Source organism: Pongo abelii, chromosome 19 (genome assembly GCF_028885655.2).
Source record: "Pongo abelii isolate AG06213 chromosome 19, NHGRI_mPonAbe1-v2.0_pri, whole genome shotgun sequence".
In the NCBI taxonomy this organism is placed as follows: Eukaryota; Metazoa; Chordata; class Mammalia; order Primates; family Hominidae; genus Pongo; species Pongo abelii.
Window position 1 is genome coordinate 54219790 of NC_072004.2, and position 1091923 is coordinate 55311712.

Genomic DNA, 1091923 nt, shown 5'->3' on the forward strand with positions numbered 1-1091923 from the left:
AAGTGTGAGGTTATTGGGTTTAATGTGTTCTTCCAAAGAAAGGTGACATTATCAGGATGGTAGCACGATATGAGATTTAGAGGTAGATAGTGAGCAAGGCATTACACATTCTTAGAAATGTAAAATAGTAGTTATAAACTTGTGGATAAGAAAGAAAAGTTGGAGAGGATTTTTTACTCTTCTGAAAGGAGTACTGATTTGGTAATAATGAAAACAAGAAAAATTTAAAATTTCCTCTAGCCCCTATGATTTGTAGATTATGGATGACCATGAACCTCCTAATCTCAAAAGGATAGTTCCAGGATTTGCAGGATAAGACAAGAAGGGAGTGGGGAGGAAAATTATAGAAGAAAGGAGAATGTGGGAGACTTTGTTTACAATGGAAATAAATATCCAGAAGTCAGAGGAGAGAAATATTTTAGGGAGGAGAGCATTGGGAGGATGAGTCAGGAAAGATAATGAAGTGGCATTGGTCTGGAGTATAAGAGAGATGAGGTGAAGAGGGGGTGTATAGAGGCTAAATAATGAGATGCCAACATTTTGGGTAAAATACAAGAATAATAAGTGAGTTCAGCTGGCCTCTAGACAGGGCTCGGGTGTCCTATTCAAATGGTCCTCCTGGGATGATTCTATTTAGATGAGGTCTCAGAGGATGCTGTATCATGATATCCAGGCTGGGGAGCTGGGGTGACCATTTTAGAGCAGGTCTAGGTTGGCTCTATCATTTAATAACTTCCAAGCCATTGTACATAGCGGACATGCAATGTATATTTATTATTTGTTGAATGAAAGAGGGACTGGGGGTAATCAAAGAAAATATATGAAGTCTCCAAAAGAAGATCTCAACAACTCAATCTTCCATTCTCATTTCAGCACTCATAGGCCTGGGGAATGAGGTGAGCTGAGAGACTATCCTGCCCAAAGACAGGAGTATTGACCAGATGAACTTGATCTTGGGTAGGAATGCGTGTTTGTAGGAGGTTGGGAAGGGGAGAAGAATTCAATGTACTCCATTTAATGAGGTGTGTCCAAAAGAGTCATTCACTGAAAAATCTGTGAGACTCAAGCTTCTAACATGAATGTAGGGAAATCAATCCATTGCCAGATTTGGTAGAGAAAAATTTCTCTTTCTTTCTTTCTTTCTTCCTTCCTTCCTTTCCTTTCTTTTCTTTTTTTTTTTTTTTTTTTTTTTTTTGAGATGGGTGTTTCACTATGTTGCCCAGGCTGCTCTTGAACTCCTGGGGTCAAGTGATCCTCCCACCTCAGCCTCCCAAAGTGTTGAGCCACCTTACCTAGCCCTCTTTGTTTCAACATAATTATTTTCATTCTAAAGTTTGGGAACTAGTAGGCCTACCTTAAAACTCTGTGTAAAAATAAAGAAAAAAGAAAGGTTGAAACTAGGAAAACTTTCTTCACCTCCAGCAAATTTTTAACTTCAGATTCTAAATCTGTTAAATGGAGGTATTAGTATTTACCTTTGCAGAGCCGTTGTTAAATCTAGGACATAATAGTCATTCAACAAGTAATAACAATTATTTTAATTAAAAAAAAAGATAGAGACAGGGGCCGGGCGTGGTGGCTCATGCCTGTAATCCCAGCACTTTGGGAGGCCGAGGTGGGCGGATCACGAGGTCAGGAGATCAAGACCATCCTGACTAACACGGTGAAAACCCTGTCTCTACTAAAAATACAAAAAATTAGCTGGCGTGGTGGCAGGTGCCTGTAGTCCCAGCTACTCGGGAGGCTGAGGCAGGAGAATCGCTTGAACCTGGGAGGTGGAAGTTGCAGTGAGCCGAGATCGCACCACTGCACTCCTGCCTGGGTGACAGAGTGAGATTCTGTCTCAAAAAAAAAAAAAAAAAAAAAAAAGAGAGACACGGTCTTACTCTGTCACCCAGGCTGGAGTACAGTGGCTCACTGCAGCCTCAAACTCCTGGGGTCAAATGATTCTCCCACCTCAGCCTCCCAAACAGCTGGGATTACAGGCACATGCCAGCATGCCTAGTGTATTAGTCTTTTCTCACAGAACTACCTGAGACTGGGTAATTTATGAAGAAAAGAGGTTTAATTGACTCACAGTTCAACAGGTTGTACGGGAAGCATGGTTGGAAGCACTTTCTTCACATGGAGGGGCAGAAGGGAGAGCGAAGGGGGAAGTGCTATCCACTTTCAAACAACCAATCTCATGAGAAGTTACTCACTATCATGAGAACAGCAGGTGGGGAATCTGCCCCCATGATCCAATCACATCCCATCAGGTTTCTCCTCCAACATTAGGGATTACAATTCAACATGAGATTTGGGTGGGGACCCAGAGCAAAACTATATCACCTAGTAAATTTTTAAAATAAATTTTTTGTAGATATGGGGTCTCACTATGTTGCCCAGGCAGATCTTGAACTCCTGGCCTCAAGTGATCCTCTCATCTCAGTCTCCCAAAGTGCTGGGATTATAGGTATGAGCTACTGTGCAGAGCTCACATTATTATAATTTTTAATCCACAAAAACTATGTTATTTAAGTCTCATCACAGTCCAGTTAAATGAAAATGTAGTTGGCCACCTAAAGAGGAGACCATTGAGTCTGTGTGAAGTAATATGCTCTCATTAACTGGTGCCTTGGTCACAAGGTCATCTAGGGATCTGAGCAAGAACTGAAAAAGCTTATTCCTGAAACCAAATCCTAGAAGCTGGAACCCTAAGAATCACTGGTACCAAATGACTTTTACCTCATCTGATCCATTTATTTGACACATAATCTGAAGTTAATTCACTAAACAGGGCCGGGGCATGGGGGTTTACGCCTGTAATCCCAGCACTTTGGGAGGCCGAGGCAGGCGGATCACGATGTCAGGAGATCGAGACCATCCTGGCCAACATGGTGAAACCCTGTCTCTACTAAAATACAAAAAATTAGCCAGATGTGGTGGCATGCGCCTGTAGCCCCAGCTACTCAGGAGGCTGAGGCAGGGGAATCGCTTGAATCCAGGAGGCGGAGGTTGCAGTGAGCTGAGATCACACCACTGCACTCTACCCTGGCGACAGAGCGAGACTCTGTCCCCTCAATTCCTGCCCCCCGCCAAAAAAAAAAAAATTCACTAAACAAAGCCCTAACGAGGCTATACTGTTAAGTGGTTGTGAATATAGCCGTGGAGTTATGTTGTCTGAGTTTAAACTCTACCATTTATTTTCTGTGTGACCTTGAGCAAGTTATTTTCTTCAGGTGCCAGTTTTCTCATCTACAAAATAGAATAATAGCACCCACCTCTCGGAAGTGTTGTAAGAATCAATTGAATTTATACACGTAAAGTCCTTAAAATAATGCCATGCACACAGAAAAGTCTCAATAAATGTTAGCTGTTATAGGAATAATAATATTATTATTCTTTTTGCAACTTCAAATAAATGGTCACCTTGAATTATGAATATGGATGTGGCCTTTTTTTATTTGAGACAGAGTCTAGCTCTGTTGCCCAGACTGGAGTGTAGTGGCGTGATCTTGGCTCACTGCAATCTCTGCTTCCTGGGTTCAAGCGATTCTCCTGCCTCAGCCTCCCAAGTACCTGGGAAAACAGGTGTGCGCCATCACGCCTGGCTAATTTTTGTATTTTAGTAGAGATGGGGTTTCACCAGGTTGGCCAGGTGGTCTCAAACTCCTGACCTCAAGTGATCCACCCGCCTTGGCCTCCCAAAGTGCTGAGATTACAGGCCTGAGCCACCGCGCCCAGCCTGGATGTGGCTTAAAAGTTTATTTAATCCAATTCCCTCACAAGACTTTTGTGAAACTGTGACTCAATAGAAAAATTGACTTCTTGGTGAAGCATTTACTACATTATCTCATTTAACCCTCTGTGAGTTATGTACCTTTGCTGTCCCCATTTTACCGTTGAGAAACAAGCTAAGAGAAGTTAACTCATTTGCCTAAAGTTTTAAAGTGTTAAGTGGTGAGGAGGATTAGAAGCCAGAGCTTTTTTTTTTTTTTTTTTTTTTTGAGATGGAGTCTCATTCTTGTTGCCCAGGCTGGAGTGCAATGGTACAACCTCTGCTCACTGCAACCTCCTCCTCCTGGGTTCAAGCGATTCTCCTTCCTCAGCCTCCCAAGTAGCTGGGATAACAGGCACTTGCCACCACGCCTGGCTAATTTTTTGTATTTTTAGTAGAGATGGGGGTTTCACTGTGTTGGTCAGGCTGGTCTCAAACTCCTGATGTCAGGTGATCCACACACCTCAGATTCCCAAAGTGCTGGGATTACAGGCATGAGCCACCATGCCTGGCGGAAGCCAGAGCTTCTTGTTCTGAAGTCCATCTCCCTTGTAAATTCTATGCCAGTTTGCTTAAAGTCATTGAATTCTTAAGTTTCTACATCACAACACTTAAGCAAGGTGTGGTGGCATGTGTCCTATATAGTGGGGGGCTGAGGCAGGAGGATTGCCTGAACCTGGGGGTTCCAGGCCAGCCTGAAAAATATAGTCAGATCCCTTCTCAAACAAAACAAAATAAACCACATATTCAATAACTGTGAGAATTTTCAAGCAGGTGTTTCTAGTTGCCAGCCAAAGAACAATCTTAATTCTTTCACTTCACCACCTAACTTCCTGGTCAACTTGTCTGGATGAATTAATTGCAAATATTCCTTTAATAAATAACAAAAGAAGCTGGGTGAGGTGGCTTGCACCTATAATTCCAGCTACTTAGGAGGCTGAAGTGGGAGGATTTGGCCAAGAGTTCCAGACCAGCCTGGGCAACATAGCAAGATCCCATGTATATCTTTTTTTTTTTTTTAATTAGCCAGATATGGTGGCCTAGCAGCTATAGTCTGGCCTACTCAGGAGGCTGAGGTGAGTGGATTGCTTGAGCCCAGAAGCTGGAGACTGCTGTGAGCTCCCATCATGCCACTGCACTTTAGCCTGGGTAACACAGCCAGACTCTTTCTCAATCAATCCATCAATCAATCCACAAATAGACTTTCTGTATAGTGTTATGAGAGCAACTGGAGAGCAACAAGCCTTCACCTAATGTTCATAGTTCCCTCTCCCATTGCCCTCCCCGTTGCTCTCAGCTGACAATTTCCTACTTCATAGAGAAGATACAGGCCAATGGGCAGTGAATTCTTCAGGGTCCTACCCTGCCCCATAAACCAACAGCTTATCTGCAACCCTGTCAATTCTTGCTTTTTCCTTTTCTTCTCAGTGGTGAAATCCTCTCTCTTTTAAGATGATTTTCTCCACACATACTCTAAATCAATGGTCACCTGAAGATTGACAGAAAGTTAATTCTTATGCCCCATCCCAGACTTCCTGAATCAGAAACTCTGGGAGTGGGGCCAGCATTCTCTGGATTAACCAGCCTATCAGGTGATTCTGATGCATGCTGAAGTTTGAGAACAATTGTTCTAAATCCTTGTTATTCAAAGTGGCCCATGGACTGGCAACTTTGGTACCACCTGAGAGCATATTAGAACTGTAGATTCTTGGATGCCCCCTAGACCTAATAGAGCTCAATCTGCATTTAATAGGATCCTCCAGATGATTCCAGGATCCCCAGATGGTTCATGTACATGTTAAAGTTTGAGAAGCTCTGCTCTAAATAATAATCTCTTCTCAGGGATATTCCTCATTTTTCCCTCTCTCTTTTACTTTTTCCACTGTTTTGGAATTTTCCTGTCAGCAATTTTTATTTTTTTATTTTTTTGAGATGGAGTTTTGCTCTTGTTGCCCAGGCTGGAGTGCAGTGGCGTGATTTTGGCTCACTGCAACCTCCACCTCCTGGGTTCAAGCGATTCTCCTGTCTCAGCCTCCCAAGTAGCTGGGATTATAGGCATGTGCCACCATGCCTGGCTAATTTTTTGTATTTTTAGTATAGACAGGGGTTTCATCATGTTGGCCAGGCTAGTCTCGAACTCCTGACCTCAGGTGATCCACCTGCCTCGGCCTCCCAAAGTGTTGAGATTACAAGCATGAGCCACTGCGCCTGGCCCCTGTCAGCATTTTAAAAATGAGTATGTCTCTTTAATATTAAAAAATCATTATTCTGCGTGGGCACAGTGGTTCACACCTGTATTCCCAGCACTTTGAGAGGTTGAAGCGGGCAGATCACTTGAGCCCAAGAGTTGGAGACCAGCCTGGGCAACATGGTAAAACTCCATCTCTACCCAAAATACAGAACATTAGCCAGGTGTTGTGCTGTGTGCCTGTAGTCCCAACTACTCAGCAGGCTGAGGTGGGAGGATCGCTTGAGCGCAGGAGGCAGAGGTGGCAGTGAGCCGAGATTGAGCCACTGCACTTCAGCCTGGGTGACAGAGTGAGACCCTATCTCAAAAAAAAAAAAAAAATTTTAATGAAAAAAGAAAGATGTCATTATTCTATCTACTTTTTAGCTACTTCTCTCTCCTATTCACAGACAAGCTTCTTAAATGACTTATCTATACTGTAACCAGAGTCTTTTTCTCTTCACTTCACTCACTCCTCAATCCCTATCAGCCTGACCTGTCCCTGCCACCCGCCTCGGCCTTTCAAAGTGCTGGGATTACAGGCTTGAGCCACCGCGCCCGGCCGGAACTTCTTGAGCGAGGGAAACAAGAAACCCCTTATGGATAAATCCACTGGATGATTTTCAGTTGTAAACTCACTTGACCTCTCTACAGCATTTGACGATATTGGCCATGTTTGCCTTCTTAAAAGTCTCCTTAGATTTTTGAATAAGACATTCTTTCCATCTTCTTCTATCTCTCTGACCAGTCACTATCATCTTTCTTTGGTGTCCCCTGCTCCTACAGCTAGCCTGGGTACGGCTGGGGAGTGGGCCTACTTGATCTAAAACAGAGTTTCCCAGTCTAAGCACTCTTGACTCTTTGTTGCAGGGGGTGGGAGGGTGGCAGGGGGAGGCCTCAGGGGTGGGGGTGTCCTTCTGTGCATTGAAGGATGTTTAGTAGTAACATCCTTGGCCTCTACCCACTAGACACTAGTAGCATTTCCTCTCCTCAAGTTGTGACAATCAAAAATGTGTCCAGATATTACAAAATGTCCCATCAGGGGAAAAATTGCCCATGGTGAGATGAAAGGGTCTAAAAGCAATCAGATCAGATGTGACCTGGTTCTGGTAAACAGTAAGAGAGCCTTGCTGAGGATTTCTAGGAAAGTTCTCTCTCTCTCTTTTTTTTTTTTTTTTCAGATGGAGTCTTGCTCTGTCACCCAGGCTGGAGTGCAGTGGCGTGATCTCGGCACACTGCAGCTTCCACCTCTCAGGTTCAAGTGATTCTCCTGCCTCAGCCTCCCGAATAGCTGGGATTACAAGTGTGTGCTACCACACCCAGCTAATTTTTGTATTTTTAGTAGACATGGGGTTTCACCATGTTGGTCAGGCTGGTCTCAAACTCCTGACCTCAAGTAATTCGCCCACCTTGGCCTCTCAGAGTGCTGGGATTACAGGCGAGAGCTATAACACCTGGCCTGCTAGGAAAGTTCTTTATTTGAGAAAAAGCTATGGGATGTTATTCTTTCTCTCCCGTCACATGGGGAAGCATGTAGTATTGATTGCCACAGGTAGCCATCTTACAGCTCTGGATGAAGAATGAGGTGGTTTCTGATGACACTGCTGGATCAGCCAATTCTGATGTCAGCCCTTCCTCTGGATTTAGTCCTGGCTAATACACCTTTCAAACTCACTTACTCATCTGATCTCCTGTTGTCCCATTTCCTTCTACCTCTTTGTCTCTCAGCCCGTCCCCTTCAGATTGACATTTTATTTGCAGTTTGGTTTTCTAATTTATTTTTCCCAGTAGATACTAACTTTTCCTCTATCTTTTTCCACATTTTACATGGAGGCTAGCATCTCACCATTGTCACAATGACTGCCAGCTCCCAGGCCTCAACCTGGAATCTCAGAAGCAACTCTTTTTGTACAGCTGAGGGGCACCTGGAATATAGAAGTTAAGAAGAGATCTGTCTGGGATCAAGAAACCTCTTTTCACTGCACCTGAGGCTCAATTGTGCCCTCTGCTGACACTAGGTCAGGAGGCTGGACAGCTCCAACTTGAAACTTGGAGCAGGGTTTTAAGACCTCTGCTTTCTCACTTTGAAGAATGGGAATAGAGAAATAGAAAATACAAAAATGATGAGTCCTTGGAATTGATAGGACACGTAGACTTGAGAGACTTGAACATGTTTTTTGTCTGTTTGATTCCCTTCTCTATTCCCAGTGTTTCGAGCAGTTCTAGTCCATGGTAAGTGCTCAGTAAATATTTGTGCTGATGAGCAAGCAAAAGGCTGTTCTGCTGTGAAAGGTATGGTGGAGACCCTTATGCTCCTAGAAGGATGCAGAGAACAATTTCCTTGGTTCCTGACAAGTCCCTGTCCAAGGTCCTCATCAGGCTTAGGTAGGCTTCCTGCTCTCTAGTTCTATGAGATATCCCTGTATCTGTGCAACAAATCATTTTTTTTTTCTTATACTATATTGAGGGGTTTGGCATAGATTGCCAGTCTTCTTTTATTTTTATTTTGAGACAGAGTCTTGCTCTGTCACCCAGGCTGGAGTGCAGTAGCACCATCATGACTCACTGCAGCCTCAACTTCCCAGGCTCAGGTGATCCTCCCATCTCAGCCTCCCAAGTAGCTGGGATTACAGGTGTGGGCCACTGTGCCCAGCCCTAGGCTGGTCTTGAACTCCTAGGCTCAAGTGATCCTCCTGCCTTCACCTCCCAAAGTGTTGGAATTACAGGCGTGGGCCAACAAGCCTAGCCAATAAACTGAACATTCTTTTTATTTAATTTAATTAATTAATTTATTTATTTTTGAGAAGGAGTTTCACTCTTGCTGCCCAGGCAGGAGTACAATGGCGCTATGTCTGGCTCACCGCAACCTCCGCCTCCCGGGTTCAAGCGATTCTCCTGCCTCAGCCTCCCGAGTAGCTGGGATTACAGGCATGTGCCACAATACCCGGCTAATTGTGTATTTTTAGTAGAGATGGGTTTTCTCCATGTTGGTTAGGGTGGTCTCGAACTCCTAACCTCAGGTGATCCATCTGCCTCAGCCTCCCAAAGTGGTAGGATTACAGGCATGAACCACCACGCCTGGCCCTGAACATTCTTTTAAATAATTCAGATGGGCTGATTCCATTCAGGGGGTCCCATACATGGAGCTTTACTTAATTTGAAGGGTGAAAGGGGCAAACGTTAATAAATCATGGTTCCTATGCTTTTGCATCTGCTGAGATAGCTTTTTCTGCTACTTCTCTTGACACCCTGGCCCCCTGTGAGGACCATGATGTTCCTTGGGTGCATCTCCCAAATCCCAGGAGCACAATTCCTACTATCCTACAACCTCACCATGCTGGGCAAGGTGAGGTAAGGCTTAAAGACTAGTGCCTGCCTTCCCAGGTTGGCCCAAGAAAATGAGGCACATATTCTGTTGCAGCTGAGCCCCAAACCATCTGGGGGAATTCAGTTGACTCCCCCCACGGGCCCTTGCATGTGGAGAGGGCCAGGAATAGGATAACTTACTTTTGAACACATCACTATCTAAGTTCTTTAGTTTTTTCTCCAGTTCTCCTCCCCTTATAGCTTGTAGAATTATTTTTTTTCTGAGAACTTTAAAACATTTTATTTTGTTTTGTTTTGTTTTTGGAGACAGGGTCTTGATGTCACCCAGGCTGGAGTGCAGATCATAGTTCACTGCAGCCTCCAACTCCTACGCTCAAGTGATCCTCCTGTCTCAGCCTCCCAAGTAGCTGGGACTACAGGTGTGTGTCACCATGCCTAGCTAATTTTTAAATTTTTCTTTTGTAGAGATGGGGGTCTCGTTCTGTTAGTCTCAAATTCCTGTCCTCAAGCGATCCTCCCACCTCAGCCTCCCAAAGCACTGAGCCACTGAGTCCAGTCTTTTTTTATTAAATACAGAAAAATATGGAGAATAATAAAATGAACATGTGTCCTCACTACCAAGGATCAAAGATTATTAACATTTTGTCACATTTCTGCTCTATTTTAAATAAATACAAAAATTACAGATAAATTTTATATTCCTTTACCTCTTGCTCTGCACCCCAGAGTCCCATTAACCATGTCCTCTCCCCAAGGGTAACAACTACCATATTTGTTTGTATTTTTCCAGTACAATTTTTAGATTTTACGTACATTAGATTACTTTATACTATATATATTACACAAATTATTTTACTTTAGCAATATATGCTAATGTCTTTTTTTTTTTTTTTGAGATGAAGTCTTGCTCTGTTGCCCAGACTAGAGTGCAGTGGCGCGATCTCGGTGCACTGCAACCTCCACCTCCTGGGTTCATGCAATTATCCTGCCTCAGCCTCCTGAGTAGCTGGGATTAGGTGTGTGCCACCATGGCCAGCTAATTTTTGTATTTTTAGTAGAGACGGGGTTTCACCATGTTGGTCAGGCTGTTCTCAAACTCCTGACCTCAAGTAATCCACCCACTTTGGCCTCCCAAAGTGTCAGGGTTACAGGTATGAGCCACCGTGCCTGGCCTATAATAATGTCTTGAATGTGTATGAAATGCATATAAATATGCTATGCCATATCAATTTGTGTATTCATTTCAAATCATCCTCTTAGGGCTGGGCATGGCAACTCACACCTGTAATCCCAGCAATTTGGGAGGCCGACATGGGAGGATTGCTTGAGGCCAGGAGTTTGAGACCAGACTGGCCAACATAGTGAGACCCTATTTCTATTTTATACAATTAAAATATTGGCTTGGAACAGTGGCTCATGCCTGTAATTCCAGCACTTTGGGAGGCCAAGGTGGGCAGATCACTTGAGGTCAGGAGTTCGAGACCAACCTGGCAAATATGGTGAAACCCCATCTCTACTGAAAATACAAAAATTACCTGGACATGGTGGTGGGCACCTGTAATCCCACCTACTCGGGAGGCTGAGGCAGGAGAATTGCTTGAAACCGGGAGGCAGAGATTGCAGTGAGCCTAGATCACACTATTGCACTCCAGCCTGGGCAACAGAGTGTGACTCCGTCTCAAAAAAAAAAAAAATTAATTAAATTAAATTTAATTAAAATATTAAAAATAAAATAATCCACTTAGGCTGGTGCGTGGCTCATGCCTGTAATCCCAGCACTTTGGGAGGCCAAGGCAGGAGGATCGCTTGAGGCCAGGAGTTTAAGACCAGTCTGGGCAACATAGTGAGACCCTGTCTCTACAAACAATACAAAAATTAGCCAGGTATAATAATGTACACCTGTAGTCCCAGCTACTGAGGAGGCTGAGGTGGGAGGATCACTTGAGTCCAGGAGTTAAATGTTACAGTGGGCTATGAGCCTGCCACTGTACTCCAACCTGGACAACAGAGTGAGACCCCATCTCAAAAAAAAAATTTTATAAAAATGCAATTATTCGGCCGGGTGTGGTGGCTCATGCCTGTAATCTCAGCATTTTGGGAGGCTGGGGTGGGTGGATCACCTGAGGTCAGGAGTTCAAGACCAACCTGGCCAACATGGTGAAACCCCGTCTCTACTAAAAGTACAAAAAATTAGCCGGGCGTGGTGGCAGGCACCTGTAATCCCAGCTACTCAGGAGGCTGAGGCAGGAGAATTGCTTGAACTTGGGAGATGGAGGTTGCAGTGAGCCAAGATTGCAGCACTGCACTTCAGCCTGGGTGACAAGAGCAAGACTCCGTCCAAAAAAAAAAAAAAGCAATTATTCCTTTAATATCTTGTAATATTATTTTTGAGATGTTTCCATGTTGACACAGTGTACCAGTTAGGAATGCTTCTGGCTAAAGATAACACAAAACCCAACCAAGAATTATTTAAACAAACGAACTTTTTTCTCTCACATACAAATATTCTGGAGGTCAATAGCTGTTGGCATTTTTTTTCCATAACTCAGTTATGTCAGGGACAGAATCTCTATACTTCTGGCACTTTCTTCACGGCTGTATGCAGGGGGAAAGTGCAGTGCCAGCTGCATTTGTCTCTAGAATCCCTCAACAAACTTCCATTTATATCTCTGATAAGCTGGGCACAGTGGTGCACCTGTGGTCCCAGCTACTCAAAAGGCTGAGCCCAAGAGTTTGAGACCAGCCTGGGCAAAATAATGATACCCCTTCTCAAAAAAAGAAAAAAAAATCTCATCGATCATTATTTTCCCATGGCCTACATGCAATGGAGCTTAGGAAAAGGGATAATTAGTCTTTTCAGCCCCACAGAGAAGGTGGCAAATGGAGGAAAGAGTCAGGAATGGTTGCTGGGTCATGTCTAGTATATTATTGCTGGGCAATGTCTAGTATATTATTCCTAAAAGAATATTTCTTGTGACTGCTATCACTGTTATATGGATTTTCTTACTTATTCCACTATTGATGGATGTTTCCAGTGTTTGCTATTTCAAGCAATGATGCAATGAATAACCTTGTATATGTCTTCTTGTGAATTTGTAATATCTTTATCATCTCCATTGCACAAAAATACTGGCTCTGCTAAATTGTATATTTTTGCATACCAGGATATGTTTTTGAAACAAAAAACCTGAATGTTTAACTTTTTTTCCTCTCTAATATCATGTTCCTGAGGCACAAACCCAAATATCCTTCAGTGAGGGAAGGATCAAGAGGGAGTAGGGATGTCTAGGGGTGGAAAGCTAGTGAACATTATAAAAATAATTTCCTGCTACAAAGAAATTAATAAAGTCTTAATATATTAGAAATTATATTCTGAATTAATACATAAACAAAAACTAGGACATCAAAAAGACTCACAAAGAAGCAGAAATCTCAGAACACACCACACAGGATGAAAAGAACAGTGCAACACAAGAATTCGGTATAGTTAGGAGCTCAAACAAACAAGACCAATCATACTAGTTACAGGGTATCCTCAATTCCCTAGCGAGGAGGAACAGGAGATTTTTATCTGTGTCAGTAAAGATTCTTTATATTGCAAGTGAAGAAAAATCCAAGGCGAACTGCTTTCACTAGAAAAGGAAACAGAAAAGACTATTGCTAAGTCCAGTGATGGTCATGACTTTCTCCAAAGTTCAAATCATGTTAGTAGGACCTAGCTCACAGATCCTCTTCCTCTGAGTGTTAGCTTCATCTTCAGGCAAGTTCCTTTCCTGGTAACAGAATGGCTGTAGCAGTCTCAACTTCACATTCATAGGACACAGAATCCTGAAGAAGAATTAGCTTATCTTCCAGTAGCTTCATTTTATTAGGGAGAGGTTTTTCTTTCCCAGAAGCTCCAGCAAATATCCTTATATCTCACTGGGCTTCTGACTAGGTTATGAGTTCATTAATGAACCATCAGTAAGGCCATGGAGATGGAATATGTTGACTGACCTAACCCAGTCTGAGCTCTCCCAGAGCTGAGGCTGAGACCAGTTCTACCTAATCACATAGCTTGAGAGTAGGGGAGGGAGTGATTACCCAGGATAAAATCTTTGTATTATTTCACCAAAAGAAGGGTGTTCAACCCAGCGATCTTGTTACTGGGTATAGACCCAAAGGAAAATAAATCGTTCTACTGAAAGGACACATGCATCCATATGTTCATTGCAGTGCTGTTGACAACAGAATCAACCTAGGTGCCCTCAATGGTGAATTAGATTTAAAAAATGTGGTACGCATACACCACAGAATACTATGCAGCTATAAGAAAGAACAAAATCATGTCCTTTGCAGAAACATGGGTAGAGCTGTAGGCCATTATTGTAAGCAAATTAACACAGGAACAGAAAAGCAAATACCTCATGTTCTCTCTTATAAGTGGGAGCTAAACATTGGATACACATGGGCATAAAGATGAGAGCAATGACACTAGGTACTAAAGGGGGAAGAGGGGGTGGAGGGCAAGAGCTGAAAAACTACCCATTGGGTACTATACTGACTACCTGGGTAATGGGTTCACTCATACCCCAAACCTCTGCATCATGCAATATATCTTTGTAACAAATCTGCACATGTACCCTCTAATGCTAAAAGTTGAAAAAGAAAAAAGAAGGGTGAATGGATGTTATGGAAAGGAAAAAACAAAATGTCCACTAAAGTATCAGAACATACTTTATATGATTTTTAGTTAATTATATGTAAGCAGGTAGAGTAAGCCATATTAATCTCATTACAAAGACAGTCTGTCATTATCCATAAATCCTTTGACTTATTTACCTCATTTTTCATTAAAACCCATCCAAGAATAATTACAGGCCAGAAGCACTTTCCACTAATCACCACTTAAATGATAAGCCTAATCATTAAATAATAAAACTAAATCAGTGCCCTCGATTGCCTGTAAAAGAAGATACTGAGCTAGGCACAGTGGCTCACGCCTATAATCCCAGTACCTTGGTAGGCTGAGGTAGGAGGATCACTTGAGACCAGGAGTTTGAGACCAGCCTGGGCAACACAGCAAGACTCTGTCTCTACAAAAAAATCCAAAAATTAGCTAGATGTGGTGGCATACCCCTGTAGTCCAGCTATGTGAGAGGCTGATGTGGGAGGATCACTTGAGCCCAGGATTTTGAGGCTCCAGTTAGCTATGAATGTGCCACTGCACTCCAGCCTGGGCAATACAGCAAGACCCTGTCTCAGAAAAAAAAATGTATAGAAGCCCAGTGCGTGCTGAACCCTTGGAGATAGACTTCAACCCTCTGATCCTCTGATACATCCACACACTGCTGCTCCCACTGTTGAGTTAATGCTTGTTCACTAACCTGTTTGTTCCAGTTGTTCTTGTTTTAATTACATATTTAAGTAAATGTTACATTATGTGATGAAATAAGAGTGGAGGAAAAATAACTTCTTTCTATGAAACTAAATTTAATACTTTGGAAAGACTCAATAAAGGCAAATTAATTTTTTTTTAAGACGGATTCTTGCTCTGTTGTCCAGGCTGGAGTGCAGTGGCGCAATCTCCGCTCACTGCAACTTCCGCCTCCCAGGTTCAAGTGATTCTCCTGCCTCAGCCTCTCAGGTAGCTGGGATTACAGGCACCCACCACCACGCCTGGCTAATTTCTATATTTTTAGTAGAGACAAGGTTTCACCATGTTGAGCAGCCTGGTCTTGAACTCCTGACCTCAGGTGATCAGCCTCCCAAAGTGCTGGGATTATAGGTGTGAGCCACCCAACCTGGACCAAGCCTCCTCTCTTTAAATAAGTGATTTAGGAGTTCAAGTTTACAGTGAGCTATGATCATGCCACTGCACTCCAGCCTGGGCAACAGGCCAAGACCCTGTTTCTAAATAAATAAATAGTTCTGGGCCGGGTGCGGTGGCTTGTGCCTGTAATCCCAGCACTTTGGGAGGCCGAAGCAAGCGGATCACCTGAGGTCGGGAGTTAGAGACCAGCCTGACCATCATGGAGAAACCCTGTCTCTACTAAAAATACAAAAAATTAACCCGGCATGGTGGTGCATGCCTGTAATCCCAGCTACTCAGGAGAATTGCTTGAACCCGGGAGGCAGAGGTTGCAGTGAGCTAAGATCGTGACATTGCACTCCAGCCTGGGCAACAAGAGCAAAACTCTGTCTCAATAAATAAATAAATAAATAGTTCTGAAGTCCCTTCTAAGTTCAGTTAAGTTCCACACACTGGATAGAGGCAGGAAAATGTGAAAAAAAAAATGTTGTGCCCATTTAACACAAAGGAACACTGAGTGTTTTAAGATAATCTGCTCCTATGCCAGCTCAGAAATCAAAATTTTGTTAACATCTACAAACACAAATTGCATGTTTAACTTTAGTTTCTATCTTTTTTTTTTTTTTTTTTTTTTTGACAGAGTCTCACTCTGTCACCCAGGCTGGAGTACAGTGGTGCCATCTCGGTTCACTGCTGCCTCCGCCTCCCAGGTTCCAGCGATTCTCCTGCCTCAGCCTCCCAGGTAGCTGCAATTACAGGCAGGCGCCACCATGCTCGGCTAATTTTAGTATTTTTAGTAGAGATGGGGTTTCGCCATGTTGGTCAGGATGGTCTCAAACTGCTGACTTCGTGATCCGCCCTCCTCGGCCTCCTAGTTTCTATCTTAAAGGTGGTTTCTCTAATTTCGTCTCAAATTCTGGATGGTACACTATTAGGGGCATAAAATCTTCTGCAGCAGAAGTGTAGTAACAGTACTGCTGAGTAAAACTAAACCATACAATAATTACCTCAAGGAAAAAGATGGTTTTTCCAAGTTATTTAAACAAATAGCTTTTATTTAACTTTTCATAAAATGGAAAAAAAGGAACTTTTTATAAAGAAAATGCAATGACGCAATAAAGAAAGACTAGGCCACATCTCTTTAGAAAAAGAAAAAAAAGCCTAAGTGTATCAGTAGAACTATCTGAAGAGACAAAGGTACAAATATTCTTTTCCCATTATTGACTCAGAAACCACTTATCTGCAGAAACATGACAGATTGAATTTCCATGGCTAATTAAGAACATATACAGCTTTGACACCTTTGGGACTCTGGCAGCTGTGATTCCAATTTTGCGTCTCCCACCAATTTACATTCACACACAATGAATGTGACAGTGGTAGTCAGATTTGAGTGATTATTTTGTTAAATACTGAGTTGCAAAAACAACAGGGTCAGAGTAAAGGCAGGTGTACAGAATGTAACCTCTTGAGACACGTTATCTCGCAGCTGTAAATACACAAAGTGGCTGTAGTAGATGGACAATGGACTACTACTCTACTTGGTAGATGTCACTGATATTTTCTAGCTATGGGAAGAAACAATAGCAAATTAATGAGATTTTTATTTTGTTTCTGAAATTAATTAATTTTTTTTTTTTTTGAGACAGAGCCTTGCTCTGTCACCCAGGCTGGCATGCAGTGGCGCGATCTTGGCTCACTGCAACTTTCATCTCCCAGGCTCAAGTGATTCTTTTGCCTCAGCCTCCCGAGTAGCTGGGATTACAGGCGGGCGCCACCATGCCCGGCTAATTTTTGTATTTTTAGTTGAGACAGGGTTTTGCCATGTTGGCCAGGCTGGTCTTGAACTCTGAGCTCAAGCGATCCACCCACCTCGGCCTCCCAAAGTGCTGGGATTACAGGCGTGAGCCACTGTGCCTGGCCTAAAATTAATTCTCAGAGTGTATGTTTGAAGATTTTGAACTCTATGATTAAAGACATGACTCCTAAAATGAACAAATCAGTGGATGACAGTAGTTAACCCTGAAATAGATCCAAGCATATATAAAAACTTACTAATAAAGGAAGTATCAGTAACCAATTGGAAACACACTTGTCTGAAAGAAATTCAAACTCATTTTATGCCAAAATAATTCCAGATAAATTTGAATGTAAAAACACATTTTAGCCAGAAAAATACTAGAAGAAAACATAAAATTTTAGTCATATTTAAGTAATCTCAGAAGTAATAAGAACGTTTTATTTTCTGGGTTTTTGTTGTTGTTGTTTTTTAAGATATGAGGTCCTCATTTTGCTATGTTACCTTTGCTGGTCTGGAACTCCTGGCCTCAAGCAACCCTTCCACTTTGGCCTCCCAAAGTGCTGGAATTACAGGCATGAGCCACAATACCTGGCTTAAAAGGACACTGAGGACATTTTAAGCATAAAACCACTGGAAATATAACAAAGGAAACTTAAAAAGATGTTTTAGGATATTTTTATCCCATGTTTTCTTTGAGTATTTAAAAATATATATATGGCCGGGCGTAGTGGCTCACGCCTGTAATCCCAGCACTTTGGGAGGCAGAGGCGGGCGGATCACGAGGTCAGGAGATCGAGACCATCCTGGCTAACATGGTGAAACCCCGCCTCTACTAAAAATACAAAAACTAGCCTGGCGTAGTGGTGTGTGCCTGTAATCCCAGCTACTCGGCAGGCTGAGGCATTAGAACTGCTTGAACCCGGGAGGCAGAGCTTGCAGTGAGCCGAAATCACACCACTGCACTCCAGCCTGGGCGACAGAGCGAGAGTCTGTCTCAAAAAAAAAAAAAAATAAATAAATAAATAAAAATTAAAACATAAAAATAAAAAAGAATATTCTAATATCTGTAGGACAACTAATCACCTTCTTTTTCAACAACATCTTGGCTATTCTTATCCATTTTCTCTTCCAGATAAATGTTGGAATCAACTTGTCAAGTAAAAAAAAAAGAATCCAGTTGGAGTTTTGATTAAAGTTATATTTGTAGATTAATTTGAGACCAATTGAGTTGTTTTCTCATCTAGAAACATGGTATGTGTTTACATTTATTTAGGACTTATTTTTTCTTTAGCAAAGTTTCCTGGTTTTCCTCATATTAATTTTATACATTTCGTGCTAAGTAAATTAATTAATCAACTCACTCAACAACTCTTTGTCCGAGGCTCAGAGTGTACAGCAATGAACATTATGGAGCCTATATTCTAATTGGGACAAATAAACAAAAAAGATCAGCTAGTGAGTAGTCCTCTGCAGATAATTAAAATAGGGTTATGTGATAGAGAGATATTGGGTGGCTACGTTAGATTGGGTGGTTAGGAAAGTCCCTTAATATTTCAGCTGAGATCTGAGTAGCAAGAAGAATCCAGCTTTGTAAAGCTGCTGGGAGTGGGGATGGCATTTCAAGGAGAGGGAACTGCTAATGAAAAAAAAAAATCACTAAGTCTCCTAATAGTTTGATATTTTCTGTTCAAGGAACAGAAAAAAGGCCACTGAGGCTAGCAGTTAGTGGTGAAGGAGAAAGTGTTATGAAAAGATGTTAGACAAACATTTAGGGGCCAAACAGATGATTCAGGCCTTCATAAGGAGTTTGCATATTATTTTATTTTTTGAGACAAAGTCTCTGTTGCCCAGGCTTCAAGGTAGTGGTGTGATCTGAGCTCACTGCAGCCTCTGCCTCCCAGATTCAGGTGATTCTCCTGCCTCAGCCTCTCCCCCTAGTAGCTGGAACTACAAGTGCACGCCACCATGACTGGCTAATTTTTGTGTTTTTAGAAGAGACAGCGTTTCGCCATGTTGTCCAGGCTGGTCTCCAACTCCTGGCCCTAAGTGATCTGCCCGCGTTGGCCTCCCAAAGTGCTGGAATAACAGGTGTGAGCCACCGTGCCTGGCCCATATTATATTAAATGTGATGGAAGCCATGAGTGTATTGAGTAAAAGAATGACTTGATCTGATTTATGGTTTTTGAAAGATCGCTATAGTACCCAGAGGAAAAAGGATTGCAGAGGGCCAAGAGAGAAAGATTTGTGAGGAGGCGAGTGTAGTGGTCCAGGTAAGAGGTAATAGTGGCCAGATATGGTGGCTCACACTTGTAGTCCCAGCTACTAGGGAGGCCGAGGCACGAGAATTCCTTGATCCCAGGAGGCAGAGGTTGCTAGTGAGCCGAGATCACGTCACTGCACTCCAGCCTGGGTGATGGAGGGAGACTGTCTCAAAAAAAAAGAAAGAAAACAGAAGATATTTATACACAAATGGAAATGACCCAGAAGAGGAGAAATTAGTCTGGGTGTGGTGACACGTGCCTTAATCTCAGCTACTTGGGGGCTAAAGTTGGAGGATCACTTGAGGTCAGGAGTTTGAGGCTGCAGTGAGCTATAATTGCGCCTGTGAATAATCACTGCACCCCAGCCTGGGCATCATAGTCCCCGTCTTTAAAATTTAGAAAGAGAGAGAGAAAGGAGAGATTGATGAGGCAGGAGCAAGGAGGATAATTGTTGGAGCAGTAAAGCTCTTGAAAAGGAGGCAGTATGGAAGATATGGATAGTATCTTGAAAAATAAAGTGGATGAGAAGTGACACGAATAGTGGAAGAAACAAAGACTGTGGGCTATGAAAAATGACGGGGAGATACCAGGGATCAGTAGCTGACAGCATCTCAGAGTAGTAGCAGTCTGCATAAATTTTAAAAGCACTTGAGTTTCTGAGGGAGGAAGGAAGAGAAGTGGTTTGGAGGTAATATGAGGAATAGGCCATAGATAAGAATACCTGTGAGAGGAAAAATAACCTCCTGTACTTGAAAAGTTGCAAGGGAGGTAGTTTTGCTGTGATAAACCGGGTTTCAGTTGGAATGGGAAGTTTATGGGAACATTTACAGAGGCTAAGAATAAAGGGGAAGTAGCTGATGGCAGATGTTGAAATCAAAAGTGTGAAGTGAAATGGTTAGGATATTTGGTGAAGAGTGGGATATGGAATCAGAGTAATTGAAGCAGAGAGTAGCATGGAGATACCAGAGCAATAAACGGATGACGCAGATCCTATTGGTTGTGATTGAGGTGGAAAGGATTATAAAGCATGATGGAATTATCTTTTGGTAATCTCTTGGGTCAAACGTGGTGAACGGTAAGATGAATAGTAAAGAGCTACACAAACCGTTCTTGTGATATGGAGGCTGCTTCCTAATTACAATGCTAATATTTCATTTAGGATTTTTGTATTCATCGTTACAAAACAGGGTCTGTAGGTTTCCTTTTAATGTTCATAATGCTTAGGTTTTATTAACAGGGTTATGATTACCTCTCCAAACAAGCTGGGATTTTTTTTTCAAGCGTTTCCATGCCCTGGAACCATCTGGTCTAGTGCTTTTTGGGGTAATGAATATCTTCGATTGTATTTATTTTTATTTAGTTGATCTATTCGGATTTTCTACATTTTCTTGAGCTGATTTTGCTTATTTATATTTTTATTGGTATAAACATTTTTTCTATTTGTATTTCTTGTGCCAACTGTATGTACATTCCCCCCATTCCCGTTTCCATACTGTTTTCAGGCCATTTGAAAATCTCAAAGGTTTTACAGGAAAGTACAGATTGATGAAGAAATGGCCAAAAACGGGAAAAGTGAACTTTAAAGTGATTCAACTACAAAACGTATGCTACTGAGCAAATATAGCGTATTCCTCGCTCTGCGGCTTAACTCCGTGAAAATCCGTGCAAAGGTTTTAGCGTTGGGATTGTGACCGACTCGGTGAAGAGAGGGGACGATCACCAAACCGTCAGAGCACTGGGGCTCTTGGCAGTGTTTGTCAGTTATTTTCAAGTGATAACTTGAAGTGACACCGCAGGAATAAAATGCTGTATCCAGAGCTGGTCGGAACGAGCACTACCTTTAACAAAAGCTGAAAAAGATCTGCTTAGGAATTCGTTAGAACACAGCCCTCTTAGGTCTCTGACATACCTAGTTATATGAACCGAGACTGTGCAGCTGACGGTGGAAATTTCCTAATTGCTTTTTAAACAACAGAACTGGACTCCCTCCCTCCTCCATTCCCAGTCGGATGCGTCCCACCCAGATCCAGCTCAAGGGTGCCGCACTTGTTCCGGCCAGCTCACAATCACCCTTTGGAAGGGAGGTTTCCCGCCATTTCGCCTAGGAGGAGGGTGAACTCTTCTCCCTTCATTCTCCACTTGCTGGGGGCCCGAGCCCACACCACCTTCCCAGCAAAGCAATCAGCGGGACGCCAAGGCCAGCAGGCCGCATTAAGAACCCTGGACTGAGCCAAAAGCCTACACAGACCAAGCCGCTCGGGAAAGGATCAGCAACTGCCGACAACCCCGAGGGCGAAAACGCCCGCGGCGTGGGGGAAAGCAAACTAGGCGGTGCGCGGGCCCAGCGCCAGCGGCGGGAGGAGGGAGCACGGCCGCCGCGGGCGGGAGCGAAGGCGGGGACGGAGGGCGGGTTCGCTCCACTCGACTCCAGATTGGTCGAGCTCAGAGAGCCGAGTGACGTCAGCGGGGGAGAACGCCTGATTTGTGTGGTGGGCGCGGGCGGGGGGGAAGCGCAGTGCGCAGGCGCAACTGCCTGGCTCCGCTCGCCCGGGCGCTCCGGCCCAGCTCTCGCGGACAAGTCCAGACATCGCGCGCCCCCCCCGCCTCCGGGACCGCCCCCTCCCCCTTCTCGGCGTCGTCGAAGATAAACAATAGTTGGCCGGCGAGCGCCCAGTGTGTCTCCCGCCGCCGGATTCGGCGGGCTACGTGGGACCGGCGGGATCCCGGCCAGCCGGCCATGGCGGGGCTGTACTCGCTGGGAGTGAGCGTCTTCTCCGACCAGGGCGGGAGGAAGTACATGGAGGACGTTACTCAAATCGTTGTGGAGCCCGAACCGACCGCTGAAGAAAAGCCCTCGCCGCGGCGGTCGCTGTCTCAGCCGTTGCCTCCGCGGCCGTCGCCGGCCGCCCTTCCCGGCGGCGAAGTCTCGGGGAAAGGCCCAGCGGTGGCAGCCCGAGAGGCTCGCGACCCTCTCCCGGACGCCGGGGCCTCGCCGGCACCCAGCCGCTGCTGCCGCCGCCGTTCCTCCGTGGCCTTTTTCGCCGTGTGCGACGGGCACGGCGGGCGGGAGGCGGCACAGTTTGCCCGGGAGCACTTGTGGGGTTTCATCAAGAAGCAGAAGGGTTTCACCTCGTCCGAGCCGGCTAAGGTTTGCGCTGCCATCCGCAAAGGCTTTCTCGCTTGTCACCTCGCCATGTGGAAGAAACTGGGTAAGTTCCCTGGCTTGTTTGGCGCCCGCCCCTTTTTCAGGTAGTTCAGGGCTTTTATGGCATCAGCCCCGCGTGGGCCCCCGGCACCCAGAGCGCAACCGAAGTGTACATTGATGGAAGTGACTAAACGCTGGAATAGCGCTTTGCTGGGTGGAGGTCTGGGCAAACCAAGTGGCCTTGGGGAAGATAGGATTGCCGTCTCCCTGCAGCCTCTTCTTGCTTTATTTCCATCCTCCAAGGATCAATGGGAAGCAGTCCTCTCCCTTCCCTGCTTCACTTTGGTGGCAACCAGCGAAAACGTGTTTGAAACCTGGCGCCAGATTTTGGCCAAAAGATAAATCGATGTTGCACCTGGGCCAGGCGAAGGAAAAACTGTAGTGTTTCCTTAGAGAATCTGTCATAATTCTGCTCCTGAAAGTCTTATCCCTCTCGGTTGCCTCCTACCGGTGGTGTGACCCGGGATTGCTGGGGTTGGTTGCTGGAGTAAAGCGTAAGCTAATTTAGAAGGGCTGAAATGTAACCATCCGGCAACTTAAAGTTTTGGAAGGAATTCCGTTGTAATGATGGTGAGATGTTTTTAGGCTCATAAACCTGTACTGCTTATGAAAACTAAAAACGCGGAACGTGGTGTTACCTCTTAAACTGGCCCCTTGTTAAGGGGCCAGTTAAGGGGTGTGCGTTGAATTCTGCTTGGGCTTTCTTTTTGGAAATTGCCTTAGCTGATTGCTTTCAGATAGTTCTCAACAGTTCCTAGTTTAAAAAGTACTTATAAATTGTAACTGCCCATCAAAATAAGAAAAGGCAAGGAATTACTGTATGCTAGAAGGAAATAAAGGTCTTAAATGTCTAAAAATTTCGGTGTAGTTGTAGTTTCATCTAAGTTTTTTTAAATGTTTGTAAAGCAGGCAGGATTTCTGTACCCAACATTTACAGAATCATCTTACAGCATTATAATTGCTTATCTATTGCAGTGAATAAATGGCATGCATCTTTGTTAGAGCAAAGAAGACAATACTGTCCAGTGGTGGGAAAAAACCTTATTTATGGCAACATAATAAAGTTGCTTTATTTTCAGCAGAGGGTAGAGACATAAAGAAAAGAGTTAGATTTAGCAAATACAGAACATTTTTAGAAAGGTATTGTGATAGAGTTGTAGATTAGCCGGTTTCAAAGTCTGTTTTCCATTTGCTTGGCTTTCTGCCAAGAATTAGTTGATTGACTCAAAAACCAGCCACTAGGCTTGTTGGAGGCGTTTCCCATCCATCCCAGGGGCCCCTCTTTATGGATTTATTTTGTTTTTGTGTAGGCACCGTAGAGCTGAAAGCACTGTAGTGTATTGTAGAAATATGTCATATCATTGACTGCAGGGCAACGAGAAGTCGACAGCAGCACAAGAGAGGAAGACTAGACACAAAGAACTATTTAGAGTCCTGTTTATTTTGCAGTATACTTGGAGTAACATGAATTTGCCATATGTTTGAACTTTAAGGATAAAAAATCTTTAAGGTATAAACTCCGTTACATTAGTATTTAAATTTTTTTTTTTTTTTAAGAGACGGGCGGGGGGGGGACGGGTGTGGGCAGTCTTACTTTGATGCCCAGGCTGGGCAACAAGCGATCCTGGGCTCAAGCGATCCTCCCTCCTCGGCCTCCGAAAGTGCTGGAATTACAGGCGTAAGCTACCCTGCCGGACCTTCAGGAGCATTTTTTAATAAAGCGGGGGCCATGCTGTTAAATGTAAATACGTATGGTTTAGTTTTACATACACAGACTTTTCGAATTAAGCTTTCCCTCTCACGATGCATAAAGTTTAGAGCCTTATACGCCAGAAAAAATGTTAAAGTTTGTTTTCGACCACAGCTAGACCTCAGACTTCGTCCTCAAAGCTTGAAAAAAAAAAAAAGTATGCTAATTATTTTGGGAGTCTTGACAAAGGAAATGAAGGTTTAAAATTTTTTTTCAGTCACAGATTCTTGGATGGCTCCACATTAAAGTAAACTGTAGTTTGCAATCTGCAGGCCAACCCCTTTCCTGTACATTCAGCCTCTCTAGTAAATTATATTTGTTACACGAATTTCCATTACATTAGTCTCTACTCACATTTTTTCAGGGCACATCGAAATACTCCATTTCCATTTTCTTGGATTCTGCCTCTCTCACCCTGCCCCCCCAACAAGGAAAACTCAAACAAAAATATATCCATCATGTAGATTCCCAGTCAGTATGTTTTCTTCTGTGAAGACTTCTTTCTTTTGGAATTGAGCACCCTTTTTTCTACTTTTGTAGTGCTCATTGGATTGTAGTAATAGTTCTCAAACTTTTTGCTCTCAGAACCCTTTATATTCTTATTGAGGACCCCAAAGAGTTTTTGTTTATGTGGGCTACATCTTCCAGTATTTACTATATGAGAAATTTAAACTTAGACAATTTAAAAATATTTCTTTAAAAACAAACTTACATGTTTATATATATTTTAAAGAAAAACCACTTTTTTCCCCAAATAAGAAATAGTGGTGGGAGGAGTGGGGTTGTTTTAAATTTTGGCAAACGTCTTTTAATGTCTAGCTTAATAGAAGACAGCTGAATGGCCGTGCGCACGCCTGTAATCCCAGCACTTTGGGACACCAAGGCGGGCGAATCACCTGAGGTCAGGAGTTTGAGACCAGCCTGGCCAACATGGTGAAACCCCGTCTCTGCTAAAAATACAGAAATTAGCCGGGTGTGGTGGTGCATGCCTGTGATCCTAGTTACTCGGAAGGCTGAGGCAGAGAGAATTGCTTGAATGCGCGAGGCGGAGGTTGCAGTGAGCTGGGATCGGGCCACTGCACTCCAGCCTGGGCAACACAGTGAGACTCTGTCTCAAAAAAAAAAAAAAAAAAAAAAAAGCTGAATTATCATATCCACTTCTGCACTCAATCTATTAGTCTTTTCAGATAATTGTGGATATTCTGCACTAAAATGGTAGCTTTTCCCCCCCCCAGAGAAAGGTGGAAGAAAAGTAGTTTCTTAAAGTTAGTTGAATTGGAATTTGAAACCTTAATAATGAATTTCATACTTAATACATTAAGATCCATTGGTCTGTTTTGTACTTTGAACGAATCTCATCCATGTGTGATTTTTGTGACATAGTGCATTAGTTATTTGGAAAATAATGGTTCACTCAGTTAAGAACATCCTCTGAATAGCAACACATTTCATTATACAATATCAAAGAAAATCATGTTTGTTAGTATCACTGATCTCATCAGAAAACTCTTTAAATATTGGGAAGCTATCTAGTTCACTGTTGTGGATACACATTATCCAAAATGTATTTTTCAAGCAACAATTAGAAATGTATCATTGAGAACAAATACTGTCAGTTTTTCTTGAAGCGAAAAGCTCACTTTGTTCATGTTGAAGATGTACACCAAATGCCCAAGTCTTATTAACACAGTTTATCAGTCTCTCAAGATGATGGTCCATGAAAAATGTGGCTAGTTCATTACATGACTCAGACAATCACAGGTGCTTTTCCTGTAGTATGTAACAAAAGCCTGTTTATATAGTCTTTTTGTCATATAGAATATTAAAAAGATGTGCAGCCTGGGCAACATGGCAAGACCCTGTTGCTATACAAAATAAAAAATTAGCTTGGCAAGGTAGCATGTGCCTGTAGTCTCTGCTCCTCCGGAGGCTGAGATGGAAGGATCGCTTGAGCTTGGGAGGTGGGGTTACAGTGAACCATGATGGAGCCTGTGCACTCAGCCTGGGCAACAGAAAAAAAAGTAGGTATTCATGGGTTGGGATTTAATAAAATTAATTTTTATTGTGTCATCAAGGATATTATTTTTTTAATTTTAATTTTTGTTTTTTGAGACAGTCTCACTGTATTGCCCAGGCTGGAGTGCCATGGCACAATTTCAGCTCACTGCAGCCCCCACCTCTCAGGTTCAAGCGATTCTCGTGCCTCAGCCTTCTGAGTAGCTGGGACTACAGGCGTGTGCCATCATACCCAGCTAATTTTTGTATTTTTTTTTTTTAGTAGAGACGGGGTTTTGCCATGTTGGCCAGGCTGGTCTCGAACTCTTGACCTCAAGTGATCCATCTGCCTCGGCCTCCCACAGGCGTGGCCAGGAATATTCTTAAGTGAAACTAGCTTGCTTTTTTTGGACTGTAATTAGGTAGCTGTGAAGAATGCAATGACTAATAGCTCAATCTGGTGCCACTGCCTTGACTCCTGCCAAGGTACCAGCAGTTTACCAGCCATTGCTTTCTACCATCAGTACAAATGTCAGCACAGTGAAAAGGGCAAATAAACTCTTAGAATTATTATGAAAATAGTTTTGGCCTTGTAGAATCCCTATAAAGATTACACAGACCACTGGGAGATGCTAGTCTGCTATAGTATCTGCCTGTCAGCTAAATCTTGAGGTCTTTGGGGCCAGAGATACTGCCTTACTCATCTTTAATCGTTTTAGGATTGACCACATAATACCTTGCCCAAAGTAGCTGCTCAACAACTGGTTTAGTTGAATTTCTGTTGAGTGTAAATAAATAAATGGACTTTCTTCCATTTTTTTAATTAAAATTTCTCCTTTTAAAAAATTGTGCTAAAATACAGATAACATAAAGTTTATACCAGGCCGGGCATGGTGGCTCACGCCTGTAATCCCAGCACTTTGGGAGGCCAAGGCGGGCGGATCACCCGAGGTCAGGAGTTTGAGATCAGCCTGGCCAACATGGTGAAACTCCGTCTCTATTAAAAATACAAAAAAGTTAGCCGCACGTGGTGGTGTGTGCCTGTAATCCTAGCTACTGGGGAGGCTGAGGTGGGAGAATCGCTTGAACCCGGGAGGCGGAGGTTGCAGTGAGCTATCACGCCATTGCACTCCAGCCTGGGAGAAGAAGCGAGACTCTGTCTCATAAATAAATAAATAAATAAAATCTATACCATTTTAGCCATTTTTAGGTGTATAATTTAGTGGCATTAAGTGTATTCATAATGTTGTACAACCATCACCACTATCAGTTTTCAAAATTTCATCAGCCCAAATAGAAACTCTGTGTCCATTAAATAATATCTCATATTATTTCAATAATATCCCCCTTTCCCATCTCTGGTAACCTCCCCATTCTACTTTGTACTGCTATGAATTTGACTATTCCAGTACTCCATTTAAGTAGAAAAGTGTTCTTTTGTGTCTGACTTATTTTACTTAGCATGTCTTTAGAATTCATTCATGTTGTACCATGAGTCAGAATTTCTGCTGAATAATATCCCATCATATAGATGTATGCATGCCACATTTTGTTTATCCAGTTTTCTGTTGGTGGACATTTGGGTTGTTTCCAGTTTTTGGCTATTGTGACTAGTACTGCTGTGAACATTGGTGTACAAGCATTTGTTTGCATCCCAGTTTTTCAATTCTTTTGGGTATGAACCTATAAGTGGAATTGCTGGATCGTATGGTAATTCTATGTTTAACATTTTAAGGACTTGCCAAACTGATTACACAGCAGCTGTACCATTTTACATTCCTACCAGCAATGTATGAAGGCTCCAATTTCCCCATATTCTAATACTTGTTAACTTTTCCGTTAAAAAAAATATCCTGATGAATGTGGACTATCTTACATTTTAAAATTATACCTTTTCTATGTTACTGAGCCCTTCTTGAATTATTTGGTGTTAAGCTTGACCTCTCTGTCTTTCTAAGGATGTGTACGCCTCCCAAATTTACAAAGGAAAATTTTTTAAATGGCTTATTTTTGTCTTGAGGTAGGGAGATTTGGTAAATACAGTATGGGATGAAAGAGTATATAAAATATTCTTTTTTTTTTTGGTTTTTTTTTTTGTGACAGGGTCTTGCTCTGTTGTCCAGGCTGGAGTGTAATGACGTGATCAAAGGTCCCTGCAGCCTTGACTTCCTTGGCTCAAGGGATCCTCCTGCCTCTGAAGGAGGCAGATCCTCAGCCTCTGAAGTAGCTGAGACTACAGGCATGTGCCTCCCAACTAGCTGAGACTACAGGCATGCGCCCAGCTAATTTTTTTTTTTTATTTTTTTTTAATAGAGACAGGGTCTTGCCATGTTGCCCAGGCTGGTTCCTTACCCTGGGTTCAAGAAGTCTTCCCAGCTTAGCCTCCCAAAATGCTATTACAGGCATAAGCCACCGCATCCAGGCCTGAATATATTGTTTATTAAATAGTCATTATTTTTCTTTTTTCTTTATTCATGATCATAAGTTTTAGGTTATGCCTAATTTATATTCACATATATATGTTTACTGCCCTTTTATTATGCTTGCCTTCTAAGAAATAAGTTTTTTTGTTTTGTTTTGTTTTATTTTTGAGATGGAGTTTTGCTCTTGTTGGAGTGCAATGGCACGATCTCAGCTCACTGCAGCCTCCACCTCCCGGGTTCAAATGATTCTCCTGCCTCAGCCTCCCGAGTAACTGGGATTACATACATGCGCCACCACACTCGGCTAATTTTGTATTTTTAGTAGAGAAGAAGTGAGACTCTGTCTCTGGGGTTTCTCCGTGTTGGTCAGGCTGGTCTTGAACTCCCGACCTCAAGTGATCCGCGTGCCTCAGCCTCCCAAAGTGTTGGGGTTACAGGTGTGAGCCACCGCACCTGGCAAAAATAAGTTTTAAAGTTTGTATAGGCTTTTTTAGGTTTACTTATTGGAAATAATGTTTTCATTGTCCCTTCTTTTGACAGTTTAAAGAAGATGAATGAAGTGCAGCTTTTAGCTCTGTATCATAGTCTTATCAATAGAGTCAATAGAAAGATGACATTCTGTGAAGGGTGATCTCTGGTATGATTACAGGGAATTGGCCACAGTATTTGTAAAGGAAGATGAAATACAAAAGTTTCATTTGTTAACTTGGACTGAAGATTTAGAGCATTCATTTTAAAAGAGTATGACCAAGGAAATCGTGAAGAAGTTAATCTTAACATAAATTGTTGGTTCTAGATTTGGCATTACTTTAAAATGGAAAGAAACCAAAGTGGGGAGAGAGAATTGAATTTGGAGAAACCTCTTAAACTATAGAATTTTAAATGTGTATCTTGTTTTATGTTGGTTGTTCGCATTTTTTCATTATCAAGGATCTTTACCTTCTCATAAATTATACGTTCTGAAAGAGTTGTGTGCCATATTACTTATCAAGTTCAAATTTATTTTTTCTATTTTCATTATCAGTCATTACTTTTGATCCGTATTAGGTAGTCTCTCCAGAATTGATATCACTTAGAGAAAAGAGAAGCAATTTAAATTCTAATTAGTTTCTACATTATGCAGGTAAAACTAGATTTCTTTGAATCTTTATATTATGAAATATTCAAAAAGGTGTAAAATGATTTAATAAACACCCATCCATAACTCAGCTTAAAAAATAAAACATTACCAGGCCGGGCGTAGTGGCTTACGCCTATAATCCCAGCACTTTGGGAGGCCGAGGCAGGCAGATCATGAGGTCAAGAACCTGATGAAACCCAGTTTCTACTAAAAATACAAAAAATTAGCTGGGTGTGGTGGCATGTGCCTGTAGTCCCAGCTACAGTGAGCTGAGATCATGACACTGCACTCCAGCCTGGCAACAGAGCGAGATTCTGTCTCAAAAATAAATAAATAAATAAAATAATAAAACATTACCAATATAGTTAAAGCCCCTTCTCTCTGTGTTATATTACATCTTTTTCACTCCCCATGAGGGGCAACTGCTTCTATATTCAGTGTTTATCATCCTCACTATTTTCTTTATAATTTTATTAAGTATATCTTTTTTTTTTTTTTTTTTTTTTTTTTTGAGACAGAGTCTCGCTCTGTCGCCCAGCTGGAGTGCAGTGGCGCAATCTTGGCTCACTGCAAGCTCTGCCTCCTGGGTTCACGCCATTCTTCTGCCTCAGCCTCCTGAGTGGCTGGGACTACAGGTGCCTGCCACCACGCCCAGCTAATTTTTTGTATTTTTAGTAGAGATGGGGTTTCACCGTGTTAGCCAGGATGGTCTCGATCTCTTGACCTCGTGATCCACCCTCCTCGGCCTCCCAAAGTGCTAGGATTACAGGCGTGAACCACCGCGCCCAGCCTTTATTATGTATATCTTTAACCAGTATTTATATCTTTAACCAATATACAGTACATTTTGTATTTTGTTTGTTTGTTTGTTTTTTAAGACGGAGTCTTGCTTAGTCTCCTGGGCTGGAGTGCAATGGTGTGATCTCGGCTCACTGCAACCTCCGCCTCCTGGATTCAAGCAATTCTCCTACCTCAGCCTCCCCAGTAGCTGGAATTACAGGCGCGCACCACCATGCCTAGCTAATTTTTTGTATTTTTAGTAGAGACGGGGTTTCACCATGTTGGCCAGGCTGGTCTCGAACTCCTGACCTTGTGATCCACCCGCCTTGGCCTCCCAAAGTGCTAGGATTACAGGTGTGAGCCACCGTGCCCAGCCTGCATGGTTTTTATAACTTATATATGACATCTTACTATATGTATGCTATTGTCATCCCTTATGTGTGGTTTCATTTTCTGCAGTTTGTTACTTTTGTTCAATGTTGAAATATTAAATATAAAATTCTAGAAATAAACAATTCGTAAGTTTAACTTGTGTGCTGTTGGGAGTAGCATGATGAAATCTTGTGCCGTCCCACTGTGTCAGCCCTGGATGTTAATCATTTCTTTGCCCAGCATATCTACGCTGTATATGCTACCTACCTGTTAGTCACTTAGTAGCTTGTTAGTCACTTAGTAGCCATCTTGGGTGTTGGTTATCAGATCAACTCTTATGGTATTGCAGTGTTTATGTTCAAGTGACTCTTATTTTACTTGATAATGGACCCAAAGAGCAAGAGTAGTAATGCTGGCATATTGTTATACTTGTTTTATTTTATTAATGTTGTTAACTTCTTACTGTGCCTAATTTATAAATTACATTTTATCATAGATATGTATGTATAGGAGCCAAGCATGGTGGCTCACGCCTGTAATCCCAGCACTTTGGGAGGCAGAGGTGGGCGGATTATGAGGTCAGGAGATCAAGACCATCCTGGCCAACATGGTGAAACCCTGTCTCTACTAAAATACAAAAAACTAGCCGGGCATGGTGATGTGCACCTGTAGTCACAGCTACTCGGGCGGCTGAGGCAGGGGAATTGCTTGAACCCGGGAGGTGGAGATTGCAGTGAGCCGAGATCGCGCCACTGCACTCCAGCCTAGCAATAGAGTGAGACTCTTATCTCAAAAAAAAAAAATGTATGTAAGTATAGGAAAAAACATAGTGTATATAGGATTTGGTACTATCCAAAGTTTCAGGCATCCTTTGGGGGTTTTGGAACATATGCCCCTGCGATAAGGGGGTACTACTCTATTCTTCTGGGTCTTACTTTTTTGGTTCAGTATTGTATGTGATTTCTTCATGTTGACACACGTAGCTCTAGTTCGTTCATTTTCACTTATGGATAGTATAAATATACCAATATCGTGCTCATCCATTGTATCCTTGAAGGATATTTAGTTTTACAACTATTTATAATTGAAAACAATGATGTTTGGAATATTTCTGTACATGTCTTTGGTTGTTGTTCAGATATCTGAGGGGCTCTCTCAGAGCGCAGGTTTGGCAAAGTAAAGCCTACAGGCCACATTGGGCTACCACCAATTCTTGTAGATAAAATTTTTTTTATTGGAGCACTGCCAAGATCATGTGTTTATACAGTGTCTGTAACTGCTTTCACACTTCAACAGCAGAGTTGAATAGTTGTGACAGATACCATATGTTTTGCAAAGCCAAAAGTATTTTCTGGTCTTTCATAGAAAAGGTTTGCTGACCCTGCTCTAGTGTACTAGGGGAACAATTGCTGGGTCATGAGGTATGATATCTTGGACCTCACTAGATATTGCCAAATTGCTTTCCAAAGTGTTTATACCTGTTTATTCCCCTGAAGAAGTGTAGGAGAGTATCATTCTTTCACCTTCTTGACAATACTTGAAGTGATCTGCATTTTATGTTGGTGAAATTGTATTTTATTGTAGTTTTAATTCTCATTTCCCTGATTACTGATAAGATTGAGTACCTTATTATTTTTGAGACGGAGTCTCGCTCTGTTGCCCTGTTGCCCAGGCTGGAGTGCAGTGCCTCGATCTCAGCTCATCGCAACCTCCGCCTCCCAGGTTCATGCGATCCTCCTGCCTCAGCCTCCCAAAGTAGCTGGGATTACAAGCATGCACCACCACCCCAGCTAATTTTTATATTTTTAGTAGAGTTAGGGTTTCACCATGTTGGCTAGGCTAGTCTCAAACTCCTGACCTCAAGTGATCTGCACGCCTTGGCCTCCTAAATTGCTAACATTATAGGTGTAAGCCACCATGCCTGGCCATGTTTTCTTTTTATGAAATACCTTTTAATTTTTTTGCCCATGTTAACACTGAATTGTTTTCTTGCTGATTTGTAGAAATTCTTTATGTATTTTGTGGGGTTTTTTTGTTTTGTTGCGTTTTTTTTTGAGACAGGGTCTTGCTCCGTCACCCAGGCTGGAGTGTAGTGGTGCGATCTTGGCTCTGCCTCCCAGTTTCAGGCGATCCTCCTGCCTCAGCCACTTGAGTAGCTGGGATTACAGGCATGTGCTACAATGCCTGACTAATTTTTGTGTTTTTTGTAGAAATGGGGTTTCACCATGTTTGCCAAGCTGGTTTCGAACTCCTGGTCTCAAGTGATCCACCTGCCTTGGCCTCCCAAAGTGCTGGGATTGTAGGTGTGAGCTGCTGCGCCTGGCCCAAAATTCTTTATGTATTTTGGATACTAATTCTTTGTTACAGAGTTAGCAGGTATCTTCCAGTTTTTAGTTTGTCTCTTCACTTCGTGATGTTTATTAATGAACAGAAGATCTTAAACTTACGTAATTTTATTAATCATTTTCTTGATATCTCATGTTTTTAAAGATGCTATTGTGTTCTCTTCTAAGAGGTATACAGCTCTGCTTTCACAATTAAGTCCTCCTATCATTTTTGTTTTTGTCCTTTACATATGTGCTGTCCAATTGACTGCAGTACACATGTAGTCAGTGGCTACATGTGGGTATTTTTTTTTAGAAAACAGATTTATAGAGGTATAATTGACATACAATAAATGCTACACATTTAAAGTATACTCTTTGATAATTTTTGACATATGCGCATGTCAAGCCATCATCACAGTCAAAGCAATAAACATCTATCACACCCAAAAGTTTCCTTGTGACCATTTGCAATTATCCCACATTTTCCAATTTCCATTTCTAGGGAACCACTGAGCCGCTTTCTGTCCTGTAGATTATTTTTTCTATAATTTTATATACAGTCATATGTTGCTTAACAACAGGGATATGTTCTGAGAAATGTGTCTTAGGTGATTTTGTGTTGGTGTGCGAATATCAGAGTGTACTGACACACATAGATGGTATAGCCTACTGCACACCTAGATTGTATAGCCTATTGCTCCTAGGCTACAAACCTGCATGCAGGTGGTATGGTATCATTGTTAACTTCCTGATTTTGATGGAATCGTAGTTATGTAGGGGAGAATCTCCTTGTGTGTAGGAATTAAATACTATAAATATTTAAAATAGATGGGATTTGGTGGTTTACACACTATTGCTTCAAGAAAAAGAAAATAGAATTATTCTTGCAAAAAAGGAAAGGTAAAGCTGAAGATATAAAAAGATCAGAAACTCGGATACTTTTAGGAATCTAGGTAGCAGTTCGTCAGGGTCTTGCTGCTGGATGTGTACCAGGTAACAGTCTGTTTTTTTTCAATGAAGAGAATAAATAAGAAACAGCAGCATTTGGAGTCACCATTTGGTTATGATAATTCACTGTCATTTTCCAAGAGCTATCAGACTTTTGCAGTGGTCAAACTTTGTAATAGGAATAGATAGGATTTACCACCCCTTCTTCTTTCATGTTTTACCGGTGGCAGGAATCTTTGTTATTCTTTGAAGGATGCGACAATGCTTTTAAATTATTAGTTTGGAGTAGAGTCTCATTGTTGAGGTGCTCCAAAGTCTTGTACTTGGCCTTTTCTACCATAATAGGCTTCCTAACCTATCAGTTAAGAGCTTTGAGGAGAAGCTATTAGTTTTTGCCCAGCTAGTTGATATTCCATTCAGTCTGTGGATATGGGGAAGGTGTGTGCTATGTAATACTAAATAGTATTACTGCTTAAATAAGCCCTTTAAGTAAGGGCTAAAGTGAAAGCAGTGTAGCCTTTTTTTTTTTCATTTGGACTATTTCTTCAGAAAAAAAATTCTCAAAACTGAGTTATTTGCTTAAACAATGTATACCTCTTGATGGTTGCCAATAAGTATTTTCAAATTGCTTCCCTGAAGGCTTTACATCTCCATACTACTTTGGAATTGGAATTCTGTAAGAACTCTTAAGTGATTGAGAGTATGTGCCCTAGAGTTCTACTGCCTAGGTTCGAATTCTAGCTTCTCCACTTACTGAGAGGTGACAGCGTGCTGGCAGCCCTGGCAGCCCTCGCTGGCTCTCAGCACCTCCTCAGCCTCGGCGCCCACTCTGGCTGCGCTTGAGGAGCCCTTCAGCCCGCCACTGCACTGTGGGAGCCCCTCCCGGGGCTGGCTGAAGCCGGAGCCGGCTCCCTCAGCTTGTGGGGAGGTGTGGAGGGAGAGGCGCGGGTGGGAACTGGGGCTGCATGCCGCACTTGTGGGCCAGCGCGAGTTCCGGGTGGGCGTGGGCTCAGTGGGCCCTGCACTCAGAGCGGCCGGCTGGCTCTGCCGGCCCCAGGCAGTGAGGGGCTTAGCACCCAGGCCAGTAGCTGCGGAGGGTGCGCCAGGTCCCCCAGCGGTGCTGGCTCACTGGCACTGCGCTCGATTTCTCACCAGGCCTTAGCTACCTGCCCATGGGGCAGAGCTTGGGACATGCAGCTCGCCATACCTGAGGCCCCCCTCCCCGCCTGGCGCAGCCCAAGCCTTCCCAATGAGCGCCACCCCCTGCTCCATGGCACCTGGTCCCATCCCCTGCCCAAGGGCTGGAGTGCAGGCGTAAGGCCCGGGACTGGCAGGCAGCTCCACCTGTGGCCCCGGTGGGGCATCCACTGCGAAGCCAGCTGGGCTCCTGAATCTAGTGGGTACTTGGAGAAACTTTATGTCTAGCTAAGAGCTTGTAAATACACCAATCAGCACTCTGTATCTAGCTCAAGGTTTGTAAACACACCAGTCGGCACCCTGTGTCTAGCTCAGGGTTTGTGGTTGCACCAATCAGCACTCTGTATCTAGCTAATCTGGTGGGGACTTGGAGAATCTTTATGTCTAGCTAAGGGATTGTACATACACCAATCAGCACTCTGTGTTTAGCTCAAGGTTTGTAAATGCACCAATCAGCACCCTGTGTCTAGCTCAAGGTTTGTAAATGCACCAATCAGTGCTCTGTGTCTAGCTGATCTAGTGGGGACTTGGAGAACTTTTGTGTCTAGCTCAGGGATTGTAAATGCACCAATCAGCACCCTGTCAAAACGGACCAGTCAGTTCTCTGTAAAACAGACCAATCAGCTCTCTGTAAAATGGACCAATCAGCAGGATGTGGGTGGGGCCAGATAAGGGAATAAAAGCAGGCTGCCCGAGCTAGCACTGGCAACCCGCTGGGGTGGCTTCCATAACTGTGGAAGCTTTGTTCTTTTGCTCTTTGCAGTAGATCTTGTTGCTGCTCAGTGTTTGGGTCCACACTGCTTTTATGAGCTGTAACACTCACTGCGAAGGTCTGCAGCTTCACTCCTGAAGCAGGGAGACCACGAACCAACCAGAAGGAACGAAAAATCCAGATGCGCCGCATTAAAAGCTGTAACACTGACCGGGAAGGTCTGCAGCTTCACTCCCGAAACCAGCGAGACCACGAACCCACCAGAAGGAAGAAACTCCGAACACATCTGAACATCAGAAGGAACAAACTCTGGACACACTGCGTTTAAGAACTGTAACACTCATCGCGAGGGTCTGCGGCTTCATTCTTGAAGTCAGTGAGACCAAGAACCCACCAATTCCAGACACATTACTACCTTTGTGACCTTGAGTAAAACTATTTGCACCAGGGTATCCTTACCTATAAAATAGAGATGTTATAACAATTTATTGGTTTTTGCCTTTATGACATGCGTATTTTCTTGCTTAAGAAAATTTTCCTTAGGCTGGGTATGGTGGCTCACACCTCTAATCCCAACACTTTGGGAGGCTGAGGTGGGCAGATTGCTTGAGCCCAGGAATTCAAGACCAGCCTGAGCAACATAGTGGAACCCCCTCTCTACAAAAAATACAAAAATTAGCTGGGTGTGGTGGCGTGCACCTGTAGCCAGCCCAGGCAAACCCAGCTGCTTGGGAGGCCCAGGTGGGAGGATCGCTTGAGCCCAGGAGGCAGAGGTTGTGGTGAGCCAAGATCATGCCACTGCATTGCAGCCTGGGTGACAGAGTGAGACTCTATCTCAGGAAAAAATGAAAAGAATACTTAAATGAGAGTTAATATATTAGATGGTGCTGTCTTTTAATGCACTTCTAGTTTTATGTCATTAAAAAAATTAAAATATAAAGTAGAAGATAAATACTATAGTTAAGGAAGACAACGTAAAAATATCAGTTCCTTAATATATAAATTTAGTGCAGTTTCAATCAGAATCTCAAGAAGGTTTTTTAATTTTGCAAGTTGCCACTAAAGTTCCTTTGGAAAAGTATGTGGGAGAATTTTCTTTTTACTTTTTTTTTTGGTAGAGATAGGGTCTTACTATGTTGCACAGACTGGTCTTGAACTCTTGGGCTCAAACTATCCCCTCTTGCCTTGGCTTCCCAAAGTGCTGGGATTACAGATGTAAGCCACTGCCCCTGCACCTCCCTCCCCCTTTTTTAAGCGACAGGATCTCTCTGTGTTGTCCAGGCTGTAGTATAGTAGCTATTCACAGGTTCAATCACAGTGCACTATAGCTTCTAACTCGTGGGCTCAAGCATCCTCCTGCCTCAGCCTCCCAAGTAGGTGGGACTGCAGGCATGAGTGACTGAACTCAGCTTTGTAAGATTAATTTTTTTTTTTTTTTTTTTTTTTGGTGGCAGAGTCTTGCTCTGTCACCCAGGCTGGAGTGCAATGGCATGATCTCGGCTCACTGCAGCTTCTGCCTCCCAGGCTCAAGTGATTCTCGAGCCTCAGCCTCCTGTAACTGGGGTTATGGGTGTGGTGGCACACAACTGTAATCCCAGCTACTCTGGAAGCTGAGGCATGAGAATTGCTTTAACCTGGGTGGCAGAGGTTGCAGTGAGCTGAGATTGAGCCACTGTACTCTAGCCTGGGCGACAGAGCAAGGCTCTGTCTCAAAAAAAAAAAAAAAAAACTAAACTAAAAAGAAAAGAGAAAGAAGGCCAGGTGCAGTGGCTCATGCCTGTAATCCCAGCACTTTGGGAGGCCGAGGCAGCAGATTACTGAAGGTCAAGAGTTTGAGACCAGCCTGGCGAACATGGTGAAACCCCGTCTCTACTAAAAATACAAAAATATTAGCCCGATGTGGTGGCACATACCTATAATACCAGCTACTCGGGAGGCTGAGACAGGAGAATCACTTGAACCCAGGAGGCAGAGGTTGCAGTGAGCCAAGATCACGCCACTGCACTCCAGCATGGGTGACAGAGTGAGACTGTCTCAAAAAAAAAAAAAAAAGAAAATTGAGGGATACTTAAACTACCAATTATTTAAAAGTACTATAAATAGATTAGTAGGATGAGTTCAGAAATAGATCTAAGGCAAAATGTAGCATATAATAAAGGTGACATTTCAAATGAATAGGGAAAGTATGAATTAGTCATTTTTAGGTTATTGCAAAATATCTCTTTGTTCATGTTAGGCTTTTGACCAAAAGTGTGATTTAAATAATATTGCATCTAAGGATATTTATTTTTAGCTCGTTTTTTCACTTGTCATTTTGTTTTAGGTGTTTTTTGTGAATGGCTGAATTGTATGTATACTGTAGGTAAATTTTGTTTTGTTTTCTTTCTTTTACTCTTTTTTCTTTAGGAGACTGAGTCTTGCTCTGTCGCCCAGGCTGGAGTGCAGTGGCACGATTATAGCTCACTGCAGCCTTGAACTTCTGAGCTCAAGTGATCCTCCTGCCTCCTCCTCTGAAGAAGTTAGAACTAACAGATGCATGCCACCACACCTGGTTAATTAAAAAAAAATTTTTTTTTTTTTTGGTAGAGACAGAATGTGGCTGTGTTCCCCAAGCTGGTCTCGAGCTCCTGGCCTCAAGTGGTCCTCTTGCCTTGGCCTCCCAAAGCACTGTGAATGTAGGCATGAGCCACTGTACCCTGCCAAATTTTGTTTTTTGAATGTGCTGTAGAACTCCTGAGAGTTCACCTCATTTATTCATTCACATTTATTGTAATAGAAGTTTTTTTTGTTTGTTTTTAAATTTACTTCAGTTTGTTTAAAAAGAAAGGGGATAGCCACGCACAGTAGCACATGCTTATAGTCCCAGCTGCTTGGGAGGCTGAGGCAGGAGGATTGCTTGAGCCCAGGAGGTCAAAGCTGTGGTATGTGATGATCACACCTGTCAATAGCCTGCACTCCAGCCTGGGCAACATATTGAGACCCTGTTGTTAAAAAAAAAAAAAAATAGAAGAAAGGGTTTTATCAAAAGCTAGTAAACACCCCAAATAATTGAAAGGGCTGAAGAAACATACAATATACTCTAGGCTGAGCTTCTAGGAAATAACTTCTGCAACCAGATTGCAAACTGGATGGGCTATGAAGCTGTCCTTGCTGTGATTTCTGCCGGCAAAATTGATGCCTTCTCTCTCTGCTTCTTTTTTTTTATTTTAAATATTGCAAAATATAGCATATGTATAGAAAAGGTCATAAAACATAAATGTACACTTTAATGAATAATTATAAACTGAACACCATCCAGTTAGGAAAGAACATTGTCTGCACTGCAGATATCTGTATGTCCTTTCTGATCTCATATGTCTATCTCCCCCTAAAGAACTACCTTCCTGACTTTCGTCATGAGAGTTCTGTAATGGTTTACTTGTTTTTCTTAATAGTTTTACCACTTTTCTCTAAACATGATGGTTGTTTTTGAAGAAAATCATGCTGTATGTGTTCTTTTATCATGTGCTTCTTGTGAGATTCTTATGTGCTTTATGTAGTATTGTCCATTTTCATGTTGAACAACTTGGGCTGTTGCCCATTTGTAGCCCTTATTATTGTTTTAGGGACAGGATCTTGCTGTATTTCCCAGGCTATAAACTCCTGGGCTCAAGCGATCCCCCTGCCTCACAGCCTCCTGAGCAGCTGGTACTACAGGCACATACTACCATGGTTGACTCATGTATTTGTTGTATGTGTATGTTAATTTGTGGTATATACCTAGGAGGTAGTCAAAGAGTATACATATCTTTCCCTTTAATAAGTAATGCCTAAATGTTGCCTGAAATGTACCAGTTTACACTCTCACAGTAGTTGATGATAGTACATGTTGCTCCATTTTCTTGACCACAGTTCGGTTGCTATTGTCAAACTTTAATTTATGCAGTCTTGTAGTTATGCAGCACTATCTTATTGTGGTTTTAAATTAGTATTTCTCTGGTAATTAAGCTGAATACCTTTGCATATTTTGTGGCTGTTTGGATTTCCTGTTTCGTAAAAGGCTTGTTTAAGCTTTTTGTCCATTCTCCCATTTGGGTAGTCTGTCTCATTGATTTGATTTGTAGGAAAATTTTATATATTCTGGATGCTTTTCCTTTGGCGCGTATGTGTGTGTATTCTGTTCTGTGAGTTGTTTTTATTCTAATAATGGTATCTTCTGAAGAATAGATTTTTTTCGTTGCTTTTAAAAAAGATGTACAATGTGATAGATGATTTTATATATGTATACATTGTGAAATGATTACCACAGTCAAGTTAATTAACACATCGATCACCTCACATAGTTAACCTTTTTTTGGTGGTGAGAACACTCAAGATTTATTTTCAGCAAATTTCAAGTATACAAAACAGTATTATTAACTATACTCTCTGTGTTGTACATTAGATACTAAGAACTTACTCATAATGGAAATTTTGTGCTGTTTGACCAACATCTCCCCACTTCTCCCAACCCCTAATCCCTGGCAACCATCCTTCTACTCTTTTCTTCTTCACATCCTGGCCAGTACTTGTTTACTGTTATCTTTTTGATAATAGCCATCCTAATAGGTATGAGGTTATCTCTCTCTCTCTCTTTTTTTTTTTTTTTTTTTTTTTTAATTTTTTTGAGACGGGTCTTTTTGCTCTGTTGCTCGGGCTGGAGTGCAGTGGTGTGATCACTGTAGCCCCAGACTCCTGGGCTCAATGGAACCTCCTGTCTCAGCCTCCTGAGTAGCTAGGACTACAGATGTGTGCTACCATGCCCGGCTAATTTTTAAATTTTTAGTGGAGATGGGTCTCGCTGTGTTGTCTGTGCTGGTGATAAATTCCTGGCCTCAAGCGATCTTCCTGCCTCATTGTGTTTTTGATTTGAATTTCCGTCATGATGATTGATGTTGAGCTTCTGTTCATATACTTGTTGCCCATTTCTATGACTTCTTTGACAAATGTCTATTCAGGTCATTTGCCCAGTTTTTTTTTGTTTTTTTGTTTTTGTTTTGTTTTGAGACAGAGTCTCGCCCTGTCGCCCGGGCTGGAGTGCAATGTCATGATCTCGGCCCACTGCAACCTCCACCCCCTGGGTTCAAACGATTCTCCTGTCTCAGCCTCCCCAGTAGCTAGGATTACAGGCGCTTGTCACCATGCCTGGCTAATTTTTGTATTTCTCGTAGAGACGGGGTTTCACCATATTGGCCAGGCTGGTCTTGAACTCCTGACCTCGTGATCCACCCACTTCGGCCTCCCAGAGTGCTGGGAATACAGGCATGAGCCACCGTGACTGGCCTGCCCGGTTTTTAATTGTGTTTTTGTTTGTTTGTTTGTTTTGCTATTGAGTTGTATGAGTTCCTTATATATTTTGGATATTAATCTCTTACCATATAGTGTAAAGTTTGTAAATATTTTCTCCTGAAAGTTGCCTTTTCATTTTGTTGATGGTTTCCTTTCCTGTGCAGAAACCTTTTAGTTTGATGTAGCCCACCTGTTTATTTCTGCTTTCGTTGCTGTTTTGTTTGTTTTTGTTTTTTTTTGAGACAGTCTCGCTCTATTACACAGGCTGGAGTGCAGTGGTGTGATCTCAGCTCACTGCAACCTCTGCCTCCTGAGATTAGGATCCCTCCTGAGCTGGGATTACAGATGTGCACCACCATGCCTGGCTAATTTTTGTATTTTTAATAGAGACAGGCTTTCACCATGTTGGTCAGGCTGGTCTAGAACTCCTGACCTCATGGTCCACCCACCTTGGCCTCCCAAAGTGCTGGGATTACAGGCATGAGCCACCACACCCAGCCTGTTGCCATTTCTTTTGGTGGTCATATTAAAAAAGTAATTGCCAAGACCAATGTTGAGATTTTTCCTTATTTTTTTTTCTAGGAGTTTTGTGCTTTTTGTTTTTCTTTTCTTTTCTTTTTTTCTTTCTTTTTTTTTTTGAGGCAGAGTCTCGCTCTGTTGTCCAGGCTGTAGTGCAGTGGCACGATCTTGGCTCACTGCAACCTCCACCTCCAAGGTTCAAGCGATTTGCCTGCCTCAGCTGCCCGAGTAGCTGGAATTACAGGCGCACACCACCACATCCGGCTAATTTTTATATTTTCAGTAGAGATGGGGTTTCACCATGTTGGCCAGGTTGGTCTCGAACTCCTGACCTCAGGTAATCCGCCCGCCTCGGCCTCCCAAAGTGCTGGGATTACAGGTGTGTGCCGTTGCACCCTGCCTAAGTTTTATGCTTTCAATGTATTTCTTACATTTCAGTTTTTAATCACTTTCCAGTTAATTTTTGTGTATGGTATAAGACAAGGGTACAATTTCATTCTTTTGCATGTGGATATCCAGGTTTTCCAATGCCATTTATTGAAGACTATCCTTACCTCAGAGTTTTTTTTTTTTTTTTTTTTTGAGACAGGATCTCACTCTGTTGGCCAGGCTGGAGTGCAGTGGTGCCATCTCCACTCACTGCAGCCTCCACCTCCTGGGTTCAAGCGATTCTTCCACCTCAGCCTCCTGAGTAGCTGGGACTACAGGCACACGTGCCCAGCTATTTTTTGTATTTTTTGATAGAGATGGGGTTTCACCATTTTGGCCGGGCTGCTTCAGGGTGTATTTTTGGAGCCCTTGTCAAAAGAGTAGTTGACCATATATGCACGGGTTTATTTCTAGGCTCTCTTTTCTACTCCCTTGATATGTTTTTATGTCTGTACCATACTGTTTTGATTACTATAGCTTTGTACTACACTTCCAAATCAGGAAATGTGATGCCTTTTAAGCTTTGCTCTTCTCTCTCAAGATTGCTTTACCTATTTGGGGTCTTTTGTGGTTCTGTATAAATTTTAGGGTTTTTTTTCTATTTTTGTGGAAAATGTCATTGGAATTTTGATAGAGATTGCATTAAATCTGTAGATCTTTTTAGGTAGTATGGACATTTTAACAATATTCTTACAATCCATGGACATAGATTTTTAATGTTTATTTTTGTCTTCTCTAGTTTTTTTCATCAGTGTCTTACAGTTTAAGCATACAGATCTTTCACCTCCTTTGTTAAATTTATTCCTAAGTATTTTATTCTTTTTGATGCTATTGTAAATAGGATTGTTTTCTTAACTTTTTTTTGGATAGTTTGTGAATAGAAATGCAACTGATTTTAGTATGTTGATTTCGTATTCTACAATTTTATTATATTTGTTTATTCTAACAGTTCTCTGGTTGAGTTAGGGTTTTTTCTTTACTTTTTTTTTTTTTTTTTAAACAGAGAACAGAGTCTTGCACTGTTGCCTAGGCTGGAGTGCAGTGGCATGATCTCGGCTCACTGCAAGCTCCGCCTCCCGGGTTCACGCCATTCTCCTGCCTCAGCCTCCCGAGTAGCTGGGACTATGGGCACCCGCCACCATGCCCAGCTAATTTTTTGTATTTTTAGTAGAAACGGGGTTTCACCATAGTCAGGATGGTCTCTATCTCCTGACCTCGTGATCCGCCCGCTTTGGCCTCCTAAAGTGCTGAGATTACAGGCGTGAGCCACCGCGCCCAGCCTGTTAAGAGTTCTTATCTCAAAAAAAAAAAAAAAAAAAAAATTACTGGCCGGGTGCTGTGGCTCACGCCTGTAATCCCAGCACTTTGGGAGGCCAAGGCGGGCAGATCGCGAGGTCAGGAGATCAAGACCATCCTGGCTAACACAGTGAAACCCTGTCTCTACTAAAAAAATACAAAAAAATTAGCTGGGCGTGGTGGCAGGCGCCTGTAGTCCCAGCTACTTGGGAGGCTGAGGCAGGGGAATGGCATGAACCCGGGTGGCAGAGCTTGCAGTGAGCCGAGATTGTGCCACTGCTGTCCAGCCTGGGCGACAGAGCGAGACTCCATCTCAAAAAAAAGAATAAAAAAGGAACACTCATTTACTGTCTTTATTACTGGTTGTTCTTTTTGCTTATGTTGGATTACAAGACTGCATTTTTATTTTTTTTTCTTAACATAATTCTATTCCTTTAAACTTCCAGGAATTCTTCATCTTTGCTTACGACCTTTCTATGTGTTTCTATATGTTGTGGACTTTTTCTAATATTCACATTCTGTCCTTTCAGTGGGATTTTGGTGGGGAGAATATGTCATTGTTTGGACTCATTTTGCCATCATGAACTATAAGTTGCAGTTTGTTTAGTGTTACAGAATACTTCAGAATTGTTGAATGACAGTGAATTTAATTAAACAATATAGGGTTTGTAATTTAATATACGGGGATTCTGCCCCTAAATATTTGAGTTATCTCAAGCAGGTTTCTTAATTATTCAAAGTATTGATATCCTTATCTGTAAGATGGGGAATAAGTAAATAAAATAAAGGGAATAATCATATCTGTCTCATAAGTTCGTCACAAGCATTATTTGAGATAATACATGTAAAGCTCTTAGTATAGAACTTGGTATACAGTGAGTATACTCAGTAAATGTAATTTGTTAAGTAGTGACTATTCAAAATAGTTATTTCAAAAACAAATCAAGCCGAGTGTAGTGGCTCATGCCCATGATCCCAGCACTTTGGGAGACCAAAGCAGGTGGATCACCCAAGGTCAGGAGTTTGAGACCAGCCTGACCAACATGGCGAAACCCCATTTCTACTAAAAATACAAAAATTAGCTGGGGGGATGGTGGCGGGGGCCTGTAATACCAGCTACTCGAGAGGCTGAGTCAGGAGAATCACTTGAACCCAGGAGGCAGAGGTTGCACTCCAGCCTGGGTGACAGAGTAAGACTCAATCTAAAAAAACAACAAAACAGAAAAACAAGTAGCTTTTTCAGAAAGCCTTTTAGAAGCGATATTAGTAAACAGATGCTAAGTGGCTGGCTAAATGGTATCAAAACTCTTGAATCAAAACTGATTCAGATTAAAAGAACCTCTTAACACATTCTTTCCTCTCAATGTAGTTAGGACTAAGAGTCATGTAGCAGTAGTAAACCTATCCTGTAATATATTTCTCTTAGGATTGGTTTGATAGTTGTATCATATTTGTATTATTTATAACATTAATTTATTAATGTATTCATTAATTAACCTAAGTCCTTTAGTAGTTTTCAGAATATTTTTCTTAAATTTTTTCCTATGCTAATTCGAATGTTAACATGCTAATTCAGAGTTTGTTGCCATTTGTATCCTGACAGTGTATTAATGTTTATACTTGTAAGAGTAAAATATTTTATTTCTTATTACAGCGGAATGGCCAAAGACTATGACAGGTCTTCCCAGCACATCAGGGACAACTGCCAGTGTGGTCATCATACGGGGCATGAAGATGTATGTAGCTCACGTAGGTGACTCAGGGGTGGTTCTTGGAATTCAGGATGACCCGAAGGATGACTTTGTCAGAGCTGTGGAGGTGACACAGGACCATAAGCCAGAACTTCCCAAGGAAAGAGAACGAATCGAAGGACTTGGTGGGAGGTAATATTCTATTGTTTTCTCTTTCCTCTTTTGGTTCTATTTAGTCCTTTTATGCTTTACTAATGAAATTGACCTACTATTCTCCCTTTTATTGAAGTTACTTTCTTAGTATTACAGGTTTTTTAGGTGTCTGATGTAATACCCATGTATGTACATTCATATTTTTCTCATTACTATGAATTGATTGTTTTATTTCTGATAATGACTCTAATAGGAAATAATATTTCAGTGGGCCCCGTGGAAACAATACAAGGTTTTACTGAAAACCTTTCATATGACTTTCAGAATCTAGACGGAGCAGCTCTTGGAGTTCCAGAGTAGAACACTTTGAATCTGGCTGGGGGAAAAAGATTAAGTTAGAATTAACCTTCAGCTTTTTTCATTGATTTCAGATTTACTGCAAACCTTTCCAATTATTGTTTTCTTTGTTTGAACTTAGCGTTTCAATGTCTAAGTTTTGTAAACTAGGAACTGAAATTGATTTCAGTATTATATTTTTATGATTCAAACTTAAATGAAAGATTATAAAAATCAAGAGAGTGAATAACATGAAAAAATGTAAAAATTATCTCAATACTAATTTTTAAAAATTGAGGATATGAGGCAAGTTGAGTAGAATCCAATATTTTCTAAATAATCTTTCTAACTAAAGCCTTCCCATGATATCGTTACTTGCCTCATCTTTTTTGCTTTTATTAAATCAAAATTGGTCTTTTGCAGAGAAACGACAAACTAAGGAAAATAATTAGCATCTGGCCGGGCACTGTGGCTCACGCCTGTAATCCCAGTGCTTTGGGAGGCTGAGGCGGGCAGATCACCTGAGGTTGGGAGTTCGAGATCAGCCTGACCAACATGGAGAAACCCCGTCGCTACTAAAAATACAAAATTAGCTGAGTGTGGTGGCACATGCCTGTAATCCCAGCTACTCTGGAGGCTGAGGCAAGAGAATCACTTGAACCTGGGAGGCAGAGGTTGTGGCGAGCTGAGATTGCACCATTGCACTCCAGCCTGGGCAACAAGAGCAAAACACCATCTCAAAAAAGAAAAGAAAAGAATTAGCATCCTTAAACTATAAGGAGTTCAACAAATTAATAAAGTACTAAAGTGTGAGGCTGGGCGCGGTGGCTCACGCCTGTAATCCTAGCACTTTGGGAGACTGAGGCGGGTGGATTGTCTGAGCTCAGGAGTTCGAGACCAGCTTGGGGAACACGGTGAAACCCCATCTCTGCTAAAATACAAAATAAATTAGCCAGGCGTAGCAGCGTGCACCTGTAGTCCCAACTACTTGGGAGGCTGAGGCAGGAGAATTGCTTGAACCACCAGGAGGCGGAGGTTGCAGTGAGCTGAGATCGTGCCACTGCACTCCAGCCTGGGCGACAGAGCGAGACTCCATCTCTTAAAAAAATAAAAATAAAATAAAGTACTAAAGTGTATGGCACCCCTGGATAGGTGGATAAAGAAGAGAAAGTTTGAACAACAAAAAAATGCAAAACAGTAGTAAACATTTGGTGAAATAAAAGTAAAACATTAAAATGAAACTTTATTTCCTGTTATTAGATTAGCAAAGATAAAAGAAACAAAGAGATTCCTCTCAGTATTTTTGTTGAAATGGTTACCTTCTTGGTAAGATTACAATTGGTACTACCTATATAGAAAATAATATATACCAGTAGCTTTAAATGTTTAGGGAATCTATTCTAAAGAAGAAATCTGAACTGTGGACAAAAATATCTGAATAGAGTTATTGATTGCAGCATTTGTAATGACTGTTAAAGGCCAGAAGTAACTTGAAGGCCCAACAGCTGGAGAATGGTTAAGTATATTTAGCAACATATTCATAATGCTGAATATGATACAGCCATTAAAAATAACATTTATAGCTAAGTTTATAAAATTCATGGTGTTTTGAAATTTTTCCAAGTAAAGGTAGAGTAATATGAACTCCCGTGTATATGGGGAAGGTTTAATGATAGAGGAAAATGTTTATGGTCACAAAAAAGCTGGATATAAAATTGTATTTCTAGTGTTAGCAATGCAGAGACATGGGAATAAGATATTCTAAATAAGAATATTCTAAATAAGAAATATTCTAAATTTTTATAAATGAGTGATGAGATTTTATACCATACGTTTATTTTTATTTTTTTAATGGTGACATTCATTTGGTTCAAATTCAGGTAGCATAAAAAAGAGGATATGCTATGGAAGGTCTTTCAGCTGCTGCTGTCCCAAAGGCCACCTCGTTCCCCTCCACTTGCTAAGCAACCAGTGTGGCTGTGTGTCCTTTCAAAAAAGAGATATTCGTATATAATCAAATATATTATGGAGCTGTACCATGTACAGATGTACCGTCATTTATTTTAATCAGTCTCCTATTGAAGGATTTTTATTTCTTATTTTCTTTTGTTATTGCAAACTGCTGTGAAATGAAAAATCCGCACATGTGTGTTTTTGTGCACTTGCCAGTATATTGGTAGGATCATTTCCTAAAAGTGGAATTGCTTGGCCAAAGAGGTGTATGTTTTGAATACTGATAACTATTTGTCTTTATAGAGGTTGTACCAATTTACACTTCTGCCATCAGTGTATATGGATGTCCTGGACAACAAATAAAACTTTTTGATCATATCCAGTTTCAGGTTTAAAAAAGAGGTGTCTCAATGATGTGGTTTTTTTTGTTTTGTTTTGTTTTGTTTTTTGTTTTTTGTTTTGAGATGGAGTCTGGCTCTGTTGCCCAGGCTGGAGTGCAGTGGCGCGATCTCGGCTCACTGCAAGCTCCGCCTCCTGGGTTCATGCCATTCTCCTGCCTTAGCCTCTCTAGTAGCTGGGACTACGGGTGCCTGCCACCACGCCTGGCTAATTTTTTGTATTTTTAGTGGAGATGGGGTTTCACCATGTTAGCCAGGATGGTCTTGATCTCCTGACCTCGTGATCCGCCCACCTCGGCCTCCCAAAGTGCTGGGATTACAGGCGTGAGCCACTGCGCCCGGCAATGATGTTGTTTTAAAAAAAAGTTTTAAGAAATAGAGACGAGGTCTTACCATGTTGCCCAGGCTGGTCTTGAACTCCTGGGCTCAAGCGATCCTCCCGCCTTGGCCTCCCAAATTGTTGGGATTACAGATGTGAGCCACGTGCCCAGCTTCAGTAATGTTTTAATTTGAATTTATCTTATGAGAAATATTGAATCTTTTTATATATTTAAGAGCCATTTATATTTTCTTTTCTCTGTATTTTTATATTTATTGTTCATTTTGGGGGATTGTTGTTAGCCATTTTTTTCCCACATTAATGTGTAGGGGCTAGCTGTACATTAAACAAATTAGTCTAATGTATGTGATGTGAATTTTAGATATTGTTTCCACAGTTTGTCTTTTGATTATGCTCCTGGAACTTTTTCCACATGGAAGTTTCTTTTAATGTAGTTAAATTTATTAGTCTCTTCTGTTACAACTTTTTGGGTTTTATGCCATACACACAGTGAAGCTTTTTAATAAAGTTGGCTATATTTTCTTTTAGTACAACAGGAATATTTTTGGTCTTAGAAACTCTGTTTGTTCATTGTATTTGTTTGTTTTTGACATGATCTCACTCTGTTGCCCAGGCTGCAGTGCAGTAGCACAATCATGGCTCACTGCAACCTCAAGTGATCTTCCCATGTTAGTCTCTTGAGAGCTGGGACTACAGGTGCATGTATGCCACCATGCCAGCTAATTTTCTTTTTCTTTTTTTTTTTTTGAGAGAGTCTTGCCCTGTCACCCAGGCTGGAGTGCAGTGGCGGGATCTGGGCTCACTGCAACCTCCGCCTCCCGGGTTCAAGCGATTCTGCTGCCTCAGTCTCCTGAGTAGCTGGGATTACAGGTGCACGCCACCATGCCCAGCTAATTTTTGTATTTTTAGTAGAAACGGGGTTTCACCGTTTTGGTCAGGCTGGTCTTGAACTCCTGACCTTGTGATCCGCCCACCTCTGCCTCCCAAAGTGCTGGGATTACAGGTGTGAGCCAATTCGCCTGACCAGGGAGGAGTATTTTGCTCACTTCTCCATAAATGTTTGTCTTTGATACTGTTTCAAAACTCAAGAAATGATAGTTTCTTAAGGTATCTGAAACTTTATTAATGAACTTTGCATATTCTTACATTAACAGCCATCGATCAGTCAATGAAGACATTAGTTAAATTGAATTTTTTTTTTTTTTTTTTTTTTTCGAGACGGATTTTTGCTCTTGTTGCCCAGGCTGGAGTGCAGTGGCACGATCTTATCTCACCGCAACCTCTGCCTCCTGGGTTCTCAGCCTCCGAAGTAGCTGGGATTAGAGGCATGTACCACCACACCCAGCTAATTTTGTATTTTTAGTAGAGACGGGGTTTCACGAACTCCCGACCTCAGGAGATCCACCTGCCTTGGCCTCTCAAAGTGCTGGGATTACAAGTGTGAGCCACTGCTCCTGGCCCTGAACTGAATGCTTTTTTAAAAACCCTGCATAATTTAAAAAGATTAATGATTTTAATTTTAAGAGTACTTTTAGATTCACAGCAAAATTAAGTGGGAAGCACAGAATTCTCATATATGCTTTGGCCTACCCCCCATCTCCCAGGCTTCCCCACTATCCTTCTCCGGAGTGTTTGTTATAATCAGTCAGTGAACCTACATTGACATACCATTATCACCCGTGTCCATAGTTTACATTAGGGTTCACTCTGGGTGTTACACATTTTATGGGTTTTGACAAATACGTCATGACACGTATCCATCATTATAGTATCATGCAGATTAGTTTCATCACCGTAAGAGTCCTCTGTACTTTGTCTATTCATCCCTCCCCCACTTACTCCTGACAACCACTGCTCTTTTTACTGCCTTCATAAGTTTGCTTTTTCCAGAATGTCATATAGTTGGAACCACATAGTATGTAGCCCCTATGCATGACTTTTTAATATATGCATTTATTGTTTGTAATATACTGGTTCACTGAGTTACATAGATCTTGCAAATATTGACACTTTTTATTATGCTATATAATATCCAGTCATGCAGCCTCTCAAAAAACTCCACTGTATACATGTGGTCTTAGTAGTATTATGAAAAAAAAAAAATGGACCTTGGAGACACCCTGAAAAAGTCTGTAGTAACCTGCCGGGGCCCCTAAACCACATTTTGAGAACCACTTTGCCAGTACTCGTATGGTTTCATCATCTTTGATATTTAAATCTTTAATCCTTCTGGAATTTTAAGATCTAAGCTATGTAGTAAATAGACAAGTTAACTTTTTTTCTAGATGGCTACTAGTAGCCACTTGAATAATTATACTTGAATAATTATATCTTTTCATTACTGAGTAGCAGGGTGACCAGGCTTAAGACCCTTCTGTACTGGGAAGATGACCTTGAATTTACCCTCTCCTTGTGTTTCTCTGGTGAAGATAAATGTGAAATATCACCTTTGTTGTAAGACAGCATTGCTTATTGTAGAATGATCCCTGAATGGAATTGCATCTTAGTAGGAAAGTTATTGAATGGACTATACATTTCTATTCGGAAGCAGAGGCCTTGGCTTCCTTGTATGCATGCAGTTTATCTTATGTAGGGACCAAGAAACTGTAGTCATGTGCTATTTATTACATTGGTTTCTGTGACACATGAAGCTTACCTAAGCTAGACCCTGTCCTCTTGCTTACAACTGAGCCATCACTTGGGAGATGGAAAAATGGCTTCTGGCTGTCTGAATCACTGCTGAAGACAATATCCTTGAAGCTGCTATGGTGGCATACTCTATTTCCTGCCCAGTATCCTGCAAAGTTAGATGAACCTCCTTTCAGGCTATAGTCTATTTGATCTTGTGACTGTGAAGGTCAGAATATATCTGACATCTCTGCTGGTTGTCATGTTAAGTGGGCTTTGCAAATTATAAACAGAATTCCTTCATATATTTGGGTCTTTTCTGGGCTATAATTTTTTTCCTGCTTATTTATCAGTATTATAATTTTTAAAACTGAGACTTTATTATAATTTTAAATATTGGTAGGCCTGATTCCTTCTCATTAATCTTCCTTTTAAAAAATACTTTTCTTGGGGCCGGGCACGGTGGCTTACACTTGTAATCCCAGCACTTTGGGAGCCTGAGGCGGGCAGATCACCGGAGGTCAGGAGTTCGAGACCAGCCGGGCCAACATGGCGAAACCCTATCTCTACTAAAAATACAAAAAAATTATCCAGGCGTAGTGGTATGTACCTGTAATCCCAGCTACTCGGGAGGCGGAGGCAGGAGAATCTCTTGAACCTGGGAGGCGGAGGTTGCAGTGAGCCAAGATCATGCCACTGCACTCCAGCCTGCCCAACAAGAGTGAAAACTGTGTCTCATAAAAAAGAAATAAAGTAGCTGGCTGCGGCACCTGTAATCCTAGCGCTTTTGGAGGCCGAGATGGGAGGATCACTTGAGGTTAGAAGTTTGAGACCAACCTGTTCAACATAGCGGGACCTCCATCTCTACGTAAAAATTTTTTTTATAATTATAAATAAAATAAATGAACAAAAAAGGAAATAATTATTTTCTACAGAAATTACCGTTTTGTGTTTTAAAAATACCTTTCTTGACTATTCTTTCTTGTTTTTTACTTGAATTTTAAAATTATATTTTATTTGATTTTAATAATGTTTTTAGAAAGAGTTTTTTGGCTTTATTACCAAAAACACCATCTGGACAGTTGGGCAGATACTCTGCTATTTTGGAGCAGGTAACTTTTTGCAAAAATTGAGCTATTTTATTATAAGTTATTTCCTTGCTTCCCTCTGTCCCGGCCTAGGCAATGGGCCAGCATTTTGTTTTTCCAGCCTTCTGTTGCTGCTCAGTCAGCTCTCTGCATGTCAGGCTGTTCCTTTTTACATGCCTTTTAATCATACAGGACAACAACAGGAAGTGCAATAAAAGCATCTTTTATAACATTGCTTTAGTTTTTTGTTACTAGATGTTAAAACTTCTATGTTTTAACCAGTATCATTATTTGTCTTTTTGTTTCTCAGAAACACAGATCATAATGTCTTTGAATATTAAGTGTCGAGAGAGCTGCTCGTCTAGTTATGTTGGAAGCAGCTACTGTAAATTACTTAGGTACTAAGCCTTACCTTGTAGGGAGAAGGTTTAGCAAAGAATAATAGAGCTTTAAGATGGTATTAAGGCAGAATGTTGGCATCTTATCATAACTCTTGTGTTTCATGGATTCTTGTGAATGGCAAGGTTAGTCTTTACTCTGCTGTTGACTTTTGAGGATCATCATTGAAGAAAGTTTAATATAACAAAATAAATGCCTTTGATATTTTAACTCGTTATGATCAACCTATTTATATCAGAACTTATTTAAACTAGTTCTTGGCTGGGCATGGTGGCTCACGCCTGTAATCCCAGCATGTTGGGAGGCCCGGATGGGAGGATGGCTTGAGCTCAGGAGTTTAAGACCAGCCTGGCAAACATAATGAGATCCGTTCTCTACAAAAAATTACATGCCTTTGGTCCCAGCTATTTGGGAAGCTGAGGTGGGAGCATCACTTGAGCCCGGGAAGTCAAAGCTGTGGTGAGCCACGATCACACCACTGCACTGCAGCCTGGGCAACAGAACGACACCCTGTCTCAAAACAAAATGAAAACTAGTTCTCAAAAGGGATGGTAGGCTGGGCATGGTGACTCATGCCTGTAAGACCAGCACTTTGGGAGGCTGAGGCAGGCAGATTACTTGAGGCCAGGAGTTCGAGACCAGCCTGGCTAATATGGTTAAACCCCGTCTCTACTAAAAATAAAAAAATTAGCCAGGCATTGTGGCGGCTGCCTGTAATCCTAACTACTCAGGAGGCTGAGGCTGCAATGAGTCAAGTTCACACCACTGCACTCCAGCCTAGGTAACAGAGCGAGACTGTCTCCAAAACAAAAAAAGGATGGGGGGATGGTAAATGAGCAACTTTCTGGAATTCCTATTCTTTGTTAACACCCATAGTGTTTTCTGGTCATTCTCTGCTTGTTTCAGTCCTCCTCTGGACTGTTCAGTATACTCACCACTAGCCACAAATGGCTGTTTAAATTAATAAAAATTAAATTTAAAAAATCAATTCCCATTTGAAGTAAAGCTCATTTCGGTCATGCCAGGCATAGTTTTTGAGAGACCATCTCTAATGTTTTGATTATCAGTGTTTTTTCCTAAAGAACTAATCATATTTCCGGCTGGGCACGGTGGCTCACGCCTGTAATCCCAGCACTTTGGGAGGCCGAGGCGGGTGGATCACGAGGTCAGGAGATCGAGACCATCCTGGCTAACACAGTGAAACCCCATCTCTACTAAAAATACAAAAAATTAGCCAGGCATGGTGGCAGGTGCCTGTAGTTCCAGCTACTCCGGAGGCTGAGGCAGGAGAATGGCATGAACCTGGGAGGCGGAGCTTGCAGTGAGCTGAGATCGCGCCACTGCACTCCAGCCTGGGTGACAGAGCCAGACTCTGTCTCAGCAACAACAACAAAAAAAACTAATCATATTTCCAAGTTTTAGGCATTTCTGTTGCTCCTGTGACACATTTTTAGGAGGGGTTTCTTACTCTTGTAACTCCCAAATCTATATGTCTACAGCTGATCTATTTCACAAAGTCTAGTCTCACACTTTGAATTACAGAAATACCTAAATATATAGTATTTTCTGTATATTGCTGAAATCATATTAAAACTGCCAATAATTAGCTGGGCATGGTGGCACATGCCTGTATTCTCAGCTACTCAGGAGACTGAGGTGGGAGGATCACTGCAGCCCAGGAGGTCAAGGCTGCAGTGAACCATGAGTGCACCACTGCACTCCAGCCTGGGTGACAGAGAGAGACCCTGTATCAAAAAACAAAAAACAGGCTGGGCGCTGTGGCTCACACCTGTAATCCCAGCACTTTGGGAGACTGAAGTGGGAGGATGGCTTAAGCCCAGGACCAGCCCGGGCAACATAGTGAGACCCTGTCTCCTCAAAAAAGAAAAAATTAGGCAGGTGTGGTTGCCCACGTGGTGGCTCCCAGCAGTTTGGGAGGCTGAGGTCAGGAGTTCGAGACCAGCCTGGCCAACATGGTGAAACCCTGTCTCTACTAAAAATACAAAAATTAGTAGGCGTGGTAGCGCGTGCCTGTAGTTCCAGCTACTTGGGAGGCTGAGGCAAAAGAATCGCTTGAACCCAGGAGGCGGAAGTTGCAGTGAGCCGAGATCGTGCCACTGCACTCCAGCCTGGACAACAAGAGCAAAAACTCCATCTCTAAATAAATAAATAAAAATAAACAAAAAAACTGGCTGGGCACGGTGGCTGACGTCAGCCTGTAATCCCATCACTTTGGGAGGCTGAGGTGGGTGGATCACCTGAGGTTGGGAGTTTGAGGCCAGCCTGGCCAACATGCTGAAACCCCATCTCTGCTAAAAATACAAAAATAGCCAGGCATGGTAGCATACGCCTGTAATCCAAGCTACTCGGGAGGCTTAAGCAGGAGAATCACTTGAACCCAGGAGGTGGAGGTTGTGGTGAGCTGAGATCACACCATTGTGCTCCAGCCTGGGCAACAGAGTGAGACTCCATCTCAAAAACAACAACAACAACAACAAAAATTAAAACTGAAGTTCTGCTATGTTTCCCCCATCCTCAACATAAACACTCAGAGCTCTATAACCTTTCCTTTTTAATTGCTTATATCACAATTTAATCTCTACTTATTTATTTATTTATTGAGACAAGAGTCTCGCTCTGTCATCCAGGCTGGAGTACAGAGGTGTGATCTCGGCTCACTGCAGCCTCTACCTCCTGAGTTCCAGCAGTTCTCTCTCCACTTAGATAAGGCCTTCTGTCAACCCCCAATTGTTTACTAATTAGGTAGTTTTGCTTTTTTTTTGACATGGTATTTATACTCACTTTTCTTCACATTACATTCATTTGGTTATACTGCCTATTCCAGTAATCTCAAAATTTTCCACTTTGAATCTACCCTAATTCCTCTCTGAACAGGAATTTTAGCTTATGCATCTTTGTATTTGAAACACATAAGACATTATTTTGTAATAATGTGGTCTTATTTTATTAGTGATTTAATATACTGAGCTACCTTAGTTGTTGTATTTTAATCATTTAGATTATTTATGTGAACTCTATTTATTTTTAGTGTAATGAACAAGTCTGGGGTGAATCGTGTAGTTTGGAAACGACCTCGGCTCACTCACAATGGACCTGTTAGGAGGAGCACAGTTATTGACCAGATTCCTTTTCTGGCAGTAGCAAGAGCACTTGGTAAGTAGGACTTCATTTGGTGGAATTATATTGAGTTTTCTACAATATATGGTGGCAAAATAAAAGAGGAGACTGAGAACTAAACCCTTACATGGCATATAGTGAGGGTAGAGATATCATGATATTCTGTTAAATGCTTTAGAACCTAATCGAAGCCATGCATGGTGGCTCACGCTTATAATCCCAGCACTTTGAGAGGCTGAGGTGGGCGGATCACTTGAGGTCAGGAGTTTGAGACCAGCCTAGCCAACATGGTGAAACTGCATCTTCACTAAAAAATACAAAAATTAGCTGGGTATAGTGATGTGTAGCTGTAGTCCCAGCTACTCAGGAGGCTGAGTCAGGAGAATTGCTTGAAAGCAGGAGGCAGAGGTTGCAGTGATCACACCACTGCACTCCAGCCTGGGCGGCAGAGCAAGACTCTAACAAAAAGCCTAATTGAGGGGAAGGTTTAGGTATATAATTCACTGACAGTTGCCCTTTGTTCATGAAGTCACGTTCGATGTTTTGCTAATTTCTATCTGTGTTTAGGGAAGTATATGCATATCTAGGCTTAATGTTACCCTCGAAACTATTTTTAAGTATCCCATTCTACTTTAGCCCTTAATAGTCCTCCTGAGAGCCTTCAAAACCTCTTTTTTCTTTAGTTAGCAAAGTAAAATAACTATGAAAAAAAATAGTTATATTTCTGGTCTACCTGGCTTTGGAAAGAAGGCTAGAGAATTATACCTATTAAGGTGTCTTACCTTGGCTATGCTAGATGGGGGTAGTTTTTCCAAAGAAAATGTCTCTGAGAAAATGCACATTTGTTTATTTTTATTTTATGAGACAGGGTCTTGTTCTGTTATTCAGGCTGGATTGCAGTGGCATGATGATGGCTCACTGCAACCTCTGCCTCCCAGGCTCAAGCGATCCTCCCACGTCAGCCTCCTGAGTCACTGGGACTACAGGTGTGAGCCACCACGCCTGGCTAATTTTTTCTTTTTTAAGGAGACGGGGTCTCACTATGTTGCCCAGGGTGGTCCTGGGGTTAAGCCATCCTCCTACCTCTGTCTCCCAAAGCACTGGGATTACAGGCATGAACCACCACACCCAGCACAACTACTATATATATTAATAATGTGTTTCCAATGTGAAACTATAATTTTCTTCTTCACACCCTGACTGGTGGACTTTTATGTTATATCCAAGCATTTGCTATTATGAAAAATACTGCAATAAGTATTTCCTTATATACACATATGAGATTTCTTTTTTTTTTTTTTTTTGAGATGGAGTTTTACTCTTGTTGCCCAGGCTGGAGTGCAGTGGTGCAGTCTCGGCTCACTGTAACCTCTGCCTCCCGGGTTCAAGCGATTCTTCTGCCTCAGCCTCCCGAGTAGCTGGGATTACAGGCATGCACCACCATGCCCGGCTAATTTTGTATTTTTAGTAGAGACGGGGTTTCTCTATGTTGGTCAGGCTGGTCTTGAACTCCTGACCTCAGGTGATCCGCCCACCTCGGCCTCCCAAAGTACTGGGATTACTGGCGTGAGCCACTGTGCCTGGCAAGATTTCTTTAAGATACATAACTAGAAATGGAATTTCTGGGTCATAGTATGTTACTTACCAACTGTTTTTGTGTCGTAACACTCACACAAGATGATAATATTTCTACAGTAAACAGAGGAGGCTACTTGAGACTGAGGTAGCTAACTTGGACACTCTAGCCACTGAGGACCCACCCTGCTGCCCCTAGGTCTCACTCATCCAAGGAATACCAATTGGGAGACTTAGTTCAGAGATATCTACGTGTTTAGTTTTATTAGGTATTGCTAAATTTCTTCCCAAAGTGATTATCCCAGGTTATTACAGTCCCACTGTATTAGTTATCTATTGCGGTGTAATCAAATACTCCCACACTTAGGAGTTTAAAACATTTTTTATGTACACAGTTCCTCTGGCTCAGGAACCCGGGGTGACTTAACTGGATGGTTCTGGCTCAGGGTCTCTTGTGTAGCGGTAATCAAGATGTCATTAATCATCGAAGCCTTCAATGGGGTTGGAGCATCTACTTGTAAGACAGCTCACTGAGTAACCTGGATTGGCAGGAGGCTTCAGTTTCTTGCTTTGCCGGCCTCTGCATAGGGTTGCTTGATGTGCCTTCATCACATGGCAGCTGGCTTCCTAGAGCAAGTGATCATAAAAAGACGTTTTGACTTCTACCTTGCTTTCTTGATCACTTGCTGTAGGGAACCCAGCTTTGTATTTTGTTAGCCCTGAATCACTAAGTCCAGCCCACCCTCAAGTATATCAAATAATTTGTGGTTGTATTTTAAAAGCATACAGTTCCTACTTCTTCATGATTGTTCTTTATTCACCAGGTATTTATTAAATACCTGCTATGTGCTAGGTACTGTTCCAGGTGCTGAGGATTCAGCAGTGAATGAAACAAAAATTCCTGCACCCATGGAGCTTACTTTCTAGGTTAGGGGAAAACATGATAAAACTAAAATAACTAAGTAGGACACATACTGTGTTAGAAATGCTACCAAGAAAAATAAAGCAGGGAGTGCTATGGGGGTGGGGCCTGTATAATAATTCTAAATGGGATGGTCAGAGGAGGGTCTCGCTAAGATGATATGTAAGTAAAGTGTAAGTAAAGAGATGAGGCAGTAAGACCTGTGAGTGTCTGGGGCCACAGAATTTAGGCAGAAGTAACAAATGTAAGGGTTCTTATTACTCATGAATTTTTCTCTCTCTCTTTTTTTTTTTTTTTTTTGAGATGAGGTCTCACTCTGTGCTCTAGGCTAGAACTCATTGCAGCCCCTAAAGTCCTGGGCTCAAGTGTTCCCCCAGCCTCAGCTTCCCAAGTAGCTGGGGCTACAGGTGCATGCCACCACACCCAACTAATTTTTAAAAATTTTTTGTAGAGACGTCTCGCTTTGCTCAGGTTGGTCTCAAATTCCTGGCTTCAAGCGATCTGCCCACCTCAGCCTCCCAAAGTGCTTGGACTATAGGCGTGTGCCACAGCGCTCAGCCTACTCATGTTTTTTTTTTTTTTTTTTTTTTTTGAGACAGAATTTCGCTCTTATTGCCCAGGTTGGGGTGCAGTGGCGTGATCTCAGCTCACTGCAACCTCCACCTCCTGGGTTCAAGGGATTCTGCTGCCTCAGCCTCCCAAGTAGCTGGGATTATAGGCGTGCGCCCCCACGCCCGGCTAATTTTGTATTTTTAGTAAAGACCTGTGAGTGTCTGGGGCCACAGAATTTAGGCAGAAGTAACAAATGTAAGGGTTCTCATTACTCATGAATTTTTCCTTTTTTCTTTTTTTGTTTTTTTTTGAGATGAGGTCTCACTCTGTGCCACAGGGGTTTCACCATGTTGGTCAGGCTGGTCTCGAACTCCTGACCTCAAGTGATCTACCCACTTCGGCCTCTCAGAGTACTGGGATTACAGGCATGAGCCACTGTGCCCCGCTCCTACTCAGTATTTTTAACCGAGCAGCTGGAAAAATGGAGTTGCCACTAACTGATAAAGAAATGACTGGAACATCAGTGAAAAGGAGAGATCGGAAGTTCAGTTTTGGACACATTACCCTTTCGGCATGTTTTAGACATTAAGGCGGTGATACCTGTTTGGCTTCCCATTATAAGAATTGATTTCGGGTGTTGTCTAGGGTGGAGATTTCAATTTGGGGGAGCCAGTGGCATATAGATAGTATACAAAGTCTTGAGGTCATGTAGGGATTGAGTGCAGATAGAAAACGGGGCAAGGTCTAGTGGCTGAGCCCTGAGATACTCTGACTGTTAAGACTCGGAGGATGTGCTCTGGTTTCATTTGAGGGTTGGATTAAAATAAAAAAAAAAAACCTAAAAGAGTTAGGGGATATGAATGGAAGAACAAGATAAAACAACTAACAGCTGTAAGTCAAATAGGAAATTTGGGATAGCGTACCCTGGAAGCTAAGTGAAGAGTGTTTCCAGAAAGAAAGTGTTTCAAATACTCTTGTCATTTAGGTGGAGGGAGGATTGAAAAATGACCATGGAATTTAGGAATGTGGAGGTCATTGGTGACCTTGAAAAAGAAAGTAGCTTTTGGTGGAATAGCAAGACCACAACCATGATTGGGGTTATTGAAGAAAGAACCGTCTTCTTGAGTGGGAGGAATAAAATTTGATACAGCAAGTTTTTAGACAGTTTTTTTGTAGAAGTTACTTTACTTCAACATAATTTTGTAAACACATACAGAAATGAATTAATATTTTGATAAAAGGGCTTATAAGAGACAAAATCGTTTTAGTGATAAAAAAGCTTTTTTCTTCTTGATTTCTCTTGTCACATAAGTATTTTCTTTTCAAAAATAATGCTACCTTTTAGATTTTAATATTTAAGCTAAAAAGGCTTTGCTGTATTACTTTTCAAACCACTATTCTGACACTTGGAAAAAAAAATTTTTTTTTTTTTTTTTTTTTTTTTGAGATGGAATCTCACTCTGTTGCCCAGGCTGGAATGCAGTGGCACCGTCTCAGCTCACTGCAACTTCCGCCTCCCCGGTTCAAACGATTCTTCTGCCTCAGTCTTCCAAGTAGCTGGGATTACAGGCGCGTGCCACCACACCTGGCTGATTTTTGTATTTTTAGCAGAGATGGGGTCTCACCATGTTGGCCAGACTGGTCTTGAACTCCTGACCTCAGTTGATCTGCCCACCACTGCTTCCCAAAGTGCTGGAATTACAAGCGCGAGCCCCCGCGACCAGCTTGGAAATAATATTTTTAAAAGAGCTATGTTACTGTTTTTCTGAGTTTAGCTTGTTGCATGGAAATACTTACTGGCCTAAAGTAAATTAAATGCTCGTATTTAGCACACACCCTTATGGTTTACGGCCATTTTTCTTACAGGTTTTTTTGGGCGGGGGAAGGGGTGGGAATAGATGTCTCCTTGTCAACATTGGTACCCTACAGACACTGATGATAATTACCCAAGTACAAATGTAGCAAAGGTGCCTTCTAGTGGCTGCCTGCTGGAATTGCATTTGAGTCTTGAAAATCATTTTGTTCACTGGGGAGATAATTTTGAGTATAGTGTGTATGAAGCACTCTGCTGTATGTACAAGCACATGATCTTTGCCCTCATGGAGCTTGCAGTCTAGGAAAGGGTTGAAAGGCATTCGCCAGATGATAACAAAAACTGAAAAAAAAAAAAATTTTTTTTTTTGAGACTGAGTTTTGTTCTTGTCACCCAGGCTGGAGTGAGTGCAATGGCGCAATCTCGGCTCACTATAACCTTTGCTTCCCAGGTTCAAGCGATTCTCCTGCCTCAGCTTCCCAAGTAGCTGGGATTACAGGCACCCGCCACCACGCTCGGCTAAGTTTTGTACAAAAATACAGGGGTTTTGCCATGTTGGCCAACTTGGTCTCTAACTCCTGACCTCAGGTGATCTACCCGCCTCAGCCACCTAAAGTGCTGGGATTACAGATGAGAGCCACAGCGCTTGGCTAAAACTGAAAATTTTTAATTCTTCTTCTTATTTTTTTTTGAGATGGAGTCTCACTCTGTTGCCCAGGCTGGAGTGCAGTGGCACGATCTCGGCTCATTGCAGCCTCCGCCTCCCGGGTTCAAGCGATTCTTCTGCCTCTGCCTCCCAAGTAGCTAGGACTACAGGCGCACGCCACTGCACCCAGCTACTTTTTGTATTTTTAGTAGAGACAGGGTTTCACCATGTTGGCCAGGCTGGTCTCGAACCCCTGACCTCAGGTGATCCGCCTGCCTCGGGTTCCCAAAGTGTTGGGATTACAGGCATGAGCCACCACACCCAGCCAATTCTTAACTTCTTATATGTACTAATGAAAACCTAAAATAAGGATATTTCACTTAACCAGAGAGGCCAGAAAAGTGATATTTGAACTGAGTTTTGAAGAATTACTGGAGGTTAAGGAGGAAGAAAGTGTGTTTTAGGCATAGAAAACAGCATTTTCGAAAAGTTCGGTGATAGGAAGAAGCATAGTGACATAGGAACTCTGATGAAGGCCAGTGTAGCTGGAACAGATAAGGAAATAAGAGACTTGGATAAAATGAGAAAATACTGCATTTTATAGGCAGTGGTAAATAATCGTGTTTGGCTGGATGTGGTGGCTCACGCCCAGAATTCCAACACTTTGGGAGGCCAAGGCAGGTGGATTGCTCGAGTTCAAGAAGTTCAAGACCAGCTGGACAACATGGCGAAATCTCCCCTCTACAAAGAATTGGCTGGGCATGGTTGCATGCGCTTGTAGTCTCAGTTACTCAGGAGGCTTTGGTTGGGAGTATTGCTTGAGCCCAGGAGGCTGCAGTGAGCCAAGATTACATCACTGTACTCCAGCTTGGGCAACAGAGCAAGACCCTGTTTCAGAAAAAACAAAAGAATTGTGTCTTTATCTTAAAAACAATTGTGAACTATAACAGAGTTGGAATGGGAAACATAACCAGATTTGTGTGTTTTTAATTGTAATATATACTTAGCATACACGTAACTTACCATTGTAAAGCACGTGGTTCATTGATGTTAAGTACGGTTACACTGTTTTGCAACTGTCATCCACCATTTATCCTAGGTTTGTGGGTTTTTGTTTGTTTTTGTAATTTCAACTTTTAGATTCAGGAAGTACATGTACAGATTTGTTACATGGGTATATTGCATGGTGCTGAGGTTTGGGGTACGATTGATTCTGTCATCCAGGTAGGGAGCATAGTACCCAATTGTTAGTTTTTCATGTCTTCCTCCTTCTCTCCCTTCTCCCTCTGGTGGTCCCCAGTGTCTATTGTTGCCATCTGTATGTTCATGTGTACCCAGTGTTTAGCTCCCATTTACAAGTGAGAACATGTAGTATTTGGCTTTCTTTTCCTGCATTAATGTACTTAGGATAATGGCCTCCAGCTGCATCTGTGTTACTGCAAAGGACATAATTTCATTTTTTTTTTTTGTGGCTGTGTAGTATTCCGTAGTGTGTATGAACCATATTTTCTTTATGCATTTCACTTTTGATGGGCACGTAAGTAGATTCCTTGTCTTTGCTATTGTGAATAGTGCTGCAGTGAACATTTGAGTGCATGTGTCTTTTTGTAGAGTGATTTATTTTCCTTTGTATGTATACCCAGTAACAGGATTGCTAGATCGAATGGTAGTTCTAAGTTCTTTGAGATATCTCCACACTGCTTTCCACAGTGGCTGAATTAATTTATATTCCCACCAACAGTGTATAAGCATTCCCTTTTCTCTGCAGCTTTGCCAGCATTGTCATTTTTTGGCTTTTTAATAATAGTCATTCTGACAGGGTATGAGATGGTATTTCATTGTGGTTTTGATTTGCATTCTCTAATGATTACTAATGTGGAGCTTTTTATGATTCTTGGCCGTTTGCATGTCTTCTTTTGAAAAGTGTTGATGCCTTTTGCCCACTTTCTAATAGGGTTATTTGTTTTTAACTTGTTGAATTGTTTAAGTTCTTTACAGATTCTAGATATTAGATCTTTGTCAGATACATAGTTTGTGAATATTTTCTCCCTTTTTGTAAGTTGTCTGTTTACTCTGTTGATAGTTTCTTTTGCTGTGCAGAAGCTCTTTAATTAGGTCCTACTTGTCCATTTTTGTTTTTGTTACAGTTGCTTTTGAGGATTTAGTCACAGATTCTTTCCCAAGGCTGATGTCCATCCAGGATTCTTACAGTTTGAGGTCTTGCATTTAAATCTTTAATCCATTAGGTTTGTGTTTTAAAGAGAGAATTTTCATTGAGTTTTGAGAATGGATTAGAGGGGGTAAACATTGTTGGAAGTTCTCCATGGGAAGCCACTCAAAGGGGTGCTGAAATTTGCTCGGTGTAAGGACCACTGAGTGTCTTGTGGACTGCTGGCTGCCATGTGCCACAGGAGCAAGCAGAAAATATACTGGAACCAGAAAGCAGGCCTCCTCTCTTTTGGTGTCCCTTCATCACCCTCTACTGAGGAAAAAAGGGAATTGGTTGTCTGCCAGTTTCCAAGGCACCTCCTTTCAGGGCCTACAGAAATGATGTTCTATGATCCTACTTTGGTGTACAAACACTAGACCAGTAATAAAAACCCTTAGTTAAAGGCCCAATTCTGATGCTTACCAGTTATTTGATATTAGATAGAATCATATAGACTCTTTGAACTGGTAAAATAAGGGAAAGTGGCTATGAGTATGAATCATCTGGTGAGTTTGTTGAAAGGTCAGATTCTAGGGACTTTTACTAGCAAATTTGAAGCAACTTGAGCATCAAAACAAATTATAACAGGAATAAGTTTAAAAATATTGAATAAAAAAGAATCTGTAAGTCTATATAGAGATAAAAAATTGTACAGGTAGAAGAATGGATTTTTTTTTTTTTTTTTTTTAACATTTAAAGGAGTTTAATTGGGCAGTGAACGATTTGTGAATTGGGTAGCCACCCTCCCACAGCAGATTCAGAGAGACTCTGAAGAAAATCTTTTTTTTTGAGACGGTGTCTTGCTCTGTTGCCAGGCTGGAGTGCAGTGGCGCAATCTTGGCTCACTGCAACCTCTGGCTCCTGGGTTCAAGCGATTCTCCTGCCTGAGCCTCTCGAGTAGCTGGGACTACAGGCGTGTGCCACCACGCCCAGCTAATTTTTGTATTTCTAGTAGAGACTGGGTTTCACCATTTTGGCCAGGATGGTCTAAATCCCATGACCTTGTGATCCACCAGCCTAGGCCTCCCAAAGTTTTGGGATTATAGGCGTGAGCCACTGCCTCTGGCCAGAAAACTCTTCTTTAAAAAAGATTTTCAGGGCGCTGTGGCTTACGCCTGTAATCCCAGCACTTTGGAAGGCTGAGGCGGGCGGATCACGAGGTCAGGAGATCGAGACCATCCTGGCTAACACAGTGAAACCCCCATCTCTACTAAAAATACAAAAACTTAGCCAGGCATGGTGGCGGGCACCTTATAGTCCCAGCTACTCGGGAGGCTGAGGCAGGAGAATGACGTGAACCCAGGAGGCGGAGCTTGCAGTGAGCCGAGATCACGCCACTGCACTCCAGCCTGGGCGACAGAGCGAGACTCGGTCTCAAAAAAAAAAAAAAAAGGACTTTCAGGCCTGAGCACAGTGGCTTATGCCTCTAATCCCAGCAGCCTGTAATCCTAGCACTTTGGGAGGCCGAGGTGGGTGGATCGCTTGCGCTCAGGTGTTTGAGATCAGCCTGGCCAACATGGCGAAACCCCATCTGTAGAAAAAAATACAAAAAAAATAGCCTGGCATGGTGGCACACGCCTGTAGTCCCAGCTACTTGGAAGACAGGTGAGAGAACTGCTTGAGCCTGGGAGGCGCAGGCTGCAGTGAGCCATGATCGCACCAGTGCACTCCATCCTGGGCAATAGAGTAAGACCCAGTCTCAAAAAAAAGAAACCTTTTTGGGGTTGGGAAAAAAGAGCAAAAAGAACCAAAATAAAGTAAAATAAACTGTCAGCTAATAAATGTAGTTAGAATGTCCTAATTCTATCATCAGTTTATAACCATTATAATAATTGATTCAGGAATCATCAGTAGATGCTAAAATATGGCATATTTTGGTACAAAACAGGATATTTCACAGAGCCTCAAACTTTCACCCTGCAGACTACTCACCAGTTACAAAAAGAAAAAGGCACCTTTATGCTGTCAGTAGATAGCACTTTAACCAAATGACCAAAGTCGATACTGCCAATAATAGGACAGACAGACACACTGTCTCTCCTCATGTGATATACGGAGAAGGACATGACATCAGCAATGTAGTCCTGTAGCCAAAAGTGAGTTTACCTGTTCATGAACCCCCGTAGAGCACGAGAACATGAGGAAACAATCAGATGGATCCAATTTAAAGGTCATTGTGCAGACCTTTTAAAAGAACTCTTTTCTTTTTTTTTTTTTTGAGATGGAGTCTCACTCTCACCCAGGCTGGAGTGCAGTGGCATGATCCTGGCTCACTGCTATATCCACTTTCTGGGGTCAAGTGATTCTTCTGCCTCAGCCTCCCGAGTAGCTGGGATTACAGGCGCGTGCCACCACACCCAGCTAATTTTGTATTTTTAGTAGAGCCGGGGTTTCACCATGTTAGCCAGGTTGGTCTCCAACTGTTGACCTCAAGTGATCCACCTGCCTCGGCCTCCCAAAGTGCTGGGATTACAGGTGTGAGCCACCGTGCCTGGCAGAAGAACTATCTTGAACTCTTCACAGTTGTCAATACCATGAATGATATAAAAAAAACCAAACCCTAGGGAATTGTTTTAGGTTAAAAACGACTAAAAAATGACAAATGTAATGAACTTTTTTAAAGTTTTTTTAAAAATAAAGATGGGGTTTCATTGTGTTGCCCAGACTGGTCTCGAACTCCCAGGCTCAAGCAATCCTCCTGTCTCCACCTCCCAAAGTGCTGGGATTACAGGCATGAGACACCTAACCTGACCGAAGAATGATCCTTGAATGGATCCTGGATATTAAAAATGCATTATTGTGACAACTGTGAAGATTTGAACATAATATTATACAGTGCTATAGCAATAGGAAATTGCCTGAGTGTGGTAGAATAACATCCTCATGCTTAGGAGATAAATGTTGAAGTATTACTATTTGGAGGTGAAGTGTTTTGAGTCTGTAATCTAATCTCGGATGGTTCAGCAAATGACTAAAACCAGCTCTATCCACAGATTCCAACACTATCTGCATAAAAAATCCCAAATAATCTTCAAAAGAACTACTGGAATTAATAAGTGGATTCGGCAAGTTCACAGGACCCAGATTCAGCATACACAGTCTATCATATTTTTATGTACTAAAAATGAACAATTCATAATGAAATTTAAATAAGTATCATTTATAATCGCACCCAAGAAAACCATGAAATAAATTGTAACAAACTGTGTTTAAGATTTATATGCGTGAAACTACAAAATGATGAAAGAAATCGAAGAAATAGAAATAGACCACATATCTTAGTCAAAACCCAGAGTTAAAAAATTTAAGTTAGAAGAAACAATCCCTTCTTCTGAAAATGTGTTGAGATTTATTGAGAAAGAAATAGAGATTGAGGCCGGGCGTGGTGTCTTAAATGCCTGTAATCCCAGCACTTTGGGAAGCCTAGGTGTACAGATCACCTGAGGTCAGGAGTTCCAGACCAGCCTAGCCAACATGATGAAACCTCGTCTCTACTAAAAATACAAAAATTAGCCAGATGTGGTGGCGGGCGCCTGTAATCCCAGCTACTCGGGAGGCTGAGGCAGGAGAATCACTTGAACCCAGGAGGCAGAGGTTGCAGTGAGCCAAGATCGTGCCATTGCACTCCAGCCTGGGCAACAAGAGCGAAACTCCATCGCAAAAAAAAGAAAAAGATATTGGAGACTAGTGATTTGGAAGTTGTCAGTAAAAGAGTTGGAAACTTGAAAGGATGGTTTCACCAAAGCAACGTAAAATATATATATATATCTATCTGTGTGTGTGTGTGTGTGTGTGTGTGTGTGTATATATGTAGATAGGTAGATAGGTATCTCCAGAAAGATAAGAACATAAGAATAATAGTCCTTACAGGGAAAACTGGAAGGGCATTGATGAGAAGGGAGAATTTTCACTGTATATGTACCCTTTTATATCTTTTGGTTTTCGTACTATGTGAATGTATTACATAATATTATAAAAAGGCAGATCCAGTACTGTGGCTCATACCTGTAATCCCAGCACTTTGGGGGACCGAGGTGGGAGGATTGCTTGAATCCAGGACTTGGAGACCAGCCTGGACAACATAGTGGGACCGCCATCTCTACAAAAAAATAAATTAGCTGGGCCTGTTGGTACACACCTATAGTCCGAGCTACTTGAGAGGTTGATGTAGGAGGATCACTTGAGCCCAGGAGATCTATCCTGCAGTGAGCCATGATTGTGCCACTGTCTCCATGTTCATTTTTATTATTTCGTTAACCAGGGAGCTTTGTTTTGCTGGTATAAAGAGGTAAGTGTGTCTTTGTGAGTTTATCTGGATTATAACTAGCTTTTAGTGGTTGCATGTATTCTGTTTTGCTGCTCAGAGGGCTGAATTGCTTTTTGAAGAGTCTGGTTAGCAATGATTTTGCTACTTTCGAGTGGGAGTAATTGAATTATTCTTTCTTTGGACTCTGAGCATGTTTGAATTGTCAGTATTTCTGATGGGGAGCTGGTGGGGAAGTTTAAATAAGGAAAAGGACAAAGCTTCCTCTTGTTTAACAAAAAAACTAGACCTACTGAAAGGGGACAAAAATTGTTTAACCTCTTGTCTGAAAATCTTTTGCTTTTAATTTAGGCCTTTCTCTTAAGTAGTTCACAATAAACAAAAGAGGCAGAAATTAATGTTTTCTACTTTCTGTCTCCTCTTCCACATTTATTGGAAACAGAAGAAAAATTTATATTGTTTCATTTATGTTGTCTTATATATTACAGAAAAGTAGATGGTTTCCATAAATCATTTTTATTTTCTTCTGTTTTAGTTTTATTGATCTTTTTTATGGCCTGGGTCGATTAAAAGTTATTGTCTCTTGAACATTTTGATGTTTGTATCTAATAGGTCTAAAGGCAGAAGTTTAGGCATTGTTTTTATGTGGAGCTAATCAAGGAGAAGGATAAATGTAAGAGCTTTTTCCGGCTCAGTGAAAGGGAGAACTGTTGCTCTCCAAAGGCTGGTCATATGGTTGGTAAAGAGCATTAAAATGCTCATTTTTATATTTTGCATTTTCTTCCAAGTGACTGGTACTTGTTCTGTAAGTTTTGATGTAGGTACTTTACTGATCTAGAGATTAACAGGAAGTTTGCAAACAGCCATTGGTACTTCTGTTTGTAGGATAAGTTCTCATCTTGTCCTTTTTCTTCAAAATTATCTTGATTAATCCTGGCCCTTTGCGCTTAGCCTGTCAAATTCTACAACAATCCTTTTGGGATTTTGGTTAGAATTACATTGACTTTGTAGATTATTTTGGTAATAATTGACATCTTTATTATAGTAAGTATTCCTATCTATGAATCTGATTGTTTTCTTCATTTATTTAGATTATCTTTTTAATGTTTCAAAATAGAATCTATAATCTTCATAACAGGTGTGTATACCGTTTGTTAAAGTTGTTCCTAAGTTCCTTACATTTGGTTCATTATTAAAATTGGATTTAAAAATGTATATTTTCTATGTCTTGCTATCATATAGAAATACTGTTGACTTATATATTGGGCTTGTATTTAACAACTTTGCTAAACTTTCCTATTGTAATAATTTATTTTTGGTTTTCCATGTAGAAATGAAATTATCTGCAAATAATATTAGTATTATTTTCTCCTTTCCATTTTGTATATCCTTTATTTTTATTATCTTACTGTGCTGGGAAGGACTCAGTATAGTATTAGAAGACAAGCAATGATACAAGGCATAGTTTTCTTATTTCTACATTTTAAAGGGAACACTTTTAACATTTTACCTTTAAGTAAGATGATTATTACAGAATTCTGGTGGATATACTTTATCAGGTTAAGGGAGTTCCCTTTTATTCTTAGTTTGCTAGGAAATCTTATCATGAAAGGAGTTTGAATGTTATCAAATGTTTTTCTGTCTATTGAGATGAACTGTGTAGATTTTCTCTTTTAATCTGTTGCTGTTGTACTATTAGCTTCCAACTAATACTTCTTGCTTTTTCTGCTCCCTTCCCCCAGGTGATTTGTGGAGCTATGATTTCTTCAGTGGTGAATTTGTGGTGTCACCTGAACCAGACACAAGTGTCCACACTCTTGACCCTCAGAAGCACAAGTATATTATATTGGGAAGTGATGGACTTTGGAATATGATTCCACCACAAGATGCCATCTCAATGTGCCAGGACCAAGAGGAGAAAAAATACCTGATGGTGAGACGTGATTCAATAACTTGATATTGTTGTCTAAACATTGTTTTGGTACTTCTGTCAGAATCTTGAATATGAACTAAGGACATTGACCTTGGGTAGATTTTTGCATTTGCCTGGATCTGCTAGTGGGTAAAACATAGGCTTTGTAGTTCCTAATCATTAGAGGAATGAGACAAGAAATATATAACTGAAGTCTAATAACAAAACACACAACCACTGACTTCAGTATAAATTGGCCTGTGAAACATTGCTAATTCCTTATTTTTTTAAATGACATATAATTTGCATACCATAAAATTTATCTTTTTTTTTTTTTTGAGACGGAGTCTTGCTCTGTCGCCCAGGCTGGAGTGCAGTGGCACAATCTCGGCTCACTGCAAGCTCCGCCTCCCGAGTTCACGCCATTCTCCTGCCTTAGCTTCCCGAGTAGCTGGGACTACAGGCGCCTGCCACCACGCCCGGCTAATTTTTGTATTTTTAGTAGAGATGGGGTTTCACCTTGTTAGCCAGGATGGTCTTGATCTCCTGACCTCGTGATCCGCCTGCTTCAGCCTCCCAAAGTGCTGGGATTACAGGCGTGAGCCACTGCGCCTGGCCAAAATTTATCCTTTTAAAGTGTATAATTCAGTGATTCTTAGTGTAGTTCACAAAGTTGTCCAACCATCACCACTACTGCTTTTTTTTTTTTTTCCTGACTGTCTCAGAGTCTCGCTCTGTCACCGAGGCTGGAGTGCAGTGGCACGATCTCAGCTCACTCTAACCTCCGCTTCCTGGATTCAAGTGATTCTCCCACCTCAGCCTCCTGAGTAGCTGGGATTACAGGTGTGTGCCACCCCACCCAGCTAATTTTTTGTATTTTTAGTAGAGATGGGGTTTCACCATGTTGTCCAGGCAGGTCTTGAACTCCTGACCTCAGGTGACACCTCGGCCCCACAAAGTGCTGGGATTTAAGGCATGAGCCACTGCACCCAGCCTCCATCACCACTACTTCTACTACTTTTTTTGTTTTTTTTTCCCCCAAGAGATGAGGTCTCACTATGTTGCCCAGGCTGGTTTAGAACGCCTAGGCTTAAGCAGTCCTCTCACCTCAGCCTCCTGAGCAGCTGGGACTACTGTGGTGCCATGTCCAGCTCCTAATCTCAAAACATTTTCATCATCATCCCCTAACAGAGCACATGGAAGGATCTGGAATCAAAGACCCAAAGATGGTTTATCCTTAGAAAAGATGATCTTTCTCTCAGATGGGAGGAATAGTAAAGCTGTATTTTGAGGTGGAAGGAGGGGCAAATTGATTGAGTTTTTGTTAAATTGCCTTCATTCATTCCGGGCGCAGTAGCTCATGCCTGTAATTCCAGCACTTTGGGAGGCTGAGGCGGGTGGATCACCCAAGGTCAGGAGTTAGAGACCAGCCTGGCCAACATGGTGAAACCCCACCTCTACTAAAAATACAAAATTAGCTGGGTGTGGTGGCACTCGCCTATAGTCCCAGCTACTTAGGAGGCTGAGGCAGGAGAATCGCTTGAATCCGGGAGGCAGAGGTCGCAGTGAGCCAAGATCATGCCATTGCACTCCAGCCTGGGCAATAAGAACGAAACTCTGTCTCAAAAAAAAAAATTGCCTCCATTCATTCACTCAATTAACATACTAGGTACTAGGTACAGGAATTGCAAAGGTAAATAGAATATGGTCTTTCTTAAGCACTTACCATATTATTATAAATAGAATATATAAAAAACTAACAATCCCATTAGATCATGAGTTCTTTTAAGGTGAGTCATCTTGATTCAGTTTTACACTTTCAGGGCCTGGTGTGTTGCATTTAGTTGGAGATTATCAGGTATCAAAGAGTAACATAAAGACTCTTCTGTCTAATGGATTTAGAATTCTTTAATGATCTGAGAGAGATCATTTCAATGGCATAAAGACAAAAGCCAGTTTGTAGTGCGTTGGAAGAACCTATTTATGAACCCTAAAGTGTTTTAAGATGAGTATTGAAGGAAGCATCCGTATAATGTATAATTAGAACAAGTCTTATGAGACCTGGGAGAGTGAGACGATAGAAAACTTCACAAGACTGCATAGGAAGCTTCATGGAAGAGAGTGATATTTGAGCAAGAAAATTTGCAGGCTTGATCTAAGGCAGCAGTGGTTTTTGGAAAAAAACACAAAGAAATACATGTAGGCCGGGTGCAGTGGCTCAAGCCTGTAATCCCAGCACTTTGGGAGGCCAAGGCAGGTGGATCACTTGAGGTCAGGAGTTCGAGACCAGCCTGGCCAACATGGGGAAACCCCATCTCTACTAAAAATACAAAAAATCAGCCAGACGTGGTGACTCGCACCTGTAATCCCAGTTACTCGGGAGGCTGATGCAGGAGAATTGCTTGAACCCAGGAGGCAGAGGTTGCAGTGAGCTGAGATCGTGCCACTGCACTCCGGCCTGGTGACAGAGCAAGACTCCATCTCAAAACAACAACAACAACAACAAAAAACCACAAATACATGAGTAGTAGAATTGACAGCTCTTATGTTTATAAGGAGGAAGAATATGATAACACCTAAATTTCTAACTCTGGTGACTAGTAAGCTGTTATAAAGAAGAAACATTATTTAGGGAGAGATGGGGGAGGTAATTAGTTCAGACATAGGCATGTTGAGCTGAGGTACCTGTGGTTCATCTAGATAGATATCTTCAGTAGGCAGTTATAAATATTTGGGAGAGAGGGGTGGCATGCTCCTATAGTCCCAGCTACTCAGGAGGCTGTGGGAGGATTGCTTGACCCCAGGAGTTCAAGGCTGTAGGGCGCTATGATTGTGCTTGTTCGTAGCCACTGCACTCCAGCCTGGACAACATAGTGAGACCCTCATCTCTTTAAAAACTTGGGAGGGAAGCCTGGAAATACTAATTTAACAGTTAACAAGAGTTATGTAAATTGTGACAATATATGCACTTAGAGAGACTGTGGTTTAAGAGCACACAATATTAGGGGGACTCAAGTCAGCAGAATTCTAGTGAGCTGAGGGAAAAATACACAGGTAAGATAGTGGAAAATGGTTTATATAATTGTCTGTTTTCATGGAGCATTGATGGGAAGGGAAACAGGCACACTGAAAAAGTGAGAGGTAAGGGCTCAGTCAGCTGGTGTTTGGAGAGTGGAACCACGTGCCATAGGGAATGTGATAGATTGATGAATTAGAGATTAATGCTGCCTTTAATCAATTCTGAGGTGCATATTTTCTTTTAATATCTCTGAAATTGGAACACTTTTTACAAATGGTATATCATAGTTCAATTAACAGTGTTTTTGGTTTTTTTTTTTTTTTTGAGATGTAGTCTCGCTCTGTCGCCAGGCTGGAGTGCGGTGGCGCGATCTCAGCTCACTGCAACCTCTGCCTCCCAGGTTCAAGCGATTCCCCTGCCTCAGCCTCCCGAATAGCTGGGACTACAGGCGCGCGCCACCACGCCCGGCTAATTTTTTTTATTTTAGTAGAGACGGGGTTTCACCACATTGGCCAGGTTGATCTCCATCTCCTGACCTCATGATCCACCTGCCTCGGCCTCCCAAAGTGCTGGGATTACAGGCGTGAACCACCACGCCAAGCCACCACGCCCAGCCGACAATGTTTTTTATTTCTTTTGTGGCACATAAAATGATGCATCCATAACACAAGGCTCATGGTATTCTACATGAAGAAAACAATCTAAGTGATCCAGTCAGAGTTAGAAAAGAGAATATCATAGTAAAACCCCTCAAAGTAGGAGGTTGAAAATAATAGAGCAGAAATTAATTACTTAGGGAGATTCACAAAACCCAGAAGGGCAGTCCTTTAAGAAGACACATAAGGCACGATTGATTGTTTCTAGTTCAAGAAAAAAGCACAAAAATGTTTGAGTGGACATAACTACACTTAAAAATAGAGATTTTTAAAACACACTTTAAAAAATTCGAAGTATATTATACATATGACATTTACTGTTTGTACTATTTGAAACTGTACAATTCAATAGTAAAAAATCCATTTACATTCTTTTTTTCCACCCTTCATCTCTCTCTCTCTACTACCCTTCCTGGCTTCTCGTAACCATAATTCTACTCTCTCTCTTTGTGAGATCTACTCTTTTAGCTGCCACATATGAGTGAGATCATGTCTTTCTGTGCTTGGATTATTTCATTTAGCATAATGTCCTCCAGTTCCATCCTTGTTGCTGCAAATGACAAGATTTCATTCTTTTCTATGGCCAAATACTATTTCATTATGTATGTGTATATACACCACATTTTCTTTATCCATTCATGTATTAAATGGAATTGACGTAGGATGATTCCATATTTGGACTATTGTGAATAGTGCTGCAATAAACATGGGAGTGCAGATATACCTTCAGTGTATTGATTTTCTTTCTGTTGGATATATGTATAGTAGTGGAATTGTTGGATCATATGGTAGTTTACTTTTTTTTTTTTTTTTTTTTTGAGGAACCTTCATACTGTTCTTCATAGTGGCTGCACTAATTTACATTCCCACTAACACTGAGGGTTCCCCTTTCTGCACATCCTCACCAGCATCTGTAGTTGCCTATCTTTTTGATGCAAGCCATTTTAACTGGAGTGAGATGATACCTCATTGTGGTTTTGATTTGCATTTCTCTGATGATTAGTGATGTTGAGCCTTTTTTCATATATCTGTTAATCATTTGTATGTCTTTTGAGAAATGTATATTTTAGATCTTTTGCCCATTTTAAAATTGGATTATTTGGGGCTTGTTTTGTTTTGTTGCTACTGATTTGAGCTCCTTACCTATTGTGGTTGTTAATTCCTTGTCAGATGGATAGTTTGCAGATGTTTTATCCCATTCCGTGGGTTGTCTCTTCACTTTGTTGATTGTTTCCTTTGTGTTTTAGCTTGTATTTTCATTTGTCTATTTTTGCTTTGGTTGCCAGTGCTTTTGAGGTCTCATGCAAAAATTATTTGCCCAGAGCAGTGTTCTGGAGCGTTTCTCCAATGTTTTCTTCTAGTGGTTTCATAGTTTGTGAGATCAAAGTAGATCTCACAAAAAGAGGGAATAGAATTGTGGTTACCACTTCTACTAATTGAGATCTTAAATTTAAGTCATTAATCCATTTTGATTTGATTTTTGTGTGTGATGAGAGATAGGGGTATAGTTTCATTCTTCAGCATATAGTTATCCAGTTTTTCCACTACCATTTATTGTTGCTCTTGGCACCTTTGTTGAAGATGAGCTGGCTGCAAATTGCATGGATTTATATATAGGTTTTCTATTCTGTTCCATTGGTCTATGTGTCTGTTTTTGTAGCAGTACCATGCTATTTTGGTTACTGTAGCCCTCTAGTATAGTTTGAAGTCAGGTAGCGTGATGCCTCCAGCTTTGTTCTTTTGGCTTAGAATTGCTTTGGCTATTCAGGATCTTTTGTGGTTTCATATAAATTCTGAGCTTAAAGAAAAAATTATGTGAAGAATGTCATTTCAATTTTGATAGGGATTGAATCTTTAAATTGCTTTGGGTAGTATTGTCATGTTAACAATATTAATCCATCCAATCCATAAGCATGGACTACCTTTGTATTTTTTTGTGTCCTCTTCAATTTCTTTCATCAGTATTTTCTAGTTTTCCTTTATAGATCTTTCACATCTTTGGTTAAATTGATTACTAGGCATTTTATAATTTGTGTACCTATTGGAAATGGGATTGCGTTCTTGATTTCTTTTTCAGATTGTTTGCTGTTGGTATATGTAAATGCTGCTGATTTTTTATGTTCATCTTGTATCCTGCAGTTTCACTGAATTTATCAGCTCTAACAGTTTTTTGGTGGCGTCTTTAGGTTTTTGTAGGTATGAGATCACGTTACCTGCAAACAAGGCTCATTTGACTTATTCGTTTCCAGTTTGGATGCCCTTTATTTCTTTCTCTTGCCTAATTGCTGTGGCCGGGACTTCCAGTATTGCATTGAATAACAGTAGTGAGAGTGGGGCATCCTTTTCTATTTCAGTCCTTAGAGGAAAGACCTTTAATTTTTTTCCCCATTCGGTATGATGTTGGCTGTGAGTTTGTCATTTTGAGGTGTATTTCTACTATACTCATTTTTGTTGAGGGGTTTTTATGATAAAGTGATGTTCAATTTTACGAAATGCTTTTTCAGCATCTATTGAAATAATATGCTTTTTTTTTTTTTTTTGAGAGACAGTCTCACTCTGTCTGTCACCCAGGCTGGGAGCACAGTGGTGTGATCCCGGCTCACTGCAGCCTCCATCTCCTGGATTCAACTGATTTTCCCACCTGAGCCTCCCGAGTAGCTGAGGTGGGAGGATCACTTGAGGTCACACCACTGCATTCCAGCCTGGGTGACAGAGTGAGACCCTGTCTCAAAAAACAACAAACAAACAAAATTTTCCACGCATTTTCATCATTCATTTATTTATATGGGTACTTTTAATACATGTAGGCAGCTGGGCACGACGGCTCACACCTGTAATTCCAGAACTTTGGGAGGCCAAGGCAGGCAGATCACCTAAGATTAGGAGTTCAAGAGCAGCCTGGCCAACATGGTGAAACCCCATCTCTACTAAAAATACAAAAAAAAATTTTAGCTGGGCATGGTGGCAGGTGCCTGTAATCCCAGCTACTTGGGAGGCTGAGGCAGGAGAATCACTGAACCTGGGAGGCGGAAGTTGCAGTGAGCCGAGATCGTGCCATTGCACTCCAGCCTGGGCAACAAGAGCAAAACTCCATCTCAAAAAAAAAGAAAGAAAAAAATACATGTAGGCTTATTTCCTGGAGTACATCATTTTCACTTCTGTTCTGTGAAACTTAGCAGATTTTAAATTCATATATGACACTGGAAGTTTTATTCCAAGCCACATTTATTTGCATAAAATGAGATCCTTTTGGTTTTGTTTTCTTTACTCGTTCATTTGGTATATATTTGTTCTTTATACTATAAGCATTTATTGTATTACTTTTTCCACATATGAGTGACATTGACTGTTTATATATATATATGAGCTGTTTATATTTCCTTTTCTCTGGATTTTGTTTATATTCTTTGACAATTTTTATGTTGAGTCATTGTCTTCGATTTGCAGAATCTCTTATGTTAGAAGGAATTTGACCCTTTGCAATGGTTTTTTTTTGTACCATGCCTGATTGTCTTGTTTGTGAATTATGTTTTCTAAACTTGACGTTTACTTTTTGTTGTTGTTTTTTTGAGACGGAGTCTCGCTCTGTCGCCCAGGCGGGAGTGCAGTGGTGTGATCTCGGCTCACTGTAACCTCCGCCTCCCAGGTTCAAGCAATTCTCCTGTCTCAGCCTCCCAAGTAGCTGGGATTACAGGCATGCACCACCATGCCTGGCTAATTTTTGTATTTTTAGCAGAGACGGGGTTTCACCATGTTGGTCAGGCTGGCCTTGAATTCCTGACCTCACAGTCCACCTGCCTCCACCTCCCAAAGTACTGGGATTAAAGGCGTGAGCCACCACACCTGGCTACTTTCTTTTTAAGTAACTTCTTTATAACTTTTTATTTTCTTTTTTCTTTTTCTTTCTTTTTTTTTTTTTTTAATTGGAGTCTTGCTCTGTTGCCTAGGCTGGAATGCGGTGGCATGATCTTGGCTCACTGCAACCTCCGCCTCCTGGGTTCAAGCGATTCTCCTGCCTCAGCCTCCTGAGTAGCTGGGACTACAGGCATGTGCCATCGCGCCCGGCTAAGTTTTTGTTTTTTTAGTAGAGACGGGGTTTCACCGTGTTAGCCAGGATGGTCTCGATCTCCTGACCTCATGATCCACCTGCCTCATCCTCCCAAAGTGCTGGGATTACAGGCATGAGCCATTGCGCCTGGACAACTTTTTCTAAATAAAGTTACAGTGAAGGCTGAATTTCTTGATAAAAATAAAAATAGTGAAATTTAATGACAGGATAAAACCTTGTTTTATTAGTATTTTTTGAATTTAGAAAAGTACTATTTTAACATGGCTAAAGGAGACTGGGGATAATGTTTGAAAATTTGGGAGCTTTGGCTGGGCGCAGTGGCTCACACCTGTAATCCCAGCACTTTGGGCGGACATGGTGGCGGGCGCCTGTAGTCCCAGCTACTTGGGAGGCTGAGGCAGAAGAATGGCATGAACCCAGGAGGCAGAGCTTGCAGTGAGCCGAGATCGCATCACTGCACTTCAGCCTGGGTGACAGAGCGAGACTCCGTCTCAAAAAAAAAGAAAAGAAAAGAAAAGAAAATTTGGGAGCTTTATTTGGGCCACAATGAACACCAAATATTTAATTTGATATAGATACAGATGTAGTGGCAGCTAAATCTGAGTTACTTTCCTTTTCCTTGTTCTTTTGAATACAGGGTGAGCATGGACAATCTTGTGCCAAAATGCTTGTGAATCGAGCATTGGGCCGCTGGAGGCAGCGTATGCTCCGAGCAGATAACACTAGTGCCATAGTAATCTGCATCTCTCCAGAAGTGGACAATCAGGGAAACTTTACCAATGAAGATGAGTTATACCTGAACCTGACTGACAGCCCTTCCTATAATAGTCAAGAAACCTGTGTGATGACTCCTTCCCCATGTTCTACACCACCAGTCAAGGTATATAGTTCCATAGTTTTTAAGTTATGTTTTAATAGTCACCAGTTCTTTGGTTAGCGTCACCTGGAAACAATTTTTAAATTCTTACAGGATTTTGGATTTGAACTCGATTCAAGAAAGTGATGTAACTTATTATCAGAGAGCCATCTTTACATCAATACTAATCTGAATGCCAGCCATGTGTACAGCACTAATAAAAAGGTGATTGTGGGCCCTTAAGAATATTATTGTTTGCCATCTAATGCTATGAACATTATTTTTAAAGCATTTAGAAGTTTGTGAAGCACTTAAGTGTATTTTATTTGAATCTCATAGCCCAGAAGTAGAGCTAATGTTATTATTTCATTTTATCAGTAATAAGCCTGAGAGATTAAACTGTCTAAACAAGGTCATAGAGAATCAAAATTGAGCTGGACCTGAGGATAGCAGACATTACAACTGGTTGTCTGTTAACTCGTATAAGAAACTTTATTCCTGTTTCTTATCCATGTTAATATTGATTGAGTTTAAGATATGCTTTGAAATAAGCAAATTTTAAGTAGATATCACACTTTGCTTTTTGATTTACTAAGAACTCAAATACTTGGTTGTGTTTTCATCCTATTTTTTCCCACCAAAAATTAGCAGTATTGATTGATAATTGCTTTAATACATAGCATGGCTAACCTGGCTTTCTGAGAATGTGTTTTCAGTAGACTGACCATTAAAATGGGAAATGTAGCGAAATCTAATGTCATCTATTCAGGAAGTTTTTTAAAGTGTCAAAGGCCTTTAATTTTGGGTGTTGTAATCCTATAGTCAATACTTGGAAATGGATTATTACTGCTTTGCTTTCTTTCACTTTACATACATATGGCAAAAACCACATATGGCCAGATAAAATGGAATGTTTTCATTTCTTTTTCTTTTTTTGTTTTTGAGACAGAGTTTTACTCTTGTTGCCCAGGCTAGAGTGCAATGGCATGATCTTGGCACACTGCAACCTCCACCTCCCCGGTTCAGGTGATTCTCCTGCCTCAGCCTCCTGAGTAGCTGGGATTACAGGTGCCCGCCACTACGCCCTGCTAATTTTTTTGTATTTTTAGTAGAGATGGGGTTTCACCATGTTGTCCAAGCTGGTCTTGAACTCCTGACCTCAGGTGATCCACCTGCGTTGGCCTCCCAAAGTGCTGGGATTATAGGCCTGGCTGAAATGAAGTATTTTCATTCACAAAAGGTTTCTTTTCTTTGAAAACCGTGAATGGTAATGCAGGTTGAAACCCTTTAAAGCCTCTTTATTCTCTTTTCGAAGCTGCGAAAGAGCTTATGTTTGTATATTTGCATATTTCTGAATATTTGTATGTAATTATTACTTTCATGTTTCCTGATAACTGACCTTTAGGCAGTATAGAGAAGGAGGAGACATTAGAGGGGGGAGTAGTGTGAGGAACAAAAGGGCATTCTTAATATTAACCTCAAATAAAAATCATTGCAGTCTGCTGACTGGCATTAGTAAACCCATACATAAAATATGTTTAAAAAATTACTTAAGCCGGGCACAGTGGCTCATGCCTGTAATCCCAGCACTTTGGGAGGCCAAGTTGGGCAGGTAAGCTGAGGTCAGGAGTTCGAAACCAGACTGACCAACATGGAGATACCCCATCTCTACTAAAAATACAAAATTAGCCGGGTGTGGTGATGCATGCCTGTAATCCCAGGTACTTGGGAGGCGGAGGCAGGAGAACCGCTTGAACCCAGGAGGCGGAGGTTGCGGTGAGCCAAGATCATGCCATTGCACTCCAGCCTGGGCAACAACAGCAAAACCCCATCTGAAAAAAAAAAAAAAAAAATTACTTAAATTCTGGACCGGGCGCGGTGGCTCACGCCTGTAATCTCAGCACTTTGGGAGGCAGAGGCACGTGGATCATGAGGTCAGGAGATCGAGACCATCTTAACCAACATGGTGAAACCCCATCTCTACTAAAATACAAAAAATTAGCTGGGCGTGATGGCTCGTACCTGTAATCCCAGCTACTTGGGAGGTAGAGGCAGGGGAATCTCTTGAACCCGGGAGGTAGAGGTTGCAGTGAGCTGAGATCGCGTCGCTGCACTCCAGCCTGCTGACAAAGCAAGACTCCGTCTCAAAAAATAATAATAATAATAATTCTGATAATGACCTAATAATACTACTAAAGTAAAGATAAGAAGGCGTATGTTTGCCATATGCAAGTATAGTTATTTGTTAACCCATTGGCCCTGCCCAAATATGGGAAAACATTTAGATTAATTCAGAATAATTAGTATTGTTGGCTCTGATCTAACAACTAACAAAAGACAAATTTCTGCCCAAGAAATTGTTTTTGGTTTGTTTTATTTACCTTAATTGACATAAAGGTGAGTACTCCCGACTATATTTAATTTACATCATTATTAAAGTTATCTCATGTTTAGTAACATAGAGATAAATTTAATTATAATTTGGTTAATGTTGAATAGTCAGAGACTTATTCACACTTAGACAAGACATTTGAGACTAGATTTGTTTGTAAACATGTCAGCTTCCATTTGAATTCTCACATAAATTAGTCTTTGTTTTGGGATGGAGATAGTGGAAAAGCCTTTGTTTAAGTAAGATAGATTACTATGACACACATTTCTTTCTCTGTCCTTTGTTTAGGGCAAAACTAAATTTAGCTATGTTTTACAAGCTAAGATCTTTAAGAACGGAATGGGGAAGAGAGCAAAGAGTTTCAGAAAATTAAAACTTAGTTTTAGTTGTGTTTTAGGCACAGTTTGTAATTAATTGTTTAATATTGGATTACAGGGTAGATGGGAGGAGAAAGTTGATCTCTGAAGCAGTGAACTTTTTTAAAGTATGTATTTTTAGGGGGTAACCTCAATATCACATAACTGTTTTATGAACATGCAGGCTTTAGCAATACAAATTAACCTGGGGTACATCTAAGAAGTCTAAACAGTTGCCTGTGCTAACAGATGCAATGTATTCCCACAGAATGCCAATAAAAAGAGAATTTCCTTCAGAAACGTTCAAGAAGAAAGTAGGGGAAGGGAAGCCAGCACACCTGTGGTGTCAGAATAATATTCTGTGCATTTAGGCTGGGTGCGGTGGCTCACGCCTGTAATCCCAGCACGTTGGGAGGCCGAGGCGGGCGGATCACAAGGTCAGGATTTCGAGACCAGCCTGGCCAATGTGGTGAAACCCCGTTTCTACTAAAAATACAAAAATTAGCTGGATGTGGTGACATGTGCCTGTAATCCCAGCACTTTGGAGGCCGAGGCAGGCAGATCTCCCGAGGTCAGGAGTTTGAGACCAGCCTGGCCAACATAGTGAAATCCTGTCTTTACTAAGAATACAAAAGTTAGCTGGGTGTGGTGGTGGGTGCCTGTGATCCCAGCTACTTGGGAGGCTGAGGCAGGAGAATTGCTTGAACCCAGGAGGCGGAGGTTGCATTGAGCCAAGACTGTGCCATTGCACTCCAGCCTGGGCAACAAGAACGAAACTCCGTCTCAAAAACAAACAAAAACAAAAACAAAAAAACAGAGAAGGGATGTATTTGGGGCAGTACCAGATTAGTAACTAGAAATTCTTTGTCCTTTTCTTCAGTGTCCATTAGTCCTAAAGTCTATATATATATATATGTGTGTGTGTGTGTGTGTGTGTATGTATTCCAGTAAAGCATATTCATATCTATGATTAGATTGAGATCATTTTAGAAACGAGTTTCTGGGCCGGGTGCGGTGGATCACTTAAGGTCAGGAATTTGAGACCAGCCTGGCCAACATGGTGAAACCCCATCTCTACTGAAAATACAAAAATTAGCTGGGCATGGTGGTGGGCACCTCTAACCCCAGCTACTCGGGAGGGTGAGGTGGGAGAATCGCTTGAACCCAGGAGGCAGAGGTTGCAGTGAGCAGAGATTGCGTCACTGCACTCCAGCCTGGGTGACAGAGCAAGACTCAGTCTTAAAAAAAGAAAAAAGGAAGCTTCTGGATGCCTTCAATTTCCCTTTCATTTTATTTTTTGAACCTCCCTGCCTCTCTTATTTCCCTTTCTTTTTAACTCTAGACAAATTAAAGGAAACACCCTATTATAAGTATACTTTTATATAGCACTTTTAAGAAAGTTGTATATTCAGGCTGGGCACGGTGGCTCACACCTGTTATCACAGCACTTTGAGAGGCCAAGGCGGGCGGATCACCAGAGGTCAGGAGATCCAGACCAGCCTGACCAACATGGAGAAACCCTGTCTCTACTAAAAATACAAAAAAAAATTAGCTGGGCGTGGTGGTGCATGCCTGTAGTCCTAGCTACTCGGGAGGCTGAGGCAGGAGAATCCCTTGGACCTGGAAGGCGGAGGTTGCGGTGAGCCAAGATTCCATTGCACTCCAGCCTGGGCAACAAGAGCGAAACTCCATCTCAAAAAAAAAAAAAAAAAAAAAAAGGAAAGGTGTTTATTTATGGGAGATTTTATTTCAGAGAAAGATCAGATAAATACGTCTTCATTTGCTGCTCTGCTTGGGCTTTTCAGAATCTATTAGTATTTTGATACATTTGATTGAGAGTCCACTTGAGGAAAATTTTACATGTTTGGGGGAGAGAGTATTTATGCTTTAACTCTGGACCTTGATAAAGTATTAAGACAATGATTTTATGAAATGTTATTACTTTGGAAGAGCTGGGTTTGATAGTAAGAATGTTCTTGTCTGGAGGTGAGCGGCTATTCTGAGTATGTGTAGATTTAGAGCACCACACTCAAAGTAGTGGTGCATATCTAGATTGACATGAAGCGTTGTAAAAACAGCATTTTTAAAAACAATAAAGTGCCTTGGATAATTCTCATTTGTTTTCATCAATTGGGAATTTCCCTAACAATTCTCAGTATGGTCCCATGTGTACTACTTTTCTCAAATCACAGAGCAGTATCTAGTGTTTGCAGGATGGGTGCAAAGCAGCATTCATCTGAGTTTCCATTATGACCATTATGACATAGTTGCTTTAATGTTGTACTTTCCTTTAATAATGTGCTTTAATGTTGTAATGCTTTCCACACTACATACTCAGAAATTAGAATTTAGGAGATAGGATATAAACCAAAAAACCACAAATTTGTTGCTTATCCTACTGAGATGCTACCATCCCCTCCAATGGTTACACTAGTTTTCATTACTAGAAAATTGAGATTTTTATTTTTAATTTTAATATTTATTTATTTATTGTGAGATGGAGTCTCACTCTGTCACCCAGGCTGGAGTGCAGTGGTGTGATCTCTGCTCTCTGCAGCCTCCACCTTCTGGGCTCAAGCAGTTCTCCTATCTCAGCCTACAGAGTAGCTGGGATTACAGGTGCGCACCACCATGCCTGGCTAATTTTTGTATTTTTAGTAGAGATGCAGTTTCACCATGTTGGCCAGGCTGGTTTTGAACTCCTGACCTCAAATGATCCGCCCGCCTCAACCTCCCAAAGTACTGGGATTACAGGGGTTAGCCACTGTGCCCGGCCAAAAATTGAGATTTTTAAAATCTTTTTTTTCTTTTTTGAAATAGGGAATGCTTCATGAATTTGTGTCATCTTTGCACAGGGGCCATGCTAATCTTGTTTGTATCCTTCCAATTTTAGTATATGTGCTGCTGTAGTAAGCACTTAATGGCATCATAAAGCAATTTTTTGATGGTTCTTATGGAAAAATATAAGACTTTTATGAAAAATACAGCGATTTCATCAGCATTATGTTATTACCAAAAGTAAAATTAAAATGCACACAGAGAATGCGATACTTTTGATCTTCTCCATGTTTGGGTACAGAATAGTGGAAGAGTGAATGTGTGCCTATGGTTAATTTTGAGGGTTTGTTTTGAAATCTTGTTCCTTAGTGTATCTTATTTTTGGTTACCTGCCAATGGATAGAAAATACTTGTGACCAGATGAATTTTCACCCACTTGAATAGATTACTTTATAATTTCATCTATTACCCTGAAGACAGAATTCAATGTCATTCTTACCTTTATATTGTCTTCTCACTCAGGTTCCTCCCATTAAACCTTAACACATAGTTCAGTAAATAGAAGGTGAACAAATTAGTGAATGCATACCTTGTTTTTGCCATCCTACTAGCTTCATAAGAAGCCTAATATCACATGCATAGGTTTGTTGAGTTCTAGGATAAATTTTTTCTTATTTGTTTTACCTTCTTATTTTTCAGTCACTGGAGGAGGATCCATGGCCAAGGCTGAACTCTAAGGACCATATACCTGCCCTGGTTCGTAGCAATGCCTTCTCAGAGAATTTTTTAGAGGTTTCAGCTGAGATAGCTCGAGAGAATGTCCAGGGTGTAGTCATATCCTCAAAAGATCCAGAACCACTTGAAGAAAATTGCGCTAAAGCCCTGACTTTAAGGATACATGATTCTTTGAATAATAGCCTTCCAGTTGGCCTTGTGCCTACTAATTCAACAAACACTGTCATGGACCAAAAAAATTTGAAGATGTCAACTCCTGGCCAAATGAAAGCCCAAGAAATTGAAAGAACCCCTCCAACAAACTTTAAAAGGACATTAGAAGAGTCCAATTCTGGCCCCCTGATGAAGAAGCATAGACGAAATGGCTTAAGTCGAAGTAGTGGTGCTCAGCCTGCAAGTCTCCCCACAACCTCACAGCGAAAGAACTCTGTTAAACTCACCATGCGACGCAGACTTAGGGGCCAGAAGAAAATTGGAAATCCTTTACTTCATCAACACAGGAAAACTGTTTGTGTTTGCTGAAATGCATCTGGGAAATGAGGTTTTTCCAAACTTAGGATATAAGAGGGCTTTTTAAATTTGGTGCCGATGTTGAACTTTTTTTAAGGGGACAAAATTAAAAGAATATACAGTTTGACTTTTTGGAATTCAGCAGTTTTATCCTGGCCTTGTACTTGCTTGTATTATAAATGTGGATTTTGTAGATGTTAGGGTATAAGTTGCTGTAAAATTTGTGTAAATTTGTAGCCACACAAATTCAGTCTCTTACTCTGATACACAGTAATTGTGACAATAGGGCTAAATGTTTAAAGAAATCAAAAGACTCTATTAGATTTTAGAAAAACATTTAAACTTTTTAAAATACTTATTAAAAAATTTGTATAAGCCACTTGTCTTGAAAACTGTGCAACTTTTTAAAGTAAATTATTAAGCAGACTGGAAAAGTGATGTATTTTCATAGTGACCTGTGTTTCACTTAATGTTTCTTAGAGACAAGTGTCTTTTAAACATTATTTTTTATTTCTGATTTCATAATTCAGAACTAAATTTTTCATAGAAGTGTTGAGCCATGCTACAGTTAGTCTTGTCCCAATTAAAATACTATGCAGTATCTCTTACATCAGTAGCATTTTTCTAAAACCTTAGCCATCAGATATGGTTACTAAATCTTCGGCATAGAAGGAAGTGTGTTTGCCTGAAACAATCTAAAACAATTCCCTTATTTTTCATCCCAGACCAATGGCATTATTAGGTCTTAAAGTAGTTACTCCCTTCTCGTGTTTGCTTAAAATATGTGAAGTTTTCCTTGCTATTTCAATAACAGATGGTGCTGCTAATTCCCAACATTTCTTAAATTATTTTATATCATACAGTTTTCATTGATTATATGGGTATATATTCATCTAATAAATCAGTGAACTGTTCCTCATGTTGCTGAATTTGTAGTTGTTGGTTTATTTTAATGGTATGTACAAGTTGCGTATCCCTTATCCAAAATGCTTGGGACCAGAAGTGTTTGAGATTTTTTAAAATTTTGGAATATTTGCTTTATACTGAGCTTTTGAGTGTTCCCAATCTGAAATTCAAAATGCTCTAATGAGCATTTCCTTTGAGCATCATGCCTGCTCTGAAAAAGTTTCTGATTCTGGAGCATTTTGGATTTCGGATTTTCAGATTAGGGATGCTTAACCTGGATTAACATTCTGTTGTGCCATGATCATGCTTTAGAGTGAGTTTATTTTATTTATTTATTATTTTGTTTTGTTTGTTTGAGATGGGGTCTCACTCTGTCATCCAGGCTAGAGTGCAGTGGCGTGATCTCGGCTCACTGCAACCTCTGCCTCCCGGGTTCAATTGATTCTCCTGCCTCAGTCTCTCTCCCCAGAAGCTGGGATTACAGGTGCGTGCCACCACACCCGGCTATTTTTTTTTTTTTTTTTTTTTTTGAGACGGAGTCAAGCTCTGTTGTCCAGGCTGGAGTGCAGTGGTGTGATCTCGGCTCCCTGCAACCTCTGCCTCCTGGGTTCACGCGATTCTCCTGCCTCAGCCTCCTGAGTAGCTGAGATTACAGGCATGTGCCACCATGCCCAGCCAATTTTTGTATTTTTAGTAGAGATGGGGTTTCACATGTCGGTCAGGCTGGTCTCGATCTCCTGACCTCGTGATCCACCCACTTCGGCCTCCCAAAGTACTGGGATTACAGGCGTGAGCTGCCGTGCCCAGCCATTTTTGTATTTTTAGTAGAGACGGGGTTTCACCATGTTGGCCAGGCTGGTTTTGAACTCCTGACCTCAGGTGATCCACCCGCCTGGGCCTCCCAAAGTGCTGGGATTATAGGTGTGAGCCACTGTGCCTGGCTTAGAGTGAGTTTAAAATACAACTTAAAGTCTTCATTTTTGCACACTGAATTTTTTATTTTAATATCGAACATATTGAAATAGGTGCGGTGGCTCACGCCTGTAATCCCAGCACTTTGGGAGGCCAAGGAGGGCAGATCACAAAGTCAGGAGATTGAGACCATCTTGGCCAACATGGTGAAACCCCCTCTCTACTAAAATACAAAAAATTAGCCAGGCATGGTGGTGCATGCCTGTAGTCTCAGTACTCATGAGGCTGAGGCAGGGGAATCACTTGAGCCCAGGAGGCGGAGGTTGCAGTGAACTGAGATCGTGCTATTGCACTCCACCCTGGCGACAAAGTGAGACGCCATCTCAGGAAAAAAAAAAAAAAATGAAATAAACTAAATAATGTGATTAAGTCAGTTATGGCTTATAAGCATTATGTAAAATAGCGATTTAAAATGAATAAAACACTGTATACTTCGGTAATACAGGAAAAAATCTAAAGGGAATTAATACTAAAACACTAAGTATGTACTTTTGATATGACTTGTACAGTGAGATAATTTTTTAATTTATTTGGAACAAGATCTGTCATTGAGAGATTGAAGAGTTAATTCGTGAATTCAATGTCGTGCACCTACAATATGCTACAAACTGTGTTGTTGGAAACATACCTGTTTTCCATAGGAAAACTAAGTTTTTTCAGACCTTTACGAGAGAGATAGCAACTAGCAGACACTTCTGGAGTCTGTTCATTGTGAAGGTCTTTTCCATCTTGTACACCTGTAATACCATCCTAGCTGCACCACGTGAAAATCCAGCAAGCCAGGTGTGGTGTCATGTGCCTGTAGTCCCAGCCACTTGGGAGGCTGAGGTGGGATGATCACTTGAGCCTGGGAGATTTAGGCTGCAATGAGATATGCTCGTGCCACTGCACTCCAGCTTGGGTGACAGAGTAAGACCCTGTCTAAACAAAACAACAACAAAAACACTAGCAAATCTAAATACATACTGAAATCCAGGCCGGGCACGGTGGCTCACACCTGTAATCCCAGCACTGTGGGAGACCGAGGTGGGTGGATCACGAGGTGAGATTGAGACCAGCCTGGCCAACATGGTGAAACCCGTCTCTACTAAAAATACAAAAATTACCTGGGCGTGGTGGCGTGTGTCTGTAATCCCAGCTATTTGGGAGGGTGAGGCAGGAGAATCACTTGAACCCGGGAGGCGGAGGTTGCAGTGAGCCGAGATTGAGCCAGTGCACTCCAGCCTGGGTGACAAAGTGCAACTCCATCTCAAAAAAAAAAAAAAAAGAAAAAATCCATTTAGGCCAGGTGTGGTGTCTCCTGCCTGTATTCCTGACACTTTGGGAGGCTGAGGTGGGAGAATTGCCTGAGCCCAGGAGTTTGAGACCAGCCTGGAAAACATAGGGATACCCCATCTCTACAAAAAAAATAATGAACTGGATGTGGTGTTGTGTGCCTATGGTCCCAGCTACCCAGGAAGCTGAGGTGGGAGGATCACTTGAGCCTGGGAGGTGGAGGCTGCAGTGAGCCGTGATCATGCCACTGCACTCCAGCCTGGGCAACAAAGTGAGACCCTGTCTCAAAATTAAAAAAAAAAAAATCAATGTAGCTACTTTTTACTTTTTTTTCTTTTTTGCCAGTGGTTGTAAAATAGATTATGTAATCTGTATTTTTCAAATCAGTTGTTTAAAAAGTGTCACAGCATTCTTTCCTACATCACATTATTTTTTAGTGCAATAGATCTAATTCCATACCATATTAGTAGCTATCTAATATTGGAAACCTTTTTGAGACACAACTGTACATGTTAAAATTACTTATTTTTTGCATGTGTTCTAGGGCTGTGGTTAGACCTACTCTTTAAGGGAGTCAAAGATGTTATGTATTATTATTTTTCTTTTTTTCGAGACGGAGTTTCGCTTTTGTTGCCTGGGCTGGAGTGCAGTGGCACAGTCTCGGCTCACTGCAACCTTTGCCTCCCAGGTTCAAGTGATTCTCCTGCCTCAGCCTCCCAAGTAGCTGGGACTACAGGTGCGTGCCACCATGCCCGGCTAAGTTTTGTATTTTTAGTAGAGACGGGTTTTCACCATATTGGCCAGGATGGTCTTGATCTCTTGACCTCATGATCCACCAGCCTAGGCCTCCCAAAGTGCTGGGATTACAGGCATGAGCCACCGTGCCCAGTCAACTATGCCATTATTTAACCATGTCCACACATTCTGGTTATTTTCAATATTTTGCCAAAGATAATTCTTGATCTGTGTGTCTTATGCCACAAGGATTAAAATATGTATTCATTGCTACAAAACAATATCTCAAAATTTAGCAGTTTAAAACAACAAATATCTCCAGTTTCTGAGCCTCAGAAATCTGAGGGTGGTTTAGCTGGGTGATAGTCTCATGGTTTTGGTCAAGCTACCAACCAGGGCTACAATCTTTCAAAGGTGTCACTGGGGCTAGAAGATCTGCTTCCCGCCCCAGCTGTTGGCAGGAGACCTCAGTTTGTTGCCACATGTTCCCCTCCAGAGGGCCTCTCACAACATGGCAGTTATTTGCCCCCAGAGCAAGCAACACCAGAGGGCAAGGAAGAAGCCACGATGTTTTTTGTAACCTAGCCTCTGAAAGTGTCATACGAATTCTGTATTTTGTTGGTCACACAGACCAAGTCAGCTACAACGTGGGATACTCCTACACAAGGCATGAATTCTAGGAGGTGGGCATTTTTAAGTGTCATCTGGAAGGAGGCTATCACAACCTAGAAGTTAAAAGCATTGATATTCTGAAATACGGCGTGTATAACATTGTTTTAGTAGGGTGTGCACTAGCTATGTTTTGGTAATAGCATTAATGAGCAATGTTATTTTCATCTTCCAGACGTCTGGAAGATTGCTCTAGTGGAATAAAGCATCTTAATGTATTTTGTCCCTAAATAAACTATCTCACTAACAAAGTTGAGAATAATTTTTTTTTTTTTTTTAACAGGGTCTCACTGTCCCCAGGCTGATGTGGAGTGCAGTGGCACAATCATAGCTCACTGTAACCTTTAACTCCTGGGTTCAAGTGATCCTCCCATCTCAGCTTCCCGAGTAGCTGGGACTACAGGTGCATATCACCACACCTGGCGGATTTTTAAAATTTCCTTAGAAGGTCTCACTGTGTTGCTCAGGCTGGTCTTAAATTCCTGGCCTCAAGTGATCCTCCTGCCTCGGCCTCTCAAAGTGCTAGGCAAATTTTAATCTTTAAGACAAAATATTTAGGCAGTATTAGTGGTTGCATTAGGGATTACAATGTACATACACTTATAGGCTACTTAGAATCAATGTTCTGTGACTAAAAGTGGAATGTAGAAATGTTACTAGCCAGGTGTAGTGGCATGTGCCTGTAGTCCCAGCTACTCTGGAGTCTGAGGTAGGAGGATCGCTTGAACCCAGGGGGTTGAGGCTTCAGTGAGCCGTGATCACACCACTGCACACCAGCATGGGCAACAGAGTGAGACACTGCCTCAAAAATAAATAATAAAAGTAACAAAAGTTTTAGCAAAAGGAAAAAGAGTTAAAAGAAAGCAAGCTGGGTATGGTGGTGCGTTCCTGTAGTCCTAGCTACTCAGGAAGCTGAGGTGGGAGGATTGCTTGAGCCCAAGAGTTCCAGGCTATAGTGTGCCATGATCACACCTGTGAATAGCTATTGGACTCCAGCCTGGACAGCATAGCTAGGCCCTGTCTCTTACACAAAACACAAAATAACAAAATGAAAACAGGTCGGGTGCAGTGGCTTATGCCTGTAATCCCAGCTCTTTGGGAGGCTGAGGTCGGGGGATCACCTGAGGTCAGGAGTTTGAGACCAGCCTGGCCAACATGGTGAAACCCCATCTCTACTAAAAATACAAAAATTAGCTGGGCACAGTGGCATACACCTGTAATCCCAGCTACTTGGGAGGCTAAGGCAGGAGAATTGCTTGAACCTGGGAGGCAGAGGTTGCAGTGAGCCGAGAATGTACCACTGCCCTCCAGCCTAGGTGACAAAGTGAGACTTCGTTGCAAAAACAAAAACGAAACAAAAACAAATGGAAACAGAGGAGAATGTGTTGCTAAAAAAAAAAAAAAATTTAGGCTGGGCACAGAATACGCCTGCATTCCCAGCACCTTGAGAGGCTAAGGTGGGTGGATCACTTAAGGTTAGGAGTCTGAGACCATTCTGGCCAACATGGTGAAACCCTGTCTCTACTAAAAATACAAAAATTAGCCAGGCATGGTGGCGGACGCCTGGAGTCCCAGCTACTCAGGAGGCTGAGGCAGAAGAATCACTTGAACCCGGGAGGCGGAGGTTGAATTGAGCCGAGATCGGGCCACTGCACTCCAGCCTTCGCAACAGAGTGAGACCCTGACTCTAATAATAATAATAATTAAAGATGGCTTTAAAATATCCTAAGTCTAGTGAAAGTCATAAACCTACAAATTCAAGCTCAGCAAATCCCCAAACAGAAAACATTAAGAAATCCTGACATAACCAAATTGCTAAAAACTAAAGAGAAAAACAATCTTGAAAGCCACCAGAGGAAAAATATATTGCATACTGACCTACACAGGACTAATTTAAATGACTGCATATTTCTCTTCGGAAACCATGATAGAGGTGGGCATGGTAGCTCCACCTGTAATCCCAGCACCTTGGGAGGCCGAGGTGGGAGGATCACTTGAAGTCAGGAGTTTGAGACCAGCCTGGCCAACATGGTCAAACCCCGTCTCTACTAAAAGTAAAAAAATTAGCCAGGCATGATGGCGCATGCCTGTAATCCCAGCTACTCAGGAGGTTGAGGCAGGAGAATAGCATGAACCCAGGAGGTGGAGGTTGTAGTGAGCCAAGACAAAGTAAGACTCCATCTCAAAAAAAAGGAAGAAAAAAAAAAAAAAGAAAACATGAAGACCAGAGGAAGTGGCTTTTTTATTTTTTTGAGACAGAGTCTTGCTCTGTCACGCCCAAGCTGCAGTGCAGTGGCTCAATCTCGGCTCACTGCAACCTCCGCTTCCTGGATTCAAGTGATTCTCCTGCCTCAGCCTCCTGAGTAGCTGGGACTACAGGTGCACACCACCACACCCGGCTAATTTTTGTATTTTTAGTAGAAACGGGGTTTCACCATGTTGGCCAGGCTGGTCTCAAACTCCTGACCTCAGGTGATACACTCACCTTGGCCTCCCAAAATGCTGGATTACAGGTATGTGCCACTATGCCTGACCACCTTGTATATTTTTTAAACAGTTGATAAAACTAAGGTTTGAGGACAGGGCATGGTAGCTCATGCCTGTAATCCCGACACTTTGGAAGACCGAGGCAGGTGGATCACCTGAGCTCAGGAGTATGAGATCAGCTCTGCCAACATGGTGAAAACAAGTCTCTACTAAAAATATAAAAATTAGCTGGGCATGGTGGCGTGCATGTGATGGTGCGCACCTGTAATCCCAGCTACTCAGGAGGCTGAGGCAGGAGAATCACTTGAACCCAGGAGGCAGAGGTTGCAGTGAGCCGAGATTGAGCCACTGCACTCCAGCCTGGGTGACCAAGGGAGACTCTGTTTCAAAACAAAACGAAACAACAACAAAAACAAGATTTGGTCCTTGTCAGCAGTTTCACTTTCCTGTATCTTTGTAACTGTGTATGGTTGGTTTTTTCGGTTTTTTTTTTTGGAGAGACAGGGTCTCATTTGGTTGCCCAGTGTGGAGTGCAGTGGCACAATCACAACTCACTGCAGCTTTGAACTCTTGGACTCCAGTGATCCCGCTGCCTCAGCCTCCCGAGCAGCTAGGACTAAAGGCATGGGCCACCACGCTCAGCTAAGTTTTACTTTTTTTGTAGAGATGGAGCCTCACTATGTTGACCAGGCTGGTCTCAAACTCCTAGGCTCAAGCAATCCTCCTGCCTCAGCCACCCAAAGTGTTGGGATTCCAGGCCTGAGCTACTGTTACTGGAAAGGGGTCCTGATCCAGACCCCAAGATAGGGTTCTTGGCTCTTGCACAAGAAAAAATTCGGGGTGAGTCCATAAAGTGAAAGCAAGTTTATTAGGAAAGTAAAGGAGTAAAGAATGCCTCTTCCATAGACAGAGCAGCAGGATGAGCTGCTAGTTGGCCATTTTTATGGTTATTTCTTGATTATATGCTAAACAAGGGGTGGATTATTCATGACTTTTCTGGGAAAGGGGCGGGCAATTCTTGAAACTGAGGGTTCCTCCCCTTTTTAGACCATATATGGTAACCCTCTGACACTGCCATGGTATTTGTAAACTATCCTGGCCCTGGTAGGAGTGTCTTTTAGCATGCTAATGTATTATAATTTGTGTATAATGAGCAGTGAGGATAACCAGTGGTCACTCTTGTTGCCATCTTGGTTTTGGTGGGTTTTGGCAGGCTTCTTTCCCGCAACCTGTTTTATTAGTTAAGGTCTTTATGACCTGTATCTTGTGCTGACCTCCTATCTGATCCTGTGACTTAGAAGGCCTAACCTCCTGGGAATGCAGCCCAGTAGGTCTCAGCCTCATTTTACACAGCCCCTCTTCAAGATGGAGTTGCTCTGGTTCAAAGGCCTCTGACACCACCGTGCCTGGCCAATAGTAGGAGCTCCGACATTTAATTGTTCCTGTTAGTGAATAGAGCATCACGGAGAATAAATGAAACAAATAATCGTTTCTGGTAACGAGGTTTTGTTACATTTTAGTTACAGGCAATAGAATTATAAGCAGTTACAAAGCAGCACTGATGTGTCAAAGATAAAGAATGACCATACTTGGCCTGGCTGTGGCTCACTCCTGTACTGCAACTGCAACTCTCAACACTTTGGGAGGCAAAGGCAGGCAGATTGGTTGAACCCAGGAGTTTGAGACCAGACTGGGTAACAAAGTGAGACCTTGTCTTTACAAAAAAAATTTAAAAATTAGCTGGGTGTGGTGGTATGCACCTGCGCTGAGGCAGGAGGATTCCTTGAACCGAGAAGGTTGAGGCTGCAGTGAATTCTGATTGCACCACTGTACTCTAGCCTGAGTGACAGGGATGACCATACTTAATAGTTTGCCTGGGGCAGTCCTAGTTTACTTTTTTTTTTTTTTTGGTGTAATTATTAGAAGAGCCTCATTTCAAAAAAGTGTCCTGACAAGATGACAAATTCTATGACCACTTTATAGATACTAGTTGGTTTCAAGAGAATGAAAAACTAAAGGAAAATAATCACCATATCTTCAGGATTTTTTTTTTTTTTTTTGAGACAGAGTCTTGCTCTGTTGCCCAGACTGGAGTGCAGTGGCACGATCTTGGCCACTGCAACCTCCCCCTCCTGGGTTCAAGCAATTCTCCTGCCTCAGCCTCTTGAATAGCTGGGATTACAGGCGTGCACCATGCTCGGCTAATTTTTGTATTTTTAGTAGAGACAGGGTTTCACCATGTTGGCCAGGCCGGTCTCGAACTCCTGACCTCAGGTGATCCTCCCGGCTCGGCCTCCCAAAGTGCTGGGATTACACGCATGAGCCACCACGCCCAGCCATCTTCAGGATGTTTGCTGGACTTGGGAATGAGCAGAGGGATCCAACATAATAAACAACTGCAAAGACTTAAAATTTTGAATAGAAATTATGGGGAAATGCTGTTTTAGAAAGCATGATTACCTAGTACCTAGTATTCAGGATGGACAAATGGCAGGCACTAATTGTAATTAATACAGGTGAGGTGATAGGATTTTGGATTATGTTGGTTTTGCTATTCTACGAATTTTGGGATTCTACTTTTTAGGAGATTAATATGAAAGGTAGTGTTTAAAAATTGTGACCTAATGAATGCATCAGAAAAAGTCAATATCGTGAGTAATCAACATATTTTTATCTTACATGATAAAATCCTAGCTACAGCTAGAGGATTTTAGAGAAAAGTGATGGGGTTTTATTTTTTAAACTTTTAAAAATGCTTTGCTGAAAATTAAAATACTAGTGTTCACCACAGTTTTGTGTGAAAACAGGTTATTTCCCTGCTGCTGAAATCACAGGATCATTATTCAAGTGTTTTTGGTGGCCTGGGTCAGTGAGGCAATAGCTTAAGGCTTAAAAAACAAACAAACAAACAAACCAAAAGAAGAATCCTAACCAAAACAAAAACACACCAGAAAGTACACACTGATCTTGAAATTTGGTTTGCATATGGACAGTTCCCTGATTATTCTCTAGGGATTTTGTTTTTTTGTTCTGTAGGGTCATATGAGAGGCAATCTTGGTCATTAGTAATTTATTATACTGGGCCAAGGTAGCAATTGGAAGAACAAAGAACTCCCTTAAAGTTACTCTTTTCCACTAAAAATGAGTTTCGTAGCTGGGATTGCTAGGTAGCAAGAACAGATAGTTCACTGAAGAGTTTCTCCATGTCTCTGTACTTTGAAGTGACTCATGAGCTGGCAGTATGTACAAAGCACCCACTAGTTACTTCCATTAAAAAATATGATCACCACACGTTTTATCTCCAGTGAAGGCTCATAAGAGAATCTTAAACCATCTTTGTGGATAATAAAATGGGGTAATTAGAACTGGTTGGTAGTTCATTTGGAGAAATTTCTTTCTTTCTTTCTTTTTTTCTGAGACGGAGTTTTGCTCTTGTTGCCCAGGCTGGAGTGCAACGGTGCGATCTTGGCTCACCACAACTTCCACCTCCCAGGTTCAAGCGTTTCTCCTGCCTCAGCCTCCTGAGTAGCTGGGATTACGGGCATGGGCCACCATGCCTGGCTTATTTTTTATTTTTAGTAGAGACAGGGTTTCTTTTTTTTTTTTTTGAGACGGAGTCTCGCTCTATCGCCCAGGCTGGAGTGCAGTGGCATGATCTCGGCTCACTACAAGCTTCGCCTCTCGGGTTCACGCCATTCTCCTGCCTCAGCCTCCCAAGTGGCTGGGACTACAGGTGCCTGCCACCACGCCCAGCTAATGTTTTGTATTTTTAGTAGAGATGGGGTTTCACCGTGTTAGCCAGGATGATCTCGATCTCCTGACTTCGTGATCCGCCCGCCTCGGCTTCCCAAAGTGCTGGGATTACAGGCGTGAGCCACCGCGCCCGGACCTTAGAGACGGAGTTTCTCCATGTTGGTCAGGCTGGTCTCGAACTCCCGACCTCAGGTGATCTGTCTGCCTCAGCCTCCCAAAGTGCTGGGATTACAGGCATGAGCCACTGCGCCTGGTGCATTTGGAGAAATTTCTACTTTGATCTAAGAACTTTAAATTTGGGCTGGGTGGATGACTCATGCCTGTAATCCCAGCACTTTGGGAGGCTGAGGCGGGCACATGGCTCGAGCTCAAGAGTTCAAGACCAGCCTGGGCAACATGGTGAAACTCCATCTCTAGAAAAAATACAAAAATGGCCTGGCTCAGTGGATCATGCCTGTAATCCCAGCACTTTGGGAGGCCGAGGTGGGCGAATCACGAGTTCGACACCAGCCTGGCCAACGTGGTGAAACCCTGTCTCTACTAAAAATACAAAACATTAGCTGGATGTGGTAGTGGGCGCCTGTAATCCCAGCTACTTGGGAGGCTGAGGCAGAAGAATTGCTTGAACCTGGGACGCGGAGGTTGCAGTGAACCGAGATTGCCCCACTGCACTCCAGCCCAGGCGACAGTGCAAAGACTGTCTCAATTAAAAAAAAAAAAAAAAAGAGAAAGAAAAAAAGAAAAAGAAAATAAAAAATACAAAAATTAGCCAGGAGTGGTGGTGCAGGTCTGCCGTCCCAGCTACTCAGGAGGCTGAGGTGGGAGGATCACTTGAGTCTGGGAAGTCAAGGTAGCAGTGAGCTATGATTGTGTCACTGCACTCCAGCCTGAGAGACAGACTGACACTCTGTCTCAAAAAAAAAAAAAAAAAAAAAAGAAAGAAAGAAAAAATGGCCAGGCGCAGTGGTGGCTCACACCTGTAATCCCAGCACTTTGGGAGGCCGAGGCAGGCAGATCACGAGGTCAGGAGTTCCAGACCAGCCTGGCCAATATGGTGAAACCCTGTCTCTACTAAAAATACAAAAATTAGCCAGGCATGGTGGCGCACAGCTGTAGTCCCAGCTACTCAGGAGGCTGAGGTGAAAAGAATTGCTTGAATTCGGGAGGTGGAGGTTGCAGTGAGCCCAGATCGTGCCACTGCACTCCAGCTTAGGTGACAGAGTGAGACTCTGTCCAAAAGAAAAAAAAAAAAAGAAAAAAACTTATTTAGTCATAAAAAGCCTATGGGTCGGGTGCAGTGGTTCACACCTGTAATCCCAGCACTTTGGGAGGCTGAGATGGGCGAATCACTTGAGCTCCGGAGTTCCAGATCAGCCTGGGCAACATAGGGAGGCCCTGTCTCTACAGAAAAATGTTTTTTAATTAGCCAGCATGTTGGTGTGTGCCTGTAAACCCAGCTACTTAGGAGGCTGAGGTGGGAAGATCACATGAGCCCAGGAGTTGGAGGCTGCAGTGAGCTGTGATTGCACTACTGCACACCAGCTTGGGTAACAGCAAAACTGTCCCCCTCTGACGCCCCCGCTAAAAAGAAAGCCTATGAGGCTCATAATATTCTTTTTTTTTTTTTGGGGGGGGATGGAGTCTTGCTCTGTTGCCCAGGCTGGAGTGCAGTGGTGCGATCTCGGCTCACTGCAAGCTCCGCCTCCCAGGTTCTCGCCATTCTCTGCCTCAGCCTACTGAGTAGCTGGGACTACAAGCGCAGCCACCACGCCCCGCTAATTTTTTGTATTTTTAGTAGAGATGGAGTTTCACCATGTTAGTCAGGATGGTTTCGATTTCCTGACCTCATGATCCGCCCGCCTCGGCCTCCCAAAGTGTTGGGATTACAGGCCTGAGCCACCGTGCCCCGCTCATAATATTCCGTCTACAATTTACAAAGGATGAAACAATGAAGGCACAGAAATTTACCAAGAAATGTAAAACTCAGCTAGTGTTCATCTTATTTGTAAATGGCACCACTCAGCTGATCAAGCCCAAAACACAGAAAACATCCTTTTTTTTTTTTTTTTTTTTTTTCTAACACCTTTAAGGTTTGTTGGATTTGAACATCCTTGATTCTTTCCCTTTGTGTCCGGAGTTGGTTCCTTTTGGTGGATTCGTGGTCTCACTGACTTCAAGAACGAAGGCCAGGACCTTCCCGTCGAGTGTTATAGCTCTTAAAGGTGGCACGGACCCAAAGAATGAGCAGCAGCAAGATCTATTGTAAAGAACGAAAGAACAAAGCTTTTAGCTTTCCACAGACTGGAAGGGGACTGGAGCAGGTCGCCGCTGGTGGGGGCGGGGGTGGTGGCCAGCTTTTATTCCCTTATTGTCCCTGCCCATGTTCCGTTTCTGTCCTATCACAGTGCCCTTTCTTCAATCTTCCCCACGATTGGCTTTTAGACTCCTGCTGATTGGTACGTTTTACAGAGGGCTGATTGGTGTATTTTACAATCCTCTTGCTAGCTACAGAGTGCTGATTGGTGCATTTTTACAGAGCACTGAATGGTGCATTTTACAATCCCCTTGCTAGCTACAGAGTGCTGATTGGTGCACTTTACAATCCCCTTGCTAGCTACAGAGTGCTGGTTGGTGTGTTTTCCAATCCTAGCTACAGAGTGCTGATTGGTGTGTTTTACAATCCTCTTGTAAGACAGAAAAGTTCTCCAAGTCCCCACTCTACCCAGGAAGTCCAGCTGGCTTCACTTCTCACCTTCATCCTGTAACCTAGTCCAAACTTGTTCTGCTCACTGCATGACAGCCAAGGGGTGGAGAGTCAAGGAGTTAGAGCAAGGATAGTAACTTTATTTCTGAGAGCTAGCAAATCCAGAAAATTGCAGAATAATGTACTAAAGAACCATCTTTTTGGCTGGGCATGGTGGCTCACGCCTGTAATCCCAGCACTTTGGGAGGCCAGGGCGGGTGGATCATGAAGTCAGGAGTTCAAGACCAGCCTGGCCAAAATGGTGAAACCCCGTCACTACTAAAAATACAAAGAATTAGCTGGGCGTGGTGGCGGGTGCCCGTAATCCCAGCTACTCAGGAGGCCGAGGCAGAAGAATCGCTTTAACCTGGGAGGTGGACGTTGCGGTGAGCCGAGATCAAGACACTGCACACCAGCCTGGTGACACAGTGAGACTCCATCTCAAAAAAAAAAAAAAAAAGAGTCGGAGTCTTGCTCTGTCGCCCAGGCTGGAGTGCAGTGTCTTGATCTTGGCTCACTGCAACCTCCGCCTCCCGGGTTTAAGTGATTCTCCTGTCTCAGTCTCCTGCTGGGACTACAGGCGCACACCACCATGCCCAGCTAATTTTTGTATTTTTAGTAGAGACGGGGTTTCTTCATGTTGTTCAGTCTGGTCTGAACTCCTGACCTCAGGTGATCCACCTATTTCGGCCTCCCAAAGTGCTGGGATTAGAGGTGTGAGCCATCACGCCCAGCCTAAAGAACCATCTTAGGTTAGTACACATTTCAGGCCCTTATTGTATTAAGGGCAGTGGGAAGAAGAGAGGGTTTGAATCAAGGGGTGACTGATGACCGTAGACATCTGGGCGCCAGCAAGGGTTCCTCGAGGCCTGAAGCCTCTCTGTTACTGGTCAGGTCACAACACTTTCTCAGACTCTCAACATTGTTACTTGTGTGCACACCCTCCTTATTATCTCCTTGGGGGTTAGTTTTGGGAAGGGACTATTATCATCCTTGCTTTAAACTATAAATTCCTCCCTTGGTTAGCTTAGTCTATGTGCAGAGATAAGCAAAAGCAGTTAACTTAGATATCACCAACGGGTGGGAGTGGGGAGTTTAGGAGCAAAATGGAGTTAGTCATGCTAGGCCTCCTTTTCAATGCTACAATTCCACATTATCAAGTTATTTCAATCCCACATTATCAAGTTATTTCAATATTTCCAAATATATTCTTCTTCTTTTTTTTTTTTGAGCGAGAGTTTTGCTCTGTCGCCCAGAGGCTGGAGTGCAGTTGCACGATCTCGGCTCACTGCAACCTCCACGTCTCGGATTCAAGCGTTTCTCCTGCCTCAGCCTCCTGAGTAGTTGGGATTACAGGCGTGCACCATCAAAACCCGCTAATTTTTGTATTTTTAGTAGAGACAGAGTTTCACAATGTTGGCAAGGCTGGTCTTGACCTCCTGACCTCAAGTGATCCGCCCCTCTCAGCCTCCCAAAGTGCTGGGATTACAGATGTAAGCCACCATGCCCCGCCTTTTCTTTCATTTCTTTTTTTTTTTTAATTTTTTAAAATTTTATTTATTTATTTATTTATTTATTTATTTATTTATTTATCTATCTATCTATCTATCTGTCTATCTTGAGAAGGACTCTCTGTCACCCAGGCTAAAGTGCTGGAGGGCAATGGCGTGATCTAGGCTCGCTGCAATCTCCGCCTCCTAGGTTCAAGCAATTCTTCCGCCTCAGCCTCCCCAGTAGCTAGGATTACAGGCATTGGCCACCACACCCGCCTATTTTTAGTAGAGACGGGGTTTCTTCACGTTGTCCAGGCTGTTCTAGAACTCCTGGCCTCAAGCGATCTTCCCGTCTAGGCTTCCCAAAATGTTGGGATTACAGGCGTGAGCCACCACGGCCAGTCCACCATGCCTCTTAATAAGCTATACCCTCACGGACCTGTCGTTGGCATTAAATTTGATAATACATTAGAGTATTGTATATGAAGTATACGAAGGCCTGTGCTGAGTGTTCAAGAAGTCAGTCAGTATTATTCTACTTATATTAATAAATGTAACTGATGAAATGACAATGGCGAGATCTCGATCTTCAACAATAAGGGAGATGGAAACTGAGGCAAAGAAGGGGTCAGGCGTGGTCTACAAACCTAGCTCAAATTGTTGAGATTACCGGCCGTGCCCCTTATTCAGATCAACCCCTCTTCGGCTGATCTCCGACGCGAGCCAGCCTAGGCTCCCGGAAGGTAAACACCTCGCCAAGGGCTGGGCAGAAGGCGGGTGTGGGACGGGTGAGTGGCCAGCTAAAAGTGATTGGCAGCTGCCATGTCCACGTGCTCCGAGCTTCGAACCAGCTGTCGCGAGAATTCGATGTAAACAGACCAGTCTCCCTGTCCTCCGGCTCCAGCCTGAAACGCTCACGTGAGCGGGACAGGAGTCTGGATCATGTTGCTTTTCTTTTCAAAGCCACGAAGGTTCTGTCTTCCAAAAAAATGTACGTGTTCGTAATTATTCCCCAGCTGCCTGCGTTCGCAACCGAACCTGACACATCGGCTTCACCCGAACTTACATGCTGTTGTGTTTTCCCTTCAGCCCCAGCGGATTGGACACATTCAGGAGGCGGGTCCGCCTCTTTCCTACTTGCTGGTTGGCGAAGCTGACCTCCAAGGGCGGTGCCCGGCCATAGCCGGTTTGCTTCTGGGATTGGCTAGAGGGGGTGGTTCCGCTGAGGCGTGGTAGGAAGTGGCTGCCGTCAATCACGCGGGGAGACTCCAAACAGTGAGCCTAGAGCTGGAGACTAGCGTTAACCGGCGGGGCGGCCGGTGAGAGGGCTGGCAGGGCTTTGGCTTTGGGGAGGCTTGGGGAGGACGAGGGACTGGCGGCGTGAGGGGACTGGGTCGGGCTGGCAGGAATTCGACAGGAGAGAGGTGTCGATACTGGAGGGGGAGGGGAGCAGTGCAAGGGGCCGGAGGGCGGCCGGGGGCAGCAGTGGCTCAGTGTTGGAGGTTAAGTGGGCAGCGCCGTATGAGTGTCTTTCAGGAGACTGGGGCCTGAGTGGCTGGCGAGGGTCGTCCCCAGGAGACAGGGCCCTTAAAGGGCAGGGCTTGGGAGACTGTGGTTCGAGAAAGCAAGAATGGGATGAGAATGAGAGGGCTGAGGGGCTGGAGGTGCAGGTACCCTCTGAGGAGGTGGTGGCTCTGCTCGTTGGGGCAGAGGGTGTTTTGGTTGTAGGAGGTGGGGCGCACAGGTTTGGAGTTTTCACATCAGATGTGAATGCTCCCTACTTAAAAATGATGGTTTCGGTGCCTTCAAGATGAGTTCCAGGCTGTAGGCTTCCCTGAGCCCTGTAAGAGATCTTTGATATTGCTGTCAGTCCTCTTTTAACCTTAACCAAGCCGACTCCATGCTCTTAAAATCTCAGTGATTCAGAGGGTCATGAAACATTCTAGGATCAGGATTTACTGATGTGACGGGAAAGGGTAAAGGGCTGTAACAACGTATAAGTTTATGTTACTTATTTGACTACTTACTACTAGTCAAATAATTACTTGACTTATTTGTTACAGTAGCAGGGGGTTACGAATGTGATTTAAATTGTGATTTACTCATAGATTCCCCACAGGTTTAATTGGAAGATAGAGTGGTATCATGTCACTTCTTCCGTTTGGTCTTGAAATATTGTACCATGTGTATTTTCACTATCTCAACATAAAATTTCAGTAAATTCCCATCCCATGATCTGGTTCTCTCACACTTGTAATTTATGTTAACAACAGACCAAGGGGTACAGCAAGAGTCTTCCTTACATTGTTTTGTGGTTCTGAGACCTGGTCCTATTAAAAAACAAAACAGGATGGGCGCGGTGGCTCAAGCTTATAATCCCAGCACTTTGGGAGGCTAAGGCGGATGAATCGCTTGAGCTCAGGAGTTCGAGACCAGCCTTGGCAACATGGTGAAACCCCGTCTCTACAAAAAAATATAAAATTTAGCTTGGCATAGTGGCGCTCGCCTGTAATCCCAGCTACTCGGGAGGCTGAGGCAGGAGAATTGCTTGAGCCTGGGAGGCGGAGATTGCCATGAGCAGAGATCGTGCCACTGAACTCCAGCCTGGGCGACAGAGCGAGACTGTATCTCAAAAATAATAATGAACCCCCAAACCCCTCATTATAATTTGAAAAAAATTAAAAACCTACTTTCTCCTTTTTTTCCCTTTCTGGTGTAACAGGAATTTCTGGGAAAGTTTCCTACATTTGAGGCATTTTTGACAAGGGATCTCTAGTGAGTAATCATAAATCTTCCTCCCTATCCCCAACAACGATCCATGTTTTTCTGTTTTTTTTTTTGTTCTGGAAACAGGTTTTATGAATGAAGCTATGGCTACAGATTCCCCAAGAAGACCCAGTCGTTGTACTGGTGGAGTTGTGGTTCGCCCCCAGGCTGTCACGTAAGCACATTTCAGATAAACCCAATAGCTGAAGAAAAGATTACTCAGAATACTAACTAACACTTAGGTTTTCTTTATGAACAGTGGTTACTTTTGTAAAAATCTTTTAACTGTTGGCTTTATGGGATGAATAATAATAATTGCCAAGACCAAATGAAGAATTGGAGGGTTAAGTTGATGTATTCAGCACATTTACAGAGTACATGAAGAGCACTATGCTAAATCCTGAAGAGCAGTGTTTTCAAACTCCAAGTTTAACAAATTAGTGGATTGTTAAATCAGTTTAGTGGGTCAGGAGTTGTAGTAGAAAATGAAATAGAGGCCGGGCGCGGTGTCTCATGCCTGTAATCCCAGTACTTTGGGAGGCCCAGGCAGGCGGATCACGAGATCAGGAGATCGAGACCATCCTGGCTAAAACGGTGAAACCCCGTCTCTACTAAAAATACAAAAAATTAGCCGCATATGGTGGCACCTGTAGTCCCAGCTACTCGGGAGGCTGAGTCAGGAGAATGGCGTGAACCTGGGAGGTGGAACTTGCAGTGAGCCGAGATCGCGCCACTGCACCCCAGCCTGGGTGACAGAGCAAGACTCTGTCTCAAAAAAAAAAAAAAAAAAAGAAAGAAAATGAAATAGAGTATAATAGAAAATATAGCTGAGAGTTTGTATTGTTTCATGACATGTACATAGATATGTTCATGTGTATGTATGTATTTACCAGACAGTGATGTAAAATGTATCTCTTTTAACTTTTGAGTTCAAGGGTACATGTGCAGGTTTGTTATATAGGGAAACTCATGTCACAGGAGTTTGTTGTACAGATTATTTCATCACCCAGGTATTAAGCATAGTCCCCATTAGTTATTTTTCCTGACCCTTTCCCCACTCCCACCCAACTCTGATAGGCACCAGTGTGTGGTGTTCCCATCTATGTATCCATGTGTTATCTATAAAAGGAATCTCTTAGTCTAGGTCTCTGTCAGAAAGTTTCAAAGTAAGTGTCATACTATATTTCTCTGTTTTTGGCATTCTTTGACAAAGAATGTCTATACTTACTAGGAGTTTATAATCTAATATGGTTTGAAGATAAGTATAGTTTTTTTTTTTTTTTTTAGATGGAGTCTCACTCTGTTGCCCAGGTTGGAGTGCAGTGGCACCATCTCGGCTCACTGCAGCCTCCACCTCCTCCTCTGCCTCCCAGATTCAAGTGATTCTCCTGCCTCGGCCTCCCAAGTAGCTGGGATTACAGGCGAGCGCCACCAGGCCTGGCCAATTTTTGTATTTTTAGCAAAGACGGGGTTTTGCCATGTTGGCCAGGCTGGTCTTGAACTCCTGACCTCAGGTGATCTGCCTGTCTTGGCCTCCCAAAGTGCTAGAATTATATGTGTGAGCCACTGTGCCTAGCCAAAGATATGTATACTTGAAGGCTGACGTGGGAGGATTGCTTGAAACCAGGAGTTTGACACCAGCCTGAACAACATCCTGAGACCCTCATTCCTTAAAAAAATACAAAAATTAGCCAGGCATTGTGGCAGGTGCCTGAAGCCTTAGCTACTTGGGAGGCTGAGATGGGAGGATCACCTCGGCCCAGGAGCTTGAAGCTGTGGTAAGCTGTGATTGTGCCATTATACTCTAGCCTGGGTGACAGAGTGAGACTGTGTCTTAAAAAAAATATATGGCTGGGCGCAGTGGCTCACACCTGTAATCCCAGCATTTTGGGAGGCTGAGGTGGGTGGATCACCTGAGGTTGGGAGTTCGAGACCAGCCTGACCAACGTGGAGAAAACGCGTCTCTACTAAAAATACAAAACTTAGCTGGGCGTGGTGGCAGGAGCCTATAATCCGAGCTACTTGGGAGGCTGAGGCAGGAGAATCGCTTGAACCTGGGAGGCGGAGGTTGCAGTGAGCCGAGATCGTGCCACTGCCCTCCAGCCTGGGCGACAGAGCGAGACTCGGTCTCAAAAAAAAAAAAAAAAAAAAAGAGCGATTCTCCTGCCTTGGCCTCCCAATTAGCTGGGATTACAGGCATGCACCACCATGCCTGGCTAATTTTGTATTTTTTAGTAGAGACAGGGTTTCTCCATGTTGCCCAGGTTGGTCTCAAACTCCCAACCTCAGGTAGTCCACCTGCCTCTGCTTCCCCAAGTGCTGGGATTACAGGTGTGAGCCACCACGCCCAGCCTAATTTTTGTATTTTTGGTAGAGATGGGGTTTCGTCAAATTGGCTAGGCTGAAGCAAACAAATAAATAAGTAAAATAATGACAGGCTGTGATTGTGCACAGTGTGCTACAATGGAGAGTGACAAAGGAGAATACATGTAAGGCTGTCCTGGAAGCTCTCTCAAAGGAGGCAGCACTTAACCTGGAGAACTAAAAGGAAGGGAAGGGGATGGAAAGGAATCCAGATAGAAGGAAAGGTGGTGTAAAGTTCTTGATTCAAAGAAGAACTTGGTGTGTGCTAGGAATTGAAGTTGCATATGGCTGAATCAGAATAAGGAGAGTGGCATAAAATGAGGTTGGAGAGGTAGCCTAATAATTTTATTTTTTAGGCCTAATCGATTTTTGTAGGTCTCTAGGGCATATTGCTTTTTTAATAGGATTTATGATAAATCATATTATTTTCAAGTGTGATTTTTCACATCTCTCGAAATGGATTTGAATTAGTACTTTGATTTTTTTGTTGTTGTTTTTTTGAGACGAAGTCTTGCTTTTTTGCCCAAGCTGGAGTGCAGTGGCGCGATCTTGACTCACTGCAACCTCCACCTCCTGGGTTCAAGTGATTCTCCTGCTTCAGCCTCCCGAGCAGCTGGAATTACAGGGTGCACCACCAGGCCCAGCTAATTTTTGTATATTTAGTAGAGACTGGGTTTCACCATGTTGGCCGGGCTGGTCTTGAACTCCTGACCTCAAGTGATCCACTCGCCTCGGCCTCCCAAAGTGCTGGGATTACAGGTGTGAGCTACCACGCCTGGCCTAAAATAGTATTTTGAAGAAATTTTTTTTTTCCACTTGCTGAAATTTATGTACTTTGTATTTAAAATACATTAATTTAGTGTCCTTACTTAATTAACAATGTTATTTTTTCCCCTTCCCTTTTTTTGTTTGTTTGTTTTTTAGAGATGGGGTCTTGCTATGTTGCCTAGCCTTGCTGCCAACTCCTGGGTTCAAGTGATCCTCCCACCTCAGCTTCCTAAATAGCTGGGACTACAGGCACATGCTACTTCATCCAGCTTTCCCTCATTTTTATGCATTTTAATTTTTTTCCATGTCTTTTCTATACCGAAAGTTCTGTAAAGGCTTAATAGCTTCTTCTAATGCCTGTATCTACCAGAAAATGTAGACTTACCTGCTATATACAGGTAAGGGACTAGGTTTGTAACCAATTTAAGGAGAAGGTCACTAGATATTGAGTCATCAGCAATAGTTTTACTTGCTCTAATTAGGGCATTCTTCTGCTCTGACTCAAGAGGAAGGTCCTACCTAAGGTCTCTGTCATCACTCCTCCAAATATGACTTAGAAGCTATCTCTATCAAATTAGGAGAGCATGACTTTTAAAAAGAGATAATGTTTAAAAATGTTAAAAGCCCATTTACATTTAATAACATATGTAAAGACCCATGAAACGAGAAAGTAGTTTAGCAGAAATATCAGGTGATAAGAGTTAGCCTTTTTTTTTTTTTCTTGCCTTTTTTGAATATTATGAGTGATGCCTGTAATCCCAGCACTTTGGAAGACTGAGGCGGGAGGATCACTTGAGCTCAGAAGTTTGAGACCAGCCTGGGCAACATGGTGAAACACCGTCTCTACAAAAAATACAAAAATTAGCTGGGCATGGTGGTGCATGTCTGTAGTCCCAGCTATTTGGGAGCCTGAGGTGGGAGGACTGCTTAAGCCCTAGAGGTCGAGGCAGCAGTGAGCTGAGATCGCACCACTGCACTCCAGCCTGGGTGACAGAGTGAAACCTTGTCTCAAAAAAAACAAAACAAAACAAACACCCCAAAAAACAACAACAACAAAAAACAAGTGACTTTATTAAGGCTTGTAAATAGAGCTTTTTTCATGTTCTGTATTAAGCTCTCCTGACCAGTGTTGTCCATTTCACCCTTTTCCAGAGAGCAGTCCTACATGGAAAGTGTTGTGACTTTTCTGCAGGATGTTGTGCCACAGGTAAGTGTCTATATGTGCTTTCAGCTTTCCCTTTGGTCAGGAGAGCTCTGAAATGTTTGGTTTCCTAAACTTGACACTAGTACCAGCAGCTTCAGAAAGGTTTTTGATATTTTAGCATCCTGAGCATTGGTAGGGTGGGACTACATTATTGTTTAGATGTGCCGCAGTGTTGTGAGGACAGTGGCATAAATATTATTCCTTAGGACTTTGCCTTCCTAAGAAGAATCAAGGTGAATTGTTAGTAGAGATTTGAGACCTGGGACTCTCGTAGGTTTCTATTTTCTTGTCCTATTTAAGTGTTGCCTGTCAGAAGAGAGAAAAGCAATATACGCTTTGCACTCCTTAACTAGATATTAGCTAAGTATTGTACCTGAACACAAATCTACATCTCTTTTGTATTGAGCAGCATTTTTATGCCAACTAAGGTATCCTGTTACTCTAAATGATAAGAGAATAAGTCTTTTACTGTTCCTTTTATATAAATATGAGAATAAAGAATGAGAATAGCCTTTTATATAAATATGAGAATAGCCTTTTATATAAATATGAGAATAAAGAATGGGATTATCTAGTATACTATTGCCAAACTTAACATAATTATCACTTAGCATACTTATTAAAAGTCATAATTTCCTCTCTCAGAGTCTTAACACAATTGATTTGGGATGGTAACTGGTAACTTGTAGCAATAGTAAGAATCTCAGGTGATTCTTATGAAATGGTACCTTTGGGAAGCACTGTTCTAGTGGGACTACTGAAGGGAAAGGTTTCCATACTTTCTCCTTATGGTTGTAGTCTTCTTGACTACCATGGGTATCTGTAACTGGAGTGTTCAAAAAGGACATTCATAGATCCAGTGTCCCAGCTTTATGAGAGGATCCTAGAAAACACAGAGCCTTCAACCTGAAAAGCTGAGTGGTAAAAAAAGGAGAAAAGAAACAGAGTGTGGTGGTAATATAGTAGAAGGAAAATTAAATTCAGTTGGAGGACATCAGAGACGGCTTAATGAATGAGATGCCATTTGAATTGAGGAATAGAGTGGAATAAAATCCAACAATGATAAATTTAGTGAGAATGTAATGGGGACAACAGGATCCTAGTAGGTGTTTGCTTTATTTGGCAGAGAAGTTATAACTTAACATTTTGCACATTAGGCTTAGAGTAGCTTAGTGATTAAGAACATAGACTTTGGGCCAGGTGCGGTGGCTCATGCCTGTAATCCCAGCACTTTGGGAGGCTGAGGTGGGTGGATCACCTGAGGTCAGGAGTTCAAGACCAGCCTGACCAACATGGAGAAACCCCATCTCTACTAAGAATACAAAAATTAGCCGGGTATGGTGGTGCATGCCTGTAATTTCAGCTACTCAGGAAGGCTGAGGCAGGAGAATCGTTTGAACCCGGGAGGCAGAATCGTTGCAGTGATGCGATCGTTGCAGTGAGCCGAGATCACATCATTGCACTCCAGCCTGGGCAACAAGAGTGAACCTCTGTCTCAAAAAAAAAAAAAAAAAAAAAAAAAAAGAACATAGACTTTGATATTAGATCTGACTTTATATTTCAGCTCTGCATCTTACTAGTTCTAGACAAGTTACTGAACCTTTCTAAACATCAGTATCCTCATGTGTAAACTTCGGTTAATCATCTTATTCATCATGGGTTTGTTTTGAGTCTTAAAGGGTGTCATGTATATAAAGCATAAAATAAAGCAAAGCAAATACTAAGTAGTCTTTCCTGGAGGGAGCTTGAGACTGGAGATCCAGGGTAGAGATGTAGATTTTTGGCATACAGTCGTAGTCAAAATAATCAGATGAGCCAGAGACATTACAATTTCTAATTGTAATGGTGAGACATCGTCATTTTAGCACCTACTGACCATAGGTTGCTTAGGAAAGCAATAATAGGAGTAACTTTTTGTTATATTAGACTTTTTTTTTCTTTTTTTTGAGATAGTGTCTCACTCTGTTCCCAGGGTGGAGTGCAGTGGCATGATCTCGGCTCACTGCAAGCTCCACCTCCCGGGTTCATGCCATTTTCCTGCCTCAGCCTCCCGAGTAGCTGGGACTACAGGTGCCCGCCGCCACACCTGTCTAATTTTTGTATTTTTAGCAGAGACGGGGTTTCACTGTGTTAGCCAGGATGGTCTCGATCTCCTGACCTTGTGATCTGCCTGCCTCGGCCTCCCAAAGTGCTGGGATTACAGGTGTGAGCCACCGCGCCTGGCCTATGTTAGACATTTTTTCTACTGTTTGGTTGATATGAGAACAGTGCTTTCTAACATTTTTTTCCCCACATTTAATTCAGAGTCCTGCGTTGGTACTTTGTGGTCAAACATTAAAAAATAATGTTTTCTGCCAATATTGTGTTCTACCTCCTGCTCTATTCTGGGAATCATCAAATTCATGGAGCCTAGGTATTCTCTGGGTCTGCAAATATCCTCCTAAAGAGAGAACATGTGTTGTTGGACTGGTAGCAGCTTCTTTAGTTATCACTCATTGAATTCTAATTGTGATAACATTGATGGCTGGTAGTTGTCCTTGGCTGTGTCTTGATCTAATAATTTCACTTATGAAAATTAATTTAATATATATATATATATTTTTTGAGATGGAGTTTCACTCTTGTTGCCCAGGCTGGAGTGCGATGGCATGATCTCGGCTCACTGCAACCTCTGCCTACCAGTTTCAAGCAATTCTCCTGCCTCAGCCTCCTGAGTAGCTGGGATTACAGGCATGTGCCACCACTCCCGGCCAATTTTTGTATTTTTAGTAGAAACGGGGTTTCACCATGTTAGCCAGGCTGGTCTCGAATTCCTGACCTCAGGTGATCCTCCTGCCTTGGCCTCCCAAAGTGCTGGGATTACAGGCGTGAGCCACTGCACCTGGCCAAAAATTTATTTTAAAAAATAATTCAACAAAGAAAAAGTTAAAGCTTAGAACTTTTCAGTATATATGAAATTTTTACATTTTCAGTGTAAAAACTTGTAACCAGCTTAAATGTCAATTAATACTCAAGCAAATGATGATATATCATGGTCCCTATAGAATAATTTGCTATAAATAAAGATTATGACAATAGTACACTATGGAAATTATTTTCTCTACAGTGAGCAAATAAGACAACATACAGAATGACACCTACAATGATTATAGCTATGTTATATAAAATTCAAAAATGACTTTGTACTTATGAGTGTGTGTATGTGTGTTAGAAACCAGTGTTGAAATATAAAAGAAGTAAATAAATACTTTCAGTAGTGAGGTGAAAGTTTTGACTCTAAATAAGAGGGCTAAATCAGTTGCTCTTGTTTGAAGAAGGGCTTTTAATCAGTGCTGGGGGAAAAGGAGAAACGTGTGGCAGTACATTAACCTCTATAAAGACATCAGGTGATGCTGGGTGTGGTGGCTCACACCTATAATCCCAGCACTTTGGGAGGCCTAGGCAGGCAGATTGCTTGTGCGCAGGAGTACTAGACCAGCCTGAGCAACATGGTGAAACCCCATCTCTACAGAAAATACAAAAATTAGCTGGGTGTGGTGGTGCACACCTGTAGTCCCAGCTATTTGGGAGGCTGACATGGGAGGATCGCTTAAGCCCAGGAGGCAGAGGTTGCAGTGAGCTGAGATCATACCACTGCACTCCAGCTGGGGTGACAGAACCAGACCCTGTCTCAAGAAAAAAACAAAAACCCAAAAACAACTTACTTTTTTTTTTTTTTTTAAGGACATCAGGTGAAAGGTAGAAGGGCAATGGGTGAGTCTGTGTCTTACTGAGAATAAAATATCTAAGCATGGGAAAAGGAGATCATAAGAGGCAAAAAATGATGTGATTCACCTTTGTGCAAAGCTGTAGTAAGGAACACACGAAGCAGAGCTCAGATGCTTCAGTTGTCTTCCCAGAATTTTCTCAAAAATTGTGAATAAAAAACACCATGTCCACTAAGGAGAGAGGAAAACTTGAAGACATAGTAAAAGCATATAAGCCTCATTTTGTAAGCCTCATTTTCCCCTCACAGGGAAAGCAAAAAGAGGTTCAAGAATCCTAATATACTGAAAGACCTTCTTTGACCTTGTTTTGTTCTGCATATCACTCAGAAATCAAATGTTGCAAAGGAATAAGTCTGCTAAGCTGAAGAAGAATTTGAAAATGTTACTGCTTCACCATGTTAAAGGAAAGGAAAGCCTGATACAGGAAAAAAGGAAGTTGTCCTAAATGCAGTGTGGCATCCTGGACTGGATCCTGGAGCAGAGAAAGGGCATTAGTGAGAAAGCTTGTGAAATCCAAATAATGTCTGGGGTTTAATAGTAATGCACCAGTGTTACTTTTGTAGTTTCGAGAAATGCAAATGTTAGATTTGATTAGATTAGATAATATTAGGGGAGAAATTTTTTTTTTGAGACTGGGTCCTGCTCTCACCCAGGCTGGAGTACAGTGGCACTATCATGGCTCACTGCGGCCTCAATTTCCCAGATTCAGGTGATCCTCCCATCTCAGCCTCCCTGGTACCTGGGACTACAGGTGCATGCCACCATGCCCAGATTTTTTTTTCTGTAGAGATGAGTTTTCTCCATGTTGCCCAAGCTGGTGTTTTTTAAAAAAGTTATGTTAGGCAGTGCATGGTGGCTTACCCGTGTAATCCCAGCACTTTGGGATACCAAGGAGAGGCGGATCACCTGAGGTCAGGAGTTCAAGACCAGCCTGGCCAACATGGTGAAACCCCGTCTCCACTAAAAATACAAAAAATTAGCTGGGCATGGTGGCACACGCCTGTAGTTCCAGCTACTTGGGAGGCTGAGGCAGGAGAATCACTTGAACCCGGAAGGTGGAGGGTACAGTGAGCCAAAATCATGCCTCTGCACTCCAGTATGGGTGATAGAGTGAGACTCTGTCTCAAAAAAAAAAAAAAAAAAAGAAAAAGAAAAAACATGCTTTATGGAGAGATGCCTCCTTTTGAATACTGTTGAATACTGTTGATACTTCATGCCATTAATGCTTGTCTTTTGACCCTTGCAGGCTTCCAGGAAGCAGCTGATAGGTTGGGTCTAGAAGCTTGATAAGAGACTAAAAAAGTACAGTAATACTCACACCAGTATAATTGCCACAAACACCTAGCGCTTAATAGTTAAAGGTAGTAGTTGTGTTTGTTTTCTAAGCCTTATTTGTTGACCAGTATAGGGGATGGTTAGTTTTTCATTTGCCTTTGAATTATAGTAATGCTTCATAATAGATTGTGATCATTGTATTTTAGGTTTCTGCAGTTCTTTTTTTTGTGGGGGACAGAGTCTTGCTCAGTTGTCTAGGCTGGAGTGCAGTCGCACGATCTCTGTTCATTACAATCTCTGCCTTCCAGGTTTAAGTGATTCTCGTGTCTCAGCCTCCCCAGTAGCTGGAATTGCAGGCGTGCGCCACACCTCACCCAGCTAATTTTTGTGTTTTTAGTAGAGACAGAGTTTCGCTATGTTGGCCAGGCTGGTCTTGAACTCCTGGCCTCAAGTGGTCTGCCTGCCTTGGCCTCCCAAAGTGCTGAGATTACAGGTGCCTAGCCTGCAGTTCTTTTAATAAGTTAAAAACTCTTTTGACCAAGGTTATGAGACTCATGGATAATATTCTTTGGGGGTAATAATGTTCTAAAATATTCTAGTTACCAGGATGTAGGGTTGGTGAAGTTGGAGAGGTATAGTGTTGGCTTTAAGTCACTCTTTGTTTTGAACATCAGTAATATTAAAGCTATAAAATATGTTTATTCAAATGTTTCTGTTTACTATGCAGGCTTACAGTGGAACACCTCTAACAGAAGAAAAGGAGAAAATAGTCTGGGTCAGATTTGAAAATGCAGATTTAAATGGTATGGTTTTAACTTTTTTTGGGACATGTGAATTACTTGTTTGTTTGGAGTACCTGATTCCAAAAAGAGAGCTTCTGCTTTAGTCAGATTACTTTCTCTTATAGTAAGTTTTCAGTTTTCAAAATAAAAGGTAGCATAACCGCAGTACAGAAACTTTAGAACTAATATTGTGTAATAAGCCTTAAAGTAACTATAACACAGTGTGTAAGTGTTAAACTTTGATAAAGTTAAAGTGAGTTAAAATTTTCTTAGGCAGAAAAATGGTTTTCTTAAAAAAGGAGTTATTCAAGTTTGGTCAGTTGTATAGGATTTATAACTGCAAAATAATCATTAGTGTTGAACTTTCTTGGCTTGAAAATTGTTTTTTTCTGAACAGAATTTTATGCTAGTCCAAGTACCTCATATAAGTGGAATCATACAGTATTTGCCTTTTTGTAACTGGCATATTTCACTTAGTGTAATGTCCTCAACGTTCATCTACATTGTAGCATAGGTCAGAATTTCCTTCCTTTTAAAGGCTGAATGAGGCAGGGCATAGTGGCTCACACCAGTAATCCCAGCACTTTGGGAGGTTGAGGCAGGAGGATCACTTGATCTTAGGAGTTCAAGACCAGCTTGGGCAACATAGCGCAACCTTGTCTCTACAAAAACTTAAAAAATTAACTAGGCTTGGTGGTGTGTGCCTGTAGTTTCAGCTACTTGGGAGGCTGAGGTGGGAGGATTGCTTGAGCCTGGGAGGTCTAGGCTGCAGTGAGCTGAGATCGTGCCACTGCACTCCAGCCTGGGTGATGGAGTGCAATCCTGTCTAAAAATATATAAATAAATACAGTTAAATAAGTAAGTAAATAAAAAAAATCATTTATAAAAGGCTGGATGGGCTGAGCATTTTGGCTCATGCTTGCAGTCCCAGCACTTTGGGAGGCTGAGGTGGGAGGATCACATGAGGTCAGGAGTTCAAGACCAGCCCGGCCAACATGGTGAAACCTCATCTCTACTAAAAATACAAAATTAGCCGGGCATAGTGGCACACTCCTGCAGCCCTAGCTGCTCAGGAAGCTGAGGCAGGAGAATCACTTGAACCCAGGAGGTGGAGGTTGCAGTGAGCCGAGATTGTGCCACTGCACTCCAGCCTGGGCGACAGAGCGCGACTTCGTCTCAAAAAAAAACACAAAAAAACCAAAAAAAACGGAGTCTCACTCTGTTGCCCAGGCTGGAGTGCAGTGGAATGATCTTGGCTTACTGCAAACTGCACCTCCTGGGTTCAGGTGATTCTCCTGTCTCAGCCCCCTGAGTAGCTGGGATTATAGGCGCTCGCCATCACACCCAGCTAATTTTTGTATTTTTAGTAGAGACGAGGTTTCACCGTGTTGGCCAGGCTGGTCTCGATCTCCTGACCTCAGGTGATTGACCTGCGTCGGCCTCCCAAAGTGCTGGGATTACAGGTGTGAGCCACTGCGTCTAGCCTCCTATCTCTTTGGGACTCTACTTTTAAGAATTGCTGGCTTATATAGTAATGCTGTTTTTAATGTTTTGAGGAACCACCATGGTTTTCCCTCAGTGAATGTACCATTTTTCATTCCCACCAACAATTTACAAGGGTTCCAACTTCTCCACACCCTTTCCAACACTTGTTAGTTTCCTTTCTCTCTCTCTCTCTGTTTTTTTTTTTGATAGTAGCCATCCTAATGGGACTGGGTTGTGGTTTTGATTTGGATTTTCCTAATGATTAGTAATGTTTAGCATCTTTTTATGTGCTTATTGGCCATTCGTTTAGCTTCTTTGGAGAAATGGCTCTTCATGTCCATTGCCCATTTTTTAATTGTTTGTTTTTGTTTGTTTATTTAGTTTTAGGAGTTTTCTAAATATCTTGGGTATTAATTCCTTATTAGATATATGATTTGAAAATATTTTCTCCTATTCTGTGAGTTGCCTTTTCCTCAAAGACTTTTCAAATATGAAGCGTTTTTTTTTTAGAGCCACCATCCACGATGAGAAAGTCTGAGTGTCACTTTTACAGATTGGTTTCATTTGAATTTTGGACTCTCTATTAGCTTATTCTTTCAAATAATAACAATTTGTTGGGCCCTCTTTATGGAGAGTAAAACATTAGTTTTTAAGGGTGATTGTTTATGATATCCATGACAAATATTTTTTGAAATTTTTTTTCATTTTGGAACATTACAGTGACTGAAATTAGAAGTAGAAGCAGTAAAGCCCCACCCCAGTGTTTTTTATAGACTCTTCCTGCCGTATTTCTCTTTGAAAGCTTATTGTTTAAGTTTTCTTTCTTTTTTCTTTTCTTCTTTTTCTGAGAGACAGGGTCTCGCTCTGTCTCCCAGGCATGTAGCATGATAATGGCTCACTGTAACTTTGACCTTCTGAGCTCAAGCATTCCTCCCACTTCAGCCTCCCAAGTAGCTGGGACTACAGGTGTGTGACACCATATCTGGCTAATTTTTTTTTTTGAGACAGAATCTTGCTCTGTCGCCCAGGCTGGAGTGCAATGGCACGATTTCAGCGCACTGCAACCTCTGCCTCCCGGGTTCAAGCAATTCTCCTGCCTCAGCCTCCCGAGTAGCTGGGATTACAGGTGCCCCACTGCGCCCAGCTAATTTTTGTATTTTCAGTAGAAACAGGGTTTTGCCATGTTGGCCAGGCTGGTTTTAAACTCCTGACCTCAGGTGGTCCACCCTCCTTGGCCTCCCAAAGTGCTGGGATTACAGGCGTGAGCCACTGCACCTGGCCATCTGGCTAATTTTTAAATTTTTTGCAGAAAAGGGGCCTTACTGTGTTGCTCAGGCTGGTCTTAAACTCCTGAGCTCAAGTAATCCTCCCAACTTGGCCTCCCAAAGTGCTGGGATTACAGGCATGAGCCACTGCATCTGGCTCATTTTTGTTCTTGATTTCAGACTTTCTTTCTGTCCTGGAAATATATTTTTGCTTTGTGGATGTTAAAATGTGTTAGAAGACTTTCTTGATTTAATAACAAAGAAAAAGTGGTGTTAGTCTGAAAAATGTTAGTCCCCAAAGCTTGTTATACAACATATGCAAAATGTTGAAAACTGATTTTGGAAAGCATGGCTCAGATCAGCAGTAAAAGTTAAAACAATTTTAAGATCACATAATTAAAATGTTGAAAGTATTATCAAAATAATTATCACCCAGGCAAGTTTTTCTCTTTGCTTATTTGTTTTTTAATGTCAAGTAAGAATTGTTGGGGCAAAGTTCCATAAAGACTTTGCTTTATTGAAGTAAAAATGCATTTGGAAATGTAGATGCATCCTACTTAAAAATTATGTGTCCTATTGAACTTAAAGTAATCTTCCTTAACTTAGTATCCATAGCTCAATTGACTTACTTATCTTAGATTTGTACATCTTTCTTTTAAATACTTTAGCACAGTCATATGTCTTTTGGTCTCTCTTTTCTTTCTTTCTTTTTTTTTTTTTTGAGATGGAATCTTGCTCTGTCGCCAGGCTAGAGTGCAGTGGTGTGATCCCTGCTCACTGCAACCTCTGCCTCCTGGGTTCAAGCGATTCTCTCTGCCTTAGTCTCCCAAGTAGCTGGGACTACAGGTGTGCACCACCATGCCTGGCTAGCTTTTGTATTTTTAGTAGAAATGTGGTTTCACTATGTTGGCCAGGCTGGTCTTGAACTGCTGACCTCGTGATCCACCTGCCTCAGCCTTCCAAAGTGCTGGGATTACAGGCGTGGTCCACCGCGCCCAGCTGGTCTCTCCTTTCTGTAGTATACTGGTATTGTGTGATATTGTGGCCCTGGTTTTTTAATGGATATACTTTTTATTTTCTCTGGCCCTAGGTGTGTATGTGTATCTGTGTATATATTTATACCTGTGTGTGCATGTGCCTGCCTGTGCGAATCTGTGCATATTTTAAGGCAGTAAATTATACAGTCAAAAGACAAAATTACAATTTAGTTTAAAGATCTTAATTTATTTTATTTGCAATCTGGAATACTTCATTTCATAAAATAAAATGTGTTCCAATGAGCTAAGCAGAAGGGGTTGGTTTTATAGATGGAGAAGGTCTGAAGAAAGGAGAAACACAGGCCAGGCATGGTGGCTCACGCCTGTAATCCCAGTGCTTTGGGAGGCCAAGGCGGGCAGATCACCTGAGGTCAGGAATTCGAGACTAGCCTGGCTAACACGGTGAAACCCCGTTTCTACTAAAAATACAAAAAATTAGCCAGGCATGGTCGTATGCCTATAATCCCAGCTACCCTGGAGGCTGAGGCAGGAGAATCGCTTGAACCCAGGAGGCGGAGTTTGCAGTGAGCTGAGATCATGCCGTTGCACTCCAGCTTGGGGGCAACAAGAGCGAAACTCCGTCTCAAAAAAAAAAGAAAAAAAAAGAGAAACAGAGGAAAAAGAGGATTGGTCATTTCAAAGTTATTTCCCTTACTAGCTGTCAACAAAGAAACAAAACAATAGAGAAATAACTGATTGGTTAACATCAGGTTACTTCAGGTTATCTTTTGTTCTGAAGATTAAAATAGAGGGAACTTTATTTTATTTTATTGATATATTTATTTATTTTTGTGATGGAGTCTCGCTCTGTCGCCCAGGCTGGAGTGCAGTGGCGCGATCTCAGCTTACTGCAAGCTTCACCTCCTGGGTTCACGCCATTCTCCTGCCTCAGCCTCCCAAGTAGCTGGGACTACAGGCGCCCGCCACCACGCCCTACTATTTTTTTTTGTATTTTAGTAGAGACGGGGTTTCACCATGTTAGCCAGGATGGTCTCGATCTCCTGACCTTGTGATCTCTCCACCTTGGCCTCCCAAAGTGCTGGAATTACAGGCGTGAGCCACCATGCCCAGCCAAACAGAGGGAACTTTATTATCATGCAGGTTGAATATTGAAACAGGACTCCTTGGCCAGGTGCTCACCTGTAGTCCCAGCTACTCAGGAGGCTGAGGCAGGAGAATCACTTGAACCCAGGAGGTGGAGGTTGTAGTGGGCTGAGATGGCACCACTGCACTTCAGCCTGGGCAACAGAGCGAGACTCCATCTCAAAAAAAAAAATTAGCTGGAGTGGAGGCGTGTACCTGTAATCCTAGCTATTCGGGAGGCTGAGCAGGAGAATTGCTTGAACCCAGGAGGTGGAGGTTGCAATGAACCAAGATCGCACCACTGCATTCCAGCCTGGGCGACAGAGAGACATCCTTTCTCAAAAAAAAAAAAGAAAGAAAAGTTCCATGTCACCAAACTGAAACTAAGTTGTTATCTGACCTTAGGAGAAATCAGAAAAGAGACATAACAGCCAATTTCCCAAGGAGAATTGCTTGAATCCAGGAGGTGGAGGTTGCCCGGCTAATTTTTTGTATTTTTAGGAGAAACAGGGTTTCACCATGTTGGCCAGGCTGATCTTGAACTCCTGACCTCAGGTCATCTGCCCGCTTTGGCCTCCCAAAGGGCTGGGATTACAGGCGTGAGCCACTGACTTAATTTATACCCTGGCTTGTTTCTCTCAAGACACTACACTGAGAAAGGTATAAGTAGCCAAAGCAGTTTAATATTCTGACATTTTTCTGTCAAATTCTCTAAAGGTGAGAACGTAGTTTGAATCCCAGACTACATCAGATCAAATTGATGCTGGTTTACTCTAGTATAATGGGAATTGCTTTCTAGCCTGTGCAGTGAAATTCTTACCGTCCCCTAATGCCATACTTCATACTTGGCCAGTTTTTTTTTTTTTTGTTTTTTTTTTTGTTGACAGTCTCACTTTTTCACCCAGGCTGGAGTGCAGTGGCCTGAACTTGAACTTGGCTCACTGCAGCCCCGATCTTCTGGGCTCAAGCAATCCTCCCACCTCAGCCTCCTTAGTAGCTTGGACCACAGGCATGTACCACTATGCCTGGCTAATTTTTTGACTTTTTGTAGTTGGGGTCTCACCATGTTCCCTAAACTGGTCTCAAACTCCTGGGCTCAAGCAGTCCTCCTACCTTGACCTCATAAAGTACTGGGATTACAGGTGTGAGCTACTATGCCCAGCATGGCCAGTTCTAATATCAAGGTCTAGTACTATATTTGAGTGTTGGATTTCATGTTCAACAGGCTCTTTTTTTCAGTTGCAAGTAATTGTTTTAAGTAAAAAAGGGAATTAATTTTTTTTAATTTTGGAAAAATGAACATAGCATAAAATTTACCATTTTAACCATTAACATTTTAATTTTTTTTTTTTTGAGATGGAGTCTTGCTCTGTCTCCCAGGCTGGAGCGCAGTGGCGTGATCTTGGCTCACTGCAAGCTCCGCCTCCTGGGTTCACGCCATTCTCCTGCCTCAGCCTCTCTAGTAGCTGGGACTACAGGCACCCGCCACCATGCCTGGCTAATTTTTTGTATTTTTTAGTAGAGAGAGGGTTTCACCGTGTTAGCCAGGATGGTCTCGATCTCCTGACCTCATGATCCACCTGCTTCGGCCTCCCAAAGTGCTGGGATTACAGGCATGAGCCACCGCGCCCGGCCAAACATTTTAATTTTATAAAATTTATTGATTATTGGCTGGGCGTGGTGGCTCACACTTGTAATCCCAGGACTTTGGGAGGCTGAGGTAAGCAGATCACGAGGTCAAGATATCGGGACCATCCTGGCCAACATGGTGAAACCCCGTCTTTACTAAAAATAAAAAAATTAGCCGGGCGTGGTGGCATGCGCCTGTAGTCACAGCTACTCGGGAGGCTGAGGCAGGAGAATTGCTTGAACACAGGAGGTGGAGGATGCAAACAAGCCGAGATTGTGCCACTGCACTCCAGCCTGGTGACAGAGCGAGACTCCGTCTCAAAAAAAAAAATTTATTGATCATTAAAAATTGAGTCAAGGTCTCACTGTGTTGCTCAGGTCTCAAACTCCTGGGCTCAAGCCATCCTCCTGTCTCAGCCTCCCAAAGTGTTGGGATTATAGGGGTGAGCCACTGTGCATGGTCTTAATTTTTTTTTTTTGGTAGAGATGAGGTGTTGCTGTGTTGCCCAGGCTGACCTTAAACTCAACTGATCCTCCCACCTCGGTGTGCCAAAGTGCTGGGATTGCATGTGTGGGCAACAGTGGCCATAATCATTTTAAAGTATATTGTCAGTATTATTAAATAATTTACATTGTTGTACAACCAGTCTTCAGAATTCTTCATTGTGCAAAACTGAAACTCTGTACCCATTGCACAATAACTCCACAGTTTCTACCTCCTCCCAGCCCCTGGCAACCACCACTCTACTTTATGTTTCTATGATTTTTAACTGCTTTAGGGACCTCACATAGATAGAATGATAGATTATTTGCCTTTTTGTGATTACCTTTTTTCACTTAACATAATGTTCTCAAGGTTCGTTAATGTTGTAGCATGTGTCAGAATTTTCTTCCTTTTTAAGGCTGAATCATGCTTCATTGTATGTATATACCACATTTTTTTTTTTTTTTTTTGAGATGGAGTCTCACTGTGTCACCCAGGTTGGAGTGCAGTGGCGTGATCTCAGCTCACTGAAACCTCCACCTCCCAGGTTCAAGTGATTCTACTGCCTCGGCCTCCTTAGCATCTGAGACTACAGGCGTGCACCATCACACCCAGCTAATTTTTGTATTTTTGTAGAGATGGGGTTTCACTATGTTGGCCAGGATGGTCTCTTGACCTCGTGATCTGCCCACCTCGGCCTCCCAAAATGTTGGGATTACAGGTGTGAGCCACCGCGCCCAGCCCTGTAACACATTTTATTTTATTCATTCATTTGTTGAAAGACATTTGCATTGCTTCTACCTTTTGGCTTTGTGAACAATGCTGTAATGAATATGGGTGTACAAATATCTCTTCTAGTGGAATTGTTGTATCATATGGTAATTCTTTTTTAAATTTTTTGAGGAACCACCATACTGTTTTCCACAGGAGATTTAAAATTTTATTTTTGGAGACAAGTCTTGCTGTGTCATTCAGGCTGGAATGCAGTGAAATGATCACGGCTCACTGCAACTTTGAACTGCTGAGCTCATATGATCCTCCTGCCTCAGCCTCCCAAGTAACTAGCACTATAGGCACATGCCACCATGCCCAGCTTATTTTTAAATTTTTTGTAGAGGTGAGGTCTTGCTGTGTTGCCCAGGCTGATCTTGAACTACTGGCCTCAAGGAATCCTCCTGCCTCAGCCTCCTAAAGTGCTGGGATACAGGCATGAGCCACTATACTTGGGCTCATAGGGCATTTAAAAATAATCTACTCATGGATCTGGGAAGGATAGGGACTTCATACTTTTAATCTTTGTCCACTTCTTGTCACTACTTCTTTCTGAATGTTTGCATCTCTTCTTTGACTTCTTTAACAAAGAGAGAGTTGGTGCAGTGGTTACTCAAAGCTCTTTATTCATACCTTTATGATTATATGATACAATCAAAGAGGAAAAAGTATTCATTAGAAGATCCAGATGGCTCTGTCTGAGTCACTCTCTCATTATTGGAATAGTTGCTGTGGCCAAGGATGTAGTACTAGAATTGCTTAGCTGGTCATGTGCCTATCCCTGTGCTTGATGGAGGATAAGATTAGTTACCAGAAAAAAGGGAGTTACAGAGTAGGAAGTGTGTGAGGTACACAAAGGTAATAGCTGCTACAGCTGGGCACAGTTGCACGCACCTGTAGTCCCAGCTGCTCAGGAGGCTGAAGTAGGAGAATCGCTCGATTCCAGGAGTTCTGGGCTATAATGTGCTATGCGGACTGGGTGTCTGCACTAAGTTCAGCATCAATATGGTGACTTCCCAGGAGTGGGGAACCACCAGGTTGCCTAAGGAGGGGTGAACCAGCCCAGTTCAGAAACAGTTAGAACTCCCATGCTGATCAGTAGTGAGACTGCATCAGTGATCAGCCACTGTAGTCCAGCCTGGGCATCACAGTGAGACCCCATCTCTAAAAGAAAATGCTGCTATAAGCTTCTATTGCTCTAGAAGCTTGGGTCCCTTAGCTACCTGAAGATGCCTCCTAGACATCCTCACGTAGATGTCCCACAGATGCCTCAAACTCTGATTTCTTTTCCCATCGAATTGTCTCTCCTTAGCAGCTGTGCACTGACCCTATTTACCTTTCAGGTCATTAAAGCCACAGAACTTTTCATGCCTCAGGATCTTTGCATAGGGGACTCTCTAGGTGAAATGTTATTTTCTGCCCCATCATTATTTACCATTTAGAGTGTACAAAAATGACTTGACAGGCTGGGCGCAGTGGCTCATGCCTGTAATCCCAGGACTTTGGGAGGCCAAGACGGGTAGATCACTTGAGCGCAGGAGTTCAAGACCAGCCTGGGCAACATGGCAAAATCCCATCTCTACAAAAATATATAAAAAAATTAGCTGGGTATGGTGTTATCTCCCTGTAGTCCTACCTACTCGAGAGGCTGAGGTGGGAGGATTGCTTCAGCCCAGGAGGTCGAGGCTTCAGTGGGCTGTGTTTGTGTCACTGCACTTCAGACTGGGTGACAGGGCAAGACCCTAACTCTGAATGAATGAATGAATAAATGAGGGAGGGAAGGAGGGAAGGGAGGAAAGAAAAGAAAGAAGCGGATTTGGGAAGAAAGATTCAGTTTCGGCCAGGCGTGGTGGCTTATGCCTGTAATCCCAGCACTTTGGGAGGCCGAGGCAGGTGGATCCCCTGAGGTCAAGAGTTCAAGACCAGCCTGGCCAACATGGTGAAACACCATCTCTACTAAAAATACAAAAATAAAAATAAAAAAAAAATAAGCTGGGCATGGTGGCGGGTGCCTGTAATCCCAGCTACTTGGGAGGCTGAGGCAAGAGAATTGCTTGAAGTCAGGAGGTGGAGGTTGCAGTGAGCCAAGATCGCGCCACTGTACTCCAGCCTGGGTGACAGAGTGAGACTGTCTCAAAAAAAAAAAAAAAAAAAAAAAAAAAAAAAAAAAAAAAGGATTCGGTTTCACTTTACACCTTGACTTTTGAGGTGTGAATAGAAATCCAGTATCCCTATCCTCCCACCAATTGCAAACAGTATTCTAAGGAGGGAGAGTATACTGAGTGTAGTCATGGAAGATTCACAGATAAGTTAAGACCGGACAAGGTTTTGAAGGATGGGTGAATCAAAGGAAGGGAGGACATTGTAGTTGGCTGAAACCATGCAAGAATGCTAGATGTCTCTATAGGAAAGACCATAAAGTTCAGATTTAGAGGTAGAATAAGAAAAAAGAAGCCAGTAAAGAAAATAGGCTGGGTGCGGTGGCTCACACCTGTAATCCTAGCACTTTGGGAGGCTGGGGCGGGCAGATCACGAGGTCAGGAGATTGAGACCATTCTGGCTAACACAGTAAAACCCCATCTCTACTAAAAATACAAAAAATTAGCCAGGTGTGGTGGCGGGCGCCTGTAGTCCCAGCTACTCGGGAGGCTGAGGCGGGAGAATAGTGTGAACCTGGGAGGCAGAGCTTGCAGTGAGCTGAGCCGAGATCACGCCACTGCCCTGGTCTGGGTGACAGAGCGAGACTCCGTCTCACCAAAAAAAAAAAAAAAAAAAACAAAACTGCAGTGGAGAAAATAAATAGTGATTCTATGATAGAGAATATAAAATGAAAGGAAAGCCAAGGAAAAAGGATTTGCTTAATCTATAATAACTTTGAGGAATAATATAACATTTCTACAAAATTAAGGTTTTTTTTCAAGAAGAATAAAGTCTGGCCAGGCCTGGTGGCTTATGCCTGTAATCCAGTACTTTGGGAAGTTGAGGCAAGAGTACTGCTTGAGCCCAGGAGTTCGAGACCAGTCTGGGCAACACAGTGAAACTCTGTCTGTATTTACAAAAAGAAATAATAATAAAAGAAATCTTCTGTATCACCACCATCCAGAGAAAGTGACTAAGTGAAATCTAAAATAAGAAAAAATAGATTTTGTATATATTATGACCTCAGGGGTTTTATATGTGGCATTTGAACCTGGGATCAAGGTGGTACTTGTAGAAAGATGATTGGATTGAATATCAAAAAGCCCTAAGATTTCTCATTCAGTTATGAGTAAATCATACCTAACTTGTTTTTGCCACTGATAAAATGAAGTTGACCCCTCTGCGTATAAAACAGGATTCCAGGGCCAGGCACAGTGGCTCACGCCTGTAATCCCAGCACTTTGGGAGGGTGAGGCAGGTGGATCACCTGAGGTCAGGAGTTCAAGACCAGCCTGGCCAACATGGTGAAACCCCTTCTTTACTAAGTAATACAAAAATTAGCTGGGTGTGGTGGTGAGCACCTGTAATCCCAGCTGCTTGGGAGGCTGAGGTGGAGAGAATTGCTTGAACCTGGGAGGCAGAGGTTGCAGTGAGCCGAGATCGCATCACTGCACTCCAACCTCACTGACAGAGCGAGACGCCGTCTCAAAAAAAACAAAAACAGAACAAAAAACAAAACAACAACAACAAAAAAACAGGATTCCGTCTCAAAAATAAATAAATAAACACAATTGATATGTCAGATTTGATGATGTACACAAAAGCACATAGAAACTTATAAAACACTATTTATTTATATATTTATTTATTTATTTATGAGACAGAGTCTCACTCTGTCCCTTAGGCTGGAGTATAGTGGCTCAATCTTGACTCACTGCAACCTCCGCCTCCTGGGTTCAAGCAGTCCTCTTGCCTCAGCCTCTCAAGTAGCTAGGATTACAAGCATGCATCACGCCCAGCTAATTTTTGTATTTTTAGTAATTTTTGTATTTTAGTTTCAGCATTTTGGCCTGGCTGGTCTTGAACTCCTGACCTCAAGTGATCTGCCCACCTCGGCCTCCCAAAGTGTTGGGATTACAGGCGTGAGCCACCACGCCCGGCCAAAAACACCGTTTAAATGTCAGATATAAAAATAATTGTGCCCTAAGTACATAAGTTTATAATTCTGAATTTTGCTGGATATGGAATCATGTGCTATTAACATTGCAACAATGAATTCCTGTCGAAAGAAAATGGGCATTAAAGAATTACTGATGTATTAGCCATTTAATTATTTTGATTTTTATCTTTGAGAATAGGAAGTCATTAATGTGGGAGATGGAGGTAAACAGGTATGTCATTATTTGTGTTTTAAAAAGAGCAGTTTGCTGGGAGGTCGGGGTTTCAGTGAGCTGAGATCGAGCCCCTGTACTGCAGCCTGGGCGACAGAGCAAGACTCTGTCTCAAAAAAAAAAAAAAAAAAGAGCAGTTTTGGCTGGGCTTGGTGGTTCACACCTGTAATCTCAGCACTTTGGAAGGCCAAGGTGGAGGACTGCTTGAGGTCAGAAGTTTGAGACCAGCCTGGGCAACAGAGTGAAATCCCATCTGTACAAAAAAATAAAAAAATTAGCCAGGCATGGTGGCACGTACCTGTGGTCCCAGCTACATGGGAGGCTGAGACAAGAAGATTGCTCAAGCCCAGGAGGTTGAGGCTGTAGTGAGTCGTGTTTGTGTCATTGTATTCTAGTTTAGACAACAGAGTGAGACCCTGTCTCAAAAAAAGAAAAAAAAAAAGAAAAAAAAAAGAGCAGTTCAACTCTTACGTGAAGTTTGGTGAGCAGTGGTGGAAGCAGGAAGCCATATATGCTTTTGGAGTAGCTGTTGTAGCTCAGACAGGTTGGTGGTGGTGTAGGAGGAATGAAGAGAACTGTTTAGGAAGACACAGGGACTTGGGATAGATTTACTGGTATAGGTGAGGAAGAAAGTGGTTCCTGGCTTTGCCAATGGGATAATGATGCTTTTCACCAAAATAGGGAACCCTGGAGGAAAATCAGGCTTGGTGAGGAAATCATGATCTTTGAGTGGAATTCGCACTTCTGTTGAGACATCCAAACTCCATACTGAGGAAGTCACTAGTAGATACTAGTTGAAGTAATGGGTGGAATGAGTTAACCTAGGAGAGGATATATGGTAAGAAATGGAAATTTAGAAATTAGTTTTGAGTAACTCCAATAGTTAGAGACTAGGTAGAAAAGAATGCTCCAGCAGAGAGAATGGTGAAGGAGTGACTAGAGAAAGTGGAGAAAAGTTAGAGGATTATCCCTGAAAGACCAGGGGAGAGTATTTTAAGGAATAAATGGTGACCATTGGTTATAGTTGCTGAGTAGTCTAAAAAGATGTGCTTGAAAATTATCTGTTGGATTGAACAACTTAGAGATTATTGGTGACCATTATTGGTGACCAAAAATGGGAGGAGTGTTAGGGACATTCTGAAGTGGGTTTGGGGTAAATGTTAGATGAAAAATAATGACAGTTGTGAATAACCCAATTAAGGAATTTAGCTTCTAGAAGGAGAGGGGAGGCTGGGTACGGTGGCTCACACCTGTAATCCCAGCACTTTGGGAGGCTGAGGTGGGCAGATCACTTGAGGTCAGGAGTTTGAGACCAGCCTGGCTAACATGGCAAGACCCCACCTCTACTAAAAATACAAAAATTAGCTAGGCATGGTGATGCACATCTGTAATTCCAATTACTCAGGAGACTGAGGCACTAGAATCGCTTTAACCGGGGAGGCGGAGGTTGCAGTGAGCCGAGTTCACACCACTGCACTGCAGCCTGGGTGATGGAGTGAGAGTCTGTCTCCAAAAATAAATAAATAAATAAATAAAAGTCCGAGAGGAGAGTGATGAAATCAAGTCGAGGAAGAGGAATGTTTATTGCTTTATGATTTTTAGAAACATTTATTGTACAAAATATGGCAAATAACACAAAAGTATAGATTAGTGAATGAGTTTTTACAAATCCAATGCTTATGTAACCAACACCTAAAAAATAGAATATACTTGACCCTTTAATAATATGGGTTTGAACTGTGCGGGTCCACTTTATAGTTATACCCAGACTTTTTGGAATAAATACGTTGGAAAATTTTTTGGAGATTTGTGTGACACTTTGACAAAACTTGCAGATGAACCACATAGCCTAGAAACATAAAAAAAATTAAGAAAAAGATATGTCATGAATGCATAAGATGTATAGATACTAACCTATTTTATCATTTACTATAAAATATACACAAATCTAGGCCGGGCACGGTGGCTCACGCCTATAATCCCAGTACTTTGGGAGGCCGAGGCGGGTGGATCATTTGAGGTCAGGAGTTCAGGACTAACCTGACCAATGTGGTGACACTCCATCTCTACTAAAAATACAAAAAAAAAAAAAAAAAAAAGAAAAAGCCAGGCGTGGTGGCACACGCCTGTAATCCCAGCTTCTTGGGAGGCTGAGGCAGAAGATGCGCTAGAGCCCAGGAGGTGGAGGTTGCAGTGAGCCAAGATAGTGCCAGTGCACTCCAGCCTGGGTGACAGAGTGAGACTCTGTCTCAAAAAAATAAAAAAAGAAAAGTATGTGTGTCTCTGTCTCTCTCTCTATGTATATATGTATGTATAGATACACACACACACAAAAATCTATTATAAAAAGTTAAGATTTATCAAAATGTACACACACACTTAACAGACAGTACATGGTGCCATCTGTAATCATGTAAACAAATGTATAGATGCAGTTGAATTGAATGCAATTGAATTTTAACTGCATAAAATTAACTGTAGTACATACTGTACTACTGTAATAATTTTGTAGTGACCTCCTGCCGCTGTTGCAGGGAGCTCAAGAATTGCGAGTATCCACTCAAAATCATCTCTGGTGAGCAGTTTATCTTTCTAGTAAATTGCTGTGTCACAGTAAAAAGTGATCTCTTTAGATTCTCACCTATTTTGCATCATGTTAATTGTAAAACTATAAACCTTGAATACCACGATGGGACCCATATGAAGTGCCCACTAGTGATGCTGGAGATTCTCCTAAGAAACAGAGAGAAGTCATGACATCATGATAAAAAGTTGAATTGATTGATATGTACTGTAGATTGAAGTCTGCAGCTGTGATTGCCCACCATTTCAAGATAAAGGAATCTGGCCTAAGGACTGTTGTTAAAAAAGAAAAGGAATTTTTTTTTTCTTCGAGACAGGGTCTTCCTCTGTCACCTAGGCTGGAGTGCAGTGGTACAGTCTCAGCTCACTGCACCCTCCACCTCTGGGGCTCATGCAATCCTCCCACTTCAGCCTCCGAAGTAACTGGGACTCTAGGCGTGTGCCACAGTGCCTGGCTAATTTTTGTATTTTTTTGTAGAGATGGGGTTTTGCCATGTTGCCCAGGCTGGTCTCAAACTCCTGAGCTCAAGTGATCTGCCCACCTTCGTCTCCCAAAGTGCTGAGATTACAGGTGTGAGCCACAACGCTCAGTCCAAGGAAAGGAAGTTCTTGATGCTGTCATTGCAGTGACACCAGCAGGCACCAAAACCTTGCACATTTTGCTAAATACTTTTTTATCTCATATTGAAAATGCAGGCTGGGCGCGGTGGCTCATGGCTGTAATCCCAGCACTTTGGGAGGCCAAGTGGGGTGGATCACCTGAGGCCAGGAGTTTGAGACCAGCCTGGCCAACATGGTGAAACCCTGTCTATACTAAAAATACAAAAATTAGCTGGGCGTTGTGGCGGGTGCCTGTAATCCCAGCCACTTGGGAGGCTGAGGCAGGAGAATCATTTGAACCTGGGAGGGGGAGGTTGCAGTGAGCTGAGATCGTGCCACTGCACTCCAGCCTGAGCGACAGAGTGAGACTCTGTCTGAAAAAACAGAAAAAAAGAAAATGCAGCTTTTAGGCCAGGCGCGGTGGCTCACACTTGTAATCCCAGCACTTTGGGAGACTGAGGTGGGCAGATCACTTGAGCTCAGGAGTTCAAGACCAGCCTGGGCAACATGGCAAAACCCCGTCTTTATAAAAATTGGCTGAATGTCGTGGCGTGTGCTTGTAGTCCCAGGCAGGAGATTGCTTGAGCTTGGGAGGCAGAGGTTGCAGTGAGCTGAGATAGCACATTGCACTTCAGCCTGGGCAGTGGGAGTGAAACCTTGTCTCAAAGAAAAAAAAATTAATGAAAATAAATGCAGCTTTTACATGGGTGCAGGATGCTGTAAGAAAGATTTACCTAGCCGGGCGCAGTGGCTCACGCCTGTAATCCCAGCACTTTGGGAGGCCGAGGCAGGCGGATCACAAGGTCAGGAGATTGAGACCATCCTGGCTAACATGGTGAAACCCCGTTTCTACTAAAAATACAAAAAATTAGCCTGGCATGGTGGCGGGCACCTGTAGTTCCAGCTACTCGGGAGGCTGAGGCAGGAGAATGGCGTGAACCCGGGAGGCGGAGCTTGCAGTGAGCCGAGGTCTTGCCACTGCACTCCAGCCGCCTGGGCAACGAAGCGAGACTCCGTCTCAAAAAAAAAAAAAAAAAAAAAAAAAGAAAGACTTACCTATGGACTCTAATATGATTTGAGAAAAAGCAAAGTCATTATATGACAACTGAAAGCAAAAGAAAGGTGAAAAATCTAAAACTGGAGAATTAATGCTAGAAAAGGGTGGTTTGATAATTGTAGAAAGAAGTTTGGTTTAAAAAATGTCAAGATAAAAAGAAGCAACTTCTGCCGACTAAGAGGCAGCACGGGAGTTCCCAGATACCATTAAGAAAATCATCGAGGAGAAAGGTTATCTGCCTGAACGAGTTTTTTAATGCTGAGAGAAGTGCCCTGTTCTGGGAAAAAAATGCCGCAAAAGACATTTATTAGTAAGGAATAGAAGTGCACACCCGGAATTAAGGCCAGGAAGGGATAGACTAACTCTACTGTTTTGTGCAAATACAGTCAAGTTTATAATCAGGACTGTCTTTATCTATAATGCTGCTAACCCCTGAGCCTTGGAGGGAAAAGATAAACAGCAGCTGCTAGTCTTTTCATTGTACAACAAGAAGACCTAGACAGTGGGAACCCTTTTTCTGGATTGGCTCCATTGATGCTTGTTCCCAAAGTCAGGAAGTACCTGGCCAGTAAGAGACTGCCTTTTAAAGTTTTTTTTGAGGCTGGGTGCAGTGCTTCACGCCTGTAATCCCAGCACTCTAGGGGGCCGAGGTGGGTGGATCACTTGAGGTCAGGAGTTCGAGACCAGCGTGGCCAACATGGTGATACCCCATTTCTACTACTACAAAAATTAGCTGGGCTTGGTGGTGCGTGCCTATAATCCCAGCTACTCAGGAGGCTGAGGCAGGAGAATCGCTTGAACCAGGGAGGCAGAGGTTACAGTTAGCTGAGATTGTGCCACTGCACTCCAGCCTGGGAGACAGAGTGAGACTCAGTCTCAAAAAAAAAAAAAAAAAAAAGTTTTATTGATATTGCACAGTGCCCGTGGTCACCAGAAATGTCATGAATTCAACACCAAAGGTATGGAAGTGGTCTACTTGCCCCCAGACACGGTGTCTCTATCTTGTTGTTGGGCCTTTAGATCAAAGGGTCACACGGACCTTTTAAGGCTCACCACACATGATACTCTATGGAAAGGATTGTCAACTCTGTGAAAGAGAACCCTGATAGAACATCAGGAAAGTGTGGAAGGATCACATCATTGAAGGTGCCATCAATGTTACAGAAATAACCATGAAAGTCAGCAAGCTTGAAACAATAAATTCCTGCTGGGGAAAACTGTCCAGATGTTTTGCATGACTTACAGGATTTACGATAGATACCATCAAGAAAGTCATGAAAGAGGGCCGGGCATGGTGGCTCATCCCTGTAATCCCAGCACTTTGGGAGACCCAGGCTGGCAGATCACCTTAGGTCAGGAGTTCAAGACCAGCCTGGCCAACATGGCGAAACCCTGTCTCTACTAAAAATACAAAAATTATCCAGACGTGGTGGCGCCTGTAATCCCAGCTACTTGGGAGGCTGAGGCATGAGAATCGCTTGAGCCTGGGAGGCGGAGTTTCAGTGAGCTGAGATCATGCCACTGTATTCCAGCTTGGGTGACAGAGTGAGACTTGTCTCAAAAAAAAAAAAAAAAAAAAAAAAAAGAAAGAAAATCATGAAAGAAGTTGTAGATATGGCAAAAAAGATGAGAAGTGAAGCATTTCAAGATATCTGTTTTGGAGAAATTCAAGAACTAATAGACACCACACCAGAGAAGTTAAGAGAAGACAGCTTGATGGAGCTCAGTGCTTCCAAACCAGTGCCAGATGATGAGGAAGAAGATGTAGAGGAAACAGTGCCAGAAGATTGATGTCAGACAGTCTGCCAGAAAGCTTCCAATTATTTAAGACTGCCTTTGGCTTCTTTTAGACATAGATCTTTCTATAATACTGGCACTGAAATGAAAGCAAATGGTGGAAGAAGGATTGGTACTGTATAGAAACATTTTTAGAGAAATTTGCAAAAATGTCAGAGAGGAAGTACAGTGTATTTCCATAAAGTTATACTGAGTGTGCCTGCCTCTATTGCCTTCCCTTCGACCTCCTCCACCTCCTCTGCCTCTGTTACCCCTGAGGGAGATGACCAGCCCCTCCTGTTCTTCCTCTTCCTCAGCCTACTCACTGTGAAGACAAGGATGAAGACTTTTTTTTTTTTTTGGAGATGGAGTTTCGCTGTTGTTGCCCAGGCTGGAGTGCAGTGGTGTGATCTCGGCTCACTGCAACCTCCACCTCCTGGGTTCAAGCAATTCTTCTGCTTCAGCCTCCCGAGTAGCTGGGATTACGGGCGCCCACCACCACGCCCGGCTAATTTTTTGCATTTTTAGTAGAGATGGGGTTTCACCGTGTTGGCCGGGCTGGCCAGGCTGGTCTGGAACTCCTGAACTCAGGTGATCTACCCTCCTCAGCCTCCCAAAGTGCTGGGATTATAGGCCTGAGCTACTGCGCCCAGCAGGATGCAGACTTTTTTTGATGATCCACTTCCATTAATGGATAGTAAATATATTTTCTCTTCTGTATATTCTAAGAATACAGTATATAAAACATATACCAAATATATGTTAATTGACTGTTTATTTTAACAGTAAGCCTTCTGGCCAGCAGTAAGCTATTAGCAGTTGAGTTTTTGGGTGAGTCAAAAGTTACACATGGCGGCTCATGCCTTTATTCCCTCCCAGCACTTTGGGAGGCCGAGGCGGATGGATCTCTTGAGGCCAGGCACTCAAGACCAGCCGGGGCAACATGACAAAACCCCATCTCTACTAAATATACAAAAATTAGCCAGGCGTGGTGGAGACTACAGTGAGCTGAGATTGTGCCACTGTATTCCAGCCTGGACAACAGAGCAAGACTCTGCCTCAAAAAACAAAACAAAACAAAAAAAACAAAACAACTCCAAAAACTTATACTATACATTTTTTTTTTTTTTGGTGGAGACAGGGTCTCACTCTGTCACCCAGGCTGGAGTGGAGTGCAGTGGTATGATCACACCTTACTGCATCCTTGACCTCCCGGGCTCAAGCTATCTTCCCATTTCAGTCTCCCCAGCAACTGGGACTGCAGGTGCTTTTCACCAAGCCCAACTAATTTTTGTATTATTATTATTATTTTTTTTGAGACAGAGTTTTGCTCTTGCTGCCCAGGCTGGAGTGCAATGTCTTGATCTTGGCTTACCGCAACCTCTGCCTCCTGGGTTCAAGCCATTCTCCTGCTGCAGCCTCCCGAGTAGCTGGGATTACAGGCATATGCACCACCATGCCCAGCTAATTTTGTATTTTCAGTAGAGACCGGGTTTCTCCATGTTGGTCAGGCTGGTCTCGAATTCCCGACCTCAGGTGATCTGCCTGCCTCGGCCTCCCAAAGTGCTGGGATTACAGGCGTGAGCCACCATGCCCGGCCAATTTTTGTATTTTTTGTAGAGATGGGGTTTCGCCATGTTGCCCAGGCTGGTCTCAAACTCCTGGGTTCAAGCGGTATGCCCACCTTGGCCTCCCAAAGTGCTGGGATTACTCAGTCTGTACGTGGATTTTGACTGCACTGGGGGATGGGGAGTACTCAGCACCCCTACCTTCCACATTGTTCAAGGGTCAAGTGTACTTTTCCCCTTTGTTTATTTTTCTTTCCTAATTGCACTGTCTAGGGCCTCTAGTACAGTGTTGAATATAAGTTTTAAGTTTAGGCATCTTTGTCTTGTTCTGCCTCATAGGGAGAAAGCATTCAGTCTTTTACCATAAGTATGATGTTAGCTTAGTATTTTCATAGACATCCTTTATTCTTGATTTGCTGAGTTTTTAAAAATAAAATAGCTATTGCATTTTAGCAAATGCTTTTTTAACATATATTGAAATGATCATATGATTTTTCGCCTTTATTCTGTTAATGTTGGCAAATTATAATTGATTTTTCCAATGTTAAACTATCTTACATTTGTGGGATAAACCCTATATTTTAGTGATTGATTATCCTTTCTATATTGTGGGATTTAATTTGCTAGTCTTTGTAAAGTATTTTTATATGTACATTCATGAGGAGGATTGATTTATAGTTTTCTTGTAATTTCTTAGTCTGGTTTTGGTTGCCTCAGAACGAGTTGGTACTTATTCCCTTCTCTTCTGTTTTTTAGAAAAGTGTGTAAGGCCGGAAGTGATGGCTCATACCTGTAATCCCAGCACTTTGGGAAGCTGAGGCAGGTGGATTGCTTGAGCTCAGGAGTTTGAGACCAGCCTGGCAACATGGTGAAACCCTGTCCCTACAAACATTTACAAAAAATTAGCTGGGCATTATGGCATATGCCTGTAGTCCCAGCTGCTTGGAGGCTGAGGTGGGAGGATCACCTGAGCATAGAAGGTTAAGGGTGAGCTATTATGGCACCACTGTACTCCAGCCTGGATGAAAGAGTGAGATTCTGTCTCAAAAAAAAAAAAAAAAAGTTTGTGGAGAATTGATGTTATTATTATTTTTAGAGCCAGGGCCTTACTCTGTCACCCAAGCTGGAGTACAGTGGTGCCATCTTAGCTCACTGCAGCCTTGAATTATTTTGCTTAAAGGCTCCTTCCACTTCAGTCTCCAGAGTATCTAGGACTATAAGTGTGTGCCACCAAGCCCAGCTAATAATAATAATAATAATAATAATAATAATAATAATTATTATTATTATTTTTGAGATGGAGTCTTGCTGTGTCACCCAGGCTGGAGTGCAGTGGTGCAATCTTGGCTCACTGCAACCTCTGCCTCCTGGGTTCAAGAGATTCTCGTGCCTCAGCCTCCCCATTAGTTGGGATTACAGGCGCGGCACCACACTCGACTAATTTTTGTAGTTTTTAGTGGAGACGAGGTTTCACCACGTTGGCCAGGTTGGTCTTGAACTCCTGACCTCATGATCTGCTTGCCCCAGCCTCCCAAAGTGCTGGGATTACAGACATGAGCCACTGAGCCCAGCCTATTTTTTTTAAACAGAGACAGGATCTTGCTGTGTTGCCTAGGCTGGTCTTGAACTCCTGGCCTCAGGTGATCCTTCTACTTCGTCCTCTCAAAATACTGGGATTATAGGTGTAAGCCACCATGCCCAGCCCTGTTTTTTTTTTTTTCCTTAAATGTTTGATATTATTTAAATGGTATGGCTAGAAGCTATGTTGAAATGGGCCAAGGAATGACAGATACATAAGGAAATAGATAGCCAGGATGGACAACTTTGAGAATTCTGGCTATGAAGAGAACAGAAGATAGTCGCTAGACAGGTGTAAAGATTGAATCAGGCATTAAAGAAATAACAGTTGTTTTCTTGATTGCCATTATGTCTTTTAAATTTGCTTCTTTGTTACTTGATTCTAATGCAGATACATCAAGAAATCTGGAATTTCATGAAATACATAGCACTGGGAATGAACCTCCTTTGTTGATTATGATTGGCTACAGTGATGGAATGCAGGTCTGGAGCATCCCTGTAAGTACACATGTGGTTGAATACCTGAAACATACTTCCCAGTATGTTAGCTTATGTGAAATCTGTAGATACTTTTTTTTTTTTGAGACAGAGTCTCACTCTTTCGCCCAGGCTGGAATGCAGTGGTGCAATCTCAGCTCATTGCAACCTCCACCTCCCAGGTTCAAGCGATTCTCCTGCCTCAGCCTCCTGAGTAGCTGAGATTACAGGCTGTGTCACCACACCCAGGTAATTTTTGTATTTTTAGTAGAGATGGGTTTCGCCACGTTGGCCAGGCTGGTCTCAAACTCCTGACCTCAGGTGATCCACCTGCCTCGGCCTCCCAAAGTGTTGGGATTACAGGCGTGAGCCACTGCACCCAGCCTATGTCTGTGTATTTTTATAGGATAAATTCCTTTCAATGTAATTACTGAGTCAAAGGCTAGGTGCATTTGTAATTATGATATATGTTTTACATTGCATAATATTGGTCTTATTTTGCATTTGGACTCCTACATGTGCCTTTTTTGGGTGACCAAACATAAAATGTCCTAAATGAAGAAGAGGCATGGGAGCAGTGCATTTGTTGAGATGTAGTAAAGACTGCATATTTTGGCTTATTTCACTTATATTTCATTATTTGGCATAATCTAAATAATTATCTTCCAGTAGATGAGTGGACTTATTGTTTTTAATTGAGATGGGGTCTGGCTGTTTTGCTCAGGATGGTCTTGAAGTCCTGGGCTAAACCAATCCTCCCACCTTGGCCTCCCAAAATGCTGGGATTACAGGCATGAGCCACTGCGCCCAGCTGAGATGAGAGGACTTCTGTTGTGTGATTCTTTTGCAGTCGGAGGCTCTGGGCCAGTAGAAGTTGAATTTGTACCTTTGATAAATGTATTCAGGAAACTTGTTTGAAGCCCCATGAGTATGTGTGTATTGTGTGTTTCAGCCAGAATTTTTTTCTCTTTTTCTTTTGGGTGATATTGTTGCTTCTTAAATGATATTTAAGCAAACATGTATTACCTCAGATTTAATGGAAGTCAGGATATTCTCAAGTACAGAATTTGACCTTAGTAGTCTAAGAATTACTAAGGAACAAGCACATTCACCTTTCAATTCTTTAACTTTTTTTTTTTTTTTTTGAGATGGAATCTCACTCTGTCGCCCAGGCTGGAGTGCAGTGGCACAATCTCAGCTCACTGCAAGCTCTGCCTCCAGGGTTAACGCCATTCTCCTGCCTTAGCCTCCCAAGTAGCTGGGACTATAGGCGCCCGCCACCACGCCCGGCTAATTTTTTGTATTTTTAGTAGAGATGGGGTTTCACCGTGTTAGCCAGGATGATCTCGATCTCCTGACCTTGTGATCCACCCGCCTTGGCCTCCCAAAGTGCTGGGATTATAGGTGTGAGCCACTGCGCCCGGCCAACATTTTTTAAGTTAAAAAAATGTTTATTTTTTGATAAGTCACTTCTGATGAAGTTTGGTGTTCCATTCTGTTCTTTTTTTTTTTTTTTTTTTTGAGACAGGGTCTCAGTTTGTCACCCAGGCTCAAGGGCAGTGGCATGATTGTAATTCACTCTATCCTCCACCTCCTGGACTCAAGTGATCCTCCCGCCTCAGCCTCTGGAGTAGCTGGGACTACAGGCATGTGCCACCACACCCAGCTAATTTTTAACACTTTTTAATGGAGACAGGGTCCTACTGTGTTGCCCAGGCTGGTCTCGAACTCCTGGGCTCAAGTGATCCTCCTACTTGGCCTCCTAAAATGTGGGCATTACAGGCATGAGCCACTGTGCCTGGCCAATTCTATTCTTATAATTATCATATTATTAAGTATCTAAGATGTGGGATTTTTTTTTTTTTAAACTTGGCTTTACTTTGTGGAGATAGAAGAATCATGCTGGTGTATCATGAAATTAGAAGTATTCTTTTTCTTTTGCCTTTTGGGAAGTATAGTTGACATTTTTCAAGGTCCCGCAGTGTTCTTTGTAATTTTGGTATTGTTCCAAAGGTGTGGAGAAAGTAGTTAAAATTTGGCAGTGTTTTTTTTCTTATGGAGAGAAATATTTCTAGGTTGTGATAAAACAAAAGGGTTTTGTAAATGTAACTTTTTCTTATTAATAGAGACTACATTTTGCTTCATTATGCTGTTTGTTGACAGTATTGAAGACAGAGAGGAAGTTATACCTTTAACAAGAGGGTTGAGCCTGTGTGATTAGGGGTGTTGACTGGATTGAACACATTCCTTTGGTGGTATTCAGGTTGTTTTAACTGTGCACTTGTTTTGGTTGTAATTAGGGGTATTAATTTTAATAGTTTAAAGTTAATTTCTGTTTATCTTTGAGTAATTTAAGTCTTTATTTCTCCTTATGCCTAGATTATATTTTGAGAGACTTGAATAATTTTTTTTGATGGAATTTTCTTTGGCCAGTTGTATATTGTTGTAGTACTGCTATTTCATGAATTAGGGCCTGGTGTAGAGGCTGACGCTTGTAATCCCAGCACTTTGGGAGGCTGAGGCAGGAGGATCACTTGAGGCCAGCAGTTTGAGACTAACCTGGGCAGCACAGTGAGACCAGCCGGGTGCGGTGGCTCATGCCTGTAATCCCAGTACTTTGGGAGGCCAAGGCAGGCAGATCATTTGAGGTCAGGAGTTTGAGACCAGCCTGACCAACATGATGAAACCCCGTCTCTACTAAAAATAAAAAAAAAAATTAGCCGGGCGTGATGGCGCATGTCTGTAGTCCCAGCTACTCTGGAGGCTGAGGCAGGAGAATCGCTTGAACCCGGGAGGCGGTGGTTACAGTGAGCCAAGATTGCGCCACTGCACTCCAGCCTGGGCAACAGAGTGAGACTCTGTTTCAAAACAAAAACAAAGACACATGGTGAGACCTTGTCTCTACAAAAATTTTTAAAAAATTAGCCAGGCATAGTGGCATGCGCCTGTGGTTCCAGCTACTCGGGAGGATGAGGCAGGAGGATTGCCTGAGCCTGGGAAGTTGAGGCTGCATTGAGCCATGATTATGCCACTGCACTCCAGCCTGGGTGACAGAGTGAGACCTTGTCTCGGGAAGGAAAAAAAAAAAAAAAGACAATCTGGGGAAATAAGCTGCTTATGTTTCATTGAGCTCTCATTATGGTCAAAGAGGTTTATATACATACATATTATCTCATCTAAAGTAGAAGTTACCTTGTTTTACAGGTGGTAAGGTCACATTGCTTTTAAGAGGTGGAGCTAGAATTTAAACCTAGTTCTGTCTGAATTCAAATTCAAAGCCCATGATCTAAGAGCTATACTTCATCACTTTTCAAATGTGATTGCTAAAGATACGACATGCGAGTAGTTTTGTAGTTTAGGTTTAGTTTTTGTAGAGGTGAGGGGAATTATCCCCTCTCCCTCTGAAATAAATTGACAATAGATTAACAGGAGAAAAAGCATACACATGCACAAGAGCCACATAAAATATGAGACTCAAAGAAGGGCCAGATGGCTGAGGCTTACATAGTGCTCTCTTCATAGGGGAGAAGGAAATGGAGGAATGTCGTCAATTTTGAGAGTTAGTAAATCATTCTCAGAAAAGTTGAATGAGCCCAAAGAGCAGAAAATCGTTTCTAAGTGATTCTCTTGGGAAGTGGGACCTGAGCAGAGATGATAGCCTGTGACAAAGTCTGTCTAGGTGTGGTGTCATTTCTCGGTTTTCCTTCCTGCAATTTGAGATTAATCTTCTCTGGTTGAAGAAATTTCAGAAAGGGGAGAGGGAGGCAATTGTGTTCCATCTAGAAGAGCTTCAGGAAAGGGAACTTTAGAGAGTCCCACCTTGTGCTTGTGAGGGAGAAGCAGGAGAACACCAGAAAGTCCTTGGTTCTGAGGACTTCTGAGGCCTTTTAATTTCCTTTAGCTCAAAATGCTCAGCATGCCAAAATGCCAGAATTTGGAATATCGTTTTCTGAGCCCCAGTGTTTTCATTTGTAAAAGATTAGGATGTACCTTCAAATACTCATAATTATCTTTTACGTTTTACTCTGTTAGCCATTACTCTGTCAGAACCCTTCTGAAACTTATAACCATTATTCATTCAATGAGCATATATGCTAGACAGTGGGGAGCCTATGTTGGCCAACCTAGAAAAAAATGACTCTCATGGATCTTTATAGTCTGTAATTCATATGATTGGCCCTCTGTATACATGTGTTGCACATCTGCAGGTTCAACCAACTGTGGATTGAAAAGATTTGGAATTAAAAAAAAGGATGGTTGTGTCTGTACTGAACAGGTATAGAGTTTTCTTTATTGTCATTATTTCCTAAACAATGCAGTATAACAATTATTTACATAGCATTTACATTGTACTAGGTATTATAAGTAATTAAGAGATGACTTAAAGTATATGAGATAATGTGTAAAGGTTATATGCAAATACTATGCCATTTTATGTAAAGGACTTGAGCATGATGGATTTTGGTATTCATGGGTGGTTTGTGGAACCAGTCTCCCACAGATGCTGATGGACAATTGTATTTGCATTTGCTTTGTTTATTTGTTTGTTTGTTTGTTTTTGAGACTGAGTCTCAGCTGTTGCCTAGGCTGGAGTGCAGAGGGGTGATCTCGGCTCACTGCAACCTCTGCCTCCCGGGTTCAAGTGATTTTCATGTCTCAGCCTCCCGAGTAGCTGGAACTACAGGTGTGAGCCACCATGCCAGGCTAATTTTTGTATTTTTTTTTAGTAGAGACGAGGTTTCACCATGTTGGCCAGGCTGGTTTCGAACTCCTGACCTCAAGTGATCCACCTGCCTTGGCCTCCCAAAGTGCTGGGATTACAGGTGTGAGCTACCGTGCCTGGCCTGCTTTTTAAAAATAGAGATGAAATCTCACTATGTCACCCAGATTGGTCTTGAGCTCCTGGCCTCAGACAGTCCTCCTGCCGTGGCCTCCCAAACCGCTGGGATTACAGATGTAAGCCATCATGCCTGGCCATGTATTTGCTTTTGAGTAAGTGTAGGTGGGCAGAAAATCAACCCCTGTCCAAACCTTAGCTTAGTTTTTGCTTCTAGTATATGCTCAGGACTCCCTCTTGTTGAATTTAATGTAACTGTCCCGCAGTGGCTCATGTCTGTAATCCCAGCACTTTGGAGGCCAAGGCAAGCAAGTTACTTGAGGTCAAGAATTTGAGACCATCCTAGCCAACATGGTGAAACTCTGTCTCTACTAAAAATACAAAAATGGTGGCGGGCACCTGTAATCCCAGCTACTTGGGAGGCTGAGGCAGGAGAATTGCTTGAACCTAGGAGGCGGAGGTTGCAGTGAGCCGAGATTGCACCACGGTACTCTTGCCTGGGTGACAGAGTGAGACTCTGTCTCAAAAAGAAAGACAAAACTGTCCCACCTGGGAGTCTCAGGTTAAGAAAATAAGCATATCCTGGTTAAACATTTTAAAAAATTGTCTATTGAAGTGTGTAGATGTGAATGGAACTTAGATGATATCTAGGAATATCATTAATTAGAGTCAGCCCAAAAGCAGAACTGTGCAGTAGTTTACTGCCCAATCTCTACTGCTTTGTATATGACGCCAGCTTTCCTAGCTTTCCTGAGCTGTCAGAGCCCTTCTTTCAACACACCAGATGTAACATAGAATGATTGTTATGTGGGCGTTCCAGATAAACAACCCCTTTTCTCAACCATCCCTAACAATGTTATTGACTCTTTTTTGGTGAGGTAAATATAGACTTTCTTGCTTAAAATTCTTAATTAAAAAAATCAAAATTATCTTTGTATATATTTTAAAAACCAAATAGTTTTGTGAGATTCAAATATGAAACAAATGAAGTTTGTACTCTGCCTTTTTTTTTTTTTTTGAGACAGAGTCTTGCTCTGTGGCTCAGACTGGAGTGCAGTGGCATGATCCTGGCTCACTGCAGCCTCCACCTCTGGGGTTCAAGTAGTTCTCTTGCCTCAGCCTCCCAAGTAGCTGGGATTACAGGTATGCGCCACCACACTCAGCTAATTGTTTTGTATTTTTTAGTAGAGATGGGGTTTCACCGTGTTGGCCAGGCTGGTTTCAAACTCCTGACTTCAAGTGATCTGCCTGCCTTGACCTCCCAACGTGTATACTCTGCCTTTCGTCACTCTTTCAAATCTACTAGCTATTGTCATTTTAGTATTTATTTCAACTATTTCAAAATATCATACTTCTTATTTATTTTTTATTTTGAGATGGAGTCTCTCTGTGACACTCAGGCTGGAGTGCAGTGGTGCAATCTCAGCTCACTGCAACCTCCACCTCCTGGGTTCAAGCGATTCTCCTGTCTCAGCCTCCTGAGTAGCTGGGATTACAGGTACACGCCACCATGCCCGGTTAATTTTTCTATTTTTAGTAGAGATGGGGTTTCACCATATTGGCCAGTCTTGAACTCCTAACCTCAAGTGATCTGCCTGCCTCAGCCTCCCAAAGTGCTGGGATTACAGGTGTGAGCCACCACACCCCACCTCAAAATATCATACTTCTTGAAGTTTTTTTTCTCCCAGTTTTAGATTGATTGGTGCCATGAACTACAAAGTTGTTTTTTATTTTATTTTATTTTTTTGAGATGGAGTCTCGCTCTGTCGCCCAGGCTGGAGTGCAGTGGCATGATCTCGGCTCACTGTAGCCTCTGCCTCCCAGTTTCAAGCAATTCTCCTGCCTCAGCCTCCTGAGTAGCTTGAATTATGGGCACATGCCACCACGCCCAGCTAATTTTTGTATTTTTAGTAGAGACAGGGTTTCACTGTATTGTTCAAGCTGGTCTCGAGCTCCTGACCTTGTGCTCTCCCCACCTCTGCCTCCCAAAGTGCTGGAATTACAGGCGTGAGCCACTGCGCCCAGCCACGAACTATGAAGATTTAAACGGTGTTCATTTATTCAGCACATGTCTGGGTTATACAGGGGTGAGCACAATAGATGTGGTCTTTGCTGTCATGGAGCTAGTAGGAGAGAGAGATTTAAATAAAAATAAATGGATATACAACTTAAGTTGTAATATGAAAAAAAGCATGACATGTTATGACAAGGAAGTGACATATAAGCTAAAAAATACTTAGGGTAATACTGGAACAATAAACACGAAACAGAGGCTCTGAGATGAAAGCGCTGTTTTCTCCATAGTTAGAAATTGATTTAGATTTCTTAATTTTTTTCTCTTTAAAGAGCATTGTAGCTGGGCATGGTGGCTCATGCCTATACTCCCAACACTTTGGGAGGCTGAGGGTGGTGTATCGCTTGAGGCCAGGAGTTTAAGAGCAGCTTGGGTGAGACCCCATCTCACCAAAACCACAAAAATTAGGGCTGAAACAGAGGGGGATCAGTTGAACCTAGGAGGTCGAGGCTGCAGTGACCTGTGTGCCACTGCACGCCAGCCTGGGTAACAGAGCAAGACCCTGTCAAAAAAAAAAAAAAAAAAAAAAAAAAAGAAGAATATTGAGATAAATATCTTTATGGTCATATAATTTGGAGAGATCAATAAAAGTAAGGCTCCTAATAGATTTTCCAAATTACATTCTTTTACAGCCATGTCAATTGTACTTATCCCATACATTTATTAATTCTTTCACTCAGCAAAGATTTATTAATTGTCTATTACATGCCAGACTGTGTTGAAGGTGCTGGGACAACACTGAACAAAACAAAGTCATTCTGTTTGTGGAATTTCCATTCTGGTAGGTAGGGAAGATAGATAATAAATATGTATCATGTTAGATGGTGATAGATGTTATGGTAGGGTGGTTGTTGTTGCTGTGGGTTGCTCTTTTATATATGACGGTCTGGGAAAGCCTCTTAAAGACCCAGTGACGTAGTGGTGTGAAGTTATCCATATGGGTATTTGAGGGAGGAACACTCCAAGCCAGTACAAATACTCTGTGGTACAGAATATGTTTCTTTCTTTTTCTTTTCTTCTTCTTTTTTTTTTTTTTTTGAGACGGAGTCTCTCTGTGTCGCCGAGGCTGGAGTGCAGTGTCGTGGTTTCGGCTCACTGCAGCCTCCGCCTCCCAGGTTCAAGCGATTCTCCTGCCTCAGCCTCCCTAGTAGCTGGGACTACAGGGATATGCCACCATGCCTGGGTACTTTTTGTATTTTTAGTAGAGATGGGGTTTTGCCATGTTGTCCAGGCTGGTCTTGAACCCCTGACCTCAAGTGATCCGCCTTCCTGGGCCTCCCAAAGTGCTGGGATTACAGGCGTGAGCCACCATGCCTGGCAGAATATGTTTCCTATATTTAAGAACAGCAAGGAGACAGTTTAGCTGGAGTTAGGAGAGCAAAGCAAAGAATAAGAGATTATGTCCAAGAGTTGGCAGTTGGCTAGGGCTTTGTTTTCGCCCTCGTAAGGACATCTAAAATTTCAAATATAGAGCAAAGTTGGACTTTTACAGTGAAATTACTTATACCTGCCATCTAGAGCAGCAGTCCCCAACCTTTTTGGCACCAGGGACCGGTTTTGTGGAAGACAGTTTTTCCACAGGGTGGGGATAGTTTCAGTATGATTCAAGCACAGTAAATTTATTGTTCACTTTATTTCTATTATAATTGCATTGTAATATATAATGAAATAATTGTACAACTCACCATAATGTAGAATCAGTGGGAGCCCTGAGCTTGCTTTCCCACAGCTAGATGGTCCCATCTGTGGATGATGGGAGACAGTGACAGATCATCAGACATTAGATTCTAATAAGGAGCACACAACCTAGACACTTCACATGCGCAGTTCACGTTAGGGTTCGCGCGCCTATGAGAATCTAATGCTGCTGCTGACCTGACAAGAGGCAGAGCTTAGGCAGTAATGTGCGCGATGGAGAGCAGCTGTAAATACAGATGAAGCTTCGCTTTTGCTTGCCTGCTTCTCACCTCCTGCTGTGAGGCCTGGTTCCTAACTAGTACCTGGTCCAGAGATTGAGGACCCGTCGACTAGAGTATACGCTTAAAATTTTACTATACTTTCTTTTTTTTTTTTAACCAGTTTTTTTTTTTAGGCAACCCTTAGAACCAGAAGGGGTTCATACAGCTGCCTACTGTACTTTGTCTCATATCCATCTTATTCATTGCATTTCAGAGGAAATGCAAACGTCAACATGCTTTCCCCTAACTACTTTTGCATGCATATAATTAACTAGAGTTCAATATTTGGTTAGTTTTTAAATTTTTTTAGACAGAGTCTTGCTCTATTGCCCAGGCTGGAGGGCAGTGGTGCGATCTTTGCTCACTGCAGCCTCTCCCTCATGGGTTCAGTCGATTCTCATGCCTCAGCCTCCTCAGTAGTTGGGATTATAGGCACATGCCACCATGCCTGGCAAATTTTTGTGATCTTTAAATTTTAGCTATTTTGGTAGGTGATACCTTGAGGATTCACTTAGCATTACCATTTCCCTGATGACTAATAATGTGGAGTACTTTTTCATGTTTCTTGGCCATTTGTATATATTTTAGCAATTATTTGTATAATTTTTTTGCCCATTAAAAAATTTAGTTGTAGGCTGGGTGCTGTGGCTCACGCCTGTAATCTCAGCACTTTGGGAGGCTGAGGCGGGCGGATCACGAGGCCAGGAGATCGAGACCAGCCTGGCTAACATGGTGAAACGCAGTCTCTACTAAAAATACAAAAAATACAAAAAAATTAGCTGGGCATGGTGACAGGCGCCTGTAGTTCCAGCTACTTGGGAGGCTGAAGCAGGAGAGTGGCGTGAACCCAGGAGGCGGAGCTTGCAGTGAGCCAAGATCGCGCCACTGCACTCCAGCCTGGGCAACAGAGTGAGACTCCGTCTCAAAAAAACAAAAACAAATAAACAAAAAAACTTAGTTGTAGAAGCCATTGGAGGATTTTTGAATAGAGGTAATATCACTTTTAAAAATAAGAAAGGTATGTGAGGAGCATATTTGGGTGGAAAGGTAGTGAGTTTGGTTTTAAATGTGTGAACTGTAGACTGTTGCTGGTCCATGAACTGGTGATAGTGAATCGTTTGTTATTGGCAGCAAAAAGGTAAAGTGCAGAAAATGAGAGTAAGCCTTTTGAAACCTATAGTATTTGCCAGTGCACACTATCCAAACATATGTGTATAGTTTACAGAAGTATCATTTGTGCCAACTTTTAGAAAAATCAAAAAATAATTGGTCTTTTATGACAAACGGTTTGAAAAACACTATCATCAAGATATCCAGTTGGAGAAGGAGTTTTTGATGAGTATGTTTAGACATGCAATCATGTACTATTTTATTTCACACAAATAACGTTTCTGTGATTATTAACATTCATTTTAGCGTTATACATTCTTTGTAGTCATGAGAATAAGATACAGAATTTTCAAGGAGGAGATTTGAATTGCAGGATGAGGAATTGGACTTATTCTTTCAGCCATAATAATTTGGACTCGTTGAGAATCTTTTGGTAACATACATTCCAAAAGCTGTCTGTAATACTGATTTTGTGGTTGCAGTGGGATGAATAGCAGGAGAAAAGGAAAGGTTATAAGGCTAGTTAGGAGTGAATTTCAACACTGTCTAAATGTGAGATGTTGAGAGCCTGAACTAAGTTTGTTGTTGTGAGAGGATTACCAAAAACCATGGTAAGTGGTTAGACATTTAGAAGAGAAGAAAGTTAAAGATGTTTCCAGGGTCTTGACATGGGACCGGTGCTTACTATGAAAGATGGCATCATTTTAGCAGAAATAGAATTTGATTATTAGACTTACACTATGTTAAAAATCATGTAAAGCAAAAATTGTATAGCATATTGTCTTATAAGTAGTAAAGGGTTCTCAAAGTTTCAGTGGTAAAAGTCTTCTGATATTTTCGCATACTTTTTGCTATCTGTTTAAATGGCAACTTAATTTTCTCTTCTTTTCTTTTCTTTTTGAGACATAGTCTTGCTCTGTCACCCAGGCTGGAGTGCAGTGGTGCAATCACGGCTTCAACCTCCTGGGCTCAAGCGATTCCCTCACCTCAGCCTCCCGCGTAGCTGGGACCACAGGCGTGCACCACCATGCCCAACTGATTTTTGTATATATATTTTTTTGTAGAGATGGGGTTTTGCCATGTTGCCCAGGCTGATCTTGAACTCTTGAGCTCAAGTGATCCTCCTGCCTTGGCCTCCCACAGTGCTGGGATTATAGGCATGAGCCACTGCGCCCAGCGTCTTATCTTCTTTCGAAATGCTTAATTTTTTCTAAAAAAAAATGGAGAATATATTTATTACATCACCTAAAATATGGCAGTTGTATTGTGTGAAACAGTATACAGTTGGCCTTGGGTATCCATGGATTCTGAATACGTGGATTCAGTCAATATGGATAGAAAATATTTGGGAAAAAAGTAAAAAATAATTCAACAATAAAAAATAACACAAATAAAAATGACAATATAGCTATTTACATAGCACATTGTATTAGGTATTGTAAATAATTTAGAGATGATTTAAAGTATATAGGAGGATGTGCATAGGTTTTATATGCATAGGTTATGTGCAGATACCATGCCATTTTATAAAAGTGACTTAAGCATTGGAGATTTTGGTGTCCACAGGGATTCTGGAACCAATCCCATGTGGATACACAGAGATGACTGTATTTTCTTTTCAAAAATTAGTATTTGTAGTGTTTTCTTGGAGCTGTGTATATGCAGTACTTCAATGACCTAACACTAGGTGTCGCTACCACATTGAGCTAAGAAAAGTGCAGCTGCTCCTTGAAAGGAAATTTTTGCCCTAAAGCTTTTTGTGTAGTTTTTATACACTAAAAGCTTTAGAGCAAACATGCAAGAGCATTCTTGAGGTAAATACCAATTAGTCTACTATTTATTAGAGTCTACTATTTATTAGAGGTTGGATGCCAACAGACCTTGCCATGTTAAGATTGTTAGCCAGGAAACAGTTTTTATGGGTTTCATTTGGGAATAATATAAAGTTAGTGATTTGGGTACACTGGCAAGCAGAGAGAGGTTGAATATGGATGGAGTCCAGTGAAAAAAATTGCCTTTGTGGAGAATAGGACCTTATTTTGTTCGGTGCATTCTCTTCTTCCTGGAAAGAGAAGTAATAGGTGGATCCTTAGACATCTGCAGTGGGAGGACATTGGTTGTTATGGATGAATAAAAGCAAAAATGAAGAGTAATACTGAAGTAACTTCTGGAATTTACCCATATTGGTGGATTAAAATATCTTTTCCTGCAGTATATTTCTTAAAGTATCACTCTAGAGAACTCTTGCATCTGAAACTTAATTTTTCCCTGTGTGCAAATAGTGGCGTGACTCTTGTTGATTTGACATAGGCAGTAGACATTACTGTGAGTTTGAAATTTATCATTGTAAGTTGGACTCTTTCTTACTTGAGATCTTTCTGATGATTTTCTACTCTAAAACAATATATTATTTGGACCTAAGCTGATTTATAATGCAATTTTTTTCTGATAAATGTTATTGAATATATATACAGTAAAATGCACAAATCTTAAGTGTACAGATTGAAAAAATATATATATATAACCTTCTAACCATCATCCTGGATTAAGATCTAGAACATTTCCAGTACCTCAAAAGAATCCCTCGTGCCACTTCCTTGGCAGTATTACCCTCTTTCCACCTCCAAGTAACATTATTCTGCTATTCTGACTTCTATCACCATAGATTCGTTTTTTCTATTCTTGAATGTCTAAAAAATATGGTCATAGATTTAAAAAGTATGCTTTTATATTCTGTCTTATCTCTTAACATTATGATGGTAAGATTTGTTTTTATGCTATTGTGTGTAACATTAATTTTGCTGTGTAGTATCTATCATATGAATACAATAACTTTTGAAAAATCCATTATATGACTGATAAGACATTTTTGTTGTTCCCAGTTTTTGAATATTATTAATAAAGTTGCTCTGAAAATTCTTATATATGGTAGTTTTTCGTGGACGTAAACAAAAAATGGTAATTTTTGGTGTACGTAAACACTCATTTGTCTTGGGTGTTGACCTAGGTGTAGATTTATTGTGTCATAGGATAAGTACATGTTTACCTTCGGTAGGTACTGCCAAATAGTTTTCAAAAGTGTTTTTGCCAACTTTGTACTCTCACCAGAAGTAGTTGGAAGTTCTGTTTGTCCTGCATTCTCAGCAGCACTTGGTATTGTCAGTCTTTTTGATTTTGGCCATTCTGTTGTGGATGTGTTGACATCTTCTGTGAGGTTTTAAAAATGCTTTTTAGGGGGCTGGGCGCGGTGGCTCACGCCTGTAATCCCAGCACTTTGGGAGGCCAAGGTGTTTAGATCACGATGTCAAGAGATCAAGACCATCCTGGCCAACATGGTGAAACCCCGTCTCTATTAAAAATACAAAAAGTAGCCAGGCATGGTGGTGGGCACCTGTAGTCCTAGCTATTCGGGAGGCTGAGGCAGGAGAATCACTTGAACCTGGGAGGTGGAGGTTGCAGTGAGCTGAGATTGTGCCACTGCACTCCAGCCTGGTGACAGAGCGAGACTCTGTCTCAAAAAAAAGAAATGCTTTTTAGGCTGGGCACAGTGGCTCATGCCTGTAATCCCCGCACTTTGGGAGGCTGAGGTGGGAGGATCCTTTGAGATTAGAAGTTTGAGACCACCCTGGGCAACATAATGAGACCCTGTCTCGACCAAAAATGTGGCATGTGCCTGTGGTTCCAGCAACTCAGGAGGTTGAAGGGAGAGGATCACTTGAGTCTGGGAGATCAAGGCTACGGTGAGCTATGATCATGTTACTGCCCTCCAGCCTGGGCAACACAGGACACAGCAAAACCCTATTTCAAAAAATGCTTTTTATTTTGCAATAAATTTCAAACTTCCAGAAAATGTTATAATGTATACAAGGTATTCCTGTTGCTCATTGTGGAGATTCACCAATTATGGATTTTGCCTTATTTGCTTTGTCATTCTCTCAGTCTCTGTATCTATGCATATATTTTCTGAACCATAATTTCCGTAAATTATTATTATTATTTTTGAGATGGAGTCTTGCTCTGTCGCCCAGGCTGGAGTGCAGTGGCGTGATCTCGCCCACTGCAACCTCTGCCTCCCGAGATCAAGCAATTCTCCTGCCTCAGCCTCCTGAGTAGCTGGGACTACAGGCATGCGCCACCACGCTGAGGTAATTTTTTGTATTTTTAGTAGAGACGGGGTTTTGGCATGTTGGCCAGGCTCTTCTCAAACTCTTGGCCTCAAGTGATCCAGCCGCCTTGGCCTCCCAAAGTGCTGGGATTACAGACATGAGCTATCATGCCTTGCCTGTTTTCATAAATTATTTAGTATAATTTCCTATGAATAAATATATAGCCATAGCACTGTCATCAAGCCCAGGACATTTAAATTTGATGCAGTAGTATTGTGGAAACTATTGTTCATATTCAAATTTCATCCATTGTCCCAATAGTCTACTTTATAGCTATTGTTACTTTTTCACTTTCTTTTTTTTTTTTTTTTTTTTGAGATGAAGTCTCGCTCTGTTGCCCAGGCTGGAGTGCAGTGGTGCGATCTCAGCTCATTGCAACCTCTGCCGCCCAGGTTCAAGTGATTCTCCTTCCTCAGCCTTCTGAGTAGCTAGGACTACAGGCACCCGCCACCATGCCTGGTCAATTTTTTTTTTGTATTTTTAGTAGAGACGGGGTTTCCCCGTATTGGCCAGGCTGGTCTTGAACTCCTGATCTTGTGATCCACCTGCCTCGGCCTCCCAAAGTGCTGAGATTACAGGCATGAGCCACTGTGCCCGGCCTACTTTTTTACTTTCTTGAAATTTTCTTTTGATGAAAAATATCTGGTTCAGATTTTTTATCTTTTACTCTATTATTATTTTTGTATCTTTGTTTACTCTAAGGACATGAAAATATTCTTCTAGGCTGGGTGTGGTGGCTCATGCCTGTAATCCCAGCACTTTGAGAGGCCAAGGCAGGCGGGCCCCTTGAGGTCAGGAGTTCAAGACTAGCCTGGCCAACATGGTGAAACCATTCGCTACTGAAAATACAAAAATTGGCTGGGCATGATGGTGTGTGCCTGTAATCCCAGCTACTTGGGTAGCTTAGACATGGGAATTGCTTGAACCCAGGAGGCACAGGTTGCAGTGAGCTGAGATCACGCCACTGCACTCCAGCTTGGGTGACAGAGTGAGACTCTGTCTCAAAAAAAAGGCCGGATGCGGTGGCTCACGCCCGTAATCCCAGCACTTTGGGAGGCCGAGGCGGTCTTATCACCTGAGGTCAGGAGTTCGAGACCATCTTGGCCAACACGGTGAAACCCTGTCTCTACTAAAAATACAAAAATTCGCCGGGCGTGGTGGAATGCGCCTGTAAGCCCAGCTACTTGGGAGGCTGAGGCAGGAGAATCACTTGAACCCAGGAGTCGGAGGTTGCAGTGAGCCAAGATTGCCACTGCACTCCAGCCTGGCGACAGAGTGAGATTTTGTTTAAAAAAAAAAAATTCATTTTCTTTTAGTGGGTTTTTGTTTTTACCTTTAGGTTTAATATTCATTAAAAAAAAAAACAACTTTGTATGTGTGTGATATGAGATGGGGTCAGGGTTATTTCTTTTTTGTTTCCTTTCCTTTTTTTAGAGACAGAGTCTCATTCTGTTGCCCAGGCTGGAGTGCAGTGGTGCCATTATAGCTCACTGCAGCCTCCAAGTCCTGGGCTCAGGTGATCTTCCTGCCTCAGACTCCTGAGCAGCTAGTACTATAAGCATGTGCCACCATGCCCGGCTACTTAAAAAAATTTTTTTTGTAGAGAGGGGCTCTCATTATGTTACGCAGGCTGGCCTTGAACTCCTGGCCCAAAGCAGTCCATCTGCCTAAGCCTTATTTCTTATTTATCTCTATTTTTAGAATAATGATACTCAATTGATTCAGCACCATTTCCTGAAAAGACCATTATTTACCCAATTAATTGGAATAATACCATAGATGTGTGGGTAATTCTTATACTCTATTTTTTCATTGGTTTAATTGTCTGCTTTTGAATTCTAAATATGCTAGAAACTCAATCTGAGAAAGTCCCAAAATAAACTTCACAATTTCTTGCTCTTTGCTTTAAATCTGTTTTATTTCCATTCTAGCCCTTCCTGCTAACATCTATATTTTTATTAGAATAGTACCATAATTTTTCCATTCAGCCACACTGAAATGTTCAGGTCTATGTCAAGTATTATGAGATACAAATAAACTAAGACTGAGCACTGTCTTGAGGAGATGATTTCCTACTTGGGGGAAATGTCACTAAATATTTGCAGTCTGTGTCAGTGGTTACCAACCAGGAGTGATTTTGTTCTCCAAGGGGCCATTTGGCTATTTTTTTTCATTGTCATGTTTGGGGATTGCTACTGGCATGTGGTAGGTAGAAGCCAGAGATACTGCCACACATCCTGTAATATACAGGACAGCCTCCTCGAACAAAGAATTGTTCAGTCCAAAACATCAGTAGTGCTGAGGTTGAAAAACCTTGATCTGTGTGATCAGTATTAGGATAGAGGTATGAATACAGTGCTGTAGAGCCCCCAAAGAATGACAGGATGCCTGGGGGAGGGTTTTTTTTTCTTTTTTTGTTTTTTATTCCAGGATCAGACCTGAGGGAGTTTTGTTGTTGTTGTTGTTGTTGTTGTTTTTGAGACGGAGTTTCGCTCTTGTTGCCCAGCCTGGAGTGCAATGGCGCGATCTCGGCTCACTGCAGCCTCCACCTCCCGAGTTCAAGTGATTCTCCGGCCTCAGCCTCCCAAGTAGCTGGGATTACAGGCCTGCACCACCACACTTGGCTAATTTTGTATTTTTAGTGGAGACAGGGTTTCTCCATGTTGGTCAGGCTGGTCTTGATCTCCTGACCTCAGGTGATCTGCCCGCCTTGGCCTCCCAAAGTGCTGGGAATACAGGCGTGAGCCACTGTGCCCGGCCAGAGGGAGGAGGTTTTTTTTGAGACAGAGTCTCACTCTGTCGCCCAGGCTGGAGTGCAGTGGCGCGATCTTGGCTCACTGCAAGCCCCGCCTCCCGGGTTCATGCCATTCTCCTGCCTCAGCCTCCCGAGTAGCAGGGACTACAGATGCCCGCCACCACGCCCAGCTAATTTTTTGTATTTTTAGTAGACACAGGGTTTCACCATGTTAGCCAGGATGGTCTCGATCTCCTGACCTCGTGATCTGCCTGCCTCGGCCTCCCAGAGTGCTGGGATTACAGGCGTGAGCCACTGCTACTGGCCAAGAGGGAGGAGTTTTAACACTTGTGCTGCTTAGTAAAATTTCGTAGAATATGAAAAAAAAAATAGTTATAACTGGAATATTCAGAATGCACCATACATTATTTTAGGCATATTGCACATATTTTTTATTATCCTGTCAATTTTACTGGTTAGTGTTAGTCTTATTTTACACTTGAAAAAATTAAGGGTTATATTTAACTAGGTCAAGTTCTTTAACAGATATCTTTTAAAAAACAGCCTTTTTAAAAAATTTTTATTTATTTATTTTTTAAACATATCACTGTATTTTCTCTCAGGTAATTTTTCTGTGGCTTCAACATTTTCTCTTCAAAATTAAAAGAAAAATATCCCAAAGTTTAGAACTGGATCACTTGGCCCTTTCTCTTCTTATCTCCTCCTGGTTCAAAATGCTTACATCTCTGAATGGCCAGCATCCTCTTGGGTCTGCAGTTAGGCTCAACACTTTCTGGCCTTAGCACAGTCTTCTTTGTGGTCTTAGCCTTCTTCAGGAAAATTGGCTTTGTCTGCCCACCATAGCCACTCTTCTTCCAATCATAGCGCCTCTTTCCCTGGGCATACAAGGAATCCTTGCTCTTATACTGTGTCACTTTGTGAGGCTGATGCTTGCCACACTCCTTACAGAAGGTTCTTCGGGTTTTTAGGTACGTTGACCATCTTTGCAGCAGGGCTGTTCTGTTTATGTAAAGAAAACAAGAAATGGCATCTGAGACTCTCGCCTCGCACAGCTCTCGCCTGACAGGAAAGGAAAAAAAAAAAACAGACTTTATTTTTAAGGGCAGTTTTAGGTTCACAGCAAAATTGAGTAGAAAGTATACTGAGGTCCCATATACCTCCTGCCTCCATATTGTACACAACCTCCCCAACTGTCAACACCCCCAAGCACCACAGTGGTAAAATTGTTACAATCCATGAACATACATTGATACGTTATTGTCACCCACAGTCCATAGCTTACAGTAGGATTCATTTTTGGTGGTATGCTTTTTTCCTTTTTTTTTTTTTTGACACAGGGTCTTGCTCTGTTGGCCATGCTGGAGTACAATGGTGCGATCTCGGCTCACTATAGCCTCTGCCTTCTAGGCTCGAGTGATCCTCCCACCTCAGCCTCCTGGGTAGCTGGGACTACAGGTGCGTGCCACCATGCCTGGCTAATTTTTCTATTTTTTTGTAGAGTTGGGGTTTCGCCATGTTACCCAGGCTGGTCTGGAACTCCTGACGTCAAGTGATCTGCCCACCTCGGCCTCCCAAAGTTCTGGGATTACAGGTGTGAGCCACCATACCCGGCCTGGTTTTTGGTGGTATACTTTCTATGTGTTTTGACAGATAATATCCACTATTGTAATATCACACAGAATACTCTCACTGCCCTACACATCCTCTGTTCTCTATCTATTCATCCCTCCCTCCCTGATAAGCCCTGGGCGCCATTGATCTTTTTACCATGTCCGTTCTTTTGCCTTTTCCATGTAGTTGGAATCACCACATGGTAGGTAGCCATTTCAGATTGGTTTCTTTGACTTAGTAATATGCGTTTAAGGTTCTTTCATGTCTTTTCATGACTTGATAGCTTATTCAGATGCTGAATAATATTTCATTGTATGGAATACCACAATTTGTTTATGACAGATATCTTTTTATTTTTATTTTATTTTATTTTTGAGACGGAGTCTCACTTTGTCACCTAGGCTAGAGCACAGTGGGGTGATCTTGGCTCACTGCAACCTCCACCTCCTGGGTTCAAGTGATTCTTCTGCCTCAGCCTCCCAAGTAGCTGGGATTACAGGTGCCCGCCACCACGCCCAGCTACTTTTTGTACTTTTAGTAGAGACAGGGTTTCACCATGTTGGTCAGGCTGGTCTCGGACTCCTGACCTCAAGCAGTCTTCCGCCTCAGCTTCCCGAAGTGCTGGGATTACAGGCATGAGCCACCACACCTGATAATATCTTTTTAAAAATAAAGATAATATACATACTAAGAAATGCACAAATCTCAGGTCTATATTTTGATGATTTTTACTTGTGTATATGTGTGTGTATATATGTGTGTTTATATATGTCTGTATGCATGCTTGTGTGTATACATACACAAGTACATGAAACCACCATTGGGGAGAAAATGTAGAACATTTTTGTACTCATAAAATTTTCCAGTCAATATTTCTCCTCCTTCCAGGATAAGATAATCACTATTCTGACCCCATATTAGTTTTGCATGCATTGAACTTTGTATAAATAGAGGCACACAGTATGTACTCTTTTGCATCTGTTCTCTTTTGCTAAATATATTTTTTAGATTCGTCTGTGTTGTTGCTATATCATGGTAGTTTGCATTTTTTTGTTTTTATTATTGTGTTTTATTTCACTATTTAAATACACCATAATCTGTTTAGTTATTTTCTTTTTGATGGGCTTTGTGTTTCTGGCCTTTGCCTATAATGAATAAAGTGTGAACATTCTTGTAGATATATGGACTCTTTTTTTTTTTTTTTTAAGATACCTAGTGAGATTGCTTAGTCACAGGGTAGGTGGCATATATTTAACTATTAGAAATTGTGGCCCCCCCCCCCAAAACAAAAAGAAATTGCCCAGGGGTTTTCCAAATAGGCTGTATTGTTGTATATTTCCATTTGCAGTATTTGGGAGTTACAGTTGTTCCACTTACTGCTTACACTGATGTTGTCAGTCATTAAAAAAAATCATCTTGTTAATCTTACAAGTTAATATGATAGCTATTTTATGGAAAAAACTTTTAGGCTTCTATTTAATATAAACAGTTTCTCCTTGGTTAATTATCTATTGCAAATCTATCTTCTTTAATCAATGGGTTAAATCAAGATAGGTTTACAATACCATTAAAATGTAACAAATTCAGTCTTAAAAGTGGAAAGAGGCGATGAACCAAAATTGGTTTATCTGTTGCACTGCTTTCTCTCTTCACTTTTCAATTGAACACCTATCAGCTTGTAATAAAATAATAAAGAGAATCCAGTTTGTGTGTCTGAGTGATTATGAAGTGTTTATGACAGCCGCTAGGCCGACACTCTCTATAATGGTGTTACATTGACTTCTGAACACCTTCTCGTCTGCCTCCAGGCGTGTGTGTCAGTGTAGTCTGAGTGGTTTTACATTAACATCTACCCTGAGTAAGATCTTTTGACTACCAAAGTGTTAGTTGCAAATGGAAGATACCATTAAGGCGGCTTCAAAGGACTGGAATGATATTTGGATTGGTGCATGCTGAAGTAATGGCTAGAGTTTGAAGTGTAATGTCTAAATCAGTGTTGCATAACTGAAGGAACATTTGAGTTCAAACCGCTTTTCTTTGATCTTCCTTTAGAAAATCAGGCTGAAGGGGAAAGGTTAAAGTTGCCTTAAAACACTCCTTTCTATGTGTGCAAAAATCTGGAAGTATGAAAATATGATTACAAGTTCCAATCATTATTTGTGTTCTGTGGTTTTTATATTGTTCTTGAAATTTACTTCCTGCCTGCCTGAAGTTTTGTAATATGAATTTAGTGTCAAGACCAAAATACAGACCGGATTGCTGTTTTCTTTATGTGGTCAGCAAATATCTGTTCTATAAGTTGTTGTCCTCACAAATATGCCTTTTAGGCGATTTTTGTGGCTTGCATTTTTTTTCTTGATGGTATACACAGTAGGTTACAGAGATACTGACACTCTGATATTAACTGAATCGTTTGTGGTTAGGCAGGCAAAAAACAAAACAAAACAAAAAACTTGTTCCCCTCTTCCTCCTAATTTTAGGAGCTTTCAAAAGGACTACTCTTTACTATTAGGAAAACTTTCCTCAAACTATGCTATCTTAAGTTTTTAAAATTGTGGAGGCAGAGCTGTAAAAAATAAAATAATACACTAACAGTGACTTGTTAGAGAAAAAGAGGTCTGAGTTTAAGAACTATTTTGAATATAGTGTATTTATAGGAGATTCTGATGCCTCTTTGGGCTGGTTATTTTTGGCAGCCTTTTTCTTTGTTTCCTTATCTATAAAATGAAAATTTTATATTATCAAATTGGCCTACAGGGTGATTTGAGGGAGAGACTCTCAGCTTTCAGTAGAGCTGGCTCTGTAGTTACTTTGGCCACTCACGTAGCTAGGTGAGTTCTTTTTGTTGCTTCTTAACTGAATTCCTTAGTATAAGATGATACCTACCATGCCTCCCACATTCTCCTTTACGTTTTTACAATTTCTCCCTAATTAAAAGTAAATTATTGTTATTAATTTTTAAGTTAAAAAAACTATAATGAATCAATCTTCTTTTTAAGGAACTTCATTCCTTCCAGTTGTATCTGTATGATTAGTACATGTGAAATAATAAGCAAATTGATAACTATACATGTGTTTGTTTGCTTGTTTGTTTATTTATTTATTGAGACAAAGTCTTGCTCTGTCGCCCAGGCTGGAGTGCAGTGGCATAATCTTTGCTCACTGCAACCTCTGCCTCCCAGTTCAAGCAATTCTCATGCCTCAGCCTCTTGAGTAGCTGGTATTACAGGTGTACGCCATCACACCCAGCTAATTTTTGTATTTTTAGTAGAGATGGGGTTTTGCCATGTTGGCCAGGCTGGTCTCAAACTTCTGACCTCAGGTGATCTGCCCATCTCGCCCTCCCAAAGTGCTGGGATTACAGGCATGAGCCACCGCTCCTGGCCTTAGTGTGTATATTTAAATGGGTTACGTGAGGTGTTTTTGTTGCTTTAGGAACTGAATTCCTTAGTAGAAGACTTTCTTTCTCTAATCTCTATATTTTTACCTTTTATCCTTGATTTTTTTTCCTTCCTATTGTGGAAGATTAACATTTATTTGTGGGATTTTAACATTTTCTATATATGTTTAAATTAATAGGCTTTATTTATTTGAGTAGTTTTAGGTTTACAGAAAAATTGAAGTGAAAATACAGAGACCTCTCATGTATCCGCTTATCACCCTCCTATTTTTTTTTTTTTTTTTTTTTTTGAGGCAGAGTCTGGCTTTGTCGCCCAGGCTGGAGTGCAGTGGCACGATCTTGGCTCACTGCAACCACCGCCTTCCAGGTTCAAGCAATTCTCCCGCCTCAGCCTCCCAAGTAGCTGGGATTATAGGTGCTTGCTACCACGCCCCGCTACTTTTTGTATTTTTAGTAGAGATGGGGTTTCGCCATGTTTTCCAGGCTGGTCTCAAACTCTAACCTCAGGTGATCTGCCAGCCTCGGCCTCCCAAAGTGCTGGGATTATAGGTGTGAGCCACTGTGCCTGGCCAGCCCTCCTATTTTCAACTATTAACATTTGCATTAGTGTAGTACATTTAGTACAATTGATGAGCTTATATTGACACATTGTTAATAACTAAAGTCCTTAGATTAACTTTTTCTCCCCAATAGGATTTTATTGGTGTTACTTTTTAGCTTTTTAAACTACTGATCTTTTTAACTACTGATCTTCATTTGTGTCCATATGGTTAGTACATGTGAAACAATTAGCAAAGATTGGTAACTCTACATTTATGTGTTTAAATGGGCTATTTTTAGATCACTGGTAGCAAGGAAAACAAGTTGCAAGTAAAAACATATAAATAGATAAAAGAGAGAGTGGAGACTGGCTTGATCTTGGATGGGATTATGAAGACTAGTGTGATAAAACCTGCTACATAGACGAGATGCTGCTTACCACCTTGGTAATAGTTCTTTTCTCCAAGGCTGTAAATCATAGGAAGTAATGTATTAGTGAGTTCAAGAACTGGGCTGGGTGTTGTGGCTCACATCTGTAATCCCAGCACTTTGGGAGGCTGAGGCGGGCAGATCACAAGGTCAAGAGATCAAGACCATCCTGGCCAGCACGGTGAAACCCCAAGTCTACTAAAAATACAAAAATTAGCTGGGCGTGGTGGTGCATGCCTGTAATCCCAGCTACTCAGGAGGCTGAGGCAGGAGAATTGCTTGAACCTGGGTGGTGGAGGTTGCAGTGAGCCAAGATCGTACCATTGCACTCCAGCCTGGCGACAGAGCAAGACATCATCTCAAAAATAAATAAATAAATAAATAAAAAAGACCTGAGCACTGAGCTGTACCAAAATGTATTCTTCAATATGGTATTTTAACAAATTTCTACGTGTTAAATATTAATAGCATGCTTTGAGATCAGGAGAGCAAAGGTATATTATGCTAAATAACTTTAAGGTAGAATAGTGAGACCAATATAGACTGAATCATTCATTCATGAATTTATTCATTCAACAAGCATCTCTTTGAATTAACTATCATTTATTGAGTGCCAATTATTATATGCTATCAAATATACAATTATACATTTATATATATATACAAATATACAATTTATATATTGTTGCCTGGTAAAAAAAAATATGTTATTAACCTTATTTTAAAACCAAACTCAGATTCAGTAAATTTATATAGCTACAAACATAGTCCATTTTCTTTTCTACTGAACTGTTAGAATCATTGATTTTGTTGATTTGTAAAATTTGTAACAGACGATCTGGTGTATTTTTCATATTTTGCATTGTTGTGATAGGACATGATTTTTGGAATAAGACCAAGATGTCCGGGGTCTCAGGTATTGGCTGCTCTTGCTCCCTGTCTTCCCAGGTGAAATTAGAGCAGTTACTAATTCAGAAGGTATGAAAGGTATTTTTCATACCTTTCATATGAAAAATATGAAGGTATGAAAGGTCATTTACCTTTGACATGAAAGGTATTTTTGACAGAAAGGCAAAATGCACTCGAGATAAACACAAGGCATTCTTCTACTATGATCTTTTATGTCTAGTGGCCAATTTTAAATACTGGATGTTTGGTTGGGTGTGGTAGCTGACGTCTATAACCCTAGCACTTTAAGAGGCTGAGGTGAGATGATTGCTTGAGCCCAGGAGTTTGAGACCAGCCTGGGCAACTTTGTGAGACCCCCATCTCTACAAAAAAATTTTAAAAAAGTTAGCTGGGCATGGTGGCATGTACCCATGGTCCCAGCTACTTGGGAGGCTGAGGTGGGAGAAATGCTTGAGCCCAGGAAGTTGAGGCTGTAGTGAGCATTGATCACACCACTGCACTCCAGCCTGAGTGACAGATCCAGACCCTGTCTCAAAAAAAATCAGATTGTTTTCTTATTGTTGAGTTTTAAAAGTTCTTTGTGTATTTTAGGTAACAGTACTTTATCAGATGTGTCTTTTGCAAGTGTTTTCTCAGTTTATGGCTTGGCTTATTCTCTTGACAATGTCTTTTGGAGTGTAGAAGTTTTAAATTTTAACCAAGTCTAGCTTATTTTTTTCTTACACGGATGGTGCTTTTGGTGTATCAAAAAAGTCATTGCTATACCCAGTATCATCTAGATTTTCTCCTGTTATTTATTTAGTTTGAGAGACAAAGTCTTGCTCTAATCCCCAGGCTAGAGTTTTGCTCTACTACCCAGGCTTCTATTACCCAGTAATGCGATCCTAGCTTACTACAGCTTTAAACTCTGGGCTCAAGTGATCCTCCTGCTTCAGCTTCTTGAGTAGCTAGGGCCACAGATGCACACTACCACACCCAGTTAATTTTTAGATTTTTAGTAGAGATGGAGTCTTGCTATGTTGCTCAGGCTGGTCTTGAACTCTTGGCCTCAAGCAGTCCTCCCACTTCAGCCTCCCAAAGTGCTGGGATTACAGGTGTGAACCACTGTGCCCAGACTCCTATATTATTTTTTGAGTTTCAGACTTTGGTGTTTCACATTTAGGTCTGTAATCCATTTGGAGTTAATTTTTATGAAGTGTGTAAGGTCTGTATCAATATTCATTTTATTGCATGTGGATGTCCAGTTTTTTCAGCACTATTTGTTGAAAAGACTATCTTGGCTCCATTGTATTATCTGTGCTATTATGTCAAAGATCAGTTGACTGTATTTATGTGGGTCTGTGAACTCTTTGTTCTGCCCCATTGATCTAATTATCTAGTCTTTCACCAATACTACACTTCTGGTTACTGTAGCTTTAAAGTAAGTCTTGAAATCAGATAGCATCAGTGTTCTGACTTTGCTTTCTCCTTTATATTTAGTTTGCTATTCTGAATTTTTTACCTCTCCGTAGAAACTTTAGAATTGATTTGTCAATAGCTACAGAATAACTTGCTTTGATTTTGATTTGGATTACATTGAATGTGTACATTAAGTTGGAAAGAACTGACATCTTGACAATATTGAGTCTTCCTATCCATGAATATGGAATGTCTCTTCATTTATTTAGTTCTTTTTTGATATGTTTCATCAGTTTTATAGTTTTCCTCATATAGATTGCGTATGTATTTTATTAGATTTATACCTAAGTATTTCATTTTTGGTGGCACTAATGTACATGGTAATGTATTTTTAAATTTCAAATTCCACTTGTTTAATGCTTGTATATAAGAAAGTGACTTTTGCATATTAACCTTGTATCCTGCAACCTTGCTGTAATTGCTTATCAGTTCCAGTTTTTTGTTGAATCATTTGCATTTTTTACATAGATGATCATGTCTTCTGTGAACAAAGCCAGTTTTATTTCTTTCCCGTTTTTATACCTTTTATTTCCTTTTCTTGTCTTACTGTATTAGCTAGGGTCATGTTAAAAAACCTGGTGAGAGGGGACATCCTTACCTTGTTCCTGATCTTAGTGGAACTGCTTCGAGTTTCTCATCATTCAGTATGATTTTTTATTTTATTTTATTTATTATTTTATTTTATTTTATTTTTGAGACAGGGTCTCACTCTGTCACCCAGGCTTGAGTGCAGTGGCGCGATCTCAGCTCACTACAACCCCTGCTTTCTGGGCTCAGGTGATCCTCCCAACTCAGCCTCCTGAGTAGCTGGGACCACGGGTGCATGTCACCATGCAGCACTAATTTTTGTGGTTTTTATAGAGACAGGGTTTCGCCATGTTGCCTAGGCTTGTCTCAAACTCCTGGGCTCAAGCGATCCACTCATCTCTACTTCCTAAAGTGCTGGGATTACAGGTTAAGTGATGTTAGCTGGACTTTTTTTGTAGATGTTCTTCAATCAGGTTGCGGAAGTTTCCTTCTATTCCTAGTTTCTGAGGAGTTTTTTTCTTTTCTTTCATAAATAGGTGTTGGATTTTGTCATATGCTTTTTCTGCATCTGTTATTTGACCATGTGATTTTTACCATGTAGCTTATTGGTGTGATGGCTTATGTTAAGTGAGCCATTAAGTGAATGTAAGTGAGCTATTACATTAAGTGAGCCATTCAACATTTTTTGAATGTTGAACCAGCTTTGCATACTTGGTGTGAATTCCACTTGGTTCTTTATTTTATTTTCAGAGACAGGGTCTCACTTCGTCACCCAGGCTGGAGCGCAGTGGTGCAATCATAGCTCACTGTTAACGTCAAACTCCTGGACTCAAGTGATCCTCCTGCCTTGGCCTCCCAAAGTGCTTGGATTACAGGTGTGAGCCACTGTGCCCAGCCTATAATTCTTCTTATACATTGTTGGGTTTGATTTGCTAGCATTTTGTTGAGGATTTTCACATCTGTGTTCATGAGAGATATTGATCTGTGGTTTTCTTGTAATGTCTTTTTTTTTTGTTTCTTACAGGCGCATGCCGCCATGCCCAGCTAATTTTTGTATTTTTAGTAGAGACGGTGTTTTTCCATGTTGGCCAGGCTGGTCTCGAACTCCTGGCTTCAAGTGATCCACCCACCTCAGCCTCCCAAAGTGCTGGGATGACAGGAGTGAGCCACCACACACAGCCTAACGTCTTTTTTGTGGTTCTGGTGTTAGAGTAATACTGGCCTCCTAAAATGATGATTTAGGAAGCATTCTCTATGCTTCTGTCTTCCAAAGAGAATGATAAAGAATTGGTATTATTTCTTTCTTAAATGTATGGTAGAATTCACCAGTGAATTCATCTGGTCCTGGGTGCTTTCTATTTTGGAAGGTTATTAATTACTGAGTCAATTTCTTTAATAGGTGTAGACCTATTCAGGTTGTCTATTTATTGTTGTGTGAGTTTTGGCAGATTGTGTCTTTCAAGGGGTTGGTCCATTTCATCTAGGTTATCAAACTTGTGGGCATAGAGTTGTTCGTAATGTTCCTTTATTATCCTTTTAATGTCCATGGGATCTTTAGTGATCTCCCCTCTTTTCCTTCCCTCCCTCCCTCCCTCCTTTCCTTCCTTCCTTCCTTCCTTCCTTCCTTCTTTCCTTCCTTCCTTCCTATTTTTGAGACCAAGTCTTGCTCTGTTGCCAAGGCTGGAGTGCAATGGCGCGATCTTGTCTCACTGCAACCGCTGCCTCCAAGGTTCAAGCGGTTCTCTTGCCTCAGACTCCTGAGTAGCTGGGATTACAGGCACGCACCACCACGCCTGGCTAATTTTTGTATTTTTAGTAAAGACAGGGTTTCACCACGTTGGCCAGGCTGGTCTTGAACTCCTGACCTCAGATGATTCACCTGCCTTGGCCTCTCAAAATGTTGGGATTACAGGCATGAGCCACTGAGCCCAGCCTCCCCCCTTTCATTTCTAATATTAGTAGTATGTGCCTTCTCTGTTTCTTTTTCAATTAGCTTGGCTAGAGGCTTAATTTTATTCATCGTTTCAAAGAACCAGCTTTTGGTTTCATTGACCTTCTCTATTGATTTTCTGTTTTCAATTTCATTGATTTCTGCTCTATTTTATATTATTTATTTTCTTCCACTTACTTTGGATTCAATTTGCTCTTCTTTTTCTAGTTTTTTTTTTAAGGTGGAAGGTTACATTTTTAATTTTAGATCTTTCTTGTTTTATAATATATTCAGTCAGTGCTACAGATTTCCCTCTATGCACTGCTTTCACTGCATTTCACAAATTTTCTTAAGTTGTGTTTTCATTTTCATTGGTTAAACATGTTTGAACATTTCTCTGGAGCTTTCTTCTTTGACCTGTGTGCTATTTAGAATTATGTTGTTTAATCTTCAAATATTTGGTTATTTTCCAGCTTTCTATTTCTACTTTAATAATGTAATTTCTACTTTAATAATTCTATTGTGGTCATTGAATGATTTCTGTTCTTTTATTTTTTATTTATTTTATTATATTTAATTTTTTGAGACGGAGTCTCAGTCTTGTTGCCCGGGTTGGAGTGCAGTGGTGCAATCTTGGCTCACTACAACCCCTGCCTCTTCAGTTCAAGTGATTCTCCTGCCTCAGCCTCCCGAGTAGCTGGGATTACAGGCATGCACCACCACACCCGGCTACTTTTTGCATTTTTAGTAGAGATGGGGTTTCACTATGTTGCTATTATTTTGAACAAACTATTATCTGTAAAAAAATTCGTAAGAAAAATAAGTTTTGGGTCGGGCGCAGTGGCTCATGCCTATAATCCCAGCACTTTGGAAGGCCGAGGCAGGTGGATCACCTGAGGTCAGGAGATCGAGACCAGCCTGGTCAATGTGGTGAAACCCTGTCTCTACTAAAACTACGAAAATTAGCCAGGTGTAGTGGCAGGCACCTGTAATACCTTCTACTTGGGAGGCTGAGGCAGGAGAATCGCTTGAATTCGGGAGGCAGAGGTTGCAGTGAGCTGAGATCACGCCATTGTACTCCAGCCTGGGTGACAAGAGCAAAACTCTGTCTGAAAAAAAGAGGAAAGAAAAATAAATTTTATTTCACCTTCACTTATTCTTCTCTGTTGTTTTTCTTTCCTTATGTAAATCTGAGTTTCTGACCTATATTGCTACCTTTTTCTCTGCAGAACTTCTTTTAACATTTCTTGCCAGGCAGGTCTACCAGCAACAAATTCTCTCGGTTCCTGTTTGTCCGAGAAAGTTTTTGTCTCTTGTTTTTGAAGGATGAGTTTTCAGGATACAGAATTAGAGGTTGCTGTTTTTGTTTTGTTTTTTTTTTCACACAACACTCTAAGTGCTTCACTCTCTTCTTGCTTGCATCGTTTATGAGGAAAAGGCAATGTAATTCTTATCCTTGCTCTTCTACAAGTAGGTAATATTTCCTTTGGCTTCTTTCAAGATTTTTTCTTTATCTTTGATATGTTTGAAATTTGAAAATGGTATGCCTTGGTGTAGGGTTTTTTGGGGCATTTATCCCGCATGCTGTTCTCTGAGCTTACCAGTTCTGATTCTGGTTCTGATGCTTGTTGAGTCTCTTCAGATTGTATTGTTTGCCTTTTAGTATGTTTTCTAATTTTTTGTTAAAAGGAAGATATGGTCCATGTGTGGTGGCTCACACCTGTAATCCCAGCAGTTTGGGAGAGTGAGGCTGGTGGATCACTGAGGCCAGGAGTTCAAGACTAGCCTGGGCAATATGATGAAACCTCGTCTCTACAAAAACATACAAAAAAATTCAGCTGAGCATGGTGGTGGGCACCTGTAGTCCCAGCTACTTGAGAGGTTGAGGTGGGAGAATCACTTGAGCCCAGGGGGTCCGAGGCAGCAATGAGCCGAGATCATGCTACTACACTCCAGCCTGGGTGACAGAGTGAGACCCTGTCTCAAAAAAAAAAAAAAAAAGAAAAAAGAAAAAAAAGGAGGATATGCTGTATTGGGTAAAAGGAACTATGGTAAATGGGACGTTAGTAATTGAGTGGCGATGTGTGGGGAGGGAAACCATTCTACAGTCCTGTGGGTAAGTTTTAGTCCTTTGTTTCTCATTATTTTTTTGAGTGTGTGTGGTGTGTTTTTTAACATCCTCAAGTGAGACAGGAAGGTAAGAGGAGATTGGATTTGGGTATTTACCTTTTCCCAGGTAGGTTAAGCTCTGATATAACCCCAGCAAGTTAGGCTCTCATAAAGTAGTTTCTGTCGAGGCCAGGCTTTGTTAAGAACAGAATGATCTAGTCTGGCATATTTCAAGATGGTTCCATTTTCACACCCACTGCCAGAGGCGCGAGGAGATTTTTATTCAGTATTGGCTGTTAGAGCCTGGTGGAGGTAAAACACATCAGTGTGAGAGCCCCCAGGTCTGGGTTCCCCTGGAATTTTTACTTTTTACAATTTTTAATTTTTACATTTTACAATGTCTTGTCCACATTGAGCCTCTAGAAATTTGTGAATCACAGTTTAGGTGTTCCTACCTTGGTACTGATTCCTGAGAAGGTTCTTGCTTGTGGATTTCTGCCCTGGTAAATTGTGATTCTCTGTATCTGCCTGTTTGTCTCTCCAATTTTTGGGGCAGCAGTTTGCTCTATGACGTCATTTTTCTGACAGATGTAAGAAGAGCTATTCAGCTTTTTACTTGTGGTCAGATCTAAGTGAAGTCTTCTGAGCTCCATGTGTTGGCCTGGAAACTGAAAGTCTGAATTTTTACAAATCAGTGTATTTTAGCTTTGAAGGACATTGTGTTGCTAGAACCTAATGATTGCACCTTAGTTTGAGGGAAGGATTGGTCATTATTGTATTCGGAATTAAGATACGAATTTAATTATGTACAAAAAAACTCTACTTATTCCAAGAGCTGCTTAATTGAGTCCTTGAATCTCATTAATATTCTGTACTATCATACCTATCTATGGTCCTTCAGGACAAAAGTCTTACATCATCTGCCCTCATGGAGGGCCATTATAATAAAGACTAATTATTTATATATTTACTTTGGGGCAGCATTACATATCCATTGGAGACTGATTTATGCATTTCAGTTACCATGCATCTATTGATTTAAATCCATAATTTTTGGACACCTACCAGAATGGCTGACACTAAATATTGGCTAGGATGTGGAGCAGATAGAACTCTTGTACGTTGCTGGTGGAAGTGTAAATTGGTAGAATCACATTGGAAAATTAAATCTACAAAAGATACACATGTGCCTGCCCTAATATACAGAAGTAGTTACTCTACTAGATGTATATCCAAGAGAAATACATATACATGTTTACTAAAAGGCATTTGTGAGAATGTTTATATCAATATTCTTTATTATGTTGTTTTCAAAATGGTAAAACAGTGATCTCATACAACTATATAAGGGACAGATATCCTGCATTTTTTTTAACTCATTGATTAGGGATTTGGGATGTTATTATAGCTGGTTCCAAGGAGAAGGTGAATATCGCAGAGAAGCAATTAGGAATACTAAAATAAATTTTCTAATAGATACAAGCTTGGTTAATATTCTGTTGGCACTAAAATGTACTGTTTGGAATAGTCTTTTCTACAGAGTGGAATTCACTTGTATCTCTACCAGACAAAATTCATTTGCATTTCTGTGCACAAGAATCAATTGCATCACTATCAGTTTTTGACAGCTTGGAGTATTGTACAGTAGTAGCCCAGTCAAAGACAAAGTGTGGATCCCCTATAGAATCAGATAACCCCAAAGGGTCTGCTAGAGAGAGCTCTTGGTAATCCATAGAAAAAACACAGAACACAAAGTAATCTATTCAGCATTTCAAAATCTTTCGCAATTTTCCTTGACATCTTTTTTTTTTTTTTTTTTTTTTTGAGACTGAGCCTTGCTCTGTTGCCTAGGCTGGTGCAATCTCAGCTCACTGCAATGGTGCAGTGGTGCAATGGTGCAATCTCAGCTCACTGCAACTTCCGCCTCCTGGGTTCAAGCAATCTTCCCACCTCAGCCTCCCGAGTAGCTGGGACTTCAGGTGTGTGCCACCATGCCCAGCTAATTTTTGTATTTTTGGTAGAGACGGCTTTTCACCATGTTGGCCAGGCTGGTCTCGAACTCATGACCTCAAGTGATCCACTTACCTTGGCCTCCCAAAGTGCTGGGATTATAGGCATGAGCTACTGTGCCTGGCCTCCTTGACATCTTAAGAGCTAAAAACTGAAGTAAAAAAGTAAAAACAACTCAGAGGTCCATGAACAGTAGTACAATGGATAAAATTGTAATATTTTCGGCCAAGCACGGTGGCTCACGCCTGTAATCCCAGCACTTTGGGAGGCCGAGGCGGGCAGATCACAATGTCAGGAGATTGAGACCATCCTGGCTAACACAGTGAAACCCCGTCTCTACTAAAAATACAAAAAATTAGCCGGACGTGGTGGCATGTGCCTGTAGTCCCAGCTACTTGGGAGGCTGAGGCAGGAGAATGGCGTGAACCCAGGAGGTGGAGCTTGCAGTGAGCCAAGATCACGCCACTGCACTCCAGCCTGGGTGACAGAGCGAGACTCCTTCTCAAAAAAAAAAAAAAAAAAATTAATATTTTCATACAATGGAAATCTATGTAGCAATAGGTATAAAACTACAATTCCATGGAACAACATGAATTAATTTCATAAGCATAGTAATGTGTGGAAGAAGCCATTCCCAAGGGTACATATTGTGGGAACCCATTTACATTAAGATGAACAAGTAGAACTTAAAGTAATAGAAATCAGGATTGTAGTTATGGCCACTCTTGAGGTGGGATTATGACTGAAAAGAGATGTAGCAGGACCTTCTGAGTATCCATAATATTCTGTTTCTTGATGTCTTTTGGTTCAGAGGTGTGCTAACATTTAAAATTCATGTTATACATATACTTAAGATGTATGTATTTTTTCTGTTTGTTACCTTTCGATAAAGTTTGCTAAAAAAAAAAAAATCATTTGTGGACCACAAACATCCATTTAACCAGTATCTATAGGGGAAAGTGGGGTTGTGAATGTGTACTCTTGTCCTAATAATGCAGCATTATAAAGCAGTATTTTTATTGTCTTTTGGTATTTGAATTTTCTATATTATAATTGGTCTATGAAAAGTCATCAGAAGTTTAGAAATAAGTTTGATTCTGAGGGCAAGATAACCTTCATTTGCTTTTAGAATTCTCTAAAAGCACTTCTACAGCTCTCCCAGAACTTGTATAGCCTTTTCTGTGTGTATATTATTGTCTTAGCTGTTGTAATTTCCTTTTGCCTTAGATTGAGTTGTGAGATTCTAAACTTGTACTACCCCCACCCCTTTTTTGGTTTGGTATGTAATTTGCATATTTTCACCATGCGAAAGCTATTTTCTATGGTTGGAAAAGATTTTTTTTCCTACAGTGTGAACAAATCATTCTTTGTTCTCCTTATTGTGCCTCCAAACTGGTACGTCCGGTTTATGCCCCAAACAACAAAAGTCTGTCATCAGAAATTAAAATGCCAGTAAGAACAAAGGCAGAGACCATGAGGAGCTCTTAGAGAGGCTTTCTCCCTGTTCGCTCCTCTCCCCAAGTTATCACAGTTGCCAGGAAGTTGGAATACTGCTTGGACTCTCCTTCCTTGTAGTTCTACTCTTCTATTTATTGCTATTGTTGCTTTAAAAGTGAACTTACAGTTTAGTATACTTCTTTTCAGGATTTAGAAAATCCTTATCTCTGAGATTCCTTGCCATTTTTAATGAGCTCTTTTCTTAAAACCTAAAAAATCACTCTTGACAGCCTTATAAAAAAATCAGTTTTGGCACTTATTTGAAGGCAAAATTATCAGTGGACATAATGTATAAAATTATTATTCAGAAAAATAGCTAAAGCAGAATCTGTAAAGTCTGTGTGTCCTTTCCGAAATGTATGCATCATATCTGTATAAACGTTAACACTGTTTCTGTTCTGAAATGGTACTCTAATGTAGAATTCCCACAGACTATTTGGAGAGTTCTCTCCTCGAGGAAGTTTGACATTTTGTGACTCACATAGGATGGTTTAGAATTATGCTTCTAATTTCAGTAGGTTGTACAATCCTGATTTTAATATATTCAGAAATATCTATAAATGTGACACAATGTTTCCTCTGCTCCCCCCAATCCCCACCCCCGAGTTATAATTAAACACAGATCCCAGGACCATAGAGGTAATGAAGAATGGACAGTGAATGTGGGGATGCATTTTAAAATCAGTCCAAATGTTTTTTTCCTCCCCTCACCCATTGCCTTATGTGTAAGGAAGTATTTAAGATACAAGCTTAGAATAGGGCATTTAGGTTTGTTTTGAAAGCTGTTTTGCTGAAAAGTATTGTATATTCAGGTTTCAAAATGTTTTTTGATGTCAAAATAAGCTCTTGTGTATTAAATACAATGATAGCAAACTTTTATCATATTGTGAGTATGCTAAGACAGATTTGTTTTATTCTTTTTTTTTGAATAATTGAGTACAGCAGCTCATTTAAATATGGTTACACTTCTTTAACATAAAGGTTTTATTTGATAGGACCAAAAGCTAAGTACTAGAACTCTGGCATATGGAAATAATAGTACAGAATGGTGGATTTTGTTTTATAATACTATAATTTATTATAAGTGTAAAGTGAGAAGTATTTTTCATTACTTGAAATATAATTTCAATGTAAGTTCTATGGTATTATTTTAAAATATATTTTTTATTTTATTAATAGAAATAGCATGTGTATTGGGTAACACTTACCTGTTACAATAATTTATTTTTAAAATGTAAATGGCTTGGCAGTGTTTTTATTCTTTTGGCTATTGTTAAAATTTTAAAAGGTAGGTGGAAATAGCCAATAACACATCTGTAATATAATTAGATTACATTAGTGTTACGCCTTTTAGCATATATATGCTTAAAATAAAAAAGACTGTAATTTTTAGATTTCAGAGAATGTATGATACTACATTGCAGGGGAAGTTGAACAAATAACCTTTGAAGACTTTTTCTAAATTTTAAATTTTGTTCTGTAATAATAAAATGTGGACTGTAATGGCCATGGTTTTTATTCTGAAAATTAAAAGTTACAAAGGAATTTGTAGAGTAAAGTTCTTATAGTTTGGAATAATGAGTTTATAGCTTTTATGTGTTTCATTGGTGATAGGTGGTGCTATTGTTGCACAGTTAGTCCTAGCATTCTTCACATCTGCATCCCAAGTGCTACAGAAGGATTTCTTGCTAATAAATAATTTGTAGTAATGACCATAAGCAAAATGAATGTGATAGTCATTTAGGCGTTATCACAACTTAACATTTTAAGAAACAAAAATATTTATAATTTTCAGCTCTTAAATTCAGATAGAAGCTGAAAATCTAAAAAAGTAGTTACTCTAAAAGAGAGCTCTGTAGATTTATAGTAATATTGTAAGATTTATACACTTCTAATTTTATAATGTATACATCTTTGATATTTTAAACTGCTTGTATGGCAGGCAGGTATTTAAAAAAATACCATCAGTATGTTTCCTCTATTGAATTTATATCTTTATTACATTGGTTGTAAGTTCTTTTGTATCTTGAACTGGTTTTATAATGTTTGCCATTTTCTCTGGTATTGCATATTTCATCAAACACTAGGCAATTATGAAAATGGTTTAAGAACTACAGTACCATGTACAGTAATTTAATCTGTCCATCCCCCTTCCCCACCTCCCCCAAAGATAAACTCGTAGTTCTGTCAGTTGAGATGGAAATAGGAAAGCTATTCTGAACTATAATTTAATCTGCTCAGTGCTTCAATCAGCAGTTTGAAAAGCAGTAGTTTTCACACTTGACACATATTACCATACCTCTTTACCTTTTGTTCTTCTTTTAAAAAAATGTTTATCCCCCGAAAAATGTCCTGAACATACCCTTTACCTTTTGAATTAATAGAATGAATGACTCAAAGTGCTTAGATACTCATAATGTTTGAGCTATGTGTATATTTATGTGTATAATAAAAATGATGACTTTTAAAAGTTGTATGTATATATGGAATTTTTTGTTCATAGAATATTGAAATTAGAAGTATCCTGGCAGCTTTTTTTAGCAGCTTTTCCTTTTCATTTTATGATTGTGAAAGAATTTAGGCTTATTGAGGTTACATGATTTACTCAAGGTTAACAGACAATTAGTTGCCTAACCATAAGTATACCTAAGTTATTCACATTTCACCTAAGTGTTCTTTGCAATAGGTATTGCTTTTTCTCATTTACAACATATTTGTTAAAGTTGCTACAATATTTAAGGTGAGATTTTCACAGTAGTATTACAGTTGTTTTGTTCTCAAAGAGAAGGCAGTTGTGCAGGAACTGTACAGATTTCTAATGGTTTAATAAGATAAAAATTATAGACTTCCAGAACAGACCCTTTTTTTCTGTTCATATCAAGTGTGTACTCTTACAGTTTTCTAAAATTACTTGCAGTAATTTAAGATATGAATATACTTAACGTGTATGACCAAAAATAAATGGGTGTGGGTGTATGTATATATATTTCAGACAAAATATTGTTATAAAATTTAGAAGATCTTGTTTTTATATAATACTGTTGTGACCTTCATTTTCCCACTGAAATATTTTCTTTCTTCTCTTATGCAGATCAGTGGCGAAGCACAAGAGCTCTTCTCTGTTCGACATGGCCCAATTCGAGCGGCTAGAATCTTGCCTGCTCCACAGTTTGGTGAGTGTAGTCCTTACGAAAAAAAATCATTCAGAAAAGAGTTTCTCTTTTGTTGGTCTTGGACTACAGGCAGCAAGAATGATAACTAAAGTCTGTTTTCCTCCAAGTGTCCATTCCCCTTCCCCACCTCCCCCAAAGATAAACTTAGTTCTGTCAGTTGAGATGGAAATAGGTAATCTTAACCAATTCAATATGGCCATTCACTTTCTGCTGTGGTTTTGATTTATCTTCATCCTCTTTGATCTCGATTTAGCCTCTGCCTTTGCTGGCTCTTTCTTGAAGCCCTTTTCTCTCTTGGTTTTCATGGCATCCTTCTTCCTAGATCCCTTCCTGGCTGACTGTGCCGTCTTTGTTATGTTTCTGGCTTAGCTTTCTTCTGTGGGTATTCCTCAAGTCTCTGTTGTTCTCATGCCTTTGCCCTCCTTCTCAGTTATACTTATGCTGTGGAGAGCTTGGTTTTCACTTTTATCTGGGTTGTAGATGACTCTGCTGTCTGCATCTACAGCTATGTCAGAAGTGGAGTTTTGGGCTTTTAAGCTTGCAATTCTGCTTTAATAGAGAATACTTCTTAATGTTGTGTTTAAATAATATATATGTTTTATATTTATTTAAAAAATTCAAATATGTGTTTGTATTAAACTTGCTGTTTAGATGGCTAAATAACTCCTGACTCCTTAATACTTTGAGTTTTCCAAAGGTATTATTTTCTCATTACCTTTCCTGTGTTCACTCAAGCATGTTTTTGCATGTGCAGTGAAAACATAATCATAATAATCATGTTTGGATACTTTAAAATCTTCTTAAAAAGAGGATATTAAAATATTTTAATTCTATTATATTTTAAAAAGTTACTGGAAGTGAAAAAAATCTGATAAGACTTCTTGTAGCAGCTAATCCTCTAAATTTGTGAGAATGATGTTTTCGAAAACTTATGACATTGTGATTGTGCGTAAATAATTTAGGGATTAATTTAGCAACTAAATCTGCCTAAATGAAATGAGGAGGGTGGAGGAAACAAGCAACAGTATCTTGCAGTCACGTGTAGATTTTCTCCCTTGCTATTCAACTCTATGGCATATTCTGGTTTCAGCTCTTTAGCTGTCTCTCTGTTTCTTTGTCACACGATTGTGCTGTCTCTTGCTCTCTCATGCTCTGTCACTCTCTTGTTCTATTTTTTGTTGCATTTGTACTTTGGTGAAATATTTTGATAATGAAGATTCTAGACCATCCTTTTCTAGAAGGTTTTTGGAATAGCCAGCTTTCTCTTTGGATGGCTGGAATCAAGGAGGACTTTATTACTAAAGGGCTCTGCTGTTTCTTTGTGTGTAATTCACAGACGCAGATTTTTCCCTCTTCATGTTATTTATGAAGTTATTTTGTTTATGCGTATTATCAATGTTCATCTTTTCTCAACTTTTAAGGCAGAAATATGTCAGGAAAATATCTAATTAATATTGCTAATATTTTATTTAGAAGTAGATTTAATTTACTTTCCTCTTTAAAAAAAGATTCCTTCCTTCACTATAATGTATTTATTTAAAAATATATTGTTAGATTTAAAATATAATTTTACATGGGTAAGTTTTCTGTTATGATTTGAACAAATTACTTGTGTAGCTTTTATTGTATTTGATTAATTTTTTAGATTTTTAAAAAAGACTAGTCAAGTGCAGTAGTGAGAAGAGGGGAAAAAGTAGAACAAGGATTTCCATCCATAACTGACTGTAAACAATCAAGAACTCACTACCTTTGGAGCAGCCTTTTAGATTTTTTTTCCCCAAAGTTATACGTGCAAATGATCACGTAAAACTTGTAATGGAAAAGAGTAATACCCACTTTTCTCTTTTACCCATTTTGCTTTAATTCGTTATGGTGGAATATGTAGCTTTCTGAAAAAGGATGTGTGGGAGATATTGTCTGTCTTTATTCTTCCTTCACTCTTGACTGATTATTTGACTGGATAACAAATACGCGTTTATAAGAATGTTACTTCAGAATTTCGAAGGCATTGGTGCAACATTATGTTGAAGAGTCTGGCTTTGTTCCCGATGTTCTGAAACTTTGCAGCTTTGTGTCTTGATTCACACATTTTCCTGGACCATTTTAATTTGGAAATGCAAGTCCGGTATTTTGATGAAATGGCTTCAATTTTTGTTGTTGATTTCTTCCATTGAGTTTTCATTGTTCACTCTTTGCATAACTTGTATTATCTGGGTGTTAAATCCCTTGTACTGGTTAATTTTTTAAAATGAATTTCTTTCTTATTCTTTTTTTGAGATAGTTCCAGTGTGGCTTACTATTACTTCTGTTGAACAATTATTTTCTGCTGTTATGTTTTTCTTATCCTATACTTCTCATATCCAATACCCTCCTCCCTTCTTTCTTCTTTCCCTCCCTTTCTTCTTTCTTGGTATACTTTACATATAAATAGGTAGTAAATAGAATCCAATGACATATAAAAAGAATTATACATCAGGACAAAGTAAGATTTATTCCAGGAATACAATGTTGGCTAACATTTGAAAATTAATCAATGGGCTGGGCACGGTGGCTCATGCCTGTAATCCCAGCACTTTGGGAGGCCGAGGCAGGTGGATCATGAGGTCAGGAGTTCGAGACCAGAGTGACCAACATAGTGAAACCTCGTCTCTACTAAAAATACAAAAAATTAGCCAAGCATAGTGGCCGGTGCCTGTAATTCCACCTACTCGGGAGGGTGAAGCAGGAGAATTGTTTGAACTTGGGAGGTGGAGGTTGCAGTGAGCCAAGGGAGAGCCATTGCATTCCAGTCAGGGTGACAGTGTGAGACTCCATCTCAAAAAAAAAAAAAAAAAAAAAAAGAAAATTAATCCATGTAATTTACTGTATTAGAGTGAAGAAGAAAACGTGTATGATCATCTCAATAGAAGTAGAAGAAAACTTTGCCAAATCTCGGTAGCCATTTATGATTTAAAAAAAAAAGTTTTAGCAAACTAGGAATAGAAAAAAACTTTCTGAATATGATAAAAGTTATCTACTTTAAAAATGTATACCAAGTGTCATACTCAATGTTGATATATTGAATGCTTTCCTGCTGAGTTCAGGATGACTTCTGTCACCACTTCTATTTATTGTAGTTCCTAGCCATTACAATAAGGCAAGAAAAAAATAAAAGACATAAAGATTAGAAAGAAGGATATGAAAGTGTCGTTATTCATCGATAACGTGATTGTGTACATAGAAAATGCAGTAGAACCAACAAATGGTTAGAATTAATCAGTGAATTTAGCAGTGCTGCTGCATAGAAGGTTCTGTAAATCTTTTGTGAACTGAATCCCTTCCTGTGCATTTTTCCAGCATCACATTCTGCCATCCTTACCCTGTCCCCCTCAGTAGTCATCACAACAACATTCCCTTGTGATAGTTGTACTGAATTTCTTTTATTTCCTCAAAAGACGCATCTTCCTGCTTTCAGGTCTACATTTGTTATTTCCTCTTCTAGAATACTCATGTCCTTCTAACCCTTCTTGCTCCTTATCCACTGTCAGTAGTGCATGCTTCCATAGGACTTAATGTTCTTTAATTGTTCATTTGCCTCTTGTTTGCTACATTTGTAGACTGTTTTTATGTATTCAGTGTCTCACAGAGTGCTTTATACAAGGTATTAATAAATATTTGTTGAATGTTGCTGGATTGTATAATACTTTGCAAGTTAAGACGTGGAAGAAAAAGTGAATTCCCTTTTTAAAGCTATTTCTGTAGAAAGTCTGTTCCCTAACTAAAAGTGAGAAACTGAAGGATTTGGATGTCTTCGTATCCCACAGAAGACCATCATTGTATTTAATGGGCATTTACTCATGTCAACACAGCTTATGCATCCCTGCTTCTTCATGGCCACTATCAATAATAATTGATTATTTTCTTAATGAACCTAGATCTGCCTTAGGATTTTTTTCAATACAATATTCCAGAAAGCTATGACTAATTAATTGGTATTATCTCAGATAAAAACTGTTATTAATTATCTTTCAAATCTGTCCTTCCAGAACTTAATTCCAAGTAATAAATTTTTCTTATTCATTACTTTAAGTAACCATTTTGGCTTTTAGTGCCTCACTTTTGTAATAAAATGTATCAGTATGTATATTTTTAATATACAAGTAAAAAAGAGACTTTCACTTCCTTTAATATGTTTTTAATTTCTTTCTTTTTTTTCTTTTTCTTTTTCTTTTTTTTTTTGAGATGGAGTTTCACTCTTGTTGCCCAGGCTGGAGTGCAATGGTGCAATCTAGGCTCACCACAACCTCCATCTTCTGGGTTTAAGCGATTCTCCTGCCTCAGCCTCCCGAGTAGCTGGGATTATAGGCATGTGCCACCACACCCGACTCGTTTTTGTAATCTTAGTAGAGACAGGGTTTCTCCATATTTGTCAGGCTGGTCTCGAACTCCTGACCTCAGGTGATCCACCCGCCTTGGCCTTCCAAAGTGCTGGGATTACAGGCATGAGCCACTGCGCCCAGCCTGTTTTTACTTTCTTAAAGTAAGGACCATGTAATTCTAACCACTGAAAATATTGATTATTAAAAAAATCAAGTAATACTGAAATGAGGGAAATGAAAATTTATGTGAGTCTGTGTTAGCAAAGGTAAATCTGACTGCTTCTTCCTTTTCATCCTTCCTCAGATATTGAGCATACTGTACCGAAGGCCCATATTAACAGCATATATTTCCCCTTAACTATTCACACATGCATAACACTAACTTGTATTATTATGTCCCAGGACTGATTCAGTTTGTTTATATGTATTACATGTATTGGCTGAAGGGTGTGTGTGTGTGTGTGTGTGTGTGTATGTGTGTAAGTGTAATATTTTTCATAACAATATATAGTGAACATTGTTTTATTTCAGAACTTAGGTATTTATTTTATTATTGCTAAAAATTATGTAACATTGTATTGTATGGGCATTTATATTGTTTTTTCCCTATTGGTTATGTTGTTATATACTTCCATATATCTACATTTAAAAAAGTATACAAGGAATTTTTTTTTAAGGGTAACTCCTAATGGGGAATTGCTCAAAGGATCTGTGTATTTCATTTTTTTTTTTTTTTTTTGAGACAGAGTCTCAGTCTGTCGTCCAGGCTGGAGTGCAGTGGCATGATCTCGGCTCACTGCAAGCTCCGTCTCCTGGGTTCACGCCATTCTCCTGCCTCAGCCTCCCGAGTAGCTGAGACTACAGGCGCCTGCCACCACGCCTGCCTAATTTTTTGTATTTTTAGTAGAGACGGTGTTTCACCATGTTAGCCAGGATGGTCTCGATCTCCTGACTGTGTGATCCGCCCGCCTCGGCCTTGTGTATTTCAATTTTGATGCATGCTGTAAAATTTCCTCTTAGAGAGAGTCTACCAACATTTATACATGAGAATCCCACTTCTCCTTATTCTGTCCTATACTGGCTATTATGAATCTTTTCAATCTTTGCCTGTCTGGATGGCAGAAAATCCTATTCATATGTAACTTAAAATTGTTTATTTTTAGAGACAGTCTCACTTTGTGGCCCAGGCTGGGATGCAGTGGTGTGATCCTAGCTCACTGAAGCCTCAAACTCCTAGGCTCAAGCAATCTTCCCGCCACAGCCTCCTGAATAGCTAGGACTATAGGCACACGTCAGCATGCCTGGTTAATTCTTAAATTTTTTGTAGAGATGAGGTCTTGCCATGTTGCCCAGGCTAGTCTTGAACCCCTGGCCTCAAACAATTCTCCCATCTCAGCCTCCCAGTGCTGGGATTATAGATGTGACCCACTGTACCCATATGTAATTTTTTGATCCTTGATTACTAGGGAAGATAGAAAATCCTCATATTTTTGCTACTTATATTCATTAATATCACACTCGTTTATATTCTTTCTCATTGATTTGAGCCCTTTACTAGGTTATTATTAATCTTTAGTTTCATACTAAGAAAATCCTTCTGTATTTTACTATGCCTAACTTTAAATCATGACTTTTCTTGAAAGTTTAATTAAAATTCTATTTTGTTGTTATTTGTCTCTATTTCTTTCTTTCTTTCTTTTTCTTTCTTTCTTTCTTTCTTTCTTTCTTTCTTTCTTTATTTAGAGGCGGAGTCTTGCTCCATCATCCAGGCTGGAGTGCAGTGGTTCGACCTCCACTCACTGCAAGCTCCACCTCCCGGGTTCACGCCATTCTCCTGCCTCAACCTCCCGAGTAGCTGGGACTACAGGCGCCTGCCACCACGCCCATCTAATTTTTTGTGTTTTTAGCAGGGATGGGGTTTCACCATGTTAGCCAGGATGGTCTCGATCTCCTGACCTCATGATCTACCTGCCTCGGCCTCCCCTGCCTGCCTCGGCCTCCCAAAGTGCTGGGATTAGAGGCGTGAGCCACCATGCTCTGCCGCGTCTTCTTATTTTATTACATTTTCCACATTGTTGACGGTCAGGAAGTAGTTCTTCCTTGCCAGTCTCTGATTTTCATAGATTTTGGACAAAATTTCTGTTTTATTATGGAGTTTCTCTTTCTATAATCTTAGCTTTTTGGAATGACAGGAACTGTGTTTTTCTAATATTTGCTTTCTATGCAGTGACTTGCATGATAATAATGTGTACCATATGAGGGGTACCCCATAATGAATTTATTCAGTATTTTATAGACAGTCATCTAGAATGCCACTTTGTATAAAGTGTTGTTTATAAATTATCAGTGATCAAATGATGTGTTTTATTTTATTTATTTTATTTTGAGACAGGGTCTGTCTCTCTCTTGCCCACGCTGGAGTGCAGTAGCACAATCATGGCTCACTGCAGCCTTGACCTCCTGGGCTCAAGTGATCCTCCTGCCTTGGCGTCCCAAAGTGCTGGGATTACAGTGTGAGCTGCCACACCTGACTTCTTTTTTTTTTTTTTTCTTTCTTTCTCTGGGATAGAATTTTGCTCTGTCACCCAAGCTAGAGAACAGTGACACAATCATGGCTCATTGCAGTCTTGACCTCCTGGGCTCAAGTGATCCTCCTGCCTTAACCTCCAAGTAGCTGAGACCACAGGCATGTGCCACCATGCCTGGCTAATTACGGAGTCTTGCTCTGTCGCCCAGGCTGGAGTGCAATGGTGTGGTCGGAGATGGGGTCCCACTGTGATGCATGGGCTGGTCTTGAACCACTGGCCTCAGGTGATCCTCCTGCCTTGGCCTCCCAAAGTACAAGGACTACAGGTGTAAGCCTCCGTGCCTGGCCTGATTTTTTTTACATTAATAGAGCTTATGACTCATTAGAATTATGTTAATCTTGTGTATATTCTGTTTCCTTCCTGCTCTTGGAGAAAGACAATCATTTTGGCCTTGAATATTTTCTTAGAAATGCAGATGTAAAATTTAAAATACACACACACACACACACACACACACACACAGAGTCTGTTCAGCCAAAACACACACACACACACACGCGCACACACACACACACACACACACACACACACACACACACACAGAGTCTGTTCAGCCAAAACACTAGCAAGCCTCTAAAAGTAGGCCAACTGACATTTGTTTATATTCCTCACCAGTCTATTGCAAAGATGAGGAAACAGGCTTATTGACATTTTAAATGGCTGAACTATGAGATTTAGGGCTTCTCTAATGTTTTCTGCTCTAATTACTGTTCAGTTTGCCTTGTGTATTGTGTATTTTTAAAAATAACACCTAGTCTTTATTATTGAGGTCTTACTGCTTGTGATCATTTAGGTTTTTGCAATATTTTGCTAAGCCTGTGATGTGATTCAGGTAAATTGTAACTTGAGAACATATGTTGTATTCATCTTAAATTTCTTTAATGATTTTGGTCAGAGAACAGTGTTTCTAGGGGAGAATGTCTGCTTTAGAGGTGCTGCTTTTTCAGTTTGGTGATTTCATGGTTTTAGGTATAAGAAATTGATTTCAGAGGATTCTCAGTTTATACCTAGCTGAACCCTGTTATTAGGGCGTTTTTCTATGAGAGCTATAGAGAGAAATGTACTGAACACAAAAGAGAGGTGAATTAAGCGAACTATATAATGCTTGATAGTTTTCAGATAACATTTTAGGTTGATTGTATACATTATTACCACTTTTCCACTATTCTTCAGGGTGAGTACCATTATCCTAATTCACAGGTGAGGAGACTTAATGCTAAAAGAAATTGACAGTTGGTAAATGGTGAAACTGAAACTTGTAATATCAATTATTATTTGATTATATAGCACATAGTATAAAAAAGAAGAAAGTATTTCAAAACCCTGTTCCCTGAAGATACTCTCTGTTAATCTCTTGTTTTGTATCATTTAAGCCTGTTTATACACACACTCCATGTACCTGATGTGTTTTAAAAATTGGGATTACTATGTAATGTATTTTGTAGCCTTTTATTAATTTAACATTATTAGTTGAGCATTTTCCTGATATTAGATATTCTCCTTTTCAATATGCTTTTCAATAGCCTCATAAATTTTCATCATGTGGATTTATGATTACTTAAGCAACCTTAACATTTGTTTTCATTTTTCTCCTATTTTTTCAATTTTTAATTTTTAAAATTGATACAAATATTTTACATGTTATGCGGTACTTGTGAGTATGTCTTACGTGCATAGAATGGCATAGAATGTGTAATAATCAGGTTAGGGTATTTTAGGTATCCATCACCTGAAGTATTTATCATTTCTATGTGCTGGTAACGTTTCAAGTTCTCTCTTGTAGCTACTTTGAAATATATAATGCATTGTTGCTAACTATAGTCATCCTACTCTGCTATTGGATATTGAGGCTTACTTGTTCTAACTTAGCGGCCTCAACCTTTTTGACATCAGGGACCTGTTTTGTGGAAGCCAGTTTTTCCATGGATGGGGGGCATGGTGGGGGATTATTTCAGGATGAAACTGTTCCACCTCAGATCATCAGGCATTAGTTAGATTCTCATAAGGAGTGCACAACCTAGATCCCCTACATGCAGAGTTCATAATGGGGTTGGTGCTCCTGTGAGAATCTAATGCCACCGCTTACCTGACAGGAGGTGGAGCACAGACAGTAATGCTTGCTCTCCTAATGCTCACCCACAGGCCATGAACTGGTACCAGTCTGCCACCCAGGAGTTGGGGACCCCTGTTCTAACTGTGTGTTTGTACCCATTAACCAACCTCTCTTTATCTACCCTCCTTCCATCCATACATTCTTCCCAGGCTCTGGTATGTATCATCCTATTCTCTATCTCCATGAGATCAGTTTCTTTAGCTTCCACATATGAGTGAGAACATGTGACATCTGAATTTCTGTGCCTGGCTTATTTGACTTAACATAATTACCTCCAGTTCCATCCCTGTGCTGCAGTGACATGATTTTATTATTTTTTATGGCCACATAATATTTCATTCTGTATATATACCACATTTTCTTTATTTATTCATCCATCGATGGGCACTTAGGTTGATTCCATATCTTTGCTGCTGTAAATAGTGCTGTGATAAACATGTGAGTGCAGGTTATACAGATTTCTTTTCCTTTGGGTAAATACCAAGTAATGGGATTGCTGGATCATATGGTAGTTCTATTTTTAATTTTTTGATGACCCTCCATATTGTTTTCCACAGTGGTTATATCGGTTTATATTCCCACCAACAGCATGTAAGCGTTCCCTTCTTGGCCAGGCGCGGTGGCTCATGCCTGTAATCCCAGCACTTTGGGAGGCTGAGGCGGGCAGATCATGAGGTCAAGAGATCAAGACCATCCTGGACAACATGGTGTAACCCTGTTTCTACTAAAAATACAAAAATTAGCTGGGTGTGTTGGTGCGTGCCTGTAGTCCCAGCTACTCGGGAGGCTGAGGCAGCAGAATCCCTTGAACCCAGGAGGTGGAGGTTGTAAAGAGCTGAGATCGCACCACTGCACTCCAGCTTAGTGACAGAGTGAGACTCTGTCTCAAAAAAAAAAAAAGGAGTTCCCTTCTAAATACAAAAATTAGCCGGGCATGGTGGAACATGCCTATAATCCCAGCTATTCAGGAGGCTGAGGCAGGATAATCACTTGAACCTGGGAGGCAGAGGTTGCAGTGAGCTGAGATTGTGCCACTGCACTACATCCTAGGCAATAGAGCTAGACTCCATTACACACTCACACACACACGCACACACACACACACACACACAAAAGCTGAGCTCAGTGGCTCATGCCTGTAATCCCAGCACTTTGGGAGGCTGAGGCGGGTGGATCACGAGGTCAGAAGTTCAAGACCAGACTGGCCAATATGGTGAAACCTCGTCTCTACTAAAAACACAAAAATTTGCCGGTGTGGTGGTGGGCGCTTGTAATCCCAGCTACTTGGGGGGCTGAGGCAGGAGAATCGCTTGAACCTGGGAGGCAGAGGTTGCAGTGAGCTGAGATCACACCACTGCATTCCAGCCTGGGTGACAGAGCAAGACTCTGTCTCAAAAAAAAAAAATAAATAAAAATAATAATAATAAATAAATAAATAAATAAAAGAGTTTCTCTGCAGCCTTGCCAGCGTGTGTGTGTGTGTGTTTTAATGATAGCCATTCTAACTGGGGTAAGATGATATCTCATTGTGGTTTTTTTTCTTGTATTTCCATGATGCTTAGTAATTTTGAGCATTTTTCCTGTATACGTATTGGCCATTAGTATGTCTTCTTTTGATAAAAGTCTATGTTGTTACCCCACATTTTAATGAGATTTTAAAAAATTGTTGAATTGTTTGAGTTCTTTGTATACTCTGGATATTAGTTCCTTATTGGATGAATAGTTTGCAAATATTTTCTTTCATTAAGCAAGTTGTCTGTTCACTCTGTTAATTGTTTCCTTTGCTGTATGGAAGCCTTTTAGTTTAGTATAGTCCTATATGTATATTTTTGTTATAGTTGTCTGTGCTTTTGAGGTCTTAGTCATGAAGGTTTTGCCTAGACCTATGTCTTGAAGTGTTTTCCATACCTATATATTTAGTAGTCTTACTGTTTTAGGTCTTAAATTTATGTCTTTAATCCATCTTGAGTTGATTTTTGTATATGGGGAGAGATAGGTGTTCAGTTTCATTTTATGCATATGGATATTGAATTTCCCCAGCACCATTTATTGAAGGTCTTTTCCCTTGTGTATATTCTTGGAGTCTTTATCAGATATCAGTTGGTTATGAATACATGGATATATTTCTAGACTCTCTATTCTGTTCCATTGGTCTATGTGTCTGTTTTTATACCAATATCATGCTATTCTGGTTACTATAGCCTTGTAATATATTTTAAAGTCAGATAGTGTGATGGCTTCACCTTTTCTTTTGACTCAGTATTGCTTTGACTATTTGGGCTCTTTTTTGATTCTATACACATTTGAGAATTGTTTTTTCTAATTATGTAAAAAATGACATTGGTATTTTGAGGTTTATTGATTTTGTTTATCTTTTTGAAGAACCAACTTTTTGTTTCATTGATACTTTGTATTGTTTTTTGAGTCTCTATTTTATTTAGTTTGCCCTATTCTTTATTTTTTCTTTTATTCTGCTAATTTTGAGTTTGGTTTGTTCTTGGCTCACTGCAGCCTCCGCCTTCCGGTTCAAATGGTTCTTCTGCCTCAGCCTCCCAAGTAGCTGGGATTACAGGCTCCCACCACCACTCCTGGCTAATTTTTGTATTTTTTTTTTGGTAGAGACGGAGTTTTGTCATGTTGGCCAGGCTGGTATCAAACTCCTGACCTCAGGTAATTCACCTGCCTTGGCTTCCCAAAGTGCTGGGGTTACAGGCTTGAGCCACCGCACCTGGCCGCTTTTCTAGTTTCTTGAGGTGTGTCATTAGGTTGCTTATTTGAAAGTTTTCTACTTTTTTGATGTGTTTATTGCTATAAACTTCTCTTTTAGCACTGCTTTAGTTGTATCCCAGATGGTTTTGGTATGATGTGTTTCCATTTTAATTTGTTTCAAGAAATATTTTGATTTCTCTCATAATTTCTTCATTGACCCAGTGGTTGTTCAGGAGTATCCTATGTAATTTCCATGTATCTGTATAGTTTACAAAATTCATCTTGATGTTGATACCTAGTTTTATTCCACTGTAGTCTGAGAAGATTTTTTTTTTTGACACAGAGTCTCCCTCTTTTGCCTGGAGTGCAGTGGCACGATCTCGACTCACTGCAACCTCTGCCTCCCGGGTTCAATCAATTCTCCTGCCTTAGCCTCCTGAGTAGCTGGGACTACAGGCACATGCCACCACACCCAGCTAATTTTTGTATTTTTAGTAGAGATGGGGTTTTGCCATGTTGGCCAGGCTGGAAGATTTCAGTTTCTAAAAATTTATTGAAACTTATTTTGTGGCCTAATGTGTAGTCTGTCATGGAGAATGTTCTATGTGTTGATAAGAATATATAACCAGCCTGGCAACATAGCAAGTCCCCATCTCTGTAAAGAAAATTCGCAGAATGTATATTCTGTAGTTGTTGGATAGAATGTTCTATACGTGCCTGTTAGGTCTGTTGGGTCTGAAGTCCAGTTTAAATCCAATGTTTCATTGTTGATTTTCTGTCTGAATGATCTGTTTAATGCTGAGAGTGGGGAGTTGAAGCCCCCTACTATTACTGTATTTCAGTTTATCTCTCCCTTTAGATCTACTAATATTCACTTTATGAATCTGGATGCTCCAGTGTTGGGTGCGTATATATTTAGAATTGTTACATTCTCTTGCTGGATTGACTCCTTTATCATTACATAGTGACTTTTTTTTTTTTTTTTTTTTTTTTACTGTTTTTGTTTTGTTTCATTTTGTTTATTTTTAGAGATAAGGTCGCACTGTGTCACCTGGGCTGAAGTGCAGAGCTGTGATTGTAGCTCACTGCCGCCTTGAACTCCTAAGCTGAAGCAGTCCTTCCACCACAGCCTCCTGAGTAACTGGGAGTACAGGTGTGCACCACCATGCCTGGCTAATTTTTAAAAAATACTGTAGAGATGAGGGTTTCTCTGTGTTGCCCAAGCTGGTCTTGGACTCCTGACTTAAAGTGGTTCTCCCACCTTAGCCTCCCAAAACACTGGGATTACAGGTGTGGCCACCATGCCCAGCCAAAATCTGTTTTATCTGATATCAGTATAGCTAGTCTTGCTCACATTTAGTTTCTATTTGGATGGAGTATCTTTTTTCCATCCCTTTACTTTGAGCCTATGTATATCTGTAGGCAAAATGCATTTCTTGTAGCCATCATAGTTGGATCATGTTTCTTTTATACATTCAGCCAGTCCCTGTCTTTTAAGCAGATAATTTAATCAATTTACATTTAAGGTTATTATTGATATGTGAGATTTTGTTACTGTCATATAATTTGTTTTCTGTTTGTTTTGTATATTCTTTTTTCCTTTCTATTCCTTATTTGTATGTTTGGTTTACCAGTGAGTTTTATATTTTTGTGCGTTTTCATGATAGGGTATATGTTATTCTTTTGCTTTCATGTTTAGGACTCCTTTGAGCATCTCTTGTAGGCCTAGTCTAGTGGTGATGAATTCCCCCAGCTTTTGCTTATCTTGGAAAGACTTTATTTCTCCTTCATTCATGAAGGATAATTTTGCTGGATATAGTATCCTTGGGTAACAGGTTTTTTTGTTTGTTTGTTTGTTTGTTTGTTTTTTAATTTTAGCACTTGCAATATGTCATTCAATTCTCTCCAGGCCTGTAGCTTTCTGCTGAGAAATCCACTGTTGGCTTGATGGGAGCTCCTTTATAGGTGACTAAATGCTTTCCCTTGCTACCCTTAATATTTTCTCTTTTGCTTGGCTATAGTTTGACTATAAAGTGCCATGGAGGAAGACCTTTTTGCATTATATTTGGGGATTTTTGGACCTCTTATTTGTGAAAGTCTAGGTCTTTCTCTTGCTAGACTTGGGAAGTTTTCATCTAACATTTTGTTAAATAGGTTTTCTAACCCTTTCATTCTATCTTCATCCTTATGGATACCAGCATTTCAAATATTTGGTCACTTTTTGTTGTCCCAAATGCCACAAAGGCTTTGCTCATTCTTTTTCATCCTTTTTTCTTTACTTTTGCCTGACTGGATTATTTCAAAAGAACTGTCTTCAAGTTCTGAGATTCTTCCTTCTGCTTAATCTTATCTATTGTTACTTTTGAATATATTTTGCATTTTATTCATATAATTCTTCTGTTCTAGAATTTCTGTTTTGTTCTTTTTAAAAATACTTATCTCTTTTGTAAATGTCTCAGTTATATCCTGAATTGTTTTTCTGATTTTTCTGTATTGTTTTTCATAACTCTGTTGTATCTCATTGAGCTTCTTTAAAATCAGTATTTTGAATTGTTTCCCTGGGATTTTATGAATTTTTTTATTATTATACTTTAAGTTCTAGGGTACATGTGCACAAAGTGCAGGTTTGTTGCATATGTATACATGTGCCGTGTTGGTTTGCTGCACTCATTAACTCGTCATTTACATTAGATATTTCTCCTAATGCTATCCCTCCCACATGCCCCCACTCCATGACAGGCCCCGGTGTATGATGTTCCCCACCCTGTGTCCAAGTGTTCTCATTGTTCAATTCCCCCCTATGAGTGAGAATATGTGGTGTTTGGTTTTCTGTCCTTGGAATAGTTTGCTCAGAATGATGGTTTCCAGCTTCATCCATGTCCCTACAAAGGACATGAACTCATCATTTTTATGGCTGCATACTATTCCATGGTGTATATGTGCCACATTTTCTTAATCCAGTCTATCATTGATGGACATTTGGGTTGGTTCCATGTATTTGCTCTTGTGAATAGTGCTGCAATAAACATACGTGTGCATGTGTCTTTATAGCAGCATGATTTATAGTCCTTTGGGTATATACCCAGCAATGGGATGGCTGGGTCAAATGGTATTTCTAGTTCTAGATCCTTGAGGAATCGCCACACTGTCTTCCATAATGGTTGAACCAGTTTGCACTCCCACCAACAGTGTAAAAGTCTTCCTATTTCTCCACATCCTCTCCAGCACCTGTTGTTTCCTGACTTTTTAATGATTGCCATTCTAACTGGTGTGAGATGGTATCTCATTGCGGTTTTGATTTGCATTTCTCTGATGGCCAGTGATGATGAGCATTTTTTCATGTGTCTGTTGGCTGCATAAATGTCTTCTTTTGAGAAGGATCTGTTCATATACTGTGCCCACTTTTGGATGGGGTTGTTTGATTTTTTCTTGTAAACTTGTTTAAGTTCTTTGTAGATTCTAGATATTAGCCCTTTGTCGGATGGGTAGATTGCAAAAATTTTCTCCCATTCTGTAGGTTGCCTGTTCACTCTGATGGTAGTTTCTTTTGCTGTGCATAAGCTCTTTAGTTTAATTAGGTCCCATTAGTCAATTTTGGCTTTTATTGCGATTGCTTTTGGTGTTTTAGTCATGAAGTCTTTCCCTACGACTATGTCCTGAATGGTATTGCCTAGGTTTTCTTCTACGGTTTTTATGGTTTTAGGTCTAACATTTAAGTCCGTAATCCATCTTGAATTAATTTTTGTATAAAGTGTAAGGAAGGGATCCAGTTTCAGCTTTCTACATATGGCTAGCCAGTTTTCCCAGCACCATTTATTAAATAGGGAATCCTTTCCCCATTTCTTGTTTTTGTCAGGTTTGTCAAAGATTAGATGGTTGTAGATGTGTGTTGTTATTCTGAGGCCTCTGTTCTGTTCCATTGGTCTATATCTCTGTTTTGGTACCAGTACTATGCTGTTTTGATTACTGTAGCCTTGTAGTATAGTTTGAAGTCAGGTAGTGTGATGCCTCCAGCTTTGTTCTTTTGGCTTAGGATTGTCTTGGCAATGCGGGCTCTTTTTGATTCCATATGAACTTTACAGTAGTTTTTTCCAATTCTGTGAAGAAAGTCATTGGTAGCTTGATGGGGATGGCATTGAATCTGTAAATTACCTTGGTTGGTATGGCCATTTTCACGATATTGATTCTTCCTATCCATGAGCATGGAATGTTCTTCCATTTGTTTGTGTCCTCTTTTATTTCATTGAGCAGTGGTTTGTAGTTCTCCTTGAAGAGGTCCTTCACATCCCTTGTAAGTTGGATTGCTAGGTATTTTATTCTCTTTGTAGCAATTGTGAATGGGAGTTCACTCATGATTTGGCTCTCTGTTTGTCTGTTATTGGTGTATAAGAATGCTTGTGATTTTTGCACATTGATTTTGTATCCTGAGACTTTGCTGAAGTTGCTTATCAGCTTAAGGAGATTTTGGGCTGAGACGATGGGGTTTTCTAAATATGCAATCATGTCATCTGCAAACAGGGACAATTTGACTTCCTCTTTTCCTAATTGAATACCCTTTATTTCTTTCTCTTGCCTGATTGCCCAGGTCAGAACTTCCAACACTATGTTGAATAGGAGTGTTGAGAGAGGGCATCGCTGTCTTGTGCCAGTTTTCAAAGGGAATGCTTCCAGTTTTTACCCATTCAGTATGATACTGGCTGTGGGTTTGTCTTAAATAGCTGTTATTATTTTGAGATATGTTCCATCAATACCTAGTTTATTGAGAGTTTTTAGCAGGAAGGGCTGTTGAATTTTGTCAAAGGCCTTTTCTGCATCTATTGAGATAATCATGTGGTTTTTGTCTTTGGTTCTGTTTATGTGATGGATTATGTTTACTGATTTGCGTGTGTTGAACGGGCCTTGCATCCCAGGGATGAAGCCAACTTGATCTTGATGGATAAGCTTTTTGATGTGCTGCTGGATTCAGTTTGCCAGTATTTTATTGAGGATTTTCGCATCAATGTTCATCAAGGATATTGGTCTAAACTTCTCTTTTTTTTGTTGTGTCTCTGCCAGGCTTTGGTATCAGGATGATGCTGGCCTCATAAAATGAGTTAGGGAGGGTTCCCTCTTTTTCTATTGATTGGAATAGTTTCAGAAGGAATGGTACCAGCTCCTCTTTGTACCTCTGGTAGAATTTGGCTGTGAAGCCATCTGGTCCTGGACTTTTTTTGGTTGATAGGCTATTAATTATTGCCTCAATTTCAGAGCCTGTTATTGGTCTATTCAGAGATTCAACTTCTTCCTGGTTTAGTGTTGGGAGGGTGTATGTATCCAGGAATTTATCTATTTTTTTCTAGATTTTCTAGTTTATTTGCATAGAGGTGTTTATAGTATTCTCTGATGGTAGTTTGTATTTCTGTGGGATTGGTGGTGATATCCCCTTTATCATTTTTTATTGCATCTATTTGATTCTTCTCTCTTTTTTTCTTTATTAGTCTTGTTAGTGGTCTATCAATTTTGTTGATCTTTTCAAAAAACCAGATCCTGGATTCATTGATTTTTTTTTTTTGAACTCTTTTTGTGTCTCTATCTCCTTCAATTCTGCTCTGATATTAGTTATTTCTTGCCTTCTGCTAGCTTTTGAATTTGTTTGCTCTTGCTTCTCTAGTTCTTTTAATTATGATGTTAGGGTGTCAATTTTAGATCTTTCTTGCTTTCTCTTCTGGGCATTTAGTGCTATAAATTTCCCGCTACACACTGCTTTAAATGTGTCCCAGAGATTCTTGTACGTTGTGTCTTTGTTCTCATTAGTTTCAAAGAAGATCTTTATGTCTGCCTTCATTTAGTTATTTACCCAGTAGTCATTCAGGAGCAGGTTGTTCAGTTTCCATGTAGTTGTGCGGTTTTGAGTGAGTTTTTTAATCCTGAGTTCTAATTGGATTGTACTGTGGTCTGAGATACAGTTTGTTGTGATTTCTGTTCTTTTATATTTGCTGAGGAGTGATTTACTTCCAATTATGTGGTCAGTTTTGGAATAAGTGCAATGTGGTGCTGAGAACAATGTATATTCTGTTGATTTGGGGTGGAGAGTTCTATAGATGTCTATTAGGTCTGCTTGGTGCAGAGCTGAGTTCAAGTACTGGATATCCTTGTTAACCTTCTGTCTCATTGATCTGTCTAATATTGACAGCAGGGTGTTAAAGTCTCCCATTATTATTGTGTGGGAGTCTAAGTCTCTTTGTAGGTCTCTAAGGACTTGCTTTATGAATCTGAGCACTCCTGTATTGGGTGCATATATATTTAGAATAGTTAGCTCTTCTTGTTGAATTGATCCCTTTACCATTATGTAATGGCCTTCTTTGTCTCTTTTGATTTGTTGGTTTAAAGTCTGTTTTATCAGAGACTAGGATTGCAACCCCTGCTTTTTTTTGTTTTCCATTTGCTTGGCAGATCTTCCTCCATCCCTTTATTTTGAGTCTATATGTGTCTCTGCATGTGAGCTGGGTCTCCTGAATACAGCACACTGATAGGTCTTGACTCTTTATCCGCTTTGCCAGTATGTGTCTTTTAATTGGGGCATTTAGTCCATTTACATTTAAGGTTAATATTGTTATGTGTGAATTTGATCCTGTCATTATGATGTTAGCTAGTTATTTTGCCCATTAGTTGATGCCATTTCTTCCTAGCATTGACGGTCTTTACAATTTGGCATGTTTTTGCAGTGGCTGGTACCGGTTGTTCCTTTCCATCTTTAGTGCTTCCTTCAGGAGCTCTTGTAAGGCAGGCCTGGTGGTGACAAAATCTCTCAGCATTTGCTTGTCTGTAAAGGATTTTATTTCTCCTTCACTTATGAAGCTTAGTTTGTCTGGATAAGAAATTCTGGGTTGAAAATTCTTTTCTTTAAGAATGTTGAATATTGGCCCCCACTCTCTTCTGGCTTGTAGAGTTTCTGCAGAGAGATCAGCTGTTAGTCTGATGGGCTTCCCTTTGTGGGTAACTCGACCTTTCTCTCTGGCTGCCCTTAACATTTTTTCTTTCATTTCATCCTTGATGAATCTGACAATTATGTGTCTTGGGGTTGCTCTTCTTGAGGAGTATCTTTGTGGTGTTCTCTGTATTTCCTGAATTTGAATGTTGGCCTGCCTTGCTATGTTGGGGGAGTTCTCCTGGATAATATCCTGAAGAGTGTTTTCCAGCTTGGTTCCATTCTCTCGTCACTTTCAGATACACCAATCAAACGTAGATTTGGTCTTTTCACATAGTCCTATATTTCTTGGAGGCTTTGTTGGTTTCTTTTTACTCTTTTTTCTCTAAACATCTCACTGCATTTCATTAATTTGATCTTCAGTCACTGATTCCCTTTCTTCCACTAGATCGAATCGGCTACTGAAGCATGTGCATGTGTCACATAGTTCTCACGCCATGGTTTTCAGCTCCATCAGGTCATTTAAGGTCTTCTCTACACTGTTTATTCTAGTTAGCCATTTGTCTAATCTTTTTTCAAGGTTTTTAGCTTCCTTGCGATGGGTTCGAACATCCTCCTTTAGCTTGGAGAAGTTTGTTATTACCGACTTTCTGAAGCCTGCTTATGTCAACTCATCAAAGTCATTCTCTGTCCTGCTTTGTTCCGTTGCTGGCGAGGAGCTGTGATCCTTTGGTGGAGAAGAGGCGCTCTGGTTTTTAGAATTTTCAGCTTTTCTGCTCTGGTTTCTCCCCATCTTTGTGGTTTTATCTTCCTTTGATGGTCTTTGATGATGGTGACCTACAGATGGGGTTTAGTGTGGATGTCCTTTTTATTGATATTGATGCTATTTCTTCTGTTGGCTAGTTTTCCTTCTAACAGTCAGGTCCCTCAGCTGCAGGTCTGTTGGAGTTTGCTGGAGGTCCACTCCAGACCCTCTTTGCCTGGGTATCACCTGCAGCGGCTGCAGAACAGCAAATATTGGTGCCTGATCCTTCCTCTGAAAGCTTTGTCTCAGAGGGGCACCTGGCTGTATGAGGTGTCAGTCGGCCCCTACTGGGAGGTGTCTCCAAGTTAGGCTACACAGGGGTCAGGGGCCCACTTGAGGAGGCAGTCTGTCTTTTCTTAGAGCTCAAACACCATGCTGTGAGAACCACTGCTCTCTTGAGAGTTGTTGGGCAGGGATGTTTAAGTCTGCAGAAGTTTCTGCTGCCTTTTGTTCAGCTATGCCCTGCCCCCAGAGGTGGAGTCTACAGAGGCAGGCGGGCCTTGTTGAGCTGCGGTGGGCTCTACCCAGTTTGAGCTTCCTGGCTGCTTTGTTCACCTACTCTAGCCTCAGCAATGGCGGATGCCCCCCCCACCCCCAGCCAGGCTTGCTGCCTTGCAGTTTGATCTCGGACTGCTGCGCTGGCAGTGGGTGAGGCTCCATGGGTGTGGGACCCGTGGAGCCAGGCACGGGATATAACCTCCTGGTGTGCCGTTTGCTAAGACTGTTGGAAAAGCGCAGTATTTAGGTGGCAGTGTCCTGATTTTCCCAGTGCAGTCTGTCACAGCTTCACTTGGCTAGGAAAAATCCCCCGACCCTTTGCACTTCTGGGGTGAGGCAATGCCCTACCCTGCTTTGGCTCGCCCTCCGTGAGCTGCACCCACTGTCCGACCAGTCCCAATGAGATGAACCAGGTACCTCAGTTGGAAATGCAGAAATCACCAATCTTCTGTGTCGATCACACTGGGAGCTGCAGGCTGGAGCTGTTCCTATTTGGCCATCTTGGAACCCAGAAGTCCTTTTTTTTTTTTTTTTGAGTTGGAGTCTTGCTCTGTCACCCAGGCTGGAGTGCAGTGGTGTGATCTCGACTCACTGCAACCTCTGCCTCCTGTATTCAAGCCATTCTCCTGCCTCAGCCTCCCAGGAAGCTGGGACTACAGGCATATACCACCACTCCCGGCTAATTTTTTTGTATTTTTATTAGAAATGGGGTTTCACCATGCTGGCCAGGCTGGTGTCGAACTCCTTACCTCAAGTGATCCACCCTCTTCAGCCTCCCAAAGTGCTGGGATTACAGATGTGAGCCACTGTGCCCAGCCATGAATCTTTTTTTATTGGACTCTGTTGCTGGAAAATTATTGTTTTCCTTTGGAGGTTTCTTATTTCCTTGCTTTTTCATGTGTCCAGTGTCTTTACATTGATACCTGTGCATCTGGTTAAATGGTCGAGTTGCTTCTTCCAATTTATTTATTTATTTGTTTACGTTTTTTAGAGATGGGTTTCACTCTGTTGCTCAGGCTGGAGTTCAGTGGCATGATCATGGCTCACTGCAGCTTTGACCTTCTGGGCTCAAGGGATCCTCCTACCTCAGCCTTCCGAGTAGCTGGAATGACAGGCATGTGCCACAGTGCCTGGCTAATTTTAAATTTTTTGTAAGGACAGGATCTCACTATGTTGCCCAGCCTGGTCTCAAATTACTGACCTCAAGCAATCCTGCCTCAGGCTTCCAAAGTGCTGAGATGAGAGGTGTGAGACACCATGCCCATCTTCTGTGGGTAGGATACTTTGACTTTGATTTTAGGTGTATATATTAGTGTGAGCACTGTATGATTTCTTTGGTTGTAAACAATATGAGTGGTATCTGTGATTTCCTTGGTAGCTGTGATGGTTAATACTGAGTGTCAACTTGATTGGATTGAAGGATGTGAAGTATTGATCAAGGGTGTGTCTGGGAGAGTGTTGCCAAAGGAGATTAACATTTGAGTCAGTGGGCTGGGAAAGGCAGACCCACCCTTAATCTGGATGGACACCATCTAATTAGCTGCTAGCATAGCTAGAATATAAAGCAGGCAGAAATACATGAAAAGGCTAGACTGGCCTAGCCTCCCAGCCTACATCATTTTCCCATGCTGGATGCTTCCTGCTGTCAAACATTGGATTCCAAGTTCTTCAGTTTTGGGACTCAGACTGGCTCTCCTTTCTTCTCACCTTGCAGACGGCCTATTGTGGGACCTTGTGATCCTGTGAGTTAACACTTAGTAAACTCCCCTTTTTTATATATCTATCTATCTCCTATTCTGTCCGTCTAGAGAACCCTGACTAATATAGTAGCTTTGAGTGCAGTTATTAGTGGAGGCTGTGGTGAAATTTTGCTGGGCAATAGGACACCAAGTGGGTCATTCTTTGTGTTCCAGTGGTGGCAGTGATAGGCTGATTGTGCTTGTCTTTCTGCTCCAGGACGGCTTGCACTGGCACCAGTGTCAGCAGGCCTAGGTGGTCTGATTCTTGGGCCTCCAGATAGCTTGTTTAGCAGTGGTGGGCCAGGCATGTGGGCAGCTTCTCAGGCCCCTGGACAGCTGGTATGAGTGGCAATAGCAGGGGTGGAGCAATGCACTGGAACCCAAGTGATTTATGCTGGTGTTGGCTGTGACAGGTTAGGCAGGTCTGTCTTTTGGCTTGATGATGGTACATAGTGGTGGGTGTCAGCTGTGGTGGTATTGGCAGGTTGTTTTGGCCCGACTGGAGACCCCAGGAGGAGTGGTCAGGTGCCAGTGGTGATGTACTGATCTGGGTGATTTCCAGGCCCGTGGATGACATGCTCAGTTACTGTGGGGACTAGACTGGCTGGATGAGTAGACTTGTCCTTGGGCCCCTTGGTAGTGCATTCCGGTGATGTCTGTGATAGGCAGGGGCAGGATGGTCCCTAGCCCACTGGTGGAATGCTCAGGTGTTGGCAGCGGTGTCTGTGCTGCAGTCCTGCCACTGGGGAGAGTGAGGCCACTCTTAGTGGGAGCAATGTAGGGAGGTAGCTGTGGGATGTGCGGTTTTCCTGTGCTCTGGTCATAACAACAGCCTGCAGTAGTGGAGGTGGGCTTTGTCTTTGAAGCACATAAAAGCGCCTGGCCTCATTTCTCTCCTTGGCCTGGTGCTGGAGGCAGCATTAGACCTAACCCTAGCCCCACCTCCAGCCCCAGGGGAGTTCAAAGACCTCTGGAGGCTGGCTGTGGGCCTGCCGTGGGGAAGGGGGAGGGCCCCCCTCAGTAGGAGCAGCTAGGCAGGTAGTTGTGGGGAATGCAGTTTGCTTGTGCTGTGGGCCCACAGCAGCCTGCAGCAGTGGCAGTGGGATTTGTCCTTGGTGTGCGTGAAGGTGCCCTGCCTCCCTCTCTCTCCTTGGCCCAGTGGCCTCAGGGAAGAACATAGTCCTTTGGGTTTTTAAATTTATTTTTATTTTTTTTTATTTTTTGGAGATGGAGTTTCACCCTTTCGCCCAGGCTGGAGTGCAGTGGTGTGTTCTCCGCTCACTGCAACCTCCATCTCCCAGGTTCAAGTGATTCTCCCCATTCAGCCTCCTAAGTAGCTGGGATTACAGGTGCCCGCCACCATGCCCAGCTAATTTTTGTATTTTTGGTAGAGACAGGGTTTCACCATGTTGGCCAGGCTGGTCTCGAACTCCTGACCTCAGGATAAGCCCACCTCGGCCTCCCAAAGTGCTGGGATTATAGGTGTGAGCCACCATTCCCAGTCCAGGTTTGGTTCTTAGAATGATGCCAAACTGCAGCTGTTCAGGGCTTGAAAGCCTGTGGGAGTTCAAGTTCCCTCTCTGCAGCAATGCCTCTGTGCAGTCTATAGTCAGTTCCCTATGTTAGTCTTGAGGCCTGTATGGGTCAAGGGGTTCTCGTGTAGTTAGGATCATGAAACACTGTGGTGGGCACGTGGAGCCTTGGGGATCTGTCTCACGCTTTTTCTCTGCCCATGAGCTTTCCCCACTTCATAGTCCATCCCAGCTTCTCTCTCCTTACTTGTTACTTGCTGTTAGTCCTTGCCATTGCCTCTCTCATCCCAGTGTTCCCTCTTTTTTTTTTTCTGAGACAGAGTCTCGCTTTGTCACCAGACTGGAGTGCAGTGGCGCAATCTTGGCTCACTGCAACCTCCAACTCCCTGGTTGAAACGATTTTCTTGCCTCAGCCTCCCAAGTAGTTGGGATTACAGGCATCTGCCACCACTCCTAGCTAATTTTTGTATTTTTAGTAAAGACAAGGTTTCACTGTGTTGGCCAGGATGGTCTCGATCTCCTGACCTCGTGATCTGCCTGCCTCGGCCTCCCAAAGTGACAGGCATGAGCCACTGCGCCTGGCCCCAGTATTCTCTCTTAGACGGTCTATTTGAAGTGTGAATATTTACTTGCTATTTTGGTTCCTCTCTGTGGAGAAGGTGCATACTATCTGCAGTAGTCAGTGATCTTGAACCTAAAACTGAAATTTGTTTTTTTTTTTTTTTTTTTTGAGACAGGGTCTCACTCTGTCACCCAGGCTGGAGTGCAGTGGCACGATCTTGGCTCACTACAACCTCAGCCTCCCAAGTAGCTGGGATTACAAGTGTGTGCCACCACGCCCACCTAATTTTTGTATCTTTAGTAGAGACAGGGTTTCGCCATGGCTGGTCTTGAACTCCTGACTTCAGGAGATCTGCCTGCCTTGGCCTCCCAAAGTGCTGGGGTTACAGCGGTAAACCACCACGCCCAGCCCCCAAACTGAAATTTGTATTTGAAAGCTCACCTTACTTAGATCTCACGGTCTCCCAGTATATGGTTTTTACATTACAACTGAGAAACGCTTTTACCACATCACGTGATGTAAAAAGTAGCTTTGTTTCTATTTTTTTCATTTTTAAGGTCTAAAATAGCTTCAGTTATTTCAGTGTCATTATTATATTTGGGTTGTCTAGACTAAGGGTGAAATGCAATGGAAATTGCCGGTATGGAGACCAATATGTAGAAAAGCCATTCTCCTACATTACTATGTTTTAATTTTAAGTTGTCAGGATAAAGTATGTTGCAAAGACAGCAACAGTCTACTTAAATTTCCTTTACCTTAAATCAAATCAAACTTTTAAAAGAAACGTTGGTTCCCTTTTACAAAACTTGGAATAAACTATTAAAAGTACATCAAAAGGATTAGTGACGGATATCTTTTTTTTAAATTATACTTTAAATTCTAGGGTACATGTGCACAACGTGCAGGTTTGTTACATATGTATACATGTGCCATGTTGGTGTGCTGCACCCATTAACTCGTCATTTACATTAGGTTTATCTCCTAATGCTATCCCTCCCCCGTCCCCCTACCCCACGACAGGCCCCAGTGTGTGATGTTCCCCACCCTGTGTCCAAGTGTTCTTATTGTTCAGTTCCCACCTATGAGTGAGAACATGCAGTGTTTGGTTTTTTGTCCTTGCGATAGTTTGCTCAGAATGATGGTTTCCAGCTTCATCCATGTCCCTACAAAGAACATGAACTCATCATTTTTTATGGCTGCATAGTATTCCATGGTGTATATGTGCCACATTTTCTTAATCCAGTCTATCATTGATGGACATTTGGGTTGGTTCCATGTATTTGCTCTTGTGAATAGTGCCGCAATAAACATACGTGTGCATGTGTCTTTATAGCAGCATGATTTATAATCCTTTGGGTATATACCCAGTAATGGGATGGCTGGGTCAAATGGTATTTCTAGTTCTAGATCCTTGAGGAATCGCCACACTGTCTTCCATAATGGTTGAACCAGTTTACACTCCCACCAACAGTGTAAAAGTGTTCCTATTTCTCCACATCCTCTCCAGCACCTGTTGTTTCCTGACTTTTTAATGACTGCCATTCTAACTGGTGTGAGATGGTATCTCATTGCAGTTTTGATTTGCATTTCTCTGATGGCCAGTGATGATGAGCATTTTTTCATGTGTCTGTTGGCTGCGTAAATGTCTTCTTTTGAGAAGGATCTGTTCATATCCTCTGCCCACTTTTGGATGGGGTTGTTTGATTTTTTCTTCAAAATTTGTTTAAGTTCTTTGTAGATTCTGGATATTAGCCCTTTGTCAGATGGGTAGATTGCAAAAATTTTCTCCCATTCTGTAGGTTGCCTGTTCACTCTGATGGTAGTTTCTTTGGCTGTGCAGAAGCCAATTAGATCCCATTTGAGTGACGAATATCTTTAAAAAGGCTTAACATAGGCTGGGCGTGGTGGCTTACACCTGTAATCCCAGCTCTTTGGGAGGCTGAGGTTGGTGGATCACTCGAGGTCAGGAGTTTGAGACCAGCCTAGCCAACATGGCAAAACCCTGTCTTTAGTAAAAATACAAAAATTAACTGGGTGTAGTGGTGTGTGTTCCAGCTACTCAGGAGGCTGAGGCAGGAGAATCGCTTGAACCTGGGAGGTGGAAGTTGCAGTGAGCTGAGATCGCGCCACTGCACTCTAGCCTGGGCAACAGAGTGAAACTCAATCTCAAAAAAAAAAAAAAAAAAAAAAAAAAAGGGCTTAACGTGAAGCAAGTAAGTTTCATGTAAGCTTAATGATTCTGACCCAAATTTGAAAACGAGTCTTCAACTTATTTGAGTAAATATCAAGGAGCATGCTTTTGGCATTGTATGGTAAAAGTATGTTTAGTTTTGTAAGATACTGCAAAGCTATCTTCCAGAGTGGCTGTATCGTTTAGTATTTCCACCAGCAAGGAACAAGAGTTGTGTAGCTTGCATCTTTGCCACCATTTGGTTGTGTCAGTGTTCTGAAATTTGACTATTCTAATAGCTGTGCATTGGTATTGTATTGTTTAAACTTGCAATTCTCTAATGACATATGATGTGGAATATCTTTAAATATGCTTATTTGTCATGTGTTATCTCCTTTATCTTGTATTATCTGACTCTTCAGGTCCTTTTTTTTTTTTTTGAGACAGGGTCTCACTCTGTCACCGGGGCTGAAATGCAGAGGTATGATCATGGCTCACTGCAGCCTTGACCTCCCAGGCTCGGGCAATCCTCCCAACTCAGCCTCCCAAGTAGCTGAGACTATAGGCAAGCACTGCCACATCTGGCTAATTTTTGTATTTTTTGTAGAGATGGGGTTTTGCCATGTTGCCCAGGCTGGTCTTAAACTCTCGGACCCAAACCATCTGCCTATCTCAGCCTCACAAAGTACTGGGATTACAGGCATGAGCCACCACACCCAGCCAACTGTTGAGGTCTTTAGCCTATTTTTTTCATCAGGTTTTTTTCTTATTGTTGAGTTTTGTTTTATTTATTCTTGAGACAGGGTCTCATCCTGTTGTCCAGGCTGGAAAGCAGTGGCATGATCATGGCTCACAGTTGCCTCTGCCTCCCAGGGTCACGTGATCCTCCTGCCTCAGTGTCCCAAGTAGCTGGGACCACAGGCGCACGCCACCATGCCTGGCTAATTTTTGTATTTTTTTGGAGACAGGGTCTCACCATATTTCCCAGGCTGGTCTCGAACACCTGCACTTAAGTGATTGGCCTGCCTTGGTCTCCCAAAATGTTGGATTTACAGGTGTGAGCCACTTTGCCCGGCCTTACTGTTGTGTTCATTGTGTGTTTTAGATAATAGTCCTTTATCAGATAAGGCTTTTGGAAATATCTTCTACCTATGGCTTGTCTTCTTATTTTCTTTACAATGCCTTTTACAAACCGTATTAAAATATTTTCTTTCCTTCCTCTGCATGGATTTTAGCTCACTTGATGTCGTTTCACAACTCCCCTCTTGTTCCAGTAGTTTCTATTGCTGCCTCTTCATGTTTCTTCATGTTTTTTTCTGCAGTATCTAATGTTGTTAACCCATCCAGTGTATTTTTTTCTCTCAGACACTGCATTTTTCAGTTATAATTTGCATGTACACGTGCATGTGTGTGTATAGAGACAGAGATCTTCCATGTGCCTGGAGACATGTTCACTTTCCTCTCCTTGAATAAATGGAATATGTTTATCATAGGAATTTTAATGTGGTTATCTAATTTGATTCTGTTGATTGATTTTTCTCCTTATTATGGGTTGTATGTATTCCTGCTTCTTTGCATGACTTAAAATTTTTGTTTGGATGCCACACATTTTGAATTTTGTGTTGCTCAGGACTATTTTGTATTCCTTTAAATATTTTTGGCTTTGTCCTGGGACACAGTTAAACTACTTGGCAATAATTTTATTCTTTCAATACTTTCTCTTATTCTTTGTTAGGTATTCCTAGAATAGCCATTAGTCTGGAGCGGGGGTCTGTAGACATTTTCTTAAGAGAGCTAGATAGTATTTTAGGCTTGTGGGCCATCTGTTCTGACTATTCCACTATTCATCTCTGCCCTATTGGGCAAAAGCAGCCATTGACAATACTCAAATGAATGAGTGGTAAGTTGGGGCATTCATAGGGCTCACATCAATTGTTTCCCTTGTCTCAAGGATCACTGTTCTGGGCTGCCTGTTGTTGGATGTCTGAAACTGTTTTTATACATTTTATCTGTTTCTTAAGTTTTCCCGGCAGGAGGGTAAATCTGATCTGCTGCAGAGGTTCAGCATTTTGCCTTGGTTCCTTGTTTTGGATGACTTAAGAGTGCTTAGGATAGCGCTTGGCATGTAGTAAAAGTCCTATGTGAGTTTTTATAAATAAAGAAAAAAATAAATTTCAAATTGAATTTCATTTGTAAGACAGTTTAAGACAGTTTAAAAATTTTAATGTATCTTTGGAGAAGTTAAGTTTCAAACACTTTGAAAGATGCAGGCATTATAGAGAAATTTCTGGAGGTATCATAGCATTAATTGTGTTTTTTTTTTTTCTCTCGGGTGCTAGATGCAGTAGCAAAAGAAAGTGATAAAAACACCAAGGGATTCCTTTATTTCTTTTGATCTCATGAATAGGTAAAGGAGTCTTAAACTTTCCTTCTCCTCTTAACTATCAACAAGGGACTACTATGATTCTTGCCTTTCAGAGTCTGGCATCATTTTTTTCTTTCCCCATGATGCTTTTAGTCTTAACAACAAGAAGTGTGGGCCTCCATGTTATCATTTAAACTATCTTTTTGGCACCTACTGTTTAACCTAGTTTTCACTGAATTTTTTTCTCCTGTTGTTGTTACTGTACTTTGCAGTTTTTATGTATATATAGGTTTACCTTGGGAATATTTCAGAATTTCTATTTTTTTTCATTTGTAGAACATGGAAATAATCTAATTTGAGGCCAAGTGAATTTATGTAAATTTATAGTTAGCAGTAACAACCAGACACACTAATAAAAACCTTCTAATTTTAAAAGAAGAAAAACAAAAACTGTGTGTGCTAAGGAATGATCCACACAAATTATAGAATACTGACTACCTGGCAGTGGGTAGTAGGGTTTGGGATGTATGAGTCTATATAAGTAAATGAAAGTTTTTGGCAGTGTTTTACTTCTTATGGATGAGGGGGTCATAGGTGTTTATTATTAAAGTATAAAGAAGAGGTCCATGCATTCATTGAGAAGAAATGAACCAAGAATTATGAATGGTCTAATTCTTTGTACTCAGTGCTCAAGGTGGAGAGGAGAAAGATGCAAATGAGAGAAATGGAATATGCAGTCTTTATTGGATTGGAAGTAAAAAATTAGAATTGTGAATTAGAGATTAAAAGCAAAGTTTTGAGTGAAGAATTTAAAGAGAGACTTATTTCCCTCTGTATGGGAAATAAATACAGTATTTTGCCGTAAGAAATTTTCTTTGTATAAAGCTATGCTTCACAGTTTGTTAATGTTTTAAATTCATCATAACAGTATTGACTCAGTTTTGCACTTTTAAAGTAATCTGTGTGTGTGTGTATAGATGTATATGTATACTCTCTAATCAGAATGACTCCATATATAGAGCTAATATCTCCTCTTGGTATTTCATTCATATTTTTGAAAATGCCAGTATAATATCTCACATTAGTTGTTTAACCTTCATACATTAATATTAGTTTTCCAAATGTAACTAATGTCCTTCTTTAACCTATCTTATAACAATATAAGAACAAATGGCTGTGTGTGGTGGCTCACGCCTGTAATCCCAGCACTTTTTGAGACCGAGGCTGGCGGATCACAAGGTCAGGAGTTTGAGACCAGCCTGACCAACATAGTGAAAACCCATCTCTACTAAAAATACAAAAATTAGCCAGGCATGGTGGCGTGCGCCTGTAATCCCAGCTACTCAGGAGGCTGAGGCCAGAGAGTCACTTGAACCTAGGAGATGGAGATTGCAGTGAGCCGAGATTGCACCACTGTACTCCAGCCTGGGTGATAGAGTGAGACTCTGTCGCAAAAAAAAAAAAAAAAAAAAAAGGGCATGGTGGCTTACACCTGTAATCCCAGCACTTTGGGAGGCCGAGGTGGGTGGATCACTTGAGGTCAGGAGTTACAGATTAGCCTGACCAACATGGAGAAACCCCATCTCTACTAAAAATACAAAATTAGCTGGGCGGGGTGTTACATGCCTGTAATCCCAGCTACTCGGGTGGCTTAGGCAGAATTGCTTGAACCCAGGAGGCGGAGGTTGCGGTGAGCTGAGATTGTGCCACTGCACTCCAGGCTGGGCAACAAGAGTGAAACTCCATCTCAAAAAAAAAAAAAAAAAAATGAAGTTAAGTATATACACATATATGTGTGTGTGTGCATGTGTATATATGTGTATAAATATATTTCACGATGAAATGGCTAAAATCAGCAAGTATCAGGAGGCAGCTCCGTGACTTCCATGCTACCACTGGCAGTAGGGAAAAAATGGCTCCAGAACTCTCAGTGTCTTTCCCATCACCACCTTATTCTCTTCCTCTCCTACTATACTTAAAAAAGCTTTGCCACTACTGTTATGAGACTATGGCCACTAAGTTCCTTATGTTCTTTACTCGTTTACTTCAATCACCACAACAAACTCAAAACTTGACCCAGCATGGTGCCTCATGCCTGTAATCCCAGCACTTTGGGAGGACAAGGCATACAAATCACTTGAGGCCAAGAGTTGGAGACCAGCCTGGCCAACATGGCAAAACCCCACCTCTACTAAAATTACAAAAACTGGGCCGGGCGTGGTGGTGGGCACCTGTAATCCCAGCTACTCGGGAAGCTGAGGCATGAAAATTGCTTGAATTCAGGAGGTGGAGTTTGCAGTGAGCTGAGATCATGCCACTGCACTCCAGCCTGGGTGACAGAGCGAGACTCTGTCTCCAAAAAAAAAGGATAAAAAGAAACTTAAAAACTCACAGGTTGTTTCTCATTCTCACCTTCTCTCCATTTGGCATTCACTTTTCAATCTCCATCTCTCTCTTCATTCCCCTTTTCTCTCAAATACCTACTCCAACTCCAGAAACTGACAGGGCCCCCTCGGAAGTCACTATCCATCATCTGCAAAATCCCCTACATCCTCATCCTCTTTTTGTAATGTTACTTCCTTTCTCTTTGTTGCTGCCTTTCTTTCTTAGTTACTACCTTTCAGTTTTTGGAGATTAGATTTTTATCTCATAGTTTTCTTTAGTACCACTCCTTTCACAATTCCTAAAAATGAACATATTTTTATGTGTTCATTTGAAATCCCTATGTCTTCTTTGGTGAAATGTCCCTTATGTCTTTTGCTAATTACTGTTGAGTTTAGATAGTTCTTTACATACTCTGGATATAAGTCATTTGTTGGATATATGATTTTCAAGTATTTTCATTTCATCCATGGCTTATCCTTTCATCCTTTCAGTTTGGATGAAGTCCAATTATCTTTTTTTTAATTTTATCAGTTGTGCCTTCCATGTCATATCTGAGAACTTAGTAAATCGTAACACTATGGTCTTTAGCGTCTCTTGTCTAGAATTTGTGATTTTCCTGTTTATATCTCTCTGCCCTTCTCAAACTCATTTCATCTCCTCTGAACAGAATATATTTTTAGTTAATTTTATAAGAAATTATTAAGATAGGTTCTATTATATGGAATTCATTCATATGCTTGTTTCAATTTGTGGTGGAGCAAAATTTTAAATTAATAAAATTATTTTCTATAATTGAATAAATCCTTATTTTCAAATGAGAATAGAGATAAGATTCCCTCAGGAATGATTTGCCCAAAGTAGTGGAAATCCATGCACACATTATTAACTTTGATGGTCTTTTTTAGTTCTCATTTGTCAGGTATTGTCATTCCTGGGAAATTGGTGCTTACTGAGCAAGCAGTTTGTGTTACTCAGCAAGACTTATTTTCCTGCAGTCTATAAATCTTTAAAGGAACTAGACAGATTCCCAAAATTTAGAAGTGGATGTATTTGATATCTGAGTGGCATAAGTGGCTTTAAATCTCTTTATAAGATGATATATCTACCATGTAAAAAGATCAGCCCTAGCATTTGACCCTGTAGTAGTATTCTTTTGGTTGAGTGTTTTATTCATGTGTGTTGGGCATATGCTATAAGTAGCATATGATTTTGTGGGATGATAAAAGTATAGTTTATATACATATTAACACATTTTTATAGTAAAATTTCCTTGTGTCTGAAGTAGTTTTTTTTCTAGGCAGATATTTGAATAAACATCTAAACAATCTTTTTTTGCAGTACACTTTGGGTTAATATGGCATTAGTGTTCTTATTTTGTCTTAATGCAGCCTTGCTTCTAACCACATTATATTACAGGTTGAGCATTCCTAATCCGAAAATCTAAAATCCAAAATGCCTCAAAATCTAAAACTTGGAGACTGTTTGAGCTTACTCTAGCTCTGGAGGCTGCCTGCTCTCCCCACCCCCAAATAAAACCCCCAAAACAAAATTCAGAACTTTTTGAGTGCTGACATGATGCCACAAGTGGAAAATTCCACACATAAATAACACAAACTGTTTCATGCACAAAATTAACAAAAATGCTGTATCAAATTACCTTCAGGCTATATGTGTAAGGTGCATATGAAACGTAAGTTATTTTCTTTCTTTCTTTTTTTTTTTTGAGACGGAGCTTCGCTCTTATTGCCCAGGCTGGAGTGCAGTGGTGTGATCTCAGTTCACTGCAACCTCCGCCTCCTGGGTTCAAGCGATTCTCCTGCCTCAGCCTCCCAAGTAGCTGGGATTACAGGCATGTGCCACCACGCCTAGCTAATTTTGTATTTTTAGTAGAGACAGAGTTTCTCCATGTTGGTTAGGCTGGTATTGAACTCCTGACCTCAGGTGATCCACCCACCTTGGCCTCCCAAAGTGCTGGGATTACAGGCGTGAGCCATCGCGCCCGGCAGAATTTCATGTTTAGACTTGGTTCCTATCAAGATAGCTTATTATGTATATGCAAATATTCCAAAAGCCAAAGAAGTCTGAAATCTGAAATTCTCCTGTTCCCAAGCATGTCAGATAAGGGGTACTCAACCTATACCACTCTCTGAGTTTTTCTACATAATGCAAGAATGGTATGATTCTGTTTGAGAAATATTCTTGGTGCTATTTAATATATAAACCTTAGAAAAACAGGAGATAGGGCTCTGATATGATCACTGGAGCTTGGTGTCTATTGCAGTATTTTTGGGAAAATATTCAAATGTCTAAAGAACTTTACTATTTTTAATTTTTTTTTTTTTTTTTTTGAGATGGAGTCTCGCTCTGTTGCCCAGGCTGGAGTGCAGTGGCGCCATCTCGGCTCACTGCAAGCTCCACCTCCTGGGTTCAAGCGATTCTTCTGCCTCAGCTCCCCCAAGTAGCTGGGACTACAGGCACATGCCACCACACCCAGCTAATTTTTGTATTTTTAGTAGAGACAGGTTTCACCATATTGGCCAAGCTGGTCTCAAACTCCTGACCTCGTGATCCGCCCACCTCAGCCTGCCAAAGTGCTCGGATTACAGGCATGAGTCACCGCACCCAGCCTATTTTTTTTTTTTTTTTTTAAATTTTTTGAGACAGTGTCACTCTGTTGCCCAGACTGGGGTGCGGTGGAGCGATCTCGTGATCTTGTCTTACTGCAAACTCCACTTCCTGGGTTCAAGCGATTCTCCTGCCTCAGCCTCCCGAGTAGCTTGGATTATAGGCACCCGCCACGATGCCCGGCTAATTTATCTATTTTTAGTAGAGATGGGGTTTCACTATGTTGGCCAGGCTGATCTTGAACTGCTGACCTCAAGTGATCCACCTGCCTTAGCCTCCCAAAGTGCTGGGATTACAGGCATGAGCCACCATGCCCAACCCTAAAAAACTTTTTTGTCATGTTAGTACTTTAGGTAACTTGTCATACACAGAGATTTATTGGTGTAAAAGATAGACCTCTTGATATGAATTTTTGATAATTTGTTTGGAAAATAGTTCTATCTAAGCTGTGTTGCAGAGCTTCCTATTATAAATTATATCACAGCTTTCTTCCTTCTAATTTCCAGGCTGAGGTCTTTTTTATCTTTCTTTGAGTTATGGCTAACATAGCCTTATGTTTTTTGAGATATTTTCCTAAGTTAATTGTAGAATATCTGTAGATATTTTGTTAGATGTACATACAGATGTTTAAATTTTGACCCTTTAAAGTAATTTGCCATCATGGTTCTGTTTTATTTTTTTGTCTTTTTTACCATCTTTTTTTTTTGAGATGGAGTCTCACTCTGTCCCCCAGGCTAGAGTGCAGTGGCACCATCTCGGCTCACTGCAGCCTCCAACTACTGGGTTCAAGCGATTCTTGTGCCCCAGCCTCTGGAGTAGGTTGGGGTTACAGGTGCGTGCCACCATGCCTGGCTAATTTTTGTATTTTTAGTAGAAATGGGGTCTCACCATGTTGGCTAGGCTGGCCTCGAACTCCTGACCTCAAGTGATCCACCCGCCTCAGCCTCCCAAAGTGCTGGGATTACAGGTGTGAGCCGCTACGCCCAGCTTTTTTTTTTTTTTTTGCCATCTTTCTCAAAGAAAGAATTTTCCAGTTGGCCATGGTGGTTCACACCTGTAATCCCAGCACTTACAGAGGCCAAGGTAGAAGGATCACTTGAGATTAGGAGTTTGAGACCAGCCTGGCCAACGTAGTGAAACCACATCTCTACTAAAAATACAAAAATTAGCCAGGCATGTTGGTGCATGCCTGTAGTCTCTATTACTCGGGAGGCTGAGGCACGAGAATCTCTTGAACTCAGGACGTAGAGGTTTCAGTGAGCTATGATTATGCCATTGTACTCTAGCCTGGATGACAGAGTGAGACCTTTTCTTCCTTCTCCTTCTTGTTTTTCTTCTTCAACCTAGACTGCCTTATACTTATTTAGATCACATTTCTTCTTATTGTTTTTGTCTTATTTCCACGTTTTTTCCTCTACCCCTTAAAACAAATTTTAAAAGACATTTTTATAAAAATGAATTTTACAATTATGTGTATTTCTTTACCTATTTTTTCATAATTCCATTTTTTCTTACACTAGTTAATAACAGTTGCTATATGCTTCTAGACCTATTTCTAGGTGTGAATTTCATTTTATTCTGCTGGAGACTTACCAAGCTTTCTGGTTCTTTCTTTTATAATTCTGGAAAATTCTGTCATTTATCTCTTTGAATATCATGTTTTAAATTCTTTCTGTCTTCCGTCATTGTCCTCACCATCCTCCATCTAGAATTTCTGTCAGAAATTCAGCACACCGGATGAACAACTGAGCTAGAAATCAGATTAACTTTCACAAAAGCAAAAGAAACCTATACCTGCTACATAGCCATTTTACCTTGAAGACTGAAAATTAAGGATGACCACATATGAGGAGTCCAGTTATTACTGAGGAGATATGACTTTAAAAACTACTTTTCTTTATCTCTTGCATTCTTTCAAATAGCTTGTAGCACAGTGCGAGACCTAATAATGGTTGCTTAATAATTGCCTGCTGTATTGAGTGTATAAAGATTTTATGTTATTTTACCAAATTTTAAACATCACTTTAAGAATTCCTTCATTTTATCTTAGTTTATGATAACAGCCACTATTTTTTGAGGACTTAGTATGCTTGAGGTAGGTAGCATCTCCAGTTTGCAGATGTGGCAGTTGACCTTCAGAATGTAGATTACAAACCAATTAATTATGAAAGCCAGTTTGGAAATCCATGCCTATCTGATTTAAAATTCTATGCCCTTTCTATTTTCTGTGTTACTTCTGTTCAGATCAAATGTTGTGACCAGAAAACATGTTAGTTGGTCTTTGTAAGTTATAATTATAATAATAATTATTATTATTTTGAGACAGAGTCTTGCTCTGTCGCCAGACTGGAGTGCAGTGGTGTGATCTCGGCTCACTGCAGCCTCTGCCTCCCGGGTTCAAGCAATTCGCCTGTCTCAGCCTGCAGAGTAGCTGGGGCTACAGGCACGCACCACTGCACACAGCTAATTTTTTTTATTTTTAGTAGAGACGGGGTTTCACTATTTTGGCCAGGATGGTCTTGATGTCTTGACCTCAGGTGATCTGCCTGGCTCGGCCTCCCAAAGTGCTGGGAATACAGGCATGAGCCACCGTGCCCAGCCGGTCTTTAGAAATTCTAAATTAAGGCTTACTCTGTCATGCCAGTTAAATTTGGGGCCTCAAATGCATGCACACGTATATTTACATATTTGTGTACATAAATATAGGTCTTTCTAGGGAGTGGAAGGGAAGAATAGCCAGAGCACACAGGATTTTTCGGGCAGTTAAAATATTTGATATGCTGATACATGTCATTATATATTTGTTCAAACCCACAGAATGTATGCAACTGCAAGAATGAACCCTAAACTATGGACTTTGGGTGATGATGTGTTAATGTAGGTTCATCAGTTTTTCAATCAACAGTTTGTTTATTTATTTATTTATTTTTGAGACAGTCTTGCTCTTTTGCCCAGGTGGGAGTGCAGTGGTGCAATCATAGCTCACTGCAGCCTTGAACTCCCAGGTTCAAGCGATCCTCCCACCTCAGTCAGCTGAGTAGCTGAGACTACAGGCGTACACCACCACATCAGGTTAAGTTTTGTATTTTTTTGTAGAGATGGGGTTTCGTCATGTTGCCCAGGCTGGTCTCAAACTCCTGGGCTCAGGCAGTCTGCCTGCCTTGGGCTCCCAAAATGCTGGGATTATAGGCATGAGCCACTGCTCCTGACAATCAACAAATACTGATAATGTGGTAGACTATGTCTATGTGTGGCAGGGGCTATATGAGAGATCTCTGTACTTTCCTCTTTATTTTGCTGTGAACCTAAAACTGCCCTGACGAAAATAAAGTCTTTAAAAACAAACAAACAAAAACATCTATTTTAAGCATCTTAACATTTTTCATAATACAGTATTCCTCATAATAGCTACATAACAGTTTTCCCATCGTTAACTTCCTATTTGCCTTTTTTTCCTGGGCATATTTGTTCTAAACGAAATGTACTCCACCTCCCAGTTATATACAGAGTTTCCACATTAGTATAAACTATGAGATAATGCTACAGGTTTGATTTGAGACTCTTTTTGTTTGTTTCTCATGTTATAATATTCTCTTTGAGTTCTCTAGAGTTCTTTATGGGCAGCTGTAGTGAACAATAATTGGCCACATAAAGTTTCCTTAAATATGGGAAGGTAAATGAGATGTGGCTGGGCAAACATAGAAATGAAGTATAATATAAAGCAGCACTCCATTGTAGAACTGCTGCCAGAAAAGTATCTAAACATCTGGAATATGGTCAGAATTCTATATTAAATAATGCAGTCCAAGCATGTACTGTGTCTAAGTTAAAAAACTCTTATATTGAAGATGTTAGGCATCTTGTCTAAAGGAGTGCAGCATTTTTAATTTGGGAATACAGAGGAAAGAAAGGGTCCGTATGTAAAATTACCAAATTGAAAAAAAAAGGTGAAAATACTTAGTGATGATGGCGTGTTCTTTCTAAAAAAATGAAACGATTTTTTTTTTTTTTTTTTTTTTGAGACGGAGTCTCACTCTGTCGCCCAGGAGGGCAGTGACACAATCTCGGCTCACTGCAAGCTCCGCCTCCCGGGTTCATGCCATTCTCCTGCCTCAGCCTCCCTAGTAGCTGGGACTACAGGCACCCGCCACCATGCCCGGATAATTTTTCTTTTTGTATTTTTAGTAGAGACGGGGTTTCACCATGTTAGCCAGGATGGTCTCGATCTCTTGACTTTGTGATCTGCTCGTCTCGGCCTCCCAAAGTGCTGGGATTACAGGCGTGAGCCAGTGTGCCCAGCCAACAAAAAATTTTTTTAAGTGAGGTGGAGTCTCACTGTGTTGCTCAGGCTGGTCTTGAACTCCTGGGCTTGCGATCCTCCCACCTCATTCTTTCAAATAACTGGGATTACAGATACATGCTACTGTGCCTGGTTATGGGAGGAATGTGAATTTTAAAAGCATTTCTGGAAAGTAACTCAGCAAGCAATATTTAGTAAATTAAATGTAGCTAGGCCGGGCGCAGTGGCTCATGCCTGTAATCCCAGTACTTTGGGAGGCTGAGGTGGATGGAGCACCTGAGGTGAGGAGTTCGAGACCAGCCTGGCCAACATGGCGAAACCCAGTCTCTACTAAAAATACAAAAAATTAGCTGGGCATGGTGGCAGGCGCCTGTAATCCCAGCTGCTTGGGAGGCCAAGGCAGAGGCAATTGCTTGAACCTGGGGAGGCAGAGGTTTCAGTGAGCTGAGATCGCGCCATTGCACTCCAGCCTGGGCAACAGAGCGAGACTCCGTCTCAAAAAAAAAAAAAGTATCTAGCAATCCCAAACATGCCCTTTTAACTTAGGAGTTTTTACTTTTTGTCTTAGTTTTTTATTTTTTGAGACAGAGTCTCACTGTCACCCAGGCTGGAGTGCAGTGGTGCGATCTCAGCTCACTGAGGCCTCCACCTCCCAGGGTCAAGTGATTCTTGTGCTCCATCCTCCTGAGTAGCTGGGATTACAGGTGTGTGCCACCATGCCGGGCTAATTTTTGTAGTTTTAGTAGAAATCAGGTTTCACCATGTTGGCCAGGCTGGTCTCTAACCCCTGGCCTTAAGCAATCCACCTACCTTGGCCTCCCAAAGTGCTGGGATTACAGGCATGAGCCACTGTGCCCAGCCAGTAGTTTCACTTTTGAAAGTCTGTTTCATATGAACAAAAGTACTCGTACATTACCAGAATAGAGTATTTTTACCAGGATATTTATAGTCAGACAGCCTGAATGTACATCAGTAGGAATGTCAAATAAATTGTTACAGCCATATTATGCAATATTATGAAGCGATTAAATACTGAGTTAGGTGTGTATTTGTTGACTTGAAGGAATTTACATGAAGTATTGAGTGAGAATAATACGATTTAGAGCAATGTGTATACTATGATCCCATTTTGTAAAACAGTTATCTAAAAAATAAAAAATCTCTGCTGTATTTAACAGCAGTCAGCTCTCAGTATCTGTAGTTTCCACATGTGTGGATTCAACCAACTATGGATCAAAAATACTTAGAAAAAAAGTTGTGTCTGAACTAAACATGTACAGACTTTCCACCTTTTCATTATTGCCTATACAATACAGTGTAATAACCATTTACATAGCATTCACCTTGTATTAGATATTATAAATAACCTAGAGATGATTTAAAGTACACAGGAGGATGTTCATAGGTTGTATACAAGTATGATGCAATTTTATGCCAGAGACTTGAGCATCTGCAGATTTTGGTATCTGAGGGAGGTCCTGGAACCAATCCCACACAGATACCGAGAGACAACTGTTTATGTTTTATTCATGATTGAATTACCATGGATAAAATTATGCAAGTAATTTCAGGGTATTAGTATTGTTTACTTGGACATATTGGCAGACTGTGAAAATATATATAGTATGAGGAAGCCCGGATAGTTCAGTTGGTAGAGCATCAGACTTAATCAGAGGGTCCAGGGTTCAAGTCCCTGTTTGGATGTGTCCTTCGGCTTTTAGCACCTAATTCTGCTTCCACCTTTGAAAAAGAAAGAAAGAAAAAAAGTATTGTTTTAGCTGGGCATGGTGGTGCACATCTGTAGTCCCAGATACTCAGGAGGCTAAGGTAGGAGGATTGCTTGAGCCTGGGAGGTTGAGGCTACAGTGAGCCAAGATTGCGCCTCTGCACTCCAGCCTAAGTGACAGAGCAAGACTCTATCTCAACATTCCCTGCTGCCTGCAAATGTGTTTATATATATATATATAAAATGTGTCAGTGGAAATCTGAAGTATAAAATCTATGTATATTACTATAAATATGTAAACATTTTAGTATGCTTATTGGCAAGACTCATGAACGTTAATTGACTTTGGTATGGGAGCCTGCATGATTGTGCCTATGTTTGCAGTTCAGCAATTGAAATGAAAAAGAGATCAGTTGTTCCAAGTGCTTATTCTGAGGTTACTTGTTTTTTCAGTTAACATTTCTCTGGAAAGACGCGACTACAAATGGTAAAAGCTCTATGTTTTATTATTGACAGTCCCTTTTAAAGTTGAAGTAATTAACATTTGGAGTGAATTGGATTACTTTTTATTCTAATGTGTGTGTTTTCCAGCTTTTTATTTTCAAAAAGTTCAAGCCTTCATAAAGGTAGAAAGCATAGGATAATAAACACCTACATATCCTTCACCTAAACTGATTATTAATATTTTGTTTTATTTTGGATAAAAAAGGAACAAAAGCTCACCTTTTTTTCTCACTACTCTAATCAGCCACTGTTAATGTCATGCAAACAGTTTATATTATTTGCCACTAAACATATTTCTTATTTGCTTAAATTTTTTAAGTGAAAGCATAATTTATGGTAGATAAATACACAGAATTATGTGTTATAGTTTGAGTTTTGACAAATGTATATACAGTTGTAATCTATACCCCTGTTAAGATAGCATTTGTCACCTCAGGAAGTTCTCACATGTGCTTTCCCGGTCACCCTCATCTCTACCAGTAGCTTCTGCTGTTCTGTTTTCTTTTGTTTCAGAGAGTTTTCCCTGCTTTTGATGTTGTTGCATACATCAATATATCTTTCCTTTTTATTGCTAAGTATATTTCATTATATGACTATAACAAGTTATCAGTTTTTCTGCTGATGGAATTTGGGTTGGATATTGCTTTGAGTTATGAGTAAAGCTATTATGAACATTCTCATGCAAGTCTTTTTGCATCATAGGGTTAACATTTGAGTATGCTGAGCAAATAAGTAAATCAACAGTATATAATGTGCACAATATGAGGTTAAGTGCTGTGAAGAAACAAATCAGGGTAAGGAGATAGAGTAGGATGGAGGATGGTTTCCAGAAACAACTTCCTGATTAAGAGATACTTTAGCAAAGACCCAGAAAAGTATACAAGTGGACTATGCAGATCACTAGGAGAAACTGTGTATTTCCAACCAGAGAGGAGAAAGTGCAGCATTACTGAGGCAGGGGTGTGTTTGACATACTCCAGTATGGGTGCAGAGTGAGCAGTGTGGGGAAATGTTAAGGAGATATTGGCACCATGGTAAGAAGAGCAAGACAGGAGTCAAGGACGTGAATAGTACCTTTTTTTTTTTTTAACTAGAAAAGTAGATGAATGGTTTCAGCATAGTAGAGTTGCCAAAAACAACAAAAATTATATAAAGTTTGAGTCTCATATGTTGCAGCACCATGCTTAGTGCTTTGCATATATTATCTTTTTACAACAGTACTATGTGGCGTATTGGTACTTATCCCCATTTTACAGATGAAAGGATTAAAACACTAAGAGATTAAATGCAGAAGCCTTTATCAATAATTTTGTTTACAATTTTCAGCAGATGAGTTGATCATTAATTTTTTTTTGACAGTAGCTTTTTCAATGAGTAAGGGTAACAGAAAAGAATTCTTGTCTAGCTTTGAGGTTCATACATGGCATTTAGTACTACAAGAATTTGGACAAGTTATTTAACCTCTCAAGATCAGTTTATTCCTCTGTAAAACGGAAGATTTGTGTTTGGTGCTTTTTAAGGTCTGATGAGTCTGATCTGTGAAAGAGCACAGGGAGCTGATTATCAAAATGAAATAGAAGGTACCATTAAAGGTTATGGGATACCTCATATATTTAACCTTCAAAAAATACTGTATTTAATATAGTTTAATAAACTTTTTGAAGTCACTGTGGAGGCTAAAATGTGCACACATATTTTAGATATTTGAGGGAAATGGCAAAGGTGTCTTTGGTGATCATATTCAGTTGAAACAATTCAAGGTAATACGATTTCTGTCTTGTTTTTCCTTTTTTGTGGGTTTGTTGATGGTGCCTGGAGCCTCTCTATTTTCCTATTTCTCCCTCTTTATCTTATCTTCCACTTCATCTCTCTTCTCTGTCTCAAAAAATTGCTCACAAGTTCCTGTTTAGATAAATGAGAGTATTATTCAATTCATAATGAAGATTATTTATAGAAAATTTGGTAAGAAAATAGAATTTTATAGCACACAACAACCTTGACAGAATCTAAAAATTTACATATAAAATGTATTGGCAATAGAATAAAACTTTATGGATAAAATTTAGATTTGCAAAATTTGACTGTACCTTGAAAGCTCACATTGAGTGAATGTATAAGTTAATCTCAACAAGGACAAACTGACTGAATCAAATCTATCTTAAAAATGATTTCAGTAAAATAAAAAATGAAGCAGAAGACTTGGAAATGGTTTAAACGATAAATTTAGTTGTTCAATGGAATCCTTCTAGAAAATATTTTTCTCAATGAAAATTGATTAGTTTCAGCATACTTTTGCATAAAATCTTCACATTGAAGACATAATCCTTAACATCAAAAGAGAAGAGTTGAGATATTTCATTATCAGTTGGATAATGAAATTTTTATTTGCCTCTGGGTCTATTTTTGGACCCAGGCAGAAGCTGTTTCTATTTTATGTCTTGAAAAATCCTTAAGGCTGATTTCTGAGCTTAAATCCTTTGGTTTAAATGAGTTTACAATGGTGTGTGTGGTGGGGGATATTATTTAACGTTTTCTGACAAGCAAACGCTTTTGAATTTTGTTGCGTGGGAGAGGAGTTGGTGACTTGGTGGGGAAGCCCATTTTCATTACTTTAATTGTGCGATTTATTAGGATTTTAAGCTTTTTATAAATGTTTTAGTGTTATAGGACAGAATTAAAAGGATTTAGAATAAAAGGAGTTTAACAAAAGGACTTTGCAACAGGATTGCAATAGTTCTTATATTTGATGGATTTGGCTAGCCGCTTTTCATTTCAATCATCATGGTACATTCTGTTAAATGCTGTAGAACAGGTGTGTGTAACGTCATTCTCTCTATTGTACATGCAAATAAACACACAATTTTATATATAAAAAGTTAATCCGCTGCAATTTGGAGGATTATGTTATGGGAGGGTGATGACTCCATTAGGCATCATGAAGAATGAAGAGTACATGCTATTTATACTGCAGGAAAAAACAAGTTAATAGCTACAATGTTCATGAGATGTAGAATTTTTATGTGGACACTTTTATTCAAGATATCCACAATAAAATTATTTAAATGAAAATTAAGATTTTGTTACATTGTTTTCTAACTCCGAAACGAGAATATTTTTTTACTGGATGGTCTGCCTTATATAAAGTTGGAAGTTTAGTTGGTATTTGTTTATTGTAGATTCTGGTGTTTTCTACTTGCATGGACTTTCTAGTAAATGTGTTGGGGGTTATTGCCATTCTCAGTATAGGGCTTTTATTTTGTAGTTTAAAATTTTAGCTTCTTTGATTATCCATAAACTTTATAAATTTTTAGTAAGTATTATGTGCCTGATCTAGAGAGCTAAGTTTGCTGGACTGATATACTTCAGTAGATTAGTGAAAACTACTGGAGTTCTTCAATTCAGGTTTGAGAAAAACAGTCACAACATTCTTGCCAGTATTATTTGCATTTTAAAAACTTGATGTTTCATTCATCAAAATGTCAAATTGATATGCATAATACAGGTACAAACTGTAAAGACCTTGGAAAGACCAGGAAGTAGAAGGAAAATAGCCATTGTTAAAGGTGAAGGCAAAATATGTGGGAGTGAAGAATTGGCTCTGTATAGATGAAGTTCAGTTATAATTAATTTGGAACATAAATATTATGGACTGTGGGCCTGTTAATTTTTAACTTATGCTTGGATCAAAAGTAATATTGTTAACTGTGAAATCTGATTTGTTTAGCAGGAGTAATGGCACACCATGTACAGTAAATTATGTTTGAACAAACTTATTCTTGATGCTTTCTCACTACATAATCACAGATTTGTTTAAAAGATGTAGGCACTGATTATTATATAATTCTAAAATATTTAAATAACTATAGTTTTATTCATAAACATTAGTTGTGTTTGTAGGTTTTTTTTTCTTTTTGAGATGGAGTCTTGCTCTGTTGTCCAGGTTGGAGTGCAGTGGCGTGATCTCGGCTCACTGCAGCCTCTGCCTTCTCGGTTTAAGCAATTCTTCTACCTCAGCCTCGCGAGTAGCTGGGATTACAGGCACGCACCACCATGCCTGGCTAATTTTTGTATTTTTACTAGAGACAGAGTTTCACCATGTTGGCCAGGCTGGTCTTGAACTCCTGACCTCAGGTGATCCACCTGCCTTGGCCTCCCAAAGTGCTGGGATTACAGGCATGAGCCACTGCACTTGGCCTTAGTTTTGTTTTTCTTTTAGAGGTGAAGATCTTGCTGTATTGCCCAGGCTGGAGTGCAGTGGCTATTCACAGGTATAATCATAGAGCACGACAGCCTCAAACTGCTGGGCTCAAACATCCAGTGTAGATACTATAGTCTGGTGTCTAAGAAATGATAGAACTTGTCTTAACTTAATTTTCAGTCTTAATTATTATAATCACAGTTAAAAAGTATTATGTTAAGTCACAATCTCAGTATATTACCATTAACCTTTCCTTCTTTGGATTAAATCTCATTATTTTTGGAGGGATCAATTAACATGGATTGTTAATGTTACAAATGCTTTTTACTGACCAGGTGTGGTGACTCACGTCTGTATCCCAGCTCTTTGGGAGGCTGAAATGGGATAATCACTTGAGGCCAGGAGTTTAAGACTAGCCTGGGCACAGAGAGAGACCTCCATCTCTACAAAATATTAAAGAATTAGCTGGGCATGGTGGCGCATGCCTGTAGTACTAGCTGCCTGGGAGGCTGATGAGGAAGGATCATTTGAGCCTAGGAGTTAGTGGCTGGAGTGAGCTATGATGTCAACACTGTACTCCAGCCTAGGTGACAGAGCAAGACCCCATCTCTAAAAAACAGACAGAAGAAATGCTTTTTATCACCCAGCCTAAGAAATAAAACAAAGAGTTTTGAAGTCACTTGGCTACACTTTCCAAATATTTTCTTCTTCCTAAACCCATGAGTTAAATCCCTATCCTGAAATTAGTATTTATCTTTCTTATGTATTTATGTATCCATGGATATTTGTCATGTTGAAATATGATCCCTGGCTGGGCACAGTGGCTCACACTTGTAATCCCAGCACTTTGGGGGGCTGAGGCGGGCGGATCACTAGGTTAGGAGTTCGAGACCAGCCTGGCCAACACAGTGAAACCCCATCTCTACTAAAAATACAAAAATTAGCTTGGCATGGTGACAAACACCTGTTATCCCAGCTACTCAGGAGGCTGAGGCAGGAGAATTGCTTGAACCCGGGAGGTGGAGGTTGCATTGAGCTGAGATTGCGCCACTGTACTCCATCCTGGGCGACGGAGCTAGACTCCATCTCAAAAACAAAAAACAAACAAACAAACAAAAATCCCCGTTGTGGCAATGTTGGAAATGTTGGGAGGTGGTGATGGCAGTGGTTGCCATGGCAGTGGCTGCTCCTGGGCTGCATGCTCCACGGAGCCGGTGGAAGCCAGGAACAGGCAGAAGCCCCACCTTCTGAGTTGGCAGGGCAGGAGCTTCGTGCATGGGCCTCGTGCTGGCACCTCAAGCTGCCCGCCCTGCCATAGCCAGCATGCCTGGCTGTCAGCAGTGAGTGGACCCCACGCTCGCTCACTTACACACCCCTCACCACTCTGCTTGCCCTTGGCAGGCATGGGATCCAACCTGGTAGTGTGAGCCGAGTGCAGCCTGCCAGGCTGAGTGGGCCCAGTGGGCCCCGAGGGAAACTTGGGCAGAGGTGCTACTGGCCACAGAGGTTTCCGGCTGGCGAAGTGACACTCCAAGGATTCTGTAACAGTGGGGCCTGGTGAAGGTACTTGGATCATGGGGACAGATCCCTCATGAATAGATTAATGCCCTCCCTAGGGAGTGAGTGAGTTCTAGTTTCCAGAATAGCTGGCTGTTAAAAAGAACCTCCCCAGCCGTTTGGCATGTGATCTCTGCAAATGCTGGCTCACTTCTGCTTTGTGTTATGAGTTGAAGCTGACTGAAGCCCTCATCAGATGCTCAATATTGAACTTTCCAGCCACCAGAAGTGTGAGCCAAGTAAACCCCTTTTCTTTAGACTACCCAGTCTCAGGTATACTGTTATGGCAACACTAATTGGACTGAAACAATGAGTGTGACTGCTTTATTTTTTTTATTTTTATTTTTTCCCCTCTGCCACCCTAGTGTGACTGTTTTAGATATCTCATCTCAGTGGAATCATGTAATATTTATCTTTTTGTTATTGGTGTATTTCACTTATAATGTTCTCAAGGTTCATCCATGTTGTAGCATGTGACAGGATTTCCTTCTTTATTTTTATTTTTAAATTTTTAATTAATTAATTAATTAATTTTTTAAAGATGGAGTCTCACTCTGTTGCCCAGGGTGGAGTGCAGTGGCACGATCTCTGCTCACTGCAGCTTCCGCCTCCTGGGTTCAAGCAGTTCTCTGCCTCAGCCTCCCGAGTAGCTGGGATTACAGGCGCCTGCCACCATGCCCTGCTAATTTTTTTGTTTTTAGTAGAGATGGGGTTTCACCATCTTGGCCAGGCTGGTGTTGAACTTCTGACCTCGTGGTCCACCTGCCTCAGCCTCCCAAAGTGCTGGGATTACAGGTGTGAGCCACCGTGCCCGGCCTTTATTTTTATTTTTTATTTTTCCATAAGTTATTGGGGGTACAGGTGGTATTTGGTTACATGAGTAAGTTCTTTAGTGGTGATTTGTGAGATTTTGATGCATGCATCACCTGAGCAGTATACACTACACCATATTTGCAGTCTTTTATCCATCACCCCCATCTCACTTTTCCCCCCAAGTCCCCAAAGTCCACTGCATCATTCGCATGCCTTCGTGTCCTCAATAGACTAGCTCCCACATATTAGTGAGAACATATGATGGTTGGTTTTCCATTCCTAAGTTACTTCACTTAGAATAAAAGCCTCCAATCTCATCCAGGTCACTGCAAATGCTGTTAATTCATTCCTTTTTATGGCTCAGGAATATTCCATCATATATATATATATATATATACATACATATATATACACACACCAGAGTTTTTTATCCACTCGTTGATTGATGGGCATTTGGGTTGGCTCCATGATTTTGCAATTGTGAACTGTGCTGCTATAAACATGCTTGTGTAAGTATCTTTTTTGAATAATGACTTCTTTTCCTCTGGGTAGATACCCATAGTGAGATTGCTGGATCAAATGGTCGTTCTACTTTTAGTTCTTTCAGGAATCTCCACACTGTTTTCCCTAGTGGCTGTACTAGTTTACATTCCCACCAGCAGTGTAGAAGTGTTCCCTGATCGCCGCATCCACACTAACATCTACTGTTTTTTGATTTTTTGATTATGGCCATTCTTGCTGGAGTAAGGTGATACCGCTTTGTGGTTTTGATTTGCATTTCCCTGATCATTAGTGATATTAAGCATTTTTTCATATGTTTTTTGGTCACTTGTCTATCTTCTTTTGAGAATTTTCTATTCATGTCCTTAGCCTACTTTTTGATGGGATTGTTTTTTTCTTACTAATTGGTTTGAGTTCGTTGTAGATTCTGGATATTAGCCCTTTGTCAGACGTGTAGATTGTGAAAATTTTCTCCCACTCTGTGGATTGTCTGTTTGCTCTTCTGACTGCTCCTTTTGCTATGCAAAAGCTCTTTAGTTTAATTATGTCCTAGCTATTTATCTGTGTTTTTATTGCATTTGCTTTTGGGTTCTTGGTCATGAAATCTTGCCTAAGCCACTGTCTAGAAGGGTTTTTCCAATGTTATCTTCTAGAATTTTTATAATTTCAGGTCTTAGGTTTAAGTCCTTAGTCCATCTTGAGTTGATTTTTGCATAAGGTGAGAGATGAGGATCCAGTTTCATTCTCCTACAGGTGGCTGGCCAATTATCCCAGCACCATTTGTTGAAGAGGGTGTCCTTTCCCCACTTTATGTTTTTGTTTGCTTTGTTGACGATCAGTTGACTGTAAGTATTTGGGTTTATTTCTGGGTTCTCTACTCTGTTCCCCATTGGTCTATGTACCTATTTTTATAACAGTACCACGCTGTTTTGGTGACTATGGCCTTAGAATATGGTTTGAAATTAGGTAGTACGAGGCCTCCAGATTGGTTCTTTTTGCTTAGTCTTGCTTTGGCTATATGGGCTCTTTTTTGGTTCCATATGAATTTTAGAATTGTTTTTTCTAATTCTGTGAAGAATGATGGTGGTATTTTGATGGGGATTGCATTGAATTTGTAGATTGCTTTTGGCAGTATGGTCATTTTCACAATATTGATTCTACCCATCCACGAGCATGAGCATGGGATATGTCTCCATTTGTTTTTGTCATCTGTGATTTCTTTCAGCAGTGTTTTGTAGTTTTCCTTGTAGAGGTCTTTTGAGTCCTTGGTTATGTATATTCCTAAGTATTTTATTTTATTTTTATTTTTGCAGCTATTGTAAAAGGGCTTGAGTTCTTGATTTCATTCTCTTCTTGGTCGCTGTTGGTGTATAGAAGAACTACTGATTTGTGTACATTAATTTTATATCCGGAAACTTTGCTGAATTCTTTCATCAGTTCTAGGAGCTTTCTGTAGGAGTCATTAGGGTTTTCAAGGTAAATAATCATATTGTCAGCAAACAGTGACAGTTTGATTCTTCTTCACCGATTTGGATGCTCTTTATTTTTTTTTCTCGTCTGATTGCTCTGGCTAGGACTTCCAGTACTATGTTGAAGAGGAGTGGTGAAAGTGGGCATCGTTGTCTTGTTCCAGTTCTCAGAGGGAATGCTTTCAACTTTTCCCATTCAGTATTATGTTGGCTGTGGGTTTGTTATAGTTGGCTTTTATTACATTAAGGCATGTCCCTTGTATGATGATTTTGCTGAGAGTTTTAATCATAAAGGGGTGCTGGATTTTGTTAAATGCTTTTTCTGTATCTATTGAGATGAGCATGTGATTTTGTTTCCTTGTTTGCTTGTTTGTTTGTTTGTTTGGTGGAGTCTCGCTCTGTTGCCCAGGCTGGAGTGCAGTGCTGTGATCTTGGCTCCCTGTAGCCTCCGCCTCCTGGGTTCAAGCGATTCTTGTGCCTCAGCCTCCTGAGTAGCTGGGATTACAGGCATGTGCCACCACACCTGGCTAATTTTTGTATTTTTAGTAGAGACAGGGTTTCACTATGTTGGCCAGGCTGCTCTCGAACTCCTGACCTCAAGTGATCCACCCACCTCGGCCTGTCAAAGTGTTGGGATTATAGGTGTGAGCCACCACTCCCTGCCGTGATTTTTGTTTTTAATTTGGTCTGTGTGGTGTATCACATTTATTGACTTGCGTATGTTAAACCATCCCTGCATCCCTGATATGAAACCCACTTGATCATGGTGAAATATCTTTTTGATATGTTGTTGGATTCGATTAGCTAGTATTTTGTTAAGGATTTTAGCATCTGTGTTCACCAAGGTTATGGGTCTGTAATTTACTTGTTTGGTTTTATCCTTTCCTGGTTTTGGTATTAGGCTAATGCTGCCTTCATAGAATGAATTAGGGAGGGTTCCTCCTTTCTCTATCTTGTGGAATAGTGTCAGAATGATTGGTACCAATTCTTCTTTGAATATCTACTGGAATTCTGCTGTGAATCTGTCTGGTCCTGGACTTTTTTTTGTTGGTAATTTATAAAATTACCATTTCAATCTCGCTGCTTGTTATTGGCCTGTTGAGGGTGTCTAATTCTTCTTGGTTTAAGCTAGGTTGTATTTTTCCAGGAATGTATCCATCTCTAGGTTTTCTAGTTTATGTGCATAAAGGTGTTCATAGTAGTCTTGGATAATCATTTGTATTTCATGTCAGTTGTAATACCTCCTGTTTCGTTTCTTAGTGAGGTTATTTGGATTTTCTCTCTTCTTTTCTTGGTTAATCTTGCTAATGATCTATCAATTTTATTTATCTTTTCTAAGAACCAGCTTTTTGTCTGTCTTTTGTATTTTTTTTTCCAATTTCATTTATTTCTGCTCTGATCTTGGTTATTTCCTTTCTTCTGCTGGGTTTGGGTTTGGTTTGTTCTTGTTTCTCTAGTTCCTTGAGGTGTGACCTTAGAATGTCAGTTTGTGCTCTTTCAGGCTTTTTGATTTAGGCATTTAGGGCTGTGAACTTTCCTCTTAGCACCACCTTTGCTATATCCCAGAGGTTTTGTTTTTGTTTTTATTTTACTTTTTTGAGACAGAGTCGCCCTCTGTTTCTCAGGCTGGAGTGCTGTGGCGTGATCTCGGCTCACTGCAACTTCCACATCCCAGGTTCAAGCGATTCTCCTGCTTCAGCCTCCTGAATAGCTGGGATTACAGGTGTGTGCCACCACGCCCAGCTAATTTTTTGTATTTTTAGTAGAGATGGGTTTTCACCACCTTGGCCAGGCTGGTCTTGAACTTCTGGCCTCAAGTGATCCACCCACCTTGACCTCCCAAAGTGCTGGGATTACAAGCGTAAGCCACCGTGCCCGGCCGTTTTCCTTCTTTTTTAAGGCTGCATAATCCATTTCAATATACCACATTTTCTTTATCCATTCATCTATCAGTAGACTTTTGGGTTGTTTCCATCTGTTGGCTATTTGGAATAATGCTGCAGTGAACATAGTTGTGCAAGAGTTTGCTACATTTATTTTTACTTTTAATTTTTTTTTTTTTGGTGGGGCGGGAAACAAGATCTTGCCATGTTGTCCAGGCTGGCCTTGAGCTCCTGGGCCCAAGCAATTCTCCTGTCCGGCCTCCTGAGTAGCTGGGACTACAGGTGTGTAGCACCACACCTGACTACATTTATTTATTTATTTATTTATTTACTTTTAATTTATTATACTTTAAGTTCTGGAATACATGTACAGAATGTGCACGTTTGTTACATAGGTATACACATGCCATGGTGGTTTGCTGCGCCTGTCAACCTGTCATCTATATTAGGTATTTCTCCTAATGCTATCCCTCTCCTAGCCCCCCACCTCCCGACAGGTCCTGGTATATGATGTTCTTCTCTCTGTGTCCCTGTGTTCTCATTGTTCAACTCACACTTATGAGTGAGAACACGTGGTGTTTTAATTAATAAGCTTTATTTCTTATTCACAGAAAAATTAAGCAGAAAATAGAGTTTCCCAGCCTGGGCAACATGGCGAAACCCCGTTTCTGCAAAAAATACAAAAATTAGCCAGGCATGGTGTTGTGTGCCTGTAGTCCCAGCTACTCAGGAGGCTAAGGTGAGAGAATCACTTGAGCCGGGAGGTAGAAGTTTCAGTGAGTTGAGATTGTGCCACTGCACTCCAGCTTGGGCGATAGTGTGAGACCTTGTCTCAAACAAACAAAAACACATAGGGTTTCTGTATACACTTGACCCTACCCAGGCACTACATCTTTCCACTTCCCACTTTTTGTATCATAGTGGTACATTTGTTACAAGTGATGATCCTACACTGACACATTATTATTCCCCAAAGTCCCTAATTGACATTAGGATTCTCTTGGTCTACATTCTAGAAATTTTCATAAATGTATAATGATGCATTTCACAAATGTATAGTGAAATAATAATCCACCATTTTAGCATCATACAGAAAAGTTTCAGTTAAAACTTAAAACTTAGAAGTCCTTAAATTCCTCTGTGCTCTGCCTATTCATGTCTTCCTCCTAATTCCTGCAACCATTGATCTTTTTGCTGTCCCCATAGTTTTATCTTTCCCAAAATGTCATGTAGTTGGTAACATACGATATATAGCCTTTTTATATTGGCTTCTTTCAATGAGCAGTATGCATTTAACATTCCTTCATTTTGTTTTATGGCTTGATAGCTCATTTCTTTTTAGTCTGTTGTTTGGATATATTACAGTTTATTTATCCATTCATCTGCTGAAGAACATGTTGGTCGCATCCAAGTTTTGGCATTTATAAATAAAGCTGTCATAAACATCGTGTGCAGGTTTTTGTGTGGACAAACGTCTTCAGTTCATTTTGGTAATTACCAAGGAGTGTAATTTCAGCATTGTATGGTAAGAGTATGTTTAGTTTTGTAAGAAACTGCAAACTCCTGCAATGTGGCTGTGCTATTTGGCATTCCCATTAGCAGTATGTGAAAGGTGTCACTTGCGTCCTCTTCAGCATTTGGTGTTGTCAGTGTTCTGGAATTTGGTCGTTCTATTAGCTGTGCAATGGTATCTCATTGTTTTAGTCTATAATTCCATAGTAACATATAACTTAGAGCATATTTTCATATGCTTGTTTTTATGTGTGTCTTCTTGGGTGAGGGTGACTGCTCAGGTCTTTTGCCCATTGTGTTTTCTTATTGTTGAATTTTAAGATTCCTTTGTATTGGCTAACAATCCTTTTATCAGATGTGTTTTTTGCAAATGTTTTCTAGTCTATAGCTTGTCTTCTCATTCTTTTTACTTTTACTTTTTACATGTACTTTTAAAAATAGCAAACCAAAATTATTTAATATTAAAGAAAACCATTTTTAAAGCAATTCTAGCAAGAAGTTTTCTCTTTATTCTGTCTTCCATTAAAAAAATCTTATTTTGAAACAATTACAGACTTACAGGAAGTTGCAAAAATACTACAGAGCAGTCCAGTGTATCCTTGTGTGTACATAGTTCCATGCCATTTTATCACATTCACCACCAGCACAATCAAGATACAGCACTGTTCCGTCACCACAAAGATCTCCCTTATGCTACCTCCCTGCAACATCCCCAGCCCTTGAGAACAATTTTTCTCCATCCTTATAATAATTATTTTGTCATTCAAAACTGTTACATAGTAGAATTATACAATATGTAAGTTTTTTGAGATTAGTGGGTTTTTTTGTTTGTTTTTGTTTTTTTTTGAGACAGAGTCTTGCTCTGTCGCCTAGGCTAGAGTGCAGTGGCCTGATCTTGGCTCACTGCAACCTCTGCCTCCTGGAGTCAAGCAATTCTTGTGCCTCAGCCTCCTGAGTAGCTGGAATTACAGGTGCGCGCCACCACACCTGGTTAATTTTTTTTTTTTTTTTTTAAGTAGAGATGGGGTTTCACCATGTTGGCCAGGCTGGTCTTGAATTCCTGACCTCAAATGATCTGCCTGCCTCGGCCTCCCAAAGTGCTGGGATTACAGGCATGAGCCAATGAGACACCGTGCCTGGCTGAGATTAGCTTTTTTACTAGCACAGTGCTCTTGAGGTATATCCAAGTTGTTTAGTCTATCAATAGTTAATTCCTTTTTAATTTCGATTAGTATTCCCTGGTATGGATGTACCACTCATCTGTTGAGGGACATCCAGGGGTGATTTTGACTCTTACATCTAAACCTGCTATTAACATTTGTGCACAAGTTTTTCTGTGAACACAAGTTTTTATTTTTCTGGGATAAATGCCAGGTACTGTGATTGCTGGGATGTTTTGTTTTTTTAACTTTTGTTTGGATAAAAGTCTTCAGTTCATTTTGGTAATTACCAAGGAGTGATAATTGCAGCATTTTATATTTCCGCTGTGGCATTTTATATTTCCGCTAGCAATGTATGAGACATCTAGTTTCTGCTCATCTTTGTCAGCATTTACTACTGTCATGATCCTTTGTTTGAGCTCCTCTAGTAGGTATGTAGTGATATCTCACTGTGCTCTTAATTTACATTTCCCTAATGGCTTTTCCTGTGCTGATTTGCCATCCATCTCTTCTTTCCAGTGAAATATCTCTTAATGTCTTTGCCCATTTTCTAATTGGATCGTTGTTTTACTGTTGAGTTGTGAGATTATATATTTGAGATTTGAGTCATTTGTCAGATATGTTTTTTGCAAGTATTTTTTCAAGTGTGGATGCAGCTTGTGCTTTCACTCTTCTATCATGGTCTTTGATAGAGCAAAATTTGTAATTTTAATTAAATCCAATTAATTGATTTTAAAAATTATCTTATGGATCATACTTTTTGGTATCTTGTGTGAGACTTCATCAAACTCTGTATCCTGCAGATTTTCTTCCATATTTTCTTCTGAAAGTTGTGTAGCTTTACATTTAAACTGTGATCAATTTTGTGTTAATTTGGGGTAAATGTGAGATTTAATTTTTTTTTATGGACATCCAGTTGTTCCAGGGTCATTTGTTGACTGTTCTTCCTCCATTGAATTGCTTTTATACCTTTGTAAAGAAAATCATTTGGCCATATTTGTGTGGTCTATTTCTGTGTTTTCTTTTTTTCCTTTAATCTATGTGTCTATTCCTCTGCTAGTACCACTAACTCTTATTTACTATAGTTATATAACTCCTGAAATATGATAGAATGATTTCCTCCATTTTCTTCTTTTGTTAAATTTGTTTTAGCTATTCTAGCCCCCTTACCTTTCCATAAAATTTTAGAATACTCATGTTTATAATTGCAAAAAAATCTTGCTGGATTTTTGGTAGGAATTGCATTAAACTTTATATCAGTTATGTATCTCCATGTATTTAGGTTATCTTTTGTTTGTTTTATCAGCATTTAGTAGTTTTCAGTACATAAGTCCTGTACATGTTTAATCGATTTATAGTTCAGTATTTAAATTTCTTTTGAACAAGTATAAGTGCTACCGTACTTTAAATCTCAATTTTCATGTGTTTCATGATAGTATATACTTTTGTATGCTGATCTTATAGCCTGTGACTTGCTAAACTAACTTACTCTAGTTTTCAAAAATTTTTTTTTGTTGATTCCTCTGTAATTTTTATGTAACCAATCATGTTATCTGTAAATAGGGAGTTTTATTTTTTCCTTTCTGATCTATGACTTTTACTTTGTTTGCTGCCTTATTGTACTAGATAGAACTTCCAGTACTCTATTGAAAAACAGTAGTGAGAGTGGACACTCTTGCTTTATATCTGACCTCAGAGGAAAAGCATTTAGTTTGTGTGATGTTCGCTGAAAGATTTTGTGTTAAGTTATATCATTTAATACCTGGAGCAACCACTTGAATTCCTGATCCTATAACAATCTGTTTCTTCTCTGGTAGCTTGTAGAAGCTTTTCTGTGTTATCACTGTCTTGAAACAATGTACTCTGATATTGGTCTGTTTCATGTACTGTGCTAGAACCTGAAGAAGCTGATAAAATCATAGTTTTTTGTTCTGGGGAAACTTTTTGAATTATTTCATGGGTGATTTTCTCCTGTTTTCTCTGTTCTCTCTTTTGGAACTCCTGTCATCTATATATTGACTGTTTGGACTGTTTGAGCCCATCCTTTTCAATTTCTTGTGTGTGTGTAAAAATGCTCTTTTCTTCTCTTGTGTTTTTGCTCTTCTCTCTGGGAAATTTTCTTAAATTTGCCTCTGATTCTTGTGTTGAGTTTAAAAACAATATATGCCTGCCTGTAATCCCAGCACTTTGGGAGGCCAAGGCAAACGGATCACCTGAGGTCAGTTTGAGACCAGCCTCTACTAAAAATACAAAAATTAGCCAGGCATGGTGGCACGTGCCTGTAGTCCCAGCTACTTGGGAGACTGAGGCAGGAGAATCGCTTGAATCTGGGAGGCAGAGGTTACAGTGAGCCAAAATCGCAGCACTGCACTCCAGCCTGTGCAACAGAGTGAGACTCCGTCTCAAAAAAAAAAAATATATATATATATATATACACACACATATATATTTATATAAATACAAATACACACATACATACATATATATATATATATATCTCCCCTTGTTTTTATCATTCTTCAAGAGCTTTTATTCTCCAAGTATCTATTTTTTTAACTCTTATTTTGTTCCATGTCTGCAGTATCTTCTCTTACGTCATGGAAATGACTGACAATTTTTAATTTTTATTGTGGTCTTCCTGTGTAGTATTAGATACTCTCCAGATGACTGTTAATCCTTGGCTGTTTGCACATGATTGTCAGTGGCAAACTGAAAAGCTAATTGAAAACACTGCATATCTGCTTGTCGACTTTGTTTTTTTGAGATGGAGTTTCACTCTTGTTGCCCAGGCCGGAGTGCAGTGGTGCCATCTGGGCTCACTGCAAACTCTGCCTCCTGGGTTCAAGCGACTCTCCTGCCTCAGCCTCCCGAGTGGCTGGAATTATAGACATCCGGCTAATTTAGTATTTTTAGTAGAGATGGGGTTTCACCACATTGGCCAGGCTGGTCTTGAAGTCCTGACCTCTGCCTCGGCCTCCTAAAGTGCTGAGATTACAGGCGTGAGCCACTGTGCCTGGTCTATTTGTCGACTTTTAACTTTATTGTGAGTTGCTTTGGTTGTGTTGTTTGTTTGTTGGAACCCTCTGATGGATAGTATATTTTAGTCTTTCCTCTTGGACTTGTTAACATGTCCCAGAAAAGACTTACAGGTGCCCACCTAAAGGATAAGGTTCTGGTGCTAGTGTCCTGGAAGCCCCATGGGAAAGGCGACATGAAGGATGATGAAGGGATGTTTCAATATTAAGTATTAATGTTGTCATTTAATCTTCTTCACTTTTGTGTTTTGCATTCACCTTTACCCAGTGTCCTTCTGTCTGTCTCTAGAGAGTAACCTTTCAGCCTTGTGCTGGGAATGGGGAAGGTGAGTTGCCTAACAGGGTAAAGGTCTTAGCATCGATGTGTTTTTCAGATAGCTGATATCAAATCTAATCTTCTTTATTTTAGCTTCATCTCCCATCAAATCCAGTACCTGGTATTATCAGTTATTGTGCCTTTTAAAGATTCCGTGATATAAAGTAATTTGGGTGTCAGGTTTTTCCCCCATGCACAACCTTGAACTTTTAAGATTGCTAAGTCAGTCATCAGTCATCTATTTCCAAAATTTGTTGGGGTTATATATTTTTTAAGTACATTTAATTTAATATTTTTTTCCTAGAATTTTCTGAAGGTATAAAATGAAATTCATGTCTTCAGTCTACCATCTTAACTCAGAAGTTGAAACAACCGTTTACTTGTTTCTTCTGGCATTTGCCTTCTTATTTAAAAACAAAGGAAAAATTTTGGGGGAAATTTATATATTCACATGGTTTGAAAATGAAAAAGCATAAAGTATATAATGAAAAGTTTCTTCTATCTTTCATTTTTTTCATTTTCCCTCTCATAAGTAACTATTAAGTTTTTTTTGTTTTTTTTTTTTTTTGAGACGGAGTTTCACTCTTGTTGCCCAGGCTGGAGTGCAATGGCATGATCTCAGCCCACCACAACCTCTGCCTCCCGGCTTTAAGCGATTCTCCTGCCTCAGCCTCCTGAGTAGCTGGGATTACAGGCATGCACCACCACGCCCGGCTAGTTTTTTGTATTTTTAGTAGAGACAGGGTTTCTCCATGTTGGTCAAGCTGGTCTTGAACTCCTGACCTCAGGTGATCCGCCCGCAACGGCCTCCCAAAGTGCTGGGATTACAGGCGTGAGTGACTGCGCCCGGCTTCGGCCTAAATTATTACATGCTAGGTTGAACAAAGAATGACATTTATGGAAAAGTATCTGGGAAGATAAGGGCTAGTTTAACAATGTTCGTTTATACAGATTTCTTTCATCCTTGCCTTCACATCTCTGGTGATTAAAATGTTTCTTCCTGGTGTGTAGGAAGGTCATCTTTCACTTGGGGGCTTCCTTTCAGGAATCAAAGAGCCGGTCAGCGTGTCTTTCTTACATCTACTGTTTTTCAAATGCCTTTAGCTCAAAATAATCAATATGCCAAAGAGGCATATTTTGGAGTGGTTTGTCCTGAACTCCTTAATATCATTATCAATATAGTTTTAAGGAATTTCTGTCATGTGTGAGGTGGAGCATTTTTTCTTCTTTCTTTGTTTTTTATTTATTTATTTTTTTGAGACTGATTCTTGCTCTGTCATCCAGGCTGGAATGCAGTGGCACAATTATAGCTCACTGCAGCCCCCAACTCTGGGGGCTCAAAGGGTCCTCCTACTTCAGCCTCCTGAGTAGCTAGGTCTACAGGCATGTGCCACCATACCCAACTAATTTTTTGTTTTTATTTTTTGTAGATACAGAGTTTTGCCCTGTCTCAAGTGATCCTCCTGCCTCAGCCTCCCGAAGTGTTGGGAGTACAGGCGTGAGCAGACACAGAGCACCTTTTCATATGATTCAGAACCATTTATATTTCCTGACTTTACTTTTTTTGCTTCTTGTTCATATTATATTGGTTTTGTATCCTGTAATATTGTTGAGTTCACTTACTATTATTGTGTGGACTTAGGACTTGATGGGAGCAGCAACTCCGGATATTCTTGTGTATTACTGCTGTTAATAGGAATACTCTGAACCATTACCTGTGACATTTGCTGTAGATCTTTTGTAGATGATCATTATTAGGTTAAAAAAGATACTTTTGTTATTTTTTTTTGTTCTCATGATTAGGTATAAAGTAATTGAATGCTTTTTCTGCATCTGCTGAAATATTAATATCATTAATTACATTAATAGATTTTATACTGCTAAACTATTACTGTTGTTTAGGTAAATCTAATTCGGTTATGAGAGTTTATTTTTTTCATATATGTTGCTATTTAATTTGCTGATATTTTGTTTAGGATTTTTGCAACTATGTATATCAATGGGAGTGACCTGTAATTTTATAATTTTCTTGTCTTGAACTACCTTTATTTAGTTTTGGTATCAATATTATACTAGTTTTAGGTAATTAGTTCGTAGGGTATGGGATGCTTTTCTGATCTCATGGGGAAGGTGTATAAGATTGAAATTGGTGCCAATTAAAACTTAAAAAAAATGCCGGTTCAGGCTGGCCATCGTGGCTCTTGCCTGTAATCCTAGCACTTTGGGAGGTCAAGGCAGGTGGATCACTTGAGGTCAGGAGTGTGACACCAGGCTGGCCAACATGGCGAAACCCCGTCTCTACTAAAAATACAAAAGTTAGCCGGGCATGGTGGTACGTGCCTGTAGTCCCAGCTACTCAGAAGGCTGAGGCAGGAGAATCGTTTGAACCCGGGAGGCAGAGGTTGCAGTGAGCTGCGATCACACCACTGCACTCCAGCCTGGGTGACAGAGGGAGACTTTGTCTCAGAAAAAAAAAAACAAAAAACGCTGGTTCAATTTTTAAAATGATTACATATATATAATATATGATGATTTTATATAGTAGCTTTTCTTCTTTTTATTCAATTGTATAAATTATATCAACTTATAATGGATACTTCTCCTTTTCAAGTATTTTGAAAGCATTAAAATAGTGGGAATTATACAATAATATTCTTCAAAGCTTACAATTTATTTTATCCTCCCTGTCAGGTGCTCAAAAATGTGATAACTTTGCTGAAAAAAGACCCCTCCTTGGTGTTTGTAAGAGCATTGGATCTTCTGGGTAAGGACATTTTAAAAATTCTTTGCATCACCTATTACAAATTTATATTATTCCAGAGGGAGAACTTTGATGTTATAAAATCTTTGTAAGCGTGAGACTAAGCTCTCGTAAGAGAGAAGAAGAAGTAAAACATATTTAGGGTTTCTAACAGTAAATGACATTTATTGACGCTATAGCATGCGCCTGACACTATTCTAAAGGTGTTGTGTGAATTTTCTTTTTTATTTATTACTACAATACTGTGAACAAATACAAATATCTTTCCAGTTAGTGCATGCCCTCAAATTGAACTTCTGGCTGTAAGGAAAGCTAGGAATGATTATGGTTTTGTTAGTACGGAAAATGATCAAAATGGATATTAGGTTGGCTACTAGCAGTCTCGGCCCCATGCTTTCAGTAAATAATGTACACTTCAGATCATGTGGCGTTGGAGAAAGGAAGAATGTGTTAATAATATAACATGGTTAGGTCATGGAGTCTTGATTATTGTTTCCTAATGGTATTGTTTGACTTCATAGGCTACAAGACAAATTTCTTCAAGTGTAAATTTTTCGATTGAAGAAGACATAAAGCCTTTGAGAATTTACTGTATACTCAGCACTTTGCCAGGTATAGGATAAGGATACAAAATCATGAAAGCCTAATTTCTTTCCCCAGAGACTTATGAATGTGGCTGGAAAGAAAAAGTACAACACATGCAAAATAATGATGAAATAATGATGTGTGATAGGAATGCAGAGAAGGGAGAGATCAGTGTGCATGAATTAATGAGGAAAAGTCTCATAGAGAAGGAGCAGCATAGGTTAGATCTTAAGGAATGAGAAATATTGCAGCAGATGAGAAGGACTGCCAGAGTAGGTTATAATATAGTAGTGGAAGAGAAACGGAAATAAATACATTTAAGAATGGTAAGAGTTTGTGGGCCAGGCATGGTGACTCACGCCTGTAATCCCAGCACTTTGGGAGGCTGAGGCAGGCAGATCACTTGAGGTCAGGAGATTCAGACCAGCCTTGCCAACAAGGTGAAACCCTGTCTCTACTAAAAATACATAAATTAGCCCAGTGTGGTGGCATGTGCCTATAATCCTAACTACCCGGAAGGCTGAGGCACGAGAATTGCTTGAACCTGGGAGGCAGAGGTTGCAGCGCACCACTGTACTTCAGCCTGGGCAGCAGTGAGACTCTGTCTCAAAAAAAAAAAGAGTTTGTGACTTAGATTTAATGCCATCTGCAAAACAGATGAAAGCAACTATTACAGTACTCTGAAACTCAACCAAAAGCATATAATAATCTGAAAAGTGTTTAAGCTTGAGAAACTGCTAATCTTTGCACAGCAACAGTGGGAATCTGTGGCATTCATGCCTGCAATTGCTCCTGTCCCACTCCACACTTTCCCTCTTCCAGGGTTGGTTGGTTGGTTTGTTGGTTATAGAGGGTGTTCCAGGGTGAGAAAGATTTTGAGGACTAGTACCTTACCTGCTGTGCTTGGAAAATTTTCGCTCATCTCTGAGTGGCAGGTATTGCATATACCTGCCAGCATTGTCTGCAGAAATTACTGTCTTGATGGCCTGTGTGCTTTGAGAGCCATTGGCTCTTTCAGCCTAAGATAATGGTTAGCTGAGGCTTCATGCATATGCAGAGGAGCCATGAAAAAGGGTCCAGGGGGAAGAAAAATCTGAATAGATGTGCAGATCCTTTGGCAAAGGAAAACAACTTTTGTTGACCTGGGGTATTTGAGTGAATCCTCTGTTGAGTGGTTGGCTGCCCACTAAGATACATAGATACATGGCCAGACCCTGAAAGTCAGGCTTTAAAGTAATGCAAGAATAAAAGAAATAATAAAACTGAACAGAGAAATCAGCAACTGCAAATTGTGGAAGAAGACAGATTTCATAGAATCCAGAATGTTATACTGTATTATATAAAATGTCTATTTTTAAATATAAAATTATGACACATGCCAAGAAACAGGAAATTGTGGCAGTAAGAAAAAGGCAGACAATAGAAATCATGCCTGATTGGTCTTCAGAAAAGCCTGAGTCCTGTCCTCTCGCTCTCCCCGCTGGACAGCATGAGCTTCACTACTTGCTCCACGTTCTCCACCAAGCTACCGGTCTCTGGGCTCTGTGCAGGCCCCCAGCTATGGCACCCAGCCAGTCAGCAGTGTGGCCAGTGTCTGTGCAGGCACCGGGGGCCTTGGTTCCCGGATCTCCGTGTCCTGCTCCACCAACTTTTGGGGTGGCATGGGGTCCAGGGGCCTGGTTGTGGGGATGACTGGGGGTCTGGCAGGACTGAGAGGCATCCAGAACGAGAAAGAGACCATGCAAAGCCTGGACGATTGCCTGGCCTCCTATCTGGACAGAGCAAGGAGTGTGGAGACCGGAAACCAGAAGCTGGAGAGCAAAATCCAGGAGCACCTGGAGAAGAAGGGACCCCAGGTCAGAGACTGGAGCCATTACTTCAAGACCATCGAGGACCTGAGGGCTCAGATCTTCCCAAATACTGTGGACAATGCCTGCATCGTTCTGCAGATCAACAATGCCTGTGTTGCTGCTGATGACTTTAGAAATCAAGTATGAGACAGAGCTGGCCATGCCCTAGTCTGTGGAGAGGGACATCCATGGGCTCTGCAAGGTTACTGATGACACCAGTGTCACTCAGCTGCAGCTGTAGACAGAGATCAAGGCTCTGAAGGAGGAGCTGCTCTTCCTGAAGAAAAACCTCGAAGAGGAAGTAAAAGGCCTACAAGCCCAGATTGCCAGCTCTGGGTTGACCGTGGAGGTAGATGCCCCCAAATCTCAGGATCTCACCAAGATCATGGCAGACATCTGGGCCCAATATGACGATCTGGCTCAGAAGAACCAAGAGGAGCTGGACAAGTACTAGTCTCAGCAGATTGAGGAGAGCACCACAGTGGTCACCATGCAGTCTGCTGAGGTTGGAGCTGCTGAGTTGATGCTCATGGAGCTGAGACGTATAGTCCAGTCCTTGGATATTGACCTGGACTGCATGAGAAATCTGAAGGCCAGCTTGGAGAACAGCCTGAGGGAGGTGGAGGCCCACTACACCCTGCAGATGGAGCAGATCCTGCAGACTGGATCCTGCTGCACCTAGAGTCAGAGCTGGCACAGACCCTGCAGAGGGACAGCGCCAGGCCCAGGAGTAAGAGGCCCTGCTGAACATCAAGGTCAAGCTGGAGGCTGAGATCACCACCTACTGTCACCTGCTGGAAGATGGCGAGGACTTCAGTCTTGGTGATACCCTGGACAGCAGCAACTCCAGGCAAACCATCCAGAAGACCACCTCCCGCAGGATAGTGGATGGCAAAGTGGTGTCTGAGACCAGCAACATCAAAGTTCTGAGACATTAAGCCAGCAGAAGCAGCGTACCCTTTGGGGAGCTAGGAGGCCAATAAAAAGTTCAGAGGTCAAAAAAAAAAAAAAAAAAAGATAAAAGAAATCTTACGTGATTGTCTCCAGATGTTAAATTTTACAGACAAAGATTTTAAAGCAGCTATTATAAATAGGTTCTAAGAACTAAATGAACTATGTATAAAGAATTAAAGGAAAGGGTTATAGCAATAACTCAACAAATAGATAATCTCAACAAGGAGTTAGAATTTATATAAAACTCAAATGGAACTTCTGCTGTTGAAAGGATATAAAAGATACAGAAAGTGAAATAGGCCTGGATGCAGTGGCTCACGCCTATAATCCCAGCACTTTGGGAGGCCAAGGCTGGCGGATCGCTTGAGCTCAGAAGTTCAAGAACAGCCTGGGTAACATGGTGAAACCCTGTCTCTACCAAAAAAAAAAAAAAAAAACAAAAAAATTAGCTGGGCATGGTGGCACACGCCTGTGGTCCCAGCTACTTGTGAGGCTGAGGTGGGAGGATTGCTTGAGCCTGGGAGGCAGAGGTTGCAGTGAGCCCAGATCTCACCACTGCAGTCCAGCCGGGGTGACAGAGTGAGACCCAGTCTCAAAAAAAAAAAAAAAAGTTCATAAGTTGTTTTCATAAGTTGTTTTATGGATGTAGACCTAATATGTCTTGTTGTTAAGTTTTTGTCTAAATGTTTGTAGTAGGTGAGCATATGGTGGTGTTGAATAGAGTAGGTTCTTTAGTAACTGCTGTTGGGGAGGAATAATTTTCTCTCCTCTCTTAAATTCTTTGGGGAGAGGGCTGCAGTTTAAACTGACGAAAGGCGGATTAGCAAGAGGACAAAAAATCAGATTTAATTACATATGTACATATAGGAGTTTGCAAAAAAATGTGACTTAAGGTGGCTTATATATCATCTCAGTAGGAGATGGGGATGGAGAGGGACACAATTTGTAGAAGGGCACATTTTGTAGAACAAATGACTTCTTAGAATGGGAGCGGAAGAAAGGGCACTTGTGACTTTTTGGAAAATTAAGGTGGTCCTTAGTAGAAAAGACAGGAGATGTGATAGTTTTGTAACAATATCTGTTTGGGAGTGGTCCTAGAAGAGATTAAGTCGCTCCAGGGGAGGAGATTTATGACAAATGAGGTTTTTTTGGAGGGCTCTGCTCTGCTTTTAGGTAGATAAAGTATACTAGGAACTTGAGTGCTATCAACAATCCATGAGTCGATACATAGATACATACATAAATACATACACACAGTTGAGTTTATGACAATTAAGTTTGTGTGTTCATTTATTTATTTTAGAGACAGAGTCTCCCTCTGTCACCCAGGCCCAGGTGCAGTGGTCCAATCATAGCTCACTATAATCTTGAACTCCTGGGATCAAGAGATCCTCTCATCTCAGCCTCCTGAGTAGCTGGGACTATAAGTCATGCTACTGTTTGGCTAATTAAAAAAAATTTTTTTTTTTTGAAGAGATAAGGTCCCACGATGTTACCCAGGCTGGTCTTGAACTCCTGGCTTCAAGCAATCCTCCCATTCCAGCCTCCCAAAATGTTGGAATTACAAGTATGAGCCACCACATCTGGCCCAATCGTATTATTCTTATTTTATGCATGAAGAAGCTAATAGAGGTTCAGTCACACAGTTAGTCACGGACCCAGGCTTTTGCTTGACCCTCAAGCTATGTTCTTTTCAGTAACCATACTGTTTGTCATTATGGAGGGCATTCCTCCATACATACACAGGTATATTCCGTCTATAGACTGTATTAAGAGTGCCCTAACCTCAGATTTATATATTTACACTTTTCTGACCAGTATTTTCAGAGGTAACAAAGATTTCTTAAAAAAAAAAAAAAAAAGTAGGAGATTATGTTAGGAGCAGTTAAGCAATTTGTTTATCCCTGCCAGAGTACCTAGGACTACAGGTGTGTGCCACCTTGCCTGGCTAATCTTTGTATGTCTTCTTTTGAGAAGTGTCTGTTAATGTCTTTTGCCCACTTTTTAATGGCGTTGTTTTTTGCTTGTTGAATTGTTTAAATTCCTTATAGATTCTGGATATTAGATATTTGTTGGATGCATAGTTTGTGAATATTTGTGAATCTATAAATATTCACAAAAAATATTCACTACAGATATTCACAAACTGTGCATCCAACAAAGGTCTGTAGATTGTTTGCTCTGTTGATAGTCTCTTTTGCTGTGCAGGAGCTCTTTAATTAGTTCCCAGTTGTCGATTTTGTTTTTGTTGCAGTTGCTTTTGAGGACTTTGCCAAGGCCAGTGTCCAGAATGGTATTTCCTAGGTTTTCTTCTAGGATTTTTATAGTTTAGGGAGTCCTTTCCCCATTGCTTGTCATTGTCAACTTTGTTGAAGATTAGGTGGTTGTAGATATATGCAGCTTTATTTCTGGGTTCTCTTTTCTGTTCCATTGGTCTCTGTGTCTGTTTTTGTGCTGGCACCATGCTGTTTTGGTTACTGTAGCCTTGTAGTATAGTTTGAAGTCAGGTAATATTATGCCTCAGCTTTGTTCTTTTTGCCCGGGATTGCTTTGGTTATTCAGGCTCTTTTTTGTTCTATATGAGTTTTAGAGTAGTTGTTTTTCTAATTTTGTGAAAAGTGACATTGGTAGTTTGATAGAAATAGTATTAAATCTATAGATTGCTTTGGGTAGTTTGACCATTTTAACAATATTTATTCTTCCAATCCATGAGCATAGAATGTTTTTCCATTTGTATCATCTCTGCTTTCTTCCAGCATTGTCTTGTAGTTCTACTTATATCTTTAACCTCATTGGTTAGATGTATTTCTAGGTATTGTGTGTGTGTGTGTGTGTGTGTGTGTTTGTGTGTGTATGTGTGCCCATTGCAAATGGGATTGCATTCTTGATTTAGCTCTCAGTTTGGATGTTATTTGTATATAGAAATGTTACTGATTTTTCTACCTTGATTTTTTTTATCCTGAAACTTACTGAAATTGTTTATTAGTTCTAGAAGCCTTTTGGTGGAGTCTTTTGGGTCTTCTGGGTATATAATCATATTGCCAGTGAAGAGAGATAATTTGGCTTTTTTCTTTTTTCCTATTTGAATGCCTTTTATTTCTTTCTCTTGCCTGATTGCTCTGGCAAACAGTAGCTTCTTAAGAGTCTTTGTGTTAGGCGTATATTTTGATGCAGTGTTTCTGCATAAGCAAAAGATACTTTTGTTATTTTAGTACATTTGACGGATACCATTTAGTTACTTAGAATTTTTCAGTGTGGAAAAGGACTTCTCCAATTTTATTTTATTTTTTTTCTTCATTTAAACACATTGTTTAATGAATTCAAAGGAAGTCTCCTTTACATGATAGCAATAATATGAGAAGGACATGGGTATTAGAAAATTGTGGTCGCTAATTTCAGGAACACTGTTATTTAAAAGTCCAGTGCCTTCTAGATTCCTCAAGGATCTAGAACTAGAAATACCATTTGACCCAGCCATCCCATTACTGGATATATACTGAAAGGATTATAAATCATGCTGCTATAAAGACACATGCACACGTATGTTTATTGCAGCACTGTTTACAATAGCAAATACTTGGAACCAACCCAAATGTTCATCAATGATAGACTGGATTAAGAAAATGTGGCACATATACACCATGGAATACTATGCAGCCATAAAAAAGGATGAGTTCATGTCCTTTGTAGGGACATGGATGAGGCTGGAAACCATCATTCTCAGCAAACTGTTGCAAGGACAAAAAACCAAACACTGCATGTTCTCACTCATAGGTGGGAATTGAACAGTGAGAACACTTAGACACAGGAAGGGGAACATCACACACCAAGGCCTGTCATGGGGTTGGGGGAGGGGGGAGGAATAGCATTAGGAGATATACCTAATATAAATGACGAGTTAATGGGTGCAGCACACCAACATGGCGTGTGTATACGTATGTAACAAACCTGCACGTTGTGCACATGTACCCTAGAACTTAAAGTATGATAATAAAAAAAAAGAAAAAAAAAGTACAGTGTCAACTTATGTCCAATACAAAGTAATTTCAAGAATGGGCAGATTCCTTCACCTGCTTCCAGTTTTTAAAATCAAGTAACAAAAAACAGCAGGCAACTGATGATGTAGAACAGAAGATGTAAGTGCTTCCAAAATAATTTAAGTTAATGAGACTCAGTTTATAGGCATAAATATAGGTGATACGAGGAACCATTCAGGGAACCAGTGAAGTCTGAAATAATGGAAAGAGTAGGAGAATACATAGTTACAAGACAGCAAATAGAATAGTGACTGCATCAAATGGAGATGGAGAAAACCACACGTAATCATGAAGTGTCTGCTTAGAGACATTCTTCAATTTCACATGTACCTTGAGAATGTTTTCTTTATCTTGCCCATCTTTCTTTCTTGGTATTAAGCACAGTGCCCTATATCTAAGAGACCCTCAAATATATATATATTTTGCCTAAGTGAATTTTAGGAAGCTTGCTATACAAGTAGTTACACTTGTCCTTTATTTTTTAGTATCACTTTTTTATGATTGAGAATATCTCTTAATCTAAGGAATCATATGTACTGTACCTGGGTATTTACATTTTCATAGCCAGTTGGGTACAAAATCTTAGGACATCCCTCCATTTGGAGAGGAATGGGATGTGCAGGTTGCTCTCCATCTCCCTGGCACATGCTTTATTGAGCACTCATGTAGTTTAGACTTTGTCAAGTTGCTTATATTCACAACTAATACTGCCTATTAAATTATTCTTGGGAAAATTCACTAAGATTTTCTTTTGATGTATAACTTTTCTTTTTTTCTTTTTTTTTTTTTTTTTGAGACGGAGTCTTGCTCTGTCGCCAGACTGGAGTGCAGTGGTGTGATCTCAGCTCATTGCAACCTCCATCTCCCAGGTTCAAGCGATTCTCCTGCCTCAGCCTCCCTAGTAGCTGGGACTACAGGTGCGCACCACCACACCCAGCTAATTTTTGTATTTTTAGTAGAGATGGGGGTTTCACCATTTTGGCCAGGATGGTCCCGATCTCCTGACCTCGTGAGCCGCCCGCCTCGGCCCCCCAAGGTGCTGGGATTACAGGCGTGCACCACCGCAGCCGGCCAGCTTTTCATTTTTATAAATTCATAGTGCCTTTTCTAAGAAGAGGGGAATTGCTATGGAGAGTGTCAATCAAAGTCAAAATAAAAATACAGAGATGAATCTCTATGCAAAACGTTTTATTTGAGAATGTACATAAAACAGAATTGCAATTTGGGGCCACATACACAGTTTGGGGTGGTTTTGTTATGTCTGAAGAACAAAGAAAAGCTTGGGAAATTAGAGAAATGCAACGTATTGTTTTAGAAGAAAGCTCATTGGCGCTAGAGTGACAATGGTGGAGTCATGCCAGTTCGTTTCAGCAGTTACTAGTTATAACTGATCTTAGGGTTCTAGCAGGCAGTTTCAGCAGCTGGGCTTTACGGCTAATTTTTGGAGCAGGTGCTATGTGCCCCAAGTGCTTTCCCCCACTGGCCCCTCAACTCTGATTTAGTTGGGTAAGACAAAAATGACCCAATTTGTATAATTAGCTCTCACCAAATAATCCCAGTTGTTCATATTTTATCCTTTAGTAATAAATACATTGCCCCAGCCCAAAATTTAACATACTCCCTCTTACTGCATTGATGACAGTCATTAAAATGCCATTTATTTAGGTATTCTAGTGTTTTGTTTTGTTGTGTTTTGAGCGATCATACCATAATAATTCCAGATAGGTCATTTAAGCTCTTGGAAATAGATAATGTTTATTGTGCCACTGATCCAGAAACTAAGGCAGTGTCTTGTGTAAGAATGTGAGAGAGGGAGGAAACTAAAGTTTATTGTGTGTTATATGCTAAACAGTTCCCAGAATGTAGCTATTTATGGTTAGGATCTTGTTGGCTACTATGAGTAATAGCAAATGAGTAACATTGAGCTGACTGCAGATCTTGAAGAATGTTTAATCCAATATATTATGATCACATTACACACATTATGTGAAAATATGACCTTTATGTAGAGAGAATCATAGGCTATTGGAAGTGGAAAGAACCTTGTAGATCATGTCATTTAACCGCCTTGTGTTGTAGATGAAGAAAAGAGGTTAAGTGTTTGTCCAGAGGCTCCCATCACGCATCAGTGTGGTGGGAAAAAATTCTTGTAAGAGTGAGCGAAAATTTCTTCATCTCTATTGGTTAGGAATCCCTTATCTCTTGTTATATAGGCTTTCTATGGCCATTGTTTCCAAGACTGGATTTTAAGAATCAGAAAAATTAGTCTTTTGTCAAGCAAGGACATATGAAAAAATTGTAATTGACTATCAGTTACTACTTTGAATTTACTTTGAGAAAAGCAAAATATATATATTTTTTTGAGACAGAGTCTCACTCTGTCACCCAGGCTGGAGTGCAGCGGTGTGATCTTGGCTCAGTGCAACCTCCATGTCCTGGGTTCAAGAAATTCTTCTGCCACAGCCTCCCGAGTAGCTAGGACTACAGACATGCGCCACTATGCCCTGCTAATTTTTGTAATTTTAGTAGAGATAGGCTTTCCCCATGTTGGCCAGGCTGGTCTTGAACTCCTGGGCTCAAGTGATCCACCCGCCTTGGCCTCCCAAAATGCTGGGATTACAGACGTGAGCCGTTGCGCCCAGCTGAGAAAAGCAAAGTAATCTTAATAGCTAAATAGGAGGAATGACTTAATTTCAAAATTGACTGTTTATTAAATAGAATACAGTTAATTCACAATATTAATATTTTCCTCTCATTATTACAAACTGGCAAAAGCGTCATCTTGGATTGGCAGAAGTCCATGGAGTGGTATGTGGAAACCAGTTGCCTAAAGCTGCAGTTATTAGGTGGAGGTGAAGCGCAGTGTCACCATCCTGAAGTGGTACTGCAGTGACTTTATTTCAATGTTTGTCTAATGTAAATAAGGGCTATGTTATTAAATAATTAGAAGTAGAAGCATATTGCTTGGGATAATCGGTATGTGACTCTTCTTTTTGTCATGAAAAATCCCAGAGCCCTTCTATATGATACCTGATGTTTTCAATTTTGACTGATTTTTGTCAGTTGTGTTTGCGAGGTCTGACCGATATTATCTCCTCAGGCAGCAAAGTAGATTTATGCCGTTTTCCCAGTCTTTGCTGCTTGTAGACATGGGCTCTTCCAGCAGTTCCTTGGCACCAAATCCAGACACCAAGTCTTTCATTTGCCCATCTCTCTGGCATTTTTCAGGCTTTCTGTGGGTACCTGGGTTTTCTTCTAGCTCTCTGCCATGGCTCTGTGGCTGTCTTTACTGCTCAAAGAAAGAGCTTTACATCTTTGCTATACCATTTATGTTGACAGCTGCCGCACTGGCATAGAGACCTTTTTAATGGGGTGGGTTAGCATACTAGGTGATCCAATAACATAGATGATCTGTGGGGCTCTGGACTTTAGTATTAACTTAGAACCACGAAGACCTCAGTGCATGCTAGATGTGATGTCTGTTTATCTGATTATGGATGTAGGAAATCTTAGGGAAATAAGATGACTTTACTGTTACTTCTATTTAATTACTCTTTCTCATGTGGCTTAGGGATGTTTTTTATAATATGTCTTAAAATGTTAACATTGTCTTTGATAAACAGGAGTCACTAGTATAAATGCTAATTGTGTACATTTTTCGTGGACCCAGTTCACTTAATTACTTAAAGCAAATTTTCAGTTTTTGTGTGGTGGTAAGGCAAAGGGCCCAGAATATTACACACCTGACTGACACTTAATACAATTTTAAAACACATGCTGAACAAATCTCAGTGGGAGGTTAAGAGTAGTCTGTCAGTGTCAAGGAATATACATATTATATTGTAAAATTGTAACCGTGGGCTAGTTGTTTATATATTTATTTTAAACTATAATATTTAAACTATGGACACATCTAAAGACTGTGTGAGATTATATTTCAGACTTTGTGTATTTTTTTGTGATATTGAAATTGGTACAGATCTCAAATGGCTTACCAAAATTGTTATTTGCAGGTGACCAAACCAAAGGAATGCTGGTTTAATTTCTTACAGAATTGCCTTACTTGCTGTTTGATATATGTATTCCTGAAAATCTGTGCTGTTAGGGCCCTTGCTGGAAACAGATAGCATACTCAAATTGGGTGATTCAAAGAGAGTTTAAATAAAATAACACATGTGGGAGCTGAGACTCATTATCCTTCCTCCCTTCCCCTCCCCTTCTCTTCCCTCCTATTCTCCCCCTCCCCTTCCTTTCTTCCTCCCTCTCTTTCTGAGACAGGGTCTCACTCTGTAACCCAGACTGAAGGCAATGGCTTGATCCTAGCTCACTATAGCCTCAAACTCATGGAATCAAACAGTCCTCACACCTCAACCTCCTTTAATAGCTAGGACTACAGGCGTGAGCCACCGTGCCTGGTTTATTATCATTTCTAAGCAAGAGGAGATAACCCTTAGTAAAGCCTGCAGAGAAAGCGACATGAAGAGGGTTAGCAACAGGAACTGTAGCCTCTGGTGGATGGATTTAGCCTATCTTCAGTAACCTGAAAGTGGGACATCTTTTTTTCTTTTCTTTTTTTTTTTCTGAGGCAGAGTCTCGCTCTGTTGCCCAGGCTGGAGTGCAGTGGCACGATCTCGGCTCACTGCAAGCTCTGCCTCCCGGGTTCATGCCATTCTTCTGCCTCAGCCTCCCGAGTAGCTGGGACTACAGGCACCCGCCACCACACCCGGCTAATTTTTTGTATTTTTAGTGGCCAGGATGGTCTTGATCTCCTGACCTTGTGATCTGCCCGCCTTGGCCTCCCGAAGTTCTGTGATTACAGGCGTGAGCCACCGTGCCTGGCCGACGGTGGGGCATCTTATTTCTCCAGAGGCTTCCTATGGGGTCAACCCAGTCAGAAACTAGGGGCTGGATTCTGAAGGTCCAGCGAGCCCACTGATGCAATTCATAGGATATGGGTCAGTCTCCCAAGGCAAGGAACAAGATATAGAGAATGCAGTGTGTATTTGGAGGGGCAGTACACTTCATTCTACAAAATTTCACACTAAAATGGATAGAAATAGGCTTGGTGGAAATGTATGCAACATTGTTTTCAGAACAATAATTTGAATACAAAATTAAAACGTTTAAAAGTTGTTTTAATGCTAATTAAAAAAATTTAAAAAGTAAAAGATTTTACCTAAAAAAGACAAAGATGCCCTGATGGAATGGGGGTATAAGAAAGAGTTGAGACTGTTAAGTTATGGAGAAAAGAACAAAATGGACAAAGACCAGGGAGTAACACTCTTTAAGCACTTTCAAACCAGAGGACATGGTTAAACTGAGCCATGAAAAACATGATTTCTCCTGGTTTTCTACATTCAGTTGGTCTAATGTACTTTGTATTCAGTTGCTGTTAAATTATAGTACAAAAAAGTAAAATGGTATGAATTTTATTTATTAATAAAACTTCCTTTTTTTTTGAGACGGAGTTTTGCTCTTGTCGCCCAGGCTGGAGGGCAGTGGCACGAACTCGGCTCACTGCAACCTCCGCCTCCCGGGTTCAAGTGATTCTCCTGCCTCAGCCTCTCAAGTAGCTGGAATTACAGGTGCTTGCCACCATGCCTGGCTAATATTTGTATTTTTAGTAGAGATGGGGTTTCGCCATGTTGGCCAGGATGGTCTTGAACTCCTGACCTCAGATGATCCACCTGCCTCAGCCTTCCAAAGCGCTGGGATTACAGGCATGCGCCACCACACCTGGCCATAATACAACCTCTTTGATGTACTGACATTATTTCTCATTGAGAATCATAATTGTAGCAGGAAAGACTTTAGTGTGTTGGGTCATACATACATACATACATTTAATTATTGTATAATTGAAATTCAATGAACTATAAAGTGTATAATTTTATGTGTTTGATGTGTATATACCTTTGAAACTCTTTCTACAAACAAGACAATGAACATCTTATTCCCCAAAGTTTCCTCATGTCTCTTTGTAATTCTTCCTTCGGCCCCTCCCAGCTCTTTTCTTCAAGATAACCAATGTTCTACTTTCTGTTACTATAGTTTGCGTTTTCTAAAGTTTTATATAAGTGGAATCATATAGTATGTATCTGTTTTTGTCTAGCTTTGGTTACTCAGTGTATTTATTTTGAGATTCAGCCATAATATTGCATGTATCAATAGTTTTTTTTTTTTTTTTTTTTTTTGTGACAGAGTCTCCCTCTGTCACCCAGGCTGGAGTACTGTGGTGCAATCTCAGCTCACTGCACCCTCTGCCTCCTGGGCCCAAACAATCCTCCCACTGAGGAGCAGGGACTATAGGTGCGCCCCACTGTGCCTCGCTAATTTTTGTGTTTTTTGTAGAAACAGGGTTTCACTATGTTGCCCAGGCTGGTCTTGAACTCCTGAGCTCATGTGATCCACCTGCTTTGGCCTGCCAAAGTAGTACATTCATTTTTATTGTGAAATATTATATTGGATTAGTTTACTAGAGTATGATTATGCTGTCACCTGTTGATGGATATTTTGGTTGTTTGGTTTTGGCTTTTACAAATAATGCTGCTATGAACATTGTATTCAAGTCTGCATAGACATACATACTTCCTTTTCTCTTGAGCAGATACCTACAAGTAGAATGGTTAGATCACATGTTAGATGCATGTTTTTCAACCTGGTTGTACAATTTTACATCTACAAGTAGTGTATGAAATTTCCAGTTTTTCTGCCGCTTGAGAAACACTTGACATTGTCAGTCTATTTTATTAAGTCTTTTTTATTTTAGCTATTTTAATAAATATGCAGTGGTGTGTCATTTTGGCATTAATTTGGATTTTTACAAGTTGTTCTTCATTTTCAATCCTTAATTCAGTTACCTCTTCATTCATATCTCCCTGTTATTTGGCCATTTTGAGTGTGAATTTCTCATTTATAATATTGTTTACCTGCAATTGCTACAGACTTACCTCACGTAAGCTCTTGAAAAGCTATACCTATACTACTTTACATACACTTTTTTTTTGGCATAATGGTTTTTGAACAAAACACAGTTTTCAATAAATATAAGTTAAGAAGTAATATTTCTATGTATAATTTCAGGCAGAGACACTATTGCCAGTTTAGTCAAAACAACAGTCTCTAGTCAAAGAATATTGTATCAAACTACTTTGAAATGTACAGTTTCCAATTATTGCAGAAGTCCCTTTTAAGGAATTACACTTCCAGGTCAGACCTATCAATGTTCTTGCGGTGTCCCCTCTCACTTGAATCTGAGCTTCTTTGTGAGACTTGCTTTAACCAATAACATGTCAGTAGACACACCAGAAATGCAAGCTTGATAAATGTTTTTATATTGGGATTTGCTCTGTGAAACCGCCATAGTCATTACATATGAGGGTGAAATACCACATGGAGAAAGAGACGCAACCATCCTTACTCTCTCAACTTGCAGCCGACTCAGGAGTAGAAAATAGCTATATGAATGAGCCCAGGAGAGAACATCAGAAGAACAACCCATGTAATTCACAAAATCTGAGAAATAAAGTGATTATTCACTTGAGCCAGTATGGTTTCTAGTGGTTTGTCATACAGCAGTAGATACATGAACCATAGTAACCATATTTGTATTAAAACAAAAAGTTTTGCTTTGTTTATATATGCCTAGTTAGCGGGTAGATGTGGTAGTACTGTCACAACTCTTTAATCTGTAGTTTGCCACGTTTCCCTGTGTTTTGGAGCACCCTTGATTTTAGTTTTTATTTAGTCCTAAGTTGTTGTTTGATTTTACAGCAAGGGAATCATGAGTCCCAGAAACGTTGAAAAAAGGGTGAGGGGAATGGTGCAGATACAAGGGAAGCAAAGGGGAAAAAAATTTAACATTTTTCAAAAGATGACTTTATAGAGAGGATTGAGGCCCCGCAAAGTGGCTCATGCCTGTAATCCCAAGATTTTGGGAGGCTGAGGTAGGAATATCACTTGAGCCCAGGAGTTCAAGGCTGCGGTGAGTTGTGATTGTACCACTGCGATCTAGCCTGGGTAACAGAGTGAGACTCTGTCTCTTACAAACAAAACAAAATGGAGAGAGAAAGGGAGAGAATTGAAAATGGATGTAGAATAAGAGAAGTTAATTCTCTTTAGAGTTAGGTCAGTCACTGAACTGGTTTTATGTTCTAGGAAGTTTCGTCATCTCCAAAAATAGTCATGGTGTTTGAGAAATGTGAATTGTATGTAATTCACTACATGGAGAATGAAAGCCAATGGTGCGTTAATATTGTCAAACTGTGAGAGAAGGCAGTCTTCCATCTTGTGCTTTTTTTCACACAGAGATTCTTCTTTTATGACTATGCCAGGTTTTTGTTTGTTTTAATTTTAGTACCACAGTGTTGAGGAAAAGAAAATTCTCATTAAGCGTGTCTGATTCTGATACTGAATGTCCCCTGGAAGTGGATCACCTGACTACTACCTTCCAAAATATGACTTCCTGGCACTCTTTCTTATCAACAGCCCCTTACAATCAAGTCACTTCTCACTTTGACTAGTATAATAAACTTTCATATGTATACATGTGCCATGCTGGTGCGCTGCACCCACCAACTCGTCATCTAGCATTAGGTATATCTCCCAATGCTATCCCTCCCCCCTCCCCCCACCCCACAACAGTCCCCGAAGTGTGATGTTCCCCTTCCTGTGTCCATGTGTTCTCATTGTTCAATTCCCACCTATGAGTGAGCATATGTGGTGTTTGGTTTTTTGTTCTTGCGATAGTTTACTGAGAATGATGATTTCCAGTTTCATCCATGTCCCTACAAAGGACATGAACTCATCCTTTTTTATGGCTGCATAGTATTCCATGGTGTATATGTGCCACATTTTCTTAATCCAGTCTATCATTGTTGGACATTTGGGTTGTGTACCATAGAGCCTAAAGTATAATAATAATAATAATAATAATAATAATAATAATAATAATAATAAAAAGAAAAAAAAACCATAAATAGTACACCAAAAACCTATTTAAACTAATAAATGCACTCAATGAATTTTCAGAATATTAAAAAAAAAAATAAACTTTCATTATGTGTTAGTATTCAATTCATTTTTCTTTCTCTTGAGTAAATATGAGTTTGTATATAATTAATTACAGTTTTTCCCATTAAAAGTAATAGAAATGATTTTCCATTTAATGCCTTTTCTTTTAGTGGCAGAGTTTTCAGGAAGAAATTCCAGTCACTAAGTAGGCATACATGTATTTATAATTATGTTGCACTGTTGTGTTTTAGTTTTCTGTTTTGTGGGATTTGGGGAAGATAGTTTTATTATCTTTTATGATTATGATTTTCTGATGAGACCCTTACCTTCAACTCCTTTCTTCTTTCTTGCTTTTATCACAGAATTCCCAAGGGACACATCTCATTTCTGATGCTTAATCCTTCTCTGATTCTTTCCCTTTGACTGGTATCTCTTGTCCAGCACATGTTCTCATCTCCTTCCTTGTGATTCCCTAGTAGCCCAGGCTTTGATCCAACAGGTCTTAAGCCTGTTTTCAGCATTTCCCTGCTCAGGGTGAGACTCCCTGCTTCTCAGAGTGAATCGTACTTGACTTTTTTCTGTGTTCTGTCACCAGTAGATCCATTCCATTCTTCTGTTTTGCAAGCAATTCTTGCTCAGCTCTGGTGCCAGCTCAGGAGCCATCTTGGCCAATTTTGAATATTTATAATCCCCCTACATAATTGTTATTTAAAGTTGGTGGTGTTTCTGTTTTCTAGTAATGCTGTGTTGTGATTTAGGGGTGATTTCATTTGTTTCCCTTGACGATGTGTTGTGTTTTGGAAGATATTTGGAGTTAGGTGGTCATATACACATGCACAAACACATTTGTAAAAATACATGGGTTGGGCCGGGCGCAGTGGCTCTTGCCCATAATCCCAATACTTTGGGAGACCAAGGCAGGAGGATCACTTGAGCCCAGGAGTTCGAAACCATCCTAGGCAACATGGCGAAACCCTGTCTCTACAAAAAATACAAAAATGAGCTGGGTGTGGTGGCGTGCGTCTGTAGTCCCAGCTACCTGGGAGGCTGAGGTGGGAGGATTGCTGGAGCCCAGGAGGTAGAGGTTGCAGCGAGCTGAGATCACGCCACTGCACTGTAGCCTGGATGACAGGCTGAGACCCTGTCCCCAAAAAAAAAAAAAAAAATTAGGTTGTGTTGCACTTACGTGCACTTGCTTGCTTTTCTCTTTTAATGTATTATAGTGTGGTTTTATTTAATGATGAATATTGATCCTACCTTATGCACATTATTTCATTATATACATATCTTAGTAATATACATTTTGAAAATACAGATAATAGATTAAAAGAGCTTAAAGCTTAACATAGGCCACCTTGTGCTTTCACCACATCTCCGAATCTCATGTGTGGCTTTATAAGATTTTGTGTCAGAGTATGCTGGTGTCCTAGTTTGTTCCTTGCACTATAACAAAATACCACAAACTGGGTAATTTATAAATATTAATTATAATTTATACATATTAATTATTTATAATAATTTATACATAACAGTTCTGGGTGCTGGAAAGTCTGTCATCAAGGCAGTGGCAGGTTTGGTGTCTGGTGAAGAAGGCTCAGTCTTTGCTTCCAAGGTTGCACCTTGAACTCCATGTCCTCACATGGTGGAAGGGCAAAAAAGGGCCTAGGGTGTTCTCTGCAATCTCTTTTGTAAGGTTGCTAATCCCATTCATGAGATTGGGAAAGCTCTGCCCTCATGACTTAATCACCTCCTAAAGGCCCCACTTCTTAATACTATCTCTGAGGATTCAGTTTTTTTTTGTTTGTTTGTTTTGTTTTTTGAGACAAACTCTCACACTGTCACCCAGGCTGGAGTGCAGTGGTGTGACCTCAGCTCACTGTAACCTCCGCCTCCCGGGTTCAAGCAGTTCTCCTGCCTCAACCTCCCAAGTAGCTGGGATTACAGGAGCCCACCACCACGCCTGGCTAATTTTGTTTTGTATTTTTAGTAGAAACGGGGTTTCATTTTGTTGGCCAGGCTGGTCTCAAACTCCTGACCTCGTGATCCTCCTTCCTTGGCCTCCCAAAATGTTGAGATTACAAGTGTGAGCCACCGTGTCTGGCTAGTTTTATTTTTGATTGATTAATTAATTAATTAATTAATTTTGAGACAAAGTGTCGCTCTGTTGCCCGGGCTGGAGTGCAGCGGTGTAATCTCAGCTTACTGCAGCCTTCACCTCCTGGTTTCAAGCAATTTTCGAGCCTCAGCCTCCTGAGTAGCTGGGATTACATAAGTGCACCACCATGTGCAGCTGATTTTTTGTATTTTTAGTAGGGATGGGGTTTTGCCATGTTGCCTCAAACTCCTGGGCTCAAGTGAGTCTTCGTGTCGGCCTCTCAAAGTGCTGGGATTATAGGCATGAGCCACCATGGCTGGTCCGATTCAAAAATTTAGCGTATGAATTTTGGGGGACACATTCAGACCATTGCAGCTGGTAAGGTAAAAAAGAAGAAAGTATTTGTGAAAGGTTTGCTTCTATACTGTCTGATTCTAAACTTAAGAATAAAAATTGGCCACGTATTTATTAAAATGGGATTATCTCCCTAACCATTTTACTACCATATATTTCATGTAGCAATGTTGCAAAGAGGTATGTTTTCTATGAGCTACATCTAATTCTTGTCTTTCTTCTCATCTCTCCTGAGCTATTTGCCTGGAAATTTAACAGGAGTACTTAGAAATGTGACATAAAGAAAGATCACCAGAAGATAGTAGTCTGTAATGTATATCTGAAGAAAGAAGCCCACAAAACAAATACTGGCATAATGATATTGTGGATGATATTAGGCCTTCAGTGGCAGCTTTTGCACTTTAACAGGAACTCTGCTTGTAGTGATATTTTTGTTTAATGGATACAAATTCGATTTTGTATTTGATAATTTTTTTCATATGTAGGTTTAACCTAAGGTTTATACTCCATAATATTTATTGATTTTCCTGAATCCATGGATGAAAATATAGAATAATGGAACTAACAAGAGTTTTGGAGTCACATAGACCTAGCTGTGAGTTACTAGCTGTGTAAACTAAATTACTCGACAGTTCTTAGGCTCACTTTCCTTATTTGTAAAGCAGTGCTTATATATAACTGCTGTGATTGGTTCTTGTGTGAATTCAATGAGGCACAGTGTTCAAGTATTGATTATATCCTGATACATGTTAGGTGTGCCTCATACTATTTGGGTCAGGAAGGTATTAAGGATAGTTAGATATCACTCTTCACCAGGAATTTCTTTTCATTTATATTTACATACTTTCTTTGAGTGGGAGTTTTGCCTCTATGACTGTTCGAGAAATAGGGCTGTACCCAGCTTATCTGGTGCTTGTGCTACAGATTTGCCAGTCTTCATTGCCTGAGTACTGCATCTAGAGGTCTTTACTTTCATTGGAAAATGGTAATGTGTTCATATTCCCAATAGAAGCTCATATAGTATAAAGCTACATGTGCGTGTATTTTTGTGTGTGTCTTTATTGAGGTATATGGAAATATGATGAACGGCATATATTTAAAGTGTACAGTTTGATAAATTTTGACATCTGTATATGTCCATGAAACCATCACATTCCAATCAAGATAATGAGCATATCCATCACCCACAATAGTTTTCTCATGTTTCTTTGTAATGCACCCTTCCTGTTCCTCCCTCTGTAGAAGAAGCGTGTTTCTATGTAATAAGTCTTCCCAAGTGGCAGTGCCATCTTCACTTTGTAATGAGGTTTTTTTGGGAAATACTTTGCTGTCACATAGTTCAAAGTGACTTTAGTATACAGTTAAAAATATAAAGGTAAAAGTATTGAGTTCAAAGTTGTTTTTTCTTCTGCTCTACAACTTAACCAAAAAGTAAAGCTTTCCATCTAGAACCAGTTCATAAAGCAACTAAAAGGCTTGCAGTTTCTCTGTGTAATCATTTCAAAACAATAGTTTTTTTTCAGCCACCAAGAAGGATGCAGTCTTGACATATAAATGGAAAACAGATTGAATTTTTGGCTGAATTGCTATACTGGTTTAAATGTTGGTCCAGTCAACTTCAGGCTTAGATTACAAGATTTGCAAATTAGAGGAAAACCAAAAGGAAAAGAACATCTGTACAGATTCTGACTTTGTGGAATTCCATATAGACATGCTTACTCTCCTTCTGGTGGAACAGGCCATGTGCATAGTGAATAAGCCTGAAAAGAGATCACTGTTGTGTTGTGATTATGTTAAAGACAAAAGTTGAAGTAGATAATTAGGCAATTCATTATGGAGAACCATGACAGTTTCTACGTCAAGTATTTTTAATCATTTTTTTGGGGGGAAAATCTTTTGTTGATACCGTGATATGTTATTTTGCCAGAATAAAACCGTGCTAAATATCACTAATTATGTTACTTGATTTTCTGGTATCAAAGTATTGGGATTTGAAAAAGGTAATTTGCTGTAACTAAGGTTTTTAAATTGGTTATAATCAAAGACTATATGGATATAATTTATTCTATAAATGACAACACAATCTCAGTGAGATGTAAAGAATCCTTGTCTGCTACCAGGCTGATCATACATTGTGTATATGATTTTAAGATGTTTTCTAAAGATCACCTCTCCTGCCATTTAGATAGGAATCTTAAGAACTGCTTTATTTGATTTTTTTCCCCTTTTATTCTGAGAAGGGGCTTCCTTATGTTCTTTCAAGACATGTTTATGGGTATCTATTATGTGTCAGCTACTGTTAAATAATCCAGAACATTGTTTCTTAACTGAGGGAAAAAAGGTAGAGATGATTTTGATCCCCAGGGGACATTTGGCAGTGTCTGGGGGACATTTTTTGGTTGCCACATCATGGAATAGAAGGCGCTGTTGGTATCTAGTGTGTAGAGTCAAAGAACCTGCTATACTGTTTATCCTATAATTTGCAGATCAACCCTTAACAGCAAAGAATTATCTAGCCCATAATATCGCTAGGGTCAAGTTTGAGAAACCCTGATCCAAGAAGATAAAAATCTGTATGTCTAGAACTGACATTGCTAGGCATTTCTTGCTAGAGCTGACATTCTAGCAAGGAGAGTGAAACAGTAAAAAAATAAGTAAAATATATAGTATGATGATGTAATGTGTAACAATAGTAGAGGGTCGGGCGCGGTGGCTCACACCTGTAATCCCAGCACTTTGGGAGGCTGAGGTGGGTGGATCATGAGGTCAGGAGTTCAAGACCAGCCTGGCCAACATGGTGAAACCCTGTCTCTACTAAAAATACAAAAAATTAGCTGGGCATGGTAGTGTGTGCCTGTAATCCCAGCTACTCAGGAGGCTGAGGCAGGAGAATCACTTGAACCCAGGAGGCAGAGGTTGCAGTGAGCCGAGATCACGTCACTGCACTCCAGCCTGGACAATAGAGCAAGACTATGTCTCAAAAAAAAAAAATAGTAGAGAAGGTAGTTAGATAAAGTTGGACAGGACAGTGATGTTTGTTGTTGGTGGATATTTGGATTGTTTGCCATTGGGGGTTTGATGAACAGTGTGGATATGAACATTTCTGTATTGCTTTTGGTGTTCATTTCTGTTTGGTATATATAACCAGGAGTGGACTTGCTGGGTCATAAGTTGTTCTTACTATCTTCTTCTATCTTATTATCTTCTTCTATCTTGTTAGATATTTCCAAGCAGTTTTTATTATTCCATGAACCTTTATTTATTGCCAGTATATGAAATGATATAATTAGAACAATGTAGTAAATTTGTGTCATTTCCTGTGTTGATGATATCAGGAGTCTTATGAGATTGCCTTAAATAATTGGGATTTGAAATTCTGGATGTGCTTTTTCTCCACTGGTAGCTATTGTAAATATACTTTGTCTCTTAATTTCTCTTCCTAGTATTCAAATGTTGAACGCTTTTTAAAAATTTGTATTTATTTATTTATTTTGAGATGGAGTCTCACTCTGTCACCCAGGCTGGAGTGCAGTGGCACGATCTTAGCTCACTGCAACCTCTGCCTCCTGTGTTCAAGCGGTTCTCCTGCCTCAGCCTCCTGAATAACTGGGATTACAGGTGAACGACACCACGCCTGGCTAATTTTGTATTTTTAGGAGAGGTGGGGTTTCACCATGTTAGCCAGGCTGGTCTTAAACTCCTGACCTCATGATCCGCCCACCTCAGCCTCCCAAAGTCCTGGGATTATAGGCGTGAGCCACTGCGCCCAGCCTGAACACTTTTAAATAGTGTTTCTTTATGTTTGAGAAATGTAAAACTAACTGTAACAGTATAAAATGTGATGGTTGCACAAGTATAGTTGGAAAACTTACCTGGAAAACGGCAGAAATCCTTGATGTCATCTAGATCATGAAGGGGAAAAATGGGATAAACATGAAGTCCTGAGTAGTTAACTTTATAGGAAAGGTCATGCTGAGTGAAATGGTACAGGAAAATTTTTAAAATGCTGTATGATCCTCAGTTGTGTTTTGTTCAGGATGGTACAAGGGCCATACTTTTTTTCTTTATTTCTTTGTGTAAAGCTGTTGGTCATACCTTAGGATACTGATGACCAAATATTTGAAGAGAATTTGGAAAGATTTAGAAAAACTCCTTTTACAAAAAAGGAGTTTAAATTATAAAGCTGGCTGAAAAACTTGAAAAAATTACAAACTTTGAAGTTTTGTTTTATGTCCATGAGTAGATTATTATTATCTTAAAAATAAACTTTCTGGCTCAATAAGGTATTTGTCACAACTGCTATAATATCCTAGAGCCAAGATTTAATTTTTGGGTTTTTTTTTTTTTTTTAAATAAACATCCTTTTGTTTTTTTGAGACAAGGTCTTACTCTGTGACCCATGCTGGAGTGCAGTGGTACAGTCTTGGCTCACTGCAACATTCGACCCTCGGGCTCAAACAATTCTCCCACTTCAGCCTCCCTAGTAGCTGGGACTACAGGTGTGTCCCACCACACTCGGCTAGACGGGGTTTTGCAGTATTGCCTAGGCTGGTCTCGAACTCCTGAGCTCAAGTGATCCTCTTGCCTTGGCCTTCCTAAGTGCTGTGATTACAGGCATGAGCCACTGCATCTGGCCAATAAATGTCTTTTGATTGAGTTATATCTTATGTCTTTTTTTTGAGACCCAGCCTCATTCTGTCAACCAGGCTGGAGTGTAGTGGCACGATCTCGGCTTACTGCAACCTCTGCCTCCCAGGCTCAAGTGATTCTTCTGCCTCAGCCTCCTGAGTAGCTGGGACTTCAGGCGTGTGCCACCACGCCTAGCTAATTTTTGTATTTTTAGTAGAGACAGGATTTCACCATGTTGGCCAGGCTGGTCTCGAACTCCTGACCTCAGGTGATCCTCCTGCCTCAGCCTCCCAAAGTGCTGAGATTACAGGCATGAGCCACTGCGCCGACCTATGTTATGTCTTTCTTATGTTAACTGATTTTATCCTTTGTTAGAAAACAATTGTTGTGACAGTGGTTTTCTTTTCATTTATATAATTTTATTAACATCTTGTTTACCAAACACAATATACAAAGAAGGTTAAAACAGTTATTGTGAGATGACTGGCATGTTAATTAGAGCCTCCCTATGTGCGTGTGGGTGTGGGTGGATGTGCTTTTGGAGAGACTAATGCAGAGCAAGGGACAGTATTTTGAGTGCCTCTTTGGCAGTGGGTTTTTTTTTTTTTAAATGACAAGCCCTCAATATGTGGTATGTTTAAGTCTTATCAGTTATTTAGATGTAGTCACATGTATCTCTGTGGAAAATATAAAATACAATAATTTGTATATTGTAAAGTAACGTCATTTTTAATTTTTTGATTAGTCTTTTTCACTTTCTTGAAAAATTCAGAAGAAAACATTCTGAATGCATCTGTTTGTCAGCTTTGTCCATGCACCTTTCTCAGACAAGAAAATAAAATCTACGTTTATGATGATGAAAACAGCTGCAGTGCATACTTCTGAGAGTCATTTGTCAAACGAAGCAGCAATAGAGGAAAAATGATAATACACCGCTCCACTATTAAGTATAAAACTGCTGTAATTGGTGCCGTTTTAAATTATTAAACACTGTAAATGCCATAAAGTTAATTAGAAGAGGAACAAACTCTACAAAGATAAATGTGTTTTCAATATGATTGTTAGGGGAGGGTACAGTAGAAACCAGTGAATAGAGAGGAAATTTTTTTCTGGCAGGACTCTAGACATGGAACTGTGGCTGAACTTTTTACCCTAATTACCTCCTGCTAATGCCTGCAGCGGGGCTGGAATCAAAGTGGTGCTTCAGGCCCTGGAAATTCTCTGATGTGGCAAACGTTTGTTGTGTGAGGAGGGTTTCTTAAGAAAAAGCAGAATATTGTGACAGGATTAAAAAAAAATTTCTCAGTTACCACCCACCTCACTTGTTGCCTACAAAAATAGAGTAATTGTTTGCATCTGTGTGTGCTTTTTTGCCCCCTAAGAAATAACTGTTATAAATCAATGTGACATAGATCCAGTGAACTGAGGCTTGCCTGAGGTAGGATTTTTTTTGTTTTTTAAAGTTTCTCCTTTAATTGAAAATTTAGATTCCAAATGTAAAGAGGTTATTTTTTATAATTGAGAAGAAACATTCTATGCATTTTTAAGGAGAATTTGGATCTTAAACTGTGCTTTTCAAAATGAATTCTAATAACTTTTGTAGTATCAAACTGATAACTATTAAATTGCTTAATCCTGGAAAAAGTGGGAATTTCCAGTTTCCATTATTAGTTCTCCATCTGAGACTAGAACCTAAAAGACATTTCTCTAATCTTTGTGAAAGTTGATATCATTCCACTTATGTGTCACAAAAGGTTTGGCCATGTATGCATTTTTGAAATAAAAAGAATTAGTTCTCTAAAAGCATCTGCTTTTCAACTTCTGCCTTTAAAGGCAGTGTTTCTATACAATGTAAAATACAAGTACCATGACAAGTCATTTTATATAATCTATTTTTAAAAAATAGAGATGGGGTCTCACTGTATTGCCCAGGCTGGTCTCAAACTCCTGAGCTCAAGCGATCCTCCCACCTCAGACTGCCAAACAGCTGGGATTACAGATGCGAGCCACGATACCTGGCCCATTTTGTATATTCTAAAAGAATCCAATTTTCAAATAGTCTGCCCTTGTGCATCTGTGCTGTCTTGTGTCTCCAGCTCCAGCCCTTATCTAATCTTCTTGAAACACCTTTTAGATAATTCTTGAAAAGCACTAATAGCACTTTTTTTTGTAATGCAAATAAAATCATGTTTTTATGTTGGTAAAAATTTATTTTGGCAGTCTTTTAGTTGGATGTCCTAAATAAATAGTTTTAATTTTTAAAAGCAGAATGCTGTGAGTTTTCTTGATCCTGGGCAATAAGAATTTTAGTGAAATCCCAAATTTCTTTCAGGATTGTGTCAGAAACTCACAGCTTGCTGTGGTTACAAATTGCTTCATTATAACCTTAGTATTTTGCATTTTGCACACTTATACTTTTGCATTGCATCTGTGACCATTCATTCATATAGTAGTTTTGTGAATTGTGAATGAGGGCTATTTGTTTGAACTACCAAGTTTCAAAATTATGTTACAAACAATTTATTTTTATTTTGTTCAGTACATATGTTTGCAAAAACTTTAATCATTGGTAAGGCACTTATATATTTTCACTTCACATATTCTTTCAAAACTGTAATTATCCACATTTGATATAATAGATGTATTTCGCCACATTTGGCTTTGTCATTTGACGCCCCTTCATTTTCCCCTCAATTCCAACTGCCTTTACAAGAAAAGCCAAATAAGAAAACATTTTACTTCCCTGTCTACTATTAAAAGTAATCTGTCAAAACGTGAAACTACTTTTTAAAGCCGTATTTATATCTGTAGGTATTTGGTGCAATTTAAGTTATATTTCACTATAAAATAACTTTGCATATTATCATTAGAAGGATTTAAACCATCATGTGATATTTTTCTGATTCTAATAACAGGAAAGAGAAATTACACTGATATGGCTTTATCACAAATTATGTAATATAATAACATTTATGTAAAATGAATGTAAATATTCTTACTAGTTTTCAAACAAAAAACATTTTATGGTATAAGAAGAATAATTTTGTTGTACTTCAATAATATGTCAAATTTCTTAGAAGTATTAATTTAGAACAGGATATTTTATTGTCTTCTTAATAAAGATAAGCAAAAGCTTAGATTTTTCTGCTATCATTTTAAGAATTGACAAGGAAAATAATTGACTATAAATTTTTACACATATCCTTCTCTAAAATGTTTCCTGTTCTGTTTTGATATAGCAGGTTGTTCCTTGATTTTGAGAATTAGACTCTAAGCATAATCTATTAATTTTGGCTTTACTTCATTTCTCAGCGTGTCTCAAATGCTGTGATGAACTTTGGTTTCTTTGAAATGTTTAATGAAGTGGTTTCTATTGATTTCATATGTGTTACTCAAACTAATGTACATTGGTAGATTATCAAGTTTTAAGATGATACAAGAGTAATAAAACTGGGCATACTCTTTCATAGTATAGTAGTATATTTGGCCTCACTGTGCTTGCTTGGCAGAAGATGGTATAATTAACATATTTTTATGAGTTGAGCCAGACTTTAGTATCCTCATTTCAAGTACCCCATGTTTTTTTGTTAGCTATGGTTATGTGTATCTGTTAATATGAAAAATGACTCTGTATTTTTTTGTTTATCATAACTGATAAGGAGTTTTAAGTTATATTGCTTTTAGGGAAATAAATCCCGGCAACATCTTGCTTGTTGTGGTTGTTAGTGCTTCTACCATAACCAACTTATAAATTTTCCCTAGCATATTCTTTTAGTTTTCAAAAGTTCCTTACAATAGTATGACTCAAAACTAACTGTACATGATTTTTAGGGAACTTTATGATGTGTTTATTTATCATTAATTAAGATTTTAATGTTTAATTTTTAACTGGTCTGTTTTGCCTCTCTATTCTTCTGTATTCCTCTGCCAGCAGTTTCTGCGCTTTTGTTATCTATCAGAAGAAAGCGATAAAATAGGAAAGTACAATAGAACCTTCTAATAGACTCATTAAATTCATATATCTTCCAAAATTAAAAAATAATGAACAATTTATTAATATTTTTGCTATTAAAGCTATAAATACATTTTTCTTTTACATGGGGATTTACAATATGAGATTTTTAGTATCCTGAATTACTACTTTCAAACAGTACACTATAACAGTTATGCTAGTATTGTGGCTGATTATATTATCTACTACATGAATACCAAAGGCAGATTTGTTAGTTTTTTCTTTGGTTATTTGGAAACCTGATGTTACTGAAGTCAAGGTTGAAACTTCAGTCTTCTTTTACTTCTCTTCCTCATCTATAAATGGATTTCCTAATCAACCAGTAAATGAATACCAACAACTTAAATATTAGATGTTTAGCAACCAAAATCTTTGCTGTTGTTAGAAACATTTCCACTGGTAGTTTATTGCTGAATATTAAAGATTAAAGTGTTCCTTTTTTTAAATTTGGAGATTGAATCAAATGTTTAAAGAAAAGCTTTTCTTATCAGGCCATGGTTGCTGCAATAAAAGAAAGAAAGAGCAGCTTTCCTGTATAAAGTTTTAGCTACATCATAGGGTTATTGTAAAGGTTAAATGAAATAGTACTTGTAAGGCCTTTATAACAATGGGTGGTATTTATCAAATGTATGATATTCATATTCTCGTGATGAAATTATAGATATTATACAACAGTAACAGATATTAGCCTTATTAGAAAAGCAAGATTCACAAAAGGTAGAATGTCAAACATTTTAGGATGTTTGTTTCAGATATGGAATTTTTCCAAGTATGTCTCCTGAATTTCTCATTTAGCCATTAATTGTTTAGACTTTTAAATGAATTTAGAAAAATGGATTCTCTAAAAAAATTTTATCCTCTGAGCTTTTTTGGGAGATTTTTAGAGGAGTTTTAGGGTCACAGCAAAATTGAGTGGAAGATACAGAAAGTTCCCACATATCTCCTGCCCGCATACATTTATAGCCTCTGCCATTATCAACAGTCCCCAATAGAGTGGTACATTTGTTATAGTTGATGAACCTACATTGACACATTGACACATCATTATCACCCAGATTCCATAGTTCACATTAAGGCTCACTCTTAGTGTTATACATTCTGTGGGGTTGGATAATTGTATCAGACAGAGTGATTACATCTTTTAACAGATAGTTAACGTTAATGCTCTTAATTCTTTTCTTAATTTTTCATTAATTCTTTTAACAAGTAGTACTAATGCTCAACATACAACAGTGAGCGAGACTTAATCTCTGCCCTCCGGAAGCTTATACAGTAGTTCTTTTTAGTGAAAAAGCTTATAAGTCTGAAAAATGTACAGATGGCATTAACTAGAGTGTTTAGTTCTGTTGTTTGCGTTCCTTCATTAATAATGTTTTAATATCTCCACATAGTAAAAAAATAAATGGAAAATATCCTGGAAGGTTTAAGTAGGCAATTATTTTCTTTATTAGAACAAACTGTTGTTTGGTTTGAACTCTATTGTCATTGGCCTTGGAAATGTTAGAATTTTTCATTAATATGGATTATTAATATTATTTACAGATATCTCACATGTATATTGAATTATGAGTTGTCATATGGTACTTTTAGATGGAGTCATTTCCTTTGAGGTGAGCAGAAGAAGTAAAATATTTCCTGTGTTAGTGTTTTAGTTATAATAACCTAAACATAGTTTTATACTGCTTCATGTTAGATCAAGTTATGTAGAAAAGTAATTAGAATATGTTTCACTTGCACCTCAGTAGATTAAAACCAGTTTAGAAGTTTTAAAATGTGCTAATTCTTTTTGACATTTGTTGATTTGTCTGTTTGGTGAAGGCAGATCCTGGATTTCAGTTTAGGGAAGATGATACTTAAAAGACTGGCAAACTTGTACTTTGTGTTATCAGGAAATGGGACCTGATTATTTCTTGGAGGCTTGGAAGATTTTGCTGTATTGTCAAATGATTGCACTTTAACCTTATATCTAGTAGAAATTTTACTTTCCTTAGGTGAGATCAGAGTAGTTGAACTGTAGATTTGTATGTCAAAACTCATAGTAGTAGGTGTATATTCAATAAATAGATGTAACAAAAGATGGCAAACTAGCTGTCCTAAACATCCACAACCTTGTTTAAGCCCTTTTATATTCAGCAGATTATCATACCTCCTGATTCACTAGAACTTTATTTATTTGGAATTTCCTGATTCTTTCAGTTAAGCCAAAAACTGATTATTTGGTAACGTCAGTAAAATTGATAACCCTTTAATGAGACTAACTAAGAAAAACAGCAGACACAAAGTACTGATATCAGGAATGAAAGAAGGGGCATCACTACAGATCTTATGATCAATAAAAGATAATAAGGTAATATACAACTTTTATGCCAATAAATTTGTTAACTTACATGAAATGGAAAACCTAACTAATTGGAAAGTTTTTGACAAGTGAAGAACAATCGGTAGAATAATTTTCCTGGGAGCAGTTTAAAATTGTAAGCAAATATTTCACAATACTTTTTTTTTTTTTTTTTTTGAGATGGAGTTTCGCTCTTGTTGCCCAAGCTGGAGTGCAGTAGCGCAATCTCGGCTTACTGCAACCTCCATCTCCTGGGTTCAAGTGATTCTCCTGCCTCTGCCTCCCAAGTAGCTGGGAACAGGTGCGTGCCACCATGCTTGGCTAATTTTTTCTATTTTTAGTAGAGGAGAGGTTTCACCATGTTGGCCAGGCTGGTCTCAAACTCCTGACCTCAGGTGATCCACCCCCTTGGCCTCCCAAAGTGCTGGGATTACAGGTGTGAGCCACCATGCCTGGCCACACAATACTTTTTTAAAATTCAATTTTAAATTAAAATTTAACATTTAAGTTAAAAAATTTTAAAGCTTATTTTTTCCATGAAGGAAGGCCATAAAACAGTGATACAAGAACTCAGGGAAGACATGGTGAGATAAACCCCCAAACTGATCACAGAATTGATGAATTGTAAGGCATGGAAGGGAGAATAGATAGAAAATGGAATTAAATGAGAGACTGAACAAAATGGGAAGAAAATCACAACATGTGCATGGTTCCCAAATAAGAACAGCAAAGCATTGTGATTGAGGAAATATTTAAGGTAAAAGTTAAGAAAACTTTATGGAAATAAAATGACTTCATTTGATGTAATGAAATAGCACAGTGTGTACCAAGGATAGTTGACTCAGAATGGTCAATTCCAATATATATCATTGTAAAGTTTCTGAATTTCAGGAGCTTTAATAACTCGGAGGTGGTGAGGTGGGTGTGGGGAGTGAAGAGGGAGCGGTGGGGATTAGGCTGATCTCATATTTCCCCACAACAACTAGAGCAAATACTATAAGACCCCCGAGAAAGATAGTGAAAAGCAGCCCAAATTCACTGAAATAGAAAGGTATATAGGTCAGAGGTCAGCAAACTTTCTCCTGCAAGAAATATTTTAGGTTCATTGGATGATATGTTCTCTGTGGCAACTAAACTGTAGACAATAAAGAAATGAATAGGTTCGGCTGTGTTTCAATAAAACATTATTTACAAAAATAGCAGTGGGGCAGGATTTTGGGCATAGTTTGTTGACTTCTATATACTGCCATTTTGGAAATTTTTTTCTAGACAAAAAAATCTAAAAAAATATTAATCATACTGTACTTATGCATGGTTTTTGTTGTTTTTATTAGAGACAGGGTTTCATTATGTTGCTCAGGCTGAAGTGCAGTGGCTGTTCACAGGCATGATTCATGGCACACTGCAGCCTCAAACTCCTGTCTTGAAATGGGCTCAAGTGATCCTCCTGCCTCCAGAGTAGCTGGGACTACAGGCGTACGCCACTGTGCTTGTCTTATGCATGGTTTTTAGTGGAGGAAGATTGTGTGGGCATAGTAGAAAATAGTATCGTATAAGTAGATAAAGTATGTATTTATATGTATATTACATGTATATATGTAAATAAACTGGCAGCCCATATCTGTTTCTTGTAACATTTCTTTCATAATTTGAATTTTCATTGTATTTGTTTATCATTGCCTAACATTAAACATATTTCTTTGTATTATAACTTAATTTCCATTCCTTAAAAGAAAACTGAGCTAATTATTTTGAAAGCTCCTTGAAGATAGAGAGTCTCTCTAACACATCTTTGTGTTTAATCACAAATAAAGGAAACTTACTTTCTTTTTTTCAACATAATGTATTATGTCTTTGCGTCTTATGTTGTCTGTTAGATCTCTCTTGAAGAAGAATGTCTGATTCCAAGCCCAATTGTAATATTACCACCTGTTTTTGTGTAGAGATGTCACTTACCCCTTTGTGCCTGCTTACCTCTCTATAAGTTGTGCGAGTGTCGGAAGGTTTCATAACCCAGTGTTTATTGAGAACGCTGCAGAAAAAAAATGCAGAATAAAGTTATTATTAACTAGGCTCATCACAGGTTTAGCTTTTAATATGGTTACGTTTCCATTTTCTTTTCTTTTTCTTTTTAATTACTTAATTAAAAACAAGACCAACTGGCTTTTGTTCTTTAGGAGCTGAATGAGAACACAAATAATGTAATACTATCAAAAATGTTCCTCTTAAATTTAAAGCATTAGATTCAGTAACACATGTTGAAGGTTGTGCAGCTTTTTCCCATTTAAAAATAAGTGTTTCCATGCTTCTTGCAATTTGTGGTAGATTTTAAATGTCTTTGCTATTTTGTGTTTCACTTATACATGCACATTCTTGGAAAATGTCACTTTCTCAAATACTTTGTTCCGCTTTTCCTAATTTTGTTTCAATCTGTTAAATATCATGAATGAAAATAATAAAAGTCTTTGTAAAGGAAAATGGTATTAATGTTTAGAATTTTGAAATCATAAAAGCCATATTTCACATTGCTTTAAAGTGATGTTCATTGTATTGCATTAAAAAAAAAAAACCCTCTATTTTGAAAACATTGTCCAGGTTAAGAATGGCTATGATTCTAATAAAATACACAAATGTAAAGAAAAAACATACTGTTACAAATAATTAAAAATAGACGAGAGACAAAATTTAAATATTTTTGTTAGGGATTTATGAAACTTGAGTTTTGGAATTGAATTTAATATTGTATTATTTGTAATTCTTGTTTTTCATCAAGCATAAAAGATCCTTTTGCATCTGTCTACTATACCATTTTTGGGAGGTATTTAAATTTTAAAGATGCAGAAGGTACAGTGTGAGGCTACCATCTTTCATGCATTGTAATTTTTAAAAAGCTGAAGTATTCAGCATCAAACTTAGTCTTCGCAAAAAGCTCAAGGCACTTAGCTCGTTTTTCATTCTATAGATGCAAAAAACCTAGTCTGTGACAAAGAAAATGAATTGTTGATCCTATGATATAAAGATATAATTACACAAGAATACTTAGTTGTGCATAGCTAAAAATCTTATTTAATTCTTGTTTTTTGACCTCTTCATGTTTTGGCTCCTTTAGTGGTTCATTTGACTAGGCCTCACTGCATTCTTGACTTTTGTCTTACGTAGAAACTGTTGGATCTGAAACAGATTGTCAGAAGGTTTCCCTGTGTTTACAACATGTATGGTAGTATTTATATATAAAAAGATTCCTAAGTTATGGGTTGAGAATTCTCATGATTACTTAACCAAGTGATGTGGTTATGTACATTTGGTCAAATCTTTTAACAGGTTAACCTCAATTAATTAAGAACAAATTACTGATATAACTTGTGAAAATTACAATAACTTTTGATTAAAATTGCTTAATGCTTTGTAGGCTTCTCTGTTTTATCATTTCAAAAACTCTCCCTATTTTCTCAATAAAAGTGAGTTAGAATTCCATAAATATTAGTGTGTTATAGAACTTGAACAATGGAGGCTCATTTGGTTAAATTTGTTTCAGAATAGATTATATTGTTAAAATTTTAAAAATTATTTAAATAAAAAAATTTGTGTAATAATTTTTCATATACTACTTTAAGTAAGGAACTTAATTTAGTAGATTTAAATGTAGCACATATAAATGAAGTCATAATTTTACTTATACTGCTGAAATTTAATCAATGTCATTTTGAAGTAGTGTAATGGCAGAAGGACTGAAACTTTATTATGTATCTATTAAAAAACCCTTCTGCGTCTTTGAGGTCACACTAAATCTAAAGATCATTTTGTTGCAAAAGAGAGAGACTCAATGGGTTATCTATTGGTATATAATGTATTAGAACATATTTAGCATATTAGAACAACATTTATCTTCTCATAGTTTCTTTTTTTTTTTTTTTTTTGAGACCGAGTCTTGCTCTGTCACCCAGGCTGGAGTGCAGTGGTGCAATCTCAGCTCACTGCAAGCTCTGCCTCCTGGGTTCACGCCATTCTCCTGCCTCAGCTTCCCGAGTAGCTGGGACTACAGGTGCCCGCCACCACGCCTGGCTAATTTTTTTTTTTTTTGTATTTTTAGTAGAGACAGGGTTTCACCATGGTCTTGATCTCCTGACCTCATGATCCACCCGCCTCGGCCTCCCAAAGTGCTGGGATTACAGGCATGAGCCACTGTGCCCGGCCTATCTTCTCATAGTTTCTATGGGTTAGGAGTCCAGGCACAATTTAACGGGTTCATTACCTTAGGTCTTACAGGCTGGAGTAAAGGTCTCATCTGAGGGCTTGACTAGGGGAGATTCCACTTCTAGCCTTCCTAAGGGCAGTTCTTAAAGGCTGTCTGCAGTTCCTTGGCATAGGGCTTCCCCACATGGCTGCTTACATAATTAGGCTCCCAAAAAGAGTCTGTAGTGATAGCGTTTGGGGAGACTGGGGACCAGCAAATGGAAGATGGCATGAGGCAGCCTTTCGAGGTGCTGGAAATGTATTTTTCTGTTTGTGTGGAGTTATAAGGGATATATGGACTTTATGAAAATTTACCAAGGTGTACACTTTAGATTTATATACTCGTTTTTAGGTATGTTATACTTCTATATATCTTTATTTAAAAGGAATTGTAAAACATACTTTAATAAATAACTGCTAATTACTTTTAGATTTTTTGATATCCTTTTCTACGTTGGAACTAATTTTTTAGTTAATATGACTCAACAAAAGTAAATGATAGGTATATCCTACCACTGCTTTAACCAGATCATTGGATAATAACCTTTTAAAATAGGAGATCTTTGATTGCAATGGAATTTCAGCTTTATGTTTTTTTGGTAGTGGACAACCTTATACATTTGGTGAATTAATTAGGAGACTTATAATCATTAAAAATGTAAGGTTACTACTACATAACATCAAAAAATAGTGGCATGAACTCCTTATACTCAGGTTAACTTCTGGCACCAAGATACCACCTGCCTATATGGTGATTAAAAAAAGAAAGTATACTAGAACGATTTTTTTTTTCAATTTTCTGTTTAGAACCCTGACTTTAGCTAGTTCCATGTCCTTTTCCTCTGCCAATATTCTGCATACTCTACGGGACATGATCTTGTGTGATTCCACATTGTGGGTTATAGTTCCTTTCTCCACTTATTTATATTCTCATCTAAGTAAGCAGTGCTCACATTTGCTTACTCCTGGGTGTGCTATCTCTCCTTTCTCTACTCTAATGTTAAGTTTCTAAGCTCTTTCTTCTATATCCTTGGAGTCCACCATTGTATTGAAAATAAATTCCTCCGTATTTACAGGCTGGCTTTCATTTGAAAGATAATTATTTCCTAATAATACTCACTTTGTTTGGGTTTTGCATTCTCTTAGCTTTTTTTTTAAATATTTTTATTTTTATACACAGGGTCTTGCTCTGTTGCCCAGACTAGAGTGCAGTGGCCCAATTATAGCTCACTGCAGTCTTGAATTCCTGGGCTCAACGTATCCTCTCTCCTCAGCCTCCTGAGCAGCTAGGAATGTAGGTGTACAACACCACACCCAGCTAATTTTTAACATTTTTTTTTTTATAGAGACAGGGTCTTGCTACGCTACTAAGGCTGATTTTTTAAAAAATTTTTTTTGTTATCTGATTTTACATAATATTGGTATATATTTTAAAAAATTGGCTAAAAAACTTATACATGCCCTTTTCCTAGTGTCTTTATTAATATTTTGTTGTTGTTTGTTAATTTTTTTTTTGAGACAGAGGCTTGCTCTGTCGCCCAGGCTGGAGTGCAGTGGCACCATCTCGGCTCCCTGCAACCTCAGCTTCCTATGTTCAAGCGATTCTTCTGCCTCAGCCTACTGAGTAGCTGGGATGACAGGCACACACCACCACGCCTGAGCTAATTTTGGCAATTTTTAGTAGAGACAAGGTTTCACCGTATTGGTCAGGCTGGTCTTGAACTCCTGATCTCAGGTGATCCACCCGTCTCAGCCTCCCAAAGTGCTGGGATTACAGGCGTGAGCCACTGCACCCGGCCATACTATTTGTTGAAGTTAAGAATATATCCCATCTCCATATTTTTGGCAAGATGTGCCCTCTTGTTCCTCTCCCTACACTCAGTCATACTGCTATTTATCTACCTTGTGACCAGTATGACAGATTGCATTCTTTTTACATACAGGCTTATATTAGCTATTTAAAGAAATGAGGACTCCTAGGTCATTTCTAGTTCTTACTTTCTAATCTTAACATGGCTGTATGGACAGTGTTGCATATCCTTTTATCATCTGCACTGATCCCTTTTCCCGACTCTGTGTTTTTCTTTATGCATATTACTTATTAATCTCTAACATTTGATTTATTTTACTCATTTATGTGTTTATGTTGTGTTCAGTAGGTGTCTTTACCTACTAGAATATGTTCAACAGTGGGAAGGATTTTGCCCTGTTTTGCGCTCATAGTGCCTGGCACAAAGTATACAACTAATATAATTTTGTTTTTTTTGAGATGGAGTTTCTCTCTTGTTGCCCAGGCTGGAGTGCAATGGCGTGATCTCGGCTCACCGCAACCTCTGCCTCCTGGGTTCAAGGGATTTTCCTGCCTCAGCCTCCTGAGTAGCTGGGATTATAGGCATGCGCCACCACACCCGGCTAATTTTGTTTTTTTTAGTAGAGATGGGGTTTCTTCATGTTGCTCAGGCTGGTCTCGAACTCCCGACCTCAGCTGATCTGCCCGTCTCGGCCTCCCAAAATGCTGGGATTACAGGCCTGAGCCAGCATGCCTGGCCACAACTAATATAAATTTATCGAATGAATAAATTAATGAGAATATAAAAGGCAATAGTTCCCTCTACCATTCTGAGATTGAGGCCTAATTTTGACTTAAGATTCATTGTTACTTCCATATTGCTCAAAATAATTTCATTGGTGTTTACTAACCCATTTTAGATGAGGTGTTAGGTTTACCAACATCACATACAATTCCCTATCTTCCCAGTATAGTTGTATGAAAAACTTCAGTTTTTCTGTTTTTTTTTTTTAAAGGTGCTGTGGTCTGTCTCTGTAGACGTAGAGTTTTTCACTTCATGCCAACCTGTAAATTTTGCTTGCCCTTGGTTCACATACCTCCGTTGGTCTAACTAAGGGGGAGGGCCCTTGTAGTATCAAGCATGACCATCTGAAACTACTGGCTTATCATGGGATGCTGAGTAGGATGGTTCTCTTTATGTCAGTTGTGGCTGGCAGGTCTTTTAATTGACCTGATGGATATCATAAGATTGCAAAGGAAGAAGCAAGCATGTCAAGCTGGGAGGATATCATTGTAGTCAGTGAGTAGACGTGAGGATGGAATAGAGCCAAGTAGGTAGAATACCATGAGTAAAAAAGTTAATGAAGGTTTAAAGGCTGCAGTACAAGTTGTCTGAAAGGGGAGAATGTAAACTAATGGTTTAAAAATGCTCCCACAAGGCTGGGGACGGTGGCTCATGCCTATAATCTCAGCACTATAGGAGGCCGAGGCAGGTGGATCACCTGAGGTCAGGAGTTCCAGACCAGACTGACCAACATGTTGAAACCCCTTCTCTACTAAAAATACAAAAATTAGCTGGGCCTGGTGGCGCATGCCTGTAATCTCAGCTCTCAGGATCCTGAGGCAGGAGAATCGCTTGAACCCAGGAGGCAGAGGTTGCAGTGAGCCAAGATTGCGCCATTGCACTCCAGCCTGGGCAACAACAGGGAGACTCCGTCTCTAAATAAATAAATAAATAACCCCAACAAACAAACAAAAACCTGAGTCCATCTCGTAAAGGTCTTTATTTGCATAGATAAAAGTTTGAACTTCATGGCAGTGGTGTTTCATTGAAAGCTTTAGAAACAGGAATTAAATGATTAGAGAGAATTGTTTAGGGAGATTACTGTGACAAGGTGGATTTTTAAGTTGTAATGTTTGAGTGTGATATAATAAAACAGATCACAAAGGATAAATTCCCATTGCTTATTATCCTTAGTGGCCACTGCTCGTTACACTCTGTTTCTGAACATCTTGTTTTCCTTTCAGTTCTGCTGGTTTCTGCTTCATTCTAAAACATTTATTGATGGTAAACTACGTCTAAGCGCATGCCTGGGCATGCAAAATGAATAATATACTATTATTGGCTTAAACAAGATCACAATCTGATGGAGACTTAAAAACAAAGTATAAAAACTTTTGAAAATGTTATTGTTCCTAGAGGTTCCACCCTGTGTTCTATTCTCTTGGTGACATACTCCTTTTCTACTTCTTTCTTTCTCTTTTCTTTTTCCTTTTTTTTTTTCTCTCTCTCACTCTTTTACAACGTCTCACTTTGTCATAGCTCACTGCAACCTTGAACTCCTGGGCTCAAGTGATTCTCCCACCTCAACCTTCTGAGAAGCTGGGCCCACAGGTACGTACCACTGCACCTGGCTAATTTTTTTTTTTTTTTTGAGACTTAGTCTCACTCTGTCACTCAGGCTGGAGTGCAGTGGTGACATCTCGGCTCACTGCAGCCCCAACCTTCCAGGCTCAAGTGATCCTCCCACCTCAGTTTCCTGAGTAGCTGGGACCGTAGACATGCACCACCATGCCCAATTAAGTTTTAAATTTTTTTGTAGAAAGGGGGTCTTGCTTTGTTGCACAGACTGGTCTCAAACTCCTGGGCTCAAGTAATCCTCCTGCCTTGATCTCCCAAAGTGTTGGGATTACAGGCATGAGCCACCACACCTAGCCCCATTCTACTTCTTTATCATTTTTTTCAATCAGGATCAGGTATATTACTTACGTCAAAAGTCCTTTTTGGGCATCCCTGCTTACTTCCTGTTTCGTTTAATAGCATCACCAAGTTCTCATTCAGATTGGCTCAAAACCTCAATGTTGAAATAATCTGTACTCTGCTGTTACTGGGTATTATATAAATGTCAAGTTCCTGTTAGCTGATGGTGTTTGTGAGTTGTTCTATATGGTTTTTTTGTCTAGTCTTTCTATCAGTTGTCGAGAGAAGTATGTTGAAGTCTTTCCTATTATAATTGTGGATTTGTCTATTTTTCCTTTCAGCTCTACCCATTTTTACTTCAGATAACTTCCAGCTCTGTTGTTCAATATATATACATTTAGGGTTGCTTTGTCTTCTTGATGTATTGACCCTTCTATCTTTATTTTCCTCTCTGTCTCTGCTTGTTTTCTTAGCTCCAAAGTCTACTTTATCTGATATGAATCTTGACAGCCTCCCTCCCTCTCTCCCTTCCTTCATTCCTTCTTTCCTTCTTCCCTCCTTCCCTCTCTTTCTTTTTGTTGAGGTGACTTTACATAATATAAAGGTTACCATTTTAAAGTATACAATTCAGCAACATTTAGCACATTTACAATGTTGTATCACCACAGCCACTAGTTCCAGAACATTTTATTCACATGGAAAGAAAGCTCCATACCCGTTAAACAGCCGCTCCCCATTTCCTCCTTCCTCCAGCCACTGGCAACCAACAATCCGCCTTCTGTCTCTGCGGATTGACCTGTTCTGGGTATTTCATATGACTGGATTCACACAATATGTGACCTTTTGTTTCTGACTTCTTTCACTTAGCATAATGTTTGGGAGGTTCATCCATGCTGTAGCGTGTGTCAGTACTTCATCCCTTTTTATGGCCGAATAATATTACATTGTATGTGTACACTACAATTTGTTTATCCATTCATCTGTTGAGAGACATATGGGTGTTTCTACTTTGTGGTTATGATGAAAATGCTACTATGAACATTCATGTAGACGTTTTTGTGTGAACATATGCTTGCTTCCTCTTGGGTATATACCTAGGAGTAGAATTGCTGGGTCATATGATAATTCTATGGTTAACTTTTTGAGGAACTGCCAAGCTGTTTTCCACAGGAGATGTACCATTTTATATTCCTACCAGCAGTGGACCAGAGTTCCAATTTCTTCATATTCTTACCAATACTTGTTATTTTCTGATTTTAATTTTTAAATTATGACCAACCTAGTGGCTATGAAGTTATATTTCATTGTAAATTTGATTTGCATTATCGTAATGACTGATGATGTTGAGCATCCTTTGTGCACATGTTGACCATTTGTATATCTTCTTTGGAAAAATGTCTATTCAGTTCCTTTGCCCACTTTTTTTTCCCATTGGAATGTTTGGCTTCTTGTTGAATTATAAAAATTAACAATATATTCAGGATACTAGACCCTTATCTGATATATTATTTACAAATGTTTTCTCACATTTTGTGGTTTTCTTTTTACTTTCTTAATAATGTCCTTTGTTCCACAGAAGTTTTAAAATATTGATGTAATCTGATTTATCTGTTCATTCATTTGTTGCTTATACTTTTGGTATCATATCTAAGAATCAATTGCCAAATTCAAGATCAGGAAGATTTACCTATTTGTTTGCTCCTAAGAGTTTTATATTTGGGTCATTAGAACTATTTTGAGTTGGGGGCTAGGGTTTCCCTTCATTCTTTTGCAGAGAAATATCTACTTGTCCCAACATAATTTACTGAAGAGACTGTCCTTTCCCCATTGAATAGACTTGGCAGCTTTTTCAAAAGTTAATTCATCATTAATTTATTTCTGGACTCTGAATTCTATTTCATTTTTGGAATGTCTAATGCTAGACATTAGACATCAGTATGTCTAATACTAGGCCAGTTTCACAGTATTTTGATAACCCTAGTTTTGTTGTAAGTTTCAAAATGTGAGTCCTCCAAATTTGTTCTTTTCCAACTTTGTTTTGGCTGTTTGGTGCAACTTGTACTTATTACATTTGCGTTTAGGATTGGATTTCTCATTTCTGCAAAAAAGGCCATTGGAATTTCGATAGATATTGTATTGCTGTTATAAATGGAACTGTTTTCTTCATTTGTCTTTTGGATTGTTCGTTGCTAGATTTTGCGTGTTGATCCTGCAACTTTGTTGAATTTATCAGTTCTAGTACTTTTATAGATTATCTGGAATTTTCTATATATATAAGAATATGTTATCTGTGAATAGATACCTTTTATTTCTTTTTATTGCCTAATTGCTTTGCGTAGATCTTTCAGTACAGTGTTGAATAATACTGGGCATCCTTGTCTTGTTCCTGATGTTAGAGGAAAAACTTTCAGTTTTTCTTTATTGAATATGGTGTTAGCTGTGGGTTTTTCATGAGCCATTTATCATGTTTTCAAGTTTCCTTCTTTTTTTTTTTTTTTAAGTCAGGGTCTTGCTCTGTCACCCAGGCTGGAGTGCAGTGGCATGATCATAGCTCATTGCAGCCTTCACCTCCTGGGCTCAAGCAGTCATCTAGCTTCAGCCCCCCGAGTAGCTGGGACTACAAAAAAGAAAAAAGTACTCTAGTATTAGCAGATTGGCTTTAAACTGGGACAGTCCTTGAATGTGTAGTAATGCCATCTACAACTCTGCCTTAGTCTTCACTTCCCGCTTGAGATGAGCCAGAGGCTCAGCCAGAGATGCAAAACGAGAGTCCTTGCTGTTTTTCTTCGAGCAAATGTTTGGCCCTGTGTATGAGTGTTTTAGTTTTTATTCCCCAATATATTAGCCAGCGTATGTAAACACAGATAGACACACAGATACACACAAAACCATTTTAAGGACTTGGTTTGTGTGATTTTGGGGTACAGCAAGTAGGAACTAGGCCAGGCTAGCAAGCTGGGAGGCTAGAAACTGTCAGAGAAGGATTGATGCTGCAGTCTTGAGACAGAATTTTTTTGAAATAACATGTAATTTCACAAATTGAATCTCTGTTCAGTTCTTTTTTTTTTTTTTTAAATCTGCTGTCTTCCTTTTAAATCTCTTTATTCATTTCCTTTTAATTCTGGAAAATGTTTATACTATACTTCACAAATTCAGTTTTCTGCATGAACTAGTCTATTATAGCTCCATGTACACTTTCTGTTTTTACTACTTTTTTGTGGAGAGGTAGTGTGCAGAGGAGAGTAATGGACTTGGTTGGGTGTTTATTATTTGCTTGAGGATGGTATGTTTTCTGTATTCTTATGAAGAAAATAAGACTTATTTTTTCTCCCACAATTAAAAAAAGTTTATAAAGAGATTTTCTGTCAAGGAAAGCTATTATTCTAACTTGTAGCTCAGGTTCAACAGCAAGTGGTGCCTAGTACTGGTTTTTAACAAATACCAGGCCGGGCACAGTGGCTCATGCTTGTAATCCCAGCACTTTGAGAGATGTATAGAAGAATTGAGTGAAAAGTACGGTGTTCTTTCTTCTTCCTTTTCCTCCTCCTATTCCTCCTTTCTTCTTTCTTCTTGACAGGCTCTCACTCTGTCACTGGAGTACAGTGTCACAATCATAGCTCATTGCAGTCTTGAACTCCTGGGCTGAAATGATCCTTCTGCCTCAGCCTCCCAAGTAGCTGGGACTACAGGCGTGCTACCATGCCTCGCTGATTTTTTGGTTTTTTTGTAGAGATAGGGTCTTGCTACATTGCCCAGGATGGTCTTGAACTTCTGGGCTCAAGCAATTGTCTCACCTTGGCCTCCAAAAGTGCTGGGATTAGAGACTGAACCCACTGCACTTGGTGCCTGGACTCCCTTATTCTTTGATACATCCACTTTCTCCCATCATTAACACATTAAATTAGTGTGTCTAGTACATTTGTTTCAGTTGATATGCTGATATTGATACAACTAATATCCACAGTTTATATTGTTTCACCCCTTGAGTTGTACATTGTGTGGCATTTGAGAAATGTATGATGCTATGTACCCACTATTACAGTATCATAAAGATAGTTCCCCTGTCCTGAGAATTCCCTGTACTCTGCTTATTCATCCTTTTTTCCCTCCCCCTAACTCCTGGCACCACTGATTTTTTTTTTTTTTTTTTTTGAGATGGAGTTTTTGCTCTTGTTGCCCAGGTTGGAGTGCAATGGCGTGATCTTGGCTCGCTGCAACCTCTGCCTCCTCAGTTCAAATGATTCTTCTGTCTCAGCCTCCTGAGAAGCTGGGATTACAGGCACCCGCCACCACACCCAGCTAATTTTTGTATTTTTAGTAGAGACGGGGTTTCATCATATTGGTCAGGCTGGTCTCAAACTCCTGACCTCAGGTGATCTGCCTGCCTCGGCCTCTCAAAGTGCTGGCATTAGAGGCGTGAGCCACTGCGCCTGGCCAATTTTAGACCTTTTCTGACAAGCTTCTTTTACTTAGCAATATGCATTCAGGGTTCCCTCATTTCTTTTTCTGGCTTGATGGCTCATTTCTTTTTATTGCTGAATAATATTTTTACTAGCAACAAAGAATGAAATACTTAAGTGTAAAACAAGCAAAAGATCTATATGAGTAAAACAACAAAATACTGATACATGAAATAAAAAATATATAAATGTCATCTTTTCCTAAGTTGATCTACGCATTCAGTGCAATTCCTATAAAAATACAAGCAAGTTATTTTGTGGATATGTACTAAGTAATTCTAAAGTTTGTATGGAAAGGCAATGTTCCTAGAAGATAACATAGAAAATCTAGGTGACCTTGAGTTTTGGCAATGACCTCTTAAGTGCAACACCGAAAGCACAATCACAAATGAAAAAATCAGTAAGTTGGGCTTTATTAGAATTAAAAACTTTTGCTCCGTGAAAGATTATTTTAAGAGAGTGAGAACATGGGCTGCAGATGGTGAGGAAATATTGGTGAAAGACACGTCTGACTAAAGAACTAAAAAACTCTTAAAACTGAACAGTAAGAAAATGAACAATCCTATTAAAAAATGAGCAAAAGGGTCTCAGCAGCTTGGGCTGTGGGAGGAGTGGCAGCAGCCAGGCAGCCCAGCTTCGCAAAGGCTCTCGGCATGCTGCGGCCCACAGGCACCCGGCACACGCTCTCCCCGCCGCCAGGATGCCCAAGAGCAAGGTCAGCTCCGCTGAAGGGGCCGCCAGGGAAGAGGCCAAGAGGAGATCGCCGCGGTTGTCAGCTAAACTTGCTCCTGCAAAAGTGGAAGCGAAGCCAAAAAAGGCAGCAGCAAAGCGTTGAGACCACCATCTGTAAAGCTCTACATGTTCTTCACGGGGTGATTAATTTCTACCCAAAACTTAGGTTAAAGCTTCAAACAAAGAAGTGCAAACAAAAGGGCAAAGGGGAGCAAAGGGAAAAGAGGCTGAAAGAAACTAAAGAAGATTTACCTGCAGAAAAGGGGGAAATGAAAACTGAGGGGAGTCCAGCCTCTGATGAAGCAGCAGAGAAAGAAGCCAAGTCTGATTTAATACCATATACCATGTCTTATCAGTGGTCCCTGTCTCCCTTCTTGTAAAATCCAGAGGAATGTTTTTATCAAATATTTTGTAAATGCAAGTTTTTTAGTGGCTCTGGAAACATTTTTAAGAAGGAGGGAATCTCACCTCATCCCATTTTTTAAGTGTAAATGCTTTTTTTAAGAGGTGAAATCATTTGCTGGTTGTTTATTTTTTGGTACAACCAGAAAATAGTGTGGGATATTGAATTATGGGAAGCTTTGACTGTCTTGGGTGTCAGTGTAACATTTCATAGATGAGGGTTAGTTTTCATATCCTATAATACAAAGCATATTAAATGGCAATATGGAGTCAGTCCTGCATTTAATGTCTTGAACATTTTAAATTACTTCTATTCCCATGTTTTTCTTTTTTTATTATACTTTAAGTTTTAGGGTACATGTGCACAATGTGCAGTGTAGTTACATATGTATACATGTGCCATGTTGGTGTGCTGCACCCATGTTGTTTTTTAGTAGAATTGTTTCCTAAAGAAAACCACTCTTTGATTATGGCTCTCCCTGTCAGAATTGTGTCCACTCTGTGACATCTTTGGTTGTGGTTGTCCTGTTTTCCTAATAACTTTGTTACTATGCTGTGAAAGATTAAAAAATTGAATATGTAGTATACATGCTATTCAGTTGTGAATTGGTGGGATGTATGTAACAGCTTATCAAATTGTGAAGATACTGGTACTTGATAGCCTCTTAAGGAAAATTTACTTCCAAATTTAAGCTGGAAAGTCACTGGAATAACTTTAAAAAAGAATTACAATACATGGCTTTTTAGATATTTGTTATGTATGTTAAGAATTGTGTACAAATTGAAATGTCTGTACTGATCCTTAACCAATAAAATCTCAATTATGAAAGAAAAAAAGAGCAAAAACCTGACCAAAGAAGATACACATGGCAAATAAGCATATGAAGGATGCTCAATAATGTATGTGATTGGGGAATTGCAAATTAAAAATAACAATTGGATACCACAGTTTTAAAGGGCTAAAAGCTCTAACATTGACAATACCAAATGCTGAGAAGAGGTGGAATAACAGTAATGCTCATTTATTGCTAGCGGGACTGCAAAATTGTACAGCTACTTTCAAATACAATTTGGCAGTTTCTTACAAAACTGAACATACTCGTACCATAAGATTAACCAATTGCCCTCCTTGGTATTTACTCGAATGAGTTGAAACTTACGTCCTCACAAAAACCTGCACAAAGATGCGTATAGCAACTTTATTCATAATGGCCAGAACTTAAATACAACCAAGATGTCCTTCACCGTGCAAATGGATAAACATTGGTACATCCTGTGAGTGGAATGTCATTCAGTGCTAAAAAGAAATGAGGTATCAAGCCATGAAAAGACATGGAGGAATGAATGCATATTACTGCGTAAAAGAACTCAATCTGATAATCATACTGTGTGATTCTAACTATATGATGAAACTGTGGAGACGTTAAGTTGAAAATTTTTTAACTTCTCATCTCTTTTTTGATTAGTTCGCCTTTTATTCACTTTTGTTTGTAGAGGAAAGCATTTTAATCATAGTATTAATTCACTCAGAAAAATTATGTAAAACGACTTATACATTTAGTTGTGAACTATACATGGAAGCTTATTTCAAAATACATGTTTGAATTCAAATGCTAGTGTTTAGAAATCTATTAGTAACTGGTAATTTGACTGAATTGAACCATGTCATTATTATTTATTGACTGCCATTCAAAATAACCTTTTTTAGTTTTACACATTTACTAGAGAAAAGTAGGAAACTTAGATAAACATTCTTTCAGCTTGAGATAATCACAAGATAGTCACTAGTAACATTTTTATATCTAGCCTTCCAAATAGATATGTAATCAAATATATGCATTTCCTCTAAAATATAAGTTCCATGAGGCCATAAGTGGGCAATTGAATGGATGAATACATATTTAACAGACTTAAATTAAAATCTACACACAATTTTAAACATACTGTTTTTTTATAAAATGTTTTTATTAAGTATATGTCTATCACATACTTTTTTGTTCATCCATGTTGTAGCATGTATAAACACCTCATTCCTTTTTATTGCTGAGTAATATTCCATTGAATGGATATATCATTTTTTTGTTTGTAAGTTTTTTTTTTTATACTTTAAGTTTTAGGGTACGTGTGCACAACATGCAGGTTTGTTACATATGTATACATGTGCCATGTTGGTGTGCTGCACCCATTAACTCATCTTTTACATTAGGTATATCTCCTAATGCTATCCTTCCCCTCTCCCCCAACCCCACGACAGGCCCCGGTGTGTGATGTTCCCCTTCCTGTGTCCAAGTGTTCTCATTGTTCAATTCCCACCTGAGTGAGAACATGCAGTGTTTGGTTTTTTGTCCTTGCAACAGTTTGCTGAGAATGATGGTTTCCAGCTTCATCCATGTCCCCACAAAGGACATGAACTCATCCTTTTTTATGGCTGCATAGTATTCCATGGTGTATATATGCCACATTTTCTTAATCCAGTCTATCATTGATGAACATTTGGGTTGGTTCCAAGTATTTGCTATTGTGAATAGTGCCGCAGTGAACATACATGTGCATGTGTCTTTATAGCAGCATGATTTATAATCCTTTGGGCATATACCCGGTAATGGAATGGCTGGGTCAAATGGTATTTCTAGTTCTAGATCCTTGAGGAATCACACACCGTCTTCCACGATGGTTGAACTACAAGAAAAAAACAACCCCATCAAAAAGTGGGCGAAGGATATGAACGGACACTTCTCAAAAGAAGACATTTATGCAGCCAACAGACACATGAAAAAATGCTCATCATCACTGCCCATCAGAGAAATGCAAATCAAAACCACAATGAGATGCCATCTGACACCAGTTAGAATGGCGATCATTAAAAAGTCAGGAAACAGCAGGTGCTGGAGAGGATGTGGAGAAATAGGAACACTTTTACACTGTTAGTGGGACTGTAAACTAGTTCAACCATTGTGATTAAGTTGAAAATTTATGTCCACACAGCCTGCACATGAATGTTTATAGCAGCTTTATTTATAATTGCCAAAACCTGGCAGCAAGTTGCCCTTCAGTAGATGAATGGATTAACAAACTGTGGTATAGTCATAAAATGGATTATTATTCTTATTTTTCTTATTTATTTTCAGTGAGGTGTTTTTTTTTTTTTTTTTTTTTTTTTTTGTGGAGTCTTGCTCTGTTGCCCAGGCTAGAGTGCAGTGGTGTGATCTCAGCTCACTGCAACCTCTGCCTCCCAGGTTCAAGTGATTCTCCTGCCTCAGCCCCGTGAGTAGCTGGGATTACAGATGCGTGCCACCACGCCTGGCTAATTTTTGTATTTTTAGTAGAGACAGGGTTTCACCATGTTGGTCAGGTTGGTCTCGAACTCCTGACCTCGTGTTCTACCCATCTTGGCCTCCCAAAATGCTGAGATTTCAGGTGTGAGCCACCGTGCCCAGAGAGTTTTTTGTTTTGTTTTGTTTTGTTTTTTAATCTTCCTACCTTCTTACTCTGGTGGTTCGTGTGCTAGTTGCATGTGTAGTTTTATAAGAAACTGCTAGACTGTTGTCTAGGTGACTGTTCCATTTTATATTCCCACCAGCAATATGTGAGTGATCCCATTTGTCTTTATCTTTTCCAGCATTTGTTGTCACTATTTTTAAATTTTTATCAGTTTTGATAGATGGGTAGTGGTATCTCTTAGTGATTTTGTATTTTGTTTCTTTTTTTCCTTTGAGACAGGGTCTCACTTTGTCACCCAGCCTGGAGTGCAGTGGCACAATCACTGCTCACTGCAGCCTCAACCCCCGGCCTCAAGTGATCCTCCCACCTCAACCCGCAAAGTAGCTGGGACCACAGGTGCATGCGACTATGCCTACCTACTTTTTGTATTACCATGTTGTCAAGGCTGGTCTCAAACTCCTGAGCTCAAGTGATCCCGCCTGCCTTGGCCTCGCACAGTGCTGGGATTACAGGTGTGAGCCACCGTGCCTGGGCTGTTTTGTATTTTCTTTGTGGCTAATCATGCATCTATATAATCTCTTTCATGAAGTATTTCTGCTTATTTACTTTGTTAAAAGAAGGCCATGCCCGAGGTCAGCCGAAAGTATTTCTGATTCTCCTGGGATAGTTACTTAATGATGCTATTTGCAAAAACTACCATCTTTTCCATTGCCTTTTAAAGCAAATGCCTATGACTCAATATTTGATGATTTAAGTTATAAGGAAGACTCAGCCTCCTAGTTTTTTATTAATGAAAGAAGGAGTAAGAAATTGTGTAGAGAATAGGTTGATAGGTTTTCAGAATTAGGGTCTGAATTTCAGACATATATTATATGAAAATCCAAAAAAGTTGTAGCTAAGTATAATTATTTTGGTTTGTCCAGTGCATTCCAAAATTATAGATAGAGGCTGGGTGCGGTGGCTCATGCCTGTATTCACAGCACTTTCGGGGGCCAAGGCAGGTGGATTACATGAGGCCAGTAGTTCGAGACTAGCCTGGCCAACATTGTGAAACCCTGTCTCTACTGAAAATACAAAAAAATTAGCCAGGTGTGGTGGCGTGCATCTGTGGTTCCAGCTGCACGGGAGGTTGAGGCATGAGAATCACTTGAACCTGGGAGGCAGAGGTAGCAGTGAGCCAAGATCGAGCCACTGCACTCCAGCCTGGGCGATAGACCCAGACTGTCTCCAAAAAAATTAAAAAAAAAATTATAGATTCATTTAGATGAAAATGTTTAGTGATTTCTTGTTGATTTTTGTCTTCTATATTTATAATATTTTTCCTTTTAAGAAATCTAGTTTAAATATTTTGTTTTATAGTTCATAATTGCTTAATTTAACCTTTTAATTTTCAATAAAAGAAGCATTTTTTGAAATTTGTTCTTTAAATACTTTTAATTAACCCTCCTCACTGCAATGAATTCACTGTGTAAATTCCATACCTTTGGCTGTTGTAATATATAAAAATGAGGACCTTTTCCTCCCTAATAAAATCTTAATAACTTCTTTTATGGGTATGGGTCAAATGTACAGTAGGTAACAGATTGTTCTGATAAAAAAAATTTCAACACACATGCTCAGTAACTCACTATAAAACAAGTTACTTAGATAAAGAAAAGGTCAGTTAAAGAGAATTTGCATTCATTTCTATTTTACATTTATCATAAATAGTGTAAAATGCCTTTACTATGCATTTTTATATGTATATATGGGATCCTGGGCACAAATTACAGATTTTTAAAGGAGCATTTATTAATAAAAATTGCATCCTTCCTGCCTTTCCTACAGCTTCTGATATTTGCTTACAGTAGATTCAGTTACATTCTGAACTTGGCTCTAAAAATTTCTTCTAGGAACTTCCCCCCCTTTATGCTGTTAGGTTTATCTTTAAAGTCATAGCCCCATGTTTAAATGTCAAACACAAACCTTTAAAAATAATCCATTAGAGCTCTGTAAAAGTCACATGAAGACTGTATTCTGTGTAAAACTTTCTTGTGGCACTGTTTTCTACACCATTTTTGGCTTGTACGATAGAAAATAAAAGCTTGTTTCATGTCTGTCTATTTTAGTATAACACCTTATGGGGCATGCATACTGGTTATTTTATGGAAAGCACTCTCATCAGCCTGCCCATGAGGAAAATTAAGATTGTCTTGTTATGTTCCGTGGAAATGGTCAAGGCTTTTCAAAAGAGAAAACAGAGAACAAAAGAATATGTCGGGCGTGCGCCCAACTGTGTTATTGGCAGGAAACGTGCTGACTCCTTTGTGAATGTGTGAATTTGTGAAGACCCTTATTTTAAAGAATTATCTTTTCCTATAAGTTGTTGAATGAGAGGTTTTTCTCATATATAAATAGTTTCTAGTTCTGACAAATTTTGTTCAGTTATCTATAAACTGAGCCTTCATAACATTTGTTTTGTCTGTTTCTAATGAAGGCTTGTTGCAGGAAGAGTCTCAGTTGTGACATTGTATGGATGATGCCAGTGAAGTGATCAGAATTCCAGTATCTAGCGTGTTGTAGCCATAATGAGCTCCTAATTGAAGGCGACAGGCTGCTTTTTTCCCCTCCTAGTTGGTCAGGCAAAATGTTAGATTTCATTCATTATTAACTCATTCCTTATCAGCAGAGGACTGGATTAATTTGTAGGGAACATAAATAATTTTTGCTTTTTGTCAATTTTAGAGATTGAAGTTCAGGCTTATACAAGATTCTCTCCCACCTCCAGTTGTTCCAATTGTATGCATTTGTGTAACTACCATCATAATAATGATACACTAACATTTCTGTCACCCGAAAAGTTTCTCATGCCACTTTGTGCTCTATACCTTCCTTCTTTCCCTCTCTCGCAACACTGATTTGCTTCCTATTATTATAGTTGTGGCTGTTTTGTTTTTTTTTTTAACTTTTCATAGAAGGGACTCATATAGTGTGTAGACTTTTATGTATAGCTTCCCTACCCCCAAAATCATGGTATTGAGATTCATTTTTGTTGTTTTACAGATAATTTGTTCTTTTTAAATGCTGAATACTTTTCATTGCATTAATATATAACTGTCCATTCACCTACTGATGGACATTTAATTGTTTCTAGGCTTTTTATTATGGATAATAAAATACCTAGTTGTGACATATGGAAAATGTATGTTTAATTTTTTTACAAACTGGTAAACTATTTTTCAGCGTGACTGTGCCGTTTTGCATCTCCAGCAGTAATGTGTGAGGGCTTCAATTAGTTTGCATTCTTGCCATAACTTTGTACTACTAGTTTTTAAAATTTTAATCATTTTATTGGGTGTAGTGGTATCCATTAGTGGTTTCAACTTGCATTTCCCTGATAATTAAATATGTTGAACATCTTTTCATGTGCTTACTTGCTATCTGTATATCTTCTTTAATCAAGTATCTTTAAACATATTACGGCCATTAAAAAACTGTATTCTTCTTTTTGCTTCTACAACAGTTGTTATAGAATTATGGTCATTTTATTTATTTATTATGAACACCTTTATCTTTTATTTTTCATGCATGAAATCATTTATTTTAGAGCTAATGTGAGCTTAGCCCACATTATAATGTTATAATATTAATTTTAATGCTGACATCAAAATTAAACATTAAAACAACATTGATACAGAAAATAAACATATGACTTAATATGTACAAGAGAGTTAGCAGGAAAAACTTGATAAATAATTTTTTTTCCAACTTTTATTTTAGATTCTGGGGGTACGTGTTCAGGTTTGTTACATCAGTAAATTGCGTGTCACTGGAGGTTGGTGTACAGATTATTTTGTCACCCAAGTAGTGAGCATAATACCCGATAGGTAGTTTTTTGATCCTCACCCTACTTCCACCCTCCTCCCTCAAGTAGGCCCCGGTGTCTGTTGTCCCCTTCCTTGTGTCCATGTGTATTCATTGTTTAGCTCCCACTTATAAGTGAGCGCATTCTGTATTAGGTTTTCTGTTCCTGCATTAATTCACTTAGGATAATGGCCTTCAGCTGCATTTATGTTGTGCAAAGGACATGATTTTGTGCTTTTTTATGCTGTGTAGTATTCTGTGGTGTATATGTACCACTTTCTTTTTTTTTTTTTTTTTTTGAGATGGAGTCTCGCTCCTGTTGCACAGACTGAGGTGCAGTGGTGTGATCTCAGCTCACTGCAACCTCCACCTCCCACGTTCAAGTGATTCTCCTTCCTCAGCCTCCTGAGTAGCTGGGATTACAGGTGTACACGACCACGCCCAGCTAGTTTTTGTATTTTTAGTAGAGATGGGGTTTCACCATGTTGGCCAGGCTGGTCTCAAACTCCTGACCTCAGGTAATCCACCTTCCTTGGCCTGCCAAAGTGCTGGAATTACAAGCATGAGCCACCACGCCCGGCCTATGTACCACATTTTTAAAATCCAGTCCTCCGTTGATGGGCGTCTAAGTTGATTCCATGAATTTGATATTGTGACTAGTGCTGCAAAGAACATAGGAGTGCATGTGTCTTTATGGTAGAATGATTGATATTCCTTTGGATATATATCCAATAATGGGATTGTCCTGTGTTGAATGGTAATTCTGAGTTCTCTGAGAAATCTCCAAACTGCTTTCCACAGAGGCTGAACTAATTTACATTCCCACCAGCAGTGTATAAGCATTCCCTTTTCTCCACGACCTCACCAGCATCTATTATTTTTTGGCTTTTTAGTAATAGCCATTCTGTCTGGTGTGAGAAGACATCTGATTGTGGTTTTGATTTACACCTCTCTAATGATTAGTGATGTTAAGCATATTTTTCATATGCTTGTTGGCCATGTGTATGTCTTCTATTGAGAAGTGTCTGTTCATGTCCTTTGCCCATTTTTTAAATGGGGTTGTTTCTTGCTTGATGACTTATAGATTCTGTATATTAGACCTTTGTCAGATGCATAGTTCACAAATATTTTTCTGCCCTTCTGCAGGTTGTCTGCTGTTGATAGTTTCTTGTGCTGTGCTGAAGCTCTTTAATTAAGTACCACTTGTCAATTTTTGTTGCAATTGTTGGGATTGCTTTTGGAGTCTTCCTCATAAAATCTTTGCCAGGGCATGTGTCCAGAATGGTATTTCCTAGGTTTTTTTTTCTAGAGTTTTTATAGCATTATGTTTCACATTTCAGTCTTTAATCCACCTTGAGTTGATTTTTGTATACAGTGGAAAGATTTTTGTATATAGAGCCCAGTTTCAATCTTCTGCATATGTTTTGCCAGTAATCCCACCACCATTTATTGAATAGAGAGTTTTTTCCCTATTGCTTGTTATCATCAACTTTGTCAAAGATTAGATGGTTGTAGGTGTGTGTCTTTATTTCCAGGTTCTCCAACCTGTTCCATTGGTCTATGTGTCTGTTTTTGTATCGGTACCATGCTATTTTGGTTACTGTAGCCTTGTAGTATAGTTGAAGTCAAGTAGTGTAATGCCTCCAGCTTTGTTCTTTTTGCCTAGGATTGCTTTTACTATTCAGGCTCTTCTTTGGTCTCATGAATTTTAGAATACTTTTTTTTCTAATTCTGTGAAAAATGCCTTTGGTAGTTTGATAGGAATAGCATTGAAATTGTAAGTTGCTTTGGGTAGTATGGACATTTTAACAATATTGAGTCTTCCTATCCATGAGCATGGAATGTTTTTCCATTTGCTTGTGTCATCTCTGACTTTTTTCAGCAGCATTTTGTAATTCTTATTTTAGAGGTCTTTTACCTTTCTGGTTAGCAGTATTCCTAGGTATTGTATTTCTTTTATGGCTATTGTGAATGAGATTACTTTCTTGATTTGGCTCTCAGCTGGGATATTATCGGTGTATAGACATGCTATTGATTTTTATACATTGATTTTATATCCTGAAACCTTGCTGGAGTTGTTTAACAAATCTAAGAGCCTTTGGACAGAGACTAAGATTTTTCTAGGTATTGAATCATATCATCTGCGACTAGAGATAGTTTAACTTCCTGTCTTACTATTTGGATGCCTTTTATTTCTTTCTCTTGCCTGATTGCTCTGGCTGGAACTTCCAGAACTGTGTTGAATAGGATTGGTGAGAGTAGGCATCTTTGTCTTGTTCTGGTTCTCAGGGGGAATGTTTCCAGTTTTTGCCTGTTCGGTATCATGTTGGCTGTGGGTTTGTCATAGATGGCTCTTATTATTTTAAGGTATCTAGTTTGTTGAAGGTTTTTAACAACAAACTTCAATATCTAGTTTGTTGAAGGTTTTTTAACATGAATACTGAATTTTATTGAAAGTGTTTTCTGCATCCCTTGAGATGATCATTTGTTTTTTTGTTTTTAGTTCTGTTTATATGATGAATCACATTTATTGTTTTGCATATGTTGAACCAAACTTGCATCCCAGGAATAAAGCTTATTTGATCATGGTGGATTAGCTTTTCTATGTGCTGCTGAATTTGATTTGCTGGTATTTTGTTGAGGAGCTTTGCATCTGTGTTCATCAGGGATATTGGCCTGAAGTTTTCTTTATTTGTTAATGTCTCTGCCAGGTTTTGGTATCAGAATGAGGCTGGCTTCGGCCGGGCGCGGTAGCTCATGCCTGTAATCCCAGCACTTTGGGAGGCTGAGGCAGGCGGATCATGAGGTCAGGAGATTGAGACCATCCTGGCTAACATGGTGAAACCTCGTCTCTACTAAAAATACAAAAAATTAGCTGGGCATGGTGGCGGGCGCCCGTAGTCCCAGCTACTCGGGAGGCTGAGGCAGGAGAATGGCGTGAACCCAGGAGGCGGAGCTTGCAGTGAGCCTAGATTGCGCCACTCACTGCACTCCGGCCTGGGAGACAGGGAGACTCTGTCTCAAAACAAACAAACAAATAAACAAAAAAACAGAATGAGGCTGGCTTCATAGAATGAGTTAGAGGGAGTCCCTCATGCTCAACTTTTTATAATAATTTCAGTAGGATTGGTAGCAGCTTTTCTTTATACATCTGGTAGAATTTGGCTGTGAATTCATTTGGTCCAGGGCTTTTTCTCATTGGTAGGTTTTAAAAAATGACAGATACAATTTTGGAATTCATTACTGGTCTGTTCAGGGTTTTAATTTCTTCCTGATTCAATTTTGGGAGGTTGTTGTGTTTCTAGAAATTTATCCATTTCTCCTATGTTTTCTAGTTTCTGTGCATAGAGGTGGTAAAAAATGTGTTGCATGCACCATCATTGTTGAGTCATAAGATTTTCTTTTCTTTTTTCTTTTGTTTTGAGACAGGGTCTCACTCTGTTGTCCACACTGGAGTGTAGTGGTATGATCAGAGCTCACTGCATCCTCAAATTGCTCCTGCCTCAGCCTTCCTAGTAACAGAGACTACAGGTGCATGCAGAATTTAAAAAGTATTTTGGACACAAACTCTTTGTCAGATATATATTTTGCATTTATTTTTTCATAATATGGCACTTGCTTTTTCATTTTTAATTTCTGTCTGTTAAACAGTAAAAGTTTCACATTTTGATAAATTGTGTTTTGTCAGTTATATCTATTTTCATGCATTTCTTTTTCTGTTTAAGAAATAGGTTACAAAGATTTTTCTCCTGTAGTTTGTCCTTGACGCATAGTTTTTGCTGTTGTATTTTTAGACTTATGATCCATTTTGAGTTTGTTTTTGGAGAAATTTAATTTTTTTCATATAGAAATCTGAGTCTTTTGGCACCATTTGTTCCAAAAATGATCTTTTCATTATTTAGTTATATTGTACCTTTGATGAAAATCATTTGGCCATACAAATGTGAGTTTTATTTCTCGACTCGCTATTCTGTTTCCTTGAAATATTTGTGTATGCCTATACCAGTACCATACTATCCTGACTATTGCAGCTTTATACGTCTTATACATGTATATCATTTGTATACATCCATACCTCAGAGATATTATATAGTGTAGGTTCAGTTCAAGATGACCCCAAAAAAGCAAATTCCATAATAAAGCAAGTCACATGAATTTTTTGGTTTCCCAGTGCATATAAAAGTTATGTTTGGCTAGGCTAGGTGGCTCATTCCTGTAATTTGAGCACTTTGGGGAGGTAAGGCTTGCTTGAAGCCAGGAGTTTAAGACCACCTTGGGCAACAAAGCAAGACATTGTCTAAAAAAATAAAATAAAATAAAATAATTAGCTGAATGTGGTGGTGCGCACCTGTAGCCCCAGCTACTCAGGATGCTGAGACTAGAGGATTGCTTGAAATCAGGAATTAGAGGCTACATTGAATTCCATTTCAGGTGACAGAGTGAGGCCCTGTATCTAAAACTAAAACAAAACCAAAAAAGGTATGTTTACACTATACTGTAGTCTCTTAAGTGTATAATGGCATTATGTCTAAAAAAAAATCAATGTACATACCTTAATTAAAAAGTACTTTATTGCTAAAAAATACTGATGATCTGATACTTCAGTGAATCATGATCTTTTTGCTGATGGAGAGTCCTGGTTACGCCTTACGGGGCTCTTTCCTGTTCAGTGTCACGAAACCAACACATCAAACTGAAAATGAGTGTCAGGCAGTGCAGGCTTTATTCAGTAGCCTTGGAATTGGAGAAGTGGAAACTGAGCTTAACTTCTCAGCTCCTGAGAAACCTGAAAGTTACAGATATAGGACATCTTTAATGAAGGGTTTGGGCACTAAGAGCCAGGAGAGGAATATGTTTTTCTTGGAAAGGGATGGAGATTTTCCTGGAATCAAGGAGCCACCTCTTTTCTATGCTTTCCTGGTCTCTTCTGGTCTTTGTCATGGTGATTGTCAACTGTCATGGTGCTGATGGGAGTGTCACTTAGCATGGAAATTGGATTATAATGAAGCTAGAGGTTCTTCAGAGGTCGAGTAAGCTGCCATTGTGGATTTCATCAGCTTTAGCTGGTTTAGACCTAAGAAGGAACTTCTGACCACAGACATCCTGTTTCCTAAAAATAAATGGAGTTAAAGCTGACTAGGAATTTAGCCATATCACATAGGCATTGCATTGGCCAACAAAAATGGGGTAGGGATCCAGCTAAGTCATTTAGGCACTGCAATGGGTAGTATTAGGACCTTGCTCTGGGTTAGGCTTTGGCTTAAGGGAATGTTGTGTTTAGTTTAATCTTCTATCTAAACCACTAAAACTTTCTCCATGTAGGCAATAAGCCTGTTTCACTCTCTTCTCATTCATGTGTTCACTGGAGTAGCACTTTTAATTTCCTCAAGAACTTTTTCTTTGTGTTCATGACTTGGTTATGTGGTTTAAGAGTTCTGATTTTCTGCCTGTATCAGCTTTCAGTACGTCTTCCTTGCTAAGCTTAATCATTCCTAGCCTTTGATTTGAAATGAGAGATGTGCAACTCTTTATTTCAGATGAACACTTAAAAGCTATTGTAGGATTATTAATTGGTCTACTTTCAATATTGCTGTGTCTCAGTGATGAAGGAGGCCTGAGGAGAGGGAGAGAGACAGGAGAATAGCTGGTAGGTGGAGCTTTCAGAACACACTCATTTATTGATTAAATTTACTGTCTTCTATGGGTCCAGTTTGTGGTGCCCCAAAACAGTTAAAATAGTAACATCAAAGATCACTGATCACAGATCATTCTAACAGATATAATAATAAATGAAAGAGTTCGAAGTATTATGAAAATTACCAAAATGTGATGGAGAGACATCATCTGAGCATGTGGTGTTGTAAAAATGGCTTCAGTAGACTTGTTTGACACAGGGTTCCTGCAAACCTTCAGTTTGTTAAAAAAAAAAAAAAGAAATGCAATATCTGTAAAGCACAGTAAAGTGAGGTGCAGTAAATTAGGTATGCTCGTATGTAAGAATCATGTTAATTTGCATAAAGATTTTAAAGTTAGCTTGTCATTGTCTTTAAAAAGGCCTGGTAGGATTTTGATTGTGATTATTAAATACATAAATCAGTTTGGGGAGACTTGCCATCTTAAGAAAATTATAACTCCCGATCCAAGAACATGGTATTTACTGTTATTTATTTAGGTCTTTGATTTATTTTATCTGCATGTTATAGTTTTTAGTATACAAATCTTGCATGTATTTTGTTAGACTTACATAGAATTATTTCATATTTTCATGCTATTGCAAATACTTTCAGTTTCAAATTGTTCATTTGTATATAAACATGATTGTATATGCAGACCTTGAATTCTGCAACCTTGGTAAAGTTCTAGTAGCTTTTTAAAGAGATTCTTCGGGATTTTTTTATGTAGATAATGTTATCTATAAATAGATTATGTTATCTGTGATGGTTTTATTTCTACCTTGACAATCTGGATGCTTTAGATTTATTTATCTGTAATTATTGCACTGGGTAAGATTTCTTATACAATGTTGAGTAGAAGTGATAAAAGCAGACAATTTTGCCTCCTTCTTGACTTTATGGGGAAGGTGTTTATTCTTACATCTGTAGATTTTTTTTATAGGTGCACTTTATAAGGTAGAAGAAATTCTAATTATGGTTTGTTGAGTGTTTTTCTCTTGAAAAGGGTGTTGCATTTTTATTCCTAAAAATGCCATATCTGCGTCTTTCTAATTTAATAATCATAGTGGTTCCCCCCTTTTTTCTGTGAATATGGTGAATTACATTAATAGATATTTTGTGGTAAACCAGCCTTGCATTCCTGCAATAAAGTTCATCTGGTTTTGTATTGCTGGGTTTCATTTGCTAATTTTTTTTTTTGAGACAGAATTTCGCTCTTGTTGCCTAGGCTGGAGTGCAATGATGCAATCTCGGCTCACCGCAACCTCCTCCTCCCAGTTTCAAGCGATTCTCCTGTCTTAGCCTCCCGAGTAGCTGGGATTACAGACATGCACCACCACCTCTGGCTAATTTTTGCATTTTTAGTAGAGACGGGGTTTCTCCATGTTGGTCAGGCTGGTCTTGAACTCCCAACCTCAGGTGATCCGCCCGCCTCGGCCTCCCAAAGTGCTGAGATTACAGGTGTGAGCCACTGTGCCCAGCTATTTGCTAATATTTTCTTAGTGAGTTTTGGGTGTATATTTATGAGACATATAGATATACAAGCATATATTTTATTTTCTTGCAATATATTCATTTAGTTTTTGGATATGTGCTACTGACATTATCAAATATGTTGGAAAGTGATTCTTCTACCTTACGAAAGAGTTTATGTATGATAGGTATAATTTTTTGTTTGAATAATTGATAGAGTTTACAGATGAAGGCATTTTTGAGGATTTTCTTTGCAAGAAGTTATGAATTCAATTTCCTTTTAGATCGTGAGCTATTCAAATTATCTTTATGTGTAGATTGGTTTTGGCATTCTGTACATTTTAAGGCATTTGTGTCATCAGAATATTTCCTATTTTCTTCATTATTTGTTTGTTCCTTCTTTATTACTTTTTTGAACACTTTGACTAGAGTTATTGATTCTATTATCTTTAAAAATAACAAAGTTTTTGTTTTGTTGATTTCCCCCTTTGCTTACTCATTTTATTTTAACAAATTCTTCTTGCATTTTTATTTCCTTATTCCTTATTTCTTTATTTCCTTTTATTGAATTTAACTAGCTCCGTGTTTAAAACTTTCTTAAATTGGAAACATTGATTTCTTTATCTGTCCCTCTGTCTAGAACACAGTTTTTTCTTTAGTGTACCTTTACAATAAGTCTTCTTATGTGGAATGCATTTCCATATACATTCTAGAATGAGATCTCATTTCTGGTATATTTTTGATGAGGTTTTAAACTATCAATTTAGAGTCTATTAGGCCATGTTATTTTCTTTTACATAGGTTTTTTTGTTTTTGTTTTTGTTTTGAGACAGTTTCACTCTGTCGTCTAGGCTGGAGTGCAGTAGCACACAATCTTGGCTCACTGCAGCTCCGCCTCCCAGGTTCAAGCAATTTTCTTGCTTCAGCCTCTCAAGTAGCTGGGATTACAGGTGCTTGCCACCATGCCCGGATAATTTTTGTATTTTTAGTAGAGACGGGGTGTCACCGTGTTGGCCAGGCTGATCTGAAACTCCTGAGCTCAAGTGATCTGCCCGTCTTGGCCTCCTAAAGTGCTGGGGTTACAGGCGTGAGCCACCATGCCTGGCCTATGTAGGTTTTTAAAAAACCATTTTATTCTTTCTTGTGTAGATACATTACGAATCTTTCCTTAGATTTGTTCCAAGATAGTCAATGGTTTTGATATTTAATGTCATTTTATATGATCTAAAAAAAATTTTACTGTTTCTCAATTTATAAAAATATACCTGATATTTGTATATTATACTTTTATCTAATGACCTTGGTAAATCCGTATATTCTAACAGTTGGTCTTTATTATGAATTTGCCTCTGTGTGTGTGTACACAGATGATATATATTTCTATGTACAGATTGGTATTTTTTGCTTTTATACAATCAAGTTTTTAGCAAATAATGACAGCTTTATTTCTTCCTTGTAAGTAATTACTTTTCTTGGCTTATGCATAAGACCTTCCATACTGTGTTGAATAGAAGTTATGATAATGAGCATTTTTTCCAACATCCTGATTTTAGGGTCAGACCTTTTCATATTTTATGGGTGTTTGCTAGTTTTTGTTCATTAGTTTTAAGGTTGGTACCGTTTATCATATTAAGGAAATGTTTATCATGAATAGGCTTTGAAATTTTTAGATTATTTTATGTATCTATTGGTGTAATCATATCACTTTTCTTTTCTTTCATTTTTCTTTTTTTTGAGACGGATTCTTGCTCTGTCGCCCAGGCTGGAGTGTAGTAGTGAGATCTTGACTCACTGCACCCTCTGCCTCCTAGGTTCAAGCGATTCTCCTGCCTCAGCCTCCCAGAGTAGTTGGGACTACAGGCACATGCCACCATGCCCGCCTAATTTTTGTATTTTTTTAGGGGGGACAGGGTTTCACCATGTTGGCCACGCTGGTCTCAAACTCCTGACCTCGTGATCCACCTGTCTCGGCCTCCCAAAGTGCTGGGATTACAGGCGTGAGCAACTGCGCCGGCCTAATCATATAATTTTTCTTCTGTGTAGTACTAATTTGGTGAGTGATATTTTTTTCTTCACCAAATTTTGCATTCCTAACTTGTTGACATAAATAAGGGATGTATTATGATCATTTTTGGGATGCGTTTTGAATCAATTTACTAGTATCTTGTTAATCAGAGGTCTGAATATTATGTTAATGAGAAAGTATAGAGATTATTGGTCTTTCTTCTTTTTTAAAAAAATGACATTTTTCTTTCTTTTTTCTTTTTTAGCACAAGCCCACCGTACTGTTGTGTGGATCTGTATTCACTTCGTACTGGGGAGATGGTCAAGTCCATTCAATTTAAGACACCTATTTATGATCTCCATTGCAATAAACGGTAATGATTTTTTCATATGTTTCTTGTGTAAAATAAGAAACATGCTCTCCTGGGCATGGAGAACTCTACCAGTTTCAATCACTAACTTAGATTTATTTTTAAAAATCTCAAGGAAACACCTTCTGAATTCTGTTCAGTGGAATAGCTCTAAGATTTCTTGATGAATATATTCAGACTTCTAGTCTTGATCTGTTAGGGAATTGTGTATTCAGTTTAGTGGGATATAACGAGCATTTGTAAAACAAAATAGAAATGAATAGAAAGTATCTGAGCAAACTTGAAAAGGTTAAGTATTGTTTTGAGAAATCTTTTAATGTAGCTTTTTATATGTATTTTGTATATGCTGATTTATGATGTGAAATGTAGTTTTGCTGTGAGAACCCACCAAAATTTTTGAAAAGCGTGTTCCTGAACTATAAAAAAAAGCTTTAAAATATTTTTATTCCTTCACACTTCACAGTGGAGCTAAAATAGGGACTAGACTGATTTGTATCCTTTAAAATTTATTTCATTTAATTGCTGGGAAAATATTCAGATCTATCTTGAACTTCTATGTGACCTCTACTGCTAATGACAAATTAATCACAGAACATTAGAGGAGAAAGGAACCTTAGGAATCTTCCATCACTCAACACTTTCCTTTTCCACTTAAGCAAACTGAAGCCCTGGGATGGTAAATATCTTGATCATTAGCCCTTACATGCCACATATAAATCTTCCATGCCATTAAAAAGCTAAACACCTGAAATATAGAAAATAAATTGCTTTCTGCCATTTCAGTAAATTTAAGTGAAGCAAAAGACTCACAGGTTAGATTTTAAAGAGATGTTTTGAAACGTGACTCAGTAAGGTTGAATGTAGAAGGGAGGGCAAAGACATACTTAAAAAATATAAATAAAAGGAAGGTGGGTTTTGATACTAATAAGAGAAATATTTGAATTCAAGTATAGAAAGATGAAAATTGTAGGATGTAGGAAAAATACCCAATATATTATTGCTAGAATAATATGATTGTCCCATAACACATCAGGTTGGTCAGAAGGGTATAGAAGTGTTAAACAACATTATTGAAGGGGTAGATCCTGCAGACATATTTAACCCTGGACTGTCCTTTGTGCTGTCACAAACTTGATTACATATTATTTGGTCAAAAAATAACGTGAACACATACTAAAAAGTACAGAGAAGATTTTTAGACCACAGCTTCCTTGTATTTCAGTTACATAAATATACTGGAAGTCAAAAAACAACACAAAACTCTTTCTCTTATTTGCTTTCCTCTTTAATTTAAAATGTTTGCTCCATTTTAAAGAAGAAATCGAAACTGTAATTGTATATCATCTGAAAATTAATCGCAAAATATAGTTGCTCAGTTGCTTAGGTACTTTATTTAAAGGTTTCAGTTCCCCCACAGATACATGTAGTCACCTATATCTGAATTGCTCCTCATTCTCCAAAAAGCATACGTATCAATAAATGGAGCATATAAAATCACCTGTAGCCCATGCTTAATTCATAACTGCGCAAGAGTGAATACTACAACTAGAAATTTTAAATTTGAGGAAGGTAGAGCTTATTCGGGAGCCCTTGCAAGAGGTGATATGACAAGAGTGTATGATATGGCAGAAAGGAGACTATGATGGGAATTTATTGGTGCAGAAGGGACATAAGTAAACTATGGTTCACTCCCAGAAGCATTGGCTCTGTTGGAGACCTAGTAGTTTAAAGCACTAAGGGATCAAAAGGGTCTCGGGAAATGTGCAGGAACAGATGTATCCTTGAAAATTCCTTCTGGCAGTATGGCAGGCAATGTTAAGGGTAATAAGTCTTCAAATAAATAAATGTAATAAAGAGAAGATATGATGTAAACCTTAGTGAAACAAGGTAGCAACACTGACTCAGAACATTTATCGCTCCCCCATTGTAACCCCCCAATAAAACAGTAATTTATAAAGTCTGATGCTAATGAAAATATAGATAAGTGTACCAATGCAACAGAATAGAATCTCAGATTAGACACACACAACCCTCTATGGACATGTGACTTATAAAGGTTCCGCTGCAGGTAAGTTTTTTCTAAAAGTATTGCTCCAGCACTCAGATATTGATACAGAAAAAACTCAAGTCTTGACTCCTAAACAAAAAACGATGCTATGTGAATTCTAACTCTAACCATGAAAGATAATACCATTTATTTGTAGGAACATTTTCAATTACAAATTCAATTTATTTTACATTTACAAGTCTATTAAGACTTTAAAGTTCTTTCTAGCATAAGTTTTGATAATTTGTCTTGATAATTTGTCATTTATTAGTTTTGATAATTTATCAATAGTTTTGACAATGGTCTTCCCAGTCATTTGTCCATTAAGTCTTCTAATTTATTGGAATTAAGTTGTTTGTAATATTCCTACATTGCTAATTTAATGACTGTAGGTTATCTAGTGATGTAGGTAATTTATGAATTCTATTTTCTTTTCTTTTTTGGGGGTTGAGAGGACTGGATCTCACTCTGTCACCCAGGCTGGAGTGCAGTGGCACCATCACGGCTCATTGCATCCTTAAACTCCCAAGTTCAAGCAATCCTCTTGACTCAGCCTCCCTGTAGCTGGAACTGCAGGCATGTGCCACCACGCCTGGCTAATTTTTTTGACTTTTTTTTTGTAGAGACAAGGTCCCACTATGTTGTCCAGGCTGGTCTAGAACTCCTGGTTCAAGTGGTCCTCCTGCCTTGGGCTGGGATTAGAGGCATGAGCCACTGTGCGCAATCTCTCTATTTTCTTGATCAATCTACCTAGAGATTTGGTTTTATTTCCGGCTGTCCGTTTATTTATAGGGAAGTAGTGTGGGGTATGTGTCGATTATCATGTTCAGCAGTTTAATTTCTAGTTTGCCAACTTTTTTTTTTTTTTTTTTGCATAACCGGGCATTGTATTTAGTGAAGTCAATATGAAGATGATTATGTATTTCCTTTTCAATTTGTTAAAAGAATAAATTATATTGGATGATTTCCCAGTATTAAACCATTCTTACACTCTGGGTTTCACCCTAGGGGTAATTATCTATAATCGTTTTTATATATTCCTGGATTTAATTTTTGCATCTGTGTTCATGAGGGAGATTCATGTATATTTTCTTTTTCTTATTATGCCTTGTCTGTTTTTTTGTTTCATTCATTAGACCCTTAGGAAGATATTTCTTTTTTTGGAATTTTCTATGATAATTTGTATAGGATTGTTATGCTATTTTTCTTAAATCTTTTGAGTTGCTGTCATTGGGTTCACATATATTTATGGTTATTATGACCCTTTATGAACCATCCTTTGTTAATAGTGATATTCTTGTTCTTAATGTTTATCTGATAATAATATATACATTTCAGCTCTTTTGTTACTACACGTATGGTACATATTTTTCCATTTTTCAGTTTTAAGCTAGTTGTGTGTTTGAATTCGTTGGTGTAGACATAATATGGTATCATTATCCAGTCTGACAGTTTCTAGTTTTAAATATTCTATGTTTATAAAATAAATTATGAGAAGGAATGAGAATATTATGTGCATGTGTATGTGTTTATATAGAGTGTGTGTATATATGTGCATGTGTGTGTATGTGTGTATATATACTTATGTGTATATCAGTATGTATATGCACACATACATACACCCCATATATGTCTGTATGTATATACACACATACACACACACATGCCCCATATATGTCTGTATGTATATATCTGTATGTATATACACACATACACACACATACCCCATATATATCTGTATGTATATATCTGTATGTATATATCTGTATGTATATACACACATACACACACACCCCATATATATCTGTATGTATATATCTGTATGTATATACACACATACACACACCCCCCATATCTATCTGTATGTATATACACACATACACACCCCCCCATATATATCTGTATGTATATACACACATACACACACAGCCCCCATGTCTATCTGTATGTATATACATACATACACACACATACACCATCTATATCTGTATGTATGTACACACATACACACACACACCCATATCTATCTGTATGTATATACACATATACATACACATACCCCATATATATCTGTATGTATATACACACATACAGACACACCATATATATCTGTATGTATATACACACATACACACACACACCCCATATATATCTGTATGTGTATATCTGTATGTATATATACACACACCCCATATATATCTGTGTGTATATATCTGTATGTATATACACACATACACACACACACCCCATAAGTACTTTCTCTTTGGTTCCATTGACTCTTAATAATGGTGCATATTTTTTTTGTGTGTGTGTGTTTCATTATTTGATATTTTCTGTCAAACACTGTGTGTAGAGGAATAGTACAGACGTTGGTTATTAAATATGGAAATGCCTTTTCTTCTATTGGCATTAAAAGGGTATTAAGTTGATATAATATATAGGTGAGGTGGTTTGAGGCTTTAGTATAGTAACAGAACAGAAATGGAATTTACAATTGAGTAATTCTAAAATTTCATATTATCTCCTTTATAAGGATATTATCTCTACCTTTTTGTATATTCAGAGTACACATACACATGTATAGCAAATTATCACTTATTAGTAAAAGCAACCCAGTAAAATATATATAGAAAAGTTTTTAACGGGCCCAGCTAGACAAAAAAATCGCAAGGATCTAACAGTAGTCACTCATTAGAATTATTCTGCATCAGTAACTGAAATTGTTCTTTTTAAAGATGAACAAAATTAATAAAGCATGCATATGAAATAATACATTTTCCTTTTTTTCTACTCATATTAGCATCTGTTGCTCAGATTTACCAGCCTCCAATTTTGAAAAATAAGCTATTGGTTTGTTAAATATTTAGTAACAATTATAATCTTTATTTGATTTTTTGAAGTAAATATTAAGCTTGGCTATTTATATTAATATCCTGCAAGGATAGCACAATATAAAGTAGTGGCTTTGGATGTATTTTAGGAATTTTGCTTTAAAAAAGTGTTTATAGCTAAATTATTTTCTAATTATTTATAAATCTTGGGCATTGAGAAAAATATTGCTTTTACAGATTCTTAGTGAATTTTACTATATTGAGTCAATCAGAAATGACTTATATTTATGAGTAGCAGTTGGGAAATTCATCCGCCATTTAAACTTAAAGTGATGGGTTACATAAATCCATTTTATCTTTAATACCATGACTAAAACATCACTGGAAAAACACTTTAGTAGATAGCCAACAATCTATTATCTTCTCCATTCTTTTTTTTTCATTTCCTTTTGAGACAGGATCTCACTATGTTGCCTAGGCTGGTCTCAATCTCCTGGGCTCAAGTGATTCTCCTGCCTCAGCCTCTTGAGTAGCTGGGATTACAGGTATGCAGCACTGTGCTGGGCTTGATCTTATCCATCCTTACTGTAGACTTATTCGATTCAAAAATAAATGAAAACAAAACTTTATTTTATGTATTTATATTTTTAGAGAGAAGATCTTGCTGTTGCCCAGGCTGGAGTGCAATGGTGCGATTGTAGCACCCTGCAGCTTCGACCTCCTGGGCTCAAGAGATCCTCCTGCCTCAGCCTCCTGAGTAGCTAGGACTACAGGCTCACACCACCACACCTGGATAATTTATTTGTATTATTTCTTATAGAGACAGGGTCTTCCTACATTGCCCAGGCTGGTCTCAACCTCCTGGGCTCAAGTGATCCTTCTGCCTTGGCCTCCAGGAATGTTGGGATTGTAGGCATGAGCTACCATGCCTGGCTGAAACAAAACTATTAAAAGACAAACATTTTTTGAGGTGGTAGTTTTTTCTTCCATCACGTTTCTTCTAGTCATCTCTATCTTATTTATGTATAGCATTTTGTGGTTTATATTTTTACACATTTTAAGAGGCAGAAGTTTCTAGCCTAAATATTATAGGAAATGTTTAATTTTAAAATTGCATTAGTAGGCACTTGTTTTCATCTAGACGATATAATGCATTTCTGATTCCACTTACAGAATTTCACATTCACTTTTTTTCTTTCTGTTTTTTTTTTCCCTCTAATTTTAGGATCCTTGTTGTAGTCTTGCAGGAGAAAATTGCTGCCTTTGATAGCTGTACTTTCACGAAGAAATTCTTTGTCACAAGTATGTAACAATTTTTTTCCCTTCTTATGCCTTTGTGTTTATACTACTTACTTGACACAATCAGCAAACTAATTGTAATTTTCTCAACAGTATTTAATGTTTTCAGTTTTGATGATTTTCTTGTGATTCTGTGGATATTCTCGTTGAGTAATATACTTGTATGATACATATTTTCAACTTTCCAACACATTTTCTTTATATTACTAAGCAACCTTTGTTGTAGGTTACCTCACTTTCTCCTTACATACTCTCCTTGAGTTAGTGATTTAGTTTCATGTAGCTGATTAATACTTTCAAAGCAGTTGTTAAATTGCTTAACATGCCATACTTTTATACAGTATACCTTTACATATGAGCAAAATTTGTTTCTACTAACATTAGTATCTGTCATTTAACCAAAAGGTGAAAAAAATATATTTTTCAAATAAGGACTTATATTTTAAAACAGTGTTTAAAAATCTTCAATACTGTTAAATAAAAATGTACTTATAAGGCTGTAAGCACAATTTCCTTTAAAAGTTTTGTTTTTGTAAATTGATAATATTTGCAGCTTTTCTGTGGGAGTATTTGGCACCTTGAGATTTTCTAATAGGAGAATTTGTGGTAAGTCCTCATTTGGGTCAACTTACAGATTTTCTGTATGATGAAAAAAATGTAAACACGTAAAGCCTTGGAAAATATATTGGCAGAATCAGTATAGAAGCTGGCACATTTTCAAAGAAAGCAATTTAGCAGTTTCATATTACCAATTTTACTATAATTTCTCAATTTAAACCATATATGACAGAGAAAAGAGTGAAAAAACCTTTTACTCAGAAGAGAGAATAGAGTGTGTATTCTTCTTAGTTTTTATTGCTATTTGAAATTGAAAGTTCCTGCAGAAAAAATGTATTTTTAGTCATCTTAAAATGGTTAAATGTGTCTTAAATATATAAATGTCTTCAATTTTCAATAATTTGGCCTATTTAAACATGTAATAATATAGTGCTATGGCAAAAATACTCTATCTTAATTAAATTTCTAGTGCCACAGATATGACATTTCTTTTCCTGTAAAGGCCATAAACAATAACTTTTTATTTTGGGGAATATACACATGTATATAATTAGATTAGTAGTATGATAAACACCCATGCATTTATTGTCTAGTTTCAACAACTATCAAATAATGGGCAGTCTTTTTCATTTATACTCCTTCCCCAATTATTTTGAAGCATATTGCAGACATTATAGAATTTAATTTGTACATATTTATTATCTACATCTGAAAAATAAGAACTTCGAAAAATTACCAAGTGATTATATAATTATCATCCAAACTGCAGTCTTTTGATTTGCACAGTTGCCATACTGGACTTAACTCTGATCAACATATGTAAACTTCTGAAGTCCTGAGCGAACACAGATATATGGTTATCTTGTCCGTTTACTACCAATGAAACTCCCAAGGTTTTTGGTACACCAAAACCTACTTTATGAAAGTTTAGTGTCCTTGATAAATCTTTTCTACAACTTAATTTTCATGCTTCTTATGTCCCATTTAATTTGAACCACTCATTATTCTCATTTTGTTGGAGGTACATTTTTCCTTTGTCTTCGTGACCAGAATGGCCTTTTCACTAATACCCCTTCTCTTTATGATGTTTTAATCCCATATATCTTTCTTGTCCCAGTGTAGATAGTAATTCTTGTATGAAGTCTTTCTTGACCCCTTTAGCTTACAGCAACTTCTCCTTCTAAATCCCCTAAAGATAACATTTCCCACTGTCTGTTTGTAGAACACTAGATTTTCAACATACTTTGCAAATCAGGATGCCCTGGTCAAATATGCTTAGGAAATGCTACCTTCTGTTGAGACTAGCAATGGTGATTAGTATTTTGTCTGTTTAAATTTATTTAATACATTTCTTTATTTCCTATATTTATTTGATAACAGACCTCATTTGTTAACCAACACCCTTTGGGAATGCTTTTGTAGTATGTCATCTCTGCCTCTCTTAAGGCACTTACATTCTATCTTGTATACATTTTCTATCTGTTTGCCACTAGACAGTAATCTCATTGAGAGAAGAGTTACTCAGTTTGTTTTGGATTGAGGAAATAAAGTTTTACCATGGAAGGCATAATGTGTCTATTATGTCCTTGCCAACATAAAAATATTAATGATTTTTTTGTTCTTTTAATAATAAAACCCAGTTCACTAAAGGTGAATACATTTATCAAAATTATGTTCGGTTTCAAAGCACAAGCAGTTCTTTTTCAGAATGTTTAGTTAATGAAAATGTTTGTGATAATAGTATGTCTGAAAATGTAGTGCTTCTCTGTCAACAGTTATCAGATGAAGAAAATTATTTATATAGGATCAGTACAGATCTTTATAAGTCTGAGTTGGAAATTAAAAGTAAGTGGTGAATATTTTAAGAAATTATATATATATATGCATAGATGAATGAAATTTCTCTCTTACAAGTCACATTGGGGTAAATCCAGAAATTTTGGAAAGGATGAGTTTGTTAGAAAATTATGTCTTCATAGGCATCAGCTCTTGAGTATCTCTCTCGTATCTGCAGTATCTCTCCTGTCTATCTCTAAAGGATTTCCCCTTTGAAAATGGGATCTTCTGTTCTGCAAACTTTTAGTAAGCACAAAACATAAGTCAAATTTGATAAAAGTGAACAGGAGACTGAGTTGTTAGCACTCTTTCTTAATGCCTTTCATACTTTCCTTTTTCCTTAATGTCTTTTTGGGACATCTTTGCCATGTATTCCTGAATACTTCCACCTGAATTGCTGGACGACTGAATAGATGAAACAAGTTGTGTTAAGGCATTAGTCTCTCTTGTATTCTGTGAATTCTTCACTACAGGAAGAAGAGATCTAGAGGGATCAACAGTGTTTGTGGTACTGTAGAAAGGTACTTTAAAAGTGAAATGCAGCTTCTAGTGAAGTCCTGGTCAAGTGGCTGGAGGTCCACAGTGATGAATTTTTGGTAATTCCTGACCCACAAAGATTGTCACTTATTCTCTCAGAGTAATGTTTGCATACTGGCTGTCATGGGTTGGGCATTCCTTAAAATCTATTTAGTGTGGATTTCATAAAATCTGAAATGTATGTTACTTAAATGGTTAAAATGTTGAAAAAAGAGTAGTAAATAAAAGTACATTCTGTCATTTCTGGGAATAAATGTTGGAAATAAGTGTAATTAACTACGTATATAAGCCCAGTAATGTCTTTTTTTTTTTTTTTTTTTGAGATGGAGTCTCACTCTTTTGCCCAGGCTAGAGTGCAGTGGCATGTTCTTGGCTCACTGCAGCCTCCACCTCCTGGGCTCAAGCAATTCTCCTGCCTCAGCTTCCCAAGTAGCTGGGACTACAGGCATGCACCACCACGCCCGGCTAATTTTTGTATTTTTAGTAGAGATGGGGTTTTACCATGTTGTCCAGGCTGGTCTCGAACTCCTGAGCTCAGGTGATCTGCCCGCCTTGGCCTTCCAAAGTTCTGGAATTACAGGCATGAGCCTCCGTGCCCGGCCAGTAATGTCTTTGAGGAAAGATGTTCGTAATTTTAATACAGTTATCAGAAGGTAGGATAGTGCATATCTTGGGAAGAATAGTGACTGAAAGGGAGTATTAAGAGGGTGCTTTAGGGAATCTATAATGTCCTTTTTTTGTCTGGTTGTTATTTATGTGTTCAATATGTGTTCACTTTGTTGATTTGGGTAATGCTGCATGTATATTTTATTTCAGTATGCACTTAATATGAAAAAGTTCAGAAAGCAACAGTAACATGTTTGTGATTTCTTTCTTCATACTCTGGATACAATTTGATGTAGCATTTCACTGCAGGTCCCCCTTACCTGTTCATTTACAAATACCCTTACCAATAGTAGTAATGTATTTTATTTCATATTTCTGTTAGGAGGTATGTCATTCTTAGTTACAAATTATTTTTCTTGAAAACCCTACAGGTCAAATTTATGCATATGACATATGATTTTAGGTTGGTAAGATTGATGATATTCTGTAAATATTTGAATGAAGGAATTTGGCTGATTTTCTTTGAAATTACAGCTTCCTCTAAAGTGATTTATATCAATATTTAGAACAAAATTTACCATGACCAGATTTTTAAAATTAAAGAACAAAGGGTGCCACTTCAAAAGTAGAAAGAATCTTATTTTCCTCCAGTTTCTCCTCTTCTCCCTGTTCCTTTATACAGACTGAAACTTTTGTCAGGTGAATCCCATGCTATAAGCTGGTTTTGCCTGTTAGACTGAAAGGTATAGGATATAGAGACTGGAGGACAGGATACTGGGATGTAGGGAGTGGGTGGGACAGGGTATACTGAGATAGCATTTGTGGTAGTTCATTTGCCTGTAGCACATAGTTTTTCTCCATTTATTGGTACCTAGTTCTTAAGGTAGGACCATAGCCCATGTCGAATGACAAGATCTCCACTTAATGAGGATGTTGTTTTGATCATGCAAGCAATTATCTTCTAAAATAGTTTGAAAAGGTTTTGTATAATACCTTTTTAGTGCATTGGTTATATGTGAATACAATGAAGGGACTGTAAAATAAGTAGAGACAGCTGTGTCCATCAGAGCAAGCATCATGGGAATTTGTGCCAAAGGGTGGAAGGAACAGGTAAAGAGAGCTGATAGAGGACTGTTAATGGAACGCATCCAATATGATGAGAAAGGAGACACCTTTGTATTTGGATATAAAGAAAAAGTCGCCTTGAGCAGCTGTCTGATGTGGAAATCCAAAACCCATGTATGATTAGGAAAACAAAAGACAAAGACCGATAGATGTCATTAGCAGTCATTTTCAGTGTTCTTAAATTGAAAGGTAGATATGAAGTCTCCAGAGAGATCAAAGGAGTGTACGGTAAGCAATCTTGTTCCATTGGCCTCTGTTTTTACTTGGAGGAGAAAACTTATTTCTTATAATCTTAGTGTTATTTCTTGGTTTTAATGTGTTCTTCATTTATGTTAATGATTAATAACAAATAGAACAAATGGAAATGCAAATTTTACTTTAAAATGCAAAATTATCTTTAAGTTTTGAAAGAGGAGCTCTGCTTTTATGTGAAGAAACAAGTTTGTAATATTTATGAGAATTCATCAATAGGTTAGTGTGAGTTCTAAGTTCAGCTTACATTAAAAGTTAAACCTATCTTTGTTTTTCTGAGTTCTCCATAAGATGGAAAAGGTCACTATGATGTTTTTAGGGCATGTGCTGGTGCTGGATACATAGTGGACACTCAGTGAATATATATGCAATGAACTAACTTGTGACTTTTTCATTCTCTGCACGCAATTCTTACCCATTGAGTCTTAGAATGGCAGTACTCTGAAATTCATGGTGTGCTTCATATACATGAAAAGTAAACCAAAAATAAAACAGGAGTTTTAAACTAAAAACTCATAAAACCTTATAAGAGTCCTTAATCAGCTGTATGATGGTTAAACAAATCTGTGAAATGGTATTTAATATTTTATATGCTTATGTGTTTTTCTGGGGAGGATGTTCACATTTTGTTGTTGTTGTTGTTTGTTTTTTTTGAGATGGAGTCTTGCTCTGTCGCCAGGCTGGAGTGCTGTGGCGCAATCTTGGCTCACTGCAACCTCCGCCTCCCGGCTTCAAGTGATTCTCCTGCCTCAGCCTCTCAAGTAGCTGGGATTACAGGCGCATGCCACCACACCCAGCTAATTTTTACATTTTTAGTAGAGACAGGGTTTCACCATGTTGGCCAGGATGGTCTTGATCTCTTGACCTTGTGATCCATCCGCCTTGGCCTCCGAAAGTGCTGGGATTACAGGCATGAGCCACCGCGCCTAGCCATATGCCACATTTTATCTGATCATTAGTTGACAGGTATTTAGTTTGTTTCTACTTTTGGGCTGTTGTAGATAACGCTTGTATGAACACTAGTGCACAAGTTTTTCAGTGGACATATGTTCTCTTGGGTATAAACATTTAGCTACAAGTTTTTGTAATTTTGAAATTTGAATTTCCCTGATGGCTAATGACACTGACCATTTTTAATGTGCTTATTTGCCATTTGTATATCTCTGTCCATTTTTAAATTGTCTTTTCAATACTGAGTGGTAATAGTTATTTTATATTCTAGATATGTCACTTATCAGATATATTTTTTGCAAAAAATTTTCTCTCATTCTTTAGATTGTCTTTTCACTTTCTTCTTTTTGTTTTGTTTTGTTTTGTTTGTTTGTTTTTGAGACGGAATCTTGCTCTGTCACCCAGGCTGGAGTGCAGTGGTGTGATCTCAGCTCACTGCAAGCTCCGCCTCCTGGATTCATGCCATTCTCCTGCCTCAGCTTCCCGAGTAGCTGGGACTACAGGCGCCCGCCACCACACCCTGCTAATTTTTTGTATTTTTAGTAGAGACGGGATTTCACCGTGTTAGTCAGGATGGTCTCGATCTCCTGACCTTGTGATCCGCCTGCCTTGGCCTCCCAAAGTGCTGGGATTACAGGCGTGAGCCATCGTGCCTGGCCTGGTCTTTACACTTTCTTTATGGTGTCCTTTAAAGCATGTTAAATTTGCATTTGTTTTGATGAAGTCCAATTTATGTATTTTTCTTTTGTCCTATATAAGAAACCATTGCCCAATCCAAGGTCATGAAAATTTACAGTATTTTGTTCTAAGAATTTAATTGTTTAACTTTTATATTTAAGCCTTTGATCCATTTTTGTATGTGGTGTGAGATAGGGGTCCACCTTCATTCCAGTCCAAATGCTTTTGCATTTGGATATCCAGTAGTCCCAGCACCATTTGTTGAAAAGACTTCTTTCACCATTGACTTGTCTTGGTATTCTTGTTGAAAATCAGTGGACTTATAAATGTAAATACCTGTTTTCTTTAAAAAAAGGGCTCAGACTTTTTATTTGTCCTTGCCAGGAAAAATAAGGCAAAGTATCACAGAGAGTAGTTCAGTTTTTTGTTTTTTGAAATGAATTCAGGTCACCTCTCCATTAGGACCACTTTCTGGGAGGATGCCATCTAAAATTGCATCATGCTTGTGTACCTTCTTAATTACTTTTCTAGTAAAGGAAAAATATAGTGTGCTTCTAAAAATTTTTTACCTTCATTTAAATTGGGAAATGAATTCTTTTAACATCCAGTTCTCTTTGTCCAATAACATTGTAAACATGTTAGAATTAGGCCTAGTATTGTAGAGATTCATGTCCCCGCAACCCCTTCACTTGTTTTCAGAGTTTACGTAGAGGCGAAGATTAATCTTTAAAGGAGTCATGCTTATAAGGTTGGGATGGTGCTGAGTGGCTTATGTTCTGCTGATTGCAGCTATAAACCATTCTTTTGGCAAGCAGGAAAACAGTTGTTTTCATTACAATATACTGTAATTCTTGAGGTCCACTGAACTCTAAAAATACGGACTCAAAAAATGAGATGAAGAATTGTAAACTATTTTTCCTTAGGATCCTTTTGTATTTGTGAGGTTAAAGTGGTTATCAGAATTGATTGAGAGTTAGATTATTTAGTTTTAAAGCTAATTCAGGAGATTCGCTATGTCTAATGTAACACCACTGTTCACAAGTACTTGGTTCTGTTTTTCATGATGAATTTTAAAAGGGGAAAAACTTTCTTATAGATCATATTTATCCACATTTCTCCAGCTCTGAAATTGTCAACGGAATACATGTATACATACTCATATAAAATTATATTTTTAATGAATAAGATTAATTTATTCAATGAGTCTAATCTATTGTGTAAATACTACACTATTTATATTACTGTATGTTGTCTTTTTACAGTGTGTTTTTGTCCTATATATGTTTCCATAATATGCATTTAATAGATAATAGTAATATTACAGTTAACCTGAAGTCAGTTTTCCAGAAACCCTAAGTATTGCAAACATACTCCTTCAAACAGTAGCATGAATGAACAGTTTTTTAAAAAGGGAGCAATAAAATGAGAAAGCTTTTATTTTATTTATGTGGACTTTCTTTTAGGGTCTGTCTCTTCTCTATAAGTTTATTGTTTTCTTTTCAAGATGAAAATTCAAAATAGATGACAGTTTAGGGAGCTAGGCTAAAAATGGCTGTGTACTGGAAGCGACAGTAAGGTGTGCTTCTTTACTGCTTTTGAGCATAGCAATAGGAACATAGTCAGAATGACTAGGGAGTGGCGGCAGGGGAGAGTCAGCGGCGAAGAAAACCGATTCTTCAATTTACACATCCCTCTAATCAAGTTGGAGGAAGATAGAAAATAAACAGTAAATATATGTCATAGAACAATTAACTGTTGTTATTGGCTAGAACTGCAAGCAAGAAGAATGATATTGAGTGAAATGTAAATACAAAGGATTATGCAGTTCCCCAACATCTTTCTGTGGAGGCAGGCTTTCAGAGTTACTTGTCTTCACTGGCCTTAGTGAGGTCAAATACTTGTTCTTTTTCTCTCCTCATTGTAGTATCATGTCTGATAGTCTCATTTATCTTTTGCCTTTAAATTCCTGAACCCATCATATCATTTCTCTCTCCTCTCCCAAAATTCTTCCTTGATTTGTGAATGTTAGACTTAAAATGGCCCCTCTTTAACTTCATTCTCTTGTTTAGGAATAACTATATAAAATGCCCACTGTTTGCTGAAAGTGATGACCAGTTCTTTCCAGATTTGTTTCTTATTGGGACAGAGTGAAGCCAAAAGGAAACTAAATAGAGGGGGAAAAATGCACCTTACTTAGCTAACAAAATAATGACTAGTGTTACAGGAATTTTATGTGAGGCTTGAAAAAATATAAGCATTTGATTTTTCTGTTTTTCTGGCATCGACATATGATGCACCAGCAGAAAAGTTATTAAGAGATTTCTCAATAGTGCCATTTGAAATTTTTCAGGCTGCTATCCATGTCCAGGGCCAAACATGAATCCTATTGCTCTTGGGAGCCGCTGGCTTGCTTATGCAGAAAACAAGGTAAGACATGGCCTGTGTTTGGATTATTTGTAATGGAGCAAGTGTTGAAGGATTTTCCATAATAAATACCTATGCTCCATAGTTGATTGCCAATAATAAATGTTTTACTTACTAGTTCATTTGCTTTGGTTTGGTTTTAATTGTGCAACTAATAATTGAACTTGTTTAAGGATTTATAAATGTTTGGCAGTTGTCATTAAGTCCAGACTCTGTAGAACCTTAATTGTTTTAGCTTGGTTTTATATAGAGAACTTCATTCTATTAATGTGCAGCATTGAGATGACCACAGTAGTGGTATTAAGGAAAGTAGTTTTTGACTTTTTAGAAATCAGGAGGCAGGAGTAACTTCTGTCTTCATTGGTAGATTAGAAACCTGGGCATAGAATAATTTAATTGACAAGGCTGGGCGTGGTGGCTCACGCCTGTAATCCCAGCACTTTGGGAGGCTGAGGCAGGTGGATCATTTGAGGTCCGGAGTTTGAGACCAGCCTGGCCAACATGGTGAAACCCCGTCTCTACTAAAAATACAAAAATGAGCTGGGCATGGTGGCATGCGCCTGTAATCCCAGCTACTCAGGAGACTGAGACAGGAGAATCGCTTGAGCCTAGGAAGCGGAGGTTGTGGTGAGCTGAGATCGCACCACTGCACTCCATCTGGGCAACAGAGTGAGACCCTGTCTCAAAAAAGGAAAAAAAAAAAAGAATAATTTAATTTACATTAACTATATGCTAACAACTATATCTAAACAAGGGTTCAGCCATTTGTTTTAATAGTTAAATCACACATGTTCACATTTTGTTGACTTTTTCAGTTATTTATCAATTTATTTATTAAGGTCATCATAATAAGTGAAGATACTGTATGCACTAAGAATTTTACTTATGTCTAATTTAAGGAAAAAGGCAAATTTGAATCTTCAAAAAGAAAGATAAAATTCTTTTAATTCCATTTAGTACCCTGCATGTGAATATAGAATGAAATCTTCTAAAAGAAGATTACTATTTTTGGTTTCGTTTTTGCTGGTTGCATAGTTATTGTATCTTGAGATTAATATGAATTAATATGAAATAGTTCTTGACAAAATTAGGATGTGGTAAGTAAAGTAGTTATTTGGTAAAGCCAAATCTACTAAATTTCTAGCCTCTGGAATGTACAAAAATCAAGAAACTACTGAAGAAAATTATTTTTCTGGATAAATTCTTTGAGATCTTATCCATAAGTCTGTCTAACTACTAGATATGTTACATCTTACTGAATTCTGTATTTATAGTCCATTTTGTTTTTTCTCTTGATTTTCCAGTATATCTTGTAAAAATAGCTCTTTCAAATTATTCTTTTCAAACAAAACAAGAGGCATACAAGTAAGTGTAGTGACACAACGGTATCTTCTAATGTTTCTATCTGTAAAGCATTTCCCTTGAGTGCTGGAAACATTCAAGACAAAGATGTATAAATTGTCCCTTGGGCCTTGTGGATGTATTCTCACATATGGGGAACTGCCCATTTGGAAGTGGAGGTAATATATAAATAGTTACATATTGCCTTTGAGGGGAAAGAACTCCCTTCATAGATGCATGGCCTGAATATGCACCAGTTGTTTTCCCTCTTCAGGAAAACATGTTAATATCTGGTGTCATGTACAGAGACCAGACAACGTAGTGGCCTTCACAAGGAGTTTGTGAATCAAATGTTGTGCTTTCATCTCGAAATATTTCTAGATAAATGTCCTTACATAGTATTTTCATAAGAGCTAGCATTTATTTGTTTCTGATTGTTTTAGCTTTGGGACTGAGTATAGAATTGTAAAATTGAATTAAATTTTGGGGTACCAGTCTCTTTCAGTGAAAATGCTCTTTGACTATAAAATCTTAAGAAGCCGTATATCTTTGTTTTGTTTTAAGATTCACAGGGTACACGTGCATGTTGGTTACATAGGTATATTGTGTAAGGGTGGGGATTCGGCTTCTAGTGTATCCATCATCCAGATATTGAACATTGTACCCGATAAGTGATTTTTCAACCCTCAGCTGCCTCTTCCTTCCCCCTTTTTGGAGTCCCCACTGTCTATGTCCATTTTCATCATCATGTGTACCCATTGTTTAACTCCCATTTATATGCGAGAACATGCTATTTTTGATTTTCTGTTTCTGAGTTAGTTCACTTAAGGTAATGGCCTCCAGCTCCAAGCATGTTGCTGCAAAGGACATGATTTCATTCTTTCTGTGGCTGCAAAATATTCCATGGTGTGTATAACCATATTTTCTTTATTCAAATAATCAACTGCTGATAGACACCTAGTTTGGTTCCATAACTTTGCTATTATGACTAGTACTGCGATGAACATACAAGTGCCTGTCCTTTTTAAATTAATGATTTCTTTTTCTTTGGATAGATACCCAGCGGTGGGATTGCTGGGTCGAATGGTAGTTCTATTTTTAGTTCTTTGAGAAATCTCTATACTGTTTTCCATTTACATTCCCACCAACAGTGTATAAGCATCCCCTTTTCTCTATATTCATGTCAACATCTGTTGTTGTTGACTTTTTTTTTTTTTTTTTTTTGAGACGGAGTTTTGCTTTTGTTGCCCAGGCTGGAGTGCAATGGCATGATCTTGGCTCACTGCAACCTCTGCCTCCTGGATTCAAGTGATTCTCCTGTCTCAGCCTCCCAAGTAGCTGGGAGTACAGACATGCGCCACCATGCCTGGCTAATTTTGTATTTTTAGTAGAGATGGGATTTCTCCATGTTGGTCAGGCTGGTTTCGAACTCCCAATCTCAGGTCATCCGCCCGCTTCAGCCTCCCAAAGTGCTGGGATTATAGGCATGAGCCCCAGCGTCTGGCCATTTTTGACTTTTTAAGAATAGCCATTTTCGGCCCAGCATGGTGGCTTATGCCTATAATCCCAGCACTTTGGGAGGCCAAGGCGGGTGGATCACGTGAGGCCAGGAGTTTGAGACCAGCCTGGCCAACATAGTGAAACCCCGTCTCTACTAAAAATACAAAAAATTAGATGGGTGTGGTGGTGGGTGCCTGTAGTCCCAGCTACTCGGGAGGCTGAGGCAGGAGAATCACTTGAACCCAGGAGGTGGAGGTTGCGGTGAGCTGAGATCACGCCATTGCACTCTAGCCTGGCCAACAAGAATGAAACTCTGTCTCAAAAATAAAAATAAAAATAAAAAGTCGTTTTCACTGGCGTAAGATAGTATCTTGGTGTGGTTTTAAGTTGCATTTCTCTGAATATTAGTGATGTTGAGCATTTTTTTTTCCATTTGTTTGCTGGCCATTTACATTCCTTTTAAGAAATGTCTGTTTATGTCCTTTGGGGTTTTTATCGGAGTTTGTTTTTTTCTTGTTCAGTTGTTTGAGTTTCTTGTAGATTCTTAGTTGGACGCATAATTTACAAATATTTTCTCCCATTGTGTAGTTTATCTGTTTACTCTATCGATTATTTCTTTTGCTGTGCAGGAACTTTTTAGTTTAATTAAGTGTCATTTGTCTATTTTTGTTGCATTTGTTTTTGGGGTCTTTGTCATAAATTCCTTGCCTAGGACAATGTCTAGAAGAGTTTTTCCCTAGGATTTCTTCTAGGAGTTCTATAGTTTCAGGTCTTACATTTAGGTCTTTAATCCATCTGAGTTAATTTTTGTATATGGTGAGAGATAGGGGTCTGATTTCATTCTTCTGCATATAGCTAGCCAATTTTCCCAGCTCCATTTACTGAATAAGACACTAAGTATCTGATGTTATTCAGTTCTCTGTTCAGTTCTCTTGACCTATGTATCTTTTTTTTTTTTTTTTGCGCGACAGAGTCTAGCTCTGTTGCCCAGGGTGGAGTGCAGTGGCATAATCTCTGCTCATTGCAACCTCTGCCTCCTGGGTTCAAGTGATTCTTTCACCTCAGACTCCTGAGTAGCTGGGACTATAGGCACATGCTACCATACCTGGCTAATTTTTGTATTTTTAGTAGAAATGGAGTTTTATCATATTGGCCAGGCTGGTCTCGAACTCCTGACCTCAAGTGATCCATCCACCTTGGCCTCCCAAAGTGCTGGGATTGCAGGTATGAGCCACCATGCCCAGCCTATGTGTCTATTTTTGTACCAGTACCATGCTGTTTTAGTTATTGCAGCCTTGTAATATAGTTTGAAATCAGGCACTGTGATGCTCCCTGATTTGTTATTTTTGCTTAAGACCGCTTTGGCTATTTGCCCCCCTACCCCATTTTTTTTTTTTTTTTTTTTTTTTGCTTCCCTATGAACTTTAGGATGGCTTTTTCCAATTCTGTGGAAAAAACATTAATAATTTGATAAGAATTGTGCTGAATCTGTAGATTTCTCTGGCCAGCATGGTCATTTAAATCATATTGATTCTTTCAATTCATGGTTGGGATGTTTTTTCATTTGTTGGTGTTTACAATTTCTTTCATCAGTGTTTTGTAGTTTTTCTTGTAGAGATCTTTCACCTCCTTGGTTAAATTTCTTCTTATGTATATATTTTTGTAGCTATTGTAAATGTGATTGCCTCTTTGCTAGATCATTATTGGTGTACAGAAATGCTATTGAATTTTGTATGTTAATTTTATATCCTGCAACTTTACTGAATTCATTTACCAAATCTAAGATTTTTTTGTGTGTGTGAAATCATTAGGTTTTTCTAGATATAAGATCATGTCATCAGCAAAGAGGGGCAATGTGACTTCTGCTTTTCCAATTTGGACGCCTTTTCTTTCTTTCTATTGCCTGGTTGCTTTCGCTAGGACTTCAGTACTGTGTCGAATAGGAGTGGTGAAGTGGGCATCCTTGTCTTGTAGTAAATCTTAGAGGAAAGGCTTTTAACGTTTCCCCAATCAGCCTGATGTTAGCTGTGGTTTTGTCATATATGGTCTTTATTATTTTGAGGTAATTTCCTTCTATGCCTAGTTTGTTAAGAGTTTTTATCATGAAGGGATGTTGAATTTTATCAAATGCTTTTTCTTGTATCTATTGAGATGATCATATGGTTTTTGTCCTTCATTCTGTTGATGTGATTATCACTTACTGATTTACATATGTTGAACCATCCCTATGTCTCTGGAATAAATCCCCCTTGATTGTGGTCTATTATATTTTTGATGTGCTGTTGGTTTCGATTTTCTAGCATTTTCTTGAAGATTTTTGTGTCTGTGTTCATCAGGGATCTTGGCCTATAGTTTTCTTTTTTGTGGTGTCCCTGTCTGGTTTTGGTATCAGATGATGTTGGCCTCATAGAATGAGTTAGGGAGAGTTTCTTCCTCTTTTATTTTTTTGGAATAGTTTCAGGAAAATTGGTGATCTCTTTTGTACATTTGGTAGGATTCAGCCGTGAACCTGTCTAGTCCTGGGCTTGCTTTTTGGGAGACTTTATTACCTACTCACTCTCACTACTCATTATTGGTCTGCTCAGATTTCTGTTTTTTCCTGATTCAATCTTGTTACGTTAGGTTGTGTTTCCAGGAATTTATCAATTTTCTCTAGGTTTTTCAGATTTTCAGTGTATAGCTTTTTATAATAGTTTGCTGATCTATTGTATTTCTGTGGTATCAGTTGTAATGTTCTCTTTTTCATTTCTCATTTTGTTTATTGGGTCTTTCCTTTCTTGGTTAATCTAGCTAGTGTTTATCAATTTTGTTTATCTTTTTGAAGAACCAATTTTTTATTCATTGATCTTTTGTGTTGTTTCATGAGTCTATTTTGCTTAGTTCTACTCTGTTTATTATTTCATTTCTTCTGCTAATTATGGGTTTGGTTTATTCTTTTTTAGCTCCTTTGGGTGCATTGTTAGATTGTTAATTTGTAATCTTTGTACTTTTTTGATGTAGGCATTTATTGTTGTAAACTTTCATCAGCACAGCTTTTGCTATATTCCACAGTTTTGGTATGTTGTGTATCAAGATCATCATTTGTTTCAAGATTTTAAAGAATTGACTCAGTAGTGTTCAGGGGCATGTTATTTGATTTCCATGTGTAAAGTTTCCAGAGTCCCTTTTGGTATTTATTTCTAGTTTTAGTCCATTGTGGTCTGAGAAGATACTTGATATGATTCAGTCTTCAAAAGTGTATTGAGACTTGTGGCCTAACATATGGTCTGTCATGGAGAATGTTCTATGGGCTAAGAATGTGTATTCTGCAGTTGTTGGATAGAATGCTCTATAAGAGTCTGTTAGGTCCATTGGGTCTAAAGTCCAGTTTAAGGCCAGGCACGGTTGCACATGCCTGTAATCCCAGCACTTTGGGAGGCCAAGGCAGGCCAATTACTTGAGGTCAGGAGTTCAAGACCAGCCTGGCCAACATGGCAAAATGCCGTCTCTACTAAAAATACAAAAATAGCCAGGCATGGTGGCGTGTGCCTGTAATCCCAGGCACTTGGGAGGCTAAGGCAAGAGAACCATTTGAACCCAGGAGGTGGAGTTTGTGGTGAGCTGAGATCACTGCACTCCAGCCTAGGTGACAGAGCGAGACTCTGTCTCAATAAATAAATAAATAAAGTCCAGTTTAAATCCAATGTTTCTTTGTTGATTTTCTGGCTAGATAGTCTGTTTAATGCTGAGAGGAATTTTGAAGTCCCCCACTATTACTGTATTTCAGTTTATCTCTCTTTAGATATAGTATATACTAATATTTGCTTTATGAATCTGTGTGCTCCAATGTTGAGTGCATATATATTTAGAACTGTTATATCCTCTTGCTGAATTGATTGCTTTATCATTATATAATGACCTTATTTGTCTTTTTTTTTCCCAACTGTTTTTAACTTTAGAGTCTGTTTTATCTAATACAAGTATAACTACTGTTCACTTTCGGTTTCCATTTGTGTGGAATATCTCTTTTTTTTTTTTTCCCTTTACTTTTAGTCTACATATGTCTTTATGGTAAGGTGAGTTTCTTGTAAGGAGCATATAGTTGGGTCATTTAAAAAAATCCATTTAGCTATTCTGTATCTTTTAAGTGGATTATTTTATTTACATTCAAAGTCATTATTAATATGTGAGGCTTTGTTCTTATATTGTTGATTGTTTTCTGGTTATTTCATATATTTTTGGTTTCATTCTTTTTCTCTTATTGCTTGATGTTATGGTTTGGTGGATTTCTGCAGTGGTACTCTTTGAGTTCTTTCTTTCTCCTTTGTGTCTTTGCTTTACCAGTGAGTTTCATAGTTTGGTGTGTTTTTGTGATACTAAATGTTGTCCTTTCACTTCCAGGTTTAGGACTACTTTGAGCATGTCTTGTAGGGCCAATATAGTGATAATGAATTTTCTCAGAATTTGCTTGTTGGAAAAAACATTATTTCTCCTTCATTTATGAAGGGTAATTTTGCTGGATACAGTATTCTTGACTGACATACTTTTTTCTTTCAACCCTTTCAATCTATAATTCCATTGTCTTCTGGCTTGTGAGGTTTCTGCTAAGAAATCTACGGTTAATGTGGTGAGGTTTCCTTTATATGTGACTAGACACGATTTTTTCTTGCTGATTTTAGGATTCACTCTTTATCTTTGATTTTAGACAATGACTATAATGTGCCTTAGAGAAGACCTTTTTCCATTGTATCTGCCTGGGGATTGCTAAGCCTGTTGTATCTGAATGTCCAAACTTCTGTTAGACTTGGGAAGTTTTCCTCTATTATTTCATTAAATATGCTTTCAAATTTTTTCTTTCTCTCTTCAATGTCAGGAATACTTATAATTGTAATATTTTGACACTTTATGTTTCCCCAGATGTCATAATGTCTTCGCTCATTTTTAAAATTCTTTTTTCTTTATTTTTATCTGACTGGATTGTTTCAAAAGATCTGTCTTCAAGTTCTGAGATTCTCCCTTTTGCCTGATGTAGTCAGTTTTATTTTATTTATTTATTTATTTAGAGACAGGATCTCACTGATCTTACTCTGTCATCCAGGCTGAAGTTCACTGGTGCAATCACAGCTCACTGCAGCCTAGACCCCCCAGGACTCAGGTGATCCTCTTGCCTAAGCTTCCTGAGTAGCTGGGTCTACAGGTGTGTGCCACCACACCAGGCTAATTTTTTTTAATTTTAATTTTTTTTGGTAGAGATAGGGTCCGCCATGTTGCCCAAACTGGTCTTGAACTTCTGGGCTCAAGCAGTCTTCCTGCCTTGACCTCCCTAAGTGTTGGGATTACAGGCATGAACTACTGTACCTGGCCAGAATTTCTATTTGACTCTTTTAAAAATTATCTGTCTCTCTAGTAAATTTCTCATTTATATTCTGAATTGTTTTTCTGATTTTTCGGTATTGTTTTTCACAGTTCTCTTGTATCTCACAAGATTGTTTTAAATTATTATTTTGAGTCCTATAAATGGGCTCTCATAAATTTCTTTTTGATTGGAATCTGGCTGGAGAGTTATTGTGTTTCTTTGGAGGCATCATATTTTATTTTTCATGTTTCCTGTGTCTTTACATTGATATTTGCACATCTGGTGCAACAGTTACTTCTTCATATTTTTACATTTACTTTCGTAGAGGACTTTTTTTATTAATGAAGATATATCTATAGTACTGGTTGGATAGGACACTTTGGTCTTGATTCTGGGTGTGTGCAGTAATGTAGTCTGATTTTTTTTTCTGTATACATCATTAGGGGTATTTATTATTTACTTAATGAATTAGGGTGTGATTATTAGCGGTGGCTGTGGTGAAGTTTTGCTGGAGACTGGGATGCCAGGTTGGCTGTTCATCAGTATGCAGTGGTGGCAGCATTGGGCTGAGTGTGCCTATCCTTGTGCCCCAGAGTAGTGTACACTGGCACCTATATTGGTGGTTACAAGTGGGCTGATTCTTGGTCTTCCAGGTAGCTTGCTTGGATGCTGGAAGTGGCAGTGGTGAACAGTGTGGGTGGGCTGGTTCTTGGGCCCCTGGGCAGTCAGCGTAACATGGGTGATGACAGTAGCAGTGGCAAGATAATTCTTTTTGTTCCTAGTGGCATGTGTTGATGTTGGTGGTGGCTGCAGTGGTCTGGGGGTTCAGGAGGTAGTCTCCAGGCCTGTGGTTGGAGCTTGCAGGTAGGTGCCAGCTGTTGAGGCAGTGGCAGGGAGATAAGGCCCAACCTCAGACCCCCTGGAGGAGTGCTTATGTACCCAAAGAAGTGGATTGGGTTGGGCAGTCCCAAGGACCCTGGGTTATATGTTCTGTCTTTGGGAGTTGAAGGCAGAACTAGGCTGGGTGGGCTTGTTCTCAGGCTCCCCAATGATGAGAGCAGATACCAGCCATGGTGGGTGGGGACAGGGCAATCCTAGGATCAGTTTTTGGGTGAGGGGCCCTGAGGCTGCTTCTGGAGAGGGTAGGTCTGGCCTCAGTGGCCACAGCTAGGCTGGTAGGTGGGGAAAATGTGTCTCTTTCACACCCCACTCCCAGTGGGGCTCACCCCCCAATCCTGGTGGCAATGGCATATACCTGTCTCACCCCCATCCCTGGCTGCAGGAGCCTCTGCCCAGCTCACAACCAAGTCTTAGTGGCAACTCATGCCTGCTCATGTCTCAGTCTCTGGCCTGGCAGCACTTGCTTCCCTGCATTGGTAGCTGCTACCGCCAATGCTTTACTCGATTCTCAGCCCCTAGTGCAAGAATGTGCCCAGATCACACCCTAGTCCCAGCAGTGACAGCCTGAGTTTTTTTTTTTTTTCCTGAGATGGAGTCGCGCTCTGTTGCGCAGGCTGGAGTGCAGTGGCGCTATCTCGGCTCACTGAAACCTCCACTTCTTGGGTTCAAGCAGTTCTCCTGCCTCAGCCTTCTGAGTAGCTAGGATTACAGGCATGCACCACCATGCCTGGCTAATTTTTGTATTTTTCATAGAGACAGGGTTTCACCATGTTGGCCAGCCTGGTCTCTAACTCCTGACCTTGTGATCCGCCCACCTCAGCCTCCCAAAGTGCTGGGATTACAGGTGTGAGCCACCACTCCAGGCCCCTGAGTTTTTTGTTTTTTTTTTAATACCTCAGTCCCAGTGCTGCTAGGCCCCAGAGCAGCATGCCATCTGCCAAAAACCAAGTTTGAAAATGATGTCTTGCTGGGCATGGTGGCTTGTGCCTGTAGTTCCAGCTACTTGGGAGGCAGAGGTAGGAAGATTGCTTGAGTTCAGGAGCTCTGAGCTGTAGTGCACTATGCCAATCAGGTGTCTGCACTAAGTTCAGCATCAATATGGTGACCTCATAGGAGTAGGGGACCACCAGGTTGCCTAAGGAGGGGTGAACCAGCCCAGGTTGGAAATAGAGCAGGTCAAAATTCCCATGCTGATCAGTAGTGGGATTGCACCTATGAATAGCCACTGCACTCCAGCCTGTGCAACATAGTGAGACCCTGTCTCTTAAAAAAAAAAAAAAAAAAAGAAAAGAAAAGAAAAATAAAATATTGTCTTGCTATAGCCACTTAGGTATCAGAAAGTGTACAGGACCCAGTACAAGCTCCCTCCCTGGAGCAGTTCTGTTGGAGAGTCTCCCAGCAGCTCCCTATGTTAAGTTTCAGGGCTTGGGAGGGTTGAGGGTCTCTTTCCTGGCTAAGATTGCATGGTTCCATGGTGGGGGATGTGGGCCGCTGGAATTCTCTTACTTACCCTTGCCTTGTGTTGGGAAGCCACTCCCAGCTCCCAGCCTATCCTAGCCAAGCAGGCTACCTGTCTTCCTTCTCCTACCTACTTTTGGTGTTTCCTGTTAGTTCTCTGTTGAATTCCAGTGTTTTACCTTGGACAGTGTATTTGAAGTGTGATTCTCTATGCACTGTTTTGGTTCTTCTAAGTGGAGGAGGTGAGCATGAAATGGTTTTTGACCAAAGTCTGTATCCCTTTCGTTCACAAAAGATAACATAGTATATATGCTCTTTGGCAAACTGCTTTTTTTTTCTTTTGCTTAACAATATTTCCTGGAAATTAGTTCATTTGATAGAATTTTGCACTATAGAAAATTCTGACTCATCTTTAATTTTGTTGAACCAAGATACAAATGTAATTTTCTGATGATTCTAAATTTTAGACCAAAATTTCTGACTTAGTTACTTTTGTGTAGAACTGCTGACTCAGTTGTAGTTGAATTTGAAAGGTAAGAATAGGGCTGGGCGTGGTGGCTCACTCCTGTAATCCTAGCACTTTGGGAGGCTAAGACTGGTACATCACTTGAGGAGTTTGAGACCAGCCTGGCCAACATGGGGAAACCTCGTCTCTACTAAAAATAAACAAAAAAATGTCCAGGAGTGGTGGCATGTGCCTGTAATCCCAGCTACTTGGGAGGCTGAGGCAGGAGAATTACCTGAACCCAAGAGGCAGAGGTTGCAGTGAGCTGAAATCATACCACTGCACTCCAGCCTGGGTGATGGAGTGAGACTCTGTCTCTTAAAAAAAAAAAAAAAGAATAAGAGTGGTTTTTTTTGTTTTTTGTTTTTTTTTACGTATTTGTCCTTGAGTATTTTAATTACCAGAAGCAGGGAATAAGTAATAGCCGTTCTTTCCTTGCTCATGCAGCAGGAGGCAGCAAAGGAATAATTTTCATAATTATTTGAATGTGTATTTGTGGATGAATGAGCAAGAGAGAGATTCTTTTTATTTCCTAAAATGATCACTTTTCAAATTCTTTATATCTTACTCTATGTGAAAACACATTTGATGATCACCTATCATTTGGAAAATTCCTCACTTCTCTCTTTGAAATCTACTTAAGCAGTCATTCAGTGTGACATAACAGAGATAGCCTAAAAAAAAGTTGACTTTGCATATCATACTTTTAAGAGTGTTCCATTCTATTATAATATATTACTATTGCTTTCAGGGATGTTTAAAATAACAATGTCAGTAATGAAGAAAATTTTGAATTAAGAATAAAAGGATTACATATCAATCTTCATCAGAGGACCTGGTTTTAAACGATGTAAAGCATTTTTAATTTTTATGTTTTGTGAGATACAGATTCTTTGTGAATTCCAGAGGTTCTAAAAAACTCATAATGTGGTGCAGTTCTAATACTCTACCCTTGTCATTTTGTTTTTTAAAAATGTTAAACATACAAATCTGGCTAATGACATTTTTTGCTAAATATAGGAAGTAGAGGACCATTGGAGAATTTAATCCTGGTTTATTGCTTAGCATGTGAAATAATCATGCATATCAAAGTAGTGATTCACTTTGAAAATTGGCAGTTTGCTTTATTTACGTCAGTCACAAATAAGGGTATGTCTTTTTCATTCCTAATGGTAAAAGTTTAAGCTCTCTGAAGTGGACAGCTAATATAGGTGTCATAGTTGATTTATGCGTAATTTGTAACGCTTTTCCACGGACACAATTGAAAATGCAAATACGGCAAAATCTTTTGTCTACTTTTTATGTTTTCTTTTATAATCTTTGTGGAGGAATTAACAGGATAAAACATCTAATTTGTTAGCATGTCAGATATTTAAGTTAGGAAGTCATGTGTAAGTCCTTTGATTACGTTTTTAAAATTTATTTGTGGAAAGGCCACCAGACCCCAATCCTACCATTTCAGAGTTTATGGATTCTTAAAGACTATTCTTCTTGTAATGAAAACCATAGTTGAGCATGAAACTGCCTGAGTGGCACCAGTAGATTATAAAAAGGGGTAGAAGTGTCTCAGCAAAGCTTTTAGCTGTTTGTCTGAAATACACTCATGCAAACATTCCCACCCATTACCATCACTGTTCACGGTAAATAAGCTCTATCCTAATAGCCTGTAGAGTTAAACAGATTAATAGAAATGACTTTCTGCTTCTCTCTCTCTCTTTTTCTCAGTTGATTCGATGTCATCAGTCCCGTGGTGGAGCCTGTGGAGACAACATTCAGTCTTATACTGCCACAGTCATTAGTGCTGCTAAAGTGAGTACCTCCGAAATCTTGGAGAGTTGTGATTATGTGTAGTAATTGTTCAGATTTCTCTCCTGAATTATATTTTCTATTGTAATGATTGTAGTGCTTGTACTCATCCAATTTTAAATATTTTAAGTCTGTTAACTAGCTTCAAGACTGTTGTCTAATTAATACCACATTTGGAAGAAGCTTTCCATGTTTTAAACAGTGACTTCTGGATTCTCTGTGATTTGCATCATTCTGCCTACACTGACATCCCTTTGCATCTTTGAACATTTCAGAGTCTTCTCGTGAAAAGAATATTATTCCCTATGAAAACTTGAGTCAGTCCCTCGTCACATTCAAAGATTCTTTTATATCAAGGGGCTGCCCCTTCATGTTTGTCAAGTGAGCTCTTTTTTTCATGTGTGTGAGGGTTAATTTTGATGATGTCTGGTAAACTTTATGCTGATTATAAGGTATTCTTGTAACCACTATCCTTTTGAATTGTGAAGTATACAACAAAACAATTCTAATAATAGGAATGACAGAGTGAATCTAAATGACAGCATATAATAGAAAGCACAACCATTCAGAAAAGAACAACAGTTTAAAGCAAACCACAGAGTGGGAATCAAAGGTCATACTGTTTTGTGTAAAACAAATACAAAAATACTTCATATTTGATCACAGACGCTTACATGATGTGCTTCAGAATGTGTTCCTTGGTTTGATGAGACAAGCATTACGTATTTTGCACCCAAAAGAGAATTAACCATTAGGTCTTTATGCCTATAGCACTATGAGTTTTAGATTTCAGAAATCTTTTTTCTTTTCTTAAGACAGGGTCTTGCTCTGTTGCTCAGGCTGGAGTGAACACCCACCTCAGCCTTCCAAGTAGCTGGGACTACAGGCGCATGCTGCCACGCCTGGTTTGTAGAGACAGAGTTTTGCCATGTTACCCAGGCTGGTCTTGAACTTCTGAGCTCAAGCAATCCACCCACCTCAGCCTCCCAAGTGCTGGGGTTACAGGTGTGCATCACCGCACCCAGCAATTGCAGAAATCTTAATAAAGATTGCTCACTTTTCTCCATTGTGTATAGAAAAATTATGATGGTTATTTCAATGAAGAGCTGAGAGAGAGTATTTAGAAAACATCTTCAGTGTTAGTCTACTCACTTATCTACAAAATACAACAATGAGATCTTTTTCTCAAGTATTAGACTCCTTTTAGACTTGTCTGTCTCATACACATGGATCACGATAGTTCAGCTTATGATCATTTTCAGTAATTTTTAGCTATGGAATGGAGGATAACTTTTCAGCTCCTGTTTGCTATTCTTATGTGTTTATGTGCTTATATAAAAAGAAAGTGATCTTCATTCCATGTTTTGGACATGCTGGAGTGGACATGCTAGAGTGAGTGAGGCTGGACTTAAGATGTTTTAAAAATAAGTGCAGGGCTGGGCGCTGTGGCTCGTGCCTATAATCCCAGCACTTTGGGAGGCTGAGGCAGGCAGATCATGAGGTCAGGAGTTCAAGATCAGCCTGGCCGACATAGTGAAACCCTGTCTCTACTAAAAATACAAATATTAGCTGGGCATGGTGGCGGGTGCCTGTAGTCCCAGCTACTCGGGAGGCTGAGGCAGGAGAATTGCTTGAACCCAGGAGGTGGAGGTTTCAGTGAGCCGAGATCGCGCCACTGTACTCCAGCCTGGGCGACACAGCGAGACTCTGTCTCAAAAAAACACACACAAAAAAACAACAACAAAAAAAGTGCAAACTCCCCATTTTCTCATACCTCAGTATTGGGAACTGTGAGGCATATACTCATGTCTTCCACATTTAAGACTATGAAATTATGTTTAATATAACACTTTAGGGCTGGATGCTGTGCCTCATGCCTATAAGCCCAGCATTCTCGGAGGCTGAGGTGGGAGGATCACATGAGCTCAGGAATTTGAGACCAGCTGAGGCAATATAGTGAGACCCTGTCTCTACAAAAAAATTTAAAAATTATCTGAGTGTGGTGGTGCATGCCTGTTGTCCCAGCTACTCCAGAGGCTAAGGTGGGAAGATTGCTTGAGCATTGGAGGCCGAGGCTACAGTGAGCCATGATTGCGCCACTGCAATCTGTTTACTTTTCTTTTTGGGAGAATATAAGGGTTATTTTTTAAAAACTCACAAAGATGTCTCCAGACCTAGAAAACTTCTCTAGAGAATTCTTTTTAATATTTAAGAGTAAACAATGGCAATATTACAAAGATTCTTCCAGAGAATAAGCAAAGTGAGATTATGCCTAATCTGGTTTGATGAAGCCAGATCACCTTAATACTAACACTTTAGAAGAGCATTATAATACAAGAACACTACAGTCCAAATCAATGAACATAGAAGTGAAAAATCCTAAATAAAATATTTGCAGAAAAACAGCATTATGTAGGATACCATATATATTGTGTCATAGTCCATTTGGAATAAGAATATATGGACATAATTATAGTATAATATATAGGACACAATGTATGCTGTGTCACAATCCACTTGAGATAACAATATATAGGACACAATTCTTCAATATATAGGACGCTATATATTGTGTCACAATCCATTTGAGATAATCCACAATATAAGGCTGGTTTATCACTCAAGATCAATGAGCATAATTTGTACGTTTAACAGGAGAAAATTATATGCTTATCACCATAGATGAACAAAAAGTATTTGATAAAATTGAAAATATATTCATTGATAATATCTTAAATAGAGATAGTTTCTGGTTCTCTTGGTTTTTAAATTTTTCTCAAATTATCAAACTTGTTTAAACACAGTAAACCTGGTCATACTGAAGTCTGTTTCTGATAACTCTAATGTCTGGTTCCCTTTTGGGTCCGTTTCTGTTGTGTGTTGTTTCTGCTGGTTCTCATTTATTATGACTTGAGTCCTTGTGAAGCGGTGTCGTTTGTCTGGGGTAATACCCGAGTTTTGTTGTCTCATGCCAAGGAAATTGAAGATGCAGACACACAAGGAGTGGGTTTAAGAATGGAAGTTTAATAGGTGAAAGAAAGAAGAGAGCTTCCTCCTGCAGAGGGAGGGGGCCTGAGTGGGTTTCAGGATTGGGGCGAGATGTGATTGGTTTTATAGATGAGCTTGAGGAGGTGATGTTTGATTTACATAGGGTGTAGTGGGTTGGTTGGACCAGGTGTGCCATTTACATAGCACGTGTAAGAGGCTGGCTATCCCACCATAATCTTTTATTATGCAAATGGAGTCTCTGCCTGGCTGGTGCCATGTTGCCTGCACATGTGGTAAGAAAGAAAAGGTAAGAGGGAACCTCTGTGTTGAATATACCTGACTTCCAGATATCCCTTTTCTATTGGCACAGCTGCTGGCATTCACCTATGCAAGCTTCCAGCTTGCTTATCTATGCTTGTAGCTTGATCTTTCGGTCTGCTTTTTGTTAGAAAAGAAATTATTTGGGGTCTGATTTTTATTTAAAGGAAAACCTTGCTGAGGACTCCCTTACTCTCACTAACTGCCTAAATAATTTCTTTTTAACTCCTATTATCACTTGTTTGCCAGAATTTATTTCAAAACTTTTTAGAAAATAGTTTTGAGTTTGGGATGGACAGTGGAGTTCTGGGACAGTATCAGTCTTGAATAATAATCCAATTTCAGGGATTGAGATTATTTAAATGAAGTTCACCTGCAATAGCTGTGGTCACCTTATTGCTGTAGGTGGACTCTTCTGTTGTATATTTCTTTATGTTCAAACCCAAGCTTGGAGGGAATGTCACCAAGTAGACCCATTTGGCAGGCCTTTGACTCTCATAGATGATTTTCTAGTTCCATCTATCAAAAACACCACTTAGTTTCTTAGCACCCTACCTCCTGCTTCCTAGAATCACCAGATACCTCTAGGCCTAAATGCCCAGCTGAAATGTCTGGATTTCCTTATTCTTTCGGATTCTGACTTTGTAAGTCAGTACCTTCAAGTAGCATTTTACAAAAATACTCTCTTCGATTTTTCTAGTTATTCTCATTAGTGGAAATCAGATTGATCTGATTTTCCCAGCCTGTCATTATTGAAAATAGAAAATACATTTTCTTATTTCTTTTTTAACCATTTCTAGGTGATATATTTTTTGAGATGTAACATGGAGAGCATGTTAAAAAGCCATGTAGTATGTGCTCCTTAAGAAAAATACTTATCTTAAAGTAATTTTACAGTTATTTTATTAAGTCACTTTGTCTGAAAGTGTAATCATTACTCTTTTACTCTTTCTGATGACAGCTTCCCTTGTGGCTTAATAGAGGTTATTAACCACTTTGTTATATAGAAGGATTAATTATTAATTTTTTTGTCTTAAATTTTTTGTCTCACTGCAATTGTGAGGATAAATATATTCATTGCATATGCACTTGGAGCTCCTTAGAGGAAATAATCTTTTTTACATTTTCTGCATTTCCAAATACAACTTGCATAATATTTATGCTATTAATGTTTTTTCCTTTGATTTTCCAAGTAATTTGACTTTTCTCATAAAGAATATGAGAGTCATGAATTTTTTATGGTAGCGATGAAGAAAAAAAAAATATTGAAATTGTTCAAATGAGATTATTTGACACATTTATAAAATCTTGGTCCATATTTTCTAGTTCCCTCATTACCGTCTTATTTTCATGTGTGTTAACCCCAGTGTGGTCAATTGATTTCATAAAAATGCCCCTGTTTTCTCTTGTTATCTGATAACTTCTTAATGACAACTAACAGCTTTTGTGAGAGCAGCACCATTAGCACTAATGGATAGGGGGGCCAACTGATATGGCATGGGAAAGGTTAAAGATGACTAGTGACCCTTCGGCAAATCTGCTTGCAGCAGAACAGAATAAGTACCGTGCTCATTTGAATTATAGGTCATAACGAATTTTCTCACACTTTCATTCTAGTCTTTCATGTTCAGCTGTCTTACAGCTACAGTTTAGTTCTGTGAGTATTCGTGTGAAGATTCATCAGCGATTTAATGAACATTTTTATGTAGATACCTCAGATTGTGAGGACACTCAGTCTAATTTTTCATCTCCTTTTGGCCAGGTTATACTTCTCTATTCCTAATTTTTGCTGAGGCTTTATAATTTTTCATATATATTTGAGAAAATAGTCAGGTATATACGTACTCTGTCTACTAAAATTAATTGGAGAGACAAATCACTGTGAGGTGATTTAGATTTCCGTTAAATAACATTATCAGTTAACTTCTGGACACTAGTGCTCATAGATGTGCTTGGTGCTAACATGGAAACAAATTTACCCTAAAAGCAAGGGTCTTTACAAATGCAGAAAACTTCCAGCACTTTTCTCTAACACCCCTGACTCCCTGCATAGTTAATGGGTTATGATAAATAGTAGTATCTTGTAACTTGCTATACAAATTGCAGATTTGATGACTTAAATTTTGAGTTTAGATTTTTGTCCACTACTAAGACAACTCCATCAATAGTCATGTTTTTTTTTTTTTTTTTTCCCTAGGAAATATCAAACACTCTTCACGTAATATGAGCTGTTGACTATGAAATATACTGCTGTCTTCTCTCTCTCTGTGGATCTTTTTCCTGGTTCTCTTATGCTAACTTTTACTGTTGTGGTTTGCTTTGGTACACGTTACTTTCCACTTTTTATGTGCTCCAGTTCTTTTAGTTTTATTCCTTTTCATTGGTATAAGAGCATGAAGTAATAGGCTCGGGGCAAATGGGGAGGATATACAACCAAAGACTTTAAAACTAAAAGGCATTCCTTTGATAAAGGGATAGCCGCGTTTAAGTGGGAGCATCTCCATTAGCATTAATGGAGTGAGTACATCAGCTGAGGCATCTCAGAGGTTAATCAGGCTTCCTGGCCTGCTCTTGACATCAATACACTGTGGCGCCTGATTCTGTTGGTTCTTCAGAGGCTTACTTGACAACACTCTAACAGACTTTGTGTAAGTCATTTCTTGTGAATTATTGAAAGAAATGTTTGGCTGCTAATTGAGGAACGCTAATGTGTTTTATAATCACTGGAGTTTGAGTTTTTAGCACTAAACAAAACAGTTACAATTGATTTGTGGCTTTCTCTTGGTTTTAGTCTGCCATTAAATTATATCTTTTTGTTTGAATTCAGCATATGGCTTTGCTGGTCATTTTTATTTAAGTATTTATTAGTATATTATTATGGATTTTAATTTTTCCTGTTTTCCACCCGTCAGACATCTGTGTTTTGTATTCATTAATTGTGAGATCACAAGTAGTAACAGAAATAGATTACAAGGCAGTACAGGATAGTGTAAAAATCAGGCCCTGGAGACAGATGATCCCAGTTTTGAATTCTGACTTTGTCGTTGGGCTGTTTGAGCTTCCATTTTACTTAACTTCCCTAGCCTCGATTTTCTCTTTCATAAAATTGAAGTATCTGAGGAAATCTGTCAACATACTTTATGTTAAGTGCCTTTCCCAGTCCCTAGTCCATAGAAAAGCCACCGTGGAAGCATAGCTACCATAAAATAATGCATCTATTATTAGTGCTAGTTTTATGGTATTTTAATACAACATTTCTTTGGAAAATACTTCTCCCATTTTCAATTTTAATCTAATTATTGCTTATATCACATTTAGACCTCTATACACAACTGTCTTTGTGTACTATTTATGAATTAAAATTTGAAGTACCACGTATATAATAGTTTATATTTTCAAATTTAGCCATAGCATGTGCCAGAATTAGGTGAGGATTTTTTTTTCATAATTGTTTTAGAAAAGATAGTCACCTCATTGAAGATTAATCTGAAATATTTTAATGAAACTTTTTTTCCTACAACATGAGAATTGGAAAAATGTACCTATATTATTTAAAATGTAATTTTTGATATATCTAAGTATTCTAGGGTGCCTGTTTTGGTTCTAATGATGATACCCTTCTTCAGCAATGTGTGACTCACATATATTTGTCTTTATTTTAGCTTTCTTCCTTTCATTTTTTTTTCTGTAGACTCAGAAACTTGAAGCTTTCTTCCTTTCAGATGAAAAAACTTGCTATTTAGAAAAATGTTTCTATTAATCCATATGAGGATAATCAGAGGATATTTACATGGAAGAAAAAATATTTCATGAGTTAGTTTTACTTATATGTTTTGAATGAAATGGAGCTAAAATGTAATTATAAACATCTTAAGTTATCTTTAATTGAAATAATATAGTAGAAGCACCACATTTAATTGTTTTCTGTTACCAGATAGAAAATAACTCTCTTAACTAATTTAGTGTAATACTTCATTCATCCAGTAATTAATATCTTGGACAGAGACTGTGTTTTCCATATGCCAAATCTTGGTATACAGTATTATATAACAGCATATTCATAGATTTGCTTTGGAAGCACATTCTTTTCCACATAGGTATTCTACCAATGTCTCAGTCTTTTTCATACTAGAAGATAGATATACAATTAGAGTTATAATATTTCAAATAATTGACCATTTCATAGTTTCTATTTCTTCCTATGTCATTGATTTTAAGATGTATACATTAAGAGAAGGGAATGAAAGAAATATCTTTTATAAAAATATAATTGCACCCTTATGTAAAACAGAGCTCTTTAATTTTTTTAACTATGGCTTTATCCCTGCCATGGTGACTTTAGAGACTTTACTGATGCCATTCCCTCAAACTAATACTGATATTCTAATTAAAATTCAAGATCATTAGAAGTCAGACTAAATGTCTGTGACAGTTTACTGCTATATAAAAGATTGTAAGAGAATAAATAATTTAACATAATGATTAGGAAAATTAATAAAATGCATATTTCTATGTAGAATCCAAATACTGATGTGAAGTCATACATTTTACCTTTCATTGTACAGACGTTGAAAAGTGGCCTGACAATGGTAGGGAAAGTGGTGACTCAGCTGACAGGCACACTGCCTTCAGGTGTGACAGAAGATGACGTTGCCATCCACAGTAATTCACGGCGGAGCCCTTTGGTCCCAGGCATCATCACAGTTATTGACACAGAAACTGTCGGAGAGGGCCAGGTAAGAAGAACTTTTGGTGCATACAATGTGTGTTACTTGCAAAGATGGGGCTAAGATCAAGATTAGTCAAAATGTATTTGGCCTAGGAGATTATCAATTTGGAATTTTAGGAATTCAGATTATTTCAAATGAGGTTTTTCTTTAAAAATGATTAGTAACATGTTAGAACCTGCTGTTTTGAACATTATTAATGCATCAAACCTGAAGGTAAAGTCGAGGTTCTGAGAGATTCTCTTATCTGTGAGGACATTTGTTTAATAAATAAATATATAACGTTTAATACTGTTCTGTTCATAATATTCTTTTTTTCTTAACTTGCCACCCTAGAGACTCAATTATTGTTCCTTTTTTGTGTGTAATGACATTTGTCATAACCTAAATTATAAGATTAATAAATTACTTTTTCTTTTTCTTTTTCTTTCTTTCTTTCTTTTTTTTTTTTTTTTTTTTTTTTTGAGATGGAGCATCACTCTGTTGCCCAGGCTGGAGTGCAGTGGAGTGATCTCGGCTCACTGCAACCTCTGCCTCCTGGATTCAACGGATTCTCCTGCCTCAGCCTCCCAAGTAGCTGAGATTATAGGCACGTGCCACCACCATGCCCAGCTAATTTTTGTATTTTTATTATTTATTCATTGAGGCAGAGTCTTGCTCTGTCGCCCAAGCTAGAGTGCAGTGGCACGATCTTGGCTCACTGCAACCTCCACCTCCTGGGTTCAAGCAATTCTCCTGCCTCAGCCTTCCAGGTAGCTGGGATATAGGTGCATGCCTCCATGCCCAGCTGATTTTTGTATTTTTTTGTAGAGTTGGGTTTCTCCATGTTGGCCAGGCTGGTCTCGAACTCCTGACCGCAAGTGATCTGCCCGCCTTGGCCTCCCAAAGTGCTGGGATTACAGGCATGAGCCACCGCGCCCAGCCTTAATTTTTGTATTTTTGGTAGAGATGCGGTTTTGCCGTGTTGGCCTGGCTGGTCTTGAACTCCTGGCCTCAGGTGATATGCCCGCCTCGGCCTCCCAAAGTGCTAGGATTACAGGCATGAGCCACTGCTCCCAGCCATATAAATTTTGTTTTAAAGGCAGGACCATACCTATTTGGAGGAATTTATAAACAAATTAATTAATAGTTGCAACTTACACAATTTACTGAGTAGTATCAAAATTTATAACAGATGTTTTCTTATCAATATAAAAATATGTGAAATCTTAAAGTAGCATATAAGAATACATACATGGCAGTAGCTTATTATAAAATCTTGTATCTTCAGATACAGCGTTCTGTAATTTTAAAAATCTAGCTTCAGAAACATTTACAATGAGTGATCATAAGCACGGAAATACATGTTATATTTGCATATAAATCTTGCTGGTAAGGTATCATTTGCACTCATTTTCCCCCATGCACTCATAAACTCTATTTTCGTTTGTGTCATAGTTTTCATTTTAAATATACTTTTCTTAAAGGAAGGTAATTTTTTTATTCTGTTAGTGTGTGATCGTTGATATAAAAATACAATCTAGAATCAATTCCTAGAATGAGATAGGAGTAGGGCAGTTTTGGTGAAATAAAATTCCTTTTAGTTTTTATATAGAATATATATTTAATTCCGTATTCAGAGCACTATGCTTAGAAACTATGTGAGCTGTTAAGGTATTAGCCTTAAATATTGCATATGTTTTGAGAAAATCTGTTTCCAGTATATATGGGTTGGCGTCATGATGAAAAATTACATTTGGCAGCTACTTATGTGCTAGTTCCTATAGTAAGATTAACAGCATTTCAAGAAAGTTTTTCTGCAATTAAAACAAAAAAACTTTGAAATTCTGGGTTATTAAATTTGGCTCTTGTATTTTACTTGAAATCTGAATAATTCTCTGCCTCTCCTGTCTTAACTTTGTCGTTAGCCAAATATGTTACAGATTCGTATTTTTTTAATGAAGTGCTAGAAAACTTTTCAGTTGACTCTAATGACCTTGTGTTTATTAGTTGATGTGGATACACACAAATGTTCTCTTTTTTAATTGAAATGAAATGTATAAACCTTTAGTGTTGTGAGTGTTAGAGTAAAAAAATTCCTTTTGTTCTTTGATTTTTTGATTTTTAATTAATTCACCTACAAGGCCACCCACATTTATTGGGTAGTAACAACTCTCCTCAACATTGTCTAGGACCATACATCTGTTAAAGATCTAGCATTTGTTGATGGAGAGATTTGGGATTATTTCAAAATAGAAAATGTTGTCTCAGTATTTTTGATGAAATAGAAGTGTAATTCATGTATTTATTTTGTTAAATAGAAGTATGGGGACATAGAATTATATTAAAATATAACATTTAGGCCTTATGTTTAAAAATGTGGTTTAATTTTTTTCTTCAAGTTCATTAACTTTTTATGACCCTGAAAAAGGAAGTCGTAATTTTGGAGTATGGAAATGGACTATAGATTGGAGAGTTGCAAAAGTTCATTTGTCTGTGATAAATGCATTGATAACACTTGAAACAAATATGTTTATTAAGAAGAATCATAGAAATGTTAACTTTGAAAAGTTAAGAAACTTAAATGTTGTTCAACATGGAACATTCTACCTTTTCTGTTACTGGTTGGTAGCTCCAATCTTCCACTTATGACATATTCTGAAATTTTAACTTGATTACAAAATTCTGTTAGAGGACAGGAAAGAAATTGATTTTCAATAAAAGGTAAATTAGTATGTACATTTTTTAAAAAATTATAATTTTTAAAGCAACAAGATCTGTGCAGTATAATTCTGTCTTTCTTTTAATTAACATGAATCTGTTTTTTGTCAATAAAATGTTTTTGTCTCTGATAAGTAGTTCAGTTGGAGTACAGGCTGTTTTTAGATTATGCTGGATTGTATTAAAACTACAGTGGTTAATGTCTTAGATTTATCGCTTTTAGCCCCTTCCGCTGATGTTTAGCCTAAACTGTAATGTTTTTCCTTTTCCAAATACAACTCAGATTGTATATGAAAAGCTGATAATACATTGACTTTTGCTGTTTAAATCCCTTGAGCCTTTAATAATGATTTTTTGTGTGTTTACAATGGTAGTGTATAAAATCGGATTCACCATCCTTCTGATGCCGTATTGATTAGTTTGATTTTATGGTGATGGGATCATTGTGTGTTAACTGCATTAAGGAGGAATGGATTTGATTGACTTTGCATCCATTTTTATCTGTGTTACTTTCATGTTTTATTTAAAAGCATTTCTTGACCAGAATAAGTTAAGTGGTATAATTTGCTTTTTACATGTTTATATGATTGAAGTTAGCAATGTGGCAAAATCTCTAATGGAAATAAAATGCTTCAGAATGATGACAGAAATCTGAGCTATTTCTTGCCTGGAGAACAAGTGTTATTCATAATAATTTAATAGCTTCTGAGGTGTTTTGTTCATGTGATGAAGGCTTATCCACCTTGTATCAATTCATGGGCTCTGCTTTGTTTAACGTAGTCAAGTTGTTAATACAGACTTAAGAGTTCATCCTACTATGATAAGTGGTGAGTGAAGATTACATGTCTTAGGAAAATTATACTGGAATATCTCTGACATTAATGGTTTAATGTTTTAGGCTAGGTGATGATGCAATGGAGAAGATTCTTCCAAAAGTATCTGGTTGTTTATATTTGTGAAGTCCATAAAGAGAACATTCAAAGAATCTTATGTAGTGGTAAGATTAATGTGCCTTTTTGCTGGATGGCTTTCTGTCTTTATTATTGCCATCAAATTGAATACTCAATGCCAATTGTATTGGAAGGAGACATACAGGGTGTAGGGTTATAATATACGAAAGGAAAGGGAATCTTGTAGATAAAGTTTAAAGTAGAAAAATGGGCAAAAGATAGAAATAGATGTTTCACAGAAAAAATAAAATACGGTTGACCATTGAACAACATGGGTTTGAACTGCACAGGTCTACTTATATGTGGATTTTCTCTGTCACCACCAGCCCTTAGACAGCAAGACCAACCCCTTCTCTTCCTCCCTTTCCTCCTCCTCCTCAGCCTACTCATAGTGAAGACAATGAAAATGAAGACCTTTATAACTGATTCACTTCCACTTAATGAACAGTAAATATATTTTCTCTTACTTTATTATAAGAATATAATCTATAATACATATAACATATGAAATATGTGTTAATTGACAATTTTTCTCATCAGTTAGGCTTCCAGTCAATAGTAGGCTATTAGTAGTTAAGTATTGGAGGAGCGAAAGTCATATGCAGATTTTCAGCTGTGCAGGGGGTCAGCACTTGTAAACATGAGTTGTTCAGAGGTCAACTATACATGTAAATGATATAAAATATACCCATAACTTCACTTGTTATTAATGAGAAAGCTGCAAATTAAAACTGAGATACCATTTTTTACTTATCAGAAACTGAGCCGCTCAAAAGCTTGCAATATATTGTGTATGTTTATTAGTTTTGAAGTAATTATAGACTCACAGTGAGTTGCACATGCCTTTCATCTTACTTCCTCCAGCTTAACCTGAATGATGATATATTTTGTAGCCATAGTATAGTACCAAAACAAGAAAATTTTCTGAGTGATGTGGGTTAAAAAAAAAAAACAACTCAGAAAATGGACAATGATACACTCTGTTAACTAGGCTACAGGTCTTAATCAGTTTTCTCTATTTGTTTAACCTGCATTCATTGGTGTGTTTATGTGGGCATGTGTAGGGCTGTGAAATTTTATCCCATGCGTACATTCATGTAACCCCCACCACAGTTAAGATACGGGACTGTTCTAAACTGTTTCATCAACATATACTTCTTTGTATTTCATGGCCATCCCTCATCCCACCCCATCCCTTTTTCCTGATAAACACTAATCTGTTTTCCACCTCTATAGTTTTATGACTCTGACAATGTTATGCAAATTGAATAATATATTATGTAATATTTTAAGATGGGCGTTTTACACTAAATATATTGTCTTTGAAGTCCATTCAGGTTGCAACATGTAGTTCGTACTTTTTTTCTTTTCTTTTCTTTTTTGAGACAGTGTCTCTCTCTGTCGCCCAGGCTGGAGTGCAGTGGCGCAATCTTGGCTCACTGCAAGCTCTGCCTCCTGGGTTCACGCCATTCTCCTGCCTCAGCCTCCTGAGTAGCTGGGACTACAGGTGCCCGCCACCACACCTGGCTAATTTTATGTATTTTTTAGTAGAGACGGGGTTTCACCATGTTAGCCAGGATGGTCTCAATCTCCTGACCTCGTGATCTGCCCACCTTGGCCTCCCAAAGTGCTGGGATTACAGGTGTAAGCCACCACGCCCAGCTGTAGTTTGTACTTTTCAATCACTCTGCTGTATTCCATTGTATGAATGTGTCAGTTTGTTCAATTATTCACCTCTTGAAGGACATTTGCATTGTTTCTAGCATTTTTCTATTATGAATAAAGCTGTCGTGATTATTTGTGTAAAGGTTTTTAATGTGGATATGTTTTCATTTCTCTGTAAATGCCCGAGAGTATTGCTGAGTTGTATAAGTGCACTTTTAGAAAGGAAATGTGCAACTGTTTTTCAAAGTGCCTGTGCTGGTTTATATTCCCACCAGCACTGTCTGATAGACAGCAGATTCCCCAGCTGAATCCATGGAAGCTGAAGGAAGTGGTACAATATCTTTAAAGTACTGAAATAAATGAACTGGTAGCCCCAAATTCCATTTGTAGTGAAAATATACTTCAGAAATGAAAGGGAAATAAAGGCATTCTTAGAAAAAGGAAAACTAAGAGAAGCTATCACTCACAGATCAACTCTTAAAAATGGCAAAAAGAAGTTTTCCAAGGAAATGACAATAAAAGAAGGCTTAGAACTTCAGAAATGAAAGAACAACAATGGGGTGGGTAAAAATAAAGGTATATGTAAGATATCCTTCTTAATGAATTTATAAGATTATATTTGATGATTGCGTTAGAAATTGTAACATCATCTGATGTGTGTTGATTGATGTATGTGTAAGAAATACTTAATATTTTTATATTTTAAAAAATGGGGACATAAATTGAACCTTATAAAAATCAAAATTTATGCTACAGTGGACACAATCAAGAAAATGAAAAGACAACTCACAGAAGGGGAGAAAATATTTGTAAATCATATTTTTGATAAGGTACCAGTATTCACAATATATAAAGAACTCTTGTAACTCAAAAATAAAAAGACTACCTAATTTTCAATGAGCAATGGATTTGAATAAATATTTCTTTGAAAAAGATATACCTGTGGCTGATAAGCAGAAATTGGGACCCTTCTAAGCTGCTAGTCAGAACTGTGCATTCACTTTGTAAAAGGGTTTCAAAGTTCTTCCCAAAATGTTAAACAGTTATATGACTAATATATATCCACAATAAAACTCTGAATATTTGCAGCATTGTTTGCAATAGCCAAAAAGTAGAAAAAATCTAAATATTCATCAACTGATGAATGGGTGGATAAATAAAATGTGGTATATGCAAACAATATAATATTATTTAACAATATAAAATGTACATTTTAGTGGCATTAAGTACATTTGTAATGTTATATAATTATCAGTACAGGTACTATCCCTTTCCAAAACTTTTTCACCATCTGAAACTGAAAGTCTCTGCCCATTAAACAATAACTTCCCAGTACTCTGTTTCCCAGGCCCTGGTAACCAGCATTCTACTTTCTGTGTTTGAATTTGCCTGTTTCTAGGTACATCACATAGTGCAATCCCACAATATTCGTCCTTTTGTGTCTGGTTTATTTCACTTAGCGTAATATTTTCAAGGTTCATACCTGTCGTAACATATATCAGAATTTCATACTTTTTAAAGGCTCCATAATATTCCATTGAATGTGTATACTACATTTTGTTTATCCATTTATTAATTGATGGACATTTGGCTTACTTCTACCTTTTGCCATTTTTTTTTTTCTTTTTTTTGAGATAGAGTCTTGCTCTGTTACCAAGGCTGGAGTGCAGTGGCACAATGTTGGCTCACTGCAACTGCTGCCTCCTGGGTTCAAGCGATTCTCTTGCCTCAGCCTCCCAAGTAGCTGGATTACAGGCATCTGCCACCATGTCTGGCTAATTCTTGTATTTTTTGTAGAGACAAGGTTTCGCTATATTGGCTAGGCTGGTCTCGAACTCCTGACCTCAAGTGATCTGCCTGCCTTGGTCTCCCAAAGTTCTGGGATTACAAGCATGAGCTACCGTGCCCCGCCACCTTTTGCCAATTTTGAATAATGCCTGTGTGAACATTGGTGGACACGTTTCTAATTGAGTCTCTACTTGTAATACTTTTGGTTATGTACCTAAAAGTCAAATTGCTGGATCATATGGTAATTCTATATTTAATTTTTTGAGGAATTACCGAACTATTTTTCACAGTGGCTGGACCATTTTACATTCCCACCAGCGAATGTCCAGTGATGGATAAGGGTCTCAATTTCTTGTATATCCTTACCCCAACACTAGTTATTTTTCTTTTTAAAAATAATGGCCATCCTAATGATGTAAATGGCCATCCTAATGAGTGCAAAGTAGTATCTCATCATGATTTTAATTTGCATTTACCTAAGGAATAGTGATGCTAATCCTCTTTTCATTTGCTTATTGGCCATTTGGTTATCTTTAAAAAATTGATACGTAATATTTGTACATATTTTTGGGGTACATGTGATATTTTGTTATATGCATAGAACGTGTAATCATCAAATCAGGGTATTTAGGATATATATCACCATGAGCACTTAGCATTTCTATGTGTAGAGAACGTTTTAAGTCCTCACTACTAGCTGTTTTTAAATGTACCATGTATTGTTGTTAACTATTGTCACTCTGCTATGTAATGTTAGAACTTATTCCTTTGATCTAAGTGTACATTTGTACCCAACCTGTCTTTCTTCATTCTTTTTTCTTTTTCTTTTATCTGACTGGGTTAGTTTGAAAGGCCTGTCTTGTCAAACTGAAATCTCTTTCTTCTGTTTCATCTAGTCTATTGTTGAAGCTTCCCAGTTTTTTTTTTTTGAGCAGAGTCTTGCTCTGTCACCCACGCTGGAGTGCAGTGGCGCAATCTTGGCTCACTGCAAGCTCCGCCTCCTGGGTTCACGCCATTCTCCTGCCTAAGCCTCCCGAGTTGCTGGGACTACAGGCGCCTGCCACCATGCCCAGCTAATTTTGTGTATTTTTTAGTAGAGACAGAGTTTCACCATGTTAGCCAGGATGGTCTCGTGTTAGCCAGGATGGGCACGATCTCCTGACCTCGTGATCCACCCACCTCAGCCTCCCAAAGTGCTGGGATTACAGGTGTGAGCCACCACACCCGGCCTCACTTGTATTTTTATGTCATTCATTGAGTTATTCAGTTTATGGATTTCTGTTTGGTTCTTTCTTATGAGATCTATCTCTTTGGTGAATTTCTTTTTCATATCCTGAATTGTTTTTCTTTTTTTTTTGTAATGTTGTCTGTGTCTGCTTGTATCCCACTGGGCTTGTTTAATATCATTATTTTTCAATTCGTTTTCAGGGATTTTATACATTTTTTGGGGGGTTAAAACCTATTGTTGGCGAATTGTGTTTCTTTGGAGGTGTCATATTTCCTTGCTTTTTCATATTTTTTGTGTCCTTTCATTGATATCTGTGCGTCAGGTATAACACTTCTCATTTTTTTTTTCTTGAGACGAAGTCTCACTCTGTTGCCAGGTTGGAGTGGTGCAGTGGTGCGATCTCAGTTCACTGCAACCTCTGCCTCACGGGTTTAAGTGATTCTCCTGCCTCAGCCTCCTGAGTATCTGGGACTACAGGTGTGTGCCACCACGTCCAGCTAATTTTTGTATTTTTAGTAGAGACGAGGTTTCACCATGTTGGCCAGGATGGTCTCGATCTCTTGAGCTCGTGATCCACCCGCCTTGGCCTCCCAAAGTGCTGGGATTACAGGCGTGAGCCACCGTGCCCGGTCCACTTCTAATTTTTAAAATTGGCTTTCATAGGGGAAGGCTTTTTCCTGTTTTTTTTTTTTTTTAAATAATGACAAGTTATTTTTAAATTGGTAATACATAGGAAGATGATAACTCAAAGGAGTAGGTAGCAGATGCCAGTATATTCAATCAATGAGCTGTATTTTACTGGAATTTAATCAATATTAACCTGAAATAGATGATAAGTTAATATGCATATTATAATCCCTCCAACTACCACTAAGAAATTACTCAGAAAAAGTAACAGAGGACTTAAAATATTAATGCTAAAGATATTTTCTAAACACAAAAGAAGAAGATAGGAGGAACAACAAACACCTAAGACATATAAATATACATAGCAAAATGGCAAACTTAAAATCCAATTATACCAACAATATACTAATGGCAAATGTGTCAGACCCAAATTGCTTCAGATTCAAAGACCACTTGTTTGAAAATAAAATGATGGTAAAAAATACGTGACATGCTTTAAAAATTTTAATGTAAGACCTCCAACTAAAAATCATAGATGAAAACCTAGGAAATACCCTTTTTGACATCTGCTTCGGTAAATAATTTTTGGCTGAGTCCCCAAAAGCAATTGCAACAAAAAACAAATATTGACAAGTGCCACCTGATTAAACTAAAGAGCTTCTGGACAGCAAAAGAAACTATCAACAGAAAAAACAGACAACTACTGAATGGGAGAAAATATTTGCAAATGGTTTATCTGATAAAGGTCTAATATCCAGCATCTATAAGGAACTTAAATCAACAAGAACAAATAACCCCATTAAAAGTGGGCAAAGGACACACAGACACTTCTTAAAAGAAGACATACGTATGGGCCAACAAACATGGAAAAATGCTCATCATCTCTCATCATCAGGGAAATGCTAATCAAAACCACATGAGATGCCATCTTAACACCAGTCAGAATGGCTGTTATTAAAAAGTCAAAAACCGGCTGGGCCTGGTGGCTCATGCCTGTAATCCCAGCACTTTGGGAGGCCAAGGCAGGGAGATCACAAGGTCGGGAGATCAAGACCATCCTGGCTAACACAGTGAAATCCCATCTCTACTAAAAACACAAAAAATTAGCTGGACATGGTGGCGGGTGCCCATAGTCCCAGCTACTCAGGAGGCTGAGGCAGGAGAATCGCTTGAACCCGGGAGGCAGAGGTTGCAGTGAGCCGAGATCATGCCACTGCACTCCAGCCTGGGCGACAGAGCAAGACTCCATCTCTAACAACAACAACAACAACAACAACAACAATAACAACAACAACAGATGCTGGTGGGGCTGTGGAGAAAAGGGAACACGTATACACTGCTGGTGGGCGTCTGAATTAGTTCAGCCACTGTGGAAAGCAGTTTGGAGACTTCTCAAAGAACTTAAACAGAGCTACCATTTGACCCAGCAATCCCACTAATGGTTATATACCCACAGGAAAATAAATGGCTCTACCAAAAAGAGACATGTACTTGTATATTAATCACCATGCTATTAACAATAGCAAAGACATGGAATCAGCCTAAGTACCCACCAGCAGTGGATTGAATAAAGGAAATGTGTTATACATACACCATGGAATACTACACAGCCATAAGGAGAATGAAATCATGTCATTTACAGCAACATGTATGGAGCTGGAGGCCAAAATCTTAAGCAAATTAATGGAGAAATGAAAAACCAAATACTCCATGTTCTCACTTATAAGTGGGAGCTAAACATTGACCACACATGGACATCAACATGGGAACTATTAATAGACACTGCAAACTACTAGAGTGCGGAGGGAGGAAGGAGGAGTATGAGTTCCTATTGGGTGCTATGCTCACTACCTGGGTGCAATATGTCCGTGTAACAAACCTGCACATGCACCCCTTGTATCTAAAAGTTGAAATTTAAAAAAATATATCATGTAAACAATAACCATAATAGAATTAGAGTGGCCATAGTAATATTAAAGACTTTACGTCAAGAAGTATTACTGGAGTAAAAGAGAGACATTTCATTCGCGATAAAAGGGTCAATATAATAAAACAATTGTTAATACATAATACAGATAAAACTTTTTTCTTTTTTTTTCTCAGTAATACTTGTTCAGGAAAACCACTATTAATATGTATAATTAATAAAACAATTATTAGTATATAAATACCTAACAACACAGCCCCTAAAAACATTGAACAAAATCTGACAAAATTGAAAGAAGACATTTTAGTTCTTTTTTTTTTTTTTTTTTTGAGACAGAGTCTCGCTCTGTTGCCCAGGCTGGGGTGCAATGGCGCAATCTCAGCTCACTGCAACCTCCGCCTCCTAGATTCAAGCAATTCTCCTGCCTCAGCCTCCTGAGTAGCTAGGATTACAGGTACGCACCACCAGGCCTGGCTAATTTTTGTATTTTTAGTAGAGACAAGGTTTCACCATATTGGTCAGGCTGGTCTCGAACTCCTGACCTCGTGATCCCCCCGCATCGGCCTCCCAAAGTGCTGGGATTACAGGCATGAGCCACCGCGCCCGGCCCAATTTTAGCTCTTTATTACAGCTCAAGATTTCCATAATTTATTCTCATTAGTTGATAGGAATAAGCACTCTGTAATTTTCCCCATGCATGTTAGTAAACATGTATGACTATTTCTCTGTTAAAAAATAATTGATAGAACAACTAGATAGAAAATTAGAAAAGACTTAGAAGACATGATTAACACTATTTTCTAACTTGACCGCCCAAAACTGCAGAATGCACATTATTTTCAAAAACATCTGGGACATTCATTGTACATGATAGAACAGATGCTTGGCCATGAAACAAATCTTAATAACTTTAAAAGGATTAAAGTCATGCGGAGTATTTCTCTAAGGACAATGGAAATCAATAACAAAATTCAATTTGGGGAATCTCCAAATATTTGGAAATAAAACGCACTTGTAAATAACTCATGGGTCAAAGAAAGAAGCTTAGGGACATTAGCAAATATTTTGAATTGAATGAAAATGAAAACAATGTATAAAAATTTATGGAGTATAACTATAGTATTATATGGAAGAAAATTTACAGCTTTAAATGCTTATATTAGGACAAGAAAATGGCCTGAAATTAATAATCTAAGTGTTTCCCTTAAAAGATTATAAAAAGAAGAGCAAATTATAACCAATGCAAGACTAATGAAGCAAATAATAAAGATCTGGATAGAAGCTGATGTAACAGCAAACAGTGAAATATTGGAAAAGTCTAAAATTGGTTATTTGAAAAGATCAATATAATCAATGTATTTGTAGCTAGATTGAATCGGAAGTTCTAGCTAGATCAATAAGGTGTAAAGATCTGACAGGATAACGTTTCAGACATTTTTATGATGGCTTGTTGTGATGGTTATGATATTGTATAGCATGATTGAACTGTACAGTTAAAACGGGTAGCTTTTATGGTGTGCAAGTTGTATCTTTGTAAAGCTTTCACTCACACAAATACTATCTCGGTGCTTAAGTACATTTTTTTGGGGGCTGTATTTGCATATATGTTGTAACTGATAAAATAACTGTTCTGGTCATTTGCTCTGTATCTTTCAGGGCAGGAATAACATTTGGTTTATATTCTGAGCTCTAAGCAGAGTATTTTACACATAGTAAGACTTGACTCTAACATGCATTTTTGAAAGAGAAAAAAATAGCATTGCCAGTGTAGGACAACTTCCAAGGCTACTTAAAATCAAATTTCTCTGTGTCTAAATATTATGATCCAAAATTGGTGTAACATGTTTTCTTTCTGAAACATTAGATAAGTAAAACAATTTTTAAAAAGTTGTTAAACTTATGATGGGAAATTATATGGAATATAAATTATATTTCAGTGTAGCCTTAAAAATTAAGAGGAGTGAATAAAAGAAACTCCATTTGAGATACAGAGGTACCTCTTCTAATGTACCTCTGCTTTTGTGATTTGATAGTCATTTCAAAGAAGTTCTATTTCTCTCTATAAACTGAGAGTTGAAGAACACGACTTTCATACTATAATATGAAAATATTATTGGATGATTATACACCTGTTTATTTATGTTTAACAAATTATGTTGTTTTACCCCTGTTCTTATATTTCAATAATGGGCAAAAAATTGTGATTTCCCAGCAGATCCCATAACACAGTAAGACCTGTATTTCCTGTCCTTGGATAAAGCGCTAAGTGATTACATTTTGTAAAGAATTGAAAATAGTTGATTGTATCATTTTTTTTTTCCTCTGAACCTAAACTTGAAGAAGTAATTGTTTCTGTCATCTACAGTCAAGTCAGCTGACTCTTTTTAGAGTTTATATGACTGATGTGCTTGGGGGCATGTTGTATCTCTTCCTCAATTCTAAAGTGGAATTCTCTCCTTATATTGGCAAGAATAATCTACTAGAGTGGAAACATGTTATTTGGTCAGTGGTTTGTGATGTACCTTCTTACAGTCTTCAAGCTCGGTTATCGGTGAGAAAATATTTACCTCCATTTGTCTTTATTTCTTTTGTGAAGGTGCTTGTGAGTGAGGATTCTGACAGTGATGGCATTGTGGCCCACTTCCCTGCCCATGAGAAGCCAGTGTGCTGCATGGCTTTTAATACAAGTGGTAAGTTGGCTTTCTTTTTTTTTTTTTTTTTGTAGACCATTTATATAATGGGTTTTCCAGTCAAATATGGAATATGGAATCTGACTTTTCTTCATGTATCAGTATATATCAGAAAAGTTATTAAGTCATTATATTGAATAAAGGAATTTATAATAAAAATTTAGTACCCCTCTAAAATCCCTCTAAAATTAGTTTTGTTCTCAATAAAGTAGCTATTAAATAGCAGCCATTTAAACAATGTTGTTGAGTTGAATGAATTTCTGTTTATAATTACTCCAAGAACTTCAGTATTCCAAACTAGAATATTAATGGATATGAGCAGTATTTTTTTTGTAACTTGAAGTTTCTGTGTAACTTACAACACTTTGTAAGCTAATTTAATTTTCTCGGGTTTTTTTTAGTGGTGCTCTTTTTCTTTTTCTTCTTAAGGTTTACTCCTTACATTTTGTTATATCTTTTTAGTTCCTTTTAATATAGCATATGATTTGTACTCTTAATTTTCTTTTCACAATATCCAGAGTAGTTATCTTATTTAAATTCTGCATTTGTAAGATTTTTTAATTTTTATTTAATTTTACTATTTTTTTAAAAAAAGATAAAGACAGAGTCTCACTATGCTGCCCAGGCTGGTCCTGAACTCCTGGCCTCAAGCAATTCTCCTGCCTTAGCCTCCCAAAGTATTGCCACCATGCTTGGCCAGATTTTTTTCATTATGATAATGTTTTTGTATTTCTCCATTCTCTGGATATCTATCTGTTTAACTGGAAGTTAAGTCTAGAAGCATAAATCCATTCAGGCTAAGGAGTTTTTGTTTGTTAGTTTCTAAACTTCGTAAGTATTGCTGTCTACATCATTTGATCCCAATAGGAGACACATTATTTTAGGTTGTCTCCCTGTTTGTGGTGCTATATTTGATCACATGAGTAAGGTAATGACTATCAAGTATCTACATTATTGGAAATAGGTTTTTCTTATGGAGATTAACAAGTACTCTACAGTATGTCATTTTGACATTATTTCTGAAGCAGCTTTTTAATTAATAATTTTGTTACATTGAAGGTTGTAGAATGGTGGGTTGTTTTCTTAATTCTGTCTTGGTCTCTGCATTTACTGACTGTTATTCTTCTATAGAAAAAGTTTTCTCTCATCAGCCAGGAGTAAACAGCATTTCTCCTGTATGTCAAAAGTGGTATAAATGCCTAATTCTCTCTCTCTTTTTCTTTTAAATGACCAATTTTCACAGTAAGGAGTTGGTGTAATACTTCCAGTGGTAGGAAACAAGTTACAGGTTGAGTACTTTATATCTGAAATGCTTGGGACCAGAAGTCTTTCTGATTTTAGATTTTTTTTTGATTTTGGAATATTTGCATATTTAATGAGTTATCTTGGCGGTGGGACCCAAGTGTAAATACAAAATTTATTTGTTTTGTGTATACCCTATACGCATAGCCTGAAGGTGATTTTATAGCATATTTTAAGTGATTTTGTGCATGAAACGTAGTTTTGACTGCATTTTAACTGAGACTTTGTACATGAGGTTAGGTGTGGATTCTCCAGTTGTGGCATCATGTCAGTGCTACAGTTTTGGAGCATTTCAGAGCATTTTGGTTTGCATTATAAGAAGAACATAAATTTTTGTGAGGATTTTGGTTTTTCAGATTAGGAATGCTCAATCTGTATTTTAAAAATACTTTGTAAATAAAACTGCTCTTTTGTTTTCAGAGCTGGTATAGTCATCATAAACTTGCAGTCTTTTCAGATCTTTTCCATTTGGTTGATGTATCTAAGGAGCATGCTATTTTTAATCTTAGTTTTCAGAAATGATTATATCACTTAAAATTGATGGGAAAAGCCAATCCTTTTCCCCTTCTTTTCATCTTTTCAAATAAAGAATGATAGTAAGAGATTATCATTATATAGAGATATTATTTTATAAAGCACTTTGAATATCTACCCTCTAATATCTTAGTAAGTCATCTTTGATTAAGGGAACAGGATTTTTATAGTGATTGGTAATCAGTAGGATTGATTTAATTAATAAAGGCAAGATTTATTGAAATTCTCTGAGTGTTGTGGGAATTAAGTTAAATGTGAAAAAACAGCCTGGAAGTTATGTCACTTGTAGCACTCCACTTTGAATAACCGGTATGACTCATATTGATATTCCATCTGTTATGTCAGATCTCCTTTGTGTTAGTGTATATTTCAAATAACCCTACAGTGCTTCTGACACTGGCAGCTGTATTTTTTTCCTATGACTTTGCATTATAAGAAGAACATATTATATAATATAAAGAGTGTTGTAGTCATCATAAAATGGTTTCATAATTTTGATCTACATTTGCCATTTGATTTCTTTGACCTCTCACATTTGTGTTTATATGATAAGGTTAAAAATAGCAATATTTATACCTATTTTTCTGTGTTGCTGGGACACTAGGTTTATAACTATGATGTAATTTATTTTGTGACAATCATTTGTTTAAATATTTGTTTCCCTTGCTAACTTATCTGTTCCTCGTACAAAGAGATCAGATGTCATTAATCTTTGTATCTCTAGTGCTTGGCATGGTGTCTCAGAGTAATAGGAAACTTAGTGAATTCTTTTGAACTATTCCCCACTGTAGATGTATGGCACTGTATTAGGCATGGTAGTCTCTATTTTGACAATGAAAGTGATAGGTCAGTTCAGTATTTTTTAGTTCTTTTATTTTTTCTTTCTTTCTTTTTTTTTGTTTTTTGTTTGTTTTTTTGAGACAGGGTCTTGCTCTGTTGCCAGGCTGGAGTGCAGTGGCACGATCTCAGCTCACTGCAGCCTCCGCCTCCCAGGTTCAAGCGATCCTTGTGCCTCAGCCTGCCAAGTAGCTGGGACTACAGGCGTGTACCATGCCCAGCTAATTTTTTTTTTGTATTTTTAGTAGAGACGGGGTTTCACCATGTTGGCTAGTATGGTCTCAATCTCTTGACCTCGTGATCCACCTGCCTTGGTCTCCCAAAGTGCTGGGATTACAGGCATGAGCTACCACGCCCGGTCCTTTCCTTATTTTTCTATAGAAATTTTGATGAGATTCTACTAAAGTTCTTCTGGAATTTATTCACTTTGAAATGGTTCATGGTGTATAGAGTTTCCTTGTTCTGGTATTACATAATTGTTTCATATAGCAATCTATGAAGCCTGTTAATATCATTGGAAATAATCCTATATGGAGATGCTAATTAGTTAATTGTACCTGTAAACTTGTGAGTGATGAAAATAATGGTTATTTTTATATCATTTCACATTTATATATAACTCTCTAAATATTGCTTATGCTTCAAAATTATGATAGAGCCTATAATTTAATATATTAACAAAAAAGCACTTATACTACTTATATTTTAATTTTTTTTTTTTTTATCTTTTTATTATTATTATTATTATTATTATTATACTTTAGGTTTTATGGTACATGTGCGCAATGTGCAGGTAAGTTACATATGTATACATGTGCCATGCTAGTGCGCTGCACCCACCAACTCGTCATCTAGCATTAGATATATCTCTCAGTGCTATCCCTCCCCCCTCCCCCCACCCCACAACAGTCCCCGAAGTGTGATGTTCCCCTTCCTGTGTCCATGTGTTCTCATTGTTCAATTCCCACCTATGAGTGAGAATATGCGGTGTTTGGTTTTTTGTTTTTTTAATTTTTTAAAATCTTAAGTATTTTATTTTGTGTTTTAATTTCATTCTGAGAAAGTGGTTCTTGGCTTCATCATATTGCTAAAAGGATCCACACTACAAAAATGTTTTAGAACCCTTTATCAAAAAGGTTGAAGCTTGCTGGTGTGATTTCACCTGTTTCAGCTAACACATTGGAAGATACCTCTTTCACTAGTGACTCTATTCACCTTGTCTGGCTAAGTCTTGGTAATTCACTTAATAAGAGATAGTCCCTATGCATAGAGTCTGCTTGCTGGTTAGTTGCAAATGCACAAATAGGGTCTTAAGGAAGGAAAACCCTTTGTGGAGTAAGGACAGCATCCTAGCCTGGTTTTGGAGATAGTTCTTCAAAGGGAAATCAGTTCCAAGCTGGGACCTAAAAGATATTTAATTAGAAAATAATGATTCAGTGCCTGGCACCATAAATATTATTTGAATGAAAGAAGCAAGAAAAATATGGATTGTGAACCATAGTATGTATAGTGGACTCATTAGTTTGTTGTGCACAGATATGTTTTTCAATGTGTCCTCATTTCTGCAACATTTTATAAATCCTTCATACCTGTTTAGATATCTGTATTCAGTGGAGGGTTTATAACTCAGCAACCACTCATACAGTTGGTTTGCACAATGCTTTATAGTAGCTGGTAGGCAATTACTTACAATTCATCTTAATTATTTACTTTCAGCTTTGAGTATTTTTGCTGTTCTGAATATTGACTTATTACTTGATTATGAGCAAGGATGCAGGAAGTGCTCAATTCTCAATGATGTGGAAGTCTGGATTTTTTCTTTCTTTTTTTAATTAGCAAGTGCTAGTCAGTAGCTACCCAGCTTTGTACAAAAAGTAACTGGGGTTAGCCATGGCTTCTAACCATTTATCAGCTCGTATCATTAGGTGACATTTTATTTTGCTTTGCTAGTTTCTGGTTCATATTTAGTCTTCTAACCCTTCTGATTGGTACACATACATATACACACACATACATAGAGGACATGTTTTAGTGAGGAAACTGCATTGCTATTTGTAAATGCATAGATACCTCAGTAGCTGGGTTTTTTTCCCTTAAATTATTATTTGTCTTATAGTTTTAAAAATGTTTTTGTGAGATAAAATGATGTATTTTCTAGCACTCTTCATTTAAGTCCTTCCCACTAGTAAATCATAAATTTACTAATGTGATTAAGAAATGTGACATTATAAAATGAGGTAGGAGTCGGGCACATTGCTCATAATCCCGGTGATCCAGGAGGCTGAGATGGGGGGACCAACACTGGAGGCCAGGAGTTTGAGACCAGCCTGGGCAACAAACCAAGATCCTGTATCTAAAAAAAAATTTTTTTAATTACCTGGGCGTGGTGGCACGTGCCTGTAGTCCCAGCTACTTAATTGGGAGGCTGAGATGGAAGACTTGCTTGAACCAAGAAGTTAAGGCTGCAGTGAGCTCTGATCCCATCATTGCACTCTAGCCTGGGTTACAGAGTAAGAGCCTGTCTGGAAAAAAAAATTAAAAAATTAAGTAAAATGAGATAGTTCTCTGCAACACTGGCTGAATTATATTTGTTAGCTTCTGAACTTTTATTAATTCACGTTTTGTAAAAAGATATGTAATTTCAATAGGCCTTAACACAGTAGTTACGGTTTTTAATTTAAATTGGCTTTTTCCAAAATATAACTAATAGATCCTCCAATGACATACTCCAGTCCTTCTTTACCCATACATGTAACCATATATGTTTTAAAATTTATATTAGGAAGTTTTAACCCTCTAATAATTATCTAATTTGGTTAAAGGCATTTTCATGGGGTATGTAATATGGCTAATAAAAACAGTATTGCTTGTTAGAATACTTTTTACTAGTTTAGGGAAGTTTATGTAAAACAAACAAAACATGGCAAAAAGTTGATTGTGTGATTTTTGTTTTTAAAGCTGATCTTACTCAAACCAGTTTACCTGTGTTTGTCACTGTTACACTTAAGAATATAAATAAATTCCTTTTAGTCTTCATTCATTCATTCATTTTTTGAGACGGAGTCTTGCTCTGTTGCCCAGGCTGGAGTGCAGTAGTGTGATCTCGGCTCATCACAATCTCCGCCTCCAGGTTCAAGCCTGGTTCAGTGCCTGGCACCATAAATATTATTTGAATGAAAGAAGCAAGAAAAATTCTTGCTGCCCCGGCCTCCCGAGTAGCTGGGATTACAGGTGTGCGCCACTGCACCCAGCTAATTTTTGTATCTTTTTTAGTAGAGATGGGGTTTTGCCATGTTGGCTAGGCTGGTCTTGAACTCCTGACCTCAGGTAATCCACCTGCCTCAGCCTCCCAAAGTGTTGGGATTACAGACATGAGCCACTGCGTCCAGCCCTTTTAGTCTTTTTAAAAGAAAGACATATTTTTAGACAACAGTATTATAAACACGTCCTGGACAACAAAATCCAAGAACAAACCAGGCCCATAGCCACTTCCTGGGAAACGTTAAAAATACTATAAAATGTACATGATGGAATAACACTGCAAAATGAATTTGGGAGACCATGTAGGTTGGTTGACTGGGTGGCATACATTTCTGTCTTGTATGGGACCTATTCAGAAAAGACATGAAGTGATGCTATTAAATAGATCTGTGAAACTTCTAGTTCAGCAGCTGCATTCATTTTTTTTTCAATTTTTTAACTCCCATTCTTATTTATTAGCTGTGACTTTGAGGCCAGAATTAAAACAAATATTTTAGTGGCAGCATTTATGATTTGTTTAGAAGTACCAGATTGATCCCCATGGTTAGATCTGGGCAGATTCAATATGGGCAATGTAAACTTGTTGCTCTCAGGGACAAAGTGAATAACATTTTCAAGGAACTTTAAAAAAAATTAATAAACTTTATTTTTTATTTTATTTTTTTTGAGATGGAGCCTCGCTCTGTTGCCTAGGCTGGAGTGCAGTGGCACAATTTCAGCTCACTGCAACCTCTACCTCCCGGGTTCAAGCGATTTTCCTGCCTCAGGCTCCTGAGTAGCTGAGATTACAGGCACGTGCCACCACACATTGCTAATTTTTTGTATTTTTAGTAGAGATGGCATTTCACCATGTTGCACAGGCTGGTCTCAAACTCCTGAGCTCAGGCAATCTGCCCACCTTGGCTTCCCAAAGTACTAGGATTACAGGCGTGAGCTACCACGCCTGGCCGGAATCTTCTTTTGCCTGGCTAACTCTTACGCTGATTCCTATCTTAAATATCATTTAAGAAGTCTTCCCTGAGTCTACATAAAATGTCATGTTCCCCTTCCTCCTTCACCTTGTCACCCAATTGGGCAAGCTAGTTAATCTGCTTGTCACACTCAATGCCTCAGTTTCCTCATCAATAAAATGGGGGCTCGTAATGATATCTAAAATAATACCTGGCCAGATGCACTGGCTCACACCTTTGATCCCAATACTTTGGGAGGCCAACGTGGGTGGATAGCTTGAGCTCAGGAGTTAGAGACCAGCCTAGGCAACATGGTGAAACTCTGTCTCTACAAAAAATACAAATATTAGCTGGGTGTGGTGGTGCATGCCTGTAGGTCTAGCTACTTGGGAGGCTGAGGCAGGAGGATTGCTTAAGCCTGGGAGGCAGAAATTGCAGTGAGCTGAGATCACGCCACTGTGCTCCAGCCTGGGTGACAGAGCAAGACCCTGTCTAAAAAAAAATAAAAAATAAAATAATATCTAACAAATAGAGTAACCTCAATAGATATTAGTTGTTTCTGTTTTCATTATTATCAATCACCTTCATCCTAGTTTTTAAATTATTTACATCCATCAGAGTATCTTTTCAATGTGTTCTCTGTTAGAGGTAAGCTTTTGTTAATATTTTGTCCCCAGGTATTAGCCCAGTAGCTTTCACATACTTGATACTGAGTAAATGTACATTGAGTAATTACAATAATTAATTCCATTGGATTGCTTCATAATTGTAATCATGGAAAAAATATAGCAGGGCAAAATTAAGACATTTATTCAATGTTGTTATTCATTTGTTGAATAAAATCAACTTATGTCTAAATTGTGGTTTGAATAAGAATTGTCTGGCTGGGCACGGTGGCTCACACCTGTAATCCCAGCACTGTGATCCAAGGTGGGTGGATCACAAGGTCAGGAGATCGAGACCATCCTGGCTAACACAGTGAAACCCTGTCTCTACTAAAAAATACAAAAAATTAGCCAGGCATGGTGGCGGGCGCCTGTAGTCCCAGCTACTTGGGAGGCTGAGGCAGGAGAATGGCGTGAACTCGGGAGGCGGAGCTTGCAGTGAGCCAAGATCGTGCCACTGCACTCCAGCCTGGGCAACAGAGCGAGACTCCGTCTCAAAAAAAAAAAAAAAAAAAAGAATTGTCTCCATCTCTATATATTGGGAGTGATCCATGATGGCAAATTATAATACCTGCAGATACATATCACAGATAACTAAAACTGAAATATGTAATAGATAGTAATTTAAAATACCCCATGGAGGCTGGAAGCAGTGGCTCATCCCAGTATTCCCAGCACTTTGGGAGGCTGAGGAGGGCGGATTACTTGAGGTCAGGTGTTCGAGACCAGCCTGGCCAACATGGCGAAACCTCGTCTCTACTAAAAATACAAAAATTAGCTGAGTGTAGTGGCACATGCCTGTAATCCCAGCTACTGGGGAGGCTGAGGCAGGAGAATCTCTTGAGCCAGGAGGCAGAGGTTGCCGAGATGGTGCCACTGTACTCCAGATTGAGTGACAGAGCAAGACCCCGTCTCAAAAAAAAAAGGGACCCCATGGAAATGACATTTTTATGTAATAAGAACAATAGATTAGTATACTATTATATTTTTGGACAACAAACTATTTCTTATTTATCAAACTATCATTAGAAACATAAGGAAGAAATCCTCAACTCTGTGCAATAAGCCTGACACGAACAGACCTGCCACCTTTAATTCAGTAAATAATTGATTTGCTTTCCAGAGGCATTACTTCTGCCAGCTGAGCAACTGAGAAATGTAAAGTACAACACATCTACATTTTAAATAATTACCCCTCCTTGGCAGGGAAATTGCTTTTCCATCCATTAATAAGAGGAAAATGAGTGTTGAATCTCTAGCGAAACAGAGTAAATATGTACCCCTTTAGATGCTTGGCTGCATCTTTAGCAGACTTGAAATTCTTCTGGTTACTTAAGTGATATATATTAAAAGGTGATTGTGGTCTTGTGTTAATTGTTAAAGATGTTTAGGTTTTTCTTTTTGAACATAAAAGTTTTCCCATTGATTCTAGCAAGTGGTTAGAGAAATACCATGTCTTGATTTGTTTTTAACATCTATAATGCATCACAGATCTACAGCATGACATAGCTTGAGATTTTTAATCTGACAGCTCTGGTTTATCACTATCAGACACCTATATTATTTCATTCACAATGCAAAGGCAACTTGAAGAATTTATTTCCATTTTTCATTAGAAGAGGATGTTTCCATAGTAGTTTTGTACTTACTCTCTTGTTTCATCATCTTGTAAAGTGGTGTCCTTTACTCACGTAATGGATTTACCCTCTGAAGAATTAGTTCTGTTTGCTCTCTGTTCATTGTGGCACTGTAGTTATGTAAGAGAAGGGATCTTTGTAGGGGTGACTTACGATTAGGTAGTAGGTACAGTGTCCAGGGACCACAATACTTTTAGAACCTCGCTATAATTTTCTGATTTCTTTAAAAGCAGAAAAAAATACCCATGGTTTTAAGTTAATAGAATGGAGTAAAAAAATTATAACTTTTAAGTATTTTTTCCTGGAGGAGAGGGTCCATGAAGACAAAAATGCCCAGGTCCCACCTAAAGTCCTAATGTAGCCCTGGGTTCCATCAGTAAGTGAAGAGCCTTGCCTGTTCTTCATCACTATTGCCACAGCACTACCACTTAATTGAATAAAGGTGCTCAGTTAATAGTGAATTAACTCATGGAAGATGTGAATGCATACATTGGGATACTATGTAAAAATGTGAAATCAACATATATGCCTGTAAAAATAGACCTGTCTACAACAGATATAACATAAATACTTATAATAATATAAACATAGTATTTAATTTTGCAAAAGGTAAAGAAGGACCTATATAGTCAGGTACATACATGCAAAGCAGCTGTTGATTTCAACTTTTCATTTGTCAGTACACCCTTACTGGTTGTTAAACACTGAAGTACTTGAATACTTCTTGCCCATCCCAGTTGCCTCTGGGCCTCCCTCCCTGGTGGGGGATGGTAGGCACCTTGTTTCACTATTCTTATTCAAATTGGCCTGTTTCTTGCCATACATTAAATATTTTTTGAACATTGCTCTAAAAACAGCCTAAGTATTTCCCAAAGATATATATTCATTTCAAAGAGATTTATTATATATAGTAAGGTGGGTACCTATGGTCAGGAGCAGTGAGAAATGAAGAGTGGGTGTAGGAATGGAGGAGCAAAGAGAAAATGTAAGAACAGTAAGAGGCTGGGTGCGGTGACTCATACCTGTAATCCTAGCACTTTGGGAGGCAGAGGTGGGCAAAATCACTTGAGCTTAGGAGCTTGAGACCAGCCTTGCAACATGGTGAAACCCCATCTCTACTAAAAATACAGAAATCAGCCAGGTGTGGTGGCTCGTGCCCATACCTGTAATCCCAGCTACTTGGGAGGCTGAGGCGTGACAATTGTTTGAACCCAGGAGGCGGAGGAATACAGTACAATACAATACAGTACAGTACAGTACAACAGTACAAATAGCAAGAGAAGGTTTATGTATGGACTTATTAACATAGACGAAATGAAAAATCTGATTAATTCTTCCATGCATCTGAAGTCTAAAAAGGATATCCAGAATGCTAAGAAAGAGGAGGTAATGTTTATCAATTAGAATTGAGAATTAATAAATGTAATGTTAATATAGTTTTAAGAGTACAACAACGTAAAATAATACTATTAAATACAATTATAGTTAATTAATTTATACTATAATTATTGATATAATAATTAAAAATGAACTGATTTTATAATTTTCCCTTTGTTCCTTTGATTGTTTCTAAGAATACATTCAATAAGTAAATACATAATTTGGTTGTGCACAGAATGCCTGCCTACCCAGTCATCTTTTTTATGGATCAGCCATTGTTCTTATGTATACTTGTTCTGTAACATAGTCACAGAGTCATGCTATGATACTGCTCCTGTAGGTAATCAAACCTAATTTCCAGAGACACTTGGTCATTTGGTAATATTTTCAACATATGCTCATATACCCAAAATGTGTTAACTGATGTACAATTTGATACAGCATACTTGATGACTATCTTTGAAACTTTATCTTTCATCTAATCATTATCATTTGTTACTTAGTTACTTAGTTTCTGAACATTGGGGCCAGAACCCTGATCCATGTCTGTTATATTTTCATTTAAGTACTGTGATACATGGTTCTTTGAGCACCCATTTAGCCAAGCTGAGACTCACTGACCTCTTTTTTTTTTTTTTATACTTTAAGTTCTAGGGTACATGTGCACAACATGCAGGTTAGTTACATATGTATACATGTGCCATGTTGGTGTGCTGCACCCAGTAACTCGTCGTTTAACATTAGGTATATCTCGAAATGCTATCCCTCCCCCCTCCCCCCACCCCACAACAGGCCCCGGTGTGTGATGTTCCCCTTCCTGTGTCCATGTGTCCTCATTGTTCAATTCCCACCTATGAATGAGAACATGCGGTGTTCGGTTTTTTGTCCTTGCGATAGTTTGCTGAGAATGATGGTTTCCAGTTTCACCCATGTCCCTACAAAGGACATGAACTCATCATTTTTTATGGCTGCATAGTATTCCATGGTGTATATGTGCCACATTTTCTTAATCCAGTCTACCATTGTTGGACATTTGGGTTGGTTCCAAGTCTTTGCTATTGTAAATAGTGCCGCAATAAACATACGTGTGCATGTGTCTTTATAGCAGCATGATTTATAATCCTTTGGGTATATACCCAGTAATGGGATTGCAGGGTCAAATGGTATTTCTAGTTCTAGATCCCTGAAGAATCGCCACACTGACTTCCACAGTGGTTGAACTAGTTTACACTCCCACCAACAGTGTAAAAGTATTCCTGTTTCTCCACATCCTCTCCAGCACTTGTTGTTTCCTGACTTTTTAATGATCGCCATTCTAACTGGTGTGAGATGGTATCTCATTGTGGTTTTGATTTGCATTTCTCTGATGGCCAGTGATGATGAGCATTTTTTCATGTGTCTTTTGGCTGCTTAAATGTCTTCTTTTAAGAAGTGTCTGTTCATATCCTTTGCCCACTTTTTGATGGGGTTGTTTGTTTTTTTCTTGTAAATTTGTTTAAGTTCATTGTAGATTCTGGATATTAGCCCTTTGTCAGATGAGTAGATTGCAAAAATTTTCTCCCATTCTGTAGGTTGCCTGTTCACTCTGCTGGTAGTTTCTTTTGCTGTGCAGAAGTTCTTTAGTTTCATTAGATCCCATTTGTCAATTTTGGCTTTTGTTGCCATTGCTTTTGGTGTTTTAGACATGAAGTCGTTGCCCATGCCTATGTCCTGAATGGTATTGCCTAGGTTTTCTTCTAGGGTTTTTATGGTTTTAGGTCTAACATTTAAGTCTTTAATCCATCTTGAATTAATTTTTGTATAAGGTGTAAGGAAGGGATCCAGTTTCAGCTTTCTCCATATGGCTAGCCAGTTTTCCCAGCACCATTTATTAAATAGGGAATCCTTTCCCCATTTCTTATTTTTGTCAGGTTTGTCAAAGATCAGATGGTTCTAGATATGCGACATTATTTCTGAGGGTCACTGACTTCTTTTTTTTTTTACCCCTCACCATGTATCTGTTTTTTTTTTTTTATATATATATATATCGTTGTCTGAATGCTGTGTTTTGAGTTTTTCTCTCTCTTTTTTTTCTTCCATGGGGGTGGGGTAGCTGCTCAAGTGTTTTAACTTTCTAACTGGTCTGTTTAACATCTTGTATTTTCCCTCTCTCCATTCACTCCATATAAAGCCAACAAGTTTATCTTGTCCTCGGGAAAATGTTAAATAGTGAAAAGCCATGCCACAGACTGGGAGAAAATTTCTGATAGATGATAGATAGATAGATAGATAGATAGATAGATAGATAGATAGATAGATATTGAAAACATACAATTTAAAATGAGGAAAAGATTTTAAACAATCATGTCACAAAAGAAAATATTTAAAAGCCAGTAAGCACATGAAAAACTGATCAACATCACTTATCACCAAGGAATATTGGCAAATTAAAACTATGAGAATACCAATTGAAATTATTAAAAAGACTGACAGTATCAAATGTTGGTGAAGTTATGGAGCTTGTGGGAATGTAAAATTATACAACCACGTTGGAAAATAGTTTGGCAGTTTCTTATAAATATTTAATGTGTGACCCTGCAATTTCACTCCTAAATATTCACCCAAGAAAAAGAAAAACACGTCCACATGAAGACTAGTATTTGAATGTTCATAGTTGTTTAAGTCACAATATTAAAAAACTAGAAACAGGCCAGGTGCGGTGGCTCACGCCTATAATTCCAGCAATTTGGGAGGCCGAGGTGGGTAGATCACTTGAGGCCAGGAGTTTGAGATCAGCCTCGTCAACATGGTGAAACCCTGTCTCTACTAAAAATACAAAAAAATTAGCCAGATGTAGTGGCAAACCCCTGTAATCCCAGCTACTCAGGAGGCTGAGACAGGAGAATCACTTGAACCTGGAGACAGAGGTTGTAGTGAGCTGAGATGGTGCCATTGCACTCCAGCCTGGGTAACAGAGCAAGACTCCATCTCAAAAAAAAGAAAATACAAAAAACAAAACAAAACAAAAACAAAAAACTAGAAACAGCTACGGAATGGATTTATAAATTGTGGTATGTATTTAAAATGGAACACTAGTCAACAATATAAATCAGTGAGTGACGTACTGTTACTTGTAGCAAATAGACTGAGAAAATATTGTGTGATTACATTTCATTAAATTCTAAAACATGCAGTATTAATCCCGCATAATAGAAAGCTGATGAGTGGTTGCTTGGGGCCAGGTGGCTGGGGAGAGGATGGTTTGCAAGTTAACACAAGGGAACTTTTTTTGAATGCTCTCTCTCTTGACTATGGTAGTAGTTACATAGGTATATGTATTTGTCAGATTCATCATACTGTACATCTAAAATGAATCTATTGTATATAAATTATATATTAATAAAGGTTAAAGTTTTAAAAAGTATTCTAGCAATGGACAAATATTCTCAACTACCTGAAAAAATGAGAACACATGTACATAGGCATACACCACTTTCTTAAATATCTATTTGGTAGAGAAATCTGTTAAAAATAATGAACATTAGAATGCTTAATATGAAAACTCACTGGAAATGACCAGAGATGTCTTCATAAGCCTGAAAATTTTACAATTCAAAGAGAAAGAAAATAATTAAATATTTAAATAATGATGTTAAGACACTTCAAACTGCTAAAAATGCAGGAGGACGAATATAACAAATTAAAAAATAAAGTGAGCTAGAAAATCAGTTGTTCACTTTATATAGACTTTTCCACATGAAACAAATAAGGGCAATATCACTGATTTCTTCTAATTTATGTTGGTTATGGATATATGCAACTTTTGTAAGGGATCAGCTAAATCATCTGCTTTGGTAGTGTGTACTTCAGTGCCTTTAACAGAGTGTTATGTAGCAAATTTGATAATGATGTACTATATTTTAGGCTACTAAAGTGGAAGAATACATTGATGAGTTTGATTATTAGTGTTTGTAAGTAGCTTAAAAAATATGCTGCTATAAGAAATTTTTATATAGCATAAGAAATATATATAGCTTATATAGCTTAAGAAATTTATGCTGCCCATATGGAGACTTTGGGACCATTGTTTTCCAGTATTCATATCCAGCTTGAAAGTTTTATTAATCCGACTTTAATAAGCTATGATATTATGGATTTGTGTAAGCTGAGGAAGTTAACGCTTTCTCTCAGTACTGGGATTCTGTTTCTTTGCTTTTGTGTTTACAAATTTGGCTATTAACTTTTCTAAATGATTAAGTAATTTGTAAGTTTGCATCTATACAGGTGTTAATTGAAAAGTATTACATGAACAAGCATTAATGCCAAAGTTTAAAATTCTTTTATGAATGATATAATCTGAATTCCTGTAAAGATTTCTATTTGATTCAGCATAATCGTGTTTATGTCTCTTTTTGGAAAAGAGTATGAGTAGCTGGTAGTTTGTCTTCTAGTTCACATGTGTGTATATGATAACCATACAATTAGGTAGGTGTTATAAATAGGATATGGCAAAAAAGGCAAACCTACTCATGTTTCCAAGATTTTATAGCATATGCCTGGTGAAATTTTGCTACTCTTTAATTTTGCTTTTTGGGTTAACCAGCTGACGCCCAGTTGAAAAGACTTATGTTCGTGTGAGGCCACAAAAGCCTTAATGTTCAGTCTCCAGCTACCTCAGATTTTGGAGAACGCTGTGTACCATCAGCAGCTTCAATCCCCACCCTCTAACGCTAATGCTCATCTATCAAACTTGAGGCTAAGAGTGAGGGAGAGGAAGCTTCCAGATAAACATACAGAAGTGCCTAAACAGCTAATCACTCTAGGCTTCCGCTTCCAGGCCCTATAATTAGAAGTCCTTCTTTTTCCTTGTATTCCCAGATGACGCAAATGCTTTTTGTGGTTTGGCACCTCATTTGGGGCGTGGGTTTAGTTTATGGCCAGGCCAGAGTCTGGTTTAGTCTTCTGATGCAGCATAAATAGTTCTCAAGCCACAGTCTACTCTGTACAAGTTTTTCCTTTTATGTATATGTGCATTTTAACTTGTTTTCTAGAAGAAAAAAAAAGCTTGCTATTTCCCTGGCAGAATGTGTGCAAAAGAGGAAATTGTAAATGAAAAGAAAGCACGTGACTATGTAGTCCTATACTAGCTATTTCTTTTCTCCTTTCTGCTCTTTAAATTTTTTATATTATTTTTAAAATTTTGTGAAAAAAGTAAACTGGTGAATTGTAGAAGCCACATTTGCATGGAGGGGTGGAAAAAAAGTGTTTGAGATGGGATACACAGAAGATAATACGCATGATTTTTTAGTGGACATTTTCCTGAAAATTTGAATTTGTTTTACATAATCATAACTAAACAGAGACGAATGTCAGTTTGAAAAGCTAGGAACATATGGGAAAGTGTTCATTTGTGATTTTCATTCATATGTAAAACAATAATAGTCTTGATTTGGCAAATGAGGACCTTTATTTGAGTGCTCATTCTACATAAAACGGTATGATTTAAAACGAAATTTAATGAAGTGTGCAGTAGGTGAGGAATATATGTTACAAATGCAAGTTCATCTTATTTCCTGTCAGAATGATGTTTCTATTGAATTGTTTGTCAAGTGCAGAAAATTTGTTACAGAGAAGTGGAATCAGAAGATAGTAGTGGATTTATGATCATTCAAACTTACTATAACTCAGCAAAAAAGTAGGAGGAGTGGCAAAACACTGTCTACAAATGGACAACAAAGCATTCATGCCTAAACTTAGAAATTCATTGTTTGAGGCCGGGTGCGGTGGCTCACGCCTGTAATGCCAGCACTTTGGGAGGCCGAGGTGGGCGGATTGCCTGCCCTCAGGAGTTGGAGACCAGCCTGGGCAACATGGTTGAAACCCCCTCTCTATCAAAATACAAAAAATTAGCCGGGCGTGGCGGTGGGTGCCTGTAGTCCCAGCTACTCGGGAGGCTGCGGCAGGAGAATTTCTTGAACCTGGGAGGCGGAGGTTGCAGTGAGCCAAGATTGTGCCACTGCACTCCAGCCTGGGTGACAGAGCAAGACTCCATCTCCAAACAAAAACAAAACAAAACAAATTTATTGTTTGAATAACAATAAGTAAAGAATATAAACTATGTCAATAACCTTGTGATCATAGCTAGATATATAATGAGAGGTAAGGTTATATGTATTGTTGTAGGTTTAATAATTTATTAAATTATTTATAATAAATGGTACCTTTCATTTTCTAAAATATATTCTTTTGGAAATAGCCAGGACAGTGGCATCTAGTGGGATATTTTAATACAGTGACTAGAGCTGTACCTTATGTTTGCCAAAGAAATTGCAGACTCAAATTTACTTCATCTTTTCACTGAAATGACTATCTTGTCTTCCCACAGATGCTTAATATTCTTTCATGCCTTTTTGTTCAACAAAACATTAGTTTAAATGCTTATACTAATGTGATTCTACTTCTGGGAATAGCAAGGTAAACGTACAAACCATCCTTCCCATTGAAGACAATTATGAAACCTGGACAAAATACAACTGAACAGGCACATAAAGTTAGATATGTGTATTATAATCTCTGGAACAACCAGTAAAATTTTAATATAAAGAGATATAGCTCAAAAGTCCATAGATAAATTATTTATTTTTAACATTCAACAATAAATATTGTGTAAAAATAAGTAGTCTCAAAACAGCAAGAAACCATGAGAAGAGAAATAAACAAAACTGAATAAAATGTTGAAATTAGCATTTCATAAAAATTGAATATTACAAATAAATGGTCCCAAAACAGCAAGAAAACATGAAAAGAGAAATAAAAAACAGAAACAAGACAAGCAAAAATAATAAATTGGTAGACCTAAGTCCAGCCCTACCAGTAAGTACTGAATATGAATAAACTACAAATACCAATTAAAAGACAGTGATTTGGTTGAAAGAGAGTGAGCGAGTGTGAGAGCACCCAACTGTTATCTAAAAGAAGCCTATATTGATAGATATAGAGTAGAAGACTGGAAAATATCTACCATGCAAGTACCAATCAAAACAAACTTGGAGTGGTGAAATTAATATCAGAAAAAACTAGACGTCAGAGCAAGGAAAATAACCAGGGTTAAATCATGTTAAAAGGGTTAACTGACCAAGACTTCATACAATCCTAAATGTGTATGAACCTTGCTCTAAAATTTAGGAAGCTGATATAACTTAGGAAAACTACACATGTCCACAATTATACTTGGAGATGTAACTCCTACTCAGTAATGGAACAGAAAGCAGTCAGTCGGTAAGGAAATTGAAGATGCAAACATCACTACCAATTATATACCTTTCTAGAATATATTCTAGGTGTTCAAGTGTATATGGAACAAGGATCATATTTCAAGCCATAAAACAAACTTTAACAAATGTAAAAGAAGTAACTTCTTGTCATAATGAAATTATACTGGCAATAATATCTGAAAGATATCTGGAAAATATCCAAATATTTGGTAACAAAACAATATACCTTTAAATAACCCACGAGCAAAAGAGGAAGCAACTAGGAAACATTTAAAACTGAATATAAATGAAATTGCAGCATATCAAAATCTGTTACATTTAGCTAAGCAGGCTTAGAGGGACATTTATACCTATATGAGCTTACTCCAGAAAAGAAGAAAGTTCCTGAAACAATAATCTAAGCTGCTCCCATAAGAAACTCAAAAAAAGGAAGAGCAAATGAACCCAAAACAAGGAGAATAAAGGAAATAATAAATATAGTAACAGAAATCAGTGAAATTGAAAAGAGAAAAACAGAAAGTTATGAAACTAAATAGGTTAACCTTAAAAAGACCTTACCAGACTGGTGAAGAAAAAAAAAAACAGAGAAGACACAGATTACCGATATCGTGAATGAAAAAAGTGGATATCATTAATGTCTCCCTACAGATATTAAAAAGGATGAATTCCTTGAATTACAGAAAGTAATTCATCAAAGAAGAAATTTTAAATTAAAAAAATTAACAAAATATTTAATAGTAGTTAAAAATCTTCAAAAATAGGCCCAAATATTTTTACTTTAAAATTCCATTAAACATTTAACGAAGAAATAATAGCAGTCCTACATATTTTTTTTTCCAGAAATTAACAGAGTAAGGAGCATTCCCATTTGATTCTTTGAGGCCTGGATTATCCTAAATATCAAAATCATCCAAACACATTATTAGAAAAGAAAACTACAAACCAGTATTTCTCAGGGACACACATATGAAAATATTCAAGAAAATATTAGAAAATTGAATCTAGCTGCTTATAATAAAGGATTTTGACCAAATGAGGCTTATCCCAAGAATGCAAGGCATGTTCAACATTTTATAATCAATTATTGTTAGAATTCGCTATATTAATAGATTTAATAAGAGAAGCCACATAATCATTTCAATAGATACAGAAAAGCACTTGAAAAATTCAATTTTCTTTCATTATAAAAACTCTTAGCATATTTTATGAAGGACTTTTACAAAAAGCCTATACTTAATGTCATACTTAAAGATTGAATGCTTTCTTCCTACAACACAGAAATCTCTCCTCACTATTTCTGCTTGCCTCAGCAAATGCAGTAAGTCAAGAAAATTGAAGAAAAGGCATGTAGGTCGAAGGGAAGAAATGAAACTGTGATTGTTCCTAAACTACGTAATTGTCATCAAAGAAAATTCTTGTACTGTATTAAAAAACCCCTAGAACTTGCAGGAAACATACATTGTCAAGATAAAAAATCATCAATTTTATCTCTATGCACTAGCAAGCAAAAATTGATCATTGAATTTTAAAAAATATTACCATTTCTAATAACTCTAAAAGACAATATTTTCAGAATCTGTGTGTCAAACAAAAAGAAAAAGAAGTCAAAATAGATCTAAATCAAGAAATATGCTGTGTTAATAGATCAGAAGACACAATATTAAGCTATCAGTTGTCCCCAAATTAATTTATTACACTCAATACAGTTCCCTCAAAATCCTAAACAAGAATGGCTAAAATAATGTTGAAAAAGGCAGGAAAAGGCTCATTTTACCTGATTTCAAGATTTTCTGTGAAGTTACAGTAACCAAGAGTGTGGTATTAGTCAATGTATAGACACAGAAATTGAATTAATAGAATAGAACTTCAAAAAATAGGCCTTGGCCTGGCATGGTGGTTCACACCTGTAATCCCAGCACTTTGGGAGGCTGAGGTGGGTGGATCTCTTGAGACTAGGAGTTTGGGACCAGCCTGGCCAACATGTCAAAACTCCGTCTCTACTAAAAATACAAAAATTAGCCAGGCATGGTGGCGCACACCTGTAGTCCCAGCTACTTGGGAGGCTGAGGTATAAGAATCAGTTGAACCCAGGAAGTGGAGGTTGCAGTGAGCCGAGAATGCACTACTGCACTCCAGGCTGGGTGACAGAGCGAGACTGTTTCAAATAATAATAATAATAATAAATTTTTAAAAATGCCAGGCAAGGTGGCTCATGCCTGTAATCCCAGCACTTTGGGAGGCCGAGTCCGGCGGATCAAGAGGTCAGGAGATGGAGACCATCCTGGCTACCATGGTGAAACCCCGTCTCTACCAAAAATACAAAAAATTAGCCGGGCGTGGTGGCAGGCGGCTGTAGTCCCAGCTACTTGAGAGGCTGAGGCAGGAGAATGGCGTGAACCCAGGAGGCGGAGCTTGCAGTGGGCGGAGATTGCGCCACTGCACTCCAGCCTGGGAGGCAGCGAGACTCCATCTCAAAAAAATATAGGCCTACACAAATATAGCCAATTGATCCTTGGCAAGTTGACAATGTTACTTCAATGGAGAAAGAACAGTGTCTTCAAGAAGTCTTTCTGGGACACTTGGACATCTTATGCAAATAAGTTAACCTTGTCCATGTTTTGTATAGGATCCTCACCATATAACCTGTTGTATAAGGTCCTCACACCTTACACAAATATTAAAATGATGATAGGCTTAAATGTAAAACATAAAATTATGAAACTTTTACAAGGAAGCAGAAGATCTTTGTGACCTTGGGTTAGGCAAAGAATTCTTAGCTGTGACATCTCATCAAAATTAAGAACTTTCCCTGTAATAGGCTCTATTGGCATTTTCAATAAATATCATGGTGAATTAAGTACAGGAAGTAGTATTTGGATCAGTAGATAAATTGGAGCATAGAATTAAAGTTTGAAGAAATTGCAAAAGAGGGAGTTCCATGGGGGTATGTCATTTTCACATTCATTGTTTTGAAAAATGATTGTGGCTGGGCACGGTGGCTCATGCCTGTAATCTCAGATCTTTGAGAGGCCACAACAAAGGATTGCTTGAGGCCCAGAGTTCGAGACCAGCCTGGGAAACATGGTAAGACCCTGTCTCTACAAAAATAAAAGAAAATTAGCCAAGCATGGTGGCATGTGCTTGTAGTCCCAACTACTTGGGAGGCTGAGGCAGGAGGATCTCTTGAGCCCAGGAGTTTGCGGCTGCAATGAGCTGTGATCGGGCACCTGCACCCCAGCCTGGGCAACAGAGTGAGATTCTGCTTCAGGAAAAAAATAAAATAAAATTATTAATTCTGTAAATTCAGGAATATCAAACTTCTCTCTGCTAGTTTTACAGGAATGCCATAATACTTGCGCATCTGGGTTTATACCTTGCTGATATACTGATGTGTCATTAAGGTTGGTATTCACATGAAAAAGATATTTTGTTTTATTTTTTTATTTTGTAATGCTTCTTATAGCCTTGGTAATTTTTTGCCAGTTGGTAATATTTTAAATATTGTGAATAGCTTTTTAGAATATTTCATCCACATACATAATCATTTTTATTTTTACCCTTTGTTTTTTGTCTTCCAGGAATGCTTCTAGTCACAACAGACACCCTTGGCCATGACTTTCATGTCTTCCAAATTCTGACTCATCCTTGGTCCTCATCACAATGTGCCGTCCACCATCTGTATACTCTTCACAGGGGAGAAACTGAAGCCAAAGTAAGCTGTATAATTTTTCAGAAGGCAATTTCTTGGTGTAATATGACATCTACTTTAGCTGGTCATTTATATCACATTGCAGCTTAATGTTGATGTTTGTGAGAAAATATTGCTGTCTGTGATAGAATGGGTTAGATAAACAGGGAAAAATTCCGTTTTGACCCAGTAAATACGTAAGCACTAGATGAACATTTTTTTGTTTAAAAATTCAATGAATCTTGATAAAACAGTAGTGCTGTTTATCCTGCTTTTCCCAACCTGAGACCATTTCTTGCCCCAGGGAAAACTCCTGTCATTCATTTGCTGTCTCTCCACACCTTTTACTAGGCATTTGGATTCTGTGTACATAAATATGTATGTGCATACATACACACACATATACATGGACATATTCATATGTACAAAAATAGTTTCATGATGAACATGGATATATGAATACAGTGGAGGCTAGTGAGAACCAGTTACGTACATCCCTCCTTGGCACGGTATTTAGTGATATTATTTTGATTGCGTGAAATCACCCATGTTGGGACTATTTGATCATGAAAATTTGCAAACACTACAAATCAGGGCTATTTTTTTCCTCAGAGAGCTAGATTTTAAACATTTACCAGCAGATAATCACATACACATGCATGGGTACACATATGTTCATATGCATCATTTACTGAGCGCTTGTATCAGGTGCCATGCTAAGTGCTTCACATATATTTAATATTCTTTTTTAATTTTTAATTTTTATTTATTTTTATTATTTTTTTTGAGTTGGAATCTCGCTCTGTTGCCCAGGCTGGAGTGCAATGGCGCCGCGATCTTTGGCTCACTGCAACCTCTGCCTCCCGGGTTCGAGCAATTTTCCTGCCTCAGCCTCCCGACCAGCTGGGATTACAGGCACCCACCACCATGCCTGGCTAATTTTTGCATTTTTAGTAGAGATGGTGTTTCACCATATTGGCCAGGCTGATCTCTTGACCAGGCTGGTCTCAAACTCGTGGCCTCATGATCCACCCACGTCAGCCTCCCAAAGAGCTGGGATTATAGGCATGAGCCACCGTGCCTGGCCCACATATATTTAATATTCTTAATATCACATGGTAGATACTGTTTATTGTCTTAATAGCTTAAAAATCTCAAATACCTTTTGTTTCATGCCTTATATGCACTTGCCAGTATAACACTGTATATATGTTATTCTATGAGATACCCATTTGACCCTACTCTATTTATTGACTAGCCTATCATTTTCCAACAGTCTAAAGTGATGTTTGTCTTGAATTCCCACGAAAATAAATGACTATATTGGATTGAAATGTCTTAAATCTTAGAGAACTTAAATGCTAATAGTTTATAAGAATATGTTTGAAAAAGTATTAGGCATTACTCTAGGTTGCTTGTTTACTAACTCACTCTGAAAACTGATAAACCAAAAATATACAGTGTTTACCCCACTTTTCTTGTTATCAATTTAATAAGACAATCAAGTAGTTGATGAGGGAAAGTTTTTTCATTGAAATATTCTTTTTTTTTTTTCCCTCAAGATGGAGTCTTGCTCTGTTGCTCATACTGGAGTGCAGTTGTACGATCTCGGCTCACTGCAGCCTCCACCTCCTGGGTTCAAGCAATTCTCCTACCTCAGCAACCCGAGTAGCTGGGATTACAGGCGTGTGCCACCATGCCTGGCTAATTTTTGTATTTTTAGCAGAGAAAGGGTTTCACCATGTTGGCCAGGCTGGTCTTGAACTCCTGACCTGATGATCTACCTGCCTTGGCCTCCCAAAGTGCTGGGATTACAGGTGTGAGCCACCGCGCCCAGCCTCACTGAAATATTCTAACATAAAACTAGCTTAAGTAAAATTTTAAAAATTATTTCTAAGGTTTCTTATACAATTATTATTATTAGTAGTAGTAGTATTTTGAGGACAGGGTCTTGCTCTGTTGTCCAGTGCAGTGGCGGGATCATAGCTGAGTACAGCCTTGACCTCCTGGGCTCAAGTGATGCTCCTGTCTCAGCCTCCCAAGTAGCTGGGACTACAGGTGCAGGCCACCACACCTGGCAATTTTTTCAGTTTGTTTTCTTTTTTTGTAGAGTTGACACTATGTTGTCTCACTGTGTTGCCCAGGCCAGTCTCAACCTCCTGAGCTCAAGTGATCCTCCTGCCTCAGCCTCCCAAAGTGCTGGAATTGCAGGTGTGAGTCACCACCCTGGCCTATTCTTAATTTTTATGGGTACATAATAGTTGTGCATATTTATGGAGTACATGTGATATTTTGATACAGGCATTCAATGTGTAATGATCTCGTCAGGCTAATTGGGATATCCGTCACCTCAAACATTTATTGTTTCTTTGTGTTGGGAGCATTCTAAATCCACTCTTCTAATTATTTTGAAATATACAATAAATTATTTTTAACTATAGTTGCTTTTGCACTAAACTAACCAATCAGCTTCTAGATATAGTTAGCACTTTGGAGAAAATACAGAAATAGAGAGATAAGTTAAACAATACCATGAAAATGCAACTAGCCAACTCTAAAATATGGGAAGTTCTGCATTACAAATATGACTTGATTTCTTTAACAAATAATTGTAATTGGAAAATAAAAGTTGATGTGTGGTGGGGGAAAGGTGAATTGTTAAAATTTGAAGGAGACTTTGGAGAATATCATCTAAGTACAAAGTGTGGACCTTATTTAAATCCTCTTTCACACAAACCAAATATAAAAAGACATTTTTCAGACAAGTTGTGAGAGTTTTACATTTGACTTACTAGATATTATTTATTATTATTAGATATTATATAGATAATATTAGGTATTCAAGAATTTAAAGTCCTTATTTTTTAGTGATGCAAAAATATTTACAGATATCTGGAATTTGCTCTGAAATGATCTAGCAGTAGGGGAGGGGAGGGTTGGTTAGATAATAGGACAAATAAGTGACAGAAGAAAATAGAGGGATGGTTATATTGATTATAAGGACTTAAAATACACATTGAGTAAATGCATTGTGAAAACTTTGTTTGGACCCTGATCTAAATAAAGTATAAAGAGACATTTTTGAGACAGTTGGAGAAAATTGACCATGAATGAGGTGTTATATGACATTTATCAAGTATAACTAATTTGCTGTGTATGTAATTGTGTATTTGTTTTGTAGAGACAGAGTCTCGCCGTGTTGCCCAGGCTAGTCTTGAACTCCTGGGTTACCACCTTGGTCTTCCACAGTGTTGATATAAGCCACTGCATATTGCCTTGTAACTAATTTTTTTAAAGTCATTATTTATTAGGCATATATTCTGAATTATTTACAGGTGAACAGAGATGATATCTCTAATGTGCTTTAAAATATTCTAGCAAAACAAACAATGAGATAGAGTCAACAGATTTGCAGAGCGTTAATTGTTGAAGTTGAATGATGTCCACGTAGGTGGGTCATGTTAACATTCTCTATATTTTTGTGTATGTTTGGAAATTTCTCTAATAGGAAGCAAAAACAACACCCTTCACCAACTTTTTTACTTACTTTAGCTTTATGACTTGATTTATTGTTCGTTTTCAAAAGCTTTCCCAGCTGTTGTGTTTTAGAGTGACCTTATTGCGTTACATAGTGAATCCTGTGGAGATTTTTATTTAAATTGCATTGAAATTACATTTTAATACAATTAGAACTGACATCTTTATGTTGTGGAAGTTTTGCAACTAGGAATTGTAACATTTCAAAGTTTGTCATTGCTGTGGTATGGCAAAGCTATTGATAATTTTATATTGAATTTGTGTATGCCTGCTTTGCTAGATTCTCTTGTAAGATTAAGTAGTTTTTCAGTAAATTTTCTTGGAATTTCTAAGTGGAATACATTTTCTGAAAATTATTATCTTTTTTGTTTTTATTTTTCTCTTATTATATTGTTCAGGAATTCTAAAATATTATGCAACCGTAGTAGTGATAGCTATATTCTTTGCTTTTTGAATAATATCTTTTATTTTGTTTGACTTCATTGTTTTGCCCTATTTCTTGCATTTGTTTCATGATATAAGTAATATATAATAAGCATTTTGGAGGTAAATTTTGGACAATCTTGAACTACATGGAACAAAAACATCAAAGTTACCTGACCCATTAACCTCTGCACCCAGAGCTGCTTTGCTTGTCAGTCTGTTGTGCATTCTTAAGATCCCTATACATATTTATGTAGATGAAATTGTTCTTAACAGTGCAGTGGTATTATATCTTTTTCAATTATTACCCTAGCACTGGAGATCTGAGGATTAAAAAAAATGATTTTACTTAACTTTTCTAATTTGAGTTCTGACATTTAAAGATCAATAGTTCTTAAAAGATATGTAGGTTTATTTCTAATTAATATCTAGGGGAAAATCCAATTTACTGATTGATAGGGTCTTGGCATTTTCTTTTCTTTCTTTTTTTTTTTTTTGGAGACGGAGTCTCACTCTATGTCGCTCAGGCTGGAGTGCAATGGCACAATCTCGGCCCACTGCAGCCTCTGTCCCCCCAGGTTCAAGCAGTTCTCCTGCCTCAGCACTCCTGAGTAGCTGGGACTATAGGCACCCGCCACCACACCTGGCTAATTTTTGTATTTTTAATAGAGACAGGGTTTCACCATGTTGGCCAGGCTGGTCTTGAATTCCTGACCTCAGGTGATGCACCTGCCTCAGCCTCCCAAAGTGTTGGGATTACAGGCATGAGCCACTGCACCTGGCTGGGTCTTGGCATTTTCATAGTCCAAGTTCTGTTTGAATTAATTCATGAGCTTTAATTAAAATGTAAAAATCTTGAATTTTTATCCCTTATTGTATATTTTTTCCTGCTTTTTGTGTTCTTGTTGCTACAGTTTAGAAAAGACTAAAGACAGGAAATGGGTTTGCACATTTTTCTTTATCTCTGTTATTTTATTCTCGGGCTAAACTGGGAAGTCTTATCTTTTTAATTTTTAAAAAATTATTTTTAAACTTTTTGTTTTTTCTTTTGAGACAGAGTCTTGCTCTGTTGCCCAGGCTGGAGTGCAGTGTCTCGATCTCGGCTCACTGCAACCTCTGCCTCCTGGGTTCAAGTGATTCTCCTGTGTCAGCCTCCCGAGTAGCTGGGGTTACAGGTGCCCAACAGCATGCCCAGCTAATTTTTGTGTTTTTATTAGAGATGGGGTTTCACTATGTTGGTCAGGCTGGCCTCGAACTCCTGACCGCAGGTGATCCACCCGTCTCGGCCTCCCAAAGTGCTGGGATTACAGGCGTGAGCCACCGTGCCTGGCCTAAGCTTTTAAGTTCAGGGGTACATATGCAGGTTTATTATATAGGTATATTCATGTCATGGGGGATTGTTGTACAGATTATTTTGCCATGCAGGTACTAGGCCTAGTACTCAATAGTTATTTTTTTCTGATCCTCTCCCTCCTCCCATCTTCCACCCTCAAGGAGGCCCCAGTGTCTGTTGTTCCCTCTATGTGTCCATGTGTTTTCATCATTTAGCTTCCACTTGTAAGTGAGAACATGCAGTATTTGGTTTTCTATTCCTGTATTAGTCTGCTAAGGATAATGGCCTCCAGCTTCATCCATGTTCCTGCAAAGACATGATCGCATTCTTTTTTATGACTGCATAATATTCCATGGTGTCTATGTACCACGTTTTCTTTATCCAGTCTGCCATTGATAGGTATTTAGGTTGATTCCATGTCTTTGCTATTAGAAATTGCACTGCAGTGAACACATGCATGCATGTGTCTTTATGGTAGAATGATTGATATGTGTCTTTATGGTAGAATGGGATTGTGCTGGGTTGAACGGCTTTCCCCAGTGATGGAACTAACTTACACTCTAACAGTGTATAAGCGTTCCCTTTTCTCCACAACCTCATGAGCATCTGTTATTTTTTGACTTTTTAATAATAGCCATTCTGTCTGGTGTGAGATGGTTTATCCAGGTTTTGATTTGCATTTCTCTAATGATATTCTTTTGAAAAGTGTCTGTGCATGTCCTTTGCCCACTATTTAATGGGGTTGTTTGTTTTTCTTTCTTGTAAATTTGTTTAAAGTTCTTATAGATGGTGGATACTAGACTTTTGTGAGATGCATAGTTTGCAGATATTTTCTCCCATTCTATAGATTGTCTATTTACTATGTTGATGGTTTCTTTTGCTGTGCAGGAGCTCTTTAGTTTGATTGGAGCCCATTTGTCAATTTTTGCTTTTGTTGTGATTGCTTTTGGTGTCTTTGTCATGAAATCTTTGCCAGTTCCTGTGTCCAGAATGGTATTGCCTAGGTTGTCTTCCAGAGTTTTTATAGTTTTGAGTTTTATATTTGAGTCTTTAATTCATCTTGAGTTGATTTTTTTTTTTTGAGACGAACTCTTGCTTTTGTCACCCAGGCTGGAGTGCAATGGCGCAATCTCTGCTCACTGCAACCTCTGCCTCCCGAGTTCAGGTGATTCTCCTGCCTCAGCCTCCCGAGTAGCTGGGCTTAGAGGCACCTGCCACCACATCTGGCTAATTTTTGTATTTTTAATATAGATGGGGTTTCACTATGTTGGCCAGGCTGGTCTTGAATTCCTGACCTTAGGCAATCCACCTGCCTCGGTCTCCCAAAGTGCTGGGATTACAGGCGTGAGCCACCGGAGTTGATTTTTTATATGATGTAAGGAAGGGGTTCAGTTTCAACCTTCTGCATATGGCTAGCCAGTTACCAGAAAACCATTTATTGAATAGGGAGTCCTTTCCCCATTGCTTGTTTTTGTCAGCTTTGTTGAAGATCAGATGGTTGTAGGTATGTGGCCTTATTTCTGGGCTCTCTAGTCTGTTCCATTGGTCTGTGTGTCTATTTTTGTATTAGTACCATGCTGTTTTGCTTACCACAGTCCTGTAGTGTAGTTTGAAGTCAGGTAACATGATGCCTCCAGCTTTGTTCCTTTTGCTTAGGATTACGTTGGTTATTTGGGCTCTTTTTTGGTTTCGCATGTATTTTAAAATAGTTTGGGAATCTTATCATTTTAGAAAATTGTGGTGAAATGCAAAAAAAAATTCCACCATTTTTACCATTTTAAAGCATACAGTTCAATGGTATTAATTCACACTGTTGTGCATCCATTACCATCATCTAGGTGATCTTAGCCTTTAACATTGAATGACTTTTCTAAGCTATCACCATTTAACATTTTACCCATACTAGTAGTTCCTCGATTAGAGAAAAACTAGAAAATGGAATTTTAGTCATTAACACAGAGTCTTTTCCTCTAATGTTCCCATCAGGCAAATTATTATTTATGTGCAAATTTTTAACTCATTCATGAGTAAATATGGGAATATTTCACATCTCATGCATATAATGCCCAATTTCTTTCTTCTGGATTAAATACTTAAAATATTTTTACCTTCTTGAGGGTAAGGATTATTATATCTGCTTTATTCTTCACCAAAAATACCTACAATGCATACTTTTAAAGTTCCTACTGAGTTTCATGAAATTGATTTTTCTATTAAGATTTCATTTTAGAAGTATATTCTTTGGATCGTGATTTATATTTTTCATTCATGCAACATTCCTGTTAAAAATTACCTTATTTCTTCTCTTCCTTATCTAGGTGGAATCAATTCTTCTCTTCCTTGTGTTACTCATTTTACGCCCCATTATAGTACTTGTTATTTTGTATTTTGACTGGTTGTCTACTTGTTTGTCTCCACTAATACTGGGGTTTCTTTTAAAAATAAATTGTACCTCATTGATTTTTATATGCACAGGCCTTCCACTAAGGCAGATACATTTTTTTCCTTGGACTATTTGAAAGTAGATTGCCAACATGACATGATGCCCTATTACCCTCAATGCTTGAATGTGTATTTTCTACAAATGAGAACATTCTTCTATATAACCATAAAAAAAGTCAAATCAATAAATTTTCACCGTCTAATTTTGAAAGTCCATTTTAGTTTCACTGATTGTCCCAGTAACTAGCTAAAGGATCTAGTTCAGGGAAACTGATTTTTTTTTTTTTTTTTTTGAGGCAGAGTCTTGCTCTGTCGCCAGGCTGCAGTGCAGTGGCGCTATCTCAGCTCACTGCAACCTCCCGACTGCCTGGTTCAAGCGATTCTCCTGCCTCAGCCTCTGGGATTACAGGCAGACGCCACCAAGCCCAGCTAATTTTTTTTGTAATTTTAGTAGAGATGGGGTTTCACCATGTTGGTGGCCAGGATGGTCTGGATATCCTGACCTTGTGATCCGCCCTCCTTGGCCTCCCACAGTGCCGGGATTACAGGCGTGAGTCACTGTGCCCAGCCGGAGACTGAATTTTTATATCTCTTTAATCTCCTTCATTCTGGAACAGGTCATTATTATTTCTTTGCCGTTTATGCTCTCAGCACATTTAAATATTACAAGTAATTTATTTTTGTCAAAAGTGCCTCAATTTTTTATCTGATGTTTCATTATGATTAGATTTAGCTTACTCATCTTTGACAGGAATGTCACAGAGTAGGTGCTGGTTCTTATTGCATCCTATCAGGTGGTACATGATTTTGATTTTGATTTGTTATTGATGATGATCAGTTTAATCACATGACTGAGATGGTGTCTGCTGGTCTTCCTCACTGTGCAGTTACTCTTTTGTACTTATAAAAATTTACAAGGTTTTTGGGGCAGTAATTTAAAACTATGTAAATATGCCATTCTGCATTGAACTTTCAATTCATTCCTTTATTTACCTATCATTTTGGTCTCATAGATTCCTATTTTATTCAATGGATTATATTTGTTCAATAATTACTTATTATAGTGCACAAAATGTCCCACATTTGGCCAGTGGGAGCCCAATAACTTGGTGTCTGTGTCCTTTTGACGTATCTTCACCACTCTTTGAGCTTGTCCTTACTTTCTGGCACAACTAACTTGCTTACCTTTAAGTTTAATTATCATTTGTTTTTGTCTCTTTTGTATGGAAGTTTTAAATTTGATGAGCATTTTATCTAGAGTTAATATTTCACTGTGCTGCTGGGCACATTTTATTTCTTACCTCTTTTTCAAATCCCATCCCATCTGTTCTAGTCACTGAGATGCTCTACCTTATCTCTGACCTTTTAGAATTTGGATATTTTAAGCACTTAACACCTATTTTTGATACCTCTTTATATTAAAGTTATTTGCCATTTAATTTATCTATAAGTTCAATATGGAAATAGAAATTTTGCTTAAGCTTCTTGGCATCTCTCATGCATAGAATGGAGCCTTGCATATTGTAGTGCAAATGTTTGCTAATGCCAATGATGTTCCTACTTAACAGGTAGGAAAATCAAATAGAAATTATTTAAATGATTATGCTCTAGAACACACTCTGTATGGGAGACTGGGAATTTCTAAACCCCAAATACCAGGACCTCAGTGACCACAAAATTAATTTTATAAGGTTCTACAGAAAATTATTTTGAACTGATATATAAAATTTAACACCAGTCGTGAAATCTATGTGTCACATGATCTGTTTGGCCCTCTTTGAGTACTACAAAAGCATGTTTTTCTGGATTCTTCCAAGAACTCTGACGGTACTTTAATCAGGCAAGGAAAAAAATTCAGTATGTGGATCTAATTATACTGAATTAAGTTGTTTTGTGGTCTATGACTTGGGATATCCTTTGCATCTGACAGTAATTTTCCTTGTAAAACACATATGTAGTAAGTAAAATAGTCCTTGTTTTCAACAGTAAGTATAAACCTTACACATATTTTGTTAACATACTTTCTCAAACAGATTCAAGTCATTTTTGTACTTAGCATGCTAATTTTGGCAAATGGCAAACTTGCTTTTGAAACAAAATCAGAAAAGTGTTAATTTTACCATTCTAGAATAATACTGTGAAATAAGTTAGTATCTTCAATTGTCAAGGGGAAAATCATCTAGTTATTCAGTATTATTAACTGATAACTATTTGATGGTCATTTTAGATAAATGCAAATATATGTTTTTAGTGTGAACATGTTCCAAATATTTCCTAGTTATGCTTTTACTAATACTCAAATTTAACTGGACTTTCTGTATTTATTTTTGTGAATCTAGCAACCCTGTGCATGACCCTACCTATAGTCATGTAATTCTTCAGTTTTTCTGCAAAAACATCATTTTTATTGAGATATAATTTACATACTATAAAATTCATTTTTAGAAGTGCAATTCAGTGGTTTTTGTTATGTTTTTAGAGTTTGCATATCATCACTAGTATCTAATTTCAGGACATTTTTGTAATCCTTAAAATAAACCACTTATCCATTAGCAGTCACTCCTCATTCCTATTTCCCCTGCTCCCCTATATACTTGGATGCTGATTAGTAATTATATAACTAAGGACAGGCTAAGTACTTTCTCTAATCTTCAAGTTACTCTTCTGTAAAATGGGGCCAATACCGATTTCAGAGTTTATTGAGGAAATAACAGAAATACTATATGTAAAATGCTTAGCAAAGCACTGGCACAGTAAATGCCAAATAAAGAGTCAATATTAGGACCTCTACTTTTGGCCAATATAGCGTTAAGAGCTGGATTAACCCTCCTACCTGAAACAACTAAACAGTGAACAGTGGTTTTTTATTTACTGTACATTAGTCATTGAAAGATGGCAATCCTTGATAGATGAAGAACAAATGAGAGGATGCCTATGGTTGCCCCAGTTTATTGCTTTGAAAGAGTTTCCAGTCATGGTGCAGGAAGGGGGAACCCTAATGGAGCCTAGTAGTCTCCCTGAATTGATGAGATATTGCTAAGAGTCCTGGGAGGCCAAGATCATAGATTCTCAATACACTGGACCACAGACATGGGAGCTGCAGAGAGAGAATCCCAGAGATCTGCAGAGGAGACATGAGAACAAAGAAAGAACTACCATCAGATCAGAAAGGCAAGAGTAAAACTATCTTTTATTAAAAAATGACATGATTGTCTATGTTGAAAAACTAAAGGATTTTATTTTATTTTTTAAAAAGAACTAATAAATGATTTTAACAAGGTTACAGGATATTAGATCAATATACAAAAATTGGTTGCATTTCTATATACTAATAACAATGAATTGATCATTTAAAAAATCCAAAAGTATATACTACTGACATTCAATAAGCAAGACTTGTACTCTGAAAGCTAGAAAATATTGCTGAGAGTAAAGACCTAAATAAATGGAGAATTAAACCATTTTCTTGTGCTAGAATACTTACCGTCATTAAAATGTCAATTCTCCCCAGATTTATCCATAGACTCGATGTAATCTGCATCAACATCCCAGCGGGTTTTCTTTTGGTAAACATTAACAAGATAATTCTAAAATTCACATGAAAATGCATAGCACTAATGAGCAAAATAATTTTGAAAAAGAAAAAGTTGGAGAAATGTCACTACCTATATCAAGACTTACTAAAACTACAATAATCAGTAGGAATCTTGTGACCATTCCCACACATGTGGAGACAACTTATTTTTGACAAAGGTACAAAGATACAAAGTGGAGAAAGATTAGTCTTTTCAACAAATTAACTCAAATTAGATCATAGACTTAAATGTAGAACCTACAACTATGAAGTTATTAGAGCACCAAAAGAAACTTTTGTGACTTGGGTTAGGGACAGACTTTTAAAATGTGACACCAAGGTTGGACACAGTTGTAATTCCATTACTTTGGGAGGCTAAGGTGGGAGGATCGGTTGACCCCAGGAGTTCAAGACCAGACTGGGGAACATAGAAAGACTCTGTCTCTACAAAAGCAAAAAAAAATTAGCCAGGCCTGATGGTGTATGTCTGTAGTCCCACCTCCTTGGGAGGCTGAGGTGGAAGGATCGCTTGAGCCTGGGAGGTCAAGATTGCAGTGAGTCATGATCACACCACTGCATTCCAGCCTGGGGAACAGAGCAAACCCCTGTCTCAAAAAAAAAAAAAAAGATTTTCTTTGGTTTTGGTTTTGCTTTGCAAAATTTTCTATTCCAAAGCCCATTAAAGAAAAATGGATAAACTGGATTTCATCAAAATGAAACACATCTGCTTTTTGAACAAAACCATTAAGGGAATGAAAAGATACAAGTTGTATGTCTTATGTCCACAATACCTTTAAAGAACTAACTCCCCACAGTCAGTGAATAGAGGAACTAAATTTCTCATATTTCGTACATTGCTGTTGGTACGGCTTCTCTGGGAAATAATTTTGCATTTACTTAAAATATTAATATGTACTTACCATAGAACCCAGCAATTTCAGTCCTGGGGCAGATTGTTCATATTATAAAATTCATGTTGTTCAGGATGATGTCCAGATTTACTCAATGGTTTTTTTCCTGTGGTTACCATAACAAATTGCCATGAACTTGGGAGCCTAAAATATCAAAAATTATTCTCTTACTTGGAGGGCAAAAACCTAAAATCAAAATGTAAGCAAGGCTGCACTTCCTTTGGAAATTCTGAGGAAGAATTTGTTCTTTGCCCTTTCTAGCCTTTGATGGCCTTTAGCATTCTTTGAGTTATAGCCACATCACTCAGTCTCTGTCTCTCTGATTGTATTACATCCTCATTTCTGAGTCAGCTCCTCTTCTGTATTTCTTGTAAAGATACATGTGATTGTTTTAAGTACCAACCTGGATAACCCAGGGATAAGCTCCTTCTCTTAGAATTTATAACCTAATAACTTATTTTGCCAAAGAGTAACTCTGATCTTTTGAGGGATGTGGACATGTCTTTTGGGGGCTATAATTCACTTCTCTGTATTCCATCCTCTGCCTCCCAGAATTCATGTTCATGCCATATGCTGAGTATTACCTCTTTTCCCTACCAACATCCCCAAAAGTCACAACCCATTACAGCATCAACTCTAAGTCTAAATTTTTAAAAAAATATTATCAGCTCAAAGGTCCAATCTTATCATCTCAATCATCTGACTCTGGTATGGTTGAGACTCTGGAATTTATCCTAGGGCAAAATTCCTGTGCTTCTTTGGAGCTGTGAAACTACGATAAAAGTTACCTCCTGCCAAAATACAGTAGTAGAATATGCATAGGATAGACATTTCAAAAGGAAGAAATGGAAAAGAATACAAGAGTCACTGGTTTCAAACATGTTTAAAATCTAGCAGGGCAAATTCCGTTGTGTTTCAAGGCCAGAGTTTCCCATCTGGCTTGAGGCACTGCACTCCTGGACTGCGGCTTCATTTTCTGGGCCTGTGGCTCTGCCCACTCCTGCCTTTGTACACACAGCTTAGGCCTTTAAGTGCACATCTCTGCCCTTGGAGTCATTCATGCATTTTATTGAAGGGTAGCACAGGTTTGCATCTAGGTAGCTCTATCAGCCTGTGTCCTGCTTGTGGAATTTTGCAAGTCCAGTAGCCGCCGCCTTCTTCTTTTTTTTTTTTTAATCATGCCTTTGTGCCTTTCAGTCCAAGATGGCAGTGTTTCTGCAGATACTACTTTCTCAAAAACCTTGTGTATCTCCTGTGTATGTCATGGGGATTCATGCCATCAGACAAGAGGACACTCCACAGATCTTTCTTGCATTTGTCTGTCTATTCCTGGCTTCTGCTGATTGAGTGGACCCATAAAACACATGCCTGATGTCTTCAGCAGAATGTTGTCAAGCTACACTCTTGGCCTTCAGAGCACATTTTCCCAACCATGAAACTCCTCATAGTAACATCTTTTTCTCCTTGGTAGGATATTCAAATACCAGAAGATCCAAAGGAAGTATTATTGAATGGTAAAATTAGAAGCACTCTGAATGGCAGTAAGGGAGATATTTGAGGTCAGGGAGAAATTATGAAAAACTTAAAATCATATCATAAATTTTGTCATTTAGCTATGATGGAATGATAGGAACTGGATTAAACCTCTGTATCAGTTAAGATTCTACCAGAGAAACAGAATCAGTAGGGCATTAAAGAGGTGTATCAGCATATATGATTCTGGGGGCTGGCTAGGCTAGTCTGAAATCAGTAGGGCTGACCAGAAGGAAAGTCCAGGTGGAAACTGTCATGCAGGAGCTGCTGCTTCAATCTATAGGATCACAGTAGTCACATTAGCAGAATGAACCTCAAGATTACTCAGATGTAGTAAATTATAAAAATTATTTTATTTTTAAAATAAATTTTCAATTTTGGAATCATTTTAGAATTACAGAAAAGTTGTGAAGATAGTATAGAAAGTTTCTATACCATATCAAATTTCTCCTTTTTTATACTTAAAAAAATATACATATAAAATTTACTATCTTTACCATTTCTAAGTGTACAGTTCAGTGGTAATAAATACATTTATATTCCTTTTCTTCCCCTTCATTGCACCCTGCCCCACACTTCCTGGCCTCTGATAACTGCCATTCTGCTCTCTATCTTCATGAGGCCCACTGTTTTTTCTTTTTCACATCAGATGGGTAATGTGCTGACATTGTAACGAGGCTTGAGGGAGGCACATCTCACACAGCAGTGTGAAAACCCAATCATCATGCTTATGAACTACAAAAGGATCAAAGATCCACTTTTGTAGTTCCCACCTAGGAGTGAGATCATGCAACATTTCACTGTGCCTGGCTTGTTTCTCTTAACATAATGGCCTCCAGTTTCAGCTATGTTGCTGCAAATGACAGGATTTCATTCTTTTTTTTAATAGCTGAATATTTCATTGCTGTGTATACCATATATGCTTTATTTATTCATCTGTTGATGAACACTTAGAGTGATTCCATATTTTGGCTATTGTGAACAGTGCTGCAATAAACATGGAAGTACAGATATCCCTTAGATGCATTGATTTTCTTTCTTTTGGCTATATACCTGGTAGCAGAATTGCTGGATCATATGGTAATTCTATTTTTAGTTTTCTGAGTAACCTCCATACTGTGCTCCATGGTGGCTGCACTAATTTACATTTCCACCAGCAGTGTGCAAGGGTCTCTTTTCTCCACATTCTCACCAACATCTTTTATTGATTGTCCTTTTGATACAAGCCATTTTTACTAGGGTGAGATGATATCCCATTGTGGTTTTGATTTGTGTTTCTCTGATGACTAGTGATGTTGAGCATTTTTTTCATATACCTATTGGCCATTTGTATGTCTTCTTTTGAGAAATGTGTGTTCAGGTCTTTTGCCCATTTTTAAATTTTCTTATTTTTTCTTTTGTTCCTAATGGGGTTGGATTTTGCCCATTTTAAAATTGGATTATTTGGAGGTTTTTGCTATTGAGTTACTTGAGCTCTTTATATATTGTAGTTATAAATTCTTTGTCAGATGGATAGTTTGCAAATATTTTCTTCCATTCTGTGGGTTGTTTCTTCACTTTGTTGATTATTTCTTTTTCTGTGTAGAAGCTTCTTTGCTTCAGGTAATCCCATTTGTCTATTTTTGCTTTTTTGAGGTCTTACACAAAAAGGCTTTGCCCAGACCAATGTCCTGGACTGTTTCTCCAAAGTTTTCTTTTAGTAGTTTCATAGTTTGAGGTCTTAGATTTATGTCTTTAATCGATTTTGATGTGATTTTTGTTATGGTGAGAGATAGAGGTCTAGTTTCATTCTTCTGCATAGCTATCCAGTTATCCCAGCACCACTTATTGAAAAGACTGTTCTTTTACCTTCTTATGTTCTTGGTGTCTTTGTCAAAGATGAATTGACTGTAAATGCATGGATGTATGTTTGGTTTCTCTAGTCCGTTCCATTGGTCTGTGTATCTATTTTTATGCCAGCACCATGCTGTTTTGGTTATATATACCTGTAGTAAATTTTGAAGTCAGGAAGTGTGATGCCTTCAGTTCCTTTGGCTGAGGATTGCTTTGGCTATTTGTGGTCTTTTGTGGCTCCATATAAATGTTAAATTTTTTTTTTTTTTCCTATTTCTGTAAGAATGTCATTGGAATTTTGATAGGGATTGCATTGAATCTGTAAACTACTTTGGATAGTATTGTCGTTGTAACAGTATTCTTTGATCCATAAGCATGGAATATCTTCCATTTTTTTGTGTCTTCTTCAATTTCTTTCATATTTCATAGTTTTCTTTTTATAGATCTTTCACTTCTTTAGTTAGATTGAGACCTAGGAATTTTATATTTTTGTGGCTATTACAAATGGGATTGCTTTCTTGATTTCTTTTTCAGATTGTTCTCTGTAGATGTGTATAAATGCTATTGATTTTTTTTTTTTTTTGAGATGGAGTTTCGCTCTGTCGCCCAGGCTGGAGTGCAGTGGTGCGATCTCGGCTCACTGCAAGCTCCGCCTCCCGGGTTCACGCCATTCTCTTGCCTCAGCCTCCCGAGTAGCTGGGACCACAGGCGCTCGCCACCATGCCCGGCTAATTTTTTTGTATTTTTAGTAGAGACAGGCTTTCACCGTGTTAGCCAGGATGGTCTCGATCTCCTGACCTCATGGTCCGCCCGCCTCGGCCTCCCAAAGTGCTGGGATTACAGGCGTGAGCCACTGCACCCGGCCAAATGCTACTGGTTTTTGTATGTTCGTTTTGTAACTTGCAACTTTACTGAATTTGCTGATCAGCTCTAACAATTTTTTGGTGAGTTCTGTAGCCTTTTCTGGATATAAGATCATGTTGTCTGCAAACAAGGCTGATTTGAATTCTTCCTTTCCAATTTGGTTGCTCTTTATTTCTTTCTCTTGCCTAATTGCTCTGGCCAGGACTGGCAGTATTATGTTGAGTAACAGTAGTGAGAGTGGACATACTCGTCTTGTTCCAGTCTTTAGAGGAAAGGCCTTCATTTTTTCCCTGTTCAGTATGATGGTAGCTGTGGATTTGTCATATATGGTCTTTATTATTTTGAAGTATGTTGCTTCTATACCCATTTTGATTAGGGGTTTTTTATCATAAAGGGTGTTGAATTTTATAAAATACTTTTTCAGTATCTGTTGAAATATGTGGTTTTTGTTCTCGATTCTGTTAATATGATATATCATGTTTATTGAGTTGCTTATGTTGAACCATCCTTGCAACCCTGGAATGAATCCCATTTGATATTATAAATGATCTTTTTAGTGTGTTGTTGAATTCTGTTTGCTAGTATTTTGTTGAGGATTTTCACATATATGTTCATCAGGGATATTGACCTGTAGTTTTCTTTTCTTGTTGTCATGTCCTTATCTGATTTTGGTGTCAAGGTAATGCTGGCCTTATAGAATGAGTTTGGAAGTATGTCCTCCTCTTCAATTTTTTTGAAGAGTTTGAGTACAATTGGTATTAATTCTTCTTTAAATGTTTGGTAGAATTCAGCAGTGAAGCTGTCAAGTCCTGGGCTTTTCTTGCTTTTTATGGAGGCTTTTTATTACAGCTTCAGTTTTGTTACTTGTTATTGGTTTGTTGAGGTTTTCTATTTCTTCGTGATTCAATCTTGGAGGTTGTGTGTTTCCAGAAATTTATCCATTTCTTCTAGGTTTTCCAGTTTGTTGGTGTATAATTGTTCATAGTAGTCTCTAATGATTTTTTGTGTTTCTGAGGTCTCAGTTGTTATGTGTCCTTTCTTTGTTTCTGATTTTATTTATTTAGGTCTTCTCTCTTTTTTCTTAGTCTAGCTCAAGACTTGTTGATTTTGTTTACATTTTTGAAAACCAATGTTTTGTTCTATTGATCTGTATTTCTTTTTAGCTTCAATTTCATTAGTTTCTGCTCTGATCTTTATTATTTCTGCCTTTCTACTATTTTTGGCTTTGGTTTGTTCTTGCTTCTAGTTCCTTGAGGTATATCATTAGGTTGTTTATTTGAAGCTTTTCATTTTTCTGATATAGGCATTTATTGCTATAAACTTGCCTCCTAGTACTGCTTTTGCTATATCCCATAGGTTTTGGTATATTGAAAATTTTTTTTTTTTTTTGAGATGGAGTCTCACTCTAGGCTGGAGTGCAGTGGCGCAATCTTGGCTCACTGCAACCTCTGCCTCCTGAGTTCAAGTGATTCTCCTTCCTCAGCCTCCAGAGTAACTGGGATTATAGGCGCCCGCCACCACACCTGGCTAATTTTTGTATTTTTAGTAGAGACAGAGTTTCACCATGTTGGCGAGGCTGGTCTTGAACTTCTGACCTCAAGTGATCTGCCCCCTTGGCCTACCAAAGTGCTGGGATTACAGGCGTGAGCCACCACGCCCGGCCTGTATATTGCATTTCCATTTTTCCATTTTCACTTGTTTCAAGACATTTTAAAATTTCTTTCTTAATTTCTTCATTGACCCATTGGTCACTCAAGAAGCATGTTTTTTAATTTCTATGTGTTTATATATTTTCCCCAGTTCTTCTTATTAAGTTCTAGTTTTAGTCCATTGTGGCCAGAAAAGATATTTGATATGCTTTTTATTTTAAAAAGTTTTGTTCAGATTTGTTTTATGACCTAAGATATGGTCTCTTCTGGAGAATGTCCCATGTGCTAGTAAAGAAAATGTATGCTGCCGCAGTTGGATAAAATGTTCTCTAAATATCAGTTAGGCTTGTTGGATCTAGTGTGTAGTTTAACTCTGCTGTTTCATTGTTGATTTTATGTCTGAATGATTTGTCCATTACTGGAGTGGGGTCTCCTTCTTTTATAGTATTACAGTCTATCTCTGTTTTAGATCTATTAATATTTTCTTTATAGACTTGAGATATCCATTGTTGGTTGAATATTTATAATTGTTACATATGTTTGCTTAATTGACCCCTTTATCATTGTATAGTGTCCTTTTCTGTCTCTTTTTATAATCTAGATTGGTTGTCTATTTTTTCATATAAGTATAGCTATTCCTGCTCTATTTTGGTTTCCAGATACGTGGAGTATCTTTTCTCACCCCTTCACTTTCAGTCTATGTGTGTCTTTATAGGTGAAGTGGATTTCTTGAAGGCAGCATGTAACTTGGTCTTGTTTCTTTATCCATTCAGCCACTCTGTGCCTTTTAGTTGGATAATCGAGACCATTTACATTCAGCGTTATTATTGATAAGTAAGAAGATACTACTGCCATTCTTTTGCTTGTTTTCTGGTTGTTTCTTTCTTAGTGCCTTCCTTTGTGGGTAAGTTATTTTCTCTGGTATTATGCTGTTAATTTGTTGCATTTCTTTTTAGTGAGTCTGTTACAGGATTTTGTGTTACAAGTTTTTGTGTTGTGGTTACCAGGAGGCTTATAGAGACATCTTATAATAGATATAACAAGCTATTTTAAACAGACTACAACTTATCTTAGATCACAAATAGAAGAGTAGAAACAAAGGCAGGCAAAAAGAACATGTAAAAAAAATTTATACTTTTACTCCATCAACCCAACTTTTTTTTTTTTTTTTTTGAGACCAAGTCTTATTCTGTTACCCAGTGGCACGATCTTGGCTCATTGCAACCTCCGTCTCCTGGGTTTAAGTGATTCTTCTACCTCAGCCTCCTGAGTAGCTGGGATTACAGACATGTGCCACCACGTCCAGCTAATTTTTTTGTGTTTTTAGTAGAGACAGGGTTTCACTGCATTGGCTAGGCTAGTCTTGATCTCCTGACCTCAAATGATATGCCCTCCAAAAGTGCTGGGATTGCAGGTGTGAGTTACCACGCCTGGCGCCCCCAGCATCTTGACTTTTGGTTGTATCAGTTTATATTTTTTATATTACCTATAACAGGTTGCTAATAGCGATTATTACTTTTGATAGATTTATCTTTTGGGTTTCATACTAGAGTTATGAGTGGATTGTACACCACCATTTCAGTTATAGAGTATTTTGTGTTTCACCATGTACTTTTTACCAGTGGGTTTTATACCTTGAAAAGCTTTCTTTTAGCACATCAGAGTTTTCTTGGTTCAGATTGAATTATTCTCGTTAGCATTTCTTGTTAGGTGGGTCAGGTGGTGGCGAATTATTTGTTTTTGTTTGTCTCAGAAATACTTTATTTCCCCTTCATATTTCAAGTATAATTTTGCTGAATACAGTATTCTTGGATGGCAATGTTTTCTCCTTGAGCACTTTGAAAATGTTGTTATACTCCCTCCTGGCTTGTATGATTTACATTGGGAAGTCTGTTGCCAGGCAAATTGGAGATGCAGTATTTGCTTCTTTTCTCGTGCTGCTTTTAGGATCTTCTCTTTGTCCTTGACCTTTGAGAGTTTCATTATTATACATGTTAGAGTATTTTTATTTGGGTTGAGTGTTTGTTGTTCTCAGTCCTTCCTATAACTGGATATTTATATCTTTCTTAAGTTTTAGAAAGTTTTCCATTATTATTTCTTTGGCTGCATTTTCTACCCTTTAGTCTTATCTCCCTCTTGAATACCAATAATTCTTAGATTTGGTCTTTTGAGGTAATTGTCTGCATCCTGTTGGTGGTATTCATTCCTTTTTGTTCTTTTTCCTTCCCCCACCGCCCCCCACACCGCCGATTGTATTTTCAAATAGCCAGTATTTTAGGTCACTGATTCTTTCCTTCACTTGGTCCATTCCACTGTTGAGAGTCTCTGATGACTTCTTCAGTTCAGCAAATATGTTTCTCAGTTCCAAGATTTCCATATTTTTTCCCAATCTCTTTGTTTAATTTCTCTGATAAATTTCTGAATGGCTTAATTTCTGAATTGCTTTTCTGTGTGTTTTTTGTTGTTGTTGTTGTTGTTGTTTTGGAGATCACTGAGTTTCCTTAAAACTGCTATTTTGAATTCTTGGTCAGAGGGCTCACAGATCACTCTTTCATTAGGATCTGTCACTGGAGTTTTGCTTTGTCCACTGGGGAAGTCATAATTCCCTACTTGCTGTTGTTTTTTCCGTGTGTATATCTATATCTTTGCATTGATACTTTATTTCAGTTTTATCTGTCTACCTTGTTTTGTTTTTATTGGGTATATTTTGCTTAGTGCATTTTTTTAAATCCTTTTAGAGTCAGGGCTCATTTCGTTGCCCAGGCTGGAGTACAGTGGTGCAGTCATTGCTCACTGTAATCTTGAACTCTTGGGCTGGAGCAATCCTCTAACCTCAGCCTCCTGAGTAGCTAGGACTACAGGCACATGACACCATACCTGGTTAACTTTAAAAAGAATTTTTTTGTTGTTGTTGTTAGAGACAGACTCTCATTGTGTTGCCCTGCCTGTCACAAACTCCTGGCCTGAAGTGATCCTCTCACCTGCCTTGGCTTTTCAAGGCACTGGAATTACGAGCATGAGGCAGCGTGTCTGGCCTGTCAGTGAATCTTTACAATTAAGTTGTTGCCTTTTTTTTTGGACATAGGTGGTACCTAAAGCCCAGGTTCACCTTGGCTCTGCTAAATGATTGTAGTACTGCCTATCCTGATTTGGGAGCATCCCAAAGTGGTTATCCCCACAGTGTATCAAGTCTGGCTAGGGGTTTGTGCCCAGGGACCTTTGTAATCTATTTCCTACTGCATGGTGCTGCTGAACAGCCACTCTAATTTGGTGTCTCCTTTGGCCAAGTAATGGAACAGAGTTTCCAGGGCTAGGGATGGTAGTCTAGCCTCCCCACTTTGTCTTGGCCTGTCCTCAGGGTTTGTTTCTCACATCAGGCAGCCACGATACTTCCTGCCAGTTAAGGCAAGGATAGTTTTCCCGCCAGAGCACTCAAGATGGTGGGAAAGCTGGTTTACCACCTCAATGTCACTTTTTTCAGTATAGTCACCATGAGTGGGGGGGGGGGGGGAGATTTTCTGTGCTCTTGATGCCAGGCAGAACTGGGGGAGGGGCATCACAGATCTGGAAGTCTGAATCTCTTACCATTCACTCTGAGGTTTTTTTTTTACTTCTCTGTGGCCCCAGGAAGTGTCTCATCCTCATATTTGAGTTCTGAGTGTTGCTGGTTAAAATCTCGGTACTATATATTTGTTTTTGGTTTTCTGCAGGGGTAGAGAAGCCAGCTATAGCTTCTATACCACCGTTTTGGAACTGGAAGTCTCCATCTTCTGGTAGAAATTATTTTAAAGCATCTATTATTACTATGCTCAGTGATATGAAGGAAAATATGCTTCTTTTAAATAAAAGGGTAAGAAATGTCAGCAGAGAAAGAGAAAATACAGGAAATTACCTAGTGAAAAGTCTACAACTTAAAAATACAATATCAAAAATAAAAATGAAATGGATGTGTTAACAGTAGAATTTGATTGAATAAATGAATTTGAAGGTAGATCACTAGAAATTTCCAAACCAAATGAGTGAAAAAATAGAAAATAAGTAGAGCCTTAGCAACTTGTGGGACAATATCAGAGCCAACATACATGTAGTTATTGCAGAAGGTGAGGAGAGTAAGGGAGGAAAAAAAATCTAAAAGTGGGAAAGTTTCCACTTTTGTTGAAAGACATACATTTACAACTTCAAAAAGATAAGCAAACAACACATAAGATTAAATACAACAAAAACCATGTCAAAGGACATCATAGTCATTTTTCTGAAAACCAAAGTAAGGAGGAAATCTTGAAAGTAGGCAGACGAAAGTAATGCATTGCACACAGAGAAAGTACATTTTAACACACTATTGACTTCTCACTGGAAACCATGGAAGTCAGAAGACAGTGGAATAACATGTCTGAAGGACTCAAAGAATAAAATATTGGCCACCTGAAGTTTTCCATCAAACAACAATATCTCTCAAGGATGAAGGAGCAGTAAAGCCAGGACATCCACACTAGAAATTATGCTAATGGCACATAATACCAGAAGCAAACTTGCATCTTTAGGAAATAGTGAAGAATATGGTCATTTCTTGTTGAATAGAAAGGATGATTTTTCCCTTTTAAAAATTTGTGTCTAATATATGGGAATGATTGAATTAGTTTGTGGGTATTGTATTATATGTACACGTAATGCATAAGAGGACTGTAGCACAAAGATGGAGGATGCTAGGGTGGAGGCAGGTATATGGAGCTGTACTATTGCAAGATTCAATGTTGCTATACATAAAAAATCAATGCTTCAATGAAAATGGCATACTAGAAAATGTTCAGTTAATACAAAAGACAGGAAAGGAAAGGCAGAAGCACAAGAAAAAGAGGGATAAACAGAAAACAGATATTAAATGGTATATCAAAATTCAACCATATAGAAATTAAATATTAATGTACTCCAATATAAAGGAAGAAATTGCCTATAAGGTAGTGTTGAATATAGAGACATTAATATGATAGTAAATGTATGTTAAAAGATACATCATCCAAATAAGAAACATAAGAATATTGGAAATTCAACTATATTAATATCAACTAAAATAGAATTTAAGACAAAGCCTATTACCAGAGATATTTTGTACTGTTCAAAAGTCAAATTATCAGGAAAATTTAAATGTATGCACGTAGACTCAGTTTTAAATGCACATAATTTAAATGCATCTTGACATTTTGAGCTGGATGATAAAAAATAAAATAAATGTATGCATCTAAAACTGAGTTTTAAAATACATTAAATAAAATCAGAATTAATAGGATGAATAATTCTACAATCAGCATTGTTGATTTTAATACCACTTTCTTGATGTTGACAGAATAGAGAAAAAAGACATAAATTATTAGAATAACACTACTAGCTACATTGGCCTATTAGATAACCAAACCCAACAACTGCAGAATACCTATTATTTTCAATTATGACATCATGCCTAGTTTGAATGGATATGAAACAGTGGATAATAGATGATACTTAAGCCAGAGGCAAAACATTTATTATTGATGGATTTGGATGGCAATCACAGTGCAGTGCTGGGTACTGTAGGCTTGATAAGCAGCTTGATTCCAGTCATTTCCATCAGTGAATAGAACCTTACCTTGGCCGTGAGTGATCCAGATTGTTCAATTAGCAGCTATGATTTGTTTGCAGAACTCATGGCCCCAAAGAGGTGCATTTGTAATTTCCTAGTGTTTAGTCTTCCTTGTGGCAGATGAGACCACTGGCCAGGCCATTGCCAGCTGAGGAAAAGTCAGTAAAAATAAAACTTCTAGAGGGTTTTCAGAATTAGGAGTTGGCGAACTTTTTCTTTGAAGGACCAGATAATAAGTATCTTTGACTCTGCGTTCCATATGGTCTCTATACTCAGCTCTCCTGCTGTCATACAAAAGCTTCCATAGGCAGTACATAAACGAATGGGCACAGTTGGCCCACCACCGTCATAGGTTTTGCCTAACCCTGAATTAAAGCTGGGGTGATGGCTTTGCATTATTCTACCATGCTGGTTGCTCCTTATTTCAATCAACCTTCCAGAGTTGTTGGGGTTATACAGCTGTCAAGGCCCAGTGGGCATCATCAGGTTTCATCTTAGCTGAGCCGTCAGTCAGTCAGGCCCAGGTATTTAAAGGAAGCTCTGTGAATCCAGTGCCTCTTGAGCCAGTGGCATGCTTCAGATAGTGGAATAAAAGATAAAGTGGCTGTAATACCCAAGGTTCTGCTCAAACAGACTGGCTGTACTCTGGAATATACCATTTCCATTTGAATAGCGGTCCCTTTTGGTTGGGCTCTTCCCACCTTGTTCATTTTCAAATTTTAGTTGACCCATCCCCAAGTGGGTCTAGAAAGTCACGAGGCCTCCATGGGTCAATTGTTCAATTACAATTAGAACTTTGTAGCTGGTTAATAGCAGCCTTCTAAAAAAGGGAGTGTACTTGGTGGCTGCATCAGGCAGGTGGCGATGTTGTACTGAGATAACACCTCTGAGTACTTCAGCAGCCATTAAGTCTTTACCTAAACGTTTTACTCTTGGAATCCTATGTTGTTTCTGCTGTATAATATGGGAAGGAACTGGAAGTCTAATAGGTGGTCTGTTGTGCAGTTGTCCCACTATCACCTTGGTGTACATGTTCGATGATATCCTCTGGTACAAGCATTTAAGTACAGTCATGTAAGCCATTAATACCAGTTATGTATTCATCAACATAAGTCACAGTGATAGTACATTGAATCGGACTAAAGGGTCCCACCATTTTATATCCCATTCCAGTGTATTTTTCCTCCATGAAAAGCATGGACTAGTGTTTTTAATGTGCACATGCCAGTTGCTCCAGTGACAACTGCCCTTTAGTAATGTTATCCCCTGTGTGCATGGCAGGGGAAGCTACCATTTGGATAAGGTGGGACAGCTAAGATGTTGGGCTTTTATCTCACTTGGCCTTTTTTTTTTCCTTTTTTTTGAGACAGGGTCTTGCTTGCTCTGTCATGCAGGCTAGAGTGTAGTAGTGCAATCATTGTTCACTGCAGCCTTGAACTCCTGGGCTCAAGAGATCCTCCACCTCAGCCTCCCAAGTAGCTGGGACTACATACAGGTGCATACCACCATGCCCAGCTAATTTTTATCAACATTTTTTAGAGAGGGTGTTGCTATGTTGCCCAGGCTGGTCTTGAATCCATGGCCTCAAGAGATCCTCCCACTTTGGCCTCCCAAAGCTCTGAGATTGCAGGCATGGGTCACTGTGTCCAGCCTGAAAGTGCACGTGTTTTTATCAGTTCTGAAGGATAACAAATGTTGAAGTACATGGCTGGGAATGTCTCTAGAACTTGTACTTTAATTCCCTTTTTTATATTTCTATATGTTTTCATTAAACATAACCTCATCAAATGGCTTGGACTTTGGCAAGGTAGTTATTGCTATATGCAGTTATCTTTATGATAACTCTCTTGGTCTTGAGACTTTTTATCCAAGCACTGTCTGCTCTTGGGTTTTCTTTCTTTTCCAGTAGGGTTAGAAAGGACGTTGTTATTTGAATCATTAGGCATACTTTTGGCCATAGAAAGAAAACCACATTTAACAATGGTTTTTTAAAATCAGTGTTTGTTTTTTATCACGTTATAAAATGTTTGCTGCTGGTCTTGGCTGAATGATGTCTTTGTGACTTTTTTTGCTCTTTCCCTCATGATTCCTTTATAAATGTCACTTCCCTGGGCATCATTTCAGACTTCAAGGCAATAAGATGGGGAGAAAGGGCAGCATCAGTGATGTTAATTTCCTTTATCAGGAAAGCAGATACTGTTCCAGAATCCTGCAATAGCCACCTGCCTTTGAGTGATCATAACTATGTCACCACTTGTTGTAAAAGAGGCTAGGCAATCACAGATTAAGTATCTGTGGTGACATCCAGTGAAGGAGTGAATGTTGGAGATGGATGTTGGATTTGCCTCTCAGTAGTTAAATCTATATAAATCATCACCATAATCAAGATATAGAATAGTGTTCTTATCTCAGAAACAACTTTCCTCCTGCCCTTTTTGGTCAGTGCTCTCTGCCCTGCTGCTGCCCTAGACAACCATTGCTATTACCTTATTATTAAAATATATATATATGAAGGAGTCTTGCTCTGTCCCCCAGGCTGGAGGTCAGTGGTGTAATCTCAGCTCACTGCAACCTCCACCTCCCGGGTTCAAGTGATTCTCCTGCCTCAGCCTCCTGAGTGGCTGGGATTACAGGCGCATGAACCACACCTGGCTAGTTCTTGTGTTTTTAGTAGAGACAGGGTCTCACCATGTTGGCCAGGCTGGTCTTGAACTCCTGACCTCAAGTGATCCACCCGCCTCAGCCTCCCATAGTGCTAGGATTACAGGCGTGAGCCACCACACCCGGCCTAAAAATATTTTTTCTATAATTTCTAAGGTTTGATATGGGGTTGGAGGGAATGCTGTTGCTGGTCACTTTATTTTCTAGCTTGGTATTGCTGATCAGTACCAGAGTTATTATTTAAGTATTCTAAAAATGCATATTTCTTGGTCATCCCCCCTCCTACCCAAATAACTACTGAATCATAATTCTGAAGGTAGGACCACAGGATGTGCATTTTATACAGATCACCTAAGTGCTTCTTATCACACTAAAGTTTAACAATCTCTGCTTTAGATTTTTTTAGGATGTTAATCCCAAAATGTTATCATTCTTATTAATTGAGGTTGTTATTGAGTTTTTGCTGGTGAATTCACAGCCTTATAAGATGCTGATTTCTACGTCTTAGATGCTGAAATGTAGTAACATTTAGTTCTAGTACCCAATCCTCTTGTTTCATATGTACTTTGACTTCAACCCATTTTGTGAATTAATTTTTTTAAGTTTTGATAAAATGTTGAACATAGTTGAAAACACTCTTTAGAAATTGTATGTTCCATATGAGTATATCTACTATATTAGATATTGGTTTCCCCAAATACTACAGTTTTGAATTCTCAAATCAATGAAATATTTAAAAATGAATAACTCAGATTACAAAAAGTATTTGTATAAATCAGAATTACTGGACTATGACTACAGTACGTTTTAAAGAACAAATATATTAGCATTTTAGAGGCCTGATTGGTTTCTGATTAGCCAAATTTTATATCATTATAATGAGAAATAAATGTGAGATATTATAAATATGCTAAATAATACAGGAAACATTTAATGAATGGTAAATTACATAACCTAACATAAATTTGCAAAACATTTAATTAAACACTGTAATACTGTATTTGTATCTCATTAGTTAAGAACTCTGACATTTGTATACTTAAAAACTCTAAATTGGTAATAACGAGTGCCCTAATGAGGATTCCCAGATTAAGTTAAGTGCTGTTTGCTTGAGTTTTTCTTCTTATGACACATTTTTATGCTGAATGGAAGGAAACTTAATAAGAACATCTGGTTATACCTTTTACCCATAGTATATTCAAGCCATTTGTTTAACGCAACCCCAGATGTGAAATGAGCCACGATAGGCACAGATAAAAATGCTGGTTTAGGCTTCTCAGCCTAAACTGCTTATCTTCCTTTGAGCATAGGACAGCAAAGGCATCTCTAAGAACTAAGGGGGCTATTAAAAGGAACCACAAACTATAAAAAGAGGCTATAGAACTTCACTTTCAGCAAACTGGCTAGTTAGTGTTCCTTTCATTTTTTTATGACAGATTTATTGAGGTATAATTCACATACATAAAGTTCACCATTTTATAGTGTACAGTTCAGTAGTTTTTTAGTATACTCACAGAGTTACACATTGATCGCTACCATTCAATTCAAGAACATTTTCAGCACCCCAAAATGAACCTTGTACCTATCCAAGTCACTCTCCATCCCCCTCTCCCTGCTCCTCTGCAATTACTAATTTATTTTCTGTATCTGTGGATTTGCTTATTTTATACATTTCATATAAAATGGAATAATACAATATGTGGCCTTTTATGTCTGCTTTCTTTCACTTTGCATAATGCTTCAAAGTTCATCCATTTTTAAATATGCATCAGAAACTTCATTCCTATTCATGGATGAGTAAATACTATTTCATTATATGGATATATGACATTTTGTTTATTCATTTATCAGTTGATAGACATTTAAGTTATTTCCACATTTGGGCTTAGGAATCCAGCTGTGAATATTTGTATGTAGTTTTTTGCTTTTTTTTTTTTGAGGTGTAGTCTTTCTCTGTTGCTCAGGCTGGAGTGCAGTGGCTCACTGCAAGCTCTGCCTCCCGGGTTCACGCCATTCTCCTGCCTCAGCCTCCTGAGTAGCTGGGACTACAGGCGCCTGCCACCACACCCGGCTAATTTTTTGTATTTTTAGTAGAGATGGGGTTTCACCATGTTAGCCAGGAAGGTCTCCATCTCCTGACCTCGTGATCCGCTCGCCTCGGCCTCCCAAAGTGCTGGGATTACAGGCTTGAGCCACCGCGGCCTGTATATAGGTTTTTGTCTGAATGTATGTTTTTAGTTCTCTTGAATATCTATCTAGGAGTGAAAATGCTGGGTCATATGGTAACTTTATGTTATACTTTTGGAAACAATTTTTTTAAAACTTTTATTTTTTAGAGCTGAAGTCCTGCTCTGTTGCACAGGCTGGAGTGCAGTGGCTTAATCATAGCTCACTGCAGCCTCAAATTCCTGGGCACCAGTGATCCTCCCACCTCAGCCTCCCAAATGATTGGGACTATAGGCACATGCCACCACACCTGGCTATTTTTCTTTTTTATTTTTGTAGACACAAGGTTTCACTGTGTTGCCCAGGCTTATCTCTGTGGCTTCAGGTGAACCTTCCACTTCAGCCTCCCAAAGTACTGGGATTACAGGCGTGAGCCATTGCATTTGGCAGAAGCACTTTCTAAGTGGCTACACCATTTATATTTCCCCTATGGAAATTTGAGGGTTTCAGTTTCTGCACATTGTCACCAAAACTTGTTATCATCTTTTTTATTTTAGCCATTCTTTTGGGTATGAAGTGGTATCTCATTGTGGTTTTTATTTGCATTTCCTTAATGACTAATGATGTTGAGAGTCTTTTCATATGCTATTGGCCATTTGTTTATCTTCTTTGGAGAAATATTTGTCCCAGTCCTTTGCTTACTTTTAATTGGGTTGTCTTTATGTTGTTGAATTGTTTAAGTTATTTATGTATTCTAGATACTAGATCTTTATCAGATGTATTATTTGCAAATACTTTACCCCATTCATTTTATGGCTTTTTAAACTTTCTTAATGGTATTCTTTTTTTTTTTTTTTTTTTTTTGAAACAGGGTCTCACTCTGTCTCCCAGGGTAAAATGCAGTGGTGCAATCACAGCTCACACCAATCTTGACCTCCCTGGGCTCAAGCAATACTCCCACCTCAGCCTCCTGAGTAGCTGGGACTACAGGCGCACACCACTATGCCCAGCTAATTTTTCTATTTTTTTGCAGAGACAGGATTTCACCATGTTGCCCAGTCTAGTCTTGAACTTGTGGGGTCAAGTGATCTGCCCACCTCAGCCTGCCAAAGTGTTGGGATTATAGACAGGAGCCACTCTACCTGATCTTTCTTTCTTTCTTTCTTTCTTTCTTTCTTTCTTTCTTTCTTTCTTTCTGTCTGTCTGTCTGTCTGTCTGTCTGTCTGTCTGTATTTATTTATTTATTTTTTGGAGACAGATTTTCACGCTGCTGGCATGCAGTGGCACCAGTATGGCTCACTGCAGCTTCAAGCTCCTGGGCTGAAGCGATTCTCCCACCGTAGCCTCTTAAGTAGCTGGAACTACAGACATGTGCCACCATGCCAGCTAATTTGTTTTTATTTTTTGTAGAGACAGGTCCTTGCTATGTTGCACAGGCTACCCTTGAACTCCTGGCCTCCAGCAATCCTCCCACTTCCCCCTCCCAAAGTGCTGGGATTATAGGCATGAGCTACCATGCCCAGCCAATGTATTCTTTGTACACGCAAAGTTTTTAATGTTGAAGAAGTATGATTTGTCTACTTTGACTTGGGTTGCTTATAGGTGATCTCGATTAAGAGTCCAAGTAAGAGACTAATATAGTAACCTTGTAGATGATAGTGTTTTAAGTGTATTTTTTTTTTTTCTTGAGACAGGGTCTCGCTCTTTCACCCAGGCTGAAGTGCAGTGGCATGATCTTGACTCACTGCAGCCTCTGCCTCCTCCCAGGTTCAAGCAATTCTCCTGCCTCAGTCTCCCTAGTAGCTGGGATTACAGGCATGTGCCACCACACCCAGCTAATTTTTATATTTTTAGTAGGGACAGGGTTTCACCATGTTGGCCAGGCTGGTCTGGAACCCCTTACCTCAAGTGATCTGCCTGCCTTGGTTTTCCAAACTACTAGGATTACCTACATGAGCCACTGTGCCCAGCCACAAGAGTGATAGCAGTATGTTGATAGCAGTGAAAATAGACATTTGGTCAGAGTTGTAATATATTTTTATGAAGACAATAATAATAATAGCAAACATCTTTGTATAGTGCTTATTAAGTGCTAGGCACTGTTCTAAGTGCTGTATGTAATAACTCACACCCAACAACCCTATGAAATTGGCATAATTATTCCTATTTTGCAAATGAAGAATCTCAAGGCACAGAGCTGGTAATTAACTTTCATATGGCCGTATAGCTTGTAAGTGGTAGATATATTTACTGTGATATATTGCCTCTAGGTAAAGCTTATAATATATATGGCTTTATATTTATAGTACTGTTTCTGTGTATTTTCATAATCTTCTATAATATTAAACTTTGTAGATTATTTTTCATTTCAAATTGGTATTTTAAATCTAATCTGAAAAGAAATTATATGTGTATGCACAAATGTGTATATGTAGTTATGTAATATATATAAATGGATAGATATACTGTATATTTGCATTAAGAATTGCCTGAAGGAAGGATGTGTTCCAAGATAATGAGAAATAGTTGTGGGATTTATGTGTGTGTGATTTTTTAAAAATACCAAAGTGATTTTCTGTATTTATGTTTTATTATTTTATTATATATAGCTATATTCTACCTTGAAAACAAAATAAACAAAATATCTGCTTGCTATTGAATGTCATTTTTCTTCTTTTAAGCAGATAATCTATATTTTTTAAATTAATTAATTTATTTTACAGATTGGGGGTCTTACTCTGCTGCCCCAAGCTAGAGTACAGTGGCACAGTCATAACTCACTGCAGCCTCATAACTCCTGGGCTTAAGCGATCCTTCTACCTTAGCCTCCTGAGTAGCTGGAACTACAAGTGTATCACTGTGCCTGGCTTGCTATTGAATTTTTTAAAGTACCTTAAAAATAAAGTACCTTAATTTCATTGGTCTCATGTTCTTAACTCATGTCTTGTATGGATTTTTCTTAAGGGAAGACTTTCTTTAGTTTTTCCTCTCTGTACTGTGGAGAATCTAATAACACTAATTTTGAATTTCAACTGAGCAAAAGATTATTCCCATAAAAAGAATGTCTTTCTTCTCATTGTAGATCTATATTACAAAAAAACTATATTGAATTATTATATTTTGAATTGCATCTACAAAAATTTTTGTCAAAATTTGGTTTTTCTCTTGTTATAAACAACAACTACATGGTACCCTTGATTTTGCTTTCTTGTCTTCAAGGCCTAAAATTTATCATCTGGTCCTTCACAGAAAAAGTTTCCTGACCCCAGTTCTAAAAGAATCCTCTACTTCTCTCATGTCCACAAACATTTTCTGTGTCAGTTCTATAGGATTTTGAAATGTGGCCAAGCAGGAGCACATATAATTTATCTCTTGCTATTCACATCTGCGTAGTTCCTGAGTTCAAAATATTGACTAGTGAGTGTCTTAAAGAAAAAATTATATAAATATGTTTGTGTCCTAAATTTGAGAGCAGGGGTTTGAATAGTGAGTGGTACCTGTACTTGTTTAATATTTGTTATCACAGTTGCCTAATCTGTACATGGTAAATGTTATTTCTCATGATATTCATGGTATTTAGTGCTATAGAATTAAATCAGTAATGCGACTCGACTCCTATCTAGCTCTTCTTTCTATGATGAGAAAATGTTAATTACAAATAACATTCCATAGTTGAGGTCCAAAAATCATGCAGATAATGTCGTCACCTTATTACTAGTTTTCCATTTTTACAGGTTTTTTCCATTTTTAATAATGTCTGAAAAGCCATCCAGCTAGTTAACTAATAGCAACAGTTATATTATTTTACATTTTGTGGATAGGCAACTTGTTATCCTCTGTAATGTTATTTAAAGGATTAAACTTTCCCTACTTATTTTGACAGCTAGTATCTTTAGCAGTCCTTCTCTGCTCATTTATATATGCTGATATGTCTTCAAGGTCATAGAGCAGAATCACTTCTCTAATAGCAGTTTTCTAAAAAAGCATTAGGTGGAATTCTGTCTTCCTGCCTTGATACTGATTGTTAGCACCACCTCTATATCCTGAGTATTCTTAAAAAGAAAGAAAGAAACTCCTTTTTATTGACAGACCAGGAAGTGGTCTTGATTATAAGTGTTTTGGAAAAAGATGTTAGATAACATAGTTCAATTTCACTGTGGCTGGAACATAAATTGCTCAATGATAAATCTAAAGATGCCTTTCTTTATATAGTTGACTCTGTCATGTGAAAATGCATTTCATATTATGATGTTAATTTCTTCCGGTACTGTATTTCTTTTCTCTTACTTCTTCTCTTTACCCCTTTCTTCATCCTGCTTTTCCCTTTCTCTTGCTTTTCTACGACTTTCGTTCTTTCTTTTAATGGGATCCCTGATCTATTCAGAAAAGTCAGTTAAGCTGAACATAATCGTAGGCAAGCTACAGAGGTTAAACACTTAAGGAATAACTATTTATCTGAAACACTGGAGTCGTTGGGAGTTAAATTTCTCAGCTTTTAGGACAGTCTTTAATTATATCATTAATGTGTCATTTGGATGTGTCACAATAGTCAAGATTGGCAGGCATGTGGTTGAATTTTGAGTTTGTTCATGTATTGATGATGTTTGTCTAGCAGTTTCCTAGCAATGAAGTATCTTGTCTTGATACATAAGACTAAAATTTCTTTTTTATTTAAAAGATTCTGGGCTCTATTAGAAACTTGTACTTTGATGGCTACCTATAGCTTTTGTTTGTGGTGCATGTCTGAAATATGTAGTCTTATTTGAAGATCTAATACATTGAAAAGTGTTTCTTTGACCACTTGGGGACTTTTACCTAATTCATGTTATTATAATGAAGCTAATATGCCTCATACACATAGATATGTATATATACAGCTATTTCTTAATTTTTAATTTTTGTGGGTACATAGTAGATATGTATATTTATGGAGTACTTGAGATATTTTGATATAGGCATATAGTACATAATAATCACATCAAGGTAATTGGGGTATCCATCACCTCAAGCATGTATCCTCTGTGTTACAAACAGTCCAATTATACTCTTTTAATTATTTAAAAAAAATGTTTGTGGGTACATAGTAGGTAGGTGTATATATTTATAGAGTACAGGAAATGTTTTGTTTTGTCTAGCCACAGTGGCTCACGCCTGTAATCCCAACATTTGGGGAGGCCAAAGTGAGCGGATCACCTGAGGTCAGGAGTTCGAGACCAGCCTGGCCAAGATGGTGAAACCCCCATCTCTACTACAAATACAAAAATTAGATGGGCGTAGTGGTGCATGCCTGTAATCCCAGTTTACAGGATCCCAGCTTAAGGATAACTTAAATAATATAATTGGGACCAGGTGTGACAGCTCACACCTATAATCCCAGAACTTTGGAAGGCCAAGGTGGGTGGATCACCTGAGATCAGGAGTTTGAGACCAGCCTGGCCAATATGGTGCCTGTCTCTACTAAAAATACAAAAAATTAGCCAGGCATAGTGGCGCACGCCTGTACTTCCAGCTACTGGGGAGGCTGAGGCAGGAGAATCACTTGAACCCGGGAGGCAGAGGTTGCAGTGAGCCGAGATTGCACCACTGCACTCTAGCCTGGGTGACAGAGTGAGACTCCATCTCAAAAAAAAAAAAAAAAAAAAAAGTTTTGTTTTAATACAGGCATGCAATGTCAAATAAGTGCATAGTGGAGAATGGGGTACCCATCTGCTCAAGCATTTAAACGATTCAACTGTATTTTTTTTTTTTTTTCTTTTTGAGACAGAGTTTCACTCTTGCCGCCCAGGTGAGAGTGCAGTGGCATGATCTCAGTTCACTGCAACTTCCGTCTCCAGGGTTCAAGCGATTCTCCTGCCTCAGCCTCCCCAGTAGCTGGAAGTACAGGCGTGCGCCACTACACCTGGCTAGTTTTTTGTAGTTTTAGTAGAGACAGGCACCATATTGGCCAGGCTGGTCTCAAACTCCTGATCTCAGGTGATCCACCCGCCTTGGCCTTCCAAAGTTCTGGGATTGTAGGTGTGAGCTGTCACACCTGGTCCCAATTGTATTCTTTAAGTTATTTTAAAATATATGATTAAGTTATTATTGACTATAGTCGCCTTATTGTGCTATCAAACAGTAGGTCTTATTTATTCTATTTATTTAAAAATGTAAAATTAAATTATTATTGACTACAGTCACCCTGTTGTGCTATCAAATACCATATATTATCCATTCTTTCTATTTTTCGTACCCAGTAGCCATCCCTACTCCCCCCTCCTCCCTCCACTACCCTTTCCAGCCTCTGGTAAACATCCTTTTACTCTCTACCTCCATGAGTTTATTATTTTGTTCTATTGATTGATTGATTGAGATGGAGTTTTGCTCTGTCGCCCAGCCTTGAGTGCAGTGGCGCGATCTCAGCTCACTGCAACCTCCACCTGCTGGGTTCAAGAGTTTCTCCCACCTCAGTCTCCCAAGTAGCTGGAATTACAGGTGCATGCCACCACACCAGGCTAATTTTTGTATTTTTAGTAGAAACGGGGTTTCACCATGTTGACCAGGCTGGTCTTGAACTCCTGACCTCAAGTGATCTGCCTGCCTCGGCCTCCCAAACTGCTGGGATTACAGGCATAAGCTACCATGCCTGGCCAAGTTCATTGTTTTACGTTTTAGATCCCACAAATAAGTGAGAACATGCAAAGTTTGTCTTTCTGTAAGTGGCTTATTTCACTTAACATAATAACCTCCAGTTCTGTCCATGTTGTTGCAAGTGACAGGATATTATTCTTTCTTTTTATGGCTAAATAGTACTCCATTGTGTATAAATACCATATTTTCTTTATCCATTCATCTGCTGATGGGTCCTTAGGTTGCTTCCACATCGTGGCTATTGTGAATAATGCTGCAATAAACATGGGAGTGCAGATATCTCTTTGATATGCTGATTTCCTTTCTTTTGGGTATATACCTAGCAGGTGGATTGCTGGATCCTACGGTAGCTCTAGTTGTAGTTTTTTCAAGAACCTCCAAATTGTTCTCCATAGTGGTTGTATTAATTTACATTCCCACCAATAGTGTATGAGGGTTCCCTTTTCTCCACATCCTTGCCATCATTTGCTATTACCTGTCTTTCGGATAAAAGCCTTTTTTTAAACTTGAGGGAGATGATATCTCATTGTAGTTTTGATTTTCATTTCTGTAATGATTATTGATGTTGAACACATTTTTGTATACTTGTTTGCCATTTGTATGTCTTTTGAGAAAATCTATTCATATCTTTTGCCCATTTTAAAATAGGATTGTTAGATTTTTTTCCTTTTGAGTTGTTTGAGCTCTTTTCTAGTTATTAATCCCTTGTCAGATGGACAGTTTACAAATATTTTCTCCCAATCTGCGGGTTATCACTTTGTCGATTGTTTCCTTTGCTGTTCAAAATCTTTTTTAACTTGACACGATCCCATTTGTCTATTTTTGCTTTGGCTGTCTGTGCTTGTAGGGTAATACTCAAGAAATCTTTGCCCAGTTCAATGTTCAGGAGTTTCCAAAATGTTTTCTTGCAGTAGTTTCATAGTTGGAGGTCTTAGATTTAAGTTTTTAATCCATTTTCATTTTATTTATGTGTATGGCGAGAGATAGGGGTCTATTTTTATTCTTCTGCATATGTATATCCAGTTTTCCCAGCACTAATTATTGAAGAGACTGTGTTTTCCCCAATATATGTTCTTGACGTCTTTGTTGAAAGTGAGTTCACTGTAGGTATGTAGATTTGTTTATTGGTTCTCTGTTCTGTTCCATTGGTCTATGTGTCTGTTTTTATGCCAGTACCATGCTGTTTCAGTTACTATAGCTCTGTAGTATAATTTGAAGTCAGGTAAGGTGATTCCTCCAGTTTTTGTTTTTTTTTTTTTCTTTTTGCTCAGGATAGCTTTGGTTATTCCGGGTCTTTTGTGGCTCTATATACATTTTAGGATTGTTTTTTTCTATTTCTGTAAAGAATGCCATTGGTATTTTGATAGGGATTGCATTCAATCTGTAGATTGCTTAGGGTAGTATGGACATTTTAACAATATTGATTCTACCAATCCATAAACATGGAATATCTTTCCATTTTCTTGTGTCCTCTTCAGTTTCTTTTTATCAGTGTTTTGTAGTTCGCATTGTAGAGATCATTCCCTTTTTTTGTTAATCGTTAGTTATTTATTTGTAGCTATTGTAAGTGGGATTACTTTGTAAATTTGTTTTTCAGATTGTTCACATTTGGCATGTAGAAATGCTACTGATTGTTGTGTGTTGATTTTGTATCCTGCAACCTTACTGAATTTGTTTATCAGTTCTGATAGGTTTTTGGTGGAGTCTTTAGGTTTTTCTGAATATAAGATCATATGATCTGCAAACGAGGCTCATTTGACTTTTTCTTTTCCAATTTGGATGGCTTTTATTTCCTGTCTGATTGCTCTGGCTAGGACTTCCAGTACTTTGTTGAATAACAGTGATAACAGTAGGCATCCTTGTCTTGTTCCAAATCTTGGCAGAAAGGCTTTCTGTTTTTCCCTGTTCAGTAAGATACTAGCTGTGGGTCTATTGTACATGGCTTTTTTTGTGTGGAGGTATTTTCCTTCTATACTCAGTTTTTTGAGAGTTTTTATTATGAAGTAATGTTGAATTTTTATCAAATGTATTTCCAGCATCAATTGAAACAATTATATGGTTTTTATCCATTATTCTCTTGATATAACGTGTCACAATGATTTGTGTATGTTGAACTGTCCTTGCATACCTGGGATAAATTCCACTTGGTTGTGATAAATGATTTTTTTTTGATGTGTTGTTGAATTTGGTTTACTAGTATTTTGTTGAGGATTTTTACATCAATGTTCACCTGGGATATTGGCCTCTAGTCTAGTCTTGTCTTGTCTTTTCTTTTCTTTTTTTTTTTTTTAATGTATGTGTTTGGTGTTGGTATCAGAGTAATACAAGCATTGTGGAATGAGGTTAGAAGTATTCCTTCCTCCTCTATTCTTCTCAATAGCTGGAGTAGGATTGGTATTAGTTCTTTAGATATTTGGTAAAACATCTAAAATTAAGCAGTGAAGCCATTGGTCCTGGGTTTTTCTTTGCTGGGAGACTTATTACATCTTCAGTCGCATTACTTGTTACTGGTTTATTTAGGTTTTGGATATTTTCATGATTCAATCTTGTTAGGTTGTATGTGTCTGGGAATTTATCCTTTTCTTCTAGATTTTCCAACATATTGGCATATAATTGCTCATAGTAGACTCTAATGATCCTTTGAATTTCTGTAGTATCGGTCATAATGTCTCCTTTTTCTTCTCTGATTTTATTTATTGGAGTCTTCTCTCTTTTTTTCTTAGTTCAGCTAATGATTTGTCAATTTTGTTTATCTTTTCAAAAAACCAACTTTTCATTTTGTTAATCTTTTGCATTCTTCATTTGTTTTATTTATTTCTGTTTTGATCTTTATTATTTATCTTCTACTAATTTTGGGTTTGGGTTCCTCTTGCTTTTCTAATTCTTTAAGATGCATTGTTAGATTGTTTATTTGAAGTTTTCCTTTTTTTTATTTAGGTGCTTATAACTATAAACTTCCCTCTTAGTACTGCTTTTACTGTGTGCATATATATATTTTCATGTTAAGTTTCATTCACAAATATCTTTATTCTACTGTGCTTTTTCTGTTGTCTGGATTTTTTAAAACACTATTTGACAATTGTTTTAGGTGGTAGAAAATTAATTTAGTCAGTGTAGAAAACTTAAGTATCTGTGAGCTGCCTTCCTTTTAGAAGCTATGCTTAAAAATGCTTATAACAGTATCAAATTTTCCTTAGCTTTCTTTAATTTTTTTCTGAAATAAGTAAGTGGAGATATTTTTGCTCAAGTTGTCACCAGTTGACTGATATTGAGATAAAGGTAGTAAATTCAATTTGCTAATTCAGAAATACTGGAGATTCTTTATTCACTGTATGATAAGTGTCATACAAATTAACTTTCCCTGGCTCAGGTCTGTGGCTCACCACTTGTTTTCGTAAATAAAGTTTTTTTTTTTTAACATAACTGCACTCATTTACATATGTTCTATGACTGCTTTGACAGTCCAAGAGTAGAGCTGAGTAATTGCAACAGACAGTAGAGCTTTTACATCCTACAAGGCCATATGGCCTCTTATAGAAAAGCTTGCAGATACATGAGCCACTGCAGATACATGAATTATTGTTGTTATCAGTTACGTGTGTGTGTTGGGGGACAAAGGGCATTGAGTGTTTTAAGATCTTCTTTCTTTGCATTTCACCTCTCTTCAGGATCCTGTATCCCTGACTATTGAAGTAACATTCTACCTAATGGAGTTTTGATCAACAGTCTTTGTGAAACTCATCTGTAGAGTAACTTTTATTTAATAGCTGATCTTAGGTACATTTGGTAATGAGGCAATCATTTATATTCATATTTGGTGATGTGTGATACTCTTAGAAAAATCCAAGTAGTTTGAGACATTTTTGTATCTTTTCTTATCTCATTTCTAGGTACAGGACATCTGCTTCAGCCATGACTGTCGCTGGGTTGTGGTCAGTACTCTCCGGGGTACTTCCCATGTTTTCCCCATCAACCCTTATGGTGGCCAGCCTTGTGTTCGTACACATATGTCACCACGAGTAGTGAATCGCATGAGCCGTTTCCAGAAAAGTGCTGGACTGGAAGAGATTGAACAAGAACTGACGTCTAAGCAAGGAGGTCGTTGTAGCCCTGTTCCAGGTCTATCAAGCAGCCCTTCTGGGTCACCCTTGCATGGTAATTTTCTCTGTCTCCACTGTTGTCTTGAATCTTCCTTCCCTTTGTCCTTATTTTTACAGATCTGGGATAAAACTAAACTTGTTATAGTCTGTTCATGTAAAAAGAAGATCTTAGGCTTATATGAAATTCCTAATTATTAAATCATTTAATAAATTGGAGCCCGTATAGTAGTGGTGAACTTTACCATGCTATTTGAACTCCCTATTTCAATATATGAGGGATATTTGGTATCATATTTATGGAATATAAAACTTGGAACTATTTTTATAACTTCAGAGAACTGAACCTCCTTTTACTTATCTCTTCCAGAACATTCTATGTTCAGTGGGACACTATAGTTTATTAAGAAATATTCATTGTTGGAAAGAAATAGTCATGGGTAATGTGTATTTTAGATAGAGCAGCATTTGCTTTTTTTTTTTTTTGAGACGGAGTCTTGCACTGTAGCCTGGGCTGGCATGCAATGGCGTGATCTCGGCTCACTGCAACCTCTGCCTCCCAGGTTCAAGCAATTCTCCTGCCTCAGCCTCCTGAGCAGCTGGGATTACAGGCGCCCGCCATCACGCCTGGCTGATTTTCTGTATTTTTAGTAGAGATGGGGTTTCACTATGTTGGCCAGGCTGATCTTGAACTCCTGACCTTGTGATCCACCTGCCTTGGCCTCCCAAAATGCTGGGATTACAGGCGTGAGCCACCGCGCCCGGCCTGCATTTTATTTTAAAATGGAATTGGCGGGATTTCTGCTGTGTATCTCAGTAATTTATCTTAGATCAAGTAGCTGTATAACCATCATCCCAATCAATAAATAGAACATTATTGGAATCTCTCTTTTGCATACTTTCTCCATAACATTAAACCACAATTCTCATTTTTATGGTAACCACTTCTTTACTTTTTAGAATAGTTCTACTCCTAAGCAAGTGTCCTTAAACACTGTTGTTTCCATTTTATGTAAATGGAATTGTAGAGTATGTATATTTTGATATCTTTGGCTTCTTTAACATTATATTTGTGAGATTCAGTTATGTTGTTGCAGGTAGGTTCAGTTCATTTATTTACAGCTCTCATTTATTCCATTGTACTTCTGTTTATTTATCCTTTCTACTATTGCTGATGTACATTGCATGGTTTCAGGTTTGGGGATAATATGTATACTAATTTTTGAGTGGAAATTCTTGATCATAACATAGTTGAATCTTAACCTTGATAAATAACACTGGAGTGGTTGTACTGTTTTATTCTCACTAGAACCACAGAAAACGTTGACATTAGATCACCTTTTCTGGAGCATTGCAGATTTCCCTTGATGGGTGACCATTTTAGGTTTTCAAGATTGGGGAATCTTATATAGAGAGATTATAGTTACCACAGAAAGTCATTGTTATTTTATTAACTGACCTGAAATTCACATAATATTCACCATGTAAATGTGACAGTACATTCATGATGTTGTGCCACCACAACCTCTGTTTACAAAACATTTTCCTCACTCCTAAAGGAAACCACATATTCTTTAAGCACTTACTCCTCATTCTTCTTTCCCCTAATTCCCTAGCAAACACCACTCTCTGCTTTGTAGACTGTTACATTTACTTGTCCTGTATATTTTATATAAATATAGTTATAGAATATATGACTTTTTGTTTCTGCCTTCTTTCATTTAGTATAATGTTTTTGAAGTTCATCCACATTGTAGTATATATTAACACTCCATTCCTTTTTGTGGGTAAATTATATTCCATTGTAGGAATATAACGCAATTGATCCGTTCATCCACTGAGGTACATTTGGGTTGTTTCTACCTTTTGGTTATTGTGAATAGTGCTGTTATGAATATGTGTGTACATATATTTGAGTACTTCTTTGTAATTCGTTTGAGTATGTACCTATCCTAATTTGTTTCAGCTTCTATACTGACCACATTACACATTCTTTTGTAGTATCCAATGAATTCCACACACACACACACACACACACACACACACACACACACACACACACACACACACACACACACTGTAGGAAGCTTTAAGATAGACTGAAAAAATATAGGTAAATGTTTTCCTCGGGACTTTTGTAACTCAAAAAAATGGGACCTCTTTTTACTCCTGAGATCATACTTTATGCTTTGGTTCTATTATTTTTAATGAGAATGATTGTTATTTATGTGTATTTAACTTAACTAGTGACCCATGATATTTAAGGTTGAAAGTTTTGGGTGGGGGGAGGGGGGAGGGGGGAGGGATAGCATTGGGAGATATACCTAATGCTAGATGACGAGTTGGTGGGTGCAGCGCACCAGCATGGCACATGTATACATATGTAACTTACCTGCACATTGCGCACATGTACCATAAAACCTAAAGTATAATAATAATAATAATAATAATAATAATAATAATAAAAGAAAAAAAATAAAAAATAAAATTTAAAAAATAATAATAAAAAAAAAGAAAGTTTTTAGAATCAGCTCTAGATGCAAAAGGTCATTGGGAATTAAACATTGAGTATACATGGACATAAAGATGGGAATAGTAGACACTGGGGACTCCTGGAGGGAGGACAGTGGGAGGGGGTGAGGGTTGAAAAACTACCTGTTGGGTACTACGCTCACTACCTGTTGGGTACTACGCTCACTACCTGTGTGACAGGATCATTTGTACACCAAACCTCAGGGACATGCAGTGTACCCATGTAACAAACTTGCACATGTGCCCCCGAACATAAAATAAAAATTGAAAAACTGCTTATATTTCAAAAAAGTATATAGAATTTTTATAAAATAAAATTTAGAAAGCTATGAGATATTGATATTTTCAGCTATTTGCTAGACATTTTATTTCAGACTTAACTAGTTACATTTTTTGGTGTTAGTGTTAAAATTGTGTTCTCTATGTAGATGTGTAGTATAGGTTCTTTGGGGACTTTTCTTTTTGTGTTAAATGTTTTTCATAACATAAAATTTTACCAAAATCTTTTGGCAAAGAGATTCACTGTACACATGGAGCAGCTAGGTCAATAAGAGAAACCACAGATGTATTAGTAAATTAAGAAGGATTTGTGATCCCTACATTTATATGTCTTTGGAAAATATTTCCTTGAGCTTCTTTTTTGTTCTTATTTTTGCTTCTTTATTCAGCAAACCACGTAAGAGGTTTTTGTGTTAGGATTCGAGCATAATGTGCACAAAAGACTGCGGTCATTCCTACCCTCATGAATCCTGTATTCCATGGGAAAAGACATATTAAATGACTGCGAACAAATATCTTTCAATATACTTTTGTTGAAGGTTGCAAAGTGCCAGTCAATGAAGGATTTCATCATTTGTGAAAGGACAGTAGTTAAAGAGCAATACTACTTGATTTCCAAGTCAAAATATATTGTTTTCTCTCAGCTTTATTGCTTTCATGTCTCTCCTGTTTTTTTGCAGAAATCTCAAAGAGGAGAATCCACACTGTTCGACTCTGCTGCTGTACTTAAGATTTTCTTTTGAAAGCAAGGAATTTCAGGCAGCCTATTCCTCCTGATAGATAACACGTGTTAAAATTTTATTTCCAGAATTTCCCTCTATTACTCTGTGTAGTTTTTCTCATTTTTGAAGCATGGACTATAGAGTGATGGTCATTTTTCTTCATGTTTTTTTGTATCTTACATGTCATAACAAAATGGGCATTGTTGTTGGTTAGTTCTAAAAATGATGTATTTACAGTTTGTGTGGGTAAACAGTCTGATGCTGGTCAAAAACAATGTAAACCATTGAACAGGGAGGGATTCATCTTGAAAATGAATCATGTTTTGGCGGTATTACCGTTGTTTGTCTGTGCTCTTTTTAGCCAAGTAAAGGAAACTGTTAAATAACAGTTGATATAGGGGTATTTCCTTTTTACTCTTTGGACCCAATCCAGTTTAGGTTAGGATTATTTTATCTATTTGCCAATTTTTTTAAACTTTCCAGAGGATGTTTATTTATTTGAAATATATTCTTTATAAATATCTCTTCCATTTCCTATCTTGTTGCCCGAATATCCACTTAGTCTAGTTAAGGAGTTCTTGTGATCCATGAACAGGATAGGAAAAAAATTTACATCTTTATATTCACTATCCTTTAACCAAAAGTAAGCATTTCCTTTTTGTTATGAACATGGAAAATACATGACAAAAATATTAACAGTGCTTGTGACACTGTTACCAATAGAAAATGCAAAGATACTCATATCACTTTATATATGAAATATATATCTTGAAGTATCTTGCATTATTGAATATATTTTAAAATATTGTTTTTACTCATCACTACTTTGAAATTATTATTATATAATATTTTAGTATTAATTGATTATATACATTACTATAACACTGTATTTTTAATTTATTGATAACTGTACTTCAGTTTAGTTCATTTTCTTTGTAATTATATGTCTTTTTCCCATGCCTTGTAAGTATTATTCTGGGAAACATTCCTTAGGCTTCCCCAGACTGTCCAAATAGTCTGTGATACAAAAATGGTTAAGAATCCCTGATCATCATTTTTTCCCTCATCTATATCAGTAATTTCTAACAATTTTTTACTATCACAAGCACTTCCTTTCTTAACTATCAATATGATCTGCCAATTTTCTGCTCAAGATCTTTGTGTCTCACCATATTCCTAGAAGGTTAGAAAATGTCTTATCTTATTTCCAGCTTCTTGTCTAACCATACCTAGATTTCTGTACCCTTCCCTGGACATGCCACATGTATTTATTTTTTGATAACTTTCCTATTTGCAACTTTTCTTTATTTGACATTATTATTGGCTCTTTGAATGCCTACTAAGCAAGCTAAAATATTACTGCCTCTCTTAAGTCTTCTTTTGATTTTTATCATCTTTTTCAACCTTGGTATTGGTATGCTCTGCATACTTCTATCATATTATAATATGCAGGTTATTCATTGACATGTCTGGGCTTCCTACCTATTAGATTGACTTCTGTGAGCACAAAGTCTTTTTGGTGTTTCTATTTGTATCTTGGCAGTTGACATAGATTCTAAGGCCTTTTTTATTTTTTTGAGATGGGGTCTCGCTCTGTCACCCAGGCTGGAGTGCAGTGGCGCCATCTCGGCTCACTGCAAGCTCCGCCTCCTGGGTTCAAGCGGTTCCCCTGCTTCAGCCTCCTGAGTAGCTGGGATTACAGGTGCGTGCCACCATGCTCGGCTAATTCTATTCTATTCTTTTCTTTAGACGGAGTCTTGCTCTGTCTCCCAGGCTAGAGTGCAGTGGTGCAATCTTGGCTTGCTGCAACCTCTACCTCCTGGGTTCAAGCGATTCTTCTGCTTCAGTCTCCCAAGTAACTGGGATTACAGGTGCCCGCCACCATGCCTGGCTAATTTTTGTATATTTAGTGGAGACAGGGTTTCACTATGTTGGCCAGGCTGGTCTCGAGCTCCTGACCTCAAGTGATCTGCCCACCGTGGCCTCCCAAAGTGCTGGGATTACAGACATGAGCCACCGCGCCCAGCTGAATTTTTGTATTTTTAGTAGAGACTGGGTTTCGCCATGTTGGCCAGGCTGGTCTTAAACTCCTGACCTCAAGTGATCCACCTGCCTCAGCCACCCAACGTGCTGGAATTACAAGCCTGAACCACCGCGCCCGACCAGATTCTAAGGCTTTAAACCAGAGTTTTAAAACATCTTTAGAAGTTGTTCTAAGAAAAACAATTTAGATTTAAATAATTACTTGTTAGAATGAAGAGCTTTTTATTCATAGTAACAACTTAAAAAAATTAACATCTCCAAGAAGTAGTCATTTGATCAACAACATTAGTGTTTATTGTGTCCAGGCACTGTTCTGAGTTATAGGAATTTAGCAGTGAACAAAAGAGAAACATGTCTGTGGTCCCATGGAGCTACAGAGAAACATGAGGGAAGGGGAATAGGGAATGCCTAGGGAGGATTGCAATTTGAAATTAGTATGCTTCCCGTAGGCCTTACTGAGATGATGACATCTGAGCAACGATCTGATGGAAGTAAGAGAGAAATTCATATAGAACAGCCTGTGTAAAATCCTGAGGTGGGAGTGTGCCTGGAATGTCCAAGGAATGATAAAGAGACCAGTGTGGCTGAAGCACATGGTGTAAGGTATATAATAGGTGATGAGATCAGAGAGGTAATGAGGGCAGATCGTTGTCAGCCTTTCACTCAGCATGAGATGGGGGTGCTCTGGAGGGCATTGAGAATAAGAGTGACATGATAATACTGTGTTTTGGCAGGACTAGAATGGAGATCTGTATTGAGAACACAGTCTGTACGTGGACATGGGTGGAAACTTAGTTGAGACCAGTTAGGAGAGTATTGCAAGAAATCAGGCAAGAAAAGATGAGGTTTGGAGTAAGTTGTTTGTAGTGAAGATTGTGAGAAGTCATTGGATTCTTGATATATTTTTTATGGTGTGGCCATCAGAATTTCTGGTACATTTTATGTCAAGTATGAAAGAAGAGATGAGTCAAGATGAGTAGTAAGACTTTTAACCTAAACATCTAGAAGGATAGGGTTGGTGTCAATTGAAATGAAGAATGTTGTGGATAAAGCAGGTTTTGGGATGGGGACAGGATCAGGAATTTTGGACATGTTAAGTTTAATATGATGTCTTTTTTACCTCCTACTGATGTTAAGTAGGTAGTTGGTTGTATGAGTCTGGAGTTCAGTGGAAAGCAGTCATTTATATAGGGATAAATGTTTGCAATGCATAGATGATAGCTGAAACAAAAATGAGATGAGATCACCTTGTAGGTGAGTATAAAAAAGAGATGTCCCAGGACTGAGCCCTGGGGCCCTCCGACATTAAGTAGCCAGTGACATACAAAGGAAAACTATATATGAGAACTCCTAGAGGCCAAGTGAATTAATTTTTTTAGAGAGAAGGGAATGATTAATGTGTTAAATTCTACTGATAGATCAATGAAGAAATGAGAAAAAGAAGACTATTAAAATTAGTAATGTAGGAGTGTGATCCCCAACCTTTTTGGCACCAAGGACCGATTTCGTGGAAGATAGTTTTTCCATGGGCCAATGTGGAGAGGGGTGGGAGGTTTTGGGATCAAACAGTTCCATCTGAGATCACCGGGCATGAATTAGATTCTCATAAGGAGTGTGCAGCCTAGATCTTTGCATGTGCAATTCACAATAGGGTTTGTGCTCCAATGAGAATCTAATGCTGCTGCTGATCTGACAGGAGGTAAGCTCAGGTGGTCATGCCAGCTTGCCAGCCACTTACCTTCTGCTCTGCAGCCCGGTTCCATACAGGCCACAGACTGGTACCAGTCCACCACCTGGGAGTTGGGAACCCCTTGTGTAAAAGACGTGTCTTTGGTAAGAATACTTTTGGTGGCATGGTAAGTGCCTGGTCCCAGTGGATTTTAGTGAGAATAGGAAAAGACAGTGTCAACAAGTCTTTCAGGGAGGATTGATGTAAGGGGAAGCAGGAAAATTTAGAGGAGACAGAGGATGTTGCTTCCTTTTTCATAGGGAAATGGGTAGTGAGGATGGGTGCAGGTATCGGAGCTTTGAGGAGAAAGGCAAAGGTAAGAAATAGTCCTCTAGGAGAATAGGCATTCCTTTCACCAGTTAGTAAATTTTTGTTGAATGAATAAAGCATATCTTCCACCGTTATTTGTGCCCTAAGTAAATTTAATTACATGTCTTTGCTTTCCAGCTTCAATACCATGTTTCTACACCTAAGTTACTTTCTCCCTACTTCTTCAGGTACACATTCAACCCCATCTTTCAAGGCCAGATTGTGATGTACTTTCTCCCTCTAAAAATAGTGTTGCATTTCATATATTTGCTCCTTCTGTAAACCCTTTATCTGTACTGATTGTTTTCCACTTTCTACCTATTATTATTATTATTATTATTATTATTATTATTATTTATTTTATTATTACACTTGAAGTTTTAGGGTACATGTGCACAATGTGCAGGTTAGTTACATACGTATACATGTGCCATGCTGGTGTGCTGCACCCATTAACTCGTCATTTAGCATTAGGTATATCTCCTAATGCTATCCCTCCCCCCTCTCCCCACCCCACAACAGTCCCCAGAGTGTGATGTTCCCCTTCCTGTGTCCATGTGTTCTCATTGTTCAATTCCCACCTATGAGTGAGAACATGCGGTGTTTGGTTTTTTGTCTTTGCGATAGTTTACTGAGAATGATGATTTCCAATTTCATCCATGTCCCTACAAAGGACATGAACTCATCATTTTTTATGGCTGCATAGTATTCCATGGTGTATATGTGCCACATTTTCTTAATCCAGTCTATCATTGTTGGACATTTGGGTTGGTTCCAAGTCTTTGCTGTTGTGAATAATGCCAAAATAAACATACGTGTGCATGTGTCTTTATAGCAGCATGATTTATAGTCCTTTGGGTATATACCCAGTAATGGGATGGCTGGGTCAAATGGTATTTCTAGTTCTAGATCCCTGAGGAATCGCCACACTGACTTCCACAATGGTTGAACTAGTTTACAGTCCCACCAACAGTGTAAAAGTGTTCCTATTTCTCCACATCCTCTCCAGCACCTGTTGTTTCCTGACTTTTTAATGATTGCCATTCTAACTGGTGTGAGATGGTATCTCATTGCGGTTTTGATTTGCGTTTCTCTGATGGCCAGTGATGGTGAGCATTTTTTCATGTGTTTTTTGGCTGCATAAATGTCTTCTTTTGAGAAGGGTCTGTTCATATCCTTTGCCCACTTTTTGATGGGGTTGTTTGTTTTTTTCTTGTAAATTTGTTTAAGTTCATTGTAGATTCTGGATATTAGCCCTTTGTCAGATGAGTAGATTGCAAAAATTTTCTCCCATTCTGTAGGTTGCCTGTTCACTCTGATGGTAGTTTCTTTTGCTGTGCAGAAGCTCTTTAGTTTCATTAGATCCCATTTGTCAATTTTGGCTTTTGTTGCCATTGCTTTTGGTGTTGTAGACATGAAGTCCTTGCCCATGCCTGTGTCCTGAATGGTAATGCCTAGGTTTTCTTCTAGGGTTTTTATGGTTTTAGGTCTAACGTTTAAGTCTTTAATCCATCTTGAATTAATTTTTGTATAAGGTGTAAGGAAGGGATCCAGTTTCAGCTTTCTCCATATGGCTAGCCAGTTTTCCCAGCACCATTTATTAAATAGGGAATCCTTTCCCCATTTCTTGTTTTTGTCAGGTTTGTCAAAGATCAGATAGTTGTAGATATGCGGCGTTATTTCTGAGGGCTCCGTTCTGTTCCATTGATCTATCTCTCTGTTTTGGTACCAGTACCATGCTGTTTTGGTTACTGTAGCCTTGTAGTATAGTTTGAAGTCAGGTAGCGTGATGCCTCCAGCTTTGTTCTTTTGGCTTAGGATTGACTTGGTGATGCGGGCTCTTTTTTGGTTCCATATGAACTTTAAAGTAGTTTTTTCCAATTCTGTGAAGAAAGTCATTGGTAGCTTGATGGGGATGGCATTGAATCTATAAATTACCTTGGGCAGTATGGCCATTTTCACGATATTGATTCTTCCTACCTATGAGCATGGAATGTTCTTCCATTTGTTTGTATCCTCTTTTATTTCATTGAGATTTTAGATTAAGAGTGTACATGTGCAGATTTGTTACATGGGTATATTGCATGATGCTGAGGTTTGGACTTCTATTGATTCCATCACCCAAATAGTGAACATAGTACCCAACTGGTAGTTTTTCAACTTCCCCAACCTTTGCCTCCCCGCTTTTGAATCCCTAGTGTCTATTGTTCCCATCTTTGTGTCTGTATACACCCAATGTTTAGCTCCCACTTATAAGTGAAAACATGACATATTTGGTTTTCTGTTTCTATGTTAATTTACTTAGGATAATGACCTCCAGCAGCGCCTATGTTGCTGCAAAGGACACGATTTTATTCTTTTTTATGGCTGCATAGTATTCTGTGGTACATATGTAGCACATTTAAAAAATCTAATCCATCATTGATGGGCACTTTGGTTGATTGCATGTCTTTGCTATTGTGAATAGAACTGCGATGAACATATAAGTGCATGTGTTTTTTTTGTAAGAATGATTTATTTTCTTTTGGGCATACCCAGTAGTGGGATTTCTGTGTCAAATGGTGATTCTATTTTTAGTTCTTTATGGAATCTCCAAATTGCTTTCCACAGGGACTGAACTAGTTTCCATTCCCACCAACAGTGTATAAGTATTCTATTTTCTCTGCAGCCTCACCAACATCTGTTGTTTTTTGACTTTTTACTAATAGCCATTCTGACTGGTGTGAGATGGTACCTCACTGTAGCATCTCTCTGATGATTAGTGATAAGCATTTTTATATGTTTATTGACCATTGTATGTCTTCTTTTGAGAAGTGTCTGTTCATGTCTAAATGACCCTTTTAATGGGGTCATTTGTGTTTTGCTTGTTGATTTAAATTTCTTATAGATTTGGGATATTAGTCCTTTGTTCAGATATATAGTTTGTAGTATTTTTTTCCCATTCTGTAGATTGTCTGTTTACTCTGTTGATAGTCAGAAGCTCTTTAGTTTAATTAGGTCCCAGTTGTCAATTTTTTTTTGCTGCATTTGCTTTTGAGGGCTTAGTCATAAATTCTTTGCTCAAGCCAGTGTCCAGAGGAGTTTTTCCTGGGTTTTCTTCTAGAATTTTTATAGTTTCAGGTCTTATATTTAAGTCTCTAATCCATCTTGAGTTAATTTTTGTATGTGGTGAGTAGTAGGAGCCTAGCTGAATTCTTCTGTGTGTATATAGTTAGCCAGTTTCTCCACATCATTTATTGAATAGTTATATCCTTTCCCCATTGTTTATTTTTGTCGACTTCGTCAAAGAATAGCAGGTGGTTGTAGGAGTGCAGCTTTATTTCAGAGTTCTGTCTTCTTTTCCATTGGTCTGTGTGTCTTATTTTTGCACCAATGCTATCTTGTTTTCGTTACCATAGCCTTGTAGTACAGTTTGAAATGTGATGTCTCAGGTCAGGCGCGGTGGCTCACACCTGTAATCCCAGCACTTTGGGAGACCAAGGTGGATGGATCATGAGGTCAGAAGTTGGAGACCAGCCTGACCAACATGGTGAAACCCCATCTCTACTAAAGAGACAAAAAAAATTAGCTGGGTGTGGTGGTGTGCACCTGTAATCCCAGCTACTCGGGAGGCTGAGGCAGGAGAATCACTTCAACCCGGAAGCTGAATGTTGCAGTGAGCCAAGATCGCGCCATTGCATTCCAGCCTGGGCGACAGGGTGAGACTCTGTCTCAAAAAAAAAAAAAAAAAAAAAAAGAAATGTGATGTCTTAGGCTTTGTTCTTTTGGCTTAGGATTGCTTTGGCTATTTGGGCTGTTTTTTGATTCCACAAGAATTTTAGAATAGTTTTTTCAAATTCTGTGAAAAGATGACACTAGTAATTTGATAGGAATAGTATTGAATCTTTAGATTACTTTGGGTGATAATGGACATTTTAACAATATTGATTCTTCCAATCCATGGGCATGGAATGCTTTTCCATTTGTTTGTGTCATGTGTGATTTCTTTCAGCAGTGTTTTGTAGTAGTCCTTGTAGAGGTCTTTCACCTTCTTGCTTAGATATATTTCTAGGTATTTTATGGATTTTTTTTGTGGCTTTTCTTAAAGGGATTGTGTTCTTTATTTGGTTTTCAGCTTGAATATTATTGTTATATAGAAATGCTACTGATTTTTGTATCCTGAAACTTTACTGAAGTGATTTATCAGGTTAAGGAGTCTTTAGAGTTTTCTAGGTATAGAATCATATTGTTGGTAAAGAGAGATAATTTGACTTTCTCTTTTCCCATTTTGATGCCTTTTATTTATTTCTCTTACCTAATCACTTCAGCTATAACTTACAGTACTATGTTGAATAAGAGTGGTGAGAGTAGACATCTTTGTCTTGTTCCAGTTCTTAAGGAGGAATACTTCCAGCTTCTGTCCATTCAGTATGATGTTGGCTATGAGTTTGTTGTAGATGGCGCTTACTATTTTGAGTCTACTTTTATTTTTGATGCTACTGATTACTAAGTTAAAACTTCCTTGGTGAGGAAATTGGAGGACCTGGAATCAGACTCCCTGGTGGTAGAATCTATCTTCCATGATTTCCTAACTCTGTAACCTTAGACAAATTATTTATTCTATCTGTACCTCACTTTTCTTTCTGTAAAATTGGAATAATAATATTACCAATCTTATAGAGTAACTATGAGAATCACAGCCCTTTAAATAGTGTTTGGCACATATCAAATATTCAGTAGAGGATTACTGTAGTTGCTATCATTAGTATCATTATTGATACTGCTGTTAATGTGAGAGTCTGTAGAACTGATTCGTTTTTCGTATTTTGGTACAGTACCTGTTATCCAGAAAACAGAATAAATGAGTAGTTCTAAATAATGAGTACATTAAATATAATAATTGTGAACTTATTCTTTAAGGGCTTTTAGAACAACACTAGGCTCAATGTTGATAAACTGAGTTGCTACATTGCTACAGCAATGTAAAACCAAAAGTGATGGTAGTATTATCATTTTAATTGGTTTTTGCTTATTTTAATTGTATACATCAGGAAATATGGTTTTATAAATCAATACACCTATTCTTGAGCCTTTGCCATTTCTTTATTTTGCAAATTAGTTTTCCATTTTAGGTTCAAAAATATAGAGTTCATTGTGTCATGGGACTTTTAAGGAATTTGTTTTCTTCCTGCAATTTCCATTGAGTTAACAAACAGATCTTGGATTCACTTCTGCAGTTCTCTAGAGTTCTTGCAAGTGTCTCCTTTCCTATTAACTTGTTCGTCCTCAGAGGGGGTCATCTTTGAGTCACAGCTTTTGGCATCTGAATTCTAGATTCTGCTTTTTCTAAATGGAAGTAGCTGATGAGACTCGGAGACCTTTGTACAAAGCCTCTCATTTCTTGGACTTGGAGCCTCCATATTTCAGTAAAGTGCTTTTACAAAACTGGAAGTATCACTTTTCTTTTTAGCATCTGTATGAGGCATTCCTTTTACCACTCAAAGACTCTGTTTATAGCTTTCATTTGATGGTTTATTGTAATTTTAACTTATGTTGATCAGTAGTTTTCTTGATACAGACCACATCACAATTGTAAATACAAAGTAACCACACATTTCAGCCTTATATAGTTTCACCTACTTAAGAGAATCAATGATAATGTGATGTTTCTTGACTTTTCTTTCCACATCACTGTTTACTTGTGGATTGAAGTTTCCATGTGCATGTTTTAATTTTTGCCAAGAAAAATCAATCAAGTGCACTGTAGCTCTGCTTTAGATTTTATGCCTCATATGACGTAGAGTATATAAATAGTATAAACATGTTAAATGGAGAAAAATCTTGTGGGGGGATATCTTAGTTTAGTACCTGGATTTTTATTGATTATGTGTACTTTATTGTTTTAGCTCAAATGCAGTTTTGTTTTTCATTAGTTGTTTTCAAATTTAAAGTTTTCCTGGTGAATTTGTTTTCTCAAATTCTTTTATCACCTTTTTTTTAAAAAAAAATGTTGCCATAACACTCTGCTAGTTTTGACATTTACTATTTTCTCAAGACAGAGCAGATGAGTTTGTTAGGGAAAGTGGATAGAAAAGAGTGACCTCATAATACCTTCCTGAAAACAAGATGCTTTCATTTCAGAATCATTAATGGAAGAAGCTATTAAATGAAGATTGTACAGTTGTTGTTTTTAAATAGGTTTTTAAAGAGAAGTTTTAGGTTCTCAGTAAAATTGAGAGAAAGGTATAGATAACATAGTTTTGGGGGGAAATAAAATTGCCAGTGGGATATCTTTTAAAGGAAACCCGATATTATATTGCCTCTAAATTATACTTTAAAATTTAGTGCTATGAAAATTAATTTAAAGATATTTTAAACCTAAATAAACTCTATGTAGATATTTTATATTTTTGTGTATTTCATTTTGGATATAACACATTTCTTTTCTCTGTAACTTTTGCCTTTAAATAAATGCCAGATGATGTAGTTATCCCTTGAAACTAATCCAGAATTTCTTCTTTGCTTTTTACTGCTTGTGGAAATATTTTTACTTTTCTATGTATTTTTTACATGGGCAAATCATACACTCCAGATTTCAAAATAGTTTTATTTTTAAATGGTTAATGAGACATGCCTCTAGAGGGCAATATTTTCTCAACTTTTCTAATTGTAATCAAGGCAACCCTGGCATGAACCTGAGGTACTAGGGATGTTAATGTCTTATCAGATCTTAAATAGCCTCTCTTCCTTTTTATTATGTTTTCTGTGATTTATTCTTCAACGTCTTCTTAGAGAATTCGACTTTGGAAGTATATTACTATCAATTAATATCCTTTCTGAGTACTACATGCAGATACCCAGTTCCTCTGAGTGAATACCATTGATTGAATAGAGGCAAATTTTTTAGTTATATCATTTGAGTATGTGGGGTCATTATGCTAAATGTTTTTTTATTCTCTATGTATTGCTATTCAAGGACTTGTTATCTGTATACTTTATAATATCAGAGTGATTAAACTTCATTTTTGAGGCATTGAAGCATTATAAGGGCTAATAGTTATCTACTCTTTTCTATTAACATTGATTGGACACTTACTGTTGTTGTTTACCCTTTAAATATAATTTTTATTTTTTATCAAAGAAATACATGCATTTATTATAAAAGTCAAAAATATAATTTTATTATGAAAGAAGGCATTTTTTGGCCTATCCTCCCCACTCTCGGGTGTCATTCCCCAGAGGCCTCTTCTTTCAACTCTTCTGTTTTTTTTCTCAGTTGGTTTTTTTTGGCCCTTTCCTGGAAATCCTATTACTTGAATAATGTATCTCCTACACTGAGCCCCTAATCTTCTTGTCTATTTTCTATCTTTTTTTAAACTTTATGAGAATTTCCCCAACGTATCTTTCAGTCTTCTTGTTGCATTTTTATTTCTGCAATCTTTTTAATATGATTTTCTTTGAATGTTTCTTTTATTATCACACCCTTTTCTTATTTTATATGTGTAATATTTTTCTCTCTTTAAGAGATAGTTATAAATTGTGAAGCTTTTTTGTGCTCCTTTTATTATCTCCTCCCCTCCCCTTCCCTTCCCTTCTTTTTCTTTCCTTTCTTGTCTCCCTTTCTTTGTCTTTTTAAATAGAGACAAGGTTTTGCCATTTTGCACAATCTGGTCTTGATCTCCTGGGCTCAAGCAATCTGCCTGCCTCAGCCTCCCAAAATGCTGGGGATTACAGGTGTGAGCCACCAAGCCCATCTGGAGCAGTGATTTTCAACCCTTGACTGTCCATTATACATAAGCTAGATAGATTTGAAAAATACTGAGGCCTAGACTCCATCAGACTGATTGAACCAAAACACTGACGTCAGTGATGGGGAATCCTTGATGGATCATTGGCTGATTATTTTTATTTTTAAATTCTATTATTTAATAATTCATTTTTATTTTATTAGTTCATTTTTATTCAGCTAATCAACAAATCAATACTAAGGAACTGATTGGAAGCTTTTTGAATGTGGGAAGGGCATACCACCTTATAGATATCAGTGGTCTATCAGGTAGGAATGCCATTTTATTATCATACCTCCAATAGTCACTATCTGTAGGTCTTTTCATGTATACTGGTCAGTTTTCCCACAAAGAAATTCTTCTATCCTCTGTTCAGGGTGGGGTTGGGGTAATAAAGAGTTTCTGGCAATAAACTTAGAAGTTAGTTTTCAAGGAGTTGAAGGAGTTAGCATTATTTTTGTCTAGTGATTAGAATAACAAAAAGAGGATTTGGAGAACCTGTTTGCATTTGATTATTGTCTTACTTCCCTAGTTAGGAGGACAGTTAAGTAAGAAATTCTGGTCTGGTTCCACTGAAATAAAAATATTTCTATGGAAATCTGGAGATGGAATTTTTAGTTGCTGAAGTGAATAAATGTAAAAACTGCTTATTCAGATAAAGAAGTGCAAATGGGTAGAATAACAAATTTTGGGAAAAGAAGTGAATGTTCATTTCCTTATGTACTTATCAAAAGGAAGATCTGAAATGTGTGTTTTTTTTTTTTTTTTTTTAATTTGGAGAAAAATTGGAGAGGGAGAAGAGAGTGAGTAGGCTTCTTAAGATTTGTAATAGCCAGAGTTTGAATGATTGACCCATATGAACAGATTTAGAAATTGTCAGACTTGAGAATAACAGACATGAATAGTCTTGAGGTTGAAATCTGAACAGGAACTAGAAATCTGCTAGTTGATAGTTGTAAACTACAAAAGGACAACAAGACTGGGATCAGGGCTATACCAGAATTATGCATAGAAATAGAAATTATGATGGTTTTTACCATGATGAGGTAAATGACATTTTGAACTTGGAGGAGGATGAGAAAAGGAAAAGGATTTAAGGTTCATTGGAAGAGTTATTAACATTGGATGATGTGTTTTTGCAGGTGAGAATATTGAAGCTAGAATGAGGCACAAGAGGGAAATTACTATTTCAGAATGGACCAAGGTGGAATTAACATGGGCACTGTTGTTGTTGGCTTCAGAAGAAATAGAGCATTCCATTTTCTGTGTTAAAAGCCATCTCTAGTAAGGAATGCTTAATTAATGTTCAATAATATTTCACTCTGGTCTAGTTTTGGAGCAGATTGAAATGTGTCTATATTTGATAAAACCATAGATGAGGGAAAAAATAGCATGACAGTACTGATAAATGAATATAGTTTTCCAGCAGTGCTCCAGCTGATTAGGAAAGTGTTTCTGTTTGACAGGGAATTACAGGGAAAGAAGAGTCATTATTTCTCCACTGGGGATGGTCGTGGTATCACTCCTCTTTGTGGTTCTGTCAAGGATCTTTTGTAAAAGTAAGTTTTACGTACATAGGTAAAGTCATAGGCATACTTTTGGAAAAGTAAATTTAGAAGAGAAGGGCTTGAACTATTAGTATTCATGTGGTGTGCTTAGTTTGATTTTTTTTTCTTTTTTTTTGGTAAACTGTTCCACAAATTGTTGATAATTTAGGCAGCTAAATGGAGTATTGGTTTCCTGTTTTCATCTTGAGGAAAATATGTAAGCATATTTTGATAGATATTTAAATGTTTTAAAACTGAAAATAAAGTATATATGAATAGAAAAGGTTTTATCTGCCCTGTTGTCAAAAATGCTGATTTGGCCCTTTCGTACTGTACTCCCATCTTTGTATGGTAGTTATAATCTGTTGCTCTTTCCCATCTGAAGGAAGTGCATCTTTGACACTTCTCATGACCTGAGTCATGATGCTGAAATAGAGCCAGAAAATATCCTTAACAGTCATGGGTAAAAAGAAGGAAGGCGTCCGTGGGTTGGGGCGAGAGAATAGGGGACTGTGGGGAGAAGAGAGTCTTTGCTCTTTCAGTTTACATCATTTTGATTGTTAGGAAAGTTACTTACATTTTGTGGCTATACTTTTTATTCAAGAGAAAATGCTTTGATTTTATATTAAATTGTTCCTTAAGTATACATTCTTTAGTGTATAGGTATACGAAGTACATAAAAATAAGTTCTGCAAATGTAAAATTAAATAGTTTTGAGTTCTCCAGATCTAAGAAAATACACTTTAAATCTTGCAATTAATTCTATATTTCATCTTCCTATAACGTGTTTATCTCAGAACCAACTTCTGATACTTCTACATCTTGTATGTTTAGCAGTTTAAGTAATAAAGTCACATTTGTTGAAACAAGAAGATAGGATTCCATATTTTTTCCATCTACAGTAAAGCATTTCTGTTTACTCTGTTGATATACAAAATTCATTGTGAGATAAAGATGGGAGAGTTGAGTATAGAGTATTTTCAAGAAATAATTTAATGAGGACTTATACTTTGGGGAGCACATTTCACCTCAGACTTGTTCTAAGGGATGTTAGATTATGGAGCCTTAATTTGGGGATTTTTCATTAGGCTAAAACTCCTCACTTTTGAGCACTTAGTTTCAGTACTATATTTGAACTTGATTCAGAGGAGTGGGAAATTTTGAGGGTGCTTTAATATGATACATTTAGAAATAGGTTGAGGCTTAAGGTCAAAGATCTTTTTTTAAAATTTTTATTTATACGTATGAAGAATTGACTTTCTTCCCTCTCATGTTAAATATAGTCTTTTTACTGTTATATTTGATTTTTCATTGTTGAAGGAGTGTCAAACTACAATCCTAATACTTAAAATGAATTAAAAATTGCTAAACCTTCTTAAATATTAAGAGCACCAACTCTTAATAAACTTTCTTCATTCCAAAATCTTGGAGTGCTCTAAGAATAATAAGTAATAAACTTACCACTTTGAGAGAGAAGATTTTGTTCATTTAACTTACAAGTTTGGGTTGACTCTGTGATTGAGACTTAATTGCATGAAACTTTTCAGACAGATTTTTTATATTTCAGTAGAATTCCTCACAGCTAGTTCTATTATTTTTCCCTTTGTGTTCTTGCATTTTATAAACATTGTTTCTAGCTGTTGATTTCATCTGCTTTTCTAGGGTAATTTTTGCTTCCTAAGTTTTCAATATTCCTTGTTCTAGGCCCACCTTGTTACCTTTTGGAGTTGTGTCGACTATACTTGCTGTACTTAGAATTTTAGCAACAGTGATTATTTCTTTATGACTTTTAATTTTTAGGCATCAAATTTCTAAATTTATTTGGTTTATTTTAGCTTTAAGAAAAGAAAAATACTTAAATTTGTATGTTATAGTAGCCAACACATTCAGATAATAATAACAGATGATAATGGATTCACAATAGAAAAGGAAAACTACCTAGCAAATTATTTATTGGAGTATTCATACATAAATATATACAGTTTCAATTCTCCTGAAAGTACACTTTTAATTCTAGTGACATTTAATAAGCCCTAGGCAAAGCTCCATGCAGGCTACTTTGTATGTAGTGGGGAGAAGTGATGACAATATCATTAATAATTTCAATCCCCATCCTGTTTAAAAAAAGAGAAAGATTGGATTCTTGTTTTAAAGTCCATTTTGTGGGAGATTTCTCTTATTTTCCTACCTTCCCACCCTTTCTCAAAGTACCTACAGTAATGTCTATGGTGACATGAACTTTTTACTCAAAGAAAACAACAAGTGTTTTTGCTTGAAATGCATCAAAAATTGCAGTGTTTTTACTTCACCATCGATTGCCTCCAAAAAAAAATTATAGGCAAAATAAATCAGTGCCCACACAGGATTGTCCTTCAGCATTTTCTGTCTTTATTTGTCACCTAAACTGTTTGTTGTGTTTATAGTCTTTAAAAATGTGTGTGTGTCGACACACACACACACATAAAATTCATTTTCTTTTAGTGTGTGTTCTACTCTCCTTGGCTCCTGTGAACAAGCATTGCTTCCGCCCAGTTTGGTATGTGGGTCAGAAGGCACAGTTTCTCACCAGGGTGCTGCTGTTTCCTTTTCCGACTTGAGTAGATTGCAGATTATACTGGAACATGCCTGAGAAAAGGTCATAAAGGAGGGTGAAAGTCCTGGAACTGCAGCTGGGAAGCTTGACATTCTCATCTAGGAAAGGGGAGAAGAGAGATGGAGAGAGAGACACACACTCCCGTCCCAACCAAAAATAACCCACCTGCAGGAAATTCTCTTCTACACAGGGTATTTTTTTATTAAATAATTATTGAGAGTTTGGTTGAAAAAACTTTAATGTTAAATTGGATGGCAAGCAAGAACTAAGCAGTGTTTTTAACTTTTCAGAGCCCAGATTTCCAGTGACTATTTCAAAACAAGCTACCATTGTACTCTTTGACAGAGTCAAGAAGTCAGAGCTTTTCAACTACAGAATTAACTTAGTTAAACTCCTTGGTATATTTTAGATTTTTATCCCTGTCAATTCCACAGCAGGATATTAAAAACAGACCAAAAGCTTTGCTCTTCTGTAGAAGACAAAAGTTTACCAAAAAAAAAAAAAAAAGCGCCCCGTAGAACTCATCATCTAGTTTTTATTTTTTAAAGATATGATATAGGGAATAGAACATCTACATGATGTCTTAGAATAGGTAAAGTGTTGCAAAGAGGGCAAAAATAAAGGAGATATTTGGGACTGGGGCTGTTTCCATAGAATTGTCTTCTGAGGAGAGCCAGAGAGTCACATTGAACTTGGGCTTCAGTGTGGCTCAGTAATCCGATTTCAAAATGCAAGAGTTCAAAATACAAGACCAAAGACACTAGGTGAGGAGCTTATATCCTAGAACAATAGTGGGTCTTGTAGATAAGTGCATGGAGAGGTGATGAGAACAGAATTTAACACAGTCGTAGGAGTCTAGAGTACTGAGTTATAGGAAGGTGTCTATTTTAAACCTTCAGAAAAGTGGAGTGCCTAAAGTGGATAAGGTCTGTGTCTGTGGTAAGAATAAGTGAGATGATATGTGGACCTCCTAATAACACTGCTCTTTCATAGGGCACCATTGCTTAGTGTCGTTTAGCTCTTTTTGCAAATGAAACTTCGCAGTTTCTATACTTATCTCTAATACTCTAATACTATACTTACCTCATATGTCTAATGACAACAAAAGGACAGTGCTCTTTTTATCCTCCAAATGTTTCGCTTGACCCACTTTATTCCATTGTAGGTCTTAGTTTCTCATACCTTCTGTTCCTAAAGAATCTTTCTTTGTCCTCCATTAACAATAACTTTTAGAAACCTGTAACAAAAATTTCTCTATCTCCCTGGTATGACACTCCTTTAAGGTACTTTCTGATCTACAACTATTATCATTTGATTCCTTAACGTTATTTTAACCGATTTTGTGTCCTTTGGTTCACAATATGGTAAGATATGGAAATGTTTTAAAGGTAGAAAGGATGCAAATACATTCATTTTTTATTTTCCCTCTTCCTGTTTGTATCTCAGAAGAAAGACAACTATACATATATACACACAGATACACTGATAGTAACTTTAATATTTAACATAATCTGAAATGTTCAGCAATTTCAGTTTTGCTAGCTTCAGAGAGTTCTTGCAGTTGGCAGTTTGCCACATTCACATGTTCTCACATCACTGCATTCAGAAGCTAAGAATACCAACCTGGCAGCTTCTGCACAGAGGGTAAAGATAAAACAGAAAGGAGTCTAACTTTGCAGCCACATTACCTGGGAGTTGCTGCTGATGTCTTTTCCACAAATGTCCAAGTTTGTCAAAGCCCAGTAAATCTTAGAAAGTTTATTTTCCTTGTAGCATCTGTGTTTTATAATGGGTCTTTTAATTTGTTTTTACTTTGTCTGCAGGGATTTCTTTTGTCCGGAGTTTTCAGACTCTGTCTTTTCTTTTTTTCCTGTGGAAGTGAGTCTGTTAATGATGACTGGTTTGGGAATATGCCTCTCTGCAAAGCTGACCTGACAAGCTGTTCCTCCAGCGTGGCAACAAAGCCCATTGTTATTTTCTCTGTTCACTTTTATCCTCAACTTAATCCATTTTTCTTCTGTGTTTTTATAGTATAAAATGTGTAGGAAAACATAATTTAGGACAAAGCATAAGTAAGATGGTATTTTGAAGTTAGCAAAACTTTTAGTAAACAGATCATACCATGTGATTCTCATATATGCAGACAGTGGAACTATGTGTTAGTATGGAGATTGAGAGTTTGTGTCCCCCAAAGTACAGCGTACCTGTAGATATCCTTTATCCAAAAGATAACAGGAAAAAAAAAAGAGCACAAGAAGTTGTTTTCATAATTCCTTTTTTAAAATTGCAGACTTTTAGAAGATAAACACAGAAAGTCAGTGGTTGAACCCCAAAGTGAATGGTTCTGGTTTAATGGCTTTGTATTATAATATTAAAAACAATAATAGCAGTAAACAAAAAACTGAAAGCAGAACAAAAACAAGACATCATAGCTTTAAACATCACGGGATGTTTTAAAAATTCTGATTTTTAAATAATTTTGTATCCCCAAATAGAATTCCTGCTTTAACTTATTGAGAAACCATTTTATTGGAACTTGGAATTTCTTCCCCCCAAGAGAACTCCATCTATCGTGGGGACTGGTAAACCTCTAAAGGATCAAAGCTCTAGTGGATTTGGATAAAGACCCAAAAGCCTGAGGCTTATGCAAGTTTATCTGTATAGAGTAAGCCCAAAAAACTGGGATGAGAGTCTTAGATGAGCTTATTTTCTCATGAGATTTTTGGGACTTCCTCTGTCTGCTTGTGCCAGAAATACTGTGAGAATATTCATTCTCATGGCATTTGTCACTTACAGGTCTCCTCTTAGCTGGAATTTGAAAGTATAATGGTGTGTGAAATATTTTATGTATCTCAAGACTTCATGCAGTCCGCTACCAAAACTGCACTTAAATAACCTCTGTTCTTTTTCATTGTACTCATGCAATAAAGGAAAAAATAGAAGAGTATAGTAAAGAAAGGTTAGTGAAGGTGATACCTTGTAACTCTCTTCGTAGATCTCAGAAATATTATTTGTATCTTATGTATTTCTCAGAGGTGGAGCAAAGAAAAAGAATAGCAATAGACTTCATCCAGGTCCAAGGCAGACACTGCAGGTTTCTTCCTGCTGAACTTCTTTATACGAAGAGGCTTGAGGTTTAATGAAGAATTCTGGCTTGAAAATTTAGGCTTGATATAACCACGTGGAAATGTCTAAAGATCTATTTTTAAAGTTATCAAGTCTAACCTCCTAGGCCAGTGAACGTGAGACTAAGAATAGTGAAAGCCGCAGACTCCAGTCATCTGGCAACCTTCTGAAGTGAAGTACTGAGTCCCCTCCAGAATTATTTTTTCTGTAGATCATAGGGCCGTATTTTTCTCTACCTCCCGGATATGGAAATAAATATATTTCCTTCATTCATTCAGCAAACATTTATTGAGCTGTTAACTATTAATGACTAGTAAGACACTATCCTCAGGAATCTAGGCAGCCTGGTGGAGTCTCCAGTACTGTGGAGGACAAATCTGGAGGTTTGTTAGATTCTAGCTGAATTTTCAAAGAAAATCCAAGACAGAATAAATAGTGTAAAATAATTTATAACCAAAGATTTTAACAATAGGTCCTGCAGGAAAGGATTGTTAGGCTGTCTTGTGTAGTTATTTCATTTATTTATTTAATGTGTATTATTTACATGTCTGTGTCAGCTATTGAGATTTCTTGTCTAAGCTCGCTCTTTCATTTTACTAACTTCTGATGTTATTTATACATTTCTCCTCCTTTATTTTCTACTAGAAAAGCAAAATAAGAAGATAGAGATTCCTTCCTTTATGCTCAAAATTTGTATACCTTTTCTCCCTTTTTAAGTTGTCCTTTAAAACAATAATAAAAGTGACTCCTTCCTTTTTGTTCCTGAGTTATTTTTCAGATGTATTTATTAGCATGGTTTTCTCCCATTTTTCATTTTTTGTTAATATGTCTTTCTGTACCATTATATTATGAACTCCTTGAAAGTCCCTTGGACTTACTCCTTCAGAATCTAGAACAGGGCCTGATACCAATAAGCCTCCAAAAGTGTGAAGTGACAGAGCAAAGACTGAATGGAACTTTTGCTTGGCGCAGTATGTCATCTTTGTTAATGTCTTCTTTTTCAGTGTCAGTCTTTAAATCTTTGTTCTCTGTTACCTTGATTTTATCCTATCAGCAGTTCCTTTGCTTATGCCTTACAATCTGACTTTTCCACCTCACTACTGAAACTACCCTATTGAAGACTATTAAGGGTTAGTAGCTTTTTCTCTGAGTTTGTCTTCTTAGATCTTGGCCTTATTGACCATTTTATTAATATACTCATTGTTTCATTAAAGCTGTGTTTATAAGTTGCTAGCCATATCCATTAATATGTAAGACAGACACCACCCCTACAAACATAAACATGAATGTAAAACCTACACAACTTACTTTACTCTCTCAGATGTGCTGGTTTCAAATGGACTCTACAGCATAAACACAGGAGCAGGCTGAGAAGGATAGGTCTGAAGTTCTGTGTATGCTATTCTGAGGTTGTCCTTTATCCTGGTGAGACAGTGAAGAATTTTAAGCTAAACCACAGATTTGGAACTTCTTAGTGAATCACTTCATTTTCCTAGACCACTCCTTTTATCTGTCAGATTCAATGACTTCAACATCTATACTGTTCCCTTGCTGAAGAACTTAGCCTAAGTTCCTACTCTGGCTCAATTGAGAGGTCCTCCTAAAACTGAAATATTTTATCTGCGATAGTTAGAGATTCCTCACTACTCCTCACGTAATGGCATCCCTTTATACACTCTCCCCTCACGTTATCCTTCATGCCCAGAATATTCCTTCTCTCCTACCCTGATCCATATTTTGTCCAATTTTCAAAATCTAGATCATATCCCATTTGCCCTTTTCCTTGAGCCCTTTTCCATGTAAAGTTGTTCCCACCTCTCCTTATCTTTGGTTCTTGGCAATTAGCACTTAATGATTCCTGTTTGTGCCAGTTAGACTGTAAGCTTCGTGATAACAAGGAAAACAGTCCCTTACAGTGTTATCTTAGGCTAAGGCACTCAACAAATATTTGTCTACTAGTTGTGAAATACATATGATGTACACAATTCTTAATTTTCACCAGCTTGTGACATAAAGTTGCAGTCTAATTTCAAATTCAAATTAATATTAGCATAGTTGTCTAATAGCAATTTTATAATTATTTACATCTATATTGGCCTTGAGAGTGTGATAATAAATTACTTTGAATGGCTTAACTATAAAGCAGTTTTTCTCATTTCTTCCACAAATATAGTATTTTAATGTGATTTTCCTCTTCATATTTTCTACAAGGTTCTATGTTGTAGCCTAAATCATCTTGTATGTACTGTGAATTCTGTCCTTTGTTATTCCTGCAACAGGTGTAGATGGCTTCTGTTAACTTTGAGGTATATTCTGAATTGGAAATTGAGGAGACAGAGAACGATTTATTTTATTTGCATGAATTTCTTATCTTTCCCCATATTTTACAAAAGAGACATTTATCAAAGGTTAACTTGATAGTTCTATAGAGTAATATAAAAGGATAGATTTGTGTCCTAGGAAGAAGTAACATTTGGTTAAGCCACTGTCCTGATTCTGAAGCCACTGTCATCTTGTTACAATTTTTTAGAAAGGCACTTTTGACTTTTCACTACCTCTCAGGCTACCATTAGATACTGTGTGGTAGTTCTCCCTCTATCCTGAATCCATGCTATTTTTAAAGCAGATGTCTTTTAGGATATGTTTCAGAAATAAGATATTAATTAGGACTTTTGGGGGGATTCTTTTGCTGTATACATAAATTTGTCAACTTAATTCAAATTAGTAAAAAAATTTATATGTGTGTTTACTGTGGTTATTTAAAAAATACCTTATCTATTGCTAACCACATAAATGGGGTCGATAATTTTTATGAACAGTCAAGAACAGTGATATAAAATTGACATTAAGTCAATAAGAAGTTTTTTGCATGAAAGAGTTGTTGGATTACAGGCACTGGTTTATTCCGTAACACAGAAAATGAGGTAATTTTTATAGTTTCTCTATAAACCCATCAATTAATAAGACTCACTAGAAAACTACAGTAATTGAGAAAATGTGGTATTGGTGAAAGGCTACACACATAGATCAATGGAACACATGGATCAATCCAGAAATAGACCCACATGTATATGGTCAGTTGGTTTTTGACAAACATGGAAAGGCAATTAAAGGAGAAAGGATAATCTTTTTCGCAAATGGTGATGGAACAATTACACTTCTATATTAAAAAAATGAACACAATGAACCTCAACTCTCACTACATACACAAAAATGAACTAAAAATAAATCACAGTTTGCTTTTCCCCTGTCAAATCAACATTGCACTGGAAGTTCTAGGTAGGTCAGTGAGGCCAAAAAAAAAAAAAAAAAAAAAAAAAAAAAAAAAAAAGCATCTAGACTGGAAAGGCAGAAGTAAAACTATCTGTTTTTTGAGGATGACATAATTATGTGTGTAGAAAATCCTCAGGAATCCAGAAGACATTATTAGAACTAAGAAATGAGCTCAGCAAAGTTGTAGGATACAAGATCAATGTACAAAAGTTACCTGTATTTCTATACATTAACAATGAATAATCTGAAAAATGAAATTAAGAAAACAATTCCATTTTCAAATTGCATGAAAAAGAATGAAATAATTAGTAGTAAGTTAACCAAAGAAGTACAAAACTTGTACCCTGAAAACTACAAAACAACATTGAAGGAAATTTAAGAATACCTGGATAAATGGAAAGGCATCCTAAGTTCTTGGATTAAAAGACATATTATTGTGAAAATGGCAGTATTCCCAAAATTGATCTCCAGATTAAATGTAATCCCTATCAAAAGCTCAGCTGGCTTTTATTTAGAAATTGACAAGGTATGGGGGAACTAGCAGATTGTGTTGGATGTAAGGACCTAAGCAGGGCAACAAACCACTTTAACTGTCTTTAGAAAGATTAGGAATTCAGCCCTAATTCCCAAAGACTGAAATATGTTAATAATTAAGCCACACTTGGTGTTACCACAATTCTTCTTTTTTGTTTGTTTGTTTAGAGACAAGGTCTCTCTATGCCACCTGGGCTTGGAGTGCAGGGGTGCTGTCATAACTCACTGTAACCTTGAATTTCTGGACTCAAGTAATCCTCTTGCCTCAGTCTTTAGTAGCTAGGATGACAGGCATGTACCATAATACTCAGCTAATTTTTGATATTTTTTGTAGAGATGGGGTCTCACTCTGTTGCCCAGGCTGGCCTCAAACTCCTGGCCCCCTGCCTTGGCCTCCCAAAGTGCTGGGATTACAGGCATGAGCTGTCCAGCTCTCCAGGAATAGTTTGGTTTCTTCTCATCCACATAATTGTAATTCTCTTGGCATCAATTCTACCTTTGATGCCTTTCTTAAATGATTACTGGAGTCAGTGAAAATCCTATCGGAGATAGAGAACTTCCCTCGGTGATGCTTTTCTTTATTTTTCTCTTTGTAGGGAAACTGAACAGCCAAGACTCCTATAACAATTTCACCAACAACAACCCTGGCAACCCTCGGCTCTCTCCTCTCCCCAGCTTGATGGTAGTGATGCCTCTTGCACAAATCAAGCAGCCAATGACATTGGGGACCATCACCAAACGAACCGGGTAAGGCCTTAGGCTTGGTGCTTTCTTAACAGCTGTTTTATAGGGTTGAATGAATAAAAATCAAACATACTTTTTCTTTGTGTGGTTTTTATTATGTTCTTCATTTCCAGCTGAAATGAGACTTAATGGCATCAGATTAAGTACAAAGCATAGAACTTGCACAAGCATACTTGCACACAACCATGTATACACACATCCATCGAGAAAAGCAAAACAGTGACAAGCTGTGAAAACTAGTATTGGCTAATCAAAAACAGATCCATCTACTTCGTCTTATCCTTACTGCCTTGTGGCTTTGCCTGCAAGTACAGTTTCATTTTCCTGGCTCTTTCGGGATTTGAAATGACTCCCAAATTTTGACAGATACAAATACGGAGAGAACCTTAGATGACAACCATCTTTTTAATACTTTGAAAAAAATCTATATTGAGATATAATTTACATATAATAATCTGTCATTAGTGTCAGGACAATGTGATGTCATTGGTAGTTTTCAAAGCCAGTGCACTAAGATTTGGGCTTTATTTAAGATTGGTCATTAACTTCCTTAAAGACTTTTGATGACTCACTTGATTTATTTGTGCTTATTTTAGCAATTTGCTACCCCTTAGGAATGTGAGATTATCACTTCATTAGGTTCCTGAAAATAAACTGCTAGGTCTATGATATCATTAGATATTCAATTGTATATTAACACTGGAAATCCATTTTATATCAGAAAATATATGTCTATAGGCAAATTATTTGTTTTCTATAATGAGCAATCCTGAAGTTTAACCTAATTTGAAAGGAACAACTTTTTTACATTTCTGTATTAAAGTAGTCAGGAGAAAACCCTGTCTGGCCTCAAACAGTCCTCAAGTTCTTTCTAATGAAAGGAATATATTAAATTATTTGGCTGCTATGTCAATATATCTTAATTTTGTTGTGCTCAGTATTAATGTGTTTACAGAGGTCACTTTTGTGAGAAGAAATACTCAGTAGTCTCAGGGACAAGGCCTTTGAGCTCCAGGTATCACCATAACATAGAAATTGACCCTGTAGCTAGGTGGAGTGGTGTTTGTATATAAAGAGATCCTGTTGCTGCATGCAGACATAAAATTGAGTCTGTGGCATTTGCTGTATTTTTCATCTACATCCCAAATCAGACATCTTAAGGCACTAATAATTTGGTCTGTGTATCTATCTTTTTAATTTTTTTCAGCTTTTTAACTCCTTGGGTCCAGGAAAAGTATAATTTTAAATTGGATTTCAACTTTCTCTTCCTCTGTTTATTTTAAAATAAGAATAATGGCTGTGAATAATGAAGAGGTTATGTCCTTTATATTCACAATTAGGTTATTTTTTCGTTGTATATTACATTCCTAGGATGTAGAATCAAAAATGGGACTAAATCTGGAATCATAAAGTTTCTTTTTTACTTACCGAAGTTAGTCAGTACATAATTGTATCATCTTGATTCACTCCAGCATTGTACAATTCTCCAAAGTACTTACAAATTTTAGCCTGTCTTTTCTGAATCTAAGTGAAACCATCCTCAAAATTGTTTCTCTGTAATTTAATTTTATATTCAGAGTGAGGGAAATTTAAGAAGGTTCGAAAGGCTCCTGGAGTCATAAAAGCATATTCTGGTGCTTTGTTTCTGGTGTGTGTTTATTTAATTTTAACGTAAGAGCTGTCCTGTTTTATAATGCAAAGAATTAGCTCTCTTTTTCTAATGAGCTTCTCCAAATATATCTCTGAAATAGTAACTGAAGTTTAGTGCATAAAATGATATGATGTTAGAATTTAGTTCATAATATTTATGGTGAGGGGTAGGAAGTGAGTCTACTTTTTTATGTAGTATTTGAAATTTTCCATAAGATGATAAAATCTCTCGCTTTCTTTCTCTCTCTCTCCCTCTTACGACCTGATTTCTCTCTACACTAAGATGAATAGAAACTATCAGTCATTTGATGTCCTCCTGTGTTACCACACATTATGCATTTAGATAAAATTCTTATGTTTCCTTTTCTTATAAAAATTTGCTCTCTGTTCTCAGATTTTTGGAGCACGTATTCTGTTGTGTTATGAACAATTTATTAATAAGGGAAGTGTTATCAATTTGAGTTATTTTATGTGCTTTGAAACAAATGTTAGTTAAGATACTTGTATCATATTGTTTACTAGGCTTTGTATCTTAATTTATACCATTTTATTTCTGCCATAGTTTCAAATTCTTTTTAGCATGCCTTGTATTGAAGTGTTTAGAGAGAATAACTGATACTTGTCCCACAACGAGTACTAGGTTTTAATTTACTTGTGACATAGTTTCAGACTTACAGAAATGTTTCAAGACTAGCCAAAGGAATTCTTGTATACCCAAATTCCTCAATTTTTTTTTTTTTTTTTGAGACGTAGTCTTGCTCTGTCTCCCAGGCTGGAGTGCAGTGGTGCGATCTCAGCTCACTGCAACCTCTGCCTCCCTGGTTCAAGTGATTCTCCTGCCTCAGCCTCCCTAGTAGCTGGGATTACGGGTGTGCGCCACCACACCCAGCTTATTTTTGTATTTTTAGTACAGACGGGGTTTCTCCATGTTGGCTAGGCTGGTCTCGAATTCCTGACCTCAAGTGATCCACCTGACTCGGCGTCCCAAAGTGCTGGGATTACAGGCATGAGCCACCACGCCTGGCTCCAAATGTTAATAGATCAACTTATTTGCTTTATCATTCATATTCTCCCTCTGCCTGCATAAACACTAACACGTCATTCACGTTCTCTCCCTCTGCCTGCGTATACACTAACATGTTACGTTTTTTCTAATTGTCTTACAATAAGTTTCAGCCTTAATATACCCTTATCCCTACATACTTCAATGTGTAATTTCTAAAGGCACAGACATTCTCTTATATAACTGTAGTACAGTTATCAGAAGAAGAGATCTTGAACGTATTTCATTCGTTTTTTTAATTCCACATAATTGTTGTCTATAATGAATTTTCTACTTGTAGCATAGCTTTAGTGTACTACAAATTACCCAACCTACTATTCCTTTTTTCCCTTGCCATCTACTATTTTTTATCCCTTCCTATTAATATAGAGTACAGTGACTGATAAGACTTTGATGATAATGGGCAGTCATAACTTATACTTGACTGTTGCTAGATGACAAGACTCAATATCTTTAAGCCAGAGGTCCCCAACCCCTGGGCCACAGACTGGTACTAGTCCCTGGCCTGTTAGGAACTGAGCCGCACAGCAGGAGGTGAACAACAGGCAAGTGAGCATCACCACCTGAGCGCTGCCTCCTGTCAGATCAGCGGCAGCATTAGATTCTCGTAAGAGTGCAAACCCTATTGTTGTGAACTACACATGCGAGGGACCTAGGCTGCACGCTCCTTATGAGAATCTAATGCCTCATGATCTGAAGTGAAACTTCCATGAAACCTATTCCTGGTGCCGAAAAGGTTGGGGATCACTCCTTAAGCCACTCTCTGAAGAGTTTGTTGATTATACTTGGAAACTACTATTGACTTTTCTGATCATTCTTTTACTATAAGTTATCTAAACATTTAATCATAAAGTTTTCAGAATATAATATATGGTTTGATTATTTTAAAATTTAACATTTTCACTAAAATACATGTATTTTGCCTTGTCAAAAGTAATATTTGATTCGTGAGAACCAAATATATTCTGTGAATTTTTGTTTTTGCCATATGCCGAGTTTTGAAGCAAATCTCAGACAATATTTCATCCCATTAGCTTTCATCCTATTAGATTTTAAAGGCTATATTTATTTTATTAAATTTTTTTTACTATGACAAATTCTGAAGACTGGAGTTAGCTAATTTCCATTAATTATTGGCATTAAATTGTATTGTATTTGCTGAGAAATCCGATGGCTCCATTAACGTCACCAGGGTGATGAGCACATGAGAGTTTTCATTTTCCGTGTCTCTTTTTATTCTGGAAATTCTCATTTACTCAAGCTTTGCTTTTATAAAATTCCTTTCCTAGTATTTTTAAAATAAAATCAACAAGAAGTATTTGACATGGATTATGTAGAAAGAGAACACAGAGTGACCCACTTATAGACAGATAAATTATATTCTGTTTTCAATATACCTGATAATGTAGTTGGTAAAATTATGTACTTAGGTTAGATAAGTTTCCACTTCATCTATGTCCAAGGTAGTTTGCACATAGTCATAAAATAACCATAAAGCGTTATATTTCTAAAGTAAAGATTTCTAAAGATTTCTAGGATCCAGTAATTAAATATCCAAATTGAGACAGAAGCCTCAACTTAAACCTTAAGGGGACAAAACGTGTGTTTACCATATTCAACATCTGCCTTCTTATGTTTGCAAATATATATGCCTGAAAGCCTGTGCAGTGTCAGGGACCATCTGTCTCACTGTGAGACATACATGAGGCCAGTAGAACTACAAATAGCAGAAGACAGATGTATTTACACCTTCTTGTTCAGTACCTTGAAGCAGCACTTGGAGGTAATAAGGCCTGTTTTGGCAACAGCTGCTACTTAACTCCATGACAGTATACATTGACGGAGGTAAAAGAAGTGTTAGACATTATTTGGCTCCAATAATCACCCATTCAAACAGACTCTGTTTTCTTTCAGTTTAAGACTGGAGGTTTAAAAAGTCCAGGTTATCACATCCATCATGTTCTTATCATATATAAGTAAGAATAGTTCTCCTAATCTATTAAAAGTGAAATTAGGTGCCAAGAGGTTGCTCCATATATTGGATGTTAGGTTTTGTAGTAGGGATTTATTAGCAGCATTTCATAGATGTTTGGCATTATCAAGTGAGTGATCAAGTTTTAAAAAATACTTTCTATGTAACAATTCACAAAAAAATGTTCATCAATGAGCTTAATTTTATCTGCTTAAATCTAAAATTATTTATATTTACAAATTATTTTATGGACACAAGCAGAGAACAGTAAATTTCAAAAAGAAGTCATGGTGGGTAGTTCCATGGGAATAAAAAATATTAAAATTGAAAATGAAGTTACTTCCTTGCTCTTACTAGGTGGACCACTTTTTGTGAAGTAAACATGGGATGATTTGCTCTCTCGTAGGTTTCCTTTTCCTTAAATGGAAGTAGCTCCTCATTTCTTTCCCCCTCCCCATCTTTATATTTACTCATTTCATTTCTTCTCTTTTCTTTTGAGACAGAGTCTTGCTCTGTCACCCAGGCTGGAGTGCAGTGGTGTGTGATCTCCGCCCACTGCAACCTCTGCCTCCTGGGCTCAGGTGATTCTCTTGACTCAGCCTCCTGAGTAGCTGGGTCTACAGGTGGGTGTGTGCCACAATGCCTGTCTAAGTTTTGTATTTTTTGTAGAGATTGGATTTCTCTATGTTGCCCAAGCTGGTCTTGAACTCCTGGTCTCAAGTGATCCAACTGCCACAGCCTCCCAAAGTGCTGGGATTATAGGCATGAGCAACCGCGCCTGGCCATGTTTATTCATTTCTTTGTGAAGATTTAGGTGGTTATTAGGAACCTTCAGATGCACCCTGTAGAAGTAGATTAAGTAATATAGTGGAAAAAATATGGAATTAGGAGTCTGAGGCCCTGGCTTCTTCTCATCTGGGTTCTGCCACCTATTTGCCAGTGTGTCCTAGGTAAATTTCTTCACCTGAAAAAAAAAAAGTTTATATATATGGATTATAATCTTTTAATCCTTATCATGTATGAGTTTCTACCAGTTCTTTGATCCCATTTCTAAGCCTCAGGACTGTTGAGCAGCCGTAAGCCAGTGCTGATGAGCTCAGGCCCCACTTAGAAAGCATAGATGCTTTTAAATGATATTAAATGGAAGCATTAAATAGCATTTATTCAGACACATCCGGTTGATATTTGTAGACCAAATCTACCATCAGACTTGGCTATGTGAGTAGGCCTTGCAGAAGGTCTATTCCTTATTTTAATTCAATTAGGTACACCTTGGCTCATTTACACAGTTTGGCCTGAGCCTTAAACTTTATAGGCAAAGTTCGGAGAATTAAACTGGAAATATTTGGAGAAAGACCCACTAGATACAGATATAATAGCTTGGGTAATTCCCCACCTCATGTCTCTGCCTTATGTAAGTACCAGTTCTTCATAGCTAAGCAATGGATGTTTGGTTCTAGATATTAAATAATGGACAATGTATTTTCATTGGAATATATATGGATGTGACTACATACACAGTATATTTAACATAGTTTGAGTTCCAATTTTTCTCCTACATCAGTGGAGTACTTAAACCACACCATACTGTAAATCTGGGAATTTTTTTTGGATGATGTCTACTATATACCATATATGTATTTTTTGTTGTTTGTTTGTTTTGTTTTGTTTTTGATATGGAGTCTTGCTCTGTAGCCCAGGCTGGAGAGCAGCGGCGTGATCTTGGCTCACTGCAAGCTCCACCTCCTGGGTTCATGCCATTCTCTTGCCTCAGCCTCCCGAGTAGCTGGAACTACAGGCGCCTGGCTAATTTTTTTGTATTTTTAGTAGAGACGGGGTTTCACCGTGTTAGCCAGGATGGTCTCAATCTCTTGACATCGTGATCCACCTGCCTCAGCCTCCCAAAGTGCTGGGATTACAGGCGTGAGCTACCACGCCCGGTCTATACCATATTTTTAAAAGTCAGCAGGCATAAATTTCTACAGAAGTTTGACATTATTTATGTTATGTTCATCTCTTTTTTTGCCGCATATAACAGAATTTTAACACTATCAATGTTTTTTTCCTAATGAAAAGTCACCCAGGCTCAAGTGCAGTAGTGTGATTGTAGTTCACTGTATCTTCAAACTCCTGGGCTCAAGTGATCATCCCACTTCAGCCTCCTGAATAGCTGGCACTACAGGCCTATATCGCCGCACCCGGCTGATTTTTAAAATGTTGTGGAGAGATAGGTCTTGCTGAGGCTAGTCTTGAACTCCTACCCTCAATCCGTCCTGCCTTAGCCTCCCAAAGTGCTGGAATTATAGGCATGAGCCACCATGCCCAGCCTGGTAATGAAAATCTTCTAAATCTTGAGTTTATCACTTAAAATTGGGTATCATGTGTATCTCAAATTAGACACTTACCTGTTTTAGCTTCAGTTTCCCCTACAGATCAATAGTTGACTACCAATAATACCATAGGTCTCTTTGGTAGGGAGCAATTAAAATTAATGAAAAATTCAAAGTATAACTTAAAAATGATATTAGGAATAATTTACTGATATGCATGTGGGAAATGCAAGTTCACTTCAGTTGTTGTTTTAACAGAGAGCACACAGAATTTAGAAGTCATTAGCATCCCTAGAATTTATTTTTAGAGAAATATGGCTCTGCTTCAATATTTGACACATAATGTTGTATAGCTTTTTCTCTGCTTCATCTCTGTTTATTACGTTTAATATTTATATGGGCTCATTCTGATGTCTGTTCTGTGGCAGTGCCTGAATTGTCTTAGGACATGATTAATTGAAAAATAAGGTTTATAGAGTATGTTTATAAAATTTGTCTCTTAGATGCCAGGTACTTCTTTAACTCTGGAGATGATTGAACAGAATTGTTACTAATACCTTTTAGCACTAGAGTCAGATTATAGAGGATTGGAGGATTTCAAATCAAATTTGCTTTTTTCTCATATTAAAAAAATTCTTCATATTTGCCTTGTTTTCAGCTAGTAAGATTGAAGACTTTGTGGTACCATGTGGCATTCAACAAAACGAATCTGTTGAATGACTTACATAGTGTTATGGTATATTATAAAACATAATTCTTTCCTATCTTCTGGGAGTCTCCTGAAGAAATCCCTTGAGAACTAATGGCCAGGTCATTTTACGGTGGCCTATATATAAGTCTGTAATATTTCTGGATTTTTAGTCTCTTGACCAGATTTTCCTGAGATTTAAAAATCAGAATTCAGCTCAAAAAGGATATAATTATGACAAATTGAGTAGGTTTTATATGGCGGGATTGTTAAGCCTGCTAAAATTTAATGGTGATTGGAAAACACCAATTATTCAGGTTTGAATATAGTAATTTGGGTTGCCTGTGTTAATAAAGAGAATATTTCATTCAGTATACACTCCCACTCATATCATCTCTTTTTCTTTCCACTCACATCTCGCTTTAATACAAAACTATAGCTGTGCACTTTTGGGAGGGGGGAGGGAAGTCATAGGTGAAGACAGCTGGATCATGGATTTGTACTTTGTGACTTTATGTTTTCATTCCTTTGCTACTGAGGAAAGATGAAGCAGGCACATTTCAAAAGAACAGCTGACACTATCCATACAAGACGGTAATTACATCAGTCGCTATAATTCTTTGGAGTTTGTGGATCTTCTTTTACATGTATATGGCAGAGCTCTAGCTTGTAGGACTAGGCCAGAGGCAGATGAGTATAGATTTTATACATGCCAAGTGTACATGCTAAACTAGGTTCTAACCTTGTCTCTCCAGTCCCCTTTCCCCTTGAGTTCTGTTAGCCAGTGAATCCTAGTTTGATTGAATTAGGATAACTTTAAACTAACACAAGTGGGTCAAGTTGTGAATAGTGAACCTTACTGTCTTCAAACTTAACAATGATGTTATTTATTTAGTTACAGACCTGTAAACTACAGTGTCTGAGTTTTATGGTGCATTTTAGGATCATGGGACAAGGAAGTAGTTGGAGAAATCTCCTTTTGGTAACATGTTACTGCCTGGAAAGGAAAATCTCGAGGTTTTTTTGTTTGTTTGTTTGTTTTTTTTAAGTTTCTATATTTTTCTTTGGCTAACGTATGTTTCCTTTTTACATAAAAGGAAACCTAAACCTGGAAGAAAGGTATTTACTGGCTCTACAGGTAGGGAATATCAGATGGTCTTTTGAATTTTTAGACACTTGAAGTTTTTGTTTCATTTTTGCTTGTTTGGTTTTTGCAGTCAATGGAAAAACCTTTTAAGTAATAAGGACTAAGTTAAACTTCTAAATTCTTTATAATAAATCAATAAGCTGATGTTCTGGATGAGATGGGAGACTGCCCTGAGTAGGTACAATGTACACTAAAGAGCAACGTAAGCCTGGACATTCCAGATTACAGTCACTTCTGTCAGAATCATTTGGACAATTTGGTTAGTTCAAGTGTCTTGCCTAATTAGGTGAAATTAAGAGAAGTTGTATACTGTGTGATAACGAAAACTTCTTCGTTTTAGAGGTATTTGTAGGCATATAGAAATGGCGTGAACCATTCCTTTTCCTATCATTTCAGAACGGGATCACTATTCAGTTGAGAGATTGTAGTCTTCAAGTAGTTTTAGTTATTTAAATCTGTGTTTGTCAAACTGCAAGCTGAGCTCTAGTAACATTTTGGTTTTGAGGTAATTAGTCATGAAATCATATAAGGAGATTATGGCCAACATTTTTTTTCTTTAATGAAGTAGAATAGAATAAAATGCAGTTCTGCCACTGGTTCTGTGGACCAGCAGCATTGCTGTTACCTAGGAGCTTATTGGAAATACAGAATCTCAGATCCCAGCCAGACCCACAGTGTTAGAATATGAAAGTATAATAATAATAAAATTAAAAAATATATATAAATTCATCTGAAAATAAAAAAAAAGAATATGCATTTATCTGCATTGTAACATAATCCCAACATTAATGTTTATAAAACATTGAAATAAAAATAGTAACATTTATTACAAATAACACATTCATTAAATTATTGTTTCTGTCTTGTTTGCGTATACTCGTGCACATACTGGCTTACACCTTAAATTGTATTTCTATGGGTTCACAGTCAAAAAAGTTTAAAATCTACTATTTTAAATGTGGATGCTGACATCGTATCGCTGGGTATGTTCTTATTCTAACTGAGAGAGAGCTATCCTTGCTTGGCCTTGGCATCATCTCTAAAGTTTTGTTTTATTTTTTATCTATCCCATTTCTCCTTCTACCTCACTTTCTTCTAGTTATCTCTTATATGTGTCTGTTCCTTTCTTTGTATATAATGCGCTTCAAGCCTCAAAATTGTACTCACTGTCGTGAAAACATTTTTCTCAAGTTTTTCTTTGTGGTCAAATATACTCAGTTTACTGGGAAAAAAATTAAGGCTAATCAGCAGGATTTTAATTTTTTAATTCTAGAACCAATTTTGAAGAAGGAAATACCCACGTTTTACCAATGTGCTTTTCTCCTCCATTTGTTATGACTTCCAAATGTCAAATGTTACGGTACCATTTGGTTTGGATATCATTAAATCACTCAGTTTCTTTATGTGCAGATGTGCATGGCATATCTTAAATGCTGGGAACAGAATTTTGAGAAGAAATATGTATAACATTGAAGTCTTACTTTGTATCCCAGTTGTATTTAAAACAAGTGATTGTAGCTTCAGTTTACTGTGTGCTAACCTAATCTAGTGCAGACCAGGTAAAGGAAGCTAACCTCTTACACCACTATTACATCCTAATTTCCTGGATTGTGGCCAAAAATAGAGAAAAGTTATACTAGTTGTACTTAGTGTTTTTTCCTTTGACCAACAATATACAATTCAACTTACGACAAATAAGCAGCTTGAAAAATATGTGCCTCTTTCTGTGGTTCTGAGACTGGAACCAGTGAAAAGCAGACAATTCATATCAAATTTTTTATCCAGTCATCGTTAGCTAATTTTAACCATTTTGTGTCACACAGCTACACATTGGTTGCTATTGATCTCACTCTTCTCCATCTGGTTATTCCATTTAACTTATACCTTGTTTTAAAGGGCTTCAGCAGTAAATTTTATTTTAACTTAGAAATACTACAGGGGTGCTCCAGAAAAGGGGGAGAAATAGAAAATTTTGAATCCCTAACTCTGAAAATTAAGGGCCTTGTTACTACACATCATTCTGTTTATTGGTTATATCAGACAGTATGTACAGCAGAATTGTAAATGATTACTAATTTTTTAGTTATTTTTATCCATACTCTATAACAATATGATATACATGTATTTGCTAATGTTAAATGAGTTTTTCTCTAATTTTTTGTGCATTTTTCCCCCTTTTCCATGAAGGCCTTATCTCTTTGGAGCGGGGTGTTTTTCCATAAAAGCTCCATGGTGAGTTCCAGTTCAGTCCCGCATGCCTCATTCATTTGCTGTACTCTCAAAAAGTAATTTGTTTTGTAGTTTTGTTTCCAGTTGCATGGCCTGATCACAGATAGATGCACCAAGTTACTGAATAATTTGTAGACGGAACATGAATGTTGATATTTAAGCTTTAGAAAAGTGGTTTTCTTGGTTTCACTTCATTCTTTAAAAAGTAAAAAACAAAAAAAAAAAAGATGAATTTTTTTAAATAGAAGAATTCTCTCATAATGCTCATAAATATTACAAGACAAGGCTAACACCCGAGTTTAAAGCTTTGAGTATTATGGCGTTAGAAGTTCCCTACATATCATGCATAGCACTTGAGGACATGATTTATTTTGAAATATAAATATATTTAAGGTATACCAAAATCACCTTGTAAAGTTTTTGTTGCATTTTATTTGGTCCTAAAGAGACAAAAGTTCTGTTTTTGAATAGTTTAGGTATTTAAGGAGCTACATAATGACAAAATATATATTTTACATAAAACCTCCTAAATAATTTATTATTTTGAGTTATTAGCACATACTCATCATAGCTTAATTATTTAGTAAATTCTTTCATATCAGTGCATAGAATGCAGCTTTGTCAGTCTTAGACAGGAAGGTTATAGAAGAGAATTAGAATGTATTTAATACTTTCATGTAAAGATGGGAAGTAGAATGTGTTAAGAATGGTATAAAGTGTTTAATGGTTAAGAGTCAGACTGCCTGGGTCTTAGATCCCAATTCACACACTTACTAGCTATATGATTTGGGGGGAGTTTTCTAAAACCTTTCTATTTCTTATTTCCTTATGTATTAAATGTACCTACGTAATGGACTCACTATGAGTATTAAATAAGCTGATACATATCTCAGTATGTGTTAGTATATAACAGTGCCTGGCACATAGTAAATGTGCAGTAAATGTTAGCTGCTACCACTGTTTCTTTTCCTGTTTCAGGGAAAAATACCATGTTTCAAAAGAAGCTTATTTAAATTAGATTATGTTTTTCACTTTTAAGGATATGTTAACCAGTGCGAAGTTTTGAGAAATGTAAGCTATATTAATTTTATTAATTTAGTCAGAATACTGAAAAGAGTTCTTCACATATGTGTAGTTCTCATAACTGCTAACTGGGGATCGTTCATACTGTTCTATTACACTAGAAAAAAACATTCCAACGTTTTTTCCTCTTGGACAGAAAGAAGCTTAAATAGTTCTTTAAGGTTAATTATTATTTGACACAAACTTATTTCAATGTTTATATGCCATAGGAAGATCTGAAAATTTTGTTATCGATTAATAATAGGTGACATAAAACAAATCAACATAAAATTTTCCTCCTTGAAAATTGTAATTAGAAACAGTTTGCAAAACTATTCTAAACAAATTCAGGATATACAAGAATATACGTGTCATGAAAGTCAATCTTTATTCATTTTGTTAACCAGATGTCTTCTAAAAACAAATAAGATACACAGATCTTACTTATGAGCCTTCCAGTGATCAGTGAATTTTAAATGCCACATTCAACATATAACAAAATTTCTTTGTAGAGTAAACTTAGAATTAAATTCCATTTTAGGATAAATTCTTCTTCCAAGTACAAAGCAAAGAGTTTTAGTATGTTAATAAAGATTGAAGTTTTGCATAGAAGTAAAAGATGGAATAACAACTGTTGTATGTTAAGTAAGTAAAGTTCATTCCTCCAACAGCTTATGTGCTCCTCACATTTAAGCAAAAGCACTTGTCAACCAGAAATGATTTGAGGTTGAAACAAGATTAAAAGAGCCAGATTAAAGAAAGGGATATATGAAATACAGTAGACTTTTAAATCATTGCCTGTCTTTTAGAAGACTGCTTTGTGGTTTGTTTGATGCCATCGTTAGCTCACAAGAAACTCGTTTTTAGTCACTTATACTAGACTAAAAGGTCCTCCTTTAAAATGTTACTTTCCCAGTGGTGCATGTTTTTTCCATTAAGATCTTAATGAAACCTCAAATTAAGGCAGCAAATGAATATAAATTTGACAACTTCTTCCATGTTGTTTATAAGAGCTCCTTTGTTTTAATAGTTTTTGCTATTTTTCCATGTTATTTAGCATTCAACCTGAGAATGTTTTTATTTACTGTTCTGAAATAAAACATTATATGCTAAATAAATATGTTTTTAGTATATCCAGTTATAGGGTAATATATGTATTTTGGATGAAAAATGAAATTTTTAAATGAAATGTAAATTTTCTATGAACTTTTTATTAGTTTCAAGTTGCAACATTAACACTTAGCTAAGAATTTGCTTTTGGCATATCACGATTTCTGCTAGTTCTTTATTCTCCATTAAACAGGTTTAGTCCTTTACATTCATGTACTTTCAGATGAGTTGTTATAAAATATAGTCGTTCCCTTTGGTAACAAAATAAGCTTGTTGGAAAGTAAACTATGCATCTTCAACATTTTAGTCACTTTGGACTTCCCTGGTATTATGTGTCGTCTAGGTTAGTTTAGGATATTTGAGTTTGGATGACTATATAAAATAATACAAAAGAATTACACATATAACATACTTTTTTAAACATAGGAATTTAAGATAAATAATTCCAGTGTGAATTTTTGAATCTGAATTTTGCTTTCAATATTACAAATAAATAGGAATGTATCAAGCTCTGAATTTGCATGTAGTATTGTATTTAAGCTACTGTTATTTTTGAATTGCTTATCAAAAAACATACATGACAGGTAGACAATGGGTAGTCCGTATGAGTATATTTCTTCCTCATAAAATGTTTTCATATTATATAAGGGTAAATTTTAAAGAATTAAAATTTGCATATTAAATTATAAAGTTTTAATTAGCGTTTTCTAAGAGTTTTGATCAAGCTATAAACAGTTCATGTAAACCAATCTTGTTCTCTTAAATATTTTAAAATTTTATGATTTCATTTTTTGAAAGGTACGATTTATATGGAGAGGAGAATTTATTCTTACCTGCCACATTTACACAAATCTGTTAGACCTTTAAGAAACATTTATGACAGAATAGAATAATTTTAGACAGATTGTTAATATCTTTAGTTATTTAAAATAAAATGCTTCCAGTTTTCCCATTTATGTCTTATTTTAGAAACTAAGATTGAGAATGAGAGAAAACTTCTAAAAGAATACAAAGAATATTTTTTCTTCCTTTATAGAAAGCTGTTATACCACTTGTAATACTTACATCAATATTGGGTCTTACATTTAAACTCAAATATTGGCTATTCTTTTGTGTTTTAAAAATGAAAAGAAACGGTGCTTCTGTCTGATGTTAGCTCCTTCCATGCTTGTGTCCTTCCACAGAAGGCCGTGGAGCACATTGCTGCTTATCATGCAGTCCACAGATACTTCACATCTGTCCTATTCAGATGGAGATCATTGTCCTGTAATTTTTAAGCAGATATCGTTAGAATTTTGTACTCTTTTTTTTCTCTCTTTGCAGTTGAGTGTGGAGAAAAAAATAGGCCAGAGAAATTCAATATGTTGACCTGGCTGGATTACATAATAAAGGCCAAGGGAAGAAAAATGGGGAACTTCAGTAGCCTTTGCAAATATTTTTGAAGTCCTAGTAATGTTAATATCCCTACAACTTCCTCTGATTGCAGTGAAAATGATTCTCATTCTATGATTAGACAGTTAAGCGTTTCCTCAGAAGAAATGACAAAGAGTTAAACTCCTGATTTTTAAGTTAGCATCTTATTTGTTAATTTGGTTATTCGGTTTTTTTGTTTGCTTGTGTGTTTGTTTTTCTTTTGATTACACTGATTCGTATCAGGCTTAGTAAATATGATGTTTTATGATTGTCATTTTTTGAGATGCTGAAAGTTGAATTTATTCCATTTTTTCTTTTATTTTTTGCTTAAAAGTTAAGTCAAATTTTTAAAAAATTATTGAACATGGGGTTACGTGTGAAAAACTAAGGGTAGTAAAGGAACAGGAATTATCAGTAGAAAGGAGTCCATCAGGAGTATGTCTTGTTCTCATGTATAACCATTTCAAAAAAAAAATGGATGAGTCCACATAATCAGTACAGTTAAACTTTTGGGCATCAATATAAATTTAAATATTTTTCTATCATTGTATTATTAACTTAATAAATGATTAAATAAATGAGGGAAGGCATCCAAACACCCAGAGAAATTCTTTCTAAACTTGCAAATGTTCTGTAATGAGATTTTTTAAAGACCCCTTTTGGAGGAGAAAGGGAGATATTGAGAACAAGATAGAAAAAAAGGGTTAGCGTTGGAATGCTTTCCTATGAGGATTGGGTCAGCAATCTGTAAATTTACATAATATACAAAGCTAGCACTTTTCTAATACATTCACATATGTATCATTTTTCAATGTTTTATCTTTCTGTCAACAAAAGGTTATTTTGTGATAGAAATATTCTAGGTCATTGTGGAAAAGTTCATACATGGTATGTCACTGGCATATTGCTAGAAAAGCCCTTCTACTTCTGCCAAGCTTTCTTGGACTTCTAAAAACTTAGGATGAAGGGCAGATTGAACCCAAGTTAAAATTTCTAACTTTGAGTGTATCCCATAGAAGATATTTTATTCATAACGTTCTTTTTATTAGATTATTTCTCCTTTTTATTCCTCTGCAGATCTTAAAGACACACACATATTTTTATGTTTTTATTTTGCTGAAATACCACAATCATTCCAAATTATAGATTGATGATAGAAATAACTTGATATGAGTGTGTTTACCCAATATGCTTCATACCCAACACACAACACTATGTTATGTAGCAGATAGCAAGTTATTTTCAGGGTGAAAACTCTTTTGACTCCTTAATAAACACAGACTTTTACCAATGGAATTTAAGGCCCTATAAGAGGAAAAAAGAAATGATGAAATATAAGAATAAAAATGATAATTCTTTACTGAAATTAAACATAGTTTTACCATAAAATACTTATTCTCTGTAGGAGATACTGAGCTTATGTAAAAATAACACTGTGTTGATGCTTTTTACTTGTGTGTTCCAAAACAGAATTGTATGTAACTTATAGATGTATAAGAGATTTTAGCTTTTGACATGAGCTGATTAGACTGTAAACTAGTAAACATACAAAAAATATTTTTTGTATGTCAAAAAACTAAATTGATGTCCTCTCATTTTTCTACTTTTTATTTTCATGTTAGAAAGTTTGCCATCTGGCCTGGAAGCAACTATTTTTAAGTCTGTTTAGGATGCATACTTCAGAGGGACCATATTTTCTCTTAAGAAGAGGCATGCTCACTTGTTACTTACCACATGATTTAAAAACAACAACAATGACATCCAGTAATTTGCAAAGAGCTTTGAGTTTGTCCCAATGAAGCTTGTTGGTACATTGTAGTAGCTTTGTTCTCTGATGGTGATTCTAGTAAAAGCACATAGTCGCACAACTGCAAACTGCTTTCAAAAAATTCTACAATACTTTTCTCTTTCCCGTTCCCCCAGCCCCCATCTTCCCAAAACTCCTAAGGATTAAAAATGACCAGTGGTACCTCAAAGATACCAGCTAGAGGAATTTGTCAGTTCAATGATAGCAGTTTAGTGATGGAAATAAAAGCTTTGAAAGAAGCCTTATATTCTCAGGTAATGCAACAGAGAGCATCATAACCAGAAAGAACAATTCTGATGCCAGTGACCCAGATATCATGAGAAGGTGCATATTTGTTCAGGTATAGGGCAGAGGAGAGTCTTCCTTTCTGGAGGTATGTTACTGCAGTTGTGACAGATGCAAGTATGAAGAGGTGAAACAGTTTATAGAGCCAGATTCAGCTTCCCACAGAAACTTTTTATTTGAAAACAATGTCTTTATTCCCTGTCACTGGAAGTCTCACTGTGACTGGTTGACATTTTAGGCATGGATTTTTTCTGTTGCAGGAATAATGAGAAGTGTTTTAAGAAATGTTAATGGCAGAAGAGGTTTCTTTCATATATAGTAATATGCATTACCATGGATTTTGTTCAAAGTGGGGAGACCAAAGGGACCAATCATGGTTGCCTCTGATCCAGACTTAGCCATCCTTAGAGGAAGATGTTTAAACAAGCCTCAGGAAATAAGATGTCTGAGAGACTATTTAAAATGTCATAGGAACTGGGAAACTGAGATTACCAAAGCAAAGTCTGAATTTTTTGAAGATTAGGTTGGGGCTGAGGGCCATATAGAAGAGTTAGTATTTGCTGAGTACTGTGATATGGGAAAGTACTGCCCTGGGAACTTTACCTGCTTTGTCTAATATAGTGGTTCTCAGAGTTGAGCATGCATCAGAATCATCTGGAGGTTTTGTTTCAAAACACGGATTGTTGGGCTCCATTCCCAGAGTTTCTGATTTAGTAGGTCTGGGATGGGGCCTATGAGTATTTGCTTGCACTCCTAAGAAGTCCTCAGGTGGTACTATGAGCTGGGGACAGTGCTTTGAGACAACATAATCATTAAAATAATCCTATGAAGTAGGCATTACTATTTCTGTTTTACATATTAGTAGTCTGAGCTCTGAGAGGTTAAATAACTTAACCAAAAGTCACACAGCTCAGAGGTGCCGGCACTGGGATTCAACTATATGTTTCTTCCTGACTTCAAAACTATCTCTTTCCATCCTACCATACTTTAGTAAAGGATGAAAACAAAAATTCAGCAAAATAAGGTAGAACTAATGTTTGACATTGGAGGCTGACTAGCAGAGGGGAACATCAGAGCTCTTGTTTTTATTGTTTCCTACCTGGGCTGTGATCTTGACCAGTGCACGATGAGGCTACTGGTTTATGAATTAGAGAAAATAATTTATCAAAGGTGGTTGGCAAAATTGCTTTGGGAAGCCCTTGATAAACCAGAAGAGAACAGAAATACGGGATTGAAAAGATGTGAGGTCGATATTAGAAGCTGAACATGAAAACTTATTTGTGGGAAACAGGAGATCTACTTCTTTTGAATGGCAGTGACAGGAAGTAATGGCAGTTACTAAATGTGTCCTCAGACATATGAGCAACAGAAAAGATTTAGGTTTGAGAGGCTATTGATATGGAACTCCACCTTGGTCTTTTTCACTGAACAAAAATAGACATATCATTTTCACAAATCCAAGAAGAAAAAGAGACAACAGGAAGATCAGCGAATATAATTGCATTAGATGATTAGCTGTTCTCCCCTTGCACTATCTAACTCTTCATAGCATTGTGGTCGAGAGAGCATTTTCAAGGCTTCATTCTATATCACCTCATTTTCATCCATGCTGTCTAAATTCATTTATACTGTTAATCCCACATGTTATAGATTGGTGCAAAAGTAATTGCAGTTTTTGCCATTAAAGGCAGTGGCAAAAACCACAATTACTTTTGCATCAACCTAATATATATAGAAATGAAGTGATAAACCATTTTATTATTATGAGATGTTCATGCTGGTACTATTGCTTCACTTTGAAATTTCTATGGAAATGTTACTCATCTGAAAAGAAGTGACTTGGATTTTGCCAGCACATACTTCAAAAAGGAGTTGATTTTTATTGGTCTTATAAATGTTGCTCTCTTTACAAAACTCTGGAACTTTGAAATAATTCTATTTTTACTCCAGAACATAGTCTCACGTCACCATTTATTACTTAAGGCAAAATGCATGTTCATATTGGAGGATTTGAATAGGGGTGGAATTTAAAGGAAAAACTGTCATTACCTAAAGGAGTGTCATTTCATCATGATAATTGTTTTTTACTGTTATTTTATTTTTTAAGCAAAGTTAAACCTCCTCCACAAATTTCACCCAGCAAATCGATGGGCGGAGAATTTTGTGTGGCTGCTACCTTCGGAACATCCAGGTCATGGTTTGCAAATAATGCAGGTCTGAAAAGAGAAAAAGGTATGTATTTTGACTGAAAAATGAATGCTCTATTTGTAATTTTTGCTTCTTAAGGAAAATTATTAGCAGTCCCCCTAGAATAATCTTGTACCCAGTAGTCTGGAAACCAATTTTTTTAATGTAGTTAGCATGTCACTTCTCAACTACTCAAGCCTAGTCAAGAAGAAAAACTTATCCTCTCAGTATGAACGTTAATGAATTGGCTACTGAGTGATTTTGTTTTGTTTTGTTGGTGACAATCTACAGGTGATCTCAATGCTGTCAATTCTATACCCATTTTATACCTTTTACGTTTTTACAAGCTAGTTTCACCCCTGGTCTGTGAAGTACAGAGAGGAAAAGCGTCATTGTCTCTGTTTTAGAGATGAAGAACTTGAGACCAGCAAGTTTAAATATCTTAGCTAAAAGCACTGGTTAGTCAGGCAATGGAATCAGAGTTTGAAACCAGATTTTCTAATGCTAAAAATCTTCACATAAAAAAAATCAACTCTGCCATGTTTTAAAAACACAATTAAGGCCAGTCGCAGTGGCTCACGCCTGTAATCCCAGCACTTTAGGAGGCAGAGGCGGGCAGATCACGAGGTCAGGAGATCAAGACCATCCTGGCCAACATGGTGAAACCCCATCTCTACTAAAAATACAAAAATTAGCTGGGCGTGGTGGTGCATGCTTGTAATCCCAGCTGCTTGGGAGGCTGAGGCAGGAGAATAGCTTGAACTCGGGAGGCGGAGGTTGCAGCGAGCCAAGATCACACCACTGCACTCCAGCCTGGCGACAGAGCAAGACTCCATCTCAAAAAAAAAAAAAAAAAAAAGAGGAAACATCCTGCCACTGAGAAATAAGGCTCAGCTTTTGTGGTTACCATTGCTCCTTTGAATTAATATACAGTAGTCTCTCCTTATCTGTGGAGGATACATCCAAGACCTCCAGTGGATGGGCCGAAACCTCGGATGGTACGGAGCCCTATATGGTACAGTGCATTTCAGTCTAATAACTGAGACAGGTACTATGGGACTAATGGGCTGGTAGCGTATACAGCGTGGATATGCTGGACAAAGGATAATTCATGTCCCAGGCAGGACAGATGGGACAATGAGAGATTTTACCACGCTATTCAGTCTGCCATTTGAAGTTTATGAATTGTTTATTTCTGGAATTTTCCGTTTAATATTTTTGGACCACAGTTGACCATGGGTAACTGAACTCGCACCTAAGGAGGGACTACTGTAGTTATTATCTTTCTAATCCCTGCTTTGATCACCAGAGTCAGTACCTAAAATGTTTATAGGATTAATGCTTTATAGCATGTGAATCCTTATTGCTTCTGTTTAGAAGAGAATACCTACATTCATAAACCAAGTATATAATTTTGAATGTTATGATTTTCCCCTTAATATTTTAGTATTATTAAAGTAGGTCACAAACTGGGTTGTTACTGGGGCACTTCTCTGGTGAGTTCCACAGGCTGTATTGTTCTTGGCAAAATGGCTCTCCTTTATGCTAACACTGGCAGTCAGACATGAGCCCTTTCTCTTGTTATCGCCTTTCAGTGACCCTTTCCTTGGTAATGGGATCTCAGGCGCAGCAGGTTCCTTACCTAAGTGGGAGAGGATACTGTTAAGTATGCAAGCCTTCCATTTCCTTATCCCATCTTTATTTTTTTTGTTACCTCCTTAGGTTTAATGATGCTATCGAAAGGACTTTTTGTTACTAGTTAAAACCCTCTGAGAAGCTCGATTTCAAATGCTTCTCCCTTCTGTTCTAATTACCTTTTTAACTTGCTACTCCTTTATGTCCCTCTGGCTGATCATTAGCTATTTTCTCAAATCAGCTGTAATTGATTCGCCTGACACAGAGATAAGATGACCCACCCAGCATTCATGAGTGATTTTATATGCTCCTAGGTTTACTGTAAAACCCGAGAGAGAGGACTAAATCTGTTTTGCTAGTGAGTACATGTGTATTCCTTATAAAGTCAGTTGATTAGATCCATATTCAGCACCTAACTTCTGAAAGTATGGCTGATCTTCGTTTACCGTGGGACCAGTGATCCCATGGAGAGAAAGAAGAGGATTTGGGGGAAGGGGATGCACATGCATGCCTGTGTATGTGTGTTGAATAGACTTTATTTTCTAAAGGAGCTTTAGGTTCATAGCCAAATGAGCAGAAGGTCCAGAGATTTTTTCATATATACCTTCTGTCTCCACACATGCAAAGCCTCTTATTATCAGTATCCCCCACCAGAGTGGTACATGTGTTTGGATTGATGAACCTACATTGACACATCAGATGTTTTTTGTTTGTTTTGATCCACAAATTTAAGTTCTAAATTTAAGTATTCTGAGAAAAAAATAGATGAGACATTAGGCTGATTTAGGCATACAACTAACCTTTCATGCGAGTCATTTGGTACATGCAGGGTAACTAAATCCTAGTCCATACATTATTCCTTTTCAGTTAGTCCATTTCCTGATATCATTCATTTTTCGTAATGTGGGACAAATTACATTGTAGACAAGTACAAAAGTCTATAAAGTATTTTACTATATTCGGATTTGGAGAATATTAGTATCATTCTTGAAATAAGTTGCTTAAGATTGAAAATACTCTGATATCATAGACATTTTCATATTCACTAGCATGTACTTATATGAGGCAACCTTTAGGCAAGGAACAAGCACCATATGAAAAAATTCCTGTCGTCTGAGCATGGTGGCTCACGCCTTTAATCCCAGCACTTTGAGAGGCTGAGGTGCACAGATCACCTGAGGTCAGGAGTTCGAGACCAGCCTGACCAACATGGTGAAACCCCGTCTCTACTAAAAATACAAAAATTAGCCGGGCGTGGTGATGGGAGCCTGTAATCCCAGCTACTTGGGAGGCTGAGGCGGGAGAACCACTTGAACCAGGGAGGCGGCAGCCTGGGCAACAAGAGCAAAACTCCATCTCAGAAAAAAAGAAAAAGAAAAAATTCCTGTCTTTTCATTTTCTCTGAGCAGCCTCAGGAGCAGACTGATAAGATCATTAACTTGTAAAAATTATTCTGTGCTTCATTTATGCCATCATAACACATCAGGTTCTGTTTCTCTGTTTGTAGATCAGTCCAAACAAGTTGTAGTTGAGTCCCTGTACATTATCAGTTGCTATGGCACCTTAGTGGAGCACATGATGGAGCCACGACCCCTCAGCACTGCACCCAAGATTAGTGACGACACGCCGCTGGAAATGATGACATCGCCTCGAGCCACCTGGACTCTGGTTAGGTAGTACCTCCTTTCTTTTTTTCTTTTTAACAGCTTCATTAAGGTATAGAAGATTAAAAGTGTATAATTTGATAAGTTTTGACATGCATGCAGCTACGAAATCATCACCACAATTAACATGGTAAACAGATACATCGCTCTCAAATATTTCTTTCTGACCCTTTGTAATCTCTCCTTCTTTCACCCCCTTTGTCTCTACAGATTAGTTTACAGTTTCTAGAATTTTTTTTTTTTTTTTTGAGATGGAGTCTTCCCTCTGTCGCCCAGGCTGGAGTGCAGTGGCACGATCTCAGCTCAAGCGATTCTCCTGCCTCAGCCACTTGAGTAGCTGGGACTACAGGCACACACCACCACACCTAGCTAATTTTTTTGTATTTTTAGTAGAGACGGAGTTTCACCATGTTGGCCAGGATGGTCTCGATCTCCTGACCTCGTGATCTGCCCGCCTCAGCCTCCCAAAGTGCTGGAATTACAGGCGTGAGCAACTGTGCTGGCCCAGTTTCTAGAATTTTATATAAATGGAATCATATAGTATGTAATTTTTTTAATCTCACTTTCATCTAGCAAAACAAACAATACTTCATTCCTTTTTTTTTTTTTTTGGAGACAGTCTCGCTCTGTTGCCCAGGCTGGAGGGCAGTGGCACGATCTCAGCTCACTGCAGCCTCCACCTGCCGTGTTCAAGCCATTCTCCTGCCTCAGCCTCCTGAGTAGCTGGGACCACAGGCGCCTGCCATCCCATCTGGCTAATTTTTAGTAGAAATAGGGTTTCACCATGTTGGCAAGGTTGGTCTCATACTCTTGACCTCAGGTGATCCACTTGCCTTGGCCTCCCAAAGTGCTGGGATTATAGGCATGAGCACCTGGCCTTTCATTACTTTTTCATTTGACATAATTTACATACAATAAAAGTAACCCATTAAAAGTGACTTTTCACAAATTTGTGCACTTATCACTGCAATCAGTTCTCATCACCCTAAAAAGAAACCTCATACTCATTAGCAGTCACTCCTTATTTTTCTCCAACCCTTCAGACCTAGGCAGCAGCCAGTTTACTTTCTTTCTCTATGGATTTTGCTACTCTGATCATTTCATGTAAGTGGAATCATATAATATGTGACCTTTTGTGTCTGGCTTCTTTCACTTAGCATATTTTCAAGATCTATGCATGTTGTAGCATGTGTCAGAACTTCACTCCTTTTTATGGCTACATAGTACTCCATTATATGGTCATACTGCATTTTGTTTATCCATTTATTAGTTGATGGATATTTCTACTTTTTAAGCTGTTATTAAATAATGTTGCTGTGAACATTCATGTACAGATTCTTGTGTGAACATTTTTTTTTTTTTTTTTCTGAGACAGAGTCTCACTCTGTCACCCAGGCTGGAGTGCAGTGGCGTGATCTCGGCTCACTGCAAGCTCCACCTTCCGGGTTCACGCCATTCTCCTGCCTCAGCCTCCTGAGTAGCTGGGACTACGGGTGCTAGCCACCACGCCAGCTAATGTTTTGTATTTTTACTAGAGACAGGGTTTCACTGTGTTAGTCAGGATGGTCTTGATCTCCTGACCTCGTGATCCACCCACCTTGGCCTCCCAAAGTGCTGGGATTACAGGCGTGAGCCACCGTGCTGGCCCATGAACATATTTTTTTAATTGTCTTCTGTATGTACCTTGGAGAATACCTCTGTTTGAACTTATTTCCCCCTTGCACTTCTGTGTTAAATTTTCTTGGACTTATGCTTCCTCTATTTGCAATCTCATGCTCACTGAAAAGAGAGAGTAACATTGAGATAGCCATTAAGGGGAATAGAAACTAATATAGATAGATTCGAAGGTTTCTCTGAAAGTAATTCTCCAAGATACAGTAGTTAAGCCTTTTTGGAATGTTTATTAAGAATCAGAGTCCATCTCAAACGTGCATAATGATTAGAATCTTTATAAGCTATAACCAAAAGGAAAAATAACCTGGAATAGAACCTCTTTAATATAGTTCATTGTCCAGGAGAGAGAAAATTGCTCCTGACATGTATGGAAGGAAACAGACAAAAATGGATATGAAAATGATCCCTGTCCTTTTGACATTTTAAAATATTCTTGTATTGATTTTTGGAGGCTCCAGCATTCTTTACTACTACTTTACCATGCTGGATTGATCTGATCAATATCTGATTTATCAAGTTTATTTAGGAGTGGGCAGATCTAATTAAAATTACTACACTATCATTGTTGAAATAGTAACTTACTTCAGAACTCAGATGCTAATTTCATCTATAATAAGTCATCCATTTACGCAGCTGTGTTTTATTAACCATTTTTACCTACTTCATTTTATTTTAAAATATACACATATTTTAAGAATAGAGAGGTTAGAAATTACATAAATTAGAACTAGTTCGTTATAACAGTTGAATTTTACACCTGTTTAATCTTCTGAATGTCTTGCCTATCCTGTTGGAGGGTCTTCTGCTGTTAAGCTTATATTGACTGCATGTTATTTGTATGAAAGACTGCCACCTTTTTATTTTTTCTAAGCAGATGGCCTTGTGTTTCAGGTTTCATCACATTCATTTTAATGATCACAAAAGTAGTGTGAGTTTAAGTCACTGTTCATAAGTGATGACAGTCATGGTGATTTACATCCCATCTATTAAGCTTAAATATTAATATTCTTCTCCTGTTTCCTTAGAACCCCTCAATGGAATGAATTGCAGCCACCATTTAATGCAAACCACCCTCTGCTCCTCGCTGCAGATGCAGTACAGTATTATCAGTTCCTGCTTGCTGGCCGTAAGTAGTTCAGATTTTTTTTTTTTCCTTTCGTATGGTCTATTCGGATTTCATCTTAAAATGCTAGCTTTGAAAGCAAACATTACCACTGGTCCATAGGCCATAGGCCTTAAAGAATCAGTCTGAGGCAAATAAGATATTTAATACGAATATAAACTGTAAGCCTTAGTATACATTATGTCTCTGACTGCTTATATTCTTTACCTATGAAATATATTCCTGTAATAAAAGTTAAGTTGATAGGGAATATCTGGAGGGCTCAAAAATTCAAACAAACATAAAAACAACTACCTGAAAATACTAGGATATAATAAAAAGTTTCATAAAGCTTGGAATCTGTTTCTAACATGGAAAAAAAAAAAACCCAAAACTTAGCACAGTTAAAAGTGCAACTATGAAAACAATGCCAGCAGGCTTTTCTTTTGGTAGAATTTTACTTGCAATAATGAGGTAAAGATTTCAACTATATTTGTTTATTTGTTTACTTATATGTTTAAGCATGAGCATTTGTAGAGACTGAACCAAGTTCATTGACCTAGATACAGCCTTTTTATATGGGAGGCATTTAAAGGCAATTTAGTGTTTATTATCCAGTTTGCGTTTATAGAATTAAAAATTATTTACAATTATAATTCAGTTTTGTAGATATAGACAGAATCCTTAGTTTAGTTTGATGGCTCTGAGTAGTGCATGCTTTAAAGAAAATTCTTAAAAATCAACATTGACATGCTTTTAATGAAACTTTGTTGTATTTAACACATTATCTTGCCTGGTATATTAGAAAGCATGAATTAAAATAGTTGTCGAATGATTTTATCTTTATAATGTGTTACATATTATACTGGAAACAGAAATATTTTATAGACTTTGCTCTCAAGTTATGAAACTCCATAACTGTAATCAATAGTTGGCAGTCTTGCTCTCTCATATTATTGTTGAACTCTGCTTTTTCTAGGACATTTTTATTGAGTGCCTACTATGTGTGAGGCAGTTCTGATTTAAAGGTGATTAGTATATTGCTTCTCTCCTCAATGAATTCCCTAATTCAGGAGATAGACATTTAATAAAAAAGTAAAATAAAGTGGGGTAGGTGTATCAGTGGAGGGTTATAAATTGAACTGTGAGAGCAGTCACGTGTGTTGCCTACGGCATCACAGACGGGTGATATGTAAATGGTTTTCAGATTGATTCAAGAAGCAGTGCATATAGAAGTTGTTAGTTTCTAGATTTTTTAAGCATATATTTAACTATCATATGAACTGGAAAAATACATGACATTAATATGATATGAAATAAGAATCATGAGTACATTTTCCATTACCTCTTAAGGAGCAAAACTAACTAATTGTTGAATTAAGCATAGTTGACTCTTTCAGAGTTAATATTGTGTTTTGTGTTGTTATTTTGATACCTATTAAGTCTATTTAATAGACATACAATAACAAGTCTGAAATATTTACAAAACACATGAGGAAAAGATACAGCTGTATCTATCTCTTAATTGTTTTTTGTTCCAGTGATTGACCTTATTGACATTACACTCTGCTTGATTTTAGCTGCCCTAAACACCTTTGTCTAATGCTCAGAACAACAAAAATCCCCAGGTGCATAATTTAAAAACCACCACGGTCGGCAGTAGTAAGCCATTACATGTTTTCAAGCATAGGAATGACACCATCAAAATTGTATTTTAGAAAGATCATTCTGGGCTCGGCACAGTGGCTCACGTCTGTAAGCCCAGCACTTTGAGAGGCTGAAGCGGGAGGATCACTTGAGGTCAGGAGTTTGAGACCAGCCTGGCCATCATGGTGAAACCCCATCTCGACTAAAAATACAAAAAAATTAGCTGGGTGTGGTGGTGCATGCCTGTAATCCCAGCTTCCTGGGAGGCTGAGGCAGGAGGATGACTTGAACTTGGAAGGTGGAGGTTGCAATGAGCCAAGATTGCGCCCTTGCGTTCCAGCCTAGGCAACAGAGCAAGACTACATCTCACAAAAAAAAAAAAAAAAAAAGAAAGAAAGAAAGAGAGAAAGAAAGAAAGATCACTCTGGCAGCACTGCAGCAGGAAATTCAGAGGAAGGGAGTGGAGGCTAGGTGATCCTAGAGCAAGATGAGACCTTAAATTAATGCTGTATTGCAGAGAAGACAGACCTGTGAGACGTTTAATAGTTGGCATAGAAAAGAATTAGAGGCTGGACACAGTGGCTCACGCCTGTAATCCTAGCACTTTGGGAGACTGAGGTAGGCAGATCGTCTGAGCTCAGGAGTTTGAGACCAGCCTCGGCAACATAGTGAAACCCTATCTCTACTAAAACACACACAAAAAATCACCCAGGTGTGGTGGCGTACACTTGTACTCCCAGTTGCTCAAGAGGCTGAGGCATGAGAATTGCTTGAACCTGGGAGGTGAAGGTTGGAGTGAGCCGAGATGGTGTCACTGCACTCCAGCCTGGGCGACAAAGTGAAACTCTGTCTCAAAAAAGAGAGAGACAATTTGAAACTAAGTAGTTACTAATGATTCTGTAGTTTCTCATATGGAATACAGCAGGTCCTTGAATGATGTCATTTTGTTTAACATCAATTCTTTATAAGGCTGATGAGAAAAAATAATCGCTCCCTGCCTGGGACCATTGCATGTGTGGAGTTTTCACATTCTCCCCATGTCTGCGTGGGTTTTCAATGGGTACAGAGGTTTTCTCCCTGATACCAAAGGTATGCATGTTAGGTTAATTGGCATGGCTACATCGTGTCCCAGGCTGAGTAAATATGGGCCTGTGTGTGCAAGAGTGCCCTGCAATCGAATGGTGTCCTGTCTAGGATTGGGTCCTGCCTTGCACCCTGAGCTGCCAGGATATAGGCTCTGTCCACCCACAACTCTGAATGAGTGAATACAAATTATTGTAAAATAAAAATTCTTAAAATATATGGTAAATCACACAAATGCACGACAATAAATGAGTCTATATGAAAGTGCTCAGCAAGCCCAGCATATTGGTTATTATCTGTTTTTTAACTTCATGGTTGTAGGAGGTACTCATTAAAATTTTTACTTTGCAAACATTTATTCCTTGATTTAACTCACCAGCACTTCAAGCTCCACTACTCAGTGATTCGCTAGAAAATGAGTGAATAATCTTATTACTTGTTTTCATTCATCTTTCTTAAATGTATATATAGCTCACATTTATTTTGATGTTTAATATTAAAGCATTTCGGGTCTTTATTCAGAAGTTTACTGATGTTTTTGACCAGAAAAAAAATATGCCTTAAGAGGCGGGGGCGTGGTGGCTCAGGCCTGTAATCCCGGCACTTTGGGAGGCCGAGGCCGGCAGATCACGAGTTCAGGAGATCGAGACCATCCTGGCTAACATGGTGAAACACTGTCTCTACTAAAAATACAAAAAATTAGCTGAGCGTGGTGGCGGGCGCCTGTAGTCCCAGCTACTCAGGAGGCTGAGGCGGGAGAATGGCGGAGCTCACAGTGAGCTGAGATTGTGCCACTGCACTCCAGCCTGGGTGACAGAGGGAGACTCTGTCTCAAAAAAAAAAAAAAATATATATATATATATATATTTATATATTTTTTATATATATTTATATATATTTTTATATTTTTTTATTTATATATATATTTTTATATATATATATGCCATAAGAACTTAACTCTTGTTTATATCAATTAGTCAATGGTAAAATTGGTTTTGTAATACTTCATTTCACTTAAAGTCACAGTTTCCATGAACTTATCAATGATGTTAAATGAGGACTTATTGTATAATGCATTTCATTTTAGACCTTTTGAGTTCCAGGTGGACTAATATTGGGATGAAGATGAAAAGACCTGGGTTCTAGTTCTAAATCCAGCAATAACTTAATAAATGTAGATATCAATTATTATACTTGCTCTTACAGAGGTGTTATGATGATCAATGAAGTGATGCTAAAGTCCTTTTTTTTTTTTTGGGGGGGGATGGAGTCTTGTTCTGTTGCCAGGCTGGAGTGCAGTGGCACGATCTCAGCTCACCGCAACCTCTGCCCCCTGGGTTCAAGCAATTCCCCTCCCAAGTGGCTGTGATTACAGGCATGAGCCACCACGCCTGGCTAATTTTTTGTATTTTAGTAGAGATGGGGTTTCACCATGTTGGCCAAGATGGTCTTGATCTCCTGACCTTGTGATCCACCCCATCTCCGCCTCCCAAAGTGCTGGGATTACAGGCATGAGCCACTGTGCCCAGCATAAAGTCCTTTTTAAAACTGTAAAATAGTTTATACATTTAAGCATTATTATTATAACCTTTTATTTCTTATCTCAGAAGAATATATTTTCAAATGATAGACTTCTGGGACTTTTGGTACAATTTGCAAAACCTTTTTTGTATTCAGCATTTACAGTGGAATACCTGGCTTGGGCATGGTGGCTCATGCCTGTAATCCTGGTACTTTGGGAGGCCAAGGTGGGAGGATTGTTTGAGGCCAGAAGTTCAAGACCATCCTGGGCAACATAGAGAGACCCTGTCTCTACAAAAACATTTTAAAAATTAGCTGAACATGGTGATATGCACCTGTAGTCCCAGTTGCTCAGCAGGCTGTGGTAGGAGGATCACTTGAGCCCAGGAATTTGAGGTTACAGTGGGCTGTGATTACACCACAGCACTCTAGCCTAGGTGACAGAGCAAGATTCTGTCTCTTAAGAAAAAAAAAAGAGGCCAGGTGCAGTGGCTCATGCCTGTAATCCCAGCACTTTGGAAGGCCAAGGCGGGGGGGTTGCTTGAAGCCAGGAGTTTGATACCAGCCTGGCCAACATGATGAAACCCCATCTCTACTAAAAATACAAAATTTAGCCAGGTGTGGTGGCACACACCTGTAATTCCAGCTACTTGGAAGGCTGAGGCAGGAGAATCGCTTGAACTCAGGAGTTGGAGGTTGCAGTGAGCCGAGATTGCACTACTGCACTCCTGCCTGGGCAACAGAGTGAGTGAGACTCCATCTCTCTCTCTCTCTCTCTCTCTCTCTCTATATATATATATATATAAATAAAATAAAATAAAAGCAATACTGGCACCAGTTTCAAGAGAATGCCCACCCATCTGTTGCACCCTTTCTGCAAGTTAGAGCCATTAAGCGGACTTTATTACTCTCTTGCTTTCTCCCAGATTTCCCTTACTGAAGCCATTTGTAAGGATATTATACCTTTTAAAACACAAGTGTATCATACCTGGTGCCAGAAAGTTTTTTGTTTTCCTTAACTATATTGGAAATTACCTCTTATTTCCCAACTTGAAGACTTTAATAAATATTATTCTGAGAGAATTTTCAAATATAGTCATTCCTTGGTGTCATGGGAAATTGGTTCCAGAACCTCCCTCAGATACCATAATCCACAGATGCTCAAGTCCCTGATGCTGGTACTATTATTTGCATGTGACCCACGCACATCCCCCTGTATGCTTCAACTCATCTTTAGATTACTTATAATACCTAATACAATGTAAGTGCTATATAAATAGTTGTTACACTATATTGTTTGGGAATCATGACAAGAAAAAAGTCTATACATGTTCGGTACAGACACAACCATCTTTTTTTTTTCACAGAATATTTTCAATCTGTGGTTGTTTGAACCCATAGATGCGGAACCAGGGATATGGAAGGCTGACTGTATAACTTTTTAGTAAACTCATACAAACTTCACAAATGTTGCGAGCATTTTTTTTTTTTTTTTTGTATTTGGATCTGTGGATCAAATGAAGCAGACTTGTACAAACTCCGGAAATTATAATAATAGTAGACAAGGAATGATGTAAATGGAAATGGGAAAGAGACTTTGTCTCAGTGAGAAGAGAGTAGGAGAGCAGGATGTTTAGCAAGGAATCTCCACTCCCCTTCCATCCCGGTAATCATAATAAATACACTGCTAGTTAATAAACAAGTTCTGTATATGTGGCAAAAAGGGTGGCTTGTGGTGGAAGGAAGGGGGAACCAGCCCCAAACACTAAACACTTCTTATGTAACCTTAATATAAAGTAAGTAAAAACTCCAGATCCTGTATTCTTAAATTATAGTAACATTTCCTACCTATATTAATTGAATGGAATGACCAAAATTAATGAATTTTTATTTTTATTGAAGAATTTTGCTGTATCACAAATTGATACCCCAAATTGAGGAATTTTGGTAATTAGAGGAATTTTGGTAATTTTGTAAATTAGATCATACTAGAATGTTCCATACAGAGGTCACTGTAGAGGCACAGATGACTTCTCTGTTATTAGGTGGAACCATATGAAATTGGCATTTTTAATAAGTTTTTTAAAAGTCTGATATTTCAGCAGTTTCACAGATTATATATGCCAACTAAATATATAGATGGTAATCTAATTTTTCTGTTTAACTCAGTAAAAGTAAAAGTCAAGAATTTATAATCCAAAAGATGTTTTGCATTGGTCAAAGAAATTTTGGGAATAGTTTATAAAAAGATGACAGCAGAGGTCATTAGTGATTTCTGTGTTAGCACTGTATTTACTCCCTTTAAAATAAAAATTACATAATATATTGCCTTCCAACACAGGCATTATATGTCAGTGTATTCCTTTGCCAAAAACAAAGATAAACCATACAACATATCAGTAAATACCAACCAGCTTTGAATATGATCCCAAAATAGACAATAACTTTTTCTTCAGTCTGCTGTAGAGCTTCCAATTTGTAAATTAAAAACAGAGCTTACTGAGTTGCCTTAGGAAAGCCTATTTAAGGGAAAAATAATGTTTCCTCCTTTCTTTCAGGTAATTTGGCAGCAACAGTGTTTTTAAGTTGCTGACATTAACTAGCTTTGTGGCAGAGTGGGTTTCAGAGTTTGGACTTCTTTCGAAATCAGTCTGTGAGTGTGTGAAAAGTTCCTCTGTAAACTTACTGAGTTTTATTTGTAATAGAAATATACATTCATTCAACAGAAATATAGTTTTGATATATAATAGAAAGGTGACTGGGGTCCATAGTACTTCCCTGTGTATTATTGGATGTCTACTTGGTTTCTTCTAACTTTAAAAGGAATATGAGAAAGATGGAGAAAATATTTTATATGTTTCAATTTGATCTCAAATTTTGGGGAGATTTAGTGTTCTCTTAGTTTCGTTGACTATTTCTTGAGGTTCCAGTTGAGTAGTAGCTTCCCAATAAGATGGACTAACGGGTCAGATTTACTTTCCTGCATGTAGCAACAACAGAAACAGAAATCATATATGAAACAATTGTTTTCAAGTCATCTGACATTAGGGAATGAAGGACAACAATCCCTGAGAGATGGGAAACAAATGAGACAAGCCCTGCACTTGCCTTAGTTTATTGTCTTTGGAGTTTCTAGGCTGTGTTACAGTGAGGGAGAAAGCAAGTGAAACCCAGGGGACTCCCTCAGTTGAGGAGACAGAGCTGAGAGCCCAGTAAGACCAAAGAAGAGCGGGTGTCGGCAAATTACCATGTGCTTTTATTGTAAATAAAGTTTTACTGGAACACAGCCACACCGTTTCATTTTTATCTTGTCTGTGGCCACTTTTAAGCTATAATCACAGAGTTGAGTAATAGTAACTGAGACCATATGACCCACAAAGCCCAAAATATTTACTATTTTCAAACCCTCACCTAGAATTTGTTGGACAGGATGTCAGGGGAGATCTTCACAGAGAAAAAATGCTGAAGACTGCAGAGGGTCCTTTTCCAGTATTCAACAGAATACTGGTGCCTCTGAGGAAACTGCAGCCTAGGAAACAACCATCTGAGTGTCTTAGAGGGCACAATGGTCACACAGAGTCAGGACTAGTGACACTAACAGTTACTGTGACTGTATTCCATATGTTCAAAAAGTTCAGTAGACCTCTAAATTACTTAGATCTAAATATAAAAAACTTCTAGATGTGAAAACCACAGTGTGTGAGGAGAAAGCTTCATTGCATAAGACTGAAGATAGATTATAAATTGCAGAAAAGTAATCCCAGCACTTTGAGATGCCAAAGTGGAAGGATTGCTTAAGGCCAGGAGTTCAATACCAGCCTGGAAATAGAGTGAGACCCTGTCTCTAAAGAAAACATTTGAAAAATTAGCCGGGTATGGTGGTGCATACCCTTAATCCCAGCTACTCAGGAGGCTGAGGTGGGAACATTGCTTGAGGCCAGGAGGTCAAGGCTGCAATGAACCATGATTCTGTCACTGCACTCCAGCCTGGGCAACAGAGCAAGACCTTTTCTCAAATAATAATAATAATAATAAAATCAATAAATAAATTGCAGAAGAAAAGATTAGTGAACTTGAAGATAGAGCAAGATAAAGATCTTGTTTCTAAAATGAAACACAGAAAGAAAATAATTTTAAAAGAGTATCACTGAACTGTGGGAAAATATATACTAGTAAACAGAGTTTCTGAAGAAGGGGTGGTGGGACAGAAGAAATAATAGCCAAAATATTTCCAAATTTGATGTAAACTATAAAACTGCAGATAGAAAAAGGTCAGTAAATCCCAAGTACAGGACACCTTAAGAAAGGCATACCAAAGTGTATTATAATCAATTTGCTCAAAATCATTGACAAAGAGAAAAAAATCTTAAAAGCAGCCAGAGGAAAAAACATGTTACACACCAAGGAGCAAAGATAAGCAGACTTTTTTTTCTTTTCTTTTATTATTATTATTATTATTATTATTATTATTATTATTATACTTGAAGTTTTAGGGTACATGTGCACAATGTGCAGGTTAGTTACATATGTATACATGTGCCATGCTGGTGTGCTGCACCCATTAACTCGTCATTTAACATTAGGTATATCTCCTAATGCTATCCCTCCCCCCTCCCCCCACCCCACAACAGTCCCCAGAGTGTGATGTTCCCCTTCCTGTGTCCATGTGTTCTCATTGTTCAATTCCCATCTATGAGTGAGAACATGCGGTGTTTGGTTTTTTGTCCTTGTGATAGTTTACTGAGAATGATGATTTCCAATTTCATCCATGTCCCTACAAAGGACATGAACTCATCATTTTTTATGGCTGCATAGTATTCCATGGTGTATATGTGCCACATTTTCTTAATCCAGTCTATCATTGTTGGACATTTGGGTTGGTTCCAAGTCTTTGCTATTGTGAATAGTGCCGCAATAAACATACGTGTGCATGTGTCTTTATAGCAGCATGATTTATAGTCCTTTGGGTATATACCCAGTAATGGGATGGCTGGGTCAAATGGTATTTCTAGTTCTAGATCCCTGAGGAATCGCCACACTGACTTCCACAATGGTTGAACTAGTTTACAGTCCCACCAACAGTGTAAAAGTGTTCCTATTTCTCCACATCCTGTCCAGCACCTGTTGTTTCCTGACTTTTTAATGATTGCCATTCTAACTGGTGTGAGATGGTATCTCATTGTGGTTTTGATTTGCGTTTCTCTGATGGCCAGTGATGATGAGCATTTTTTCATGTGTCTGTTGGCTGCATAAATGTCTTCTTTTGAGAAGTGTCTGTTCATATCCTTTGCCCACTTTTTGATGGGGTTGTTTGTTTTTTTCTTGTAAATTTGTTTGAGTTCATTGTAGATTCTGGATATTAGCCCTTTGTCAGATGAGTATCCTTGATGAACATTGATGCAAAAATCCTCAATAAAATACTGGCAAACCTAATCTAGCAGCACATCAAAAAGCTTATCCACCATGATCAAGTGGGCTTCATCCCTGGGATGCAAGGCTGGTTCAATATACGCAAATCAATAAATGTAATCAAGCATATAAACAGAACCAAAGACAAAAACCACATGATTATCTCAACAGATGCAGAAAAGGCCTTTGACAAAATTCAACAACGCTTCATGCTAAAAACTCTCAATAAATTAGGTATTGATGGGACGTATCTCAAAATAATAAGAGCTATCTATGACAAACCCACAGCCAATATCATGCTGAATGGGCAAAAACTGGAAGTATTCCCTTTGAAAACTGGCACAAGACAGTTTTCCTATTCAACATTCCTATTCCTCACCACTCCTATTCAACATAGTGTTGGAAGGTTTTTTTTTTTTTTTTTTTTGAGACGGAGTTTCACTCTCGTTGCCCAGGCTAGAGTGCAATGGCGTGATCTCGGCTCACCACAGCCTCCGTCTCCTGGGTTCAAGTGATTCTCCTGCCTCAGCCTCCCAAGTAGCAGGGACTACAGGCATGCGCCAGCACGCCTGGCTAATTTGTTGTATTTTTAGTAGAGACGGGGTTTCTCCATGTTGGTCAGGATGGCCTCAAACTCCTGACCTCAGATGATCGTCTACCTCGGCCTCCCAAAGTGTTGGGATTACAGGCGTGAGCCACTGCGCCCAGCCAGCAGATATCTTTGAAGTATGGAAAGAAAATAACCATCAACCCAGAATTATATACTGCCTTTGCCCCCTAAATCTCTGAAGATGAAGGCAAAATATTAGAAATTTCAGATACATGAAAGCTTAAAGAAGTTATCAGCTTCATATGAAATGTTAAAGGGAGTCCTTAAAGCAGAAGAAAACTACATCAGCACGAAAGGAATTAAGAGCACTGGGAATGGTGAAAAACGTAGGTAAATGGATGAGATATTTTTCTAATTTGTAAAAATGTAAATAATTAAAATTTAAAATATAATTGACTTGTTTTAAAATATTGACTGTTAACAGAAAAAAACGGCATATTGTTTTTAATATATACGTGTGTGTGTACCTACGCATGTGTGTATATCTGTGTGTGTACACAGTAGCATAAAGGCCCGGGGGATGGGAAATGGAACTACACTATTGTAAGATATTTGTAATATATATGAGTGGTATAATATTACCTGAAGGTAAACTGTGATAAGTTAAAGATGTACATAATGAACTCAAAAGCAACTACTAAAATAACAAAAACAAAATATTGTGTCTAATACGCCAACAAAGGAAATAAAATGGAAACAAGCAAGAGGATGTAATTCTAACCATATCAATACTCATTAGTTATAAATGGACATTCTAATAAAAAATGAGATTGTCAAATTAGATTTAAAAAGTAAGTTCTAACTGTATGCTACTTATAAGAAACACACTTTAAACTTGGAATTGCTACATTTATATCAGACTAAGTAGGACACTTCACTCAACAGCAGAATACACATTCTTTTCAAGTGTGCAGGGAATATGGACCAATATAGGGAATCTTCTCGGCTCTAAAACAAATCCTAGTAAGTTTAAAAGGTTTCAAGTCATACAAAGTATATTCCCTGACCACAAGATTTAAGTACGAAATGAATTACAGAAAGATCTTTGGAAAGTGCACAAATATTTGGAAACTAACACACTTTTAAATAGTCCATGGTTCACAGAAGAAATCTAAAGGGAAGTAAGAAATTATTTTTAACTGAATGAGATTGAAATCAGTTATATCCATATCTTTGACAACTACTCAGATTTTTTTTACAAGTGGATTGAGCTATTAATACTTGGAACACGTTTGATGACCCTCAAGAAAATTACTATGAGTGAAAAAAAGCCCATCTCCAAAGTTTCCACACTGCATGATTTCATTTATATAACATTCTCAAAATGACACAATTATAGAGATAGATAATAGATTCGTGGTGCCCAGGGCTTAGAGATGGGGTGGGAGAGAAGCAGGTGAGTGTGCCTATATAGAATTATTACAAGGTTGATCTTTGTGGTGATAGGACAGTTCTGTATCTTGATTGTAGTGGAGGTTACACCAGTTTACACATGTGATAAAATTGAATAGACCCTCACACACATAAATTGAGTGTAAAACTGTATATGTAAATTTCATTATTCTGAATAAAGTCTCTGGATTGTATCAATGGTGATTTTCTGATTTTGCAACCGAGTGAAAGGTACACAGAGTATCACTGTACTATTTTGCAACTTTTTGTGAAACTTTAATCATTTCAAAATAAAAATTTGTTTTCTTTTAATGGTGATAGGGTCTTACTCTGTCACTCAGACTGGAGTGCAGTGTCTCAGTCATGGTTCACTGTGGCCTCCAACTCCTGAACTTGAGTGATCCTCCTGCCTCAGCCTCCTGAGTACCTGGGACTATAGGCTCGCACCATCATGCCTGGCTAGTTCAAAATAAAAACCTTAAAGAAAAACAGGAAATTTTGTGAGATGGCACTAAATCCATACTCAAGGGAAAAATTATAGGGCTAATGTTTATATTATAAAGGGAAAAGATCTGAAATCAATGACCTCAGCTTCCACATTAAGAAACTAGACAAAGTGGAGGAAATTAATGCAAAACAGAAAATAAAGGAAAAAAGGAAAAAGATCAGAGTATAAATCAGTGAAACAGAAAACATAAAAACAATAGAGAAAAAGCTATGAACTATGCTGTGCTTTTCTTCTGCTTGGGGTTTATGGGATTCTTGGATCTGTAGGTTTGTAGTTTTCATCAAATTTGGAAATTTTTATACAATTATGTCTTCAAATATTTTTTCTTTCACTCTCTCTGTCACTTTCCCTTTTTTGGACCCCAGTTTTATTTATGTTGACCACTTGATACTTTCCCAGCTTTCTGAATCTTTGTTAAGATTTTCTTATTCTTATTTTCCTCTCTGGTTGTATATAGTTTTTAATTCTGTATCTGTAAGTATATTAATTCTTTTTCTTTGTGTTAATTTCATTCAATGTATTTTTCATTTTGGATATCATAATTTTTATCTCTTGAAGTTCCATTTGGATCTTCTTTATATCTTTTATTTTCCTCTTCCTTATCTACATGTTTGACCATGTGGAATATTATGGAACCATAGGCAGCACGACATGTTAGAAGGCAGCAGATGAGAAGTAAAAGCAAGTGATTAGAAGTAAAAGCAACTAGGACAGAATTTGGTGTCATGGAAGTCATGAAACAATGCTTTGGGAATTAGAAAAGAGAATCATGAGTTGAATTAATAACTATAAAAAGTCTTACTGGAACCTGACTTTGAAGTAGTTGTGTTCCTTTGACAAAATCTTAGTTTTTATTAGACTAAAGACAATTAAGTCTGTTGTGAGTTTCTTTCTTTCTTTCTTTTTTTTTTTTTTTTTTTTTGAGACAGGGTTTCTCTCCCATTGCCTAGACTGGAGTGTAGTGGCACACTCTTTGGCTCACTACAACCTCCGCCTCCCGGGTCAAGTGATCCTCCTGCCTCAGCCTCCCAGGTAGCTGAGACTCCAGGTGTGTGCCACCATGCCTGGATAATTTTTTTATTTTTAGTAGGGACAGGGTTTCACCATGTTGGCTAGGTTGGTCTTGAATTCTGACCTCAAGTCATCTGCCCACCTCAGCCTCCCAAAGTGCTGGGATTTCAGGCGTGAGCAAGCACGCCTGGCCTGTGGTGAGTTTCTTTTGAATAGCTGGGCTGTCTATTGATTTATAGGCTTTAAAAAATATGATTGCTTTACTAATCTCTTGACCTTCACTTACATTTTTTTTTGGCATTTACATACAATAAAGTAGATAGGACTTAAAAGTAGTATTGAGCTTTAGTAGAGGAGTACTAAAATTAGAAGTCAGCAACATGATTAAGGTTAAATTCTAGGGTTCTTGATTCCCAAACAAATTTTGTACTGCTGGCATACAAATCACAACATTGAGACTAGAAAAAGCCAATATTTTTCATTCTAATATAAAGCCATGCATTTGGGTTTAGAATGAAGTCATTTTAAAAGATTTTACTATCCTGTTGTTTCATGAGTTTTGAGTCCAATGCTGATATGTTTTGTGCATGTTGCTGTTATCAACTCCACTCCCTGCTGCCTATAAAAAAGACAACGATACAAAAAGTTAAAGAAATTATTGGTGTTTTCTACCATGGATATTGTCAGTGCCCTGGAAAAGCAATTAAATATGCAGCAATTTTCTTATGAGCTGCTCCCTTTCAAATGTCACATTAGATTTAACCTAACATCCTGGATTGCATTGCTGTTGTGGTATGTGTACTGTACATGGTGGAGGTACTCAACAATATTTCCTTGCATTGTCCATAATAAATATTTGCTCAAGACTGGGTAGGGGTGGAAGGGGAAGAAAGAAATGTTTTTCTCTTGTAGAGGAAACTTGTAATGTAGGACTTATTTAAAGAGTGTTTATAGTCCATTGTTGTCCATAGGGTGTGTCATACTGCTCTATCCAGGTTTCAAAATCTGGAATAGTTAAAATTTCACTTATTTGTACTTAAACTTCTCAGTTGACATATCCTTCCATAGAGAAATGATTTCAGTGAAACGGTGTTTTTCTTTAAGAAACTAAACATTTGAGACATTTAGACCCTGAATTTAGCCACATGTATGTTTTATAACTGGGGGAATATTATGAAATTAAAGTTTCTTGTTCACTGAAAAGATGTCAGATAGCTGAATGAAAGTACCATCAACAATCTGCAAACGTTGTAAATGATGGACTTAAAGTTTGTATTAGATTTCCCTTTTTGCCTTTGTGTTCATTGGTTACCTACTTCTCCATGTCTTCGCATAGATCTTCAGACCTGTGGAATAGAGTTCATTGAATTTTTCTGTCATTGCTGGTCTCGAGATGTTTCAACATTAAAAGTTCTTTCCATTACAACCTAATGATCCGTACCCTATTCTGAAGCTAATCTTGCCATTTTCTGTCATTTGCTTTAGTATTTACCAGTTGGGGAGAAGAAGTGTGCATGTCATACCACCATCCTGTCATAATTCTTTTTTTTTTTTGGCCAGGGGGAGACAGGGTCTCGCTCTGTTGCCCCCAGGCTGGAGTGCCGTGGCATGATCACAGATCACTACAGCCTCAACCTCCCAGGCTCAGGCGATTCTCCTGCCTCAGCCTCCTAAGTAGCTGGGACTACAGGTGTGCACCACCATGCCTGGCTAATTTTTGTATTTTTGTAGAGATGGGGTTTTGCCATGTTGCCTAGACTGGTCTCAAACTCCTGGGCTCAAGGCCAGGGTCAGTCCACCCACCTCAACCTCCCATAGTGCTGGGACTACAGGCATGAGCCACCACACCTGGCCCTGTCATAATTGTTCTTAATATCGAAGTGAAACAAAAGGAATGTCTCTATAAAGGGCTGCTTTTTACTTTTTAATGTCTTTATTTTACAGAATTCTATGTGATAGTAGTATCTCAGTGTTCCTTCAGATTGTTGTATGACTTGCTATTTTTCAGATACAGTTGAGAGTAAGCATTTTTTCCACTGAAGCTAGTCATATTTATTGCACTGGATTGACAGATTTGGCTGGGCTAGGACATTGATTCTGATAGATTAAAGAAAAAGCATCTATTGGTTGTAAAGCCTGTAGGCTATCAGAACTGTGCTCCTGATGTCATTTATGCTATCTCACGTAAGTTTAAGGTTATTTACATACAGATACTGATATCCCTGAATGTGTGTTTTTATGATTGGGTAGTGGGGATAGGGGATGCAGGATTTGGATATATGTTTGCCCTTTTCTCCAAAAAATGAGGAGCTAAAATAGAATGGTCTGTCTCTGCTTACCTGCGGTAATGTAATGGGTTGATATTGGCAGGAGCTTGTGGGTTGATGTGGCATCACTTCCATCACTACGGTTAATTGCTAATAAATGACTGACTGGGAATTTAGGAGGAATGCTACAACTGTCTGCTGTGTTAGTGGTAACAGGAATTCTGGCGCCATTTCAGGGTCACTATTTGTATTTGTCTATCAGAATTAGAATACAGTTGTTTCTCTCAGTTTCAGCCTTCTCTATAGAATTTCTGTCAATTGTTTGACTCCATTAAGTGTGCAGAGGAAGTAAAAGCCTGAATGACCAATCCACCAGGGGCTATGGATAGACCCTTTCTTTGTCCACACTCAGAGCACTGCATTAGGTCTCATTATCCATTTATAATAAGTGACCTCTGCCCCCTGGGTCATTGAAAAATATTCAGTGTGCTTTTCTGACACATAGAGCACCTTTCTCAGCAGACATATGAAACAATGGGACGTCTGGTAGTCTGGAGAACTGGTATACATTGCAGGTTTTTAAATAAATACACAGCCCTGTGCCAAATTACTCTTCTAATTTTTATTTTTCTCTGCTCCTTCATGGTTTATAAATGGGCCAAGGGGATCCTAATGTCCGGAAAATAAATGTATTCCTTATCTCTTTTCTTTCTTATTATTCTAGTTTTAAAAAATTGCTGTGTTTTTCCATTTTATTTTCTAGAAATGATTTGCCTTCATCTCTGATTTTGCATTTCCTGATAGAGAACTATAGAAAGCCTTGGATATAGTGAATGGAGAGAGTTACCGTCTTTCGAAAGTGTTTGCAAAATCTGCTCAGGATGGCTCTGGAGGTTATCTGTGACGTGCTCAAAATCTGTCTTCTTCTAGCCCTCTGTTCTGCCCAAACTGGTAGTAACCAGGCTGGAAAAGGATTTGACCCTTCCTTTGTCACTGCATTCCAGATTTCTTTTGTGGTATAAATGTGGACCACCTGCCAGAACGCTCTGCGTATGTACTTGTTCTGTCTCCAGCTCCGAGTGTATAGACAGACTTGGGAAGAGATGGAGATAGAAATTGATTAGTGGCCAAAATAAAGATGGAAAGTAAGAAAACTGTCATGTCCAGAGCTTTACATGGTGTCAACTGAAGGACAGCCTTCCATGAGTTGGAGTCTTGACCACCAGTAACTAACTGTGTGGCCTTAGTACAGTGCCCATGTTATATACTGATAGAAGTCAGTAATTTACTTGAAATGTGTTGGGACAGGAAAAATAAAAGACTGAGAACCACTTATTTTGCAAGTCATATGAAGAAACGTTAAGAGGCAAATTAAAATTTTAACTTATACTTTATTTTAATTAAAGTATTTAAAATAAATTTATAAAGTATAAAAATTCTTTTATAGATTTTTTTTTTAAAGTTTAAGATGCAGGCTTTGTATTAACAAAGCCCTATTCCCCTTAGAACTTACTGATGTTGTGTTTATTGTTATATATACTGGCTTGTTTATTTTATTAAAAATACATGAGCTACACAGAGATTTGAAGAAACTCAGTTTATTACAGTGAATTAGCTGCCACTCTGTCCAGGAGACCCAGGGATTTTATTATAACAAAATGGTTTTCCTATTAAGTGATGTACTACTGCATGCTCTCAGATATTGAGACACAGAGGTGTTATCTCCATAAAATGACCATTGCATCCATGCACAGATTTTTTCTCTCCAGTTATGGAAAACCTCATAGTTGTTAGAACTCTCTCCATGACAAGAATTAATATATTAACTGGATTATAGCACTGTTTGACAAATTGCTTACTAAATACATCAAAATTGATTGGACCTTCATTTGAATTGACAAATGGCTGCATTAGGAGAAGGAGGGAAATCCATTAATTATAGCTGCTCTCGACCATAGGAAATGTAATCATATAAATATGGATTTTGCTAAAACAAAAATGTCTTCTTTATGGTAGTATTGTTTATATGTATATCTGCATCTCTTTGCCATTAATAGAAGGCCTGTGCTTACCTACCATCTTTTAAATAATAAATAATTGATTTCTGTGGTGTTAAAAGGTGTGTTCTACCCTCTCCTGACTATATAATAGTTTTTTAAATATTCCAGAAAATATCAGGGAAACCCTCTAGTTCAGCCTTTCTGCTCAGTTTTCAATTGCACCTCTATTTGTCCATCTTGTGCTTCTATGTTCATTGATTTCCCAGATAACCTTACAGATTTGTGACTGCTCCAGTGTTAAATGTATATATGACAGGGCCTTTACTTAGGAAACAGGAAATCCAGACACCGATGGTTTTGACTTCCTTCACATTGTTACCTTGAGTGAGTCATTGCCTTCTACGCCTCAGGTTTCTCATCTTTATAATTAAGGGTGTGAAAATCTTTTTCAACTTTCAGATTTGGGGAGATCCCTGCCCTAGAATCTCATAACTTGTCCAGAAACTCATGAAAATTCAGACCCAAGACATGTTAAAAGAGGAGGAAACAAGCAGCTAGGACACCTGAAGTCAAGGTCTTTGTCTTGTTACTTTTTTTTTTTCACATTTTATCTAGCGACAGGATTTTCTAATAGTTTGCAAATAATTCCTGATTATAAAATAGTAGAAACAAAGCAGCCTGTGCTATTCTTTATGGAAAATGTATGTTTCGTAAACATTTTTAAGCGATCTTTTTGAATTATTTCTTATTTCCAAGAATACCTAGAAATCCCTTCTTTCTTCAAATTAATGTATATATGATTTTAGTTTTTCCTATATGTTTTAATACTTTGTTTTAAATTATGGTCTTGTGTCTTTAGCATAGCTACTTTTTTTTTATATTGAAGCCTCTTTTAGCTGCTGATTATGAAGCTAACATATTTAATATTGTTTTTGTTTCTGGAGTTCTGACTGTTCCATTTATCAAAAGTTTTAATTTTGCTTTAGTGTATAAGCTCTTATCATTACTGAGTTTCTCTTTCTTTGAAAAAATTTTTCTCTCTTGATTTTTCTTACTGAAGGTAACCAGCCCAGTAACCGAGGCATAAGGGCGGTGGGTGAGTGCCACAGATTGTCTCTCTGCAGCTTCAGTCTCTTCTTCCCCTTATTGTTGTCATAGGACACGAGACTTTTGGCCATGTGATTCTGTGGAACTTGGCAGAGGACCAGAAACACTGTATTGCCTTCAGTGCCTTTATGCCATCAGTTTCTTGTCTTTTATACTATGCTTTCTTTGTATTTTATGACTTTGTGAAGAACATCTGTAACAACCCTATATGATGTGAAATCTGGTCAAAGCTGAGATTTGGGGATTTTTTGAGGATAACGTTTTTTTCTTTTCTTGGTCACTCGGCTGACTTCTGTGCTCTTTTCTAGATGCTAGCATGTCTTCCGTGGTTGCATCATGTATACCTTTAAATATGAAACCAACAAACCAGTATTTTCTAAGATGAAAAATTTTAATCAGAGATATTATAGTGTATGTAAAGTAGCACTTTGATTGTTTCTCTCACTGCATGTGAAGCTTCCTTCAATGTCTGTAACCTTGTGTTGTGACTTCTGGTTAAAGTAATTTTTTCCCATTGTTTGATCACAGTATAGGTATCTCTGATCAGGATACATAGATGTTTATTATGATTATAGAAAAGATTATATTAAGTTAAGCAGACATTGAATAGACAAACAACAGACTCTCAATCAATGATATAATTGATGTTTGGGGATAAAAATCTCTTACATGTTTTATATGATAAATTTAATTTAAAATAATGAACTTAGTAGGTAATGAAGTGATAAATTGAGGTGAGGTGATTTTGCTTAAGGTGAAGAATGTGATCTTTAGAGTCAGCAGTCCTGAATTTGAACTCTATCTCTGCTACTTGCTATCTGGACAACTTTAGGCAGATAACCTCCCCGAACTTTTTTCTCCCCGTCTTTTTTTTTTTTTTTTTTTTTTTTTTTGAGACAGAGTCTCGTTCTATGGCCCCGGCTGTTGTGCGGTGGCACGATCTCAGCTCACTGCAAGCTCTGCCTCCCGGGTTCACACCATTCTCCTGCCTCAGCTTCCCGAGTAGCTGGGACTACAGGCGCCCGCCACCACGCCCGGCTAATTTTTTGTGTTTTTAGTAGAGATGGGGTTTCACTGTGTTAGCCAGGATGGTCTCGATCTCCTGACCTCATGATCCGCCCGCCTCGGCCTCCCAAAGTGATGGGATTACAAGCATGAGCCACTGCACCTGGCCTCTCCCTGTCTTTAAAATGGGTATTAATAATACCTACCTTACAGGATCATTGTTAGATAATATGAGATAGTTGATCCAAAAAGACTTACCCAAGAGCTTGGATAGAATAAAGAAACTCACTAATGATAGCTGGTGGTTGTACCTAGTTGTGTGAGAATGAATACCCTTCTTCTGTGAGGTCTTTCTTGCTTCTCAAGATTCCACCTACTTTATGACAGATACCGCCAGGTGACACAGGTGAACATACTTTGTTGTGAAGAGAAAGCGTTTGTTATTGTATCTCCTCTGATCTTCTGTGGTCAGCTGGACAAGTATGGCTCTAATATCGGGCGCATTTTCAAAGCTATAGAAAGAAATTCTACTGGCCGGGCACGGTGGCTCACACCTGTAATCCCAGCACTTTGGGAGGCCGAGGTGGGCAGATCACTTGAGTCCAGGAGTTCTAGACCAGCCTGGCCAACATGGTGAAACCCTCTCTCTACTGAAAACACAAAAATTAGCCAGGCGTGGTGGCGCATGCCTGTAATCCTAGCTATTCGGGAAGGCTGAGACAGGAGAATCTCTTGAACCTAGGAAGGAAGGAAAGAATGAGTGGGAAAGAGAGAAAGTGAAAATGAAAGAAAGAAGGGAGTGAGGAAGGAAGAAAATGCAGGGGAAAAGGACTACCTCACTTTGTTATACAAGATGAAAATAAAATGGTATACGGTAATGAAAGTAAACCATACCTAAATGTATTTTTTTATTATTTTTATTTTTATTTTTTGAGACAGAGTCTTGCTCTGTCGCCCAGGCTGGAGTGCAGTGGCACAATCTTGGCTCACTGCAAGCTCCCCCTCCCAGGTTCATGCCATTCTCCTGCCTCAGCCTCCTGACTAGCTGGGACTACAGGTGCCCGTCACCATGCCCGGCTAATTTTTTTTTTTTTTTTTTTGTATTTTTAGTAGAGATGGGGTTTCACCGTGTTAGCCAGGATGGTCTCGATCTCCTGACCTCATGATCCGCCCCCACCTTGGCCTCCCAGAGTGCTGGGATTACAGGCATGAGCCACTGCGCCCGGCCACCAGACCTAAATGTATTAACATGGATGACACATATAGTGTTATGTGGAAAAAAAAAAAAACCTGTTCTAGAAAAGTATTACTATGATTTTTTAAATTATCACTCACTGAATGATCCTGAATACTTCATGTATTCCATACCCTAGCCAAGAAGAGTCAAGATGACTCTCTGTCAGTCTGTAGGTCGAGAAATGGTTGTTCAATTTTTTGAAGCATTCATAAAATAGTTTTTAAAAAAATTATTGGAGAAACATTAGACGTACGTTGTACACAGTTAGTTGTATAAGGAATCTACCAATTACCAAGTTTCAACAATTTACAACATTCTACCACAAAGTATCCTAAGAAAGTCATTCACTGTTGTGTCTTTTTACCCATGATTCTTCACTATACATCTGATTATAAAGACTTTTTAAAGATCACAACTCCCCACCATTACATAAAACAGGTGAGGCAGGGGCAGTGATTTGTGGAGCTCTCTGATTAGTAGTTTGACGTTGTGGAGTAGGCGAGGAAGATCAAGCCTGGAAAATGCTCTTCTTACTTTTGGAAAGTTAAAGAAAACCCCGCGGTAGTTGTGGGCTTGTGTTCTCTGTCTCATGCTTTCCCCTATCCTCTCGGTTTTGAGAATTTTCTGATTAATTTATAGATAAAATATGGAAAACATCATGAGTGCTTAATGATCATTTAAAAAGATTTTAGATTATTTTCCTAACTATAGGGTGAAAATGTTTGGTGCCTTCCAGGTCTAAAAGCTTTTCTCTCTCCATGCAAGGGCAACTTTGCCTCTTTTGCTTGGGCAAGAGAAAATCTGTATGTAATTCTTCCTGCTGCATAATGATGTGGATTTTCCTAGTATGTAACTAGATAATAAATAAATGAAACATGAAAAAACTGCATTAAGTCTTCGCAAAAAAATTATTTTTGCCATTTTTACATTTACAAACATCACCCCCATCCCCGCCTGCTTTTTTGTTGTTGTTTGTTAGGGTTTAGTGTAGATGCTAGACTGAATACTACATTAGAGCCTTTGCTATTCAACTGTGCCATTGTAGATGGAGTCAAGAACAGTAAGTTTTCAATCACTGTCCTATCGCCTACATGTACAAATTGGTACATCGATTACTGCACACAATTTAATGATCAAAAATAGTGATTATTTACCTTTACAACATCAATTTACAGTAGGTTCCATATATGCTCTACTCATCCTAGTATCTTATCAAGTATATTTTAGAGTGTTCCTTGAATATAGAATGGAGAATTGATTATTCCTGAAAGAAATGCATCTAACATTCAGGTTTGGCTGTAAGAATACAGTTGCTACTGTTGAAGCATTACAACTCATAATTCTACACAGAATTTAGCTTAGGATGCTTTCAGCAAATAATCATTCTTCTGAACAAAAAAACAACGTGTTTGAGCAGTTGATAAAGCTGGTCCTATGTTTGATATTTGTGTGTATAAATACAGAGATAATGATAAATAAACAGATATGGAGGCATTATGCATAAGCAAGTTAGAAGTAGCACACCCCCTTTAAAAAGCTACTGAACCTAAAAATAGGGGGAAAAACACATGACCCACTATGCAATAAGGTCAACTTTTATTTTGTTTATCGTTTTCCAACTTCTGTTGATATTTATCTGATTTGTTTGTTTGCATATATTGACTATGGTGTGCTGCACTAACTGTATCAATTGTATTGTTCCTATTCCACAACTTTTAATTAAATATGAATTTTTATAAAATAAACATGATATACACAGTTTAAAAGGTAACAAAAAATATCCAGTAGAAAATAAATCCTCTGTATCTCCCAACTAACCTCATCCCCTCCCAGGAGGCAACTACTATTAGTAATGTATTGTATTCTATACTCCTGTAAAGGTAAACTTTAGTAAGAATGCTTTTATTGTTACATATGAGTCTGGCCAGATTATATAACCCATGATAAGACAACAGTTGTTATTCACAAGCTATAAGCAAGGTATTTTATAGTTATGATACAATTCTTTAAAATAGTGTGGACTTACTTTTCCAGCTGTCCTACTGTTGGTGATTTAATGTACATATAGTGCAGTTGTACTATCAAATGAGTTGCACTAGTGTGAGTTCTAGCAGAACACATTAAGTAGATATTGTGTGTGTCTCTCCAGGTAAATATGAGGGGACTTCAAAAAGTCTGTGGAAAAAAGGGAGTTAAAAGATAAAAATTAAAAATATAAACTTTATTTCTCAAGATGAGCCCCATCAAGTTAAAGATACTTTTGTAAGCGATGATACTAGCCATTTAGTCCATCCTAAAAACTGAAGGTCCTGGGAATTTAATTATGTCAATGCTGTCTTTTTTACATTAACTAAAGAAAAATGGATGCCCTTTAATGATTTTTTTTTAAGATTAGAAGTGAAAAGAAGTCTGAAGGAGCCAAATGAGGACTGTGAGGTAGATGCCTCATGATTTCCTATCAAAACTCTCACAGAACTGCCCTTGTTTGCTGGGAGGAATGAGCAAGAATATTGTGGTGGTGGAGAGGACTCTCTGATGAAGCTTTCCTGGGCATTTTTCCACCAAAGCTTTGGCTGATTTTCTCAAAGCATTCTCATAATCAACAGATGTTTATTATTTTCTTTGGCCCTCCAGAAAGTCAACAAACAAACTGCCTCAAGCATCCTAAAAAACTGTTGCCATGACCTTTGCTCTTGCCCACTTTTGCTTTGACTGCACCACCTCTGCCTTTTGGTAGCCATTGCTTTGATTGTGCTTTGTCTCTTGGATCATACTATAACAGTAAAGCCATGGTTTATTTGCAGTTTTTTTGTTTTGTTTTGTTTTGTTTTGTTTTTTTTGAGGCAGAGTCTTGCTCTGTCGCCCAGGCTGGAGTGCAGTGGCACGATCTCGGCTCACTGCAGCCTTCGCCTCCTGGGTTCAAGCGATTCTCATACCTCAGCCTCCCAAGTAGCTGGGACTACAGGCGCCTGCCACCACGCTTGCTAATTTTTTATATTTTTAGTAGAGACGGAGTTTCACCATGTTAGCCAGGATGGTCTCCATCTCTTGATCTCGTGATCTGCCACCTCAGCCTCCCAAAGTGCTGGGATTACAGGCATGAGCCACCATGCCCGGCCTCCTGTTATAGTTCTTTGAAGAAATGCTTCAGGATCTTGTTCCCACTTGATTAAAATTTCCATTGAAAGCTTTGCTGTAGTCTGCAGCTGATCTGGGTGCAATGCTTTAGGCACCCATTAAGTGAAAAGTTTGCTCACCTTTAATTTTTCAGTCGGAATTGGGGAAGTGGAACCAATTGAGATGTCTTTGTCACTGGCTATAGTTTCTGCTGTTAATCGTTGGTCCTCTTCAATTAAGGCACAAAGAAGATGAATTTTTTCCTATCAAATTGATATGGATGGCCTGGCCACTGAGGACTTCATCTTCAATACCATCTTGTCCCTTCTTAAAACAAACTATCCATTTGTAAACTGCTGATTTCTCTGGGGCATTGTCTCCAGAAACTTTTGGTAAAGCATCAGTAATTTCACCATTCTTCTACCCAAGCTTGACTGTAAATTTGACATTTGTTCTTACTTCAGTTTTCCATGAACTTTCTGAAGACCCCTCATAAACTCCACCTTGTCCTTAAAATGGTTTGACCTTGCAAATGTTTTGAGAGGATTGTTATAGTCTGTTCACTTCTTAGAAGTATGTTAGAGGCTGGGTGTCATGGTATAGACCTGTAGTTCCAGCTACTCAGGAGGCTGAGACAGGAGGATCACTTGAGGCCCGGGAATTCTAGGCTATAGTGCACTGTGATGATCATACCTGTGAATAGCCACTGCATGCCAGCTTGGTCAGCATAGCGATACCTATCTCTTTAAAAAAAAAAGTATACTTGGATTGTTTGAAATTTTTCCTTAGTAGAGTAGCTGATCTGGCTGATAGCATGAACCCATTATGCTTTATTCTTTCTCTCCATTTTATGAGATATTTAGGGCCACTAAGAAGTAAAACTAAATTGTGAGCCCAGCCAGACTATCTCCAGGTGTAATTTGTCCAGATGCTAAAATGTCAAATGACCTCTTGGTAGCAGGAACAATAAATGAAAGCGCCTTAGTTTATGTCTTCTGTAGTAATATTATGATACTGTGGAGGTACGGAAAAGGAGATGGGGGGGAAAAGATGTACCCAGAGTTGTCAGTTTTTCAGTGAAATCTATTAGCTTATAGACAGAGAAGATATATACTTTTTCTAATTATATATTGCCTGTGACTGTTCTTCTGGGAATGTGACATAAAAGGAAAGTGAAACCAGAGATGTACAATACTGACTGTTAGAAAACTTTAATAATTAATTAGAGAACATCTATGGTACTGTAGGGTCAGGGCACAAGGAAGATCATTGATCTGTATAATATATAATGTAGATAAAGCTTGTTTCCCTTTATGTATTGTTGTTGCATTGGTATAGGGGTGGCTGCTAATCAACAGAACAGCCAGTGATATTCTGTGGAATTGCTTTACTGCTCTGTGTATTAGATTTAGTGAATTCCTCTACATTTAAATTGTCACATTTATATTATAAATCAGTGTGAATTTAATACTACCCATTTTCAAGTAGTTATGTGTGTTATTTTTAATCTGAAAGAGTTCTCCCTTGTTTTAGTCATTTAAAAAATCACACTTAAATTTTGCCACTTTGATATGTATGCAATGATAACTTGAGTCATTAAATCTCCAATTACTACGATTTAAATATGTTTGTTGGGTATTATAATTCCTCCTCTGTGAATTGCTTGTTCATTGGGAACTGCCTTTGTTCATTTTGCTTTTGGATTATTTGTCTTCTGAACCTTTGTTTTAAAATGGCAAATTTTAGTTTCTATACTAAGAAACTACATTCCCAAGCAGAATTTCATCCTTATATCCTGAGTGCTTTCTGATCAGAAACAGAGTTTGGTAAAGAGCCCTTGCTTATTGTATGGCTGCTATATAAATGCTGTTTTTAATAAGCACCAAAAATATATTGAGGTTTGTCCTTGGGAGAGAGTTTATCACTGTTGGCCTTTGGGTGAACTTTGAGCCTGAGCTGTTTCATTCAAGGCAGCATGATGTCATTTAACTGCAAATTTCTCTGTTGCTAGAAAAAGGAATATTGTTCCTCTAAATAACCTAAACGACTGAAAAATGCTGGCACAACATTATTCATCTCTCAGGTCTCCATTAAAAACTTTAACATGGTAAGGGTTTTATTGTTTGTGGAGGAAGGGTGGGGATATGGTAAAGAGTAGGAGAAACAAAAACTGTGTCTGGTCCTGAATCTGAAGAATTCCACTGCCCATATAAAACTCAGCTGCCAGTAGGACCCAGTAAACTCACTTGTCCAGATAAGAGCTTTTGGGTCCATCTTTGATTTTTCACTTATAAATCAGTGTGAATTTTAAATTTATAATTAAACTTACAAATGCATTTAATCTTCATTTATAGATCAGAGTGTGAATTTTTGAATTAAGAGACCTAAATTTCTTTCTATTTCTATATATTCAGCCTATTATCATATTTTAAGTTTCCAACAAAATCTTAAAGCAGGTAACTATATGATTATCTCACATATAAAACTAGGTACCATTAGGGTCAGCATTTTTATCCTTAATTTGAAAAGCAGATTTCTCTGATAGTGATAGCATTGCAATTAATTTCAAGGAGTAGAACAGCTTCTTAACATCTGCTAGAGTTGGGAGGCTGGAGTTTACAAACGGTGATACCTGTAGTTGATCAGCTATGTCCTCTAAAGCTTCCAGAGCTACAGCTAAGAGAATTTATTACTGGAAATTCAAGAAATGTAGGAAAGGGTAGAACAAGAAGAACAAAACCAAACCCAATAGACTTTTCCTTCATTACTTTCATAAATAAGCACTGCTCGATGTTCATTATGCTTTGTGCTTGTTTATATAAAGAGAATGCTTACAAGCTGTGTGTAGTCTTTTAACTTTTACATGCGTTGGCAGTTGTTTTTCATTGCTTTAAATGAAATGGTACTGGATACAGATATTTTTATTTTGATTCGTTCTTTACAAAGAAATATTTAAATCTTATAAACTTCATTTTTAGAAGGTCTAATTTTTTTTCCTGAGTATCTTAAACCATGTCCAGTATAATGAGAGTAATTAATTACCTATTCTAATGTACAGTATATTTAATATGTTAATGGTAAATATCTTACCTTTTGTATTCTAAGTGGAAGACTAGATTAGTTGCAGATGAACTTTTTTGATATCTAGCTGTTTCTCTGGGGATATTTTAGAAAGAATTTGATTCCATAAAATTGAGGTTTTTTTCTCATTCTTTTGGGGGAAAAATTGAAATGTTAGGTTTAAATTTTTCTAGGAATGGTAATAACTCATTCTCGGAATCCTGGTTCAAATTCACCTATCCTAACCTGTATTAAGTAGTGTTAAAGAACTAGATATTTGAAGAAACTTAAGGATGTCAACTTAGATGTCTGTTAATGATTATACCTTTAATCTTGCAATTATTATTTATATACTTTAATACTTTGTACCTATAGTTTAGCAGTATGTAAAGCAACACTTCTAACTTTCTCTAACTGATAAATACCATATTTTCTGTGGGTAATTTTAAAAAATTCTTTACACATTGATTCTTGTGTTAAGTTGCAGAGGGCATCTAAAAATTCAAAAATAGAACTCTTCTAAGATTTTGATTTGAAAAGTTATATTATTAATTGACTTTTTGGAACATTGTGAATTTTATTATATAGGATTCAGACCTAAGGATGTTATTAAGGGGCCATTAATCTTTCATTTCATAACTTTATTTATGTATATATATATATATATTTATGTATACAGACTTGGCAGTATTTTTGGTTTAGATTAACAGGACTAATTTTCAAAGGTCAGCCCTAAAGCAGATTGGCTTTTGTTTGCTTTACACATACTCACATATGAAAATATATAAATAGGCTGAACACGGTGGCTCACACCTGTAATCTCAGCACTTTGGGAGGCTGAGGCGGGCGGATCATGAGGTCAAAAGATTGAGACCATCCTGGCCAACATGGTGGAACCCCATCTCTACTAAAAATACAAAAATTAGCTGGGTGTGGTGGTGCGAGCCTGTAGTGCCAGCTACTTGGGAGGCTGAGTCAGGAGAATCACTTGAACCTGGGAGGCGGAGGCTGCAGTGAGCTGAGATCGTGCTGCTCTACACCAGCCTGGTGACAGAGCAAGACTCCATCTCAAAAAAAAAAAAAAAAAAAAAAAAATATATATATATATATATAAATAAAATATATATATATATAAAAAATATATATATATACATATATATACACACATATAAATATATATATAAATATATACACATATAAATATATATAAATATATACACATATAAATATATATATAAATATATACATAGAAACACACACATATATACACAGAAGCCCATATATTCCTATAAGAAAAATACCATAAGTGATTTTTTTTTAGCTCTTATTTACTCACTGTAAGCATGATTTGCTTATAAACACTAAAAACAGACAGGCTCACAGTTATGTCATAATGATCTACTCATCCTGCCCTTGCTTGTTGATCTATATTTAGCAAAAGCCTGTGTGTAGAGGCAGTACTTTTGAAGTTGTATTCTCTAAAGTAAATTGATAGTATTTCCTATTCAGTATCTTCCTTTTCAGTTTGGCAGATCAGGTGTGTTTGAAAATTACTGTACTAAGAATATGGCTAGATTTATATCCTTGTACCAAGTTTATTAATTATCTAAGGACAGTTGGTAAATATAAAAGATACTAAACATTTTTCTTTAGGGTAGCTATTTTGTATCTTGGTCCATTGAACTTGGATTTGCAAGATATGTAACTTTATTTTTCTTTAAATAAACTCTATTAAGTTTTTTTTAGTACCTCCATTCAAAGAAAGGTGGAAAAATTAATCTCAATCAATTATACCACCTCCAAAGTTACTCCTAAATTCTCTGGGGTGTACAGGGTATAAAAGTATGAGGTAAGGGATTTGGGGACATTTTGTCCTAATTGCCACCACTGACATGTCCCATTTCCCCACCACATCATTGGTCATTGGTTCATATAGGTCTCTGCAGCATCCATTCTTGTTTCTCATCCAGCTCCTGTCAGTTGTCTGGACTATGTCTGTATTATTCTTGTACATGTATGAAACATTCTTCTCCTCTAAGCTATGGGGAACATGGTAAGGTTGTCACAGACCTGGCTGTACAGACACACCATGTGCACACCATTTCTACTCTTGTACCATGTGGGATCTCTTGCCACTTCCCTTAACTCTGCCCAAGAATGAAGACATAAGTTTTCACCGCCATTGGTCCCTAAAACTTTTTCTGGGATTCTGTCGTTTCCCACTCTTCTTTGTGACCCTCTTTTTTCCCCTTTCTGTCTCTGCCAGTCTTGCTCCAATCTCAGGACATCATTCCTAATATTTGAGTGGTTAGAAGCATGGAAACTTTGCTCTTATCATACTTTCTTTTTATCAAGGTTGTAAATTCTTTTTTCCATGTGAACAGGTATGTCGTTCCTTCCCAAGGTAGTAAACATAGAATGTTCTTCCTACCTGGATTGGGAGAAATTTTTTAATATAAATAAATGCAAGTGGTGAAATAAAATGGATAGACTTTGACAGAGGAGCAAAAGAGAGGATAATTATATTTAAAGAAAAAGCCAAGGAAGCATTATGTAAAGACAAAGACACAAATAATTGTAACCCACAATTAAAAAACAAAAAACCAAAGAAGTGACTTGGGAAATAGTAGAAGGAGAGATGAAAAAGAAGCATTGAAAAAAATATGCAAGACCAACAAGAATCCCCAAATAAATGGAAGTCAAAGATTGCAGATTTACAGGAAAAGGAAAGAGTAATAAAGCTACCCAGACTGGGTTTGCGAAAGGGGAAGTACAGTTTCAGGGCAGGTAAACTAAATTTGATAGTGATGATGAATGTGATGGAGAATGGTGCAGCTGAGCCAATGAAAAGAGCAAAAGAAGAAACAGAGAAGAACCTGCACCACAAGGACAGAAAACAGAAAATGGTGCCATAGACCAGTAGTTTAGTGCACAGATTTTAAAATTCATTTTAATTAGGTTTTAAGCTGCTTTTGTTTTGGGACTTTCAAAACAAAAACCAAATTAGGCCTACTATTCAATGTCCACCTGCAAGAAAGGAAAACTTTCAGGCCAGGTGTGGTGGCTCATGCCTGTAATCTCAGCACTTTGGGAGGCTAAGGCTGGTGGATCACTTGAGGTTAGGAGTTTGAGACCAGCCTGGCCAACATGGCAAAATCCCATCTCTACTAAAAATACAAAAATTAGCCAGGCATGGTGGCGCACACTTTAATCCCAGCTACTCAGGAGGCTGAGGTAGGAGGATCGCTTGAACACAAGGTGGAGGTTGCAGTGAGCCGAGATCATGCCACTGCACTCCAGCCTGGGTAACAGAGTGAGACCCTGTGTCAAAAAAAAAAAAAAAAAAAAAGAAAGGAAGTCTTTTTGTTGTTGTTTAACTTGTCTTTTTTGTTATTCACATGAGAATTTTTTTGAATGTATAGTTCTATTTGTGTAATTTCAGATGATTCAATATCAAAAGGAAGATTCTTCCATGAAATTGCCTTTGTAATATGACAATGTGTTAGTACAAACTAAGAAAATATATGCTATATTAAAAGAGCAAAAACTTAGTTTACTTTTACCTTTTTGTGCCTAAAGCATTTGAGAATGAATTTTAAACTAGAATATTGGCTATTGATTATGGGCCCTTCCCACAGATAATTTATCTTGTCTCCTAGGCTGGCCTTCTGTATTTACACAGGCAGCCTGGTAACATCAGAAAGAATTACTTGTCACAAAGCTTTTCAATACTATATGTAGAGTGACTAAAATCCAGAGACTTACTGATTTCTTTGTATGAAAGTTGTGTGACGCTGGCAGGTCATATCTGTAAAACAAAAGCCACCTAAGGTCATTTCCAAACACTTAACCACCCTTGACTAAAACAACAACAACAACAACAACTACAACAAAAACTAAGAAAAGTATTAAATACTGGTAAGCTGAACATTTTAGATCTGTCCCTTTAACTTATGCACGTACTGGCTTGATATGTCCCCCAACATCAGCCATGGCAAACAGAGCCTGGCTTTTCTGCTACAATGGCCATTTATACCGAAATTTGAGGTTATAGTGAAGAGTTTAGAAGGATAACAAGTGGACAAAAAAAGTAAATCCTATGAAAATAATAGTACCTTTCTATTTTAAATTTCCTAATAATTTATAGCTAACTTAATCTCATAATAACCATGCTTATTTCAGAATTTTCTTGTCTAGATTTTAGAAATGGCAATAAGTAGCTAATTATTTTCCTCCTAAGCTCTCAAATGAAAACCAGTTTTTCATATTTTTTCCTTTTAAAGAATAATGTAGATTCTCCAAACTTTCACTACTGATCTATTTTAGAGGAATGGCAGTGAGTCTACTCCTGTATAATGCAGCTCTCAAATTTTAATGTGTAATAAAATCACCTAGGGATCTTGTTGAAATGCAGATTGTAATTCAGTAGGGCTGGGTGGGTGGAGCCTGAAGTTATTTATTTCTAACAAGCTCTGCCAGGGATGTCAATGTTAATGGTCTGAGGACCACATTTGGAGGAACAGCGTTCTGGCTTGGTGGTATACTGTTGGGACTGTTCTAAGGTATTTCCTACTACATATTGTAATTCCTAAAACTGTATAGAGAATCCAATACTAAATATAATAGGAAGACCAACAGATTTTAATAAATATATTACATTACCAATTATTATGAACAGTAATGTATCTAGTTGTATGTTTAACACCACAGTGCCAATTAATGATTAATTTATTGTGAAAAAAATATGTTTTCTTATTGCACTGTTCTTTCAGACTTTTCAAAATTATTTGGATTATAGTTAGCTTCTAGTTATAAGCTTTTCCTGTTTTGATGTTTGTGCTTTTACCCAATTTAGTAATAAAAATGTATCAAACATGGGAAAAATGGTGGGGCGGAGGAAGAATATTTATTTGATATTGAAAAATATTATCCCACCAGATTTATTTTTTATATTGCCCATCTTCTGATGGCTTCCAAGCATGCTTAATTAGAAAACTATTTTTGGTGAAAAAAGCGGATGGAAATTCTTACAATCTCTTTAGGATTTTGGGGTGCATATTTATGGTACTATTTCTAGATGTATATTTGGAATCTTTATTACTTCCTTTGGAAAGTTAATGAGAGCAGAGAGGATCTTTGTCCCTTCTCACTGTGGAAAATTCTAAACATACACAAAACTAGAAAATAATAGTATAATGAGCCTCCATGTACCTATCAGCCAGCTATAACAATGATCAACTAATGACCAATCCTGTTTTCATCTGTAATTCTACTTCCCACCTCCATCCCTGCACTGGGTTATTTTGAAGCTAATCCTAGACATTATAATATATTATCCCTGTTTTGATGATGGATAAATAAGTGTCCAGCCATTCTAGTGCCATTACTTACTTAGTACAGAATCCAAAACTCCAACCACCCAGTAAATACTTATTGAGTACTTGTTCTGTGACACTTACTAGTCTAGGCTCAGCATATATAAAACACAACATAAACTTTTGGAGAAATTCACATTAGGTACTAGCTGGTTACGTAAGGCGTGGTTACTCACTTCTACTTAAAAATTGCTAATTGCTTTCCATCATATAGCTCGAGCTTTATTACCAAAAAAAAAAAAAAAAAAAAGAAAGAAAAAAAGAAAGGAAAAGCCCACAGTAATCTGCTGGTCCTACTTCCTTTGCCTTACTGACTTACCTTCCACTCACAGCATGGCTTATCCCACCCAACCACAGTGGCCTCCTAGCTGTTACTGATTCCTTCTATGTTTACATCTCAAAATCTTTGTACTTAACATTCCCTTGGTCACACCTTTCCTTCAGATATTTACATAACATATTACCTCACCTCTTGAAAATCTTCTCTGCCCTCATCTGCTTTCCAGCCTCTACATATTTTCCATATTCACATTTTTCACTAGTATTTAAGGGGTGGGAATTTCAAGGATCCTCTTGTTCTCTTCTGTATTAAGAATTAATATAGAATTTAGTGGTGGGAAGATAACTTAGCCTTTTGAAAACATCATTACTTATCAGCCTTTCAATGTATATCAATTATTTCCAAAAGAATGCTGAAATAATGGTTACTGTGATATTCTTTTCTTCTTGATATAATTTGTCATCACAAGAATGTAGGTGTTGTATGCTTTTGTGATCATTTGTGTTTTGTACAAATGCCACCATGCCGCTTGGCTGTAGAACTATGATTTTGAAGAACTAGCAGCTAAAAGTTTTGATTACTGCAGATCTTACACTTTAATACTATGTATGCCTCTGCTGAGTAATTCACTGAATTAGCATTTCTCCTCTTGCAGCAAGTTAAGATAAGCTTTTTGTGAGTCTGTGTCTTTTAAAATCTTGCCCTAGGTTATGCTTTGTCTACTTTATTTGTATCTGTTTCACTAAGATACAGTTTTTCAAAATAATACCTTGTTCTAGCAAGAGCTCAGTGAGGTTGGCATTCTCTTTCACTGCTTGGGTAAGTGTATAACTCTTTCTGGGAATATATATTAAGAAATTTATATATTTACATCCTCTGATTTCATATGTAGGAATCTAACTCAAGGAAATTTTTGTATGTTGATGTGTATATATAAATGTCTTTTGGTGGTAGAAATTATGAGGGTTGTTTTCAGCTTCTCATTCTTTTCTATTTCTTCCACACTTCTTTACTGATCATCTCTTACTTTCTTACTTTTCTTTCTACTTACCTCCCCTCTTTTTCTCTGTTCCTCCCAGTACTTCATTGCTTGATTTCTCTGAGTATTAAAATGGTAGGCCAGGCGTGGTGGTTCATGCCTGTAATCCCAGCACTCTGAGAGCCAAAGCCGGAGGATCACTTGAGGGCAGGAGTTTGACACCAGCCTGGTCAACATTGTGAGATCCTGTCTCTACAAGAAAGAAAATATTGGGCAGGCATTGGTAGCTCATGCCTGTAGTCTCAGCTACTTATTAGACTGAGGTGAGAAGATGGTTCGAGCCCAGAAGTTTGAGGTTACAGTGAGCTGTGATCATGCCACTGCAATCCAGCATGTGTGACACAGCAAGATCCTATCTCTTAAGAAAAAAAAAAAAAAAAAAAGATTAAATAAAATCATGTATGAGGTTGGGGGATTATATGGGAAATATCTGTATCTTTAGCTCAACTTCGCTGTGAACCTAAAACTGCTGTTAAAAAAAAAAAAGAAGAAGAAAAAAAGAAAAAAAATACCTTTAGAGATACGGAGACAGACAGAGTGAGTGAGTCGTAGCTTCCAAAGAAGAGACTAAGATTTTGAGGAGATAATATCTGGTTAATATTAGGAACTCAGTAAATGTTTTTGAATCATTGTATTGTTTTACTAAGCAAATGTTCCTATTTGAATGAAAAAGTAGGCTGTTTATAATTTGACTATGTCGTACCACTTAAGAATCATGAACACTACTCAGTTATCTAAGAAAGATGATGTATTTCTCTGGATAAATGAATTTTTTTAGGACTGAAAGCATTTTTTCAATTAAATGTGCATGTTTATGCCTAGCATTTATATGAAGCTACTAAATAAACTCTTTTAAAGAATCCTAATGTCATCCCCCAATGAACAGATTTGTCACTTCTCTTCAGTGTACTTTTGCTATTAGCTTATGTAGCTAGTTGTTTATTTCTTTTATTGCAAGAAGATGGCATTACTAAATTTCTGTGGATATTTTTTAAAGTATCTTATTCCTAAGAACTTCATTCTTATTTGTTCAATAATTGTTTGAATTGCCTTTGTGCTTTAAAGTATTATATTTTATCTTATAAATTACCATAGTATCCGAAATGGTTGTGCCCACGTCTGTTTTTCCACTGCATGGAATGAAGTGGTTTAAATCTATTTTCTTTCTCCTATAGTGGTTCCCCCTGGAAGTCCTGGGCCCATTACTCGACATGGGTCTTATGACAGTTTAGCTTCTGACCATAGTGGACAGGAAGATGAAGAATGGCTTTCCCAGGTAAAACTCTGAAATATTGAGAGTATTAAAGTAAAATAAAACAAATTTACTGTTTTTATTCTTTTCCTTAGAGGTAAAAGGGGAGAATTGGTAACTCTTTGTTGGATTATCAAGAATTAGTTGTCCTTCCATATTACAAATTACTCCACAAATATTGCTGCAGGTGTACATATACATATTATATATACATTATACGTGTGTGTATATATATATGTTAGCTTCCATACACATGGCATAAAATTTGTGTATTTTTCACACAATCCATTTAAAGCCTTAGGGCCTTGGAATCAATTAATTTATTAATTTTTGAGACAGAGTCTTGCTCTGTCACCCAGGCTGGAGTGCAGTGACACGACCTTGGCTCACTGCAACCTCCAATTCCTGGTTTCAAGTGATTCTCATGCCTCAGCTTCTTGAGTAGCTGGGATTACAGGCACGCGCCACCATGCCTGGCTAATTTTTGTATTTTTAGTAGAGACGGGGTTTCGCCATGTTGTCCAGGTTGGTCTTGAACTCCTGACTTCAAGCAATCCACCCTTCTTGGCCTCCCAAAGTGCTGGGATTACAGACATGAGCCACTGTGGCCAGCCAGGAGCTTGGAATTTACTTTGGAACACATTTTCATCAGGTTTAAAATAAAAGTTGACCTTGATGAAACAGTGAAGCCACTCAGCAATCTTTGGGATTTGTTTTGTGGAGCCAACATTTTCCGAAGATTGAGTTCTTACTTTTGTTATTGGAAATACAACATTCCACCCTGCAGAAATTCTGATGGTGCCTTGGTTTCCTTTCCTAAGCCCATGTAATGCTGCTTTTAGTGGTCTCTAAGCCAGCCCTGCAACATCGCTGGGACTGCAGGCATGCATCACCATGCTGGCTAATTTGTTTTTTTGTTTGTTTTTTAATGTAGAGACAGGATCTCCCTATGTTGCTTAGGCTGATCTTGAACTCCTGGGCTCAAGCAGTCCTCCTGTGTTGGCCTCCCAAAGTGCTGGGATTACAGGCAAGAGCCACCATGCCCAGTCTCCAACAGCTTCACTGGCCATCACTTCCCTTGCCAGGTGAAGCTGTCTTCATCTCAAGGACTTTGAAATAAAAGATACTTGGGCAGATCTCAAAATGATGGGATTACAAATGACTTCGTTACAAATGCTGTTATGTCTGCCTCAAGTCTGACATCATTTTGTGAAGCTAATGACCTATCTCAGATTACCAATCTGGCAGCTTTTCATCGGGCAGGTGCCTCAAAAATGTGGAGGCCATTTGTAGTTTCATTTCTTTCTCAAGGAGGGTAGCCTGAAAACTAAAGTCTGGAAAATCAAAAGTAAAGTAAACTGGAAAATCAAGCAGTGTCTAGGTAACATGTATTTATTTCATCACACCAAAAATATTCACAGAAAGTTCCTTGAAGGAAGTCAATTCTTCAGTTCCTGGCATGTGGCGGTCCATCCTTTCTTAATGATAGGAAGATAAAGTAAACCCAAAATGTGTGTGTTTTTTCCAAAATCAAAATGTTGTCCAAGGAATGCTGGCAGAGAAACCACTGTCCTTCACTTCAACTTTTCAATTAGAAAAAGGGGTAATGTGTGCTGTCAGTGTGAAAGTACATACAATATGTTTATCCGACACACAACAGGAGAGTGAATAGGAACATCTGGCCATCGCCTCGGTAAAATTGCACAGGCATCTGTTTACCTCTCGGCTCTGTGACACTGATGGTTTTGAGCTTAAAATACACAGAATGCTTTATCTGTGGCCTAATTTACATTGCTGAATACAACTACTTGAATCAGAAATCACTGTCCTCAATCTGAGCATTTTTCTCCCTGTGATTAGTGGGAATGTGAGTATTGTTCCAGAGACCATGATGCTTTTGCCCTTTTGGACTCACAAACACAGGGCTACACTCTGTGAACCTTTTCAGTTATGTTTTGTTAAGAATTAATCACCACAATCAGAGAAATGTGATTAAATATAAAAGAACTCAGGACAAAAATAAGGCATGTGGAAGTCAATTACATAAAGTATTTGCACAGGCATGAATGTACCAATGACAAGACATTGAAACTAGTTTGCATACTTAGTCTCTCATTTGAGTTGATTATTTGTTTAAAAAAAAAATCATGTAATATATATATTTTCAGGTTTTTCCAAGTGTCTTCTACCCACTTCTTTGACTTTATAATGTTTAATAAAATATTGGTGGCCGGGCACAGTGGCTCACGCCTGTAATCCCAGCACTTTGGGAGGCCGAGGCAGGCGGATCACCAGGTCAGGAGACCAAGACCATCCTGGCTAACACGGTGAAACCCGTCTCTACTAAAAATACAAAAAATTAGCTGGGCGTGGTGGCGGGCGCCTGTAGTCCCAGCTACTCGGGAGGCTGAGGCAGGAGAATGGCGTGAACCCGGGAGGCGGAGCTTGCAGTGAGCCGAGATCGCACCACTGCACTCCAGTCTGGGCAACAGAGCGAGACTCCGTCTCAAAAAAAAATGAAATAAAATAAAATAAAATAAATAAATAAAATAAAACATTGGCAACATTCCCTATCTCCTCCATTGAGCGTGAAATTCATAAAGTGTTTTGGTATTACTGTTTTGTAGCACATCAAATGCCTGTGTCGATATTTGTGGCAGTTGAGAAAACACACTAATTAATGGTATTTGGAAGACAAAAATCTAGTTTGAGAGAAAATATATAATAATTTTTTCATTTAAAAGTGGATTGGAGTAATATTAGGGCAGTATAATATTATAATATTTTATTGTGGAAATAAAGTGGCTTTGGGCATTAAAATTGTTTCAGACCTTTACTTTTCCTTGGATAGTTCAAGAACAACTTCACGTTTGTCATAAGCTTGATCCTCAGTGAAGGAATTACTTTTAATCTGTGGATTAATAGGTGTAGTATTCAGTGCATGCCCACAACATGGTAAGTACTGTCTAGAATGAATGAAAACATAGACCCTAGGGAGCAGACACTAGTTATATGAGGCAAGCAACTGGTCCTTTTACTTTCATGTGATTTTTTTGTTGTATATGTGTGTGAGGTGTGCATGTGTGTCTGTGTGTGTATATGTACACAAAATGTATTCTTTGCTTATGTTGATGAAAAGCAGTAGAGGGATATTTTGAATGTCTACATCAGCTGTGATTATCATCACCTTTTAATTATGGGTGTCCTATCCCTTTCCCACTTTAACATGGACTTCTTGAAGAATGTGGGTGTTAAGAGGAAGAATGGGGGATTGTGAAGTCTCTCAAATCAGGATCACAAATCATTTAAATCATCATTGCTACTCTGTTCCAGGTTGAAATTGTAACACACACTGGACCCCATAGACGTCTGTGGATGGGTCCACAGTTCCAGTTCAAAACCATCCATCCCTCAGGCCAAACCACAGTCATCTCATCCAGTTCATCTGTGTTGCAGTCTCATGGTCCGAGTGACACGCCACAGCCTCTTTTGGATTTTGATACAGATGATCTTGATCTCAACAGTCTCAGGTAGGAAATGAGAACTAGGGAGTGATTTGAACAAAAGGATTAATATGTTCATGTGAAATGAGCATCATATGTAATATTTAGGTTTCCCCTTTTGGCACAGTATCATGTTGCAGACTACATGAACTGTTGCACGTAATTCACTGTCATTACTTGGGATCGTATGTAGGGTCTCGTGGGATCGCATTACATGCAATAAATACTTGTTTTTCAGATTATATTCTCCCTAAATCTAATAGTCACTGCACTTTTCAAGCAATTCCACTTTTTGATGCTTTGCTTATATTTCTAACTGCTTGAATCTGATTATGTATTCTTTTCCTGATCTTTCTGAAGTTGGCACCACCTTTCAATTAAATTTCATCTGTGATTTTTATCTAATCCTGTATCTCCCTTCTTTTAGATTATATAAAGTTTTTGGATGGAAAAATGTTGGTATAAATTCAGTTATAGTTTATCATCTATATTTTTATAATATATGTTCTCTCATCCTTATTTGTAGGAATCCTAGGACAGGTGTACAAATTATGCTTTTTATTATTAACTTTTTTTTTAATTGCAACTCAGACAGTTTTGACTTGCAGTCTCAAGTTTGCTTAGCAGTTTAATTTGTTATACCAAGACTTGACACGTTAGGGTGCAACAGATAATGAAGGACTCGGTCTAATGTAATATAATCTCCCTTTTCTTGTCTTCTCTTTAAAAAAACTCTATAGTATATCTTGAATTGAATATAAAACAACCCTCTGACCTTTTTCTTGCATACCTTTTAAAAAATAGTGCGAAAATATGTTCCAGTTACATAGTGGAAATATGTTTTTGTCTTCTCTTTGTCAGTAACAATAAAAAATTTTTATAACAAAATGAAAATTGTTGCAAAGTTGGATTATGCCTGATGTATCTGTTTAGAAAATATGACACATATTTACTGGGTACCTGCCAGGAGGTGCCAGGAGATATGCCTAGAGTATGGCCAGCTGCCTACTTGGGTCTGAATTGCGACTCTTCATCTCACTGCCTAATCCTGCTCTCACCCCTATTCTTTGTCATCTCTTTATTTTATTTTATTTATTTTTTATTTTATTTTTTGAGATGGAGTCTCGCTCTGTCACTCAGGCTGGAGTGCAATGGTGTGATCTCTGCTCACTGCAACCTCCGTCTCCTGGGTTCAAGCAGTTCTCCTGCCTTAGGCTCTTGAGTAGCTGGGATGACAGGTGCCCGCCACCAGACCCAGCTAATTTTTGTATTATTAGTAGAGACAGGGTTTCAACATGTTGGCCAGGCTGGTCTCGAACTCCTGACCTCAAGTGATCTGCCCGCCTCTGCCTCCCAAAGTGTGGGGATTACAGGCATGAGTATTTTTTTTTTTTTTTTTTTGAGACTGAGTCCCACTCTGTCACCTGGTTTGGAGTGCTGTGATGTGATCTCAGTTCACTGCAGCATCTGCCTCCTGTATTCAAGCGATTCTCCTACCTCAACCTCCTGAGTAACTGGTATTACTCAACCTCCTGAGTAACTGGTATTACTCAACCTCCTGAGTAACTGGTATTACTCAACCTCCTGAGTAACTGGTATTACTCAACCTCCTGAGTAACTGGTATTACTCAACCTCCTGAGTAATAGGTACGTGGCACCACGCCTGCCTAGTTTTTGTGTTTTTACTAGAGATGGAGTTTCATTGTGTTGGCCAGGCTGGTCTTGAACTCCTGACCTCAGGTGATCTGCCCACCTCTGCCTCCCAAAGTGTGGGGATTACAGGCATGAGCCACTGTGCCTGGCCTCATCTCTTTAAATGACTCCACAAACTACCTACTCAAGACAGAATCTAGAGGTTATTTTTGAAATCTCTCCTTTCACACATGCCACATCTAATTCTTCACCAACTTATGTCATTTCTGTTCAAAATACATCTAGAAACCTTCCACTCCTCTCCATTCCTAATGCCAGCACCCTAGCAACATCTCACAGACTCCTAACTGCTGTCCCTTTTTACATTTTTGCTTTCCCCTGACGTATCTTCTTAAAGAATGATTCGGCCAGGCACGGTGGGTCACGCCTGTAATCCTAGCACTTTGGGAGGCTGAGGAGGGTGGATCACGAGGTCAGGAGTTCAAGACCAGCCTGGCCAGCACGGTGAAACCCCATCTCTACCAAAAGAATAAAAAAAATTAGCCAGGCATGGTGGTGCACGCCTGTGATCCCAGCTACTCAGGAGGCTGCAGCAGGAGAATTGCTTGAACACAGGAGGCGGAGGTTTCAGTGAGCCGAGATCATGCCACTGCACTCTAGCCTGGGCAACAGAGTGAGACTCCATCTCAAAACAACAAACAAACAAACAAACAAACAAACAAAAAGAACGATTCATAAAGAAGAATGTATCTCCTTTTAATACCTTGTTTAGTATTGTTTAGTCTGCTTTGTATTTTGTGTTTTTTTCTTCTCTACATTTTTTTTTTGTTCCAGCATAATTCCTCCAGGTTTCTAAAAATGACATTTTCTGACCAAGATGTCAGGAAATAATGACAGAATACAGTGAGAGTGTCAGACCAGTTTTCAGTGATGCTAATTGATCAAATATGGTCTAGATTAGGACCTCAAGCCATGATCAGGGAGTCAATTCTTTGCAGTCCTCAACTTAGTGATTCAGTGTACTCATGTTTACAACAGTCATTTGGTTATTTAAATGTTAATAATAAAGCATTTAAAATAAGTAACCAATGTATTCTCTTCACAACTATGTAACACATTTAGTTTTTTTGCTAAACCGTGCACAAGACACTGTCTCATTTTTTTTTCTAGTGATTGACCAGCTGCTGTTTATAAAGCCCTGTGCTTTTTCTGAGGAGGTTTTGCCCCATTGTTTTGTGGCCTCCTCAGCTTTCTTTGTTACTCTTTTCCTCGGGTATAGTCCTTCTATTAAGATAGTTCTAACTGGCTTCTTTTAAAAGCAGATACAGCTACTTTTCCGAATCCTTAAGAATTTTCTCAGAGACTTTCCCTTTGTTAATAATAATAAATAACTCCCCAAATTTTGTTTAAATCTGAATGACTTTAAATTGTTTCTGTTTGATTAGAATATTATCCTGTTTACAGGACACATATAACCTTTAGAAACCTTTATACTGAGCAGCAGGTTTATAAATTTCTGTTAATTGCGTTTGTAATTTATATTTTAAACTTTCAGCAAGTAAGCTTGGTTGGGACCTTGGCTAATACCCTACAGCAGTTTTTATGGGAAATATAGATTTTACTAACATCAATTTTAAGTCCTTTTTAGTACCACCGTTTCCCACCAGGCATCCAATTAGAAACCCAACTATTGAGATTCTCCTCATTCTCGTTTATGATCACTCTAGCCCAGCTCCTTGTCTCTCATCTGATTTCTACACGCCTGTGCATGGTGGCCTATGGCCGACCATTGGCTTTACTTTCTCTCTTAAATTGTGAAGTCCTTGTTTAGATTTTTTGGGGCTCACCTGACCCTTAACACCTAGTACACTGTCCTGTACCCCATAGGATACCGATAATAATATGTAGTGCAGTGATAACCTTCCTCCCTGCCCCCTAACCAAAATGGGAAACAGGCAGGCATAGTGTTGACTCTCATCCATAAGGGAATCAGGCAAGCTCTTTACCCAGAGCAGGTGTTTAAAAAGAATGGGCAATGAAATATTTGCTAACAGACCTGAGAAACATATAATGTAAAAGATGCTGAGTATGCAAAGCCTCTCTTTCCACTCAAGATTAGCTCCTCAGAAATTGGTTATCATTTATTTTATTTTATTTAACTGAGATATAATTCACATAACATGAAATTTACCAGTTTTAAAATGTACAATTCAGTGGGTTTTAGTGTATTCACTATGTTTGGCATCCATCCCACTAATTTCAGAACGTTTCCATCATCCCAACCAGTTTTTCTCTTTTTTTAATTATGAAGAAAATTCAAACATATATAAAATAAAAAGAAAAATAGCATAAACCCCCATATATCTGTTGTCCAGCTTCAGCTATCAACTCATGGCCAATCTTGCTTCATCTGTAGCCCCATTCACACCCTACTTCCAACTCTGGATTACTCAGAAACCCCAGTATAAATTGACTAACTATAGGAAATGTATTAGCCCACATAGGAAGTTGTTTAGACTAGAAGGGGGCATAACTTTGAATGGACTGACCATATCTAAGAGGCTAGCTTTTTGTTGTTCTCGAGAACAAGGAAACTTCTTTTCCAGACACTTTAAATAAACTTCTCTTTTATAACTGGCCCACATTAGTTTAGGCTTACCTATCTCCTAACTAACCACTGCCAAGTTGTGATGAGATTACCATGATTGGCTTAGAAAAATTAGCTGGAGTGGAATGAATATTGGGTAGTCCTACATAGCAGTAATCAATATTTGTTAATCAGTATTTTCACCTTCCGGTAAAATAAAATCCTATACCTCGCTCCTTTTTTCTCTTCCTCACAACAAATGCATGCATTTTGTAACTAGTCTGCAGTTCATACTTGGCATTTCAGGCTTCTGTCATCTGTCCCATGTTTCTTATCAACTTTTTATCTTCCATCAGTAGCCTTTATGAACTCTGTACTTCAGCCAAATCACGCACTTCAAGATGCCCTGAATCTATCGTATTCAGTCACTAATCTAAGTTTCTGCATGTTGTAGTCCTGTGCTTAAAGGGCATTTCTTGCTCCTCTTCATTATGCGTGTATACTATTACTATATACAGACCTAATCCCTGTTCCAGCTCTGCAAGATCTCTAACTGATGTGGACCCTGCATGTATTCCCGCATCTCCTCAATCTGAGCTTTTATTATTTATGTCATTCATATTTACACTTTAGTTTTATTTTGCATTGTCATGAATGTTCATGTGCTATGTCATATATATACACATTGGTCTGTATTTTATGTTTTGTTTCTGCTTGTTCTCAGAGTAATGCCTACAAGCAATTAATATTCAGTAAATACTTACTGTATGAATGAATTACCAGAAATGCATGCATATACTGTTGTAATAAGTTTTTGTTTCACTAAGTTGCCTGGGACTTTCAGATCTTTTAATCTTCCAGATACTTTTATGTTAATAGTATTTATTCTAATGCAACTAGAAAGAGACACTCAGCATTTGGCATTTATATGTTTATTATTCTTTTTTTTTTTTTTTTTTTTGAGACAGAGTCTTGCTCTGTCACCCAGGCTGGAGTGCAGTGGCATGATCTCGGCTCATTGCAACCTCTGCTTCTTGGGTTCAGGCAGTTCTCCTGCCTCAGCCTCCTGAGTAGCTGGGACTATAGGTGCATGCCACCACACCCGGCTAATTTTTGCATTTTTAGTAGAGATGGGGCTTCACCATGTTAGCCAGGATGGATGTTTATTATTCTTAAGCAACTTTAAATTGTGTGTAGTAATTTGCACGTTTACTGAGGTTCTAATTGATTCTTGTATGCTAGTTGGTAATTTTGAAAAGGTAGCTCAGTTAGTAGTGACCCACCCCAGCCACAGTACATCTTTGTTATCCTATGCTTACTGTCAGATATAAAGTAACTTTCATTAAGGATTTTAATGGAGCATCTCAAAATTTGAAATTACACATTGCTGCCTTTTATGGAACACATTAATAGCTATGGTGATATTAGTGAATTTCAGGATTCTCAAAACTCTTCATGTGTTTCCCTTGGAAATCCCAAAGGTTTCAGTATAAACATTTTCAGTGTTTTATTTCCTCTCCCATTCTACTTATTGTATCCCTTTAAATTAATGTCAGCTTTTCGGTCCCTTCCTTAAAAATCTGTGAAATAACACACAAAGATAAGTTAGAAGGGGTCCAGAGTGTAGAGAATGTTTGTAGTGCTTTATCCTTGTGCAGCAATTAGGGACTGCAGCTCCCCTGTTTGTCTTGTTTTAGAATGGATGGTTCTTTAATGGATTGTGCTACTCCAGCATTCCTGATTTAAGGTCTTTTGTAGCAAGTGACAGTTTTGATGCCAGTAACATATGTGAATTAAATTAAATTGCATTGCAGGATCCAGCCAGTCCGCTCTGACCCAGTCAGCATGCCAGGGTCATCCCGTCCAGTCTCTGATCGAAGGGGAGTTTCCACAGTGATTGATGCTGCCTCAGGTAGAAAACCACCTCTGAAATATTTATTGGGCAGTCCTGTGCATTTTTAACTAATTTTCTCGCACAATGTAGAGGATGACATTTATTTGCTTTCCTCTCTGTTTTTTTGTTTTGTGGTGTGTGTGTGTTTTAATACAGTACTGTGCCTATATTTGTTGCTGAACAATGCCATGCTTTTAAGCATTCCTAAGGTTGGTGAATGATGCAGTGGAGTTGGCACTTGATTAAATGTAATGAACACAGTATTGAAGGCTACAGGGTTGATGACTGTTTTGCCTTTGATCACTGAAATGTGGAGAAGCAACCTTGACAGAGAACGTAAATACAACCTATGGATTCAATTTACTCAACCTATTGAGTATCAAAGCGCCTAATCTGTGGAAGTAGAGAGAGTCCAAATGCTATAGCTTGAATGATTTTATTATCAAAAGCATCAAGTTTAAAAATTCATTAACTTAACCCTGGTCTATCTATCACAGTTATTAATTTCCTATCGTTGGAAACAAGCTATGAATGTGTATCATTAGTACAAAGAAGGAGATCTTTGCCTTTAGAGGTGATCGTTGCTCCATTAGTATATTATAAAACTGTTTCAGCCAGACCTGCTAAATGGTAGAATTCTCTGTAGTGATATATTTTCTCGCCTGTAAGTCAAGTGATAAAATAAGGACAGTGATGCCTTGCTTTATAGTGCAGCTGGGGAGCATCTGAAGACAGCGCATGGCAGGATTTTGTCCAAAAATTCTCTGTCAAGTAGAATTATTAAATACTCGGCATTAGTCAAACAGTTGAGTCAGAGAGGATTTTAATCTATAGCGATTTCAAAATCCCTAGAGACTGCTGATTTGATTGAGGCTTAAACTGTGAAAGAAAATGGAAACACAAAACTGATTTGTGAAGGTCACTTTAAAAAGACCAAAGCTTCTGTCTGTGGATATGGATATATTTTTAAGTTTCAAAGCTAATGGGTTTTATACATATTCTTAGCTTTCTGATTTTTTGGTTAGTGGATTGTACCTTGCATCTTACTGAGCTGCCCCATCTAGGGCTATGCCTTCATTTTTAATGTAGACTGTTACTTTAGAGGACTCATACTTGTCCCTACTGCTTTAACTTGGCAACCATGGTTGTCCCCTGGAAATGAGCATGGAAATGTGTAGAGTTGCCATCATTGCTTCCCTGCACTGAATGAGATATCGAGATAGGGAACTTAAACAATAAATCTTTTTTCTAGTCACATTCTGAGAATGCTAAGAGATTGTTGTGCTCGTTTGGAATGATCATTTACAATTGTGAATCCTGGAAATGTTACATATTTTAATCTGAATTATTTTATTTGAGATTACAAGAGTAGGCCTTGATTGGGCTTTTTAAACCTTCTTAAACTAACAGATTACTGATGTTTTATTGTCGAGTGACTAGCTATTAGGAACACATGCTGCCAAAGCAGTTACCTTGTGTTATTGAAAGTAGACATATTCAATACTAGATTCTGAGGTAACACTCCATATATATATATATATTTATTTTTTATTTTTTATTTTTTTGAGACAGAGTCTCCTACTGTCACCCATGCTGGAGTGCAGTGGCACGATCTTGGCTCACTGCAGCCTCTGCCTCCCGGGTTCAAGCAGTTCTCCTATCTCGGCTTCCCGAGTAGCTGAGACTACAGGCACCTGCCACCATACCCAGCTACTTTTTGTATTTTTAGTAGAGATGGGGTTTCACCTTGTTGGTCAGGCTGGTCTTGAACTCCTGACCTCAGGTGATCCACCCGCCTCAGCCTCCCAAAGTGTTGGGATTACAGGCATGAGCCACTGCGTCTGGCCAACATTCCATATTTATCATGTAGCAATCTTAGCTGTATGTAAAGTCATCTCATGCAACAAGGGAGGAGCGTCAGTGAACTGTTATTTAAATCCTTTTGCAAGAAGAGTTTTTAAGTTGATTTTTGAATAAGGAATTAGATCCTACATGTAAATAATCTGATATGTAAGTAGTCCTAAGATTACTTAATTTGCATCAGAGATACACTGTATGAGTTTCGATGGCATTGACCCTCTCTGCCTGAAAGTACCGATCTTTTGAGTAGGAAAGAACTTCTTGGTGGCTAAGCTTTATTATTATTTTTCTAGGCCTGTTTTCATTCCAGGAAGCCATGGTACCTTTCTGAAAGACAACCAAAACAGTGAAACATGTGTGCTGCTTTCTTTAACTTTGAGCTAAAGAAGCCTCATAGATAAGGAATTAGACTTTTATGAGTAATTCTCTCTTCAGCTACCTCTCAATTGGTTTGGATCCCTTTTGAATGAGAAATATATGTTAACGCATTTTTTGAGTGAATAATGTTTTGTTGTGGAATGTCCATCTACTTTAATAGGACCAACTGTTGTCGACAGAATTACTTTCTACGTCTGTGGAAAACAACATCTAGGCTAACAAAAATCAAGGTAGCAAGTCTAACAAAATTGAGGCTAAATAATTTGAGTTCTTTATGGAAACATATTTATGGGAAAATTTTGTTGTAGATTCTTCTGTTAAAAAGAATCTAATAAATTTTTATAATTGCTCCTGAGCCGGTAAGTGCACCTCTGGTTATGATCCATGCATTGGAGTCAGCTGCACATTAGGATGATGCTTATCTGGAGGTTTCATTGCCTGTTACTTGGAGATACGACCAGTGTGGCACCTCCTCTGTTGGTCTTCATTGCCCTGTATTACCTTCAAGCATTTTATATGACTTCATGGATTATCTTTTTAATTATTCCTGTAGCACATGTTACACCTAACCCTCTATTTTAGTGACAGCTCTTGCTCTGTCTAACCTTGTGGCAGTATAATTATTTTTCATATAATTACTTTATTCACAGATATAGAATTTAATGTGATATAATTAAATCCTTTGACAATTATAACAGTTTTTAAAGTGAAAATATTTTATTTAAATCTTGGGTCTGCAGTTTATTTTCTAGATATCTGTGTATTAATCTAACAACGTTATTCCATTGAAACTAAAATAGCGTGCCACTTTTACCACGTAATGTTTTTTTTCACAATTTCTTAATATCTGGTAATCTCTGGTTCATGCTTTTGCAAAGGAACATATTGCCTAAAATATATATTTTTAAATTATTAACTTCAGTGATTTAAGCACAGGGTAAATTCTATGCCTTTAGACACCTATGAACTAGATTCTTACCGTCTCTCTATAAAATACATATAGAGTATTTTCGATTTTCAGCAGTTCTATAACTGCTTGATGAGTAGATGTTATTCCCATAACATCTGTCTCATCTTGTCTTTGGTGGTTCTAATGACACCATACCGGCTGGGCGCAGTGGATCACATCTATAATCCTAGCACTTTGGGAGGCCGAAGCGGTGGATCACTTGAGGTCAGGTGTTTGAGACCAGCCTGGCTAACATGGCGAAACCCCGTCCCTACTAAAAATACAAAAATTAGCTGGGCATGGTTTCGCATGCCTGTAATCCCAGCTACTCAGGAGGCTGAGGCACAAGAATCGCTTGAACCCGGGAGGCAGAGGTTGCAGTGAGCTGAGATTGCGCCAGTGCACTCTAGCCTGGGTGACCGAGCAAGGCTCTGTCTCAAAAAGACAAAACAAAACAAAAACCATCCTACCTAAAATTTGTGGGGGTTAAATAATTGTAAGATGTTCCATTGTTGGCTGAGGAGATCATTTTGGTAATGGACACATTATAGGATTTTAACCTAAGACACAGGCTACCCAGAACAAATGGGATTTGGGGCAGTTGCTCACTTTTTCCCATGTCCAGCTGATGAACAACAATGTCGATGAATCATTGATAGTGTTTCTAGCCAAAGCACTGCATCAATTTATTCATTTTTCTGTGTGTTCATTTTGGCTAGATAGCTAAGAATTTCTTTCTATTCTTTGTACCTTATAACATGTGCCCTTCTTTTGATAAAGGTGTAGGACCTCTAAAGAGAAAGCAGAAAGACAGCTGTCAATGTCTTGTTGGAATTTGTTTTCCAGATTGCTGACTGTTCTTGTTCCAAAACTTGAAGGCTGTACCTAATAGATAACCTTTCCTTGCTTGTGAGTCATCAAATCAAAGAGCCTAGAAAGATCTGGTTCACCCTGAGTTTGTTTGTCCTGATTTGTGGTTTTACTCTGGAGACGGACGTTTACTAACAAAGAACTCAGATAATTGATATCGAAAGACAAACTTTTGCGTGACTCGTATGCAGAGCAGACATCTTTATCAAACTCTATTAAAGAAAACATTTTATAAAGTTATGAGGTGTGGTGGAAGCAGTGTTTGTGTACATGCCTAAGGAAGTGTGGTGGAAGCAGTGTTTGTGTACATGCCTGAGGACGATGGTAGTGTGAGGAGGACAATGTGACAGATAAGAAAAATGACTTCTTATCCTGAGCAGCCTTGGATCATAAGGTATTAGTGTTACATCAAGCATTTCAGTAAATAGGGACAAAGTTGCAGACTTGGGGTTTTTTGTTGTTCTTGACTCAAGAGAAATACTACTTTTGTTGTACAATTGAAGTAATAAAAATAATTAATTTAGGAGATACCTTTTGAGCACCTAATTTTCCCCACTATCAAAATAACTTGTTTACTGAAGAAAATTACACACTTAAAATCCCAAACTAGTTTGATTTGATTGATTTTATAATGATCATTTATGCCTACTTTATGTGTTTGGCATTTGGTACATCACCTTCAAAAAAACAAATAATACTCATTAATAGAGAAGTGCAATTAGATAGGTGACAAGGAGGTTATTTGAGCAGTTTTTATTTTGTCTTGCAGCAAATCTGTGCTGGAAGGACCTTCTTATAGAGGCATTCTTTTATCATGTAGAGATTTTGTTCATGGACTGGGGGAAGAGTATTCTTTTTATTTTTTTTCTTCGAGACGGAGTTTCACTCTTTTTTTTTTTTTTTTTGAGACGGAGTCTCGCTGTGTCACCCAGGCTGGGGTACAATGGCACGATCTCAAGCTCACTGCAACCTCTGCCTCCCAGGTTCAAGCGATTCTCCTGCCTCAGCCTCCCAAGTAGCTGGAATTAACAGGCACGCACCACCACGCCCAGCTAATTTTTTGTATTTTTAGTAGAGACGGGGTTTCACCATGTTGTCTAGGCTAGTCTCGAACTTCTGACCTCAGGTGATCCACCCACCTCGTCCTCCCAAAGTGCTGGGATTACAGGCGTGAACCACCGTGCCCAGCCTGGGGTAAGAGTATTCTAAGATTATATTTCACTGTATCGACAGTTGCCATTCCAACCTGAGGCTGACTTAGATACTATTTCTTAAAGGCTGTCAGAGGCACAGAGATGCTGATGGTAAAAATAAAGAGATTAGTGAGAGACATTGTTCAGTCTACAATGATGTGGCCACGTAGCTCCATGGTCTTAAAGCTAGAACTGAGTGAAAAAAGCCATGACTTTATAATCATGGTCTTGAACTTTTGCTGAAACCTTCAAGTCATTCTCCTACCACGCCATTCACTTCTACTTCAGTAAAAGAAGATTAAGAGTCCCTGTGCAAAACTTTTTTTACCACCTTTTTTGGAAGGGGTGTGTTCAAATTATTTCCTAAAGTAACTCCTGAATATAAAGTTCTTCAGAAATATGAAGATTTTTTTTAATAAATGATGTGATTTTCAATTAATAGAGTTTCAGATATTCTTGATGATTATAAAGTGACGAAAACTCCAGGGCATGTACCTTAGGTACTGAAAGCTTGTGTGGGATCAGTAAGAAGATTAAGGATAAGAGTGAAATTAAAAGAAGGCTCAGCCCTGACCTGTGAACAATCCCTCAGAGGGGAAAAAATATTCAAACTCAAATATTAAGATTGGCTTTTATATTAGAAATGAGTAAGTGTATACATTAAATTAATTCTAATCTTTCGACTATCTACTGTCTGTATAAAATCAAAAGTAAGTTTTAGAGATTAAGAACATAGGGAAAAGACCTTATTTGCCCATAAGGAAAATGCTCAGCTGTATCTCTCCTCTTCTGATTTAAACATTCCTCTTATTCTTCTTTCTTTCTTTCTTTTTTTTTTTTTATTTTTGAGATGGAGTCTCGCTGTGTTGCCCAGGCTGGAGTGCAGTGGCGTGATCTTGGCTCACTGCAACCTCTGCCTCCCGGGTTCAAGCGATTCTCCTGCCTCAGCCTCCCGAGTAGCTGGGATTACAGGCATGCACCACCATGTCCGGCTAACTTTTGTATTTTAGTAGAGATGGGGTTTCACCATATTGGTCAGGCTGGTCTCAGACTCCTGACCTCACGATCCGCCCGCCTCGGCCTCCCAAAGTGCTGGGATTACAGGTGTGAGCCACCACGCCTGGCCCTTTCTTCTTTCTAGTATTTATAGGATGTTAGAAGACCAAAGTCAAGTTAACAATGAGGAAAATTTTAGTTCAGCACAATTAAGAAAAAATGATAGCCTCATTTGAAGATGAAGAAACAGTAAACAGAAGTAGAAGAAGCTGTTGGGAAAGTGTCTTCTGATGACACATTGCTTCTTTGAATAAATCTTTGTGTCAACTAAAACCTTGCCTGTGCTTTCTGTATTGCAAGCACCAGGTCCTTGACATGGCTTTAAATCTTTCCTAAGCATTTTGAGAGGGAATTGATGCAGTGCTTCTCACTGTTGATATACTAGGGTTCCACATATTTACATGGGACTTTTTGACCAAAGACCCAACTTTTCACTTTTGTACATTTACTCTGCCTCTCGTACAGGGCTGGACTGTTTATGTAGTCTGTTGCATCAGACTGTGGTGGCAGGGGGACAAGATTGGGGGCACTATTAGAATTTGTTTAAGTCTGAACCGGGAATTCCATTTGTCTTAGTGACATGAGTGTCAAACTGTTAGTGCAACACTATTTTAAACTGTGTGCAAGAGCCTGAGAGGCTTATGCTTATAGGTGCCATCTATAAACTTAGAAACAAACAAAGAGCCCCTCTCCATTGAATAGTAAGCCCAGTGGGCAATTAAAGAGCAGCTTGGGACCCCACTTGGTCAACTAGTCAGAACCAGAGCTCCTGATATTCCCTCTGGATATTGTTGAGAACTGTCACAGAAAGGCTAAAGTAAATAATCAAAATGAAAATAGTTGTTCCAGAGAAAAGTCTTGTTCTGGAAGCTTGGTGTTAAGGAAAGAATAATGACCACTAATTTATGGATCTTTGTTAGTTCTAGTCTCAGCGGAGTCCCTTTCAGCTTCAAACATGGATGAACCTGTGTTTTCAAGCACCTCTGAAGATGTTTTTAAAATTAGGGTATAATTTGGGTACAGCAAAAATGCACATGTTTTAATCATACAGCTTGATGAATTTTTATACTCAGTTAGCTACCACTCACATAAAAACATAGAATATTTCCATCAACCCAGAAAGTTTCTTATGCCCCTTCCAGTTAATACTACCTGTGACCTAGAGGTAACCACTTTTATCATCACAGATTAGCTTTGCCTGTATTAGACTTCATGTGATTGGAATCATCTTGTGTCTATGCTTTTGTATCTAACTTCTTTTGCTCAAATTAATTTGTTTGAGATTCATCCAGGTATTACATGTATCACTAGTTCATTTTTAATATTGCAGTGTAGTGTTCCATTCTGCAAATATACCACAGTTTATATATCCATTATTCTGTCATTTCCAGCTTTTGGCTATTAGGAATAAAGCTGCTATAAACATTTTTTATAAGTCTGTCTGTCTGTCTGTCTCTCTCTCGTCAACATATGCATACATTTCCTTTGGGCATATCCCTAGTATTGGAATTGCCAGATCACAAAGTAGGCATATGTTTAACTTTATTAGGAACTGCCAACATGTCTTCCAAAATGACTGTACCATTTTGCATTCTTATCAGCAGTGCATGAGCATTCCAGTTGCTCCACATTCTCATCAACGCTTGATATTATTGATCTTTATTTTAACCATTCCAGTGGATGTGAACTATGGTTTGAATTTGCTTTTCTCTGCTGAGTAATGATATTGAGCATCTTTAATATACTCATTGGCCATTTGGATATCATCTTTTGTAATGTCCTAGTTAACTCACTGATTTTTATTAGATATGTTGTCTTTATTGAATACCAAGTGTTCTTTAAATATTCTGGATATGGGCCTTTTGTGAGATATGTGCATTGCAAATATTTTCTTTCAGTTAATTGCCTTTTTACTTTCTTAATGGTATCTTTTGACAAGCAAAAATCTAATTTTTTCATTGTTTTTTCCTTTTATGTTTTCACAAACAAAAAAAAATCTTTTGTCCAGTCTTTTTCTTTTCTTTTTTTTTTTTGAGACAGAGTCTCACTCTGTCACCGAGGCTGGAGTGCAGTGGCATGATCTTGGCTCACTGCAACTTCCGTCTCCCAGGTTCAAAGTGATTATCCTGCCTCAGCCTCCCGAGTAGCTGGGACTACAGGTGCCCACTACCACGCCCAGCTAATTTTTTGTATATTTAGTAGAGACGAGATTTCATCATGTTGGCCAGGCTGGTCTTGAGCTCCTGACCTCAGGTGATCTGCCTGCCTCGGCCTCCCAAAGTGCTGGGATTACAAATGTGAGCCACCATGCCCAGCCCCTCCAGTCTTGAAGAGATAACTCTTTTCTAGAAATTGTATCGTTTTAGCCTTCACATTTAGGACTATGATCCTTTTCAAATTAATTTTTATTGTGAGTGGTCAGGCATGGTGGCTTATGCCTATAATCCCACTTTGGGAGGCCCAAGTGGGCAGATTGCATGAGTTTAGGAGTTTGAGACCAGCCTGGGCAACACAGCGAAACCCTGTCTGTACAAAAAGTACAAAAATTAGCCAGGCATGGTGGTGCACACCTGTTGTCCCAGCTCCTTAGGAGGCTGAGATGGGAGGATCACTTAAGCCTGAGAGGTTGAGGCTACAGTGAGCTGTGATCGCGCTGCTGCACTCTAGCCTAGGTGGCAGAGCAAGACCTTGTTTAAACAAACAAACAAAAATTTTATCTTGATGTAGGGCAGGGATCAAGGTGTTTAGTTTCTTCCAGTTGCTCCCACACTGTTTATCAAAAAGATATGCCTTTCCTTTTATGAATTGCACTGATGCGTTTTTAAAAATTTTATTTTTTCTTGGGTTCTTTATTCTGTTACATTGATTTATATAGCTGTCTTTTTACCCACATTGTACTATCTTAATTACTGTAGATGTTTAATAAGTTTTGAAGTCTCATATTTTAAGGCCTCCACCTTTGTTTTTCATTCTGGTTATCTTGGCTATTCTAGGGCCTTTGCATTTCCACACATGTGCATTTGTACCAACATACCAGTGGTTTTTCAAAGTGTGGTCCACGGAACTCTGGGAATTCCCAAGACACTTTCAAGTGGTCTATTAAGTCAAAATTATTTTTATACTAGTACCAAGTTATTATTTGCCTTTGTTTTTTCTACTGTGGTGAAATTTAGTATAGATGGTGCAGAAGCAATTGTGGATAAAACTGGTGGCCTGTTATCATAGTAAAGGCAATGGCACCTAACTATGCTAGTAGCCTCTGCTACCTACTTCGAGTTCTTTTTTAAGCTGTATTCACCTAAGAATATCTTTGAAGCAGTAAAAATCATCAACTTTAATTTTATTAAGTTTTGATCCTTGTGTAACTTCTTAATATTCTGTATATCAAGTGGGAATGAATACACAATTGTTGTCTTGAGGGAAAGCCATTGTGGTTTGTAAACTGAACTAGCAACCGTTTTCATGGAATACCGTTTTATCTGAATAAAACAAACTATGTTTATTCAGACATGGGCATTTGGCAGAAATTTTCTCAAAAATAAGCAAACCCTGTCACTTTGAAGAAAACAACTAACAATATATATTACCAATAATAACATTCTAGCTTTCAAATGAAAATTAGAAATTTGAAAACCTTGTATCCACCACTGTCTGCTTAACAGAGTCCCAATATTTAAAGACATTTCTTGGCCGGGCACGATGGCACACGCGTATAATCCCAGTACTTTGGGAGGCCAAGGCGGGTGGATCACCTGAGGTTAGTTCAAGACCAGCCTGACCAGCATGGTGAAACCCTGTCTCTACTAAATACAAAAAATTAGCTGCGTGTGGTGGCGCGTGCTTGTAATCCCAGCTACTTGGGAGGCTGAGGCAGGAGAATTGCTTGAACCCGGGAGGCAGAGGTTGCAGTGAGCCACGATCGTGCCATTGCACTCCAGCCTGGGCAACAAGAGTGAAACTCTGTCTTAAAAAAAAAATTTCTCATTAAATAAGTAGTGATATTAACTAATATGATTTTTTACATAATAGATATTAAAATATATCAGCATTTGGAACATCTGCAACATTTTCCAAATGACCAGTTTCATGTTGCTACAAAATCATGCAAGAGTAAAGGACTCATTCCAAATGCAAGATAGGACAAAGGATTTTAATGTAATAGAATATGAAAGTTAATTGATATGGTTTCAGATTCCACATTGCAACTAATTTGTTAAGGATCATATCAAGGAAGAATATCCCCAGAACCTGAAAATGCTATTAATATACTTTATCTTTTAGCAGTTACGTATTTGAGTTAGACCAACTTTTCTTCGTGTACGTCAACCAAAACAGCATATCAGAACAGATAGCATGCAATAGCATATATGAGAATTAGCTGTTGTCTATTAGAGGATTTTCTCTTAAAAATGTTACTTTTCTCACTACTTTTTGTTTAGAAAATATTTTTATGTAGAATGTAATTTATATTTCTACATAGAGGCTTTATCATTGTTTTTAAATTAGGTGATACATAATTGTATTGAATGTTGATAGATATAGTACATATAAACCAAAGATCTTTGGGGTCCTGGGTTTTTTGTTGTTGTTGTCATTTATTTGTTTTTTTGAGACAATCTCGCTCTGTCACCCAGGTTGGAGTGCTGTGGTGCAATCTCGGTTCATTGCAACCTCTGCCTCCAGGTTCAAGTGCTTCTCCTGCCTCAGCCTCCCGAGTAGCTGGGACTCCAGGCATGCGCCACCATGCCTGGCTAATTTTTGTATTTTTAGTAGAGACAAGGTTTCACCATGTTGGCCAGGCTGGTCTTGAACTTCTGAGCTCAAGTGATCTGCCCACCTTGGCTTCCCAAAGTGCTGGGATTACAGGTATTAGCCACTGCACCTGTCCGGGGTCCTGAGTTTTTTTAAGCACACTGGGATCCTGAATTTTAAAATGTTTGAAAACCACTGGTATGCATATTCTCGTACACACACACACACACATTAAATTACTAGCTTGTTTGTTTATTTCTACAGAAATTCAGATGAGATTGGATTGGGATTTCATTGAATCTGTATATCAAATTTGGAAGTATTGACATCTTAAAAATACTAAATCTTTCAAAACAAGCTTTTTTTATTTTTTGAGATGGAGTCTTACTCTGTTGTCCAGGCTGGAGTGCAGTGGTGTGATATAGGTTCACTGCAACCTCCACCTCCAGGGTTCGAGCGATTCTTGTGCCTCAGCCTCTGAGTAGCTGAGATTACAGGCAAAACATAAACTTTTATAACTATTCACTTATTTAAGCCTTCTTTAATTTCTCCTTCGTAAGTTTCAATGTAGAAGTCTTACACATCTTATATAAATAAGTTTTTTCTTTCTATTATTACGTTTTGATGATAGTAACTATAGCATGTTTTTATTTCACTTGTCAGTTTTCTTTATAGCATATAGAATAAAATACTTTTCTGTATAATAAACTTGTATCCCAGCCTGGGCAATATAGTGAGACCTCGTCTCTACAAAAAAAAATTTAAAAATTAGCTGAGTGTGGTGGCATGCACCTGTAGTCCTAGCTACCTGGGAGGCTGAGGTGGGAGGATTGCTTGAGCCCAGGAGGTTGAGACTACAGTGAGCCAAGGCCGCATCACTGCACTCTAGCCTGGGTGACAGAGGAGAAACCCTGTCTCAAAACAAAAAATGAACTTGTATCCAGCAACTTTTCCAAATTCATTTATTCATTCTAATAGTAGAATCTCTTGGATTTTCTACTATGTAATCATGTCGTCTGCAAATAAAGATGGTTTTATTTCTTTTTAATCTTTATATTTATCTTTCTCCCATATTACACTTGGTTAAACCTCCACTACGATGTTGAATGGAAATGATGATATTGAATATTCTTGTTTTCTTCTCAACCCTAGGAGGAAGGGTTTATTATTTCACTATTAAGTATAATGACGATAAGTAAAAATTTATCAAAACTGAAGCAGAGAGAGAAAAATACTGAAATAAAATAGAACTCAGTGTGAGCGGTATATCAAACTATAGCAATATCAAACTGTCTAACATCTGTGTAATTATTTCACATATATGGAAAAAAAGAAGAGGATATGGCAAAATAAATACATGAAGGGTTGAGAATTTTCCGAAGTTAATGAAAGACATAAGTCAAAGTTTTAAGAAACTCAGTGTATGCTGAGTGAGATATTAATAAACACAAAGAAAACCATACCTAGACATATTATAATCAAACTGTTCAGATCTAAACATAAGGAAGGAATTTTAAGAAGCCTACTCTGTTTCTTTATTTCTTTTTTCTTTTTTGAGACTGAATCTCGCTCTGTCGTCCAGGCTGGAGTGCAGTGGCGCGATCTCGGCTCACTGCAAGCTCCACCTCCCAGGTTCATGCCATTCTCTTGTCTCAGCCTCCCGAGTAGCTGGGACTACAGGCGCCCGCCACCATGCCCGGCTAATTTTTTGTAGTTTTAGTAGAGACGGGGTTTCACTGTGTTAGCCAGGATGGTGTCGATCTCCTGACCTTGTGATTCACCTGCCTCGGCCTCCCAAAGTTCTGGGATTACAGGCGGGAGCCACTGTGACTGGCCTCTTTATTTCTTAGGTTTATATTTAAGTGATGGTTTGGACTTTTGATAAAAAGGGAAATTGGAAAAGTAGCAGGGTGATTTTTAAGTTTCTTTGGCAGTGTAAGATCCCCATCTCTGAATAATCAAGAGGCTCTATGAGGAATCTTCAAGGTATTTTTCAATAGACAGAAGTAAAAGAGATGGGAAACCAGTATTAATTTATAAACAGTTAGGTGCCCAACGCTGTGCTAGGTCTTGCCACATGTCTCATCTCATTTAATCTTCTTTAATTAGGATCACAGGTCCAGTTCAGCAATAGTCAAGGAACAGGACCTAGGACACCTAGCTCCTGATACTTAAAATTACTTAAAGTGCATTATGGTGACACCTCAGATAAGTCCAAACCTCTTTCTACCCTGCCTAATCAAATATTAATTTCAAAACACTGTATGCTGAAATGAGTCACATGGGAGTTGAAGAGAATCAACTATTCAGGTGGTGAAAATGTGTGAATGCAGCTGGCAGATGAAGTTCCAGTGTGATGAATTCCCAGCTTGTCCTTATTGCTTTAGGCAACAACTGACAGGCCTGACTGGTCATTGGCTTTCCATTCCTGGCATTGATATGACTGAAAATTCTTAATGTCACAGATCCTTAAAAGCGGTCTCTGTTATCATGGATACAAATGGTGCTGGAGGGTCCTTCTTGCATAGAGATGTAATCAATATGGTCTAGAGTTCTTGACCTGAACCTGTAATTACTTGGACATTTTGAAGGTAGCTTGTCGTTACAGAACATTCATATATTCAGAACATTGGGACTGAGTTGTGCATGGAGAGGATAAAAATAGAGGCTTTGTCCCCCTTTCTGTTGTTAGTATTTAAGAGGCCTTCATAATCACAGAAGAGAGTGATATTATAGGATTAGAACATTGTATTTTTGGTTTTGGGTGCTGAAGTTCAAATCTCACCTCTGAAGTGATCCTGATATTTTGCCAAAGTTGTGACTTTAATATTCTGTGGCTTGTAATTGTGATTTTTCTAATACCAGAGTAGAATTCCGGGGAGGAATTTTTCTAAACCCAAATACCTCAATTTGAAGTGAGGCTTGGCTTTAAATAATAACACATTTGAGTTTGAGCTTTTCCTGCAATTAAGTGGTATGCTGCAAAAAGGAATTCGGTTAGCAGATTTTATGGCATCCATGATCCATGGACAAGAGTGAGTAGAAGATGATACTGATAGCAGTTCTTAAGTCTCTAAATGTTTTTACGTTATTGTGATCAGGATTTCTTTGCCAAATGAAAACGGTAAAAGTGGAAGCATGAAACACTTTAATAGTAGGTATGGATCCTGATTGTTCTGTTACTGCTTGGCTTAAGATACCCCTGGATGGGCTGGGCGTGGTGGCTCACGCCTGTAATCCCAGCACTTTGGGAGGCCGAGGTGGGTGGATCACGAGGTCAGGAGATCAAGACCATCCTGGCTAACACGGTGAAACCCCATCTCTACTAAAAATACAAAAAGTTAGCTGGACGTGGTGGCAGGCACCTGTAGTCCCAGCTACTCAGGAGGCTGAGGCATGAGAATGGCATGAACCTGGGAGGCGGAGCTCATAGTGAGCTGAGATCGCGCCACTGCACTCCAGCCTGAGTGACAGAGTGAGACTCCGTCTCAAAAAAAAAAAAAAAAAAAGATACTCCTGGATGGCATTATTATTGGATTACCTTATATGTAGCATGCTTAGAACAGAGGGGGAAAAATGATGGCTTATAATAAAGGACTCTTTGAGAACAAGGGCTGTCTTTGTATCTCCCTTTGCCTGGTATTGGTACCTTCCACAGAGCAGATAATCAATATTTCTTGATATCTGATTAATAATGATAGTCAGTGGTAATCAACAATGATAACCATTGTTGATTTCTTATAAAACATAAGGCTTTAAATATCATAACGTGATTAGAAGTTGGTAATGCTGAGTCTTTATCTTCGTTACCTGACTTAAACCTGGTCCTCAGTTAGGTTTGCCCTTATGTTATGATCACTATTCCTTTGTTTGGGCCTATGGTCAATTGTGTGATCAAATGGAATATTTTACAAAGCATTTCAAATTATCTTTTATGTTATGCTTTTAAAGCAGCATTATGTTTAAACAGAATATTTCTTTGATACAAGCTTTCATTCTATTAGGCTTAGCATGGAAATTTTTGTTTTAAGGTTATCTTTATAAAGCATTAACTCTAGCAAAGTCTTGCTTTCTGGAATCTATGGTAAAGACTGGTAAACATCTGTTGAAAAGAATGGACATGCTTTTGCTTTCTGCTCTTACTAGGCTAACTTTCAGACATAATTTTCGGGATATTTTGGGCTGCCTTTGAAGCTAGCCCATTTTGGGCATAGGACATTGGCATATGGAGAACTGACCCTAAGTTCCATTAAGCCAAAACATTTTGTTGAAGAATTTCCAAAATTTTAGTGGTGTCATTACAGTTTAGTTACTTGTACTTATGCTCTAGACAGCTACAAGAAACATGGTAGAATTGACTTCTGTTGTATGAAGTGGCGTCATGAGTCTTAAACCTATTTTACTTTGGTGTTCTACAATATTTGGAAAGGCAACAGTTATTCTATAAATGTTCAGTCTTAAGACTGTAGAGAACGCTAAGTACACTTGACACTTAGTTGAACTCCCCAGTTAGTTATCCCTTCTTTAGATGAGTTTATGTAGTTCTCAAATGAATGTTTATAAGACTGGGAACAGAACCCATTTACTCTTCTGTTTCTCTCTACCTAAAGAGGAAATAGCGAACCCTTTGACCTTCTATTTGAGCTACCTTTTCCTTTTCCTATGTTAGAAATTCATAGCCATGAGTCAGTAACTCAAATTAGAGTTTTTATAGCCATGAGAGGGGCCCAGTTCCTGAATCAGATGGCTTAAGCCAGAGAGAACTTACTATGGTGCCTGACACTTTTCATTTCTCTTGAAACATGTTCTTAATCTTTCTCTTTATTCCAACCCACCCCCTTGATTAAATTAATTACTTTCTGTTGTGTTCTTAAACTTTTACTGTTATGTGTACCATCTGATATTAAAATTAGTTGGGTATTGTTTTTCATTCTAGACTATGAGCTCATCTTTGTACTCCCCGTAGCTCCCTGAATGGTTTTGACACATAATAGCACTCAACAAATGTTAATGAATTCAACATTTCATCATGGAATATTGAAACCAAGTTCTTGCATTTGCCTGGAAACAGTAATTACCTCCTCAAAGAGAAACTGTGTGGCTAGGGAGCAGAAGTGCAAGGAGACCATCTTTCCACTAGAGTCCTTTGCAACACAGCCATGCATTATCCATGCAAACATAAATTAAACTCTGTTTTTAACAACATACTTTTTAGATTTTTTTTCCAACAGTTGAAGATGCTGAGGTTAAGAGATTTAAATAACTTGTCTACTGTCACAGAGCTAGTAGATGGTAGAGCAAAGGTGTGAATCTGTGAAACCTTCATTTTTTCCCGGACCTTGAACAGCATCTCAGCCAACCTTGATTTCATTCATATAATCATCAGGGCATGTATGTGACCTAAGAACTATTTATATTTATTCTTTTTATCATATACTATTGTATCATAGAGGACACAAAATACATCACCTCCACTCTGGAATGGCACCTCTATTTTAAGAGACCATTGGCAAAACCTCTCCGATGAGATTTTGATGATGGAAGACTGTTATATTCAAGACTCACCTAACTATACCTGCATCTCACAGACACTTACCCTTTAAGCAGTAAACAGTTATTTTCAGCTAGGAAAGCCACTCTCAATCAGGTAATGGTTTCTTAAGCTGAAAAAGGTTTTCCACTTAAGAATCGTGATAGGCCAAGGTCATTTACCTTTCCATCTACTTATGGGAAAATTCAAACTAAAGGAATACCAGTGTTTGAAACTCACAATTCACTCTATAGTGGGGAGTGGGGGAATGCAAGGTAAGCAAAGTGATTATATTTCCCTTAGAAATATTGTTAACTATTTTTTCAAAATATGGATTAAAGGTTAAAACATACCCAAAATACACTGATTCTAAATGGATCTGACACCTTGATCTTCAATCATGGAATAACATATGAGTGAGGATTCCCAGTGGACCATTGTACACTACAATATTTATTACTATGAAGATCTAAGAGCTCTTAGCCACTTTCAAACTTTTAAGAGTTGTTCAGCTCTCATCCTCTTGACTTGTGTTTTCACATTTTAAAATTCTGGTTTGTTTTGTGTGATATATTCAGAAATACCTCCATACCTTGCTTTCAGAATAATATTTGGCTTTTTAATAAATTTAAGGAAGTGCAGATATGAAAGTATACCCATTAATGCATGGGGACTGCAGTGCCTTTAACTGGCCCATTTTCAGCCTCTGTTTATTCATCTGCAAAATGGTAACTAGGTTTTGCCTTCTAGTTAGTTGATATGATAAAAATACTAATAAATTGAAAGGCTGTGGGATGATACCTTTATCAGTTCCTTCTATTGATGGTATAATTTTCACTGTAGTTTACTTTAGCATGTATGGTCTCAAGAATAAAAATAAGGAATTACTAAGGAACCTCCTGAATGCAGTGCTATTAACATTCACAAAAATAGCTATATGCAAATTAGTAGATGTCCTTAGCTGAGACAAAATTATTTTGAGGTTGTGATCGTGAAAATTAACGTAAGCTGATATAATTTTGAATTGTATGCATCTGTTTTCATGAAAGAAACCTATTTGGAGAGGTTTGTTCTTGAAAAATTATGGAATTAAAAGTTAAATAGGATACTTAACATCTGTTTTTAAATCTTGAATTATATGCAGCTCATAGAGTTTCTCTCCTATATGCATATTAAATTATATATAATGAACTATTAGTGGTTCTAGGTAACATTTGGTTACCGAATACACTATGCTAAGCATTTCACGTGCATTATCACCTATATTCACAAAATATTATGGGGTAAAAGCACTGTTACAATTTCCATTTTTTTCAGAAGAAGGTGTGATTCAGAGAAATTAAGTACTGTATACTACCTCCCAACTTTGGCAGTGTCATCTGAATTTTTTTGTCATGAACATGTTTTACATAGCTTGTTGTTAAAGTCCATTTTTGATAAATTTTTTGAATAGACGTGTGTAATGCAAGTGCATGAGCTTTGTGGTTAGGTGTAGGTTTCATTCCCATTTCTTTAGCTGACTAGGTACATGACCTTGAGTTTCTTTGTCCATAAGAAGAGTATAGGAACATCTGTCTCTGATGTTGTAAAAATTAATAGATAATAAAAATCTTCTGGCCATAGTTCAGGTACATAACAAGGACTCATTAAATGTCAGTTGTCACTACCTTATCTTCTTTCCATAAAATATTTCCTTTCTGTCTGTCCCAAAGTTTTAGTTTTGCTCTTCATGTGTATCATAATGTATTATGAGCATCGTAAGAAGATAGGTTATACTATTGTCCCCATTTTACAGTTGAGAAAACAGACTGAAATGTTGTAGATTCCTGGTTGAATCCCCATAGCAGTCTGATTCCAGAGCCTGTGTTTTTAGCTATAATGTGCTTTGGTATGAAGATATGTTCCAATAACAGATTATATTCTGATATTTCAGACAAGAATCTAAATCCCAGAAATTATTATCTTGTACCCACATCCCTACCATTCAGTTCTTCCCTTCTTAGGTTATGCTGGTATAACAGTGTATCTCCTTATTACTCTTGTAATAAGTTTGTATATTAAATGCCCAGACACCCTTCTGATTCTAAAATCTGTGATCCTCTGTCATTTGGATACATTTGCAGTAGTCTGAGGCAGCTCTGAGACTCGTTTAAGGGAAAAGTATTCATCACTGTGGCTTTAGTAAGGAATATGTTGACATTTTTACTCTAACTCCAGGAACTCCTACTGACCCGAAATTAACCAGTTCATGGAGGTTTTTGGTGGGAACTAAGGAATGAAATTAACTCCCTAAGTCTCCTCTTCTTAAAAAAAGAACCTCAAAATACTGCTGCCCAAATGGATTTAACTTTAGTTATATTTGTTTTTACATGCAAATACATTTTGCTCAGCCTAAAAAGGCAAAGAAATGAAGCTATTTGGTTTGCAAAGGAACAGATCACTCTCCTGAGCATGTCAGACTGTTTATGTGTGTTTTTCACTCCATCTTACTCTGTCTTTGTCTTTCATGTTCTTTTTTCTGTCTCTGTTTCAGTTTGTCCTGTTTCTATTGCCCCCTCACAGCAACTATTTTCGTATTTTGATAATCCTGTTTCATCTCTATAAGGAAAAGGCTCTCTCAAAGATGCAGAAAATGTTACTATTTTTATAACAGTCCCTAAATACACAAAAGATTTTAACTTGGCTGTAAAACTTTGTTCTTGGCATAAATTTGGCAGATAGTCTTTTGCCTGGGTGAGACTTTTCATTGGGATCTTGGAAGTGTTGGGACGTCACTATCCTCCACTCTTGCTTCTCCAACTATGACATTAGTGGTTTTAGCTCTTGTTGACCCATCTTTAAACCAAAGCTTTATAGCCTATTAGAAGCACAGTGTGGATTTTTCTTATGATACGTTGGAATAAAAGAAAAAACTTCTCTAAAGTTACAAATGGTTTCATTTACCAAAATGACTATTTCACTTGGAAAGTTTTGTCTTTTCTGTAAAAATTCCAGGAGTTGGGTGGGCTTGATGTCCTCTCTCCCGTTCCACCTCCCCACCCACAGACTCATGTCAGCAAAGATGCTGAGAGTTTTATTCCAGTCTTTTAGGAGGAGAGACCTTGACCAAGGAGTAACTAAGACATATTTTTCTGCTTTTATTTTTTAAAAACTTTTTTTTTTAAAAAAAGCAGATCTCTATAACTTTTTCATCTTGTATAACTGAATAAAGAAACTTTTTTTATTGAAATTAAAGTAAGGAAATACCACAGGATGGCTTTAAAGTGTTTGTTTCACTGTAGCACATAGGGCAAATGCCTTGGAACATCAGTAATTACTCTTTGAGGCAACCTTTGGGGATTGAGATATATGCCTTTCAGATCTGCACTTCATCTCATACTTCATCATTTATTGGATCAAATAGGAGTCTCATTTACTTAGGATCCGTGTCAGCGCCTTGAGCTCCAAATCGGGTATTACATGTCACCTTGCGAAAGATCCTCTGCGTTACCCCATCAATTCTACTTCATTAAAGGACTTTAGATGATCATCTTAAAGCTTTAAAGAAATGAAAAATATTTGCCCTCTCCATAAAAAAAAAAGCGTACAACTTTATCTTACATTTTACTCAGCAGAGTAACTTTGCCTAGCCCTGGAGCAGAACATTCTTAAAAGTAAGCCCAGTAAACCTAAGCATTGGATGGTTCTGCAAGTAACCACTGCAAAAAAGATTTCCTGGTGGAAGTAAGTAGTGTCTTTTGCTAGGGTACCAGGTTGTTTAATAAAACTAGGAATAGCTGAGAGTAGGAAAAGTCATGAGGCTTTTTCTCATCACAAGCTGTGTAATACATACTTCATGTAACCTCCATGGGTTTCCTCACTGCTGTTGGCTCAGCTGTGGCTTTTTATGGAACCATATCTGCATTTCCATCTCTTTCATCCCTCCCTTTTTATGAGAATAAAAAGTGAATTGGGTGCTATTTAAATATTCTCTACTTACATTTATTGAAAACTACTCTGCCGCAGGGCACAGCACGTTGGAAAACTGCCTTGAACCAGCCCAGTTTTCCACTCAGGTGGTTTACCCCAAAACCTGGCCTTTGCTTTCCTCAGACCTTTAATTTCTTTAAACTAAATGATCACAGAAAAACCTAGGAGGAGCTAGTTCCATCTGTGAGGTTTTCAATAAAACTGAAGTGGAATGTGGCTAGAAAAGCAGACCCATGAAAGGCCATGACTATGCTGACACTAGAGGAAAAACCCACAGAATTTTTTTTATTTTTTTGAGACAGAGTTTTGCTCTTTTTGCCCAGGCTGGAGTGCAATGGTGCGATCTTGGCTCAAAGCAACCTCTGTCTCCTAGGTTCAAGCGATTCTTCTGCCTCAGCCCCACGAGTAGCTGGGGTTACAGGCATGTGCCACCAACGCCCGGCTAATGTTTTATTTTTTTTTAATATAGACGGGGTTTCTCCATGTTGGTCAGGCTGGTCTCGAACTCCCCACCTCAGGTGATCCACCATGCCCAGCCTAAACCTACAGAATTCTTATACCTCTTGCTTTAAGTGTCGGGGGAAATGGGAAAAAAAAAAAGTGAAAGAGCTTTAGTACTGGTACACTTTGGGACAGAAAGGCGGCTAGGGATGTTTGGTTAAATTCATTTGTCACATATTGGTGTTTTATTTAAAATATTGTCCAGAAATAAACAATTCATACATGTTCAATTTTGTGCCTTTCTGAGTAGCCTGGTGAAATCTTATAGCATCCCTCCCAGGCCGTGAATCATCCCTTTGTCTGGCATCTCCAGGCTGTCTATGTTACCTATCCTTTAGTCACTTGGCAGCCATCTTGGTTGCAGTATTACAGTGCTTGTATTCAGGTAACCTTTATTTTACTTAACGGCCCCAAAGCACAAGGGTTGATGCTGGCATATTGTTATAATTGTTCTATTTTATTACCTGTTATTGTTGTTAATCTTTGTGCCTAACTTATAAATTAAACTGTATCATAGGTCTGTACATATAGGAAAAAACATGGTATATACAGTCATGTATGGCATAATGACCTTTCAGTCAACAGTGGACCTTATATGCTCGTGCAACAGTGTTCTGGTAAAATTATAATACCAGATTTTTACTGTACCTTTTCTATGTTTAGATACACAAATACTTATCATTGTGTTACAGTTGCCTACAGTATTTGGTACAGTAACATACTGTACAGATTTTTTGTCTGGGAGTAATAAAAGAGGTTATAGCATATAGCTTAGGTGTGTTGTAGACTATTCTATCTAGGTTTGTACAAGCGTACTCTATGATGTTTGCATAGTGATGAAATCATCTAATAACACACTTCTCAGAACACATCTTTGTTGTTAAGCAATGTGTGGGTGTATAGTGTTGGTACTGTCCATGGTTTCAGGCATCCACTGGGGGTCTTGGAATGTATCCCCATGGATAAGGAGCGGGGGACATTTGTAGAATAAATGATATTTTGAAACTTGCTTCATTTATTGTTAGCAGATTTCCTTCAAGTCATTAAATATTTTTGAAGACATAGATATTTTAATGGTGGCTGGATCATTTATTTGTCTGATTTTCTATCATTAAATTTTTAGATTGTTTAGAATTTTTTACCATACTAATTTAGAATAAATAAATTCCTATATATAAATCTTTGTTGTTGTCTGTGATTATTTGTTTAGGATAAATTCCCAGAAGTGGAAATTCTGGGTCCAGAATACGTATATTTTTAAGTCACTTTATGTTTACATATTGCCAGGTTGCCCTAAGTAAAGTTCTATCAATTTGTGCTTCATTCAGCTAAGTTTGATGTTCCTCATTTCCTTCCTTTAGTCTTGCTTTGCTAACACTAGGCTTACTTTTTTTAAGGACTTCAATTTGGTAGACTAAAAACAATAATTCTGTCTCTTACACTGCTGGTAGGAATGTAAAATGGTAAAGTCACTGTGGAAAATAGTTTGGCATTTCCTTAAAAAACGAAATCTAGAATTCCCATATTATCCAGCCATTGAACTCCTAGGTAAATAACAAAAAAAAAAAAAAAAAAAAAAATGAAAACAGTAAGCTTGTATGATAATGTTCATTGCAGCATTATTCACAATAGCCAAAATGTGGAAACAACCCAAGTATCCACCAAAAGAAGAATGGAATAAACCAAATGTGGACTGTCCATACAATGAAACATTATTCAGGTCGGGCACGTGGCTCACGCCTGCAGTCCCAGCAATTTGGGAGGCTGAGGTGGATGGGTCACCTGAGGTCAGGAGTTTTGAGACCAGCCTAGCCAGCATGGCAAAACCCCATCTCTACTGAAAATACAAAAATTAGCCGGGGGTGGTAGCAGGCAGCTGTAATCCCAGCTACTTGGGAGGCGGAAGCATGAAAATCGCTTGAACCTAGAAAGCGGAGATTGCAGTGAGCTGAGATTGCGCCACTGCACTCTGGCCTGGGGGACAGAGAGAGACTCTGTCTCAAAAAAAGAAAAAGAAAAAGAAACATTATTCAGCCACTAAAAAGAATGAAAGTCTGATTCATGCTGTAACATAGATGAACCTTGGAAACATTCTGCTAAATTAAGCCAGAATCAAAAGGACAAACGGTATGATTCTACTTATATGAAAAATATAAAATAGGCAAATTTGTAGACATAGAAAGTAGATTAGAGGTTACCAGGGATTGAGGAAAATAGGGGAATGGAGAGTTATTGCTTACTAGTTACAGGGTGTGGGAAGTGATTAAAAAGTTTTGGGTTGGGAGGCTGAGACAGGTGGATCACTTGAAGTCAGCAGTTTGAGACCAGCCTGGCCAACATGGTGAAACCCTGTCTCTACTAAAACTATCAAAAAAAAAAAAAAAATTAACTGAATATGGTGGCATACGCCTGTAGTCCCAGCTACTGGGGAGGCTGAGGCAGGAGAATCACTTGAACCTCGGAGGCGGAGGTTGCAGTGAGCCGAGATTGCCCCATTGCACTCCAGCCTGGGCAACAGAGTGAGACTCCATCTCAAAAAAACAAAAACAAAAAAAGTTTTGGGAATAGGAAGAGGTGATGGTTGTACCACACTGTGAATGTTATTAGTGCCACTGAATTGTATTCCTAAAAATGGTTAAAATGGTAAATTTTGTTTTATATACTGTGACCACAAACAAAAGAAAGAACAATAATAAGTTTTATTTGGGGAAGAAAAGCAATTTTAATTTATATTTATTTGATTACTATTGAGGTTGAACATTGAACAAAAGTGTTAATTGGCCATTGACCATTTTGAAGTTTTTCTATTCTTATTGATTTGATTTGATTTTTTGAGATGGAGTCTCACTCTGTCACCCAGGCTGGAGTGCAGTGGCAGGATCCCAGCTCACCGCAACCTCTGCCTCCCAGGTTCAAGCAATTCTCCTGCCTCAGCCTCCAGAGTAGTTGGGATTACAGGTGCACACCACCACACCCAACTAATTTTATATTTTTAGTAGAGATGGGGTTTCACCATGTTGGCCAGGCTGCTCTCGAACTTCTGACCTCAAGTGATCCCCCACCTTGGCCTCCCAAAGTGCTGGGATTATAGGTGTGAGCCACTACACCTGGCCCTCATTGACTTTAAGATCTCATATATGAGGATTATTAATCTTTTATATTTATATTGCACATTTCATATGTTGCAGATAAACCATGGTTGTTTTAGAAACATGAGAATACATAAGAAGGAAGGTAAGCAGGTAGAGAAGGGAGGGAGGGAGTTCAGAGTCACCTAAAGATAAACCTTTGGTATATATACTTCCAAATTATTTTACTTTGTGTATATCATGAATATCTTTCCATGTCAATTTTGTTTGTTGGTTTGTTTCGAGAGACAGGTTCTTGCTATGTTGCCCAGGCTGGTCTTGAACTCCTGGGCTCAACAGATCCTCCCACCTCAGCCTCCCACGTAGCTAGGACTATAGGCATGCACCACCATGCCCAGCCTCCATGTCAGTTTTTTTTTAATTTAAAAATTTAATTTTTGTGGGTACATAGTAGGGGTATATATATATATATATATATATATATATATATATACGTATATATATATATATGTATATATATATATATATATACGTATATATATATATACGTATATATATATATATATATATATATATATATATATATATGCACAGACACAAACACATACCTGGGGTATTACATCATGTATATATATGTTGTTTTGATACAGACATGTAATACATAATTGTCAAGTCAGGTAAAATGGGGTATCTATTCCCTCAAGTATTTATCCTTTGTGTTACAAACAATCTAATTATACCCTTTTGGTTATTTTAAAATGTATAATTAATATGACTATAGTCACCCTGTTGTGCTATCAAATACTGGGTCTTACTAATTCCATTTTTTGTACCCATTAATCCTCTCTACCTCCCCCCTACCCTCTCACCACCCTTCCCAGCCTTGGGTAATCATCCTTCTGCTCTCTATCTCCATGAATTCAATTGCTTTGATTTTTAGATCCCACAAATATTGTGAGAACATGTGATATTTGTCTTTCTGTGCCAGGATTATTTCACTTAGCATAATGACCTCCAGTTTCATCCATGTTGTTGCAAATGACAGGATCTCATTCTTTTTTATGGCTGAATAGTACCCCATTGTGTATAAGTACCACATTTTCTTTATCCATTCGTCTGTTGATGGACACTTAGTTTGCTTTCAAATTTTGGCTGTTGTGAACAGTAGGACTGCAACAAACATGGGAATGCTGGTGGCTCTTCAATATCCTGTTTTCTTTTCTTTTGGGTATATACCTAGCAGTGGGATTGCTGGATTGTATGGTAGCTCTAGTTGTAGTTTTTTGAGGAACCTCCGAACTATTCGTCATAGTGGTTGTACTAATTTACATTCCCACCAAAAGTGTATGAGGGTTTTCCTCCATATTCTTGCCAGCATTTGTTATTGCCCGTCCTTTGGATATAAGCCATTTTAACTGGGATGAGCTAATATCTCATTGTAGTTTTGATTTGCATTTCTCTGATGATCAGTGGTATTGAGCACTTTTTCATATGCCTGTTTGCCATTTATATATCTTTTTCTGAGAAATGTCTATTCAAATCTTTTGCCCTTTTTAAAATGGTATTATTAGATCTTTTCCTACAGAGTTGTTTGAGCTCCTTATATATTCTGGTTATTAATTCCTTGTCAGATGGGTAGTTTGCAAATATTTTCTCCCATTCTGTGGGTTGTCTCTTACACTTTGTTGATTGTTTCCTTGATGTGATCCCGTTTGTCCATTTTTGCTTTGGTTGCCTGTGCTTGTGGGGTATTACTCAATTAATTTTTGTCCAGACCAATGTCCTGGAGCATTTCTCCAGTGTTTTCTTGTAGTAGTTCCATGGTTTGAGGTCTTAGATTTCAGGCTTTAATCCAGTGGTCTCCAACCTTTTTGGAACCAGGGACCAGTTTCATGGAAGCCAATTTTTCCATGGACCAGGGTGGGGGACAGGATGGTTTCTGGATGAAACTGTTCTACCCCAGATCGTCAGCCATTAGTTAGATTCTCATAAGGAGCATGCAACCTAGATCCGTCATATGCACAGTTCACAGTAGGGTTCGTGCTCCTATGAGAATCTAATGCCACCACTGATCTCACAAGAGGCGGAGCTCAGGCAGTAATGCTCTACCACCTGACACTCACCTCCTGCTGTGCGACCCAGGCCATGACCAGTACTGCTTCACAATGTGGGGGTTGGGCCCCCTGCTTTAATCCATTTTTCATTTGATTTTTGTATATAGTGAGAGAAGAGGGGTCTAGTTTCATTCTTCTGCATATGGATATCCAGTTTTCCCAGCACCATTTATTGAAGAGACTGTCTTTTCCCCAGTGTATGTTCTTGACACCTTTGTCAAAATTGCGTTCATTGTAGGTGGGTAGATTTGTTTCTGGGTTCTTGGCCGGGTGCAGTGGCTCATGCCTTTAATCCCAGCACTTTGGGAGGCTGAGGAGGGTGGATTACCTGAGGTCGGGAGTTTGAGACCAGCCTGACCAACATGGTGAAACCCCATCTCTACTAAAAATACAAAAATTAACTGGGCATGGCGATGGGTACCTGTAATCCCAGCCACTCGGGAGGCTGAGGCAGGAGAATTGCTTGAACCTGGGAGGCAGAGGTTACAGTAAGCCAAGATCACACCACTGCACTCCAGCCTGGGTGACAAGAAGGAAACTCCATCTCAAAAAAAAAAAAAGATTTATTTCTAGATTCTCTATTGTGTTCCATTGGTCTATGTATCTGCTTTTATTCCAGTACCATGCTCTTTTGGTTACTATAGCTTTGTAGTATAATTTGAAGTCAGGTAATGTGATACCTCCAGTTTTGTTCTTGTTGCTTTGGATAGCTTTGGCTATTCTGGGTCCAGATCAATTTTTCACAACTATATTGTTTTCCATCGTATGCCGGTTTCTTAAATTATGTAATCAGCCTTCTATTTTAATTAGTCATCCCTCTGTTTAAAGTTTTAATTCATGCAGAAGACAGTGGTACCATGGGAGCACCTCACCAGTCTTCAGGGGAGTCTTAGAGTTCTTCTCAGAAGAGGTGATATTGGCCGGGCATGGTGGCTCATGCCTGTAATCCCAGCACTTTGGGAGGCTGAGGTGGGCGGATCATGAGGTCAAGAGCTCGAGATCATCCTGGCCAGCTTTGTGAAACCCCGTCTCTACTAAAAATACAAAAATTAGCTGGGCGTGGTGGCGCGTGCCTGTAGTCTCAGCTACTTGGGAGGGAGGCTGAGGCAGGAGAATAGCTTGAACCTGGGAGGTGGAGGTTGCAGTGAGCCAAGATTACGCCACTGCATTCCAGCCTGGCGACAGAGTGAGACTCCGTCTCAAAAAAAAGATGATGTCTAACTTGAGTTGGAAGGGCTACAGAGTTAGGTGTTTCCCTTCTGACAAAAATACTCTTAAACACAGGAAGCTAAGACCTGTCTGCTTGTATTCTTCCCTCCTCTACTAGGTCTCACATTTAGTAAATGGAAAACTGGGATTTAGATTCCCAGTTCCTTCAGCATGAAGCTCAAGCTCTTTTAGTGATATCACACTGCTTTTCAGAAGGTGGCTTTTTGCACTTACAAGCTGAAGTCTCTGTATTCCTATAGCTGAAGAAATCTTTGAGTTTATTGTGTTATGTTGAACCATCTTGCCTTAATGGAATAGGCAGAAAGTCATCTAGGAAGCCTCTAATCCTGCCTAATGATGCCACTATATAGAGTACATCGTCCCAGCAGACTTATTACTCCCCACACTTTACAGAGGTGAAAGAAAATTGACATTGGTCTAAAGTGTACATATACTTCTGTGTCTTTTTTTTTTTTTTTTTTGAGATGGAGTCTTGCTCTGTAGCCCAGGCTGGAGTGCAGTGGTGTGATCTCGGCTCACTACAACCTCTGCCTCCTGGTTTCAAGTGATTCTTCTGCCTCAGCCTCCTGAGTAGCTGGGATTACAGGCGTGCACCACCACACCCGGCTAATCTTTGTATTTTTAGTAGAGATGGGGTTTCACTGTCTTGGCCAGACTGGTCTTGAACTCCTGACCTCATGATCCACCTGCCTCAGCCTCGCAAAGTGCTGGGATTACAGGCGTGAGCCACTGCGCCCAGCCACTTCTGTGTCATTTTATCATGCGTGAATATTCATGTAACCGCCACCATCATCAAGATACAAACTGTTCCATCACCACAAATATCTTGCTCATTTCTTCCTGCTGCATTATAGCCACACTCAGTTCACATCCCACCACCATCTCTGACCCCTGCCAGCTACTAATCTATTCATCTCTATAATTTTGTCATTTTGAGATTTTTAAGAAATGGAATTTTATGGTATGTAACCCTTTGATATTGCCTGTTTTTAAAATGGATTATAATGCCTTTGAGGTCCATCCAAGTTATTGCTGTATCAATAGTCTATTCCCTTTAATTGCTGAGTAGTATTGCATGGTATGGATGTAGCACAGTTTAGTTAACTACTCACCTATTATACAACATTTTGGCTGTTTCCAGTTTATGGCTATTTCAAGTAAAACTGACTTGAACAATCATGTGAAGGTTTTCATGTAGCTGAAAGAAGTTTCATTTAACTGAGCTAAAGGCCCACAAGCACACTTGCTGGGTCACATTTTAAGAATATGTTTAATTTTTCAAGAAACTTCCAAACTATTTTCCATACTGTCTGTATTATTTTATAATCCTACCATCAATATATGAGAAATCTACCTGTTGAGAAAGAATTGTTGAAGTCTCCAGCTATAATTATAGATATGTCTATTTCTTCCTTCAGTTCTGTCAGGGTTTGCTTCATATGTTTTGTAGCTCTGTTGTTTAGTGCATGCGCATCTAGGGTTGCTGTGTTTTCTTTGTGTAACTTTTTATCATTATATAATGTCCTTCTCTTATCTGGTAATTTTCTTTTCTCTAAAGTCTACTTTATCTTGTATTAAGGTAGCCACCCCCGCTTTCCTTCCTGTAACTTTTACGTGATATATCATTTTCTAACGTTTTAGTTTCAGTGTGTCTGTATCATTATATTTGATATCTTTTAAATGAATTTCCTGTAAAAAACATATAGTTGAGTCATGATTTTTAGTCCATTCTTCCAATATCCGTCTTTTAATTAGTGTTTATAGACCATTTACATTGAATGTAATGAATGTAATTATTTATCTGTCAGGGCTTAAGTCTGCCATTTTATTTTTTATTTTCTATTTGTTCTCTGCTTTTTCTTTCTCTGTTTTTTTTTTTGTTTTGTTTAGGCTTGATTTATTTGTTTGTTTGTTTGTTTGCCTGCCTTCCTGTAGGTTATGGAACATTTTCTAAAATTCTATCTTGATTTGTCTGTACTGGTTTTTTTTTTTTTTTTTTTTTTAAATTTCAGTAGGCTTTTGGGGAACAGGTAGTGTTTGGTTACATGAATAAGTTCTTTAGTGGTGATTTCTGAGATTTTTGGTACACCCATCACCCGAGCAGTGTACACTGTATCCAATGTGTCATCTTTTATCCTTTGCCACCCCTCACTCTTTCCCCTGAGTCCTGATAGTCCAGTGTATCATTCTTATGCCTTGGCGTCCTCTTAGCTTAGCTCCCACTTATGAGTGAGAACATATGATGTTTGGTTTTCCATTCCTGAGTTACTTCACTTAGAATAATAGTCTCCGGCTGGGCACGGTGGCTGATGCCTGTAATCCCAGCACTTTAGGTGGCTGAGGTGGGCGGATCATGAGATCAAGAGATCAAGACCATCCTGGCCAACATGGTGAAACCCTGTCTCTACTAAAAATACAAAAATGAGCTGGGCGTGGTAGTACATGCCTATAGTCCCAGCTACTTAGGAGGCTGAGGCATGAGAATCACTTGAACCCAGGAGGCGGAGGTTGCAGTGAGCCGAGATCACACCACTGCACTCCAGCCTCATGACAGGGTGAGACTTTGTCTCAAAAAAAAAAAAAGAATAGTCTCCAATTCCATCCAGGTTGCTGCAAATGCCATTATTTCATTCCTTGTTACGGCCGAGTAGTATTCCATTTTGTGTGTGTGTGTGTGTGTGTGTGTACACACCACATTTTCTCTATCTACTCACTGATTAATGGGAATTTGGTTTGGTTCCATATTTTTGCAATCGCAAATTGTGGTGCTATAAACGTGTGTGCAAGTATCTTTTTTGCATAATGACTTCTTTTCCTCTTGGTAGATTCCTAGTAGTGGGATTGCTGGAACAAATGATAGATCTACTTTTAGTTCTTTAAGGAATCACCACACTGTTTTCTGTACTGGTTGTACAAGTTTACATTCCCACCAACAGTGTGAAAGTTCCCTTTTCACTGCATCCATGCCAACATCTATTATTTTTTGATTTTTTGGTTATGGCCATTCTTGCAGGAGTGAGGGTGGTATTGCACTGTGGTTTTGATTTGCATTTCCATAGTGATGTTGAGCATTTTTCCATATGCTTGTTGGCCATTTGTATATCTTCTTTTGAGAATTGTCTATTCACGTCCTTAACCCACTTTTTGATGTGATTGTTTGGGTTTGTTTTGCTGATTTGTTGGAGTTCTTTGTAGATTCTGGAAATTAGTCCTTTGTCGGATGTATAGATTGTGAAGATTTTCTCCCACTCTGTGGGTCGTATGTTAACTCGGCTAATTATTTCTTTTGCTGTGCAGAAGTTTTTTGGTTAATTAATTCCCATCTATTTATCTTTGTTTTTGTTGCATTTGCTTTTGGGTTTTTGGTCATGAAGTCTTTGCCTAAGCCAATGTCTAGAAGGGTTTTTTCTGATGTTATCTTCTAGAATCTTTATGGTTTCAGGTCTTAGATTTAAGTCTTTAATCCATCTTGAGTTGATTTTTGTATTAAATATAAGGTGAGAGATGAGCATGCAGTTTCATTCTTCTACATGTGGCTTGCCAATTATCCTAGCACCATTTGTTGAAAAGTTTTTATGTATAGTTTTAAAAATTATGGTCCTTTATGTATCTTTATTAGTGGCCAATATATGTATATTGCATTATGTATACCTAACTTATCACAGTCTACTGGTATCATTATTTCACCAATTTGAGTATAGCCCTTCTTCCCTTTATGTCCCTTTACCATCCCGATTTATAATATAATTATCTTAAACATTCTCTTACATGCATTTAGAACCACATCAAAGAGTGTTGTTTTTGCCTCAACTCTCACACATAATTTAGAAAACTCAGGAGGAGAAGAAAAGCTTATAGTATTTAACCATGTTTTTGCTTACTATGTTTTTTCTTCCTTCCTACTGTTCCACAGTTACTTCTTCATTTGTTTTCCTTTTGTTAAGAGATCTTCCTTTAGTCATTCTTTTAGAGTAAGTCCACTGGCAACAAATTCTTAGTCTTTCTTCATGTGAAAATGTTTTGATTTCCCCTTTGTTACTGAGTGATATTATGGCTGGGTATAGGATTCAGGGTTCCTAGTTCTTTTCCTTCAGTACTCAGAAAAAAATACTGTGTTACTTTCTTTGAGCCTCCGTGTTTTCTGATGACAAATGTGATGTTAATTGAAGTTTTTTTCCCATATAGGTAAAGTGCCATTTTTCTCTCACTGCCTTCAAGATTTTTTCTTTGTCTTTCATTTTCAGAAGTTTAACTATGATGTCTCTTCTAGTGGGCTTCTTTGGAAGTTTCCTGTTTGAAGTTCAGGAGTTAGCTTCTTTAATCTGTCAATTTATGTCTCTTACAAAATGTGGATATTATTCAACCATTATTTTTCAAATACGTTTCCAACCCACACCCTTTCTCCACTCCTTTCAGGCGTAAAGTGATAGAAATGCTACATATTTCATTATAATCTCACAGATCCCTGAGCCCCTGTTATTCAGACTGGGTAATTTCTATTGCTCCATGTTACAGTTTACTAATTCTTTCTGTGCCTCTTCATTCTGCTATTGAACCTATCCACTTAGCTTTTTATTTTGGTTATTTTATTTTTCAGTTCTAAAATTTGCTTTTGAGGCCAGGTATGATGGCTCACACCTGTAATCCAAGCACTCTGGAAGGCTGAGGCAGGAGAATCACTTGAAGCCAGGAGTTGGAGACCAGCCGGGGCAACAAAGCAAGGCCCTGTCTCTACAAGAAAAAATTAAAAATTAGCTGGGTGCAGTGGCCTGCACCTGTAGACCTGACTACTAGGGAGGCCGAGGGAAGGAGAATTGCTTGACCCCAGAGTTTGAGGCTGTAGTGAGCTATGATCACACCACTGCATTCCAGCTTAAGTGACACAGCAAGCCCCTGTCTCAAAAATGAGTAAGTAAATAAGTAAATAAAAATTCCACTTCATTCTTTTTTATATCTTTTACTTCTTTGCTAAGACTTTCTATTTCTTTGATGAGGCTTTGGGGTTTTTTAGAGCAATTTTAGTTAGGTTCCCAGCAAAATTAAGCAGAAGGTGCAGAGATTTCCATATACTCCCTGCCACCCACAACATGCATAGCCTCGCCTATTATCAAGATCCCCCACCAGAGTAGTATATTTACTATAACTGATGAACCTACATTGACAAGTGATATATTATTATCACCTAAAGTTTACATTTCTTTCATTTTCATTTTTTATGTGTTTCTAGCATGTTCATAATTACTCATTGAAACATTTTTATCATGGCTGCTTTAAAAGTCTTTGTCAGCTAATTTTAGGATCTCTGTCATCTTGGTGTTCATATCTATTGATTGTCTTTTTTTCATTTGTTGTGATATCTTGCTGGCTGGAAGTATGTTGAATCATTTTCAGTTGAAAGCTGGGCATTTCCCTATGATATGAATTGTACTTAAACCTTCTGTTTTAAGGGGCTTTCTCTGGTATCACAATGGCAGGGGAAGAAGGATGTTCTACCTCATTTCTGCCAGGTGGAGGTAGAAGCCCAGGTTCCTTACCACACTACTGTTACCACTCAATCAGGTTACTACTTGGGAGAGATGGAAGTCCCGGCTCCCAACGTAGTCTCCAATGACAGTGCATTAGTGCTGGATGATACGGTCAAAGTCCAAAAAGGGATTCTCCCCTAGACCTCTTTCATAAGCACCCCAGTGGACAGAAGGAGTGGTGCCTCCTTACTGCCAGGCAGGGGTGAAAATCCAGACTCCCCATTTGTCCTGCACCAAAACTGCACGTGTGTGTTAGGAGGTGGTTCTTGTTAACAGCAGATAGGGATGAAAGTCCTGACTGTACTTAGCCTTCTCCAACACCACCCCTGGAGGTGTTGGGCACCTTGTCATAGCCTCTCAAGGGTGGAGTCTGGGCTCCCTACTTGGCCTTTCCCGGTGTGGGTGGTGGGGGTGCTGCAAATTTTTGTGTGGTGTTTGGGTAGAGTGAAGCAATTATTGTCTAAAAGTTTCTGTTTTTTTGGCAAGAGAGAGCAACCCTTTGTTGTGACAAAAGCATAGACAGACCTTGAGATGCAGAAATGTTCAATAACCTTTACCAATATGGGAACTAACTTTGCAGGATTCTGGTGCTGATATTTGAAATACATGTTGTTTTTTGCCTAATCTGTTTTTTTGTTTCTTATTGCATACTAACACTACCCCCAAAATGCATTATGCTTTTTAAATTATCTTCCAAAACGTTGACAGTTTCTGTGTTTGTCAATTACCTTAATATTCTTTATATTTTTAAATGGATGGTTGGTTGGGAGTCTCTAGACACAACACTTCACACTAAGCAAGGCTGACAGTTAAGTGATGCGGAAGCCATTATCTCACCTTTGTGCTTGCAGGCTGTGGCCTCTTGCCTTTTCCTACTTCATAATAAATAGCATTAGCATTGAGGAACTTTTTAACACCTATTGAGGACAGGGTTTTTCTAATCCCCTCTCAGAGAGGCTTTTAAAAATGAATGACTAAAACCTAACAAACATAACATACATAAAAGAGAGCTATGTAGCAATCTTACATGTGAATTTAGATTCAGAAATATCAAATAAAATACCAACAAACCAAATTGAATGTTACAATAAAAGAATCACCTACCATGACCAAATGTGATTTATCCCATATTATAAAATATATTATTGTCATTTATAGTATTTGTTGGTCCACTAAGAAAACATGATAGTGTCATTAGATGCTGAAAGGACATTTGGTAAAATTCAGCATTTATTTATGCGATTTATTCTGAGATAACTAGAAATAGAAAGATGTCTTCTTTAAATAATAAATAATAGCTATCTTAAACCAAAAACCGACGTCATATTTAATATGAAATACTCTTGGCATTCCTCCTAAAATCATGAAAGAGGCAATCATACTAAAACCATTGTACAATTACTCTAGATGTAGATATTCCAGACAAGACAGTAATATATAAAAAAAAAAAGAAGAGCTATAACTACAAAATCACCATTTACAGACAATATAATTTTTTTACTTAGAAAATTCAAGAGCCTTATCTTTGAACTTATCAACAGATCAGACACTTGGTAAATATGTAAAACATTCATACTATTTCTATAAACAAGTAAAAGCTAATTAGACGGTTGAATTCTTTAGAATATTTCACTCCTGATAGTACCAGAAAATATAAAATACTTAGGAATAACCCTAAGAAGAAAGATATAGAACCTATGTAAAGAAAACTATGAAATTCTACAGAGTGATTAAAAAATTATTTACATGAATTAACAATATATCATGTTCTGAATAAGGAGACTGATTATTTTAACAATTGAAGATATTTTGAAATTAATTCAGAACTTTTATGCAATCCCAGTCAAAATGCCAGTGGATTTACAATATTGATAAAACTATTCTTTAGTGTGTCTGAAAGTATACAGGCAAGAATTGCTATGATAACTTTTTAACTTGACAATAAGTAGGAATTTCACAACATTTTATTATGAAAAATTTCAAACTTACAGAAAATTTTAAATATAGTACAGTGAATATATAAACATTCTCACTAGATTCAACAATTGCTAACATTATGTGACATCTGTCTACACAAAGGAGAAATTTAAATAAAAATGAATAAATGGTGTTCTGTTGTAAATACAATATCAGCTACAAACCCATATCTTTCCTTTCCCTTAAAACACCTCCTCAAAAGAATAACTATATTTGCTATGAGCAGTTTTTAATGTGTGTGCATACACACATTCATGCTCGCTTTTCTCTTTAACTCCTTATTATGAAACATTTCAAATATATGCAAATATAGAATGAATAGCCTGATGTATCCCTGAAAATCAGGTAGTTTTGACACTTAGCAACCCATCACCAAACTAGTTTTATATGCTACCCCACTACTGTACCATATTATTTTGAAGCAAATCCAGATGTCATGATATTTCATTTGTAAATATTTTAGTACATATCTCTAAAAATAAAGACTTTTTTAAAAAAACAAAGTATTATCATGCCTGAGAAGATTAACAATAATAATGTAATATCAAATCTCCAATTCATGTTAAATTTCTCTATCTCATTTTAAAAATCATATTTCACATAAGACTTATACATTGCAATTGGTTGATACATTTCATAAGACTCTTTTAATATGTAGGTTTATCCTCCATCTCCTTGTTTTTACTACTTTATAGTTTATTTATTAAGGAAACCGGGACATTTATCTTGTAGCATTTCCCACAGACTGAATTCTGTTGATCTCTTGGTGTCCTTTTGTTCCTAAAATTTCCCATAAATTGTTTATTAGATCTGGGAGATTGGTTTGATCAAATTTTATATTTTAGCAAAAATATTTCATGATTTTTGTAAAGGTTTCATGGGCACTTGAAAAAAAGGGGTTTATTTTCTCTTTTTCAGCATACAGAGTTGCAATTTCATCAGTTAGATTTACCTCATTAGTTACGTTATATGCTTTCTGAGAGAGAGAGCTAGAGATGTAGATATATAGATATATCAGCTCTTATGGAGTTAAAAATGATGAAGTTAAAATCTCATGCTACTAATATTTTTCTGTATTTTTCGTTATATTCTATAGTTTTGCTATATGGTGTCAACATTGTATTATTTGATATATAGATAGTCAATTGTTAGAGTATCATCGTAGAATAAAATATACCTTTTAACATTTCTAGGTGTCCTCTTTTCCCCCTTCTTTAATGCTTTTGTCTGTTTAAGATTGCAACCACTGCTTTGCATTTTAATGAACTTAGAAGAGTACAAAACTGTACAAAAAGTATTATGAAAAATTATGCAGTTATGGATTTATACAACTTTATGGTATTCATTCGTGGATGACACGAAGGAAACAGATCAAATTGTAAATAGTGTTTAACTTCCAAGTGATAGGATTATGAACAGTTTTAATTTTCTTCTTTAAAGTTTTTCCAAAGTTTTCTTTGGTAAGCCTGTGTTATCATAAGGCTCAAAAACATCTATTTTGTGTGTGTGTGTGTGAGACGGAGTCTTGCCGTGTAGCCCAGGCTGGAGTGCAGGGGCACGATCTCAGCTCACTGCAATTTCCACCTCCCAGGTTCAAGCAGTTCTCTGCCTCAGCCTCCCAAGTGGCTGGGATTACAGGCGCCCGCCACCAAGCCTGGCTAATTTTTGGATTTTTAGTAGAGACGGGGTTTCACCATGTTAGCCAGGATGGTCTCGATCTCCTGACCTCGTGATCCGCCCGCCTCATCCTCCCAAAGTGGTGGGATTGCAGGCGTGAGCCACCGTGCCCGGCCAAAAACATATTATTTTTACAAAAGAAAATTTAAGAGAAAGTATGCAAAGATAGATTGATTTTCTTAATATTTTAAGCATAGTCTTGCCACAGCTGAAATAGGAACAGTATTGAACAGTCTCCCTACCCCCAGTTTTAATCACAACTAAAATCATACACGTGCATCTTCCAGTGATGCATTTGAAATGGTGAAATCTGATTGCTAGAAATTGTGACGTGAATAAGTAAAAATTTACTAGAGTCTCTGATATGACTTGAGAATTAGAAGTAGAATATAGAAGGCCTTCTGAAAATCTGTCTCACATTCACTCAGGCTCCCCTTGGTTTTGAGCCAGATAACAAACCCTTCAGTTGAATTTTTTCCATCCAGACACTGGCTTAAATGAAGGTATACTGAACTTGGAGATGTCATTTCAGCATTTGGCTGGAAGAGCTGTTGTAGAGGAGCTTCTTTAGATAGGAAGCCATGAGGGAATTCTCTGAGTACATGCATTTTCACACATCTGCTAATGCAAAAGCCCCGTGTGAGCATTAGTACTCAGGAATGTGATGTGGATTCGAGATGATCTCCACAGGATTTTGGCAGGTCAGAACAAACATTATCTTGCTCCCATATGTTTTTGTAGGATCTTGAAAGGGAAGTCATATACATTTCCTTAAACTCACATGCTGAATTTTCCCACATAGACCAAAAAAAAAAAAAAAAAAAAAAACACCACCATCTCAGCAAAAATAAATTCAAGAATATGTATATATGATGTTCATATATTTAGCATCTGTTGTCAATACAGCAATGTAAGCTGACGGCTATTGGAATTCACATACAGTTTGCATTTACTTTGATTTATGTTTAAATGGCTTATCTCAGAAAACCTGACCCAACAGATAAAGACTGTGAAAGATTCCACATTATTTATGGGTAAATCCTTTTTTTTTTTTTTTTTTTTTTTTTTTTTTTGAGACAGAGTTTTGCTTTTGTTGCCCAGGCTGGAGTGCAATGGTGCGATCTCGGCTCACTGCAACCTCCTCCTCCCTGGTTTAAGTGATTCTCCTGCTTCAGCCTCCCAAGTAGCTGAGACTACAGGTGCCCACCACCACGTCCAACTGATTTTTTGTATTTTTGGTAGAGATGGGGTTTCACTGTGTTGGCAAGGCTGGTCTCAAACTCCTGACCTTAGGTGACCCACCCACCTTGGCCTCCCAAAGTGCTAGGGTTACAGGCATGAGCCACCACACCCGGCCACTGGGTAAGTCTTCTTTAATTTCTCTCTACACTACATTTCCTTAGGTGCAGCATATACGTGACCTGGTGCCCCACACCTCCACTGCTTCCCTGCCAATATTGCTGTTCCCCCCAGATGGACACACCTCTCAATAGTTTTGTAGTATTTGATATAACTCGGACATATTCAGTATAAAAACAACCAGGGAACCCCTGTGAAGCTAACAAACGATTTTCAAAAATAATAATGATAATATATACTGTAGACAAAGACCCTATCTGTTTTTTATCACCCTTGAGCAAACCCAGCCCTATTTGATATGGGGCCTTACATGGAGTGGGCAGTCATTAAATGTTGACTAACCCTTTTTCTAAGTCTTTTTTTTTTCCTATTTTAATTTTTATTGGTGGGGAGTGGGGGGACTCAGTCGCAGAAGACCTAAGTCTTTTAATTCTCTACTTGTAGTCCCTCTATAAAGTGACACATAATCTGCCCAGTATTAATAGTTTGGCTCCTTTTTCTCTGCAAACATATTATTAAAAGTTGAATAAAGAAATAAAACTTGTGCATATTGGTTGATTCTCATTGGCATATATGCTGACATATTTAGTTTTATTTCATTCTCTGTGACACCCAAGACCTTCTGTAGAACTGAACATAATTTTGAGAGAAGAATGACCACTAATCACTATTTGTTTTCATGTTTTGTGAATGAGTTTTGTTGCCATAGTCTCATGTGTCTAAACAAATTGATCTTCAAACCGGTTCTAATCAAATCAGTTCTTTTATGCGTTTATACTACATAGTTTTCAGCTATCAAATGTTATTTCAAACTTGTATGTAGGATACATATATATATATATATATATATATATATATATATATATATACTTTTTATTATTTAATATTTGGAGGGAAGTCAGATATCTTTGACCTAATTTCTTTTACTCATTTTGTGTTTGTTTATTTAACACCAATGGTTTCCTATTGGCTTCTTTAGCTGGAAAAATTATTTCTACAGGGCAATAAAACCTGGGATTCTGCTCCACAAAATGAAACATGAAGTGATAATATCATTAATCTATTAACAAATAATTGCTCTTGGGTTCTTTTCCTGGTATCTTGAGCCACCAAGGTGTAGCTTTTACTTGATCTGAATTTGTCAGTCTATAAAAGTAGGGATTGTAATATAACAATGCATCTTTTTATTTAGTTTGTTAACTACATTCTATTGTAGAACTGTTCTTATTTTTAAGATCGTGGAGGTCCATAGAAGTATTGGCACCTTGTACCAGTTATTCATATTTCATTGCGTGTTAGTATTTTGGCATCATTTCTTACATACCCTGTTATTGTTTAGGGGAAAAATGTGGAAGCATGTCTTGATATTTTTTCACTATTTTTCCCTAGTGAGTTATGTGGTTAATCATATTAAAATGTTCTTCAGTTTTGAAATATGAGAGATTTGTCAGCCCTTTGAAAAAATGGTTATAGTTCATTTTCCATATATTACTCAACATTATGGATCTGCCTGCCAAGTGATCCCAGGTGTGGGATTGCAGCAGGTAATTTCCTGAGCTGTATGGTACAGATGATTTTCTGTGTTAGAAGATGCTATCGGATCACCTGGCCTCTTAGTGACAGAGAAATCCTTTGTTTATTCATTTAGTAGGCAGATTAACCCTAATGAATATTGGCTTCCTGGAAATAGATACAGGTGACAATGGCAAAGTGAGGAGTGGGGAGATGTAAGACAAATTCCCTTTTCTTTCTTCACTTATAAATAATGGTGGCTTTCATAGGAGAATGTTTTAAATCAGAAAGGAATGCAAAATATTTGAACTAAAAAGATAGATTTAAATAATCAACCTTTAATTTTTAGTTTTGAATGTCTAGGTATATGTATATTTTTCAGAAGAAGTAGACATTTTCTAATTTTGGCAAATACTTAAAAGTTTTATGTTGCCATTAGAGTTAAACGAAAATATTTAATTAAATACTTTATACTGGTTTGGGCAGAGCTACTCACTTGAACACGAAAATGCTTTCCTAATATGTCCTTGTACTCAGATAAATTTTGTGAATTAGAGAAGTGTAACATTCATCAGCTTCTCTTAGCATGTGAAAGAAAATGTGCATTATTCTGTGTCCTTTCTTATAGTGTGGTCATATTGCTTCAATGACATATTTGTTTTCTCAGAGCAAGGATGAAGGACTAATCTAGGCATCAGAAAATTATTCATAGAGTTATACTATAAACTATAAAAAGTTCCTAGAAATAAACTATTTTAAATTCATTGCTTTGTTATGGCTTTTAGAATATTGACAAAAAAACATTTTTACCAATATAATTTTATGGATATTTGACTGTGTAATTATCAATAATCTGTGATGAAAATGAAATGTTCGTGATTGCAACTCTAAAGTTTTGCTCACTCACCAGCAGAGTACTTTACAACATTTTTCTGTGAATGGTTTTGGACATACACTATTCCCAAGATGGGAATGTATAGATACAGATGTGGAAATCTCTTAATGTTCAACCAGACTTTTCCACATCTTACAGCTATGATTTATACTGCATTCTCCAAAGACTTCCAAAATGTCTTCTTTTACCTAACTTTATCTATTAGAGGAAAAGTTAAAATTCTTCCCCTCATGCTAAATGCTGAAGATAGGCTTTTCATGATACCTTTTGTAGTTGACTATAAAAGCTCTAGAATTTCAAGGAAGAAGTGAAAAAACAGAGTTTACCTTTCCACAAAGATTTAAAATTTACGATTTCTCCTAGCTATGGAGTTGAGATTCTACTTGAATTGTGTTATTGGGAATTCTGAGTAATGTGAAATATATATGAATTAGAAGCAATAATAAATTGTGAATGAATCTTTTGCTTTTTACCTAAGATTACTTTATCCTTAAAACTAATGTTTCTATAACCTCTGACCGAATACAGAAGATCCAAAATACTTCCAAGGGTGAGAATTTTTCCTTGCCTGTTGTGAGCAGTTTAATTCATTACAATTGTGTGTGCATTGTGGCATGTGGGTACCTCAGAAGTATATTTGCAAATTCTGAATTTACATATCACCTTGAGAAAATGTGAGGCAATCCTTTACTGAATTGTCAGTGATACTTATTTTCAGAGACATTAGAAAAAAAGAGCAGTGTATATGTGTCATGTTATCACACATGAACCACTGCCTATGTTAAATAGATTTTTCTTTCCTTTTAGTGAAAAACCAAAGGACAATAGTCATTATATGATTTTGTATTTTAAGTATTTTCATAATCCAACATAAATTGGCCCACCCAAGGATTATGTCTGTCTTGTAAAGATGTGTTTATATAGTCATTGGGTGAAAGATTGCAGAAGTTGAACCACTAGTTTTGAAAGTTGAGCCAGACCAGGAAAAATCAGGATACAATTTGGCACTTATGGAGACGAAATGATTTCCTTTTTAGCTGCTGATTTCTACTGGGAAATGTATCCTTGGACTGAAAATTGCATCCGGAAAAATGTTTATGTAGTGTTTTTCAAATGACTGATTATTCTTCTAACCTTTAACATGAACTGTGTCTAATTTTGGTCTCTCTTAACTCTTTCACGACTAGGGGATTTTTCTTTGTGAGAAAAATATTACAACCATATCATTACTACTTTGAATACAGGAATGTCTTACATGGTAACAAGAATACAAAATGTGTTAAGATTTCTTTCTGGGTTATTTTTCCAAGCGGGTAGTAGAACACCCAAGGTTATCCACCCTTCATCACAGGCACTTAAGTTTTAGATTGCATTTAAATTAGGATACATCTCAAAACATAAACAAAAGAAAAAAGAGAGAAAAAAAAGGATACATCTCAGCAGCTGCATCTTTTCCGCTTCACTACCAGCTACACACATGCAGTAGGAGCTTCTTGACATTTTCATGGGTAATATTTGGTCTTTGCAAGTATCAGTACTTCTCTATTTTCTTTCTTGTACATTTAGTGACTTTTCTGGCTAAATTATTGCTAAATATTGTCCGTCGCAGATTGAGGGGTCTCTGTTCCATGTTATCTCCATTTAAGGAGCCAGGTTAGCGAAGGCTTCACCACTGAGTTATTCTAGGTAACCATGGCAGGGGTAAGGGGACACTGGACATCTCATGGTGGTCACTTCTGCTTACAACTCATGAGCTATAACTGTGCTGTCCAATACAATAGCCACTAGCTGTATTTTTTTAAATTTAGATTTAAAATAATGAAGATTAAATAAAATTTATAATTCATTTCCTCAGTTGCACTAGCCACATTATCATATTAGACAGTACAAGGTTTAGAACATTTTTATCATCGTAGAAAGTTCTGTTGCAGACTACCAGGCTAGAACTTTAAGAGGATGGGGAAGTAGAGTTATCTTGTATGCCCAGAGGTGGGAAAGAAGGAAATATTACCAAACTTCAATAATGTCTGTCATCATTGGTAAACTGTATGCTTGAAAATCACTCCTCAGATCCTCTATATCCTGTTTTTCTGTTTTTGGGGGAGTGGAATAGGGAGGAAGGGGGCTACAAAGTGAGTTGGGTGATATAAAAAAATAAATAATACATATACACACTAATGCATACATATTGCTTCTGAGTAAAAAAAGAAAACTTAAGGAGTACATACTTGAAATTAACATTCTGCCAACCGGGAGTCATTCTGTTTATGCCTTCCTTTGAAGGAAGACTGTATTGCATTTGTGTGGCTTTGGGGAAGACATTCGGCAAAGAACACCACAATTCCCATTGAGCTCAGAAAATGTGATTAAGGAGTTTGAATGTAATTACCCAAAGTTTGGCTTTTCTTTTAAAGAACCCATTCATTTTAGAGATTCCTTGATACTGTAAACCTGACAACTCAATCTGGTTTTCTTTTAGGAAGCCTTCCACCAGGAATAGTGTGAGTCAAGGATGAGTACATGAAGATAATGCCTATGCAATGAAGACAGCCTAGGCCGTGTTAGGCTTTGACTTAAATCAGATTTCATCTATGGCTGAGATGCAGAGGAGAGACTTAGTGAAATGTGCAGAGCTCCATTCCAGTTCCTTTCTTATTTGTTTGATGTACAGGCTTATTTAAGTGAAAGGTGGGACACCAGTAGATACACATTCAGACAAATCACCCTGCAGTTATTGCTCAACAGAGTAATAATAATAGATTTGGAGAATGCTCTGTGTTTTCAAAGACAGGTTGACAAGCAGTGGACAAACCTTCTGTTCTTCTCTATCCCAAATCGTTTGAATCATTTGACTGCTATATACAATCCCTAGCACTTGTAAAATAAAAAAAGTATGGAGAGAGAGAAAGCAAGTAACCCAGCAGAGTTTGTGACAGAAACTGTTAGCCCTCCTTTGTATTGTTTCTGCACTGTCCTGTCAAACATCTGGAAACCAGCATATTGGCAGTCGTCTCACAACGTGATTTTGCATTTACATCATTGTGCTAGCTGGTAGAATTTTTTTCCCCCAGGAAAAAAAATCGGCAACTTTTGGTCTGTCACAAGGTCAAGTGATGATTAGTGATGCAGTCTCTCCTAAACACATGGTTAGCACAAAAAATTTAAATCAGTTCCCCAAAATTTGGAAACCATTAGAGTACTTCCTAAGTCACTTCCGGATGTCAGGCCTAAGGTGGAGAGGGGGACAGGGCTATATTGAGTTCTCCGCAGTTTTCTACCAGAGGGATTTAGTTTGGCAGCTAATCCAGCCAAGGAAACGCTCACGCAAGGGCAGAGCTAGACAGGAAACACTTTTGAAAGTGCTGTTTTGATAGAGGATCAGGAGATCAGGCAAAGAGCTGTGAACTTTATATGTAGCCTAGGCCATGTAGCACTAGGCTAGCCACCTGAGGGTATGGAGTAAGAAAGGAAATTAAAGGAGAAGGGCCAGAGATCTTACAGGCAATTTTCTTTTCTCAAAAGAGCAGTGCTAAAAATTATGAATTTCTTTGAAGTAGAGGAACAGAATTAATGAATTCCTTTGTTGTTGTTGTTTGTTTGTAAAACATTCTGCCATCATTATTCACCTTTACATTTTTAACATGATTGTTAGCTTAGACTACCAGAGCTAACCTCACCCATTCTAACCACCTTTTTATAGCTCTCAGAAGAGCTGTCTTCTACGGAAAACACTGCATTGAGCAAAGGTTGTACTTTTGGAAGATGGACGTTTTATAATGATAAGTTTTGACAACTTGCTCTGGTTGCCATGTGTCTCCCAGTCCTGCTGGTGGGTGGGTATTTGTCAGGAATGAGAATATGTGTGAGATGGTCTGCTTTATAGTAGCCAGTCTTGATTTTCAACTTCCAGGGCCTTCGGCATCCTTTTGGCTCTGTAAACACAGAAGGCTTTGCTGCCCTTGGCTGTGCTGTTGGAGAAAAGGAGAGTATCCTGTTTAGGGAGGTGCCGGTCTTCAGTTTCAGAACCATTGTTTGACACCTTTAGTTCCCCCCATGGACTTCTTTATGTCCTTCCTTGTCCATAGTTTGGAACTTACAATCTGAGTATTCCTTCTATTGAGCTACTCTTCAAGGTCTACAGAAGCCATTTTTGTTTATAAAGCTGTAATTTCTCACAGCAGATCATTTCATTATTTCTGTCTTAATTACAGAATTTGAGAGAAAAATAAAATCCTTATCTGTACTTAACAAAGGCTGCCAACACTTTTCTGTAGACCACCAATGATTCTTGTTTCGTAGCTTTTTGTTTATAAAGGCAGTGTTGTATTCCACAGCAGCATTACACACTGTCTGAGTCTGCTTCTGTGACTCAGACAGCTGGCAGGTCCAAGATAGAGCATATGGATGACGCTCTAATGACATCTGTCCAGTTGTTGTAATCACATATTTGGTAGACAGCTGAAAGACCCACTTTCACCTTAACTGAGTTTATGTGACTAATTTTAAATTTACTGTAAACACTTTTTTATATGTCTCATGCTTATTAATACTTAATAATAATTCCACAAGTATTTGTCTCAATTCTAAATCCCAGAGCACCATAAAAACTGGCAAAATATCTTCCCAATTAATTATGAGAAATTCATCTGTACAATTTTCTTATTAATTCTCATATCCAAAAGAACCACAATACAATCCAAGGACCCCAATCATTAGAATAACCACAAAACTGATTCTTAATTACCTCTTGCCTGGGACACCGCAGAAGTAACCAAATCGGTCCCACAAACATAAGCCTCTCTAACCCTGCCACCTCCCCCAGTTTATGTTACCTAATATGGTGAGAATCTTCTTCCTCAAATAATTTTTATCCTGTCATCCCTGTTCTCAAGAATCTTTGGTTGTATCCCATTTTACAACATGAAGTTCAAATGTTTGAATGGAGGTTTAAAAAGTCTAGCCATGCTTCTTGTACATCCCCTCTAGGAGCACACCCACTCTAATCAAATTGACCTTTTTAGTTTAGCTAGACTCCAACCAGTTCTGATTCTAGCTCCTGAAGTCAGCGTCAAGAAATATTTGTCTTGGCCAGGAGCAGTGCCTCACACCTGTAATCCCAGCACTTTGGGAGGCCAAGGCGGGCTGATCACTTGAGCTCGGGAGTTCGAGACAAGCCTGGCCAACATGCAAAACCCCGTCTCTGCTAAAGATATAAAAATTAGCCTGGCCTGGTGGCGGGCACCTGTAATTCCAGCTACTTGGAAGGCTGAGGTGGGAGAATCACTTGAACCTGGGAGGCGGAGGTTGCAGTGAGCCGAGATTGTGCCACTGCACTCCAGTCTGGGAGACAAAGCAAGACTCCATCTCAAAAAGGGGGAAAAAAAAGAGGATGTTGGAGACCTAGGTTCTAGAGTAAACTCTGCCACTACCTAGCTAGGTTGACCTTTAACAAGTCTATTTAACTTTTTCTTAGGTTATTTATAAGAGAGTTTCAAAATGAAAAAAAATACTATGTGTTTGTAATTTTATGATTATAATTCCATTTAAGTAAAATAACAAAAATAACAGTTGTATCATAGACATTAGAGAGTTCTTACCTGGGAAGTTTCATTTCCTAATGATATCACTGAAACAGCAGGTATGACAGAGGGTTCCCTGACTTTGATAGTTTTAATTATCTTAATTTATCTTCTGGCCTTGGGCTTATTAAGTTTTGAATTAGGTATGAAAATTATTAAGCCAGGGGTATAAATTACAATTCATTAAATAAATTCATAATATATTTTATACTCTTAAAATGAAATTATATTCCAAACTCAATTTGCATTTGAGATTTTAAAATAAAGCCTAAACATTGGTCCCTTCCTTCTTCACTAATTTATTTCTCCGTAAAGGCCTTTCTTCCTTGAGGCCTGTGAGCCTCCAGACCTTTGCAGCCTGTAGTGGTCTGCACTTCTCTGTTTTTCTTTCCCTGAGAGTGCTGATTAGTGACTTGTGGTGTGGATTCTGATTTATCGCAGACCAGAGCTGCCCCTTAGGGGCTGAGCAGAAACACTCATGAAGGAGCCCTGATTAAAAAGAGTGGTAATGAAGACAAATGTTTCAGAGGGAGTTGAGAGAAAACCAGTCCTTGGCATTCCCCGTAGCTCCTCTGAGCTTTTGAAAAGGAGGTAGTGGTAGCCAAAGGAAATATTTCTTCTTTGTTGTTTATTTCTCATGGCACTGGAAACATTTTTCTTTTCCTCTTGGGTGTTCTAATTCTCACTTGTTAACTGCTTTTCATGCAGGGTTGCAATTAACCCCTGGCAGATACCTCACCATGTTCTCCTTATAGCCACTCTGTCCCCAAAGAAGTTTTTAATGCTTTGACCTATAACCATTTTAAAATTCTTCAGACTTGACACTTGCCTAATTTCTCAGATCACTAAATCACACTTCTGGTTTTTTCCAGTGATTTTTACTAAATTTGGTGTTAGGTACCTATAATCACCTTCCCTTCTTCTTATTTTTGCAAGACAGAATGCCAGCAGAAAAAAAACAAATTCCTGTTCACTTGGTCATTTTAAACATAACCAGGTCAAAAGTTTCAAATCTAGCGTTAAGTCCGTAACTGAAGGCACCATTCCAAAATTACTTGAGTATAGGTGAGAACTTGACAGATAATTATGGTTGCTTGACCTGGGTCTTGGGGCATCTACCAAATCTTAATGGTAATCTCACCGTCTGTGGCCATGTGAACTATAATCTACTGCCCTGGTCAAACTTAACCAAAATTCTGTTTTCTTTCAGAAGATTCCCTAACATTGGAATAAATGCTAAGAATATAGATTGTTTGTGCCAGGCTTATACAATGGGTCTCTAAACTATATTGAGTGGTCAAAATGCCACATTCGGAATACTTAGAGAGGGAGAAAGGTAAAGTGCCTTGGAAGTGGTGAAACATTCTAGGGAGCAAGAGCACACCACTGTGCATGCTCCTGGTTCGTGTGCTGCAGACTGTGTTAAATGCAGAGGAGGCAAGGTGGAGAGAAGGAAAGACAAGAGAAATGGAAGATAGAGTCCACTCCTCTATCCCCGTCAATGAGAAGAAGCTCCTTACCAGGTCTATGTGGGTCACGGGGCAAGATCAAAGAATCCAAGCAAGGTTCATAAAATTCCACCACCCCTGATTAATGACCTGACCTACTGAAAGATTTAACTTCCAGAGGCAGGTTGTGGTTTCTGATCCAATCAAGTGGATTCCTTTTCTTGGAGAAAGTCTCCCTGTACTGAAAGAATCTTGTCAAATATCCAAGGCTAAAGGAAAATTTTAAATCTAATCCAATCAGATGAAGAAGCTGATAAAAAAAGGTAGAACCATTAGTGGGAGAGCAGCATTTAAAATTCTCTCTATGGCTTTTCTAGGCTTTTTACCTCTGTCTCAAGCAAAACAAAAACAAAACCCCAGAACAACAACAAATGAGTTGAATGTTGCTCAGATTTGGAGTATTTGATGTTACCCCTTTCTGATGAACATCTGAGATTAAAGATCTGCATTAAAGATGAAATAGAACACACTAAGAAAAGGGTTGGGTAAGAACTTTCACACTTACTTTGTTTCTCTTGAGGTTGGGTCCATCTTGAAGATTAAACTCTTCCCCAAATACAAAGGCAAGGTCAGGGTCTGAGTTAGGCTAACGGATGTCAAGTACAAGTTCTGTAGGAAAAAACAAAAATTGCTGCCACTCATCTGCCAAGAGACAAAGATTTAGGCTGCTGGACTAATTGCCAAGTTTGTAAGATTACTTCAGGAGCACCCTCCAGGCTAGTAGAATTCCGTGCAAGTTTCAACCATTTGACATTACTTCCCTGTTAAGTAGGGAAGAAAGACTTAGTAATTTTAAGGACTGAACCAAATTCCCCCTCAAGTATTGATGCACTCTCTTCCCAGTCTGAAATAATGGCATACTGTTCTTTATTTTTCCTGGCTTCAAACAGGCATATTAAGATTTCATGGATCTCTGAATCTTTCTTTGAGGATCTGGGAACACGTCAGAAAAACCAGATAGAAAAGAGGGAAGAGGAAATAGGTTATTTCCTTAGCCTCCTGAAGCAAATGAATTGGAAGGGTGCTTTCTGTGACTTTCATTGGCCTGCAACTGCCTGGAATCTCAAAAAAAAAAAAAGGAAACCCAAAAAACCATCTTTGATTCCTTACTGTGTAATCTTTTAACAAAGTATTTTGCAAACCTACTTAGCATGTGATTTTCACATATGTATTCCAAGGAGCAATGGAGCAGAGTTGGAGAGATGAAAGCATTTGAAGACTGCAAAGTAATTTTAAATTGAGGGGTATACTAACAAAGGAGTCATATACAAAAAGGGAGAGGAGGTAGAGTTGGCCTGATGTGGAAAATAAATATTTCATATAGTCTGCTATAGTCTGGCCAGTATGAATTAAATAAAAGTCACATTCATAATGAACACTGGAGCAATTATACATCCCAAAAAGAAAGGGAAGAAATACCATTTCGTAATAAGAAGATGAGGATCAATAATAGTAGTGAACACTTGTTGATTTTTAAAAAAATCAACTGTTAGGTACTGTGCTCAGACTTTATGAGCATTGTCTCATTTTTCATCATTTTATAAATTAGGAAATCGAGGTCTTGTGAGGGTAATGTGCCTGGATTGACACAGTAAGCTGGTGGAATGAGGACTCGGAACCGTGCATGTATGACTCCAGAGCCCTCGCTTTTTACACCAGCCTCTACTGCCTCCCTGTGTGACTCTGGTCAGTTAATCCATTTGTAAAATGAGAGTATTGGACTGAGCAATTTCTAGATCCTTTTGGTTCTAGAATTATAGAAAAGTGTTTTAAAGTCGAGAGAACTGTGTTATGGTGGGACATTTAGAGACAAACTGAAATAGTGATTGTAATGACATTTCAAGTTAATGATAGCTAGCATTGATGGAGCCTGTACTATATAATTATGTAATTATATTTACAAACACCTCATTTAATCTTCAAAACAATCCTTTTTGACATCAGTTTTTTGTTCCTAAGAAAAGTTAAGTAACATCTCCAAATCACAGAACTAGAAGTATTCATGAAGATTCAGCCACATCAAAGATCCAAAAGATGGTTTTTAAGATTTTAAATAGTTAATACTCTACTTTTCTCTTAGATTTTTTTTTTGAAATAAAACATTTGTACAAGTTAGTAAAAGTGATATACAGTATTTCTTCAAAACCGGAATGTTATTAGAGTTCTTGCTTGAAAATAGTTCCAAATTAAACATATGAGGTTTCCAGTAGTTTGAAGACTTTAGAATCCGACTTGAGATCAAATCAGAACTATCTGAGACAGTGAGGTCACCTAAACTGCGATGTGTGAAGTGCCCTGTTTCATGCTTCTTATAATGACATGATAAGTCCATTAGTATTATCTTTATTATAACAGATTATTATAAATGGTACAAAGTTGGTTTCTTATTATCTGGTACTTTTTGTCACTTAGCCCTAATTTTCTTAATTCAAGGACGTATTCTGTTTGTATTAGGGAGCAAGTTTAAGACTGACTTCGCCACACTAATCAAATTACATCAGTGTCAAGTGCTCACTAATTAACACAAAATTTATATCTGCATTAGGTAAATGTCATTTCACCACAGTGGCCTGAAATAAGCTTTTTATTCCTTTGAATTAGCATACCATTTCATTGTAAGTATTACAAACAAGCTAATGACAAAATTTAGGCCCATGTACATTTGTTATTTAGCTGGAAATAGCTAGAAGACAGTCAGTACTTCCAAAGATCTGTAGGAAAATGCCCTGCTTCCTTTTTTGACTGATCAGCTAGCTAACTTGTCACCTTGAGGTCCTGTGTGTACATCATAGCAGGGCTTAGCAGACTACTGCCACCCCCTGTCTATATGTAGCTCACGGGCTAAGAACAGTTCTCACATTTTTAAATGGGAGGAAAAACATCAAAAGAAGATTTTTTGAAACCTGAAAATCATATGAAATTCTAATGTCAGGCTCATAAATAAGTTTTAATGCAACAGAGTCATGTCTGTTCACTTACGTATGTCTATGGCTGCTCTCCCTATGATGGCAGAGTTGAGCAGCTGTAACAGACACCGTGTGGCCTAAAGATACTTACTGTCGGGCTGGTTACAGAAAATGTTTTCCAACCAGAAGCTCTATTCCAAATTCTTTCCTAATGTGGCATACAAAGCCTTTAGGATCTGGCTCCTGTGTGCCTCTCCTGCTGCTGCTGCTGCTGCTGCTGCTGCTGCTCCTGCTGCTGCTGCTCCTGTTTCCGCTTCTGCCACGGCTACCACCACTGCCGCCTCCTCCTCCTCCTTCCCTGCACCCCTTTGCGCCTGCCTTCCCCGCGACCGGCAGCCTGAGCTCTAACAATTCTCAACTACTAGCACCTCTTAGACTCCAAAATGCTTTGCACTTATTTAAATGTTTTCCCGTGCTCTTCCCTCTACATAAAATCATTTCTTTCCATCCTGAGTACCCATGGCGAGCTCCTATCTTCCAATATTTTTACTTAAGCATCCCCTCTTCTTCTCTGCACCCGGAGCATCTTGGACATAGCTTTGTTTCCACCTTGCATTCCCCCACTAGACAGTAAGCTTTTTCAAGACAGATACTGTCTCTTCTTCATCTTTATATCTGTAGAACAGGGTTTCTCAGCCTAAGTACTGAAGGTATTTTGGACTGGACAATTCTTTGTGTGCAGCTGTTTTATGCATCATAGGATGTTAAGCAGCATCCCTGGCCTCTACCCATTAGATAGTAGCATGCCCCCTTCCCTCAGATGCCTCCAAATATTGCCAAATGTCCCCTTGTGGACAAAATTGTCCCATTTATTTATTCAGAGATGGAGGCTCGATGTTGTTGCCCAGGCTGGAGTGCAGTAGCGCAATCTCAGCTCACTGCAACCTCTGCCTCCCAGGTTCAAGTGATTCTTATACCTCAGCCTCCTGAGTAGCTGGGATTACAGGTGTGTGCCACCACACTCAGCTAATTTTGCATTTTTAGTAGAGATGGGGTTTTGCCATGTTGCCCAGGCTGGTCTCCAACTCCTGGCCTCAAGTGATCCACCCACCTCGGCCTCCCAAAGTCCTGAGATTACAGGTGTGAGCCACTGTGCTCAGCCAATTGTCTCCATTTAAGAACCACTACCCTGGAAACCAGCAGTAACCAGACCCTGGTGGGTGCTGAGAAAATGTTGAATTATTCAGATAGTTGATTCACATTGAATTGTATACATCAAATGTAAGAATTATGAATTACATTTCAATAAAACTTTTTTTTAAAAAAAGTATTGGTTTACTATTAGTTATTATTTGTGGCATTATTATGAGGTGGTTTCCATTTGTTTTCCACAGTGGCCACCAGTGCAACTGATTTTGTCATATGCTGTACTCATTGATGCCAAATATGTATATCTTATTTAATGCTGACTTCAAACCTGGGAAGTTGATTTGGTTATCTCTTCTTAACTTTTTGGAAATGCAGACACAAAAAGATTCAGCAAATTGCTTAAAATCGAGGTAACTAGCAAGCATATATCAAGGGATACATGACTCGGCTCTTGTCTAGTTTCAAAGCCTGTACTCATTCTGTCTGACCATGTTGCTTCCATAAGCCACATGCCGGCCACATAATGAACTTCTTGATTAGAAGAAAATGCATATACCTACCAAAAATAGTATGTGTATACAGCAAATATGAGCAATTTCTAAATAATGGGAGCATTATTTTTGTTCAAAATGCTAAAAACTGGGGCCGGGCCTGGTGGCGCACGCCTGTAATCCCAGCACTTTGGGAGGCCAAGGTGGGCGGATCACCTGAGGTCAGGAGTTTGAGACCAGCCTGGCCAACATGATGAAACCCTGTCTCTACTAAAAATACAAAAATTAGCTGGGTGTGGTGGCGCACGCCTATAATCTTAGCTACTCTGGAGGCTGAGGCAGGAAAATCACTTGAACCCAGAAGGCGGAGATTGCAGAGCCGAGATCACACCAGTGCATTCCAGCCTGGGCGACAGAGCAAGACTCCTTCTCAAAAAGATAAACAAAACAAAAAGCTAAAAACTGAATTATCAGTAGAACAGCCCATGTACTCTATGGACAGTGATGGGTTTTTGTTTTGTGGGAGTTGTTGTCTTGGTTGATTCGGTGTTTTCTTTGAGTCCACTGAGGAGCCACTGTTTTCTTCCATATCTTTAGATCCTGATATGGTAGGACATGCACAATCTATTTTGAATCATCATAAAGATTCAATTTTCAGCCTACAAAACCAAAAGAAAATTCATAGGGCATCAGTTCTCATCTTTCAGATAGAACCTAGGACCTGTGAGGCTGGTAATCTTTGGAATGGCACTGTATGGTAAAACTTTCTGTGATAATGGAAATGTGGCATATCTGTGCTGTCCAATATAATAGTCACATGTGGCTACTGAGTGCTGGGAATGTGGCTATTATAACCAAGGAACTGAAATTTTAAATTTCATTTAATTTTAATTGATTTAAATTTAAATAGTTTATGTGGCTAGTGGCTATCATTTTGAATAGCACAGCTTTAGAAATCTTAGCTTTGACAAAAACCCCATCAAACATCTTAGGTGCCAGAGATGGCAGATTTGGATTGAATAAATTATCCATGTTGAGTATCTACGTGGGAATTCCTACATATACAGTGCCGATTCAGAGATTACTGTTGTACCTTGGCTATGTGACTTACACACAGACCAAATTACTCTGCTGGGGGTAAATTCATACTCCAGTGTTACTTAAACATTTCTGAACATCTTTTTGTAAGCAATTTTGCATTTTTTATTGACTTGATTGTTGTACTAATTACAAAATAAATTATCCATTTAGGGGGCAATGTTGAAGCATCGAGGAATAAAAGGATAACTGTGGTATATTTGATTGTTTTCGGTGTTTAAGAACTCTTATTAGAATAAGAGACTTTTGCTTTATTGAAGTCTTATAATTTTTTTACTAGAACATTTGTTTTTTGGCTCTTGATCCAAATGACAGCTGAATTTAGGAATTCAGCAGAAAAGTAACAGTTCTTCTTTTTGGGCATTTTTCTGATTATTTACTTTGAAATTCAGAGGATTCTATGTCTTGGAATATTTTTTTCATACCCATAATATTTGAATGGTGAAGATAAGAAAATTATAATAAGTTGATAGGTTTTCATCAGCAGTACATTCTTAAAAAGAAGAAAACTATTTTATTTCAAATGCTATCCTAAATTAGCTGTAATCTTCAAGTTATTTTTAAACCCACTTTATGCTTTTGCTTACATTTGTTTATTAAATCTATTAGATCTAGAAAAAACAATTAGAGGCAGAGATGGATTTTTTATTCTTGGATTTTCAAGAATTGTTATCTTTTTATTTATACCTATTTTCCCCCTGTACTTGTATTGCTAGTGATAGAAGTTCTGAATTACGGATACATTCTTAGCCTTAAAGAGTACACATTTTTTCCCTTAGAGTTATAGATGATCTAATTTAAAAAGTTGGAGGACTTAAAAAGAAAGTGTGAAGATTTTTTTTTTCTTCGTTTCCTGATTTGCTCCTTTAAGGAAGTGTGAGAAGGTTAAAGATGTCTGTGATCTGGCCAAACGAGGTTCACAAATGCTGTTTTCATATTTGTGGTTTTGGTGTTTCCTCTTACACATGTGTCTTCCTTCTTCAGTTTCTCAGTCTGTCGAGAGAGCATGGCTGCACCCTGTGCATTCTGGGCACACATCATCTGGGCTCAGTGCAGGCTTTGTTTATAGCAGAAGCCATAATGTATAATGTTCAGGAGTGGGTGAGCTACCTAAGAAACTCCCTTTGAAGGATTCCTTGTGTGGACTGCTTATCAGAAAAAGTGTAAATGCTGTTATTAACTGTTTCCTAGAACTCATACATGCAGCATAGTTCAGTGTGATTAAAAGTCATCATGCTACATGATGTAGGGAATATAAAAAATGAAGAAGGCATGCTCCCTGGCCCCCAGAAACTTGGAATTCAGTTGATAAAAATACAGTCCTAGTGACCATAGAACAAGGCAGATGGAATTCTCTCAGAATGCAAAGAAAGGTAAAATTTGTTGTCGATTAGAGAAAGTTTTATGGAAAAAAATGCCGTTTGAGCTAGAATTTGAGGAATATGTGGAATTTTGGCAGGTGAAGATTGAGGAAAGGGATACCTACTGTCAAGACACAAAGTGATATGACCGGGCACAGTGGCTCACGCCTGTAATCCCAGTACTTTGGGAGGCTGAGGTGGATGGGCCACTTGAGGTCAGGAGTTCGAGGTCAGACTGGCCAATATAGTGAAACCCCATCTCTACTAAAAATACAAAAAAATTAGCTGGGTGTGGTGGTACATTCCTGTAAACCCAGCTACTCAGGAGGCTGAGGCAGGAGAATCGCTGGAACCCAGAAGGTGGAGGTTGCAGTGAGTCAGGATCACACCACTGCACTCCAGCCTGGGTGACAGAGCAAGACTCCATCTCAAAAAAAGGAACAGAGTCACCAAGACATACACATACTGGACCAATTTGGGAAAGTACGGAAGTTTGCTTTGAATATATAGCAAAGGATATGTGAGGGATAGCTGTGGAATATCCAACTGTCAAGGAAGGTTAGGACCAGACTCTGAAAGTAGAGTGCTGGTGGGAGATGTGGAACAGGGGACAAGAGATGGAAGGTTTTGAGTTGGGGAAAAGTATTCCGGCAGCAGGATTGAAACATTAAAGAAAAGTAACCCTGTTAAGTGGTTATCACAATCAAACATTTACCAAGTAATCACAGCAAGTGAATTCAATTTGTAAAGTCATGTAAAAGTTGCTTATCTCTCCACTTTTTTTTTTTTCTGGAGAAGCAGCACTCTGGCATTTTGCCATCTTAGTATGGCCTTTATATAACTTTGGAATTCAAAAGAAAAGAGAAAACTCTCTTTGTAAAGTCAATTAAAAGCTAATTGTTTGTGATTTTTTAAGTTAATATATATTTACATAGTTTATAGTTCTTACATAAAACTTTCATGTTCTTTTCCTTATAAAATGACTCTAACTTTGGGCACATTACAGATTGTAATGTAGTGGATTGATGGTACATGATTTAAAAGAAATCTTGTACTAATCTGCAAGTATCCTGAAAAATGTTAAGTAAGGAAAAAGCATGCCTCCCTGTGCTCTTTGTCCATTTGAGTGTTTTTTTTTCCCCCAAAAGTATAATAGTGAAATGGAGCAGGCATGAAGCCCGTGAGAGATCATTGCTACCACTTCTACTTTTCATTATCATGTCTCTTTATCCTGATTCACCTGTACAGCGGGACTAGGCTGGTTCATTTCAACACAGTAAATAGAGTATTTATCCTCTATTGCCCTCAAAACTTACACAAATACATAAATGTTACATTCTTCAACAAGGGGCCTTTACATTCATATGTAGGGCATTTGATTGCTTAAATGTTGAAACAATTATAAAGAAGTTAAATTAGGTTGGGCATAGGGGTTCATGCCTGTAATCCCAGCATGTTGGGAGGCCAAAGTGGGAGGACCGCTTGAGACCAGGAATTTGAGACCAGCCTGGGCAACATACCAAGACTCTGTCTACAAAAAAAGTGTTAAAAGTAACCACGTATAGTAGCAGAAGCCCATATTCCCAGCTACTTGGGAGGCTGAGGTGGAAGGATTCCTTGAGCCCAGGAGTTCGAGACTGCAGTGAGTTATGATCACACCACAGCACTCCAGCCTGGGTGACAGAGCGAGACCCTGTCTCAAAAAATAAAAGTTGAATCACCCACGTTTTAGATTATGAGCTTATTAAAACTTAAACAGGCTGGGCATGGTGGCTCACACCTGTAATCCCAGCTCTTTGAGAGGCTGAGGCGGGCGGATCATGAGGTCAAGAGATCAAGACCATCCTGGCCAACATGGTGAAACCCCATCTCTACTAAAAATACAAAAATTAGCTGGGTGTGGTGGCGCATGCCTGTAGTCCCAACTACTCAGGAAGCTGAGGCAGGAGAATCGCTTGAACCCTGGAGGCGGAGGTTGCAGTGAGCCGAGATCACACCACTGCACTCCAGCCTGGTGACAGAGCAAGACCCCACCTCAAGAAAAAAAAAAAAAAAAAGTTAAACAGTTATACAGAGATACTCCAATTCTTGAAAGAAGTTTGTTGAGGATAAGATTTATTTAAATGGAGTAGTTTTACTCTTATTTCCACTCTCATTTTCTCCTTTTCCCCAGATATATATACCTTCTCATTATTGGTGTTTATTACATGTAAGATTCTCTTGTTTACTTTTTTTTTTTAATGAGCTAAGTTTATTATTAAGGTACTTGGCTATGTACTGTATATACCTCATCTCATTCAATCTTGTTGACAGTCTGTTAGGTAATTGTTATTATTTCCATTTTAGAGATGAGGAGACAAAGACTTAAAAAGGTTATTTGCCCAGTTAGTAATTGGCAGAGCCAAATTTAAACCCAGATCTGTACAATTGAAGCTGATGTCTTAACTACTATAGTACAGTGGCTTCCTTGATGCTAGATGATGTAACCCCAGTTTTGGTAATGCAGGAATACTGATCCAATCCAAAGTGGATGTTTGCATGGAGGAGTCAGAGAATTTTAAGAATGAAAGGGTACATGGAAGCCATCAGCCCTCATGTAAAACAAAAGTCCTGTGTATCTGATAAATGTTCTCTGTTTAACTAGATTTGTATAGTGCCCTGGGAGTACTAGTTAGCTTTAGTAACAACATTCTGGGGCAGGGGAGGGTGGGGGAACGTATCATCAGAAAAAATGGATTTGTGGATATAGAGGTGAAGGCAGGAAGAGGCAGTCATATAGAATGATGTGCTTGGAAGATCTCTGCCTTTTCATGTACTGCATCTGACAAAAATGGATTTGATGACATCTGGGATTTGCTTCAAAATAATAGAGGAGGAGGGAAGTGGATTTGGATTTGGATGGGACGGGATTGGCCTGGTTTGATGGTTGTTGGGGTTGTATGATGGATGCATGGGTTTTATTATATTTTTCTATTTTGATGTATGTTCAAAATTCTCCATAATAAAATGTTTTTAAAAGTTATTTGAAAGTACTGTTTCCATGATTTTATAGTGGTCAGATTATGTATATGTTTTCTTATCCAAAATTCTCTTGGTTTTTCTCAGAAGCTTTTTCTTCTAGCATTTGTTCCCTTTTAGAATCTCCCTCACCTCTCTTTCTGATTATTTATTAAAAGAACTCAATTTTTTCAGTGCTGAAGGAGAAGTTAACTATCAAATGCTCATATAGCTACAGTGTTGGGATAATTTATCTAATTTTTCTTATGAGTAAGTTCTCTTTGACTTTATTTTTGAACTCAACTTGCTTGCATTGTTCTTGTTAGTAAAAAACATTGCTAGGATGTACTTAGTAATTGGAGTCAGCTGCACTTAAGACTGTTCAGCCAGACTGTTATTTTAGCCTTCACTAGTAGGGTTTTTAACACCAGTTTGACCTTACTTTGAAACATTCTCAAAATACCATACTTTAATATCAATTTATATACTTTCATATTAAGGCAGGGCCGGGTCCCTCAGGAAAAAAATAATGAAATTTTTACTTCCCACAAATGTAGAATAAAGGTAGATATTCTGATTTTGTTTTTTAAAGAAAAATAGAGGTAAAGACTCTAAAATTTTTCTTTGGTCAGGACATAATGCTTGCAAATACATTCTAAAGTTAAAGTGTAAGTCGGCCAGGCATGGTGGCTCACGCCTGTAATCCCAACACTTTGGGAGGCTGAGGCGGGTGGATCACCTGAGGTCAAGATTCGAGACCAGCTGGCCAATATGGCGAAACCCCACCTCTACTAAAAATACAAAAATCAGCCAGGCATGGTGGCGCGTGCATGTAATCCCAGGTACTAGGGAGGCTGAGACAGGAGAATCACTGAAACCTGGGAGGCAGAGGCTGTAGTGAGCCGAGATCGTGCCACTGCATTCTAGCCTGGGCAACAGAGCAAGGCTCTGTCTCAAAAAAAAATAATAATAAAATAAATAAATAAAGTATAAGTCACAGAAAGATAGGACACCTACAAATTAGGGGTGCTGGTTTCATTGGCCTGTGTGTCCTACCATTGCTTTGGGATAGAGACTGAATCCTCAGTGTGAAGCACCAAGTAGATGGTGATTATTCATGAAATCAGAATTTTTTTCCTGAAATACTGAATTCCCATAACTTATGCAAATTACATTTTAGGCAAGTAATGCTCAAATTTTCTGTAAGTGTTCTGAAAATAAGTTTTAAGTTTCTGTTCATTTCATAGGAGGACAGTTGACTCCTTTCTACTCTTTTTTTTGCCATTGTCCCTATTTTTTGCCACTGGTAAACTCCTGCCTAGAGGAATGCCAGAGGCAGAATAAATTTTGGAGTATAGATTTTTTTTTTAGGAGGGTTATAGTATCCTGAAGACTTCGTTTCTTTCTCTGAAGACACAACTATCAGCAAATCCATATAAGGCAAGTGACTCCCTACCATCTCTTCCAAGTCTTCTACATGTATGTCTAGATACTGTGACAGATCCAGTGCCTGTGAAGACCTGGAACATTTCAGACAATCACACAGATGTTTTCTTATGCTATATATAGGAATTAAGCAAGTGTTTCATAATGAAGTGTCCCTCCAAGCATTCTCTATTTTCTGGTAATGCAAAACTGTTAGACATCCAGTAAGCAGCCCTTTTTAGGTCTAAAATGTTGACTACTTTATCTGAAATGTTTGGCCTAATATTTTTTATAAAATCTCTGTGAAAGTTTGAAAATTTATAATTGTTGATCCTCAATAGTCAAAAAAACTAGTCATTTAACAACACAATATTTCTCTGTGTGTTCTTGAGCGTGTATTTAAGTTAGCTTTAGTTAACCCTTTATTTTCTGGACTTCTTCAAGTCAGCTCTTAGAATTGTTTTTATGGGTTGCTGAGGAAGCTAAAGGTCAAAGATATTTTCTTAGTCAGTTGATTTACCTCAAAGAATTACTTCATGTAGATTAACTGAAATAATGATACTGCTAAGATTCGCAGATTAAGATCATTATAGCATTTGAGTAGGCCCTCAGTGACAAATTGCTCTAAACCTGTTTGGCTCAGCACCATAAGGTTTAAAACATAAAAATATAAAAGTGCTTAAAATTTTCTTTCTGTTTCCTTATCAGAAATATTCATTTAGACCATAACAACTGTTAGAACAAGATAACAACTCCAGGCCAGCTGTCAAATGTTTACCATTATCAAAACTCTCCCTGGAGGGAGATGCAACTTTGGCTCGCCTCACCGGCAGTAATTTAATTTTTCCTTCATTCTGACTCGGAAATGGCAGCATTTTTCAAAGCTTCCTCCCACTGATGGCTGAAATTTTCCTTGTGAAATGATTTCCACCAGTCTTGAATCTTTCTTGTTTCTGCCGTCTTCACCTTTGCTGATGGTTCTGCAACTCATCACCAGCTATGCAAACTGACAGTTCACATCCTGGGGCAGCAGCGGGGTCTGGCCTGCAGAAAGGAGCAGCCTGACCAAATTTACGCTCACAAGATCTCTTAATTCACAAAAGCATTTGCTCTAGTTCCTGTTCTCTGCTGCAGGGGCTACGGAGAGGGAGTGGGGGTTGGGGGAGGACCATTGGGAGAATGTTCTGAGGAGAAGAGAGGCTCTCTTCACACTCTACTGAGTACACAGACTTTGGAGATGAAAAACAGACGGAGAGAGGCATTTCCAACCATCTTGCTGATCTGTGCAGGAGTTCATTGAACTGTACAGCATAGCACCAGACCCTTGTGTCATTTAATGTTACTTCAAAAAATTATTCTTAAATGTTCAGCACAAATATCCCTCCCATTTTTACTTAAGCTGAAAAAGAATATAAAAATTAAAGAGAAATTAAAAATCTAAGTCTTGCAGTGAGAATGACCAGAAATCATTTTCCTCTCTGGGGGGTTCCTGTTTAATATGAAAGTCCTCTTAACAAGCGTGGACAGAGGAAGTTTTAGGTTTGATTTGAACTTCATGTACATGACATATTTCATTTTTTTTTCTTCCCTCACAAATTTCAACCCAGGCCACTTGTTTGCAGAGACTGCCAAACCTTCCATTGCTGCTTCCAAGATAATCCTGGAATCTGAGATTACCTTTTATCCTCTTGATGGACCATGTTGTTATTTTTGTCCTTTTCCCTGCAGCTCTTCTGCTTTGCTGGGGAGGACTCATCCCCCTATGCATGATCTACCCCCAGATAGCTGACACAGTACTTGTTCACAAGGTTACTTACCGTTTTTTTTTTGTTTTGTTTTTTTTGGTTTTTTTTTTGAGACAGTTTCACGCTGTGGCCCAGGCTGAAATGTAGGGATGTGATCACGGCCCACTGCAACCTCCACCTCCTGGGCTGAAGCGATCCTCCCACCTCCGTCTCCTGAGTAGCTGGGATTATAGGCTCAAGCCACTACACCCAGCTGATTTTTTTTTTTTTTTTTTTTTGTATTTTTTGTAGAGACAGGGTTTTACCATGTTGCCCAGGCTGGTCTCGAACTCCTGCGTTCAGGAATCCATCCCCCTCGGCCTCCTAAAGTGCTTGGATTACAGGTGTGAGCCACTACATCCAGCCAAGGTCGCTCACTTGTGTACCAGTTTGGGTCACTCTGAAAATTGCTTTGAAATACTTATTGTTTAAAATGACTGAGCTGTGAGGAGTGTTTCTGCCCTCTCCCCACAACCCTCAAATATCTAAAACAACCTAATCAAATTGGTAGTTTGTTTTCATGGCTTTCAAAATGGAACTAAAATTAAAGTAAAAATGATAGAATCTTGACCTAGAGTGGCAGATTTGAATTCTAGGCTTTGCTGGTCCACTGATGATGTTCATTTTCTTTCCTTGTGACTCTTATAATCAGGGTAAAAAGACGAGATTGTAGGTGATAACACAATCCATTCAGAATGTATGACTTTGCTGAATTGAGGTTGATCTTTAAGTGTGAGTAAAATGTTATGCAAATTGGTAGTTTAAATAATATTTCAGAGGGGAACATGCACTTGCTAGAGAAAATGAAAATATTTCAAACCCACTTAGTTTTTTTTAATGGAAGATGTTTCCTTTTTTTAATTTTTTTTTGAGACAGGGTCTTGCTGTGTTGCCCAGGCTGGAGTGCAGTGGCGTGATCATGGCTTACTGCAGCCTCGACCTCCCAGGCTCAAGCAACCCTCCCACCTCAGCCTCCCGAGTAGTTGGGACTATAGGAGCATGCCACCATGCCTGGCTAATTTTTTTTTTTGAGACAGAGTCTCACTCTGTTGTCCAAGCTGGAGTGCAGTGGTGTGATCTCGGCTCACTGCAACCTCCACCTTTCAGGTTCAAGTGATCCTCATGCCTCAGCCTCCTGAGGACCTGGGACTACAGGCACATGCCACCACACCCAGCTAATTTTTTGTATTTTTAGTAGAGACGGGGTTTCTCCATGTTGGTCAGGCTGGTCTCAAACTCCTGACCTCAGGTAATCCGCCTGCCTCAGCCTCCCAAAGTGCTGGGATTACAGGCGTGAGCCACCACACCTGGCCATACCTGGCTAATTTTTGGTTTCGGTTTTGTAGAGAGGGGGTTTCGCCAGGTTGCCCAGGCTGGTCTTGAACTGCTGAGCTTAATCAATCTATCCACCTCAGCCTCTGAAAATGCTGGGATTACAGGTGTGCACCATTGCACCTGGGCCAACAGGTGTTTCTTATATCAAAGTAGAGCTAATAGATTTCTGTTTCTCAAAAAGTGTTCTCAAGTATAACTCACCTGCTTCCTTGTTTCAGACTGGCCATTTCCCTAATTGCCTGAATTAGCGGTGTTTTTATATTCTCAATAAAGCTTTGGGGAATACATACCTTAGAAATGTATAAGTTGGGGTGGGGCACCGTGGCTCACGCCTGTAATCCCAGCACTTCGGGAGGCTGAGGCGGATGGATCACCTGAGGTTGGGAGTTCAAGACCAGCCTTACCAACATGGAGAAACCCCATCTCTACTAAAAATACTAAATTAGCCAGGCGTGGTGGTGCATGCCTGTAATCCCAGCTACTCGGGAGGCTGAGGCACGAGGATCGCTTGAACCCGGGAGGCGGAGGTTGCAGTGAGCCGAGATCATGCCATTGCACTCCAATCTGGGAAACAAGAGTGAAACTCTGTCTCAAAAAAAAAAAGAAAAGAAATGTATAGGTTGGTTGGGAATGCAGATACCAATACAAGATACAGTATGTGCTAAATTCCACAAGGAACATTGTTGAAAGTAAGTGCTATAGGAATTTTAGATAAGTAGAGACACTCAGAAGGTTTAGAAAACTGTGTGTGTGTGTAATTTATATTAATACATCTCACACACACACAGAAGTTTTTGTATTATTTCCAGAGCTTGATATATTCTCTGCCCATAAAATGTTTAGCTGATATGTCTGTGAAACCTCCCTCAAATTTGGAGCCAACTCATTTTATTTGGTGTAGTAGCTCATATAATAGTTACCTTTTATTGAGTACTTACTATGTACCAAACATTATGTGCCAGACACTGTTCCAAACACTGTGTTAAACCACTTCATGGAACGTTCCAAAACTCAGAGGCTACACTGGCTGGATTTAAGTGGTGGGGGTTATACAGCAAATTACCTACATTTAAAGTTGCTGCTGCCGTTTCATTCCATGTTGCCAACTGCAGAAATGTGGGCTCGGTGTTCCCAGACTTTCCATTTAGTCAAAAGAGACAGGAAATTCACATTTTTATGGATATTTCCTGATTTTTTAAACACTATAGGCTAACTGAAACAGTTTGTGGCTTTTGCATTGTATGTTCCACTCCATTTTATCCTCATAACATCCCTACAAGATAGGTGTAATTATTTGTATTTGCCCACTCTCAACACAGATAATACAGAGCAAAAGTAGAAATCTATTGCAGGTCTGTCTCCCTCCAAAAACTATGTTGTTATTGCGCTTCCTCCTCTGCTTCCCTAAACTCATGAAGGTGGTACTGTTGGCAAAAAAATGTGCTGTTTGGTTAAAGCCAGGCCCTTAACAAAATTATCAAACGGCATGGTAGTGTATCACAGAGTGCCATTTTCCAGAAAACAGTTATTTATGGCTTTGGGAAAATTAATTATAACATGAAGATAATGATAACTGCAAATATCAAACAAAAGCTCTGTTGACTTTGCTACAGATTTTTTATTTCAACCCCATGGTACTTCTAGAAAAGGCACACAAATACTCTAAATTGTTAACAGAGTTCTTCAGGTTTCTCAAAGAGTGGCAAAAATATTAGTGGCAATTTTACAAAGCCTGACCTTGCCAGAAAGAGATATCAGTAGTTCTCAGGGTCTACTAAATATTTAATCACTTTTATTAAAATTCTAAATGAACTTAGACACCTTGAGGAGTTAATGCACCTCCACAAACCTGCTTTCAGCTGGTAAGATCAGGCCCATTATTATTATTATGTACAGCTGTAAAAAGCTGGTTCCATAGCATAAATTGCGAAATACTTAGGCCAGAAGATTATTCAAGAAGAATTGTATTGCTTGTTCAGTTATATATTTTGATCTTTATAGCTAGTAGTTTTTTTTCTCATGAGAGTTGGGGATTAACCTTGCTTTTAATGTAAAAAGTATATCAGTGAGGGTAAAAATAGAAAATGAAAATAGATTTTTAATGGCAACTTTGGCTCTTAGCATTAATTTCACATGCATTTTTCATTCTGAACTTTTAAACAGTTTTGAGAAACATATGAGAGATTTGTGAACAGGGGCAAGGGAGGGTCAAATGTATCAAATCCTTGGATTCCAGCAAATGTAGGATTTGTGGAAGAGCAGAGAAGCACACATGTGTTGGGAATGTAAATTAAAATAAAACCCCACTTTGTGAAGGCTTTGAAAAGAGAGTGCACCCTGTTATGGCAAATGTCTGAGGCGTTTGTCTTCTTAATAAATTAACCAAATATTAAAATAAACATTACTTTTATCAGTCTGCATTTTTCCTCTCTGGATGAAAGTGTTTCAGGAAAAATCATAAAAGAATCTATGGTAGCTCAGAGAGGTTAAACTCAACAGTTGTTTTCTTTGAAGTCTCTGGCCATGAGGTTAATTGCCAAAACTGCTTGTGGAAAAGGTGGTAACAATTTAACAAGACTGTACAACTGCAGAGACTTAGATGAATATCAGGTGTTTGCAGATGTTTTTTCCTAACAGGAAAGGGGGTGGGGAGGAGAGGCGGAACAGAATGAGAAACGGGGGAAGAGAGAGGCCTGAATAAAGTCCCAACTAAACAGCCAATAATTCTTTGTTTGCTTAGCCAATCATCCTGTAATTGGCCAGGAGGTTAATAGGAGTCTATTGATTGGTCAGGAAGATTGCTTACTGTGGCTATTTTTACAGTATGCTCCCAGACAGAAGACTGCAATTACTGGAGCTCTCATTCCCACTCTTTAGGGCCATGGCTGCTCTGATTTATGAAACCCGATCAGGTTGCTGTTGGCAGTTTATGTTTTAAGTGTTGCCTTCTGGGTCTTTGCTGCTTATGGGTCACTGTGCTATTTCTCATCATTTATTGTGGTCATTTGAATAGGTAAGCTTATTTATGACTTACTGAAGTAGGAATACATTAAAAATAATAACCACCACCCACGTGCACTGAAAAGTGGGAACCATCCTACAAGATGTGTGACAGAGCTCTGCTTGTTCTAGAAACAGAGATTCTGCTACCAGTATAGTTTACAAAAGACCAGGAAATACAATAATAAAGCCCTTCCTTTCTCTGTCTTCAAGAGACATGATTCTCAACTCTCCTCATTAATTCCTAATTGATTACACTTAGATTTGCTTTTGTATAACTTCTCATAATTAGATTTGGTTGCTGGTATGTTAGAGTTAGGAAACTGAGGCCAAGCTGTAAATGTCTTTAACCCCCAGATTGCTTTTGGAACTTGTGACAGGGCTCTTCTAACTTAACCCATCCTGACCTGGTCTTGACCTTAGCATTACTAATAAGGTACTTACCTCATCATTTCGTTTCTCACTTACTGAACGTGACTATAAATCCTCCAGTTAACTCAAGATTTTGGTTTTCCACACTTTTGCAAACCTTCTTTTGTAGTTCCCTGGGAGCCCAGTTGAAGGGGAGTAAATCTTTAATGCTGATAAGGCCCTGGAGCCACAGATTTCTGTGTAGCCACATCTAGACAACTGAATTTCACTTACACTTCCAACTTCTCATTTAAAGCTACAATGACCACAACTACTGCAATTACTGTTACTGCTACTACTACTGCTATTACAGGTTGGCCATCCCAAATCCAAAAATCTGAAATCTGGAATGCTCCAAAATTCAAAACTTTTTTGAGTGAGTGCCAATATTACACTCTAAGGTAATGTTCATTGGAGGATTTTCGATCTTCAGATGAGGGATTCTCAACCAGTAAGTATATAATGCAAATATTCTAAAATCTGAAAAAATTCAAAATTTAAAGCACTCCTGGTCCCAAGCATTTCGGATAAGGGATAATCAACCTATACCACTACCTCCTCCTCCTGTTTTTTCCTACTTTTTTTTTTTTTTAACCTGTTAAGGTCTTCCGCAAATTCCTGCATTGCTTCTAATCTAAACATCTCTTTCATTCAACATTTTTTTTTTTTGAGATAGGGTTTCACTCTGTCACCCAGACTGGGGTACAGTGGCACAATCATGACTCACTGCAGCCTCAACTTCCCTGGCTCAAGCGATCCTTCCAGTCTCCCAAGTAGCTGATACTGACTAGCACGCCCAGCAAATTTTTAGATTTTTGGCAGAAACAAGTTCTCGCCATTTTACCCAGACTGGTCTTGAATTCCTGGGCTCAAGTGAGCCTCCTGCCTTGGCCCCCCAAAGTGCTGGGATTACAAGCGTGAGCCACTGCACCTGGCCAACATCTATGTTTTGAATGACTGCTGTATGCCAGGTGCTCTTGGCAAGGTCTCTGGATACAGTGTTGATGAGATAGACCACAGGCTTTTCATGCCAATACTCCTCCTGCAAACGTGAATGTTCCTAAAATGCACCAGACTTACTGTAAGAAGTATGGCAAGCACCAGCTCCACATAGTGACACAGTACCAGAAGGGCAAGGATTCTCTGTGTGCCCAGGGAAAGTGGTTTTATGATAGGAAGGACAGTGGCTTACAGTAGTATGTCTGGAGTTGGTTCCTTCCAGTTGGTTCATGGTCTCGCTGACTTCAAGAATGAAGCCGCGGACCTTGGCAGTGAGTGTTAGAGCTCTTAAAGATGGCACGGACCCAAAGAGTGAGCAGTAGCAAGGTTTATTGTGAAGATTGAAAGAACAAAGCTTTCACAGCGTGGGAGGGGACCCAAGCGGGTTGCCGCTGCTGGCTGGGGTGGCCAGCTTTTATTCCCTTATTTGTCCCCTCTTGTGTTCTGTTTTTGTCCTATCAGAGTGCCCTTTTTTCAATCCTCCCTGCAGTTAGCTACTTTTAGGATCCTGCTGATTGGTGCGTTTTACAGATCAATGATTGGTGCATTTTACAGAGTGCTGATTGGTGCATTTTATAATCCTCTTGTAAGACAGAAAAGTTCTCCAAGTCCCCCCTCGACCCAGGAAGTCCAGATGGCTTCACCTCTCAGTAGGCAGACTGAGCCTATTTTTCTAGGAAAGGGTTAAAACTAGGAAGAAAATAGTGCTAAGGCTTGAACATGTTGAGCCCAACCTCAGATCTAAGAGAATGCTGGTAGAGGAGGTAAGAAGAGAAGAATGGGCCAAATGATCCAGTTCTAAGTTTCAATCTTTATATTATTAATATTATTATAAAGATAATAAAGTCTTAAGGTTATCTTCTAAAAAAATACCCCCACACTGCAGATTCCTGATCATTCTCCTTCCTCAAAGGACCCTTTTAGTTTGGTGAGTATACCTCTCTCCACAAATCAGCGAAAGATGTGCTTACCCCAACTGGGGCAAAGGATCTAAAACAGCTTCCCGGAGATTTATTTTTCTGTAAGGGAATCCCTTATTGTTAAACTGTTATTTTTGTACTGCCTGAACTTGGATATAATGCTTTTTCTACTTCCTTCTTTTGAAAGAAATTTTCTATCATCCTATACTAACTTACAGTTTTTCTTGTCCTCCTGAGCTTGCTGCAGCTCAAAAGAACCTTCATAATTTACTCCCCTGTCTGTCAGTAGAAGCTGGAACTCCCTTTCTCTTACCATAGCTTCTGTAAATAAGAGAAGTGGCCTTTTGCTGCCTGTCTCCCATTATCTCACTTTAGAAGTCTATTCTGGTGGTAATCTCACCTTTTATGAGAGTGTTTTCAACTATTGTAACTAACTTGTTGTTCCCATAATACAATGTTGTAGGACAGTGCTAATCTGACTTGTCCTTCAGTGTGGTAATTATGGGCCAAGTAAAGTAAAATGTTAGTTGCTAAGTCTTCAGTGGGGTACTCTACCACCAGTTCCACTAGACTTTGAGAATATCATTCCTGCCTTTCTGCCTGGTTCACGTCTAGGCAAGATTACCTCTTTTTCTCTGTTTTCTTACTATTTTAATAATTGTTTTTACTATGAATATCGCCAGGAAAGAGATGACTTTGCACTTAAAAGATGCTAACCACATAATCTCTCCAACCTCACCAAACCCCCAGTGTAAGGTAGCATCTCCTATTTAATTTGGAATTCATAAGAGAAGTTAGTTTGTTACTTTTAAATGGACTACAGTTTCTTTATCGTCTGCTTTACCATAATCCAAAAATTTCAGAACCCCAGAGGAAGGTCCTTAAGATTCATTATCTCTACCATTGTATGCCGTTAGAATCCTTGTATCATGTATCATTTTTTTTTCTTGTTTTTTGGTTTGTTTTGCTAAACTTTGCTGTTTACCTCATTATCAACTTTTGTATCAGAACTCAACAGCAGTCATATTAGGATTCTTTAGTAACAGCGATGTGTGCACTTTTATCTTCGCATTTAGGGGTGAAATCTGCCACTGTTTTCCAAATGAATTAACAACCAACCAACAACCACACACAAAAAAGGAATAATTCATGTTCTGACACTAGCCAGCTTAAAGGTCTCATTGTTTTAGTATCCTTTCACTGTTGGTAAAGAAATTAAGAGAATGGAGAAAACAGCAATCCATTGGTTTAGTGAAGGGAAGCAAGGTTGAGGGGGTAAATGTGATGTTCATCCCCCCACTGCCACTTTGTTCTCCTGAAGGACCTTTCCTTTAGATATTTGTCTCACTGCCTTCCTTCAGTTTGTTTTCTTTTCCCTTGTTTTGTTTTGAACCAGTGTGTCCTTTGAGGAAGGAAGGAAGGAAGGGAAGGAAGAAGGAAAGGAGGAGAGAAGAAAACTCGTAATACAGCAAAGATTGTGAACTGAGAGTTGGGGCAAATGCAATATTTGGTGATGTAACTATTTCTAAACCTTTGTGTGCTGACCCAGCTTTGACACAGTCACCGTTTTTTGGAACAACTCGGAGGGATTTTCTTTGCGAAATTCTGTGATTTCAGTTTTCATAGTTTCAGGACTAAATTGCCAGCACAAGCTTTTTTTTTTTTTTTTTTTTTGAGACAGGGTCTCCTTCTGTTGCCCAGGCTGGAGTGAAGTGGTGGGATCACAGCTCACTGCAGCCTAGACCTCCTGGGCTCAAGCAGTCCTCCCAACTCAGCCACCCCAGTAGCTGGGACCACAGTGTGCACCACCACACCTGACTAATTTTTTTACTTTTAATTTTTTTCTACAGATGAGATCTCCCTACATTGCCCAGGCTGGTCTCAAACTCCTGAGCTTAAGCGACCCTCCCCACATGGGTCTCCTGAAGTACTGGGATTACAGGCATGAGCCACCACGCCCAGCCTCAGAGAGATTTTGTTCTTGAGAACTAAAACATGACTTGTGTTAATCATCAGAATATTTATTTAATGTGTTTAATGTAAAAAGGAATTAAATTTATTGTAAATGAAGGCACTAAATTTATTTTTACTCTTAAATTACAATGTTGAAGTATCCTTTTGATCAAATGCAACTGGTTTTTTTTTTTTTGGTGGGGGGTGTTTGGCTTGCAAAAGATAAATCATTTCAGAAATGTTTTCCTATTTGCACTTTTTCTTGAAATTTTCTTTTGAGTATGGAAAAGTGATCAACAAACAATACAGAGAATTTTTAATGAGACATCTCAGGCATCGTGGAAGGCTCTTGCCTGAGTCACTTATGTGATGACCTCAACAAACCCATTTTATTGTACAATGAAAAAAGTGTACAAAGCTTACATATGATATTTTTTTTAATTTTCTTCCTGCCAGAGCATGGATTAAAGAAACTTTAGTAAAGAGTAAAAAATTTTAAGACACACAGTTTGATATGAATTTTGGCAAAAGTTATCAGAGACAAATACTAGTGGGCCAACGAAAACACTGTATTTATAGGAAAATTTGAATTGGGGCAATAAATATGTCCTGAGGCTTTGGCGGCATCATAAAGTATTGGTGCTTTATTTTTTGTGATTTATTGTTTTATCAACAGAAGTGAGCACTTGTGTTCAGAAAAGGATAATTCACACTTAAATCTTGTTTTTATTTAATCAAGCTTAAATTACAGGTTAGAGTGGTAGCAAAAAAAAAAAGTCTAATATTTAGTTTGAATCTTAAATTTGCCACCCAGAGCTGCTCTCTCTAGGAGCGAACCTCTCTGGTATTTGTCAGTAAACAACAGAGAGATACAGGCTCCCAGATAACAGGCATTTGGTAAACTGGTGACAGTCATACAACCGAGAATGTTAAAATGACTTCAGCTCTTTCTAGCTTCATTATGTCAGCCTGGCAGATCACATATGGCATTATGGAAATCAGCAAATGAAAACCATATTGATCAGCGTTGAGAACAAATGTAAAAAAGGTGGTCTCAGGGAGGAGCAGAGAAGAAGAATGCTTTCCTGGTCAACCTGATAGGCCCTTGTTAAGGCCTTTTAATCATTTATTAACGTAACCCTCCTTCTTCCCTCTCCACTCAGATTACCTCAGCCACAGAGCATCCTGCTCCATTTATCTTTTAATGCTTCCTTTATTTAATTTATTTTTAAGCTCTAAGTTATACTCTTATTTCAGAATTGAGTTTTACTTTTCATGGTATTGTTTTAAGTGACTTAAATGACTTTTCCCAACAAGCTCACCAGGCATTCAAAGGAAGAAAAGCATTTGCTGAGATTCACCTATCAGCAAATAATTTACTCGGTATGCACCACAAACAAACGCAGAGAGACAGACAGTCAGCCAGACACATTAAACAAAAAAAAGAAAAGTAAAATCTGAGTTGTTACTAAGCCTAATTCTCTAGTTAAAGTTTGGGTCAATGTATTCATTTTAGTCTTCTTTTCAGGGATTGGAATTGAGCCTGGTAAAATTCCTTAGGTCTAAAACTGGAATCTCAGGCACCTTCTCTTTCCCTCTTCATTTTCTGAGTTCAGGAGAAAGGCGGAGTTTTGTTTTATCTTGTTTCTTTTTGGGGAAACTTAGAGTAATATTTGGTCTGCCAAAATGAGATAGAGAAATGGAAATACGTGCTTTGTGAAGGATCCTGTTTTCCTTGAGTTTCCTTACCCGAAATGGTCTCTTTGGTTTTGTAGGTTCAGACTGAGGTTGGAACGGGCTTGCTTCTCTCTCTCACCTCCCTACCCAACCCTGCCTCCCCTTTTATTTTTATGTCGAGTTTCATCATTTGGTAAGAAATTTCAGAGGGATTTTTAAATATGAAACCGTGTCTTTTTGTAGTTGATGAGTAACCTATGGATGTGAATCCTTGGAATCCTAATTGGCACATAACAATAATTGTTTCTATCCTGCTATAAACCATAAGTAACTCTTAAAAAAATTCACATGCACACAAAAAATCTGCAGTGTGGATATAAGTTAATGCCCTGAAGCTGGTACATACAAACCAACTCAACGATGGACTCCTTTATGAATGATTTAGGTAATTGACACAATTTAACATTTGCAATTATTTTTCCTTTGAGACAACACTTAAAAAAACAAATTCTACAACATTTAAACAGTTGAGGCATCAGTTTCCTATAAATTTAGTATTGAATTTCAAAATACGTATTTGTTTTAAAAAGCAAATGTGGTTAATCTCGAAATCATTGAACTTTCTCTTTGCTCTGGACTCCTTGTCTGAGGCTGTTTGGGATGGATTAATTTTAACTTTTCTTTCCTGTTTCTTTGTTTTCCCAGTGCATCTGGGGGAAATAACTCTGGTTGATTTGGATATCAAAAGATGTACAATGTTAAGATCTAATTTATCAAAATAGAATTCAATAATTTTATTCATTTTGGCTCTCCCTTGAGACTCCAAAGATATATTCAATAATATATTTGAAAAATCCAGGTATAAAAATCTCTTCTATCTTTTCTTCATCTTATATACTCCCTGATTTCTAAGTACTTTTCCTCTTAGACTCATATTACTATCCCACTTTCCTTTCTGGGCTCTACATCAAACAGTGTAGGAATTACAGCAGGAGTGCTATCTGTGGAAGACTTACTCCCCTTGTTTGTTGCAGAAGAGCAGAACATTAAACAGTGAGTGGACTATGCAGAAACGCTCTCCCTCTCCGGTTTTTTCTCCCTCCCTGCCTCTTTTTTTTTTTCTTTCTTGCCTCTCCTTCTCTTCCTCTCTTTCTCTCTCTCTTCCCCCCCACCCCCATTCCCAATGGGAGTGTTGTTTATAGAGCATTATAATTTATAACTGAAGAGAGTGGATTTAATTTCAGTGGAGAGGCTCGCCAGCAGGGCGCCAGCCTGCAATCATATGAATCAGCAAGCTGCAAACTCTATTGAATGGAAAGTATTATCGCTGGCCACAAACAGACACTGTTTCTCCTAAACAACTCCCTTGGTGCAGGAAGACCTTGTCTTCATTCATCTATTTTACATATCTACTTCTGTTTTAATTTTGCCATTTCCTAAAAGTGTTTTCTGTTTTAGATTGCAACTTTTCTCTAACTACCTTATTTCCTGATGCAATATTGAAAACTGCTATTGTATATTTCTGACTGATTTGATAGCTCTTTTTTCCTTATTCTTTACCATGTATGACTAGTTTTCTGTTTGCTTCTCCTTCCTATATGCAACTCTTTTTTTTTATGAGACCTGTTAAACCTGCCAAAAGACTAACCATTAGCATTAATATTGTAAAATGCTAGTCAGTTTGGATCACCTCAAGTTTTATTTAATCATGGATATTTTGTTTATACTCTGACGTTTTTTCTACATTCATGGAAAGATTTATTTTGCTGTCTTGCAAACATCTGGGAGATGATTTCTTATTCTTTACATGACCCATCAAATGTCTTGTAATGTCAGTACTTGTGCCTTTATACCACATTTTTCTCAAGTGTTTCAGTCATTTTTTTAGGAAAAGGGATAGAATATGTGCAGGACTTGTGGCTGGTATTTGTTTTTTGCTGTAACTCAAAATCACCTGCTTTAATGTAGCTGAACTAAATCTCTAGGTCATTCTAAAAATCAAGTTGCACCAACTTTGCTGATACCTTTTTAAGAAGTATTTTACTGAATTCATGTAGCTATTATAATTGTTGGGAATTTTGGTAGTGAATCTTTAACTGAGATTAGACAGATTGCATTACTCTTGCATCAAGTATCATGCTATCTTCATCCAGACTTTTAAATAATTTCAACACCTATGCCTTAACAATAAAATCCCAGTTGCACAAATAGCGGGTTAACTGATAATGATATTTCCTTAAAGGGAAAGAGGGATAGTACATGAGACAGTAAGGCAGCTCCGATAAAGGAATTTGATTTAGATTTCATTGGAAAGCCAGACTAGTCTGACTACATTTATTTAAAATAAAGGTCTTTAAAGATACTATCTGAAATGCAAAAATTAGCAGATAACAAAAGTGAACTTCTAATAACAAAACTTCTAATCAGAAATTTGATTAGAAGTTCATGTTTTGTCAGAAATAGATCCTTTTTGTTATATAAAAGGAAATTATTTATACATCAGCTTGCATATTTTCTTCACACAATTTAACATCAACAACTCAAAATATATGTAACCATAATTTTTCTCATTTCAAGCACAAACTTGTGAATCCATATATATTCATAAATTTTATCCTTTAAAGTGTGAGAATAGAGTTATAGTCTTCACTGTCTCAGCTAGGTTTTTCTTTTCTTTTTCCGTTTTGCCTTTGATTACTCCATAAGAATTACACATAGGAGCAGAAAATCAATATGTTTACTTCTGCTTATTTTCAAAATTGAATGTTGCTGTGGTTTGATATCAGAGACGGTATACCCAGTATCAGCTTTGAGAGATTTTGTTTGGTTTTAGTTTAAAATTCCTTGTGTGGGTGGATATTACCTCTGACAACAATTAACTATCAGTAAAAGTAAAATGTTCATTTTTTTCCCCCAAGAAGTAGTGTGTGAAATGAAGAAGAAAATTGTGAGATGATTTCAGGTGAACATCTTTCTAAATCCTTTCATTCAAACCATTTGGTAAGTCTGACCCAAGATATATGGATTTTTATTGAATTATTAAGATTACAAAAACTACAGGCAGCTATCTTCACACATATCTTCAGACAGTAATCTTGTGCATTTTTAACATCCTTGAGGAGGTGGGAGAACTATGTTGAAGTGCAGACATTTGATTAAGGTTGGAATGACTCAACAGTAGTGAAAACACCCTTGCCTTCATCTTTTCAGAGGCCTGGAGAGGGAGGCCCTTTGGCTTTTCACTTGAGTCCTGCCTTCTTTGTTTTTGTGTTTTGTTTTGTTTTTGCCTAAAAGATGTTCCTCTCTACCTGTAATGTAACATTCAAGAAAAATCTGGTTTATTTGTGCCTCATCTGATTAATTCCTATTTTCAAAATCTACCATAAGAACTCTCAAAATCCAATCCTAGAACAGATAAGTTGTGTTTGCCTGTGTATTCTCTGCAAAAGATTAGTTTCTTTAAATTTATACGCACAAGTTAATACCTTTGAGAATTTTCTGCAATTGAAGTAAAAGAAAAAATATGTGGTTGGTATCTTTGATTTTTTTTTTTTTTTGTAGTGACAGAGTCTTGCTGGTATCTTTGATTTAAATAAGAATATATATTGAAAATAGAACCATCTATAAATACATTTGTCCAAAATCTTTATATGCTACTAGATTCAAAGATATAAATTAAGTACAAGGAAGTCCCATTCACTAAAAAGTTGCTTTTTATCATTTAAAGCAGGGTGGTTATTTTTTTTTGCAGAATTTTTGCATGTTATAGTGACCTGACTTCCTAACATATTATCTGATTCCTTGATCAGAAAAATTTTATAAAAATAGTCTGAGTTAATTTTTTTTTTAATTTACTGAGTAACCTTGTAAAAGTCCCTCCACTAGTCATATAGTGAATATGTCACATTTAGGTAATTGCCATTGCTGTGCTTGACGGTTAATATACAGAATTTCCGAGCACTGATCTAATAAAACTTGCTGGGGCATCATGGCAGACAAGTATGTCTCCCCTCCCTGTGACTGTGCTCCTGCATGGTATGCTTGGCAAGCTTAGCAAAGCTTAAAAGTCAGCTGCATCTGTGTGATCCAACTTTGCTTTGACTGGGAGCAATTGAGTACACCATTTGTTTTTTCTAAATATCACAAAAATTGTATTTTCCATTTACTAGGGCCTTTTAAGAAAAAATGCCTAGGGCTGATGGTTTACCAACTTTTTTACCATCTATGCCTCCAAAATATAAAAAAGGTCATGGTCTTATTACTGATTGTAGTGGACCACACTATGGTCACTCTAGTTAAAACTGCGACCTTGAAGCGGGGGTTGGATAAGGAAGGCCCTACTTGTGGCAGCTTTCCTCCACATTTTGGAGCTTTGATGTGTTCCTGCAGCTGATATAAATGCAGGGAGGGGGTGTCAGGGAGAGGCAGCTGGCTGGCAGCGACAGATTAAAATATTTCTGACCCACAAATGTAACCAAATGCCCATATTTCTTCATTTAACATAATTAATACCTTGTATTTCCACTGACTTTGATAAAGTGGCCTTCCTCTTCCCATCCCATCCCCCTTCCCTGTGTCAACTTTGGGACGACTACATGAGATCTATAGTTAAAATACTCTGCAGATGATGAAGGATAGCATGTCTTAAAAAAGCTAACATAAAAGTCTCAATTAGGTTGTTGCCTAGCAGGAAGCTTATAACCACATTAAAATGGAAAAGTTATTTCATTTTTAGTATACTGTATTTCAGCAGCAAGAGTTGCAATCTGAGAGTAATATGAAACATTTTGGTTTGGCTGCCAAGTACATCCACATTTTGTTATAAATGTATAATTACAGGAAATATATGAAAAGTGTCAAATATTTCTTATCAAATATTGTTAAAGAGGTATTCTGGTTGCATTTGGAATTTAGAAAAGGCCTGGGATGGATTTTGATCATGTTACAAGGTCCACTTGTTGCATTTAATTTAAAGCAGTTGTCCCAATTTCATTACCACAGAGCATAGTGTTTTAAAATTTATTCTTTAAAAGACAGAGATAGTGGCACAAAATGTGCTGTGGGTTTAAGAAATATTTGATTGATCATGTGATTATATCAGTATCTTTTTTTGTTTTATTTTGCCTCAGTATACACATTTCTGAATGAAAAGATAGACGATGTCTTTATTTTAAACAATCTAGTGGTGGTTGAAGAGGCCATCTGGAAAGGTGATGTCAACGGAGGGTAGAGTGGTTGCTGGTGGAGGGGAGTAGCCAGCGCCCCTCCCCTCAGCACATGTACCAGCCCCCGCACTTCTAGTTTCATGGTGCCTGAGTTGCTGTCTGGTTGGTTGAACTCATTCTCCTCAGCTTATATTTAACTCATCGCTTGTTCTGGAAAAGTAGTAGTACTGCCTTCTCTGGCCTTTATAAACATGATTGCTGGACAAAGATGAGCAGCACGGATCTGCTGCGATGGTCAGAATTCAATTATATTACTCTCTCTGAGGCAAAAAGCACACATTTAATAACTAAATTGGATTCCTTCTACTAAGAAATCCTAAATTCGTGTTTAATAGCCACCTAAATGTAGAGCTGATTTATATTTATAGGCTGGTTGTAGATTTGGTTGATAGCATATAAAGTTTGATCTGTATGTGGATGGTTTTACTACCCCAAATGAAATGTACATATCCTGGTCCTGCACCATGTTTTTCTTCAGTAAAAATTGAAGATCTTTTATTGGGAAATATCCTGGGTAAGTAAACAGTGATTGCAATGTGTGTGGAGCCACGGTTCTTACAGGAGTGGGTGTGGTTCACATAGGAAGTGGGAGTCTAGTTAAGATTCCGATTCTCTGTGGGATGGGGATAGGTAGGGAATCATTTCTCAGGAGAAGGAGAGCTTGCAAATGGAAGGGGTGTTCCTGCCAGCTGGGTTTCTTTGCATTCCCAACAGAAGGATGTTTCATATGCATTTGCCTCTACAAGATAGTCTCATACCATAGATATAGAGAAAGGACAGGTATACACACCGTATTTTATTTGGAGATACCCTGACAGAATTTCTGCCTATCTTTTTTCCTGCTACGGTCTGTTGTACAGCAGCAAGACCAAGATGATTCCAGTAATAAGCCTTATTGGTATGGTTCACTGATTTTTTTGGACTCTGCATTTATTTTAGCAGACTTCCCCAATAACATTTTGCAGTTTTCAGCTTTTAGTTGTTGAAAACAAAAATAATAAGTAAACCAGTTCAGGGATATATTTCTGTTTCTGAAACTGATTCCATGTCATATTGCCCTCCTTGGGGAGGAGCAACGTCTCCAGCCGAGGCTGCAACCCGAGGAACCACTCCTGATGGAATATGAGAAAGAAAAGTGTATTATTTACATGCTTAATGTTTTGCCTTTTGTTATTATTTGGGACACTCAAGAGGACCAACATGACGTTAGAGCTTTTTACTTAATAAATTATATACATATATATCTTGCTTAAGTTTTATAGGTAATCCTGGAAGTTTAGTCTTACTTTGGGAAAAGATCAAGGCAACATTCTATTCACATTCATTCAGCAAATATTTGTTGAGCACCTATTATATGTCATAATAGTGAGTGCCTAGAATACATTTACCAGAGGAGATGTTGTTCCTATTAAATGAGTAAAACCCTGCAGCACACATGATAAATATTATTTTTAAAAAGTGGTTTTAAACCAGGCGTGGTGGCTCACGCCTGTAATCCCAGCGCCTTGGGAGGCTGAGGTGGGCAGATCACGAGGTCAGGAGATCGAGACCATCCTGGCTAACACGGTGAAACCCAGTCTCTACTAAAAATACAAAAAATTAGCCGGGCGTGGTGGTGGGCGCCTGTAGTCCCAGCTACTCGGGAGGTTGAGGCAGGAGAATGGTGTGAACCTGGGAGGCGCGGAGCTTGCAGTGAGCCGAGATCGCGCCACTGCACTCTAGCCTGGGTGACAGAGTAAGACTCCGTCTCAAAAAGAAAAAAAAAAAAAAAAGGTTTTTTCTATGCTAAAATTTAACAGATCAATTCTTCTCAACTATTAGGAGATAGGATGGTTTCTATTCTCTTAACACTTGAATGACCAAGATACTTTAGATCTGAAGTATAATTACAGTATGTTTTTCCAGGGCAGAGCTTCTCAGAGTCTTTATTTAACGGTTTCATTTCAGAGTCCTTTATGGAATGTAGATTAAGAAGTAGTAATATTCCATCTACCCAAAAGTCAAACAAACAAATTTTTTAAAAACTCAAATAGCCAGGCACGGTGGCTCACGCCTGTAATCCCAGCACTTTGGGAGGCCGAGGCGGGCAGATCACCTGAGGCTGGGAGTTCGAGACCATCCTGACCAACATGGAGAAACCCCGTCTCTACTAAAAATACAAAATTAGCCAGGCATGGTGGCGCATGCCTGTAATCCCAGCTACTCGGGAGTCTGAGCCAGGAGAATCGCTTGATTCTCCTCTGCCTCTGGGAGGCAGAGGTTGTGGTGAGCCAAGATTGCAACATCGCACTCCAGCCTAGGCAACAAGAACGAAACTCCGTCTCAAAAAAAAAAAAAAACCTCAAATAAATCAAAGATTTATTTGAAATGACCAGATTTTTGGGCACTGAAATCAGTGATAAAGACATGACTTTTTTTTTTTTTTGAAACAACAATACTGGGAAATTTATAAAGCCCTTAATAGAAAGTGATGAAAATACTATGGAATCATGTGTGTAGTAATTCCGAATCAATGGCAAGATGTTGAATTATCTTCTAAATTTTTAAAGAAATATTATATTCAGTGTAGTTTTTTATTAAACATGTGCTATGGTTTCAATATGTCCCCAAAGTTCATGTATTGGAAATTTAATCTCCAATGAAAAGGTGTTAAGAGGTGGGACCTTTAAGAGGTGATTAGGTCTGGGCATGGTAGCGCACACCTGTAATGCCAGCACTTTGGGTGGCCAAAGCAGGAGGACATTTGAGGACAGGAGTTAGAGACCAGCCTGGACAATATAGTGAGACCCCATCCCTACCAAAAAAAAGTCAACTAGATCATGAGGGTTCCACCCCCATGAATGAATTAATGCTGTTATCACAGGAGTAGGTTAGTTATTGCAGGAGTGGGCTGGTTATTGCAGAGTGGGATTCTGACTAAAGGGTGAGTTCAGTCCAATTTGCTTGCTCTGTCACATGCTTGCTTCTGCCTTCCATCGTCCACCATAGAATGACCCTTACCAGAGCCTGGTGTCATGCCCTTGGACTTCCCAGCCTCCAAAACTGAGCCAAATAAACCTTTGTTCTTTATAAATTACCCAGTCTGTGGTATTGTTATAGCAGCAGAAAATGGACTAAGACAGCATGCTTCATAATCTTCTAGTTCCTTATGAGTTAGTATCCACAAATGATGGGTAAGGTGCCTGTTCATTCATAAGAATGTTCTGTGAACCCCAACATGGTATTCATTTCCTGATTGGACCACTTTCCTGGTCCATTATGGAAAGGTGAACAAACAAACAAACAAAGCCCACATGGGCATTCAGATTGAACAGTGATGATCCTTAGTTGGTTCTCCATGGAGGTGGCTGTTAAAGAAGCAGAGTGCTTGACAGGCCTGCCTGGGAGAAGGCAAGCAGTAACAGTTTCTATCCATTCAATTCTTACTCCTTTTTTATGCCCTTTCCTTACCTAATAATTTCCCTAATTATCTGGTATATTTCAAAGGAAGCTCTGTTAGGACCAACAGCATGTAAATTAGACACTTTTCTCCCAAAAGGAGCCTTGGGATCCAAAGGAATTAGAATGAACTCACCAAAGAAGCCAGATCCTTTCCTAAAAGCGCACTTAACCTTAGTGCCCACCAATGTATATCCTGGCCACATATATTTGCAGTAGTATTATGCACTCTGAGGACATTTACATTCTTTTTTAAAAGTTATTCTACTTTTTTTAAAAAAAGTTTTAGGCTGGGCGCAGTGGCTAATGCCTGTAATCCCAACACTTTGGGAGGCTGAGGCGAGTGGATCAACTGAGGTTGGTAGTTCAAAACCAGCCTGACCAACATGGAGAAACCCCATCTCTACTAAAAATACAAAATTAGCCAGGCATGGTGGCGCATGCCTGTAATCCCAGCTACTCGGGAGGCTGAGGCAGGAGAATTGCTTCAACCTGGGAGGCGGAGGTTGCAGTGAGCCAAGATCGCACCATTGCACTCCAGCCTGGGCAACAAGAGTGAAACTCTGTCTCAAAAAACAAACAAACAAACAAACAAAAAAACCTTAAAAACCATTTTTTTAAAAAATACTAAAAAAGTTATTCTACTATTTTTTAAAAAGTTATTCTCTATGTTTAAAAAGTTATAATTTCTAGAGGACTCTTCACTTACGTTACCTGGATTAATACTTGAAAGAACTCAAAGAGGCAGGAATTACTATTTTATATTTTATAGATGAGTAAATGGAGGCTTAGAGATGTTAGGTTATTTCAGCATAGTTACTAAGTGATAGAGCTGGAAGTCAAACTGAGGTTTTGTAAATCTAAGTTTTGTCTTTCCACCAAGTGACACTACATAATTCTTATGATGGTAAGGACATAGCTAAAGTAGGTAATTGCTGCTTCAGCTTCTTGATGAATGAAGGAAACTGAATCTCATAAGTTTTTCCCCATAATTTCTAGTTTAGTCTTTGCAAAACAAAGCACCTCTCCCAGGATTCCTTTTGGCAGATTATCAACAAGCAAAATCTTTGAATTCCCTCATGGCATATTTTTTGTCCTATAAAGTATCTTATTTAACTGTGGCTTCATCACGGTCTTCCCTCCAAACTACTTACTAGTTAAAAGGCACTTTGCATCAGGCCCTTCTAGTAGCAAATAGCTCCATAAAGCATTTCCTTTTTCTTTCTTTTTCTAAACATTTTATTATTATTATTACTGTCTCTCTCTTTTTTTTTTTTTTTTGAGACAGAGTCTTGCTCTGTTTCCCAGGCTGAAATACAGTGGTGTGAGCTCAGCTCACTGCAACCTGTGTCTCCTGGGTTCAGGCAATTCTCTTGCCTCTGCCTCCCAAGTAGCTGGGATTACAGGCATGCACCACCACACCTGGCTGATTTTTGTGTTTTTAGTGCAGACGGGGTTTCACCGTGCTGGCCAGGCTGGTCTCAAACTCCTGACCTCAAGCGATCCGCCTGCCTTGCCCTCTCAAAGTGCTGGGATTACAGGCATGAGCCATTGCACCCAGCCTGAACTTTTTATTATTTTTTAATTTTTATTTTTAGAGACATCATCTCACTCTGTCGCACAGGCTGGAGTGTAGTGGCACAATCATAGATCACTGTGGCCTTCAATTCCTGGGGTGGAGTCATCCTCCCACTTCAGCCTCCTGATTAGTTGGGACTACAGGCATTTGCCACCATGACTGGCTAATTTTGTTGTTGTTGTTGTTGTTGTTGTTGTTGTTGTAGAGATGGAATCTCACTACTCACTACTCCATCTCTACAACAACGTGGAGACCCAGGCTGGTCTCCAACTCCTGGGCTCAAGCGATCCTCCCACCTTGGCCTTCCAAAGTGCTGGGATTACAGGCATGAGCTACCACGCCCAGCCAAGCACTTCCTTAAAGAATCTTATTTATTTTGTGAAATAGGTAAATATTTATTGAATGCTTATTGTGTTTTTAGCAGTGTGGGAGGTGAGAAAACTTTTCCTTTCCTAATTCAAGGAGCCTTAGTTAGGAAAGATGAGGCATAAGTGCATTTCAATTACTTAAAAGATGAAGAAATACCACAAGGCACTATATGAGTAATTGCAAAATTAATGGCACAGAGAGTAAATGCTTATCATAATATTAGAATTGTGACACTGATAAAGTCCTTATCTAGTCCCACTTCCTTAAAAGAAGATAAAACTCAGAAAGATTAGCAATACAGGCTTAAAATTATACAGCAAGATATTATTGCCAGATCTAGAATTCGAATTCAGATCTTTTGACTACCAGTCTCTCACCTGAACTAACTCTCTCCTTGAACTGCAGATACTTAGATTTTTGAGAGGGAAATAAAATCTCACTATAGATAGTTTTAAGCTTCTGACACAATATAGCAGATGTCTGTGAAACTGTGTGCTATACCCTGGACATTAGGCACTAGGTACTAGAAAAGGTGGTCCCCTGACTCAAGTAGTTTACAGTGTAATAGGGTAGACCTCTGAAAAACTAGACTACAAGGTAAACTTAAGGAAATGACACAGAAGAGCTTTACATACGTATGCTGTGGGAGCCCAGACATCGGAGGAGAAACCCTGTTTATTAAGACTGGGGCTTCTTGTAGGGGATACCTTTGAACAGGTGGCAGTGTTTGGAAGGACATTTCATACAAAGGAAAGGGCGGTGATTTGCATTTTGTTTGTTAGTGCATTCATGATTCGTAGCTATTTTCTTTTACTCTTTCTAGTCTCATCTTTGTTCCCCATGCCTACTTTTCACTGTCTTAGACAGCTGTACACATGCCTCACTGGTAAAACCTACATTTCGATATTTGATGTAACTATAGGTTTACTTCTCTCCTCTTTGGTATGATACAGCGCTGCCTGCCTCCTGATGGTAGACATCATTTTATTTCTCCATTGGCTTTTATCACTCATTGGAAACAAAGGAAATTTATGCCCACTGACAAAATTAAGTATTGGCTTATTTCATTTGCTGGGTCAGGTTTGACTTTTCTTTTTTCCCATCTGTCTCCTTCTGTATGTTTTTGATTTCTCTAACTCTAGGCTTTTTTTCTGACCTTCCACAGTTTCCCCTCTGTTAACTCCCACACTCTGGAAGATCTTTTTGATGACTCTTTGATCCAACTCTGTGTTTATATCTATCATGTGGACATCTCTCGTTCCTTGAGCCTTTTCTATTTCTTCCTTCTCCTATATTTTGTATTTGGCGTTGAATTACCATCCTGCAAAATGGGCTGACTCCATTTTGTGTAAAAAATAAATGCAATCAAATGAAAGCTAATTTATTTTTAACAGAGACTTTGAATGCCTGGAGATTAGGTCATAATTTTCTCACCTTTTCAAATATTTATCTCTAATTTTCCCTCCTGCCAAAGTCTAGAATTCCAGAGTGTTTTTCCCTAGTAATTTAATTAGGCCACAAGTTTGAGGCTTAATGGTGGATCAAAAATGTATGATATGCTTGAGAGATCAAGACAGCAAATTGATTACTGTTGTAGCAAAGGTTGGCAAATGTGGGAGAAGGAGCAGGTTCTGCCCTGTGCTGCAGGATCTGAGTCAGCGATCAAGGTCAGTCTCAGTTCATTAACTTCTTCTGAAGGCTTATAGTCATTGCAAATATAACTGCTTATACTTTATGTTATCATTATATAGTACGGTTTTGGAATGACTCATGTTTACCTCAAATGTGTCCTAGAGTAACAGAAGGATGCTGAAATGTCTAGAGTAGTATAAACTGATTTCTGACCATTTTGCCTGGTTTCCTAATGCCCACAAATGGAAAAGTCTCACCTCTTAAGATGTAAGTGTGGATAAATACTCTCACATGTGCTGAGATCAGACAGGGGCCTGCTTTTAAATGAATCATCCAAAAATCATTATTTATTTTGAGGAGCAGTATACAAGGATTCTCATTGTACTTCCAGCCAATACATTATTTAACATTGAATGCATTTCATATTATTAAGATCTCACCATTAAGAAAGATGTTTTCTCAACAATTCTAATACCTATGTCATTCTTATGTTCAGACAATACCAAAACTGTTTTTAACTGTAAATTGCTACCCTTAAGCCCACTTTTAAATGATGTTTAATATATTCCACTTGAAACAAAATGGCAAATCATATTAAGCTTAACGGTTTTTGAGAAGTCTAGAATGAAGGTAACATTTTATGTGCCCAGTCCTTTACATAGAAGTATAATAACTTGGTGTGAGATTTTTGTATATGGATAACCTAGCTGTGCAATGAGATAGGATTCTTCTTCCTTTTCTTTCCTTGTTATTTAAAAAAAATTGAGATGGGGTTTTGCTATGTTGACCAGGCTGGTCTCAAACTCCTGGCCTTAAGCAATCCTCCCATCTTGGCCTCCCAAAGTGCTAGGATTACATGTGGGAGCCCGGCCGAGATAGAATTGTTTCATATCAGGATTCCTCAGTGTACTTTGGAAGCACTCCACACCAACCTTTATAAATAAACAGAAAGTCAGAAAAATTGTTATACTTTTTCATTTGTTAAACATATTTTAAAGACCATTTGATTTTCAGACAGTGGTGGTGGTGATAAGATAATGTATTGAGGTTGTTTTTAACCCAAGAATATCTATGGATATGGGACCATTTTTACTTATCTCATTTAAAATAGATTTTGATCCAATTTCTGTGAGTTGATTTTTCTGAAAATGAAATAATTAACATTCTTTTCTTTTCTTTTCTTTTGAGATGGAGTCTTGCACTGTCGCCTAGGCTGTAGTGCAGTGGTGCGATCTTGGCTCGCTGCAACCTCCACCTCCCGGGTTCAAGCAATTCTTGTGCTTCAGCCTCCTGAGTAGCTGGGATTACAGATGCACGCCACCTCACCTGGCTGATTTTTGTATTTTGAGTAGAGACGGGGTTTCACCACGTTGGCCAGGCTGGTCTCGAACTCCTGACCTCAGGTGATCTGCCACCTAAGCCTCCCAAACAGCTGGGATTAGAGGTGTGAGTCACCGCGCCCGGCCAACATTTACTTTCTAATCATTAGTTGGGTATTCCACACGTCGAATTATACAAGGCCTTCAATAAATGCAGGCACCAGACTTACCCTTCCGCCCTTCTGCTTGAAACAAACTGAACAATGATATAATGTAATGGTTTTTTGTTTTGGTTTTTTGGTTTTTTTTGAGACGGAGTCTCACTCTGTCGCCCAGGCTGGAGTTCAGTGGCGCGATCTTGGCTCACTGCAAGCTCTACCTCGAGGGTTCACACCATTCTCCTGCCTCAGCCTCCCGAGTGGCTGGGACTACAGGTGCCCACCACCACGCCCGGCTAATTTTTTGTATTTTTAGTAGAGACGAGGTTTCACCGTGTTAGCCAGGATGGTCTTGATCTCCTGACCTCATGATCCGCCTGCCTCGGCCTCCCAAAGTGCTGGGATTACAGGCGTGAGCCACCGCGCCTGGCCGATACAATGTAATGGTTTTCAAGGTATTGGGTAACAGGCAGTTAAGGATAGTGATCCCTGAAAGATGGGAAACAAATGAAGTGAGCCCTGCAATTGTCAGAGCTCGTTGCTGGTACATATTGAAGGAAGGGGAAATCCAAGTGGAGTGCAGCAGTCTTCCTGAGTGGAGGAGATAGAGGTGGAAGGTTGGGGAGGCCAAGGTGGCTAGAGCTCACAGGGCAGAGTCCCTGAGAGGAAAGAGCTGTACACAGAGAGAGAACATTCTAGAGATCTACAGAGGACATCCTGTAAGCCTTCAGCTGAGCACATGGGAAACTACCCAAGGCCCAGGAAAGAGCCACTTAAAAAGATCAGAGGGAACATTCACTGGAGCTTATGCAGGGCTGAGAGTAATTTCTGTTCCCATTAGCCAGATTGGGAAAATCTCATAATTTGCAGGTAAACAGATACAAGATTTTTGTGTCAAAAGTGGGGCAAAATTTCCTCTAAATTCCTGTAGCCTTCCTTGCTTAAAAGCAAGACCCACGGCACCTCCTAATTAAGTTGCTTATAATCAGTGATAAAGATAAAAATGTTGTAAGGTTCTTACACTGTACGTGAAGTGATATAATACATCCTAAATGTGTAGACTTGGATAAGTTACAAATATATGCTATACATTCTAAAGCAGCCTCTAAAGTAACATAGGTGTAGCTAATCAGTTAACAAATGAGATAAAATGGCATCCTAAAAATACTCAGTAGATCCAAAAGAACGCATGGGAACCAAAAAGAAAAAATGGAACAAAGAATAAATGTATGAACTAATAGAAAACATTTAGCAAGATGGTAGATTTAAACTTGGCCGTATCAAAAGTCATATTGAATGTAAATGGTCTAAACACTCAATTAAAAGATAGGAAATGTAAGATTGGATAAAAAAGGCAAGAATCAACTATAATCTTCCCCGTAAAAATCTCACCTAAATATAAAGACATGAATAGGACATAAGTAAAAGGATAGAAATAATGATATATTATGCTAACACTAATTTTATTTTATTTTTTTTTGAAACAGCGTCTGTCTCTGTTCCCAAGGCTGATATGCAGTGACATGATTACAGCTCACTGCAGCCTCAAACTCCTGGGCTCAAGTCATCCTCCTGCTTCAGCCTCCTGAGTAGCTGGGATTTCAGGCATGTGCCACCATGCCCTGCTAATTTAAAAAAAAAATTTTTTTTGTAGAAATGGAGTCTCACTGTGTTGCTCAGGCTGTTCTTGAACTTCTGGAATTAAGTGGTTCTCTTACCTTGGCCTTCCAAAGTGTTATGATTACCAGTGTGAGCCACCATACCCAGCAAACACTAAACTTTAAAAAGCAGGAATGGCTATATTAATAGACAAAGTAGACTTCATAACAAAGAATATTATCACAGAATAAGGAAACATTTCATAATTACCAAGTGGTCGGTTCGTGAAGAGAACATATCAATTCTGAATGTTTGCCTCATTACAGAGCTTCAAAACACATGAAACAAAACTGATAGAACTGCATGTAGAATTAGGTGAACACACAGTTATAGTTGGAGATTCAACATCTCTTTCTCAGTCCTCAATAGAATAGACAAAGAATCAGCAAGAAGGAGATAGAATATTTAGAATAACACTAATCACCAACTTAATCTAGTTGACATTTACTGAAAAACAAAAAACACTACCAGCAGCAGGAACCACCTTCTTTCCAAGTGCACACAAACTATTTACTATAATAATTCATATTCTGGCCGGGCGTGGTGGCTCACGCCTAATTCCAGCACTTTGGGAGGCCGAGGCAGGCGGATCACGAGGTCCAGAAATCGAGACCATCCTGGCTAACACGGTGAAACCCCGTCTCTACTAAAAATACAAAAAAATAATTAGCCAGGCTTAGTGGTGGGCGCCTGTAGTCCCAGCTACTCGGGAGGCTGAGGAGGGAGAATGGCATGAACCCAGGAGGCGGAGCTTGCAGTGAGCCGAGATCGCGCCACTGCACTCCAGCCTGGGCGACAGAGCGAGACTCCGTCTCAGTAAATAATAATGATAATAATTCATATTCTGAGTCCTAAAGCAAGCCTCAATAAATCTAAAGGATTGTCTGGGCGCGGTGGCTCACGCCTGTAATCCCAGCACTTTGGGAGGCCAAGGTAGGCGGATCACGAGGTCCGGAGATCGAGACAATCCTGGCTAACACGGTGAAACCCTGTCTCTACTAAAAATACAAAAAAAAAAAATTAGCTGGGCGTGGCGGCGGGCGCCTCTAGTCTCGGCTACTTGCAACTGAGGCAGGAGAATGGTGTGAACCCGGGAGGCGGAGCTTGCAGTGAGCTGAGATGACGCCACTGCACTCCAGCCTGGGCGACAGAGCAAGACTCCATCTCAAATAAATAAATAGGATTTAAGTCATACAAAGTGTCTTCTGACCACAATGGAATTAAATTAGAAACCAGTAGCCACAAGGGATTTGGAAAAATCACCAAATATTTAGAACCTAGCACATCTAAATAACTCATGGATTTAAGAAATAAAAAGGAAAATTAGAAATTGTTTTGAGGCTGGGCACGGTGGCTCATACCTGTATTCCTAGCACTTTGGGAGGCCAAGGTGGGAGGATCAGTTGAAGCCAGGAGTTGACACCAGCCTGGCCAACACTGAAATCTCATCTCTACTAAAAATAGAAAAAAATTAGCCGGGCGTGGTGGTGCACACCTGTAGTCCCAGCTGCGTGAGAGGCTGAGGCATGAGAATCATTTGAACCCGAGAGGCAGAGGTTGCAGTGAACTGAGATTGTGCCACTGCACCCCAGACTGGGTGACAAAGCAAGACTCTGTCTCCAAAAAAAAAAAAAATTGTTTTGAACTAAATGAAAATTAAAACATATCAAAATTTGTGGACACGCTAAAACAGTACTTAGAGGGAAATTTATAACACAAAATGCCTATATTAGAAAAGAAAAAAAGGTCTCAAATCAGTGGCCTCACCTCTCATCTTAAAAAACTATGTAATATGGCCCAGTGCTTTGGGAGACTGAGGCTGAAGGATCACTAGAGGCCAGGAGTTTGAGACCAGCTTGGGCAACAGAGGAAGACCTCACCTCTATAAAACAGTTTTAGAGAATTAGTTGGGCATGGTGGCGCACGTCTGTAGTCCTAGCCACTCAGGAGGTTGAGATGGGGGATGACTTGAGCCCAGTGGTTGGAGGTTACAGTGAGCTATGATCATGCCACTGCACTCCAGCCTAGGTGACAGAGTGAGACCCTGTCTCAGACAAACAAACAAACAAACCCAAAAACTATAATACAGATCAAAGTGGAAATTATTTAAATAAAAACAGAAAAACAAACCTTAGTTCTTCATTTTAACACCAATAGTATAATCCATTTTTAAAAATGGAAATTGGACATCATCAAAATCAAGAAAGTCAGTTCCTCTAATGATACTATTAATGGATTGCCACACACCGGAAGAAAATTATTTAATATTTTTAAATTTACAAATAAAAATTGTATATATTTGTGATGTACAACATGACTGTTTTTGTGTGTGGTAAGAACACTTGAAATTTACTTTCAGCAATTTTGAAATGTACAGTATATTAACTGTATGAACAGTAAATTGTTAACTGTAGTCACCATTCTGTCAAACAGATCTCAAGAGACTTACTCCTCCTTACTAAAACTTTGTGCCGTTTGACCTACATCTCACCATTTCCCTCACCCCAGCTGCTGATAACCACCGTTCTACTACTCTCTGCTTCTGTGAACTTGATTGTTTATCATATCTGCACATAATTGAGATCATAGGTCATTTGTCCTTACATGCCTGGTTCATTTCACTTAGTATAATGTCCTCCAAGCTCATCCATGTTGTCACAAATGACAGGATTTCCTTCTTTTTTAAGGCTGAATGGTATTCCATTGTGCATATGTACCACATTTTCATTTATCTGTTCATCTGTTGATGGACATTTTGGTTGATTCCATAACTTGGCTGCTGTGACTGGTGCTGTAATGAACATGAGAGCACATATATCTCTTCAACACACTAATTTCCTTTCCTTTGTGTATATACCCAATTTTAGGATTGCTCATGGTTTGTATGGTTAAAATAAGGAAATGGCCAAAGTATGATTTCAATAATCGCATGGTGTATTACCATACAAAGAGATTCTCTTCCCTGCCTCCCTACAATGCTCAAACGGGGAGAAAATGAGAAAAAAATCTTGTAGGGAATACACTCGATAGACACAGTGAGTTCTATTTTATTTAGAGTCCAATTGATGAATTCTGGTAGCTCAATTAAGATAGAATCAGGCCTCAGTGGAAGTAAAGTCTAATCAAGTTCGATATGTACTTTTCTATGAGAGCTTCTCAGGAGAGATGGTTTGACCACACAAGTCCTTGTACACTAGTGAGTGGTGCAGGTATTGGCAGATGAGACTTTGGAGAACAGTTTGAAGGCTCACAAAGAGTAGTCCTGCTGCATCCTGAGGTTTCAGTGTGTCTTGTCAAAGTCCTGGGGTTAGGCCAGGAATGGGTGGTTCACCCCTGTAATCCCAGCACTTTCGGAGGCCAAGTCAGGAAGCTCACTTGTCTGCAGGAGTTCGAGATCAGCCTGAGCAACTTAGTGAGACCCCATCTCTGTAAAAAATATAAAAATTAGCTGGGTGTGGTGGTGCATGGCCATAATCCCATCTACTCAGGAGACTGAGGCAGGAGGATCACTTGAGTTTGAGAATGCAGTGAGCTATGATTGTGTCACTGTGCTCCAGCCTGGGTAACACAGTGGAAAAAAAAAAAAAAAAAAGCTCTTGGGTTTACATGTGTTTTGGAGTCCAGTGGTTGAGACCAGTAACTCACATATGTGGTCTGATAAGGGGTGATGTAACATTGTCATGGGGAAGGGCATTATACTCCATGTTTTTACCTTAGCAAAACATATGTCACCAATGTAGCAAATTATGTGAATGTTTGGAATCATTTCAAAGCTGTCCCAGCTAGATTATATGATAGCTCTATTTTTAATTTTGGGGAAAACCTCAATACTGTTTTCCATAATGGCTGTACTAATTCACATTCCCACCAACAATACACTATGGTTCACTGGGAGAAAATATTAATGGAAGCTACACATTGGGAGAAAGTATTTTCCGATCACCCAACTGATAAAGGACTTGTATGCAGAATATATAAATTTAGAAAGCTCAGAACTCAAGAATAAGAAAGCTAACAACTGAATTAAAAAATAGGTAAGTTTGAGACTAGGCGTGGTGGCTCACGCCTGTAATCCTAGCACTTTGGGAGACTGAGGCAGAAGGGTTGCTTGAATCTAGGAGTTAGAATCCAGCCTGGGCAACAGAGTGAGATCCCAGCTCTACAAAAAATAACAGAAAATTAGCTGGGTGTGGCAGTATGTGCCTGTAGTCACAGCTACTCTGGAGGCTGAGGTGGGAGGATCGCTTAAGCCTAGGAGGGGAAGGCTGCAGTGAGCCATGATTGTGCCACTGCACTCCAGCCTGGGAGACAGAGCAAGATCCTATCTCAAAAAAAAAAAAAAGAAAAAAGAAAAAAGAAAAAAGGAAAAGAAAAAATTTGGACAAATTTAAAATGTAGACAAAATATTCTCCTTTAAACTGTCAACCTTATTTATAAGGTAAGACGTATATGGTTATTTAATATATTATGTATATATATTTAATATATGGCTAATATATACATTTTTCTGGCTTTATATATAGATATAAAACCAGAAAAGCTATTTACCCAGAAAATTTTTTTCTTCCTATTTTTGTTTTCATTTTATTCAGTGATATAATTTTTATTCTTATTTCCTGATAGTAAAAGAAAAAATGAACCCAACCTTCAAAAGGCCGAGGCCTTGTCTCCCCATTGTCAGTGATTTGTTTTTTCTGACAGGTTGAAAATTGTGTAATGTCTATTTATTTATTTATTTATTTATTTATTTATTTATTTATTTAGAGATATGGTCTTGCTCTGTCACCCAGGCTGGAGTGCAGTGGTGCTATCATGGTTCACTGCAGCCTCCACCTCCTAGGCTCAAGTGATCCTCCCACCTCAGCCTCCCAAGTAGCTGGGACTTCAGTCATGTGCCAACATGTTGCAGCAATTTTTGAAATTTTTTGTAGAGACAGGGTCCCACTGTACAGTGCCCAGGCAGGTCTTGAACTCCTGGGCTCCAGTGATCCTCCTGCCTTAGCCTCCCAAAGTGCCAGGATTATAGGCATGAGCCACCTCACTCTGGCCTCAATCTTCTATTTTTAAAAATGAGCAAATGATTTGAACAGATTTCACCAAAGAAGATATATAGATGGCAAAGAAGCATATGCAAAAATGTTTAATACCATTAGTCCTTAGAGATTTGCAAATTAAAACAAAAATGAGATCCCACCACATGCTTATTAGATATCCCAAAATTTAAAATGCTGATCCTACCTAGTCTTGGGGAAGGACATAGAGCAACTGGAGCGATTGTACATTGCTTTTGGAAATAGAAAATTGTACAAATGTTTTGGAAAACTCCTTGATAGTTTCTTAAAACATTAAACATAGACTTATCATATGATCTAGCCATTCCATTCCTAAATATTTAACCAAAAGAAATGAAGCATTTGTCCATATAAGAACCGTACATGAAAGTTTAATATCAGCTATATACACTTGTAGTAGTCAAGAACTGGAAATAACCCAATGTCCCTTAACAGGTAAATGGAGAAACAAATTGGTATTTATCTATAAAATGGAATACTACTCAACAATAAATAAGAATGAATTCTTGATAAATGCAGTAATATGGGTGGATCTCAAATAAGCAAAAGGAGCCAGAACAAATGAATACATACTGTATGGTTTCATTTATATAATGTGCTAGAAGATGCTAACTAATCTGTGGTAATTGAAAGCAAGAAGTGGTTTCCTGGATATACAAATGGGGCAGGAAGAGAGATGGATTACAAAGGGGCATGATTTAACCTTTGGCAGTGATCACTACACTATGTTCATTATCTTGATTGTGGTGATGATTTCATGGGTGTATACATATGTTAAAACTTGTAAATGGTGCACTTTAAATATATCTAACTTAGTGTATGCAATTAAACTATCAAAATATATTCTCAAGGATGGTGGTTTATACCCTCGTTCTATATTCTGTTCAGCAGTGCTATTTTGAGATTTTTTTATTTAGTATACCAATTAATTTAGTAGGTCTTTTAAGTGGAAGTTATATAGTGTCTATCTGTTGCACCTGACTTGTTTCCAAACCCATCATTATTTAATGAGAGAGCTAAATTCATGGCATTTTGATTTTGGACTAAACATTGAATACGTACATTACGTAAGACTATATATTATAGCTACTAAATGGGTAGTCTTTTGTCCTACATCTCTACATTCTATCATAAAAAATTAGACACTTGTATCTTTGAATGTTTGAGTTGGTATTTTGCTTCAGACTCTTCAAATACAGACTTTAATCCCAATCTCTTTCTTTATTTTAAATTAAAATTCACAGGTTCTGGTTGGGTGGGCTGTATACACTCAATCTGCCCTCTTATTCCATGGAAGTCCTGCTTGGACATTATATTCTGAAATCTGTATTACAAAGTCTTTTATCCTTTTATTAGTTTAGTACTTTAAACCTTAGACATAAAAAAGAAGACTATCAGTGAAAATCAATTGAAATGTAGTTAGATAAAGATCTGATGTACAAGCAGAAGGCTTAGTTGCAGCACAATATAATCAATTAGGACTCTCCAGCTGCATACAGAGTTTTACCCATCCAATCACTTTTCACACGTTTCTTCCATTAGCTTGACTAGAGTTATTCTTCTTTTTTTAATGTGAATTATGATGAATGAGATTGTTGTTATGAATATAGAGATGGGTCGTTATCCTACAGAAACCAGATCGTGCTGGTGTTTAGTGATTAGGGCTATCTGCTTCTGCTATCAATAAAGTACAGATTTATCTGTCTCAAATTATGATTGGGAAGCCAGTAGTTATTGTTATCTAATTCATTTAACAATGTTACAATACAAATGTATAATATAAAATTGTTTTTGTTCAGCTGGGTAATTGACATAACTTTTAAGTTGTGAGGGTAAAGGAATATAATTTATCAAATAGAGGTGGGAAATTTTTCATGGCTTAAAATCAAATAAATATTACTCAGGAATTAGTACCCCCAAATTTAACACCCTGGGTATAGCCTTTAAGATGTCAAAATGTGGAAAGAACAAATGAAGTTTACGTACCCTATATGAAAACACTGGAGCTTTGCAAAGTAATGAGCATCGGTTTATTACAGAAGTTCTGTAATTAATTATTACAGTCTAAAAAATGATACGATGTTTTCCTGGGCTTGGGTTGAGGAATTCAGGAGGTGGGAAGGAGTTATTGGATCTAGTTTAATGCACCAAGTGACTGGAAATGGCATTGCTAGTTAAATTGGGCCCTCAGCCTAACATTAGCATTTTTTATTAAAAAAAAAAATACTCAATCCTTAGAAAACTTCCACCCAGGTAGATTAGTAGAGAAGGTCTTGCTAGAAACAGCTATTTAATTTTAATCAAACTTGTTTTTCTTTGCCCTTAAAATCGAATTTTTGTTTTTGTTCTTATTTTAAGTTTTTCCTATTCCAGACTCTTATTGTCAGAGAAAAAGGCTTTTTTTTTTTTTTTTAATCTACAATACAGTACCTACAATACTTGGCCCTCACAGATGTCAGTGCATGGATAGAAAAATTTTATTGTCTGCAGTCATGGATAATTTTAGCGTCATGTGGAAAAGTAAGAACTATTGCCTGACTATATTGGACACCAAAGAAAGCCCCAGTAGACAGGCTATTCTTGGAGCTTGCAGGCCTGCCTTTGAGGCCCATTGATGAAAAGACCTTTGTGTTTTGTGCCATGAGGTGGGGGAGGAGTAGTGTTCAGTACTAGAAGAGTTAATAAACACCAAGAGCTGTGCTCATCTTGTAGCTTTACTAAGGCTTAATCTGTAAGCTTGATTACCTCCTAACCCTCTATCTCTTGCCTCTCCCTTCAAGCACTGCAGGGGCTTTATGGTGGTATTAGTGGCATTTTGCCCAACATTGGCTTTAGGGAAATCATTCTATAAGAAAGAACAGCAGAAAGACTGAATCTGTCTGCTGTGTGTGGTCATTAACACAAGGATAACCTTATGAACTCCAGAGGGAGGAGGGGATGTCTGTCCTTACTAGAAAACTACAGGTAAAATATCACTGTTTTTTTCTCTCTCTCTCTCTTTTTTTTTTTTTTTTTTTTTTTGGCAGCCCAATTTGTTATAGGCCTAGTGGCATCATCTAGAAGCACTCACTTGAGATATTTTCAGCAGGATATTCAGTTGTTTATAACGGAGTGTCCTTTGTATTCTCTGAGCTGTTTTCATAAAAATATATCTGCAAGCTGTAGCGACCTGGGACTTTTTGTTAGAGACACATACACAGAGTTTCTATGTAATTAATTCCTGGTATTGGGATATTTTGGAGTCCGAGACCAGATTGAGTGCACCGTTTTGCCAAACATCATTAAGTCATTAGTGTAAGGGACTTGTTATGAAGGACCGATTAAAAGCTCAGAGAAGCTGTCGTACATTTTTATATTAATCCCAAGAGCTTTCTAATATTCTTTTCTCATTCTAATGAGAAGTCTCAGATAATGATGTATTATTTCACTTAAAAAAATCTTGGAAGATAAACCAAGACAGGAAAATGATTATGGCCACAGATAAGAGATTAAACTATTCAGCCAACAATGTGTAATAAATAAACTCTAAGCCAATGTACTGTTAAACTGGGAGCCACTGGGTAGAAATAATTTGGCTAAAATTCTGGCTCAGTGTTGTCAGAGGATATGAAAGAAATAATGAAAATTTTCCCTTGCCTCAGGGTAAGTAGTAGACTGTACATCCAGACTTGACCATCAGGTCACCTGAAGGACAGGTGCCCTACAAATATGAGGAAACAACTCAGAGGACCCAATAGCAAATGAGGCACTTCGATAGCATGTGATGGCTGAAGCTTGCTACCTGTCTCAGGAGCATCAGTCCCATGCTTCATGTCTGCACAGTGGAGCATAAAGCAGCAGCTCAGATGGCATATGGCACTGTCTGCAGTAGGCTTTGTGCTATAGGCACAGAATAAAGTTATCCTAGCCATGTAGCACTTGAAATGAGGGGGAAATAAGACAACCATGTAGAGCCTGAGAATAGAATATAAGCTCCATGAGGACAGGGTCTTATCTTCTGTCGTTGCTTCCCTAGTTGGAATAGTCCCTGATGGATTATAGCAGTTTGATTTAAAAAGGATCTAAGGTCAGGCACGATGGCTCACACCTGTAATCTTAGCACTTTGGGAGGCTGGGGTGGGGGATCACTTGAGCCCAAGAGTTTGAGACCAGCCTGGGCAACAAAGTGAGAACCTGTCTCTGCAAAAAATTAAAAAAAAATTAGCCCAGAATGGTGGCACACGCCTGTAGTCCCAGCTACTCAGGAGCTGGGAGGATCACTTGACCCTAGGAACTCGAGGCTGCATTGAGCTGTAATAGCACCACTGCACTCCATCTTGGGCAAAAGAGCAAACAAACAGTTTAATTAATTAATTGGTATGACTGGTGAGGAACAAGATGATTAGTTCCTTGCCTAAGCCCATGCTTACATGCTAAGGCCTGAAACTGTGAAGACCTACTGGTAGTGGTTAAATGTAGGATTTTAATCAGATCAGAGCAAAGTATGGAGTTGCCATGAAATAATTCTGATAGCCACTCAGAGAACTGAGAAGTGATTTATTGCTGGAGGTGATATTATCTTTGAACCTTTGCTTGACCATTTATGGACCAATACACCCAGAAACAGTCTTTTATGTAGTAACCCAGCCAAAGAGCTTGACTATTTTAATCGTTTCCCTTTAGTAGTCTGGTCATTTCTTTTGTCTTTTGAAGAAAATATCCACTAATTGGTGTTTCTTTCTGAGTTGCCAAATGCTGAGAAAGCAGACAGTAATTGATGTAGTGAAGATATTTTGCTTCTGTTACTCTGATCATCTACATATAGAGATACACTGGATGATAAGAGTCAACTCTAAAATCAAAATAAATAGAAGCTCCACCATGATTTTTTTCATTGTCTGCTGTAACTAAGTTTGCTTTTATTCTTGAGTTGAAGTACATGATATGACAGCAGAGATTGGAAAACTTTTTAGTTGCTTAATATTTTATTTCTAATACCAAAATTCTTGCTTTTTCCATCTTTTTTTTTAATCTTGAGACAGGGTCTCACTCTGCTGCCCAGGCTGGAGCACAGCGGCATGATTCTAGCTCATTGCACCCGCAACCTCTTGTGCTCAAGGGATCTTCCACCTCAGCCTGCCTTGTAGCTGGGAGTATAGGTGTGCACCACTACACCTGGCTAATTTTTAAAAAATTTTGTTGAGATGAGGTCCTACTGTTTCACCCTTTTGGTCTCAAACTCCTGGCCTCAAGTGATCCTCCCACTTTGGCTTCTCAAGGTGCTGGGATTATAGGCATGAGCCACCACATGTGGCCATTGCTTTATGCTTGAGATTAAAAATACTGTCTCGTAGTATCCAGATATTCTAAATTTTGTGAAAGCATCCCACCATTTTTGAGAGGCATCTAAACCATTTTTAGCTAGTTGTTTATTAACGGGAGTGGAAGAGTGTGGACTATGAGTTTGTGATAACGGTTATTTTAACTTCTTATTTTGAAAAATTTTAAACATAGGCAGAAGGAGAAAGAATAGCCTAAAAAATCTCCACTAGCCATCACCCATCTTCAATAATTATCAATAAATAACCAAGCTAATTTCATCCTTATCTCCCTAACCCTACTCTTTGCTGGTTGTTTTTATTTTAACAGCTTTATTTAGGTATAATTTACATACAATGAAATGCATCCATGGTAAGTATATAATTTAATGATTTTTTAGTAAATTTACAGAATTATGCATCCAACACCACAACGGAGTTTTAGAATATTCCTATTACCCTGTGTTCCCATATGCTCCTTAATAGGAGCTCACACTCCCCAACCCTAGACAGTCATTGATCTAATTTCTGTCTCTATGTATTTGTCATTCTGGGCATGTCATGTAAATGGAAACATACAATATGTAGTCTTTTGAGGCTGGCTTGCTGACCTAATGTTTTTGAGATTCATCCATGTTGTCGAATGTAGAGTGTTGTGGACTATGTCAGTACTTTGTTCTTGGGGTCGTGCGCCCCTTTTCACTGAGCTTTCTTGGCCTTTATCTTCACTTGAATTTGTGGGCTATGTGCTGAATAACTTCCCTGTTACTTTCAGTGTTGTTTTAGAGGAAAACACAGTTGTTGTTTTGTCTTTGTTTTAATGAACTGATATCTCCTGTGTGTCCATGCTGATTCTTAAGTTGTTTAAGGAAATATTTCCTTAATAGAAGAACCTTCTTTCAGGATCCTCCTATTCTTCCTCCCAATATTGAAAATCATTTTTTAAAATTTGCCATTACAGTTTTTCCTGAAGAAACTCCCCTTCATTTAAAAATCTATAGTTTCTTGCTTTTAGAAAAGAAAAAATTACTTTAAAATTTGCCATTTCGTATGTCAGTTGCCAAATTGTCCACTCTGGGAAAATTCATTGTGAAGAGCTCATAAGAACAAAAGCATGATCTTAAGTAAGGTTTTTAGACAAACATGTTTTGAACTCCATGTTGTCTCAAATTAGAAATTTTCCCTTATCTCCATAGTTCAAAATATATTTTTATTTAATTCAATGTAATATATTTTTAATTAAAATATATTTTAATTCATATGATGTCTCAAGCCAAGCATTGTACAAAGGACTCATAAACATATGTTTGTTATATTTTTCTACATGAAGTTTGTTAAGATGTTTAAAATGTCCCCTAAGCATGGTGCTAAAGTGCTATGTATCTGTTGTTCCTAAGCTTTATTTAGGTAAATGTTATAGTGCAGTTTGCTGTGAGTTTAATGTTAGTGAATCTACAATACAGTATGTCCAGAAAAAGAAAGAGGGAGTTCACCAACCTGTACAAAGCTTCTTGGGAAAATGCTAGGGTAGTACCTATAGTGCTTGATTGAAACTATGGAAAAGATAGAAAGGTGGCTAAATTTGTGAATTTATGAGAAAATGACTGATACAATTGTTGATAAGCTGAAAGCCAAAGAAATTTACATTACCCAGGGTCAGGAAAATGTTATGCCCTTCCCAGCTAGTGCTGGCTGGTTTGAACGTTTCAAAAGGCAATATGTTGTGAAGAATATTAAACTTTCAGGCAAGGTATGGTCTGCAAATGCAGAAGAATTTTTAAAGTACCAGCTTAAATGTCTCAACACTGTTGAGACTGGCTTGTTTTCGATTGAGGAGACATTGGCAAATGAACCGATGTTACATATTAATAAATGACATTTTAGTTGATGGAAAATGTCGTGACCAGGGTCTTGCAGGAACCTAACCCTGTTTTTCCCATAAAAAATATCAGTATTCACTAATTCAGTGTTCATAGTGACTTCCTAAGTACCTTGAATAATGAGAATAGATTGTCATTGATAAAGTAATTGTGTGCAAAATATGTAGAGAACTCTTATAACTCAATAATGAGAAAAAATCTCAAAAAGTGGGCATTTGGACAAACACCACAGAAGATTTTTAAATGACAAAAAAAAAGACATGAAGAGTTGCTCTGTCATTAGTCATTGGGGAAATGATACTGTGTACAACTAGAATGGCTGAAATTAAAAGACTGACAATACCAAGAGCTGGTGAGGATGTGAAGAAACTGCAGAACTCTTACACTGTACATTGTTTTGGGGAATGCAAAATGGTATGACCACTTTTTAAAATAGTTTGGTGGTTTCTTATAAAGTTAAATATACACTTGTCATCTAATCTAACCATTCTTTTAATAGTAATCTACTCAGGAGGATGAAAATCAGTGTTTATAAAAAAAGATTGTATGTGAATGTTCATTGCAGTTTCATTCGCAATAGCCAAAAACTAAAAGCAAACCAAATGTTCATCAACTGGCGAAGGGACAAACAAATCAAGTTACCTCCCTACTTAACGATAAAAAGAAGGAAGTACATAGCAACATAGATGAATTTCAAAGCATTGTGCTAAGTGAGAAAAGACAGACATAAAAGAATATATCATCTGTGATTCTATTTATATGAAGTTCTAGAAAAAGCAGAACTATAGAGGTAGAATGCAGATCAGTGATTTCCAGGGGCCAGGAGTTGGGGGAAAGGAATTGACTCTGAAGAGGGATAAGGGGACTTTTTGGAGTGATGGAAATATTCAATATCTTGATTGTGGTGCTGATTACATACTACAAGCATTAAAAAAAAAAAAAAAAAAAAAAAAAAAAAAAAAACAAACCTTTATCAGTCTCAACACTTAAAATGGGTGAGTTTTATTGAGGGTAAACTAAAGCCCTTACAAAGCTGGTTAAAACAACAGTGACAGAAACTCTTTACCAAAACCTGTAAGGCTTTGGTTGACTTGCCAGGATCAACTTGCCAACGCAAACCAAGACTTTGTCACCAGGGACATTCAAGATAGACCCTTCACTAAGAGATTTTAAGAACTCACTCAAAATAAATAATAAAATTAGTACCTACTTTTCCAACTTAAAAAAAATAAAAATTTTATTTGAATGTATAAGCCTCTACTTCAGCCAAAGCTCCTGGTAGGTTTGGGCTATCTCCATATACAGTAGTAATAATTAAAATTTTTCTTTCTTCAAATGGCTACTAGTCTAATGGTTTAAATACTTACCCATATTCTACTATATTGTCTTCCATGACCATGCTGTGACCTCTCAAAACAAAAGTTACAGATCGGAAGTAACCAACTGACAATTACAGTGGTTGATACACTCCAGTTTAAATAGAAGGGTCCTCGGTTAAAATATGGTTCATTCATCGGTCAAACTGTCCTTATTTCCTTTAATTGAATTAAGATGGACAAATGAGAGATGTGTGCAAGACAGAAAAAAAAAATCCTTTCACAAATCACTGTTATCCTCTCTGTGAGTGTAAAATGAATCAATTAAAAGCATGTCAAAGCATCTTTTACTGTTGAACATCTTTAATGCAGAAAACATTTATAAAAAATTTGAGTGAGAAATCGGTTACCTTATACAGTTAAACATAGTTTAATGTTATCTCTGAGAATTGTGGATTATTTTATATCCTCATGTTTGGCTAAAAATTATAACTTTGTGCTAAGAAAGCCTTCATTTTTCCTCTTATCCTCAAGTTGGAAATACCGACTAAGAAAATACAAAATATAAGAAAATACACAATTCACACTTGTATACACAGAATTTAGTTTCATCTGTACATTTACTAAATAGTTCCTTAGGAGAGGTATAACATTAGGATGGAGGGTGAAATATAATTTTTATTTTTTCACCTAATAGCCAATTGCTTTGAAAAATGTAGTGCATCTTCTCTTTCTAGTGCCTTGAATTGCTGTTTAACATATGATAGCTTATTTATATATTCATACACATTCTGTAAAACCATTTTTAACCCATATGTTAAGGTTGTCTTTATTACAGTTAGTTATCCATCCCTATATCTTAGCTCTGTTTTCACTAGTATATACATGTAAATGTATACTGCTTAACGAAAACATTTTTAACCTGTGTGTTGATTTTGTTACAATTATCTATCCTTTTATCTTAGCTCTGTTTTCAGTAGTATACACATGTAAATTTATGCTGCGTAACTCAGAGCCTGCTTCCACTTTTTCATACTTGAATATGTTTTTTCCTGCTTTCTAAATTTGGTCATAAATATGCTCATAACTTATTTTAATTGTTCATTTGAATTTTTGTCTTAATATTATTTTAAATTTTCAATCGGTTCAAAATTCAAAACATAAAAGGATACATAATGAAAAATCCTTTCTCCCTTCCCTGCCCCCAGCCACCCAGTTTCTTTGTTCAGAGGCCACCAATATTAACAGGTTTTTTTTTTTTCTTTTTGAGACAGAGTCTCGCTCTGTCGCCCAGGTTGGAGTGCAGTGGCACGATCTCAGCTCACTGCAAGCTCCGCCTCCTGGGTTCAGGCCATTCTCTTGCCTCAGCCTCCCGAGTAGCTGGGACTACAGGCACCCGCCACCATGTCCAGCTAATTTTTTGTATTTTTAATAGAGAGAGGGTTTCACCGTGTTAGCCGGGATGGTCTCGATCTCCTGACCTCGTGATCCGTCCACCTCGGCCTCCCAAAGTGCTGGGATTACAAGCATGAGCCACTGCGCCCAGCCAACAGTTTCTTTATTCTTCCAGAAATGTTTTATGCAGTACACATTTGGGTAGGGGAAAAAAATGAAGTAACCCTTATTCATTCAAAATTTCAAGGGATTATAGTACCATTGGTTTCTACATTTTATTTTTATTGAGTCAACTTGCCAACACAAACCAACATAAACCAAGACTGTAAGTGTTATCAAGGACATCAAGATAGACCCTTCACTAAGAGATTTTAAGAACTCACTCAAAATACTCTCAGCATGAGGCTTTTAGAGTTTCCTATCTTTGGACTTTATGTTGCTGATATGTGTTCTCGGTTAGATTTCTGGTATGTCTGTGAAACTCCTTTCTTATCATTCGTCTTTTAGTCGTGGACAAAACCAGTAAAAGAGAGCATGGATATGAATTATTGAGTAGCACTGATGACCAACAGAGTTACCCATGTTGCTTTTCCCTTAGTTTATAGTCTATACTTAAAAATTTTTCCTTCTAAAACACCTAGAGCTGAGAATGACAATTTTACCCCCTTACCTTCATAATAAATAAATAGAATTTAAAAACACAGAACAGAAAGCTAGATTCCAGAAAAATGTTGGCAACCATGTATAGGGTTATTTATTGATGACTTTGCTCATTGGCAGTATAAAGTGTGTGTCACTCGTCATTAGCAGTAACAATTTCACCACGTTATGTTCTCTTTTTATTTTCTCTGGTGGCAGCATGTGTCTGAACAGGGCCACTGGCTGTGGGTCAGGAGGTCAGTCTTTGAGGTTAAGAGTGGATGGGGTCATTTGCTATTAACCTAAGATTAGCAGCTAAGGTTTTTTTTTCTTTCTTTCTTTCTTTTTTTTTTTTTTTTAACAGATTTCCTCCATTTGTATAACATGCCAAATTAATCTTGCCCAATTTTAGAAGAATTTCTCCTTTCCAGTCTGCATTTTATTTGCTTAAATTTATCATTAAGGTATTTTTTTTTCTATTCAGGTTTCTTTCTAGCCCTCATCCTAGTCCTCAAAACAATGTTAACTTTTTCTAAAATTTAAAAATTTTCCTGTCTTTAACATTCATCTTCCAATGTACAAATGCAGCTAATATTTTCTCTGCTGTTGAACTTTTGAGGGAAAAACAAATACATGGCAGAATTGTAGGATTTCAGGGATGTCTTCACTCCTAAAACAATCTCTCCTTGCTATTCTTGCTATTGAACAGTCTCCAATTCTTAAACTAGCAAGTTTTGTTGTTGTTTAACTTTAAGGATCTATTGAGTTGGTACCCTGATACCTGAAACCTCCTACTTCTCTTTTCTCTTCAGCCAAAAGTATTACCTATTATGATGTAATTTCATCAGTCATCTTTGAAATATAAAGAGAGTGCTTGTATAATAAGAAGTGTGTTCTCCACGGAATTTTTCAACAAGAGAATTCCCACTCGATTCCTAGTTTATATTCTGGTATGGACCACAAGTCTGGGAGGCAAGTGGATTTTAGGTGTTTTATATCAAAGTTGTTTATCTTAAATCTTGGCTCATTTGATTACTAGGATATTTTACTTATCTTTAAACAACTTTATTGTTGTTGGTTATTCTCTTTCTTTTTCTCTAAACCTTAGCAGTAGGTCTTAGCTTGTGCTAAGCATATAGAGTCCACTGTGGATGCAAGTACAACAAGCGAGGAGAGGTCCTTCAGGCAACTGCTCAGAGTGCTGTGTCAGGCTTAATGGGTATAAAGGAGAAGAAAGTGAAGTATATACATACAAATTTTAAATATGTTAAACCTATGATAAGATACAGATTAAAAATCAACTGGATTTCAAATCATATTATTCAGTAAAGAATGGCATACTTGCCGGGCGTGGTGGCTCATGCCTATAATCCCAGCACATTGGGAGACAGGTGGGAGGAGCCTGGGAGGTTGAGACCAGTCTGGGCAACATAGTGAGACCTCATCTCTACAAAACATCAAAAAATCAGCCGGGCGTGATGGTGCATGCCTATGGTGCCAGCTACTTGGGAGATTAAAGCAGGAGAATTGCTTGAGGCCAGGAGGTTGAGGCTGCAGTGAGCTGCTATTATGCCCCTACACTCCAGCCTGGGTAACAAAACAAGACCCTGCCTAAAAACAAAACAAAACAAAACAAAAAAAAAAGAGAGAGAGAGAGAGAACAGCACACTTCAAAGGGTATGGTCTTTGTTGCTACGCTCCTTTATGTGCTTGGAGTTGAGGAAGGTGGAGAATATTTAAGGAAAGCTTTCTGTCGAAGTACCCCCGGGAGAAGTGTAATAGCAATCCAGGTAGAGAAGATAAGCATAAGTGAAGGCGCAGCGGCAAGAGAAGCCATGGTATATTCAAAGAGCTCATAAGGAGGTTGACCTTGCCATCATATAAAGTCCTAGCAGGCAAGTCATAAGATATTAATCCAGAGCAGTGTGTATTTTAGTTAAGGAACTTGGACTTTATCCTATAAGGATGGAGAAGGGTCTTAGGCAGAAGAGGAGTGACAGGGTCAGGCTTGCATTTTAAATGTAATTTGGGAGCTGTAGAGAGAGCAGATTTGAAGAAAGGTTTACAGTGAAGTCAGGGAGACCACTTAAACTGTTGACCTGACACCTAGGGCAGGGGTAAATGGAATCGAAAGGAGAAGAATGGAGAGGAATAGAAAGTTGAAAAATAGCTACAAGTAAAAATTGTCAGGCATGGTGACTGGATATCGGTCATGAGGAGAAGGGGGAAGAGTTTAATATAAATCCCAGTTTCTGTCTATGCTAATTAAGTGGAAGAGAGAATGTAAGAGAAGCAGTTTAAAGAGGAGCTCAATCCTTTTAGGAATTTGACCTTGATGTGCCTATGAGATGACAAAAGGCAGGTCAGCTGGCCCTGAGTAAAAATGTGGGTGTTATCAACATACAGCTATGGAAGGTGAAAGGGAAAGTATGCAGAGTGAGAAAAATCGTGGGTCTAAGGACATGCCCTGAAAATCAGCAAAATATTACAGACTTGCATAGGATAATTTGTACAGAATGAACTGTCAAAGAAGCAAGAAGAGAACCTAAAAAGTGCAGTGCCAACAGGAGTCATAGGGGAGTGAGCTTCAATCAGCAGTGTCATTCCTTATAGAATAGTATAGTGGTTCTCAATGATGAGGACAGAAGTAGTCATTGTTTTATAACAGTAAGCAAATTATCAGAGGCAAGAGCAGTTTGAGTAGAGCAGGAAAGAGGAAAGCCACATTACCATGAATTATAGAATGAATAGAAATGACTAGCCTGGCCGGGTGCGGTGGCTCACCCCTGTAATCCTAGCACTTTGGGAGGCCAAGGTGGGTGGATTACCTGAGGTCGGGAGTTCAAGACCAGCCTGGCCAACATGGTGAAACCCCTTCTCTAGTGAAAATACAAAAAATTAGCTGGGTGCAGTTGTGCGCACCTGTAATCCCAGCTACTCTGGAGGCTGAGGCAGGAGAATCACTTGAACCCGGGAGGCAGAGGTTGCAGTGAGCTGAGATCACAACACTGCACTCCAGCCTGGGCTATGGAGTGAGACTTCATCTCAAAAAAAAAAAAAAGACTAGCCTGGGCTGCATAGTGAAACCTCATCTCTACAAAAAAAATTTATTTTATTTATTTATTTTTATTTTTTGAGATGGAATTTTGTTCTTGTTGCCCAGGCTGGAGTGCAATGGAGTGATCTCAGCTCACTGCACCAACTCCCGGGTTCAAGCAATTCTCCTGCCTCAGCCTCCCAAGTAGCTGGGATTATAGGCATGTGCCACCACACCTGGCTAATTTTGTATTTTTAGTAGAGACGGGGTTTCACTGTGTTGGTCAGGCTGGTCTCAAACTCCTGACCTCAAGTGATCCACCCACCTCAGCCTCCCAAAGTGCTTGGATTACAGGTGTGAGCCACCGTGCCTGGCCTACAAAAAAACTTTTTTAAGTAGCTGGGTGTGATGGCACATGCCTGTGGTCCCAGCTACTCAAAAGACTGAGGCAGGATGATTGCTTGAGCCCAGGAGTTTGAGGTTACAGTGAGCTATGCATCACCACTGTACTCCAGCCTGGGTGACAGAGCAAGACACTGTCAAAATAATAATAATAATAAATCAGCCTGGGGAAAATAAGGAGACTCTGTCTCTACAAAAAAATAATTAAAAAAAAAAATTACCCATCTACTCAGGAGGCTGATGTGGGAGGACTGCTTGAGCCCAGGAGGTTGAGACTACAGTGAGCTCTGATTGCACCACTGCACTCCAGCCTGGGTGCCAGAGTGAGACCCTGTTTCCAAAACAAAAGCCATAAAGTAATACTTTAATATGAATAAAGACATATTAGAAAGTGAGCAAGTAGGAGATGAATTCACTCAGGTGATAGGACAATAATAAAACAATTAAAAAATTTAAGATCCTCAAAAGGACAAAGTAATAACTTTACAAAACAAGAAATTGTATAGCAAAAGCTTGCAGAAAGGAAGCAAGATAAGAACAAGTGGATATGAAAAATAATCACTTCAGGCTGGGTGTGGTGGCTCACACCTGTAATCCCAGCACTTTGGGAGGCTGAGGTGGGCGGATCACGAGGTCAGGAGATCAAGACCATCCTGGCTAACACGGTGAAACCCCGTCTCTAATAAAAATACAGAAAATTAGCCAGGTGTGGTGGCAGGCGCCTGTAGTCCCAGCTACTCGGGAGGCTGAGGCAGGAGAATGGCATGAACCTGGGAGGCAGAGCTTGCTGTGAGCCGAGATCACGCCATTGCACTCCAGCCTGGGCAACAGAGTGAGACTCTGTCTCAAAAAAAAAGAAAAGAAGAGAAAAGAAAAGTAATTACTTCAAAATATCAGCAGTAAAATAATAGACATTGAAATGAAACTCAGTAACAATTTTAGACTGTATATTTGAACAGTAGTTCACTCAGAAGGAAGCACAGAGGTAGAAAAATTGAAAGATTAGTTAGTTGAGAAACATACAGTTTAGAGTCCAGGCATGGAGGCTCACTCCTGTAATCCCAGCACTTTGGGAGGCCGAGGCGGGTAGATCACCTGAGGTCAGGAGTTTGACACCAGCCTGGCCAAAATGGTGAAACCCCATCTCTACTAAAACATACAAAAATTAACTGGGCGTGGTGGCGGGTGCCTGTAATCCCAGCTAGTCAGGAGGCTGAGGCATGAGAATCACTTGAACCCAGGAGGCAGAAGTTGCAGTGAGCCGAGATTGCACCACTGCACTCCAGCCTGGGCGACAGAGCAAGGCTCTGTTACAAAAAAAAAAGAAACATAGAGTTTAGAAACGTCAATATTTATATAATAAGAGTTGCAAAATAATATGATAGGGAGAAGCAACGTTCACATAATAACTACTAAGAATTTTCCAGAATTGTAGACCTCAGATTGAAAGTATAATTTGAGTGTTGAGAAGAGTAAATAAAAATAAATTTGTATCTATGTATGTTGTAGTATAATTGAAGACCATTGATTTTTAAAAGGCTAGCTGAGAGAAAAGACATCTTTTCTACATAAATGTGAAAATTAGGTTGATGATAGACTTCTAATTTGGTGACAATAGATGCCAGAAGGCAATGCAGTAATTTACCAGAGTGCTGAGCTGATAAAAAAGATATTATTTTTATCTTACAATTCTATACCCAGCTAAAATTCAATACTTTTACATAGTGGCAGGAGTTTACCACTGTCATGCTTTTGTTGAAAAAGAAAATCCTTTAAAAATGTGCTTCACCAACAAAATATAAATGTAGAGGTAAGAGTGGTATGCAAGATTCAGAATTATGATGGTAGTTAACTTTAAATTTTATAATGAGAATAGCAATACCTTTCATATTATAATTTACTTACATGGAATGAAAACCTCAGACAGTAATGACAAGAATGATGTGGAGTTGTTCACTGGCAATTAAAGCATATTCAAGACAAATATTGAGATACTGAGTAGCCCAGAAAAAACTATGGTATAAAAATTTAAGGACGCTACCGGGCACTGTGGCTCATGCCTATAATCCCAGCACTTTGGGAGGTTGAGGCAGGTGGATCACCTGAGCTCAGGAGTTCAAGACCACGCTGGCCAACGTGGCAAAACCCCTTCTCTACTAAAAATACAAAAATTAGCTGGGTGTGGTGGCACATGCCTGTAAGCCCAGCTAGTCAGGAGGCTGAGGCAGGAGAATCACTTGAACCCAGAAGGTAGAGGTTGCAGTAAGCCGAGATCATGGCACTGCACTCCAGCCTGGGTGACAGAGGGAGACTCTGTTTCAAAAACAATAAATAAATAAATAAAAATTTAAGGACAAACCATAATAGAAATATAATCTATAGCTTCCAAACATATAGAGAAAAAATTACTATAGAAAACTATCAGTGCAATACAAGGCAGGAAAGAACAGATCATACAAAATAAGATAGTAGAAATAAGCCCCAATATGTCAATAATCAAACTTCAATGACAGGGGATATAAGACTGAATTTTTGGCCAGGTGCAGTGGCTCACGCCTGTAATCCCAGCACTTTGGGAGGCCGAGGTGGGCAGATCACCTGAGGTCCGGAGTTCGAGACCAGTCTGACCAACATGAAACTCCATCTCTGCTAAAAATACAAAATTAGCCGGGTGTGGTGGCGCATGCCTGTAATCCCAGCTACTCTGGAGGCTGAGGCAGGAGAATGGCTTAAAGCCGGGAGGCAGAGGTTGCTGTGAGCCGAGATCGCGCCATTGCACTCCAGCCTGGGCAACAAGAGCGAAACTCTGTCTCCAAAAAAAAAAAAAAGATTGAATTTTTGAAAACCTAGTCATATTCTGCTTATAAGAAAAGTACAAGCCAGGCGTGGTGGCTCACACCTGTAATCCCAGCACTTTGAGAGGCTGAAGTGGGCGGATTGCTTGAGGTCAGGAGTTGGAGACCAGCCTGTCCAACATCGCAAAACCCCATCTATACTAAAAACACAAAAATTTGCCGGGCCTGGCGGTGGGCACCTGTAATCCCAGCTATTTGGGAGGCTGAGGCAGGAGAATCACTTGAACCCAGGTGGCACAGGTTGCCGCAAGCCAAGATCGTGCCACTGCACTCCAGCCTGGGTGACAGAGCGAGACCCTGTCTCAAAAAAAGAAAAGAAGGGAAAGGCAGGGAGGGGAGGAGAAAGGAGGGGCATCTGCAGATTGTGGTATTAGCTTGTATTAGTGGTGTCAAATTTTAAGTCAGATTCTGTTGTAAGCAACAAATGGCTTCATTCTTTCCTCACTATTACAAATGCAAGACAGAGAAAGAAAACGTGGCCTTGTAATGTCACAGACTTTGTCATTGGTTAACCCGAGTTCAGAGAGGCTTCCAAATCACATCAGTTAATTCCCCCAGCAAGTGAAAGCTGACTGAAATTATGAGCTGCCTTTAAAGCAATTCTAGCCCTCAAGCTTGTGAGGAGTCATAAAGATATACTAACCAAGCCGGGTGCAGTGGCTCACTCCTGTAATCCTAGCACTTTGGGAGGCCGAGGCGGGTGGATCACCTGAGGTCAGGAGTTGGAGACCAGCCTGGCCAATATGGTGAAACCCTGTCTCTAGTAAAACATACACAAATTAGCCAGACGTGGTGGTGGGCACTTGTAGTCCCAGCTACTCAGAAGGCTGAGGCAGGAGAATCGCTTAAACCTGAGAGGTAGAGGTTGCAGTGAGCCGAGATTGTGCCACTGCACTCCAGCCTGGGCAACAAGAGCAAGACTCTGTCTCAAAAAAAAAAAAAGATATACTAACTATGTGACTCTTAGATTCATAGGCTAAATTTCCTTTTGCATTGTTTTTCAAAGACTGAAAATGCCTATATTAGGAAATATCTTCACTTTCCATCTCCAGCTCCCCTATTTGTCAGTTCTTCTATTCTGACCCCTAAGATGTGGTTCACATTTTAATTATAGTTACATATGGCAGTCTCCATCTACCATAGCCAGCCAGCCTGCAGGCTTGAAGAGAATGAAGGAGAGCCTAATACTGCCTTCTTTCTGACAAGCTCTCATGGAGCTTTCACAGTTAAGACTCTATCAATCTGTTGCAATGACTGAAGTGTCCTGTAAATGATCACTTATTACAAATGTTCAGGTGGAAGTGTCACTTTAAGCATTAGCAATTTATTTTTAATTACATTTCTTTATTCTTTACATATATCAATTGTGCTTATGCCCAGAAGGACCTGATACAATACGTGAAAGTTGTAAAACTTTGCTGTTCATTCTCTTCTCATTTAACTGCAGATGAAATATTGGTTGTCCAGGATAAATCATCCTTAATGGGATATTTATACTCTTTCCACCAAACACTGTGCGTCTCTCCACCAGCCGTACTCTCCCTATTTCCTTTTTTTTTTTTCCCAGACAAGGTCTCATTCTGTTGTCTAGGCTGGTGTGCAATGGTGCAATCATGGCTCACTGCAGCCTCAACCTCCTGGGCTCAGGTGATCCTCCTACCTCAGCCTCCCAAGTAGCTGGGACTGTAGGCTTGAGCCACCATGCCCTGCTAAACTTTTCTTTTTCTTCTTCTTTTTTTTTTTTTTTTTTGTAGAGACAGGGTTTCGCCATGTTGCCCAGTCTGGTCTCAAACTCCTGTGCTCAAGTGATCCGCCCACGTTGGCTTCCCAAAGTGCTGGGATTACAAAGGTGTGAGCCACTGCACCCGGCTCCCCTTGTTTTTTAAAGATGGAATTTCTCTCTGTTTCTCAGGCTGGACTCAGACTCCTAGACTAAAAGCTATCCTCTCACCTCAGCCTCCCAAGTAGCTGAGACTTATTTATAAGCTTTCCAGTTAATTGTGACTACAGTTATGCACAGATTAAACATAGGTTTATTCTGGTTGGTAATGATCATAAAGAATGATCTGATTGGCTATCTTTGGGAATGATTGTTTGTAGACTGTAGTAAAGATGAAAAGTCCAAACTGATTTTTATCTTTTTGTGCTGTTAAAGTATAAGGATCTAGAATTTTTATTTATGGACATTGATGTCAGAAGCATATGTATGTAGTTTTAAAACTAAAAATATAGCTTGTTTTTACCTCTCATCTGACTTTGGAGACCGCAGTCGCCTTTGCAGATCTATCTAGACAACTTCTGAGGTTTATTCAAGCCTCATTTGTTGCTGCTCTAAATTCTCGCTCTGACCCTATCTGAAATCAGTGTAGTCTGAACTACTAGAGAGAAGTTATTCCATAACACAGTGAATCTCAGAATTTATTTTTTCAACTGATACTTCCAGCTCTGGATTCTGTGACATTTGCCCAAAGGGAAACACCGGTCCCTTGGATTACACTGTGCATCCATTGTCTGAACTGTCACAGCAATAGCGCGTAAAGCTGTTTGCATAGCGTGCTAACTCTATCAGGGTCATTTCCAGTCTGTGGCCGCTAAAAATGAAAACCATGCCCCAGCCGGGACAAGAACAGGGTCAACAGCTGGCAAAGGATATGGCAATCATTTATATAAATATGCTTTCTCAAGCCCACAAAAACAAAAAACCCCAACCCAACAGCTGGGAAGGGTTGGAAGTAGCCCCAAGGCTGGTTAGTCCCCTTCCAGATGGGGAGGTTAGACTGGGGCTAGCCAGACTGCTCCACATAGACTTCCGATTCGAATTAGAAATGAAAAGACGAGAGGAAAGGGAAAAGGAAGAAAGGCTACAAGCATGACTGCTCTGTTTTTCACCTAACTTAATCAAATAAGTGAAGACTTTCTGAGACGGAAGGCTTGCATTTATCGGCATTCATGCTCCGTTTTTTCTGTTTATCATAGTGTCTAATACACTTTTTAACTGCTGAAACAGAAAGCATATATGCTCTAAAGTATAGTTTATATATAATGTCATGGTTATTTGTAGACAGATTGAGGAACCAGTCTCAGATTTATGTCCTGTTTACATCTCCCAAACACTTATGTAGAACATTCAATGCTAGAGAAGATAATAATTGTGGTGTTGGCTCACTCCCAGAATTTTATCCAAGGGATAGGGTTCATTTTTGTAATTTGATTTACTTTATAATACATCGTTATTGCACATCTAATATATGCAACAGAATAACGAATACCATTTTCCTGGGTTCACCTTAAGGTTGCATACCATGAGGCAAAGTATTATTTTTGTAACCTGTTGATGCTTCAAGAGGCAAAGGTGGAGAGTGTATGACTTTCAGACTCTTCCAAGAGTGACATAGTAAAATAAAAGACACCACAGTGATGAAGAAAAAATTTGTTCTCATTATCTAGAAATGGGCTGCTTCTTCCTAATAATGGAGAGTTCTGCTGAAGCCAAATTGAATGGCAAGCAGCACTTTCTTCCTCTCCAGTCTTATGTTTGCTTAAGGGAAAGCTTACATAATGAATACATTTATAGGTGTAGGATGAGCTCATGATATCAGAATCCATAAAGATATATAAATTAGGCTCTTTTGCCAACATTGAGGCATTGTCTTAGAGAATCTTCTGCTTTGACATAGAAGTTAGGTAATGCATTTTCCTTCTTGTAACGATCTGCCTGAAACAAACATTTAGCCTTACTCATGGAATGTCAAAACTAGAAGGAACTGTAGTGATCATCTCAGATACTTCCTCTAATGAGTAGTAAAGATCAGAAAGTTAGAATGTGCAGAGGGAGGATGCTGTGGACCCCTCAATCAGGTATACATCCTCCAACTATATACACACAGAGGACCCTATACTGAGAAAGAACAGTGCCAAGCCAGTCTGGATAAAGACCCTCAGGAGACCTGAATTATCAAAGCTATCTGCTGATCCCTCAAACACTCAGATTTACTGTGTAATTGTATAAAGTAAACTTCCCACTTTGTTCTGTGGCCCTACAGTATCAAAACAAATGTTTCCCAAGCATCAGCAGTTGATTAGAAATTCTCATGACTTCTAGATGTGGTTTCGGTCATTTCCATAGATAAGTAATAAGATCAGTGTGTTAGGTGTTGGCTCTGAAAGTCTATCCCATCTGTCTATATAGTAATGAATATTAGATTTTAAGCTTGTTGGGGGCAAGAAAAGTAGATCACCTTCATGTTTATATCCACTGAGTCTGGCACATATGAGTACTTAGTGTATGTTTGCTGATACGCGATTAACAGAAAGTGCAGGATATGTTTTTTTTTTTTTTTTTTTGAGACGGAGTCTCGCTCTGTCCCCCAGGCTGGAGTGCAGTGGCCCAATCTCAGCTTACTGCAAGCTCCACCTCCCAGGTTCATGCCATTTTCCTGCCTCAGCCTCCCAAGTAGCTGGGACTACACGCGCCAGCAACCACACCTGGCTAATTTTTTGCATTTTTAGTAGAGATGGGGTTTCACTGTGTTAGCTAGGATGTTCTCTATCTCCTGACCTCGTGATCCACCCGCCTCGGACTCCCAAGGTGCTGGGATTACATGCCTGAGCCACTGTGCCTGGCCCGATATGTTGATTTTCAAATAATTCATTAATTTAAATATTTTCTTCTATAATAGCTACAACAATTTTATACTAAAACTTTTGGGGGGAAGGGCCATTACCTTAATTTACACAATAGATCAGTTAAGTTTTGCAAGAAGGTGAAAGTAGACACACATGTTTTTGACACGTTGTTATTGCTATTCCTGCCATCTTTGATTCTGACCCATTTTTAGCTTCTGTGCATTTACTTTTAGTTAATCTGTTTGATTTGAATACACTGTTCAGTTAGTCTCAAACACTTTCTTAGCATTTATCTTCAAACCTTAAGTGTGAAAATGAGACAGAGGCTTAGAGGTGTCCTCGGAATTTTAGAACTAATGGTTTAATTTCCTGACTCTGAGAGTCCAAATGTTTTCTTAGATTGATGTGGATTGGTTTAACGTAATTGGAAGTTTGAAAGGTACATGTTTCTAAAGCTTTTAAGATAATGATACTTAGAAATCACTGATTGTTCCTTGATGATGAATGCCTTTAATATATGTTTACAAGCTCCAAAACTTTTAATATATCTTACCATACTCTGATTACTAGAAATATATAAATGAAACCAACATTTCTCTATCCTGGAAAAAAAGTGTCCAGTAGAGTCTGTCCTTCCTGAGCTTAGTTAAAGCAATTCTTGTATCTTTGTTTTATATTTTTTTAACCTTTTCCAATCCTTAATATGTTTGTGGTCTTACTGGGATATACCAGGAAGAAATTTCTTCCTTCTATTTCTTCTCCCTCTTTTTAGCTGTCTGTATATCACGTAGAACCATAAAATGCATGTTTTTATCTGTTCTGTTGTATAGAATGTATATGCTGCCAGCCAGCCTTACTCTTCCCTCTCTATACTGCCACAGCTACAACTGCTTCCCTGTCAAACATTAGAAGAACACAGGTAGGCACCTAGTGCATGGTGTTACAGTAAAGACAACTTGACATCATACTGACTACAAATTACCTCCCCTAGTTTAAAGGCAAATAGTAGCTATCACAACCAAATTTAGAATGTGACACCATTGTTTAGGTGTATGTGATTCATTTTGATTATCTAATCACATATTTTTTTCCCTTCCAATTTGTGCCCTGACTGTACCTTGTGAAAGGTTAGAACTGGGATAATAACTATGATGAACAAGTTATTCAAGAAATACTTTCAAGGTGGACAATGTTAACTTTAAACAGTGAACACAAAGGGTAATGAATTACTAATACCATAGTTCCCTTCTCAAACAGCAGTGACAGCTTAATTTTGATAGGATCCCTATGATCTTTGTAAGCGTATTCATGCCAGGAATGTTGTCCTCAGCAATAGATCCTATCTCTATCCCTTTTCCAAAAGCCCGGTAAAGTTAGTTTGCTTAAAACTACCTGAAAATATCTTTCTAGACATCCACCTTACTGCAGGGCCTTAGGGTCATAACCTCTTAACCTTACGGGTTATAGGTCTCTTGCTTTTTGATCTTTAGTTTTTGCCTACTTCCTCCACAACATTCAAGCCTTGTTATGTAAGGAAATTGGAAACACCAATTTTGGATGAGATAAGTTACCCTTTCTTCTAGAAATAATCCAAAAAGATGATTTTAAATAGAAACATGTTTGGGAAAAATTTAGCAAAACTACAGCATCCTGTCTAAGCCAGTTTGAAGTTGCCCCCCTTCATTTCTTACCCTCTTTATAAAAAACAAAACAAAACCAACTTAGAACTTACTGTTGACTTTGATAAAGTTTTTATTCAGGTCCCAAAGGCAGCTTGCTTGAGACATCAGAAGGAGTCAGAGTGGTCTGAGTGAATGAGAAGGAGATTAATATTAATACAATTAGTTAGTTAGCTTATTATTCTTGCCTTACTGGGCAGTACACTGTTTGATAATAGTGACAACTAACATCAATTTGGCACTTACTATTGACAAAGCATTATTTATTATTTTATAACCATAGCAACTTGGTAAAGGAGAGATTATTATCCTTATTTCATAATAAAGGAAGCTGAGCTTCAGAAAGGGCCCTCGGCTTGCCAAAGGCCATATGGTAAATCAATGACCAAGCTGGTGTGGAATGTTAGCCTCCTGGATCCTGATCGTTCAGCCTCCCAAACATTCCTACTGAAGAGGCTTTAGGACTAGAGCGTATTTCTTTTGATTATCAATGTGGGTGGTAGTAAGGTATCCTCAGCTGTTTGGCTGGCTCTCTTATTATATTAGTATCTTTTTACTATTATCTTGCTTCTGTTTCAGCCAAAATTTGGATTTTATTTCTTTGCCACACCCATAGGATCAGGTACAGTTAACCTGTTTGAGCCTAATAATCAAGTATTGTACTGAAATTCCAAATAGAATTGGAAAATGTACTTTTTTTGATGGGTTACCTTTCCTCTTTCCTGCCTCAGCCAAACAGTCTCCATTAGAAATAATAAAAACCCTCACAGGATTTTAAAGCCAAGTTAGCAGCCCTGAGTCAGGACAGGTGTTTATTTTTAATTCATACTCACAAAGCACTGTTTACCCATTTACCAGACAGAGCAAAAAAGGACAAATAGTAAAAAAAAAAAAAAAAAAAAAAAAAAAAATTATAGGTCATACAGTTGTCTTTTCGTTCCATAAAAATTAGGAGGTCTCTTTTAAAGCATTAAGATAATGTTTAAATAAATACATTTTAACTCGAACCTAAAACCAAACAATGACAGGAATATTTCTCCTTAAATGCAGACTACCTGGCATTCACAGGTATCTGCTAGAGGCAAAGTCAGAACGAGGAGTCCTGCAGACAGTAATCATTTCCATCTCATGGAAATCACCCACTTGCCTGACTCACAAGAGCACTGAAGTGTGTGTGTTTATGTGTGTATTTGTTCTGAATTTGTTTTGATTTTATCAGGCTTGCCAGCTGCATAAGTGGGCAAAGAATGTAATGTGGAAACCATCCATTGCCACTGGAAAAAGGATCCAAGAGGAATTCCTTAAGCTGGGAACATGAGCTGTGAGCAACATGTTTAAATAGCTAAATATCCAAAGTTTGAGTCATGTTCATTTATTTTGGGGGATACACTCTCTTCTTTGAGGCTGAAAGAGTCCTTCTGACTTAGACTATAACAAATGTGGTGCTGGAGGAGGTGAGAGACTGGAAGCCCTAGCGAGTTTGCTCAGGTTGTGGTTAATGATGAGAGAGGGTACCATGACCCCCTTCGTGAAGTACATTCCGTGTTCAATCTGAAAAATCCATGGGCTTTTAAAAAAGCCTTTTCTGTACTTTCCAGTGAGGGAGAAAGGTAAGGGAAAGGAAACTAACTTTTCTTTTTTTTTTTTTTTTTTTGAGACAGGGTCTCGCTCTGTAGCCCAGGCTGCAGTGCAGTGGCGCGATCTCGGCTCACTGCAACCTCCGCCTCCCGGGTTCAAGTGATTCTCCTGCCTCAGCCTACTAAGTAGCTGGGATTACATGAATGTGACACCACACTCGGCTAGTTTTTGTATTTTTAGTAGAGACCAGGTTTCACCATGTTGATGAAGCTGGTCTCAAACTTCTGACCTCGTGATCCTCCCGCCTCAGCCTCCCAAAGTGCTGGGATTACAGGTGTGAGTCACTGTGCCCAGCCTCTTTTTTTTGTAATTTTTATGTGCCAGACACTATTCCAGGTACTTTCAGAAAGGTGGTGATTTTTTTTTTTTTTTTTTTTTTTTAGAGACGGAGTCTTGCTCTGTCTCCCAGGCTGGAGTGCAGTGGCGTGATCTCGGCTCACTGCAAGCTCCGCCTCCCGGGTTCGCGCCATTCTCCTGCCTCAGCCTCCCGAGTAGCTGGGACTACAGGCACCCAAAAAGGTGGTGATTTTTCTCCCCATTTTGCGGATGAGGAGACTGATGAAATCTGAAATGATTTGCGCAATGTATCACAGCGAATAAGGTTGGGATGAGGATTTTAACCCAAGATCTGGCTCCAATGCCCATGCTTTTCTTAACTCCCTTGAAGCCTTAACACTCTCAACAAAGAGTTTACTTTCCTTTTTTCCCCTCCTCATTTTCTTTTTTTTTTTAATATTACTTATTTAATTTTTAATGGTTGAGTTTACTTTTCTTCTTATTTTACTTGTTTTTCTTCTAAAGGAGCTGTCTGGGCTAACTACTCCATTGGTTAGAATATGATGCCTTTGAGCCCAAAATCTTGTTTGATCTCAGAATAGGCCAAGTTAATATTTTACAAAGAAAAGCTGAGAATTATATGGCATCACCATTAACCTGCCATTGTCAGAAGAATATGAGATGAGCTAAGAGTATATCTGACTCAAAGCCAACCCAAAAAAACAACTCAAAAGCATGTCTTGTTGTTCTCAGATGGTCTGAGTTTTCAAAAGAAAAAAGATGATGAGTCAATCGTAGAAATAAATAGCCTAAATATCTCATAGATTAAGTCAATTAAGTAAAGATTCCCCTTATGTATTTGCCCTATTTTAATGTAGGTAATCAAGGTACTGAATTTTTTCTAGACAGGTTGTAGTATCAGCGTAGTGATGAAAGTAGTCTTCCTCTGCTGTGAATTAGGGCTAATATCAAATTTTGTGTGGTTGCTGAAGAAGTTTACTGTGCACTAGCTCTCTCTTCAAAAAAATTAAGTTACATTAAATTTTATTTATTTATTTGTAGCTCCTAGATCTAAAAGGGAATAGTTTTTCCCCTCACAATTTCAAGACTTCTCTTTTATTCTTCTTTTTTTCGAGACAGAGTTTCACTCTTGTCCCTCAGGCTGGAGTACAATGGCGCGATCTCAGCTCACTGCAGCCTCCACTTCCTAGGTTCAAATGATTCTCCTGCCTCAGCCTCTCGAGTTGCTGGGATTACAGGTGCCTGACACCACACCTGGCTAATTTTTGTATTATTAGTAGAAACAGGGTTTCGCCACGTTGGGCAGGCTGGTCTCAAACTCCTGACCTTGTGATCTGCCCGCCTCGGCCTCCCAAAGTGCTGGGATCACAGGTGTGAGCCACCGCGCCCGGCCTTCATTACAATTTTTATTTTGTCTTCCTGATTTCTGGGGGATAAGAGGGGAACCAAAAAGATAGTTTATGAAGAACTTAACAGTTTCCACATTGCCATTTCTGTAAAATCAGGAAAAGAATAACAGATGTATTACAGACTAGTTAGGGAGAAAAGTGATCAAAAAACACTTGATACTTTTAAATTCGTGGAAACTTTGAGCTACATGTTTTGCCTTCCGTTCATCTTTGTAACCATTTTTTTTTTCAGGTTGAGTGTGATTCTTTCTTCCCAGCTGGAACTTTCAGCCTTGTCCCCGAGACCAAAGGCTCAATCAGTGTCACTCTGCAGAGAATGTTTTCAGTATACGAGTGTCCTCTCCTTGGCACTCAGTTGGGACAGTCAGCACTGCCCCTGCCCCAGAGCTAATTAACTGCATTGCCATCAGAGCTCTGAAGTGACAGAGGCAAAGGGCAGAGAATGGAACCAAGAGATCATTCAAAATGGGGTTCAAGCTGGGAGGCAGTGCCGGGCCCCCTTCTTTCACAGCTGGGGTTTTGGCAGCCTGTCCTCGGGTTGTTCAGCCTGGTGACCCTAGCCGCCTGTGATTTACTAACTGTTTTACAAATGTTTCCTCACTCTGGGAGGTTTGATATACTCTTCATCCTCCTCAGCTCACCAGAGTCACTCAGTCTCTGAGCCAAACCTGCATTTGTTTACAACTTTTCCGGAAATTTTCACAGAGGGAGAGAAACTCTCCCTCCTCTTTCAGTGTTTTATTTTTAAGTCAACACTTTTCTGAAGTTTATTTGTGCTAAACCAAATTCTCCTACAAGGTATTGCTCTGTATTCAAATGGGAATTGCTGTGTTTCTATAAATAGAACGAAGGTCATGTGAACGAGTTCAGAAGATTCGAGATATCACATTTTACGAGACCTTTACATTTAGTTCACTATTTTTTGAAAATAATATTCTATGTTTGGATTTGTCTTTTTTTCCCACATTCATATTAGACTGCGCATTATGTGAAAAATTGAATTTGGGAAACATTGAGTGGAATATTTTTTAAGCTGAAATACCCATGTTAAAAATAACAAAATGTGTTGTTGCTTCATCATTGTAACTTTCTTAAAAACAATTTATAGCCCCTTTATTAAATATTTCTAGAATATAATTGCCTCTGAAAACACAGTACCAGGGTTTTTTTGTTTTCGTTTTTCTTTAAATCTCATTCCCATTAATTGCTCAGTCTTTACCTTGGCGGAGAATGAAAAACTGCCTTGGAACTTATTAAACATTTAGAAAAACTTGACGGAAAATTAAAGAATTGGCCTGGCATGGTGGCTCATGTCTGTAATCCAAGCACTTTAGGAGGCTGAGGCACGCAGATCAGTTGAGGCAAGGAGTTCGAGACCAGCCTGGGCAACAGGGCAAAACACCTTCTCTACAAAAAATATAGAAATTAGCCTGGCGTGGCGGCGCATACCTGTAGTCCCAGCTACTCAGGAGGCTGAAGTGAAAGGATCACCTGAACCCAGAGAGGTTGAGGCTGCAGTGAGCCATGATTGTGCCGGAGTGAGACCTTGTCTCAACAAAAATTAAAGAATGACAGGATAAAAATTTAGGGAGGCTGATTCCATCTGCAATCAAAAGCCAACTTTCGGTCCACACTAAGTAAGAAGTATTATTTGTCTCATTTCTACCTATGAAAAAAAGGTTGAAACTGAAAGGAAAGAAAAAAAAAGGCATTATTTATTTTCCTCCTTTTCTGTCTTCTAGAGCCAGAACAGACAGAATATATCCTAAATTGGATACAGCCAGAGAATAGTTTCCTGATAAAATATGTTTTAGGAAGGAAAAATGGTTACATTTCAGCGTATACAGCTGGACTTCCTGGTGGGCCTCCCACATTGTCAACATCAGTACCATTTATTTGTTGACCAACAGAAGACCACCAGAATGAGGTATTTTCATTTCTGCATACTTCTAATTCTACAAGAAAGATAGCTGTTGAGAGAGCTAGTTTGAAGGAAATGGCAAACAAACACCTTAGGTGATCCTGTGTGACATTCAGGAACTATTGCAGACTTCCAGGACTCAAGACAGTCTCCTCAGCCATAATGTCATTGACCTTGACATACTCAGAACAAATTGGTCTTTGTGATTGCTACCACATGCTGTAGCGCCTCCTAACCCTGCCATTGGTCTGGAGTGAAGCGGGGCAGGAGAAAGGGCTCCTCATCAGAGGATATGCTTCTTTTATGTTCCTTAGACTTTTGCCCAGCATGCTTTTCCCACTCTATTTAGTCTTAAAATGGCTAATTTAAAGTTTCTGAAGCTTTGTAGGAGCCACAGAGTGTACCTAGTTTTGCCAAGCAAGGACTGAATAGGTGAATAGTCATTGTATTCTTAGGGTGTGAAACTGTTTCAGGAGCAAAAGATAAGGCAAACACAACCAAAAAGACAGCCTTTCTGCTTAGTTAGGAAGATAATTTACGCCCCAAAGCTCTTTCAGTGATCTGTACCCATCAGACCAGTAGAATTTGAACTTTTTTCCCAACTGAAGAGTCAACTGAGATGAGTAATTAGCACACTCCTCACTTCTGATTTTCTTTTACGTCTGTAGGTTTTTTCATTTATATGGAGAACACAAGTTGTAGCCAGTGAAAGTTTGTATAGGCCCCTCTGTTTCTTGCACTCTAGTTATAGGCACTTGCTAAATGTTTCTTGAGTGGATGAATGAATAAGTGAATCCTGGACAGATTGAGATGTATGGGATAAGTCATAATCCTGGCAAAACCCTAATTAAACACAGTTGAACCATTGCCTTATGCACAGGGCAACCTCAGGCATTCTCTGTTCATCGTGTCTGCAGTGTTCCCCAAATTCTGAAGCAGAGATGTCTAGATGCTTATTTAGTGCGGAGGGTCACTTTCTTTATATTTTAAAATCAGTAAGGTCATACTTAACTTCGTTTGTACATATTAATATATCTATAAATGTTGGTAGTTCCTTTGTGGTACTATGAATGACTATAATATTAACTAAACTGCATTTTTAGATTAGAAAATTGTGAGGGGGGACCGACTGCAGTGGCTCACACCTGTAATCCCAGCACTTTGGGAGGCCAAGTCGGGTGGATCACCTGAGGTCAGGAGTTTGAAACCAGCCTGACCAACATGGTGAAACCCCCGTCTCTACTAAAATTACAGAAATTAGCCGGGCGTGGTTTTGCACACCTGTAATCTCAGCTACTCAGGAGGCTGAAGCAGGAGAATCACTTGAACCTGGAAGGCAGAGGTTGCAGTGAGCCGAGATCTCGCCATTGCACTCCAGCCTGGGCAACAAGAGCGAAACTCTGTCTCAAAAAAAAAAAAAAAAATTGTGAGGGGGGATCCCCTATGAATGTACCAGTTTTTACTTTGATCCAATCAAGTCGTTTTGTGTGGTTTGTTGTTTGTTGTTTGGTTTTTGGTGTGTTTTTTTAAATTTGATTTCCACATGGATTCAAAATAATTTTGTTTGGAAAGAACAGATATGTCAGGGGAACAAGTGACACGTAAGCTACAACAGAGTATATTTTTCAAGCACCTCTTTATTTGAAGATGCAATATTAGTATTTGTTCTTTCTTAGCACCTTTTTGAAGTTGTCTTCACATGAACTCTTGCAGTGTGCCAAGGATAGCAGAGATGTTTTTCAAACGTTTATTGGCTACACACATAAAAGAACAGAAATTCCTATTTTTCTTCTCTGTCCTTATATTACTATATCACCTGTTCTCCAGCCTATGGGTACAAGTGATTGACATCATTTTCTTGTCGATAAGTATGATACTTATACATCTGTCTTGTTCTTCTTACTGTCTGCATATTAATATTTCTAGATGAAGATATATATTAATTCATTTAATCTTCATTATAACTTTAGGGTGCAGATACTGTTATTATTCTTTGATAGATGAAGAAACTAAGTTCAAGAAAGATCCCAAATGTGTCCAAGGTTACAAAGACAGTGAATGCATGACTATATTCAAACCAAGATGCCCTGGCTCCTGAAGCTGTACTCATGATCACCAAGCTGTTTCCCATGGCATTCTCTTCTGTGAAGGGATTATCATCTAGTTGATGGCTTCCCTATGGATGTTGTCTAACATTTTTTGCATTTACAGACGAAACTGCAGTGAACATCTTTATACATATTTCCTTGTGCAGTGGTTAGCATCTTAGAAGCTTGAATATATCTGCTTCTTAGCCTCCCACCCAAATTTCTATGTTGCTTTAGAATCCAGAGGAGAAAATCCGTCCTCTTACATGGCTTAAGGAAATATGCTCACAGAGGGCCCATTTTTCAGTTTTCTTAGAGTTGTGAGATTTAAACTAAGAGAAATAAGGCACATACATATTTGTGTGTTGCTTAGTGAGAAGTGGTGGGTAGGAATAATTTTTCTGTTTCTGCTGAGATCTTATTAGTAACATGGCTAAAAACATTGGCTTTGCAAAATTCTCAGTCAGATTCTTGCTCTTAAATAGAATTAGAGGGGAAAATTACTATTAGTCTTTTATATGGAAATAACAAAAAACTTAGGAGATAATGTTGATCACATACCCTTTTTTATTATATCTTAGTAATTTATTTGATATTTTAGAAAGTGGTTTATAAAAAATTTATTGATTTCTACTTAGTATTTCAAATCTAAATTCAGGATGGGAAGGTTTTATGAACTTTCCAGAGACTAGTAACTTCCTATTCCACTTTCCTGGGCTTGGTATTTTAGTTATTGTATTGTCTACTCATATATTTGACTTTTCACTCTGTTTCATTTTGTCTAAAGCGGGACTCTTCTCCTCCCAGGGACCAGAGAATTTTCTTCTTGATGTTCTGTTAAAGCCTTGCTAAGCTCTGACTCAGCCTGACTTTAAATCCATAGTTTCATTTTCTAACATTATTAATGATTAATATTGAAGCACCAAAGAAATGAAATGTGCTAGTAAGTGTTGTTAAAAAACTGAGAGTTTTTCTTCTGTTATGGACATTTCTTATCGTCAGCTTGAGTTTAACTCGAATCTCATTAGCCCAGCTTAATTTGAGGATGTTCTGGAAAGAAAGAGGGAGAACCAAAGCAAGTGGTCATCCCAAATGCTAATATCAGAGACTCTCTTTTAAAGCTACTAGGTCCATGCTTCTATGAAGAAAGCAGGTATCCATGTTGTTGATGCTCCCCAGAGAGAGCCTCAGACACATTTTGTTCCCAAACAGAATTAGAAGGAAAAGGTCTGCTTAGCTGTCTTTTCCTGTTTAAAATACAGCTGCCCCTGCAGTAGAGCCCTTGTCAGCTCGCTAGTGCTCTCTGCAAACTTGCGGTGCAAGTCTATGATATAAGTGGTGTAGAGTGGTTTTGTTGCTAAGAGAAAAGTGCTAAAAAGGAAAAAAAAAAAAAAGGAGGGCCTGTATCTCTTGTATAGCTCAGATCCTTTGGGTATTTAATGTACAGTTTCAGCAAAAGACACTCAGAATTATACCTCTGGTTGGTTCAAAATTGCTTAAATGTTGAAACATATGGTCTCATGTTCCATTTGTTAGGAAACAACCAGCTGTTCTCAGCCTGCCAAATCCAAGTAAACATCCACTGTGTGGAAGAGTGAATCTGAAGTGGTTCAGTAAAAACATAAAAGCTGTTTTTGCTGAAGAAGAAGAAGAAAAAAAAAGGCCACCCCGAAACAACAGCTAGTGGAAAAAAAAAAAAAAAATCTTGTTCTGATAACATCTTTTCCCTGGATTGCTTAGAGTTGGACTGTGGAGTAGGAATGACTCTAGAGCCGTTTCAATTTAAAAAGATTTGTAGGCAAACTTGCTGTCATCTTCTGTTGGTGAAAATCGTGATTGTCTTGGTTACAGTGATTATTTTAATAAAATGCAATTATCTGAATAATTAATTTATTTGACTACTCTACTGTGTCCTTCATTCACAGAGGCCAAAATGTCAAAGATCAAGTAGATTGGGAGAATAGGAAAATTCTCATTATAAAGGCAAGGGGAGGAGGGAAAGGATGAAATATTTGGAATTTCAGTCCAGTGGTTTCTATTTATCTGAAATGTCAAGGGCAGTGTAAAATGTATTTTTAAAATGTGTTTCTGTATGGTTTGTGCCCATTCTTGGCGTGGCTGTGGCTGTACAGAGGCCATTGTTCTTTGAGGAGTATGAGGGGGTGTCTTTGTCCAAAGTGACAAAAAGAAGACTTGGAAGACTGGGCTTCCTTTGTTCCTGTGCGGTGCTGTAAAATTTGGTTTGAAATTAGGACCTCAGGGAAGGACCTTCAATAGAGAGCTTTCATTTCCTGCCAGCATTTTAATCACTCTGGGGTTTAAAGTGGATGGCCGGCCAGCATAATGGCCCTATGTTTAATAGAACAGCTTGTATCTTGAAGGCCAGTTAAGGGATCTGTCATCCGCCCAATATTCGTCTTTTCTGTTTCCTGTCCATTTATGAAGATCACCCACCCTTTTAGGTGGCTTCCCTGGATCATTTTGTAGGGGAGCTGCCGCCACTGCTTCTTAAAGAGGCTGAACAGAAACCCAGTTGAATGTGGTCCAGTCTTCAGCCCATGCAGGGAAGTTCTGCAGAGTGCTTTAATTAGACACGAAGTTCACCACATTTGGGAGTTGATTCCATCAGTTGTAGAGGGACTGTGCCAGATTTCACAAAAATATAGAATTGGAAGAAGATTAAAATTTATCCATATCTCAGAATTATTGGCACCTATTGACCTGATACGTGCTCACATCATCACTGTGGTGGATGTTAATGTCATCCTGTCATGCACAGGAGTAACTTATCTCCTGAGGGGTGAAGTAACCTGGTGGGTTTGATCCTGTTGTATACAAAGGAAATTCACAGTTTTTCTAATACAGTGGCTTGTTAACTCTCAAGGCAGGCTTCCTTTGGAACCATTTAGAAATTTACCTTTATAGTTTATTAGATGATATCCAGAACTCCTAAAGGAGTAAATATTGGAGACAAGACTTGAAAGAGAGAGCCAGCAGTAAGAAGTAAGGGTTCTGAATTTCTTCCCCAGCTCATGCCTAGTGGGTAAGAGTAAGATAACATCAGTAAAAGCCTGAGATTCACTAAGTTTTCATGTAGGAACTGTCACTGAAATTGCTCTGTGACCAGGTGCTAAGAATGGCCTTGTGTTGTCAGTAATGGTGAACTGCTTGGCAGAGGTAATTTTAGGGGTGACTATTAAATAGGATCACAAAGTGTTTCCCTAACTCTGAGTAATAACATACATGAACGAGGGGAGAGAAGGAAGGGACCTTTTTAACTGCTAGCACACTCTCTATCCCATCTCATAGCCAGTTGTGCTGCAGACAAACAAAACCAGAGAAGCCACTTTTCACGGACATTTTTCTTTTTGGCAGATACGTATGGGTTATCATGGTGGAAACAAAGGCATGTATAAACCTCATTCAGCAATCTTTTCAGATAGAGTCTGAAAAGATTCTATCACCAATCTATCTGAGGTCAGCTTAATCCATACCCACAGAGATGATGAGCCAAAGCCTTCCCTAAGCTAGGGTCCCATAGTCTTCCCTAAGCTAGGGTCCCAGCGGTGGGTGGGGAACAGGAGAAAAGGCCTGGGGCACGGGGGAGAAAAGGCAGTTGCAGAGAGTAATGTTTGGAGGCATTCTCAGTTATTCAAAAGGAATGGAATGACGTTAAAATTCTCCCAAAAAAGGTTGGAACCACCTCAGCTTCCCTTTCCCCACTCTGTAATCAGTAATCATTGTCTGGTATGTTCAGATGATAATCCAGTTGGCCACCAAGGGGTTGTGCTTCCTTACTGACTGTATTTGTGATCTCTAAGACTTTTCAAACACGGGTTTAAACATCCAGAGACTCCGGCCTCTTTGAGAGTCATTCTCCCACTGTGTCCCTTTTGACTTCTTTTGTCATGTCTCTAGTGCAGATTTCCCAGCTGCCCAATTTGAGCCCTTTTGAGTTGACCTCCCTTGGATGAGTAGCTCTTTGAAAGCTGATTTAAAGTGAGTGTTGCTCCACCTAAGAGCTGTTGTCTGAAAAAAGCACTATCTACAACAGCAGAGGTGGCCGAGAAAGGCAGACAGGCTCTCCTGAGGCTGGTTTTGCAGATTTGCATTGGTCTAGTAGGAATTATGCATCATTAGACTGAACTTCTTATGTTTGCATCCAGGTCATTTCTCCATCAAAAAAAAAAAAAAAAAAATGCCACTGACATTTCAGCCAAGGAACCATCATTGTACTTACACCAGTCTGTTCCCACACATGAAATGTTATGCTTCAAATAACCACTCAACAACTCATCTGAAGGTCCAGAGTATGTTTACTGGGTAAAATATTTCAGGCATAGACTTGGAGAGCAAGCTGCCCACCAGGGCAGGGCCTTAGCATAAAGTTAATATCGTCAGAGATCTGACTATAATCCATTTCATTCACTGTTGCAGTTTGCTGTGTGGGTGTTTCTACAATGTGGGAAACTTGTTTCATTGAAGAGTCTGAATATTTTGTAAGGATGTGAAGAGTTGCAAATAATCTTTTCTGTAAGGCTATGAGGAGAAACAAAGCAGCTAATGTTAGAAAGAACTGGTACACGATTGTTTTCTGTCATTTGTAAAACTAAATAGGAATATTCTGGTCTTTACAGATTTATATCCTCAACTTGTTGCTCCTTAAAGATTATACAAAAAGCATACCTGTGAAAAGATCTGTTCTACTGGAAGGATATCCTATTTTGAAGCTCAAATAGTTTTATTTTTATTTACGTATTTATTTTCAGAAATAGCGTCTCCCTCTGTCACCCAGGCTGGAGTGCAGCAGCGTAATCATAGCTCACTGCAGCCTTGAACTCCTGGGCTGAAGTGATCCTCCATCCTTAGCCTCCCAAAGCACTGAGATAACTAGTGAGGGCCACCACGCCCAGCCTTGAAGCTCAAATAATTTTAAAATATAAGATGATATATGTAATAAAGCATAATTCTTTGTCTATAGAAAATGTGTCTGTATGTTCAAAGGGCTACCTAAATTTTGTTATATTAACAAAAGAAAAGGTATGGAATAAAGTGTTTTATATATATATATATAAACTATATTGTATATTTGTAATATAGTAAAAATAACATATACATGTATAAAGATATATACATATAAATATATAAATATTTCGGAGTATTCAAGTCAGTAGAGTTACCCAAGATGCCTTCATTTTTGCCTTTAGGCAATGAGATTATGCTAGCCTTAACTGAAACTTTATTAGATTCAGTGGTGCTAGTTTCCAATTTCTATTTCTCAGCTTCTCTTTGGAATCACAATTCATTAGAATCATTCATTAGAAAACGAATTGGCCTTTGTGGATACCCCATTCTTAGGCTATAGCATTTGGTTAGCATCGTTCCTGTGGGCTCCCTTTGGAAAATTTGCCTGTATCTATATAAATCCCAAGTCCTTCCTTTCAAAAGCCTTTGCTTATACTTTATCCCTTATTCAGTTAATACCTTTTTCATTATATTGTACATAAGTGCTTTTATGTTTTAGATTTGAATCCCAACTAGATAGTTTGGGATAGTTCTTTGGGGCAGGACCCATGTCACACTTTTTCTGTATTCCTCAGAACCAAGCACACTATTTAGCATGTAGGTGTTAGTTTCCTTTCCTTGTTAAATTGTTATATATATATATTTTTGTTTGTTTGTTTGTTTTTTGTTTTTTGTTTTGAGATTGAGTCTGATGCTGTCACCCAGGCTGGAGTGCGGTGGTGCAGTCTTGGCTCACTGCAACCTCTGGCCCCCAGATTCAAGCGATTCTCCTGCCTCAGCTTCTTGAGTAGTTGGGATTACAGGCTCCTGCCACCATGCCTGGCTAATTTTTGTATTTTTAGTAGAAACGGGGTTTCACCAGCTTGGCCAGGCTGGTCTTGAACTCCTGACCTCGTGATCCACCCACCTCGGCTTCCCAAAGTGCTGGGATTACAGGTGTGAGCCACCGCGCCTGGCCTATTCATATATTTTTATACGAAAAAAGTAAGGCATGAAAAGAGTCTTATTATTTGTTTAGTTGACAGGAAATTTAAAGAAAAAGTATTGCTATAACCATCCTACTTCAAATTCCTAGAGTAATCTTTCCCACTCCTTTCATTTTAGCTCTTCTCTCTTCCTGACCTATAACTGTCTTTAATGGTCTTATATTTGCATGTTTTTTTAAGTAGTGAAAGAAGGTTGGAGGAGGAATGTACAGATGGATAGATGTACATTTAACTGCAGAGACTGGATTAGAACACACACATTCAGAATTTTCTGGATGTGTTTAGTATATCATGATTACCAAATCACAGCTCCCAACATGTGATTATAAGGGTAGCAGGCAGGGAAGAATTTAATGAAATCTTAAACTTTGCCTTCTGCCCTTTTGTATTTGTCCCAGGGTAGCAGAGAAGAGACTATAGTAATATAGTGCAGAGGGAACACAAGTGGGAATTATGGCAGCCAAATGTCTCCCAAAGTGAAAGACAAGAAGAATGGGGGCTGCATGTGATTGCTTCACTGCACAGTAGGCTGGAGATTCTACCTAACCTCACAGGACTCCTAGCATGGTTGGTTTCAAAACTCATTTGAGCTATAGGAATAGGCCAGGCGCGGTGGCTCACATGTGTAATCCCAACATTTTGGGAGACCTCACAAGGATCATGTGAGGTCAGGAATTCAAGACCAGCCTGTCCAACATGGCGAAACCCCATCTCTACTAAAAAATACAAAAATTAGCCAGGTGTGGTGGCAGGCACCTGTAATCCCAGCTACTCGGGAGGCCAAGGCAGGGAGAATTGTTTGAACCTGGGAGGTGGAGGTTGCGGTGAGCTGAGATCATGCCATTGCACTCCAGCCTTGGCCGCAGAGCAAGACCCTATCTCAAAAATAAATAAATAAATAAATAAATATTTTAGGCTGGGCGCAGCAGCTCATGCCTGTAATCCCAGCACTTTGCAAGGCCGAGGCAGGTGGATCACAAGGTCAGGAGATGGAGATCATCCTGGCTAACATGGTGAAACCCTGTCTCTACTAAAAATACAAAAAAAAATTTAGCTGGGTATGGCGGCGGGCGCCTGTAGTCCCAGCTACTCGGGAGGCTGAGGCAGGAGAATGGCATGAACCTGGGAGGCGGAGCTTGCAGTGAGCTGAGATCTCGTCACTGCACTCCAGCCTGAGTGACAGAGCAAGATTCCGTCTCAAAAAAAAAAAAAAAAAAATTAAAAAAGTTTTTTTGATGAACTATAGGGATATTTTGATGGACTGTTCTTTGGAATTAACAGGTCCACAAGCCAGTGGCTTTTCTGGAAAATACTGAAAGCTAACTATTCAGAAGAGTATATTCTAGCTAAGGGTGTACTATACAGGTGGTAACCAGTAGCTAGCAATAACAAGCTTGTTGTTGGTTTCACTGCAGAAAATTTACCACTTGCATGTACTTACTGCATTGGTTTACCCTCAGGAAAAAGAAATACAGCCTCTATATACCTCTTACACCCAGTAGATAGAAGTAATCAAGATCTCTTTTGATAACTGGAGCAGATAAGCAGGAAATATAACTAACCAAGATTAATTTCACATATTATCTATTATTATAGTTTTTCCTAATCTACCCCTTGACTTAATCTAATTCTTTTCAGTTCAGGGAGCTTCCTGAAAATGGAGGACAAGGATACATTTCACCTATGTCTTATGCTTTAACTCTTTTTAGAGAGGAACAAATCTCTTTTGAAATTCATTTGTTAAAGAAAATATTTCAGAGTCACTAGCAAAAGAAAAGTACTTTCTTAGTTGATTCTTTTTGCTCTGGATGGAGAATCTAGAGATCTGGGTTTTTACTCATCATTGTCAGTAACTAGCTCTCTGTCCTTCTGACACTTCACCTCTCTGTTCTTCAGTTTCGTATTTTGTGAAGCATCTACACTAGATGATTCCTGTCCTCCCTCTAGATTTGTAGTAATTCTATTGATAATATTACTTGAAGAATACAGGCAACATTTAAATGTAAATTTCCAAACACCTGCATTCCAACATCTCCATAAAGTGGGAACCAACATACATTATGCCACTGACTATAAAATACAGAGGAACATACTTTTTAAGCCACTTAAGCTCAAACTAAAATTGTTAGAATTTAAAGAAGTGTGGAAGGTTAACATTAACCTCTCCAAATTTCCATCTCTTTTCACATTTACCTCCTTAATTTGCTAACCCCTCAGTTCTTGATATCCAGGCTCCATTAAATGTGAACACTAACGTCTCTTGGTGCAGTAGTTCTCAACCTTGACTATACATTAGAATTCCTTGGAGACCTTTTAAAAATTCCAGTTGAAGTTGGAGCTTAGGCATCAGTATTTTTCAGACTCCCTGAGTAATTCCAGTGTACAGCCAGATTTGAAAACCTTTGTCTTAGTCAGATCTCTGTGCTTTTCAGGATATAATAGGTAAATCCACTTTTCTAGTATATTCAAATATATATTTTGGTTGGTTCTCCCAGTAGTAGATCACTGATATTTCAGAACACTCTGCTGAATATTTTATTGACTATATATTTTATTCCATACTAATTTTTCTGATAGTCATATCACTTCCTTTGGAGAGATAGCACTGTTTCAGATTAGGGAGCACAATGTGAATTTTCTATTCCCATTTCCTAAGATTAAATTTTAAGCTAGCAGGGAGATTCCTTAAAGTATCATGGGATGTCCAGAAGTTCAGGATGGCCTGAGACAGATGAGTGGATTTAGAGTGGTGTTGATGTGCGTTTATTTATAACACAAGATGTTCCTAGTGGGATTATATCACCATTTTGTCAGATTTTTCTTAAGTCTGCAAGGTACTGAAGGGGAAGCTTTTTTCTTTCAGCAGTCGGCTCTAGCTAAAACAGAAGTATAAAGTAAAAACACTTAACAGCTCAAATCGACATATCAAATTGAAACATGTAGGATTATAGTATGTATCATTGTACCTATGAACTAGGCAGGTCAATAAGTATTTGTTTATTTAATTTAATTAATTAATTAATTTATTTATTTATTTATTTTTGAGATGGAGTCTTGCTCTGTCGCCCAGGCTGAAGTTCAGTGGCAATCTTGGCTCACTGCAACCTCCATCTCCCGGGTTCAAGCGTTTCTCCTGCCTCAGCCGCCTGTGTAGCTGGGATTACAGGCACCTGCCACCATGCCCAGCTAATTTTTGTATTTTTAGTAGAGACGGGGTTTCACCATGTTAGTCAGGCTGGTCTTGAACTCCTGACCTCGTGATCCACCCACCTCAGCCTCCCAAAGTGCTGGGATTACAGGCGTGAGCCACCGCGCCCGGCCTATATGTTGATTTTATGTGATGTGAGATGATTTTCAAATAGACTATTCCATGAAAATACAGGATTTAAATGTGCGTCTGCTTGAATCTAAATACCTTCATATAGGTAGTCAGTCTGCAAAGTTGTTTGCCTACCATGTGTAGTTTAAAGTTAGCACTAGTTTTGGCCGGGTGGGGTGGCTGACACCTGTAATCTCAGCACTTTGGGAGGCTGAAGTGGGTGGATCACGAGGTCAGGAGATCGAGACCATCCTGGCTAACACGGTGAAACCCCATCTCTACTAACAAATACAAAAAATTAGCCGGGTGTGGTGGCACGCTCCTGCAGTCCCAGCTACTCAGGAGGCTGAGGCAGGAGAATTGCTTGAACCCAGGAGGCGGAGGTTGCAGTGAGCTGAGATCGTGCCACTGCACTCCAGCCTGAGTGACAGAGCAAGACTCCATCGCAAATAAATAAATAAACAACTAAAAATAAAGTTAGCACTAGTTTTAAAGTATCCTCCATTTTTTGTGATAGTGAAAATCTAGATTCCTGAAAAGAATAGATTATTTCCCCAGCTGGATGATTTCCATTCCTTACAATGGTTTGGAAGCATTTAGTAGGCATATTATGGCCCCAAAATCATTTTGGCTTAGTTTGGCTTGCCCCAGTAATGTAAATTATAGGAAATCTTTCTTGAAAAAGATAAACAGGAACTAAGAGCAGAAATGCTTTCCCCCACCCACCTCCCCTCGTGGTTATTTGGAGCTATTAAAGGAGTGGGCAAATAAATGAAGGGCATATTCCCAGGACCTAGACACTCCAAAAGTCTGCATTTTTATCCTGTTAGGTTTTCCAGACCTGATATCATTAGGCAGCTTCCTCTGACTAGTTGATTTTCTTGAGAAACATTATTCTTGATCCTGTAACATCCCACACTGCTTTGCTTCTACTCCTCTAAGCCTTTTTTCCCCTCCCTTCCTAAAAGTAATTTTTTACAGAAATTCCTAGTGCCAAGCACAAAATAAACTAGAAAAGTGTCGGACTTCTCTGTAACAACAGTCTTGGTGGCAGACTTTGTTGCGCCTCTGAGAGGCCTTCATGCTTTTGAATGAGTACTGTTACAATAGATCACTGATAATTTAGTGGACTGGTTACCACCAGAATCCTTGGGATTATCTGACCTTCTCCAAGTAGCTCTCCATTTCAGTATTGCTGTGTTTACCATCTGGTTATTGTATCACAATCTCGATCCAGCCAGAACAAGAAGAACTGAGATGGTTAAAGGAAAGACTCCTAAATGTTGGGTCACGAGAGATTAAATTGGGCATCTTACACCTTGTTCCTCCTGGAGCTGACTACACTGACTTTCTCAGTCTGAAGTCCCCTCTCTACTGCCGCATTCCGAGGCTGCTGTGAGCCCATTATCACAGTGAGTAGTAGCATCCAGAGGTTAGGTAATGCCCCTTTTCCTAGCCAAAAGACTGAAGACTGAATTCTCCTAAGATTGTTGGGCTTACCTTAAATTCTTTTATTAAAATGGAAAATGCCCAAACCCCAGTCTGTCTGTCCTTAGAGCCAGGGAAAAGGACCCTGAGACGTACATGCTGTTGGCATCAGTTAAATTTCATGTTCCTAGAGGTCCTACAATCCTGTATGTAAAGCTACAGTGGGTAATTGCAACTGCATTATAATTATTTTGGTAATGACTCCCTTCCTCTCACCAAGAGGCACAGGGATGGATCTGCGCAGTTGCCTGCTACGAACATCGTGGTTCAAGTAACTGATATTTGTTGTTTAGGCAAGCAAGACATCCAGCTGATGGGCTGAACATCTCCGTTCCATCCTGCTGTTTAGTTTTGTGACTAAATAGCCACTTACTCATTTCCTGTATTGTCACATAACTTTTCAGTTCTCAATTTGCTATGAGGACAGAGACTTAGCTAGGGTTACTGCAGGTCCACATTTGCCTAGGTCCCAGCTTTACTTGTACCAGTTTAATTATCATTGCTGCTTATGTCACTCAAAAGTGTACCAGTTTGGATGATAGTCACCTTATTTATCACCCTATGTTAAACATAGGAGAACCAAAAGAAAGAGCTACTAAATGGAATGGTACCAGAATCTGTGCTTCTAAAGTAATTAGAATTAGCCTGTATGTCCCATTGTTTTCAACACAAGTAGTGTCACTGGAATCCAAAAAAGTGATCTCCCTCCTCATTTTCTGTTTGCTGATAAAGAATGGCTCTCCAGAATTAGGATTCTGCACTCCGTAACTAATATTTTTATAGGAAATATGAAATGAAGTAAAGTCCAAAAGCAAACAGGTCTGTAGCCTTTTCAAGAAGTGTTCACTCTTCTTATGGGGGACGAAGGTGAGTAGATGATGGTAGAGTAGGTTGTCCTCTAAACATACAATCTCTGAGAAAGATCCTTGTCCAAAAATCCTGTGTCTCAGTGGTACCCAGCGACACCCTGGAGAGGAACATTCCAGTGATTCCTTTCTGGGCATATTTCCTAGGGAGTTTTGGGAGTCATCCAGTGATCAAGTTCAGGACTTCTGGGGCAGACTCAACATGAGTCTTCCTTTCTCAGAGGTGGCCCATTGACTTGGTCTCTGTGTGCCCATATTACTGGTGCTGCCAGCTCAGGGAGTTTATGAAATTTTGATGTTATGAAATTAGATTGTTGCTTATCTTGTACCTTCTTGCTTATAGTATTGACAGTACCACTGAATTGCTTGAGGCAGATAGCATCTCAGCGATCACTGTGCTATTTCAGCTTTCTGCTGCTGACAACATCAGAAGTGTTTTAACAGGGTTTTAATGGGCAGCCTCTGTAGCTCCTTGGAGGGTTGCAAATAGCTGCCGTGAGAAACCCTCTCTGCTGCTCTGGGCTGACATGCCCTCTTTTCTCATCCAGCTGCTGCTTGTTTAGATGGCCGCCTTCCTGGTGACAAGCACTTCTTATTTGGGCTGAGCAGTACTAGGACTTGAATTCCAGAGATGAGATTGTGTAACATAAAAAAGGAAAGGTCTTTTAAGGACATTTTCTTCCCATCCTGTTTGGGGTAGGAAAAACAAGGCAGGTTATTGGGGGAGAGAAGTAGGACAAGAAAGAGGGTCTAACCAGAAATAAGTTTGCCATTCCCAGAACCTTTCAGAGGAAAATTCTGGTGTGCCATTAAAACTAAAGTTTTCGGCTGGGCGCGGTGGCTCACGCCTGTAATCCCAGCACTTTGGGAGGTCGAGGCGGGCAGATCACAAGGTCAGGAGTTCAAGACCAGCCTGGCCAATACAGTGAAACCCCATCTCTACTAATAATACAAAAATTAGCCAGGTGTGGTGGCAGGCGCTTGTAATCCCAGCTAGTCAGGAGGCTGAGGCAGGAGAATCGCTTGAACCTGGGAGGCGGAGGTTGCAGTGAGCCAAGATCGTGCCACTGCACTCCAGCCTGGGCAACAGAGTGAGACTCCGTCTCAAAAAAACAAAACAAAACAAACAAACAAATAAAGTTTTCTCATTTGATGGAGTCACAATAATCTATTTGGAGAATATCAGGCCCACAGCTTCTATTTTCTATTTAATAGCTTACCCACATTTTAGAGTTTACAGGTAATTAATGCTACTTTGTCAACTTGGTTCCATTATTTGATCTTCAGATTCAGTAAAGTAGCTGAATTCTCAACTAATGACTTACAACTTCAAATTTTAGGATTAAACGGAATGGATATCCACTCCACCTGGAATTCTCTTTGCTAAAACAATGAGGTAGTTCAGTGAGGTAATACAATGACACTACATTGATTTCCCCCCTGTGGCGCCAAAGACAGTTCTTGATCTCTACACCCAGTGGCAACGGGGTACTCTAAAGGGAACTAGTGGTAAGAATGGAAGAAAAAAAAAAGTGGCCAAATTAACAAAGTTATTGGTGTGATACAAGAACTTGGTCTAATCAGGAGGGGCTTCTGAGGAAAAGATGTCTGTGTTCCACCTAGAAAGTGTAGTTTGGCCGGGCGTGGTGGCTCAGGCCTGTAATCTCAGCACTTGCTGGGAGGCTGAGGTAGGTGGATCACGAGGTCAGGAGATCGAGACCATCCTGGCTAACACGGTGAAACCCCGTCTCTACTAAAAACACAAAAAATTAGCCGGGCGTGGTGGCGGGCGCCTGTAGTCCCAGCTATTCGGGAGGCTGAGGCAGGAGAATGGCGTGAACCCGGAAGGCGGAGCTCGCAGTGAGCTGAGATCGCGCCACTGCACTCCAGCCTGGGTGACAGAGTGAGACTCCGTCTCAAAAAAAAAAAAAAAAGAAAGTGTAGTTCATAGTAGAATCCCAGTGTTACAAAGTGTCGGTGCAGATATCAGCTGCTATAATTGTTTCTCTACATCACTTTCCCTTTCAGGGACATGGAAACAGTAGTTTGCCTGGCTCATTCTAAAGAAGATCTCAGGATACTTCCTTCTAATGTTAGAGAGAGAGAGAGACTTCCTTTACTTTCAAGCCCTACCTACTTACAATTGGTTTTTATCATTATCACCATCCACAGTGTTGCAGGCTGCCTGAAAAAAATCTCCTATCAGACACTTCAGGCCATTTCACAGCTTCCTCTTCCCAAACCACATTGATAGCACTGGGTTATCATCTGTCCTTTAGAGATTTAAGATTCTTAACTTCTTGTCACCAGCAGAGGCATGACTTTAGCTATTAAGGGATAAATCTGATTATCACGATTGGAAGAAAAAGCCAGTACACCTCTGGGACACATTATGGCATGGATCCTTGGGAAGGCCCAAGCCTGTTTCCCCTTCACTTTCTTAGAGCTGGGCATCTCTCCTAAAGCTGCTGTTGCTGTGTGCTATTGGGACTGTTACCCCGACCAAGATCCTAAAAAAAGGCTTAGATATGCCTGTGGTTGGGGTGCTCTGCAAGGCACCAAAAAAAGAAACCTGCAGAAGGCTACATACTATGAAGGAATAAACCACAAGAATGTGGGCTACAGGAGAGTATGATGTGAAAAGCATAAACCCTAGAGTTACCCGGAACGCTAACCACCTCACTAACTAGGAAATGGGTTTGCCTGCCTCTGCCACAGTTTCCTCATTTGTAAAATGAAAATTACAGTGAGAATTCTAACTTACATCATAAGTTTGTTGGGGATTAAATAAGATAATGCAGTATGGCACAGTACCTGGCACACGGTGACGTGCTCAACAGGGGCTGATATTACTATTACTATTAAGAATACATGCCTGCTGCTCACTAAGTGTACATATAATCCCTCTGTGTGTTCAAAGTGCATAATTTTAGGGAATTTGTTAACAGTCATACTGACATAGATACAAATATAGAGAACATATAGTGGCAGAATAAATAAGCCAAGATATGAAATAATAGTGGGGAACTGTAAAGAAATGATAAAAATAAGGACTTAGCATAAACCTTTGAAAGAAAGGGCCTCCATAGGCTTGTCAAACCATAGACTTCAATTTTGAAAACCTCTGTTCTCTTTTACAGTCGAAAAGCAAGAAACTTAGGCTTGACTAATGAGTATGGTCTTGGTGTGGTCCTTGCTTTCTCGAGGCCTCAGTTTTCTCTGGAAACTGGGAGAGGTGGAGTAGATGGTCTCCAAGGTAGCTTCTGGTCTAAAATTCTGTAAGTCTACTTAAGAAAAGGAGTCGTAGCATTCCTCTTTTCGCTGTTGCTCAGTGGTATTTGCCTGAGGTGCAGATGTTTCGTGGATCTCCCCTGATAGATTTTTCTGTGAAATCTCAGGCTCCTGCCTCATGTCTCTAGCTTAGTAATAACTGAACATGGTTAATTTGTTCTGGTTTATTGCTGATTGGGTGATTTATGTCACGTGGTATATGGGGTTTTTTGTTTGTTTGTTTGTTTGTTTGTTTAATTTTCATTCAGCAACCAGTGGTCTTGGTCAAGGTGGGCCATGGCCACTCTGCGACTCTAGGTCGATTCGTCTGCCTGTTGGCTTTTTTGATTTTTGCTTTGAAGTTTCCTTTTGCCTCAGTCAGCTGCCTTGAATGAAATTATCTGCTGCTGCTCTGGGCTTGTGATTTCCTTTGCTTTCATGTTTGCTCCCTTTCTGAAAGATGGGGGTTGTAATTTGTTTGCTGTTTAGGAGCCAGCCCTTCAGCTTCCTTTCAGTGATAGCATCCTGCCTGCCACACTGGGCTTTTCTCCTTTTCCAGTCCGGTTGTTCCCAAAATCACTAGTTTAATTCTCTGTATTTGAAGAATGCCAACGCAATATCTCCCTTTCCTTACTCACAACTGCAGTTGGTAATTGTGGAATGCATTTCCTACAAATATTAATTTTACTTTCAATATGTGACAGGATGCAGCGCCTTTTTTTTTGTTTGTTTTTGTTTTTAAGACGGAGTTTCACTCTGTTGCCCAGGCTGGAGTGCAGTGGCGCAACTTTGGCTCACTGCAACCTCTACCTCCTGGGTCCAAGCAGTTCTCCTGCCTCAGCCCCCCAAGTAGCTGGGATTACAGGCATGTGCCACCACGCCTGGCTAATTTTTTTTTGTATTTAGTAGAGATGGGGTTTCACCATGTTGGTCAGGCTGGTCTCGAACTCCTGACCTCAGGTGATCTGCCTGCCTTGGCCTCCCAAAGTGCTGGGATTAGAGGTGTGAGCCACCACGCCCAGCCACAGAGCTGTTTTTTATAAATATTCAAAACATTTTAAAAGTTAATAGAGATACCTGTAATCCAGTCCTAGGGAGCTTGTAAATTGTCTGACCTGGTCATTCTCCTATCTGCCCTTGGGTACTGTATCCATGCTCAGGCACTTTCCTATTTAATATACTACCTGCCAATAACTAGCTAAAAGATATCTTTAACCCTGAATCGTTAGAAAGATACCAAGGTTCTTTTCATGATGTATGCTTTTTAAAAATTTAAAACTAGCAATTAGGATACATTTGAAAGGAAGAATGTCTTGATTTCTTGGATATTGTATAGAACAACTTGTATTTGCACCTCTGAGGGCCTTTGATGAGGTGGCCATTTAATGAAACACTCAGCTCAAGTGTTTTCAAAACAGCTGATTTACTACACTTGGATACCTTGTGGCGTGTAGAATTGGGCCTGAAGTTGTCAACCAAGCAGCAGAGCTGGAACCCAGTTGTAGTGATCATGTCTGAAGGATGTCTGCTAAATATCATGTGCTCGCGTTTGAATAGAAGGAGGTGGGTCAGAGTGAAGTTGTTAATCTTCAATTTTTTTCAAACACCTCTAATTGAGAGTAGAAAAGCATTTGCTTTCTATCAATTTGATAGTCCATCTTTTCTCCTATATTTGATTATAAAAAGCAGTTTTTGTTTTTATCCTATATCTTTATTATTTTCCCATTGATTTATAAGAGAAATCTTTGAGCATCTATTAATGTACATCTCTGTACCATGGATGATGGGAAGATATACAAAGTAAAGTTCTTGCTAGCAGGAAGATGGACTGAGTATATGTATGACTATAAAGTGATATCAAAAGTACAGGTGAAGTTGTGGCAACATTCAAAGGAAAGGGAAATCAGTTTCCTCTTGAAGTTCAGGAGAGATTTCATGGAAGAGGTATCATTCGAGCTGAGTTTTGTTATATGGAAATAAGAAAGGAAAGTCATCCCAGACAGGGAGAACAGTGCTCAGGAAACAGGGTGTACATATGGGGACGAGCAGGTGGTTTGGTTTGCCCATCAGACAGCGTGGCAAGGACAGCAAAATGAGATCCAGTCTGAGAAATAAGACTATACAGTGTAGTCCTTTGAATACTTTGCAGTGTTTCATATACATCTGGAGTCAATTGGTTCGTTGGGATTTGCATCTTGCGTCCACCACTTCTTACCTCTGCGACCTCGGGCATATTCCTCATCATCTCTGTACTTCAGTTTCTTGGTCTGTGAGAACTAACAGGTGAAATGAATTCTAAGTATATGTTTCATTTAATATAGTAAATCTAAAATATCATTATTTCAAGGTTTAATCAGTATAAAAATAGATTGAAGTACTTTTAGCACATTTGGCTTCAGCCTAGCCATATTTCAAGTGCTCAGTAGCCACATGTTGCTAGTGGCTACCATATTGAACTGCACAGATCTAGAACATTTGGAACCCGTTCTTCTGTTCTCCTGTCTTTGGTTTTGTGTACACAAAGAGAGAAACATTAGGATTGAACACAAGCCATTTCATGCTGATATGCATAGCTACCACTTACAGATGTTGTTGAGATGCAAGAAGTTAATCCAAATACATTTTGGTCTCAGTTGGCCACAGGAGACTTGTCAGCAGTTACATGGAATGAAAGCAATCACTGCTAGCAAGTCCGTCCTTTTGGACATACAAGTATCGCTCTGCCTTTTTTTTTTCTTTCTTTTTTTTTTTTTTTGTGAAGAGAAATAAGACTCATCTCTCCTTTATTCTTTCCTGACCATGCCTGCCTTTGTATTCCTGACAGCCTTGGAAGGACACAGATTATGTGGTAAATATAATAATTACCCGTCTTCACATTAGACGCGGCCCTTTGAATTCCCAGCACTGATCTAATTCCAATTGCTTCTGAAGTTTACCTTTTACACTTGTGTTGGTTTTAGCCAGTGGATATTATGTCAAAGGTCATGAACTTGTACACTTCCCCTCCAAAGATTGACAGTATCAGTGCCCAGTTTGTCAAGATCTCTCTAGATTAGTTTATTTAATTTTGCTGCAGTTGGTTAATTCACAAAATCATAAGGCCTTTTTCTTCTTTCAAATGCATAGCAAGTGAGGGACAAAGAAGAAGGAAAAGGAATGGAATTCAGTTTCCTCAACATCTTAATTATCTCAGTTTTAAGTTCTTCTATAAGTGTGTCTCTGTGGATGTTGCTTTACTGCTTAAAGCATCTAATTGAAACCAGATCCTTAAATCTCTTTGGATCAAGAAGCAGTAGTAAGCCCAGGGCATATTATCCCTACAATCCAGAAATACTTAGGTGTCTTGTATTTGATGCACGTGTAATCAGTTTACTCTCCCAGCTCCTTTTTCTACCTAAAATCTTAGTGATGTAGTACAGTGGTAAAGGAGATATTTATTCCTGTTTTGAAAGGATACAACCAAGGTAGGGAAGGCTTCATTATTGGTGATTATTCAGAAGACCTATTTTCTTTACATATGCTATGGAAACAATACTGTTTTCAGCTACAGAATACAGTACATGATTATACTTTTGTAAATTGTGCGCTTTTCCCCTATCATCTGCTAATTCCAATTTGATACTGTTCTGTGTTCAAAAATACAGCATGAGCAAGCTGTAATGGTGCCTGTCTAGAGTCCCAGCTGCTTGGGGGGCTAAGGTGGGAGGATCATTTGAGCCCAGGAGTTTGAGTCCAGCCTGGGCAATATAGCAACACCCTATCTCTAAAAATTAAAAAATTCCTAAAATATCTACTGACCATAATAGTGTCTATCAAATGCATTTTCACATTCTTGTTATGTCCAAATTCTCTATAAACAATTCAGGAAATAATTGTTTTGTGATACCTAATTTTCAGGTAAGCCCAGCTGGTCTAAAAAGATTGGCAGTATTTGAAACATTTAAATTATATTAACAGTTTTTCTTTTTTGTATAGTTGAAGAAAGAATTAAGACATTTCAAACTTTTGTATGGAGATCTTTGTTAAGTGGATTTTATGCTTGCTTCTTAAAATATATTGAATACACTTTGCTGTAGGACAGGGCCTAGCCCATAATAGGCATGCAGCTCTTATTTGAATTGTGTTGAACGACTCACTGTTATGAGCATCCAGTATTTACTAGATCTTAGATTTTAAGGGTTAGAATTTTTTCAGTGTGATCTTTTTTGTTCAGATGCAAAATAGCTCCAGTAGTCATATGTATTTTCTGTATTTTTTCCTTTTTTGCCATCAAAGCTGAGAACCTTATCTCTTAGAAACCTTTAATTGACTACCTAATATGTGCCAGATACCCATAGCTTTACATGGGATATCTCATTTGATCCTCACAGCAGCCATATGAGATTGCTGTTACTGTATCACATTTACATATTAGGGAACTGAGCTTCAGAGAGAATCACATTTGTTCTGACTGCTGTCAGTTTGCCTGCCTATATCCTGTAATATCCCTTTCCTTTTTAATTTGTTGCTTCTAGTCCTGAGGACCAGAAATCCAGATAAATAAAATATGCTTTGGTGGGCCTTCCTGATGGGACCCTCGAGGGAGGAGAGAATGGAGACCGGGAGAGGAGTTCCAGGTTGGGGTGTATGAGGTGGTTAACTGGGTGCAATGCCCCTTTCCCATAGGTTATGGTTACTCCATAGTTAAGCTAATTTACCTGGTTAGCCAGAATGAACTGATTTTGGCTAAAGCCTTTTCTTGTCTAGGAATGGAGGAATTACCTGAATGAGTTCCCACAGACTGTCCTAGAGGGGCCACAGACTGCTCTGAGAAGCTAGTGCAATTTATGAGTCCTCTTCTGAAAAAATGCAGATACTCATACATATACAATGTCGCATGTGCTTTCAGGGGTTTCAGGACCCCTCTGAAATCCATCCCTGGATCCCAGATTAAGGTAATTCATTTGGCCTCTGTGGGTGGATGTTAATCACTAATGCTGTTATAACCTAAACATGTCCCTAAGACCAGAAATTATAATTAAGAACAGAGGAACTCTAGGGACTGTAGGAAGTTTGAAACAGAAAAGGGCTTTCTTTAGCTTTTGGGAGGAATTTGTGTTTGCCCATGAATGAAGTGAAATGACCAGATAGACAGTAGAACCAGGCCTGTGTGCTGGGGACACCTTCTGTGCCCTAAGGCCACATGGCCGAGAGACAGGTGTGGGAAGCCAAGGAAGAAGAAATTGGGGATAGGTCCTGTTAATTTACACCAGCCCATCAGGTTAGAGCACACTCGGGAAAGTTCTTGCTACTCTGAAGGCGATTTTTAGAATCAGAAACCTATACTTGAGAAACATAACTTTTTGTGTTATTTATATTTTCTATAATGATTTTCTTTTGCTCTCTGCTTGATTTTATGTAAAATTTGTACTAAGGTCAAACATTGAAAGGGAATTTTGCAAATATCTGAGCCTCTCTAAAGGGAAGAATAGGTGACGCAGTGGGGTTGGCAGCACTTTTCCTGTTACTTGGGAGTGAACCCTCAGGGAAATAAAGTGCAAAGGCTTAGCCACAGGTGTAGCCATAGAATCCCTTTCAACCTGGAGACTGTCCTTTCCAATTTCCAGCATAGAAGGTTTTGCATCTGGTTTTCCTAAGAAGGCCACTTCCTTTACACACATTCCTGCATACTGTGCTTCACCCTCAAGGCCCAGTAGAAACCAGCAGTAGGACCTTCCTCATTTTTCAGCAAGTAGGACTCCTTATTTGAAGGACCGGTACCTGGCTCTTAATTGAAGTCTTGAACAGTTTCAAAGATGGGAAAATTCTTCATTATTTTGCTTTGAGATTCTTCTAAGCCCCAGCTGAGAAATTATGAAGGAGACTGTAGACACATCGAAATCTATTACCAGAAAAGTTGCCTTAACAGGAAACCATAATCTATAGTGTATTTTTTTAAGGTGGGAAGGACACATGGGTATGGTGTATTTTAAAAGGATTTAAAAGCACTAAAGTATAGGCACACCTCATTTTACTGCATTTTGCTTTATTGTGCTTCACAGATATTGCATTTTTTACAAATTGAAGATTTGTGGCAACTGTGTTAAGTGTGTAGACACCATTTTTCTAACAGCATGTGCTCACTTCGCGTCTCTGTGTCACACTATGGTAATTGTCACCAGATTTCAAACTTTTGCATTATTATTTTATCTGTGATCAGTGATCTTTGACATTACTATTGTAATCGTTTTGGGGCACCCTCAAACCATGCCCATGTAAAACAGCAAACTTAATAAATGTTTTGCGTTCTGACTGCTCCACTGACCAGTTGTTCCTCCATCTCTCTGCCTTTTCTCAGGCCTCCCGATTCCATGAGCCAATAAAATAATATTGAAATTGGGCCAATTAATACCCCTACAATGACCTCTGAGTGTTCAAGTGTAAGAAAGAGGTTCGTCTCTCACTTTAAATCAAAAGCTAGAAATGATTAAGCTTAGTGAGAAAAGCATGTCAAAAGCTGAGACAGGCTGAAAGCTAGTCCTCTTGCAGCAGTTAGCTGAGTTGTTAATGTAAAGGAAAAGTTCTTGAAGGGAATTAAAAGTGCCACTCCAGTGAGCACAGAAGAAAGTAAAACAGCCTTGCTGCTTGCTGAGATGGAGAAAGTTTTAGTTGTCTGGATGGAAGATAAAACCAACCACAACATTTCTCAAACTGTTGGCCTCAAGCAGTCCTCCTGCCTCGGCCTCCCAAAGTGCTGGGATTACTGATGTGAGCCACCGCACCTGGCCACCCACCACATTCCTTTAAGCCAAAGCCTAATCCAGAGCAAGGCCTTACCTCTGTTCAATTCTATGAAGCTGAGAGAGGTGAGGAAGCTGCAGAAGAAAAGTTTGAAGCTAACAGAGTTTGGTTCATGAGGTTTAAGGAAAGAAGCTATTTGCATAATATAAAAGGGCAAGATGAAGCAGCAAGTGCTGATGGAGAAGCTCCAGCAAGTTATCTAGAAGATCTAGCCAAGATCATTGATGAAGGTGGCTATGCTAAACAACAGATATTCGATGTAGACGAAACAGCCTTCTATTGGAAGAAGATGCCATCTAGGACTTTCATAGCTAGAGAGGAGGAGTCAATGTCCGGCTTCAAAGCTTCAGTTGAAGGACAGGCTGATACACAATGGCAATTAAATCTCAACATTAGTTTTGAAGGGGATGCTCACACTATAGCACAGACCAATTTTCTTTGTCTAAATACAATAGTTTTCCTTCCAGGCAGCCTCAGTTCACGTTCATGAGCCACATTCTTGTGCTTCTCCATTTACATAGCTCTAATAGTAGAGGAGAGATGCTCTATGCATCCCTCTTACCCAGTCTCTAGATATGGAGCCACAACCTTGCCTGCTACCAGCTGAAAATTCTCCTGAAGCTAGGCTTTTATCTTCGAATTATAAGATAGTGTTGGCCGGGCGCGATGGCTCACGCCTGTAATCCCAGCACTTTGGGAGGCCAAGGTGGGCGGTTCACCTGAGGTCAGGAGTTCAAGACCAGCCTGGCCAATATAGCAAAACCTGGTCTCTACCGAAAATACAAAAATTAGCCGGGCGTGATGGCGTGTGCCTATAGTCCCAGCTACTCAGGAGGCTGAGCCAGGAGAATTGGTTGAACCCAGGAGGCCGAGGTTGCAGTGAGCTGAGATCATGCCACTGCACTCCAGCCTGGGTGACAGAGTGAGACTCCGTCTCAAAAAAAAGTGTGTGTGTACACACACACACACACACGTATAGTGTTGATATGTGCATATATGTATACTTTGTTTTAATATGTAAGCTATTTGTCTGCCAAATTACTTTTTTCATAAAATTTTAAGCAAAACAGCTCTTCCTGGTCCACCATTACATACCCCCCAGAAACACTACAATAACATAACATTGATAGAGGTTACAATTTTTTTTCTCAACTTTTAGATACGGGGGCACATGTGCAGGTTTATTACATGGGCATCTTGCACTCAGGTAGTGAGCATAGCACCCAACAGGTAGTTTTTCAACCCATGCCCTGTCTCTCCCTCCCGCTCTAGTAGTTCACAGTATCTATTGTTCCCATGTTTATGCCCATGGGTGCTCAAAGTTTCACTCCCACTTAAAAGTGAGAACATGTGGTATTTGGTTTTCTGTCCCTGCACTAATTTGCTTAAGATAATGGCCTCCAGCTCCATCCATGTTACTACAAAGGACATGACTTCATTCTTTTATTCCATGGTGTATGTGTACCACATTTGCTCTATCCAATCTGCTTGTAGATGGGCACCAAGGTTGATTCCATGTCTTTGCTCTTGTGAATAGTGTGGCAGTGAACATAGGAGTGCAGGTATCTTTTTGGTATAATGATCTATTTTCCTTTGGATATATATACCCATAATGGGATTGCTGGGTCAAATGGTAGCTCTGTTTTAAGTTCTTTGAGAACTCTCCAAACTGCCTTCCACAACGGCTGAACTAGTTTATAACAACAGTGTATAAGCATTCCCTTTTCTCTGCAGCCTTGCCAGCATCTAGTTTTCGCCTTTTTTTTTCCTAACAGATAAGGTCTCACTATGTTCCCCAGGCTAGTCTCAAACTCCTGGACTCAAGCAATCCTCCTCCGACCTCGGCCTCCCAAAGTGCTGGGATTATAGGTGTGAGCTGCTGTACCTGACCTGACTTTTTAATAATAGCCATTCTGACTGGTGTGAGATTATATCTGATTGTGGTTTTTGATTTGCATTTCTCAGATGAGAGTGATGATGAGCATTTTTTCATGTGTTTGTTGGTTGCTTGTATGTCTTGTTTTGAGAAGTGTCTATTCATGTCCTTTGCCCATTTTTTAGTGTTTTTTTTTTAATTTTTTGCTTGTTAAGTTTCTGATTATAGATTCTGGATATTAGATTATTGTCAGATGCATAGTTTGAGAATATTTTCTCTCATTCTTTAGGTTGCCTGTTTACTCTCTTGATAATGTCTTTTTATTGCTTTATCTCCATTTTGCAGATAAGAAACAGGTTTTAGAAGTTTCAGATATTTGTTCAAAGTCATACCATGAAGTACAAAGCTGTTTTTAACCCATGCCTTTCTTAAGTTCCGAATCCATAATGCAGAAACCATGCTGGGCATTAAGGAATCCTACCTTCAAAAGAAATGAGAAGGCTGGAGATAGTGGCTCATACCTGTAATCACATCTGTAAGCACTTTAGGAGGGTAAGGCAGGAAGATAGCTTGAGCCTAGGAGTTTGAGATCAGCCTGGGCAACATAGCAAGACCCCGTCTCTATAAAATAATTTTAACATTAGCCAGGTGTGGTGACACACACCTGTAGTCGCGGCTACTCAGGGGGCTGAGGTGGGAGGATCATTTGAGCCTGGGACATCGAAGCTACAGTGAGCCATGATTGCACCACTGCACTCAAGCCTGGGAGAGACCCTGTCTCAAAAAAAAAAAAAAAAAAAAAAGAGAAAGAAAGAAAGAAAAGAGGCCTGACGCAGTGGCTCACGCCTGTAATCCCAACACTTTGGGAGGCCGAAGGGGGGGTGGATCACAAGGTCAGGAGTTCAACACCAGCCTGGCCAATACGGTGAAACCCCATCTGTACTAAAAATACAAAAATTAGCTGGGCGTGGTGGTGGGCATCTGTAATCCCAGCTACTCAGGAGACTGAGGCAGGAGAATGGCGTGAACCCGGGAGGCGGAGCTTGCAGTGAGCCGAGATCACACCACTGCACTCCAGCCTGGGTGACAGAGAAAGACTCCGAAAAAAAAAAAAAGAGAGAGAAAGAGAAAAAGAAATGAGGAGAGTTTAAAAGCATTCCACAAAGTCAGTGGTTATATGTTAATTTGTGTAGTGTGCTTTGTGATAATTTAGAAGCAATTAATTCTGGATAGACATGTGTATTGTATGTAATGACAGACTGTAATGTAAAATACTGATTGTAATGTTTTATTTTGGCCAAAAAAAAGGTGTGGGGTGGGGAGTAATTTTCCTCAAAATCATTATCTGGCAGGGTGGGAGGCTGTTTTTCTTTTGTATACAGAGAAACAGAGTCCCAGGTAGGAATATTTGTGTATTCATGGCAGTTTGGCAGACCCTTGGAATATAACCTTCTTCATGGTCCATGTTCTAGTCCTGCCTTGAGAACCCTCTTTTGAGTAAAGAAAATCTTCAAAAACCCATCTCTGGGTTTCATCCTGAGGATCCAGGACCGGTGTTCTCTTTCTTAAGAGGAAAAAAAATCACAATGGTAGAAAATTCTTTTCAAATCCTACTGTAGTCTCGACTGATCTCTCTTCTCATTGCTCTTCATTGGCCTCTTCAACGCTTCTGACTGTGTATTAGAAATAATTATTATCAGCATTAAAACAACTTTGTCTATTTTAATTATTTTCTTTATGTTAACTATTTTCTTTTTAGAGTTGCTTATCTGTTTAGCAGGCCACTGCATTAGCCTTGAGCTAGTATTGTAAGATGCAAAATTATGTTGCCGGCATCAGTTGGGAATTTCATGGAATTTGCTTCTATTTGACTATATTTCCAGATGGAACCATGTGCCAAAGTGTTTGTTTTGGGCCTCCATGAAGTCATTCCTTTGCAGTGATCTGTAGCTAGACTGCTCTCTCTTGGGACTAACCTGTGTGACTAATTTGAGTAGGAGGGTGATAAACTTTGTTACCACTTAAAAAGGGGCTAAAAATACTTCTTTTTTTAAAAACCCCTCTCCATATTATCTAGCAACACTCTTTGAGGGATAATGGAAAGGAGGTGATAAAGATTAGAGCTGATTGGGAAGGTTCTGAATGCCCAAGTTTCATTTAGGAAGCTTCACACCTCTGAGCCCCAGGGAAGAGTTTGGACCCCAGGCTTTTACAGGTTTGTAGTAAAATCTGAGCTGCCCAGAACACTCTGTGGCTAATGGCTTTTGCAGAAGTGATTCTACAACTAAAGATGCCAATCAACTAAGCTTGTATTGGTTCATCGTCCAGATCTAAAAATGATTGTTGAGTTATTGTGCTAAATATTTCTAAGAAATGCTTCTTTTTAAGTTGCAGTCTTATGATCAAAACACAGTAAATGAAGGGCTTCCCTGAAAGGTGGAGCCAGTAGACTTGATTTGGAGATGAAGCATATACCGAACTCGAAGACTGGAGAGGTATTTTTGCCTTAACCCTGTCTCTGATTCACTGAGGGACCTTGGATAAGTCACAGTCTTCCTGTCTCATGTTTCTTTTACTTAAAAATGAAAGCATGGATTAGGCTAGCTCTTCGTCAAACCTCCTTTCTCAATTCATCTTCCTAATCACAGAACTCTTTTTCTAATAAAATTTTATGCAGGACCCCAATCTGTAAAACAGATACAAGAAGAGATGCTTTGGTTAATGGAGGGCACAGGGAGAATCTCTCTCTGGCTTCAGTTCTGGCCCCTGAGGCTCTTTCCTGTCTAGTTGAGCTTTCTTTAAGAGCTCTTCCAGCTGTGGCATTCCATCCATTATTCTAATTAATGTGAATTGAGTATTACTAATATCAGGTTTGGGTTTTTTTTTTTTTCACTTAGTACCCACATCATAGAACAAAAAAAAGTGGTTTTAAATTGCAGAATGATTTAAGCTAGTAGAGGGTGTCATTCATTGATATTAAAGATTAGTACTGGTCTAAACATAGCACTATTAGAAGTTACAGAAATTCACAATAGAAACCCTCTTCCTCTGTCCCAGAATGCATGGAGCAAGAATGCAGAATGGGGAAGTAAATGATAAACCTGCAACCATTAGTGCTCACTTTCTAAGCTTCCCACTGAGTAGTGGGATACAGCTCTCTCTTCCTTCCTCTCCTTCCTCAAATCCTACATTCCTACACCATTGCTGAGCAGGTTGCAATTTTGGCCTAGAGTGATTACTCCTGATTACTCCTGTCCCTCTCTCTGACTGGAGCCAGGTCTGAAGTACTCTGTTTTCCACCTGTCATCTCAGCCAAGACCTTGCAGATTCAATACTAAACTGTTGTATAGGATTAAATTCTGAGCCTTCTAGGAAAAGTTTCAGAATGTGTTTCTTTGCTGTTGTTAATTGCAAAATCAACAGACCTCCCTCCCAGGGAGAGGAGTTTCCTTCTCCTTTAGTGGGCTTCCCTCTAGCAATTCAGGAGCTGCTAGAAGCAGATTAACACCTACAGTTTCAGACCAGCTTAGAGCTCACTTCATTTCCCACTGTGCAGCATTTCACCAACCCACGGACCTATGGCTAGTCATTCCTGCCTGTCCTGCGCCAGGGCCTTTCCCAGCCAGCAGTCTTCCCACTGACTGTTAGAACTATACTCTCTAGCTCAGGCTTTCTCCAAAAAAATAAAAAATCATAGTGCTGCTTCGCATTTTCTCTCAACTTCGCATTTTCTCGCAAAGCGCTAGGCTTTGTCCTAAGCACTTTATTTATTTATTTATTTATTTATTTATTTATTTATTGAGACAGAGTCTCACTCTGTCACCCAGGGAGCAGTGCAGTGGCATGATTTCGGCTCACTGCAACTTCCACCTCCCGGGTTCAATTCTCCTGCTTCAGCCTCCCAAGTAGCTGGGACTATAGGCGCACGCCACCACTCCTGGCTAATTTTTGTATTTTAGTAGAGACAGGGTTTCACCACATTGGCCAGGCTGGTCTCAAACTCCTGACCTAAGATGATCCGCCCACTTCGGTCTTCCAAAGTGCTGGGATTATAGGCGTGAACCACCACACCTGGCTGTCTGCCCCCCGCCCCCCGCCTGTCCTAAGCACTTTAAATGTGTCAACTCATTTGGTCTCTTTGAAAAGAGTGGCCAGGTGAAGGCTGAAGGACCGGATAAGTGCAGTTTCCAGAATCCTTCTTGGCTAGTTATAGCCTAAGACTTGCAGACAGGCAGCCTGGGAAGATCTCAAACAAGTAACCTTCAATGAAAACATACAGTTTTGAGAATTGAGATATTTGACAAATGATTGAGCCACTCGAGTTGCTTATGTATGAATGTGCTTGTTTAGCAGGTAGAGTTATTATTCTCTTATGTTCAAATTTATTAACAAGGGTTTAATTTCATTCCAAACAGATTGTGTCAAGGTGACTATGTAGTACAGAAGTACAGTGAAATATGAGATTCCTGAGCCTTTAGTAGATGCTGAGCTGGAGACCCCCGTTAGTGCTACCTCTTTCTAAACAGCTCCAGCCATGAAGCTTTTGACCTTTTCACCTTTAAACTTTGTTTGAACTTGGAAAGAAGACTTTTGAATTGTTAAAAAAAAAAAAAAAAAAAAAGTAGAAGAAGGAGAAAGAAAGACAAGGGAAAAAAAAGGTTAGGGAGGCTGCAAAAGAGATGTGGAGACTGGGGGAAAAGGACTGATTATATGTTAGCTTAACAGTAATACCAGGAAAATAATCCTCCTCTTGTCTAGGAGTTTCTGCTACTGGGAGCCACAGGGTAATCAGCTCACATGACATACCCAGAGGCGAATGCTAGCCTGTGCTGTTTTTGAACATATTCAAACAAAGGCTGATTATCCAAACAAGAATTTGGACTGCAGCAGTCGGACCAGTTAAATTATAGTTAGTAAAACTTGGTGCCTTGTGAGCTTGGAATGTTACAATTGCAGCTGGATCTTCGTTTGTCAGGCAGCCTTACTGCACAATAAAACCAGAGATTTTTATCTCCCCAGGACTCAGTTTAACTCCTTGGGTGCAAACAGAAAAGTGCCAGCTATCATACCTCAGAATCCTGGCAACATCTGTCCCCACTCCTGTCAGAGTTCATGAGGCAGTGGCATTTTCGTGGTGTTCTGTAGGAAAGTGGGAGGACAGGGGCAAGTTGCTCTTCTTCTTAGATCTTATGTTGGAGATAATAATTTTTATTTATTCATTACTTTCACAACATTTTTTTTTTTGAGATGGAGTCTCGCTCTGTCGCCCAGGCTGGAGTGCAGCGGTGTGATCTCAGCTCACTGCAACCTCCGCCTCCCAGGTTCAACCGATTCTTCTGCCTTAGCCTCCTGAATAGCTGGGACTACAGGCACCCGCCACCATGCCTGGCTAATTTTTTTGTATTTTTAGTAGAGACGGGGTTTCACTGTGTTAGTCAGGATGGTCTTGATCTCCTGACCTCGTGATCCACCTGCCTCCGCCTCCCAAAGTGCTGGGATTACAGGCGTGAGCCACCGCACCCGGCCACTTTAACAACATTTATTAAGTGTTGCTATGGACAAAGCCCTGTGTTAGTACTCTACTTATATACAAATGGCTATAAAAAGATGGTATAAAGTAGTCAATTGTAAATAGGTTTCAAAATGTTGTGAGTAAGTGGAGGGATGATGGAGAAGGTAAAAAAAAAAAAGGCTTTTTGGAGAAGGTATGATTTGAGCTGACTTTGTGGGAAAGTAGGATTGAATCTTTAAATGTGGCTCTCAAAGTGATTTTATGCAGCAGGAACAGCACAAAGGAAAAATTGGAGGCAGGAAAGTTGGATCCTGGATGTGAAGGAAGGTAATAAAAGAGAAGACTGAAAAAGTAGAATAGCCTCTGCATAGTGGACTTAGGATGCCAGGCCTGAGAGTGGACTTCCTTTGGTAAAGCAAGAGGAAGCCATTAAAAAGTTATCTTTTTTACATAGCTGTCAAATAATAATAAGTTAACATGTATTGAAAGGTTACCATACTGAGAGGTGGAGCCAGCTGGACTTCCTGGGTAGAGTGGGGACTTGGAGAACTTTTCTGTCTTACAAGAGGATTGTAAAACACACCAATCAGCACTCTGTAGCTAGAATTGTAAAACGCACCCATCAGCGCTCTGTAGCTAGCAAGGGGATTGTAACATATACCAATCAGCACTCTGTAGCTAGCAAGAAGATTGTAAAATGCACCAATCAGCGCTCTGTAAAACACACCAATCAGCACTCTGTAAAATGCCCCAGTCAGTGCTCTGTAAAATGCACCAATCAGCGCTCTGTAAAATGCACCAATCAGGATCCTAAAAGTAGCCGATCGCAAGGAGGATTGAAAAAAGGGCATTCTGATAGGACAGAAGTGGAACATGGGCGGGGACAAATAAGGGAATAAAAGCTGGCCACCCCGGCCAGCAGCAGCAACCCACTCAGGCCCCCTACCAGGCTGTGGAAGCTGTGTTCTTTCACTCTTCACAAGAAATCTTGTGGCTGCTCACTCTTTGGGTCCTTGCTACCTTTAAGAGCTGTAACACTCACCTCGAAGGTCCGCAGCTTCATTCTTGAAGTCAGCAAGACCCTGAACCCACTGGCAGGAACCAACCCTGGACACAGTACATGGGACACTGAATACTCAAAATAATTCTGGAAGAAAATAGAGACTCAGAGAAACGAAGTAACTTTCCCAAGACTGCTCAGCCCATAAGCAGCAGAGTCACGATTGAAATCTAGACTGACCACAGACCCCCAGCTCTTAACTGCTTTTTGTATTACTCTCTATTCCTTTTAAATTGGCTGACTTTATGATCATAATGCAAAATAGATTAGCCATATTTTTATATGGAGGCAGGAAGCTTGACTCTAATGGATCACCCATATTCCTGAATTGGATGATTATGGTAAAGAGAATTGCTTTACAGGGATGATTTTTATATTGGAGAAGATACAGTTATGATCACCACCCTGAGTTGGTTTAAATATATGGGTTATAACTTTGTATGAACAAGAGTTTTGTTTTTGTTTTTGTTTTGTGAGACACAGTTTCACTTTTGTCGCCCAGGCTGGAACAGTGGCACAATCTTGGCTCACTGCAAACTCCACCTCCTGGGTTCAAGCGATTCTCCTACCTCAGCCTCCTGAGTAGCTGGGATTACAGACACACGCCACCACACCTGGCAGTTTTTCGTTTTTTTTTGAGACGGAGTTTCGCTCTTGTTGCTCAGACTGGAGTGCAGTGGCGTGATCTTGGCTCACTGCAACCTCCGCCTTCCAGTTTCAAGCGATTCTCCTGCCTCAGCCTCCTGAGTAGCTGGGATTACAGTCGCCTGTCACCACACCTGGCTAATTTTTGTATTTTTAGTAGAGATGGGGTTTCACCACATTGGCCAGGCTGGTCTCGAACTCCTGACCTCGTGATCCACCCGCCTCAGCCTCCCAAAGTGCTGGGATTACAGTTGTGAGCCACCGCACCTAGGCACAAGAGTATTTCTGCTTGACCAATTCCATCATAACGAGATAATCTGCCCTCATAGCTATTTCTGACAGTGATTTATGGTAATGCAGAGCTGGCTTTGGCAGGTCTTATGTCTTTATGGCCTTGCTTTTTCTGAGCGACACATTTGCTACCATGGGTGTACGGCTCTCCATTTCCCAGTTTCCACGAGGTGTCTTCACCGTATTCTTATCCTCTGCTGACCCTGCCACTGTCTTGTTTTCTTTCCTGTCCTCTTTGATATACTCTGTTATTGTAAGCCAGGCTTGTGGCTTCTGGGAGGGGTGATTGGCAGGGTCAGTCAGACATAAGCACTGAAACGTGTGTCCCAGAGGTGGAAGCCAGATTTCCTCTCAGGGCCCTGAGGCTAACCTCCTGTGATGGCTTCATGGCTAGAAATAGCAAAAGTCGAAATGGATATTGCAGATAGTCCAGACAAGCAAACAGAAGTCCAAATGCTTGGGTACCTAAGATTTTTTTAATTTGTTCGTGTATATTTTTAGCAATAGAAGCAATATAGCATACCTTTGAGCCAGTTTTTCCTAGGTGTGCCAGGTGGGTTGGCGTTCACAGTTCTCAGGAGACAATCAGGTACTGATTTAGTGAGCTCATTTTTGAAATGCAAAAGCAAAAAGGAATAAAATAGCAGGTTACCGTAGTATAGATAGTAGGAGTTGATTGGCACCAACATCTTTATTTAGTTTGGGTTAGAACAGATTCTCTGCATATCAGATTTGAAGAGGAGATCTTAGTTTTTATAGCAGTACCATCAAAGATAGTTATATATCCAAGAGGAAAGCCTGAGTTTGAAATAATGATTAGCTCTACAGATTTTCAGCTTTTTGTTTTGGGGTTTTTTGTTTTGTTTTTAATTCAATTTGCAAAGCCTCTAGCAGATAGTTCTGAAACCTTTGTGAACGCTTTCTGTAACTTATGAAGGTTTTGGAAATTTGGTCTAGTGATGAGTAATTCTTTCTTTCTGACGTTAATCATTTGCATTTTATCAGTGGCTCCAAGATTAATATAAAAAGAGAACTTCATTTACTCTGAGTGATCATGTTTCAATGTGTTAATGTTTTAGGAGTAGCAGAGGATAACATGCAACTGTTAAGATCTAGATCATGCTAAAAGTATTAAAGTTGGCTTTCAGAGATTAGTTTTTTCCTACTTAAAATTAAGAACTTAAAGATTTTAATCAAGATAATCCTAAAATGTCTTAAGGTGCAACTTATTCCGGAGGTGATACCAGTTGGAATAGTAAAGACCAAAGGAGAAATTGTGAGTTAATGTTTACTTTTTTATTACTATTTTAATCAAATGGCTTTACAACTTGACCTTTTAAATGTGAATATATTTTTTTAAAAGAACACTCAGGTATGTGAAGCCATAACTGTTGTATTGGAAGTTCTCAGCCCTAAAAGTTCTGCACTTGAATGTTAAATATATGTGTGATAAAAATATTTTCATTGGGGTTTTCTGTGTGGGCATTTACATTCTCCTGGTGACAGGTGTTTTGGTGAAGAGAAAAGCATCTTGTAGATGTTTGGGATCTGTAACCATGCTGTCTCAACAGCAGCAGCAGCAGCAGCAGGAGGAGCTACCATTTATTGAATGCCTGCTCTTATCATAGGCACTCCTCTAGGCACTCTACAGGCATAATTTCTTCTCCTTACAACCATCCTGGCGGGTAGAATAGTATTTTTATTTCACAGATTCAAAAACAGCCTAAGAGAAGATAAGTGGTAGGGACAGGCTTTGAACTCAGGTTTCTCTGATTCCAAAGTCCATATTCTTTTCACTATACCATGATATTAAAAAGGAACAAGTGGGGCCAAGCACAGTGGGTCACGCCTGTAACCCCAGCACTTTGGGAGGTTAAGGCGGGTGGATCACTTGAGGCCAGGAGTTCGAGACCAGCCCGGCCAACATGGTGAAACCCCATCTCTACTAATAATACAAAAAAAAAATAGCCTGTAATCCCAGCTACTCTGGAGGCTGAGGCAGGAGAATCACTTGAACTCAGGAAGCAGAGGTTGCAGTGAGCTGAGATTGTGCCACTGCACTCCAGCCTAGACAACAGAGACTCCATCTCAATAAATAAATAATAAAAATGAACAAGTGTAGCTGACATTTATCTGAGACTTATCAGCCTTAGCACACATACACTAAAAAGTTTAAAACAGATTTTATGTTATTCACTAGAACAGATTCATTTACCTATATCATTGAGCCCTATAACTAAAGGGTCCATTTCTTTTAAATTGATCTCAGACACACAGAAGTATATCTTAACTAAAACTTTCTTCCCGAAAAGAAGCATTTTTAAAAGGTACCAAGGGCTGTTATTCTTAGAATGATTTGATGAAATCAAAGACAAAAATAGTTTAGGCTTTTGATTAGATTTCAATATGCCACTCTTACTAGGGAGCTTTCTCTTGTTTGGGCATGACAGGATTTTTGCCATGAGAAACCTTCTAGAGCTTCCGCCCCCTCAGTTCTCACTCTCCATCACTTACCCTTCAAAAGACTCTGAATAGCAATTACAATACAGTTAGGCTTTCTTTGCGGGACCCTCATATAGTGGGCACACTGAATATGTGGATTTAATATTAGAGGCTTGACTATTTGAATGTGATTGCAAAAGTCAGTGAGGTCTCTGTTATTACTACAAATTTGTAGGTTGGTATTTAGCTTAGCAAGTGGTGAAGCTAGTGAGTGAGCCTGTTTACCACCAAGTACCCACGTCTCCCTTTGGCTCTGTTGTTCTCTGCTTGTTTCATCTTGTGACTTAAAACACACACACCTTAGCCAACTGTTTATGCTAATGATGAAAGAGAAGTCAAAGTAAATAAGCTTAATAAAATAATAGTTTGAGCCTGCGCAGTGGCTCCCGCCTGTAATCCCAGCACTTTGGGAGGCCGAGGCAGGCGGATCATGAGGTCAGGAGATCAAGACCATGCTCGCTAACACAGTGAAACCCCATCTCTACTAAAAAAAAAAAATTACAAAAAAAATTAGCCAGGTGTGGTGGTGGATGCCTGTAGTCCCACCTACTTGGGAGGCTGAGGCAGGAAAATGGCGTGAACCCAGGAGCCAGAGCTTGCAGTGAGCCGAGATCGTGCCAATGCACTCCAGCCTGGGCGACAGAGGGAGACTCCATCTCAAAAAATAATAAGAATAATAATAGTTTGGAGGTAAAACCAGTCTAAAAAATGTACTTACCTATTTTTTCTCTACTAACAGCATTTAACATGTAAAATAAAATTTTGTTGAATAAATGTTAAATGTTTCTGAGAAATCTGAGAGCTTTCATAATAGTATAATATTCAGGTTTTTTCGTGTTTGTTTGTTGTTTACTAAAGAGGAATCATTTCTCAGTGTTAAGTATATCTGGGACCAGAAATGGCTCTTGTTATCCAAGGTAAAGAATCCAAATATTGGCCGGGTGTGGTGGCTCACACCTGTAATTCCAGCACTTTGGGAGGCCGAGGCGGGCGGATCACCTGAGGTTGGGAATTCGAAACCAGCCTGACCAACATGGAGAAACCCCGTCTCTACTAAAAATACAAAATTCACTGGGCGTGGTGGCACGTGCCAGTAATCCCAGCTACTTAGGAGGCTGAGGCAAGAGAATTGCTTGAACCTGGAAGGCGGAGGTTGCAGTGAGCCAGGATCGCACCATTGCACTCCATCCTGGGCAACAAATGTGAAACTCTGTCTCAAAAAAAAAAAAAAAAAAACCAAACATCAGGAAGAGAGTATAAATATCAGGGTCTGACCTAAAGGAGACCTTGAGATGTGTGCTGGTTAGCCCTTTGACAAATCTCACAGTACCTTAAAACACATATTTATAGCGATGTTTGAGTAACTTGGAAGTCTATCTTAGACCAAATACATGTTTGGTTAATGTTGCTAGGCATAAAGTGTAGCCCTCCTCCCTTCATATGAGATCCTTTAGACGTGACAAGACCCGCCTGTGATGCCTAGACCCTTCTTCCATTTAGAAGGACATCACTGAATGCAAATTTGCAAAAAGCTATGGCAGAACCTATGGTTAAAATCTCATAAGATGCAAAGAGTCTGGAATTTAAGAAGCTATGGGAAAATATATGTCCAGAGCCTATCTTCTACCAGTCAGCCTTGTTTTTGCTTAGATAAGTTTATTCTTTTTCTGAGCCAATGTTGAATTGAAGTAATAGTGATCACAGCTTATCACAGTTCTCTAAAGATTATTGCCTCCTTCACTGCCTTCATGAATTAACACCAATTTCTTCCAAACAGAATTCTTTAAAAAAAAAAAAAAAAAAAAACTTTATTGAGCTATGATTGACATACAAAAAGCTATACACTTTTTTTTTTTTTTTTTTTGAGACGGAGTCTTGCACTGTCACCATGTCACCAGGTTGGAGTGCAATGGTGCCATCTTGGCTCACTGCAACCTCTGCCTCTTGGGTTCAAGCAGTTCTCCTGCCTCAGCCTCCCAAGTAGCTGGGACTACAGGCACGCACCACCACACCCATCTAATTTTTGTATTTTTAGTAGAAATGGGGTTTCACCATGTTGGCCAAGATGGCCTCCATCTCCTGACCTCGTGATCCGCCCGCCACAGCCTCCCAAAGTGCTGGGATTACAGGCATGAGCCACTGCGCCCTACTGCTATACACATTTAATGTCTACACTGTGATGAGTTTGGAGATACATATATACCTATCCATCACCTCCAAAAGTTTCCTGCTGCTCTGGCAGAATCTCTTTCTTATTTAAAGCTGAGTAATATTCCATTGTGTCTATATACTATATTTTCTTTATCCATTCATTCATACATGGACATTTAGTTTGCTTCCACATCTTGACTATTGTGCATAATGCTACAGTGAACATTCCATACAGTGAAGTGGAGATACCTCTTCGAGATCCAGATTTCAGTTCCTTTTGATATATACCCAGCAGTGGGACTGCTGGGTCATATGGTAGTTTTATTTTTAATTTTTTGAGGAATGTCATAAGTGTGTCTCAAGAAAATATAAAGACAGTATAAGAAGACTTAGAATTGAGTACAGTTTGATTGAATCTAGGGTAATCACCATTATCCTGATTTTCAGGACTTTCATTCACTTACATTCCTTCATGTAGCACAGTTCCCTGCCAGAAACATCCATCATGGAGGAAGTGAGTACTAGAGACTTCAGGGAAAATAGTAACTTCTAACTATTTTATGTAGTTGAGGGATGAGTGTTTTGGTTCTTTCCTAAAGAGAAGGAATCTGCTCTGTCAACCAGGCTGGAGTGCGCTGGTATGACCATAGGCCTCTGCAGCCTCAAACTCCTAGGCTCAAGCAGTCCTCCCACCTGGGCCTCCCAAGTAGCTAGGAATATCAGTGTGCACTACCACAACCTGCTAATTTTTTAAGTTTTTTTATTTTTTATTTTTTAAGAGATAGAGTCTTGCTATGTTGCCCCAGCTGGTCCTGAACTCCTGGCCTCAAGTGATTCTCCCTGTCTCAGCCTCCCAAAGGGATGAGTTTTAACATGCTAATTACTTTAAGTTTTAAAAGAATAATATATCAAATTAAAGCATTTTTAAACCTCTTTTTTTTAACTCAAGTAATACATATTTATGATTTAAAAAGCTTAGGAAAAAACAGAAGAAGAAAGAAGAAAACTAAAATCACTTGTAATTTCCTTACCTAGAGTTAACAACTATTAACATTATGGTATTTATTAAGATTCTTCTATGCATTTGTATACACACATATATACGCTCTTTTTTGTAAAATGAAATCACACTGAGCTTATTTACCATTAAGTAATGAGTCTTACCTGTCCAGTAATTAATGTGTTTTCCTTTGCTTTTTTACTTAGCACTATATTGTGAATATCATGCACAAAGACAGTTTGGAAACAGGGTGACTAGAAGTCGACAAAAATATGTGTTACAAAAGAATAACAGTAGGTAAAATTCAGAGTATTATTTTAATTTACTGTTAAAATTACCCAAATCTCACATACTTTATTCAGTCTATATTTTTAAAAATTGGATATATAGGCCGGGCGCGGTGGCTCACGCCTGTAATCCCAGCACTTTGGGAGGCCAAAGCGAGCGGATCACGAGGTCAGGAGATCGAGACCATCCTGGCTAACACGGTGAAACTTCCTCTCTACTAAAAATACAAAAAATTAGCTGGGCATGGTGGTGGGCGCCTGTAGTCCCAGTTACTCGGGAGACTGAGGCAGGAGAATGGCGTGAACCCAGGAGGCAGAGCTTGCAGTGAGCCGAGATCGCGCCACTGCACCCCAGCCTGAGTGACAGAGCGAGACTCCATCTCAAAAAAAAAAAAAAATTGGATATATAGGGAAGGAGCAATTTTTTAAAGATTTAACTGCAATTGCATAGTATTTTGTGATTTCATTATTCATCTTTCTAAATGTGGTGTAATAGACTTTAATTTTAGTAAGTGTATCAGTCCATTCTCACGCTGCTATAAGGACATAGCCGAGACTGGGTAATTTATAAAGGAAAGAGGTTTAATGGACTCACTGTTCTACATGGCTGGGGAGGCCTCAGGAAACTTACAATCGTGGCGGAAGGGGAAGCAAACAGGTCCTTCTTCACATGGTTGCAGAGAGAAGAATGAGTGCCCAGTGAAGGGGGAAGCCCCTTAGAAAACCATCAGATCTCGTGAGAACCAACTCACTAAAACAAAAACAGGATGGGGAAACCGCCTCCATGATTCAATTATTTCCACCTGGTCCCTCCCAGGACACATGGGGATTATGGGAACTACAAGTCAAGATGAGATTTGGGTGGAGACACAGCCGAACGATATCAGTAAGTATTTATTTTTATTTATTTTTTAGAGACAAGGTCTTGTTATGTTGCCAAGGCTGGATTCAACTCCTGAGCTCAAGTGATCCTCTCACCTCAGCCCCCCGAGAAGCTGGTACTACAGGCATGTACTAGCACACTCAGCTTAATTTTAGGAAGTATTTAAGCAAATATTATTGATCTGTATAAAACTGTTCATTTTAAAAAGTGAAAAGTTGTTTCCAAACAATTCAGTTAGTTTTCTCTTTGGTAGAAAAATTTGGTGTCAATTAGTTTTTCTCTTTGGTAGAAAAATTGTATATGTTCAAATCAAAGTTGTAGAAGTACCTCCCTGCCTAACATTCAAGTGGTTTCAGATGGTAGGCTTTAACATAACAAGATGAGATATTGGGCTCTCAGAAAAAGCAGTTCCTAAGGGAACACCTACATTTAGTACTTCTTTTTCATGTTAATGAAGTTCTGTCTCATTGAAAGAAAAAAAAAGAGATTGTTGAGTGGAGGTACCTACTGCCTAGTGCAAAGTCAGGAAGGCTGTGGAGCTGATGGGCAGCTCTTCAGAATCCAGGGGTCCATTATTGGTACACTCAGCGTGAGGCTGAAGCTGGAAGGTCACCTCCTCTAACGTGAATAAAACTGAAGCTGTGAGAGCTCAGGTGATCCACCCAGGGTTCCACAGTGATTGAGAGGGCTGAGACTTTAGAATTCTGCCTTCTAACACCCAGATTTGGCCTACCTCACACACTGACAGGAATTCTCTTCTATCCTGGGAGAGTCTTACAACTATCACGACCTCATAACTGATCTAAGATGGCTTTCTGGAGATGGTCAAGTCAGGAATAGCTTTTAAATAGGTTGCTACGGCCAGGTACAGTGGCTCACGCTTGTAATCCCAGCACTTTGGGAGGCCGAGGCAGGCAGATGGCTTGAGTCCAGGAGTTCAAGACCAACCTGGGCAACGTGACGAAACCCCATCTCTACAAAAGATACAAAAATTAGCCAGTCATGGTGACATGTGCCTGTAGTCCCAGCTATTGAGGAGGCTGAGGCGAGAGGACCACAGAAGCAGAGGTTGCTAAGACTGGAGATGGCACCACTGCACACCAGCCTGGGTAACAGAGCAAGACTGTCTCAGGAAAAAAAAAAAAAAAGAAAGATTTATGTTGTTTCCCCCAGTCCCCTAGGTCTCTCCTTTTACTTCCACAACCAACCAGAAGTCAACGTAGGAGCCTTGGTGTTAGGTGTAGGCTAGGGATGGCACCTGACACGGCATCATTGGAGCCTGTGTACTGGAATTAGACCAGTTGCTACAGGTTAGCTCTGTTGGTTGTCAAGAGAATTTCCTTTTCTTTATTAAAATGCAAGTCATGCTTTCGTTTTAATACAGTATCAACCATTCAGCCTTGACATGATTTAAAATGAATATGGGTAGTTTTGCCTTTGAGAGTGTGTGTGTGTGTGTGTGTGTGTGTGTGTGTAATAACCTAATTGACAAGCAATCATGACGTTTTCCATGAGCCTGATGTTATCCCGTCATTCGGAGACCCATTTTGTTTAATTTGTTTTTTCATACAGTTTCTGGTGGGAAAAATGCATTGCTTTAGTACCGAAATTAACTTGATTGAAATGTCTTAGACTTTATCATTTCCAGTGGCTCAAAAGGTTATTTCCCAAGTGTTTAATTTTTTAAGTACAGTGTATATTAATTTCACTGCTACTTTCTGACATTCATCATTCCATGAGAAATTATCACAAATGAATACATCAGACTTTTATTTACACTCCAATTCCTACTCAATGTAAAGTTATTTAACTTTGACGATAGCATGCAAATTTGAAAGATGAGGTTTTTAAAAACCTGAACCATTTATTGATTTGCTAAATATAATTTTCACATTTTCCTTATAGTATTCTATAATACATCTTTCAGAAGGAAAACACTTGAAAACTAATATAATCTTCAGGAACTGTTCAATCAGAAATAATGAGTGGAGAGGTCACTTATCAAACATATATTGTTTAAAATACTTATGTTTAAGTATTTCTAGTCTTTGAGGTAAAAAGTTCTGCCACAAAAACTATGGATTCATGGGGCTTCTGAATTCTGTACAACATGTCACGATTTCTGCTCTTGGGCTAAAGATAGAAAGTAAAATAAAATGTTCTTTGTCCATTTAGTTATCCTTGACTCCATGAAATTCTCCAAAGTAATTACTGGTGACCACAATACCACCTACCAGCAAGAGCAGCATTGACCATGTGCCAAGTCCCTTATTGCTGACCACAGCTGCTCTTGACTACAGCAGATGTTTCTTCTTTTGCCTTGGCAGTAAAATTTTATTAAGCAGTTTTGCAAGTAGAGAGCAGCATACTCTACCTGATGAGTGACTGGAGATCTTAGCCCTTTTGTGCAATCAGCTTAGATTTCTCCTATCTACCATCAGGCCCCCGCCTCTAGGTTCCTTGGATCTCACCAACCAGGCCTCAGGCCTTGTAAACTGCAGTCCTCTTGGGTTTGCTTCCCTACCCACCCATGTAATTTTCCCAAAGAAAATAATGTTAGAAGAGCAGCCGCACTTGTGGTTACAACTTGCGGCATTAAAAGGCTGTCACATTGGAACTTTGCTCCTACCAGTTGTGGGTTTACAAAAAGGAGTTGGGGTACTTTGTTGGGATGTTTTGTTAGGATGCTTTTCTGAATTTTTCCACATCTCTTTGGTTTGGATGTTGACTTGGAAATCTCTTTTGAATTAGCTTCTTTTGGAGAGCTTTCTGCTTTTCTGAGCACTTCCTGAATCGTTTCCCCATCAAAACCACCAAGGGAACTTCTTCTGATCCTATCTCTTTTGTAGGTGGTACCCTATTTGAGTCCTTCTGAAGACTGGAGCACATAAAGGCCTGATTTTTTTTCTGAGTTGGATTGGATGGTTTAACATAATTTGTCTCTATGTTTTCTGTCCTGGGTAAAGGAATATATTTGTGAGTTGTGGCTGATACAACTTTAAAAAATTCCAAAAAGAAAATCTAAAGGACCATTCCTATGATTATTGCAACCCATTTCTCAGGTCTTTCAAAGAAAACAACTCGTAAAGATACTGGGAGTTGAAGGTCTAAGTCCCAGCCTGGCATGAATTCCCAGAGAGCCTTGGGGCTTGGGAGGAGGGGTAAAATACAAGATTAGAGTGCAAAGTCCATCTGGTGAGAATTTGTCTGGTTTGTGCTTCCTCAGCAGGGAGGAAGTAGCAGTGACCTCAGTCCTGAATGGTTATTTCAGAAGTGTATCATGGTGGGAATTTAGCCAGCTTTGTGGCAGATGACCAACCCTGATAGCCTGATTTTTAAGGCCCCTAACACAAATGATACCAGGACTTCTTTGAATATTCTATTTAGTCTGTACTAGGACACATAGGACAAGATGAGTGACTATTTTAGACCTATAGGTCAAGAAGTTTGAAGCAATATATTCACCTTTTACACTTCAAACCACTTAGAGTATCTTAAAGAAGTAGTACACTGACAAATACTTATAAAACTTCCTTCTTCTTTGCTCTTAAAGATAAGACATTGTTTTAGATGAATATATATTCTTTTCCTATGTATTCTACTATTCCTGAAAAAATTTGTTTTTAAAATAAGAAACTTGGCTGGGCTTGGTGGCTCACGCCTGTAATCCCAGAACTTTGGGAGGCCGAGGCAGGTAGATCACCTGAGGTCAGGAGTTTGAGACCAGCCTGGCCAACATGGTGAAACCCCATCTCTACTAAAAATACAAAAAATTAGCCGGGAATGGTGGCGGGTGCCTGTAATCCCAGCTACTAAGGAGGCTGAGGCAGGAGAATCACTGGAACCCAGGAGGCAGAGGCTTCAGTGAGCCGAGATCACACCACTGCACTCCAGCCTGGGCAACAAGAGTGAAACTCCATCTCAAAAATAAATACATAAAATAAAATAGAAACTTGAAAATAATACCAGCACTGCTAGAGTGGGTATTTGGCTCAGTTCAGGCCTGTGCCTTTTTTTGATGTTCCCAGAGCAGAGCACTCCTTAAACTAGGATGAGAAAAGTTAATTTTAATCCTCCAAAGGCTTATTTGCTAGCACAAAAGGTCATGAAACACACCCAAAACTATATTGCTAAAATCTGAAGGAGAGAGATCTCAACAGCAGAGATGGACTCTAGTGTCCCAACATAGAATTGTGTCTCTGGCTGAAGAAATAGTTTGTTTTAGGAACGTCAATACAAAAGCTACAGAATGGAAGAGTTTTCCCTTAACTGATCTAAGGGAAAATTCTTTTTCTCATGTTGTTTTAGGAAGCTCAGAATTATTTAGAAATATTTGTGAAATCATGGTCACAGGAGTTATTTCCAAGGATGTTTAAGTAGCTGCTCTCTGCCCATTATTTTTATAATTACTACACCTTAATCGGTTATCTGTCAAAAGGGAAAAAACTTTCTGTTATCTACCTGATAGACCCACGGGATACAAAAAAGAATGTGATGACCCAATCACATTTAAAGCTTTTAAAGCTCCCTTTTGAGATGATTTCTTAGGGTACTAAAATATCACCTGCCCCAGAGTTTACAAATCAGAAATTGAATGAGGCAGGCTTAAAGAGGATCAAAAAACAAGATACCAAATAAGAGCAGCCATTGTAAAACTAGAGAAGGTTATGAAATGGTCCTGCTTTTCTATAAGGAAGGTCGAAGACACCAGGCCCCTAGCCCTGGGTTTGTCTGGTGGAAGTTTAAGGAAAGTTCATACCCTGGGCCCAGTAGAGAGCTTTGCCTTCATAATTGTCTGCATATGATTTGACAAACATAAGACCTCAGTGTTCCTAGATCATTTATCCCCCTCAGCAATGTGCTAAATATGAAGTAAAAGGTTACCAAAGGGAGGATAGGGAAGAAAACCTAATTACCAATCCTGGTAATTTTAAACATGAGAAGACGTATAAACAACGGCTTCTTCATACACTTGTGAGTTCTGACATGTTGTGAAAATAGGGCCTGCTAAGCCATTGAAAGAATTTTCAATATATTGTGTGAGATGGAAAGAGGACCAAGAGAAGGCTTGTTTTTCATTTTAAAGAATTGCTTTAGAAAGCAAGGTTGTAAGTGAGCACTGCTCTGTGCTGTATCAAGCCGTAATATCCAGTGAGTCGTGAGGGCATTAGGGAAGCACTGGAGACATCATAAGAAACATTGGAGTTAATGTTTGAGATAAGGAAGATGATTATCTCTAAAAAGAAACTGAAATTAAAGGACACAGTCTCCCGTTTTCGGACAGCTAAAAGGTATTCTTTTCAGTGATCTCTCGTTTACTAACCCATGTACATGCTGTGAGGGTGTGAACTAGAAACCAGGCTTTTAAGCTGAGCTCTGGATACTTGTAGACTGAGACCTTGGGCGAGTTACTGCCCACTTTGGCCTCAGCTTCCTCACCTGAAAATGAGTGATCAACCAGGTAATCTCTATGGGGCCCTTCTGGCCCAAGGAGTCTATCAGTCTGGTTTTTGAACATTATCCTACATTGGACAATCTCAGAAAGGTTTTATGACTTGTGGGTGCCTTTGTGGTACTTCATATGAGTGGGAGGTCTTAAGACTGTGGATCCCTCGGGAGACCAGTGTCTAATTCTACTACTTCCTCCTCCCCAAGAATTCAGATGGTGAAACACCCTCATCCCTCCAGCCCTGCCCCCAGGAAACCCTTCATTCAGAAAGGTCGTTTCATTTCCTGTGAGCCAGTCTTACATCACTGGTGCAAGAATTGGGCAGTGCTTGCCCTGCTGGAAGGTGAGACATTGGAGGCCTCAGCCTAGTGTCCCAGACAGTATTTGTCAGGCTGATGATAAGCTGGTGGAGAGTCTGTTAACTCAAGGCCTGATTCTAATGAATTTGGGATTCCTTGCTGAAAAAAAGACTGGGCTGGGTGTGGTGGCTCATGCCTGTAATCCCAGCACTCTGGGAGGCTGAGGCGGGCGGATCACCTGAGGTCAGAGTTTGAGACCATCCTGGCTAATATGGCAAAACCCCATCTCTACTAAAAATACAAAAAATTAGCCGGGCCTGGTGGCAGGTGCCTATAATCCCAACTACTGGGGAGGCTGAGGCAGGAGAATCACTTGAACCCGGGATGCAGAGGTTGCAGTGAGCCGAGATTGCACCATTCCACTCCAGCCTGGGCAACAAGAGTGAAACTCCACCTCAAAAAAAAAAAAAAAAAAAGACTGGATCCTCGTCCATCCAAGATGCTGCCCTTGAGACCTCTGGGTTGATGACTGATATGTTGGTCTCTTGGGACAGAGCTGTACAGTTGAGAAAAGTAGCAAGAACATCAGATCTCTGCAGGTCATCTGGCCCCCATAAAAAAAGCAATAGCAACTGGGAAAAGGCTAAACTGCTAGGTTCCCAGCTATACTGGATTATTAGACAAAGCCACCCATTCCTTCTTTGTTTATAGAACTCATTTTCAGGAACAAGTGTTTTATAGTGAGGTGGAGGTTGTAAAGAAGCTCTTTATAATGAAGATCCCAAATATGTGAGCCTTCTATCAAGCTTGATCTAAAGGAACTTTACACGGGTGGCAGTTTAGAAGAAAAAGAGAGAAAAGGATAAAGAAAAAAACTAATAAAAATAGCTGAGATCACTCAACAGTTATCAAGAAACAGATACTACAGTTTTATAACACGAAGTACTAAAAGTATATGCACTCTTAAAAGGCAATTAAAACGTATGCTCCAAAACTATAAAACATTTTCTTTTCATCTGCAACATAGAGGGCAGATTACAACACATTAATAACGTTTTGTTTAGAGTTCAGTTTCTGATGGTTTCCAAATGTAGTCTGTGTAGATTAACCAGAAGGACTCCAGTTCCCTTTTTTAAGAGCGCTTGTAAAGGAAAGCAATGTGGTAAGATTGTTATGAAAAGAGAGTGTATTTAGGAAATAGCACTTAGCAGGGTCTCTCTGAATGGCTGCCAGGTCAGGAAGCTGAAGTGCAAGGCTTGGCCCTTGTTCAGCCCCCCCAGTTCCAGCTTCTTGACCACACAGTACGTCAAGAACATGTCACAAGCCAGCCAGGAAGACTCAGCCCCGCCCATGGGCCAGCTTGGCACGGCTGCTTTCACATAACCCAGGGCTCCAGAGGGGCCGGAGGCAGGCATTCCAGGGCCACGGGAACATGCAAGTTTTTAAAATAGAAGTGAAGGACTTAAAAAAAAAAAAAAAGCCTGGGAATTAAACAGTTGCTGAGTCCTTGAGTCCTTATGGAACATGGTTCTTCATGTAGAGTAGCAAAGGTAAAAAGGGCCTTAAAGGTTATCTCATCCTCTGCCCTCTGCTTATAGACAAGGACATTGACCTGCTTACAACCATAGTGATAGAACCAATTGTGGAATCCATATCTGTCAGCTCTTAGTCTGCTAAACACACTGGCTTCTACCTCACTGGGCTAAGCTGCCCTTTCTTCCTTGGATTTTGACTCTAGAAAGCTGTCCAGTAATCTGTTCCTATACCTTTTTTTTTTTTTTTTTTTGAGATGGAGTCTTACTCTATTGCCCAGGCTGGAGTGCAGTGCTGTGATCTCAGCTCGCTGCAACCTCCGCCTCCTGGGTTCAAGCTATTCTCCTGCCTCAGCCTCCTAAGTAGCTGGGATCACAGGCATGTGCTACCATGCCTGGCTAATTTTGTATTTTTTAGTAGTGATGTTGACCAGGCTGGTCTCGAACTCCTGACCTCAGGTGATCCACTTGCCTTGGCCTCCCAAAGGACTGGGATTACAGGCATGAGCCACTGAGCCCGACCTGTTGCTATACCATTTGTTCCTACTACTTGCCTAACTGTTCTATGTCTCAGTCTCAGTTTCCTCGTCTACAAAATGGAGATAATACCAATGCCTGGGCTGGGCCCGGTGGCTCAAGCCTGTAATCCCAACACTTTGGGAGGCCGAGGCAGGCGGATCACCTGAGGTCAGGAGTTAAAGATATATATATATAATCAATGTCTGCTTCACAGTTACAAGGATTGATAGAATAAACATGTGTAACATTTACAGTGCCTGGTATGGAATAAAGGCTCAATAATGTTATCTATTCCCATTAATAATAATATTATTAGCATTATACTATCGTTTGTCTTATTGCTACTACTATTTCTACAGTTGCTACATTAGCAGTCGCAGGAACTTGGCCTAGAGCCTAGGCATGGCGTATGAGCTCTATGGTAGTAGAAGGTCAGACCCAGGATTGGAGGAAGGGCAGCTGAGTAGAGGGGAAGATGAATCTCGGATGCCTCTGGGCCAGTGCTTCATAAAGTCCTGTGCTCAGATTCCAGCTGTGGAACAGAGGTGCGGAGGTGGATTTTAATGTTATTGTTGTTTTTGCTTTGTTTTGCCTTTCCATTTTTGTTGTATGGTTTTAGTTGAAAGAGACTTTAGAGATGATTAAGTATACATTACAGTTCAGCCTCCGCAGTTTACATGGGGGAAAACTGAAGCGCAGAAAGAAAAAGTGACTTGCCTTATATCTTGCTAACCTTACTTGGTAATTGAGTAGAGCTCTCTTGTCTAATTTACATATAAAAGGAAAACTGGAGAAGAAAGAGCCTTAGGATAATACTCATAAGATCTAAATATCCTTTAGCCTTTCTTCTACATCAGGCCCACTGGGACCCTACTTAAAACCCTCATTTTGACCTGGTTCCTTAGTCAGCATGGAGACAAGCCTGAGGAAAAAACTCAAGAGAGCTGGCCTCCTTCCTTAGGTATTATTAGAGAGCAATCCCCTATAAAAGTTAAGTGGATGTTTGTTTTTTATTTAAAACCTTCAGGAGATTTAACCCTGCTGGGCTGCTCCTGCCTCACCCACAGCAGTGTCCCTTCAGGCCTCACATAACACTTCTGCTGTAAAGAGGGCTTGCTTTCAGAATGCTTGAACAACTCTGACATGCACATTTCTTTGCTTAATACAAGGCTCGCTGATTTAGAAAGTAAAATTACTTTCTTAGTTGATGCCTCAATTGTTTTTTCCTTTGAGTTCTTATCTCTCCTTTGCCCTAGTGTCAAGTCAGTTTTCCTGTTTTGCTAAAATGTTTGATCAACTTTAAGATTAGAAAATTTATGGCGGGGTACGGTGGCTCACGCCTGTAATCCCAGCACTTTGGGAGGCCATGGCGGGTGGATCACAGGGTCAAGAGATGGAGACCAGCCTGGCCAACATGGTGAAACCCCTTCTCTACTAAAAATACAAAAATTAGCTGGGCATGGTGGTGGGCGCCTGTAGTCCCAGCTACTCAGGAGGCTGAGGTAAGAGAATCACTTGAACCTGGGAGGTGGAGGTTGCAGTGAGCCAAGATTGCGCCACTGCACTCCAGCCTGGTGACAGAGTGAGACTCCATCTCAAAAAAAAAAAGATTAGAAAATTTATACTGCTTTAAATACCCAGTGAGTATAGTATATGATTGCTGGAAAAGTCGTTCATCCTTACCAACAACAATACAGTAACAACAAAACCATTACCTAGAAAAACCAACTAGAAATTCAGTGAGAACATTTTAGCTTTTTCCTTTTAAATTTTTAAAATTCTGACATTGCCTGATTACATTGAAACAGCCCTGTTGTGGCATCCTACTTTCTTTTTCCTGGTATTTTCCTCTTTGGGACTTTGGTTTCATTAATCTCAATTTGTTCTGAAGGCACTAAGGCAGATTTTCAAAGAGCTGTAATTGTCACAGGGAGAGCACAATGACTTATTGAAGTTTCACATGTTGCTCTTTTTGGAACTACCAGAGATTGGAACCAATTCTCCATCCACATCTCTACCCAAGAGTTAAGTTTTCCCTTCTCTGGTGCTTGTCAAAAGTATTTCTCCCAGCTAATCTCATTCCCAGTTGCCAAAGAAAAGAACTCAAGCATAACTCCTCATCTCCAGGTCACCCGACAAGGTAAGAAGAGAGATTAAATGAATGTGCCCAAGTTTCTTTCCCTTACAGCCTCCAGATCTCCAGAATATACCTTCTTTAGTTTCCACATCACATTTTCCTACATTTCTTCTTAATTTGATGAGTCTTGAGAGTATCGCAGGAAACTGGTATGACTACCAAGGGGACAGAGGCCTTTGTAGCACATCAATACCCCAAGTCTATCCATCCTTCTCCAGAAACACAATGGGCACATCTTTGCACCCTGTGGAATCAGTGTTAGTGCTGAAATCAGAGTAGACTTGGCTTTGTACTTCTGTCTGGGTAGTTGGCTTAAGTGCTGTGTCTGTATTGAGTGACACTTTTCCATCAGAATTCTTATTCTTTTGGAAGCCTAGACTATATCTTCATTTGACCACACTGTGCAGGGTTTTAGTGCTAAAGGGTTCCGGTTTTAGTGCTAAAGTGCTCTTGTGGAGAACCTTATCACAGCTTTCTTTTCCCTAAGTTATTTGTGGTAAAGTCCTGGCAGTTTGTTTAGATGTTCAGTGAGTGACACCTAATAGAAGAAGTGGATGGGGCTGGACTTCAAGGTGGTTTGGGGTCTTGATGGTTTTCTTACCAAGTACTATGAAGAGATTTGCTCCTAGACTTTAGAGATGGGAAATGCTGCTCTCTTTGCCCCTGAAAATTGAGTCTGGTCAAATTGACAAGTTATTTTCTGAAACTCCGAGTCATAATTGTACCATATTTATTTTCTGATTTTTTTTTAACCTTTCAGTTAATAAATGTTTCCCAGCCTCTGTCAGCCTCTACTGGTAATTAGGAGAAATGGGCCAATGGCTTTATGTAACTGAGGTTTCTGTTTTAACATGAAAGTACTATATTTACCTTCAAAATGACCCTCACTTAGATCAGACTACCTGGGGTTGTCAAGCCTTCCATCTTCAAGCCAAGAGGTAGTTGGATTTTTGTTTTTTTGTTTGTTTGTTTGTTTGTTTTTGGTTTATTTTATTTTTATTTATTTTATTTTATTTTTATTTTTTGAGGCAGAGTTTCACTCTGTCGCCCAGGCTGGAGTGCAGTGGCGTGATCAAGGCTCACTGCAACCTCCGTCTCTGGGGTTCAAGTGATTCTCCTGCCTCAGCCTCCTGAGTAGCTGGGATTACAGGCGTGGGCCACCACACCTGGCTAATTTTTGTATTTTTAGTAGAGACAGGGTTTTGCCATGTTGGCCAGGCTGGTCTCAAACTCCTGGCCTCAAGTGATCCACCCACCTGGGCCTCCCAAAGTGCTGGGATTACAGGCGTGAGCCACTGCGCCTGGCCGTTTGGTTTTGTTTAGGTGTCTTTGTCCATGGAGTGCTATGTGTCCAGGGTTGTTGCTCACTTCCTGCCTTTGAAACCAGTGAATTGTGTCACCAGAGAGCCTGGGATACAGAGGTAAACTGGAGACAAGAGACACACAAAAATAATCATTTCAAAAGAAACCTGAGGCTTTCAGGGTTGTTGGTATGCCATGGCACAAGGACCCAAAGTGATCTTCTCAGGCCTCAACCCCAGCCCGTGCAGATGGTATTTCAGCCACTTACCAGTAAAGGTGAACCTTAGTACTGCATATAAGTAAGTCTCTGAGTAATTCCTTGGGGTGAACCTAGGTTCTTTTTGAGGTATTTTCTCTACCAAAATCAAGATTTTTGGATTTAAAAAAAAATTTACATTATGCTTTGTATTTACACAGCATTTCCGCTCACATGATTTCCTTTTAAATCTCAATCTTTGAGATCAGTGTTGTCATGCCCATTTTGCTGATAAGGCTTAGGGAAAGAAACTCTACAATCACATTGCTAATAAAGGGCAGAACTGGCCAGGCATGGTGGCTCATGCCTATAATCCCAGCACTTTGGGAGGCCGAGGCAGGCAGATCACGAGGTCAGGAGTTTGAGACCAGCCTGGCCAATATGGTGAAACCCCATCTCTACTGATAATACAAAAATTAGCCGGGTGTGGTGGCCACACGCCTGTAGTCCCAGCTACGCAGGAGGCTAAGGCAGAAGAATCGCTTGAATCCAGGAGGCGGAGGTTGCAGTGAGCCTTGATCACGCCACTGCACTCCAGCCTGGGGGACAGAGCGAGACTCCATCTCAAAAAAAAAAAAAAAAAAAAAAAAAGGGCAGAATTCTGACATTCCACGCATGTCTTCAGTCGTTTCTTCAAGAATACTTTTACCAAGCCACCTTCCTTTGAATGGAATACTTTAGCGGTCCCAAGAGAGTCTACCTTTATATCAAAATAGCAAATATTTTGGTCATGTTAAAATACCTTTCTTCTCAAAAACTTTGATGTGCTGCATCTTCAAATAATAGAAATCTTAATTCATTATTATCTTGTTTAAGGTAACATTATGTAGAGGGAGGAACACGGAATTTGGGATCAATCAAATAATGCAAAATATGATTCTTCTCTGTGATAAACGTGTGACTTACACTTAGCTTGTTTCTTCATCTAGACAAATGTGAATGGTAAACCAGCTCAAAGGGGTCTTGCAAGTATTAAATGCAGTGACACAAATACAGTGCTTAATATTAGTAGGAATCCAATAAACAGACGTTTCCCTTCCCATTTTCACTCTGGTTCAAACTGATCTTTTCTTTCTTACCTCCCACTTCTTTCTTAGATCAATTCTTTGCTCATGGGAAATGTAATTGTTAATCCTCTCTTGAGCATAGATTTTCTCTTCCCACCTTATTATTTTTGTGCACACTGTTCCTTCCTCTGAAGAGCCCTGCTCTTCTCAGTGTCCTTCGTACACTCCTGGTTAACCACCTACAGGATTTCTACTCATCTTTCAAGGTTTAGAGAAAATAGCGCTCTTCCTTGCAACCTTTCTGATTATTCCAATCAAAAATTGTCTTCTTTTCTCTGAATATCTTTGTATTTAATAGTCATTGCCCTCTTATGGGACTTACCATGTTTCGCCTGATGTTGTCTTTAAGTATGTAACTTTATTTTCTTTCCTGTCAGACTTTAAATTCATTGTGTAAAGGGGTTGTTACTTCGTGCCTCTGGATATCCACCATAATGTGTAGCGTAGTTCCTAGGAGGCTGCATGGTATGATCAAAAGAACACAGGTTTTTAGAGGCAGGTTTATCTAGGTTTGAGTTGTGGGTCTGCCACTTCTTCACTAGCTGTTGACCTTAGAAAAGTTGCTTCACCCTCTGAGCCTCTGTAAAATGTGAATAATCATACCTACTTCATGATATCATTGTGTGGATTAAATGAAATCGCATGTGAAGTGCCTGGCACAAAACAGGTGCTTAATAAATGTTAGACTGTTCCCCTTGCTCATAATACAACATTGATTAAGTAAGTAGATTGATGTTCACTCCTTATTGCATGATTTTCTAAAGTGGAGAATTTTGGATAATAAATTTTAGTAGACTCATTTGATGTAACAGGGACTAGTATACACCCTCTGTAGTTGATTTGGGAAGCCAGGCATCACTCTGTGGAAGGACCACAGAACACTAGCTAAATATTGACAACTGACTATGCCGTCTTATTCCAGCATATGGATTTGTATTCGTAATTCCCCAAGATAAGATTTTACCGTCTCTCTTAATTTTATTAATCCATTCTAAACTGACAGATGTTGCAGTGAGCTTTGAGCTCTTGGGGATTCTTGTTTTGTTTCTGATTAAAAGCTGAGTTTCCTTCTTAAACTCAAGGGTCTAAGTATCAGTGCCCTTCTCTCCTAAACAGCTTGCTTAAATGCCAGAAGTAAACTTGTTATTCTCTATTGGATACTAAAGAAGCTTTTCAGTGTCTAAGCCGCTTCTAAACACGTTTCCTTCTAGGAGGCAGAAGAGTGGGAATTGTTTAGCATAGTACCTGGTACTTGGTAGCTGCTTAGTAAACAGTAGTTAGTATGATCATTACTTGTATTTACATTTTTATTTTGAAAGAGCATGGGGAGCGTAAGCAGAGCTCACAGAACTAAGTCTGTGTTGATCTGTCTTCTTTTTGAGGGCACACAGAATTTGAGAACACTGAAATTCAGCCAGATAATGACCCAGGGTTATGGTCAGGGTTCCAGTATGGTTTGTGCTTTTGTTCCTTCTTGGAGTCCAGCTCCGACTTTAATAGCACAGTAACTGCCAGTTCCTATCCATAGGGGTTGAGAACATCGTTGGATGATATGTTTAATACTGGAGATGCTGAGGTTGTCTAAGTCGTGGTCTCTTCTTAGGTTACTGGCTGGTATGTGAACTGCTACTCCAGAAAGCAAGTTGGTCAACAGAAGAATTTTAATGAAGCCATTTAAGTTTTCCAGCCATTGGAGCTGGTTCTCTTTGTTGTTCTTTTTTTCCCCTTCCATCAACCTACTTTCAAGAAGAGGCTCATGTTCTGGTTCCAGGGCACTAGCCTTAGAGTGGGCAGTCGTTCATTACTGGCCTAGGACAATCATATTGGAGATCTCCCTGGACATCAGACACTTGCTATCATTTCTGTTCTCTTGTTGGCTGATCCTCCTAGTGCTTTTAGGGGCACCTGAGGTCACATTTTGCCATAAGGCATGTCACTCTGTGGTATCTTACTAAATAGGATATGCTTTTTATTACTTTGGACTGACCTAGTGATAATAATACTAATAGCCACTATTTATTGAATTGCTGTGTGAGGTAGGCATTGTACAGGCTGCCTAACATAGTTTTTTATTAATCCTCACAACAGTCCTTTAAGGTAGGCATTAAGGTAGCTATTCTTATGCCCATGTTACAGATAAGTACTGGATAAGTTAAATAACTTGCCCAAGGTTTAAACAGCTACTAAATGCCAAAGCCAAGACTTAACTTCAAAGCCCTGTTTCCACTTTATTTACAGAAAGCTCAAAGTGCCCCTGAAACTCTGAAATCACTGTGGTATTTCACACTAACTTACCAGAAATTCCCAGGACATTAATTCAGGGATCTGAGTTGAGTGTGTAGAGCATTACCCAATATGAAAACAGTGGAGTTCCACAGTTTTATGAGAAAACCCAGAGAAACCCATAGTACATTAGACAAATTGGAATTGAAAAGCTTAAGTAAAAAAATATTCATTTTAAGGTCATCTGTTTATACTGACACAAGGTCTATAGAAAATGAGAGAGTTGGCATCATGTTTCTGAAATATGCAATTTTACAATGGGAACGTGTTATAAAATGCCCTGCCACTGTTGTTTTCCTTGGGATTTAGAGTGAGAGACATGAAGGCTGACAACTCTCTTCCTGTTGTAGGTCAGAGCTTCAAGGAACTCTGTAATCTTCCCACCAGCTCTATTCTCTCCTGGAACTCACGGGTAAAATTAGATGCTGGCTGGACTTCAGTAGTTGAGTTTGAAAGCTTTCAGAGGCCAAGTCAGACAACTGTAGCAGACTGCTTTCTCACAGTACCACTTTGAGAGACACTTTGTACAGACTAACATAGATTAGTAAACCGATGAGTGTCTGGCAATTTTGCCATAAAACGCCATCAATAACAACGCCTATAGGAGCAGAAGAAAATGATCTTTGTGTGGTTAATCTTGGAAACAGGATCAGGCTTTATCTTCCTTTTACCAATATGCTGCCTTTACCTCTTGATGTTGCTGTACTCTAGTGTACTGTTACAGTTGAAAAGCAACAACTCTAGATGAGGATTTAGTTGGAACTATTTTATTATATACATTATAATTGACTCTAGGAGGCAGACATGGTGAAAAGGGTGTGGGAAGAAATTATTTAGAGGGTGAATGCTCTCCCAAACTATCATCAAACGCATTTATCTAATTTGACACATTTTGCCTGGAAGTCATAGAAAAAGACTGAGGTGCCCCCATCAGAATATAAAGAGTCAGAAACTAAAACCAGACTAAAAAGGGCCAACCCATTAGGGAAGTACCTCCCTGGGGAGTGGGTGCGCAGGGAAAGGAGGTTTGATGGCAATTATTAAACACTGATTCAAGAATATGTTTAGAGGACCTGTGACCCAGGGAAATCCTCCTTCCCAGTCTTAGCTGGGCGAGGGACAGTTAAGTAAAAAGAGTTCTGCTTATTCTCTGCTGCAGGATGCTACCCCCTGACCCTTTATAAGTCAGCCTTGCTTGATTACTCCTTTTAATTCAAGGCTCAAAACAGCTTGTAAAGTTTTTTTTATCATTCCTTTCCAGATTGTGTGGGCCACACTGTAGCATTTTGTCCACATCTGTTTTCCAACCTCATTACTCTTCTGTTATTACATTCATTAGAAAAAAGAGCTGTTTATTTCTTTTCTGCATGTTTTCCCCCTAGTTTCAAAGGCTAAAATGGTAAATCATGTGGTGTTTGATGTGACCATCTCCACGATTTCTAGTATACAAATTGGTGGTTGCATATACAGGAATTGGTTGAACTTTATTGTTTAAATTAGCTATACCCCAGCCAAAGCTCACCACTCATATGAGGCTGTTTCACTGTAGACTGAGATTGTCAAGACTTCTCATTTCTGTATCAGAATGGTTATATCATTCCCTCCAGGGCGCATAGCAATAATGTGAATTTTTTGTCTAGTATGACTCCTGTGCACTTTAATTTGAATATAATTATTTAAAGACACGTGGAAGCTGGGGGCAGAGCTTTAGAATTTAGGATAGTTTTCTTAGTGAAGAGAAAGCTAAGAGAGATGAGACAAGGATGTCCACGAATACCGTTTCTATTCAATGTTATACTAGAAGTACTACCCGGAGCAATGAAATAAGAACAATGGATTAGAGGAATAAAAATTGGAAGAAAATAGACACAGCTGACCTTATTTGCAGATTATATTATTTGCTTCAAAGACAATCCAGAAGAATGAACAAACTGTTAGAATTAATAAAATAATTCAGCAACACTGCTGGATACAGAATTTGAGGATGTTCCTTCATGATAGTAATAACCAAATTAGAAAAAAAAAAAAAGATCCTATTTGCAATAATAATCAAAAGCACAAAGAAGCTAGGAATAATCCTTAGAAAACATATGCAAAACCTTTACAGGAAATGTATAAGGCAAAGTTGAAGGAATGAAAGAAGACCCACATAAATGGACATAACATATTCATAGATAGGGAGACTTTTTTTTCTTTCTTTTCTTTTTTTTTGAGATAGAATTCTCACTCTTTTGCCCAGGGTGGAGTGTAGTGGCACGATCTCCACTCACCACAACCCCGCCTCCTGGATTCAAGCGATTCTCCTGCTTCAGCCTCCCGAGTAGCTGGGATTACAGGCATGCACCACTGCGCCCAGCTAATCTTTGTATTGTTAGTAGAGGTGAGGTTTCGCCATGTTGACCAGGCTGGTCTTGAACTCCTGACCTCAGGTGATCCACCCACCTCGGCCTCCCAAAGTGTTGGGATTACAGGCATGAGCCACCTTGCCCGGCCAGGAGACTTAATTTTTTTTTTTTTTTTTGAGACAGAGTTTCGCTCTTGTTGCCCAGGCTGGAGTGCAATGGCACTATCTATCTTGACTCACCGCAACCTCCGCCTCCCAGGTTCAACCAATTCTCCTGCCTCAGCTTCCCGAGTAGCTGGGATTACAGGCATGTGCCACCACCCTCGGCTAATTTTGTATTTTTAGTAGAGATGGGGTTTCTCCATGTTGGTCAGGCTGGTCTCGAATTCCTGACCTCAGGTGATCCACCCGCCTCGGCCTCCCAAAGTGCTGGGATTACAGGCATGAGCCACTGCGCCTGGCCCAGTTAATATTTAAAGGCTGTCAATTATCCCCAAGTTAATCTAGAAATTAAATGAAATTCAGATGAACACCCTAAGAAGTTTTGAATTACTCAAAGTCTTAGCAGGAAACCAATGGCACACACAGAAGTGTTCACCGAGGGGAGTCAATGAAGGACCTGTTTACAAAGATGTGGACAAAGCTTAAGGAAACCAAGAAACCAACAGGGGAAGTTGAGGCACCCTAAGCTAGCAAAAGCAAAGAAGCACCGTTAGCACCCCTGGGCCTGAAGCTGCAAGCAGGTGGAATCGTTATCAGAACCCAGACAGTGCTGTAGCTTTAGCTGTAGAGAGGCCCATCTGGCAGGCCTTCAGTAGAGGAACAGCTGCTACTAACCTGGACGTAGGTGCGAGGGAGCCAAGGAGAGAAATACCTTGACCTATTCCTCCCTTTGCCCTTCATTCTCTTTCCATTGACTCTCATTAGCTGAATATAAGAAAGAGAGACCCAGTCGATGCTGCCCATGCAGAGTTCAGCCTCGTGGGACACAGAACAAGGTGAAGAGTGGAAAGTGTTTCTGAAGGAGCAGTCAGAGAATATCCAGTGCAGGTGTTTTTCATAGTATTTTTCAAGGTGATCTTGAACTGCTTGTGGAAGATCGGAGGATTAAAATCAGCAAGGAAAGATTTTGAAGAAACAGACCTATTATGACTTTTATTTAAAATCTCAATTTCTTTCCTGCCAGATATTAACATGTATTATAAAGCTGTAATAATTAAAGCAAAATGGTATTGTTTCAGAGAAAGACAGACAGTGGAACATAACTACATATATGTAGAAACTTGATATATTACAAACCAGTGCTGAAAGATGGACTGTTCAGTAAATTGTGCTGAGACACATGATTATCCACATAGGAAAAACTTAGGATTTCATATTAGGATAGCAAAAATAAAAAATTCTGACCATACGTGTTGGCAAGGGTTGGATACTCATACATTGTTGGTAGAAGTATAAATTGACATAATCCTATCAGAGGGTAATTTACAATGTCTAGTAAAGTTATGTGGATTCTAGAGCCAGACTATTCCCTGTCTGTAAAATGGGGTTAACAAGTGATCCTCAGAAGATTATTGTGAAGATTAAATGAGTTTATATACATACATATATATATGTATATATATATATAAAATATTGTATAGATATAGATATAATGCTTGGAACAATGGTTACTACAAAATAAGCTCTATTTAAATGTGTCATTATTGTTGTTATTTCTAGATCATGCAGTTCTACTTCTAAGTATGTAATGCAGAGAAAATTCTGACTTGTGTATAAAAGAAGACTCATTCAATAATGTTTATTTCAAATGAACAAAAAAGTAGTTGAAAAAAATCATGCTATATTCATTGTATAGCAGTAAGAATGAATGAAGTAAACCTGTATGTAGTAACATAGATAAGTCTTTTTTTTTTTTCTTTTTTTTTTTAGAGAGAGACTCTCACTCTGTTGCCCAGGCTGGAGTGCCATAGCATGATCTTGGCTAACTGCAACCTCTGCCTCCTGGTGCAAGTGATTCTCGTGTGTCAGCCTCCCACATAGCTGGGATTACAGGGGTGTGCCACCGTGTCCAGCTAATTTTTATATTTTAGTAGAGACAGAGTTTCACCATGTTGGCCAGGCTGGTCTCAAACTCCTGACCTCAGATGATCCACCCACCTCGGCCTCCCAAAGTGCTGGGATTACAGGTGTGAACCACCATACCCAGCCTCATAGATAAACATGTTGAGAGGGGAATAAAACCAGATTGCAGAGGAATATGAATAATCTGATATTGAGAAGGCAGGAGACATGAGAATGGGAAATGGCACAGAGATATTTCAGCCCTATCTCTAATATCTCATACCTTTCAAACATTTTCTAAAATCTGAGCCAAAAAGAGAGCTAAGCCATTAATTATGGTCAGGTTTTAGAAATATGAAAGGGATATTACAAGTATGATAGAGAGAAATTGCCCTACAGAGAAATTGCCCTGTGTGGTCTTTGGAGGCAGATAGCCCTGTATTCAATTCCACTGTTTATTTTTATTAGCTGTGTAATCTTATATAAATTATTTAACATTAGTTACCTCACCGGGTTAGTTTGACAATTACATGGGGCACTGTATATAAGAAAGCACAGTACCAGCTGGCGCGATGGCTCATGCCTGTAATCCCAGCACTGTGGGAGCCCGAGGCAGGCAGATCACCTGAGGTCGGGCGTTCAAGACCAGCCTGACCAACATGGAGAAACCCTGTCTCTACTAAAAATACAAAATTAGCTGGCGTGGTGGCGCATGCCTGTAATCCCAGCTACTTGGGAGGTTGAGGCAGGAGAATCGTTTGAACCCGAGAGGCAGAGGTTGCGGTGAGCCGAGATCGCACCATTGCACTCCAGCCTGGGTAACAAGAGTGAAACTCTGTCTCAAGAAAAAGAAAAAAAAGAAAGCACAGTACCTGATATATAATAGATATTCAGTAATTGTTCCCTTCCTTCCCCTCTTATACAAGGAAGAAAAAAGATGAATCAACATCTCCCTTGGAAAATACTCTAGACCAAATTTCTGCTTCTGTGTGCCTGGTTTCTGCAATCTTGTTTGGCTACAATTCATGTTGACTTTAAGTAAGGATTGCCAATTCATGCCCAAACTTAGTGAAGCAAGCTCACTTGATAAAGAAATAAATTTCAGGATTTAACTATGTAACACCATCATTGTTTTTCCCCCCATCAAGTAGTATATCTGCCAGGGTTTGTGTGTGTCATGCTGTCCTGGACTCTGTATAGCAAAGATTTAATGACCATGGACCTTACCTTTGTTCTAAAAAAAAATCTTTGACTCTACCATTTTTATAATAAACACTTGCAAACTCACACCTTCTCTTGCTAACTGAGCAGGAGAATAGTTGCTCTTTTCTTTCTCTATATAAAAGACAAATGTCTTTATCTTGTGGAAAATCCAGTGTCACCTTTCATAGATACTAAAATATTTCCTTTCTTCATTTCTAATGAGACTTCCTGTTTGGTTATTGTTTTTATAAAGATATGAAATCCATATGAAAGCTCTTGTGGTTAGGGTCAGTTATTCCAAGGGGGAAGCCTGTCCTCGCGTTCATTAAAATGATATCTCTTCTAGGCATACCTCTTTTGATCATTAACAAGCAACTGAATACTTTTCTTATGAATACTTCTGTAACAACCAAATTAGCAAATATAGCCTTGTGCTTTAGGATTTGATCTTATTTTTACCTTAGTACTTGGGAGTTTAGAGTAAAACATGCAATGCTAAGAAAAGACTGTGCAATAGGTAAAGGAGACAAATGGCTTAAAGAGAAAGAGACACACACCATCCACACACATGACCATTAGTGGACAGAGAAAACGGCCAGTATGTGGAAATTAAAAGGACGATCTTTCTTGTATGCTTCTCACAAGAAAATTCATCCTGAGGAATTTCATTTCAGGCAAGGCTTGGGAAAGGGGAATTAGTTTCCAAAGGAACGTATGAGAAGCACCTTGGGCCTGAATGATTTAACACTGAACTAAGACTTGGTATCTGAGAAGCTATATCTAAGAGTGGAGAGATGAAATAAGAGGCTTAGGAAAATTTTCCTGCCTAGTGTCCTCAGGGTTTACCAAGCTGACCTTACATGTAGGTACTGTTTTCCAAAACTGACATATTTAGGAAATCTTTAAAAATATCTAATTGCCACAATTAGTATGACTCACAGCCCTTTGCACCTTCTGTTGTTATGGAGTCCATCCCATTTCGTGTTAGAAATTTTCTGTAATGTAAGCCTATTTAGTCTATTTTCTCCCACTTTGTAAACACCCTTTTTCCATAGTTGCAAATGTCTCCACCATTATTTGTTTCAATTTGTAAATTTCAGAAAGGCTAGAATAAACAGCGTCCTCACACACGCACACTCATCCATTGCCAGACATGCACTATCTCTGGCCAGAGATATAGTCAAAAGCGGACCCTCCATACTTTCTTTATAGCACCAGAATTCCAAAGTGAGATTCTTTGCTTCTTGTCCCCTTTCTACCAGGATAGGAAAGTTAATTTTTTGTGTTGTTGTTTGTTTGTTTGTTTGTTTGTTTTTGAGATGGAGTCTCGCTCTGTCCCCCAGGCTGGAGTGCAGTGGTGCGGTCTCGGCTTACTGCAAGCTCCGCCTCCCGGGTTCACGCCATTTTCCTGCCTCAGCCTCCCGAGTAGCTGGGACTACAGGCATCTGCCACCATGCCCAGCTAATTTTTTGTATTTTTAGTGGAGACGAGGTTTCACCGTGTTAGCCAGGATGGTCTTGATCTCCTGACCTCGTGATCCGCCCCCCTCGGCCTTCCAAAGTGCTGGGATTACAGGCGTGAGCGCACCTGGCTGGAAAGTTCATTTTTAAATTGCCACAGTGGTTGGTAAATTAAAATATATTAAGTCATGATGTCAAGGCTTTTATTTTTTGAAAAGAAAAAACTAATTTAGGCCAGGTGCAGCGGCTCACGCCTGTTATCCCAGCACTTTGGGAAGCCAAGGCGGGCGGATTTCTTGAAGTCAGGAGTTCGAGATGAGCCTGGCCAACTTGGTGAAACTCTGTCTCTACTAAAATACAAAAATTAGCTGGACATGGTGGTGTGTGCCTGTAATCCCAGCTACTCGGGAGGCTGAGGCAGGAGAATCACTTGAATCCGGGAGGCAGAGGTTACAGTGAGCCAAGATTGTGCCACTGCCCTCCAGCTTGGGCGACAGAGCAAGACTCTGTCTCCAAAAAAAAAAAAAAAAAGAAAGAAAGAAAAGAAAAAAGGTAGCAAGAAGGTGAAACATGGAATTTTCCAGAGCAAAGCCAGGAAGTACTGTGTAAGAAAGGACCGTGTGATCTGCAACATGACCATAGGGGAAGACTCTGCCCTCCTTTGTTTTATTCTCCTCCATGTCCAAGAACCTGTCCTATATAGGTCTTCGTGTGCACAAAGCTCACTGAAAACCCATACTCACCCCTCCCCGAAAAAACTGGGTCACATATCTCTTGAATATTTAATGTAATGTCCTACATTTGGTGCCTAGAGAGAAACTGTTACTCACTTGTAGATGTCACTCAGGCCACAGATAGACTGTCATTCACTGAAGATACAGTATCCTTAGTCATATTTGATCTTGGGGACTCTTTGCACCTCTGTTTCTTCCACCTTTGTCTGTTTTGCATTTGTCGTTTATTCATTCAGTATTTTCTATTAGCTAAGGATTGATGGCTTGACTACTCAGACTTGCAAATGAATAAGACATAGACTCTATGTTTAATGTATATTCCTCAATCTAGTTGGGAAAGTAGAATTTTACAGTCAATGATAGTGTTTCTGTCTATCCCTCTCTTTTTGAATCACTACCACCGACCCCCACCACTACCACAATTTTTTCATTTTATTTTGCTTTCCATTTGCCAGATTCAAATTATTCTTTTCATTGTCGTATAAAAGAAAACATAACATTATCATCTTAAGTGTCCACTACAGTAATACATATGTATATTATTGTACAACAGCTCACTAGAATTTTTCATCATACAAAACTGAAACTCTATACCCATTAAACGATTCCCATCCCCACCAGTAATTGTCTTTCTGTTTAGTTTTTGTTTTTTTGTTTTTTTTTTTTTTTGAGACACAGCCTCATTCTGTCACCTAGGCTGGAGTACAATCTTGGCTCCTGGGTTCATGCAATTCTCATGCCTTAGCCTCTTGAGTACCTGAGATTACAGGCATGCACCGCCAAACCCAGCTAATTTTTGTATTTTTAGTAGAGATGGGGTTTCACCATTTTGGCCAGGCCAGTTTCGAACTCCTGACCTCAGATGATCCGCCCGCCTCAGCCTCCCAAAGTGCTGGGATTACAGGTGTGAGCCACCATATCCAGCCAGTAATTGTCTTTTTATGATTTGCTTATTTCACCTAGCATAATGTCCTCAAGGGTCATCCATGTTGTAGCATATGGCAGGATTTCCTTCTTTTTTAAGGCTGAATAATATTCCCCTATATATATGTATATATATGTGTGTGTGTGTGTGTGTGTGTGTGTGTATACCCCATTTTCTTTATCCATTTATCCATCAGTGGACATTTAGGTTGCCTCCATCTCTTTGACTATTGTGACTAATGCTGCAGTGAACACAGGTGTGGAACATCTCTTAGAAATTATATTTTCTTTTTTTTTTGTTTTTTTTGAGATGGAGTTTTGCTCTTGTTGCCTGGGCTGGAGTGCAGTGCCGTGATCTCGGCTCACCACAACCTCAGCCTCCTGGGTTCAAGCGATTCTCCTGCCTCAGCCTCCCAAGTAGCTCGGATTACAGGCATGCATCACCACACCCGGCTAATTTTGTGTTTTTAGTAGAGATGGGGTTTCTCCATGTTGGTCAGGCTGGTCTCGAACTCTGAACCTCAGGTAATCCACCTGCCTCGGCCTCCCAAAGTGCTGGGATTACAGGCATGAGCCACCGTGCCCCGCCATTATATTTTCAATTCTTTTGAATATGTATCAAGAAGTGGGATTGCTGGATTATATATGGTAATTCTATTTTTAATGTTTTGAGGAGTCTCTATGCTGTTTTCCATAGTGGCTACACCATTTACATTCCCACCAACAATGCACAAGGGTTCCAATTTCTCCACATCCTTACCAGCACTTGTTACTCTCTGTTACATTTGTTTGTCTGTTTGTTTGTTTTGATAGTGGCCAACTTAATGGGTGTGAGGTGATCTACCATTGTGATTTTGATTTGCATTTCTCTGATGATAGTAATGTTCTGCTAGCAACTTTTCATACAACTTGTTGGCCATTTGCAGTTATTCTTGGATTAATGTCTATTCAATTCCTTTGGCCTTTTTCTTTTTTTTTTTTTTTAATTAAGACAAGGTCTTGCTCTGTTGCCCAGGCTGGAGTGCAGTGGCATGACCTTGGCTAACTGCAACCTCCGCCTCCCAGGTTCAAGCGATTCTTGTGCCTCAGTCCCCCAGGCAGCTGAGATTACAGGCACGTGCCACCACGCCTGGCTAACTTTTTGTATTTTTGGTAGAGACAGGGTTTTGCCATTTTTTCCAGGCTGGTCTCAAACTCCTTGCCTCATGTGATCCACCCACCTCAGCCTCCCAAAGTGCTGGGATTACAGGAGTGAGCCACCAGGCCTGGCCTTTTGCCTTTTTTTTTTTTTGAGACGGAGTCTGGCTCTGTCACCCAGGCTAGAGTGCGATGGTGCGATCCTGGCTCACCGCAACCTCCACCTCCCGGGTTCAAGCAATTCTCCCTTCTCAGCCTCCTGAGTAGCTGGGATTACAGGTGCCCACCACCACGCCCGGCTACTTTTTGTATGTTTTTTAGTAGAGATGGGGTTTCACCATGTTGGCCAGGCTGGTGTCGAACTCCTGGCCTCATGTGATCTGCCTGCCTCGGCCTCCCAAAGTGCTGGGATTACAGGCGTGAGCCATCACGCCTGGCCCTTTTGCCGATTTTTTAATCAGGTTGTTTCATTGTTGTTGAGTAGTAGGAGCTCTTTATACATTCTGGATGCTACCCCCCTATCAGATATACAGTTTGCAGATATTTTCTTCCACTTTATAGGCTGCCTTTTCACACTGTTGTCTCCTTTGCGACACAGTTTTTAAGTTTGATGTCGTCCTATTTGTCTACTTTTGCTTTCATTGCCTGTGCTTTTGTTATCATGTGTTACAAATCATTGCTAAATCCAATGTAATGAAACTTCTCCCCTATGTTTTCTTCAGGTAGTTTTATAGTTTCAGGTTTATATTTTTTGTTTTGTTTTGTTTGTTTGTTTTGAGATGAAGTTTCGCTCTTGTTGCCCAGGCTGGAGTGCAATGGTGCAATCTCAGCTCACTGCAACCTCTGCCTCCCAAGTAGCTGGGATTACAGGGTTCAAGCAATTCTCCTGCCTCAGCCTCCTGAGTAGCTGGGATTACAGGCGTGTGCCACCATGCCAGGCTAATTTTGTATTTTTGGTAGAGACCGCGTTTCTCCATGTTGGTCAGCCTGGTCTTGAACTCCTGACCTTGTGATCCGCCCGCCTCAGCCTCCCAAAGTGTTGGGATTGCAGGCGTGAGCCACCACGCCTGGGTATATTTAGGTCTTTAACACATTTTGAGTTTTTTGTACATGGTGTAAGGGAAGGATCCAACTTTTATTCTTTTTTTTTTTTTTTTTTTTTTTTGAAATGGAGTCTCACTCTGTTGCCCAGGCTGGAGTACAGTGGCACCATCTCGGTTCACTGCAATCTCTGCCTCCCAGGTTCAAGTGATTCTCCTGCCTTAGCCTCCCGAGTAGCTGGGATTACAGGCGCGTGCCACCACGCCCAACTAGTTTTTTGTATTTTTAGTAGAGACAGTTTCACCATGTTGGCCAGGCTGGTCTTGAACTTCTGACCTCGTGATCCGCCTGCCTCAGCCTCCCAAAGTGCTGGAATTACAGGCGTGAGCCACCGCGCCTGGATTTTTTTTTTTTTTTTAGATGGAGTCTCACTCTGTTACCCAGGCTAGAGTGCAGTGGGGTGATCTCGGCTCACTGCAACCTCTGTCTCCTGGGTTCAAGTGATTCTCCTGCCTCAGCGTCCCGGGTAGCTGGGATTACAGGCACCCGCCATCACGCCCAGCTAATTGTGTGTGTGTGTGTGTGCGTGCGTGTGTGTGTGTGTGTGTGTGTTTAGTAGAGACGGTGTTTCACCATGTTGACCGGGCTGGTTTAGAACTCCCAACCTCAAGTAATCCACCTGCCTCAGCCTGCCAAAGTGCTAGGATTACAGGCGTGAGCCAGCACGCTCGGCCCCAACTTTATTCTTTCGCACGTAGTTAACCAGTTTTCCTAGAACCATTTGGGGTTTTTGTTTTGTTTTGTTTGAACAAGGTCTCTCTCTGTTGCCCAGACAGGAGTGCAATGATGCAATCATACCTCACTGCAGCCTCACACTCCTGAGCCCAAGCAGTCCTCCTCCCTCAGCTTCTAAAGTTGCTGGGACTACAGGCACACACCACCATGCCCAGCTAATTTTTTTATTTTTTGTAGAGATGATGTATCATTCTGTTGCCCAGGCTGGTCTTGAACTCCTGGCCTCAAGCAGTCCTCCCACCTGGGCCTCCAAAAGTGCTGGAATTAGAGATGTAAGCTGTCATGCCTGGCTACCATTAATTGAAGAGACTGTCCTCAAATTACGTTTTAAAGAAAAAACTGAAATATATTCCTTCTTCTATAGAAAAGTGCTTCAAACATATTGTATACAGAAGCAATCAATGAATATGCAGCCAAAATATAAGAAAATAAGAATTTTAGAATCTTTTTGGGTACTTAATGAAAAATACTAGGTTGTTTTTTAGGATTTGGCGATATTTATGGTGTTTGTCAGTGTTTAAAAACATGTAATTTTGCCCAGGGCACAGAGGCTCATGCCTGTAATCCCAGCACTTTGGGAGGCTGAGGCGGGCAGATTGCTTGAGCTCAGGAGCTCGAGACCAGCCTCAGCAACATGGCAAAACCCTGTCTCTACAAAAAGTACAAAAATTAGCCAGGCATGGTCTCATGAGACCACACCTGTGGTCTCAGCTACTCGGGAGGCTGAGGTGGGAGGATTGCTTGAGCCCAGGAGGGCAAGGTTGCAGTGAGCCGGGAGTGCACCACTGCACTCTAGCCGGGTGACAGAGTAAAACCCTGTCTCAAAAAAAAAAAAAAAAAAAAGTAATGTTGATCATCTCTCCTCATTCTAAGTAAAAATTACTTTCATATATAAGTTGTAGTGTGTAAGTTTCAGGCTATCCATAACTAGATCTACTCCTGTTCAGATACATTACATTTTGTATCAATTTTGCCTTTTTATCTCTTGATATCTGCCCCAATCTAGACATGTTGACCTTCATACCTGAAACAGCATCATGTGTGGTCTCTGTTCACTGTCACGCTGGGGAGTCCCTATGGCTCACTTCTGCATTAGATCTCCTGTGCCCTCCTGTAACCCCTGTGTTCTTTCTTGGCTTACTTCCTCACTTTGGTAATTCTTTTATGTAGATCTGAGTTTCAATTTTCCTTCACCCAGATTTCCGTTAACATTTCTTGAAATACCAGTATGCTAGCTAGAATTCTCTTAGCTTTTGTCTAAAAATGTCTGTTTTGCCTTTATTTTATTTTATTTTTTCTGAGACATGGTCTCACTTTGTCACCCAGGTTGGAATGCAGTGGCATGATCTTGGCTCACTGGCAGCCTCAACCTCCTGGGCTCAAGCAGTCCTCCCACCTCAGTCCCCCAAGCAGATGGGACTACAGGTGCGCACCACCACCCCCGGCTAATTTTTTGTATTTTTTGTAGAGATGGGATTTTGCCCTGTTGCCCAGGCTGACTACCTTTATTTTAAGGGATATTTTGCTGAATATAATGCTGCATTTAAAAAATACCATTTTTTAAAAAGCCAGATGTCATTCTGGCTTGTGTGGATTCTGACAAGAAGTTAGCAGTTATTCTTTGTTCTGTACGTCATATGTCTTTTACTTTTGGCTACTTTTAAGATTTGTCTATCTATTTCTCACCATTTTGATGATGATGTGCTCTGGATTGGTTTTATTTATGTATATCCTATTTTATAGTTTGTTGAGTTTCTTGGTTCTATCAGTTTATCATTTTTATCAAATTTGAAAATTTTCTGGTTATTTTTTTCAAAAATTTTTAATGCCTGACCCTCCCTCTAAGACTCCGGTTTCATGTATCAGACCACTAATATTGTCGCGTAGGTCACTGTGGCTCTGTTCTTTTTTTTTTTCTTAGAAGTTTTCTTTTTCTCTGTACTACAGTTTTGTTTCTAGTGCTGTATCTTCAAGTTTATAGGTCTCTGTAGTGTTTAATCTTTTGTCAAGTCAATTAAGCAAATTTTTTATTTTTAGAAGTTACGTTTGGTTCTTTTTTTTATATCTCCCATTTCCTGTCTTCATTATGTTCATATTTTCTTTAAAATCTTTGAATTTTTTTTTTTTTTTGAGACAAGGTCTCACTTTGTCACCCAGGCTGGAGTGCAGTGGCACAATGTCTGCTCACTGCAACCTCTGCCTCCTGGGTTCAAGCAATTCCCTGCCTCAGCCTCCTGAGTAGCTGGGATCACAGGCGTGTGCCACCACACCCTCCTAATTTTTGTATTTTTAGTAGAGACAGGGTTTCACCATGTTGGCCAGGCTGGTCTCAAACTCCTGACCTCAGGTGATCCACCCGCTGCGGCCTCCCAAGGTGCTGGGATTACAGGTGTGAGCCACTGCGCCGGCCTGAACATGTTTTTAATAGCTGTTTGAACTTCCTTCTATTAAAAACCTACAGCCAACACCAGACATAATGAAGACTGAAAGCTTTCTCCTAAGATCAGGAACACAGCAAGGGATGTCCACTCTCACCACTGCTATTCACTCAAGTACAGGAGGTTCTAGCTAGTGCACTAAGGAAAAATAAAGAAACCAAAAGCATCTCAATTGGAAGGGAAGAAGTAAAACTGTTTCTATTGCTAGGAAACATAATTATCTGTGTAGAAAAACCTATGAAATCTAATTTTATTAATTTATTTGGAGACACGGTCTTGCAGTGTCACTCAGGCTGGAGTGCAGTAGTGCAAACATGGCTCATTTCAGCCTCTATCTCCTGGTCTCAAGTAATGATCAGCATTTGAGTAGCTGGGACCACAGGTGAACGCCACCATGCTTGACTAATTTTTAAATTTTTTTGTAGAGATGGGGTCTCACCATGTTGCCCAGGCTAGTCTCAACTCCTGGGCTCAAGCGATCCTCTCACGTCAGCCTTCCAAAGTACTAGGATTACAGGCATTAGCCATGGCACCCAACCCTGAAATCTGTTTTTGAAAAGCTGCTGGAACTAATAAGAAGTTTAACAGCATCAGAATATAAGATCGATATGTAAAAATTGATTGAATTATCTATATGCTATCAACAAATAATCTGAAATTGAAATTTTAAAACAATACCATTTATGATAAGTAAATATCATAGATCTTGAATGGAAGTATATAGAATAAAGGATTCATTATAGGGATTAGGTCTATACAGGGCCTTATGTGATTGTTGGTGCTGTTGAAGAGTCTGTTGCCATTGAGTCTCTTGGTGGGCCTGAATGTCATGCAGGGCTGAAGCTGGGAAGAAAGCTCAGTGTTTAGCGGCAGAGAGAAAGGGCAAATTGGAACCCATGTGCATTTCTCAGCCAGGATCTCACCTTGTCGCCCAGGCTGGAGTGCAGTGGCACAATCACAGTGAGCAGTGGCTCACTGCAGCCTTGTCAGTGCCTTTAGCCTTGATAAAATGGTTGACTGACCTGCAGAAGGAGCTGGCACTGTTCACTACAGAGCTGCACATGCACTTGGCCCAGAAGTCGGATAATTTGAAGGAGACTATCTCATGAGAGCTGGAAGACATGTAGCCCGGCAGGCTGGCCAGCACATCAGTGACAGTAAGCACAAACTGCCACAGCACCATGTGCCCTACATTTAACCTTCACAGCATAATGATTGCTGCCGTCTTCCACCTTCCAAATCTCATGGAAATTTTTCTTACGATTAACCCCAACTCATAATCATACATGGAAGAGAATTATCTGAATCATAGTTCCAGATTAGCTAAATTGATACAGTACAAAGTCATTATAATACTTAATAGTTTTTTGATAGCCTTAGGTACGAAACCTTATAAACGGCAACCTATTTTGCAAGGTTGTAGGATATACTATCAGTATATAAAAATCACTTGTGTTGGCCAGGCGCGGTGGCTCACGCCTGTAATCCCAGCACTTTGGGAGGCTGAGGTGGGCAGATCATGAGGTCAGGAGTTCGAGACCAGCCTGACCAACATGGTGACACCCCATTTCTACTAAAGATACATTAAAAAATTAGCCAGGCATGGTGGTGAGCGCCTGTAATCCCAGCTACTTGGGAGGGTGAGGCAGGAGAATCGCTTGAACCTGGGAGGCAGAGATTGCAGTGAGCCAAGATGGTGCCATTGCACTCCAGCCTGGGCGACAGGACGAGACTCCGTCTCAAAAGAAAAAAACAAACAAACAAAAAAAACACTTGTGTTTCTATACAGTAGCAATGAGCAAACCGCAAATAAAATTAGGAAAGCTATTTCATTTACAGTAGCATCAAAAAGAACAAAGTATTCAGGAATAAATTTAACAGAAGTAAAAATTTTATAAACTACAAATCACTGGGAGAAATTACAGAAGAACTAAATAAATGGAAAGATACTCCATGTTTATAGATCAGAAGACAAAATTGTTAAGATGGCAGTGCTCCCCAAATTGATCTACAGATTTAACACAATCTCTATCAAAATAATCTCTATCAAAATCTCTATCAAATAAGCTGACTTATTTGCAGAAATTGACAAGCTGATACTAAAATTTACATATAAATTCAAGGGTGCAGAAAAGCCAAAATAATCTTGAAAAAGAACAAATTTGAAGGCCTCGACTTTTCAATTCAAAATATACTTCTAAGCTACAGTAATCAAGACAGTGTGGTACTGGCATAAGGACAGACATACACCATAATGGAATAGAATTGAAAGTCCAAAAATAACCCTCACATTTACAGTCAATTGAATTCTAAACATGGATGTCAAGACATTTTCTATGAGGAAAGAATAGTATTTTCAACAAGTGGTAGGCTGGGCATGGTGGCTCACACCTGTAATCACAATGCTTTGGGAGGCCAAGGCAGGAGGATCACTTGAGGCCAGGAGTTTGAGACCAGCCTGGGAAACATAGTGAGACCTTGTCTCTTATAGGAAAAAAAAAAAAATTAGAGGGGCATGGTGGCATGTGCCTATAGCCCTAGTAACTCAAAAGGCTGAGGCAGGAGGATTGCTTTTTCTAGGAGTTCAAGGTTGCAGTGAGCTGTGATCATGTCAGTGTACTCCAGCCTGAGTGACAGAGCAAGACCCTGTATCAAAAAAAAAAAAAAAAAAAAAAAAAGTGGTGATGAGACAACTGAATATCCACATGACCCTACCTCATACCATACACAAAAATTAACTCAAAATGGGTCAAAGACCTAAATGTAAGAGGTGAAGCTATAAAACTCTTAGAAGAAAACATATGAGTAAATCTTTGTGACCATGGATTAGGCAGTAGTGTCTTATATATGACACCAAAAGTACAAACAACAAGAGAAAAATAGATAATAAACTGGACACTAGCAAACTAGAAAACGTTCAGGCTTCTAGGAATCACATCAGGAAAGTGAAAAAAATGACCCACAAAATGGGAGAAAATTTTTGCAAATCATATATCTGATAAGGGATTTATATCTAGAATGTATAAGAATATATAAGAACTACTACATACATACACAATAATGACATATGACCCAATTAAAAATGGGCAAAGGATCTGAATAGACAGTTCTCCAAAGAAGATACACAATGGCCAATAATCACGTGAAAAGATGCCCAACATCATTAACCATCAGGGATATTCAATTCAAAACCACAAGCAGATACTACTTGGCACCCACTATGATGACTGTGATCAAAAAGATAGATAATAACAAGTGTTGATAATGATGTGGAGAAGTTGTAACCCTCATACACCGCTGGCAGGTATGTAAAATGGTGCAGCTCCTTTAGCAAACTGGCAATTTCTCAAATGGTTAACAGAGTTACCCTATTATCTAACAATTCCACACCCAGGTGTATACCCAAAAGAAATGAAAACATGTCCACACAAAAAATGGATGTTTTGTTTTGTTTTGTTTTGACGGAGTCTCACTGTGTAGCCCAGGCTGGAGTGAGGTGGTGCAATCTTGGCTCACTGCAACCTCTGCCTCCCGGGTCCTGGTTCAAGCAATTCTCCTGCCTTAGCCTCCCTAGTAGCTGGGATTACAGACACATGCCACCATGCCCAGCTAATTTTTGTATTTTTAGTAGAGACGGGGTTTCACCATGTTGGCCAGGCTGGTCTTGAACTCCTGACCTTGTGATCCGCCCGCCTCGGCCTCTCAAAGTGCTTGGATTACAGGCGTGAGCCACCATTCCCGGACAATTTTTGTGCTTTTTGTAGAAACAGGGTTTCACCATGTTCCCAGGCTTGTCTCAAACTCCTGGGCTCACATGATCCGCCCACCTTGGCCTCCCACAGTGCTGGGTTTACAGGTGTGTGCCACCATGCCCAGCCTCTATCAACTGTTGGATGGACCTACCCAAAGGAATTGAATGCAGGAACAGGAACAGATGCTTCTGCATTCCTTGTGGCATTATTCACTATAGCCCAAAGATGCCAACACCCTAAGTATTCAACAGATTCATGGATAAACAAAATGTGGTGTGTTCCTACAATGGAACACAAAATATTCCATAAAAAGGAATGAAGTTTTCATACATACTACAGCAAAGATCAGCCTTGAAAATATTTGTGACTGGAAGAACCAGCCAGTATGGTTCCACTTATATGACATGTCCACAATAGGCAAATCTATAGAGACATAAAGTAGATTAGTAGTGGTTTTCTAGGACTGGGGATATGGGGAGATTGGGAGGTAATGGCTAAGGGGTACAGGGTTTCTTTTCAGAACAATCAAAATCTTCTAAAATAGATTGTGGTGATGGTTGCACAATTCTGTGAATACACTAAAAGCCATTGAATTATGTACTTTTTTTTTTTTTTAAAAAAAGATGGAGTCTTGCTCTGTCACCCAGGCTGGAGTACCGTGGCATGTCTGGGCTCACTGCAACCTCCTCCTCTCAGATTGAAGTGATTCTCCTGCCTCAGCCTCTTGAGTAGCTGGGATTACAGGCATGTGCCACCATGCCTGGCTAATTTTTGTATTTTTAGCACAGACGGGGTTTTACCATGTTGGCCAGGCTGGTCTCGAACTCCTGACCTCAAGTGATCCGCCCACCTCGGCCTCCCAAAGTGTTGGGATTATGGGCGTGAGCCACCGTACCCAGTCTGAATTATATACTTTAAGTGGGTGAATTGTATGATAGGTGAATTATATCTCAATAAATCTTTTTTTTTTTTTTTTAAGGCAGCCTAGGTCTGACACACCTAATAGAACAGAAGCTCTTGCTTCTTTCTTCTCTTTCCATCGGTCAGTGATGCCCTTTGTGGGCAGGTTTGTGCACAGATCAGGGGTTCCATTCCATTCCTTATTATTTGGGTTCTTCTTGAAGAGCAGCTTCTGCCTAGCCCATAGTGGCTAAGAGATTCACAAGCCAGTTTGTATTTTGCAAACTTTCCCTTGGGGCCTCAGCAGAGGATATTTTTAGAACAGCTGTGGGTCTAATTTTGATGTGGCCCAGTGACTGTACACCAGGCCTCATCACTGCCTTTGGGATAAGCATATATTACATTCAGTCTTAATCCCTTGGAGGACACAGAGTTGTTCAGTCCATCCTGGTGTAGACCGCAAACCATGTTTAAAATAGTGGGCTAAGCCACTGGGCCTCCATGATGAGGTGGCACTGGTCCCTCTGCTTGAGTGAAGAAAAAAAAAAAAAAACTAGGCAGGTAACCACAAGCCAAGTTGGGCTTGGCTGCTGCAGGCTGATTGGATGACTGTGGTAGTACCAGCTTTGCTAAATCTCGTCTGGCTCACTTTTTCTCCCTCTCCATGTCTCTACATCTTTCTTTTTTCTCAATCCTGCTCCTTCTGAGTCTACATTAACTCTTTGTTTAGCTTGGCTCCAGAACTATAAGTACTTTCCTTTAGTCAAATATTTATCTCTTAGGTAATTTTCTCCCTACTGTCAGCAGAAGTCAAGAAATCCTCTAGTTCAACAAAGAGTAGAGTTGTAAGGGACCTCACACTCTTCTACTCCAAGCTCCTTCCTTTACACTTGAAGACTCTGGTGCCCAGAGAGAGGAAGTATTATGCCAAAGTTACCCACCAACTTAGGCTAGGCCTGGGATTTGGTACCATTATCTCCTCACTCGTGGTTCAGTACTCTTTCCATTTTTGAATGAAGGACACACATTACAGAAAGAAGCAGGAATCTGAGCAAATTCCAACCACTTGCAATTATCTTTGTGATAGATACAGACATAGGATCAACAGTAGTCCACCTCAAAGACAGTTATTGTTTCTTAAAGTCCAAGAGGCTATTGGTTATCACTGAGTCCAGCTTGGGAAGGTCATCAGATTTGTCTTTGGAAGGGAATGTGAGGTAGTTGACCTGGTAGAAAGTGTCTAATTTGGAATCAGGATCCAGGTTTGAGTGACAACTTTGCCACTTAAAGATTTCACATCTTGTATGAGTAATTTATTCTCTGTGCTTCAATGAATAGATCTATATAGCAGGAGTAACAGTACCTACCTTAGAGTGTGGTTGTACAGATTTGATAAAATAATGAAAATAAAAGCTTATTTTAACTTGAAACAAAAGATGTATTCACACGAAAAGACTGGCATTGTTGTGTGTGTCTTCAGCAAGATGTGACCCCCTCCAAGTGTATTCTTATGACAGATAGTGCTTAAAGTGGGCAGCGCCAGAGCTAAAGGTTCCACCAGTTCTCTTCACACATGCCTGATCATTTGGGCAGCAAAGATGGAGCTATCTGGGCATGTCTCGACCCTTAACAGGTTGAAGGCTTTCTCCCAACAAGTCCCAACTGATTGGCCTGTTGTATTCACGTAGTATCTAAGCCTTCTAAAAAGGTATTGCATACTGTGTGGTTTAAAAAGAAAATCAGGCACAAAATGGTATAAAAAGATACCTACTCTTATCTCCCAATCCCTGCCCAGAGGAAATAATCACTGTCAGCAGTTTACTGTGCATCATTCCAAAGATATTCTGTGCATCCTTTTTTCTTTGCATCAAAAAAATACCCTACTATGCACACTCTTCCCATATATCAGTACATCCTGGAGATTTTTCCATTTTTAGTATTTATAGAATTTCCTTAGAGGCAACATAGTTTTCCACAATTTATTTCATAATGCCTATTGTTGGATGTATAGATGGTCTTCAATCTTTTGTCATTATAAACAGTGTTAAAGTAAATATTTTACATCTTAGGACATTTGTGTAATTTCATCTGTATGAATAGTTCTTAGAAGTAGAATTCCCAGGTCAAAGGATAAGTGACCTAGGAATTTTTTTGTAATTTCATTATTTAATGTCAAATTTTCCATCATCATCACCATACTAAGTTCTATTCCCACCCCCATGTATGAGAGTACTTATTTCTCTACGCCTTGCCAGTACAGTATGTTATCAGATTTTTTGGTCTCTGCAAATCAGATTCAATGTGTTATTTTATTGTAATTTAAATTTGCATTTCTCTTAGACTGGCATTGAACGTATTTTCACAAATTTAAATGCCATATTTAGTTCTTTCATTGTTCATGGTTTTTACCCATCTTTATATTGGGTTTTTTATCTTATTCATATTGATTTGGAGGAGCTTTCTATATACTAAGCAAATTAGCACTCTATCATATATATTATAAATATTTTTCGAAGTTTGTCAGTATCTTTGCCATACAAATTTTATCTTTTGTTTTTTTTTTTTTTTCCTTTTTCTGGAGAACGGGGTCTCGCTATATTGCCCAGGCAGGTCTCGAACTCCCGGGTTCAAGCTATCCTCCCGCCTCTTACCTCCCTGAGAGCTGGGATTACAGGCGTGAGCCACCACGCTTGGCCTCAATTCCTCCCGCCTCTTACCTCCCTGAGAGCTGGGATTACAGGCGTGAGCCACCACGCTTGGCCTCAAATTTTAAAATTTTATGTGTTTATCAATGATTTCTGGGGTTTGTATCATACTAAGTATAGCTTTCTCATTTCTCTATTTTTAAAAAAATTCTTTGTTTTATGGTAAATTTTTACTTTCTTTTCCGCTACTTCCTTTTTACAAGACTGTTGTGCACATAATAGATGTTCAAGACTTTTTTCTAAACAGCTATTTCAATTTAGGCTGTTTCATGTAATGAGAGGAAGCCTGAATTTGGATTCAGAAGACCTCATTGACAACTAACTATAACACATTCAAACTAGTTACTAGGTACCTGCCTCCTGCATTTTTGTGAATATCTAATAAGATCAAGTGAATTTAATATATAAGAAAGTCCTTTTTAAAGTATAAAGAAATTATTTGGGACAGTTTTTCAGTGAACACATTCATATATGCTTTTATTATTTTTCTCCCTAATTGGTCTCAGGTTTGAAATAAAATTTGTCTCTAGGAAAAAGCAAAGCTCATAAATGTGGAGTTTTCTTTATTGCTTCTTTGGGAATACCTTACCAATGAGAGGGCTTTCCTGAGCCTTGGTTGGGAGCTGAATGAGAAGGGGCAATTGGGCCTCTGGTGAAAGGTTCTCCCCAAGTGTCCAAACTAGTACCTTTTAAGAGTAGGATGGTTGGAAAAAGTGGGTAGGACATTTGCATAATATTCCAGGACAGAAAGTTCACTTTTATTGGGCTGAAAGAGTTCAAAGGCAAAGTCTTCTGGGAACTAAAGTTGGTTTCGTTGGCTTACTCTTAGACAGATGTGACTTCCTGTGTCAGCGAGGGAGGCTCCAAGGACAAGTTGAATGCCCGAGTTATAGAAAGTTATGTTTGTATTGGTCGTTGCTAATAAAACAGAGTATCTGGGGTGTTTGAAAAAGAAGGAAGCCCATCAACACAGAGTATTATGAACCAGACCCTTCCAGAAGTCTCTATACCTCACTTTGAGAGAATTTCCATTTTGGTTTAATGAGTTGGTCACATTGCATCATCCCTTTATCTACCCAAAATGTGAATTTTAAACGTTTTTTATCAAGATAATTTTTTCACAGAGTGAAATGCACAGAGCTTAAATGTGCAAGTAATTAAATGAGTTTTAATGAAGGGGAGAAATCACAGTAAAAAAATATATTTTTAATATATTTGTATATTATATATAATACATATTTTATATTTTTATATATAAAGTTTTTTTACTGTGATTTTCCCCCTTTAAAAATAAATCGGCCCATGGCATCTTTTATTTAAATAATACTATGATGTCGTGATGTTGTAATACTAAAAGTTGTGTTGGTTTTTTTGCTCCATGTTGCTCCTTTATGTATTGAAAACAATTAGACAGCCATGACATTCAATGGTGCTGCCTAGTTCCTTCAGAGATTTTACCATTTTATTAATGTTTTAATACAAAGGTGACCATTTTTACTGGAAAAGTACCAATGAATTCAACTAGTCTTGGTTTGGAGGACTACAACACATTCAAACTAGTTAGCTTCATCCACCAGACATTAAGCACCCACTCTATGCTAAGTACTTTATATTATGTTTAGCTCATTCTCCCTATTATATTTAGTTAACTCTCCTATTTAGTTCATCAGCGATGATGAAGGGAAGACCAAGTGAATTTAGAGGGGATTTGTACCAAAATGAGGTTGCAAAAGTAAATTGATTTTTTTTTTTTTAGACGGAGTCTGGCTCTGTTGCCCAGGGTGGGGTGCAGTGGCGCCATCTCAGCTCACTGCAAGCTCCGCCTCCTGGGTTCACGCCATTCTCCTGCCTCAGCCTCCCAAGTAGCTGGGACTACAGGCGACCGCCACCACGCCTGGCTAATTTTTTGTATTTTTAGTGGAGACGGGGTTTCACTGTATTAGCCAGGATAGTCTCAATCTTCTGACCTCGTAATCCACCTTCCTTGGCCTCCCAAAGTGCTGAGATTACAGGCGTGAGCCACCGCACTTGGCCGTAAATTGATTTTTTTTTAAAAAAAATTTAGAGACAGGGTTTCGCTCTGTCACCCAGGTTGGAATGCAGTGACGCAGTCATAGCTCACTGCAGCCTCAACCTCCTGGGCTCAAACAGTCCTCCTGCCTCAGCCCCTCAAGTAGCTGAGTCAGCAGGCCACCACACCCAGTTGTAAATTGATTTTTAAGCAGTTAGAACTTGAACTGATTCACCTGGGCAGTTTTAGTTGTACCTTTGGTATTACAATCTTGAGAGGTGAAGCTGCCTGGGCTTCTGGGTTGGGTGGGGACTTGGAGAACTTTTCTGTCTAGCTAAAAGATTGTAAATGCACCAATCAGCGCTCTGTGTCTAGCTAAAGGTTTGTAAACACACCAATCAGCACTCTGTAAAAAGGGACCAATCATCACTCTGTAAAATGGACCAATCAGCAGGATGTGGGCAGGGCCAAATAAGGGAATAAAAATTGGCCACCCACACCAGCAGTCGCAAACCTGCTCAGGTCCCCTTCCATGCCGGGAAGGTTTGTTCTTTCACTCTTCACAGTAAGTCTTGCTGCTGCTCACTGTGGGTCCACACTCTAGCTTTATGAGCTGTAACACTCACCAGGAAGGTCTGTGGCTTCATTCCTGAGAATGAAGTCAGCGAGACCACGAACCGACCGGAAGGAAGAAACACCGGACACATCTGAACATCTCAAGGAACAAACTCCAGACACACCATCTTTAAGAACTGTAACACTCATCGCGAGGGTCTGCGGCTGGTTCTTGAAATCAGCCAGACCCAAGAACCCACTGGAAGGAACCAATTCCGGACACAATCTGAAGACTTGTTCGCCTCTGTTGCTGCTTCTGGGCTCTTTGCAATTAGCAGTGCAGCCCACAACTGCATTTTTTTTTCCTCTACTCTTTTTTTTTTTTATTCCTCCTGCTGTTTAGGCTTCATTCTAACTGGCTTTTCAGCCTATCTGGGCATTTATTTGTTTCCTTAAGGCCATGCCAGTTGTTGCAAAGATAAAGAAGGAATCCTCAGAGCTCTCAGGGTCTCTGCTTAGGAGAGCCTCCACTCATCAGTAAGTGAGGAGATTTGCCCAGGCATGGCAGGGCATAGCACAGTGACCTGATGCCACCTCAGAAGGGACAGCAGAAGCTTCCCCAGCACCTAGCTAATGCCTGTTGTTGAATGAATGTATAAGTGAAGTTCTCAAGCAAGTGTCATCAAGGTTCTCTCCTGGTTCTCCTGTCTGTAGGCTTCTGAAAGCTTTGCTGCCCTAAATTCCTGTCCTTGGTCTCTGTTGGGACCATGCCTACTGACTGATGCTAACCTCGGGGTCTCTTCTGTCCCCTAGTGATTCAAACCAACTATTCTGAAACTGCCTCCACCTGGGCAGACCAGGGACCACAGGAACCAGAGAAATGAAAAGTATCACTTGAGAACTAAATTGGGGTGCTTTGCTTTTCCCATCCTCCTAGGTTGTGTGTGTGTGTGTGTGTGTGTGTGTTTCTTGCTAAAATACAGCAAAGGAAGGGGAAACAAATATAACAATTAGTGCATGGCAGAGTCCCTGCTAATAAATGTATATAAAAGAGAGAACTGAGTGCCACTTCTCCAACATAACTTCCACATCTGAATACTTTGTTTTCTGCAGATTTTCAACAGGTGTCAGTTACACTTTACTTGGCCCTAAAGTGAAAAGCTCTACATGCTTGGTTTGGTTTATCCACAGGATCTAGACTAGACTAGACTAGAGGATTGACTCAGTGAAAATGTTTACTCCTCTAATTAAGCAGAATTAAGGTCTGGGCTCAAAACTGTCTTGAGCTGTGCTAGGCATAATTGAGATGCATGGACTTTGTGTAAATAATGTACTTCTAATTGGCTTTGATTAAGTGCAAATTAGAATCACACTTCACTCCAGTGTGATTTACATTCCTAAGCCCTTTTACTAACTGAAGTACTGTGGGTGGCCGATAAGGCTTGTTTATCCAGGAGACAAGAGACTAGGAGCTAGGAGCTGTGGATCTGCAGTTTCCCAAAGGTAAAGGAGCCTGCAGCTGAGACTCGAGTTTCTCATGTCTTCCCTCCCATCTCCAGTCCCTACTTTAGGTGAATCAGCTTTAGTCCTGTAAATTCTAAAGCTCTACCAATTGTGTTTTTATTTTCAAAACTTAGCTTACACACACACACACACAAGTTATGTGAATACATGAATATTGCAGTTTGTCTTGTGAAACCTCAGACCTAAAACCAGCCCCAGGATTTGACTGTCAATATCATGACGCCTTTTTACTCATGGACCAGAAACATTTCATAAAGGAAACAACTGGTGGGAAGTTTTTTCCAGAGAGTTCCCAGTGTGTGGGTGTGAGTCAACAGACTGCTACAAAGTAGCTTAAACTCTACACACATCTTCCTCTGGGATTTCTTTGCAGCTTTCAAAGGGTAGATCTTTGCAACCATCCCTTGGGGAGCCTGCAGGGCGGGGTGCGGAGGGTCTGCGGGGGTGGGGGGCTGCTGAATATGAGACATTTCCTCTTGCTTCTGAATTCTCTGAATCTGCATTTGAAAGTTATCGTGAGCAGATGAAGCAGAGGTTGCTGGGTTTTTATACTGATGTCTGCGCCCACTCCTGTGCTGGTGAAGTCTGGCGTGTGGAGAGGCCTCTGGTTATTGGGAGGCCGGTAAATGGCCAGCAGGATAGGAATCCGACATGGTGTTTATGACCCTGGAGGCCATAGATGACTGGACCTAGAAGGGTTTCTCCAGATTTTCTCACATTAGCATGCTGCTGCTTGGTGCAAGACCAAAAAATAACATGTCAGAATAGGGATTTTCACACCAGCAGGATCTGTGGGCATGCTGTTAGCAGGGCTAAGTTAAATACTCGCTTTACACCGTAGTGAAGGCGGCTCCCAGGGCAGCCAGAGGAGCATGTCACCTTCAGAGCAGGTTGGACCGTAAATATGTTTGGTCTCTAAACTCTGCCACGGGCTTACCAGAATGAGAAGGTAGCATATTTAGGCAAATTACACTACAGAGATCCTGGCCAGGGCAAGGAAAGACAGAGAATGCTTTCTAGGCCCTTTATACTGCATTCATTCATTTATTCATTCACTGAAACTTTATGGGCCACCTACTGAGCCAGACACCAGAGATGCAACTAGAAAGATGCCACGGTCTTTACACCTAAAGAGCTCTATGGAGGCCGGGCGCAGTGGCTCATGCCTGTAATCCCAGCACTTTGGGAGGCCAAGGTGGGTGGATCACGAGGTCAGGAGATCGAGACCATCCTGGCTAACACGGTGAAACCCCGTCTCTACTAAAAATACAAAAAATTAGCCGGGTGTGGTGGCGGGCGCCTGTAGTCTGAGCTACTGGGGAGGCTGAGGCAGGAGAATGGCGTGAACCCGGGAGGCGGAGCTTGCAGTGAGCCGAGATGGCGCCACTGCATTCCAGCCTGGGCGACAGAGCGAGACTCAAAAAAAAAAAAAAAAAAAAGCTCTATGGAGTTGGGGAACAGATCTCTATAGAGATAAATGAGAACCAAATGTGGTAGATGCTGCAGCAGAGAGGAGGAAGCCTGCAGTAGGGGCTACCTTGGGGAAAATTGTCTGCCATACTGCATTTGTTCAGAGCAACTTGGAGTCAGCTTGAGGGCCACATGCTGTTCCAAGAAAGTGTACTTTGCAGGGCATGGTGGCTCACACCTCTAATCCCAGCACTTTGGGAGGCTGAGACAGGAGGATCACTTGAGCCCAGGAGTTCGAGACCAGCCTAAGCAACATAGTGAGACCTCGTCTCTATGAAAAATCAAAAAATTAGCCAGGCATGGTGATGGGCACCTATAGTCCCAGCTACTACTGAGGCTGAGGCAGGAGGATCACTTGAGCCCAGGAGGTGGTGGCTACAATGAGCCAAGATGGCATCATTACACTCCAGCCTGGGTGACATAGTGAGACCCTGTGTCAAAAAAAAAAAACCAACAAGCCAAAAAAGTACACTTATTATTGACTTTCTGAAGAAAAAGCAGTAATAACAACAATAGGATATTAACATTTGTTCAGTACATACTATGTGCCAAGTACAGTTCTAAGTATTTTTGTTCATTTTCTCATGTAATCGTCACAGCATTGAAAAGGTACCATTATTTCTATTTTAAGAGGAGCAAGCTGAAGGTTGCAGGGATTAAGTAACTTGCAGAGGAATCGGGACTCGAACTTGATTCTGATATCTTTACAACTCTAGCTTGTTACTCTACACCAAAGTGTAAAAGACAGTGAGTCAGAAGCCCTGGGCTCTGTTGCTGACTTTCTTACCAGCTGGCTGTGTGCTCTTCAGCAAGTCACTCCCCGTCTCTGCCTTGGTTCCTTCCTTAACCACTCCATTAAATGAGGCACTCAATCAACTTGAATCAAAGAAATTACATGGGCTGTGGAGAGGGAAAGTGTAAGGTCTTTGATGGCTTGCTGTGCTATTATTGGTTGTGAATTTTGTGACCTTGACTTGTCATCTGCTGGCCCTAAAGTATGTAGTGTTGATCTTTGTCAGTCTTACTTCTTGACCTAGGTGCTTGATTCCAGAAAGCCTCTTAAAGTGGGGCTCTGTATCTTTCTTTGTTAGGAGTGGATCCAGGCAGCAAGGGCCCAAGGTTATCAGGCACAAGGGCTTTGTCCCAGAGCCATCTCTGCTACAGATTGTCCTAGCTTTAGGTTGGCATGCACTTTCTGCTTCAGATCCCCAGTGAGTCCTTGTTGGCAAATGTGGTGCTTTGATCTTTTAAAAGTTGAAGTTCAGCCCAAGACCTTCCCCAAGGTCAAGTTCTCCTTCATTCCCGGTGGCTTAGGAGGAGTGCTTTCTTGTCTGACTGATAGAGACAAGGAACCAAGTCGGCAGCAATCACAAGATATGGCGGACTAAAGGACTGGAAATTTTCTTGACAGTTTTTAATGCAGAGATGCCTAGAAAGAAGCTACCACCCCACATGCCAATCCTCCGAGCAGGCCTTGTACCCAGCCATGGGCGAAGGGGCTTTACTGAGAACCACCAAATCCTGGCCTAGCCAGGATGGTGGCTGGTGTTTTGCAGGTACGTTGGTATTCAAAAAAGCCTTAGAACAGAAGATTTTGGTTTTGGAGGATAGGGGTGGAGCATGAAAACATGCTTTTAGTATTTATCTATAACCAATACAATGTTTAAAATGACCCGTCCCATTCGGGAAGGGCCACGCAGGCCTAATGGCCCCTCTGCACATTTCCTCTTGGGCAAGGCCCAACACAAGTGCACCCTCCTTTCCACCCCTTAGTCCACTTCTTGGAACAACTTGTTTCAGGCTCTTAATGTTGTCTAATCTTTCTAACCATATTCTGGAACTTTGACTTTGACCTTGAGTTATAGTTCCAAGTACTAAGCATTACTTGGGAGAGAATGTACCCCCATGACTCAGCTGGCTCACTCAGAGTGGCGGGGTGTGGTGGGGGTGCTGGCCCAACAGACTCTAGTCACTCATGGAAAGGGGTCTCTCTCCTGACCATTTCCAGACATCTTCACATGATCTCAGTTTGATTTTTAGCTTCCTTTTTGCTCTTCGCTTGTAATTTCTCAACATCAGACATGGCTGTTTACCTCCACGTACATTACTGCCATGTGAAACCACTCTGTCCTCTGAGAGCAAATAAACTGGCTTTAATGGGTGTGCTGTCAAGTAACAGCTAAAGGGTTAAAAGTTTGAGCAGGCAGACTGGCCAGCAGGAGTTAGTGGTGTGGAGTAAGAGGGACGCCAGCCTGTCTCTAAACTTTTTGGCCCTCCCCGAGTACAGAGATGAAGGAAGAGCCTCTATAAATCACTGGAGATTAGAGACCCTGTTCTTGCCGACTCCACAGGGTTGCACTGCTTAATGTCAAAGCCTCACGTATTACTTTAACAGCACTCCTTTTCTTTATTAAATCCACTTTGAAATAAAAAAAAAAAATGATGATCTTTCCAGTAAGGAGGAGAAGGCTAAAAGGATTTAGAAAGTATCTGCTGTGTTACATTACAGAGACTAATAACTGTTTAGGGAGTAAGTAACATTTTTGCACCATCTTAAGCCATAAAAACGAAAAGAGGTATAAAGGTCTGTTCCTTAGAATCAATTTGTTTGAGTGTTTATTTTGCCCCGTGTCCTTGCCTCCAGGTTTCCTTCAAAGTGTGAGCAAAGCAACTGGGAAACTGATGTGAGTGCTGATAGCCAAAAGGTCTGGGACACTAAATTTTTCAGAAATTAGGGTGTTTACTTGGGTTCGTATGTGTAAAGGGAGCATGGGAAGGGAGTGTGGTGGTGGAAAGAGTTCTACTTTTATACTTAAAAGAAAAAATGCAAACTTTGTGTTCCTTTGGAGGCTGAGACTAAGCTTATCTCCTTCATCTGACTTTAATGAAGACATATTTTAAGCAGCTGCACCCATGTCAAATGTCATATTTTGGCTCAAAACATCCACCTTCTGGGTGGGAGGTTTCTCAAACTAAGAAGTTGGTAGTAATTATAAGCTAATTGAGGAGCAGTAAGCAGAAGTCTGATTGTCACAAAACGTAAGTTTAAAATTATATAGATGAAAAAAGAGTGGCATGAATTGGTTAATTGTTAAAGCTGGCAGTGGGGTTTATTATACCATTCTCTCTGCTTATATATGTTTAAGATGTTCATAATAGAAAAACAAATCAGTTTAAATAAAATGCTTAGCACTTAGTAACCAAAAATAAACCAATGTGAGCTAAAATATTAAATCACCAATTATAGCATTTTAATTTATTCTTTCAGAGAGATCTCTAGATAACGAAAAACGACAGAGAATTTGGGTGCTTCTAATTTGTTTACTACCCATTAGGGCTTGAAGCTTCTTTCTGTTTATTCCTTTATAGTCAGATGCCCATTACTTCAACAGAATTGTTCCAGGAAGGTAGGATTCCGTCATTAAAAGCCCAGAAAAAAAGCCTTGAAAATCTTGGGAGTAAATGTGGTCAAGGGACTTTTTAGTTTGCCTTTTTTTTTTTTTTTTTTTTTTGAGTCAGGGTCTCGCTCTGTTGCCCAGGCTGGAGTGCAGGGAGTGCAGTGGCATGATCTTGGCTCACTGTGAGCTCCACCTCCCGGGTTCACGCCATTCTCCTGCCTCAGCCTCCCAAGTAGCTGGGACTACAGGTGCCTGCCACCACGCCCGGCTAATTTTTTGTATTTTTAGTAGAGACGGGGTTTCACCATGTTAGCCAGGATGGTCTCGATCTCCTGACCTCATAATCCGCCCGCCTTGACCTCCCAAAGTGCTGGGATTACAGACGTGAGCCACCGCGCCTGGCCTAGTTTGCCTATTTTAGCCAAGCATTGGCGAACCAAGTCCATTTTGTGTTTAGGGTTTCACTTGTTTATTCAGCGAACATTTGATGAACAACTACAGCCTACTAGGTACTTTGCTAGCTATTGGTGATTTAAACAAACAAACAAACAAACAAAAAACGAATAACCCAGGCTCCAACTCTGGAGAAACTTACTATCTTAAAAGGAAATATTTAAAACATGATTACATATAAAGTAGCATGAGACCTTAAAAATAAAGGCCACTTTTAAACATTACTATACTTGATGTGGGGAGGGGAATTGAGCTTGCTTTCTGTAGCTCCTGGATTATGACTTAGAGTAGGATTGTGAGATTTGAGATGAGCTAGGAACTGTTTTCAAGCCAACTGCTGGATTGGTATGATGTTGTTTCCATTTGCATTTTGAAGTTTGGAAAGGGTTCACACCTTTAAAATGTGGTTCATATTTGCCGGGAAAAAAATGGCTTGTTTTGCTGTGCTTCCCATCCAAGAGCTGACAAGTCACAGCTTTTTATTCTGACAAACAGCTTGAAGGTATCACCTCTGCAGGCTCCTGACACAATGAATTGCGGTTCTTCATTTATGGCAGTTTGTGCTTCGTGTACACTTTCATGTGTTTAGGATGGTTGCCCAGTTTTAAAGTAGCAGCTCTTAAAATAGCTGGAAATGGATTTGGAGTTCAGGTTTGGTTGAAAGGGGGCTGATGGTGGTTGTGCGTGTGTCACTGTGTGCACACTTGCAAGCCTGTATGCACGCCCATGCTGCTGTGAGTCAGTCCGGAGCAGTTTACACAGGAGTCCATTGTGATAGAAAATATAAGGCATGTAGGGTGAGGAGGAAGAGGGAGGGAGGATTGCATCTAGTGATCCTGGAACAGTTGCTCAGACCAGCATTTAGTGTTTTATTAGGAGAGAACAACTCTATAAAAGGAACAAGAGGTTCAATCATTATAGAGTGGGGCGACAGGAGGCAGCTGCCAGCATGACTTTGAAAACCCTTTGAGATCCTAGAAGACTTGCCACATATAACGTGGAGCAGCTGCTGGGATCATTTAGGAGAAATGCAGAACTTGGCACCCACCCACCCCTTCAGGGGATAGATTCTAGGATCACCCCAATGTTTTCTTTAGATGAGTTCCAACCCCACCCCACCCCCACTTTCCTTGCCATTGAACATTCTCACAGCAGCTCTTGTATTTTCTTTTTTATTCCAGGTAGTTTAGCAGAGAATTAAGAGAAAAGGATAGTCGCCTAGTTTGATTTGAAAAGAAATGAGGGGCCAGGCATGGTGGCTTACGCCTGTAATCCTAGCACTTCGGGAGGCCGAGGTGGGCAGATCACTTTGAGCTCAGGAATTCCAGACTAGCCTGGGTAACGTGGCAAAACCCCATCTCTACTAAAAATACAAAAATTAGCCAGGCGTGGTGGTGGGTGCCTGTAATTCCAGCTACTCAGGAGGCTGAGGCACGAGAATCGCTTGAACCCAGGAGGCGGAGGTTGCAGTGAGCCGAGATCACGCCACTGCACTCCAGCCTGGGTGACAGAGCGAGGCTCCGTCTCAAAAACAAGAAAAAAGAAATGAGGGGTGAGAGGTCCTTTATGCTTGGGGGTCAGGCAGGTGTGGCCAGGTTGGGAGAATACAGAGGGTCCCCTATTCTTATGCCCGTATGTGTACTTGATAAACAGATTTCCAGAACCTTGCAAACTGTCACTTACATGATGTCATGCAAGTAACAAAGTATGTGAATTTCATTTTTAAAAAATCTGCCTAGGATGTCTGTTTTTCATCAATACGTACAGAATATTTGCAAAGTTGAACCCTTCAACTTTAAAAATCTCCGATTAAATCATATAAACGTAAGCAATAACCAATGTTCAAATAAGCCAGAAGAAGGTTATTTATGGGGGGTTATTCTTGACAAGTGTATCATTTAACATATGTATAAAATTTTTGGTATAGTTTTCTCAAAGTATAAATGCCAATAACTGCTGAAATTTGGCAACCAGCACGTTTCTTCTGTGGACTCACGTTCTGTAAGCAAGCTCAGAGACCACCAGTATGTTAGTAAAAATTATTACTGATGTAATCTTGAACGGGAGGTAGCCCCAACTTCACTCGGGAACAAATAGAGGGAAAATTAAAGGGTAGATGTGGAAATAGTCATAGTTTCATCTTTAGAAGGGATATTAAGAAATCGTGCAGGTTGGAAATCTCACTTATAGCTTGAGAAAATCCTCCTGCCCCTCTACTCCAAGAGATTCTGATAACTTCTCTCCTGCCTTACCTCCCTCACCCCAGTCTGAAAATCATTCCCACTCTTACTAATGGGAGAGCTGCCTGTCATCAGATATGTTGAGATGGTGAAAAAAAAGTTAAGAACTGCACATTTAACCTTCCTGGCTCGTTTTTAAGACAAGACTATTAGGGCCCAGAGAAGTCCCGTAGAGGATAGCAGAACAAGGTCTTCATATTCTGTCACTTGGAAGTGACAGCTATATGGACCCAGCCATTTCTAAGACATTAAATCACAACCCTCATGCTGTTGCCATATGACCAGGGATCAGCACTGTCAAGTATGAAAGAGAGAAGACTATAGGGCTGGTGCTATGAGGAACTATATAGGGTCATATCCTTAAGTTCCATTATGTGCAAGATCTACTGGAAATAGCACCTCATTTTTATTTTTCAGACAGGATCTCACTCTGTCACCCAGGCTGGAGTGCAGTGGCACGATCTCAGCTCATGGCAACCTCTGCCTTCCGGGTTCAAGCGATCCTCCCACTTCAGCCTCCCAGGTGTCTGGGACTACAGGTGTACGCCACTGTGCCTGGCTGATTTTTGTATTCTTTTGGTAGAGGAGAGGTTTCACTATGTTGGCCAGGCTGGTCTCGAACTCCTGACCTCAAGGGATCCACCCTCCTTGGCCTCCCAAAGTACTGGGATTACAGGCGTGAGCCACAGCATCATTTTTCTGCGAAGTAGGTTGTTGTATCTCTAGTTAAATAGTTAAGCAATAGAGTATTTCATCCTTGTATTTTCCAGTCTCCAAAATAAGTTGTTATTTTAAAATATAATAAGTGTATAGAACAGATCCCAACTACTGTAGTTAAACTTATAATGGAGTTACTCATCATGTTTGAAAAAAGTCTTACAATATAATGTCATATGTTTTTATTCCAGGCCCACAAATAGGTGGTAGTACTATGATGTCCCCACTCACGGGTCCTTTCCCTCTTTATTTGAGGGACAAGGAACTTCCCACCAGCCTAGGGAAAGTCATCCATCCTAAGTATCTTTAAACATTTGATTAAGTCATACAAGGAACAAGCAGAATTATGCTAGCCACAGCGTGGTATTTGGAATTCCTTTTGTTATTAAAAAATTCCATGCTGGTTGTATGAGTTCAGGAAGCCTGAGGAGGGATAAGAAAAAGACCTTTTGTCTAGTGCTGTTTTAACACACTTCTTCAGGTGTTGGTGGGCAAACTGGCCTTGAAAGGCCTTGAGTTCTTAACATAGCTGAGTCTCAGGCCCAGGCTGGGTAGCAGAAATGCCCTACCTCATTGAGTACTCTTCTGTTTCATCTCTTCTGTCCCTGTATTTGTCTGGATTCTCAAAACATTGTATTGTCACTTAAAAATATTAAGAAAGGCTCCATCCAGTCTCCGTTGCTGGAATTTAGTCGGTATTTGATGCAGCTGGTCTTTGGGATGAGCTCAGTCTTCTCCAAACATCATAAGGCAGTTTCTCTTGAGACTTCTGGTTCATTGCTACTCTTGAGATCTTTGCCCCGAAGTCAGCCCTCTCTGCCCCTATGGTGCCTTCAGTATGACAGGTCAGTTAAACATCAGCTGCCTTAGTAATTCAGGAAACAAAGACAGCCTCCAGGCCTCTGATGACATCACTACTCAAGACTGTGTCTGGCAGGAAGGGCTTGGTGTCACTTTATGAAGGAGACAAGCTGAGAATCGCACCTTCTAAACAGTCCCCACTAAGTGCTGAAGTCTTGATTGGAGATGTGCTGTCCCGAGGCTTCTCTCTAAGCCCTTGGAGGGTATGCTCCCTAATAAGCTGCCCCAGAGAGGCAGTCCAGACAAGGAATTCCCTTTAAGTGGTGGGTCACAACATCTGGAATGATTGTGCTGGATTACTAGGGAGCCTGGGCAGCAACGCTTTTCATCCTTCCTTAAACTTTATTCAAAAGAGAAGTGGTTTATAAGGAGCAGGTGATACGCAAAGAGGCATTGGTGATGGAGACTTCTGCTGGAGGGCAGCCTGGCTACTGGGGAGGATGGGCACAGAGCCCCTGTCTCTGACACTAAATGCCCAGCATAATCCCCAAAGCAAAGGACAGACTGAGAGAGTTTCGTCAGATGAGTAGCTGTCTCTCTGTCTCTGCCGGAGGAACTCCTTTGCTGTGGGATTGCTGCTGCCAAGAGTGACAGTGCCCTCCCGATGAGGGTTCCTTTGTCCAGGTATTTACCTGGTTATAGTAAAGCCTATTTCTGATACCACTGCGGTCAGAAAACTGTCTTGTTGGGATGTCCATGGTTGCCGTTTGAAATTTCTGTAGGTCAGGCTGGGCGCGGTGGCTCATGCCTGTAATCCCAGCACTTTGGGAGGCCGAGGCGAGTGGATCACAAGGTCAGGAGTTCGAGACCAGCCTGACCAACATGGTGAAACCCCGTCTGTACTAAAAAAAAAAAAAATTAGCTGGGTGTGGTGATGCACGCCTGTAATCCCAGCTACTCAGGAGGCTGAGGCAGGAGAATCACTTGAACCTGGGAGGCGGAGGTTGCAGTGAGCCAAGATTGCGCCATTGCACTCCAGCCTGGACAACAGAGCAAGACTCCATCTCAAAAAAAAAGAAAGAAATTTCTGTAGGTCATCACAATTTTCAACACAACAGTTGCTTAGACAGCTCCTGCATCAGCCCAAAAGGGATATGAAAAGTTTCTTTCTTCCCTGAAAATGAGTTTGATTTTGCCAGTGATATTTAGAAAAATATTTCCAAAATTTCTTCCCAGCGACATAGAATGTAAATGTGTATCATTACCATAAGAGACAGATGTCTGTTTCCATACTCTCTCATTCTTCCAGTCAGGTTAAACAGGCTTTATCCAGAGGTCATATGCATTCTCCAAGTTCCTGGTGGTTACCTTGAGTTAGCCGTAATGATAATTTGATGGAACAGTTGCTGGTAAAATCAGCAAAGGCAACTAGCACGATCATTATGAGTTGATGGTCCCAAAGGCCCATCCAATGGGTTTGAGGGAACCCAGTGGTTCCAAGGCAGGCAGTAATAATATTTTTCCAAACTTCAGGTTCTCTGTGGAGAGGCTGTTCTTCAGAATTCTGCCTCTTTTTGAAAAAGGTAATTTTGACGAAGGTACATGAAATAGAGCCCTAATATTGACATCATCTCCAGCCAAAGTTCTCATTCCCCAGTGTGAATTCTTTCCTGTCCCTCTTGCAATGATTACTATGTTTTTCTGTAGGAAAAGATGTATTTACTAGAACATATTTCTACCATTTTATTGGTTTATTTATTTATTCAACAGAAATTTATTAAGCACCAACCACATGGCAGAGGAGGCATCCTGGAAAAATCATTGACTAAACCAAGTCTTGAAGAATGAGTTGCAATTAGCCAGGCAGCAGCGAAGAGGGAATAGCGCTTGCAAAGTCCATTTACAAGAGGAGACAGAGCACAAACAAGGAGCTATGTTTAGTTCAGGACGGCCAGGACATAAGACATAAATGCTTGGAGTTGTAGGAGAAATAAAGGGCTGATCATGGGGAGGTTGGGTATCATGGTAGACAGTCTGAAGGCTTTGGGGAGCCCCCTTGGAATTTTAAACAAGGTAATATGATCAACACGTGTTTTGGAAAACCCACTTAGGCTACAGTGTGGAAAATTGATTGAAGTCGGGTGAGACTGGATCCAGGAAACCGCCAGGTACCAATTATTCATCGAAGTGAGGAGTGATGAATGCCTTCCGTAAGGTAGGGATAGGAGGAATGGAGAGGAGGCGCCAACATGGGAAAGGAAATTCAGGGGCTCCATGACAGTCAATGCATACGGGATTTAGAATGCAATAGAAATGTGGGAGTCTAAGATGCCACTCAAATTCTGGCTTGATAACTGAGTAGAAAGCAGTACCAGTCACAGAGGAAGAGGCTGGTGATGGAGGAGAGAAGGTGTGTTCACTTTGGAACATACTGAGTTAAGGAGCCTAAAGAGCAGCCGAGGGAAAGGGAAGCGAAAGTCATACTCCTTGACTTTTTCTTTATTGGCTTAGACTGTCTGGTGATCTAGTGGTGTGTGTGTATGCTGGGGGAGGGCAGAGATGGGCACGTGAAAACTCTCAGCATCCAAGGGAAGTTCACCTAAACCCTCCTGTTGAGATTATTTCCAAAATTTGACCAGATGTTTAAGCAAATTAACAAATGATTAAAGCAGCAGTCGGTGGGGACCTAGACCCCTGTGGAAATAAGCAAAGGGGCAAAACTGCAGAGAAAGCCAAGCCCAGGTGTTCTTGTTGAAGGGAGGTCAGTGTGATGGGGGTCCTCAGTGGTTGATGGGCAGAGTCAAAATGAAGCAAGTCAAAATGAGTCTGGTGGAGAGGGTGAAATCAGAAATCTAGGAAAAGTACAGGTGTTCATGTTCACTGTGAGAATAACTTCCACCTAACAGCTATGCTCTCAACGATATTTTTATTCCATCCACTGTTGGTAGCACATTCTACTTTTCTCTATAGCCAAGTATTTTTCTTTCTCTAAGGGATGTCGTCCCTTAAAAAGACTGTTTCCAATAGTATCAAAGGACTACCAATTAGTATTTTGTGGCAGCAAAATGAACTAGCAGCTGAGCAGCTAACTTGGGTCTCCCTTCAGCTTCATTAGTAGCTTTTTGTGGGGCCTTGGGCAGGTCATAGGTTTCTCTCTGGACCTTAGCTTTCTTCCCCATAAAGTTAAGGAACCTATCCTAGCAGGTTTCTAGAGTCACTTTCAGCATGATCCTTCTATATCTGTGTTCATTACTGGTTTGAAAAGGCCACGAGTCTCTCTTAGAATGGCAGCTTCTTCTCACTCACCAAAGACGTAGGCCTGCACATCAGCAAAACACTTCAGTAAATTGTAGTTCCCAGCACACTTTATGCCTAGTGTGTAACAGGGCTGGAAAACTGCCACAGAGACACTCACTACAGCCCTTAACTCACCAGGGGTCATTTAGAATGTCAGGTTTAAAAATCAGCTGTCCCCCCAGGCCCCTCCCCACCCAAAGTCAGCTCCCTAGCTAGCCTCATCTAGAGACTGCATTTCTCATTGATCTTAAAATAAAGAAGGAAATAAAATGAAAAGCACTTTGGCTCTAGTATGTGGAAACTCTTCCAAATGCCCTGGTCTTTGTGACCATGCGAAGGCTGGCTGTCTTGAGCATCATCACTCTCTGTGTGAGTTGATCCTCTAGCTCACGTTCTCTGCCCTGAGAATAATGATGAGAGAGATGCTCGGGAAGGCCCACTGCCTCTCCAATCTACTTCCAAAAGGGAGCCAGAATCCAAGCCCCCAAAGGGGACGTTCCACATCCTGCATCCTCCACCTTTCCAGTCATCCTTCTCATCCTTCTCTGGCAACAGAGAGTTCAGTGCCCTCAAGTGTGGGCTGCCTTCCAGTTCGAAGTAGTCACATGCCATAATTTATTTATTTATTTATTATTATTATTATTTGAGACGGAGTCTTGCCCTGTCGCCCAGGCTGGAGTGCAGTGGTGCGATCTTGGCTTACTGCAATCTCCGCCTCCTGGGTTCAAGCAATTCTCCTGCCTCAGCCTCCCGAGTGGCTGGGATGAGAGGCACCCTCCACCATACCCGGCTACTTTTTGTATTTTTAGTAGAGATGGGATTTCGCCATGGTGGCCAGGTTGGTCTCTAACTCCTGACCTTAGGTGATCCTCCCACCTCAGCCCCCCAAAGTGTTGGGATTACAGGCGTGAGCCACCGTGCCTGGCCTATAATTTAAATGTAGATAGCAAAAGATGAGATTCTGAGGGCCGGGCACAGTGGCTCACACCTGTAATCCCAGTACTTTGGGAGGCTGAGGCGGGTGGATCATGAGGTCAGGAGATCGAGACCATCCTGGTTAACACGGTGAAACTCTGTCTCTACTAAAAATACAAAAAATTAGCCTGGCGTGGTGGCAGGCACCTGTAGTCCCAGCTACTTGGGATCTGAGGCAGGAGAATGGCGTGAACCTGGGAGGCGGAGCTTGCAGTGAGCTGAGGTCGCACTATTGCACTCCAGCCTGGGCGACAGAGCGAGACTCCATCTCAAAAAAAAAAGAAATGGGATTCTGAGTAAACTTGGGATAAGGTGTTCAAATAAATTCATGCCAACTCATAGCCATTTCATAGCATTCTTTAGAGGGTTTGGTGTTCATTGCCCAAAGAATCTCATTAATATTTGTGCTGTTAGTGTGGGGCAGTTAATGAGTATCAAAATGTTTGCTTCACACCCAGCTATTAGCCAGAGAGGTTTAGTTGCTTACCTGTGGTCACACAGCAAGTGAGTGATGAGCCAGGATTAGGGACAATCCAGGTGGTAATGAAACAGAAATGTTTTGGCTCTGACAGCATAGTTCAGCAAAAGGATGCTGGTCCTAGGACAGGGAGTGCAGCTTAGCCTTTGAGTCCCATTGTTAACCCAGGAGAACTGTATTTTCTACTTTCCTGAATTCTATTATGACAGGTTTTAAAAAATGATTTCAAATTTATGTGTATGTATGTGCATGAAAATATGTGGCTGCTCACAGATACATGTATGGAAGATGAAAGAGAAAAATGGACAACTTATAATTACAGATATTTTCGTTCATCTGGTATCCAGATGATCTCCCTTGATTCTGACAGTTTTGACAAATCAGTTTATTAAAATTGTAAATGTAACCCAGAGCTGTTTAGTACAGTACTAGGCAGAAGGTGCTTTCTCCTCACGTTACATTTTGCTGTTGCATTATTAGAAGTAAATACAGCTTATACTGAAAGGACAAAACAGCCAGCCGGTCTTCTATGAGAAAGATGTCACTTGCCACGTATAGTCCCAGTTGGTTTCACTGTCCCGAGACCCTAAGGATGTTTTCATAGAGCTCTGACCTTGATGAAGCACAGAGAAGTGTCTGGTCCCCATGCCCGCCCTCCTCCCCTTTAACTCCTCGCCTGCCCCTTCAACTTCAGTTTTCTAAAGAGAAAACTTGCTCCCTAAGCTCCCAGAAGGCATTACTCAGGTGACATTTGGGGAAGGAAATCGTCAGTAGGGCAAGTTTTAATTTAGGGCATTTAAACCCATTGTGCTTAAGTACCAGATTTCATTGCAAACTCTTTAGAAAAAATGTACAGCATCTTGACACAGTGTTCCTGGCCAAAAAAGAAAAGAAAAATGTGTGGCAGTAAGTGATGCCATGGGAGGGCAAGCTGGGAACAGTGAACACTCAAACAATGAGAGAAGAAATGTACAAAATGTGGAACTCTATGCATTCACTGAAAATAGGGAAAAGAATACCTTTTTTTCCTCATCACCTACCACAGAAAGTTCAGAGAAGTTTTTATTTCATATCTGATTAGCTTCAATTGACAATGTTTTCCACACTCTGATTTTGTTTCACCAGCTTTCCCCCTCCCTCTCTCTTCTAGCCTCTGCCCAGGAATCATTTGTAGGCAAACACATATATTTGTGACAGGACATCTTCATCTTTGTGCCACAGACCACTGGCAATCTGGTCAAGCCTGCAGACCCTTTCTCAGAATATTTTTAAATAAATAAAGTATGTAGGAACATAATTACCAAAATATTTTAAATGCCCACACATTTATGATATAGTAATATATGTACTTATTTTTAACATATTAACTAAACAGAATTCATCACTGCTATACTTTCAAAGTCAAAATGTGTGTGCACCAGGGGTCAGCAAACTGCAGCCCACAGACTGTTTTGTAAATAAAGTTTTATCGGAACATAGCCATGCTCATTCATGTACATATTGTCCATACCTGCTTTCACACTACAGCAGCAGAATTGAATAGCTGGCCTCATGTCATATGGCCCTCAAAGTCTAAAATATTTGCTGTCTGGCCCCTTTCAGAAAACGTTTCCCAATCCCTGGTGTAAATTGCAACAGTAGTCATGTGCAATGAAAAGACTGATTTTGACTGGGCACGGTGACTCACGCCTGTAATCCCAGCACTTTGGGAGGTCGAGGCAGGTGGATCACGAGGTCAGGAGTTCAAGACCAGCCTGGCCAACATACTGAAACCCCATCTCTGCTGAAAAAAAATACAAGAAATTAGCCGGGCGTGGTGGCAGGTGCCTGTAATCCCAGCTACTGAGGAGGCTGAGTCAGGAGAATTGCTTGAACCCGGGAGGTGGAGGTTGCAGTGAGCCGAGATCGCACTATTGCAGCCGGATAACAGTGAGAGGCTCCGTCTCAAAAACAAAGACTGATTTCTCTTGGTTACAGCCACAGGTTGCTAACTACTGTTTTCTGCCTACATTATAATTGATATAAATGCTACATTTCAGTTAGAAGTTAACAAAAACGTAGGAGTGATTTTTTTCACAATCCAAATTCATGGACCACCTGAATTCTATTCATGGATCCCATGGAGGCCTGTGGACCCCAGGTTAGTAATCACCAAATGGGATTACAGTTAAAAGAGCCTTTCAGCACAAATAAATACTTTCTTTACAGTGTAAGGAATCTGCACCCTTTCCGCCCCCTCACAAATGTCTGCATATTTTCATATCAATGAAAAAGACATCAGATCATCTCTAGAATTAGGTGAAGCACAGCCACTTTGAACGCTTATTCCCATTCTGCAGAGACCCAGTGGCTTGCTGAGGGAAGGCTAGTTCTGTCAGCTAGTCCTAAGAAAAAGTTGAGATTCTCTACACATACAGTCAGCTCATTACCTCCTCCCTATCCCACTCTTGCGATGCCAGGAGAAAGAACCAAAAATTCCCCCCTCCCCCCACTCCCAGGGTTCTCCTGTTCTCTCTGGTGTATTACTTGACTTTCCTCATCTTGTCTCTTAATGTCACATCAGAGTGTACTGCGGGATCTGACTTTGCCATTTATGTGGCTATGATGTCTTATTCTCCAGAGACAACTTCAAGTATTCAGCAATAACTCATGTCCACTTAATGTGAAAATTGGTACCATCTAATAGAATCTTCAACATGCTAACCACACTATTCCAATAATGAAATGCAAATTTTCCTGCCTTTTTACTATGGTCATTTTTAGATTCTTGAGGAATGAAATAGCCTCTTTATTATGAATTAAGAACTGGAAATTAAGATGTGGAGTATTCTTACACTATTTTTAGATAGTCTCCTTATCTGGAGTCCTAGGCTATCTTGTTTAATACTGACAATATAATTACAAGGTGCATGTCATTATTACTCCCATTTTCTTGCTAAGAAAACTAAGATTCAGGTTACATTGATGAGGGACAGAATTCTAGAATTCATATTTTTTTTCAGCTTTGAAAGAACAGACAACCCCACTTTATCTGATCCTTCATTTACAATATCAGCTACGGCCTCTGGATGTGTTTTTATCTAAGAGAATCCTACAGTAGTTCAGACTTTGTAGAGAAAGGCGGTGAGACGGAACAGTTCTGGCCATAGGGGATGTAGGGTCAGGATCACTTTCTAAATTTCTTTTCCACGAAATACGGGCTTTGAGAGAGAAGACCATCTATCTCTAAGGTCCCTTCCAGTGCCATCTGACCATCCATAGCTCTAGGATATTCAAAGCAAAGGATAGTTGAGGCAGCTCAACTTGTGATGAGCTCCCCTGTCTGCCTTTCAGACTGGCCATGGAAGGGAAAGGCCTGTCTGACAATGGGACCTCTGAGATGGACCCGAAGCACTTCAGCCCTTGTCTTGTGTGCTGAGCAGCTCTGCTGATACAGCAAAGCTGGGGGATAGTATTGATTTTCCAGATAATATTAGCATGTCATCTTATTGAGACAGAATGAAGAGGATTTATGGGGAGACAGAGCCACACACTGCTGCAGGAGGCCCAGTCTGTGGGCATCTTCTGAGCTGCCTAAATCAAGAATAAAATAGTCCCTCATCTATGAGCATGGGGAAAAATGTAAACAAACACCCGTGTTTGGGGATACAGCAGTGGTCTGGAACTTCTGAACGGCCAGAGAAACATCCAGTGGGTGGGAAGGAACACATGGGCTTCACCGAGCAATTAGTGCTGTAGGTTTAATAGAGTTTGAGTACTGATCTAGATTCAGCTCCATCGCCACTCAGCTTCCGGGATGGTGATTTGAACTGACAGTATTACCACCTGTTGTTCATTGGACTTTGCCACTTTCTCCTCCTGCTGTCATTTCTCATTACTGCCCTTGACTTCTTTCTAGAAGAGTGGGTATAGTGGGGAGTGACCAGCCCCCAGGAAGAGGACACAGGTACACGGCAGTGTGCACCCTCTCTTTTGCCTATTTCTGGCTCTGCATGGCTTGAGGCAGAGTTGATATTTTCTGATCCCTTTTGTTCCCTTACAGCAAGCACTTACCATGCTGTACTGTGGTTTTCTGCTTACATTTCTGACCTCTTTCTGGACTGTGAAGTCCTGAAAAGCAGAGGCTGCAAATGCATCTTTGTGACCCCAGCACCAAGTCTTGTGCCTGGCACTTAATAGGTGTTTGGCAGCATTTGTTGGAGAGATAGATGAAGAGTAGACATATTGTTCCTAGTCTAACCCATCCCAATCATCCTACACTCCCAGCAGTGCCATTTGTCATTATTTTCTGAATCTCAGTCTGTAACACCACCATCTACCCTATCAACAAAACTAGAAATGGGGGAATCATCCTTACACTGTCTCCTTCCTCACTTCACACACACCAGTCACCAGTTCCTGCTGATTGTTTCTCTCCAAATAGTTCTCAAATTTGCTCTTTATCCTTTTCATCCCTATTACCACCCCCAAGTTCATTGCCTCACTGTTGTAATTTAATTATCTGGTCTTCCCACCTTTACTTTGGCCTCCACTCATCTGTCCTGTGACACCACTGCTCTGGCCATGTCACTACCCATGTAAAGTCGTTGAGAGGCTGCATTTGCCCACAGTAAGAAACTCAAGCTTCTTAGCAAGGCCTGCAAAGCCTTTCCTTGGTCAGGCTTCTGCCTGCCCCTGTATCCACAGCTCTGACCACTTGCTGCCTTGAGTTTTATGTTCCAGTGCCACCAGATTTCTTGTAGTTACCCATATTAGTCATATACTATTTCGTGCCTAGAGTGTCCTTCTTGCTCTTGTTTTTTCCATTCCCATTCATACTCATTGAGACTCAGCACATAACGTCACCTCATCTGGGAAGCCTCGTCTAACCTTATTTCCCCCATGAAAGGAAGGAGGGAGGAAAAAGGAAGGGTTAAGGTACGTCTCCTTTGGACTTTCATAGAGCTCTGTACATGCCTCAATGTCCCTGACACAGGTAGTCGCCTCCATAGTGAATTGAACATCCAACATGCCTTTGCAGTTCCCTAATACCCTTGAATTCTATTTTCCTTCCCAATCCTTTTTTTTTTTTTTTTTTTTTTTGAGGCGGAGTTTCGCTGTTGTCACCCAGGTTGGAGTGCAGTGACACAATCTCAGCTCATTGCAACCTCCACCTCCCAGGTTCAAGGGATTCTCCTGCCTCAGCCTCCTGAGTAGCTGGGATTACAGGCATGCACCACCACACCCAGCTAATTTTTTTTGTGTGTGTTATTAGTAGAGACGAAGTTTCACCATGTTGGCCAGGCTGGTCTTTAATTCCTGACCTCAGGTGACCCGCCCACCTCGGCCTCCCAGTGTGCTGGGATTACAGGCATGAGCCACCGTGCCCGGCCCCCAGTCCTTTCCTAAGTGTTTATTCATATTGGGATAGAACTAACAAGTAAATGTGACCTTTTTTAGGAGGATTACCATTTGTATAGGGCTCTGTTCCTCTGAAGATAGAATACTGGCCTTAGTCAATGAATGAAGCAACATCTCTTGGGGTTGCCAGATGACCCTGATCCATAGTCAATCAGCCAAACCTATGATTCAGCTGGTTAGTTGGGTTAACAGCTTCCTTTCCACCAGTATGGTGTGAGGAGTGGGGAAGGCAGCAGAGTACCACTCACAGCCTGCCCAGTGAGCCCAAAGCAGTAGTGAGCCCAGTCAGAAGAAAAGCCTGGCATACTAGAAAGAGCATGGCCTTTGAAAGATTGGTCAGCCTGGGTTCAATTCCACTGTTTACCTCTTCACTGTGTGAATTTGAGCAAGTTCATTAAGCTCTGTCCTCATCTGTTAAATGTGCATAATCGTTTACATGAATTGTGGTAAGGATTAAATGAGGTCATATATGTTGTCTGCTCAGAAGAGCCACTAGCTCATGGAAAGTGATCAATAATGATGGCTGTGGCTGGGTGCAGTGGCTCACGCCTGTAATCCCAGCACTCTGGGAGGCTGAGGCGGGTGGATCACCTGAGGTCAGGAGTTCGAGACCAGCCTGGGCAACATGGTGAAACCCCGTCTCTACTAAAAATACAAAAATTAGCTGAGTGTGGTGGCAGACACCTATAATCCCAGCTACTAAGGAGGCTGAGGGCATGAGAATCACTTGAACCTGGTTAGGTGAAGGTTGCAGTGAGCTGAGATCATGCTACTGCACTCCAGCCTGGGCCATAGAGCAAGACTCCATCTCAAATAATAATAATAATGGCGCATTTGTTGTTGTTTCCCCTGTCTTGATCCCCTGGTGGATGGTCATTGTGCAGTAGAAACAAGAGATAATCCTGTGTGCTTCCTTCTTGTTTCACTGAATTTGGCCTCAAGTCTACCTGAATGCCCTTAACCAGAGTTCTGGAACACTTCTGACTTAGGAAGCCTCAGACACCCTGGTATGTTTCCAGTTTTCCAACAGTTGAGGAAAACATGATAAAGCCGCAAATTCTGTATGTGGAAAAGCAGTGCAGTGTGAAGAATGGTGTACACCTGAGTCATTTGTTGGCAACAGTGTGATCTTGGGTACATTCCTTTGAATCTCTGCATCTGAGCTGTAAAGGTACCATGAGTTATTTGTATTTCTTCATCAACACTTTGCTTACAAATTAAAGTACTTTGGTACTATAATGGTGATTTGGTTATTACTATTTATTACCTAGACTGCAGGCTTAAGTATAGCAGTTTGAGAACAGCACACTTTGTTTTGTTTTTAAGTGAAAAAACAATTCCCCTTAAGAAGCGGAAAGTACTCAATGGCACCAAATATTAATTTTTAAATATAATTCAAGAAGCCTGGCTGGGCACACCAAGGTCATGCCTGTAATCCCAGCACTTTGGGAAGCTGAGGTGGGAGGATTGCACTAGCGCAAGAGTTCAAGACAAGTCTCGGCAATGTGAAGAAACCCAGTCTCTACAAAAAGTAATAAATTAGCTGGGCATGGTGGTACACGCTTGTAGATCCTACTTGGGAGGCTGAGGCAGGAGGATCGCTTGAGCCCAGGAGCTCAAGGCTGCGGTGAGCTATGATTGCACCACTGCACTCCAGCATGGGTGACAGAGTGAGACTCTGTCTCAAAAGAAAAAAAAACAAAGCTCTTTTCTTTAAAATATTTCTTTGAAACTAAGCCAGAGGTACTATTACCTTTTGATCACTATTATTAATCATTCCTTAATAGAACTTTGGATTTTTCCCCAGGCTTAATTACACTGGTTACTTCTAATTCTTTGTGATTTTCCTGGCTTCAGATCTTTCCAGGAACAGCTCTGGGTCTCTTGGCCAATTTGGCATCAGGGCTCTGGGCCTTTGTCCCCAGCTTCTGTGATTCTCTCAAAGGTCTTTCGGTATTGATCAGAGAGTCATTCCCACTGAGTCCTTCAAGTTTTCTTTTACTGCTTCCCCACAAACTGTAGAATGAGAAAAGGATGATTGAAGTGAAGAGCCTAGCCTAGTGCCAGCCCAAGTTGGGACTTGCTGAACATTGGTTTCCAGCCCTGTGACCCCAGAATACCCCACAGTTACACCTCAGCTGTGGGTTCCTCTGGGACTGTTCCCCAGAAGGAGATTTTTCTGCCAGTTTTAATTTACTTTTTGGGGAATGAAAAAAACTACCTGTAATTTTTCCTCTCTACTTTTACTAGAGTTTACTAGAGTTTTCCTCAAGTTCCTTGAGTGTAATCTCAGAGAAGAATCTAACCCATGTTTTCTTTTTCCCATTGCATTTACTACAGTTACAACGATAATAAGTGTTGAATTAACTTTCTCTAGCTTTTAGCCAACATGTAAGCACTCCCCTTTAAACTCTGTCTTCTGTGTTTGGTGTCTACCTGTGTAAAATAGGAATAATCCCAATCTTCTCAATGAGATTTTACCAAAATAAATTAGCATTCATAAATAAAAGGAGCTATATAAATCTGAGAAACTGTGGAGAGGGCTGTAACTAATTTTATGTCCAAGTGCTCTACATAAAATTACTTTTTCCCAGGTGTTCTAGAAAGGGTTACATTCCTGAGTAGGGTCTTAATGGCCAGTTCAAGAAATAATCAAGTTAAGTGTATTTAATTCATACTTTTAATTCATTTTCTTGTAATACCTTCTGTTAGACACTTCCATATGACCTATGTCAAATGCACAGCAAAACGTCTGATATATGGTTACAGATCTAACACAAATAATGTTATGTGAGCAACCCCAAACAGTACACCTTGACAATGTGGAGACTCAGATTTTCAAAGCACTCATTAAATTGAGCAGAGAAATAATCTATTTCATCCAGTAACCTTTTATTTTATGTATTTAGCAAACCTTTATCAGAGAGAGCTATATGTGGACCTCCTAAAAAGGGACCTGGTAATTCGGGTCAGAAACTAGACCAGCCAGGCGATGGAGTTTGTGCATCCCAGCGCTGTAAACAACAGCGCGGGCACAACTGGCCAAGCCCTGGAAGTGCGGCCAAGTGTGTGGGGACTCCTGGTGTTGTTGTTTATGGCGTCTGGCAAATATTTCTACCCAAGCCTTCAGCTAGTTTACAGCATTTCATTTTACAGCCCATCATGATGATAGTAACCAACCCCAGAAAAACATCAACAAGCATTAGCAGCCATAGTGTTGGAAGATGAATGTGACCCCAGCGACCTCCATTCCACCCCCCGACCCCCATCCCACTCCCACCCCATCCCCCTCACCGTACCCTCTAGTGTTCAGTGAATTTCTGCAGCTAAAGTGGTTGCCATGGGTCTTGGGTCAAAGGAGGATATTTGGAGGAATTTTTCTAAACACATGCATACAAATGTTGAGAAATAGCACTTTAAAAAAGCAGGAGTCATACACAGACCCCAGCCCTTCTCGGTGAGTAAGACAAAAGGCAGCGTGATCTATAAATATGGTAAAGTGCCTTGAAACGATGAGTCTGCAGAGGCAGGGGGTTGGGGGTAGTTAAGGGAAGGCAGGAGGAAGACAACAATTACATATTAAGTTGCATTGGTTAAGAACAGAAAAGTATAACTTGGCATGAGTTCCCATACTGGCCTTTTAGAACGGATTGGTCTGTAACACCATACTAAGTCTGTTTTCTATCAGTGATTCCTAGCCAGCTTATTAAACAGATTTATACAATGAAAGAATCTCATAACAGAAACATTCACCTTCTTTATTACTTGGCATTATTTACGGTTTGAGTTTTTTCAGCTACTTTTTTATGCACTGGAATCTGCCAACATTATCCTTAAAAAGTTTATGTACCAAAGTATAAGTAGGTTGGGAGGATATTATATGTGTCTCCTCTCTCCAGCCACGTGGCCTCCCCCAGCAGAGGCTCTGAGGACCTATCTGTCCCCTCCTCTGAGTGTCTTCGGCATGGAATCCTCTTTCTTTCAGGAGTCCGTGATTCTTGACTGAAACAAGGGTTAGTTCCCCACCCCCATGCCCCTCGAGGAGTAATACTTCTTTCAGCCTTGGGTTTAGTGACAGGGAAAAAAGAACGTTAGCTCATGTGAGGATACATATAAGGGATTTAGATAACTGTCTACTCATTTGCAAACATCTCAAAATTGTCAAGATGGAAAAGAGACCCAGAGTCCCCTTTCGTCCTCCACATTCATTCTAGGGTAATAAGGGCGGTGTCCATTTTTTGACGGAACTGGTATGGGCAGATGAGCATGCCTGAGTACTGAACACTACAGTGTCACTCCCCATGTTGCCATTCTGCAGAAGAGGAAGGAGGAAGCCACCGACAGGGGCGTAACTGTGGACCTAAAGTGGACATCAGGGGGGTCGCGGCAATGCGGCCCTGATCCTTCCCTGCCTCACTTGCCTTCTGCTTCCCAGCTTCACCATAGCTGGGAAGAATATTTTGATTTGTTTGTTTTCCCTGAGAAAGAACAGTTTCTATCTCGAGTATTGCCTCCTTTCCTGAAGCGTGTTCTCCTTCCCAAGGAAAACACACACATCCAGAAGGCACTGTAAGCAAAGCCTGGAACTGGAGAGATGACCCAGGGTCTTTGGGATTGCGGAACAGCTGCTGTGGAAAAGTAGTGGCCTGTTTATGAGTTGAGGAGGCAGGACGGGGTGACAAGAGGGAGCCCGAGAGCCTCCCATGAATCTGTCTGCACCCTTGTGAGAAGAAGCCCATGAAGTCAAATGACAGCTTGTTTAAGGAAGCCATGAACTAGCAAATGTAGTTAAAGATGAAGGGGTAAAATGAAGGGAAACGCTTATGCTTAAAGCAGTTTTCCTTTGAAAAACTACAGCATTTAGGCTACCAGGTTGTGTTTCCTTAATAGGAAGCCATATCCCAGCCATGTGGCAAGAATTAGTCATTGCCTTCCGTATGGTTAGTAATAATAAATGTAAGAATTTAGAGGCTAATGAATCAGTGGGAGTTGCTATGGGTTTGCTGGGTGAATGAATCAAAGGCAATCCCTTCTTTCTCCCTGCTTCCATCTTTCCAGTCCTTTCCTCCTGCTATGCTTTTATGCGTATGAGCTTTCATCTCTGGCCCACTAACCCCAAGGATCCTTTGAATAATCTGGAAGGAGACCATCTAAAGAACTCTCTAGCCAGGTACAGTGGCTCACGCCTGTAATCCCAACACTCTGGGAGGCCGCGGCAGGTGGATCACCTGAGGTCAGGAGTTCGACACCAGCCTGGCCAACATGGAGAAACCCCATCTCTACTAAAAATACAAAAATTAGCCAGGTATGGTAGTGCATGCCTGTAATCCCAGTTACTTGGGAGGCTGAGGCAGGAGAATCCCTTGAACCCAAGAGGCGGAGGTTGCAGTGAGCCGAGATCGTGCCATTGCACTCTAGCCTGGGCGACAGAGTGAGACTCTGTCTCAAAAAAAAAAAAAAAAAAAAGGAAAGAAAAAAAGAACTCTCAAATCTGTCTCTAGCCTACATGCAAATCATCTCCCAGAAACTAATCTGTTCCCCTGAGCCCAAGTATTAAGCCGAGCTATGAACCAAAAATTAGAGGTATGAGAGACATGAAGTGGGGCAGGCCTCTGTGCCCCGCCCTCCAAGAGCTCACTGTTTAGTGCTAGAGACTGATGTGAAAACAGATTATCATAGTGATAAAAACCGTGATAGAAAAAGGATGACCAGTTCTTTTGGCCTGTGTGTGTAGGGGAGGCTCTGGGAGGCAGGTAGAATGCCAATGAGGATCTTCTATGACATGAGTGGCTGTTGAGCTCAGGAGATAAGAATTTGGAGCTGGAGCAGTTCACTTCAATTTTAAATCCCAGCCCTGTCTCTTAATAGCTGTGTCACTTTGAGCAAGTTATTTACCTCTCTGTGCCTCGGTTTCTTCATCTGTAAAATAGTATACCTACATCCTCGGGTTCCTGTGAGAATTCAGTGAGTTAATATGTGTGGAACACTTAAAATACTGCCTGCCCCTAAAATTACTGCTTGGCAGTAAATGCTATGTGGATGTTACTTTAAAATTATTATTATTTTTACATATCTTATGTGAATGTGCCTAAATGTGATATGTATATATTTCTCCTTTTAAAAATTTGAGATCATAGTATACAGAGAGCCCAACTTACTTTCCATGTCAGCACATGTAGATGTACCTTAAGACATTAGTTTAAAACCAACTTTCTTTTGAAAAACTTTCCAGCCTCATCAGAGATTGGGGATTCTATGTGAGGGCACCTCTCCAAGATTGGATCTTGCTGTGGTTGATGGAGTTACATCCTTCACAGCACGGTCCAAATTAGAGATCTCCAGTCAGGCTGTTTGGTCTGTGAAACATTTGGATATTTGTTTTTTAAATCCATATTAGGACATGTTATTCAGTGTTTGGAGAAATTAGTATGTACTAATTTCTAGGCTGCTTGAAGAACTTGGGGGGTAAATTGTTGCTCTTAAATCCCCTTAAAATATAGGGCAGATGCCAGGCGCGGTAGCTCACGCCTGTAATCCCAGCACTTTGGGAGGCCGAGGCGGGCAGATCACGAAGTCAGGAGATCGAGACCATCCTGGCCAACACAGTGAAACCCTGTCTCTACTAAAAATACAAAAAATTAGCTGGGCATGGTGGTGGGCGCCTGTAGTCCCAGCTACTCAGGAGGCTGAGGCAGGAGAATCTCTTGAACCTGGGAGGCGGAGGTTGCAGTGAGTTGAGGTCACGCCACTGCACTCCAGCCTGGGTGACAGAGCGAGGCTCCGTCTCAAAAAAAAAAGCATATATATATATGGCAGAAGGGATCTTGGCACCCTGTGTTGAAGAGATACGTTTTTAAGTCAAGTGTAAGGTAAGTAGGTCACGCCACATCTCAACCTCATCAGGCTGTACTTCTGCAGATTGTTGTGGCTTCTGGGTGTCCTGTTAGAAACAAAGCAGGAGGGGAGAATCGTTTGATCTCTTGCTCCTAAAATGTGAGCCCTAAGCTGTCAGTAAGAGGTACTGGCCCTTGCTGAGTCCCATTGTTCTCCCTCGTTCACCCCTTAGGTGACAGTGGATCCAACTCTCCATAAGCAAGTCTGGGATTCTGCATGTTGTGCTTATTTGCTGTCTGTGGGGGGGTCTGTTAGACAGGTCTCTCCAAGGAAGGGGAAGGGAGCAAGGAGTAGGGGGGTATCAGCTCAGAGGGGCTAGCAAGTCCAGTAGATGCCAGTTCTCCGGAAAGACAGGTTCCCTGTGTGATTCACATCTGGTACTGAAGTGGCTAGAGCAGTTGGCACACCGCAAATTGACACTGACCTTGGCCATGCTGTTGGGGTAATTGGACTTTCAGGATGGACTCCCCGAACAATCTTGCCACTGTGGCTGGCACAAACAGGCTTTTCTTTAGCAGCAGACGTTCATGTCTTCTTGCTCCAACTTTTTTTTCTTGAACAAACATATGTATTGTGGCCAATGCAAGGAAAATCCCACTCACCATTTTGATCTGAGTTGCTTCTGTCCTGGAACAATAGTCTAGTGTACCAGGGGCCCTCGGGATGCTGGTTTCCATGCCCTGGTCTAGTTTTATGAATCTCCTTGGAAGACCCTAAAGGCCAGGAAGCCATCGGTATTTCTGCAGGGCCTCCTACCACCATCGGGGACATCAGTGGCTCTGTATCTGATTGTCAGAGCGTGAGCTTCAGCAGTAGCCTCGGGGTCAGGACTGGTTACAATCAAAGAGCTTTCTAAGTGCCTGCCCTTTCTCCCACAAGATGGCCTCTTCACAACTTAAGTGGGCATAACCGAAGACTTGCATTCCCCTTTGAGCATCCACCTCACTCAGGTAGAAGAAATGTGTCTCCAAGCACTGCCAGCCTGTGAATAAGCACTTCTCAAGTGCCAGGTACAAAGTTAGACACTTCCCATCTTTCACCTTGTTGATCGCCTCAAAATCCCGTGAGGTTTTTAACCACTCAGTAGCATTGATTGAGAAATCTACTCCATGTTAGGCTTAGACTACATAGTGGTGACCAAAACAGTCTTTGGATTCATGGCGATTACTGCCAGGTAGAGAAAGTGAATGCTGTTATTTTGCTCTAAGAGGAAACTAAGGTTCAAAGAACCAATACTTTCTCAATGCCATACAACTGGTAAAGGGTGTGGCCACGATTACAACACCATGATTCTACTCCAAAGACTGTCTTCCCTCCACCATGCCCTACTGCCTTCCTATAGGAAGCTTAATCTGCGGTTCTACTTAAAATATGAGGAAACATCTGGAATATTAGTTTTCAACCACATTTCAGACACAGAAAATGGAGCCTAAGGAATAGCCCAGTTGGCTCCTCTCTGAGAGCGGGTAAGAGTAGAAAAGAATTGCTGAGCTCAAGCATTTTGTTACCAGAATAACCCCACAGGAGAGGCCTGGCTGAACTGGGATTTGTGTGGGCCAGACAATGTAGGGGATTTATTTCCAAGGCTGGAGGACAGAGCTTGGACTCGGGTCCGGCTCAGCGTCCTCCCTCGGGTCCTGCTCGCTGAAGAGGTACAGCATCTGGAGGAGGACTTTCCGGCCAGGGTACAGCTCCTCTGGGCCAAGGCAGTTAACGATTAAACAAGAAGCAGCCTTTGGCTACAAAGCTAATGGTTTGGGTTCCAGGGCACAGGATAAAAATACACAACTGGAAAGGCAAGCTCCCAATTAAGTGGAAGAGCTCAAGCAAGAGATGTTTCAATGCCGCGGAGCCAGTGACCACACATGGGCCTGCTGTCTCCTCCACCAGCCCCACTCGCCCGGCCCCATACTTAGTGCTGGCTCCAGAGTCTCGTGGGGGAAGCCGGCTGGCAGCACACAGGCCGTTCCTCTTTTCCATTGAAAGAAAATCTTACTTGCCTTCTGCCCAACGGTTTATCTTGCTTGGCATCTTAGGATAGTAAAATGCCAGAACTGGAAGGGCCTTAGGGATCATCTAGCCAGTCCAGCTCCCTGGTTTGATGCTTTAGAAACCGAGGCACACACAGGGGAAGTGACTTGAGCAGAGTCACCTTGTCAGTTCTTGGCAGGGAGGAGATTCACGTTTTGATCTTCTAATGTCCGCATTCTCTTCTCCCTTTGTACTAAGCTGGCACCATTAGCAGCCTGCCAGTTGCACCTCTTCCCTTTGCTCCCACAAACCTAAAAGCCCTCGGTCCTTCTCCTCTTTTACAGGAAAAGATACTGAGGCAGGGAGTGTAAACGGTGCCCACAGAGCTGACAAGTACAGATGCCAGAAAGGGAACCGCAGAATCCCGCCCAGCAGGCCTGGGCCTTCACCATCTGACCGCATTCCCTCTCTAAGAACATGTTGTGGGAGGACTGAATTTGGCCTCCTTTGAGCTCTAAGCCTGCAACAGCCCTCCTAATGACTCTACAGTTCCTGGCTTCCTCTTGCCACCGACTTTCCCCTCCACCGCTGCCTGGGACAACCTTACAGCTACAGTGACTTTGAGTCTTGCCAAGACAAGCCCAATAGTTACTTTCAGACTCAAGTGCTTGCCAAGCCTGAAATAGTAATTGCCTGAAGGGTTCCAAAAAGCTGGGCTTTATCTGCAGCAGAGACTTTAGTAAATCAAAACACAGGTCTTATCTCCCTATTCTCTCCCCTCTGTTGTGTGGTCTCCTAAATGAAAAATGTTACCTAATTGCCTAAAACAGCTGGCTTGATGTTTAATTACTTCAGCTTGCTAACCTGATATTCTGGGCCAATAAACTATACACAGGGAGTGGATAATGCTCTTTACAGATCGGACTTGTCCAGGTTTCCTTTGTGAGAAATGTTGATTTCAGCCACCAGAGGGAATTCCAAATTTGAATGCTCTCAGCAGTCGCCGCGCTTGTCTGATGTTGGAACTCCTCTTCACCCATCCGAGGAACAGTGTGCCTGGAAAATGCCTTGAATCCTCTCCCCAGCATTCCAGGGGCAGTCTCCTCCGCACGCCACACTGCTCAGCATGCACTCCCTTTTCTTTTTTTTTTTTTTTTTTCTCAAGACGGATTCTTGCTCTGTCACCAAGGCTGGAGTGCAGTGGCATGATCTCGGCTCACTGCAACCTCCGCCTCCAGGTTAAAGTGATTCTCGTGCCTCAGCCTCTCAAGTAGCTGGGATTACAGGCACCCACCACCACGTCCGGCTAATTTTTGTATTTTTAGTAGAGACAGGGTTTCACCATGTTGGCCCGGATGGTCTCGAACTCCTGACCTCAGGTGATCCGCCCGCCTCAGCCTCCCAAAGTGCTAGGATTACAGGAGTGAGCCACCACGCCCAGCCAATGCACTCCTGTTCTGAGACACAGGAGGGTATGCAGAGCAGTCTCAGAGCGGACGCTAGCTGGCAGTGGTGCCATTGCTCTCGCCTCAGGCTTCCTAGAGCAAAGAAGCCCATGGAAGAGGTTGCACAGCGTCGCTGGTTAATGGCAAAGCCCAGGTATGGGCCAGTGAACCCCAATGATGCTGGGGTGCCTCTTCCTGTCCCCGAGGACTCTGCAGCCTCAGCCTCACCCATTCAGTACTTCCCCATGTGGGTCCTGGAATCTGACCAGGCTGACTGACCCCCTGTTTCATGCCCCATGCCTTTGCTGGTACTGGTCCCTGAGATGTCCCCTGACATGCCCCTCATCCAGCACCTCTGCCCTCCCATCCGCCTCCACATGCCGCTGCTTCCCCTCCACGGCTCCCCTGCAGTAGCACACCTCTGCACAGCTTTCCTCTTTACTCCTAGCCAGGCTCAGAGGGACCCACAGCTGACACCTTAAAGTCACCTCCATTGTCCACCTACCTACTTCTCTATCTCACTGAACCTCTTTAGGACCAGGATTTTCCCTTTTCATTTGTGTTTTCCAGCGTCTAGGATAGTGACCAACTATAGCAGGTGCTGGCCAGACGTGGTGGCTCACGCCTTTAATCCCAGCATTTTGGGAGGTCGAGGCAGGTGGATCACCTGAGGTCAGGAGTTCGAAACCAGCCTGGCCATCATGGCGAAACCCCATCTCTACTAAAAATTACAAAATTAGCCAGGCATGGTGGCGCATGCCTGTGATCCCAGCTACTCAGGAGGCTGTGGCAGGAGAATCACCTGAGTCCAGGAGGCAGAGGCTGCAATGAGCCGGGATCACACCACTGCACTCCAGCCTGGGTGACAGAGTGAGACTTCATCTCAATAATAATAATATTAATAGTAATATAGCAGGTACTTAGTAAATGTGTGCTGAATGTGGGAGAGGTATTTTTTAAGGAAAGCCTAAGATGTCATTCTTAGAGCAGCAGAAGAGATGATTTTCATGCCCCATGCCTTTGTTGGTACTGGTCCCTGAGATGTCCCCTGACATGCCCCTCCCCCAGCACCTCTGCCCTCCTATTTGCCTCCACATGCCGCTGCGTCCCCTCCACGGCTCCCCTGCAGTAGCACACCTCTGCACAGCTTCCCTCGTCGCTGCTAGGCAGGCTCAGAGGGGCCCACAGCTGGTATCTGATAAAATAAAGGAAAGGTTAGAGGGAGGGAGGGAGGGAGGGAAGGAGAAGGAGGATAAAATAAAAGGAAAAGAAGAGGTATGTTCTTTGGAAAAGAAATCCATGCCCTCGGAATGATGTGGCTCCTTCCATTTTTAGTCAAACATCTGCTCAACTGTATGTGCTGTGCTAGATTCCTGGGGGTCATGTACAATAATTCCTGCCATGTAGGTTTATTAAATTAACAGTTTCAATTTAAATTATGTTTAGCTGTTTCCCCACTAAGGAACTCCTCATGTATTTGATCGATTCGTGCAAGAAGCTAACTCCAGCCATTGCCAGCCCTTCTGTAAAATGGCTACTATATGATCCAGAATTCCCTCTCACCTCAGACACTGATGGTACTATTAGAGTTCGGGAGGCTTCAACAGTTCTGAGATAGGTGTAGCATATACAAAAATTCCATTCACTGCTTTGTTTTCTTAAAAAAGTTTAGGGTTCTAAAGAGTAGTATCTTCTCTCCAAATTTAGTATACTTATATATTATATCCATCGTATTATATTTAGCTCTTATGCCCTAGGTATTTGATCAATTTGAGCATTTCATTGCCAAGCTTTTAAGAGACCCCTGCTCCGTGTCTTCTTGCTATCCTCACTAGCTTGAGACAAAGTAGAAAGGCCAGAGAGAGAGGGGACTCCTCCGGAGCACACCCGGGACACACAATATACAGTATGATGGGATAAAACAATGTAAAGGCATGCTTCTTAAATAACAGGTCATGTGCTTTAATTATTTCATCTACTGGTGGTGTATTGCCTTTACTGGGAAACAAGCCTTTCCCAAACACCTGCTTTGTAGGGCTGGGCTGAGTCAAGCTGGGAGAACCAGACAGTTTCTGGTGTTTGGGGCATGGACCAGGAAAGTGCAGCTCGTGGCAACATGGAGGGCTTCGTAGACGGTGGGGTGAGGTCACTCTAGGAGACGGCTCGGCGTAGAGACCTGGGTCAGCACGGTAGTAGCACCGTCAGGGGCAACTGGCAGTGAGGCCTCAATAGCACCTTGAGAATTCAGCGAGACGAGAACCCTTTGGGTGGGGTGGGAGAGTAGTAGTTGGCAGGGTAAGTAGGGCACAGTTGTTCCTAAGAACTAAAGCCCATCAAGGCAGGGGTCCAATACCCAGATTGGGGAACTTGACCTCAGGGATAGGATAGAAGCCTAGTAATTAGAGCAGAGACACGGTGTCAGAGCCAGCCAAGGGCCCTGCCATGGGAGGCCCGATGTGGAATCTCCTCCCTTTTAGCCACCTAAGGGCAGACTTGAACAGAGGTCCCTGGTGAGGTATGTGGGTGGGGGTCCAGGCAGAGCCTGAATGAATGCCATGCGCAAGGCTGTTCTGGCAGGTGTGACGTGTAGGACCAACAGTGAAAGCACAGCAAGAACAGGGTTTGTGCTGCAGGTGTCCAGGCTGTGCAGGAAGCAGGGCCAGAGGCCGCCTCTGCTGCTAGAGCTACATGCCACTCCTCGGCTCCTCCCTGCCACCATCACACCAGGAGTCAGGGCCCTGGGAGGCGACTAGAACACACCAAAAAAGGATGGCTAGGACTGTTTCTCTGCAAGGTGGAATCAGCTCTTCATTTAGGATATAAGCTGTGGCCAGAAGTTACTGAGGGTTCTACAGGTGGTGTCCATCTAGGCAGGAATAGAAGTTCCAGAATTAACTGACTTTTCTCAATTGGAAACTTTCTTCTCAGGCTCCAGAATCTGCAGTGTACTGTCTGCAGTCCTTGGTGGCGATGGAGCAGCAGCCCTCTCCTGTCTTCCCTGCCTACTGTTAGAACCAAATGTAGTCTTTCTTGAAGACAGCACCATCTCCCTCTCCCAGTGACATCAGCAGCCCCTCCTCCCCCTCCCCCCAATTGACAAATGTGGGCATTTCAAAGTGTCTTAATGGCATTAACGAGGGACGCACCGCTTAATCACGGGTGGAACTGCCAACAGATGAAGGGTTATTTCCCGTGTTCCTCCCCACCCTGCAGTGAGGCAGCAGCCTTGTGTTGGGGTTTCTGAAGAGCACTCCTGCTCTGAGGACATGTGCTATTTCCAGCCAGAGTTGTCCACCTGCAACTTTCTGCTAGGGTTAGCAGTTTCATCTCCCATTATTAAGAGTCCAGCTGGAGTGTCTTTGAAGTTGGTCCCATCATGTTAAATGTTAACTGTAATTTCTCTTGGCCCTTGCTGGAGAGTGCTTTCCTTCCCGTTGGTATGATAATAGCCGCAGCTATATTGGCCATGTGCTAGCTGACCACCTCAGCAATTGCTTTCACTCCCGGAGTGACATAGAAGGAGCTTTGTACTGTGCATCGTGAAACTTGGGTTTTGACCTGGTTCTGCCAGGAAGCCATGTGATCTTGAGCAAGCTCATTCTCTTTTCTGATCCTCATTTTTCTGCTCTGTACAATTCTGGGTAAGGGCTAGAGGATTTCTAAAGCCCTTCCACTTCTAAGTCTGTGATTCCAAGATCGGGAGAATGCACAGTTACTCGCAACTCCTTTTTCTCCCTCTACCCTGGGCCTACGCCCCTCGCTACAGTGCTTCTCCACATGCTGATCCCAGTAGGTAGCCAGGGTCAGGGAATACTAACAATATGTAGAGAGCTCAGGATCATTCTGACCCTTTGAACTTGAAATCCTCAGAGAGCTTTCTATTCTAATAAAAGGGCATAATCTTGGTGATATGACACCCCCTACATTAAACTCCATTATATTAAGGAAACCTTAGAACTCGGATGTACAATCTAGCTTGATAATTTACAATTCTGCTGGGATTAGTATGAGGAATAATTATATCTATTTATTCCACTGTCAGAATGTTGACTCTAGATTTTCATATTGTCTCTGTCACTGAAGATTATAATTAAATAATATGTCAAATGTATTGATCATATTTTTATACATTTGCTTGATATGCTATAGAGGCTTTTTTTTTCAGTATATCACGAGATTAAATTCAAAAGTTTGCCAGGCCATCTAGGTCTGTTTAAGAGATTTTTTTTTCCTGAATAAACCACAATTTTTTGATGGCTTGTCATTTTGACATCAACTAAAGTAATTTCTTTTCTCCTTAGTGCAGAACTGTATCTCTTTTAGCCTTTAGTCAGACTCAGTAGCTATCATGACATTGGAATAAGAAGTAGTATGTATCTTTGAGGGTAGGCTTTAAATTTCCTTTGTGCATAAACTCACAATTTTCATAGAGTAGTCTTTTTTCTTTTTCTTTCTTTCTTTCTTCTTTTTGTTTTTTTGTTTTTTTTTTTTTTTTGAGATAGTCTTGCTCTGTCGCCCAGGCTGGAGTGTAGGGGCACAGTCTCGGCTCACTGCAACCTCTGCCTCCTGGCTTCAAGCATTCTCCTACCTCAGCCTCCCGAGTAGCTGGGATTACAGGCTCGTGCCGCCACACCCAGCTAATTTTTCTATTTTTAGTAGAGACGGGGTTTTGCTATGTTTGCCAGGCTGGTCTCGAAGTCCTGTCCTCAGGTGATCCTCCCGCCTTGGCTTCCCAAAGTGCTGGGATTACAGGTGTGAGCCACAGCGCCTGGCCAGAATAGTCTTTTTTTCTGTGCATTTATTATGAGAACTTTTCCAGTGGAATTTGAACTCAAGTCTCTTTTACTCCAAAGCCCAGTTTTTCCTTCTGCATCAGATGGTCCATTCCTAGACAGTGGCACTATGAACCAAAAGACCTGGGTTCCTCACTCATCTCTTGGACTCTTAGCTAAGGAATATGGTGAAAGAATATATTCAACTGAAGCCTGGGCACGGTGGCTCACGCCTGTAATCCCAGCACTTTGGAAGGTTGAGGCGGACAGATTACGAGGTCAGGAGATCAAGACCATCCTGGCTAACACGGTGAAACCCCATCTCTACTAAAAATACAAAAAAATTAGCCAGGTGTGGTGGCAGGCGCCTGTAGCTACTTGGGAGGCTAAGGCAGGAGAATGGCGTGAACCCGGTAGGCGGAGCTTGCAGTGAGCCAAGATTGCACCACTGCACTCCAGCCTGGGCGACAGAGCGAGACTCTGCCTCAAAAAAAAAAAAAGAATACATTCAACTACAAATTTTCTCAGCCTATTTCTCTTCTGCTTGAGTCACAAAACATTTACCTACTTTACCCAGAGGGTATAATTAAACCTTTTCTAATACTTGCTTTGGATGTGTGTTTCATATATATTCTTAAGTAGTATAGAGGGTTTCTTCAGTCTGCCCGAAACACATGTAATCAGCTCTTCAGTCACAATAATAATAAAGCACATGTGTAATGTTTCACAAAGGGCTTTCATATACATTATCTCAGATGAGCATTAAAGCATGCTGTGATATAGGCAAGGATTATTACTATTAGTTCATTTAATGGATTCTTTTTAAAAAGACTCAGAGAATTTAAGATTTTCCATATCATCCAGCTAAGATATAATAAAGCTGAGACTAGAACTCATGTCTTCTGAATCCTTGATCTAGTGTCTTTTGGCCTTCTTTTTTTTTTCTAATGAGCTTTACAAACATAACTAAAAATATATCTCCAGCTTCCCTTACCTCTTCATTTGTTTAAGGCAGATTCTTCATTTTGCTGTAACATCCCATCCTCTGAATAGATGTGGCATGAAATAAAATGGTAGCACCTTTTTAACCCAAGTAAGGACAGAGCGTTAGCAAAAGAAGAAAGATCCTGATTCTATTTGACTGAGAGACTCGCCTTCCTCCTACCCCACCTCCCATCTCCCTTCACCATTCACACTGTGGCTTCTTGGGGAAGCTCGTGACCTTTTCAAAGAGCTTGATTGTAGTCCTGGGCCATGAGGAAATGCATGAGCAAAAGCGGCAATGGTGAGTGGCTGATGACCTCAAGAAGAGGCCATTTGATGTCGGGTGGTAAGAGGCTGTGGTCAGGAAGCGCTTTCCTCCCTGGGCCATCTGGATGCCCCTACAGGCCGCCAGGCTGCTTGTGCCCTTATCCCTTCACCCTCAGGGAACCTTGCTTTGTTGACTGACAGTTGGGTTGGCATTTGGTCTTTATCATCAGGGATTCTTCACAATAGTGCAAGCCCTAGGAAGGCAAGCCAGCAAATCGTTCTAGTCTCTGAGAACAAGACTGACCTAGTGTTCTCCGATCTGGCCATGCTTCTGCTGGGAAATGAGGGGATAGTGGGGAGAACCCTGGAGGGCTGGATTTTAATCCTTGCAGTCTGTATGAACTTGGGCAAGTTATTGATCTCTGAGCTTCAGCTTAGTTCCTTTTTAAGTAAATTGTGGATACTAACACCTATCCCCACTTTTTTTTTTTTTTTTTTTTTTTTTGAGACGGAGTTTCCCTCTTGTTGCCCAGGCTGGAGTACAGTGGCACAATCTCAGCTCACTGCAACTTCTGCCTCCCAGGTTCAAGCGATTCTCCTGCCTCAGCCTCCTGAGTAGCTGGGATTACAGGCTCAAGCCACTATGCCTGGCTACTGTTTGTATTTTTAGTAGAGACGGAGTTTCTCCATGTTGGTCAGGCTGGTCTCGAACTCCCAGCCTCAGGTGATCTGCCTGCCTTGGCCTCCCAAAGTGCTGAGATTACACGTGTGAGCCACCACACCCGGCCTCACTTATTTCCTCAGATTAGTATTGGGAGGTGTGAGTGACCTCATGTGTAGAGGTGCTTTGTTCAAATGCAAGGGACCTGCTCTGAAGGAAGGGGCTAGGCTCTGGGAGACTGTTGTAGGGGACCTGTCAAACTGAGCAGTTTTTAAGATCAGAAAGAATTGTTTTCTCTCCTCACCCTTGGTGAGGACCAGCATTGCCTGCCAGGGTTACACCCATCCCTCCAAGCCCTCCGCCCTCCTCTAAGGAGTGAGATTGTAACTCAGCCACTATTCGGCTGTGACATTTCTTCACATCTGAGGCACAGCCAAGAACATGGCCTCACTCTCCCTCCCACCCTTCTTTCCTTTTTCCTCCCTTTCTCCTGCCTTCACTTCATTTCAAACAAGTGAGTTGTGTTAGTTGGTTTTTTAATGAGCTTTTTCCAGCCTCTTATTTTTCTGTCCTTGACCATAAAGAACTCCCAGTTACCCAAAGCTGAAAATAAAATTTGGCAGAAGTAAGCCAAAAGTATAGTCTCATTGGTGTTGATATTTTTAAGCCTCTCTTGAGAGAGAGAGAGAGAGAGAGAGGTGGGGGGGGGGGGGTCCTCTGGGAGAAAGGGGCAAATTGTCATGGAATAAATATCTGTTTGAGTACCCTGGGGTGAGGACTTTACATCTTTTTCTGAAAACAAGGCGCCTTCCTTTTTTTTTTAAAGGCGTGTTGTGGCTATTTTGATGCCTTTTGAAAGTGCCACAATTAATTTGATTGAGCTGCTAAGCAGTTGGTTTAGAAAAAAAAAAAAAAAAAAGGAGAATGGTCACATGGATTTAGCATCACATGGGGAATTCACTGTAACCCAGCCGTCTTTTAGGCAGCTGATGACCACGGGCCAGATTGTTCATTTCACAAAGGGGAGCCTTTTAAAAATGAGAAGACTTTTGTCTAGAGCCCAAACTTCCCCAGGGGGAAGGACTCATTTATAACCCATTCTGATTATTATTCTCCTCTTAAATCTCACTGGTTAAATATGAATTTATGTGGAGCACTCAGCTACAACATGGAAATAAGTAGTGCAGTGAGCAATTAGCATAAGTGAGTTCCAGCCCTGGGTTCTAGTCCCAGCTTTGACCCTCCCTGGTAAGCTGTGTCATCACAGGAGTGGCCCTAAACTGACTTAGGATTTGGTTTTCTACTCTGTGAACCGAAGCTAATTCCTCCTACCTGGGAGGATTGATATGGAAGAGAAAGTTGTTGATAATGTAAAAATGCTTTGAGAAATATCTTAGCTGTTCTCAAAATTATAAACTTCGGAGTGTGGTGGGGGTTGGTGAATTTGGGGAGAAATTGGTGACCAAGGTCTCCAGTTCCTTCCTCCATATGGCATCTCTGTCAAAAGCTGAGCCTCTGTTTCCTTAATAGGCCACTTCCCTCCAAGGATTCAGGGACCATTCATCACCGTGGTGCCTAGTCCCCAGGAGGTCAGTGGCCTGCTGCGGTGCTCAGCTGCTGGTAAGCGATCCAGCAGAAGCCGGCAGCCCTGGCTTATCCATGGCCCCCTGGCCCCTGTGTGGGTTCCTTGGCTCCGTGTTTCTCGTCTTTCCCAGACGCTTCTTCCCTTCTTGTTTGCACATTCTTCCTGGAGGAAAATGATAGCTCATTGTCAAAGGTTGGGCGGGAGACGAGGTAAGAACTGTTAGTGTCTGTGAGATGTTTGGGGATTTCCAGCTGGAATCCTCACACTTCTTTGGCTGGAGCTGCCTTCCTCTGTGTTCTCAGTGTGCTCTTGTAACCCTCTGCTAGATCACTTAGCACATGGGACATACTGGGACTCTTCCCATCAGGCTGCAAACTCCTCCAGAGGCAGGGACCCCATCCTTCTGATTCTTTGTATCCCCAGAGCCAGACATATGCTAAGCACTCGAGAAATGTTTCAATCAGTGAGTGAATTAGAGGCAGGAGAGACCCTACCTCCTTTATCATACACATTGATGAAACTGAAGCCTAGAGCTAATATGTGAGGTGATCACACAGAGGATACTAGAACTAGGATTAGACTAAGGCAGAGATTCACCCATTTGACCCCTGCAAGGCTGATCACTGTCAGGGCAGGGCAGAGAGAGGCTGCCCCGAGTATGTGTGGTAGTATTAATATATGTACATGTAATATTTCTGTGTGTTTAATCCCAGTTCTAGTATATCCTGACTATAGTATATCTATATATATCCTGACCCCGGGTTGGCTGTGTGTTAAAAAATCAAACTGAAATCGCCTCCAAAAGGAAGGCAGCACTGAATGACAATAAAGTAAGAGCTGGGCCTAGGGTCAGCAGCCTGGCGTCCAGCCCTGCCAGCCACTGGCTGTTTGACCTTGGCTGAGTCATTTCCTCTCCCTCATCTCATTTGCCTTGTTTATAAAATGGTATCCAGTCAGGCGCGGTAGCTCACTCCTATAATCTCAGAAGGCAGGAGGATCAGTTGAGCTCAGGAGTTCAAGACCAGCCTGGGCAACCTAGTGAGACCTCATCTCTATGAAAAAAAAAAAAAAAAAAAGAAGAAACAAAAAAGAAGATGTAGACTATGTGATCTATGAAATTTCTCCATGTTCAAAAGTCTAACCTTCTAAGACTTCTAAGAGTTTTAGAAGAAAAGTTTGAGCTGCTAGAGGAGAAAGAGGAAATAGTTTAAAAATTAAGTTAGAGAGTTCTTGCAAAGGAGATTTTTTTGTTAGAGACACTGAAAATTCTTCTCTTAAAACCATTTCCACTAGAGGCCATCCCACCATGCACAGTTAGCCTGGGCTTTAAAGCCCCCCTCCCTCCACTGCCAAATGAGTTGCTGATGGGAATTTTTTGAATGTTTGACTCTGTGTCTCTGTGGACCACAACAGGACCACAGGCTGTTACACAGTTAGCATTTAACTTACATTATGAAGTGACAGAATCGCATTTGTGTGGCTGATAGAGACCATTGCAAGTAACTAACAACCGTACAAATAGCGCCCTGACCTTTTCGTATCTGTGGGGGCTGATTCTCAGCCTCCACCCTGTCCTGCACATACTCGGGGTGGCCTCTCCCCGCCCTGCCCTGAACAGTTATTAGGGCTCACAGGGCTTGCAGGGTGACCCTCTGCCCCAGGGATATGGGCACTGCCCAGAGGGTGGTGAGCCTTTCCTGGGAAGACCTGCACTGGCTCTCCCCCAGGGCTTTCCATACCAATTCATTCTTGGTCAGTGGCAGGCACATTTCACACTGAATTCCACCCCATGGGGCTGTGTCTAATTGGACAAATTTGAACAGCAGGCAGCACAGCCACTGCCGCAGGGAGCATTGATATATGGCCCAAGCAAGAGACTAAAATCTTAAAGTGACAGGGCCCCGTTTTCAAAGAATAACTGGCTGGCTTCCAGGAGTAACAGGCCTGATGATGACCAGCAGGAGAGAGATGGGCCAACTCCACAAAGCAGGGGCTTTTTTAGGGAGGTGTTTTTGAAATGAGTGTCTCCATTTTTCCTGGTCTTGGTGGCAAGATAAACAGGATAGGGTGGTCCCTGGGGACCGTCATCTGGGACCCAGTCATGCCGAATGTTTCTCTCACTAGAGACTCACAGTATCTGTATCCAGATTAAATCTGGCTAATATATACCGCAGGGAAGCCTCGGCAGAGAAAAGAGTAAAAAATCATGTTGCCATACATTACTAAGCACCCACCATTCATTTGTTTGGCATCCATCAAATCTCTATAAATGCTAACTGTGTGTGCTATTAAATGCACTCTGCCCGGACACAGTGGAGCTTGTGAAGTTTGTGGTCTAGGAGGGGAAAAGACATTAATCGAATAATCTCACAAATTAACATAATTACAAATTGTGTGAAGTATAATGAAGGAAAAATTCCATGTGGTATGAGAGCATCTGAAAAGGGTATGCAGGGAGAGTTTCCCTAAGGAGTTCCCATTTAAGCTTGGCTCTAATGGGTGAGATAAATCAGCAAAGGGAGTAAGAGGGCAAGAGGAAGAAGAAATGCTTAAGGAGTTGAAAGAGGGCCTCGGTGGCTGGAGCTTAGCACCTAAGCGGGACAATAGCCTGGGGCGACTGTGGGGTCTTGCTGCTCATGTGGACTTGAGTTTTATCCTAAATGAGAAGCATGTTTTCAGCAGAGGGTGAGTTTTGAAAAGATCACTCTGGCCTCACTGTGGAAGACAGGAGACTGTTAGAGAAGTCGAGTAGAAGATGATAGAATGGATTACGCTGGCCCAGTAGCAAATAGAAGTGGACAGTAATGAGTGTTATTTAGGAGGTAGATTCCACAGGGCTTTGTTACGGAGTGGACATGGGTGGGTGGAGAGGAAGAGATGTTAAGGATGCTCCCCAGTTTTCTGGCTTATTTCACTCATTTGATGTCATTCACTAAGAGCTCCTAGTCACATGGAGGAGGAGGCTTGGATACATTACATTTCCAGTGGAGATTTGAAGATGTTAAATCCACAGTCGGATCTATGGGTCTTCAGCACAGAAGAGGTGTTTGGTCTAGGTGTTTCCTTAGGAAAGAATGGGGAGAGAAGAATGGGAGGTGATAAAAAGATGGATTGGACACCATCTCTTCTTTCAGGCAGCTCAAAATCTATTTGTATTTGTTGTTAGAGGAAGAAAAGAAAAAAGAAATAACAAATAGTAGAAGGAAAAATATTTTTAAAGGAAATATAAAAGGGCAATAAAATTTTTAATTAAAAGACAAAACAGGTGGGGCGCAGTGGCTCACACCTGTAATTCCAGCACTTTGGGAGACCAATGTGGGCAGATCACGAGGTCAAGAGATTGAGACCATCTGGCCAACATGGTGAAACCTCATCTCTACTAAAAATACAAAAATTAGCTGGGTGTGGTGGCGGGCGCCTGTAGTCCCCGCTACTAGGGAGGCTGAGGCAGGAGATCACTTGAACTCAGGAGGCAGAGGTTGCAGTGAGCCAAGATTGCACCATTGCACTCCAGCCTGGCAACAGAGTGAAACTCTGTCTCAGAAATAAAATAAAATAAAAATAAAAATAAACAAAATTTTTAAAAATCAATTTTAGAGGCAATTGGACTACAGAGTCAAGGAGACATTTACAAGTTAATATAATAAATGTAAATGTTTATGATGTCATAGAAGTGTGATGAGACTGTATTGAGGGTTAGATAACAGGCAAGTATGTGGAGACAAGGGAGCAAATAGAAAATGAAGCAAAAAAAATTTCTTTTTTAGACGGAGTCTCACTCTGTCACCCAGGCTGGAGAGTAGTGTAGTGTCACAGTCTTGGCTCACTGCAACCTCTGCCTCCTGGGTTCAAGACATTCTCCTGCCTCAGCCTCCCGAGTAGCTGGGATTACAGGCATGTACCACCAAACCCCACTCATTTTTGCATTTTTGGTGGAGATGGGGTTTCACCATGTTGGCCAGGCAGGTCTCGAACTTCTGGCCTCAAGTGGTCCAGCTGCCTCAGCCTCCCAAAGTGGTGGAATTACAGACATGAGCCACTGTACCCTGCCCAAGATCTGACTGAATAACACAAAGGTGACATCCAGTTCAAAGAACTTAGTGGTAGGTGTGACTTTAAGGTTCGGAATTGTTGATCAGACGCCGTTGGTGTAAATTGTGTAAATTGGTGTACCCTTTTTGGAAGGCAGTTTGGTAGTAACCATTATACATTAATAGTTTATTCTCTTTCACCCAGCAATTTATCTTCTAGGAATTTATTCTACAAAAATATAGGTAAAATTATTAAGGTACAGACAAAAGCACTGTTGTAACAGCAAAAGAAAAAAATGAAATAATTTAATTATTGGTCTGTAGAGAGAGTAACAATAAATTTTCGTATGCATATATCATGGAATAACCTATAGCTTTAAAAAAACCTTCAGAACATTTTTAAGTTTTAAAAAAGCAGGTGAAAAACAATGTGTATAATATGATCCTATAGAGAAAAAAAAAAAAAAACTAGTAGAAGCATCGAGCTCCATTAACAGTGCTTGTCTCTAGGGAAGTAAACAACAGAAACAAACAGGAAATTGTCACTCTGTTTTGTGGTTTTATATAGTTAAAATAGTTTACAATTACCATTGTCAGTTAATTTGGGCTGCTATAACAGAATACCATAGACTAGGTGGCTTAAACAACAGGAAGTTTATTTCTCACAGTTATGGAAGCCGAAGTCCAAGATCAAAGTGCTAGCAAGCCTGGGCACAGTGGCTTATACCTGTAATCCCAGCGCTTTGTGAGGCTGAGGCTGGCGGATCACTTGAGCCCAGGAGTTCAAGACCAGCCTGGCAACATGGCGAAACTCCGTCTCTACAAAAAATATAAAATTAGCCAGGTGTGGTGGTGTGCGCCTGTAGTCCCAGCTACTCAGGAGGCTGAAGTGGGAGGATCACCTGAGCCGGGGGTGGTCAAGGCTGCAGTGAGCCCTGATTGTGCCGCTGCACCCCAGCCTGGATGACAGAGTGAGATCTGTCTCAAAAAACAAGACAACAAAAAACAAAATGCCAGCACATCTGGTGTGTGCTGAGGACCCACTCCTTGGTTTGCAGGTAGCCATTGTCTTTCTGTGCCTTCACATGGCAGAGCATGAAGAAGCAGGCTCTTTTTTTTTTTTTTTTTTTTTTTTTTGAGACGGAGTCTTGCTCTGTCGCCCAGGCTGCAGTGCAGTGGTGCAATCTTGGCTCACTGCAACCTCCGCCTCCCGGGTTCAAGCAATTCTCCTGCCTCAGCCTCCCAAATAGCTGGGACTACAGGCACCCACCACCACGCCCAGCTAGTTTGTTGTATTTTCAGTAGAGACGGGGTTTCACCATGTTGGCCAGGCTGGTCTTGAACTCCTGACCTCAGGTGATCGGCCCGCCTCGGCCTCCCAAAGTGCTGGGATTACAGGCGCCTGGCCAAAGCAGGCTCTTTTTCTAAGGGCACCGATCCTATTATGAGTACTCCACCCTTGTGACCAAATGTGCCCCACCACCAAATACCAAAACATCAGGGGTTAGGGTTAATATAAACTTTGAGAGGACACAAACATCCAGGTCATGTTATTATTATTATTATTATTTTTTTTTTATTTTTTTTTTTTGAGACAGAGTCTTGCTCTGTCACCCAGGCTAGAGTGCAGTGGCGGGATCTCGGCTCACTGCAAGCTCCGCCTCCCGAGTTCACACCATTCTCCTGCCTCAGCCTACCAAGTAACTGGGACTACAGGCGCCCGCCACCACGCCAGGCTAATTTTTTGTGTTTTTTTAGTAGAGACGGGGTTTCACCGTGCTAGCCAGGATGGTCTCGATCTCCTGATCTTGTGATCCACCCGCCTCGGCCTCCCAAAGTGCTGGGATTACAGGCGTGAACCACCGCGCCCAGCCCATGTTGTTATTTTTCTAATCAGAAATAACAGTAAAGACTTTTGAAGAAAACAGAAGTGAGAGGGCAGGAATGGTGACTGACTATGGAATAGCTCCGGGTGAGGGTGAGGAGGAGGAAAAGGGGTTCCATCCTACGTTCGTCCTCGGCGCTCACCCTCACCGCCTCCTCCAAGCTTACCTGCAGGGCCTGGCCAAGTAAACCAATATTGCAGTACAGAATTCAGTCTAGATGCCCGGAGGTCTCTTCTGAGTTGAAAAGCCTTCAATTCACTGAAGATGGTCTCTGAAATTTCTAGTTCTTTTCATAGGCTGAGAGAAAGGCTAAGAGCAGGTTTTTTATTTCTTCATTTCTTCCTACCTTCCTTCCCTTCCCTTTTCTCTCCACTTCTTCTCTCCCCTCCCTCCCTCCCTTCCTTTCTTTCTCTCTTGAGACCGGGTCTTGCTCTGTCACCCAGGCTGGAGTACAGTGGCGCAATCACGGCTCACTGCAGCCTCAAACTCCTGGCCTTAAGTGATCCTCTGGCCTCAGCCTCCCAAAACACTGGGATCACAGGCATGAGCCACCATGCCCGGCCAGTAGTTTCTCACTTTCCCAAGTGTTCATTTTGAATTGGCCTGGGCCCCCAAATGCAGGCCTTCATTCCCTGGGCAGCAGGCCATTCTTCTCAGCAGAAGGTTTTATGAAAGAGGTTAGCATGTGCCTCTGCGGCCAATTGACTAAGTCCATCATGAAGCTGAGACTCACATTCCTGCTCTATAGACTCCATAGCTTCTCAGACCTCCACAGCCACAGGCCCCCAGGAGTCCCCCTGCCCATCTGGCTATTCCTCAGAAACACACGCCAGTGAGCACACAGGGGACACCTGAAGCGCACAGAGGACTCCGGCAGCAATGGCCAGGGAATGAGAAGACCCGAGTTCTAATCCCAGCACTATCACTGTACTCCATAGCGTGACTGGGAACAAGTAACTTTCTTTCCTGGGCTTCGGTTTCCTCATTTGCAAAATCAGCCAATGGTGGTGAATGGTCTCTGCCAGCGTTGACATCCTGCAATCATTGTGCGACAGTTCTGCCATCTCTCTACTGGGTCAGGTGAAACCACCTCCCAAAGGGCCTCTCTGGGTGGTGAGTGTGCACTAGCACAGTGCCAGGGGAGCTGTTGAACAAATGCAACTCCTTGTTGAAAACTACTCTAGGTGCTTTCCGTAGAGGTGAGAAAAGCATGTAAGACCATGCCCTGCATTCCAGGAGCTTCCAATTTTCCCAGAAAGGTCAGAGAAATACACATGAAACAGATGAAACAGTAGCAGCCCTAGAACCCTCAGCACACAGGGGTAGGGGATGGAGAAGATGGGGGCTGGAGTGGGAGGGGGGCTCTTTGGCTGGACAATTGCCAAAGGTTCCTGCTGATCTTCAGAGTTTTTCCTTTCATAAAGCATGTGACAAGTGCTTTGCCTTGTTTCATTCTAGGACGTTCTGTTCTCTGGATCTGTTTCTGACAGGGTATGATCACTGGAGCTTCTGAAATTTATTTGGGAGTGGGGAGAGGGTTGGCAAGCAGCCAGATGCCCCTATCCCTTTATTGGAGAGTATCCTGGCCGCCTACCTTGGCACAGGAGGAGGTCACCAGGTTCAAGCCCAGAACTAGTTCAAAACAACTTTAGCCTCAAGAAAAAGGTCCAGGCCAGGCACAGTGGCTCATGCCTATAATCTCAGCACTTTGGGAGGCTAAAGTGGGAGGATCGCTTGAGCCTAGGAGTTCAAGACCCCCATGGACAACAGGGTGAGACCCCATCTCTATTTTCAAGTTTTTATTTTTAATTTTTTTTAAATGGAAGGAAAAAAAGAAAAAGGTTCAAATCATATAATCCTTCCTGTGGTGTGGGAAAGTGAAAGGAGAATTCTTGTGATGAGAACTCATGAACGCAGAACAAGTTTGTGTCACTCCAGTCTAGCGTGGCTTCTCAGTGTGTACTCAGCACGTGGCAGGTGTGATTGTTGGCCTGAGGTGATGACCTGCCTGAATCCTCAGCCCGTCACCAGGGCTGGCAAGAGCTTTATCTGCCCATAACTGAGTCCATGATGGGCTCGAGTGGTATGCTTTTTTGGGGTTTGTACCAAACCGGCCTTTTTCCCTGTATCATCCTGTGCTGGTCTGTCTCTTTTGCATGTTTGGGCTAATCTTCTCCATATGTGTGTCTGGTTTGGCATGTGGGTCTCGACCTCCCATGAGCAGGGCGAGGCTGCCTCAGACAAGTGCAGAGAGTTGCCACCCAGCCCGCCGGGCTCTGGAGCTGGGCCACGGGCTCCTCTCTCTGGAAAGGCTCTGCAGAGAGACACCCGGATGGCTTCTCTTCTGTGTTTCGGGGACATGAGAAGGCATTCTTAGAACAGATACTGCCTGGTGACCCACCTAAAACAGTCTTACTAGGACAGCAGGCTTAAGGTATGCCTAGCGCTCAGACACCTAGTCCTCCAGGCCCTGAACATCCTGCTCTGACTGCAGCATCCCCTCCCCTCCCTTCACCATCCGAGAGGTCAGCTTCCTTCACCATGGGAGCCCCTGCTTGCCATGTTTGTGAGGGGCAAACACTTCACTGGTTGGTAGGGCTTATGGCTCCATATTGAAAGGAGGGAAACAATTTGACAGCAAGAAAAGAATCTCCTGTGAAGAGACTGTTGCAGTTTTACAGAGTTCTTTCCAATTGATTGCCTCTATTAATCTCTGTACTACTCTGTGACATAGGAATTATTATCCCCATCTTTTTATTATTTTTTATTTTTTTATTTTTTGAGACAGAGTCTTGCTCTGTCACCCAGGCTGGAGTGCAATGGCATGATCTCAGCTCACAGCAGCCTCCACCTCCCAGGTTCAAGCCATTCTCCTGCCTCAGCTTCCTGAATAGCTGGGATTATAGGCATCTGCCACCACGCCTGGCTAATTTTTGTATTTTTAGGAGAGACGGGGTTTCACCATGTTGGCCAGGCTGGTCTCGAACTCCTGACCTCAGGTGATCTGCCCGCCTTGGCCTCCCAAAGTGCTGGAATTACAGGTGTGAGCCACGGCACCCAGCCTATCCTCATCTTAAAAAGGAGGCAGAGGCTCAGAGAAGTCATGTTACAAGTCTAGGGCAGAGCTGGGACTATATTCTGGCTTCCTGACTCTGAATTCAGTAACCTTTCTAGAATACTGCCCTCCCTAAACCTACACTGCTGCAGCCTGGAGGTTCCACAAGCCCTTTCTCATAGACCCCAGCAAGGTGCTTTCTCCCTGGACCCCACTCACACCTATTTCTGGACCTTTATTGGCAGGTAGGTCAGAGAGGACACCTGTGTGATCAGAGAAACGAAGTCCGGTGAGAGGAGCAAGTGCAGTTATGCGCAGGGAGCAGCTGGTCCCTCAGACCTTGCCAGCCACCTCCGCGGTGGTTGTCGGTCTTGGAAAAGCTCCATCTTCAGAGGGGTTTGTGCCCAGCAGCTGATCTCTGCCTGTAATCTTCAGAGGGCACCAGTTCTTACCAGACAATAGCTGTCTATGACCTCAGGCCAGGCCTAGGACAAAGTGAAGACATTCTGTGAGGCAGGCAGGCCTCTGTCTCAGCATTACCAACAGCTCACCCTCCTGTCCGCTCACATTCTGGTGCCCCCAACCCTTGCCAGTCCCGTGCAAACCACACAATGTCTGCCAGCGCTCACTGCCTTCCTGAGCCCAACAGCCCCTTTCTTGCCCACTAAACTAGCACTAGAGCTTTATCAAGTTCTTGAACCTTTCTTTTTTTTTCTGAGACAGAGTCTCGCTCTGTCGCCTAGGCTGGAGTGCAGTGGCGTGATCTCGGCTCACTGCAACCTCCACCTCCCAGGTTCAAGCAATTCTCCTGCCTTAGCCTCCCCAAGTAGCTGGGATTGCAGGGGCACACCGCCACACCCAGCTCATTTTTGTATTTTCAGTAAGATGGGGTTTCACCATGTTGGCCAGGCCGGTCTCAAACTCCTTACCTCAAGTGATCCGCCCATCTCGGCCTCCCAAAGTGCTGGGATTACAGGCGTGAGCCATGGTACCCTGCCAAGTTCTTGAACCTTTCTGGTCATTTGCTTCCCTGATTGAGAGATGAGTCAGCATTCATGTATTCATGCATTCATTCATTCAGATATTAATTCAACATATAATTTGATTAGTCCCTAAGAGAGCCCTAGAGACTCAGAAAGGTAATCAGACACAATCTCAGCCCCGCAGGTCTTCACAGCCTAGCAAGGGAGACAGATATGTAGAAAGATGATCACAATACAGTAGAAGTATCAACAAAGAGCTTCTGAGCTCATGTCAAAGCCATCTCCCTTGAACACGGATGAGAGAGGGAGGATGTGGGGATCAATAGTTACTTCCTTAGAAGTCATGGTAAAAGCACGTAGGAGACAAGGGTGAGCTGGATGACCTTGGGCAAGTTATGTAACTTCCCTGAGTTTCAATACTCTCATCTATAAGACAGGATGATAAAACCTATGTTGCAGAGTTATGTTGTAAGAATAATGGGCTGGGCACGGTGGCTCACGCCTGTAATCCCAGCACTTTGGAGGGCCAAGACGGACGAATCACCCGAGTCAGGAGTTCAAGACCAGCCTGACCAACATGGAGAAACCTGGTCTCTACTAAAAATACAAAATTAGCCGGGCGTGGTGGCCCTGCCGGTTCTCACAGCTACTCAGGAGGCTGAGGCAGGATAATCGCTTGAACCTGGGAGGTGGAGGTTGCGGTGAGCCGAGATCGCGTCATTGCACTCCAGCCTAGACAACAACAGCAAAACAACATCTCAAAAAAAAAAACAAAAAACAAAAAAACAAGAAAATGATGTATCCAGTCATTGAGCCAGTGTCTTACACATAATAGATCCTAAGAGGGCAAAGGAGCCACAACAAATGTTGAATTGTATTTTTGGGAAACCTAAGTGTCACAGGAACAGCTCACTGTAACAGCAACTAGTATTTATTAGTGCCCAGAAAATGCTTGACCCACTGATGGGCCTTGGCCCAGTAGCTAAGGCTGAGAGACCTTTACTGCACCTGGCCTTTGCAGAAGTTGGTCTGTGGATGGGGAGAGCCTGAACCTGCCTGAGGACTGCACCTGCCTGAGAACCTGACTGAGGTCCTGAACCTGAGCACAGGACCTCAGCTACCTGGCACTGTGGTCATCCCAAGGGCACCCAGAACAGACCAGAGTTCTTCCTCAGGCACATCACTGCCCCAGCTTTCAGCCTGGTGTCATTTTCAACCCATTTCTTTTTCTCACCAAGTTGACTCAGCAAACTTCCCTTAGGGAGCCTCATTTTAGGCAAGTCTGCTTCCTCTAAAGTCCGCAGGCCTTGCGTGTGCTCTGTACGTTCACAGCAGCAATTCCTTCCCAGGGCTAGGAGGGGGACTTTCCCCTCTGGCCTAACATGCTGAATCGTCCTTTCCAGGGCACACTCGCAATGTGTCTATAGTCAAGGTCCCCAGTGTTGCAGGACCACCTCTTCTTCCCCTCTGACTCAGAACTACTCTTTTCTGCCTGTTGGGTCTCATCAAAGGATCTGGGCCTTTTTTCCAGTTGTAAGACTCTCAGCAATGACGCCAAGATGCCCTCTGGCCACTGCTCTTCTACAGCTGCCTCAGCTCCAAGCTCCGAGGAGTCAGGGTCCCTGTGAGTCAACGCTTTGCAGGAGAGCGTCCACTCCCTAGGACTGTGCCTTCTCCTCTGGGTGCTGACTGACTTCTCTGAGAAATGCTCTTCTGGGCCAGGTGCAATGGCTCATCCTAGCACTACGGAAGGCTGAGGCAGGAGGATCGCTAGAGGCCAGAAGTTCAAGACCAGCCTGGGCAACAAAGCAAAACCCCATCTCTAGAAAAAATCAGAAAAAAATAAATGCCTTTCTGGCTTTGAGGGTTAATTGCCTTTCATAGAAACTGGAAGCAAGGGAGAAAAAGCAGCTTCTGGTTGTATTTTCTTCTCAGAAATCTATAAACTCCAATCTGGCCAGAAATGCAAAGCGCCAGAGTCTGAGCTGGAGAGTGGGCACCTGAGAGGGTACCGCCCAGCCTGGCAGCTGTGGCTGCCTGCCAGATTGACAGCTGTCTTTAGACCTCACCCCAAGGGGCTGCCAGCCCCCCACCTCGGGGAGCCCTCGCTCCCAGCCCCCTTTCCATACTTTTTTAGATACAGAGCGTGTCGGCTTTCCTTTCACGCCTCCAGCTCCAGAGGCCCTGGCCCAGTGGTGCTGCTCTGGATCAAGGCTTTGCTAAACTCCCAGCTCCCTGGTTTGCAAAGCAAACTTCAGCCTTTTACTATTTACCTTGGCAAGTCCAGGACCAGATTGATGATCTGTAAAGTGGATTTGTTATTTGGCTGTTTGCTTTGGCAGCTCTTGAAAGCGCTTTGCTGATTACAGTCCCAGATGTCATTGCATACATTACCCTGCTCTATAACGGGGCTTTGAACACTTTAATTTGAACTACAAATACTATTAAGCTTTTTGCACCTCTTCTGCCTTTAGTTCTTGGATATTAAATATCGGAACAGACAGCCTGCATTCTCTTAGGCTTCTTTCCCCAGTCTTTGTCAGCCTCCTCCCACGGAGAGCTTCGAGCTTTCTTCCTCTTCTCTGTGGGTCTTTCTAGAAACCTTACCCACCTATGCCCACCTTTAGCCCAGCTACGCTGGCAGCAGCCTTGCCAGTTTTTACATAACAGGCTTTCTAGTTTGGAAAGTGCACTGTGTTCATACCACGCCTGGCTTCCCCGCAGTCACAATCCTTTGTACTTTGTACTGGGGCCCCATTTCATTCATCCACAGGGGTGCTGTATCCATTTTTTGTTTGTTTGTCTTAATGTTACTGACAACTTTGTTTGGGGAAAGCTAGATTTGGGGGCATGAATGTGTCATGTCATTTTGCCCAGAGAGGAAAAGTCTTCTCCAAAATTACACAGAAAAGGCAGCAGCAGAACTTTATCCTTTCTGGCTGGGCGTGGTGGCTCACACCTGTAATCCCAGCACTTTGGGAGGCCAAGGCAGGCAGATCACCTGAGGTCAGGAGTTCGATACCAGCCTGGCCAACATGGTGAAACCCTGTCTCTACTAAAAATACAAAAATTAGCTGGGCGCGGTGGCATATGCCTGTAATCCCAGCTACTCAGGAGGCTGAGGCAGGAGAATCACTTGAACCCGGGAGGGGGAGGTTGCAGTGAGCCGAGATTGCATCATTGCACTCCAGCCTGGGTGACAGAGGAAGACTCCATCTCAAAAAAGAAAACAACGACAAACTTTATCCTTTCCGAACTCCAAGCCTGATATTTCTGCCCAGGCTCCCTTTTTTATACTTTATTTAAAATCGCCTCACCTGAGTGGAACAGGGATGTGAGCCATGTCAGTGTCTGTAAATAGAGGCGGTTGCAGGTTCGCGTATCTTGGGGAGTTATTGGTGGAGAGCACTGGTGTTCCTGGCTAATGTGGTGTCTGTGATTCAGTGTTCTCCCAGGTCAGTGCTGCTTCCTGTTGTAAATAAACCATTAGCTGGGGGCCTCACCTCAGGAAGCAATTTAAGGCCCAAGGGAGGTGGCCAAAGAAGTCAGCTTGCAGTCTCTAGGAGGAGACGCTTGGCTTTGCCCACAGCCCTCGGCCCCAGGTCTCCCTCTTGGAGCAACAAAATGCTCCCAGGGATCCTCCTGCCAAGATCCTGCCAGGCTTCCCTTGCCTTTGATTTGCCAAATTCCATGTGAACAGCCTCCGCGTCTGTTACTCTCCGAAGAAAATTACAGCTTCTACTACACCTAAACTGAATGTCGGTGGTATTGTTTTTAATTGTTTTTTTTTTTCCTTTTTCTTTTTGCGCTCACCCCTTAAAGGTCATTTTTGATCTACTCCCTCTCCTCTAGCCTTAAAGTGTCCACCAGGTTCTTGGCTGAAACCCTTCAGCATTTCACAAGGTGTTAGAGACAGAGAAAGCCTCCTTGTTATGGAGAATTTGTGGTGTGCCTGTGAATATTTCCACCAGTCCTGCAAGGAAGATAGTTCTATCCCATTTTATAGTTGAGGAAACCAAGGCTCGGTGAGGTAAAGCGCCTCATCCAGTACCCCACAGCTCTGGGGTATTGTTAGTCTGGGTTCTGACTTAGGAACTGCAGCGTTCCTTCTGTGTCGTGAGCACCTCAAAGGTAGGTCGAATGTCACGCTTAATGTTGTATCTCAGTGACTAACCCTGGGCCCGGCTTATGTTATGTTAGGTGCCCCATAAATATTTGTTGGATGAATAACCATAAATCCACTCAAGTGGTTCTGATTTTAAGTGACTGTGTCATCCCTGTGGCCAGTCTCTGGCGGGGGCGGTAGGGGACAAACACTTTCAACTTTGAAATATTTCAGTTGAAGAAGTTAATTCACTTTGTAAGTTTACTTTAGGAGTAGAGATTATTGCAGTATTTTTGGCCACCACTCTCAAATTCTTCTAAACCTTTACTATAATAAGCAAATTCAGCAGATTAAGGACATACTTAACTGCCAAATGGTGTTCTGAGCTGTGTAAAGTTACCAGTCGCTTTTTTTTTTTCTTATATAAAAGATTGTGTGGGTTCTGTGAACTTCTCTGCTTTTTTTAGCTCTTCCTGTTTTATTGTGTTTGAAGTGTCTTTGTGGTGACCTGTTGGGATTGGATTCTTCCATATGGAAGTGTTTCTTTAACTTTTTAATCATTTCTTTTGGGAAGTAGAAGGTTAGGGGTAGCAGATGTTGTTCTGGCATTGTTTGCCGAGTGGAGGTAGGGGCTTTTGGAGCTGTGAGTCAGGCCAAAGCCAGCCTGGAAGAAGAAGGCTGTCCCAGGGGTGGGAGGCTGCCCATCACTGTTGGATCTGGCAGCGCAGGCCCGTGTGGGAGTCGTAGCTCTTTGTGTCCTCACTCTGATTAATGCCTTTTCCATTTCCTAGGAAGAATACATTTTCCCCTGTGACACTGAAAAGTTATTTTTTTCAGTGTCCCAAGGCAAATTCTTATCAGTCCTCAAATGGGAAGGCTATCTGGTGCCTTTACCGGAAAAAAAAAAAAAAAAGCAGAAAGGAAAAATAGCAAATAAGATGAACTCTTCTTTCTCCCGCTTCATGGCAGTCATGTCCCTCTTCATACCCCATTTCTTAGTGGGCCAAAGTTTAACATCCTGGTTTTGGGAAAAAAAAATTCGCAAAGACCCATCTACTTCTCCCATTTTCTCGTGTTCTTTTGGACCCTATTACTCAATCAGTGACATGTGACCCCCTGGGAAGGTTGTTCTGTGGAGGATGCAGAAACTGATGATTGGCAGTCATCTTCCCAGCTCTCAGCTTCAATCCTGATTCTGACAGTGGCAGGCGCCACTTGCCCTTGGTCTGTTTTACTCCCTGCCCCTAGTGCCCACCTCTCTTTCATCCCAGGTCGCACCCAAAAGCCAATGAAGAAAGGGTTTTGGTTTGGAGAGTGAGAGCCCTGAGGCACTGGCTTCCTTGGATCCAGGGGATAAGGATACAATGGAAAGGCCCGTGGAGCCGCCTAAAGGAGCTCAAACTAGGACTTCCCTTGGCATTCTATTCCTTTCTTGACCAGACCAAGGCTTTGCAGGTAAACTAGGGAATCTCAGCATCTAAAGACTGAGGAGGCTGGACACATTGGCTCACGCCTGTAATCCCAGCAGTTGGGAAGCCAAGGTGAGTGGATCACCTGAGGTCAGGAGTTCGAGACCAGCCTGGCCAACATGGTGAAACCCCATCTCTACTAAAAATACAAAAATTAGCCGGGCGTGGTGGTGCGCATCTGTAATCCCAGCTACTCGGGAAGCTGAGGCAGGAGAATCGCTCGAACCTGGGTGGTAGCGGTTGCAGTGAGGTGAGATCGCACCACTGTACTCCAGTCTGGGCGACAGAGCGAGACCCCATCTAAAAAAACAAAAAAGACCAAGGAGATGAGTGGAAGAGCCAGTAAAAGAGACTGCAAAGTAGCGGCCGGAAAGATGGGAGGAAAACCAGGTAAGTGTGCTGTCCCGAAAGCCAAGTAGAGAGAGGGATCAACTATGTCAAAAGCACACTTGACCTGCTGAAAGATGAGGCCAGATGATAACTGAGAAATGGCTGTGGGATTCAATAATGTGGAAGTCTCCGCATTAATTGATTTGTTGAAAAAGAAATGGGGATGTCATTAACTTTGGAAGAGTGGTTTCAGTACAGAGAGGGGGGCAAAGCCTCATTGGAGTGTGTTCAAAGAGAGAAAGGGAGGAAAGCAGTTGTAGACAGCAAGTCCAGACATCTCTTTCAAGGAGTTTTGATTAAGGGAAAGAGAGAAATGGGGGCGGTAACTAGAAGAGGAAATGAGGTCAAGAAGGTCTTTCTTTTTTTCTGTTTAATGGAAGAAATACTAGCATAGTGATGGCAAGAGGGGGTGGGGGCTGGTGCATAGATTGAGGGATTGACCTTGGTGGAAGGAAGGGGGACTGTATATACACAGATGCAGGGGGTGGGTGGATGCCAGGACAGGACTTTAAATCCCTTTCTGATGGCTTCCATTTTCTTGATGAAGCCATCATCTAAGCCCTCCACTGAAAGTGAGAATGGTGGAGAAGATATTGGCAGTTTGAGGGTAGAGGAGAAACGATGAAGTAATCATTTAGGAGGGTGGAAGAGTGAATGCGCTCAGGAAATAGCACTGGAGGGCAGCATTAAACATCCGTCTGGTGTGAGTGATCACCAGGTCAGGCTCAGACCCGTTAGCATGGTGTGCTTTCCTCCCTGCTGTGAGTCGCTGCGGGGGACAGGGCGTGGGTAGAAGTTGGATTTAACAAGGTTGTGGTTTCACCAGGCCGGTATGGCCAAGGGAAAGAGGGATGCAGAAGCTGAGAGTGTGTGCAAGGGGCTGAGTCTGACAACTGGATGTGGTGGGAAAAGAGGACATGGAGTGGGGGGACAGTGAAAAGCAGGCGGGATCAATGTATTATAGACCCTGGCGAGGTTGAAGGCTGCTTGGAATTGGGTTAGCAGAGGCAGAGAAGCAGAAAGAGAAGAGACGGCAGTCAGTGTGGGATATTTGAGATTAGGATTGTGATGAGATTTGCAGTTATTGTTAATTCCATCAAAGGAAGGGCCGTGGCAGTGAGCGGCAGAGGGGAAGGAGAAGGGCGATGGAAGGGAGGAGGGTCAGGGCCTGAGAGGCCAGGTTGTTGACAGGGTCATCTGTGTGACTATGATCGGGTTAGTGTTGTGACACTGTTAGAGTGGCAGTGAAGCAGAAGCTGGAATCGTTAAGGAACAGGGAGTGTGAGTGTGCTGGGGGATGGGGTGGGCCCAGGAACAGACTGTAACAAGAAGGGGCAGTGGGTGGAATAATCTTATGACACAGTCGAAGTTGGGGGTTTTATGAAAGAAAGAAAAGTCTGCATCTACGAGGAGCAAAAAGAACATCAGCTCCCACCCCGGTCTAAGGGATGAGAGAGAGAAGTCAGCCACCACAGGAGAGGACTCCGGGGCAGGCGGTGTCCTCAGAGGAGAGCCTGGTATTTCCCCAGATACAGCAGTTTAGAATTTACAGAGAGAGCGAGCGTATGGACGCTTCCTGTTCTGTTTGATCCTTTCAGTAACCCTTCAAGTGGAGAGGCAGGTACATTATCCCCGTTAGGCACATAAAGACACTGAAGCTGGTGGAGCCGGAACACTTGTGCAGTGGCACTCAGCTAGCTGCTGATGATTCCTGGTCTTCTGACTCCAAGTTCAGTGCTCCTTCCACAGCATCATACTGCCTGCCTTTAGGAGGCCAGCAGTCCCTCCACAGAACCCATAAAATCACACTTGATGCACAGTTGCAACTGAAAAGCACACCCAGTCCAAAGCCGCAATGGTTGTTATCACGCTGCTTCCATAACGTGAGATTCAGCCCCCAAAGATGGATTCAGGGAGTGGCAATCATCTGGCCTTTTCTCTGCGATACCCAAAATATCTTAAACTTAGTAGCCAGTACTAGGACACAAGTGGGTATTCCTTTTCAGGGATGATTTGGATAACAATTTTTGAATGGAAATCATAGTTTTAAGAAAGTTCCGAGGCCACAGCTTTCTAGATATGATTGACAGAAAAGTGATTATGAGACGTGGACAGGCAGTGGGGGCAATCATGAACTTAGGGCAGTGGTTTAGGGCTTGGTTCTTTTGAGACGGAGTCTCAGTCTTTCGCCCAGGCTGGAGTACAGTGGTGCGATCTCGGCTCACTGCAACCTCCACCCCTCAGGGTTCAAGCAATTCTCCTGCCTCAGCCTCCTGAGTAGCTGGGACTACAGGCATGCACCACCACACCTGGCTAATTTTTGTATTTTTAGTAGAGACGAGGTTTCACTATGTTGGCCAGGCTGGTCTTGAACTCCTGACCTCAGGTGATCCACCCACCTCGGCCTCCCAAAGTCCTGGGATTACAGGCGTGAGCCACTGCGCCCAGCCGAGATTTTCTTTTAAAGGAAGGTGAGAGAGTAACTTCTTGGCCACCTTATCCTATTTTCCCAGCCTCCTGGGCCACCGAGAAGGGTCAATTTGTGGAGGGGTGGCACCAAATGCCTCTATCATTCCTCTCTGCCGTGGCTCTTCATAAGCACGTTGGCCAAGGCTGTTGCCACACAAGGTGGGAAAGTAACGTTTCTAAAGGTGCCATGTGGAGGAGCAGAACAAGTCCTTCCATTGTGCACTGTTGTGTATGGTGCCAGAGTAGCTTCTGAATGGAGAGAATTACACAGGTCTGCGTCCTGTTCTCTAAGTACCAGTGGTCAGGCAGACACACCGATCCAGGCAGGAGCAGCGATCTGGCCATGGTTTATAGCAACAGGGAGTGCCTCAGAATCACCTGATGAGCTTTTTAAAGATACAGATGCCCAGGCCCCAAACTTTTGCCCCAGAAATTCTGACTCTAGTCTGGAGTGGGCCTTGTAGCTCCATGCATTTGAAAAACTCACTTGTTGATGTGAGGCCCCTTGGAGAAGTACTGGTTGAGGAAGCGTATGCAGAGGTTTGAGCCAAACAACTGGATGGCAAGGCAACAGACATCCCACTGCCGTTCCTCTGCCACCTCTGAGTGTGATCAGATGTCTCTCCTGTCAGATTCCCTTCCCAATATTATCCTCCAGGAACTTGTGATTATCCTCTGTCTAAGTCAAAAGCAGCTTAATTCCTCTAAAAACAGTGCCAGTTGGGCATTTTGCCTGGAGAGAGAGAAGCAAATCTGTGTCAGCGTTCTTTGCTCAGTTCTGCTCTGGAGCCCCCATGGCGACACCCTCTCTCTTTGGACCACCTCCTCCCCTTTTGCTTCCTTCCACACAGTCCAGTGCTTTGTTAGGTACCTGCATCCCAGCAGGACTGGGGACCTGGCTGGATGTGGGCTTGGGCAGAGTTGGCCAGATGAAATGTGGTTGGCAAGAAGGTCCTGAGTGTGCTGAGACAGGCAAGAGTCAGTAATAAGATCAGAGAGTAGAAGACTAGGGCCAGGAGCGTGGGACAGGCTGAGGATGCCGGCTAGCCCCCAATCCCAGAGAGCATGCAGCTGAGTCTAAGAGAGGCTTCACTGATACCCATAAGGAGGCGGAATATGCAAACCCTCTTTGCTTAGGGGAACCTGAGTTCACCTGCCAAAATCATCCTTTGACATTAAAAAAAAAAAAATCCCCTTGCTTTTAAAGAGCCAACCTCTTACCAGTTGCTTCTCTTTTGTCAGAGACATGAGCCTCTTCAACCAAGTCTCTGGATCTTCTTGTCAAGACTAATTTCCTTTTAGGCCCAGCTTCATCTTCACGGGGACTTTCTTCCATCTGTGCACTGATGTTAGTGTCCCGTTGTCATTTAAAGTCCTTGATTCTCTGAGACCACTATAGAGACTTTAAAGAAGGTGGGTCCTAAGTTTTGAGGGTACCATGGAGAGCAAAGCAGATGATATCTCTGCCCCCATGGGGCTTATATTCTAGAAGAGGAAACAGCCAGCAGTGGCAATAGTGTGTTACATGCTGATAGGGCAGGTTCAGGGCAACTGACCTAACCTAGGAGAGGATCAGAAAAGGCTTCCCAGAAGTTCGATTTAAGCTGCAGTTGAGGGATGAGCAAGGCGAAGATGTAAAGGCCCTGGGGTGAAAGGAAGGAGGTTGTTGGAGGGACTGAGGGAAGTTCATCATGGCTTACCAAAAGGAAGGGAGTGGGAGAGATGAGCCATGGGAAGCCAGCAGGGCCCAGGTCATTAAGTAAGGGACAACCATGGCGAGGAGTTGCAATGTCACTCCAGCCCCTTGTTTGCCACCATGGACAGGTATTTTATGATTCCTGGATCTGAAATACACACACACACACACACACACACACACACACACACACCTCACAGAAAAATAGCCACTCTGTCCCTTCTCATGTGGAGGAAGCACAGGGTAATCTGGATTATAAACCATCCGCCTGGGGCAGAGCTCGCCTGCTGTCATCATCTTCCTCCACCTCGGGATGCCACTCAGCCTCACACAGCACCAGATCTCTGATGAAGAATAGAAGTGACAAGGGCAAAATCAAAAACTCTCCAGAATGTATTCAGTGGGAAACTAAAGCCGGGAAGGGCTGTTCTCTTGTTCCCAGCCAACACTCACACTCCTGCCTGCTCTCATCAGAGGAGACTCCGCTTCCGCTATGCCTGACTGGCTGACTGGGCGATTCTTTGGGGGCTGTGTTTTGTGCTTGTCACTCCCGCCCTGGGTCACTTTTAAGATGTGTGGACTGCTGAATCTTTAAAGGAAACAATGAGCAAGGGAATCTCAGAGGCAGTTAGTTGGCAGGTTGTTTGCCGAGAATGAGGAAAGAGTTGTGACAGGCTTGGGGAGCTTGAGGAGAGGAAGAAATACAGGAGGGAAGTAGCCAGGAACCCATGGAAAAATGAAGGAGGGAAGGAGGGAGGAAGGGAAGGAAGGAGGGTAGGCTGAGGAGTAGGGAGCACCTAGCTGATAAATTTGTCATGGTGCCATTTGACACAGCATGTGCTTTTTGTGTAGCACAGCTCAGCAGCCTGGATGGTTCATCTTGATGGGTTTGGCAAAGCGGAAGTGGCAGATAGGCTAGGGGGAGCAGAGGTGGGGACTTTAGGGTGGACTTAGTGAGAGTGTTAGAGGACCTATGAGCCCCAAACACAGGAATGGGCAGTGAAAGAGTGGCACCAGGAGGAAGCCAGTGGATTGGGATGATAGGGAGGACTCCAGGGGCAAGCAGGCTCCTTGAGGTCAAAGAGCATGATTAGAATAAGGAAGTGAGTGGGAGAGACAAATAGGAAGTTTCATGATGACTATGTGGGATTTCTAAGCTTAAAATCCTAGAAGGGCCAATTGTAGATGATGCCGTGAGCCAGCTGAGTGAGTTGCTGGAGTGAAGGTGAAGGTCGTTGGTGTGCGGACTGGAGGTCAGTGAATTTAAGGCCAAGGGTGTTGGCTTGGTCATGCACCTGACATCATACTTTTAGTGTTTGGCAGGAGTGGTTGAGAAGGTAACAGCGGGGTGGGTGCCATAATCCTTGTTGAAGTCGAGGAGTTGACTTAGAAGGCCTGCAGAGTCCAGTGACAAGGATGTTTGGGACAGATTTTGTGAGCTCTGAGCTTCTCTCCTGACTGGAAGATCATTCCTTTGGAAGAGGTGATATCATCCACAAAGAGCATTTGTATTCCTTTGGAGAAGAAGTACTTCCTTTTATTGTCAGGTCATTTTAGCATGATTGAAAAATCAGGAGAAAACTTTTTTAAATGCCTGAAAGGAATGTTATATGAGATGTCTAAAGTTCTGTCCTCTGGTTCCAGCTCTGTGGCCTAATACAAAGTCACTTTATACCTCAGCTTCTTTCTGAAGCAGAAGAGGTGCATGGGGCTGTTGTGAGGCTCCGTGGGATAGCAGCACATTCAAGCATTGACTGTGTATCAGGTGCTGTGCTGAGCACATTCATTGAAGTCTTGCTATTTTTAGTATTCCCATTTTATAGCTGTATAAATTGAGCCGAGAGAGGTAAATAATTTACCCAGGGCTATATAACTATTAAATGACACAACAAGGGCCTTGAAGCCTGAGCCTTTAACCATTTCCTATACTGCCTCTGTTAGGCTCTGCAAATATAAAAATAAGATAAAGCAATCAGTGCCAAGTGTAGGAGAAGGCATGAAGGCAAGCCACTTCACCACAGTCTCATCTACGCTGTGTTAGAGGATTAGCATGTGCTGTGGGGATGTGGTAGAAGGACTGGTTCCTCGTCCAGGGTGACTCCAGGAAGGCTTCCCAGAGGAGCTTGCACTTGGGCTAAGTCTCACATCTGCAGAAGGCAGTTCGTCATGTCACTTAGTCACTTGGCACCTCTTCTCATGTTGGTCCGAAATACGCCAGATCACTGTCCTCTCCCTGTGTCCTGTTTTGCCCCTTGGGGACACAGAAAAATTGATTCCCTTTTCTATAAAATCACTCTTTAAATATTTGATTTTTGTTTTAACAATTTTTTTTTTTTTTTTTTTTTTTTTTTTAAGGCAGAGTCTTGCTCTGTCACCCAGGCTGGAGTGCAGTGGTGCAATCTCAGCTCACTGCAACCTCCGCCTCCAGGGTTCAAGTGATTCTCCTGCCTCCTGCCTCAGCTTCCCAAGTAGCTGGGATTACAGGCATGCACCAGCACACCCGGCTAATTTTTATATTTTTAGTAGAGACAGGGTTACACCATGTTGGCCAGGCTGGTCTCGATATGCTGACCTCAGATGATCCACCCACCTCAGCCTCCCAAAATGCTGGGATTGTAGGCATGAGCCACTGCACCCGGCCAGAATCACTCTTCAGATATTTGAATAGTGAAATTGTAACTTTCATATTGTCTTCCCCAAGTTAAACAACCTTGATTTCTTCCTTCCCTTCTTCCTGCTAGGTGCCAGGAACTGAGGCACTGTGCTGTGCACTGGGGACAGAGATCTAGAAAATGAAAAGCCAGATGCTGCCCATCAGGAACTTACAGTCTAGTGGGAAGAATAGGGCCATAAAATATTTTATTGCTTTTGTCTGTCTCCTTTACCAAATTTCCCATCATCCAGCATAGCGGCTGGTGCACAATAGACATCTATTTTGTCTGTTGTGGAATTGGTGACTCTAGGTGCTATGTGAAGGTAAGCCTAGGGTGTTGTAGGGGCCGGTTGGAAGACCTAAGTCAGACCCAGAAGGGGAGTGGTAGACTTCTCCAGCTGACCTAAGTCCTCAAAGATGAATAGGACTTCAACAGGGAAGGCATTCCAGGCAGAGGGAGCAGCAGATGCACAGACACAGGGGCAAGGCGCGAGGTGGGGTGTAGCATTCAAGTCTGGAAAGCTGCTAGAGGCCAGATGATAGACAGTTGTGCTAAGAAAGAAGATTGGGCTTAATCCTGAGGGCAGATGAGTAAAATGTTCAGATTCACATTGTAGAAAAGGTCACTCAGGTGGCACTAGGAAGAATGAATTGAAGGGAAGCCACATTAATAGGCAGAAAGACCAGTTTAAAGATTGCTAGAATAATCCCAATGAGAACTGGTAAGAGCCTAAGCCCAGTGGCTAAGGAAAGTAGGAGACAAATTCAAGAGGGCTTGGGAAGTAAAATCCACAGGACTTACTGGTCAGCTGGGTGGAGGGGCAATGTTTGGGTCAATGAGATGGTGTTGCCACCCACCTAAGTAGGGATAGAGAAGGAAGAGCAAGGGCTGGAGAAGTTAGGTCATGAATTTGTTTGGGAGATGTGGAGTTGGAGATGCCTGCAGAACATCCAAGTGAGGGTGTTTGGTCTTACGCAGATGGTTTTGGAGCCCAGGAGAGACCTGAGTTAGAGGTGCAGTTTTGGAAGTCAGTAGCATATAGGTAGTTTTGGGTATTTGTAACCATTAGAGTAGCTGAGCTCACCCAAGAATAGTTTACAGAGAAGGAAGAGAAGAGGACTGAGGGCACCAAAATTTGAGTTGCAGAGAGAAGAAAACGAGGCCTTGGGAGAGACTTGGGAGCTGTCAGAGAGGGAAGAGGAAAACCAAGGAAGCTAAGGATGGGAGTAGTCAGCAATTTCCCAATGAAGTCAACTTGCTTTATAGAATCTGGGTTGCCCACAAGGGACCACATCATTGTACCTAAGCTGCCATGATCATGGGAGGACAGTCACGTGCTTTTTGCAACCTCTTGGGCAGAGATTCTTTTTTGTTTTTTTTTGAGACAGAGTCTCACTCTGTCGCCGAGGCTGGAGTGCAGTGGCGCGATCTCGGCTCACTGCAAGCTCCGCCTCCCAGGTTCACGCCATTCTCCTGCCTCAGCCTCCTGAGTAGCTGGGACTATAGGCGCCCGCCACCACGCTCAGCTAATTTTTTGTATTTTTGGTAGAGATGGGGTTTCACCGTGTTAGCCAGGATGGTCTTGATCTCCTGACCTCGTGATCCACCCACCTCAGCCTCCCAAAGTGCTGCGATTACAGGCGTGAGCCACCGTGCCTGGCCCTCTTGGGCAGAGATTCTTAAGGCTGGATTTGAGGACCTGTGCTTTGGAACAGTGGTTCCCAAAATTCCTGGATAAGAATCCAGTCCTACCCTAGAATCACTGTGCTGGAATATCCAGAAGGGCCTGAGAATTCATTTGCTCAGTAAGCATTCCAGGTGATTCTTCTCATGAGGGAAGTCTGGGAATGACTCCAGACCATAGGTTCTTTCCAACTGCACAAATCACAACCCCACTCTCCCACCCTACACACTAACACCCTCCAACCTAAAGTTCTTGAGAATCCCCATGATCATGAGCCACTGTTACTGATGGAACCATGTCATGAATCCCTCAGATGTGTGGGGATGGAAATGCTAACCCACTGACTGAACAGAGTTTCTGAACAACTGAGTAGGAAATTCTGCACTTAGATTATTGGTCCAGTGGAAATTCTGCACTTAGATTATTGGTCCAGCTCTGCTTCTCCGAAAGCTTTTAGACCAGAGCCCCTCACTGCCCCCTGGTGTAGACAGTCTGATTGCCTACTCCATTTTGTGGAATAATGGACCTGACTGTAATCCAACATGTTTTTTAAAGCTAGCATATGTTTCAAAGCTGACTATTAAAGAAGTGTGGAAGAGGTACCATATGTAGACAAAGAAGACGTTTTTGGGCAATTGCCATGGAAAGAGCTAGCTCTACTTTTTTATATATTTAAGACCTAACACTGCTTCATGTCCCCAGCAGTGGAATTCATGAAGCATGTTTAATACATCTGCTCTCGGGAGTAATTTTGTACATAAGGCCTTCGTCTCTACCAAAGGTATTAGCATAGAAACAGTTCAGAAGGCCAGTGCCCTTTGTGTGAAATTGCAAATTTGTGAAATTCAAACATTGTCATTCATTTCTGAATAGTTAAGATCAATAATCTCTCCTGAACAATTGGCTTTGGGACATTGTCTTTCTAGGAAAAATAGAAACATAAATTATACTCATTTAAATATTGCAGAGAGAAGGGACCTACTGAGGAGAAAACTCAGGAATGTGCCTCTAAGGAACTTAGGGAACTCTCCTCTCCTTTTTTTGGGTTCTTTTATTTCATTAAAAAATATACAAATTTTGGCTGGGTGCCATGGCTCATGGCATTACAGAGTGCTGTAATCCCCTCCACTCTGAGGTCAGGAGTTTGAGACCAGCCTGGCCAACATGGTGAAACCCCGTCTCTACTAAAAATACAAGAATTAGCCGGGTATGGTGGCACACACCTGTAATCCCAGCTACTTAGGAGGCTAAGGCAGGAGAATCACTTGAACCCAGGAGGCAGAGGTTGCAGTGAGCCAAGATCGTGCCACTGCATTCCAGCCTGGGCGACAGAGCGAGACTGTGTCTCAATAAATAAATAAATAAATAAATTTTATTGTGTATATTTAAGGTATACCCAAAGGGAATTAAATCATCACTTCATAAAGATACCTGTGTGTCCATGTTCCTGCAGCATTATTCACAAAGCCAAGATATGGAAACAATCTGTCAGTGGATGAATGGATAAAGAACTGTGATGTATGTATACAATGGAATATTATTCAGTCTTTTTTTTTTTTTTTTGAGACAGAGTCTTGCTGTGTTACCATGGTGGCGGTGTAGTGGTACAATCATGGCTCACTGCAGCCTCAACCTCCCAGGCTCAAGCGATCCTCCCGTCTCAGCCTCCTGAGTAGCTGGGACTACAAGCATGTGCCACCACACCTGGCTACTTTTTTCTATTTTTAGTAGAGATGAGGCCTCCCTATGTTGCTAAGGCTGGTCTTGAACTCCTCCCAAGCTCAAATGCTTCCCCTGCCTCAGCCTCCCAAAGTGCTAGGATTGCAGGTTTGAGCCACCATGCCCAGCCTTCAATCTTAAAAAAGGAGATCCTGCCATTTGCCACAACTTGGAGTTACTTTAGAATGAGAGATTGAAGGATGGTGCTGTCTGGTGGTCCCTTTCAGACCCATCATACGTACTTCAGATCTAAATATAGCGAAGGCTTGTTCTTTCCTACATTCATTCAGTAAACAATTGTTGGGCACCTGTTATGTGGCAAGATCTGTGCTGGGCACTTTCTTTGTCCTTATATATCTTTGAGACATCAAAATAACTTCAGGGTGAGCTCAGTTCGATCCTGGAGGACAGGAATTGAGTATCTCATGTAAAGGCATTGCTGGTGACTTCCCATTTCTAGTTTAGCTGCATCCTGAACTATTGTTTCCTTTCCTCAAGAAGCCAAACAGCATGGGAATTATCCTTACATCTCAAAGTACCTGGTGTAAAGTGGTGAAAGCACCAACCGAAGGCCAGCTGGTTTCTGGGAGTAAAATCAGTACTTGACATTCAGATTCCATGTTCGATTCTTGAATGATCTGTCATATAGCCTATCATTTGAATCTTAGCACAATTTTGAAACTTACAATTAGCAATAATAACTAGCAGTATTATTCCTCTTATACAGTGGAGAAAGCTGAAGTTCCGGGAGGTTAAGTGCTTTGCACAAGGTCACGTGGTTAGGACATACTAGAGCTAGGTCGAGCACAAGTTTCCCACTGTGGATTGAGTGCTCTTTTTGCCGACAGAGCTCAATGGCCTTATAACCACCTCATCTCTCCCTCTTCGCCATCTCAGAATGGCTTAACCAGGAGGATGTAAAGAGGTGCTAAATGAAGAGAAGAGATTGCAGCTAGGTGAAAAGGCACAAGCAACTGCTGCTTGAGGGTAGCTCCAAGGGCAGGGGTGGAAGGAGATGGGCTGGTTCATCCTCCACCACCCATTTCAGATATTCAGAACTGGAGAGCCACCTCCTACATCAGAGGACATACAGCTCATCTCTAGGCCTCTTCCCTTTAGAGGACTACTGACTTTTTGCCAGCTCGTTGAGCTGTTTGTTAGGTATTTCTACAACAAACACTGCTTTTACTTCTTTACCTATTTTTTTCCCCAATCTGAGGGATATAAGAAAACTATTCTAGTAGTTTTTCAACCCTAAAGGCATTTCTAAAACTAAAATGAAACAGTGAGAAATTAATTCCTTCGTTCAGCTGTTAGCCCTAATTCAGAGTTAGATGACAGGTCCATGTCCAGCTGACGTAGTAACAAGAGGTCTCTGGGCCCCTCCTGGGAGCCCCTTGGTGCTTTGGCTTTTTTCTTTTTTCCCTCCTTATGGATGAATCCAATCTGCTAATCCAGTATGTACCTTAGGCCCAAAGATAAAAAGATAGGTTTCTTTGCACACATAAACACACCCTGGGCTGACTATAAATCTGCTTCTTGCCTGAGTATAGCAGAAACAAAATATGTTGTTTCCTCCTCAAGGGAGGAATTGGCATTTCTTCCACAAGGAAGGGGTTAGAGGAGGCTCTACTGGCCTTTTTGAACTTACTTCTCAGCTAGGGAAATGAATAACATCCTGGTTGGCCTCGGTGGAGTAGAAGTGGAGGGAAGAAGGGGTGCTCCTGACCCCACACTCGAGCCGCAGCCTCGGAATCTCTTTACCCATAGGCGCCACACTTGGCACACCATGAGTCTGTGAGTTGAGGGGAAATCATGACCAGATTAACGCAGTGATTTGGGCATTTTTTCACACTTACTAACGAAGTGGGCTTTTGACAAGGCCTAAGCGGAGCCTTCTCTGCAGGCAAGCTTGGACTCCTCACCCCTCTCCTATAGGCAGTAAGGCCTGTAAGAGAAAAGGGCAGAGATGGACCCAAGCCTTGCTTGCCCTCTGCAGCTGTGCAGAGAAGGCCTGGTGCCGCCACACTCCTGCTCGGCTCCTAGGCTGCTAGCGGGAGGTATGAATCTCTCTTGTTTGCTTTAATGGAGTGTTAACCCCCGTTGCTGGAACTCATGTTAATGCCTAACACAAGGCTGGGACTGCAGGGAGAGGCCAAGGGACTGGCAGCTGAAGGCAATTTGAGGATTGACCTCATGGGGTGGGGAGAGGGAGGAGAGGAAAGGGAGACACCAGTTGAATGTCTGCTGGATAAACAAGCCGGATGTAATGGGCCCAAGACCGATGTGCAAGACCAAGGTTCTGTCTGCTCCTGCTTCTGTCACAGGCCATGTCCTGTCCCCTCCCCTCCTTGGGCCTCCATTTCCTTGTGTTTAAAAGAGGAGATAGAACCAGATATACTCTAAGGGGACCAACAGCCAAAAAACGCTTTTGGGGACAGGCCAGGGGGCGGGGAGTAGGGTGTGGGCAGTGATTCTGCAGCTTCCATGCACACAGATCCCCTGGGGGTCTTATTAAAATGCAGCTGGTGATGCAGGAGGTCTGGGGAGGGGTCTGAGCAGCTGCCTTTCTCACAGGCTTCCAGGTGATGCCGCTGCTGCTGGTGGGTGGAGCACACTTTGAACAGCAAAGGTATTGAGTGCAAAATTGGATTCTCCAGTCTTAAGTTCTGCCCCGCACTTCACTTCCCTGCCCTGATTTCCTCAACTGTGAAACGGGGAATAGTAATCGTTGCCTTATCTTCCTCTCTAGGGGTGTTGTGAGGATTAAGGGAGCAAATGGCTGCGAAAGCACCTTGTAAAGGGTAGAGCAGTGTGCAGCGTGAGGGATTATTATCATTGTTAAGACGTCTACGCCTCGTTGCTCACCCTGTGTGTTCCTGCAGCTTCTCAACTTTTCCCTCCTTTCTCCCTGGTTTCCACGCCTGGGCTGCTGAGTCAGGGGACCAGCCAAGGCTGGCGAGGGCTGAACAAACACTCTGACATGTCGAAGCAGGAAATGACAGTTCCCAGGCAGCCCTCTGTTTTAGGTGTGGAACAGGCTCCAAACACACTTTGTGTGATAAACTCTAGTAACACCAAGCTGAGCTCTACCTCCACCCCCACAGGCTGCAAGACCAGGACATGAGGCTGAAAGTCAGGGAAGTCCCTGTGAGACGAGGGCCCTGGGCAAGCACTGGCCAGATTGTAGCAAGGTCACTCACCAGGCCACCCCGCTGGTTCCACTTCGGCACCCACCTCTGGCAGCCATGATGCTTCTGCAGCATGCCAGTTTGTTCGCTGAGACCTTCACAGAGGGTCGCACAACCACCCTGGACAGTGAGAAACTAAGGTGACTGAGGCAAGTCATTGAACCACCCTGAGCCTCGGCTTCCTCATCTATGAAATGGAGTTGACAGCATCTGTCCTGCCTGTGGTAAAAATTGTTGTGATCCCACAACCAAAAGGAAAGAAAGAATTATGAGAAAATATGTACTTATTCTGTGAAAATATGTGAGATATTCATGAGAGACTTCCTGTTCCAGTGGACTCTTCCACCGCCCTTGAGTGGGGAACATCCAGGCCTTCACACTCATACGCTCAGCCCATCACCCTTTTGTGCAAGGTGCAAGATCCTCTGCCCACCTGAAGCCTCAAGGCCTGATGGAAACCATCCCCAGCCACTCCAGCGAGTGACCCCACCATTGTCCAAAACAGTGCTGCTGCTTAGCCTGCTCTTCTCAGGCCAAGTCTTTGTTGAACAGCTTCAGTGTAAGGGCCTGGGAAGTCGGGATTCTGTAACGTACCTTCCCCCCAGTCAGAATGGCAGGCCAGGCCCAGATCTTCATCCCAAGGCCCCTGCACCTGAAAATCTGGTACAGGTTTGTCCTTTGGAGTGAGAGCTCTTGGGTTTAGGTGGTCGAGAGAGGTGGAAGACTGACCACACACTCCAAATACACATGTTTATTGCCCAAGCTGGGAACACCATTTTTAAAGCCCACATCGTTAGGAGACTACCAAAATAACAAATCTAAAAATGGGTCAGGCATCAAACTAGTCAACTCCAGTACCAGCAAGCACATCCGGGACCCTCCCCTTCCAGGGCAGGTGGACTGCTGCTTTCCTTTCCCCGCAGCTACTGTCCCAGGGCCTTAGAGGAACAAATAGCCCCTGGCTCCAGATCGGAGCCAGTGTGCCCACCCATCCCTCCCTGCTCTTTGAAATTCCCAAGGCCAGCAGGGGCCCAGGCCTGCAAAGCTGGGCCTCCAGACACCTCCACTAGCTGGGGAGGCAGAGAGTTCGCACTCTGAGGAAACACAGATCCTCAGAGGAGAGTAAAAGGTCAGAAATAATCCAAGAGGACAAGCCACTCGTGTCTGTGTGTATATTGGGTTTCACATCTGAAGTCCAGTCATGATAAATCTGGTTTTTGAAACATCTTCTTTGACTAATAAAAACAGAAGACTTCTTGGCCCCAGGTTTCAGACTTCAAAGTTCTCAATTGAGAGCCTCATGTTTGACTTATTTGTGGAGCACAGAAATCACAGGATTTAGCTGGGTTGCTCCCTCCACCCCCTACCACCCAACTGCAAGAACACTTAAAAATTCTGGAATAGAAAGACTGAGCTGAAAACCCCTCACTGGCACTGCAGCCATATTTTCAAAATAAAAATTCAGCATGGTAGTTTTAGTGGAGAAATGACAGGCTTTGGAGCCAAATGAACCTAGGATCCTAATCCTGACTGTACCCTTGACCTTGTCATCTTGAGCAACAGTTTTACTTCTCTCTGCCACAGTTCCTTGAACTGTAAAAATGGGAACAATAACATCCACCTCATAAAGTTATTGGGATGATTTCAATGCAGTAGTGTGTATAAAGTAGCTATGCCTGATGCAAAATGGACACCCGACAAATGTTAGTTATCTTACCTTTCCTGATACCTGACCACAGACTAATTATTTGGAATGAGGACTGTCCTAGAAAACCCAGTTTGTATGCTTGCTGTCTTGAGAGATTCAGTTCCTTGTTTTTCCATTGAAGGAATTGCGAGGTTTCCGAGGATAGTTTGTCTTGCAGTGTATTCTGAGCCCTGCCATAGGAATCCTATCACAGCGCTGTGTGTATGTTTTCTATCCACCCGAAGAAGCAGGCCAGAGCAGCCTACAGGAAACATTTTCGTTTTCTTTTCTTTTCTTTTTTTTTTTTTTTTTTTGAGACTGAGTCTTACTCTGTGGCCCAGGCTGGAGTAAAATGGCACAATCTCGGCCCACTGCAACCTCCACCTCCCGGGTTCAAGCGATTCTCCTGCCTCAGCCTCCCGAGTAGCTGGGATTACAGGCACCTGCCATCCTGCCCAGCTGATTTTTGTATTTTTGTAGAGATGGGGTTTCACCATGTTGGCCAGGCTGGTCTCGAACTCCTGACCTCAGGTGATCCACACGCCTCGGCCTCCCAAAGTGCTGGGATTACAGGTGTGAGCCACCGCACCTGGCCAGGAAACATTGTCATTGCAGCCCAGCTACAAAATGATTCTTCTCTTCCCACTTGGAAGGGGAGAAATCATGAGTGTGCCAAGTTTAAAACAGAAGAGTAAAGGGTCTCTGGCATCCAGTCTGGGAATGCCAGTTTCAGCCTGACTTGGAAAGCTCTCTTGTTCCCTGAAGCACCTCCATGTTTGTTCTGAATGTGGAGCCAGTCAAGATTCTCCTTACTGGAACCTACACTGATGACTGATCTCTTGGGCTCACAGCCCTGCTCAGTGACCTCATGATATGTGAGGGCCTCAGCCATTTCTTGACAGTCATGAAAAGGTGTCTCCTAGGAAGCCAGGCCTGTTTATCCAGAGTTTAGTTGTAGGGAGGGGAGACAAAGAGGACACGTAAAGAAATCAACTCCTTCCAGAGTTGTTCTAGCCCTTTCTGATCTGATGTATGAAATTTGTACAGAGGTGGAATCGTTTCTGCCATTTTTCACACACAAGTTGGTGCACATTCCTAATATGAATTAAAAATAAATATGCCATGTGTACACAGGGATGAATCAACATTGCATGCAGCCAGCCATGGCCACTGGGAGAAGAGTCAGACATGGGCCTGGAGCTGCAGGCTCACCTGCCCCGGGCTGAGTCAGGACCGAGCACAGGACTTGACAGAGGAGGCATTGCAGCAAGGTCAGGTGCCTCCCATGCTTCTTATGGACCCACCACCTGGTCCCAGCATGAGTGCTTCTCCCAGGAGGCATTTTTTTCTCTCTCAACTTTTTCTTTTCTTTCTTTTTTTTTTTTCTTAAAAAACTGATTACAAAAATTGTAGGCCAAGTGCAGTGGCTCATGCCTGTAATCCCAGCACTTCAAGAGGCCAAGGCAGGAGCATCACTTGAAGCCAACAGTTTGAGATCCAGCCTGGTCAATGAACAAGACTCCATATCTACAAAAAATAAATTAAATAAATAAATAAATAAAATAACAGGCGCCTATGGTTCCAGCTACTTGGGAGAGGTGGGAGGATTGCTTGAGCCCAAGAGTTCAAGGCTGCAGTGAGCTATGATTGCACCACTGCACTCCAGCCTAGGTGACAGAGTGAGAACCCGTCTTTAAAAAAAAATTTTTTTTTTTTTTTTTTTGAGACAGAGTCACGCTTTGTCTCCCAGTCTGGAGTGCAGTGGCGTGATCTCGGCTCACTGCAGCCTCTGCCTCCTGGGTTCAAGCAGTTCTCTGCCTCAGCCTCCCGAGTAGCTGGGGTTATAGGCGCCTGTCACCACACCTGGCTAATGTTTGTATTTTGAGTAGAGATGGGGTTTCACCATCTTGGCCAGGCTTGTCTTGAAATCCTCACCTCATTATCCACCCGCCTCAGCCTCCCAAAGTACTGGGATTACAGGCGTGAGCCACCATGCCCGGCCAAAAATTTTTTTAAAATAATAAATAATGATAAAAAATATAAATAAAATACAAAAAAAAAAAAAAGGAAACAGCTGGGCACAGTGGCTCAAGCCTGTAATCCCAGAACTTTGGGAGGCCGAGATGGGTGGATCACTTGAGGTCAAGCGTTCCAGACCAGCCTGGCCAACACGTTGAAACCTCATTCTACTAAAAATACAAAAATTAGCTGGGCATGGTGGCATATGCCTGTAATCCCAGCTCCTTGGGATGCTAAGGCACAAGAATCACTTGAGCCCAGGGGGCAGAAGTTACAGTGAGCTGAGAGCATGCCACTGCCCTCCAGCCTGGGCAACAGGGTGAGACTCCATCTCAAAAAAAAAAAAAAATTGTAGGAAACATATGGAAAAGTATAAAGTAACAGAAGAGTCCCTTATAGCCTGACTACCCAGAGACAGCATGGTTAACATTTTGTCGTGAATCATTTAGAATGTTTTTCCATGTTTCTTTTACATTGTTCAATAATAATAACTGTATACTTTTGTCTTTTTAAATTTAACATTGTATCTTAAAGAATTTCTCATTATAAACATCATGTTTATGACTACCTAACATTCTACTGCAAGAATGAAGTATCATTTTCTTAACAAGTACCATATTGTAGGGCTGTGTTAAAATGGCAATGAGCGTATTTATGCATGATGGTTGTTGCTTCCTAGGTTATTTATTTTGGCTAGATTTCTGGAAGTGGCATCCCTGCCTAGGTCAGTAGTTGGGCACGTTTTTAATTCCTTTTTTTTTTTTTTTTTTGAGACAGTGTCTCCCTCCATCACCCAGGCTGGAGTGCGGTGCCACGATCTCAGCAGACTGCAACTTCCACCTCCTGGGTTCAAGTGATTCTCCTGCCTCAGCCTCCTGAGTAGCTAGGATTACAGGCATGCACCACCACGCCCAGCTAATTTTTGTATTTTTAGTAGAGTTTTCCCATGTTGGCCAGGCTGGTTTTGAACTTGCGGCCTCAGATGATCCGCCTGTCTCAGCCTCCCAAAGTGCTGGGATTACAGGTGTGAGCCACCGCGTCTGGCCTTGATTCTTAATACGTATTGCCAAATTGCCCTTCAGATAGCTTATACTAGTGATATTCCTGCCCGAAACAGTCAATCTCATTCCGTTCTTACCCGTGTTGAGTATAATTCTGCTTGTTTATCGAAGAATTTAGGGAGCTAAAAAGTTCTATCCCCACCCTCAGATGTGGGGAGATCAGAGCTAAGAGGTTGCTTCTCCTACTCTCCTGTGCCCCCTGCAGGCATCCTCAGAGAAAGTGGGGTGCACATACTCACCGTATGCTTTCATTCCCCACCAACGGCCCTTGCTATGTAATTGACGCATAACCAGTCAGCCTGACCAGTGGCGTTGCCCAGGCTCCAGTATTGCTCCTCTGGCTGCTTGCCTCTGGCCCAGTGTTCCCTCAGTCACTCTCTTAGCTTTTCATAGAATCCGACTGCCCCAAAGAAGAGCTGCTTACAGAGCCCTGGGGCAATCCTCTAATTTTGAATGGGCCTGTGTAGCTTACAAAGCACTTGTCAAAAGACAAAATTATAACAAACTTCATTATAGATCTAATTGGCTTTTATTTGTGATTCATGAATCTGGGCAGCCTCCATTCTACAAAATAGAATGAGAGCTCCCACTGGGCAGTGGTAGAACAGCGGGTTTTATAAGGTGAGATCAAGGAAACAACAGAAAAAAAAAAAAAGCTCATTGGTTAACATCAGGTTTCTTCAAGGTGTTTTTTGTTTTGTTTCGTTTTGTTTTGTTTTTTGAGACGGACTCTCTCTTTGTTGCCCAGGCTGGAGTGCAGTGCCGCGGATCTCATTGCAACCTCTGCCCACCAAATTCAAGTGATTTTCCTGCTTCAGCCTCCTGAGTAGCTGGAATTACAGGCATGCGCCACCATGCCCGGCTAATTTTTGTATTTTTAGTAGAGACGGGGTTTTGCCATGTTGGCCAGGCTGGTCTCAAACTCCTGACTTCAGGTGATCTGCCCACCTTGACCTCCCAAAGTGCTGGGATTATAGGCGTGAGCCACTGTGCCTGGCCAGGTTCTTTTTTTGTAAAGGATTAAAGGCTACCCTGACTCAGTTAGACTGAAATCTCCATTTTCAGGAATACCTGGTCTGTTTTGGGATCTATCTGCTTCCTTAAAGTTTCAGTTTGATTATGTGGCATTTAGCATGGGTGATTCCATTTCATTTTGGTCTGGTCTGTGGGGCCTAGTGCAGGAGCTCAGTTCAAAACAGTGACCTCCCATAACTTTTCTTTTTCTTTTTTTTTCTTTTTGAGACAGAGTCTCACTCTGTCCCCCAGGCTGCAGTGCAGTGGCGCAGCCTCGGCTCACTGCAACGTCCGCCTCCTGGATTCAAGAAATCTCCTCTCAGCCTCCCAAGTAGCTGGACTACAGATGCACGCCACCACACCCGGCTAATTTTTATATTTTTTAGTAGAGATGGGGTTTCACCATATTGGTCAGGCTGGTCTCAAACTACTGACCTCAGGTGATCCACCTGCCTTGGCCTCCCAAAGTGTTGGAATTACAGGTGTGAGCCACCATGCCCAACCAACTTTTGTTTAATACAGTCTTTCATAATACTGTCTGATCTGATGCTCACAACAGCCCTGGAAGCCAAATATTTGTTTCCCTGTTTTATAGGTTTATTATTTTCCTAGGCTGCTTTAAGGAATTACCATAAACTTGGTGACTTAAAACAACAGATGTATTCTCTTGTATTTCTGGAGGCCAGCATTCTGAAATCGGGGTATGAGCAGGGCCATGCTGTCCTTCCTTGCTGCTTCTGGCTTCTCACCACTCCTGGCATTCCTTGGCTTAGGCAGGATAACTCACATCTGTCTTTGTCTTCACATGGGTTTCTTCCTTCTGTGTCTCTGATCCCCTCTTTTCTCTTTTAAGGACACCAGTCATTGGATTTAGGACCCACCCTAAATCCAAGATGATCTCAACTTGAGATCCTTAATTACATCTGCAAGGACCCATTTCCAAATAAGGCCACATTCTGAGGCTCCTTCTGGACATATCTTTTGGGATGTGTGGTGGGGTGGAACACCATTCTACCCATTGCAGTGGATAAGGAAAGCAAGGTTCGAAGAGGGGAAATGACTCTCCCAACGTCATGCAGTGAGAAAGTAACAAGAGCTGGCATTTGAACCCAGGTCTTCTGCTTAACATATGCCTTTAATTGGGTAAAAACAAGACTCTTATGGTATAACTGCTGATTGTTATCTGGTTTGTAGAAAATGAAATTGGTAGCTTTTACCCTAGGATACCTCAAATATCAGACACCATTTTCTGGAAGTATATTATTGTTAACGACATTGAAACTATTAGTGCCAATGTGAACCCCTTACATGGGCATCATTTACTTTATTTTCTGTGTCATAAATGGGGAAATTAAGACCTGGAGGGATGATTCTGCTGAGAGACAAAAAGAATTAAAAAAAAAAAAAAAGACCCAGACGGAGTAGCAACTTGCCCAGAGTAACCAGAAAAGTTAATGGGAGAATTCCAATGATGACTCAGACGTAATCTATGTTCTAAGCTTTAAAGTGTGCATTCTGCAATTGCATATTTTGCAGTTGTGAAAATGGTCTCCTTGTCAAAATAACTATGTTAAATTGCAAAGAAATTCTTAGTCCAGTTGCTGTTGAACTCTTCTTCCCTGGCTCAGGACCATGCGATATGATACACATCATATATAACATAATATAATATCTGATCTATGTCTATATCTGTCTCACTGTGGGAGAACCCTGGCTTATATAATTGGCCATCAGATGTGTCCACAGGTATAATATATAATATAGCTGTGGTATATGTAATATACCTATGGAAACATCTGATGGCTAATTATATGAGCCAAGGTTCTCTAAGGAAACAACTAATGAAAGAGATATCTACAGAGATGCATAGATATAAGAAGATTTATTTTGGGAATTGGAAATGGAGGTCAAGAAGTCCCACTGTCTGCTGTCTGAAGGTAAAGAACCAAGAAAGCTGGTGGTGTATAACCAGGGGAGCTGATGGTGTAAGTCCTGATCCAAGTTCAAAGGCCTGAGAACCAGGAGTACCAGTGTCCGAGGGCAGGAATTAGTGTCCTAACTCCAACAGAGAGAATAAATTTGCCTTTCCTCCACCTTTTTAATATATTTAGGCCCTCAGTTGAATGATGCCTACCCACAATGGTGAGGGCAGTCTTCTTTCCTCAGTCTACCAACTGGAATGCTAATCTCTTCCAGAAACAGCCTCCCAGACACACCCAGAAATAAGCCTTGCTGGCTATCTGGGCATCCCTTAGCCCAGTCAAGTTGATACATGAAATTGACAGTTGCACCAAGAAGAGCTAATGTCCTCAGCCTGTGCTTATAGGAACCAACTGTGGAGAAAGGGGTGCTCCCTGCAGCAGCACTCTTAAGCTCCATTTGGTGAGCAGTTTGGTAAGCTTGCCAAGGAGGCTCCCCTCTACACTGGTTCCCCTCATCATGCCTGGGATTATTTCTTAGTTATTATAGACGTCATCGTCACAACCTTTCACCAAGGAGGGCTTACATCTTGGAAAGCACTGCTTAATGCAGGTTTTGCTTTTGGTATCTGGCCTCCCTGGTGGTTAGAAATCTGATCAACAGGCTCTCAGCAAAATCCAAACCTGGGCAGAACCTCATTAATGCAAAGCGGAGCCTGTGCCACAGTCTCTTAAATAGCTAGAGTGTGATTAGACACTATCAGCTTAGAGGAGCATCCTACCTGTCCCCCTCCACCTGCAGTCCCTAGGCTTCCTTGCCCCTTTAACAATGGTATACAAAGGCAATGCACGTGTTCCCCCAGCCTCCCCAGGAGCCACCAGCTTGCCAGCTGTCGCAGCATGCCTTTAATGGGTTTGTGAAACCCAAGAACCTGACCCATTTCTCCTCTGGGGAAAGAGTATAACACAGGATGCCAAGCTGGGAAGCAGGATTCGGGAGGCTCACCTGGATGAGACCAGCTCTCTCTGCCGTCCTAGATAGATTGTTTTGTTTTTTTCCAATTTCCAGGATCTCCAAATCTAAAATAAGTGCACAGAAGGCAGTAGAGTAAAATTGTGACATTGTTTTCTGCTCACTTATCTTCTTCTTCCTTCCTCTCTTTTAATTTTAACTCCCCTTTCTGCCTACTCTGACCCTAGATATTCAGGCTTTGGTACCCCACCCAAAGGGTGTTGACTACAAACTGACTGTCAAATTTCATAATCAGTCAATAAACGAACCTGTTTTGAGCAAGCATGATGTACAAAGTTCTGTGCCTATTTTCATTATGGAGGAATTCATGCCCTCGGGAGCTTCTAAACTAGTTAGAAAAGCAGTTCATGTGAACAGTGTAAGGCAGTACGGAAATAAGGCCACAGGAATGATCTAATTAACCTGGGGTCCACAGGTGGGTTTCAGAGGCATCCATAGATGCCCCAAAATTGCCTGCATAATTTTGTGTATGCAAGCACACATTTTTTTGAGTAAGTGCTTAGCTTTCATCAACTTCACCTGGAAAGATAGAGAACCGTTTGTGCCGTTAGAGTTTGAGCAAGAGTAGTCTTTATACCTTCGGTAGTTGAGCAGGTAAAACTTGAACTCATTCTTAGAAAATGGTATTCAGGGCAGGAGGCAGCCCTGAAGGCAAGAATCCCCAGGAGATAGCCTGTGAAGACTGTTGCACTTACAACCAGATGCCTCATGTCTCTGAAACTCAGTAAGATGGAAACCTATACAATGGTGATCATTGCTGCTTCCCATAATTGGGTGAAGTCACATAAGCTCCTCTTTCTTTCTTTTTTTTTTTTTTTAACTCACTCTGAACCTTGTACAGTGCTCAACTCATATCATAGTGGACACTAACAAATATTTGATATATGTGTGAGTTAACTGAAATAACAAATGTGAGAGGGCTTTGTAAATAGCAGAGCACTGCTTCAACAAAAGATCTCTGTTGCCAAGCGTGTGTATTTTGTCCTTTGCAAACAGCCTGCACTAAGTGAGCATCTTCTCCCTGCTTGAAACTGACCCTTTCCCCTGTAATGGGACTCAAAGGGCCAGCTCATCTGATGGAGTGTCCCTGGGCTGCTCAGATGAATGATAGCTGTGCTGTCAACATGGACAAGATGTGCAGTTTCCTAAGAGCCCAGAGATGACCTCACCCTCCAAGGGCTTGGCCTCTTCACCCCAGTGCCTGCTGAAACACACCTGCAGCCTTGCTCTTGCTCTGGGACAGGGAGATTCCAGGAGCACATTTGCTGTCCTCAGCAAAGAGGCTACGAGGGGTGGAAGGGAAAGAGACAGTGGGTATGGCAGAGCCTCTGATGGGACTCCTAGCAGGATAACAGGACCACTGATTGTATCCTCTCTATGACGTCTCAGGACGGTAGAAATGATCAGGTGCTTCTTTGCTGAACACTTCTGGTATCTCCCATCTTTGCTCCTCAACTTCCTAGCTGTGCCCATGCTAAGAGAGAATAGACCCACTATCAAATTTTGTTTCTCCTGTGTGTCGTCCCATAAACAAGGTGACTCATCGTCATCACCACCAAACTCCAAGCAACTCGGGCTGGTTGGGAGTGGGAAGGATTTTTAAATGTCATTTGTTGAAGGTGACAGGAGTTCTCAAAATGGTAGGAAAGATAGAAGTGGTTTACACATATAATGGTTCTTGGCCAGGCGCAGTGGTCATGCCTGTAATCCCAGCACTTTGGGAGGTGAAGGTGGGTGGATCACTTGAGCACAGGAGGTTGAGACCAGCCTGGGCAACATGATGAAACCCCATCTTGACAAAAAATTAGCTGGGCATGGTGGTGCACACCGGTAGTCCCAGCTACTCGGGAGGCTGAGGTGGGAGGATCACTTCAACCCAGGAGGTTGTGGCTGCAGTGAGCCGTGACTGCACCACTGCACTTCAGTCTGGGCAAAAGAGTGAGACCCTGTCTCAAAAAAAAAAAAAAAAACACAGTTCTCCACTGCAGGTGTTGCTGAGGGAAACAATATGTGAGCTGATAGAATGAGCTCCAAGCTAAGAATTAGAAACCCTTGTTCCAGATCTGTTGCTCAGAGACTTTGAACATGTCACTTAACTTCTCAGAGCTTCCAGTTTCACCACCATAAATGGGGGATAGTACCTCTACAACCTCTCAGGATCATTATGATAGTCAAAATTTATGATGATGCCTCAAGTGGTATAAAGGCATACATATTTGTCATTAAGAACATACACATGAACACACCTATTACATACAGAACACTCACTATGTGTCAGGTCTTTTACATTTATCTACTGCAGTCCTCGCAACAGTCCTATGTGGTTGTATTGTTTTTCCATTTTTATGGATGAGGAATCAGAGACGCATGCCTGGAATCATACAGCTCACGTGTTAGTCTTTCCTGAAGTCCAGGCCTATTTCCATCTGCCACTATGACACTAGCTCATGATTCTTTTCTCCTGTGTACTGTTACTTTATCCCTTAAAATATTACGTACCCCTCTGGCCTTTACCATCTCTTATGGACTGGGCCCACCCTCTTACCCTAACCTTTCTTGCTATAACATTGATTGATTGATTGATTGACTGATTGATTGACTGAGAGTCTCACTCTGTCACCCAGGCTGGAGTGCAGTGGCTCAATCTTGATTCGCTGCAACCTCTGCCTCCCAGGTTCAAATGATTCTCCTGCCTCAGCCTCTTAAGTAGCTGGGATTGCAGGTGCCCGCCACCATACCCAGCTAACTTTTGTATTTTTAGTCAAGATGGCGTTTCACCATGTTGTCCAGGCTGGTCTCAAACGCTTGGCCTCAAGTGATCTGCTCACCTCGGCCTCCCAAAGTGCTGGGATTACAGGCGTGAGCCACCGTGCCTGGCCCAATTTCTTTTGTTTGTTTTCTTCCTGCTTTGGCTTTTGATATTCCTCTTGGTCCTGCTGTCAGCCCACCTGCCTTGACCTCTGAACACAGTAATGCAAACATTAACTGAGCTCCTTTCTAGAGACAGACCTCCTGCTCTTGTGAAGTGAGAAAACAAATGGTCATTCTCTTCCCAATTTTCCATGCTCTGAAACATCTCTGTCCATAAGAAAGCTGAGTGTATAAGCAGCCAGGTGTGGTGGCTCACACCTGGAATCCCAGCACTTTGGGAGGCCAAGACAGGTGGATCGTTTGAGATCAGAAGTTCAAGACCAGCCTGGCCAACATGGTGGAACACCATCTCTACTAAAAACACAAAAATTAGCCAGGCATGATGGCACATGCTTGTAGTGCCAGCTACTCGGGAGGCTGAGACACGAGAATCGCCTGGACCCAGGAGGCAGAGGTTGCAGTGAGCCAAGATCATACCACTGCACTCCAGTCTAGGCGACAGAGTGAGACTGTCTCAAAAAAAAAAAAAAAAAAAAAAAAGCTGAGCGAACAGGGAAGAGGAGGGCCCACGTTTTCTTGTTATCATTAAGTCCTTGCGTTGCATGCAGACCCTTCAGAAAAATGATGATGCTTTAGCACTGTAGCACTAGATCTTGTCAAATAAGGTCTAGTGGGGGAAGTGCTGGAAGTGGGGACTTTGCTTAATCTCTTCACTCCTGTGAGACAGGGCAAAGGGTTATTCATTCTAGTTTAGAGATGGAAAAGGAGCTAGAAGGACTGGCCGCACATCATGCAGTGAGTAGGCAGCAGAATCAGAAGCTTAGTGGATGTCAGCAGTCCTGTGTGTCCCTGGGGAGCTAGGCACCTGGGAGTTGTTGCCAAGGGTGGTTGAGTGTTGGCTCTGAGCTTGGCACTGCCAGTGCACAGCTCTAGCACAGTTCAGGCCTTGGGAGAATTATCTGACACCCAGCCCCGCACCCCCAATTTCCAAAGCCTAGCTTACCAGATCTACAGCCTGACCCTACTTGATGGAGAGAGGTGGCAGAGGGAGCTCCCCATTCTCAAGTCCTACCTGACAAGCTGATCCCAAGCAACCCACTCCTAAGGTGGGCCTCTTCTTGGGGAGATGCCCTTATAGATGCTGCCCATTCTCCCAGTGCCAGGAATCTTCCCTACAATTAGGTACGAGATAAATCAAAGCCAAACTTGGCTGATGAAATTCAGGAGCCAGTAGTGACCCTTGCCACACATATAAATCGCAGCAGGCTGGCCAAGGGCCTTTGTCTGGCCAGGAGAGTTCAGGATTATCTGGCCCTCTTTGCTGATGTATGGAGTCACCGGCTGTCGGAGTGTTTACTAACGGTTATCACCTCAATGCTGTGGCCATTATCAGAGGCAGGGCCGCCTGCCGAGGCTGGGGCTCGCACCCTCTCTATTACCACCTGTCATTGGCAGGGAGTGTGTGCTGACACTGCCCAGCCCTCACTGCCTGGGGAAGATAGTTTCTGACGGCTGATCAAAGAGGAGAAGCAAGGCCTGATAAAGAGTGTGTGTTTTGTGCACTTTTAACTTTGGGAAACGTTGGCATTTGCATTTTTTCCCCATCTTCCCGATGCTGGCAGGAACCAAGCCCAATAAATGCAGTGGATTCAGTTACCTAATCGCTGGGGAAATGGTATGTGCTTAAAGCAACAGAGCATGACTATAATCTCCTTCCAAGAGAGAGTGGATGAAATAAGCTTTCACAGAAGACTTGCTGTATAATAAAGTAGAATAATTCAAATTCGGACTTTGAAGTGATCTTGCATGTAAAATCTAATCTTAGCGTTCAGCAGAACACCACAGACTTTTTGGAATTGGGGAGCAGCTTTGGCTTAAGGACAGATCCTTGCCGAAGATGCTATCACCCACCTCTTTGCTGGTATCCCCCAAAATAATTCCCTGGTTGTTCATATGCCCTTGGGTAGCTGGGAGACCAGGTGGTGAAGTAGAACGTGTTCTCAACTGAGGCATCAGGAGAGCGAGTTCTTGGACCTCGTCTGCCACAGCCTTGCTGTTCCATCTTGGGCCATAACTTCTCTGAGCTCCAACTATAAAATGAGGAGGTTGGTTATAGGTTATAGAATATAATGGTTCAGAAAGCTTTAAAAACATTAGGCTATATAACCCCTTCTTTAAATGAAAATTTATTTATTTATTTGTTTGTAGAGACGGGGTCTCGCTCTGTTGCCCAGGCTGGTCTCAAACTCCTGGCCTCAAGCAATCTTTCCGCGTTGGCCTCTGAAAGTATTGGGATTGCAGGTGTACGGCACCACTCCCCGCCCTAAATGAAATTTTAGATGGAGTCCCATTGTATCAAAAAGAGGAAAGTAGGGATCCGTTTGGGTTGAACCTGGGAAGGGGGTTGCCTTCCCCGTCCCACTTCTTAAGGTGGTCCCTGAAGACCAGGGGAACCCTGTAGCTCCTCAGAAACAGTTGTAAAACCACCGGCCTCAGTGTCACGGAAGTCACTCCAGAGGTCTGCACTCTCTCAGCGGCATGAGCTGTTTCTCCTGCGCTACACAGTCTGTTCGCGGCGTGCTTCCATCCTACAGGAAGGCTAAAATGGACCCTGGGTATGGAGAGGAGCGGGTGGGAGGTAGACAAGAACGGCCTGCTCCCTGAAGGCGTGGACTTAACGTCAGATGTCCCGTGTGTGCCACAGGTACCTTTGACCGGAGCGTGACCCTGCTGGAGGTGTGCGGGAGCTGGCCTGAGGGCTTCGGGCTGCGGCACATGTCCTCCATGGAGCACACGGAGGAGGGCCTCCGGGAGCGACTTGCCGACGCCATGGCCGAGTCACCCAGCCGGGACGTCGTGGGATCCGGAACAGGTAAAGGTGTCATCAGACTTCTAGCCTGACTTGGTCAGGACCAGCACCTGTTGGTGCAGAGCTTCTTTGGAATCGTTTGTGGGCATATGTTTGTTTTTGCTGTTGGTTTCTTTAGTTAGCACTCCGGTGGCTGTCCATTGGAGGAGCTCTGGTGTTGGGAAACCCTGTGTAAAGGGGAGCTCCCAGTGGAACTGCCCCTCCCACGTGGAATACCACGTGCAGGATTGCCATGATCAATACCACTGTGCGAGTGGCTCCCAGAAGGACACTTTCCTCCTTTGGGGGTGTCCCCACGTCTTCCAGCAGTGCTCAGGCACTGAGTCCTCAGGCTGTACCTCTTCAGACACGCTGGAGACTTAGAGATTGGCAAGTCTCAGTAGGGCCTGCCAACCTGAGCGGAGTAAGCATGAAGCAGGCTGGGCTGGTTTCAGCCCCCACCAGCTTTTCCTCATGCTGCCTTTGGCCTTGCATTCTTGCCTCTGAGCGAGTCCAGCAACTAGGGTCTGGGTGGCTTCCTGCATCCCAGAGCAATCAGAAGACATCCTTAAATGACGAGTGAGCCGTGGCCCAGCCAAGCGCGCGTTCATGTGCATGCACATGCACACACACACACACACACACACACACACACAACATGCACTCAGGAAAGCCCCCAGTCATCCGTCTCCAGTACAGCTATAATACAGCCTGCCTCTCCTTTCCAAAACCCTTCTTTGTTCTAGATATCTGTGCTGTTAGTGACTGCCCTAGCCCTGCTTTTGTGCTGACAGAGGCCGCCCCAGCAGGCCTCTTCCCAGCTTTCAGAGGGAACTTTCTATTGGGTGCAGCTGACTCTGGCTGGAGGCCTTTTCTCTCCAGCTTGCCTGAGTCCTCTCAAGACTCTGTCACTCTGCTGTGCACTGCTCCGTTCCCGCTCCACATGCCTCCCTGGAAAGAGAACCCCAGTAAGGAGAAACTTACAACCCTGGGGCAGGCGCTGATCAGGACCAGCAAGATTTAGAGTCAGAGCATTGAGGCAGGGCTTGAAATGTCTGACATCATCACACAGTCCCACTTCCCCGTGGCTCCTCCAGATCTTTAGATGTTTAGGTTTAGAGTCAGGCGTTTCCCTCACCCATCCCCATGCCAGTACCTCTGTTCCTTCACTAAGACGTGTCATCTCCACAGCACTAGCTGTGTGGCCCGCCTCTGGTGCTCCTGTAATAACTGGCAAATGAACAGGATGGAAACGATGGGTGCAAGGGAGGAAGAGGAGGAGCTTGGCTACATGGGTAGCATGTCATCATGCCATTGTTCTCCCAGCTGGACCCAAAGATGAGAAGCATTTACCAGGGCTTGACTTCACTTCCCCTGGAAGGGGGCCTAAGTGAGGAATGTGGCTTATGGCACAGCCTTTTGCCTGCATCTCTGGGGTCCCTAGCCAGCCTCGGCTCGCATAAACCAGAGCCTGGTGCCACTGGACTCACTCCCCGGCAGCCTCCCTCTTCCGAGGCCTGGAGGAGCTCCTGGGTGGCTCTTTTCTCCAACCACCTTCTCAGGAGCCCCTTGGAGCATCTCACTGTCATCCGGCAAGAGGATTTGAAGGTGCATTGAGTTACAGCTGTGGAACTTCAGCCTGGCATAGTAACCTGCACAGCCCTGGCAGCGATGCATCTGCCAGACAGCTGAGGGATTCAGGAGAGGCTTTGTGGCCTTAAGCAGGTTCATGAAATTAAAAAGAATAAAAAAAGAGAAAGAAAGGTAGAGGAAATTAAAACTGCATGACCCACAGGTCAGAAAATAGGAGACTCCCTTTTTTTTTTAGCAGAGGGATTTCATTGTCCTCCCCAAACTGTCACCAAAAGGAATTCAGTTGGTTTTCTCTGACCATATTCGATGTATATTTTATTTTTAAGAAAAAACTTTTTCTTTTTTTGTTTTTTGTTTTTTTAAGGTGGAGTCTTGCTCTGTCACCCAGGCTGAGTGCTATGGCACAATCTTGGCTCACTACAACCTCCACCTCCCGGGTTCAAGCAATTCTCCTGCCTCAGCCTCCTGAGTAGCTGTGATTACAGGCACCCGCTACCACGCCCAGCTAATTTTTGCATTTTTGATAGAGATGGGGTTTCACCATGTTGGCCAGGCTGGTCTTGAACTCCTGACCTCATGATCTGCCTGCCTTGGCCTCCCAGAGAGCTGGGATTATAGGCGTGAGCCACCATGCCCAGCCTAAAACTACCCCCATTTTAAAGGCCAGTAAGCAAAGCAGATATTATGGAAGTTACCCAGTTTCCATGGTTGAGAATCACTTTTCACATTTTCTAACCAGAGGTAAAGCATCAGCCTGGTAGTGCAGCCCACGACTTTGAAAGGGCACCCTGGTACACCCATGCCCGGGTCAGCATACTGCCTGGAGGTAGTCGGGGAAATACAGTGCAACGTGGGTGAGAATTTCCAGCAAGCCACTCTTTGCCCATAGCAACCTCTCAGTCCCCCTCTTTCTTCCCACAACTCTACTTCTCTAGGTGGCTATAGGACAAACGAGGTATCAGCAAGTCTTTGCCTCTGATAGGTCCTCTGATGCACCAGAGCTAAGTCAGTTCCCTTAATGCTTTGCAGCAGGCACCACATGTGACACAGCAATTGGGACTGATGGCCTCTTTATCAAAGTATGAATGAAGCACAGAGACCAACTGAAAACTTGCTCTCATGATCCCTGACACAGAAGCCTATTCTATAGCATGCCTCACTGTTACATAGGTGTAGTCAGCCTTGATTTGTGGATTTCTGTAATGTAAAAACTCCTATTATGGCCAATTTCAACCTGTCACACGGTGTCAGCCAGCTAACAGAGGTTCTGGAGATGTAACAGTCTGTGCACTCCAGCACCTGGCTGGTAAGCTGTACCCTAGGGCAGGTCAGCTCCCCTTAAAGTAAAGCAAAACCTTTTCAAACCTCACTATTCAGAGTGGTCTGGGGGTTGAAGGATAGCTTTGGTCAAAGGATACACAGTTTCAGTTAGATGAGAAGAGTAAGTTCAAGAGATGTATTGTCCAGCATGGTGACTCTAGTTAATAACAATGTATTCTTGAAAATCACTCAGAGAGTAGATTTGAAGTGTTCTCGACACAAAAAATGTTAAGTTTGTGAGGTAATGCATGTTAGCTCGATTTAGCCATTCCAAATGTATACATACTTCAAAACACCATGTTGTACCTGATAAATATTTATAATTTTTATTTGGCAATTCAGAAATAATTTTTTTTAAAAAAAGTGTGGTCTTCAGACCCACAACAGCATCCATAGCCAGGCGCTGGTGAGAAATGCAGAGCCTCAGGCCATGCCCAGCCCTGCTCAGCCGAGGTCTGCATTTCAGCAGGATCCCTGTGCATGCTGAAGTTTGAGAAGGTCAGTTTTAAATTATGGTTAACTTATAAGACAGCGTCCGTGATGGATGCTGACCAAATAGTTGAATTCAATCACCTATGTGATTTGCAAGTCCAGTTCTAAGATAACTGGCTGAATTGCATTTTTGCTAATATCCTTCTGCCCCTTGCCCCTGTCACCCTTCCATCCTTCCATTCGGCAAACTCCAATTTGAGCTCAATCCAACTCTGCTCTTACACCTGGGTTCCTGAAGAAAGAGCACATATTATTCCAATTGCTGCCTCTACAGATCCATGGTCTCTACTCTCCACTGGAGCCTGCTCTGTGTTTTCCTCGTAGCCCCGCCCCATTCTCAGTTTGCACCCATCTTTTGCAGCAGAAGCCAGTGCCTAGCGCAGTGTCTGCGACAGAGACGCAGAGACGATGAATTCTTACTCAGCCTCTGGCTACTTCTCAGTCCTTTTCTTCTGTCGTCCTTAGGCGTATTTCTCAAGGCCTTGTCTTGGCCCTGGTCTCTTCTCTCTCAGTACCTGGCAATCTCTGCTTCCATGTCTCCAATTACCATCCATAAACTGATGATTTCCAAATAATTTCCAAGTTGGCTTTCTCTCCTGATCTCCAGAACCATCTATTCAGCTACCTACTGACATATCCACATGTCTACGAACTGAATTCCTCTCTTCGGGCCCCTTCCTTCTCTTGAGTTTCCCCATCCCGGTGTCCAAAGCCCTTTGAGACCAGCCACTGCCCTCACTCCAGACTCATCTCTTGCTGCCCTGGGCCAGCTCCAGCCAAGCTAAACTCCCAGAGGGTCCCCGAGCACACACAGTCCCTTGCCCTCCAGGCTTCTGTGCATACTTTTCCTTTTGCCTGGAATGCTGTCTCTGAAAGCCCCCTCCTCTCTCTGTTACCCCCCTCAAAATAACTTGACTAATTCCTGCTTAGCAGACATTCCTTTCAATATTGCCTTTTCTAGAAAAATAGAATTTTTAAAGTAAACAAAACATTGACTTATTCCAACTGTTTTGTGTCTAGGTAAAGATATAACTTAATACCAGTAAAAAAGCTTTTTAAATAAACACCTGTGTACATATTAAGTACATTTTCTCTTTTGACTTTAACTCTTTCAATAACTGTAGCTGCACCTTGTCTTTCTTTTTAGTGTTCTCACACATCCGATATCAAAAGCCCAGGCCTTATGCATGGGTCCAGATTCGTGTGTAAAGTATTCCTTTTTTTTTTTTTTTTTTTTTTCTGAGACGGAGTTTCGCTGTGTTGTCCAGGCTGGAGTGCAGTGGCGTGATCTCGGCTCACTGTAACCTCCGCCTCATGGGTTCAAGCCATTCTTATGCCTCAGCCTCTTCTCCTCAGGCCCTTTCCTGAGTGGCTAGGACTATAGGCATGTGCCACCATGCCCAGCTAATTTTTGTATTTTTAGTAGAGACAAGGTTTCACGATGTTGGCCAGGCTGGTCTCGAACTCCTGGCCTCAAGTGATCTGCCCGTCTCAGCCTCCCAAAGTGCTGGGATTACAGGCATGAACCACGGTGCCCCGCCCCTGTTTAAAGTATTCTTGATGCATCTCTGTTGCAAGAAGTATCTGTTTGCTGCTGTTAACTTCTTTTTTTTTTTTTTTGCTCTGTCACCCAGACTGGAGTGCAGTGGCGCGATCTCGGCTCACTGCAACCTCCACCTCATGGGTTCAAGCGAATCACATGCCTCAGCCTCCTCTCCTGGGGCCCTTTTCTGAGTGACTAGGACTACAGGCGTGTGCCACCACGCCCAGCTAATTTTTGTATTTTTAGTAGAGACAGAGTTACACCATGTTAGCCAGGCTGGTCTCAAACTCCTAGCCTCAAGTGATCTGCCCACCTCAGCCTCCCAAAGTGCTGGGATTACAGGCATGAACCACTGTTCCTGGCCCCCATTTAAAGTATTCTTGATGCATCTCTGTTGCAGGAGTTATCTGAGTATGTTTGCTGCTGCTAACTTTTTTTTTTTTCTCTGTCACCCAGGCTGGAGTGCAGTGGCACGATCTTGGCTCACTGCAACCTCTGCCTCCAGGGTTCAAGCAATTCTCATGCCTCGGCCTCCCAGGTGGCTAGGACTACAGGCATATGCCACCACGCTCAGCTAATTTTTGTATTTTTAGTAGAGACAGGGTTTCACCATGTTGGCCAGGCTGGTCTCAAACTCCTGACCTCAAGTGATCTGCCTGCTTCAGCTTCCCAAAGTGTTGGGATTACAGGCATGAGCCACTGCGCCCGGCCTGCTCTTGACTCTTAAGTGCTCACAGAGTCAGCTCTCAGGGTCCAGGAGACTGTTCCCTGTGACTGTTCCTTCCTGCGGCCCCGGGCTCACTGATTCTTCTTTACAGTGACAGCTTTAAAGATAGGAAAAGGCTTCATCTTTTCCTGTCTGCCGTCTCTTTAACAGTCTCTGCTCTAGTCAGAAGTAGTTATTCTTGGGGATCACATAGTGGGCTCAGTCTTTGCCTCTTACCTTCTGTCATATACATATTTTACTTCCTGACCTAGTTCACCCACATCTATAACCCTTCACAAAACAATATTACAGCCAGTGCATTCTAGTCCTTCCTTTTCTTCTGTTATTCTAAGAATTATCTTGTACTTTCTATTTTATTTCATTTTTCAAAAAATGCACTCATGACCCACTAAAGTGATTTCACAATACATTGGTGAATGGCAATCTGCGCTTTGAAAGTCAACACTCTAGCTTATTCACCTAAATCCTCTGAGTTTTCCCATTTATGTATTAATTACTCTGCAGAAAATGCTTTAAGATTATGTTCAACTAAAGCGCTTCCAAAGATTTCTGTCAGAAGCTACTTTTATATACTGAAAGGGCTGTGCCTTTCTTTTTCTCTTGTTAACATAAAAAGCACACTTTGAACATTAGGCAGTTTTTAAGTGATCACGGGATGGTTTCAGCAAGTTAATAACAAATATTTGTTGATTGCTGTGTTTTGCAAAAGATGACCTAAAAGCACTATTTGTGTGTGTGTGTGTGCACACATGCATGTGTACTAATAAAGTCTTTCATTTTAAGACCATACAAAGTAAGCTCTCAACAAATGTGAGCTGTTTTTACTGGAGTTGATCAGATATGTACAAAATAACTAATCCAAATATCTCAGTGTGTTGGACCCCTCTCCTGCCTCTAGAATCAGCTCTTCCAAAGGGCCTTGGAACTCCTGCCTGGGTCAGTACGGAGGGCTGGGAACTTTTTCATTCTAAGGCTACATTTCCAATAGGGGTCATATTAGCCCCGTCCCATCCCAGGGTGCCACATGATCAGATGACAATAATTGTAGGCACCAGTGCCATGCGTTAATTATCTTTTTTTTTTTGTTTTTTGAGATGGAGTCTCACTCTGTCACCCAGACTAGAGTGCAATGGCACAATCTCAGCTCACTGCAGCCTCCACCTCCCATGTTCCAGCGATTCTCCTGCCTCAGCCTCCTGAGTAGCGTGGATTACAGGCATGCACCACTGTGCCCAGCTAATTTTTGAATTTTTAGTAGAGACGGGGTTTCACCATGTTGGCCAGGCTGATCTCAAACTCCTGACCTCAGGTGATCCACCCACCTTGGCCTCCCAAAGTGCTGGGATTACATGCATGAGCCACCACACCGTGCCAATTATCTTATATTTTAGCCATCCCTACTCTCTGGTAGTCTCATTTTAAAAGCAGATAATTAATTTACCAGTATTTGCTATAGAAAGTAGTTGACCACATTGGACTTTGCAGACATTTCAGAAGATGTGGTGGTGGTTAGAATTTTCTGCATCCCACATATTTTTAAAATCTGCAATTTAGAGAGAACTTTACCCACTCCAGCCCTAGGGGTAGATAGATGCATCCTACTGGCCCAACTCATTGCAAGGCCATGGAAATAGGAACTGACAGTGTTGCCCCAGGAAGCTGGAGAAGTGACACTTACATGTGTTATGTGGGCCTCTCAAGTCCCTTTCCCAAACCTGAGATTCTCTGATTCTAAGTGAAAGGTGAGCCTCCTTTATGGGTCCTGGGTTAGCCACACTGTTCCTGTCCTAAGCAAACCTGGAGGTCGTGTGAGCTGAAGATGCTGCCTTCACAGGGCCATCGTGGCTCATAGCCCCGTAGGTCACATTCCCTGCCTCCCTACCACACACAACCACCAAGCTGCTTTGATCTTTCCAGAGAATCTTCTCTCCTCTTCCTACAGCCACTCTATCAGGCAAACTGGTATTTACCCCAGATATCCGGGAAGGGTTAGTCTTTTGGCCTCCTGAAAGTAGGAATCGCTCTCCTCTCCAGGATCCCCAGTGTGGCCGCCCATGAGACCCAGTCTTGTCTTTAATTTTTTCCTCCAAGCCTCATCTCTCCAACTTCCTGGGTCCCCTCTCAAGATGCGCAAGGGTGATTCATCTGTGCAAGCCATAGATAGCTTCTGGCTTGGTCTGGCTCTCTTGCCAAAGTCTCTAGGCTTCTCTGGGTAATATCCCTGATTGCCCACTGCTCCTAAAATTGCACCTGTCTCTGCAACAGCGAGTTCCTCAGCAAACGCTATCACCCAAGCAACTTAGCCAGAACCTAGGGCTTTTCCTCTGCCTTATCTAATTGGGCCCTGGAGTTTTCCTCCTTCTACAGCATCTACAAAAGTTCTCTCAGTGTCTTCTCTTAATGACCTCATCAGTGGCCCAACGTGTTCTTTCTGTGGTTGGGGCAGGCAGGCTGTCTATCGGTATCTGCCAGTTTCTTCCCCAATAGGCTGGAGAAAAATAAGAGAGACAAGTTTCCTACCCTCAAAGAGATTAAAGCCCCGGAGGAGGCCACAGTACTGAACGGTGGGTCTGTTTCTCTCTGACTTCTACCCCCAGCTTCCCACTGGGCCTCCCTAGCTGAGCTGGACCAAGTGGAACTCAGGAGTGCTCCCCTGCCCACGGGGCATGGTCTTTCTAGGATGCAGAGGCAAAGCTGGAACTCCCCAGTGCCTAATGCCCTGATTGCTGAGGGTGAGAGAAGAAAGTGTCCCCAGAGGCACAGGGCCACCAGATAGAGGGCCCAGTCCCACCAGCAGGTCACAAGTGTCCCTACCCGGGACAAGAGGGAGCAGCTGCGCCAGTGAGACTGTGGGACAGCCGGTGGCCTCGGCAGGGGTGGTGTTGTTGGTGTTGCTATTTGTGTCTCGGTTCAGTGTCGGATTGCCTATTCCTAGCTATTTTCCACTGGCAGGAGAGGCCAAATCTGAGAGTCCTTTCAGTTCCCAGCACCAAGCTCCCGCTATTGGGAAGAATGTGGTGTTTTTTTCCCCTTTTCGATGGGATTTGAAGCTTTCATCAAGAAATGGGGTAAACCTGTGACCCTGGGCGAGTGCCTTTCCCTCTCTGGGCCAGCTGCTTCCTCTGTGACGCAGTGTGGGGAGGAGGAGCTAGTAAATGTAGTAATCACTGGCCTCCTATAACTCTGATGTCCTGGCCGCTGCAGGGAGCACTCAGTCTCTCTCATTTACTCCTCTCCACGATAGCAGTGGCCACACCTCCCGTGGGACTTGTACGCCTCCGACTCTGCCTGCCACATAAATGTCCTCTAATTGTCAGAGCACTGCCAGGTAGACCTTCCCTCTCCAGTTTACAAAGGAGGAAATGAAAGATTTGAAGTGAGAGTATAACTAAAAGTTGTGGGATTAAAATAAGAAATCTGGAAAGAGGTTCCAGTTATTAAGATCCTGCCGGTCTCCCATGGTCTGAAGCGTTGGAGTTTTATCAGTTATTCTCACCTTTTATTCAGAATAAGTAGGGATCCAGCAGAGGAAGGGGACTGTCACTAGCAGGGCCTGCCTTGACTGCCGTCGCACTTCCCTGCTCAGAAAGTGTCCAGGCCTGCACATTGCACCCAGGCTCCTTGCCATCACGTTTCTGTCTCTTACAGGCCTTCCCCACCTTCCCTTCCAGCCTGACCTCCCACCTCCCCTTCTGCAGTAACCTCTGCGTATTTCACCTCCTCCACCTTCTTGCCAATGTAGGATCCCAGCATCCCCAGCACACACCCTGTTACCTGGCCCTGGTGCATGTTGGTCACCCCTCAGGACACCGCTGCCCTCCCATCCTGCCCAGTCGTCGTCTTAGGCCAAGCTCAAATCTCACCTCCTCTGTGTTGCTTTCCCTGACCATGAAGCCAAATGTGTGCAACTCTCTCTGTCTCTGAATTGCTGCACCACCTGCTTGCTGGATACTTGGCCGTGGGCAAAGAGTGTATGCTGCCTTTTCCATTAACTCGCTCACCAATTCCCTTCGTTTTGCCATTGGAAAAGGGCCGGCCCTGGCGGTCCTTTCCCTTCAGCCCCTCCCTCACCATACTCCCACAAGTGTCTTGAACCACTACTGGTTCTTTGAACCGAGTCTGAACCATCTTTGTTATCCCCAACCACCAGCCTTCTCCGTGCCCAGCAACCAGCACCGGAAGGAGAGCCAGGCTGAGCTTCAGTTAATGTTTGTTGAGTGACTGGATGGGTTTCTGTGGCCCCTGAGAGGTAAATGAAAGCCAGTCAAAGCAACGGGAATAGTTATTGATTAAAAGTCACACTTGTTAGTTTCTGGCCAGGTCTCAAATCTGATTCTGGGTAGATCATTTCCCCCACCCCACCTTCGTCACTAAGGCTACTGGAAGCCCCGCCAGGGGCAGAGCTGTAATGGGAGTTTGGGCTGAGACTCTCCTCTGCATATTTCTTAGTTGTCTAAAGTCACTTTTCAACTCTTTCACCAAGGCACAGTGATTCCTATCAACAAGGAGGAAGTGCCAGTGTGACCTCTGTGACCCTTCAGAGTCCCCTCTCCAGGTGCTGCCCCAACATGAAGCAGGAATTCCTGTGGAAAGGCACAGGCTTGGACCGAGGGGCTGGGGGAGGGCTGTTGGACCCCCAGAGCACAGGCTCTCCTCTGGAAGCATTAACATAGGTAAATGGTTAACAAAAGGGAGGATTTCTCCCTGTTCCTCCTCCTCTGCCACAGTATTGACTTTTAACCACTGACCTTTCTGTGAGGTGTGAGATTCTGAACAAAGTTGAACGCGGTCATGGATGGTTAAATTCCCACCTTTCCCTTCTGCCCCTGCCTCTGCCCCTCTGCCTTCTCGAAACATGGCCCGAGATGTGGAGGCCACCCCCTGGATGTGGTGGCTGCTGAGAGAGGGAGACACACTTGCTCACAGAAAATGAAAGTTGGCAATGACCCTCTGACCCTTTAGGAATCCAGAATCTTGGCTCCTAGAAGCCATAGAGCACTGTACCAAGAAGGCCAAGCCAAGCCAGTCCGATTGAACTGAACAGAGAAGTGAAGTTCCCTAGTAGAAGAAGGCATTTTGGAGCACCCATCCCGGAAACAGCTTTCCAGCCTTGGCCTTTTACTTATTTCTTCCTGTCTACTTCTCCTCCCTCGTCACCCCTGCCCCCAGGGACCTGCCGGCCCACTGCATAAGACATTTTTTAATTCACTGGCAAAATCCCCCAGCACCAGGCTTCGCAGCCCTCCCCTGTTACCCACATATGTTTTATGGGGTGTAGCCCGCTAGCTTGCAGTTCCACCCCTCTGCACCCTTCATTGAGTTTTGGGAGAAGCGCCATCCAGTCGTGTCATTTGTTCAGGATGACTTTTCCATTCCATGCCCGCTGCGTTCGTTTTCCTGGAATGTTCCCATCATCTCCCAGCTCCAGTTGGCCAGGGCCAGCATGCCATCTCCATGCTGTTGTGTGGGACTGTTTGGTGCTGACCCGAGGGGTGGGTTGGTGGAGTATGAGCCTGGGCTGGGTCCTTATAAGGCCTGGAGTTTCTCGGTTTCATGCGTTATCCATCCCCGACCACTGAGAGCTGAGTAGGATCCCGTGGTTAGTGCCCTTGAGCTGGTCTTTGTGACCTTTCTCTAAGCAGCCCAACCACACACTGCCATGCAGCTTTGAACTTCAGACCTGGTTTCTAAATCCATGGAAGCTGAGAGGAGGAAGAAAATCTGAGGGGTTACCCAGGATGCCGGCTTTCTCTCTACATCCTTCCCTACCCCAGCCCTGTGCAGCAGGCAGGAGTGTAGGAACTCAGGCAGCTGGACTGGGGAGGAGGGAGAGAGGGAAGGATGATACCAGTTTAGGCTAGTGAGAAATCTGCAAAACCCTAGATGTGCTGTGCCTGGGAACAGACCATGAACACCCCCGCAAAGCTCTCAGTGGTCAAGCCAGATTTGGGTAACGACTCACTTTGATCTCAGCTCTTCCTGCTCTCTTAAAGGTCCAGTTTGTGATCCTCTTTAAAGGAATATTTTATTTTCAATACAGACACAGCCCTTGACGTAGCAGTAAAAACCTTCCCCCCTGAGAGACACGTGGCTGTGAAGTGTTTTGGTATGTAACGTCCTATCTTTGCCTATGTGGAAGGGGTTGTCCCATTGCTTCTTTTGTCCCTCAAGAGGGTGCCCTCCTACGCCCTCGTGCCCAGGCCCAGGAGCACTCTAGGGAGGGCAGGGGTCAGCTCAGACGGGAGGTCCCTTCTGGAAGGGGACTGGTTTGGGATGGGGAGTGGTTGTCATCCTTCACCCAACAAGAGTTTCTTTGAGAACGCCACTCCCTGCCCCCCACTTTGAAGATGGAAGTCAAATTTTCGGACTCTGCTGTGCAGAGCAGGGAGGTCACTAGGCTCTAATGCATTTACCATTGACTGCCCCTCTTGTAGTGCGTCTATTAGTGAGTAATTTGATTTGTACCTATTCATTTGCAGTCCCTGCAGGAGCCTGGAGCTGGCCCCTAGTATAATTGGTGCTGTCTCTATTTTTACATCATTAGATTAGCCCCGACTCCTGGCCACTTGTTGTCTGCGCTTGTCTGTCCATTTATACAACCTAATGTAACACAAAATTCATTACTGATCACATTACTTTCAACTCTGAAGCCAGCCTTGTGATAAACATTTGGTTAACCCCTTCCTACCCAGGGGAGGGCTGACAGAACAAATGCATTTCCACCCGACAGGCAAATCGATATCTTAATACACCAAAGTGGAATTGCATTTCTAGATTTGTTATTCCTCCTGGAGGAGCAAATGGAAAGGCTCGCCTGAGCCAGCTGAATTGAATAATGAATAGATCCCCGGCACCAGCAGCCAGACTGTGAGCACAGCACAAAGGCAGACCGGCATCAGTCAGGCCTTTTCTATCTGGACGGGCGGCGGCACCACCACAATTAGCTGAGACTGTGATCCTTTCCCAGCCACGGCGTGTGGGCTTGAGACACAGGCTGGGACCCCAAAGAGGGCAACAGAGGCCGTGTCCCAACACCATTCCTTTGGCTAGCTAGGTTTGGCCTAGAACACTCGACCAAGAACTGGGTTATTTAACTTCAAACCTTGTTCACTGATGTCAAGGCTACCAGACGCTAAATGCCACCGAGAAGTTAAATCTGTTACTAAACTCAGGTTTACCATTTGGAAACAAACCTGAAAAGCTCTTCCTCTTTAGAGCCAGGTCAGTGACATTGGGATTGGTTGGTTCACACCAACTTGCGTGTGTGTGCCTGTCCCCAGGGCCAGCATTCTTCAGCACGCAGATGCCATGTGTGCCTGTACGTGGTTCTGGTTCTCTGGTAGGGTTGCTGTGAGCAGCATGTGGGACTCTAACACGGGAGCTGGCCAGGAGTCTTAAAGGGACCTCAACCTCAGCACAGCATTATTAATCTAGAAAATTCTCTCCTATCCCCAGCCTGGTCATCCTCTCCCCAACCCCCATTGGTCTCTGGGTAGCAGCCACAGCCGCAATAAGTCATTAACTTTCAGGACAGCTTGTTTCAAAATGAAAAATACCCCCACTTATTAAGAAACTCTCATAAAGCCTGGGGCCGGGCGCAGTGGCTCACGCTTGTAATCCCAGGACTTTGAGAGGCTGAGGAGGGTGGATCACCTGAGGTCAGGAGTTTGAGACCAGCCCGGCCAACGTGGTGAAACCCCATCTCTACTAAAAATACAAAAATTAGCCAGACATGGTGGTGCATGCCTGTAATCCCAGCTACTCGGGAGGCTGAGGCAGGAGAATCAGTTTTTGTTTTTTGGCTTTTTTTTTTTTTCTTTTTTTGAGACAGAGTTTCACTCTTGTTGCCCAGGCTGGAGTGCAATGGCGTGACCTCAGCTCACTGCAGTGTCCACCTCCCGGGTTCAAGGGATTCTCCTGCCTCAGCCTCCCCCCGGTAGCTGGGATTACAGTCACCCGCCACCACACCCAGCTAATTTTTTGCATTTTTAGTAGAGACGGGGTTTCACCATGTTGGTCAGGCTGGTCTCGAACTCCTGACCTGAGGTGATCCACCCGCCTTGGCCTCCCAAACTGTTGCGATTACAGGCGTGAGCCACCGTGCCTGGCCAGGAGAATTGTTTGAACCCAGAAGGCAGAGGTTGCAGTGAGCTGAGATTGCACCACTGCACTCCAGCCTGGGTGAAAGAGCAAGACCCTGTCTCCAGAAAAAAAAAAAAGAAAGAAACTCTCATATAGCCTGTACCACAATGATAAGAAAAACTGGCATAGGGGAAGGAGAATGGAACCGTTACCATGAAAGTCATAAATGCCATGAACTAAAAGAAGCCATGAACAGAAGATCCTCCAGTGGGAAGGGAAGCCGGGAAAAGCAGCCCTCCAGGGACCATTCTGCCTGGATTTGGATATGGGGAAGTCCTGGGCAGGAGGCCGAGGGGCAGAGGCACTGAAGCCTGAAACAGGGCACCCCCTCTCACAGAGGACTGCACCTTGGACCCTGCTGTCCCTTCAGCTGTCCAGAGCCCTTCCAGGCCAGAAGTGGCAAACAGTCCTGAGAGACATGGAGGTCCTGGAGATTCCTGGAGAGGGCCAGGCACCACTGTGGGCCTTGTCTATTAGACGGATTCCTCCACCATCTCTCATACCTCTCCTCCTTCGTGTACAGGGAGGGGGTGGGGAGAGGGGCGCCTCCTTGCAGCAGTCCCAGGGCCCCAAGGTGAGAAGTAAGAGGTGGGGAAGGGCCTCACCCTGCCCTGGGCTGTAGGGCCAGGCCAGGTACAGGGAGGTCCTTGTCCCAAAGACTCCAGAATCATAACCCTCAAGCACTTCCTACTGTGAGCTACAAAGCAAGCCAGGGTCCCCTCAGCAGGGTATTATGGCACCCCCACATCCCAGCAGTGGAAGGACACTGGTGTGTCACTGAGGTGAGCCTGAGCACAGTGCTGTCTCCTCAGGGTCGGGGAGACCCTTTCAGAAGGAGTAGGGGCACTAACTCACCACCCCCACCCCTGACGAACCCCCAGCACACTGTCTTGCTCGACTGCAAGCCCGCAGCTTTGGCCTCAGCTGTTAATCCTCTCAGGTGGGTAAATGGAACACGGGGTGGGGGAGATCCGTGTATCGCATGCTGGCCCCAGCCCCATAAGCTCTAGGAAACAGATAAGAGCACAGGCCTTTGCCTTTGCGGAATAGGACGGACCAGTGGCAGGCAGGAACGCGCGTCTGCCTGTGGAATGAGAGACTGTGATTTCTTAACCTTGATGGAAAAGGGGAAAGCCACATCTTACCAAACTCTTCCGCTGCGTCGTAGGGAATTTAATTACATTTGGACATTTGAATGAGAAGCAGATGTGGCTCTGGCCCGCTGGCCAGCAGCTCTCAAAGGACAGCCGCTCTCCTGTGGTCTGCAGGGCTCAGTGCTATCTCGTCACGCTGGAGGGTAGCTCGGGGAGACCCCTTCCTGAGAACTAGGGTGGGTCTTCCAAGCTTCAGGGCTGGACTTCAGGACACAGGCAGGTCAAGGCCAGCTGCCAGCACCTAGTGCCAAGGACGAGTCTCCAAGCCCTGTCCCCTCTTCATAGCCGGGCACAGCGTGCCTGTGTGCCGGTGCCTGAGACTCCTCCAGGCCCCTCATTGGCATCCACACAGAGTGGTGGCGTGGCAGCACCTGGCTGGGCATTCTCCATCCCCCAAGCCCACCTGCCATGCCCCTCAGCACTGAGTCCACCCTAAATGGCATCAGCCAAGGCTCTGCCCCCAGGTTGGCACAGAGTAGCTGGAGCTAGGAGAGACATTTCAACCCCTCTCCTGGGGGGCCCTCCACTGCTAAAGACAGCAGAGGCAGCAAAGCGTATTTTTTACCCAGTTTCACGTGCGTGTCCAGTGCGGGTTCTGCTTCTTAAAGCCCCCTGCATGCTTTTCTCATTAGAGCCGTACACGCCCAGTGAGGTCACTAGAGCAGACCCTCCCCTCCTGTGCCACAGATGCTGATGCAGATGAGAAGTGAAGTGACTTGCCCAGGTCATTTGGCACATCTGTGACAGAACTGAGGCCAGAGCGAAGTCTCGGCCTCCTAGCACAGTCCTCCTCCTCCCTAGGCCGTCCACAGGGAGTGGCAGGGCAGGGCTTCTCCCACATCTGGCCGATCCTGAGCATGGCTCCAGCCAGTCCTCAGATACATCCAAACCAGCGACAGAGGAGCTGGGTCAGCACAGCATTTTCTCTCCCCTCGTATAGCATGTGGTGACCGCATGTACTCTGCCAGAAGAGAAAGGGGACTCCTTTCTCAGTCCCTGCTAGCCCCAGCCCCTCGTCCTCCCAAGCGCTCACTGCTGGTAGGCAAAGAGGACCCCTGGTCTGTGGGCATGGCAGCGAGCTCTGAAGCCTGAGGGAGGAACCTGGTGGGGAGGGGAGCCCCACACTGCAGGGTGAAGCCTGGCAGGCGGGTGGTGGGGAAGAGGGAAAGCGCAGGGGAGCCAGGCAGCCTGGGACGTGGGTATGCTCAGTGCGGTGGGAAGCAGGGCTGCCTTTAACTGCTGCACTTTTCACCTCCTAAAAAGTGCCCTGGGGGCTGAGGCTGGCTCCATCCCAGAGTGTGGTCTCTGACAAGGCTGTCAGGGGTTTAGAGCCAATCTCAGCCAACTCCGTCTCTGTCTCACCGAGCAGGCCCCCGCCTCCTCAGCCACGCTCTGGAAGAGACAGCAGTTGTTTTCAGGCACAGGACTGGTGTAAGACAAGCAGCCTGGAGCCATGTCTGCCTGGGCCACCACCTCTCCAGGTGCCAGCGCCAGCACCAGGAGGCTGCCAGCCCTGCTCAACCCCACACAATTTGCTCAAGTCTTCCCTCCACTTACTCTCTCTCTCTCTCTCTCCAAGCCCCATTTTGCATAGCTGGTCCTGTTTGCAGGACATAAGGGCCCTGTGTGCAGGCCCCTTGCTGACCAAGTTGATCGCTTGGGGCAGACCCCATATGGTTCATTTGCTGAACTTAGAGCAGTCACGTGACTCGCTGGTCTCCTCTTCACATGTCCCATCAAGGGAAAATGCAGAAAATGCCTGACCTCCTAATGAGAGGACCACCCCCACTACATACCTCACTCCCCATTCAGGAACCCCCAGGCAGAAGGTACTGAAGCTGTTGGTTGCAAACCTTCTCAAAGCCAGGCACTGGGCAAGCGCAGGCAGCTCTGCTGGCTGCTGTGTGCTGCGAAGCCATCCGCTCCCCTGGGCCACCCTGGAGCCTAGCCCCAGCAAGGGTCTTAACCACAGCCCCTGCTGATGTGGGAGAGCTGAGAGGTGGATGCAGGAGGGAAAAATCGATGCATGTCAACAGAGTTGGAAATTTATTTTCCATCTTGGAAGAGGGTATTTGCAAAGAGGCGAGGAGGGAAATGAAAAGCTGTAAACACACATCTGCCATCTTCCTCCCTGGGCCATTTCTTGATTAAAAAGAAAGAATCCTTCCCAAGCTCCAGTGGAAGCCAAGCTGGTGAGGGCCTGGATGGCAGAGACACCTGCTGGGGAGGGAGGCTGGAGAGGGACCCTGTAGTCCTGTGGATCATCACAATGACTAATCCGATTGCAGCAATAATAGTAACTCACATTTGCTGACTGGAAGCGTTAAGCACTTTGTGATGCACTCTACATGCATTATTTAATTTCATTCTTAGAACCAGGCCATGACACAGGCATTGTTAACCTCATGTTCGGGAACCTGAGGCACAAAGATTCGAGTAACTTTCCCAAAGTCTCCCAGGTAGCAGGTGGCCGGGGGCTGTGCTGTTAACCACTTCCCTAAACGCCTCCACCAACATGGGCAGACACTGCCCCTCTGCCTTCTCGGGTCCTCTGAGGCTGGGGGATGGACTGGCCAGGGGAAACATCCTCATCCTCCTGCTCACTGCTGGCAGCAGGCAGAGCTGTGGGTGCAGGGTCAGAGTGGACTCTAAGGTCTCATCCTACTCCCACCAGTCAGCGTGGGTGGAGAAATGCAGCCAGGGCCCAGTCACAGTGCTCTGCCAGTCCCTTCAGTGGGCAGCATCAATGCTCATGTACAGAGCTGTGGACGCTGCTCCTTTTGTGGTGACAGAAGTGCCAGAGCTGCCCAAAGGCTGAACCAGGGGCCCCAGGCAGCCTCGTCCTAAACACAAACAGAGCACTGTCCTCCCTGGCCCCTCTCAGGTCCCTGAGACTAGGGCTCAATGCCCCCTGCTTCCAAAGCCAGAGGAGCTTTTCTCAGGGCCTTTGATTGGCCAGACGTCCAGCTTGGAAGAGACCCAGAGAACACCAAGCCCAAAGCAGGACTTCCTCGCTGTTTTTTGTTTTTTTGTTTTTTTGTTTTTTTTTTTTGAGATGCCAGGCTGCAGTGTAGTGGCACAATCATAGCCCACTGCAGCCTGGAACACCTGGGCTCAAGGGATCTTCTTGCCTCAGCCTCCTGAGTAGCTGGGACTACAGGCACGTGCTACCACGCCTGGCTAATCTTTTAATTTTTGGACACGGTTTTGCTGTATTGCCCAAGATGGTCTTGAACTCTTGGCTTCAAGTGATCCCCTTGCCTTGGCTTCCCAAAGTGTGGGATTACAGGTGTGAGCCACTGTACCTGGCCCGACTTTACCTCCGACCTGCTGCTGGGGCCCCTGGTTTGGCCTCTCCAGCTTTCCCTGTGTCTCACACAGGTCCTGTGCCCTCTGCATTTCACCCCTCCCGGGGAGTCTGCTGCCCGTCAACTCACAGCCTGGCAAAGGGGCCACAACACTGCACTGTGGGTGGAGGGGCATGGGCCCATGCTGCACGGCCCAGCTCAGGAGTAGGAGGAGGTGTGGGCAGCCATGCCCTTGCCTCCTCACAGACAGAGAGCGACCCCACCCCACCCCATCTCCCTGGGCACACGCTCCCAAGTGACCAGGGTTGCTTCTCTCTAAAAAGGCCAGCCCCCACCTCCACCCCCTCTGACACCTCTGAGTTTGGATGGGCTCCATATGGAGTGGGGCAGCATGAGGATCCAGCTTGCGTTTTTTTTTTTTCCACCCTGAGAACAGTAGTGCCAAGGATTGAGCTGTCTCATCCTTCACTTGTTTCATGAGAGCGGAGGCACCTTTCCTTCAGGTTGCTACTCATTCATCATCCCCCTACCCCTCGGGGCTGTCCATCCTGGCCCAAGACATAGAGGGGCAGCTGCGGGTAACAGGCCCATTTCCAACATGAGCCAACAGGGAATGGCTCTCCAGCATGGGCATGGGGGCCGGTCTTAGAGATGCTGGAGCTGCCAGCACCCTGTGGCCCGCACCAGCACCCGTTCTTTCTTGTGGGGTGGGGGTGGGAGGTGAAGAACCAGAGCTAGTGATTGCTTCCTCTTCCTTGGTTTTGCTCTCTGCAATGTGGGCATATAGCGCCCACCACCCAGGGGACCACATCCCTGGAGAATGCAAGGTCACAATGAGGTGACTGGGTCTAGCCACTTGCCTGGAAGCCACTCCTCCTCTCCTGCCCTACTTTGGGGCCTGGAGAACAAGCTCTTTTAAAGCTTTTCCCACTGACCAGAATCTGCACACCTCTAAGGGGGGAGGCGGCTGGAGACACTTCCCTCATTTCCTGCCACAGAGCCCCCAGCACTCTCTTCCGGGCCCTGGCAGGTTCCTGATGGACTTCCCCCACAGGTCCACCTCAACCGCAGGACAGCTGCCCAGACCTGGAGGTCTTGGGAGTGGGGGAGGAGGGCAGCAGCCAGGAGTTGGGCCACTGAGTCAGAAGGTCCAAGGGCATCCCTGAAAACCGCAGTCTGTTTCCCTGTCCTCTTCCGGCAACCCACCTGCATGGGGTCCCATCTGGCACTGCATGGGCCATAGGTCCCCACCCCTCCCACTTCCTAAAACTGTTCTTCATGTTGAGCCTGTGACTCTTCTCCCCCTCCCCCACTCTGAATGGGGTCTTGGCCCCCTCTGTCACAGCAGATCCATCTCTGGGACCCCCCAAGACAGATTGGTCCCCAGCCCCTACACATGCATGTCACCGTCCTCCTTGACTGCAAACTCCCCCTCCTCACGGTGTGCCCCCACGCCTCCTGACACCTCTCCACCTGCTTGCAGAGATCAGTGTACTTCTCAATCGTTGTCCATATCTTTTCCAAAAAGATTCCTCAATGCTTTTCTTTTCAAAAGGGAAAAAAAAAGGAAAAAAAAAACAATGCCAACAGCCCAGCGTCCGTGAGCAACCCAACAGTAACAAAGCATGCGTTCGGGATGGAGGAAGGTAAGGCCACACATTTCCATTTGCCGCTTGCTCATAGGGCTGGGCGGCCGGGATGACTTGGAGGGGGGAATCTGAGCAGCCCTCCTCCCCTCCACTTCCCACACACACCCCTGCCTGCAGGGGGAGGAACAGAAGGGGTCTGAGAGGAGGCGTGGAGAAAAGTGCCCACAAAGCTGCCCCGGGGCCGGCAGTCCCCCGTTTCTTTCACTGTTAGTCTGTGTTGAAGAATGGGCCCCCACCTCCGCTTACCACATCATTCATTCATTCATTCATTCATGCTAGAAATGTTTAGGGCACCCATGATTTTCCAGGCCACTAGGGATACAGAGATAAGGCACAGAACCCCCCTGAGGGGGTCTCCCCTAGATGAGACACATGGGACGATGAGGAGGCCTGGGCTAGGAGTCAGCACAGCACAGGGTAGGGTCTGGTGGGCTCTGCTTGGGGGACAGGACGGGCTCACAGAGGAGTGGACACTCGTGCTAAGCTTTGGAAGATAAGTAGGTGTTCTGGGGCCCAGGGAGCCGGTGAAGGGCTTTTTAGAGCAAGTTACAGGAGCACAGGCCCAGAGGCCTAGAACCACCTGGATGGGTCCAAATACCACAGAGCTTCATCACTTTTGTGTCTCAGACATAATAATGGGTATCACTAGTGAGGGGTTGGCGGCAGGTCATGGAAGGCCATTTCATAGTGCTGGGGAGTTCAGACCTTGCCCTGGGAACTGTTAGGAGTGGCTGAAGGCTTTTACGCAGAGGAAAAGCAAGATGAGGGCTGTGCTGTAGACAGCCCACTCTGGCTTTGGCACAGGGTGGGTGACCTGGAGTCAGGAGACCGAGGCACACAGTGCAGGCTTAGCCAGGACAGAGGCAGAGGAGGGAGAAGTTCAGCAGAGCCTTGGTTACCTTACCCTGGGATGCCGGGGCGAGGGAGAACGCTGCCCCCATCCATCTTACCCGGGCCTAACTGGCAAAGGGAAAATGCGAGCAAGGCGCTCAGGTTGTCCCTGGCCCCCAAGAACAGGACATTCATCTTGTAAGCCCCTGGGCGGCTTTCCCTGCACTGTGGTGTGATGGGCTGGGGTGCGTCCATGAAGACTCATTGGTGGGACCACCGAGGCTGCTGGGGTATTTGCTGGGGGCCTGTGCCAAGGGACGGTGGGGGTGCCATGCCTGGGCCCGGGCTCCCGTTTCCTGGCTTCCTTGGCAGTGTGGATGTGGAGGCATTTTGCATCAAGGCCATTAAAGCTGCCCCTGAGCTGTAAAAAGGGGCCAGCCTTCCCCATCCTGATGGCCCTGCCTGCTCCTTCCTCAGGGGCCTTCTTCCTTAGGCCTGGCTGCCCGATCCTGAGGAAGCCCCTGCTTTTCCTGCTCCTGCCGGTGCTCTTCTCCCGCCCGCCTGGCCCTGCTGTCAGCGCCCCCTAGTGCCGGGCCGGCCGCGCATGAGGGCGGTGGGACAGATCGCCCACAACTCCTCGGCTTGCTTGTGGGGAAAGAAGGCAACAGAGGGGTCTCTTGGAGTCTGGAGCTTCCATGTAGAATCCCCAGGGTCTACTCTTGGCTTTACCACCCTCTCCATCTCATGGCACGATGGCCTGTCCCCCCAGATTAGGGTGATACCAAAGGAGGAGCAGGAAAAAAAGATCCCACCTGCCTTGTTTTCTATCCGTATCCAGATAGCTCTTGACTTTCCCAGGCAGCCAATGTCCCTTGGAGGTCAGGGACCATAGTCAGGCCCTCAGTCCCTGTCCACAGTCCCATCCCCCTACTTTCCCCAATTTGCCAAGAGGCCCTGGTGTCCCAGTGAACTGTCCCACCGAGACCCAGGCGACAGACTCGGCTGATGGATCCCAAGGGCCCCTCCCCTCCCCAGGCCCAGGTGCCCACCTCCTCCCCGCTCCACTCTGTGGCTGCTGCAGGCCTGCGGGGAGTGGGGGTCAGTGGCTCATTCCTGGCTGGCTGGTGTTGGCCAGCCCAGGAGTGAAGGCCATGACCCCTTCATTCCCTAACCAGAGCCAGCTGTACTGCGCGTGTGGTGGCGGGGGGCCCGGGAGCGGTTGCAGGGTGAAGACCAAGGTCTCGAGCCAGACCAGATGAGTGCAACGTTTTTGCACATCTTGCTGTTTCAAGTGACTGCTTTGAGGTCCTGCACTCCTGGGTGGACAGGCCAGACTCCTTCAGTCACAGGCAGGCATCCCTTGGAGAAGGAAAGGTTGCAGGTCTACATATCTTGGCTTGGGGCAGACTCCAGAGACTGCCCGGTGTGTGTGTGCCCATATGTCAGAGCCCCCGGGGGAGACTGAAAGGGAATCGGAACTGACCACCTTCAAAAAGCCAAGAAGTAATTGGTTCTTCCTTGCACTCAGCAAGCAGGGAATTCCGTTCCCAACCCACCTACCCCAGGACCTGACTTGGGCCAAGAGATGGTAGGACAATTGAGGGGTCCATAGCTGAATGAGATGCATCAGGCTGCCATATCTGAGGTGGCAACATGGATGTGCAGGGCCAGGGAGGCAGAGGACGAGGAGGGCAGGACTCCCTGCCTGCCCTTCAGGTTGCTGCTGAGGGGCCTCCAGGGGACTTGGGGCCTAAGAGGAAAGGAGAAAGGAGGCACTTCAGGCAAACAGGGACCTTCTCAAACCAGGCATCCCCTCCCAGGGAAACAGGACACTTGCCAGGAGGTGCCAAAGATGAGCCAAGACCTGGCCAGCAGACAGACTGTGTGGGTGAGCATGAGTGAATGAGTGAGTAGCAAAGCCAGGCAGAAGCTCCAGGCACAGGCAGGGCAGGAGAGAGGTGGGGACAGATCAGGCAGGGATGCTGCAGGCACTCCCGTGTCCTGGCTTCTCCCCGCCTGCCTCCCCTGTAGAACCGGGACAGAAGGCACTGTGGAGTTGGGGGCATGCTGGCTGAGCATGAGTGTGTGCAGGCATGGGTACGGGCTCGTGAAGAGCTGTGTCGTCCACACACATCGTCAGGGTGGCCGTGCTTCGGGCCTAAAGGGCTTCCCACAACAGGGAGACCGTGCTCTCACACCGGAGTCTGCCAGCCAGGGGGCTTTCCCTCCCCTGGCTGAGCCTTCCTGTGACCTGAGCTGCCCCCTGCCCATCCAGGGAGCAGGCGGGCATCCCCCTGCGGAAGGACACAAGTGAACCCAGAATGGTGCCTCAAGGCAGGCAGCCTGGCCCAGATGGCGCCCCCACTCCCCAGACCCAACTCTAACCAGGCCTGGCCCTCTCCTGTGTCTTGCAGAACTTCAGCGAGAGGGAAGCATCGAGACTCTGAGTAACAGCTCAGGCTCCACCAGCGGCAGCATACCAAGAAACTTTGATGGCTACCGGTCTCCGCTGCCCACCAATGAGAGCCAGCCCCTCAGCCTCTTCCCGACTGGCTTCCCGTAGGTACCAGCAACCTGCTTCTGACTGGCCAGCCCCCTCCCCTGCTGGAGGAGGGGAGAAGCCCCACTCTGGTCCTACCCTTCAGTCTCTGCTCTTCCTTCATCAACCACCTTCCCCAAGCTTAGTGACAGCAGCCGCCCTTCCTACCTGGATGGAGAAGAGACCCTTCTCCAAGCACCTCGGCGCACCTGCCCTCTGCCACACCCGTCAGTGGAGGCTGTGGCCAGGAGAGACTGCAGAAGCTCGGTCCCTGTGTATGTTTGCATATGACATCCTGCATTGGATCCGCTTTTGTATTTTTTAACCTTACCCATGGTGGGGCGGGTGGGGGGGGGGCCTGGAACAGTGACCAGATCTGGGGGCCTGAGTGGGGACAGAGTTGATGGTCCACCTGGCCATCTTGATCCTGAGTGGACAGTCACAGCCTCAGCTCATGTCTGGCTGTGACACACACTGCCCCCAGCTTCCCTTGGTCAGCCCCGCTCCAGCACGGGGTGAACGGAGGCCCAGAGTTCTAGGGAAGGAGGAAGGGAGGGGATGCCTCTTCTCTTCCTCCTTTCTTTCCCCATCTGTTCATGGAAAGAGTTTGTCTTTCTTATCTTTAAGCCCCTTTACCCTGGTCCTGTACTGATCAGTGAAGGAAACCGTGGTTACTGAGGCCCTGTTGAAAAGTGCACGTCTTGTCCAATAAATCACGCTGCAATTGGTGTCCATCCCTGAGTTGCTGGGGTCAGGGTCCTCTCCAAACGCTGAGCAGAGTCCTATGGCCTGAGTGCCCAGGATCCCAACAACCCCTTTCATGTGCAACTTGGGGGCAGAAGGAGTCAGTGGAGGATTGGAATGGGAAGAACTTTTGTCCTGGAATTTGGATGGGGCCTGATTTAAGCCCATTCTCCAAGCATCTTGATTTAAGCCCATTCTCTAAGCATCTTGCCTGTTACCAGAGGCAATGAGTTCTTGGGGTGCCACAGGGTTGGACCCTCCTCCCTGGGGATCAGGGTTTGCCATGTGCTGGTGGGTTGCTGTCAGGGAGAGAGTCTGGCAAAGCCTTATCTGGGGGGCACCTTGTTGTAATTTTCAGATGACAAGTTCCTGATTTTGTCCCCCCGCCCCACCACCACCACTTCTGGACCTAAAGTAAGTAGCAACAAGGACACAGGAACAGGCAGAAAAAATGGTGCGTTGAGCAGGAAGGAGACGAATGCTAGTCCTTTGCCCCCTTCCCTGGCCCACACTTCCCAGAGACCCCAGGGAGGCCTTGGAGAATGGAAGGAAACCCACAGAGCCAGGTGTGGTTTGGGGCAAAGTTTAATGGAACAGCCATAGAAAAGTTGAGTTCACAAACAGGCCTTCCCATGCAACTGTCCAGTCAGACCTGGGGCAGCTGCTGGGGACCCTGCCCCCTTCACACACACCCATCCCATCCATGGTGCCTGAGAGGCCTTCATCTTCAGTTCCCTCCACCAGATCAGTTGGGCATGTTGGGGGCAGAGGTGGAGGGTTGTGGAATCACACCAGGCTCTGTAAGCTAAGAAGATGATCCTGCAAAGGGTGGCGTAAGCCAGTCCCTCCAGCCTGGGCACCTGCAGGGCGAGAAGTCACATGCCAGACTGAGGCATGCTTGGGAACACTAGCCTGGCCCCAGCAGTAGGGGGTGCTGGAGGAGCTGCAGCTTTTCCCCATCATCTTGCTGAATTATTGATGGGCCTGGCACTGCCCCTACCCCCAGCTACAGCCATGTTTCAGTCAAAAAGGGACAAGGAGGAGAGTGCTACCAGGCTACCTGTGCATGCTGCCCATGGCCTGTCTTCCTGGGGATGGGTTCAGCTGCCCTAGGAAGCATGAGCCCCTCTGAAACCACCCCAGGACACATGGATGTGGCAGAGACCTTGCTGCCAGGGGCTCTCTCAGCCATTCAGGGAACTGGCTGGCAGCTTACAGAGTCAGGAGTCCTCCCTGGCCCGGCCCTTCCCCTCCAGCGGGGGCAAAACAGCTGTGGCCTCCCCCAAGCAGGGAAAGTGGTGGGTGTAGGGCTGGACTTGCCGGCTGAGCTTGCAGGACAATCTGGTTATTCATCTGCTTGAAGTCAGGGCAACTCTTTGAGTATGTGGGGGAAGGGTGAGGATAAGAGAGACCAGATAAGCTGGCCCCACAGCGGCTGCCCGCTGGAGCTCAGGTTATCAGAAGGGCCTTGGGCCTGGCCTCCGGCTAATTGGGGAGGTTATGGAGCCTGCCATAGCCTGTAATCAGCTGGAAGTGAGAGCTGGGCCCCAGGGTTGGGGACCTTACTGGCCACTGGCCCCAGAGCAGCCGCTTCCTATCCCCTACAGATAACATCCAGGGCAATCTGGGACTCATCCCCAGCCCCAGCAGACCTAATGGTGGCATCACCTGGGAGGGCATCAGAGCATGAATCAAACTGTGGCTGATCAGGGGACCTTCAGGAATCCATGTGACCTCCCGATTCTCTCAGCACTACCTGGTCAACAGGCAGCTTTACTACAGACTTCCTCTCAATTTGATGAAGGAAAAATATCTTCATGATCTGGAAAGAGGCCGGTGGGAGCCAGCGTGGCAACTGAAGGAGCAAGAGTACTAAGATGAGAAAAGGCACGGTGGGCCTGAGGCCAATTCAAGCACACAAGCTCAAACACCAGGGCCAGCCCCTCTGTAAAGGAGCAGAGGCCAGGCCAGGCAGCCACCAGTCTGAAAGTGGATATGGTTTCTCAGTGGTAATTTTTTATTTTCACAATTCAGGGACTCATGAAACTAGAAAGGACCTGAGAGTTCTGTTCGATCCTCATTTTTTTTACAGATGTCAAGCCAGCCTGAGCCCCAGAGAAGGGCAGGGCCATGCCCAAGGTCACAAAGTCACACGCCTAGTGAGCCGATCCCTGTCTGCACCTGGCTGTTTCACACCCTGGCCAGTTCCCTTAGAGGGACCCAAATCCGAACTGACCTCCCTGTCCTGTGCCCCTATCCCATCCAGAACGCTGACCCGGCTGATCCCCATCCTGACTCTATCAGGCTTCCTGCCTGGGCTGAGAGATTGAATTTGCAGCTGCTCCCTTGCCCCTGTGTAGCTGGAAGGCAGCCCTCCCACTGCAGACCTAGAACTGGAGGCTGTAGAGGCAAAGGGACAGTGCATCCTGTATGTCTCGAATTCAGAGCAAGAGCCCAGGGGAGGGTGGCAGCCCTGGCATCTCAGGATCACCTTGCTGTAGGAGCAGGGGTAGGCAGCTCAGCAGCACGGGCTTCTTAGGAGTGGGTTTGGACTTGCTCTCTTTAAGGTCCCAGGGTCGCATCCCAGCTCTGCCACCAGCAGGTACGTGGCCTTGGGTACATGACTGCACCTCTGGGATTCAGGGTCCTCATGTAAAGGAGGGAGTGGAAGGGAGAGAGCAGCATGCCCTTCCCCAAGGCGCGACAGAGCAGAAGCAGGCAGAGGGGAAGCTGCGCGTCCACAAGGCAAACCCTGGTTCGGTTCGAGGGGAAGTTGACAGCCAGGCCAGGTGCCCCTTAGCAGGGATGGGGAGGGCGGAGCCGGCACAGCTGGAGCCCGGATTGTGGCACGCCGTCACCATGCTGCTCCGGGGAATCCCGACCCGCTCCCTGCGAAAGCGTTTCCGAACGCGAACCCAGAGCCTGTGAGCGCGCCGGCAAGACCCGCCCCCCTCCCCGCCCCACCGCCGCCCGTCGCAGGTGAGCCCGTCCTGGGGTCCTTCCTGGGCTCTACCCTGTCTCTCAAGCCACTCAGTCGATCGCCCCGTTCACGCTCCCGTGATCCCAGACATCCATAACCATGATCTCGCCTCCATGCACATCCAACGCACGAAGGTTCACAGACGCGCACCTCACTTCTGCGGACCAGGTGTCTCAAGCGTACAGCCGCCACCCGCGGAACCGCGGCCCCGGGCCAGTGAGTCGTCTGCAGCTCCCCGGGTTACGGGATTCCCCAGAACTCTGGGAAAGTCACCCGAAGTCCATCGGGGATGTGGCCTTGGTTCTCGGCCGCGTGATCTCGCCCCTAGGTGCAGAACGACGCCCTTCCCGGGCCCACAGCTGCCAGGCTGGGCCTTGCCCTCGCATCCGCCGGGAAGACCAGGGACGGGGCCACACAGGCCGTGGCTGCGGAGACGCTTCCCGGGGCCACCCCGCGACCAAGAGGGAGTCGAGCCGCCCGCTCTCCCCGCGTCCCCCGCCCCATCCCAGCCAGTTGGCCCGACCCTGCGCGGGATAATTGGGACGGGAGGGAGGCGACGGGCGGGCGGCGGCTCCAGAGAGACTGCGCGCCTGTCAGCGGCAATTTGTTTAAGTGGACGGGACGGGCTGGGCCACTGCGGGCTGGGGTCACCGAGGCCGCGGCCCCCACCCCAACCAGACCTGGGACCGCAGGGGAGCCCGGCCCGGCCGCTAAACCGGGCTGGCTGGCGCCAGGGCTCCAGGAGGTGCGGTCCGGCGGGGAAGCCGTGATGGGAAGCGACTCTGTCCAGGGAGTGTCCTTCACCCCCACACTCCCCACGTCCAGGCAGTGACCTACGGCCTGGCGGCACCCTCACAGCGGGCCCATAGCACGGGGCCACACACGTCCCCTGAGCTTAGCCTGGGCACATTCGTCTGCCACCGAGGGCTTAAGCCAGTCTGCAGCCCGCGCCGCGTCACCCGGACGCACGTCCGTCGTCCGCTCTGCCACGCGGCCGCACAGCCCGAGCTTCCTGCTGCCCATTGCCCGCGGGCTCACGCAACCCCGGCCCTGCACACAGGAGGAAGCGGCGGGGACCCCCTGCCACCTCGGAGGCTCAACCCGGGGAAGGTCCCAGCAGTGCCCCTTAACCCTGCGAGAGGTGACGGGGCCGGAGGACGGAAGGGCAGCCACGCCAGGCTCAGGACCGCGGCCCCACCCGGCCCAGGCCGTCCGCGCTCCCGCCCCCTTTCACTGTTGCGGGAAGCGCTGGGCGCACAGACCGCGAGCCACCAGCCCAAGCCCGCCCGACGCCCTGGCCGGAGACCGCCTGCGAGAGGGAGGGGCGGCCGAGCGCGCGTCCCCCGCCTGTCTGCGGGACCCGGCCGATGCGAAGTGACAGGGGCCGGAGCTTTGTTGTGGAGCCTCGGCCGCCTGGCGCCAGCCGCCCCCGCCCGCGCCCTCCCCCTCCAGCCCCGGGCGGCCCGCGAGGCGCCCCCCGGGGCCTCTTAAAGGAACACGCACACTTGGCCCCGGGGACTCCGCCAGGGGCGCGGGTTCCTGGGAAGGGAGAGGGGGCCGGCCTAGGCGGGGGAGGGGCCCAGCGGAGGCCTCAAGGCGCCGCTCCAGGGCCGCCCAGGCCTCCCCAGCGCCAGCTTTCGATGAGCCTCGGGCATTCCTAGCTGGAGAGTTCGGCTGGGGGTCGCTACAGACTCTTCAGAGCGGCTGCAGCAGGACCTCAGGATGATTGCGGGACCGCGGGGCGGGGCGAGTGGTGGGATCCTGGCCCGGAAGAGCCCCGGAAAGCCAGAGGGAAGGTCGGTGCCACTGTAGGTGGGGTCGCCGTCCCCAGATGCAGCCGCTGCACTGTGGCCGCCAGGTTTCTAGGTCAAAAAACCCAGGCCTGAGTGTTTCAAACTCTTCAGGCCTCGGACCCCTGGACCCCCTATGGATGGACTAATAAAATGGACTAATGTCTAAAACGCACACATTTAGATGTACACATACTCTTACAAGGACAAAAGTATGTATACACACACACACACACACATACACACGCACTCGACTTTGCAAATGTATTCACGGATTCCTAGGCCAGTACCTGGGTTCCCGGCTAGGGAAATCTGCCCTGGTTATTATCTGGTCACCTCACCGGCTGCGCAAACGTGTCCACAACGGGTCCCTTTCCGAGGGGCCACATCTCGCCTAAGGTGGAGCCGGCAGGTATTTGCCTGTGGAAAACTGCAATGGATCCTGCCCCGTCTGCGTAGACTGCGCAGCGCGGAGTCAAAGATTCGTTCTGGCCAGAGAGGAGGTACTAAGAGAGGTGCGACCCAACCAAGAACGAGGTCGTGGAGAAAACCCTGTGGGGGCGGCGCTCACATGTGCGGTGATGAGGAGTTGTGAGGGCCCTGGGGTCGGTCCCGAAAAGTAGGGAAAACGGTCGCAGAGGCCAAACTGCTTCCACCGGTCCCGAATCCGCACTGCCAGGAGAGATCCGGCCTTCAAACGCTGCTCTCAACGTTCAACAACGAGGTGCCCTGAGACCAGTGTGCGCAGCGGGCGGGTGCCTGCATGGGTCAATGTTGGATGTGGGATGTACGCGCCCACCACGCGGTTGTACGGGTGGGAATGTCACCCGTGGCTAGTGCATGCTCTGTCTTTTCCTTCAGAACACGACCTTCAGGAATCAGCCTGAGTGTTGGCGCCCGAGCCCGATTGGAAGCAGGTGCGTGGTCGCTTCACTCTCCCCGTGCACACCTTGAGTTACAGCTCTCGCTGCGCACAGAGGGCACCACACGGGGCCCGAAACACACGCGCACACACACACACACACACCCCATCACATCATGCGGGGGAAAACTGGGGCTGCCGGAAGACAGAAGACGAAGACTGATCACGGAAGAGGGGGCTTCAATCACAGGTGCTCGCAGACACCCCAACTCCCGCACGCGTTACTTAGCACTCCCTAACTTAGGAGACGTGCGCTTCCGAGAGATGAGAACAAACTAAAAAAGTGGTTGGCAGGGCGAAGAGAGGAAGCCGGTATTTCGGATGAAGGAGACTTTCGTCTCCGGTACCGGATAGGGCGAAAATTCGTTGGGTCGCGGGTGGAGAATCCGGGGTCCGCCCGCGCGGTGCCTCCCTGTGCTCAGCGAAAGGTGCGCTCACCTTCCTAGCCCCGAGGACCCGCTCCTCCTGGCCGCTGGAAAGCTCAGGGCGGGGCCCGGGCCTGCGGAGAACTCCAGGTTCCTTCCGAGTCTTCCGGTGAAGGCGGGCGCGGGTAGGGGGTCCCCGCGTTTCCCCAGCGCAAGGCCGCGTCCCGCTCCCGCCCGCGCCGGCCCCAGCAGGGCTCGGCCATGGCTCCACTCACCAGCTCCCGCCACCTGGGATCCGCTCCCGGACCTCGGCCGCCCGAGCCTCCCGACTTGCCCGCCCACCGGCCTCGCTTTCCAGTGCCTGCTGTCTCTTTCCGGGGCGCAGGGACCCCCAGGCGGCGCCACGACCGGGAGCTGGGTCGGAGGCCAGGCTGGGGCTCGGACCAGAGCGGCCGGGCCTCCAGGCGCGGGAGAAGGAGGGCGCCCCCTCTCCTCTCGGGGTCGTGTCAATGCTTTGCACTTGGGGCCGGCGTGCGGCTGCGGGTCCTTCCCCAAGGCCCCGGGACCCGGGCTCCCCTCGCCTCAGGCCCTTTCGGCGGGTCAGGTCGGCCCTCCGCGCTCTCCAGTCCCGCGCAGGCAGCCGCAGGCGCGGGCGGGCGGTGGGGGCCGGGGCAGGAGGAGGGGTCTCGGGGCCCGGCGGCCCGTCATTGGTTAATATTTTATTCTGTTGACATGTTTTCTTACTGCTGAGGCTTCCGACACCTTCTCCCAGGCCCCCCCTCCCGGCCGGAGCTTGGCCTGAGCTGTCAAAACCCCGCCCCCGGAGACCCACAATTGGTCCAAAAAGCGTAAAATCAGCAATCAAGGGGGGCCTGGCTCGTTAGCGCAGGGGATCCGAGCTGGGCAGGACATGTGAGATAGTCACAGTTTTCCAGAGATCACGACAAGATCTAACCAGTCGCGCGTGGTCCCCGGCGCCAGAGCGGGCCAGCCCAGCCCAGCCCAGCCCGGCCCCGCGCAGAGCCCCCGCCGCCCCCGCGCACAGAGCCCGGTGCCCCTTGCGGTGCGCCGGACGGGGAACCCGGAGGAGCAGCTGCTGCGCCCGCCACCCGGGTCGTCCGTCCTCCGCGCGCGCCGCCGCCCGGGCCGGGGGTCCGAGCCGCGCGCCCCCGGCCCCGGCCCCCGGGCGCCTGGGCCGGATGTCCCGATGAGAGAGCCGGCGCTGGCGGCCAGCGCCATGGCTTACCACCCGTTCCACGCGCCACGGCCCGCCGACTTCCCCATGTCCGCCTTCCTGGCGGCGGCGCAGCCCTCCTTCTTCCCGGCACTCGCGCTGCCGCCCGGCGCGCTGGCCAAGCCGCTGCCAGACCCGGGCCTGGCGGGGGCCGCGGCCGCGGCGGCGGCGGCGGCAGCAGCGGCCGAGGCGGGGCTGCACGTCTCGGCACTGGGCCCGCACCCGCCCGCCGCGCATCTGCGCTCGCTCAAGAGCCTGGAGCCCGAGGACGAGGTGGAGGACGACCCCAAGGTGACGCTGGAGGCCAAGGAGCTGTGGGACCAGTTCCACAAGCTAGGCACGGAGATGGTCATCACCAAGTCCGGGAGGTAGGGCTGCCGGCCGGCTGGAGGGCTCTCGGGCGGGCGGGCGGGCGGGCTGGGGCACCGGACCGCACGGATCAGAGCAGAGCCGGGCACTCCCGGCTCCCGGCTCCAGGCTCTGGCCCTGACTCCACGCTTCGCTCCCACGGACAACCAAGTTGACTTTTCTCGTTTGGCACTGGAGCGATTTTTTTTTTTAAACGAAAACGCTAAAATCCTCCCAATGAAATAAAACGAAAACATACTGCTAAAGAATAGCCCCAACCGTTCTGAGTCCCAGCGCAGAGGAGGTCCCGCGGCTTGGCCCTGGTGGTCTCCTCCGCCCCGCGCTCTCGCTCTTCTGCGTCCGGGTCCGTCTCCGAGCTCCGGGGAAATTCAGCCTCTCCCAGACTCTGCTCCGACCCCGAAGCCCCTAGTGGGACCTGCGCCCAGCTAGCCCCAGGCCGGTCCCTCGCTTCCCGGCAGCGAGCCCCGGGTCAGCCGAGCCCTCCGCCTCAACCGGCTGGGAGCCCTTTCTCGACCGCGGGCATCCGAGCCCTGGACTCTTCCGCCGCCCCAGGCCTTAAAACCTGAAGAAAGCCACAGCCCCGGCCCCTCCACCCTTCGACTCAGCCACTGAGAATCCAGGCCTCGGGTTCACCCTCTTCCCCCGAACTGCACGGCCAGGATGTCTTATCAGGCTCTGTAGCCCAGTTCCCAATACAAACACCCTCCAAATTTATTTCTGGGAGCTTCCGTCCCAAGTGGGTATTTCCCCTGAACGAATTTCGGGGAGATTCAGGAGAAGCGAGAATATTTCTAGAGGGCCTAGACTTCTCTCCTGGGCATCAGCTTTCATCTCAGATCAGGGAGAAAGAGGGTCCCCAGATCTGAGCACAAGGCTTAAGGGAGGCCATTTAAGAGAGGGTCTCACAGGCAGAAATGGGATCTCCTGGGAGCAACAACCACAGGTGGGGTCTTCCGGGCAGTGATGAGAGGGCAGAGCAGACGACCACAGGGGAAACAGCCAGGCGGCAGCGGTATGCGCAACGAGGAGGCATAAATAAAGGAGGAGAGGGGTCCTCGGACCTAGAACAGCCGGTTCCAATGGGATCTCCTCCCTTCCCTCCCTCCCAGGCGGATGTTCCCCCCCTTCAAGGTGCGAGTCAGCGGCCTGGACAAGAAGGCCAAATACATCCTGCTGATGGACATTGTGGCCGCTGACGATTGCCGCTATAAGTTCCACAACTCGCGCTGGATGGTGGCGGGCAAGGCCGACCCTGAGATGCCCAAACGCATGTACATCCACCCAGACAGCCCAGCCACGGGGGAGCAGTGGATGGCCAAGCCTGTGGCCTTCCACAAGCTGAAGCTGACCAACAACATCTCTGACAAGCACGGCTTCGTGAGTGTTGGGGCAGGGTGGGGACGGTGCAGGAGACTGTTGACCCAGCACTGCAGCTGAGCAGGAGAGCAGGGCGGCAGGATCTCCCAGGGGGAAGCGCTGGGCAAACCCCCTGCCCGGGTCACTGCCCTGTGGCCTGCGTGGGCTGGGCCTGGGCCCCAGGTCTCTCCTCTGCAAGCCTGGGAAATGGTGGGGTCGGTGGCTGGCAGCTCACAATCTCAGTTCGTCAGGCGGTGGAGGGCCCCTCCTACGGTCAAGAGGGAGGCAGGTGCTGCCAGGACTGGGTCTGCAGTGCTGGACCACGGAGGTCACCTTGCTCTTGGCCTGTAGGTGCCGAGCTTGGAAGACCTGCCCATGACCTCAACTTGTCCATCACCCTTCTGCCAAGACCCGCGTTCCTGGCCCTCCCCCAGGACTAGGGGATTTAAAAGTTAAACCACCCTCCCCACCCACCCCCCAGCCTCCCTAAGACCTTTCCCTCCTCCCACAGGCAGATGCCCAACTAGGAGGAGAGAGTTTGGGGGTTCTCTCCATTTATGCCTGAGCAAGGCCCCAGCGAACGGGGGGGTGGTGTTTCATAGGGCAAAAGGGACTGCCCATTCTGAGGTAGGGCAGTTGGTGAGCCCCTGAAGGTTGGAATCTCCTCTCTGTGGGGTTAGGGGGCTTACCAGTGCCAGAAAGGAAGAGAGTGTTAAGAGTGGAATTGTAGGGCTCTGTTTTGTTTTATTTTGTTTGGGGTTTTTTTTGGGGGGAGGGGTTGTTTGGTTGATTTTTTTTGTTTTGTTTTTTGCTTTGTTTTGTTTTTGCTCTGTCTCGTTTCTGTTTCCAACCGGGAAATATTTTTTTAATGGCAAGAGAAAGAGAAGCTGTGAAAAAAGAAAAGCGAGAGGAAAAGTAGAAGAAAAAGAAATAAGGGTGAGAAAAGAGCAGAGACAGGAGAAAATGGGGAAGAGGAAGAACCGAGAGAGAGAGAGAGAGAGAGAGAGAGAGACAGAGACAGAGACAGAGAGACAGAGAAGTGGAGAGGAAGAGGTCAGGTACCCAAAGAATAGAAAAGCTCGGGCCCGGGGCTGGCGGCTGCCGGCTGACCCCCACCCTCCCCGCAGACCATCCTAAACTCCATGCACAAGTACCAGCCGCGCTTCCACATAGTGCGAGCCAACGACATCCTGAAGCTGCCGTACAGCACCTTCCGCACCTACGTGTTCCCGGAGACCGACTTCATCGCCGTCACTGCCTACCAGAATGACAAGGTGCGCGCGGCGGGCGGTGGGCCCAACCATCCATTCATCGCCTCCGAAGCCCCCCACACGGGATCCGCGCGCTTGCGGCCCGCCCCCGAGCACCGAGCCTCGCATCCACACGCGCAGCACCCACGGAAGTCCTCAAGGCGCCCTCTCAAGCCCACCGCGCGCACACACAGGCTCCCCTGGGGCGAGCGAACAGCTGGGCCCTCGTTCGGGTGGAGATGTTTACTTAGCAATTAGCTGAGACTCCGGGCCCGCGCTGACATTTTTACATTTTATTCGTTTATTTCTTGGCTCAGGAATGAGAATGTAAATGAAGAGAGGGCCCGAGGCAATCTGCTCAGGCTCTACCGATGCTCAGAACCCGGGGCCCAGTTTTCACTCTCTCGGGGGAGCCAGAGGGTGGGACAGGTGACACAGCCCCCCAAAGCACCCCTGGCTACTGCTGTGGGTCAGTCCACGCCCCAGACCCCTTGGGAGGCGCTTAGAGAATTTCCTTCCAATCAAAGGGCTTTTTCTGCTTGCGGCTTCTCCACCCTTGTTCCAGTGAGGCAGAGCATCACCCCTCTAGGCCTGTGCCCTTGTGCGCCACTGTCGAGTGAAAGAGAGGGTACGAGTGTCCGTGCCGGTCGTTGTGGCTTTGTGAACCAAGGTGTACGCTGGGCTGTGCGTGCTCCGTTTGGGGTGTGTTGGATACCTGTGGAGGCGTGTGAATTCGTTTGGTTCTGTAGGCGCTTGTTCTGTCTGTGCACACTTGGCGTGTGTGCGGTCCCGTGAGTGTGATTTGGCTTTGTGTGTACCTGCAGCCTTGCGTGTGAACTGCAGTCTCTGTGCGCGCCTGCTCGGGTGCGGAGTCGTTTAACTTGTGCAAGCCCGCGGGCGTGCGTGCATGCTTGGGCTGGTTCCGACACTGCGGCACTGCTTTAGGCCTGTGTGGGCCTGTCTAGGGATAATTCCTCGAATGAAGTTTTTGGAGGACAGACCCCGTCGCTTTCCGCGAGGCCCTCCCACCGGCCTCAGCTCGGGGCGTCCCATCCCAGGCGGGTGGGTACCAAGTGGACGCTCCCCGGGTCTTCCCTCTGCGGCCAGCAGCCGCTGACCTCGGGATGCCCCCGACCAGGCTGGAAGAGCCACGGCCTGACTTAGCGCCGCCCCCTTGGTCCCCGCAGATCACACAGCTGAAGATCGACAACAACCCGTTTGCCAAGGGCTTCCGGGACACCGGGAACGGCCGGCGGGAGAAAAGGTGAGGGGGCGAGGACAGCAGCCCTGTGGCGGGTGCCCGCGGGAGCAGCGAGCAGGAGGGATGGAGGGATGGGCTCCCAGCTGACCTGGTTCCTCCGCTCATCCCCAGGAAGCAGCTGACGCTGCCGTCTCTGCGCTTGTACGAGGAGCACTGCAAACCCGAGCGCGATGGCGCGGAGTCGGACGCCTCGTCGTGCGACCCTCCTCCAGCGCGGGAACCACCCACCTCCCCGGGCGCAGCGCCCAGTCCCCTGCGCCTGCACCGCGCCCGAGGTGAGGGTCGGACCGGAGGATGGAGAGGGAGGTGGGGGCGGGGGGGGTGGTCCTCAGGTCGCTGGGCTGGTCTTTTGCTGAGCTACCCGCTAATCTGAAAGGCCAGGAAGGAAACGGGTTTCTGTCCCGGGACTCCCCTACGAGGGCGGTGCCCGGTAGCCAGAAGATCCGGCCGGACTCCGAACCTGGCCCCTTGGGCGCCGTGTAATTCTATGGCTGTAGGGTTTCCTCTCCAGGGCTGGGTTCCTTCCACTGTAAATCTGGGGTCTTGGATTAGGTGACCTGCAGCTGCCCCTTGCCCGACTCCAGCAGCTCCTCCGACTAGGCCTCCCCGAGAGCAGCCCTTCCCGAGTGTCCCTGATCCTGCTCATCGGCCTCCGCCCAGGCCCCTGTAATCCGCGTGCCCTCTCCCCGCAGCTGAAGAGAAGTCGTGCGCCGCGGACAGCGACCCGGAGCCTGAGAGGTTGAGCGAGGAGCGTGCGGGGGCGCCGCTAGGCCGCAGCCCTGCTCCAGACAGCGCCAGCCCCACTCGCTTGACCGAACCTGAGCGCGCCCGGGAGCGGCGCAGTCCCGAGAGGGGCAAGGAGCCGGCCGAGAGCGGCGGGGACGGCCCGTTCGGCCTGCGGAGCCTGGAGAAGGAGCGCGCAGAAGCTCGGAGGAAGGACGAGGGACGCAAGGAGGCTGCCGAGGGCAAGGAGCAGGGCCTGGCGCCGCTGGTGGTGCAGACAGACAGTGCGTCCCCCCTGGGCGCCGGACACCTGTCCGGCCTGGCCTTTTCCAGCCACTTGCACGGGCAGCAGTTCTTCGGGCCGCTGGGAGCCGGCCAGCCGCTCTTCCTGCACCCTGGACAGTTCACCATGGGCCCTGGCGCCTTCTCCGCCATGGGCATGGGTCACCTGCTGGCCTCGGTGGCAGGCGGCGGCAACAGCGGAGGTGGCGGGCCTGGGACCGCCGCGGGGCTGGACGCAGGCGGGCTGGGTCCCGCGGCCAGCGCAGCAAGCACCGCCGCACCCTTCCCGTTCCACCTCTCCCAGCACATGCTGGCATCTCAGGTAAGGCCTGTGACCCCGCGGCAGCGCCAGCGAGGGAGAAGGCCCAGGGAGCTGGCGGCGAAGCCAGCGGAGGGCCCGAGGGTGCCAGGGTCGCTGGGAGCCTCTGGCAGGCAAGAACTCCATCCAGGGGAGGCCCCCGGATGCCCTTTGGGACACCTGGGTTCTGAGAGACGAGGACTGTGTTGTAAGTCCAGGGGCTGGCCAGGGTGCCGCTTCTGACTCCCGTGTGACCTTTGGCAAGTCCCTGACCCTCTCTGGGCCTGCTTCCTTCCCTATAGCCCCAGCGAGGAGTGCGGTGCCCATCGAGACTCTTCTGACCCTCACAGACCAGGGCCACCCCTGGCTTGTGAAGTCTTCTCTCCTGGCCTCAGGACATTTTTCTTGAGAACAAAGACCCTTGGCTCCCTGTCCATTCTGAAAGGCTAAGGTGGCCAGACAGACAAAAGGGAGGAGGAACATTTGCATTATTTTCTGGACAGTTGACCATCAGCCCTCCCAGAGGTCTCTGGCCCCTCCCAGACCTTCTATGAAGTCCTCTGTCCTGGCAAAGGACAAGGCTGGTCTCTCCCCTACCGTGAGTTCCCAGCACCCCCAGCCACATGTCAGGGATGAGAACTCAGCTCCTCAGGCCCCATTGAAATTCCGAGCTCCCAGGGGAGTGTTAATGAAAATGTGGCTGGGGCACAGTAAGGAGATCCGATGCGGACAGTAGCCTCTTTGGTTGCTTGGGTGGAATATTCCCTGTGGAAAGATTTGGAATCTCTTCATTCATTTTCTTCCCTCTGAGGTTTCTGGCAAATTGAACCCCTGAGATCTTATCTCAAGGGAAGGAAAATAGCAGTTCAGGTCTGAGAAAGCTCCTTTGCTTCAGAAGCAAATATTTTAAAAGTTGGGTTGGTGGGGAGGGTTGGGAGGCAGGCGATTCTGAAACGAGTTTTACACACAGCTCAGTGTAAGGGTGTGTGGAGTGTTTGAGGTATCACCATCACTCATCTGGGGCTCTGGGCTGGAAGGGAAGCCTCTGGAGAAAGTTCAGGGCCCAGAGGTTTAATCTGCACCCCTGATTATTTGTGTATGTGAATGCCTCCTCCCCAGACAAACTGGTAATGATCACCAGCATCACAGAGGTCATGAGGAAGTCAGGGCTTCTAGACACAGCCTGGCCAACAGGTGCATGGCCTGGGTGAGAATACCAGCACCTGGGAGGTATCCGTTGGTAGGGCTGCTGGTAGTTACATTCCCAGGCCAGTGCAGCCCATCCCAGACATCAGGTAGAGCCAAATCCCAAGAGAACTGAAGCCTCCCTCCTTCCTCCCAACCTGGGATGCCAGATCTGAAATGCCCAGTAGGACCTGACACTCTCAGGAGGGGGTATTTTCTCAGGCCTGATGAAGCTGCCTCTTTTCTTCTTCCTGCTTGAGCCAGGCCTGAGGCTCCCTGGGAGCCCAGCGCAATCATCAGCCCCCTGCCCTCCTCCCCATACCCACTGGCTCTGGGGAGTAAGACATTATCTCAAAGGTCAGGCCGTGCACCAGCCAGACCTCATGAACTCAGGAAGGTGCTTGTCCAGGAGTTCCTGGCTGCTGTGCCCTTCACAGGCAAAGACTGCATTCCTTCCTCAGCTGCCAGTGAGGTGCTGCCAGGCGTTCCCTGTAGAACTTTCAGGCCAGTTTATGAACTGGTTGGCACCTGTGTCCTCCTCCTGGCCCAGGCAGGAGAACCGTGAGCAGGCAGAAGGAGACTTTGCAAAGTGCCTTCCCCAGCGTGTGTGCCCTCTGCCCTTCAGAGCCTGCAGATAGGAGGGGTGGCGAGGACACTGTTCTCAATGAGCAGAACCTCCAAGACACCCAAAGCTGCCTGTTTGCCACCTGGCCCTATGCCTGCCCCGTTTTCTCCCTCAAAGCCTTCACCCATGCTAGTGCAGTCACCTGGAATGTCCCTTCCATTACCCCTGCTGTAATGCCCAGCACAGAACTTGATGGCAGGCCTTTGCATGGTAGCCTGAAGCGATCTCACCCTTCTAACTGGGTTTGGCGACAGGAACACTGGCTCATGCTTACCTGTGCTGCCTGTGGTTATAGTTATGCGAGTTGTGGTTTTACATCTCTAAAACAGCAGGGCACTGTGTCCAGGGGATAGATAGCACCACCCCAGCACCCAGCCCACCTTCAGAAAGACTTCAGGAAAGATGTCTAACCCTTGTCTTGTTCTGTTTCTTCCAGGGAATTCCAATGCCCACTTTCGGAGGCCTCTTCCCCTACCCCTACACCTACATGGCAGCAGCAGCCGCAGCCGCCTCGGCTTTGCCCGCCACTAGTGCTGCAGCTGCCGCCGCCGCAGCCGCCGGCTCCCTGTCCCGGAGCCCCTTCCTGGGCAGTGCCCGGCCCCGACTGCGTTTCAGCCCCTATCAGATCCCGGTCACCATCCCGCCTAGCACTAGCCTCCTCACCACCGGGCTGGCCTCCGAGGGCTCCAAGGCTGCTGGCGGAAACAGCCGGGAGCCTAGCCCCCTGCCCGAGCTGGCTCTCCGCAAAGTAGGGGCCCCATCCCGCGGTGCCCTGTCGCCCAGTGGCTCGGCCAAGGAGGCGGCCAATGAACTGCAGAGCATCCAGAGACTGGTGAGTGGGCTGGAGGGCCAGCGAGCCCTCTCCCCAGGCCGGGAGTCGCCCAAGTGAGGGGCTGCCCAGCTGCTCCCCTGCCACGCAGGCCACCCGGGCTGCCTGCCCCTGCTGCTTGGGACGTGTACAGCACAGAATGGGTATTTATTTAAATAAAGGAGAAAAGTGGGCTGCAGCAGCCGGAATAGAGCCTCGTCTGGCAAGTTGGGGCCTGGGACACTTCCCTGGGCCTCAACAAGGATCAGGCTGCTGGAAACGCAGTCACTTGGGAGCTGCTGGGCTAGGTCCAGATCCGCTCCAGCGTCAAGGTGGCATCCGAAGGTGTCTCTGGTCTTCCAGCGAGGTGGGAGAGGCCTCATCCAGGGCCCAGCGGTCCCTGCAGAAGCCAGAAGGTGCAGGGGCCAGGGGTGGGAGCATCGGAGGGAGTCCCAGAGCCCTGGACCTTGGGCCTAGACCGCGTGAGAAAACTGGGTTGAGGGAGGCTGGAACCAGTTACGACTGAAGTCAGTGTAGACCTGAGCTGGGAGGGAACCTGTTAGTCTCCCCACCTCTTCCCTGAAGAGACAGGCACCCCTCCCAGCCGTGGTCAACGGAGGGAGTGGCCCTTCTGCCTTGAGTCCCCAGGGGGAAAAAAAAAGATATTTATGAAATAAATGGTAATTTGTGTAAATAAGCTTTAAGGTTTCCAGAATATGCAAATTGGTATTAATTTATTCAAAGGTGTACATTGCTGTGTACATATATTTAGAGATTAACTCATACATTTAAAGTTTTTTTCATTTTACATGAGCATCTATATTGTACAGGGCTTGGGGAGCCCTTGGCTGCGGGAGAAGGCCCAGAACCCTGGAGGAGCCACCACCCCGCCGGCCCCTCGACCCCTCGGCCCCTCCGCCCGGGTTTGGCTCGCCCGGCCCGCGGGCTCCACCTCAGGTTTTCACTTTTCGCTCCGGAGCGAGAACGAAACGACAAAAACGCGAGAAAACAATAAAACGCTACAAAGCGAAGTGAACGGCGCTGTGCGCTCTGTGGGTCGCGCGGGGCTGGGGCGCTGCACGCGCGCAAGGAGGGACGAGAGGCGGGGACAAAAGGCTGTGCGCCCCTCGCCCGGCGGCAGCTGCACCCCGGGGACTGCAGGGCGGCACGGCGGCAGGGCGGCTGGGGCGCTGGCGGAGCCGCGAGGCCGGGCGGCGCCGGCGCGGGACGCAGGCTGAGTCCCAGGCCGGGGCTGGGCTCCCCCTGCCGGTCGCTCCCGCCGCGCGGCGCAACGGGCCTGGGCACCCACCCGGGCCGGGAGGAGAGCAGCCGAGCGGCCTGGACTCCTGGCTTCTGACTCCCTTTCCGGGAAACCACACTGGAAACGCATCTCCTTTCAATGCTTCTGGGTGGGTGGGCTGGGAGGATGGGTGTTCCTTGTCCAACCTCTCCTTTCCGAGGAGGGGTTAGGCTGTGTCCCCCCACCACCCCCCGCCAAATATCGCTGAGCCTAGAATTCTTTCCCCTCTGTCTGCCTCCTGAACCTCAAAGACAAACATTTCCTCCGCGTCAGGGCTGTTGGCTAGAGTGGCAAAATCTGGACTAAAAGTTCTTACTTTAACTCATCTATCTAAATCCCTCTTGGGAGCGTAGGGAGTGGGGTCAGTGGGCTATTTCCATTCCTGCCTCAGTTTCCCCTGTATAATAATGGGCTTGGCTGGGGTCTCTCCGGGGTCCAGCTGTGTCAGTCTGCATTCGGCTGGTCCTTCCCCGAGACCCACTCCTGCAAGGACAGCTGCCTCCCTCCCCACGCCGGTGAGCTCCCCAGAGCCGCACCCTCCTTGCCCACCTAGCAGGTGTCTCCAGCCTCCACTTCTAGCAGTGGGTGTGGGGAAGGGGTGGGAGCTGGGCGGGCACTCCTTCAGCCCTGGGTCTGGTCGGTCACCCAGCACGCCACCTCCTTCCAGTTCTCTCCTCTTTAAGCCTTGGGGACCCTGAACGCCCTGCCCCAACAGGCTGCCCACCTTGGGCACTGCACAGGGTGGGGCTTGGGGATGGTGCTGGCTTCCAAAACACCAGGGACGTTGAGATGGAGGAAGGGTGATGGTGAAGGTGGAATGGACAGTTGGGCCCCCAGACGCTCAGGACGCCTTCGTAGGCTGATACATTTGCAAGGAGCGAGAGAGAGAGAACCAGGCCCGCCTCTTCAGAAGGGGGCTGCCCCCAGGCCACGCCGAATGCGGCTGGAGCGGGGAGGGGACTCAGCCAGTGCACGAGTGGGAGGTTGCTGTAGAATGTATCCCAACCCCAGAGGGTGGGTTCTGGCTTCCCTGCCTCAGACCTGCGGGCAGGTCCGGGAACCCGACGGGGACAGAGAAGCCCGTTTTCCAGCCTAAATAGAAGCCCGTGGGCAGCGCGTTTGCTGGAGGTCGCTTTGGGCTGAAACTACTCTCATACTCCTAGAGGAGGGGCGCGTTTGCGTCCCGCGGCTTCTCACTTTCAGCAGGACATTAGGAGGGAGACCAGAGTCGGCTGCGGGCCCGCGGCGGCCTACGTACAGGGCTGCGGACACCAGGGGGCAGCACCGACCTAGGGTCGCGGGAGGGGTGCGGTGCGGGCATGGGCGCGGGGGAGGCGGGTGCCTGCGAAGGCCGGGCGGGGCGGCCTAGTCGCGGCCGTTTTTAGGCCGCGTCGTTGCTGCAGCAACCCGGGTGGGGTGGGGTGGGACTCCAGGGCCTCGAAATCCCCCACCCCACTCTCGCCGCCACCTCCCGCCGCACATGTTCCCTCCGAGTCGCCCACCCGGCGCTCCGCGGGGCCCCAGCTGGTAGCCTGAGTGCGACTGCCGGAACCCGCGGCCGGCGGCTGGGCCTTGTCCCAGACAAAGGCTAGGCCACTCCCATGCCCAATTAAGCCACCCTCCTCCCCGGCCTCCCAGCCCTCATTGTCCCCGGGGTCGCCAATTAGCCTAGGCGCCCCGCGTACCCGCCGCTCCGGTGCCACAAGGCCTCCTTAACCCTTCAGGGCCTGGCCCGGGGTCCTTGGACGGCAGAGCCGCCGGCACACGCGTGGCAGGAGGGCCTGTGCTGGGACGATGGCGATACCTGCTGGCGGCCTAGCCTGTCGCCTCGGGCCCTCGCGTGTGGGGCGTGTGAGGTCTAAGAAGGAATTGTGCGTGTCGGTGTGGGGTGGCGCGTGCGATTCCCGGAGGAACTCGGAGATGAAGGGTGTGAGTGCGGGGGCTCCGAGAGACCCCTAGCGGCTAAGCCGCACGGATCCCAAGGCCCGGGAGACCTCATTTCCTCTCGGGTTAATCGGAATCTTCCGAGCCCTCAAGCCCTTCCTCCTCCACTCCCCCGCCGCTGCTGTGGAGAACCGGAGCCACCGGTGTGGCCTGGCCCTGCCCTCCCGAAGGGCGCAGCTCCCGGGCCCGCCTCCCCAGCTGACCGCGAACTCCCGCGCGGGGTGCTCCTGGGGCGGGAGGGGCGCGCTCAGCATCGCTGTCCCCGGGACTCCCACGCGCAAGCGCCCCGGCTCGAGGCCGGGACCCCCTATTTCCCGGTTATGGGACGGCCCCTTGAGGGACAGCCTCTACGAGCCCTGGATTTACACCCCGAGCCTGCCTTCCTCCGCTCTGGGAAGGACCCAAAATCCAGTCCCGCTTCCTCCCCCTCCTTCGCAGTCCTTGGCCCCGAGGTGCGCAGCACCGGTGGTCAGGCGGGATCCCGCAGGAGGCCGAGCGCTCCATGCTCGCAGGACTGGGCGGCAGCTGAGGGAGCCCCCGCCCTCTTGGGAGGGAGCCCGAGCTCAGGGTCTCCTGGGCACCCTCCCGGGAGCGCCTTCGGGGTGGAGGCTGGTCGCCGGGCACTGAATGTGTCCGAGCACCCCCGGGGCGGTTTTGCACTTGGACTTCCTTTTGGGCTCTCCGGAGGCGCATATCTGTTCCTCCTATTGGATGGGGCCGGGGACCCCGAACCCACTCCGGAAGCACCGATTTCCAGAGCTGACGGCCGCGCCTGGTTTCCCAGAGAGTCCTCTTGGCAGCTCCCGCAGCTCCCCACCGGGAGCACGAGTGGGAGCGAACCCAGAGCCCCCCCAGGCCTCGGGCCTCGGCAACTCCCCACAGGTCCACGAGATGGCGCTGCAGGCCAGGGCCCGGGCCGCGGCCTCACAGCCTGCCTCGGGCGAGAGCGGGAGACAGACGGCGGACCCCGGCAAGCGGGGCACGGAGGCACAGCCACCGACACAGGCAGAGCCGGGTCCGGAGCCCGGCACAGCCCGCCGAGAGACCGAGGGACTCCGGGGCTGCGGACACACTGAGCGGAGGGCTTGAGGCTCGGGGTGGGGCCTTCTCCCCTGCTGCCGGAACCGCCCGGCAGCGCCAGCTCGGCGACCTTCCAGGCTGCTGCAGACCCCAACCTGTCCTCTTCTGTGCGCCCGCGCGGCTGGGCCCTCGCGTTCTCTCTGCGGGAAGTGAGCCGCCAGACTCCGGCCTCCTGGGCCCCTCCGAAGGGGGCTGTGGCTGGGATCCGAAGCGCGCGGGGCGCACGGCCCTAGGAGCGCGGGGCCCACTCGACGGTGAGGGCTTAGGGGCGGGATGGGGAAGGATCGGCGGGGATCCAGCGCTCCTCCAGCGGAGAGGGCCCCCTCGGCTCCGACCCGCCCTCCTCACCACCTTCACCCGGCTGTTCAGGGCGGGGTCTTCAGGGTTGCGGGCAGGATGTGCCCTGTGGAGCTGCTCACCTAAGTTCCTGCCTCCGTAGGGGAGGCTTTGGGCTGCGTTATTCCAGCGGGAGGTGGTGGGGACTGGGGAGGGCCCAGGGGTCAGCCTGAGAATCTCGCCCTTGGATTAAAAGCCACCAATGCTCTGGGTCAGGTCTGAATAGGAGGCTGGGGATGTAAGACCCGTTGGCTGGGAAATGCCAGAGTTGGAGGGGTGGGGCTTACTTAGAAGCCTGTTTCCAGCTGACCCTTTATGTCCCCAGATGAGCTCTGGCACCCTCAGAGATTAACCCTACACACGTTTCCTAAGGGCACACGGCTAGAAAGCAGCCCGGTTAACACCAGTCGAGGGTCATTTCCACTGCGATACAGTCACCGGCTGGGCGATGGGACCCAGGCCAGATGTCGTCCCTGCACTAGGTTCTCAGCTCTTTTCTCTTTCAAAGTACAATGTAGCAGAGAATAGGACCAAATCTTTGGTGATTTAATAATTATCTACATGCTCATCTATGGCTGAAGCAGCTGCTTGGTAGGAAACCTGGACAGGAGATAGATAGGTACAAGGTCGAACTCTGCCTCTAGAGCTGTGAGTGCTCTTCGAAAATGTGACTTTATTCTCTGGGCTGCAGAAGCCTCATCTGCAAAATAAGTAGTTTGGACTAAAATCAAGTTGATCTGCGAATGGCCAGTTGACCTGGGTCCAGTTTCCCCCCACCCGCCCCCACCCCCGTCCCGCCCCCAGCCTCAACTGCTTCAGAGAAGAGCCATGTTCCCATTTAATGCTTGAGGAACCTGAGCCAGAGGGATAGGCAGAGTCACAGACCTTGAGGACCTTCGCCAAGATTCTTGGGGTGGGGGACTGGGTTGGTGGCCTGGACGAATTCCAAATTAGGAAATTGCATTCTAGGGCCCGGCTGCCTCCATTCCCTGTGGGGTGCGTTTGTCAATCACAGCTTGGCCTTCTACCTCGAGCAAGCTGCTTTTGGAGAGATGCAGACTAGTGGGTTGCGGGCGGGGGCCGGGGGTGACTTTGGTGCCCAGCACTACAATTTGTTGACTGTGTGTGACTTCTCTCCAAAGAGAGACCCCAAAGAGAGAAAGGGATACCAATGAAGGCCATTCAGGCACCCATGTTTAAGGGGGTCCCCCAGGCTAATTTCTTACTTGCGGGGAAGCCTTCATGGCAGTCAATGCGCTTTCACATGTGGCCTCTCCCCGACCCTCACTGGCCGGGTGGAGAGTACGAGTCCCCGTTTCACAGACATGACATTGGGGTTCAGAGAAATGAAGTGAGGTGCCCAAGACCATCCAGTAAATAAAGGACGGAGCTCTTTCACAATCCCTTGGGCCTGGCCCTTGGAAACTTTTGCTGATGAAGTGATGATGGGTGAGAGTCAGGCTTGCAGCAGGAAAAGGGCAAACGGGGCAGGGGAGGGAGTGCCCGGATGTCCTGGCCAGGAGGTGTGTCCGTGGGAGAAGCAGCCTGGCTGAGAGCCCAAGTCCAGCAGGCCGGGGGGAGGGTGGCCTCATGGCTCCAGTCAGCCCAGCTGGGCCTGCAAGGACCCCTGGTTGGGGCAGGGGCTTCTCAGCGTAAAACCCTAACAGGGGCATTGAGAGGATTACCCGAGAGGGGGGTGCGTCCTGTGCTTAGCTCAGGGCGTGGCTCATGTTCGCTCTCAATATTATTTTTTTCTCTCTCAAAGAGAACAAGCAGAATGTCCTCTGGCTCCATGGTGCCTGCTCCTCAGCCTGACAGGAGCAGCTGTGGAACAGCCACTGTGTGCTTAACATACACGCAGACATTTGATTGAATTCTCAGCACTGGGTGGCTGGTATGATTATCTCCATTTTACAGAGGAGAAAATGGCCCAAGGTCATAGAGTATCTAAGAAGCAGGTCACAGGGCCACACCAGGCTCTGGCCGACCCCAGGCCCGTGTCCTTTCCTGGAGCCTGGCGTTCCTGCTCCACACCCCTGGGCCACAAGGTCCCCCTGGCATTTGGCTCAGCCTTGTGGCTGGCTGTCCTGGGACTGGTTTACATTTAGCCCTGGACTGGCTGGTCAGTTCCTTCATCCAGCTCCCGCTTTGGGTCTTATTTATTTCCTTCTTGGGGGGCTGTCCAACACTTCCATGCTTTGCCTGCCCATAACTGTCCCCGTTTGCCCATGACAGTTCTGGTTTGAGTACTGGCATCCTGAGTTCTGGGAGACCCCTCAGTTCTGAGCAAGTCACCCAATAGGTCACCCTGCCATCCCCACACACATACCCCTACACTGGGCCAGGAGACCCAGCAATGAGTGAAACAGATACCAGGACCCCCACTGAGGGAGCCAATGATCTGGTAGAAGATAGAGACATTCAAGGAATATATCCCTTCCCAAGAGAAGACACAGCAGTGCATAGGGGTGGGGTGGGAAAAGGCTTAGCCCCAGCAAAATGGGGGCAGAGAGGAGCCGCAGGGCCTCAGAGAGGCTGGGGAGCTGGCAACTGGCCTGGTTTCTCCAAGGAAACTACCCCACCAAGCATCTTCACATGGGCATGTCTTTGTGTGTTCGTGTGTGTGTGTCTGTGTGGTAGGTGCATGTGTATGTGCATAACACATGGCAGGAGTGCCAAAAGCCCTTGCTGGATGAGTGAATGAAGTCCACCTGGTCCCTCCAGGATAGCCCCCCACCCCCAAGTCCTGGGCCAGAGGCCCCTCCTCCAAGTACACTTGAGTCCCCTGCAGAGAGCTCCAGAAGGCTTCTGGTCTCCCCATCCAGGCCTCCTCTGTCTCCTGGGGAACTGAGCCCAGGGAGTGTGTGTGTCTTGCCTGAGGACTTGCCTCTGCAGAAGAAAGTTCCAGGCCACCCACAGACACTCCCAGCCCTCAAACCCTGCTCTCCAGCTGTGCCAATGATTCTCTGCTCTCTAAGGGTCTGGAAACTTCTGGACTCTGGAGCAACAACCTTGTTCCCCAAGGCCAGGGCAGACCTCTCTATCCGAGTCCCTTCGGGAAGCTCCTAGCATGTTTGCCCCCACAATCTTTCTTGTGGCGCAGACAACCTTCCTGAAATGCAGCTGAGATGAAGTCACTGCCCTGGTTAAAGCCTCCCAAAGCCTTCCCTTGCTCTTGGGGTCAAGCCCAGCCTCCTTAGCCTGGCACTGGGGCTTGTGTGAGTCCTGCCTACTCGCCCCCTTCCCCAGGACTCCACCCCCACTGCCCACCTCTAGGCTAATCTTGCTGGCCTTATCTTGGCCTCTGCATATGCACATCCTTTTTCCTGGGCTTCCTCGGAAAAACAGCCCACTAGCTCCTTCTCCAGGGAGCTGCTCCTCTGCCTTCTTCCTCCTGAGTTGGGTGCCCACGAACGCCTTGTTTCGTGTTGGTAGTCAACGAATGTATGGATTGGGCAAGTTACTTTACCCCTCCTCCATCACCGCTGCAAAGTGGGGATACCAGCACCTGCTCATGGTGGTTCATAGTGGGGCCGGCCAGGAGCCTGGACCAGTGAGTGATGGTTCCCGTCCCTTTGGGGGACCGTGAGGGCGACTGAGGATGGGGCCTGGGGGCGCTCTGCGAGTGGGGACATTCCCCTCAGCCCAGCGCGGCAGCCAGGGTTGGGCCTGCCCCCTTCCCCTCCTGGAGGCCAGGCGCGGGCCGAGGAGACCCTGCCTGAATGTGCCCTAAACCTAGGGGGTTTAGACTAGAGGGGTGCTCGACAGGCCTGCGTGCTGGGTGTCTGCAGATGAAAGACGACGAAATCCTGAGGCCAATGAGCCTCCGTGCGCATGCGCGCTGGTGACACCTCCTCCCTCTCCCAGGGAAGCGCGGCCAGGGGAGGGGCGTTTCTTGCCGCAGGACGGTTGCCGGTGACCCGGCCGGATTACTGTCATCTGTGGACTGCCTGCGCTGTGCGGGCAGTGGCTCCCTCCTACCACTAGGTGGGGATCTGGAGTCGTTCAAACCAGGACTCCAGGGCTTGGGTTCAGGCCTGGAGCCCCTCGCCCTCCTGCCGCTAGCCAGGGTTTCCCAACCTGCCTGACTGCCGCCTCCCGGGCACTGGGCCCGCGCCCTGTGCCTCCACTCTCATTTCTAGCTAGGTCCTGCTGCCAGGGAATAACATTGAGGGAAATGAATGAGAACACGGACTGTGCAGCCAGAGAGGCCTGGGTTCAAATCCCAGCTGCACCTTTAGTTCTGGGGATTTGGCTCGTTGGGCCTCCACTTTCCTCATCTCTAAAATAGACTCGTCTACTTATTCTGCAAAGGGCAGAAGGAAATGTGGCTTCCCTGATCGCCACCCAGAGTGAGGGGAATGGACAGTGTTCTGTGTCGTCTGATCCCTCACATAGGACAGCTAACCTGGACAGCGCCTGTGTTCCAAGACTTCCTCATGCTCCTGTCTCACTGATAGAAACTTACCTGTTCCAGGGCTCCCTCCCTGGGGACCTTGCTGGGAGAGAGGGGCCCATCTGACTTAATGCACTGCCTTTCCAGGTGCTGTGCTTGCAGCTTCCATCTGAGCCAGAGTGGGGAACCCATCTGGCCTGGGTCCCAGGGGCACCATTGCAGAGGCGCAGTTGTCCCCACCCCACCATGCCCATCACAGAAGGGCCCTGCCTCTTCTTCCTCTATCAGGCTCTGGGTCAAGGCTGAGGGATAATTTCCCTTCTCCCCCATTCACAGGCAGGAAAACTGAGGTTCAGAGAACCCAGGACAGGTTCTATCAGTGGGGAAAAGGGAAGGTTTGGCCCAGGGAAAGGGAACATGGAGGTTGGGGTTGTTCCTTCTAAGTCGCCAGTCTTGGTCTTGGTCACGTTGGTTCAGGTGTCCCCTTCTCCCATGCCTCATTGATCTTTCCCCTGGCATAGGAGGGATTTGTATGACAGTCCCCATCTGTTCAGATACCGGAACCTGCTGCGCCCAGAGGGAGCTGCCCTCCCTGACTGTCACCCCTTTGGGAGCCAGAGGTCTCTTCCCCAGGGTGGAAAGACAGAGGTTAAGAAGGGGTTAACTCTTCTTGCCTTCACATCACGACAACAAGTATGTGTTGAGCAATGGCTGCAGTGTCATGTGCTGCGCATCCTCCCTCTTTCTCTCATATGCTCTGGACTCCTTGCCATTTTTTCTTTCTTTTTAAAAATTGAGGCCGGGCACAGTGGCTCATGCCTGTAATCCCAGCACTTTGGGAGGCCGAGGCAGGCAGATCGCCTGAGGTCAGGAATTCGAGACCAGCCTCACCAATATGATGAAACCCTGTCTCTACTAAAAATACAAAAATTAGCCAGGCATGGTGGTATGTGCATGTAATCCCAGCTACTCGGGAGGCTGAGGCAGGAGAATCGCTTTAACCCAGGAGACGGAGGTTGCAGTGAGCCGAGATTGCACCATTGCGCTCCAGCCTGGGCAACTAGAGTGAAACTCTGTCTCAAAAAAAAAAAATTTTTTTGAGAATATTATTTGCATAAAATGTACTATTAAAGGGTACAATTCATTGGTTTTTTACTATATTTACAAGATTGTGCAACAATCACCACTGTCACTTCCCAGCCCTTGACAACCACCAATCCACTCTCTGTCTCTGTGGATTTGCCCATTCTGGACATTTTATATCAATGGAATCATATACTCTGTGTTTTTTTGTGACTGGCTTCTTCCACTTAGTCTAATGTTTTCAAGGCTTACCCATGTTGTAGCACATATTGATACTTTCATTCTTCATACAGCTGAATCATATTCCATTACCTAATGATACCACGTTTTATTTATTCACCATCAGTTGATGGGCATTTGGGTTGTTTCCACATTTGACTATTATGAATAATGCTGCTATGAACATTGATGTACAAGTCTTTGTGTGAACATATGTTTTCATTTCTCTTGGGTATGTCTAGGAGTGGGATTGCTGGATCAAATAATAACTCTAACATTTTTCCCCACCAGCATCCAAAGCAGTTTAATGCTAACTTTTTGAGGAGCCACCAAACTGTTTATCAAAGTGCCTGTACCATGGTACCCTCCCACCAGCAATTCCTTACCATTCCTTGAATGTGCCAGACACACTCCTCCTTGGTCCCTGACTTCTTTCTTGGAGAGGCCATCGTTGGCCATCTGATGTAAAATAGGAGCCCACTTTCACCCCCTCCACTCCCTTCCTCCCTTCCTCTGTTTGGTTGTTGATACCGGACGTGCTGAGACTATTTTACTTACTTACTTTGTTTATTGCTTCCCCTCACTAGAATGGAGCTTTGTTCATTGTTCTATCATTGGTCCTAGAATACGCCCGGCACATATAGGTGCTCAATCAATGTTTGTTGAGTAACATGAGTGAAGAAATGTAGGGTGCCATGCTGGGTACACAGGGCATAGCATGGTAAGATCTCATGGAAATGGACCAAGTGCTACTGAGGCCACAGGGAGGTAAACCGAGTGTCACTGAGGCCTCCTGCCTGGACATTTCTTCACCTATTGAGTCAGCCATGGGGGTTCAGGACCACCCATGCTCTCACCCTCATCAGACCAGCAGAGAAGAAGAACTGGGCCTCCTCCCTCAAACTAGGCAAGAGGTGGGGAAACAGGTTAGTTAGCCACATAGTCGTCACGACCGTTCTGTCTACTGACTGGCACACTGTAGACAGTGCAATCACTGAGTGAAAGGATTTGAAGTGTGGCAATTGGAGAGGATATTCAAGTGTGTCAGTGCCCTGCGTCAGCCCTGTCTGTCCCCATCCAGGTCTCAGTCTGCCTTGGAGACCCAGATGTGAGAGCTGCTCAGCAGGGAAGGATGTTGGCCTTTTCCCATGCCAGGAGTGAGGGTCACAGTCCTGGCTGTTCAGCCAACCCAGCGGGTCTTTTATGGCTTCACCTCAGCTGGCCTCTGGACATATTAGTCAGGAATCCTTCAGTCGTACGGACAGAAATCCAGCTCAAGCTGAAGAAAAAGGGCAGTTTATTGGCAAGCACAGGACCTGGGAAGCGCAGGGGAGGGGCAGCTGGCCTTCAGAATGCTCGCTCTCTCTGTCTCTCTCTCTCTCTCTGCTTTCTCTCTCATTTCTTTTCTGTGTGTATTGGCATCACTCTCTCCTACCACAGATGGGCTTCTTCATGTGGCAGGGGGCTTGGCTGCAGGCAGCTGTGGGTTACAGAAATACAGCTTAGTGGCTTAAAAGGAAAGGAAATGGCTCTGCTGTTCTACTTAGAACAATCACAGGGAAACACTCGGATTGGCTCCCTGGGATCATATGCCCACCTCTCTCCTCCACCCAAACAAACAACCCATTCTCCTTTGCCAGTATTGTCAGTTGTGGCTACACCAGAAAACCAGGCTTGCTGGTCTCTCTCTCTCTCTCAAAATGCATGCTGACTGCCAAGTACTTCGCAATCTCTCTCTCTCTCTCTCTCTCTTTTTTTTTTCTTTGAGACAGGGTCTGTCTCACTCTGTCATCCAGAATGAAGTGCAGTGGCGTGATCACAGCTCATCACAGCCTCAACCTCCTGGACTCAGGTGATCCTCCCACCTCAGCCTCCCAAGTAGCTGGGACTACAGGCACATGCCACTATGCCCAGCTTTTTTTTTTTTTTTTTTTTTTTTTTGTAGAGACTGGACTTTCGCCATGTTTCCTAGGCTAGCCTCGAACTCTTCGACTTAAGCAATCTTCCTGCCTGGGCCTCCCAAAGTGCTGGGATTACAGCCATGAACCACTGCGCCTGGCCTCATTTCTCTTAATCCACACAACTGCTCTGGAGAAATATATACTGGTCAGGGCTCTTTTAGCTCCTACTGACAAAAGCCCAACTCAAATTAGCTTAAGCCCAAAAGGGGATGTATTACTCTACATAATTGATAAAAGCAGGAGTAGACTTCAGGCATAGCTGGTTCCAGGGAGTCAAATAAGCCTGGGCTCTTATTGGCTCCAGCTCTTAGCCAGACTTCCCTCTCTATTGGCTCAGCTCTCAGGTACATCCTACCCAAGCAGCAAGAAAAAATGACTGGGCAGCCTAGGCTCAGATGGTCTTTAGAGCCATTATTCCCAGGGGAAAAGGGAGACTGCTTTCTGTGCATAGAGCAAACTATCTCGGGGGACTGGTTGGCTCCCATGAGGGTCCAATATCTACTCAGGGCACAGGACAAAGAAAACCATATTTGGCCAGGTCAGGTCATGTGCCCACTCCTGCAGAAAGAGGATGAAACAGAGCTGTGAGGAGTAATGCCACTGGAGTAGTGACAGGGCAGACTGATTGGATGTGACCAGCTATATGACTTTCCCATTGCACACATGAGGCTTGGAGAGATAAGGTAACTTCCAGTACCATAGAGCTAGAGACAGTCAGGATTCAAACACACGTCTGTCATCTCTTCCCAGAAAACCACCCTGCCTCCTTTTAAAGTGCTGAGTTAAAACATCCCTTGAAGAAGTAGATTCCTGTTGACAGCTGTATCATTCCTAGTACCCCTTGCAGCAACTGCCATAGAGAGGATTGCTTGGGAGGTGGGGTTGGCTGCACTCGCAGACAAGATCCTTTACTAGCTCTCCATGGTTGAAAGGGTCTCTGGTCATTGACTCCAGGTGTCATACTAAATCATCAATCCAAACAAGGTTTGATTTTTGGCAAGGGTGCCAAGATCATTCAGTGTGGGAAGGATAGTCTTTTCAACAAATGGTGTTGGAAAAACTGGATGTCCATATGCAAAAGAATGAAGTTGAACCCTTACCTTACATAATATACAAAATTAACCCCCAAATGCATCAAAGACCTAAACTTAAGAGCGAAAGCTATAAAACTCTTAGAAGAAATCACAGGGGGAAATCTTCATGACCTTGAATTTGGCAATGGTTTAAAAAATATGACTCTAAAAGCATAGATGACAAAAGAAAAAACAGATAAATTGAACTTCACAAAATTAAATTACTTTTGTGCACCCAAAGACACTATCAAGAAAGTAGAAACGCAACTCACAGAACGGAAAAAAGGATTTGTAAATAATATATCTGATAAGAATTTAATATCAAAATATATAATTCTACAACTTAACAACAAAAAGAAAAATAACTCAATTACAAAATGGGCAAAGGACCTTGAATAGACACTTTTTCCGAAGAGGATATACAAGTGACCAGTAAGAACATGAAAAGATGCTCAACATCATTAGTCATTAAGGAACTGCAAATCAAAACCACGAGACATCACTCCACACTTACCAGGATGGCTAGAATTTAAAAAGAGAGAGAGCCAGGAATGGCAGCACACAACTGTCATCCAATCTACCTGGGAGGCTGAGGAGGTAAAATCACTTAAGCCCAGGATTTATAATCTAGCCTGGGCAAAATAGTGAGACCACCATCTGTACTAGAAGGAAGAAAGAAAGAGAAAGAGAGCGAGAGAGGGAGGGAAGGAAGAAGGATGGAGGGAAGAGGGAAAGGGAGGGAAGAGAAGGGAAGGAGGAAAGAAAGAAAGTCCAAACAAATTGGCAAGGATGTGAAGGAAAAAAAATTTTTTTTGAGACAAGGTCTCACTCTGTTGCCCAGGCAGGAGGGCAGTGGCGCAATTATACCTCACTACAGCCATAATCTCCTGGACTCAAGTGACTCTCTGCTTCAGCCTCCCAGGTAGCTGGCTTTATAGGTGTGCACTACCACTCCTGGCTAATTTTTGATTTCTTGTAGACGAGGTCTCACTATGTTGCCCAGGCTGATCTGAAACTCCTGAACTCAAGTGATCCTCTTGCCTCAGCCTTGCAACATGCTGGGGTTACAAGTATGATCCACCACACCAGCCCTGGATGTGGAACAATTGGAACTCATACACATTCTGTTAAAAATGTAAAATGGTGAAGTTTCTGTGGAAAAAGTACGGTGGTTCTCCAAAAAGCTAAACATAGAGTTACCACATGGTCCAGCAATTGCACTCTTAGGTATACACCCAAAGGCACTGAAAACAGACACTCAAGCAGATACTTGTACACCAGTGTATATTGCAGCATTATCCACAGTAGCTGAAAGTTGAATACAATTTCAATGTCCATTAACAGATGAATGGATAAACAAAATGTGGTAAATACATTCAGTGGAATATTATTCAGCCACACAAATGACTGAAGTTCTGATACATGCTATTTGCTCTATATTGTATATACATGCTATAAAATATAGATAAAACTTGAAATCATAATGCTAAAGTGAAATAAGCTAGACACAAAGGGACAAATATTGTATGATTGTGCTTTGCTGAAATATCTACCATAGGAAAAGCCACAGAAACAGAAAGGAGAGTAGAGGTTACCAGGGGCTGGGAGGAGAAGGTAATGAGGGGTTATTGCTTAATGAGTACAGAGTTTCCATTTGGAATGATAAGAAGTTTCAGAAATAGATTGTGGTGATAGTTGCATAACAATGTGAACGTACTTAATGCCACTAAACTGTACACCTAAAATGGTTTAAATGGGAAATTTTAGGTTGTATATGTATATTTTGTTCCAACTTTAAAAATATGGGGGCTGGGCGTGGCATCTCACAACTGTAATCCCAGCACTTTGGGAGGCTGAGGTGGACAGAGGACCTGAGGTCAGGCGTTTGAGACCAGCCTGGCCAATATGGCAAAACCTCATCTCTACTATAAATACAAAACTAGCCGGGCGTAGTGGCGGGTGCCTGTAACCTCAGCTACTCCGGAGGCTGAGGCAGGAGAACCGCTTGAACCCAGGAGGTGGAGGTTGCAGTGAGCAGCTGCACTGTACTCCAGCCTGGGTGACAGAGTGAAATAAATAAAATATAAAAAATAAAAAGAAATCATAAAATTAAAATTAAAATAGGACATGAATGTAACAAATATACCCCACTGGTTGGGGATGTTGAAAATGGGGGAGGCTGTACATGTGTGGGGGACAGAGGGAATATGGGAAACCTCTTATGAATGAACAAATTTGTATGAATAGACAAACACCTTTCTCTCAGTTTGGCAGTCAAGCGAAAACTGCTCTAAAAAATTTAATAAGGATATGCATCTTGCACATAGAGAGGTCTACTTGACAATTTGTTTTCCAACAAATATGTATTGAGCAAGCATTCAGTGCAGGCATCTGATTGGCACTGGGAGGTCCATGACACAGTTGTGCCCTCAGGGGGCCTGGGGCTGCAGTGGAGCTTGCCAAGTTCTCAAAGAGAGAGGGGAGCTGGATGAGAAGGACATGTTGAGAGCAAAGAACATGAATTTGCCTCCTCAGTGTTTCCAAACTGCCCAGGGCATTGATTAAAAGCATTAAAGTCATCCAAGTTCCATCCTGACCTATGAGTCTGAACGTGCTCGGCTGGATCTCCATTCCAGGCCTAGGTGGGAATTCACAGCCAGAGGACTTGAACTAGGAGGGATTGAGAAGGGCCGCTCAGCTTCCTCCCTGCCCATGGGCAGTGAGGATTCACCAACTCCGTTCTCTCCACTCCTAGAGCCTCATGCCCTGGCTGCCAGAAGTTGCCCTGTCTAAAGCTCTCCTTCAGGAGAAGCTCAGACTTTGTGTCCATCTTGGGAGAAACAGAAAACAGCTCTCCCACCCTTTCCATCCCACCATCTTTCAGAAACGTAAAGGCTTATTAAAAGCTTCTGCAATTTGGGCAAAGTACCGATCCTTTGCATAGATGGTATTTCTGCTCCTCTGGCCTAAAAACTCAACGCTAACCCAGTACCCCTGGCGAACACATCCACCATGTTGAGAATGGTAGGTGTGGGGGTGCGTGGGAGAGGTTCTGCCCTCTGCTCACTCAGGCCTCAGGAGCCGAGGTCACCATGCACCTGCTACTCTTTGGGCATCCATTTTGTTTTCATGGGCCAAGCCCTGGAATGGGGAAGGCGTATGTGGACAGTGGGCAGAAACATTGAGAGAAGGTCTGTGTCTCAGCCAGAGTTCACCTGGCACCTCGAGGTCAGCCACTAGACCCCTTCTTAAGGCTGGCTGGGCACTGACTTAGGCATCCCCAGCATGCCAGGCCTTTGGGCAGAGGGCAAGAGTTCAGGCCTCAGCTGTTCTTCCCAACCTAGAGGAGGGTAGCTGTCTTCTATTTGAGCATATGCTTTGGGATCGTATTTTAAAATCCTAAATCAGGACAGCAGACCTGATAAATAATTTGTGAATTGATCGTTGTGTAAAGTCCTTTAAAAGTATCCAAGTCAAATCGGTTACATATTGAATACATTTCTTGAAAAGAATGCAGCTAAAGTGACTCTGTCCTGGAAATGTGAGGCCAGGGGTTCTTAAACAGGGGCAGTTTTGGACCCCATGGAACATCTGGCAATGTTTGGGGACATATTTGGTTTTCACAACCTGTCACCAGCATCTAGTGGGTAGAGGCCCGGGATGCTGCTAACTATCCTACAATGCACAGGGCAGCCCCCACAATTTGGAATTCTCAGGCTCCAAATGTCAGTAGTGTTGAGTTTGGGAAACCTTGCTCTCGGCTCTCTTGGGCTGTGCCTGTGCACCCCAGGGTGTCAGCCTGGCCTTGGTTTTTTCCTCGTACTTCATATCTACTTTGGTCCTGTCTGTGACACTATTGTCAGAGGGGAGAGGCTTGGAACCCCTCAGCTCTCTGCTGCTTCCTTTTTTGTTGGCAGATGCAGGGAGATGACTACCTTTGAAGAGGTGACCCACGTACCAACGCAAGCCTGGCAAGGGGCAGGGGGTGTCTTGAGTAAGCATCTCCCACTGGGAGAGCAGGGACCAGATGCAGAAAGAGGGTGGGAAGGAGCACTGGATTTAGAGGGAAAGGCACAAGCTCCAACTCTGTCCGACTCCGCCTCTAACCTGGCCATTTAGCCTCTGTGCCTCAGAGGCATTGTCCATGGGGCACAGGTTCTAAACAGGGTTGTTGTGAGGGTTAGGGAGAGGAAGGATGGGACAGGGTTGTGGAAAGCACTAAGGCTGGACAGCAGCAACTTGTGGAGTCCCCGCTGTGTATGCTGACTTAGGAGGGCCCTAGCTGGGCTGGCAGGTTGGGAGAGGGTAGGGCTGGGCCAAGAGAATGGAGTGTGGAACGCTGGGAGTGCGTGCTCTCTAGTTACAGTGACGTGCAGACAACTGGTGTGCCTGGAGCACAGAAAAGGACTGGCTGGCAAGATAGTGCCGGGCAGCACGTGGAGCCTCCCATTTGGGGGTGCTGCTTTCCTTTGTAGCTCTCAGACAGAGGGAGCAGGAGGCCTACATGCATCTGGATGTGCACCCAGGCCTCGTGCCTGGAGGTTAGCGCAGGGAAGGATGTGCTGGAGCAGGTGGGCTCCGTGTATTTGGCCAAAATCAGGTTGAGGTTGGGCACCATGGCTCATGCCTGTAATCCCAACACTTTGGGAGGCTGAGGTGGGAAGATCACTTGAGCCCAGGAGTTTGAGTCCAGCCTGGGCAATATAGCAAGACCCCATTTCTAAAAAAAAAATTTTTAATTAGCTAGGTGTGGTGGCATGCATCTGTAGTCTCAGCCTGGAATGGCTGAGATAGAAGGATCACTTGAGCCTAGGAGGTCGAGGTTGGAGTGAGCCAAGGCCACGCCACTGCACTCTAGCCTGGGCAACAGAGCGAGACGCCTTTAAAAAACAACAACAACAACAAAAAAAGATAAATTAGATTTGAAAGTCCTAAAAGCATCCGTGTGTGTGTGTGCGTGTGTGTGTGTGTAATTTTTAATTTTAAAAAATTTTTTGTTTTTGTTGTTTTGCTTTTTGTTGTAATTTTTTTTGAGACAGAGTCTTGCTGTCACCCAGACTGGAGTGCAGTGGCACGATCTTTGCTCAATGCCACCTCCAGCTCCTGGGTTCAGCTTCCTGAGTAGCTGGGACTACCGGTGTGTAATTTTTTTAGAGGAGGTATTGGAGTACAGAGGTCACACTTGCTGCCCAGAATTTAGAAACAGACACTCACTGACTAGGAGTGTGACCCTTGGGCTGTTATTCAGCTTTTCTCTACTTCAGTTTTCTCATTTACAGAAGGTGAATCATAGTGATGGGGCCAAAGGGATGCAGGAGCCCACCGAAAGAGCTCCCAGTGACCAAAGCTAGAACAGTTTGAGCAACAGAATACATAACGTACTACTGAATTATAACCCAACATATAACACAAAGATCCAGGAGTTATACTGAGACAAATAAATGATTGAGTAAAATAAGTTAATCAATGGGAGAGAACAGACAAATCTGTAAAGAAGAACTCCAAATATTGATGTAGATACTCCATGCTTAAGAAGGTGGAGTGTAATTCCCACTCCTGAAGCGTGGGCTGTGCCAGTGATTTCCTTCCAGCTACTACAGTATGGAAAGGGACAAAAGGAAGCCCTTCACAGTAGAAAGCTGGCAAACACTACCTCACTCTGGTGACCAAGGCTAGCATCATTAGTGAGAAGTCATAACATGTCTTCAATATGATTGATGAGAATGACACCCCACTTCTCTGGCATTCCTCCTCCAAACCCATAACTTCAGCCTAATCATAAGAAAAATACCACACAAACCCCAATCAAGGAACATTCCACCAAATGCCTGACAGCACTTCCTAAAACTGTTCAGGACATCAAACACAAGGAATGTCTGAGAAACTGGCACAGCCAAGAGTAGCCTATGGAGACATGATAACGAAATGCAATGTGGTCTCCTGGATGGAATCCTAGAACAGAAAAAGGGCATTCAGTAAAAAAAGCTAAGCAAGTCTGAAAGAAGTGTGGATGTTAGTTGTGACAAATTGGTATGGTTTGGCTGTGTCCCCACCCAAATCTCATCTTGAATTCCCACGTGTTGTGGGAGGGATCAGGTGGAGGTAATTGAATCATGGGGGCAGTTTCTCCATACTGTTCTCGTGATAATGAGCAAATATCACGAGATCTGATGGTTTTATAAGCATCTGGCATTTCCCCTGCTTACACTCATTCTCTCTCCTGCCGCCCTGTGAAGAGGTGCCTTCCACCATGATTGTAAGTCTCCTGAGGCCTTCCCAGCTATGCAGAACTGTGAGTCAATTAAACCTCTTTTCTTTATAAATTACCCAGTCTCAGATATTTCTTCATAACAGTGTGAGAATGAACTAATACACAAACATACCATATTAATGTAAGACGTTAACAATAGAAGAAACTGGGTGTGAGGCAGAATATGGGAAGTCTATGTGCTGTTTTTGCAACTTTTCTATAAATCTATTCTAAAAATGAGTTTATTTTTAAAAGTAAGTAATAGTGTCTACATTATGTTGCTGCATTCAATAAGTGATTTATATCAAGCATTTGGTGCACTGGTATATGGTGTTTAATGTTAGCTATTATTTATTACTATTGTTCTTATTTCTATTTTGCTTATTGAGTATATGAGTATACATTTTTCTTATTAAAACAGCAATGTATACTCATTACAGAAAAATTTACAAATGAGCCAAAGAAGAACACCCACAACCCTACACTCCCAGAGAGAACCACTGGTCACACCTTGCTGTGGATCCCTCCCGAGGTGTCATTAATTTTTATAAAGCTTGGATCACTCCATACATACAGTTCAGTAAATGGCCATAATTTATTTAAGTAACCCATAAATTATTTGATATTTAGGTTGTTCTAACTCTTTGCTCTTACAAATAGGCAAGAGCACAAGTAATGGACTAAGCATTAATTAGGAAGATAAAAGAAAACCCTGAAAAATTATAAAAACTGGACACTAATGCTGAAATAAGCACAGAGGATGCTCAGTAGTTAATCAAAATGACCTCATCCGAAAATCCAATGGCTAACTTTTCTTTTCTAGATCTGTTTTATTTCATAATTTAAAAATATTTTTTTAAAGTAAAGAGGGAAAGATTACCTGACAAAATTTGTTTTTAGAGCTTAAAAACTTCATGTATTTATGATGATGAGAATTTTTTTAAAAAGCTAAATTTGCTTAATGGATTAGTATAGGCATTTTATCCCTACCTGTGCATTCTTTTTAAAAAGCATTTATTTATTTGTCTATTTCGAGAGCATCATTTTATCCTTTTTATTGTATATTTTAAGGTGTACCACTTGATTCGATATACATTGTGAAATAATCACTGCCATAAAGACAACTGACATATCCGTCACCTCACATAGTTACCTTTTTCATGTGCATGGTGAGAAAACTTGGGATCTACCTTCTTAGAAAATTTCAAGCATATGGTACAGTATTGTTACCTATAGTCATGAGGCTTTATATTAGATCTCCAGAACTCGTTCATCTTGCATAACTGAAACTTTGCACCCTTTGACCAACATCGTGTAATCTTCCCCTTCCCCCAGGCCCTGGTAACTATCATTCTCTTCTTTGTTTCTAAGAGTTTGACTATTTTAGGTTCCACATACAAGTGAGATCTTACAGATTTGTCTTTCTGTGTCTGGCCTATTTCACTTAGCATAATGTCCTTCAGGTCTATCCATGTTGTTGCAAATGACAAGATTTTTTTTCTTTTTTAAGGTGGGATAATATTTCATTGTATATGTATGCACCACAGTTTCTTTGTTCATTCATTGTTTTTCATTTTTTTTTTTTTTATTTTTTTTAAGACTGAGTCTCATTCTATCATCACCCAGGCTGGAGTGCAGTGGTACAATCTCGGCTCACTGCAACCTCTGCCTCCCGAGTTCAAGTGATTCTCCTGCCTCAGCCTCCCGAGTAGCTAGGATTATAGGCGTCCACCACCATGCCCAGCTAATTTTTTATTTTTAGTACAGATGGGATTTCACCATGTTGGCCAGGCTGGTCTCGAACTCCTGACTTTAAGTGATCCACTGGACTCAGCCTCCGAAAGTGCTGGGATTACAGGAGTGAGCCACCATGCCCGGCCTTATTCTTTCATTGCTGATGGACATTTAGGTTATTTTCATATCATTGCTATTTTGAATAATGCTGCACTGAAAATAGGAGTGCAGGTAACTTTTCCAGACCTTGATTTCAATTCCTCTGGACAAGTACCTAGAGGTGGGATTGCTGGATTATATGGTACTTCTATTTTAATTTTTTGAGAAACTTTCATACTATTTTCCATAATGGCCATACCAACTTATATCCCCACCAACAGTATACATAAGGGTTCCCTTTTCTCCACACCCTCACCAACATTTATCTTTTTTTTTTTTTTTTTTTAATACAAGTTGAGTGTCCCTTATCTGAAGTGCTTAGGACCAGAAGCATTTTGGATTTTTTTTATTTTCTTTGAGATGGAGTCTCGCTCTGTTGCCCAGGCTGGAGTGCAGTGGTGCGATCTCGGCTCACTGCAAACTCCACCTCCCAGGTTCAAGCAATTATCTGCCTCAGCCTCCTGAGTAGCTGGGGTTACAGGCACCCATCACCATGCCTAGCTAATTTTTGTATTTTTAGTAGAGACGGGTTTCACCATGTTGGCCAGGCTGGTCTTGAACTCCTGACCTCGTGATCCACCTGCCTCGGCCTCCCAAAGTGCTGGGATTACAGGTGTGAGCCACCATGCCCAGCCGTGCATTTTGGATTTTTTTTAAAAGCTTGGAATATTTGCATATACATAATGAGGTATCTTGGGAATGGAAACCAAGTCTAAACACACAATTCATTTATGTTTTATATATACCTTATATATATAGCCTGAAGGTAATTTTATACAATGTTTTAAATAATTTTGTGCATGAAACAAAGTTTGTGCACACTGAACCATCAGAAAGCGAAGGTGCCACGATCTCTGCCACCAATGTGGACAATCTGTGGTTGTTTGGCCTCACCATCATGCCTGAATCTGAATGTATATGCTACTAATTAAACAATAGTGTTCTTACATTTATTCACACATAAGTACTTAACAGTAAGAAATATGACACACCTTTTTTTTTTTTTTTTGAGACAGAATCTCACTACTGTGTCGTCCAGGTTGAAAGGCAGTGGTGTGAACATGGCTCCATGCAGCCTTGACCTCTTGGGCTCAAGCAATCCTCCCGCCTCAGCTTCCCAAGTAGCTGAGATTACAGGCACACAACACCATGCCCTGCTAATTTTTTAATTTATTTCTTATTTTTGTGGAGACAGAGTCTCAGCATGTTGCCCAGGCCTGTCTTGAACTCCTGGCTCAAGCAATCCTCCTGCTTCGGCCTCCCAAAGTGCTGGGATTAGAGGCATGAGCCACCACACCAGCCAACAACAGATTTTGTCTTAGAAGTGTCTTTTTGATTTTATAAATGAACATGATTTCTTGTTCTGTTATGAATGTATGCTGCTTTAGTCCTTCAATAAGCCCATCATACATTTTCACCATGCCATCTACAGACATTTTTTCTGCAAAAAATGTTAACAATGTCATCTTCATTGCCACTATTATCATGATCACTTTGATTTGGAGCCACTTGGCTATTTCATCATCAGCCAATGAGTAAATAACTGGAGCCTTATTATCAATGTCAAGAAACCTTTTGCTATCTACTTCTAACTTACTGGCAGACTCTGAAGGTATATTTTTTGCATATGAAAGAAGGTCAGATATCATTTTGTTCTCACTTGACACCAATTCTTTCTCACTTGATACACAATTATCCAAAGTCACCACCTTGTTCATCATCACTGAACATAGTCAAAGGTCAGAGGTTGCACCAGGCATGCACAACTATGTCTTTAGTCACTGTGTTGCAAGCACTGGCAACAGTATACGCGGCATCCTTCATATCACCTCCTTTTGAAAACCGTCTGCACTCATGCCTCTGTTCACTGCTGCTAGCATTCTGTTCAATAAAGTGTTTTTACATCTACTCTTCATTGACCTAAGGATACCCTAGTCACATTGAATTAATGTAGTCACATCTGAGGGAAAGTACATGGCATAAACATTATTTTTTTGTGAGAATTTCAGCTGGAGAATGAGCAGAACAGTAATCAAGGAATAACAAAGTCTTACATCATCGTGCATTCCAGCTTCCCTGCAGTGAGTACTAGCCACTGGTACAAAATGTTTGTGAAACCAATCATAAAAGATGTCCGTGATGATCCATGCCCTTTTGTTAGCATAATAGCAGACTGGTAAGAGATCTCCTCCTTGATAACAGTGAGGATGCAAGCTTTTGCCAATCACAGCAAGTTTATACTTACAGATGCTGGCTACATTAACACATCCCAGCAGGGTTACTCTATCCTTGGCATCTTTTTTTTTTTTTTTTTTTTTTTTTTTTTTAAAGACAGAGTCTCGCTCTGTTTCCCAGTCTGGAGTGCAATGGCGCAATTCTGGCTCACTGCCAACCTGTGCCACCCAGCTTCCAGCGATTCTCGTGCCTCAGCCTCCCCAGTAGCTGGGACTACAGGCGTGCGCCACCACGTCCTGCTTTTTTTTTTTTTTTTTGTATTTTTAGTAGAGATGCAGTTTCACCATGTTGGCCAGGCTGTTCTCAAACTCCTGACCTCAGGTGATCTGCCTGCCTTGGCCTCCCAAAGCGCTGGGATTACAGGCATGAGCCACTGTGCCCGGCCTATCATTGGCATCCTTAATTCCTGTCTCATCAAGTGTAGTCAGCGTGTTTGTGGGGCAATAATGCCAAAACAGTGATATTTCATCAGCATTATAGACTAGTTCTGGTGTCAGATTTTTGTTAGTGATGACTCGGGCAAACTTGTCAATGAATTTCTCTGCTACTTCATGATCAGCAGATGCTTTATCACCACAAATCTTTAAAAATTTAATGCTGTCTTTTCTTAAATTTCTGAAACCAGCCTGTTGAACATTCACAGTTCCCTTCAATTTTCTGTTCACTGTGATAGATCTTTGCTTGTTTCATGATCAGTAGTCAGTATTTACTGCAACACTTTTGAACCCATTCTTTCAATACATGATCGCGATCTTCATTATTAACTTTATGCACTGTTTTTCTTTTTGTTGTTGTTATTGTTTTTTTGTTTTGAGACAGTGTCTATGTCACCCAGGCTGGAATGCAGTAGCTTAATCTCAGCTCACTGAAACCTCCACCTCTCCAGCCCAGGCGATCCTACCACTTCAGCCTCCTGAATAGCTGGGACTACAGACACGCATTACCACACCTAGCTAATTTTTTGTTTTTTTGTTTCTTTGTTTTTTCAGACAGAGTCTAGCTCTGTCGCCCGGGCTGGAGTGCAGTGGTGTGATCTTGGCTCACTGCAACCTTCACCTCCCAGGTTCAAGTGATTTGCGTGCCTCAGCCTCCCGAGTAGCTAGGATTATAGGCACATGCCACCACACCCAGCTTATTTTTGTGTTTTTAGTAGAGATGGGGTTTCACCATGTTGGCCAGGCTGGTCTCGAACTCCTGACCTTGGGTGATCCACCCACCTTGGCCTCCCAAAGTGCTGGGATTACAGGAATGAGCCACCATGCCTGACTGATTTTTAAATTTTTTTTGTAGAGATGGGGTTTTGCCATGTGGTCCAGGCTGGTCTTGAACTCCTGAGCTCTAGTAATCTGCTTGCCCCAGCCTCCCAAAGTGCTGGGATTATAGGCATGAGCCACTGCACCCAGCCTGTTTTTCTATTTTGTTTTTTTTATTAACTTCTGTTTATTGCTTTCAGCATAGAACTTCAACAGTTTATCCTTCTGTTTCTTCAGGTCATATATGGTGGTCATTCCAACACCATACTCTTCTGTAAGACATTTCATACTTACACTGCTGTCCAGCTTCTCCAATAGCTTGATTTTCTGTGCTATAGATAAACATAACTATGTCCTCTTTTTCTCACCACTGTTGCCCACAGGAGTATCTGAAGGCCTTTTTGACATTTTCAATAATATCTTTACGCCACAGAGCAGAGAATAAGCCAAAAGAAATATCACAGTAAGTAATGCACATAGGTATTGGCCCCATGTGGGGCACTGTGGAGAACCTGAAATTGGTGCATCTGGCCTGCACACCATTTTAAAAATGAGTTTTTAAATGGGTTATGCCATTTTATAACCCTTGGTGGATGTGCTTACATGTGGAAATCTGGACATGTGCAGAAGACATGTCACAGCCGAAGGGGGCTGAGGGTGGATTCCCCCTTGGGGATGCTGAATAAATTGTGTGTTGTGTGCCTGCATTTTCATTATGGCCAATCATATGAGGTTAGATGTAGAATGTTCCACTTGTGGTGACATGTTGACGCTCAAAAACTTTCAGGTTTTGAAGCATTTCAGGTTTTGGATTTTTAGAGTAGGGATGCTCAACCTGTAATGACCATCCTGACAGGTGTGAGATGATATCTCATTGTGGCTTTGTCTTGCATTTCTCTGATGATTAGTGAGCACCTTTTTATATACTTGTTGGCCATTTGTATCTCTTCTTTGGAAAAATGTCTATTCAGGTCCTTGGTCCATTTCTAATCAGGTTATTTGTGTTTTTATCGTTGTTGTTTTTGTTTTGCTATTGAGTTGTGTGAGTTCCTTATATATTTTGAATATTAACCCTTTATCAGATATGCGGTTTGCAAATATATTCTTCCATTCCACAGGTTGCCTTTTCAGTTTGTTGGTTGTTTCCTTTACTATACAGAAGCTTTTTAGGTTGATGGAGTCCCACTTGTTTGTTTTTGCTTTTGTTGCCTGTGCTTTCGGTGTCACATCCAAAAGTTTTTGCTATGCTCAATGTCAAGGAGCTTTTCTCTTATATTTACTTCAAAGAGTTTTACAGTTTCAGGTCTTATGTTTAAGTCTTTAATGCATTTTGAGTTAATTTTTGTATATAGTTTAACAGTGGGATCCAGTTTCATTCTTTTGCAGGTGGATATCCAGTTTTCCCTGCAACATTTATTGAAGAGTCTATCCTTTTCCCCCATTGTGTATTCTTGGTGTCCTTGTGAAAGATTAGTTGACTATAAATGCATGGGTGTATTTTTGGGCTCCCTATTGTGTTTTATTTGTCATTGTCTGTGTGCCAGTACCATATTTCTTTGATTACGATAGCTTTGTAATATAGTCTGAAATCAAGGAGTGTGATTCCTCCAGCTTTGTTCTTCTTTCTCAAAATTGCTTTGGCAATTTGGGGTCTTTGGTGGTTCCGTATGAACTTTAGGATTGTTTTTTCTATTTCTGTGAAAAATGCCATTGGAATTTTATAGGAACTTCATTGAATCAGCAGATTGTTTTGGAGTATGGACAATGTAACAATATTAATTCTTCTAATCCATGTATATGGTATATCTTTTTATTTATTTGTATCTTCTTCAATTTTTTTCATCAATGTTTTATAGTTTTCAGGGTACAGATCTTTCACCTCCTTGGTTAATTTATTCCTAACTATTTTATTTTTTTGATGCTATTGTAAATGAGACCATTTTATTAATTTCTTCTCTGGGTAGTTTGTTGTTGGTGCATAGAAATGCAACTATATTTTATATGTTGATTTTTTATCCTGCAACTTTAATGAAGAAGTGTATTAGTTCTAAAAGTATTTAGGGTTTTCTCTATATAAGATCATGTAATCTGCAAACATGCAATTTAACATCTTTCTTTTTGAATTTCTTTTTTCTATTCTTCTTGCCTAATTACTTTGGCAAACACTTCCAGTACTATTTTGAATAGAAGTGGTGAGGGTGGGCACACTTGTTTTGTTCCTGTTCTTTTTTTTTTTTTAAATTATACTTTAAGTTTTAGGGTACATGTGCACAATGTGCTGTTCCTGTTCTTAAAAGGAACAGTTTTCAGATTTTCTTTGTTGAATATGATGTTAGATGTGGGCTGTCATATATGACTTTTATTATGTTGAGGTACATTCCTCCATAACTCATTTGTTGAGAGTTTTTAATCATGAAAGGATATTGAATTTTGTCAGATGTTTTTTCTGCATATATTAAAATGATCATATATTTTTTATCCTTTGTTTGTTAATGTGGTGTACTTCACTTATTTTTTTGTATATGTCAAACTGTCCTTGCATCCCAGGGATAAATTCCACTTGATCATAGTGTATGATCCTTTTAATGTGCTATTGAATTCAGCTTGCTAGTATTTCATTGAATGCTGTTTGTTTATTGATTTTCTGTCTGGTTATCTATCCAAGGTTGAATGTAGCATATTGGAATCTTCTATTACTATAATATTGCTGTCTGTTTCTCCTTTCAGTTCTGTTGTTATTTGCTTTATATATTTAGGTGTTCCAATGTTGGGTGTATGTACACTCACAATTGTAATACCTTCTTAGTGAACTGACCCTTTTATCATTCATTATATGATGACCTTCTTTGACTGTTGTGACAGGTTTTGACTTAAAGTCTATTGTGCCTAATATAAGTATAGCTACCTCTGCTCTCTTTTGGCTTCCATTTGAGTGGAATATCCTTTTCTACCCCTTTACTTTCAGCCTGTGTGTGTCTTAAAGCTAAAGTGAGTCTCCTGTAGGCAGCATATAGCAGGATCTTGTTTTTTAGTCATTCAGCTATTCTGTCTTTTGATTGGTGAAATTAAGTCATTTATATGTAAGGTAATTATTGATAGGTAAGGACTTACTATTGCCATCTAGTTGTTTTCTGTTTTGCAGTTCCTTTGCTCTTTTCTCTATTGTTGTCTTCCTTTGTGATTTAATAATTTTTTATAGTATTTTGTTTTGATTCCTTTCTCTTTGTATTTTGTGTATCTACTACAGAATTTTTTCTTTGTGATTACCATGGGATTACAGAAAACATTCTATTGTTATAATAGACTATTTTAACCTGATAAAAACTTAACTTTGATCACATACAAAAACTTTAACTTCTTTTCCCCTACATTTAATATTATTAATATTACTGTTTACATTTTTGTAATGTGCATTCATTAGTAAATTATTGCAGCTATAGTCATTTTTAATACTTTTGTCTTTAAACTTTTACACTGGTGGTAAAAGAAATTTACATACTACCATTACAGAATTAGACTATTCTGAATCTGACTATACATTTACCTTTGCTAGCAAGTTTTATACTTTCATGTTTCTTATATTTAGTGTCCTTTCATTCCTCCTTCTTCTTCTCCTTCTTCCTTCCTCCCTCTCCCTCTCCTTCTTCCTTCTTCCTTCTCCCTTCTTCATCTTCTTTCCAGTGCTCACTGATGTCCTTTCATTTCAACCTGAAGAACTTTCTTTAGTACTTCTTGTAAGTAGTAATGAACTCCCTCAGCTGGAAAAGTCTTTATCTCGCCTTCCTTTCTTAAGAATAGATTTGCTGGGTAGAATATTCTTGGTTAGCAGTTGTTTTTGTTGTTTCAGCACTTTGAATGTGCTGGAACTTCGACTCATAATGCAAATGTTGTTTTGTTTCATGTCCCGTAAGTTACACAGGCCTTTTTCATCCTTTCTTCTTATTGTTCCTCTGATTGGATAATTTCAAATGATCTGTCTTGGAGTCCACTGCTTCTTTCTTCTGCTTGAGTCTCCTGTTGAAACTCTCTATTGAATTTTTCAGTTCATTCTTCATATTCTACAGCTCCAGAACTTCTGTTTGGTTCTTTTTTATGATTTCTATCTTTTGGTTGAATTTCTCATTTTGTTCTTGTATTGTTCTCCTGATTTTGTTTAGTTGTCTGTGTTCTCCTGTACCTCGGTGAGCTTCTTTAAGTCACTTATTTTGAATTATTTATCAGGCAATTCATAGGTCTCAATTTCTTTGGGATCAGCCACAGGAGCTTTATTTTGTTCCTTTGGTGGTGTCATGTTTTCTTAATTCTTCATGTTCCTTGAAGTGTTGCATTTCTGTCTTTGAAAAAAACAGTCTCCTCTTCCAGTCTCTACTAACTGGCTTTGGAAGAGAAAGACATTCACCAGACAATCAAGAGTTTGACGTCTTTCAGGCCTTTTCTATGGATTCACCTATCCCACTCTCTTGTTCCCCCTTGTGGGGGTAAATCTTAGGATTGTGTGCCTACTCTCAATCCTGTAAAGTCAGGCCAGGTGTTGAGGGCCTCCTCTTAATTTTCTCCAGGATAGTGCCTTGAAGTGTTCAAAGTTGTGCACCTTCTCTCAACCCTGCAAAGTTGAGATAGCTGCTGATATCTATGTGCTGTCTGGGGGGATTTGCGTGTGTCCTCTGTGGTGGCTTGCACTCACTATCTGTGGAGGCTCGGGTGCTCTGTCTCAGGAATGCATAAATGCCATCTGAGGACTTTTTCGCATGTGCCATTTCAGGGGCACATGCAGAGTGGTGTGAGTCATCCAATTGAAGGTGTTGAAGATGAGGCATCCCACAGGGTTTTCATGGTTTTCAGACTCCTGGTGGAGTCTCAAGCCAATTAATAGGGTCTACAGCTGGTTTTTGAAACTGTGTGGTTGCTCCTAGCTCCCCCAAGACTATTAGCTGTGTAATCTTCTCAGTGATCTGGGTGGGGAGAGGCAGAAGTGAGCCTCTTGGGTAACAACCTGTGAAGTTGGGGAAGCTGGACACTCACTTCACTCTCACTATCCCCCATGGAAGAAACTGTGGACTTGGGGACTGAGCTATGCTGCCTTGGGAGTAGGGTGATGTGGGTTAAGTGAAACTGTTCTTCCTCTTTTTCTTTTTTTTAGGTGGAGTCTCGCTCTTGTTACCCAGGCTGGAGTGCAGTGGTGCAATCTCAGCTCACTGCAACCTCCGCCTCCTAGGTTCAGGTGATTCTCCTGCCTCAGCCTCCAGAGTAGCTGGGACTACAGCCGCCTGCCACCATGACAAGCTGATTTTTTTTTTTTTTTTTTTTTTTTTTTTTGCAGAGTCTCACTCTGTCACCCAGCCTGGAGTGCAGTGGTGTGATCTCAGCTCACTGCAACGTCCGCCTCCCGGGTTCAAGCTATTCTCCTGCCTCAGCTTCTTGATTAGCTGGGATTACAGGGGCGTGCCACCATGCCCGGCTAATTTTTTGTATTTTTAGTAGAGACAGGTTTTCACCATGTTGGCCAGGCTGGTCTCAAACTCCTGACCTCAGGTGATCTGCCTGCCTCAGCCTCCTAAAGTGCTGGGATTAGAGGCATGAGCCACTGCATTCTTACCTTCATCAACGTATCTAGTTTCAATTGTTTTTTCTTTTCTTTCTTTCTTTTTTTTGGCTTAAACAGAGTTCTATAATTGCTTCACTGGACTCCTGGTTTCCTACTTGAGGTACTCTTCTTGTCCATGGATGGTTGTCAAAATTGATGTTTCTATGGAAGTATGAGGACTGGAATCTCCTATTCCACCATCTTGCTGTCATCACTCTGGCAAAAAGGTCAAGTGGTTATCTCTTTTGTTTTCTTTGCAGTCTGCCATAATTGCCAGATTCTTTCCAATGAGGACATTTTACTCTAAAGTAGTAGTAATACCATGGACAATGAATGAGTCTAATCTTTTTCAACCAAGTTCATTTCACTTTCAAGTAAATGTATTTACTCTGTAGTGTTGTAAATGCTTCCCAAATATTTAGTAACTTGAAATACATGAGTATTATTTTGCTCATTTTACAGATGAGGAAACTGAGGACCAGAGAAGCTAAGTAGATCACCCAAGGTAATACCTGAGATGTATGCACCCAGTGGCCAAGTTCAACCACCATGTCATGCTGTCCCCAAACCCCCTGGGCCAAATTGCACGTAGTTTACAGCCTGTCCCAGGCTGACAAGGAGGTGACAATTGCACTAAGCTTTATGATTCTGAAGCCTGGAATCTGGAAGCCATGGAATTCCAAAAGTCTGAAGAGGCCCCCTCTAAGTTGTGTGGCTTTGGGAAAGTCTCTAACCTCCCCTATGCCTTTGTTTCCTTATTTGTAAAATGTGTGTGATACCATCTGTATTCTTTCCTACTCCTCAGGGTTGTTATGAGCTCAGGTATATGTGAAAATGTTACATAAACTGTGAAGGATGTAGGTAGGCAGGAAATCAAGGGAGCGATATCAAAGAGATGCCGTGTGAACAAAGGTGCATTAAAAGGACTGTGAAGGCCATTGTGAGGGAGCTGTGTGAAAGGGAATTTGGTTCCTGAGGAGGGGCAGTGGGACTGGGGTAGAAACAGGTTTGGTGTTAAATCTTAGAGGACTTTAATGTCAGGTGATGCACGGGGATGTTACTGACAGTGAAGTAAGGAGGGTGGGCTATGAAGAGTCATCCACTGAAAAATACAGCATGATTGTCGGGTTGTCTTCAGCCACTCTGCTGGGTCTCTAGGCCCGACTCTTGAGTGAGTCTGAGAGAGGGAGCTCCCCAAGACAGGCCCTCTGGGCAGGTGAGGACTCCAGTGATGTATAGTGACTTGCTGGCAAGTTTTAGTCAATGCCCATGAGAAGGAAGCTGGCACAGGAGGCCAGCATTATGGTTCTTTCCAGAAGCCCAGGAAAACCAGAGTGTGAGCCTCTCCCATTTGGTGGGTCCTTCCAATTTGTGGTAGCCAGCTCATTTGATCCTCCAACAGCCTGGAATGGAGATGAACTCTTATCTTCCCTCCACTACTCTGCTCTTCCTAATGTCCCCAGTGACTCTAACTTCCTCCTCCTCGAATCCTTCTTAATATGGTTGCCAGTAGTTTACATTGCTGACCTCTCCCTTGCTCCTGAAAGGTTCTTTTGCTGCCAGGATTGCACTCTCTCAGCCAATTTTTTAACTGATTCTTCTCAGGCCCCTTTGCTGATTTCCTTTCTTTTCCACACCCTCCAAGATTCCATTCTTGGTCTCCTTTTCTTTTTCAATGAATTCTCCCTCAGTGGCCTCATCAACTACCAGTATGAATGCCCACTGTGTACGCATGTGTCTCAAATCGTGATCTCCAGACCCTGTATTTCTTATCATGACTAAAATGAAACTCATCTCTGCCCATACTCACTGCCTCTTCTCTCACTTAATGTCATCACAATCACAAAAGGTTCTGTGTCAAAGCTGTGATAATGTACCTGGTTGGTTTTAGCAGAGAGGGGATTTTTTGGAAGCATGGGGCAATTCACTGACATGAAGAAAAGTCTTGAAGGTCAAGACTCATAAATAATGAAGGCCAGAGCAGCTCTGGGAAGCTGAACAGTGGATACAAGTGAATGGCTTCCCTAGGGAATGAAGACTGAAGAATGTAGTAGAAGAACATTATCTACCATGTAGTGTTTGTTGAATCTAAAATGAACTGTACAGTTAAGGAAGCCGAGGCCCAAAGAGGATGATTCAACTTCTATCCCTTCATTCTTTCTGCCGTTAGGCTCGAGATTGGAATTACAGGAAGAAAGCATCTGAATGCACTAACTAGGGTCACATGGTCTTAGCTGGCGGTAAGCACAGCCCTTTCAGTGATGGTCCTAACAAACTGTAACTCAATCCTGATATTGCCAATCTTGTTTTTAAAAGCCTCTAGAGAATGATTCTTTCTCCTAAAACTCAACCAGCATTCTGAATCTGAAAAGGTGGGGATGAAGTCTGTGTGTAAAAATATCACAACTGTCCATCATACTCTGGCCCAGAAACATCTTTAACTTCTGCCTCTTCCACACTTTACTTCTCCTAAATACCTTTCTAATAACTTCCCTTCCCTCATGACTCCTTGCTGCCAGTCTCTACCTGCAAATCTATTTGCAGACTACCAGTCATCTTCAACAATACATTCTGGGCTGGGCACAGTGGCTCATGCCTGTAATCCCAGCACTTTGGAAGGCCAAGGTAGGCGGATCATTTGAGGTTAGGAGTTTGAGACCAGCCTGGCCAACATGGTAAAATCCTGTCTCTATGAAAAATACAAAAATTAGCTGGACGTGGTGGTGGACGCCTGTAATCCCAGCTACTCAGGAGGCTGAGGCAGGAGAATCACTTGAACCCAGGAGGCGGAGGTTGCAGTGAGCCAAGATTGCACCACTGCACTCCAGCCTGGGCAAGAGGGAGACTGCATCTCAAAAATAAAATAAAACAAAATAAAATAAAATCTGATCAGTCCAAGCTTCTCCTTCCCTCCCCCCGCCCCCAAAAAGAACCCTTTATGGTTCCCCATTGCCATTAGCTGAAGTTTTTAATATGGTTTACAAGGTCCTTCCCAACCCTTATCTTTCCACAAGGCTTCATTTACCACTCCAGCCCCACTACTCCTCAAACAGGCCTCTCTATGCCTATGTCTGTATTCTTCCTTTCTCCTGGATGCCTTTCCCACATTCTCTGTCTCGAAGGATCCCATTCATATTCGTCTTTCATAGATAGCATCAGATCTCACCTCTCATGGAGACTTCCTCAAACAAGCCAGGATGAGTTGGTTAATCCTTCTTTTGTACCTCTTCACACTCAGTAAGGACTTAAGATTATAGCCCTGAGCACATTTTATTATGGCGTTTGTTTACAAGTCTGTCTTCTTCACTGGACTGGGAGCTCCTCTAAAGTAGGCCCTGAGTTTTCCTCAGCTTTATTGCCCTGGTGCTTAGCATTGTGCCTAGCATGTGGTGTTTGGTGAATTTTAAGTGAGCTGTACGGATGAGGAAACTGAAGCCCAAAGAGAACAAGTTGCACACTTAGAATGAGCAACCTCCCTAATGGCAATCAAGTTGGAGAGATAGTTGTGATCAATCAGATTGGGCTTTGTAATCATCTAGGCAGTTGCTAAAGACTGGAAGTAAAGGGTAGTCACCAGCTATCTCCCTTTGCACTTTGAGAAAATAATGCTCAACAGGCTCAAACTTAAATGGTCAAGAGGGATTTAAGTTAAAGAAGAGAAAGACCTCCTTGTTCCTGGATCTGGTAGACAAAAAAGTGAGCTGACTCAGAACGTTTGTGAACTTTTTTGCCTCTGGAGGCTTTTACAAACAAGATAGACCTTATTATCAGGGCTGAGTCGAAAGTCCTGTTAGAGGTGGACAAATGGCTGAGCTGACGTCTGAAGAAGCTGCCCCTTGAGGAAGCCCTTGAGGGGCAGAGGAACCAGTGAGAAGACTTCAGTTCCCAGGGAGGTCAAGGATGCTTGGGGGAGGGGGAGACAGAGGAGGGGGCCCTTCCTAATTAAGCCTCTACCCACGAGTGAATGTGAGGCTAATAAGGCGGCCCCATTCCAGGGCACCTCCACACCCAGCCAGCCGGTCTGCCTGTTTATTGCCCGTATGGAGATCATTAATGCCTCCTGACACTGGGGTCACTCCCGGGGTCAATCCCGGAGCCCGTTCTGGAAAACAAGGGGAAATGAACTTCCCAGCACATGTGGCTCAGCCTTGGCAGGGAGGGGGACTCTGGTCACCCCACACCTCAGCTCTGGGAGAGATCAGCACTCCAGGCAGTCAGACCCCCCAAAACAATCCCTTCTGCCCATGCTGGACTCGGGGGGGTGGTCCTGGGGAAAGGCGAGGTGGAGGCCCTTGTCTGGGCCGGGACAACCCCCACTGAGGCTGTCCCAACCGACAGACAGACACTAATCCCCTGGCGACGGACTGGGCTGGTGTCTGGGAGCTGCAGCTGCAGCTCAACAGGGGCCAGGCTGCTGGCCGCAGGTGGCGGGAAGGCGCAGGCCTGGTGGCCACGTGGGCGCGAGCTTGGGCCTCGGCCCCACCCTCATCCGCTTCCCCCTTGTTGATTGGGCCCCTTCCCCCTCCGGAATCCAAGATGGTGGAGGGGGGTGGGCTTCCAGGGCAATTGGAGCTTCAATTGGTGGAATGCAGGCCCTTTGAGCTGAAGGACAGCCTCAGTAGCCACTCAGGGTGCTCCTGCTGGTGACGGTGGTGGGCGCTCAGCCGCGTTACCTCACACTTAAGCAGCCGAGGTGACCTCAGGAGTCGGTCTCCCGCAGGCTGGCGAGAGCCACAGTGAGAACGAGGAAACTCCGGACGGCCTCTGGGCAGGCCCCTTACCAGCCTGGGGCGTCTTCCTCGATAATGGAACTGAGAATCAGTCCCTACCTGCCCGGCAAGAAGACGGGAAAACCTCCAACTACCTTGGAGAAAATCAATAGGATTATGAGGTTAATGCCAGAGCAGGCTGAGTGACAGTTACCAAATAAATGATCTTGGGAGGACATGGCTGAGGTTAAACGAGGCCCAATAAATAAAGGAACGTGTGCAAAGGAGAAACTTAAGAAAATGCCAGGACGCCGGAGGCGGGGGGTGGTGGTCGGGCCTAGGGACTCCTTCCTGTCCTCCCGTCGGGGACCTGTTGAGTTTCCCAGAGGAGCCACAACCCCGAGCCTGCCTTTCACAACCTGCAGACTCGGGTCTGCACCCTGTTCTGTGCCAGTGTTGGCGTAGCTCCAGGGCACAGCACTCCTTGGACAGCTGCATCCCCCCGGGCTTTGGAGACTGAATGAGGGAATGGAAAGTCTTACTGTGGAGGTCTGACCAGTTAACAGAGCCCCAGCGTGCCTCTGACTCCTTAGAGAAAGGACCAACTGCAGCAAGAGGGGTTGAAGCTGGATGTGAGGAGGCACTTCCCGTACAGATTGATGAACAGAGCTTATGGGCCTTGGAGGCAAGGAAGTTTCCCGTAGGCCTTCAGCTGAGTGTCTTTTCTTCATGAAATCTGCTAGAGAACGGTTTTGGTGACTGAGCAGTAGGCAAAGTCCCTTCTCCAATTTCTTCCAAATCTTCCCACTGATGCCTACATCAAGCCTCCTTCCATTCCCTTTTCTACTTTGCCTGCCCCTTTAGAATTGGGGATTGAAAAACCCAAGCACAGAGAGCAGCTCTGGGTGAGTGGGGCCGAAGGCAGATGGGGGACGTTTGAGGAAGAGGGCAGCAGGGAGAAGAGGGCCTTGGTGACATGGGATGGGGGCACTCAGGAAGCTCCAGGACACGCTTCTTGGGACGGCAATTGGAAAAGAGGCTTGAGCTTGGTACAGACTGCCAGAAGGGCCCTGTGATGTGGGGAAGGAGCGGAAGGCACCAAGGAAGTGCCTTTTGTTGGAGTTTCATTCAGCTTTGTTGCCATGAGTCATTTGGCTTTGTGTTTACATAGTGCCTTCATAGTAATAAATCAGACTGAAGGAAGGAGAGAGAACGGTGTTCTGAGCCCCCGGTGCAACCCTGTGGTGTGTCCCTCCATACCCAGGGCTGGATTGCCTCTGGGGCAGTAGGTCTGTGGCCAAGTAGGTGGGGTGTGGGGTAGGAGCAGAGGGTTCTTTGCCCGGTGGCCTGTTATAAAGGATTTTATTCCAGATGAAAGCGCAATTTTCCTTATCGTCACTTGTTTCTGATGTAGTCAAGAATTTCCCTTTTTAAAAATTTGTATTTTATAGAGATAGGGTCTTTTTGTTGTTGTTGTTTGTTGTTTGTTCATTTGTTTTTTGAGACAGAGTCTCACTCTGTCACCCAGGCTGGAGTGCAGTGACGCAATCTCAGCTCACTGCAATCTCTGCCTCCCGCGTTTAAGCGATACTCCTGCCTCAGCTCCCAAGTAGCTGGGATTACAGGTGTGCACCAGCACACCCGGCCAATTTTTATATTTTCAGTAGACACAGGGTTTCACCATGTTGGCAAGGCTGGTCTCCAAATCCTGACCTCAAGTGATCCAGCTGCCTCAGCCTCCCAAAGTGCTGGTATTACAGGTGTTAGCCACCGCGCCCGGTGGAGATAGGGTCTTGCTATTAAATATATTGCTCAGGCTGGTCTTGAACTCCTGGGCTCAAGCAGTTCTCCCACCTCAGCCTCCCAAAGTGCTGGGATTACAGGCCTGAGCGATTGTGCTGGCCTAATTTGCCTTTTTTGTCCAAGGCTGTGTTCTCAGCTAGAAAGGGCCATCAACACCATCTTTGCACATGAAAAGCTTGCAGCAGAGTCTGTGTGTACAACGCTCTTCATTCTGTTAGCAATGTGTCCTGGTGAATGAGCACCCCACTCCTGGGGTCCTGCTGGCTTTCTTCCAGTAGCTAACATGGTAAGAGTCTGCAGGAGACAGAGAATGATGTTCTTAGGAACATCAAGGATACTGGAAGTGCCCTCTCTTGGAAATCTGAAGAGAGAGATGATTAAGTTTTTGGTCCCTGGGTGAGTATTTTATTTTTTAGCAAATGAACAATAATAATAATGAATAGGTTATGATTTTGGGTTCTTGAGCCCTATAGGTCCAGTAACCTCTTTACTTACTGTGAGACCTTGGTCAAGTCCTATTTATAATGATACCTGTATTTGAGTGTTACCATGTGCCAGGCACTATACATGTTACTCTTACAACAACAATGTGAAGGAGGCTGTGGTATCCCTGTTTAACAAATAAAACCTGCTTAGGTTAAGAGACTGGAGAGCAGTTTACTTAAAAGCATAGGCACTGAAGATTCAAACTAGTTTGGCTTTAAATCTTGACTTCATTTCCTGGTTGTATGACATTGGGCAAATTATGTGACCTCAATTTCTTCATCTGTAAAATTGGGTTTATGATAGTAACCACCTGATAAGGTAGTGAGACTGAAATGAGATAATGTGCATAAAGTTCTTAGAATTCTGCCAGGCATATTGTAGGTGTTTGATAAATGTTAGCTATAACTGTGAGCCCTCAAAGCACTTTTATCTATGTACTGTCACTTCATCCTTTCTGCTACCCTATGAGGTGGCTGTTGTTATTAAATTCATTTATAGATGAGGAAGCAGAGCCTTAAAACTCTGCTCTAGCCTTAAAACCCTGACCTAGAACATGCTGTAGGTCCCTCTGTAAACAGACCTGAATTCAGGCCTTTAAACTTCAAATTCCAAGCATTTTCTGATACTCTCCCATTCTTGAATTCTAATTTATTTTAGCCCTTCATTCAGAAATATCCCCAAGGAACCGAATTTAAAGCCAAATTGGGATTATCTATGCTTAGGAAGAATGCAAAGGAGAAAGGAAAAAAAGGGAAGTGTTGAACAATTAAATAATATCTCTGATTTAGGAATTTTTTTCACCTAGCACAACCCTAGGAGATATACCTTTCTCTGGTAGTGAAATAAGCATATATTTCAGAGAAGTCTTACTGGAGGAAATGGAAGGAAGTAAGGATTCAGGAGCATGTAGTGTAAGGATAGGGGAGGGGAAAGCTGACCTTCTACAGAAAATCCACCAAAGAAAAAGGTCTCTGGATCAGGAGGTCTAGATTGCTCAGGCTATGCAAAACCCAGACTTGATCATTCATTTGTTACCTCTGTAGTGTCTCAAATGAGAGTTAAAGGAGGGATCCATCTGTGCTGTTGGTGAATCACTGTCTCTGCTCTCAGTCCCAAAGGGGCTCAGACCAGTCCGCCTCACCCAGCTCAGAGATCAAGGCAGCCCAGTCCTCAGTTCCTTCTACCTGGAAGTTTCTGGTTCTCCCTGACGGGAGAAGGTCTGGGAGAGCAGGGTGAGAGGTCAGGTGAGCAGAACTGCATCTGTGGTGTGAGGGGAAGCACCTGCAGCAGCAGCAGCTGCCACCTCTACCCATCCCCTCCTCGGTCCTTCTCCAACTTCCCAGAGGGAGCTCAAGCTGCTGCCCCACAGCTTTCCTGAGCTTGCTAATCTGAATGGGATGTGGGCTGAGGAATCTGGAACCAAGACTTGGGGCTACTGGGTGACAATAAAGCTACAGGGGGACAATAAAGCTACAGGGGACAGATCAATTTCCTGCTGCCTCATCCATCCTTTCCCTTTTGGAGCTTAATAAGAATCCCAGGCCTTAGACGACAGCATACACAGAAAAACATAGCTGGGAAAGAAGTGAGGAGGGATTTTGTTTCCTGGTTTTGAACGGGAAGGCACAAGCACATGCGCACTCAGGTAAGTATCTTTCATTATGGAGGAAGGCACTCAGCACTGAGCTGGTGAAGCAAGAGGATGGCTTGAGCCCAGGAGTCTTTGAGGCTGCAGTGAGCTATGACTGCATGCCAGCCTGGGCAACAGAGTGATACCCTGTTTCTTAAAAAAAAAAAAAAAAAGAAACACTGAGCTGGGAACTTTTACATATGCGTCAGGAGTATATTTAGCTGTAAGTAACAGAGATCCATCCAGACTAACAATGATGAAAAGAAATAAGGTTTATTTTTCTTATTTATAAGAAGCAGGCTGGCACTGGTTTACCTGCTCAATGATGCCATAAGGAACTCAGGCCCTTTCTGTTTTTCCCTGGATATCCTTAACATATTGACTTTCATCCTTCTTGCCTTAAGGTCTCTAGAGGGTGAGAACTTCAAGGATCTCATCTGCAGGGGAAAGGAAGAGCATATCTTCCCCTTTATCAAGAAAGCAAAATATTTCCCACAGCCTTTCTCCCCGCCAGTCTTCCGTTTAGGTCTTATTGGCCAACACTGGATTACGTGGCCATCTCTAGCTACAAGAGAGACTAGGAGAGCAGAGAACAGGATTTTCATAGACCAGTGGTTCTCAGCCTTGCCCGGAACTCCTGGGCTCAAGCCATCCTCCTGCCTTGGCCCCCTGAGTAGCTAGGACTACAAGCGGCGCCACCATGTCCGGCTTTGGCTCTACTCACAGAGATTCTGACTCAGTTGGTCTGGGTTAGAGCTTGGCATTGGTATTTATTAAGTGCTCCAAACACCTAATTTTTTTAAAATTGTAATTGCTTTTCACTACACTATGGTGCCAGCTCATCCTCCACCAAAAGGTCATCCTTAACCAAAGCCACCCCAGGCTCTAGGGAGCCACCCTACTGTGCTGACTGGCATCCCCCACTTATCCTGTAGCCCCTGCTCTCTCTGAGATTATTTAGGTGATTAATTACTCAGCTTGCAGGTCATTCATTAATGAATTTGCAGTTAGTGACGGGTTAGTCAAGTAGTTGGGTAACTAACAGAATGGTCAGTTGGCCTTTCCTCCTGTTTGTGTGTCTAACACACAGTAAGCATTTGATATTTCTTTGGATGAATGAATCCATAAAATAGAGAAAAAAATGGAGTTAATACAGTATCAAATGAGATGGCAGCTGTGAAACCACTTTGTAAATGGTAAAACACTGTACAGATAAAACAATAAACATTTATATTAGAAACTACTTTTATTTTTTCTTTGTTGTTAAATTTTATTTATTATTATTATTTTTGAGACAGACTCTCACTCTCACTCTGTCACCCAGGCTGTAGTGCAATGGCACTATTTCGGCTCACTGAAACCTCTCCCTCCCAGATTCAAGTGATTCCCCTGCCTCAACCTCCAGAGTAGCTGGGACTACAGGCATATGCCACCTTGTCTGGCTAATTTTTGTATTTTTAGTAGAGACAGGGTTTCACTGTGTTGGCCAGACTGGTCTCAAACTCCAGGCCTCAAATGATCCGCCTGCCTAGGCCTCCCAAAGTCCTGGGATTATAGGCATGAGCTGCTACGACCAGCCGAGAAACTACTTTTTAAAATTCAGGGCCAGGACAAAGTCTGTTCCTTCACCATTCACCAAAGAGTTACTGTTTCCACAGTTCTGATATAGAGAACTACCATGTTGCTCTGCTGCTCATAAGCCAGATTTTATTCTCAATTATAGCAACTTTGTCAGCACTTAGTGATAGCATTATATGCTTACTCCTTTTTCCTTGATCCTAATGTGTTTTTATACTTGTGTTTTTATTAGCTAATTCTGGTTATAAACCACCTCAAGCCTTTTGCGGAAAAGAGAAAAGTAGAATAAATTTTTAAAATACTTGGGAGCTAGCTTTTATCAACCATACATTAATATAGGCAATCCTCACAATAAGCTAGTAGGTTGGCATAATTATCCCCATTTTATATGAGCATTAATGGACTTGCCCAAGGTCACATAGCTGCAAAATGGTGAGCCAGGAATCAGAGCTAGGTTTCAAAACCAAGGTGAGCCTGCTACCAAACCTGAGCACTTTTCCCCAAGCCAACCCAAATCAGTGTGACCGATGTGTGGCACAGTCAGTTATTTGTTTAGCTAGTTGAGGAGGATTTTCATACTTTGAACTCCTCAAAGTAGTTTTGAAGAAAAAAAAAAATTGGTCGTCTCCTCTTCTTCCCAGGCTCTTTTTCAGCAAATACTATGCAGCATCCATTTCAAGCTTTTCTATTATTTTACATACGACTAAGAAGAAAAAACGCTGCTAATTAAGCTATGACACACCGCTAGCTATCAGATGCATCTCAGTTTCAGAGATACCAGAATGTGAAAAATGTGTGTCTTAGAGTCAGTTAAATGAGGTATTCCATTCTAATAATGGGGAATGTGCGTACAGAACCTCTCTCGTTTACTCACTTGCTGACTGGTTTGCCCCTTCCTTTTTACTGCCAAAAGCTTACCTGTCCCTTCCATATCTCATTTCTCCATGTCATCATGAACCTGTTGATATTAATTTAGACTGTCTGCCATGAGTCTCCAGAAAGCCTTGCACTTATAGGAAGGTTCCAGTCTAGTTTGTTTGTTTGTTTTTGTTTGTTTGTTTTATTAAAGAACTATACTATACAATCTCAGTATGAACTTCCTCCAATGACTGTCAACAAATTCTTTCCAGAGTCTGGCCTAGCTCTAGTCTTCCCATTGTACCTGGTGATTCACTGCCCTCCCCGTTCACCATTCCACACAGTAGTTGGTTGCTTAGTCTGTATACTGTTTATTTGCAAGGGATTTCCCTACAGGCTGTTGGAGAGGTCATGCGAGGGGGCTTGCGAGCAGAAGCTGAGGCATGTCATCCAGGTCTCCCTAACACAGGAAACACAACTCCCCAGGCATCTCCTGAAACACCAGGGCCTTCCCTTTCTCCATTCCAGGAGTCCGCAGGATTGGGGAAGGATTCCGCTTCTCCACTCCTCTTAGATATTATTTCCCCTCCCTGGTTTGAGACTCCATGAGAGGAATGGTGATGGGGTGGTGGGATCTGGTACTGCAATGGTGATAGGGACTTGAGTAGCGGCCCACTGTTGAGCTGGATTTCAGGCTGCTGACAGCAGCAGCGACTGGCTTTTCTGAGTTGGTGTTTTGCTTCCGCCTTTGAGTGCCGGGTGGTAAAGAAGGCATTGATGCTGGCTTTCCATTTCCTAGCATTAGAACAGGGACAGACCCATCCAGGAAAAGAATTTCCCTGTCCTCTTCCCTTCAAGCTGATTTTGAGGTCAGAATCCGGAAAGGGACAGAGGCTGGTTGAGGACACTGGTGGAGGGAGGGATGCAGCCCATGCTAAGCACTAAGGGACCACTCTGGGGATCCTTATTGATGAGGATTCTGCTGTCTTTGCAGATGGGTGGGCAGGCCTATTTCTGCCCCAGGATTCTGGGCATGTGACAGACGGGGAGGCTGGGGCACAGGCTGGGGTCCACATGGGTCTGTCTGCCAGTGGAAAGGCAGGGTCCTTGGGAGGTACAGGCAGAGAGAAACAGAGGTAAGTGGAGACAGAGAGCTCAGAGGCTGGGCAGGGAGGTCTAGGTGCTGAGCGGGACTCCCTTTCTGAAGTGGGAAGGACCGGGTGGCTGGGAGCAGGACGCTCCCCAGTCTCCACTTCCTAGACTAGGGCAGGCATTGGGCTTCCTCTTCAGCTCTCCAGGATCTCAACGAGCTGCCGCGGAATCCTGGCCCTGGGCCGCAGTTTCCCCAGGAGGCTCTGCCAAGCCTGGCACCTTGCAGCCCGGCCTGGGCTCTGTCAAGGCCCGAGCCGGACTCGGCTCCACTCAGAGGCCGGCCCAGCACTTGCCTGCCGCCGCCGCCCCGCACCCGGCCACCGGGCTTCCTCCCTGTCCTCACCCCGACCTCCGCGGCCGACTTCGAGGCGCGCCAGGCCGGGTCCAGCGCCCGCGGCCCCCTGGGCCGGGACAAGGAGGGCGGGTGAGCAGAAGGGCCGTGCCCAGGGCCTGGAAGTGCGAGGCCGCGTGGTGGGCATGGCAGGGAAGCGGAGCGTGGGCCTGTGAGGCGCGTGTGCGCCTGCGACCTCGGGACCAGGGCTTCCAAATGAACAGCGCGCACGGCTGGGAGCGGGGCTTGGGGAGCGGGGCTCTGCGGGCGGGGAGCCCGCAGCCGGGGATCAGTAGAAGCCGCTGCCTGGAAGCGGGCGCCGGCAGGGGGTGGTCAGACCCGGTCTTGGAGCGTCCTAGTCTTCGGGCACGGCGGGGCCGGGCGAGCCCTCCTGGTTGTCGAGCCTCGGCTGAGAGCCGGGCTGCTCGACCTTGCTTCCCGCCTCTCTAATCTAAACCATGCGGGGCTCCCAGCCCCTACCCGGCTCGCGGGGCCCGAGGGCCAAGAGAAGGGCACTGGGCCGCGCGGTGGAGGAGCCGGCGGCTCGCGTGGGGCTCGGGGTCTTGGGGACCGCGACGCCGGGGAACCCTGGAGCCCCCCTCCCCGGGGGACAGCGAGCGCGGACTGATTGACAGCGGCGACGTCAGCGCGGAGGGGGGGCGGCCCCAGAGGGAGGGAGGGAGGAGGAGGGAGTTGAGGCCCCAAAGTGCAGCCTTGGAGATCAAGGGCCCGCTCCAGAGCCGGGATGTGTCCAGCCCCGAGGGCACGGCGGGCAGCTGGACCCTGACCCAGCGGCGCGGAGTCGGAGCCCCGGCCGTCCCGCACTCCTCGGACCCGAACCTGCAGGGGACCTCGGGCTGCTGGCGCCTCCGCATGCGGCACCGCAATTAGGGTGAGTGTCGGTTCCAGCCGAGTGCGGACGAGCTGGGCGTGCGGGGCTGGGGCCACAGGGGCTCAGGGTTAGGCTGCGGGGTCGGACAGAGGGATGAGCTGGAAAGGGGCGAGTCACGCGACCCGGGGAAGAACTTCAGGGGCAGTCAAAGTTGCAGGAAGGCGGCGCGAAGTGCCTTGGGTCGGGCCGCCGCCTCGGCCGGACACCCAGTAGTTGGGGCACGAGCCCTCCTCTCTGAGTAACGCGATGAATTGGGTCTAGAGACCCAAGAGCATAGAAATATCGACAGCGCCAGCACCCTAAGAACAAGGCCGTGACAGGCGGAGCGGTGGCCTGGAAATTGGTGTTTGCAGAATACGCAAGGCCAAGGAAGAGGGCCCCGGTACTGGAGCCCGTGTAGAAATATGAGTGATCAGAACACTAGACTCAGAGCTTTTGATGCAACAGACTAGTCAAAGCAAGGAACATTATATATAAATAATGATCGATGATTAAAGATTATAAGAATGTGAACAATTACCAAAGAAAGGGCTAATCGGCATAACTGATATAACACGTGAACTTTCAAATAATACAATCATAGTCACTTTCAGAATCAAGTGAAAATAGTAATCACGATTTTTAAAAGGATTAAAGACAAAGTCATTCTAAATAGAGGAACAATGTAAGGACTGTTTATTAAAACCAATTGCACTAATATAACATATAGTAATAGTGTAACAAATTACCAAACTGTAGGAAACTAGGAAACGAACTGTAGGAGAAAGATGAACAATGAAAATGCTATTAAGGGAAATACTATTAGTGGTGGTGATATAATAATATAATGTATTATTGATACTATAGTGAACTATTAAAACAAATATTAACTAAAATCTTAGGAGCAATAGTAATATAAATAAAGACATATTAACAAGAATTGCTGGAGTAATATGACAATTTATGACCAATGTATTAATAGTCACAAGAACATTATAAATAATGGTTGAGTAATAAGAAGTATTGTACCAATGTGAGGAAAAATAATCAGAGTATTAAGAGCTACAACAATGTTACAAAGTATGACAAAGTAACAAGAAGTAATGATGTGATGAAAAATAACTAGTGAGTTAAGATCTGTAACATTACAAATAATGACAAAGTAACAAGATACTGTCAGGGTGTGTTGAAGAATAGTACCTGGAGTGTTATGAGCAAGCCTAACAAAACAAACTGTGGTTGGATAACAAGAAGTATTATAAGGATGTGAAGAAAATTAACATGAATTTTGAGAACAATTATATAACAAGTTATGGTAAACAAGAAGTTATTGAAACAGCCTGACAAAGTATAAACAAAATGAAGAGCAAGCAACGGAAACGTATTAGGGATACAAAGCAAAAATAAAAAATAACAATAGATTGACGTGACCTATGAATGTGCCAGGCGGGCCTGAAATGATGGAACAGTGACAGGAAAACAACAAATTTAGTAACAGTAAGTTAACGAATCAAAGCAGGGCTTTAACCAGACAGTATTAAAGATACAAAGTAGTAATAATCTACGCGATAGGATATTCTCAAAGTTTCCGAACTGACCAAAATACTACTCTGGTAATAAGGACAATTAAAATATTTTAAAAAACAGTACGAAATAGTAACAGTTCCCCTAGTGCAAGAAACATATCCCCCAGTAACCTAAAAATGAAAAGAAAAATGCTGTCGTCTTTGGAAAACGAGGCAGCTGAAGGCAACAGACCCCATCGCAAAAGCAGCGGAGGTTGCGGGCCGCACCCGCGGAGGAGTGGATGTGAAGGACAAGCGCGGACCGCTATGCGGTGCTGAGTGCGGGACCCCGCGGTGCTGAGTGCGCGACCCCGCGGTGCCGGCGGCGGCCGAGCGCGCCCAAGCTCGAGGTCCGAGAGGACCGCGGGGACGGCTGCCCCTGGCCAGCCGGGCGTGGAAAAAAGGAAATTGCTGGGAAGGGGGCAAGCTGTCGCGAGGTCAGGATGTGGCTTCGTGGCGGAGAGAAAAGGAAGAGGCAAACCCTGAGCCCGAGAAGCAGAGCACCGCGCAGGCCTCGTCCCCAGTCCGAGCGCGGGACCGGCGTCAGTGGACGCGGGCGGTGAACCAGCTCCTCACAGGGCAGGACTGAGCGCGTAGGACTGAGAGCGCAGGGCGCGAGCCGCAGGGCTCCGCTGCACGGCTCCGGGTGTGACGAGAGCCCAGCAGAGGACCCCATGGCCATGCGGGCCAAGCGCGAGACAGCCCCTCCTTGCGACCCCGCAGGCCGCCACATCTGGGACCAGCGGATCGCTTGGTCGCTGGAGCCGATCCCGCCGGGGCCCTAGATATAGTTGGACCCAGCGCGCTGGCCGGAGCGGGCAGCTACCCTACTGGGGCAGCGGCCCCCTGTGTGGGGACTCCTAGGTTTCCGAGGCTCGGCCCGCGTTCGCACGTGGCCCGAGGCGGGTGCTGGCGCTGGCCATGTCCAGCGAGTCTCACTCCCTGCGGGCGGTGGCCGAAGACTGGTCGGCCTGTCAACCTTATCTTTACGGGTTTTTCCCAACCCAGACTGGCCCCGGCCCCTTTTTATCTCCTGGGTTGCACTTGGCTTGTTTACTTTGGGAGGCCCTGGGAGTCGAAGTCTAAGCCCGGGATGAGGAGGCCTCTGAACAGGATGGGCGAGAGGCCTGAGCCCGGGGATGCTCCGGGAGGGCCCGGGGAGAGCGGGAAGAAGGTAGGAAGAGAAAGGCGAGACATTCCGCCTCAAGAGGGGCCGTCAGACCTACAGAAAGCCCCGCTGGAGCGCCCAGGTCCAGCAGGATGGGGAAGAGCAGGGAGGTGGAAACGGGAAGCGGAGCAAGCGGGGCACACCCTTAAGGGATGCGGGCAGGCTGGCCTCTCAGGCTGTGCTTTCATCCTGACGCCCCAGGACCTGCTTCGGGCAGGGAGCAGGCACCTGAGTAGGCGAGGGAATCAGCCAAGACACCCGAAGAAATGTAGCTGTGCCAGGCAGGGCTAAGCGGTTCCTGTGAATGGGCCCAGCCTGCTGGCCTGGTCCTTCGCTGGGAAGGGTGTGGGGGTCTTTAGGCCCAAAGCAGAGCCCTGTGGCGCTAAAATGTGCCTGAGTGAGCCTGTAGGTTCGAACTCGAGCACCAGGCAGGGGAGGCCTGGGCTGAGGGCAGAGCCTGGATCAGTCACCCAGGAGAGTGTGGCTGCTCAGGCTGGTGGGATGCTGTGTGAGGGGCTGTGTTTGGGTGTGAGGCTGTCTGTGCCAGAACGGGTAGAGGATGTGTGTGGACGGGGAGTGTGTTGGAGTGAAAGCCTTTGGTTCAGGAAGTCTCTACCTCAGTGCTGTCTGAGGGGTTGGGTGAGGGCAGATGGGTGAGCTGGGCCTGAGGTCCTGAGGCCCTCTCTGCACACAGGTGTGGAGCTGCAGGAGCCTGGGCCCTGCCCTCCAGCCTGGCTCTCCTTTCCTGCATGGCCAGGAAGTGTCCTGGCTGTCCTGGGCCCACAGAGAGGCCTGGACCCCAGTCATTGGGGAACAGCCGAGAAGACCCAGGCCTCAGGCTCCACCAGAGCCCAGTAGGAGGGAGGGACTCGGGGTGCAGCTGTGGCAATGCCGAGAGGGCGGTCCCTCCCCTAGACCTACTCATCACAGAACCCCACACCCAGGGGCAGGCAGACATTGAACTGCCGCAGACCCTCCCAGGTCCACAGCCTGAAAGGAGGAGGCGAGGGACCTGCCTTCCTTGCGGGCTCCCTCCTCCAGCTCAGGAGGGGGCGGGGTCCACGTGCTCCAGGGCTGCCTCCGCGCGCCCCGCACGAAGTCCCGGAATCGGCTGGAGAGGGCCAGGGGGCCTCTGGCGAGTGTGGACCTGGGCGAGTGACTCGTTGTGTGCTGTGCCCGCAGGAGATGCTGCAGGATAAGGGCCTGTCCGAGAGCGAGGAGGCCTTCCGGGCCCCGGGCCCAGCGCTCGGCGAGGCCAGCGCTACCAACGCCCCCGAGCCCGCGCTGGCAGCGCCAGGCCTCAGCGGAGCCGCGCTAGGCAGCCCCCCGGGACCCGGGGCTGACGTCGCCGCCGCCGCCGCGGAGCAGGTAGGGCTGCGCCAGCCGTCGGGTAGAAGTCGGGCGTCGGTCTGCCTGCGGGGCCGCCTGTGTCCGTCTTTCCGTCCGATTGTCGGCAGGACTCGCTTTCAGGAGGACCTGCCTGCATTCAGGACGGTCTGCCTGTTCGTTCTCTACTGGACAGGGCTCGCTTTCTCTGCCTTCTGGGTCCTTCTCCACTTTGAGCCCTCGGGGCTACTCTGGGACAAGCAGGAGCTAGAGCTAGAGATAGAGGAGAGGGCGGTAAGACAGAGGGAGACCCCCAGAGCATCTGAGCGAGCCTGGACCAAGTGTCCAGCTCCAACAACCCGTAGAGGGCCTGGGACCGAACGGCGGAGGGGCAGGAGGAGGCCACCCCGCCGGTGCGCACGGGAGCCGCTGCGGGGCTCCGAGGCCTCTGGGACGTCGCCGAGGGCTTCACAGTGATAATCGGACAATCACAGTGCACAGGATGCTGCCTGGGGATCTGTGTGCACTATCTGCAGACGCGCGCCTGGCCGAGGGTGCGTGCGCCTCTCCCTGTCTGTGTCTGCCCCGGGAGCCTGTGGCTATGGTCCGCCACAGAAATGTTCATGAGTGAGCAGGAGTGTCGTCTAACCTGCGCTGGCCACTATGTGTGTCCTCTGCGGGTTCCTCCGTAAGTGCAGCTTCAAAGGAGGAAGTTTTAGCCACCGATTAATTCTTCTGTATTCACGAATAGTTCAAAATCGTTCTGTGAAACGAAATCTGGAGCCGTGGGCTCCGGGCGGGCAGGGTTCCGCACAGCTCTTCGGGTCTGGTTCTTCTTTCCTCAGGCTCCGCGTGGAGCCCTGGGCCAGGCAGACACAAGTTTCTCTCCCTCCCATCCCCAGACCATCGAGAACATCAAGGTGGGGCTGCATGAGAAGGAGCTCTGGAAGAAGTTCCACGAGGCGGGTACCGAGATGATCATCACTAAGGCTGGCAGGTCAGCGCTGGGAGATTTACTTCCGGGGATGGCGGTGGGGAGCAACGGGGGCCGGGGGGTCCCTTAGAAGTCCTCTCGGCCCCGGCCTGGTGGCCTGGGGAGTCCTCTCTGCCTCCTCGGGCGTCAGTGCCACCTCCCTTCGCAGCTTGGGACTGGGCCGCCAAAGCCCGCAGGGGGCCACCGCAGCCGCGCGGGACTTGCGGGAAAGACCGAGGGGAGGGGCAGCGCTATGCAAATAAATCCAAACAGGGATCACGACGCCCAAAGTCCCAGCTCCAGCACTTTTGGCCCCCTGGGGGGCCGCTTTGCCCTCCTCCCTTTGAGGACCTGAGGAGGTTTCTCAGGAATGCATTGATTGGGGACCCAGAGATGCCTCTCAGCAGATGGGGAGAGGGAAGTAGACTATGCTGTTCGGTTTTCATACATTTTCGTGAGTGACTCGAACCCCAAGTTTTTCATCCCAGGGGCGCCGCTCTTCTGTTTCCATCCCCATCTCTGGCCAACGGGAAAGCACTACGTTGGGCTCCGTGTGTGTTGTTGGGGGAGCGGCCCTCGGTGGCTGCCAGAAAAGGATGATTTATAAAGTGGAAACATCTTTAAAATGCGCTGGTGTCTGTGGGAGAGAACAGGGAGGAGAGGATGAGAGGAGGAAGACTCACGGGGGGTGGGGTGAGTGAGAGATTCGCTGGGGCTGGTGGGGTGGGGGCAGGAGTGTGGAGGAGAACGGTTATCAGGTGAAGGCGGATTGCTGTAGACAGAGACGCTGGCAAGTTCAGGTTCAGGAACTCCCTCCCCACCCACTCTATCCCCTCCACATACGCACACTTGATTTCGGTCCCTGAGGACAGATTAGGTGTGAAAATGTCCCTTTGCCTGGATGTGTCTCATAATGGGGATTTTGAAGGAATAACATGATGAAACCTCAAGTGCCAGGGATTTGGAGTCAGACCATGGTGGGTGAGGGATCCAGTTCCAACTCAGCTACTTTTATCTGTGCAACCTCAGACAAGGTACTTAAGGGTCTCTGCTCCCTCTCCACTCCATCTGTAAAAGAACAGGTCTTGCCTCATACATTGTATGTAAAGCACCAAGATCCTGTCACATGCAAGCACACAAGAAGTGCTAGCGAATAATATTAGCAATAATTAGAGAAGTGTCTGGCATCCCACTCAGTATTTTCTTCTACTTTTTAGAGAACTCAGTTCTGCTGAACCACTTAGCGAATGATAGACTATTCAAAGGAAACAAAAAGCCGGCTGGTTTGCTGTGTGCAGCGTATGGGGTGCTGTGGTCCTTCCTGTCTCTGCTCACTGGCAGGCCTTATAAAGTTTCCTTTATTTTGTTGAGGGTGGAGGTCTGGGCACTTGGCCACCCTCAGGTCTTAGCCAGGGAGGTGGCATCACCACTCAGGGCCTCTATCAGGAGACAGAGTAGGTTTATTTTAGGGCTTGAGCTTGCTGTATTTTGGGGATGGAGATAGGGAAGGAAGACGCATGAAGGGGCTGGCAGAGGGTGCAACATGGAGCAGGCATTGAGGACAGTGGAAGCCAGGTGTCACAAGCCCTGCCTCTTTCTGGCTGAGTGCACTTGGGCAAGTCACAGTCTCCTTGTAGCTCAGTGGTGTCAGGGAAATGGTGACCATAGACCTATCTGCTGTCCCTTCCTTTTCTATCACTGTGAAACTCAAACCAGGGAATCACGTGGATGATGGTTGGTAAATGGATAATCCACTTGATGAAGTGCAAAGGGGAATGGGGCTATTTCTTGTGCCTGCTGGTGTGGGAAGAAGGTAAGAAAGAGAAAGTTTCAGAACTTCCATTTTTAGGCAGCAGAAATAACCTTGTCTCTTGAAAATAACTGGCCAGCATGTTCTCTGGGCATGTCTGGCCTCTGGCATTTTAAACAAAAGACATTTTTTTTTGTTTTCCTCAGTAGTGTTTCCCGCATCTGCATGGGTCCTCCTCCTCCCTCTCCCAACACATACACTTATACACACACTTCCATAGGCGGCCAGCTTCAGGCAGATGTTTGTGCTTGATCCTAGTTGAGGCTTAGAGATGGACCTTAGGGAATTATGATAATATTTTAAAAATGGCTGTGATGATGTTGGCCAATTATGGATCCATCACAGCTTTTCACTTCTCTGGCAGAAAGTTATCCTTGCACCAGGTCTGGTTCTTAAGAAAATCACTAGTCTCATGCCCCCAACCCCTCACCCCTCACAGACCCCATTTCCTCCTTCATAGCTGCCCTCCTCCTTCAACAACCACTGTATTGCTCTGATCTACATTACTTAGGCTGTGGTTCTTCAACATCCTGGGCAGTGCCTCTCCCTGCTCCCCAAATTCTGTGTGCCTCTAGTGGAACCCTTCTTGGTACACTTCCATTTGTCAGTCTGGGCCTTGCTGCTAAACCTGGAATCACAGCTTCCTAGATGGCTAGAGCTGGAGGAGAACCAACAGAATATAAACCAAACCCCAGAGAAGGGAAGTTAGGCAGTTACCAGGTCCACACAGGAAAACAGATGAGACACCCCACCCCCAGAACACAACCCCTACTTTGATAAGTTCCCTTGATTGCTTTTTTACGGGGTCCTATTCAGTGTGGATTGTGGCTCTGCCCTAGAGACCCTGGTTGATTAGGGACATGATAACTGCCATCTGGCTGGGCAGGAGCAGGCTCTGGAAAAGGGGAGCCAGAATGTTCTCAAGCCAGGTTGAGTTCTCAGATCACAAGTTTCCTTCCTACCTTAGCCCTCTGGGTCCTTGAGAGTCTTGAAGGTCGACAGAGAGAAGAATCCCTTTCACTGGATAGTGACTTTGAACTGCCAAACAATTTGGCCTGGTGAATAAAATGCCAACCACAGTGGGAGCTACCAGTTTCTGAGTACTCAGCAACCTCCATGTCAGGTGTGAAATGGGGGCCACAGCCCTCCGCAGCCCGTCTCAGTCTCTTGGGTCTCTGTGTCCAGAGGGTTGGTGCTGATAGCCGCAGACAGCAGATCCCTCTCTTGGCCTCCCCACATCCCTGCCAAGCTTGATACATGTGAGAAACTGCATTTTCTCCCAAACATAGATAAAAGTGAGCTCCACAAAAAAATTTAAATATAAACCTCCCCAAAATGAAAATTGCCTAACTGTCTCACTGCCCTACTCCTAGGTCATGGTTTTGCCACCAGATAAATCTCCACTATCAGCCTTCATAGCCTGTTGAGTTCAATGTTGCCTGTGTTAGTGACAGTGAATTTGCGTTTGAAAAATGAACTACCGATGAGAACTCCTGTTGAACCTGTATTGTTTGTTATTCTGAGGCAAGGATTTGGCCCGGCTTAATCCGGGGCTTCAAAGCCAATTGCCCTCACTCTGTATACAGAGCGTCAGAGCCCAGTGGCGTGGATGATAAGAGAAGTAAGGGTTGAAGACACTGGGAAAGTGGGTTGGGGAGAGAGTGCTTTGATCTCTTTTTAAAGTATTTTCTGAAAGCAAAAGTCTATCAGAAGGAAGTGCCTTTAAAAAAATCTAAGAGAAGCAACTGATCTTCCAAAACAACATCCATTCCACACACTCTCACCCCTGCCCCTCCCTCAGGGAAAAGATTTCTTAAATATGCTTTGGGTGAATTAGAAAACTGTGTGTGTATGCCTCTGTGTATGTGTGTGAAACATGGAAATCGATTTATTAGCTTCAAAATCAGAACTCACTTGGCTACAAAAGGCTTGGTCTCAGTGTAGGTGGCACCAGCAGCCCCACTCCTAACCCCAGCCTTGGATGCGGGGCCCTGGCCTCTTCCCGGCACACCCAGGATTCCTCCTGAAAAGCCCCACGGACATCAGGGTTGGAGAAACAAAAGGTTTTCAGGGACCCCTGCCGTTTTACTGCTGTAGGGTTCTTTTCAGACTCTGAGCTCCAAGGCGCCTGTGTATGTGTACACACATACATAATTTTTAACCTAAATGTATTGAAGTGGAACATTCCTACAGAAGAGTCCACACGTCTTAAGGGTGCAGCTTTACAGGCTTGCACAAAATAAACACACTCGTGTAAGCTTCATCCAGATAAAGAAATAGATCATCACCACCACCGCCCCAGAATCCTTCTTGTGTGCCTACCCAGTCCGAGCCATCCCCACCTTTGAAACCACTCTCTAGACTTCTGACCCCTTCTGGCTGGTGTTCCCCTACATTAAGGGAGGGTCCGTGTAGCTGTTCCTGGAGTCCCCAGGGACCTCCGAGAAAGTCGGGGCTGCAGTGGGGTTGGGGCTTGGGGGACCCTCCAGGTGGAGAGAATCTAGGGGTATCCCCTAGTCTCTGTCCCTTTCCCCAGGAAAGGGGCTGAGAGTAAGCGCCTTGAATTTGGCCACCGCTTTGGCCGGGGAGCTCCTGCGGCTCTCGCAGCGCAGCTAGAACTTGCGTGTTCCCTCAGCAGTGAGTTCGCAGTTACGGGTTTGTTGCCAGAATAAAAAAAGCCCCAAACCCTTGCCCCGCGCCCCGCGCGCCTCCAACACCAAGAAACGTCCGAGAAAGCTTATCTTAGCAGTTCATTCTAAAGCCATTTCCGAGTATGAATAGATAAAGGCTCCAGCCCCGCACCCTTTCAAGAGCTTGTTTCATGATCAGAGGAGAAGCCCCGGGCTTTCATCTCCTCCCGGGCCGGCGAGCAGGCGGCTTGTTTATTCCCCTGGCGGAGCCGTTTCCGCGTGTGCTGAGGGGAACCCCCATCTGTCTGGGGGAGCGGGGAACTGGGGGAGCATGGAGAGGGCGCTTGGGGCGCGGAGGGAAGGTGCGGGGCACGTGGAAAGCGTGCCGAGGGGCTGGGAAGAGGGAGGGACAGGAGGACGGGGTGGGAGCAGGGAGAGGGTAGGGGGCGTAGGTAGAGCGTGCAGGGAGGGGAGCGGGGGAGCGCGCAAGGAGGGGGCGCGTTGGGGCGGACCCAGAGGTAGAACGCAGAGTGCCCGGAACAGGCGGGCTTCTCCGCCAGCGCTGGTGGCAGGGCCTGCGTGGACACAGGCGGCACCCGCAGTGTCTTCCTTCTTGGTCACCTCCCCCACCCCAACACACAAACAGGGAGGCGTTGCTTTCCACCGTAGGGTGTTGGTTTTCGGGTACATTCTATGTCGTAAATCACAGAAACAATTTACATCTCACTCCATCATTTCAAACCTTTCATTAGAGAGGCAAAGCTCATAGGAAGTCACAGCTCCCAAACCCAGCCTGGCCTCTGTGGCCTGAGGCATGCCACGCTGGGGAACACCCCCAAGTCAGGCGTCTAGGCACCAACTTTAGTCCCTTCAAGAACCCAAGGGCAGATGCCCAAGGGGCCTTGAATTCTCCCCTCGACCTGGGCAGGAAGCCAATGGAGGGGACAGAGGGGGCCTCACTTTCACAGGCAGCCCTTTCCCAATGCTGGGTGGATGCTTCCTCCTTCTGGAGCCACCTAGGCAGGGAAACGATAGTGCTTAGGGCCCCCCACCCACCCCAGAGTGGGTTCTGCATGGCTCAGAAGCAGTCCCCCAACTAGATCCTGCCAAGACCTAGACATCTGTTGCATTGAAGGCAATGGAACTCCCTGAGGCAGTTCAGGCCCCAGCAGAGGGCTTTTGAACTCCCCATTCAGACCAGACATCCTATGTCCCTGTCCCCCAGCTTCTGAGCGCTGCTGCCTTAGGTAGAGGGGAATTGGTGGGCAGGGGAGGTGAGGCTGGGAGGTACTCCCCTTCCCTGTGCCGATGCCCACATCTCCTTATCAGTCAGGAATCTGGCCTATGATCAGCTTCCAGCAGGGGCCAGGTCCCAAGACACCAGCTTGGGCTGCAGAGAACAGGCTCCTCAAAGGCCTTCCAGAAAACATTTAGTCAGTGTCAGCCTGGCCTCCTGGGCTGTGGAAATGAAGCCCAGCAGGGAGAAGGATAGGGGAAGGCCAGGGCCCTTTAGCCTCCTCTCAGCCTAGGCTATGATGCCTGCCAAAGTGGCAGTGAGCCCTTCACTCCTGGCCCCCTATGTGGACACTGGCCCTGGAGGGAAGCCATGGCTGCCCTCTGCTGTTGCCACCTGGAATGATGACAGGAAACAAGCTGAGTGCAGGCCCCCGGTGCCAGGCCAGCCCAAGTATGGCCAGGGCTGCCCCCATTTTGTGGCTGTTTCTGTGGCAGTTACAAAATGGTGGCCTGGAGGGGGCAGGATTCTTGGCCTTACCCCAGGGAAGGGGGAGGCGAGGCAGCTGCTGCCCTCCCTGCTTCAGCTGTTGGCCCACCAGGAGAGAGGCAGGGCCGGGAAAGGGTGGTGCAAGCTCCAGCTGCGCCCCCAGGCCTGATAGGGGGGCTGGTAAGCAGGAGGCAGGGTTGGGTTCCTGAGCCCCTCACTTCCCCCATTCCTGGAGAGGGGGCGGGGTGGACATTTGAAAATGCTTTCAATTGACATCTGAGACAAATTCTTCTACAAGGTTTATAAGTCCCTAGACTTGCAGCTAGAACTTCCCTCCTCCCTCCAGGCACGCACACATCCACACATGCGCACTTGCACACCGCTCACATGCGCCTGGGCACACACACCCCACATCCCCAGGTCCCCACCCTGCAGTGCTTGCACAGGCCTCTCCTCCAGCAAGAGAGGGGCACAGGCGGGGCTGGGTGGGGCGTGGGCTGGCAAGGAAGTGAACCCTCCACCTTGGTCGGGGTCCTGGCCTGGGCTTAGGGCCTGCCAGCTTATAGAGGCCTTGATCCTTTCTGGAAGCCCTGTTCTGTCCAGGTAAGCTGGTGCCCCTGGTGACAAAATAGGGGCCTCTGATCAGCTGTTTGTGGCATCTTGGACAGCTTCTCCAGGGTCCTGTACTGTCTTGGGTTAGTGAGAGGCGGAGAACCACCTGGTGGTTGTCCCAGAATGGACCAGCCGGGCAGTGGCACAGCTCAGTGGGGCTTAGTGTCTTCACTGTGTCTTCAGCTAGGTTTGGATCCTGTTTCTCTTGGGGAACACCTTTGTGGAAGATCAGCTGTGGTGGGGGGTGGAGTCTGAGGAGGATTGTGGGAAGTTCCGTTCTTCCCTCTGGTGAAGTCAGGGACCTAGTGACTAGGGGAGGGAGCTGTGCCCAGAGCGTTTGTGTATGCGCTGTGCTGTTGTGTGTGCGTATGTGCTGAGGGGTGTGCGGAAGCCCCCTCTAGAATGTGCCTTGAACCTCAGGGCCCTGGACAGCCTTGGCATGAGCTGCAGGAAATGACAAACTTTCTGGGTTTTGGTGAATCCATTTTCACAGAAGTAGGTCATACCACTTCTCCATTTACTTTGCTGAGGGTGGAGTGCAGCAGGGGTCCGTGGTAATTCATGCAGCAATCTATGAGACAGGCGGTAATGTTATCCTCATTTTAGAGATAAGGAAACCAAGGCACAGAGAGGTTCAAGCAAGTTGCCCAAGGCTTATCAGTGGGGTCCAGGCTGTGACCATGGCAGGTGGTTTCAGAATCCATGCCCTCTCTTATCCATGAGGCTCCTGGACCGACTTTCCCCTGATACTCAGGGTGCACAGGTCCAGGTAAGGTGTTCATAGGGAGAAATACCCCTGATAGACACACTGGAAGAACCCAAACCTAGCAGGGTTTTGGACAGCAGTCTCCTGTTTTCCTGAAAGCTGGTTTTAGGCCTAAGGATTTCCACAGAGGCATGACCCAGAGGAAGCAGCTCATTATTTATGGAAGCAGCTGACGGGGGTTTCCGGCCCCCTGTAACTGCACCCCAGAACTTCAGTTGTGTGTGGGCTGGCAAAGGACAGGAGGGAAATTAAGGCAGCAAAGTTGGCATCAGAATCTGCTCCCACAATCCTGACTGGGGTCTCTGTGCTTCAGCTGCTCACAGGCACTAGCCCCAAGTCTTAGGGGATTATGGGGGAGGGGATAAGTGAATTTGGGAAATGGTGTAAACTCCCCTCCTAGACACAGACTGATAGCTGCAGGGGCTCAGAGACAGCAGCCAGTGCCACCTTTTCACTGTGCAGCACGGGCAGGGGGGGAAGTGAGTTGTGCAGGTCACACAGCTCTGACCAATGCCAGGATCGCTGGCCAAAAGGGCAGCACCTGTTAGCGGCCTTCTGCCCCCTTGCTCACTCTGTTCCATCTCTCCTGGTGCTCTGTCCACACGCTCCACCTCACCCCTCGGCTCCCCCAGGAGGATGTTCCCCAGCTACAAGGTAAAAGTCACAGGCATGAACCCCAAGACCAAGTACATCCTGCTGATTGACATTGTCCCTGCCGATGACCATCGCTACAAGTTCTGTGACAACAAATGGTAAGTGGACCCTGACCGCATCACCCACCTTCCCTCAACTGCCCACTTGCCACGCCCCCACCTAGTGTTTTGTCCGGGGGATTTCTTAGCTACCTGAGTGACTGCCCAGGTCTGCAGGCTGGAGTCCATTGCCTGGAACTGGCTGTACAGAGGCTGAGGTGGTCAGCGAATGTCTGCATGCCTGCTTCAGGTGGGGCTGGGGTTGGGCTGAAAACCAGCTGCATGTTTGGGAGTTTGGTGGATTGCAAGTGTCTGTACTCTCCTTATGGCCATGGGTAGTCAGGATTTGGTGACTATGCTGTCAGGTGACAGACAAATCATTAACACTGGCCAGATTTAGACTGTCAGTGCTTCACTGTGGGGAAGATGGGAGCAGTTCTCTTGGGGACTTTAAGAGCAAGGCCATTACCTGCTGTGTGGGGCCACTCTCCTGTTTCTCCATGCTCTCCTTGGCTTCAGGCCCCTCCAGCCATCCAGATGAAGGGAGGCTCCACCAGGCGGTTGGTGGATGGGACCCTTTGGCAAGGGGCTGGGAGACATAGAGAGGTAAAGGGACAAAACCAAAAGGGGCCAGGTAAATAAACGCTGGGCTAACTTTCATGAGGCCAACTCCTTAGTCCCTGACTGCCTGGGAGCTCGGAACAGGGCTCCGAGAGTGAGCAGCCAGCCAGGACACTGGGCTCCGTGGCAAGTGAGCCACAGAGCTGGAGAGATTGGGCCGAGGAGGCAGGATTTGGTGGCCACATCCTGGCAAGGGCCATGTTTCTGTTTCTTCTCCCTCTCTGGGCTAGAACTCAGAGCAGGCTCTGGCTGCGGGGAGAGATACCAATGAATTTCTTACCATTGTTTTGGGGACCAGCCTTTTGAGAGTTGTCTAGGTCCTCTGAGAAGCTCCCTCTAAATAATATAATTTATAACATGTGACAATCATAATCATACCAGGTGTAGTGGCTCATGTCTGTAATCCCAGCTACTCTGGAGGCAGAGGCAGGAGGATGACTTGAAGGTCAGGAGTTTGAGACCAGCCTGGGTAATATAGTAAGATCCTTGTCTCTACAAAAAATGTAAAAAGTTAACTAGGCATGGAGGTGCATGCCTGTAGTCACAGCTACTTGGGAGGCTGAGGCAGAAGGATTGCTTGAGCCCAGGAATTGGAGGCTGCAGGGAGCTATGATCATACCACTACAATGGGTGACAGAGTGAGAACCTGTCTCTTAAAAAGAAAAAAAAAATTAAATCATAAGTGTAAATATACATAGAAGTGCCTAAATCTCCTCACAATATCTTTGTGATTAGCCCCAGTCCTTCAATTAAATGATCCCATTTCTCTGTAACCTCCCCTTTTTTTTCTACTGCAGTAAAATAAAGGAGATTCAGAACTGCTCTCTCCTCCTCAGCATCCTCTCCTCTGTCCCTCACACTCCTACCCTTGAAGTACTAATTTGACTATGTGGTGGGACCAGCAGCTATTTTTTTCTCTGGTCAATGGGGGTTTGCTCCAAGAGGGGACAGGGAATCTGGCCTCACCAGCCCCTGGAGTAATCTCCTGCTCTTACTGCTCTGTTGGCAGGATGGTGGCAGGGAAGGCTGAGCCGGCCATGCCAGGAAGGCTGTATGTCCACCCGGATTCTCCTGCCACAGGGGCCCACTGGATGCGGCAGCTGGTCTCCTTCCAGAAGCTGAAGCTGACAAATAACCACCTGGACCCCTTTGGCCATGTAAGCATGGGGGCTGCCTGGCCCCAGGAGGCAAGTCTGGGGCAGTTTTAGGGGTGGGACAGGCCAGGATGGGGATAGGGAGAATCCACTCCGGGATCCAGCTCCAGGCTTTGGCACTCACTGACCAGTTTAGAGAAGGAGCGCAAGGCTCTGAGGCCTGCAGAGAGCTGGACTTCCTTCCCGGCCACTTACTGGCTGGGTAACTCTGGACAATTGTCTCAGCTTTTTTGAGCCTCACTTTCCTTGTCTAGAAAATGGAGATGACCATATGTACCTTTCATGGTTGTGAGACTTAAATGAGAGGGTATACAGGAAGCACTTTGCATGTAGGAGGTGCTAAATAAATGGCAGCTATGATGATAAACGTGACAGGTCAGATCTCAGCTTCAGTTCCCCAAAATCTTGCCTTGCTGGAACGTAACACAAGAAGGGTAAGCCTTTTCGAGCAAGAGTCACGGATGTGTTCCAAAGCCCCTCTTTGGTGTGTACTGTCTGCCTGGACTGACAGCCGCCTGCTTCTGGAAGGAAAGACCTTGCTCTGGCTCACATGGTAGCTCCTGCTGGGTTTAGCCTGGTCCTTACAGAAGAGATTCTGAAGCCCCAGGGATGCTGCTGACGCCCCATCCAGGCTGCCCAAGCTCATTCTTTCCCCATCTGGCCCTGGCAAGTCCACAAAAAAGAGATTTTTATGTGGAAATTTTTAGCTCAAGTGTGTGGCAAACAGAAGTCTGGGGACCTGGTATTATCTGCCAGGGCACAGGCCCCACCCCTTGAGACTGCTCGTGGTTACTGGGGAAGTGCAGGGCAGAAGCAGTGGAGGCTTTGAGATGCAGGTGTGGCTGTTGGGGTTAGGAGATGTGCAGGTATGTCTCGCTTTTACGCCCCAGCTCTGAAACATAGTTCCTATGGAAAACTCCAGCCATGCTTCTTTTCTGATTGATGGGTATGTAACTGGCAATGAGCTTTTAGTTTTAATTTCTCAGAATCTGTTCAGTTCACTTCTGAGTCATTGGTGAGCTATAAACAAGCAGCTAGGAGAATGCTTAATTAACGCAGTCAACTCCTGACTTATCTTATCTGGTTTGTGAGTCCCTATACTGGGTTTCCCATACAGGGCAGGGAGATTCCCAATGGGGAGGATCAACCAAGTTCCCACCTCTCCGAGCCCCAGGGCATTTCAGCTGAGAGGCAGAGGGGCTTCCTGGGTCTCCCTGGGCACCATCCTGGTCAAGACTTTGTTCCCAGTCAACTCCTACCCAGCTTCCTATGCTTGGCCAGGCTGTGGCACCAGCCTCAAAGGGTAGGGAGGGTCTCTGTGTGGGGAGGCTAGGGAACCTGGCCCACGACTGCACACACACACAGACCCCATGGGGGGTGAATACAGAGCTTGTGGGGAGCTGCATCTTTGGGTGGCCATTTGTCCCTAGGGATCCAAGCCTGAAGAGGATTTTGGATGCGCCAGCTTGTTGTCAGGGCTACCAGCTGCAGGGATGTCTCAGAGGACACCTCTGCTTCCCCGAACTCTAGAAAGTGAGAGTGGAGGGAGTTAAGGGATGGAAAGCTGCGCCTTCTTTAGGAAGTGGGAGAGAGCGCTCTGGCCTTCACAGCCCCGCAGTAGATTTTCACAGCCTGGTTAACCTCTTCAGTGGCTCTCCCTGGGTCTGTGAGTGGTTTGTGATAACCTGCATAGAAGTCAGGGCCAGTGAGGCTGCTTGATGGGCTTGTGATGCTGGGGGTGCCCCTGGCTACACCTGTCACGCCTGCCTGGGGCTTCCCTTGCCTTGACGATAGGGATACTACCCACGGAAACTCAGCTTTCTCCCTGGACGAGTGGGTTGCAGAGCATCTTCCTTCTCCCTTCATCCCCACACTTACCCAGTACTTGCAGTTTATTGGCTACAACAGCCCTGTGGGTGTGGTAGGGCCCAGGTACTGTCTCAGACCCAGGCCTTCTGCTTCCCGGTCCAGTGTCTCTGGGCTTCTCCACTGCCTTTCTGTACCCAGGGCTCTCGCTGCGGTATCTTCACCTATTCAGAGCACCCTTGAAGAGGAAGCAGCCTCTGGCCATTCAGACAAGGGCTGTGGAGGGACATATCAGGGCACAGCAACCCATTTGGACATTGATTTTCTTCTGCCCCTTGGCCCGTGCCCGTGGGAGTGGTGAGCTCCCATTGAAGGATGAAGGAGTCACCCTTCTTGGCTTCTCGGTGCAAGAGGCCAGGGAAAAGCCACGTTGTATTGGGAATTGCCCTTCCTTCTGCACAACCACTTCTACATTTTCAGCTTGCCCTGAAAGCTTCCAGGCCTCAAGGGACTTTCTCCAGCCACATGGGCTTGGACTTTTCTTGGGAATCCTCATGGTATCCCAGAAGCTTGAGTAGCTGCCTCCTATTGGCAGCCCTCACCCCCAACTCCTGCCCAAAAGGGCGGGCTCTCTCCTCGCAAAAGGGCAAGTTGAGAGCTCAGGAGAGTGGCTGTGGTATCATCTTGGGGTCCAACAGGTGGACTCAGTGTCCTTCTAGCTTGGAGATCCCTGGGCCCAAGCCATTCCATTTCCTCATCCCAGGAGATGAGCAGGGTGGCTGAGAGCCCATGTGTCTGCTTGCTGGTGCCTTAAGGCTTCAAAGAGCAGGAAGCCCTGACTGTCGGAGGCGGGGGTGTGGAACAGCTATTTTGGGATAATCCAGGTTTTCCTATCATTCAAGATTCCTTTCTTCCATGAATGCTGCTCTTCTCTGAAGTCTGAGGACCTTAGGTTGAAGTCTTGGGCCTGGTAGCCTGTCCTGTATGGCAGATGGGGCCCTGGAACAGGAACCTCTCAGACCACATGGCCAGAACCTCCTAAAAGGACTGAGCTCTCACTAGAGCACTCCTTGTGGGTTTTTGCTGTGGGATTAGGAAAGCCTTTACAGCAGAAACCCACAAGGAATTTTCCAGTCCGAACCTTGGAAGGCAGGTTCAGAAGGGCAGATTCAGACCTGGGAGTCAGCTCCAGTCCCGCAGTTGGGCCAGGCAGGAGCAGAAAGGACCATGGGGCTGGGGCTGGATGAGCTGCCTCCGGGTGGCCTGAATTTAGCTTTGCTTCTGCTGTTCTGCTGGCCACAGAAGCTGCCTGCCCACTGTCCCTCCTGCCTGCCACTATCTCCCATGCCCAGCAGTGTCTTGTGCCAGGTGACTATGAGATGGGAAAGGAAGCTGCTTCCCTCGGCTTTCTTCCTCTTCTCCTCTTCTGAATAAGCTTCTAGCAATACCTGGGCTTCAGGAAGTCGGGGAGGGCCTCACTGGGGCATAGGTGGGACCTGTATCCTGTAGCACGATGAGGAAATGGTGGCATGCAGGTATCCCGGATTGCTGAGGAGGGAGGGCCAGTTTATGATTTCTGACACAGTGAGTCCAAATGTTGGAGGGGCTGCATTAGCCCCTGGGCTAGAGGTGTGGACTGCAGTTCCTCAGTCACAAAGTAGCAGGCATTAGTCCCCTTAATATGCGACTTCCCTCTAGCCACTGGGCTTCATAACTGACATAGGCCTGACTGCCACACCCTTAGGCCTGGGACTATCTTCCCACCTTCTTCGCCTAGGTAGCTACTCCTGAGCTGCAGGATCCAAGCTCAAATGCACCTTCTTCAGAGAGAAAGGCTGGGGTCCTCATTCCATGCTGTCAGAGCACTATGCACCTTTTCATGCTAGTACTTGCCAAAGTTTTAATTTTATACCTATTTGCATCTTAAAATTTTATTTATGAATAGGAAATATTTTCACAAGCTTTAAACATAAATCATTGAATAAATTAAAATGTCTACAATACGACATCTCTCTCTACTTGTTCCTGATCCACTGTTTCTTTCAACCCCCAGTACAGGCAACCATGGCTACCAATTTCTTTTCAGCAATTTTTTTTTTTTTTTTGCACATAGGCAGAATGTGTAATCTGGAATCCCCTCTTTTACACACAAAAGGTAGCATACTATAGAAACATTTTTTGCATTTGCTCTGTAAACTTAATAATATTTCTTGGAGAACAGTCCATTCAGAGACGGCTTCCTCATCCCTTTTGCAGCTGCACAGAATTATTATTATTTTAATTTTTTTTGAGATGGAGTTTTGCTTTTGTTGCCCAGGCTGGAGTGCAGTGGTGCGATCTTGGCTCACTGCAGCCTCCACCTCCCGGGTTCAATCAATTCTCCTGCCTCAGCCTCCTGAATAGCTGGGATTACAGGTGCCTGCCACTACGCCCAGCTAATTTTTGTATTTTTTTTTTTTTTTTTAGTAGAGACAGGTTTTCACCATGTTGGTCAGACTAGTCTCAAACTCTGACCTCAGGTGATCCACCTGCCTCGGCCTCCCAAAGTGCTGGGATTGCAGGCATGTGCCACCGCACCCAGCCTGCAGCTGCATAGAATTTTATCAAAATGATTGTTTCAGAAATCGTGTAGCCAGTTCTTGTTAAAGGAATTAGATTTTTTTTATTCTTTGCTCTTCTGATTAAGCTTGTACATATGCCATTTTATGCTGTGCCAAGTATATCTGTGAGATAAATGGCCTGTTCAAAGGGTACATGGATTTGTAACTTTGAAAATATCACCAAATTCCCCTCCTTGGGAGCTGTACTGATGTATATATTTTCACCACTGCTATGGCCTTACCAATAAGGGTGGGAGAACAAACTTGTGGATTTTTGTCAGTTTGACAGGTGAAATGTGGATATCAGTTTTAGCTTTAATGTGCATTTCCTTTATTATGAGTAAGGTTAAGCATTTTCTTTTAATAAATTTCCTCTCCTGTGAACTGCTGTTCTCATCCTTTGCTCATTTTTCTTGTAGGTTTTCGATATCAATTTCTAGGAACTCTTATAAATCAGGAGGATGTACCTCTTATCTGTGATGAGTTACACATGTCCAGGTTATCATTTGTCATTTGGTTTTGCCTGTAGTGATATTCCCACGCTGATGCTTTTGATTGAATTGATCAGTCTTTTCCTTATAGATTTTGGATTTTGAGTTATTGAAAGCCCTAATCCGCTCCTTACTTATAAGAGACTTTTCTTTTAGTATTTTATGGATTTATTTTTACATTTCAACCATTGATCCTTTTGAAATTTATCCTGGCATTGATTTGAGGTGTGAATCCAATTTTTTTTTTTCTGCAGAGCTATCCAGTTGTCCCAGCATCGCTAATTGAGTCATCCCCTTTCCTCCCCTGGTTGAGGTGCCTTATTTCTGAACACTAAATCCCCATATGAATGTGTGCCTGTTCACACGCCAGTCTTTTAACTGTTGAGACTGGATAATAGGTTTTAGTGTTTGGCAGGACTGGGCCTCCTTGATCTTCAGAGTTTTCTTGGCTAGTCTTGTCTATTTTTTCACATAAACTTTAGAATAAGCTTGTAGTGTTAAAAAAAGGGGCTTATTTGTATTTTTATTGGATTTGCCTTAAATTATAAATTTACTTAGAGAAGACTGATAGGAAGGCTTTTCTATTTGCTGAGGGTTTTCTGGTCCTTCAAAGCGTATTCGGGTTTCCTTGAAATGGCCCTGCACGTTTCTTGTTAGGTGTGTCACCTGATTTGTTACAATAATAAATTCAGCCTTTCTTTCACTACATTTTCTCACCACTTATTTCTGCTCATTTTCGGGGTTACTATGTGACAACCCCACCAGATAGTAAACCATGAGGTTTCCAATCACTGTGACATTCTAGTGCCTAGCCACCGTGTCTGGCAAGCCAGTGGGTGCTGGTGGATGGTAAGTGCATGAGAAACTCCTGAAGGGGGTGGTTATTAGACAGCAAAGCCACTTCCCCTGCCAGGGGCAGATGTCCCCCCAAAGCTTATGCTGCTAATTTGCCAGTGGGGACCCAGAGCTATTTATCTCCCTCTTTCCTCCTTTCCTCCCACATTTGCTGATCCCTGACAATGTGGCAAGCCCTGAACTCCAGATCGGGTACCACCCTCCCCAGCCAGGTTAAGGTATGAACTCAGGCTTGGAAACTAGTACCAATTCTGGCTGTGCCTGAAATCGGCTGTCTGATGCTGGGCAAATGCCTGCACCTCCCTGACCCTCAGTCCCTTGCCTGTTAAAATAAGCGCAATAATAATTAATGCCTACTTTATACGGATACTGTAAAGATTAATTTTATGGTGGATGTAAATGACTTAGCACAGGGCCTGGCACATAAGCTATGCTCAGTAAGTGCCAGCTGTTACTGCTGTTGCCATGGCAGAAGGCAGGAAGGTTTGGAGGCCCCACTGTACCACCCCAGTGTTGCTCCCGTGGGAGTGAGGCCTAAGGTTCCCTGGGCAAGGCCTCTTGAGTGGGCTGATGGGCTCCCTGACTTAGTTCTAGTTTAAATTTTCCTTGGATGCACCTCTTATCATTCTGGGTCTCAGTTTTCTTTCTTTTCTTCTTTGGTGTTTAAGCTGAGATCCTGTCACTGTCCTAACCTCTTTGTAGGGCTGGGGAGGATCAGAAGGATGATGGAGAAGGTAGTCACAGAAAGTAAAATTATGATACAGGGTAAATCTGGTTTTAGTATCTGACAAAATGGACATTAGCCACACTCTTGATGGGCTAGCATCCAGACAACACGTGTTCTGTGTTCTGTAGGGCCCGCTGACCCAAGTCCCTTACAGTGTTTAATTGGCACCTTCTCATTAACTCTGAGTTTGTTGAGAGCAGTGTGTGCTCTCTCACAGGCCATCTGGATCCTGCTCCAGACTGTGTCTCCAACCAGCTGTGTGTTCCTGGGCGAGTCACGTCTCCACTACTAGCATTCTGTTCCTCATCTGTAAAATTAGAGAGCTGGACACAAATGATCTCAATGGCCTGCCTCTCCATGCCCTAATGTTCTGTGATTCCAATGTAGATAGATCTGGGCTTTATTGGCCAAGCACGCTATGGCGATCTCTTGAGGAGAGGGATGTTTGGCGCAATTGCCGTTGTTAAAATAGAACAGGCTTCTGAATTGTGGCCAGAACATAATGAATCCCATTTCTGTGAAAGAATGATGATGACGGAACCAGTCATGTAGTGGGGTTGTTGACGTGGCTGGCGCATTTGGCCCCATATCCTCTGCAGCAAATATAAATGTGAAACTCTGGCAAAGTAGTTTCATGTGGTGCCTGAGGAACTTCCGAGCAAAGCCAGGTGTGTGAATCACTGAGTTGGTTTCACATTCTCCCGGCTGATGGGACTAAGGCTCAAGTTTATACTTGTCTTGGCTCAATGGGTGGGACTTTCTTCCAGATACCTGTCCAGGTTCTAGACTGTCAGTCAGAAGGAGTGTTTGGGGCCACTTAGTCAAAGGCCCCACTTTATAGATGGGGACCCCAATGGTTGGAGAAGGAGAAGAGCTTGCTCAGGATTTGACGCTGGTGAACAGAGATCATGAAGGCGTCTGCACCCTTCTTGACTTCTCTATGACTGGGGTTACCCTCACCTAGTGGCTCCCACCTGCCCCTGTAGGACTGGCAGCTTCCCTCTCTGCAGGTTTCCCTGTGAGCCTGGCTGGTTCCCTGCCTCGGAAGATGTGTTGGGCAGTCTCTCTGCCCTAGTCGTCAGGGACTTTGTCTGATGGGCTAAGGAGTTTGGCCTTTATTCCAAGGGTCAAGAGGGAAGAATCAAAGGTGGATTGTGGATATAAGGCATTTATTGAGCCCTATATAGTGGCAGCAGTGGTAGGAGGGGATGTGGGGGAAAGAGGAGGAAATGCAGAAGGCCCTGCTCTTAAGCAGTGCATATCTTCCTGAATTTCCCAGAAGGTTCTGAGCAGGAGAGTGAACTGATGGGATGTGTTTCAGGAGGAAATGGAGAGAAAGTAGATGGAGGTAGGGGGAGGCTGTCCTAGCAGCCCAGCCAGAGATGGTGGGGCCTGAGGCAGGGATGTGCAAAGGGAATGGAGGGGCTTTTGTTTTATAGATAGAGTCACAGGAATCGGTCACTGAGTGGACCTGGAGGTGGATGACAGTGAAGAGAAGGGGAGTTGATGATGATACCCAGAGCTTTGACCAGCCCACAACTGCTTGTGACTGCCCAGGTGTCACAGGAGCAGGGTGGCTGCTGCCATGTGTCCTAGTGTCCTGCACAGCCTTCATGAGGTGCTGGTGCCTATGGCTCTGTCCTGGGTTCTCTCAGCCCACAGTCTCTGTTCTCCCTTTGTGCTGCCACCTTTGGAGAGCTAGAGTGACTGGGGGAGGACTTCATGCCAAGGAGCTGGAACGTCGGGGAGCTCGGGGAGATCATCTCTGCACATGTTTCATCACCACTTTTGACCTGGGAAATGCCTTAGAGATGATCTCGTCTCTAGTGAGCAAGCAAAGACCAGAGAGGAGGGGACTTGCCCACGTTCCCACAGAGAGTTTGTGGTCGTGGCCCAGATCTTCCCACTCTCAAACCCGACCTTGCACTCACTAGATCCTGTCTGGGGCCAAAGGAGCCTGGAGGTACAAAAGGATAAAAGGTATAGCCCTTTCTCCTGAGGAGTTTAGAGCTTAATTGAAGGGACAAGAAGAAATAGGATGCCACTAGGATGCAGAATGACAACCAGGTAGATAACGCATGAGAAGTAAGTTTCAGAACTGGGCGTTCAGAGCAGGCCTTTGTACCTGAGACTTCCTGGAAGAGCTGGGTCTTCCTAGAGGAGATGTTAGGCCCAGAAGGAGAGAAAAGAATGGGAAAGGAAGATCAAGACAGCAGAGGGACCTGCATGTGCAAAAGTGCACAGGTAGGAACTGGGCATTCCTGGAGCTATCAGGCCACCTCCCAGGTATTCCATTGCTGGATCTTCCAGGAACGTGGGTCCTTTGTGGACACCTACAGCTCTGTGAATACTGCATGGTGATGGAGTCACCTAAAGGGGCTGGGAGGTGTTTTCCAGGCCCAGTTCCTCTCACCACAGGAGCATTCCCAGCGTCCTGGAAAGGGACAAACATCGAGGCCTCTCTGAGCGGGACCTGTGTCCCGTAGCCTCACTCTGCATTCCTCACCTGGCAGGCCCCCAGTTGGGCAGCAGGTCCCCAGCTGCAGGACCTGGTTTGGGGTTTGGGAGTTATGTACTTGCCTCGTGAGGGTCCGGAGGTTTGTCACTGAGGGCTGAGGCCAGTGCAGTAGGCAGAAAGTGTGGTTCCTGCTGGATGGAGTCACCCAGCTCAACCAAGGAGCCCAGGGAAGGCCAGTACCCACAGCCCAGGTCCTGGCCCACCCGTTCCTCAGCTGAGCTGGTTCTCTAGGCTATCCCTGTGCCCCAGGGCACGATAAGAGCAGAGTCTTCCCAGACTAAGACTTTGGCCAAGGCTTGCCATAGAAGAGCCTGACTCTGGCCTTTCTCTTGTCACTCTGGTCACTAACGGGTTAAACCTTTCATTAAGCGTCAGTACCAGGTCCCATCCCTGGAAACCTAGAAGGGTGGCAGCCCAACGACCAACCCAAGGAAAGGGCACTGCCAGCTACAGAGAGGGGAGCCCAGAGGGGAAGGGGACCCGAGGGCCCGCCTGGCCTGGCCAGGACAGAAACGAAAGGGTTAACAGAAGCCGCAGGGCTGATAAAATGCCCCAAATTCCTGGTCCTGCCTTCAATGGGGAGGGCGTCTGGCAAATGTCAACGATAAAAAATACATTTTAATGGCACATCATGCAGCTGCTACCGTGGGGCGCAGCCAAATGAAGCAGGTTTGGAGCAGCAACTACTGTGAGCGGCCCCCGGAGGCTCCAGTGGCCGCGCCTCCAGGGCGCTTTGCTAAGCTTTGTCCAGCCGCGGCAACCCGCCTCCCCCAGCCCATGGCATCCTCAAGGGCCCTTGGGATCGGGGGCCTCTAGCCTTCTATGGCACTATTTTGGAAACTGTGCCGTCTCCTACCTTAGCACCTTGAACGCTTGAAGAGCTTCTCTGAGGGCTGGGAGCGGCCTTGGGCAGGTCTGAAGGCAGGATACATTTGGGTCTCCCCAGCACGCCGTCAGCAGGCCTCTGTGAACGTTGAGAAATGCATAAACAAGGCTAGGTGTGGTGGCTCACGCCTGTAATCCCAGCACTTTGGGAGGCCGAGGTGGGCAGATCACTGGAGGTCAGGAGTTCGAGACCAGCCTGGCCAACATGGTGAAACCCTGTCTCTTCTAAAAATATAAAAATTAGCTGGGAATGATGGAGCACACCTGTAATTTCAGCTATTTGGGAGGCTGAGGTATGAGAATCGCTTGAACCCAGGAGGTGGAGGTTGCAGTGAGCCAAGACTGCGGCACTGCAGTCCAGCCTGGGCAACAAGAGTGAGATTCCATCTCAAAAAAAAAAAAAAAAAAAAAAGAAGGAAAGAAAGGAAAGAAAAGAAATGCATGAACAAATGAGCAATGTGACAAAAAAAGTTACAGTGGGACATTTTCCTCAGCTTCCTCCCTCTCTCTTATCCTGCAAAACCCAAGTATTTCTAGAAGAGGCAGGTCATGTGTAAGAAGGGTATTGAGAAGAGGTGAGGCTGGAGGGGGACCCCTGAGGGAGGGAGGTTACGTGTTATGTTCCCATTTACGAACGTGGAAACTGAGGCACAGAGAAGCCCAGTGACTTGTCTGAGATCAAACAGTGACTCTGTGGCACCCTGGACTTTTGCTGACAGCTCAGAATTCCACCTGCTACACTGTGCTGAGTTCACAGTGGGCTTTGACACTGTTAAGGGCTTACTCAAGTTCTCCATTACCGCAGGGAATCAATTGGTCACATCAGGAGGGCCTGGGGCTGGGCGTTAGTGCTGGTGCAGAGAAGTTAAGGAGGGCCAGGGTGGGGAGAGTTTGGGGCCCAGGGGCCTGGTTCTTCACTTGGGAGCTCCAGTCCTGGTCGGTAGGCCCCGGATCCTGGGCTTTGAGGAGAATGAGAAAAACCAGGCCAGGGCCAGATGAATGAGGTCAAGGGCCTGGGGCTTGTGGATGGGGACCTGGAGCTCAGCATGAGACCCTTCTCTTCCAGATCATCCTCAACTCTATGCACAAGTACCAGCCGCGGCTCCACATCGTTAAGGCTGATGAGAACAATGCTTTCGGCTCCAAAAACACTGCTTTCTGCACCCACGTGTTCCCAGAGACCTCCTTCATCTCTGTGACCTCCTACCAGAATCACAAGGTACAGCCACTGCCCCACAGCCCCACTTAACACCACCCTGCATTCTCTTCCACCATGCAGAGAGGCAGAGTGTGAAGCCAGAGTCCCAGCAGGGCTTGGGCAGGCCCAGTGCAGGGACCTCAGAAGCCTAGAGTCCCTCGGAGCCGTGAGCAAATCGAATGATGAACAGAAAAGGACCCTAGATATGTCCATCTCCAGCACAGAGGAATTACGATCCCTGTGTTTTGGGGAATGGAGAAAATTGGCAACTGTAAAAACCAGGACCTTGGAGCCTGCCTTGTGGTTTGAGCGTTGGGCCCTTTCATTCCACAATGTTCTTTCTCCTGGTTCATCTCCTGGTGCCTTCAGAGAGAGGGGTAGGGAATGGGGATAGGAGCCCTGGGGTGCTGTCAGCTGGGGTGTGGAAGCAGAGCCTGAGCGGAGGCCCTTCCCAGGCTGTGGTCAGAGGTGCCCCAGCCACCTCCCCCCATCGCTACTGCCCGGCCCAGCCCGGCCACCCCCACTGCGTCCCAGTCACTGACAGCCATGCTCTGCTGCCCATCTGCTTTCCACAGTATGCACACAGGGACTGGCAAGGTGGGCAGGGGTCACTGGGGAAGGGCCATGGCTGTGGTGGATTTTAGGCAGAAGAGTGACAGAGTCGGAACTGCATCTAGAATGGTCACTCAGAGACTGATGTGGTAGTTGCACAGACTCAGGCAGCAGGCCCGGGATGCTCACTGGGAAGATGTTACAGGTCCCCAGGAGAGACCCATGGGGACAGAAGTCCGGCAGTGCAGAGGGCTGGGGAGCAGGAGAAAGAATCGGAGGGTGGAGAGCAAGGAGTAGGGAGCCAGGGACAAACCAGGTGTGAATGGCAAGACCCACTTCCCCAGACCTGCCCCAGTTCCGCCTGTGCCTGGGGTTGGGGAGGAGGGAGGGCCAGAGGCCAGTCCAGTCCCACCCTCCTCCCCAAGGAGGGTATTGAGAAGAGGTGAGGCTGGAGGGCGACCCCTGAGGGAGGGAGGTTACGTGTTATGATCCCATTTACAAACGTGGAAACTGAGACACATTTGTGTGCCTCACACTGGTGACCCTATGTGTTTTCTCCCCACAGATCACCCAGCTGAAAATTGAGAACAATCCTTTTGCCAAGGGATTCCGGGGCAGTGATGACAGTGACCTGCGTGTGGCCCGACTGCAGAGGTGGGGCTGCGGAGCCTGGGGGTGGGGCGGGCAGATGGGATGCAGGCACGTGGCCTCTGTGTATCTTCACTCTCTTCCTGTCTCTCCTCCTGTCCTCCCCACCCCTTCAGCAAAGAATACCCCGTGATTTCCAAAAGCATCATGAGGCAGAGGCTCATCTCCCCCCAGCTCTCGGCCACACCGGACGTGGGCCCCCTGCTCGGCACCCACCAGGCACTCCAGCACTACCAGCACGAGAACGGGGCACACTCGCAGCTCACGGAGCCTCAGGACCTGCCCCTCAGCACCTTTCCCACCCAGAGGGACTCAAGCCTCTTCTATCACTGCCTGAAAAGACGAGGTAGTGCTCTCCTGGTCTAGAAGCCCTAGAGGGTCAGAGGAGGGGTGAGGTTCTCCCCGAAACCACTCTGCAGCTCCCCCCCACCCCCCAACACACACACACTCATCTGGTGCTTGTGTGGCCTGGGAGAGTGGGCTTGAAGGGTTAGGGATCACAGCTGGGTGCAGGGCCATCTTTTCCAGTGCAGGGGTGCTGGTTCTCATCTCTCATGCTGCCTTTGGAACCCTCACAGACAGCTTGTAGCCCTGGTGTCCCCAGACACCTTTCCAAGTGTTGCTTTGCAGTCACTGCTCTGAAAGCCTCATGGGGTGAGCTGGGCTCTGCCTGGAAGCGCAGGAAGAGGCTGACACTTCCCAGTCCAGAGGTTTTGGGATTGGGGCTGTTATTTGTCAAAGCAAACTCAATTCCAGAACAGGGAGGACTTGGTGTCTCACGTGCAGGGCCTTCCACCCAATCATTCCTTCCAGGATCTGCAGAGGCTGCTTGAGAGTTGAGATGAGCTATTGTGGATGTAGGTGGGGGCTGGGAAGACAAGCCACAGCACCCTCTGTGCCAGGCCTCTTCGTAAAGAGGAGGAGCCCGGAGCTGGGCACCATCACATCTGTGCTCTGTGCCAGGTCTTGATCCCTCCATGGATAGAATTGCAATGATTCGTGTTACTCCACCAGAAGACCTCATGGGGCCGCTGAAATTCCCTTTGGAATGAGCCTGGGGACTTTTGCTTGCCATCCAGAATGTTCCCTCAGCCCTGGTCCTAGGGACTAGCCCAGCAGAGCTCCGAGATCCCCTGTACAAGTCTCGTTAGAACTCAGTGACCTAGAGCACGGGTTGGCAAACTGTGGCCTTCAGATCTAACCCAGACTGCTGCCTGTACAAAATAGTTTTTACATTTCAAAACAATTGAAAAAAACAAAAGAAAAATATTTCATGAGATGTGAGCATTATGTGAAATTAAAGTTTTAGTGTCAAGTTTTATTGGAACACAGCCATGCTCATTTACTTACAGGTTGTCTGTGGCTGCTTTCATGGGACAACAGCAGAGTTTTGTAGTTGCAACAGATACCCTGCGGCCCACAAAGCCTAAGATATTTACTATCTGGCCCTTTGCAGAAAAAATTTGCCCAGTCTTGACCTAGAGTGAATAGGCCACCTGCCAGGATCAAGAGCTTAGCGCAGGGAGAAGAGAGGGATTTGGAGAGAAGACGGAGAATCGGGCTGAGAGAGGGGCAAAGGAGAGAGCTGGGCAAGGGAGAGGAGCAGGTCTCCCTGGGCAGGGCAGATGCCACCAGCAGGGGCAGAGGAGAGAGGTGAGTACAGGCCTTCACACCCACTTAGCCCCTCTGCTTCCAGCCCCGTGGGCGCACACACAGACTCCCCAAATGAATCCCTGGAGGAAACAGGAGGAGGGAGGCCAAGATGAGCCATGGATGAGTGGGGCTGTTGTTGTTGTTGTTGTTTTTTGAGACGGAGTCTCGCTCGGTCTTCCAGGCTGGAGTACAATGGTGCAATCTGGGCTCACTGCAACCTCTGCCTCCCGAATTCAAGTGATTCTCCTGCCTCAGCCTCCCCAGTAGCTGAGATTACAGGTGTATGCCACCACACCCAGCTAATTTTTATATTTTTCGTAGAGATGGGGTTTCACCATGTTGGTCAGGCTGGTCTCGAACTCCTGACCTCAAGTGATCCGCCCACCTTGGCCTCCCAAAGTGCTGGGATTACAGGTGTGAGCCACTGCACCCAGCCCAGATGAGTGTTCTTTAATTGGCTCAGTGGGCTGCTCCCCAAACCCTCAGGCCTGGGTCAGCCCTGGATCCCAGGGGAGGTCATGCCACTCCAGATAGTTAGGCCCTCCTTGTGGAGGATGTCGAGAGGCACACACACATGATTTGTGGCATCTGATGTCATCTTTCCCCAGAGTATCTGCTTCGCCTGAAAAGTATGTCACCTTTTTCACTTATTATCAGTTCTATTTCTTAATTTTGTAGACACTGTGGTGTTGGAATCTGTGTAGTAAAAATCTGATGGCTCTTCTTTAAACACATGTGAGATTAGTTCATCTTCTAAAAGCAACAGAAACATGCCTACAAGTGGCTTTGGCTCCTTGAGGTCTTCCTGGGAGCTGAGGATGGAGGCAGAAACCTCACGGCCTTAATTTTCTGGCTACTTCAGACAGATGTGGCCTCTGGGCATGGGCTGGCCTGCCAAATGCCTCCACTTTCCTTGGCCAGGGAGGGCCTAGCCTGAGAATGCCACTGCATACCAAGGCCTCTCACTCTCCCAAGAGTCAGGCTGGCGAAGGATCAAAGCCGAGTGCTGCCTGGCTAAGCCTGGCCCTCAGTGTCCGGTGATGTGGTGTCCCCCGTGGCCTCTGAGTAGGGTCCGTAATCTGACCACTTCTTGGCGGCTGCCACCCTATAAAAGCTGTGGCTGATTGAAATGGCTCTGGGAGTGCCATGGCAACATGGGGAGGGCGGGCCTGGAGGGACAAGGACAGGCTGTCCCGGCATCCAGCAGGGTGCTCTGGGGCCTGGGCTGGTGGAAATGGTTCTTCCTGAGTGTTACTTTGTCTTTCAGCAGATGGTGCCCGCCACCTGGACTTACCTTGCAAGCGATCCTATCTGGAAGCCCCCTCTTCGGTGGGGGAGGATCACTATTTCCGTTCCCCCCCTCCCTACGACCAGCAAATGCTGAGCCCCTCCTACTGCAGTGAGGTGACCCCCAGAGAAGCATGTATGTACTCAGGTTCAGGGCCCGAGATTGCCGGGGTGTCTGGGGTGGACGACCTGCCCCCACCTCCGCTGAGCTGTAACATGTGGACTTCAGTGTCGCCGTACACCAGCTATAGCGTGCAGACGATGGAGACTGTGCCATACCAGCCCTTCCCCACGCACTTCACCGCCACCACCATGATGCCGCGGCTGCCCACCCTCTCCGCTCAGAGCTCCCAGCCACCAGGAAATGCCCACTTCAGTGTCTACAATCAGCTCTCCCAGTCTCAGGTCCGAGAGCGGGGGCCCAGCGCCTCATTCCCAAGAGAGCGCGGCCTCCCCCCGGGGTGTGAGAGGAAGCCACCCTCGCCACATCTAAATGCTGCCAATGAGTTTCTCTACTCTCAAACCTTCTCCTTGTCCCGAGAATCTTCCTTACAGTACCATTCAGGAATGGGGACTGTGGAGAACTGGACTGACGGATGACTCTCACGTCTCCTCCGCAGCCCCGGGACTGTGTTGCTCCAGTATTAACCTCTGTGGGTGGCCTGCACTCTACCAAGAAACACAGGAAGGTATTCCAGAGTGTGTGTGTGTGTGTATGTGTGTGTGTGCACGCGAGCATGTATGTATTTGGAGAGCATCCATCTTCTGACATACAACTGAGGTCATGACAAGGAAAAAAAAACACCACATTTATCTAGGAAGTGATTTTGGCTGCAGGACCTGGGTCTATTGTTATCTGACATCTCTTGACATGCCCGTGGGTGGGATGGGAGTGGAGGGTTCATATGAGTTATTGAGAGGGTTTTATAATGGTTGATTTACTCAGGGGCCAGGTGGGGAGGTCTCTCCCATGGGGAAAGATTCTCACTGCTGGGGCAGGAAGATTCTCACTGCTGGGGCGGGAAGATTCTCACTGCTGGGGCGGGAAGATTCTCGCTGCTGGGGTGTGAGGGCTCTGTGCACACCTTAGAGTTCCTGGCCTTCTCTTTGCAAGGGGAGCTGAGAATCTGGTTTTGGTAGCAGGAGGCCCACTCCTTTGACTTCTGGAGAGTCTGTGAGACTGCCTGAGAGGTGGGCTCAGCTAAGCCACAACGTGTACTTTGATAGTACAGCTGGCTGCTCAGTGAGTGGCCTAGACATTGATGACTGGAGCTCTGAGGTCTGAGGGATGACGTTCGGAAAGGGTCATGTGCTAAATGTCACCTGAGGGGTATTTTTAAAGGGTTTTCTTTTCCTTCAAGAGGAGGGAAAATGCAACCAGTAGCATCTCTGTCATCATTCAGATTTTGTAATAAAGTACAGAGCCCTTCCCCCTAGGTCCCCAACATACAGTTTCTCACTCTGGTGTGTGGAGAGTCGGCCTCCCAGGCACCATACCATCTGCATCCTATGATGGGCAATTATGAAACACGCCTCAGCTGGCATCATCCCCAGGAGGCCACGATGGAGCCGATGTCTGGCATCTCCAGGGCCTGTTCTGCTCTCAGAAAATCTACGCTTCTGGAGCGAGAAAGCCCAACAGAAATAAAGATAATTGAAAAACAAATTTGTTTCTTCCAGTAAATTCAGCCGGTGAGCTCAGAGGAGCAAAGAGAATTCTCCAGTGTGGCGCTCACAAAGTCCTCAGCCCTGCGTTTTAGCATTGAACACCACCAGGCCATCAGTGTGGCTGGGGTGAACTCTCCATCAAACTTGGGAAATCACTAAACTCTTTGCATGCTGAATAGCTATTTATATATTATATAAATAAATAAATATATATTTTATATATATATCTCTCTCACAAATGCAGGCCACATGTCAAATTCAGCTTTGCTTTCTACAAATGAATGAACTTAATAAAAATAAACTTTGGAGGGGGTATTTGGAAAGACGTCTATTTAAATTTTTATTACATGTTTGATATTAAAAACTAAGAATGGTTTAGATAAAACATATAAATAAATATATATATATAAACACACACACACTACAGATAAAGCTTTTTTAGAAAACACGTTAGCTAACAGGTGATATGGAACTTCAAGTGTTTTGTTATATAGCATGGACGTTTTATTTTGCATATCGGAACATAAAGCCATTTTACAACTGTGAAGTGTGTGGATGCTCTTTATTACTGACTTGTCATTTCTTGGCTCTGCAATGGCCTCTGCCTCTTTTTTGCTGGTATTTTTTTTCTCAAGTGTCAGGTGAGGCCCTCAGTGCCTCTGAACATTTGTACCGTGGAGCCTCTGAGCTCAGAGTGAAGTCACTTAGGACCAACAGAGCAATTGTACCTTTGATCTCATGCTACTCCCCGGGTTATGAATCTGGACTCCAGGGTCCACAAAGACCCCAGAAGGGCAGGGCAGGCAGTAAAGCAAGAATCTGTCTCCTTTCAGCAGTCAACACATAAGCTGGCCATTTGTGGGAAGTGGTCTCGTAAGTAGGGAATTCCTGGTGGGATTTATGCAGCTGCTTCAGAAAAGGAACTGAAGAGCAGGTTCGAGTCAGCGCCGGGGGCTTCCTGGAGCAGTCAGGGGCGTGAGCTCATCACCACCATCACCCCAGAATGGGTGAGTCAAGGCCTGGCAAAGTCCCCATTCGCCTGCACCTTTGCCAGGTCCCTGAAGCTTGGCCACAAGATGGAGAGAGGAAAAACAAGGTGAATCCAGGCCAGGTTCACCCTAGATTGGAAGAGGCAGGCGTAGGAAGGTGCTGCTGGGTGTCCCTCCTTACAGCCTTGCCACCTGCCCTGCGCCTCATGGCTTCTTCCCCAAAGCTGCTTACCCGCATCCACCATCTCCACTGCAGGCTGGTCTAGGAACCCAGGAAAAGAGAAGGCAAAGGAGGCATGCCCTTGAATCCTTGCCCTGTCAGGACTGAGATGAGATTTCCTGCTGGGTAAAGACTCAACCTTGTCTCCTGTTTCTCCAGAGTCCTTTTGTGGCTCTAGGCTGCTCTCTGGCTGGACTTCTTCCTGCAGAACAGGAAGCCAAGCTCCATCCTCCCTTAGCTGTTGGCGCACACCTTGGGCTTCTTGGTCATGGAGAAAGATGTTAACTGAGCTTGGCTCAGGGGACAGGGAAAGGGAGGGCTCTTCCTAACTCCCACCTGCTGTGCTCTTTTCTTTCTGGGTGAAGACAGCACATCTGGGACACTCCACACCTTCTAGAGCGCAGGCAGAGGGCTGGAGGCAACGTGGATGTTCCCAGGTTCTCCCCAAACACATGGTTGGCTGAGTCTGACATGAAGAAAGCCGCTTCTTAAAGGGGTATTTTGCCTCGAGGCAGCCCACGGTTTCTGGCCAGCTCGCTGTGAAGCGTGAGGTCCCTGGGCTTCCCCACCTGGGCATGGCCAGAGCCGGGCCTGCAGTGGGATTTGTGGAACTTTCCTGCCCCTCTGAATCAACAGCTCAATAAAAAGGGGGCACATGGGATATCCTGAAACAAAGGGCACCATTCAGGAGCGCCAACAGGTCATACATCATTGGCCAGAAACCTGCCACATGAAAAGGGTCTGCTTCTGCTGTGCCCTGCCTGGGAAGGGGACAAAAGCCAATTAACGTTCAGCTGCATGTCCATGGGAAGGCGGCCCTGGGGGCTGTGCTCTCCAGCCCAGGGCCAGGCCCCTCGGGGGAAGCCGGGGCAGACCTCTCAGCAGCAACTCAGCCACAGACAGTTGGCCCTCAACCGCAGAAGAGCCTGGAATAACAAAAGGGAGAAGGGAAAGAGAAGCTGGGTCAGACTGACAAATTGTTAAAAAACCAAACCAACTTCCAGCCTTGGCTGGGCCTCAGGGGGTCAAGAGGCCTCGGCTCGCCCCACTAATGGAGCCTGCTGGAGGAGTAGCAGCCCAGCCTCGCAGTGTCTTATCTTACAACATAAAATTAAAACCCACTTAAAAGGCCGGAGGGCATGTTAACATTCCCCCTGCTGTCTAATTGAAGTAGTTCCCAGCGCAAAGGATTTCACTTGAAAGATGTCTCTGTCCCAGCCCGGGTCTCCAGCTCAGCCAGCAGGGGAAAGGGGTTGGCGGGGTGGGGGGAGGGGGGCAGCGACTGTTTGCTTGCCACCCCCACCCAGGCGGCAGGTGGCGACAGCAAAGGTTAGAACAGTCTGGGTTGTTTTGTATTTTTTAAAAATTTACAAATTCATTAGCAGCTATGTCAGCAGAGGCCACACTCTTGACAAGAAGACCTGGTAATGATTCAAACGTGGTGAGTCCTGCAGTGAAACCTGGCTGTTCCTGCAGCCGAGAGATTTCCATGCCATTCCCCGGCAAGCCCTCTCTCCCCCCACGCAAATCTATGACAGGTCTCCAAGGCATACGGAACCAATCAGGGACATCCTGTCAAGGTGATGAACTTGCACTGGCCATCCCGAGTAATGGGAACCAGTCAGCCTGAAGCCGGCCTGGACTGAAAGCCAAGGTGACAGCTATTAAGCAATTGTGCGCCGAACAAAATGGCAAAGCGGCCGGGTAATCAATTCAATTTCGATGGGCAACCCGAGCAACCGCAGCGGCTGTCGCAGCTGATTAGGGAGGGCCGGGCTGGAGCTTTCAATGCGAGCCCGTCACAGATCAGAAACAGGCCCGGGATGAAAAGGGAAAGAACCGTCTCCTGAGAAGCAGGCGATGAAGGACTCTGTTTTATGTGACTGGGTTCTTCCTCCTCTCCTTGAAGAAAGAGGAGAAAAAAAAAAGCAAGCAGTTTGGAGATTAGATAGTTTTCTTTTCAGCCATTTATCATTATGAAGGAAAGTAGACAGCGCAGGGGCGGAAGAATCTCCAGTGGGATTTCTGCGAAGTCTCACTCGGAAGGGCCAGGTTTACATGATGCAGCTCAAACAGCCCTGCTTATCACAGCAGCCTGACGGGGTCTGCAGAGCATCGAGGGTTCCTCTTCTGTAACAAGGGCGAACAGGCCCCAGTGCCCCGAGGAGTGCAGAAATTCTCCTGCAGAAACCCCAAACCAGCACACTGCATCATTTGTGAAAGTTAAAGCCTGAGTCAGAATAACGGGGAGAGGAGGAAAAATGGCAAAGGAAAAGACGAGGGGATTGTGCACGGTCCCTGCAGGGGAGGCCCCAGTGGTGGCCCCCCATTTCTCCCTGGCCCAGGTTGGGGCAGCAGAGGTCCCTGCTGTGTCTGCTGGCCTGTCAGCACTGATCCCAGTCTGGTGGCCGGCCCTGGCAGCCTGCTTGAACATTCTAGGCTTGTGTTTGGTTGTTCTGTGCAAGGGTTTTGGGGTGCAGAGCAAGGGGCACTCACAGGCACAGAAGCCGAGAGAGAGAGGCCAGCCATGGGGATGTGGAGGGGTTGGAAGAGGCTTGAGAGCAGACAGCAAGGGATGCAGAACCAGGAGGAAAAGGGCCATTTTGGAGCCAAGGGTGGGTCTTGGGGCAGGAGGGCTCAGGGCTGGGACTGGGCCGGTGGTGAGGGAGGAAGGCTGACCACCTCCTCTTTGGAAAACTAGAGCAATGGGTGCATATTCAGATAATTCTTAGAAGAATCGCAAATGGAGAATTGACCTCACTAGTCATCTAAAATGCAAACTGAAGGGATAACATGCCACTTTCGTCTACCAGATTAGTGAACATTTAAGAAAAGGTGTTGGGAAACTCTCTCGGTCATTGCTAGTGGGAGTACAGATTGATATGGTTTTTCTGGAAAGAGCAATTTGGTAGCGTGGACAAAGACTCTAAAGGTGTTCATTCCCTAAAGAAAATAACCAGGAATACGGACATAGTTTAATACTGTATGATATTCATTGTGGTTTTACTTTTTAATAGCCCCAAACTGGCTGAAAGTAAATTGGTAAATTATGAGATACTCACATTCTGGAATATGATGCTGTCATTGAAATCATGTTTACAAAGGGCCCTTAATGATATGAGACTTGATTTAAAACTAAGTGAAAAAAGAGGATCCTAATGTAGAGTACGATTTCAAGAACATTTGAAGTGAAAACAAAAAGATTGGTGTGTAGCCAAACTATAGATCATTACATAGCAGTTAACAAGGGGATGAACTATATCTGTATATACATGAAATACTATGTGAAAAAAAGTTCCTGACATATGGTCTCCCATGTGTGTGCAATACAAAACAAAAAACCACTCTGGAGGTCCCAACATCGATTAAGCAGAAATGTCCAGGAGATGGGGTGCATTTATGTGTATATGATATATGCATGTATGGTGTATATGTATGACGTGTATTTGTGTGTGTGTGTGTTAGGGACACAGACATGATTTAGAAGAAATTGCTTATGATGATTCCCTCATATATCTCTGTTTTGTTTAACTTGTTACAATGGGCACGTATTATTTCTGCAATTAAAAGATTTAATTAAATTAAAAAAAAAAACAAACTTGTGATTGTAGAAGTAACCAAAGAAAAGAAAAAGAAGAAAGGCTAAAAGAAACTGTTCCCAGTGCTAACGGCAGTAACGTCAGGATGTGGTGGATCTGCTGAATCTCTGCCCGGGTGGACGAAGGTTGACTTCTGGGCCTCCTCCCCATGTTTGCTTTCCTCCCCTCCCTGGCTGTCCCCCTCAGACACCTTGCTCCTGCCCAGGCCTGCAATGCTGCTGTTGTTCAGGCTGGGGCTTTAGCATTTTCCACTCCTCCCTAGGTCCTCTCCCTGGGTGACGACATCTGTTCCCACGGCTTCTCTCACCAACATATGCCAACGAACCTCAAGTCCAATCTCATTTCTCTCTCCTGATACCGTCTTCTGGACATTTCTGCCAGAAAGAGATGTTAAGTCCTCCAATTCAGACTGGAACCCAGACTCTCCCTCCAGGCCTCCCTCACATCCTCCGTTTTGGTAATGGCACCACCAGCCAGCATCCAGTTGCTCAAGTCAGAAGCCTGGGCTTCAGTGCCAGCTCCCTCCTCTCCCTACCTGCCCTACCCCAAATGCTCACCAAACTGCAGATTCTACCTCCTAAAGATCTTCTACATCTCTACACGTTTCCTCTCTTCCAGCAGGCCTGGCAGCGTCTGCTGTAATGGCAAATTTCCGGGTCTGGGCAGGCCAAGATGTCAGCTGTGTAAGGCTATGGAGCTTGGGGCTGCTGTGAACGGTCCTCCTGGGCCCTAAGCTGTCATTCGTGGAGGGATGGTTTTCTGACATGTGGAGCCAGGGAACTGCCCACGCAGCAGATGCGAGGCCACTCAACGAGAAGACTGCTGCCTTCATTGGCGACCCTGCTTTCAGCTCTGCGTGGCCTGAATCTTGTGCTCTGGCTGCCACGTTGCGTGTGGTGAGGAAGCAGGGCACTGCTACAGGCCATCCCCCAGGGTCACAGGCTGCTGGAGAGGCCTGTTGCTTCCTAGGGGCAGGTGGGCCTGGGAGTACTGGATCAGGGGTTTCCAGCATCTGACCCCCAAGCCCTGACACCTCTTTCTCCTTCAAAGGTTCCAAATGGTCTCTTCCTTCAAACCCTTCCATGGAAGGCCACTCAGTCTATGCCAAGATGAGACTGGCCTTCCCTCTCTCTCAAGAAGAGAAAAAAACCTGAAACAAATGAAACTAAGGCCAAGAAGCCCCCAAATATGGCTCCTTGTGTAAAGACTCTAGCACAGGGCCTGGCACAGGGCACGCTTTTGGGAAACAACAGTGCTCCTGCATCCTTCCTCCCTTCACAGCCTGACCTCTCTCCCTCTTTCCAACCCTAGCAGGTACCTGCACGGGCCATCGGACAGCAGAGGAGGAGCCACTCGTCAACCTGCCTGCAGATAAGCTATTGAGCAAGACAAGTCTCTCAGCATGTGCTAATATAAACCTCTGGCATTGGGTGTAAGGAATTGTGAGACTCCTCCAAATATAACTGAGTGAATAATCTGTGGCATTTAGAGAGCACTGCTCTAATGGGAAGGTGGAAAGTGTACTCCTATTTTATGACTGAGCACATTGAGGCTCCTCTCAGACCCTTCCCAGATGTCATGGTTTCTTCTTTTAGAAACACCCTCAACAGGAGAAATGCTCATTCCAGCAAGAGCCACCAGACACCCCCGGTTCTGAGAATGTAAGGCAGCTTTGTGTGCCTCTCCTTTTCCAGGCCAGGCAGGACAGTGTCAAGTAGGGCTCTTTGGGATTGAGAGCTGATCAAAAATGGGGAGGCCAATGGCCACAGGGTCTTTGGAGGCTCAGTTGGTGAGTTCTGTAGAGGATCCTCCAGCATCAGGTTTGACAAAGTCTGAACCAGGTTTTACTTATTTATTTATTTATTTATTTATCTATTTATTTTTAAACAAGGTCTCGCTCAGCCACCCACGCTGGAGTGCAGTGGCACCATCTCAGCTCACTGCAACCTCCACCTCCCAGGTTCAAACGATTCTCATTCTTGTGCCTTAGCCTCCTCAGTAGCTGGGGTTACAGGCATGCTCCACCACCCCCAGCTAGTTTTTATATTTTTAGTAGAGACGGGGTTTCACCATGTTGGCCAAGGTGGTCTTGAACTCCTGACCTCAGGTGATCCTCCCGCCTCCGCCTCCCAAGGTGCTGGTATTATAGGTGTGAGCCACTGTGCCCGTGGGCCAGGTATCCTTTACGCCTGCTGGCTACCTGCAGCCTTAAGAGTTCATGACTTGGCCGGGCGCAAGATGACTTCTACCAAGGTGGGCGGATCACCTGGGGTCAGTAGTTCAAGACCAGTCTGGCCAACATGGTGAAACCCCATCTCTACTAAAATACAAAAATTATCTGGGCATGGTGGCGGGTGCCTGTAATCCCAGCTACTTGGGAGGCTGAGGCAGGAGAATCACTTGAACCCAGTAGACGGTGGTTGCAGTGAGCCACAATCAGGCCACTGCACTCCAGCCTGGGTGGCTGAGTGAGACTCCATCTCATAAACAAAAAAAAAGAGTTGATGACTTAAGACCTACCTTGCTGCTGCTTCTTTTCTAGCCTTCTACCAAGAATAGGTGCTGAATTTTGCACTCGGATCTCCCATTTTCTCCTCAGGGGTAAATGCTATCTCACTGAAGTAGATGTCTCAGCATCTGTGAGGTAGTGGCACTAACTCTGCCTCTTAAGCCAGAAATCCTGGGTTCAATACTTGGCTCTGTCACTTTCTGGTTTGTGCCTGTAAGCATAGCCATTCCTTCTGTGCCTGTCAATGCAATGGAGATAATATTGCAAATAACATCTGCTTCTTGGGATCATGGAGATTAAAATAACATATGTGAGAGGGCTTGGCACATTCTCTGTCTCTGATGTTCCGATACTAAACAGGAACTCAACAAATGCTGGTTCCCACCCTCCTTCCTTCCCCTCTTATGGAAGGGCATTGCTTTAGATTTCAGATTCAGAAAAGGAGCGTTGAATCTGAACTGAGTTTTAGCTTTCTCATCTATAAAATGAGAAAAGAAAAAGACATTTACACTGAGTTTGTTAGTAATCAGCCATCAGCCATTGGACTTGGCACTCTACTATATTAGGATTATTATATCTAATCCTCCCCACAACTTGGTAGGAGAGGCATTATCACCACTATCTCACAGAGGAGGAAACTGAGGCTCAAGGAGGTGAAGAAACTTGCTCGAGGTTATGGGCTAAGGGTCAGAACTGGCTTCAAACCCAGGTCTCTCTAACCCAAAGCTTTCGCTTTTTTCTCTAAGATGCCACTACCACTGCGTGTTCTGTGCCGGTCTTGCCTTCTTCCCTTTTCTCCTAAGGCCACTGGACCCAATCGATGTGTATTTTTAGTGACTTTCAGTTTATTAACAAAAAGGAAACAAACATGTTTTAAAATAAGTTTATGACTTGAAGCATGCAAAATGGCAGAGGGTTACCCTTTCAGAGGATGATAATTTACAGTCACCTCCACCAACTCCAACCACCCATCCCCACTGCGCCATGAACTTGGGTTGTCTTTTGCCCTCCACTTCACAGAGAAGGGGCTGATCAAAGGAGGGGCTGTCATTGCACTAGCTCTCACCCTCCCCATGTGGGTGAGTCAGCTCGGCCCAAGCTGGTAGAGTCAGGAAATAGTTCAGGTACCTCGAAAACAACTGTTTAAAGTGTTTGGGGGAAAATAAAGCGTTTTGGGGATGTCCCTGAGCCCCACTTGGCTTGGGTAGCAAAGCTAGGGTGTCCTTTCCTTGTCTTTCCAACTCTTGGTCAAAATATGCTTCCTTGGGACGACTTAGAAGAGACTTGTTTGGGAATCACTTTTCTTTAACTTCCAGAATTCCTAACTAGGGTGCCTGAAGCAAGGGCTGGGTCTGTGAAATGACGCAGCTCCATGAGGAATGATGGAAACTATGTGAGCTGCTTTTAATAGCATCAAATATGGCACAGCACAGTCCTCCTTCTCCCTAGCCCCCACGTGCTGGTAGCCTGGCCCACATGCTCTGTGGCCCAGACTGAAAAGCCAGTGGCTGTCTCTTCAGGGCGGCCATGGACCTGAATACACACGGGACACAACATAGGAGGTTCAGGCATTAAGCTCCAGCCTGTCCCATGAAAGACCCAAATGTAATTTTCTGGCCCAAGAAAATGAACGTTTGGCTTATTTTTCTATCAGTGTAGAGGAGAGCACGGAGCTTGGGACTCAGCATGAGGAGATGAGGTCCTGGTCGCATCTGTCACATGCTGGCCGTGTCTCCCGTCTCTCTGAGCCTCCTTTTCTTCCGCACAGCTCCTCACAACCCTTGCAGCGCTAAAGGATGATGATTCCCAAATCATGTTTGCAATCACGAATTTCTCAGCCACGGCAGGGCTCTGTCTGAATCTATAGCAGACCTCTCTGGAGCAAAGTTAGGGACGGAGGAACTAGAACTTCTTTTTCTATTTATCTTACATTTTAAACGTTTTCCAATACTTTTCAAATATCGAATGTCTATATTTGTATAGTAGTACATATGTATAATTTGTAAATCAATTTGTAAATAAGATATTGGTAGCTTGTGCTTTAAGGTTTCTTTGTTTGTTTGAGATGGAGTCTTGCTCTGTTGCCCAGGCTGGAGTGCAGTGGCACCATCTTGGCTCACTGCAACCTCTGCCTCCCAGGTTCCAGAGAGTCTCATGCCTTAGCCTCCTGGGTAGCTGGAACTACAGATGCACACCACCACGCCCGGCGAATTTTAAAATTTTTAGTAGAGATGGGGTTTCACTATGTTGGCCAGGCTGGTCTCGAACTCCTGGCCTCACATGATCCACCTGCCTCGGCCTCCCAAAGTCCTGGGATTACAGGTGTGAGCTACTTCGTCCAGCCTTAAGGTTTTTTGCTGAAGGGAGGTGAGATTAAAAAAAGTGTGGAGACCACAGGGGGATGGGGAAGTCACCAGGAGGCTCTGCTCACAGGCTGGGACCTCTGCCATTCCTGTCATGCCCTGGGCTCTCCACCATCCTCCCAGAGGTGGATCACCAGAGCTCTGGGTGGAGAGGTCAGGCCCAGGAGTGGAAAGAGAAGAGGCCTGGAGCTTCACTCCTCATTAGATGCCTGCCTAATCTCTGTGAGCCTGTCTCTCCACGTTAATTAGGGGCAATAAAATACTCCTTATCTTTCAAGGTTATAGAAAAGATTAAATGAGATGATAGAGATGAAACGTGTGCTCAGTTCAAGTTGTTCCCCTTCCCCCCACATAATTTGCCTGTCTGCACGGGACTCATTTTAGATGTCTAAAAGAGTGAGATTTTTCTTTTCTGGGAAATTCCATTTATTGACTTTATTGCGTCTCCTGTCTCACAGTTAAGCCTCCTTTACCAGACGCCAAAGTCCAGATCTACGTGCGGTTAGGTGCACAAGGCCAGTAGCAGGAGAGTGACGCTGGGCGATTCCTGCCTGGTCCTCCCAGCCCTCTGAGCGCCCCCCACTGCCAGGGGTTTGGGGCTCATCCAGGACACAGGACAGCATTCAAGGACACTTAGAAAAGAATGTGCCTCCAGCAGGTCAGCCAGCCATCCTCACCAGTGCCCCCAGGAAGGGATGGCTTGAGCTTTGCTCCCTCATTCCAAGTCTGTTGCCACACTCGGTGACACTGGGATATATCTATTGTCAAAAGAAAGTCCCAGCTTTGTTGCTGTGTTTTTGGAGGTCTTGGGCAAGTCCCTCTATCTTTTTTGGCTTCAACATCCTCTGTTATAAAAAGGGATGAGTAATATCTGTGTTGCCAGTCTCCTGGCCTTGGTCCACAGGCCAAATGAGATGCTTCTGAATGAAAATACGTAGTAAGAAGTGAAAAGGATTGCGATGAGTAAGCTTCTTGTTGGTCCAGTCAGTGCCAGTCCATGCTCATTTCTTCATGAAAAGACCCACTGATTTTTATAGGGTAAGGAGGGGGAATGATTGGCAAGGCACTGACCAATCCCATTAGCTCTGAGAGGGGGATGATTTAGCATCACCTGCCTTATCAATCTCCCTGCCCTGCCTGCATCCTCAGCTTTTGGGGAGGTCAATTTCCGGCACACACAGAAAAGCCTGTGGCTGTGGCCGGGAACAATTGGCCACAGTGCTCCTCTCGTGTTGATCCTTTCATTTCCTCCTGCCGGGGACAGCGGTTCTAAGTTTCACGCTACTCTTTTGGACTAATCATTTACAACAGCCCTGAGCACTCAGCCCCTCTCTCACTTTGCTGTCCAGCTACTGCTCTGTATGGCAAAGTCGCTAATTGGGACGTGATCCTGCCCAAATGGCAAGAGAGATTCAAGCAACCGGTTCCCTGGACCTCAAATATCCTGCCCCCAACTTTACAGCTCAGGCGGCCATGGAGGAAGCGTGAGTCATACTTGAGAGATGAGGCCGCGGCTTAGGAAAGGCTTCGGCAATGACATTTTTCACGCTTTTAATAAACCCTTGTATTATTAGAACTTGCCAAAGCTGAATTTAATGAAAGTCTTAGGCCCTAAGGCCTGAATTTTTCTTTTGTATCGCAAAATGAAACCAACTGGTTCAATTCAAATTAACCCCAGAAAATGTGAGGGCTTTATATTTCTTTCTTTCCCCCCGCCTTTCTTCTCTCTCTCTTTCTCTGCTCTCTCATTTTGAAATTTTGCTGTGATTACAATCTCTTGGAAGAAAAGGAAATGTACAGGAGGAAGAAGAAACCAAACATGAGAAATACATTCAGATAGTTACAACTTTCTCTATGGGAGTCTTTAAGCAGTTACCCATCACTGATACAAGTTCATATGAGAATTTTTTAAAGGCGAGAATGAAAAGGCAAAAAAATAAAGAGGTCCTCTCAAATTGTACCGAAGACACAATAGAATTTAACATTCAATTTTATGAAAGCTCCTTCAATTAGACCTGCTAAGCATCAATCTTGTGCAATACCGGTGCCCCCAAACAAACAAACAAACAACCATTTCATAAATAATAAAATGACACGTTCTTTATTTTTCAGATTTCTGAGGCTGAGCCCTTGGAAACTACCCTGGAAGGGGGCAGTATTAGGGGTGGTAAAGCAATGTGCCACTGGGCACCTGGCCTTCAACTATTCAGAAGCTACGGTGGCAGGAAATAGCTCAGCGGCAGCTTCCGTGTTTGCAGGAGCTAATGAAAAGACATCTTTTTTCTCCCTCACAGCTACGTTCATAAACAAATGTTCACTATCCAACCTTCACTCCCATTTGGCACATAGTTCCCAATAGAGCAGGCCTTCAAATGCCTCCTTGTCCTTTATGGAGCAGAAAGGTACAAGGGCTCAGCCTTCAAGGCCTTCCCTGCGGGCCTTCCTGAAGGCAGGTCAGTCAGCCTCAGGGGGCACACGACCTCCACTGGAGCTACTGGACTAGAAAGTTACCCAAGATGTGGGGAGGGAAATGACTGCAGATATCCTGCCTTCAGCATCTAGAGGCAGGCAGTGGAAGGGGGCTGGGAAAAAACCCAGGCCCAGAGCTGCCTTTGTCTTGGCTGATTCCTCCTTTTGGGAATCAGGCTCAGCTCCGATTCCTGCAGGGAAGTCCCTGCTTGGCATCAAGGCTGGTCTCAGGCATAAGATCCTAATTATTTGAATGGTATTTGTTTTCATAGCTCTTTTTTTTTTTTTTAAATGTGTCCAGGTCGATGGCATTTTAATGCCTTATTAAACAGGGGTTTTACAGCAGTCTGTCTGTTCAGTCTCTGGGCCCATGCCTGCACTTTGTGTGCAGGGATTTTATCTTTCCTGCTGGCCGAAAATATTTTCCAAATTCCCTATAAAAGTTTTCGAGATTTCCTAAGACAAATAGAGCTCCACCAGCTCTAAAATGACCTTGATGCAGTCGGAATTATATTCAGACATAGGCTTTCTCCCCTGTTTACACAAAGAACTGAACCTCACTTGTACTCATGAACTGCCGTTATGAGGACACCAAATTTGCTCCACAAATGTGCTGGTGCATAAAAACACAACTGTACCTGGGATGGCTCACCAGAGTCCCATACTTTACTGGTTTCTTCCATCCTCTCAGATGGCCGCCTTGGCTTTGAAGGCAGCATCAATAAAGCCTGTCCCGGATGCAGTTTCCATAAGAGTGGGCAGCAGCTCCCAGCTGAGGGAGCAGCCAGGCCTGTAGCGGGAACATGGCTGTTGTGAAGACCACAGAACCCACCCCTTTTGTTTACGTGCAAGTGTTTAAACCTTTGTGAAAATGAATTGTCTTTTCAGAAAGAAGATGGATTTAGAAAATATTACCATAAGCCACAAGTCAGGCTACTTAGTATTATGGAAAAAACCTAGAACAGACGTGGGTTCAAATCTCCTTTCTGACATGCTGTAGGGTGTGATCTTGGGCAAAATAAAAATAAAAAATAGTACCAGGTTCTTTATTTTTAAAAATGGGGGAAATTATATATGTATATGTCTCAGGGTGGTTGTGAGAATCGAAATGAAGTAACGTGGCTGGGCGCGGTGGCTCATGCCTGTAATCCCGGCACTTTGAAAGGCTGAGGCAGGTGGATCACCTGAGGTCAGGAGTTCGAGACCAGCCTGGCCAACATGGTGAAACCCCATCTCTACTAAAAATACAAAAATTAGCTGGGCTTGGTGGTGGGCACCTGTAATCCCAGCTACTTGGGAAGCTGAGGCAGGAGAATCACTTGAACCTGGGAGATGGAGGCTGCAGTGAGCCAAGATTGTGCCACTGCACTCCAGCCTGGGCAACAGAGTGAGACTCCGTCTCAAAAAAAAAAGAAAAAGAAATGAAGTAACATATATAAAGCACCGAGGGCAATGACTGGCAAAAGTAATTGTAAATAGTAGCTACTATCTCCATTTCCTGAGAGTCCTTAGGACTCAGATGGGCAGAAGCACAACCACTGTGTGCCCTGAGCCTTTGATAAGGATTCTGGAGGTGGCAGGGGAAAGGAGGTCTCAGAGACTGAGTGTCAACTCTGGGCCAGATACAGCTGTAAGCAATGAAACTAGAATTTAAATTCCAATCTGACTCCAAGATCTGCAAGGGCTGGTTCCACTATGCAGATTGGGGAAAGTGTTGAAATTAAACATGGGGAATTATGTCAGTGGCCTGCAACACAGCCTAAGCCTGAACCAGGCCAGATGGGGCTCATTTTGCGGAGGTAGCCTTAAAAAAACCCGTCCAATAGTTACTGTGTAGCCACCAGGAAGCTCCCTCTGAATTTCTATTTTGCTAGGTCATTTTTCAGCATTACCCTTTTGGTGGTATTTCACCAAAAATGCCACATTTAGTATTTAAGACAGACAGACAAATACCCTGGGAAGGAGTTCGTAGGGATGTCCAGCCCGTTCAGAACATTCCTGCTTATTCCATGTCTGCTGGTGTTAAGCACGTCACAACCAAAGATGGAGGGTTGTCTGATGGCTGCAGTACAAAAGGACAATTAACCAGGGGTCATGTTTATGCTTCTATGGTTAGAACCAGTCATTTATTTAACTAAGACTTTCCACTTTCATGGAATCAATGAATACTCTGAATTTCAAGGACAATTGTATGTTTCATTCCTTGAAACTCTATTTGATTCTTTTTCAAGTCAGCTTAGTCTTAAAAATTATTGCTTTTTCTGATGTTCACAATCTCTTCTTTTTTGTATTTAATTATCTTAAACAATTTTAAAATAATTTCTAGATGATAATTCTGTTATCTGAGGTTCCTGTGGGGAGGGGGTGACTAATCTAACTGCCATTTATTCGGTCTACTGATATTTCACAACAGATATTTATCTTTTATTGTTTTATAATTTTGTGAGAATTCATCCTAAGCTAGGGTTTATCTCCTGTCAGATTCCTTCAGAAAAGTTTTGTTTGCTTTTGAAGATTAACCTTTTATGTTGATTTTTAGTTCGGAGATTGTTAGACTATGCAGGAAGTATAAATTCAGACGCCAAAGCCAACAGAGGACAAAATTTCTTTGTCTTGTGCTGAGTGAGAGGGTTTTTAAAATTTTTATTTTTTATTTTTATTTGAGACAGTCTCACACTGTTGCCCAGGCTCAAGTGCAGTGGCACCATCTCGGCTCACTGCAATCTCTGCCTCCTGGGTTCAAGTGATTCTCGTACCTCAGCCTCCCAAGTAGCTGGAACTAGAGGCCCGCACCACCACACCCAGCTAATTTTTCTATTTTTAGTAGAGACAGGGTTTCACCACATGTCACCCACACTGGTCTTGAACTCCCGACCTCAAGTGACCCACCTGCCCTGGCCTCCCAAAGTGCTGGGATTATAGGCATGAGCCACTGCTCCTGGCTGGCGTGGGAGTTTTGGGGGGTTTCAGCTATTCATAAGTCTCAGTATTGACTCTTTAATTTCTTTTCCCCATATGTCAGTTAAAACTCAAGCTCCTGGCTGTCTTGAAGAATAAAACTGGAGGGGTCTTACACTACAAGAGGACCTATCATAAAGCCATAGCAGTTAAGGCTGGCGCAAAGGTAGATGAATGGGCCACTGAACAGAACAGAAAGTCCAGAAACAGATGCACACACATATGATACCTGAATTAGGAAAAGGGTGGCATTGCAGTGGAAAAGAGTGGTGCTGGGCCAATTGGATATCCCTATGGAACAAAATGAAGTTTGAGTCCTGACTCATACCATACACAAAAAATAACTTTCAGATTGTTTGTGATCTATATATGAACTGAAAACAATAAAATATTTAAAAGAAAACATAAAGTAATATCTCCATGACCTTAGGCTAAGCAGAGATTTCTTAAAGAGGACACAAAAAAAACTGTCATAATTGAAAACTGACAGATTGGTCTATATTGAAATAAAAATGTATGTGTATCAAAAGATCCACTAAGATAACAAAAAAAAAAAAACAAGCACAGAATAGAAGATATTGAAGACTCAAATCCAGAACGTATTTTTAAAAACTTCTGTAAATCAATAAGAAAAATGCAGACAACCCAATAGAAAAATGGGCAAAAGACTTGTAAGGGCTGTTTGCAAAAGAGGATACTCAACTTGCCAAGAAACATATGAAAAGGTGCTCAACTTCAATAGGCATCAGGAAATTGCAAATTATGACTACAATACTGCTGAACTCCCACCAGAATAGCTAATAAAAGAAGGTAATACTGAGTGTTAGTGGAACTTTCATCCACAGCTGGTGGGAATGCCAATCGGTACAACCACTTTGGAAAATTGTTTGTCAGTATCTACTAAACTGTCAGGATCCTATAACTATGTATAGTAGGAACATACCCTATGGCCAAGCAACTTCCCTCTTAGTTATATCCAAAAGAAATGCATACACGTTCTTTACAAAAGGCATGTATAGCATACTAACAGTGTATTATTCATTATAATACAAAAATGGGAACAACCCAAATGTTCATCTGCAGCAGAAAGAATAAATAAATTGTGGAATTCATACAGCAGTGGGAATGAATCAGTTACAACTAAATGCAAAAGCATAGCTAAATCTTACAAACATCATGTTATGCGAAAGAAGCCAGGCTTAAATGAGTACACACCTTATGTTTTCATTATACAAACTCCAAACAGGCAGAACTCCTTCAATGTCGTTAGAAGTTAGAATAGAGTTTTCCTTGGAGGGATGAGTAGTGACTGAATAGGTTACAAGGGGGGGCCTCTGGAGTGGTGGTAAAAGTCTGTTTCTTGGTATGGGTACTAGTTACATGGTTGTGTTCACTTTGTGAAAATACATCCAGGTGTACAACTTTAACTTGAGCAAATTTTTGAATGCCTGTTACACTTAAAAAAACTTTACTCAAAATAAGTTTATTTTTAAAAGATAATCTTCTGGGTGATGTGGCTCACCCCTGTAAACCCAGCATTTTGAGAGGCTTAAGCGGGAGGATCACTTAAGCCCAGGTGTTCGAGACCAGCCTGGGTAACATAGAGATACCCCATGTCTCCTAAAAATTTTTTAAAAATAGCCAGTCGGAGTGGCACACACCTATAGTCCTAGCTACTGGGAGGCTGAGGTGGGAGAATCATTTGAGCCCAGGAGTTCAAGGTTGTAGTGAGCTATGGTTGCACCACCACACTCCAACTTGAGTGACAGAGCAAGACCCTGTCTCTAAATAATAACAATACTAATAACCATAATCCTTAACCAATTGTTAACAGAAAAACAAAATTTAAGCCCTTTTATTAATAACACAGGTTCTGTAACCCCAGGTAGTCCCAGCATCAGCTTAAACTCCTTTAGTTTGTACATTTTTGGACTTCGAGGGTTTCTTTTACTTTCCTGCAAGTGCAGTTGCGTATTTAAGTGAAAGCTTCTATATTTTTATCCATCTTCCAAGAGGTTTCTGGGCAGGAGTATTTTCAGGTTATCTAAGTCACAATATTGCCAAAATCAGAAGTCTTCTATGAAAAGGTGCTCAACTTCAGTAGTCATCAGGGAAATACAAATTATAGCCACAATGCCTACCATTATGCCCGTTTTTTAAAATTTCCTTAAGCATTTTTACTTCCCAAATGGCTCTGTTGTAACTGTAACAGGGATCTAAGCTGCGTCAACCATGAGGCAAAAGACACTGGTGATTTAGAATAGTCTTCAGTTCACAAATGATTCTTTAAATGTCACCCAGGACTCACAGATGAGCCAAGTGCCTTCCTTGTTGTACCGGGTAACCTATCTGTCAGCGAAAAGGTGGGGAGAGAGTAATGACAGGAGAGAGGGAACTCTGATTTGAAAGAGTTTGCTTTCTCTTCCCTTTGGCCTTAGTGTGTTTGAGAATGCTGGTTCAGATTCATTTTTGAAAGGTCTGATGATAAAATGTGCTGAGATGGAGCAAAGAAATTTAATAGGCATATGGACACTAAATCTTGTGGAACTGTTAGTCTTCAGGTTGGCAGGGAGAGGGTTAGATTAATATTGATATAGAGATACTTTCTCATTAGTTCACAAAGTGATTATTTCTTTCTGTTGAGTCTCTATTTAAAGTTTTAGTCAAATTGAGAAAAATGTCCAAAAACAGGATGAATCAGGTAGTTTCAGTCCTCTGCCTCTGTGCTGAGCTCTCTAGTATATTTCATATGGGAAACAGAAGGCGGACATGGTCCTGTAGTCTAGGAGCATATTCTTTTAACTGCGGACTCAGAAGTAGCAGTAATGTCAACAATGAGGGGTATAATTACCACCCACAACATTGGCCATATGAAAGAAATTCCCCTAACTTCCTTCCTCTGCATCTCCAAACTTAGTTCATTCTTTGTTTTTATTGTGCGTGGTATTTATTTTAATACTTTTCCACTATTTTTCTAAGTGGTTATTTCTGAGATGTAGTAGGAAAACGGCTTTTATTTTGTAAAGGATTACTATGACTCTCTTGAGTCTGGAAGTTTTTATTTGTTTCCTTTAGATTTTCTGGTTAATCTTGTCATTTTCAAATTATAGTCACATGTCACTTAACAATGGAATACGTTCTGAGAAAGGTGTTGTTATGCAAACACCATAGAGTGTATTCACACAAACCTAGATGGAATAGCCTACTACACACTTAGACTATGTGAAACAACCCGTTGCTCCTAGGCTACAAACCCGTATAGCATGTTACTGTACTGTATAATATAAGCAATTGGAATATAATGGTAAATATTTGTGGATCTAAACATATTTAAACATAGAAATGGTGCAGTAAAAATATAGTATGAAAGATTTTTAAAAATGGTACACCTGTGTAGGGCACTTACCATGAATGGATCTTGCAGGACTGGAAATGGCTCTGGGTGAGTGAGTGGTGAGTGAATGTGGAGGCCTAGGACATTACTATACACTACTGTAGACTTTATAAATGCTGTACACTTAGGCAACACTAAATTTATTTTTTAATAATAATTTTGATTTTTGGGACAGGGTCTCGCTTTGTCACCCAGGCCGGAGAGCAATGGCAAGATGATTGCTCACTGCAGCCTTGACCTCCCAGGCTCAGTTGATCTTCCCATTTCAGCCTCCTGGGTAGCTGGGACTACAGGGGCGTGCCACCACACCCGGCTAATTTTTGTATTTTTTGTAGAGACAGGGTTTCGCCATGTTGCCCAGGCTGGTCTTGAATTCCTGGGCTCCAGTGATCTGCCTGCCTCAGCCTCCCAAAGTGCTGGGATTGCAGGCGTGGACCACCATGCCCAGCTTTAATAATAAATTAACCTTAGTTAACTGAAGGTTTTTATTTTGTAAATGTTTTAATTTTTAATTTTTTCAACTTTTGACTCTTTTGTAATAAATAATACTTAGCTTAAAACGCAAACCCATTGTGCAACCGTACAAAAATATTTTCTTTCATTCTATCTTTATAAGCTTTTTTCTATTTTTAAAATTATTTATTTATTTTACTTTTAAAACATTTTTGGCTAAAAATGAAGGCACAAACACACACCTTAGCCTAGGCCTACACAGGGCCAGGATCATCAATATCACTGTCTTCCACCTTCACGTCTTGTCCCACTGGAAGGTCTTCAGGGGCAATAACACACAGGGTGCTATCATCTTCTATGATAACAATGCCTTCTGGAATAACTCTGAAGGGTCTGCCTGAGGCTATTCTATAATTAACTTTTTTACTAAGTAGAAGGAGTACACTGTAAAATAATGATAAAAAGTGTAGTAAATGCATAAACCGATAACAAAGTGGCTCATTATCAAATATTACGTACTGTGAATAATGGCATGTGCTGTACTTTTATATGACTGGCCCCATAGTGGGCTTGTTTACACCAGCATCACCACAGACACCCGAGTAATGTGTTGCACTCAGACATTAGGGTGGCTACCTAACATACAATTTTGCAGCACTATTACAATCTCATGGGACCACCTCGTAGCATATGCAGTAGGTCATTGACTGAAATGTCAACTCTGTTGACATTTCAACCTCTCTGCTTCCTTCCTTCCTCTCTTCCTCTCTTCATTCCATTGTTCCTTTCTATCTTTTTGTTGGATGAAACTTACTTTAACGCTAATGATAAATAAATGCAATGATAGTTGACCTTCTTGTCTTGACTGTTTTATTGAAATTCTTCTAGTGTTTTATTATTATATTTTCTTTCATTATATGTTTGATGATTGTATCTGTTTCCATTTGATCTTCAAGAACATTATTTATTTACTGATTTCCACATTTATCATCTTATTCCTAATTTTTTTTCGCTTGGCATTCTGAGTGATTTCTCTTTTAGGTTAACCTAGACACTAAGGATGTACAAATCAAGAGACAAACGACGTCTCTCTGTCTCTCCAGTACCAACCTCTGTATTCCTATTGCCTTCTGGGTATTGTTATTTGATGTCCTCTAGATAACTCAAGCTTGATGTGTTCAAAACTGAACTCTTTTCTTTTCCAAAACAAACAAGCAAACAAACAAACAAACAAAAAACTCCTCCTCTGTGTCCTAAGCAGAGGTTGATGATTCATCTGGTCATCTAAGCGAGAAACCTCAGAGTCAATGTTGCCTTCATCTTTTTCCTCCCTCTCCTTTTCACGTATGATTGGAATGCAAGTGTTTTTGTTGAACAAGGTCCAAAGAGTGGAACAGCAGATTAGAAGCTTTCATGTGCAAGTTGCTATGAATGATGTGAAATAAGATATGGTCCCCACATTTGTAGTAGTAAGAAATGAAACTGCTATTTCAAACAAAAATTGATAGCAGTCAGTTCTCCTATAGAAAAGTTACAAAACTGATTTTCAGGGTAGATAACATTATTGTTTAGGAAAACACCTGATGGAACTTTTTGGCTGAGAAAGGCACAGCTGAGATGTGGTAGACAGAGAAAGAGCTGAACCTCTCTGTGGAATAAAGTGAGAAGACTTGAGTTTCTGCAGAGAATCAGTGTGAAGGGGATGGGTGGCAATCAGAGATGACAGAGATGTAAGGATATATGAGAAGGAATTAGGGAGAAAGGAGGGCTTAAAAAGACGGCAGTAAGCCGGAATCAAAGGATAGAAGAATTTCTTTCTTTCTTTCTTTCTTTCTTTCTTTCTTTCTTTCTTTCTTTCTTTCTTTCTTTCTTTCTTTCTTTCTTTTTTTCCTTCCTTCCTTCCTTCCTTTCTCTCTCTCTCTCTCTTTCTTTCTTTCTTTCTTCCTTTCTTGGAAAAATTCTCTGTCATGGGGAGGGCCTGGGGACTTTCGGACCCTGCTGTCTCGTGATCACTCCCAAGTTGTTTGCTCTACCACCTTGTTAGCCCTTCTATGACTCCCATAAAAATATACTATCCCTAACAGCCTGTGTAGATGGTGTTGAAGGAAACGAAGGGTGAGGGCAATAAAAAGAAGTACAGCCTCCTCCACATCACCCCTCCCTGAGGCCAGTGTGGCTGGTAGCAGCACCGCGTGGAGGAAGGACAGTTTAGGACTGTGCCCTTGAAACAAAACCCCCTTTCCTCAAGGATACCAGAAAAAGAGTGACATTTGAAAGGGGGCAGACAAACACTTGGATTTCACTTTCACTCTAGTGCACTTTGTAACTGTGTTACAAAGCAGTGGCAGCTAGGTGCCACAGAGTGGTACATGCAAAAGACAGTTGGAGTTCATTAGAGGAAAACAGAAACACTGAAAATCACCAGGTCTGGGGAGGCCTTTGATATTAATGAAAATGGAGTGAGATAGAAGTATCTGAATAATGCCAGGTGCAGTGGCTCACACTTGTAATCTCACCTACTCAGACTCAGGAGGCTGAAGGAGGAAGATCATTTAAGCCCAGGAGTTCAAGGCTGCAGGGAGCTATGATCACACCACTGCATTCTAGCCTGAGTGACAGGGCGAGACCCCATCTCTAAAAAATAAAATAAAATAAAATCTGAATATAAATAACAAAAGCAACGTGCACACCAACAACACAAACACAGGTCAATGGGCTATGAGTTACTAAACACTATAACAATGGCTTTGGCAAGTTTAAGGGCACATTTTAAAAAGTAACACAACACTCAATATTTGCTGATTAAATGCATGAATGAAGAATCTGTTTAAAGTAATTCAGAATGGAAAGGTTATAAATGAACCAGTGTAGCTGATCAAGTGGGAAAGATTGTAAAATAAAGGAATGAATGGCTTACAAGGAATATTTGAGATCTTGAATTGGTATGTGTACTGAAAAATAAATTTGGCTAACGAAGAAACAAACCACATAAACACTAGGGCATCTAATTACTTTACCAACATCATGTACCTGGTACTGGCCAGGCCAAGGTAAATTGATGAAAAGATCAACCGAGGGGGAAAAACCTTAGAAAGATTCTTAAATTCTTCACTAAAGAGCAGTAAAGACAGAATTGGAGGGTTTGAATCCAAACACCACTGCAACTGCCTCCTGATTCATTCTGATCATAGGTGGCTACTCCGAGTATATTAAAGTAACAGAGAAAAACCTGTGCAGGAGGGGGTGTGTGTGTGTTTGTGTGTGTGTTCACATGTGTGTTTGGGGTTTGGGTCTGTGTGCTGTAACAGGGATGGGGGAGGATAATATGAACGAAGGTCTAGGGGACATTTTTGAGTGAAACTTTGTGATTAACAAAATAAAAATTGGAATGCCCAATTGTACTTTGTACAATCCTGGCCTAAAATTTTGTTCTTGTAAATAATAATATTGGCTTTTCATTTGACAAATACATGGGACGTGGTGAGTGGAGTTAGAGTGGTTAAACACATGGTGCTAATATTCCTGAGTATTTAAGGAAAAGAATCAGACCCCAGGCCAACAATTATTTCTCTACTACAGTCTTCACATGGGCCAAATGTGTGGATATGAGTTGGGGGAGACTGGCGGAGGACAGGTTTGTGGCAGAGCTCACAGATGGGCTGAGCAGTTTGACTGCTGGCGAAGGGCTACGCTTCCTAAGGCAAAGGGAACATTTGCTGAGAGCTGTGTGCCATGTAGGCAGTTGATCTGGATCATCTTATAGATTCTCACAAGCAACTGAGGCAGGTGCAATTATCTTCATTTAGCAGACAGGAGACTGAGGATCTGAGAACTTACATAGTGGATAAGGATTGGAAGTTGGTTTAGATACCAGCTTTGTTCAGCTCCACAGTGATCCCTAAGTAAGGGTAAGGATTTCTTTTTACAATTTCGTATTGACTCTCAGGAATAAATAATCTTTTTGTGACTCTGATAGCTGTTTGACACTAAGCAAAATTCCCCTAGAACAGGTGAAAGTTATCAACCAAAGCCTGTGCTTTTTGGGGGCCTCTAGAGACAGACTCCTGCTTTGAAAAAAAATGTGTGTGAAATAAACTGAATCAACTCCAGATTCCTCCCAACCAGCACTACCCAAGAGGCACCGGGGGAGGCACTCACTAAGGGCGAACTAAATCCCAGCTTATTTTTCCCCCTATGAGAAACAATTATGTAAGAAAAGTATGAAGATAGTAATTACAAACTGTATTAAAACTTTTGCTTATCAAAAGCCAGCATAAGTAAGTGAAAAGATAAGTTGGTAATATATTTGCAACACATTAGCTAACAAAGATACACCACATGTAAAGAATGTCTATACATTAATAAGAAAAAGATAAACAATTCTGTAGAAAACCAGTAAAAGATGGGCACTGTGGCATGCACCTGTAGTCCTGGCTACTCAAGATATTGAGGTGGGAGTCTCATTTGAACTCAGGAGCTTGAGGCTGCCGTGTGCTGTGATCGTGCCTGTCATAGCACTGCACTTCAGCCTGGGAAACAAAACAAGACACTGTCTCTTAAAAAAAAAATAGTTGGGCAAAAGGCTTGAACATTGTATTAGTCTGTTTTCACACTGCTATAAAGACACTACCTGAAACTGGGTAATTTAGAAACAAAAGAGGTTTAATTGACTCACAGTTCTGCATGGCTGAGAGGCCTCAGGAAACTTACAATCACGGCAGAAGGCAAAGAGGAAGCAAGGCATGTCTTACATAGTGGCAGGAGAGAGGGAGGATGGGGAAACTGTCACTTTTAAAGCATCAGATCTCATGAGAACTCACTCACTATCACAAGAACAGCATGGGGGTAACCGCCCCATGATCCAATCACCTTCCACCAGGTCCCTCCCTCAACACATGGGGATTACAATTCTAGATGAGGTTTGGGTGGGGACACAGAGCCAAACCATATCAAACATGTACTTCACAAAAGCACAAATAGGACTGACTGATAAATGCATGAAAAAGATGCTCAATCTCATTGAAAACCAGGAAAATGCAAATTAAAATCACAAAGAGTTACCATTTCACATTTACTAGATAGTCAAAACGTAAAAAGTCAAATAAAACCAAAAATTAAAAGAACATAGAGCAACTGAAACAAATACACACTGTTGGTGGTTGTGTACGACCATTTGGAAAACAATTTGGCATTATTTGGGAAGTTGAAGACGTACAAACTCTATAATCCAGCAGAAAAAAATCCCTGGAGAAATTCTTGCCATGTTGCCTGGGGGCAGGTATGGTAACGTTCAAAGCAGTATTGTTTGCAATAGCAAAACACTGGAATCAATCCAACTATCTATCAAGAGGAGACTTGTTAAATACATTTTAATATAGTCAAGCAATGGAATATTAAACATGAGTGAATGTTGCAAACATGTTGAATGAAAGAAGTTGCAGAAGGGTACATACAGTATGATACCTTTTTTTTTTTTTTTTTGAGACGGACGGAGTCTAGCACTATTGCCTAGGCTGGAGTGCAATGGCACAATCTTGGCTCACTGCAACCTCTGCCTCCTGGGTTCAAGTGATTCTCTTGCTCAGCCTCTCGAGTTGCTGGGATTACACACGCCTGCCACCATTCCCAGCTAATTTTTGTATTTTTAGTAGAGACGAGGTTTCACCATGCTGGCCAGGCTGGTCCCTGACCTCAGGTGATCCACCCTCCTCGGCCTCCCAAAGTGCTGGGATTACAAGCGTGAGCCACCGCACCCGGCCTATGATACCATTTTTATGAAGCTCAAAACAAAAAACTGAACAGTGTAGTTTAGGTTTACATACTTACATAGACTTACATAGGTGAGCCACATGTAATAAACATGCCAGTAAGGATAGTGCAGCCTGCAAGGTATAGGAGGAGAATTTGAAGTTGGGGAGGAATGCATAAGATTATTTGGTGGTGTGAGTGACTTTTTTCCTAGCCTGTGTTTTGGGTGCATAAGTGTTTATCTTACTGTTCTTTTGCTTAATATATACTTTGTATAATTTTAAAACATGGAGAACGAAACAGTACTAACAGCTTGGAAATGTACTGGCTTTAAGAGGAACTTCACTAACTTCTCCTCCTAATCAGTTAATATGCATTGAACACTTTTATGTTGTCTTATTGACTCCCTTTGGAATGGATTTGTGGTGATTAAAGGATTAGACAGCAGCAGGTAAAATTGTTAACTGTTGGTAGGTCAGCAGTTTGCTGTTGACATTTAAAAAGGAAAAGTTAAACCTCAGGTTTGACTGACCCCTGTGTTCCATGGGCATTTCGGTGGTACCAGTATTAATGAAGATGTTTCTGAAAATCCCTCTGTTAACAGAATCCTTGTTTCCAGAGATAGAAATCATGTTGGTGGCCTGGGGTTGGGCTCAGAGCCATGGATTCCTCTCCCTGTTTCCAAACCAGGCACTGTAGCCAGACATTCCCTTGCTCCCCTGAGATAAGCCTCGACTTCCCCAGTCTCTCGGCCTATTTGGGATCTAGGGACAACCTCTTGCTCAGGAATAGGGAGGTCCCATAGGGTGGTTGCCCTGCTGCTGCTCTGCCTTTCCTTCAGGGGGACATATGCCCAAGCTACTATTGTCACTTCTCTTCCTGAAATTATCAAAGCCCCAACACTTGGGAAGATGAGGCTCTTTGAACTTCTTGCAGATCAAGCAGACTGGTACAAGTGCCAAGTTGCCTGAGTATTAATTACCCGAGCTAAGTCATGTGATTCAAGCTCTCACAACTCTCAGGGTCCCCTGCCATACTTGCAGAATTAGGAAATATTAGCTTCTTGCCACGTCAGATTCCTCAAACATTGGGATTTATAACGTCACTCTTGGGAGCTTTCTCCTGGGGATTTATTCTTTAATGTAGCTCATATTTTGAATGTCTTTACCAGCCTCAGTGGCCAGTGAGAGGTATTAGAGGATGTGGAATGAGTGGAAATCTGAAAATGAATCGGTTAGAGAGCTTTCCACTAATGATCACTGTAGATACCTTCACTTCTCTGAGTTACCTATACGTTGCTACCAATAAAAGTCAGTCTATTATACGTGTTGACATATATGATCTTTCCTGTTTACAGAACACCTGAACGGAGAGTTTAATTATCTCCAATTTAATAATAAAAGAATTGGAGGTTTAAATACATATTGGTCAAGGTCACAGAACCTGTAAAAACCTGAATCAGCTGCTGACTCCAATCCTCTAGGAAGCTGCCTCCAGTTGGAAATTGAAATGTCTTTTCAAGCAAGAACAGCTTCAGGCCCCAGTAGTAACGGTAAAGTTCATGTGACATGTTGCTCTGAAGATGCAACAACATTAGATTCTACTTATTTTCACTGCTCTAGTGCAGTGTGTAGGGAATCTGTATTTCTGGAGGAACAATATTACTTTTTCATAACACATTTTCTGCAAATTCACAGAGGCAGAGCTTTGCTGTATCATAGAATCACAGTTTAGAAGCCCATTTTTACCAAACAAGGCTTTGGGGGTGTTTATAGGGGTCCCCAAAATGTCTGAAACTAGACATGTCTCCATTTTTGAGCACACAGCTTTAAAAAAGCTAAGAGACTGGATGCCAAACTTCAGTCCAGAGTGAATTTTTACGACTTGCGCTGTAAACCTATGAAATTAGGGGTTTAAAATGGAAATGCTGACACAATATTTGCACTTCATAGAACATCAAGTGCTGGTGGGGGTAGTGCTCTCTGCTCACTGCTGCTGGCCCCTGCTGGGCTAGGAAACTTCCTGTCCAGCTTTCTTTACTTTGGGGCCTCTGGTTCTCTACTAGACTCCTCCAAGCCTCCCTCTGGCCTGGCTAGAAAACGCAGCTCAGACATAAGCCCATCTGCAGATGTTCAGGGTCAGGCTCTGAGCTGGCTGTGGAGTCCAGCCTGGGGAAGCCTTACTGGTTTCAAGCTCTCTGGTGCTGCCTTGGACTGCTGGCCAGGACCTCCTGGCCTCAAACCTTCCAAGTGCCCCTGAAAGGCACTGCTTGGGGCTATGTTCCTTCTAGGGCCAGCCACCAGCTTCCTGTGAACCCTTCTATGACTGCAGAATGGAACCATTCCTGAGGCATCCAGGGCTCCAGCTGGATTTACTGGTGGCTTTTGCTGAGTGCTGAGTTTATATCCTCCTGAAAGGAAAACCTCTATTAAAAACTTTTTCCTTCATGGCAGTAAAGTGACAGATGGTGATTGCTGTCTGAAAGTTACCCTAGATCAGCTTGGCTTCAAGCTTACACAGACTTTGAGTCTGACTGCCTGGATTCAGATCTTCCAAATACCTACCTCACAGGATTGTTTTGAAGATTAAATGAGGTTGGTTGGGAGTGGTGGCTCACACCTGTAATCCCAGCACTTTGGGAGGCCAAAGCAGGCAGATCTCCTGAGATCAGGAATTTGAGACCAGCCCGGCCAACATGGTGAAACCCCGTCTCTACTAAAAACACAAAAATTAGCCAGGTGTGGTGGCAGACGCCTGTAATCCCAGCTACTCAGGAGGCTGAGGTGCAAGAATCACTTGAACCCGGGAGGTGGAGGTTGCAGTGAGCCAGTGAGCCGAGATCATGCCACTGCACTCCAGCCTGGGTGACAGAGCAAGATTCTTTTTCAAAAACAATTATAAATAAATAAAAGTGATATATGCGAAGTGTGCGACACGCCCTAGGTAATTATTGAGTGAAGGTAGTGGTCTTTTATCTTGAAGCAAGAGACAGAGTATGGAACTGGGAGGACTGGTTCTGAGGGGCCTGCACATGAATGAATCTAAGGGAGGGAAGAATGGAAATTGATGACTTCAAAATAAAATTGTATTTGCGCAGTGCTTCCTAGTGTATAATCTCATAATTTAATCAGAGCACCCCTCTAAGGAAGATGATCTCAATTTTATAGACTGTGGCTCAGAGAGGTTAAGCATCTTGGACAAGGTCATGCAGGGAGTAGATGAAAAGCCAGGGCTTGAACCACATCCTGATTCTAAGTTTAGTGCTCTTTCCACGACTTCATAGATTTCTTCTGTTTCATAGATTTCACGAAACTAGAAGGAGTGGGAGTAATAGTGGAGTCCTTGGCCGGGTGCGGTGACCCATGCCTGTAATCCCAGCACTTTGGGAGGTCAAGGCAGGCAGATCACTTGAGGCCAGGAGTTCAAGACCAGCCTGGCCAATATGGCGAAAGCCTGTCTCTACTAAAAGTACAAAAATTAGCTGGGCAAGGTGGCATACCTCTGTAATCCCAGCTACTTGGGAGCCTGAGGCACGAGAATTGCTTGAACCTGGGAGGCTGAGGTTGCAGTGAGTCGTGATCACGCAACTGCACTCCAGCCTGGGTGACAGAGCAAGACTCTGTATAAAAATAAAAAATTAAAAAAAAAGTGGAGCCCTCATTACGTTAAAAAGACTGATTTTACACCTTCAAAAAAATGATTCATTATTTAAAGAAAATGTATTCCATTTCTTTATCACTAAGGACTCCAGAACATGTAGCTTGGAGTTAGTACAAGTGAGGCTCCAATGAGCATTTTCACTCTTGTCGCTCTTGTCGCCCAGGCTGGAGTGCAATAATGCAGCCTCAGCTCACTGCAACCTCCCCCTCCCAGGTTCAAGCAATTCTCATGCCTCAGCCTCCCGAGTAGCTAGGATTACAGGTGCCCACCACCAAGCTTGGCTAATTTTTGAATTTTTAGTACAGACAGGGTTTCACCATCTTGGCCGGACTGGTCTTGAACTCCTGACCCCAGGTGATCCATCCACCTCGGCCTCCCAAAATGTTGGGATTACAGGCGTGAGCCACCACGCCCAGCTGAGCATATTAGTTTTAAAATGGAATTAAACTGAGTTTTCTAACTTAATTCCTCTTTCTTTTATACTTTCTCCAATTTTAACTTCAGTAATTTTCTTTTTCTTGGAGATTCTTATAATACCTTTCCATCCATGGTCAGAATTTACTCGCAAAACAATAGAGTAAAACAGCATAAAAATAATGGAAGCTGCTTAAGAAAGTGTTTCATGGGGCCGGGCGCAGTGGCTCACACCTGTAATCCTAGCACTTTGAGAGGCCGAGGCGGGCAGATCATGAGGTCAGGATATCCAGACCATCCTGGCTAACACGGTGAAACCCCGTCTCTAGTAAAAATACAAAAAAATTAGCCGGGCGTGGTGGCGGGCGCCTGTAGTCCCAGCTACTCGGGAGGCTGAGGCAGGAGAATGGCGTGAACCCGGGAGGCGGAGGTTGCAGTGAGCCGAGATTGCGCCACTGCACTCCAGCCTGGGCGACAGACTCTGTCTCAAAAAAAAACAAAAAACAAAAAACAAAAAAAAAACCACGAAAGTGTTTCATAATTTGGTAAAATTTGCTTAGATATCTGACCCCCACATAAATGTGGGCATGAAATAAGCAACAAAACTCTAGTTTGCTGCAGTCACAAAGGAAGGTGTGATGTAACCCAAGAACTGTCATTTCTTCTGCACGTTGGAGAAGAATTTTTCAGGTTGTTCTGTTCTCTTCCTAAAAAAAAAAAAAGAAACAGAGAAATGGAGAGAAGATAAAAAAGCAAGAGAGTAAGAGATATCAAAGCTGTGCGAGAGAGAGTGGTGGTGGCATGTATTTTGCAGGGCGCAGAGTGAAAGAAAGTGAACTTTCATTTGTAACAGCTTTAAATGGTTCTGTTCAGGAGCCGATGGGGAACAATTTTGCTAGTGCTATGGAAATACGGTTCGAAGGACTGCAATTACAGACCAAACTCTCAGCATTTGCAGACAGAGAAGCTGAGAATTTTCTGCAAATAGTTAAAAGCATTTGGACAAGGTAGACCAGTAGGAACATAAGACAGCATGGAGCTCAGAAAGTCAGCAGTCAATGTACACAGCAAAAGAGTCGAACCAGGAGACAGACAACCCACCAGTTATTTAGTGTAAAATGATTGGTGCTTAATATTGAAACTGTATTATTGTATAAAAGAACTGATGATTATAGTTGAGTTTAGAGATTTACGTTTAAATTAAATAATAAAATATAGCTTATTCTACAATGTACATTTTGTCCTATAATATACATTTTATTATATAATATACATTTAGTCAAGCCTTTAAAAGGATCAATGAGATCCTTTTAAAAGTCTTTATGGGCCGGGCGTGGTGGCTCACTCCTGTAATCCCAGCACTTTGGGAGGCCGAGGTGGGTGGATCACCTGATGTCAGGAGTTCAAGACCAGCCTGGCCAACATAGTGAAACCCCGTCTCTACTAAAAATAAAAAATTAGCTGGTCTTGGTGGAGCGTGCCTGTAGTCCCAGTTACTCAGGAAACTGAGGCATGAGAATTGCTTGAACCCAGGAGGCGGAGGTTGCAGTGAGCCGAGATCACGCCACTGCACTCCAGCCTGGGAGGTTGCAGTGAGCTGAGGTCGTGCCACCGCACTCCAGAAAAATAAAAATAAATAAATAAATAATAAAAAATAAATATAAAAAAGTATGAAGTCTTGAGTTCAAACAGACAAAATCCTTTAACTATTCATGATACTCGAACCAAGTGGATTCCAGTTCCCAACTCTAGCTGGGATTTTGATCCCAAAAATTGGCAGGAAAGACAAAACAGCTGAGAATAGTGCCTGATGAAGGTGAACCACACTTGCAACTGCTTATATGTGGTCAGGTTTGTGTTAATGACTCTTTATGCTGTGGCATTCACAAAATTTCTCTCTCATCTTGGGATTTTTCCTCTTTCTTTCTTTTTTTTTTTTTTGAGACGGAGTCTCTCTCTGTCGCCCAGGCTGGAGTGCAATGGCGTGATCTCGTCTCACTGCAACCTCTGCCTCTTGGGTTCAAGCAATTCTCCTGCCTCAGCCTCCCGAGTAGCTGGGATTACAGGTGCCCACCACTACGCCTGGCTAATTTTTGCATTTTTAGTAGAGACGGGGTTTCGCCATATTGGCCAGGCTGGTTTCGAGCTCCTGACCTCAGGTGATCCGCTCGCCTTGGCCTTCCAAAGTGCTGGGATTTCAGGCATGAACCACCATGCCCAGCCCCTCTTTCTTTTACTGGTAAGAAATTATAGCCATACTGCATCTCTCAGCTTCTCATGATCTCAGACTCCTATGGTCTCACCATTATTCCTTTCCTAATACATTCCATATTTTAGGCCATATATCTCCCCTGAGCCAGTCAGAGCTCAGTCTCTCCAGAAACACAGCTATAAACCAGGAAGAAAGGGAAAATGAAGGGTTAAGTAAAGAGAGAGAATGAAGCTTTATGTATGACCTGCTATGTGTCTAGAACTCCGTTACATACTTTATATATATTTCCTCATTTAATCTTTGTAACTGTTTATCAGTCTTATTTACTCTATCAGATGATGAATCTGAGGTTCAGAGAGATTGAACAACTTGCCCAAGATGACACAGCTAACAAGTAGAGGAGCTAAGATGCAAATTTGGGTCTGTCTGATTCCAAAACTCATGTTCTTTCCACTGCACCACACTGCTTTCCAAAACTTTCTCTGAATAATCAAGACTTGTGTTGCGAAGTACGAACCCAAGGTAAGTGATGATGTATTTTACTCATATAGCTAGTCTAAAACCCTTACATAGAACTTGTGAGTCACAGTTGTCTGGTTCCTAAGCCTAGAGCTAATTAGAAAGAAGTAGCAAATTAAAAGATGTGGGAGGATTTTGTGAGCAAGTGCACTGACTACAGTGAGAAGAGGCAGATGGCAGCTTGATAGTAAGAAAAAAACCACATTCAAAAGCAGATATGGCTGGGCGCGGTGGCTCACATCTGTAATCCCAGCCCTTTGGGAGGCCAAGGTGAGCAGATTGCTTGAGTCCAGGAGTTGCAGACCAGCCTGACAACATGATAAAACCTTGTCTCTACAAAAAAATACAAAAATTAGCTGGGCATGGTGGCATGCACCTGTAGTCTCAGCTACTAGGGAGGCTGAGGTGGGAGGATCGCTTGAACCCGGGGAAGTTGAGGCTGCAGTGAGCTGTGATCATGCCTTTGCACTCCAGCCTGGGTGACAGAGTGAGACCCTGTTTCCAAAACAACAAAAACAAAAACAAAAAAACAGATATAAGAATAAAAGCATATAAAAATTAACAAAAGCTTCACATTAAGTGATATTCATACTAAAAACTGCTATCATTTAAATAGTACCTACTAAGTGTCAGGGTCTGTGCTAGATGCAATGATTTTTAAAACTCAGAGCACTTCCACTTTTATTTGTTCACAATGGGCCTCTGCATTGATTTCACTTGTAAAAAGAATTTTGGAGTGAACAGTACTTAAAAAAACTGCCTTTTATCACATAATTCTCAAATCATCATTATGAAGTTTGATTCTAGCACTCCCATTTTACAGATGAGAAATGGGAGCTGAAAAACATTAAGAAATTTGCCCAAGGTCACATAGCTATTAACAGCGGGAGCCAATATTCCAACACAGGTCTGCTGACTTCGGAGTCTGTGTTCTTTCCACTGTCATGCTGCCTCCACATTTATAGGGATGGCACTGAGTCATTAAAAAAGGTTAACTTATAGCCGTTTAAGAAGCCAGGGAAATTACATTGTTTAAACTGGTGGAAAAGTGTACTTAAATGGCAAGCACCCAGCTACCTGGGAAACTGAGCTCTTGGGAATGTCCAGATACATAATAACAGGGGAGCGACACCTTTCCCAATTTTACCTTTATATGAGTGTAATTTTGTAATTGTCATGTCTCTTTCTTGAAGATGTACTTACATAGTAAACATGAGAATGATACAATTTTCAATTGGAATGTGTATTGTCACACCTTCATGGCAATGACTTTGTTGAACCACCATTCATTAATAGAATCTGCACATACACATAATTTATAAAGTACTATTCATAAAAGCACATTTTATGAATAATAATCTGTGGGCTGCAGAACCGGTATCTTTCATGACATCTTTCTAATGATCTTGTTAGAGGGGAAAGTAGTTATAAATCATCCTTCAAATCCCTTAAAGGTTGAGAGGTAAGTAGTAACTAGTCATCTTCAGAACTCATTGGATTTACAAGTTTATCCTTGAATAGGTTCATGACTGAGAGTGGGCCTCATTAATCTTAATCATATCAATCTGAGTACCTAGTAAAGTTAGGTCAGCAATGGCTGCTATCAGAGACAGTCAGGACATACTGCAGACAAGAATGCACTCAGTTCGTAGACACACATACCCAGGCCAGATAACAGCCAGGGATTTAGGAGAGATTCTCTGCAGACACAAGTAGTCTCAATAATGACAATAGCTAGAGAAAGGCTCCCAGAGCCAAACACACAGCTGATAAAACCACTGAGGTGCAGGGTCAGACCAGACTTAAGCTCAGATTCATCCAGAACATTAATGGCTCTATTAAAAAAAATTCAACAGAAACCTTGTATTCAACAAGTGGCCAATTTGGGGCTTCCATGGGTAGACTGCGATTGTCCTAGGAGACAGGGCTGGATAGCATCAAGCTCAGGAAGAACTCTGCTCTGAGCCCTCCATTTTAGATGTGAGGAGATCACCACAAAATGCAGAATAAAAGGGAGGGGGGTAAGGAGAAACCACATCGTGTAGACAGATTTTTGCATTTGTTGGAGATGAGAGAGAAGAGAATGGTACAATTTTCAACTGGAATGTGTATTGTCACACCTTCATGGCAATGACTTTGTTGAACCACCAATTCATTAGTAGCATCTGCACATACACATAATTTATAAAGTACTATTCATAAAAGCACATTTTATGAATAATAATCTGTGGGCTGCAGAAGCGGTATCTTTCATGACATCTTTCTAATGATCTTATCAGAGGGGAAAGTAGTTATAAATTATCCTTCAAATCCCTTAAAAGTTGAAAGGTAAGTAGTAAGTAGTCATCTTCTAAAAGACTAGTCTAAATACTAAAAGTATAGATTGACCTGACCAGAGAAGTGAAGAGGGGTCATCTGTCACACAGTGTCGTGAACCTAACTAGTTGGGTTAGTATTTTCCAATATTTTTAATCTTGTGAAACATGCAAACTTGCCGGGAAGCTGCAGGGTAGATATTCTTCTCTCCTCTCTCCATCTCTCCAGCCAAAATAGCTTGTTCACTTACTCTGTTGAATTTCTCAGAGAGTCTGTAAGCTCCTTATGAGCAAGGATATCATATTTTATACATCCCTATTTCCCTACAAAGCCTAGTACAAGAACACATAGTAGGCTTTTGGTAAAACTTTGTGGATTTTAACTGCCCTTTCTGCTTTCTGCCACTACACAGAGAAGACATTCACTCTCTTCTCTCATTGTTTTTATTAACTAAACTTCTTAACTCTTGGTCAAAAACTTTTAAAGTGTGAAGAAACACAGGACTTGAAACTGACAAAGGAAGCCCTTGTGACATATACAAAGGTCTCAACAAAGGGGATGAGAACCTATGTTGGGTGATTTGATTTCAGCCATCCTTGATTTAGTGAGCTTTCAGATTTGCACCTTACTTTACTTTTGTTTTGTTTTTTTTTTCTAGGTTTAAGCTTTGTCTTTTCCCTCTCTTTCTTTTTTAAACCTTTGGAGAACTTTTATTTTATGCTTCCTCATTTAGCTTTGTAACAACAGGAGTAATTGCTTTAATTATAATACTGCCTGTCACTAATGCATTTTTAACAGCTTCATTGAGATATAATTCACATACCACACAATTCATCCACTTAAACTGTACAACTCAATGATTTTTAGTGTATTCACAGAGTTGTGCAACTATCATCACAATCAATTTTAGAGCATTTTTATCACCTCAAAAATAAACCCCATACCCTTTAGCTCTTTCTCCCACTCCCTTTTCCCCCCCCTACACTTCCTAGCCCTAGGCAATCACTAATCTACTTCCTGTCTCTATAAATTTGCCTATTTTGGACATTTCATATAAATGCAGTCACACAATATGTGATTTGTGAAGGGCTTTTTTTCACTTAGCATAATGTTTTCCAGGTTTGTTCGTGGTGTACTATGTATCAGTGCTTCATCCTTTTTATACCCAAATACTATTCCATTGTATGCACAGACTACTTTTGTTTAAACATTCATCAGTTAATGGACATTTGCATTGTTTCTGCTTTTGGGGTACAATGAATAATATTGTTACAGACATTCAAGTGCAAACCAGATACAAACATTCAATAACAAGTATTGGGTTGATGAAGATGTGGAGAAATTAGAACCCTCACACACTGCTGTTTGGAATGTAAAATGGTGCAGCTGCTTTGGCAAAGTGTCTAGAAGTTCCTCAAAGTGTCTAGAAGTTCCTCAGTCATCATAGTTAACAAATGGCCCAGCAATTCCACTCATGGGTCTTTTTTGATTCTAGCCATCCTAGTAGATGTAAAGTGATATCTCATTGTGGTTTTGATTTGCATTTCCCTGATGACTATTGATGTTGAGTATCTTTTCGTGTGCTTATTGGCCATTTGTATATCTTCTTTGTAGAAACGTCTATTCAGATCTTTTTCCTTTTTTTTTTTTTTTTTTTTTTGAGACACAGTCTTGCTCTGTAGCCCAGGCTGGAGTCCAGTGGCACAATCTTGGCTCGCAGCAACCTCCGCCTCCTGGGTCTCGGTTCAAGCAATTCTCCTGCCTCAGCCCCCTGAGTAGCTGGGATTACAGGAATGTGCCACCATGCCCAGCTAATTTTTGTATTTTTAGTAGAGATGGGGTTTCACCATGTTGGCCAGGCTGGTCTTGAACTCCTGACCTTGTGATCCGCCCAGCTCAGCCTCCCAAAGTTCTGAGATTACAGGCGTGAGCCACTGCGCCCGGCCTCCTTTTCCCATTTTTAAATTGAGTTATCTTTTTATTATTGTGATACATGTCCCTAATCAGAAATATGATTGCAAGTATATTATCCCATTCTGTGGGAGAATAAAACAATACAATATTTTACATCAATATTTACATCATGAATATATATATAGAATAGAACTGAAAATCTAGAAATCCTGTGAAGCCTAATGTATCTTTATGCCAGTACCACACTGTCTGGATTAATGTTGCCTTGTAATAAGTTTTGGAATTGAGAAGTGTGACTCCTTCAACTTTGTTCTTCTTTTTCAAGATTGTTTTGGCTATTCCAGGGTCCATCAACTTTCTATATGAATTTTAGAATCAGTTTGTCAATTTCTACCAAGAAACTAGCTGAGATTCTGATAGGGATTGTGCTGCATCTTGCCATCTTAGCTATATGTCTTCTGGTCCACAAATATGAGATGTTTTTTCATTTATTTAGATCTTTAAATTTTTCTTTCAAAAAATTTTTGTAGTTTCCAGAGTATAGTTTTATACTTCTTTTGTTAATTCATTCCTCAATAAGAATTATTTTTTATGCTATTGTGAATGGCATTTTTTAAATTTTAGTCAAATTGTTCATTACAAGAAATGTTCATAGAAATACATTTTTAGGCTGGGCACAGTGGCTCATACCTGAAATCCCAGCGGGCCCAGGTGGGCAGATTGTCTAAGCTCAGGAGTTCAAGATCAGCCTGGGCAACACGGTGAAACCCCATCTCTACTAAAACACAAAAAATTAGCTGGGCGTGGCAGCACGTGCCTGTGGCCCCAGCTACTCCGGAGGCTGAGGCAGGAGAATTGCTTGAACCCAGAAGGTGGAGGTTGTAGTGAGCCGAGATTTCCCCATTGCACTCCAGCCTGGGTGACAGAACGAGACTCTGTCTCAAAAAAAAAAAAATGAATTTTTGTATGTTAATTCTGTATCCTGAAACCCTGCTAAACTCATTTATTAGTTCTAATAATTAGTGGATTTCTTAGAATGTTCTACATAGATCATATCATCAGCAAATGTGGATAGATTTAGTTCTTCTTTCATCTTCTATTTTTTGGAAGAGTTGGTCAAGAATGGGTATTAATTTTTCTTTATAGGTTTGGTAGAATTCACCAATAAAGACATCTTCCTGGGCTTTTCTTTGTGGGTAGCTTATTTTTTTTTTATTACTCATCCAATCTCTACTTGTTATCACTTTATTCAGATTGTCTATTTTTTCTTAAGTCAGTTTTGATAATTTTTGTGTTTCTAGGAATTTTTCCATTTTATTTAGGCTATCTAATGTAGTGGCATACACTTGTTCATAGTATTCCTTTATAATCCCCACTTTCATTTCCAATCCTAGTAATCTGAGTCTTCTCTCTTCTTTGGTCAGTCTAGCCAAACGTTTGCTAATTTTGTGAATCTTTTCAAAAACCAGGGTTTTTTTGTTTTATTTAATTTTCTCTGTTGCTTTTCTGTTCTTTATTTCATGAATTTTGCTTAGATCTTTTTATTTCCTTCCTTTTGCTTGCTTAAGGCTTAATTTGCTCTTCTTTTTCCAATGTCTTAAAGTGGAAGGTTAGCTTATGAACTTGAGATTTCTTTTTTTTTTAATATAAGCATTTATAGCTATAAATTTCCCTCTAAACATTATTCTAGCTGCATCCTATAAGTTTTGGTATGTTATGTCTTAATTTTCTTTGTCTCAAAGCATTTTCTTTTCTTTTCTTTTTTTTTTTTTTTTTTGAGATGGAGTCTCACTGGAGTGCAATGGCGCTATCTCGCCTCACTTCAACCTCCACCTCCCAGGTTCAAGCGATTCTCCTGCCTCAGCCTCCCAAGTAGCTGGGATAACAGGTGCCCACCACTACACCCGAGTAATTTTTTTTTTTTTGTATTTTTAGTAGAAACGGGGTTTCACCATGTTGGCCAGGCTGATCTCGCACTCCTGACCTCGTGATTCGCCCACCTCAGCCTCCAAAAGTGCTGGGATTACAGGCATGAGCCACCGCGCCTGGCCATCTCAAAGCATTTTCTAATTTCCCTTTTGATTTCTTCCTTGGCCCATTGGTTATTTAAGAGTGTGTTAATTTCCCCATACTTGTGAGTTTTCCAAAGTTCTTTGTGTTATTGATTTCTAATTTCATTTCATTGTGGTAAGAGAACAAACTTGGTGTTATTTTTATCCTGTTATTTTTATCCCTTTATTTTTCTGAGGCTTATTTTATGGTCTAGCATATGGTTTATGCTGGTCCACTTTTCTTAAGCTATAGCTGTGGATTCCTTAGGTCATGAAGAGCCTGAATATGATAGAAAGAAGCACTATCAAACTGGGTTTTAACTCCAGCTTTTCTGTTTGGCAACAATATGGCCTTGGAATGTCCATTTTCCCTCTCTGGGATTCAGTGTCCTTATTTGTATAAAGAAGACCAATTTAGACTAGAAGACTTCTAAGGCTAAAGGACTGGTTTTAAATTCCAATTCTTAGCTGGCTGTTGTGGCTCACGCCTGTAATCCCAGGCACTTTGTGAGGCCAAGGCTGGCAGATCACTTAAGTTCAGGATTTCGAGACCAGCCTGGCCAACACGGTGAAACCCCGTCTCTATTAAAAATATAAAAGTTAGTGGGCATGGTGGCGAGCCCTGTAATCCCAGCTACCAGCTACTTGGGAGGCTGAGGCAGGATAATCACTTGAACCCGGGAGGCGGAGGTTGCAGTGAGCCGAGATCATGCCACTGCACTCCAGGTTGGGCGACAGAGCAAGACTCCATCTCAAAAAAAAAAAATCCAATTCTCTCACTAGTCTGAATAAGTCCTTTAATCTCTCTGAAGTGAAGTTTCCTTATCTCTAAAATTAGGATAATAATACCTAAATTTCCTGAGTTGTTTTGAGAATAGAATAACATATGCATAATTACTGGCTTATAGTAGCCCTTCAATAAATGAGCTTTGTTGTTGTTGTTTTAATGATGAAAATTGTCTATTTGTCCCATGATCCACCATAACACAACAGGCTAAGTTCACCTCATACAAAAACTTATCTGTTTGGCATTTGCTCCCCAAAGCCACCAGCTGATGTGGCTTGTGCTGGCCCACTTTTATGGTCCACTTTTAGGATCCCATGTGTATAATATACTAGAATGAGGCATTTCATCGTAGCATCAATCTGAGCCTCAATGAGGCTTCTTACATAAGTGATATTTTCTGTTTTGTACTTGATGTCTACTTTCCTCTTCAGAGATCATGGTATTTCATAACTATTTGCTTTATAATTCTATACTAGGTAGAACTTCTTACCTACAGGGTGTGTAATCAAGTTTTCTAAGATGTGGAGAAGCAGCCAGAGAAACCTGGGTCTCAGGGAAGCATTAGGACATCGTACATCCTAAAAATCCAGCCCCATAAAGCCTCTCATTTTAATTACTTTGAGCTCCTTGTCTTGTCTTCAGTCACTCCACCTGAACATAAAGAAAACAAGATCGATTTTGAAACCCAGCAGGGAAGAAGAAAGAAGAAATTCTATCAGACTGATGTAGGAGGTGGAACTCTACTCTGGAGGTGGGGCTTGGACACTGGACCAAATTGAGGACTAGCTAAAACATCCAGGGCAGAAGCACCTTCCCATAAGACATGCCCACTAGTGTGCCATGTCAGTTTATCATTGCCATGGCAACACCCAGAAGTTACCACCCCTTTCCCTGGCAACCACCCAACAACCTGGAAGTTACCACCCTCATCCTAGAAATTTCTGCCTAAGCTGCGCCTTAATTTGCATATAATTAAAAAGTGGGTATAAATATAGTAAGCCCTGCCTCTGAGCTGCTACTCTGGGCACATTGCCTATGGGGTAGCCCTGCTCTGCAAGGACCCATACACTGCAGCTTCAATAAAAGTTGCTGTTTAACACCACCAGCTCGCCCTTGAATTCTTTATTGGGTGAAGCCAAGGACCCTCCCAGGCTAAACCTTGATTTGGGGGCTTGCCTGTCCTCCATCAAGACCATGCAATATCTGGAAATAGGAGGGGCTGAATCTGAGACTAGAACTCACGGCACTTATAAATTTAGAGATCTTATAAATATGGGAGAGGAAAGGAAAGGTCATTCTTTGGGGGAAAAAAGGAAAGGAAGGTCATCTGACGCTTACTGAGGTTATCTAGCTACTGATGCCTGAAGAATCAACTCAGGTGTGAATAGTGCTTGTAGGGTAAAGCACCTCTTGATAAAATACCCCTGGCATAGGATACTATGGTAGAGAATGAATGGGAAAATGGCAGGCGTTACTTCAGGCATTTAAGCTATGTTTCTTTGAAGAAAGCTGGTTCTCATTTGTGCCACAAAATAGGAACACAAAGAGTGGTGAAGAGTGAGTAGGAGGAAGCTGGAGAAGTTGTCTCCACACTCACATACTCTTTCTTTCCAAAGATTAAGTCTGTTAACAACTCCACTAGCTCAATTAGGCCAGGTTTTGGCAATATAGGAATGCAGTCAAGGATAATTTATTCCTAGTCAAGAATTTGCTAGGAGTCTACCAGGTGCCCCATCCCACATCCCAGAACAGCAAATTCACTAGAGGAATTGGCAGCTTTTCCAAACCTCTACACTAGACCAGGACTCCAAACGTGTAGCAGCCACAATGCTTTCCTTGGAAGAGCCTCCGAGCTTTTATTAGCTTTTTGCTGTTTTTCTAGGTTAAACCCATTGGAAATTGGATTCTCTTTAAAAAGAAGTCTATTTTGGTTGAGAATACAGAGTGTGTGGAATAATCAAGTCATGTAATCTCTGGGGCTTTGGATTAAGAATTCTCTACCCATGACGCATCATATTTAGCTTTTATTTTTGGTGAAAGCCTAGTCTAAGAAATTGTATGAAAAAATAAGCAAACAATCACAATCTTTGGAGAATAGAAATGACGTCTGACTTAGCTATTCAGTGAGCCTTGAAGATTCTGGCTTTGTCCTTGCATGTTTTAGGTTAACAGGTGTTTCCAGAAAAACGAGTCATGTTTATTTAAGGCCAGTATTGGTGGCCAATAAAAAGGCTGGACTTCTTGGCTCTCAGATGCAGTGTGATTTTGGATTTTTCTCTCTACTACATTAACCACACATTCTTTAAAGAGTACTTAGAGTCCTGGGAAGGATGTAAAATGTCAACACTAAACTAAGATTACAAAATTCCTGGAATCATAGCAAACATGTTGTTAAGGATCAAACTGAAGATGTGCAAATCAAAAACAATACTTTAAACATACTCTCAGCTTTTCAGTTCATTCTAAAAACTCAACGATTGCTCCAAATTCAGGGCAATGGCACTTCCCTCCCCTTCTAGGTTCTTCTCTGAAGAGCTTGGGGCACTTTCCAGACATGACTTCATTTACTCTCCCTGCAACTAGCAGTGTGGGAGAGAAGAGCAGAGCTATTCTCTATATATTACTTATTGAGGAAAAGTGTCCTAGAAAAGAAGTGATGTTAGAGTCACATCAGATGTCAGGTGAAAGAGTTGTGTGCCTTTTTGCCTTTGCTAAGACAAAATCCATGGAATGTGAAAGCTGGGAGAAAACTTAGATAGCATCTAGTGCAGTGGTTTCATATACAAGTAAAATTTCAAAACAATTTTAAGGATCAGCTATATATTTGGCCAAAAGAACACTAGAAAAACAATATTTGTCATCCCATGAAAGCAGGGATGTTACAATGCCAAAGAGGTAGGAAGAAAACCTCAAAATACACGGTAGTCCTTCTCAATAAAGGACCATTTGCAACTTTATATCAACACACACACAAACACAAACACACTATATTTCCCTAGTTTTTCTCTTTGTATCATCATAGACCAGCTTCAGTAGAAGGGCAGATGTATAGGAATTTAGCCTACACCTTTATTTTACTTATGAGAAAATTAAGACCTGGAAAAGGAAGTAGGGCTGCCAGATAAAACACAGGACACCCTATTAAATTTGAATCCCATGCAATATTCTGGACATATTTATGCTCCCTAATAATTTGTTGTTTATCTCAAATTCAAATTTAACGGGGCATCCTGTATTTTTATTTGCTGAGTCTGGCAACTCTAAAAGGAAGTGACTTCTAGTTACTTGACTTGAAGTAACCTTGCTTAATAGTAAAATTAGAAGGAGAAATCAGTTCCGAGTCCAGTAAATTCTTTTTACTATACTGTGCTACCTTTTAATGCATCATAGTCCTGCTCTAATTCAATACAATTCATCACCCATGCTAATTCATGGCTTGGGTATCCACAATCACCTGCCCACCTCTAATTCTAATTTCATTGTTCGTAATTCTGATACTTTCCTCTTTAGATCCCAAAGATTCTCCCTCTATACTGGCAGTTATCAAACTTTTTAGCCTCAGGACCCTTTATTCTTAAAAAATATTGATGACCCCAAAGAGTTCTTTATGTATGTGAATTATATCTATCAGTATTTAGTGTACTAGAAACTAAAATTGAGAAAAAATTTAAGTATCTTTGTATTAATTCATGAAAAAATAATAAGCTTATTACATGTTAACAAAATAACAAATTTAATTTTTTGAACTATATTTTCCAAAACAAAAATATCAAGAAGAGTAGTAATGGGTATTATCTATTATTTTTGCAAAATCGCTTTATTCTCTGGCTTAAGACAGGGGATTCTGATATCTGCTTCTACATTTGATCTGTTGTGAAATGTTGTTTTGGTTGAAGTGGATGAAGAAAAAGTAGCCTCAGCCAGGTGGTTCACGCCTGTAATCCCGGCACTTTGGGAGGCTGAGGTGGGCGGATCAGGAGTTCAAGACCAGCCTGGCCAACATGATGAAACCCCAGCTCTACTAAAAATACAAAAATTAGCCAGGTGTGACGGTGGGTGTCTGTAATCTCAGCTACTCAGGAGGCTGAGGCAGGAGAATTGCTTGAGCCAGAGAGACAGAGGTTGCAGTGAGCTGAGATCGCACCATTGCACTCCAGCCTGGGCAACAGAGCAAGACTCCGTCTCAAAAAAAAAAAAAAAAAGAAAGAAAGAAAAATAAAGAAAAAGAAAAAGTAGCCTCAAACAGACATGTGGTTGAAAAAGGAAGGAGTGTTTCAAGTAACCTTTGGAGATCATCGTGACTATTTTTAAATGTTACACCAAAAAATTGATATTTCTTTCAAAAATTGATACTTCTTTAAAGAAATTGACAGTTTCTTAATGATTAGTTGCAGTGCAGAATGCAAAACCTTATTAATAAAATTTTGTATTCCTTTACATTAAAATCACTGGCTTCTCATATACTTTGAGTGGATTACTTCCCCATGAATGATTTTGTCACATAATTCATTGGCAACTTGGAAAACATTCGTTCACTAAGTCATGCAGATCCTCCAAATGTTGGCACATTTCCTTATACATTATCAACAAATCACATTTGTTAATATTTGTGATATTTGTTAATGTCATCATTCACATGATCAAAAATGACTGAAAGTTTTCTGAAATTCTGTTTTTGTTTGGAAGATGGAATTTTATCGTTGGCAACAAATACTATATGCTTTGTTGAAGTGGCAGGCTTGTTTTCTCATCATCGAGAAAATGTCTAGCAAATCTGAGTAACCAAAACTTGTTTGTCAGTCATTTTTCAAGTAAAAATAAGGTGCCATGAAAAAAAGCAGCAAACTCAATTTGCCACTCAAATGATTACAAGATAGTTTTCCTTGAAATGGTCATTATCCTTTGCTATGCAGCAGAAGTGCCTATGTGTTCTTCTCATTTCGCCACACTGACCCTTAAAAAGTCCTGTACCAAGAGTTGAGATTTAGAAAAATAAATGTTACTTCATCAAGGATATTTTCAAATGAAACTGGCTTTTTTTTTTTTTTTTCTAGACGTAGTATCGCTCTGTGGCCCAGGCTGGAGTGCAGTGGCGCGATCTCGGCTCACTGCAACCTCCGCCTCCCAGGTTCAAGCAATTCTCCCAAGTAGCTGGGATTACAGGTGCCCACTATACCCGGCTAATTTTTGTATGCTTAGTAGAGATGGGGGTTTCACCATGTTGGCCAGGCTGGTCTTGAACTAGTGACCTCATGATCCGCCTGCCTCGGCCTACCAAAGTGCTGGGATTACAAGCATTTTGTAATCCCACCGCGCCTCGCCTGAAACTGGCTATTTTTATTTGTTGTTTTGTTTCTGTTTTTAATGTGAGTGCATTGTGATGAAGAATGCAGTGACTACTAACCAGTACAGTTTGGTGACAGCAGTTTTACCAACATTACTTTTCAACCACCAGTGCAAATGTCAACATAGTGCAAAAGACAAATTATGCCTTAGGATTATTAAGAAAATAGTTTTGCCCTTTGGATCCCCTGAAAGGATCTTGGGAACTCTCAGTGGTCTGTGGACCCCACTTTAAGATCCACTGCTCTATACCACCTTTGCTCTAACACGCTCAGAACCAGCTGAAATGCTTAACAAGAAACTCAAGCCTAAAACTCATTAATAGGGACAACTCTTTCATTCCAACTCATCACCACAGTATAAACCTGCAAGGAAGCCTTTTTCTTTATTAATTATGAAAAGATATCTGTGGCCTACGATAGAATAACCTAGATTCTGTGAACTGCTCCCAAATGCATGTTTTTCCTTGGGCCTAGGATGTTCCTTGGCCATCTCCTTCTCCTAATTCTATGCATTCTTCTGGGAAGCGTTCTCAAATCCCCTAAGACTAAATTCCCATTGCATTGTGCTTATCATCATGGGCAGGGGTTAGGAGAGCAGGGAGAGGAGAATAACATTAAGGGCCTACTGTATTTCAGGCATTACGCTGGATACTTAACATTTAATGCTTACAAAAACTGTGCAAATTAATTTTATAGTTTAGAGAGGGTGAAAAATGTAGGTAGTAAGAAGACCTGTTTGAATCTAAAGCTCTTTGTACTCAATCATGGGTTCGTTTTCTATTGCTTAGGGAAATTTGATTTAGTTACAATTTCTCTTATCTTCAAACTTATAAAGGGGCTTAGGTCAATGATCTCTGATTCTTGGCTCTTTATTGAGCTACTGACCAATTATTCAGCAATCTATATCGAGATTGATAACCATCATTTTTTACACTTCTCTGCAAATCAGAGAGGGCTGAAGAGAAGCTATGACAGAGATGGGCTGGGGAGGAGCAGAGAGAGGGGTGAAGGGGCTGTGATGGTATGAACTCCGAAAAGATGTATTCAGCCCATTTGTGGAAATCATCAGATGGCTAGAAACTGATATTCAAAGTCATGCTATTAGAAAAGAAGAGTAAGCATACAGGGCATAATTTTGAAAAACAAAATAAAACAAGGTGGGGAACTTTGTCCTGCCAAAAATCTAATTGTTTTGTTTTTTGAGACAGGGTCTCACTCTGTCACCCAGATTGTAGTGCAGTGGCACAATCTCGGCTCACTGCAACCTCTGCCTCCTGGGCTCAGGTGAACCTCTCACCTCAGCCTCCCAAGTATCTTGGACTACAGGCACGTGCCACCACACACACGCACGTGCTGATTAATTTTTTTTTTGAGACGGAGTATTGCTCTGTCGCCAGGCAGTGGCACAATCTCGGCTCACTGCAAGCTCTACCTCCTGGGTTCATGCCATTCTCCTGCCTCAGCCTCCTGAGTAGCTGGGACTACAGGCGCCCGCCCCCACACCCGGCTAATTTTTTGTATTTTTAGTAGAGACGGGGTTTCACCGTGTCAGCCAGGATGGTCTCGATCTCCTGACCTCGTGATCTGCCCGCCTTGGCCTCCCAAAGTGCTGAGATTACAAGTGTGAGCCACCGCGCCCAGCCTTTTTTTTTTTTTTTTTTTTTTTTTTTTTTGCAGAGACAGGAGTTTCACTATATTTCCCAGGCTGGTCTCGAACTCCTGGGCTCAAGTGATCCTCCTGCCTTGGCCTCCCCAAGTGCTGGGATTACAGGTGTGAGCCACTGCGCCTGGCAAAAAAAATCTAACATTTTGACATTTGATACTGTAAAGTTATAATGCTTAAGACACAAAAATCATAAACTAAGAAGGAAAAGATTGGAGAATTTGACTATTTTGGAAGTTAAAACTTAAGTTTATCAAATGACGTACCATAGAAAAAATGAAAGACAAGACACAGGCTAGCAAAAGATATTTGAAATCTAGAGAACCCACAAAGGATAAGTGCCCAGGATACACAAAGAATTTCTACAAATCTGTATGAAAAAGACAAACAATCCCTCAAAAAGGGATGAAAGATAGAAAATTATATTTCACAGAAGCTGAAACATGCATGGGTGGTAAATAAATAGATATTAAACCTCACTAAGTAGGCAGAGAAATGAGATATTTCACATCCATCAGATTAACAAAAATTAAAAAGTCTTTTAATGCTAAGTGTTGGGAAGATAATGAAACAGACCCTGCTGGTGGGAATGTCATTTGACTCAATGATTTTGGAAAATAAATTGATAATAAATAGAAGAAGCGATTATGCATTCATGCCACAACTCACCAGTTCCACTTTGGGGTTATGCTCTAGAGAAGTTCTTGTTCATGTGCACAAAAAGATATGCACAAGAATGTTCACACTAGCAACGTTAATAATAATAAAAAATAACAGATAGGCTAAAAGTCCATTCACAGGAAATTCAAAAGTAGATGCAATACAATAACGTAGAGGAGTGAAAAGTAGTAAGTGAGAGCTCCAGGTATCTATGTGGATTGCTGTAAGACACAAAATGTTGACAGAAAAAAAGCAATTTTCATAGGCGTACACACAGCATTTCTATAAGGTGTTTAAAAATGGATATTAATACTATATATTGTTTAAAGATACAATACATATATAGTAAAATACACAAAAGTGTCTGGAAATGATAAAGTGCTAGATTCCCTCATCTAGCGGATTGGAAGGAGGCTGCAGCTAGGGAAGGCGACACACAGACAGCTTCAATTTTATTGCTAATGTTTCATTTCTTCAGTTAGGCTGTGGGTAGAGAGGTGTTTGCCACACTATTTTTTACACATTTTTTATGACATAATGTTTTTTAAACCCAAGGGCAAATGTCTGAAAAATATTTTTTTAGGCATCTCAAGGATATATATCTTCTCTGGGCAGCCAAACCTTTTTCTTCTATTAGTTTTTTATCAGAATATTGATTTTTTTTATCAGTTGGATTACTTTAAGGCATAGTTTCAGACAAAATAACACAAAAACTCATTTTTACCAGTTAAGTTTCACAATATCTGCCTTCTGGATTAAAATAATGCAGTGCAGAATTTAGCTTATGTCACGGGGGTCAAGGGAAGAAAAAAGAAATAACCATATCTGGAAAATAGCATGGAGAAACAGGCCCTGAATGCCCACAGTTTATTTGTTCAGGCTTGTAGCAAGGAGTAAGGGAAACATGAAAATACCATGGTCATAAATTGTCATGTAAAAGACAAAGAGAAACTCTGGAATATTATGAAACTATAAATTACTTCTGCTGAAAGCGTAGAATTTGCAGTATCCCCTTAACCAAAGTTTCACCTCCCCACTTTTGACAGAATAACTCCTGTTCTTTGGAGAAAAACACATGAAATAAATGTAAAACCTGAGAGGGAAATCATCTAATATGTACATCACCTGCCTAATAAAATGAGAATAAATTTGGTTTTTTGGCTAAGTAGATTTGCTTATGTTTTAACTTAGTTAGAGGCACACGCCATCTAAATTAGATATTTATTTTCATTTCAAAAGCACAACACAAAGGGACAAAAAACAATTTTATAATGTTTAAGTGGTTTTGCTTTCAAAAACAGACATCCCATGATAGAATTTCTATTTATAAAATAAGACCCAATCAGTTTTTAGGTTAGCATACAATCAAGTCTATTTATTAATTGTGCTAATGAGATCCTGAAACATCACAGTTTGGCCTCCAGCTTGGCCCTGGGATCCCAGACCTGTGGTACTGAGTTACAGGAGTCCACAGATCCGTTTACCCCAGAGATTGCCAGCACTTTAGTCACCAAGCTAATGGCGGCAGGTACCAAACAATGACCTCTCAAAAATAAACATATCTGCTCTTTTAAAACTCTTTCTCTCAAATCCTAGAAGGCAGCAGGCCTCATGAAGAGCTACCTGCAAAATCCTTCCTTTGAAGAAATACACAAATGAGTCAATCCCCCGTTAAGGGATTTGCTAAAAACAAAGGTCCAGGAGCCACATAAAAATGATTTGTGAGGCTGCTTGACGCCTGACATTTTTTTTTTAAACCCTTTCTATGCTCCATTTCAAAAAACAATGCATCTGCAGGCAACTTGACTGCTATTTAAGGTGAAATGCTGGTCTCAGATGTATATTTGAGGCATCTATTCAATCTGGAGTTTACTATAGCCAAGGCCTAAACCATAAAAATGGAGTTGGTAATGAAAACACGGAGAACTTTAACTACAGTCAGGGCCAGATTGCCATTCCGTCTCTTCCAGCACCTTCTACTTACGAGAAGTTACTGCCAAATGGAGCACTGGCAAGTTGCAGAGTGAGTCCCCCTTCCTATGGGCTGATGTGACTCTCACCCTAATGGGACGTGGTAGTGCCTGGGAGCTGCTGGTTGGTGCAGTTGTGCTGGGAAGATATGAAGCTAGAACTTCAGGGGCCCACTCTGAGGGTATCGCTTTGGCTCTATTCCATGTGTTATATTGAATGGTAGAAGCAGACATGTATTTTTCAATAGTCTGTATTCCATACAGAAGAAAGAATGGCCAGTGTTAGTCTAGTACTATATTTTGATTATGAGGAAGAAAAATTACAAGAAATTTAATTCAACAAGCATTCACTATGAATAATAATAACTATGATTTTTGAGGGCTTACAAGTTAGTCTTCTGCCAAGGACTTTTCAGACATTGAATTGTGTAATCCTCTTAATATTCCTAAAGATATGACTATTATCCTTGTTTTATAAATGAGGAAACTGAGGCCCTGAGAGATTTAGTAACCTGATTCAGGTCACACTTTTACTAAGTGGCAGATCTGGGACTTGAGTCCACATCTAGTCAAACAATAAAACCCTTTTCAATACACTGTAATGCTTTTTCAGAGTTATCTTGTATGTGAACTACTAAAGATGCTGTGAAATCAAAACATTTGGGTATGTTAAAATGCATTATGTCTCCCTGAATGATGTACTATGTAGTCGTAGGTACCAGAACTCCATTTTGTAGTGGGAATGCTAAAATATGAAAAGGTTATTTAGTGTAATATAGCACTGTAAGGAAGATCCGTGGTCTTGACCTGACCGTTTTGACTATACTGCTGTAAGAAAGTTATAAAACATTCAGTATCTGACTCCTCTTCTTCTCCTACCGTGTTTGATCTGACAGTAAAAGTTTACAAAACCCTCTTTGTCCCAGACAATGTTAAATAATGGAAGAGGGGAAAATTACTATTTTTCCCCCAAAGTTATTCACAAATAAGTTGGCTAAAAATTCAAAAGATGTATGAGCTCTTTTTGGAATTAATTCATTGAAAAGAACCATTACAGTATCTATATCCCTTCCCATCTGGAATTTATTTTTTAAGACGCTCGTTGCTTCTCACAGGTTCAATGTTACCCATTTCACACCATTTAACTATTGAAAGCACTTGAAATTCCGGACCATAGGAGCAGAACCAGGGTCTTTCCTCGTGATGCAACTAATGTGTCAGACTTGTAAAATAGCTCTTAGTGGCGGGCCTCCATTTAGAGAAAGACGGAAACTAGCTTTAAATACTTAGAGCTTTAATATCTAGTCCATTACACTAAAGCAGGGTCTTGTAAAGAGTCAATTATGGGATACTTCTGATTTGATCCACATGCAAGGGAAATCCGCTTCTTTGCCTTTAAATCCCCGTTGTAAGTGTCTTGTTTAAATAATTAGTGACACTTTTTCTTTGATCAAATTGATTCATAGTTATTCTTCTATGTTAATTTAAAACTTAATCCACATAAAACTCTAAAGCAGATTTTAATCTTGCATAAAGAAAGCTTTCTCCCAAAGAATGGAGTTTTCCAGAAAACATTTTAAGTTTTAAAACATCATTAGTTGATTGAAAATAAATTTATTTTTCTATAAGGAAATATGAGAGTCTATCACAAGCCAAAATCGTAATGTTATTTTTGGTATGTAGTGTGATGCTTTTCAGACACACACACAAAATATAAACTATATGCTTAATAGCATGCCTAAGCAACTAAGCAATTGAGACCTCTAAAGACAATCAAATGTAATCTCAGTTTATGGTTTGGGGGCTAAAAAGTTTACATATATTTGAAACATATTGTCAAAGGGTTAATATCCCTCATTTAAACTTTATTTAGAATCTAAGAATTGATAAATAGAAATAAAAGCAATATGCCAGGTTTTACTTATCAAATTCAAACTTTAAAAAATTATAATATCTAATATTGGTCAGGGCACTGGGAAACTGGTACTCTCATGCACTGCCAGTGGGTATTAAATACTAGTTCTCTGAAGGGCGTTTGGAAAGATATATCAAAAGCCTAGAAAATGCACATTACCTCTGATCCAGCAATAACAATTCCAGCAATTTAGGAGTCTAGTCTCAGGAAACAATCATAGTAAGAATTTAGTTATGGAGATATTTCAACACTGATTCTAACAGTGAAATATTGGGAAAAAACTAAAAGTACCTCAACAAAGGATTGGTTATATACACTGTACTTGTACTCACAATTGTATCCCTCGTACCTATTGAACAAATGAAGAAATATCTATATCCCTTTTAAAAGGATGATGTACACAAATATTCTGTTATGTGTATTTGAAACATATGGTCAATGAGTTAATATCCCTAATTTAAAATTTACTCATAATCAAATGTGTTAGGGAAAATGGTCATAATATATACTTTTTTTTTTTTTGAGATGGAGTCTTGCTCTGTTGCCCAGGCTGGAGTGCAGTGGCATAATCTCGGCTCACTGCAAGCTCCGCCTCCCAGGTTCATGCCATTCTCCTGCCTCAGCCTCCCGAGTAGCTGGGACTACAGGCACCCACCAGCATGCCCGGCTAATTTTTTGTATTTTTAGTAGAGACGGGGTTTCACTGTGTTAGCTGGGATGGTCTGGATCTCCTGACCTCGTGATCCGCCCACTTCGGCCTCCCAAAGTACTGGAATTACAGGCGTGAGCCACTGTGCCTGGCCTATTTTTTTCTTTAATTTTATTTGTTTATTTATTTTTGAGATGGAGTCTTGCTTTGCCACCCAGGTTGGAGGGTAGTGGTACGATCATGGCTCACTGCAACCTCTGCCTCCCAGGTTCAAGCGATTCTCCTGCCTCAGCCTCCCAAGTAGCTGGGATTACAGGTGCCCGCCACCATGCCCAGCTAATTTTTGCATTTTTAGTAGAGATGGGGGTTTCACCATGTTGGCCAGGCTGGTCTCGAACTCATGACCTCAAGTGATCCACCCACCTCCACCTCCCAAAGTGCTGGGATATTACAAGCATGAGCCACCGCTCCTGGCCACTATTTTTATTTTTAAAATGCAAAGATGTGGAGAAAAATTGGTAGGCTATACAGATACTCCTCAATTTATGAACATCATAGCTTAGCCTTAGCCTACCTTAAACATGCTCAGAACATCGACATTAGCCTATTGTTGGGCAAAATCATCTAACACAAAGCCTATGTTCTAATAAAGTGCTGAATATCTCATGCAATTTACTGAATACAGTACTGAAAGTGAAAGCTAGAGTGGGTGTGTTGGTTGTTCACTCTCCCTGCCGCTGCCCAGCATCACAAGAGAGTATCATACTACATATCCCTATCCTGGGGAGAGATCCAAATTCAAAATTTGAACTATGGTTTCTACTGAATGGGTATCGCTTTTGCACCATCGTAAAGGTGAAATATCACAAGTCCAGCTGTTATAAGTCAGGGACCATCTGTACATCAAAATGCTAATAGTGGCTATTTCTGGGTTATAGGCTAATGTTTATTTTCATATTTTCATCTCTGAATTTTCTAAATTTTCTAAAATAAACATGTATTGCTTTCATAATACGGGTATAATTTCAAACACTTGTGTAATTTTGAATTATTTATACAAGAAATATATTCTCCAAGTTTTAAAAAATATCTAAGTAGGGAGCATAAATATTGAAAGTACTTCCTTCCTATCTCTATTCCCAATTCCACACCCTTTCCAAGATGCGACTACTATTAATAGTTTGGTTTATCCTTTCTGATTATTTTTCTATGTATCTTGTATATATATGTACATGTAAATATATTTCAATTTTGATTTTAAAATGTTGTTCATAAATGGGATTATATCCTGTGAATCCATAAAATCATAATCTACATAGTCAGCTCCATGAATATTTACGTTATTTACCTTTTTTTTTGCTATTATAAACAATGCTGGAGTAAACATCTTCATACGTGTGTCAGTGTATACAGGTGTAAGTATTTATCTAGGATAAACCAAGAAACTTAAGTAATAGGTTGATGAGAGTGGGCATTTCAAATTGCCTTTCAAAAAGTCTTTTAACATCCCCTGCCTGCATGGCACATTTATTATAATTGATGAGCCCACACTGACACATCATTACGCCTAGAGTCCATAGTTCACATTAGTGTTCACTCCTGGTGTTGTGCGTTCTATGCATCTGGACAAACATAAGGACACGTATCCACCATTATAGTACCATACAGAGTAGTTTCCCTGCCCCCAAATTCCCCTGTGCTCTACCTATTTGTTCCTCCCTCCCCCTCAACTGCTGGCAACCACTTATCGATTTACTCTCTCCGTAGTTTTGCCTTTTCCAGAATGTCGTATGGTTAAAATCAATACAGGCATACTTCTTTTAGTTACACTTCACCGACACTGCGTTTTTTAGAAATGGAAGGTTTGTGGCAACCCTGCATCACATAAGTCTGTCGGCACCATTTTTCCAACAGCGTGTGCTCGCTTTGTATCTCTGGGTCACATTTTGGTAATTATCACAATATTTCTAACTTCTGCATTATTATTATATGATAATAATAGTTATGGTGAACTATGATCAGTGTTCTTTGATGTTACTATTGTAATTGTTTTGGGGCACCAAAACTATGTCCATTTAATACAGCAAATTTAATCAATAAATGTTGTATGTGTTCCGATTGCTCCACTGACCAGCCATTCCCCTGTCTCTCTCCTTTTCCTCAGGCAAAGGAAAATTTTTGAAGATAATTAAAAGTGCTACTCCTGAAAATGCATGAATAATAAGAAAGTGGGAGGCCGAGGCGGGTGGATCTCCTGAGGTCAAGAGTTCGAGACCAGCCTGGCCAACATGGTGAAACCCCATCTCTACTAAACATACAAAAATTAGCTGGGCGTGGTGGCGGGGGCCTGTCATCCCAGCTACTCAAGAGGCTGAGGCAGGAGAATTGCTTGAACCAGGGAGGCGGAGGTTGCAGTGAGCCGAGATCACGCCACTGCACTCCACCCTGGGTGACAGAGTGAGACTCCGTCTCAAAAAAAAAAAAAAAATTAAAAGAAAAAAGCAAAGCACCCTTATTGCCGATATGGAGAAAGTTTTAACAGTCTGGACAGAAGATCAAACCAGCCACAACATTCCTTTAAGCCAAAGCCTAATCCAGAGCAAAGCCCTAATTCTCTTTTATGAAGGCTGAGGGAGGTGAAGAAGCTGCAGAAGAAAAGTTTGAAGCTGTAAGAGGTTGGTTCATGAAGTTTAAAGAGAAAAGAAGTCTCTGTAACATAAAAGTGCAAGTGAAGCAGCAAGTGCTGATGTAGAAGCTACAGCAAGTTATCTGGAAGTCTAGCTGAGATCATTGATGAAAGTGACTACACTAAACAACAGATCTTCAACGTAGACAAAACAGCCTTCTATCGGAAGAAGATGCCACCTAAGACTTTCACGGCTAGAGAGGAGAAGTCAATGCCTGCACTACAGCTTCACAGGCTGACTCTCTTGTTACGAGCTAACGTCGCTGGTGATTTTTTTTTTCTTTTTTTTTTTTAGAAGGAGTCTTGCTCTGTCGCCCAGGCTGGAATGCAGTGGCACGATTGGCTCACTGCAACCTCTGCCCCCGGGTTCAAGCCATTCTCCTGCTTCAGCCTCCTGAGTAGCTGGGATTACAGGCACCCGCCACTATGCCCGGCTAATTTTTGTATTTTTAGTAGAGACAGGGTTTCACGATGTTAGGCTGGTCTCCAACTCCTGACCTCAGATGATCCACCCACCTCGGCCTCCCAAAGTGCTGGGATTATAGGCGTGAGCCACCGCGCCCTGCCCGCTGGTGATTTTAAGTTGAGGCCAATGCTCATTTACCATTCTGGAAATCCTAGGGCCCTTAAGAACTGTGCTTAAACGACCCTGCCTGTGTACTATAGATGGAATAATAAAGCGCACATCTATTTACAACATTGTTTAGTGAATTTTTTTTTTTTTTGAGACAGAATTTCCTTCTTGTTGCCCAGGCTGGAGTGCAGTGGCGCCATCTCGGCTCACTGCAACCTCCGCCTCCCGGGTTCAAGCGATTCTCTTGCCTCAGCCTCCCGAGCTGGGATTACAGGCATGTGCCACCACACCTGGCTAATTTTGCATTTTTAGTAGAGATAGGGTTTTGCCGTGTTGGCCAAGCTGGCCTCAAACTCCTGACCTCAGGTGATCCACCCGCCTTGGCCTTCCAAAGTGCTGGGATTACAGGCCTGCGCTACTGTGCCTGGCTGAATTTTTTTTTTTTAATAATTTCAACTTCTATTGTAGATTTGGGGGTACATACATGTGCAGGTTTGTTACATGGGTATATTGCATAACACGGGTTTGGGGTATGAATGATCCCATCACCCAGGTAGTGAGCATAGTACCCAATAGGTAGTTTTTCAGCCCTTTCCTCTCAACTCTCTCCCCCACCAGTAGTGTCCAGAGTCTATTGTTCCCATCTTTATATCCATGTGGACCCAGTATTTAGCCCCCACTTATAAATGAGAACATGTGGTGGTATTTGGTTTTCTGTTCCTGCATTAATTCACTTAGGATAATAGCCTCCAACTCCATCCATGTTGATGCAAAGGACCTGATTTCATTCTTTTTTATGGCTGCATAGTATTCCATGATGTATATGTAACACATTTTCTTTATCCAGTCCACTGTTGATGGGCACCTAGATTGATTCCACTCCTTTGCTATTGTGAATAGGCTGTGATGAAAATACAAGTGCATGTGTCTTTTTGGTAGAATGATTTATTTTCCTGTGGATATTTTCCTTTGCCCAGTAATGGGATTGCTGGGTTGAATGGTAGTTCTAAGTTCTTTGAGAAATCTCCAAGCTGCTTTCCACAGTGGTTGCACTAATTTACATTCCCACAAACAGTGTATAAATGTTCCCTTTTCTTTGTAGCCTTGCCAGCATTTGTTATTTTTGACTTTTTAATAATAGCCATTCTGACTGCTGTGAGATGGTATCTTATTGTGTTTTTGATTTGCATTTCCCTGATGATTAGTGATGTTGAGCCTTTTTTCATATACTTGTTGGCTGCATGTATGTCTTCTTTTGAGAAGTGTCTGTCCTTTGCTCACTTGTTAATGGAGCTATTTGGTTTTTTGCTTGTTGAATTGTTCTAAGTTCCTTACATATTCTGGATATTAGACCTTTGTTGAATGCATAGTTTGCAAATATTTTCTCCCATTCCGTAGGTTGTCTCCTTGCTCTGTTGATAGTTTATTTTGCTGCGCAGGAGCTCTCTATTTTAATTAGGTCCCACTTGTCAATTTTTGTTGTCATTGCTTTTGAGGATTTAGTCGTGAATTTTTTGACAAGGCTGATGTCTAAAATGGTATTTCCTAGGTTTTCTTCTAGAATTTTTAGAGTTTGAGGTCTTACACTTATATCTTTAGTCCATCTTGAGTTAATTTTTGTATATAGTAAAAGGTAGGGGTCTAGCTTTATTCTTCTGCACATAGCTAGCCAGTTACCCCAGCACCATTTATTGACTAGAGAGTCCTTTCCCCATTGCTTATTTTTGACAGCTTTATCAAAGATATGATGGTTGTAGGTGTGTGACTATACACTGGGTTCTCTATTCTGATTCATTCATCTATGTATCTATTTTTGCACCAGTACCATGCTGTTTTGGTTACTATAGCTTTACAGTATAGTTTGAAGACAGGTAATGTGATGCTTTTAGTTTTGTTCTTTTTGCTTAGGATAGCAAAAAGTGTTGGTTATTCAGTTTCTTTTTTGGTTCCATGTAAAGTTTAGAATAGTTTTTTCTAATTCTCTGAAAAATGACATAGGTAGTTTAATAGGAATAGAGTTGAACCTGTGGATTGCTTTGGGCAGTATGGCCATTTTAACAATATCGATTCTTTCAGCAGTGTTTTGTAGTTCTTCTTGTAGAAATCTTTCATCTCCTTGGTTTTATGTATTCCTGGGGGTGTGTGTGTGTGTGTGTGTGTGTGTGTGTGTCTATCGTAAATGGGATTGTATTCTTGATTTGGCTCTAAGCTTGAATATTATTGGTGTATAGAAATGCTACTCACTTTTATACATGGTTTATTGAATGTTTTAAGCCCACTGTTGAGCCTACTGCTCATTAAAAAAATTCCTTTCAAAATATTACTGCTCATTGATAATTAACCTAGTCATCAAGAACTCTGATAGAGATGTACAAGGAGATTATTGTTATTTTTATGCCTGCTAAAACAACATCCATTCTATACTTCATGGATCAAGGAATAATTTCAACTTTCAAGTCATTTTTTAAGAAGTAAATTTTGTAAGTCTATGGCTGCTATAGATAGTGATTTCTGTGATGGATTTGAGCACAGTACATTGAAAACTTTCTGGAAAGGACCCACCCTTCTAGATGCAATCACATTTGTGGTTCACGGGAGGAAATAAAAATATCAATATTAACAGGAGTTTGGAAGAAGTTGATTTCAACCCTCACTGGATGACTTGCTGAAGTCTTGGATAATTATTAGCGTTTTTAGCACCAAAGTTTTTTGGGTTTTTTTTTCTGAGACAGAGTCTTGCTCTGTCACCCAGGCTGGAGTGCAGTGGCTTGATCTCAGCTCACTGCAACCTCTGCCTCCTGGGCTCAAGCAATTCTCAGGTCTCAGCCTCCCGAGTGGCTGGGACCACAGACAATTTTTGTAGAGACAGGGTTTCACCATGTTGGACAGGCTGGTCTCAAACTCCTGGCCTCAAGTGATCTGCCCACCTCAGTCTCCCAAACTGCTGGGATTACAAGCGCAAGCCACTGCACCTGGCCAGCAATAAAATATTTTTAATTAAGGTGTGTACATTGTTTTTTAGACATAATGCTATTTCACACATAAGAGACTACAGTATAGTGTAAATGTAACTTTTATATGCATTGAGAAACCAAAACATTTGTGTGACCCACTTTATTGTGATATTTGTTTTATTGTGGTAGTCTGGAACTAAACCCACAGTCTCTCTGGGGTGTGTCTACAGTATGCAGCCTTTACAGACTAGGTTTTCTCACTTAGTAATATGCATCTAAGTTTCTTCCATGTCTGTTCATGGCTTGATAGCTTACTTATTTTTAGCACTGAATAATATTTTATTGTATGGATGTACGAGTTTGTTTATTCACCTGCTGAAGGACATTTTGATTTTCCAAGTTTGGGCACTTTGAATAAAACTGCCATAAATATCTGTGTGTAGGTTTTTGTGTGAACATAAGTTTTCAACTAATTTAGGTAAATACCAAGGAGCAATTGCTGGATTGCATGGTAAGTATTTGCTTAATTTTGTAAGAAACTGCCAAACTGTCTCCCAAAGTGGCTATACCATTTTGCATTTCCACCAGCAATGAATGAGAATTCCCATTGCTTCATCCTTGTCAGTACTTGATGCTGTCTGTGTTCTGGACTTTGGCCATTCTAATAATTGCAGTGGTATCTCATTGCTGTTTTAATTTGCATTTCCCCAATGACATATTATGTGGAGCGTCTCTTCACATGCTCATTTTCCATCTGCATATCTTCTTTGGGGAGGTGTCTGTTAAGGTCTTTAGTTCTTTTTAAAAAATTTAGCCAGGTGCAGTGGCTCATGCTTGTAATCCCAACAATTTGGGAGGACAAGGCAGGCAGATCACCTGAGGTCAGGAGTTCAAGACCAGCCTGGCCAACATGGTGAAATCTCATATCTACTAAAAATACAAAAATTAGCTGGGCATGATGGTGGGTGCCTGTAATCTCAGCTACTTGGGAGGTTGAGGCAGGAGAATCGCTTGAACCCGGAAGGCAGAGGTTGTAGGGAGCCAAGATCACACCATTGTACTCCATCCTGGGCGACAAGAGTGAGACTCTGTCTCAAAAAAAAAAACAAAAAAAAAACAAAAAAAACAAAAAAAAAACTAGTTTTCTTATTGTTGAGCTTTAAGAGTTCTTCAGTTCTTCGTATAGTTTAGAAAACCGTACTTTATCAGATATGCCTTTTGCAACTATTTTCTCACAGTCTGTGGCTTGCCTTTTTTTTTTTTTTTTTTTTTACAGTGTCCTTCACAGAATAATCTAACTTTAATGAAGTCCAGCTTATCAGTTCTTTCTTTCATGGACCATGCTTTTGGTGTATTTATTTATTTATGAGACGGAGTCTCGCTCTGTCGCCCAGGCTGGAGTGCAGGGGCGCGATCTCGGCTCACTGCAAGCTCCACCTCCCGGGTTCTCGCCATTCTCCTGCCTCAGCCTCCTGAGTTGCTGGGACTAGAGGCGCCCGCCATCACGCCCGGCTAATTTTTTGTAATTTTAGTAGAGACGGGTTTTCACCGTGTTAGCCAGGATGGTCTGGATCTCTTGACCTCGTGATCCGCCCGTCTCGGCCTCCCAAAGTGCTGGGATTACAGGCGTGAGCTACCGCTCCCGGCCTATTTATTTATTTATTTATTTATTTATTTATTTATTTATTTACTGAGACAGGGTCTCACTCTGACACCAAGGCTGGAGTGCAGTGGCACGATCTCAGCTCACTGCAACCTGCGCCTCCCAGGCTCAAGTGATGCTCCTGCCTCAGCCTTCTGAGTAGCTGGGACTATAGGCATGTGCCACCACACTTGGCTAATTGCTTTTGTATTTTTTGTAGACACGGGGTTTTACTATGTTCCTCAGGCTGGTCTCAAACTCTCAAACTCCTGGGCTCAAGCAATCAATCCTCCTACCTCAGACTCTTGCAGTGGTGTCATATTTAAAATCTTTGCCAAATCAAAGGTCATCGAATTTCCTCCTATATTATCTCCTAGGAGTTTTATAGTTTTGTGTTTTACATTTAGGTCTGCGATAAAGTTTGAGTTAATTTTTGTGAAGAGTGAAAGGCCTATATCTAGATGTATTTTTCTGTATGTCCAGTTGTTCCAGGACCATTTGTTGAAAAGACTGTCTTTTCTCCACGGTATTGTCTTGTTCCTTTGTCAAAGATCAGTTGAGTATGTTTATGTGGGTCTATTTCTAGGCTCTCTATTCTGTTCCATTGATCTATTTGTCTATTCTTTCACCAAATACTATCAATACCATGTCTTGATTACTATAGCTTTGTAGTAAGCCTTGAAATTGCGCGGTGGAAGTCCTCTAACTTTGCTCTTTTTCAATATTGTATTTGCTATTCTGGGTCTTTTGCCTCTCCATATAAACTTTAGAATCAGTTTGTAGAAATCCACAAAATAACTTGCTGGGATTTTGATTGGAATTGCATTGAATCTATAGGTCAGGAGGGAAGAACTGACTTCCTGACAATATTGATCTTCCTTTCCATAAACATGGAATCTCTCTCCATTTATTTGGTTATTTGATTTCTTTCATTGGAGTTTTGGAAATCATGTAAATATTTTGTTGAATTTATACTTAAGCAATTCATTTTTGGGGGGTGCTAAATAAAATAAACAAGTATAATTTTAATTTCAAATTCTATTTTTCTATTGCTGGTATATAGAGAAGTGATTAACTTTTGTATGTTAACCTTATATCCTGCAAACTTGCTATAATTGCTTATTAGTGTTGGGAGCTTTTTTTGTCGATTCTTTCAGATTTTCTACATAGATGATCACAGCATCTGCAAACAAATAAAATTTTATTTCTTACTTCATGGTTTGTATACCTCTCTTACTTCCTTTTATTGTCTTATTGCATTAAATAAGACTTCTAGTCTGATGCTAAAAAGCAGCAGTGAGAGGGGACATCCTTGCCTTGTTCCCAATCTTAGTGAGAAAGCTTTGAATTTCTCACCATTAAGTATGATATTAGCTGTAGGTTTTTGTAGAGGTTCTTTATTAAATTGAAGAAGCTCCCCTCTGTTTCTAATTTACTGAGAATTTTTATCATTAATGGACATTACATTTTGTCAAATGCTGTTTTGTGCATTTATTGATATGATACAGTGATTTTTCTTCTTTAGCCTTCTTTTGATGTGATGAATTACATTAATTGATTTTTAAAAGATGAATCAGCTTTGCATACCTGAGATAAATCTCATTTGGTAATGGTGTAGAGTTTTTTATACATTCTTGGATTCAATTTGCTAATATTTTGCTCAAGATTTTTATATCTGTATTCATGAACAATATTGGTCTGCAGTTTTCTTTCTTTGTAATGTCTTTGTCGGGCGTTGATATTAGGGTAATGCTTTTATCTTCTGAAAGTAAATATGGTAGAATTCGCCTATGAACCCACTTGGGCTTGGTGCTTTCTATTTTGTATGGTCATTCATTACTAATTCAATTTCTTTAATAGGTATAAGCCAGAGCATTTCTTCTTGTGTGACTTTTGGCAGATTGTGTCTTTCGAGGAATTGGTCCATTCCATCTAGGTTATCAAATTTGTGGGCAGAAAATAGTTTATAGTATTCCTATATTATCTTCGTAATGTCCATAGGGTCTGTAGTGATGTTTCCTCTTTCATTTCTGATATTAATAATTTGTGTCCTTTCTCTTTTTTCTTGATTAGCTTGGCCAGGGGCTTATCAAAGAACCAACTTTTGGATTCATTGATTTTTCTCTTTTGAATTCCTATTTTCAATTTCACTGATTTCTGTTCCAGATTTTATTATTTCTTTTCTTCTACTTACTTCAGATTTAATTTGCCCTTCTTCTTTTAGCTTCCTAAAGTGGAAACTTAGATGACTGATTTTAGATCTTTGTTTTCTAATGTACGCATTCAATGTTATAGATTTTCCCCTAAGCACTGGTTTTGCCACATCCCACAAATTTTGATAAGTTGTGTTTTTATTTTTATTTAATTAAAAAATATTTTAAATTTTCTCTTGAGATTTCTTCTTTGACATATATGTTATTTAGAAGTGTATAGTTTAATCTTCAAGTATTTTGGTATTTTCCAGCTACCTTTCTGTTACTGATTTCTTGTTTAATTCTGTTGAGGTCTTAAAGCAGACATTGCACGATTTCTAAATGCTTTTAAACAATGCTTTTAAACAATGCTTTAATTATTATACTTTAATTATTTTAAACAGTGCTTTAATTATTATATGTTTATAGCAGGTTTTGGATGTGGTAAGGTAATTGCTCCCTCATTGTTCTTTATCAAGTAGTTCTGTTATGGTCTTATTCAGTTTCTTTTTAGTAAATAATTGAGAATCAGCTTGTCAAGTTCCATGGAAATACTTACCAGGATTTTGTTTGAGATTGCATTAAACTTATGAATAATTTGAGGAGAACTGTCATCTTTACAATATTGAGTCTTCCAATCCAATAACATGGTATTTATCTCCATTGATTCTTCTTTTATAGCTTTCACTGAGGTTCAGTAGTTTATTTTATGTAGTTCATACACATTTCTTCGTAAGTTTATTCCTGGGAATTTATTTCCTGTAATTGCTGGGATATAAGACATCTATTGATGTTTCTACACTGATATTTAGTTAGTTACTTTGCACATTCTCTTATTAGTTCTTAGAGCTGTTGATTTTTCTAATTAGCACACGGTTTGCAAACAATGACACTTTTGTCTGTTTCCAACATTTATTATTCTCATTTACTTTTCTTATCACATTGCATCGGCTTTCAGTATAACATTAAACAGTAGTTATAAAGGACATCCTATCTGGTTCCAGATTTTTAAGGAAATGCTTATATATTTGATTAGATTTCTAATAGATAAATTTTGTCAAGTTAAGGAAGTTTACCTTTATCTCTAATTTACTAAAAATGGTTGTCTGTTTATTTAATAAGGAATAGGTGCTGAGTTTTATTAAATTTTTTTAAAAGTCAGGACTATTGAGATTATCTTTTTCTCTGTTCATTAAATAATTTATAGACTATTAAATCATCTTTGCATTTCTGACATATATCCTGGTTTGACATAATGTATTTATTTAAAATATCACTGGACTTTATTTGTGAATATATTATTTAAATTTTTGCTCTTTCATAAATGACATTGGTCTATATTTAACTGTAGGCTGCCCTTGTATAGATTTGGTTTCTGCCTATGAGCCTGAGATAGAAAGTTTTAGCTCACTGTGTTCTAAAGCATTTTATCTATTAAAAGAAACAATTATTCCTTGAAATTTTGTAGATTTTGTAGAGGAAGACTTCTCACTTAACATATTTTTAAATATATTAAGTTGTTTATCATATGGAATAGATTTTGTTGTTACATTTTTCTGGAAAGCCTTCCATTTTATTTATATTTTAAAATTTATTGGTATGTAGATAAACTTTAAATGTATTTATTTGTGCTTTCTTTGTTCTTGATCAGATTTGCAAGAACTTTGTATATTTTACTGATTGTTTTAACTTCAATTTTTTGTATTATTCATTGGTTCTACTAGTTTGAGTTTTGCATTAATTTCTGCTTTCATCTTGATTAATTCATTACTCCTTTGGGGGGCTTATTTTATTGTTTTTTCCCCTAATTCTTTGAGTCAAATGCTTAATTAATTCATTTGAATCTTTCTACATTCTATTAATACTCTAAAAGTATCCTCTAAATATCACTTTGTTTGCATCCAGTAGATTTTGGTATATTGTGCTTTTCTTGATTTTTATTTCCACATAGTTTGTAATTTGATGGAATAACATTAAAGATGTTTAATTTTTTTCTCGCAGAGAGATTTTTGGGGGAAATATCCTTTATTAATTACTAATCACTAATTTTATTGAATTGTGATTGGAAATTCATGTCACATAAGATTTCTGTTTTTCTGGTATTTGTTAAAATTTCCCTTATAATTTAATACATGGCTGAATTTTGAGAATCTTCCATGGATGTTTGAAGATAAATGTATTATGCTTTTCCTGGTATAATGTTCCATATGTGTTGTTTAGATTTGTTTGTTTGATTGTTAGTTTAAATCCTTATGTCTTTACTTTGTGTGTGTACATGATCATCTGATTTCTCAGAGAGAGTTGTTAGACTCTTCCACTTTAATTGTGGATTTGTGAATTTCTTCTTGTATTTCTATCAATTGTTACTGAATAATGTATATTTTAAGGCTATGTTCTTGATAATAAAAGTTCAAAATTCTTATTTCTTCCTGATGGATTATATTTAATATTTGTCCCTTTTGTCGTTTTTCATCTTTTACACTAAAACTAGTATTTTGTCTGAAATTAATATTACTATATCTGCTTCCTTATTTTAACATTTATCTGGGATAGATTTTTCCATTTCTTCACTTTAAACTTCTCTTCATCATTTTATATTATATATGAATCTTGTAAATAACATATGACAAGATTTTTTAAAAACCTAATTGGATTTTCTGTCCTTTAATTGGAAAATTTAACCAGTTTACATTTATTAAGAATACTGGTATATTTTGACCTAATCTTGCTACCTCACTTTGTGTTTTCTATTTACTATTTTTTTTATTGTCTTCTGTTGGATTTATTTATCTCTTCTTTTTCACTTTATTTATTGTTTTGGAAACTATATATTCCATTTTCCTAATGGATTCTTTTACGTTTTACATTAAGCTTTCTAATTTTTCACTTTTTAAAATCCTTTGTGTATATATCTAGGCACCTCTTGGCCCCAACACGAGTCTTAGCAAACATTCATCTTCTTTCTTGTACTTTTGTCTTTCTTCTTCTACCTCACACGTTGAAGTCGTCTGGTACTTTAGTTCCAGGTTGTTGTTAACTATTTTTCATTATGCTTGAATATCATCACTTATTTTAGGTTTTACTTCTTTGCTTACCATTTGTTTCTGATATCTCTTATAGTCCTCTGAATTCCTTTTTTGGCAAGGGTTGGGATGGCTTATGTGTTTTAGTAATTCCCTAAAGAGAATATTTGTGGGTGATAAACTTCTAAGTCTTACTGTGTCTGAAAATGTCTTAATTTTTGTCCCACTATGTAAATATTAATTAACTAGGAATAATATTTTAGTTTTAAAATAATGTTCCCTCATTATATTGAGATATTATTTCATCTCAATATAATTTTGGTATCTAGTCCTAGTAATTAGACATGAAATGCCAATGTAAAATCTATCCTTTTGTAGATGGTTTTTCCTGCCTTTATTCTTGGTATTTCGATGTAAGCCCATGATGCGGGCCCTTTCAATCTGCCTTCAGACCTGGGAAATTTTCTTCTATTATTTCTTTGATTATTTCCTCCTTCCATTGGCTATGGTCTCTTTCAGGAGTTCTTCAAAATATGTAATCTGATGGGTTTTTTCTTGTTTTTTAACATTTTATGACTTTTTTGGGAGAAACAGGCATATAATCAGTTCAAAATTTTAATCTAGTCTTTCTATGTATTATTAAGGAAATTTTAAGACAAATGTCAAATTATACTTTTGAATGTGATTGAATTTGGGCTCTGGTTATTTTTCCAAATAATTTATTTTTTAAAATCCTTGAATGGATTCCCTTTAGATAACCCTATGGAATTTTTCATTCCTTCAACCAATATTTATTTAGGCCTAATTTTTGCTTGGCATTGTTCTAGGTTCTGAGGATTCAAAGTTTTTTAAAAAGATCCAATTTTACAGTCTGACACAGAGTTTCTCAACCTTGGTACTACCCACGTTTGACTGGATAATTCTTTGTTGTGGGAGGTTGTCCTGGCCTTGAGAAGATGTTTAGCAGCATCTCTGGCCTCTACCCAATAGATGCCAGTAGCACCACCACCACCCCATTACTGTGACAATAAAAAATGGATCCAATCATTGCCAAATGTCCTCTGATGGGCAAAATTGCACTGCCCCCAGCACACTCTCTGTCACCACTGAGAATCATTGGTTTAGCAGGAGAAATAGCTAGTATACTACCGGGTCTATGGCAGTGGAAGAATATATAGAATGTTGGCACAAAGAAGGTAACCGTTAACCCTGCCTGAGGTTCAGGAAATGTTTTATGATGCAAAAGATAACTTGGCCTGGATCTTAAAGGAAGAATTAGGTACTGGTCAGGTAAACAAGGAATGAGGGAAGAAATAGTAATATTCAGGAGAAAAACAGCATGCGAAGACAGAAAGGTTGAAACAGTTTGATGCATCTGAGAAACTCTTAGTAGTTCAGTTCAGTGTGTGGTTGGAATATAGATCTGAGGGCTATGGTAAAAAGGGAAGAAAACAATAAAGCTGGAGAGGTAGTTAGGGACAAGGTTATAAAGGAACAGGCAGCCTATGCTAGGAAATCTGTGCTTTGTTCAGCAGTGATGGAAAACCACTGGAAGTATTAAGCAGGGAAATGGCATTTTAGAAAGACGGTTTTATAAATATGCAATGAATGGTTTAAAAAGATATGAAACTAGAAATAGGAAGACTGGATAGAAGAAAATTATAACAACTAAGTTAAGGACCCAAACTAGGGCAATGGGGGCCAGAGAGATGGAAAATGGGACATGCAATATATAGGAGGTAGAAATGATAAAATTTCCTGATTGTTATATGGAGAATAAAGAATTGGGAGGATTAAGGACAATGTCAAATTTTGGTGAAAAGAAAGGGTAAATGGACCTGTTCTTAGCAAATTGTGTTTACAGGTAGAAAATTCAAATAAATATCCCTGGGACAAAAACAAAAAACAAAGAAAACAAACAAAAAAACCCTAAGTGTCTTATAGCTCTATAGTTCTAAACACAATAGACAAGACATAAATTGATAGTTTTTAGAAAAACAGAACCAACACCCCCCATCTTTCCCCAAAAATCACTGTTTACTTTCATCACAACAAATTTCAACATCTTCTCTAAACATTTTCTCATGGTCTTTTTATCCCAAAGCTTTAAGAGAATGCTTTATATATATTTTTTCAAATTATTTCACTGTTGAGTTAACTGTTTTTTGACACATTATTTCAGCTGCTACAAAAGACTGTGAAATTTTAAGCCAAGATCAGATCATGAGGACTAAATTTTTTTATTTATTAATGACATAAAAAATAGACAATTGTATCCATAAAATGACTTAAATTCTGTAAGCAACCATAAACGCCAAATAATTCAAGGTTGGGAGAATCTTTTTTTCAGCATCTTTGCTGAAGAACTATGGTACTGAGGACCTCTACTGTTGAGAATACGAATGGCTTCACTGCTAGGATTAAATTTTCAGGGAAAAAAACATCAACTAGGCATAGGCAATCTACAGTCTGCCCAAAGTACAGAAATTATTTTCGGAGGCACACGGATAGTTGTGTCACTGGAACCTACGCAGACATGCGTATGAGGTAGAATTTAGGTCTCCTCTCACCTTCTGGACTTCTCTACCTCCGTGTGCCCAGGGTCTAGTGCTGTCTTCTGGCTTGAGTCTGTGTTGGGCCTGATTACTACAGGGTTTTTTTTGTTCTTGTTCTGTTCTTTTTTCTTCTCTTTTCTTCTCCTTTCTTCCTTCTTCTTTCTTTCCCTCTCTCTTTTCTCTTTCTCTTTCTCTTCTTCTTTTTCTTTCTTTCTTCCTCCCTTCATTCTTCTTTCTTTCTTTTTCCCTCCCTCCCTCTCTCCCTGTCTTTCTTTCTTTCTTTTTTTTTTTTCCTTTTTTTTGAGACAGAGTCTCTCTCTGTCACGAGGCTGGAGTGCAGTGGTGCGATCTCGGCTCACTGCAACCTCCGCCTCCCAGGTTCGAGCGATTCTCATGCTTCAGCCTCCCGAGTAGCTGGGACTACAGACGTGTATCACCACGCCCTAGCTATTTTTTTTATTTTTAGTAGAGACGGGGTTTCACCATGTTGGCCAAGATGGTCTCGATTTCTTGACCTCGTGATCCACCCGCCTCACTGCAGCCTCCGCCTCCTGGGTTCAAGCGATTCTCCTGCCTCAGCCTCCTGAGTAGATGGAACTACAGGCATCCGCCACCAAGCCCAGCTAATTTTTGTATTTTTAGTAAAAACGGGGTTTCACCATGTTGGCAAGGATGGTCTTGATCTCCTGACCTCGTGATCCGCCCGCCTCACCCTCCCAAAGTGCTGGGATTATAGACGTAATCTCAAATGCCACAAACTATAGGATTGGAAGAGATTTCTTTTGTGTTTATATTTAATATCTGGATGGCCATGGCTGGGTATGTAGTGCACTTGATCTTTTTTTTTGAGACGGAGTCTCGCCCTGTCGCCCAGGCTGGAGTGCAGTGGCGCGATCTCGGCTCTCTGCAAGCTCCGCCTCCCGGATTCACGCCATTCTCCTGCCTCAGCCTCCCGAGTAGCTGGGACTACAGGCGCCCGCCACCACGCCCGGCTATTTTGTATTTTTTTTAGCAGAGACGGGGTTTCACTATGTTAGCCAAGACGGTCTTGATCTCCTGACCTCGTGATCCGCCCACCTCGGCCTCCCAAAGTGCTGAGATTACAGGCGCAAGCCACCGCTCCGGGCCAGTGCAGTTGATCTTTAAGTGAGATTTAATTCCAGTATTTCCATGACACTCATTATTAGTGTTTGAATTGACCCAAGCACCTCTCTGGTATAGTTTGGCCAGTAACTGTCCCACATGCTAGGATTTGAATTTAGGTCCTGCTATTTATTAGTTTATTACCAAGGAACTTGTTCAAGTTACTTGACCTCTCACTCAATTTTCTCCTCTGTTCAAATGTGAGAAATAACATTTTTAAAAAAAGTTTGATCAAGTTAGATTTGTGAAAACATGTAAGACAGAGACGGATACAAAATGAATGTTCAGTATTCCTAATGTCCCTTCTCTCCCTCTCCCTTCCCTTTATAAAAAATCAATTCAGAGTGAGAAATATCTGTGTTGAAAAATACGCTTAAGGGGGATCCTTTATCAACAACATATTTCCAAGCCAAATGTGAGTCAAACCAAATTCGTGTCTTCATCGGATTGTGCTTTTACCACAAGAAATTTTCTCAGATTAGGATTTATGTTGACAAAAGAAATTGGGTGTTAGAGGGCTTGGTCGTACACGAAGCACCAAAGCTGTAATCTGCTTTGTATAACGATTTCTATAGAATTACAAAGAGTTTAGTCAACTCCCACAGTCATATGTGAATTGTGAGGTTTGGTGCGCGGGCAAGTGAAGGAAAGGATCCTATGAAAGCTGACAACAAGAGAAAGCGAAGCCCCAAATGTAAAGAAGGCCTACATCATCTCTACGCTATCCAATCCCATTCACAACATGGCAGCATTGTGCATTTGGGCCTCTATACAAAGAAAATTCATCAGCTCCTGTGCCTCGCCTTCCAGGACTCAGAGTGAGGCCATCCTGTCACACGCTGTTTTGTTAAAAAGATATACCAAACCGGCCAGGAGCGGTGGCTCACGCCTATAATCCCAGCACTTTGGGAGGCTGAGGCGAGTGGATCACTGGAGGTCAGGATTTCAAGACCAGCCTGGCCAACATGGCGAAACCCCATCTCTACTAAAAATATAAAAATTAGCCGGGCCCGGTGGTGGGCACCTGTAATCCAAGCTACTCTGGAGGCTGAGGCAGGAGAATTGCTTGAACCCGGGAGGTGGAGGTTGCAGTGAGCCGAGATTGCACCACTGCACTCCAGCCTGGGCGACAAAGACTCTGTCTCAAAAAAAAAAAAAAAAAAAAGGCAAACCATATGCAGAGACCCATATGCTATGATACAAATGCAAGCCGGTACACATGAATGTATTTTCCCACTGTCCAGAGATGTTGTTGTTGCAAAAAACAAAATCTTGGAGTGAAATGTAAAAGCTAATGGCTCCTATTCACTGTGAAAAATGAAGAGGAAATGATAATCAAGTTGAAGAAATAGCAAGTTAGCAGTTGGGAGATCAGAGACCCAAAATACCTCCCACTGTGTATCTGTGGGACCGAGGTCAAGTCCTCTCCTCTAAATAGTGTTTCAGTTTCCCCACCAGAATGCTCTAAAGAACAATCCTGGCTTGTGCTTCAAGGGGAGGAGATAATAAGCATAAAATACTTTGCAATCTTCCTTAAGACAGTGTTACTTAAATCCCAGTCATTACTACACTAATACACTAAGATGATAGTACCTGCAGGAAGGCAGGCATCACCTTGAACACGGAGAGCTGTTAATCACCTCAAATCCCTCAAGTGTGTCAAGTAAAGGGCAAGGGAAAGATACAAACTCTAGTATCGGTGTCAGGATGGTTTTGTGTGTGTGTGTGTGTGTTTGAGACGGAGTCTCGCTCTATCCCCCAGTGTGTCTGTGTGTGTGTGTGTGTGTGTGTGTTTGAGATGGAGTCTCACTCTATCCCCCAGGCTAGAGTGCAGTGGCGCAATCTCGGCTTACTGCAATCTCTGCCTCCCGGGTTCAAGCAATCCTCCCACCTCAGCCTCCCAAGTAGCTGGGATTACAGACACATGCCACCATGCCCGGCTAATGTTTGTATTTTTTGTAGAGATGGAGTTTCATCATGTTGGCAAGACTGGTCTCGAACTCTCCCTGACCTCAAGCGATCCATCTGCCTTGGTATCCCCAAGTGCTGGGATTACAGGTGTGATCCACTGCACCTAAAATCTCCTCAGAGTGATTTTGTATAAGCCTTGAGCCTTCACTGTGAACATTTTGCTTCCAAGAATAAATGATTCTGAATTCCAAGTAACCTCATTACTATGAGATGAGATGGTCTTGACCAGTTTACCACTCTTGAGGCTTTAAATCTTGGCAGCACTGCTATGATTCCCACCTAAACCGAAGCGCACGTGCAGGACTGTGGTGTCATCGTAACCAGAAAGAAAGATGCTTACTTTAACTAAGGAACCTACTTCCAACCTGGGATTATAAAATGCCTACCTAAATCCAAACTGCAACTTTTATCTTAGACCTCTCCTCCAACTAATGCGGTCAGTGCAGATCAAATGTTTAGATTGATAAATGCGGCTTACTGGTGTGAGAGACTCACTCATTGACAGAGCCCAGAATCCAAAGGTGATTAGTTGACTAAAGAGGGAAGACGAGCACCAGACAGCCTTGTTTGTCATTTTGCACACTTAATCGCATAAATCTCATAACACCAACTGCAGCTGCATGGCAGGAAATTAAATACTGACAAAAATAAAACCAAAGCTCCCAAATCAGTTCAGACACCTGTTTCGCAAGAATCAGTGCAATAAGATCATCTGTGGGTGGCAATTGTTTTTTCTGTACCATCACTTGATAACTATTTTTCTCCCTGTTCCTTTTTTTTTAGTTAAAAACACAGATAGAAAAACATGTAGACATCCTTAATAGTTGAATATTGACACACATACTTTAGGATTCATTTTCATGAAAGTGGCTGCTTTTTGTATAATGTAGATGAATGTTATATTCCAGATTAAAAGCAGACCCAATTCTAATTGAAAACAAATAGAGTATCCTCTAACTGTGGTTACTAATTTATACACAATATATTTACTATTTCAGAAAGAAACTGGCTTAGGAATTTCCTTTAACTGTACCCAAAAATGCTAAAAATGACATGTATTTCCTTACACACACTTGTCCAATTTGATTCTAATCAAGGCTTCCCTCTCAAAGCATATATTGGTTTTTAAAAACTTTTTAATTTCTATATCACTTGGACTGGACCTACATTGTTTAAATGAATAGTTTGTAAGGCAGATTCTAACCTTTTAAAAATCCTAGTATGTGAGAATATTATTTCAAGATTGTTTTATCTAAATGAAAAATATCAACTTAAAAACTATAAAATTTGCTTTGCTTAAAAGAAAAAAAAGGTAGCCACAGTCTTGTACCATCATTTGATAACTATTTTTCTCCTCTGTTCTATTTAGTTAAAACCACAGATAGAAAAACATGTGCAAATCAGTAAAACATTTGAGAAAATGTTAGTGAAAAAGGAAAGAAGAAAAGACCCTCTTCTGGGAAAAACCTACTATTTACGGGTAATGCTAATTTTAAAATGTTTTTTAATTTTAAAATAATCTTTAAATAGAAAACTTTTCATCAGATTTGACTTTAAGCAAAGGAACAGAGTTGAGTTTCACTTTCACAGTGCAACTACACAGAAAATTCCAGAGATGTTCAAATGCATCAGGCACCTACAAGAGCAACCTCCAAGCGGGTGAAACTCAGGAAAGCTCCGTGGAGGAGGGTTTTCGTGGTTTTTGGAGCACCACAACTCTTTTCAAAACATACCAACGTATGGAGAATAAAGCATTCCAAGCACAAAATGAGCACCCAACAAGAGCTGCAAAAGAATCTTTTACCTAATTAAAAGCTTAAATTTACAGAACTTCAGAGCATTGCCGTTTCAGCTTGACTTTGCCAAAATAATCAAGCAGGATGAAGCAAAACAAATACAGGAACAACAAGCCTACCGCTCTGGTTTTGATTTGCTGCCCATTACAGTGGAGCAGTTTGGCCTGCTCGGGCTAGACGCTTTCAAACATCTTCCAAATGCCCTATAATGACACCTAATTTTACATTTAACTCTTGGAGGAAAATGTTGTTTTCCTTGTGATAGTATTTGTTCTATTTGAACATTATCAAACTGTTTGTTCTAATCCATTAGGAAAAACCATAATAAGGCTCATCTAGAGGCTGTTCCTAGTTAGGAAGGTGACTGAAAAGATTTAGATCTTGAGTCTGTCTTTAAATCTTCTAAATGAAAGATGATTTACAATTGAGCTACGAAAATGTGAACACTCTCAAGTCTGGAAAGTTTCAGTCTGAATCTAGATATCTTGTAAGTCAACGCAAAAGACTCTGTTTCACAGGACCAAATTTTACAAAAATCAGGCTCTATGCTCAAATCTCATTAATAAATTGTAAAGGGTTCACATACTATGTTTTAAGTTCAGCTAGTTTCAGCTGAGGCACTATCAATATTTCCTTATAATGTACCAAGAAATGAATAATAGGGCTTGCATTTAGAGATAGAATAGCATAGAGTGCTAGAAAATTGTCACATCATGATCACTTTTCTTTCAGAAAAAAATATATTTCTAATAGTTTGATAAATTGGAATAGGGAGATAAGGTTTCCCAGGCTGCTCAGAAGACTCCTCTAGGTTTAGCTACAAATTAAGGTCAATTTTTATAAACAGCAATTTCAAATTATTTAAAATTTTGACCAGTTTAGGAGTGTCTGATTTGGGGACCTCATCACTGCACTCCAGCCTGGGTGACAGAGTGAGACTCTGTCTCAAAAAAACAAAACAGGTCGGGCACGGTGGCTCATGCCTGTAATCCCAGCACTGTAGGAGGCTGTGGCAGGCAGATCACCTTCCTGAAGTCAGGAGTTCGAGATCAGTCTGGCCAACATGGTGAAACACCATCTCTACTAAAAATACGAAAGTTAGCTGGGCAATGTGGCATGCACCTGTAATCCCAGCTACTAGGGAGGCTGAGGCAGGAGAATTGCTTGAAGCCGGGAGGCAAAGGTTGCAGTGAGCCAAGATTATGCCACTGCACTCCAATCTGGGTGACAGAGTGAGACTCCGTCTCAAAACAACAATAACAACAAAACCACTTTCACAGCCACTATTTCATCAAATCTTCTCAATATGTATGAAGTGGATATTATTATTATCTCAAGTAAATGCTTTGGCTTCCCTTTTCTGTACTCAGCCATGCCCTTGCCCTTGTCCAGAGATCCAATTTCCAGGCAAGAAGCAGTACAATGTGGTGGAAAGACCTTGGTTAGAATCCTGGATTTGGATCCAGAATCCAAATCACTTTAGGCAAATTTCTTTTCACTGGAGATCATTTTCCTCATCTGTAAGACAATTGAATTAGACCATGTATCTTTAAGAATTCATTCCAGTTTGAAATTCTCTGAATCCTCCAGAAAGGAGGAATACTGGACGACAAAGCCCACATGATCATATTACCCAGGACTCTCATTAGACCTCTGGGTAAATGTTATTAAACTACCCAACTAACTCTGAATAGTCAAAACAAGAACTAAAGGTTAAGAAACTGGAAGATTTGAAAAAATGAAGGTTAGTGAGCTAGATAGATGAAATCTTCCAGAAAGAAAAAATTACGTGGTAAAAGGTGTGTGCATGGTGTATGTATGCATAAGTTTTACTACAGATAGTGAAGGCAAAGGAGAAAAAAAGAATACAAATCAGGAAGAAGACAATGACAAGAACAAGAGATTTGCAAAACGGTGTCAGAACTGACCCTTCTGAAAAGTGAATAAATACAATTCCTCAAAAATGAGGGTAACGGTTACTCAAACTTCTTGTCCTAGAGGCACTACGGGTAGTGGCTAGAATATCAAAATAGGACTCAGAAGGCAGATTCTATTACAACTTAAACTCTGATATTTATTAAGAATATGTCGCAGCTTAAGTCACTTTGCCCATCCAGATCTCATTTTAGTCATCTGTTAATGTGAGACTATCTCCGTTTATTTATCTGTAAAAGGAAGGCATAGGACTCAATGATCTTTAAGGTCCCTTAGAGATCTTATATTTTATGACTCAACATGGTGAAATGAAAGCATTTTTCAGTAAAGTTAGCTAAGAATCTAAGAAATGCCTTAAAAGTTGACATAATAATAATATCCGCTTCATTCACATTGAAAAGATTTGATGAAATGATGGCTATGAAAGTGGTTTTGTTTTTTTGAGACAGGGTCTCACTCCATCACCCAAGCTGGAGTGCAGTGGAGAAATCACAGCTCATGGCAGCCTCGGCCTCCCAGGCTCAAGTGATCCTCCCACCTCAGCCTCCCAAGTAGCTGGGACTACAGGCACGTGCCACCATACCTGGCTCATTTTTGTACTTTTTTAGTAAAGACAGGGTTTCGCCATGTTGCCCAGGCTGGTCTTGAACTCCTGAACTCAAGAGGTTGGCCCACCTCAGCCTCCCAAAGTGCTGGGATTATATGCATGAGCCACCATGTCCGGCTGAAAGTGTTTTGTAAGCTATAAAATGCTATGCAATTGATGGTAGTAGTAGATATTATTTATCAACATTTTAAGAAAATGAGTTAATGTTGATGAAAGTTTCAGCACGCCATAGTAGATGGTCGACACATACTTTTTAAATAAGTACATGGATTCGAAGGAGCATGTCCAATTCCACAATGAGAAAACTGATAAACAGATTTGCAGATATGAAGGGGGGAAGCTCATATCCACATTGTTGGGGAATATGGGAAAATAGGAAGCCCAGTTCAATAACAGAGCAAGGGAATGTGTGGAAAAATGCTTCTTCCCCTTAGAGAAAAATTTCTATTTTTGATTCTTTGGTTTCAAAAAAAAAAAAAAATTTAAGTGCCAACCATGTGTAAGACTTTATGTTAATTTCTTTTTCTTTTCTTATCTTTTTTTTTTTTTTTTTTTTTTTTTTGAGACAGAGTCTGTCTCTGTCACCCAGGCTGGAGTGCAGAGGCACGATCTCAGCTCACTGAAACCTCCACCTCCCAGGTTCAAGCGATCCTCCCACCTCAGCCACCAGAATAGCTGAGACTACTACAGGCATGCACCACCACGTCCAGCTAATTTTTGTATATTTTTAGAGAGACAGGGTTTCGCCACGTTGACCACACTGGTCTTGACCTCCTGGCTTCAAGTGATTCGCCCTCCTGGGGCCTCCCAAAATGCTGGGATTACAGGTGTGAGCCACTGCACTCGGCATTTATGCTGTTTTCTTGAGCATGGAGATCAGGTGTTCCAGGAAAAAGAAGATGATTCTTGTCCTCAAGAAGCTTACAATTAATTTGAGAGAATCATAAAAACATGCTAACCATGACATAATGTGACAAGTATGGTTAGTAGACACGGTACTAGGTCCTGTAGAACTGGGAAATAGGGGGAAGAATTTTGCTTGGGAAGAGTGGAGGATGGAGAACGGAGAAGATTTCCGGTAGGAGATCTTTTGTAAGCTGCACCTGAAAAAATGAATAAGATTTCATTAAGCTCAAAAGGCAAGAAAAGCCTCCAGGCAGAAGACTGAAAGAAAGAGTTCGAGAATAGAAATACAAGTGATTACCAAAATCCCATAGATTAAAATTGAGTAGGAGGGTGACAGAGCAATGGTTAAAATCTTGATTGTTTAAGAAATCACCATCTTCACAATCACACTAACAATCACAATGTGGCCGGCGCGCTGGCTCACGCCTGTAATCCCAGCACTTTGGGAGGCAGAGGCGGGCGGATCACCAGATCAGGAGATCGAGACCATCCTGGCTAACACGGTGAAATCCCGTCTGTACTAAAAATACAAAAAATTAGCCGGGCGTGGTGGCGGGCACCTGTAGTCCCAACTACTCGGGAGGCTGAGGCAGGAGACTGGTGCGAACCTGGGAGGCGGAGCTTGCAGTGAGCCAAGATCGCGCCACTGCACTCCAGCCTGGGCGACAGAGCGAGACTCCATCTCAAAAACAAAACAAAACAAAACAAAACAAAAACAACAATCACGATGTATTTTTAAAGAGTGATCTTCTTGGACAGATTGTTTGTACAATAACTAATTCCAAAAGTGTCAGCATGCAGACGTGTGTTTTGTGGGGTATTTTACAAAGGAAATTAAAAAGATACAAAACTGATCCTTTCAGAGCTTAAATTTAGACTAATGTAGTATTAGGGACATCACAGAGCTTTTTTTAAAAAAAAAGAAAACATTTTAATTCTTAGTTTGTAGTCAAAATGGGCTTAAAGGCAACATTACCTATAATAAATTGCCCCAAAATTGTATGGCTAAATACTTACATTTAAGGCTTGGACTTTTTAACTCAAATAACTTTTAAGAACACATATTGACTTATTTTCTCATCTTTTTCCAGGGCATTCTTTTAGCTCCCTTCCAGTGAGGGGGCATGTATTTTACCCGCATTCCCATCCCATCTGACCACTTGCTAATCAGTCTGGTTGAAATACCTCTCCAAACCTATCCTCACCACTAGTTAATCACCCTAAGTAGTCACTTTTGAGTGCTGCAATGTAGGGCATACCATCCTTGCCACATTCCCAGATCCTACTGGCTTAGGTCCAGATTTGGGGACTGGAAATTCAATCAGAACCATGCTTTCCTATGGAATTTGACCTTATATTATTTTTAACACATACAGTCCAACAGAAACAAACAGCCATGAAAGGGAACTTCACATACTAAGCACACAGCAAGCTGTTAGGTAAACATGCCAGATTATGCCAAGTACATAGCCGCTAAGGACACGATTATCCTGCAGTTCCCTCATTTAGCATTTTTGCTGTTAGAAGATAGAAGCCCATCCATCTGAGTAATGCTAAAATAGGTGGTCTGGTCTAAGGACCTTTGGAGAAGACAGTTCTGGAAGGGTGGGAAAGAACCCCTGGGTCTTTTTTTCAGTCCCTTTACATTTCCCGTGTTCCACAAAGGTCAAACTACTTTTATAAAAGGAAATGAAATGTTACAAACCAGCACTAAAATGAAATCACTCTATTTTCTCACCTAACCTCACCACAGTCAGGGCGTTTGGAACTCATATCTCCCTATTTCCGCTAAGCTGTGGTTCCCAATTTAAGATTTTAAAAAATATCTCTGGCTGTAATTCACATGCTGTAATTCTTCAGAAGAGGATGTAATTCTGGAATTTCTTATTTAAAAAGTAATGAATTAATAAGAAACTGGATGCTTCAACTTCTAAATCCCAATCAATTTTTTCATTGGTTTCTTATACTAATTACAGCATTCGTATATGTACACATGTACCTTCAGTATATGTGTGTGTGCTTCTATTGTTAAACACATGCGTATTAAGGAGGCTACCAGGTTATTTATAGGTGCCAATCCTGAACGTCCTCACTTGCACGACAGGGATATTTTGCTTTGTAACACTTTCCTTTGGTTCCAACTGGAATAAACCCACTTTGTTTTCGCTTGTTTGTTTGTTTGTTTTTGCGGTGGGAGGAGTTGTTTCTCTCTCCCTCTCTCTTTTTGAGACAGGTCTTGCAGTGTTGCCCAGGCTGAAGTACAGGGGTGCAATGATAAGTTACTGCAGCCTCGTTCTCCCAGCCTCAAGTGAGCCTTTCTACCTCAGCCTCCTGAGTAGCTGGGACCACAGGCACATGCCACCATGCCCAGCTGATGATTTACTTTTTGTAAAAACGGGGTCTCCCTATGTTGTCCAGGCTGTTCTTGAACTTCTGGGGTCAAGTGATCCTCCTGCTTCGGCCTCCCAAAGTGCTGGGATTACAGTTGTGAGCCACCATCCCCAGCCAATAAATCCACTTTGATTAAGGTAAATATAGTTTCAGACACAAACGATGTACGTGGAGAGGTTTTCGTGACAAAATTCACCTCTAGCGAGGACACAGAGACAATATTTGTTTGTTTGTTTGTTTGTTTGTTTTGAGACAGAGTCTTGCCCTGTCACCCAGGCTGGAGTGCTGTGGCACAATCTCGGCTCACTGCGAATTCCGCCTCCCAGGTTCAAGGGATTCTCCTGCCTCAGCCTCCTGAGTAGCCGGGATTACAGGCGCCCACCACCACACCTGGCTAATTTTTGTGTTTTTAGTAGAGACAGGGTTTCATCACGTTGGCCAGGCTGGTCTCGAACTCTTGACCTCGTGATCCACCCGCTTCGGCCTCCCAAAGTGCTGGGATTACAGGCATGAGCCACTGTGCCTGGCCACAATATGTATGGTAATATTTGAGAGGCAGCATAGCATCATGGTTAGGTTTGTAGAAAAATTGTGCAGAGTCTCGTATACCAATTGCCTCAGGTGCACAAAGTTTCTCCTATTATTAACATTTTGCACCCAGTGTGATACATTGTTACAACTGATGAATCAATATTGACCAATTATTACCAAAATTCATAGTGTGCATTAGGGCTCACTCTTTCTGTTGTTCAGTTCTCTGGGTTTTGACAAATGCGTAGTGTCATGCATTTACCATTACAGTATCACACACAATAGTTTCACTGCCCTAAACATCCTCTGTGTTCCATCTGTGAACCCCTTCCTCCTTCCAGCGAAACCAATGATCTTTTTACCATCTTACAGTTTTGCCTTCCCAGATGTGATATAGTTGGAATCATACAGCTGGCTGAATCATACATTCAGCTGGCTTTTTTCACTTAGCAATACGCATTTAAGATACCTCCAAGTCTTTTGGTGGCTTGACAGCTCTTTTTTTTTTTTTTCTTTTTTAACAGAGTTTGTTTTTTACAGTAGTTTTAGTTTCACAGTAAGATTGAGTGGAAGATACGTATATCTCCTGGTTCTTTTTCAGTAATTGCTGAATAATATTCCTCTGTATGGATGTACCAGTTTATCCATTCACCCATTGAAAGTCTTGCTTACTTTCAATTTTTGGCACTTACAAATAATGCTGCTATAAACATTCAGAGCATTGTTGCATACACATGCAAAGTACTTAGAAGAATACTTGTACTATAGCAGTACTATGAGCCATTACCTTATTTTAAAGATGAAAAAAGGCCGAGCGTGGTGGCTCACACCTGTAATCCCAGCACTTTGGGAGGCCAAGGCGGGCAGATCACCTGAGGTCAGGAGTTCGAAACCAGCCTGGCCAACATGGTGAAACCCTTTCTCTACTAAAATACAAAAATTAGCTGGGCATGGTGGCGGGTGCCTGTAATCCTAGCTACTCAGGAGGCTGAGGCAGGAGGAGAATCACTTGAACCCAGGAGGCAGAGGTTGCAGTGAGCCAAGATTGCACCACTGCACTCTAGCCCGGGTGACAGAGTGAGACTCCATCTAAAAAAAAAAAAAAAAAAAAAAAGAAAGAAAGAAAAAAAAGATTTAAAAAACAGTTTCAAAGATTTGCCCAATGGCACTCTGCTAAAAAGTAGTAAAGTTGTAAACAGGAAAATATACCTACTGAACTATATATGTTTACTCAAAAAGACCTACCAATACATGCATTCTGTTCAGTTCCACTGATGATACAAAAATGAAGACATGTCCTCTATATATACATGCATAATCTCAATATAATATGCTGAATAGAGAGTTTTTTTGGAGACAGAGTCTCACTCTTGTTGCCCAGGCTGGAGTGCAAAGGCATGATCTCGGCTCACTGCAACCTCCACCTTCCCAGATTCAAGTGATTCTCCTGCCTCAGCCTCCTGAATAGCTGGGATTACAGGTGCCTGCCACCACGCCCGGCTGATTTTTTGTATTTTTAGTAGAGACGGGGTTTCATCATGTTGGCCAGGCTGGTCTTCAACTCCTGACCTCAAGTGATCCACCTGCCTTGGCCTCCCAAAGGGCTGGGATTACAGGTGTGAGCCACCACGCCTGGCCGGGACTTTTAACTTCAACCTAGAACCTCTAGAGAAAATGATGCCTGAATTGGTCCTAAAGAATGAGGAAGAATTATCCAGGCAAAGATGGGAAGGGCCATGCTGGCAGAGGGAACACAATGAGGAAAAAAGACACCGAAGGTATGAAACAGCATGTTGTGTGTATGTAACAGTCTTTTTAAAAAAAAATCCAATATTGCTAGAGCATCAAATTCTATAGCAGATGGAGAGATGCAGAAGATAAGATTGAGCAAGGCATGGGGGTGGGAGGGGAAGACCTCTTACATGCATATTAAAGAGCTTGGACTTTATTCAGTTGGTTATGAAAAGCCACCAAGACTTTTGAGCAGGAAGTGTTAGGCAGATTGTTTCCGGGGCAGTGTGGATAACAGAGGTAAGAGAAGGCAAGGTTAGAGACGGGCAGGAAGCCCAGCTGGGAAGCAAATTAAATGGACGTTTGAATTAGCATTAGTAGTGGGGATGGTGAGGTTTGCCCTTAGGCTATGTCTATTGGGCATTGACAAAACCTGGTGAAAAGTGAAACTGTTAAAAACAGTTTGCATAGTATTCCATGGTGCATATGTGCGGCATGTCCTTCACAGGGACATACGTGAAGCTGGAAGCCATCATTCTCAGCAAACTAACACAGAAACAGAAAACCAAACACCACATGTTCTCACTCATAAGCGGGAGTTAAACAATAAGAGTACATGGACACAGGGAGGGAAACAACACACACCAGGGCCTGTCAGGTGGTGGGAGGAAAGGGGAGGGAGAGCATCAGGACAAATACCTAATGCACGCAAGGCTTAAAACCTAGATGACGGGTCAATAGGCGCAGCAAACCACCATGGCACATGTCTATGTATGTAACAAACCTGCACTTTTTGCACGTGTCCCAGAACTTAAAGCAAAATTAAAAATATATATATATATACAGTTTGCAATGATAATACACAGTAATATATCACCAATTTAATAGCTTTTTTTTAAAAAAAATAACTTTTTCAATTGTAGATAATTTACCTGGCTATTATTTTGACATCAAACACATGTATAATCCTAATACTATATTAATAGATGCAAATATTAACTCAAATCAACTGTAAGCTCCTTGAAGGCAGTATCTTTTTTTATATTTATGTAACAGTACATGGCCCAGTCTTGAGTAATAGGCATACTATAAATACTTGTTGATTAGTGAAGCTTAATTATTATATTAATATGTTATAAGAAGACATTTATGCAGCCAAAAAGCACATGAAAAAATGCTCATCATCACTGGCCATCAGAGAAATGCAAATCAAAACCACAATGAGATACTATCTCACACCAGTTAGAATGGCAATCATTAAAAAGTCAGGAAACAACAGGTGCTGGACAGGATGTGGAGAAATAGGAACACTTTTACACTGTTGGTGGGACTGTAAACTAGTTCAACCATTGTGGAAGTCAGTGTGGCGATTCCTCAGGGATCTAGAACTAGAAATACCATTTGACCCAGCCATCCCATTACTAGGTATATACCCAAAGGACTATAAATCATGCTGCTATAAAGACACATGCACACGTATGTTTATTGCGGCACTATTCACAATAGCAAAGACTTGGAACCAACCCAAATGTCCAACAATGATAGACTGGATTAAGAAAATGTGGCACATATACACCATGGAATACTATGCAGCCATAAAAAAGGATGAGTTCATGTCCTTTGTAGGGACATGGATGAAGCTGGAAACCATCATTCTCAGCAAACTATCGCAAGGACAAAAAACCAAACACTGCATGTTCTCACTCATAGGTAGGAATTGAACAATGAGAACACATGGACACAGGAAGGGGAACATCACACACCGGGGATTGTTGTAGGGTGGGGGGAGGGGGGAGGGATAGCATTAGGAGATATACCTAATGCTAAATGACGAGTTAATGGGTGCAGCACACCAGCATGGCACATGTATACATACGTAACAAACCTGCACGTTGTGCACATGTACCCTAAAACTTAAAGTATAATAATAATAAAACTTAAAAAAAATTTAAACAGTTATATATTAAATAAATTATAAATAAAAGTGAAATTGGGAACATTTACAAGAAAAAGAAAAAGTATAATTTTGACTATAATAAAGCTCAATCTTAGTGTATGATATAGTTAACAGATGTTAGTAAATTTATCTAAAGAGGAGAAATTCTAAAAGCAAAACAATTATTCTCACAGTGGCAAATAATTACTTTCCAAATTACTTCTACGGAATTTTTTTAAAAAGCAAAAACTAATAAAGATATCAAGAAATTTCCAGAAACTGAAGCTATACCTTTAAGAAAAGTTGCTGCAACATATCTGGGAAAGGAAACCTTTTCAGAGACATGATCAAAGGATTACCGTGTTCAGTTTAAAAAGCAACACGCACACCTGCTGAAATATTAGTTTTCTATTAATGTTTACGCGGTATTAGACTCTTTAGTATTTTTCTTACAGCTCTTCTATAGGATGAGAAGTCAACAAAAAGTTATCTCTTTGTGCCTTTTGAAAATTCTACATCTGTCTAGAGGCTGAAACTTCTTTGGCGTCTTTCTTTTGTTCTATTGTACACACTGGTGAATTTTTATTTAAGTGACTCACTATTGATGTGACTTGTGAAAAGTTCAGCATAGCTGGCAATTAAATGAAGGCATTTTAGAAAACATTACAACTTTTGTGTTAATGGGTGTAACCCAAAAGATGGGTCTAGTGAATATTCTCTTTTATGTATTATGACTCCACCACATTAAAACCAGATGATAAATAAACACTAAAACACTTTTAAGTACAAGGTATTATCAAGCAAAAGTCATTGATCTTGTACCTAACATGCTAACAATGATCAAACAATATCACTTATGAGTAAGAGTACAGAATGAACAATACTGCATTCTATATAAATTGTAAATCGCTTGAGCTCATTCAAAAAATATTTTCAATTGGCCTTGAACTTCTTTTCACTGGAAACAATTATCACTAGGAACTATTTTTTCTATGCAAACTAAAAATGAAAATGAAGTGAAAACAAGCTGAAAAGTTCCTGAACAAACATCTGTTTTTCTATAGATCTGATAGATTGGATACTTTGAAATATTTTAAAGCTAAAAGGAATTTCAAACACCCTAGATTAACACTGAAATTGACTTCTCTACCTGGTTTTTAAGCGTGTTGATCTCTGAGACAAGAAGCCACATGCTAATTAACCCAGGTTTCATTTCAATTAGAAGTTCAAAGAAGAAACACATTTTGGAAGTTATGGTTACTAATCTACCTGAGAACTATCTTTGAGAGGTAACTTTGTTTTCTTTTAAGTGTTTCATGTGCATTTTTGTTACTCAAAAGCAAACCTATACTTGAGAAGTCTTAAAAAAAAAAAAAAAACAGACAGGGTCTGGCTCTGTTGTCCAGGCTGGAGTGCAGGGCGCCATCACCGCTCATGGCAGCCTTAAACTCCCGGGCTCAAGCCATCCTCCCGCCCCAGCCTCCCAAGTAGCTGGGACTACAAGCACATGCCACCATACCCCGTTAATTTTTTTTTTTTTTTTGGTAGAGATGGGGGTCTCACTATGTTGCCCAGGCTGGTCTCGAACTCCTAGGCTCAACCATTCTTCCTGTCTGGACCTCCCAAAGAGCTAGGAAGACAGGGCTGAGCCACCATGCCAGGCCTTTAGATGTCTTGATCTGTTGGTGGGAAGCGTTCCTCACCAACCTCCACCTATCTCCAATTTTTTTTTTTTTTTTTTTTTTTTACTTCCAGACTCAATACCCACCACAAAAAGATGCCAGAAAGAGATACTACAAATGTGCAAGTCATTACCACAGCCACTGAAAATAGAATGTTTCTACAGGTTCAGCTTTAGCTCATCTATCTCCTCTGTGTTTACCTAACCAACCACACCTATGTGGACATAGTGATTCACAGAGAAAAATAATAACCCATATTTAAGCATAAAGATCAACAACAGAAATACCACCCAGGGAAATACTGTTACGAGTGACGTCATGAGGTGCATTTAGCCTGAAAGATGCATAAACGAATTGCTAACCTAATGGCTCAGGTGCCAGCGAATACTAATTGGAGCCAGACCTCAAGTCAATCTTTGAGGCCTTGTAACTGACAATGTCGAGCACTAAAAGTAGGAATGTAGGAAAGGAGAGGATCAGGGACATGCATCACGCTTGAAGCCAGAACAAATGTCCATCCTGCATCAAAAGAGAGGTTGCCTTTGTGAAGTCCACAGGTTATGAAAAGTAGCTATACTGGGGTGGGGAATGGGGGTACCTGAAGGATGTATAAAACTGTCAAACACCTATGCTTACCCTTGATAAAATTAGTTTCTCAAGCAAATATTGTTGAAGGCTAAGGACTGGTCTGAGAATACAACTGTTGTAAGTTCTGACCTAATGACACTAAATACCTACAGATTTAGTGTGTACATACTAAATATGTTTATGATCCTGCCAATACTTTTTAATGCTTTGTGTCTTATAGCTTAAATTCTATAATCCTGGTTGTAACAGAAAAACATGTAGAAGGCATTATGACTGTGTCATATATGACCTTGATTATTAGAATTTTCAATTGCTCAAATAATTAAACAGGGCTGTACTGGAGATGGCAGGACAATCAAGGGAGGGAGACCAAGTTATGAGACATTTGTGAAAGTCTTTTATGGCTTACAATTACATAACAATTTTACAATATATTTAAAATATTGAGGAAAGAAAGCAAAATACAGTGAGATAGGTATGATGTCTTCTATAAAATTTTTGTGTTTGTTTGTTTGAGACAGAGTCTTGCTCTGTCACCCAGTCTGGAGTGCAGTGGTGCAATCATGGCCCACTGCGTCCTCGACTTCCTGGGCTCCAGTGATCCTCCTACCTCAGCCTTCTGAGTAGCCAGGATCACAGGAATGAGCCATCACACCCAGCTAATTTTTGTATTTTTTGTAAAGACGGAGTTTCACTATGTTGCCCAGGCTTGTCTCAAACTCCTGACCTCAGGTGATCAGCCTGCCTTGGTCTCCCAAAGTGCTGGGATTACAGGCATGAGCCACTGCACTCAGCCAAAAATTTTAAAACTGTGTAAAGCAATATTACATATTGTTTATAAGTTCAAATATGTTATAAATATATAAAAATAAACGGGACAGATTCATACACACCAAATTCGCTGAAGCCAGTATACCAAAATGTTATCTGTAAAATCCACTCATTGGTTGATTGACATTTGAGTTGTTTCCATCTTTTGGCTATTATGAATAATGCTGCTATGAACTTTTGTGTACAATTTTTTTGTTTGATTACATATTTTCAATTCTCTTGGGTAGGTACTTAGGAGCAGAATTGCTGGATCACATGGAAATTCTATAACTTTCTGAGGAACTGCCAAACTGCTTTCCCCAGCAGCTGCACCATTTTATATTCCCAGCAGCAATACACAAGAGTTCCAACTTCTCCACACCCTCACTAGCCCTTGTATTTTCTGTTTTTTAAAAATTATACCCATCCCAGTGGGTGTGAAGTGGTACCTCCTTGTGGTTTTGCTTTGTGTTTCCATAGTGACAAGTGATGTTGAGTATTTTTCATGTGCTTATTGGCTACTGCCTATTCAAGTCCTTTGCCTATTTTTTAACTGGGTTTGTTGTTGTTGTTGAAAGGTAAGATTTTTTTAAATATATATTCTAAATACTAGATCCTTATCAGATAAATGATTTGCAAATATTTCCTTTCATTCTTTAGATTGCCTTTTCACTTTTTTTCTTTTTTTTCTTTCTTTTTTTCTCTCTCTCTCTCTTTTTTTTTTTTGTTGTTGTTGTTGCTTTGTGCATGAGAGACAAGGTCTTGCTTTGTTGCTCAGGCTGGAATGCAGTGGTGTGATCATGGCTCACTGCAGCCTCAACCTACCTGGCTCAAGTGATCCTCCCGCCTCAGCCTCCCAAGTAGCTAGAACTGCAGGCATGTGTTACCATGACACCCAGCTAATTTATTTCTTGTTTTTTGTAGAAATGGGGGCTCCCTATGTTGCCCAGGCTATGGCCTCCCAAAGTGTTGGGATTACAAGCATAAGCCACCATGCCCAGCCTTTTCACTTTCTTAATACTGTCCTTTGATGTACAAAGTTTTTTAACTTTGATAAAGTCCAATTTATCTATTTTTTGTTTGTTTGTTGCTTGTGCTTTTGGTGTCATATCTAAGAATCCATTGCTAAATCCAAGGTCATAAAGATTGACACCTAAGTTTTCTTCTAAGAGTTTTATAGTTTTAGATCCTACAATTAGGTCTTTGATCGATTTTGAGTTTGTTTAAATATATGGTGTGAGGTAGGGACCCAACTTCTCTGGCATATGGATATCCAGTTGTCGCAGCACCATTTATTGCAAAGATTATTCTTTCCCCATTGGAATGGTCTTGGCACCTTTTTCAAAAGTCCATTGACTATAGACACGTGGGCTTATTTCTGTACTCTCAATTTTATTACATTGAGCTATAATCCTCATGCCACCATGAATAAGGATGTACACACTCTGTACAACAAATTGTAAATGCTTTCATAGTGATACTGGGTCATTACTGTTAGTATCAATTGTATTGTGCAGTAACAATGCCACCTCAAGGTCTACCAAAATAAATGGGTTATTTAACTTCAAAGCAAATAATCCCAAACTGGTATTTTTGATTATTTATGTTTTAAGTGGCTATCCTTCTCTTGCTAAGAGTTGTATGTTGCCCTACAATCAGCATGCCTGCTATATTTGCAATCTCATTTTTCCCTTCCTAATTCATTATCTTTAATGCCTCTGTGAATTCAGATAAGTGGGTTCTATTCATTCAATAAGCACTTTGAGTGTCTACTATTTTGGCTTATGAGGAATTGCAAGTGACTTTCATATGGGATGGTATGACAGCACTCTCAATTCAACAGGCGTACACAGCTCATTGTAAAACAAAATGATAAATATGCTAATAAAGGTGGGAATCATGTCACGAGAGTATAAAGAAGGAAGCATTCATTTAATCCAAAGAGATAGGAGAAGGTTTCACAGAGGACATGACATTTAAACTAGGCCTTGAAAGATTAATTGAATTTTGTCAGATCCTGTCAGATTAAGAAGGATAGGAAGTACATTTTAGGGAAAGAGAACGTACCACATTCAGGCAACAGTAAGTAGTCCAGTGTCACTACAGTCATGGTAAAAGGCAGCAGGATGAACAGGTGCTGTGGCTCAGCCTATAATCCCAGTAGTTTGGGAGGCCTAGGCGGGTGGATTGCTTGAGCTCGGGAGTTCCAGATCAGCCTGGCCAACATGGTGAAACCCTGTCTCTAGTAAAATTACAAAAATTAGCCAGGCCTGGTGGCACACGCCTGTAATCCCAGCTACTCGGGAAGCTGCGGCAGGAGAATCACTTGAACCTGGGAGGCAGAGGTTGCAATGAGCCAAGATCACACCACTGCACTCCAGCCTGGGTGACAGAGCAAGACTTGATCTCAAAAAATAAAAAACTGAAACTAAAAAGGAGAGAAACAGACAGATGAGCGCAGGGTTAAGAGAACAGCCATGCACACAGTACTATGCTAAGAAGTTTGAGCTTTATTATGAAGGCAACTGGAAGGCAGTAAAGATTTTTGTTTGGAAAATGATGTGATTATTTCTATTTTAGGAAAAAAACTGAACTGGTAGTGGTGAGACTGAGGCCAGAGGGAGTTGAAAGGTTAATTTTTTTTCTTTTTTTGAGACAGGGTCTCACTCTGTCACCCAGGCTGGAGTGCAGTGGTGTGATCACAGATCACTGCAGCCTCAACTTCCCAAGCTCCAGCAATCCTCCCACTGCAATCCTCCCACCTCAGCCTCCCAAGTAGCTGGGATCACCGGCACGCGCCACCGTGCCTGGCTCATTTTTGTGTTTTTTGTAGAGACGGGGTTTCTACAATGTTGGCCAGGCTGGTCTCAAACTCCTGGGTTCAAGCGATCTGCCTGCCTGGGCCTTCCAAAGTGCTGGGATTATAGGCATGAGCCACGCATCCAGCTGGGAGGTTGATTTTTAATCAATATGTGAGATGATGAGGACTTGGCAATGGGAATAGTTTTGTGATTTATAAAAGTAAACCACCTGAGTTAGAGTTTGAGGCACTTTCTGATGGGTAAAGTGCATAAGAAAGTCATAGTACACAGATTTTGAGATGCTCCTCTTGGGGGTCCTATGAGGAAAGAAACCTTTAAAAGAGCACGGGCTTTAGAGTCACCAGGGTCTCAACTCTGATCCTGCCGTTTCTTAGTTGCTTAACTATGAGCAAGTTCCTTAGCATTGTAAAGACATACCATAGAACAGGTACATTGCAACTTCTGCCTCCTAGGTTCTTGCAATTCTCCTCCCTCATCCTCCCAAGTAGCTGGGATTACAGGTGTGTGCCACCACCCCCAGCTAATTTTTGTATTTTTAGTAGAGATGGGTTTTCACCATGTTGGCCAGGCTGATCTCGAACTCCTGACCTCAAGTGATCCACCTGTTTCAGCCTTGCAAAGTGCTGGGATTTCAGGTGTAAGCTACTGCACCTGGCCAAGGTACATTAATATTAATATCACAGGGTTAATGGGAATCAGTGACTGAGATAATATGAATGGTATTCAATAAATGTTAGTTTTTGTATTTTTCTCCCCCTCCCAGATTCTTCACTATACTTTTGGTGGTTGAGGGTGCCGTATAATTGACCTTGAGATTTAGCATTATTATAACTGTTTTTAGGTTAATTAAGGGGTTGATGAGAATAGTGACTCTGATGCTTCCCTTTCAACTTGACACAATTCTTTTCTAAATTTTGCACTTTAGTGTGGCGGCTGGTTGACATATAAGGTGCATGCCATGCTGTCTTCCGTTTCTGCTGCCCCTCTGTTTGGAATGCCTTTCCTCCATCCCTTCCAATAGGCCAGGTTAGCTCACCAGGCTCAACTGAAAACTCATCTCCTTCAGGAAGCTTCTTTTCTCCTCTACCCCAGGTAAGGTCTGCCTTCTCTGGGTCCCCGTGTTGTTGTATAATACAATGCACTAAATGCAGTGACAGAGTGCACCATATTTCAACGATCTGTGTGTTTGCTGGGTTCCCCTTGCGGATGACAAAGGATCAAGAACTGTGTATTATAGATGATCTTTGTGTTTCCTCCGTTCCCATCCTGGGCCTGGTACATACAAAACACTCGATAAATATCTGTTGAATAAAGAAACAAACAAATTTTAAAAATCACCCACCACCCATTTCAAGTGCTTACAAGTCACATCCACTTTCCCGTCTTGAAAGTGCTACTACTTACTAGCCTGTCTTTCTCCTCAGAGAAGAAGCTGGCATGGCGCTGATGGAACCGATCTTGTGAAAACTCCTGCATTTCAGTCTGGCTCCACCATCATGAGCTGTGAGATCTTGGGCAAGTCACTGATTCTCTTTGCCCTTGCTGTCTCAGAGGCAAAGTGAGAATAATTATGGATTTGTAGCAAGAGTTAAATGAAATAGGACATAAAAGAGTCTTACATAGTATCTGTCACATAATGAGTTTTCATCATTTATTGATATGTATCATTTTCATTATAAATTTAAGTTAGAATATAGCTGGAAATGAAAACATTCTCCTGAAAAATTTGGATCCGTCATGCAATTAACTCAGATTATTCCAATCATCCAGGGAACTCTGTTAAATTGCTTTTATTTCTACTGTTATCCCTAGAACCAAAATGAACTTCTTAATAAAGTAAAACACCCCAGCCTCAAAGTCCTTGCCAGTCACAAATAACTTGAAAGTTATTTAAATGAAGATATACTGCCTCTATAATGGGGTGCTGTCTATAAATCAGGAAGAAAAACAAACAAATAAAAAGCCTATTAATGTGAAATGCTGACAAATCTGTGTTTTCAAGGGACCTACAATTGGTATTTTCAGAAGCTTTAACAAAATACACATTCATTGTGTCTGTCTCCCAAGAACTAATAAGTCTGATCACAGTGACTTTAGAAATGGATGCTTGCAGAGTCGAGGCAAGTTTTCACTCCCAACAAAGAAAAATTCTGGCTGTTTTTTAAAGTGAGTGAACTGTAGTCCTCCGGGCACCAAAGAGCTTTTATGGCTCTTTCTCACACATCAGCCCTGGGAGGCTTTGGAAAGGATGCATTAGTGTGATGCTGCCATCTGCAGCCAGGACTTTCCATATGCTTTGATAACCTGAACAAATACTGATCCTAGGCCCGGCCAGCCAGCACACGTTTTAAATGGTCTTTCAAGTTGCTTCCCTGAATAGGGACGTACTCGTTAGTTCCAAAAGAATTTTTGGCCGACATTTCTCCTGGTTACCAAAGGAACCCATTTTAGTTTCAGTTCAAGAGAAATTTCATACAGAAGATGCTTCCACTTGATATGAGTTTTCCTGAAGTTCCATGGCACTCATTTCTATAAGATGGTATTACTACAGGAACTTTTTCAAAAGAATGAAGTTGGTGTACTTGGATGATGCTACGAACTCTCTTCAGAGGGCAGTTGGGTGAAGCTGTGGCACAGTCATTCATAGGCAGGTAATTCAGCTGGCTTCAAATGTCACTCACAGGATTGCCCCCTGACCAGCTTGCCTTGGGTTTTGCCCTTTCCCTCTGTTCTGACAGAGGCAGAAGGAAATAAGATAACAGCAGAGGGCATCAGTCTTTTTTCTAGAAGACAATTTTTTTTCTGGTTGGACAATTAGCATCCAACTAATATATAAACTGCATTTATGAAACACGCAACCCTTCCAGAAATAACCAACCAATTTCACAAAAATGAAACTCATGTCTACCATTTCCATCTTTAACTTGTTTCCAAGTTTGTTTTCTTTCAGCTAAGTATTTGATCTCTTCTGTCCCACACTTTTTAAAAAATTTTTCTTGTCTCATTATGAGTCATCTTACGTTTTGCAAGCTAAGTTTGCTCCTCCTGTATCTCAATGCTCATCAAAGAACAAAATAATAAAAATCAATGTTCATAATCTCCTTAAAATATCATCATCTGAATTATCTTGTTTATACCTTCATAGCATCTCAGTGTATTTTACATTGAGTTTGACTAGTTTCCCAAATGTGAATAAAAATACCACAGGAAATGCATAGGTTATATTAAAAATATTAGTGTGTTGATATCCTTCCCAGCAACAGAACATACACAATTACTTGATGTTATACAACTACTTTTGGTCATCATAAGCCATATAACTACACCACTCTTTTCTCTCACTTGGCAGATGAGAAAAATAAGTTACGTAAGGGTTAAGTGACTTATTCAAAGTCATCTCAAGTAATCTGTGCAGACACTTAGAGATTCTTATTGTTCAGATCTGTACTGAGGTCCTTGCAAGAACATTAGTCTCCTCTTTTTACCTCTCTAGTGAGAGGTTTACTTCAAATTTTTATCTGTAAAATGGGTATCAATTTCTCAAATCGAATAGTAGGAGAATAATTTGTGACAACCCATTTAGCTCCTAAGAGATGGACTAGAGAAGAAAAATGAGATGTCAAATTGGAAAGCTTATTTAGTGTTAAGGAGAAAATCTAAATTTAAAATGGTAGCTTTATGTTTTTATAGCTTTGGTAGTACATATTACTAGAAAGTCATTCAGTACAGAAGCAAGTTTTTCAGTTTGTTTATAAGATAGTTAAGAAAAAATTAGTAGCAATTTTATTGCAAAACAAAAGGTTAAGTAGAAAAATCTAGTTAGCTTATAATCAATCCTTTGAAATACTCAGGATAAAATAGAAATATCTTAATAATTATTACTTATTGCTTTGAATCATACCTATGCTTTCTCAAGATGTAAGCAGGTTTTTTTCCTTGCCTTGAAGAGAAAAGACAATTATTATCCTTCTATCATCTTCAGGTATTTTTCTCTGGGCATGATATTTTTAATCATCCATTAGAATTATGTCTATAGAGGGAAGCATAAATTTCAAATAACTCTAAATACTTAAAATACATTCAGAAACATATAAACTTTTGCAAGCATCTTACTCATCTTTCATTGTATTATAAAACCACCAAACACACATTTTACAATTATTTTTGTTATGTAAACAAAATATTTCCAAGTAGGATTTGGTAGATGGTAGATTTCAAATTAAACAAAAACGATGCCCATAACATATAACCAATTGTTTATTAACTCTGAATGGTTTAAATTTTTACAATCAAACAAGGTCTTGAATAGAAAAAAAAAGGGCCTATACATAATACCAGATCCAAAAAAAAGAAACAAGCACTAGTTACACTGTCCAGATATTTTCATTTTACCTATTTAACACATATCTCTAGTAATGGTGGTAGAACCCTGACTATGCTAAAAACCACTGAACTGTATACCTTAAAAAGAGTGAATTTTATGGTATGTGAATTATATCTCAATAAGACTTATTTTTATTTTATTTATTTATTTTTTTTTTGAGACAGAGTCTTGCTCTGTTGCCCAGGCTGGAGTGCAGTGGTGTGATCTCCGCTCACTGCAACCTCCGCCTCCCGGGTTCACGCCATTCTCCTGCCTCAGCCTCCTGAGTAGCTGGGACTACAGGCGCCCGCCACCATGCCTGGCTAATTTTTTGTATTTTTAGTAGAGACAGGGTTTCACCGTGTTAGCCAGGATGGTCTTGATCTCCTGACCTCGTGATCCGCCCGCCTCGGCCTCCCAAAGTGCTGGGATTACAGGTGTGAGCCATTGCACCTGGCCGCAAAACTTATTTTAAAGAACACGTCTAGCTAAATATTCTGTAGGAAATAATACATAATTTTTTTCCTTGCTAGCACAGTATTTTAGAGTAGATACAAAAGTGAAATAAAGTGTTCGTTGCAGCCCAGATAAAGTGATGCCATCTGTTCAGAGTAGGATATCTTTTGTGCTGTATTTACAAGCCTCAAATTCTGATTTCAAAGATTTGTGTGAAATTCCCACTGAAACCAGTGACCATTACACTACATAGCTTAGGGTATAATTTGGCACATTCTGCAGTATATTGGTATTTTTAAAGGATTCTTTGTTACAACTTTCATCTGTTTTTGTTTAACTGACAAAAAGATCAGGCAAAGGTCATGATATTTCTTTAAAGAAAAGTCTGGATAAAACACGAAAGTTACCCCAGTACAGCAATACAGATTTGCACTCACTGAAAGTTTTCGGAAATAAATATTGTATGCACTGTCCATTTGGATTTTGAAGGAGGAGTAGTTAGAAGATTCATTCTTTTCTGAAAAAATGGTTCTGATCGTATCAAAGAATCTTAGAGTCAGAAGCACTTTAGTGATAATCTGGTTAAATCCAATGCCGTCCTTGATGAAGTAATAGAGACCCAAAGAGGTTAAGTAATTTACCCAAGGTCACACAGCAAGTTAGTGAAAGAGCCAGATCGAGAATGCGTCTCCTAATTCCCTAACCAAAGCTTTTCATCCTCTCATTCCCTAAACAGCTATCACCTGGGGAAAATTAAAATCTGTTAGGTGTCCCCCATCAAAAAAAATTGTATTTGTCATAATCCCACATACAGCAGGTGCTTAAGAAGTATTTTAAAATTATGAATTATCTTCCATCTATTTTTACTGGGTTTTTTTACACAACAGTTTTGCGAGATATTTTGTAATTAATCTCATAACGAAGAAAATTGGACAGAGAGGTGTTAAGGGGAGTTATGGAAGAAGTCAAACAGCAGCCACATCTCCTTCCAGATTCCACTGTGCCTCATGAAATCTCAAGAGAGTTTCAGAAATCAGCCATGTGATTAAGCCATGAAATGAACATGATCGTGCTCTGCTAGAGAGTGTAAGCTGAAACAATCGTCCTGGAAAACGCACAATTTCTATCAAGAGCCTTTAAAATGTTCTTATAAAATAATCTAATAATTCTATGTCTGGTAGCCAATTATATAAATGTAAACCAAGATGCAGAGATACAAGTTTGCAGAGAAATGTTCATTGCAGTGGTACTCATGATAAAGTGATAAACATCAACAAGGGAATAGCTAACAATACCATAGTATATTCATTTGATAATTACCACTGTAGGCTAATAAAAGGAAATTGAGGAGAATTTAACACACAACATTTTTTATGTGACAATGTGAAGTTTAAAAAGCAGAATATAGAACTGCATATATGGTATGTTTTTTGAAAACATAAAAACCCATGCACAGAAAAATATGTTGGTTGTCTTTGGGGCATAAAAATCTGGGTGGTTTTTCTTATATTATCCATGTTTTTAATGAAAAAATATGTATTGCTTTTATAGTAGAAAAATCTCTAATAAATATTATTTAAAATAATAAATACTGTTAAAACAAACATAATATGAGCTAATTGATCAAAAACAAATCCAGAAAATATAATTAGAATCTACCATTGGAATAAAGTATGTAAGGGCTTTGGCTTCCGATGCCCTAACACTACATCATGTTTTCCAATGCCATAATTTCTGTTGTTGTTGCCAAGTGCTTTTTTTTTTTTTTTTACAGAATCACACATAATTAGTAGCTAACAATATATATACCGTTCTTTGAGAGTCTAAAGAATATCATTCACTCTAGAGCTTGTAAATATTTCATTCAATTGATTTGCTTGATCAGACCACACCAATTAAAAGCAAACTGCGTATATCTCCCAAACTGAGTTCAGGGGAAGGGGCTCCTCTAGTTGCCTCCTGTGAGGTTTCCTAATTTAAGTCAGTCCCTGTTTTACTACACATGGTGAAGTCGTGTTATCTCTTTGGACTATACCATCATCTAAACTCACACGAAAGCACGAGGGGCTGTAATCTCTCATTCCACAAAACCCCAAGTTAACCAAAGTTGTCACACATAGATCTGGAAAGATGGCAGACTCTTTAAAGATAATAGCAACTGTCTAAAAGGATAATAAAACATTGTTTTGAGCAAAACGAAACAAAACAAAAACAAAAAACCAGGTCCTAGTGAACTATTAAGAGGAAATTTTCATTTAAAGATGAGACTTTGTGAAGGGGGATTTCAAAATTCCTGAGTCTCACCTTTAGAGAAATTTCCCCCTGTTGCTTATACTTTGAAATAAAAAGTCCAGCTAGAAGAACCCTGTCTTCCTCTGTCAGCGTGATCCACGCTCCAGCATTTGCAATGAAGATGAGACTTTCCTGACTAGATCTCAGGAAGACAGCCATGAAGGCAAACTGACAACCTGTGCTTCTGCTGTCAGAGATCTGCACATCAATCAATAAGACTCCATATGGCATCTGTTTTCAGTGATCATGTCACTTACCATCAACATCACATTAAATCCTTGCGGTAAAAATGGGATCTTCCCCCCATATTCACAAGCGAGTGATCTCTGATTTCATCCCCAGGCCTCTCACTTGGGGAAGAGAGCACAGTGCAACCGTGTCTCCTGCCGCCTGTTAGCGTGGTGACACACGTGCATGGGAGGGGCTCTCCCTCCTGAAAAGGAATGAAGACTTAATCCTCCACCAGACTTGACTTCATTCCAGTGTGTGCTTTCTCTACATTCAATTAAAATGGGCTTTGAATTTCACATTGCTCATTTCTAAGTGTAAGAATATCATTATCTCTGGTTTTAGAGCTCTTCTATTATTTAGCAACTTCTCATATCCTTTTGATGTTTCACATGTTCACTCCCATACTGGCCCACTCATCACTCCTGCTCTCCCCTCAAAAAAGCAATACAAGATAGCTAGTTAAACCTGGAGTACACTTATATCAACAGAAGAGTCCAAATTGAAACGCCAGAGAGAAGATGACTGGTGTCAGGATATAACCTCATGGTTTTACAGGTTTTGGCATAGTGTTCAGGGGGAAGTCATGCTGGAGGGGTGCCACTAAAACCCACACGAGTACAAGTTGGTCTTTTAGTATTATTTCAGATCCTCGATGGAAGAAAAATGCATGTCTGGGAGCAATCACACTCAAGCATACATCTTCCTCTGATGCAATTTTGTGAATCCAAAGTGATAAAAAGAAGTTGTGACTTTTGACATTACCGAATAAATCCCGAGGTACTGTTTGAATCAATCAGGTTACTTCTTCCTCTGAAATAAATTCAGTATGTTTACACTCTTACCATATGTCAAAAGAATGCATTTGGAAATCTCATGAATTAGCTCATTTATTAAAAAAAAAAAAAAGAAAAAAAGCAGGGTAGGGAGAACTCATGTAGAAAACTGCATCATGTTTGCCCCCCCTCCACATTTCTGGTCATTCTCTAAGATTTGCTCCTGGGGAATGCCTGGCTTTTATTGTCTCTTGTTTCGGGAATATTTGACAAGCAAGATTGCACCCATCTTAGATGCTAACGAAACGGCCTTTGAGTGCAGGGATAGTTAATGTTACATATGTGTTCAGAGTTAGCTAAGGAAGAGCAACTCTCTCCCCTAGTCTCAAACCAGCTACAGTGCTGAGGTCGTATGGATGCAAGATGAAATCAGTCTGTTAACGCCTCCCATTACTTAAGAAGCAAAATAGCCCATTGCTCTAAGATTGATCTGGCTTTCTACCTCTCTGCTCTGATCTGTAGCAATTATTGTTTATTTTGGCCTGTAATCACATCCACTCTTGAATTCTTCCCTAATTGTTCTAGAAGTAGCTCTCTTGCCTCTGGAACAGGACTAACTTATTTAAGGATATCCTAAACTTGCCACAGTCCCTCCAGCCCAGTGTACCCTCATTAAAATGACTTGAAATTTCTCTCTTTGTCTTAGAAATCTCAGTGACAACACACACATTTTAAAAAGTGTTGTAGGAATCAATTCATTAATATTTGTGCAGCCCTTCAGAAATTTAAAGCCCCAAGCATTGTAGTTGGATAGCAACTTAGTAAGATAATTAGCCAACCACTTCTAACTTGAAACTGTGTAAGTACGGACATGTTTTACTTCTGAGTATTTTATTCTATCTTCCTTTTATTGGCTTAAGCATAATACTACACATTCTGATGACTCAATTTGAGTGAAAGAAAAAGAGACATTTTTAGTTTGAATAAGAATTACCTTACCATTTAGCAGCATTGTTTTCTTTCAGTATACAGAATGTTTTTCATTTTAATCCACCATTTTTAATGCCCTGAGCAGAAAGACTATTAAAGGTAAACACCTGAACTTATCCTCTAGTTTAGGAAGGCATTTGATCACGAGTTTTGTTTTGCATTTGAACCAGGACACTCTTTAACATGACAGCCCCTCCTAGAGTGGAAAGAGACTATTGATTTCTCTTAAACACAGTTAAACTTTTTTTGTGGTGTGTACTGGCTTTTGTGGTGTGTACTGGCTCCTGACCTCTGAGCTCAGACCATTATAATCTTCTCTAAATACATAACCTTTGAGATCCATTCCCCAAAGCCCTGCTGGGAGAGATTTCCTGCCATTTTTCTAACATTCCAGGACCCAAGCATACAGTGAAAATATACATTTGTTTTAAAGCAAAAATTAGAATAAAATAATAATTAGAAGCCAGCTAAAATTCATAAAATGTTTAAATGCATTTACTAATCATTTTTTTTCTGGCAAGATGTGTTGTTAAAGCCATAAATAACTCTTAGCCTAAACTGTTTTGAAGACAAGAAAGCAACAAATAAGTGAAATAATAACTTCAAATAAATAATAGAAAACAATAGAAAAAATCATTTAAAATAAAGGATTATTTTTTAAATAAAAAGTTATTAAATTTCATTTACTTTGCTGAGTACTATCATTAATATTACTCTTAGGGGAGAGTTCATTTCATTTTTGCATCCTCAATGCTTAACACAATGCCTACAACAATGAAGGCACTCAATAAATATTTAACAAATGAGTGAGAGAATAAATGAATGAATGGCTAAATGGCCAACATTTGCTTACCACTGATGTTCAGTTTACAGATGTATTTGAAACAAATATCTAGAAGGCAAACAAATAATCAGAAACCAAATATCTTTAACCTGGATTCCTTGAAACTAACCTTAGAATTCATTTGAGAGTAAGTATTTGAGAGCAGGCTCAGTTGAAGAAGTTATTGTGGAAGAGAGAAAAATTCAGAATCCCAGGTATTTGGATGTCTCTAAGTAGATGCTTAGAGAGGTTAAAGTTGGTGGACTTTATTGTCAATAATACTTAACTTTTTGTTCTGAATAACTTCTAATATTATTTCACAAACTTCATTCAGGTCTGTATTTATGCAAATAATATTTACAGGTAAAGGATCATATTATTTTTCTAAAGTGTATTTAATTTTTAAAATAATAGCCACAGGGGAAAAACCACAGGGGAAGCTGATCTTGCTGAGAGAGAATACATTTGGACTTCTTATTGGGATCAGGGTCAAGAATATGCCCAGAAGTGTGTTCATTGAGGGCAATACAGAAAATATTGGCATATGTTATCCATTTGGGAACAACTATATGTATCTGCATTGACATCGAGCAATTTGTTAGACCCAGAGGCAAGATTCTAAATGATGTACTACAAACAAGGCAAAAACAAGAAAACGGTTTAAAAAGCACATCATTAGATTCAGAATACAAATACTACACCCAGCTAGTTTAAACAGAAAACACACCACCTTGTGGAATGAAAGATAAATGCTTTACTATGTTCTGCCACTTATGAATGACGTCATCACTGTGATTACATGAAGAAAAAGCTTCTTAGCCCCAGATGGTCACCATTCCCTGTCTCTGGTAGCCCTGGTATTCATAAGTAAGTATAATTTTTGTTGAATTCAACTGTATAAAAACACTGCCTTTTTTCACTGATAGGAGTGGATGAGCACACTGTTTTATTACTCTCTCAGCCTTCATTAATGGTTTTTCTACAGAATTTATTGTTTTAGTATAGTAATCACTAGCTTTGCCTAGATAATAAGAACAGACTTTCAAATTTTTTTTAGAGAGAGACAGGCTCTTGCTCTGTTGCCCAGGCTGGAGTGCAGTGACATGTTCACAGCTCGTTGCAACCTTGAACTCCTGGGCTCAGGCGATCCTCCTGCCTAAGCCTCCCAAGCAGCTGGGAGTACAGGCACGTGCTACCAGTCCCCATCTCCAACAATGGGGAATACATTTCAACATGAGATTTGGAAGGGACAAACATTCAAACCATATCACCCAGGTAATTTTTTTATTTTTATTTTTTGTAACAATAGGGTCTCACTATGTTGCCCAGGCTGCTCTTGAACTCCTGGCCTCAAGTGATCCTCATGCCTCGGCCTCCCAAAGTGCTGGAATTACAGGCTTGAGCCACTGTGCATGGCCCAGAATAGACTTTTAGAAACCTCTTTTCTATTAGTTTCCAAGAGGGGTCAGAGATTTTTTTTTTAATATTTATTAAACTTTATGGCATTCAAACAAAGATACTGTTTTTACTTCCTACACGTGTGATGTTAGGTACCAGCTAATTAATGTGGAAAGAAAAGAGTCGTAATTCTTGTCTGTTAATGTTCGTATACTAAATACATAACTCAACCCTAACTATTCCCAAGATACTATAGAGTTTAGAAACCATGTGGTTCAACACCTTCATTTTTAAAATTAGGAAATTGAGGCCTAGAAAGGTTAAGCAAATTATCTAAAATTACACTATCAGTAAATGGTTATGCCCAGATCCCAGGCTTAGTGCATTTTCTACTGTATAACACAATATTGCTTAGAAGTAGAGTGAATTTTAAATGAACTTTCCAGATAGTAAAATTCATTATGTTTAGCTACTATGCTACTTACTCAAAAGCTATCAATCCCTCATTATTTTTTATATTTCACATCTTAAAAATGACACTAAAGTTTCACTCTGATGAAAATAAAGCTATTTTATCCACTTCCTAAATGTGATATTTTAAAAACATGCATTTTACTTTGAGATTTGCTTTGTTGCATATATATTTTTAAAATTAAGACAATGGAAACACTTCTGATTTTTCCATTAGCTATAAAAGCAATGTATTTGCTTCAAGATGAGAAAACGATGTATGTATTTAATCTGTTGCACATACGAATTCTGCCAGACACTTGGCTGGTCCACATTACATGAGTTTGATGACAGCTATCTTGCAATCTCTAATTGAGGGAGCTTTAAGTAATGTGCTAAAGCCATGTTCAGCGTGTGTAGCAATGAAGAAGCCCAGATACTTGAGAGAAATTGTTCACTGGAGCTGTTAATAGAACCCAAATTCCAGTTTGTAAGGCTGCCAGCTGCAACCCACTTGTGATAAACCATATGAAAAGGAACAGATGAATCTGATACAAATGATTTATATGAGAACACAGAAATCTGCTATTGAAAGTTCACACTAGTTGATTTAAAACAAAAACAACAAATACATCTGCCTATCCTTTTTGCACTATTACATTAAAATAAGAACAGGCAACCTAAGCAAAAACTCGTCAGTATCCTAAAAACATGTAACATTGAGCACATTTATTAATAACTTCCTTCTTTTGAAAGTTTTTTAAATGGAATTAGAATACCATTTGTATCATTTCCTTTATTTAAAAATGGGTGCAAAATTCAGAAAAAGCATTTATTGTAATGATTCATAGATGGCAAACAAAATGTTCTACATTCCTAGATGAGTCTTATAAGAAAATATTAGGCCAGGTGCAGTGGCTTATGCCTGTAATCCCAGCACTTTGGGAGGCCGAGGCGGGCAGATCACCTGAGGTCTGGAGTTCAAGACCAGCCAGACCAATATGGAGAAACCCCATCTTACTAAAAATACAAAATTAGCTGGGCGTGGTGGCACATGCCTGTAATCTCAGCTACTTGGGAGGCTGAGGCAGGAGAATTGCTTGAACCCAGGAGGCAGAGGTTGCGGTGAGCCAGAATCACGCCATTGCACTCCAGCTTGGGCAACAAGAGTGAAACTCCATTTCAAAAAAAAAAAAAAAAAAGAAAGAAAAAAGAAAATATTAATTCAAGCACACTAGGTTTCTCTTTTTTTAAAAGTACATATTTGTCAGTGAGGAAAAGAAATGATCATATCAAGTTACTAAAGTTGACTTGAACTAATCTATGTTGTCATTTAACTCGTACTTTTTTTTTTTTTAAGCTGTGGACAATTTAAAGCAAGAATTTTCAATCTACGGATTTTGACCCATTTATTGGGTTCTGACGAGAATTTTAAAAATTGAAATAGATACAATGGCAAAGGTACATTTGACACAGTGAAGACAGCAACTTTGGGTCTTAAGATCAAATGTATTTCTTAATGTAAATCATGGTTAAAAGTTCAAAAAATGATGATTTAGAGTAAAACAAGTATAAAAATCATTGCTAGTTTTCTTCAACATTTTGTGCATGTTTCTCTTCTTGGGTTTCTCTCTTGATAATCCTTAGCCCTTTTATCACTAATTATCACATCCTGGAATTTATTTTCCACACTTAAAGCTTTACAGATGTAAGGAAGAAATGTGTAGACTAACAGATAATGAAGAAATATGTGGCCAAATCTCCCTAGAAATCAATTTATTTTTAGTAAATCGCTAGGAGTCAAGACATCTAAATATCTTTTCTATAATTGTCATGAGACCTTGCACAAGTCCTGTTCTGATCATTTCCCTGGTGTATTTGGTGAGAATAATTATTCCTGCTACTAAATCACTTTGCAGAAACCTTGGAAAATTAGTATTAGAAGACTAATCATATTGTAAGCTGCTCTGAGCAAAATGTTGGCTAAATACATGGATAAAAAGAGGCCTGCTAACATAGCAATTTAAGGCTCCTAATAATTCTCTTCTTTGCATGTTTTCTTTATTTTCATTTTTACTTTTTTTTTTTTTTGAAACAAGGTCTCACTCTGTCACTCAGGCTGGAGTGCAGTGGTGCAATCACAGCTCACTGCAGCCTCGACCTCCCAGCCCCAAGCAATCCTCCCATCTCAGCCTCCCGAGTAGCTGAGACTACAGGTACATGCCACCACCCCTGGCCAATTTTTATACTTTTTGTAGAGATGGGGTTTTTCCATGTTGCCTAGGCTTGTCTCAAACTCCTGGGCTCAACTGATCCTCCCACCTAGGCCTCTCAAAGAGCTGGGATTAGAGGTGTGAGCCACCACACCTGGATGTTTTCTTTCTAATTATTTCTTATATCCTTTGAAATATTTATCTTAGGTAAGATTTTTTTTCATGTGTTTACCCTCCTCATTACAATATAAGAGGATCTTCGAGAATAGGGGATGGCTTATAAGATTCTATATTATTTTTCGGGCCCAGAAAAGATCTCTATAAGCAGAGGTGACTCAAGAGATGCTTATAATACTAATTAAATAAATCATGATGAATGGCAAGGGATAGACAAAGAATTAAAATTAATGATGAGCTAGAAACAGACTCTACTGACCTTAAAATAAACTCTATGAAGTCCAATGCACAAGGAGGTGAGGTTAAAGCATGCTAACTTGTAAATAGGTAGAAAAAATGGATTCACAGATTTTCATGACACAAGGCTTTACTAATTTCTTTAGCTGGATGCTTCCCTATCACTGGGCACTAAAGACTCTTGCGTCATAGTCTTTTTGCTATTATTAAGCCAGAAAACAGAGATAATGTGCCAGCCTACCTACACAAGACAAATCATATTTCTCTCCAAGAACCTCATCAAGGGCACTAAGTTAAAAGTGGTAACTGAATTTGGTTCCATCTACATAATGGCATAATCAAGATGGAAAATGATAAAAATATTATGACAGCTGATGCGTTCCCTAGAGACTGACAAGAGTCCAGTAGCAAGGTCCAGATCCACATTGGAGTCTGTACTTGAACAAGATACAGATATCATATTCAGTAACTAGAAATATTCCATCAACCCTCATCCCCACCCCACCCTTCCCCATAATGGACTCAATTATCAAGTGGCAAGAACAATTCTCCATAGGGAAGCTTGGTGCCTTCCTTCAAGAATGTGCCTACCATTCTACAAGAAGTAAAAATCATGGAAAATTAGTTTCCACAGGGAAGATCATCTGAGAAGGATGGGCAGTAACAACTTTGGGGCAATGAAGTTAGAAGGTTGGCATAGCTCTTCAAGGAATGTCAAGAACATGGCCAGAAAATGCTCAACATTATAGTAAAAAGTTGACAGAAATGTACCCAACAGAAAACTTTGATGCTCATTTTGAAAAGGTAAAGCTGCCAGAAGACTAAGACACTGCTGAAAAAATGGGCACAAAAAGAACTACAGTGGTAGAGTTGAGATCTAAAAATGTACCATTTTTGCATATGAGAGTAGCCTTGTTCCAGTTCATTACCTAATTTGAGTGAAGTGGAAAGAACATGGGCTTTGGAATCATGTAGACCACGAGTTTTCAGTCTAGCTCTTCTAATTGAGAGATGTATGATAATAAGTATCATCAACCTCTCTTAGCTTTGTGTTCTAAAATGAAAAGTTAACACCTACATATTAAATGCTTAGCTTAGCATAATTTCTAGCACATTGTGGGGGATCTAAGTGAGATCTATTATTGCTGCTTTTAATAGATTTATTTCTGTAGTTCTGTTCTTGCCCATGATTTCTCTTGTGACCATTAATACATATTTCGAGGCTTCTGACCAGAGCATGAAGGCACCATCCGTGCCATGAAACTTGGACTCACTCATTAACTTCAGTGAACAGAGCCAACCCAATCTCACAGTGCTGGGTACCCTGGAGAACTATCTTAGTTGGCAAAGGATTATCTACATTTCATAACATTTTGTTGGAAGTATTTGAAGTAGGTGGACTAAAGTAACTTTGTTTTGTGGTGACCTGTGGCCAAATTATGATGATCAATAATTTGCATATTATTGTAAGTATTCACTATAATGAGGATAATGAGTAACATTTACTTCTAATTTATGGTCTCTACTATATTATGCTTTTGCTGAAGCTTGAAGAAAGCTCATATGTACATAGACGGTGTGTCTAAAAGAAACAAGATTTTTAAAAAAATGTCTGACTGTATACATCAAATGAGCAATACCTCCTACAAAGGAGTTCCCTTGGGAAGCTATACAAATATTGTAACAATCCTGCATTAGATCAAAACACTTTTGGAACTTCTATATTGGAATTGCCTTATGACCTAGTTTATGAGCCATATAGAAAACTCAGTCTCATTAATTTATAGTCACACATAATTAATTTTTCACCTCTGGTGGAGTTACCCAGCTTGATCACCCATTTTGGCTCTGAATGATTTTGCTGCTTCCAAAATAAAATCCAATCTCAAAGTGTGAGTATTTGCCACTATCTAGAGTGTTTAGGAGAACATATCACATGTTATGAAGGCAATTCCAGAAAGAACTCCAGAATTTCAGATTCTGGAATAACATATCTCATGGCAGTGAGTTTGCTGAGGGGAACTCTCCTCTGCGCAGCAAGTTGTATTTAATAGTATATTTGTTTTTAAGACTATTCATCCAACAAACAATTATTGAGGGCTACCTATTGTAAATTTGTTCTTTCATTCATTTGCTCAAAAATTATTTATTGAGTCCCTATTACTTGATAGGAACTGGGCTAGGAACCCAGCAGTGAATAGGAAAGACATGGCCACTATTCTTGTAGAGACTTCATCCAATTAAGAAGACAAGTACTAAACAGCAAAGAGAGGCGTAATGAGAACATATTTCAGAGAGACCTAAGCTAGTCTAGGGATTAGGGTAAACTTTCCCGAGGAAATGATTTTGAAGCCGAGATTCGAAAGATGACTAGGAATGTTCCAGGTAGAGGGAACAGCATGTGTAAACGCTTGAGGGCAAGGGAGTGTGATGTTGCAGGAACTGAAAGATGTTCAGTATGACCAGAGCATTTAGGGAAATAGCAGAAGACTGTCAGAGGCCAGACCATACAAGTCCTAATAAGCCACATGAAGAGTTCAGACTATTTCAGTTGCTCATACACTAAAGAAGGGATATGCAACTCTGCTTGCAGAATGGATCGGAGAGAAGAGAGACTGGAGGTAGAGAGACGGTTTAGTAGGTTATTAGGAAAATCTGGGAGAGGATGATGGCAGTAGAGACACAGAGAGGTGCATGAATCTGAGAAATGCTCAGGAGGCAGTAGCAATAGGACTTGAAGATTTATTAGATGCCAGAGATTTTAAAGGATAGGGAAGAGCTAAGGATGAGTATCGAGTAGCTGGTTTGGGAATGAAGGGTATGATGGTGACTTTCACTGAGCTGGGGACACTGGAGAAGGAGCTCTAGTCATCCGGTGGAGGAGAGATGATGAGTATACTTTTGGCTATGCTGTGATTGAGGTGCCGGGAGAGTATCCAAGGAAAGACGGTAAGTAGGTGGCTGGATATCCAAATCTGTGTCTTAGGACAAAGATGGGACTGAAACTATTTGAGGATCATCAGCAAGAGGAATGAATCTGATTACCTATGTTGAGTGTGCAGAGTGAAAAGAACACAAGGCCTCGGAAAGACCCCTGAGATGCACTAATATGTAAGAGCTGGGTAGAAGAAAAGATGACCACAAAGGAAACTGAAGAATAAGCCAGGGAAGAAGGTAGATCCGGAGAGTACGGCGCTTGGAGACCAAAAAAAGAGAGCATTTCTTTTCTTTTCTTTTCTTTTTCCAGCAAGAAGTCATAACTTTATTTATGATAGAAACAGTACAAATTTCAAACCAAGCTGCAGTTATTCCTTTGAGACACCAAAAAAAGTTGCTTTCAGATGGTTACATTGTTAATTCCATAATCGCATTTACAATATCATTACTGTTGTTCTTCAGAGCTCGGACTGCCTTTGCTCTCGACACATTTACTTGTGACATGACCAATTCTATGTCCTTAACTTCTACACCTGTTTCATCGACCTCTTCCTCTTCACTCTCCTCTTGTACAGTTGGAGTCTGTGTGTTTTCTTGAATGTTTGCGACAGCTTCACCTTGAACTTTGAATTTCTCAGCAGCTGCTAGTTGTGCTTGCTGAGATAAATCTTGGATCTTGGCTTCCCCAAAAACTATGTAGGCATCCGAAGCAGGGCTCTTGTAGACATCCGGTTTTGTGATGACAAAGAGGATATTCTTAGATTTCCAGATAGTGACTCTAGTAACTCCTGTAACCTGTAGAAGACCCAGTTTGGACATAGCCTTCCGTGCCCTCTTTTCACTCCGACTCTGTTTTGCTTTACTGACTGGTTCTTCATCAATTTCAGCTGCTGCCACCAGCCGGGCTTTTTGTGTGGTGGTCTGGGTGGAATCCTGTTCTTCAAGGCCTGGTACTGATTCACCACTATCAGATGCTGTTCCAGACCCTGTCTCAGCCTGGGGCTGCGGCAACTCCTGCTCTGTAGCAGGAACGGTTTCTGTGGCTTCGCCAGGCATTTTGTGCAGGGAACGCGGAAGCAAGATGGCGGCAGAAAGAGCGGGAGCAAGAGCGTGACCCACGCTTGTTGCAGAGGGAAGCAAAAAGAGAGCATTTAAAAAGACATTTGTCAACAGTGCTACATTGCCAAGAGGTCAAGTTGGAATGGAAAAGGATCTATTGGATTTAGAGACTGTAAGTTACGCGGTCTGAGTGGTGTGGTGTGAGTGGCACTTGGGAATTGGTTAATGGTCAGTTCCTTGAAAAAGTGACTAAATTGGGGAATCATTTTTTAAAATTTACATTATTTAACATGCTCTTTTAACTGAAAACATATCACTGTACTTTTATTTGCCAGTCTTTTGATAAGAGCCCTAAGCCTTTCTTTGAGTATTATCTGTTTATTGGAATTCAGCCTCGGTTTTCTCACATAAATCATATCCATAAAGGTATTGTCTATCATTCCCTGTTTTGGTTTATTTAAAATAGACCAAGAACTCAAAGGTGATCATCAGGCAATCTGAACGCAGAATCCTAGATATTTATGGTTTCCCTCGATCTTTTCTTGCTCCCCCAATTGAACGGAAAATTGTAAATGTTTCCAAACCATTCAATTTAATTTGCACAGAAACAACTATTTCATTTTTTTCTATTTATATTTCATATAAGTTATATAATGAGTTTATGTAATAATCAGTTAAATTACATAATTATAGTAATAAGAATACCCAGCATAAATAGGTTAAATAAACACAACTGATTCTTGGTAAGCCTATAACTGTATAGAGAAAACAAAAAATCCATAGAAAAGAAAACCAAAAAACAAAAATCCGTGTATGTACTAGGCAGTAGCACGTTAGCTACAGAGTGTGCCGTTGGCTTCCACCAATATGTTTCATGAAGGCAACAGAGAGTATCAGTCAATTTGCATTATGTTGGCTAAATATACGTTAAGAGAGCTTTTGCTTTAGTTACAGGGGATGGCTCAGAAGGCAGTTAGATTGCAGTGGGCTGAGAAGTAGGAATTGAAGAAATGGAAAGATTGGATTAGATCAGAGTACTCTTACAAGAAGTTTAACTGTGCGGGAGGAGACAGTGCAGTAGCTGAAGACATAGTTATAGTTGGCGGATAGGTAAACACATATTCTTCCTAAGAAGAGACCTGAGCATGTTTAAATTCTAAAAGGAGTAGTTAAATACAAATGAAAGAGGGAAGTTGATCAGTGAAGGTTCTGAGGAGCCAGGAATGAAATCCATGGCACATACAGAACGACTAATCTTGAATAGCAGGAAAGGCATCCTTTTCATTGTAATAGGAGGAAAGAAGAAAAATATGGATTTGGGTGCAAGCAGATTTTTAGGTTTGGTAGCACAAAGTCAAAGGAGTTCCTATCTGGTAACATTTATTTTTTTTTCTAAGAGGTTAGAGGAGCTGTCTGCTGAGAGTGAGGGGAAGGCAAGAGAGTTAAAGGTTTATGTATAATGGAAAAGACTTGGAATAGGTGCTGCATAGAAGGAAGAAAACGATCACTAAAGAAACACAATAGGATAGTAATTCAGTATTGAGGTCCTAGCTGAGATAGGCAAATATGTGCTATATGCTGGGTTGAGCAGGTTAAATGGGAGGAACATGCAAAGATAGGTAAGACACAGTTTCTGTTCATCAAATGAGAAAGAGAGACATATAAACAAATCACTTAAAAAGAATAGAAGATATAAATTGTGGCATATTGTGAAAATTGGTAAACTAAGTTGCACACAACCACATTAATAAATCTTAGAAAACTTAATATTGGCCGGGTGTGGTGGCTCACGCCTGTAATCCCAGCACTTTGGGAGGCCAAGACAGGAGGAACACAAGGTCAGGAATTCGAGACCAGCCTGACCAACATGGTGAAACCCCACCTCTACTAAAAAAATACAAAAATTAGCCGAGTGTGGTGGCGTGCCTGTAATCCCAGCTACTCAAGAGGCTAAGGCAGGATAATTGCTTGAACCCGGGAGGTAGAGGTTGCAGTGCGCCAAGATCACGCTACTGCACCCCAGCCTGGGTGACAGAGCAAGAGTCTGTCTTGAAAAAAAAAAAAAAGAGAGAGAGAAAATGAGAATGATTATCATAAAAGTCAGATCATGATTACCTCTAGGAGAAAAGAGAGGAGTGTGATCAGAAAGGGACATAAAGAGGACTTTTGGCGTGCCAGTGATGTTCTAGTTTTTGACCTGGATAATGGTGTATTTGGTTGCAGCTCAATCAGGGAAGCAGAACCTCTTTGGGTCATAGGATAAGGGATTTATTATAGGAATTAGACCTTACACAACTGTGGGAGGAGCTGGGGAAGTAACGTCTCAAGAGGAAGTTGAAGGACCAGTGGAGTCACCAACTGATCCAGCTGAGAAACCAAGCACATCCAGCTGCCAAAATGAGACTGCACAGACTCCTTTGGCTACTGAAGGAGTCTGTGGGAAGTTGTTGCTTCTTTGGGTCTGCAGCCAAACATCTGGTCCTGAGCCTGGGACTGCTGTTGGGGAGGAGAGTTGCGTGTGGCACAGGGAAGAGCAAGGACACCTTGACCCTGTGAGACCTCTGCGTCTCTCTGTATCCACACCCACCACAGCAACTTGCAGAGAGAAGGGCTGCTGCTTCATCTCTGTCTCCCAAATCTCACACAAGCTGCTCTTTTGGCCATGCGCAGAAGGGGACTCTGGGAAACACAGTTCCCAGGTTAATCAATTTGAAATAAAATGATCCAGCGCAGGTGGTTACATGAGTTTCACTTTGTAATTATCCATGATAATGTGCATTTACAGTTCTGACATTATTATAATTTTAAAAAAGACTTTCAGTTAATCAGTCAATAAAAGAATAGGCATGGCATTTCAAGGTCCATGTATGATATGTTCCCATAGTGTTACTAGAGTATGTTTTTAAAAAGTGCTATGAAGCTAAAGAGACAGCTCTGCCTGGGGGCATCAGGAAAGTTTTCATAGAAAAGGAGACATTTCAATATAGTAATAAAAATAGCTACCATTTATTGACCACTTACTATGTATCGGACATTATAATATGCTCTTCATATAATTTTTACAACAATCCTATGAGCTAGACATTATACTTCCAATTTTTCAGATAAAGAAACTGAGGTCCAGATAAATAAATTAACTTGTCCAATCTAACAAGAAACAGATCAGAAATTTGAAATGCCTCTAGTTTACTCCAACCATTACTCTCTATGGCCTTCCATTTGAGTCTCTTTTTTTTTTTTTTTTTTTTTTTTTGAGACAGAATCTCACTCTGTCACCCAGGCTGGAGTGCAGTGGTGCCATTATGACTCACTGCAGCCTTGACTTTTCAGGCTCAAGCAATCCTCTCACCTCAGCCTCTCAAGTAGCTAGGACTACCAGCCCTTGCCACCATGCCCAATTAATGTTTTGTGTTTTGTTTTTGTAGAGATGGGGTCCCACTGTGTTACCCAGGCTGGTCTTGAACTCCTGGGCTCAAGCGATCCTCCCGCTTTGGCCTCCTGAAGTGCTGGGGTTACAAGCATGAGCCACTGTGCCTGGCCGGGCTTTTTAAAATACCATCTTTTCTTACCCAGTCTTCCATTTGAGTCTTCACGGGCAATAATATACCTGGCAGGCAGAAGGAACGGCATGAGCAAAGAGTTGGCAACATGAATGAGTGTGGTTTGCTTGCGGAAGATTAAGAAGGTTGATGAATGTGTGTGTAGGAGATGGTGAAAAAGGTGAAAGATACGCTGTAAAATTTATTGAAGATTTTTATGCCATGATAAAGTGTTTCCAACTTACCCTCTAGTCAAAAAGAAGTCACTGGAAATTAATAAGTAAAGAAACAGCACTAACAGATTGTTTTCCTGGCAGTGATTATTTAATAGCCATCTATACCTTTGCGTCTGCGAGTAGACTTTTTACCTGGACTCTTCTTTCTTTTTTTTTTTTTTCTTTTTGAGACAGAGTCTCACTCTGTTACCCAGGCTGGAGTACAGTGGACTGATCTTGGCCCACAGCAGCCTCAATATCCTAGGCTCAAGCAATCCTCCTGCCCCAGCCTCCTGAGAAGCTGGGACTACAGGCACAAGCCACCATGCATGGCTAATTTTTTTTTTTTTTTTTTAGTAGCTAGGAGGTCTCACTTTGCCGTCCAGACTGGTCTCAAACTCCCGAGCTCAAGTGATCCTCCTAACTTGGCTTCCCAAAGTGCTGGGATTACAGGCATGAGCTACTATGCCCAGCCTGACTCTTCTTTATTCTTTACATAGAACTTTCCATCACATGATTTGTTTTGATTCTCACAATTAGCCTATGAAGAATGTAGAATAGGTATTATTATCTCCATTATATGAACTTCAAAACTGAGGCTCAGTAACGTTAAATAATTTGTCCAGTGTCACTTGGCTAAGTGACAAACTTTGGAAGAGAAGCCACATTTCCCTGACTCCCTGTTTTCTCTTCTTCCTACCCCCTGTTGCCTAACTTGACCTGGGCAAATGTCAAAGAAAACAAAACGAATCAAAATCCCTGTGCGTTTTCCAGTGAGCTGTAGCCAGGCCGAGTGAATTTTCTGTCTCTTGAATTCTAGGTGCTGAGAACTGATTGGCGTCATCATCTTTTGAGAAATTCAGCTTTAGTCATAGAATTTCTATTTGAACTAAAATTATATGACTCAGATATCTTTTGATTTAAACCTAATGACAGCAAATTGGTTCATAGTGGGAATACAGTAATTCTGGATAGGCATAAGTTTTGTATTTTTAAATGAAACACAGTTTTTGAATTGCAATGAACAAGAGAATGTAATTAGTCCCAATTGCCAAATCAGAAATTCTGCCAGGAATTTCAAGAAAGGAAAGAAAGAATGGAATCGCGTTCAACATCAATGCCAGGGAAAGAATGCTTCCAGAGGCTCGAGGACTCTCCATGGGAAATCAGTTCCCTCCAGTTCCTTAAATCTCCACAGCTGTACCTTTCATCAACACCGAGCATTTCCTCGATTTTAAAATTCCTGGTTTGGTATTCTGTTTTCCTTTATTAAAACTCCTGTCATTGCTCTGAAATCCCCACCTCCGTTTATAAAGTCTGAATGTATGAAGGTCGTGAGGATTTTGTTTTCCAGTGGTATCCGATTTTTCCTTTAACGTAACCAGTGAGGAGGAATAGAATAAGGGCTGGACTGGGGCGGCTGGCATCTGAAGTGCTTGCTTGCGAGCTTTTCTTTATCGCTTGTTTGTTTCCTGGATGTCTGTCTAAGGAGATGCCGGAGTCCGTGTCGTGATAACTTACTGGGTCTGTAAAGTGACTGTTGATGAGAAGCCTTCCCACCACCCCGCCATGATTACACTGAAATTCAGAATTCTACCAGAAGACAATTTTCTCAATTCATCACCCTTCCAAGGACATTACATAGGTCTCACTTTCTCAGAGTGAGCAACAGCAAAGCAACATAGAAAGAAGGCACATCAGGCCTCCATCCCTTCCAATTTATATTACTTTGTTTCTCAACTGGCTTTTAAGCTATTGCAAGTATGTCTTTTAAGCTATTGCAAGTCGTCTCTCTTTGCAAAACTGCTTAGGTCTGAAGACTTGAAAACAAAAACATAGGAATATATATATTTCTTCCAAAGCAAAAGATACATATGTTTTCTTCACAAGCAATAAAATATTGGGGATAGGTGTCAAAGCATCACATGATTCTGGTGTCTTATTAAAATTGGTATTTTTCTAGATCCCAGGAGTTCCATGAATAGACAGTAGCGTTTCTCTTCATTCTCAATGCCAGTTATGTCTACCTGGAAGAAGAGATACACACTTAAAGCTGATGGCAAAGGCTACTGAATTGGTTTATAGGAGAATTCCACTTTGATTATTTTGTTTAGACTTTTTTTGAAAATATTTTATAATCTGTTAAGATTCAACAACATCAGGGAAAAAAAGATCTCAAAAGCCCTATGCTTTACTCAATTTCAGATAATTATGTTAAAAATTGTGTAGAACTACAATCAGAGGAAGGTTCTAACTAACTTTTAACAAAATAAAGGCCAACAAGTCGACTTCCATAGAACTGGCTCATTGGCATTAGCATATGTTAAGAGACAGAATTGTTTTATTTGAAATTGTCGTATATTTGAAATTGTCGTCTTTCACCATCCTCAACATTAGGTGAATTTTTTTTAAAGTTTCAGTGATCCCAAATGAATTTCTGATTTTCATTAGAAAATTGCTAAACCTTCATGTTTTCTAGAAAATGTCTCTAATTTGAAATTAAAGATTTTACTAAAAATAAAGAAATAATAACAAAATAGGTTTTTTTCTTTTCTTTTTTTTTTTTACCTAAGCTTTCTCTCTTTCATTATTCTTACTTGGCTTGAAAGATGCTGCTTTATGCCCAGCCAAAAATATGAAAGATTCAAATACAAAGCATTTAAGTACTGAGCATATTGCAGTATGTGATGCTGGCCTCACCATCCTATTGGCTCCTATCCACAAGAATTCAAAATGGAAAATGTACCTAATGACGGTTTATGCATGACTTCTGGGAAATCTCTTTGGATTTAATTTTTAAAAATTTAACCCTATTCGTCATTTCATATAAGTGGTCCCAAAGAGATCTCCATAAGTGGCCAGCTTTAATTTGTATGCCTCAGGGGTTCACAGGACTGTAAATGGAAATGAAGGGTTGGCCCTGGTCTCAAAATGACAGCTTGCTTGGTTACAGGCAGGATATGGTAGTTCAAAATTAGCCACAATTATCAGAGTCTTGCGTTCTACCTCCTGCTTATTTAGCAACCTGAGTCCCTCAGTCTAAACCTGAAAGGTTATTCTAACTGCATCTGATCAAATATATTAGCTGAATTAGATTTAATCCATTGCTCAACACCAGCTCCTTCTTTAGACAAATGGTCTAAGTGTCTTTTCTTCCCTACCTGTATAATTGGAGATTATTCTCTTGGGTTCTGTGATGAAATACTAAACTCCTGCTTTTGTTGCCTCTACCCAAGGGCTTAGGGCTTTTTCCTGTGCTTGTGGCTGGGGAAAGTAGCTCTTTCTTTCTCTTGTACTTCCCTTGTGTCTATAGCAACACACCCTCAAATACTTATCTTGTTTGAATGGGAAAAAAAATCCTGTACTACTTGTTCAGATTTATATGTAAAAAATAATATAAGGCCACAGTTATAGGTAGGTAAAGTGGCTCCATAATCTAGCTTTTTGTAGTACAAACACAGTGAAAGATCTTGTTTCTGGGTATCTCTATTCGGCTACTGGGCTTACTTCTCCAATCAGTCTAATCTAGATAGTTTTCTGATCAGTTTTGAGAAGGAGATAATATTAGTCTAACCCCTTTTACAGATAAGAAAGAATTTATGAGTTAGGCTTTTGTGTTTGACTTATGCTCTTCCTTCTATAGTTATATATTAAAATCCTATTAAAATAATTTAAAGTGAGTTAATATATGTGAAGCATTCAGAGCAGTACCTGTACCTGGTACATGATACTATATAAACATTTGCTCTTATTTTGAGTTTGTTTGTTTGTTTGTTTTAAGAAACTGGGTCTCACTGTGTTGCCCAGGCTGGTCTTGAAATCCTGGCTTCAAGCAATCTTCTTGCCTTGGCCTCCCATTCCAACTCCTTTGTGAAGTCTTCCCTGTTCTCATCTGGCCACTCCTCTCTCTGTATAATCAGGTGCTTCTTGGACTTGTTTTCCATTTTAAACTTACATTGTATTTAGTTGCTTCTGTTGTTGTCTCCCTCACTAGACAGTAAGCTATTTGAAGGCAAGAACCATGACTTTTCTTTGTATTATCTTCCTCTTCAGTGCCAATCATATTACTTTCAGGCATTACATCCTTTAAAAAGTGTTCATTGGTTTAGTTGCACTGATGATCTTCAAAACCGGTGGGAAGTTATTAACCAGCGTAGGCTTCGCTCTTAGACCTGCCTACAAATACTAAGAGACGTTAAATTAGTTTCTCTATGGTGTAAATTGGGGTTGTGATAAAATTAAGCAAGTGGCACGGTCAAATGGCAGGGACCAGAAAAAGGGTAATTGCAAAACAGCAGTCAAAAATTGCACAAACAATGGGATTAATTTAGATTGGAACTCACTAAAGCAGCAGGCAGACTGAGGCTCAAAATTAGGTACAAGGATCGATACTAGGTAAGGGAATAGGGCAAGGCGAAGCATGGTTCAGACGCCATCCACAGGTAGCTGCAATCTTAAGAAGGTATCTGAAATGGCTTCTAAGTGCTGCATTGACAGTGACTGTGGAATCAGAGATCAAAAGATCATAGTCTCTTAACTAGGAAGGATAAGTCCTTCCACATTCGTTTTGTCCCCAAGATGTTTGTTAAAAGATCTCAGCTTATTAGAGTAGTTCCCATTTATCCAGGCTCATCTTCACAAATGTACCTTCCAGAGCTGTGTCCAGATAGTAATGCTATGTCTTCAAAGAGGATCACAGATTTAATCATTACTTAATTAGAGAACCAATTCCAATTTTCTAAATACTACAGGATTTTCCACGTTGAATTTGTTCTCTGGAACTCCTAATGGCTGGGCTTTTGACCAGAGTACCAATAGCATTCACCCTTAATGCTCACTAAGTGGAACATTAGATGCACAGCTCTCTAGATGTTGTTTGGTTGCATATGGCAGGTCCTTAAGTCTAAAAGTTATCCCTCTCAATTGTGTACCCCTATGCAATACCACATGCTTCTGACCTCAAATTCCACAGTACTGCTTACTTGGATCAGAGAAGGAAGAAAAGGAAGGGAGAGAGGGAGGACATTGTGTAGGAAGGAAAGTTTAATAATGAGTTTGGTGGGGCAGACAACAGAAAATGCTGTCTAGACTTAGAGGTTGCTGAGAAGCTGAATTTAATAGTTTTGATAATAGGAGAACTAAAGAAGATGTATTTCAGTCTTTAAGAGAGTTAAAGAGGGGTCTAAGTGCAGAAGGTTAGAAGTACTTGGCCTCTAACCCATTAGTATGCACTTGGGACTATACTTATATCTTGTCCCAAAATTGATTTTTCATTTGTAAAAGGGCGTGCCCCCCAACAATTGAATTGTTTTCAGCTAGAAAGTCTGCAAAGAGCTCAGGACGTTGAGTAAAGATGTTTTTTATGTTTCTGTCATTTGGAATCTCAACTCTTAAAGAGGGTTAACCAGATATTTGTGTTTGTAAAGTCCAAGAACTCTATTGCCTGAGAAAGGGAGTCATCCTAGACTTCCCCCTCTGTAGTGGGCATCTGATGTTTCTTTGGCTATCTGAAATTCAATCTTCCTCCCTAACACCACCCTAACATTTGTGGGGGTGAGGATTTTCTTTACTAAATTTTGAAGACTATAAATCGAGATACCTTGTCCTTGCTCTATGAAAGCTGATGGGGCTCTCAGATGCAATTGTATGCTCCTTCCATAAGATCTGTAACTCTATTGTCTTGATTATCAAAAGCCAACCGTATGGCTTAAACTCAGCTAGCTGGGAGTGCCTTTTCTGGGACTTCTCTTTAGTTCTCCTATTATCAAAGCAATTGACTTCAGCTTCCCAGTGACCTCTAAGTCTAGACAGCATTTTCCTGTTTTCTGCCCCACCAAACTCAATATTAAACTTCTTTCCTTCTTACACAAGGTCCTTCCTCCCTCCCACTCGAGTCACAGGTGCAGTGAGACAGGAAAAATCAGTAGGACCTCTTTCATTCCAGTGGCAGCAGCCCAGTGAAACTGTCAATTAGCTCCTACTGACTTGGCCCCTGTCATTTCTAAGCCTAGTTCTCCACCCTTTTGATCAATTTTTTTAGTTGTCCAATATCCTTATTTTAAAAATTCCCTTTTTGTTTAAGCCAGTCAGATTTGATTTTTATTATTAGCAACCAAAGAACTCTAATTCAATATCCCTTTTCCCACACATTTTCCTCTTCACTCAGTCCTGTTTATTTTAATTCCAGAACAGATCTTGACTCTATTTTATACAGCTACTTTGACATCACCTCTAAGCCAAGCTTTTTTTTTTTTTTCTGAGACAAGTCTGTCACCCAGGCTGGAGTGCAGTGGCGTGATCATAGCTCACTGCAGCCTCCAACTCCTGGGCTTAAGCGATCTTCCCACCTCAACCTCACGAGCAGCTGGGACCATAGGCATGCGTCACCAAACCCGACTGGTTTTTTGTTTCTTGTTTTGTTTTGTTTTGTTTTGTTTTAGATATGGGATCTCACTGTGTTGTCCAAGCTGGTCTTAAATTCCTGGGCTCAAGCAGTCCTCCTGCCTCACCTTCTCAAAGTGCTGGATTACAACAGGCGTGAGCCACTGCACCTGGCCAAGCTTTTTTTTGATATGCAATCTTTTCTTACCCAGACCACTGCAAGAGCATTCATGCTTCCACTGTTGTCATCCTCAAATCTAATCCATTTTCTATATTGCAAGCACATCGATCTTTTACAATTCAAATCTAATCATGATATTCTTCAGTCTAAAACTCTTGCTTCCCACTGCTCTTAGAAGAAAATTAAAAATCCTTAAGAAGGCCTGTAACACGTTTCATAATCTGGCCCTGGTGACCCCTCCAGCCTTGTTTTACTATATTCTCCCCGCCGGCTCACTGAGCTCCAGCAACTTTGGCCTCCTTTTCATTTCTCTCTTTTTTTTTTTTTTTTTTTTTGAGATGGAGTCTCACTCTGTTGCCCAGGCTGGAGTGCAGTGGCGCGATCTCGGCTCACTGCAACCTCCACCTCCTCGGTTCAAGTGATTCTCCTGCCTCAGCTTCCTGAGTAGCTGGGATTACAGGTGCGTGCCACCACGCCTGGCTAATTTTTTTATTTTTAGTAGAGACAGAGTTTCACCATGTTGGTCAGGCTGGTCTTGAACTCCTGACCTTGTGATCCATCCCCCTCAGCCTCCCAAAGTGCTGGGATTACAGGCATGAGCCACCGTGCCCGGCCCCTTTTCATTTCTTGAACACACTAAGCTTTTTCCTATCTCAGGGGCCTCAAAAACGCAGCTCCCTCCACCCAGGCTACTTCTACCTTGCCAATTATCCGCCTGCCTGTCTACTCTTCCCTTCTCACCTAAAGTGTCGCTAAGGAAGGCCTTTTTGGCCTGGCACAGTGGCTCATGCCTGTAATCTCAGCACTTTGGGAGGCTGAGGCGGGCAAATCACTTGAGGTCAAGAGTTCAAGACCAGCCTGGCCAACATGGCAAAACCCCATCTCTACTAAAAATACAAAAATTAGCTGGGTGTGGTGGTGGGCACTGTAGTCCCAGTTACTTGGGGGGCTGAGGCAGATAATAGGAGAACTAAAGAAGATGTACCCAGGAGGTAGAAGTTGCAGTGAGCCAAGATCGAGCCACTGCATTCCAGCCTGGGCGACAGAGCGAGACTCCATCTCAAAAGAAAAAAAAAGAGAGGCCTTTTCTTATCTCCTAATCTAAACACTACTCTTTTCCTTCAGAATAGTTATAATTTTTACATACCTATTTTTAAAATTATTCAGATAATGTCTATCCGTGTACATGACAAGGTACAGGTGATGTCCCAATGCTTGTTAGCTTCAAGAGAATGGAAATCACTTCTGCTTTGCTCACCACTCCATACTGAGTGGATTGCTAGCACCCAGTAGCATGCCTGACTTATAAAAGTCCTTTAAGAAGCATCTCAATTCAGATGGCTGAATGAATGGATGGGAGTCATCACATCATAATTTCTTCTCCTACCCTCACCATTACTTCCTATACTAAATCAATTACTCAATCAGCAAGTCCTTCATTCAGTCTCTAAACACATGTACGCCTCTCTTATCATTGCTACAGTTTAGTTCAGACTCTTATCATTTCTCCCCTGGGCCTTTGCAATAACTTCCTAACTAGTCCTCTTGTCCCCAGTCTTGTCCTTCTCTCACCTTTCACACTGCAGGTGGAGTGATCTCCCAAAATCATTAATCTGATCATATCACCTCTTTACTTACAGTGCTTTGATAGCTTCTCATCATCTGCAGAATGAAGGCCAAATTCCTCATATAAAGCCCTAAGTGACTTGGTTCTCTATATATCTCTAGCTTCTTTCCCCTACTACTCTCTACTTTTAACTTGTGCTCTCTTTCTTTTCCTTTGCAGTTCACTTGGCCTACGACACTGGTGACACTGTTCTTCACCTCACCAACTCTAACATCCCACAGCGCCCCGTGTCCTGGCACAGTTTACTATGTTGTGTTGCACTTTATCTGTTTATGTGTCTGCCTCTGTCATTACAATGAAAGTTCCTGGAGGACATGAACTATGTGTTATTCATATTTCTATTATCCTTGCAGGGCCTTTTTCAACCTGCAAGTTGCAATCTAGTCGTTGGTCATTAAATCAAATTAGTGGGTTATGGCTAGTATTAGTTTTTAAAAATTATGTGGAAGAGAAGAGAAAGTATCAGACTATACCACATATAGTAAGGGTAATTTGCGTGTGTGTGTGTGTGTGTGTGTGTGTGTGTGTGAAACTTTTTTTTTCTTTTTTTTTGGGGGGGCGGGGGCAGAGTCTTGCTCTGTCGCCCAGGCTGAAGTGCAGTGGCGCGATCTCAGCTCACTGCAACCTCTGCCTCCCAGGTTCAAGCTATTCTCCTGCTTCATCCTTCCGAGTAGCTGGGATTACAGACATGTGCCACCATGTTCGGCTAATTTTGTATTTTTAGTAGAGACAGGGTTTCACTATGTTGGTCAGGCTGATCTCAAACTTCTGACCTCAAGTGATCCACCCATCTCAGCCTCCCAAAGTGCTGGGATTACAGGTGTGAGCCACCGTGTCTGGCCTGAAACTTTTTTATATGCACATACATGTATAAAATATGTATTAATAAGCATGTGAACTAGTTCCCTATGTACAATGTATTTCTTGCCATAATATTACAGTAAAAATTTATTTTCTGAAGAACGTTATTCTAATATCTAGAATATAGAAGGAGCTAAATAACTACCCATCTTAAATCTTTTTGGAATGAAGTAGAGGGGAAAACAAATGTGTCTGAATAAACCTAACCTCAGGGAGCCCATGATTTCTCCTGCTTATCTGACTTCTTACTCTTCAATGCCCAAATTATTTCCATTCATCAAGAAGACGTAAAAATCTTAAAAATTTATACCTTTAATAACAGAGCTTCAAAATACATGAAGCAAAACCTGATAAAACTGAAAAGAGAAATAAACAAACCCACAATTATATAAGATATTTCAAAACCCCTCTCTCAATAACCGATATGACAAGTTGACAGAAAAGCAGAAAAGGTACTCAGGACTGAAATAATGTCAACCAACTTGGACAGTCCAACTAACAATAGCAGGATAAATATTCTTTTCAAGTGCTCGTGAAACATTTACCAAGAGAGACCATATTCTGGCCCATAAAACAAGTCTCAATAAATTTTAAATGATTTAAGTCATACAAGGTAAGTTTTCTGACCACAGTGTAATTTAATCAGAAGTCAGTAATAGAAAAAGGTATTTAAAAATGCCTAGGTACTTGGAAATTAAGCAACATTGTTCTAAATAACCAATGAATCAAAGAAGAAATCACAAAGGAAATTTGAAATTATTTTGACTAGAGAGAAATTTTTAGGACTAATAGCCTATATTAGGAAAGAAGAAAAGTCTCAAATTATTGACTTCAGCTCATACCTTAAGAAACTGAAAGAGTAAGATCAGATTAAACTCAAAGGAAGAAGAAGACAGGAAACAATAAGAGAATAGAAATCAATAAAATGAAAGACAGTAATGAAGAAAATCCATAAAACCAAAAGCTTGTACTTTATGAAAATCAATATGATTGATTAACCTGTAGCCACTCTAATCAAGAAAATAAAAGACACAAATCACCAAAATCAGGAATAAAAGAGAATACATTACTAAAGATCCTACAGACATTGGAAGAATAATAAGGGAATATTATGAGCAATTTTATGCCCTAAATTTGACAGCTTAAATTAAGTGAAAAAATCCCTTGAAAGACTCAAACTGTAAAAGCTCATTCAAGAAGAAACAGATAATCTGAATAGCCCTATATCTATCCACAAAACTGAAGCTGTTAAAAATAATTTCATAAGAAAACTCCACTGCAAATACTACTTAACATTTAAGGAAGAAATAATTCAATTATATACATACTCCTTCAGGACCTAGAATGGTCAATGCAATTTTTATAAAGAAGAACAAAGTTGGAGGATTAACACTATCTGATTTCAAGACTTAAAAAGATGTAATAGTCAAGATAGTGTGGTATTGTAAGTACAGACAAGTAAGTGGAACAGAATTTAGAGTCAGAAATAGACTCACACATATATGGACAACCTTTTTTTTTCTTGAGACAGGGTCTCACTCTGCAGCCTTGACCCTCCTGAGCTCAGGTAATTGTCCCACCTCAGCCTACCAAGTAGCTGGGACTACTGACACATACCACCATACCTGGCTACTTTTTGTATTTTTTGTAGAGACAGAGTTTCACCATGTTGCTCAGGCTGGTCTCAAACTCCTAGGCTCAAGCAATGCTCCCGCCTCATCCTCCCAAAGTGCTGGGATTAAAGGCATGAGCCACCATGCCTAGCCTGGACATCTTATTCTTGACAAAGGCACAAAACCAATCCAGTGGAAAAAAGATACTAATTTCAACAAATGTTGCTGGAATAATTGGATTCAAAAAAATAAAATAAAATTGGACTCATACTTCATATCACATGCAAAAATTACCCCAAAGTGCATCATAGACTTTAAATTATAAGACTTCTAGAAGAAAATACAGGAGAAAAATATCCGTAACCTAGAGTGAAGCAAAAATGTCTTAGATATGATACCAAAAGTATGATCCATATTGACAAATTTGATTCATCAAACTTAAAATTTTCTGTTCTTCAAAAGCCATTGTTAATAGAATGAAAGGTCACAGACCAGAAGAAAATACGTGCAAGGCATATATCTGATAAAGAACTTGAATCCAGAATATATAAAGCACTCTTAAAACTCAACAACAAACAAACAAACCAATTTTTTAAATGAGCACAAGATTTGAACAGACCCTTCACCAAATAAGATCTATGGATGATCTATAAACACATGAAAAGATGCTCAATATCATAGTCATTAGAGAAATGTAAATTAAAATCACAATAAAATGTTACTACATACCCACTAGAATGGCTAAAATCAAAAAGACTGTGCATGCCAAGCGTCCACAAAAATGTGGAGGAACTTAAACTTTTATATCTTTGCTGACAGGAATGTAAAATGGTACAATCACTTTGGAAAACAGTTTGACAGTTTCTAAAAGGGTCAAACATACACCTACCATATGATTCAGCCATTTCACTCCAGGTATTTACCAAAGGGAAATGAAAGAATCCATCCATACAAAGATTTGTATGTGATCGTTCATAGCAGCTTTATTTGTTATAACAAATAACTGGAAATTACCCAAGTGTCCATGAACATGTGGATAAATAAACAAATTTTGCATATCCATACAATGGAATAGTACTGAGCAATAAAAAAAGTAAACTATTGTTATGTGCAACAACATGGATGAAATTTCAAAATAATTATGCTGAGTGAAAGAAGCCAGACAAAAAAGAATACATACTGTATGACTATATGACTCCATTCATACAACATCCTAGAATATGCAAACTAATCTATGGTGACAGAAAGCTGACCAGTGGTTGTTTGGGGACCTAGGGGTAAGGGGTTGCAGAAAAAGAGGTGGGAGGGGGACCTACGAAGGAGGCATGAGACAACTTTTTGAGATGATGAATGGCCTCATGGGTTACAAATATGTCAAAACTTGTCAGATTATACAGTTTAAATATGTACAATTTAATGTATGTTAGTTATATATCAGGCCGGGTATGGTGGCTCATGCCTGTAATCCCAGCATTTTGGGAGGCCGAGGTGGGCAGATCACTTGGGGCCAGGAGTTCAAGACCAGCCTGGCCAACATGGTGAAACCCCATCTCTACTAAAAATAAAAAATTAGCCGGGCATGGTGGTGCGCACCTATAGTCCCAGCTACTCAGGAGGCTGAGGCAGTAGAATCGCTTGAACCCAGGAGATGGAGGTTGCAGTGAGCTGAGATCATGCCACTACACTCCAGCCTGGGTGACAGAGCAAGACTCCGTCTCAAAAAAATTTTTTTAATTATTTATCAATTAAAATGAATTTAAAAATAAATGGAACAAAACTATTGAAGCACTAGAAGAAAATAAAAGATGGCTGGGTGCAGTGGCTCAGGCCTATAATCCCAGCACTTTGGGAGGCTGAGGCTTGTGGATCACGAGGTCAGGAGATCGAGAACATCCTGGCTAACATGGTGAAACCCCATCTCTACTAAAAATATAAAAACAAATTAGCTGAGTATGGTGGCAGGCGCCTGTAGTCCCAGCTACTCGGGAGGCTGAGGCAGGAGAATGGCATGAACCCGGGAGGCAGAGCTTGCAGCGAGCCGAGATCATGCCACTGCACTCCAGCCTGGGTGACAGTGCAAGACTCCTTGTCAAAAAAAAAAAAAAAAAGAATATAAAAGACATTATTTCATATTCTTGGGTGAAGACGACCTTTCTTTGCACTCACTGAAGCTAGAAACTCAGTAAAAAGGCTAATATAATTCACCACATAACTGACCACAAATTTACCACATAACATAAACTAAGTTAAAAGATAAACTTCAAGGCCAGAACTTTGAGAGGACAAGCGGGCAGATCACTTGAGGTCAGGAGATCGAGACCAGCCTGGCCAACATGATGAGACCCCATCTCTACTAAAAATACAAAAGTTAGCCAGGGGTGGTGGTGCGCATCTGTAATCCCAGCTACTCTGGAGGCTGAGGCAGGAGAATCACTTGAACCCAGGAGGCGGAGGTTGCAGTGAGCTGAGATTGCACCACTGAACTCCAGCCTGGGAGGCAGAGTGAGACTCTGTCTCAAAAAAATAAATAAATAAATAAATAAACTTTAACATATGATACACAAAAGACTAATACCTTCACTATATAAAGGGCTCTTACAAATTAATTTTTAAAAGATGAATACTTAAATAGAAAAATAGGGAAAAGGTATATATTTCCTGGTAATTCACAAATGAAGAATATTATAATTGTCAATAAATGTATAAGATGTGTTACTCCATTAGTAATAGAAGGTTTTTTGTTTTGTTTTGTTTTGTTTAGTTTTTGAGACGGAGTCTTGCTCTATCACCCAGGCTGGAGTGCAGTGGCACGATCTCAACTCACTGCAACCTCTACCCGCTGGGTTCAAGCGATTCTCCTCCCTCAGCCTCCCAAGTAGCTGGGACTACAGGCACTCGCCACCACGCCTGGCTAATTTTTGTTATTTTTAGTAGAGATGGGGTTTCACCATGTTGGCCAGGCTGGTCTCAAATTCCTAACCTCAGGTGATCCACCCACCTCGGCCTCCCAAAGTGCTGGGATTACAGGCGTATGCCACCACGCCCGGCATAAGATTTTTAACTTATAACAATAAAATAGAATTTGTATTTTATCTAACTGGCAAATATTGGAAACATTATCCACAGAGCAAGTGAAAGTGTGGAGTACTCTTGCACACTGTTGGTAGCAGTGGAAATTTGCATACTGATTGGTATTACTCTCACAGCAATTTGGCAAGATACATAAAATTATAAAATATCTCAACACTTAAATCCAATAATTTGAATTTTTAGATATTTACTCCAAAAAAATCAGCATTTTGTTTATAATCACTCCAAATTGGAGACAACTGAAATGTTCATCCACAGAAAGTCTCACTAAAGAAATTGTGGTTTACCTCTATGTTGTTTCACTGTGACCAAAATACCATGGTCATCGTTAAAAATTACGAAGAGCTATATTATTGACCTGGAAAGATATCTATTAAGTGAAAAAAAAGGTGCTTTGCAAAGTACTATGTATAAGTGTAACTAAATTTAAAAAGTAGTTTGTAAAAAATATCCTGGAAGGATATACAGCAGACTGTTATTAATAACAATGGTTTTCTCCGGGCACGGTGGCTCACGCCTATAATCCCAGCACTTTGGGAGGCCAAGGCGGGTGGATCACTTGACCTTAGGAGTTCGAGACCAGCCTGGCCAACATGGTGAAACCCCATCTATACTAAAAATTAGCTGGGCGTGGTCTGGCCACCTGTAATCCCAGCTACTCAGGAGGCTGAGGCAGGAGAATCGCTTGAACCCAGGAGGAGGAGGTTGCAGTAAGCCCAGATCTCACTCCACTGCACTCCAGCCTGGGCGACAGAAAGAGACTACGTCTCAAAAAAAAAAAAAAAAAAAAAAAAAAGTCCGTATAGTAAAAGATCCGCATTTTAGAAAAACAAATATCTGATCTAAAATTATTCCATAAGAATTTTATGGCCGGGCGTTGTGGCTCAAAACTGTAATCCCAACACTTTGGGAGGCCAAGGCGGGTCGATCACCTGAGGTCAGGAGTTCGAGAATAGCCTGACCAACATGGTGAAACCCTGTCTCTACTAAAAATATAAAAATTAGCCAGGCGTGGTGGCGGGTGCCTATAATCCCAGCTACTTGGGAGGCTGAGGCAGGAGAATTGCTTGAATTCGGGAGGAGAAGGATGCAGTGAGCCAAGATTGCACCACTGCACTCCAGCCTGGGCAACAAGAGTGAAACTTCATCTCAAAAAAAAAAGAATTTTGTAATAAAATTCTTAATAAAACTCGTTTCTACCTGGGTTTTTAAATGTTCTAATTTGTTCATTAAAGCTTTTAAAAAGTGCTGCTTCTATTGAAAAGTCAGGAATAATTTTCCTGAATGGTGATTTTTTTCCCGCTTTCTAGGCAGTGGTTCCTAACCAAAGAGTTTTGAGCAGGAAAAGTACAAGAGCTTGTATAACCAGCTCTGAGTAAAATACATCTATCATCACTTCGTGAGATGACTTCCCACTAAACAAACACCTGGGCTAAGAAAATTAATGGATAAACCAATATTGCAAGCCCGGGCTACATTCATATGTATTGGATTAGTTTATATTCACATCATTATTTCTTGTTGAAAAGTATTCCACTTAAATAGTTTAAAAATTTGCTTTCACGAGATATTGTCATATTTAAACATACACTGAACATACTCTGGATAATGTTACACAAAAGTTGTGAAACTCTGTAATCATTTTTGAAAGGATACTGTATAATAATTGTGCTGTATATTTACACATGAAAACAAAGCACTATAAGGGACACTAGTTGTTAGAGTGATATGTCTCAAAGCGAATCATCTTCAAATTGTAAAAATTCACACTGGGGAATGTTGGCAAGATCAAGATATTATTAAAGATAATAATAAGTTATATATCAAATGTGAACTGCATCATTTCTCTGCACCAAATTTTACCACACAGCTGCCTATGACAATTTAAACAAAACACCCAAACACATTATAAATCATGCACCCCCCCACACACCCTCTTAAGCAAAAACATCTACCAAGTATACAATCAAATTAAAACTGTAGGAGAGATTTATTAGCTTGTAGATGTTCCTAATTATTTGAAAAACTTGTCTGACGTTCAATAGCAACATCATTCAAGAGCACAGTTCAGTCTTAGGAAAGGGAATCCAGTCATGAAACTGATCATAGAGAATGTTTATTAAGTCTATGTTCCAGGGCAAAGCAAACTTTTTGGAAATAGGCTGGGTTTTATTCTATAATGCACACAATAGGTCTCAGTCTTTGCCGCTATCTAGAAGGCTTGCTACACACAGGAGATACAGTCATACAGCAGGTATACCAGGAAAGGGGCAACAAGGAGGGAAAGGGGCAACAAGGAGAGAAAGGGGGTAAGATTTATTACCTTCAATTATTTTCGTTCAAAACTTTCCTCAGGGCACAGGCACATAATATATCGTACTTTCCATTACTTAGTACAAATGTAAAACATATCTAAAAAACACATTTCATCTTCATAACATATTAAAATAACAAGTGGGATGTCATGACGTTAATTTGACAGATGGACTGTCATTTAGCAATGTTGTACAACATTAGTTAACAGCAAATTAATATCATCATATCCAATTTTTCTTAACAGCTAGAAGCTATCAGATTGGAAAAAAATTAGTAAACAAATCTTTGATTTGTTGGGGGCGAAATAGCTAGCTAAAATATGCAAATGCAATTCACATATAATTTTAAAATAGCTACCTTTTACAAACTTAAAGACAAATGGTAAATAGTCTAAAAAGTCTGATCTCAGAATCCTCCCCCCCGACTTTATTGTTCACTAAGCTATTGATTTTTTCTGACAAGTTCGCATGTACATTATGAATTGACTCATAAAAATTTTCAGCATATTGTACCAGGTTTATTATAGCCATCCTTACTATATATTAAGACCAGTATCTTTTCATCAACACCAGCTGTTAAGAAAACTCAAGTGACACAGTAGATTCATGATTAGTTCACAGAAAAGAAAGCAAAAATAGTGTGACATAAATTTAATTTCATTACACTTTGGCATTTAAAGCCATATTTTATACCCCACTGACCACAAAGGACTTCTCTATTGTAAAAAAATCTTGCTCTATACAATGCTAACAACAACACCATTTACCAAATGCAGGTTCATTTTAGTTTAAATTCTTTATCAAATTTTGATATATCCGAAATAATTTTAATAGTACTGAAATAACATGAGAAAATTATGTCTTGCAAATTTATCCTCACTGATAAGGGATTTTGCAGGTCATTTCTGTTAATATTTTTTTCTTTACCTAGTGCATAAAGGGTAGGAACAAAAGAAGAAAGAAAACTTCCAGCCTGATAACAGGGTTTGAGTCAAAACATCAGCTTAACTTTATCTGGCTCTTGGAGCAGTAGCTGGAAGGGTCGCAACAACGTGGCTTTGCATCTTTAGTAGCTGCATTCTAGAAAAACATAAAGCAGTGATGTTATAACATTAAATTGACCTGCTTCTCATATACTTTTTAGCAAATAAGTTATAATTTCCTAGTGGAAACAAGAAAGACCTGATTTCAGGAATGATTTTATGAAACTTTAGGAAGGAATTTACATGCTGTTTGTTTAAAACCTGTGAATTCTACTTCCTTTGAAGAGCTAACTCATTCCACACCAATACCATATAACTTATTTCTCCAGGTTTTTTATGTATGTTAATTTGGTCATCCCAACTGGATTTTATATTCCTTGAAACCAGGGGCCATGGCTTAAACTTCCTCTTTATTCCCTTATTAGCATAGTGCTAAGCAAATAGTATGTACTCAATAAATACCTGATTGTGAAATTCTAGCAATGTTTATCTGTTTTTAAAAATCTAGCTGTATTGGGCCGGGCATGGTGGCTCATACCCATAATCCCAGCACTTTGGGAGGCTGAGGCAGGTGGATCACCTGAGGTTCGGAGTTCGAGACCAGCCTGACCAACATGGTGAAATCCCGTCTCTACTAAAAATACAAAAATTAGTTTGGCGTGGTGGCAGGAAACTGTGGTCCCAGCTATTCAGAAGGTAAGGCAGGAGAATCACTTGAACCTGGGAGGCAGAGGTTGCAGTCAGTGTCCCCCACTCCAGCCTGGGGGACAAGAGCAAATATTCCGTCTCAAAAAGAAAAAAAAAAATGTAGCAAAATCTAGCTGTATTTGTTTTACCCTCATAGTCCAATTTTACTAGCTGTCTGTCTGCCTTTTCTGTTTATGACTTATTCTGAGTCTCATTTTTTTCTTCATTTTATCTGTTACTCACCCCACCATCCTGAACTTCTCTTTTTCTTTCTCTTCCCACTCCCAGGAGATACTATCTGTCCAAGTACATATATATATATATATACACACACACACACACACACACACACACACACACATATATATATCCAAGTACATGTATTTTTCCAAGTACATATATATGAGTACATATATATACACACACAATCGTCAATATGCAATATACTTTTAAAAGTTATGTAATATTATAATTTTATATATTGATAATTTAGAGTTTTATATATAAACAATAAGTATACTTCGTTCCTATCTTATTGGTTTAAAAGAAAGCTAGAAAACAGGCTGGATGCCGTGGCTCACGCCTGTAATCCCAGCGCTTTGGGAGGCCAAGGAGGGTGGATCATTTGAGGTAAGGAGTTAAGAGACCAGCCTGGCCAACATGGTGAAACCCTGTCTCTACTAAAAATACAAAAATTAGTGGGGTGGCCGTGGCGCACACCTATAATCCCAGCTATTCAGGAGGCTGAGGTGGGAGGATTGCTTGAACCCAGGAGGTCTAGGGTGCAGTAAGCCAAGATTGCGCCACTGCACTTCAGCCTGGGCAACAGAGTGAGACCCTGTCTCAAAAAAAAAAAAAAAGAAAAGAAAAGAAAAGAAAAAGAAAGCTAGATTTTTTAGGCTATCTTAAATTGATTTTTCTCCCTAAAATAACTGATCATTTATTCTAGTGGTTTGTCTACATTATCCCAAAATACAGCAATAATTTCAATCAAGTATCACATTCTCTACTTAAAATATTTAATTTTGCTAATTTCTTGAAAACTGTATTTTGCAGTATTTGCCAGTTCCATTGGAAGTGGTTGTTACTGACAAAACAGGATTTTTAAAAATCATTCTTGATTTTTTATAGTGGTGTTAGCAATCCTATCTCCACTCAATGCTCAGCCATTCCTAGGTTATGAAGCTTTGAGATTTCTGATTATTTTGGGAGAAGTACATCTAGTATAGTAATTGATACACAGAGAAGTACATCTAGTATAGTAATTGATACTACGTATAGAATTTAGTAGGAAACCTAAATTCAATTCCTACCCTCGTAATAAAAACAGAATGGTGGTTCAGTTTCCATATCTGTAAGATCTGAACTGTGTCATTCATTCATTATTCATAAAGAAATGTATTGTGCCAGTTAGAGTAATATTAACAAAAGGTAAAAAAAATCTAGTAATACGATATATATAATGCAATTATTATACTACCATTTGAATATCAAAATATTTCAGAGAAAATTTTATTCTGTAATTTGAACTATACTATGGATAGGTACTTTGAGCAAAGGCTTATAGAAAGTCAATATCCAGATTTGAGATTTTGGCATTAACAATGTGTGGCTGAAGAAATAAATTAATCTGTGTGTTAGTAAATTGCAGTAACATAGGTATTTTAAATACAAGTTGGCCAATGGTAACAGTTTTCTATGGGTAAAACTGCCTATTTCAAGTACCCTGAATGGTGTTTATTGCCTTTGTGAAGTATAAGGTTTTAAAAAATCTAAAACTGGAATCAGAATATTATTATTATTATTATTATTATTATTTATTACTTTTGACACAGGGTCTTGCTGTCACCCAGGCTGAAGTGCAGTAGCATGATCACAGCTCACTGCAGCCTCAACCTCCTGGGCTCCAGAGATCCTCCCACCTCAGCCTCCCAAGTAGCTCGGACCACAGGCACGCACCATCACACCAGGCTAATTTTTTTATTTTTTCTAGAGACAGGGTTTCACCATGTTGCCCAGGCTGGTCCCAAACTCCTGGGGTCAAGCCGTCCTCCTGCCTCAGCCTCCCAAAGTACTGGTAATACCGGTGTGAACCACCATGCGTGGCCCAGAACATTATTATTATTTATTTTTATTTTTTTTAACTGCTTCTTGCGGAGCAGGACTACCCCATAGGCAGTGTGCCCAGAATAGCCCAGAACATTCCATGATTCTGTATCAAATAAGTAACTAGTCATTACGAATCTTTAAACTTACCTTAAATGTAGGTGCAGAAAGAAAAAAAAAGTAACTCCCCCATGAGATTTATCCAGAGTGACTGTCATTAATCTACTGATTACTAGTGTATGTGAAATTCCATCAGAATTGTCTTTGTAACTATCTCTTTGGTTTTTTTTTTTTTTCCAATGACAAGTATTTGTCGTTGTAACCATTGTAACAGGCAACTGTGATATAATAAAAAATGTATATCTGACCTTTGTCCTGGATTCCTGGCACAGACAAAAACCCATGGAATTTCCTGAGTGATGGGAGTATCTTTATTATGCTAATGAAATGACTGGGCAAAGCCCCTAGATAGTTTCAAGAGGAGGGCTGGTCATCAGAAAGAATAACAACATGATTAAAAAACTGGAGCATTAGGCCAGGTGCAGTGGCTTACGCCTGTAATCCCAGCACTTCGGGAGGCCAAGGCGGGCTTATCATGAGGTCAGGAGATCGAGACCATCCTGGTTAACACGGTGAAACCCCGTCTCTACTAAAAATACAAAAAATTAGCCGGGCGTGGTGGCGGGCGCCTGTAGTCCCAGCTACTCGGTAGGCTGAGGCAGGAGAATGGCGTGAACCCGGGAGGCGGAGCTTGTAGTGAGCCTAGATCGCACTACTGCACTCCAGCCTGGGCGACAGAGCGAGACTCGTCTCAAAAAAAAAAAGATTGGCACATTGACCAGCCCAACCGTCAGAGAGGGGAGGAGGCTGGAGAGTTCAATTATGTGGCTGATTTAATCAATCTTGCCAATGTAAGGACACTACGGCTCAGGGGAGCTTCCTGGCTGGTGAACATATCCATATACTAGTGGCACATCCTGACTCCACAGAGACAGAGGCTCCTGTGCCTGGGATCCTTCCAGACCTTGTTGTAGTTATGTCTTCATCTAACTGTTCATTTAGATCCTTTATAGTAAAACAATTATTTCAAGTATAGTGCTCTCCTGAGTTCTGCGAGTCATTCTGGCAAACCACAAAACACAAGGGAGCCGTGGGAAGCCTCAATGGCTGGGCAGAAGTGTGGGCGATTTGGTAACACCCAAAACTTATGACTGGAACCTGAAGTGGAGGCCGTGAAGGACTTTGTCCTAAGCCTGTGGTGTCTGATGGTGACTCTGGGTAGTTGGTGTTAGAATTGAATTGAACTGGAGGACACCTGGTTGACATCAGGTAACTGGGTGTTGAAACACAGCAACAAACACTTTTATTTCAAGAATTGTAAACTTTTAGATTTATTTCTACTCTGCTTCCTGCAATGTGTAACTAAACAATTTAAATAGTTTTTAAAGGAAAGATGTCAGTGATGTCACAGCCATTACGCCAATTGCTGTTTCTAAAGTTACTTTCATTTTAACAAAACAAATTTTTAAAAACCCAAATTATTACCTACTAATAATACATATGCAGAATGCACAGGGCATGAAAATAAAAGCCATCGTGTACCTATTCAAAGGTCTTTATTACAATAATTTTTATAGAGGTCAAAAGTTAAACCAAACAGACTATGATTTAATGGGAAAGCAAGAGCTAAAATGCTAAGAACTCAAAACACTAGAAATTTTAGAATATGAACTTTCTGTTTCATGAATGTCTTTATAGAATTGTCTTTGTCGACTATACAATGCGAATTCTGCTATTTAAAATAGAATTTACATTAAACTCTAGATAAAAAGCATTCTGCTAATTTTTGTTTTTGCAATAAAAGATGCAGTGCCAGCATGAAAAAGGTTGGATTACAAATTCAGAGAGCCCTTGAGCACAAGACTGTACTGAGAGTTAAAAATCATCATAAACATTGGTGAATTCCACATGTCTCAAAGAATTATCAATTTTAAAGATGGATGAGAAACAGATGAAACGTACAGTAAAGTTGCCACAAGGACTAAGTAAAAGTCCTCACCACTATTTTTACTAACACTTAATAGTGAACAGTTTTAAAACATTTGCTAAATGCACTTACTAGAAACTGAGGGATGTGAAAGTTACTTATAAAAAAGAAATGCTGAAGATTCAGGAAAAAAAAAGGTCAGTTCCTTTCTGATACAATGCATTTCACAATTTAAATAATTCATCTGGTGGTAAAATCTGAAAAACATATTTTCCAGCACACCTTATCCACTTATCATAGTATAGGAAAATAAGTGGATTTCAATTTGGTGATTTAACCTATAGCTTTAAATCTTTAATAAACAAACTTGAAATTCCAAACTTTAATAATGAAAAGGCCATAACTGAAATGATGTCAACCCTGGATATGAATCTCTTACCAACATGATGAAAGCCCCACTTGGAGAGCCGCACTTCTGGTCAGCAGCTGCATTTTTGTTTTAATAAAAGGAGAAAGGGTGCCAGCACACCAGTGAGATCCAAGACATGGTTACTACATAAGCAGAAGGATTAATTGCTTTTCCAGAAAGCCAGAGTAAGCTCTCCTTCCACTGTCCCATCAGGATCAGCTTCCATAAAATGAGTGTAATAAGATAATGTATTACATACGCTGGTAACTCCTACCAGCAGTATTCAGCTGCACAAAGCCATACATATTTATATCAATCAATAAAAACTTCATTGCTACATATATTTCAGACACCACATTTTAGCTCTGTCTTTAACGTGCAGATAAGATAGGCTATAAAGAAGCAAAAGTGCATTTTCTTACCCCTCGAAGAATCTGTCCACCATTCCTCTACTATCTTCTTGCTAGTGAGATAAAGAGCAATAAATATGTATTAGAGATTTTGGAAAAACAGCTCTAACAATATGAAGGATCTGGTTTACAAAAGCTACAAACATTTTAATTAGCACCCAGATGATTAATATATGATTTTATGATTGATGAAATTTGGAGAGATCATTTTATTATCCCATGTATAGGCAAGAGAAGGTACATTTAGGTTGTGTTGTACCATGATGATTTCATAGGCTCACACCATCCTTTTGAGGTGAACATGGAGGAGAAAGTTATTTCTAAACTTAACACAGAAGGGAGCATGACAAAGGTTACCCTCCAATCAGAAAAAGAAATATTTTCTTCTAGTTCTACAGTACGGAGCTTACTAAATCGTTTAGGTTTCTAGACCACAACCTAAATGTACCTTCTCATGGCTATATATGGCATAATCAAATGATCCCTCCAAAACCTATCAATCATTTTGGAAACTATTAGAGAGCCTAAAAACCATATATTCAGATTTATTTAATAAGTACAGCAGTTCTGAGATTCATTTTGAAATTCTGGCCCACTTATGAATATGACACAATGTACTATTATTTTAGAAACTGAAGGTTTCTCTTGGAGATTTTTTTTTAAGATAGGTCTTTCTATTTAGGGGAGTAGATAGATTATCGTTGTCCAGTGAAATATAAACCAAACCTAAGACAACCTCTTTACTCAAACAAATGCTGTTTGTTGAAATGATATAAAGAATCATTTAGGTCTCTGCTTCAAATTTGGGGAGAAACAAAAACAAAAGCAAAATTATGATGTTAAGCTAAAAATGTTTAACCTGCATACCTTCTTAATCTCTCTCTCTCTCTGTGTGTGTGTGTGTGTGTGTGTGTGTGTGTGTGTGTGTGTGTCTGTAGCATTGAAAATAGGTAAAAGGAAGAAATTACTGCCTTTACTCAGAAATATTCCATAGTAGCTTTAGGAAAAATAGTATGTACAATATTATCATTTTGAAAGCAAGCTATCCGCTGCTTAAAATATTTTAACAATATCAACCTAGCATTTTCTAAATTCTTAATAAAATTCTTTTTTGTTGTAGCCTTTACCTACCCTGAGAAAAAACATACAATACTATTCATCCTCTATTATAATGTCCCTGATGATTTCCAAATGTTTCTTTGCTATGCAGCAGAAGTATATGATTTCTGATCCAGATGCTTTAAAAAGCAATTCTAACAAAGAAACTTAATCTGAACTGAACTTGGCACAGATTCCAAAAACCTATAGGATGATGTTTTGGAAGCTGCTCAAACAAAAGTTGAAACAGAAATATGCATCCACAACCATATATCTCTGGCTGTTAGTAATAAATGAAGGATACAGACTTTTTCCATAAGTGTGGGTGAATAGAAGTTAATGCTTATAAAATACAGTTTAAGTACCAAAACAGTATTTGAGATTGATGCTTTTTATTTTAAAGCAAAAGCATTTGTTTAATTCACAAGAAGGTAAAAATCAAATAAAGAAATGTTATACTTGTTCTTTGAAAGCTATTCAGAAACTTCAGTGCCCAACCTCAAGAAAGGAGTTATTTTCTGTATAATATGTAGCACATTTATGGCATAAAAGTCTACAAAATATTAATATAGAGAGATAAGGGTATTTGGAGTCAGTTTCTTCCAGTGAACAAGAATAAGTCAGGTACACAGGTTTGCAGACTCATTTTGGAGTCCCAGAAGGAGAGGAGAGGAAGAATGGGCCAAAATAATATTTGAAGAGACAATGCCTGAGAATTTTAGAAACTCAGAAAATATATCAAGCCCATATTCGGGAACTGCTACATACCCCAGGAACAATAAACATAAAAAATCACACACTAGTAAAATCATAGTAAAGTGTTAAAAATCAAAGGCAAAGAGAAAAATCCTAAAAGTAGTCAGAGGAAAGGACACATGACATTTCAATGTAAACAATGGAAGTCAGAAGACAATAGACTGTTATTTTCAAAGTGCTTAAAGATAGTAACTCCAACCTAGAATTCTATTCTCAGTGAAAATATCTTTCAAAAATGAATGTGAAAGAATATTTTCAGACAATTAAACACTGGAAGAATTGATTACCAGCAGTCCAACACTAAAATAAATACTACTATATAAAAAATATAATTTATTTTTGTATATTGACTGTGTATCATGAACCCTTATTAAACCCACCAATTAGTTCTAGTAGCTTTTTGGCAGATTCCTTAGGACTTTTTTACATGGGTGATCATGTTGTCTATGAATAAAAACAGATTTACTTATTGCTTTCCAATCTGTATGACTTTTTTTCCCTTCCTTTGTTGCACTGGCTATGGCTTCCAGTACAATGTTAAATAGAAGTGACGATGGCAGATATCTTACTTTGTTTCTGATATAAGGGGAAAGCATTTAATCTTTCACCATAATTAAGCACGCTAGTGGCTGTAAGTTTTTCATAAATTCCTTTTTCAGCTTGTTTATTGAAAGTAAATGGATGGTGAATTTTCCAAGAGCTTTTTTTTTTTTTTTTTTTTTTTTTGAGACAGAGTCTTGCTCTGTTGCCCAGACTGGAGTACAGTGGCATGATCTCCGCTCACTGCAAGCTCCCCCTCCCGGGTTCACACCATTTTGCTGCTTCAGCCTCCTAAGTAGCTGGGACTACAGGCACCTGCCACCATACCCGGCTAATTTTTGGTATTTTTAGTAGAGATGGGGTTTCACCATGTTAGCCAGGATGGTCTCAATCTCCTGACCTTGTGATCCACCTGCCTTGGCCTCCCAAAGTGCTGGGATTACCGGCGTAAGCCACTGTGCCTAGCCTTTTTTTTTTTTTTTTGAGACAGAGTCTTGCTCTGTCACCCAGGCTAAAGTGCAGTGTCACGATCTCGGCTCACTGCAACCTCCACCTCCCAGTTCAAGCAATTCTCCTGCCTCGGCCTCCCAACTAGCTGGGATTACAGGTGCATGCTACCATGCCCAGCTAATTTTGCGATTTTAGTAGACATGGGGTTTCACTATGTTGGCCAGGCTGGTCTCGAACTCCTGACCTCAGATTATCTGCCTGCCTCGGCCTCCCAAAGTGCTGGGATTACAGGCGTGAGCCACCGCACCTGGCCTGAGTGCTTTTTCTGCATCTATTGAGATAGATGCATGATTTTTCTTTTTTAGACTATTAATAGGATGATTAAATTGATTACCTTTTAAAAAATCATAGATTATTTTTTAAAACTCACAGATTCATAGAAAGTTGCAAAGATAGTACACAGAGGTCCTGTATATCCCACTTTCCTCTGTTACAGTTTCATCTGTAATATGAAATGTGGAAAACCACAGAACTCTGATAAAAGAAATCAAAGATCTAAATAAATGGAGAGATAGTCCATGTTCATGGATTGAAAGAGTTATACTGTTAAGATGTCAGATCTTCCCAGCATAATCTATAGATTAAGATGAAATCCCAGTCAGTATCTCAGCAGCTATTTTGTGGTTACCAACAAACTGATTCCCAGTTACATCTTATATAATTATAGTAAAATATCAAAACCAGAACACTGACATTGACATGAAGTGTATGTACAGTTTTATGCCATTTTATAACATATGTAGATTCATGTAACCACCACTGCAATAAAGATACAGAATGATTCCAATTCCCTTACTAAAAAGATCTTCCTCATGCTACCTCTTTATACCCATTTCCCTCCCTGCCACCATTTCTAACCTCTGGAGACCACTGATTGTTTTTTATCTTTATAATTTTGTCATTTGAAGAGTGTTATATAATGGCATCACATAGTATGTGTTCTCCAGAGAGACAGAAGTGATAGGATATAAAGAGAGAGATATAAAAAGAAATTTATTAAGGGTATTGGCTTGCTTGACTATGGAGGCAGAGAAATCCCACAATATGCTGTTTGCAAGCTGAAGAAGCAGGAAAGCTGTTAGCACAGCTCAGTCCAAGTCTAAAAGCCTCAGAACAAAATAAGCCAATAGTGTAACTCTCAGTTCGAGGCCAAAGGCCCAAGAGCCTGGGGGGAGGGACTGGTGTGAGTCCCAGAGTCCAACAGCCAGACAACCTGGAGTTCTGATGTCCAAGTGCAGGAGAAAAAGGGAATCTTGGCTCCAGAAGAGAGAGAGGAAATTTGCTGAAATCCTCCACCTTTTTGTTCCATCTCGGCCCCCAGCCGATTGAATTATGCCTGCCCACAGTAAGAGCAGATCTTTCTCACTCAGTCCACCAGCTCACATGCCAATCTCTTTTGGAAACACCTCACAGACACACTTGGATCAGCCCAATCATTCTAATTAAAAGCAAAACCACCTAGTTTCCCTTTCAGCAGAAGAGAGATGGGCTCAGTGCCTACTGAAGCACTGAGAATACATAATGCTTTACCAGCTATCTGGGTATCCCTTAATTCAGTTAAGTTGACACTCAAAATTAATCATCAAAGTATGTGACCTTTTGACATTGGCTTTTTTTTCCACTCAGCATATGCCATTGGGTATGTATCAATAGTTCACTCCTTTTTATTGTTGAGTAGTATTCCATGGTATGTAGGTAGCACACATTGTTTAACCGTTTACCTATTGTAGAACATTGTGGTTGCTTCTAGCTTCTGGCTATTACACACAAAGCTGTTATGAACAATCGTGTATACGTTTTTGTGTGGACATAGGTTATCATTTTTCTGAGATAAGTCCCAGGAGTGCAATTGTTGGGCTGCGTGGTAAGTACATGTTTGGTTTATGAAGAAATTGCCAAAATATTTGCCGAAGTAGCTGTAACATTTTACATCCTCTCCATCAATTTATAATAGATCCAGTTTCTCTGCATTCTTGCTAGCACTTGACATTGTCATTATTTTTTACTGTAGTCATTTTGATAGGTGTGTAGTGATATCTTATTGTGGTTTAATTTGTATTTCCCTAATTCCTCATGATGTTGAATATCTTTTCATGTGCTTACTTGCCATCTGTATATCTTCTTTGGGGACATGTCTCTTCATGTGTTTTTCACATTTTTTAATTGGATTGTTCAATTTTTTTAACTGTTGAGTTTTGAGAATTGTTTATTTATTCTAGATACCAGTCCTCTATAAGACACTTGGTTTGCAAATATCCCCCAATCCCGTACGCTGTAGCTAATTCTTCCATCCTCTTCATATGAGCTTTCAAAGAACAAAAGTCTTATTTTAATTGAAATCAAATTTAGAGAAACAATTTATTGATTTTTTTTACTATGGTTTTGCTTTTGGTATCAAATGACTCTTTGTCTAGCTCTGGATCCCAAATTTTCTCCTATGTTTTTTCGCTAAAGTTTTATAGCTTTTTATTTTACATTTAAGTTCATGATTCACTCTGAGTTAATTTTTACAGTTTTTGTATGAGATTTAGGTCAAGATGTATATTTTTACCTAAGGATGTTCAGTTGCTCCAGCATCATTTGTTGAAGAGATTATCTTTCCTCCATTGAATTGCTATAACACCTTTGTCAAAAATCAGTTAAATATATTTCTGTGGATATATTTTTGAATTCTCCATTCTGTTTTATTGATCTATGTGTCTATCCCTCCAGCAATATCTCTCTGTCTTGCTGAGATGAGAGATATTGTCTTGTCTTATTGTTGTTATATAATAAGTCTTAATGTATGGTAAAGTGATTCCTTCCATTTTATTCTCTTGCCAAGCTACTAGTCTGTTGCCTTTTTGAAGAATTTTGTCTATATCTATGACAACTCTTGCTGGATTCACAGTAAATTTATATATCAATTTAAGGAGAACTGACATCTTTACTATGGTTAGTCTTCCTATCTTGTGAACATGTGTCTCGCCATTTATTTAGATCTTCTTTGATTTATTTCATCAGTATTTTGTAGTTTTTGACATACAAGTCCTATACATGTTTTATTAGATTTGCATCTAGGTATTTCATTGTTAAAGTGATTTTAAATGGTGATGTCTTTTCCACACAAACTGTAGAATCAGTTTGTTGGTTACCACAAAATAGCTGCTGAGATATTGACTGGGATTTCATCTTAATCTGTAGATTATGCTGGGAAGATCTGACATCTTAACAGTATGACTCTTTCAATCCATGAACATGGACTAACTCTCCATTTATTTAGATTTTTAATTTCTTTAATCAGAGTTCTGTTGTTTTCTACATTTAGATTTTATACATACATTGTTAGACTTATGTAATTCATTATATTGGTACTATTATAAATGTTTTTTAAGATTTCGAATTCCAATTATACATTGCTGGCAATAGGAAAGCAATCAACTATTGTACATTAACTTTGAATCCTTCAACTTGGCTATATTCTTTTATCAGTTCCAGCAGATGTTTTTCAATTCTTGGGATTTTCTACATAGCTATACATTCATGTCATTAGCTAATAAAGACAGTTTTGTTTCTTCCTTTCCAATAAAAGGTATGCAGGTTGATTTTATTTCCTTTTCTTATCTTATTATAGAGCTAGAATGTCCAGTATGAACTTGAATAAAATGGCAAGAGAAGATATCCTTACCTTTCTTCCAGTCTTCAGAGAAAAGGTATCTAGTTTCTCATCATTAGGTATGATATTAGCTGTAGGGTTTTTTCTAGATGTTCTTTATCAAGTTGAGGAGTTTACAGAGAATTTTTATCATGGAATATGTATAAAATTTTATCGCATCTTTTTTATGCACCAATTGACATGACTCTATGATTTTTCTTCTTTAGATTGTTGATATTGTGGATTACATTGATTTTCAAATGTTGAACCAGGCTTGCATAGTTATGGTGTTAACACTTTTTACATATTGTTAGATTTGACTTACTGATATTTTGTTGAGTATTTTTGCATCTATATTTATAAGAGATATTAATGTGTCATTTTCTCTTTTTTTTGAACGGACTTTGTGTGGTTTTGGTAGTGGGTATATTAACTCTATAAAATGAATTGAGAAGTGTTCATTTCTCTTCTATTTTCTGGAAAAGATTGTGTAGAATTGATGTTAATTCTTGAAACATTTGGCAAAACTCTCCAGTGAAACCATCTGGGCCTGAAGATTTCTTTTTCTGATGTCTTGGAATTATAAATTCCATTTCCTTAATATTTACAATGCTATTCAAATTATTTATTCCATGTTAGATGAGTTGCAGTAATTTGTGCCTTTCAAAGAATTGGTCCCTTCAATCTGTCAAATTTATATGTAGAATTGTTTTTAGTATTCTCTTATTTTCACCTGCAGGCTCCGTAGCGATATCTCTGTTTCATTATTGACATTGGTAACCTGTGTCTTCTCTTTCTCTGTCAGTCTTGCCAGAGTTTTGTCAATTTTATTGATCTTTCTTAAAAAACTTTTCCTTCATTGATTTTTTTTTCTTTTTCTTTTCTTTGTTTTTTGTTTGTTTGTTTTTGAGACAGAGTCTCGCTCTGTTGTCCAGGCTGGAGTGCAGTGCAATCACAGCTCACTGCAGCCTTGACTTGTCAGGCTCAAGCAATCCTCCCATCTCAACCTCCCAGGTAGCAGGAATTTCAGGCACATGCCAGTACACCCAGCTAATTTTTAATTTTTTTGTAGAGAGGCAGGCTTACTATGTTGCCCAGGCTGGTGTTGAACTCCTTGGCTCAAGCAATCCTCCCACTTTAGCCTCCTGAAGTGCTGGGATCACAGGCATGAGCCATGATAATATCCACCCAGCTATTTTTTTTTTTAATTTCATTGATTTCTTGTGTTTATTATATATTTTCTTATGCTTGCTTTGGGTTTATTTTGTTCCTCCTTTTCTAGTTTCCTAAGGTGAGAAGTTTGATTACTGATTTGAGAGTTCTTTTCTGATGTAAACATTAAGTGCTATAAATTTCCCTTTCAGAGCTGCTTTAGTTGAGTCCCATAAATTATAGTATATTGTATTTTCATTTTCATCATGTTCATTCACTGCAATATATATATATCTATACATATATATACATATATCTATACATATATATACGTATATATATACATATATATATACGTGTATATATATACATATATATGTGTATATATATACACATATATATACGTGTATATATATATATATATCTATTTCCATTGAGCCTTCCTCATTGACCCACAGATTATAGTATTTAGAGTCTGTTGCTTAGTTTCGAGTGCTTAAAGATTACCCTGTTATTTCCTTTCTCTTTCTGCTATTTGTTGCCATTGGTTTCTAGTTTGATTCCATTTTGGTCAATCATCATGTGGTTTCAATTCTTTTAAATTTACTGACTTTTAAAAATAGTCCAGGGTATAGTCTATCTTGGTATATGATCTGTGGCTGCTTGAAAAGAATGTATAGGCCAGGCACGGTGGCTCACACCTGTAATCCCAGCACTTTGGGAGGCCAAGGCATGTGGATCATCTGAGGTCAGGTGTTCGAAACCAGCCTGGCCAACACGATGAAACTCCATCTCTACTAAAAATACAAAAAAATTAGCTGGGCGTGGTGGCGGGTGCCTGTAATCCCAGCTAGTTGGGAGGCTGAGGCAGAAGAATCACTTGAACCCAAGAAGCCGAGGTTGCAGTGAGCCAAGATCACGCCACTGCACTCCAGCCTGGGCAACAAGACTGAAACTCCATCTCAAAAAAAAAAATTAAAAAAGAAAAAAAACAAAAAAGAAAAGAATGTATATTCTGTTATTGTTGGGTGTTGAGCAAATGCTTTTCCTGCTGGTTGATGGTTTTTTGAGCTCTTCTATCTTGTTGCTGATTTTCTGTCTAGGTATTCTATCAACTGCTGAGTATAATGTTAAAATCACCAATAACTGTGTGACTATTTTTCCTTTTAGTTCTATCAGTTTTGTCTTCACATATTTTGCCCTTCGGTAGCTTTGTGCATACACATTTAGAATTGCTCTGTCTTCTTGGTGGGTTGACCCTTTTATTATTGTGTAATTTCCCTCTTTTTTCCTGGTAATTTCATTTACTCTAAAGTCTACCTTGTCTGATAGCACATTACTATATTTTTCCTGCTGTCCTTCTGTCCTGAATAATATTGTCCTGGATATAGAATTCTGAATCAACGGTTCTTTTATTTCAGTACTTGAAAAATATTGTTCCACTTTCTTCTAGCCTCCGTAATTTCTGGTAAGAAATCTGTTCTCACTTGAATTGCTTTTCTTATCGAGTAAGTGTAATTTCTTACGCATTTCATTCTTTTTTTCTTTATTTTTCAGAAGTTTGACTATGATGTCTTCATGGATCTTTGGTTTATCCTGCTTGAGGGTCACTGTTTCTTGAATATGAATGTATATGTCTTTTGCTAAATTTGGAACTTTTTCAGCCATTATTTTGTAGAATACATTTTCAGTAAGGTGTTTCATTTGGGAATGATAAAAGTGTCTTTTAAAATAATTTCTAATAGAATTCCATTATAGTCAAAGCACAAAATTATTTGAAATCTTTTAAATTTATTGAGATTTGTTTATGGCCCAGAATATGGTCTACTGTGGTGAATATTCCATGTGAAATTGAAAAAGAAAAAAAGTATATCCTGCTGTTGCTTGGTGAGTGTTTTTAAAAATACCTTTATTAAGATATAAGTCATAAACAATAAAAATCGCACATTTAGAGTCTAATGTTTATATTCACAGAGTTGTGTAACCATCACCACAATTTAATTTTAGAATATTTTAATTCCCCTCTAAACAACATCCCATACCCATTATCATCCAATTCCCTTGGCTATCCCAGTCCCAAGCAACCACTATTTTAACTTCTTTCTGTTTCTACAGTTTAAAAATTGAGATATAATTCACATATTATGCAAAAACAAAATTTACCCATTGAAAGTGTACAATTTGGTGGTTTTTAGTATATTCACAAGGTGGTGCAACTGTCACCACTATCTAATTTCAGAATATTTTCATCACCCCAAGAAGAAACCCCATAGCCACTTGCAGCCACTTCCCATTTCCTTCTAATCCTCCCAGCCCTAAGCAATCACTGCTTTTTGTTTTTATGGATTTGCCTATTTTGGACATTTCATATAAATGGAATACAATATGTGGTCTTTTGTAACTGGCTTTTTCACTTAGCATAATGTTTTTAAGGAACATCTGTGTTGTAGCATGTATCAATACTTTATTTCCTTTTATTGCTGAGTAATAGTCCATTACATGGATATACATTTTATTTATATATTCTTTAGTTGATGGAGATTTAAGTTGTTTCCATTTTTTGCTATTATGCATAATGTTGCTATGAACATTTATGTACAAATTTCTGTGTGGACATATGTTTTTATCTCTTCTGAGTATTGACCTAGGAATAGAATTGCTGAGTCGTATAGGAACTCCATGTTTAACTTTTTTGAGAACTGCCAAACTGTGTTCCACAGCACCTGTACTGTTTACATTCCCACCAACAATGTTGGAGGTTTCCAATCACTCTGCATCCTCACCAACACTTGTTTGTCTTTTTAGTTACAGCCATCCCAGTGGGTGTGAAGTGGTCTCATTGTGGTTTTGCATTTCCCTAATAAATAGTAATGTTAGCATCTTCCCATGTGCTTATTGGCTACTTTCACATTTCCTCTGGAAAACTGTCCATTTGGATCATTTAACTCATTTAAAATTGGGTTATTTGCTTTTTTTTATTATTACATTGTAAGAATTCTTTATACATTCAGAATATGAATTTCTTAATAGATATATATTAGCAAATATTTGATTGTATTCTGTGGGTTGCCTTTTAAAATTTCTTGATGATATTGTATGCAGCACAAAAGTTTGGGGTTTTTTTTTTGTTTTTTGTTTTTGAGATGGAGTCTCGCTCTGTCACCCAGGCTGGAGTGTAGTGGTGTGATCTTGGCTCACTGCAGCTTCTGCTTCCCAAGCTCAAGTGATTCTTCTGCCTCAACCTCCCAACTAGCTGGGATTATAGGCATGTGCCATCATGCCTGGCTAAGTTTTGTATTTTTAGTAGAGACAAGGTTTCATCATGTTGGACAGGCTGATCTCAAACTCCTGACCTCAAGTGATCCGCCTGCCTTGGCCTCCCAAAGTGCTGGGATTACAGGTGTAAGCCACTGCGTGCAGCCATTTGTAGCACAAAAGTGGGCTGTGTTTTTTTTTTTGTTGTGTGTTTTTTTTTTTTTTTTTTTTTTTTTTTTGAGACAGAGTCTCATTCTGCCACCCAGGCTGGAGTGCAGTGTCATGATCTCGGCTCACTGAAGCTTCTACCTCCCAGGTTCAAGCAATTCTTTTTTTTTTTTTCAAGATGGACGCTTGCTCTGTCTCCCAGGCTGGAGTGCAGTAGCATGATTTCAGCTCACTGCAGCCTCCACCTACCGGGTTCAAGCAATTCTCTGCCTCAGTCTCCTGAGTAGCTGGGATTACAGGCGCCCACCACCACACCTGGCTAATTTTTGTATTTTTAGTAGAGACGGAGTTTCACCATCTTGTCCAGGCTGGTCTTGAACTCCTGACCTTGTGATTTACCCACCTCGGCCTCCCAAAGTGCTAGGATTACAGACGTGAGCCACTGTGCCCGGCCGGTTCAAGCAATTCTCCTGCCTCAGCTTCCCGAGTAGCTGAGATTATAGGCGCCCACCATCACACCCAGCTAATTTTTGTATTTTTAGTAGAGACGGGGTTTCACCATGTTGACCAGGCTGGTCTCGAACTCCTGACCTCAGGTGATCCACCTGCCTCGTGCTGGAATTACAGGCGTGAGCCATTGTGCCCAGCCAGCACAAAAGTTTTTCACTATGATGTAGACCAACTTATTTTTCTCATGTTGCTTATGCTTTTGGTGTTGTATTTACAAAGTTGTTGCCTAATCCAAAGCTATGAAAATTAACTCCATAACTTTATTCTAAGAGTTTTATAATTTAATCTTTTATATTTAGGTGTACAAGCCATTTTGAATTATGTTTTCCATACGGTATGAGGTAGGAGTCCAACCAAAATTTAGATACTCAGTTGTCATGGCACCACTTGTTGAAAATACTATTCTTTTCCAATTATTGTGTGCCTTTGTCTAAAGCTTAGAGTTCTTTAAATAAATTAAATTAGGTCAAGTTGGCTAATAGTATTAGTCAAGTCTTCTAAAATCTTGCTTGTCTTTTTGTCCAGTTGTTCTATAAATTAATGAAAATGAGGTATTGAAATTTTCAAATGTAATTGTGAACTTGTCCATTTCTGCTTGAAGTTCTTTCAGTTTCTGCTTTATGTATTTTGAAAACCTTATTACTAGGAATAGAAACATTTAGGATTATTACATCTTCTTGATGAATTGATCCCTTTATTGTTATGAAAATACCATATTTATCAATGGTAATATCCTTTGCACTTATATCTACTTCATTTAGAATTAATATAACATTTCAGGTTTGTTTGGTTATTATTAGCAAGTATTATATTGTGATTTATAATAAGAAAATATGTATTTTCATATTTGTCCCTAGTTCCTGACACAGAGTTCCTAGAACTCTTATAATTGCCCAGATGACAGGAACATCTTTTGTTCCAATGAGGCAACTCTTGGTGGGCTGCTGGATGGGGGCGGATGCCTAAAAGACCAAGGCATGATTAGAAGCTTGAAACTTTCAGCCACCATTCCCTAGGATAGGAGAAAGGCTGGAGATTGAGTTAATAATCAGTCATGTCTACATGATGAAGCCACCATAAAAATCCCTGAACTACAGGTTCAAGGGGCTTCCCAGTTGTGAACACATCCACGTGCCAGGAGGGGTGGTGCACCCCAACTCCATGGGGACAGAAGCTCCTGCACTAGGAACCCTTCTAGAATTCCCCCTATATATCTCTTCATCTGGCTGTTCATCTGTATCCTTTATCATATCTCTTATTAATAAAATAAACTGGTAAATGTGTTTTTCTGATGTCTGTGAGCCATTTTAGCATATTAATCAAATCTGAGGAGGGGGTTTTGGGAACTGCAGCTTATAGTCAGTCAGAAGTATAGATGACAACCTACTACTTGCAATTGCCGTATGAAGTGAGGAGCAGTCTTGTGGAACTGAACCATTAGCCTATTGGACCTGACTCTAACTGCAGGTAGATGGTGTCAGAAGTAAATTGAATTGTGGGACACCCAGTTAATGTCTGCTGGAGAACTGTTTGCTGCGGGGAGAAATCCCCACATATTTTGATCACAGAAATTTTCTGTATTGTGATGAGGGTAAGAGTGAAAAAAAATTTGGTTTTTTCCATCTCAAGCAAAACACGGTATATTTTTCTACCTCCTACTTATTTTTTTACCACTTTTAATAGCTACATAATAGTTGTATGTATTTTGGTAATACATGTGGTATTGTGATTCATGCATATAATTGTAAAGATCGAACCAGAGCAGTTGGGATATCTATCACCGCAAACATTCACTCCTTCTTTATGTTGGGAACATTCCAGTTCCTCTCCTCCAGCTATCGGGAACTATAAAACAAATTATTGTGAACTATAGTCAACCTGCTGTGCTACCAAACACTAGATCTTATTCCTTCTAGCTGTTTGTTGTACACATTAAACAACCAAACAACCTCACTTTACATCCCACCTCCTCCAACATCTTCCAGTCTCTGGTAACCACCAATCATCTCTCTACCTCCATGAGATCCGCCATTTTAGCTCCCACATATGAGTGAGAGCATGGACTATTTGTGTTTCCGTACCTGGCTTATTTCACTGAACATGATGACCTCCAATTCCATCTGTGTTGCTACAGATGACAGGATTTCATTTTTATGGCCAAATAATATTCCATTGTGTATTTGCATCACATTTTCTTTATCCATTCATCCATTGATAGACACTTAAGTTGATTATATATCTTGACTATTGTGAATAATGTTGAAATAAAAATGGGAGTGCAGATATCTCTTCAACATACTGATTTTCTTTCTTTTGCATGTATACCCAGCAGTGGGATTGCTGGATCATATAGTATTTCTATTTTTAGTTTTTGAGGAACCTCCATACTGTCTTCCATGGCTATACTAATTTACCTTCCCACCAACATTGTACAGGTGTTCAGCTTTCTCTTTATGCTCACCAGCATTTGTTATTTTTTATCTTTTTGATAAAAGCCTTTTTAACTGGAGTGAGACAATATCTCAGTGTGGCTTTGATTCACATTTTCCTGATGATCAGTGCTGTTGAGCATTTTTTCCTATACCTATAGGCAATTCGTATGCCTTCTTTTGAAAAATGTCTACCCAGATCTTTTCCCCATTTTTCAATTGGATTATTTGGGAGTTTTAGGGTTTTTTCCAATTTTGTTTTGTTTTGTTTTGTTCTTGCTGTTGAGTTCCTTATATATAGTCTCTAGTCAACTGGATAGTTTGCAAATATTTTCTCCATTCTGCAGGTCTTCTCTTCACTTTGGTGATTGTTTCCTTTGCTGTGCAGAAGTTTTTTAGCTTGATGTAATGCCATTTGTCTATTTTTGCTTTGTTTCATGTGTTTTTGCTGTCTTACACAAAAAAATCTTTGCCAGACCAATGTCCTGAAGCATTTCCTCCATTTTTTTCTTCTACTAGTTTCATAGTTTCAGGTCTTAGATTTAAGTCTTTAGTGCATTTTGATTTGATTTTGTATATGCTGAGAGATAGCGGTCTAGTTTAATTTTTCTGCAAATGATTATCCACTTTTACCAGCACCATTTATTGAAGAGATACCTTTTCCCAATGTCTGCTCTTAATGCCTCAATTGAAAATGAATTGGCCATAAATGCACAATTTTATTTCTGGGTTCTCTACTCTGTTCCATTGACTCATGTGTTTATTTTACACTTGTACCAAGCTGTTTTGGTTACTATGGCTTTGTAGTATATTTTAAAGTTTGTTAGTATGATGCCTCCAGCTTTATTCTTTTTGCTGAAGATTGCTTTGGCTACTTGAAGTCTTTTGTGGTTTCATACAAATTTTAGGAGTTTTTTTCTTTCTGTGAAGAATGTTGTTGGTATTTTGATAGAGATTACATTGAATCTGTAGATTAGTTTGGGGAGTATTAACATTTTACCAGTATTAATTCTTCCAACTCATAAGCATGGGATATCTTTCCATTTTTTGTGTCCTGTTCAATTTCTTTCCACAGTGTTTTTGGTTGGTTTTTAAGATGGGATCCTGTTCTGTCACCCAAGCTGGAATGTAGTGTCATGATCATAGGTCACTGCAGCCTCAAACACCTGGGCTCAAGTGATCCTTCTGCTTCAGCCTCTCAAGTTGCTGGGACTACAGACATGAGCCACCATGCTTAGTTAACTTATTTTTGTTATTATTATTATTATTATTATTTGTAGAGACAGTGTCTGACCGTGTTGACCAGGCTGGTCTTGAACTCTTGGCTTTAAGCAATTATTGGCCTCCCAAAGTGCTGGGATCATAGGCATGAGACCATCCATGGCCTCATCAATGTTTTATAGTTTTCGTTGTGGAGATCTTTCACTTCTTTAGTTAAATTTATTCTTAGATATTTTGTAGTTATTATAAATGGGATTGCTTTGTTGACTTCTTTTTCATATTGTTCTTTGTTGGTGTACATAAATGCTACTAATTTTTGTATGTTGATTTCCTATCCAGTAACTTTATTGAATTCATTTGCCAAATCTAAACATTTTTTTGATGGAGTCTTTAGGGTTTTCCAAATATACTAGTATGTAATCTGCAAACAAGAAATTTGACTTCTTCCTTTCCAACCGAATGTTCTTTACTTCTTTCTCTTGCCTAATTTCTCTGGCTAGGACTTCCAGCACTATGTTGAATAAAAGTGGTGAAAGTGGACATTCTTGTCTTGTTCCATATCTTAGAGGACTTTCCATTTTTCTTCATTTAGCACAATGTTAGCTGTGGCTTTGTCATATGTGGCCTTTATTGTTTTGAGGTATGTTCCTTCTAAACCCAGTTTGTTGAGAGTTTTTTTTTTTAATCATAAAGGGATGTTGAATTTTGTTGAATGTTTTTTCAGCATCTATTACAATGATCATATGGTCTTTGTCCTTTATCCTCTTAATGTGATGTACGGCATTTATTGATTGACATATGTTGAACCATCCTTGCAATCCTGGGATGAACCTCACTTGATCATGGTGGATGATCTTTTTAAAGTGTTGTATTCTGTTATTTTGTTGAGGATTTTTGCATCTATTTTTATCAGGGATATTGGCCTGCCAATTTCTTTTTTAGTTTTGCTCTTATCTATCTAGTTTTAGTATCAGTGTAACACTGGCTTCATAGAATGAGTTTGGAAGTACTCCCTCCTCTTTAACGTTTTGGAGTAGTTTGAGTAGAATTAGTATTCGTTCTTCTTTAAATGTTAGGTAGAATTCAGCAGTAAAGCTATCTGGGCCCAGGCTTTTCTTTGATTTTCTATTTCTTCATAGTTCAATCTTGGTTGCTTGTATGTGTCCAGTAATTTATCCATTTCTTCTAGGTTTTTCAATTTGTTGGCATATAGTCATTCATAATTGTCTCTAATGATCCTTTGTATTTCTGTGGCATCAATTTTTATGTCTTCTTTCTTGTTTCTGATTACTCGGATTTTCTCTTTTTTTTTGCTCTTTAGCAAAAGCTTTGTCTATTTTATCTTTTCAAAAAAACCAGCTTTTTGTTTTGTTGATTTTTCTAATTTTTTTAGTCTCAATTTTATTTCTACTCTGATTTTTAATATTGCTTTCCTTCTACTAATTTTGTGTTTGGTTTGTTCTTGCTTTTCTTGTTTCTTGAGGTGCATCATTAGGCTGTTTATTTGAAAGCTTTCTACTCTTTTGATGCAGGTGCTTGTTGCTGTAAACTTTCCTCTTAGTATTGCATTTGAGGTATCCTATAGATTTTGATATGTTGCATTTCCATTTGCATTTGTTTCAAGAAATTTTTAAATTTCCTTCTTAATTTGTTCATTGACCCATTGGTCATTCAGAAGCATGTTGTTTAATTTCCATATGTTTGTATATTTTCCACAGTTCCTCTTGTTACTAAATTCTAGTTTTATTCCACTGGGGTCAGAAAAAATACTTGATATGATTTTGATTCTTTTGAATTTGTTAAGACTTGTTTTGTAGCCTCATAGATGGCCTATTCTAGAGAATATTCCATGTGCTGATGAGAAGAATGTGTATTCTGTAGCAGTTAGATGAAATGTTCTGTAAATGTCAGTTAGGTCCATTTAGTCTAGAATGTAGTGTAACTCCAGTGTTTCTTTATTGATTTTCTGTACAGATGATTTGTTCATTCCTGAGAGTGAGGTGTTGAAGTCCCCTACTATTATTGTATTATAGTCTTATCTCTCCCTTTAGATCTATTAATGTTTGTTTTATATATTTGGGTGCTCCTGTGTTGGGTACATATATGTTTACTGAATCCTCTTGCCGAATTGATCCTTTTATCACTATATATACCCTGTTTATTTTACTGTTTTTGACTTGAAATCTATTTTAACTAATATAAGTATAGCTACTTCTGCTCTTTTATGGTTTCCATAGAATATCTTTTTTTCAACTCTTTCAACTCTAACAATATTACAGTATTCCAAATTTGTCTATATACTGACTTTTACCAGTGAATTTTATACTTTCAAATATTTTCTTTTTGCATATTAGGATCACTTTCTGTTATATTGAAAACTCCTTTTAGCACTTCTTGTAAGGTAGGTCTAGTGGTGATAAATTCTCTCAGCTTTTGCTTATCTAGGAAAGACTTTCTTCTTTATGTTTGAAGGAAAGCTTTGCTGAGTACAGTGCTCTCAGTTGACAGTTTTTTTTCTTTAGCACGTTGAATATGTCATCCACTCCCTCCTGACTTGTATGGTTTCCACTGAGAAATCTGTTGCTAGATGAATAAGAGCTCCTTTACGTGTTATTTGCTTCTTTTCTCTTGCTGCTGTTAGGATCTTCTCTTTGTCCTTGATCTTTGAGAGTTTGAATGTTATATGCCTTGGGGCAGTCTTATTTGGATTGAATCTGTTTGGTGATCACTGAACTTCTTGTACCTGGATATTTGTGTCCTTCTCTAGGTTTGGAAAGTTTTCTGTTATTATTATTACTTTGAATATGCTTTCTACACCTTGCTCCTTCTCAACTCCCTCTTGAACACCAACAACTCCTAGACTTGCTCTTTTGAGGTTATTTTGTATATCCTGTAGGTATTCGTCATTCTTTTTTAATCTTTTTTTCTTTTTTCTCCTCTGACTGTGTATTTTCAAATAGTCCATCTTTAAGTTTCCTGATTCTTTTTTTTGGTTCAATTCATTCTGCTGTTGAGAGCCTCTATTGTATTTTTTCAGCTCAGCAAATGTGTTTATCAGTTCCAGGATTTCCATTTGATTGTTTTTATTAGTTCAATCTCTGTTATATTTTTCTGATAAATTTGTGAATTGCTTTTTCATGTTACCCTGGAGTTTTCTGAGTTTCCTTAAAACTGCTATTTTTAATGCTTGATCTGAGAGCTCACACATTGCCATTATGGTAGGGTTGATCACTGCTTCCTTGCTTTGTTGACTTGGGGAGGTCATAGTTTTGTTTGCTGTTGTTTCTTGTGGATGTACATCTATGGCTTCATAGGATTACTTCCTATGCTTCAAGGATTAGTTACTTATACCTATCTTCACTTGATCTCTTGTTTTGGCCTTTCTAGGTTATGTTTCCTAAGAGGTCTTTTACAGTTGTTTGTTGAATCCCTTTACTCCTAGATTGCTGCCTCATTTTCAGCACTAGATGGCGCCTTAAGCCCAGGGTTGTCTTGACTCTCACAAACGTTCATTATTCTAATTTCATTCTTCCACATGTCAATATACAACTTTTCTATCATCAATTATTGAAGGGACTGTCTTTTCCTCATTTGGTATTACTGGCATCTTCACCAAAAGTCAATACATAAAGGCATTGATTTTTTTTTTTTTTTTGTTCTCTATTCTGTTCCATTCGTAGATGTGTTTTTAATGCCATTTCATAATGTTTGAATTACTATAGCTTTGTAATATAGTTTGAAATCAGGGGGTGTGATGTCTTCAGTTTGTTCTCGTTTCTCAAAATTGCTTTGGCCTTGATGGGTCTTCTGTAGTTCCAAAGTTTAGTATTGTTTTTTTCTAGTCCTGTGAAAAAAGTCATTGAATTTTTAATAGGGATTGCATTGAATCTGTAGATTCTTTGGCTAGTATGAACGTTTTAACAATATTAATTCTTCCAATCCATGAACATAAGATTTCTTTTCATTTATCTGTGACTTCTTCAATTTCTTTCATCAATGTTTAATAGTTTTCAGTGTACAGATATTTCATTTCCTTGATTACATTTATTACTTATTTAATTAACCATTTGCATAATTTAAAAATTTGTCTGCTCCTTTCACTGGACTATGATCTCTAGTGTCTGGCTTTGTTCTCCCTTGTATTTCCAGGACCCAGTACAGTCCTTGCTATAGAGTGTATACTAAATAACTATTTGTTGAATTAATTAATTTAAAAATTAGCAAGTTTCACAAGTGGAAATGAAAACACAACATACCAAAACCTATGGGATATAACAAAAGTAGTAATAAGAGGAAAGTTTATAGCAGTAAGCTCCTATATCAAAAAAATATAAAAACTTCAAATAAACAACCTAACAATGCATCTTAAAGAACCAGAAAAGCAAGAGCAAACCAGCCAAAATTAGTAGAAGAAATAAAATAATAAAAATCAGAGTATAAATAAATAAAATCTAAATGAAAAAAATACAAAAGATCAATGAAACAAAAATTTGTTTTTTCTAAAAAGATAAGCAAAATAGAAAGACCTTTAGCCTAAGAAAAAAAGAGAGAAGATCCAAATAAATAAATCGAGAGATGAAAAAGGAAACATTACAACTGATACTGCAGAAATTCAAAGGATCATTAGAGACTACTATAAGCAACTATATGCCAATAAATTGGAAAACTCAGAAGAAATGGATAAGTTCCTAGACACATACAACCTAAGATTCAACCATAAAGAAATCCAAAACCTGAACCAACCCATAACAAGTAATGAGATCAGTCCAGGCACGGTGGGTCACACCTGTATTCCCAGCACTTTGAGAGGCCAAGGCAGGTGGATCACTTGATGTCAGGAATTTGAGATGAGCCTGGCCAACATGGTGAAACCCCACCTCTACTAAAAATACAAAAATCAGCCTGGTGTGGTAGCACATGCCTGTAGTCCCAGCTACTTGGGAGGCTGAGGCACAAGAATTGCTTGAACCCAGGAGGTGGAGTGTGCAGTGAGCTGAGATCACGCCACTGCACTCCAGCCTGGGTGACAGGGTGAGACTGTGTCTCAAAAACAAACAAACAAACAAAACAAACAAACAAAAAAACGGAAAAACAAGTAATGAGATCAAAGCTGTATTAAAAAGTCTCCCAGCAAAGAAAAGCTGAGGACCCAATGGCTTCACTGCTGAATTTTACCAAACATTTATAGAAGAACTAACATCAATCCTACTCAAACTATTCCAAAAATAGAGGAACTTATTCTATGAGGCCAGTATTACTCTGATACCAAAACCAGACAAAGACTAATAAAAAAAGAGAACTATAGGCCAATATTCCTGATGAACATTGATGCAAAAATCCTCAACAAAATACCCGCAAACCAAATTCAAAAACAGACTAAAAAGATCATTAGCCATGATCAAGTGGGATTCATTCAAAAGATGCACAGATAGTTCAACAGATGCAAATCAATCAGTGTGATACATCATATTAACAGAATGAAGGACAAAAATCATATGGTCATTTCAATTGATGCTGAAAAAGCACTTGACAAAATTCAACATCCCTTCATAATAGAAACCCTCAAAAAATTGGGTATAGAAGGAAGATATTTCAACACAGTAAAAGCCATATACGGCAGACCTACAACTAGTATCATACTGAATGGGGAGAAACTGAAAGCCTTTCCTCTAAGATCTCAAACAAGACAAGGATACCCACGTTTACCACTGTTGTTCAACATAGTACTGGAAATCCTAGCCAGAGAAATCAGACAAGAGAAAGAAAAAAAGGGCATCCAAATTGGAAAGAAAGAAAGAAAATAATCTCTCTTTGCAGATGATATGATCTTATATTTGGAAAAGCCTAAAGACTCCACAAAAAAGCTATTAGAACTAATAAATGTAGTACAGTTGCAGGATACAAAATCAACATAAAAATCTGTGGCATTTGTATATGCCAACAATGAACAATCTAAAAAAGAAATCAGGAAAGTAATACCATTTATAATAGCTACAAATGAAATAAAATACCTAGGAATAAACTTAACCAAAGATGTGAAAAATCTCTACAATGAAAACTATAAAACATTGATGAAAGAAATTGAGGAGGGCACATAAAAAATGGAAAGATACTCCAGGTTCATGGATTGGAAGAATCAATATTGTTAAAATGTCTGTATTACCCAAAGCAATCTACAGATACAGTGCAATCCTTATCAAAATACCAATGACATTCTTCACAGAAATAGAAAAAACAATCCTAAAATGTATTTGGAACCACAAAATATCCAGGATAGCCCAAGGTATCCTGAGCAAAATGAACAAACTGGAGGAATCACAGTACCTGACTTCAAATTATACTACAGAACCATAGTAACTGAAACAGCATGGTACTGACATAAAAATGGACACATAGACCAATGGAGCAGAACAGAGGACCCAGAAATAAATCCATACACCTACAGTGAACTCATATTTGACAAAAGTGCTAAGAACATATACTGGGGAAAGGTTAGTTTCTTCAATAAGTGATGCTGGGAAATCTGGATATCCATATGCAGAAGAATGAAACTAGACTTCTATCTCTTGCCATATAGAAAACTCAAATCAAAATGGATCAAAGGCTTTAATCTATGACCTCAAACTATGAAACTACTACCAGAAAACATTGGGGAAACTCTGTAGAACATTGGACTGGGCAAAGATTTCTTGAGTAATATCCCACAAGCACAGGTAACCAAAGCAAAAATGGACTAATGGGATCACACCAAGTTAAAAACTTTCTGCACAGCAAAGGAAACAGTCAACAAAGTGAAGAGACAATCCACAGAATGGAGAAAATATTTGCACACTACCCATCTGACATGGGATTAGTAACCAGAATATATAAGGAGCTCAAACAACTCAATAGGAAAAAAAATCTAATAATTGAATTAAAAAATAGGCAAAAAACCTGAATAGACATTTCTCAAAAGAAGACATACAAATGGCAAACAAGTATATGAAAAGGGGCTCAACATCATTGATCATCAGAGAAATACAAATCAAAACTACAATGAGGTATCATCTTACCCCAGTTAAAATGACATATCCAAAAGACAGGCAATAACAAATCCTGGCAAGGATGTGGAGAAAAGGGAACACTCATATGCTGTTGGTGGGAATGTAAATTAGTACAACCACAATAAAGAACAGTTTGGAGGTTCCTCAACAAACTAAAAATAGAACTGCCATATGATCCAGCAACCGTACTGCTAAATATATACCCAAAAGAAAGGTAATCAATATACCAAAGAGACGTCTGCAGCCCCATGTTTATTGCAGCACTATTCACTAGAGCCAAGATTTGGAAGCAACCTAAGTGTCCAACAGCAGACTAATGGATCAAGAAAATGTGGTACAGACACACAATGGAGTACTATTCAGCCATAAAAAAGAATGAGATCTTGTCATTTGCACCAACATGGATGGAACTGTGGAGGTCTTTATGTTAGATGAAAATAAGTCAAACACAGAAAGACAAACCTCTCATGTTCTCATTTATTTATGAGAGCTAAAAAAAATAAACAACTGAAGTCATAGAGATAGAGAGTAGACAGATGATTATCAGAGGCTGGGAAGGGTAGAGGGGCTTGGAGGGGAGGGCAGAGGGGAGTTGGGATGGTCTAATGGTACAAAATATAATTAGATAGAATGAATAAAGTGTAGTATTTGATCGTTACAACAGGGTGACTGCAGTCAACAATAATTTATTGTACATTTAAAATAACTAAGAGTGTAATTGGATTGTTTGTAACACAAAGTAAGGATAAATGCTTAAGGTGATGGATACCCCATTTACCCCGATGTGATTATTATGCAGTGTATGTCTGTAGCAGAATATCTCATGTGCCCTATAAATATATACATCTAATGGCCAGGTGCGGTGGCTCACACCTGTAATCCCAGCACTTTGAGAAGCTGAGACGGGCTGATCACCTGAGGTCAGGAGTTCGTGACCAGCCTGGCCAACATGGTGAAACCCCATCTCTACTAAAAATACAAAAATTAGCCAGGAGTAGTGGTGCACACCTGTAATCCCAACTACTCAGGAGGCTGAGGCAGGAGAATCACTTGAACCCGGGAGGCAGAGGTTGCAGTGAGCCGAGATCATGTTATTCCACTCCAGCCTGGGAGACAAGAGTGAGACTCCATCTGGAAAAAAAAAAAAAATCTATCTATCTATCTATCTATCTATCTATACATCTATCTATACATACACACACACACACATATATATACATCTACTATGTACCCACAGAAAAACATTTTTTAAAGATACAGCTTAAAAAAAAGAATAAAAGCTCTAAACCCTCAGATATGGTTTGGATCTGTGTTCCTATCCAAATCTCATGTTCATTTGTGATCCCCAATGTTGGAGGTGGGGCCTCGTGGGAGATGATTGGATCATGGGGGTGGATTTTTCATGAGTGGTTTAGTACTGTCCCCTTGGTACTGTCCTTAAGTTAGTAAGTGAGTTCTCACGAGATGTGGTTGTTTAGAAGTGTGTGGCATCTTCCCCCCCTCTCTCTTGCTCTTGCTCCTGCTTTGGCCATGTGATATGTGCCAGCTCCCCCTTTGCCTTTCACCATGATTGTCAGTTTCCTGAGGCCTTTCTAGAAGCCAAGCAGATGCCAGCATCATGCTTCCTGTACAGCCTGCAGTACCGTGAGCCAATTAGACCTCTTTTCTTTATAAATTACCCAGCCTCAAGTATTTCTTCATAGCAACTCAAGAACAATTTAATACACCCTCCTTTAAAGGAGACAAAATGATGATGTGCTCATATACAACTACTTAGAAAATGCTCAACCCACCTTAAAGGAGGAACTTAAAAGTCATTACAGTATTTTAAAGTTTAAAAAGTCAGCAAGTTTCATATAACTTTATAATTTTCTTAATATATTATTATATATTTATACATTGAGTTTTATTTAGTAAATCAAATTATTATTAAAGCTATTCATTTATCTGATATACTCTATAATTAACATTCTTGGGACAAATCTATCTGCAACTTAAACAATTCTAAAAGCTTATTTAATGCACCTGATATTTGAAAAACTGACCACAGAGAAATCAAACAACTAAATTATATCATTTATAAAAGCTGTACAATATTGAAAATATTCTTTTCTCTTTTTTGATTGATGTTTTGAATTCACTCCTCTAAAGTCAAATAACGTGCCAATAACAAAGATGTGATTTATGTTTGGTAACTCCTAAAAGAAAGGTCAGTGGCAGCACAATCAGCATAAAATACAATCCTACTTTAATGGCTCTATTAGAATATGCAACATCCAATCTTTAATTCCTATTTTTACCAGCTGTTCTTGCTATCTTCTGATTTCCTGCTTAAGACTATACAACCTTAAAGTTTCAATTCAGGAAGGCAGAGACACATTAATTTACAAAATGACAGTATGCAAAAAAAAACCTTTCAGGGCACTCTTACAATATGCATGCAACCTTCAAATCTCGCATGACAAATTTTCAAAACTAAATGAGTTTTTTCCTTAAAAACTGCTTCATACCATAACTAAAGTAGGTATAGCCAGGCACAGTGGTGCATGTCTGTAGTCCTAGCTAACTTGGGAGGGTGAGGCAAGAGGACCACGTGAGCCCAGGAGTTTGAGGCTGCAGTGAGCTATGATCATGCCACTGCACTCCAGCCTGGGCAGCAGAGCAAGACCCCACCTCCAAAAATTAAAAAAAAGATTAAAAAGGTATTACTTTATGGCAAAATTTATCATCTTTATTTTCATACAGTTTACAGAAAATTTATTTATAAATAAATTTATGAAGGCTGAAGCCCACCAGTAGCACAAAGTACAACTATGTATACATTAGCTAATAAAAAAGTATGCACACTCTTGTAAATTTCTTAAGTCAGAATATAACAACCAAAGAAAAATTGCACATACATTTATGTTTATAAAATTTATTTAATACTCATCTACTTACCTACAAATCTCAAACAAATTGGTAACATATCATCAGAATTTATTTAATATTAAAAAGCCTTGCTAGAATTTAGAATGTTGACTAAAATATACCATTGATGTTTAGAATGGTCAATGTATATCATTAATAATTGTAAGCATTTGCTATATCGATTTCTAATCCTTTAAGTTTCTGTTGATGTTACCTATATAGTGAGAGACATCCTTCTCTAAATCTGGGAAAGCTTTGAGCTTCTTAAAAGGCAAAAAAATATATAGACCATTTCAAAGAGTGTACATGTAGTAACTGAAATTCATCAGTAAGACATAATGAAAAACAAACAAACATACAGGTCCACAGGCTTTGTAAGCAATTAGACTTGGATTTAAATTCTAGCTCTCCTACTCAATAACTGTTTGACAGTGGGCAAATTACTTGGCATTTCTGTGTCTCGGTTTCTTTATATGTAATAATTTTGGTAATGATTATTCACAATAATTTTAGTAATCATTATTCACTATTGTTGTCAGGAATAAATTAAATAATGTACAGAATAAGCACATATCCTTTCCAACTGAAATTCAGTGTTACTTACATCATGCTTTCTCCCACATGATTGCTCTTAAATGTGCATCAAACTTTACAGTTCACATAACACTTTGATATGTGTGTGTGTATATATATGTGTGTATATATATATATTTATACTTATTACTTTGAGCCACAAGAAGAGCAGAGAGAACAACTCCAATTACAGATGACAAAATTAAGGTTTAGAGAGTATCAGCAGTTTGCCTAAATTCATCCTGTTGTAGCAAAATCATTGTCTTTACTGTTATCAGAAAAATTTATTTTCTATTAGGGAGGTAACAGAAAAATATTTTGCTTAGAAAAACACTTTGATGTGACCCTGGGGTATAAAAAATGAGATTCTGAGAACATGGACAGCTGGAGACAGGAAGTAAGAGCTAGGTAATCTTCTCCACATTCAAAACAAGCGGGAATTCAGGCATTAGCATAGGGTAGAATTAAAAATAGAACAGAGTGAGGAAGGAAAAGGATGGTTAGCAATCTTTGGGGTCACCGAAGTACCTTTAAAGAATGGGAGGAGTATTTGGTTAGGTGCAGTGGCTCATGCCTAAAATCCCAGCACTTTGGGAGGCTGAGGCAGGAGGATCCTTTGAGCCCAGGAGTTTGAGACCAGCCTGTGCAACATGGCGAAACCTCGTCTCTACAAAAAAATAAAAAATAAGCCAGGCGTGGTAGCACATACCTGTGGTCCCAGCTACTCAGCACGCTAAGGTGGGAGAATCGCTTGAGCCTCGGAGGTCGAGGCTGTAGTGAGCTGAGATCATGCCACTGCACTCCAGCCTGGGTAACAGAGTGAGACCCTGTCTCAAAGAAAAAAAAAAAAAGCATAGGAGTAGGTAATATACACTGTGATGTGTAATTCTCTCCGTTTAAATCTCCCTCTTTCCAAATGTACAGTCAACCTTGTAGTCTATGTATCTACAGACATAAATTCAAGTAAGTTTCTTTTTATTCATTCTTTTTCTTCTTTTTCCTTCCTTTTCCTTTTTCCTCTCTCTTTCTCCTTCTCTTTTTTAAAAAAGGAATATTTATTCAATTCCATATCTGGGTTAGCACAGTGTGAGACAGGGACAGCATATGGAGAAAGAAGAAATAATTTGTACCTGAATAAAATCAACGGAAGCCTAAGCTTGAACTTCATGATAAAGAAGAAAACATACCAATCCCGCCCTCTAGATTCACAGAAATCTTGGGTAAAGGAATTAGTCTTTCACATGCTGTTCTTATTTAGATTTTAAGGGAATTACAGAGGTAAAGCTAAGACTAGTACTCAGGTTTTAAAATTCCTAATCCAGTATTCTTTCTAATGCCCAAATGGAGTATTAACTCAGTGTCACAAGGACATACAGGCCAGGAGTTAAGATCCACTGAGTTCTAAGAAGATTTAGATGATGTTGTAAAAAATAATCACTACACCAATGATGAAAATAACACGATGGGCTGATATCCTGTCTGCACCAAAAAAAGGTGAGATCCTGTCCCCACCAAAAAAAGAAAAAAAAAATCAGACTCTCTTAACACCTACCAATTGTCTGCTAAATGTTATATAAGGAGCCTTTGCCTTTTGACAAAATTACACTATTGTTAGGACCGATTCAAATTATATGAATACACTGTATACATAGTACATACACTTTCCCACCTACACCTCATACATATTTATAATTAGAAAAATTATTTTAAAAAGCAGAAAAAAGTAGTAGGACCAGGAATGAGAGGAATGACTAGAAGTGTGACTTAGAGATGTTGAAGAAAAAGATTGTTCACTTTGACATTTATTGAGCATCTTTCTTTCCCTTTCTCTCTTTCTTTTCCTTCCTTCCTTCCTTTCTTTTCTTTCTTTTCCTTCTTTCTCTTTCCTTCCCTCCCTCCCTCCCTCCCTCCCTCCCTCCCTCCCTCCCTCCCTCCCTCCCTTCCTTCCTTCCTTCCTTCCTTCCTTCCTTCCTTCCTTCCTTCCTTCCTTCCTTCCTTCCTTCCTTCCTTCCTTCCTTCCTTCCTTCCTTCCTTCCTTCCTTCCTTCCAGGTTAGAGTTGCTATTTGTGAAGAACATATCTCAAGGGGAATAGAAGACCTACACCAGTCAGATATCAAAAGCTATTTATGATCGAGTGGTTAAATGTATACAATAGACAGGAAGCATTATTAGAAAAGTGAGGGATTCATGTGGCCACAAGGTTAAGGGAAGGTTTCACAATGGAGATGAGTCCTAAATAGGAAAGGCAAGATAGTCAAAGTGATGGAAAGAAGTGTTTTAGGGTCAAGGAACAACTTCTGCAAAAAATCTAGCATCGAAACAAAACTGGCCAACTGATCCTCTTTATTAAAGCAGTGTTTTTTTAAGCTATATTGACTAATATTTGCTATCTTTTATAAATGAATGGTATTTCATTACATTTACATTGTGCCATTTGTCAACTCATAAGAATTATTTTGGCACTACAGTAACTAAGTCCACTTAGACTATCACTCACCTACACCATAAGCCAGTGTTTTGTAGTGCTGTATAAAAGTTTGCTTCAGATACTATAAAAATATTTCCATTAAAGGGCAAATATTTTCACTCTTAAATAGATACTATAGAAATAGTTTTTACAAGCCATTATAAGCATTTATAAAATGCTTAACAATAACTCATCCCTAATATAATGTGTAATGTGTGAATTTGAGAGGCTCCAGTTCCTGATAAAATATAAAATCATAAATATCCTTCCCTAAAACTCACTGGTCAGGAAATATGAAAGGTAACCATCTAAATATATCTGCTCAAAAGTTTTAAACCAGATTATAAAGCTAAGTCCACCTGAACCCTTAATGGGTGAGGATTTCATTCTAAGGCTGCAATAACTTCATTTATGGCCAAGTCTCAACTCCAAGAGCAGACAGATTACCAAAGACATTCTGGAGATCAGTATGAAGCACATCCTGCTTAAACCAATTATGCTGAAATTGTCAGATTGCAGCTGACAGCCAATTTCATGCATTTCATTTCCATCAAGTTCACCTAATAATAACAATAATAGCAGAACATGAAAGATGTCATTACATATCATTCTTTTGGAATATTTAAATGTAGATGGATATTTTACAAATAACATTCTGTGAGTCACATACAGAGAAGCTCAACAAATGTGAGTTTAAGAAAAAATATGTCATAGTAAAAATGTGGATGTAATATATATATTGCTTAAAAATTATACTTTCACGATTATTTTGTTTATCTCTATCTCATTGATTCATTTTTTAAAAAACTAACATGCAAGTTTAAATAGTATATTTAATCTTTATTACCTCTGCACCATTTTATTAACAAAAGTGGGAGATAAAATAAATCAAGGTAGAAGAGCAATTCTTAATTTATAATTTTCTCACCTTTGTACTAGTTTTAAGTCACAGCTTCTGAATGGTGCTCTACAATAGACACCCAAAAAACAGCTTAATAAACATGATTGGCAATCATTTCATACATCCTTCAGGCATAAAAGCCTGTTATGAACTAAGAGAAATTCATGAGCTTTTTCTAAGACTGTTCTTTACAGTGTGTTTGCATAATAATAAGGCCCAATCTGTTGGAAAACAAGTAAAGGGCAAATTAATAAGGTCATCATTTTGGTCTAATGATGCTTAATGCAGTTTTAGCAATCTGCTCAAGACAAAACGTAGCCACTCAGACATAGCCAATTATGCATTTGTGTGGCAGATGAAATCTTTAATGATGAATCTGATTAACATTCAATAATAAACATACAGGCTGAGAAAATGACCAAGCTACCTCCTGCAAACATCATCAACTAAGGCTTTGTTCAGATTGAGGTCAGACTGGTATTCCAGAAAGGCGCATTAAGATAAAAGTTTATCAAATGTGTTAACATGAATCCCCCTAAAAAACCCACAAAATCCCTATTATACAAAGGCTACCTTTGCAACAGCTGACTTGTCTGGTCAGTTATGAAAAAATAGACTAAACTTTTTCATGGGTTGCATGTGTTTAACTTTTTAGAATGGTTTTAAATTAATTTGCTTTGATCTCCAAACACTGGGAATATGATAAAATTGGGCCACAGGAGACTTAGAAGTTCAGTTCCATTGCTTCAATTTTTCTACCAGTGATCCAATGTGAGCAACTCAAAAGGAATCTGTTTTACTCATGTTCCTAAAATGCCTTGGATCCAGTGGAGTTCAAGAATTGTTACTTATATAAATAAGCATTACTTAATAAAGAATGGAAGCAGTTAGACAAGGATATCGCATATCATTTATTTTATTTTATTTTATTTTATTTTATTTTATTTTATTTTATTTTATGAGACAGAGTCTTGCTCTGTTGCCTAGGCTGGAGTGCAGAGGCACGACCTCTGCTCACTGCAAACTCTGCCTCCCAGATTCAAGCGATTCTCCTGCCTCAGCCTCCTTACTAGCTGGGATTACAGACGCCCAGCACCATGCCTGGCTAGTTTTTGTATTTTTAAGTAGAGATGGAGTTTCAACATGTTGGCCAGGCTGGTCTTGAGCTCCTGACCTCAAGTGATTGCCCTCCTCGGCTTCCCAAAGTGCTGGGATTACAGGCATGAGCCACCATGCCGAGCCCACATATTGTATATTTAAGACATTTTATTGAAGTATAGCAAACATACAGAGAAGTACACAAATAGTAAGTTAAAATCTCAATAGATTTTCACTAAATACACATACCAATTAACCTGTAGCCAGATTGAAAAAAACTGAACATCAAGAAATAGCATCCCAGAAGTGCAGTCACTAGATCCCTCCCTACCAGCTCACTAACTTGACTATAAAGACCAAATGTTAATTTTGCTAGTTTTTTCGTTTTCTGTTTGTTTATTTGTTTTTTATGGAGTCTTGCTCTGTCGCCCAGGCTGGAGTGCAAGTGGCGTGATCTTGGCTCACTGCAACCTCCATCTCTGGTTTCAAACAATTCTCCTGCCTCAGCCTCCCGCATAGCTGGGATTATAGGCTCGTGCCACCATGCCTGGCTAATTTTTGTATTTTTAGTAGAGACAGGGTTTCACCATGTTGGCCAGACTGGTCTCGATCTCCTGACCTCGTGATCCACCTGCCTTGGCCTCCCAAAGTGCTGGGATTACAGGCGTGAGCCACTGCATCCAGCCTTTTGCTAGTTTTTGAACTTGTGCCTCACTTTTTTCTTTCAACACGTTTGTGAGATTCTTCAATATTTTTGAGTGTAGTTGGAGTTCATTTTCATTCATGGCTGTGGAGGATGTATCATTTACTTGACAAACATTTATTATCTCTGTCTATATAAATATTCATATTATAGAAATAGTTTTTACAACCTATAATAAGTATTTATAAAATGCTTGACAATAGCTCATCCATAGTATAACATTAAATGTATGAATTTGAAAGGATCCTACCTTGGAAAAATATAAAATCATAAATATCCTTCCCTAAAACTCACTGGTCAGGAAATATGAAAGGTAACCATCTAAGTCTATCTACTCAAAACTCAATCACTGCTAGTGGTAGACTTGGGATTATTTATCCTTTCTATGACTGTTTCTGTTTTATAGCTACTATGAATTGTGCTGCTACAAACAATTTGTATGTCTTCTGGTGAACATACGTATGCATTTCTATTGGGTATATACCCAGGAATATTGCTGGGGCATAGGACATACGTATGTTCAATTTTAGTAGCTACTATGAAACAGTATTCCAAAATGGTTATACCAACCCATATTTCCATTAACAGTGTAATGAGAATTCTGGCTGTTCTACATCTTTAGCATTTTCTGGTTTCATTTTAGCCATTCTGGTGGGTGTATAGTGGTGTTGTACTATGGTTTTAACTTGCACTCTCCTGATGGCTACTGAGGTTGAGTGTCTGTTCATACATTTATCAGCCATTTGAACACCCTTCTGTGTGAAGTTCCATTCGTGCCTTTGGTCCACGTTTTGTATTCCATGCCAAACTGTAATGTCTTCTGAATGTGGTTATATTAACCAGCAAGTAAATAAAATCTGAGCTTTTATTCCATTTTTAGAAATCTGACATAAACTGAAATACAGATGGTCCCTGACTTATGGTAGTTTGACTTACAAATTTTCAACTTTATGATGGTGTGAAAGTGATACGCATTCAGTAGAAACTGTACTTTGAGTGCCCATATACCATTCTGTTTTTCACTTTCAGTACTGTATTTAATAAATTACATTAGATAGTCAACACTTTATTCTAAAATAGGCTTTGTGTTAGATGATTTTGCCCAAGTGTAGGCTAATGTAAGTGTTCTGAGCTTAAGGTAAGCTAGGCTAAGCTATGGTGTTTTGTAGGTTAGGTGTATTAAATGAATTTTCTATTTATTATATTTTCAACTTATGATGGGTTTATCAGAATGTAACTCCATCATAAGTTGAGCAGCATCTGTACATCTAAATGTTTAAGTTTCTGAGCCTATGGTGAAACTAAGAAATAAAAAACAACAAAAAACATTATTATGCAAACTAGTGAAGAAACTCATGATAATAATTATGTTAAAGGACGGTATCAAGAATTTATCCTGACTTTCCTATTTAAACTGTACCTCTGAGGAGCTGAATAGTACATAAGGGAAAAATCTCTTCTAGGAGTACTCTGTATAACTACATAAGGGATGACAGAATTAAAATATCACTATTTTGCAACTCTGATGAATTAATGGCCATAGGCGTTGAGAATCAATGGCTGTTAACATCATGAAAAAAGAGATACTCTTTAATGCTTCTTGATGGAAGAACACAACCTATGAAGTAGTCTTGCCAAAGTCAAACCTGAATCTAGATGACCCTCTAGATGCAACTATCAATTTATGGAAAATACAGGTCAGAGGAGTATGTTAAACTATACCATAGGACAACAACCAGCCCAATCCAGATTGTGGAAAACTCTATAGTACAAATACCTTGATTGGCTTTTATCAAATAAATAAATTGCAAAAAAAATAAAAGAATAAAACAGATGATGGAGGGGGACCCTATAGATTAAAAGAGACTTAAAAGATACATCAAGGCCAGGCATGGTGGCTCACATCTGTAATCCCAGCACTTTAGGAGGCCAAGGCAGGCAGATTACCTGAGGTCAGGAGTTCGAGACCAGCCTGGCCAACATGGTGAAACCCTGTCTCTACTAAAAATACAAAAAAATTAGCTGGGTGCTGTGGCAGACATCTGTAATCCCAGCTACTCGGGAGGCTGAGGCAGAAGAATTGCTTGAACCTGGGAGGCAGAGGTTGCAATGGACCAAGATTGCACCATTGTACTCCAGCCTGGGCGACAAAAATGAGATTCTGTCTCAAAAAAAAAAAAAGACACATCAACAAATCTCAATGTAGGCACCTTATTAGAATCCTAATTCAAAACTTTTTAAAACCTTAAAGATTTTATACTATTTATTAAAAGACAATTTCTGATAATGGTGAAGTAGCTTCTATTAGATCACTCCTCCTACCAGTAACAATTATAAATTTTGAATTTTTTAAATAAAACCATTTTTGAAGTACTAGAGAGTGACCAAAAACAGAAACTTCAGGAGACACAATCCTCGAAAGATGTGAAACACATTTGGAGAGATCTTTCTTTAATTAGTTTTCCCTTCAGTGAATGCCCCAGTTCATGTGTCAGGGAATAAAGCTCAAGCAGAAAGTTTCAGTCTAACAAGAATGAGGAAACACAGTTGAATCTGAGACTGCTAGAATGACTAGAAATTAAGGGAAGAAATCTTGGGCGTGATTGTGCCACAAAGAAGGGAACTCTAAAATGTAAGTATAAATATCCTTCCAATCCTTGGTTGACTCTTGAACAACTGTACATGTGTAAGACATGTCTCCAACTGCCCAGTGGAAAGCTGTAGCTGTAAGGTAGAAAGAGCTGAGAAGACTTCAGCAGCTGCTTATTGCTGGGAAAATAGAGTTGGGAGTTCAAGTTCTACTAAGTTAGAGGAACACTAGGGCTTTCCTATTAAACCCCAGGAAGGCTACTCTACACATAAGGACTATATCACAGGACTAAGAGCAAAATCAAAATAGACCCATTCTAACAAAGTTGAAAATCTAGCCTTCACAAGATTAGAGCTATTTTCCAGTAATTTAACTGTCTTCCAGAATAAAATTCAAAATTCTTCAGAGGAATATAACAGAATCTAGAATATGTTATTCACAATTTTCAGTATATAATAAAAACTAGATGTATAAAAAAACATAAAAATGAGACTTAAAGAGAAAAAACAGTCAATTGAAAGATATCCTGAGACAACCAAATGTTGGAATTGGGCAAGAACATTAAATAAACTATTATAAACATGTTAAAGATTTTATAGGAAAAGATAAATATAATGGGTAAAGAGATGGGAGAATTTTAACAGATATTTGAAAACTGCAACAAAACCAGAACTCTTAGAGCTGAATAATACAATACTTGAAATAAAATGTTTACTGGATGAGCTTGACAGCAGATTAAAAACAGCAATCAATAAATTTGAAGATACAATAATGGAAACTATATGAACTAAAGTACAAAGAAAAAAATCATTGAGGAAAAATGAGTAGAACCTCAGTGACCTGTGAGACAATATCAAGTGGTCGAACATATATGTAACTGGGGTGTCAACTGGAGAGAGAGAAAATAGGGCAAAGTTTGAAGAAATATTGGCTAAAATGGTTTCCATTTTATTTAAAAGATCTACCCTCAGACTTAAGAAGCTCAGCCAAAACCAAGAAAAATAACTACAAAGAAAATTATACCTAGGAACATCATAGTTAAACTGATAAAAACTAGAGGTAAAGAGAAAAAGTCTTGGCAGTAAGAGAAAAAAGTTATATACAGGGGAATGATGAGAATGATGGCAGACCTTTGTTTAATAACAACAGATGCCAGAAGACAACATCTTCAAAGTTCTTGGGGGGAACATCTTGCCAGCCTAGTATTTTACATCCAGTGAAAATTTCATTCAAAAGTGAAAGTGAGATCTGGTGTCCAAAGAGACAGCAGATCTGCTGTCTCCAAAGATCTTGGAAGTCATCTTTCCCATCCTGACAACAAGGAACGCTGACAAAACTGAAAATCAACAACTTTTCTTAGATCCTCCAGATAATTGAGATCATAAGGCAAACTGTTGCCCCCAGAATTGGAGAGAGAGATGGGCAGATATAGAGAACCACAACTTACGACAGCAGGAATCCCTGTGGGAACCAAATTGGGGTAAGAAAACTTAAACTGTTATTGATAAATTGCCAGAGGCACAGTATAGATGAGTTTGAGAGTCAAAGACTTCATGGGGACCCAGTTACAGGAGGATTCCCACACTTTTGTGAGTTTTACCTCCAAGAGCCCTACCAGGTTATCATTGTTAAAATCACAAAAATATCCCTTGTGCTTCCAGGTGATGGAGGGGGAAAGTAGCCAATTTAAAATATGTCCAGAACATTCTGTTCTTAACAAGGCCTGCCCTCAAGAGAAACTACTTTATCAGAGCCCAACCAACTGGGATTTTATTAGAGCCCAACCAATTTGTGGGAAGAGAAATACCCAAATTCGGCTCCCTCTAGCCTTTCACATGGGGGGAGGAAATGTCCAACCATAGCCCCCTCAATTCTTCCTGGTTCACCTAACAGAGAAAACAAAACAAAATAAAACTGAGAAGAATTTGAGAAGCCAGATACATAGGCTCACTAAAAAATTGAGACCAAATTGTAAGACCATAGAATGCTTTCCCTCCCACCAAACCTTACCACATCAATAGGGCTCCTACATAATAACAGGGGAATATAACTTAAAGAACTGCACATCTCAGACGTTATTTAAGAAAAATAGCAGAGGAGGCAAAAGCAAGGACACCAGAGGAAACTGTAGCCCCCGACACCTGCAGGTACAGCAAATAGTAAACCCAAACTAACTTCTAGACAGATAAACATAAAACCTCACAATAAAGCTATTTATTCAGTTCCTTTTACCAAGTACATCATGTCCAACTTTTAACAAAAAATTATAAGGCATATTAAAAGACAAAATAAAATTTGAAAACATAGAGCGAGCATCAGAAGAGGATTCAAATATGGCAGAGATATTAGAATTATCAGACTGGGAACTTAAAACAACTATAATTAATATGCTAAAGAATCTAGTAGAAAAAGTGTACAATGTGCAAGAATAGGTGGACAATGTAAACAGAGATGGAAACCCTAAGAAAGAATTGAAAGAAAATGCTAGAAATCAAGAACACTGTATCAGAAATGAAAAATGCCTTTGGTAAACTCATTAAAATACTGGACAAACAGCTGAAGAAAGAATCAGTGGACTTGAAGAAATGTCAATAGAAATCTCCAAAACTGAAATGCAAAGAAAAAAATTACAAAAAGAGACAGAATATAATATCCAAGAACTGTGGGGCAATTACAAAAGGTATAACATATATGTAATGGGGAATACCAAGAGAAGAGAGAAAGAACCAGAAGACATATTTGAAGCAATAATGACTGATAATTTCCCGAAATTAATGATAGACAACAAACCACAGATCCAGAAAACTCAAAGAACACCAAGCAGAATATATAACAAAAGATCTATACCTAGGGCTCAGCATGGTGGCTCATGCCTGTAATCCTAGCACTTTGGGAGGCTGAGGCAGGCAGATTGCCTAAATTCAGGAATTAGAGATCAGCTTGGGCAACATGGTGAAACCCCATCTCTACTAAAATACAATAAATTAGCTAGGCATGGTGGTGCATGCCTGCAATCCCAGCTACTCAGGAGGCTGAGGCATAAGAATTGCTTGAACCCAGGGGGCGGAGGTTGCAGTGAGCCAGAATCATGCCACTGCACTCCAGCCTAGGAAGATCTACACCTAGGCATACCTACCATATTCTAATTTCAGAAAATCAAAGACAAAGAGAAAATCTTGAAAGCCAGAGGGAAAAATCATGTTACCTATAGAGAAGCATGGATAAGAATTACACTGCACTTCTCAGAAAACATGCAAGCAAAAAGACAGTGAAGTGAAATATTTAAAGTATTGAAAGAAAAAAACCACCAACCCAGAATTCTGTATCCAGCTAAGTTATGCTTCTTGTGAAGGAGAAATAAAGATTTTCTCAAACAAAAATTGAGAAAATTTGTCACTAGTAGACCTACTTTCCAAGAAATATTGGCCAGGCGCAGTGGCTCATGCCTATAATCCCAGCACTTTGGGAGGCCGAGGCGGGTGGATCACTTGAGGTCAGGAGTTTGAGACCAGCCTGGCCAACATGGTGAAATCCTGTCTCTACTAAAATACAAAAATTAGCTGGGCATGGTGGTATGTGCCTGTAATCCCAGCTACTCGGGAGGCTGAGGCAGGAGAATCGCTTGAATCCACTAGGTGGAGGTTGCAGTGAGCCAAGATCGTGCCACTGCACTTCAGCCTGGGTGACAGTTAGACTTCGTCTCAAAAATAAAAAAAAAAAAAGAAATATTAGAAGAAATTCTTCAGAAAATGATCTAGATCAGTGTTGTGGGCTAAACTATGTTTTTGTTTTTGTTTTTTTTCAAAATTCTTTGTAGGGCCTTTAAAGTGGTAATGAAGTTAAAATTGGGTCATTAGTGTGGACCGTAATGGATTGTGACAAGTAGTCTTATAATAAGAAGAAATCAAGATATAGACAGAGACAGATCCCAAGCACATGCACACTTAAATCAAGGGATGACCATGTAAGGACACAGGGAGAAAGCTACCACCTACAAGCCAAGGAGAGAGAAATCAACCCTGTTAACACTCTGTTCATGGACTTCTAGCTCCCAGAAGTGTAAGAAAATAAATTCTGGTTGTTTAAGCCATTCAGTATGTGGTATTTTGTTTTAACAGCCCTAGCAAACTGCTAGAAACTCAAATCTACATAAAGAAAGGAAAAGCATTAGAGAAGGAATAAATGAAGTTAAAACAATCTTTTATCTTTATTTTTCTTAACTGATCCAACATATGCTTGTTCAAAATAATAATAGCAGCAATATATTTAGTGATTATAGCTTGTGGATAAGTGAAACAAATGACAGCAATGTTACAAGTGGTGGGAGGGACAAATTGGGAATACTCTGTTGCTATATAATTGCACTACCCATGAAGTGGTATGGTTTTTTGAAAGAGGATGTAAACTAGTTGTAAATATAAGGGAAGGAGGTACAAATAGGTGGAGCATAGAGGATTTTTAGGACAGTAAAACTATTCTGTATGATTCTATAATGATGGATATATGCAACTATATATTTGTCCAAACTCATAGAATATACAACATCCAGAGTGAACCCTAATGGAAACTATAGACTTTGGTTGCTAATGATGTCAATGTTGATTTGTTGATTGTAACAATGTACCACCCTGGTGTGGGAAGTTGATAGTGAAGGAGACTGCATGTGTATGGGAGGGGGTATGTGAGAACTCTCTGTACTTTCCTCTCAATTTTGCTGTGAACATAAAACTGCTCTAAAAAAAATAAAGCTTATATTTTAAAAACCATTGCCTAATCCAAAGTCAAGAAAATTTACCTCTGTTTTCTTCTAAGAGTTTTAACTCCTAAATTCAATCTCGAATCCATTTTGAGTTCACTTTTATATAAGGTAGGAGTCTAACTTCCTCATTTTGCATGTGAATATCTTGTTGTCCCAGTACCATTTGTTGAACTATTTCCCCCAATGAATTGTCATTCACTCTTGTCAAAAATTAAATGACCATAAATGTATGGGTTTATTTCTGGACTCTTGACTCTATTCCATTGTTTGTGTATCTATCCTTATGGCAGTACAATACTGTCTTGATTACTGTGGTTGTGTAGTAAGTTTAGAAATGGAAAGTGCGATAGTTGTGTTGAATCCGTAAATCAATTTGAGGAGTGCTGCCATGTTAATAATATTAAATCTAGGCTGGGCGTGGTGGCTCACGCCTGTAATCCCAGCATTTTGGGAGGCCAAGGTGGGTGGATCACCTGAGGCCGGGAATTCATGACCAGCCTGACCAACATGGAGAAACCCCGTCTCTACTAAAAATACAAAATTTGCTGGGCATGGTGGCGCATGCCTGTAATCCCAGCTACTTGGGAAGCTGAGACAGGAGAATCACTTGAACCCAGGAGGCAGAGGTTGTGGTGAGCCGAGATTGCGTCATTGCACTCCAGCCTGGGAGACAAGAGCAAAACTCTGTCTCACAAAAAAATAATAAATAATAATATAATATTAAATCTTTTGATCCATAAACGTGAGATGTTTTTGTTAAATTCATTTCTAGGTATTTTATACTTTTTGATGCTATTGCAAATTAAACTGTTTTTTCAATTTCATTTTTGAATTGTTCATTGGCACTCTATAGAAATACAACTGAATTTTGTATATTGATCTTGTATATTCCATATTGATGAATTTATTTATTGGTTTTAATTTTTTTAGTGGATTCTTTAGGATTTTCTACATATAAGAACATGTCACCTGCAAGTTTTACTTCTTTATTTATTTATTTACTTATTTATTTGTTTATTTATTATTATTTTTAGAGATGCTCTCTTGCCCAGGCTGGAGTGGGGTGGCATGATCATCATTCACTGCAGCCTTGAACTCCTGGACTCAAGTAAGCCTTCTGTCTCAGCCTCCCAAGTAGCTGGAACTATGGGCCACACCAGCATGCTTGGCTATTTAAAAAAAAAATTATTTGGTTTTGCCTACTTCTAAAAAAAATTTTTTTAGAGATGCGGATCTCACTATGTTGCCCAGGCTGGTCTCTAACTCCTGGCCTCAAGCAATCCTCTCTCCTCAGCCTCCCAAAGTGCTAAGATTGCAGGTACTAACACCAAGCTTGGCTGGTTTCTTCTTTCCTAATCTCAGTGATTTATTTATTTGTCTTGCTTAATTGCCTTGGTTAGAATCCCCAGTAATGTTGAATAAAAGTTTCAAGAGCAGACATCCTTATCTTGTTCCTGATATTAAGGGGGAAAGCATTCAGTTTTCTCCATTAAGTATGATGTAAACTGTGTGGTTTTCATAGATACATTTTATCAGCTTGAGGAAGTTTCCTTTTAGTTCTAGTTTATTGTTTTTTCATAAAAAGATACTAGATTTTGTCAAATGTTTATTCTGCATCTATGGAAATAATCATGTAGTTTTAATCTTTATTCTATTGATGTGGTGTATTACATTAATTGATTACTGAATTAAATGATTTCAAGCTTGCATTCCTGGAATAAATCTCACTTGGTCATAGGATATAATCCTTTTTATGTTGCTGGATTCACTTTCCTAGTATTTGTTGAAGATTTTTGTGTCTAAATTTATATGGGATATTGGTCTATAGTTTTCTTGTGTTATCTTTGCCTGATTTTGGGATCAGAGTAATACTGTCCTCTTAGAATGAGTCGGGAAATGTTTCCTTCTTTTATGTGTTTTGGCAGAGTTTGAGAAGGATTGATATTAACTCTTCTTTAACTATATGTAGAATTCACCAGTGAAACCATCTGGTCCTGGGCTTTTCTTTGAGGGAAGGTTCTAAATTCTTAATTCAGTCTCTTCACTTGTTATAGGCCTATTCTGATTATCTATTTCTTCTTGAGTCTGTTTCAGTAGTGTGTGTCTTTCAAGGATTTTGTCCACCTCATCTAAGTTATCTATTTTTTTGTCATATAGTTGTTCACAGTAATAATCATTTTTATGTCTTTAAGGATGGTAATAATTTGACTCTTTGTTTTAATCAAGATAGCTAAATGTCAACTTTTGTGGAAGTTTTGAAAGAACTCTTTTGGTTACTAATTGCATAGCTTACCTTTTCCATCCTGTTACTTTCAATCTATTTGTGTTTTTGAATCTAAACTGTGTTTCTTATAGAAGGCATATGTGATTGTTTTGTAAAAATCTATTCTGCTAATATCTGTTTCTTGATTGGCATATTTAGTCCATTTACATTTTATGTGGTTACTGATAAAGTAGGATTTATGTGTCTCATTTTGCTATTTATATTCTATGACTTAAGTATCTTTTGTTCTTCTATTTATCAACTATGATCTTTCTTCATCCTAGGTATTTTCTTGTGTACCATGCAAATTCCTTTGTTGTTTCTTTTACCATACTTTTAAATTTTTTAGTGATTGCTCTGGAGATTACAATTAGCATCTGTTTTCGTTTCCCCCAATATAATATCTTGCAAAACTGTAGTATGATATCACAACCAGGCTGTTAACAGCAATACAGTCAAAAAGCTGAACATTTCCATCACCCCATAGATCTCTCATGTTGCCCTTTTATAGCCACACCCTCTTCCCTTCTACCTGTACGCCTTCCTTAATCCCTGGAAATCACTACGTTCTATTAAATAAAAAATCTGGGCCAGCTCATAGACATTTTCTTTGGCTGCTTTTTACCCTGTGTATTTTGCACACTTTGCTGTTTATTTGCATATCTAGTAATTTTTTTGTTGAAAACTGGGTATTTTAGAGAATACATTGTAACAACTCCAGTATTTGGTCCATCTCTCCCCAAGGTTTTCTTGAACTAATTGTAAAGATTCTCTATTCCCTGCCACTGAGTTCTCCTGAATGTGTGTGTGTGTGTGTGTGTGTGTGTGTGTGTGTGTGTGTGTGTGTGTTTTATTGTTTTTGTTTTTAAGCATGGGTTTCTAATGGTCCCCTCTGGGTCACTATAATTTAGTGATCAGCTAAAGACCATCACATTTCCTAAAATGCTTTTCTATTATTTTTCAAGGATATCCTCTGAAGGCCTACCTTCAAACTTTAAGCAGTTCATAAGACAGCCTTACCTTTTACTTTTTACTTCTGTAGGACCTCAAAGTCAGCTGGAGTGATTGGCTGGGGCCTTCTCCCTTCCCTATCTTCTGTGAGCATGTATAGCAACTTATTCATGCATGCAGCCTTTTAGATTCCCCAGGAATATATGAGAGCTTTTCAAAGTTCCCTATGCTTTTCTGCTTCTCCAGGGTTTCCTGTTAAGTTCCTAGCCAGACTCTTGTTTGTCCCATCTGAAAGCACAGCCTTAGGTGGCTGTGATGTTGCCGGAAGACCAGTAGTGCTTCAATAGGGTCCTGGAGGCCCACTGCCCCTGCTCCACCCCACCCCTCAACTCTCAGTTAAATCAAATAGCTACAACACCCTGGGAATAGAGATTTTCCAGGTAGCTGCAGGTTGGAACAAAGTATTGACTGTGCTGTGGGATGTTGATTACTCAGATACAAGTGATATATCTGAATTAAAAATATCTCTAGAACATATCTCATTTTCATCAATGAGACTGCCAACAATAGTTATAAAAACCACCTTCAGTAAATCCAGAAACATCAGCAACAATCCATTTGGCACACTGCACATTTGCACATACAATCATCTCAGACTTCAGATTCTCAAACATCTTCATAGTTTAAGAGAATCATTTCATTAAATAAGTTTAAAAATAATATCTGATTTTTGGTGTGCTAATACTATATAAGAATGAACAAAAGAATAAAAGTGAGATATTTTTGAGGAATGTGGGTGATGGTTATATTTGATTAACACAAATAATAAGTGATGAGGTAATTTCCTAACTTACTAATATAAGAGTGTAATATGAATGGATATGATAGGGCATAACCATAAAAGAGAAAACCATATTTGAAAAATAATTCAAATCATCTGGTCTCCACTACCAAAATAAAATTATGCTTACTCTCTTGTCTAAATTTCTTATCAGTCGAGACAACGGAACAAAACTTTTTTACAAAATATTTATTACATTTCCAACTGGGAAAAGTAAATTTTAAAGAATAAAATATACATCCCTGCCAGAACTTTTCAGTGTTCCCATACTGCCAATTTTACCTTCCTTGGAAGAAAGATAAGCTCGATTTTTTTCCCATAGAGAAATATTAATTGTAAGGTGTAATTCACCAGCCCGCAAAGAAATAATACTTAACTATGTTCTTCCTGTGAGCACTCCATTAACTGTATGCTTATAAATGGCATTTCCTCTGAACGTATATTAAAACTCACCTTATAAAATCCATAGCAGTGCAGCATTTCTTGTTGCTAAGGGACTATGATACCACAGTATTTCATGATGCTAAAACAGGAATATTATAGTTTAAATTTCATATGCCTCGCTATCATCGGACAATTTAAACAATGAAATGGAAAAATGTTCAACATCTAATTACATTAATTAATGTTGGAATAATGCACGATCCTGCACTTTCTTATAAAGGACTAATTTTAAAGTAGTATCTACATTAATAATATTTCCTTATCATCATTATGATTATTGTTGTTAGTTAATACTTACGGAGCTACTACATCATGCCAGGCACTATTCTAAGTGGTTTATATGAATTAACTCATTTAACCCACTAACCCCTAACCCCATGAGTTAGGCATTATTTCCCCGTTTTGCACAAAAGTAAACTAAAGCACAGAGAAGTTAAGTAACTTTCTCAAAATCGTAGAATTTATAAAAAGGCAGAAGTTGAATTTGATATCCAAGTGGTCTCATTGCATTGTTTACATTCTTAACCGCTGCACTCTTACATTGAGAAAACATTTTTAAAAATCTTAACTACATTTAGTTACCTGAGATTTGTTTTTTAAAGTGATGTTATTCACAGCACTTGAAGAACATACCTCGTCTTACCCATAGAATGAATATTTGCTGAAAGTACTACCATCCTCTGATGGAATTGTTTACATTACTACTATAACTTTGAATCTGCTTGGTTTAGGGGTGTGCAATAGGAGTTTACATTGAGTTGGAAATCCGACCCTTATTTTACAAGACTAATCTTTGGGTCATGTCTTTGTCTCCAATGTATATTCAATCCTGATTAGGCTTAAATGAGCAGATTAAAAACACACACAGAGATAAGACTGGCTTACTTTAACAATGCAAGTTTTAACGTATAACATGGAAGCATAACGTGTCCAAATTTTTATGCCGCCATACTAAATGCCTTTTCAGTTTTGGCTTTGTTACTTATGGTTTAATGCCAAGCATATAAAAATACTACATTTGGGAATAGTTCATCTTTAATAGCATATCATACTATTTTTTTAATCAATAAGAGAAATGGGCCTTATTAATCATATTTATCTATAGCATAGCAATACTTCATATATCTTCATTATTACATGAAGATAGTTATGCATGCACAGTGTTATCTTAAATTTCAGAACAAACATAAACTTACCCTTGATTCAGCAATATTAAAGAGACTGGTTGATCTATTCTACACTGTAAGTAGCTGAAAGAACATTATTTCATATTCCAGATGGCATTTAAAGATAAACTTATCTCCATGCTTACAAAAATTTTTAAAAGCCTTTCATAAACCCTAAACTACCAGATTTAACATCTCGATTTCACTTGTAAACGTCTAATAGAAAGCAGATTGGATGTTAAGACTGGATCGTGTTTTTAAAAAACATTAGCTCAACATATTCAAAGGGAAAATGTAAGAATCTTTAGTCTAACATAGTATAGAAGAGTACAGAAAATAAGTAAAAAAAGAAAAAAAACAAAGAATAACAGCTTACATTTGTGAATGCTTATGATGTAAATTCATTATTTAATTTTATCCTCATACACCTCTGTGAGGTATTACTGTCCTCATTGTCTGGATGAGGAAACTTTTAGGGAGCATAAGTTAAAGTTAGAAAGCAGTAGGCTGGGGTTTAAAATGTTCAAATCCAAAACTCAGGATCAGATCCCTTTGGTTTAATGCCTCCTTAAGAATCAAAACATTTTCAAAAGGAAACATAATTCCTTGTTTTCAAATAAAACTATGTAGAACTGGGAACACTATTAACAAATCTCCACATTCTAAAATTCTGTGGGTTATTTGAAGAAAATCCGCCCACATTAATTAAATGTGAAATGATGCCTTTCAAAATTTTAACACCAGTTCATCTTAAAACAGAACTTTGATTATGCTATAAAATATGAGAATGCAATCTTTCCCATGATAGAGGCTATAATAGAAAAAACACAGATCCTGAAGATTCCTATTCTAAGAGAAGGCTATTTTAAAAGAAACTTTAAAAATGCAAATATTTCCTCAGCATGTAGAAAAAACAAAGTAATTTTTCCCAGGCTTCCACATCTGTGGGAGTAGCATTGTTTCTTTGACAGTACATTCACAATGCTAATAGGTGTCACTGCTGTACATCTAGTTTCAAGACAAAAAGTTTCCGTATATTCTTCAGTTGAACAATCGACCAAACAATCCAAATTTTAAAATTCCAAGGACAACCTCCTTTATGCTGGACTGCCATTTTAATAAAGTGAGCAAAACTACAAGTTTTCCTGGAGGTACTGAGAGCCCCAGGTGTTGAATGATTTATAGTGATTCGTAAGTGAGCATTTGCTACTTTTTGTAGAAATCAATGGTGCTGTACAACAGAGGTACTTATGGCAGAGGGAAGACAATAGAGCAAGAGGGGACCTCTCTTACGCACCCCCACTTACCCAGTCTTATTTGGGCTGGAATTACATTTGTGCATGGAAATCACTGTCCATTGAACAGACAGAGGAGTGGAAACTCAGAATGGAGGAGACATTGGATGAGGTAGCTCAGAAAAATAGTAACAACACGACCTTCCACTTCAAACTCGTGGGTATACATTGAAAACAGGAAGAATTTGTGTAGTAATATGACTATCAATCTATGTAACATTGTAGTTCTCAGAAAAACTTCTTAGAGTCTTCCACATTGCAATAAGCCAAAAAATTCATCACAACCACATATTCATTTTTTGATAAATGAGTACATTACCACAAGAAAGAATTTCCAATTCCAGAAAAAATATTGAAATTGGTCAAAGCTACAAAGTACTAAAGGGAACATTATTAGAACCATATGATCTGACCATATGTTTCTGCAAACATTTGTAACCAAGGCATGAATGGTCCACCTTTGAGTGGGTAGCGGCAGGGAAAATCCCAAGTTATAGTTTTAAGTGTCTTTTATACTTAAGTGTTGAATGAATAGATACTATCATAGAACTTGTTACCCACAGGTTTTAAACAGTCAGAAAAGAGAGTTTAAATGAAGCCACTGATTTCAAAAATGGGGAAATAACAGATGGGGGTGATTTGAAGTCAGTATTCTGGAATATAAGTAATATGCTTCTCCTTGGCCATATCACTTTTAGGGATGAGTGGAGTTTGCTATAGGATTATTTTTGGATGAGTACAGGGCTTGGGATAAATCATAATGTATAGCTTAGTCCCTTCTATTCAACGTTAGAAACAGGTATTAGTATGACAAAAATGAACATGATGAACAGACTTGAAAGTGGTTCGGAAACTGTAAAAGGGCATGAGGCAACCGGAGACATTTATACAAAGGAAAAAGGACTTGGGATTACGGGCCATTTGTTTGTATGTAAGCACCCATCTCACTGTTTTTTAGGAACAGCTGGTGGAACCCAGTTTCTTTTATCCTGTAAGTTGCCTGCATGCGTTGCTGCTCATCCTATACAAAGCTGAGCCTGCCAAAGCATCAATCTGGACTTGTGTGCCATGGAAATGTTTTTTGGGGAGTCATTATCGGAAACAGATGAAGCAATGCCTCCTGTATCTAATGTGATGTTTGTTATTTGTACATTTCTTTGTTTTGTACAAGTTAAGTTTGAGGTTTTTTTCCTTTGCGGTTTTTTAGAGGAACGTATTTTTTAAAATGATTTATAAGTTACTTTTCATTTCCAAACTCATTTAAAAATAAAAAGGTACCTTATTTACATTTGAAGACTTTAGAAAGTGACAAGGAGGCAATGTAGCCATTCAATACATTTACCTTCATTCTTCACTGAAGTCTGATAAACCATTAATGTGGATTTTAAATGGTTAAGGGCGACATTAAATGGCATTGCCAGTGATAACATAAAATAACATTTCTTCTTAGGATCTGTACTCTGACTCATTTAAGCAATGGCAAAAAGATTTTGTGCAATTTAACATTCAGGAAGATTTTTTGGATTTTTATCAGCCCTGTAGTCTTGGAAAAAGCTTTTATAAATATTTCTAAGAGTAAAATAAGGAGGAAAATACTTAAAAAAGGCATATCACCCATGCCTATGTCCTGAATAGTATTGCCTAGGTTTCTTCTAGGGTTTTTATGGTTTTAGGTTTTACATTTAAGTCTTTAATTCATCTTGAGTTAATTTTTGTAAAAGGTATAAGGAAGGGGTCCAGTTTCAGTTTTCTGCATATTGGCCAGCCAGTTTTCCCAGCACCATTTGTTAAATAAGGAATCCTTTCCCTATTGCTTGTTTTTGTCAGGTTTGTCAAAGATCAGATAGTTGTAGATGTGTGGCGTAATTTCTGAGGCCTCTGTTCTGTTCCATTGGTCTATATATCTGTTTTGGTACCAGTCCCATGCTGTTTTGGTTACTGTAGCCATGTAGTATAGTTTGAAGTCAGGTAGCGTGATGCCTCCAGCTTTGTTCTTTTGGCTTAGAATTGTCTTGGCTATATGAGCTCTTTTTTGGTTCCATATGAAATTTAAAGTGATTTTTTCTAATTCTGTGAAGAAACTCAATGGTAGCTTGATGGGGATAGCATTGAATCTATAAATTACTTTGGGCAGTTTGGCCATTTTCACGATATTGATTCTCCCTATCCATGAGCATGGAATGTTTTTCCATTTGTTTGTGTCCTCTCTTATTTCTTTGAGCAGTGGTTTGTAGTCTCCTTGAAGAGGTCCTTCACATCCCTTGTAAGTTGGATTCCTAGGTATTTTATTCTCTTTGTAGCAATTGTGAATGGGAGTTCACTCATGATTTGGCTCTCTGTTTGTCCATTATTGGTGTATAGGAATGCTTGTGATTTTTGCATATTGATTTTGTATCCTGGGACTTTGCTGAAGTTGCTTATCAGCTTAAGGAGATTTTGGGCTGAGACAATGGGATTTTCTAAATATACAATCATGTCATCTGCAAACAGAAAAAATTTGACTTCCTGTTTTCCTAATCGAATACCCTTTATTTCTTTCTCTTACCTGATTGCCCTGGCCAGAACTTCCAATACTATCTTGAATAGGAGTGGTGAGAGAGGGCATCCTTATCTTGTGCCGGTTTTCAAAGGGAATGCTTCCAGCTTTTGCCCTTTCAGTATGATACCGGCTGTGGGTTTGTCGTAAATAGTTCTTATTATTTTGAAATACGTTCCATCAATACCTAGTTTGTTGAGAGTTTTTAGCAGGAAGGGGTGTTGAATTGTATTGAAGGCCTTTTCTGCATCTATTGAGATAATCATGTGGTTTTTGTCATTGGTTCTGTTCGTGTGATGGATTACATTTATTGATTTGCATATGTTGAACCAGGCTTGCTTCCCAGGGATGAAGCCAACTTGATTGTGGTGGATATGCTTTTTAATGTGCTGCTGGATTCAGTTTGCCAGTATTTTATAGAGGATTTTTGCATCAATGTTCATCAGGGATATTGGCCTGAAATTTTCTTTTTTTGGTTTTGGTATCAGGATGATGCTGGCCTCATAAAATGAGTTAGGGAGGAGTCCCTCTTTTTCTATTTTTTGGAATAGTTTCAGAAGGAGTGGTACCAGCTCATCTTCATGACTGAAACACCAAAAGCAATGGCAACAAAAGCCAAAATTGACAAACGGGATCTAATTAAACTAAAATGCTTCTGTACAGCAAAAGAAACTATCACCAGAGTGAACAGGCGATCCACAGAATGGGAGAAAATTTTTGCAGTCTGTCCATCGGACAAAGGGCTAATATCCAGAATCTACAAGAAACTTAAACAAATTTACAAGAAAAAAACAACCCCATCAAAAAGTGGGTGAAGGATATGAACAGATACTTCTCAAAAGAAGACATTTATGTGGCCAACGAACATATGAAAAAAAGCTCATCATCACTGGTCGTTAGAGAAATGCAAATCAGGCTGGGTGTGGTGGCTCATGCCTGTAATCCCAGCGCTTTGGGAGGCTGAGGCAGGCAGATTATGAGGTCAGGAGATCGAGACCATCCTGGCTAACACAGTGAAACCCCATCTCTACTAAAAATACAAAAAATTAGCTGGGCGTGGTGGCGGGCGCCTGTAGTCCCAGCTACTTGGAAGGCTGAGGCAGGAGAATGGCGTGAACCCAGGATGGGAAGCTTGTAGTGAGCCAAGATCACACCAGTGCACTCCAGCCTGGATGACAGAGCGAGACTCCGTCAAAAAAAAAAAAAAATGCAAATAAAAACCACAGTGAGATACCATCTGACACCAGTTAGAATGGCGATCATTAAAAAGTCAGGAAACAACAGGGTGCTGGAGAGGATGTGGAGAAATAGGAACACTTTTACACTGTTGGTGGGAGTGTAAACTAGTTCAACCATTGTGGAAGGCAGTGTGGCAATTCCTCAAAGATCTAGAACTAGAAATACCATTTGACCCAGCAATCCCATTACTGGGTATATACCCAAAGGATTATAAATCATTCTACTATAAAGACACATGCACATGTATGTTTACTGCAGCACTATTCACAATAGCAAAGACTTGGAACCAATCCAAATGTCCATCAATGATAGAATGGATAAAGAAAATGTGTCACATATACACCATGGAATACTATGCAACCATAAAAAAGGATGAATTCATGTCCTTTGCGGGGACATGGATGAAGCTGGAAACCATCATTCTCAGCAAACTAACACAGGAACAGAAAACCAAACACCACATGTTCTCACTCATAAGTGGGAGTTGAACAATGAGAATACATGGACACAAGGAGGGGAACATCACACACTGGGTCCTGTCAGGGGGTGAGAGACTAGGGGAGGGACAGCATTAGGAGAAATACCTAATGTAGATGACGGGTTGATGGGTGCAGCAAACAACCATGGCATGTGTATACCTATGTAACAAAGCTGCACGCTCTGCACATGTATCCCAGAACTTAAAGTATAATTTTTAAAAAAGTGAAAAAAAAGGTGTATTACACCAACAATTATATTAATTTCCTTTAAAAATGCTGCCAATTGCATAAATTTGTTAAGGTGTGTTTGTGGATGTATGTTAGCCACTCAGAAGGCAACTCTATGAAGAATTATTGCACATAGTGGTAACAATAAAACAAGTAAAGATATTATCATTAAATTCCATTACCACCACCAAGTACTGCTTCTCATTGTAAATTATATGGTTACATGCAATCACAAAGAATGTGACTGAGTGGCTTTTTTTTTGAGAGAATCTTGCTCTGTTGCCTAGGGTGGAGTGCAGTGGCGCAATCTTGGCTCACTGCAACCTCTGCCTCCCGGTTCCAAGCAATTCTCATGCCTCAGCCTCCTGAGTAGCTGAGATTACAGGTGTGTGCCACCACGCCCGGCTAATTTTTGAATTTTTAGTAGAGATGGGGTTTCATCATGTTGGCTAGGTTGGTCTCGAACTCCTGACTTCAAGTGATCCACCCACCTCAGCCTCCCAAAGTGCAGGGATTACAGGTGTGAGCCACTGCCCCCGGCCTGAGTGGCTTTTTATTTAGTACTTTAATTTGTTTAACTTTTTAGTTATCTACAATTGTACTTTTCCCTAAGAATACCTTGAGAAAGTTGAGTGAATAAGAACTAAACCATGTTAAAAACAATGTGGTGTTCTGCCATCAATATGTTGGTCTCAGTTCTAAATCTCTCTGGGCCTTAGTTACTTTATGTTTAAGGAAAGTAGATGACTTGTAAAGTATTCTAAAATATTAAAACAGTAATAAAAATATAACAAATTGAACCAGTGCCAAAACAAAAGCAGCCAGTTTCAAGATAGCACGGTTGGCCGGGCGCGGTGGCTCATGCCTGTAATCCCAGCACTTTGGGAGGCCGAGGCGGGCAAATCACCTGAGGTCAGGAGTTTGAGACCAGCCTTGCCAACAATAGTGAAACCCCATCTCTACTAAAAATACAAAAATTAGCCGGGTGTGATGGTGTGCACCTGTAGTCCCAGCTACTTAGGAGGCTGCAACAGAAGAATCACTTGAACCTGGGAGGTGGAGATTGCAGTGAGCCAGGATTGCACCACTGCACTCCAGCCTAGGCAACAGAGCAAGACTCCATCTCAAAAAAAAAAATAGTATGATTTAGTTTATTTGTGGAACTGAATAGTGCTATAAATTGGGCACTTACTATTTTAAGGCATGTGCCGGATGCAAGAGTGACAAACAGTCTTACCTTGTACAGACTTATAATTCTGGTACAGAAAACAAGCAAAAATAGACAACTTTATTATGGTATTGAAAATTCTATGTTGAAGTTACATCCTGGGGGTCAAGGTAGGTGAGGTACACTTAATCTAAGCTTACTATGTCAGGAAGACATGGCAAGCTTCCAGAGAAATAATGTCTCAATTGAATTTCTCAGGATGTGTAGTAGTTTGCTAGGTAAAGAGGAAGGGAACTCTGCATAGGTGGAAGAGCATTCGCCAAGGTGATGGATATGAAACAGCATGGTCCGTTTTTATATTTTAGAGACAGGGTCCTGCTCTGCCATCCAGGCTGGAGAGCAGCGGCATGATCATCGCTCACAGCAACCTCAAACCCCTGTCCTCAAGGGATTCTCCCACCTTAGCCTCTCGAGTAACCAAGGCTACAGGTTTGCACCACCACACCCAACTTTGTATGTGTGTGTGTGTGTGTGTGTGTGTGTGTATGTACAGATAAAGGTCTCACTATATTGTCCAGCTGGTCTGGAACTACTGGCTTCAAGTGATCCTCCTGCCTCAGGCTCTCAAAGCACTAGGATTACAGATGTGAGCCACTGTGCTTGGCCAACATGGTCTGTTTTTAAAATAATTCTTAGGAATAAAGTTCACAAAGGGTGGCTAGGAGATGAGGCTGGAGATGTTGGGTAGGACCAGATTACAAAAAGCCTGGTATATCTTCCTATGGAGTTTTGACTTCATTTTGAAGACTGCAGGAGGCCGATAGGCTGGGAGACAAAGGAGGGAATAGGTATAGAAGGAGTAATAAAATGAGCGCTGGAAGGACGCAGGATGGTGATCCGAGAGAGGTGTATTAGTGCTCATGGTTACGTGAGTGAGGAAGTTTTAAGGTATAGTCAATGTGGGTGGATGAAATGGAGGTGAAATCACAAGAGTTTAAGTCAGGAAACTGAGGATTGGTAATTAGGTATTGGTAAGGTGTTAAGAATCTGGAATTGGAAGTTATGACACCAGGGTACTAGTCCTGACTCTAATGTCACTAATTATCTATGTTACTTAAAACAAACCCGTTAAGTTCTTCTTATTTTTAGAAGATTCCTTCTTCCCATAAAAAAATTACTAAGTACCTACTCTGTGTCCAGAAGTATATCATGCTCTAGGACTGTGTCTGCCCTCAAAGAGCTCATACTCAATGTGAGTTAATGTATCTTCATTTAGTATTATTAAAATGTTATAAGATAATTCTGAAAAGTAAGATAATGAGGCTTGCTTTCAGATTCCAAGACTATGCCTTTCATAAAGAGATTCTGGAGAACAAAGGTAGATGAAAATCAATATGCAAGTACAAACATATATCAACAACACACTGTGGCATTATGGACTAGTGTGAAGAGCAGTATGACCTTGATTGTAGTCTCATTATGTCTCATTTTCCTCCTTTGTAAAATGAGGATAATACCACCTGTGCTGTTGACTTTGGCAGGCTGTGTTGAGAATCAAGTGAGCTAATGGTTGCGAAAGCTCTATGATATATTTCCTGCTATGCACTAAAGCACCACAGAAGATGTATTTGCTATGCTCTTGTTCTGTTCCCATTAGGTTAGTTAACACAACAATTCAGAGCAGAGAGGCTAAGAGACCTGGAGATGGGAACATCAGGGAAAACAGCATATCCTGGTACTCCCTCAAGAATATATTTCAAGGCTGGGCATGGTGACTCACACCTGTAATCCCAACACTTTGGGAAGCCGAGGCAGGGGAATTACTTTTTTTTTTTTTTTCAGGTGGGATTTTGCTCTTGTCGCCCAGGCTGTAGTGCAATGACATGATCTTGGCTCACTGCAACCTCAGCCTCCTGGGTTCAAGCAATTCTCCTGCCTCAGCCTCCTGAGTAGCTGGGATTACAGGCACCTGCCACCATGCTCGGCTAATTTTTGCATTTTTAGTAGAGACAGGGTTTCACCATGTTGGCCAGGCTGGTCTCGAACTCCTGACCTCCCAAAGTGCTGGGATTACAGGCGTGAGCCACTGTGCCTGGCCCCCTAGGTGGATTAGCTGAACTCAGGAGTTCAAGACCAGCCAGGGCAACATGGTGAAACCTTGTCTCTACACAACATACAAAAATTAGCCAGGCGCATGGTGGCATGTGCCTGTAGTCCCAGCTTCTTGGGTGGCTGAGGCATGAGAATTGCTTGAACTCAGGAGGCGGAGGTTGCAGTGAGCCAAGATTGCACCATTGCACTCCAGCCTGGGTGACAGATATATAGATATATATCTATATCTATCTATCTATCTATCTATCTATAAAATTGCAAGCATTTTTTTCATTAAAAAATTAAAGAAAGTCTGTGAGGACATTTCCTGTGTTAAATGACTTCCGCTGTTAACTTACAGATTCTCTACCACAACTATAATTTGTACCTACCAGAATGTGTATACCTAACAAAGCTCTGTTGGGTGCCTTTCTTTTATTATAGCTCCCATCATACTGTACCATATTGCACAAGCATTTACTTGTATGCAAATTAAGCTATGAATTCCTGATGAATACGATCCCTTTCTTATTCAACTTTGGTATCCCTAGAACATAGCACAGTTCTTGATGCAAAGCAGACTCTCAAAGTACGTCAGATGAATGAATGGATTAATGAATACCAGCTAATATGGAAAGCTGTTCTTATCCTTAGGAGATCACAGTGTGCTGGAGAGACAGACTTGTACACAATTAATTGCAATATCATACAATACATATTACCTTGGGACATAGGCAGGAAAAATTAATTTTGTCCAGGGTGATAATGGGACTAAAAAGCTTTTACAAATAGGCCGACATTTAGGCTAATTAATTAGTTGATGTGAAGTCGAATTCATATTTTAGAATACAATTGTGTTACAATAATTATCTTCATGAGAATCTCAAACAAAATTGCAAAAGTCCAACATTCTTTTTGTAGGTAAAGTTGCCAAAGGAACACCCTGTAGAATAAGAGGAAGAGAAAAGACAATCTCTGGCCCACAGTTGAAGGAATAAAGGTTTAGTAAACAGGAATGGAGAAAGGATGGAGGATTTAATGTGGTTCAGGTAGTAAGAATAAAAAGTTTGGAATAGAGAAAGGTTGCTAGAGTCTAGAAATTGGTCAAATGAAATAGGCATATGTGAGGGCTGAGAAGTAAACACATTAATAAAATGCTCAATTCAATTCCTTTGGTCAGCAAATATAGTGTTGGGAGTACAAAAACAAATGCAGACAAAATAAAAAAAAAAATCCCTGACCTTATAGATCTTACATAGAATTTTTCTAATTGGAATCCACGGATTTCAATGTTCCCTTGATATTTTCTTGTTTACAATACATACAACTTTTAAGATATAAAATATGATATGTAAAAATAGAAAGTAGTCATAATATTTAAGTCTTACTAATAAAGGAATAATTAGATTTTTTTTTTTTTTTTTGAGACAGAGTCTTGCTGCGCCATCCAGGCTGGAGTGCAGTGGCGCAATCTCGGCTCACTGAAACCTCTGCCTCCTGGGTTCAAGCGATTTTCCTGACTCAGTCTCCCAAGTAGCTGGGATTACAGGCACCCGCCACCACACCCACTAATTTTTTTGTCTTTTTTTAGTAGAGGTGGGGTTTCACCATGTTGGCCAGGCTGGTCTCGAACTCCTGGTCTCAAGTGATCCACACACCTGGGCCTCCCAAAGTGCCGAGATTATAGGCATGAGCCACTGCACCTGACCTAGATTTTTAAAAATAAAAAGCTTAAAGTGTTTTTCAGCACATGACCAAATTCTAACAGGTTTATTAGCCCTTTGAAGGTGCAATTTTGGGATACCAAGATATCAATTATGCTGTTGTTTCAGGTTCCTAACAATTAATAATTGAACAGTGCTTCAGAATTTATAAAGCACTTTTACATATTGAATGTTACCCCATTTAATCCTCAATAACAATGTTTTTATTTATTTATTTTTGCACACTTTTTTTTGGTAGAAAACAAAGCTGAGGCTCAATGAGGTAAAGTAAAATGACCAAGTTTTGCAGGGCAAAACTCAAACTCATTCCCTTGACCAGCTAGTCCAAAAGAGCTTCCATATACTCTTCTGCACTTGATTCTCATGTTTGATCTACTTCTTATTATCCCCATTTTTTAAAAATTTATTTCTAAGTGTTTTATTTTTTCACCATTATAAATGGAATTGTTTTTATTATTATTATTATTATTATTATACTTTAAGTTTTAGGGTACATGTACACAATGTGCAGATTAGTTACATATGTATACATGTGCCATGCTGGTGTGCAGCACCCATTAACTCATCATTTAGCATTAGGTATATCTCCTAATGCTATCCCTCCCCCCTCCCCCCACCCCACAACAGTCCCCAGAGTGTGATGTTCCCCTTCCTGTGTCCATGTGTTCTCATTGTTCAAGTCCCATCTATGAGTGAGAACATGCGGTGTTTGGTTTTTTGTCCTTGCGATAGTTTACTGAGAATGATGATTTCCAATTTCATCCATGTCCCTACAAAGGACATGTGCCACATTTTCTTAATCCAGTCTATCACTGTTGGACATTTGGGTTGGTTCCAAGTCTTTGGAACCAACTATTGAATAGTGCCGCAATAAACATACGTGTGCATGTATCTTTATAGCAGCATGATTTGTAATCCTTTGGGTATATACCCAGTAATGGGATGGCTGGGTCAAATGGTATTTCTAGTTCTAGATCCCTGAGGAATCGCCACACTGACTTCCACAATGGTTGAACTAGTTTACAGTCCCACCAACAGTGTAAAAGTGTTCCTGTTTCTCCACATCCTCTCCAGCACCTGTTGTTTCCTGACTTTTTAATGATTGCCATTCTAACTGGTGTGAGATGGTATCTCATTGTGGTTTTGATTTGCATTTCTCTGATGGCCAGTGATGATGAGCATTTTTTCATGTGTCTTTTGGCTGCATAAATGTCTTCTTTTGAGAAGTGTCTGTTCATATTCTTTGCCCACTTTTTGATGGGGTTGTTTGTTTTTTTCTTGTAAATTTGTTTGAGTTCATTGTAGATTCTGGATATTAGCCCTTTGTCAGATGAGTAGGTTGCAAAAAATTTCTCCCATTTTGTAGGTTGCCTGTTCACTCTGATGGTAGTTTCTTTTGCTGTGCAGAAGCTCTTTAGTTTAATTAGATCCCATTTGTCAATTTTGGCTTTTGTTGCCATTGCTTTTGGTGTTTTAGACATGAAGTCCTTGCCCATGCCTATGTCTTGAATGATAATGCCTAGGTTTTCTTCTAGGGTTTTTATGGTTTTAGGTCTAACGTTTAAGTCTTTAATCCATCTTGAATTAATTTTTGTATAAGATGTAAGGAAGGGATCCAGTTTCAGCTTTCTACATATGGCTAGCCAGTTTTCCCCGCACCATTTATTAAATAGGGAATCCTTTCCCCATTGCTTGTTTTTCTCAGGTTTGTCAAAGATCAGATAGTTGTAGATATACGGCATTATTTCTGAGGCCTCTGTTCTGTTCCATTGTATTATCCCCATTTTAAGATGAAAAAACAGAAGTTCAGAGAGATTAAATAACCTGCCCAAAGTAAGTTGGCAGTTGGAGTTGGAACATACTTCCATGTCTAATGGTAACAAAATTCATGTATATTGCCAATCAACTTTAAAGACAAATATAGAAATATTAATATATCAACTTACTTTATTGTAATTTTTATTTTAAAAATGTTTTAAAGGGATGGGATCTTGCTATGTTGCCCAGATAGTGCACTGCACCCTCAATCTCCTGAACTCAGGCGATCCTCATGCCTCAGCCTCCTAAGTAGCTGGGACTACAGGTGTGCGCCACTGTGCCCAGCTTTACTTGATTGTAATGTATATTAGGTGAGCTTATAATCTAAATAATTCCTTAGTTTAAGGTTATGCCTATCTCCAACAATGATACTAAAAAATGGTACAAAATAAGCTTTTATAGTTCCTACTTGCTCCTGCTTTAGGTAATAATTCAACTCCATAAGCAATACCATAAAGTCCTGACTAGCAAGGCAGGTCTGTGGGTCCTTTCACAACAGATAAAAAAAATTAACATTTTGAAAGGATAGTTAATTTTAAATATGAATACCATAACATCAGTTAGACAAACAGGGAAGAAGACAGCCAAATAGGAACAGCTCTGGTCTGCAGCTCCCAGCGTGATCAATGGAAAAGACGGGTGATTTCTGCATTTCCAACTGAGGTACCTGGTTCATCTCATTTGGACTGGTTGGACAGTGGGTACAGCTCACAGAGGGTGAGCCGAAGCAGGGTGGGGCATTGCCTCACCCAGGAAGCACAAGGGTTTGGGAGATTTCACTTTCCTAGCCAAGGGAAGCCGTGACAGACTGTACCTGGAAAAAACGGGACACTCCCGCCCAAATACTGTGCTTTTCCCACAGTCTTAGCAACTGGCAGACCAGGAGATTATCTCCCATGTCTGGCTTGGCAGGTCCCAAGCCCATGGAACCTTGCTCACTGCTAGAGCAGCAGTCTGAGATCAACCTGCGAGGCTGCAGCCTGGCTAGGGGAGGGGCATCCGCCATTGCTGAGGCTTGAGTAGGTAAACAAAGTGGCCAGAAAGCTCAAACTGGGCGGAGCCCACTGCAGCCCAGCAAGGCCTACTGCCTCTGTAGACTCCACCTCTGTGGGCAGGGCATAGCTGAACAAAAGGCAGCAGAAACTTCTGCAGACTTAAACATCCCTGTCTGACAGCTCTTAAGAGAGCAGTGGTTCTCCCAGCACGGCGTTTGAGCTCTGAGAACGGACAGACTGCTTCCTCAAGTGGGTCCCTGACCCCCGTGCAGCCTGACTGGGAGACATCTCCCAGTAGGGGCCGACAGACACCTCATACAGGCAGGTGCCCCTCTGGGACGAAGCTTCCAGAGGAAGGATCAGGCACCAATATTTGCTGTTCTGCAGCCTCCGCTGGTGATACACAGGCAAACAGGGTCTGGAGTGGACCTCCAGCAAACTCCAACAGACCTGCAGCTGAGGGACCTGACTGTTAGAAGGAAAACTAACAAACATAAAGGAATAGCATCAACATCAACAAAAAGGACATCCACACCAAAAGCCCATCTGTAGGTCACCAACATCAAAGACCAAAGATAGATAAAACCACAAAGATGAGGAGAAACCAGAGCAGAAAAGCTGAATATGCTAAAAACCAGAGTGCTTCTTCTCCTCCAAAAGATCGCAGCTCCTCAGCAGCAATGGAACAAAGCTGGACGGAGAATGACTTTGACGAGTTAACAGAAATAGGCTTCAGAAGGTCAGTAATAACAAATTTCTCTGAGCTAAAGGAGCATGTTCTAACCCATCACAAGAAAGCTAAAAACCTTGAAAAAGGGTTAGACGAATGGCTAACTAGAATAAACAGTGTAGAGAAGACCTTAAATGACCTGATGGAGCTGAAAACCATGGCATGAGAACTTCGTGATGCATGCACAAGCTTCAACAGCCGATTTGATCAAGTGGAAGAAAGGGTATCAGTGATTGAAGATCAAATTAATGAAATAAAGCAAGAAGACAAGATTAGAGAAAAAAGAGTAAAAAGAAACGAACAAAGCCTCCAAGAAATATGGGACTACGTGAAAAGACCAAAACTACGTTTGATTGGCGTACCTGAAAGTGATGGGGAGAATGGAACCAAGTTGGAAAACACTCTTCAGGATATTATCCAGGAGAACTTCCCCAACATAGCAAGGCAGGTCAACATTCAAATTCAGGAAATACAGAGAACACCACAAAGATACTCCTTGAGAACAGCAACCCCAAAACACATAATTTTCAGATTCACCAAGGTTGAAATGAAGGAAAAGATGTTAAGGGCAGCCAGAGAGAAAGGTCAGGTTACCCACAAAGGGAAACCCATCAGACTAACAGCAGATCTCTTGGCAGAAACCCTATAAGTCAGAAGAGAGTGGAAGCCAATATGCAACATTCTTAAAGAAAAGACTTTTCAACCCAGAATTTCATATCCAGTCAAACTAAGCTTCATAAGTGAAGGAGAAATAAAATCCTTTACAGACAACCAAATGCTGAGAGATTCTGTCACCACCAGGCTTGCCTTACAATAGCTCCTGAAGGAAGCACTAAACATGGTACAACCAGTACCACCTACTGCAAAAACATGCCAAATTGTAAAGACCATCGATGCTATGAAGAAACTGCAACAATTAGTGGGCAAAATAACCAGCTAACATCATAATGACAGGATCAAATTCACACATAATAATATTAACCTTAAATGTAAATGGACTAAATGCCCCAATTAAAAGACACAGACTGGCAAATTGGATAAAGAGTCAAGACCCATCAGTGTGCTGTGTTCAGGAGACCCATCTCACGTGCACACATAGGCTCAAAATAAAGGGATGGAGGAAGATCTATCAAGCAAATGGAAAGCAAAAAAAAGCAGGGGTTGCAATCCTAGGCTCTGATAAAACAGAATTTAAACCAACAAAGATCAAAAGAGACAAGGTCATTACATAATGGTAAAGGGATCAATTAAACAAGAAGAGCTAACTATCCTAAACATATATGCACCCAATACAGGAGCACCCAGATTCACAAAGCAAGTCCTTAGAGACTTACAAAGAGACTTAGACTCCCACACAATAATAATGGGAGACTTTAACACCCCAATGTCAATATTAGACAGATCAACAAGACAGAAGGTTAACAAGGATATCCAGGACTTGAACTCAGCTCTGCACCAAGTGGACCTAATAGACATCTACAGAACTCTCCACCCCAAATCAACAGAATATACATTCTTCTCAGCACCACATCGCACTTATTCTAAAATTGACCACATAATTGGAAGTAAAGCACTCCTCAGCAAATGTAAAAGAACAGAAATCACAACAAACTGTCTCTCAGACCACAGTGCAATCAAATTAGAACTCAGGATTAAGAAACTCACTGAAAACCACACAACTACATGGAAACTGAACAACCTGCTCCTGAATGACTGCTGGGTAAATAACAAAACAAAGGCAGGAATAAAGATGTTCTTTGAAACCAATGAGAACAAAGACACCATGTACCAGAATCTCTCAGTGTGTAGAGGGAAATTTACAGCACTAAATGCCCATAAGAGAAAGCAGGAAAGATCTAAAATTGACACCCTAACATCACAATTAAAAGAACTAGAGAAGCAAGAGCAAACAAATTCAAAAGCTAGCAGAAGGCGAGAAATAACTAAGATCAGAGCAGAACTAAAGGAGATAGAGACACAAAAAACCCTTCAAAAAAAGTCAGTGAATCCAGAGCTGGCTTTTTGAAAAGATCAACAAAATTGATAGACCACTAGCGAGACTAATAAAGAAGAAAAGAAAGAAGAATCAAATAGATGCAATAAAAAATGATAAAGGGGATTTCACCACCGATCCCACAGAAATACAAACTACCATCAGAGAATACTGTAAACACCTCTATGCAAATAAACTAGACAATCTAGAAGAAATGGATAAATTCCTCGACACATACACCCTCCCGAGACTAAACCAGGAAGGTGAATCTCTGAATAGATCGATAACAGGTTCTGAAATTGAGGCAATAATTAACAGCCTACCAACCAAAAAAAGTCCAAGACCAGAGAGATTCACAGCCAAATTCTACCAGAGGTACAAAGAGGAGCTGGTACCATTTCTTCTCTAACTATTCCAATCAATAGAAAAAGAGGGAATCCTCCCTAATTTATTTTATGAGGCCAGCATCATCCTGATACCAAAGCCTGGCAGAGACACAACCAAAAAATAGAATTTTAGACCAATATTAAATAGGAATTTTCCCTATTTAATAAATGGTGCTGGGAAAACTGGCTAGCCATATGTAGAAAGCTGAAACTGGATCCCTTCCTTATACCTTATACCAAAATTAATTCAAGATGGATTGAAGACTTAAATATTAGACCTACAACCATAAAAACCCTAGAAGAAAACCTAGGCAATACCACTCAGGACATACATGGGCAAAGACTTCATGACCAAAACACCAAAAGCAATGGCAACAAAAGCCAAAACTGACAAATGGGATCTAATTAAACTAAAGAGCTTCTGCACAGCAAAAGAAACTACCATCAGAGTGAACAGGCAACCTACAGAGTGGGAGAAAATTTTTGCAATCTACCCATCTGATAAAGGGCTAATATCCAGAATCTACAAAGAACTTAAACAAATTTAAAAGAAAAAACCCCATCAAAAAGTGGGCAAAGGATATGAACAGACACTTCTCAAAAGAAGACATTTATACAGCCAACAGACACATGAAAAAATGCTCATCATTACTGGTCATTAGAGAAATGCAAATCAAAACCACAATGAGATACCATCTCATGCCAGTTAGAATGGTGATCGTTAAAAAGTCAGGGAACAACAGATGCTGGAGAGGATGTGGAGAAATAGGAATGCTTTCACACTGTTGGTGGGAGTGTAAATTAGTTCAACCATTGTAGATGACAGTGTGGCGATTCCTCAAGGATCTAGAACTAAAAATACCATTTGACCCAGTAATCCCATTACTGGGTATATACCTAAAAGATTATAAATCATGCTACTATAAAGACACATGCACACATATGTTTATTGTGGCACTATTCACAATAGCAAAGACTTGGAACCAACCCAAATGTCCATCAATGACAGACCGGATTAAGAAAATGTGGCACATATACACCATGGAATACTATGCAGCTATAAAAAAGGATGAGTTCATGTCCTTTGCAGGGACATGGATGAAACTGGAAACCATCGTTCTAAGCAAACTGTCACAAGGACAGAACACCAAACACCCCGTGTTATCACTCATAGGTGGGAATTGAACAATGAGAACACTTGGACACAGGGTGGGGAACATCACACACCAGAGCCTGTTCTGGGGTGGGGGTCTGGGGGAGGGATAGCTTAGGAGTAATACCTAATATAAATGATGAGTTGATGGGTGCAGCAAACCAACATGGCACATGTATACCTATGTAACAAACCTGCACGTTGTGCACATATACCCTAGAACTTAAAGTATAATAAAAATAAATTAATTAAAAAAATAAAAATACAGGAAAAGAAAGAAAAAGAGAAAATATACCAAGACAATACTGCATCTAAAATAACAACAAACTAGTACTAAATACTTTTAAAACTTTTCAACTATATGTGAATCATATATAAAAGATAATGGCACCTAGTTTACAGAAATGGTATGCCTCTTGTACAATTTTGTGTTTTATAATAGCAAGGAGCCAAATCAAACTTTAATATTGAATTCTATAAATATTAATGTAAAATATTTTCATGTGAAATGATGAAATTTTGGGGAAAGCGTTAAGATAATCAAAATAATATAAATTCCTGAAAAAAGGAAGACTGAGCCAAGAAAATACAAAGTTATTATAAAATGTACTAAAATATCTACCTAATTATGCCTTGTTACACATTCCTTTTAACCAATATTTACCATTGGGTTTTCAAAGGTTAATTTCTGGGAACAGTAAATTTCATATAGCTTTTGTTTTCTTTCCAATACATTGAAGCTTGTTTATTACAGAGTGGAATTTGGTGTAAGATGGGTTGTTTTGGACCTGGTCCAAGAGGGTTTAGTTACTGAAAGCACCTCATTATAAGGTAGTCTTACCAATAAGGTGATCCACTGGCTCAGATCCCATGTATATTAAAACAAGGCTCCATTGTGGAGTACAGGAAGCCAGGCAGCTAATGGTTCTATCAAATGAAACTTAAGAAACAAAATTCTTTTTTTTTTTGAGACATGAAAATTGTTTAAGGCTAGAGGATCATAAGCCTTGGTCACTTTTCCAAGTTTCTATTTCCTGAAGTGATGTTCTTTATTGTATTTTTCATAGCTCTGCAGTTATTTTACGTTAAGGTTTTAGCTTTCTTACATTCATTGTTTGATCTCGTCTTAAAATTTTTTTTATTATCAAAATTTTCATCAATACTATCTATTTATAAAAGATTAACTGCATTTACCTGTGGAAATAGATAATAAACCACCAAGAATTCATAAAGGTTAAATTCTTGTGTAACTCATTGAGAAATCTGAGTTTAAAAGAGCATATGCAAGAATAATTGTGTGGTAATCAAATACAAAAAGAATGCCATCACTTAGAGATGACCATGATAACCAGTCTTTCAAGTGATTTTACAACAAAATTTATAAAATTTGATGAAATTTTATAAGCAGCCCTAAAGAATTAAATATTTTAAATGTGTTTTAATATAGGAAAGTAATACATTTTAAACACATTTTAAATACATTTTAAACACATTTTAAATGTGTTTAAATATTTTAAATGTGTTTTAATATAGGAAAGTAATACAAAAAAGTCTAGTTGCAGACAAATAACGGGGAAAAGCTTTTTGTTAAAATTAATGTTTTGAATAGAAAGATCTTAAGAATAACAACAAAGCCTTAGAGAAACTTAGAAACAGTGCCAAATTTAAAACCATGTAATAACTAAGTGCATATAAACATAGTAATAGTTTTATAACCCAATTCTAGACAGTTTTAAATAATTTAATCAAGTCATGAAACATCTACTCTTTACATTGTACCTTTCTTCCATGAATAAAGCCCTGTCTCTAACCGGTAGTTTTTCTGGTCTGCAGCCTATGTGCTCTATATACTTTCAGTCCTTGAATAAATTCAGTATTAGATAATTATTTCACATGCATTGAATATGTCACATAAATTATATGATAAACAATCTCTACCTTATACATCTCAAAAGCTTAAAAAATAAGCCAGCCAAATAATTTTTCTTTCCTCAAATCTTTATTGTCAGTCTATTACCTATATATCTATAGTTAGAGAAGTCTTCATATAGAGCAAGGGTGCACTCCAGATATATGATTCATCTACTAATTAATAATGAATAACTTGCAATGTGCCAGGTGCTCTTCTAAAAGCATTTAGATGTTTTAACTTATTTAACTCTATAAACATTTCTTTTAAAAGTATGTTATCAGTAATGAAAATGGCCTACATCCTACTCTATAAAGGCCAGTAGTTTACTTCTTGGAATATCATCTTGGTCAAAGTCATGATCTCAGGAGAATATACACCTGTTTCAACAGTGATTATCATTGTATAAAATTTTTGAAACACCTTTTGGAATTACTAAAGGGTTGTGACACATCTCTATGTAT

General features: G+C 40.7%; 6 protein-coding genes, 1 long non-coding RNA gene, 2 other non-coding genes and 2 pseudogenes across 23 annotated transcripts; 7 read left to right on the forward strand and 4 right to left on the reverse strand.

Annotated features, from left to right (window-relative positions):
- The first annotated feature begins 21618 nt into the window (after positions 1 to 21618).
- On the forward strand, positions 21619 to 85858 carry PPM1D (protein phosphatase, Mg2+/Mn2+ dependent 1D). 3 transcript variants are annotated; one of them, XR_008515602.2, is made up of 7 exons: positions 21662 to 22376; positions 45202 to 45430; positions 55583 to 55707; positions 69395 to 69585; positions 77946 to 78188; positions 78279 to 78389; positions 80992 to 82627. XR_008515602.2 is itself a non-coding variant. In XM_002827684.5 (6 exons), exons 1-6 carry the CDS (start codon positions 21905 to 21907, stop codon positions 84945 to 84947), a joined length of 1818 nt encoding a protein of 605 aa, XP_002827730.2. In that variant the 5' UTR covers positions 21619 to 21904; the 3' UTR covers positions 84948 to 85858. The 3 variants fall into 3 exon arrangements, 2 of the variants coding, with proteins under 2 accessions (XP_002827730.2, XP_054392974.1); XM_002827684.5 differs by lacking the exons at positions 78279 to 78389; positions 80992 to 82627 and adding an exon at positions 84390 to 85858 and having other exon boundaries at positions 21619 to 22376; XM_054536999.2 differs by lacking the exon at positions 80992 to 82627 and having other exon boundaries at positions 21679 to 22376; positions 78279 to 80036.
- On the reverse strand, positions 83725 to 83829 carry LOC112129738 (U6 spliceosomal RNA). The gene has a single exon (XR_002912097.3). It is a non-coding gene; the product is annotated as a U6 spliceosomal RNA (small nuclear RNA).
- Positions 85859 to 101183: 15325 nt separating the features above from the next.
- BCAS3 (BCAS3 microtubule associated cell migration factor) lies at positions 101184 to 804266 on the forward strand. Of its 12 annotated transcripts, XM_024234725.3 has the most exons (27): positions 101189 to 101287; positions 102822 to 102909; positions 107019 to 107073; positions 112840 to 112915; positions 134512 to 134618; positions 171010 to 171091; positions 230113 to 230185; positions 291065 to 291172; positions 297273 to 297349; positions 306240 to 306316; positions 319078 to 319161; positions 327030 to 327200; positions 340673 to 340766; positions 362164 to 362297; positions 401334 to 401598; positions 428590 to 428740; positions 439775 to 439819; positions 447601 to 447725; positions 450823 to 450988; positions 453679 to 453779; positions 488599 to 488699; positions 492009 to 492205; positions 498233 to 498330; positions 780091 to 780258; positions 791950 to 792015; positions 800069 to 800159; positions 803408 to 804266. In XM_024234725.3, exons 2-27 carry the CDS (start codon positions 102827 to 102829, stop codon positions 803442 to 803444), a joined length of 2832 nt encoding a protein of 943 aa, XP_024090493.1. In that variant the 5' UTR covers positions 101189 to 101287; positions 102822 to 102826; the 3' UTR covers positions 803445 to 804266. The 12 variants fall into 12 exon arrangements, with proteins under 12 accessions (XP_024090495.1, XP_024090493.1, XP_024090492.1 ...); XM_024234727.3 differs by lacking the exon at positions 439775 to 439819 and having other exon boundaries at positions 101184 to 101287; XM_024234724.3 differs by lacking the exon at positions 800069 to 800159.
- LOC100458440 (large ribosomal subunit protein eL42-like) lies at positions 152101 to 152478 on the reverse strand (annotated as a pseudogene).
- On the forward strand, positions 231382 to 236831 carry LOC129051390 (keratin, type I cytoskeletal 18-like; annotated as a pseudogene).
- Positions 376670 to 376773, reverse strand: LOC112129815 (small nucleolar RNA U13). The gene has a single exon (XR_002912167.1). It is a non-coding gene; the product is annotated as a small nucleolar RNA U13 (small nucleolar RNA).
- Positions 637986 to 657424, forward strand: LOC134760565 (uncharacterized). Its single transcript, XR_010138296.1, has 3 exons — positions 637986 to 646375; positions 652608 to 652664; positions 657248 to 657424. It is a non-coding gene; the product is annotated as an uncharacterized LOC134760565 (long non-coding RNA).
- A 6946-nt stretch (positions 804267 to 811212) lies between the features above and the next one.
- Positions 811213 to 819923, forward strand: TBX2 (T-box transcription factor 2). The gene is made up of 7 exons (XM_002834131.6): positions 811213 to 811935; positions 813046 to 813313; positions 814420 to 814566; positions 815730 to 815806; positions 815915 to 816078; positions 816496 to 817130; positions 819353 to 819923. Exons 1-7 carry the CDS (start codon positions 811541 to 811543, stop codon positions 819803 to 819805), a joined length of 2139 nt encoding a protein of 712 aa, XP_002834177.4. The 5' UTR covers positions 811213 to 811540; the 3' UTR covers positions 819806 to 819923.
- Positions 819924 to 823063: 3140 nt separating this feature from the next.
- On the forward strand, positions 823064 to 825142 carry LINC02875 (long intergenic non-protein coding RNA 2875). The gene has a single exon (XM_024235640.3). It carries the CDS (start codon positions 823289 to 823291, stop codon positions 824042 to 824044), a length of 756 nt encoding a protein of 251 aa, XP_024091408.1. The 5' UTR covers positions 823064 to 823288; the 3' UTR covers positions 824045 to 825142.
- A 42525-nt stretch (positions 825143 to 867667) lies between these two features.
- On the forward strand, positions 867668 to 894668 carry TBX4 (T-box transcription factor 4). Of its 2 annotated transcripts, none has more exons than XM_024235352.2 (8): positions 867668 to 867850; positions 868711 to 868805; positions 876955 to 877074; positions 878645 to 878792; positions 889738 to 889890; positions 890987 to 891075; positions 891186 to 891415; positions 893990 to 894668. In XM_024235352.2, exons 1-8 carry the CDS (start codon positions 867668 to 867670, stop codon positions 894607 to 894609), a joined length of 1638 nt encoding a protein of 545 aa, XP_024091120.1. In that variant the 3' UTR covers positions 894610 to 894668. The 2 variants fall into 2 exon arrangements, with proteins under 2 accessions (XP_024091120.1, XP_054393419.1); XM_054537444.1 differs by having other exon boundaries at positions 893993 to 894668.
- A 105897-nt stretch (positions 894669 to 1000565) lies between these two features.
- NACA2 (nascent polypeptide associated complex subunit alpha 2) lies at positions 1000566 to 1001364 on the reverse strand. The gene has a single exon (XM_002834107.6). It carries the CDS (start codon positions 1001323 to 1001325, stop codon positions 1000678 to 1000680), a length of 648 nt encoding a protein of 215 aa, XP_002834153.3. The 5' UTR covers positions 1001326 to 1001364; the 3' UTR covers positions 1000566 to 1000677.
- Between the last annotated feature and the right edge of the window lie 90559 nt (positions 1001365 to 1091923).

Bases quoted from the DNA above. Each gene is read 5' to 3' on its own strand.
- TBX2 (XM_002834131.6), top strand. From the start codon at position 811,541: ATGAGAGAGCCGGCGCTGGCGGCCAGCGCCATGGCTTACCACCCGTTC. The intron at 813,314-814,419 runs GTGAGTGTTGGG...CCCTCCCCGCAG, and splicing joins TCTCTGACAAGCACGGCTTC to ACCATCCTAAACTCCATGCA. The intron at 816,079-816,495 runs GTGAGGGTCGGA...CTCTCCCCGCAG, and splicing joins GCGCCTGCACCGCGCCCGAG to CTGAAGAGAAGTCGTGCGCC.
- PPM1D (XM_002827684.5), top strand. From the start codon at position 21,905: ATGGCGGGGCTGTACTCGCTGGGAGTGAGCGTCTTCTCCGACCAGGGC. The intron at 22,377-45,201 runs GTAAGTTCCCTG...TTCTTATTACAG, and splicing joins CGCCATGTGGAAGAAACTGG to CGGAATGGCCAAAGACTATG. The intron at 45,431-55,582 runs GTAATATTCTAT...ATTTATTTTTAG, and splicing joins ATCGAAGGACTTGGTGGGAG to TGTAATGAACAAGTCTGGGG.
- NACA2 (XM_002834107.6), bottom strand. From the start codon at position 1,001,325: ATGCCTGGCGAAGCCACAGAAACCGTTCCTGCTACAGAGCAGGAGTTG.
- LINC02875 (XM_024235640.3), top strand. From the start codon at position 823,289: ATGGGACGGCCCCTTGAGGGACAGCCTCTACGAGCCCTGGATTTACAC.
- BCAS3 (XM_024234724.3), top strand. From the start codon at position 102,827: ATGAATGAAGCTATGGCTACAGATTCCCCAAGAAGACCCAGTCGTTGT. The intron at 327,201-340,672 runs GTAAGAAGAACT...TCTTTTGTGAAG, and splicing joins AAACTGTCGGAGAGGGCCAG to GTGCTTGTGAGTGAGGATTC. The intron at 447,726-450,822 runs GTATGTATTTTG...CTCTGTTTGTAG, and splicing joins AGGTCTGAAAAGAGAAAAAG to ATCAGTCCAAACAAGTTGTA.
- TBX4 (XM_024235352.2), top strand. From the start codon at position 867,668: ATGCTGCAGGATAAGGGCCTGTCCGAGAGCGAGGAGGCCTTCCGGGCC. The intron at 877,075-878,644 runs GTAAGTGGACCC...CTCTGTTGGCAG, and splicing joins AAGTTCTGTGACAACAAATG to GATGGTGGCAGGGAAGGCTG. The intron at 891,076-891,185 runs GTGGGGCTGCGG...CCACCCCTTCAG, and splicing joins CGTGTGGCCCGACTGCAGAG to CAAAGAATACCCCGTGATTT.